Here is a 1,153,433-nt window from a genome sequence, read left to right as displayed (position 1 = left end):
CTCTCTTACTGCTGTAACTGGTAAGGACATGCTATGTAACAGAATAAAATTCCCACACTCCTGAGCAGTAGCCCTAGCACTGATACGTCTCTGAGACAATGAAACACAGCCTCCAGGGCAGCCGCCCTGTGCTAGGCCTGTTCTTTAGTTTACTAAAAAAAAGAAAATAAATAGAACAAAACACACTAAAATTAGTCTCTGTGTCCATCTCTCTCTCTCTTTCCTCTAGTTAGGAAGGTCTTTTGTGAGGGGGGTGGGGGCAAAAATGTCTAGTAACTACTTTCCAGACAAGAGGGAGAAATTCAGCAGGCAATCCTGAGGGAAGGGTGGGGCCAGGGGCATGATGTGTCAATTGACTTTGTATAAAGTAGACCAAAAAAAAAAAAGGCAGAAAAAAAAACGAAGGTCAAGTTTTATGTCCAAAAACATTATACATTCATATATCTTTACACTCTGCTGACATCAATCATCCTTAGACTCAGTCAAGAGCATTTTACTTACTAGGAGCAAAAAGATGATGTGCATCAAGTAGTTAACAATACTAGAGACAGGGACAGGGAAAATCATGACCCAAGGACAAAATGTAATCCAAATGCAACATTCTTCCCAGTCAATCCTCACTTTTCTGAATAATGAAATGTAATAGGTTTCTCAAGAGTAGTCAATATGCATGTATTGTTTAAGCCTTTGACAAATAATCCTGTCCTAATTGAGAGACAGGCTTACAAAAAACCTTTGTAACAGGGTATTTTAATTTTTGAATTATGTTTGCTTTTATATGAATTTCTTGATATTGCTGTATTATAATAAAATAGTCTAATTATGTGATAGCTACCTGATAACATTTTGTGCATTGTGGTCAGTTGCAGTAAGAGGAAATATAAGTTAAAACTGAGTCATACCAACAACATTTAGATATTTGTGAAAGAGCAATGTTTTCTATTTTATATATGGTAATAGCTAGTTTGCTACCACTCTAAACAATAAAACATTTTTAAAGGTCTTCAAAAATGATGTGATGCATCAGCAATATGATTCAAGTTTCCCAGCAGAAAAGTTATACTAATATTTACATACTAAAATTCACTTTTACTGTACTGTACTATAAAATCAGGACTTCCCAGGTGGCTCGAGTGGTAAAGAACCTGCCTGCCAATGCAGGAGATGTAAGAGATACGGGTTCGATGCCTGGGTGGGCAAGATCCCCTGGAGGAGGACATGGCAATCCACTTCAGTATTCTTGCCTGGAGAATCCCATGGAGAGAAGACCATAGAGTCTGACACAACTGAAGTGACTTAGCATGCACGGACTATAAAATTGTCTTTTTTCAGACAGACAGAGACATTGAAATTAGCATATGATATTTCTTTTTTCTTAGATATTCCAGATTAATATGGAGCACGAGTAAGCAAATAATGCCATCACAATTATCTTTTTAAGCCTGATAAAATTTTACCTTGAACTAAAGCTGCCTTAATATATAGTAATACTATATTGACACCAATCAAAATTAACCTAATTACAAAATTAGTTAAATAAAATTAACTAAGACAAAAATGTTAAGACACTTTAAAAAATTACATTTGGAAAGGTTTGCTATTATTCTTATATTTAACTGAATAATTAAAGAAATGCTCTTTAAGTAAATCCACCTTCCCACAAAATGTCAATGTTATCCTAAAGTGAAAAAAGAAAGGAAAATCATTTCTCTATTGTGATTTGTAACTACTAGGAGAAGGCAATGGCACCCCACTCCAGTACTCTTGCCTGGAGAATCCCATGGATGCAGGAGCCTGGTAGGGTGCAGTCCGTGGGGTCGCTAAGAGTCGGACACAACTGAGGGACTTCACTTTCACTTTTCACTTTCATGCATTGGAGAAGGAAATGGTAATCCACTCCAGTGTTCTTGCCTGGAGAATCCCAGGCATGGCGGAGCCTGGGGGCCTGCCGTCTATGGGGTCGCACAGAGTAGGACACGACTGAAGCGACTTAGCAGCAGCAGGAGATTCTATCTATAATTAAATTAAACTGAATATATATTGAATGAATACTTATTTATAAAGCACCAAGGGCAACATAAAGCTAAATATATGACAGTGGCTTCATTGTAGTAATAATAGAACACCCATTTTCAGGTCTTTAAAAAATACGTGGGAAGCCTGTAAGATGCAAGCACATAAAGCTGGATTTATGGGTGACCTACTGAACCACTTTGCACCACTTTGTCATATACCAACACCTTCCATTCTTTATGTCCCTATTCTGGCCTTTCAATCTCATCTTCCTCTTTAATCTCCTTGGACTTCTGCAAACTTTCTTCATGCAAGCTCCACATCTCTGTAGACTTGGAGTCAGTTTCTTTTCCTCTGCACCTATAACTGCACCTATAACTTCCCACAGCTGGGAGATGCTTTTAGCAGCCTTGAGATTCAGAAAACAGGCCTCTTTAAAAGCCAGGTTTATGGAGACATCTATTAGATGTGGCTTGTAGAATACTTGATTTTCCACTTTATGATAAAACAACAAAAATCTTTTCCATATTTAATTTTTTAAAATATCTTTTCATATATGATTATAATGCTGCTGCTGCTGCTAAGTTGCTTTAGTCGTGTCTGACTCCGTGTGACCCCATAGACGGCAGCCTACCAGGCTCCTCCATCCCTGGGATTCTCCAGGCAAGAATACTGGAGTGGGTTGCCATTTCCTTCTCCAATGCATGAAAGGGAAAAGTGAAAGTGAAGTCACTCAGTCACGCCCGACTCTTAGCGACCCCATGGACTGCAGCCTACCAGGCTCCTCCGTCCATGGGATTTTCCAGGCAGGAGTACTGGAGTGGGGTGCCATTGCCTTCTCCAATGTCTTTAATTCTAAAATAATTGATTTTATAGTGTGTCAGCTGGGAGAAAAAACGTAGAAGAGACAATCAAAAAATGTAATTTCAGCCATGAGTTTAAAATATCATCTTTCAATATCTCTCATTAAAACTGAAAAAAATTAAGCAGTAAGTAGAATAAAAACAAAAAGTTAATGAAAGAAATAGATGAAACAAAAAGCTAAATTAATCTACCCATGAATCTGCCTTTCCCTTGACAGCAGAGATGGTGTTTTGTGTTTTGATTTTCAGATATAATCTACTGTTCAGAGATCCTGAGATTTAAAAATGGATGCCCTCCTTTATATTGAGGTCACTTAATTAACTAAAAAGGGCAAAAGGAGTGTACAAATCCTCTGAAGCCCTTTCTTGGGCTCTCTGTTTCTTCTTGTGTTGAAATGCTTTTCATAAAGGAGAAAAGTATTTCGTATTGTTTATACAACTCATTCAGTTCAGTTCAGTTGCTCAGTTGTGTCCAACTCTTTGCGACCCATGAACTGCAGCACGCCAGGCTTCCCTGTTCATCATCAACTTCTGGCTTCCTCAAACTCATCCATTGAGTCAGTGATGCCAACCAACCATCTCATCCTCTGTTGCCCTTTTCTCTTCCTGCCCTCAATCTTTCACAGCATCAGGGTCTTTTCCAATGAGTCATTTCTTTGCATCAGGTGGCCAAAGTATTGGAGTGTCAGCTTCAGCCTCAGTCCTTCCAATGAATATTCGGGACTGATTTCTTTTAGGATGGACTGGTTGGATCTCCTCGTAGTCCAAGGGACTCTCAAGGGTCTTCTCCAGCACCGCATTTCAAAAGCATTGATTCTTCAGCGCTCAGCTTTCTTTATAGTCCAACTCTCACATCCATATGTGATTACTTGAAAAACCTCATTTTGACTAGATGGACCTTTGTTGGCAAAGTTTATACATCTACCTGTCGACTAAAAAAAAAGTAGAACGTGAGAGTTGTTAAGTATTTTATCTGGGGCAAAATGAGGATTATAGCTTGAAAGGCAACATTTCAAACAGCTTTGAGAAACTGCACCAAAAAGAAGTAGGGAGGAGGTCAATATTATATATAATTTTAGTGGATGGGGGTACATGCAGTCAGACATTCATTTTGGCAGAGGCTTGCTTCTCTCCAGGAGGAGCAGATGTCTCGGTTAATGATTTTTGTGCTGTTCTATGAGGCAATGCAAGAACTGGGCTCGTAAAATCTCCTGATAGTACCTAATTATCTAAAGACAGTTTTGCCAGTTTTTCCCAGAGCACAGAGTGCCTCATGCCTGATCTCCACTCTGAACTTCTTTCAGGGTGTTGTTGAAGGTCATTTGCTGCAGTAGCTAGTGACCTAATCTTTGCAGAGGCAGATAGCAAGTACCACTTTTTAGTTGGCATATCTCAGGGTAGTCTATTTGACTATTCTGTAGTTTTTAATCCTGTGTGTCAGCCTAGGTGATTTTAAAAGAACATAGGGGAATTCTATTGGACAAATCACTGAAAATTTGACCTTGCAAGCATCTTTCCATTTAGGTTAATGAAAGCTGCGTCTTTTCTCAGTATGACAGCTTTAGTATTTGCAAGTGATTTTTTACATATAAATGTAAACATCATGCAATTTTAACTCACTTTTTCTCTCATAATACTCTCCAATGTCAATATTAGTTCTTTGACAATTATATTTTCACTTGTGTAAGAGGTTGAAATGATGAATAGGAAATGATTTTTCTTTTAGTTTACTGAGAATTATATTGTAAGAAAAAAATATATGTTAATGAAAATAAAACTGTAGAGTCCCATTATTTAAAGCTCCATTCTCTGGCCAGAAGAGCATTCAAAGAACGCATTTCAATTGAAATTATTTTAGTCAGAGATTTAAATAGAGTTAAATAGATAAGGCTTTGAAATGTGGATGTGCTATGTGAGTGTCAAGTAAAAGCAAGCAAACGGGATCCATTGAGAAACATTAATTGAGCGCTATCTATGTGACAAGCACCAGGGTACTCACTGAGATTTCATCATGAGCAATACAGAGATGATCATGTGCACATAAGGATCATTGGCTGTGATAGCGCCATATGCTAAATATCTAATCCTAGTTACTTAATTTTACAGATTATCATTCTTCTGACATTTCAGTAGATTGTGATTCACCAAATATTGGCATAGAAGCTGGAGAATAGCCAACATTTATGGAATAGTTCCATCTTACATTCTGAAAGACCAATCACAATAACAAAATGTAAAAGACAATAGATGCAAAAAAAAAAAAAATCTAGTCACAGAAGTAAGAGAAGCAGGTGGAATGCCCAAAGGACAACAAAAAAATGAGATCAGAGGCCTCTGAGTTAGAGATTTAAGTGCAAAAGAAACAAAACAGATTGAAATGACAAGTTTAGAACCAGATAAGAGTGCCTTACTGAGTTAAATTTTGATCTTGATTTAACAAGGTAAAATCACTTGCATGCATTCTTCTATGGTAATGATTTCAAATCTTAATAAAAATAATAAATCAGTGGAAGGTGACCTGCTGATGTTTATCTGTAGCTCTGTGGAAATGCTTTCAAGCAGGTTGTGGACCAATTCTGATGAAGGGGAAAAAGGACAGTCTGAGTGCTTATGGTAGAGTGTTTATAATGAAGAAACCAATCAGTCAGCTATGAATGAGAAATATCTATGGACAGTAACTCATGAAGCAAGTGGTTATGCTAGAGCATGTAATCGGACTCTTTAAAAAGGGGAAATTCTAATTCCAAACTTAGATAGAATTTGTATCTGTGTTAATAAAACTTAATTTATAATATCTTCTAAAAAATAAACAAAACATATATTTGCAGTAGGAATAAGATTTGTTTTGGACAAAATATGTAGAATTGGAGAAAGTAATTTTCTGTTGAATAACTCAGTCCACACTTGCCTTGACTATATAGAGGGGAAATTGTATCTAAATCATGCTAAATAATTATAATTATATATGTGGGAAAATAAAATATCGTGCATGACAGAAATAAGACCAACACTAAAAATCACTTTGTTCCAGAACTTCAAGTGTCCCACTGATTACATTAAAATTTAATTTGCATAATTGATCTCCAAATACATTGCTTAAACAATTCTTGTTTTTAGAAAGACATATATTTAGCAATTTGTATTTACATAATAAGAGACAGCTACTTTGAATAAACAATGGAATGATTTTTCCTTCTGATATGGTGATTTTATAGCAAACCACTGCAGAGATCTTTGTGATTTGTTAAAATGAAAAGTGTTAAACCAAACCATTTGATTAATATTAGTAAATTCTTTCTATACTGGGTTCTTCCTCACATCTTTATTCATAATTTAAGGTAACCCACAAATTATTCTCACTTGACAATTATCCATTTACTGAAAGTTACTGATGATGGAGTAATATTGAAGCCAAATAATTAAAATTAAGAGAAAACTGATTTGTTTATCCCCCCAAGCAAGTTTTTACTGACTGCCAGCTACATACCAGGCAGTATTCCAAGTAATGTAAATAAAAAAAGGAAAAAACAGCAGATGAAATCTATACCCTTCAAGGGACTTACATGTTAGCTGTGTGACAGATGTGTAATAAATATCTAATAAATATGGTGATAAATAATTACTCAGAATGAAGCAAGAAAAGAAAATAAAGAATATGTGTAAGAGTGATAAGATATTAGAGAGGTCGGGAAAGACTTCACAAGAGAGTAACATCTGTTCAAAGACCTGTTATAAATGAGGAAACAGGTCATACTATTGTGCAAAGGCCCTGAAGTGACAGCAAGCTTGATGTATATACATTAGCTGTGTATGAGGATGCAGTTTTTGCCAATAGGTGGTATTGTTATTGTATTACTCTCTCAAGTCTACCATAACATAATATCACAGATTGAGTGGCTCACACAACAGAAATTTATTTATTTCATGAATCTGTAGTCTGAAAGTCTGAAATCAAGATATCCACAGGGTTGTTTTCTTCTCCCGGGCTTATTAGTGTCCTTTCTTCTCCCTGTGCTATCATCTTGTCTCTCTGCTGTCATGTGTGTCTGTGTCCAAATCTTCTAAAAACTCCAGTCATATTGGATTCAGATTACTGTAATCACCTCATTTTAAAGATGCTTGCTTCTTGGAAGAAAAGCTGTGACAAACCTAGACAGGATGTTAAAAAGCAGAGACATCACTTTGCCAATAAAGGTCCATATAGTCAAAGCTGGTTTTTTTTTAGTAGTCATGTATAGATGTGAGATTTGGACCATAAAGAAGGGTGAATGCTGAAGAAGTGATGCTTTTAAATTGTGGTGCTGGAGAACACTCTTGAGAATCCCTTCAACAGCAAGGAGATCAAACCAGTCAATCCTAAAGGAAATCAATCCTGAGTATTCATTGGAAAGACTAATGCTGAAGCTGAAGCTCTGATACTTTAGCCACCTGACACAAAGAACCAACTCATTGGAAAAGACCCTGATGCTGGGAAATATCAAAAACGGGAGGAGAAGGGCATGACAGAGGATGAGATGATTGGATAGCATCACTGATTCAAGGGCATGAGTTTGGGCAAACTCCAGGAGATAGTGAAGGACAAGAAAGCCTGGTGTGCTATAGTCCATGGGGTCCCAAAGAGTCAGACATGACTTAGTGACCGAACAGCAACGACAGCCTCTTTAAAGGCCCTCTCTTCAAATACAGTCACATTCTGAGGTACTGGAAATTAGAACTTCAACTTTTGAATTTTGATGGACTCAATTCAGCCCATAAGAGCAATGTTTTCCATTTTAACTTTCCTGGTGGAAATTCTCTCTCTAGTTCCAGTTTACATTTACCTGATGACCAATGAGGTTAAGGACCTTTTTACATGTTTAGTAGTGCTTTATATAACCTTTTATGTCAAGTTCAGGGTTAATTACTTTGCCCATTTTTCTGTATGTTTTCTTTTTTTTTATTAGTTTAGAAGTTCTTTATATTTTCCAGATGTGAACATTTTGTCAAATATGACATTGATATTTTTATTAATTCTGTCGCTTGTTTTTTATTATCTGATTAGAATCTTTTGAAAAATGCAAACTCTTATTTTTAATTTAGTCCAAATCATCAATTTTTTTCTATAGGATTATCCTTTATTTTGTCCTATGTAAGAAATTTCTGAATCTTGTCCAAATCACAAAAATATTCTGTTTTCCTTAAGAAGCTTAACTGCTTTACATTTCAGAGTTAGGTCCATAATCCAATTATACTTGATTTTATTTAGTGTATAGTTGTAGCTGTGGTACAGTCAGATTTTTCCCATATTATATCTAATTGTTCAGCATTATTTATCAAAAAGACCATTCTTTCCTCACTGTATTTCAGTAATTATTTTGATGTATTCAGTGATTATATATGTATGGCTCTTTTTCTGCACACTTTTCTTTTCCATTGGTCAATTTTTCAAAAGAAGGCTGAGTACTGAAGAAGTGATGCTTTTGAGCTGTGGTGATCCATTTCTATGGATCAATGCCATTATTTCTTAAATTTTGTAAATTTGAAATTCTTTGAATAAATTAAATTTTGCCTCATAGTCATTTTATCTAGAAAATAACGACAACCTTTATGCATTCCCACATTGTTTTATGTTGCTAACTTAATAATGTAGCATAAACAACCAATATATTATGCATATGACTGGTGAATTTGGAAATATTACTATTTAGTTATCTAGAACTATATTTTTTAGATTATTTATAATCTTGATGCTTCTTGAGTTTCTCATTAAAATATTTCCACAAGGTATTTGGGTATTATTTGTTCCATTTTATACCCAAGTAAACCAAATTTAATTGCTTTACCTAATGTGAGATGAATCATTATTCAAAATTAGATTTCAGTCTGTTTTCTCATTCTGTTGTTTAACCAGTGAGGCAGGATGCCATTTTAAGCCATGTCTTCCTTAAGAAAATAGAAAGCTCTGCTCCTGTGATCAAATATTGTTTGCAGATTCCCATTAACTCAATTTACGGTTAACAAAACTCTGAATTTCGTTACTAACTAACTTGCATGTGTTTAGATGAGTCATGCCTCATGATAAAACATATTCAGTTATATCTCAGTAATTTAATTGAGTCAAATAATAACATGTCATAGAAACTAAATGTGGAAGATTTCAGATTCTGCTTTGCTGTCTCTTTTCAATTACCAAATCACGCTAATCACCATTACTGTCCAAATTGACATCTGTATCTTCTGGAGTATTTATCTTACTCTGAGGATTTAGTCTAGTGGCTGTATTTGCATTTTTATCCATATCCCAGAAGCAATCACATTCCCTGTTTGGATCCCTCTGGATGTGAAATATGTAACCCTCCAATTCTACCATATGCCAGCATCTGCCTTATTCCAAGTTGTCTCTCTGCAATACTAATCACATATTTCCTGTATTTATTTGGTCTTCATGTGTTTCCCAAAGTTATTTAAATAACTAAGTGTTCTAATCTGTGTATGTATTTATTAGATGTTATTAGAAGAGACAAATAATTAAATCTAAGATATTGCTTCCACTGCTGACTTTGTGTTCAACTTACAATCCTACAATCAAATATACCTGAGAGATTTATGTATAAATCATATAGACATAGGGTGTATGTATCCACACACATATAACAATTCTCATATTTTTGATGGTTTGAGGCTCTTACTGATTACTGCACAATATGCTGTCTAGGTTGGTCACAACTTTTCTTCCAAGGAGCAAGCATCTTTTAATTTCACAGCTGCAACCACCATCTGCAGTGATTTTGGAGCCCCCCAAAATAAAGTCTCTCACTATTTCCATTGTTTCCCCATCTGTTTTCCATGAAGTGATGGGACTGGATGCCATGATCTTCTTTTTCTCAGTGTTGAGTTTTAACCCAGATTTTTCACTGTCCTCTTTAATTTTCATCAAGAGGCTCTTTAATTCCTCTTCACTTTCTACCATAGGGTGGTGTCACCTGCGTATCTGAGATTTGAGATTTCTCCCAGAAATCTTGATTCCAGTTTGTGCTTCCTCCAGTCTGACATTTCACATGATGTACTCTGCGTATAAGTTAAGTAAGCAAGGTGACAATATACAGCCTTGATGTACTCTTTTCCTGATTTGGAACCAGTCTATTGTTCCATGTCTGGTTCTAACTATTACTTCTTGACCTGCATATAGATTTCTCAGGAGGCAGGTAAGGTCATCTGGTATTCCCATGTCTTGAAGAGTTTTCCACATTTCGTTGTGATCCACACACTCAAGGCTTCAGCATAGTCACTGAAGCAGAAGTAGATGTTGTTCTGGAACAGTCTTGCTTTTTCTATGATCCAGCAGATGTTGACAATTTGATCTCTAGTTCCTCTACCTTTTCTAAATCCAGCTTGAACATCTGGAAGTACTCGGTTGATGTGCTATTGAAAACTAGCTTAGAGAATTTTGAGCATTACTTTGGTAGTGTGTGAGATGAGTGCAATTGTGTGGTAGTTTAAACATTCTTTCACATTGCCTTTCTTTGAGATTGGACTGAAAACTGAGCTTTTCCAGTCCTGTGGCCACTGCTGAGTTTTCCAAATTTGCTGGCATATTGAGTGCTCCACTTTCACAGCATCATCATCTTTTAGGATTTGAAATAGCTCAAATGGAATTGCATCATCTCCACTAGCTTTATTCATAGTGATTCTTCCTAAGGACCACTTGACTTCACATTCCAGGATATCTGGCTCTTGGTGAGTGATCACACCATTGTGGTTATCTGGGTTGTGAAGATCTTTTTTGTACAGTTCTTCTGTGTATTCTTGCCGCCTCTTCTTAATATCTACTGCTTCTGTTAGGTCCATACCATTTCTGTCCTTTATTGTGCCCATCTTTGCATAAAATGTTCCCCTGGTATCTCTAATTTTCTTGAAGAGTTCTCTAGTCTTTCCCATTCTATTGTTTTCCTCTATTTCTTTGCATTGATCACTTAGAAAGGCCTTCTTATCTCTCCTTGCTATTCTTTGGCACTCTGCATTCAGATGGGTATATCTTTCTTTTTTTCCTTTACCTCTAGCTTCTCTTCTTTTCTCAGCTATTTGTAAGGTCTCCTCAGTCAAACATTTTGCCTTTTTGCATTTCTTCTTCTTGGGGGTGGTTTTGATCAGTGCCCCCTGTACAGTGTTACAAACCTGTCCATAGTTCTTCAGGCACTGTATCTATCAGATCTAATCCCTTAAATCTATTTTTCACTTCCACTGTATAATCGTAAGCGATTTGATTTAGGTCATAGCAGAATGAATATTCTGGTGGTTTTCTCTGTGTGCTGTGCTTAGTTGCTCAGTCAAGTCCAACTCTGCAACCCAGGGGACTATAGCCTGCCAGGCTTCTCTGTCCATGAGATTCTCCAGGCCAGAATACCGGACTGGGTTGCCATGCCCTCCTCCAGGAGATCTTTCCAACCCATGGATCGAACTCAGATCTCCCACATTGCAGGGAAATTCTTTACCATTTAAGCCACCAGGGAAGCCTACTTTTTTTTTTTTTTTGGCAGTTTTCCCTAGTTTCTTCAATTTAAGTCTGAATTTTGCAATAAGGAGTTCATAATCTAGCCATAGGCAATCCTGGTCTTGTTTTTGATGACTGTATAGAGTGTCTCCATCTTCAGCTGCAAAGAATATAATCGGTCCGATTTTGATATTGACCATCTGGTGATGTCTATGTGTAGAATCATCTCTTGGGTTGTTGGAAGAGGGTGTTTGCTATGATCAGTGCTCCACATTCTTTTTTCAGATTCTTTTCCCACTTAGGTTGTTAACATAGTATTGAGTAGAACTCCCTGTGTTATACACTAGTGGATCCTTCTTGGTTATCTTTTATAGATAGTAGTGTATATATGTCAATCCCAAACTCCTAATTTATCCCTCCCACCCACTTTTCCTCTTTGGTAACCAGAAGTTTATTTTCTATATCTGTGAGTCTGTTTCTTTTTTATAAATAACTTCACTTTTTTAAGATTCCACATAGAAGTTATATAATATGATATTTGTCTCTGTCTGATTTATTTTGCTTAGTATGCTATAATCTCTAGGTTCATCTGTGTTGTGCAAATGGCATTATCACATTTTTATGGCCAAGTAATATTCCTTTGTGTATATGTACCACATCTACTTTATCCATTCATCTATCAATAGACATTTAGTTTGCTTCCACATCTTGGCTACTGTAAACAGTGCTACAGTGAACGCTGGGGTGCATGTATCTTCCCAAAGTATGGTTTTCTCTGGATATATGCCCAAGAGTAGGATTGCTAGATCATATTGTTCTATTTTTAGTTTTTTAAGAAACTTCCAAACTCTTTTCCAGGCTGTATGAGCTTATATTCCTACCTACAGTATAGGAGGGCTCACTGTTCCTCATACACTCTCAAATATTTGTTTACAGACTTTTTGATGGCCATTCTGAATGAAATGTTACCTCACTGTAGTTTTGATTTGCATTTCTCTAATAATTAGAGATGTTGAAAATCTTTTCATGATTTTCATACAGGCCATCTGAATGTCTTCTTCAGAGAAATGTCTATTTAGATCTTCTGCCTATATTTTGATTGGGTTTTTCTTTTTTTATAGTGTATTGCATAAGCTGTTCATATATCTTAGAGATCCATCCCTTGTCAGTTGCATTGTTTGCAAATGTTAATATTTTCTCTCATTCTGTCAGCTTACAGAGAGGGGTATTACACAGGAGAGCTTACACAGAGGAGTATTTGCTGGTACCTGTGGGTTATCTTTTTTGTGTGTGTGTGGTTTATTTTCTCTGCAGAAACTTTTAAGTTTAATTAGATTACATTTATTTATTTTTGCTTTTATTTTCATTACTCTAGGAAGGGGATCCAGAAAGATTTTGCTGTAATTTTTGTCAAATAGTGTTCTGCCTATGTTTTTCTCTGGGAGTTATACAATATCTGGTCTTACATTTAGGTCTTTAATCCATTTTGAGTTTAATTTTGTGTATGGTGTTAGAGAACATTCTAATTTCATTCCTCTAGGTGTAGCAGTCTAGTTTTCCCAGCACCATTTATTGAAGATACTATCTTTTTTTTCCATTGTGTGTTCTTGCTTCCTTTGTCATAGATTAAATGACCATAGATTCATAGGTTTATTTTGGGCATTCTGTCTTGTTCCTTTGATCTATAAATCTTTCTTTGTGCTAATACCGTACTCTTTTGGTTGCTGTAGCTTTTTAATATTGTCTGAAGTCAGGAGGTCTGATGCCTGCATCAGTATTTTCTTTCTCAGTATTGCTTTGGCTAGTCAGGGTCTTTTGTGTCTCCATGCAAATTTTAAGACCTTTTTGTTCTAGGTCTGCAAAGAGTGCCAGTAGTCATTTGATAGTGCTTAGGTGGGACCAGGTCTTGGTGCCAAAATGTCAGCCCCCAGGAGAGTTTTCACAGGAGTACTCACTGCTACCTCTGCTACAAGTGTCTTTGTCCCCATAATGAGCCCAGCTGCGAACTGCTTCCTTAGAAGATTCTTCAAGACTAGCATGTAGGTCTGGCCCAGGCTCCTATGAAGTCATTGTTTTGTTTTGTTTTTTTCCCCAGATCCCAGTGTGCACAAGACATTATGTGTGCCCTACAAGAGTGGAGTTTCTTTTGCCCTCAGTCCTTTTGGACTCCCTGCAATCAAACCCCCCTTGCCTTCAAAGCCAGATGGTCTGGGGATTCCTCCTCCTGATGTCAGACTCCCAGTCTAGGGAGCCTGACACGGGGATCAGAACTCTCACTCCTATGGGAGAACCTCTGCAATATAATTATTTTCCAATTTGTGGGTCACACACATGGCAGATGGGAGTTGATTATATTGCAAATGTGGCACTCCTACCATCTCATTGTGGCTTCTTATTTATCTTTGGATGTAAAGTATCTTTTGGGATAGGTTCTAGTTTTTTTTATTGATAGTCATTCAGCAGTTAGTTGTAATTTCAGTGTTTTCTTGAGAGAGGTTAGCTCAAGTCCTTTTATTACCATCTCATCTCCAACCTGCAGAATCGGGTTGTGTTTCTGGAAAGTAGAATTAGATATTTAACTTACAGAAAGTTTATCTGAAAATGCTCTTGACAAGAAAGCATAACTGGACAGAAAGGTGAGTTGAACAACAATTTAGGCCCAGGAACAGCTACTGCATATGCCATAGAAAGCTCTGGACCTAAAGTGGGCTGGAATTAGAATTGCTTTGAATTGGGTCTTTATTACCTTGCCTTGAACATCATTGGAATGCAGCCCTGATCTTTGCAGAGGTAGTACTCTGCATCTGCAACAATCCCTCAAGAGCCTGACAGCTGAAGGCTGTTTACATAGAGCAATGCCCAACAGGTATGGCAACAAGTTCTTCCTTGAAGAAAGAACTGGGTGAAAAACATATTACTATGCCTACCATACTGCTGTTGGAAATGGTGTAAAATTACGGTGATTAGAATAAGCCCCACTGGTGGAGATATTACTCCCAAATTGCTCTTCTAAATACTAGTGACCCTTTAAAAGATGTAGTTGACCATATCTTCCCTGCTAACCTGAGGTTGACTTACAGCTAAGACCTCTAGAGACATTTCTTTGATGCTCGTATTCTTGAACTCAAACACTGGAAGTCCTCTAGACCCGGAGCTGATAGGTACTTTTAGATTCTAACCTACATGTTTCTTGGTATTAGAAATTTAAGTGGAGTAGATGGATAATACTGACTTCCACTACTACATTATTTCATCTCAAGCTTTATGAGCAGTTCCTATGAGTTACCCCTTCTTTCCTTTCATGAAAATGCATTATCCATACTCTCTCCCTCTTAGTTCTTCTCTGACATTATTTGTGAGGATAAAGGATGGGAGAGGAGAACCAGTTTTATTGAAATGATGACACTCAGTAAGCCCATGCAATGCTCAGTAAGCCCATGCAAGGATATATCTGGCCTTTCTGAACCTAAACCTTAAAATAAAATGCATTAAGAAACACTGTCTTTTTTTTTTTTTTTTGGCCAACTGCATGGCATGTGGGATCTTAGTTTCCTGAACAGGGATCGAACCCACGCCCCTGCATTGGAAGCACAGAGTCTTAACCACTGGACCACAGGGAAGTCTCTCAACATAGTCTTAATAACAGTTCTCACATTTTAAAAAATGCAGTTCTATCACACATTTTTACTTCCATGGCTGTCTCAGCATTTAAGAGATTAATAGGCTGGAGATTAACCATCTGAATTTAACTGAGGTACTTTTCTTTGGAGATGTTTTTAATCATTATTGAATTTAACTATATAATCTCAAGGTCTGTGAACTGTTTTTACTCTCAGCACTTCTGAAAACAAATGTGTGTTTCCTCCACAGTAACAATCAGTTCCCCAAATTTCCAGACACCAAGCAGGTATCCTATAATTAAATTCAATTCTAACTCTAACGACCTGGAGATAGCACAAATCCCACATGTTATGATCTCAGTCCCACAAGACTGCCACCCTACTTCACATGCCAGTCACAAATCTTGAGTTAACATCTATACTTCTAATCATCCACTTATTAACTGGGGGGAGGATTCTCAGAGCTCTCTCCTCAAGTTCAATAATTTGCTATGATGGTCTATAGAACTCAAGGAAACACTTTACTTATATTCACTGGCTTATTATAATGGTTATTATAAGGGATGCAAATGACCAGCCAGATGAAGAACTGCATAGGGTGAGGTCCAGAAGACTCCCCAGGGAGCACTTCTGACCCAATGGAATTTGAGGTTCACCAGTCTCCTAACAAGTGGATATGTTCATCAGTCTGGAAGCTCTTCAAGCACATAGTTTAGGGGGTTTTATTGAGGTTTTATTATGTAGACATGATTGATTAAATTATTGGACTTTGCTGACTAAGCCAGTTTCCAGCCCCTTTCCCCTCCCTAGAGAAAATGAATTGTTGGCTTTGAAAGTTCCAACCCTCGAATCACATGTTGGTCTTTCTAGTAACAAGTCCACATCAGGAAGCTATCTGTGGGCCTCTCGGCACCAGTCATCTGATTAGCACACACAATGACTCTCCTCATCCATTCTGGGGATCTTAAGTATTTTAGAAGCCTCTTGTGTCAGGAACCCAGGACACATATATATTATGATGATGATGATAATAATAAATAATACTCCTATCAACTCTATCACTTTCAAAAAGACAGAATTGAAAAATATTTATCTAGAGTCATCAGAAAAATGAGATGAATATATAAAATCAGAAATTAAAGAGGATATATTACAATTGATACTATAGAAAGATAAATGATCATAACAGCTTACTATGAACAATTGTATACAAAAAAATTGGACAGTCTAGAAGAAATAGATAAATTTTTAGAAACATATAACCCACTAAGATGGAATCATGATGAAGTAAAAAATCTGAACTTTTACTTATAGATTACTACTAAGGAGATTAAATCATTGATCAAAACATCCAGAAAAACAAAAGTCCAGAGCCAAATAACTTCCCTGATAAATTCTACCAAAATTTTAAAAAGAATTAAGATTAATCCTTCTCAAATTCTAACAAAAAATAGAAGGGAAGGGAAATTTTCCAGACTCATTTAACAAGGCCATCATTACTCTAAAACTAAAACCAGATAATAATGCCACAAGAAGAGAAAATTATGGGCAATATCCATGATGACCATAGATGTAAACAGCCTCAATAGAATATTAGCAAATTCAACAATATGTTAAAAAGATTATATACCATGATCAAGCAGGATTTATTCCAAAGGTGTAAGAATGTTTTTATCATCACCAAGTCAGTAAGTGTGATATGCCACAGCAACAAAATGAAGGATTAAAAAAATCAGATAATCATCTCAGAGTCTATGGGGTCACACAGAGTCGGACATGACTGAAGCGACTTAGCAGCAGCAGTGTGGGAACCTATGTTTGACAAAATTAAACATCAATTTTTTTATGATTAAAAAAAAACTCTCAACAAAGCAGCTATAGAGGAAATGTACCTCAACATAATAAAGGTCATATATGACAAGCTCACAGATAATATCATAGTCAACAGTGAAAAACTGAAAGCTTTTTCTCTAAGATCAGAACAAGATTAGGATGCTCGTGCATGCATGCTAAATCACTTCAGTTGTGACCAACTCTTTGTGACCCATGGACTGTAGTCTACCAGTCTCCTCTGCCCATGGGATTCTCCAGGCAAGAATATTGGAATGGGTTGCCATGTCCTCCTCCAGGGGATCTTCCTGACCCAGGCATCAAACCTGTGTCTCTTAAGACTCTTCTACACTGACAGTCAGCTTCTTTACCACTAGGCCCACCTGGGAAGCCCCTAAGGATTCTCATTCTTGGCTTTTTATTCAAAACACTATTAGAGTCCTAACCAGAGCAAATAGTCAAGAAAAAGAAACAAAAGGCATCCAAATTGGGAAAAAATAATTGAAACTGTCACTATTTGAAGATGACATGATATTATAGGTATAAAACCTTAAAGACTTACTCAAAAAAAATTTTAGACCTAATAAATGAATTAAGTAAAGTTGCAGTATACAGAATCATTATGCAAAAATCACTTGCATTTCTATACACTAACATACAATTTAAGAACACAATCCCATTTACAAACACATCAAAAAGAAAAAAAATATCTATGAATAAACTATTCCAGGGAGGTGAGACATGTATATTGAAAAATATAAGACACTATTGAAAGATACTGAACACACAAATACATGGAAAGAAATTTCAGCCTTGTGAGTTGGAAGCATTAATATTGTTAAAATTTTCATACTACCCAAAGCAAAGTACTATTTCAATGCAATTTCTATCAAATTCCAATGGTATTTTTCATAGAAATAAAACAAAAAGTACTAAAATTAGTATAGGACCACTAAAAACCATGAATTTCCAAATAAATCTTGTGAAAGAAGAGCAAAGCTAGAGACATCATGCTCCCTGATTTTAAGCTATAATCACATCAGATCAGATCAGTGGCTCAGTCATGTCCGACTCTTTGCGACCCCATGAATCACAGCACGCCAGGCCTCCCTGTCCATCACCAACTCCCGGAGTTCACTCAGACTCACGTCCATAGAGTCAGTGATGCCATCCAGCCATCTCATCCTCTGTCGTCCCCTTCTCCTCCTGCCCCCAATCCCTCCCAGCATCAGAGTCTTTTCCAATGAGTCAACTCTTCACATGAGGTGGCCAAAGTACTGGAGTTTCAGCTTTAGTATCATTCCTTCCAAAGAAATCCCAAGGTGATCTCCTTCAGAAGGGACTGGTTGGATCTCCTTGCAGTCCAAGGGACTCTCAAGAGTCTTCTCCAACACCACAGTTCAAAAGCAGCAATTCTTCGGCACTCAGCCTTCTTCACAGTCCAACTCTCACATCCATACGTGACCACAGGAAAAACCATAGCCTTGACTAGACGAACCTATGTTGGCAAAGTAATGTCTCTGCTTTTGAATATGCTATCTAGGTTGGTCATAACTTTCCTTCCAAGGAGTAAGCGTCTTTTAATTTCATGGCTGCAGTCACCATCTGCAGTGATTTTGGAGCCCAGAAAAATAAAGTCTGACACTGTTTCCACTGTTTCCCCATCTATTTCCCATGAAGTGGTGGGACTGGATGCCATGATCTTCATTTTCTGAATGTTGAGCTTTAAGTCAAATTTTTCACTCTCCACTTTCACTTTCATCAAGAGGCTTTTGAATTCCTCTTCACTTTCTGCCATAAGGGTGGTGTCCTCTGCATATCTGAGGTTGTTGATATTTCTCCCGGCAATCTTGATTCCAGCTTGTGTTTCTTCCAGTCCAGCATTTATCATGATGTACTCTGCATATAAGTTAAATAAACAGGGTGACAATATACAGCCTTGACGAACTCCCTTTCCTATTTGGAACCAGTCTGTTGTTCCATGTCCAGTTCTAACTGTTGCTTCCTGACCTGCATAGAAATTTCTCAAGAGGCAGATCAGGTGGTCTGGTATTCCCATGTCTTTCAGAATTTTCCACAGTTTATTGTGATCCACACAGTCAAAGGCTTTGGCATAGTCAATAAAGCAGAAATAGATGTTTTTCTGGAACTCTCTTGCTTTTTCCATGATCCAGCGGATGTTGGCAATTTGATCTCTGGTTCCTCTGCCTTTTCTAAAACCAGCTTGAACATCAGGAAGTTCACGATTCACATATTGCTGAAGCCTGGCTTGGAGAATTTTGAGCATTACTTTACTAGCATGTGAGATGAGTGCAATTGTGCGTTAGTTTGAGCATTCTTTGGCATTGCCTTTCTTTGGGATTGGAATGAAAACTGACCTTTTCCAGTCCTGTGGCCACTGCTGAGTTTTCCAAATTTGCTGGCATATTGAGTGCAGCACTTTCACAGCATCATCTTTCAGGATTTGGAATAGCTCAGCTGGAATGCCATCACCTCCACTAGCTTTGTTCGTAGTCATGCTTTCTAAGGCCCACTTGACTTCACATTCCAGGATGTCTGGCTCTAGGTCAGTGATCACACCATCGTGATTATCTGGGTTGTGAAGATCTTTTTTGTACACTTCTTCTGTGTATTCTTGCCATCTCTTCTTAATATCTTCTGCTTCTGTTAGGTCCATACCATTTCTGTCCTTTATCGAGCTCATCTTTGCATGAAATGTTCCTTTGGTATCTCTGATTTTCTTGAAGAGACCTCTAGTCTTTCCCATTCTGTTGTTTTCCTCTATTTCTTTGCATTGATCGCTGAAGAAGGCTTTCTTATCTCTTCTTGCTAATCTTTGGAACTCTGCATTCAGTTGTTTATATCTTTCCTTTTCTCCTTTGCTTTTCACTTCTCTTCTTTTCACAGCTATTTGTAATACAATGATGTAATTAAAACAGACTGCTACTAGCATAAATTCAGATATATAGATCATTAGAACAGAATAGAAAGCTCAGAAATAAACTCACATATAGGCTCAATTAATCTGTGGCAAGAATATACAAGGAGGAAAACACAGTCTGTTTAATAAGTTGTTGAGAAAATTAGACTGCCACATACAAAGGAATACAACTGGAACACTTTCTGTTAGTTCAGTTCAGTTCAGTCACTCAGTCATGTCCAACTCCTTGCGACCCCATGGACTGCAGCACCGAGGCTTCCCTGTTCATCACCAATGCCCGAAGCTTGCTCAAACTCATATCCATTGAGTCAGTGATGCCATCCAACCATCTCATCCTCTTGTCCCCTTCTCCTCTTACCTTCAATCTTTCCAGGATCAGGATCTTTTCCAATGAGTCAGTTCTTTGCATCAGGTGGCCAAAGTATTGGAGTTTCAGCTTTAACATCAGTCCTTCCAATTAATATTCAGGACTGATCTCCTTTAGGATGGACTGGTTGGGTCTCTTTGCAGTCCAAAGGATTCTCACGAGTCTTCTCCAACACCACAGTTCAAAAGCATCAATTCTTCAGCACTTAGCTATCTAACAACATACACAAAAATTAACTCATTATGGGTTAGACACTTGAACATAAAATCTGAACCATAAAAGTCTTAGAAGAGAGCACAGGTAGTACACTTCTTGACACAAGTTTTGGTGATTATTTCTTTGAAATTAACAACAAAAGCAAAAGCAACAAAAGCAAGAAGAAACAAATGGCACTCCATAAAATGAAAAAGCTTCTGAACAGTAGATGGAACTATCAACAAACTGGAAAAGCCACCTACTGAATGGAAGAATATATTTGCAAATGATATATCCAGTGAGAGGTTAATGTTCAAAATTTACAAAGATCTCACACAACTCAACAACAAAAATAAACCTGGTAAAAAAACGGGCAGAGGATAGGAATGGACATTTTGCCAAAGAAGAAATACAGATGCCCGACAGTCACATGCAAAGATGCTCAACATCACTAATTATCAGAGAAAGTATTAGTTGTTCAGTCGTATTCAGCTCTTTGTGACCCCATGGACTGTAACCCACCAGACTCCTCTGTCCATGGCAAGAATCGTACCAAATGGGTTGCCATTTCCTTTTTCAGGGGATCTTCCCAACCCAGGGATGGACCTAGGTCCCCTACATTGCAGCCAGATTCTTTACCTCTGAGCCACCAGGGAAGTCTAATTATCAGGTAACTGCAAATCAAAACTGCACTGAGGTATCATCTCACACCTATAAAAGTGGCTATTATCAAAAAGACAACATATAACAAGTGTTGGTGAGAATGTGGGGAAGAAAAGGGAATCTTCATGCACTGTTAGTAGGCATGTAAATTGGTGTAGCCACTGAGGAAAGCAGTATGCAGGTTTCTCCAAAAATGAAAAATAGAACCACCATGTGATCCAGCAGATCCAGCAATTCCACTTCTGGATATTTTTTCTGAAGAAACCAAAATAGTTAACTAGAAAGATACATGCACTTCTACGTTCATTATAGCATTATTTACAGTGTTCAGATATGGAAACATCCTAAATGCTTATTGATAGAGGAAGGGATAAAGAAGATATGGCTCATTTATACAATGGGGTATTGCTCAGTCTTAAAAAAAAAAAAAAAGACTGGAATTTTGCCATTTCTGACAACATGGATGGACCTACAAGGTATTATGCGACATGAAATAAGTCAGACAAGAGACACAAATATTGTATGATTTCACTTATATGTGGTGTCTAAATTACAGAAGAAATGAACAAACATAATGAAATAAAAACAGATTTATAGATACACAGAACATACAGGTGGTTGCCAGAGGGAAAGGACTGGGGACAAGAAAGAAATAGGTGAGGGAGATTAAAAAGTACAAACTAAAAGTTGTAAAATAATTAAGTCATGAATATAAAATGTACAGTGTGGAAAATATAGTCAATAATTTCATAATATATTTTTATGGTGACAAGTAACTAGACTTATTTTGGTGAACATTTTGAAATGTATAGAAATATCAAATCACTATGTTGCATACTAGGAAATGATATAATATTGTAAGTCAATTATACTTTACACACACAAGAAGACCCACTCAGAAAAAGAGAACAGATCTGGGATTACCAGAGGTGTCAGGGGAAGGAGAAGGAGTTGGATAAAAACAATCAAAAAGACAAACTCCCAGTTACAAGATAAATACTGGGAATGTATTCAGTAATGTATACAACATGATAAGCAACTGCTGAATTTTACATATAAAAGTTGTCAAAAGGGTAAATCTTAAACAGTTCTCAATACAAAGAAATTATTATTTCTGTTTTTTAAATTTTGTGTGTATATGAAATGACGGAATTCACTAAACTTACTATGATAATCATTTCATGATTGTGTCAGTCAAATCATTGTGCTATACACCTTAAACTTATACAGTGCTGTATATCAGTTATATCTCAGTATAATTGGAAGGGACAAGAGTCAAATTGTGGGTAAAAATGTCTGTGGAATAGAAAGTGAAAGTGTTAGTCATTCAATCATGCCTGACTCTTTGTGACCACATGGACTGTAGCCCACCAGGCTCCTGTGTCCAAGGAACTCTCCAAGCAAGAATACTGGAGTGGATTGCCATTTCCTACTCCAGGGGATCTTTCCAACACAGGTATTGGACCAGAGTCTCCTGCTTTGGCAGGCAGGTTCCTTACAACTGAGCCACTATGAGAGCCCAATAAAAAGGATATTTTAATAAAAAGTATTCAAATCTTTGAATGTATTTTTCTGTATATTTTTTCTAATAAGTGAGTTCAAATATTTCATTAGAATCTATTAATATATTTTTAAACTAGGGTGTGGGAGGACTTCCCTGGTAAACCAGTGGTTAAGACTCCATGCTTTCACTGCAAGAACACCCATTTGAACCTTGGTTGGTGAATGAAGACTCCACGTGCTGCAGGATGCGGCCAAAAAAAGAAAATTAAAAATTTGGGTGTGGGGAGTATGACCAGGATAAATTATTATAGAAACTAAGTCCACAAAGCAACACTGAAAAAAATGTTATTTTGTTCTTATTTTGGGGCTGGTGATTGGAAGAATGTCCATCTACTCTAGCTCATGAAAGACTACCCAACAGAGATGGAATCTAAGGAGTACTACTGAACCGGCGACATTAAAGTTGCTGAGAAAATAACGTGTACACAGGCTCCAACATGGAAAACTTTGTTTGGTTTGTCAACCTAAAAACTACAGCTGTTGCTTAATATGAAAAAAGGACGGTGGTGTGCAATAAAACTGTCATGCCAGGCTAGAACCATATCACGGAATGCCTTATAACCATAGTAAGGAGTTGGGGTTTTATTGTTACTATAATGATAAATCACTGAAGTATTTATATTAAAAAAAAAGTAAAGAACGAGTATCCACATTAAAGAGACAGTAGAAAGAGAAAGTAGATTATAGAGGCACAAAAATAGAAGAAGTTGATTTGTTAGAAGGCCACTACAATGATGTGTGTAAGAGATGGTGATGTAAGATTAATGAGAAACACATATCTTAGAAAGAAAGGCATATGGATAAACCCTTTTCTTTTTTATCTGTATTTTCATGATAAATATTTTTGTAACTATATCTGAGCAATTGTAAAATACAATCCTAAAATTAAAACATTTATCATGATTTTTCTACTTTACCATTCAGCATTGAATTCCTAAATAGTTCTTAAGAAGAGAGGCTAATTCATTTTTATAACTTTGGAAGGTGTAGGGGAATGAAGTAAGCCATGGATTTTCCACTAGGGCATCTTTCAACATCTTGTCAGTCTGTATATGATCCCATGCAAAAGGCCTTCAAGATTTGAGCCCACTATTCAGTCTCTCAACAAAGATCCATATAGTCAAAGCTATGGTTTTTCCAGTAGTCATGTATGGATGTGAGACCTGGACCATAAAGAAAGCTGAGTGCTGAAGAGCTGATGCTTTGGAACTGTGATGTTGGAGAAGACTCTTGAGGATCCCTTGGATTGCAAGGAGATCAAACCAGTCTGTCCTAAAGGAAATCAGTCCTGAATATTCATTGGAAGGACAGATGATGAAGCTGAAGCCCCAATACTTTGGCCACCTGATGTGAAAGCTGAATCATTAGAAAAGACCCTGATGCTGGCAATGATTGAAAGCTGGAGGAGAAGGGGATGACAGAGCATGAGATGATTGGATGACATCACTGATCCAGTGGACCACCATCTCTGGGAGATGGTGAAGGACAGGGAAGCCTGGTGTGCAGCAGTCCATGGGGTCACAGAGAGTCAGACATGACTGAGTGTCTGAACAACAACAACAAATTCAGTCTCTCAAATCTGTGTACAAAATACAAATAACTTAAAAATAGTCTAAATCCTAAGGGGCTTAGATATTGTGGGAATAACTTTCAACTATGTTAGGGAGATCTATTAGTTGGCTTAGTAGTTTGTTTGTTTTAGTATACAGCCTTGTCAGTTTAGTTTTCCATTCAGAAGACATTTAGCCTGAGATTCCTGCTACAGGAACAGCAGTAGCTGAAATGCTAAATAACAGTCCTTTACAGGGGCAAGTGTATAGTGTAGGCTGATCTCATCTTGTGTACCTGAGAACTATAAAAAGAGAGTGTACTGTGAAATAGCCTAATATGTATATTTATATATGTCGAATTGAATGACCCTCTCTTAGGTTGCACTGTAATTTCTAAGAGAGATGTACAGGATAAAACATCTAACTCAATGCCCAATAAAACAGAAAGTGAAATCATAACTGCTTAGTGGCGGCATGGTGAGCCAGCAAGAGATGTGAAGCCCTGTGGTTTGACTCCTGCCTTTTCTGCTTTCTAGCTCTGTGACCAAGGACAATCAAAACAAACTATCTGAGGCAAAAATTTCTCATGCATGCAACACCAGCAGAAAAGAAAAACGATAAAAGTGCCCTAACTCCCAAAGCTATTGGAATAATCAAATAAGGCAATGTATATAAAATAATCTGAAAACTCAATCACTGCTGTTAACTTTTACTACCAGGAGGATTCAGCCTTTGCCTATAGGAAATCTCTCTGAATTTAACTTTTCCCCATAAGTCATAGATTCAAATATTCAAATATTTGTAAATTCAATATACTTAAATATTTATAAATCCAATGTATTCAAATATTTGTAAATTCAACCCATTAAGTCTTCTGTGATTTCTAAAAGTACACATTTTCAAATAATATTGTAGTTATGTAGCACTTCATCTGGATCTGTTACTAAGTCCATGAATTTTATTATTAAAAAAACAACTTCATCATTATTCTGGGAAGTAAGTGAAATTTTCAGTCTCGAAGATCTTATGGAGTTACTTTTTAAATTATTTCATAAATAATGGAACACCCAGACAGGAACGGTTTCTTTTTAGACTCCTTTCTCTGAAGTGTACACTTCTCTATTCTTCCAAGGATAGAGAGATGAATGTGACAGATACACATTTCAGGTGCTGTATTTCACAATACCCAAAGACGTGCTTTTACCTTGGAACTTCAGAAAGCTGATGACATGATTATTTGAGGTTAGAGAGCAGCACTGTCTCTCATTCCTCCTCTTTCACTAGAGGGCTCAGGGTCCACTTTACTCCAGGAATGAGCAATAAGAAAATGAACATGTGTAGCTTCTCTCTCCAGTCCTTACATACTCTTCAACATTGTAGTAAGGTTATTTTTGTTAGTCCAAGTACTATGTTAGTACCTAAGCTCTTAAAACAGGCACCTGTCCCATCCCACTTTCACATGTAGGTAAGAAGACAGTAATGCCTAAAGTTTTATAAACGTTAAGTCATATAATTTTCCAAATAGCCCTGTATAATATTTATTTAGTCATCTCCACTTTATAGAGAAGGAAACTGAAGCATAGAGATGTAAAGTGATTTCCACACTTTAAAGCAGAAACTGTACCTCGGGGACTTCCTGGTGGTCCAGTGGTTAAGACTCCGTGTACCACTGTAAGGGGCATAGGTTCCATCCTGGTTGGGGAACAGAGAGGCAGCTGCATGTCACGTGATGCAGCCAAAATGATCAAAATACAATTTTAAAAACACTAGACCTGGGTCAGGGACTCAATGTTTCTCTCTTGAGTTTGATGACAGCTTCTTAGGTCACCAGTCAGTTCCCAAAGTCTCCAGGGGATAAGATTTTTCCAATTATCCCTTGATATCTGCAGGGGATCAGTTCCAAAACTTCTACCACCTCCCCCATCCTGTGAATACCAAACTCCATGGATGCCCGGAGCCCTTGTAGATAATGGCATAGTACAGATGTCTCTCTGTATCTGTCAGATCAGTATCTGTGTCTGTAGATAGGGAGGACTGACTACTCTTATTTTGAGGAGCCACTTTTGACAACGATGAGATTCCAGTAGGAAAGATCAAGATAGAATCTAGTCCTAAGCAATATTTGGTCTTTTTATAATAACTTCAGAATGATTAAAAATGTTGAAAAGTTTTAGCTGATACTCGATATATTTATGGCTGCAGGGGGCACATCTTCCCTGAACTGTGACTATTATACTATTTCACATAGGCAACCAGGCACACATTACATAATCATAGCTTTCAGCTGCTTCTGATTTTGACTGAATTGGAACAAGTGACCTAGAAGCAAACAGTGTCATATTCCATTATTAAATGTCTTAGCTAGCCAGTTGCCCTCAGTTTTTTTCCCGTTCAACCTTAATCATATTTATTAGCGTCATTCCCATTTTTGCCACCAGACAATTTGAAAGCTCTCAAGAATGTGCCCTGACACAAATTATAGTATTGTTTACACTACCTTCTTATAAAGGCAGACTGTCCCCAGGTGTGAGATTCACCTTGAATTATGCCAGCTGCCTTCCTATTTTAGTATTTGTTTTCTTTTATTCTCTGTTATAGTCTATAAATGATATTAAATGTGGTTGGAATGACAAGTGCCTTCTCAGATTCATAAGCAAAGATGAATTCAAAAAGGAACCAACAGACACCTGTCCATCATAACCACGGCAAGCTGGTCCCAGGTGTAGAGCTAGGTAAATTGATCCAAAAATGCACTATCTGCTTTCATTTGATTTTTTTTTATTTCACCTTACAGACTCTAAGAACTCTAGAGGGTACAATGTGAAAAATCACCCTTGCTTCATCATATTTTATCAACAAAATAATGCAAAACTACAAGAACAGGTACTAGTTCTATTTTCCCCCTTTGGCTCTATATACTTTTCTCTATACTTGAATTTCTTGGAATGCTTGACATGTCTACAATGATCTGTGAAATAGAATGCCCAGGTAGAAAGGGAAAGTAGATCAATATTGCTTTAACAGAGAGAGTGCTTCATGAAGACACACGGGTACATAATTAAACATAACAAACATTTCCCAAGGACAGATCTCTCAGCTCAACAAAATCAAACTCACATTCCCTTGTGCTTTACTCTGATGAGAACTTCATATCTTTGGAGTGCTATAAAGGGATCCAGAGGACAATTTCGATGGCTATTTATAGAAAATGATAGGCACCCAGCTTAGAGATACACCTGAACTGAAACAAGTATAAACACTATAGAATGATGTACTGAAGCAAACAGTTTGCACTTAATCTGTATTTGAGATTTCAATTTTTAAAGAATTCCTTTCGTTGACATTCATTGTAATTTCGTTACAAAGTTAAGAACAAGACTTTTTCTCACAATAAAGCAAACCCATGAAGATGAAGCTATAAAAATGATATTTTGTTTTAGGGATAATTTGTATCAGCACATCACATTTCTTACAATTGAAGTAATCAGGGACTGTGACACATAAGTACAGTCACTCCACAATGTACGTTTCTTAGCTGCATGCCTGCTAAGTCACGTCAGTTGTGTCCCACTCTTTGTGACCCCATGGACAACAGCCCTCCAAGATTCTCTGTCCATGGGATTCTCCAGGCAAGAATACTTAAGTGGGTTTCCATTCTCTTCTCTAGGAATCTTCTGGAGGCAGGGATCAAACCTGTGTCTCTTATGTCTCCTGCATTGGCAGGTGGGTTCTTTACCACTAACGCCACCTATTTCTTTGTTTGACTCCTTCAAAAGCAAATACGAAAGCAAATATATCTGGATAGTGAAAGAATGAACAAATAAGAAACAAAAAGGAGGGCAAGCATTAAGGTTTCATTAATGAGTGGATTACTGCTATTGGGAACTGGAACTCAGTCCTGCTCTGGACCATAAAAGAGATTTTGTAGAATTATTGCAATCCAGGGAGGAAAGCAAGAAGCTACATACTCACGGCTGTTCACTGGTTGATAGACACTCATGGTGGAATAACTTCCTGCCAAACACAGTCCCAGTGCCAAAGACTGACCTCAGGAAAAGGGGAACAGAAAGCTATAGGTATGAGTAAAGTCAGTTCACCAAAACAGAATCTGACTTCAGAGGTAGGCTAAGGAATATAAGAGGACCATGCACTATGTCAGCCATAATACATATGGAAAACCCTAAGGCAAGGAAGAACCCCACAGAGGAGACAACTATTCAGATGGATCATAGTCTTAAAAATTGAGAGAGCACTTCAGCAGTAGCTACAAAAGGTTACAAGCTCTCATTTTCCCAGTGTCATTTTCTCTATCTACTTAAAGTTTTGATGGATAACTGCTGCTAAGTTGCTTCAGTCATCTCCGACTGTGTGTGACCCCAGAGACGGCAGCCCACCAGGCTCTCCTGTCCCTGGGATTCTCCAGGCAAGAACACTGGAGTGGGTTGCCATTTCCTTCTCCAGTGCATGAAAGTGAAAAGTGAAAGTGAAGTCGCGCAGTCGTGTCCGACTCCTAGCGACCCCATGGACTGCAGCCTACCAGGCTCCTCCGTCCATGGGATTTTCCAGGCAAGAGACTGGAGTGGGGTGCCATTATTCCCCCCCAAAAGAGAAAATTCTCTTTAACACTTTCTTCTTTCCTTCATATATGAGAGGTATGTTTGTTGCTCACTAAATGCCATTGTCTAGCTTTCAGCTCTGTTTCCAAAGACAGTTAATTTTGTAAAGATACATGGATTCATGTATTCAGGCTCAGGGGAGTTTGAAGTGATTCAAACCAGCACATCCATGTAAGTACAGGTTTCCAAGCTTCCATTCCCCTACTTTGGAATTTAAGAGGATCCCAAGACACTGAAGCCTTCCCAGGTGGCGAGTGGTAAAGAATCTGCCTGCCATGCATGAGACACAGAGCTGTGACTTTGATCCCTGGGTCAGTAAGATCCCCTGTAGTAGTAAATGGCAACCCACTCAAGTATTCTTGCCTGGAAAATTCCATGGACAGAAGAGGAGCCTGGCAGGCTATAGAGTTGGACAAAGAGTCGAACACAATTGAACACAGCACAGCAGCAGCAAGATATTGAATAGATAGGGCCATTTGTTCTGGAAGGGTAGTTCATATATGGTTGAGCAAATTTTCAGGGTTCAGGAAGATGTCAGTGCTACTGTGTGAACAGTAAGAGATGTTCTGACTGCTGTAAAATATAAGTCTTTTTTGAATAATATTGAATAATATCATCCTTAGCACTCGTGATATGGTATAGATGCTCCTGGAATGGTCTGGGAAACTGGCTTGTCTCCCACATGTCTCCCTGGGGGCCTGTGATGAGTGGTTATGACCTTGGTGGAGCACAGACACTCACTCACTGCAGACTCAGTCATCTCCATGGCATTGTTAATTTTCTCTCTCCAGCACAAGCCCACATAGCTCTATACCTTGTATAGTGTTCCCTCATTTATTCCTGGGTTCTTGGAATTTTTGCTTCTTGTGGGCATGAGGCAAGTAGGAGTCTGACACTACTGCTCTTCTTCTCACTCTATTTTTGTGATATGATTGTCATCATAGAGATTCTAGGGCTTAGATATTTGAGCCTTACCTAGTACAGCTCTCTTAAAACTTTAACTTCAGAGCTTCCATTTGGAAATTTAAAATACTAAGAACTATTCTCCTTGGGCTCAGATTCTGCTTTTGCACCCATTACCTGAGACTGGTTATTAGAGGTAGCGCAGCTAGCTGATATTCACATAGGGCCACTGGACATCAAAAAGAAAAATTGCAAATAATATTTCAGAGTTTCCTTTGCCATAAATATCACCTATAACCTGGGATCATGAGCAATCTGTATATGCATTCAGTTTAGTTCAGTTCAGTCACTCAGTTGTGTCTGACTCTTTGCGACCCCATGAATTGCAGCATGCCAGGCCTCCCTGTCCATCACCAACTCCCGGAGTTCACTCAGACTCATGTCCATCGAGTCAGTGATGCCATCCAGCCATCTCATCCTCTGTCGTCCCCTTCTCCTCCTGCCCCCAATCCCTCCCAGCATCAGAGTCTTTTCCAATGAGTCAACTCTTCACATGAGGTGGCCAAAATACTGGAGTTTCAGCTTTAGCATCATTCCTTCCAAAGAATACCCAGGACTGATTGCCTTTAGAATGGACTGGTTGGATCTCTTTGCAGCCCAAGGGACTCTCAAGAATCTTCTTCAAACACCACAGTTCAAAAGCATCAACTCTTCGGTGCTCAGCTTTCTTCACAGTCCAACTTTCACATCCATACATGACTACTGGAAAAACCATAGCCTTGACTAGATGGCCCTTTGTTGGCAAAGTAACGTCTCTGCTTTTCAATATGCTATTTAGGTTGGTCATAACTTTCCCTCCAAGGAGTAAGCGTCTTTTAATTTCATGGCTGCAATCACCATCTACAGTGATTTTGGAACCCAAAAAAAATAAAGTCTGACACTGTTTCCATTGTTTCCTCACCTCTTTCCCATGAAGTGATGGGACCAGATGCCATGATCTTAGTTTTCTGAATGTTGAGCCAACTTTTTCACTCTCCTCTTTCACTTGCATCAAGAGGCTCTTAGTTCCTCTTCACTTTTTCCCATAAGGGTGGTGTCATCTGCATATCTGAGGTTATTGATATTTCTCTCAGCAATCTTGATTCCAGCTTGTGCTTCTTCCAACCCAGTGTTTCTCATGATGTACTCTGCATAGAAGTTAAATAAGCAGGGTGACAATATACAGCCTTGATGAACTCCTTTTCCTATTTGGAACCAGTCTGTTGTTCCATGTCCAGTTCTAACTGTTGCTTCCTGACCTGCATATAGGTTTCTTAGAGGCAGATCAGGTGGTCTGGTATTCCCAATTCTTTCAGAATTTTCCACAGTTTATTATGATCCACACAGTCAAAGGCTTTGAATAGTCAATAAAGCAGAAATAGACATTTTTCTGGAACTCTCTTGCTTTTTTGATGATCCAGTAGATGTTGGCAATTTGATCTCTGGTTCCTCTGCCTTTTCTAAAACCAGCTTGAACATCTGAAAGTTCACAGTTCACATACTGCTGAAGCCTGGCTTGGAGAATTTTGAGCATTACTTTACTAGTGTGTGAGCATTAGAGACCCTATATAGTAAAAGTGTATAAATAGGCATATATTGAAATGGTTATGATTGAAAGTTTTACTTACTATGTGATTTAGCTGCTACTATGATTTAGACTTCATTTTTTTAATGAAGCAATAATAGTACTTTTGAAAATGTACTTGAAATAAAAGCCCACACATAACTTTGATAAAAAGCAATGATCCATATTTCACAAATATATTTCTTTTCTTGAGTTAAACATAACATATAGGTTTACAAATTTGTTTTCACCACACCAAGTTATGTTATATAGCTTCTTAATTTTTCTATTAAATTATCTTCTCTTTCTCACATACTCTATGGTAGTCTTCTAATTTCATGACTGTGGTCACCATCTGCAGTGATTTTGGAGCCCAAGGAAATAAAGTCTGTCACTGCTTTCATTTTTTTCCCCTTGTATTTACCATGAAGTAATGGAACTGAATGGCATGATTTTAATTTTTTTGAATGTTGAGTTTCAGGGCAGCTTTTCACGCTTCTCTTTTATCTTCATCAGAAGGCTCTTGCGTTCTTCGTTTTCTGCCATTAGAGGGGATCACCTGCATATCTGACTTTGTTGATATTTCTCCCATCAATCTTGATTCCAGCTTGTCATTCACCCAGCCTGGCATTTTGCACAATATACTCTGCATTTATCTTAAATAAGCAAGCTTACAATATACAGCTTTGGTGTATTCTTTTCCCAATTTTTTGACTTGCTCTCCATTTCTAAGAAAAACTAAAAATGGACTTTATGGCAGCATTTGCATTGATAGTTGACATTTTCAGAGGTTTTAACACTGGCAATAGGTGCCCAACATGCAGATATTTGGGCTTCCTAGGTGGCCCACCATGAAAATATTATAGAATGACTGTGGGCATTGTCATTTACATAGGGCATCAGCAGTGCTGGTAGAGCTTTGGATAGCTAGTATCCACATCACAGCTGCACCGTTAGGGACCATCGTCAGTATAGTTGCTGCTTTCACTATCAATGGCAACAGAGTATGTCCACAAGCCAGTTAGAAGAAGAAGAGAGGAAACTGAGAAGTTATGTGGAAGACTGGAGGACTGAAGGGGTCCAAAATTTTTTTAGATAATGTAAGAGAAAGAGCTACAAAGAAATTTTATGCTTATCAGTTCAGTTCAGTTCAGTTGCCCAGTCGTGTCCAACTCTTTGCAACCCGATGAGCCACAGCACGCCAGGCCTCCCTGTCCATCACCAACACCTGGAGTCCACCTAAACCCATGTCCATTGAGTCGGTGATGCCACCCAACCATCTCATCCTCTGTTAGCCCCTTCTCGTCCTGTCTTCAATCTTTCCCAGAATCAGGGTCTTTTTCAATAAGTCAGTTTTTCACATCAGGTGGCCAAAGTATTGCAGCTTAAGCTTCTGCATCAGTCCTTCCAATGAATATTCAGGACTGATTTCCTTTAGGATGGACTGGTTGGATCTCTTTGCAGTCCAAGGGACTCTCAAGAGTCTTCTCCAACACCACAGTTCAAAAGCATCAATTCTCTGCACTCAGCTTTCTTTATAGTCCAACTCTCACATCCATACATGACTACTGGAAAAACCATAGCCTTGACTAGACAGAACTTTGTTGGCAAAATAATGTCTCTGCTTTTTAATATGCTGTCTAGGTTGGTCATAACTTTCCTTCCAAGGAGTAAGCGTCTTTTTTTTTTTTTTTTTCTAATTTTATTTTATTTTTAAACTTTACATAATTGTATTAGTTTTGCCAAATATCAAAATGAATCCGCCACAGGTATACATGTGTTCCCCATCCCGAACCCTCCTCCCTCCTCCCTCCCCATATCACCATCTGTAGTGATTTTGGAGCCCAGAAAAATAAAGTCAGCCACTGTTTCCCCATCTATTCGCCATTAAGTGATGGGACCAGATGACATGATCTTAGTTTTCTAAATGTTGATCTTATAACTATGATCAAATTTATTTTAGAAATAAAGAATTAAATGATCTAGGAATCCAAGTGAGTGTGTATGTGTGTATAAATGTGAGTGTTCATCTATGCTTCAATGACATAATTGTCACAGTAAATTCAAGGTTTTGGTCCTATTTTTACTCCTATAAGTCCTGAGAGTTTACATAATTATTTTCAAATACTGTATTTTCTCATTTTAGTTGAGCATATCAATGCCTGTCCTGCTTGCCTCACTTTTTTGTTGTATGGATAAAACAGAAGAATGCTTATGAAAGTGATTGATAAATTATAAAATGCTTTACAAATGCAACCATTATTGTTTTCCAAATTAATTTGATGAATAATATATTGAACAGTTTTGTAACAAGGAACAAAGATCTAATAATACTAGCTTCAAAAAAATGGAATGGCATTTTCTGAATACAGCAAGATCATTGATTTCAAAGTCCAGGTGATAATCAGAATTTGGGTCTTATGGGAATAGGAACTAGAATGAAAACTAAGCATTAAAGATCTTCTGTCACATGTCTTGGGTCATAGGGTTTCTCTTAGTGCTCTGCTTTCTGTTGGCCTATCCTAGTTATCTCTCTGTGAATTGTTTACCTGCCTCATAATCTTTTGTGCACAATGCCTCATATTTGCAGTTTTAACTCTATTTTTTCTCTTTTTTAGCTAAAGCAGATACTTACCACTGTGAATCTCTTCTATCTACCAGTTGCTTCAAATTTCTGAGATAGGGATTTGGTTGAACTTGTTCTTCATGATGAAGAATGTCATATAAATCAGCTATCAGTCTGTCCATTAGCTCCCTTTAAATCATACAAAGAATGCTCAAATTACCACACAATTGCACTCATCTCACACACTAGTAAAGTAATGCTCAAAATTCTCCAAGCCAGGCTTCAGCAATATGTGAATCGTGAACTTCCTGATGTTCAAGCTGGTTTTAGAAAAGGCAGAGGAACCAGAGATCAAATTGCCAACATCCACTGGATCATGGAAAAAGCAAGAGAGTTCCAGAAAAACATCTATTTCTGCTTTATTGACTATGCCAAAGCCTTTGACTGTGTGGATCACAATAAACTGTGGAAAATTCTGAAAGAGATGGGAATACCAGACCACCTGATCTGCCTCTAAGAAACCTATATGTAGGTCAGGAAGCAACAGTTAGAACTGGACATGGAACAACAGACTGGTTCCAAATAGGAAAAGGAGTTCGTCAAGGCTGTATATTGTCACCCTGCTTATTTAACTTCTATGCAGAGTACATCATGAGAAATGCTGGACTGGAAGAAACACAAGCTGGAATCAAGATTGCCGGGAGAAACAATAACCTCAGATATGCAGATGACACCACCCTTATGGCAGAAAGTGAAGAGGAACTCAAAAGCCTCTTGATGAAAGTGAAAGTGGAGAGTGAAAAAGTTGGCTTAAAGCTCAACATTCAGAAAATGAAGATCATGGCATCCGGTCCCATCACTTCATAGGAAATAGATGGGGAAACAGTGGAAACAGTGTCAGACTTTATTTTTCTGGGCTCCAAAATCACTGCAGATGGTGACTGCAGCCATGAAATTAAAAGACGCTTACTCCTTGGAGGGAAAGTTATGACCAACCTAGATAGCATATTCAAAAGCAGAGACATTACTTTGCCAACAAAGGGCCGTCTAGTCAAGGCTATGGTTTTTCCTGTGGTCATGTATGGATGTGAGAGTTGGATTGTAAAGAAGGCTGAGCACCGAAGAATTGATGCTTTTGAACTGTGGTGTTGGGGAAGACTCTTGAGAGTCCCTTGGACTGCAAGCGGATCCAACCAGTCCATTCTGAAGGAGATCAGCCCTGGGATTTCTTTGGAGGAAATGATGCTAAAGCTGAAACTCCAGTACTTTGGCCACCTCATGCGAAGAGTTGACTCATTGGAAAAGACTCTGATGCTGGGAGGGATTGGGGGCAAAAGGAGAAGGGGACGACAGAGGATGAGATGGCTGGATGGCATCACTGACTCGATGGACGTGAGTCTGAGTGAACTCCCGGAGTTGGTGATGGACAGGGAGGCCTGGCGTGCTGCGATTCATGGGGTCGCAAAGAGTCAGACACGACTGAGTGACTGATCTGATCTGATCTGATCCTCAGTGGTCTTATTATCTGTAACTGGAGCAATGTGGTCAAGAAGTCCCCTGCCTACTATAGTGGCAACACAGACAGGCAAGTTCTTTGAGAAAAAGTATAGTAGAAAGAGCAGTGTTTACACTGAGAAAATCTTTGCTAGAGTACCTTGTGCAATCTAGAGATTACGTTTGGGGTGCTATTACAATTGTTTCGGGTGGCTTAAACAAGATATTTATTTTTCTTAGCTCTGGGGCTGAGAAGTTCAAGATCAAAGTACTAGTGGATTTAGAATCTGGTGAAGTCCAACTTCCTGATTCATAGGTAACTGCCTGGGATCTCTTTTTTTAAGGGCACCAATCTCATCCATAGGGGTTCCACCCTCATGACCTAATCTCCTCTCCCCAGTATCATCACATTATGGGATTTTGACACATGAATTTTGGGACAACACAAACATTCAGTCCATAACAAGAGAGCATCAGTTAAATAACATGAAGGCACTGGATCCTGGGCACAGTGGAGTCATGGAAGAAAGCACAGGCAGAAAAAGTTTAGAAAAAAGAAAAAACAATTTTACCAACTTTAGAATTCTGACTAAATCTGCCTCTGAGTGCTATCATTTCTACTGAATGTTTTATTAGTTTTCTGACATGATGAATGTGTTTGTTGATACAGAAAAATGAAGCATAATGTGTTAAAGAGCCTCTTGAGGAAAGTGAAAGAAGAGAGTAAAAAAGCTGGCCTAAAACTCAGCATTCAAAAAACTAAGATCATGGCATCTGGTCCCATCAATTCATGGGAAATAGATGGGGAAACAATAGAAACAGTGTTGGACTTTATGCTCTTGGGCTCCAAAATCCCTGCAGATGGTGACTGCAGCCATGAGAGTAAAAGACACTTGCTCCTTGGAAGGAAAGTTATGACCAACCTAGACAGCATATCAAAAAGCAGAGACATTACGCTGCCAACAAAGGTCCATCTAGTCAAAGCTATGGTTTTTACAGTTGTCATGTATGGATGTGAGAGTTGGACCATAAGGAAAGCTGAGCACTGAAGAACTGATGCTTTTGAAGTGTGGTGTTGAAGAAGACTCTTAAGAGTCCCTTGGACTTTAAGGAGATCCAGCCAGTCCATCCTAAAGGAAATCAGTTCTGAATATTCATTGGAAGGACTGATGCAGAAGCTTAAGCTGCAATACTTTGGCCACCTGATGTGAAGAACTGACTCATTGGAAAAGACCCTGATTCTGGGAAAGATTGAAGATAGGAGGAGAAATGGATAACAGAGGATGAGATGGTTGGATGGCATCACTGACTTGATGGACCTGAGTTTGAGGAGGCTCTGGGAGTTGATGATGGACTGGGAAGTCTGGTGTGCAGCAGTCCATGGGGTTGCAGAGTTGGACATGACTGAGTGACTGAACTGAACTGAAAAACTTTATATTTTAGTTTATAAAGTATAATAGCACTTTGATGTTGCAGCAGATTTGCCTAATTATATTCTATTAAAGTTCATCTACATTCCTTGAGTACACACATTAATAACCTTAAAGAACCCACAGTTTTTCTTGGTGAATAGAGCAAACATTCACAGACAAATGACTAGCATTTACAATGCCGCTAATGTGACATTTGATGAAAGATGCCTAAAAAACTTATACATATTTTCTGACAATCATTTAACATTAGGATTTTTTCTTATTTTTGCTTATTTTCTGCAGTACGCTTACCTTTCTTGTCCCTGAGACACTTTGATTGAAGAGGATTTGCCTTGTTGCTTTGCACATCTAAGTCGAGATGGGTCCCATTGATTACTTTGGGTTGACAAATGACACAAATGTTAGTTATCCTTTCTGTCTCTGTGTGTGAAGTCCAGATACATTATGTCATTGTACAAAACTGCATATGAAATCAATAAACTCAGGGAAAATGGCTATAAAACGACAATTCTTTAAGTCAAGGGAAAGTAAATTGCTTGTGCTGCCCAGATAGTTTGGTATTTGTTGCCTGTTTCCATAAGAGAGATTTTCTTTCCAATAACTTCAGGCTCAGGAATTATAGTTAGTCACCATAAGCCTATAAGTCTGATGCATTAATCTTTATATATGTTCCTTCCCATTGCATCTTGCTTTATTTATGGAAATCATTTTGCTAGAGTAATACCATAAGCTATACAACTTGTTTTCATGAGGAACTGAAGTTTTAAAAAATAGATCAAAATAAAACTAGTGATGAAATACCATTTGAAAAGTACCCTGAAGAAATTACTATTTATTGGTTTTGATAAATGTTTCCCAGATTTTCTTTGATGTTGAAAGCTTGGCTGTGTTTATAAATCATCACTTAACACTCTAGTGATTTTTTTGAAGTATAACATTTTGGACCATAACTTTTTTGTTCTAATCCTGGACTCATCTAATGTTTTTTATCTTGTACCATTGATTCTTTTTAAAGAAAAAGCTATGAGAGCTTATCATAAAACAGAGCATGTGAATGTGATAGGAAAGGTTTTCAAATTTATATTCATCGCACATTTGTCCCTGATGGTTCAGACAGGAAAGAATCTGCCTGCAATGCAGGAGACCTGGATTCATTTCCTGGGTTGGGAAGATCCCCTGGAGAAGGGAATGGCTACCTACTCCAGTATCCTTGCCTGGAAAATTTCATGGACAGAGGAGCCTGGCAGGCTACAGTCCATGGGGTTGCAAAGAGTCAGACACCAGACACAACTGAGTGACTTTCGCTTTCATTTTCAAAATCTTCAGGAGAAAAATGTAATATCTGATTGAAGTTGTGATTGTAAAAATGTTGTCCATACAAATGTGTTTATTTTACTAAAATTTCAAATGAAAAAACTCTCATTGCAATAAATGCTTTGATCAATTTCTTGGTAATATTACCATTACGTCTCCAGCTTCCATAAATATCTTCTTAGTAAGATGTTGCTCCAGCCATCTCAGCTTTTGGAATTCGCCATAAGAATTTTAATTAAAACATGCTGAGTAACACTTATGAGTGAAGAATCTAATCCATTTTGGTCTAGGACCTAAGTTGTGGCAGGTCAATGTGCCTAATATACATCTTATTATTAATAATTATAATATTATTATCAACGTTATTAACTTAATACTAGATTAAAATAAATTTTATTTGTTTAATTGCTCTTAAGTGTATTATTGTCAATCATTTATTTAGTTTTAAAGATGAGCTCACAGTTTTTCTTTTTCTTTTTTTTTTCTAATTTTATTTTATTTTTAAACTTTACATAATTGTATTAGTTTTGCCAAATATCAAAATGAATCCGCCACAGGTATACATGTGTTCCCCATCCTGAACCCTCCTCCCTCCTCCCTCCCCATACCATCCCTCTGGGCTGTCCCAGTGCACCAGCCCCAAGCATCTAGCATCGTGCATCGAACCTGGACTGGCAACTCGTTTCCTACATGATATTTTACATGTTTCATTGCCATTCTCTCAAATCTTCCCACCCTCTCCCTCTCCCACAGAGTCCATAAGACTGTTCTATACATCAGTGTCTCTTTTGCTGTCTCGTACACCGGGTTATTGTTACCATCTTTCTAAATTCCATATATATGCGTTAGTATACTGTATTGGTGTTTTTCCTTCTGGCTTACTTCACTCTGTATAATAGGCTCCAGTTTCATCCACCTCATTAGAACTGATTCAAATGTATTCTTTTTAATGGCTGAGTAATACTCCATTGTGTATATGTACCACTGCTTTCTTATCCATTCATCTGCTGATGGGCATCTAGGTTGCTTCCATGTCTTGGCTATTATAAACAGTGCTGCGATGAACATTGGGGTACATGTGTCTCTTTCCCTTCTGGTTTCCTCAGTGTGTATGCCCAGCAGTGGGGTTGCTGGATCATAAGGCAGTTCTATTTCCAGTTTTTTAAGGAATCTCCACACTGTTCCCCATAGTGGCTGTACTAGTTTGCATTCCCACCAACAGTGTAAGAGGGTTCCCTTTTCTCCACACCCTCTCCAGCATTTATTATTTGTAGACTTTTGGATCGCAGCCATTCTGACTGGCGTGAAATGGTACCTCATAGTGGTTTTGATTTGCATTTCTCTGATAATGAGTGATGTTGAGCATCTTTTCATGTGTTTGTTAGCCATCTATATGTCTTCTTTGGAGAAATGTCTATTTAGTTCTTTGGCCCATTTTTTGATTGGGTCGTTTATTTTTCTGGAGTTGAGCTGTAGGAGTTGCTTGTATATTTTTGAGATTAGTTGTTTGTCGGTTGCTTCATTTGCTATTATTTTCTCCCATTCTGTTCAACCACTTGTAAAAGAATGAAACTGGACCACTTTCTAACACCATACACAAAAATAAACTCAAAATGGATTAAAGATCTAAACGTTAAGACCAGAAACTATAAAACTCCTAGAGGAGAACATAGGCAAAACACTCTCCGACATACATCACAGCAGGATCCTCTATGACCCACCTCCCAGAATATTGGAAATAAAAGCAAAAATAAACAAATGGGACCTAATTAACCTTAAAAGCTTCTGCACATCAAAGGAAACTATTAGCAAGGTGAAAAGACAGCCTTCAGAATGGGAGAAAATAAGAGCTCACAGTTTTTGAAAGAAAATTATTAGTGCATGCAGGAGTCCAGAGACCCACGTATTCAGGAATATTCTCAGTCATTAAGTAAGAAAAAAAGTAGCAATAATCAAGGTTACTAACTCTAACAGCCTTTCAGCTAAAAACAATGCATTAAATTTATTCAGAGCTTACTAAATTCTAAGCATGTTACAATTTTTTTTACAAGCATCTTTTGGTTTAATCTTTATAGTAATTCTATACAGCAGGCATAGATATCTCCATTTTATAGAGGTAAAGAAAAAAAGAAAAAAAATAAGTTTATCATACAAGGATTTGAAGTGGCAATACCAGGATTTAAAGCAAATTTTTTCTGATATTCAGAGTGTAGGCTTATTCCTCTCATCTTTCTCTAGATAAGGAAAGGCAAGTCTAGCAAAGGTATTAATGAGAATGAAGTTGCTCAGTCGTGTCCAACTCTTTGCAAACCATGTAGCCTACCAGGCTCCTCCATCCATGGAATTTTCCAAGCAAGAGTACTGGAGTGGGTTGCCATTTCCTTCTCCAGGGGATCTTTACTACCCTGGGGTCAAACCCAGGTCTCCTATATTGCAGGCAGACGCTTTACCCTCTGAGCCACCAGGGAAGCAAAAGTATTAATATGATACATTTATTGTGTATATACGGTGAAGCTAAATTCCCTTCCAACACTTCATATTTGGTATACAGAGAGGACGTTTTGTTCTGTAGCAGCACTTGAGCACACTTGATCTGCTTAGTAGGAGAAAAAAAGCCTCAATTCAATCTAGAACATTGTATTAAATGCTATTCTACCCCAGCTGTGATGGATATTCTGTGTTTTCCCATACCCATTCTATCATTCACTGCCCTGTTCTATGCCCCAAGAGTCCAGAGCAGTCTTGCCCTCTGGCTTCTGTTGGCTTTGGGAAATGAAAGGAATCAACTGAAGATGAGAAGTGTGAAGGAAATAATATCTAGGATACTATTCAAATCCATTCCTTCTTTGAAGGACTAGTGTTTTGGCAGTGGTTCACTTTCTATGACTATGGCTCTAGTCCAGCTGTGTAAGGCACAACCTAAACTCACTACTTCCGGGACAGGGATGGCTTTATCTTATCTCCAGCTCTGAAAAGCATCCTTCTGTTAAATTCCCTTCAATTATCTCTTCGAGGGTACAACCTGTTTCTTCCTAGGATCCTAATTAACATATAATCCTTTAGAATAAATTAAGAAGCTTCTTCCCAAGAAGTGGCTATTTATTTTAGCTTGTATAGTCATGCTGCAAAGAAAGAACAAATATAGATTTTGTTGGCACAGTGCAAAACTGCAAATTCTAAACTCTTACATGATTGAATCTGATTCTGGTCAGCATCCCTAATGAAGGGGTGTGTTTCATATAGTCTTAGACCTGGCTTAGTGGTGGGTTATCTAGAGATGAGACTTGTATTAGAATAAAGAATATCCATGTTTTTAGATCAACATTCTATCCGAGATAATCTGAGAAATACTAAAAAAGACTAAGTTATATGTCTCTGCTAAATATACATAATGATGTGGGGCTCTATTCACCACAGGCACAATGGACATAGGACAATACCTTTGTATCATGTCTGGCAATATGCTCCATAGGAGCAAATTATTCTTGATAGAGAGAGACAGGGCAGGGGTAGGCAAGGACTCTTGTCAGGACTGCAGCTCTGTCTTCTGCATGGAGAGAACCAAGAAGTATTCCTCTGCAATTAACCTTATACTCAATGAGATTTCACATTTAAACAATGAACATGATGACAGAATGCCAATGACACTGAACTAAGGAGTCTGAACAGCACATCTAAGAAAGGACAGCAGTGTCCCAAATGACCCTAGAAACAACATTCTACAACAATATAATGAAATTCATTAAGTAGAGTTCAGGACAATATACTTAACCAGAGGGAAATCAAGCTGAACAAATTCAATATGAAAAAAAGCTTTGTTGTGAATAAGAAAATCAGAAAAAGAATTAATGATGAGAATCATCCAAAAAATGATTTTAAAATGGTATCATATATGTGTGTATATACAAACACACACATATATATATATACATTATGATGTATATATATATACGTCAGTATGATACTTTACCAACAAAGGTCTGTATAGTCAAGCTATGATTTTTCCAGTAGTCATATATGGATGTGAGAATTGGACCATAAGGAAAGCTGAGAGCCACAGAATTGATGCTTTTAAACTGTGGTGTTGGAGAAGACTCTTGAGAGTCCCTTGGACTGCAAGATCAAACCAGTCAATCCTAAAGGAAATCAGTCCTGAATATTCATTGGAAGGACTGATGCTGAAGCTGAAACTCCAATACTTTGGCCACCTGATGCAAAGAACTGACTTATTGGAAAAGACCCGAATGCTGGGAAAGATTGAAGGCAGGAGGAGAAGGGGACGACAGAGGATAAGATGGTTGGATGGCATCACCGACTTGATGGACTTGAGTTTGAGTAGGGTCTGGGAGTTGGTGATGGAAAGGGAAGCCTGGTGTGCTGCATTCCATGGGGTGGGAAAGAATAGGACACAACTGAGCTTCTGAACTGAACGAAGTGTGTGTGTGCTTTGTCTCTTCAGTTGTGTCCAACTCTTTGCAGCCCTATGGATCCTAACAGCCCACCAGGCTCCTCTGTCCATAGGGTTCTCCAGGCAAGAATACTTGAGTAGGTTGCCATGCTCTCCTCCCGGGGATCTTCCTGACCCAGGGGTCAGATCCACATCTCTTAACATCTCCTGAATTGGCAAGCAGTGTTTTGTTTGTTTGTTTGTTTACCACAAGCACCAATATCTTTAATGAATTCTAAATTAGAACATTATAAATATACAGTTTATAAATTATGTAAAAATCAGTATGCATAATGTCATTTCTTTGGGTGATTGTAAGATATTCCATATATTATACCTTTGGTAAAATGCTGTTGTCTCACTAATCTATTTTTACAAAACAAAGCATCAAAAGCATAATGGCTTAAAAGAACACCTCTATTTGTCCATGATTCTGTGATTTGGCAATTGGATTGGGTTCAGCTGGTGGTAGTTCTGCTAATCTCACCTAAGTCATGTATTCATCTGCAGTCAACTGGTGGCTCCAGAAGGACAGATGGTCCAAAATATTAATAGCCCTACACATTTTGGGCTTCTGATGTTTTGTTGGTTGGGTCTCTCTTTCCAGTTGTATCTCACCCTCAAGGAGCTTATCTCAGGCTTGTTTACCAGGTTTCAGTATGTTCTAAGATCGTTCCAACAGAATCTACAATTACTCTTGAAGTCTGGATCCAGAAATCAATTTCACCACTTTCCCCAGCATTTCAACAGCATCAATTTCACCACTTTCTCTTGGTCAAAGAATGTCCTCAGGGCCAACTCAAATTCAAAAAGAGTGGAAATAGACTTTACCACTTGATGAAAAAAAGTGCTAGTAGACACATTACAAAGAAATATGTGTATAGATGTAAAAATGATCTGTGGCCATCTCTTGCAATGGATTACAGATATTTATGAATCATTTATTATCATTTCTATGCTTTCTATACTTGAATATAATGTTTAATTCAATAAATTATCAATCCTGAAGAATACCTAGTCTTATAGGACTGAAAATTTAGGTTATCTGTGCATGTGTTCCCAAAGATGGGGAATATTTTTGTCTTTTCTCTTCCCATGTATGCAAAGTTAAAACAAATCTCAAGGCTGTTGTTCATTATTTTACCTGTAAAAACCTGCATATTCTTTCTAGTGAAATGGAAAAAAAAAATTCCAATGAAGGCTTTAAATTAAATAAAACTACAAGTTCAGGTTAAATTACATCAATTAATTAAGGGTATCACATTTTCTTTAATTTCTAAAATATTTGAAGTAATTCCATGATGAGAAATGATGTTTATAAAAGGTGAGCTGTAGTTGAAACACATATAAATGAAGAGATTATGAGTATCACTTATAGGCACTTATAATTTAATGACGTCCAACTAGTTATCATATTCTGTGCCGCCAGCAAACAGCTTATCTTGCTCTCCAAATTGTTTCTTCCTCCCTGTTCTTTGGACGGTAGTCACTGGAGCCACAGGCTAACAGGGGAAGAATGTTTTAAGAACAACATCTGCTCGCATTGTAAAATTAGCCCTGTGTTAGTGGCTTTTTGCTTTTATTTAAACTTTAATTGTGAAGAAATGAGATGCATGTATAGCATTTGTTGAAGGAAATATTTTCTTAAAAGAGTAAAAATGGTTAGAATGTTTATATACATTAGGTTAAATAAAATCAGAGAACCACTGAAACATTTCTTTCCATGAATGTTATACACTGAAAAGAATTAAATCAAATTTATATTTTTTTCTATGAAGATAACCTATATGAAGAAAATATGAATTATAAATATTTCTGATATTGTTATAGTTATTACAGAAGCCTGAAAATCAACATATCTTGCATGTTCTTGAAACCTAGCACTTTCCCTGGCATTTTCTATTCTACCTTTACTGTAGAAGAGGCTACTTCTATGGAGACTTTTGATGAAAGAAGAATGGGCTTCTCTGCAATCTTATATTCCAGTGGAAAAAGGTGGTGATTTTGTGGTGTATGTTATAGTGCCACTAAGACAAAGAAAAACACTGCTCTGCATGACTAATACCCTTAAGTGCTACAGAAAGGGACCTAAGAAGAACAGAGACTAGGCTGCACACCTGGGTGTCTCTTATCTGGTTATTATCTTTGGGATGTCCCTGAGGTTGATAGATGTTTTAGGTAGATATAGTGTCTATTTTATACATAATAAAGTCTATTAATTCACTATCTGGATAGTCCTTCTGTCTCCTACATTGGAAGGCAGATTCTTTACCACTTGCTGCTGCTACTGCTAAGTCACTTCAGTCGTGTCCGACTCTATGCAACCCCATAGATGGCAGCCAACCAGGCTCCTCTGTCCCTGGGATTCTCCAGGCAAGAACACTGGAGTGGGTTGCCATTTCCTTCTCCAATGCATGCATGCATGCTAAGTCGCTTCAGTCATGTCCGACTCTTTGTGACCCTATGGACAGCAGCCCACCAGGCTCCTCTGTCCACGGGGATTCTCTAGGCAAGAATACTGGAGTGGGTTGCCATTTCCTTACCACTTAGCCACCTGAAAAACAAATTTCTCATATTTAACTTTTTACTTAATATATAAAATAAAATGGTTGTGTACAAATTTGCTTTTCCAATAGTAACTATATGTTATTGTTTGTTCATTCTCTCAGAAGGAAGTATCTTTAGGAAAAACAAAATTCCTCACCCAAATGAGAAAATATGCTAGATTTATCTCTCTGTTTTACTAAATTAATCTTGGAAAGCTGTGCACCCAGATCTAATCCCAACCCAAATTTTAGTATAGCTTGAACCACTATTCAAAACTAATGTTCTATGTTTATAATTATGTTTATTGAAATATAAACACAAAGTTTTTGTTAAGTATTGTGTTAGTTTTAGGTGTAGAGCAGAGTAACTCAGATTCTTTTCCATTATAGGTTATTGCAAGATATTGAATATAGTTCCTGTGATAGAAAACTTGATAGTGTGTCCTTGTTGTTTATTTTATATTTAATAGTTTGTATCTATTAACCCCAAGCTCCTAATTTATCCCTCCCTCCACCTTTTGGTCGGAGAAGGCAATGGCACCCCACTCCAGTACTCTTGCCTGGAAAATCCCATGGATAGAGGAGCCTGGTAGGCTGCAGTCCATGGGGTCGCTAAGAGTCAGACACGACTGAGCGATTTCACTTTTACTTTTCACTTTCCTGCATTGGAGAAGGAAATGGCAACCCACTCCAGTGTTCTTGCCTGGAGAATCCCAGGAACGGGGGGAGCCTGGTGGGCTGCCGTCTATGGGGTTGCACAGAGTCGGACACGACTGAAGTGACTTAGCAGCTTAGCAGCTACCTTTTGGTAACTATGTTTGTTTTCTATATTTGTAATTTAAAAGTAGAAAGACTTTTCTTGGTAAAATTCACTTTTACATATTATTTGAGTTTTAACTATAGCTACATGTCAACTCATTTAGGTTTCTGAATTTATTGATGTCTTTCTTTCTATTAGTGTAAAATGCTTACAGGAGAAAAATAAATTATAAATAATAATTGGGGGAAATCAAACCGATTACTCATTTGACTTCTAGATAAAAATGTCAAGTTAATGGAATAGGAAATAGGCAAGCTTCAGAAACAAACCAAAACTAAACAAAAAAGATGTTGTGGTCAATATAATTTGGGGTAACAGTGTACATTTTATATGCCATTAGAAATCCAAGCATAAGCTACCACATAAGAGGTTCTGAAAAGTCTCCCAAAAAAGAAACCTATCTTATTTAATGTTTTTTTTTTTAGTAATTTCCAAATATTCTATCATCACAGAACACCTTTTTCACATAACTTCCTAAGGCACAAATATTTCTCTGGACATGTGGGAAATGCTCAGACAACAAAAATGTCTTATTTTGAATACTTAAAAGCTGTTCTTCTACAATAATATTTTGTAGAGTCTGATTATTTAGAAGCAAATTCATTTTACAGTTGTCAACATTTCATTCCTGGAATGTAAAAGTATTGACTGAACTTATTATTCATGCAGAACAACCCAAGAGAATAATTTTAACAAGTTCAATTAAGTCAGATGCATAAATTAATTTCAAACAACAAGCTATTTTTGGAAAAGGAAGATTTGAAAAAAATTTTTCAAGGATATCATGGTGGCTTAATTAACAATTGTCCTAAATTGATTCTGGGGAAAATAATATACGTAGAAGAAAATTTAGACTATCTACTTTCAATTATCAAAATATGTGTATGGTTCAGCTTTCCCAAAGTATCCATGGCTTTTCCTCAGACACTCTGAAGGTGCTATAGCTAGAATTAAGAATTATAGGTGCACCAAGATAACATTGAATTTCACATCCATTTCAGTAACGTTTAATTCAAATCAGTTAACATTTATTGAGTGAATTTATTGAATGTCTACTACTTGACATTCCTTATGTAGGCTTTGTATTGTTTTTTCCTCTATGCTTGACTTTATATCACCTTATTTTATTTTAATGTCAGCACTTGGAAAAAGTTATTCAGTACAGACGGAAAAGCTAAAGTTCATAGAAATTAATTGTGTTGTAAAAAATTTCATAATTAGCAAACTGTGGGGTCAAAATGTAGAGCCAGGTATTCTTACACCACCTCCATGAATCTGACCGCATGACTGCAGTATTCTGCTAATAGATTGTATCATGTGAGAGATTTTGGAGTATTCCTATTAAGAATGCACATATTTAAAACTAATTGGGTGCAGACTATGTTGCTGCCATATCATTATGTGTGTCCAACTTCTTTAAATATACCGTCTTCTTTATTAAATGGTAATAACCATTAAGAGGATTGAGTTAATCAATGTGAAATACTTAGAACAGTACCTAGCACACAGTAAATGTTCTCTTAATGCCAGCCAAAACAATGTTAATAACTTTGGAATGTGTTTGGAATCAACTAGTTATTCTTTTTTTTTTATACTGAGTTTTCAATATGTGTGGATTTTGTTTATAGATTTCAAAATTTAAAGATTTAAGATTTTATTTAAAGATTTCAAAGTTTCTACATTTGTATTTTCTTATTATATCTTAAGATTATTCAACTTTTTGAATTTATTCTTTCAGCATTTTCTCCTACATTTCTAAACACCATGCAAATCATTGGTATTTCTCTTAACACTGTAAGAACAGTCATTGGATACCCACAATGGAAGTATTAGTATTTAGCTTTCTGTCATATACCTGCCTCCACATCACATACTCATGCTTCTAATTTCCCACCCTCCAAATGTAAACATAGCAATTTTTGTCATTTCTGTATTCAACTTTATATGTATATTGCTGAGCCATATACACAGTAATATCTGAATAACACTTCCTTTACTGAACAACATTTATTTTTGCTGGAGGTAGTAATTACTTCTATTTTTCTGCTTTATTTTCTATACACTGAACACGAATTTATCCTCCTTTTTTCAGCTGCATAATTTTTTCTTTAAATGTATTGAATACTTTCAGTACAGTATTCTATGAAATTTCATCTTGAAAAGCTCTTTCATAGCCTCTTTTTTGAGGGTAGGAGTGAGTAGGAGAGCAATACCCTTAAACATCCCAGGGTTTTTCCTTTGCTTCTCTGTGCCAAAATGCATGACTTCTTTGTTTACTCTCTTGGTTTTATGAAGTATATCCTGCCATGGCTTTCTAAAACAAATGTATTAGAGTAAATGTTTGAGATATTGCCTGTGTAAAAATGTCTGTATTTTGCTTTCACGTTTGACTGATAGTTTAGTTTGTTTATGGGCTTTCCTGGTGGCTAGACAGTAAAGAATCTGTCTACAATGTGGGAGACCTGGGTTCGATTCCTGGGTTGGGAAGATCCCCTGGAGAAAGGAATGACTACCCACTGCAGTATTCTTGCCTGGAGAATCCCATGGACAGAGGCCACAGTCCATGAGGTCACAAAGAGTCGAACAGGACTGAGCTACTAACACTTTCACTTTTACACTGACTTGGTTTGTTTATATTCCAGTTGAAAGTGTTTTTATGCTAAACATTTTCTATTGTTTTTTAGCTTCCAGTGCTGCTGCTCAAAAGACCAAAAGAATAAAATGTTTTTATATCTTTGAATTTCTTAGTAAGACATCTTTTCTCTCTCTGAAAATCTTTTCTTTGCCTTTGATGTTCTGAAATTTCACAGGAATATGTCTTTTTAAAATGTATTTTCAGGTTCGATGCACGATACTGGATGCTTGGGGCTAGTGCACTGGGACGACCCAGAGGGATGGTATGGGGAGGGAGGAGGGAGGAGGGTTCAGGATGGGGAACACATGTATACCTGTGGCGGATTCATTTTGATATTTGGCAAAACTAATACAATTATGTAAAGTTTAAAAATAAAATAAAATTAGAAAAAAAAATAAAATAAAATGTATTTTCATACAATGCAGTACCACTGGATATCAATAAATATCAATTACACCATACTGGGATTCTCTGGTAGCTCCGTTGGTAAAGAATCTGCCTGCAGTGCAGGAGACCCCAGTTCAGTTCTTGAGTTGGGAAGATTCACTGGAGAAGGGATAGGCTACCCACTCCAGTATTCTTGGGCTTTCCTCATGGCTCAGCTGGTAAAGAATCCACCTGCAATCCAGCAGACCTGGGTTTGATCCCTGGGTTGGGAAGATCCCCTGGAGAAAGGAACAGCTACCTACTCTAGTATTCTGGCCAAGAGAATTCCATGGACTGTATAATGCATGGGGTGCAAAGTGTCAGACACGACCGAGCAACTTTCACTTTCATGCCATACTTATTGGACAAGTAAAGGTATTCTCTACATCTTTTAATTAGGACATTTCCTTAAAACATTTTGTTTTTAATTTGATAGCTTCTTATTCTTTTTTCTCGCTTGGATGCTAGATCTTTTGAAGTCCTCCTCTAATTTTTTTAAAAAATTTTTCTCTCCTATTTTTTTCTTTAATTTTCTACCATCTGAGAGATTCCTACCATCTGAGAGATTTCATCAACTTTTATATGCAGTTTTTCTACTCTCATCATTTTAATTTTCTAGGGATATCTTTTTGTTCCATAAATAATATTTTATAGTATTATGCTCTTATTCATAGGTCAATATATTTTCATACATCTCTGAGGTTATAATTATCAGTTTTTTTTTTTTTATTTTGTAGATTTACAATAGTTGCAAAAATAGTACAGTGTGTTCTCATATACCTACAGTCATTTTCCCTTAAGGCTAATATCTTTCATAACCATTACACAATGATCAAAACTAAGAAATTAACATTAATAAAATACTATAAATTAAACTATAGACTTCATTCAGATTTTACCAGAGTTTTTTTTCCCTCTAATGTGTTTTATCTCTTCCAGAATTCCCCACAACACCTAACCATCATGCCTCCTTAGTCTCCTTCGATCTGTGACAGTTCCTCAGTCATTCCTTGTCTTTCTTGATCTTTCTTTTAAAGAATATTGATCTGTTGTTTTGTAACATACCATTCAGTATGTTTTTATGTAGTGTTTTCACATGATTAGACTGAGGTTGTGAGTTCTGGAGAAAACAAAGTAATGTACACCTCTCAGTATTTCATCTGAAAGATACCTGATATATATATATATATATGTCTTATTACTGATGACAGTTGCCTTGATTATCTGGGTAAGGTGGTTTCTGCCTGTTTTATTCACTGTAAAAGTACTTTTTTCTTTTTTATTAAATTTTGCAGTTAATTAATATTTTAAGAGAGATTCTTGAGACTGCAATATTCTATTTCATCTCACACATTGGCACCTTAGTTTTAGCTTCCATGGCCAGGGGTATATATTACTCACAATAATTATTCTCTTTTTGTATAATTGTGATTTTTATTTTTCTCATGCCTTCTTCATCTAATAATTGAAATTCTCTTTTTTAATTGGAGTAGAGTTATTTTCCACTGCTTTGTCAGTTTCTCCTATACAGCAATGTGTTGAATTCTTTTATAAGGAAGAGTTCTGTCTTCTCTTCCACTTCTTATTTATATACGTATAGAGTCATGGATATTTATTTTATTCTCTGAGTTTAATACTGCTATGATTTATTTTCTCGCTTTGATTGTTCTAGCTTTGATCCTTGACCATTGTGCCATTCTGGTTTCAGTGACCTTTTAACATACATTCACCTATTTTTGAGCACTTTTTTATTTAAAAATTATGCAATATATAGAAAAAGCACAGCAAGATGTTCCAGGCTCATCATTTCTTTATATTGTCCCAGCCCTGGAATCAACATCTTTTCTAAGGAGCCCTGGTTAGACTTAACTGAATAATGGTATTTAGAAACTAAATCTTGGCCCTAAGTCTAGGACTGTATATAGGACCTTTGAGTGAACAGACCTTGAAAATATATGTACACATGTTAAGTCACATATACACACGCATATCTATATGCCCACATCTGTCCTTTTGCCTCCCCGTTCCCTTCGAGTGTGCATCGTACCTGTGCACCTGTGTTACTGAGACCTCTCCAATGGCAGAATTACCTCCTTACCTGCAAAGATCAATTTTTCTCTTTCTGGCATTAGTTATGTAACTCCTTAAAATATAGCGTTCATTTCTCAATCCTATAAGGGGTCACAATGACCTACCACTTGTACGTGCAGACGTCTTTGGTACACTTTATATGTATAATATCAATATATTATTTCCCTTAAAGACAGTGGTTGGTACAGAACAGACAGGTCAGATGGGGAGATACTGAGCTGTACCTAATGGAAATTCTTAGTTAAAGTACTTACTTATGACTTTATTAATGTTACTAGCTATATTTACTTATATTCTATTTTACAAGAATATTGTTTCTTGAATTACCAAGTGTGTGACTGAAACTCAGATAAAATTAATGATTAGGAAATTTGAAAAGATTGACCAAATATATAGGTCTATAAGGTCAATGATCCTGATAGTATAACTCTAGATATGGGAAGAAGCGATAAGAGGGAACCATTTCCCAGGCCATGACAAAGTAGTAAGACAGGCAGTCCAGACAATTTCTGTTTACCATTAACAGGGCCTCGTCCAGTAGAAGCATGAAATCCTCACCTGACCTGGGTATGAGCATTCCTATTTCCTTGGGACAAATTGGTCACAAAATGCCTCCCAGAGCTTGATTACAATTAAGACCAAAAGGAAAGAGATTGTAAAATAATGTTGTCCACCATCCCGTTCTAAAATAATCAAGTTGTTAACCAGTGCAGTCATTAACCTACAAAGGAATTCAGACTGAAGATCAGGATGAGGCAATTTATACTCTGGGAAAACAGACAGAACAGGCCTTCAGATAGGTATTTTCATAAGAAAAATTTTTATGAACCTGAACTCTTGCATCTTCCCATACTTGGAAAAGCTCTGAAAGCACTCACCAAGGTGTCCATTCCATGTGAGTGGCTGTTTTTCAGTCACTAAGCTGGGTCCAACTCTCTGCAACCCCATGGACTGTAGCACATCAGGCTTTCCTGTGCTTCACTAACTCCCGAGGTTTGCTCAAATTCATGTCCATTGAGTTAGTGATGCTATCTGACTATCTCATCCTCTGTTGCCCCCTTCTCCTCCTGCCCTCAATCTTCTCCAGCATCTTTTTCCAATGAGTTGGTTCTTCACATCAGGTGGCCAAAGGATTGGAGCTTCAGCTTCAGCATCAGTCCTTCCAATGAATATTCAGGGTTGATTTCCTTTAGGATTGACTGGTTTGATCTCGTTGCTGTCCAAGGGACTCTCAAGAGCCTTCTCCAGCACCATAATTCGAAAGCGTTGATTATTTAGCTCTCAGCTTTCTGTATGGTCCAGCTCTCACATCCACAATGACTACTGGAAAAACCATAGCTTTGGCTATTTAGACCTATGTTAGCAGAGTGATGTCTCTGCTTTTTAATATACTGTCTAGGTTTGTCATAGCTTTTCTTTCAAGGAGCAGGCATCTTTTAATTTTGTGGCTACAGTCACTGTCTGCAGTGAAATTGGAGCCCAAGGAAAGAAAGTTTGCCACTGCTTCCACTTTTTCCCCATCTATTTACCATGAAGTGATGAGACTGCATGCCATGTTAATGTTGAGTTTTAGGCCAGCTTTTTCACTCTCCTCTTTCACCTTCATCAAGAGACACTTTAGTTCCTTATCACTTTCTACCATTAGGGTGGTGTCATCTGCAAATCTGATGTTGTTGATATTTCTCCTGTGAATCTGGATTCCAGCTTGTGATTCATCCAGCATGACATTTCTCATAATGTACTCTGCATATAAGTTAAATAAGAAAGAAAGAAAGATATTGAAGTCGCTCAGTCATGTCCAACACTTTGCGACCCCATGGACTGTAGCCTACCAGGATCCTCTGTCCATGGAATTTTCCAGGCAAGAGTACTGGAGTGGGTTGCCATTTCCTTCTCCAGGGGATCTTCCCGACCCAGGGATCGAACCCATGTCTCCGGCATTGCAGGTAGACGCTTTACCATCTGAGCCACCAGGGAAGCTCTAAGTTAAATAAGTTAAATTAGCAGGCTGACAATATACAGCTTTCATGTATTCCTTTCCTAATTTTGAAACAGTCTGCTGTTCCATGTAGCAGTGACTTGCTCAAATAAAAAGTTGTTTCTTTCTTAGATCAATTATTGATAAACTTTTGGTCAACCATTTAAAATCACTTTATATCGATAGCTGCAATTCTAATCCAACACCACAGAGTCCATCTCGATTTTGTCTTTACATATCTGTATTGTCTTTTTCCAAAACAGGAAAATCACTCTCACTTTGCATGCAGCTCAGTTGCTAAGTCATGTCCGACTCTTTGTGACCACATGGACTGTAGCACACCAGGCTTCCCTGTCCTTCACTATCTCCTAGAGTTTTTTTCAAATGCATGTCTATTGAGTCAGTGACACCATCCAACCATCTTATCCTCTGCTTCTCCAGCCTTCTCCTCCAGCCTTCAATCTTTCCCAGGATCAGGGTCTTTTCCAATGAGTTAGTTCTTCACATCAGGTAGCCAAAGTATTGCAGCTTCAGCTTCAGGATCAGTCCTCCCAACAAATATTCAAGACTGATTTCCTTTAGGATAGACTGGTTGGATCTCCTTGCAGTCCAAGGGACTCTTAAGTGTCTTCTCAAACACCACAGTTCAAAAGCATCAATTCTTCTGTGCTCAGCTTTCTTTATAGTCTAACTCTCAGATCCATACATGACTACTAGAAAAACCATAGCTTTGACTAGAAGGACTGTTATTAGCAAAAGTATTGCACTATCAGCTATATATTTATTTGTTTGCTCACCCCTATGGTATAAGTAAAGTAGTTCTGAAATTCTAAACTATATTCCTATGAGAATCAAATCTGGTAACTAGATTATAGTATTTGTAAACTGCTCTTTTGTTATTAGCCTTATGGAATCTAGTCAAAATGCTGCTTTCCAAAGTAATTTACTGCATTATTTTCCTAGGGCTGCCATAACAAAGTGTCAAAGCTGAATAGCTTAAAACAACAGAAATATATTGTCTCACAGTTTAGGGGCTATATACCTGAAGTCAAGGTAACTAAGGGGCCATATTCTCTCTGATGGCTTTAGAGAGATAATCCTTGCCTGCCTATTTTAGCTTATAGTGTTTGCCAGCAATTTTCCTCTTCTTTTACTAGTGGATACATCATTTTGTTCAGTATGCTCCTCTTCTGTCTGTGTGGCTTCAAATTGTCTTCCCTCTGTATGAGTCTGTCTCTATGTCCAAATTTCCCTTTTGAGGGCACCAATCATTGGGTTAGGCTCCACTCTGGTGCCCTCGTTTTGCTCATTGGATCTGTAAAACTCCTATTTCCTAATAATGATCACATTCACAGGTACTGAGATTAGCACTTCAACATATCTTTTAGAGGCCACAATTCAACTTCTTAGTATGGCAATATTCAGATCAAATCAGATCAGTCCCTCAGTCGTGTCCAACGATCTTCACGACCCAGATAATCACGATGGTGTGATCACTGACCTAGAGCCAGACATCCTAGAATGTGAAGTCAAGTGGGCCTTAGAAAGCATCACTATGAACAAAGCTAGTGGAGGTGATGGAATTCCAGTTGAGCTATTCCAAATCCTGAAAGATGATGCTGTGAAAGTGCTGCACTCAATATGCCAGCAAATTTGGAAAACTCAGCAGTGGCCACAGGACTGGAAAAGGTCAGTTTTCATTCCAATCCCAAAGAAAGGCAATGCCAAAGAATGCTCAAATTAATGCACAATTGTACTCATCTCACACGTTAGTAAAGTAATGCTCAAAATTCTCCAAGCCAGGCTTTAGCAATATGAGAACCGTGAACTTCCTGATGTTCAAGCTGGTTTTAGAAAAGGCAGAGGAACCAGAGATCAAATTGTCAACATCCGCTGGATCATGGAAAAAGCAAAAGAGTTCCAGAAAAACATCTATTTCTGCTTTATTGACTATGCCAAAGCCTTTGACTGTGTGGATCACAAGAAACTGTGGAAAATTCTGAGAGATGGGAATACCAGAACACCTGATCTGCCTCTTGAGAAATTTGTTTGCAGGTCAGGAAGCAACAGTTAGAACTGGACATGGAACAACAGACTGGTTCCAAATAGGAAAAGGAGTATGTCAAGGCTGTATATTGTCACCCTGTTTATTTAACTTATATACAGAGTACATCATGAGAAACGCTGGACTGGAAGAAACACAAGCTGGAATCGAAATTGCCGGGAGAAATATCAATAACCTCAGATATGCAGATGACACCACCCTTATGGCAGAAAGTGAAGAGAAACTAAAAAGCCTCTTGATGAAAGTGAAAGTGGAGAGTGAAAAAGTTGGCTTAAAGCTCACCATTCAGAAAACGAAGATCATGGCATCATCCCATCACTTCATAGGAAATAGATGGAGAAGCAGTGGAAACAGTGTCAGACTTTATTTTTTGGGGCTCGAAAATCACTGCAGATGGTGACTGCAGCCATGAAATTAAAAGAGACTTACTCCTTGGAAGGAAAGTTATGACCAACCTAGATAGCATATTCAAAATCAGAGACATTACTTTGCCAACAAAGGTTCGTCTAGTCAAGGCTATGGATTTTCCTGTGGTCATGTATGGATGTGAGAGTTGGACTGTGAAGAAGGCTGAGCACCGAAGAATTGATGCTTTTGAACTGTGGTGTTGTAGAAGATTCTTGAGAGTCCCTTGGACTGCAAGGAGATCCAACCAGTCCATTCTAAAGGAGATCAGCCCTGGGATTTCTTTGGAAGGAATGATGCTAAAGCTGAAACTCCAGTACTTTGGCCACCTCATGTGAAGAGTTGACTCATTGGAAAAGACTCTGATGCTGGGAGGGATTGGGGGCAGGAGGAGAAGGGGACCACAGAGGATGAGATGGCTGGATGGCATCACTGACTCGATGGACGTGAGTCTCAGTGAACTCCGGGAGTTGTTGATGGACAGGGAGGACTGGCGTGCTGCTATTCATGGGGTGGCAATATTATTCATGTATTATACAGTTAGATTCATTTGTTACAGTTTACATTCTATTTTGGATTCTGTGAAAAATTGTTAGTTGCTCAGTCGCGTCCAACTCTTTGTGACCCCATGGACTGTAGCTCACCAGACTCTTTTGTCCATGGGATTCCCCAGGCAAGAATACTGGAATCTGTCGCCATTCCCTTCTCCTAGGAATCTTCCAGACACAAGATTTGAATTGGGTCTCCTGCATTACAGGCTGATTCTTTACCATCTGAGCCACCAGGGGATACCAGGGAAACCCTTTTTTTTTATTCTACTTATATCCAAGTGATATTTTAAATTTTCATGTATTAACACAATAGACATTCTTATTTATGATGTTCATTTGTGTGCATTATGACAAATGCGTAAAGGCATACATCCACTCCCACAGTGCAGGCAGATTCTTTACTGACTGAGTTATGAGGGAAGCCCGTTTTCCAGAGAAAGCACTTATGAATTCATGCTAAAAAAGGCCTGATTCTGTCTGTACCCACGTAGTTCCTGGAGTCTTGCAGAGATGAATGTGTAAGGGTCACAGACACAATATATAGCACTTACTTTATTTCCAATTTTTCAGAATTATAATCCCACTCTCAACAGTACCAGGTATGCTCCCATAGCAGAGACTTTCAGCATAATTCTCTGTAGACAGTGAACATTGTTATAAGTTAACTCATCCCCCCTCAAAGTCCAGATGTTGAAGTCCTAACACCCAATACCTCCAAGTGTGACCTTATTTGGAGACAGGATCTTTAGAGTAGTCAAGTTTAAATGAAGTCATTAGGTTGTGCCCTAATTCACTGTGACTGACCTTATAAAGGCAGGATATTTGGATACAGAGATGTTCACACAGAAAGACAATGTGAAGACACAGGGAGAATACCCATGCAGATAAAGGCAGAGATTGGGAAGATATATCTACACAAGAAGGGACACTGATGACTATCAGTAAACCACCTGAAGTTAGGAGAGATCCTTCCTCAACAGCCTTCAGAAAGAACAGACCCTGTACACCCCGATTTTGAACTTCTAACCTCCAGAAGTATGAGACTGTATTTCAATTGTTAAAGCCACTTTAAGTATGATATTTTTCATGACAAAACAAATGCAGCATCTGAAAGTGACTAGCATTATAGTGGTTATTCATCATACTAGTGCTTCAGCAACACTCTCAAGTGAACCCCAAAATTAGATAAACATATGTAGTATTTTCATGTAAACAGAGGAACACAGTAGTATATTAAGTGTCATAGTGAAAGTTTCATAGCAATTTTGAGGAGCAGAATTCCAAAATGGGTTCTAGTTTCCCAGAGAATAGTAATCTTAGACCAAGGGAACTGGGATATGTGGAAGGGACCTTAGCACAGGATTCATAATACACGAATTCAGCTGTTCATCCAGTTGACAAGAAGGACCCTTGGCCATGAAGAATGAATAATTTTTGGTATTGGAATTAAGGTCAACTAAGTCATTCATCATTTATTGAGTATCCATCATTTGTTTGAGCATTTTGCTAGGTTCAGAGGGCACACAAATAAACGACTCCTGGTTTTCCTATTCAAGACCTAACAGTATATTTGGAAGGAAGTCATAAAAATGTCATAAAAATATCTGTCATCTGATTATGAAGTAAAAACAATTGGAAATAAGATAATTACAGATACAGTGAGAATTGAGATGCAGCAGGAAACCATATGTGGGCCCTCTTTCTATTGTCAACATGAATTTGTGCTGAGTATTTGAATACTTTCTGGAGGTCTTTATATCTTTTTTTGGATAGAGCACCTTTGCTGTTTGGGCTAAATTATTGTCATTAGAATGGAATAAAGTCTGAAATGAGTAGTTCATTACAATATCCCTTCTCCAAATTTGCTATGTGCCTGACACCTAAGGCACACGTGTTGTTGGTGGGTGATTTATTTGTTCCTGTTCTCTAGCAGCATTTTTATTGTAAATGCAAGCATTATTTATGCAGGTCAAGTTGAAATTATAATAACATTGCTTGATTAGCGTCCTTTCTTAAGAATTCTACAAAAATTGATACATTCCACAGCTGAACTTAAAAAGAAAACTCTTCCTATGGCAGTCACCAGTAAGTACAGATTGGCTGCATTTAACTCATAAGTATATAGCAGTATTTGTCATGTTATATTATGGCTGGTTGTTTCTCATTATTTTTAAATGTACTACAAGGTGAAAATAACGGTGTTAGTTGCTTAGTAATGTCTGACTCTTTGCAGCCCATGAACTGTGACAGGCTCCTCTGTCCATGGAATTCTCCAGGCAAGAATACTGGAATGGGTAGTCATTCCCTTCTCTAAGGGATCTTCCCCATCAAGGGAATGAATATGGGTCTCCCATGTTGCAGGCAGATTTTTACCATCTGAGTCACCAGGGAAGCTCCAGTACGTGATAAGGGGAAGCAAATTACTTTTACACTTATAAATATGGTGTTTCTTTGAGAGCCCAATCAATATATTGCTTTGCATAGAGGACCCACATGATGAAGTGCATCCTTCTGTTGTTGGGCAAACTAATATAACCATCCAGTGTTTCCTGAGGAATGGTTGCAGCTTAGAGGGGACAGAGTCAATGAAAAGATCTTTTAACTGTTTCTTAAACTTCCCCCAAACTCACTAGATTATAGACTCATCTTGACACTTTTCAAAAGTACCTGATGCCGTGTATGCTTTCCCTTTGGGGGATTCAGCATGTATTTTGCTTCTCAGAATCTTCCTGACATGGGGTTCAATTATCTTGCTTCTATTTAATAAGTTATCATTTTCCAACTTCCAGATGTATTCTGAAATTTCTATTTAGCTTTTGAATTTATGACCAGCAGATAAAAAATCATGCTTTCTATTATTTTCGTGGGGTTTGAGGAGGAAGTGAAAGCTGATGCATGAGTTCAAGCTACCATGTTTAACTAGAAGGCTACCTTTTCTCCCCTCTAAACAGATGGTTGAAGCTTTTTCAAATTCTTTATCATAGGAAGGAAAAATTACAGTGGAAAGAACTTACGAATCAGAGATAAATATGGGCCTAAGTTATGACTTCATGTGATTCCAGCTTTAAAGTGGATGACAAATATGAAAAGAGGAAGCCAAATGCAGGGAAACAATTTCAGAATTGAAAATTTTCAGTTATTGCAGTAACTCATGTAAGACAAATTGAGGACTCTGGTAAGTGTTGTAAGAGTGAGTTCAAGAGAAATAAAAAAGAAAATTCAGAAATACATAGGAGGTAAAATATTTGTAGAAGAGTTATTGATGGGGGATATAGGGAGTCAAGTGTGGCTTCATTGTTTCTGCTTTAGGAAATTGGGAGGATGGTAATGTCATCCTCTGGGAGAGGAAACAAAAAGAAGAGATATTTTAGGGAAGCTTCTGAGTTCAGTTGAGTCTGTTTTCTTCCTGTATTGAATACTAAGTTATCCGTATTTGCAGATGTCTATGTACTTGAATAGGGAAAACTGGAGAGAGTGATATTCTAAAGATAAGTATTTGAGAGCTTTTAGTATGGAGATCAACATTTGAAGCCATGAGTGTAGATTTATTACCCAGAAAGATAAGAAGTTGAGAAGAAAGGTAAGGAGAGAATTTCAGGGTCTACTGTCATTCAAAGTACAGAGTTGTACTCAAAGTACAGAGCTGTCTCTCTTCTTTGTGTCCGGCTTCCATACTGAGCAACTTGGATTAGCCTGTGAAGAATAACTGATTTGTCCATAAGCATCACTGAGGAGATCACAGTTTTCACTTTTAGCAAGGATCCTGCATAGAATAATGCTCAAATTTCTTCAGTTCAGTTCAGTTCAGTCGCTCAGTCATGTCCAACTCCTTGTGACCCCATTAATCGCAGCACACCAGGCCTCCCTGTCCATCATCAACTCCCAGAGTTGACTCAGACTCACGTCCATCGAGTCAGTGATGCCATCCAGCCATCTCATCCTCTGTCATCCCCTTCTCCTCCTGCCCTCAATCCCTCCCAGCATCAGAGTCTTTTCCAATGAGTCAACACTTCGCATGAGGTGACCAAAGTACTGAAGTTTCAGCTTTAGCATCATTCCTTCCAAAGAAATCCCAGGGCTGATCTCCCTCAGAATGCACAGGTTGGATCTCCCTGAAGTCCAAGGGACTCTCAAGAGTCTTCTCCAACATCACAGTTCAAAAGCATCAATTCTTCAGTGCTCAGCCTTCTTCACAGTCCAACTCTCACATCCATACATGACCAGTGGAAAAACCATAACCTTGACTAGATAGACCTTTGTTGGCAAAGCAATGTCTCTGCTTTTCTTTTTTTTTTTTTTTTTTTTTTTTTAAAAATTTTATTTTATTTTTAAACTTTACATAATTGTATTAGTTTTGCCAAATATCAAAATGAATCCGCCACAGGTATATATGTGTTCCCCATCCTGAACCCTCCTCCCTCCTCCCTCCCCATACCATCCCTCTGGGTCGTCCCAGTGCACTAGCCCCAAGCATCCAGTATCGTGCATAGAACCTGGACTGGCATCTCGTTCCATACATGATATTTTACTGTTTCAATTCCATTCTCCCAAATCTTCCCACCCTCTCCCTCTCCCACAGAGTCCATAAGACTGTTCTATACATCAGTGTCTCTTGTGCTGTCTCGTACACAGGGTTATTGTTACCATCTTTCTAAATTCCATATATATGCGTTAGTATACTGTATTGGTGTTTTTCCTTCTGGCTTACTTCACTCTGTATAATAGGCTTCAATGTCATCCACCTCATTAGAACTGATTCAAATGTATTCTTTTTAATGGCTGGGTAATACTCCATTGTGTATATGTACCACAGCTTTCTTATCCATTCATCTGCTGATGGACATCTAGGTTGCTTTTCAATATACTATCTAGGTTGGTCATAACCTTTCTTCCAAGGAGTAAGCGTCTTTTAATTTCATGGCTGCAATCACCATCTGCAGTGATTTTGGAGCCCAAAAAAATAAAGTCTGACACTGTTTCCACTGTTTCCCCATCTATTTCCCATAAAGTGATGGGACCAGATGCCATGATCTTCGTTTTCTGAATGTTGAGCTTTAAGCCAACTTTTTCACTCTCCACTTTCACTTTCATCAAGAGGCTCTTTAGTTCCTCTTCACTTTCTGCCATAAGGGTGGTATCATCTGCCTATTTGAGGTTATTGATAGTTCTCCCAGCAATCTTGATTCCAGCGTGTGCTTCTTCCAGCCCAGCATTTCTCATGATGTTCTCTGCATATAAGTTAAATTAGCAGGGTGACAATATATAGCATTGACGTACTCCTTTTCCTATTTGGAACCAGTCTATTGTTCCATGTTCAGTTCTAACTGTTGCTTCCCGACCTGCATATAGGTTTCTCAAGAGGCAAGTCAGGTGGTCTGGTATTCCCATCTCTTTCAGAATTTTCCACAGTTTATTGTGATCCACACAGTCAAAGGCTTTGGCATAGTCAAGAAAGCAGAAATAGGTGTTTTTCTGAAACTCTCTTGCTTTTTCGATGATCCAGTGGATGTTGACAATTTGATCTCTGGTTCCTCTGCCTTTTCTAAAACCAGCTTGAACATATGAGAGTTCACAGTTCACGTATTGCTGAAGCCTGGCTTGGAGAATTTTGAGCATTACTTTACTAGCGTTTGAGATGAGTACAATTGTGCAGTAGTTCAAGCATTCTTTGGCATTGCCTTTCTTTGGGATTGGAATGAAAACTGACCTTTTCCAGTCCTGTAGCCACTGCTGAGTTTTCCAAACTTGCTGGCATATTGAGTGCAGCACTTTCACAGCATCATCTTTCAGGATTTGAAATAGCTCAACTGGAATTCTATCACCTCCACTAGCTTTGTTTGTAGTGATGCTTCCTAAGACCCACTTGACTTCACATTCCAGGATGTCTGGCTCTAGGTGAGTGGTCACACCATCGTGATTATCTGGGTTGTGAAGATCTTTTTTATACAGTTCTTCTGTGTATTCCTGCCACCTCTTCTTAATATCTTCTGCTTCTGTTAGGTCCATACCATTTTTGTCCTTTATTGAACGCATCTTTGTGTGAGATGTTCCCTTGGTATCTCTAATATTCTTGAAGAGATTCCAGTCTTTCCCATTCTGTTGTTTTCCTCTATTTCTTTGCATTTATCGCTGAGGAAGGCTTTCTTATCTCTTTTTGGTATTCTTTGGAACTCTGCATTCAGATGCTTATATATTTCCCTTTCTCCTTTGCTTTTCGCTTCCCTTTTTTCACAGCTATTTGTAAGGCCTCCCCAGACAGCCATTTTGCTTTTTTTGCATTTCTTTTCTGTGGGGATGGTCTTGATCCCTGTTCCCTGTACAATGTCACAAACCTCCATCCATAGTTCATCAGGCACTCTGTCTATCAGATCTAGTCCCTTAAATCTATTTCTCACTTCCACTGTATAATCATAAGGGATTTGATTTAGATCATGGCTGAATAGTGTAGTGGTTTTCCCTACTTTCTTCAATTTCAGTCTGAATTTGGCAATAAGGAGTTCATAATCTGAGCCACAGTCAGTTCCTGGTCTTGTTTTTGTTGACTGTGTAGAGGTTCTCCATCTTTGGCTGCAAAGAATATAATCAATCTGATTTTGATGTTGATCATCTGGTGATGTCCATGTGTAGAGTCTTGTGTTGTTGGAAGAGGGGGTTTGCTATGACCAGTGCATTTTCTTGGGAAAACTCTATTAGCCTTTGCCCTGCTTCATTCTGTATTCCAAGGGCAAATTTGCCTGTTACTCCAGGTGTTTCTTGACTTCCTACTTTTGCATTCCAGTCCCCTATAATGAAAAGGACATCTTTTTGGGGTGTTAGTTCTAAAAGGTCTTGTAGGTCTTCATAGAACCATTCAACTTCAGTTTCTTCAGCATTACTGGTTGGGACATAGACTTGGATTACTGTGATATTGAATGGTTTGCCTTGGATACAAACAGAGATCATTCTGTCGTTTTTGAGACTGCATCCAAGTACTGCATTTCAGACTCTTTTGTTGACCATCATGGCTACTCCATTTCTTCTAAGGGATTCCTGTCCGCAGTAGTAGATATAATGGTCATCTGAGTTAAATTCACCCATTCCAGTCCATTTTAGTTCGCTGATTCCTAGAATGTCGGCATTCATTCTTGCCATCTCTTGTTTGACCACTTCCAATTTGCCTTGATTCATGGACCTGACATTCCATGTTCCTATACAATATTGCACTTTACGGCATCGGACCTTGCTCCTGTCACCAGTCACATCTACAACTGGGTATTGTTTTTGCTTCAAATTTCTTACTTCAGATTAAAAAAAACCAAAGTAGCAACATTTAACATGTTAAAGTTCCCACTAACCTATTTTCACATTTTCTCAACATTTAACTGTTGCAAGAAAAATGTTCATTGCAAAAAAATTAGAGAAAAGCAAAAAAATTGTAAGAAAATAAACTATAATTTATAATCCCATAACCTAGAGTGAAAGCTTTTAATCTTTTGCTGTATTTCCTTTGGGCTTTCATATCTTAGATTGATACACTAAATAAAATTGTGTTATATTCTATAGGCAGTATTATACCCTTACTTTATCACTTAACATTACATATTGTAGATTTTCTCAGAATTATCTTTATTACTTTTTTAGAAGAAAATATGCAATGGATTTAATAACTATTCTGATGTAACTGGGGAAAAAAGCACTTTTGGATTGAAGCCCTAGTTTTCCATAATTTGTCACATTCTTGAAATTTCAGCTACTTGGATAACACTTACACATTTACAACATTTTCTCTTGGCCAATGTTTATCTCACCTCATGTTTTCACTTTTAAAAGTAAGAAGATTCCCATTTGTCTGCATTGTTTATAAGGCACCCACTGAATGCTAACAAATATACTGACTAAATGTTATAGTCATGAATAATAGAGCTATGGACTAATAGCTGCTTTTGACTAACATTCTTATAATTCTTTATAAGCTCTGGTACTGATCCTTGCACACATTTGAGAGTTCATTGCTCACCTTTGAGAGGTACATTAACTCTTTCAAGTCCCAGGGGCACCATTTAGTAAATGACTTCTTTAGTGCTCTAAATGTACCTTAGTGCTCTAAGAAAGAGACACATTAATCTTGAGAACATCCCTTGAGTACATAGGTCAGGAAATGGAATTTTCTTGATTTTCTCAGCTCAAAACATTATAAAGTTTACATAATTCCACCAACAATTCTCACTGGATTCTATTTACCTAAATTTGTAAATATCACCTAAATTGAAGGCCTAAAAAGAATTATTTACACAAAATACTTTTTGTGTTTAATTCCTAGAATAACTAGAAAAAGAATCCCTAATTCATAAATCTAATTGCATTACCAGAATCATTCCAAGTGACTTACTACAGAAACAACTTCCTTAAGTAATTCAAGGAAATGATGATATAAAATGATATGAAAACTTGAAGGCAACCATCAGCTTTATACAGTTGGAATTTGTTGATTACTGGACAAAAGAATGTTCAATGACATAACCCAAAATGAAAAATAAAATTGCTTAGTTTCACGAGTTCAGTTTATATGATATAAGGCAATTTCATATGCCAAAGTGAAACTTAAGGAAATTTCATAAGGTAAAGTAAAGTATAATTAGTATGAGAAATTTACAGTCTGCTATATTTAAAACTGTGAGTTGTTTTCCTTTAAATTTTCCTGTTACCGAATTTGTCACAGTGCAAAGATATTATATCTCTTAGATTTAGGTTACTACTTTTTAATTCTTATTTTGACTTTGAACATGTACATAATAGGAAAAAAATTCAAGAAGTCTTATGCTTTTTCTTATCAATATTGTTTACTTTTAAAGTTAGTCACATTCTGTTTGAGGGAGTTTAACATTCCCAAATATTGCAGTTCTAGGAGGAATGAAAATACAGGTCTTTAACAAATGCCTTCTTTGGAATGAGAAAGTATATACAAAATTTTAGCCTAATTACAGGTGTATAATTAAGGCTCAGGAGAATCTCAGGGACCGGTGGGTTGCTGTCTATGGGGTCACACAGAGTCGGACACGACTGAAGCGACTTAGCAGCAGCAGCAATGTTAGCTAAAGTTTTTGAAAGTTAAAAAAAAATGGAATGTATTTCAGTTGTTTGACTCTAAAGATTTCTGAAAATATTTATAGTTATGCATAAGTTTAATTTTTTTCTGAATTTAAGAGAGCTCATGAAGCGCATTAAGCTCTCTCAGTAGCATGCCTTAAGAGAGAGAAAATGCAAACAAGAGTAGTGCTAAGCCCTGAAAATCCAACCTTGCTGTGAGGATTGCTCCTGAAGAAGGGATGGGGAAGTGGTCTTCAGGTTCAATTGCAATGTGCAAAGAAGCAGATAAAATTCAAGCCAACCCAGGGTTAGTGCTCAGAGTCTGATGGGAGAGAAATCGCATAGACATTGAAGAAGTCTCCGTATAATTCCAAGGATTTACAAAGATGAGGCAGCAGGGAGGTTATAGACTATCTGACCATTCTGAAGAACCACTGCTCTCGATAAGAATTTAGAGGATCAGATCCAGCACCTGGTAACCAGGAATAGTTAGTAGTTAGCATCTCAAGAAAAAAAAAAAAAAATTAGGCTGGAGAGTTCTTCATATCTTTTGCCGAAAACTTAGAATGCAATGAAGATATTGATGCCCATTCAGAGAAACCAGTAAAGTGTATTATATGAAGTAAGATTTCACTCAGTGGGCACGGAAATTCCAGAAGATGAAGATTATAAAACTAGTTCCAGTGCCAATGGGTATGCGATTAGTATGGCTCTTGCTCATCTGCAGATAGCAGTGCCTTAGTTACATGAATTGAGACTTCAAAAAATCAGCCTAGGGAGTATTTTACTTAGATGATTGTGTCCAAAACTCTCTTCTTTGATATAGTATTCTTAATACTACCTTGTAACAATAAATGTACTATGTGGTAGCTTTTCTAAATATATTATTTTAATTCTTATGATAACCACACCATACTATGATTATCCCCATTACCCAGGGAAAAATCTGAGTTTCAGAAATATGTAGACTTCAGTATCTCATTGAATAGGGATAACTCATCAGTGTGTCTAGCTTCAAAGTGTTTCTACCACACTATTTTTTTATAGCAGGGTTTTGTAATAATTAGGAAGTTGATGTTGTGCAAACTGTAAAGGAATTTTATTAGCTTATTTGCTTGAAATAACCAGAGATAAGGCAGACCTGGCTCATTATAGGATTGATCGCTTCTGTTCTGTGGATCAGCCCCTTGCTTCAACAAACCCCCTCCGCTGCAGTAGGGCCACATGTCACATCTGAGTACCACACCATCAGGGGGAAAAAGCCCCCAACCAGAGAGTAACTGTTGTGCACTTCATTCTGGTTGAACCTACTTAGCGCAAGTTCCCTGGACAGTCAATGAGGTGGGGATGTGTGATTTACACTGAATGGTAGAGTTTCTTTTCTGCTGTCAGTGATGTGATCAACTCACTGGAACTAAATGACTGCTTCCTGGTGGCAAAGAAAAGGAATGGATGCTTTGCAGAGATAGAAGGGGAACTAGTAATTTCCACTACCATTTTTAGTAAGCATGGAGTGAATATATAGAAAAAAAGTTATATTTTTAAACCTTTCTGTCAGGTAAGTATTTTTATTCTAGTAAGTGCTTTTTACACTTAAGTAGCTAATTATATCCCTATTATTTATGAAGCATTCATGTGCCATAAATAAATGAACAAATGCATAAATTAGCATAATGGCAATGGCTAAAAGATTGCAGTTTTATTTCATAAAATTTGAGAGAGGCAAACATTCTAAATTACTATACTGAAAAAATAACAAATGTTGAAAACACTATAGATATAGGAAGAGTGGTGATGTATACCTGAAAAAGCAGTTTGAAGATAACTGGATAAGCTAAAAATAAATGAACATTGTTTTCATGAGTTAGTGGAATGAGCTTTGTGGTTAGTGTGCTGGTTACTGATCTTACAAAAGGATGATCACCTTAATATAGTCATCCCTGAGGATGCAATATCAGGATAGAGCCGCTCACAGCAGGCAGCACTAATAAATAAGCAATAAAATAAATTTGAAGGCATAAGAAGAAAGAACAAAATGTTATTATGGATGCTTTCTCCATTTTCAAAATACAGGTAACATTCCTAGGGAAGTACAAGGAAACCATGAAGCAGTCACATGTGAACAGCAAATAGAGTAATATGACAGTGAAATACTGTTCAATACAAGAAGAGAATGGGCTGAAATAAACGATTTTCCTTGGCCTAATGCTACCTGACAGAACAGAAGCGCAAGCTCCCTGAAGAGCCACCTTTTCTCCTTGTCTTGTAAAACTTGCTATATCTTAATACAGTTCCAGGCACAAATAGGCTGATCTCAATAAATATGTGTGGGACTCATAAAGAGTGTAGTGATAAGCACTAGTGAGAGCAATATTAAAAACAGCCACCATCTTCAGAGATTCCTTAGTGATTAGGATATTTATCCTTAAGGTGCACATTGCATTCAAATATTCTCTCTCCTCATCCTAAAGGAGTTCTCCGTGCCTCGCCATCAGCATATCTTTTGTTTCTTCATAAATAAGATAGCGCTGCCATTGGGGAAAGTGCCGAGCCACTTCCTCTTCCGGTTCCCATCTACACATAACAATACTCACGTTCCCTGCTCCTGAGGGTCACACTGCCACCTGTACACTTTGCCCTATCTTGGGTTGCCTCATCAATGTTCTCTAGCCTTTTCCAGATATTTTGGCTGCATTTCTCTTTTGCCCCTCATTTATAGAAATATACTCAGTTTGTTTCCTTCCATATTTTTTTTTTTTTAATGAGCAGCTGTACTTTTTCTGAACATTCACATCCTTCAAGTTGAGACTCTGTCTCCTTCCTTCTCTTAGTGACCATAATAATCACTTTTAATTATTTAAAAGGTACTGCCCTCACTTGCTTTCCTAATTTCCCCAGTTCCCCACCACCTAAGTCAATTGCAATTTGACTTCCATTTCCACAATTTTAATAAAATTAGTCTCACAGACATTACAAGAGATCCTTATTTCCAAATCCCACTGGACTATTTCCAAACTCTTTGATATATCTAAAGCTCTTCTTTGTATTGTCAACCACCAAATCATTTTCTTTAATGTTCTTTTATTCTCTTGCTTTTCCTTTTCCTTTAGATTTGTGTGCACACAGAGAGATTAAGGCTTCTCTTCATTTATGATGTTTCATAGTAAGACCAGCTTACTTTCAGCAGTTGTGCTAGCCAAGCTGTGTGTGTGTGTGTGTGTGTGAAAGTTGCTCAGCCATGTCCAACTCTGCAACCCCATGAACTGTAGCCTGCCAGGCTCCTCTGTCCATGGAATTCTCCAGGCAAGAATACTGGAGTGCGTAGTATTTCCCTATTCCAGTTGATCTTCCCAACCCAGGGATTGAACCCAGGTTTCCCACCTTAAGGCATATTCTTTACCTTCTGAGGCACCAGAGAAGCCCCAGAATACTGGAGTGGGTACCCTATCCCTGGTCCAGGGGATCTTCCTGACCCAGGAATCTAACTGGGGTCTCCTGCTTTGCAGGCGAATTCTTTACCAGCTGAGCAACCTGGAGGCTGTACTCACTGTCAACAGCCTGAAACTCTTGATAAACTGCCCTTGGTAATAACTTCTTTTCTGATGGATATTTCATTTTCTAAAAATTCCTTCAATATAAATTTTACAAAAATTCTTCTCATATAGTGCTACATGCCTTAATTTCATCTATTTGCTAATGTAGCTCATTCTTTCACATGGATTGACATTCTTTTCTTTATCTTCCTAAAAAATGCTAATCCCTCCTCATTACTCACCATTTCTTTCTCTCTCTCTTTCTTCTTGCTGCTGCTGCTGCTGCTAAGTTGCTTCAGTCCTGTCTGACTCTGTGCAACCCCATAGACCGCAGCCCACCAGGCTCCGCCATCCCTGGGATTCTCCAGGCAAGAACACTGAAGTGGGTTGCCATTTCCTTCTCCAATGCTTGAAAGTGAGAAGTGAAAGTGAAGTGACTCAGTCATGTCCCACCAGGCTCCTCCGCCCATGGGATTTTCCAGGCAAGAGTACTGGAGTGGGGTGCCATTGCCTTCTCCTCTCTTTCTTCTTAATTGAAGACTTTTTCAGGCCTCATGGATCATTGCAATGAGTGTTTGTTTTTTTTTTTTAGTATATATTTATTTGGCTGAGTTGGGTTTTAGTTGCATCATGCAGGATTTTTCTTTGTCACACGTGGACTCTCTAAGTTGTGGCACACAGGCTTCAGTAGTTGCAGCACTCAGACTTTTAGCTGCTCTGTGGCATGTGAGATCTTAGTTGCCTGTTCAGTTAGTTCAGTCCAGTCACTTGTTCGTGTCCAACTCTTTGCAACCCCATGAATCGCACCACACCAGGCCTCCCTGTCCATCACCAACTCCCGGAGTTTACACAAATCCATGTCCATCGAGTCAGTGATGCCATCCAACCATCTCTTCCTTTGTCGTCCCCTTCTCCTCCTGCCCTCAATCTTTCCCAGCATCAGGGTCTTTTCAAATGAGTCAGCTCTTCGCATGAGGTGGCCAAAGTACTAGAGTTTCAGCTTCAACATCAGTCCTTCCAATGAACACTCAGGACTGATCTTTAGGATAGATTGGTTGGATCTCCTTGCAGTCCAAGGGACTCTCAAAAGTCTTCTCCAACAGCACAGTTCAAAAGCATTAATTCTTCAGTGCTCAGCTTTCTTTATAGTTCAACTCTCACACCCATACATGACTACTGGAAAAACGATAGCTTTGACTAGACAGACTTTTCTTGGTAAAGTCATGTCTCAGCTTTTTAATATGCTGTCTAGGTTGAACAAGGAGCAAGCATCTTTTAATTTCATGGCTACAGTCACTATCTGTAGTGATTTTGGAGCCCAAGAAAATAGTCTGTCAGTGTTTCCACTGTTTCCCCATCTTTTTGCCATGAAGTGATGGGACCTGATGCCATGATCTTAGTTTTCTGAATGTTGAGTTTTAAGCCAGCTCTTTCACTCTCCTCTTTCACTTTAATCAAGAGGCTCTTTAGTTTTCTGCTTTCAGCCATAAGGGTTGTGTCATCGGCATACCTGAGGTTATTGACATTTCTCCCAGAAATCTTGATTCCAGCTTGTGCTTCCTCCAGCCCAGCATTTCTCATGATGTACTCTGCATAGAAGTTAAATAAGCAGGGTGACAATATACAGCCTTGACATACTCCTTTTCCTATTTAGAACCAGTCTGTTGTTCCATGTCCCATTCTAAATGTTACTTCCTGACCTGCATACAGATTTCTCAAGATGCAGGTCAGGTGGTCACATATTCCCATCTCTTTCAAAATTTTTCACAATTTGTTGTGGTCCACATATTCAAATTGGAGAAGGAAATGGCAACCCACTCCAGTATGCTTGCCTGGAGAATCCCAGGGACAGGACGTGGTGGGCCACCGTCTCTGGGGTTGCACAGAGTCAAACCCAACTGACATGACTTAGCAGCAACATGGTCAAAGGCTTTGGTATAGTCAATAAAGCAGAAGAAGATATTTTTCTGGAACTCTCTTGCTTTTTTGATGATCCAGCAGATGTTGCCAATTTGATCTCTGGCTCCTCTGCCTTTTCTAAAACCAACATGAACATCTGGAAGTTCACAGTTCATGTATTACTGAAGCCTGGCTTGGAGATTTTGAGTATTACTTTACTAGCGTGTGAGATGAGTGCAATTGTGCATTGGTTTGAGCATTCTTTGGCTTTGCCTTTCTTTGGGATTGGAATGAAAACTGACCTTTTCCAGTCCTGTAGCCACTGCTGAGTTCTCCAAATGTGCTGGCATATTGAGGGCAGCACTTGCATAGCATCATCTTTTAGGATTTGAAATAGCTCAACTGGAATTCTATCACCTCCACTAGCTTTGTTTGTAGTGATGCTTCTTGAGGCCCACTTGACTTCACATTCTAGGATGTCTGGCTCTGGATGAGTGATCACACCATTGTGATTATCTGGGTCGTGAAGATCTTTTTTATACCGTTCTTCTGTGTATTCTTGCCACCTCTTCTTAATATCTTCTGCTTCTGTTCAGTCTATACCAATTCTGTCCTTTATTAAGCCCATCTTTGTATGAAATGTTCCCTTGGTATCTCTAATTTTCTTGAAAAGACCTCTAGTCTTTCCCATTCTGTTGTTTTCTTTGCACTGATCACTGAGGAAAGCTTTCTTATCTCTCCTTGCTATTCTTTGGAACTCTGCATTCAAATGAGTATATCTTGCCTTTTCTCCTTTGCTTTTCACTTTCCTTCTTTTCACAGCTATTTGTAAGGCCTCCTCAGACAGCCATTTTGTTTTTTTGCATTTCTTTTTCTTGGGGATGGTCTTGTTCCCTGTCTCCTATACAATGTCACCAACCTCTGTCCATAGTTCATCAGGCACTCTGTCTATTAGATCTAGTCCCTTAAATCTGTTTCTCACTTCCCCTGTATAATCATAAGGGATTTGATTTAGATCATGGCTGAATAGTCTAGTGGTTTTCCCTACTTTCTTCAATTTACATCTGAATTTGGCAATAAGGAGTTCATGATCTGTGGCACAGTCAGCTCCCAGTCTTGTTTTTGCTGAGTGTACAGAGCTTCTCCCTCTTTGGCTGCAAAGAATATAATCAGTCTGATTTCCGTGTTGGCCATCTGGTGATATCCATGTGTAGAGTCTTCTCTTGTGTTGTTGGAAGAGGGTGTTTGCTATCACCAGTGCATTCTCTTGGCAAAGCTCTTAGCCTTTGCCCTGTTTCATTCTGTATTCCAAGGCCAAATGTGCCTGTTACTCCAGGTGTTTCTTGACTTCCTACTTTCACATGCCAGTCCCCTATAATGAAAAGGACATCTTTTTTGGGTGTTCTAAAAGGTCTTGACCAGGTATCAAAACCGTGTCTCTTGCATTGCAAGGTGGATTCTTCCTTGGGTCACCAAGTCCCTGCAATGACTTCTTATCTTCCTGGCACCCAGTCCTCCAGTATATCTTCTGCATTATTGTTTGGTTGTATGCCAAAAAATAACTCCAATATTACAGACTTTTTATTTGACCTCTACTGCATAGAGTAATGGTCTCCACATGGAGGTGTCCCTAAAGTGGACACAAAACAATGTACATGGCTTTAGGATCAGAACATCAGATGTGTTCTTCCATGAATAGAGCTACCCTGAGACATTTGTCTGTTAAATGGAAGAATGTAAGAATTCTCCTCTCAAAACATGTAGTCCAAATGTACAGTACTCATAATGCATTCTTATTTTATATATTCTCCAAGTTTTTACTGCAAATATATGTTTCAAAAAGTACAGCATTTAAATTGCAATCTGTTGTGTACTTTCTGCTATACTGCTCTGAATAAATATCTGAAACGCCTTGAGTGCTGAATGCCAGAGATGATTGAAATCCCTCTGAGCCATAAATTTAAAATGTGTTCTCTGTGATGGTGAAGATTTCGCATTATGCAAAAGATATAATTGGATACTCTATCCTGAAAGAAAGACAGGATAAATATTACAGAATTCCCTATACCTAGTCCTTCTCCTTTTAAAAGTAGAAATAAACTGCATCAGAGTATATTAAAGTAGAAAATAAAATATAAAATGATACAAGTCAACATCTATTTTGTTTTCTTTCTGATTCAAGTAGCCCCTAATTTAAACATACAGACTAGCAGATGAATTTTTGTTGTTGTTATTGTTAAATCCAGTCTAGCATCTCACTAAATGAATAAGAATTTCAGTCTGTTCAGTGAGGAATTATGTCCTTTTAAAATTTCAGAGTCTGCCAAACCTCAGGGACTCTGACCTTCTGCTACCTCTACCAAATTGAGGCAGAGTCATTTGTTGGTAGAGTTTTCCAAGCAGAGTATGCCAGAGGTGAGTAGACATTGCAATGCTCCTTAAAACCTCTAATTTTAGGGGCATGGAGTAAGCAAACAATTTCTCAAACATTTCCCAAGCAAACTAGAGATATACAAATATTTTAAGAATTTAACTTAGTCTTTAAAGATTTTTAATGGGGAGGAGGAAGCATATTTTATAAAGATAAGTCATTTTTAACCTAGGAATTATAACTTAATAGGTAGTCTAATCATCAAGAATTGATTAGATCTGATTTAATTACTACAGGTAATCACCTATAAGTAAAGTCCTAAAAAACATGTCTTGCCTAAGAGGAAATAAATCAGATGCAAGCATCAGCTCATCCTAGTCACTGGTAGGCAGCCAGCAAGAGTTAATAAATGCTAGGATGAGAATGTAAGTATAAACTGGTAATGGGGAGGCAGGCAAATGAAAGAGCAAGGGCCGCAACCTGAAGACTTTTTTTTAACCTCATAACTTTGCCTAGAATCAGCTCAATTGCCAGGTAAATAAAACTAAAGCTCTCTGGTGGTGCTGGTGGTGGTGGTGGTGGGTTGTTTTGTTTTGTTTTGTTTTCTGGGTCAGAAATAATGTTTAAAATCATCCATTTCTAGAAATACTGCCAGTCAAATGGAAAAATGACTGACATGTTTGTTCCATGGGCAGATGGTTTGGATGTTGATTTTTGTTAGTGTATGAGCTGTTTGGCTTGGGTGTCTACATACTGCTTTTTGTAGGTAACTAAAAATCTCTGCACCTGCCTAATCTCATATTTAACATTCAACAGTTGGTGGTGCTGGCAGGGATATCATTTTGAGATAAAAATCTCTATACTCATGTCATTTTGGGTGGACTATTATCAAAAAGCACGCAAATGGCAACCTGGATTAATTCAAACTTAAATTAAGGGTTCTGACTTTGGTTTTTGAGCCTGCTAAGACACTTAATCTGATACTCAGTACTTAGCTTCATAAAGACATCATAGTAACATGAATATATCATCAGATTAAGCACATAAGAAGCAACTGGCATTTACCATATTTTGATTATTATAATAACCTGCAAATGCAGAACCACTGTCCCTAAAATTTTGGGAGCTTTTCTCTCATCATATTAATCTTTCTAACTCAATAAGCTTGTGTTAGAAAGATAAAACTGTATATTTTAGTTTCTAAATCGGATCATAATCGGGCTATAAATTTTGTTAAGATCATATATTTAGAGGTCTGATTTCAAAGAAGCAAGCAAAAATGCCTTGTAAAAATATTATATTGGTTATAGCATTCTCCATGGATATGATAGAGTATTGATTAAAATGTGATAACCAATTTTTTAATTAAAGAAGGAATAAAAAGTCATCAATTAAAGGTCAATATGATTTTAATACAAACTTACACTGTATACTTTTAAATGTGTAATACTTACTCAGAAACTATAACATCTCTTTATGCTTTTTATTTTTTTGTCTTACCAGAGAATATTATTTATTTTAATTACAGCACATATTTCAGCTTTTAATAACTGCTGTGTTCTGGGTACTGTTCTGAAGGCTAGAGATGTAGCAGTCAAAAAGAAAATGTTCTGTTTTGGTAAAGTTTAGTCTAAACATGAAGTTTAAAAAACATCTATAGTTTCTGAATTAAGATTTTCTCAAGGGATATGCCCAGCAGTGGGATTGCTGGAGCATATGGTAGTTCTCTTTGTAGTTTTTTTAAAGGAACCTCAGTACTGTTCTCCATGGTGGCTCTAATAATTTAGAGACTCACTGGTAGAGAATAGACACATGGGCACAGGGCAGGATGGCCAGGCGGAGGCTGGCTGGGGGTGGGGGAGATGTCCTGGGAGACAGGGACTGACGGATGTGCACTGCCATGTGTGAAGCAGCTAGTGGGAACCAGCTGTGTAGTGCAAGGAGCTCAGCTCGGGGCCATGTGGTGACCTGGAGAGGATGGGTTGGTGGGGTGGTCCAAGAGAGAGGGGATAAATGTATACATATGGCTGATCCACTTCAGTCTACAGCAGAAACTAATACAACATTGTAAAGCAACCATACCCCAATTAAAACAAGCAAAGCCTATATGCTGTAGGACAGAGGCCACACTTTACCACAGCTGATTCTATAACATTAGCTCTATTGCCACACTAAACGTACTGAACTCCATTTTTTTTAAGAATTTTATTTTTAAAATATATTTTTAAATTATTGGCTATGAATGAAATTTATGATTCTAAAATTCCACATTGATCCACTACTTAATTACTGTCAAAGTAGAGGTGTTAATTAGCCCCACTAAAAACAACCTTATTATTTTTGTTAGGTAAAAAGGCAACACTTATTTGACTTTAGACTCAAATTTTAGACTAATTTTGACTCATCTATTTACCTCTATATATGATTTGCCATCAATTTATTTTTCAGGACATGCTCTGAAATTACAAAGCTCAAGGTTAAATGGTCTGTAGAGGCTGAGCTGCATTTCATAATTGCTCTGAGTATTTAAATACACAAAGTATACATTTTTTTCAGGCTGAAATTATTGTGGTCAGATTCAAAGGGCCTTTTTATCTATAAGTTAAAGCAGACTCCAAAGTGCCTCCTGAGGAAATTTGGGACCAACCCTTCCCAACAGGCATTTTCTGAGTAGAAATGGGGTATCATTATCCCAGCTCCTTCAAAGGCCCCTCCTCTTTCCTTAGAAATGCTGGTCTACTCCCAGGCCACAGAACAATAAAGTGTGCAACCCTGATCTTCATCAATAACACAAAGCACTTGCATTCCAAGCATTTGTTAGGGAATCCAACTACAAATTACTGCTGCTCAGTAGCCATCAAAACTTTAGTTAAGAGAATAATATCTGGAAAAATTTCTGAAGTGTAACTGAATCCACATAAAGGAATCATTAAAATCAACCCATGGGTTAGGGCTGAAAAACAGAGAAATGCACACCCAGACAACCAAACATTGTCCCCCACAGAAATATTTCTAGTCAATTATGCTTTCCCCTTGGCATTGTACCCTGGGCCTGCGCTGCAGGACTCGGTAATAAACAGTTCCATAAAACTACTTTGATGTAGTTACTGCAACAATTTCTTGAGGATACTGTTCACTGTGTCACAGTGTCCCTTTTTATGAGGACTCAAAGGAGAAGTTTGTCTCTGGATTCAGTGCCAGGAATCACTGCTGCTTCTAGGCAACAGGTGAGCTTCTTTTTTATTGGCACTGGGCAACATGTTTCCTCTAATGCCCTCTTTCCTTTGACTGCTTCAGAACTCAAGAGTCAGGTGTGTGGCTGGCTGCAAGCAAGTTAGATGCCTTTATGGCATTCTTGAATTGATCTCATATTTTTTTCTTTTGCTTTCCTTCTCCCCCACTGCCATTTGCTTTTTACTTCAATTTATCTAAATATATGAAAGCTGCCATACATCCTTTTCTGGAAAAGATGTGATAAATAAGGAAGATGAATAACACGAGATAATAAATAGCATGTATTTTTCATTTTCTCATGTGAGTCCCCTACTTGATTCATCGACTGAGAGACTCTGATCTTTGGCACCAGGGCAGTTGTCATAAATAGACTGGAAAAACAAACAAACAAAAAACCCTCATTCACAGCTTCTAATTGTGAAAGGATTCATCAGATAAAATAATAATAATTGAGGCTGTGAAATGAACATAGAGAATTTTTTTTTCTAGTTATCACATAAAGAATTCTCAGAGTTGAAAGAGGCAAAAGAGAAAAGGAAAAAAAAAAAAAAAACTAGAGTAAGAGGTAGTGTAGGGGCCAGCTTGCACATCTCCTGATATGTCTGAAGAGCCAGTAGTCAGTAGCCTCACAAAAGTGAGGAAGAGGGCTTTATAGAGAAATAAGAGTAACCACTGACCCTTGAGTACTTGCAGCCCTCAGAAAGGTGTAGATAATAGCCAGTTCTTCAGCAACCAGGCCCAGAAATACATGGTTGGTGATTCAGAGGCTGCACACTGAGGGACAATGTTGTGGCTGGGATTATTGTGACAGAACCAGCAGAGCAAAGGGCAGAGGTGTCAACATCAAGAACTACACCGGGCATTTTCTATCAGGAGGAGAAGACCAGTGTGGCCCTCAGGTGAGAGTGAGGCAGGATTGCTCCTAACTGCTAGGGCCCCTGGAGCTTAGTAATAGAAGCAGGATGAGAAACAAGAAGAGGACCCTGAAAATGGTGAACTAAAATGAGACTGGGCTAAACTGAAAATGAATGAATTTTGTACTGGCAAAGGATGACTTATATAGAACCTAGGTTAATTTGTCCTTTAAAAGGTTGGTACCTCAAGTATAAAGAAATTATAAAGGGTAATATTTGAAAGATACATTTTTGCATGTCATGACCAAAATATGAGTCTATTAAGTAAATAAATAATACTTATATATGGTATATATGTAACATTGTAATCTAGAATCTCTTCATACTTCTCTTTGAAAATTTGTTCTTTCTGAAGTCAATAATCATACAGTGAAATATGGATATATCTAGATTATCATTCCCATTTCTGTTCTTAGTCTCCAAGGAGCAGTTGCTAAACACCAAACTACTTTTAGTTTATATGAGAACAACCCTCTCATTGTTCCCTCCTATTAGTTTGAATATTTTTCGCTGCATTTTTACTGCCAAAATTTGAATGTATGCTATTCAACTTTGAATGTATATTCTATATGGATTTTCTCTTTCCCCTCCTTTACTTCCTACAATGGGAATTTCATTGTTCTAAGTTATCTTTCAAATAAAATCAGATACAGATCTTTATCCCCAACCATATCTCTTTAAAATTCATATTGTGAACACCAAACTGCTACCTGGAATACAGGTATTCCTAATATTACTAGTCATATTTCTCATTATAGCCTCAAACACAACATATTAAAACTGAAATTATTAACTTTCCCTTAAGCCAGATACCATTGCCAGGTTAACTCTCCACTCTCTTGAACCCCTGCACAAAATATATATTAATTATGTGATTTTTTTTTGTCTAACCATATAAAATGAGTCAAAGACTTTCTTTTTTATGTGTTTATTCTTAATTGGAGGATAATTAACAGTATTGTGGTGATTTTTGCCGTACATCAAAATAAATCGTCATTACCCTTTCAGTTCAGTTCAGTTCAGTCGCTCAGTCGTGTCCGACTCTTTGTGACCCCATGAACCGCAGCACGCCAGGCCTCCCTGTCCATCACCAACTCCCGGAGTTCACTCAGACTCACATCCATCGAGTCAGTGATGCCATCCAGCCATCTCATCCTCTGTCGTCCCCTTCTCCTCCTGCCCCCAATCCCTCCCAGCATCAGAGTCTTTTCCAATGAGTCAACTCTTCACATGAGGTGGCCAAAGTACTGGAGTTTCAGCTTTAGCATCATTCCCTCCAAAGAAATCCCAGGGTTGATCTCCTTCAGAATGGACTGGTTGGATCTCCTTGCAGTCCAAGGGACTCTCAAGGATCTTCTCCAGCACCATAGTTCAAAAGCATCAATTCTTCGGCACTCAGCTTTCTTCACAGTCCAACTCTCATATCCATACATGACCACAGGAAAAACCATAGCCTTGACTAGACGGACCTTTGTTGGCAAAGTAATATCTCTGCTTTTCAATATGCTATCTAGGTTGGTCATAACTTTCCTTCCAAGGAGTAAGCGTCTTTTAATTTCATGGCTGCAGTCACCATCTGCAGTGATTTTGGAGCCCAGAAAAATAAAGTCTGACACTGTTTCCACTGTTTCCCCATCTATTTCCCATGAAGTGATGGGACCAGATGCCATGATCTTCATTTTCTGAATGTTGATCTTTAAGCCAACTTTTTCACTCTCCTCTTTCACCTTCATCAAGAGGCTTTTTAGTTCCCCTTCATTTTCTGCCATAAGGGTAGTGTCATCTGCATATATGAGGTTATTGATATTTCTCCCGGCAGTCTTGATTCTAGCTTGTGCCTCTTCCAGCCCAGCGTTTCTCATGATGTACTCTGCATATAAGTTAAATAAGCAGGGTGACAATATACAGCCTTGACCTACTCCTTTCCCTATTTGGAACCAGTCTGTTGTTCCATGTCCAGTTCTAACTGTTGCTTCCTGACCTGCATACAGGTTTCTCAAGAGGCAGGTCAGGTGGTCTGGTATTCCCTTTAGCCCACCGCATTCCCACTGTTATTTCTTCAGCATAGATTCAGCTTTGGATCCTCCATTATTATGACTAGCTGTGGAACAAAGAACAAAAGATTTTGGTATTCAGATGAAACTAGATTGTACTACCTTCTGTGGCTTTCAGCAAATCACTTAAAATTTACAGTTCCTTCATCTGTAAAATAGAAATTAAAAATAGCTGCCTTACAGGTTTGGTGTGAGTATTCTGCTGCTGCTGCTAAGTCGCTTCAGTTGTGTCCGACTCTGTGCGACCACATTCAGCAGCCCACCAGGCTACCCTGTCCCTGGGATTCTCTAGGCTAGAACACTGGAGTGGGTTGCCATTTCCTTCTCCAATCATGAAAGTGAAAAGTGAAAGTGAAGTCACTCAGTCTTGTCCGACTCTTTGTGATACCATGGACTGCAGCCTTCCAGGCTCCTCCGTCCATTGGATTTTCCAGGCAAGAGTATTGGAGTGGGGTGCCATTGCCTTCTCCTATCCTCTAGCTAACTGCCAGTAAAAACCAAGCCCTTCCATTTCTTTCTGGAGACTGAGCAGTTCCATTCAGCACAATACAAGAAAACAGAGAAAAAGTCCTACCAGAATCTTAAGACAAGGTGGAATATTTATCATCACACTCATCCTGAATGTGTCTAAGCCTCCTAAATTTTTAGCAAGTGCTCAGACTCCGTCAAACACAAGACTGACAGTCTCTAAAACAAAGGCATGACTCACAAAGTTAAGAGCTGATGCCTGCAGTTTGACGGATCCTAGTTTATGCTGAACTCCTGAAAACACTCTAGGGGGATTTAAGGAGATTGAAAGACTTAGAAGTACCAAGGAACATTTTGTAATATACAAACTCTACCAGGGCTCAAGGGCAATTATCTTTCAAACATGTAAGAGGGCCTCCAAGGATGCCAAGGTTCTCAGGGGTTCAGACTCTTCTCCCCACTCGGCCTGGCAGCCCGCATGGGGCTCGGGCAGTCCTGGCTCAGCTCAGCTGCCTGGAGGACAGAAGCAGCAAGTGGGCCCAGTGAAACCCACACTCAAAATGCTGCCTATTCGAGATGCGAAATGACTGACAAATGTTCACAGTCCTTCAAAGGTTGTCAAAGCCAATACAAAGTGGCTGTAAATGTCGTCAACAGTTAAGATGCATTTTAGGAAAGAGGTAAAATTTGTGGATTCAGAAATTTATCCTAAAAATGCTAAGTTTTAGCAAAACAGAAAGTAACTCAGGATTAAAGAAAACATTCCCATATAAAAATGTTTCATTATAGTCAAATATTTTGTGAAGAAAAAAAAATCTTTCATTTGATCCTTAACTTTTAACAGATTGAAATATTCTTAAAATGCTAATATATTCATATTTGATGAATACTTTTTCAAGAATAATGCTCTGTAAAACATGTTTTTGGTAAACACACACACCCACTGATTAAGAACTGGAATCTTGACAGAGCTCCAAGGAAATTCTCACATGAAGCCAGACTGGAAATCAGTTCTCATCACACCAGGTATGGTGGGCAGCTGGTCTGGGACAGATCAGAGCAGGGCTTGACTTACCTCCATCCATGTGCTTCAGCGCCTTCTCAGCCTCATCTGGATTCTCAAACTCCACATAGGCGTAGCCTTTAGACAAATGGGGGTGCATCCTTTCTACAGGCATGTCAATCATTTTAATTTTCCCATAGGTGGAGAATATAGCCTGAGCTAATTTATCTGAAGTCCTAGCACCAGTCTAGTACCTGCTTAGGAAAATCTATTATCTCAATTATTCCCATGGACTGTAGCCCACCAGGCTCCTCCATGCATAGGATTCTCCAGGCGAGAATACTGGAGTGGGTTGCCATTTCCTTCTCCAGGAGATCTTCCCAACCCAGGGATTGAACCAGGGTTTCCTGCATTGAAGGTGGATTCTTTACCAGCTGAGCCACCAGGAAAGCCAATTATTATTTCCATAGTTGCTCCTTTCTTCCATCTCAGACTGCTGAGAATTACTGAAGAAAATCATGTGCATGCGTGCTCAGTCACTAAGTCGTGTCAGACTCTGAGACCCTGTGGACTGTAGCCCGCCAGGCTTCTCTGTCCATTGGATTTCTCAGGTAAGAGTGACTGGAGTGGGTTGCCATTTCCTTCTTGAGGAGATCTTCCCTGCCCGGGAGTTGAACCCTAGTCTCCTGCATTGGCAAGCAAGTTCTTTACCACTGAGCCACCAGGAAAGCTGGAAGAAAATCATACAACTTTGTAAATTCAGGGTCATGAAGGGTAGCTAGGCTTGCAATAATAATTCATTTTTTTTTAATCACCTTCTTCTTCCCCTTTTACTTTCAGAACAGTTCTGAACCTTTACCATTCCCCCTAAGTCATTTTATCTGTTTCATTCCATTTAATCTCAGGTATGATTTTTGTTTTCAACCTTACGTACATAGTTGAGGTTGTCAGGTATATTTCTTTCATCTTTCTGCCTTCACACCAATAAGTTTATCTCACTATGCCCCCTCTCATATTATTCCTTTGCTCCCAGTTTTAGGAAGAGAGTTGTCCTTCCCTTTTTTCAGTGTCAACACTTCACCTGTTCTTTTGATCACTCATTTCTCATATTATCTTATTCAGAAATTTGTTCTATTAGCAATGCCCCTTTTCTACTACATCTTAAATATCCATTTCTATTACTCTTTGACTTAATCTTTGAACAAAGTATGTATTTCTTATTTATTAATCAAATACTCAAAATGCATAGAGTTCAAAAATCTTTTGAATATTTTATCTTAAGTGGAAGTATCATTGATATGGGCAAATTATCTTAATACACCCACTAATTTATAGATAGATTTTTTAAGAACTTAGATTTTATTTTTTTAGGCTATTAAAACTTTCTTATGAAAGGGTATCTTAAAGAAAATTATGATATTTTCTTCAGTAAAACTAAGTACACAGTTTGAATCTAAAGCAATTGAGATTACTCTTTCCGATCAGTCCTTGGAAGAAGTCAAAGCAACAATTATATTTATTTCTTTTACTCTAGGCATATTTTAGAATTTCATGATGATATTAACAAAGAACAATATCTATTAAGTGGCTAGCATTATCAACTATTATTACTGATGGTTTACAGATATTAGCTCATTTAGTGGCCCCAACTCTATGAAGTAAGTGATAATATTATTCCTGTTTCTTAAAGGAATAAATCAAGACTCTGAAAGATAATGTAACTTGCCCAAACACAAGTTATTAGTATTTATAAGTATGTCTATTTTGAACTATAAGCCTTATCCCTTTTTGTATAATGAGATCCTTATATTTTCCATTAATTTTTTCAATGAAAGTTATTTAACTTTTATAATATACTTTTATACATTTCTTTGAAATCATAAGCAACTTATCTTCATAATGGTTAAGCAATCACATAGAATTTTGAAATATTATTAAGAAAGTGTTAACTCCCAAATAGTTAAGATTATTTAGTAATGTAAATCTTTCTGCTTCCCTCAGATCCACAATTTCAATGTCATTTGTCAGAAATATTCAGCATCTAAGGTCTTTGTCCTACGTGCTTGTAAAGAGACTGCTGAGATAAAGGGAGAATTTTCATTGCTAAGAGGGCTGAACAAGTGTCAAGCTGGTCATTTTTCAGCTTACAGGCCGATTAGTTACAACAGTTCAACTAGAAAGTCATTGCCCAGGGCAGTGTTTAAAGTGGTGGATTCTGTGATATGAACTGGCAGAGGAACATTAAAGCAAGTGGGAGAAGAGGGTCCTTTTGGGGAGGAATGTGGCAGAAAACATGAAAAACAAAATGCTCTTTGATACTCTCTGGGACTTGATGGGAAGGCCACCCGCACAAGTCACCTCCTATTGTAACTGCGCAAAAGAGAGCACCCTCCTTGTACGTTTGCCTCTATTTCATGTTCCTTTTTTGTGAAGTAATGTGATTTAGCACTGGTGTCTGCTGGATAAAAAGAGTCTGATTAATGTGCGGCACTTCCTGTTATAGCATATACACCCCTGTAAGTGATGGAAGACTCTCACATAATTGGATCTGAAATGGAATAAAATGATGAAAAATTTAGCATAGCCTTTGTCTTTATATGCTGCAGTGGGGACAGTCAAGAGGTCAGGATACTCGGAAATGATGAGGGGCCTTTTATAGTCTCTGCTGGTAAAAATTTGTTTAACACAATCCCATGATTAAAAGGAGCGTGCATCCCGCTGTGGCACCAAGGTACAAGAGAGGGAATAATAAATTGGTGCCATTGACAAGATGTCATTTGTTATCTGCTTTAAAATGTCAGGTCATGTCATTGTGGTGAAATATTTTCCCTCTTGATGTATGTCTTACAAAACAGGTTCAATGTTTGGCACTATTCTATTTCAATAAAAGAAAACAGCTTTTAATCTGGAAAGCACTGTCACCAGGAGGAAAATAAGGTCATTCGAGACTCTTATTTGGCCATTTCTCCACAACCCTCCATTAGCACTATATTTCAATAACCGAGTTGGTCCAAATTTTTTCTTTAATTTGTCTTTTGAGGAGTGTAATTATCCATCTGCTCTCTTGGCCAAAGGCAGGGAGAAAAAGGGATTTTAGATATTGCAAGGTTATGAAAAGTCTAAATCCTGGTAACGGCATGGTCTTATGTACTTTAACTATGTGATTATTAGATTCTTCATAACTCCTTGTTTCTAAAAGTCTCAGGATACAAACATAGAGAAAAAAAAGTTCTCCCAGAATATATCAATTAAAAAATAACTGAAGAGAATTTTAAAAGCCAAAAAAGGAGAAAAAATTCAAAAGTCACATATTTGTGGGCTATGATACTGTTACACTGATAGATAATTTAAATTACTATGAATGTAAATGATATAGAATACAGGATATTAAAGACTCAGTTAAATTGTTTTCCATGTTTCACGTGTCCACATTTTCAGTTTAAATTCACTGAAGTGACTTTGGACCAAATATGTTTGTCTTGTGCTAGACCAAATTTACGTCTTGAATTATAGAATCATGTTTCCATTGAACTGGAAAAGAAAAATCTGTTTTAGGTGATAGTGGTGCAGAAGGTACTATCTGTTCCTGACACACATAAGCTCCTGGGCCGGGTCACTAAGTGAGGATTCTTGGCTTTGTACAGGAAATTCAAGAGTGAGAGGAAGTAGAGTGAAAACAGGTTGAAGATATACATTCCATAGACAGAATGACTTTCAGGCACATACAGCAATCAGTGGTAGCTTGCAGTAAGCAGTGGCAGTGAGCAGTAGCTGGAAGCAAGATATTAGTTCCTCGACCAGTAATTGAACCCTGGTCACTTGGATAAAAACCCGGAGTCCTAACTGCTAGACCACAAAGGCTAGTGGCTAGGGCTTAAATCCCCAGTCCTTGCATGCCTTGACAAAAAAAAAAAAAATTTTTTTCTTGATGAGACAGAAGAGAAAGAGAAAAGTAAAGAGTACTTTTGAAAAGCAGAGTATATGCAAAAAGATGCAAGGGCAAACGCAGTAGAAAGTCATTTGGGGACGTTTAAATCATTTTTAAGAGTGTATCCCAGGTCTTTGTCTTCCTTCTGGCCAATCATCTTGCTTTGCCACCATGGCTAATTTGCCTCAGGGTCATCCCCTGTGTGCTCGCACCCCCCTGAGCCAAGATAGATTTCAACGAAAGAGTTGTGCGGGGGGAAGGGAGAGAATGGCAGACTTATTATGGCTGGTGTCCCCTGTCTTTTGACTCCTGAGGAGACTTTTGTGCATGTATAGTGTCTCCCTTGCCCCACGGAGGGGACATTTGTGACCTCTTAATCTTTCACTTGAGATTCCTAAGTGGCTCAGTGGTAGAGAATCTGCCTGCCAATGCAGGAGACACGGGTTCAATCCCTGGGTCAGGGAGATCCCCCAGAGGAACAAATGGAAACTCATTCCAGTATTCTTGCCTGGAAAATCCCATGGACAGAAGAGCCAGGTGGGCAGGCTACAGTCCATATGACTGCAGAATGGGAAATGACTGAACACACACACACAATCTTTTACTCAAATAGAGCTTAGCTCCCCTTTGTTTCTGCCAAATTGTTATATTAAAGTGTCCCTAGGAGACAAAGCCTGGCTATTTACTCTGTTAATGTTGTTATTTCTATTTGAAGTACAAACTGGAGGCTGATTGTAAATGCCTAACCTGGAGTCCACCAATCTCCTATCTCAGGAAATAAAAACAGGAGGTTAGTTATAAGTGTCAGGCCTGAAGCCTACCTTTTTTCTGCTCTAAGAAATGTGAATAGGAGGCTGGTTATAAATGTCTAACCTGGAGCCCACCTAGCTCCAGCCTCAAAAAGACGAGGATGGCCTGGGGTATGTGGTTGTTAGTTTTTTTTATTTTTTTTTATTTTTAAACTCCACAATATTGTACTAGCTTTGCCAAACATTGAGATGAATCCGCCACAGGCACACCTGCGCTCCCCATCCTGAATCCCCTCCCTCCCCCTCCCCATACCCTCCCTCTGGGTCGTCCCAGTGCACCAGCCCCAAGCATCCAGTATCGTGCATTGAACCTGGACTGGCGACTCATTTCATACATGATATTATACCTGTTTCACTGCTATTCTCCCAAATCTCCCCACCCTCTCCCTCTCCCACAGAGTCCACAAGACTGATCTATACATCAGTGTCTCTTTTGCTGTCTCATACACAGGGTTATTGTTACCATCTTTCTAAATTCCATATATATGCGTTAGTATACTGTATTGGTGTTTTTCTTTCTGGCTTACTTCACTCTGTATAATAGGTTCCAGTTTCATCCATCTCATTAGAACTGATTCAAATGTATTCTTTTTAATGGCTGAGTAATACTCCATTGTGTATATGTACCACAGCTTTCTTATCCATTCATCTGCTGGTTGTTAGTTTTTAATGGGCTGGGTACTTTCATAGGCTAACAAGTGGGAGGAATATTCTTGCTGTTCCAGGCGAGAGGGTGAGAGTTTCTAGGAGTTGGGACACTACCTACTTCTTGTCCTTTCATGGTCAGCTCTGGAAATGTCTTGGCAGGAGGAGATTTTTTTTTCCAGTATTCTCATGAAGGTATAATGAGCTAAAGATCAGTGGCCAGACCAGGCTCACTGTCATTTTGGTTTTCGCTGGTTCCAGCTAGTTTTTGTCATATCCTGTTTTTCTCAATGGTTTGCTCACCTCTTCCTTCTTTTAACAATTGTGCCCTGCTCCCTTCCTTCCTGTCTTAGTAGGACATAAATTACCCAACAAAAGGGAAGGTATCTTATTTCTTGTCAATATTTTACACACAAGTCAGAATTTCAAGTAGCCAACTACAAAGCAAGATAAAGTGAGAAAGAACAAAAATAGCTCTGACCAATGTCATGAAAGAAAATCACTAGAGATGTTTTAAGAATAGTATTTTGCATACAACTGAGCATAAAAATTTGCCTTGAAAGTACCATTGAAATAAGAGGGAAGGGGGCAGAGCACAAATTTTAAAAGAATGATAAAGCCCCAGGTCACAACACAAACTGATTAGAACTAGATAAATGCAAGATGGTGAGTAAGTCAACTTCCACTAGACTTTGAGCCCTAGTATACTGTTGTTTAGTCACTAAATCATGTCCAATTCTTTTGCAACCCCATGGACTGTAGCCTACCAGGCTCCTCTGTCCATGGGATTTCCCTGGCAAGAATATGGGAGACAGTTGCTATTTCCTTCTCCAGGGGATCTTCCTGACCCAGAAATCCAACCTGTTTCTCCTGCTTGGCAGGCAAATTCTCTACCACTGAGCCTCAGTATAAGCTCATCTTAACACATTGCCAAGCTAAATGATACTCCCATCAGTGCCATGACAGTTCTGAGGACAACCATCAAAGAAAAAAAGTGGGCAGTGGTCCAGTTCCTGGAAATCCCACCCCTTCCCTGAAATGGTTAGATTAATCCTCCCATTCATACCCAGCCCATAAAAAACTAACCCAAAATATCTTGAGGCCAGCTCTCACCTTCTGAGATGGACCTTACTCTGTCTGTGAAGTGTATCTCTACCTAAATAAACCCACTTCTTACCTATACTTTGCCTCTCACTGAATTCTTTCTGCCATGAGACATTAAGAACCTGAGCTTCATTAAGTCCTGAAACCAGGAGTGTGATCTCAGTCAAAAGACCATGGATTTTGGCCAGGTTTGAGTCCAGGCTTCATGGGTTCAAGTCCCAGTTTGAGGCTCACAGTTTCAACATGGCGGATAGCTCAGAGGTTTAGTGAAGACTATTATGAAGAGATCACAAGGTGAGCTCACTGACACCCAAACCTCACTTCGGACTGAGTGACAACTCTTTCTTACTGTTGCTTTCATTTTTTTTTTTTTTTTAAGCATTGGTCTGCTATTAAAAGTAGTTTGGAAATTAAAATCTCATTACCGGAAATAAACAATGTAAATCAATGTTGCAAATTCAAAGTTCACCGTAGCCAGGCCAGTCCTTCTCTGAACCAATCAATGAGAGTGTTCAGTTTGAATAAAGCTTCTCTGTTGTAGTTCAATTTTTCCAAATACCATTTTTCAACAGTAGAATAATAGTATAAATTTCAGATTTTATACATGTGAAATATTCTGGGTCTTTAAAATATGTTTAAAAAAATATCATGCAGACCAAACTAAAACTGCCTGTGAATAATGTGTGACCACCTTCCAGTTGCTATAATTAATGATTTTTCAAATGACTGAGACATGTTTGTTCAGAAATTTGTAGCAAGTAAATTATATAGAATGGATTTGCATTATTATTTGCATCATAATTTGCATTAATATTATCTTATTATAAACCTGCAAAAATTGAAGAGGATATTACAAGTAAACAGAAATTTCATTGAAGTTTTACAACCTCTAGTGTTATTCAGGAGCCCAAAGAAAAAAAAAGGCAAATTATTCACCTCAGAAATACCATCTTCCTTCAGCTCAGCCATTGGTGGAAAGGCCAGCATAATCAAATAAACTAAAGGATAAGAACGTTCGTGAAAAATGATTGATCTTTAAAGACTTCTGTACACACAAGGAAACTCTTCCGTATGATAATCTAACTCCCTCAGAGATTGCATTTAAATGAATTTCCTTTGGTGTTGGCAGCTGCTCCTTCCGTTATAGTTAAAAATATCATCTCTATGGTCCTTTTATTTAAAATGTCTACATAGCTAACTTATTTAGGTAAAGATAAAACTATGCTGTATCCATGCATTAATTCTTTAAACTTGTTAGTGCTTTTAGTGCATAGATCAGATCAGATTAGTCACTCAGTCGTGTCTGGCTCTTTGCGACCCCATGAATCACAGCACCCAGGCCTCCCTGTCCATCACCAACTCCCGGAGTTCACTCACACTCACGTCCATCGAGTCAGTGATGCCATCCAGCCATCTCATCCTCTGTCGTCCCCTTCTCCTCCTGCCCCCAATCCCTCCCAGCATCAGAGTCTTTTCCAATGAGTCAACTCTTCACATGAGGTGGCCAAAGTACTGGAGTTTCAGCTTTAGCATCATTCCTTCCAAAGAAATCCCAGAGTTGATCTCCTTCAGAATGGACTGATGGGATCTCCTTGCAGTCCAAGGGACTCTCAAGAGTCTTCTCCAACACCACAGTTCAAAAGCATCAATTCTTCGGCACTCAGCCTTCTTCAAAGTCCAACTCTCACATCCATACATGACCACAGGAAAAACCATAGCCTTGACTAGACGAACCTTTGTTGGCAAAGTAATATCTCTGCTTTTGAATATGCTATCTAGGTTGGTCCTAACTTTCCTTCCAAGGAGTAAGCGTCTTTTAATTTCATGGCTGCAGTCATCATCTGCAGGGATTTTGGGGCCCAGAAAGATAAAGTCTGACACTGTTTCCACTGTTTCCCCATCTATTTCCCATGAAGTGATGGGACCGGATGCCATGATCTTCGTTTTCTGAATGTTGAGCTTTAAGCCAACTTTTTCACTCTCCACTTTCACTTTCATCAAGAGGCTTTTTAGTTCCTCTTCACTAACTAAGCATATCTATTTTGAAGAGAAGAAAAAATTTAGGAGAAATTTCACACAGCAAAACATTTTACTATATATATGTAAGCCTAAAGGTAGAATGGTCTAATGTAGCTTTAAGATAGTTTAATATAAATAAAAAATTATCTCCAAATTCCACAGACAAACAAAAAGCCAACAATATAACCTATAAAGAAAGGATATGAAATTTGCACAAAAGGTGTTTAATGTGGCAGAATGATTTACTGAAACATTAACTCGGATTTTTCTTGGATTGCTATAAACGCTTTCTCCTCCTGATTCCAAGAAGATGGTCAGTATTGTGTCTTCTGCACTCAGGGGCTGCAAAACAGTCAGGTGCAAAGGAGATATCCCTAGGCACAAGAAACTAAGTGATCTAGGTTTTGTTTGTAAGAGTTAAAATTCTATACATTTATCTCAGAAGGGAAAGAAGGAAAAAAGCAAACGTTACTAAATGAAAAACTGTGGGCAGAAACTTCATCCAAAACTGTAAAAAGAACAAAGATTTTTTTAGTGCCATAGCATCCTGGAAATGGCAAGGTCTCAGTGGAGAATGTCTGTGTAGTGCACTTAGACAGACTAGACACTTGAAACCCAGCATCACCACCTTGCAAGTCAATAATGGTTTATCTTGGTATCTGCATTAATAAGACTAAGTGGCTTAGACACGCATCAACTATGACCAATGTAGACTGAACCAGAGGACGGTTCCCCCATGTGTTTCACAACTCATCAGAACCTAGGGAACTTTGTTCACTCATCTATATTTCATCTTTATATTCTCCTCCTCTAGACAGTCATTATGACTGCTTTATCCAGGGTGGCCAACAAATTGCCTATTACTAAATCAGAAAATGCTTATTAAGAAATCGAATTGCTACTTTTGACATTGTCTGTAGTTCCTTTCTTCTTGAAATGCTCTCTCTCATTGTACTCTGTGATTGCTTTCTGTATGCATGTATATGTGTGGAGGGGGTTGTATATGTGTCTTATCTGTGGATAATCCTTTATCATTTCTGTTTATACTTTCCTTCTTCTTTCTACCCATTGCATTGTTGTTGTTCAGTCGCTCAGTTGTGTCTGACTCTTTGTGACCCCATGGCCTGCAGAACACCAGGTTTCCCTGTCCTTCGCCATCTCCCGGAACTTCCTCAAACTCATGTCCATTGAGTTGGTGATCCCATCCAACCATCTCATCCTCTGTCGTCCCCTTCTCCTGCCTTCAATCTTTCCCAGCATCAGGATCTTTTCTAATGAATTGTCTCTTTGAATCAGGTAGCCAAAGTATTGGAGCTTCAGCATCAATCCTTCTAATGAATATTCAGGATTGATTTCCTTTAGGATTGACTGCTTTGATCTCCTTACAGTCCAGGGGTCTCTCAAGAGTCTTCTCCAATTATCCATTTCATAAAAGCCCTTATTCCTTCCTTATGCTAACTCTCCTCCTCACTGTTTCCTTTTCACTCTACACATTCTCCTGGGTGATCCTAGAATCTCAAAATCATGTATTTTTTTACTCACTAATCATCTCATTGTAATACTTTCTCCAACAAATTATTTTTTTTCACTTTCTAAGTTTAGATTATTTGTTCTTCTGTGCTACCTTTGACAACTTAACCTTATTATATCATGTGTCAGATATGTCTCTGGACTATAACCATCTCAGTGCAAAAGCTAATCTTGTTCACTGTTGCATTCAAGGAATTGCATAGTATCAGACATTCTATAGTCACTCAATAATCACTGATATTTTTTAATTGGTTAGAATAGTTGGACATCTTCAGTATCTCTTTACCCTCATTTCATGGGTCATAGAGAAGTAATATCTTCTATTTTTTTTTAATTCCTCTTAGGTCCCAGAAAATTCAAAATCCTTGCATTCTTTTTCTTCCTTAACTGAAGTCATTTAATTCAGTCATTCCTCCACTGTCTAAGATCAACTCAGCTCAAACAGGAAATGGACTTGTAAAGTGATTATAGAAAAGCAGGAATGGGAGAACAAAAGAATATAACTTGTATTAATACTAATTTTGCTCCCTTTTTTGGTATCAAATGCTTCTCACAGCTGTATTAACTTTGCACTTTTGATTCAGTTTTTAAAAACTTGGCTTCTGCCTGATCCATTTCTGAATCTTTGTCTTAGCAATGACTTAGGAGCCCAGTCTCTGGGATTGTCCCTGTCTTATTTTTGACAGCCTTTTCCCCATTGGCTGAACTCTGCTTACATTTCACCTCCTCAGAGAAATCTTCCATAGTTATGTTAAGTTATATTTTCTTTCCATATGGTCTCATAGCACAGTATGGCACTTATTTAAGACATTCTTACACCAGTAATACTTATATAGTCATATATATAAATTTAATACTCATTTATCTCCCTCACTAAACTGTTTGCTCTGTGAAGGCCAACATCATATCTTGTTCAGTTACTAAGACACATCTGACTCTTTATGACCCCATGGACTGCAGCACACCAGGCTTTGTGATCCTTCACTATCTCCCGGAGTTTGCTCAAACTCATGTCCATTGAGTTGATAATGCTGTCCAGCCACCTCACCCTCTGTTGCCCCCTTCTCCTCCTGCCCTCAATCTTTCCTAGCATTGGGGTCTTTTCCAGTGAGTCAGCTCTTCGCATCAGGTGGCCACAGTACTGGAGCTTCACCTTCAGCATCAGTCCTTCCAATGAATATCCAGGGTTGATTTCCTGTAGGATTGACTGGTTGGATCTCCTTGCAGTCTATGGGACTCTCAAGAGTCTTCTCCAGCACCACAATTTGAAAACATGAATTCTTCAGCACTTAGCCTTCTTTATGGTCCAACTCTTACATCCATACATGACTACTGGAAAAACTATAGCTTTGACTACACAGACCTTTGTTGGCAAAGTGATGTGTTTGCTTTTTAATATGCTGTCAAGGTTTGTTATAGCTTTTCTTTCAAGGAGCAAGCATCTATTAATTTCATTGCTGCAGTCACAATCTACAGTGATTTTGGAGCACAAGAAAATAAAATTTGTCACTGTTTCCACTTATTCTCCATCTATTTGCCATGAAGCAGGCTTCCCTGGTATCTCAGATAGTAAATAATCTGCCTGCAATGCGGGAGACCTGGGTTCAATCCCTGGGTTGGGAAGATCACCTGGAGAAGGGAAGAGCTACCCACTCCAGTATTTCTGCCTGGAGAATTCCATGGACAGAGGAGCCTGGCAGTCTACAGTCCATGGGATCACAAAGAGTCGGTTATGACTGAGTGACTTTTCACTTCCACTTTTGCTGTGAATTGATGGGACTGGATGCCATGATTTTAGTTTTCTGAATGTTTATTTTAAATTCAGTTTTTCACTCTCCTCTTTCACATTTATCAAGAGGTCCTTTAGTTCCTCTTTACTTTCTACCATTAGAGTGCTTTCATCTGCATATCTGAGGTTGTTGATATTTGTCCCAGCAATCTAGATTCCAGTTAGTGCTTCATCTAGCCCCTCATTTCACATGATGTACTCTACATAGAAGTTAAATAAGCAAGATGACAATATATAGCCTTGACCTATTCCTTTCCCAAGTTTTAATCAGTCCATTGTTACATGTCTGGTTCTAACTATTGTTTCTTGACTTGCATACACATTTCTCAGGAGGCAGATAAGATGCCCTGGTATTCCCATTTCTTTATGAATTTTTTACAGTTTGCTGTGATCCACACAGTCAAAGGCTTTGACATAGTCAATGAAGCAGAAGTAGACGCTATTCTGGAATTCTCTTACTTTTTCTTTGATACAACTGCTGCTAAGCTAAGTCATTTCAGTCGTGTCTGACTCTGTGTGATCCCATAGATGGCAGCCCACCAGGCTCCCCCGTCCATGGGATTTTCCAGGCAAGAGTACTGGAGTGGGGTGCCATTGCCTTCTCTGTTTGATACAACAGATGTTGGCAATTTAGTCTCTGGTTCATCTGCCTTTTCTAAATCCAGCTTGTACATCTGGAGTTTCTCAGTTCACGTATTGCTGAAGCCTAGCTTGAAGGATTTTGAGCATTATTTTGCTAGTACCTGTTCAAAACTCTTATTTTGAGCCACTAGCATAAGGTCTGGCACATAACAGATATTCAATATTATATAAGCAGTGAAAAAATGAAGCCACCTGTTTCCCCTCAGCACATCTCCTGAAGGTCAGCTGCCTCTCTTCCTCTAGATCCTTGCCTTTGAATGCTCCACCTTCCTCCTGCTACTTTGGACTGATCCAATACTGGCACTGCTGGCTTGGAATATAGCCTTTTGATGCCATACCTCTTTGTGTGGTTCTTCTCTCAGCACCCAAAGTTTAATCTTTTTCTTTACAACAATCATCTAATCTCAGATCCCCTCAGACTGCCTTATTCGGTCACAGTTGCCTAAATCCCATGTAAGTTTCCTTAAATTGAGACAAATTGCTTTTGTAGCCCAAGAGATACTGAATATAGTTTGACAAAAAATGCTGCTACTCTCAGTCATATTTTACATTCCTGCACATTAAGAAATGTCATGAGCTGACTGTACTTTAAGCAAGAATTCCAAGTAGAAAATCAGTTTAAAATGTCCCCTTCCATCAGCACATTAAAATAATAAACATGCTAATGTCTGCAGAGAGGAGAAATTGACAGAGAAAACATGGATGTGGAGATTCCAGAAGGAAAGAGGAGTTCTGCATTCTGTATACTACAAGTGAATTTAGCATTCAGAAATCTGTTGTTAAAGACAGATATTTAAGGGTGGTAAAAGCATGAGTGAAGATAAAGTCAATAGTCTACACAGTTCATTTTTGGCTTATAGTCTTGTTTTGGCAACTAAGATTGACATTGCTGCTGCTAAGTCGCTTTAGTTGTGTCCGACTCTGTGCAACCCCATAGATGGCAGCCCACCAGGCTCCTCTGTCCATGGGATTCTCCAGGCAAGAACACTGGAGTGGGTTGCCATTTCCTTCTCCAATGCATGAAAGTGAAAAGTCAAAGTGAAGTCACTCAGTCGTGTCCGACTCTTAGTGACCCCATGGACTGCAGCCTACCAGGCTCCTCCATCCATGGGATTTTCCAGGCAAGAGTACTGGAGTGGGGTGCCATTGCCTTCTCCAAGATTGACATTAACTGAGACCTATTCCTTTTTATTAAGAAGTTATAAACTTACCTCTTCTTCCATCATTTGTGTCACTGCATCAAGGCTATACTGTTTCTAATCTCTAGTAGAAATTTACCTATTAGTATATGGAATATAAAGACATGCAATTATCAAGTGCAAATTTATGTTTCTTTGAACTATGGATTACCTAAAATGTTGCTGTTTATTTTGTCAGCTTAGGCCTAATACATTTACTAGGTTTTCTAGAATTTAAAACTGCTTGTCTGGGTAGTAAGATAAAGATTCATCATTGAATCTTCTCTTGACAAAAGGGATCTTCATTTCTTAAGAGAGGATTGCTTCTGTAGTCTTTTGAAATAAAGCCCTCAAAAAGATTTTTGACATTTAAAATAGCTTAAATAAATATAAGTGAAGTAATCACATAAATTTTTATCATTATCTCAGAAAGACATGTCAAGTCAGCTTCTTTCTTAAGTACCTAAACAGTTCATTATTTATTTTACCTCCTTTGAGGAATGTTGACATTAGCGTTCTAATGTTTCCAGAGGTTTCTGATCACACACACAAAGATAAAAATTACCTTTTCCTAAGTATATCATTGAGACTTGCCTCAACACACCTCATTTCATCTATATATGGGTAAGTTGGTATACCAAGTGTTTCCAACCAAATCAAAAGTGATATATAAATGAGATTTCTGTGATCACAACAAAAGTATATATGTCATAATGAGCTCACTGCTCAAGGGGATCTTATGCTGTGAATGTGTTAAGAAAAGAATGGCTGGACAAATGACAACTTTGTTAATAACTGCAGGACATATTATTTTTCTGGAAGAGGAATCATCTTCCAATAGATATAATAAAAATAATAACAAGTATATATCTACATATTCATTCATTGTTTACCAAAGTTAAATCAGATCATTTATTTATGTATTTGCTAAAAGTACCTGCTGCATTTTTGGTAGAATCCTTGTGGAGATTTTAATGATGATGTGATATGTGGTCATCATTAAGTAGCTTAAGTTACAATAGGACAAATAACTATCTCTTATCAAACTCAGGTTCGACTGGTCTCTGCTTGAAAACCAATACTTAAAGAGACAAGTGTTGTTTGGAAAGGAAAGGTTGCTTTATTCAGTAGGCCAGCAACCTGGGGAGAAGAATGATTCGTTCTAAGAACCAACTCTGAAGATTTTGCTTGACCCTGAAAGTTTTTAAAAGGATAAAGGGGAAGTTAATTGCAGTTAATTATTAGGGGATGAGAGTAAGAGTCTTCATTGTCTTCCACTGTGTGCCCTGGTAGTTCAGACAGTAAAGAATTTGCCTGCAATGCAGAAGACCTGGGTTCAATCCCTGAGTCAGGAAGATCCCCTGGAGATGGGAATGGCAACCCACTACATTTCTTGCCTGTGAAATCCCCTGGACAGAGGAACATGATGGGCTTCAGTCCATGAGGTAACAAAGAGTCAGACACGATTGAGTAACTAACGCTTTCTTTTCACTCTGTGCAGACTTTCTTCTGATTGGTTGCTGGTAAGGTAACAGGGTGGTGCTCCAGGACTCTTACGCTCAGCCTGAAGTCACTGTCCACCTGAGTAGGGGTCTTAGTTCCTGCAGAAGAACTCAAAGATACATTGTTATGTATATTCATTGAAGAGAAACCAGGACCCTGGTTTATGGATGCACTATTGTTTCTTGACTGGCTCCTCTTTTGTTTTTGCATTCTTTCCCTTCCCTTCTTAGCAACTTGTTGAGTCTGCCCTTTGGAACTCAGAGAAAGTCTTAGGGGGCTGAATGAAGCCTATTTCTTACAAATAAGAAAGGGAGATGGAAAGTATTTGTACCTGGGAAGGCCTCAACAGAGTCCTGTTCAGCTTTATATTAATATAATACTATATAATATAATTTAGTCATTTTAAATAAGGGTAAAAATTGGAAGCAGATTACAGAAGAGATTAATTTCAATTGGAGAATACATCATAGAAAACAGCCTTGAAAGATATTATGAAGGGGCGGACATTTTACAATAATAGATCATATAGGCTTCAGCAATATGTGAACTGTGAACTTCCTGATGTTCAAGATAGTTTTAGAAAAGGCAGAGGAACCAGAGATCAAATTGCAAACATCCTCTGGATCATTGAAAAAGCAAGAGAGTTCCGAAGAAACATCTATTCCTGCTTTGTTGACTATGCCAAAGACTTTGCCTGTGTGGATCACAATAAACTGTGGAAAATTCTGAGAGATGGGAATACCAGACTACCTGACCTGCCACCTAAGAAACCTGTATGCAGGTCAGGAAGCAACAGTTAGAACTGGACATGGAACAACAGACTGGTTCCAATTAGGAAAAGGAGTACGTCAGGGCTGTATATCATCACCCTGCTTACTTAACTTCTATGCAGAGTACATTGTGAGAAACCCTGGGCTGGAAGAAGCACAAGCTGGAATCAAGATTGTTGGGAGAAATATCAATAACCTCAGATATGCAGATGACACCACCCTTATGGCAGAAAGTGAAGAGGAACTCAAAAGCCTCTTGATGAAATTGAAAGTGGAGAGTGAAAAAGTTGGCTTAAAGCTCAACATTAAGAAAATGAAGATCATGGCATCTGGTCCCATCACTTCATAGGAAATAGATAGGGAAACAGTGGAAACAGGGGCTGACTTTATTTTGGGGGGCTCCAAAATCACTGCAGACGATGATTGCAGCCATGAAATTAAAAGACGCTTACTTCTTGGAAGGAAAGTTATGACCAACCTAGATAGCATATTAAAAATCAGAGACATTACTTTGCCAACAAAGGTCTGTCTAGTCAAGGTTATGGTTTTTCCAGTGGTCATGTATAGATTTGGAAGTTGGACTATAAAGAAAGCTGAGCACTGAAGAATTGATGCTTTTGAACTATGGTGTTGGAGAAGACTCTTGAGAGTCCCTTGGACTGCAAAAAGATCCACCCAGTCCATCCTAAAGGAGATAAGTCCTGGGTGTTCATTGGAAGGACTGATGTTGAAGCTGAAACTCCAATACTCTGGCCAGCTGATGCAAACAGCGGACTCATTTGAAAAGACCCTGAAAGATTGAGGGCAGGAAAAGAAGGGGACAACAGAGAATGAGATCGTTGGATGACATCACCAACCTAATGGACTTGAGTTTGCATAGGCTCTGGGAGTTGGTGATGGACAGGGAGTCCTGGCATGCTGCAGCTCATGGGGTTGCAAAGAGTCGGACACGGCTGAGCGACTGCAGTGAACTGAATAGTATCATGTGTGTTTCTGGCAAAAATTCTACAAATTAAATATTGCTTTTCTCTTATTACAGATAAAAAGTCTTGTCTTAAAGAGTTAGGGTCCTTGATAAAGCCCAAATAATCTTGCTGCCAACAAGGTCAGAGCCAAAGTTTGAACCAAAGTGTACCTGATTCCAAAGCCTGAGTGTTAAATTACTCCATTGTTTTTGACCCTTTGAGGAGAAATGATAACTACAAAGTAACTGTGTGTTTAGGTGTAGTGAATACCTGAGAAAATAAGTGGGTGCGTAGGGCAATAGTGATTCAGATGCATATGCTCTTACGTGTCTGTGTAGACACTTTAAAGAAAAAAAGAACAACGCAGTATGAAGTCTGAGTCTTTCAGATGCATTCGTTTTCAAAATTGTTTTAACTATGTTATTTATTTTGCCTTTTCATTCAAGGTAAGCTAGCATATAATCCAAAAATAAATATATGTTTATATGTATTCAAATATATATGTATTATAATTTTGAAAAAGAATACAACTAAAAGGTTCCCACTGCCCAATTTTTAAACTTACTATATGTTGTTATTTGCAGTGTGTCACTGGGCTTCCCTGGTGGCTCAGCTGGTAAAGAATCCACCTGCAATGTAGGAGACCTGGGTTCGATCCCTGGGTTGGGAAGATTTCCCTGGAGAAGGGAAGAACTACCCACTCCAGTGTTCTGGCCTGGAGAATTCTATGGACTGTATAGTCCCTGGGGTCGCAAAGAGCCGGACATGACTGAGTGACCTTCACTTTCACTGGCAGAGAGATAGATATACAGATCCATGGAACAGAATAGACAGTCCATTAATAGATCCACACAAATATGGTTCATTGATTTTGACACCCAGGTACTGGCAATTAAATGGAGAAAGTGTAGCTTTCAATAAAAGGAAAAATTAGATATCTAAATGCAAAAAAAAAAAAAAAATGGATACCAACCTCACATCTTATATAAACAATTCAAAATTGATCATAGGTCCAAATGTAAAATTTTAACATGTTTAGGGAAAAAAAAGAAATAGAAAATCTTTTGTGGCCTAAGGTTATTTATGACAAAGGATTTGTAACTGCCAAATGACACCTGTGTCATTTCAAAGCAGGACTTTTCTAGACGGTGGTTTTCAGCTTGGGCAAATTTGCCACCATAGAAGACCTTTGGCTATCTCTGGAGCCATTTTCATTTTCTATAATCCAAAAGTGTGTGTGTTGTGTGTGTGTGTGTGTGTGTGTGTGTGTGTGTGTGTGTGTGTGGTGGTGGGGTGGTAGTGCTCCTGCCATCTACTGGGGATATTGGCAATCATCCTATAGTACACAGGACAGGCTCCCCCACAACTATTATCTGGTCCAGAATGTCAGTAGGGCTGAGACTGAGAAACCTTGTTCTGGTGGGTTTTGTTTTTTACCTATGTCAGACTGTTTAAAATAATTTTCCATTTATCTAATTAATCAGAAGGGGGAAAATATCTTTATTGATATTGTTGGATATAGACAACTTAACAAAAATAGTTTTTATACTAAAAGGCATTTTCAGCACATATTCTGAAAGGAAAATCATAGATTACCAAAATTTAAAAAAAAAAAAAAAACTTGCTTTACTGTCAGATATTTTCTAACAAAAACATTCATTTCACTGGTTGCAGGGAAACAAATAATGGCTTTCAGGCACCACTGCAGCACTTAAAACAGTTCATAATTTTTACAGACCCTTGTCATTGGAGAAAGCAATAGGCCTGTCAAGAGATGACAGAAACTCACAGAAATCAGGCATCCCTGGTTTTCCTACTGAACATAGGTCTCTGGGGCTTTCTTTTCAATGGCTCTGGAGCTCAGACTTGATCTCGAGGGGAAAATCCAAGCGTGGGCGGGAAGTCACTCTGTCTGCACAGCCCACTGTACCTCCTGAGAAGCCCTCCTGCCTATAGCATTCCCTGTTTGACCAGAGATCTCCCAGCAGGAGAGGTTCTTACACACAGAGTGGCCGTAAATCCACATGTCCAGGGTTGCGTTCATTTGTTTTCTTTGGAAAGTCTCTTGAGGGCTTCAGACAGTTAAAGGGCTGTGCTTTGCCTATAGGGTGTTCAGTTAGTTTCTTCATGGCAAAGTTACTGTTAAACACTTTTTTTCCTTTTCAGGCTCTAGATCTGTTCTCCACCTGGGACAAAGGTGAAAAGCTTTACTCTCTGAGGGCAACATGCTTGTTTGGGAAAGAGCTTGAAGTAGTCACACAGGTATAGTGGCACTCAGAACACTAGTGTACACTCTACGGCAGTGACTTTCAACCATGGGCAATTGTGCCCCACTATGGGACATTTTGAAGAAGGCAATGGCATCCCACTCCAGTGTTCTTGCCTGGAGAATCCCAGGGACGGTGGAGCCTGATGGGCTGCCGTCTATGGGGTCGCATAGAGTCAGATACCACTGAAACGACTTAGCAGCAGCAGCAGCATGGGACATTTGTCAATATCTAGAAATACTTTTAGTTGTTATATTTTGTGGCTATATATATATCTCATGCAGAGTTGACTCATTGGAAAAGACTCTGATGCTGGGAGGGATTGGGGGCAAGAGGAGAAGGGGACGACAGAGGATGAGATGGCTGGATGGCATCATTGACTCGATGGACGTGAGTTTGAGTGAACTCCGGGAGTTGGTGATGGACAGGGAGGCCTGGCGTGCTGCGATTCATGGGGTCGCAAAGAGTCTGACATGACTGAGCGACTTTTCTGATCTGATCTGATATAGATTTGGTGATTCTAGCATTTAGTGGAGAGAGACGACAAGGAAGGCATGCTACTACTAAATATCCTACAATGCGTAAGACAGACTTTCCAAAACAAAGAATTATCTGGCCCCAAATATCAAAGCTGCCTGTGTTTTTGCAAAGCAACAGCTCTGTGGGTTCATTCATCTTCACAGGTATTGAATATATATATATATTTTCTAATTTATGTATCTTCTAATAGTAAGTTATGTGAGGCAAACCTTAGATGAAAAATTTTTAGGGATGATATCTTTAAGGATGCATTTGTTTTGCAATATTTGTCAAAATACAAAGCCTTTAGAAGTATTTATATTACTTTCTTATCTGAACAGGCTTAATGGGAACCTTTTGCAGTCTGGTTGAATTTTCCAAGTACAACGATCTTTGTTAAGATGTATCTTCTCTCTTCCAGTTTCAGCCCACATATGTTTAAAATAAAATACATGCCTCATGGTTGCTTGTGATAAAAATGCTTGAAACTGAAACATTAAGTGTTTTGGGGGGAAATACTATACTAGTTTTCTGCTTCATTCTTTACTTGCACATATCTAAAAAGGTCTCATGCCATTATATTCCATTTACCCCTACATAATCAATGTCAAAGGAAAAAAAAATCAATATTTGGATTGTGTAGAAAGATAAAATTAATCATTGAACTGATATGATTTTAACAAATTCAATCAAGATCCCAGAGTCAAATTGTCCCTTGAAATACACAGAACACTATCTTATCTGATTTTGTCAAGCATTTATGAGACTTATGAAGCTATTCAGTGGTTTATAGCCATTAAGTGCAGCTCAACTTGCTTTGTCCCTGGGACATTGCTTTTAATAAAAGACTAGCTGGAAAACTGACATTTAACAAACAAAATTTAAAGAACAGTGTAAATATTTAAGTATAATGCAGCAATGTCTTAAACTGTAATTAAGTGCATTGTGAGATTAAAAATGAGCATGATCTGTAACCAATATGGAAATACCAATAATGCACCAAGGTTCTTCTGCTTCAGCCTGCAAACAGGGAATCAATACTAAAGTGTATTCAAGCTTAGAAAAATGGAGACTTGAATAAATGTCCAGTTAATTTAATAAATGTAGACAGTGGACCTAGATAAATCAGATTGTAAAGAACTATTTTACCTCATTAGCATTTTTGGCCTGAATTATCCAGATAATTATTCCCATTTTCCACATCACTTTGGCCATATTGACAGAATGTCTTTCAATTTTTCATGTAAATGCATTTCTTCTGTACTGCTCAAAGCCCAGCAAGGTGTGTGTTCTTTATGATGCAAATCTAGCATTTTCTCATTTTGTTGATACTTTTCAAAATGCTATCTTTTCTGTTTGTATAACCTTCAACTCACTATTGATAATTTGACCATGATGGTGCCAGGAGACCTATTTATGCATTATACAATTCTGAATAGAAAACATTTCTTAGCTATTCTGCTGGGTTTTTTTTTCCTTCATTTATATGTGGTTTATTCAAATTTCTGCAGAACATGCCTTTTTATCCAGCTTTGCTCCTCGTATATTTCTAATTAGTGGGTAAAATTAGTCCATTTGTTCACCTGATTTATACCAAGTTAGGTAGCAATGTTGTATTCAATATGTTTCAAGCTTCTCTTTCACACTGCTTAAACTAGTATGATTCAGCTTTTCTATTTCTAATCAAAAAATTCTTATCTTGAATGACTTGAGATTTATTTGGTTATTTGAATGAGATGACAGAATGTATTGATATTATGGAAAATAGATATTATTTTAAGTACAACCATCATTTATATGACTGTTAGGGTGGGAGGAGAAGGATATAAATATGGAAGATTTAATTATTTTTATTTATTTATTTTTCATAGCCTCATCCATCCATTGTTTATTATATATATAATAATTCATGTCTCTGCTACAGATTTTTAAATTGTTTTGCATAATAAAATAATAAAACTGAGAAACTATAGAATCCTGAACCATATTTGGTAGGCATCACTCACCACTTGACTAGTCAATCCAACTCATGTGTATTAGTATTCTCTATAGTATTTTGCTTCTAATTTTAGTAGTAGCATGCATCCACATGACTTTTTTCTTCTTCCAAATTTATAGATGCTCCACTATTGTGATTTTTCAAGTGCAGTTACACTTAAGCCAGTATATTAGTTAACTATTGTCGTTAACACACATTTCCCAGATTTAGTGAATAAAAAAACAGCCATTTATTATAAGTCTAGAGGTCAGCTGGGCTGTTCTGTGGCTAACCTGGGTTACTTGAATTGTTTTACATATGGTGTCTATCGTCAGGTTGGCTAGGGGTGGGCTGGTGTTTGATTGCCTCATTCACAAGTCTGGAGGTCAGCTGTCAGTGGTGAAAATTGGATAAAATAAACTACATGACTGTCACCGTCTAGTATATCAGTGGTGTGGTTCACATAGCAGTTTCAGGGTTCCATGAGAGAGAGAGCAGAAACAAACAATTAGAATTCACACAATATGATTTCTGTTGTACTCTGCAAGCCACCATGAATTAAAAGGACAGAACAGATTCAAGGGCTAAGAAATAAATTTTACTGCTTAATGTATGATTTTACAGTGTCATATTGCAAACAGAGAATAACTATAAAGAAAAGATTAATTGTAACTACTTTTCTAAATGATATTGCACAGTCTACATCCTGACCACAATTGTTTACATCTATTCTATTTCAAGAATCTCAAAATTTTGATCCACTTAGAGTGTTATGCTCAAAGTACAGTATCTCATGACTTACATCAGATTTTGCTGTGTCTCTTACAATATAATTTGTATAAAAAGACAAATTATCTAACCTTTCCAAAGGAGGAATAGAGACATTATCTGTAAACTCAGTGGCCCTCAAGAGGGGAAAGAATGAGAGGTGCATTGTAGTCATTGGTCCATAGCTATTCTGAAATCCTGAGGTAATGTTGTCATGATATCTAAGTTTGGAGAAGGAGTTTATGTGTATAAATTTTAGGGAATGGGTTTGTGTGTGGGGGGTGGGTAATTGTTTGATTTTTTTTTAATTTATTTTTTTATTGAATGATAATTGCTTTACCGAATTTTGTTGTTTTCTGTCAAACCTCAACATGAATCAGCCATAGTGATAGTGATAGTGAAGTCGCTCAGTCGTGTCGACTCTTTGCGACCCCATGGACAGTAGCCAACCAATCTCCTCCGTCCATGGGATTTTCCAGGCAAGAATACTGGAGTGGGTTGCCATTTCCTTCTCCAGGGGATCTTCCCAACCCAGGGATCTAACCTGGGTCTCCGGCATTGTAGGCAGATGCTTTACCGTCTGAGCACATATATCCCTTGATTGTTTCACAGCAGTATAACTGAGATGAAACTATATTCTATTATTGTCAGTAATTTAACACTAAACTCAAGGGTTTAGGAAGTATGGCTGAACAAAAACTGCATATAAAATCACCATGTTTATTTCCTCCTTCAGAAGTAACCACAGATAACATTGTATATGTTTTTAAATCTTTTAAAATTGCATTCAATTTTTATTAAAATTTTCAAAATACCAAAGTATACTTCAGTATATGTAAAATATAATATATAGACAATTTATATAATTTTATGTAAAAATATTTCCTATTTTAATATAGTGGATTGCTCTCATAAGATTATATTGTTAGGAATGATAATATTTATCTAAATGATGCTGCTGCTGCTAAGTCACTTCAGTCGTGTCTGATTCTGTGCAACCCCATAGATGGCAGCCCACCAGGCTCCCTGGTCCCTGGGATTCTCCAGGCAAGAACACTGGAGTAGGTTGCCATTTCCTTCTCCAATGCATGAAAGTGCAAAGTGAAAGTGAAGTCACTCAGTCGTGTCCGACTCTTTGTGACCCCATGGATTTCAGCCCACCAGGCTCCTCCGCCCATGGGACTTTCCAGGCAAGAGTACTGGAGTGGCTTGCTCTAAATAGAGTTAAATAATCGGACATGAATGAGTGACTAACACTTCACTTGATATTTTGATATTTTGCATCTATGTATAGTCATTGATCTCTGTCAACTAAAACTTTTTTACACTGAGAGGATTGGTAGTTTTTTACATTTTCTTTTGTAATTTATTTAAAGATGATGGCATAAAGTTTAGATTTTATTTTTATATATGGATTAACAATGGGGAGCGTTGAAGGAGATATGCATGACCACAGTTACAAGTATAAGTAGAAACATATATGATGAGGGAGGTGCAAAGTCAGCAGGGCAAAGAAACCAGAGACAAGCTAGAAGGAAACTTAAATAGTCCGTTGGTGAAATGATGATATCTTAAATAAGGTTGTCATTCTGTAGCTTATGAGAAAAATATTGGGCTCTAATTATATTTTTGATTTAGAGTTAATAAGATTTACTGATAAATCAGATGGGAAGTAGGAGAGAAAATGTGGATAGGGATGATTGTAAGGCATGTGCCCTAAATTAGTACATAAGTACCAGTTTTTAAGAAATTTAAAGTCACTGTGTCGTGTCTTACTCTTTGTGACCCCATGGACTGTATCCTGCCAGGCTCCTCTGTCCAAGGAATTCTGCAGGCCTGAATACTGGACTGGCTAGCTATTCCTTTCTCCAGGAGAGCTTCCCAACCTGGGGATCGAATCCAGGTCTCCTGCACTGCAGGCAGATTCTTTACCATCTGAGCCACAAAGGAAGCCCAATTTTTAAGAAGGGAGTCTTAATAATTAGAAGGATTGGTTGTCATTAGTATTGGTGGTATCAGTAATATTGTTTTAAATACTCTTGTGGTTTCTTAGAATATGCCTTTTTCCTCCATAGTCAATTCCAATGTTTATCTGTTGTGGTTTTTATATTTCAAGGTTTTGATTGTTATAGGTTGATTTTTTTCAGATAGCTGTTGTGATTTCCCTTCACTCCTTCATATGTAAATTTCTCTCACTCTTACTTAGGTAAATCAGCTTTCAGTCAAGTCTCTCTCATAAAGGAATGTTGACCAGTAGTTCTGTGTCATTGCCTTGGCTTGACAATTAGTAGACTTTGCTTAAGAAGTGAGTGGTCTGAGAAACCATGAATGGATATGACTTTAATCTGGAAAGCCAGAACACTGAATCAATCTTTTTGTTGTTGTTGTTGCTCTTGTTCTTATTTATTATTGATTTCAGTTTTTCTACAGTTCAATGATTGCTCGGTTGGGTTTTACCTAGGGTTAAAAGCCAAGTGCTGGAGAAGAGAAAGGCTACCCACTCCAGTATTCTTGCCTGGGAAATCCCATAGACAGAGGAGCCTGGAGGGCTGCAGTTCATGGGGTTGCAGAGGCAGACATGACTTAGCAACTAAAACAACAGCAAAAGTCAAGTGCATGAGGATGGGATAAAGTAGTACAAAGTAGGTGAGAAGATGCCAGTTTGTACAGATATTCATCTAAGACAATTTCAACTGCTTTTCTTAAACCATAGTTCTCATGACTTTCCTCTGTACCTTCTAATACCAAGCTAAAACATATTTTTGTTCCTGAAAAATTGGTTGTTGCTTGAATTGAATCTTAGTTTGCAAAAAATTTTTTTTGTATACCTTTGCTTATTTAACCTAACTTCAAATTTGGCATTAAATTTCTCATGATATTATTTCATTATCCTTTAAACATCCTCAATGCTGTGAAATATTTTCCACTCAAAAAATTATATTTTTATTTGTACCTATGTTTTCTCTTAATCACCCTTGCTAATTTATCAATTTTATTCATAAAACCCCACACATTAAAAATTAATTATATTTTTAATTCATTCTATTGCATGCATGTTTTATGTTTTAATGGCATCTGGTCTGTATTTTCTTCTTTCCACTTGCTTTACATTTATTCTGTTGCTCTATTCTCCTATATTAAGTAGTCTGCTTACTTAAATAATTTTTAGGGTTTTTTCCTAAATAAGCATTTAAAACTATCCCAGAATTCCCTCTAAGCAGAGCATAGATTGCATTCCACAAGTTTTTATTTTGTTATAAATGATTTCCTATTTTATTATAATTTATTCCTTAACTATAAATTATTTAAATATTTTCTTCCTTTAAAAAATATATTTATTAAAATGTAACATCCCCTCAAAAATGCACATGTGCATACAGTCCAGTGAACATTCACAAGTTGAATACAGCAGGGTCACTAGCATCCAGTTCATGAAAAAGAACCTTACAGGAGCCTAGAAGACCCCGTTTTCAGACACTAATATATCCAATGGTTGCTGCTGCTGCTAAGTTGCTTCAGTCGTGTCTGTCTCTGTGCAACTCCATAGACGGCAGCCCACCAGGCTCCCCCATCCCTGGGATTCTCCTGGCAAGAACACTAGAGTGGGTTGCCATTTCCTTCTCCAATGCATGAAAGTGAAAAGAGAAAGTAAAGTTGCTCAGTCGTATCAGACTCTTAGCGACCCCATGGACTGCAGCCCACCAGGCTCCCCCGTCCCTGGGATTCTCCAGGCAAGAACACTGGAGTGGGTTGCCATTTCCTTCTCCAGTACATGAAAGTGAAAAGTGAAAGTGAAGTTGCTCAGTCATTGTCTGCCTCTATGCAACACCATGGACTGCAGCCTTCCAGGCTCCTCCGTCCATGGGATTTTCCAGGAGAGAGTACTGGAGTGGATTGCCGTTGCCTTCTCCAACCCAACAGCTAGTAACTTCCTACTTCTAGTATTATAGATTAGTTTTACCTATAGTAAAACCTTATTGTATAAGGATTGCCACCACACCCTACTCTGCTTTTTTACTTGCTTTTCCCTCTCAATTTTGTGTTTTTTAAATTTATCCATGTTATTGTGTATAGGTGTAGTTGATGCATTTTTATCATTCTGCATATTTTACTGTATGATATAATTATCCAGTGCAACATTCATGAACATTATGGTAGTTTTCAGTGCTTAATTACTACAAATAATATTTTTCTGAACATTCAGGTATATGCCTTTTGGTGAACATATGCACAGATTTATTTTTGAATGCACACCTGAGAATAGAAATGCTAAATTATATGGTATATATGCATATATTCAAACTTTGCAGGTATTGACAAATAGCTTTCCCAAGTGATGGCACCAATTAGCAGTGTAACTGTTTATGTATTAGAGTTATGTACAGAGTAATGAAACAGATCTGTACACAACACACTGATTTTTGATAGATGTTAATCAGAAATGAAAAGTAGAAAGGATGATCTTTTCTATAAATACTGCTGGGTCAATTGGACATTCATGAGGAAAACTTGTATATAGTATCTCTTCCCCACCCTCAGTCTTACATCTTTCCTAAAAATCAATTCCATGTGGATCACAAATCCAAATGTCAATGGTAGAAATAATAAGAATTTTAGGGAAACATCATAGGAAAACATACTATGACATTAGAGTAAGGAAAAGTTTCTTACACAGGGCATAAAATGATAAATTAGATAATAATGGAATTAAGAACTTGTTCATCAAGAATACATTAAAGTATGAAGAACAAAGTAAAGAGATTGAGAAGTTATTTGCTATATATATTTTAGTTCTATATCTAGCTATCAGTCTATCCACCTATAAGGGGAAGAGGCACATGTGCCAAAACTGTCAGATGATATCTCACAGTTTCATAAAAAAGGAAGTACATGCTAATTGTATCTCTTAACAAACGTTAACTAGTATTTCACCAAAAATGGTATAAAATAGAAAATCATGAAAACTTGCTCAACATCTTTAGTCATTAGGAAAATGGTCATTGTAACTACAATATGATACTTCTGCATGAGATAAGAGTTAAAATGAAAAGTACAGAAAAATACCATGTTCCCCAATAGTTGAAAAGACTGGAAGCATATTCCTAAATCCAAAGAAATTTCAACTTGCTTTGTCTGTTCATTGACAGTTCATAACACTACATTTCTTTTTCAACCACAATCTAGTAATCTGATTTCAAGTGCCAGTTGATATGTTACATGTCGATTTAGTATGTCATTCTTGCTATAGATATTGTCTCAGTTTCTATTAACTATAACAATTTAGATCAACAGCAAGAGCTTAAAATTCTTTTATTAGTGACTGTAAACTTCCCTTACTCTCTAAGCAAAAAATACTTTTATCTAGGATCAGAGTTTAAACAAACTCATATGCCCTGGTTATTTCTTAAATTTTGAAGTTCTCTCATCATTTATTAGTAGGCTTCCCTGGTGGCCCAGATGGTGAAGAATCTGCCAGCATTGCAAGAGACTTGGGTTTGATTCCTGGGATGGGAAGATAACCTGGAGAAGGAAATGACAACCCACTCCAGTGTTCTTGCCTGGAGAATTCCATGGACAGAGGAGCCTGGCAGGCCACAGTCCATAGGGTCACAAAAAGTTGGACACAAGTGAGCATCTAACACTTTTTCATCATTCATTAATTTTTTACTCATTTTTTGTCTGTTTATTTCACTCAGCCAAGAATATATTAATACTTTCTATGGATATACACTATGAAATATTATAAGGGTAGAGAGCAAAATATAGCTCCTATGCTCAAGTAGTCCAGAATATATTTAGGAGAAATAGAGATACTACCACGCTTTGTTATACATTTTACATTTTCATAAATTTTGATGAATGATTAGGATATTATATCTTATTTTTACATGTATTTGACTCAGTCTTATAATGTGAAAAGTACATCATTCACTTCATGAGTGAATGAGTTCTTAAGTCTCACTTGAAATTTATTTATAAAAGAGTCCCAGTAGTCTGAAAAAAACGATGATATGCTGTGTGACTGTGAACACTTTAATTAAGTCTCCAAGATTGATTGCCTTCATATCTTTTGATCTTTTTTAAAATGTAAATCACTTATCTATTCATTTAGTAACATATTCAATCAAAACATATGCTTTCAAAGGTAAGATCAGATATTATGACTAAAAATAAACAGGCCTGGTCTTGAAACACTGTAAGATTATTTAGGAATGTAAAGATGTGCACACACAACCACAAGGCAAAATAGAAAGCAGTAGGTGGGAAGAGATCTACAAGTGATTTAAGCTAAGTGCTAGATGATGATAGGGGGATGAAGGAGAAAAAGAGGAATCCACTGTGGTTGGTAGGATGGAGAACTGGGTTGATGGGGAATCAGAGAAATTTGATTTTGACCTAGCTATTATAAAAATGACAAGCATTAAGTAAGGAAGGATAATGAAAATAACCACAAGAAAGAGAATACATGATATAGGTTTGAGGAGCAGATTTGCTGTGAGGTTGAGTAGCTATAGCAGGGTAATATGTGATGATTCTAGAAAGGTTCTTTCCTACAAGATAACAAGAGTTATGACCGTCACACTGAGGAGTAAAGATACCAAGTGGTTAAGAATACAAATTCTGAAGCCAGACCACATGTTTGTAATTCAGTTAGGTCATTAACTCTTTGTAACCTTGCATAAGAGACTTGTTCCTCAGTTTCTCCATAATAGTAAGTATTATCTCACTGCTGCTGCTGCTAAGTCGCTTCAGTCGTGTCCGACTCTGTGCGACCCCATAGACGGCAGCCCACCAGGCTCCCCCGTCCCTGGGATTCTCCAGGCAAGAACACTGGAGTAGGTTGCCATCTTCTTCTCCAATGCACAGGGTGGTGCTAAAAATTAAATGGCATACTATGTGCCAACTTCTTAGAACAGTGACTGGAATGTATTAATAATAGGTGCTTAAGCTCTATAGATGTTATTGTTATTTTATTATGCAGGTAATATATACCTTGAAATCTGTAAGCTAGTAAATGATATGTATATTTTTGTGAAATTGAAAAGAATAGGTAGAATATTTTTCTTAACATAAAAGTTTCTTTATTTCCCAGTCCTGTTGAGACAGGAAGGGGGCAGGCACAACCTTTAAAAGAATGACACAGCCATTGAGGATACAACATAAACTGGTTAAAACCAACTAGGTCCAAGACAGTGTATGATTGACTTTCAGTATACGTGGAACCTCATATAAGTTCACTGTAGTACATGAGCACACTAAATGACACACCCTCAGCTGCCATGACAGTTCTGGGGCCAACTATAAAAGGCCAGAAAGTGAGTGGTGACCCAATTCCCAGAAATATCTGCCCCTTCCTCAAAATAGTTGAAATAATCCTACTTCTCATTAGCCTATGAAATGACCCAGACTATAAAAACTAACCACCACATATTTCAGGGCCTCTTGCCTTCCACTCTGTCTGTGGAGTGTGTTTCTCCCTGAAAAAACCTTCTTTTACTTTAGTGTGGCTAACTCTTGAATTCTTACCTGCACAAGGCCAAGAATCCACACTTAGTAACTGTCCCAAGGATTTGCCTGAAATCTATGCTGTGAGCATCTTCTCTGGCTCCACTTTCTTTTTTTTGTAATACAGAAGAAAACTGAGTGCTGAAGAATTGATGCTTTTGAACTGTGGTGTTGGAGAAGACTCTTGAGAGTCCCTTGGACTGCAAGGAGATCCAACCAATCCATTCTAAAGGAGATCAGCCCTGGGATTTCTTTGGAAGGAATGATGCTAAAGCTGAAACTCCAGGACTTTGGCCACCTCATGCGAGGAGTTGACTCATTGGAAAAGACTCTGATGCTGGGAGGGATTGGGGGCAGGAGGAGAAGGGGACGACAGAGGATGAGATGGCTGAATGGCATCACCGACTCAATGGATGTGAGTTTGAGTGAACTCTGGGAGATGGTGATGGACAGGGAGGCCTGGCGTGCTGCAATTCATGGGGTGACAAAGAGTCAGACACGATTGAGCAACTTAAGTGAACTGAACTGACCTGATACAACCTAAAGAGATTCAAATTTATTTATACCTTTTGTGAAATTTAGACATAATTTATATTATTAATAAAATATCATGAGATATTACATGATTTTAAACTACAAATTTTCAAAAGAAATAGTAATGAAATTTTTCTGGATTTGGTGTAGAAAAATACATATTTTTCTGTGTCTACTTTCTGTTTTCTTGAAGAAAGGCAGAATTCATAGCATTCACAAAGTATAAATTTGAAGTGAATTCTTTCTAGAAACCAATAGGAAGGTTTAAAAAATATAATAAAAACAATATCTCTCTTTTTAAGAAAAAGAACCAAAATTACTTTTTTGTTGTTGTTTTAGTGCTATTAAAATGTTATGCTATATTGAAATTGCATATTCTATTGACCTATTATACCATGGTTTAATATTTCAATAGATTATTTGAAATTGGATAGATAATTTAGAGCATCTAAGCTCTTGGCACATATCTCCAATGAAGTTAGGTTATATATCCAATTTAAACTTTAAAACATGAAATCATAATGTGATCAATATAAAATATATTTGTATAAAATATAAAATTTTATACAAGTCAAAAGAATTATCAATGTTCAATCTCATTTTATTTCTTTTTTTATTTCTCCTCCAAATTTGTCTATTATTTCTGAGATTTTGTCTTGAAGGAAAATCTTCTTTTACCCCTTACTGTTCATAGTTTTTTCCTCAACTGCCCAAGAATCTAATAATTTACTTTATTTATACACATGTGCACACATATACACACACAAATCATTTATCTTTCTTATGTTTTCATACTGTTAACAATGAGATAGAGAAGTATTGCCTTTTATATATGGCAAGAATTTTATAAGTAAATACAGTGATTAACACAAGGTAAGAGTCTGGTAACCATACTATACTTCTTGCTTCAACTTTCTGCGTTACAGCCTTTGGTGAATCCTATTTGCAACAAGGACTTCCCTGCTGGCTCAGTGGTACAGGATCCACCTGCCAATGCAGGAGACATGAAAGACGTGGGTCTGATCCCTGGGTTGGGAAGATCCCCGGGAGTAGGAAATGGCACCCCACTCTAGTATTCTTGCCAGGAGAATCCCATACCAAAGGAGCCTGGTGGGCTACAGTCCATGGGGTCACAAAGAGTCAGACATGACTGAGTGTCAGCACTGTCCAGTAAACCCAGTTTCTTTTTAATATTGTTCTCCTGAATAGAGAAGATCTTCTTGGTCTTCCCTGTATTCTCCAATGTGGTATAAATTACATTAGGTTTTTCATTCAGTATTACCTTTAAAAGTCTATCCTCAGTGTTATGTGCGTTAGTGGTCCATTGCTTCTAATTGCTGTTGCTGTGTGTTCTTCATGCTCCAAGGTGTGTATGTGTATGGTAGGGACATGCATAGTCTCAGAGCTCCAAGTTTGGGGATCTAACGTACAGCACAGTGATTATAGATGATAATACGGTTTCATATTCTTATTGCTAAGAGAGTAGATCTCAAATGGTCTCATCATAAGAAGAAAAAATGGTAATTGTGTGATGGGGTAGAGATGGTAGTTAATACTATAAAAGTGAAAGGTGAAAGTTGCTCAGTCATGTCCAACTCTTTGCAACCCCATGATCTGTCCATGGAATCCTCCAGGCAAGAGTACTGGAGTGGATTCCCATTCCTGTTTCCAGGGGATCTTCCTGACCCAGAATTGAACTGAGGTCTCCTACATTACAGGCATGTTCTATCTGTCTGACCTACCAGGGAAGCGTTGGAGACCTCGGTTTGATCCCTGGGTCGGGAAGATCCCCCAGGTGAGGACATGGCTAATATTATGGTAGTAATCATTTTGTAATTCATAAATATATCAAATCAACACATCATATACCTTAAATTTACAATATTATGTGTTGATTATACCTCAATAAAGCTGGGAAAAGTGGTCAATTATCTATTCTAAACACAACCAAGGAGACATAGAATGAGAGTGTATGGAAGGTGGAGCCATTAGGGGATAGAATCAAAGAAAAAAATAACAGTACTCTACCAGATAAAAGTCATTCCTTTCTCACTTGGAGATGAATTAGCATTAAAAATTATAGGACAGTTTCACTATGTACTTTTAAGTTAAGATTAAGCTCTGTCTAAGGATTGTATGAAGAGTACATCATGAGAAACGCTGGGCTGGAAGAAGCATAAGCTGGAATCAAGATTGCAAGGAGAAATATCAATAACCTCAGATATGCAGATGACACCACCCTTATGGCAGAAAGTGAAGAGGAACTAAAAAGCCTCTTGATGAAAATGAAAGAGGAGAGTGAAAAAGTTGGCTTAAAGGCAACATTCAGAAAACGAAGATCATGGCATCTGATCCCATCACTTGATGGGAAATAGATGGGAAAACAGTGGAAACAGTGTCAGACTTTATTTTTCTGGGCTCCAAAATCACAGCAGATGGTGATTGCAGCCATGAAATTAAAAGACACTTACTCCTTGGAAGGAAAGTTATGACAAACCTAGATAGCATATTGAAAAGCAGAGACATTACTTTGCCAACAAAGGTCCATCTAGTCAAGGCTATGGTTTTTCCTGTGGTCATGTATGGATGTGAGAGTTGGACTGTGAAGAAAGCTGAGTGCCGAAGAATTGATGCTTTTGAACTGTGGTGTTGGAGAAGACTCTTGAGAGTCCCTTGGACTACAAGGAGATCCAACCAGTCCATTTTAAAGGAGATTGGTCCTGGGTGTTCTTTGGAAGAAATGATGCTAAAGCTGAAACTCCAGTACTTTGGCCACCTCATGCGAAGAGTTGACTCATTGGAAAAGACTCTGATGCTGGGAGGGATTGGGGGCAGGAGGAAAAGGGGACGACAGAGGATTAGATGGCTGGATGGCATCACCGACTCAATGGACGTGTGTCTGAGTGAACTCCAGGAGTTGGTGATGGACAGGGAGGCCTGGCGTGCTGCAACTCATGGGGTCACAAAGAGTCAGACACGACTGAGCAACTGAACTGAACTGAACTGAACTGAAGGATTATTATCTATCCTCAGGATATGTTTTAATCAAAATGGACTAGATTATGTCCTAGTAACAAATAATCCCAAAAGATGAGTGCCTCAACTATGCCCAAAAAGTATTTCTTGGTTATATTCAGTACTTTGTACATCTAAGTAGATCTTCAGATCCATTTTTCTCCTTTTCTTGGCTCAGTATTCCAGGCTGGTTTGAATTAAGAGCATTTTCACATCAATTTGGGCTATGATCATTGGTGCTGGAAAATATATTGCTGGAGACGTGAGTTCTGGCAATTACATGTTTCTACCTATGAACAACATGCTAAATCTGCTCTTACTTTATTGCCTAAAACAAGTCATCTGGTCATGTCTACTTTCAAGAGGAATGAGAAAGTATAGTCTTACTGTGTGCCCCAAAGTAAAGGGTAGGAAAAGAGAGGTACAATGTTTGTGTACGAACTTAGAGAAAGAGAAAGAGAGAGAATGAAGCCCAGTATATGTTATAAACATACAGAAACATAGGAGTTACATCTGACATTTACCCAAGCCATTTGAGGATCTATTTGAAGTACTAGAGGCCTCCTTGCCTATAGTCGTCTATGTGTCTATGTGTATCTCCCCTGCTATCATGGGAGACTTTTAGTACTGGGGAACTTGTTTTTCTTTGTTTCCTAGCCTAACTCAATCTTGAGACTTTTTTCTTTTATTTCCAAAGTCACTGAGGCTCGCACTGCTTAAAATTTAAAATCAGTATTAAAGAAAGAACATTGGAAGATGATTCTTAAAATCACATTCTTGGCCTGGATAAGACTTTTCACTCTTTTAAACAAATTTTGGTCTTTTATACAATAAGAAGTAAGAGGTCTTTTACAGATTATAGCTTTATGATATTATAGTCTTAGTACATGAATTCCTTAGTATTTAAACTTGCACTTGGCTCACTGCAGATCACAGGAAATGGGATGATTTTATCTACTTGGTTATACAAAACTATTTCTGGTGATATTTCTGGGAAACCTGCTGGTCACATTCAGAAGTCAAACAGACATACAAAATTAAAGTGGTGAGATTCTGTTTCTCATAATTAAAAGACATTTTTTACTGAAAGTTGTTTTTTGTACCCTTTATGTCATATAAACTCTAATGTGGAACTCTACACTTCTGTTTAGTCATGACACACGTAGAAATAGTAAGAGGCACAATAAGGTAAATGAGCAATTCTACTTAGGTCTAGTAGGAACAACCTTGAGTACCAGGCAGAGCTAAGAGGGTCTTTATGTTGATATACCAATTCAGGTTAAGAAGTTCTATCTTAAAGGATTAAGACTTGAAAAAGCTAAGGACTGGTGTGTCTGCCTGTTTTAAACTTTAGTTAATGGTCAAAAAATATTCACTGAGTACCCTCTGTGTATCCAGCACTATGACTGACAACTGTTGCATACATACAGTGGAGATTAACCATATAGGTGTATTTCATATTTCAGATACTTAATTCTTAATCTATGAAGGGTCTCACATCCCATGGTGGGGTTTTTTTGTTGTTGTTGTTAAGCCATAAAACAAGTGCCTAATATTTTTATTTTTGGATGATAATGGGAAAATATGCAAAGTAAGTTGGAAAGATGCAATTCTATCTCTATCAGTTAATAATTTAGTTATATTGTAATAAAAATCTTAGAATGATCAACCTTCCAAAAAAACCCCTTTTTTAGAAGATAAAAGGTTATTCTGATCTATAGCCATTGTACATAATTGGAATAAATCTACAGCTTATAAAAGCAATATGTATAGTGAAACATTCTCAACATTACTGTATATAACCATCACTTCAGGAATTTGTAAAAAATACAGATATTCAGCCTTTATTCCAGAGATTCTGTCTCAGTAGGTCAGCTTTGAAATCCTCAAAACAATATTTTTAATAAATCTTCCAGGTAATTATTATAGAAGAGATCCTGGGACCCAAACTTGTAGAACACTGATGTTATGGAAAGAGAATTGGTTTAACTGTCAGATAGACCTGAGTTTGAATTCTGCTTCTTTCTCAAATGCTATGCATTAGTTATATATTGCTATATAACAAATGACTATAACTTGCTAACTTAAAAAAATACACATTTATTACTTCACGGATTCTGTAGGTTAGGAGCTGGGGGTTTCTTATCTGGATCTTCTACTTATGGTTTCACAAGTGTAGAATCAAGGTATTGACCAGGACAGGGTTCTCATCCAGAAGTTCAAATAATTAACAATCTATTTTCATGCTCCCTCAAATTGTTGAAAGAAATAACTTACTTGTGGTTGTAGGCTGAGAACTTCAGTTTTCTGCTGACAGCCAAGAGATCCCTTTAGAGTTTTCCCACAGTTCCTGGAGGCCACCCACAGCTCCTTGACACCTGCACTTCTCCAACATAGTTCTTACTTCAGCAAGAAGTAAGTCTTGGCAAGGTGAGTCTCTAACAGAAATGCACTGCCAAGGTCCACATAATGTAACAAAACTGAAGTGAAAGTCACTCAGCCGTGTCCAACTCTTTTAGACGCCATGGACTGTACAGCCCATGGAATTCTCTAGGCCAGAATACTACAGTGGGCAGCCTTTCCCTTCTCCAGGGCATCTTACCAACCCAGGGATCAAACCCAGGTGTCCCACATTGCAGACATTCTTTACCAGCTGAACTACAAGGGAAGCCCAAGAATACTGGAGTGGGTATCCTATCCCTTCTCCAGGGGATCTTCCTGACCCAGGAATTAAACCAAGGTCCCCTGCATTGCAGGCGGATTCTTTACCAACTGAGCTATGAATCATAAGCTTGTGACATTTCACCACTTGTGCTATATTTGATTGGATAAAATCAGACTCTGCTCACTCTTAAGGGGAAGACAGTATATAAGGGTGTGAACACCATGAGGCACTGATCATTAAAAGCTACCTGAGAATATGTCAGCCACAGTGTGATTTAGACAAATTGTTTATCACTATGAATTCTTAAGGGTATAGCACAGTGGTAAAGAATCTGCCTGCTAATGGAGGAGACACAAGGGACATGGGTTCAACCCCTGGGTCAGGAAAGTCCCCTGTAGTAGGAAATGGTAACTCACCCACTCCAATATTCTTGCCTGAAAAATTCCATGGATTAGGAGCCTGGCTAGCTACAGTCCATGAGATGGCAAAGTTGAACATGATTGGGTGACTAAACACCATAATAATATGTCTTAAATAAAGCTGAAAACTATTATTTGAAGGTTAATATAAAAAACATAAGCAAGTGGGGAAACTGAAGAAAAATTGCTACAAACAATACCCTTTCTTCTGTTGTATGTTTATCCTGTTTCCTTAATTATTCTATCAATATTTTTTTCAGTTAGTCTTTTTTAAAGAAAATTTGGTAGGTAGAGATATGAGAAATAGAATGTTTAAATGTAGTAGTAAATATTATAGAAGAAAAAATAAAATATTCTTCTATTCTTAGCCTATTAATGTATATAGGTCACAATATAATAGCTCTTCAAATAAACACAAGAGAAAGAATAATAAGAGATTTACTTTTCAAGCAGATAAACCCATAAGCTCTTTAAAAATGTGGGTTTTTTTTTTTCCCTTAATGTGCCATCATTTCTTAACGTAATCTGCTCAGTCTCTGACCAATCCTTTTTCTTGGCTCCATGATAAGCTCATCATATTTATAAACAGTTGTTTTACCCAGTAAACATCAACTTGTGTTTAAATAACTGTCTCAATCTGGCACATTTTTTTCATCATACAGTGTTTTACAGTTTGGGGAATATTTTTGCTAACAGCCACTCCAGTACTTTTGCCTGGAAAATCCCATGGACAGAGGAGCCTGGTAGGCTGCAGTCTATGGGGTCGCTAGAGTCCGACACGACTGAGTGACTTCACTTTTACTTTTCACTTTCATACATTGGAGAGGGAAATGGCAACCCACTCCAGTGTTCTTGCCTGGAGAATCCCAGGGAAGGGGAAGCCTGGTGGGCTGCCGTCTATGGGGTTGCACAGAGTCGGACATGACTGAAGCGACTTAGCAGCAGCAGCAAGAGTTTCTTTTAACCATACATTTCCAAATTACCCAGGACTTCAGTAGATATTGAAAATTGGCTTCCCTGGTGACTCAGATGGTAAAGCGTCTGCCTGCAATGCGGGAGACCCAGGTTCGATTTCTGGGTCGGGAAGATTCCCTGGAGAAAAAATGGCAATCCACTCCAGCACTCCTGCTTGGAGAATCCCATGGACGGAGGAGCCTGATAGGCTACAGTCCATGGGGTCGCAAAGAGTCGGATACGACTGAGCGACTTCACTTACTGCTAAGTAAAGATAAAGTAAATTTATTTAATAAGTGTTTTTGAAAATGGATATAAGGTAAGTTTGTAGATAGGTAGGCAGATGATATGTTATGAAAAAAAAACTGCAAAATGGAGTAACAAAACGTTAAATCTGAACTGAATATGAAAGATCATTAGTTCAAGCTCTAAGGCGTTAAGTGCTTGTGTGAGAGCATAAATCTGGTTTGTGTAAAAGCTGAGAGTGTAATATCCAGCCCTGCTGCTCCTGGTCTAGTTCCATCTACAGAGCCATGCTGACTCCATATATGTTTGAAAAATGGAGCTCTGAGAAGTGGGTAATAAAAATTCATAACCTTTTCCCATATTATGCATATTCTCCTTTTTATGCTTAGCAATCAGGATTTTTCATGCTTTTCTAAATGTTCTTGTAAAGTCCTCAGCATAATCCAAGCAGCTGCCGGAAGGGTGGATCCTATGGCTACAAACATCTATGCACTCACGCCTCCCAATCTGGGGAAAATAACAAGGAAATGATTTTATAATAAATAGAAAGCTCTTGGGGATTAACTCTGATAATCTGTCTGAATTAATGAAAGAAATAACACTATTACTGCTGCCTAATTTCACATTTCTTTAAGTTACCCATATGAATGGCTTTGAAACAGTGCAGTTTTCTAAAGGTAAAAAATTTATATGGTTTTTGGAGTTTTTAATCTTGAGTCATAGGAAAGGCTGTTCATATTGTATATTCTCTCAATATATGCCCTAATGTGTGTGCTGCATGCATTTTCTGCAGCGTCTCAGTAGATCATTCTGCTTGAAGCTCTATGCTTTCACCTAATGAAAATGAAGCACCTTACATTCAAGTGCAGAACATAAAAGAAGAATCTTTCAGGAATCAGGACAATTATCAGTTTCACCCTCAAAGTAACCCATGAAGACTTATGGGTCAGATTTGGGGCCAATCATGTCCATGGGTGCACTCAGCTTAAAAGACTTGGCTTCCAGGGATCATTAGGAGACCATTCCAAGTTTTTGGTACATAAACTCCTAAAATTTAATTACAGGCATCAATTAGGCAGTGATAGTTTCAAACTTTATGGTATTTGTTTAGCTAGCCAACCCTGTGGTAATGTATTTTAATTCATTCATTTTCAGGATGAGATTAGTATAGTTAACTATGCATCTGATATATGGCTTCAAATATAAAGCCAGTTGGTTTAGACTTTAGTGGTTAGATCCTCAGTTGTGACTGCCATATATTGAAATAGATGCTGAGTGGGCTTGGGTTTAGGAAATTTCAAACTCCAGCTGTTTCAGGAAATGTTAACTATAAAAAGTCAGTGGTAGTGTCTGTTGGCAGAGATGAAGTGCTCTGTATCCCATTGTCTACTGTTCTGCAATGCTATGGGCTAACATATAATTGGTAGACTACATCCTTTGAGGAGCCTTCAAAATCTGGCTTTCCCTCTCCTGTTGCCCCTCCTATCATTGTAAATGAAAAGATAATTTGCAAAGTGATGACTTTTTTAAAAGGTAAATGTATGCAGCCTGCAGAATTAGCATCAGTAACACTAAGGTATCATTCAGTTCAGTTCAGTCACTCAGTCCTGTCCGACTGTTTGCAACCCCATGAATTGCAGCATGCCAGGCCTCCCTGTCCATCACCAACTCCTGGAGTTCACCCAAACTCACGTCCGTGGAGTCAGTGATGCCATCCAGCTATCTCATCCTCTGTCATCCGCTTCTCCTCCTGCCCCCAATCCCTCCCAGCATCAGAGTCTTTTCCAATGAGTCAGCTCTTTGCATGATGTGGCCAAAGTTTCAGCTTTAGCATCAGTCTTTCCAAAGAAAACCCAGGACTGATCTCCTTTAGAATGGACTGGATAAGTGATTTAACATCTTTTAATCTGATATTCTGTTTACAGTTAGAATTATTTTCTATACACAGAAGTCTTCCTTGCATTATGTATCACATGGGAGGCGCTAATGAGAAGTTAAAAATAATAAGAAATTATAAATGGGAAAAAATAACTGAGTACTGTAATTGTCCAATTCCTTTCATCAGAACAAAGTCAATCAAGTACTTATAATCTGAAAAAGTTCTAATAACATTTATATAATTATATAATTTATATATTTTATTATATATAATTATATATATATATATAAATTATTATATAATTATATAATTTATATAATTATATAATAGGAGATCCAACCAGTCCATTCTGAAGGAGATCAGCCTTGGGATTTCTTTGGAAGAAATGATGCTAAAGCTGAAACTCCAGTACTTTGGCCACCTCATGCAAAGTGTTGACTCATTGGAAAAGACTCTGATGCTGGGAGGGATTGGGGGGCAGGAGGAGAAGGGGATGACAGAGGATGGGACATGAGTTTGAGTAAACTCTGGGAGTTGGTGATGGACAGCAAGGCCTGGCGTGCTGTGATTCATGGGGTCGCAAGGAGTCAGACATGACTGAGTGACTGAACTGAACTGAACTGAATTTGCACAAACAAAAGAGTATGATATTATAAACATGCAGAGAAGCATTTTTCTGTTCATTAGGAACTGGAAAGAAGTAAATGAGTTTGTAGATTATGCATCATTTGTTGAATTTAAAGCACCTGAATTTATAGAAGAAAGCACGGGTTTTAAATAATAATAATTGTTTTTCATGTTCTTTGTCAGTAACATGTTAGTTTGGCATTAAGGAAGTATTAAAAAATAATTTGATTTACATAAATTTCTCCTCAGAATTGCTAATCCTTTAGCGTATGTAATCGATATAATATAGACTATGTGGCCTTGCAGTTTAATATGATAAATTTATAAGAGAGGCAATAGAATATAACATTTAGTAAAAAATTTTAGATCAGACAGACTTGTGTGTAAATCTTTAATCTGTGTAACCTTGGGCAAAACACTTAACTGCATTAAGCTTCAGTAATTTCAAGAATAAAAAGAATAATAAATGTACTTAAATTAAGGGGTAATTATGGAAATTCAAAAGAAATATTATTTGCATTGGTTAACTCGGCTAATGGTAGCTGATCATTACATTATTTGTAATAGTCTGGATAGTACTAATAGTAGTAAGAGCAGCAAGAGTAGTAGTAGTAGTAGTCTATAGTACTTCAGTCAAGAGGAATAGCTGCTCATTTCTCTGAGAGTTGAGGAAGATATCCTAGGGAAAATATGATTTAGATTGTTAAGGAGACGTTTGCTAGTTTACAGCATACTGTAAGAACATTACAGACAAAGTTGATCAAGTATGTATAATAGTGTAAAGTTACCTGTTTAGATAATAATAATAAGCGCAATATAGATATTGTGTAAGATGAAGATGCAAAACAGTAAGTTATTTCAATGATTTGAAACACTTTTCCTTCCTAAATTAAGATTCTGTAAGTTACTCTGAAAATAGCTGGAAACCGATAAATGTTTTTAAGCAGCAGTATGATAATCAAATTTATGTTCCTTCCAGCATTTTCTAAGGAGAATGGAGATTGATCACACACCTTTCTAGGATTCTGTGGATGGGGGGCAAGAATCAGATATTTTGTACTGATGGGCTCAGTTATTTCATGGAAATAGGAAGTTACATCATCTACTGAGAAATGGTGAGGATTGGAAATGTTTAAGGTGAAGGGTAAAAGTTTATTTTCCTGTTTTTGTTTTCTTTTTTTTTTTAATAAACATTGAAACTGGAAAGGGATAAGTAAAATTAACACTGCAAACTGACTTAGATTGGAGACCCTTGTGTGGTACTCTACTCTGCAGGGCTACCAGTGTATGGGAGAAGAGTGGATAGGTGACTAATCAGTTTGGGATGTGCCTGGGCCTGGGCAATGGCATGACAGTAAATAAGGGAACTGAAGGATCTGGGAGGAGAGTGATAAGGATGATCAAATTACAGTAAACAGTAAAGCAGAAGCTACAATATAGAGAAAAGGAAAGATACAGTACTGGCTGTTGCTAGAGTTCAATAAACAAGCTTAACAGGAATGAGAAAACGGAAGATGAAAGACCAAGTTTGAAGAGCAGGGTATTGAAATATGAGAGATCTGTCTCATAGGATGTACTAGGCAGAATGATGTCCCCCAAAGGTGTCCACATCACGACGCCCAGAACCTGTGGCTTTATAACATGGAAAAAGGGACTTCCTAATATTATCAAGTTAAGAATATTGAGAAGGGAAGATTATCCTGTATTACCCAACTGAAACAATGTAACCACAAGGGTTCTTATAAAAGGAAATAAAGGTCCGAGTTAGCAGTAGGAGATGTACCAAAGGAAGCAAGAGGTTACAGTGCTATGAAGAAGGGATTTATTCCTTCTCTTTTCCAGAAAAAGAGAAGGAATAAATCCTCAGGAGGCTTCAGAAGGAAGAAGCTCAGCCAACACCTCAGTTTTAGTCCTCTGACCCTTAAAACTGTAAAACCAAATAAATAAACTCATGTTACTTTAAACCACTGAGTGTGTGGCAATTTATTACAGTAACTATAGGAAACTAATATAGAGGATTGTAGGTGTCAAGATTTAAGGTACAGGTGACCAAAACTGGAGGCGATTTACAAGACTTGAAGCTGAGAGGTTTACTGAGTGATCTGCGGAAACAGAGAAGAATGTAATCCTGCTATTGGAAGTCTTATTCAAATGTCAATAAATCAGCAGAGATGCCACTTCTATTACAGACTCGTAAGCCTCCAGAAAAACTTGTTTTTTCTTTTTGTATCCCTAAAAATATTTGATTATAACTGTATGTATTAGTTAGATTGAAATGCCATTAAAAATGTACCACAGACCAGGCGGCTTAAACAATAGAAATTCATTTCTTCACAGTTCTAGAAGCTAGAAGCCCAAGAACAAGGTTTTGACACGTCGTTTTCCTCCTGCGGGTCTCCCTCCTGGGCTTGTAGATGGCTGTCTTCTTCCTATGCTTTTACATTCTCTTCCTTTTGTGTGTATCTGTGTTTAAAATTCCTCTTTTTATAAGAGCATCTGTATTTTGGACATCTGTTTATTGAATACTAAAGCCTGTCAACCAAATGACCTTATTTTACCTTATTTACATTTTTAAAGGCTAAATACTATCACATTCTGAGGTACCAAGGGTTAGGACTTCAATATATGAATTGGATGGACTGGGGATAGAGGGTGGAGAGGTACAAAATTTAGCCTATAACACTGTACTATAGCATTTATTACAGCAGTCTGGCTCTATTTTGCCTTTTTTTTTTTTTTCTCTAATGGGAACTTAACTGTCTTGGGATACATATACCCTCTAATTTAAATTGATATCCTCACAATGCCTATTGCTGTTTCTTACCTATGGTGAATGCTTTATACATAAGTAATTAAATTATCAGTTCCAGCTTTCAAATGTCTATATCTAATTTCTAACAAAGGTAATTATCCACTTAGTGCTAAATGCTAATTGTTTTCTACATTTTCACTCATCGTTAATATATTCTATCTGGGATCATTCTTCCTTTTTCCATGATAGTTTATAGAGATTAGATGGTAATGTAATATACTTTTCTGAGTAGAATACATATAGTTCTATCTCAATCAGAGAATATCAGTAAACAAGTTAATATCAAACATATAGCTGATCTTCATTTCCCTATAAATTGCATCATTCAATCCATTTGAATAAAAGGTCACTTTAATTCTACTATATATACAACACTATGTCAGCAATAAAATTTTACATAAATGAGACATGCAGTATGTAATATTACTATCTTGGAAAAATTTTATAACTCTACTTTGTAAGTACATGTGTGCATGCTAAGTCACTTCAGTTGTGTCCAACTCTATGCAACCCTATGAACTGCAGTATGCCAGGCTCCTCTGTCTATTGGATTTTCCAGGCAAGAATACTGGAGTGGGTTGCCATGCCCTCCTCCAGGGGATCTTCCCTACCTAGGGATTGGACCTACATCTCTTATATTTCCTGCACTGGCAGGCAGGTTCTTTACCACTAGCGCCACCGGGGAAGCCCACTTTGTAGATATTTAGCTATAAAATACTTAGGAAAATGACGGTGATGATAATCATTATTTAAAGTGAATTGCATCCATCCATTTATTCATTCCTTCATCAAATATATATACATATATATTATATATATGATTTATTATGTGCTACTATGAAACAAAGTAAACTGATGGAGTTTAAACAGAGCAGTAATAAAGAAAAACCTTTGTAAAATACTTGCCCAAATAATGTTTGGTTGCAACTGTAGTAAGTACGACAAAAGAGACATATGAGGTGCTACAGAGCCTTACTTTACCTTACTGTAGTGGACAGGGAAAACTTTATATAGGGAGTTTGCTTTTTCATAAAAGATCTCAAGCAAGAGGAGGAGTCACTAGATGGAGAGGAAGGAAAACCATTTCAGCAAGAGGATATTATGTGCTAAGTCCCAGTGGCTAGACAGAGCTTAAACAGTACTAGGAGCTGAAAGATAAGAACAGCAGGAACAGATAGAGCTAGGAAGAATTAAGGGATCCGGAATGGAAGGCGTAAGAAGATATGTTGAAAACTTTTATATTTTTCCCCAGAAAAATGGGAAGTCACAGCTGGGTTTCAAGGGAGAATGTGCCATGACTGGATTAGAGATTCAGAAGCACTATTTTATGAGTGCTGGAGGCTAACTTTGAGAGAAACCAGAATAGATACAGTAGGTCAGCTGCAAGGAGTAAAGAGTGATCACAGAGTAAAGATACCAACTGGAATTAAGTGGTACATAATTAGGAACATTTGTATGCTTATTCGGAGAAGGCAATGGCACCCACTCCAGTACTCTCACCTGGAAAATCCCATGGATGGGGGAGCCTGGTGGGCTGCAGTCCACGGGGTCACTAAGAGTCGGACACAACTGAGCGACTTCACTTTCATTTTTCACTCTCATGCATTGGAGAAGGAAATGGCAACCCACTCCAGTGTTCTTGCCTGGAAAATCCCAGGGATGGGGGAGCCTGGTGGGCTGCCGTCTATGGGGTCGCACACGACTGAAGCGACTTAGCAGCAGCAGCAGCAGCAGTATGCTTGTTTCTCAAGTCAAGTCTTCGTAAGGTAGAGAAAAGTAAATATACAAGCTTGATAGGAGAGTAGGTGGTTGAGATAAACAGAAAGTGACAAAAGGGAATTTTAGTTCCATGAGAGACCTTTTATCACTGTTAGTTTTGAATGTTTTCTCTTATTCATGTAAGTCTTAAATTCCATACCATAATACTGTTGTTTGTTTTATTATAATTTTTTTTTTCATTTTTCTCCCCCTAAATTTTCAGTGAAATCCTTCCTGTCGGAGGATGCACATTCTTTACTCTAAGAGTTCTGCACCTCCTAATTACTAATTTTCCTCCTAGGAATCCTTATTCTCCACTTTGAGAAGCCAAGTCATATCTTATGTCCTTTGACCCTCACAGCAATTCAGAGAAAGAGTCATTCCAGAGAGGTCCATTACTAGTTTAGAGACAAGAAATTTGAGGCCTAGAGTGAACATGAATGACACCCACAATGTTGATTGCTGGAAATGAGCAGAGCTACAATTGTATAACCATCATAATACACAGTACAAATTTTTGTTTGTCAGATCTTAACAGAAGGCTGTAACAGGTTAGAGGTTAGCTAATTTATGCCATCACAGTATTGGGAACATTAAAATGTAATAAAACTCAATTGGCTTCAAGTATTAAGTCCATAGAGATTCTAAAGTAGAAATAGGCATTGCCAAGAGAAAAGTGAAAAGGTCTATTTCAAAATGTAGTTATTATACAGAATCAATTGCAATTTTAATAGAAACCATACTTTATCATAGGCAGTGTAAGAATTGCATGCTGCCGTATCAAGGTAACATGGAAATAGCAGCATCATAACAAGTAAAACAAAAGAATACATCCTTGGAAATTATCAAGGACCTTGATAATTCTTGACACAATTTTTAAATTTATTAATTCCGTAAAAATCAAAAAAGCATAATAGGTTAGTAAGAAATTAAAACCTTCTGTATCAACTGGAAATAAAAAATAAATATGATTTTGGAAAATACACAGGCAAGAGATCACTATAGAAAAATGAATAGTAGGTAGCAGCAAACTCTAAAACCTATAGTTAAAAATGTGTTAACACCACCTTTGGCTACAAAGAAAAGTCCGTTTCCTGAGTTACAATTGTTTATACGCAGTACATATTTGCATAAAAATAACCAGCATTTTCACGATTGTGGATTTGCTGACTTCTCAAAGCATAGAATTTGATTATGAATAATTGCCAGTACTGTGTAGACATTTAATAGTTGATATTTAAAATGAAAAGTGAGGACCAATTCTCTTCCATTCTTTTTTTTTTTTCAGAGATACTCTTCAAATCCCATTGTTGCATATGACTTAGCAGGCTCTTTTCCCAGCCAGAGGAAAATAAGAAAAATTGAGGCTTTACTAACTTAAAAATGTGTGTCATTGAAAAATTAAAAGTCGTATTATAGTTAGTGAATGTATTTCCTTTAATTATATCCTGAAACAAAGAACTAAATAGAAACCATATTAAGTTTGGATAACAATGAAACAAAATGTGAAAACAAAACAAAAATAAAAAGAACAAGAGAAGAGATAGTTGCTGCATAAAAAGAAAACTATTTTTCCTTGTCCCAGAAGAACCTAAAACAGTGTCTAAAGTCTGAATCCAAGTTGTCTGAATGTCAAATTGACAATATTTGGTTTATAACCTATCACAAAAGAGGAGAAACCATGGGTGGAGATAATGACCAGCCTTAGGAAAATGATGGGATTTTATGCACTGAAGGAATTTATAATCTTGCCATTTGAGGAAAAAAATATTACATGGTCTTACTTGGAAATGGATAACTTTAAAAACAAAAAAATGTAGTACAGTAGCCTGTGGGGCTTCCCTGGTGGTTTAGCAGTAAAGAATCTGCCTGCAGTGCAGGAGACTTAGGTTCAATCCCTGGGATGAGAAGATCTACTGGAAGAGGAAATGGCAACCCACTCCAGTATTTGTGTCTAGGAAATTCCTTGGACAGAGGAGCCTGGCAGGCTACAGTCCATAGAGTTACAAGAGTTGGATATGACTTAGTTTACGTAGCCTATCACCAGGTAGGTAGATTGCCAGAAACAGAAACTCAAGCATCAGGGTGTTAGTGTTACTGGTTCAGTTCTGCCCAACACATTGGGACCCCAAGGACTGTAGCCCATTAGGCCCCTCTGTCCATGGAATTCTTCAGGCAAGAATACCGGAGTGCATTGCCATTCCCTTCTCCAGGGGATCTTCCTGACCCAAGGATCTAACCCAGGGATCAAATTGCAGGCAGATTTTTTTACCATCTGAGCCAGCTGGGAAGCCCATAGTTTTAGTATGAGTACATTCTTAACATCACTTGAAGTAAGAATTAGAGGCAGAGTAAAATGAGAACTTTGATGACAGGGTAGATAAGAGTGTGAGCTTTGGGGCTAAACTGACTTGACTCAAATTCATAGCCTTGTCTTTTAAAAGTTATATGATCTTCCACAATTACTTAATTTTTTAATTCATCTACAATGAGGTCAAGAATAGTACTACCTCTTTAACTATTGTAAGGAATAACTGAGCAAAAGGGAACTCTTAAGAAGTACAAAAGTGTTACTATTGTGACAAGGTAAGTTCAGTTCAGTTCAGTTGCTCAGTTGTGTCTTGACTCTTTGTGACCACATGGACTGCAGCACACCAGGCTTCCCTGTCCATCAACAACTCCCAGAGCTTACTCAAACTCATGTCCATTGAGCCGGTGATGCCATCCAACCATCTCATCCTCTGTTGTCCCCTTCTCCTCCTGCCTTCAATCTTTCCCAGCATTGTGACTCTTTTCCAATGAGTCAGATCTTCACATCAAGGTGGCCAAAATATTGGAGTTTCAGCTTCAGCATCAGTCCTTCCAATGAACACCCAGGACTGATCTCCTTTAGAATGGACTGGTTGGATCTCCTTGCAGTCCAAGGGACTATCAAGAGTCTTCTCCAACACCACAGTTCAAAGGCATCAATTCTTTAGCTCTCAGCTTTCTTTATAGTCCAGCTCTCACATCCATACATGACTACTGGAAAAACCATAGCTTTGACTAGATAGACATTTGTTGGTAAAGTCATGTCTCAGTTTTTTAATATGCTGTCTAGGTTTGTCATAGCTTTTCTTCCAAGGAACAAGTGTCTTTTAATTTCATGGCTGCAATCACTATCTGCAGTGATTTTGGAGCCCAGGAAAATAGTCTGTCACTGTTTCCACTGTTTCCACATCTATTTGCCATGAAGTGATGGAACCTAATGCCAAGATCTTAGTTTTCTGAATGTTGAGTTTTAAGCCAGCTCTTTCACTGTCCTCTTTCGCTTTCATCAAGAGGCTTTTTAGTTCCTCTTCGCTTAGGGTGGTGTCATCGGCATATCTGAGGTTATTGATATTTCTCCTGCAATCTTGATTCTAGCTTGTACTTTATCCAGCCCAGCATTTTGCATGATGTGCTCTGCATATAAGTTAAATAAGCAGGGTGACAATATATAGCCTTAACGTACTCCTTTCCTGAGTTGGAAACAGTCTGTTGTTCCATGTCCAGTTCTAATTGTTGCTTCTTGACCTGTATATAGATTTCTCAGGAGGGAGGTCAGGTGGTCTGGTATTCCCATCTCTGTAAGAATTTTTCACAATTTGTTGTGATCCACACAGGCAAAAATTTTGGCATAGTCAATATAGCAGAAGTTGATATTTTTCTGGAACTCTCTTGCTTTTTCTATGATCCAGTGGTTGTTGGCAATTTGATCTCTGGTTCCTCTACATTTTCTAAATCCAGCTTGAACATCTGGAAGTTCATGGTTCATGTACTGTTGAAACCCGGCTTGGAAAATTTTGAGCATTACTTTGATAGCATGTGAGATTTGGGATTGGAATGAAAACTGAGCTTTTCCAGTCCCATAGCCACTGCTGAGTTTCCCAAATTTGCTGGCATATTGAGTGCAACACTTTCACAGTATCATCTTTGAGGATTTGAAATAGTTCAGCTGGAATTCCATCACCTCCAATAGCTTTGTTCATAGTGATGCTTCCTAAGGCCCACCTGACTTCACATTCCAGGATGTCTGGCTCTAGGTGAGTGATCACTCCATCGTGGTTATCTGGGTCATGAAGATTTTTTTTTTTTTTTTTTTATAGTTCTGTGTATTCTTCCTACCTCTTAATATCTTCTGCTTCTATTAGATCCATACTTTTTCTGTCCTTTATTGTGCCCATCTTTGCATCAAAAGTTCCTTGGTATCTCTAATTTTCTTGAAGAGATCTCTAGTCTTTCCTGTTCTAATGCTTTCTTCTATTTCTTTGGACTGATCACTGAGGAAAGCTTTCTTATCTCTCCTTGCTATTCTTTGGGACTCTGCATTCAAATGGATATATCATTCCTTTTCTCCTTTGCCTTTAGCTTCTCTTCTTTTCTCAGCTATTTGTAAGGCCTCCTCAGACACCCATTTTTGCTTTTTGCCTTTCTTTTTCTTGGGAATGTTCTTGATCGCTGCCTCCCGTAGAATGTCATAAACCTCTGTCCATAGTTCTTCAGTGACAAAGTAAACAAACCAAAAAAAGTAAAAAAAAATTTTTTAAAACACCCACAATCATCAGTAAATGTACACAGACATTGTAATTATTTTGTGCCTAGTCCTGTGCTTGTGATTTCTAGCACATTAGTTTACTTACTGCTTAAAATACCTCTACAAAGTATGTATTGTTAATCAGTCACTTGCATGTTAATGATAAGAGAGGCATAGATGTCACTTTTTTCGTGGAGCCTTTCAGGATCTTCTGTGACCAGGTTTGTTGCCTTTCCTAGAATTGTCTATAATATGCTGTGCTGCTCTCCGTCATTTTTATTGCCATTTTGTACTGTAATTTCTTATTTTAATTTTCTGTTTTCCACACCATACTATAAATTCCTTGATGGCAGGGTGTTTTTTCAATTCATATATCTTGAATGTTTAGTATAGTATGCCATTAGTAGTAAATGAATAAATATACTTTTTTTTAACATTCTGTGAAATTCTCTGGAACAGATTCTGTAGTTTGAGTGGCCCCAAATCCCTTGTTAATCATTGTTTTCCTTTTCTCCTTTACCATTGATCCATAGTTAGAGTTCATGTAACTGTTCAAAAGCCTTGTCACTTGTTCAGCCTTCTTGTAGCTGGAAGTGACCATATGACACAGTCTGACTATTGAGCCAAATACATGAATCAACTACGTGAGGAAAGCATGGTGCTATGGGAAGCTTTTGTTTTCCTGTTAAAAAGGGAATAAAGATAACAGGCCTATTACTTTCTCTTTCTCTCTCTTTTCTATTTTTATAGTAAATATGAGAGTCATGGCATTCATCTTAAGATCACAAGGTGATAACCATAGTCATGTGGGCTGAAACAGTGCCCCTCCACCAAAATTTTTATGTTGATGCCCTAACCTCCAGTTCATAAGAATGACTATATATGGAGACAGAATTTTCACAGAGGTGGTTAAAGTCATTGGGATGGACCCCAATCCATTATGACTGGAGTCCTTATAAGAAGAGGAACTTGGAACATATACTCATGCACAGAGGAAAGACCACATGAAGACACATGGAGAAGGAGGACCATAAATAAACCAAGAGAAAGGCCTCAGAATGAAACTAACTCTGCCAACAACTTGATAATGAGAAAATCAATTTCTGTTTTAATCTGCCAAGTCTGTGGTCATCTGTTATGGCAACCCTAGAAAGGTAATAAACATGTGGACCCAAGCCAACATCTAAGAATGACCCAGCAGGGACGCTTAACGGGCTTGGGTAGGTAAACCAACAGCAGTAACTGCCTAATGTCAGACTTGAGTGAGATAAGTAACTCCTACCTGTTTGAGCCCTTTTAAGTCAGACTGTCTACTAGCTTCTGTTGCTATCTAGAACATTCTTCCTTTTTCTTTGATTTACAAGTGAGTTTGACCTGATTCAGAGTTTGGCATGAGAAGAATTCTGTTACCAAAACCTGGATCAATATATTTATCTGTCAGTCCAGATGAAGTAAAACAGCCAGATTTGGGTCAGAAAATTCAAATGGCAGCTGCAAAACCAACATAAGGGCAATGATAATTCAAAATAAAATTCTGTAAATTTTCTTTGGAATGAATCTGTTAACAACTGACATTCTCTCTGGAAATGTGATTAAAAGTGACTTATCTATAAATATAGCAACATTTCAATACTTTTTATAGTTTTTAATAAAGAGTATATGTCTGTTACTTAAAAACAAGAGCAACAATCTGATGAAGAATTTTCATAAGTGGCAAAGAAAAAGAAAAGAAATTCTTAGAGGGCAAAGTGTGATAATAGGTCAATGAAAAACTGAAGTTATAATAATGAGCCGAAAACCACAAAAATATCTAAATTCGATTATTTACTGCTAAAATGTTAAATACTGGTACTGTTAGTGCATCACTGGTAAAATGCACCCCAAGTGAAGGAGTCTTTATTGCTTTCAGACAAGTGGGAAATTCAACACCAAATTTCCTCCTGAAGGTTTTCTCTTTATGACCATCCTTGGTATGAGTTTTCTAAGACTAGATTCTTTAGCAAATATTTCCTAAGGCAAACCTTATGTGTAAACACTATATTGAGAGAGGCAGTACATTCAGAGGGAAACAAGAGTATTAAGGAAAGTGAGTCAGTGAAGAAAGGCAAGTGAGTTTAAAGTTGCATGTTACTGAACTCTCCCAGCTTCCCAGGAAATGCAGTCAGCTGCTTAGTTACATGGAATATCTGCAGAGAGTCTCTATGATACCACCATCTTAAAACTGATAGGAGAGGAAGGGAAAGCAATCTCTCAGTACACTACTCTTTGTCTTTATTTGATCAAAGATCATTTCATGTGTGATTTCCTCTCCCAGTCCTCTGAATTTGACTAACTGATCCCTTTGGATAGCTGCTGGGGAATCTGGCTGTTCCTTGAGTTCTTTTAGGCCATGCTGAAGAGCCAGAGCAGCAGCATCTCATACCATGAGGGCACAATAGAACTCTTGCTGAAGCTCCACTCTCATTCTTGGGATGATAGGATATTTTGAAAATGAGGCAAATGCAGTAGTGAATAAGGCTTGGCTTTGAGCCTTTAGGAAAAGTGAAAGCCATCACTGGAGATGCTCTGCATAGGAAGCTGGGAAAATGGCCAACACCCATGCCCAGGGTTAGAGCAGAGCTGAGAGAACTGGATGGCTCATAAACTGGCCTGAGTACAGTTCAATCTCCATTATTTACTTGTCTGTGAGTTTACACTCTTCTTTTGGACCAATTGTGAGGCATCATTAAACTAGCAGATTTATTTGCTTGAGGACAAACAGACTCAGTCTGTATATGCACTGTCGCCATTCTTGCTGTGTATATGTATGAAGTTAAACATGAGTTTTAATTCTTGCTTCAATTTCATCATAACGATATGCTTCAAAAACCACTTTTGAAAGATTTGTACTCATTGAATTCTCCAGTTCTCCTCATTTTGGTTGCATATTATAGGGTGGTAAATTTTGAACTATTGAGGTTAGAATGTAAGTAAAAGTGACAGATGTGACATCCAGGCAGAAGCAGAAATGCCCTTAACATGAGTAGCATATACTCTTCCCATGCCCCACTGGTCACAGAAGCAGAAGCCAAGCTGAAGCCTGTAATGTTCAGTGACTGGAAGGAACAGATCTCCCTACGTACACACATGGGATAGGTAGCCTAGGAAAGAAAAGAACTTTTTTTATGCTAAGCTGCAAAGATTCAGGGATATTCTACTCTTGAAACATAACGCAATCAATCAGAGTCCTAAAAGGAAGCCCCTTTAAACTAGATGATTGAAGCATTTACAAAGTTGTAGTCACTAGATGTTAGGTAAACTAACCAGGAATGATGTATCCTAGGCCTCGTGACATTGGATAGATGTTATGACAACTGTATCTGAAGGGGCAAGGAGAAGTGTTAATTTCTAGAACCTACATAGTACAGTTGTATGGAAAGGGCCTACAATAGATTGGCCTATTCTTCAATAGAAGAATTTGGTCAACCTGTAGTAACCTGAAGGGGAAAAATCCAGGAGAGTAAGTAACCTACTTTCCTTTTACCCTCCCAATCTCCTTCCATTGATTTGTATTGATTTCTCTGGGAATCTGGAAGATGAAAGAATCTATTGACACGGATAATAACATCAAGCCAACTGAATTCTGTGCATGTCACACCCCTCAATCCCTATCTCTTGTCTCCCCCCATAGCAAGTCTCAAAGTAGTGAAGAGAATTGTATAGGTGATCAGGTGATTGCTGTTGTTATTCAGTTGCTAAGTTGTGTCTGACTCTTTGTGACCCCTTGGACTGCAAAGGGGCAAATGAAAATATCCTATTCTGATTTATACAGAAATTGATAATGGATGTTTCTATGACATTAAGATTAAAACATGTGGAATTAATACAAAGACTAGGTAATAAGTAGGGAGATAACCAATACAAGGACCTGAAATGATGCTCCATGTTACGCAGGGTTAAAGCACTTAGTAACGTTTCCACTTTGCTTGGAAGGCAGCTCATTGACCACATGAACTTTTAGTGCTGGAATTGATCTAATAGTTAGAAAATAGAATAATAATGGTTTATAGTTGTTATTGACTGTATTTTCAAGGAATCAGATGAAAAAGAGGAGTTCAAGAAAACAGATTTAAAAGAAATAGAAATAATCCACAAATTCAAGGACTTGTTTGTTTAGAAGCAGAACTGCCTTTCAAATTCAAACTATAAAAACAATAAAATGGAGAAATTATTTGTAGTAAAAGGGCCAATTAAAATTCAAACTTGTGGTGAACATCAAATCAAGGGCTTGGCCATTAAACTCATTGTTAAAACCTCTGAACGGTATATGGCAACACAGGAAAAAAAAAAAAACCTTTCAATTAGTCAAAGTCTCTCCAGGAAAATAATTACGGATTTAGTGAAGTGAAAGTCACTCAGTAATGTCCGACTCTTTTCGATCCCAAGGAATTCCCCAGGCGAGAATACTGGAGTGGGTAGCCATTCCCTTCTCCACAGGATCTTCCCAACCCAAGGATCGAACCCCAGTCTCCCACATTGTAAGCAGATTCTTTACCAGCTAAGCCACCAGGGAAGCCCCTGTATATTTCCTACCCAAATCTGATAGGCTCATGGTACCTGCAGTTAAGTTGAGAAAAATTCATGGGGGTTTAGTTAATAACATGTGAGCAAATGAGACATGTCCATTCTGGGCAGACCTTTTAGAGACAGTGCATGGACTGCCAGGATCTTGTTCTTCTGCCATGGTAATCTAAGAAACAGGTGTCAGCATGAAGTCTCTGAAGGCCTTTGGTCCTGGTGACTATAGTGAGAAGAGCACCCTGCTGGTCTTTTAGATATGAAGCAAAAATAAGAACAACATTGGGTTCTATTAAGTCACTGAATTTTGTGGTTATTTATTATCATCTAACATATCTTGAACAATACAATCAGCTTTAGAATTGAAGATATGCAATATAGTAGTAACTTGGGAATGCAAACTAAAGAAGTGAAACAGTAACAGGCAAATGCTATACAAATAGGAAAATCATGAATAACTGCAGCCAATCATGAAATAACTGGTAAGACCTTTAGCTTCATTTATACCCTTTCAGAGCATAATGGTTGATTAGGGGGAAAAAAAAGAAAAAGAAAAGCACATAAAGGTCATGAAGAATTTTATATTTCAAGTTTGTAAAATCTATATAAATAAACTTTTTTGCCATTGAAAATTACTGATCAGCTCGTGCATTTCTAAATATTTTCAGACACTGTTTTAATCTATTCAGAAAATAATGAAGATCCAAGCATAGAAAACAAGATTTTATGAGGATGAGATGGATGTTCTGATTGGTCTACATGTAACCTCTGGAATTTCAGGGAGAAATTCTGTTGTATAGTATGAGATATATTTGACTCTGTTCCTGGTTCTTGGCATAGAGTTCCTAAAACCCTTGGCATTTCCTGAGTGATGGGTGTCTTTTGTTTTTCATAAGGAGCCTCTTTGCATCCTGCCTGACATTATGCTAATTAGTTGACTCAGTGTAAACCCCTCAATAGCTTCTGGAAGACTAGAACCAACCGTTGATTAGAGGGTAGTTCTCCCTGATCCCCCAGCCTCCTGGGAATGGAGCTGGAGATCAAGCTCAGTTGTCTGGGGTCTATGATCTAATCAGTCATGCCTGTTGTAATGAAACCTTGACTAAAACCTGAATGAAATGGTTTTGAGAGTCTTCTGGGTTGGTGAATACACTGAGATTCAGAGCTGCTAAAGAGGGCATGGAAGCCTCACCCTTTACCCGGAGTCCTGCATACTTTGTCAGATTCATCTCTTTCTATTCGACTGTTCCTGTGTGAAGCAGATCAAATTTCTACACATGGATAAAGCTGAACAAGAGTTATTAGAATTAGCAGAGGGAGTTTACTTCTTTTATTTTCATAATTTTGCCCTATGCTGCTGCTGCTGCTGCTGCTAAGTCGTTTCAGTCATGTCCGACTCTGTGCGACCCCACGGACAGCAGCCCACCAGGCTCCCCTGTCCCTGGGATTCTCCAGGCAAGAACACTGGAGTGGGTTGCCATTTCCTTCTCCAATTTTGCCCTATACTCATATTTAAATTTGCTTGAATCCTTTTATTCCTATAGATGTTCCATTAACCTTTGTAATGAAACATTTTTGTTTTGTGGCTCTTCCTTTTATTTTTATTTTTATTTTTTTAATTAATTTATTTATTTATTTTAATTTTATTTTATTTTTAAACTTTACATAATTGTATTAGTTTTGCCAAATATCAAAATGAATCCGCCACAGGCATACATGTGTTCCCCATCCTGAACCCTCCTCCTCCTCCCTCCCCACACCATCCCTCTGTGTCGTCCCGTGCACCAGCCCCAAGCATCCAGTATCGCGCATCGAACCTGGACTGGCAACTCGTTTCTTACATGATATTCTACATGTTTCAATGTCACTCTCCCAAATCTTCCCACCCTCTCCCTCTCCCACAGAGTCCATAAGACTGTTCTATACATCAGTGTCTCTTTTGCTGTCTCGTACACCAGGTTATTGTTACCATCTTTCTAAATTCCATATATATGCGTTAGTATACTGTATTTCTGTTTTTCCTCCTGGCTTACTTCACTCTGTATAATAGGCTCCAGTTTCATCCACCTCATTAGAACTGATTCAAATGTATTCTTTTTAATGGCTGAGTAATACTCCATTGTGTATATGTACCACAGCTTTCTTATCCATTCATCTGCTGATGGACATCTAGCTTGCTTCCATGTCCTGGCTATTATAAACAGTGCTGCGATGAACATTGGGGTACACGTGTCTCTTTCCTTTCTGGTTTCCTCAGTGTGTATGCCCAGCAGTGGGATTGCTGGATCATAAGGCAGTTCTATTTCCAGTTCCTTTTAGATTCAACTCTTTCCATGGTTATTTAACCCTTAGTTTCTTTATATGTGTATTTCAGGGTACTAGTTTTGCCCTCCTCTATAGCTTGCTCTAAGACCCTACCATCTTCAGTTGAGGATCTGTTTGTCCCTGTATTCATACACTTCAGTCTTACAATCTAGCCATGCCCAGAATTTCCTCAGTCAGTCTGTTAGTTGGGAGATAATCAGCATATGCTCCAAAGAAAAATAGTCTAGAATAATCGAAGTTCAGAAAACTTCAGGTACTTAGAGATACCAAAGCTTTCAGTATGTTGAGCAGCACATAACACTAGGAAATCACATAGAGACTATTGATTTGTAAATAAAATATCTGTCTACAATCAACAAACCGTGACTCTCTAGGGATTGGGGATTATAGGAAGCAAGATATAACCCTACAGAAGAATCAAAGGATAGACTGAATTAAGAGAGAACACACTTAAATCCTAATTGAGAATGTGGGTATCAATCAGGACATGATTAAGTACTGCTGGGAAGAATTCATAAGCCCCATCACACACTCTTTCTTACTTACAGCTAATCAGGTAATTCTTTTGGCTACCAAATTCCATAAAGAAAAATTTCATCCCATTTTCATTTCCAAGCTACAAAAAAAAAAAAAACTTTATTAAAAATGTCTAAAGGAAAAGAGGTAATTTATGGTCTTACATTTGCACTTCTCTGGTGGCTCAGATGATAAAGAATCCATTTGCAATGCAGGAGACCCAGGTTTGATCCCTGGGTCAGGAAGATCCCCTGGAGAAGGGAATGACAACCCACTCCAGTATTCTTGCCTGGAGAATCCCATGGTCAGAGGAGCCTGGTGGGCTATGGTCCATAGGGTCACAAAGAGTAGGACACAACTGAGGGACTAACACACACACACACACACCCACACACCCACACATTATCTTACACAACTAAAAAGTCCAGGAAAAGTTCTGGCCAATTGTAGCTTGATATGATGACCTAATGGGCTTCCCTGGTGGCTCAAATGGAAGAGAATCCACCTGAAATGCAGGAGACCTGGATTCCATCCCTGGGTTGGGAAGATGCCCTGGAGAATGGAGTGATTACCACTCCTTTTAATAGGGGCTTCAAAGGCAGTACTAGTAGTAAAGAACCCACCTAGCAATCCAGGAGACATGGGTTTCATCTCTGGGTCAGAAAAATCCCCAGGAAAGGCATTGCAACCACTCCAGTATTCTTGCCCAGAGAATCCCATGGACAGAGGAGCCTGGTGAGCTACAGTCCATAGGATCTCAGAGTCAGACAGGACTGAAGCAATGTAGCATAGCATATGAAGGGCTAATGGATGTTGCTATTTATGGTCTCTCCTTTTCCCTATTTTGTCTTAATTACAATCTCCTCTTAGGAGCCACATGGCTACCACAAGGGCTATGGTTTTTCTAGAAGAGTAGGATCTTCTATTTTAAAACTCTGACTAACATCTCAACATCTCTGTAGATTACATCACTTCTCTGAATCAATCAGTGTCTCCAAAGGAAAAATGATATCTTTAGATATTCTGTGACAGCTGATTGACAAAATAGTAGAGCTGCTGGCTGCATTTTATGACTATCACAATATCCTCTTATATTCTTGAGCATTCTTAAGCAGTGTTCCTTCCAGCACTGAATAGGATATATAGTATAGCTCATTAGCTTTCTGCAATGACATATGAAGGTAAAAAGCATTTTAATCTAAAAACATTTAGATGGGGACTGCACTATAGACCAACATTTGTGGATAATTAAGTTGAAAGAATAAATATCAGGACTTGGAAGCTCAACTACCCTCTTCAGGCCCAATATATATGCAAGAGTTCAGCATGCAGTCTTGCCTAGATTGATGCTGGAGAGCCCAGAGCCTGGGCCAAGCGCATCAAATCTATAATGCAATGCACCATGTGATGGGTAAGGGCTTATACACAGAACAGATATTGCTAAACAAACTTCTCATCTTCACTCTCAGTCTCCCAGAACTTTCACAGCTTGAGCCAGTATCTTCTTGACTTTATTGTTATAACATTAAAATAAAGTTCAGTTACCAAGATGTTTCTGTGAGTCAAGATAACAAGTTCTTGAACTAATTTTAGAGTCCATCCTTCCTGATACATATGACAGAGAGACATAACTAGAAAGATCAGACCCACTCGGAATGTTGATGAAAGGAGAAATAACTAATATCTATTAAGGCCTTACCATGTGTAAAACTTTTATTTTTATTATCTATTTTACATAACTTTTCTAATTCTTCCAACAGATTAAAAAGAACATTATTACTTCTTTTCTTTTTTTCCCCTTTTTTTCTTTTTAATTGGAGGATGATTGCTTTACAATATTGTGTAGATTTCTTCCATACATCAACATGAATCAGCCATAAGTATACATATGTCCCCCTTGAGCCTCCCATTTCTCCATTCCACCCATCTAGGTCATCACAAAGGACTGGTTTTGAGCTCCCTGCATCATACAGCAAATTCCTACTGGCTATTTTACACATGGTGATGCATATGTTTCAATGCTGCTCTCATTCCTGCCCATCCTCTCCTTCCCTGACAGTGTCCACATGTCTCTTCTTTATGTGTGCATCTCCTTTGTTGCCTGCAAATAGGCTCATCAGTACCAAATTTCTAAATTCCATATATATGTGTTAATATAAGATATTTGTTTTTCTCTTTCTGATTTACTTCTTTCAAGTGAGTTAAAACTAAGGCTTAGAGAGCTCCAGTAATTTGCCTAAAATTATACAACACAGAGAAATGTTTCAGCTTAATCTCAGAGCTTCGGTTTCTGAATATTATTCTTTTCCTTCCTATTTCAATCTCTCCTTCCCTCCCTTCCTTCTATTTCCTTTCTATCTTTATTTCTCATATATATTTATTTTAGCATTTTAAAAATTAAAGCCTAAAACATTTCAATGAGACTGGAAAAATTCCTCTGCCTTTTATTCTGTTCATGTCCTCAATGGATTGGATGATGCCACCCACAATGGGAAGAAAAATCTGTTTTGCTAAGTTTATTCCTTCAAATGTAATCTCATCTAGAAACACAGATACCCCCAGAAATAAGGTTTAATCTGGGCACCCCATGACCTTTTGAGTTGTCATGTAAAATTAACCATCTCTGCAACCTTATGAAACCCTTAGAAAGACTCGTTAACAAGGGAGATCACAGAAAGGAGGCAAAACTAAGGTGTGGCCACCTTAACAGGATGGGTGACACAGCTTGTCACTGACCCCATCAGAATGCCACTCTCCAAATGCCACTCAAATCTAGAAACAGCCAATTCAACAGCTGGAAATTCCTGATTGTTTCTTGCATCTTTGTATTATGATCACAGAAATCAAAATTCTGGATAAGAATACCTAAGTGTCTATACTTGGGCCTCAAGTCCACTTTATAGCAGTCTCTAGACTGGGAGAAAAAATATTTACTTCACTTTACTTTTATAGTGGAAGGTGGGATAATACCTCCTACCTATATTGAAATTTTCTCCAAATAAAAAGTATATACAGATGAAAAATGGCAAAGAAAAAAAAGTAAATCATCACTATAATCTAGTTGACATTTGTGTGTCCTCAGTTGAATACAGGTATTTTTCATATTGATGTCAACCCAAATACCATGTCAATTGAAGAAGACACGTGTGGGTTTACCACGTCTCAAGGATCGAATCCTGAGGAATATTTCTTCTATGACAGCCTAATGGTTAGTCTAGGCTTTGCAGTGAATGCAAATTGTGTTGTCTGTCCACGGTTGGCTTCAAAAAGAGGTGTGTTCAGCAAGTCAGTCCATGGCTCCAAAAACAGAGAGAAAGCAGCTTCTTTGTTGACAGACTTAAAGGTAGATAAGCAGCAAGCTGCAGAATAAATGTTATTTCTTCCTTTTTATCATCTTCTAATTTAATAGTAATCTGTAGAAATTTGTAAAATCAGAAATGTTTGAAGGAAAAAAGAAGAAATCCAGTGACATTCACTATGCTATTTTAGTATATCTCCCTATGTCTTTTTGCATTTACTTTTAAATAAGGTCATTTTATAGATATTTAATAATTTGTGTATATTTTAGCATAAAATATTCTTTTTTTTAAATTAATTTTATTTTATTTTTAAACTTTACATTTAACAGTTTTTCTTCATTCTATATATTCTCCTAAGAATCAGTTTGTGTGTGTGTGTGTGTGTGTGTGTTATTTGCTCAGTAGTGTCTGACTCTGCAACCCCATCGGCTGTAGCCCACCAGCCTCCTCTGTCCATGGAATTCTCCAGGCAAGAATACTGAAGTGGGTTGCCACACCCTTCTTCAGGGGATCTTCCCAACCCAGGGATCAACCCAGGTCTCCCACATTGCAGGCAGATTCTTTACTGTTTGAGCTACCCACAGTTGTTTAAAGTAAATATAAATTAGGACATCCGAGTTTCCTGCATTGCAAGCAGATTCTTTACCATCTGAACAGAATCACATGGAGATGCCAGGGATCAAACCCAGGGCCTCATACATACAAAGCATGCACTGTACCACTGAGCTGCTGCTCCTACTGCTAAGTCGCGTCAATCATGTCCAACTCTGTGCGACCCCATAGACGGCAGCCCAACAGGGTCCTCTGTCCCTGGGATTCTTCAGGCAAGAACACTGGAGTGGGTTGCCATTTCCTTCTCCAATGCATGAAAGTGAAAAGTGAAAGGGAAGTCCCTCAGTCGTGTCCGACTCTTAGCGACCCCATGGACTGTAGCCTACCAGGCTCCTCCATCCATGGGATTCTCCAGGCAAGAGTACTGGAGTGATGTACCACTGAGCTACATCCCCTGATTACTGTTTCATAGATGTATCTTATACTTTAACCTGGTGTTGAGCACTTAGAATCTTACCACCCTTTTGTTACGTTTAAGGGATGAGTTTTATCTGCCCAGAATACAATGATTTCTTTGTCTTCTGAGATTTCTCTCATTTCTATTTTATTTTGGTTGCAGTGCCCAGTCTTTGTCAAACAGTATATGTTCTCTCTCTGTATGTATATGTGTGTGTGTGTGTGTGTATATATATATATATATATATATATATATATACACATACACATATGAAGGCTTGCCTCATGGCTCAGCGGTAAAGAATCCACTTGCCAATGCAGGAGATGTGGGTTCAGTCTCTGGGTCAGGAAGATCCATTGGAGAAGGAAATGGCAACCCACTCAAGTATTCTTGTCTGGGAAATTCCATGGACAGAAAGAGCCTGGTGGGCTATAGTCCATGGGGTTGCAAAGAGTCAGACATGACTTAGTGACATACATATATACACCAGGCTGCACTCCAGTATTCTTCCCTGGGAAATCCTATGGATAGAGGAGCCTGGTGGGCTCATGGAGTCGCACAAAGTCGGACATGACTGAAGCGACTTAGCAGCAGCAGCAGCAGCACAGCTTGAAGGATCTCAGTTCCCCATCAGGGACTGAACTCAGGCCCAGACCACAAGGGAATTCCCTATGCTTAGTATTTTTGTACATTAATTCATAGGTAATTGGGTAGGGACCATGTAACCATGTTTTATTTCTTGGCCCTCTTGCCTCCCATACCTTATTGGACAGAGGTGGATACTTAATTCAATCTGAACCAAAGAAAATCCCTTCCCTAGAAGTTTGGAATTGAGGCCAAGTGAATATAATCTCCAACTTGGCTGCCTTCTTCTTTTTTTTTTTTAATAATTTTATTTCTTTATTTATGGCTATGGCCTTTGTTGCTGTGTCAGCTTTTATCTACTTGTGGCATGCATCTTTGTTACAATGCATGGACTTATTGCAATGCCTTTTCTTGTTGCTGAGCATGGGCTCTAGGATGCAAGGGCTGTAGTAACTGAAGCACATGGGCTTAGTAGTTGTGTCTCCCAGGCTCTGGAGCCCAGATTCAATAGTTGTGGTGTAAGGGCTTAGTTGCTCTGCAAAATGTGGGATCCTGCCAGATCAAGGATCGAACCCATGTCTCCTGCATTGGCAGGCTGATTCTTTACCACTGCATCACCAGGGAAGTACTTGACTGCCTGTTTGAACAAAGATATAAACATATGAGCTTTATGATGTACTATCTTCCACCTGGTAGGCTATATGAATTGCAGACAATCTGCAGAGAACCATGAAATAGAATTGCTAAATTAAAAAGGTAAGAAGAGATGGAGAAAGTACTAAAAATGAGTGTCCTGTTGCTTTTTAAAACAGTTATTATTATAAAAAAACTAACATGTGCTCTCACTGGCAATAGTTCTAAATTTTTAATGTGCTTCAGAAACACCAAGATGTCTGTCCAGATCCTTTTGTCCAACCCTGAAATATTTTGACCCAGCGTATTTTGAGTGGGCCAGGGATTTAAATATTTATTAAACATTCCTGTTCGTTGTAGTGCAGGTGGTATGAGAATAAGTTTGAAAAGTGCTGCACTTTATATGAGCTCCTTTCTTCCAGGCTTCTTTCCCAGCATCATTGTTATCTAACTGCTTCCCAAGAAACAAATCTCCTTTTTAAGCATTATATGTATTTACTGCTGCTACTGCTAAGTCACTTCAGTCGTGTCCGACTCTGTGTGACCCCATAGACGGCAGCCCACCAGGCTCCCCTGTCCCTGAGATTCTCCAGGCAAGAACACTGGAGTGGGTTGCCATTTCCTTCTCCAGTGCATGAAAGTGAAAAGAGGTAGTGAAGTCGCTCAGTCGTGTCCGACTCATAGTGACCCCATAGACTGCAGCCCACCAGGCTCCTCCGTCCATGGGATTTTCCAGGCAAGAGTACTGGAGTGGAGTGCCATTGCCTTCTCCAATATGTATTTACTACATATAATATTATGTGAAACAGCTAAAAAAAAAATACCTCTCTGCTTCTTCTCTGTCCCTTTACCTATCAAGCACATATCTGCTGCTGCTGCTGCTGCTAAGTCGCTTCAGTCGTGTCTGACTCTGTGCGACCCCATAGATGGCAGCCCACCAGGCTCCCCTGTCCCTGGGATTCTCCACGCAAGAACACTGGAGTGGGTTGCCATTTCCTTCTGCAATGCATGAAAGTGAAAAGTGAAAGTGAAGTCGCTTAGTCGTGTCCAACTCTATGCAACCCCATGGACTGCAGCCTACCAGGCTCCTCCATCCATGGGATTTTCCATGCAAGAGTACTGGAGTGGGGTGCCATCGCCTTCTCTGAACCACATATCTAAATCTCCCCAAAATAAAATAGTAATATAATGTATTTTATTTCAATTGGAATTGGAGCTACTCATCCAGTGAAGGGCTGTGAATTTAAAAAACTGTTATTCTCCAAAAGGAAAAAAGAAAATTGTTCTTATTAGATTTCTATCTTAAAGACAAAAGGAAACTTATAGTGAAATTACCTCTTAAGAATCACACATATAAACTCCTCACTGTAAAAGACAAATTCACAAAACAAGTACACACAAAGTCTTTGGCATGCAGTTTATAAAGTTTTATGACTTTGTCCTTATTCTTAGAAGGTAACTTTGATGCCTTTAGCAAATATTAGTGGTCTGGTCCCATTAGGATGTGATGGCAAGACAACAGAATTAAATTTCAATCTATAAAGCAGAATATTTTTATTTTATTAGCAGGTAAATTCTACTATTGGAATACATTCAGTCTTCTAAACATGGAAAGATATTTCATTTCATTTAAAAGATTGCAGTAAGAGTTAATGAGAAAGCATAATTATCTGATCTGTGTTTATATTCTCTTCCTTTTATCTTCATTGTTAGCTTCTCACATCTTATTCTTCAGGATAGATACTAATTTGCCTGACTTTTATTATAACCCAAATACACCATAAATAAACAGAGTATACAATAAGGAGAGCTATTTATTCCTTTCTCTAAGTCATTCAGTTTCCTTCTGTTACAGGCAGCAAAGTCAAGCCAAATAAGTCTTGGGATGTACTATGAATTCATCACACAAAGCACACATTAAGGCTTATAAGCTAGAACTGTATTAACATTTTAGTCACTAAACCTGCTTAATTAAATGCAATTGTATTTTCCTCACATTATAGCCATTGCGCACTAACCACATTGCCTTTCCTGTCCTAGAAAGGAAACCTTCATTCCAGTGTAAGTTTAGAATTTCAAACATTATCTTTGAGATGAATTAGATCATCTTCCTTTACCAAGGAAAGAAATAAGGAATATCAGTATGTTTATTTGGTAGTAGTGCCAGACTAAAATTTGATACAAGATATTGAGGGACTTTCTATAAATCACTTAATGAATAAATTACCATGTAAATACTACTGTCTGTCAGTTTTGTATTATTTTCCTGTAAAGTGAAAGATATACTCAGGAATAGTCAAGTCAAACTAGTCGTACAAGAAATATAGTTTTAATAATTAGACAATAAAAATGTGAATTTGCAAATTTAAGTACTTTAGATTTCACTAGGATCTAGGTCAGGCTATTACATATGTATTTAATATGCAGACATTGTACATTGGAGAAATACAAAGGTAATTCAGAAATGCAATTAAATGCAAAATAAGAACTGAAACATACATATAAATTGCATTTTATGGTATTAGAGGAAGGAAAGAACTATCTTCTTCCTGTAGATCTAAAAAGACATCATTGAAGGAGTAATACATTACCTACACTTTTGAGGATGGTTACAATTTGTGCAGGAAGAGAAAATGTTAGTTAAGATTTAAGGAACCCCATAAGCTGTGACACAGACATAAGAAGGAGAAAGGAGTCTGATTGAATTTAACAGAAGTACAAACTTCAAGATGGGAAGTACTAGAAACAAATTTTTTAAAAAGTAGTTGGAAGGAAATCATTAAATGTCAGACAGAGTCTAAATTCTTTTTGTAGAGGATAAGGAGCCATTAGAGGTTTTTGAATAGTGAACAGAAGGGATACTGAGCCTATATCTTTCATTTCACATGTTGTACATTTTAACCTCTTTTCAAATCTGTGCTGATCAATCATAATTTCTCATGATCATGGTCAAAACCACAATATGGGCTTGAACCAGCCTTTCAGTTAGCTCTCTTTAGCCTAGATAATACATTTAGGACAGGAATATGATTGAAGGGTAGACCTTGACAGCTGTGTCCTTAACCAGTATCTCCTGATCTATGCTGGCAAAAGTGAAGTGTTATATATGCATTCAAGACTAAAGGGTTCTATAGCTTATTTGACGGTGATGGAGCATGGCTACATGGTACAGTGTGCTTAAGGCAACTTTTAGCAATACAATTCTTGGCTTTAGTATGAGGAGCTATTTCTTCAGTGGACTATCAGTTGTCAGTCTTGTTTCCTTTAAAAAAATGGTAATTATATTATTGCTCTGAATAAGGCAGAAACACAGTTATATCAGTACTTATTATATTACTATTCAGGTTGTCTTTATATCCTGGAAATATGTCAACTGTGTGCAATACAAATTATGCTATTTCTCTGACAGGACAGGTCATAAATGAAACACACTGCTATTCACAGTGTGCACTGGTTGCTTACAGTTCCGTTTGTGGGAAAAAGTATGCCTCTCTCTGTGACAACTTCACAGATTTATTCAGGAAGCACTTTAGTTCAAGTGTGAAAAGTTGCAGGCACGCCCACCAGGATTTTAGGATCTCCTTTCATTGTACGTCAACCATTTCAGTGTAAGATATAACATGGCATAATGAGCCTTAGCCTGAGGGGGAGCAAACTTACCAAATATAGAGAAAGATAAATTTGGCTGTTCAGGTATTACCATAGTGAGATTAATATGATGTAAAATTTCTTTGCCTCATTTAGATGCTTTATTATCAGCTTCTAGCTTGCCTATGTATTTCAGAATGGACATAGCTCTAGGATTAATAAAGTATTTTAATGGAGACATGCTTCATACTTTCTTTGTTGTGACATTCCTAAGGAAAAATGTTGTAATGTTTCAGAAATGAATGAAATTCCAATGATTTTACAAGATTCCCAGAAATGTATTTAAAAGCAATTTCGCTTCAAGTAGTAGATATTAGAAATAGGTGGAAAATGAGATCTAAAATCAATGATCTAAAGTTACTGTAATCTGCTTTAGATCAAGATTTCTCAACTTCAGCACTATTACATTTGGGGGCAGAAACTTCTCTGTTGTTAGGGGACTCTCCTGTATTTACCAGCATCTTCAGCTTCTACCACCTAGATTCAAGTAGCACCCCTAAAGTCATGAAAACCAAAAGTATTTCCAGCCAGTGCCAAATGACTCATGTTTGAGAACCACAGTATATGCCAATTCATTAACTATCATGGCTTTGTATTACACATTAACCCTAAAATTAGCAATTTCTACAGCTCAAGAATTTAGATATGGCATAAATGGGTCCTCTCCTTAAGAATCTCTCCAAAAGCCATAATCAAGTTACTGGCAAGAGTGGGAGGTCTCATCTGAAGGTTCAACTAGAGAAGAATATGCTTCTGAATGTTTAGTTTTTGGCAACATTTAGTTCCCGTAGAATGGTTCCTGGAGAGATGAGGGCCTCAGTCCCCTGCTGGCTGTTGTCTGGAGGCCATCTCATGTTGACCTCTTCCACATGGCAACTTTCTTCATCAAATTGTGCAAGCTGAGAAAGCAATACTGAGAATCTCCCAACAATACAGAAGTCACAATCTTTGTAATATGATGTAGTATCCCTCAACGTTGCTATAGTCTATTAGTAAGAATCATTTCTAAAGGAGACAGGATTAATAAGGCTGTGAACACTAGGAAGTGGGAAGTATTGTGGGGCAGTCTTCAAGTCTGCTTACCAGTCAAGTTGGCAAAACATGACAACTCACAGACTACATCAGTATTATTCAGTCTTCTACTTTCTAGAACAATCACAACTGCTCTTTCCATTCCTACCACATCCTAAATATCCAGTAATGAATGCATTGTACAATTAGATATAAAGACGGTCTAAAAATTAACCACCATATAAAAGGAGTTTCAGATCTATGGGTTTGTGATTTGGACCTATGTTATTTGGAGTAACAGTAATCCTACAGGTGATGAAACATGTTGAAACAGGTTCAAATTCTTACTTTTATCTATAGTAAAATTAGGACAGAAAGAATTGCTCAAGTCAAAATTGATATTTTTATGAAGAATTAGCATTTTAAGACATCAAGTTCACCCTCCTTTTACCTTCATCTAACAGAGGAAGAAAATTAGCCAGAGTGGTTTGACTGGTATAAATAACAAGGAATTATGCAATTATTTCAGTTAGAGCTCTTTCATTGTATTTTCCAGATTAAAATATTTTTGACCACAATTTATGGTGAGCAGCTCATTTAACATCATGTCCCAGAACATACACAGATATATATATATATATATATATATATATATGTATACATATATATACAACCAAAGTAAGCATTTCACCAAATATTATTCTCCTCCTGATCCATTTGGATTCTATATTTTTTCTCCATTCCATCCTGTGTTATCCTATCCCATCCTGTCTTGTTCTATCATATTTTATGCAATTACATTTTCCAAAATGATGTACCAGGTCTACTAAGTCATTACAATTATTTTATGACTTACTAATTGGTACTATGGAAATCACTCACCTACTCTCAAGTTGCTGGTGAAATGTTGCTCAAGTTCTCATATTAGTCATATTTACAAGATCAAAGTCAGTCTAAAATGACATAATTAGAATTAAATCTCCCATTACATATTGTCACCATCACCATCTAAGCAACATAGTTTTAAAAGCAGAAGTCAGAATGGAAACAACCTGTTTATCAGTAAATGAATGGATAAAGAAAACATGATGAATATATATATATATATCACAACCATTTATAGCACAATTACATATATACATATGTATTTGAATACTATTGAACCATAAAAAAGAATGAAATCTTGCCATCATTGATAACACAGTTGGACACTGAAGGCATTATGCTAAGTGAAATTAGTCAGACAAGGAAAGACAATACCATAAGATTGTTATATATGGAATCTTTTTTAAAACCTCATTAATGCAGAGAACAGATTGGTGATTGCCAGAGGTGGGAGGATGAGGAGTAGAGAAATGGGTGAAGGGACTCAAAAGGTACAAACTTCTAGGTATAAAATAAATAAGTCCTGGGATGTAGTGTGCAACATGACAACTGTGTTAATAATAATGTATTATATATTCCACAAAGTTTTTTTGCATATTTGAAAGTTTTTAAGAAAGTATCTTAAAAGTGCTCACCACAAGAAAAAAATTCTATGTATAGTGATGGATGTTAACAAGACATTGTGGTGGGCATTTCACACTATATGCAAATATTGAATCATCCTTTTGTTCAGCTGAAACAAAAGTTACATATTAATTATACCTCAATAGAAATTAGCACATAAAAATAAAAACAAAAGTCAGAGAAAAGCTTTTTCTTCTATCAAGTTATCTTCATTTATTACTTCTCATATATCTGACATTGTTAAGTGTTATGGTACTAAAATAAACTTCTCCTTCTCTTTCTTTCCTTTATTCCACTGGAGATGCAAGCTTATTTTTGTCCATTTAGTTTCTGCTTCTTAGTGATTTATATAAATAATTAGCGTGCACTTCCCAAGTGTAAAATCCTTCTCTAATATACCTCATTCTTTTCATATAGAATTATCTCAAAATCTAAACTGTATTCTGACAACACTGACTTTTTAAAGAAGAAACCCAGTAAATAAAAAACTTTTACTTTCATTCAATGTTGGTTCCAAAGACAACAACATATATGGGGTGGCGGGGGCGGGGAGAGAGGATGGGGACAAGAGTCCATTGGTTAAACCTCATTGACATCTCTGAGAGTCAGCTTTTTAAAAAGAACTTTGTGCCCCTAGAAAATAACTAGAATTCTTTCTTTCTCATTGAATACCAATACACAGAAGAGGAGTGTATTTTCTTGATGTTTAAATATTTACTAATCAGCAGGCATAACAGCTTCTACCAATACTACCAAGTGAGTTTTGCAGTGACCCATCCATCCCCAGGGTATTTCCAGTGAACAATAGCATCTGTTAACATATCTAAATAACTTTACAGATCATCTATGGGCACGAGGGCAGTGATGCTAACTGGCACATTAAATAAATATACCTGAGACCATGGCTTTATTAGCACTTTGAACCTTATGACCCAGTAATCCCACTGCTGGGCATACACACCTTCGAAACCAGAATTGAAAGAGACATGTGTACCCCAATGTTCATCGCAGCACTGTTTATAATAGCCAGGACATGGAAGCAACCTAGATGTCCATCAGCAGATGAATGGATAAGAAAGCTGTGGTACATATACACAATGGAGTATTACTCAGCCATTAAAAAGAATACATTTGAATCAATTCTAATGAGGTGGATGAAACTGGAGCCGATTATACAGAGTGAAGTAAGCCAGAAAGAAAAACACCAATACAGTATACTAACGCATATATATGGAATTTATAAAGATGGTAAAGATAAACCTGTATGTGAGACAGCAAAAGAGACACGGATATATAGAACAGTCTTTTGGACTCTGTGGGAGAGGGAGAGGGTGGGATGATTTGGGAGAATGGCATTGAAACATGTATAATATCATATAAAAACTAATCACCAGTCCAGGTTCGATGCAGGATACAGGATGCTTGGGGCTGGTGCACTAGGATAACCCAAAGGGATGGTATGGGGAGGGAGGTGGGAGGGGGGTTCAGGATGGGGAACACGTGTACACCTGTGGCAGATTCATATTGATGTATGGCAAAATCAATACAATATTTAAAAAACAAAAAAAGGAAAGAAAGAAAGTGAAGCCAGTCAGCACTTTTTGTCTTTGGATTATGTCAAAGTTTAGAATTATTTCTTAATGTTAAAAAAAAAGTACACAACTGTTTAAATATAAAAGTGAAATTGCATATCTTTGCATTTCTGGAAGGCTGGTGGAAAGAAAGAAAAAAGATTAAATTATATAATATTTACATCATTTTAAAAATCTTAGAAAATGTAACAAATGAATTTGGCCTTTAGATTTCAAATTTTAGATATTTGTACATAGTCCCTTGTTTGCAGGCAGCATATTCCACTATAAACAATATAACTTTAAAAAAAATCGGTCTATGCCATTTTTTTGTTATTGCTTCAACCCTTTGTTCTATCCCCTCACCCATCTACACTGGAGGTCTGCAAACTGTCTCCCAGGGTATTTTTCCAGATGGAATCCCTTTGCGTGTGCCCCATAGGAGGCACTCCTGGCAGATAGGAGACAACCATTATCCCCTTTCTGTGTCTTCCTGTCTCTGTCTCCCTGTCGCTGCTCTTGCTCTCATACGCCCTCACACCCACTTTCACTGTAGCTCTTCTTATTGCGGCACTGCTTCTGGAGCATTGGCCACCGAAGGTGGGAGTCTTTCCTGTGTGCCAGGGTCTGGTACTAACATTTCTACCCTTGTATTCTGCACCCCTTCAGATAATAGTGGCTTCTCACGATCTCTAATTTCTGCATTAATACACATTTCAATTTTTGTTCTTTTCCATTTTCAAAACCTACATAACTAATTCCCTATGTTAAATTATTTTGTATTTGAAATACATAATATGGTTTGTTTTCCTGGTTATAGGCTGCCTGATACAGCTTAAGTTTAAATATTGCCTTTGACCACTAACTAGATAGATAATCCTGGATATGTTATTTAAATATTTGAAGCTTTATCTTTATCTCTGAATAAAAGATAGACAAAATAAAATCTACATTGCAGTGCTGTTGTGAAGTTAAATAAGATGGTATATTTAATGTACATGGCACATGGTAGGTATTAAAAAACTATTAGGAAGAATCCTTGATTAATAATGAGCTTCCCAGGTAGCTCAGATGATAAAGAATCCACCTGCAATTCAGGAGACTGAGGTTTGATCCCTGAGTCAGGAAGATTTCCTAGAGGAGGGCATGGCAACCCACTCCAGTATTCCTACCTGGAGAATCCTATGGACAGAGGAGTCTGGCAGATTACAATTCAGAGGGTTGTAGAGAGTCAGACACAACTAAATGACTGTCACTTTCACTTTATATTAATAATAGATATGTCTGTAGAACTTCTTTTTATATTTATTTGTTTTTTTTGTTTGTTTCTTTTTTTTAAATTTTATTTTCTTTTTAAACTTTACAATATTGTATTGGTTTTGCCAAATATCGAAATGAATCCGCCACAGGTATACATGTGTTCCCCATCCTGAACACTCCTCCCTCCTCCCTCCCCATACCATCCCTCTGGGTCGTTGCAGTGCACCAGCCCCAAGCATCCCGTATCATGCATCGAACCTGGACTGGCAACTCGTTTCATATATGATATTATACGTATTTCAATGCCATTCTCCCAAATCATTCCACCCTCTCCTTCACGCCAGTCAGAATGGCTGTGATCCAAAAGTCTATAAGCAATAAATGCTGGAGAGGGTGTGGAGAAAAGGGAACCCTCTTACACTGTTGGTGGGAATGCAAACTAGTACAGCCACTATGGAGAACAGTGTGGAGATTCCTTAAAAAACTGGAAATAGAACTGCCTTATGATCCAGCAATCCCACTGCTGGGCATACACACTGAGGAAACCAGAAGGGAAAGAGACATGTGTATCCCAATGTTCATCACAGCACTGTTTATAATAGCCAGGATATGGAATCAACCTAGATGTCCATCAGCAGATGAATGGATAAGAAAGCTGTGGTACATATACACAATGGAGTATTACTCAGCCATTAAAAAGAATACATTTGAATCAATTCTAATGAGGTGGATGAAACTGGAGCCTATTATACAGAGTGAAGTAAGGCAGAAAGAATATTTATTTGTTTATTTTATTTTTGGCTGTGCTGGGTCTTCATTGCTGCGTGTGGGCTTTCTCTGCTTACAGTGAACAGAGGCTACTCTCTACTTGTACACAGACTTCTCATTGCAGTAACTTTTCTTATTGCAGTGCATGGATTAATAGGGAGCAGAGGCTTCAGTAGTTGTGGAAATCATGCTTAGTAGTTGTGGCTCGTAGACTTTAGAGCACGGGCTCAGTAGTTGGGGTGCAGCTCGTGGAATCTTCCCAAACCAGAGATAGAACCTGTATCCCCTACATTGGCAGGCAGATTCTTAACCACTGGACCACCAGGGAAGTTCTGTAGAATTTTCTTTTGATCCAGCCTTTCACCTTTAAAGATCCAGTATTGGATCAGGACCAAGTTTGGATGTGAGCCAGATTGAGTGACCTGTCCTGAACAGGTCTTTGTGTACAGGATATGGAATGTATTTATTTTTCAAAGACAAATATATATATATATATATATATACACACACACACACACACACACACACGTGTGTATGTATATATATATATATATAAATACATTCACAGCTTGTCTTTTTTAACTGTCTTTTGGTAATAATTTTAGATTCACAGGATGTGGCAAAAATAGTAGAGAAACATCCCACGTATCCTCACCCTTTTCCCTAACAGTAACATTTTACATATCTGTAGCACAATATCAAAATCAGGAAATTGATTGGTATAATGTATGATATAGTTTTATGTCATTTTATCACATGCATGTGTTTGTATAACAGCCACCAAAATCAAGATAAAGAACAGTTTTATCACCAGAAAGAAGCTTTACCTTCTTTTAAATCCCTTTTCAATTTACAATAGCATTGTCTTAAATATTTCCTTTTCATAGAGAACCACATCAAAAAAAGGAATAAGTTTTACTTCAGCCAACAAGCACAATTTAGAAATTCATCAGGAGAAGGAAAATGTGTGGTATTTGTCCATATTTCTTTTTCTTTCTGTTGTTCTTTCTTTATGTTCTAAGGTTTGTTGTTTCTATTACTATCAATTTTAATTGTCCTCATTCTGCTTCAAGAGCTACTTTTACCCATCCTTTTAGGGAAGATGTGCTGATGACAGATTTTCATAGTTTTGATTCTCTTGAGAATATTTTGATTTACCCTGAAGGATATTTAATTGGACATAGAAGTCTAGAGCATTCTAACTGTTTTTCTAACATATGTAAGGTATTATTTTTCCTATGCTTTTTTCATTTTTTTTTTTTTTAGTTTTCAAAAATTAAGTTATAATTGGTTTTGACATGACACTCTTTAGGTTTATATAGTTTATGGTTCACTCAGCTTCTTGAATCCATAAGTTTGTTATTTTTGCTTAATTTGGAAATTTTTCAGCTATTATTTCTCTGAATGAATTTTCAGCCACACTCTTTTTCAATTCTGTTCCTGAGAATCCAGTAATGTGAATATCAGATCTTTTCTTATAGTCCCACATAATCTCAGAGCTTGTTTACTTTGTTTTTCAACTTATTTTTTCTCTCTTGTTTATATTAAATAATTTATATTGATCTATCTTCAAGTTCACTAACCTCAGATATGTGTATGATACCACTCTAATGGAAGAAAGTGAAGAGGAACTAAAGATCCTCTTGATGAAGGTGAAGGAGGAGAGTGAAAAAGCTGGCTTAAAACTAAATACTAAAATCAACTAAGATCATGGTATCTGGCCCCATTACTTCATGGCAAATAGAGGGGGGAAAGGTGGAAGTAGTGACAAATCTCTTCTAGGGCTCTAAAATCACTGAAGATGGTGACTACAGCCATGAAATCAGAAGACAATCACTTCTTGGCAGGAAAGCTATGACAAACCTAGACAGTGTGTTGAAAAGCAGAGGCATTACTCTGCCAGCAAAGGTCCATGTAGTCAAGGCTATGGTCTTCACACTGGACACATACGGTTGTGAGAGGGGGACCGTAAAGAAGGCGGAGCACCGAAGAATTGATGCCTTCGACCTGTAGTGCTAGAGAAGACTCCTTAGAGTCCCTTGGACAGAAAGGAGATCAAACTAGTCAATCTTAAGAGAAATAAACACTGAACACTCATTAGAAGGACTGATGCTTAAGCTGAAACTCCAGGATTTTTGTCAGCTATGCAAACAGATGACTTATTGGAAAAGTCCCTGATGCTGGGAGAGACTGAGGGCAGAAGGAGAAGAGGGCATCAGAGGATGAGATGGCTGGATGATATCACTGATGCAATGGATGTGAACTTGGGCAAATTTTGGGAGATAGGACAGGGAAGCCTGCAGTGTTTCAGTCCATGGGTTTGCAAAGAGTTGGACAACACTGCAACTGAACAACATCTTCAAATTCACGGATTCTTCTTCTGCCCTTTACATTACGTTATTGTGCACATTCACTGGGGCTTTTGTTGCTGTTATTATCTTATTTTTTGTTCTAAACTTTCTGTTTGTTTACTATTTACATTTTATATTTGTCTATGCTTTTTATTTTGTAATATGTTCTTACTAAGTACATATAGGCTTCTCCAGTGGCTCAGCAGTAAAGAATCTACCTACAATACAGAATATGAGGTTTCAATCCCTGAGTGGGGAAGATTCCCTGGGGGAGTGCAAGGCAACCCACTCAAGTGGTCTTGCCTGGAGAATCCCACTGACAGAGGAGCCTAGAGGTCTATGGTCCATTGGGTCACAAAGAGTCAGACACATCTGTAGTGAATGAGCAGGCACCAAGTACATAATTTCTCTTTAAAATCTTTGTCAGATAACTTGTGTTATCTCAGTGTTAGCATCTGTAATGGCCTTTTTCCATTCAAGCTGATAGTATCATTACTTTTAGTGTGAAACTGACTTTTGAATGTATCCTGGGCATTTTGGTGTTATATTGTAAGGCCCTGTGTCTTATTTAAATCTTGTTTATTCAGGTCTCCTCTGACATTATGTCAGAGAGGAAGAGGGTGTGCAGCCTGGCATGGGAGTCTAGGTTCTCCATGAGGCCTACACCAACACCATGAGGGTAGGAAGCTCAATACCACCAGGTAGGGATGAAAGGCCCAGCTTCCCACTCAGTCTTCCCTGATCCCCACCTGGTGGAGAAGTGGAGGGGGTAGGAGAGGAGTGTGAGCCGTAATGCTCATTACAGTGTTGGGGAACATCTGTATAACCTCACTCGGCTTTTACTAGCAGGGGTGAGTTGAGGCATGTCTTTTATTGGTGCTGTTTGGCTGGGATAGGAACGTTATTGACTAAAAGTTTTCTCTCTTCGTATTTTGACCTTTTCCTTGTCCTTTAACTACAGCATGACTGTTTATTGTTTTATTTGTTTTTTGGTATGCTCCCTTTGGTGTTTCCAAGTTTCTGGTCTTAGCTCCAAATCCTGGATATATGAGGCAAAAAGAAGACTCTGAGAATGTCACTGAGTTGTTTCATGGTCCCCAAGATCCCTACTTGTCTGCCCTCTTCTCTCCACCTTCCAGGGTTTTCTAATTTTTTTTTGTATATGTATAATCTCCAGAGTTTTTAACTGTACTCATGAGGAGCAATAAGGAGAATTGAATTTATCCCATTTTTAATCCAGAATCAAAAGTCCCTAGCCTGGCTGATTATAAAAGTATAATGTATTTTCCATAAATAGTGCTTATCAAAAATCTTAAAGATGTTTCAATGTAAAACAGTAGTCAGGGGTTATAATTTCAAAAGTAAATGTTGTTTAACAGTGATGCAATAATAAAGTTCAAGCATCGCAGCACTTGAGGCTTCTAATCCCTGCTCCAAGGTAATGGCCTTACTTCTGTTACCATCAGCAATATCAGGGCCAAGTATTTCTGATAGCTTTTTACCACTTTTGTCACCTTAATCGGCCATTGGTATGATGAAACAGCATCTGAACGTTTTCTTCTCAAGTTCCTAAAGTACAGAGTGAGATCTAGAATACCTGTGCGTTATAGCTGATAGTAAAAGCATAATGTGAATGTTGTTCAATCAAGTGAGTTACAAAAAAAAAAAAAAAAATTGTACATTTGAAAACCCACTATGTCGAAGATAAGAGTACAAACACCAACATATATATATACTTGTAATCCACATCTTCTTACACATATACATGCCAACTGATAGACATATTTTTAAAGGATTTTGTTCTGATTAATATATCTTTGCTGCATAGATTTTATTATTGTTCCTTATATTCATGATTCAAAGACAATTGACAATGCATAGTCAAGCAAATATGATGTGACATATAATATACAAAAGTTAAAGTAGATTCTTTTATTTATATTCATTTATTCAGGAAATATTTACTAAGCAGCAAGTGAATGTGAGACCTGGGGTATATTGCTAATAAAGCACTTTATCTGCCCTCTAAGCTTCAGGAGTTTGAAATTCATTTGGAGAGACAAAGAAAATATTTATGAAAACACGTCAAAGGGTATATCCAGGAGAATAAGTTACATGAATAGCAGTCCCAACAATCTATAACCTGAGTTTGACATTTCCTCAAGCCTTTTCCTAGAATCATTTATTCTTTTATTACCTCCAGCTTATTCTGTCTTTCAAGCTGCTATTCACATGCCAAATGTCAAGTCTAAAAGTAAATTTTCAGAGAAAATAAACTCTCAGGGAAGTAATTGGTTAAGAACTTTGCCATAGAACTCTGATTTTTTGGGGTTCATCATTCAAAAATAACCATTTAAAACTAACTTTGAAAAAGACTTAGAGTTTCCATTAAATAGCGAATTTCCAAGACTAATTGAAGATGTCAAACTTAGTTCATAATCTATTAGTAAATTAAATGCTATAATGCCCTGATATGGTAGATAATGGTCTTGTGAAAATGTCAGAGGTTTATTTGCATGTAAGACGTACTTAGTCACTGGTCATTCTTGTTGCCAGGAGTGTGATCCAATAGGGGGAAAAGGGGCTTTGAAATAAAAAACTGATCCAGAAACACCAGCTATATCATTTCATAGTTATGTGACTTTGGGCAAAGTATTTAACCTCCCAAAGGCTTTTCTCTGATCTCTCCAAATGGGGTCTGGTAATATTAAATATGTTAGAATATATAAAATTGTATGTTCTCCTCCTGCTACTGTTGCCATCTTCCCCCCCCCCCCGCCAGAATCCAAGTATAAATAGCAGAGAGAGGACATTCTCAGGAATTGTTGGGGGACAATAGCTAGAGGACAGGAATTTTTTTCATCCCAGATCATAAATGGTGATGAAGGTAGTAGAGAAAAGAATAGTACTTTAATAACTGTTGGAGTCCCATGATCCAGTATGTGTGACTAAGCAGGCACTGACATGGGATTTGAACCTAGGCAATAAACCAGACCAGCTTCCTGGAATGTTGTGGAAATGGAGTCGAATGAGGGAATTAACAGTAAAACCTTAAAAGAAAGACACTTACAGCTTCATTGGATAAATATAGACCATAGCTGGACTCAGGAATACTGCTATCCTAGCCTTTAACATTTATTTAAACCATAATCTCTGTCTCTGAAGTGAAGTCGCTCAGTGGTGTCCGACTCTTTGCGACCCCATGGACTGTAGCCTACCAGGCTCCTCTGTCCATGGGATTTTCCAGGCAGTAGTACTGGAGTGGATTGCCATATTCGTTATTTACTGTACTTTCTTTTCCCACTGCAAGACAAGGTATGTGAAACGGATACAACTCAAATATTTGTGAAGGCCTTATTTTACAATATCAATTGATGATTTAAAATAACCTTTGCTATTTTCTAACACAAATTCACTTTAGTCTAATTTATTCTAATTAGAACAAATATCTGCTTAAGTACCAATGACTTAGATAATTGTTTACTACTGTATTCTTACAAGCATTTACTTTAGGGTTAAAATTTATATCACAGAGGTATTCTAGATGAAATTGAGATAAAATTTGTTAAAAACTTTAAATTCATAACATATAGTAGATGCATGGCAATAAAAAAGAAAAAAAAATCACCAAATCTTTTTTACAATGTCTCAATTTATGGTAGTCATAAATTGAGGAAAAGGGTGGGTCAGAAATAGTTTTTTTAAATATCTCAAGTGGCATAGTTTTATGATACTTGATTTCTTTGGATTTGGACATCCAGTATGCATATCAACATTTGGAGATCCAAAACAAACACAAAGGTTAGAGCAGATGTAACAAACCCTAACACCTTTAAATGATAATAGGAGCAAGTGGATTAGAGATGTCATTATATTGGGATAAAATGTGTCAAGATTGGTTTAAATGACCAATCATATTGTGTTCAAAGGGTTAGAGGGATTTAAGTGATACTAATGAGGCAAATTCTGCATTAGTTTAAAAATCACTCACATGCATATCTCCTAACCACCTTCAATCTGTTCTTTTTCTGCTTTGTTGCTGTGGGATATTCTTTACATCATGAAGTCTTTTTCACTTTTCCCAAGGCTCAAATTTTACCGGGTACTTTTCAATAAGTTCACTGTGTTGCTTAAGAAAGCTAACTTTGACACGTAAAACTCACTCATTATTTATATACTTATACAAATAAAGTTATGAAAATGACTCACTTCATAATCTTGACATTTTCAACCAAACTTAGGAAGCTAAGGATGGACAAAACTGCAGTGTTGAAGAACAGTTAGCAGTTAGGACTCTTAACTGGAAGAAAATCACAGATATTCTGTTTCTCTAAAATGGTTCCCCTGTGAAGGGGAGGGGAAGAAACAAACAAAACCTGACAATGGCTAGTAAAAGTCACTAGAAGAAACACAGGATAATTGCAGATAGAAAAGATACTGTCAGAAAGAAAATAATGTGCTAACTGTAGTTAGCAGTAAGGAATTACAACATTTTGCGGAGTAAATCAAATTTTTATAATATTGGAATGTAGATTTTTCTCTTCAATATATTCCAGCTCCTTTAATATCTCTTATTGGTCATTGTGAATAAACAAGCCAACATTTGAGATATTGATGGTAAAGGCATTTTAAAACTTATTTGTATTATACATATCAAATATTACCATGTAATTTAGAAACTGTGTACTTCCTTGAACCTAATGAAGCTCATTAATTCTTTGTAACACAGTAAGTAGTTACCAGATAATACAACAGTAAAAGTTCCATTTCCAAGTGACTAGCTGTTGTAATACAGAATATATTTTATGAATTAAATCAAAGCAATCTCTTTAGGCTTTCACTAAGTGGGTACAGTAAAAAGCACTGCTGTCCTATGAGTCAGTTAGTCTTACTCTAGTTAAATATATACCCAGACAGGGGGAAAAAAAATGTAGAATCTCAGAATCTAGGCTTAAAAATCAATTTACGTTGAGAACCAAAATGTCTTCTTTATAAATATTTATAGGAAAGGATTTCAGATTACATGTTCGGCATTGAATGGTGCATATTATTCTTATTAATGTTTCATAAACATTTGTACAAAAAACAATATGCTTTACTTTGCTTCTACGTATTAAGTAGAATTATTACAGCATCTGCTTCCAATGGTTGAGTGCACAAGCTATTCATGCCTTGTCGTAAATTCCATGATGCATTAAGATGTCATTAAATGTACCTTCTGTGGTTGTCTCCTAATTTACATACCTTGTAAATCATCAGGTAAAAACTAAGTGAACTGGGGAATAGTCTCCTATGTTCTTCCCTTCTGCCACAAACTGAGTGCAATTCATATTCTTCTCCATTGCAGGCTCCAGGCACCTCACATGCCTCATCTCTGAGACTGTCTCAGAACATTTGAAAATGTAGTTAATGGACACAATTATTAATGGTTTTTAAATGATGCCTGCAATAGTATAGAAAAGGACTTGGGGAAATAGGCTAGTAGATTATAGATGAGGCTAGACATACCCATTAAATTTAGCATCTCTGTTGTAAAGAGAGGCTGCCTTTCCAGGGAACCAGCAAGTACAGAGAAATTGGAAGATAACTGGAGGATTAGCAGTGCCTCTTTCCTCCCAGTCCTGTTTTTAATGCCATCACCATATGGTTCTTAGAAGAGTGGAATCTCACCATTAGAAGGGACTTACAGTTCACCTGGTACAATCCCAACCTATTGTGGGATTCTCCTAGAAGAGTTGTTGTTGTCTCACAATAATGGGGAGCCCACAATTTTGTAAGAAAGTCCATCCATTTTTGTCTTTTGGATTGACTTGCTTTTCAATTCTAGAAGGAAAAACCTCATTTAACTTGGAACCCCTTGTTTCCTCCTACTTCACAGTTGTTACAATGGCAATTTTTCTTTAGTTTCTGTAGGCAGACTGGAGTCTCCTCAAGTCCAGTGCTACTGCTTTGTTAAGGGACTATGTCACTACAGTATTATTCCTCTGATTGTTTTTACCCAAGGCATTTAGTTCAGAAACTTCTATTAAAATCAACAGTTTCAGGCTACCTGATTAAATCACAATTATTAGGATGCTGGAAAATTGAGCTTCTGGAAAGAGCACATTTGTTGTTACTAAACTTGGCCTAGAACATTAATAATAATTTTTTATTGCAGAAAAAGATATGATATCCTAGGAGTTTTGGTGCTAACCCTTGTATTTTTACTGAAATTTGGATGAGATTAATATCCCACAGAAATCTAACAAAGTTTTTTTAAGAGCAGTGTCATTGAAAATGGATAAATATATAGGGATTTTATATCCAATGCTCAGAAAAGAGGAGAATGATGGATGTATTAGTCAGAATTCTCCAGAGAAACAGAAGCAATAGGATACATACGGGTATGTGTGAGAGGAGATTTGATATAGGAATGGCTCCTACAGTTGTGGGGGCTGAGAAATTCAACAATCTGCTGTCTGTGAGCTGGAGAACCAGGGAAGCCAGCTGTATAATTCAGCTCAAATTTGAAGGCTTGAGAAATGCAGATGGGGAGTAGCGGGGAGGAAACACTGGTACAAGTTCCAGAATCTGAAGACCTAAGAAAGACAGCAGGATAAGAAGCAAGTCCCAGCTCAAGGAAAGAGAGAGAGAGAGAATTCATCCTCCTTCTACTTTTTTGGTCTCTTTAAACCCTCAAGAAGTTGGATGATGTTTGCTCACTTTGGGGACTGGAGAGGGGTGATCTTCTTGACTGAGTGTCTCATTAGAATGTGAATCTCTTCCAGAAGCATCTTCACAGACACACCCAGAAATAATTCTTGCCTGCTATCTGGGCGTCCCTTAACCCAGTCAAGTTGGCACTTAAAATGAATCATGACAATGGAGAATAGAAAGTAAGCATGAAATCATCACTGAGCAATACATGAATCCAAGATGAACCATCATTTTTGCCAGATTATTTAATCTGTTTCTTTGGAATTTGTTTCTTCCAAACTAAAATTGTCTAACAAATAAAATATCCTTTTACTTCAGGGTCACATTTTCCCCTTATGTTATGTGATATTACAGGCTGTAACAATTCCAACCGCTAACACCACAGAGGTCACTTGTCATAGGCTTATACTTGAAGATGAAGCTCTGAAGTTTTGCCTTAGAGAAAGACAGCATTACCAAATGATGGGCAGAGAGATGCCAGCCTCTTGTTTTTCCTTGCTGCTTTTGCTTAAAATACATACTTCAGTCTTTGCAGCAGTGAGTCCTTGAACTGCTATTTAAAGAAGGATTGTGAGAACTGGGAATTCCCTGCAGTATCTAAACCTGTTAAAGCACCAGGAGTTTCTTTTCGCTTTTGTCCTTCAGGAAACACTACAGTGTCCTGAAGGATCAAGAAAAGGGAGGAAGATGAATATAGGAATGGAGAGGTCAGCAATAGGAGAGCAGAGAAAGTTATTCCCTTTTTAAAAATGTATTAAAATATTATACAATTTTCTAACATGTTTTGCAACATGTTTTCCTTTAGAGGCACTAGAGGCAATGCCAAGAAGCAGGTATCAGGAGACAAGTGTAGGCAGCAGGAACAAATCCAAGTATATGAGCTTCTTTGACATTTTTCTCCTCTTCCATCTGTGAGGTTTCGATGGGCACACTGGGTCTGGGAAACTAATTTTAGATGTCACTTTCATCAGAACACAATCATATTTTCTATCAAATATATAGGCATATCCATTTTCAATAGTAACAGATACACAAGATTAAACCTGTGTTAAGGCAGCTTTTCAGATGGAATTAAGATCTTGTTAATGTTAAGGAAAACAAGCACACACTTCCCACACATTATGATTTAGAAACTAAAATTCCCAACTCTTAATCAGTGATAATTATTTGGAAGTCTCCAAAACAAGGTTTACACGTACAGTACAAGGCTGAAAAGCTAACATAAAAAAAGTTCACATAAAGAAAAATTGTCTTATTTTGAAGTCTCATAAGTTTTTTCACTCATTCTATACTGTTTTATTAGCTTCATTGCCATACATTGTATTCTTTTTACAAATTTGAAGCTGAAAAGTCACTGGTTATCATATGCTATGACAACATCAAGTGATTTCAAACATAATAAAGTTTCAAATACAAATACACCATATTCGAATTACAATTCAACAGCAATAAAACTTACAGAAAAGAAAATAGTACAGAGTTAGACCTCCAGCAGATTTCATAGTGTTAATGTCTTACCATGAGTGCTTGGCCATTCTGTCTATAATTATATAATATTAATATGAATTTAAATATTTTTCTGAAATAGTATATATGCACACACATCCCTAACTGTTCCTGAGAGTATTTCCTAAACTGAAGATCTAATTCAGGATAACAAATTAGATTTAGGTGTTATGTCTTTCTTTTTTTTTTTTCCCAATATGGCTATCTCATTAACTTTATTTATTTTTTTTTAGTTTTATATGCATGTATTATTTTATTTATTTATTTTTTTGAAATTTCAATTATCTTTTATTTTATTTTTACATTACAATATTGTATTGGTTTTGCCGTACATCAACATGAATCTGCCACAGGTGTACATGTGTTCCCCGTCCTGAACCCCCCTCCCACCTCCCTTCCCGTACCATCCCTCTGGGTCATCCCAGTGCACCAGCCCCAAGCATCCTGTATCATGCATTGAACCTGGACTGGTGATTCATTTCATATATGATATTATACATGTTTCAATGCCATTCTCCCAAATCATCCCACCCCCTCCCTCTCCCACAGAGTCCAAAAAACTGTTCCATACATCTGTGTCTCTTTTGCTGTCTCGCTTACGGGTTATCATTACCATCTTTCTAAATTCCATATATACGCATTAGTATACTGTATTGGTGTTTTTCTTTCTGGCTTACTTCACTCCGTATAATAGGCTCCAATTTCATCCACCTCATTAGAACTGATTCAAATGTATTCTTTTTAATGGCTGAGTAATACTCCATTGTGTATATGTACCATTGCTTTCTTATCCATTCATCTGCTGATGGACATCTAGGTTGCTTCCATGTCCTGGCTATTATAAACAGTGCTGCGATGAGCATTGGGGTACACGTGTCTGTTTCAATTCTGGTTTCCTTGGTGTGTATGCCCAGTAGTGGGATTGCTGGGTCATAAGGCAGTTCTAGTTCCAGTTTTTTAAGGAATCTCCACACTGTTCTCCATAGTGACTATACTAGTTTGCATTCCCACCAACAGTCTAAGAGGGTTCCCTTTTCTCCACATCCTCTCCAGCATTTATTGCTTGTAGACTTTTGGATCGCAGCCATTCTGACTGGCGTGAAATGGTACCTCACTGTGGTTTTGATTTGCATTTCTCTGATAATGAGTGATGTTGAGCATCTTTTCATGTGTTTGTTAGCCATCTGTATGTCTTCTTTGGAGAAATGTCTGATTAGTTCTTTGGCCCATTTTTTGATTGGGTCATTTATTTTTCTGGAATTGAGCTGTAGGAGTTGCTTGTATATTTTTGAGATTAGTTGTTTGTCTGTTGCTTCATTTGCTATTATTTTCTCCCATTCTGAAGGCTGTCTTTTCACCTTGCTTATAGATTATTTTGTTGTGCAGAAGCTTTTAATTTTAATTAGGTCACATTTGTTTATTTTTGCTTTTATTTCCAATATGCTGGGAGGTGGGTCATAGAGGATCCTGCTGTGATGTATGTCAGAGAGTGTTTTTGCCTATGTTCTCCTCTAATAGTTTTATAGTTTCTGGTCTTATGTTTAGATCTTTAATCCATTTTGAGTTTATTTTTGTGTATGGTATTAGAAAGTGTTCTAGTTTCACTCTTTTACAAGTGGTTGACCAGTTTTCCCAGCACGACTTATTAAAGAGATTGTCTTTTCTCCATTGTATATTCTTGCCTCCTTTGTCAAAGATAAGGTGTCCATAGGTGCATGGATTTATCTCTGGGCTTTCTATTTTGTTCCATTGATCTATATTTCTGTCTTTATGCCAGTACCATACTGTCTTGATGACTGTGGCTTTGTAGTAGAGCCTGAAGTCAGGCAGGTCGATTCCTCCAGTTCCATTCTTCTTTCTCAAGATTGCTTTGGCTATTCGAGGTTTTTTGTATTTCCATACAAATTGTGAAGTTATTTGTTCTAGCTCTGTGAAAAATACCATTGGTAGCTTGATAGGGATTACATTGAATCTATAGATTGCTTTGGGTAGTATGCTCATTTTCACTATATTGATCTTCCGATCCATGAACATGGTATATTTCTCCATCTATTAGTGTCCTCTTTGATTTCTTTCACCAGTGTTTTATAGTTTTCTATATATAGGTCTTTAGTTTCTTTAGGTAGATATATTCCTAAGTATTTTATTCTTTTCGTTGCAGTGGTGAATGGAATTGTTTCCTTAATTTCTCTATTTTCTCATTATTAGTGTATAGGAATGCAAGGGATTTCTGTGTGTTGATTTTATATCCTGCAACTTTACTATATTCATTGATTAGCTCTAGTAATTTTCTGGTGGAGTCTTTAGGGTTTTCTATGTAGAGGATCATGTCATCTGCAAACAGTGAGAGTTTTACTTCTTCTTTTCCAATTTGGATTCTTTTATTTCTTTTTCTGCTCTGATTGCTGTGGCCAAAACTTCCAAAACTATGTTGAATAGTAGTGGTAAGAGTGGGCACCCTTGTCTTGTTCCTGACTTTAGGGGAAATGCTTTCAATTTTTCACCACTGAGAATAATGTTTGCTGTGGGTTTGTCATATATAGCTTCACATAAATTTATGCATGGAGGGTTTCACTGGACAAATAAAGAAAGTGCTTGCAGATTATGCCAGGCCTTTGATTCAACCCCACATTTACATAAATTTAAAGACAGAATATATCTTTGAAATCACTCATCTTCTCCTTTATCCATCAATAAAGAAAAGTGAGGCTTCTTTATGTTAGCCTTACCAAAGGCTAATGGGACACTTGGTTAAAAAAAAAAAAAAAAAATGGAGCTAAGGGTCCCAGCTCCCAGATTCCATTCAGTGTTTTTCCATTTACACAATGTACTCAGCAGCTTTGCATTTTTATAACATTAACCATGTGAAATCTTGGGTATGGGAAATTACAATATTTCAATGTAATAATGATATATATCATGTTTTGCTTTTAATATACTATACACTATACCAGGCAATTTGTATCCATTTATTCTGAATTATTCAAGAAAAGTTTGATTGAATGCAACTTAAACCCTTCACAAAAGCTTAAAGAATGACTGATGAGTCTAAAATTTTGAAGGCAATCTTACAAAGCCTAACTTTAGGAAATATAGTAGTTAGAACATTCCAAAGTTGCAGTTCCATTTCTGCATTCTCTATTTCTGCTTCTCTTTTCATAAAAAATTTGTTTTATCTAATGGTGCCCATTTTTCTCTGTAAAATTTTTGGCTTCTACTTTCCATGAATTTGACAGGATAGAAAACTTTGAACAGTTGTAGATTTGTCAACCCACTGATAGCTTCAAAGATCAAAAACCAAATTCCTGAACTTTTCTGTCTCTGTTTCTGTCTCTCTCTCTCTCTCATTTTTTAAATTAATGTGTAAGAGAATTTGATTGTATTCTTTCACAAACTGCAATGAAGTTTTTATTAAACCCTACACAATTCAGTTGATACCTCTAAAAACAACAATGCACAGGACCATGCACACGCATAAGCTCAGACACACACACACACACACACATTGTTTGCCTAACAAAATAGTTCCTTAAGGTGCCATGTCTTATGTTCCTTTAATATCTTCTAAAATCCTGTCCACACTCTTGCTGATAAATAAATAATAATCTTATTGGTTGAACTGTCTGTGGTTGTCTTGAATTTTCATGCAGTCTAAGACTGTGTCCCTAAATTACTCCCTCAGTTATTAAACAAAGTTTTCTTCAGTTTTTGCAGTAATCCAAAAGTATGTGACAAATGCCACTCTCTTTGCAGTTTAACATATTCAGATGGGAAATGATTTGAAAATGAGTTTGAAATAATGTTAAGAATCATTCCCTTTGCTTCCAGACAGTGTTGTACAATGAAACAACAAACTAAAGACAGCAGTTCACTTCTCCTTCTAATATTAATAGCAACCGTGGGGAGATTATTGGAACTCTCTGTTCTCAATTTCCTCATGCAGCACCAAACTTGTAAAATGGTAGAAGGAGATGGAAGGAGGTGAAATAGGCAAGAAGCTTCCAACCATGTTCTGTGAATTCCAAGGCCATATGAAACTCAGAGATTTCTGGGAGAACCATAATGTCTACCTGGGGGTATGGGGAGGGGATTGAGTAGAGTGGGGTTTTTATTCCCTTCAGACTTTAACCAGAGAATTCCATTTTATATTGGCTGCTGTCAGGTTTAGATACTGGAATTCTGTGATATACTTTTCTTTGACAAATTATGCCACCATTTAAAAAAAGTAGAAGTAATGATATTTCAACTCAAATTGTATGATATTGCTGACAGATTGTTATTTATGGTCTCTCAGGGGTTAAAAGAACAGTCTGCTTCTCTTTACAGCTCACACTTTCCAGTTTCTGCATAGAGTCCTAACTGCCCTCATGGCACCCAGGAGAAAGTCCCCATCTTAGAGCCCTTGCAGTATGGAAAAGGCCTGATGTTCACCCTGATGAATGACTCACAATTTCCTGGTATCTCTCTCATCAAATGCAACTAGTGTCAGATTTGACCTATTCCAGTTTTATTTATTTCATGGGCTAAACACCCAAAAGCTGAAGAAAACATAAAGGGGCAGGCTTAAATATATACCAAAAGTCCAAATTACAAGGTTGAGAATTATTGCTTAAGGGGATAAATGTGACTTTGTAAATTTTTTTAAATGTGTTTTATTTATGATTGATTTTCTTTCTCTTGTCAAAGATGAAAGGTGGGGGGGGGGGGTGGCCTCTGTTTGCAGCCATAGCTCACTACTGTCTAAGTATGAATTATAGTCAATTAAAACCACTGGGTCATTCTTATTTTAAGAGAGTTCTCATAAAAACATAAAAAGAGATGTGTTTTTTTTTTCTTTTTTTCACTTTTTATTTTATACTGGAGTACAGTTGATTAACAATTTTTTGCTAGTTTGAGGTGTACAGCAAAATGATTCAATTATACATATACATGTATCTGTTCTTTTCCAAATTCTTTTTCCAGTTTGATTGTTACAGAATATTGAACAGAGTTTCCTTTGCTATACTGTTGGTCATCCATTTCAATATAGGCATGTATACAAGTCAATCCCAAACTCTCTAACTGTCCTCCCCCTACCCCAACCTTCCCCCTGGTAACCATAAGCTCATAACAAGAGACACTTTAAGCAATCTTAATGAAATACAGTTATCTGTGGCCTTCACTGTGCCAGCTAAATAATCTTGTCAAAATAGGAGAAAAAAACAGTAAAAGTAAAATATACATATTTTAAATTCTCAGTGAATAGAGACAATCATAACTACCAATCCTCTTTCCTAAGTGCTGACATGATTTTGTTTAATTTTATTGAGGTTGTTGCTAAGATCACTCGTCTGTATTTTAGAGATAAGCTTCCACAAAATAGAAAGAAAAGAAGAGAAAAGAAAAAAATAGAGAAAGCAAGAAAAGAATGAAAGAGGCAGGGGAAGAAGACAAAGAGAAAAGGGGAGAGAGAAAAAAAAAGAAAAGAAAAAAGGAAAGAATAAAAGCGTAGATAGCTCTCTTCTACTACTTTTGAAATTATCCATAATTCTTTAGTTATGCCTTTCAGGCTCCTCTGTCCATGGGATTTCCCAGGCAAGAATACTGGAGTGGGTTGCAATTTCCTTCTCCAGGGGATCTTCCTGACCCAGGGATTAAACCTGGGTCTCCTGCATTGCAGGCAGATTCTTTACCATTTGAGCTACAGGGAAGACCCTGTTATCACTGATAGTGGGTTGAAATTAAGATTCTTGTTTCTTGAGTATAATTTATTTGGGAAAGAAATTGAAAATTAAAATAAGCCTTCATATTCATGGATTCAACTTCGAATTTCTATATTTGGAATCCATGAGTGCTGAACTGGTAGACTTTGAGGAAACAGAATGGAAAACCAAAGGCACACTGTACTATGCAACTTGAACATCTGCAGATGTGGCTATTTGTAGGGGTCTGGAATCCATCCCTCACAGATATGGAGGGATGACTGTATTTAAATAATAAGTTAATGTTTAATAACTCACTTATGAAATTCAAATATTTTCTCAACCAAGTTTTATTTATCCTTTGATTTTGAAGATCATTTGTTTGTGAAGGTTGGGAGGAGTGATTCTTCTTTGGTCTTTTACCAGTTCATCCTGTATTACTTAAAGTACTTCACATTTTCCCAACTTCAAAGTTTAGCATATATGAATATCACCTAGTGAACTATTAAAAGAAATGTCAATTTGAACTTCAGCTCCAGATAATGACTTAGCCAAACTGGAGTATGATTCTAGAATTCACCTTTTTAGGAGACAGCCTACATCATTTTAATGAACACAGTAAATAGACCATAATTTGAAAAGTATTGCCAAATTTCTTTATCTTTTGAATTATTTTAAATTGTCTTATAAGAATTTACTTTATATATTACCTTACATTTCTCCTGATCTGACTCCTTTAAGAATATCCTATCTATTCCATAGTAAATATCCTGTCCTATCTAAGCCTATTCTATATTGAAGCTTTTGAGATCAGTTACCCTAAAGTCTAAATTGTTTATCTGACTATACATTCATTTCTATGTGTATTATAAATTCCAAGATGATTCCAAGATGGTGTGATCACTTTGCTTTTTTGCCTAGTATTATAGTCATTTCATTCTGTATAACATAGTGAGTTGCTTATAGAACTTTTGTAAAAAAATATATTATTATTAAAAAAAACTCAGGAAAATTAAAACAGATATTGCTTATAAAAGTGGTTTATAAACTATAAAATATATATTTGTGTTCAATCTTAGGTCATAATCAAATTACACCAAGTCTTAGTCTATCAGGCTGCTATAACAAAACACTATAGACTTGCTGCTGCTGCTGCTAAGTCGCTTCAGTCGTGTCCAACTCTGTGCGACCCCATAGATGGCAGCCCACCAGGCTCCCCCGTCCCTGGGATTCTCCAGGCAAGAATACCAAAATGGGCTGCCATTTCCCTCTCCAATGCATGAAAGTGAAAAGTGAAAGTGAAGTCGCTCAGTCGTGTCCGACTCTTCACTACCCCATGGACTGCAGCCCACCAGGCTCCTCCATCCATGGGATTTTCCAGGCAGGAGTACTGGAGTGGGGTGCCATTGGCACTCTTTAAAAAACAGAATTTTTTTTAAAATAACTCTGGAAGTTGAGAAGCCCAAGATCAAGGCTCCATCACATTCAGTGTCTGGTGAGGGCCCAGTTCCTGGTTCTTTGATGGATATCTTTTTGCTGTGTCTTCACTTAGTGGGAGAGGTCAGAGAGCTCTTTTGAAACACTTTTATAAGGTCACTGACCCCATTCATGAGGGCTCTATGACACAATTAGCTCTTAAAAAACCCCATAACTTCGTAATAATGGTAGTTAGAATTTCAATACATGAACTGGGTGGAGGAGCAAATATTTAACACGTAATACTTGGATATTTTAAATACTTTGTGTTAATCATTCAGTCATTTTCAGCTCAACAACATGGACTATAGTCCACCAGGCTCCTCTGTCCACGAGATTTGCCAGGCAAGAATACTGGAGTGGGTTGCCATTCCCTTCTCCAGGGGATCTTCCCAACACAGGGATCAAACCCAGGTCTCCTGCATTGCAGGAGGATTCTTTACCATCTGAGCCACCAGGGAGGCCCACATTGTAGCACCTTAAAGCTTAAACGCAGATGGTGACTACAGCCATGAAATTAAAAGACGCTTACTCCTTGGAAGACAAGTTATGACCAACCTAGATAGCATATTCAAAAACAGAGACATTACTTTGCCAACAAAGGTCCGTCTAGTCAAGGCTATGGTTTTTCCAGTGGTCGTGTATGGATGTGAGAGTTGGAATGTGAAGAAGGCTGAGCGCTGAAGAATTGATGCTTTTGAACTGTGGTGTTGGAGAAGACTCTTGAGAGTCCCTTGGACTTCAAGGAGATCCAACCAGTCCATTCTGAAGGAGAATCAGCCCTGGGATTTCTTTGGAAGGAAGGATGCTAAAGCTGAAATTCCAGTACTTTGGCTACCTCATGCGAAGAGTTGACTCATTGGAAAAGACTCTGATGCTGGGAGGGATTGGGGGCAGGAGGAGAAGGGGTCGTCAGAGGATGAGATGGCTGGATGGCATCACTGACTCAATGGACGTGAGTCTGAGTGAACTCTGGGAGTCAGTGATGGACAGGAAGGCCTGATGTGCTGCGATTCATGGGCCCACAAAGAGTCGGACACGACTGAGTGACTGAACTGAACTGACTGAACTGAGAGCTTAAATCACCTTAAATAATTTGCAGCAACTGTGTGGGGCCACCCAAGATGGGTGAGTCATGGTGGAAAGGTCTGACAGAATGTTGTTCACTGGAGAAGGGAATGGAAAACCACTTCAGTATTCTTGCCTTGAGAACCCCATGAATAGTATGAAAAGGCAAAATGATAGGATACTGAAAGAGGAACTCCCCAGGTCAGTAGGTGCCAATATGCTACAGGAGATCAGTGGAGAAATAACTCCAGAAAGAATGAAGGGACGGAGCCAAAGCAAAAAAAATACCCAGTTGTGGGTGTGATTGATGATAGAAACAAGGTCTGATGCTATAAGAGCAATATAGCATAGGAACCTGGAATGTTAGGTCCATGAATCAAGGCAAATTGGAAGTCAAACAGGAGATGGCAAGAGTGAACATTGACATTCTAGGAATCAGCGAACTAAAATGGACTGGAATGGGTGAATTTAACTCAGATGACCATTATATCTACTACTGTGGGCAGGAATACCTTAGAAGATTGGAGTAGCCATCATGGTCAACAAAAGAGTCTGAAATTCAGTACTTGGATGCAGTCTCAAAAATGACGGAATGATCTCTGTTTGTTTCCAAGGCAAACCATTCAATACTATGGTAATCCAAGTCTATGCCCCAACCAGTAATGTTGAAGAAGCTGCAGTTGAACAGTTCTATGAAGACCTACAAGACCTTTTAGAACTAACACCCAAAAAAGATGTCCTTTTCATTATAGGGGACTGGAATGCAAAAGTAGGAAGTCAAGAAACACCTGGAGTAACAGGCAAATTTGCCCTTGGAATACAGAATGAAGCAGGAAAAAGGCTAATAGAGTTTTGCCAAGAGAATGCACTGGTCATAGCAAACCCCCTCTTCCAACAACACAAGAGAAGACTCTACACATGGACATCACCAGATGGTCAACACTGAAATCAGATTGATTATATTCTTTGCAGCCAAAGATGGAGAAGCTCTATACAGTCAGCAACAAAAAAGACTGGGAGCTGATTGTGTCTCGGATCATGAATTCCTTATTTTCAAATTCAGACTGAAATTGAAGAAAGTAGGGAAAACCACTAGACCATTCAGGTATGACCTAAATCAAATTCCTTATGATTGTACAGTGGAAGTGAGAAATAGATTTAGGAGACTAGATCTGATAGACAGAGTACATGATGAACTATGGATGGAGGTTCATGACATTGTACAGGAGACAGGGATCAAGACCATTCCATGGAAAAGAAATGCAAACAAGCAAAATGGCTGTCTGGGAAGGCCTGAGAATAGCTGTGAAAAGAAGAAAAGTGAAAAGCAAAGGAGAAAAGGAAAGATATTTTCCTCTGAATACAGAGTTCCAAAGAATAGCAAGGAGAGATAAGACAGCCTTCCTCAGAGATCAGCGCAAAGAAATAGAGGAAAACAACAGAATGGGAAAGACTGGAGATCTTTTCAAGAATATTAGAGATATCAAGGGAACATCTCACACAAAGATGCGCTCAGTAAAGGACAGAAATGGTATGGACCTAACAGAAGCAGAAAATACTAAGAAGAGGTGGCAGGAATACACAGAAGAACTGTACAAAAAAGATCTTCATGACCCAGATGATCACGATGGTGTGACCACTCACCTAGAGCCAGACATCCTGGAACGTGAAGTCAAGTGAGCCTTAGAAAGCATCACTACGAACAAAGCTAGTAGAGGTGATGGAATTCCAGTTAAGCTCTTCAAATCCTGAAAGATGATGCTGTGAAAGTGCTGCACTCAATGTGCCAGCAAATTTGAAAAACTCAGCAGTGGCCACAGGACTGGAAAAGGTCAGTTTTCATTCCAATCCCAAAGGAAGGCAATGCCAAAGAATGTTCACACTACCACCCAATTGCACTCGTCTCACACACTAGTAAAGTAATGCTCAAAATTCTCCAAGCCAGACTTCAGCAATACATGAACCATGAACTTCCAGATGTTCAAGCTGATTTTAGAAAAGGCAGAGGAACCAGAGATCAAATTGCCAACATCCGCTGGATCATGGAAAAAGAAAGAGAGTTCCAGAAAAACATCTATTTCTGCTTTATTGACTATGCCAAAGCCTTTGACTGTGTGGATCACAATAAACTGTGGAAAATTCTGAAAGAGATGGGAATACCAGACCACCTGACCTGCGTCTTGAGAATTTGTATGCAGGTCAGGAAGCAACAGTTAGAACTGGACATGGAACAGACTGGTTCCAAATAGGAAAAGGAGTATGTCAAGGCTGTATATTGTCACCCTGCTTATTTAACTTATATGCAGAGTTCATCATAAGAAACGCTGCATGGAAGAAGCACAAGCTGGAATCAAGATTGCCAGGAGAAATATCAATCACCTCAGATATGCAGATGACACCACCCTTATGGCACAAAGTGAAGAGGAACTAAAGAGCCTCTTGATGAAGGTGAAAGAGGAGAGTGAAAAAGTTGGCTTAAAGCTCAACATTCAGAAAATGAAGATCATGGCATCTGGTCCCATCACTTCATAGGAAATAGATGGGAAAACAGTGGAAACAGTGTCAGACTTTATTTTGGGGTGCTCCAAAATCACTTCAGATGGTGATTACAGCCATAAAATTTAAAGACTCTTACTCTTTGGAAGGAAAGTTATGACCAACCTAGATAGCATATTCCAAAGTAGAGACATTACTTTGCCAACAAAGGTCCGTCTAGTCAAGGCTATGTTTTTTCCAGTGGCCATTATGGATGTGAGAGTTGGACTGTGAAGAAAGCTGAGCACTAAAGAATTGATGCTTTGAAAAAAAAAAAAAAAAAAGAATTGATGCTTTGAAGTATGGTGTTGGAGAAGACTCTTCAGAGTCCCTTGGACTGCAAGGAGATCCAACCAGTCCATTCTGAAGGAGATCAGCCCTGGGATTTCTTTGGAAGGACTGATGCTAAAGCTGAAACTCAATACTTTGGCCACATCATGTAAAGAGTTGACTCATTGGAAAAGACCCTGATGCTGGGAGGGATTCAAGGCAGGAAGAGAAGGGGACAACAGAGGATGAGATGGCTGGATGGCATCAGCGACTCGATGGACATGAGTTTGAGTGAACTCCAGGAGTTGGTGATGAACAGGGAGGCCTGGTGTGCTGCAGTCCATGTGGTCACAAAGAGTCAAGACACAACTGAGCAACTGAACTGAACTGAACTGAAAGGTTAAGTTCCAATTCTCCCAACTTGCAAATTAATTTAGTGATGATAAAATATAACATCACTACATTTCTCCTGTGTGCTGTCTCTGAGATGGTAATAAGAATAACTGCTATGTTATGAGCTGGGCATCCTTCTGAGAACTTTACCTGTACTGATATACTGAATTCCAATCATAGCTTTATTATGTGGGAGCTATCAATCTCTATTTTATAAATAAGGAAGCTGAGATTCAAAGAAATTAAACTAATGCATTGAGTCTCAGAGCCAATTTTATTTCACTGATTCCTAAAATGTCTGTGTTCACTCTTGCCATCTCCTGTTTGACTACTTTCAATCTACCTTGATTCATGGACCTAACATTCCAGGTTCCTATGCAATATTGTTCTTCACAGCATTGGGCTTTATTTCCACCTCCAAATATATCCACAACTGGGCATCATTTCCACTTTGGCTCAGCCTCTTCATTTCTTCTGGAGCTATTTCCTGCTTTTCTCCAGTAGCATATTGGACACCTACCAACCCGGGGGATTCATCTTTCAGTGTCATATCTTCTTGCCTTTTCATACTATTTATGAGGTTCTCAAGGCAATGTAAGCACAGTCAGATGGGCTGTAAAGCTCCTAACTACCATGCTGTATGGCTTGTCAATGATCATATATGGTTGTGTGGTCAAATGTAAGCTTCATATGAATTGTTTCTATTGAATTATTTTGATTTATCAAATTAAACAGATACAGTTCTGACTTTTATTTACCTAATGACTATTTAGGAATAGCATGAATGCTTACCTCATAGTTATCAAAGATCAAATAAGTTTATATGTAGAGAGGAGATAAGTATATACATATACATTTAGTATCAACTCAAAGAAAAACATTTTATGAAAAATAACAATATTTCAAAATAATTCTTCCATATCATCTCAGTTCAGTGTTCAGAAGAAATCATTTGATTGAACAAAGACACAATAAGATGTTAATGACAAAGAAACACACACCACTTGTCTCCTTTCTTTACAGGCATTGCATGTTCAAAGAAAAATTTGTTAGCCAAAGAAAAGGATGTCATTTTTCTAAAACTTGCATTTCATTTATAAAAATAGTCTTATAATCTCACAATACTTGTTTTTGACCTAAATAAAAAGCATTTTTACTTATTTGAAATTGCCTTAGCACACACATATAATATGGGTCAAATCTAAATCACTGTTAATTTTATAAAGATAGCTGTCATACAGAAAAAAATGACTGTTACAGGTGTTCATCTTCAGAACCAAATACAAATTACAGCTCTAATCTCTTTGGAGATTCACTTTTCATATACTTGAAGTGCTTCATTATGCAACATTATTTTGTTATAAACACCTCATTGTTCTGTCTTGCAACCATATGTGCTGAAGACAACTCTCTCATTCAAAGTAAATTATGTGAGAATGGAAAGAAAATCATTTTCTCTTAATAAAAGTTAGAACATAAAGCTGTATGTTGGCCTATATAAAAATAGCTGCCAGTGACTTGAGAATCTTTAAGATAAGTGTGTTTTCCTGAAATACCACTTTCTTTTTTAAGACAGAGAGAAGGATTCTAAATAAGAATGAATTCTCAGTTAGAATTTAGGAAATACACTGTCTAATTATATGTACACTAGACAGGATTCTATGATCCTAAAGGAAATTTTTTAATTTTTTTTACTTTATGAAGGTTCATTAAACCTGTGTTTATGAGGTAGTACAGAAACATTTGAGAAAATAATATAACAGTTTTATATTGTTGATGGGGACTTTCCTGGTGGTCTAGTGGTTGAGAATCCACCTTTCAGTGCAGGGGATGCAAGTTCGATCCCTGGTTGAGGAATTAATATCTCACATGCCAGGGAGCAAATAAGCCAGTATGCCACAACTACTGAGCCTGTGTAACACAACTAGAGAGTCCATGCACCACAACAAAAAGATGCCCCTGACACAGCAAATACCCCATGTGCTGCAACCAGGACCCACCACAGCCAGATAAGTCAATACGGAAATAAATATTGAAAAATACATTGGTGATGGAAAAATTAATCAATAGTCAAGTTATCTAAGAAAGAATTGGAAAATTTTATTTGAGCCAACCTGGGGATTATTGGAAAAGACCTTGATGCTGGTGTCACCTCAAATATGCAGATGATACCACCCTTGTGGCAGAAAGCAAAGAGAAACTAAAGAGCCTCTTGATGAAAGTGAAAGAGGAGAGTGAAAAAGCTGACTTAAAACTCAACATTCAAAAAACAAAGATCATGGCATCCGATCCCATCACTTCATGGCAAATAGATGGGGAAACAATGGAAATAGTGACAGACTTTATATTCCTGGGCTCCAAAATCACTGCAAATGGTGACTGTAGCCATGACATTAGAAGAAGCTTGCTCCTTGGAGGAAAAGCTATGACCAACCTAGACAGCACATTAGAAGGTAGAGACATTACTTTGCCAACAAAGGCCCATATAGTCAAATCTATAGTTTTTCCAATAGTCATGTATAGATGTGAGAGTTGGACCACAAAGAAAGCTGAGTGCTGAAGAACTGATACTTTTAAACTGTGGTATTGGAGAAGACTCTTGAGAGTCCCTTGGACTGCAAGGAAATCAAAACAGTCCATCCTCAAAAAATCAGTCCTCAATAGTCATTGGAAGGACTGATGCTGAAGCTGAAACTCCAATACTTTGGCCACCTGATGCAAAGAACCGATTCACTGGAAAAGACTCTAAAGCTGGGAAAGATTGAAGGCAGGAGGAGAAGGGGACAACAGAAGATGAGATGGTTGGATGGCATCACCAACTTTTGGACATGAGTTTGAGCAAGCTCTGGGAGTTGGTGAAGGACAGGGAAGCCTGGTGTGCTATAGTCCATGTGGTCACAAAGAGTCAAACCCGACTAAGCAACTGAACTGAACTGAGGTTTATAACCTGGAAGATATTCTTCCAAAAATATCTGAGAATTATTCTCCCCATTAGAGATAAAAAGCATGGTTGTAAAAGTTTTGAGACAAAAGATTATGTATCAGATGATGTATTAATAGTTTACACAATCCAGATCTGAACTTACAGAGCAAGTAGTGGGTCATGGGTCATTGTGACTTCTTACAAAATTAAGAAAGGAGGTTATCTCCTGAGGAGTTGTGACCCTGTATGAGATTAAGAGCAAATGTTATCTCCTAAGGAGGTCTAGTTAATGCACAGTAACCACTAAAGATGAGGGAGGAGACCCAAGTAGGTGAGGAAGAGTTTTGTTTAAATTTTTCTTTTCTTTCTATAAAATATGAATTTTATTCCACTGATTTTATAGAATGGGAAAATAGGTTAACGACATATGATTGATAATCATTCTGGTAAACCTTTTCTTATGAATTTGTTTGCTCTAAAATATATATAAAACTGTTACTACTGTATGGAAGCATCTGCTTTTAGTACACAGTTGTAACCACAACCGTACCAGGAGCTAGGGTTTAGGTCTGGGTCCTGGAACTTATTGAGGAGGAAGCTTATGAAGGGTTATGGTTACATGCCCAGGGACAGAGAACCAGGCAAGATCACTGGCTCAGAAAATTGTTCATATGGATGGATCATCAAGTTCTCCTACTTGAGGCTAAGTTACAAATATAAAAATGAGATAAAATTTGAGGTAAGAGGCATTAATGGTTAATGAAAGAGGTATAATAGCAACTGAGATGAAAATAAACATTCTAAGACTGACCCAAAGTTAGCTCATAGTGTCTCTTATTCAAAAGACGTTTGTGACACATTACAGTTTTTTGTTTGTTTTTTTTTTTAATATGAGGAAGCTCGAATGCACCATGATCAGACCCATTGTTTAGCAAGTCCTTACAAATATGAGTATACAAAACTATTAAAGCAAGATACCATCTTTTCATTACTGATTAGTTTATTGCTTTGTGGTCTTAGGAGCCTCCAAGATCCTCAGGATCCTCTTCATCTAAATCTTTTTGCAGGGTCCTGCATCCTCCAATGGAGAAGGCAATAGCACCCCACTCCAGTACTCTTGCCTGGAAAATCCCATGGGTGGAGGAGCCTGGAGGGCTGCAGTCCATGGGGTCGCTGAGGGTCGGATACCACTGAGCGACTTCACTTTCACTTTTCACTTTCATGCATTGGAGAAGGAAATGGCAACCCACTCCAGTGTTCTTGCCTGGAGAATCCCAGGGACAGGGGAGCCTAGTGGGCTGCCATCTATGGGGTCGCACAGAGTCAGACATGAATGAAGTGACTTAGCAGCAGCAGCAGCATCCTCCAAACTCCAAGAAGGTGTCCCCCAAAAGTACCAAGATAGATACATCTTTTTTTTGTTGTTTTTTTCATTTTAAATGTAAGACAATTTACAGTAGTAAAATGAATCTAAGAGTTGCTTCCCATAGCCAATCTTTGATGATTTGAAGTTCCTCCCTAGTAAGCTATATTTTTCAAATACTTAAGTATTCCCATATACCACACCTAAAGAGTATGATGTACAGCATGGATGATCATTGAGTGAATTTTGATTTATATTTAAATGGGGTAGATTGCTAGTGTGTGGTAATAAGACTGTGTCTATAGTGAACAACTTTATCAAGCCTTAATTTGATTTGATTTTCAGTATTTTAGTATTTTTATAAAAAGGAAAATATTTAGTAACACAAAAAAAACTTTTTCTTTTTAAAACCCAAAATTTTATTTTAGTACCATTATTGTTTGCCAGTGTCTATTCTAAATAATAGTTGCTTAAAATGTTATACTGGTGAGAATTGAAGACATTATTACACATAGGAAGTAGAATTCGATTAATTAAAATCTCCGTCAGTTTGACCCATAGTTAGAATACATCATATGAGTTGAAATACATAGATATAACACAAACATTTATTTATACCATTGGTTTGAAAAATTACTATGCTATACAAGAAATATATGTTATTAATTGTAGAATAAGAAAATAAACAATAAGATAAAAAGTAAAATCAACAGTAATTTTTTACAACACAGAAATAATCAGAAGTTAATATTGTATTTGATTCAAAATTATTTCCAGTTAGTTATATGTTCTGTAACCTAGATCTACAGATTTAGTTTCACTTTATTCTATTAAAATAGATTTCTACATTCTGAAAAGAGAGTTTGTTTTAATGAGAAGCAAAGAGCAGGAAAGATAATAAAAATAATACTTAAATATAAAACTAAGATTCTGAAAGCATAATTAAATGAGCCCATCCTATTATTTCTAAGTCCTACATGGTCCGTTATGCCTTACCCAAGAAAAAACAAGGTAAATCTAGTTCTAATTGTTCTAATTGTTTCACCAAAATGTCCAGTTAGTTTTGTATGTCATATAATTTCCTCTAAAGCAGTTAGCAGAATTTATATCAAACATTGAACTAAATACATCAAAGCAGTTTGTTTCCCTTGGGTTTTTGAGTCTTTTTAAAACTTTTTTGTCTTTCTTAAACTAATTCTATTTTACTTTAATTTTAAAAATATTTACTTAATATATTCTCACAAGATGGCAAGGAAACCTTGGTTAAATTTCTCTAGAATTTTAGGCCTATTTATTTACTAGCAAAGTAAGGCCAATATTATACAATTATCATATAAACAATGGTATGTAGAGAAAAAAATAATTATTAAGTAACCAAATTAGTTTAAAATGTACCATATATTAACTTGTGATTAAATGGATAATTATTCCAGTTCTCAATTAAGAAAGTAGTTACTTGTATGTACTGTAATTATAGATAGCTGAAAATGACTTGGTTACATCAATTCAAAAAATAAGTAAACTAAACATCTTGTATTTAAAATATAAAGTATTGTATCTGTTATATCTTCAGTTCGGTTCAGTGGCTCAGTCGTGTTCGACTCTTTGCCACCCCATGAATCGCAACATGCCAGGCCTCCCTGTACATCACCAACTCCCAGAGTTAACTCAGACTCATGTCCATCGAGTCAGTGATGCCATCCAGCCATCTCATTCTCTGTCGTCCCCTTCTCCTCCTGCCCCCAATCCCTCCCAGCATCAGAGTCTTTTCCAATGAGTCAACTCTTCGCATGAGAGGGCCAAAGTCCTGGAGTTTCAGCTTTAGCATCATTCCTTCCAAAGAACGCTCACGACTGATCTCCTTTAGAATGGATCTTGGTTGTATCTCAACAGTCAACTTTTGCTATACATAAATTTGCAAGGGAATGTCTATGTATTTGAAAAGAAGAAATTGTAATTCATTCGCCATCTGTTTTACAAATGGAGAGTAGTGTGGGCAAAATGGGTTGTGCTCAATCGCTTCAGTCATGTGTGACTCTTTGTGACCTATGGACTGTAGACTGTAGGCCTAGTGTCTGTCCATGGGATTCTCCAGGCAAGAATACTGGAGTGGGTTGCTGTGCCCTCCTCCAGGAGATTTTCCAAATCCATATTTCTGGCATCTCCTGCATTGCAGGCATCTTCTTTACCAATGAGCCAAATAAGATGAATCAATTGATGGAAAACAAGTTTGTAAAACTCTAAGCCAAGTCAGAGTGTGCAGCTATAATCAAGTTTAGATAATAATGTTACCAAGTTTTAAAATGACTGTGCTTAATTTTATTAATAATAATCCAACTCACTCCTAAATCATACAAATATGACTTCATTAGAACTTGAATATAGGTTTCAGGATAGAACATGATTCTTTCAGATTCCCAGATTCTTTTCAATTGTTGAGAAAAGCCAAAAGCCTAGTGACTAAGGATGATGGCTAACATTTACAAACAGATTTTTATGTGATAGGCCTTTGTAAATTATTTTCACATATAATGCATCATTTCATTTAATTCTCAAATAAAAGTTTGCTATTTTTATCCTTATTTTAGCATAATAAAATTAAGCTACACAAAAGTCACTTCTTCAAAGATAGTATGGAATTCCAAGTCAGGACTCTTCACTAGAGTCCCTTCCTAACCACTGTGCGATAGTTCTCTGAGGGAAAACCCAACGGGCTTCAGGTGGTGGTGGCGGTAGGGTTCATCTACAAGGTGGAACTGCAAAATGCTTCAAAAGCGTGATAGAAAAAAGAGAGTCAACCTCATTGTCAAAAGTCAGAGCCAGATCTGTTTCTTTATACGGCTTAATGATCATGCACTCTTTTGAAAGCAAGCCTATACCATACTTACACATTACCAGGCTAACACTTGATTAATAGTTATAGTTAGGTCACTGACTGTCAAAAGAAACAAAATGCATTTACAATTACATTTACAAGAAATGCTTAACATAGCAAAATTTGCACAGAATAATTGCTGTAATAAATTGAGCATTTATTTTGTGCCAAGTGCTACCCATTACTTAATTTAATATCCATAATATCCCTATGATGTAAGAATTATTATTCCTAGTTTTATTCCTAAATTCCTAATAAATAAATAGAGTTTAAGAGATATTTAGTGACTTTAATGACAATTTTCAAAGTAAGAAAATGAAATCAATATGATTTTCTGAATCTAATTCCAGATGCTTTTATTTCTACAGTAAACTGCAATGCAAAAATATTTCGCTACCACCTGATAACTGTTTATACTACCTGTACTATGTTTATTCATTTTTGTAATACTGTATATAAATGCCCATTTTATCTAGATTCACAGTATAATCTTTAGTACCCCCCCAATTTCAATCTAAATTATGTCAATTATCTTCTCTATGTCCCCAGACTTCTTGTTTTTGACCAAAAAGATACCATAACATCCATATGTTATTAAGATGACTGAAAAACTGAACTCACAATAAGTTTCTTTCTTCTGTATGGAACCAAGAATCTAGAGATTATAACATCTATATACTTGCATTTTCTCATGCAGATAATCTATGACATGAGAAAATGACCCTAATTATATATAGCACAGATCGTCATAGAATACTTAGTAGTATTACATTAATATTTACTGGTATTTTACTCTATTTTCATTGCTTCTCTTTGGCCTTCAATGGTGGCATCAATTATACTTTCTATCTCTTCTTTGAAATTTCAAAATGCTTTCTGTGGATTTTGTAAGCATTTATCTGTACAACATGCAGTTAAAATAGCAACAGAAGACCGTAACCTCATTATTCACTTGTACTGCATTCAGTATCCACCTTGCTTAACATTTTAAGAATCCTGAAGCAAGGATCCTATTTTCAGGAATATCAATGAATCACCCCTGAAATGCTTCTCCTTTCTCTTCCTAAAATTATAGTAAAATGCTAGTGCATAATGTTTGGTGAATGAAGTTAAGTGATGAGCTATATCTGTTACAGTAAAAGAGAAAAAAAAACTTTCAGAAATAAATTAAATGATATTTTGACTTGTTACACTAATGGAGAAAAGCTTATTACTCCTTGATCATACATCTTTCTCGAAGTGCATCTGAAGGTCCCTTTGCCATTGGCATCAACCAGCTGAAACATGAAGCTCATTTGGCTCCTTTAGTCGAAAGATCCAGTTTGACCTAAGTCAATGAAGGTAAAGAGCACATGATTTAGGGGCTCTAATGCAGTAGTTAATAGCTCTGCCAGGGTAGCACGTTTTATGTCCCCAGTGCGTGCTTCCTATTGCATTCACTTTAATTATTCAACATTTTAGGTAGAGTTCTTTCCATCCAACTTCCGTGTTGTTTTAGAGTTAATTACTGTTCATAATCATAGTATTTTATCACCGAGGAAGAAGAAAGAAATCATTCTCTGAAGTCATGTATTGTCTCTGCAATACTAGGATTATTCCCTTAAGGATATTTTGTGTACTTTTCCCTTTTTTGTTATAGCTGTATTTAGCTGTATCATTCTCCCTGAAAGATCATTTGATCTATTGTTAAATTCATGGATTTTGTGATTTTTTTTTGTTTAAACACAAAATGTACATTTCATTTTCTTAATTTTATCTAAGTTTCACTAGATAAAATAGTTTATAATGGCATAAGTAATTTATCTCCACTTTCTAACCACATCTATACAAAAAACAGCAATAAAAAATTATCAAAACATAATTTTATCTATACTACATAATGTTGAATTGATATTTTACTATTTGATTGTTAAAATGAAAATCTGAAAATATTTATTATCCAAAGTACCATATAAAGTAACAGCCAAGAGAAAAGTAAACTGTTTCCTTAAATAATTATAGTCTTCTAAAATTTTAGTTTTAATAGTTAATAATACATTCACTTGGTATAAAATTCAGAAGGTACTGGAAATTATACAATTAAAAGAACCCCTCACCCATGTTTTCCCCAATCAGCTCATTATCTCAAACAAATACACCATCAGTCTTCCAAAGATATTCTTTCTTACTTATTACTTACAAAAGCAAAACAAATGCATATATACATACATTACTATATAGAGTGAGAAATTATGGAACACAAGTGGTAACATAAAAATTATTTGTAACTTGATTATTCTACGTAATATATCAATATACATCTTTTCATAATTTTAATATTAGGTCTGCCTCATTTTTGCTACCAAACTTGTAGCAATAGAAGTAGTCACATTCAGAATTTATTTGAAAGAATTAACAGGATTTTCTGAGTGTCAAGTATGACTCCAAATTTTCTGGTTTGAAAAACTGAAAGGATGGAGTTGACTTAACACACATGAAGAAGATTGTAAATAAACCTAGATTTTTGTGAAATGATCAGGAGCCTGTGTTTTAACATGTTAACTTTGAGATACATATTATACATCATGTGTATATATGATCATATATTTTGTATAAATATATGTATACACAGACACACACATATATATGGAACTCTACATCTGTCTCTACTTTAATGAGAGTTTTCATCCATAATGGATGTCAAATTATATCAAAATTAGTTCTAAAACTAGGGCAAGATTCATATGTATTTTTGGTCACTTTAAATATTTGCAGATCTGGTTATCAGTTCTATATAATTAGCATGCTGATTGTCTAGTAATTAAATAGGATGTTTTAAAGTTATCTTTTTTCTAAAATTTACATATGGAGATTGATATACATTATATCAGAAATATATCAAATTATAGCAGAAATTTACTGTAAGTATTCAAGAAAATCTGTAAATGTTCAAGAAGTTTACCAAATGTTCAAGAAGTTCCAAAAGCATCATTCCCATTCTATTCTCTATGAATGGAGCCTCTTGGAGTAGAACTTAAGAGTTCCTGATTTTGTATTTGTCTTTTTATTTCTGTAAATCTATATGAGAGTTCAAAAGCAGCTCAGATACTGATAAATAACTTCATGATTTAAAAGTAGCCTATTGACTAATGTACGCCTTCCCAAACCATCTTTTGCCTACTCAGCATAAAATTCTAAGCAGACACATTCTTTTTGATAACTTCTAAATAAAATTGCTTAGGTCACTTTCCTGGCCCAAAGTTACTACTGATTCAGCATCTCATACAAACTAAACCTTTCCAAAGGGGTTTCTTTTTTTTTTTTCCATTCTTTCTTACCCTAGTACTCCTGGTTTCTACAAAGACCATCAAGGACCCCTCTTGGTATTTGCCTCCTCCTGCTGAAGATTTGCTCCCCTAAAACAAGCATGCAGCACAGTCAGATAAGACTTTGAGGTGAGGTAACTGTGTAACTAAACCGGAATCAACAGTCATGGGTTAGTTTGCTCAGCCTATCTTATCTATACAAGGTTATTTTGGGGGCAAATTTGAACTTTCTTTGATTCATAAAGTGAAAATGCCATTTTTTTTCCTTTGTAAATTTATTTTAAATAACTAATTCTGAATGCAGAATTTGTGGGCTGTTAAAATTTCAATTGGATTGGAAAGATGAGAGGTAAATCAAAACTTTTTTGAATTCCTATTAATATATATCTCACAAATATACCCATTTGAAACTGAAGAATGGAGAGGAGGAGTCAAGAACAAGGGGAAGGGGAAGAAAAAAAAAAAGGAAATGCTACAGAATGCTTGAAAGAATATTCTGTTATGCTTATAGAATGTACATTTTCTGTATTCACCAGTGTTAGGGTATTTGTGCACTTACACTTATTATCATTTGCATTAAACACAGTAGCCAATTCTTATTGACTATAGGTATCAAGTTAGGTTGTGTCTTAATGCTTCATTTCCCAAATTACCTTTAAGCCTATAATAAGGTTGGTTCTGTCTTCAGTTTTTTTAGTACATGCATAAAACAGTAATTATAAAGCATAAGTGATACAATGTATTTTTTAAATTATTGTTTCCAAGACCGTTATATTCAGTGATTCTCAGGCATTTGATAAAAATACATTTGATTTACTTCTTTAATTATGTTGTTCATCAAATTTTAAACGTAATGCCATAAATAATGGAACCTCCATAGCTAGAAGTTCTACTTAGAGAAAATTTCTAATTTCAAATGTATAATAAATAATTTGCTTACAGTGGCATCTCTTTGATAAAGGTATCTATTTCATAGTTTCCCAACCTTTTGTCAGACAGGGGAGTCATATTCAACTGGTCTGTGATTACCATTATATAGTTCAGTCACCGAACAAGCTATCCAAAACAAGTGAAGAGCCAATAAAACCTACGCCAATGCAGAAGAATAGAGCTGTTTTGCTCTGTCTGGGAATAGTAAAGTATCATTCACGACTTAAAAGTGGCTGCTGATTAGAAGCAGTAACAAAGTGAAATTTCAGCTTTTTACTCCAAGGTTGCCCTTCTGGTTGTTATTGTTCAGTCACTAAGTTGTGTCTGGCTCTTCATGACCCCATGGACTGCAGCATGCCTAGCTTCCCTGTCTTTCACTATCTCCTGGAGTTTGCTCATATTCATGTCCATTGAGTCGGTGATGCCATCCAACCATCTCATCCTCTGCCATCTCATCCTCTGTCACCCCTTTCTCCTGCTGTCAATCTTTCCCAGCATCAGGGTCTTTTCCAATGAGTCGACTCTTCGCATCAGGTGACCAAAGCATTGGAGCTTCAGCATCAGTCCTTCCAATGGATATTAAGGGCTGATTTCCATGGCTACATTAGGCTTATAGAAAATTATCTTCTCTAGTCTGTGACCTTCAGAAATCACAGTCTAGCATCTGCCAACATTTTAGACTGGAACCAAAGATAAATCTTCTTCCTTACGTAGTGGACCCTGTACTTAAATGTTTCATTTAGGATTCCAAGATTCATTTTAAGTTTTGTTTCTTTATGAAGCTTGTTTCTTTTTCCACCACCTGAGCACCAATTTGATTAGGGGCCTCACCAATGTCTCTCCTCATCACAGTGCCCATATCACTTTCTTTGCCAGTCCCTCCTTCGTGTTTAAATCGTGTCTCATTAAATGCTATGGTGCTTGGTGTTAAGGCCTGTTCCGGCACAGTGGAAGGCACATACTAGGAATCCAGTGTTAAATGAATGGTCACATCTATGAATGATCATTGGTCTGGACACAAGTACCATCCTATTGGTTGATCTCCCAGCAATATTTCCTCAGTGCCCCAGTACTTTCTTTCTTCACTGCAACTACTCAGAGTTCTTTTTTTCTCTTTATTTTTCCACAAATCCCCTTAATTTAAATCACAAATCCCTTTAATTAATAGATCCCTTAATTAATAGATTAAAATAAAAGATGATATGTATTAATAAGCAGGTGACTACAGAATTCTTTGCATCACTTTTGCATTAATGAGGACCTGAATGTTCAAAGGGATGCTGACAATGTAGAGTCAGTCAGTTCAGTCACTCATGTCTGACTTTTTGCTACCCCATGGACTTCAGCACTACTATGGAGAGTAGAAGCCAATTTCCAGGAGTAGCTAATTCAGCTGAGATAAATAATCAGTATACAACCAAAGTTTGCCACATGTGATGCAATTGATTATGCTTTTTACCAGTTTGAGCTTTAAATCCTGTATGTTTGCCAGTTTCTTTTTAACTGGCTCATGTATTGCCTTGTCTCAAGGAATTTTAAAAAATAAAACAGGCGATTTTTCTGTTCTGAAAAATAACAATGAAAACAAAGACCTTTCTTTAAAAATCACTTTCCTAGGACAATTATTATATGGCAGTATTGTATTCATTCTATAACATAATGTTGAATAAAATGTTGGAATAGAGAGACAAACCTATAATTACATTCATTAATCTTATTTTTCAACATTCAACAATGAACTATGAACAATTTTGTTAGGTGTTCAGACTTCATAAATACTTCAACTCCCTAAAGATTATTTAAATTTCACTCAAATAAAACTATTTTTCCTTTAAAAACTTTCTGATGCTTTGCAAGTTCCCATTCTTCCTTTGAGGGCATGAAGGAAAAAAGATGAAGAAGACTGCAGAACAAAAAGCAATTTGTTCTATTACCAATAATAATTACATAATCATGATCTGCCACTGCAGTTGTTTACCGGGTATGTCCTGTGTACATGGCATTGAACTTCCAAAGATACAGGTCAAGGGAGGGAGAGTAGCACACAGCTTCTTTCCAAAGAATCTACAGGGAATTGACTGCTATTTTTTTTATAGGAAGGTGTCTGGACTATGTCTGTTCCAACATCAGAAGCTTCCAAACACAGAACTGTTTAATAAGCTTAGTGATGTCCAAGAAACATTTGTCAGAAAGAAAACTCAAGGATCATGATTTCAAAGTGACTCAAAGGAGCTTTTTACTACAAAGAGTCTTTTCAATTAGAATGCTGGAAATCAGACAATGCTCTAAGATGTAAGGTAATGAGGGCAAGCAAGTGGAGGCTGCCTATGGCTCGATTTAATTCAGCTCCTTGAAGAAACCTAGGGTGCAGCAGATACCAATTCCTTCCATTTCTCTTGTTTCTGCTTTGAGTATCTTTATATATAGTCTGTTATTCCTTCATGTCTACTGTGAAGCAGCTATTAGTTTTAAAAAGCTTTTGTTTCCAAGAGGTAACCTTTTACTTTTCCCACAACAAGAAAATAAAATTACTAAATAGCACAAGCGTGGGCCTGTTTCTAATCATAGGGAGATTAAAGGAAAGGATCATCTGACAGTCTATGGATGTTGGAAACATCAACTAATGACCTTTATTACTAACGACCTAGGCCCTCAGGCAATGAACCTAGACAGCACTGATTAAGAGAGAAGCCTGCTGGTTTTTACAGCTATATAAAATAGAAGGCGTCTTTGTGTTAATAGAACAGGGATAGAGCAGAGAAAAAAAAGTGTTAAGAATGAATGAGCTATAAAAAGAAGGACTTTTTCCTTCCTTTGTGCTACATGTTTGAAAATTAACAAATATGAAGGCTCAGAAATAATTTTGAACTAACCTGTGGGATCAAATCTCTGGAATTGACAAATCTAACAATAACAACAAAAAAGCACTTACCATCAAATTATGTGAAGTTGGCCTATACATGCTTCAAAAAACCTGTTGTCTAAAAGGAGCTACATCAAGCACCTGAGATTTAGCAGAGTCCTGGCCAAATTCCCACCTGACTTCAGCAGTGAGTTTAGCCATTAATATAAAAATAGTCCTCAGGGGTCTCTCCTGTTAAGTGTTCTTTCTGTTCTCCTGAAGTGGCCCAGGGAACTGCTCTACTGCTCCTCTTGGCAGGGTGTTATTTTACACAGGCACCACCCACTGCTTAAAACACTTCCTTCAGATTATTGTCCAAACTTTATTTAACCATTGTTCCTCCATTTATTCCTGTCCTGGAGGTTTAATTAATGCAGCTGATTCATATCAGTCTTCCATTGTAAAAAGAACTGTTCATTGCTTTTCAACCATTAAAATGTCTAAAGAGAAACTTTATGTAGTTGTTTTAGAAAATTTCCTTATTAAAAATAATTTACAGTAGAAGTAATGTGAAAAAACATAAAAGCAGATAATATAAAATTAAAATACTCATACTCTAAACAGCCCCTAGAAATAATTACATTAATAATTGGTTATATTTCTAAACAATCTTTCTTTCTAAAAAAAATTGAGTTCACAGAGTATGTAGAATTTGTGTACTACTCTTTGTGTTTAGCTATACTGTATGTTGTGAGAATTTTCCCAGGTATTGAGAAATATCTCATATTTTGGTGGCAGAAATGTAAAGTGACACAACTGTTTTGGGAAACTGGCAGCTTCTTGTAAAGCTAAACATGCTCTTGACATATGATCCAGTAACGCACCTCATCTGATGTATTTGGCCTACAGAAATGAAAATGTATAATCACACCAAAATCCGTTTCTAAATGGATGTCAACTTTATTGTTAATCACCAAAACTGAAATCAAGAAATTTGCATTTCAGTTGTTGAATAAACTGATACAATGGAATTTTACTTGACAATAAGAGGAATAAAATTTTCATTAATGCAGTAATATGGATATATCTCAAATGCATTTTGCTAAATGAAAAAAGTTAAACACTCAAATACGTTGAACAATGATAATAATTCCACTATAATAATAACTTTTTTAAAAATAAAAAATAGTATTTTTAAGTTCCTGAGGTTATAGACCACTATATTCTTCTACATCATACAAAATAGCATTGGGAATTTATTTTAAAAAGAATATTTCTATATGTTTTTCTTTTTAATACTCAAAGTATTTCAAATAACACTCATTACAATGGTAAAAGGTGAGTTAGAAAATAAGATAATAATTGCATAGAGGGTAGCTTATGTGTATTTGGTGAGGAAATTAACTGTTTATTTGTGGCCCAACCACAAAATTACAAGTTTAGAATGCTGTATTACTGGTATTAATAGCAATTCTCCTACTTATCTTCATATATATTTGCATTATACATTTCATTGAATATTGTGGCTGATTGAATTTTATAATATGTCAAGCTTTAATATTCAAATGCTACTCTGGTGACGGTTTAAAAGTTTGGGTTGACCAAAAAGTTTGTTGGGTTTTTCTTTAACATCTTATGGAAAAGTAAGACATATCTTTAAATCATTGTTACAAAAAAAAAAAAAATTAACTGTCTTTATGTGACTATATTTTGGAGTGTATTTTATTTGAAATCTTGAGAGTTTAAAATGGCTAAAATGACTTTTCTACCTTTTGTAACAATGCAACTGAATTCAGCAAGCATATCATTACATCTGTATCATTCATTATTCAACAAATATTTATTACAAGCACCTATGCTAGATGTTGCCAGTATTGAACAAAACCAGGTAGAAAAGAGTTTGGTAATTCTGGTGCTTAGATTCTAATAAGGAGAGAAAGTAAAGAAATTATGGAAGAGAGAGTTACATGCTTGGCGCTTTGTGGGAGGGTTGAGACTCCCTCAGCAGTGTCTCCCTGAGGAGGACGTTGAAGTTGAGACCAAAGAACAACAGTATGAAGAGATGTGGAGAAAATATTCAGTTAGAAAGAAAACCATATGTAAAATCCTGAGGCAAAAAAGGTCCTGGTTTCCTCAGGGAACAAAGAAGTCAGTTGCTGAGGATAGTGAACGATGTAAAAGAGGTAGTAACGTGATGTTGGAGAATAGAGCTGCTGCTGCTGCTGCTAAGTCACTTCAGTCATGTCCGACTCTGTGCGACCCCATAGACGGCAGCCCACCAGGCTCCCCTGTCCCTGGGATTCTCCAGCAAGAATACTGGAGTGGGTTGCCATTTCCTTCTCCAATGCATGAAAGTGAAAAGTGAAAGTGAAGTTGCTCAGTTGTGTCCGACTCTTTGCGACCCCATGGAATGCAGCCTACCAGGCTCCTCTGCCCATGGGATTTTCCAGGCAAGAGTACTGGAGTGGGGTGCCATTGCCCTCTCCAGAGAATAGAGCTAGGTATACACAATAACATATAGAGCATAGAAGTGTTGAGGTGGAAGTTGAGTACACTACAAGATTCTTATTCCTCTTGGTGCTACAGAAAAATGAGAATTTTCATTTCTCAGGAGGGAAACAAAATATGAGGACTCTTATCCCTTTACCTAAGAGGAAAAATACAGTATGTAAGACTCAGACCCATGTGCATCCTCATTTTGGCTTAAGGGCTCTCGGGATGGATGTAATTCCCTCCATACCCTGCTCTCCATGAGGAGAGCCAGGGCCCAGGTCTGTTTTGTAGATCTATCGGTCTGCTCTTTCTGTGAAGCACTGATTCCTGATATTCATGCCTTTCTATCTACAAACTCAAAAATGCTCTTGAGTGGATGACCCATGGTCTAGCTGGGTGACAAATACATCTGTTTTTGCCACATTACTCACAAAATGTAATAACAAACATTTAGTAAGACTTTCCTACTGCTTAAACATCTGAACTCATTTAATCCTTACAACAATCCTATGAGGTGAATGTGATTATTTTTTCTATCTTATAAACAGGGAAACTGGATACAAAGAATTTAAGTAACTCAGTGTCAAGTACACAGCTTAGTAAGTAGCAGAGTTGAGATCTGAACCCATGGTGTCTGGCTCCTAAGTGTATGGTCTTAGTCACATGTTCTATTCTATCGTATGCTTGCGGTACCCTTATTATTGCTACCTGTTGACATTCACACCTTTAGTATGGAAGGGGACCTATTATTTGTTTCTAAGCTATAGGATAAGGCAAAAAACTGGTAAGTCACTTCTAAGATTGCAGTTTCTGTCTTGCTGGGAGACTTTCTTGACTCTCACCCTTGCTCGTTTGGGTGAAGGAAGCCAGCCATTGGAACCCTCTACATGACAAGGAACTGAGAATGGCCTCTGCCCAATAATCAGCAAGAGCCTGAGGCCTCTGCCTGATAATCAAACTAAATTTGAATCTTGCCAACCATCATTTAAGCTTGAAAGTGGAGCCTTTCCTATTTGATTTTTAGATGAATCCCTTTTCCTGGTCAAGACCTTCATTTCAGCCTTTTGAGAAGCCGTGAAATAGAGTATCTACTAGCTGTGTCTGGATTCCCAAAATACAAACTATGAAATAATAAATATGAGGGGTTTTTAGCCACTAAGCATATGGCAGTTTGCAATGCATCAGTAGATAACTAATACAAATAGTAACAGGACATGTATATTGGCTTCAGTGCCAATATAGTAGGAATCTGTTGGCACCAGTATATGTTTCCTTGAGCTTCCCAGGGGGCTCAGTAGAAAAAAATCCATCTGCCAAAGAAGGAGACATGGGTTCAATCCCTTGGTTGTGAAGATCCCCTGGAGAAGGAAATGGCAACCCATTATGGTTTTCTTGCCTGGAGAATCCCATGGACAGAGGTGCTGGTGGGCTACAATCCATAGGGTCTCAAAAGAGTAGGATGCAACTTAGTGACTAAACAACAACAACATCAGTTGTGTTCCTACTTCCCTCCCTCTCTCTCAAGCTGTGATACTCCCACAGCTTGAACCTGGGTCTTCTTTCTGAAGCTGGGTGTCCTTTCTAGAACTATGACCTGTTTCTCTCCAAGGGAGGTCAACAAGGTTGGTCTGCTTTTCTGAAGTCACAGGGACCCACAATGAGGTGATTCCACCCCTGATTAAGTTCAGTTTCCCTGCATGAATTTTGTCATCTCCTGTTCCTCACTGGGCTACCTCTCCCAGAACTGCCCCATAAACACTTGTCTATTTCACGTTGACTCATCCCACAGTGCACACTCATAAGAAGTGCAAATAGATCACTATTGGTCTAATTGCATTGTTCTGCTTGGGGAGCCACAAAAATTAGCATAAGAAAATCAATTATTCTAGTAGTCAAGTAGCAAAGGCCAGTATGAAGTTGTTCCTCATATCAGTCCTTCGAGTTTATGTTTGCTTTTCCACTTTTACTCAGAAGCTCAGTGAATGCTTATTGAATGATCAAAATAATTGAAAGTTATTTGATTGATTTATTTTATGGTAGGCATGTCTGGACAGTGACAATCATCAGAAATGAAAAACACAGGAGAATGGTAAGGTTGGAGAGAGGAAAAATCAGTACCTTTTTTCTTTAACTGAAAACAAAATTTGCCCTAAAATTAAAGTGACAGCTAAAGGAAGCTGACACTAACATGCTATTGTCCCTTGCTCCATCCTTTAACAGGCCTAAAGTCAGAATGTCTTTCATAAATGCCATGGCCAACTTTCACATGCACAATTTTAAAAACAATTTCATTTGTTAAATTCCCACAGGTTAATGCCATCTGTTTAACTGGTGACTTAAGATGGAATTCTGTTAATTTTTAAATGTCATAAAGGGCAACATGCTATTAAATGCATAAAGATAATTGCATCCCCAGAATTATAAACCTTCTCTTATAAGGTTCTGTTGTTGTTGTTGACTTTGGTTTAATATTAATGGGAGATTAGATGAAGAACACAGTCCAGAACATGACACAGGACAATTCCAGCTGAAAGAAGCCTTTTATAAAGTTCATAAATCTTAAAAGAGAGAGAAAGTGTAATCAGTTTGAAATCTTGCCCTCCAAATAACACAAAACATTCATTAGTGTAGTAGGCTACAAGTTAAGAGGAGAATAATGATTCTAGATGTTGAGATCTGACTAGATACATAAGCTCCGTGTGGCAGCTAGAACTTTGAAATGAAGTACTAAAATTACCTACAGCAGATGATTGAGAAAAGTATATCTGTCAGTAACGTATTATGTGCTCTAAACTTAACATTTCAAAACATTCATTTATATAATGATATGAAAAAATAATCATTCTCAGCATTAAAAAGGTCCAGTTTTCCTAATTAATCTACCTTTCATTTGTATACTAGGTTACTTTTCTCCCCCAGAGAGACCTGCTTCTCTTTTATTTTTTAATCTTTGCAAAATACACCACTGAATACCAGAGACCCATGCCAAAAATCTAGTGTTATCCTAGGGTTCATTTTTAGACTGTAGTTGTATATGCACTCAGTCTTGTGAATTCAACCTCTTTATAACACTATGAAGCTACTGCTTCCCCATAGCTACTACTGGTTGCTTTTAAATATGGCTTGCCAGTGCCTCTGAAAAATTCTTCAGAATATTCTCCCTGCTTCTATCTGTGCTCCCCTCGCATTTGTCCTCCATAACTGAAACCAACATGATACCCCTAAGATCCAGTTAGGTCTTATTAATCCTCCTCCTATAAAACCATACAGTGTTCCTCAACACCTTTTAACTAAATTCCTGATCTTTCAAAATGTCATACAGAGTTCTGTAGAATGAAATATGGGTCCTTCAGATTATGTCTTCAGCTAGTTTACTATTAACAGAGCCCACTCTGTGCCACTGCTTTGTCAAACTGCTTATATTTTCTTTTTAACCAGACTCCCTTACTCCAGTCTGCATCCTACTTGGTGATGCCATGGCTCTTCTATTCCTACTCGCTCTTCTCGAATACTTTCACTGCTCTGGCCAGCTAGAAAACACCTGGCTACCTTTCAACACTCAACTCAAGATTCTTCATTTCTGTGAAACTTGCCTAATCCTTCTCCACCTAAGTAGAATTGACCACTCCTAGACCTTCATCCACAGTCTGCTTTCTATATATTTTCATAATCTATAATACTTTTGTGTTCTTATTTATGTGTTGGCATCTCCAACAGCTCATAAGCATCTAAAAAAAGACAGTTTAGTTATTTTTTGCATCCTGAGTCACTAGAAACAGTGCCTTAAATGTTCAAAGATTAATGTTAAAATAATGAATACATGTTCTGATCTGTTGTTCCATTTCTATAGTTTTGTTTATTATACATTTGACTGCTATTTGATCAAAAAATTATGAGGTGATTTAAATACACATAAATGTAGGAATAGCCATATTTAACATTATTCATTGTGATTTTTCTTGGATATTATTCCTTTTACTTTGCTTCATTCTTCTATGTCAAGTTGCTACACCTTTTCCTACTCAATACTTCATGGAAGAGATGAGAGAAAGCAGAAAGAGACATGTCCTGACTATTATCTCCCAAGACACTAGTTGCTTCAATAAATGGAGAAATACTATGTATATAATATACATTTAAGAGGGGTAAATTGAAGAGGGGATTCTCCACACACACTTAAATAGAAATTTTCCTTTGGAAAAGAGGCAAGTGAGAGATGAGACATGATGAGGACTGGATACTGAAATGGATGGTTTCCTCCCAGAAAAACACTCTGAGTTTTACTTCCCAGTCAGCATTGTGGAAGTGGAGAAAAAAAGGCAAGCCCTCAGACAGCCTTCCAGGGATTTCTGTGCCTTTGCATGGATATAGCAGCATGATGCTTATGCCTATGAATTGGCCTGGAAGTACAGAAAACAGAGGAAGAAATGGGGATAGAAATGACTACGAGGGTGAAACATGGATTGGTAAATGGGTCCAGATAAAACCATGGACCTCACTCGGGCAGGAAGAGGACACTGAGAATCCAATGAGTCTCTCCAATGCCTTGTCCTATGTAAGATTTCCCTAGACTTAGGATGCATTTAGAAAAAGAGAATGGGTTGGCTATATATTAAAATGCTGTGTCTGCCAAAATGGCAGAAATTTGAGTAGTTATAGAAAATAAGCAAAGTCATAAAACAGAGATTCCTACCTGCCACATAAACTTGAGAGTCTATTCCCAGCCAACCAATTGAATTCTTTAGAGCTGATTCTTTTCCCAGCTATTTTAACATCAATATTCTTCACTGAATGCTGCATCAGTCACTCAGGTGATTGAGTTAGCCATTCGTATATTATGATTTTCAATCAGGTAACTTTTGTCAATTAAATGTAAATGCATATGCCTCAGGGCCTGGGACTATTATGTTTACTGATACTCAACTACAATTAATTCTTGACTCGATTTCAAATTCACTGCATTTTAAGGAATTCAGTGTTTGATTTTACAAGAAAAATCTTTAGAAAGTTTCACCACCCTCTCGGGCTGATTGAGAATGAGTGATGGACACTTTTCACAGGGAACTTACTGTTTTATATATTATAAAAAGATCTGAGTGATGTTTTTATTTTGTGTCCTCCTCCGTAAGCCCCTGGAGGGTCTATTTACTTTTTTTGTCTTAAACATTTTTGTATCTCCTATGAAGTATAGTAAACTTATATAAAGATAGAGGTGCTCAGTAAATATTTATTAAATGAATGAAAAAAAAAAGTGTAAGTCACAATTATATCCTATGAAGCCAAAGTCACAAATACATGTTAGTACCAAACACATTAGGCTATAAAGGAAACATGCCTATATAAGAGGAAGATATTAATACAAAATGAATTATTTCTTAAATAGTATTTCAAATGTAAGTGTTTTTAATAACAACATATCCTCTTGAAAGTGCCTGTGTCTTATGTGTAAAATTTAAGGATACTTGTAGGGTTTTCTGGGAATGACATGTCACTTTGGAAAAAATCTTCACCTAGATATCCAGGCGGTGAACTAGGTAATCTTCCCTGAGAGATGTTTTCTCTTTGTGTACATGGGAGTCTGAGTAATATCTCTTGGAGATTGTCTTATGCCATGAGGTGAGGTACTGCATTAGGTACCAGCTGCAATCTCCACATGACTTTTTCCTCCAGTTTCAGAAAAACACGTTGAAATAGACACATCTGAACATGATAAATGCAGGGATCACTGTAGCAGAGCCTGTGCTCTGTAGGAAAGGATGCAGGCAGTCAGTCAGATGGAGAGTTTAAAAGGGCATCCTGGCCACCTAGATAATCTGAAAACCATCAAAAGTGATAAATCTCGTGATATTCCCAGGTCATGTTCCAACTTCACAGTTTGAGTATAACCAAAGTTCAATTTGTGATCCAATTTCTCTCTCATACACTATCAAAGTATGGTTTCCTTCTTGACAATATCACGTTGTTAACCCAAGTTCCACTTACCCACTCATACCATTCGTTGAACTCCACTAATTCTTATATTACTCATTTCTAAAAATGAGATTGTATTTATGTTTTATATGTTCTAAGTGTTCAATATTTTCTTATTACAATTCTGTCCAATATTTATCATTCACATGCACACATGTACCCTGCTACTCATATATTAACAGTGTCTGCTTTGAATTATTTCTACCAGATGTCCCAACTAAACTGATGAAGCATGACAAATGAAAAATATGATTTGTTTTGTATCATCAATACCTGACAACAGGTTGCTATCTCTTAGAAAACTAGTTTATTGACTCTTCATATTTTTTTTTTCAGTATCTACTCTGTCCTGGGGACTGTGATTGGCACTGGAAATACATTCAACTAGGTTGCTCTGAAAGCCCTAAACGGAAAAGTGCTCACTAATGACTCAGAGTGAGGACGTCATAGTGCTGGTAATGAGGGCCTTCTGAGTTAAATGGCAGAAATTTAGGAGTGCCTGACTGAGCCCTCCTCACACTCCTCATACTCCCACTGAAACACAACACAAAATAAAAGGTGATATGAAAATATTTAACAGCACTGGACGTATATACAGGGTTTTAACGCAACAGATATCAAGAGAATGTTCACTAACGCGAGTTCTAATGAAGCTTTGAGGCAAACAGCAAGTGCACACAAAGAAAGAACCAAGTATGCACTTCATTCCACTCACCAGTATTGCAGTCACACAGACCCAGACTCTTGCATCCATAGGGAAGTAAGTCACCCCCTTGTAATATTGGACCTAGTTTATACAGCATTCAAAGCTGGTTCTAACCCTTGTCCCTGCCCCACACCTCTTTTGCAATAATTTTTTCTTAATTCAAATTCTAAAAACATGTTGTATTTGAAGAAGAAGAAAAGATGTGTTAGTACTATATGTCTGGTGATAGATATCATGGACTTCACCTTGCTAAGGCGTAAAAACAATACAATCTAGCCACTGTAGCTCACCATTTCTTATTTTGGGAAGAAAAGCTCTATATAGTCTTTCGAATTGTTCCTAAACAGGTAATTTCTATACAAAACTAGCTGTTTTGTCTGGTTGCTGCTGCTTTTTAATTACTGTAAACACAGACATAGAAAATAATACAAAATCTTGACAGTTGTGAATCAAAATATTAACAATTGCTATTTTTCATCTTGATGTTTACTTTTAAAACTTTCTAAAATATACATGTATCATTCTTACAGTCTTGAAAACATAAATGCTCTCCAAAATAATGCTGAGAACCAATTTAAACTAGGTCAGTCTGTGTTTTCAACAGATACTAGGACAGCTGGGATCTTGCTCCATTGGATTTCATTCAAAGATGATGTAGAATTTTGTGTTCTACACAGGAATTGCCATAGAAGTCAATAGACTTTATGACCTTGGTCAGACTTTAACTAGATAGGCTGGCTACGTCAAGGGCCTGAAATATCTACCTCTGAGGAAACTTGGAGTGAAATAAACCAATTTACCAGAACACAGTAACTATTAGAATACTTCTGAAGAAAGTGAGAGTACATTTTGCAAAATATCTTTTCTACCCAAAACTATAGAGAATATAATACATTTTATAATGATATCATTTGTATGCTGTGGCATATTTGATTTCAAGTTTTAATTCAAGGTTTACATGAAATAGGAAAAATAAACTGAGGTATTCAGGTGGCTTTGTATAAGGGTCAAATGGATTTGTTTGTCTTATAAGCAGCAATAGCAGAGTAAAAAACAATAATAATGAAGATAATATAAATAATAAGTGAGAATACTAACACAAAACCTTGGATGATTAGTAAGAAAAAAGACCCCATTTTATTTAAGCTTTGCAAGTGCACCAGCATATTATTTTTGGCATTATATATAGTCTGAGAGCACTCAACTTTTCTACTTATTTTTTATTAATTGACATTTCTTAGTAGATTATATGTAGTTGGCAAGATAATTTACCCCCTTGTCACTTGCTTCAGATGTATCCTTTTCCTTCTAGATTGGAAAAACGACCTCATTCACTATGAATCTTGAGGTACTCAATTCTTGGAAATTAAAAGCTAGCCCATATTCTTAAAAGTGTGGGGAAGCAAGATATTGTCATGGGCAGGGGCGGGAGTTGGTAGGAAGATTTATATTTTGTGTTCAATGGGTCTGTCAGTGGATTGCATTTCTTTTCCTGGAACAACAACAACAAAAAAAGAAGATATAACCAAAGACTGTATTAATTTGCTCCTAGAGGCTGAATGAACAACATCACTGGACTTGGCAAAACCTTATTGTTCTGCAAGTCTTACTGACACCTGGTGGCTGAATCTTAACAGACTTCACAATAATCAAGGATGAGTTTTTTTTGCAGTAAATCTTAATCCAGGATTTGCAACACACTTGACAGTGAGCAAGTGCTAACCACTAACTCCAGTCTAAGGAGAGTAAGAAATTCAGAGTCAAAGCAAAACCTTGCAATGTATTCATGTTCAAAGATACTCATGGGTATTCATTTTCAAGTTTCCACACCTGTTTTCAAGAACTCAATTCATTTGCTATAGAGAAAATCTGAAAGTTTGGAGGTTGAAGCAAAATAACAAAGAGGTCTTACTGGCCTTATATTGATTTGGACAAATTTCTCAACATACCAATACATGAATAGAAGTACCAACATTTTTTTAAAAAATCAATATTATGTGGTAGGTGTCCTTTTTGTGGTTAGGTTATTTTCCTGCTTCAGATAACATGTAATATAAAAGTCATATAAATTCACAACTCAAAGAAACGCTACACTTTGAATTACTGAGAGACTCGGGCATCCCCTTGGTTATAATTTCAATCTAGTGATTCTCAAACTTTAGAGTGCTCAGGGATCCTGGTGTTCTTATTTTAAAATCCACGTCAACAGGAAACAGCCTAGACAATCTGGTTCAGATTCAGCAGATCTTGAGTGAGATTATTAATATGTCCTTGTATCTTTTTTTTTCACTGAAGTATAGTTGACTTACAGTGTTTTGTTAGTTTCAGGAGCACAGCAAAATGATTTCAGATTATTTTCCCTTTATATGTTATTACAAAATATTGAATATAGTTCCCTGTGCTGTCCTTGTTGGTTATCTGTAGCATATATATGTATTTTTACTTTTGTCCTATCTTTGGACTTGTGTTTACAAATCTCATGGATTCACTCTCCCGCCATTAATTTCTTCTGGTCCTTTTCTGATTCTCCCTATTTCAATTGCCTTCATAATCCCCTATATCCTTATTTGTCCACCATCTAGCGTAAATTTCTACTTCTTCCAATATCATCATCCTGATTTTTCCTTGGTGAACAACTTCTGCAACCTCAGTCATGTTGAGTCAATTTGATTCAGAAAAGCCTAACCACATGCCCACTGAGGATTGGGGATGTGAGTCAGGCCAGGAGGGTATTCCATTTCCTAGATCATTTCCTAGTCGTGAGTGGTTCAAGGATGGGTGGGTGACTTGGATTTAAAGGAGGCTTTATTATGGGAATTACTAAGAAAGAAGCACTATGCCATTGGGTTTACTAGATGGGTAGAAAATGACCTTGGAGATGCTGCTGGCAATGAGTCACTTCATATGAAAAATAAAATCACACAATAAAAACAGCTAACATATGATGAAACGTAGCTGCTTTTGCAGTCATTGTTTGAGCATGTAAATACAATATATCTGAAGCTATACAAACCTTTGACTTTCCTGTTACATGTATCCATAAATTCCCTTTTGTGTGTTTCTGTTAATTGTTGATACAATAACAGATTCAGTAGCTGTCTTTCCTGGCTTGTGAGTACCTTACCTATAAGCTCCTATGTTTTTCCTCCTTTTTAACTAACCTATACCCAATTAATGATGGTATTTGATCCTCCAAAGCGGGGGAAAAAAAAATGTCTGTCATGGCAATAATGTTATCACAGCCTTAACCTCCTCTTTTAAATTCAGAATAATGTAAAAACCTCAAGATTTAATTCCAACATCAACTCATATTATTACAAAACTGGGTTCTTGGATTCTATGATTAATAGAAATTGATAAGGAGTCAGATGAGAAATTCAGGTTAAGACTTTACTGAGACTCCTGCTGTAGCACAAGAGAGCAAGAAGTAACAAGTGCCTTTGCTGCTTGCTTTTGTAGGGGCGAGTTGTGGAGGGTTGGGGGAGATGATCTGGTGAGCTGTTTCCCTAAACAGGGTGAAGGTGGGGGCATTCTGGTGTTCGGGCCTGGGAGGTGTCTTAGGTGTCTGCCCACCATTAGGTGCCGCTGTATGCAGAGATCATGTGTGGTACCCTGTTTTTGCTCTTGGTACCTCAGAAGTCACAGTTGGGGTTTTGGCCTTTTTGTATCTTGTTGTTCATAATTTGTCCCATTGTTCAGGCATGCAGTCATTTTTAGTCCCTTTTAGTTTCTTTGTATCCTGTTGCTTGAGATTTTTGTCCAGGTGCAAGCAATGCACTAAAGGTTCCCAGGTCCCAGCCTGTCTCAGTATCACTGCCCGCATTGCTCAGAAATCCTCCAACCCACCTGGAGTTTTTTTGTTTTTTTTTTTACAAGCTCTTCCTTCATCCAAATTGATTGTTATAACTATTATTATTTAATTAGCTATTTATTCTGCACATCCTTTTTTTCTCCAGATGCATAACTTCTAGTCACCCTTCAGGCTGCAGCTGAAATGCCATTTTTAGCAAGACCATAAGGGATCTCCTGGTGGCTCAGCTGGTAAAGAATCTGCCATCTATGTGGGAGACCTGGGTTCGATCCCTGGGTTAGGAAGATCCCCTGGAGAAGGGAATAGCTACCCACTCCAGGATTCTGGCCTGGAGAATTCCATGGACTACAGTCATGGGGTTGTAAAGAGTCAGGCACCACTGAGCAACTTTCACTTCACTTCATCTACAACTCCCTCCCCCTCTTCCTTTTGCTGTATATCATTGCATCGTTTTCTTTTCCTTCATTATATTTTTCACGAGTTTCAACTGTGAATTTATGTTCTTTTTTTAATGTCATTCTAAGATAGCTAAAACTATGTGTTTTGTTGAATACCAACAATAGGTACTCATAAATACTATGTTGAAAAGATTATGCAGGTTTCATTTTGGAGTTTTTGGTTTTTTTTAAATAAGGGTAATCTTGTACAACTCAATTAAAAGGAAAGAAGAAATACATTATATTTAAATTAGTTTTTAAACAAAAATAGCAAATTACATTGAAATTTACTGTTTTACATTGTAACTCTAGCAAAATTGTTAGAAATAGTCCATTTAGTTATGTAGTTATCAAAATTTTGCCACAAGTATGTATATGGTTAATGTGCAATATTTTCAACTATTTGTACATCTTGATGTGCACCCCAAGATTATTCACGCCTGCTTTGGATAATAGCCGAGATGACATATACTGATGCAGACTAGTGGCTGGCAAGAGAATGGATTAATGCATTGTTCCTTTCTCTCTCTCAAAGAGGGGGTACAGATATTCCCTAAGTCATCCTCATTTCATATTGTATAAAATGATCTCAGTCAGGTATACTCTTTTTCTGTCCCATGACTTTTGTTTTTATATAAATTCAGTCTTTTACTTATCTTTTAAAACATCAGTTGTAATCCAATAAAAGACTGGAATAACATTTAATAAATTTCTTTTAAGATTTAATTTTAATTTTAAATAAATTAAATTTTAATTTAAAAATAATTAAAGTATTTTCAATAATTAAAATATTCACTTTGAAGTGAAACTATACATGGGGAAAAGAAATCAAAACAGAAAAGCCCAAAACAGTTTCTATTGATTTTTAATTGTCCATGGAAGGTCTAGAACCTCAACTTACTTGCCACCAAGGACAAGAATCCAAGGAAAATTGAAATTTTTTATTAGATATTTTATTTATATATGTATTACTTGTATCACAAAGTATTTTATTTCACTACTTTAATATTACTTCTGTATTTTACTTACATAGAATGTAGGTTTGTTTTCTTCGTTATGTTTATACCCTAGTATTAATAGGTTTTATATAATTATCTAGACCATTTTCTACAGGAAAATACTTTCCAAATATCAGTCAATTAATTAATATTTGAAATGCAGACTTTTTAATTTGAGAATTTGGGGGGTGGTTGTGGGTAAATAATACAATGCAATTATAAATAACCATAAAGGAACTTAAGATAGATCCAAGGATTAAGAACACATATGCAAAAAAAAAAAAAAAAAAAAGAATACATAATGCATGATTAAGGAAAGAAATTCAAATATCACCAACTTTGTAGTGTGTTAAATTGTCAGCCATATTCATTTAACTCTACGCAAATATTTAGTTCAACACTGAAAGGAGATGTAAAAATAGGCATAAATGTATTTGAAGATAAGTCTTTGCCATAGCTTTCTGACAGGTATTCAGAAAAAAATGAAGTTATGTTTCAGTAATGCAAAATATGATATTGGTTACCTGTCAATGTATCGATATTATTTTATTTCCATTTAATCTTGTTATTGGAGTAAATTACATTAATAGATTTCCTGACATCAACTAATCTTTGAAGTCATAAGACTACCTTTTGAGGTGTTTTTTTCCCCTTGACACAGTGATAGTTTGTATTGACTAATACTTTATTTTGAATCTTGCATTCTACTTATATGTGAAAATTTTCTACTTTTTCTTGCATTATTTTTATTGTTTTGGTATCAGTGTTTTATTCAACTTACAAAATTAGTTGGAAGATCTGGGAAATTTTAAATAAGAAGTATAGCTTCCTTGAAGGATTGGTGAAATTTACAGTTTTCATGTTGCACTTAATTGATTCTTAACTGAGTTTCCCTCAACCTTTAAGTTCCTTCAGCTTTGAGACCAGGTTCTGCATCTCTGTACATTTAATATTTAGCATAGACTTTGCCACAAACAGATACTCTGTGAATTTAGGTTCAGTGAATGAATAAAGCAATGCAGTTGAAGAAATCTCTGGATCTGACCAGAGAACAAATGATGAAAGAAAAAGCTTTCTTTAAACAATTTCTCTGAAACAACAATTGATCCCTCCACTTTAAGATAACATCAACATACAGGAAAGAATTCTCTTATAACAGTATTGTTAGCTGAATGCCATTCCTTCAAACGTTATGGAGTATTTGTGTTTCTAGTTCAGCTAAGCTGCATGTTTATTACTTCTATTTTGCAAAATAATTCTGTGTAATTTAGAGAGAAGAGAAGCCTTGTGTATTTAACAGCAAGGTAGCATGCAAAACTCTATAAGCAGTCAACACATGTTGACTCAAGTTTAGTCATCATAGCAAAGCAACAAGTCACTAGCCTGCTGAAAGTCAGGAGGACTAGAGGAACCTAATAGTATTTCATGCCAAAGATTTAACAAAAAGCAGCTATAGTGTGTTATATAAACAGCAGTATTTTGTTCAGTGTCAAATTCTGTGGTTTTCTGAAGAACTCTTCATTCATCCTCACAAATCTTGACTTTCACAGAATATTCAAGTCTTAAACATTGTAGCCATACAGTAAATATTAAAATGTTAATTTTGTCTTTTCAGAAATGATAGAGTTTAAGAGAAAACATTAAGATAGAAAAGATGTGCACCAAATGTTCACATGTGAAAAGGTGTAAAATGTTTTCAAAGGCCTGAAAATTTCTACCTGTGTTCTGTTCTTTCAAAAACAAAGGAACTGAACAGGAGTGGGACTGTAATGAATGCACATATTTTTCTTACTCATGTTTTGCAAATCAACCTTCAATGTTTTTCTTTTTCTGGTATTATTAACAATTGAGATTTTTCAGTGTACCCTTAAAAATGAAAACATGAGAAAAATACTTAATATTCAAAACATCTCCCTACTATATTCTACTATGCATTTTTCTTCTGTAAATGGACCAAGCTCTTCCTCATTATAGACTACTTAAACTCTTTCATGGCAGAGTATGTCTTTTAATATGCCTGGCATAACATCACTCACAAAGTAAAACTTTCTCTAAATACATTTAAACTTTCTTTTTAAAGATCACCAGAAATATACCAATATAAAACAATGAAATTAAGAGACCAAATTAGATGGAAAGTTTGAAAGGTATATTGGAACCTAGCAAACCATATAGGAAATATGATTGCCTGTGGAAACTTAAAGTAATATATGTTCCTCATTGACTTAGTCATGCAAGGCCAAATATCTCATTTGTCATTATCCAACACCTCTCTTCCAAGTACTTAAATGTTCCTACAGATATTTTATTTTTTTTCCTGAGTCAGAAGTTCTTGCAATTGGAATTATTAGAAAACCACAGGTAGTTCAAACTTTGTCTGCATAGTTTTTCTAAATACAGGGATTTCTCATGATATGCCAAACTGAAAAATAAATTCCTTGAAAAAATTATAAATTGTATTGAAACAACAGGCAGATTTTACACAAAAGACACAGATGCAAGTTTCAGAACTTTACAAAACCTTAAGCAGACATTTTCCTCCCAATTTTTTCCTTGTTGATGAAGAGCCACTTTAGAAAAATTGAAGTCAAGGAAATTATTCCCGTATAGACTTAGTATGATTGAAACATTAGGCTCACAGCTTTTCTCACTGTATTTTTCCACATTATGAAGTGCCCCAAGCATTGCAGTGATTTCCTCCCTTGGAATATGTAAATTGCCTTATGCAAACTCTGACTATTGTTTCTGAGTTGGGCTTTAGGATTTTCTCTTGGGGCATTATAATAAGCATATTTGCCTTAAAATTCATTGTCCAATCACATAAGCCTCCAATATGACAAATTCCATTGTTTTATGGATCTTTTGTCTAACCCTGACAAAAATTTTAAAACATTGTTTTAGCTTCTTTCTGCACAGAAGTAATTATTTAAGGAAAACACCAGGTAAAAATATCATGCCAAATGGAATGAACCATGAATCTGCAGATATTTTTTAAACTCTCTGTAGCTTATTTCCGGGGTTGTGTCATTTACTGAATGACTATTATATGTTAGGGTAGGGATTAGCAATTATCACTTGGTAAAGAACTAATTGGGTGTTGAAAGAACTAAGACACAAATGTTTTGTTAAGGAAGGTAAGAGGAGAGAGAACTAGATAGATGCAGAGGCCCAGGATGTTCATTACTACTCAGGATTTTCAGTTGCTCACTACTTTCTGTTAATAGCAGGAATATACGGAGTGAGACTGGAAAATCAAGAATAGTAAAGTGTCCACTATTACAGTTACCTTGGTTGTCCACAGATATGCACCCCTACAAAGAAGGAGGGATTGCATTAGTTTGCCTATAATTTACTCAGTGGAAAAGTGCAGGGAAAATTCACTAAGAAGGAAAAGAAATAGATTGCAGAATTGAAAATGCTAGTTCAAGTGTTTCAATTTTTATTCCTCTATGGATCAGGAATAATGGCATTCTGTAGAAGATGCCTTAGCTTACCGAAGTCAACCCCTTAGAACTGGATGTACAATTACATATTTGTTTTCTGAGCTCCTGGATAAGTGTCATGAAGGCAGAAACAGCAGTTGCCATGTTTATTTCTTCCTCTAAATGGCAGTACCCAGATTCAGAAGGGGTTCAGTAAGTACTTGTTGAATAAACAGGTACATTAAAATGTACTCTTCAGTTCAGTTCAGTTCAGTCGCTCAGTCGTGTCCGACTCTTTGCGACCCCATGAATCGCAGCACGCCAGGCCTCCCTGTCCATCACCAACTCCCGGAGTTCACTCAGACTCACGTCCATCAAGTCAGTGATGCCATCCAGCCATCTCATCCTCTGTCGTCCCCTTCTCCTCCTGCCCCCAATCCCTCCCAGCATCAGAGTCTTTTCCAATGAGTCAACTCTTCGCATGAGGTGGCCAAAGTACTGGAGTTTCAGCTTTAGCATCATTCCTTCCAAAGAAATCCCAGGGCTGATCTCCTTCAGAATGGACTGGTTGGATCTCCTTGCAGTCCAAGGGACTCTAAAGAGTCTTCTCCAACACCACAGTTGTACTCTTAGGTACAGTCTGAGAGTTATATCATTTCTCTATTTGGATTAAGAAAAAAGAGAAGAAATATTGATATAAATTGAAAATTAACATTTAAAAAACTGCTTTATAGCTAGCAAGCTAAATTTCCAGCTGGATCAAAGCTGAATAGTAAAACCAAGTTGTGAAAAATAGGTTTAGTAATACAGGTACAGGCAGCACAAATGTGTGAATAGCATCATTATGATCTTCTCTTTTTCCTTACTCACATTTAGGAAACTATTAGATTGCATTCTGGCATGCACACAATAACGGGAGAATGGGGTAGCCAAAGAACATGGCATTCATTATGGAATTTGAACAGTATGATAAAATCTCATGCACGTTAATAACTCCCAGAGCAGCAAACGTCCTAATATTGAACATGAAACCTTAGTTGTAAAGTATTGTCATGCCAGAGAGCTTTGTTAAGATGAGATTTTTAAGAATATTTAAATAGCTGATATTTAAAGAAATAACAGCATTATAATTGAATGATACTTAATTCAGTTATGTATGTACTCTCCAGACTAAGGAATTACTGTTTGAGAGAGGACAACAGTACATTTGGATGATAAAATTAATTAACTCAGTGTCACAGTACACAGAGATTTCAAGCACAAAAAGCACAATGTTACCTGAGCAGGAGCCAGTACCTCGTTCTTTTCAGACATAGACTAGATGATAGCTGTAATTCATGTCATTTTATGACATTTCATGGAACATTTGGTCATTATGACATTTATGATGCAATGAAATAGGCCATAAAGTGCTGTAAATTGTTGGGAGCAAAAGACATTCATATTTGTGATGGGCATTTTAGTTTCAATCAAGATGTTAGTAGGTTAAATCAAAATTCAACTTAGAGTTAAATGTTAAAGTTTTACTTTAGGTTTCTTTCTTTTTCCTTCTTTTCCCAAATCCTCTCAGTCATTCTCTCCTCTCTTCTCTTTCTCTTCTTTCTCTTAAATCTAATGAGTAGTACAGAAAGACTGTAAGTTAAAAAAATTTTTTTCATGTTTTCTAATTTAGTATTATTAAAGAATGAAAAAATCTATAACTAATCTATGAATAAGAATAGCAAATCTAGAAATTGCAAAATATGTGATTGTCATTTCCTTTGTTTATATCTCTTGCTTGCGGGGGAATGTGGGACATGCAGAGTTTCTAGTAGTAAGTGATAACTGTGTTCTTCCTGGATCTGGTAACAGTATTTCTCGAAAACATTTTTAACACCTCCGGAAAGAGTTTTAAAATGTCAGAATTTACCTTGTTGAATTATGCATGAAGTTGATACAAATTATTTTCTGAGAAATAGGTTTGAAATGCATGTATATTTGTTTTAAGAAAAGAAAGACAAATGTATGCCAGAGAGCATTTTACTAGCAAAGTTTGCCTATTCTTTTAGATCTTGTTACTTCTTTTTATGTTAGTATTGATATTTAGACTGTCTGGTACCAGAGTATCATCTGAATTTTAAAGTTTGATATGATGTAATCAATGAAATATATAACTTTGCAGTTGCAGTAATAAACAAAGACAAGTAGAAGTATTGCTATTAATACCAATAATACATGTCAAACTTGCAATTTTGTGGTTGGGCCACAAATAAAAGGTTAATTCCCTAACCAAATACGTATAAACTACCTCACTATCTAATTATTCTCTAATTTTTCTAACTTACCTTTTACCATTTTGATGAGAGTTATTTAAAATACTTTGAGCATTAAAAATAAAAATATATAGAAATATTCTTTTTAAAAAATTCCCATGTTATTTTGTATGATATAGGAGAATATAGAGGTTCATAAACTCAGGAACTTAAAAATACTATTTTTGTTTTTATTTTAGAAGTGATTATAATTGTAGAATTCCTCTGTTGTTCAATGTATTTGAGTGTTTAACTTCTTTCACTTAGCAAAATGTATTTGAGATATATCTGTATTATTGCATGAATCAAAATTTTATTCCTATTATTGCCAAGTAAAATTTCATTGCATTGATGTATCAAAGTTTGTTTATTCAACAACAGAAATAGTATTGATTTCAGTTTTGCTGATTAACAAAAAGCTAATATCCATTCAGAAACATACTTTTGTGTGATTATATATTTTCATTTCTCTAAGCCAAATACCTAGGAGGTGGATTATTGGATCATATTTCAAGTGTAAGTTTAACTTTACAAGAAACTGCCAAACTCTTTTCCAAAGCAGTTGTATCATTTTACATTTGTACCACCAAAAATGTGAGTTCCACTTGCCCCACATCCTCTCTATCACTTGATATGGTAAGTAATTTTTTTCATTATATCAATGTTAATAAGTATATACCTGTATCTTGTGTGACTATAGGTTACATTTCCCTAATGATTAGCTTTCTTGAATATCTCTTCCTATGCTTTCACACCATCAAAATATCTTCTTTGATGCAGTGTTTGTTCAAATCTTTTGCTTTTTAATATTGGGTTTTCTTTCATTGTTTGACTTTCAGAAAATTTTATGCATTCTAGTTATAAACTTTGTCAGAAATGTGATTTTAAAATAGTTTCTCTGGCTCTGTAATTGATCTCTTCATTCTCTCAGCAGTTCTTTCATAGAACACAAGTTTTCAATTTTGATGAAGTCTAATTTAGCAGTTTTTATCTTATATATCATGTTCCCGGTGCCTTATGTAAAAACTCTTGACTAATCCAAGTCATCAAATAAGGTAATTTGAGTATTCAGAATTTGTTCTGAAGGGAAAGAACACGGAGGATTACATTCAATCTTTTATGGGCCACCTCTGTAAGTAACACATTTGCATTATTGTCAAAATTCAATCACTTGGCCACACCCAACTGCAAAGTATGCTAGTAAATGCAAGTTATCTCTATGCAAGGGAGGAAGAAAAAACAGGATTGGTAAACAGCCAGCCAGTTCTTGTAACAGAGATCAATGAATATTTTTAGTAACAAGCCTAAATTAATTTTAATTCAACTATATTTTTCTAAGTTCATTTTTATTTTCCTTGAAAAAACTTCAATAAACAGTAACATTTCCTGAAATCTCATGACTGTATTTTCTCCCATTTCTTCTGCTTTGTTTCTACTTCTCAAAAATCTTACTGGTTGCTTATAGGTTGTTTAAGATGCCACCTACTAAATGAAATAGTTCTGAGTTCTTATTGAAATGTATGATCTCTTTCTCTGGATTTTCAGAATATATTAATAGTGTCGTGTTTATAAATTTTATTTTCTTCATAATTATTTATATACTCTTAGGACTTCTACTAGGTTTATAATTCTTAAAGGGAATGACTGTAGCTTGTAAATATATTATATTCATTCCTATATTCCATGTATAGGAACTCAGTAAACATGTGTTTTACTGTTGATGGTTCAGCCAAATGACCCTAACATTCTTAGTGTGTTAAACTGAAGTTATCATTAGGCCAAAGTTCAGATGAAAAAACATAAGAATTCATATGGCATTTTTTCACTGTGAAATTTTTCTACAAGGGTCAATATATTGCTCCCTAAATGACAACCTTTAAACCAGTTGGACTATAAAGAAAGCTGAGCACTGAAGAATTGATGCTTTTGAACTGTGGTGTTGGAGAAGACTCTTGAGAGTCCCTTGGACTGCAAGGAGATCCAACCAGTCCATCCTAAAGGAGAGCAGTCCTGGGTGTTCATCGGTAGGACTGATGTTGAAGCTGAAACTCCAATACTTTAACCACCTCATGTGAAGAGTTGACTCATTTAAAAAGACCCTGATGATGGGAAAGATGGAAGGCAGGAGGAGAAGGGGATGACAGAGGATGAGGTAGTTGGATGGCATCACCGACTCAACAGACATGGGTTTGGGTGGACTCTGGGAATTGGTGATGGACAGGGAGGCCTGGCGTGCTGCAATTCATGGATTCCCAAAGAGTCGGACACTACTGAGCGACTGAACTGAATTGAAACCTGTCAGAGGTTGGAGAAGGTGGCTAGAGGGCAGAAGGACCGGGAACTGATCTCTGAAACCTAGACCTAGGTCATTCTCAGGGCCTTGATTCTTAAAAGATAACCAGTTTCACACTGCCAAGGGAAAGAATACAGTTCATACCTCTATGATTTTCTATTCCTTTTGTCTATCATAGCTCAGTTGCATTTTTCAAGGAGAATTGGAGTTGGATAAGGAACAAGGAGAAAGGAATAAAATAAGATGGAAAACCCCAAACCTAAGGTGATTTGAAATATTCTTTAGCTTACATAAATCAAATGAATGTCAGACTAATAACATAGAGAGAAGCATTTTCTGGCTGCAAACTTCATTAATTAAATTAAGAAGTGCAATTCCATTAGTTAGTCTACAATATTTTAAGAGAAACACTGGGCATTTTCAGCATTTTCTATCTCATTTGTATCATAGACAGTTCCTCTCTACTTGCATTTTTCTCCAGGTGCCATGAAATTTATTTCTATTATAGGCAGATATTGTACTTAAACAATATTCAGTTCAGTTCAGTCACTCAGTCATGTCTGACTCTTTACAACCCCATGGACTGCAGCACGCCAGGCTTCCCTGTCCATCACTAACTCATGGAGCTTGCTCAAACTCATGTCCATCAAGTCGGAGATACCATCCAACCATCTCATCCTTTGCCATCCTCTTCTCTTCCTGCCTTCAATCTTTCCCAGCATTAGAGTCTTTTCCAAGGAGTCAGTTCTTCACATCAGTTGGCCAAAGTATTGGAGCTTCAGCTTCCGCCTCAGTGCTTCCAGTGAATATTCAGGACTGATTTCCTTTAGGATTGACTGGTTTGATCCCCTTGCTGTCTAAGGGACTCTAAATCTTATTTCTAACAATGTTAGGAATAGCCAATACAGGCATATCTGTTTTACTAATGTTACATTTATTCTTTTATTTCTAAGAAAAAATAGTATATGTGTTAATATATACTCTGAGATAATATGAAATATGAATGAAGTCGCGCAGTCGTGTCCAACTCTTTGTGATCCCCTGGACTGTAGTCTATGGCTTCTCTGTCCATGGGATTTTCCAGGAAAGAGTACTGGAGTGGGGTGCCATTTCCTTCTCCAGGGGATCTTCATGACCCAGGGATTGAACCCAGGTCTCCTGCGTTGCAGGCAGACGCATTACCCTCTGAGCCACCAGGGAAGCCCAATAGAAATATATAGATATATATTATTTATATATAATGTAACTGGGGGTATATGCTATATATCTACATCTATATATCTATATATTCCTGATACAGCTCTCCCAAAACCCTTGTAATTTCCTAGGTGATAGGAGTATCTTTGGTTCTAATGAGTCAGCAGCTCTGGGTGGATTCCCAGATGAGGGCCGCTCACCAGAAAAGCCAAGCCATGATTAGAAGCACCCCACTCCACATTCTCTTGAGAAGGGAAAGGGCTGGAAATAGAATTAATGATTGATCATGTCTGCATGAAGAAGCCTCCATAAAACCCCAAAAGCATGAGTTAAGAGAGTTTTCAGGTTGGCAAACATATAAGAGGGTGATGCACCCGACTTCCACAGAAACAGAGATGCTCCTGCACCCAGAACCAGACGTCACCCTATATATCTCTTCATCTCAGTTTATATGATTCTTTTATCATATCCTTTAATATACTAGTTAACATAAGTGTTTCACCTGAGTTCTGTGAGCCACTGTGGCAAGTTGATCAAACCTGAGGAGGAGGTCGTTGGAATCGTCAACCTACAGCTGTTTTGCCAGAAGTATAGGTTATGAGCTAGGCTTATGACTGTCATCTGAAGTGGGGGTGGGAGCAGTCTTGTGGGACTGAGCTTAACCTATGGGGTCTGTCATTGTCTCCAGGTAGATAGTTTAAGATCAAGTTAAATTGTAGGGCAACCAGCTTGTGTCCTGGAGACCTGCTTCCACTTATGCAGGAAAAATCCCCACACATTTGGTGACCAAAGGTGTCAAAAGTAAAACGTTTTGTGTAAATAGTAAAGGGGACTCACAGAGAAGAAAAACGGAGTAAGGAACTGGGTTTCTCCCTCCATAGGAAAGAAATAAGGATTTTTTATTATCTCTAAATGTTATCACTGTTGAAAAATAATCAGTGTCAAGGCTGTGATAAACAAAGAACTTTCTTTGGAGTCTTAAAAATTGCAATTCCAGAGACATTGATTTGGGTGAAAATGAAATAGTGTTCTGAAGAAGAGAAAGATTTAGGGCATTATACAAACAAAACTTGCATGGTTCTTAAAAGTCATTTAGCAGGAGTTGAGATTGACTGTGATCAGGAAAAGAAATATTTGTCCCTAAGGAATAGGCTGTCACGTTACTTTAGGTAAGTGTTCAGTAAGTATCTTGAGATTCTGGAAGATGTTCTGGATGCCTGGTTAAGACAATAAGCGATCAAAAGTTTAGATTCCATCTGGGCTGAGATATACATTAAGTCACACTTCCTCAGTGGCCTCTCAGCTCCATTTTACAGTCTTTCTTAACAATACCTACTCCACTGTGATTTTCTTTTCACGTGACGCAGCTTCTAAAACCAGAAATCTAAAGTCCTTCTCCTTTCTGTATCCCTCAAGTTTTAAATTAGTCAATGAGTCCAGTTGATTGTATGTCCTAGAGATTAATCTTTCTCTCTACCTAAACATCACAGCTCCAGTCAGATCTCTTTGTTGCCTAGGTTACTAAATAGCCTTATAATATGGCTTGTTTCCTGTAATCAGTTAGTGACAGTCCACCTATTGTTAGTGAATGTCATCATTTCATTCTCTTGCTTAAAATTTCTTCAGAAACTGACTGTTGCCTTGTAAGATAAAATCCCAATTTCCTAGTAAGTATGTCCTGGGTGTTCACTGGAAGGACTGATGCTGAAGCTGAAACTCCAATACTTTGGCCACCTTATGTGAAGAGTTGACTCATTGGAAAAGACCCTGATGCTGGGAGGGATTGGGAGCAGGAGGAGAAGGGGATGACAGAGAATGAGATGGCTAGATTGCATCACCGACTCGATGGACATGAGTTTGAGTGAACTCTGGGAGTTGGTGATGGACAGGGAGGCCTGGCGTGCTGCGATTCATGGGGTCACAGAGTCGGACACGACTGAGTGACTGAACTGAACTGAACTGATGTCCTTTAAAATTTTCCCTGGATTAACTATGGAGATTTTGTTAGTTTTTAACTTGGATCTACAGATAATTTTAGTAAAGCAACAAATATTATATTTATGGTCAATTTTCTTCTGAGAACATTACAATATTTTTCATCAATTATTTAAATTGATAATGTCCACTGCCAAATTTAAAATCTACTTTTCTCAATTTCATCTCCAACTGGCTTCCATAGCTTTATGACTCAATATATTTTCCCATGTTATTATAACTTCTGAGTATGCCCTTCCCTTACCCTTTTGTTTTAAGCACACTTCCTCTATATAAACAAACAAACCTATAAAACAAAATTATTGCCTAACTACCATAAGATCTTCAATATACAGTTCAGGTATATATTGTTTCTTTTCAAATCTTGCCCCTACTTGATAAGATTTAACAACTCCTCCTCTGAGCTACTATTGTATTTTTTATACATTTTATGGTAGACTGTTTCTAAAGTGGCTCCCAATGATGTCTGAGTTCTAGTATGCATGCTTATATGTAGTCCCTTCTCTTTGAATGTGAACTGATATACTTATAGTGAATAGAACACAGCCATAGGGATGAAATGTCACACCCGTTTAATTGGCAAAAAGACTTCAGCTTCCATCTTGTTAGACCTCTTTTGCTCTCTGACTTGCTCACTCTAATGAAGAGAGCTGCCATGTTGTGGGATACTCCATGGAGAGGCTCATGTCACAGAGAACTAAGACAAGTCTCTGGCTAATAACTCAACAACCTCTGTCTAGCTACATGAGAGGAACTGAATCCTGCCAACAACCACATAAGTGAGTCTGGAGGTGGCTTCACCTCCAGTAGAACCTAGAGATGATTGTGGCTATAGCTGACACTTGATTGCAGTATGTGAGGAATCAGAGCACTCAGCAAAGCCATTTCCAGATTCTTGACCCATAGAATATTTGAGGTAATAAATGTTGCTTTAAGCCACTAAGTTTTGAGGTAATTTATAACCAAACAATAGATCACTAATACATACTGTTTCTATTTTATTTGCTTGTCAATGGGAATGTGGATTAAAGGAAAGAAGTAAGTTTTGGAACTAAATTAAACTGAGTTCAAATTCTACTGCTACCATTCTATTCACGTTTTTACAAGTTACAATGCATTTTTTTTTTTACTAAATTTGATACATACATTACACAGTTGTGAGATCTGTACCTCAATATTATTGTTATCATATTATTTGTCTATAGGAGTGACTTTTGCTTATGTATATGATTCTTAAAGACAGGGAAATGTCTTCATCTGCTTTTGTATCACAGCATTTAGCACTTAATATTCAAAAATAAATGTTCAATTTAAAATTAAGTGGTTTATTCTTAAGTAACAAATCTTCTCCATGCAGATATACTTTGTCACAACCCTCTTTAGATTTTAAGTATTCTGTGAGCAAGTCAGCTGCCCATATTCACCTGCATTTAGCTGTAGATTCCAACTCCTGTAGACTAATCAGGATATCACTGAAGAGTTTTCTGACATGAACATTCACTTCCTCAATACTGAATCATATAGTTACACTTTTTCTTAAAAGTGAGTATTCAGATATATAGTGTATATTGGAGTCTTAATTATTCAGTGGACATTGAAGAAGCAAAACTTGGACTCTATTTCTTTATACAAAAATTTTAAGTTTTTATTTTGTAAAGCAGCTATTTTTCCTTCATCTTTAAGCAACCATAGTTTCTATGTTGGTTTTAATGTCAAGATATGTTTATTATTAGTTAATGTAACTCTAATCAGTAGTGAAAACAAAACCTTCAAGATGAGCTCCTGAAATTAAAGCAAAGAAAAGCCAAAGTATTACTGATGAAATGGAAAGTCTGTTATTTCTTTAATCCTTCTCTCCCTTAGAGGTGTTTTTGCCTTTTTTTTTTTTTTTTTTGGTATGTGTTGAAATTTTTTAGCTTTTTGGATCATGCTGATTAAACTTCAAGGAATTTGCATTACTGATTCATTCCCAATGTAATGACAGTTAAATCTTAATGATTTAAAAAAAAATTAGAAGCTTGTTCTTCACCAGATATAATGATGGTTGAATGAATTATTCAAGATTTTATGAAACCATAGCAGAGTTTGGGGGTCTTCCACAGTGCTGGCTTCATCTCCCTTAGAGTTTACCACTTGTTCAAATAAAATAAATCATACTGTGGAGCACACTCCACATTGTAATTCCTCAATAATAAACTTTTCTTGTTTCTGAATGTAAAACAGATTTTCATATAAAAGCTCTGAATATTTTGGACTACTTAACTACCTCTTTTTCCATATCTCACCTCTTCACATTTTTAAAAGGAGAACTCTCACCCCCACCTGTGTTTATTCTTAAGTAACAAGTCTTCTCCATGCAGATAAACTTTGTCACAACCCTCTTTAGATTTTAAGTATTCTGTGAGCAAGTCAGCTGCCCATATTCACCTGCATTTAGCTGTAGATTCCAACTCCTGTAGACTAATCAGGATATCACCAAAGAGTTCTCTGACATGACCATTCACTTCCTTAATACTGAATCATTCATGTCAGCATAAAAACATGGTGCTTTAAATCTCTTCTTTAAAAGATGGCTCTCAACACCATTATACTGCCACCTCCAACTATTATTTCATTGATTGCTTCCCTTTTACCATAATGCACATCAAAAGAGCTTGCTATACTAATTTTCTCCCATCTGTTTCCTCTAATTCTCTTTTAAGACATCTCAATTGGACTTTCACCTCAAAGCTCCACAGTTATGACTCTTGTCCAAAAACCAATGACATTTATGTTGTTAATCTGACACTTAATTCTCAACCCTAGCTTTACTTGAGATATCACAGTCAGTTAAAAACTAAATATGGTGGATCAAAGTCCACGTCTGCGTCTTCCTCCATGAGATATTTTCTTCATTTGAATTTCTGGATTCAACCATCTCCTAGTATCTGTCCCACATCACTAGCTGCCCCATCCAAGTTGACATTTTAGTTCCCCCTCATCAAATATATTAATCTAGAAATTTCATGGAGCTCAAACTTTGGACTTCAGTTCCTCTATATCTATAATCTCCAGTAGTAATATGAGCTACAAATATGAACTACAAAAGAAATAAGTGAAATTAATCTCAGTAATATATTTACTTGAGTAGCTCTAGATGTTATTTTAATATTTAATAACCTATAAATGATACTAGAAAACTGTCTTATGTTCTTTTTGGCACACTCAGTCTTTGAAATCTAATTCATTTTTCACATTTAATATAGCACATCTCAATTGAGGATAGCTGTATTTCAGTGCCCAAGAGTCACATTTGGTTGTAGCTATCATATTAGACCGTATAGGTCTATATCTCCACTCTCTTGTTTCCCCTCTTGTTTAATGTTGTTAAATATCATCTATATGATGGTGACTCCCAACTTATATTGCAAGACCAAATCTCTTTTCTGAAATTTATACTTTTAAGCAAACTACCCACTTATTGTTTCCACCTGAATGCCTATGGACTTGTCTCAGACTTAACACATCCAAAATCAAAGTCCTGATCATTTCCACAGACACACAGAAAATCTCATCTTCCATTCGTCTCCATCTCAGTTAATAGCAAATGCTATGATTCCAATTGTAGAGTACTTGAGTCATTCTTGATTTGATTTTGCTCTCATAATCCATGTTCAATCTCATCGACTTTACAATCAAAATATTTCTGGAATCTGAACATTTCTCCCCCATCCAAAATGAAAGCTATCATTTCTTACTTGTATTAATATTCTAACTTCCAAACTAATCTCCCTGTCTCTCCCTTGCCTACTTTTCATCATAGAAATTAAGGTGATCCTGTTTGAATATATCAGGTGAACTCATTCTGCTACTCAATACCTTACAATAGTATATTCTGTCACTCATGATAAAATGTCTTAGACCTTGATGCCCCATTATTTATTAAATCTCCTGTTGCTCGTTCCCTTTCCTTTGTAAGATTTAGCCGGTTGAGCACCTTATTGCACTACTGCCGCAAAAATAGTTTGTTTTTTATTTTATCTAGCAAGTCTGCTTCCCATGTACTCATATCGCTTGCTTTCTCATTTAAGTCTTTACCCATGTGCCTTCTCTGATTACTTTTTTAAAAAATTGCTATCCCTACCACTAGCATTTTCTCTCCTCTTTCTTTGTTATATTTTTTCTCCATAAAGCTTATCTCAAGCTGCCAATTTAACATGCCTAGAAAATATCTGCTAAAGAAATGTACAAATTAATTAATTAGGAGTAAATAAAAGTCCTCTTTCCATTAGTCTAGTATTTACAGAACAACTAAGTAAGTGGAATAACAATTAGTGCTAGTTATGACTCTCATTGCCAAATCTATTACTATTATGTAATATTTGCATGTAACCAACATCTAATTGTGAACAGGTAATAACTACATACTGAAGAAAAAAGATATCACTCAATCAGTCTTTCAGTCTTTTAGTGTAGACTGAAAAATAGCTTTGAAACGTGAGCCTTGATATATACAGCAAATGATAATTGCTCTACCAAGAGTTATCAATGTATCTCTGTTAAGTACTCTCTCATATAGAACTTATAGTCATACTAGGTTGGTGCAAAAGTAATTGCAGTTTTTACATTATTGAAATTTGCCAACTGATATTAGAATACATTCTTAAATAAATGTGATTATGTCATGCATAATTTGAAATGCACATTTCTCACTTTATTTTTTTGTTAATGACTTGCTACTTGCTGTTTATTTTATATTTATTTTAAACTATGGAAATTGATGTTATGCAAAAAGCAAATTTAAACAATTATCTTATTTGAGTTCAAAATGGGTCATAAACCAGCAGACAACTGGCAACATCAGTGATGCATTTGGCCCAGGAACTGGTAACAAGCATACAGGGCAGTGGTGATTCAAGAAGTTTTGCAAAGGAGATGAGAGCCTTGAGGATGAGGAGCATAGTGGCCAGCTACCAGAATTTGACAACAACCAATTGAGAGGATCATGGAAGCTGATTATCTTACAACTACAAGAGATGTTACAGAAAAACTCAACATCAGCCATTCTACAGTCTTTTGTCACTTGAAGCAAATTGGAAAGGTGAGAAAGCTCTGTAAGTGGGTGCCTTATGAGATGACCAGAAATTTAAAAAAATATCCTCATTTTGAAGTATCATATTCTCCTACTCTATGCAACAAGGAACCACTTCTTCATTGGATTGTGACATGCGACAAAAAGTGGATTTTCTATGATAACTGGTGATGATGAACTCAGTGGTTAGACCAAGAAGAAGCTTCAAAGCACTTCCCAAACCCGAACTTGCGCCAAAAAAAGGTCATGGTCACTGTTTGGTGGTCCACTTCCCATCTGATCCACTACAGCTTTCTGAATCCTGACAAAACCATTCTATCTAAGAAGTATGCTCAGCACATTGATGAGATGCAACTAAAACTGCAAGGCCTGCTACCAGCATTGGTCAACAAAAAGAGCTCAGTTCTTCTCCATGACAATGCCTGATTGCATGTCACACAACCAATGCTTCAAAATCTGAACAAATTGGGCTGTAAAGTTTTGCCTTATCTGGAATACTCACCTGACTTCTTACCAACAAACTACCATTTCTTCAAGCATCTCAGCAACTTTTTGCAACCAGCAGGATGCAGAAAATGCTTTCCAAGAGTTTGTTGAACCCTGAGGCACAGATTTTTAGCTACAGGAATAAACAAACTTATTCCTTATTGGCAAAAATATCTTGATTGTAATGGTTCCTATTTTGATTAGTAAAGACATGTTTGAGCCTAGTTATGATGATTTAAAATTCATGATCTGAAGCCACAATTATGTTTGCACCAACCTAAATAGCTCCTCATACTGCATTTACTTATACCTGAAGTATAAAGGAATTTGTATGTGGCACAAAGATCCTTTTTTTTCCCATTTTTCTTATTTTCATATTAGTTCTGCTTATTTTTTTCTGATCCTGAACAAAATTCCTTTTGCTTCCTGTATTCAGACTATATTCTCGAAGTTATGGAAATGTATGGAGCATGTGTAATTACAGAGTGAAACTACCATGTATAATTTTGGGGAAAACAAGCACTGATTTTAAATAATTACTCTGAGTACTCTGTCTTCTCTATCAAGCCTAATGTGATTAAAATAAATAAGTATTCTAGTTCTTCTAAGATGTATTTGAGACTGAGAGGTAATGGAGTATAAAGAATAAGAACACAGACTCTAGAGATAGCATGTCTGGATGCAGGTCCTGACTCTGGCCCTTAAAAAAATGTGTGACTTTGCTCTAGTTACTTAACTTTTCAGTGCCTCATTTTCCTCATATACAAAACAATACTGGTAATATTTCCTATATAGCTTTGTTGTAAAAATTACAGTAATTGATACATCCAAAATTACCTGGAATACTGCTTACTGTATGTGTAACACCAGTTCAATAGATGTTAACTATTATGAAAAATGTAAATATTTTTCACATAAAAGAAGGAATATGTACATACAATCTGTTGAGTAACGCAGAGTATTCTCTGGGATACTAGTCAATAAGTTGACATAATTCAGGCTATAAAAAGAAAGGAAATTTTAAAAATATATGATAAGATTTATCTCTTATTAAGGAACTCTTCTCGAATAGCACTGGCAATATTATGCACTGGAACATACAAATTAAATAGTATTCATCCATTTATTTAACCATGCAGACTTACTCTTCAAGAACTGTTTATTGAGGGACTATAATGCTAAGTTCTAGAGAGATAAATAAAATATGGGTTCTACATTCAAAGTATTTATAGTCCTGGAAGATATAAATAAATTTAAAAATAAACACTATTTAAAAAGTAAACACTAAAATTGAAATAAATACATGATGTCCCAAGCCAAACAAAAACACAGGGACCCAGCCCACCCACTAGGAGGCTGGCAACTGCCCCATGCCCCTCTGAGCCTTGTAACAAATCCTATGAAAACCCTATTCCACCCTTCAGCTGGTGTGAGAGCCACTACATAAGGCATGGAGTCAAAAAAAGGAGAGAAAAAGAAAACAGGCTAGGGGCCAGCCCCACCTACCAGCATGCTGACAGTAGTCAGCCCTGCTACAACAGAAAAACCCATGCAGCAAGCACCCCTAGAGGACATAGCTCTGGTGACCAAAGGGGAATGCATTACTAGGCCCTGTAGATGTATAAAAATTTTAAATATATACGTACTCAACATACCTAAATACATAAATCAAAACTTGATAAGCGTAAAGAGAAAATTGACAATAATACAATAATAATACAGGAATTTAATAACCTACTTAAATCAAAACATATCATTCAGACAGAAAATTAATAAGGAAACATTGGTGTTAAATGACACATTGTACGAGGAGAACTTAATAAATATACACAGAAAATTCCATCGAGAAGCAGAATACACATACTTTTCAAATTCAAATCAGACATTCTCAGGATAGATCACATGCTAGGTCACAAACCAAAACTGAATAAATTTAAAAGATTGAGATCATATCAGGCATCCTTTTCCATTCACAACACTATAAGATTAGAAGAAGAAAAAAAAACTGCAAAAAATATAAACATGTGAAAGCTACATGAGATGCTACTAAACTTAGAATAAAAAAATCAGGGGGAAGGCGCCAAGATGGCGGAGGAGTAGGACGGGGAAAACACTTTCTCCCCCACAAATTCATCAAAAGAGCATTTAAACATCGAGTAAATTCCACAAAACAACTTCTGAATGCCGGCAGAGGACATCAGGCACCCAGAAAAGCAACCCAACTCCTCGAAAGGAGGTAGGAAAAAAATATTAAAGACAATAAAAGAGACAAAAGAGGGAGGGACGGAGTTCCGTCCCGGGAAGGGAGTCTTAAAAAGAGAAAAGTTTCCAAACACCAGGAAACCTTCTCACTGCCGAATCCGTGCCGAGCTTTGGAAGCACAGAGGACAACATAACAGGGAGAAAAAATAAATAAACAATTAAAACTCGCAGATTGCGAGCCCTACGGTAACTCCTCCAGCGGAGAAGCAGCACAGACACCTGCATCCGCCATTAGCAAGCAGGGGCTGGGCAGGGAGGCGCGGCGTGGGCTGCATCGCTGAGAGTAAGAATCTGGCCTGAATACCTGAGCACTATCTGAGCGAAATAATTTGGGCTAGCAAACCAGACTGTGGGATATCTACCATGCGAAAAGCCAACCCTAACCTAAGACACCGCCAGCCCGCGCACGGAACAAAGGACTAAACAGAGGTAGCCGGCTGCAAACCTTCCCCCTCCGGTGACAGGCAGCCAGAGCCGGAAGGGGGCAATCGCAGCCCCAGAGAGACATTATCTATAAAACTGGCTTCTTTGCTAACTAAAACTTATTGGGGGTCTGGACGGTCAACATCTGCCTGAGAAGGTGTGCCGGTTTTACACCCAGATAACCAAGTGGCGGGGAGGGGATAAGTCGCAGCATTGGTGCTCGCCAAACACCTCATCACCTGAGCTGCTCGGACCTGGGAAGAGCACAAAACGCAGCCCCAACTGAGTCTGCGCCTCTGAGGACTACCTGAGTGCCTGAACCTGAGCGGCTTGGACCTGGGAGGTGCATGCAACCCAGGGCCAGCCTTGGATTGTTCCCGGCAGAACAACCTAGAGCCTAAGCAGTGTGGGCAGGGAGGCTACACGCGCCGTGAGCGGGGGCAGACCCAGTGTGGCTGAGGCACTGCGAGCGCACGCCAGTGTCATTCGTTTGCAGCATCCCTCCCTCCCTCCCCATAGCGCGACTGAACAAAGAGAAGAAATACAGCTCCACCCACCAGAACACCGACACAAGCTTCCCTAACCAGGAAACCTTGACAAGCCACCTCTACATACCCACACACAGTGAGGAAACGCCACAATAAAGAGAACTTCACAAACTGCCAGAATACAGAAAGGACTCCCAAACTCAGCAATTTAAACAAGATGAAGAGACAGAGGAATACCCAGCAGATAAAGGAACAGGATAAATGCCCACCAAACCAAACAAAAGAGGAAGAGATAGGGAATCTACCTGATAAAGAATTCCAAATAATGATAGTGAAATTGATCCAAAATCTTGAAATTAAAATGGAATCACAGATAAATAGCCTGGAGACAAGGATTGAGAAGATGCAAGAAAGGTTTAACAAGGACCTAGAAGAAATAAAAAGAGTCAATATATAATGAATAATGCAATAAATGAAATTAAAAACACTCTGGAGGCAACAAATAGTAGAATAACAGAGGCAGAAGATAGGATTAGTGAATTAGAAGATAGAATGGTAGAAATAAATGAATCAGAGAGGATAAAAGAAAAACGAATTAAAAGAAATGAGGACAATCTCAGAGACCTCCAGGACAATATTAAACGCTACAACATTCTAATCATAGGGGTTCCAGAAGAAGAAGACAAAAAGAAAGACCATGAGAAAATACTTTAGGAGATAATAGTTGAAAACTTCGCTAAAATGGGGAAGGAAATAATCACCCAAGTCCAAGAAACCCAGAGAGTCCCAAACAGGATAAACCCAAGGAGAAACACCTCAAGACACATATTAATCAAATTAACAAAGATCAAACACAAAGAACAAATATTAAAAGCAGCAAGGGAAAAACAACAAATAACACACAAGGGAACTCCCATAAGGATAACAGCTGATCTTTCAATAGAAACTCTTCAAGCCAGGAGGGAATGGCAAGACATACTTAAAATGATGAAAGAAAATAACCTACAGCCCAGATTATTGTACCCAGCAAGGATCTCATTCAAGTATGAAGGAGAAATCAAAAGCTTTTCAGACAAGCAAAAGCTGAGAGAATTCTGCACCACCAAACCAGCTCTCCAACAAATACTAAAGGATATTCTCTAGACAGGAAACACAAAAATGGTGTATAAACTCGAACCCAAAACAATAAAGTAAATGGCAACGGATCATACTTATTAGTAATTACCTTAAACGTAAATGGGTTGAATGCCCCAACCAAAAGACAAAGACTGGCTGAATGGATACAAAAACAAGACCCCTACATATGTTGTCTACAAGAGACCCACCTCAAAACAGGGGACACATACAGACTGAAAGTGAAGGGCTGGAAAAAGATTTTCCATGCAAATTGGGACCAAAAGAAAGCAGGAGTCACAATACTGTATCAGATAAATTAGACTTTAAAACAAAGGCTGTGAAAAGAGACAAAGAAGGTCACTACATAATGATCAAAGGATCAATCCAAGAAGAAGATATAACAATTATAAATATATATCCACCCAACATGGGAGCACCGCAGTATGTAAGACAAATCCTAACAAGTATGAAAGGAGAAATTAACAATAACACAATAATAGTGGGAGACTTTAATACCCCACTCACACTTATGGATAGATCAACTAAACAGAAAATTAACAAGGAAAAAAAAAATGTGTCTATAAAGTTCACTAAAGCAAAGCACAGTAAAATGAGGTATGGCAATAAAAGGCATTAAATTTATCAAATAAAAAAATAAATAAATAAAGTGCTGAAAAATTAAAAAAAAAAAAAATTAACTGCTATACAACCCAGCAAGTGTACTCTTGGGCACATATTCCAGAAAAATTAACACTTATGTTCACACACAAACCTTATGTGAATGTTTATAAAATTTTTATTCATAATAGGAAAAATTGGAAATAACCCAGTTACTTATTCTTCAGTGGGTAAATAAACTGTGGTAGAATGTCATAGAATATTACTCAGCAATAAATAGGAATAAACAGAAAAAAAAAATAAAAAAGGAAATAAAAAACTAATTGGAGACAAATGAAAATGGAAACACAATGATCCAAAATTTGTGGGATAGAGCAAATGCAATTTTAAGAGGGAAGTTTATAGTGATACAAGCCTACATGAGGAAACTAGAAAAAAATCTCAAACAACCTAACCTTATACCTAAAGTAAATAGAGAAAGAATAAGCAAGTTAGAAGGAAAGAAATAGAAAAGATCAGAGTGGAAATAAATGAAGTAGAGATTTAAAAAACAATGGAAGAGATCAGTGATACCAAGAGCTGGCCCTTTAAAAAGATAAATTTGATAAACCTTTTAGACAGACTCATCAAGAAAAAAAAGAGGGTCCAAATCAAAATTTAAAAATGATAAAAGAGCATCACACACATACAAATAATCACAAGATATTTTTATGAACAATTATACACCAGTAAGATGGACAACCTGGATGAACAAAGTCGTGGTGTTATAATTTCCCAAGTTCGAATGAGGAATAAAGAAAAAAAATGAACACATTAATTACCAATGATGAAATTAAATCTAAATAGAAAAATTTACAGCAAAGTACAGGATGACCTCCCAGGTTAATTCTATCAAACATTTAGAGACTAGTTAATGCCTATCATTCTCAAACTATTTCAAAGTAATTGAAGAGAAAGAAATGCTTCTGAACTCATTCAACAGGATCAGCATCACTTTGATACAAAAATCAGACAAGGACACCACAAAAAAAGAAAAAGAAAGAAAGAAAATTATAGGCCAATACTACTAAAAAACATAGATGTAAAAATCTCAGATAAAATACTAACAAACTGAATTCAGCAATACATTAAAAGGATCATGGACCATGATCAAATAGGATTTATCCCAGGGATTCAGAGATGGTTCAATATCCATGATCAACCAATCCAACATCCCACTTTAACAAAATTAAGTATTAAAACCATATGATAATCTCAGTAGATGTAGAACAAACTACTGATAAAAGTTAACATAAATTTATGATTAAAGCTCTCATCAAGATGGGTAAAGAGGGACACATGCGTGCATGCTCAGTTGCTTCAGTCATGTTTGATTCTTTGTGACCCTGTAGATTTTAGCTTGTCAGGCTCCTCTGTCCATGGGGTGCTCCAGGCAAGAATACTGCAGTAGATTGCCATGCCCTCCTCCAGTGGATTTTCCCGACCCAGGGATCAAACCCATGTCTCATGTCTCCAGCATTGGCAGCCGGGTTCTTTACCACTAGCACCACCTGTTAGCCCAAAGAGGGACATATGTCAACATAATGAAGTAAAAGGACACAAGATTAATGTAATAAAATCTGTTGCGTTTCTATACACTAATAGCAAACTATCAGAAAAAGTAATTAAGAAATTAACCCCAGTTGTAATTACATAAAAAAATATGAAACACCTGGAAATAAATCTAAGATAAAAGACCTGTACCTCTTCTTTCTTTTTTTGCATGATAAAATCCTTACTTCTGTCTCACATCTCAGTCCAATCTTCACTCACTCAGGCTATCTTTTCTGATATCCCTAAGTTAAACTGTGTTGTTTTATTGCAGTGTCCCTAGCATTCATAACACTCATAACACTTTTAAAAAATATTTTATATTCTTGTATGGTTACAGAACTAATGTTTGTGATTTGTGTCTGACATCAGAATCTTAGTACCATTATGGATGGAACTGCATCTATTCTTTTCTCTGTGGTTAACCCAGTTTCTAGTGCAGGGCCTGGTATCCTATTGGTATTCAGTGGTTTTAAAATGGCTAGATGGAAAAGCTTGTTGTTTGAAGGAGTAGGAAAGGAAATATGTTAAGTTGCATGCTTTGAGCAGAAGGATGGATGTTGGTATAGTTATCTATTTCAGGGAATAGATAGATCAGATCAGATCAGATCAATCGCTCAGTCGTGTCTGACTCTTTGTGACCCCATGAATCGCAGCATGCCAGGCCTCCCTGTCCATCACCAACTCCAGGAGTTCACTCAGACTCACGTCCATCAAGTCAGTGATGCCATCCAGCCATCTCATCCTCTGTCGTCCTCTTCTCCTCTTGCCCCCAATCCCTCCCAGCATCCGAGTCTTTTCCAATGAGTCAACTCTTCGCATGAGGTGGCCAAAGTCCTGGAGTTTCAGCTTTAGCATCCTTCCTTCCAAAGAAATCCCAGGGCTGATCTCCTTCAGAATGGACTGGTTGGATCTACTTGCAGTCCAAGGGACTCTCAAGAGTCTTCTCCAACACCACAGTTCAAAGGCATCAATTCTTTGGTGCTCAGCCTTCTTCACAGTCCAACTCTCACAGCCATACATGACCACAGGAAATATCATAGCCTTCACTAGACGAACCTTTGTTGGCAAAGTAATGTCTCTGCTTTTGAATATGCTATCTAGGTTGGTCATAACTTTCCTTCCAAGGAGTAAGCCTCTTTTAATTTCATGGCTGCAGTCACCATCTGCAGTGATTTTGGAGCCCAGAAAAATAAAGTCTGACACTGTTTTCACTGTTTCCCCATCTATTTCCCATGAAGTGATGGGACCAGATGCCATGATCTTCGTTTTCTGAATGTTGAGCTTTAAGCCAACTTTTTCACTCTCCACTTTCACTTTCATCAAGAGGCTTTTGAGTTCCTCTTCACTTTCTGCCATAAGGGTGGTGTCCTCTGCATATCTGAGGCTATTGATAATTCTCCCGGCAATCTTGATTCCAGCTTGTGTTTCTTCCAGTCCAGCATTTCTAATGATGTATTCTGCGTATAAGTTAAATAAACAGGGTGACAATATACAGCCTTGACATACTCCTTTTCCTATTTGGAACCAGTCTGTTATTCCATGTCCAGTTCTAACTGTTGCTTCCTGACCTGCATACAAATTTCTCAAGTGGTAGATCAGGTGGTCTGGTATTCCCATCTCTTTCATAATTTTCCACAGTTTATTGTGATCCACACAGTCAAGCTGGTGTTAAAGACAAGGAGATAATCATGTAGCTGATATACCTGTATACATCTATGGACTAAATTGTGTCCCTAATCTACAAAATGATGGTATTTGGAGGTGAGACTTTGTTGAGGTAATTAGATTTAGATTAGGTCAAGAGGGTGGGACCCTCGTGATGGAATTAGGGCCCTTAAAAAAGACACTAGAGAACTTGTTCGCTATCCTAACCCTGTTTGAACAAAGCAAGAGAGCAGAAACTAGAACCTGACCATGCTGGCACCTTGAACTTGGACTTTAAGCCCCCAGAACTTCAAGAAATAAATTTCTGTTGTTTAAGTCATTCACTCTGTGATAGCTTGCTATGGCAACCTGAGCTAACCAATAAAACATGTAAGTGATGTTATCTAGTAAGCAATTTGATATGTAGACCTGATGCCTAGAAGAAAGAATCGGATGTTTCAAATAAATGTAAATCTTCAATATATAAAATATAATTGAAACCATGTAAGTGAATAATATTGCCTTACTGGTGTGTATGTAGAATGAGATAAAAATAGGTTTAAACAGAATCTTGTTTCATTAGTCTATCAATATTAAGAGGAAGCAAACATGCAAAGAGGTCTTGCAAAGAGGACTAAGAAAGAGAGGCTAAGGAAGAAAATAGCTGTGAAAGCCAAAAAAGGAGCATTTCCAAGAGGAGGCTATAGTCAGTGTTAACTGCTGATAAGAATAGTCACAGAAAGCCTGAAACCTATAACTTAGGAACGTGAGAAAGTGACCTAAATAGATATAATTATAATTATATAATTACTCAGAAATTTTGAAAGCTCAATTTTTGTACCAAATTCATGGTGATAAATATCTAATTGATTACAATAATAACTTTGCACATAAGTTGAGGATCCTGAGCACGAAGATAGTCATGTTCCATCCAGGATTTGGGGTTTTGCTATGTGTGTTTGACAAAAAGACAGTAATAAGACAGAGAGATAGTAAAGACATTTCCAAGATACAGCCCACAGAATCTAAGACAGAATATTAATTTGGGCAAAGATAAGGGCTTGATGAAACAGGAGAATTGGAGGGATGGATTGACTGGAAAAACTCAAAGAATTTGAAGTGTAGGTATTGCAGGAATAGAGAAAAATAAACAAAAAAGGGGAAAAAATCATCAGAGAATAGAAAGTTTGAATTTAATATTTCAGAAGTGAAGCAACTTCTGGTTATAACAAGTACTAAGTTATAATGGAAAGACAGTGTGACAGAACTACATGATCTTGTTGAAAGTAGAAAAAAAATGAAATAAACACAGAGTTTTCGGATGAACCATCTGGGTTGAATAATGTCTCCCCAAAATTCATTTCCATCTGGAGCTTATGAATGTGACCTTACTTGGAAATAAAGTCATTGCAGTAATTTAACATTTAAGATGAGTCTATCCTGAAGTGGAGTGGACCCTAAATCTAATGATTGGTTTCCTTATATTAAGAGGTAAATAGAGATATAGAGTGGAGAAGGCAATGGCACCCTACTCCAGTACTCTTGCCTGGAAAATCCCATGGATGGAGGAGCCTAGTAGGCTGCAGTCCATGGGGTCGCTAAAAGTCAGACACGACTGAGTGATGTCACTTCTCACTTTCATGCACTGGAGAAGGAAATGGCAACCCACTCCAGTGTTCTTGCCTGGAGAATCCCAGGGACGGGGGAGCCTGGTGGGCTGCCGTCTATGGGGTCGCACAGAGTCAGACACGACTGAAGTGACTTAGCAGCAGCAGAGATATAGAGACATAGAGACACAGTCAGACATAGTATGTTAGTCAGAATGTACTAAGTACTATAACAACCTCAAAAGTTAGTGGCTTCATAGAATAAAATTTTTTCTTAGTCATGTACCAGTCTGTCATGAGTAAAGGAGATCTCCAAATCATGTTTTAGAGCCTGAGGCTACTTCTCTCTAATCATTCTGCATTCCCTAGGGAGGTGGGCTCCTCTGGTGTATACCCTGCCAAGAAAAATGGAGGATTATTTGAGGATTTTTAGGAATTAGGCCTTTAGATATCACACATCACCTGTGTCCATATTTCACTGGCCATTATTCAGTCTTAGGGACATACCTACATGAAAATGTGGTCTAATTGTGTACCCCAGCGGAAAGAGGATATAGCTTTCAGTGAACTCATAGCAGCCTCTGATACAGTGCATCCATCTGATCCCCAAATATCACTTTACACTTTTTCCTTATGTCATATGTGAATAGGAAAGCTCAGGTTTTCAGTTTAACACATGCACTTTCTTGATGCAGAACACACAAAAACATTGGATATTAAGATTTTGCAATACTGTAGCAACAATTCACTTTAAAAAAAAATCTCAATTGTTTGGAATACAGCCAAAAGCCTACAAGTAGGCAGCCATAATAGACAAATATAAACCCATAGGAAAGTGTCTCAGGCTTGTGATCAGAGCCAATTTAACATTATTTTAGGCAACATTTTATCAAGCTAGATTAACACTCTCCAAAAACAGCAACAAAAGGCAGCTTTTAACAGCATGGGAGAGTGTGGAAAGGAAAAGTGTTTACTGAGTGCTTTGTATGTATCAGGAATGCTGTTAAATATCTTATGGATGCTGTTCATTTACTTCACACAACAGGTAGGTCTATTATCTTCTTTTTACAGGTGAAGATAGTGGGTCTTGTTTAGTTTGGGTAATCTGTTCACCGTGAGAGATCCAGGGTACAGCTCAGGTCTCTCTGCATCAGCGACTCATTTTGTTTTCACTGTAAGTGTGACACTGTGTTTCCCCTGGGAAGTGGAGAAGTGACTACTGTGGCAGGTGTACTGACCACAGCATGACTCCCAAAAGCTTGACATCAAAAGAGAATCAAAAACTGCAGGATTAAACACTAAGAACAAAATAGCAGTCTGGGTCCATTTATGTGTAAGGAATAACTTTGCAACACAGCTCAAATGGCTCATTGTATTACAACTCAGAGGAATAACTAATACTGAAAAAAATTTCTCACAAAGCGTGTGTAATAGGGTTCAGAAAGGTTTTCCTATCTAAAATACACACATGCATACATGCATGCAAATGTCCTCTGCCTAGAATATAAAACCTGATTATATGGGAAATGATTAGGTCAGGAGTCAGGTGACATGGGCCCCAGGTCATTCAGTCAATTCTACCCTGGAAGCCTTTTCAATTTATCACCCTGTCATTGAGCCTTAACCTCATCTTTCACTCATTACCCATTGTTCATGCCTTATTTATAACAAATCTTATTTGTTATTTTAAAATGTTGAAAATATACATAATTAGTTCTAAGCTGTAATTCAGAATGGCCATTTATATATTAAAATAACTTTTATTTTTCTAAAGGAGTGTCATTAAATATCCATAGCAAAACCCAAATAACTTTTGGAGCATATATTCTGAGGCCATTCCAAAGGCAGAGTTAGAAAATATTCCTCCCATTGTGCATATGCATATAGCCACTAGAGACAGGTAACATATTTGTATTTCTAAAGGTAAAAATATTATTAAGAAATCAATGAGTCATATTTCCATTATCTTGCATGCATTATTTATATAATTAAACCGTTCTTACTATTTTTCTAGTTATCAACCTTCATATGTTGCCAAATGATACATTTTCAATCAACATATTCACATAAAGATATTTCAAGAGACATGATGTTTTACTGAAATATATGAATTATTCTTTCCAGGTGGCACTAGTGGTAAAGGAACTCACCTGCCAATGCAGGAGACATAAGAGACACTGGTTTGATCCCTGGGTTGGGAAGATCCCTTGGAGGAGGGCATGGGAATCCACTCCACTATTCTTGCCTGGAGAATCCCATGGACAGAGGAGCCTGGCAGTCTATAATCCATAAGGTCGCACATAGTCAGACACAACTGAAGCAACTTAGTATATAAATTATTAACATTATATGTTATAAATAGGAACCCCAAATATGAATTTTCTATTTAAACTTATTATTTATTTAAAGATTTATTCTTATGTTCCTTATTTAAAGATTTAAAGATGTGTTAAATTTAAATTTAAAGATTTAATTAAATTTAAAGATTTGTTCCTTATTTAAAGATTACTTCAGGTTAGTCATTTGTAGCATATGACTAAGCATGTAATAGTTGTTTTATCATTAACATTTGCTAAATGTTAACATCTTCAAGGAAAAGGATATTATTTTATTTCTGCTAGCCAAATTCTACTCATATCTGGTCTTCTGCATCATTTAACTCTCATTAGAATGCAATCAACTTTGCACTTGAATTCATAGGAAACAGATTTCACTGATTTCTCTCACTCTTATTAATTGGATTTCAGGGGAGATCAGATTTTTAGCTTCTTGTTGAGATGACGTTGAGGGCAACACACTGGAACCATAATCACAGAAAAATAGCCAATCTGATTACACAGACAACAGCCTTGTCTAACTCAAAGAAACTAAGCCATGCTGTGTGGGGCCACCTAAAATGGATGGGTCATGGTGGAGAGGTCTGACAGAATGTGGTCCACTGGAGAAGGGAATGGCAAACCACTTCAGTATTCTTGCCTTGAGAACTCCATGAAAAGTATGCAAAGGCAAAATGATAGGATACTGAAAGAAGAACTCCCCAGGTCCATAGGTGCCCAATATGCTATAGGAGATCACTGGAGAAATAACTCCAGAAAAAATGAAGAGATGGAGCCAAAGCAAAAACAATACCCAGTTGTGGATGTGACTGGTGATAGAAGCAAGGTCCGAGGCTGTAAAGAGCAATATTGCATAGGAACCTGGAATGTTAGGTCCATGAATCAAGGCAAATTGGAAGTGGTCAAACAGGAGACGGCAAGAGTGAACATTGACATTCTAGGAATCAGCGAACTAAAATGGACTGAATGGGTGAATTTAACTCAGATGACCATTATATCTACTACTTCGGGCAGGAATCCCTTAGAAGAAATGGAGTAGCCATCATGGTCAACAAAAGAGTCCGGAATGCAATACTTGGATGCAATCTCAAAAATGACAGAATGATCTCTGTTCATTTCCAAGGCAAACCATTCAATATCACAGTAATCCAAGTCTATGCCCAAACCAGTAACGCTGAAGAAGCTGAATGGTTTATGAAGACCTACAAAACCTTTTAGAACTAACACATAAAAAGATGTCCTTTTCTTTATAGGGGCCTGGAATGCAAAAGTAGGAAGTCAAGAAACACCTGGAGTAACAGGCAAATTTGCCCTTGGAATACAGAATGAAGCAGGGCAAAGACTAATAGAGTTTTGCCAAGAGAACACACTGGTCATAACAAACACCCTCTTCCAACAACACAAGAGAAGACTCTACACATGGTCATCACCAGATGGTCAACACCGAAATCAGATTGATTATATTCTTTGCAGCCAAAGATGGAGAAGCTCTATACAGTCAGCAAAAGCAAGACCAGGAGCTGACTCTGGCTCAGATCATGAACTCCTTATTGCCAAATTCAGACTTAAATTGAAGAAAATAGGGAAAACCACTAGACCATTCAGGTGTGACATAAAATATATTCCTTATGATTATACAGTGGAAGTGAGAAATAGATTTACGGGACTAGATCTGATAGACAGAGTACATGATGAACTATGGACAGAGGTTCATGACATTGTACAGGAGACAAGGATCAAGACCATCCCCAAGAAAAAGGAATGCAAAAAAAGCAAAATGGCTGTCTGAGGAGGCCTTACAAATAGCTGTGAAAAAAGAGAATCGAAAAGCAAAGGAGAAAGGGAAAGATATTTCCATTTGAATGCAGAGTTCCAAAGAATAGCAAGGAGAGATAAGAAAGCCTTCCTCAGCGATCAATGCAAAGAAATAGAGGAAACAATAGAATGGGAAAGACTAGAGATCTCTTCAAGAAAATTAGAGAGACCAAGGGAACATTTCATGCAAACATGGGCTTGATAAAGGACAGAAATGGTATGGACCTAACAGAAGCAGAAGATATTAAGAAGAGGTGGCAAGAATACACAGAAGAACTGCACAAAAAAGATCTTCACAACCAAGATAATCACGATGGTGTGATCACTGACCTAGAGCCAGACATCCTGGAATGTGAAGTCAAGTGGGCCTTAGAAACCATCACTACCAACAAAGCTAGTGGAGGTGATGGAATTCCAGTTGAGCTATTTCAAATCCTGAAAGATGATGCTATGAAAGTGATGCAATCAATATGCCAGCAAATTTGGAAAACTCAGCAGTGGCCACAGGACTGGAAAAGGTCAGTTTTCATTCCAATCCCAAAGAAAGGCAGTGCCAAAGAATGCACAAACTACCGCACAATTGCATTCATCTCACATGCTAGTAAAGTAATGCTCAAAATTCTCCAAGCCAGGCTTCAGCAATACCTGAACCGTGGACTTCCAGATGTTCAAGCTGGTTTTAGAAGAGGCAGAGGAACCAGAGATCAAATTGCCAACATCCACTGAATCATCAAAAAAGCAAGAGAGTTCCAGAAAAACACCTATTTCTGCTTTATTGACTATGCCAAAGCATTTGACTGTATGGATCACAATAAACTGGAAAATTCTGAAAGAGATGGGAATACCAGACCACCTGACCTGCCTCTTGAGAAACCTATATGCAGGTCAGGAAGCAACAGTTAGAACTGGGCATGGAACCACAGACTGGTTCCAAATAGGAAAAGGAGTACGTCAAGGCTGTATATTGTCACCCTGCTTATTTAACTTATATGAAGAGTACATGAGAAATGATGGGCTGGAAGAAGCACAAGCTGGAATCAAGATTGCTGGAAAAAATATCAATAACCTCAGATATGCAGATGACACCACCCTTATGGCAGAAAGTGAAGAGGAACTAAAAAGCCTCTTGATGAAAGTGAAAGAGGAGAGTGAAAAAGTTGGCATAAAGCTCAAATTTCAGAAAACTAAGATCATGGCATCTGGTCCCATCTCTTCATGGGAAATAGATGGGGAAACTATGGAAACAGTGTCAGACTTTATTTTTTTGGGCTCCAAATTCACTGCAGATGGTGATTGCAGCCATGAAATTAAAAGACACTTACTCCTTGGAACACCAACCTAGATAGCATATTGAAAAGCAGAGACATTACTTTGCCAACAAAGGTCCGTATTTTCAGGGCTATCGTTTTTCCAGTGGTCATGTATGGATGTGAGAGTTGGACTGTGAAGAAAGCTGAATGCCAAAAATTGATGCTTTTGAACTGTGGTGCTGGAGAAGACTCTTGAGAGTCCCTTGGATTGTAAGGAGATCCAACCAGTCCATCCTAAATTCATGTTTAGGTGTTCATTGGAAAGACTGATGCTAAAACTGAAACTCCAGTACTCTGGCCACGTCATGTAAGAGTTGACTCATTGGAAAAGACCCTGATGCTGGGAGGGATTGGGGGCAGGAGGAAAAGGGGACGACAGAGGATGAGATGGCTGGATGGCATCACCGACTCAATGGACGTGAGTTTGAGTGAACCCCGGGAGTTGGTGATGGACAGGGAGGCCTGGTGTGCTGCGATTCATGGGGTCTCTAGGAGTGGGACAGAACTGAGCGACTTAAATGAACTGTGATGACGTAATGGAACGATCTGAGGAAATTAGTATTCTGGATGTGTGTTTTCTGGTAGGGCTTCCCTGGTAGCTCAGTTGGTAAAGAATCTGCCAGCAATACAAGAGACACCAGTTCAATTCCTTTCAGGAAGATCCCCTGGATAAGGGATAGACTACCTACTTCAGTACTCTTGGGCTTCCCTGGTGGCTCAGACAGTAAAAAATCTGCCTGCTTTGTAGTAGACCCGGGTTCAATCCCTGGATTGGGAAGATTCCCAATTGGAGTGGCAACCCACTCCAATATTCCTACATGAAGAATCCCCATGGACAGAGCAGCCTAGCAGGCAATAGCCCATAGGTATGCACAGAGTCGGATACAACTGAAGTGACTAAGTAGCAGCAGCAGTTTTCTGGTTTGCTTTGTATTTCTGTTTGTTTTTGTCACAAACAAGTTTGAATATAAGGAAACTGGATCTTAGGAAACTCAGAAAACTTCAGAAACTACAAGCCTACATTTTTAGAAAAATAATAGTGTTTAGGATTTGAATCCATGGCCAGCTATCCTAAGGCCAACATTCTTCCATGATGTCCACTGTTATGATCTAAGTCAATAAAAAATATTACACATAATTTTCCTTTTAAAAGAAGTAAGAGGAAAGAGAGTTTTAAAATACTCTGAATTATATGTTCAATAAGACATATTAATTTTGTAAAATGTATAGTCTAAAATGGTCCAACTATATTCAATGTGAAATATATTTTATTAATGTTCCATTTTGATAAATAAAATATATATTATTTATACTTGGAAATTTACTCATCAGCTTTTTTCTACTTTTAATGCACTCTGAATAAATGTTGCACAATTTTCATATAGTTTACATAATTAAAAGTCCAAATTCTTTATATATATATTTGCAATTCTTAATTATTGAAATTATATAAAAATTTAACTTACTCCACACAAAATTATTTGAAAATAGAATGACTCTCCTTATGTTACATTGTTCCACTAAGGCAGAGAAAAAATACTTTGTTTACTCTTGGGGGAAAATTTTGCCAAATTATCTTTGTACCTTTTTTTTTTTCCTCCTAAATTTGTCACTTCTTAACCAGTCACTATTTTGTTGCTTAGTATTGTCATGGCATGCATTGCTTTTCCATTAGACTCAAATGACAAATTGCCTATTGGTTGAGCTTCTAGTCGTCCCTTCTTATCAAACCTTTTAATTGATCTTTTACGTCTTTTGCAGTCATTCCTAGGGCAATGAAATGGTCTTACCATCTCCATACCTTATGTCCTCAGTCCACAGGAGTTTTCCTCTGTCTGGTTTACCTAAATGAAAAATACACCAATTGTCTGCCATTTCAAGTAGAAGATGTATTCCTTTTAATTAGAATGAGCCATTGCATAATAGGAACTTCATGTGTGTGCAGCAGGGTCGATTCTAAGTCCAGGCTGGCGCTGGCAGAACATCAGGGAATGACTGAGCAGCTCCTTTTGCTTGGCTTTGCTATACAGTCATTGATGATGCAGCATCCAGGCGAATTACTAAAATAAATTTGGTAGTGGTGCAGAACATGTGAGATGATGCATAGATCTCTCTCTCCCCTGATCTTGGGTAGCTTGTGCCAGTATCTTTTATACATTTTTTTTTTTTTCATCTAAAGTTCAGCGTTTCTTCCGAACTTAAGTCTTCTTCCCAAAATGGCCTCTGACCATTTATTCATCTGTCAGTTCAATCATTTCAAAAAACATGCTTGTGAAAAACATGTGGGTGTGGTGAAATGAGTGATTGGGTAGATTTCCTATAACAGGGCGACAGGAAATCTAGGATTAGCACCAGAAGGCATCAGAGATAAAGAATTAAAGTTGTTAAGTGACTAAGAAATCAAGGGAAACATGGCTTTTAAATCCTTCATTTTAGAGCCTGTTTCCTCACTTTTTTGCAACTACCAGAGTTTTGCTCATTTGCAAGGCCTAGCTTACGTTATCCTTCCTGAAGAAAACTTCACATCCTTTTTTTACTAACATGCTTTTTGTCAACCGACCCCTCATACTTTCTTGTACTCATATGCCATTTCTACCATAGGAAGCTGTCAGCAGCGTTGTTTCAGCTGTCGATATGTCTAATGTGTCACTAGATCATAGAGGGACTCTCCTCCTGCGTTGCCTGCATAGAGTAGATAATAAATGTATGTTCAACTGACCCGAGGTATCAGAGCTGCTATTTGACTGTGGCCAATCACGAAAGCTGACTGTAATCTTATCCTAATCCTTAACATCAAAGGTGCTTCCATCTAAACTCTGAACTCTGCCTTATGATATAGATTTCTGCAATTACTAGACAAGAACTTGTGTGTGAATGTGCCTATGTACATATTTCTTTTACTTACAAGTTGTTCTCCTGCAATTTTAGGGATTAAATAGATTGTCCATAAAATGCCAAGTGGTTTTTATTTTTAGTATGTTTTATAGGATATGTAACCAAAACAAGTGTGCTATTTCAAAGGAATCCCTTGCGGTGACAGAATGTATTCAAACTCGCTGTCTTTGCCCTGAGCAATTTTGGAATGAAATTCTTCTTAAGAATTTGCCTTCAGAATTTCCTGTGGAAGTAAACTGTGAGCCTCATTACTTTATATTCACAAGACATGCTTCGATAGTCCCCAACCTTTATTCTCTCTTCTGAGTTCCTCTCTCCTAATTTTTGCTGTTAAGTTCTATAGTTTTGTCTCTATTTTCAGCTAGTTAATAAATACATTTTCAAAGAAAGGATAAAGGCAGAAGGCTTAGGACAGCAGAGGCTATTAAGCACATAAAATATAAAACAGGAACCAGAGTGTTAATATTGTGGGCCTTTTATGATGCATCGAGCACTTTGATAAGGGCTTTATGTGAATTAACTTATTTTTTCTCCCAAAACTCTATTATGTGTGTGACATAATTATCTTCATTTCTACAGTGAAAAAAATGAGAGAATTTAAGTGACTTGCCCAAAGTCTTGCAGCTACTTAAGTGGCAAAACAGGGAGTCGGACTGTGAGGATTGATTGCAGGGCCTGAATTCTGAGTAACTACTCCGGCTATTTTAGATGATTTCATTATAGCTAAGAGTCTAGTCAGTATTTCTGTTTCTTTTCATTATGTGCAGCACTATTAGATACCCCAGCTTGAAGTTCCTTATCTTCTACCTTCAGACCATGCTGTTCAGGAACAGTCTTCATATCCACTTTCATCGTGCTTTTCACCTTTCCCTCAGATCACAAATTATCCGCTGGAGAAGGGAGAGGCTACCCACTTCAATATTCTTGGGTTTCCGTCGTGGTGCAGCTGATAAAGAATCCGTCTGCAAAGTGGGAGACCTGAGTTTGATCCCTGAGTGGGGAAGATCCCCTGGAGAAGAGAAGGGCTACACACTCTAGTATTCTGGCCTGGAGAATTCCAGGGACTTTGTAGTCCATGGGGTCGCCAAGAGTTGGACATGACAGAGCAGCTTTTGCTTTCGTGCTAGGCTTTCCATTTGATTATTGAGCAATTAATACTGCTTATGATTAAGAACAAAGGATCAAAATGCACATTAGAACCTATATTCCCCAGTATATATGGTCATGTGCTGAATATGATAAAGCGTCAAAAACAAGAAATGGAAAGGACATACTTAGAAAAAATGGTAATAATCCCAGTGCCAGGATGATTCACACTGCCACTTCTAATAATATTCCTTCCACATTCATCAGAAAAATGATTCAGTGATCATGGTGATAGGTTGAGAGGGGACCAAAAGTAGGAATAAATTATTAAAAAATCTTTTGAAGATCTGGATTTCTTATAACCTATGTAAGTCTCCATATACCGTTGAGACAGAGTACTCAGAGTAATTCACTGGCTTGATGAGGAAAGTAAAATCAATTTAATTAGATTACTTGCATCAACATTTAAGATAACATAATGCCACATTCAGTTCAGTTCAGTTCAGTTGCTCAGTCGAGTCCAACTCTTTGTGACCCCATGAATCGCAGCACTCCAGGCCTCCCTGTCCAACACCAGCTCCCGGAGTTCACCCAAACTCTTGTCCATTGAGTCAATGATGCCATCCAGCCATCTCATTCTCTGTCATCCCCTTCTCCTCCTGCCCCCAATCCCTCCCAGCATCAGAGTCTTTTCCAATGAGTCAACTCTTCGCATGAGGTGGCCAAAGTATTGGAGTTTCAACTTTAGCATCAGTCCTTCCAAAGAACACCCAGGACTGATCTTTTGAATGGACTGGTTGGATCTCCTTGCAGTCCAAGGGACTCTCAAGAGTCTTCTCCAACACCACAGTTCAAAAGTATCAATTCTTCGGCACTCAGCTTTCTTCATAGTCCAAATTTCACATCCATACATGACCACTGGAAAAACCATAGCCTTGACTAGATGGACTTTTGTTGGCAAAGTAATGTCTCTGCTTTTCAATATGCTATCTAGGTTAGTCATAACTTTCCTTTCAAGGAGTAAGCGTCTTTTAATTTCATGGCTGCAATCACCATCTGCAGTGATTTTGGAGCCCCCAAAAATAAAGACTGAAGGTTCTGATAACTAAAGAGGAAGCATCTCCTCAATATAAGAAGATGTAATGTATACAAAGCAGCTACATTATCTATACAGAGCCTTAGTCCTTTCTATGGAAACCCTCCCTGTAGTCATCCAGATTTTATTCAAAAACCTCCACAAACAACCCGTTTTATCTTCCCACAGTTTTGATTTTTAGAATGATTTTAGATCTTAAATCAAAATAGGTATCCTAGTCTTAAGAGTATAGCAGAAATTATTTTTCCATTTGAAATATCTTTAGATTATTTTCATGACAGCTACTCAAATATTTCCCCTGAATCATTCTTTGTTCAGGATAACTATGTGCAGCTTTTTAAAGTATTTTCTATAAGCCTTAATTTTTACTTCATTTATTTGTTCATTATTGAGCATCCCTTATATAGCAGGTATATTCTGAGAACTTTGATACAGATATAAATAAGATAGATAAGTTTCTGTTCTCATAAAGCTTCTATTCTAGTTAGGGCTGATAAAAATTATACATATATGTACAAACATACATATACAGGGTAATTTTAGACTGCATTGAAGTAGCATAGAAAATATTGGGTTGACAAAAAAGTTAATTCAGGTTTTTCCATAAGATGCTATGGGCCAACTGAATATAAAATATATCATTGACACAGAGATTGCTTGTAGGGTGTGTATATGGGAGAGGGATATAATCTTGGATAAGGAGTTCTCTTTAGGAAAGTAACATGACATAAGCCTTAAGTATTTGATAAAAGGAAATAAATCTAGAGTGAGTAAATGTTAGGTAAAAGGCAGAGGAACCAGCGATCAAATTGCTAACATCTGCTGGATCATCGAAAAAGCTGCTGCTGCTGCTGCTAAAGTCGCTTCAGTCGTGGACCCCATAGACGGCAGCCCACCAGGGTCCCCCATCCCTGGGATTCTCCAGGCAAGAATACTGGAGTGGGTTGCCAGTCCATCCTAAAGAAAATCAGTCCTGAATATTCATTGGAAGGACTGATGTTGAAGCTAGAACTCCAATATTTTGGCCACCTGATGCAAAGAGCTGATTCATTTGAAAAGACCCTAATGCTAGGAAAGATTGAAGGCAGGAGGAGAAGGGGATGACACAGGATGAGATGGTTGGATGGCATCACTGATTCAATGGACATGAGTTTGAGTAAACTCCAGGAGTTGGTGATGGACAGGGAGGCCTGGTGTGCTGCAGTCCATGGGGTCACAAAGAGTCAGACAGGACTGAGCAACTGAACTGAACTGAATATTTTGGGTATAAGGAGAATGTTGCATGAAATGAAAGGATAAAACCAGGTCAGACCAAAAAGGAATTTATTGCAAATTTTAAGGAGTTTGATGTATGTGCAGTGGAAGCCACTGGAACACCTTAAGAAGGAGAAATATATAACTTGACCCATTATTTAGGAAAAAACAAGTTACTATGAAGATAATAGCCCATTGTGGTGCAAAAAAGTGAAAGCAGGAAGACCATTTGGGGCAACTGAAATGGGTTAGGGAAGAGGTGGTAAATCATGGACTAGGGTAGTAATAGTGGAGATAATGAGAAATAGACTCATATAGGAGCTTCTATAGTCAACCTATTTATATGTTTCATTTATTATATGAGAAATTTTATATTGAGATTTAAATATTCTCAAGTTATTAGTATATGAACATCTGTTAGAATTAGTTAGCTATGACAGAAATTATAATTAATCTTTTTCTATCTTTTACTCTAACATTCTCTACATGCAGTTTCCACCTGATCATCAAAATGACTACTTGAACTCTAACTAATCACATTGATAGGATGCCAGCAAGTAGGCTCTGATTTGATCTGACAAAGAAAGATGCACCATCTCGTCTGAAGCATTCTCACTGAGAGTTAGTGCAACATTTTAACATTTAATGGCTAGAATAGAATTTTGTGGTCACAATTTGTGAGTTTGGGCTGCTGGAAAATAATCATTTTTTCCCATATTTCTATGTACACAAGTGAAGCTCTGAGGGAAGGAGGAAAGTGTGGATACTGGGGGATGACCAGCAGTTTCTGCTACAAAATCACTTATGCATTTGTGTGTATATATATATATAGGAGAAGACAATGGCACCCCACTCCAGTACTCTTGCCTGGAGAATCCCAGGGACGGCAGAGCCTGGTCAGCTGCCGTCTATAGGGTCACACAGAGTCGGACACTACTGAAGAGACTTAGCAGAGAGAGGTATATAGAATAACACATAGTGAGCTAGATAGATATTGCAAAGGAATAAAGGGGATATGGATATAAACAGACAGTGTGTGTGTGTAGGTATCTGTGTATGTATTTATGTGTGTGTGTGTGTTTAATTATTGATTCCTTACTAATATGTCTGGTATCATTCTTAGCTTTATTTACTCCTAAACCTATTCATGTTTCAGATGAAAAAACTGAGGCTTTGAAACACTAAGAACTATCTGAGAATCTTGCAACTTGGCTTTGACTGTTTATAAAATTTATTCTCTTTATTAGAATGGATGGACGGATGGATGGAAGGAATTTGAATAGCTTGATTGCTGATGATGAGAGATAGATGGGTGCATAAATAGATAGGTGTACCAGTAATTAGTTATCCACAGACGTTTTTGTTTTCTTTTCCTAACGTTACTGTGAGGTTATCACAAACTGGGTGGCTGAGAAAAACAAATTTATTCTGTAACAGTCATGAAGGCCAGACGTCCAGAATCAAGATGTTGGCAAAGTTGGTTCCTTCCAGAGGGCTCTGGGAAATATTTCCTTCTTTGCTTTTCTCCCAGTTTCTGGTGGTTTCTGGCAATCCTTGGAATTCCTTGACTTCTAAGTGAAAGTGTTTGTCGCTTAATCATGTCTGACTCATTGCAACCCCATGGACAGTTGCCTGCCAGGCTCCTCTGTTCATGGGATTCTCCAAGTAAGAATACTGGAGTGAGTTGCCATGCCCTTCTCCAGGTTATCTTCCTGACCCAGGGATTGAACTTGGGTCTCCTGAATTGCAGGTGGATCCTTTACTGTCTGAGCCACTTAAATGTAACTCTCTAATCTCTGCCTCCATTGTCACATGGAGCTCTTTCCAGTATTTCTGTCTACTCTGTGTACAGATTTCTCTCTTCTTATAAGGACACTAGTCATTGGATTATTCTAATTCAGTGTGGTCTTAACTTGGCTACATCTGTAAAGACCTTATTGCCAAAGAAAATTATATTCACAAGTACTGGGAGTCGAGACTATCATTTTGGCAGACACAATCAAACCTGTAACAGAAATCTATTTTGATATGCTTAGTTTAATTTTTTTCAACAAAAAATAACAGATTATCTATAGTGATATTTTGATGTTAATGAATTGAATTTCTTTCCTAAAATTCCAAAGGAAGAATATCATCAGGATTTGTTTAACTAGAAAAACGTTCACTCAAATGAATTCAATTAAACATCCTGATTTCCTCTATTTCTGGGCCTAGGGAATAGCTATACTTAATCCTGTCTTATAATGCAAAATCATCTATTAAAAAAAGTTTAACATTTGTATAATTGGGAATCAAAAAATACCCTTTCTGTATTCATCTATTTTTAACAACTTAACATCTCTAATTTATTTCATTGTAATATAAATTAGAATATACCTATATCTTGAAAAATATTAAGTGAGAAATAGATAACTAAAGTCATTAGTTCTAAATCAAAAACTAGAAAATCACTGTAAAAACAAATAATGTAGCCACTATATCAAAAAAAGAGAAACTTGAAAAATCTGAGAATAGGAAAAAAATGAACATTTTTAGTAATGGTATCTTATCTCTGTATTTAAAGATCAATTCATAGGCTAAATCCAACCAAGTTCCAATAGATATATAAACCCTGAGATGTAGAGGCTTTTATGAGTTTAGCTAGTTATCTTTGAAAAATCATATATGGTTGTTTAGATGGAGATAGAGAAACATTACAGGATGTACTGCTGAAATTCATTGTGAAGGGTTGTAGATAATTACATAATTTTTATAAAAAGGATTTAAGCAGGGTTCATCTGTCAGTTGTATGTAGGATGGAGCAGATGGAAGAGACTGAAGTTAGAACACCTACAAAGCTCTTTGATTCATCTCTGTGTGAGGTGATGAAACTGTGAATTAGGATGTTGACAATGAATTAAAGTGAAAAGAATTTGGATCAGTGATATCTTGAAGGAATAACTGATAGAATTTGGCGACTAACTGGATCTTAAAAAGAATTGGAATGAGTCACATCTTATCCAAAATTTAGAGGCTGGATGACTATCTTAAATTGAAACTCAAAGGTAAGAGTTTTTCAACAAATATATTTAAACAAAATGTCACAAACTAGGGAGAAAAATAAGGTACACTTCAGTGACTTTCTCTCCATTAGAACTTGGGAAAAACAAGAGAGTGTCATCTCAGGCTGTTTCTCTTCTGTCTTCAGGTATCTAAACAAAGCCTATGGCTTCAGCTATGCTTCTCTATTACTCCCTTCAGTTTTCTCTGACCTATTCCACCCCCAATGAAATTTCAAGAAAAATGTGAAACATTAATTACTCCTAATAGACATTTGTGTAACACATGTCTCTGTACTTTCAAATCACATGTTTTCCCAAGTTCAGTATTATAAAGTGTCTAAAAGATCAATTTTAAAAATGCCAAAGAAATTATATAGTAGATATGGATATGATATATTAAAGAAAGTATACACAAAATCTCTTTTGCCCTATAGAGCTGCATCACCAGTGAAGATGGTAATTTTATAATTCATCCCTGTTCATGCTTTATAATGCTCTTTCTTAGGTAAATTGACTTTTAATGGTTCCAGTAATTATGCTTTAATAATACTAAAGCAAAAGGCATACTTTTAAAAGTTATAATCTTATTTCAAGAGCTTTTAAACTTACTCCCTTTCATGAGACACATTTGCAAGTCCCACATAACAATGACTAGGCAAAGTGTAGTTAGTTAATTTCTGTTGTTTGCAGATATATTAAAGTTGATGCTTATCCTAGGAGTTTCTTAATAAGTGATAGAAAATATGATTTGTATAAAATAGATAATTTTGGATTTTTCCATACTTCATTGCTCATGGTTTCAAGGAGCTTATACAGCTCTTTGAATTTATTTTTAAAAACTTAGGACATCTTGTTATACTCTAGTAAATGGTATGAATGGATTTTATAATGTTACTAAAATACTGAAAATGAAAAAATAAGTATATTTTATATAAAAGTATCATCAAATCTCTTATGAAAACAGATCTAGTATTTTGATCAAGACAATTTTAGAGACAGGAGATAGATAAAGGATCAAATATTAGATAGCATTTGAGATACATTAAAGATATTAAATAATTGTATTTACTTGAAAGTATTAGTCCGTGCAAGTAGTCAAATTTCACTGTGTGAAGCAGAGTTTTGGCTTAAAAGGCCTTCACACCATACACAATAAAACAGCACTCTTAAAGATTCATAACAGCTCAACTTTGTTCATATTTTAAAGTAAATATTAAGTGAAGTTTCTTTTCAATTATAAAGTGCTAAGACAGTATTTTGTGGGCTTTCTTGAGTACTGTTTTTTTGTTTTTCTTTTTGTCTTTGAGACACATATCATACACTAGCCAATTTATACACTGCTATACTTTATCCTTGATATCCTAACAATATGGACTGTGAGGAATTGGGTACTGAATATTCTTGACTTTGACAATATATCAAATACAAGAATATTGTATAAGTCAATGAAGAATTGCTCGAAATAAAAATCAAAGAGTGTTAACACTTGATTATCTGGCCTGATCCATGAGTGTTTTGAAAGAAATACAAATTGTCTTTTACTAATAGTATAAACATGGTATGAAACAGTTAGTCATCCAATACTATTTCATGGAGAATGATAAAGTGATGAGCATATAAAAGTGAGGTTTCTTTCACAAATAATTATGTCCAGATGTCTATGTATCCATATTATCTAAAATCTATGTAAGAATTATAGAATATTAAAAAAGAAACCTATGTGTGTATGCATGTATAGATCTATCTAGAAAGCTGTCTTGAAGTTTAAGACCTTATTTGAAGAATGGCTTAGAGCACACTGTGAAATCCTAATGATAAAGAACAGATGGGATTGATTGCTAACTCAGTGTGAAACAGGAGGAAAATGCCTGCAGATATTCAAGCCTGGTATGGAACAGCTATTCCAGCCCCAGTAGCCAGGGCTTATCAGGGTGAAAGAAACAGGCTGATGAACACAAGACAGAGTTTCTTCAAAAGAAGTGAAATCAGCCTAGTAATTGCTTGATTACTGAAAGGAAAATATCACTTCTGAAGAGGGAGGTTTTAAATGAACTAAAAAATAGAGACATACTAGTCTCAGTAGGCTTCAATTAAAAAGTTGCAAGATTTGTTTTATGGGCACTAGAGCATGCCCAGTAATTTATGTCCTGAAAGAACTTTCATACACAAAGTCAACTCCTCTTTTATTTTTAGATTCCCTAAGTCTCCTCAGAAAAAAGTATATCGGTCAAATGTTAAGTCAGAATCAAATATCCACATAATCCACAGTGGAAATAATATCTAAATACACAGAAACAAAGCAAATAGGCTGCTTGGAAACCTTACTCTGTTCTACTTAATATCTGTGGAAAATAAAAGAAAAAACAAATTATTATTGTAAAATAATGAAGGACAGAAAGATCTTACTTGTCATCTGAGGATGGATAGAAGCATGGCCTCAACCATTTTGGTGTAACATTTTTGTAATACTTCAAGTGTTTAGAAATGCATTGTGTGTAAAAGCCATTATTCAGTTAATGAGATGCTAAACCACAATTTGCGTTGAAATTGTCCAGTGTTGCTTTTCATTAAAGAGATAATGACTCAGAAGATATTTTAGGTGTTGCTACAAGCTGCTGTTTTCATTCCATTTTTATTTGGCAAATTGGGTCACATTGTATTACAAGAAGATAATCTGACCTATTATATATCCATGTTACTTGATTTTGCAACTCAGAAATGATGAAACCTGATAGCCCTTTTGCACCTGGCATGCAATCTCAGCATAACACCATGCTGCAGCAAGTCAGCAGAGCTTTTATGCAATAACCTAAATTTTGCTTTAAGGCATTTTTGTGTATGTTAAACTGTACCCTTAGAATGCAAAACATCTGCAACAGTTCAGTATGCTAAAGTAGACAATATCACAAAGTCTGATGGGGTAGATTTCTTACATTTCTCTTGGATTTGTTAGCATTGCAAACTAGATGAGAATAAGCGCTCCGTAGGACTCATTAACTAGAAAAAGGAAGCACCTGGCAGTCACTGAAGTACTAATATGGTGAATCCCAAAGTAATAGACTTGGAAGCATATATAACCAAGCTTCAGGGCAATTTTCTAAGCTGCCAAGCCCCTTGGTACAAAGTCTTGATCTCTCATCCTTCCTCTCAGTACAAAGTGTGAGACCATCATGGAGAAAAGGCAATTCATAAATGTTTTACTATAATCATAACTCTCATAGCAGTTGAAGGTATGGTGAAATCAGTCAACTCTTTGTTGGTAATGAAAACTGCCTCTCAGAAATAAGTTGAGTAATATGTCTTTAAGAAGAAGTTGGACACTTTTTCTGTAAAAAGCAAGACAGTAAAGATTTTCATCTGTAGGGGATGAACTACTCAACTCTGCCCTTGAAATGTGACAGAGGCCATAGGTCATACCTAAATGAATGTGTGGCTGTGTTACAATAAAACTTTATTTATAAAAACAAGCAGTGGGCCACGCTTGACCCACAGGCTAGTTTATTGAACACTTTTTTAAAGCCATGTAAAAATTGTTTCCTTAATCCACTAACCCTATTTCTGAGTATGCACCATAAGAGAGATACTGACAAAATATATTTTAAAAATATATTTCCACTCTAATGTTTATTGCCATGTTATCCATAATGGGTAACATTGTAATTGTCTTAATTCTCAATGACAAAGAAATAGTCAAGCACACCAAATAGAGGTAATATTATACATCTGTCCCAACATAATTTTGAAAAATATATGTTACTATCTAAATATCTATTTTTAAATAAGTGAGATTAAGTGAAAAATTCACACCATGAAATTTTGTATATGTAAGAGCAGAAATTAAACATGAGCACACATAATCAAATCATTTTAAAAATTCAGAGTCTAAATCTAAGCTAAATTATTAAAAATTCATACAATAAGACAGAGGGAAATCATTGGGATATAGCTGTACATTAATTCAGCTGTTTCTTATTGAGCATTTCCTATGTGAAAGTCAGTGTGCCAGGCATTGGGAGAGTAAGCCACTCTCCTGAAAGAGGCTTACCCACAAACAATGGAATATGGAGAGAAGATGAAATTATGCACAAAACCTAGTGGATAATGAGGGAGGAGACTAAGGGAACTGTAATGACTTGAAGGTCAGGACAAGAACTTGTTAAAAGGAATTTAGTAGTTTAGTATGGCTGGAGCAGTTAGGTGAGGAGTGAGGGGAGATGGGACCTAAAAGACCAGGTTGGGGAGAACTTGATCTGATATGCTAAGGGTTTAGACTTTATCCAGAAGGCAATATGGCTGAGAAGAGGGGGCTGCACTGAAGGGATTTAAATTCAAAGTCAAATAATCTTTTAAAAAAGGTTTTTGTAGCAATATAAAGGATCTACTAAGTAAAGTAAGGACAACAGATGGGAAACAATTACAGGAAGTATCACAGAAACATGTCCTTAGAGTATCATTTGAATCCTGGATCCTTCTCTAACCAATTGAGTGGCCTGTGGCAAGTTGGTTGGCCTTTTTAAGTCTCCTTCCCCTTACTTGTAAAACTGGCATAGTAATGCCTTTCTTGGCATAGCACTATAAAAATTATGAAAAATAATGCTTATAAAACAATTAGCATGGTTCATGCTTTAAAGAATAAAGATATAATTGGACATTCTTTGAACCAATTGAAATAATATAGGTTAGCAGTATTAGAGACTTGAATAAAATCAGTTTGAGAATAATGAAGAAAAATAAACTATAAACGTATTAAGGAAACCCCTGGGTAGGAGAAGAAAAGGAGATGTCAAAATTAACCTTCAGGGGGATTATGTCAGTAACTCAGTTTTTGTTGTTGTTATTTAGTCATTGAATCCTGTCTGACTCTTTTGCAAACCCATGGACAGTAGGCCACCAGGCTCCTCTGTTATTGGATTTCCCAGGCAATACTGAAATACTGGAGTGGGTTGCCATTTCCTTCTCCAGGGGTCTTCAAAACCCGGGGATCAAATCCATGTCTCCTGCTTGGCAGGCAGATTCTTTACAAGTGAGCCAGGTTGGGAAATAGATGGGGAAACAGTGGAAACAGTGTCAGACTTTATTTTTGGGGGCTCCAAAAACACTGCAGATGGTGACTGCAGCCATGAAATTAAAAGATGCTTACTCCTTGAAAGGAAAGTTATGTCCAACCTAGATAGCATATTCAAAAGCAGAGACATCACCTTGCCAACAAAGGTCCGTCTAGTCAAGGCTATGGTTTTTCCTGTGGTCATGTATGGATGTGAGAGTTGGACTGTGAAGAAGGTTGAACGCCGAAGAATTGATACTTTTGAACTGTGGTGTTGGAGAAGACTCTTGAGTGTCCCTTGGACTACAAGGAGATCCAACCAGTCCATTCTGAAGGAGATCAGCCCTGGGATTTCTTTGGAAGGAACGATGCTAAAGCTGAAACTCCGGTACTTTGTCCACCTCATGCGACGAGTTGACTCATTGGAAAAGACTCTGATGCTGGGAGGGATTAGGGGCAGGAGGAGAAGGGGACGACAGAGGATGGCATCACTGACTCGATGGACGTGAGTCTGAGTAAACTCCGGGAGTTGGTGATGGACAGGGAGGCCTGGCATGCTGTGATTCATGGGGTCGCAAAGAGTCAGACATGACTGAGAGACTGAACTGAACTGAACTAAAGAATTCATCTTATCTTGGAAAATTATTAAAATACATAAAGTATAAAAATATTGAAGTCTGATATGCTGATGTGAAAACATGAAAAATGGGACTTTATTGGAATATACAAAATGTATGGGACATAATGCTATGTTGGAATGGGTGTATAGGCATAGGAAAACATGAAGTGAAGAAGAAAGAGGAGAAATTATGTCTAAATATATGACTGAAGGGAGGCAGTGAAGATCTGCTATGCCATTGCTTGTATATGTCCTTCAAACAGAATATTCTAATCATTCATTAGTGTGTGAAATCCATTTTGACACGAAAGATACAGCTATTGCTGATGAAAAATTCTTTCATGTTTTCTAAGAAATTCAAAGCCAGTGGAATATCAAGGAAATAAATTTCTAATACAGACCTAATTTGTTTGAATCAGTACTCTTGATTGGCAATGCTAGTTCTCTCCCAACTTTGGGTTTTGTTCCCTATAACAGATGTCTCTCTGAGCAGACATTGTGTGTGGGCACAGCTGCAGCCCTCTCATTCCATTTCGTTCTTCCTTCTATGCAATCTGGAATGCTTGTCAACGTTCTTCACCATTGTGCACTTTTTTTCATTCAACGTATAATTTCTCCATAAATAACTTGTTAATTTCAAGTACTTGTCTATGATGTGGTAGCATGTCAAAGAGGCTTTTTAATCTGTAAACAAATTATGTCTATCGCTTTACCCCTGTCAGGAGCTCATTGACTCTCTTGCCTGATGAAAGTTAATTGGTTTGTTAAGCTTGACATTCACCTTTCTTTTTATTAATCCATGCTAAGTTTTCCCCATACCATTCTGTACTTGCTTAAGTGTTTTCATTTTTTTTTCTATAATCATGTAATCCAATATATTTCTTCACACTGGAACTATAGTTCTCCTTTAAGGGGCTTAATGTCTGTTGAGCTTCTGTACATTAAAAGAAAATATCTGACTGAATTTGCTCAATTTGATATTTATATTGTATTTTAGCAAATGAATTTGCCCATGTTCTGATTTTGTTAAATTAATATTTGTTAAGAGGAGCATCAGGTGCCAGATGTTGAATTGCAGTTTAGCAATAGACCAAAAAAGAAATTGAAATAGAGGTTTATTACTCACAGTCCTGAGGGAAGCATGGCATGCCTAAAGTGGCTGCATGGGGAGGTCAAGGCAGAGTACAGTCGGAGCCATGGGATCTGGGGCACATGCCTTTATTATGGTCCGGGGACAGACCGCTTTGGGGTTCCAAGGCTAAGGCCAGACTGGTCAATTGAAACCAAAAGAGTACAGCTTTGCTAACAACAGCTTTGTTGCATGGGGGTCTTATCTAAGCACAAGGGGAAGGCCCTGAGAGACTGGCAGACTGTTAATTACAAGGGCACCCGGAGGAGGCAAATCAGGAACTTAACATTTGCTTGTGACTCTTTGAGTTCTTATCTAGGGCATGCATTTGCATGAACGGCTGGTGTCAGTTTAAGATCCCTGCAGGTCACTTGGCCAAAACAAAATGGATGTCAAGGCAGCAGTACCTTGGAGCAGCTTAGTTACTCAACAGCCAACAACCCAAAATAGGAAAAAATGTGATTCAAGACAGTGGTTTCTCAAAAATGATATAATTACAAATGAAAAAGTTTATATGAAATTGAAAAATTAGCTACTCATACATTTCTTTGCAATAAAGAAATATAAGACAGGAAGATTCTGGAAAAGTCAGTTTCAATTGACATCTCCATATCAATTCTGTTTTATATTACCTCATGTTCATTGACAGTCCAGTCAACAACAGCAGCATCAGAACATTCCTACAGTGACCAATTAAGGGGAATGTGACTTCTAGATATATATTCTCTCAATTATTTTAATAAAATTATACTTACTAGACACTATAATTTTTATTAGATCCTCATTTTAACTTAGTGAAATAGGATACAGTCTACCATTAATCCAAAAACATGACATTATGAAGTGATCAAATGTTGAGAAGCTATATTAAGCTTTCTATCTAATATGAATTATATCTGTAAAATGATATTGTGGTCATTTAGAATCAGAAAGCAGGCCTAAATAACATAGAACAAGTAATAAATTATGGCTGAAATGGGAAATTCTGAACAATTAAGTAAAATGGAACAATAAAATATGTGTTTAATTATTGACAGGAAATCAATGAAGAATAGACGTGGCCATTTGGCAACATGCTGAAGCATTATAAATTTTAGTAGAAATAGTGTAATGTTAATTCTATTCATTTCACAAATTGCCCGTAATGTATTTAATCAAATGGATTCAGCATCTACTTCATACAAAATACTATGCTAGCAATTGGGTAGGATAAGAAATATTTTCTATACTTTTAAGAAGATTCAGGAATATGCACAAATAATACCAGGTATCAACAAAGAGCAGAAGGAAGAGAGGGAGCTACATATGGTCTAAGAATACAGTCTAAGCATGGGTGTGGTTAGTTTCAAGCTCTCAAAATAGAACATAGACATTTTGGTTTGAAGGGGTTACTTTAAAATCCTAATGCAGAAAAAGAATTTTGGATAGAATTATCTCCTCAAATCTGAGACCAGATCACTATCAGATGCTGCAGCTTTTCCTAGTGATTGGATTCTAAATTATTGGCCATACCCCAAAATTCACAGGTAGCTGTAAATTTTTAATTTTAACATAAGAATTAATAAACAAATAATATCTATAAAAACTAATGAAGAGAAAATAGCTAGATGATATTTTTAAAAGAGAAAGTAAAATATATACACAGATAGTCTTCTTTAATACTTCTTTATCTTAAGAAATCAGTCATAGACACAAGAAGGAAACAGTGACAACCATCAGGTATAACACATTTTAGTGTTTTGATGCATTGTCAAAAAATTACATTAGGGCTTCCCTGGTGGCTCAGATGGGAAAGAATCTGCCTGCAATCCAGAGATCTAGGTTCAATCCCTGGGTTGGGAAGATGCTCTGGAGAAGGGAATGGCAACCCACTCCAGTCTCCTTACCTGGAGAATTCCATGGACAGAGGAGCCTGGTGGACTATAGTCCATGAGGTTGCAAAGAGTCGGACACAACTGAGCAACTAACACTTTCACTTAAAGTCTATTAAGAAAAATAAAAAAGAATAAATCAGTGTTTATACCTTTGATGCTACCAGAGCATTCTATCAACTTTTAAATAAATCTTAGAATTTGATTGGAATAATATGATTTTCACATAATAACCTGGAGAATGGCTATTATCTATATATCTCTTATTTATTTGCATAAGAAATATTGCTGTATACTATATGCCAGAAACTTTGAGCAGTGGGAGTTTATTAGTACTTGGTGTTACTAATATGATGGAAGAATAACAGAAGATGACAAAAATAAATGATGGGGTTTCAAAGCAGAATGATGGCTTGAAATAAAGAGATAGTAAGTGAGCCAGAGGAGAAACATTACTTTAAAGGAAAAAAACTTGAATATAGGAAAGTTATAACAGGCAATTGATTGGGTCAATCTCAGATGTGTAAGGGAGTGGTGAGGTGTCTAGAATCCCATTCAGGAGGTATTATATTAAGTCCTCATGTTTCCTTAGGCACCTCTTGGCACTGATAAATGTCTGTATTTTAAAGCTACATCTAAATTTTCAAAATCACCCCAAATATTCTCACTATAATTATACTATAAGTTATTATTCCAAAGTTTTAAATTCCCATACTTTAATCACATAGTGAGCTATCACCATAAGAGATAATATATAGATTCCATAATAATAGTAATAAACCTTTTTTATTCTTAGTTTCCTTCTTTTTTTCCTTTCCTCTTTTCTTTCTGTTTTCATTTATTCATTCATTTCTCTCTCAAAATATCAATTGACTGCCAACTGCAACAGATATCATCCCATGCTATGGGAATTCATTCAATAACAAAGCATGAGAAAAACTTTTTTTGTGGGGCTTACATTTTAGTAAGTAGGGACAAAAATGTAAAATATGAGCATAGTAATTAAATTATATAGTACTTTAGAAAGTGACAAATGGCTTGGGATAAATACAGCAGGATAAGGAAGATTGGGAGGACAGGGGTAGTCAAAGACCTCATTGACTGACACACAAGAAGAGCCGAAGGAAATCTAGGAGTGAGCCATGCAGCTATCTGGAGAAAGAGGCAACAGCCCCAGCAAAGATTTTGAGTCAGGTGCTACCTGGAGTATGTGAGGAATTAGTAAGAATTCTAGCACAGGTCACAGGAAAAGGAAGGGAGCAGGGAGAAGGCAGCACCATCAGCAAATGTACTTCAGTTCAGTTCAGTCCCTCAGTCGTGTCTGACTCTTTGCGACCCCATGAATCGCAGCACACCAGGCCTCCCTGTTCATCACCAACTCCCGGAGTTCACTCAGACTCATGTCCATCGAGTCAATGATGCCATCCAGCCATCTCATCCTCTGTCATCTCCTTCTCCTCCTGCCCCCAATCCCTCCCAGCATCAGGGTCTTTTCCAATGAGTCAACTCTTTACATGATGTGGCCAAAGTACTGGAATTTCAGCTTTAGCATCATTCCTTCCAAATAAATCCCAGGGCTGATCTCCTTCAGAATGGACTGGTTGGATCTCCTTGCAGTCCAAGGGACTCTCAAGAGTCTTCTCCAACACCACAGTTCAAAAGCATCAATTCTTCAGTGCTCAGCTTTCTTCACAGTCCAACTCTCACATCCATACATGACTACTGGAAAAACCATAGCCTTGACCAGACGGACCTTTGTTGACAAAGTAATGTCTCTGTTTTTTAATATGCTAGGTAGGTTGGTCATAACTTTCCTTCCAAGGAGTAAGCATCTTTTAATTTCATGGCTGCAGTCACCATCTGCAGTGATTTTGGAGCCCACAAAAATAAAGTCTGACACTGTTTCCACTGTTTCCCCATCTATTTCCCATGAAGAGATGGAACCAGATGCCATGATCTTCATTTTCTGAATGTTGAGCTTTAAGCCAACTTTTTCACTCTCCTCTTTCACCTTCATCAAGAGGCTTTTTAGTTCCTCTTCACTTTCTGCCATATGGGTGGTGTCCTCTGCATATCTGAGGTTATTGATATTTCTCCTGGCAATCTTGATTCCAGCTTGTGCTTCTTCCAGCCCAGCGTTTCTCAGGATGTACTCTGCATATAAATTAAATAGCAGGGTGACAATACACAGCCTTGACGTACTCCTTTTCCTATTTGGAACCAGTCTGTTGTTCCATGTCCAGTTCTAACTGTTGCTTCCTGACCTGCATATAGGTTTCTCAAGAGGCAAATCAGGTGGTCTGGTATTCCCATCTCTTTCAGAATTTTCAACAGTTTATTGTGATCCACACAGTCAAAGGCTTGGCATAGTCAATAAAGCAGAAATAGATGTTTTTCTGGAACTCTCTTGCTTTTTCCATGATCCTGCAGATGTTGGCAATTTGATCTCTGATTCCTCTCCTTCTTCTAAAACCAGCTTGAACATATGGAATTTCACAGTTCACGTACTGCTGAAGCCTGGCTTGGAGAATTTTGAGCATTACTTTGCTAGCATGTGAGATGACTGTAATTGTACAGTAGTTTGAGCATTCTTTGGCATTGCCTTTCTTTGGGATTGGAATGAAAACTGACCTTTTCCAGTCCTGTAGCCACTGCTGAGTTTTCCACATTTGCTGGCATATTGAGTGCAGGACTTTCACAGCATCATCTTTCAGGATTTGGAATAGCTCAACTGGAATTCCATCACCTCCACTAGCTTTGTTCGTAGTGATGCTTTCTAAGGCCCACTTGACTTCACCTTCTAGGATGTCTGGCTCTAGGTGAGTGGTCACACCATCGTGATTATCTTGGTTGTGAAGATCTTTTTTGTACAGTTCTTCTGTGTATTCTTGCCACCTCTTCTTAATATCTTCTGCTTCTGTTAGGTCCGTACCTTTTCTGTCCTTTATTGAGCCCATCTTTGCATGAAATGTTCCCTTGGTGTCTCTAATTTTCTTGAAGAGATCTCTAGTCTTTCCCATTCTGTTGTTTTCCTCTATTTCTTTGCTTTGATCATTGAGGAACAGTTGTTCAAATCTGATAGATCCTTGAAGGACTCTGTAAGGATTATAGCTTTAACTCTTAGAAATAGAGAGTTTGAGAAAATCTGGAGAGTTTGGGTAGAACTGTTTCACAGTCCATGGTGAAACAGAATCAGCCAGCTGCTCTGCTGGGAATAGACTGTAGGAAGCAACAGTGGAAAATTGAAGGGTGTTAGGAGGTAATAGTAGTGATCCAGGCAAGAGATGGTGGTGCTGTGGAAATAATTGTAGGAGCAGAAGAAATGTTTAGGGGTGGTGTAGCCTGGAAACATTTGAAGGTAGAGCCATTCCAAGTTTCTGATGAATTAGATATGAGGTATAGAGAAAGAAAAAAAGTAAAAGAGGATCCTAAGGACTTGAGTCTAAACAGCTGTAAGGCAGAGTTCCCATTAATATGACAAAAACTGAAGTGGAGCAGGTTTGGGTGGGGAGACAGAGTTAGGAGTTGAATTTTGGGCATGCTGAATATGAGATGTCTGTTAGACATCCAATGGGAGATATTGAGTAGGAAGTTGAATATATGTCTGGATTTCTAGGAAAAGTTATAAAACATAGGTATAAATTTGGTGCCATTGGCACATGGATTATATTTAAAACCACAGGATTTCATGAGATTGCCAAAGAAGTAAGTGTTTAATATGAATAGGTGAAAGTGCTAAGGTCCACGGCCTTACAAGAACAGGAAGTTTGGAAGACAGAAAGAGTTACTCCTGAGGCAAGAGGAAAACCCAGAGAAGTTGTGTCCTAGAAACGAAGAGAAGAATCACAGAGACTCTGGGAAATCAGAGTGATCAACTCGTCAAGGGAGTGTGTAATTTCCTTGGTTCTGTCTCACCACAGCAAAAACTTGAAGTGATGGATGGACCAGTGTTACAGCCCCATGTTATAGCTCAGTTTTACTTAGAAAGCAAAGAAAAACACATCCTCGAGGCTTGAGGGCGGGTCGACCCAAAAGACTCAAAGAGAAGAGAAGCCCTCAGCTCAATTTTGGCTCCTCTTTTTATACGTTTTTTCCTCTCCCCCCGCTAAGCCTGCCCTATGTAAATTGGGCTAGCTAGGAGGGTTGTTTGTTTTACCTGAGGTCCTCACTCTGGTCCTTGAACCTTCCTTTGTTCTATTTTTGTGGGTTTTCCCTTCTTTATCTTTTAGTCACCACCATTCTGGACTCCTTTTTCCTATTCTAACTATCTAACATTCCCCCCTCAAGAGATGGGAGGTCCAATTCTTTGGGAATGGGGGCATTGAGGTCTCTCTGGCTACTTCCTGCTGAATTGGAATGGCAAGGGGCATTGGGCCTCCCCCTCTTGCTACTTTCAAGCTTCAGAGGCCTTATAGCAGTGTCCATCTAAGGGTGAGTGATATTTTCTGTGGTTGGCTGTAGTTTTATATATCCTTGTTGAACTGGCACTGCATGTTGTAGCTTGTTGACCTGGGAAGACACAAAATGGGTTAGACAATTGATACTACATGGAGCAATCATAAGCAGCATCATTATGGTGATAACAGGGATTAGTAGGGGCATTAGCCAACTCCAAATTCTCCCTCACTAGGAGAATTATCCCCCAAAGAGAGATTGTAGCCATCCCAAGAATTCTCTAGCTCATTCTTTGAAATCCTCTAGGATCTGAATGTTTTCAGACTTTCTTTATCTTAGCTGGAGGTATTTACCAGAAACAACACATCTCATTCAATATGACTCAAGTCCCTCCTTGTTCAGGGATCAAGAGATCTATCTACCATCTATTTTGGAGTACAACCCCTGCCAAGATGTGTTGGTTCTTTAGAGCTCTCCTGAGATATATTATCCCCAGTTTAGGTCAGTTCAGTTATTCAGTCGTGTCTGACTCTGCTTATCTCCTGAAACTTAATTTTGGGGGCATTCATTAGAATGGCACTCATTTGTAGTCCTGAATAGGTATGTGAGATCTCCCAGGGCCTCACATGTGTATTGAGTGTGCTCTTCTGTTTTCTTCCATGGCTTGACTTGTGAGACATGAATCCAGGAGTCGTGTCCTGGTACCTTGACTACTGTGGAGGTAGAAAGTATTTCAGGATAGAGGCCCTTCCATGTGGACTGAGTTGAGCCTTTGAGGACCCATCTTTCCAGACTTCAATTAGGACTTGAGTCCCTGGAGCATATAGTGGTGGTGGCTCTTTAGAATCTTTTGGGTTCTGGTTGACACCCCACAAGCATATATCTTGTTGGAATTGCCCAATGGCCATGCTATAAGACCAGAGGGCCTGAGACTCTGGATCTAGGAAGAGGTCATTGACATAAACAAAAGGTCTCCCATATAGCATCTCATAAGGACTAAGACCAACCTGTTCCTTTAGGGGCAATATGGATGCAGAGGAGAACTTTTGGTAAAGCCTCCTTCCATCACAGGGAGGTCTCCTGGGTTATCTTTTTTATCACTGATTTTAAGAATTGGTTGGCTCTTTCTACTTTTCCTGAAGACTGAGGCCTCCAGACACAATGGAGATAATAAGTAATGCCCAATGCTTTAGAGACCCCTTCGGTGACCTTAGAAGTAAATAATGTCCCATTGTCACTTTGTAATGACCTGGGCAGACCAAATCTCAGAATGATTTAATGGAGCAATTTTTTTGTTTGTTTGTTTGTTTGTTTTTACCAACTCCTCAGCCTTCTAATCCAGGTGGGAAAGCCTTCAATCCATCCTGTGAATGTGTCTATCATGACCAATAAGTGTTTACACCCTTGAGAAACTGGCATCTGCATGAAGTCCACCTGCTAGTCCTCTCCTGGGTAGGTCCGATGCCACTGGACGGGCTGGGCCAGCTGGGGTCTTCGAGCTCCTTGGGGGTTGTTTAATTGGCAGGTGGGACAAGAGGATACCACTTGCCTTATAGTCCTTTGGAGACCTGTTCCTCTGAAGGACCTTCCTAGTAATCTTTGGAGGGCCTTTTCCCCTAAAAGAGTGGTGGCATGTAAGGAGTTAACCAACTTCCATTGGAGGTTCCCAGACAGGAAAAGGAGTCCCTCCATTTGGAACCACCCCATATCATCTTCTTAAAAGCCCTCAGTCTTAGCTTTAAGAGTCTCACCTTCAGTATGTGAAGGAGTTTCTGGCAAATTAGTCTGTGGAACTAAGGTGGCAACCCCTATTAGGTCGTGGTTCTGTAATGCTGCTCTCTTAGCTGCCTGATCAGCTGCTTGGTTACCTCGTGCCTCTTCTGTGCTCCCTTTTTGGTGTCCTTTACAGTGGGAGACTGAAACCTCTGTGGGCAGATGGTCTGCCTCCAAGAGCCTAAGGATTTGATCACCATATTTGACTGGGGACCCTCGGGTGGTCAAGTGGTCTCTTTCTTTCCAAATAGCAGCATGTGCATGTAGCACCAGAAAGGCATGCTTGGAGTCAGTGTAAATGGCTACTCTTTTTCCTTCTCCCAGCTCTAAAGCTCGAGTCAGGGCTATGAGCTCAGCTAATTGGGCTGAAGTACCTGATGGCAAAGGTCTAACCTCTAGGGTCTCAAAATTGGAGACTATTGCATATCCAGCTCTTCTTTTTCCATCCAAGACAAAGCTGCTTCCATCAATGTACCAGATTTCCTCAGGATTGGCCAGAGGATCTTCTGACAATCCCTCTCGGGATTTTGTCCAGTAGTCCAAGGTTTCTAGGCAAGAGTGAAAGGGAAGAGAACCCTCAAGGGTAGGCAGGAGGGTGGCAGAGTTAAGAGCCTCACAAGGGAATATAGGCAGGTCTGGATTTTCCATCAGCACTACTTGATATCTGAGGATTCTTTGATCAGACATCCGTAAATGGCCTCTCCCATTTAGGAGTTGTTTCGCTTGGTGGCTGGTAAAAAATAGTTCATTTTCCCCCCCAAAGAGAATTTTAAATCATCTTCTATCAGGATTGCAATAGCTGCAAGATTTCGAAGGCAGGGAGGCCAGCCTCGGGCAGTTTAGTTGAGCCTCTTGGATAAATAAGCTACAGGCTGGGGTTCAGGTCCCAACCTTTGAGTTAACTCTCCCAAGGCTATTCCTTCCTTTTCATGGGCATAAAGTTGGAATGCTTTTACTGGGTCCGGCAACCTCAAGGTAGGTGCCTGAGTTAAGGCTTGTTTTACTGTAGTCACTGCCTTCTTTTGAGGAGTTCCCCACATCAGTGGGATTGAATCATCCCGTTCCCTTCAAGCTTTCATATAAGGGCTGGGCAATTAGACCATAGTCAGGTATCCAGATTCTTCAATACCCAGTTAGCCCCAGGAAAGCTCGCAATTGTGTTCGAGTCGTGGGGGAGGGTAACTGGAGGGTTCCTTGTGCTTAATCAGAGGACAGCCTCCTGGACTCGTGTGTAATCTGAACTCCCAGGTAAGTGACCTTTGTCTCGACCATGTGTGCCTTAGCACAGGAGACTTTATATCCCCTCTCTGCCAAAAAGTTCAGAACCTGAATAACATGTTGTTGGGCATTTTTCTCATCTGGAGAGCAGATTAGTAGGTCACCTATGTATTGTAATATTTTCCCATTAGGTCCCAGATCCAGATCTAGGAGATCCCGTCTAAGAGCCTGCCCAAACAGGTGAGGGCTATCTCTGATCCCCTGAGGTAATGCTTTCCAAATCATCTGTTGGTGTTTTTCTCCTTGAGCCTCCCAGTTCAGTTCAGTTTAGTTCAATTCAATCACTCAGTCATGTCCGACTCTTTGCGACCCCATGAATCACAGCACACCAGGCCTCCCTGTCCATCACCAACTCCCAGAGTTCACTCAAACTCACATCCATCGAGTCAGTGATGCCATCCAGCCATCTCATCTTCTGTCGTCCCCTTCTCCTCCTGCCACCAATCCCTCCCAGCATCAGAGTCTTTTCCAATGAGTCAACTCTTCGCATGAGGTGGACAAAGTACTGGAATTTCAACTTTAGCATCATTCCTTCCAAAGAACACCCAAGGCTGATCTCCTTCAGAATGGACTGGTTGGATCTCCTTGCAGTCCAAGGGACTCTCAAGAGTCTTCTCCAACACCACAGTTCAAAAGTATCAATTCTTCGACACTCAGCTTTCTTCACAGCCGAACTCTCACATCCATACATGACCACTGGAAAAACCATAGCCTTGACTAGACGGATCTCCCACTTGAAGACAAAAAGATATTGGGGTTCTTTAGCCAGTGGTATGCAAAAGAATGCATCTTTGAGATCCAGGACTGTAAATCACTTGGCACTGGGTGGGATTTCTCTCAAGATTACATAAGGATTAGGTACTGTGGGATGGAGGGGGACTACAGCTTCATTTATGATCCAGAGATCTTGAACCATTGGCTACGTCCCACCCTTTTTTTTTACAAGGAGGATCGGGATGTTACACAGCAAACTGGTGGGGACAAATAGCCCACAGGCAAGAAATTAATTTATTAGAGGCTGTAGTCCTTCCCGAGCTTCTCTTCTGAGAAGGTATTGTTTCCGGTTTGGAAACCGAATGGGATCTCAGAGGACAATGACGACCGATTCAGCTTGGTGGGCTCGTCCAGAAGTCCCCTGATCCAACACCTGGGGGTTAATTTTGTCTTCCCATAGTTTTTGGTCCTTCCCTATTGGAGAGGGTGTAATGGATTCCTCAGTAGTAACCAGAAACTGTAGGATTCTAGGGGCTGAAAAGCATCCCACCACAAGGATGGTCCCAGTTTAGTGAGTATTTCTCTTCCCAACAAGGGAGTAGGACATGCAGGGATGACCAGAAACTTGTAGGGAAATATTTATCCATCCCAGAAACAAAGAAGTGCTCAGGTTAATCTTTTTGTAATTGTTTTTTCTGTAGCACCCAAAATGGTATGGGTTTGTGAGGAGAAGGCTCTGGAGAAGGAGGTCAGGAGAGCGTAGGTAGCCTCTACGTCAACCAAGAAATTCTCGGACCTACCTGCCACATCCAGTTGCACCCGTGGCTCCAGCCCCGTGATGGTTATCTGTGACAGGAGGGCTGGCTGGAGTGGGCCACTTCAGTCCTGTTGAACCATTGTGAGGAAAGGCTTGGCACTTGACCTTGAGGCTCCTGGTTCCACAAGGCAGAGTGCTGCCCAGTGTCCCAACTGATGGCATTTGTAGCAAGCCATTTTAGGAGACTTGTCATGGTTTGGACACTCGTTGGCCCAGTGTCCCACCTGTCAACAGATTAGGCATTTGCCTTGTGCCTTGTCCTTCAAGGACTCGGGGTTCACCATAGGGCTTCCCTGAAGGATGGCCAGCATCTGGGCATGCCTTGTCTCCTTCCTTTTCTCCCTTTCCTGAGCCTTGGCCTCCCTCTCCTGTTCTCTGTTATAAAAGGTATTGGTGGCTGTCTGGACCATCTCATCTAAAGAGGCATCAGGGTCCTGCTGCTAGAGCTGTTGTAACTTTATCCTGATGTCTGATGCACATTGGGACAGGCATTTGTCCTTTAAAATCACCTGTCCCTTGTAAGAGCCCAAGTCCAGATTGGTAAACTTTTGGAGGGACTCTGTTAGACTTTCCAGAATGACAATAGAGTTCTCACTGGACTCCTGAGTTATTGCTGAGACCAGGCACAGTCCTACAACTAATAGGCTTCCTTCTACTTCCATGGGTGGACTTCCTTAGGGGTGAGTCTTTCTGAAGCTTATCGTACCAGTATTGTTGCAACCTGAGAGCCAGGCATCCCTGGGTCAGAATGCAAATCCCCAGGCAGGCTGAGGCATGACAGCCTCCTGGAGATAGAATCCCCAGGCAGTTCGAGGCATGTTGACCTCCTGGGACCCCTGGACTGGTGGATCCCCAAGCAGGTTGAGGTGTGACAACCTTCTGAGGACCAGATCCCTAGGCAGGTCAAGGCAGGTTTTCCTCCTGGGATCTGCAGGCTGGAATTGGGCATCCCCAAGTCTCTAGCATGACTAGTACTGGGTAGGATCAAGGGGTTGTAGGCATGCTGCAATTCATGGGGTCGCAAAGAGTCGGACACGACTGAGCGACTGAAATGAACTGAACTGAAGTGAATCCTAACTCATCGCTCATTTGTCCACTGCAGACGGGAACAGATACCATTATGTAAAGCAATCTAAGCCTGTGTCTTGAGACTGGGAACCTGGTGAAACAGCCATAAGCCTTATCCTCTTATTGCTCTGAGGGAATGTAAGTCACTGATTTCCTCCCCTAGTCCTCCATAAGGACAACTTAGGGTGTTTCCAGTGGTAAACATCTCATTGTCATAGACCCACTTTAGGTAATAACATAAGTAATGACAAAGGAGCAGATTATCTGATTCTCTTAGGGGCATTAGGAATATATTAAAAATAAGAAGTAGGGTGGAGTGATGTTGCCTACAAGGGGTAAGTGTTCTGGTTGTAGGAGTTAGTAAGTGGCTTAAGAAAAAAATGATAAGAGGCAACAGACCAGATGTTTCTTAAAAGTGAAGTGAAGATTTGATTTGGGGGTATGTTTGTAACTTTAGGAGAAGGGTGGCAAGGGTTTGGGCTCAAACAGCCTGCAGGGCTAACTCCCAAAGTGGAAAACATTATCCCTAGAAGCCCAATTGCCCTTGAAGGGATGCCACCAACAGATGGACTTCTAACAGGCATTGTGTGCCTGTCGCCTGCCTTAGCGGGTTCACTGAGAGATGTTGTTGTTGCACATGTTGTAGGAAACATGGAAGATGAAGGCCTGAATATCTAGAGAGATGGGATATTATACAGCATTTCTCTCCCAAAAGCTAGCTATTTTCTGGTTGTCCCTCCAGAAGATGGTAGAGGCAACATTGTTGGGGTCCGGATGGGGCTCAGGAAAAGAAGAGGGAAGGGGGCAGGGCACACCTTTTGAAAGAATGTTATAGCCCAAGGGCATAATATAAACCAATTATAATCAAATGGGTCCAAGATGACAAGTCAAATTCAACTAGACCTTGATCCTCAATCTGCAAGCTAAATGACACACCCAGAGGTGCCAGGATAGTTCCAAAAGGAACTGTCACAGGACAGGACACTGTCAAAAGACAGAGGAGTGGATGGTTCCCCGATTGTTGGAATGATCCTCCCACTCACTAGCATAGGAAATCACCCAGCTTGCAAAAACTAACCATACCACACTCACCCTGTGCCATGACCCACACCCTTTGGAGTGTGCTTCTCTCTAAATCTGAACAAATCCATCTTTCACCTATCACTGTGTCTCTCACTGAATTTTTTTTTTTTTTTGCAATGAGACATCAAGAGCCTGAGCTCCATTAGGTCCTAAAGCCAGACACCATGGGTTTTGGCCAGGCTCAAGTCCTGGGAGAGAGGAGCTGAAGAACAGGAGGAAAAGGAAGTGGGCAAAATGTGCCGAGGAATCCCCTTCATATCTGTCAGAAAATCTGCTAAAAACCTGATCTGTGCTCACAGTTTTCATTGGCCTGATCCTTGGCACAAAGAAGATTAAGGACAGAAGAGCCCCAACCTCCTTGGGCAACAGCTACTAAGTAGCCCCTGCCAGAGTCCTTCATTTGCACCCACTGGCACTCACCTGTTTAAGGGGGGTTCAAGGAAATAAGAAATTAGAGATTGTAAAGGAATTAAGATTTTGTTAGCCATATGTTCTTCCAGCCATAGGAGCGAGGACCTCATAACTTAACCGAAGGTCTTCTGGAATCTGAGACTGAGCCACATGAGCTTTCTGCTGAGTTTGTTTTGCTGTCCTGGTTTCCAGCACACTGGGCTTCTTGTCACTTCCTCTGCACTGGGATTTTTTGCCTGCAGCTTCCACCACAGGAGCTTTCACCGAGTTGGGCTTTTGTTGTGCTTGGCTTCTGCCTCCCAGGGGCTGAGCCAGATTGTTTAAGCCAGGTTAAATCTGAGAAATGGCACCATATATGTCAAGGGAGTGTGCAGTTTTCTTGGTTCTGTCTCACTACAGCAAAAATTTGAAGCGACAGATGGATCAGTGTTACTGCCCTGTGTTATAGCTCAGTTTTATTTAGAAAGCAAAGGAAAATATATCCTCAGGGCATGAGGACAGGTCAACCCAAAAGACTCAAAAGACAAGAAGCCCCCGCTCGATTTTGGCTCCTCTTTTTATATGTTTTCTCCTCCTCCTGGGCCTGCCCTATGTAAATTGGGCTAGCCAGGAGTGCTGTTTGTTTTACCTGAGGTCCTCATTCTGGTCCTCAGACCTTCCTTTGTTCTATTTTCTTGGGTTTTTCCCTTCTGTGTCTTTTAGCCACCTTCATTCTGGACTCCTTTTTCGTATTCTACCTACCTAACAAACTGAAGCCATCAACACATTTACAATTTTGAATTGAAGCATTATATGATTTAGTAAGATCATTTTATATTCACTGTAAAAGTTGATTTGTAAGGAAGGAAAAGCATGGATTTTAGACTTAGACTTGCATATATGGATCTCCTTTCTGCTACTCAGGGTGTGCCCTGGGCAAGTTGTATACCTTCTTTATACTTCTGATTCCTAAGGAAAGGACCTCCTCTAGTTTTTCCCTTAAGTTGTTAGCTTCCTATGTATTGTCAGGCTACAATAGATGAAAATACTGTTCAGTAACTGTTTAGGTTTTGAAACTGTTTAATTTTAGCTCTGACTAAATAAACCTTTATTTATTTATTCAACAAGGGTAGAATCACATTTATGAATTGGGGCCACTTTTAAAAAGCACACATTTTTGACCCCATTTTCTCCCTGACATGGCCTAGACGTATGCTATTTAATTATATCCTGGCTGCAAGTTATTTACGAGGATCATATGCAAAAGCAAATATTTTGTGTGTCTTTATCTTTGTAATCGTAATCAGATCTTTTAAATTCAATACTTCTACCTGTTGGGAAGCGTAGTACAAAATAGCGGTAAAAGGAGAAAGTCCTTGGGAAAATGGCAAAGGGCCAGAAGTACCCGGCTTTGTACTGTGGACAGAAAAACATCTCCTGCCTTTGGTTATGCTCAGCACCAAGATTTAATAATAAATAAGGATGTTACTTGAGAAAACGGGTTGTGGGATAAGCACATGAGTCACTTAGAGTGCGCTGTCCTTGAAATGTTTTTACTGATTATGTGTTAACCCCGTATGCACTCTGCTGGCCGTATACTTTAAGCTCTTTGCTCCTGCTTCTATAAAAAGGCTTGACTGCAGAAATAAACTTGTCAGTCCTTGCAAGAGCCTGTCCGAGTGTCATTCTTTCAGGTTCATCGCTTCCAAGTCCTGGGGAGAAAATCCCCAACAAGTGGCGCCACGAACAGGGACTTGAAAAGAAGGCTGAACAAAGTGATGAGCCCCTGAAGAAAGAGGTAAGCAGGATGGGACAACATAGCAGTAAAATTCCTTTCATTTCTATAATGCATCATTTTTTGAGACAAAACGGTGTTAATGTTTCAAGAGATCAGTTGAACGACTGCTATCATATTTTACTGGAACAATTCATGGTTCCCAGAAGAGGAGACACTCAATCTAGACATATAGAAAAGGGTTAAAAATAATGTTTTGCAAGCATATCGGCAAGGGTTTTCTGGTCATCCATACAGGCTGTCATAGAACAAATTGAAGGACATAACATTGATTTGGAAGTAAAAACTATTCAATCTTTACATGAATATGAGCTTAAAGAACAAGATATACAAGGTGCTTTGAAATATAAGAATGTTATGCTCAATCAGACACAATCTTAGAAAAACAACTTAGAGACATATATATACAGGATATGTCAAAACTGAAGCCACTTAGAACGGAGGTCATTTCATTCAATGGACAGTCCAAATCTAAGGTTTTTCCTTCTGCTCCGCCTGTAACAACAATTGCTAACTTTGCTCGTACTAATCATTTCACTCCTCCTCGGGAGATGCCTGCTTGCACTTTCGCTTTCCCAATGCAATTTAATCAACCTGCCCAAGACCAAAATCCTTGAACTAATTTAGATTTTAGCATGTTGTCTAATTTTAAGAAAGCATGTACTCTGTATGGACCTATTTCTCCTTACTGTATAGAATTTCTCAGAGGATGGGCTGACCGTTGGATGCCATATGATTTTTTTTCAAGTAGCAAAGATGGTTTTAAATTCTCAACAATTACTGCAATGGCAAATGTGGGTTAATGATGAGGCCCGACAGCTGATGATTGACCAGCAATCTCATGGTAACCCTGCCAATTTAACCTATGATATACTCACTGGAACAAGAGCCATGGCCAATATGATTGTGCAACTAGCTAATATTACCCCTCAGATGTTACATTTCATTAAAGAAACTGCCTGCAGGGCATAAGCAAAGGTTGATAGCACTAACTCTGATGGTTCACTTGTTAAGATTATTCAAGGACATGAGGAGGAATATTCTCAATTTATAGGAAAATTAAAGGATGCAATTGAGAAATCTATTAAGGATGTGGCTCTACAAAATATTATTTTAAAACAACTTGCTTTTGAAAATGCTAATGAGGAATGTCAATCCGTGCTTAGACCAATTCGAGAGACTGGCTCTCTTATGGAATATTTGAAAGCATATAGGGATATCAGATCTAGTTCCCACAGAGCAAAATTGGCAACATTGGAAACCTTTAATGTACAAAAAGCTGCTAATGCCAAATGTTTTAACTGTGGGAAGCCCAGCCATATGAAAAAACAATGTCTCATGTCAACACAGGCCAAAAAAAATACTACTACTTCTAATAAGAAGAGACCCTCAGGAATATGTCCAAGATGTAAAAAGGGGTTCCATTGGCTGAATGAATGTCATTCTAAATTTGATAAGGATGGAAACACCTTGAACCCCGATGCACAACAAAAACAACAGGGAAACTGATAAAAGGGCCGTCCTCTAGCCCAACTACAAAAGGAAGACCTAAAGTTATGACGCTACAAGCAGCTACATCTAAGAGTGCTTGCATTGATATACCTAGTCCTTATGATATGGAACTAATAGAATTATACAACCCCCACAAAATTCCTACTGGATATTATGGCCCGATTCCACCCGGGACAATGGGACTGATTTTGGGACGTAGTAGCTGCACAATGAGAGGTTTAATGGTATTGACTGGTGTTATGGACAAAGATTGTGAAGGGGAAATACATATTATGGTAAATGTTATGAAAATGGGAAATGTATACTTACAAAAAAGGGAACATTTTGCACAATTATTACTTTTACCATATGTCAAACCAATGAAGGCATCTGATAAAGTTCGACAGGAAGGCTTTGGCAGTACCAACCTTACTGCTGCACTATTCACCTTATTAAAGGAACATCGGAAACCCATGCTTACTTTACGCATACAGGGAAAGAATTTCACAGGCATGTTAGAAACCGGAGCTAACATTTCAATCATTAGAGCTGCAAAATGGCCCCTTGATTGGGATAAGGTTATAACTCCTTCTAGACTATTAGAAGTAAATGAAGCTAATGCCACACAAACTTTTGTCAATGCATCCTATTTACAAATGTATGGCCCTAATCAAATTGTAGCTTATCTTAAACCATATATTACTAATATCCCAATCAATTTATGGGGACGGGATTTTCTTGAACAAATGAAAGCCACAATTTCTTTAAATGAACCTTTTAATGGGGGCCATTGAGTTAACACCACTGCCCCTCGATTGGGAATCTGATACCCCAGTATGGACACCTCAATGGCCCCTAACTAAAGAAAAATTGGCAACTCTTATGCAATTAGTTAATGAACAATTACAAAAAGCTCATATAGAACCTTCATTTTCCCCGTGGAATTCCTCTATTTTTGTAATAAAAAAGAAATCAGGAAAATGGCGAATGTTGATAGATTTAAGAAATGTTAATAATACCATGTTACCTATGGGGCCCTTACAACTGGGATTGCCCTCCCCTTCTTTGATACCAAAAGGATGGTCTATAGTTATTATTGACTTACAAGACTGCTTTTTTACTATACCTTTGCACCCTAAAGATAGAAAACGTTTTGCTTTTTCAATTCCTTCTATAAATCACATGGCTCCTCTTAAAAGATTTCAATGGAATGTACTACCTCAGGGAATGATGAACTCCCCTACCATTTGCCAATATCTCATATCTGTTTTATTACAACCCATTAGAGATAAATATCCTACTGCATTTATAATTCATTATATGGATGATATACTTCTCTCTATGGAATCTGAACTCTATTTACAACAGTTATATAATGAAGTTATTACTACTCTTCAAAATCATGGCCTGCTTGTAGCACCAGACAAAATTCAATGGAAAGCACCCTTTAATTATTTAGGACATGTTATGGAATAATCTAAAATCAAACCTCAAAAAAATCAAATTTCTATGCAATCTCTACACACACTGAATGATTTTCAAAAATTGCTAGGAGATATTAATTGGCTGCAGCCATCTGTTGGCATCCCCACCTATGCCTTACAAAATCTATTTAAAATTTCAAAGGGATCCCCTGACCCTAATAGCCCTAGACAACTAACAAAAAAGGGCAAAGAAGAACTGGCCTTAATGGAGAAACACATTCAACAATCTTTTTCAACTCAACTAGATTATGATCAACCAGTTTCTTTAGATATATTCCCCACTGAACATTCACCCACTGCAATTATAGCTCAACATAGCCCAATAGAATGGGTATATTTACACACTAAACAGTCTAAAAAAATTGTATCATATATTGAGAAAATAGGGCACTTAATTGTGTCAGGAAGAAGCCATATACAAACTTTGACTGGATTTGATCCATATGCAATACACATTCCCTTGACAAAAAAGGAATTGCAAATTGCCTTACAGTATAACTTGACCGTGCAAATGGCATTAAATGATTTTCAAAATGTTATCTCATTTCATTTACCGAAAGGAAAATTATAGGACTTTCTACAATGTACTAAATTCATTATAACTAATATTATTGCACCCCAGCCTATTTCCAATGCACCCACCTATTTCATTGATGGCAACAAGAAAGGCATAACAGGGATTGTCGGCCCTGATATCAAAGAGAAATTACCCACTACCTATTCTTCAGTACAAAGAGTTGAATTGTATGCTTTATATGCTCTTTTGTCGCTTCAACCATTATCCTTCAATGTATATACTGATTCCAAATACCTTGCTTCCCTTTTTCCTGATTTTGTTACAGCCTTTTTATACAATCTAGATGAAGAATTATATACTCTCTTTTCACAGACTCAAGCTTTAATTCGCTCACATACAGAACCCTTCTTTATTGCACATATACTTGCTCATTCAAGTTTACCTGGCCCTCTGGTTGCAGGAAATGATGTGTTGACAGGCTCATAGCTCCCATTTTTACATTTGCCAATGATGAACATGCTAATCTTCATACCAATGTTAACAGATTGCACTCTAAATACCATATTCCTCTCACTGAAACATGGCATATTATTAAAACCTGTGACGTCTGCACCCCTCTGCACTTACGAACTATGATTTCAGGAGTTAATCCCCGGGGGCAACAACCTAATTCCCTTTAGCAATCTGACTTCACTCACTCTCCTTAAAGAAAATTTTCTTTACTTTTTGTCTCAATAGATACATTTTCCAACTTTATCTGGACAGTACCTGTCTCTTCAGAATCCAATAAACACGCCATTTCCACACTCTTACTCACCTTCCCCATTATGGGGATTCCTTCTGTCTTGATAACAGACAATGGACCTACATTCACCTCGCATTTGTTTCATTCATTTTTGTCAGAATGAAACATCACACACATTACAAGAATACCCTATAATCCTCAGGGTCAAGACATTATTGAAAGAGCCCACCGTACCCTAAAAACTCATTTACTAAAACAGAAAGGGGAGAATATGGGAGAGGAGATACACTTCTTATCCTATGAACCTTCAATTATTATTATCTTTAACTCTTTATTCCCTAAATTTTTTAAATTTAACAAAAAATAATTCTGACACTCATGCAGATAGACATTTTGCAGAAGACAAAAACAGAAAATTAGAAATCAATACACCAATATGGTATAAGCAATTTAATCAATGGCTGCCAGGAATGTTACAACTCCTAGGCAAGGGTTATGGTCTTGTCATTGCAGATGGAGAGGAAATCTGGGTTCCCCTTCTCCATGTCCATTATCGAGAGGGACCCCAAGACTGGACTCCCTTGGGAAGTGATGAAGTTGACGCGAAAGGTCTTGTCAATGACCCTGGAGGAGCCAATGAGGAAATGCCATCGTCTGAATCCTTACCCGACATGGGCTCAAGTGAAAACATGACTCATCAGGCTGAGCAGACACTGAAGAGTACTGAAACTCCTATGACTCCAGATAAGCTGTTTCTGGCAATGCAAACTGTTCTGAAGAGCAGGAGGAACATCATAATTGCTCCTGGTTTAATAGATCAAACATTGGAGGCTTTCATAAATCTAAGACAAGTTTCTAGACTGATAAGGACATATTGCTGAATTGGTATAACAGGGGCTTATCACCCCCACGACCCAGGATTGTCGTCCCCATTGTGGGGCCAGAGCAATGGCACATTTAGAAAATTCCAGATCAAATGCAGCAACTGACTTTCCGAACACAAACACTCTGTCACTGGAATTTTACTTCTTTTTGTCTGACTAACATGCCCTATAATAGCACTGAATATCCTTGGGATGAAGTTAAGGCGCATTTGCAGGATCTCACAGATAACTCAAGTTCAGACATCAATTTGTTGAAACAACAAGCTGCTAATTTTCAAGTTAGGGTACCTAAGGAATTGTATAGCACTCAATTCTATGATACTTTAACCAAAACCCTATCGTCTCTAGACCCTAGAGCTTGGCTTTCAGGAAGCAATATTTTTATGTATGTATTAATCACCCTGCTCTTTTTGTCTTGCTTATAGGATACAGAAGTCTCTACTCAAGACTCCATGCCTCCCACAGTGGAGTCCAACTAGCAGCAGCTGCGCTTAATTTAAAAACAAAAGGAGGATATGTTGGGAAGCGTAGTACAAAATAGCAGTAAAAGGAGAAAGTCGTTGGGAAAATGGCTAAGGGCCAGAAGTACCCAGCTTTGTACTGAGGACAGAAAAACATCTCCTGCCTTTGGTTATGCTCGGCACCAAGATTTAATAATAAATAGGGATGTTACTTGAGAAAACAGGTTGTGGGATAAGCACATGAGTCACTTAGAGCGCGCTGTCCTTGAAATGTTTTTACTGATTATGTGTTAACCCCCTATGCGCTCTGCTGGCCGTATACTTTAAGCTCTTTGCTCCTGCTTCTATAAAAAGGCTTGACTGCAGAAATAAACTTGTCAGTCCTTGCAAGAGACTGTCCGAGTATCGTTCTTTCAGGTTCGTCGCTTCCAAGTCCCAGGGAGAAAATCCCCAACATCCACCTATCTGAATAAAATGGGAATGATAAGACTATGCAAAAGTACAACTAAAAACTGGTAATTAGGTGCTATATTTACAAGATGAGCTAATTTGTAACTGGAAAATGGTAAGATGATTTTGTAACTGACAGCCTTAGGATCCATAACTTGAGATACTTCTTAACAATGGAGACAACCAAAAATATAGCAAACATGAGAAGAGGTGGGTGCCTTGGGAGGCAGGAACTCATTCAAAGTAAATTTTGTTTGAAACCAGTTATTACATACTGCTAAATTGTCAGTTGGGCTTTTCAGTTTTATGTCCACATTAAGTATTGCAACTCATGTATTTTCCTCTAACTCAGAAAAAAGTAGAAAATGTCCTGACAGAAAGAACACATCCTCACCACTTAGGAGCTTAAGTGATGATTTTTCTAATGAGGAAGAGACCTTCCTTAACTTTAATGATAAAATGTAGACTTGGGGTCAGAGGATAAATGTCTTACATGGAGAGAAGTGTGATATCTATCAAAGATAAATTAGAGTTGAGTAACAGCCAGTTAGTGCAGCCTTGATAGCAAACCAGAGGGATAAGTATCTTAGCCCAAGTCAGTCGTCATCATTTTATTTAGGGGGACCCACTAAAACGGTAGCTAAGACCAACAAAGCAGTGAGACGTCATATAGTCTGTTATCCAAGAGAAAATTAATGGAATGCAAAAGATTTGTTGTCGTTCAGAAGCTAAGTTGTTTCCGACTCATTGTGACCCCGTGGACTGCAGCACATCAGGGTCCTCCATCCTCCACCGTCTCCAGGAATTTTCTTAAATTCATGTCAATTTGAGTTTGTGATGCTATTTTGATAAGCATCTCATCCTCTGCCATCCCCTTCTCCTTTTACCTTCAATCCTTTCCAGCATTAGGGTCTTTTCCAATAAGTTGGCTCTTTGCATCAGGTGGCCAAAGTATTAGAGCTTCAACTTCAGCATCAGTCTTTTGAATGAATATTCAGGGCTGATTTCTTTAGGATTCAGGATTTAGGATCTCCTTGCAGCCCAAGGGACTCTTCATGAGTCTTCTGCAGCACCACAATTCAAAAGCATCAATTCTTCGGCACTCAGCCTTCTTTATGGTCCAACTCTCACATCCGTAAATGACTACTAGAAAAACCATAGCTTTGACTATACAGACCGTTGACAGCAAAGTAATATCTCTGATTTTTAATAAACTGTCAAGGTTTGTCATAGCTTTCCTTCCAAGGAGCAAGTGTGTTTTAATTTTATGATTGCAGTCACCATCTGCAGTGATTTTGGAACCCAAGAAAACAAAATCTGTCATTGCTCCCACTTTTCCCCCTTCTATTTGCCATTAAGTAATGAGACCAGAAACCATGGTTTGTATGTGGAGTTTTAAGTCAGCTTTTTCATTCTCCTCTTTCACCCTCATCAAAAGGGTCTTTAGTTCCTCTTCACTTTCTGTGATTAGAGCAGTATCATCTGCATATCTAAGATTGTTGATATTTCTCTCAGAAATCTTGTGATTTATCCAGCCCAGTATTTTTCATGATGTACTTTGCTTAGAAGTTAAATAAACAGGGTGACAATATGCAGCCTTGTCATACTCCTATCCCAAATTTGATTCAGCCCATTGTTCATATCCAGTTCTAACTGCTTGTTGACCTGCATATAGGTTTCTCAGGAAACAAGCAAAGTGGTCTGATACTCCCATCTCCTTTAGAATTTTCCACAATTCATTATAATACACACAATCAAAGGATTTAGTGTAGCCAGTGAGGCAGAAGTAGATGATTTTCTGGAATTCCCTTGCTTTCTCTACTATCCAAAGGATGTTGGCAACTTTATCTCTGGTTCCTCTCCTTTTCTAAACACACCTTATACATCAGGAAGTTCTTGGTTCACATACTGCTAAAGTCTAGCTTGAAGGATTTTGAGCATAATCTTACTAGTATGTGAAATGAGTGCAACTGTACAGCAGTTTGAACATTCTCTGGTATTGCCCTTTTCTGGGATTGGAATGAAAATTGACCTTTTCTAGTCTTGTGGCCACTACTGAGTTTTCCAAATTTGCTGACATATTGAGTGCAGCATTTTAACAGAATCATCTCTTAGGATTGTAAATAGTTCAGCTGGAATTCCATCACTTAACACTAGCCTTGTTTGTCGTAATGCTTCCTAAGGCCCATTTGACTTCACAGTTCAAGATATCTGGCTCTAGGTAAGAGACCACACCATCATGGCTATCCAGGCATTAAGACCTTTCTTGTATAGTTCTGTATATTCTTGCTACCTCTCCTTAATCTCTTCTGCTTCTTTTAGGTCCTTACCATCTCTGTTGTTTATTTTGCATGCAATGTTCCCTTACTATCTCCAGTTTTCTTGAAGATATCTCTAGTCTTTCCCATTCTATTGTTTTCCTCTGTTACTTTGCATTATTCATTTAAGAAGGCTTTCTTATCCCTTCTTGCTATTCTCTGGAACTCTGAACTCAATTGGGTATATTTTTCCTTTGCCTTTATTTTCTCTTTTTACCTCAGCTATTCATAAAGCCTCCTCAGACATCCACTTTGCTTTCTTGCATTTCTTATTCTTTGGGATGATTTTGATCACTGCCTCCTGTACAGTGTTATGAACCTCTGTCCATAGTTCTCAGGCACTCTGTCTTTCAGATCTAACTCCTTGAATCTACTCATCACCTCCACTGTAAAATAATAAAGAATTTGATTTAGGTCATAGTTGAATGCCTAGTGGTTTTCCCTATGTTCTTCAATTTAAGCCTGAATTTTGGAATAAAGAGCTCATGATTGGAGCCACAGTCAGCTCTGGGTCTTGTTTTTGCTGACTATGTAGAGCTTCTCCATCTTCAGCTGCAAAGAACATAATCAATCTGATTTGGCTATTGATCATTTGTTGATGTCCGTGAGTAGAGTCATCTCTTGGGCTGTTAGAAAAATGTGTTTGCTATGGCCAGCATATTATCTTGACACTGTTGTTCTTACAGCATGGGAATTTCCTTTCACCCCCAGACACATCTACAATTGAGCGTCTTTTCCACTTCAGTTCATCCGCTTCATTCTTTCTGGGGCTATTAGTAATTGCCCTCTGTTCTTCCCCAGCAGCATATTGGATACCTTCTGACCCTGAGGGCTCATCTTTTGGTGTCATATCTTTTGTGTTTTCATATTGTTCATAGGGTTATCACAATAAGAATACTGGAGTGTTTTGTCATTTCCTCTTCCAGTGAACCACATTTTGTCAGAACTCTTCACTATAATCCATCCGTCCTGGGTGGCCCTGCATGGCATGGCTCATTGCTTCATTGATTTATGCAATCCCCTTTACCACAACAAGGCTCAATCCATGAAGAGGGCAAAGAGATTAATCAGCCATAATGGGACCCTGATTAAAAAAGGAATTTAAAGGTATTGGAGCTTTGGTGATTACATTGATGGGTGCTTATACTTAATTACTCTTTTCTATGTTTCTTAAGATGGATGTTGGAAAAATCCATGTTATGTTAGTGTGAACATTTATATCAGCATCTTATTTTTCCTATTATGAGTCTTTGAAGGAATTACAAGAATCATAAGACCAATGATTTGCTTCTCTGCCTCTAAACAAGACCAGAAAAGTCATTTCAAGTATAATGCGAATATATTCTAAAAAGACCTAAGTAAATAATTCCATCTCAGGCAAGTATGACCTCATATAGTAGAAATTTAATAAATATTGAATGAATAACTGAACATATTCATAACCAACAAATTTCAACATCAGGAAATGTTTCTTCATTGTTGCCTTAGTCGCTCCTATTTTACTTCTTACAATTTCAGAAAATGCAGAGAATAGCTAGCCATCAATCTCTGAATAATATCTGTTCTATACATGAAAACTATCATTAAATTTCCTTAATGATCCTCAAACCCACTTAGTCTTCTGCTGGCTGAATAATTCATCTCCTTCTTTTATTTTAGTCTTTATCTGAGTTTCTTGCATTAGCCAGGAGGAGGAATGCTGGGGTCACAGGGGATTTTGAACCTAACGTTCCTTAAGAATGTTAAGAGTAATAAAACCGTAGTGGTGTGTGGAGATAGCACTACTAAAACATGATAATGAATGGAAATTTTCAAAAAAAAAATGCTAACATCTGAATAATTTTATAATTTGAGTTTTCTGTAAGACACAGAAGAAAAGATGCTCAATGAGGGAGAATAAAATGTTTGTGCTTAGACTGTATTCTTTAACTACGTGTGTCCTGGTTCCACAGTTTCTCAGAACTCCTAAAATCTTAGGTCCATACTCAATAACAGCTAATGGTCTCACTGTATGAAATGACAAATGCCTCCGAGTCATCTTTGTAAGAGTAGATTCCTCTCTGAAGACTACAGAAAAGAAAAATGGTTCATAAATTCCTAATGGCCTCAGAGCAAAAAATTTGAATTCCATTTAAAGAAGTTAAATATAAAGAATGCAAGCTATTTATCAGCCTGACATGCATGTTCAAAGGAGTGAGACACACAAAGTTTTCAGTTGTGAAAGTTTTGCTACTAAATTGTATCCAATATAACAGGAGGGCATCCTGAGCTGGTGTATGTCCTGAAGCAATGGATTCAAAAGTTAAATGCCTTTTTTTCCCAGGATACTGAAAATAAACTGCTGACTTTACCAAACTGGTTCCAAAATGAATAAGAAGATTGGACAGCTACAAGTTGATCACCCTTGTTTTAAGAAAGAGTGGCACCATCACATTAGAACTTCACCAGACATTCCTTAAAATACTAAAGCTTTAACCTATAATGTGCTTACTTCTAAATATTTTATTTGAATCAAATGTAATACATACAGCAATCTCATATCCCTTCCAGACATATAAAGATTTCTTGCCTTAAAACATAGAAAGATTACCCAGGAGACCAGTCATCTTTACAATGAAATACGAATAATATAACTCAATCATTTACCTCAACCTAAGCTCTTAATAGTACTTCATTGACCCAAGTGGTGTGCATGCATCTCAATTTTCATTTTATGTCTTAATTTGCAGTCTGATGTAAAGAGTCATACTCCACCAAGCTTTCGAGGAAAGAGGAGGGTGTCACATTTTTGCACTGTTGTCATTAGTGAGAGACTGAATGGATAACTGGTTTACTGCAAAGCATGTTTTCCCTAGGGAATGCACTCACTCTGGTTAATCAACTGGCAAACAAGACACCTAGGGTTATCTCTTTACCACCCTACTGCCCCATCAATAATGTACAGACTGTCATTAAGTAGTCATTTCTCCCTCCTGGGCTGAATTTTGAGAGATGCATCATGTGGGAAAAAATAGTTATGGTGTGGAGACTGTGGGTCACACTGTAATCTCAAATACATGCTGTGCCATTCTGCAGACAGTCCATCAAGATATGTTCCAAGGCATGCACCAATGCATATAAAAATATATAGGCTGAGACCACCAAACTCATTTCATTAGGACCTTTCAAGGTTAACATTATAATCATGCTTCAGGGCATAAACTGATCTCCAGCTGGGCTCAGGAAGACATTTTGCTTCTGTAAAAGGTGTCCCCAGTGGGTCAGTTGCATTGCAGGAATATTTTACCTTTTGCAACTATTTCTTTAGCCATACTGACATTTCTTTCTTGTCTTTATCTTCATCTTGCAAATTAAAGCTTAAATCATCAAGCAATACTAAATTTAAGTTTTAAGATAATTCCTATCTGAAGCTTTCTTCTTTCTTTTTTCCTTTTGTTGTTGTTTCTTGAACTTCCAATTAGCCATACACACACACACACACACACACACACATACATGTACACACACACTTGTTATGGGCTTCCTAGGTGGCACAGTGGTAAAGAACCCACCCGCCAATGAAGAAGACTCAAGAGACACCATTTTGATCCTTGAGTCAGGAAAATCCCCTGCAGTAGGAAGTGACAACTTAACTCCAGTATTCTTGCCTGAAGAAGTCCATGGATAGAGGTGCCTGGTGGGCTACATAGTCCATGGGCTTGCAAAGAGTCAGACATGACTGAGCACACATGCAGAGATACACAACACACACACACACACACACACACGCACACACACATTTGTTAGTTGTTTACTAACAAATCTACATGAGAACTATGTATTAGAGTTCATTATAATTGTCTCATAATGAGTTTTATTTAACTAAAGACACCAAAAGTACTGCCAATAGTAATTTTAGAACTGAACAGTTTTCCATTGTCCAGAAGGTGTTTAGCACCAAATATTGGATATTGCCTTAGTGTAGTACATTTCTGATGGGTTCTGGTCACTCACCTAATCAATGACATAAAAATGCATACATGATTCCCATCACCAGCCCTTTCTTATGGCACTTTGATCAGAATGGCAGCAGAAAAGTTCTTCTTGGAGTGACATCCTTCAAACATTCAGCTTCCATCCATCACTTGAGTATTAAGATAGGAAGATGTAGAAACACTTTAGGTCTCCATAAACAACCAGATAGCATGGAGAAGGAGTATGAACACTATCGGCAGGTCACAGGGTTGCTCTTTTAATAGGATTCATCTGGAGTTTCTTGCTCATTATATGCTCCTTTTGATGAGTGCTCTTTCATCTGTTTAGGATCTGGAGATTATTAGATGCACTCAGAGAAAAGAATCACTCTCAAGCCGTGACTTTTGATCTTCCAGTAACGCTATTGCTGAGAAGGCATAGCCCTAACAATTTTTTTTTAACCATACAGGGGATATCACCTATATCCCCACTACCTACTCAGTTTGAAAAATCATTGGAACTTCACATTATTGTCTTCTCGGCAAAGCTTATCTGCTGAAGCTGTAAAGCACTGATCCAGACGGCCTGGGTTCAAAACCCACCTTCGCCACTTTATTAAGCAATTACTTAGTATCTCTTTCCTTCAGGTCCCAGCCCTATCCCCATTTGGGAATAAACTACATCACTGTGAGGATGACATGAGATAATTCAGAATAGTGCCTGGTATACAGCTGTGGTTATTGAATAAATGGATGCGAAGTACATTGGCCTATACCAGGCTTGTAGCAAATTCTCATTTGTTTCTCTACTATTTTTATCATGACTTTATATTAGAAACTTTGATCTTACTTGGGGATAGAGTCAAGCAAACCTTGTCTTGGGCAGTGGCTTTGTTGTTCACATTAAAAAAAAAAAAAAACCTAGAATTTCAAAGTGAGAAAGGGCAGAATGTCAAATTCCCTAAAACTGATTTTCTTAAAATCAATTGGCATAATGATCAATTTACCTAATGACACATTCATCTAAATTGTTCATTTACCAAATATGCAACTTCTCATCTATACTAAGACAGTACTAGCTTAGAGGCATTTTTGTAAACTTTCATAGTGACTATTTTGCCGACCTTTGAGGATTTTCAAGGCATTTCACCCAATTAAGAATAAATGTTTAAAATATTATAACGTAGATTTTAAAAGCCCACTGTATCCTTAAAGTGCTTAGAGTGGCATCTTATTATATAAGAAATGCGACATCTATGACAGATCTTTGTTAGGAATACAATCACTGGGCTAATGGGTATTTGGGGAGACTGGGTATTAGAAGAATTGGTTTTAGGTAAAGCACTCTCAGTCTCTCACAGGGTCGGGATGTGAGAACAGTGGCACCAGTTTGTGCCTGAGTCAGTTTGCTGACTCTTCTCTGTGACTAGGTTCAGCTCTGAAACTACCTGTTGTCAGATCTAGTCTGACAGCTTGCAACTTCCATTCCATGACAAATTTTCAGACCTGGAGCCTGCTTGCCCACCTTGATTGACCTGATGATGAAGTAGCAAATCTGTATTCTGCACAGATTTGACACAGCCGCAGAAATCTATTTTGCCCTATCTATGAACTCATAATGGTACACATTAGTTAATATAACAACTTCTTTTCATTTAACTGTTTTGATAATATGTATTTTACATTAACCATCTCCTCTAATAATAGGAAGTTCTATAATCAGTTCTTCAAAAATGAGAAAGGTAATTCAGATGTAAAGGTATGGCAAGTTTGCCTAGGAAAAGAAGTATGGGAGAACATTCAAAACGGATGGGGAACACATACAGTGTTTACACAAAGGAATCCTAAGATGCATGCGAACTCACAGTGCTTTTCCGAAAATGGCAGCCAACACACCAAGCCTCTCTTTGAAATCAGTTTTACTTTCACTGATCCCAGCTCTCGTATGACGGAGTCAGTTCTCTGATATTGCTACTTCGTAAAATTCTTCTTCCATTGTACATGTACTGTAAAGGCAAGGGATTTTCGTTTTGAGGAGAACATTTACATTTTCCTGAATGCAAAGCAAAGTAAACAGCATGCTAGGTGCCCGGAGTTTGTTTAAAGTTCCGCTTGCCTATATAATAATACAAGTGTGTCCATCCCATCATGCAGTAACTGGTAGTGTGGAAACTGACATCTGCCGACCAGTAATGGTGGTCATAGCTCACTGCTGCTCCAACTGCTCACAGTCCGGCTCAGCCTGCCACCCTGAGCTCCAGCCAGCTGTCAGGATCATCACAGCTGCCATCGTATTTACTGCCATAAGCTTTCTTGGCATTGTGGACCCAGACACTGCTGAGATGGCGCCTGTCATTGGCTGTAAAAGGCACAGGGACGAAAGAGTCTGAGGAACCCTGGGAAGGTGCAACATGTTCAGACCACCTGACAGGGGAACCAGTCGGCACTGAATTCTCCAAGGTTGTTCTTTGTTGACTGATAAGATTGGACAAGGCACAGTAGGCCCCCAGAACTCCTATTCAGAGCTGTTTTAATTGAATGTGTCACTGACAAGGGACATCACTTGGGCTGTGGCATCTATTCCAAATGAAACAATTGTTTTAAAGTAATTGGTCTGACAAGAATGCTGGCAGCCATTGAGGATAAGATGCATGTGTTTCTATGAGAAGAGACAGAAAACATGCTCCCTGTAATTGCCCAGGCTAAGCTTTTAAACTTTTCCCTTTACTTCTCATGAAACAAGTCCTTTCAGACCTCTGATTTGAATAAACATTAAACAACTCGAGGGACACCGCTTTACTTTATGTTTTTTATACACATAAGAGGCTCGTTCTCAGCTTGTTTAAACTATTCAGCCACAACAATATACAATGGATTTAATAGGAGGGGAAAGTGCAAAGAGTTAGCGTCTTTCTGAAATTCTTTGCAGATCTCACTGTTAGCAACTCTCTACACAAAGGCTACAATTACACATTATAAGACAGAAGGTCAATTACATCAGCCAGTTAGCACGGATTGAGCCAAATTTTTCCCAGTATGTCCATGGTTCCTCAGGAGACTGGGTGAGTCTGCAGGAGCCAAAAGGTCTGGGCAAATGGTGTTTAACCATATAACACACCTATGCCACAATAGAATATATAGCATGTTAGAAAGAGAAGAGATTATATTGAAGGAGGAAACAGAACAGTCTGTCTTGAAAGCAGGACTTCACCTTGGGCTGGACAGTGGACTTTGAACTATATGCCCAGTATCTATGGAAACGACATACCAATTAGAAAACCAGACCCCCGGATGGAAGAGCCCCAGGGCTCGTACCTAGACTCTCCGTTACCTAAAATAATACCCTAATTATCTGTGTAACCAAATAGAATCATAAATTCTATTATGCTTATTGGGGTATGACCACAGGTCTATTGAAAATTGCCCACTGTTAACTACCTAGGCTTAAGGCATATGGATCACAGGTTAACTTTGATTATATCTTTCTTTTCCTTTGTTCAGAATAGTTTCAGGGAATTTGGGGAGGTGGGTTTGGGCACGTACACTTAAGGTATATAAGGTTTTCACAAAAACTGGTCGGGGTCCTTGGCTAAGAGGAAACTCTGCCTTGGGCCCGCCGGTGTAATAAACGCCACTCCACTATCTGCATTGTCCTTCTGAGTGAGTTTGTTTCTCAGAACATGTGGCTATAACAATATGCTCTAACCCACAATCATTGCATGCACTTAGGCCAGATCACGCCCTATTATAAAGAAAACCAATGTTGCTATAATATTCTACAAAATATCTCACATATATGATCTCATTTGATCCTCACAATATCTAAGGTAGGAATTATCTTTAGCCATTTGCATATAGGAAGAAAGAAGCCCATCTTTATGTGGTGGAGGTTAATATGAAAGCCGTATTTTTCACTCCAAGTCATCATTTTTCTAGCATACCGCAATGACTGATTCTGTTTTCAACCTGCTTTTATGTTTGCTATATTGAATATTCTCTTCTTATGAAATCACATCTGGTCTAAAATTTTAACTGAAATACATAAACAAAGGAAGGAGAGAGAATTTATTTATTTTTCTCTAATACCTTCTTTTGTGAATCAGTTTCCACTGTGAGTCACAAAGCATATAAACATGCATGTTCTTAGTGATATTGCTTAGGCTTAAAATCCAGCTTTTGACATCTAATAGCTGTAGGAGTTTAGAAAATTTACTTATTTCTCTATGCTACAGTTTCTTCATCTATAAAAAGAGCATTAATTCATCCTTTCATTCATTTTTAGAATGTATTCAGCAAGCATTATTTACCCAAAGAATGCAGGGGACTTATCCCAGGTCCTGGGGGATATAACAGGGAACAAGCCAAAGAAAATCTCTGTTTATGTTACCCAGGGAGATAGTCAGTTAACAAATAATAGGTATATTCATTGGATAACAATACTGAATTACAAATGAATAAAGACAAATTTGGTTGGAGGCTAGAGAGTTATGGTAGAGGAAGAAAAGAATGCTGTTTTAGATAGGATGGTCAGGAAAGACATCTTATAAGAGATGATGTTTGAACAGAGATCTGTCTGTGGGAGGGAATTCTCTGAATACAATTCCAGGCAGAGAAAACAAGTACAAAGGCCCTGAAGCCAAACTTGCCTGTGTGTATTCACAGAAGAACAAAGACTACATATTGAGCAGAGTGAGAGAGGTGGAGGAAAGGTAGACATTTAGGTCAGAGAAGTAACCAGTGATTGCTCAGGTAGGGCCTTGATGATCTTCAGAAAGAGTTCTGATTTAGGTCTGAGAATCAGTTGATGTCTCTGAAGCCTGGGGAATGTCACTCCAAGTACTGTAGGATGAATAGAATGTATGGAAACAGACAAGAACAGGCAAACCAGTTAGCAAGCAGTTTCAGTTGATATTGGGGAAAGATGATTGCAGACTGGACAAGGGCTGTGGCTATGGAAGTGGTAAGAATGTCTATCCTCTTTACTGATGAATTGGAGGAAGGGTAGAAGGGAAATATTAATCAATCAAGTTATTAGGTGAAAGGGAGTCCCAGTTACTCAGCTGAGACACATTAGTGGTCAACAAGTTTTGGGGAATTAAACATACCTTCTGGTGAAGAAGGCTGAGCACCAAAGAATTGATGCTTTTGAACTGTGGTGTTGGAGAAGACTCTTCAGAGTCCCTTGGACTTCAAGGAGACCCAACCAGTCCATTCTGAAGGAGATTAGCCCTGGGATTTCTTTGGAAGGAATGATGCTAAAGCTGAAGCTCCAGTACTTTGGCCACCTCATGCGAAGAGTTGACTCATTGGAAAAGACTCTGATGCTGGAAGGGATTGGGGGCAGGAGGAGAAGGGGACAACAGAGGATGAGATGGCTGGATGGCATCACTGACTCGATGGATGTGAGTCTGAGTGAACTCTGGGAGTTGGTGATGGACAGGGAGGCCTGGCGTGCTGCGACTCATGGGGTCGCAAATAGTTGGACACAACTGAGCGACTGATCTGATCTGATCTGATCACCCTCCAGGATGTCTGGCTCTAAGTGACCATACCATCGTGGTTATCTGGACCATTAAGGTCTTCTTTGTATAGTTTATTTGTGTATTCTTTTCACTTCTTCTTAATCTCTTCTGCTTCTGTTAGATCCTCGCCATTTCTATCTTAACAATGCCCAACCTTGCATGAAATGTTCCCTTGAAATCTACAATTTTCTTGAAGAGATCTCAAGTCAATGTTGTAGCCACGCATTCCGGGAAACAAACTCACTCAGAAGGACAATGCAGATAGTGGAGTGCAGTTTATTACACCAGCGGGCCCAAGGCAGAATCTCCTCTTAGCCAAGGACCCCGACCAGCATTTGTGAAAATCTTTTATACCCTATGTGTACGTGTCTGAACCCACCACTCCAAATTCCTTGAGACTTACATAAACCAAGGAAAATACAATCCCAATAACCCCATCATTCACGTGCTATGGGCTCATGTGCTCAAACAGTCAAACAATTAGCCAATAATCAATAAACCCGAGACTACACTCCGATAGATACAGAAAAATTTATGGCCTGTCTGGAAGAAGGGGTGATTAGTGTATGTTTTCTCTTAGGCAATGAGTAATCTAGATATGATCTTCAAGGTTCCCCTGTCTGGAGGGGGTCTTATCCTTCTGTTGTTTTAATAGGCACTAAACACAGAGTTCAGAGTCCATTAGAAAGGTGGCCGAGCATGGTCAGTATGAACAGGCCTAAGATGGAGTCCAGACCCTATGAATTCCTTCTTCAACCTCTTCTTAATCTCTTCTGCTTCTGTTAGATCCTTTCCATTTGTGTCTTAACAATGCCCATCCTTGCATGAAATGTTCCCTTGAAATCTACAATTTTCTTGAAGAGATCTCAAGTCTTTTCCATTCTATTGTTTTCCTCTGTTTCTTTACATTGTTCATTTAACACGGCCTTCTTATCTCTCCTTGCTATTCTCTGGAACTCTGCATTCAGTTGTGTATAGTTTTTCTTTTTCCCTTGCCTTTTGCTTCTGTTCTTTCTTCAGGTATTAATATTTCTATAGTCTGCTCAGACAACCATTTTGTCTTCTTGCATTTCCTTTTCTTTGGGATCGTTTTGGTCACTGTCTCCTGTGCAATGTTACAAACCTCCATTCATAGTTCTTCAGGCACTCTGTCTACCAGATCTAATCTCTTGAATCTATTCATCACCTCCACCGTATAATCATTAGGGATTTGACTTAGGTCATACCTAAATGGTCTATTGGTTTTATGTAATTTCTTCAATTTAAGCTGTAATTTTGCAATAAAAAGCTCATAATCTGAGTGACAGTCAGCTCCAGGTCTTGTTTTTGCTGACTGTATACAGCTCCTCCATCTTCATCTTCAAAGAATATAATCAATCTGATTTCAGTATTGACTATTTGGTGATGTCCCTGTGTAGACTGTCTCTTGTGTTGTTGGAAAAGGGTATTTGCTGTGACCAGCATGTTCTCTCAACAAAACTCTGTTAGCCTTTGCCTTGCTTCATTTTGTATTCCAAGGCCAAACTTACCTGTTACTCCAGATATCTCTCGACTTCCTACTTTTTCATTCCAAGCCCCATGATGAAAAGGACATCATTTTATAGTGCTAGTTCTAGAAGATCTTAGAGTTCTTTATAGAACCAATCATCTTCAGCTTCTTCATACATCAGTGGTTGGGGCATAGACTTTGATTACTATGATGTTAAATAGACTTAGAAAGAGGCTATGAATCACTATGAACAAAGCTAGTGGAGATGATGGAATTCCAGCTGAGCTATTTAAAATCCTAAAAGATGATGCTGTTAAAGGGCTGCACTCAATATGTTAGCAAATTTGGAAAACTCAGCAGTGGCCACAAGACTGAAAAAGGCCAGTTTTCATTCCAGTCCCAAAGAAAGGCAATGAGACAGAATGTTCAAACTACCATACAGTGCCTTCCTACATTTCTCATGTTAGTAAGGCTATGCTTAAAATCCTTCAAGCTAGACTTCAGCAGTACATGAACTGAAAAATTCCTGATGTAAAAACCGGGTTTAGAAAAGGCAGAGAAACCAGGGATCAAATTGCCAACATTCATTAAATCATAGAGAAAGCAAGAGAATTCCAGAAAAAGATGTCTATTTCTGCTTCATTGACTACACAAAAGACTTTGACTGTGTGAATCACAACAAACTGTGGAAAATTCTTAAAGAATACCATCTTACCGGTCACCTGAGCGAATTGTATGTAGGTCAAGAAGCAATAGCTAGAACCTTACATGGAACAACTGACTGCTTCCAAATTGAGAAAGAAGTAAGACAAAGCTATATATTGTCACCCTGTTTATTTGACTTCTAAGAAGAGTACATCATGTGAAATGCTGGGCTGGGTGAATCACAAGCTAGAATCAAGATTGCCAGGAGAAATATTAACGGCCTCAGATATACAGATGATACCACTCTAATAGCAGACATGGAAGAGGAACTAAAGAGTCTCTTGATGAGGATGAAGGAGAAATGTGAAAAAGCTGGCTTAAAACTCAACATTCAAAAAACTAAGACTATGGCATCTGGTCCCATGACTTAATGGCAAATAGATGGGGAAATGATGGAAACAGTGACAGACTTTACTTTCTTGGGCTCCAAAATCACTGCAGATGGTGACTGCAGCCATGAAATTAAAAGATGTTTGCTCCTTGGAAGGAAAGTTATGACTAACCTATACAGCATATTAAAAAGCAGAGACATTACTTTACCAACAAATGTCTATCTGGTCAAAGCTATGGTTTTTCCAGTAGTCATGTACAGATGTGAGAGTTGGACCTTAAAGAAGACTGACCACCAAAGAATTGAGGCTTTCAAATTGTGCCTCAATTTGGGAGAAGACTCTTGAGCGTACCTTGGGCTGAAAGGAGATCAAACCAGTTAATCCTAAAGGAAATCAGCACTAACTATTCATTGGAAGGATGGATGCTAAAGCTGAAGCTCCAATATTTTGGCTGCTTGATGGAAAGAGCCAACTCATTAGAAAAGACCAATGCTGAAAAAGATTGAAGGCGAAAGGAGAAGGGAATGGCAGAGGATGGGGTGGTTGGATAGCATCACTGACCTATTGGAAATGAATTTGAACAAACCCTGGGAGATAGTGGAGGACAGAGGAGCCTGATGTGGTGCAGACCATATAGTTGCAAACAGTAGGGCATGACTTAGTGAATGAACAACAATGATTGTTATGATCATTACCATCCTCATTATTAGTAGTAGTAAATTAAGCAAGTCTTGTAAATCTTTTTTCCTAAAAATCTCTCAGATACATATTTTCCTCTCTATACCTACCATTATGCCTTGATCCAATCCCTCATTCATCTTACACTTGGATTCTTGCAATGGCCACCTGAATTTCCTGCCTCTAGACGAGACTATATTTAGTCTGTTTTCTTTAATGCAGGCAGAGTAATCTGATTATGTTTCTTCCTAGGTTCAACACTTCAGTGGTTCTCCATGTCCAACAGAACAAAGCTATAACTAATGATTTGCCTCTCTTCTACTTCTTAGCACTGCTGCTGCTACTGCTAAGTCGCTTCAGTCGTGTCCGACTCTGCGTGACCCCGTAGACGGCAGCCCGCCAGGCTCCACCGTCCCTGGGATTCTCCAGGCAAGAATACTCCTGTTTTGTTTTGTTTTGTTTTGTTTTGTTTTGTTTTGTTTTCCAGGCTCCAATAATAAAAAAAATACCTATGGTTACCCTAACATTATAGATGTTGCGTGTATTCCTGCCTTTGCCCATGTCATTTATCTTGCTTCACATACTCTTTCAGTATCAGTACATCTTGCAAAATTTTATTCTTTGTTTAAATTAGAAATCACCTTTTCCACTGTAGTATTTTATAAATATTCCTAGGAAGAGTATGTTATCATGTTTTATACACAGTTCTATTACTAAAATAGTACATGTCTCTTATATTCAGAAAGCTTTACCATTATGTTTGTCTCTTCTTCACAATTGTGACATCCTTGATGGCAAGGATATGTCTTTTTACCTATGAATGAATATATGTGCAATGTTAGTGGCACATATGTGTTTACCTTTATTTTTGTACCCTAACTTGAATGGTTTGTAAGAACAGGGTTTTCTTCATCACTCCTGAGTCTAGATGTCAGAGATGAAGAATAGAACTTTAGTGGACCTTCTAGGCTTTGCTGCCTAAGATCATAGCTTCTTAAGACAGGTTTTGGGGTTTTAACCAGATTTTATTATGGATATTCCAATGACATATTGGCTATTAACACTAGTGAGTTACGCTAAATTTGAAAACCATTATAAAGATGAAATAAAAATTATGATGGAAATAACACTATTTTCTTTGCTTCATGTAATTACTACATTGCATCATGCCTTTCTAATGTCTTATGTATTCATCCTTTTCTTTCATCACTACCTCAAAATAGTCATATCAATATCCTCTTTTAGATATTTTTAAAATCATCTCTGCCTTGGAGCTTTTATACTTCTGCTATTTTAAATAGTGTTTCTTGTTTTCTGAGACTGTACATCAAATATATACCATTTATGAGTCACCTCTGTCTTGGTATCTTTATTGTTTGTTGTGGTTTAGATTGATACCTCCCTTCCCTGAAGTTACAACATTGTACAATCTTCATTGGTTTCCAGATACGCATGGTTTTATATTATTTTGGTACTATTTCATTTGTACATTTATTCTTTCCCCAAATAGACTTTAACGCCAGTAATAGAAAATACTGTCACATATTCTTTTTGCATCTCTCAAAGCCCATGGTACCGTTTTGACCTCAGTACAGGTGTTCAATAATAGATGTCAAAATGAAAAGAGAAATGTGTAAGATGTGATGATCAAACCCATAATTATAATCATTTCAAGCTTACATTCATGGATACTTGCATGATCTCAGACAGAATGTCTTTTCAAGGATCTCAAGGCAAAGATAATAAACACTTTATTTCCTTTCACCTACAACCATATCTAGGAAAATGAACTAAATTAAAAATGAAAATATGATCATCAGTCTTTTTTTTCTAGTTAGAAATGGAGACTCTAGTTAGAAAAGAGAAACAGAACTCATTCTCCCTTCAATTTTATAAATATAATAAATTCCCAGGTGGTATTTTACCACACAGAAATGATCTTCCAATTTTCATTTTTCAAAGAAGTGGGGCCTATCTGAAAATAGTTGGCTGAAGTTTTATTTGTTTATGTGCTTCAGAGGCCAGCATTTTGAGGGCAAAACAAAATGGACCTGAAGGCTGAAGGCCTTGTAGACCCAGATTATACCACCTCTGTTCTCCAAGAACTACAAGACAAACAGATAATTCAATACACCATGATTAAGAGCTTTGAAGGACCCAGGAAAGTGATGTTATCATGGTAAATCCAGTGTATTATTTGACTGCATTCCATCCTTGGTTCCACTATTGAAATACAAAGTTTGGGCAGAGGAGAGGGGAGATTTAAAAGCACTTCTACCTTCTGATACGTACTAAAACAAGAAATAAGGGAACATACACTTTTTATAGCACACAATCTAAGGACTGTTTATATTGCCCACGTAATATCTAGTGTAAAGTTTCCTCATTAGAGTTTTTCACACTGGCTGACTGGCCCCCTCTCCATTACTTCTTTGTCAAAAAGTTTCAAAAATGAAAGCCCAGTTCAGTTCAGTCACTCAGTTATGTCAGACCGAATGCAGCACACCAGACTTCCCTGTCCATCACCAACTCCTGGAACTTACTCTAACTCATGTCCATAGAGTCGGTGATGCCATCCAACCATCTCATCCTCTGTTGTCCCCTTCTCCTCCTGCCTTTGATCTTTCCCAGCATTAGGGTCTTTTCCAGTGAGTCAGTTCTTCGTATCAGGTGGCCAAGTATTGGAGTTTCAGCTTCTGCATCAGTCCTTCCAGTGAATGTTCAGGACTGATTTCCTTTAGGATGGACTGGCTGAGTCTCCTTGCAGTCCAAGGGACACTCAAGAGTCTTCTCCAACACCATACTTCAAAAGCATCACTTCTTTGGTGCTCAGCTTTCCTTATAGTCCAAATCTCACATCCGTACATGACTACTAGAAAAACCATAGCTTTGAATAGAGGGACCTTTTTTGGCAAAGTAATGTTTCTGCTTTTTTAATATGTTGTCTAGGTTGGTCATAACTTTTCTTCCAAGGAGCAAGCATCTTTTAATTTCATGGCTGCAGTCACCATCTGCAGTGATTTTGGAGCCCCCCAAAAATAAAAAAATAAATAAAGGGCATTTTAGGAATTAAAAACTCTCACAGCTCTTCCAACCAACCTGGGAATACATACAGCAAATTTTACACACTTTCATGTTATTTTTCTTAGAATAACTGTTGGCAAGTGGTAAGCCTGTCATGACAGAGTCCAATTAAAATTATATATCTTTGCAAGTTTTCTTTTCTCTGATGTCAATAATGGGATCCTTTAGATAGCCCTTCAATATCCACTCCTGGGCATTTTAATTTCCTGACAAATCTATCATCTGAAACTTGCCATCAGGAGTAGTCAGTCTCTGAGCAGTGATAAAATAGAATAAATCCTGGTACTTCCCTTAGCATTGTAACAAAGAGACAATCTTTATGACATTATTGTGGTTTGTATTCTTTTAATCTTGCCTGTGTCTGTGTATCAGAGTACTATAGGAATGAAATTCAGTCAGAGATTTGATAGAATTAGGAAGGAATATATAAATAGATGATGTTTTAGACTAACATTTCCAAATCTTCAGGATCTCCCTGGTCTCTCAGATTCCTATTATGTTATAATAAATTTCTTATACATTGTTAGACTATGTAAAAAGTAAAATTTTTCTTCACTCACACAGAAAAGTAATTATCCTCCACAATTTCCTGGTGAGTATATTGAGAATGAATGCAGATATTTTGAAATAGAAAAATTACTAACAGAGAGGTCAAAGCCACAAATTTAAACAGTTAAGAATATATTGTTTTTGAAATGTTTATCAAATTAAACAAAATATAATATGTTCTCCTGGTATATATAGAAATACTTAGGATCTGGGGCTAGGGGGTAGGGGTGAGAGTTTATTTTTGAATTGTTAACTATTTTTTACTTAACAAATCAAAGTAGAGGCCAGTGAATTTATTTACTTTAAAATAAATTAATTTTAAAATAAATTTATTTAATTTTAAAAATAAACCAGTTATTTATTAATAAATAAATAATAAAAACCAGTTATTTATTTTAAAAACCTGTTATTTATTAAAGTGGTTTAATAGCAGCAATGATTACAGAGTATTTGGGGGAGCTATCGAGTTTGCTTTCCAGTAGTGGTAAGTTGCTGTGGAAGAGATTAGCTGATAAATGGGATGGCTCAAATGAGAGAACTGAGAAGACATCAGCAACGCAGAGTACTGTATATGCTACTGTTAGAACTGTAGAATTATGCCCTTCCCCAAATATTTATGTTGAAATGCTAACACCCAGTTACCTTAGAACATGACTGTGTTTGGAGATGGGATCTTTAAAGAGGCGATTATGTTAAAATGAAACTCTTAGGGTAGGTCTTAATCCAAGCTGACTTGTATCTTTCTAAAAAGAGGAAATTAGGATACAGAGAGAGATGCCAGGGATGCTGTGCACAGAGAAAAGAGCATATGAGGACACAGCAATAAGGCAGGCATGTGTAAGCCAAGAAGAGAGGCATCAGAAGAAACCAAACCCTTCAATACCTAACCTTGGACATCTAGCCTCCAGAACAATGAAAAAATGAATTTCTGTTGTTTAGGTCCCCTCTTTCTGTGGTACTTTGTCACGGCAGCCCTAGCTAACTAATATATTAGGGAAGGCCAAGACCCACTAGGAGTAAATGCAATGGCATCCAGAATGGAACTGAGGGAACAATGTTTGTTGCAGAAGTTTCCCCTACCCCACACATTTATGCAAATGGAGCACAAGAGAGCCAGTTTGCATTTGAAGCCCTGTACCTAGTGAGCATAAGCTTAATCACAGTTACATACCAAGCATATGAATCTGCATTCTGGGACATAGCAGTAAAGGAGAATTTGGTAATAATTCAGTTCTGAAATGGAGCAGTGATGTTTTGCTCTACGTCCGGCAGTTTGTCCATACAAAGGAGGATCTTCTAATAAGAGCCAGAGGTAAACTAAGCAGGATTTAGATCTAGGATAAGAGGATTGGCTCCCTGATGTGAACAGCTGACTCATTGGAAAAGACCCTAATGCTGGGAGAAATTGAGGGCAGGAGGAGGAGGAGGCAACAGAGCATGAGATGGTTAGATGGCATTATTGACCCAATGGACATGAGTTTGAGCAAACTCTGGGATATGGTGGACAGGGAAGCCTGGTGTATGGGTTTGCAGTCCATGGGTTGCAAAGAGTCGGACATGACTGAGTGACTGAACAATAAGAGGACTGGCAGGAATTAGTGAAGTCCTAGGACTCTTAGGTACTGGATTAGTTGTAGAGGAGGGCCACAATCCCTGATTACCAGGTAGAATAGAATGGAGAACAGTGAGCCCAAGTGTCACAAGAAGATAGGACATGTTATAACCCAGAGGCTCAGTGAGCCCTGGCTTTCTTCCACTTTACCATTCTCCTTACACTAGATCTTTTCTCTTGATGGCCACAGACATGATGTAGGGACAATGGAGCATTGGGATAGGGGTAATGAGGTTCACATGAGTATATATAGATTTATGCAAGGATCTGTTAACCATGGTTTGGTAAGAAGATCCTAGGTCTGGGGGAACTTGACTTAATAAGTTAATCATTTATTTATTCAGACACTCATTTAAATGCCACCATTTGTGGAAAAACCACAATACCTGAGGGTTCTTTCTGCCATAGTTAATTCAGCAACTGATATTGAAGATGGGCTGAAAGGGAAGGTAGTTTAGAGAGGGAGGTAGAACTTGAGTTTAGTGAACTACAGAGGGAGAGGGAGAGAGATAAAGGTGTGGATTACATTTATTATGTAATCTTCAAATTAGCAAATACTTGGAATTGTATAATGTGCCTAGTGTTACACAAGATTCATTATAGAATTCACAAATCATTTAAAACATAATCTCAAATTTTAAAGAATGATTCTTACGTAGCAGAAAAATGCATTTACAGGGAAATGTAAACTATATGACTTAGTGGGATAAGGAGCATAGTCTTGCAGACAAAAGGCAGTGGAATGTCAATGTGGATTAAGATTTTGTGCATTGTAAATGGGGTTGGCACTGAACAAATGGGAAGCATTGAAGGCAGATACACTTAGCAGAGGTTTTGAACTAAGAGATCAGTAAGGCAAATTTTTTTAAAACAGAAAACATGTTGGTCCTCCTGGAGGGACATACATATTTGAAGAGTGAAGGGCACTTGAAGGTGTTGATTACCCCAGGAAGGAGACTCTGAGATGGAGAGTGCATCAGGGGGTGCTTGCAGGATTAACAGCCAAGGGAGGGCCTGGGTTTGGAGGCTGTCTCAGCAAAGGCCTCAGCTAGCCAAGGTGAGGAGCTCTGAAGCTGAGACAACCCTCAGAGTTGCAACGAAGAGGACTGAGTCTTTGTAGTCTCATACTGACCTGTCAACTGAAGGCAGACTTTCCCAGGAAGAAGTGTTTATTTTGGACAAACCAGATCTCTCCAGCTGTGGGCAGCTCCCAGAGGGCCCAGACAGCCAGAAGGATGAGCTGACAGCTGGGAGAATTAGTCTTTGAGCTCTGAAAGGAAATATGTGCCTGTTAGGTACAATCGTATGTATAAATTTTTGGAGCAAATCTTCTAGGATGCTGGTGTACCTATTTTCCTTAGGAAAACACAGAAGAGAAAGGTTAATGGGTCAAACTACAGCCCCACTGGTACAGCTGGTTTCAGGATCACGAATTATGCACAAATCTTCCTTCTATACTATTGATCAGTTCAGTTCACTCGCTCGGTCATGTCTGACTCTTTGCGACCCTATGGACTGCAGCGCACTAGGCTTCCCTGTCCTTCACCAACTCTATATACTACAGAATGTACAAGGTATACTATTGATACATTCTAGTTTTTTTCTATCCTCAGCTGATTCTCTTTGTCTAGGTGGTTTACTAGATGATGTGACTGTGACACTCATTCCTGTGGGATCTGAGCTTACCCTTTTTAGGCTGTTTTTCTACCTTAGTCCATTTACTGTCAAAGTTGAGCAAGGAAATAGCAAAAGGTACTGAAGTGAATCAGCTGGAGCCAAACATTTTCCTCCCTGTCCCTCTTGTGTAACATCAGGCTGATAACCCAGGTCAGTTATCCTTGCCAGAATGGTGAGTCCTCCTGTTGCCCTCCTGTCTCATGCCATAAGGAGCCTGAAGTTCTCAGGAAAAGTCATAACTTATAGAAATCATTAGAACTTTGTGTATGTGTCCAGTTAGAGACATCCCTGCTTTTGAAATCAGAATCTTTAACTGATTCACTTTGTTGCACACCTGAAACTAACACAGCATTGTGAATCAAATATACTCCAATATAAAATAAAATTTTAAAAATCTCTGCCATGACTATTACTAAAGAATGAAGGCAAAGTAAACCTGTTTTCTAATTATCAAACAGTGTTTGGTACCATCACATTCACTAAAGGATGTTCTAAAAGCTTCATCTTAGGAACATGGAAATTGAACCTCAAAAGGTGTACTGTGATATAGCAGAGAATAATGAGAAAAAATTTTGGTAATATATGGTACATATTTATGACATGAAACAGTAAGTTAGTGATTAGTCTATATATTAGGATAACAACATAGAATTAAAATACAGAAAATTAATGTCATGAAAGATGTGAGGGAAGAAAAGCAGAGTTAAGCATTCCAAGTTCCTAAAATTGTTCAGGAGTAGAGTTCAGATGTGGCTTCACATTTGTTACATATGGAAACTGAAAATGTGAATATGCACTAAAAAAATAGACAATGTATAATTTGCAATCCAAAGGAGAAATAAAATCAATAAATGAAAGAGAAGAAAGCCTGCTTGCAAAGAAAAAGAGGAGTAAAAAACATGGTGATAGCTGGGTAATAAGAAAGTACAAAATAAAATCAAATAAAAGATGTAAATATGTTGATAATCACAGTAAATATAAATGAATTAAATTTATCTGTTGCAATTCAAATATTGACATTTTTTAACAATCCAGCTGTATGTTTTTAAAATAAGAGGCACACTTATAGCATAATAATAAAGTAAATTAAAAAAAACAAACAGAATGTTAAAGTGTACTAGGTATACACCATCCATCAGTGTCCTATCTTTTTGCATTCTCACCTGACCTGCCTCCTGAGAAATCTGTATGCAGGTCAAGAAGCAACAGTTAGAACTGGACATGGAACAACAGACTGGTTCCAAATCAGTAAAGGAGTACATCAAGGTTGTATATTGTCACCCTGTTTGTTTAACTTATATGCAGAGTACATCATGAGAAACGCTGGGCTGGATGAAGCACAAGCTGGACTCAGATTGCCAGGAGATACATCAATAACCTCAGATATGCAGATGACACCACCCTTATGGCAGAAAGTGAAGAACTAAAGAGCCTCTTGATAAAAGTGAAAGTGGAGAGTGAAAAAGCTAGCTTAAAACTCAACATTCAGAAAACTAAGATCATGGCATCCAGTCCCATCACTTCATGGCAAATAGATGGGGAAACAATCGAAACAGTGACAGACTTTACCAACAAAGGTCTGTCTAGTCAAAGCTATGGTTTTTCCAGTAGTCATGTACAGATGTGAGAGTTGGACTATAAAGAAAGCTGAGCACTGAAGAATTGGTGTTTTTGAACCTTGGCGTTGGAGAAGACTCTTGAGAGTCCCTTGGACTGCAAGGAGATCCAACCAGTCCATCCTAAAGGAAATCAGTCCAGAATATTCACTGGAAGGACTGATGCTGAAGCTGAAACACCAATACTTTGGCCACCTGATGCGAAGAACTGACTCATTGGAAAAGACCCCAATGGTGGGAAAGATTGAAGGCAGGAAGAGAAGGGGGAAGACAGAGGATGAGATGGTTGGATGGCATCACCGACTATATGGACATGAGTTTGAGTAAGCTCCAGAGTTGGTGAAGGACAGGGAAGCCTGGCATGCTGCAGTCCATGGGGTCACAAAGAATAGGATATGACTGAACAACTGAACTGAACTGATATACCCTCCAGAATGCAGTTGATAAGGTGATATAAGTGTCAAATAAATGATATTCTAATTTAGTGATGAACAATTTATTAGGAATACAATGCTTTCAACATATGAATACTGACTAATTTGCCATATGTAATATATTATAAATCTATATATGATCTGCCTCTTGAGAAATTTGTATCCAGGTCAGGAAGCAACAGTTAGAACTGGACATGGAACAACAGACTGGTTCCAAATAGGAAAAGGAGTTCATCAAGGCTGTATACTGTCACCCTGTTTATTTAATTTATATGCAGAGTACATCATGAGAAACGCTGGACTGGAAGAAACACAAACTGGAATCAGGATTGCCGGGAGAAATATCAATAACCTCAGATATGCAGATGACACCACCCTTATGGCAGAAAGTGAAGAGGAACTCAAAAGCCTCTTGATGAAAGTGAAAGTGGAGAATGAAAAAGTTGGCTTAAAGCTCAACATTCAGAAAACGAAGATCATGGCATCTGGTCCCACCACTTCATGGGAAATAGATGGAGAAACAGTGGAAACAGTGTCAGACTTAATTTTTCTGGGCTCCAAAATCATTACAGATGGTGACTGCAGCCATGAAATTAAAAGACGCTTACTCCTTGGAAGGAAAGTTATGACCAACCTAGATAGCATATTCAAAAGCAGAGACATTACTTTGCCAACAAAGGTTCGTCTAGTCAAGGCTATGGTTTTTCCTGTGGTCATGTATGGATGTGAGAGTTGGACTGTGAAGAAGGCTGAGCGCCGAAGAATTGATGCCTTTGAACTGTGGTGTTGGAGAAGACTCTTGAGAGTCCCTTGAACTGCAAGGAGATCCAACCAGTCCATTCTGAAGGAGATCAGCCCTGGGATTTCTTTGGAAGGAATGATGCTAAAGCTGAAACTCCAGTACTTTGGCCACCTCATGTGAAGAGTTGACTCATTGGAAAAGACTCTGATGCTGGGAGGGATTAGGGGCAGGAGGAGAAGGGGATGACAGAGGATGAGATGGCTGGATGGCATCACTGACTCGATGGACGTGAGTCTGAGTGAACTCCGGGAGTTGGTGATGGACAGGGAGGCCTGGTGTGCTGCGATTCATGAGGTCGCAAAGAGTCGGACACGACTGAGCGACTGATCTGATCTGATCTGATCTGATCTGATATATGTATACATCTCATATTAATTGATTCATCAAAAATAATATATATTAATTCAAAATATGCATTCATTCATTGGGTTATGGAGAAAGCAAGTGAGTTCCAGAAAAACATCTACTTCTGCTTCATTGACTACACTAAATTCTTTGACTGTGTGGATACAACAAACTATAAAATTCTTGAAGAGATGGGAACATCAGACCACCTTACCTGCCTCCTGAAAAACCTGTATGCAGGTCGGGAGGCAACAGTTAGAACTCGACATGGAACAAATTGGGAAAGGAGTATGTCAAGGCTATACATTGTTACCCTGCTTACTTAAATTATATGCAGATGATACCACTCTAATGCCAGAAAATGAAGAGGAACTAAAGACCCTCTTGATGAAGGTGAAAGAGGAAAATGAAAAAACTGGCTTAAAATTCAGCATTCAAAAAACTAAGATCATGGCATCTGGTCCCATCACTTCATGGCAAATAGTAGGGTAAAAAGTGGAAGCAGTGATAGATTTTATCTTCTTGGGCTCCAAAATTACTGCAGACAGTGACTGCAGCCATGTAATTAAAAGACATTTGCTCCTTGAAAGGAAAGCTGTGACAAACCTAGATAGCATGTTAAAAATCAGAGACACTTTGCTTACAAAGGTCCATATAGTCAAAGCCATGGTTTTTCCAATAGTCATGTACGGATGTGAGAGTAGGGCCATAAAGGAAGCAGAGCACCACAGAATTGACGCTTTCAAATTGTGGTGCTGGAGAAGACTCTTGGGCTGCAAGGAAATCAATCCAGTATATTCTAAAGGATATCACCCCTAGATTATCCATTAGAAGCACAGATGCTGAAGCTGTGGCTCTGATACTTTGGCCACCTGATACAAAGAGCCGACTCATTGGAAAAGACTCTGATGCTGGAAAAGATTGAGGGCAAAAGAAGAAGGGGGTGGCAGAGGATGAGATGGTTGGGTAGCATCACTGACTCAATGGACATGAATTTCAACAAAAACTGGGAGGTAGTGGAGGACATAGGAGCCTGTTATGCTGCAGTTCATCAGGTCACAAAGAGTTGGACACAAGTTAGTGACTGAACAACAACAAATGCATCTAGTATTATCCAAAAATACAGAAAACAAAAGTTAACAGATTTATATGAAATCAATATATCAATTTTTATAATATGTACAAAATAATGAAGAATTTTTGGTTTGAGCCCTTGATATTAAATTCTTATTTCTTTTTCTAATTACCTTATGTTGTACAACAGTCAGATCTTAGCATCTTAAAACATTTATTTTGCTCTTAAATCTGCAATTTGAGCAGGGCTTCCCAGGTGGCACTAGTGGTGAATACCCTTCTGCAAGGGCAGGAGACACAAGAGATGTGAGTTCGATCCCTGGGTTGGCAAGATACACTGGAGGAAGACATGGCAACCCACTCCAGTATTCTTGACTAGAGAATCCCATGGACAGGTGGAGCCTGGCAGGCTACAGACCATAGTGTTGCAAAGAGTTGGACACGTCTGAAGCAACTTAGCACACCAGGGATAGTTCATTTCTGCTGTACTCAGCATCATTTGAAGTGCCTTCAAGGCTGGGAATTGTAATCATCTCAAGGCTTGGTCACTCACATGTCTAGAAGCTGATGTCATTCATTTGATACCTTAACTGGAATACTGATCAGAACAGTTATTCGTGACTACTACACATGGCCTGAAATTCTTCACGACACAGTGGCCGGATTCTAAGGGTGAGCATTTGAGAAAAAGCTGGGGTAGGGGTTGAGCCAGGTAGAAGCTACATTACCATTTACAGCTTGTCCTTGAAAAGTAATGTATCATCACTTCTATTTTATTCTACTTATTTGGCAAAAGAAAGGAGGGGAATCATATCAATCTGACAAATAATTACTTGAACTTAACTACCTTGCGTACTTATCTTACTTTAACATAAGTATCTTAGATAACCAAAAGATTTCATTGCCATCTTTACTGAGTTCCCTTTTATTATAAAAGGTAAATCAATATTTGAAGTATAAGACTTGTTAAACCACCTATAACATTATCTAAAGTAATTACCTATTATGAAAAGCAGTACTTTCTTTATTGATAGGTGGAAGAAGTTGAAAAATTGCAATTGGAAACAAACAAGGGTGTTTTATAATTGCTTTTCATGGAGTTTTCTCCGGCTGTTAAAAACCCCAGACAAGCAAGCCACTGGGTCAGATTTTGAGATGGTCTACAAAAATCTTAACACACTTAAAGTTCAGTGAGAGAATAAGCTCTTAGTTTCAAAGCCACACTATTCTTAGTAAATGGGGAAAATATAAAGATAGAATTATATTGAAGCTTTAGTAGAACTCACCTGGAAAAGTAGGGGAGTTTTTGGTTTGTTTTTTCCTGCCTTTTGACTTGTTTGCCTTCCTCCAAGTAATAGCATCCATAGGTAATCACACCCATATTTTAATTCATTTTAGGTCGTGATCCTAACGATAGTGACATTTTGTTGACATTTATGTTTTCTCCATAGTATCCATTGCAGTGTCCTCATGCTGAAAAATAATCACAATTATTTATTAAAAAAGTATCATATTGGAAAACAACATAAAAAATAGTAAGGTTACAAAAGATGTCAACAGCACAATTAAGCAAGCTTCCACTGAAGGACATAAACAGTACATACCTATTTTCCCTAATTAATGATTTGATAAATTTACTATAAGCACATAGAAAATTTATGAAAACTAGTATTAGGTCATAAGTTAATATGCTACGCTATTATACTTTAATGCATGTTTTCCAATAAACTTTTTTCTTAAGTTCTTTATAGTTCTTGTTGCTATTGTAGGTGACTTGTTAATATAAGTTTCATTTTATAGCTGTTGTTAGGAGCTTCCTAGGTGACGCTAGAGGTAAAGAATCAACCTGCCAATGCAGGAGATGAAAGAGACGCAGGTTTGATCCTTGGGTCAGGAAGATTCCCTGGAGTAGGAAATGGCAACACACTCCAGTATTCTTGCCTGGAAAACTCCATGGACAGAGGAGCCTGGCAGGCTAAAGTCCATAGGGTAACAAAGAGATGGACACAACTGAGCAACTGAGCACATAACTGTTATTGGACTGTACTTTTAGATATTAACTTCTGAACACTTATCAATTATGAGAATGTATTTTCAGCTTCTCTCTGGATTCTACATGCACTCAGACTTTATGGATTTCTGGAAAAAGTAGGGGCATGAGGCTTATTGGAAACAGCTGTGACTTTCTTGGCGGGAGAGTGACTACACTGTTCTGGAGTTCTTGTTCCAAATGCTTAGCATGGTGATGCAGCTGTGAAGCCGTCTCCCTGGCCCTTTCCTGTAGTACTCATGGCACAGCATTAGCTCGAGTCTCACATTCCAGTTTTCACCATTCTAAATACATTCAGTAGGATCACAGTAGGGTTATGAATAGCTCTTGAAAGCAAGGACAGTTGTTATGTGGAAAACCTCTTTTAGACAGGAAAAAATCAACTCTTATCCACTTAGCTAATTGACATTAATGAATTGCTTTTTAATTCACTCACTCTTAAATTTAATGGCCACTTCACTGACACATTTGTTTAACATTTTTCTCTTGTTGCTTATATTTACTGTCCTTAGTATCTAAAGATTTTATCTAGAGATTACTCTGAATATTCCCAAATAAGCAAAATCCTTCTTATGTGGAACTAGACTGTTTAAGGACTATGGAATAAAGACATTCTAGGAATGAAACATTAAGTATGGACAGACCTAGGTATAACAGGATGATAAAAGACTATAAAGTCACCCATCGTGAACACAAGCTAGATGTAGAGGCTGGAGTGGATGGTATGTGGAAGAATAATAACAAGGAAATATACTCACAAAAACATTGCCTGAAAATAGATATTGATTTGAACTCTGAACAAACTAACACTTAAGTATCACATTCATCAATTTTATTTTAAGCAATAAACTGCATTTTCTGTGTATTCACAGAATGATTACCAAAATATTTTGTTAACATGTATAATATTATTTCAAAAATGTCATTTTTAAATTTAAAACATGAAGCCCAAAGGAAGTGCTGTGACACACAATTTTGTTTTGGAAGTCATGAGAGGTCTGAATGCCAGACACAGGTCTAGTGAGTTTTAGGGGAAATACAGGTCTATCCAGTTAGATAGTTAAATGCTAGGTAGATAAGTGCCCTCAAATAAATACAAGGATCTGCGCTTTAGTTCTCTCATCTATAAAATGACTCTCATAAATTTAATGTAATTCTCAATACTGTCCAGTTGGTGATTTGGGGGTATTTCTAGGAGAAATTATATATCCATTCATTTATCAGAACTGTTTTGAATGCTAATAATATACCACTCCTCAAAACAAAAAGGACAAGTCTCAGCTTCATGAAGCTCATGTTCTGTTAAGGGTAAACTGATAAATATATCAGAGAAGGCAATGGCACCCCACTCCAGTACTCTTGCCTGGAAAATCCCATGGGCAGAGGAGCCTGGTAGGGTGCAGTCCATGGGGTTGTGAAGAGTCAGACACGACTGAGCGACTTCACTTTCACTTTTCACTTTCATGCATTGGAGAAGGAAATGGCAACCCACTCCAGTGTTCTTGCCTGGAGAATCCCAGGGACGGGGGAGCCTGGTGGGCTGCGGTCTATGGGATCCCACAGAGTTGGACACTACTCAAGCGACTTAGCTGCAGCAGCAGCGGATAAATATATAACATTCCAGGTACCAACAAGGGTTTAAAATACACACACACACACACACATGAAAATGTAATCACTAGGGTCTAGGGTTCTATTCTACCAAGGGTGAACAAGAAGCCAGCTGAGCAGAGGTCTGAATGAAGCAGATCAGTGATTTGAGGTGGTTAGTACGGTAGAGTGATCCAAGCAAAACAACAGACCAGGACAAGAGTTCCAAGACAGAAGCAAGAATGGCATGTGCAAGAGGCAGCAAGAAAAGCAATGTGGTTAAGAAATGTAAATGAGGGAAAGAGGAAAGCGAGGTAATGGGTCCATAACTCCTAGGATTTTACTCTGAATTGCACTGCAAGCCATGAGGAATTCTTAGAAGGAGAGTAACATGGTCTTATTTAGTGTTCACAGGATCACTCAGGCTGCTGTGTGACTTGGGATTGGGAATGGGAGGATTCAGGGAAACTGTCCTATTGTTGTAGCTTAGGTGAGCCACACCATGTAGGGCCACCAAAGACGGACAGGTCATAAAGTGGAGAGTTCTGACAAAACATGACCCACTAGAGGAGGGAATGGCAAACCACCTGAGTATACTTGCCATGAGAACCTCATGAGCTGTATAAAAAGACAAAAAGATATGACACTGAAAGATGAGTCTCCCAGGTTGGAAGAGCGGAGGACAACTACTAATATCTCCAGAAAGAATGAAGTGGCTGGGTCAAAGTGGAATCAATGCTCAGTTGTGAATGTGTCTGGTGACAAAAGTAAAATCTGATGTTGCAAAGAACTGTATTGCATACGAACCTGGAATGTTATGTCCATGAATCAAGGTAAATTGTTATGGTAGACAGGAGATGGTAAGAATAAACATCGACATCTTAGGAAACAGTGAACTAAAATGGACGGGAATCAGCGAATGCAATTCAGATGGCCATTATGTCTACTACTATGGGCAAGAATCCCTTAGAAGAAATGGAGTAGTCCTCATCATCAACAAATGAGTCCAAAATGCAATATTTGGGTACAACCTCAAAAACAACAGAATGATCTTGGTTCGTTACCATGGCAAGCCAGTCAGTATTACAGTAATTCAAGTCTATGCCCCTACCACCAATGCTGAAGCTGAAGTTGGTTTTTTGTTCTATGAAGACCTAGAAGACCTTCTTGAACTAATACCAGAAAAAAGATGTGCTTTTCATCATTGGGGATTGAAACGCAAAAGTAGGAAGTTAAGAGATACCTGGAGTAACAGGCAAGTTTGGCCTTGGAGTACAAAGGAAGCAGGGCAAAGGCTAACAGAATTCTGCCAAGAGAATGCACTGGTCATAGCAAATGCCCTTTTTCAACAACACAAGAGATGACTTTACACATGGACATTACCAAATGGTCAATATCAAAGTCAGATTGATTATATTCTTTGTAGCTGAAAATGCAGAAGCTGTATACAGTCAGCAAAAAACAAATAAACAAAAAAGACCTGGAGCTGACTGTGGCATAGAAAGGGGGGAAAACCACTAGACCAGCCAGGTATGACTTAAATCAAATCCCCTATAAATAAACAGTAGAGGTGATGAATAGACTCAAGGGATGAGACCTAGTAAACAGTGTGCCTGAAGAACTATGGACAGAGGTCTGTAGTATTGCACAAGAGGCAATGAAAAAAAAAATGCCAAAGAAAAAGAAAAGCAATAAGGAAAAATGGTTATCTGAGGAGGCTTTACAAATAGCTGAAAAAAGAAGAGAAGCAAAAAACAAGGAAGAAAGGGAAAGGTGCACCCAATTAAATGCAGAATTCCAAAGAATAGAAAGGAGAGACAAGAAGGCCTTCTTCAATGAACAATGCAAAGAAATAGAGGAAAACAACAGAAGGGAACAGACTAGAGATCCCTTCAGGAAAACTGGAAATATCTAGGGAACATTTTGCCCAGAGATGGATACAGAATAAAGGACAGAAACTGTAGGGACCTACCACTCCAGTGTTCTTGCCTGGAGAATCCCAGGAGCAGGGGAGCCTGGTGGGCTGCCGTCTATGGGGCTGCACAGAGTCAGACACGACTGAAGCGACTTAGCAGCAGCTGCAGTAGAAGCTGAAGAGATCAAGAGACGGAAAGAATACATGGAAGAACTGTACAAAAAAAGATCTTAATGAACCAGATGACCACAATGATGTGGTCAGTCACCCAGAGCCAGACATTCTGGAGCGTGAAGTCAGAAGGGCCTTAGAAAGCACTGCTGTCAGTAAAGCTAATGGATATGATGGAATTCCAGAAAAGCTATTCAAAACCCTAAACGTTGATGCTATCAAAGTGTTGCAGTCAATATGTCAGCAAATCTGGAAGACCCAGCAGTAGCCACAGGACTGCTGCTGCTGCTGCTGAGTCACTTCAGTAATGTCCAACTCTGTGTGACCCCATAGACGGCAGCCCACCAGGCTCCCCCATCCCCGGGATTCTCCAGGCAAGAACACTGGAGTGGGTTGTCATTAAAAGGTCAATCTTCACCCCAGTTCTCAAGAAGGGTAGTACTAAAGAATATTCAAACCATCAGACAGTTGTACTCATCTCCCATGCTAGTAAGTTCAGTTCAGTTCAGTCACTCAGTCATGTCCGACTCTTTGCGACCCGATGAATTGCAGCACGCCAGGCCTCCCTGTCCATCACAAACTCCTGGAGTTTACTCAAACTCATGTCCATCGAGTCGGTGATGCCATCCAGCCATCTCATCCTCTGTCGTCCCATTCTCCTCCTGCCCTCAATCCCTCCCAGCATCAGAGCCTTTTCCAATGAGTCAACTCTTCGCATGAGGTGGCCAAAGTATTGGAAGTTCAGCTTCACCATCAGTCCTTCCAATGAACACCCAAGACTGATCTCATTTAGGATGGACTGGTTGGATATCCTTGCAGTCCAAGGGACTCTCAAGAGTCTTCTACAACACCACAGTTCAAAAGCATCAATTCTTCAGCATTCAGCTTTCTTCACAGTCCAACTCTCACATCCGTACATGACCACTGGAAAAACCATAGCCTTGACTAGACGGACCTTTGTTGGCAAAGTAATGTCTCTGCTTTTGAATATGCCATCTAGGTTGGTCATAACTTTCCTTCCAAGGAGTAAGCGTCTTTTAATTTCATGGCTGCCATTACCATCTGCAGTGATTTTGGAGCCCCCCAAAAAATAAAGTCTGACACTGTTTCCCCATCTATTTCCCATCAAGTGATAGGACCAGATGCCATGATCTTGTTTTCTGAATGCTCAGCTTTAGGCCAACTTTTTCGCTCTCCTCTATCACTTTCATCAAGAGGCTCTATAGTTCCTCTTCATGTTCTGCCATAAGGGTGGTGTCATCTGCATATCTGAGGTTATTGATATTTCTCCCAGCAATCTTGATTTCAGCTTGTATTTTTTCCAGTCCAGCGTTTCTCATGATGTACTCTGCATATAAGTTAAATAAGCAGGGTGACCATATACAGCCTTGATGTACTCTGTTTCCTGTTTGGAACCAGTATGTTGTTCCATGTCCAGTTCTACCTGTTGCTTCCAAACCTGCATATAGGTTTCTCAAGAGGCAGGTCAGGTGGTCTGGTATTCCCATCTCTTTCAGAATTGTCCACAGTTTATTGTGATCCACACAGTCAAAGGCTTTGGCATAGTCAATAAAACAGAAATAGATGTTTTTCTGGAACTCTCTTGCCTTTTCGATGATCCAACAGATGTTGGCAATTTGATCTCTGGTCCCTCTGCCTTTTCTAAAACCAGCTTGAACATCAGGAACTTCACCATTCATGTATTGCTGAAGCCTGGCTTGGAGAATTTTAAGCATTACTTTACTAGTGTGTGAGATGAGTGCAATTGAGTGGTAGTTTGAGCATACTAGTAAGATCAGATCAGTCGCTCAGTAGTGTCCGACTCTTTGCAACCCCATGAATCGCAGCATGCCAGGCCTCCCTGTCCATCACCAACACCCGGAGTTCACTGAGACTCATGTCCATTGAGTCAGTGATGCCATCCAGTCATCTCATCCTCTGTCGTCCCCTTCTCCTCCTGCCCCCAGCATCAGGGCCTTTTCCAGTGAGTCAACTCTTCGCATGAGGTGGCCAAAGTACTGGAGTTTCAGCTTCAGCATCATTCCTTCCAAAGAAATCCCAGGGCTGATCTCCTTCAGAACGGACCGGTTGGATCTCCTTGCAGTCCAAGGGACTCTCAAGAGTCTTCTCCAACACCACAGTTCAAAGGCATCAATTCTTCGGCAATTAGCCTTCTTCACAGTCCAACTCTCACATCCATACATGACCACAGGAAAAACCATAGCCTTGACTAGACGGACCTTTGTTGGCAAAGTAATGTCTCTGCTTTTCAATATGCTATCTAGGTTGGTCATAACTTTCCTTCCAAGGGTAAGCATCTTTTAATTTCATGGCTGCAGTCACCATCTGCAGTGATTTTGGAGCCCAGAAAAATAAAGTCTGACACTGTTTCCACTGTTTCCCCATCTATTTCCCATGAAGTGGTTGGGACCGGATGCCATGATCTTCGTTTTCTGAATGTTGAGCTTTAAGCCAACTTTTCACTCTCCACTTTCACTTTCATCAAGAGGCTTTTGAATTCCTCTTCACTTTCTGCCATAAGGGTGGTGTCCTCTGCATATGTGAGGTTTTTGATGTTTCTCCCAACAATCTTGATTCCAGCTTGTGTTTTTTCCAGTCCAGCGTTTCTCATGATGTACTCTGCATATAAGTTAAATAAACAGGGTGACAATATACAGCCTTGACGAACTCCTTTTCCTATTTGGAACCAGTCTGTTGTTCCATGTCCAGTTCTAACTGTTGCTTCCTGACCTGCATACAAATTTCTCAAGAGGCAGATCAGGTGGTCTGGTATTCCCATTTCTTTCAGAATTTTCCACAGTTTATTGTGATCCACACAGTCAAAGGCTTTGGCATAGTCAATAAAACAGAAATAGATGTTTTTCTGGAACTCTCTTGCTTTTTCCATGATCCAGCGGATGTTGGCAATTTGATCTCTGGTTCCTCTGCCTTTTCTAAAACCAGCTTGAACATCAGTAAGTTCACGGTTCACATATTGCTGAAGCCTGGCTTGGAGAATTTTGAGCATTACTTTACTAGCGTGTGAGATGAGTGCAGTTGTGTGGTGGTTTGAGCATTCTTTGGCATTGCCTTTCTTTGGGATTGGAATGAAAACAACTTTTCCAGTCCTGTGGCCACTGCTGAGTTTTCCAAATTTGCTGGCGTATTGAGTGCAACACTTTCACAGCATCATCTTTCAGGATTTGGAATAGCTCAACTGGAATTCCATCACCTCCACTAGCTTTGTTCATAGTGATGCTTTCTAAGGCCCACTTGACTTCACATTCCAGGATGTCTGGCTCTAGGTCAGTGATCACACCATTGTGATTATCTGTGTCGCAAAGATCTTTTTTGTACAGTAGTTCTGTGTATTCTTGCCATCTCTTCTTAATATCTTCTGCTTCTGTTAGGTCCGTACCATTTCTGTCCTTTATCGAGCTCATTTTGCATGAAATGTTCCTTTGGTATCTCTGATTTTCTTGAAGAGATCTCTAGTCTTTCCCATTCTGTTGTTTTCCTCTATTTCTTTGCATTGATCACTGAAGAAGGCTTTCTTATCTCTTCTTGCTATCCTTTGGAACTCTGCATTCAGATGTTTATATCTTTCCTTTTCTCCTTTGCTTTTTGCTTCTCTTCTTTTCACAGCTATTTGTAAGGCCTCCCCAGACAGCCATTTTGCTTTTTTGCATTTCTTTTCCATGAGGATGGTCTTGATCCCTCTCTCCTGTACAAGGTCATGAACCTCAGTTCATCAGGCACTCTATCTATCAGATCTAGGCCCTTAAATCTATTTCTCACTTCCACTGGATAATCATAAGGGATTTGATTTAGGTCATACCTGAATGGTCTAGTGGTTTTCCCTACTTTCTTCAATTTAAGTCTGAATTTGGAAATAGAGTCTTCTCTTGTGTTGTTGGAAGAGGGTGTTTGTTATGACCAGTGCATTTTCTTGGCAAAACTCTATTAGTCTTTGCCCTGCTTCATTCCGTATTCCAAGGGCAAATTTGGCTGTTACTCCAGGTGTTTCTTGACTTCCTACATTTGCATTCCAGTCCCCTATAATTAAAAGGACATCTTTTTTGGGTGTTAGTTCTAAAAGGTCTTGTAGGTCTTCATAGAACCGTTCAACTTCAGCTTCTTCAGCGTTACTGGTTGGGGCATAGACTTGGATTACTGTGATATTGAATGGTTTGCTTTGGAAACGAACAGAGATCATTCTGTCGTTTTTGAGATTGCATCCAAGAACTGCATTTTGCACTCTTTTGTTGACCATGATGGCCACTCCATTTCTTCTGAGGGATTCCTGCCCTCAGTAGTAGATATAATGGTCATCTGAGTTAAATTCACCCATTCCAGTCCATTTCAGTTCGCTGATTCCTAGAATGTCGACATTCATTCTTTCCATCTCTTTTTGACCACCTCCAATTTGCCTTGATTCATGGACCTAACATTCCAGGTTCCTGTGCAATATTGCTCTTTACAGCATTGGACCTTGCTTCTATCACCAGTCACATCCACAGCTGGGTATTTCTTTTGCTTTGGCTCCATCCCTTCATTCTTTCTGGAGTTATTTCTCCACTGATCTCCAGTAGCATATTGAGCACCTACTGACCTGGGGAGTTTCTCTTTCAGTATCCTATCATTTTGCCTTTTCATACTGTTCATGGGGTTCTCAAGGCAAGAATACTGAAGTGGTTTGCCATTCCCTTCTCCAGTGGACCACATTCTGTCAAATCTCTCCACCATGACCCGCCCGTCTTAGGTTGCCCCACAGGCATGGCGTTAGTTTCACTGAGTTAGACAAGCCTGTGGTCCTAGTGTGATTAGATTGACTAATTTTCTGTGAGTATGGTTTCAGTGTGTTTGCCCTCTGATGCCCTCTTGCAACACCTACCATCTTACTTGGGTTTCTCTTACCTTGGGCGTGGGGTATCTCTTCACAGCTGCTCCAGCAAAGTGCAGCCATTGCTCCTTACCTTAGACAAGGGGTATCTCCTCACTGTCACCCTTCCTGACCTTCAGTGTGGGATAGCTCCTTTAGGCCCTCCTGCGCCTGCGCAGCCAGGGTTCCTTGGACGTGGGGCTGGTCCTCCTGGCCGCCGCCCTTGGCCTCGGGCTTAGGGGCGTGGGGTAGCTCCTCCCGGCCACCGCCCCTGACCTCGGATGTGGGGTGGCTCCTCTTGTCTGCGCTATGGCACGCCCATGGCAGCCGCCTGCGCTATGGCGCGCCCATCGCAGCCACCTGCGCTATACTAGTAAGGTCACACTTAAAACCTTGCATGTTACGCTTCAGCATTATGCAAATCAAGAACTTCCAGATGAATAAGTTGGGTTTAGAAAAGGAAGAGGAACCAGAGATCAAATTGCCAACATTTGCTAGATCATAGAGAAAGCAAGGGAATTCCAGAAAAACATCTACCTCTGTTTCATTAACTATGCTAAAGCCTTTGACTGTGTGAATCTTAACAAACAGTGGAAAGCTCTTAAAGACATGGGAGTACTAGACCATCTTACCTGTCTCCTGAGAAAGCTGTATTTAGGCCAAGAAGCAAGAGTTAGAACCCTGTACAGAACAACTGATTGACTCAGGATTGAGAAAGTACAACAGGGCTGTCTGTTGTCACCCTGTTTGTTTAACTTATACACTGAGCTCATGTATAAATACATGATAAATGACGGGCAGGATGAGTTACAAGCTGGAATCAAGATAGGCAGGAGAAACATCAACAACCTCAAATATGTAGATGATACCACTCTAATCGCAGAATTTGCACTCATCTCACATGCTAAGCAATGGCAACCCACTCCAGTACTCTTGCCTGGAAAATCCCATGGATGGAGGAGCCTGGAGGGCTGCAGTCCATGGGGCCGCTGAGGGTCAGACACGACTGAGCGACTTCCCTTTCACTTTTCACTTTCATGCATTGGAGAAGGAAATGGCAACCCACTCCAGTGTTCTTGCCTGGAGAATCCCAGGGACAGTGGAGCCTGGTGGGCTGCCATCTATGGGGTCACACAGAGTCGGACACAACTGAAGTGACTTAGCAGCAGCAGTAGCACATGCTAGCAAAGTAATGCTCAAAATTCTCCAAGCCACATTTCAACAGTACATGATCTGAGAACTTCCACATGTTCAAGCTGGTTTTAGAAAAAGCAGAAGAACCAGAGATCAAATTGCCAACATCTGCTGGATCATCAGAGAAGCAAGAGAATTCCAGAAAAACATTTACTTCTGCTTTATTGACTACACCAAACCCTTTGACTGGGTGGATCACAACAAACTGTGGAAAATTATTTAAGAGATGGGAATACCAGACCAACTTACTTGCCTCCTGAGAAATCTGTATGCAGGTCAAGAAACAACCGTTAGAACAAGACATGGAACGACAGACTGGTTCCAAACTGGAAAAAGAGTACAACAAGGCTGTATATTGTCACCCTGCTTATTTAACTTATATGTAGAGTACATCAGGCATAATGCTGGGCTGGATGATTCCAAAGCTGGAATCAAGATTACCCAGAGAAATATCAATAATCTCAGATATGCAGATGACATCACCCTCATGGCAGAAAGCAAAGAGAAAGTAAAGAGCCTCTTGGAACTAAAAGAGGAGAGTGAAAAACCTGGCTTAAAACTCAACATTCAGAAAACGAAGATCATGGCATCTAGTCCCATCACTTCATGGCAAATAGATGAGGAAAGAGTGAGAGACTTTATTTTCTTGAGCTTCAAAATCACTACAGATGGTGACTGCAACCCGAAATTAAAAGGTGCTTGCTCCTTGAAAGAAAAGTTATGACCCACCTAGACAGCATATTAAAAAACTGAGACATTACTTTGCTGACAAAAGTCTGTCTAGTCAAAGCTGTGGTCTTTCCACTAGTCATGTATGGATGTGAGAGATGGACCATAAAGAAAGCTGAGTGCTGAAGAATTGATGCTTTTGACCTGTGGTGTTGGAGAAGACTCTTGAAAGTCCTTTGGACTGCAAGGAGATCAAACAAGTCAATCCTGAAGAAATTAGTCCTGAAGACTTATTGGAAGGATGGATGCTGAGGCTGAAGCTCCAATACACTGGCCACCTAATCCGAAGAACTGACTCACTGGAAAAGACACTGATGCTGGGAAAAATTGAAGGCAGGAGGAAAAGTGGATGACAGAGGATGAGAAGGTTGGATGACATCACCAACTCAATGGACATGAGTTTGAGCAAGCTCCTGGAGTTGATGATAGACAGGGAAGCATGGTGTGCTGCAGTCCACACGGGTGCAAAGAGTCAGACATGACTGAGTGACTGAACTGAACTGAACTGAATGGCAGGAAGTGAAGAGGAACTAAAGAATGTCTTGAAGAGGGTGAAGGAGGAGAGTGAAAAAGCTGGTTTAAAACTAAATATTAAAAAAAACTAAGATCATGGCATCTGGTCCCATTCAGTTCAGTTCAGTTGCTCAGTCATGTCCAACTCTTTGCAACCCCATGAATCATAGCACGCCAGGCTTCCCTATCCATCATCAATTCCCGGAGTCCACCCAAACTCATGTGCATTGAGTTGGTGATGCCATCCAGCCAACTCATCCTCTGTCGTCCCCTTCTCCTCCTGCCCCCAATCCCTCCCAGCATCAGGGTCTTTTCCAATGAGTCAACTCTTCACATGAGGTAGCCAAAGTATTGGAGTTTCAGCATCAGCATCAGTCCTCCCAAAGAACACCCAGGACTGGTCTCCTTTAGGATGGACTGGTTGGATCTCCTTGCAGTCCAAGGGACTCTCAAGAGTCTTCTCCAACATCACAGTTCAAAAGCATCAATTCTTTGGCGTTCAGCTTTCTTCACAGTCCAACTCTCACATCCATACATGACCACTGGAAAAACCATAGCCTTGACTAGACTGACCATTGTTGGCAAAGTAATGTCTCTGCTTTTTAATATGCTATCTAGGTTGGTCATAACTTTCCTTCCAAGGAGTAAGCATCTTTTAATTTCATGGCCACAATCACCATCTGCAGTGATTTTGGAGCCCCAAAATACAATTATGTAAGGTTTAAAAATAAAATAAAATTAATTTTTAAAAAAAAGCAAAAATAAATAAAATAAAATAAAAGATGTGTATTTTAAAAGCTAAAAAAAAAAAAATAAAGTCTGACACTGTTTCCACTGTTTCCCTATCTATTTCCCATGATCTGGTCCCATTACTTCATGGCAAATAGAAAAGGAAAATGGAGAAGCAATGACATATTTCCTCTTTTTGGGCTCTAAAATCACTGCAGATGATGACTGAAGCCATGGAATCAGAAGACAGTTGCTCCTTGGCAGAAAAGCTATGACAAACCTAGACAGTGTGTTAAAAAGCAGAGACATCACTCTGCTGACAAGGTCCATATAGTCAAGGCTATGGTCTTTCCAGTGGTTACATATGGTTGTGAGAGCTGGACCATAAAAAAGGAAGAGCACCAAAGAATTGATGCTTTCGAACTATGGAGGTGAAGGAGACTTCTGAGAGTCCCTTGGACAGCAAGGAGATCAAACCAGTCAATCTTAAAGGAAGGACTGATGCTGAAGCTGGAGCTCCAGTATTTTGGCAACATGATGCAAGCAGCCGACCCTTTGGAAAAGTCCCTGATTTGGGGAAAGATTGAGGGCAGAAGGAGAAGAGGGCATCAGAGGATGAAATGGCTGGATGGTATCACTGATGAATAGACATGAAGTTGGGCCAACTCTGGGAGAGGGTGAGGTCAGGGAGGCCTGGTGTGCTGCTTCCCATGTAGGGACATGCCTGAGCAACTGAACAACAACATGTGAGGCTCATGTTGAATTTTGAGTAGGATGATGGAGGTGAAGGTGATGAGTAGCGATCAGCTTTGGGCTCCATTTCAAAGAAACAGCCAAGATTTGCTGATAGGTTGGATGTGGGATATAAAAGAGTCTAAGATGGCTCCAATGTTACTATTAAATTTTGTAACTCAAAATTGTACAAAAAAAGTTAAAATAAAAGAATGTATAGTATTGAAATGTTTTAGTTCTTCCCCTTCATGGTTTGGATCAGTGGTTCTCAAACTTGGGTTTGGAGAATTGTTCGGAAAGCTATCAGAGCATAGAGGCGAATGGATTGATGCAAGATAGGATATGAGCCTCTGTACTTTTACCAATTCCCCAGGTGACTGTAAAGAATGCTGAAGTTTAGGAACCATGGGTTTAGATAAAATCTTTTAGGGATATTGACTAATAACTTAGGTCTTTTTCATCATAAGCCAAAAGAAAACTTAGAAATTTATTTTTCTTCTACGCCCAAGGACTGTTCTTTATAAGTTATTTAGGATTTACTGGGCAGAAAATAAATCTTATTAAATTAACCATACATATTTTTTCTTCCTGACATTTTCTGTTTTGCTTAGATTTAATCCCCAGACTGAATAAATTCTTGTTTCCCTATTGTATTTGAAAACCGCATTTATTCTTGGTGACAGTTGCCTGTAACTGGGCAGGTGAGTGTGTAATTCTCCTCCTGTTTTCACACACATAGGAAGGAATACTTGCTGGCATAATGGAACACTGTGCTAACATTTTCTGCTTTGCTACACTCACCCTCCTGCTCTTTGGGGCTTTCAGTTTCGCATTGTGCCTTCATTTTTCCAGCAGAGGAAATTGTACCACCCACAGGGATCCTGCTGTGTTTTCAAATCCTGGAGGTAATGAACAATGGTCATTCCTGGAAATGGGGAAACCCAGAGAGAGGAAAACAGTTCTAGTATCTGGGTCATCCCAGCTGCTGCTGGCTTAAGGAACAAGCGTGAGAAGTCCTAGACACTTGGGAAACTGGTCTGTGCCCAGTTTGTTTTTGCACAGCAGGCTGCCTCTGTGTGGCTGAGAGGGCACCTGATGAGATGCAGTGGAGTGATGTGGGCTTCAGGAAAGAGGAGGGAACTTGGGGATAAAATATTGGACAAAAATGCAAATGAAGTAAAGGTAATGGCTAGCATTACCAGGCTCTGTTGCTTTCAATAACACAAATGCTTTCAAGAAGATGAATTTCTAGGACAAGAGAAAGACAGCACAGATACAATCTAATTGACAGAACTGCTATGGACAACTGATTCTATTATTTGCAATAGGCTGAATCAGAGAATATGTTGAAGCATAGTCATACCTTGTAATATTTAAAAGGGAAGAATGCGTAAGAGGTAAAACTGAATTTAGCTTTTTAATATTCCTTCACATAAATACCTAAAGATGTAAAGTTTCAAAATGGCCTAAAGAGTAAATCTGGAAAGGGAATCTGTGTCAGGCTAAATAATCTAATTAACATAGTTGAGAGGTAAAGAAACTAGAAAGCAAAACTCTCAATCTGATCTTTCATTCACCATCTTTCAAACAAAACCTTTTTTCTAAAAATTCATGTACACCCACATCTGTGGAGTTATCTGAAAAAAAGCAGATATTTCTAAAAAGCTGGTATAATGGATTTCCCTAATCTATTGATCATATACTATGTTACTAGATTTTAGGATATTGATAGGTATTCATAACTTTTCGTTTAAATCCATTGGCTTAAACCTATAAAACTTTTTCCTTCATTTTAAAACCAATTTCCTAAGGTAAAATTATTTTCTCAGTTTTAAATCAGAAAGGAAAATATATATTGAGATTTTTTGGAAAGATATTCCTAAATCTATAAATATTAATTTTTCTGTGTTTATTAGTTTAGAAGCAAGCAACTAATGAAAAATTCAGGATTAATATTTTGATTTGCATATCCAGTCATGGTCCAGATAGCTATGAGAATAATCATTAAACGGTATCTGCATTTTAGTTTCCTTACCTGTCAAGTGAAAAGACTCCCAGTCTCGTTTTACATCGTTTGTGGAAACTTGATGAAGTTCATTGAAATTCTCTGGAGAACTGTGCCTCATACATGCAGAATTACTACTTAAAAAAATAGGTATCACAGAGATTTAGACACAGACTGTACTTGGAAATCCCTGAAAATAGAACTGACCTCATCTGTTCCCAGGGGTATTGGTGAATCAGTAATCTAGTGGGATGGATTTCTGTGAAGAAAGCACTTTTTAAATTGCAAAGTACTTACAGAAAGTGCAAGTTTGGGTGTTATTATTAATAATATCCATCTGTGTTACAGTTGTAGGTGGATGGTCACAGTTGGTCTCTGGCTCTGGGAAGGAACAGTTAAATAATATCAGAGTATATTTTTATGAGATCAAGTAAAACTTACCTAGTCTCCTAAATTCCATGTTTAACTAGGCATAACTTTACAACAGAAAAATACGCTTAAGCCACAAGCTCAATAAATAATTCCTGCATTTCCAAATGTTTCATTGTTATCATTATCATTCAAAACACTTCTTTTTAGGATGGGATTCATAAACTTTGGAGTCACAGATTCCTTTGATAATCCGGTGAAAACCAGGAATTCTCACTGTCCCACTCCTTTGTGTATACACAAAATTATACTTAGAATTTCAGGAGGTCTTGGAGCCATCTGAAATCCAGGTGAAGAATTAATTCCTAGGACCTCCCTAATGGCTCAGTGGCAAAATATCCACCTGCCAATGCAAGAGACACGAACGAGTTCGATCCCTGATCCAGGAAGGTCCCACATGTCTTGGAGCAACTAAGCCTGTGGACCACAACTGTGAAGCCTGTGCTCCATAACTCAGGAGCCAAAACTACTGAGTCCACGTGCTGCAACCATTGAAGCGCATGCGCTCTAGAGCCCATGCTCTGAAAGAAAAGCCACTGCAATGAGAAGCCCATGTCCAATTAGAGAGCAGCCCTTGCATACAGCCCAAGAGAAAAGCCTGCACAGCAGCAAAGACACAGCACAGCCCACCCCCCAAAAAAGAATTTACCTCTAAAGGGACTAAGATTAATCCATTCAGCAACCTCTTACTGAGTACCTACTTTGTTCTCAAATATGCCCTAGATACTAAAGATACACAGGGAACTAGGCTCTGCCCCAATTCTAGTAGCTGGTATACATACATTGAGTAAAACATAAATCTCATCTAGTCAAAGATATGACCTCATTTGGCTTCACAGACACAAAAAAGGTGATAATTAGGATGATTACGACTTTTGAACATACTAAGGGAATTGAAAATATTCCGCTCAAGGAAATAGTGAGCTTTTTCTTTTGTCTTCCTTTTTTCTTTTCCTGCTTTTTTAATACCATAAAACATAAGTAAACATGGCATCTAAATTTTGCTTTCAAAAAGTATATTATGGCTTATCTTTGCATTAATAATCGTTTTTGAGTGCCTACAATACAAAGAGCACTATACTAGAAATTGTAAGAATACACATCTAAATATTTCAAATCATCTTTTATTTCCATCCATTTCTATGCTTTCATAATCATGTGTTCTCTCTCACTGAGCACTTGCCTTTGAAAAATGGTATTTTAACACTTGGTTGTCTCTTCAGCAAAAGTCATCTTATTGAAATAATAAAGCAGACTATACCCTGCTGAGCATGATATTGTGTGAGGAAAAAGAGAAAAGGAATAAAGATTTGCTTAACACTGATAAATGTAAGGAAAAATAAACAAAATGTTAAGAGATAAAAAGGATAAATACCCAATATTATATACCCCTGTGTATGTCCTATGCATCAAAGTCCTAAACAAAGAATGTGACAGTGATATTCAGATAAGGAAGCATAACAGTAAGCGCTCCCTCTGTATTTTACTGTTTCTCATTTGGGAACCAATTCATTCAGTAACTGGGAGGTAGGTGAGAGGACTGAGAAGGCAATAAAAACAGAGGGAAATAATAGAGAAGGAGACCGTTAGAGATCCTCTGGGAGTTGTTCATGAAGTGGGTGTGCTTCTAGAACAGAGAAAGAGACCCAACAAAACCCTTCTATTTCTGCAACTCTTTCACCTGAGAAGTAAAGCAAGAAGCACTGATAATAATAATAATAATAAAAGGAGAGGACAGCAGAATAACAAATAACCACACACAGTCACTTCAGACCTATTCTGAAACAACAGAATACACTTTAAAAAGCAGTAAAAACAATAAAAATCCAGTCATTGTGAAAAAGGAAAGCCTTCGCTGCAATAAAGCCAGTCAATAAAGAAGCTCTCTCATTTAAACATCAAATGCACATTGTTTTGCAACACCTGTTATTCAGACATAATAGCTTTCTTAACCTGTCAAAGTGTTTAAGCTGAGGAAAAGAAATGGGCCTCCAGCTGTGCAGTTCTGTGGAGAAAGCCTGTGCGAAGCGATATTAGTTTAATGAAATGTGTACAGATTGTAATTGTGGTAATAAGAGGGCAATTCCCTGAGGTGTCATAGGAAGGCGGTGAGCTCAGCCAGGCAGAAAACAGAAGCTTGCAGGCTGAGGGAGAAAACCCAGCCTACTCTGGAGAGACGGCAGGAAGTGAGCAGAAAGGCCGGGGAATGTGCTGTCCTCAGACTCTCTCCGAGAAAGAAACCAGGTCTAGAAGGAGTTAAAACCCTCTTCTTACAGCACTGCTGACCCAGAGCTAATCTGAATCAATGTAAACTGTGCTGCAGGTGCTGGGGAACTCAGGGGAGACAGTTCTCATTCTGTGACAAGATGACAGTGACCCTTCTGAAACTCATATTCAGGGTGAGAGACAGTGAATAATCAAACATAAGTGAGGCGAAAAGGGAGGGATGCAGGAGAAGAATAATGCAAATCAAGCAAGCAGGGCCTTCTTTTTGTGTTTATCTAGATATCATCCCGGGATTTACTCTGGAAAGGACATATTTTAGGGAGTCTTCTTGAGAGACGGAGCCACTGATATCAGTTGCTTGACAATCAATTTGTCAAAGGTTTAAATTTCCCAAATAATTTAAATGCCTGAAGGTGAGGCACGTGTAGCCAATCCTTTTTCTAACTAGCTGTATGCCTTTGGGCAAGTCATAGAACCTCTCTGGTCCTCCATCTTATTACCTGTAAATCTAAGGAAGTCATTCTAAGCAATTACTTTGTGTGATGCCTGTCAGTGGTTTGCTACTACCTAATAATATCAAGGTCCCTTTCAATCTTGACTCTCCTCCCCTCCTCAGGATTCATGTTCTGTTATTTGACTGCAGAATTTGATAGAATTATACCAAAATACTATTGCTTCCTCATATACATAGTGGATTTAATTTCTCTATAACTTTACACACGGTTTTCCCTTTCTCAAAAATTTTACTCAATTGGTTTAATTCTATTTGTTTTAGAGTATGAGGTTGAGGCTGTTCTTTCTCTATACTCTTCTCTAGGCTGGAATATTTCCTTCACTTTCCCCTCTTTTCTGGGGCTATTCTTTCTCTGACTTCAATTATCAGTTCAGATGTCACTTTGAGAAAGCCTTCCTCGAGTTCCCAAGTTTGGGCGGTTTTCATTTCATATATTCCAGTAGCTTCTTCTACTGTCTATATCATGTCAATCTATGTTGTAGTAGCATAGTCACTAACATCAATCAGATTCCTATTCCTTAAGGACAACGTTTATAAATCTATGTTAATTTTTTATGGTAGTGCCGTGAGAGATTGGTAAAATTCCTAATATCCGACTGACTCACAATGAGTGTGCCGTGGATGAAAAAATGAACAGAGCACTAGGAGAAGCTTAGCATGTACATCCAGGCAGAGCAAAGGACCCAGTACGTGTGCTGGCCCAATGCATCCTTTACAAGTTAAATACTCCCTGTCTTTGTCCACCTCACTCACCAAATTCTTAACTTCCTTCAAAGCGGTAAGGTCATTTAGTACTCTGCACAACACCTCGACTATAAAGATGTTTGATGAATACTCTTTGAAATATATGTTTACTGCTGGAAGTTCTATATAGATTATATAATGATAAGTCATTTCCAAAAAGATTTTTCACTCAAAAGGGATTTGGGGGAAATTATATATCTTATTTATTCAATATTTGTCTTGTGTTTTAGAGAGCATATGTATAAAATTTAGAGGAGGAAAAACAAATATGAACAAAAAAACAAATTAGCACCAAAGCTGAACAAAGACTACTCAGCTTACTTTCTCTCTCCATGGAAGGAATACGGGATATTATAATTCGTGTCCTCAAAAATGTACAGACTGAACATTCCTCAAGCATTTCTGATAACCACTTATGGATATAAAAATAATTAACTGATATAAAACTTCCTGGAATAAATTTATCTCTTTACTACATGACATATGCCCAGGGGTCATTTTTTAAAAGTAAATCAATCCTTTAATAAAATTGATCTGATAGAACTTGAGCTCTAGAAATCATCTGTTAAATTATCTTTTCTTTGTCATGTCTTGGACACAGTAGAAGGTGGCTTTTAGACTTTGAAATTTAAAAATTAGGTTTATGTCCTCTCTCACTTTGTGTTCATTGGCCTGGCTGAACCTCGGTTTCCTCTTATGAAAAATAAGACTAATAATATGTACTCTCATTCCTACTGGGTCCCCCCACAAAAGTTTTATATAGCCGTAGCAGCAACATATCCTCAGTTGCTTAGGAACGGGCATTTTGAAAGTCTGAGCTAAGAGAACAGAGATCCTAGATAGCATAGAGCAAATTGAACCTGGTTTCTTGCATTATTTGAAATTCGATAATAGAACAGATTTTAAAACTTAAGAGTTCAAAATTGTTAATACTTGGGGACTGAGTGTATCTTCTTTTCTTCTGTGTAATTACTAGGCATTATAGTAATTATATCTGAAGTCATACAGATATTTAGTTGACTACTTAGAAACTATGGGGTGCCAAGTAGCATCACTGTTACTATTAACTGATATTTACAAATAGCATTATAGTTTGTACAGTATTCATAAAGCTGCTCACTTACTGTAGACAAAACATTTATTGCGTTATTACCTAGGAATTGTGGCCTAGGACATGATTAACCTTCAACAAATGATAAATTTTCTATAGTTTAATTATCTTCAGTGACTATTACAAAGAGGAATATTTTAATTCATGGTTCACCAATAGGAAAACTGGCTCAAAAGTCAAGTGACTTGCCTAACTTTACAGCACTAATTTTCAGTTTAGAATCTGAATCTAGATGATACAGTACCAAATTGTGTACCCTTATCATTACTTCCCTGATAGCTCAGTTGGTAAAGAATCTACCTGCAATGCAGGAGAACCCTGTTAAATTCCTGGGTCAGGAGGATCCGCTGGAGAAGGGATAGGCTACCCACTCCAGTATTCTGGCCTGGAAAATTCCATGGACTGTTTCCTTTCCAAGACTACATATTGCTTTAATTTCTATGACAACTATGTTTTCCTGTGTTATTTACATCAAAGGTATCTTGCTGTTAATTAAACTACAATTTGAAGAAGACATACACTATATGTGAGGTGCTGCAAAGCTAGGATCTTCATTATCATTTTCTTGTTTCATCCTCACTCCAACCTTAGGTAGTAAATAATATTATCCCCCACTTACTAGGGGCTTTCCAGGTAGTGCTAGTGGTAAAGAAACCTGCCTGATAATGCAGCAGACATAGAGACACGGGTTCAATCCCTAGGTCCAGAAGATCCTCTAGAGGAGGACATGGCAACTCACTCCAGTATTCTTGCCTGGAGAATCTCGTGGACGGAGGAGCCTAGTGAGCTATAGTATACAGGGTCACAAAGCGTCAGACAGGACTGAAGCACGCACATTTACTAGAGAAGGAAATTCAGGTTTAGGGTTGCTAACTGACTTATCAGGTACACACACTTAGTAGTAAAGTTATGATTCTGAGCCAAATCTATTTGAGTTCTCACCACCACACATTGCCTTGAGGAAATGATGAAGAAGCATGTTAAAGAGGTTTTTTGAAAAAAAAAAAAATTATCAGGTCTTGAATACACTGATATACAATGAGCATCTCCAGATGATGGTATATTATACACTACTACTTATATTTTTTTAATAATAAGACTTTTTTCAGAACATCTCGTGGAAATACTATTCTTAAATTTGTACGTTTTAAGAAATAGATGATTTCTAAGAAAACTTCCAACTCTAATAACTGTAGTTTTATTCCTAACATTTTACTACCTGGATCTCTCTTTTATTTCTATCTAAATCTTCTTTTTAACCAAGACTGGTCTCAAGTTTCCTCTATGTGAAATGATGTCATATAAACACAGAGATATTTATTGGTGTCATTGGGCATCACTTGCAAAAGAAGGTAAAACAAAAAGCATTTATTTCTGAATGGTAATAAGGACTGTGTGAGTTTAAGTAATATCATAGATTGTATCATCAATTAGAAAACCCATGTAGGCTTTTCTAACTTAAATGTATTTTTTAAATAATGGTGAGATAAATGAAAGAATTTAGCAAGTAAGATGAAGCCTAAGCTAAGTGGGAGAATTCTAAGACATATCCTTGAACTAAACAAAGTCTCTGAACCCAACTTTGCAATCTTTGTTTACGCTCATGTGCTCTGAAGTTTTTCTGAGATAAAATTTTGAGCCAAATAAAATTCATTTTGCCCAAAAAGCTGAGCTTTTCATTTCCAATTTATTTACTTTTAAAAATGGGTTGGAGGTTTTCTGAGACTTTCCCCAGCTGAGCACTCATATAGTGAGTGACACCATCTCCTTTCATCACCTGCACTCGTCTCTGAACCATGAGGTCATGTGGAGCGTTATGACAGATAGAACCTGACGCACCCTGTCATGGAGCCAGATGCACCAGCTGGGAAGCCTATGGAGCAACAAGATTCATCTATGGGCAACTTGGAGGTTAAAGACTTGTCTTTGTTTGTTGTTTTTTGAGGACCAATTTACCTGAATTACAGAGAACTGTTTCCAAATCTAAGCCAAGCAAATGATTGAGAACCAGCTCCATGTTCACTTTTGAATGAAAGATTCTGGGATGATCCTGCATATATATCCTCTTCTGATTCCATTTAAAATAAAAAGTAAAAGTTACTTTTCTCTCTTCATATTGAAAACTAAAAGAAACTATTGAGAGAGACTAGCATATTCTTAATAAAGCTCAAACAGTATTTCGGTTATCCGGTTTTAGTAAGTTTCTTTAAACAGTACAAACATTGCTTTTGCACTGATTTCAAGTATTACAAGGGAAATGGTGGGTTTTCTCAGTGGCCTATGGAGTAACTCGTATTTTCTCATGGCTATTAGCATTTCCTTCTTTTAGGGGGTACCTGATAACATTGCCATGGGAAAATCTCTGCCTAGGGATGAAGTTGAATGACCTTATTCTGACTGTCTTATCAGTTAAAAAAAATTGTATTGCAGTATAGTTGATTTAAAATGTTGTGTTAGTTTCAGGTGTACAGAAAAGTGATTCAGCTATATATGTATATGTATGTATATACATTCATTCTTTTTTTTGATTCTTTACCCAGATAGGCCACTGCAGAATACTGAGTAGAGTTCCCTATGCTATAGAGTAGGTTCCTGTTGGTCACCTATTCTGTGTATAATAATGTGTGTATGTCGATCCTGAGCTCCAAATCCACCACTCCTCCCATTTTCCCCTTTAGTAAACATGTTTGCTTTTGAAATGTTTCTGTTTTGTAAATAAATTAATTTGTATCATTTTTAAAAATTAGATTCCACATATAGGTGATATCATGTGATATTTGTCTTTCTCTCTCTGATTTATTTCATTTAGTATGATAATCTCTAGGTCTATCCATGTTGTGATAAATGGCATTATTTTGTTCTTCTTTATGGATGAGTAGTATTCTATTTTATATATGCACTGTTGCTGCTGCTGCTAAGTCACTTCAGTCATGTCCGACTCTGTGTGACCCCATAGATGGCAGCCCACCAGGCTCCCCCGTCCCTGGGATTCTCCAGGCAAGAACACTGGAGTGGGTTGCCATTTCCATCTCCAATGCATGAAAGGGAAAATTGACAGTGAAGTCGCTCAGTCATGTCCGACTCTTAGCGACCCCATGGGCTGCAGCCCACCAGGCTCTGCTGTCCCTGGGATTCTCCAGGCAAGAACACTGGTGTGGGTTGCCATTTCCTTCTCCAATGCATGAAAGTGAAAAGTGAAAGTGAAGTCGCTCAATCATGCCCGACTCTTCACGACCCCATGGACTGCAGCCCACCACGATTCTCCATCCATTGGATTTTCCAGGCAAGAATACTGGAGTGGGGTGCCATTGCCTTCTCCAGTTATATATGCACTACATTTTCTTTATCCATTCCTCTGTTAATGGACATTTAGGTTGCTTCCATGTCTTAGCTATTGTAAATAGTGCTACAATTAAAACTGGAGTACATGTATATTTTCAAAATATGGTTTTCTCTGTATATACGGCTGGGAATAGGATTACTGGATCATATGGTAGTTCTATTTTTAGTTCTTAGAGAACTTTCATACTGGTCTTCACAATGGTTGTACAAGTTTACATTTTGACCAACAGTTCAGGAGGGTTCTCTTTTTTTCACACCTTCTCCAACATTTATTGTTTGCAGACTTTTTGATGATGACCACTGTGACCTGTTTTTGTTTTTGTTTTGCCACCTGATGTGAAGAGCTGATTCATTAGAAAAGACCCTGATGCTGGGAAAGACTGAAGGCAGGAGGAAAAGGGGATGAGAGAGGATGAGATGGTTGGATGGCATCACCGATTCGATGGACATGAGTTTGAGCAAGCTCCAGGAGTTGATGATGCACAGGGAAGCCTGGTGTGCTGCAGTCCATGGGGTTGCAAAGAGTCAGACACAACTGAGTGACTGAACTGGACAGAAGTGATTGTAACCTGTGTGAGGTGATACTTCATTGTGGCTTTGATTTGCATTTCTCTGTTGAACATCTTTTCATGTGTTTGTTTGTTTTTTGGTGTTCTATATGTCTTTATGGAGAAATATCTGTTTAAATCTTCTACCTATTTTTTGATTGGGTCGTTTATTTTTCTGACATAGAACTGCATGAGCTATTTGTGTAATTTAGAGATTAATTTCGTATTGGTCACTTTGTTTGAAGATATTTTCTCCCATTCTGTGGGTTGTCTTTCATTTTGCTTATGGTTTCCTTTACTGTGCAAAAGGTTTATGTTTAATTAGGTCCCATTTTTGTTAATTTTTGTTTTTATTTTCATTACTCTGGGAGATGGATCCAAAGAGATATTGCTGTGATTAACTTCAAAGCATGTTCTACCTATGTTTTCCTCTAAGAGCATTTTCGTGTCTGACCTTACATTTAGGTGTTTGATTCGTTTTGATTTTACTTTTGTGTATGGTGTTAGAGAATGTTCTAATTTCATTATTTGACATTGCAGCTGTCCAATTTTCCCAGCACAGCTTATTGAAGAGACTATCTTTTCTTCATTGTATATTTTTGTCTCTTTTGTCATAGATTGATTGACTATGCTGCTGCCGCTAAGTCTCTTCAGTCGTGTCCATATCTGTGCAACCCCATAGATGGAAGCCCACCAGGCTCCCCCGTCCCCAGGATTCTCCAGGCAAGAATACTAGAGTGGGTTGCCATTTCCTTCTCCAATGCGTGAAAGTGAAAAGTGGAAGGGAAGTCACTCAGTCGTGTCTGACTCTTAGCGACCCCATGGACTGCAGCCTACCCAGCTTTGCCGTTCGGGATTTTCCAGGCAAGAGTACTGGAGTGGGGTGCCATCGCCTTCTCTGTGATTGACTATAGGTGAATGGATTTATTTCTGGGGTTTCTATCCTGTTCCATTGATTTATATTTCTGTTTTTGCACCAGTACAATATTGTTTTGATTACTGTAGCTTTGTAGTATAGTCTGAGGTCAGGCAGCCTGATTTTTCTCCAGCTCCATTTTTATTTCTCAGTACTCCTTTGGCTATTTGGGATCTTTTCTGTTTCCATACAAATTTATTATTTTGTTGTTGTTGTTCTAGTTCTGTGAAAAATGCCATTGGTAATTTAGTCCTACTATTACATTATCTTGACATTATTAAAATACATCTCCATTCTAAATAGGAAGACTTACCTCCTTGAACACCAGGGGAAATGCATTTGAACTTTGGCTGTTCTATTACTTCCTCTGTTCCAGCAGCCCTAAATTCAACACAAAAGCAAGATTCCCTGTGTGAAATGCCTCTGAAAGCTTTATAATAGTGCATATTGTCCCAATATAAGCAGCTGAACTTTTTCTCCACTTGTTTATTCCAATTTTTAATTATCTTCTTCCATTCAACATCTGAACCCAAAGAAGGTATCCTTTCTCTTATCTCACCACCCCACTACCAATCAATAAAGCAAAATGGATCAACTTTAGGTTAATATGAGTGAGTGTTAGCCAATATTCAGTTATACTTCTATAGATATTTAAGCCATTTCTCTAATCATGGAAACAAAAAGTCCTGGAACCCCCATTAAAATAAATATAAAACTTCATTGAATGAGACAAAAATGGAAAATTTTATGACCTAAGGAAGAAAATTTCCTTACAACATCTCTAAAAAAGGACATTCTAATTGGGATGGTATTAAAAAAGAATTCAGTTCTTACTCTATGTATTAATTCAGCATAACCTCTGCCTGTAAAATGTTTCCCATTTAAGAGTAAAAGGCTTGGTTTCTGGAGGTTTGCAGAATGGGCTCTATTCATAATAACATTTTTGCTGTCAGTAAACGTCAGCAAGTTGAGAATTGTCTCTTTCTATTCTTTCAGCCTTCAGCTGCAGAGAAAAGAAAAACAAACCTAAGGGAAAATGTATGAGCTACCTGTATTGAAAAGCCTTGCTCATTTTGTCTTCTCTGTGTGCTCTCTGGGCATCCACAAGTTCTGCAGTGTTTTGCTCAAGCTACTCAAGGTTGAGCATCCATTCATACTACTTTGAAATTGATATAGTCATAGCTTTTCCAAAATGACCTGCCTATTAGGTCCAGGCCTTTCTACTCCCTATCTCAGGGGAAATAATCAGACCAGCTTCCTTTTCTCCTTTTTGTACTTTAACATGTGTTTCAAGATTGAGAAAAATACAGGATCAATGATCTTCCTTTAAAGTATGACACAGCTCTTTCTTGCCCACAGAGTAGATACCATAGATTTTCCCTGGGCCCTGATTGTGATACTAGATGAAGTTAATTTTAATGCATCAATTTGAGACTGTTTAACTCCTCTACTCTTTGCAGGCGTAATTCACTTCCTTCTTTACATATATCCTGGCTGAAATTTTAAAACTGTGTGTTTGTTTCCTTTTAAGCACAATATACAAAATCAAATTCAGTGGCAGCTTTATCTATACCCAGAAGGCAAGACAATTCGAAACCCAAGACAAAATATCTATTTTAATAAAATATTTTTTAAAAATAAAGCATTATCAGGTTTTGCCTGGGATATTCATTAAACATAGGAAGTGATATTGGTTACTTGTTATCATCATTGAATCTTTTTGTACTTTGATTTTAATTTATTTTGGTGATATGGCTAATAGCAACAATCCTGCATTTTTATATGATCACATCAAAATGTATAAATCTTCTACTATAACATAAATTTTCAGGGTACTCAAGCTTTTGTTGGATAAAACTGAGCCACTTTTCCTAGTATCAGGAAGATATATCTTTGATCCAGTTTAACATATAACCAAAGGAAAAGATATTTTCTAATGGTGACTTAATTTCCATTTTTATTAATATATTGACTAGCATGACAGAATTTTTAATAAAATGCTGAAATAAATAGTGTTTTAGCTGTTTTAATTCAAACTGAAGCCAAAAGAGCTTCTAGGCACTGCTGACCTCATGAGAAAGCTAGTTATTTCAAATGAAATGAGGAAGCATGAAATACAGAGTTTAAGATCACAAATTTTGAAATTAGCTATATTTGCCAGTCATTACCTGTTATTTAACCCCCATGATTTCCCTGAATTGGGAAGATCCCCTGGCAGAGGGCATGCCAACCCACTCCAGTATTCTTGCCTGGAGAATCCCATGGACTGAGGAGCCTGTGGGGCTACAGTCCATTGGGTCGCAAAGAGTCAGACATGACTGAGCAACTAAGCATGCACACAACCCCCATGATCCTCAGTTTTCCTATTTCTATGGTAAGAATAATAATGGGTAGATGAAGAGGATTCATTTGAGATAGCATAGATCCTAGCATATCAAAAATACTCAAGAAACTACTGATACCACATTATATATTTTTAATATTTGCTGAGAACATAGAAGAGTTCCTCCAAGTGCACTGGTATCAGATAATGGTTCTAGACTCTTAGCTTAAATCTTATCATTCAAAAACACAATAACCAATGTATTTAAACATTCCTTCAACCTCATACTCTCTACAGGCATGAGAGAAGGCCATCAGCATTTTAAGCTTCCCTTTTACTCATATTCTGCACTCCGGACCGAGATTTACCTCAGATGTGGTTACTAAATCATGACCCACTTGAGGCAGTTCTGCCCATTGACTCACTCCATGTTATAGTTCTGACAAACTAGGTTTATGCTGGGCAGGAAGAATGAGTTGCCAATGCCAAGTTAGGATTTCCATTGTATGAAAGACAGCAGAGACCATAACAATGATAACCCCTATAAGTAGGAGCCCCCAGCCCTCTGCCCACTGCATCTTCTATAGGTTCAGAGTTGCCAAAGAAGACTCAATAATGCGCTGGTTGGAAGAAGCCTTACTCACAGAAAGGAGAAGAGATGGAGCAAGATCAATGTGTGAATTCTGATTGCCAGCACAAGGCAGGGGAACTCACTACCCTTTTTGTGCTGCAGGCGAAGATCTCTTTACCTTGGGCAGGGAGTGCAGATTTATTGGTGGACTTGTCTATACAACAAATGTGTAAGTAATTCCAGGGCATTCACTGTGAACCCAGAATATGGGAAAGTTTCCTGCTAGTAAAGAAAAATCTGGAGCCAACTGACACCTCAAACTGTCTTCCATATAAGGGAATGTTCCAGTCCTAGGACACTAATTGGGCAGTCCCAGAGAGAGGGGTGGCAGGTTAAGCAATGGCTGCTTACCCAACAGTGTGTGTGTGTGTGTGTGTGTGTGTGTGTGTGTGTGTGTGTGTGTTTAATGGTGATGTAAAGACAAGTTCTGTGACTTAGAAGTGAAACTCTTCTTACTAAATTACTAGGCCTTTGAACTTATATGTCTCCTAAGTAGGCAATTCCTATCATCAAATTTTATTTTCTATCTTTATGATTGTATTTCACTCATCGCTAATCCCCTATTTCTCTTGGTCCTCATTAACTTCTTTCATTTTTTTATTAGTCCATTGAGAAAATGTGCTCTCAACATGTTTTAAACAGTAACAAGTTCATATATATTTACTCACCAAGCAATCATTAAGAAAGCATTTAGGATGTGCAAAGAACCCTGCTAAGTATGGGCAAGTATACAAGAATAATAAGATAAAGCTACTGTCCTTAAGGATATCAAACTGAGAAAATAGAATTGTTCACACCTGAGAATAACAAGAGGCAGATTCTGATTAATCTCATAATTGTCTCATCTTACAGTAATTGATTTCATAGACTCTAGTTTTGCCTTCCTTTACTGTATACCTCGTCCTGGAATCATATTGGTCTTTTAAAAAAAATCTGATCATTGCTTGCCTTAAAATTCTTCATGGGCTGCCTTTTGTTGTCAAGAAAAACTTCAAACTCCATAGCATGATATTCAGTGCTTTTCATGATTTGATCTCGGTTTAGATCTGTTGCCCTTCTTGCCCTCATCTCTCTCAAACCCCACCCCACTTTCTGTTTACTTATCCCCATCACAGAAACTCCATTCTGTTTATTACTTCATCCTTAGCACCTACCAGAGCCTGGACAATTGAAGCCAACTGATAAATAATTTTTTTTTTAATTAAGGGGAAAAGTGATGTGCCTTTTAATATTGAATTCAAGGTTCTGGCATAAGATTCCATCCAAGCTATTCAACAGGTAACTGGGAATGTGGATTAATGTTTGACATAGAAACCAAGACCCATTATACACAGTTATTTGCAGATACATGATCCTTTAAAGTATAGTAACAAACAGGAAACCAGGAAGAGTGCTAGATGTTAAACACAAACAAGGTTCTTTATTCCACGTCTTGTAAAAGAGTCTAATATGCTTTGGTAAGTTACAAAGAAAAAGGTATAATTTGTAGTATTTTCCAAATTTATTCAACAAAATAGCACCTTTCTCACTGGTTATTATTGGTTTATAAACATTTTGAAAGAGAGAGAGAAAGAAAGAAAGCAAACAAGAAGTGGTCAGAAGCTAGAAGGAGAACCAGGTGAGTGAAGCATCTTGAAAATAAAAGGATCAATTTTAAGAATAAATTGGTGTTCAGTAAATGGATTAATGTTGAAAGATCAAAGAGAAGTAGCCTGGCATAAGTATTTTCAACAAAATAAAATATAACCAACTTGGAAAATGGAGTAGACTGGAAGAGAGTGAGAAAAGGGTAAAAGAGAATCAGGAACAAAATGAGACAGTGTCATAGATGGGACAGCAGCTGTGGAACTGACTGCAGCCATCCTGCATTGGCCCAGTAATATGAAGGAGGTGATACCACCACTTTCAGCTTCCAGCTACATGAGCCGCACAAAACTGGGCCAATTAAGATTGCAGTCTTCATTCATTCAGTACACAGAGATGCTTCTCAACATAGAATTTGGATAATGGTTGTGCCTATTAGAGTTATATAATTGATAGACAATAGTCCCCACATTGAGTTTATTTATTTATTTTTGACAGCCTAATTCATTAGAAACAGGCACATTGAGTGTTTAACATTCCAGAATCATTTGCTCAGGGACAAATAACAAATGTGACCCCAGAGAGACTGCTGACTGCCAACATACCTGTACTTATTTTATATTCTGCATCTATTCACCCCACTTCCATTCCATTTTATGTGCCATTTCTGTTTTATTTCACTTTTCCCCTTTAGAATCAGGCTTTGGTGAGTCTCATTTTCTGCTTATTTTCCACCCTCCTTTATTCTCCCTTCTCTCTGACCAACAAATGCAGTATAGCAGACAGACTCATTCATCTCTAGAACCTTATCTAGGGGAGCATATGTTTCTTTTCTTTGAGGTCAGATTAACTATTCCATATATGTAACACAAAGAAGAAATATGCACTGGCAGCAAATTCTGCTACAGTAAACCATCATTTCCGTCCACTATATTAAGCCAATTTAGCATGCTTAAACATGCCTTTTGTCATAGACAACAAAAGCAAAAAGCAGCTGAACTCTGGTTAATAAATCATTTTCTGAATCAGAGAGACTGCTTGGGAAAGATGATGCCAGACATTTAAGACTATTCTCTAAAGAATTTTAGTCATGCGTTCACTCAATTTCCTCATGATTAAAACTATTAATATTTTTTTTAATTTTTTTAAATTTTATTTTATTTTTAAACTTTACATAATTGTATTAGTTTTGCCAAATATCAAAATGAATCCATCACAGGTATACATGTGCTCCCCATCCTGAACCCTCCTCCCTCCTACCTCCCCATACCATCCCTCTGGGTCGTCCCAGTGCACCAGCCCCAACCTGGACTGGCATCTCGTTAATATTTTAACAAAAGACAGTTAAAGGTGCAAGAGGAGTAACTAAATTTAAAAACAAACTCACAAAGTAGTAGAGACAGAAGACTTTTTATTTGCAGAAGGGTTTATGGGATAAATTATTCCACAGAGAAGAATAATGGGAAGATATAACTGAAGTATTTCATGAGGATATGAATTCTAAGAAATGTTAGCTTCTATAGTCCCCCGCGCAAAATCCCAAGCCTTCAACTTTCTCTATTTGAACTTCCATTTTTATTAATTAAAGTAAAATGCATTTATTCACTACTAACAGGGTTATAAAAGAGCTTCCCAGTGGTTCAGCAATAAACAATCCACCTGCAATACAGAAGCCACAGGAGATGTGGGTTTGATCCTGGGTTGGGAATATCCCCTGGGGGGAAGGGTTGGCAACCCACTCTGGTATTCTTGCCTGGAGAATCCCATGGACAGATGAACATGGCAGGTTACAGTCCATAACATAGCGAAGACTCAGACATAACTAAAGCCACTTAGCATGAATACATAGTGATAAGGCTATTGTGTTTTCTCCAAGAGTACATTATAAAGTACTTACCATAAAAGGCAAAATACCTCAACACCAAAAATGAGGGGAAAAAAAAGAGAGAAAGAAAAGCAAACTTCTGGAGACTACTACATGTTCAGCTAAAATGGCCATCTCTTATTTGACCACACACACACAAAGGCACTACAGCTATTATAGCAAAAACTTGTCAAATGCCAGGTTCTTAGTGATCACTGCCAGATATTTGAGATGATAGCATAAACAGGACTAACTATTCACACTCCTGTATTTAATTTTATTACACTATGAAAAAAATTATTGATATATATTCATTATGTTTGGTAATATATGCATTCATTTCAGATAGAACATTTTCAGGTCTGGTGATATGTTTAGAAATACATCTTCAGGTGGTCTGGGAAGAATTTTTCTGGCCTGTTTTTTATTTCTCCTCCCACCCAGCTGGTATATGACTTTTAGAGTTTGGTCATGCTTCCAAACTGGGCAAACTCAGACTAAAGCGGAGTAAATCTTTTGAACACACAGGTGGCACTGTATGTACAATCTTCTGTTGCCATGTTTACTGATGAATGTAGGGGTGTGACAAACAGCCCTGGCCAGATAGCATAGTCATCTCTAATCTCTGAAAATGACATTGTTTCCTAATAGATGAGTAACATTGCAAAATACCATTGCCCATATGGACACCTCGAGGAAAACCGGGTTGAGTGGCATTTAGGACGACATAACAAGCTGTTCTTTGAAAAGAGCTGTCTATAGTTAGCAGAGACAAATAGCAAATCTCTGACTAGTGTGTGGCTTACTACTGTCTCTATAACAACATGCTATATTTATATAAATGTTTAGCCTTACAATAATGAGGTCAACTTGGCTAAATGCACTTATAGTAACCAATGACACTTATGTGCCAGTTAATATGCAAATGCTAAATATTCATTATCTCTTTTATATGAGACTGTTAGGCTGAAACAGCAAATTATTTAGCATGCCTTTCGTTATTTTTATTAGCTTTATCAATGGAAAGAGTGCTACTTTGAAACATCTCTTTGAGGCCAGTTCTATTCCATACAATTATTACCTTTACTATCTTTTAAAGTAAATATTTATTAAACACATACTATTCTGCAGGCATTGTTCTAAATGTTTTACTCATTTAATGTTACTCATATTAACAATAAAGCCATAAAATTGTATTATTGTTTCCATCTTACAGATATGGTAACTGGGAGCAAAGGAGTTGTTTACTAGATAATTACACATGTGATAGGAGGCACAGACAGGACTTGCACCCTGGCATTCTGGGCGTTCTTCACCATTCAATGCATCACTTCTCTTAAAACCCTGGAATAGCTCACTTCTTGGTGTTTTGTTTTGTTTTGTTTTTTTCTTTTCAAAATCGTGAATGATATTGGGTAAGGAGATTTTTATTCTGGAAAGTACCATGCAAATAGTGGTGATTTATTCATCCATCCATCCATTCACTTATTCATTTACTCCTTTTTCCACTAAAGAATGAAACCATCAAAATCAGTAAAATGCTGTTTAATTAAACCTTTGTATTGCTTCAGATGCTAGATTGACTTCTTCCTTCCTATCTAACAGCTGCTGCTAAGTCGTTTCAGTCGCGTCAGACTCTGTGTGACCCCATAGACGGCAGCCCACCAGGCTCCTCCGTCCCTGGGATTCTCCAGGCAAGAACACTGGAGTGGGTTGCCAGTTCCTTCTCCAATGCATAAGAGTGAAAAGTGAAAGTGAAGTCGCTCAGTTGTGTCCAACTCTTCGCGACCCCATGGACTGCAGCCTTCCCGGCTCCTCCATCCATGGGATTTTCCAGGCACGAGTACTAGAGTGGGGCGCCATTGCCTTCTCCGACTCTCTTAGGTACTTTTCACATATATCAATAAGATGCCCAGTTTAAATTGTTTTAATTTAACAGAAGCTACTTCAATTTCTCTCAACTTCCTGACAACTTTCCTGAGGAAAATAAACCTCATTCATGAATTTAAATAAAATAATAACAACCTAAAATCACCTGGATGTATATAAATTTCAGTTTACCTCAGAAATGCATAGACAGTTTAGTATCAGGAAATATATAAGTACAATTAATTATATCATTATGTTAAGGGAAAAAAAGCAATATTCATAAACAGTTCCTATGAATACTGAGGTCCTACTCCACACACAATCAGATATATCCTTTTAATACATAATGCTTATCACATCACTCCTTTGCTCAAAATTCTTCCATGACTTGCTACACATTTAGAATGAATTTCAAAGTCCTTACCATGTCCTTAAAAGGTTTTACTTGATCAGGTCCCAAATTATCTTGAGATATCATCTCTTAACCAGTCTCCATCTCATTCTTTGCTAAGACTCAACTCACCTGTACCCAATCAGAGTCCTTTATACGTAAAGATCTTCTGCCTGAAAACTTTTTCCATTTTATTTTCATGTAATTTTGCCCTCTCATATTATTCAAATTTTATCTAGTAACACTCCACACAGTGTTTATTGGCATACATTAGAATATTAAAAATATAAACCCAAAAGCAAGCAAAACATGGTAAAATACCTCTAATTGAGCACAGTAATGAGTCCCTTATACACATTTGACTTTTCATAATTTATATATTAAGGGAATACACAAAAATTTTAGTCCAGTCCAAATGATAAATATAAATTTTATGTCTTCCTAGATTAACAGACTCATTCTGGGTAAGCAATAAAAATGTACATTTTGAAGTATACAGGTCTGCTCTATATGCCTCACATTTAATTCAACCCAGACATCCACGCAGATTTGCAAAAATAATAAAGTGGAATGTTGAAATGAGCATCCACTTGGTTGAACAACATACGGCAAATAACCTAATGAAATGCACCCAACCTCCTTTCACAGCTGCACATAATACAACTGATACTCCTGCAAATATTATAAGCTTGTGTCCACTTGCCTCTATCCACAAAGGACAGATTTTCTGACCTAACAAAATTAATACAATGGACAAGCATCAGCATTTACAGTGCACTCACAGTGCAGCTGTACATTAAAATCTCCGGAATTACGCTTTCATGGGACATCAGAAGTCTAAGCCTTAGACCTCAGGATTCTGGTGTACTGTACATATAAGGATATTCTTTACCTTAGATACTGATTCTTTATCTTATTCTTTATCTTTGATACTGATTCCTGAACATGTAATTAGGTTGAAAGATGTGAATAAAAAGTTCTTTTTACAAAATTTGTTTGGTTGCTTGTGTGGATAGTTAGATTAATTATTTGTGCAATATAATAGCAGTTCTAAATTCTTTCTGTCACTGAGAAGTTGTTGACACAAAATGTTGCCCTCTTTTCCAATTGCGTATTTGGGTCAAATGAAGGGATGCTGTTGTCATAGATAACAGAGTTTCTAGCTAGATCAACACATCTCGGGTTTTCATATAACTGATGCAGAAGGAAAGAAAGATTAGCTTTGACAGCCCCCTACCCCGCCATGGACTTCCTTCATGTAAATTTGATTTTCAACAGATTTCTTAGGGAAACTATGTTACAGCAAGCCCCTAAGTTTGAATATGCTCTCAGAGCATCTCCCTAGGTCTTTGAAGTAACATAAATATGTGCTGCCTCTGTCTGTACATCAAATTTCAGAAATAAGCAGGAAAAAAAATAAACAAGTGCTTACATTTGTGAGGGCATCTAATTAAAAAAAAAATTATTTTTTCAGGTATCATTGACAAGTGGTGCTCACTTTCTCAGTCCAATCAGATCACTGGGGCAGTGAGCCAGTGCCCACAGCGCCTTTTCCTACACTTGCATGACAGGATTCTCTCAAATCACTATCGCATGAGGAATGGAAAAAAAAAAACAAAACACAAAACTTAGGAAACTGATCTGTCATTTTGGAGTGAACTGATTTTCATCTATGTCACAAAAGCATAAATATATATAGAAAAATACAGCTATATATATCCATGCTCTCCACATAATTTTAATAAATCTAGACAAGGAAAAGAATAAATCAATGCTGTCAAGTTCTAGAAAATTGCTTTCTATAAATTAATATATATTTTCATAAATATTTTAGTTTCATGAAAGAGGTTAATATGGTATACCACATATCTTTAGACATAAAGTTATTCCCAGGGAACTATTTCTCTGAATTCTTCTGAGAATCCCTTTTTGCCGTTTGTTTTCTCCCTCTTTGGGCCTGAAATTCAAATGTAATGACACTAACATGATATCATCATCCTAGGAGCAGAAAAAATCAAGCCTTCTTTTGTATAAGAAAGTAATAAATTCCTATCTTGCTCTTATTACTGCCATTTAATAAAGTATCTAATCAAACCTAAACCAACAAATAAAAACAGGTGGAGACAGGGGAGGTAGGAGTCCCTTATTGGGGCACAAACAGGAAGTCTTCTTTGTACTGACTGCTATGGTAAGTGTGTGAAAGATCCCATATACCTGCTCCCAGGGATTCCACCCTGAGAAGAGAAATACGCTGGCTAAGAATATTGTTTCTTGTCTTGATATCTTTTTCCTAAAATGATCTTGAAGGTACAATAACTTGAATTGACTTAGGATTTTTTTTTTTTTAATGATAAGCTAGAAACCAATTTCACGTATGTCATTTTGGCTGTGGAGCAGATATCAGGTGGTCTTAAAGATTTTCGTCTTTTTACAGTTTGTCCCTGGGTTGTTTTTAAAAAAGTCAACAAATACCTTGAATTGCATTTTATTTAATAACAGGATCACGTAGGGAAAAAAATTCACCTTTTCAAAGGCTTTGACCAATAGAAATGACATAGCAGTTTTTTAAACAATGAAGAAAAAGTACATATGAAAAACAACTAGAAACATCTTCAACCATTTATATAATATGATTTATCTTAGAAATCTTAAGCAAATAGCAAAAGGAAGTCATTTTTAGAATGTTTATTTTCTCTAGATTTGCTTTTTGAAATACGTTTCTTAAATGTTGAAGAGCCAGAATTACTAAAATATATTCAATATGTGAGATATTTTACATTGTCTTCACAGCAATGCTTAAACCTAAATACTATACATAACATCAGCACTTACCAAAGCTGATTCCCTGGTTTGTTTTGCCTTCATTCCACAATATATCTGTATTACACATATGTAAATACTCCAAATATAAATTTTCAAAATCTTCTGTAAAGAAATAGGAAACATTTGTACCTTTACAAATACAAGAAAACCATGGAAGATTTCACACTCCACAAGCAGTTCAAAAGCACTGATAAAACCATAAGAGCAATTTGATAAGTTGCCAACATGGTTTGCCCTCCTTTAAGTTTTATAAATGTCTTTCTGCATGTCTGGAAAGAAAAAGTGCAAAGGATGTTCAGGGATGATCTTACAATTCTTTTCCAAATGTCATTCACCTTCTTGCCTAGAATAAAGCTTCAGTGCAGAATTAACAGAGCCCCCTTGCTTAGGTTTAATTTGGATACCTTCGCTCTTTAAGGAGAGATATTTTACACAGACAAAGATCCTATTTGGAAAGCAGTTGGCAGGGGGATTCTTTCCCTCAGAGTTTTGAGTATTGAAGGTATATCAATGTCAAATCTAATTGATCTGTTTTCCACGATTGATGGAGTTGAAGCCAACAAGTCCATAACATATCTCATCATTATAGCTTTCTCACTGTGGGGTTGATCGGTGCACCTGCCCATGTCAGACCAAGGGCCATCCAGATTTGTCTTTTTAGTCTCTCTGTTGCTCCTGCAGAGTAGAGCTGCCTCCTACCCTGAACATGAGTCTACCAATCATTGAGATGAAATATGGATTCATAAATAAATCAAACAAGTTATGAAAACAAATTCATGAAGAAACCAGTATGACTAATTTTAAACATAATATAGGCAAAATAAAAATGGATCTTACCTATACATGAGCATATATACCTGTAAAATGAGCATAGCTTAAACTGCAATCTGGAGAAAGGCATAAGCTGTAAGATAGGAATAACTGCAAACTACTGATAACTCTGAGACATAGGCTTGAATGCAACAGCACATCACAGGTAAAGAACATACACTAAGAAAATGACAGCTCTAGTGGCTGCAGAACCAAATGTCATTGAAATACAGGCTTAGAAGTTCATAAGTTTGAATAATATCAAATAAAAATGATAATCACTAAGCATGTTCTGTATTCTTGGGGCTATGCCAGTTCAGACAACGTAATCCCTTTTGGAGGGAACTACTTTGAGAGGAGTACACTGATGTGAGTTGATCAACATATGATGAAACATTGAGATCATTTTCTCATAGCAGAGGAAAAATTGCCTATGAAGACAATACCTTATGTTCAGATAATACAGTATGGTAAGTGCAAATACAGATATGCATGCATGTGTCTGGGTCTTGAGTCTGCATGTAGTGTATAAAAAACTACAAAATTAGCATTCTGTATCAAGATCTGTTGTTCATTTGCTCACTGTGTCCCGCTCTTTGCAACCCCATGGACTGCAGCACGCCAGGCTTCCCTGTCCTTAACCATCTCCCAGAGCTTGCTCAAACTCATGTCCATTGAGTCGGTGATGCCATCCAACCATCTCGTCCTCTGTTGTCCCCTTTTCCTCCTGCCTTCAATCTTTCCCAGCATCAGGGTCTTTGCTAATGAGTCAACTCTTGGCACCATGTGGCCCAAGTATTGGAGCCTCAACTACAGCATCAGTTTTTCCACAGAATATTCAGGATTAGTTTCCCTGAGGATTGACTGGTTTGATCTTCTTGCAGTCCAAGGGACTCTCAACAGTCTTCTCCAGCAAGACAGTTAAAAAGCATAAATTCTTCAGTGCTCAGCCTTCTTTATGTCCAACTCTTACATCCGTACATGACTACTGGGGAAAAAATCATAGCTTAGACTATACAGACCTTTGTCAGCAAAGTAATATGTCTGCTTTTTAATATGCTGTTTAGGTTTGTCACAGCTTTTCTTCCAAGGAGCAAGCATCTTTTAATTTTAATTTCATGGCTGCAATCACCGTCTGAGAGATTTTGGAGCCCAAGAAAATAAAGTCTGTCACTGTTTCCATTGGTTCCCCATCTATTGCTATGAAGTGATGGGACCAGATGCCATGATCTACATTTTTTGAAAGTTGTGTTTTAAGCCAGCTTTTTCACTTTCCTCTTTCACTTTCATCAAGAAGCTCTTTAGTTGCTCTTTACTTTCTACCATAAGGGTGGTGTCATCTGCATATCTCCCGGTGATCTTGATTCCAGCTTGTGCTTCATCCAGCCCAGCATTTTGCATGATGTCCTCTGCATAGAAGTTAAATAAGCAGTGTGACAATATACAGCCTTGACATATTCCTTTCCCAATTTGGAACCAGTCCGTTGTTCCATGTCCAGTTCTAACTTTTTTCTTGACCAACTACAGGTTTCTCAGGAGGCAAGTGAGGTGGTCTGGTATTCCCATCTCTTTAAGAATTTTCCACAGTTTGTTGTGATCCACACAGTCAAAGGCATTAGCATATTCAATGAAGCAGAAATAAATGTTTTTCTGGATTTCTCTTGCTTTTTCTATGATCCAATGGATGTTGGCAGTTTGATCTCTGGTATCAAGATCTGAAAGTGCATAATTAATAATTTCACAAATCTTATATATATATTACTGTAAATGTGAAATAAATAAAGCACCTGAGCAAAATATATTTAGCACCTGAGCAAAAATATAGCACCTAAGCAAACATTTATGCTGAATGATTTTCAGCATAAAAATTCAGACTGAAAAAAATAATCAGGATGAACTAGAATCTTAAAGTTTTGATTGTTTTTTTTTTTTTTTTTTTGGCATGCAATGTTAATTTCAACATCAACAATTAATCAACTTAACTTATCATGGTCAATTGGCTTTCCATCCCAAGGGCCACTATATAGGATGGCAGGAGGTTTCCTCTTGGAAACTGTGCCAGCTTCACTGTGGAGCAGATGGCAAGTCAACTGGGTTTAGGTGGGTAGTCTAGATAATGCCATATTAAATGACATCGTCCTTCAGGAAGTCAATTTCATTGGACACTGATGCCGCCTTGATATACTACAAGGCTATCTCCTTGCTTTCCATTAGACATGTTGCCACTGACAATGAAAATAGGAAAACTTAGGCAGTGATTGAGATATTCAAACAGTAAACTCCTGAAAATTTATTTCAAAACACCTCAGCTTCCAAGTAAAGTCCTGTCCTTTAACTGTTCAAACAGAGACATGCATTGTGAATTAATAGTCCACGTTGTAAATGAACTATTGGTTTAACAGTTTAGAATGCATCTTTTCTATAGCATCAGACACACAGTCCACAACTTTTTATCATGCTGAAGAAAAAGTGATACTATATTCCCTTTACCTCCTGCAATATAGTTGGCTGTTGTTGTTCAGTTGCTAAATTTTATCCAACTCTTTGCGACCCCATGGACTGCAGCACACCAGACCTCTCTGTCCATCACTGTCTCCTGGAGTTTGTCCAAGTTTATGCCCATTGAGTCGGTGATGCTATCTTTCAATCATCTCTCCAACCACCAATAGTTGGCTAGAATAATGGGAAGTATTTATACTATTTTACTGTGAAAGTAAAATATAATAAAATTCCTCATGTATAAAATTCCTAATGTATAAAGTGTATAATGTATATTCCTAATGTATAAAATTCTCCATCAGTATTGTATTCTTACCAAATGAAAACATATCTGACACCCTATTCAGTCTAAATTCAGGCCAAATTTGGCATAATTTGTTGTATATCCTTAGCAATAGCTTGGAGCAGAAATTATTTCCTCTTCTATTTTCCTGGAGATCTGACTTTTACTTAATTTTAGCTCAGCATCTCCACTTGTATACCAGAACATGAAATCTCATTGGTATTCAGTTCTTCTGAATTGAAATAATGTCTCAGCCAACGAAGCAACTTCCAGTAGGAATTATGTAACTGGCCCAGCCATGGCAGAAACAACAGCGTGCTCTGCCAGAGGTCCCTTTTCATCTGTCCTGGGTAGCTTCATTGTTATGCATGTTGATAGGCATAACAACAATCTTCTTGTCTAAATACTACAACACAAAAGAAGCAGGTCTCTGCCTCTGAAATGAGGACTAAAGCTTTAGAATGTGGTGCCTTTGATAGCAAAAATTGTAGCTGGGCAATTTACATCCTCGAGCAATAGTACCCACTTGTTTTGGCAGATTGTAATCAGTTTATAATGGTCTGTATTTTACCAGCTAAAAGAAATAGACTCATTGCCTTTTATCAACAGCTTTTACAATTATTTTAATGCCCAATTATTTCATTATTTTTTGAATAATATAACCAAGAGTTTCCCTGTTTTTTTGTGCTTAAATTTTGTGGTATCATTAGGAAATGATTGTGAATTGAAGCCTTTTTTTTTCTTCCATCAAGTGAACCTGAGTTCATATCATAAATCGTTAACATTTTTAGAGAGTGGAGATCTAAGCATTCTTCACTGGCACCTTTGTCTTTGGGTTTAGCTTTAAAGTCCATCTCATATACCTGCTGACCATGAGGAGCAGCCAAGATAGTCTGTTCAAAGTTCAGTTCTATAAAGCATTGCCTAGTGATTAGGGCAGATGACAAGAAGTGATAAGCAATATTTCAGAGGATCTGTATTTTGCCCAGGATCACTATGTGATCCCAGGATATACGTGCCATGTATCTGTGCTTTGGTAACATTTCATTCAAGTTTGTTTTCATGCAGAGGGCACAGAAAGCATGAACCCCTAAGAGTAAGATGATTATTTTGGCTTGTAAGTTTCGTGATAAATTTTAGTTCCATCTTGTCCTCAACCCCCAATCGAGATGTATTTCTCTCCTTCTTTCTTTGTCCAAGGAGAAGTTAAGAACACTACTGGAGACAGATAGACGCAGACACTCCGATAGGTACTTTGTTTGGGTCTTATTTCACTCTCACCACAACTTGAAAGAGTTAGTTCAGTTTTATAGTTCAGAGAACAGAGCATAAGGGGGTCTAGGCAATTCTTCAAGACTCACAACTTGTAAGACAGAGCCATGAGCCAACATTTGAATCCAAGTCTAAAAGACTTCATAGCCCTTCCCTTTTTTCACTGTTGCTGAGTACGGCAAAGCAGTTTCCTGCCTCTTGATGACAAACTTCAGTTGATTGGCAGTGGGTCTCTGGAACTGGGTCTTTAGAAAGATTCCGAGGTAAAGTTAAAACCCAGAGGAGATACGTACCGGGATCTAGGGATCTAATAGTATTAACTGAGGAAATGGGAACCGGAGGAGTTTGTCATGGGTGACATGTACTTGGCATGAAATCATTTGGCCTCTAAAGATCAGGCCTCTTTTCTGATCTGCAAGTTGGAAAACATTTTTGTATTTCTCCATAATTCCACTCAGAGTTGAAGTGACATTATGGTGGACTTTGCTATAATGCTTGCTTTGAAAACATATATTTGTGCTACTGAGATTGATTTATTAAGGAACATTTTGAGCATCATGTAAATTTCACATTTGCTTATGTGTAAGTTCATCAGTGAGAAAAGCTATGTGATGGCAAAAAAACTGCCCTGCTGAATTAAAACCTATATGAGTGTATGCAATAAACACATGCACATACCTCAAATATTTAATAATTATCTTAGTTCATCCAGTGTGTTATAAGCCATACCTACCCACAGCTGCCATTACAAATCTCAAACTGATTTCAGATAACACTCCCTTTGCTATTTCACAATAACTCTAAGGCTACAACCCTTCTAAAATGCCCTTCCAAGTAAACTTTAGGTCTCTGTCAAGATAAAGTGTCATATAAATTACTTATGTATTTCTTAACAATTTAAAATATGTAAAACTGTTCTAACATTTTTATTAGATTCCTATCTTTTTAAAATGTCACTGAAGAAGTTTTTAGAGTGGTGACTCTCACCCCATTGTTCCTATAAGTCCTGTGAACTTGATCAGTGTTAAGAGCTTAGCTAAACCATTAACTATATTACTGTCTTTACATCCAGCATCTGTGTTATGTGGCAAAAAGCCTTCAGGTACCTTGAAGTGACACTAGCCACACCCTCGGTAACATGCCCTGGATAGCCTGTAGTTCAGTTCAGTCACTCAGTTGTGTCCGACTCTTTGCAACCCCATGGACTGCAGCACACCAGGCCTCCCTGTCCATCACCAACTCCCAGAGTTTGTGCAAACTCATGTCCATTGAGTCGGTGATGCCTTCCAACCATCTCATCTTCTGGCATCCCTTTCTCCTCCCGCCTTCAATCTTTTCCAGTATTATGGTCTTTTCAAATGAGTCAGTCCTTCGCATCAGGTGGCCAAACTATTGGAGTTTTAGCTTCAGCATCAGTCCTTCCAATGAATATTCAGGACTGATTTCCTTTAGGATGGACTGGTCGGATCTCCTTGCTGTCCAAGGAACTCTGAAGAGTCTTCTCCAATAAGACAAGTTCAAAGGCATCAATTCTTTGGCACTCAGTTTTTATAGTCCCACTCTCACACCCATACATGACTACTGGAAAAACCATAGCTTTGAATAGATGGACCTTTGTTGGCAAAGTAATATCTCTGCTTTTTAATAAGCTATTTAGGCTGGTCACAGTTTTTCTTCCAAGGAACAAGCATCTTTTAATTTCATGGCTATAGTCTCCCTCTGCAGTGATTTTGGAGCCCAAAAAATAGTCTCTCACTGTTTCCACTGTTTCCCCATCTATTTGCCGTGAAGTGATGGGATCAGATGCCATGATCTTAGTTTTCTTAATATTGAGTTTAAAGCCAAGTTTTACTTCTTTCACTTTCATCAAGAGGTTCTTTAGTTCATCTTCGCTTTCTGCTGTAAGGGTGCTGTTAACTGCATATCTGAGGTTGATATTTCTCCCAACAGTCTTGATTCCAGTGTGTGCTTCATCCAGTCCAGCATTTCTCATAATGTACTCTATATATAAGTTAAATAAGCAGGGTGACAATATGCTACCTTGACATACTCCTTCCCTGATTTGGAACCAGTCTGTTGTTCCATGTCCAGTTCTAACTGTTGCATCTTGACCTACATACAGATTTCTCAGAAGGCAGGTCAGGTGTTCAGGTATTTCCATCTTTGGAATTTTAAGAATTTTCCATAGTTTGTTGTGATCCACACAGTCAAAGGCTTTATGTCAATAAAGCAGAAGTAGATGTTTTTCTGGAACTTTCTTGCTTTTTCGATGATCCAGTGGATGTTGGCAATTTGATCTCTGGTTCCTCTGCTTTTTCTTAATCCAGCTTGAACATGCAGCTTGGAAGTCCACAGTTCACATACTGTTGAAGCCTGGCTTGGAGAATTTTGAGCATTACTTTACTAATGTGTGAGATGGATGCAATTGTGGCCACTGCTGAGTTTTCTAAATTTGCTGTCATATTGAGTGCAGCACTTTCACAGCATAATCTTTTAGGATTTGAAATAGTTCAACTGGAATTCCATCACCTCCACTAGCTTTGTTCGTAGTGATGCTTCCTAAGACCCACTTGACTTCACATTCTAAGATGTCTAAACACCAATACAGTATACTAACGCATATATATGGAATTTAGAAAGATGGTAACAATAACCCTGTGTGCGAGACAGCAAAAGAGACACTGATGTATAGATCAGTCTTATGGACTCTGTGGGAGAGGGAGAGGGTGGGGAGATTTGGGAGAATGGCATTGAAACATGTATAATATCATGTATGAAACGAGTCGCCAGTCCAGGTTCGATGCACGATACTGGATGCTTGAGGCTGGTGCACTGGGACGACCCAGAGGGAGGGTATGGGGGGGAGGAGGGAGGAGGGTTCAGGATGGGGAACACATGTATACCTGTGGTGGATTCATTTCGATATTTGGCAAAACTAATACAATGTTGTAAAGTTTAAAAATAAAATAAAATTTAAAAAAAAAAAGAAGAAGAAAGAACACATTCTAAGATGTCTGGCTCTAGGTGAGTGATCACACCATCGTGATTATCTGGGTCATGAAGATCTTTTTTGTATAGTTCTTCTGTGTATTCTTGCCACCTCTTCTTAATATCTTCTGCTTCTTTCAGGTCGATACCATTTCTGTCCTTTATTGAGCCCATCTTTGCATCAAAAGTTCCCTTGGTATGTCTAATTTTCTTCAAGAGATCTCTAGTCTTTCCCATTCTATTGTTTTCCTTTATTTCTTTGCATTGATCACTGAGGAAGGCTTTCCTATCTCTCCTTACTATCTTTGGAACTCTGCATTCAAATGGGTATATCTTTCCTTTTCTCCTTTGCCTTTCACTTCTCTTCTTTTCATAGCTGTTTGCAAGGCCTCCTCAGACAACCATTTTGCCTTTTTTCATTTCTTTTTAAGGAGATGGTCTTCATCACTCTCTCCTGTACAATGCCACAAACCTCCGTCCATTGTTCTTCAGGCACTCTGTCTATCAGATCTAATATCTTGAATCTATTTTTCACTCCCACCGTATAGTCATAAGGGATTTGATTTAAGTCATACCTGAATGGTAGCCTGTAGAGTAACAAGCAAATGTATGTGCTGATATGACTTCCAGCATCTGCCCTCATGATAAGCAGTCTCCCCACATCCCAGGGCCCTCCCCTTATGCCTTAAATAAGTTTCCCCTTGGATAAGACCCCTTCAAAGCCAATTTGGCCTTAGCCCTGGAATCCCAAAGTTCTCTGGCCACGGACCATATTGAAGACATGTGTCCCATGCCCAGTTGTTCTCTCTGCCCTCACTCTGCCTTGATTTCACCATGAAGTCTCTGAGGAATGCCTTTTCCTCCCACAAGATCTGTGAGCAATACATTTCTCTGTTTCAGTTTTTTTGGAGTCTTTTATTGAACCGTAGCTTACCATCAGATGAAAAGTGAAAGTGAAAGTCGCTCAATCATGTCCAAGTCTTTGCAACCCCATGGACTGTACAGGAGTCCAGGCAGGAATACTGGAGTAGGTAGCCTTTCCCTTCTCTAGGGGATCTTCCCAACCCAGGGATCAAACCCAGGTCTTCACATTGTGGACAGATCCTTTACCAGATGAACCACAAGGGAAGCCCAAGAATATTGGAGTAGGTAGCCTATCCCTTCTCTAGGGCATCTTCCTGACCCAGGAATCAAATCACAGTCTCCTGCATTGCAGGTGGATTCCTTACCAACTGAGGAACCAGGGAAGCCCGTTCAGATATCATCAGATACCCAGGGCTTTACTTAACAATTGTTAATTTAATGAAGTCACAATATTGAGAATCTTTATATTGATTTTTAGGCCTATATATGTCTCTTTATAGCATCACTTACTGTACCTAAAATAGCCAGATTAGATTCTGATAAGCAGACATTAAAAAAAAAAATACACCTAGAAAGAATATTATTGATTCAGTGGCAAACCAAAAGTGGAACAGCAGGAATAGTGCCTCCTATGTAGAGATGGCGAAAGGAGGTCCATTGATCTGCCTGCTGTCATCATGATCCTAAACAATGTTAGCGGTAAATTGCCTCTCTGTGAAAAGGATCTTTCGATGGTCTAAATTTTGAACAAGTGCTACAGTTCCTGTTGAATTTCACTATTGTACAAGTGAGTTTAACATTAGCACATTTTCATGGCTTATCCTTTAATAAATATCATTTTCTTCATTAAAGTTATTTCAGGCAAATTCAAGTTATACAACTGGCCCTGACACATGTAGGCTCAACTATACAAATACATTTCAATAAATTCATAGGAATTCAAAAATTTTTCCACTTTCGGTACAGTTCGTTTATCTAATTGCCTTGACAAATTCTGTTTAATAAATTATATTAGAAATGAACATATTTTTGTGTTTACCTGTTTTGACAGAAATAAACCAACAGAGCAACAGTCCCTAGCTTTTTTAACGCCAGGGATTGGTTTCATGGAAGGCAGTTTTTCCATGGACTGGAGGGGTAGGGGCTGTGTTTCAGGATGATTTAAGTGTGTTACATTTATTGTGTACTTTATTTCTTTTATTATTACATTTTGATATATAAATGAAATAATTATATGACTCACCATAATGTGAGTAGTAGAGAGAAGCTGTAAATACAGATGAGGCCTCACTCACTAGCCTGCCACTCACTTCCTGCTGTGCAGCCCGGTCCCTAACAGGCCATGGACCAGTTCCTCATCTAGGGGTACTGCAGTAGAGCACAGTCATTGTAAAAACAAACAAACAAAAAAAATCCAGTGTTTGAGTTCCTTCAATTCTGTCAATCCATGCATGATGCTCCTGAAATAAACTTGGGTCTGCTCACCCAGTGAACAGTAAAGCCAATCTACTGACACAGGTTTGTGGAAAAGGAAACTACAGTGTTTATTGGCTTTCCGAAAAGAATTTTTAAAGACAGTGAGAGAGAGGATCACCAAGTTGTGCTCTGCTTGTGTACCACTCTCTGAATGATTGACAGTAAGGTAACGGGGTGGTATTTTGGGAGTCAACATCATCAACCTTCTGGTTCCAACTGGTCTGGGGTCTACATCTTTAGTACAATTCAGTCACTCAGTTGTGTCCAACTCTTTGTGACCCCATGAACCGCAGCACACCAGGCCTCCCTGTCCATCACCAACTCCCAGAGTTCACTCAAACTCATGTGCATCAAGTCAGTGATGCCATCCAGCCATCTCATCCTCTACTGTCCCCTTCTCCTCCTGCCCTCAATCTTTCCCAGCATCAGGGTCTTTTCCAATGAGTCAGCTCTTCGCATCAGGTGGCCAAAGTATTGGAGTTTCAGCTTCAACATCAGTCCTTCCAATGAACACCCAGGACTGATCTCCTTTAGGATGGACTGGTTGGATCTCCTCACAGTCCAAGGGACTCTCAAGAGGCTTCTCCAACATCACAGTTCAAAAGCATCAATTCTTCGGTGCTCAGCTTTCTTTATAGTCCAACCTTCACATCCATACATGACCGCTGGAAAAACATAGCCTTGACTAGACAAACCTTTGTTGGCAAAGTAATGTCTCTGCTTTTTAATATGCTGTCTAGGTTGGTCATAACTTTCCTTCTACCACATTCTAGTGGTCAGCAATTAATTTCTTCCACCTGATAGGGGTTTTCGTATCTGCAAAAAACCTCAAGGATATATTCTTGAAGGAGGAACTAAAAGTCCTTGACTTTGTTTTATTTTTTAATCATTATTTTGTCTTGCTTGACTGTTTTCTCTTGATTCTGCATTTCTCTGATTAAATTTCCTCTTTGGAACTCTGGGAAGGCCTAGGAGGCTGACACTTTATTACAAATAAGAGGAAGGAGACATGGCTGAGGTGGGGGGTGGCTTTGAGAAAGTCGGGCAGGTTTGGCACGGCTTCAGTGTCAGCATTTGGAGGTGTATTTGTGTTTAAGATAAAAAGCCATGAAAGAAAGAGCAAACCCTAAGTCATAATAATTTTTCATTTGAGTAGTAGGCAAAATAATGACCCTTTCCCTAAGATGTCCTTATCAGAATCCTTGAATCCATGAATACGTTACCTTAACTCAGCTAAAAGAACTTAGCAGATGTGATTGAATAAGGACCTTGAGATGGAGTGGGCTCAGTGTAATGGGAAAAGGTAAAGAAAGTCTTACCTACAGCCTCCAGAAGGGACACAGCTCTGCCAGTAGCTTGATTTTAGTCCCATGAAACCCATTTAGGATAAAACGTCTGACCTCCAGAATTATAGGACAGTGAATTTGTATTGTTGTTAAGTTTGTCATAATTAGTTGCAGTAGCTATAGGAAGCTGCAATTGGTTAAGTACAATTTTAGCTCACACATGAAATATGTTAATAAATTTTAATAGCTTTAAAACTGAAAGCAATTCTCTTCTTAAATTATTATTTTCATTAATAAAGGACAAATAAAAATAATTATTAAATGCTACATAATTATTACTGAAAACAATTTTGCTACAGAGAAAGGAGTAATGTTAAAAAAAAATGTTAGTATGCTAAGTCCATCATAGCACTGGTGCTAAAGATCAAGAACTAAGTTGGCTTTTCCCTTTTTATCATATTTATTTGTTACCTGCTCTGATTTATTAATTTTAATGTCTTTTCTCTCTATCTTATCTTCTCCCCTTATAACTTATAAGTTATAACTTATAACTGACTGGTTAAACACAATTTTTTAAAAGTCTGCATTGATATATTTATACTACAAGAAGAAAAAGAAAAAAAGATAAATTGCTTTCATAAAATGAACCACACAATTATTTCTTTGAGGGTAGAGACCACACCTTATTCTTCCTTCCTCCCAGCATTTGACATAAGACCTGACGTATAACAGAACACTCCATGAAATTTGATTAATAAATAAATGGTAAAAAGCAAAGGTCTGTGTTTTGAATGTCCTCACTCCCCAGATACTGTAGCCCACCACGCTCCTCTGTCCATGGGATTCTGCAGGCAAGGATACTGGAGTGGGTTGCAATTACCTTCTCCGATATAACTTCTAGGTGTCTTTTAATATTCTGCTTCAAAGCTGTATATGTTTACCAAAATTTTTCCAGGTACCCTCCACTCAGAATTAAGTTCTTTCTTCCCTAATTCTTATGGCCTATTTGCATCACTGTATAAGGATCTTATTATGGTGTGCCACATTTTAAATTTAATTATATATGATATTTATTTCCTCTGCTAAATTATATGCTCTTAATGGTTAAGGACATGCAGTTTATTAATAACTGTGATCACCATAGGACCTATAGAATAATTTTCATATTTACATTAGCAATAAATCACTGCTCAATTTCAGTTGAAAGCACCATCTCATCATTACCTATTTCATTCTGTCAGATCATTCTTTTAAAGGTCTAAGAGTGTCAAACATCTTCTCATATACTCTAACAACCTTGTGTAGTAAGATCATAACTTTCCATCATTACCTTTACTTATTTTATACTATAATGTATCAAACGAAGAAATTTCCTCCAGGGAACTGATTCAATTTACTTGAATCAGTTATTATATCTGTCATTATTTGAGATTTCAATATATGTTACATGCACTTATTCATGGCCCTGGATATAAATGAGTTATTTTTCCTTTCCTTACTGAAACCATGTAGTTAAAATGAGTATTTTTTATATAAATGCATTTCAATACATTTGCAAAATATTTTCCTTCCTCCTTTTTCTCTCTCCAAACCCTCCCCTTACCCCTGCCCACCTTATATTACTGTACATCATATTCTTATTTTCTCCCTAAGCCACCTACTGAGATTTATGGAGACTAAATGTCAATGACTTTAATGTTAATAAAAGATTTGATGTGAAACTGCATTTGCAATTTAATCCCCGAAGTCTTTCCTGGAAACTAAAATAATCTGGGCTTCAACCTTACCTCTTCATGTATAAAGGGGAGCAGATAGCTGAAGCTTTGGGCAAATTGTCTTTTTCCCCCCAGCTTCCAAGACTCCCCAAGCTCAAAACCACTGCCACTGCCTATCTGTGGCACTAACATTATTATGGCAAAGGGCTCCAGGGAACAGCAAATTTTCCAAAGTCTGGTGAAAAAAATCAACAGAAAATCTGTCGAAAAGAAGAGTACCCAGCTTAACTCTCTAATATTCCTATCACAAAAAATCCACATGGTAGCATCTCAGATCAACCAAGTCCAAGATGTTTTACAAGTAAATGCTGAACCATGGCGTCGCTGGGAGTCAGACATGACTGAGCAACTTCACTTTCACTTTTCACTTTCATGCATTGAAAAAGGAAAGGCAACCCACTCCAGTGTTCTTGCCTGGAGAATCCCAGGGACAGGGGAGCCTGGTGGGCTGCCATCTATGGGGTTGCACAGAGTTGGACACGACTGAAGTGACTTAGCAGCAGCAGCAGCAGCAACATGAAAAAAAAATGGGAAAAATGAATTTGGCTGGAGGATCTTGAGAAGATAAAGCCCTCTCTAGGATGAGGATACTCTCTGAAGAAAATAGTCTCAATGAAATGCAAAATAGCTTATTATTAACAAATATAATATTTGTACATATATCTTGTTACAAAGTTTGTTTAAAATCATACAGTGGTTAAAGGGTATGGTTTCATAGACCTAGGATTCAAGTATTTCAGATGACGTTTGTAGATATTTTTCTAACAAAATACATGAGAAACAAGACATTTTGAGACAAGTTGATTATAGAGAAAACATCTCCACATCTTTCTCCAATAGTCAGAATGGGAAGGGAAGTAGTAGCAGAGAGATAATGAAAGAGGTTATACTTTTAAAATACGGATTGTGGTGTGCTGGAGCCAGGTCATACTGGTTCATGAACATTAAGGTAATTCTGTAAATACTAAGGAATTTTTATAACTGTTACTATTTTCGCCACACCATGCAGTGAATGGAATCTTAGTTCCCTGACCAGGGATGGAACCCGTGCCCCCTGCAGTGGAAGCTCAGAATCTTAACTGTTGGACCACCGGGGAAGTCCCGAAGGAATTCTCTTAAACCATTGGTAGCCCAAAATTGTCCACATAAATTATTTATGCATAATTATTTAGCACATATTAATTTAAGGACATTATTTAGCCTAGTATGAGCTATTTTATATACTTGGAAGACGAATGTATATATTTAACGAGTTCAAATTAGCTTATTTCTAGTTGGCTCTCATTACAGAGGTTTTACTGCACAGGTTGATAGTTGTTTCGTAATTGCTTTCATGTTGTTTCATGTGCCTATGTTTTATTTCCTTATGCACTGGAGAAGGCAATGGCAACCCACTGCAGCATTCTTGCCTGGAGAATCCCAGGGACAGGGGAGCCTGGTGGGAGGCCGTCTATGGGGTCGCACAGAGTCGACACGACTGAAGCGATTTAGCAGCAGCAGCAGCAGCAGCTTCTAACAGCCTCATAATCAGGAACCATATTTTCTATTTTATATTCCTATCTAAAAGATCTGTGTGCACTACTAGCTGTAAGATTATACAATGAATTTTTAATTTATGTTGGATAATTGGGAACATATTAAAAGAAACAGTTACTAATATTCTCAAGAGGCAAATACATATAATATTATTTTGTGCATCTTCAGTCAACTTAGTCTCAAAAGCAATACTGTTAAGACAAATGTACTTTGTTATTGTAGTAGGTATAAACATACAGACTTACCCTCTTTGGTAGCTATCATTCACCATCTTCCTAGCAAAGCTGATATTTTGTCTTTTCGACAATTTTCTCTGCTAATCATCAGGGATGGTGCTTTACTGTATTTGTTTATCAGTAAGTGTTCAGTAAATAACGTATTTGTTCTCTCTTAATAGTCATAACAAGAACAAGAGATCAAATGTCTAAGCTACTAAGTTTACATGGGGCTTCCCCCAGTGGCTCAGTGGTAAAGAATATGCCTGCAGTACAGGAGCTGCAGGAGGTGCAGGTTCAATCTCTGGATCAGGAAGATCCCCTGGCAGGGAGGTGGAGGAAATGGCAATCCCCTCCAGTATTCTTGCCAGGAAAATCCCATGGACAGAGGAGCCTGGGGGGCTACAGTCCATGGGGTCGCAAAGAGTCAGACACGACTGAAGCGACTTAGCATACACGCAGAAGCTTATATGGGCCAATTTCTGTGTTCTCTTATAGTTTCTAGCTGCTTACTACTAGATCTGAAAAATGATGATGATATTTGTAAGATATTTTGTAATTAGCAAGCTACTTTTCGCTTTAACAACTTATTGATTCTGTTGGACTTTCTATGTAGATAATCATGTCATCTGAAAAGAAGAAATATTTTTTAGTCCATTTATATTTTAGCTAGGATCTCCAAACTTGTATATTATATTTTGGCTAAGTTTAAAATCAGTATCACAGCTTTTCTTTCAATCAATATTTTCCTGGTATATCTTATTTGATCCTTGGCTTCATTCTTTGCCCTGAATAGCTTCTTTCAGGTAATATCACTTAAAGACAAAGAGTGGTGAGAAGAAAATTCTTGGGAGCTACTCCGCCTTATTAGCTCTAGATACTATGAGCTCTCCATCGCAGCTGGACCCCTGTCTATACTGATGTTACCCTGCAACCTCTGATTGGTTTTACTATGGTGTCTTTGGTTTTTCTTTCCCAGAATAGTGCAAATGCAGGTAATTATCCCCCCATGCTTAAGTGGTGGAGAGAGAAAGGCACAACTCTAAAGCTCTTGCCCGCTTTAAAACATCTAATTCTTCTCTGACCTCAACTCCCAATATCCCCATTATAGATGTGACCCAAATGTCTTCTCTCTCCCCAGGAAGTTATTTCTATTTGTCTTAGGTTATTGAATCATTCTTAAAAGATTCTAACTTTGTATCACTGAATATACTTGACACTTTCCCTAAAGGCTTAATAACATTTAACTAAGGTCTCGAAATAACCTTTAAAATACTGTTTATAATGATGTCACCAGGAATTCGCTGAAGACTTGCACTTAAAATTCTTTTATTAGTAATCTAAAAAAGATAGTAAGCACAGAAGAGAAGAGCTTGGGAGACACGGGTAAAGAGAAAGACCAATCTTTTATCATAGACATATTGTGGATAAGACTTCAAAGTAATACCTTAAGGGAACAAAATAGAGGTAAGGAAGGACAATAGGGCATAAGAGATTTTTAGCCAAGTTACCCTGTCATTGTCCTTCAAATGTTGAATATTTCTCACACTGTTTATGCAGAATTCTAGTTCTGCTACTACTGCATTTAGACCAAGTTGGACAGTTATTATATGAAAGATTAATCTTCTAATAATTTTTCTCTTGTAGCTGTTTTAAGAATTCTACAATCCTTTAAAAAATATTTCAGTTGAAGAACAGCCATTTTCTCATTCAAGTTATAAGTAATATTTTATGAGTTTATTCTTCCCAATAGATTTTTTTAGCTTAAAAAAGAGGCAAAGTTTAGAGAAAAAGCAATCCATCTAAGAGGTTTTTTTTTACCCCCCTTTCTTTCAGAGGCATATAATATGCTTTACAAGGAATTCTGATGTAATTAACATTAAGAGACACTTCTGTAGGATTATTTATGCACCATGTTCAAGAAGAGAAGAGAGGAATCTGCTGGTTAGAATTTCAGGTCATATCCCACTACAGTACATGACTGATGAGTTTCAAGGTTATAATTACATATTGATAAATATGTAGACATAGAAACATCCTGGGATTTACAAAGACAGAGTTAAATCTCTCCCCTTGGTGCACAGTGAAGTTTGCTATTTCTATACCTCCTTAACAAGGTGGAATGATTTTCATTCATTATTAAAAAAAAAAAAAAAAACTTTCATGTGGAAGGCATTCATCATCGGGATCCTTTATATGTTATTTCTGTGTTTATTTATATCTGCCATAAAGCAAAACAGGAATCTGAGATAAAGGATATTGTATACTAAATCATAATCCATGTCTTTTGTTCAAATGACCTAAAATCTTAAATATAATTAGCATGGAACCAAATCTACATTCTCCAAAACCACGAAATTTCAAGTAACCTATGCATTTGTTGTTGTTTAGTTGTTAAGTCATGTCTTACTCTTTGTGACCCTATGGACTGTAGCCCATCAGGCTCCTCTGTCCGTGGGATTTCCCAGGCAAGAATACTGGAATGTGTTGCCATTTCCTTCTTCAGGGGATCTTCCTAACCCAGGAACTGAACCTGCATCTCCTGTGTCTCCTGCATTGCAGGCAGATTCTTTACTGCTGAGCCACCAGGGAGCTCTAATTCAAGTTATTTCCCGTTGTTTCTAGTTCCATCTCTAAACACCAATACAAGCTGGCAATGTTTGCCTTAATATGTTCTGACTTCAAGAAGAAATGATGTGGTTATTCTGACTGTAAATCTGAGATAATCGTAGCTACCTATAGGACAGTAGAGGCTTCCCTAGTGGTTCAGACAGCAAAGAATCTGCCTGCAATGCGGGAGACCTGGGTTTGATTCCTGGGTTGGGAAGATGCCCTGAAGAAGGAAATAACACATTCCAGTATTCTTGCATGGAGAATTCCATGGACAGAGGATCCTGGCGGGCTACAGTCCATGCAGTAGCAAAGAGTCGGACATGACTGAGTGACTAACACACTATAGAATGGTAGAGGAAATTTTGAATGTTAGTTTTGTGGTAAACTCAGAAGTCAGAATGAACTTTCCTTCATTAGAATCTACTGCCTTAGGAACATTCTTTAAATTCAGAACCATCCATTTTATTTACACTTCCTCTTATGATGCTTATCCACTCCTCTGTGATTTATCTAGCTATCTACTCTAAAACTGCAAAAAGGGAAAATTAAATTAAATTTTAAAAATTAGATGCTTCCTATTATTAGTTTTCTTTTATTATCTCTTTATTCTTAGGAAAAAAAGTGATGCATCATTTTGCATCATTTTATATGTATTCGGGAAGGATGACTACGCAATAAGAATGATTGATTAGACTTTTCCCATGCTCTTTCATGTGTGCTTATCCATGGGTTATATCCCAGTCTTCTGCAGACTACGCACTGACAAGGCCTGCAGAATCTAAGGCCGGTTTGAAAGTATAGAAAATATAGAAAACATCAACACAACAGATGCCCAGTACTGGGACATGGATCACAATAGTTAAAAAAGTAGACTGTTTATTTGTCTGGAATGAATCTGTCAAAGGAACTTTTTTTTAACTCAATTTTCAAACACTTTTAAACCCTGCTTTTTGGGAGAAAGCATTGTGATATATTTTTTAAAACATTGTTTATATAATATAACATATATTATATATAATTATATATTATATTAAATTATATACAAATACTTTCAATTTCTAACAGATCCCAGGTGCAATAAAAGACATATGACATTGATTAATTAGTTTTATGTTTAAAAACACTCAGAAACTCTTAGAAATTAAAATGCACAAATCAAAAAGGGGATATGGACAAAAGTAAATGTTTCTTATGGCATTTTAAGATTTGATGTGTATCAGCAGTCAAAACATCACACACATTTGGTTTTATCTTTTTTTTCCCCCAGAAAATTCAAGAAGTTTGAAGACATTCAAATGTGCACTTGGCCTTAAGATATCAGATGTATAAATATGGCAAAAATAATAGTTTTATATCTTTTTAACATTCTATTTTGTACCTTGTGAATAGGGAGGTACAATTAATCTAAAAATATCATGTTCATTGAAGGGCTAATATGTCTTAGTCTGCATTGACTTAAGTGCATTCATCAAAATAACAATTCCTTAAATTGTACACTGTTCTTGAAGAGGAATGCTATCATACAGGGAAAAAATTAATTAGAGATTTTAAAATATAGTATTAGAAATATAAGATATAGTGTTTGGAAATACTATATGTATATAAAATTTATTCTTCAAATATTCAGTATCTACTATGTATCAAACATTTTGGCTCTCACCTTTAATAAATTTAATACTATTCACATAGAATTTACATATTAAAAAATCAGGAGTATCTTCCATAGGAAATTAAAACTGTCATAAACTATATGAAAGACTACATGTGGAAGAGGGATTATACTTAGTATGTATTGTCTTAGAAAGGAGAATAAAGATCAAGAGACATAAGTCCAGGACTATAAGTGGGAGTAGAGAGGATAAACCTGCAATTCACCTTCTATATCAATGATTTAATAAACTCTATGGAGTATATCACCAGTTTCCATTCATTCAACACACATTTATTGGACACATATATCAGGATTCTTGGTACACCCCAGTAAAAAAATTAATATCCTCACATTTGAGTATCTCCAATTCTTATTTCTAAAATTAAGCTCTTGGTTCCCACTAATAAACATCTGGTACTAGTCATGATGATCAGGCTGTGAGTGGTGCTGAAGTACATATTTTTACTACCAGTTTTATATAAGCTTCCTGCTAAATTCACTTTCATGAGAGCAAAAATCACTGAAGTAATGCACATCACCTGCAATTTTGTTATCACCATTGGAAGTGTCCAATATAAACTGTCAGCAGAACACCAAAAATATGTGTGTGTGCTCAGCTGCTCAATCGTGTCTGACTCTTTGAGGCCGCATGGACTGTAGCTCACCAGGCTCCTCTGACCATGGAGTTTTCCAGGCAAGAATACTGGAGTGGGGTGCCATTTCCTACTCCACGGGATCTTCCCAACCCAGGGATTAAATCCATGTCTCTAGAGTCTCATACCATGGCAGGTGGATTCTTTACCACTAGCACAACCTGGGAAACACACACCAAAAATTAAACAGGCCAAAGAAAGGGCAGGAGACACCTTGAGCATTCCTCAATAGGGCAACATTTCATGATCATTGTTATGCTAACAGAAAGATTTGGAAAATTGGGATCTCTGATATGATTTAATGCTTACCTAGTTATCCAAATTACTTAATATATTTCTGGAAAAAAAAAAATCAGTGAACAAGAGATGGGAAAAATAGCAGAGTAGAAAGACCCTAAACTCATTTTCTCCAATGGACACACCAGATTTGCATCTATTTACAAAACAACTATCTATGAGAACAACCTGAAGGCTAGCAAAAAAGGTTTTCCACAGCTAAAGACATAAAGAAGGATCCACGAGAGATGCGGAGTATGAAAACACACACAGGTATAAGCTAAACAGAATGTTGGTGAACAACAAATGGGTCTCTGAAGAAAAAAAAAAAATTGGAGGTAGGAATTCCCTGGCGGCTCAGTGGTAAAGAATCTGCTTGCCACTGCATGAGACACAGATTCAATTCCTTGTCCAGGAAGATCCCACATGCCTTGGAGCAACTTAGTTGCTCCACAACTGTTGAACCTGTGTTCTGGAGCCCAGGAGCTGCACATTCTGAAGCCCCAAGCACCTAAAGCCTGTCTATACCACGGTAAGTCCAAGCACCACAGTGAAGAGTAGACCCCACTCTCGGCAACCAGAGGAAAGTCCACCCAGTCATGGAGACCTGTTACAGCCAAAAGCAAATAAATAAGTTTAAAAAAACCCTGTAGGTAAATGAAAATGGAAACACAATAACCAAAAATGTATGGGATGCAACAAAAGCAGTTCTAAGAGTAAAGTTTATAGCAATAAAGCCTACCTTATGAAACAAAAATTTCAAATAACCTAACCAAACCTTTGTGCCTAAAGGAACTAAAAAAAGAACAAACAGAACCCAAAGTTAGTACAAGGAAAGTAATACTAAAGATCACTGGGGAAATAAATGAAATAAAGACTAAATAACAAGAGAAAGGATCAATAAAACTAAGAGCTGGTTCTTTGAAAGGATACAAAAAATCAATTCACTTTTAGCCAGACTCATCAAGAGCTAGAGAGGGGGGCCCAAGTCAAAAAAATCAGAAATGAAAAAAAGAAGTTACAACCCACACCACAGAGATACAAAGGATCATCAGAGACTACACTGAGAGCTTAGTCACTAGTCGCTCAGTTGTGTCTGACTCTTTGCAACCCCATGAACTGTAGCCCACCAGGCTCCTCTGTCCATGGGATTTTCCAAGCAAGAGTACTGGAGTGGGTTGCCATTTCCTTCTCCAGGGGATCTTCCAGATCCAGGCATCAAACCCACATCTCTTGCACCTCCTGCATTGGCAGATTGATTCTTTACCACTGTACTACCTGGGAAGCCCACGGAGAGTACCATAAACCATCACATGTCGATAAAATGGACAACCTTAGAAGAAATGGATAAATTGCTAGAAATTAACAATTTCCCAAGACTGAATCATGAAGAATTAGAAAATATGAATACACTGATTACTACTAATGACATTGAATCAGCATTTAAAAAACAAACAAACAAAATGCACGACTCCCAACAAACAGAAGTTCCGGACCAGATGGCTTCAGAGGTGAATACTACCAAATAGCTAAAGACAAGTTAACACCTACTTTTCTCAAACTAGTCTAAGGAGTTTAAGAGGAAAGAATGCTTCCAAACTCATTCTCTGAGGCCAGCATAACCCTGATACCAAAACCAGAACAAGACAGCACAATGAAGGAAAATTTCAGTCCAATACCAGTGATGCACATAGATCCACAATCCTAAGCAAAGTATTAGCAAGTCATACTCACAAAGGCATTAAAAGGATAATACGCCATGACCAAGCTGGACTTATGAATGCAAGGCGGTTTCAATATCCACAAATCAATAAATGTGATATATACCACATTAACAAACTGAAGAATAAAAATCATGTGATCTTTTCAAAAGATGCAGAAAGGCTTTTGACAAAATTCAATATTTATTTATAATAAAAGTTCTCAACAAAGTGTGTATAGAGGGAACATACCTCAACAGAATAAAAGCCATATATGACAGATCTGGGGTTTCCCCAGTAGCTCAGCTGGTAAAGAATCCACCTGCAATGCAGATCCTGGTTCAATTTCTGGGTCGAGAAGATCCTCTGGAGAAGGGATCAGCTACTCACTCCAGTATTCTTGGGCTTCCCTGATGGCTCAGACACTAAAGAATCTGTCTGCAATGGGGGAGACCTGGGTTTCATCCCTGTGTTGGGAAGATCCCCTGAAGAAGGGTACAGAAAACCACTCCAATATTCTGGCCTGAAGAATTCCATGGACACAAGCTACAGTCCATGGGATTGCAAAGAGTCGGACACGACTGAGCAACTTTCACTTTCATGACAGATCTACAGCCAACATCATACTCAATGGTAAATAGTGGGAAGCATTTCCTCAAAGATTAGGAACAAAACAAAGATGCCGACTTTCACTACTTTTATTCAATATAGTATTAGAAGCAAATACCCATGTATATCTAGAGTTTATAAATATTTATGAGAATATCAATAAAATTTGAACAGAAAATTCACAGAAGAGGAAGCAGGCATGGCTGTATTACTAGATAATGAAACTCTATAAAAATTTTAAAACAGAAATTAAACAACAGTGAGTTTTTGGATTATTTGTATTTGAATATTTATTGTGGTACATACATACCACACACTATATATCTGAGTGGAATTTAAACTAGACACAGTTGATAAAATTTTTACAATTATACAATAACCTTTAGGACAAGAAATAGTTTCCTAGGTTCTCATTGCTGGTGACCCCACAAGCAACATGGCAGCAAACAAATTTGTATATTTCCTTCATTATGATTATTTGTGGTTATTTGATATATGATTATTTGTAAGTAGATAATGTGGCTGTGCCCCTTCACATAAACTTCAGGTTCACTGTGAAGTTGGCTGAAATGTTGTGAAGTTCTCTATTCCATTTCTGAATAATCATTCAGGCTCACCAGGATCAGCAAATGTACTCTTAAATGCCAGACAGAAAATATTTTACGTAGGCCATAGAGTCTCTGTTGCAACTTGACGTTGCAGTCATCAGGGAGGAGAGACTCCTCAACCCTCTTAGGTTTATTACATGGACGCTGTGACTTAAACTGGCAGAAGACCAATGAGCAAGAGAGAAAATAAGCTTACCCACATGCTTACAAAAAAAGAAAAAATATGTCTCAGAGAGAGAGAGAGACAGAATTGGGGATTTACATACCATCTCAATAGGCGAAGAGGTGGAGGAGAGAGGGCACTTGTGGGAAAACAAGTGACTTTTAGGAAAGATCAATGGGCCCTTAGGTGAATAGATAGGAGATATGATAGTTCTGTGACAATTTCTGGTTATTTCTTATTCCCATTGCTGACTTCTTTCTAGTGATAGGAGTCGATCTTCCTTGGTTGTAAAACTACAGAGAGGGATTTTATGACATTTGAATTCTTTTGGGAGACTCTGCTTTTAAGCAGATAAAGGGAGTTCAGAGGAAGCCTCTTTCTTTATCCATTGATTCTCAAGTGTCTTCAGCTCTATATAATCCTTATGCCACAATCCTAAATTCTAGGACCCTTCATAGTTTTATAACAAAGGCAGTCATAGACAGTATGAGAGTGAATGGAGATGGCTATGTTCTGATCAAACTTTCTTTACAAAAACAGTCATCAACTAGGGGTTTGTAGTTTGCAGACCACACTCTAGACTTTTACTGTAAGTTCAGGACACACACTAAATATAGATGATGCAGTTAAGATTCATCTTGTGAACAAAGTTTTTACTTAGTTTCCTATACTTAGTCTGTCAAGAGCCTTCAATATGTATTTCTATAGTATTTATAATGTTGTTTTTGACAAGGTAGAAAATAATAGCATATAATGCTCAGATTATTAGAAAATTGTCACTTGAAAGAACATGGCTTTGAAAACAGTAATATTGCTCAGATTTCTGGCTCTGTCATTTACTAGTTATGGGAATATAATGTTTCCAAAACTCAGTTTGTTCATTTATAAAAGGGAAAGAATACAATCTATTTCACAGGTGGTGGTGGTGGTTTAGTCACCAAGTCGTGTCCAACTCTTTGCGACCGCATGGTCTGTAGCCTGCCAGGCTCCTCTGTCCATGGGATTCTCCAGGTAAGAATACTGGAGTGGGTTGCCATTTCCTTCTCCAGAGGATCTTCCTGACCCAGGAATCGAACCTGGGTCTCCTGCACTGTAGGCAGATTCTTTACCAACTGAGCTACAAGGGAAGCAGATTATTATGAAAATGAAATGAAAAATATACTGAAGGAGATAGCATACTCTTAAGCATAAACTTCTAAATAACTAATGGCTAAATTATTGTTTTATGGTGGTGTCAGCCCACTCCAGTACTCTTGCCTGGAAAATCCCATGGGCAGAGGAGCCTGGTAGTCTGCAGTCCATGGGGTCACTAAGAGTTGGACACGACTGAGTGACTTCACTTTCACTTTTCCCTTTCATGCATTGGAGAAGGAAATGGCAACCCACTCCAGTGATCTTGCCTGGAGAATCCCAGGGACAGGGGATCCTGGTGGGCTGCCATCTATCGGTTCACACAGAGTCGAACATGACTGAAGTGACTTAGCAGCAGCAGGTGGCATACTAGTTAAAGAATCTACCTACCAATGCAGGAGATGCAAGAGATTCAGTTTCAATCCCTGGGTGGGGAAGATCCCCTGGAGTAGGAAATGGTAAACCATTCCAGTATTCTTGCCTGTCCTTGGTCGAAAGAGCCTGGTGGGCTACAGTCCATGGGGTCACAAAGAGTCGGACATAACTGAGTGAACACATACACAAGTTATTGTTATCATTTATAAGTAAATAGAGGTTTTACTGGACAGACAATAGTGAAATGAACATTTGGTTCTACTGATATCCTAAAATAGATTTGACATCTGCATTTTAAAACATTCAGTTTTAATGATCATAATTAGCACTTAGAATTCCTCCATGGGTCACAGCCTTGTTGTGGTGAAGGGGCTTGCATAACTCAAAGAAGCTATGAGGCATGCCATGCAAAGCCACCCAAGATGAGCAGGTCATATGGAAGAGTTCTGACAAAACTTGGTCCACTGTTGCAGAGAATGGCAAACCACTCCAGTAGTCTTATCGTGATAACCCCATGAACAGTATGAAAAGGCACAAAGATATAACACCAGAAGATGAGCCCCTCAGGTCAAAAGGTGTCCAATATGTCTTTGGGAAAAAGAAGAGGGCAATTATATACTAATAGCTCCAGATAGAATGAAACAGCTGAGCCAAAGTAGAAACAATGCTCAGTTGTGGATGTGCCTGGTGGTGAAAGTAAAGTCCGATGCTGCAAAGAAAAACATTGTATAGGAATCTGGAATGTTAGGTCCATGAATCAAGGTAAATCAGGTATGGTCAAGCAGGAGATGGCAAGAGTGAACATCCACATCTTAGGAATCAGTGAAGTAAAATGGACCAGACTGAATGAATTTAATTCAGATGACCATTGTATCTACTACTGTTGTCAAGAATTCCTTCGAAGAAATGGGGTAGCCTGCATAGTCAAGAAAAGAGTTTGAAATGTAGTACTTTGATGTAACCTCAAAAATGACAGAATGATCTCAGTTTGTTTCCAAGGCAAAACATTCAACATCACAGTAATCCAAGTCTATGCCCCAACTGCTGATGCTGAAGAAGCTGAAGTTAACCAGTTCTATGAAGACCTACAAGACTTTCTAGAACTAACACCAAACAAAGATGTCCCTTTCATCATAAGGGATTGGAATGCAAAAATAGACAAGAGATACCTGGAGTAACAGGTAAGTTTGGCCTTAGAATACAACTGAAGCAAGGCAAAGTCTAACAGAGTTTTGTCAAAAGAACATGCTGGTCATAGCAAACACCCTTTCCCAACACAAAAGATAACACTACACATGGATACCACCCAGATGTCAATGCCAAAATGAGATTCATTGTATTCTTTGCAGCCAGAGATGGAGAAACTTTATACAGTCAGCAAAAACAAGACCTGGAGATGACTGTGGCTTAGACCATGAACTCCTTATTGCAAAAATTATGCTTAAATTTTAAAAAGGGAAAACCATTGGTACCAGCAGTAAAGACCCCACTTGGAAATGCAGGAGACATAAGAGACACAGGTTCCATCCCTGGTTTGGGAAGATCCCCCAGAGAAGGGCATGGCAACCCACTCCAGTATTCTTGCCTGGAGAATGCCATGCACAGAGGAGCCTGGCGGGTTATGGTCCATAGGGTTGTCAAGAGTCAGACACAACTGAAGTGACTTTGCACTCAGCACACCAGGGAAAACCATTATGTCATTCAGCTATCACCTAAATCAAATCCTTTATTGTTATACAGTGGTGACAAATAGATACAAGGGATTAGATCTGGTAGACAGTGTGCCTCAAGATCTATGGACTGAAGTTCGTAGCACTGTATAGAAGGTGATGGCAAAACCATCCCAAAGAAAAAGAAATGTAAGAAGGCAAGGTGGTTGTCTGAGGAGACTTTACACATAGCTGAGGAAAGAAGAGAAATGAAAGGCAAAGGAGAAAGGGAAAGATGTCGCCAACTGAATGTAGAGTTCCTGAGAATAGCAAGGAGAGATAAGAAGGCCTTCTTCAATGAACAATGCAAAGAAATATAGGGAAAAAAAAAAAAAAAGAATGCAAAAGACTGGAGACCTCTTCAAGAAAACTGGATATATCAAGAATGCAAGGATGGGCATGATAAATGCAAGGATGGGCATAATAAATGGCCTTAACAGTAGCAGAAGAGATTAAGAAGAGATGCCAAAAATACATAGAAGAATTATATGAAAAAGATCTTAATGACCTGGATAACCATGATGGTGTGGTCACTCACCTAGAGCCAGATATCCTGGAATGTGAAGTCAGGTGGGCCTTAGAAAGCATTACTATAAACAAAGCTAGTGGATGTGATAAAATTCCAGCTGAGCCATTTAAAATCCTAAAAGTTAATGATGTTAAAGTGCTGCACTCAATATGTCAGCAAATTTGAAAGACTCAGCAGTGACCAGAGGACTGGAAAAGGTCAGTTTTTGTTCCAATCTCAAACAAGGGCAGTACAAAAGAATGTTCAAACTACAGTATAGTTGGGCTCATTTCACATGCTAATAAGGTTATTCTCAAAATCATTCAAGCTAGGCTTCAGCACTATGTAAATTGAGAACTTCCAGACGTACAATCTGGGTTTTGAAGAGGGAGAGGAACCAGAGATCAAATTGGCAACATGTGTTGGATCTTCGAGAAAGCAAGGGAATTCCAGAAAAACATCTATTTCTGCTTCATTGATTATGTTAAAACCATTGACTGTGTGGATCACAACAAATTGTGGAAAATTCTTAATGAGATGGGACTACCAGACCACCTTACCTGTCTCCTGAGATACCTGTATGTGGGTCAAGAAATACAACAGAATGAACATGGAAAAACTGACTGGTCCCAAATTGGGAAAGAAGTACAACAAGGCTGTTTATTGTTGCTGTCTATTTAACTTATATGCAGAATATGTCATGTGAAATGCTGGGCTGGATGAGTCACTGGGTGGAATCAAGATTGCCAGGAGAAACATCAATAACCTCAGATATGTGATGATACCATTTTAATGGCAGAAACTGAAGAGGAACTAAAGAGCCTCTTGATGAGGCTGAAAAATCTGTCTTGAAAATCAACATTCAAAAAAGTAAGATCATGACATCTAGTGCCATCACTTCATGGCAAATAGAAAGGAATAAAGTGAAAGCAGTGACAGATTTTATTTTCTTGGGCTCCAAATCACTGCAGATGGTGACTGCAGCCATGACATTAAAAGGCATTTGTTCCTTGAAAGGAAAGCTATGACAAACCTAGATAGCAGATTAAAAAGCAGAGACATCACTTTGCCAACAAAGGTCTATCTGGTCAAAGCTATGATTTTTCAAGTAGTCATGTACAGATGTGAGAGTTGGACCATAAAGAAGGTTGAGCACCAAAGAATTGATGCTTTCAAATTGTGGTGCTGGGGAAGACTCTTGAGAGCCCCTTTGACAGCAAAGCGATCAAACCAGTCAATCCTAAAGGAAATCAACTCTGAATATCATTGGAAGGACTGGTGCTAAAAGCTCGAGCTCCAATAGTTTGCACCTGATGCAAAGAGCCAACTCAGTGGAAAAGACTGATACTGGGAAAGATTGAAAGCAAAAGGCAAAGAGGGTGGCAGAGAATGATATCCTTAGATAACATCACCGACTCAATGGACAGGAATCTGAGCAAACTCCAGGAGATAGTGGAGGACAGGGGAGCCTGGCATGCTACATTCCATGGGTTCACAAAGAGCTGGACACAACTTAGCAACTCAGCAGCAGAACAAACCACTTAGAAACAGCAACTCTGAATTTTGTAACCAGCTGCTGCTGCTGCTGCTGCTAAGTCGCTTCAGTCGTGTCCGACTCTGTGCAACCTCATAGACGGCAGCCCACCAGGCTCCCCCGTCCCTGGGATTCTCCAGGCAAGAACACTGGAGTGGGTTGCCATTTCCTTCTCCAATGTATGAAAGTGAAAGTGAAGTAGCTCAGTCGTGTCCGACTATCAGCAACCCCATGGACTGCAGCCTACCAGTTTCCTCCATCCATGGGATTTTCCAGGCAAGAGTACTGGAGTGGGTTGCCATTGCCTTCTCCAGCAGAGGAGTCTAAATTGGCATCACCAGAAGTTGAGGAAGCTGACTCTTATATCCTTTTGTCTAAACTTCCTAGTTTTATGTAAGAGGCCTAGTGATTGAATAAGAATAGTGTAGTTGAATAAACAGGTTATAAAAGTGCTTTGAATACTTAAAATACAATATAATGAGGTAAACTGCTGTCAAGCATGGGAGAAGCTGATGACATTACAATCACAGCATTCTCTGCAAGTCAAAAGTATTTTATTCACCCTTCTCTCTCATCAGGGAGCACTGACAACCCTAATGACATCTGAGTTTCTTTCAAGCCAGTGGGTTTTGGACAGGGTGGAGAGTTTTTTTCTCTGAATGGTTCAGAGCCCCAGTTAGGAACCAGATTAGCTACTATCAGGGGATGGATGATTCTTTTCACAGAAGACTTCTTCTGAGTATATTTGAAATGCAAGTGTCAAAACCTCTAAAGAAAATGAAGGCAAAATAAATAAATAATGCAAGTATTCTTAAGAGCAACAGTAATTTATTATCAAGCAATTAACCTTGCAATAAGCTCCCATTTCTGTTTAGGATATTTCAGTCAATATAGGAAATATAATTATGATAAAGGTTGAAGACACAGTGCAGTACTCAAATGTTAACCATTTACAAACAATTTGTCTTTAATGACAGACAGGAGAGCATCTAATTACACTCTGCATTTCAAGAAAGGCTGACTGTTTGCCAAACATCACTCCATTTGATTGCCTGTAAAGTGCAGCCCTGGGTTGTTAAAGGGAAAATAGGATTTTTGGCTCCAGGTAATTAACTTTCCCACGGTTTCTTTCTAAGGCCCTAATGAAGGCCCTTTGAAGTCTTCATTTTACCAATGGGTATTTGTGAAAGCCAAAAAAAAAAAAAAAATGCAGAGCCTAACCAAGTTCTTCAAGTAATAATTTTCTTTATCATTCCTCTGTAAAATCTTTGAAATAACAAATGATGACCTGAAAGGTGCACTCGCCAAGGCTCTCTGCCTGAAAGGAGGTCAGTCATCTAGAGGGCTGGGAGAGGACAGCCTAAGAGAGAAAAGTAATACTGACTGAAAGGCGCTAGAGAGGGATTATTTGAAATCTAGACTCTTTCAACACAGGCTCATTCTTCAGAGCATTGTGGAAAAGTACAAAGTAAAAAAAGAAAGCATGAAAAATAAAGATAAGTGAAAAATTTTAAAGCATATTTTAAAATCCATACGTGATCATAGGAATTCTTTGTTGAATGTGAATGGGTCTATATTTAGAAGCACTTGCCTTGAAATAGGAATAAGAGTGAGATCAGTCAGAGAGCTGGTCGGCTGCGTTTATCTCAGAGATCACTAGATATATTTCTAGCAGTTCTTTTTCTCCTGAGTCTAGCATTTATAGAATCCATTCGACAAAACTCAGGAGTGCAGAATTTCATGGACTTTTGATGAGCTGTGTGAATCAGGTGCCACTGTGCCATGGATTTCCTCAAGCCCCTTCCTTCATTAAGGTGCACAGAGAGACTCTGAATGACTGACTCGCCTTTGTTAAGACTACTGCCCAGTTTCTGCAGTGTCCTATTGGAGACAAGTTTTCTTAGAGCTGATAATGAGCTCTCTAATTTTGACACATTTGGAGGTCTCACGTTCTTATATATATATATTTCAGATTATTCAGAAGAGAACCAGCGCTGATGGGATATTCACTATGTGCCACATTACCATTTCCTCACTTTAACTTCCCAGCTCTTGGGAGGATGAAGGCATGTTTTTAATGAGTTAGCCCCTTCCTGGTTTCAACTCCAGGTAGCCTGGACTTGATTTACTTAAACTGCTACATAAACCACTCTCCCAAAAATGACTTCTAACACCTAGTGCAATATTCTTCCAGAAAACTCACCAGGCAAAATCTAAGCCTTAGAATAATGGGGACATCTGCTCTCTCCAGTGCCTCACTCTATAGCTTATTCCAGATGTATCTGTTGTATGTTCAAATGAAGCCTCTAAAAACTTGCTTAAGACTTGCTTTTCTTCTGAAACATACTAGCATTCTACAAATCTGCTACACATAATTGTTAAAAAAAGAAGACACCAGACCCAAATGGAGTCCCTTATGCTGAGCCCCATGCCACTAAACAGGCTTCCCTGGTGGCTCAGATAGTAGAGTCTGCCTGCGATTCAAAAGACCAGGGTTCGATCCCTGGATCGGGAAAATCCCTTGGAGAAGGGATTGGCTACCCACTCCATTATTCTTGCCTGGAGAATCCCATGGACAGAGGAGTCTGACGGGCTAGTCTATGGGGTCGCAAAGAGTCAGACATGACTAAGTGACTTTCACACACGTCACCAGACTTAATTACAGTTTCAGCTCTTCCAGAAATGGAATCTTACACCAGCACTGGTTAGGTAATCTGCCTGATTACCTGCCATCCCCGAAGGGAAAGCAATCTTGAAGTAACCAATCTGCTTTTTTTGCCTCATATTAAGCTTCCTTGCTGTTCTCTTCTACCTATAAAAGTCTTCCAGTTTTTCAGCTCTTCAGAGCTTCTATCTGCTAGATTGGATGCTGCTCTATTCAAATTGATTTCTGCTCAGATAAATTCTTAAAAAGTTTAATATGCCTCAGTTTAACATAATAAATTTTCTTTGATTTAATATTCTCCTCCAGCCATCATCTGATCTCTCCTTCACCAAAAAACCTGTATATCAGAAAGAATGCTAACCCTGTGCTGTCACAAGTGCTTAACCTGCCATTTAATTACCATTGAAATCTGATTTCTCTACCAAAAGAATTGATGCTTTTGAACTGTGATGTTGGAGAAGACTCCTGAGAGTCCCTTGGACTGCAACAAGATCCAACCAGTCCATCTTAAAGGAAATGAGTCCTGAATATTCACTGGAAGAACTGATGCTGAAGCTGAAACTCCAGTATTTTGGCTACCTGATGTGAAGAACTGACTCATTGGAAAATACCCTGATGCTGAGAAAGACTGAAGGTGGGAGGAGAGGGAGAAAACAGAAGATGAGATGGTTGGATGGCATAACTGACTCAATGGACATGAGTTTGAATAAGCTCTGGGAGTTGGTGATAAACAGGGAAGCCTGGCATGCTCCAGTCCATGGGGTCACAAAGAGTTGGACACAATTGCATGACTGAACTGAACTGAGGCTTCCCTGTCCTTTACCATTTCCCTGATTTACTCAAACTCATATCCATTGAGTTTTTGATGCTAACCAACCGTTTCATCCTCTGTCATCCCCTTCTCCTGCTTGCAATCTTTCCAAGCATCAGAGTCTTTTCCAATGAGTTGGCTCTTCGCATCAGGTGGCCAAAATATTGGAGTTGATGTATACATATATATCGCCATAGATCCACATGTATGGCTCTTTCCCTCATTCCATCCAAATGCTATCTAATCAAATAAACCCATCTGACAACCCCAACTAAAGGGGTAACCTCCCTTCAGTATTCCCTATTTTCTTATCCACCTCCTTTTTTTTTCATAGGATCAGTCAATGTGACCAATATGTTGTTTTTTTCTACTATTCCCCAATAAAATATAATCTCCAGAAGAAAGAAGCTTCATTTTACTGTCCACCACTGCATTCCCAAAATGGGAGATGATGAGTAAATGAATGACTAGATGACGGGTAAATGGATGAATGCTAAGTCGCTTCAGTCGTGTCTGACTCTGTGTGACCCTATAGACGGCAGCCCACCAGGCGCCCCTATCCCTGAGATTCTCCAGGCAAGAACACTGGAGTGGGTTGCCATTTCCTTCTCCAATGCATGAAAGTGAGAAGTGAAAGTGAAGTCACTCAGTCGTGTCCAACTCTTAGCGACCCCATGGACTGCAGCCTACCAGGCTCCTCCGTCCACTGGATTTTCCAGGCAAGAGTACTGGAGTGGGGTGCCATCTCTTCTCTGAATGGATGAATAGATGATAGTAAATGAATGAATAAATGGATAGATGAATCTATTATCTTCCAATTTGTATCTTCCCGTCACAATAGATTCTAAGTAAAAACTTGTTATCACTCTTTTAGGATTCTAAAGACAGTTTGCTCCCAATTTTGAGACATTTGGAACCACAGGGCATCACATTCCATATGTTACTATTACCCATTAACTTGTAAATACACATTCATTCATTTGATTGTTCAGTTCAAAGAGCTCACATTTCAGGTGGATACCATGTTGGGAAACTGTTAACATCTTACAGAATTGAGGCAATCCATAAATTTTAAAAGTGCTTTTATTTTCTTGCCTAAAGCTAATTCCATTTTAGAGATAACCCTGAGTAACATACAGTGGTAAAGAATCCACCTGCCAGTGCAGGAGAAGGGAGAGACATGGGTTCGATCCCTGGGTCGGGAAGATCCCCTGAAGAAGGAAATGGCAACCCACTCCAGTATTCTTGCCTGGGAAATCCCATGGAAAGGGCAGCCTGGCGAGCTCCAATCCATGGGGGTAACAAAGAGTCAGACATGACTAAACGACAGAGAATGTACCGTGAGTAATGTAGATAAGACCGTTTAAACATATTAGATATTTGGTTTCCTAGCATTGTCCTAACAAAGCACCACACCAGGTGTGGTGGCTTAAACCTGCATACATTTATTCTCTCTCAGTTCTGGACACTAGAGGTCTGAAATCAAGATGGTGACAGTACCGTGCTTCCTTCAGAACCACTAGTGGAGGATCTTCCTTGTCTCTGGTAACCCCCGGTGCTCCTCAGGTTATAGGAACATAACTCCAATCTTTAGCCCTGTCTTTATGGTCCTCTTCCTTCTGTGTCTGTCTTTCCTCTTCTTGTAAGGACACTAGCCTACCCTCCTCCAGCATGATCTCACTTTAACTAGTTACATCTGCAATGACCTTATTTCCCAATAGGGTCACATTTTGAGATCTGGGATTCAGGACATCAACACATTATTTTAGGGGGATGCAGATCCATCCATAGCCCAGGGAAATGAAATCTTGTATATTTCCCACCATTGAAGCTGCTACTTTATTCATTTCACAGACATCTTTTCAGTGGGTCTTTTTTGATAGACACAATGCAGGATTCTGAGCAATAAAAATGAGTTAGACCTGGTTTTTACCAAAAAGGATATGTAGAAATAAATAAAATACCATGTTTCAATGAGATACTGGTGGTATGACCAGAGTGCTTTGGGGACACAGATTAGTGTGTGATTAATTCAGCCTGTGCAAAGAGATCCAACCAGTCCATTCTAAAGGAGATCGGTCCTGGGTGTTCTTTGGAAGGAATGATGCTAAAGCTGAAACTCCAGTACTTTGGCCACCTCATGCGAAGAGTTGACTCACTGGAAAAGACTCTGATGCTGGGAGGGATTGGGGGCAGGAGGAGAAGGGGACGACAGAGGATGAGATGGCTGGATGGCATCACTGATTCAATGGATGTGAGTTTGAATGAACTCCAGGAGCTGGTGATGGACAGGGAGGCCTGGTGTGCTGCAATTCATGGGGTCGCAAAGAAAGAGTCGGACACGACTGAGCAACTGATTTGAACTGAACTGAACTGAATTCAGCCTTTGAGACCAGGTTAGCCAAACAAAGATAATTTTCTGAATTTAATATTAATGACAGTATAAAAGTGAATCAGGCAGAAAGATCAGAGGAGGCATTCCAAATGGGAATTCATTCAGCACACATGTATTGAGCACCTGCTGTGTGCTAAACGTAAGAGTTAGGTGCTGGCATACAGATATAATTGGTGTTAGTTTTGGGGTATAGTGACATAAAATGTTCTTGTTTTATGTAATATTAATTTAATCAAGAGTACAGAAAAGAAAACAAATAATAATAGAATGTGATGATGGAACTGTAAAGAAATAGATGAAGACAAATAATTAGGCTTGAATGCCATGTAAATTGCCTTGGCAATATCCTGCAGACTATTTATATAGGGGAATTATATGACTAGACATTTTGCTAAAAAGAAAGAAAGATTCCTATAGAGCATTTTACTGCAGAATGAAGAATACTTTAGATAGGGCAGTGTCAATCTTTCTTTTGCTTTAAGTCCAGATTTTTATGTATCTATTTTCGTATGTTCTTTGCTAGATGTTGCATGGGTGTTGTGTTTTTTATCACTATCCATAAATTAGCCACCCAGGGTCTAAAACAAACAGATGCTAAGAAAGGAATTAAAAAGAGGGCCAAATTTCTATCTTTTCCTTTGGCATCAAGCTACCAAAAAAATGGAAGGGAAAGAAAGTACCAAATCAGACATCATTTGGTAATATGAACTTGAATTTAGTTTTTAAATACATTATAAAAATGTAATTGCCTTTTAAATCACTGGATTTAAGGATTTGAGGAAATCCTCATTTACCAGAGTTCATAATTTTTACTAAAGACAACATTTTCCCATGATTCCTTTTGTTTTAAGAGGATCTCAGAAATAATGGATTTATATGAATGGACATATGCAAAAATTACATGGAATAAATTTACATATACATATGAGTTACATGTTATAATCTTATCTTTTGAAATACACATGGATGAAATTCTATAATACACTAACCTCTGGAAACCACCTTAAAATAAAGCAGAGAGAACTTTTGCTGAAGTTGTTAAGCATAAGCATAAAACTCTGTCTTTGAGGAAAAACTTTTCCTCTATCCTCTTAGGATGAGTTTTTTTGAGGGCATAAAATTAAATTGACAGAACACAGGTTAACATGAAAAATGACAGATTTTAATGACGTATGTACATAAGAATGTTCACCAAGAAATGGTGACTCAAAGTGGTGGTTAAAACACATAAGTGAAGGGAATGGGAAGAAAATTTATAGGAAAGAATAGTTTCTTAGAAGGGGGGTGGCTGCATAAGAAAGGTACTTATGGGAAAACAAATGACTTTTTGATAAAGGAGTCCTTAGCAGAACAGACAGGAGTTTATGATAACTTTGTGACAGTGTCCTTTTTCAGGTGTGCTGATGACGTCTCATTGTTTGTCTCAGGTGATAAGAATCAACTGTCCTGTGGCTTCCTGGAGGGAATTCATGACAACTGAGTTTTTTGTGTTTTTAGAGGCTCTACTTTTAGGTAAATAAGGGATTTCAGGAACTCTAATGTCTTCAGCTTAAAATAATTGTTATGCTACCGTAGGGTATTCTTCAACCAGATAATGAAAAGGTGGGTGCAGGGTCTCAATGGAATAGTAGAGATAATAGGATTCTCACTCTGTGCTGCACACACTAAGGCAAAGAAGAAGAATCTTCCTGTATCCTCACTGAGTAACTGGGCGGCTACCACTTCCAGTGGAGTGTTGGAGGATAGATAGATTTCACCCTCAAATTTTAACTCAGAGGACATAATGGGCTAAGTACATTTGCCCCTGCCTCTTTTCTCCTTCATTTCTCTCTTTTTTTTTAATAGGGAAGAATTATAAGCAGCTTAAATTAGCTAAGATCCTCTTTACTGAGTTATTTTCTAACTACCCTTGCAGTTAAAAGGAGAAAAAATCCACTTCTAATAGTGAAGGGATTTAAATTAGGACTTTGAAATCCAAACACAATACAACTCTGTGTATGACTGAAAACTAAGGAGACTCAGAAGCACGCAGGGTGTCTGTAGTAAGCCTAGGTCTATGAGGTCAGGGAGGGTGACAGACCAGCTGGAGAGAGCTGCCTGTGCTTTGAGCACGAGGAAGGGGTGCTTCAGACACAGTGGCAATGGAGTCAGCGGGGGCAGTGGGGAGGGTAATGGCACAGCACAGTCTAGTAACTGCCTCTCCTCCTCTCAGGCTGATTTGGATACCACTACTGTCAAACATCCTTTCGATTATCTGTGCTAAACATAGACAATGCAAATCATAATCGGAAGGGTTTTTTCTACAAAAATATAAAAAACATATTTTCTGTTTCTTTAATTAATCAATGCCATCTTGTTCTCTGTATTTCTATCATGAATTCTGTAGTTGTAGCTTCTTTTCAGTTCCTTCCTATTTCGTACTCACTTTTATGTATAGATAAGAGGTTTTAAAGGCATTCTCATTTGCTGAATATAAAAACTGAAGTGGAACTGAAATCCTTAGAAGAGTAAACTATGTCTATCATGCACCATTACCTTCTACATTGTTTGTGATTACCGGGCCGGAACTTAACAAAAGGCTTCGTTAGAAACCAAGGGCAAGATCCCACTTTTTTGAAAGAATCTATTAAACAAAACAAAGCCCATGAGATCTGGGGAAAAAAAATGAATATCTGACCCATTTTTAGCATACTAAAATAAACCACCAGCACCATCTATCAGGAGGTTTTAAACAATGGCAGTAGCACAAAAACCATCCAAACAAAAAGGTGATTTGACTTGAACTGTTGGTTTGCCTCACAGTCTTTAATTAGTTCATTATTAATTCATTATTTATTGCCTATTTCAAACTCAAAACTCATTTCATGTATGCAAAACATAAAAAATGCATGTGCATCCATGAATGTATGTATGTGAGTGTGTGAGTGTACATACACACACTGTAAAGTGCAGCAAAGAAAAAGACACACACACACAAAATAAAGTCACATTAAGGTGAATTTAAAAACATAAGGACTTTTTAATATGCTAGATACAGGCTTTTGGGGCTGTTCTTAGTCGCTCAGTTGCTCAGTCCAGCTCCTTGCAACCCTGTTGACTGTAGTCACCAGGCTCCTCTGTTCAGGGGATTCTCCAGGCAAGAATACTGGAGTGGGTTTCTATGCCCCTCTTCAGATGATCTTTCCAACCCAGGGATCGAATCCAAGTCTCCCACATTGCAGGCAGATTGTTTACCATCTAAGCCACCAGGGAAGCCCAATTAATTATTTATTTATTACCTAGTTCAAAGTTAAAACTCATCTCTTGTATGCAAAGCTTAGACAATACATGTACATCTGTGAATGTATGTATATGAGTGTGTGACTATTTGTATACATACTGTAAAGTGCGGCAAAGACAAACACACACACAAAATAAACACCGAAATCAGATTGCAGCCAAAGATGGAGAAACTCTATACAGTCAGGAAAAATAAGACCAGGAGCTGACTGTGGCTCACATCATGAACTCCTTATTGCCAAATTTAGACTCAAATTGAAGAAAGTGGAGAAAAACACTAGACCATTCAAGTATGACCTAAATCAAATCCCTTATGATTATACAGTGAAAGTAAGAAATAGATTTAAGGGACTAGATCTGATAGACAGAGTGCCAGATGAACTATGGATGGAGGATCGTGACATTGTACAGGAGACAGGGATCAAGACCATCCCCATGGAAAAGAAATGCAAAAAAGCAAAATGGCTGTCTGAGGAGGCCTTACAAATAGCTGAGAAAAGAAGAGAAGCAAAAAGCAGAGGAGAAAAGGAAAAATATAAGCATCTGGATGCAGAGTTCCAAGAATAGTAAGGAGAGATAAGAAAGCCTTCCTCAGCGATCAATGCAAAGAAATAGAGGAAAACAACAGAATGGGAAAGATTAGAGATCTCATCAAGAAAATTAGAGATACCAAGGGAACATTTCATGCAAAGATGGGCTCGATAAAGGACAGAAATGGTATGGACCTAACACAAGCAGAAGATATTAAGAAGAGGTGGCAAGAACACACAGAAGAACTGTACAAAAAAGATCTTCATGACCCAGATAATCATGATGGTGTGATCAGTCACCTAGAGCCAGACATCCTGGAATGTGAAGTCAAGTGGGCCTTAGAAAGTATCACTACAAACAAACCTGGTGGAGGTGATGGAATTCCAGTTGAGCTATTCCAAATCCTGAAAGATGACGCTGTGAAAGTGCTGCACTCAATATGCCAGCAAATTTGGAAAACTCATCAGTGGCCACAGGACTGGAAAAGGTCAGTTTTCATTCCAATCCCAAAGAAAGGCAATGCCAAAGAATGCTCAAACTACTGCACAATTGTACTCATGTCACACACTAGTAAAGTAATGCTTAAAATTCTCCAAGCCAGGCTTCAGCAATACGTGAACTGTGAACTTCCTGATGTTCAAGTTGGTTTTAGAAAAGGCAGAGGAACCAGAGATCAAATTGTCAACATCCACTGGATCATGGAAAAAGCAAGAGAGTTCCAGCAAAATATCTATTTCTGCTTTATTTACTATGCCAAAGCCTTTGACTGTGTGGATCACAATAAACTGTGGAAAGTTCTGAAAGAGATGGGAATACCAGACCACCTGATTTGCCTCTTGAGAAACCTATATGCAGGTCAGGAAGCAACAGTTAGAACTGGACATGGAACAACAGACTGGTTCCAAATAGGAAAAGGAGTACATCAAGACTGTATATTGTCACTCTGCTTATTTAACCCATGTGCAGACTACATCATGAGAAACGCTGGGCTGGAAGAAGCACAAGCTGGAATCAAAATTGCCAGGAGAAATATCAATAACCTCAGATATTCAGATGATATCACCCTTATGGCAGAAAGTGAAGAAGAACTAAAAAGCCTGTTAATGAAAGTGAAAGGGGAGAGTGAAAAAGTTGGCTTAAAGCTCAACATTCAGAAAACGAAGATCATGGCATCTAGTCTCATGACTTCATGGAAAATAGATGGGGAAACAGTGGAAACAGTGTCAAACTTTTTATTTTTTTGTGCTCCAAAATCACTGCAGATGGTGATTGCAGCCATGAAATTAAAAGACACTTACTCTTTGGAAGGAAAGTTATGACCAACCTAGATAGCATATTCAAAAGCAGAGACATTACTTTGCCAACAAAGGTCCGTCTAGTCAAGGCTATGGTTTTTCCAGTAGTCATGTATGGATGTGAGAATTGGACTGTGAAGAAGGCTGAGTGCCGAAGAATTGATGCTTTTGAACTGTGGTGCTGGAGAAGACTCTTGAGAGTCCCTTGGACTGCAAGGAGATCCAACCAGTCCATCCTAAAGGAGATCAGTCCTGGTGTTTATTGGAAGGAGTTTTGCTAAAGCTGAAACTCCAATACTTTGGCCACCTCATGCGAAGAGTTGACTCATTGGAAAAGACCCTGATGCTGGGAGGGATTGGGGGCAGGAGGAGAAGGGGATGACAGAGGATGAGATGGCTGGATGGCATCACCGACTTGATGGATATGAGTTTGGGTAAACTTGAGGAGTTGGTGATGGACAGGGAGGCCTGGCGTGCTGTGATTCATGGGGTTGCAAAGAATTGGACGTGACTGAGTGACTGAACTGAACTGAACTGACTGAAATACATATAAGGACTTTCTCACATTCTAGATATGGGCTTTTAGATTTCTAATGGCAACAAAAAAGCTATGGTCAGTTATAAGATTCACATTGGCCAAACCTTTATGAACCTAAGAAATATCCCCAGCAATCCCACTGCTGGGCATACACACTGAGGAAACCAGAAGGGAAAGAGACACGTGTACCCCAGTGTTCATTGCAGCACTGTTTATAATAGCCAGGACATGGAAGCAACCTAGATGTCCATCAGCAGATGAATGGATAAGAAAGCTGTGGTACATATACACAATGGAGTATTACTCAGCCATTAAAAAGAATACATTTGAATCAGTTCTAATGAGGTGGATGAAACTGGAGCCTATTATACAGAGTGAAGTAAGCCAGAAGGAAAAACACCAATACAGTATACTAATGCATATATATGGAATTTAGAAAGAGGGTAACAATAACCCTGTGTACGAGACAGCAAAAGAGACACTGATGTATAGAACAGTCTTATGGGCTCTGTGGGAGAGGGAGAGGGTGGGAAGATTTGGGAGAATGGCATTGAAACATGTATAATATCATGTATGAAACGAGTTGCCAGTCCAGGTTCGATGCACGATACTGGGTGCTTGGGGCTAGTGCACTGGGACAACCCAGAGGGATGGTATGGGGAGGGAGGAGGGAGGAGGGTTCAGGATGGGGAACACATGTATACCTGTGGCAGATTCATTTTGGTATTTGGCAAAACTAATACAATTTGTAAAGTTTAAAAATAAAAATAAAATTAAAAAAAATAAGAATGGGAGAGTTTTTTAGTTTTTTACAAGTAAAACAACTTTTTATGTTATTGGTAATATACTTCTACCTTTCTCAGCAATTTTCTCTAAATGTTTTATTTCAGTTCAGTCACTCAGTCATGTCTGACTTATTGCGACCCCTTGAACTGCAACATGCCAGGCCTCCTTGTCCATCACAAACTTCCGGAGTTCACCCAAACTCATGTCCATCGAGTCAGTGATGCCATCCAACCATCTCATCTTCTGTTGTCCCCTTCTCCTCCTGCCCTCAATCTTTCCCAGCATCAAGGCCTTTTCCAATGAGTCAACTTTTTGCATCAGGTGGCCAAAGTACTGGAATTTCAGCTTCAGTATCAGTCCTTTCAATGAACACCCAGGACTGATCTCCTTTCGGATGGACTGGTTGGATCTCCTTGAAGTCCAAGGGACTCTCAAGAATCTTCTCCAACTTTACCCAAAAAGGAAGTAGCATGAGTGATTTTATAAAAATGATCCTTAAACCAGTCCTTTATGTTTCACTGACAAGAAAACATGTCAGTGTTTTCAAGGTATGATTTTAGATAACATGAAATAAGTGAAAACTCTGAAAGCCAAGTCAAAACATCTTATTCCTTATGAACTTCCCCTAGTCATGACTGCTCCCAGCATTTGAGAAGAGGTGCAAATTAGGACTACAACCCAAAGAGTTATACTCCCAGTAGAAACATCCATAGCTGCTGCAGCATGTGTTGTAGAGGCTGGTTTGAATCAGCACTGTTAGTTTTAAAGAAAGATAAAAACAGAGTCTTTATTGTCTTGCTTTGGTTCAATATTAAAAGTGAGGCATTTTATTCAGCAATTTTCCATCTAGTTGCGACACAACAGTACTCATCATGGGTGATGGACAAGTAGATGACTGAGTAGTTTTTGAGGTAAGAACTGCTTAGTAGAAGAGTTGTGGAGCAAACCAGCCAATAAATTCATCTATAAAAAATAATGGACAGTGATGACAGAGCTATAAGCACAGCAGGAAACATTTTTAGCTCCTTTTCCTGTCATGGGGGTGCACTTTCCTCTGCATTAGCAAGGGTTGGGTCAACATCTGCAATGTAATGCATTTTAAATCTCAAATGCAAGATCACCCTGCTCAAAAGCAAAATGTTCAATCAGATTTCCTTTCAGTTTAGTGGAGCCATTGTGATTGTGTGGCCACCTAACAAAACACATGGGCTGGACATCACAAGAAAAAAATAAGCCAAATTATGACAAATTCTTAACATCTGATAATACCAATCTATTTACATATAGAGATAAAGTGATCTAATCCAAATGACAGAACCTGACTTCTCCCACAACTACAAACATAGAAAAAGTGGGCACATTTTATTCCTAAATCCTAATTTCAGTTTCATTTCCACCATAAGGTTTCCAAGTTATTATCAAAACAAGTGGAAAAGAGAATGGGAATATAGACAAGTCCTGGCTGAAGCTCAGGCTGTTGGGCAAAATTGGAAACTTGAAGAGAAGCCTAAATTTATGAGATACTAAAAATTTCCAGGGAAATAACTCAATCTAAGAGATACTAACAAATCTCTTTTCCTTGGAGGGCAGAGCAAAGAGTCATTAAGATGGCCCCCATGGATATATAGCTAAGTGGAATATCTCATAAATAAAAACCAAAACTTCTGCTTTGCTAAGAACTCAATTAGACACAGACCACATAAGAGTTCCTGGTATACGTGTGACTTCCTCAAACAGATTTAAAACAGTTTTGCATTCAGTATACAGTTAATGACAGCAGAGAGAAATTGATTTTCTCTTTTAATATTGTTTTAAAAACAGGTTAACATTATTTAATTTCCATTGTCTGAATCAAACCTGGAATTCTGGAAGTAGCTTATAAACCACTGCCTTTTTTTGTACTTGTTCTTTAGCACTGTTGTGATTTTTCAAAGCTTTTTGGGAGGCACATTAAGCCATTTATGACTTAGATAATAAAAGAGGAAAATTAGTCTCAATAAACAGCACCATGCCATGTATTATTATTTTTAAGTTTTCAGTTAACTGTGATCACTGGCTTTCAACTAGCCAAGGTATGTGACTTTGCAAACTGAATCAACAGAATAGACCTATGTTAGCAGGAAGTTGATGCTGTTGTTGTATTGTGATGGTTTACTTTTGTCAAATTCCAGCCAGTGCTCTAGTCCATTTCACAGGGAGTAAACATCATAAAATGAAAGTGTCAATCACTACTAAGTCATGTCTGATTCTTTGCAACCCCATGGAGTGTAGCCTGCCAGGCTCCTCTGTCCATGGCATTCTCTAGGCAAGAATACTGGAGTGGGTTGCCATGCCCTTCTCCAGGGAATCTTCCTGACCCAGGGATTGAACCCAGGTCTCCCACACTGCAAGCAGATTCTCTACTGTCTGAGCCACTAGGGAAGCCCCAAACATCATAATATACCAATAATGTTTTCTCTCTAGAAGGAAATGGCAACCCACTCCATTGTTCTTGCCTGGAGAATCCCAGGGACGGGGGAGCCTGGTGGGCTGCCATCTATGGGGTCGCACAGGGTCGGACATGACTGAAGCAACTTAGCAGCAGCAGCAGCAGCAGCAAAGCTACACGTTGGCTGGCCTACTCTTTTCTCAGACAAGGACTAAAGTGGTACCTTCTTTATACCCTCAATCTTAGAACAACCTTTCAAGATGAGAAACCAGTTAGTTCCCAGCTTCATCTTAGAGCACTGTATGATGTTAGGGGATACACTATTCCATTTCCCCCATGTTTATGTGGGTTTCTTTCTCCAGATTCTCTGTCCTTCTCTTAGTTTCTCCTCTCTGCAAAAAGAGGATTGACTGATTTGATTGGTGAGATGAGGAGGCTCTGGTGCCCTCTGTTCCATGTGTCCATGATCGTCCATTGGCTAGTGGCTCATGTCCTGGGTCTCACTCTCTGCCCCTGCTCTCGGGGGGTAGAGGGTATGAAATGGCCTGCATACCCTGTATTCCTAAAAGGAGTTTTTCAAGATCAGAAAAGAGTTAGTAGGAAGTCCACGCACAGTCACAAACCCAAGCTGTGTTTTCTAATCAGCCTCTGCTGGTGATTAAGCTGATATTTTAGACTATATTTATCAAGCTCCTGTATCTGTCTTTCAACTGACTCTACACTTCACAGGGAGGGAGTGTGTACTACATTGGCTCTATTTAAGCTCCCAACTCACAGGTCTGCCACCTCTAAAGCTCAAGGGCACTGTACCCAGAGAAGGCAATGGACCTGGCAGGTTCCTAGGGCCTTACACAGGGAGGCCATGCCAGGAGAAAGGGTAAAAAAATCTGTGGATGACATTTGATAACTCATTGAAAATGTTTACAAGAACATGAGAGACATCCCTTGGAAGTGAATGTGAAAGTTGCTCAGTTGTGTCTGACTGTTTGTGACTCCATGGACTATACAGTCCATGGAATTCTCCAGGCCAAAATACTGGAGTGGGTAGCCTATCCCTTCTCCAGTGGATCTTCCCAACCCAGGGATCGAACCCATGTCTCTGGCATTGTAGGTAGATTCCTTACCAACTGAGCTATCAGGGAAGCCCATCCCTTGGATGCTCAAATTAAAACTCAAAGAAGAAATTTTAGGAGGAATTGTAGTGAACTTATGAAATGCAGGGTCAAAACAGTCAAGACATTATTATCTTAAGGTTTGGGATCTCAGACTAGTGATACCTGAGGAAATTTAGGTCATGTGTGCATATATCAAATAAGTTGTTATAGGCAACTTATTTGTTCAGAGTACTTTTTTTGTTTATATCATTTAATTATAAGAATATGTCTGTGAGGTAGACAAGATAGCCATAATTTCTCTGTTTCATATGTACAAAACTGAAGCATAGTGGATTATGAAATTAATCTATGTTACATAGCTGGCAAAGACAGAGGAACAATTTTAAAATATATATGTTCTCTAATTTCTAGACAGATTCAATAATACATCACTTAGGATTTCTCAAGCCTATGAATGCTCCATCACAGAAATATTTGTACAAAACTTTTCAGGAATACAAAGTTATTTAGACATGTTGTTTTTGTTCAGTTGTCCAGTTGTGTCCAACACTTTGCAACCCCATGAGCTACAGCACTCCAGGCTTTCCTGTCTCTCACCATCTCCAGAAGTTTGCCCAGGTTCATTTCCATTGCATTGGTGATGCCATCCAGCTGTCTCATCCTTTGATACCCTCTTCTCCTTCTGCCTTCAATCTTTCCAAGCATCAGAGACTTTCCAATGAGTTGGTTGTTTTTCATCAAATGACCAAAATATTGGAGCTTCAGCTTCAGTATCAGTCCTTCCAATGAGTATTCAGGGTTGATTTCCCTTAAGATGGACTGTTTTGATATCCTTGCTGTTCAAGGGACTCTCAAGAGTCTTCTCCAGCACCATAGTTCAAAGGCATCAATTATTTGGCATCTGCCTTCTTTACAGTCCAGCTCTCACAACTGTGCATGACCACTGAGAAGACCATAGCCTTGTCTATATGGACCTTTGTCAGCAGAGTGATGTCTCTGCTTTTCAACACACTGTCTAGGTTTGTCATAGCTTTCCTGCCAAGAAGCAATCATCTTCTGATTTCATGGCTGCAGTCACAATCTGCAGTGATTTTAGAGCCCCAAAAGAGGAAATCTGTCACTACTTCCACCTTTTCCCCTTCTATTTGCATGAAGTAATGGGGCTGGATATCATGATCTTAGGTTTGTTTGATTAACATTTAATTTAAAGCCAGCTCTTTCACTCTCCTCCTTCACCCTCATCAAGAAGCTCTATAGTTCCTCTTCACTTTCTGCCATTAGAGTGGTATCATCCACATATCTGAGGTTGTTGAGAAATCACTTAGGATTTCTCAAGCCTACAAATTCTCCCTTTGAATGTGGATAGCATTTAAAGCAGTCATCTCCCTTGGAACGTGGATAGCCACTGTGACATGCCTTTAGCCAACAGTATATGGCAAAAGTGATCTATCCTCCCATAGGGCAGAATCTTCTAGAAGACTCTCACTATTGGCTGTGTCTCTTGCTGGCTCTGATGAAACAAACTGTCTTGTGAAAAGGCCTGCATAGGAATTGAGGAAAACCTCCAGCCAACAGCCAGCAAAGAACTGAATCTTGCCAGCAACCATGTGAACTTACAAGAAGATCCTTCCTCTGTCCAGCCTCAGAGGTAACCCCATTCCTGGTAGACACCTTGATTGCAGCCTTGTGAGACCCTAGGCAGAGACTTTGGCAAATCCATGCCCTGAATCCTGACCACAGAAACCATTAGGAAATAATATGTGTTATTTTAAGCTGCTAAGTTTGTGATAATTTCTATGAGACCATAGTAGCTAAAGTAGTCATTGATCCATCATTTTATTTTCAATAGAAGGATTTCAAAGAATCCTGCTGTAGGTAAAAAAGTGCAAACACATGTGTGTGTGCATGCTAAGTCTTTTCAGTTGTGTCTGACTCTTTTCAACCCTGTGCACTGTAGCCCACCAGGCTCCTCTGTCCAGGGTATTCTCCAGGCAAGAATACTGGAGTAGGTAGCCTATCCCTCCTCCAGGGGATCTTCCTGACCCAGGGATGGAACCCAAGTTTCTTTATGTCTCCTGCATTGGCAATGGGGGTTCATTACCACTAGCTGTCATCAGTCTGCTTTATATGCTACCCTAACTGGTACCAGGTAATAGAATAAGTACTTGTGCCTGTGATCTTGTGCAGCAGACATAATATCATATTGTGTTATCACTTACTTCCCCAGAAGAATTTAGTGCTCGGTTGTCTACTACCTGGCACTGGAAGGCCAAAATCATCTATTACAGAATGTTTAAGAATATTTCTGTATTAACAAGCCCTTGTGAAATAAGTATTAATGGAAAGCATAACTCAGTCTCAAGGCACCTTATGGAACATTTATCGTGAATAACTCTACCAAGGCCTGGAAACAGGTGATCGAAATTCTCCTCTGATGATGTACGCAGCACAAGACTATTGTGATAGATGAAGGAAGAAGAAAAAAGATATCAAACCCCTTATATTGTTCCCAGGCAGTGTTTCATTTAGGGCATCTATTTTATTAATGTTTTTTATTCCTCCTGCTTCCATGCAAGAAGTGGAAATGAGAAAGAAATTGGTTTAATCATTTTCTGAGAAATCAGCTAAATTCTAATGTTGTTTGATCACATCCAGTTGCAAAAATGTCAAGTGCATTTCCATTTAGAGTGCTTGCTTAAACAGCCGTGCGAAATGGGAACACCCGAAAATCAGCATGTATCATAAGAGAGTTTTGATTTTTTTTTTCAGTACACACTTGCATTAATCCACTGTTACTCTTGAAAATAATGCATTTTTCCAGCACATCATTCCTTAAATGAGGGTGATCCATCACCACTGGGGATTCACCAGTGAGGCACATTAATAAAAGCAGACAGCTTTAGTCGTGTTTTCTTTGGGAAGTTTTGCTTCTCATGAGTACATGTTGTTGCTTATGCCAAAAATCCAACCCAGATGTTTCTGCAACTTCTATTTTCCTTGCTAGGACATTTCCCTAGATAATAGTGTATCATAGCTCTCATTCTACTCTTCATTTAGAAGCTGTTCATCTCAAAGTATTCTATGTGACATGGTGGGATGGGATTTTTCTCCCCTCTTCTGAAAACTAAAGAATTAAAAGGTGTTATACTAGATATCCTAATCTCTGATTAACTCAGAACTATTATGTGATTAACACACACATTAAAAATGCCCATTTGAATAATAATCAGTGAGGCTCAGACATAGGGTTTAAACAAATTTCACGTTTTTATCACATAGTTTTCAAATCAAATATTTCTAGATCATTTGCTTCTTGCAAATGGGTAATAATGTACTATATGGGAGAAATGAATCTTTAAATTTCAGTGTTTAATTAGATTAAGAATTAGCTAAGTGATGTTTTATTGAATGAAATTATATGGTATTTTTTGTCCTAATCAAAATCCATTTTTAAAATTCCAAAATGTGTTTAAGTGCATTCATTACATGTTCAGGCAGCACTACTGATTTTGTGCAGTTTAATCTCTAAATCCCACTACTATATTTTAAAATCTAGACTTTCTGTATGGTAGTGTGAACTCTCCAGCATAGCTACATTTTAACCTCAGTGAAAAGATGATTTAATCATCTCATATTTATCTTGACAATTCCATACTTCAACTATATATAATGATTGAAAGAAATGTCTATGCTTGTAGTGTTGCTTCAAATATTTAATCACCTTAATAACCCTGAAAATAAAAATGTCTTAATATATGAATCATCGAATAATCAGCATTCAACTATATATATTTATCACATATACAGGAATATAAAACAATAGGATACATAGGAACTCTCTAGAACAGCTTTTTTGTTATTCTCAGTAAATAGATTCAAAGAAGTTCATGAAGTAAAGCAAATTGATAAAATATGTGTTGATTAATCATAGCAATATGGTTACATGGTAGATCCATGGGGCCATGCATTATTTGAAATTAATTTACAAAAATTCTCAATAGAAATACTGCTGAGTACCTAACTGCATGAAGTTGCCAAAAGCTGGGAAGGGATTTATTTATTTATTTTTCTTCCTGTTTTACTGATATGCTTCCCAGGTGGCACAGTGGTAAAGAATCTACCTGCCAATGCAGGAGACTTAGGAAACATAGACTCAATACCTAGGACAGGTAGACCCCCTCAAGTAGGAAATGGCAACCCACTCCAGTATTCTTGCCTGGGAAATTCCACGGACAGAGGAGCCTGGCAGGTTACAGTCCATGGAGCATCAAAGATCCGGACATTACTGAGCAACTGAGCACACATACACACACACACACACACTGTATAAAGTGCACAGCATAATTATTTGTTTTATGTACAGCATAAAATGTTTTGCCCATAATAAGTTTAGTGAACATCCATAATCTCATATAGCTAAAAAATAAAAGAAGAAAAAAATGTTGTTTTCTTTGTGAAGAGAACTCAGAGTTTACTCTCTCAGCAACTTTCATAGATAACACACAACAGTGTAAATTGTATTTATCATATTGTACATTACATCCCTAGAACTTATTTATCTTATAACCAGAAGTTTGTATCTTTTGGCTACCTTCATCCATTTCCCCCTCTACTCACCCTCTACCACTGGTAAACACAAATCTTATCTCTTTTTCTATTAGTGTGTATGTTTGCTTGTTTGTTCTTGATGTATAATTGATGTGCAACACCATGGTAGTTCATGGTATACAAACATAGTAATTTGATATCTCTATACATTACAAAATGATCACAATAGTCTAGTTGCCATTTGTCACCATACAAAAATATTACATTATTATTAACTATGTTCCTTTCACTGTACATTTTTTCTCTGCAGCTCATTTATTTTGCATTTGGAAGTTTATTCCTCTTTACCTCCCTCACCTATTCACTCACTTCCTCCAAAAGACAGGAAGGGTTTTCAAAGAAAAGAGAATTACCTTAAGACTCAGATGTAAGATCAGGAGGATTCACATGCTCTTATATAAAGAAAAACTGACCTAAACAAGAAAGAATACATTCAAATCAATTGAGGAAGTTGGCACAAAAATGAATACTAAAGAAATGAATTGAAATGTTCAAACACCTAGTATGAAAAGCTTGGAAACAAATAAATTTGTATGCTTGATTTTTTCCTTAGGGTTTCCTGAGGTTGGGTGTGAATTTCATAGTGTCCCAGGGCACCAGAATTCACATTAGTAATACTAATTTTTCATTATCAACTGGAGTTAGTATCTAGAAAGTCACAAGTGAATCTCACTCCATCCTAACAATAAAAACAACCTAGGTAAGCTACAAAATCAGGTGTTTTAGAAACTAGAGAATTGACTATGCAAAGAAACTAAAATGAACTAAAATCCTGAAAGGTATGAGTGCTTGGGCACAAAGGGAGAAGTGGAGAAATCTTTCAGAGACAAGAGCAAGATTTGTAGAAGTCTGACCAACATTTAATGAACTTTCACAGCAAAATGTAGGTCAGTATGATGAGTGAGAATCACAGAGCACTTGAGCCACCATGTAAGTCTGCACCCAGTCACCCAATTCTCCTCCAAGTATTCACATAATGGGGTACAGTGAAGCCCAGAGACAGAGCAGCAAAGTTGAGAGAGATACCCCTCAAGGTATCTGGACCTTTTCCAAAGGTGAAGCAGCTGTACACTGAAGGCTGGGTCTAAGGAGGGAGTTATGAGAAATTCACAGAGGTTCTCTTAGCTTTTGCCGCCTACACTGCCGCAGCATGCCAAAGGCTGGGGACAGGGCAGGAGAGCAGAGAGAAATCCCTCAGAGAAACTCTGGCCCTACACCAAGAGCACTGCAGCAGTACCAAAGCCTATGAACTGGGCTGCAGGACAGAGAGAGTTCTCCCAAGGAGCAGGACTAGAGAGCAAAGAGAACTCCCAAATGGCCCAGAAAGTTGGAAGGTGGACATTAATGAAAAAGAGGGTAGCCAACTCTTCCCAGTGAGCAGATCCTAAGCCTTGCTAAAGGGAAGCATTTAAGTCTGTTCTCCAAAGTATTTTAAATCAGGGATTCAGTTCAGTTCAGTTCAGTCGCTCAGTCGTGTCCGACTCTTTGCGACCCCATGAATCGCAGCACGCCAGGCCTCCCTGTCCATCACCAACTCCTGGAGTTCACTCAAACTCACATCCATCGAGTTAGTGATGCCATCCAGCCATCTCATCCTCTGTCGTCCCCTTCTCCTCCTGCCCCCAATCCCTCCCAGCATCAGAGTCTTTTCCAATGAGTCAACTCTTCACATGAGGTGGCCAAAGTACTGGAGTTTCAGCTTCAGCATCATTCCTTCCAAAGAATACCCATGGTTGATCTCCTTCAGAATGGACTGGTTGGATCTCCTTGCAGTCCAAGGGACTCTCAAGAGTCTTCTCCAACACCACAGTTCAAAAATATCAATTCTTTGGCGCTCAGCCTTCTTCACAGTCCAACCCTCGCATCCATACGTGACTACTGGAAAAACCATAGCCTTGACTAGATGGACCTTTGTTGGCAAAGTAATGTCTCTGCTTTTGAATATGCTATCTAGGTTGGTCATAACTTTTCTTCCAAAGAGTAAGTGTCTTTTAATTTCATGGCTGCAGTCACCATATGCAGTGATTTTGGAGCCCCCAAAAATAAAGTCTGACACTGTTTCCACTGTTTCCCCATCTATTTCCCATGAAATGATGGGACCAGATGCCATGATCTTCGTTTTCTGAATGTTGAGCTTTAAGCCAACTTTTTCACTCTCCTCTTTCACCTTCATCAAGAGGCTTTTTAGTTCCTCTTCACTTTCTGCCATAAGGGTGGTGTCATCTGCATATCTGAGCTTATTGATATTTCTCCTGGCAATCTTGATTCCAGCTTACCTGAATTTAACTAAGCTGCAAAAAACTCAAACAATGGTCAAATATGTATTAGGCTGATTTAGTCCTCATCACCTATGGCTGACATAAGAAGAGCATACCTTTATGGAGACAAATAGTATCCACTTTGCTCTTTTATGTATAAATTGTCATAAAAAGCAATAATAATAATAATGAATGCAAAGAAATAAGCTATATGATCTTAGATGAAGAGAGGAACTAAACAATGGAAACAGAACTAGAATTAGCCACAATGCTGGAATTATCTATGACAGCAACTTTTAAATAACTGGGAAAATATACCTAGTGGAAAAGGTGAGCAACATGCGCATACAGATGATGGATTTTTGCAGAGAGGTGGACAATATAAAAATGAAGAAAATTAAAAGTACAACATCAGAAATATTTTTATTTTCCCTATGGGATTAACAGAAGACAGGCCACAACAGAAGGACGAGTCAATGAATTTGAAAACCTGTCAACAAAAAAGTATACAAAATGTAACCCAAAGAAGATAAAAAGGCAAAGAACACCTGAGGTCTGTGGAACAATATCAAAGAGTTAGGCAATATATATGTAATTCAGGTCCCTGAAGAAGAGAAAACAGAAAGTGGGCCAGAACTATTTCAAGAGATTATTGGCAAGATTTTTCCAAACTGATAAACCATATCAACTCACAGACTGACAAAGCTCAACAAACCTCAAGCAGAGTAAATGCAAAGAAAACCATAATTCGTTTCATCATACACAAACTGATGAAAACGAAAACAGCTAAAGAAAAAAGAATCACTACATAGAGATATATTGGTAGCTGACTTCTCATCAGAAAAAAATGAGAACCAAGTACAATTGAATGACACTTTTAAAGTGCAAAAGAAAAACAAAAATGAACCACCAAGTACATTCAAAATCAAGTTAAAATATTCTTCAAATATGAAGGCAAAAAAAAGATATTTTCAGACAGAGAGAAATCAAACAAATTCATTGCTAGCAGACCTGTACTGGGTAGAATGTTAATGTGACTCATCAATACCATAGAGAAGTCAGATATACAGAAACAATTAAGGGGACCAGATAGGGTAAAAATATGGGTGATTATAAAACTTCTTTTTACTTACATCCAAATTTATTTTTAAATATTTTAAAAAGAATACTGACTTGTTAAACATATGTTTCTAGCATAATCAAAAATAAATATATTACAATAAGAGCATGGAATTATACCATTGTACTTTTTAACATTGTTAAAGAAGTAAGATTAAAAAAAATTGAAAGTTTTAGTTGCTCAGTCGTGTCTGACTCTTTGCAACCCCATAGACTATTGCCCACCAGACTCTTCTGTCCTTGGAATTCTCCAGGCAAGAATACTGGAGTGGGTAGTCATTCCCTTCTCAAAGGGATCATCCCATTCCAGGGATTGAACCTGGGTCTCCTGAAAAGCAGGCAGATTCTTTATCATCTGAGCCACCAGGGAATAGGAACAAATATGAAGATGATAGACAACCTTAATCATGATATATTAAATTAAAAGGAACTAATCACTCCACACAAAAGGCACATATCATTAAACTAGATTTTTTTTTAATGGATTCTGTGAATGGATTCCAAGAAACACAGTTTATATATTAACAAAAATGTTGAAAATAAAAGCATGAAAAGATACAGCATGCAAACACCAAGCATAAGAAAACTACCATGGCTATATTAACAAGATGGTGATTTTCACTATAACTAAAGACATGTCATAATGATAAAAGAGGGACCTGATTAAGAAGAACTTTGTTGTTGTTGTTCGGTTGCTAAGTCCTATCCAACTCTTTGTGACCCCATGAACTGTAGCACACCAGGCTTCTCTGTCCTTCACTATCACTATCTCCCTGAGTTTGTTCAAACTCATGTCCATTGAGTCAGTGATGCCATCCAACCATCTCATGCTCTGTCACCCCCTTCTCCTCCTGCCTTCAATCCTTCCCAGCACCAGGGTCTTTTCCATTGAGTCATCTATTCTTATCAGGTGGCCAAAGTATCAGATCTTCAGCTTCAGCACCATCCCTTTCAATGAATATTCAGGGTTGGTTTCCTTTAGGATTGACTGATTTGATCTCCTTGCTATCCAAGGGACTCTCAAGAGTGTTCCCCAGCACCACAGTTTGGAAGTGTCAATTCTTCAGTGCTCAGCTTTCTTTATGGTCCAACTCTCACATCCATACATGACTACTGGAAAAAACATAGCCTTAACTAGATGGACCTTTGTCAGAAAAGTAACATCTCTGGTTTTTAATATGCCATCTAGGTTTGTCATAGCTATTTTTCCAAGGAGCAATTGTTCAATTTCCTGCAGTTACCATCCACATTGACTTTGTAGCCCAAGAAAATGAAATCTGGGCTTCATTCAGATTTTCTGAAATAGTGTTTCCCATCTATTAGCCATGAATTGATGGGACCAGATGCCCTTAGTTTTCTGAAAGTTGAGTTTTAAGAAGACCTAGCAAACTTAAATTTATAATTACATAAAGATAAAACTTTCAAGTATATGAAGCACAAGCTAAACACTAAGGAAGAAATAGACAAAATTCACACATGGATGGATATTTTAAGAAACTTCTCTCAGTAGTTGAAAGGACAAAAGTAGTTGAAAGTAGACAAAAAACCAGTATTATGATGGAAGACATGAGAAGAATTATCAACTTAGTTGTTCTGATTGATATTTGTGGAACTATACCAAACAGTTATACACTCTTTTTGTGAGCAGACATACAGCATTCATGAAGAAGGACAATATGCTGGGTTCATAAAACAAGCCTCAAGAAATTTCAAAGGATTGAACTAATAATACACAATAGTGTTTCTGCCATGATAATGTTAACTAGAAATTAATAACCATAACAAATCAGAAACTTCAGAAAATAGTAGGAAATAAAAACACTTAAATGGCCCATCATCAAGATGTGCAACTGGATCAGTCTGGCAAACTTTCAGATGTCAACAGGAAACAAGATTGTGGATATATAACTATAGCTTTAAAGCTTTCAAGGTATATAGCTTTTAAAGCACAAGGAAATGACTAGTCCTTCTAGTGTGAAATAGAAATGCTCTTATATCTTTCACAATCACTGAGAGTTAATTCCTATTTTTGGAGTTTTGATCAACTGTGATTCATTTCTATCTGGAATGTTTTTTTTTTTTTAATTTCTCCACACTTCTCCTATTTTATCCTTCATCTTCAGTAAAATAGTTTACAGCAATACCAGAATAGTATGGGTAGCAGCTGGTAAATACATTTAGTTCCCAGGAGTCCACAGTGCTGTAGTTACCATTCTGACAACAGAAAGTCTGTAAGGGAAGGTTGGGTGTTGGGGATGAATGTTATTAATGTAATCAACTCATGGATATAGGTATAAGTACATATATACACATATTACAGACTATCCTGTAATCTGACTTATTCATATAATTACGCAATGCAGTTCTATTTCAAATTGTGTATGCATGCCTGCTAAGTTGTAGTTTAAATACTAGAATGTTGGCATAATTAAAAAATAAGTTCTCAAGTATTAAAACCTTATAATAAAGCGAGACAAACAAATGTAAAGAATGAAATTTTAAGAAAAAATGCAACATAAAAACCACAGTGATTGTTCAGAAGTAAGTGTAGCTGCAGGAAACTAATGTGCATGGAAATATTTAACTCTGACCTCTCTTAAGAAGATGTGATGGAAATTGATAAAGTATACAAAAATCTAAAGATTTTGCATCTGATCTTAATACTTGCATCTATAGAACAGTATCTGATCCCAATTATTTTCTGTTAAATTACTAATAATTATTGGGCCAAATTTGCATATGTAACTAAATTTTCTCCTTTATTTGCAAGTGTTTTGCTTTTCAGATCATTCTTATAATCAAAGTAATCTTGTTCTATTTTTAAAAGTAATGCATGGGTATTATTAAATATATATTGCTTTTGTTGTTTTTTTAGTTAATTTTCACATAATTATGCAATGCAGTTCTATTTCAACGTGTGTGTGCCTGCATGCCAAGTCACTTCAGTCATGTCTGACTCTTTGAGACTTTATGGACTGTAGCCCTCCAGGCTCCTCTGTCTATGGGTTTCTCCAAGCAAGAATAAAGGGGTGGGTTGTCGTGCCCTCCTCCAGGGTATCTTCCCAACCCAGGGACTGAACCCACATCTCTTATGTCTCCTGCATTGACAGGCAGGTTCTTTACCACTAGCTGCACTTGGGAAGCCCATTTCAAAATGTACTGTAGGTGACAAAAATCCAGCATTTATAATAGCTATGTGCCAGGTGTCTTTGTCAGCACTTGACATTAACTCATTTTATCTTTGTAATAATCAGTGTGTTAGATACAATTATTATCCTCACTTAAAGTTGAGAGAAATGTTGTGCAAAGAGGTTAAGTGAATTGTCAAAGATTGTATCACTAAGTGGAATAACAGGGGACTCAGGTGGCGCAGCAGCAAAAAATCCACCTGCCAGCATAGGAGATGCAGAAGACGTGGGGTCGATCCCTGGGTTGGGAAGAGCCCCTGGAGAAGGAAGTGGCAACCCACTCCAGCCTTCTTGCCTGGGACATCCCATGGACAGAGGAGACTGGTGGGCTATAGTCCGTGAGGTCACAAAGAGTCGGACATGACTGAGTGACTGAGCACACACACACACGCACACACACACACACATACTTATCCTCTTTTACAGTTACCCAGCAGCCCAATGAATAAATGCACCTTAGTTATTTAATTAATCCCCTGTGGATTAGCATGTAAGCTACTTGTACTATTAAAATAGATGTTGCAATACACATTTCTGTACATGTATTTTTATATATTTGTCCAGTCATTTTCATAGGATAATTTTGTAGGATAAATAGACTATCTGGACTCGAGGATATACAGATATACATGTACTGCTGTGCCTTAAGTACATGGTGGGGCCCACACATACCAACCTCCAGCAGGGGAATCCAAGTATAACAGTATAGTCTGCCCTCTATATTCAAGATTCCTCTGTATCTGTGGTTCCACATCTGAGGACTCAACCAATAGTGGGTAGTGTAGTGCTACTGTATTTACGAAAAAAACCCACGTGTAGGTGGACCCACACAGTTCAAACCGATACTGTTCAAAGGTCAACTGTACATAATAAAACCTATAGAAGAAAAACAGCTTTTGTTTCTTGAAAGATTGTTGACAAGGGTAAAAATGGAGAAATATAAATTTTGATGACAAATCTTATACATGCATATAGATATGTTATACAGGTATGTATATGTTTTTACAAATAAGTTTTACACACACATATATATATATATATATCATGTATTGTGTATTTATTATGTGCCTATTGCATATGTATGTATGTAGGTATATATAAACACGAAATTTTGCATCAAAGTGCATTTTTATCCATACACAACTTTCCCAGTAATCTTTACAAAAAATACAAAATTGTGTTGCTTTTATTATCAATGATATTATGCATCTTTTCATAAAGTTTAATAGCTATTTGTTATTTCTTTCCCAGGAGTATTTGGTCCTGTAGTTATTTCTACTCTGGGAGACTGTTGTTTCACATTTGTGGTTGAAATTCGGTAACTGCTTCTAGCCCACTTGCTACTCTCTAAAGGAAAAGCATATGTCCCCTGTAATTTATCTACAGTTAAAATAAGTGTGCCCGAGAGTTGGCCTCTGTGGGAAGAACACCTGCGTGGAATGCAGAAAAAGAGATGCGTAAGCCCCCATGTGTGATGTGCCTGCCTCTATTTGTAATGCAAAGTTTGTTAATAAGAGCCAGCTGTCTCCTACAGAGCCAGGGAGTTCCTGCTCAGAACAAGTTTACTAAAAGGGCCTCTCAAGATGACAGCCAACTGGGCAAGTATCCTCAAGCTGTTTTTAGATGAGAGAAAAGAAGGGAAAATGGGGTTAAAGATACATTTTATAGGATGCCTGCTGAACAACTTCAGGAAGCTTTCCAATAAATTTAAGGTGATATTCAATAGAGAGAAAACAATTCTACTTAGAAATTGCTTTTAAGACCCTTAATTTCCTTCATTTTCACTTCATTTGGACCATTTCATCAAAGCAACTCCTAATCTGGTAATGATGCATATCTCTTTATGTATTCAAAATATATATCAATTACCTAATATTCAGTCATATTCAAAAGTGTTTAAAGACCAATGCCTTGATATATATTTTTTAAAAATGAAATATTACTCATAAAATGTGTGTGTGTACATGTGTATGGGTATGAAAGCACTTTAAACAAAACAAAACAAAAATATGTCTTATTTGGAAAGATTTAGGAAGACAGTAAGGAACTCTATTATTCATAGAAGGAAAATTGTGGAAGAGAAATTAAGCAAGATGTTTAATGTATGAATTGTAATTTGGAATAGTCTGATAAACAGGACCTAGTTGGAAGAGAGCCTTTAGAGATTCATTTTGTAAACTATGTCAACTCAAGTATTGTTAGGGGAAGCACACTGATTGAAACTGCCCACCCTGGCCAGACAACACGGAAACCATTTGCATGAGTTGTTTCATGACAGGAGATCCTGATAAGGAATACGGAACTAATAAGCCACCATCAACCGGAAGAGTTCAGGAAAGGTCTAAAGGAGACACCGCGTTTCTGTCCACTTCCCAGAATCCCTCTCACTAGCATCCATCTTGGCTGAGCGATGCGTATGCCACCAGGAAAGACTCTGAATTAGAATGATTGGCCAAAGACCACCCGGAAACTAATCCCATCACCATAAAACCCGAGACTGTGAGCCACTCAGCAGAGCAGTTCTCCTGGGTTCCCTTAACCTACTGCTCTCCACCCGGGTGCCCTTTCCCAAAAAAATCTCTTGCTTTGTCAGCATATGTGTCTCCTCAGACAATTAATTTCCGAATGTTAGACAACAGCCCAGTTTCTGGCCCTGGAAGGGGTTCGCCTTCCTGCAATAGTATCATTTTACTTATTCGGAAGTCACAAATTTTCAATAGTGAAAACTATTGATTTCCAGCCTACGGAAACTTTGTAGAAGTCTACAGATATACTGAGTTATTACGCAAAGTTGAATAAGATCCAAAGGCAAATCAAAATGTAGTAAAACAAAGTTGTTGCTTTACATTTACAAGTTTCTTAAAAAATCAGTAATAAAAAAATAAAAAAGTCCAAAGGAAACTACAATGAGTTTAAAAATATAGCTAGTGAATGGGTTTTACAGCATACCCGTAGGCAGGACATGAAATTTTGAAATGTTTCTTTTCAGTAGGAAAGGTTGAATGGTATATTGTTGGGAGCACTGGGTTTAAGTCAGAAGGTCTTGGGTTCCAGCTATATGGTAAGATAGAAACATGGCATTTTAAGTTTCAGTCTCAGTATTTTTATTTATAAGAGAAAAATAGTTCTTATAGTGTTATGTGAGAATTTTTTTCTTGAAGAAGTGCATTGGTAGCTAATAAAATATTTTCCATATTTTACTTAGTCAAATAATTAGACAATGCTATTCAGTATCCATGGGGTCGCTGGGGGTCGGACACGACTGAGCGACTTCCCTTTCACTTTTCACTCTCATGCATTGGAGAAGGAAATGGCAACCCACTCCAGTGTTCTTGCCTGGAGAATCCCAGGGACCGGGGAGCCTGGTGGGCTGCCGTCTATGGGGTTGCACAGAGTTGGACACGACTGAAGTGACTTAGCAGCAGCAGCAGAGAAATGAATAGAACATTTCATGTAGAAGTTCAAGCTGAATCATCTTGCTACACTGGAAGGAAAGTTGGCATGTGAATCAACACAGGGAGCAATTCCATTTAAAGAATCCATAATAAAGAAATTGAAAAAAAATAATGAAAAGTGTATGTGCAAGGTTGTTTGCTAAAATTTTCCTTTTAGTAGCAAGAAAAATTCTAAAACAAAAACAACACTTTTGCCATGTAAAGCACTACCTGATAATTTACAGGGCTTATATAATTCTCTGACACTAGCAGTTAAATTGAATTTAACAAACCTTTTTAAACTTATTTTTTTAATAAGTTCTCAGGTTCTATCTGCCCTTCCCTTAGTAGGATTAGCTAGTTACAAAAATGTAAGAAAGTTTTAAAAAATTGGATATGCCTCTCGTATACCTTTCCTCTTATGAAAAAAAAAAAGAACATTTCTCATATTTTAAAAATGTTGCAAAATACATTGGTCAGGTTGCAAAGAATGTGTTTATCTTGATGATTTTTCTAAGGTTTCCATAGAAATTCATGCTAAATCATTTGCATATATTGATCCAATAAATGTTTATGGAAAACCTGCTGTGATCAAGGTATAAACTTGGAGTGAAAGCCTGAGTGAAAACAATGGCTCAATGCATCCATTGATCCCAAAAACAAGACTGATACTAATGATTAAAAGAATCTGGTCATGAACAACAAAATCACATTGCTTTCCCCCCCTCACCCCCAATCACTAACATACAGAAAGCAACTAAAAATAAATAAATATAATTTATATTTTTATTTATTCCTCTAAGTACAATTTGGGCTTCCTGGGTAGCTCAAACAGTAAAGAATCTGCCTGCAATGTGGGAGACCCGAGTTCAAACCCCTAGGTCAGGAAGATCCCCTGGAGAAGGGAATGGCAACCCTCTCCAATATTCTTGCCTGGAGAATGTCATAGACAGAGGAACCTGGCAGGCTACAGTCCATGGGCTCGCAAAGATTCAGACACAACTGAGTGACTAACACACACATGCAAGCACATTTTAATGGTAATTTATTTTTCTTTTCTGATGTTGGCCTTTATTTCCAACTTATAAACTTTGACTACATCTGATTTGAATATTATAAAAAATTACAGTAACATCTGATTAAAATATTATAAAAAAGATTACAGTGATTTCCATTATTCATAAACAGAGTGGAGAGAAAGAAAATAGGAAGAGTATGAAACAATCACAGTATTTGCTGAATTCTGGATGAAATGCCTTACATATATAGAATCCCTTTCTAAAGGATGTTATATAAAATTTCAATATATAAGAAAAGCCATCTTATATAATCACCTGTGTGAGCTAGAATTTGTAGATTCAGGGACAATGACTTTTCTTAGTGAATTTGTCATTTTCTTTGTAAAATGTAGATTGTGAAGAGAAATGAACAGCCACAGGAGGCTCGATTCAAATTTGTTGAGTCAATTCATTTAAAGTCAACAAATGTTTTTTGAACACCCACTGGGTGTCAAATCTTGGTGTTGGAGTAATTGATTCATAATGGCTTGGTGGTTTTCAATGAACAGAGTTTCCCATATTTCCTTTGTTGTATGTGTGGTGGGGTTCTGAGATAACTAACATATTAAAATCTTGTAAATTCCTAAAGGCATGATACAGAAGGACAAACAAATACTATTATCTGCACTCAAGACTATCATTTCTTTTGTAACAACCCTTTTGTCAGAAAATTGTACCTTAAAAATAAATATGAAAAACTTGTTGATAACAAATGCAAATGGAATCAAATTTGCAAATTATTTTGAGACTTTACAAAAATCTTGACAAATCAACATCTGCTCCTAGAAATTTATTCAGGCATGCTAATAAATAAAGAAAGATGAAGTTATACATAAAATCATGAAGCTAAATGAGGCTTCAGGATGTATCTTTATTTTTTTTTTCCCTTCTCAGAAAAACTATCAAATTATTCACAGAAGATTTGGCTATTTTACTCACACACCTCCAAAAGAAGAGTTTTTTTGTTTTGTTTTATTTTAAAGCTTCTACAGGAGATTCACTTATTCTTTATTGAATTCTATGGCAAGCCACTTAATATCTCCTTATATGGTCAAAATCTATTAAGCTTACCATTTAGCTGCCAATTTCTATTTTCTTATTACTGTATTTCTTTATCACTTCTCACAGATTGCTCTAAAATATTTCACATCCTGGTGTCTCTCTTCAGTACCCACTTAACTCTGCTCTTAAAATTCTCCCATAGGTTTTTTTTGAGCAAAGTCTAAGCATCTAGAATTTAACCAGTGTGTAGTCTTAGGAGATAAACTCTTACAGTAGTAGAAGCATGAGAAACAGGAATCCAGGATTTTTATATTATGTCCGGTTTTGTCACACCAGTGAATTCGAGTCAATGTTGAAGGAAAATGCTGATGTAGGATGCTTGGATAGGTCAGTTCTGGTACATAAGGTTGTACTTCTTTTATGGGAGGCACCTATGGGTGGTAAACAGCTAGAAAAGTAATTCCACTAGAGGGTTCTCTAGTGGTTCTCTATAGAGACAGTCATTTACAGCCCTGCCTGCTCATTTGCTTCTCAGGAAGCCATTTGGCTTAGGTAACAGGTCTGCTTTCAGGGCTGGTCATACAGCAAATCCCAAACCCACGATAAAATCTGTTTTTGTTCGGCTTTCACTAAGAAGGGTCTGTAGCGATAGGAACCATTCTGGGACCTCCAGTACCGAAACCCTGATACTCACACACCCTCTACCCTCCCATCCACACCCCTTGTCAAATTTCCCAAAAAGGATTTTGCCTTCCATTAATAGGCTGAGCTTGGCAGCACCTCTAGAAGTGACCATATGAAGTTACATTTACTCTGGAAGAAAGGGGTTTGTGCTTTTTTAGTGGTGCAATTAAAATGTCAGGCATCTCTTTGAGTACATTTTAGAATAAAGGTGGGGAAAATGTGATAAGGACTAGATTCATTATCATAGAAATATTTCAGTGTCCTGGTCTAACTTAGTCCTTCGCTTTCCTCCATAGGAATGAAATAATTTTTAGATATTTTGTAAATGAAGAAACAGGATATTAGGAAAGAGTGGAGGCAAAAGTGAAGGACTTGATTTCAGAGGCTAAACGACCAATGCAATAAATAACTGGAAGTAGAGGAAGAAACTGAGAAAAAGAGAACTTGAGATGGCAAGAATGGTGGATGTGAGGTGTGAGAGATTCTGAATGAGTTGTGAATGAGTGAATGGGCTATTTGAGATGTGTCACCTGGGCTCTTCAGGAGACAGGAGTGAAAAAATGAAACTCTTAACTTACACAGCTGTTGTCCAGTGCTTCTCCAAATGTGACTGTGCAGACGTGGAATCCCAGTGCCCCGGGTTTTGTGGGTCTTCATATAATACTCAGTTTATCTGTACTTCTCCCTTTCTAAACTTTGAACTGCTTAAGGGCTATACTGTTTTACTCATCTCTGATTTCTGGCCATGTTTGAACAATTGCAGAGAAGGCAATGGCACCCCACTCCACTTTCATGCATTGAAGAAGGAAATGGCAACCAACTCCAGTATTCTTGCCTGGAGAATCCCAGGGATGGGGGAGCCTGGTGGGCTGCCGTCTATGGGGTTGCACAGAGTCAGACACGACTGAAGCGACTTAGCATCAGCAGTAGCAGCAGCAGTTGAACAACTGTGTGATTACTTCAGCATGTCCCTGCAATACTACATTGGCATTTCCAAATACAAAGATTTTATTACGATAGTTTAATAATAATTTTCTCTTTTTCTCTTGAAAGCATTAATATATTTGTGTTACTTTAAAAATATATATGTGTGTATATGTATATGTATATATATATATAAAATGTATAAATATATATGGATATTTACTGTGCTTGGTCACTCAGTCGTGTCCAATTATTTGTGACCCCCATGGACTGTAGCCTTCCAGGCTCCTTCTGTCCATGGGGATTCTCCAGGCAAGAATACTGGAGTGGGTTGCCATTTCCTCCTCCAGGGGATCTTTCCAACCCAATGATAGAACCCAGATCTCCCACACTGCAGGCAGATTCTTTACCATCTGAGCCACTGGGAAAGCCCATGTATAGACATCAGTTCATTCTCTCAGTCGTGTCCAACTCTTTGCGACCCCACGGACTGCAGCATGCCAGACTTCCCTGTCCATCACCAACTCCTGGAGCTTGCTCAAACTTATGCCCATTGAGTCAGTGATGCCATCCAGCTATCTCATCCTCTGTCATCGCCTTCTCCTCCTGCCCTCAATCTTTCCCAGCATCAGGGTCTTTTCAAATGAGTCAGTTCTTCGCATCAGGTGCCCAAAGTGTTGGAGTTTCAGCTTCAGCATCAGTCCTTCCAATGAATATTCAGGATTGATTTCCTTCAGAATGGACTGGTTTGATCTCCTTGCAGTCCAAGGGACTCTCAAGAGTCTTCAACACCACAGTTCAAAAGCATCAATTATTCTGTGCTCAGCTTTCTTTGTAGTCCAACTCTCACATCCATACATGACTACTGGAAAAGCCATTTGTCTAGACAGATCTAGGCATAGTTATATTCAGCATATCTCTTAAAGGTACATATTGAAGGTATAGTTAGAATATTACACTTTATTCTTCAGAACTATTACAAAAGTGTAATGACATCATGCTTGAGAAAGCACATTTCCTACATCTGAAGTTATACAGTTTGGCAGCTACTGTTTGAATAAAGATACAATGCACATAATCTAATGTTGAGGCTGTAAAACATCTTAAAATACATTTTAAGTTTTATTACATTCTAAGTCTAGACTATCACCTAAGAAAATAATTTTTTCTATTCTTCCATTGTCTCTCTCTTTTTTTAATTTTTATTGTATATTCAAGTATAGTTGATTAACAATGGTATGTTAGTTTCAGGTGGTTATGTTACTTTTCGGTGCACAGAAAAGTGATTCAGTTATACATATACATTTATCTATTCTTTTTCAAGTCAATTTCCCATTGAGGTTATATGGAATATTGAGCAGGGTTCCCTGTGCTATTAATATATAGTAGATCCTTGTTGGTTTGTTGTTGTTCAGTCACTAAGCTGTGTCCTACTCTCTGTGACCCGATGAACTGCAGCACGCCAAGCTTCCCTGTCCTTCACTATCTCCTGAACATTGCTCAAACTCATGTCCATTGAGTCAGTGATGCCGTCCAATCATCTCATCCTCTGTCACCCACTTCTCCTCTTGCCCTCAATCTTTCCCAGCATTACTCTTTTCCAACGAGTCGGTTGGTTATCTATTTTAAATATAGCAGTGTGTATATGTCAATAATTTTTAATTCAGAAAATAAACTTATGTGCAAAGATATTCATTGAACATTGCTTTTTGATAACGGAAAAATTAAAAATATCCAAAATATCCTAAAAAGAGAATAATAGTTTAGTTTAATTGGTATAGTTTTAAACAAAATGGCTAGAAAATATTTTGTTGTGATGTTGCTGAGAAAGGCAAGATTAAACTAATGTACATATATATAAAACAATCATTAACTTTATAAATATAAAACGATTAGAAAATAATACATTTGAATGTTAACAGTGTTCTTTTTTTTTTTTTTTTAACAGTGTTCTTTAGATTGGGTTATTTTCTCTTTCCTTTTAAATTTCTATATTAACTGTATTTCTATAATGGTATAACTTTCAAAATTAAAAATAACTTTAAAAATCTTATTATTAAGGAATAGTTAAACACTATTTTTAAAATTCAGTTAATAAAATTTATTTTTCAAATTTCTCATGTTTCCAATAAATTAATATGCATAACTACTCATTTGATCAATGTATAGTGAACACATTCTGTATATGAGACAGGATGTTAGATGTTTGGGACACAAAGTGCCAGAATTTGAATTATGAATCTCTCCTATGTTATTTTTTGAAATAATGAAAAATATTATTACCAAGATAATCACACGTATTATGGAAATTTTTACTATTAGAATTATTAAAATGTACTATTTTTCTCTATATGCTGGGTATTAAAAATACATACAAAATTCACAGTAAAATATCACTAAAATGTATTAGCTACAATTAAGTCCCAAATGATATTTTAGAAGTAAGCCAGCCTAAAAGTTAGTAATAAAAAGCATGCTTATACTACCTCTTCCCCCCATAAAAAGAACCAAACTAGAAGATAGAAAGAATTTAAGAAACAGAAGGATAACAGACTAAAATCAACCTTGGAGTTTAGGCCATCAGTGAACTTCTTTTACCATCTATACTCACTCATAAGGTGATTTTGTCCAGTTCAGAGGATTAAATACCATCTTTAGGCTTGTGTCTCTAAATCTTATATATCTGGTCTAGATTACTCCCTTGAATTTCAGCCTTCTATCCAACTAGCTCTTCACTTTCTTCACGTGGATATCCAGTCAACACCACAGACCTAACATATTTAAAACTCTATTCCTAAGAGTTTCCACTGTTCCTCTTACAGCCTTTAGTGTTTTTTTTTTCTCAGAGCTTAGGCCCAAATCTTGATGGTCTCTCTTATCTTTTATTTTATTTTATTTTTTTCCTTTCACACTCATGTGTGATCTTTGAGCAAATCCTGTTGGCTCTGCTTTAAGAATATGGCCAATTCTCTCTGCCTCCACTGCCACCACCCATGTCTCACCTGAATCATGATCTCCCCATTTCTGTCCTTAGTTTCTCCTCCTCCTGTTCTCAGAACAAGAGAAGAGACTGTTATTCTGCTGTACCTGGGTTCTTTTCCTTAATAGCCACAAGGCTTATCCCAACTCTTCCTTTTGATCTCCCTTCAAATGCCCCCTTTCTCAATGAGTCCTCCTCTGGCCACCCTAGCCAAAATTGCAACCCCCACGCCCCACAATGAAATTCCCTAATCCCCCTCCCTGCTTTGTTTTTCTAACCAGCACTTTAATTATTTTAATATCTTACACCCTCCTCTCCCAATATAAGCTTCATGAGGGCAGATATATTTGTCTGTTTTGTCATTGCCACATCTTCAGTGCCAAGGAGAGATGCTTGGCACATAGCTGATACACAGCAAATATTTCTTAAATTGATAAATGAATGCCCCATGGAATGATGGTTGTAACTTGGGTAGAAATCTGAGTAGAGGCAAAAGAGGGACTAAAGATAAAATCTTGCTTGTTTAAGAGCTGGGAAATGTAGCTGAGTTATTTCTCCCATCAAGTGAATTAATAGATAGTGAAAATAAGTTAAAATTGGCCAATTTGCGTTGTTTCACATTCTCAGCCAACCAGCCTCATTATAAACCCTGACTGAAGGGCAGAGTACATCATGAGAAATGCTGGGCTGGATGAAGCACAAGCTGGAATCAAGATTGCTGGGAGAAATACCAATAAACTCAGATATGCAGATGACACCACCCTTATGGCAGAAAGCAAAGAACTAAGGAGCCTCTTGATGAAAGTGAAAGAGGAGAGTGAAAAAGTTGGCTTAAAGCTCAACATTCAGAAAACTAAGATCATGGCATCTGGTCCCATCACTTCATGGCAAATAGATGGGGAAATAGTGGAAACAGTGAGAGACTTTGTTATTTTGGGCTCCAAAATCACTGCAGATGGTGACTGCAGCCATGAAATTAAAAGACACTTGCTTCTTGGAAGAAAAGTTATGACCAACCTATACAGCATATTTGGAGAAGGCAATGGCAACCCATTCCAGTACTCTTGCCTGGAAAATCCCATGGGCAGAGGAGCCTGGTAGGGTGCAGTCCATGGGGTCATGAAGAGTCAGACATGACTGAGCGACTTCACTTTCACTTTTCATTTTCATGCATTGGAGAAGGAAATGGCAACCCACTCCAGTGTTCTTACCTGGAGAATCCCAGGGATGGGGGAGCCTGGTGGCTGCCGTCTATGGGGTCACACAGAGTAGGACATGACTGAAGCGACTTAGCAGCAGCAGCAGCATCAGGCAGCATATTAAAAGGCAGAGACATTACTTTGCCAACAAAGGTCCATCTAGTCAAAGCTATGGTTTTTCCAGTAGTCATGTATGGATGTGAGAGTTGGACTATAAAGAAAGCTGAGTGCTGAAGAATTGATGCTTTTGAACTGTGGTGTTGGAGAAGACTCTTGAGAGTCCCTTGGACTGCAAGGAGATCCAACCAGTCTATCCTAAAGGAAATTAGTCCTGAATATTCATTGGAAGGACTGATACTGAAGCTGAAACTCCAATACTTTGGCCACTTGATGTGAAGAGCTGTTTTTTTGGAAAAGACCCTGATGCTGGGAAAGATTGAAGGCAGGAAGAGAAGGGGACAGCAGAGAATAAGATGGTTGGATGGCATCATCGACTCAACAGACATGAGTTTGAGCAAGGTCCAGGAGTTGGTGATGGACAGGGAGGCCTGGCGTGCTGCAGTCCATGGGGTGGCAAAGAGTCAGACACTGCAGGGAGCTGCCCGTGAGAACGGGGTCCTTTGTCCAAAGGACACAGCTCTGGGAGCTGCCTCAGTCCTTGAGGGTTTGCTTGCAAACATAGCTCTCTGTCCCGCCACCCCAGAGATTAGGCGCTTATTTACTGCAGGCACCTGGAGTTCTGTGCAAACTTCTCACGCACAGAGAAATGTTATCTGGTGTAAGAAATAATAACAGGGTGCCATTCCCATGCTCTCAAGTTTTCTTGTGACTGTTTGTAAGATGTATAGGTCAACCAAGAAAAAATGTCAACTGTCTTGTCTTTCTCACGCTCTTCTGTATAAATATAAGATGCTGAATAAAGTTGGTGTCAGACTGCATCCCTTCGTGGAGACATGTCTGAACCTCTTGACCCCATCTTTGTTGTAGTCTCTTGCTTTAGTTTCCTTTCTTAGCCCCGCCGTGCATATTCTCGGGACCTGATCGACTTTGCCAGCTGGCACTGGCAGGTGGCGCCCGAACAGGAACTCGGGAATCGGAGCACCACGACGGCCGCTGCCCGCCAAGATTGAGGTAAGTAACAAGGAATTCCTAATTAATTAAAGTAAAGGGCAGGGAGTGTTACTGTCGAGAGTAATAAATCATGGGACAAGGCAATAGCCGCCAGTTATTTGTACATATGTTGAAAACTATGTTAAAACGTAGGGGAATTCATGTAAATAAGTTACAGCTAGAGAAGTTTTTACTTTTTATAGAAGAGGTTTGTCCCTGGTTTCCAGAGGAAGGAACAGTTAGTCTGGAAACTTGGAAAAAAGTAGGAAAACAATTGCAGACATATTATTACTTACATGGTCCCAATCGTGTCCCTGTGGATGCTTTTTCTTTGTGGACTCTCATAAGAGACTGTCTGGATCCTGAACATGAGGGACATAAAATTCAAACGGCTCTCAGGGATTCCACAGAACCCGGTTACAGAGCCTTCCGCCCCTTCGCCTGAGCCGCTTTATACTGTGCCTGAGGGAACAGCTTGTAAGGCTGGAGGGAGTGATGATGTGTTAAGCTCTGATGAACAGGAAGAGTTAAATGAACAAGCGGCTCAGTACCATAGAGAGGATATGCCTTGGGAGATGATGGTTAACATGCAATCCCCCTCGGGAAAAGGGGAATTAAAGCATTCAGGGCTTTCTGAAGAACAGCTGGAGAATTTAATTCAGAAGATTGTTATAGCAGTAAAGAAGGATGCACAGGGAGACTCCCACTCCAGCCAGCCTGTGCCTACAGCATATCCTCCTCGGTTCTTGCTGGACTCGATCCACCTCCGCCTTTCATAGAACCGCGAGAGCTTATATCTATCCCTGCTTCTTTGCCTGGTGAAAACATAAAAATTAGAAGTGAGATATTATTATCTCCTCTTCAACAAGCAATTAAGCGAGCCAATGAAGAAGGAGAACATATTCCCGGGTTTTCAGGAATCTATCCAGTATTTGAAAATGCTCAACAGCAGAGGTATTATGAACCGCTACCCTTTAAGCAACTGAAAGAGTTAAAAGTGGCTTATGCACAATATGGCCCGACTGCGCCGTTTACTCAGGCTATTATAGAGGCTTTAGGAAATCAAAATCTGCCACCTAATGATTGGAAACAGGTTGCTCGGGCTTGTTTATCTGGAGGAGATTATTTGCTATGGAAATCTGAGTTTGCTGAGCAGTGTGGGATCACAGCCGATATCAATCGGCGACAGAGACTGAACACCACTTATGAAATGATGGTGGGAGAGGGAGATTATCGAGACACTAATAGTCAACTTAATTATTTGCCTGGAGCCTACCCTCAGATTAGTGCTACGGCCCTACAAGCATGGAAAAAGCTTCCAAATTCTGATAAAAAGACCAAAGATTTATCTAAAATTCGCCAGGGGCCAGATGAACCATATCAAGATTTTGTTGCCCGCCTGCTTGAGGCAATTGATAAAACGATAGGGGATGAGCAGGCAGGGATGGTGTTGGCTAAATTGGGTTATTGCCTTAGCTGGTTTTAGTGGACGGCTTGATAATCATTATCCCTCAGATAAAATTTTGCAATTTGCTCACTATCACCAATTTCTGTTCCCCAAAATCGTTGTTTCTCAGCCCCTTGTTGATGCCCTAACTGTATTTACTGATGGCTCTTCTAATGGAATAGCTAGTTTGATTATACAGGACAATACTGCCGCCTGGCGTGCTAATTATAAGTCTGCTCAAGAAGTAGAACTATTGGCGGTTTTTCAGGCTCTATTACAAATTTCTGCTCCATTTAATTTATATTCTGACAGTCAATATATCATAAGAGACTTAAACACTATTGAGACTGTTCCATTTATTGGTACCCTGAATTCTACTATCCAAACTCTTTTTTGTGATATACAACATTTAATTTGCTCCAGAGTTAATAAATGCTATTTCGGTCATATTCGTGCTCACTCTGGGCTTCCTGGACCTTTAGCACGAGGCAATGCTTTGGCTGATGAAGCTACACGTATGATATTTCCTTTATTGGAACAAATGGCAAAAACTTCTCACAGCTTACACCATCAAAACAGCAATAGCTTAAGACTTCAATTTGGCATTACTCGAGAAGCTGCCAGACAGATTGTTAAGCAATGTCAAACATGTCCTCAATTTTTTAGCATCCCCCATTATGGAGTTAATCCCCGAGGATTGTTGCCAAACGATATATGACAGATAGATGTTACCCATATTCCTAAATTTGGTAAACAAAAATTTGTTCATGTTACTATTGACACCTTCTCTGGCTTTTTACATGCCTCTCTACAATCCGGAGAAGCTAGCAAACATTGTATAGCTCATTGCATTAAATGTTTTGCTGTTATGAGAACCCCTAAGACCATAAAAACAGACAATGGTCCAGGATACACTGGAAAAAATTTTCAACTATTTTGTACACAATTGTCTATCTCACATAAAACGGGTATCCCTTATAATCCTCAAGGTCAAGGAATTATTGAACAGGCACATCAAACTCTCAAACATCAATTGCAAAAACTAAAGAAGGGGGAATTGTATCTCAATACCCCCTCCAACTCTCTAAACCATGCTTTATTTGTTCTAAATTTTTTACAATTGGATATAAGTGGCCGTTCAGCAGCACAGCGATTTTGGAACGTTGATGCGCAAACAATAAGACCTAAAGTCTTTTGGAAAGACCCACTTGTGAGAAAATGGTATGGACCAGATCCTGTAATAATTTGGGGACGAGGGCATGTTTGTGTTTTCCCACAGGATGCCGAAGCGCCGCGCTGGCTGCCAGAAAGATTGGTACGCACGGCGGAGATGATCTCTAGCAAACCAGATGAGGAGATTGAGGATTCAAGAACATGATGAATTACCATCTCGGCAACAACTTCAGACATTGATGCGAGAGGCACAGAATTGTGTTGCTGTGCAGGGCGATCCGATATCGCCTTTAAGCTTCCTAATAACCTTATTAATTATCTTAAATCAGATTAACACTGCACACTCTGAAGAATATTCAAGTGCTTACTGGGCTTATTTTCCCGACCCTCCCCTTCTCCAACCAGTGGGCTGGGAGGGTCAGTCCATTCCCATATACACTAATGAAACTGTTTTATTTCTTGCACCTTGTTTAATTACAAAACTGATTGATGATCTATGGATGATAAAGGCTTCCATCTATGGAAATGGTCTGCGGTTAAAGGAACATAAGTGTGCGCCTATATAAAAAAAAAGGGGGGAGATGCAGGGAGCTGCCCATGAGAACAGGGTCCTTTGTCCGAAGGACACAGCTCTGGGAGCTGCCTCAGTCCTTGAGGGTTTGCTTGCAAACATAGCTCTCTGTCCCGCCACCCCAGAGATTAGGCGCTTATTTACTGCAGGCACCTGGAGTTCTGTGCAAACTTCTCACGCACAGAGAAATGTTATCTGGTGTAAGAAATAATAACAGGGTGCCATTCCCATGCCCTCAAGATTTCTTGTGACTGTTTGTAAGATGTATAGGTCAACCAAGAAAAAATGTCAACTGTCTTGTCTTTCTCACGTTCTTCTGTATAAATATAAGATGCTGAATAAAGTTGGTGTCAGACTGCGTCCCTTCGTGGAGACGTGTCTGAACCTCTCGACCCCATCTTTGTTGTAGTCTCTTGCTTTAGTTACCTTTCTCAGCCCCGCCATGCACGTTCTCGGGACCTGATCAACTTTGCCGGCTGGCACCAGCAAGACACTACTGAGCAAGTGAACTAAACTGAAGTGCATTGGATTGGTCAGTTTCTGGGAGTCTCATCACAACTGAATTGCTCTCCCAACTCCTGTTCCCAGCTGATGCATGAATTAGAGAGTGGACTCAACAATATCTGGATATGGGGTACTTTTGTCTTTGAATTTACATAATAGAAAGCTAAATTTCTGAAAAGGATACATGCATTATTCTGGAATCACCAACATCTGCAAGACTTTGAGCTGGAAAGGATTTAGGCAATATATAGTATATTCAGTGTTGAGGAATTTTTCAGTATTTGGCTAAATATGGAAAAAAAATATTAGAAAATTAGATATTAGGCTCTTTGCAACCCAATGGACTGTAGCCCACCAGGCTCCTCTGTCCATGGAATTTTCCAGCCAATACTGGCATGGGTTGCCATTACCTCCTCCAGGGGATCTTCCCCACCCAGGGATCAAACCTGTGTCTCTTGGATCTCCTGCATTTGCAGGTGTATTCTTTACCACTGAACCACCTAGGAAGTCCATCAGATGCAGTAAGTTCAAGTAAACATAAATATGACTTCCTATTTTTATCTTTGAGGCTCAAGTGACAATGATTCAGAATTGCCATGTTCAGAATAGAATTCACAGATAATTATGTCCCACATTTGTAAGGAATCTAGTACATAAATTCTTAAACGGAGCAGTTTAACCAACTTTAAAAAGAATGAACTGCTGAATGAAATTGTAAAGATATAATGTAGAAGCATAAAAATTGAGAGTATAGACACCTTGTAAATTTTATCCATTTTATATTTATGCACTCTCTTCTGTTTATTGTACCATATATCATATGATTCAGCTTCCATGGAAACTCATTTTTTTGTGTTTTGAAAAATAGTCCCAGTGATACAGCCATGGTAAGCTTGGAGTAGTAACTTAAGGATACGTGACCCCCTATCCACTCCAGATGGCCTTGTATGATTTCTTCAATAGTTTTAAAATGTAAAGAAGCTCTGTGGACATCAGTCAAATAGTGACATTTAATAGTTCACTAACTTAAGATTTTCTTGAGTGAAAAAGGCATCTGGATATATGTGCACATTTGGAAAGCAATGCAGTCAGTCTCCCCAGCGCAACCCTGTAAAAGAACCAGAATGAGTCAGGAATGATCCGATGCACTCCCACACAAAAGCAAATCATGTTGTACCTTGAACCAATTCTTCGTCTTGAGTGTCAGATTAAAGTGGTTAATATATCCATTGGTCTTAGAAATGGCTTGATAGCTGTTGATAAGACTGGATTGCTTAAGTTGCCACTGAACTGCCCTGATCAAAAAGCTTGATCAGTAAAAAGCTTCCTATATTATGTATAGGACTCTTGAGAGTTCCTTAGACTGCAAGGAGATCCAACCAGCCAATCCTAAAGGAAATCAGTTCTGAATATTCATCGGAAGGACTGATGCTGAAGTTGAAACTCCAATACTTTGGTCACCTGGTAAGAACTGACTCATTTGAAAGGATTCTGATGCTGGCAAAGATTGAAGGTAGGAGGAGAAGGGAACAACAGAGGATGAGATGGTTGGATGGCATTACTGACTCGGACATGAGTTTGAGTAAACTCCAGGAGCTGGTGATGGACAGGGAAGCCTGGCATGCTGCAGTCCATGGGGTTGCAGAGTCGGACACAATTGAGCAACTGAACTGACTGATATTATGTCTAAGGTGGTATCTAAGGCTATTGCTCTTGATGAGACCTATGAAGTATTCAGTATTACCTTTCTAAAAGATATTTATGTCATACTGTTCTTATATATAATTTTTTAGGTATTCTGCTGTCTGTTGTTAATAACTACTTTATGTGGACTTTGAGTAACCATTACAGAATATTTATATTTAGCACTCTGTCATGTTTTTGGCCTTCTTTAATCTCATTCAAGCATATTATTTTATTAGAGAAATGAAAATTATTATTAGCTTATTTCAGAGAAGGTTTTTTCCTCCTTTATCTATAAAAATGATTCAGATGTGTAAAATGTCCACAATGTACAAAGCAGTTGTATTTACAGAATAGCCGTAAGTCATGAAATTTTTAAAGCCAAAGTACATCTTTTCATGGCATTAATTTTACTCAGAGGTGGCTATAAAAATGTTATTACATGTAATGTTCAATATATTAAGGAATATAATTAAGAAGTCATATGCTTTTTTTTTATTTTAAAAAACAAGTAAAACAAAGAAAATTTGTGTTTGTACAGCTGGTTTACATTTATCCCTGGAGTCTCAAGGTTATACATCCATACCCCAGGACCATAAATCTTGCATAGATAAAAACTGGGAGACACACCAAATACATTATTTATACATTTTGTTTTATTTTATGGTTGCACTGGATCTTCACTGCTGCACGAGGGCTTCTAGTTGCGGTGAGTGTGGGCTACTCTTCCTTGCAGCGCATGGGCTTCTCATTGTGGTGGGATCTCTTGTTGCAGAGCACAGGCTCAAGAGCATGTGGGCTTGGTTGTTGCAGCTCACAGGCTCTAGAGTGCAGGTTCAGTAGTGCAGGATTAGTGCTCTGCGGTGTATGGAGTCTTCCTGAACCTGGGATGGAACCTATGTCCCCTGCATTTTTAGGTGGATTATTTACCAAGGGACCACCAGGAAAGCTCCTATTTATATGTTTTGCTCATTTTAACTATTGTGCATGGTAGGTATGGCAGAAGTTTAACAATCCCATTTTACAGAAGCTGAGGCTAAAAAGGATTTTATGATGTGCCAAAATGAATAATTATTGTTTTGAGACATGGTCCTAGGTCTTAACACTACAAATCTGAATCTCTTTTCTGAATTTCAACTTATATTAATAATAATTGTGAAGAACAAAAATTTATAAAGAAAAAATAGTAATAACATAGCAAGAATAGATGCTGTTCTTGTTGCTGTTTAGTCACTAACTCACGTCCAATTCTTTGTGGCCCCATGAACTGCAGCATGCCAGGCTTCCCTTTCCTCCACTGTCTCCTGGAGTTTGCTCAAATTCATGTTCATTGAGTCGGTGATGCTGTCTAACCATCTCATCCTCTGCTGCCCACTTCTCCTGTTGCCTTCAATCTTTCCCAGCATCAGTGTCTTTTCCAGTGAGTCGGCTCATCAGAAGACCAAAGTATTGGAGCTTCAGCTTCAGCATCCGTCCTTCTAATGAATAGTCGGAGTTGATTTCCTTTAGGACTGATGGTTTGACCTCCTTGCAGTCCAAGGGACTCTCCAGAGTCTTCTCTAGCACCACAATTCAAAAGCATCAATTTCTTGACTCAGCCTTCTTTATGGTCCAGCTCTTACATCTGTACATGATTACTAGAAAAAACATAGCTTTGACTATACAGACCTTTGTTGGCAAAGTGATATCTCTGCTTTTTATTCAACTATTTAGATTTGTCATAGCTTTTCTTCCAAGGAGCATGCGTCTTTTAATTTCATGGCTGCAGTCACCATCTGTAGTGATTTTGGAGTCCAAGAAAATAAAATCTGTCACTACTTCCACTTTTTTCCCTATCTATTTGCCATAAAGTGATGGGACCAGATGCCATGAATAGATAAAACCCATCACATCAAAAATGAACTTTCTTTCTTGATTCTAATATATACTTTCTCTGATTTGTAAAAATTCTACTTAGTAAACTTCTTAGTATAGCACTTTTAATATGACTTTTAATATGGCTCATTTGGCCAAATAATCTGTTGCTATGAATCACCCACAAGAGCTATCTGTCTATTTACCTATCTACCTATCTAGTTGTATGTCTACAAGGTGTGAAGTATAAAAATAAAAAGCTAAAAGGAAATATTTCCTTACCACAGTAATAATTACAATAAAATTGTTCGCTGCAGGACAGCCATGGCCTGGTGTGATCCATATTGGATGCTGTAATATGAACTAAATGCAGTATATTAGCCAAAGGAACTCAGCAGCATATGCAGCTGTTAATTGACAAAAATAAATTCAGCTGATACATGAACTCATACCATGAACCCTGCTTTATAGTCCCACAATTTCTGTAAAACTGAATGGTGCCCACATGACATAACAAAACAATGGTTATCAGAAAAATTGCCTCCACTACCTCCACTTGATTTGTGTGTTTAAATACTCCCATGGTTTCACATTTCATGCAGATAAAGTCATTACTTAAAGGGGGATCAATGAAAAAAAAATTGTTTTGGAGTTCAGTTATTTTGTAATGTAATTTAAGTCAATCCAGATCCATCCATTTTTAGAGAAAGAAGAATTTAAAAGGTAAGCTTTGTGTTTGGTATACCTTATAATAGATAGAAATTTGTGAAATTTCCAAAAATTGATGTTATGGATTACTAAAGAATGACTTAAAAAGAAACATGTATTCAGTGAAGTCTCTTCACATGGCATATACTGCATCTGTTTCACAGACTGGTTTATGCTATAGATACTCTGTAAAATAAATATTTTACTTGATATTTTTCATGGTATACTAACTTTTCACCCAGGTACTGACTTTGACTCTCTTCTGTGGACCAGGCGGATTTTTTTCCATAAAAAATGAAAAAGACACAAATAAATAACTTTTATTTTCTTATTTTACTAAGTATGCATCCTGTCACTTAATTCTCACAGAAAAACTATTAGATAGGTAATTTTATCTGCATTTTCAATAAGAGTATGTCAAAGTTTACAGCAATTAAGTAACTAGCCACAAATTACATATGAGTATACTGGGATTTCTTTGGAAGGAATGATGCTAAAGCTGAAACGCCAGTACTTTGGCCACCTCATGCGAAGAGTTGACTCATTGGAAAAGACTCTGATGCTGGGAGGGATTGGGGACAAGAGGAGAAGGGGATGACAGAGGATGAGATGGCTGGATGGCATCACCGACTCGATGGATGTGAGTCTGAGTGAACTCCAGGAGTTGGTGATGGACAGGCAGGCCTGGCGTGCTGTGATTCATGGGGTCGCAAAGAGTCCAACACAACTGAGCGACTGAACTGAACTGATACTGGTATTTGATCCCAAGCCTATGTAAATACTCCAGAGTCAGTGCTTTTAACCAATGCTCACCATATTTGCCTCTAAATGAGTATAGGAATTTTTTAAAAAATCAAATCAGGTTATCTCTTCATTTTTTAAGCTTCAGTTCAGAATTTTCCACAGTTTATTGTGATCCACACAATCAAAGGCTTTGGCATAGTCAATAAAGGAGAAATAGATGTTTTTCTGGAACTCTCTTGCTTTTTCGATGATCCAGCAGATGTTTTTAAGCTTAGAAAAACATAAAATCATGAAATCTTTATCTGGGTATGACAGGCAGACCCTAAGGTAACCCCAGTGATCTCCGCTATCTGGCATTCATGCCTGTCAGATCCCCACCCCTAGAGTGTGGGTGGGACCTGTGACTTGTTTATAACTAATAGAATGCAAGAAAGGTAATGGAATGGCACTCCTGAGATTATTTCACATGGTGTTAAGTCTTACTGGGCTTCCCAGGTGGCGCTACTGGTAAAGAACCTGCCTACTGATGCAGGAAACATAAGACATGCGGCTTCGATCCCTGGATGGGGAAGATCCTCTGGAGAAGGGAATGACAACAGACTCCAGTATTCTTGCCCTAAGACTCCCATGAACAGAGGAGCCTGGCAGGCTACAGTTCATAGGGTTGCAAAGAGTCGGACAAGACTGAAGCGACTTGGCATGGAGGCAAGTCTTGCCAGTCAAATTGCTTCAGAGCTTTTCTTTGCTGGCTTGATGAAGTAAACAGCTATGCTGAGAAAGCCCACCTGGCAAGCAATCACTGGTGTTTGATTTGTAGCACCTGAGGGCAACCTCAGTTGAGAGTTGACAGCCAAGAACAAGTCAGGGCCTTTGGACTTACAGCCCCAAGTAAATGAATTCTGATTGGACGTGCTTAAGAGAAGATATATTCCCAGCTGAGCCAGATGAAAATGCAGTTCATAAACTTGTTTGCAACCCTGCTACATCTTGAGCAGAGAACCCAGTCCTGTATCAGGATGCCAGACCAACAGAAACTAAGAGGTAATAAATATGTGTTCTTTTACCCACTAGGTACATAGGAACTTGTTGTGGAGAATATAAAACTAATGCCCTGGATGAGAAGCAAGATTGGCAGGAATATTTCAGAAAGGAAAATGACATCTCTATTTTAATTCACTTGCATCTGAACCATATCTGTGTGCACTATCAATCCTTTAAATATAGACTCTAGACTTCTGAAATTACGTCAGTGATCTCGACCTTGAGGCTTAGAGCAAATCCCAGAATGAACAGTGCTTAGAGTTCCATCATGTCAAGTGGAGAGAAGTTTTGCTTTCTCTCAAGTTAAAGTATTTTTTATTCTGCAAGTGAGAATTCATCTCCTGAGTCATTATTATTCAACATCAAATATACAATATTTGAGTTGAGATTTTGCTAATGCACAAGGAAAAAATAACAATATTCTTTTATTTTTCTTGCTGTCCCTTGATTTTCTTGGGTGCCCTTTATAAAAAGTCAAGACATACCCAGGGAAAAATAACTGAATTTCAGAAAACTTGGAGTTATGTTGCTCACTTTCAATGACTACTAAATGTCAGGAAACCATCTGAAAGAAAAGGTGATGTTGATGTAAAATTCTAAATAGTGTTTGGGAAAAAACGTAGATGTATTTACAAAGTGTTTCCTGATTTATTGTATATAGTCTATCACAACCATAAAGAATCACCACACTCTTAGCCATTTAAACAACGCAAATGCATTGTCTCACAGTCCTATGGGTCCTAAATACAGTAGGTTTGGCTGGTTTCTTTACTAAGGCTCCCACAAGGCCAAAATCAAGGTGTCATCAAGGTTCTGGGTTTGTTTTGTTTTTTTCCTGGAGGTTCTTGGGGAGAATCCATTTCCAAATCCTTTTAGAATCCACCCACTGGCAAAACTTCAGTTCCATGGGTTTGTAGTACTGAAGTTCCCATTCCTTTGCTGGCTGTTGTCTGAGCTACTGATGTGTAATAGGGAAGATTCTATTACAAGCACATCACTAAAGGGATGTTGCCTATAACAGGTGTCTCCAACCTCCCAGGATCTAATTCTTGGTGATCTGAGGTGTAACTGATGTAATAATAATAGAATTAAAGTGTGCAATAAATGTAAGGTGCTTGAATCATCCCTAAACTTCACCCCCACCCCCCCCAATCCTGGTCCATGGAAAAATTGTCTTCCACAAAAGTGGTCCCTGGTGCCAAAAAAGTTGGGGATCACCAGCCTATAAGTTTATATTATACATAATAACCCAGTTCTGGGAACCTGGCTTCCCAGATAATGAAGGTTAAGCTAAAATACCTTTTGTTAACTCACAGGAGCATCTTGACCAGGGCCACCTGTGAATGGCTAGGGAAAGGAATAAATTAACACATTCTTTCCAGAGTCTGGCCAAAAGCAAGACCTTATCCCCTCCCCTTTTAGGATTAAAAAAAGCCCGAATGCCATCTTGGGGAACATGGTTCTTTAGGAACGCTAGTCTGCCATCCTTTCCATCTGCTGGCTTTCTGAATAAAGTCGACATTCCTTTCCCCAACATGTTGTTTCATGACTTATTGTCAGCCTATTTTGTGTCAAGCAGTACAAACTTGAACTTGGTAGCACTAGAGGTGAGTTCATTTCTTGGCTTATGACCACCTTCCTTCTATCTTCAAAGGGGCTCCAGCTCTTCTCACATTTCAAATTTCTGTGCTTCGTCTATCTGTTCCTGGTGAATTTAAGGTCCTTTCTTTATCGTGAAAGAATTCAAAGATGAAGCAGAGACATTAAGAAGGGAAACAAAGTTTATTTAAGCAGGATATGCTCTTACAGGGAGAGCAGGCAGATAGGTGAAGCGCTGTTGCCCTGAGTTTCCTTGGCAAGCCAGTTAGGGGCATACAGATGAAGGGGAGGAATAGTCACTGGGAAAGAGGAGTGTGGGGGGTCATGTTCCCTTATTTTCATCCCAGCCCCAGTTTCCCAAGAGGAGGAGGAATTTTTTCCTTATTTAGCTTAGATCAGAAGTATCATGGCATCAGTGCATGATGGGCACTTCTTATCTGTAAGTCTGATTCTACTGTAATGAGAGAATAATGCTCAACAGGCTAAATAAGGTCACAGGAGAGTCCCACCTTTCCCCACCTTTTTTTGTCTGCTAGGCAGACACTTAACACCCCAAATGTGCAGTTCTTGTCAGTCTGCAGGTTGCTGCCTTCCTGTCTGCCTGTGAACCCCCATTGTTTGTAAGGTACCAGGATTTCTGCCTCTTTGCCCCTCCCTGCCCCCATTTTTCTGCTCATACCTAGCTACCTGCCTGCTGGAAAATATCCACTGCCCTTCTCTTCTGTTGCATCTCTGACAACAGCCAGAGAAATGCCTCTGTTTTTAAGGGTTTATATGACTGGCTCAAGCACATCTCTGTAAGCCAGGCTGATCTCCCTATCTCACATACTGTAACCTCAATCATATCTGTGAAATCCCTTCTGCTGTGTAACTGGTAACATTCACAGGTTTGGGGGATGAGAGCTTGGGCATATTGGGTGCGGGGCCATTATTGTACCTAGTATACTATTCAAGTTAAATTATCATTTTACAGTAGACAGCTGCATAGAGCCAACACCATCTTTAAATTGGGGGAAATGGTTTCTCACAGTAGTTTTCTGGTGGCTTACTTTTGTGATCTTTGTTTAGAATTGATTCCCTCACTTTCTTTTCCACTCTGTGTAGAAGCCAGTTTAAAAGCCTCTCTAGTTATCCACTATCATATACTTTGCTTTTAGTACCTAGTTATCTAATAATGATAGTCTTCTATTTTTTCTTTACATACTTTTTTAAATTGTGATAAAATTTGCATAACATAAAATGTTAACCATTTTTAAGTGTATGATGCAGTGGTGTAAAGTACATGCACAGTACTGTGTATCCATCTCTATTTTCAGAACTTTATCATCATCTCAAATAGAAACGCGATGCCTATTAAGCAATGATTCCCTATTGGCCCAGCCCCTAGGTGATGGTAACAATTTCTGTCCCCAAGAATTTGCCTTATTCTAGATACTTCATATAAGTGGCATCATAAATAGTTTTTCTTCCGATTCTGGCTTATTTCCATTAGCATGTTTTCAAGGTCCAGCCTGTTGTGTGTGTGTGTGTGTGCTCAGTCATTTCCAGCTCTTTGCGACCCCAAGGACTGCAGTTCACCAGGCTCCTCTGTCCCTGGTATTTCTCAGGGAAGAATACTGGAGGGGTTGCAATTTCCTACTCCAGTGGATCTTCCCGACACAGGGATCAAACCCACATTTCTCCTTGTAGCATGCATCAAAACATCATTCCCTTTGGTTGCTGAGTAACATTCCGTTGTATGTATGTATCACATTTTATCTGTTCAATCATCTGTTGATGCACACTTGGGTTATTTCTGTCTTTTGGCATTTGTGAATAATGCCACTATGAATATGAGTAGACAAAAATATCTTTGACTCCCTACTTTTAATTTTACATGCATATAACCAAAAGTGTAACTATCAGATTATGAATTATTAAATCCATTTTTAATACTTTGAGGACCCACCATACTGTTTTCCATAGTGGATACATAATTCTACATTCCCAAAAACAGTGCACAATGATTCCAATTTTTCCACATCCTTGCCAATACTTATTTTCTGAGATTTTTTTTGTTTTTTGTGTGTGTGTGTTTGATAATAGCCATCCTACTGTGTGTGAGGTAGTAGTATATCAGTATGGTTTTGGTTTCTCAAATTATTAGTGGTGATGTGTATACTTTAATTTGTTTATTGTCTGTGTGTATATCTTTGGGGAAATGTCTACCCAAGTCCTTTGCCCATTTTTTTCATCTCATTTGTTTCAAATGTCCCTCCTCTTATTAAATCAGTACATACTCATTCTAGCAATTTTGACATATTCAGAGCAGTATGAACAAGAAATTAAAAGCCCACCAACACGTTAACAATTGCTAAACATTTTTGTGTCTATTCCTCTTCACTTTTCTAGGCATACATTTTTTTGTAAATATACTAGCTAGTTATAATTTCTAATATTCTGGATACAGTTGTTTGCTTCTTATTTAACACTGCTGCATTTGGTTATTAGCTCCCGCCCTTTGCTTGTGTTTATAATTGAGCTATTTTTCTTCTATTAAGTTGTAGGTGTTCTTCATTCTCAATATTACATCCATATTAGATATGTGATTTGCGAAGTTCTTCTCCTGTCGGTTGCCATTTCACGTTTTATAGTCTACTTTGCATGAAAGTTTTTAATTGTGATGAATTTCAATTTTTTTTCTTTAGTTGCCTGTGATTTTGGTGTCATATTTGCAAAGTTATTGCTGAATTCAGGTCATGAAGATTTTCCTATTTTTTTCCAAAGAGTTTTATAGTATTAGCTTTTAAGTTTAGGTCTTTGATCTGTTTTAAATTCACTTATTTTGAATCCTATTGTTTACTCTTTCATTTTTCATGATTTCAATCCAGATAGCAAAAAGTGTTCACATTTTTTCAGCACTTGGCAGCAAAAATATCTCCCCTTCTGTTTCAAATGAAAATCTTTAAGATATGAACAATATCTAATTGCTCAATATTGTGTCTTGTTCATTTTAATAAATGTAAGCAGAGTCAAGATTTAGATAAATTATGGACACTGACCTTTTTCTCATTAAGTTTAAAAATGCACACATGGAAATCTAAGGAGCCAAATTTTCTTCTGCTTGGTAAGAATAAGACTGTTAAGCTTGTATATTTAATTTTGTGTGAAAAAGGATTTGGCTGGCTGTTTTACCCAGTACTGAAGAAATAACCTTCTAATCTTTCAAATTTCCCGAGTGATAGGACTGTTATCCAGGGTTGGTCCCTGAACCACATTTGATAGTTTATGCTGACAAGGTAAATCTTGGGCTCTTGGATAAGTTTATGCTAATGAGATGACTCAAGAGGGAAACTGGCCATGCCAGAAAGACCATTTGTGCAAGTTGAGAGATGGAGCTTTGAGCCAGGTGATATTAGTCCTGCCTCTGAGGAGGAGGGTAAGAGGATGGACATTTAGTTCAGTCACATGGCCAATTTTTTAATCAGTCAGGCCCACAGAATGAACACTCAGCAAAACCTTGGACAGTGTAGCTTAGGTGAAGTACGCTGGTTGGCAACACTTTTTGAGTATTGTCACATTTTGGTTCTGAGAAGTTAACACATTTCTGGAAACTTTGCATTTGGAACTCTCCCCAACTTTGCCCTATTTATCTCTTCTCTTGGCTAATTCTAGTTTGTATACTCTTGCCATCATGCCATCATTCCATCATGAGTGCACACTCAGTCGTGTTTAACTTTTTGCAACCCTATGTACTGTAGCCCACTGGGTTCTGGCAATGGGATCCTCTAGGCAAGGATCCTGGAGTGGGTTACCATGCCCTTCTCCAGGGGATCTTCCCAACCCACGAATTGAACTTGCCTCTCTGGTGCCTCCTGCATTGGCAGGCAGGTTCTTTACCACTAGCACCATCTGGGAAGCCTGCTATAATAAACACTTGCTATAATAAAACTAATTCCAAGAATGGCGCTTTTAGTAAGCTTTGTTGAGAAGACTTGATGATAAATCTGAAGGAAGGTCAATGGAAATAAAAGGCAATTAATGAGGAGAGCAGGTGGAGTTAAGGGTTCAGTTCACATCAATTGTAAAACATGTGCTGAATATAAGAAAGAAAGATTACGCTGGGCTTGAGGTATCTGAGAACTTCTTGGAGGTGTCTTGTGAGGATGTTGAAGGCAGAACAAAGTGAAGGAAGAGAAGATGTGAGCATGCCAGGCAGGGAAATAATGTGAGCACAGTCACACACTGTTCATCAGTTTTAAGACCATGGTGTGAAGATCTAGAGGTACAGATTTAAACTGAGAAATGGTTTTAGTTTTTTTTCCCTCAAATTTATCCCCTAAATTAAATGATAAGTGTGATAACCAATAGAATGGACTATGCATATTGCTATGTTTTTCTTATTAGTATAAAAAAGATGAGCATTAAAGAGATCATATGCCACAAATATGCCACTTATGCTCACCACATGGAACTAGGATACCTAGGGGTTTTTTTAAATTTTTAATTTTAGGCTAATGTTTTACTTACTATAAAAATGTACATATATGGCATAAAAGCTAATTTTAATAATATAAATAAGCAAAATAAGATCATCCATAATACTTCCATCTAGAGGTAATAGTCATTATAGATAATAACTATATTTTTAAGGAAAATATCCTTCTAGTTTAGGCATTTTTTACATAATTGGGGTATTATAGACAGAGTTTTACTTTAATTGCATAAATTTATAAGCAGTTTTCCATGCTTTTATAAAAACTCATAAAACATTTTGAAAGACTTAAAAACATTCTAGTATAATTAGGCATTTGCCTATTAAATATTTAGTTTGTGTTCATTTTCATAATTCTAAATATTTATGTACATAAGTCATTATGTACATTGCAGATTATTACCTTAAAACTCTAGGCATTATGTTACAGAAATAGTGAGTAGAACTGAGATACCTTATTTTGACAACCAACTCATTTATCAAACTTGCAAAATATTTGTTTTATTCAATTTAATGAATGACCAAGAACCAAACCCATACCTTCATATGCACAAAGGAAAGACTCCTTTTCTCCTCCCAGGGTCTCTTCGATACTGTTATGTTGGAATAAACTTGTGGGAAATTACTTTGAGAAAGCATTTTGTTCATTCAGCTAAGCTGAAGGAAAAATAGTCATACCGTATACCTGGAACAGTGGTGTACGTACACTGTAATGCATGTAACTAAAATAAAGTATGATTTATACTGGCATTTAGTATAAGCACTTTCTATCAAGGAGCATCCATGGAAGAATGCTTGCCAGGAATCTGAGTCTGCCTGTACCTCTGAAACCCATACATCAATCAGCTTGACCAGATGAAGGTGTGGGTTTTTGGCAATATCAGACTATATATTGCTGTGAAGGTATCTTTCAGATGGGATTAATATTTAAATCAGTAGACTTTGAGTAAAACAGATTGCTCTCCCTAAGTGGATAGGCCTCATCTAGTCAGGTGAAAGCTTTAAAGGACTGAGATTCTTGAAAAGGAATTTTCTTCTCCCTCCAGATGACCTTCAGGCTCAAGTCACAACACCCACTCTTGCTGGAATATAAGGATATATCTCTATTTGTATATATTAATCCTATTGATTCTTTTCAGCTAAAGTATGTGCATATATATGTGGCAGTGGTTTAATCTCTAAGTCATGTCCAACTCTTTGTCATCCCATGGACTAGAGCCCACCAGGCTCCTCTGTCCATGGCATGTTCAAGGCAAGAATACTGGAAAAGGTTACCATTACCATCTCCAGGGGAACCTCCCCACCCAGAGGTTGAACTTGTGTCTCCTGCCATGCAGGCGGATTCTTTGCCAACTGGGCCCCCAGGGAAGCTGCTATATACATATATGTGTGTGTGTGTGTATATATATGCATATGTATATAGTCATATGGTCTCATTTAATCCCTACAAAAGACTTCAAAGTTAGATACAATTACTATCTTAATTTCATAGACAAAATCTCAACTCGATATTATTTCCTCAGAGAGACCTTCATGATTATTATAAGTAGCATCCCTTTTATGCAACTTTCACTCATCTCCCTATTTATTAATAGTATCTTAAAATCACTAATCACCATCAGGATTTTCTCACTTAAGTGATTTGTGTACTATTTTACTATCAACTTGGCAGAGAGTAGGCTTTTGGCAGACAGTAGGCTCTCATTTGGGCTTCCCTGGTAGCTCAGCTGGTAAAGAATCCACCTGCAAGGCAGAAGACCTTGGTTCAATTCCTGGGTTGGGAATATCCCCTGGAGAAGGGATAGGCTACCCACTCCAGTATTCTTGGGCTTCCCTGGTGACTCAGATGTAAAGAATCCACCTGCAATGCAGGAGACCAGGATTCGATCCCTGGGTTGAGAAGATCCCCTGGAGAAGGGCATGGCAACCCACTCCAGTATTTTTACTTGGAGAATCCCCATGGACAGAAGAGCCTGGCGGGCTACAGTCTGTAGGGTTGCAAAGAGTTGGACACAGCTGAGCAACTAAGAACATCACAACCTCTCATTTAATACTGGAAAAATGAATGAGTGAATGAAATTGTTTTGGGAAGATGTGAACATATATTATAATTCAACATACATAACCATTAAAAATTTAGAAGTATTAGTAAAAGCTCTAGAAACAAATGCTATTACAGTTTACATTTCTGAACAATTAACAGAACCTGGAAGACTCATCAGAGAAGGCAATGGTACCCCACTCCAGTACTCTTGCCTGGAAAATCCCATGGATGGAGGAGCCTGGTAGGCTGTAGTCCATGGGGTTGCTAAGAGTTGGACATGACTGAGCGACTTCACTTTCACTTTTCACTTTCATGCATTGGAGAAGGTAATGGCAACCCACTCCAGTGTTCTTGCCTGGAGAATCCCAGGGACAGCAGAGCCTGGTGGGCTGCCATCTATGGGGTCGCACAGAGTCGGACACGACTGAATCCACTTAGCAGCAGCAGCAGGAAGACTCATCTCCACTCTTTCTGAGAAGCCTGAGATACAAAGTTTCTTGGTTCTCACCTCCACTGTTCTATAGAATCCAACTGTGGGCAAGCCTAGCTAAGAAGGAAGATATACTTCAGAATGGTACTCTCTCCCTCTCAGCACTTAATCAGGAAGATATTGAGTGCCTGTTGCTGATGTTTGCCCTCCTCATAATTTCCCTTGTAACATACCCAGTCCTTCAGTAATACAGTCATTTGGCCCCACTGTGTTGGTGTTATGGTCTTGAAGGATCTAGATGACAAGGAAGGCGACCTCCACCTCTCCACTAACACCCAAGGTCAACAAGTTGTACCCAAGAGAGGAGGAGTTGTAGATGTGGTCAGCATCACTATGAGTGGAGGTCCCAGAGATACTGATACATGTGCAAATCAAAAGCAACCAAGGACCAACATCTGCATTTCCCCACCATAGTCTATAGCGAGCCAAACTACAAAACAGGGGCTTGAGGAGCATGGGAAGAGGTATTTAACTGCAGTCTTATTGGTGAGGAAACTGTGACCTGACAGGTCATGAATTACCCAGGTTTAACCATTAGTTACAGAGAAAGGTCTAAAACTCTAATAGTAATAATTCTTCCCACTATGTGGTGCTTTACTTTTTCTTGATTGACAATGAGTATTGCAAAGCTTATTTTCAATGAATTCATTTGAACAATAAAAAGAAGAAACTATATTTCAGAATATGATAGATGAATACCTGCATTTGGCAAGGCATTCTCTTCCCAGAGGCTTCATTTGGTTATCATTTCAAAGATTCTTCATGTGGCTTTCTGGTACGTCTACTACATTTTTGTGCTTCATCTCTTACCCACCTCACCCACACCCCCCAAATGGTTTTGCAAATTGTCCAGCAGCTGTTATAATCAGGGACTGCATAATTTTGTAGAAATTCTGATAGTCACTCTTATCTTTAAAGTCAAAGTAAAATATTATTTTCCCACCTTCCACAATTAATGCTTTAAGAGGCAAGCTGTGAGTGAAGGGCACTTTCTATTTGGCCAGTAAATATTTGGTATCTTGAGTTGAATTTTGAGATCTCATCAGCAAAATTAGCAGTATCTGGTAGACTGGTTCTCTTCGTTGGGGAACTGTGTTTAAAGTTGTATGAGTGATGAGTGAAATGGTTCTGACCTCCACGCTGCATGAGACAGACTGAACTCAGATTGATGGGATATATGCTTGCACTTTAGTGTTCGAGGCAGCTTGTGAGCTCTTGGTCTCAGGGAGCCTAGTTACTTATTTTCTATGACAATTCATAATTTCTTTGTCCCTAAACACATTCATATCCAGTGTCCCGCAACACTTCCCTTTTCTGTTATTTGTACTTTTGCATTATTTGTCATTTTTTTACCCCCTGAGTCCTTGCTCTAAACTCATTCTTTTCATAATTTTTGAACAAATTACTTATGTAAAGTGAACTTTGTTTTAATTTATAGTTAACTTGGCAGACTGTATTTTTACATGGATATAACAAATGTGGAATCTTTCCCATAGGGGTGCATTATATATTTCTTTTTAGAAGACAAACTAATCCGCTGAAATAAAAATTTTCACAGCATAACAGTGAGAACAGTAGCTGTCTAATTAAATCTCCCCCTAGGTGACAGATATCAGATGAAAACATTGAGGTTGGCTCCAGATAACATCTAGTCCACTCTTTCTCTAATTTTCATTTCTCTTACTTTAAACAAAGAGGGAAGTGGGAGCACTTATTTGTGGAAGTTTAAAGAGAGCTGTAAAAGTGGCCACTAGTAACAAATGAAATATACTCCATAGAATGAAGTAGAATGTATAGAAACAGCAAGTGCCTGCTGTTTCAATATTCAAATATGTTAATAGACTGAAACCAAGCAAAAATATATTGCGTTGGCCAAAAAGTTCCTTCCATGTTTTAGTAAAAGACACATTTCTCATTTTCATCAAGAACTTTATTGAACAATGCATTGGCCATTTTATTCCACTATCTTCTGCCATTTTTAAGGCAACTTCATAATTCCATCTTCCCAAAACTTATCTTTTTGAATAAAGAACTCTTCTAGGGCTTTTACAGTCTTCCAGGGAATTGGCGGGTTTTTGTTTTTTTTTTTTTCCATAGAGACTGTTATAAATCTGAAATAAATGAAAATTGGAAGGTGCAATACCAGCTTCCCATGGGGCACTAGTGGTAAAGAACCCACTTCCCGTACTGGAGACATAAGAGACAAGGGTTTGATCCCTGGGTCAGGAAGATACCCTGGAGGGTGCGGCAACCCACTCCGGTATTCTTGCCACCTGGGAAGGCTGGTGAATATGGCAGATGAATCAGAACTTCTCAGCCAAGCTGTATAGTTGTTACCTGGTCATCAAAGAAACATGCCCTCCTGAGTTATCCTGATGGAAGATGATGTGTTTTCTGTTGATTAATTCTGGTCACTTTTTCATCATTTGCTGCTATCAGTTGGTCTAACTGGGAGCATTCCTTGTTGGAATTAATCATTTGGTTTTCCAGAAGGAGCTCCAGTAGAGGACTCCCTTCCAATCCCACCATATACACATCATCTTCTCGGGATGAAGATCTGCCTTCAGTGTGGTTGAATGGTGATTTATTTTACTTGCCCAATGATTTCTTCTGTTCCACATTATTGTACAGTATCCATTTCTCATCACCTGTCACAATTTTTTTTAAAAAACAGAACACTTTTGTTACCTTTAAGTAGAGAATTGCATGCAGAAATGCAGTTAAGGTTTTTTGTTTGTTTTGTTTTTTGCTTAACTTATGTGGAATTTAAACATCAAAGCAATGAACATAACCAAGCTGGTGCAAATGATTTTCAGTGCTTATTTGGACATTTTGAGTATGTTGGCTATCTCCTGTATGCTATAGCAATCTTCTTCAGGCTAAGTCTCTTCAATCCTGTCTGACTCTTTGCAACCCTAGGGGACTGTAGCCAGCCAGGCTCCTCTGTCCATGGGGATTCTCCAGGCAAGAATGCTGGAGTGGGTTGCCATGCCCTCCTCCAGGGGATCTTCCTGACCCAGGGATCGAACCCATGTCTCTTACATCTCTAGTACAGGAGGCGGGTTCTATATCACTAGCTCCACCTGGAAAGCTAATATAGTATTATCATTCTCAGTGTCTCGATTTGATCCCTGTCAACTTCAGCTGGTCTATCTGACAATGGAGCATCATCCAGTGAGAAATCTCCAGCATGAAACTTCTCAAACCACTTTTGATGAGTTCAGTCAGTCACAGCACCTTCTCCATACACTACTCTGATCTATTTTTGTGTTTCAGTTTTGCTTTTACCTTTCTTGAATTAATAACGCATTTTGTTGTTCAGTTGCTAAGTCGTGTCCAACTGCAATCCCATTGACTGCAGTACACCAGTCCTTCACTATCTCTGAGTTTGCTCAACTCTTGTCCATTGAGTCAGTGATGCTATCTAACCATCTCATCCTCTGCGGCCCTCATTTCCTTCTGCTGTCAATGTTTCCTAGCATCAGGGTCTTTTCCAATGAGTCAGATCTTTGTATCAAGTGACCAAAGTATTGGAGCTTCAGCATCAGTCCTTCAAATAGATATTCAGAGTTGATTTCCTTGCAGGCCAGGGAACTCTCAAGAGTCTTCTCTAGCACGACAATTCAAAAGCATCAATTCTTCAGTGTTCAGCCTTCTTTATGGTGCAACTCTTACATCTGTACATGATTGCTGTTAAAAGCTGTAGCTTGACTATTTGGACCTTTGTTGGCAAAGTGATGTCTCTCCTTATTAATGCACTGTCTAGGTTTGTCAGAGCTTTTCTTCCAAGGGGCAGGTGTCTTTTAATTACATGGCTGCACTCACTGTCCACAGTGATTTTGGAACCCAACAAATTAAAATCTGTCACTGTCACTGTTTTTTACTTTTTATGCCATGAAGTGATGGGGCCAGATGCCATGATTTTAGTTTTTTGACTGTGGAGTTTTCATTCTCCTCTTTCACTTTCATCAGGAAGCTCTTTAGTTCCTCTTCACTTTCTGCCATAAGGGTGGTGTCATCTGCATATCTGAGGTTATTGATATTTCTCCTGGCAATCTTGATTCCAGCTTGTGCTTCTTCCAGCCCAGCGTTTCTCATGATGTACTCTGAATATAAGTTAAATGAACAGGGTGACAATATATAGCCTTGTACTCCTTTTCCAATCTGAAACCAGTCAGTTGTTCCCATGTGAGTTTTTAATTGTTACTTCTTGATATGCATACAGGTTTCTCAGGAGAAATGCTAAAAATGTTGCTTTTTTTTCCATCTTCAATATTAAAATAGCTACACAAAAATTCACCAGTTTTGATAAATATTTTACTTAAATGCATGCTGATATGACAGCTGTCACCATACAGTCCAATTAAATTGATTTGAATGATGTTAAAGACAAGCACTACTAGATCTACCTGATGGAAAAACTGAACAAATGTTTTGGCCAAACAAATATATACCCTTCTCTGTACTGAGAGGAAAATGTTTATAAGTCAGGATCATCTTGGGAGAATATGCTTATAAACATGGACCATACCCACACTTTTTCCAACAAATTAAGTCAGGATATATCTTAACTCTCCCTCTATCTTGCCTGTGATCTATTCTTACCACTTCACTGCTACCACCTTGAACGGAAATACTATGAACTCACACCAGTTACATCAGTGGCCTAATTTCCTTGCTTCTACACCTCACCCTTCATAGTGTTTTACCAAATCAGCACTTATGAAGGGTACCCTTTAAAAAAAAGGGTCAGATCTTACCCATCTTCAGCTCAAATTGGCAGATCCTATAGCTCAGAGTCTAAGCCTTATAATAGCCTAAAAAGCCCTACTAGACATAGAACCTGGTGTTCTGATGACCCATTGCTGTGTGACGTCACCCCACAGTGATCATTTTATTCTTTCACATGGTTCTGGGGTTGACTTGGCTCAGCTAGGTGGTTATTTTTTGGTTTCTTTCATGGTGGTGGGGACTGGAATCATTGACAGGCTTTCCCAGTCACAAGTCTGACAACTAATCCTGGTTGTAGGTGGTCTGTTAGCTGGAACCTACATGCAGTCCCTTCACTCAGCCTGCACATCTCACAGTTCTGAGAGCAAGCTTCCCAAGGAACAGTAAGAGAAGGTACCAGTTTCATAAGGTCTGGACCTAGAAGTCAGCACAGCATAACTCCACCCACATTGCCAGTCAGTCACCAGCCTCCATCCAAGAGGATGAGACCTATAGGCCCCAGCTCTTGATGAGGGGCCTGTCAAAGCATTTGGTAATTAGGCTTTGAAACCACCAAAGCTGGCAGCCTCTTCTCCTTGCTCACTCAAATCTAACTCTACTCATTCCCTTTTGGTCTTAAACATGCTAGTCAGGCCCCTTCCTTTTGAGGCATTTGCACCACTGTACCACCAACCCTCACTTTCTGCCACAACCACACATGCAATGTCTAAATACCATAGTGTTCCTGAAAGGTAACTCTAAAAGATCCCATTTGAAACTATGCTTTTTTTTTAATACTAAGTTATTTGTTTCTTAAAGAAGCTTTCTTTACCTTCCTTTTGGTATACTTAATGAACCAAGTCATTACTGAATATAGAGAGAGTTGAAAGCTGATTAACCATTTCTATTTGTAATAATGACTTAAAGAGTACAAAAATAACCTGGATTCAACAAAAGATTAAATTATGTTTGGTATCATGTAGTTAGTAAAGCAAGGGATTAAGTTTAATAAGATTTTCAATTATAAATATTGATATAAAAATAAAATTCTGGTTAATATAGGGTTAACCAGAAAACAATTTAAAATATGTCTTTTCTGAGACTTAGTTCAGGGTTGTACTGAAATAACACATAAAGCTGTATCACAACTGATGGAAGTTGTACCTTGTGTCTGTCTTATTCATACTTGAGTATTATGTTCAAGGTTGGTTTTTTTCTTTTTCTGGAAAGTGATGTGATAGTTTGTTCAAAGATACATTTTTATCTTTGCTGTCTTAGGCATTGACAATAAAAAAAAAAGTATAAATGAGTGAACATTCTCAGACTTTTAACAATGTAGTTTAAGTACATGCTTGGTGAAGAAATATAAAACATGGGAGAGTAACATAGTGTTACAAAAATGTCCTTTGATGAATGATGAAGGAGGAAGGGCTACAAAAGCATAACTATCCTATGTCATTCCTCATGTCCAATTAACCACTAAATACTGTCTGTCCAATCTCTCAGATCTGTCCTCTCCACCTGGGGAACCAGCATCTTGAATTATGGCATCATCATTTCACAGTCCACTGTGGTAACAATTTCCTAAATGGTTTCCAAGATTCCTATCTTGCCCCCTTAAGTTCACTTTTCACATTGTCACCAGGGTAATATTTCTTTACACCACATTATGTAGCGACACAATCGTTTTCTCAAAACCCTTCAATAGCTCTCTATTGGCCGAAGGGAAAGGAAAGTTTAAATTCCGGTGTGACATGTAGGTTCTTTTATGGCCTCTCTCCTGCTTCCCTCTTCAACTCCCTCTCTTCCCTCCTTCCTACACTGGCCACTCAAAATCCACTCCATCTAAAGCACTAGCAGTTTCCTGAAAGAGCCCAGCTTTTCTTGCCTTCAAGCCTTTGTATTTGTTATTCTTTCTGTAAAACACCTCTTCACTCTTCTTTCTTTCCTTTGGGAATGTGTAAAGGTGTTAGCATCTGCCTATTATCTAGTCCTCTCTATACGCATGAATTGGGAGTAGTGAATACAGAAAATTATGAATCAGATGCTTCCAGACAACATAGCATCAAGGTCAGGCAGAACTGATCAGCATGAGTGGGCACACTCAGTACCCGGATCCAACAGTACGTTGCAATAGACATTGAGCTTTGGCTAGGCTGAGGCTGGACACACACCCCTTGCTCTTAAGTGGAGTATAAATGAATGTGTGTTTTCTCTGGCTTATTGCTAGTAAAGAAGGACAAGTGTACTTGTGGCCCTAGGAAATTCTTCTGTCTACATTGGACTTGGTGCTTGTGGACCCAGGACCTTATAATAAGAAACTACTTAATCATAGTCAAAGCTGAGGGTTAGTATTCACCTGCTCCTGGAAGAGGTGCAGGTGAATACTCAACCCACTTCCTCTGGCCTTTCCTTCCCAGCTTAGGTCAGTGCCCTCCTTTGCGCCCATGGCAGCCTGTGCTAATCTCTAGGAGCACACTGTCAGCCTATCTTGTGAATTTCTATTTATTTATTTTTACTTCCTCTACCCATCTGTATGTTCTTTAAATAAAAATACAAATAATTAACACCTAACACAGCGCTTGACATATAGTAGACTCTGAATTAATAAAGTGAATGATGTCCTAAGACTTCGAAAGACACCAGAGTCTGAGACTATCACTACTGTCTTTGTCGTCGTTGTTCAGTAGCGCAGTTGTGTCAGACTCTTGGCAACCCCACAGATTGCAGCATGCCAGGCTTCCCTGTCCTTCAACATCTCCCATAGCTTGCTCAAACTCATGTCCATTGAGTCGGTGATGCCATCCAACCATCTTGTCTTCTGTCATCCCCTTCTCTTCCTGCCTTCAATCCTTCCCAGCATCAAGGTCTTTTCCTAAGGCTGCTCTTCTCATCAGGAGGCCAAAGTATCAAAGCTTCAGCTTCAGTATCAGTCCATCCAATGAATATTCAGGATTTATTTCCTTTAGGATTGACTGGTTTGATCTCCTATCACTATGGTACATTTATCTTCAACTTCTAGGATGGAAGAAAAAGACAAGTAGAAGATAAGACTTCCCTGGATAAGAATGCTTTAGCTTACTTGGTGAGAACCTGTGATTCCAAAATATAATGGCATTATATTATAGTATGGCAGTCAGAGTCTATATCCTTGCATTATTCCCAGTCTTAAAGGAAAAGTGAATATTTCATCACTTAGTATGGTGTTGGGTGTATGAGGCTTTTCATACATAGATCAGGCCTTGGAAGCCTCTTTTTATTCCTCACTTACTGAAAGTTCTTTTTAAAATGAGTGCTAAATTTCATCAAATGCCTGTTCTGATCCTATTGAGGTTAATTTATATTTTCTTCATAATATGGTAATTAAGTTGGTAAAAATGTTAATGCTGAACTAACTGAGAATTTCTGAAAAACTTTGCTTAATCATGATGGATTATCCTTTTTATGTATTGCATAATTTGATTCACTATATTCTGTTAAGGATTTTGTATCTGTGTTCATAAGTATCAGATTCAAGTTTTATTGACATTGACTCAAGTTCACTAAATCTTCCTCCATCTTGCTCAGACCACATTAGCCCAACAAATAAATTATCTGTGATTTATATCATATTTTTTATCCATAGAAACTCCAATCTTGGTTCTTCCTATAGTTTCCACCTCTCTCCTGTTGTCCCCTTAAGTTACTAATCTTTCCCCTAGAACATTCTACATTATTTCTCAGTTACTCTGTCATATCTGAAAATTCCAACATCTGAGCCATCTCTGAGTTTGATTTTATTGACTCTTTCCTCTTTTGACTATATGTATTTTTTAACTTCTTTATGTGTCTTAAGTTTTTATCATAAAATATTAAGAAAGTATGTCATTAAATAAATATATTTTCCACATAGAAAAACCTGTGTGTTGGGAAAGGCAGTCTCATGTTCAGTCTTTTGACTCCCACTCAACCTCATAGGAATGGACCTTGGGCCTGGAACACTTCCTTAACCAAGAGAAAGGGAGCCACCTACACGGTAGGTGGTATATAAATTGGCGCAGTCATTATGGAAAACAGTATGGAGATTTCTCACAAAACTAAAATAGAACTAGCATATGATCTAGCAATGCCACTTGTGGGTATATGTCTGAAAAAACATAAACACTAATTGAAAAAGATACATGCAGCCCAATGTGCATAACAGCATTATTTACAATTGTCAAAATATAGAAGAAACCTGTGTCCATCAGCAGGTGAATGGATAGAGAAAATGTGGTACACACACACAATGGAATACTACTCAGCCATAACTCCCTGAAGAAGGTAATGGCAACCCACTCCAGTATTCTCCCCTGGAGAATTCCACAGACAGAGGAGCCTGGCAGGCTACAGTCCATGGGTCACAAAGAGTCAGACACCACTGAGCAAATCACACACACACACATAAACAGAAATGAAATGTTGCAATTCACAGCAACATGGACGGACTTGGAGGACATTATACTAAGTAAAATAAGTCAGAGAAAGGCAAATACTATATGTTATCCCTTATATGTGGAATCTAAAAAATATAGCAAACTAGTGAATTAAACAGAAAAAGAAACAGACTCATTGCTGTGCCAAACACTGCAGATAGGAGTCCAGACGCCCCTGCCTACTTCATCTTGTTATCAGAGTTTCCAGGCAAAACAGCATCAAGCAATAGATAAAATGATGTTTTACTTACACAGAGATGGACAAAGCATGATCAGCTTCTATGCTGCTGCTGCTAAGTCGCTTCAGTCGTGTCTGACTCTGTGCGACCCCATAGACATCAGCCCACCAGGCTCCTCTCTCTGTCCCTGGGATTCTCCAGGCAAGAACACTGGAGTGGGTTGCCATTTCCTTCTCCAATTCATACATACATGCTAAGTTGCTTCAGTCGTGTCTGACTCTGAGAGCCCCTGGACAGCAGCCCACCAGGCTCCTCTGTCCACGGAATTCTTTAGGCAAGAGTAGTGGGTGCTGATTCCTCATGGCCCACAGGTCTCTCTTGGCAGCCAATGTAGGGGAGATAACAAAGGAGTGGTTACAACTGGTGAGAAGGGAAGAGGGAGGGGCAATATAGGAGTAAGGGACTATAAAAATGGTTATTATGGGATTCTATGAAATCATGTGTGTGTGAAATTTTTGAAAACTGTAAAGCATTATAGAAATTAAAGAATCTTTCATTCAATTAAAAAAAATTAAGAGTTTACACAGCCTGTGTCATGCTTAGTGTGTAGAAGTAACCTTTCCCTGTTTCATGTTCAGTGGGTTCTCTGTGGTTCTGTTTGAATCTGTGCCATTAGGGCCCTTGACCAACCCTGCCACTATGTCTGCCTTTTACAGGAATGGCACGGGGCCCTTCCACTGCAGCATGAGGCTGTACATAGGAGAACTCCCCTGCGTTGGCTGCCGAGAGAACCCTGCAGGCCATGAGGAATCAGCACCCACTATAGAAGCTGATCACGCTTTGTCCATCTCTGTGTAAGTAGAGCATCATTTTATCCATTGCTTGATGCATTGTTTTCCCTGGAAACTCTGATAACAAGATGAAGTGGGTAGAGGCGTCTGGACTCCTATCTGTGGTGTTTGGCACAGTGATGGTCTTTGCTATCCTCCATGTAGTTGAGAATTTTTCCTTGGCTTTGGGATGTGGCATACAATGTTTTATTGGACATTATGCCTCTCTTCTCTTAAACTGTTGGTACAAAGGCTTGAGTTAATATAATCTTTTATTTTGGTCTGAGTTTTGTTGTACTTCTAGCTAGATTCAGTTCACCACTGACTCCAATGATTTGAGGGCAAGGTCATAATCTTTCCTTCAAAATTGGAGGCTGGAAATGCATGGCATTGTTTCTGAAAAGAGCATTGCAGTTTGGGATCATATGATCTTTGGAGGATGTGATACATTTTTTAATATTGCCACTGTAGATTTTTATCCTTTAAGTGGACTCTTGTATTTTAAAAGTAAATATCTTTTTTAAAGAAGATTGTTTTTTAAATTATTTCTTCATTGGCTGTGGTTGGTGTGTGGACCACATAGGTCTTCGTTGTTGTGTGGACTTTTTTGTAGTTGCTGAGAGCAGGGGCTGCTCTCTAGTTGCGATTCCCAGGCTTCTCATTGTGGTGACTTCTCTTTGTGCAGAGCGTGGGCTCTGGGGTGCGTGGGCTTCAGTAGTTGTAGCGCATGAGCTCAGTAGCAGCTTCCGGGCACTGGAGCACGGGCTCAATAGTTGTGGGGCACGGGCTTAGTTGCTCCACAGCATGTGGGATCTTTCTGGATCAGGGATGGTACTCATGTCTCCTGCATGAGCAGGTGGATTCTCTACCACTGAGCCACCAGGGAAGCCCCGAAAATAAATACCTTTGAAGCAACTCGGTCAAATAAAATTTGTGTGACCAAAAGGGTAAAATGTCGTTATGATTACAGTAAGATAGTGTGGCCACCAGGGGAAAATGTCAATTTCTTGGAGTGTCTTATGCTCTGTCCCAAAGTCAGGTTCATAGCAGATTTCAAGCAATGACAGTCTCTTTGGACTAGGGGTACTGCTCAAAGCACTACTTTGTAAAGGGCAATGTGTCTGACTCATTAATTTGTTCTGGCCTAGTGCTTCTCAGAATGTAGTGTGTGTGCAAATCACCTGGATGTTATTAAAGGTTCTAATTCACTAGGTCTGAGATATAGCCTATGATTCAGCATTTCTACTCAGCTCCCGAGTAATGTCAACCCTTGGATCACATCTTGAGTGGCAAAGGTTGTGTCTCTGGTCCTAAAGTCAAAATGCCTGACACCCCACCCATGCTAGCCAGCTTCCAACAGGGCTTCCACTGATCTGTGCCTCCTGGTGTTAAACTTTGTGTGGCCCTCTCCTTTGTGTGTGTCACCAATTAAAGATGACAGAATAAATGGTATGTCACTTCCAAAAGGCCCTCTTTCTTGGTTTCTCCATTTCTATCTGAGATTCCTCACTTTGGTAGATGCTGGCTTCCACATCACAAACATCCCTCTGGGGAGGCTGACCTGGTGAGGCACTGGGATCTAAAGCCAACTAACATTGCAGAACCAAGTGAGATTCCAGGTGGATCCTCCAACCCTACTTAAGCCTCAGATGACTATAACCTCAAACACCAGTTTGACTAAAACCTCATAAGAGAAGCTGAGCTAAAACAACCCAATTAAGCTATTTCTGGATTCTTTGATCCTCCTAAACTGTTAAATAATAAAAGTTTACTATTTTAATTGTGTGTGTGGGAAGCACTTTCTTATGGAGCAAGAGAAAAGTAATAGAAGTTGTTAACTTCTCTGTTATTAAATACAATGGTATCAGTGGATTTTAGACACTAGATCAGAACTTTTTACTTTGAGTACTTTAGTTGGTTAAATTGAGTCAATTCTCTACCAACACCTGTATATTGATTTCCTAACCCTGGGTCCCTGTGAATGTGACCTTATTTGGAAATAGGATTTTTGCAGATGTAATCAAGTTATAATAAGATCATTCTGGATAGCTGGGGCCCTAAATCCAGTGACTGGTATCCTTATAAGGAGAAATACGGAGACACAGACCCAAAGGGAGGAAGACCATGTGGCAGCAGAGAATGGAGCGATTCAGCTGCAAGACCATGTGGCAGCAGAGAATGGAGCAATGCAGCTGCAAGCCCAGAAATAATAAAGGTTGCAGCAACCCCAGGAGCTAAAATGAGGCAAGGAAGGATTCTCCTTTTCAGGGCTTTCACAGAGAACATGGTTCTGCTGACACCTTGGTTTTAGATGTCCAGCCTCCTAAACTGTGAGGGAATACATTTCCGTTGTATTAAGCCACCCAGTTTATGATACATTTTTATGGCAGCTCTAGGAAACTAATAAAAGTGCCCATCAGTGATCTGTGAAAACTCTAAAAATATACATGCCAGGTTCCCACTCTTATCCATCCAGTGAATAAGAATCTCAAATTCCTATTCATACCTACCTGGGGTTCAAGTATATATGCTTTCGCTCCAGCGCTTATGATAATGAATATTCAAGCTTGCAAACCACTACAGTAGATGGTTTTGAAGTCCTAACTTTAAAATTCAATGACTTCAAGTCCTAGGAGGACTATTTTAAAAGAAAAAATTATGTATTAATGTATAGTCTACTTTGATTATTCATGCAAACACATGAAAGCCATTTGCAATCATCTGCACAGGTATATGTATAAACATAATTAATTTTTTGTATGTAAGGCATTCTAGGTATTGAGTTTTTAACATTAAGTTTTTTGTTCTGGAGTTAACTTTTTAAAATTTAGAGACAACTACATTTAAATATTTAAAGATTTATAATTATCCCAAATAAGAACAGCATATGGTTTTGCTTCTAAAAGTGTTCCACAAAGAATAACTGCCTGCATTTTGCTGATTTTCTGCATTGTGTGATAAAGTGAAAAATTATCAGGATCTGGGTCTTCAGTTTCTGTTCAAATAATTACTGAAAAATCGAACAGATGCTGGATATAAATAAATTTTGTAAATGCAGATAGAGATCTTCCATGGGTTCCAGACACCATTCATAGAGATGTAGAGATATATTTATGATGGCCTCAATGAAACAGTTATTTTGTACTTTTCCAGGTCAGTGCAGTGAGGTGAATCTCTCTTCCAAAAGACCCATGGCAACATGGAGCCGGAATGTCACAGTTTTATCTGCCAGCAGGAGGGCAAACAAGCTCTTGATTCCCACACAACCAGAGCCTTGGCAGGCAGTCATAAATTACTTCCAGCATAATACTGCTCTTCTTTTTCTGTTCTCTATCGGCAGTACCCAAAGCACAGGAAGCAAAATTTCCCTACTAAAAATAGAGATGCTAAAATTTGTTTCTAGGACTTACAAAAGAGGTGGCGTGGATAGAATGTGACCACACAGATTTCAGGACACTGCTGAGGGCTTGGTGAGAAAGGCTGCCACTTCACTGCATCATCGTTTACCAATGAGAAGGATTAGGTTAGTAGCAAGTGCCATTCTTGGGAAATTAAATTTAGAACTTCTATCACTGCCACACTCGGAGTAATTATGGATAAATAAGACGAGTACATACAGAACAGTTGAAAAGTATAGGACTGTGTTTCTAACAACAGACACTTAGGAGAGGGCAACTTTGGATTTATGATGATTTCTGCATATTCAGGCAGAAGGAGCCAGCATGCAGCAGAAGATGTGATTCACATGTGGGCTTCAATTAAGGCTATCAAAGAGCAACAAGGGAACAAGATATGTGTGTAGGAAGGAAATTAGAACCTACTCTTAACATTCCTTAATTGCCAACCTTTATCAGTAGCAGATGGTAGGTGAGCTGGAATTTGGGAGAATAGCTACCTTTCCGGCATTATCTCTAATTAAGAAGGTTTTCCCAATTATCAGGACAAACTTTGAAATCATTGTATTTTTCCCAGATCCATATTAACTCAGAAGGTATAATGAAGTCTGTTCCTCTTCTGTCTATCATCTCTTCCAGCTGCTTCCATCTGTTCTAAGGTGAAGAGATGAACTTTTCAATGATTCTAGTCAGGCTGCAGATTCAGGGGCCCACAGTAACTCAGGAATGTTACTTCTCATTGGATAACTTTTAGGGGAGAACCATCCTGATGGCACTATTGAGACAGAGCTGGGAGGGTGTAAAATGTGCTCTAATAAGTCAGACCACCGTAATGTGACAGCATGGGAATTTGATGCAAAACAACAGTGAAACAAAACATTGCTACTTAGCACCAAGCTTGAACACAATGCTGTTCTGGAAGAATAAATCATCCCAGGCCAATAAAAGACCAGTGCAGACCAGCTGAAGACATTTGTGTACCTCTTCACAAATACTATTCTTGGAAGACTCTAAGACAATAATTCTGCTTAAAGGCCTTTTTATTTAACATATCTAATAGGTGTATATGTTAAATGCCTCTGACAAATGTCCCTGATACAGCATGATCACTTTGACAGCATCTATTTTATAAAACATTTGTCAGAAACTCTATGGCAATAATGTTCACCATATGATCCTCAAACCTATAGCAGCAGCATCACTTGGGAAGTTATTAGTAATGAGGATACTCAGGCCTTGTCCCAGAGCCACTGAAACAGTAACTTTTGGAGTAAAGCTCAGAAATCTGTTAACAAGCCCTCCTGTGTGTCCAACGGAAACTTGTTTGAAGCTGTAATAGGGATAGACACCAGTTGCTGAGTGATAGCTGCATACCACACTTGATACTTCATAAGCATATGTCAGCCATCACAGAAACCATTTGATTTGTTTTTTATCACTATTCACACTGTATAAGTCAAGAAGCAAAGGCTTATCAAGGTAAAGTAACTTGGCCAAACTTGCAGAACTAACAAGTGGGTGATAGATGTCTAACCACATTCTGACCAGTCTAAAGCTCATACTCTGAACCACTGAAGAATAGTCGATCATAAATGGAAAAGATAACTTCTCCAGTACTGCATAAAGATACACAGGAGGCACTACACAAAAGTCAACTCTAGGCCTCAAATAGAAAAGGCTATGTAAAACTTCTCAGAAAAACAAGGCTTGGGGAGTCAGTAATTGCCCCAGTGGCGAGAAAAAATGACCTCCCTTATGGATATAAAAACTCTTGTATTGTGGAATACAATTACTTTACTCCAATTTAATGCAGGATTTAAGGTTATCTTAATAAGTATTTTCAAAAATTTCAATTGGGAAGCAACTGATATGAAACATGAATAATATAAGTAATAGTTTTGGAAATTGTGGCAAGTACTCAGTTTCCATTTCCTATAAAAACCATAGGAAGATTACATACAGTCTAGCTTCATTCAGGACCATCTTTAACACATTGTATTTCAGTGTTAATCATTCAATTAAAAAAAAGTTGATGAAAGTATGTAAAAACCAATGCAGTATTTGTTTTTTGGATTTTTGCCAAGGATACGTTGAGTATATTATTCAGCACCCCACTAAGGACCCACATTAAATAAAACTTTCACAACTTTCTCATAAAAATGATTCATGGCGAGTCATTAGTTCTGCAAGATTTTAGTGAGTGTTCTTGAACACTCACTAAACATTGTTCCAATGTTGAGCAGGTTTGCAAACACTAGATTACACCCATGCAATATCTTCATTGCACATCCGAAGTCTTCAGCATACTAATATGCTTTGTGAATTTCCAAAGAAGTTATACCATGGTTAAAGTTCCCCCATTCATTAAGCCACAGAATTTTTTCGGGTGATTATTCTGAGAGATTGTAGTTCTCTGGAATAAGTGCAAAGACATCTTTCTATAATTAAATACCAAGAGGAATGTCTTCCCTGAGGTATCATTATGCTCCATTTTTGCCCTACATTCTGGAACTCAGAATCAAGCCAGATACTCAGTTGCACAAAATGATCGCATAATGTAGAGGAAGAATTAACTCCAAAGCCTGTCTACCAGGACTTGGTTTCCAGTTCCACCTCTCCTTAGTTCTTTGACTCTAACAAGGTACTTAAACTCTCTCTGTCTCAGTTCCCTCAGCTGGAAAATGTTACTTTTTTAAAATAAGAGCAACCTCTTTGGGGTTTTTTAAATATTAAAATTTGCAAAGGACTTAGAGTACCTGACATATGGTTAAAACCACATAAGCATTTGTTAAGTAGCAATTAAACTAGCTCTCTCATGGCTAATATTATTGCTTTTTCTTTTGATCCAGCTCTTGCTTGTTAGCATCTATTTCTCTTTTACTAATTTTAAGGTACCCAAGTCACTTGTGGGTGGTATGCTTTTTTGGAATCATATAAATCATATAATGTCACGGTTCAAAATGAAGCAGATGGGATTCAAAAAAGAAAACTTTTAAAATAAGCGTGATCAGTCAGTGCTTCTGAGAACAGTTCATGGAAATAAGTTCTATGTCAGCTCATCACAAATATAGTTAATGGAGACTTTCCAGAGGATCTGGTCGGTCATGGGTAGGTGCCAGCTTTGTGACACTCCTCCAGTCTTAATATCATCTAACTAACTCCTTGTGCTCTGACCTCAGTTTCCCAAGAAAATTTTCCTACTGGGATAAATAGCTATTTGGGGAATTTTCTATTCTTCTTAACAAATTTTGATTTATCTTTTGTTCTTTTCTGATTTTTGATGGTGTGCTTTAATTTACTAGGGTTTAGAAACCTTGAGTGATCTGATAAAAGTGTGTTTTCACCCTGACAAAGGTAGTTAAGTAGAAGCTACAGAGGAAGCCAAAACAGAAGCAGTTCCCGTGACTGGAAACCTGGTCTTGCTTAGACTAGCAGGTCAGCTGTGCTTTCATTCCAAGGGATACACAGACTCTTGCTGCCCAGGGTCTATGCTGCATAAGTAGACCTGCTGATGTTATTTGAAGAAATGGAGAAAAAAGTGTTTGCAACCTGACAAAAGTACAAATGTGAGGAAATAATTAAATTAAGATGGAGACTAGGTTTAGAACCTGCTGGTGTTAATGAAGATTTATTCACTAGTGACATTTGACCAGATCTACAGGGTGGATTCTTAGGTTTCATTAGTTAAAGACATAAAGCAGTCTGTCTGATTAAAAGGGGGACAACGGTAGGGAGCACCCATAAATTATTATAGCACAATTAGGTGCAGGCAGTTTAGTGAGTGTTTATTACTAGTACAAAGGAAGATTTTCCAATTAGATTAAAAGGTTTTGAAAACAACAATTATAGTCACAGTGATTTAGACCAGTTGCCAGAATAATGCATCGTGAGAAGCTTTATTGATTAAAAGTAAACTGATAACTTATTTGTAGTGTTCATTGTTTAGCGGTAGAAGCCCTGTTGTGAACAATTTCCCTCCCAGGATCAATGAGAGGACTCAGCTAATTTCTTCTTGCTCTGAAAATTGATAAGAATATAAAGGGCAATGCTGAAAATACCAGCATGATTTATTCGGGTTAATCATCAAGAAAGTGACATTGCATAAATCATTGGGAATTTGCTTGCCAGGGTGGGCCCTTCAGGCTGGTTTCACTGTCAAAAGTTGGACCAAAAATAAAAAGACCAAAAAGAAGCCTAGGATTTGTTCAAAGCCTTTAGCTTACTGAGCTACCATTGTAAGCTTTTGTAAAACCTGGAAATGGCAAGGAATCAAAGGGAAATTACATGGACACCTTCTGTGATAGTGACCACTAGTATTTATGACAATAATTTGTTGGGATGAAGCCTTAAGATGCTGAAGCTCATGTGTCTCTTTGTCTTGAAATATCCATGTGACTTCTAGGAGAGCTGGAAACGCCCTCCACTTTGCCTGATGTCTTGGAGTAGGCATTTCATTGGCTACAAACTACCACTTTCTCAATACATGTGATTAAGTATGAAAAGAGGGAAAGGAACAAAGAGATGATAGCTGAGATTCTGGATTCTGCAGCTGCAAGCAATACTAATGCATGCTACACGCAGACACCATGACACGCATTACCGAAATTCTGCAGAAAGAATGGCATAAACATCATTTCCCTTAAAACTCTTTTTCTTTAAAAAGTAGTTCAGAAATGAACAGTGTCCCCTTTGTTTTCTTATTAAAGAATATACTGAATTTGTCTTTGATAGATTTGCCCCCTTGTGGTTCTATTCTTTCTAATTGAGTTTTTCTGACTATGACTTTCTAACTGAAGTTTTGAAGCCAGAAGCAGCAAAGGACAGAATAAGAAAACAAACTAACATTCCATCTGTTGTGACATTTAGTATTAATTTTCCTAAGAAACTGTTTATTGAATCAACTTTGTATCAGCATTAAGAACTTGAAATCTTAGTTCACATGATAGACACGCATGTCTATTTCCGTTGATTCTCGAATTCATCTGCCTTTTTAAATACCTGAACTGCTCTTCCTTGCTGCATGTGTGTGCCATTGGATGAGTTTTTCTATTTTTTGCTTTTTATTGAAGTATCCCTGGTTTGCAATATTGTGTTAATTTCTGATATACAGTAAAGGGATTCAGTTTATACACACACACACACACACACACACACATACACATACATGTATATACTTATTCAAATTCTTTCCCATTATAGATTATTCAGTTCAGTTCAGTCACTCAGTCATGTCCGACTCTTTGCAACCCCATGAATCGCAGCACACCAAGCCTCCCTGTCCATCACCAACTCCCGGAGTTCACCAAAACCATGTCCATCGAGTCGGTGATGCCATCCAGCCATCTCATCCTCTGTCGTCCCCTTCTCCTCCTGCCCCCAATCCCTCCCAGCATCAGAGTCTTTTCCAATGAGTCAACTCTTCGCATGAGGTGGCCAAAGTACTGGAGCTTCAGCTTTAGCATCAGTCCTTCCAAAGAAATCCCAGGGCTGATCTCCTTTAGAATGGACTGGTTGGATCTCCTTGCAGTCCAAGGGACTCTCAAGAGTCTTCTCCAACACCACAGTTCAAAAGCATCAATTATAAGATACTGAATATACTTCTTGTACTACACAGTAGAATCTCGTTTTCTATTTTATATATATAGTAGTTTGTATCTGCTGATCCCAAGCTCCTAATTTATATCACTTCTTTCCCCTTTATTGACCATAAGTTTGTTACCTAAGTCTTTGAATCCATTTCTCTTTTATAAATTCATTTGCATTATTGTTTAGATTCTGCATATAAATGATATGATATGGTATTTATCTTACTCTTTCTGGTTTACTTCACTTAGTATGATAATCTCTAGGTCCATCCACATTGCTGCATGGCATTATTTCATTCTTTTTTATGGCGAAGTAATATTCCATTGTGTATATAAATACACACACACACTCTACATCTTTTTTAGTCATGTGTTCATGGACACTTAGGTTGCTTTCATGTCTTGGCTATTGTAACTAGTACTCTATGAATACTGGGATGCATGTATCTTTTCAAAGTATGGTTTTCTCTGGATATATACCCAGGAGTGGGATTGCTGGATCATATGGTAACTCTATTTTTAGTTTTTAAAGTAACCTTTATACTTTTTAACATAATGGCTACACCAATTTATGTTCCCACCAACAGTATAAGAATTCCCTTTCTCCACCCCTCTCCAGCACTTATGATTTGTAGACTTTTTAATGATGGCCATTCAGACCAGTCTGAGGTGATACCTCATTGTAATTTGCATTTCTCTAATAATCACTGATGTTGAACACATTTTCATGTGCCTGTTAACCATTCATATGTCTTCTTTAGAGAAATGTCTATTAAGGCTTCTGCCCATTTTTTGATTAGGTTGTTTGCCTATTTGGTATTGAGTTGTATAAGCTGTTTGTATATTTTGGAAATTAAGCCATTATTGATCACATAGTTTGCCAAAATCTTCTCTGATTCTATAGGTTGTTTTTTCATTTATTTATAGTTTCCTTTGTTGTGCAATACCTTATTAGTTTGATTAGGTGTCATTTACTTATTTTTGTTTTTATTTCTTCTACCTTAGAAGACTGATCTAATAAAATATTGCTACAGTTTAAGTCAGAGAACATTTTGCCTGTGTTCTCTTCTAGGAATTTTATGGTGTCATTTCTTATATTTAAGTTTTTAAGCCATTCTGAGGGGGGTGTGTGTGTGTGTGTGTGTGTTTGGTGTGAGGATGTGTTCTAACTCTATTGATTTACTTGCGACTGTCCACCTTTCTCAACACCACTTGCCAAAAAGACTGTCTTTTTTTTCATTTTATGCTGCTGAGCATGTAGGCCAGATTAGAAAACTGTTGCATTTTTTCCTCTTACGAACATTCACTAAAGACTTCACACAAAAAATGCTAGGACTGATAAATAAATTGAGCAAAGTAGCAGGACACAAGATTAACATACATAAAGATATTGGATTTGGACAGAGATCAGGATTGGACAGAAATCAGGGATCAGTTGGAGAAATTAAATAGCCTGTATTGTTTATATATTAATGAAAACAATGTGGGCATCTGGCCCACAGGCTCAGCAGCTCTTGCCTCCTCCTTTGTCAAAGATTACTTGACCATAGGGGTGTGGGTTTGTTTCTAGACTCTCCATTGAGATCCACATGTCTGCTTATATGCCAATCCCATGCTGTTTTGATTTCTAAAACTTTGTAGTATCTTCTGAAGTCTGGAAAGGTTATGCCACTGGCTCTGTTCTTTTACTCAGGATTGCTCTGGCAATCCTGGGCCTTCTGTTGTTCCATCTAACTCTTAGGATTATTGTAATTCTGGGGACAATGTCATGGGTAATTTGATAGGGATCGTATTAGATCTGTAGATTGCTTTGGGTAGTATGGCCATTTTAACAATATTAATTCTTCCCATTTCTTGAATCATCTTTTATTACCTTTATCAGTGTTTTATAGTTCTTAGCATAAAAGTCTTTCACTTACTTGGTTAGGCTTATTCCTAAGTAATTTTTTCAGTGTTATTTTAAAAAGTGATTTTACTTTCTCTTTCTGATATTTCATTGTTAGGAGAGGGAAATGGCAACCCACTCCAGTATTCTTGCCTGGAGAATCCCTTGGACAGAGGAGCCTGACAGGTTACAGTTCATGGGATCACAAGAGTTGGACACTACTTAGCGACTACAGCACCACCACCACCATAAAGAAATCCAACAGATTTCTGTATTTTAATCTTGTATCCTGATACTTTGCTGAATTCATTTATCAGTTACAGTCTCTCATCAAACCCTGTCGATAGTATCTTTGAAATAGCACATATATCCTTACTGTTGTTTGTAGTTATAATTTTCATTTTCATTCTGTGCCATTATTCCTTCTATTCTAAACTAAAGCAATTATTGCACAAATAACTATATTACCTCTGTTTTACTCAAATCTCTGATTCTAAACTCTTTTGCAAGCTGCCATTTGCTGAGCACTTATGTCAGACACATTGGTGAAGGCATTAAACACAGATGCTCATCTAATCCTCACAGTCACCTGAAAGCTAGGAGGTGATAAGTGAATTGGCTCCTTCAACGTTTAGTCTAACTTCTTCCCAGTGTACCTTCCTGGGCTTGGAGGTGGGAAAGCTAAATGCCACCTTCCCCAGACTCATTTCCAACAAAGGTATCAGTGCATCACTCATATACATTCATGCAAAACTTGATTCAGAACTGAGAGAACTTGAGAGAGATGTGGAAATGGAGGTGTATGTTTTCTATCACAAAGTGTAGCAGAGATGTTGTGACTCTGGACTTGAGAGAAGCCATGGTGACTTGGTGACACAGCAGTGGCTTCCTGACTATGGCAGCAGCATCAATGCTGGTTCAATTCCACAGTGGCTTTGGGCATCATTTTTAAAATTCAGCATAAAGCCTGTTTTCTTCCATCCAGTCATTGCTTCTAAAGGTCATTTACTGTTCTGTGGTAACTCTCTCCATGCATAAACAAATAGCTGAGAAAAGAAAAGAAGCTAAAGGCAAAGGAAAAAGGAAAGATATACCCGTCAGAATGTAGAGTTCCAAGCAAGGAAAGATAAGAAAGCCTTCCTCAGTGATCAATGCAAAGAAATAGAGGAAAACAATAGAATGGGAGAGACTAGAGATCGCGTCAAGAAAATTAGAGATACCAAAGGCATATTTCCTGCAAAGATGGGCAAATAAAGGAAGGAAACAGTATGGACCTAACTGAAGCAGAATATATTAAGAAAAGGCAGCAAGAATACACAGAAGAACCATACAAAACAGATCTTAATGACCCAGATAACCACAATGGTGTGATCACTCACCTAGAGCCAGACATCCTGGAATGCGAAGTCAGGTGGGCCTTTTGAAGCATCACTATGATCAAAGCCTATTGGATGTGATGGAATTCCAGTTGAGCTATTTCAAAAGACGATGCTGTGAAAATGCTGCACTCAATATGCCAGCAAATTTGGAAAACTCAGCAGTGGCCACAGGACTGGAAAATGTCAGTTTTCATTCCAATCCCTAAGAAAGGCAATGCCAAAGAATGTTCAAACTACCACAAAACTGCACTCATCTCACATGATAGCAAAGTAATGCTCAAAATTCTCCAAGCCAGGCTTAAACAGTACATGAACTGAGAACTTTCAGATATACAACTGGATTTAGAAAAGGCAGAGGAATCAGAAATCAAATTGTCAACATTCTCTGGATCATAGAAAAAGCAAGAGTTCCAGAAGAGTATCTATTTCTGCTTTATTGACTATGCCAAAGCTTTTAACTGTGTAGACCACAACAAACTGTGAAACATTCTTAAAGTGATGGGAATACCAGACGTTACCTGCCTCCTGAGAAAGCTGTATTCAGATCAAGAAGCAACAGTTAGAACTAGACATGGAACAACAGACTGGTTCCAAATTGGAAATGGAGTACAACAAGGCTGTATATTGTAACCATGCTTAAACAACTTATATGCAGAGTACACCAAGTGAAATGCAGGGATGGATGAAGAACAAGCTGGAATCAAGATTGCCGGGAGAAATATCAATAACCTCAGATATGCAGATAACACCACCCTTATGGCAGAAAGCAACGAGGAACTGAAGAGCCTCTTGATGAAAGTGAAAGAAGAGAGTGAAAAAGCTGGGTTAAAACTCAACATTCAAAAAACGAAGATCATGGCATCCAGTCCCATTACTTCATGGCAAGTAGATGGGGAAACAACGAAAACAGAGAGAGACTTTATTTTCTTGGGCTCCAAGTACACTGCAGATGGTGACTGCAGCCATGAAATTAAAAGACTCTTGCTTCTTGGAAGAAAAGCTATAACCATCCTAGACAGCATATTAAAAAGCAGAGATGTTACTTTGCCAACAAAGGTCCATCTAGTCAAAGCTATGGTTTTTCCTGTGGTCAGGTATGGATGTGAGAGTTGGACTATAAAGAAAGTTGAGCACCAAAGAATTGATGCTTTTGAATGGTGGTGTTGGAGAAGACTCTTGAGAGTTGCTTGGACTGCATGGAGATCAAACCAGTCAATTCTAAAGGAAATGAACCTTGAATATTTATCAGAAATACTGATACTGAGGTGAAGCTCCAATATTGTGGCCACGTGATGTGAAGAACTGACTCATTGGAAGAAACCCTGATGCTGGGAAAGACTGAAGGCAGGAGGAGAAGGGGATAACAGAAGAGGAGATTGTTGCATGGCATCACTGACTCGATGGACATGAGTTTGAACAAGCTCCGGGAGTTGGTGATGGACAGGTTAGCCTGGTGTGCTGCAGTCCATGGGGTCGCAAAGAGTCTGACATGACTAAGCAACTGAACTGAACTGATACATAAACTGGCCGAGTGCTTGTAATAGTTGCAGATGAGCTCTAAACTTATCGGCTAAATTTATTTCTACAGTCTATTTGAGATAGAGTGGCTAACTATATTTTAAATATATACAGATAATCAGTAATGATTTAGGATTTAAATCCAGGCAAAACTAAGACATTTCTTTTACCCACTATGGCATCAAGTGTGAGCACTGTTCTCTCTCTCTTCATGAACTCCTCACTGCTGAAAAGATGAAGTCCAATTACCACCAGAAACCACTAGCCTTTCCTCCTCTTTTTTTTTCCCCACCAAAGCACTCTATGCCCTAGTCACGCTGAAATTACTCCTGGCCTTCCCCTTCCATTTTGTTTTCCACTCTAATTCTTTTATCTGTAATTCTTTTCATTCACTTTACTTGGCCCAATTCTACCCATACTTTGAAGAATTTATTCCAGTGTATTGCTTAGAGAAAGCTGTAGTGCTTAATGATCCTTGCTTTTTAATTTCATATCACTTAACAATATATCACTGCTTTGATAATTGAGGATAATTCCTTATATCTTACTTATCATTACCTTTTGTAATAACTCTTTAAACTTGTGTCCATTTCATCTTTATGGCTAAGTCAGAAAGATTTTGATAAATGGGCTTCCTTTATAGTCCACTTACTCATCCTCAATAATATAAATATCCTGGTGACCTGCTTCTTCTATTTGTATAGTAATTTTAAGATGATCATTTTCAAGCTATAACACTCACAAGGATTCCGTAAAATATGAATTTTACGGAATCCTTAAAATATGTTCTTAAAATATGAATTCCTGAGCCCATCCTCAAAAATTCTTATTCAGTAGAACTGAATAAGAATCTGTAAATTTGAAACTTTAACAACCTCCCAGATGATGCAAATGCTGCTAGTCTTGGAACTGTATGCTGGCCTTGTGATAAGAATAATGGACTTTTCTATAAAGTTTTAGAAATTCTTTTCAGAAGTACCATTTTACTTGATTCCCCACAATAGCTCTTTTAGAATTCTAGTATTATCCTATTTTAAAAATAAAAGGATATTACAAAGTATAAATGATTCTCCCTGGTCAAAATGGTAGTAAGCAGCAGAACAAGATTTGTAACACAGGTATGTCCATTAATTTTAAATTCTAATCTTTCCTTTGACATCATAATGCCACTAACTTCTCTTAAAACTTGAAAAGAATTTATAGTCAGTTATTTGTTACAAATGTTTTCCTTTCTTTCCATCTTGGAGCTCAGAAGTAAAAGTTTCCTGTCATAGGATAGATGTTTAATCCTTGGTTTTATTAATTTGATGTCAAATGAACAAATAAAACATGCTTTATACAACTCTGATCAAATGAAAACCTTTACAGAAGAAAAAGGAATCGAAAGGTAAACAGAAAGCATGTATTCGTTTGCATATCAGAAAATTCTAGAAAACTGCCTATGAATCAAGACTATTTTAGTTGCAAATGACAGAAACCCGACTCAAACCACTCCAAGCAAAAAAGGGAAATGTATTGATTCACAAGTCTAGAGGACAGAGCTTCAGTTACGGTTGTATCTGAGTACTTAATACTTCTCTTTTCTTTTTCTCTTCAATGGTCAGAAATTCTTTCCTCTGATCTGGATAATTCATATGAGCTATACCTTCATGGTGGCTCACAGAGTTACCAGTAGTTCCAAGTATGGATCTTAGTACCTCATGTGCCCTGTACAAAAGAGAGAGGGTCTTTCCCCATGGCCTGGCTCATAGCTATTGGCTCTATACCTCAGCCTGATTCGTATATTCACTTGAGTGACGTTTAGTTAACAACTCATGTTTAGTTTCAACTGAGTAAATCTGAAAACCTAAATTTGTAGAAGTTTTAAGTGATTCATGAATTGGGCAGCATCTTATCTGGCAAGTACAGTGATGCTCTGAGGGGTTATACAAATTAGAAGGCTTTTATAGAAAATGGGATAAGGAAGCTATCAAAGCAAGAGAGAAATGAAAGTTCATTGAAAGAAAATAAGAGCTCAGGTGCAGGTGATAATAGTTTCTCATTGGTTGAACTGTGGCAGATCCATTGGCTGGGCTTGTTGCCGGGCAGGAAGAAAATCTTCTTCTCCCTGCTGGCTAGCAAAGCAGTAACACGTCCTGTTTAGGAGCACAAGACCGTCTCCTCCAGATGGGGTCTGTAGATGACCAAAAATGGTTGGGTGTGAGTTTCCTCTATGGGCCTTCCTGACTCAAATTTTAGATGAGTTTTTCTGTTTTTAATTTTCACACACTTTAAAGTACAGAATACCAGCTGAGACATGGGGCTGAAAATGGTGAAAGGGTAACTTTTTTATAATTGGAGTATTATTACCAGAAGAAGCTGGAATGTTACCTGAAGTAGGAAGAAGCAAAAAATGTCTAATAGGCCACTAAATATTTGGGTATAAATTTTGGGAAAGGTAATATTAATCAGCATATAAGGGAACCTTTTGTTTATTTGGAGAGCTTGAAGAGATTAATTAATCTCTTAATTAATTGAAGTGGATTAAATAATCTGATTTAGATGTTTTTCAAAAGGTCTTTTATGAGGGCTATCAATATTAGTCATTTCAAGGTTACAATTATATTTTTCCAGACTAGAAACAACAAAAATAGGTGAATGTTAAGGGGAACATCTATGGAGAAAAAAATACCAATATTGGTGTTTTTCAGGTATCAGAACTATGATTATCTTTGTAATTGACTGTATTATGTCCCAAATTATTTTCTTTCTCTCTTCCTGTTAGAAGATTATGCAGTTTTATCTTTTATTATGTAACTTTGAGTGCCTTTCTATGGAAGAACTATATACTTCCCAATCTCCTGGCACCATGCAGGCCCAAATGATCTGCTCTGGGCAATGGCACTTGAGCAGAAGTAAGACTATGCCAGCTGTGAGCAGAGCTTTAGAGCTTTGACTATTTTTGTTTGGTTTCCTTTCCTCTCCTGTATAGAACATACAAGAACAGCATGTTCTAGCTAGGGCCTTCGGTCACTATTTTTAGCATTCTGAAAAGAGGGAGAAACCTGGAGGAGCAGAACTGATGGGACAAGTAGCTAAAGCAAAACAGGAATGAGGAAGAAACAAAAACCAAAATGAAAAACAAAGCCTCTTTGTTCTTATAAACTGCCAGAGATTTTGGGGAGGGTCATTTGTTACAGCAAACTAACCTAGGACAAAATTGAAACAGTTTTCTATAAATTTTGTTGAATGATCTGGAGAAAGGCCAGCGCTGTTTTTCCTTCACTAAGCCATTTTGAATAATAAAATGAAAATGAGTAAATTACCTGAACATCTGTTAAGTGTCAAGCATCATGCTAACAGCTTTACTGCTTTTATTTTTAGTTTTGTGTTCAGTCCTCTCTGAATCCCTATTATAAATATCATGAATTCCTTCACCAGTAGGGAAGCTCACTTGCCCAAGGTCGTAGATCTACTATCAGGCAGATTCAAATTAAAATTCCTGCTTCAGGTGCCAGGCTTTGAAGCATTTATGAATTTTGGAATGAACAAGTTATACATAACCTATGTATGACATGACAACCCAAACAATAACAATGAAGTTGAGGACCCTAAGAATGTAGAAATTAGAAAGGATAAGAAGGAACACTGTAAGGCACCTGCATGGAGGCATTTGGAACATTATAGACACTGAAAATAAATGCTAAAAGAATATGTGACAAATCTAAAAAGCCATGAAGAGTGTAAGAAAAATGGATATAATTTAAATATAAATTTTAGACTATAATGAGTTATTATTTCATGTTGCTTGAATAAATTTAACTTAGATTAAATACAATTGTATTATAGGTTGAATTATGTGCCCCCAACTGCCAAATTCATATATTGAATTTCTAACCCTTAAATCTCAGAATGTGACCTTATTTGGAAATAGAGTTGTTGCAGATGTAATTAGTTAAATTAAGATGAGGTCATATTGGAGTAAGGTGGGCCCCTAATTTAGTATGACAGGAATCTTTATGAAAAGGGGAAATTTGGACACAGACATGCACACAGAGATTGCCATGTGAAAATGAAGGCAGAGATCACAGTGACGCAGCAGGCGCTGATGAAGGATAAAGATTGCTGCCAGACCCCCAGAGGCTAGGAGAGAAGAATGGACAGATTTCGCTCTCCCAGCCCTCAAGAGGAACTGATATGGCTGACACCTTGATCTCTGTTTTCTAGCCTCTAGAACCAAGGGACAAAGGCACCCACTTTTTGGAACTTTATTGTCATTTAAGCCACCCAGTTTCTGGTACTTTGTTACAGCAGCCCTACAAAACTATTAGAAATAAATTATTACCTTAGAAAATAAGTTGTAAATTTATTACATACCACCACAAAGTGATAACCTGCTTATCAATAAGATAGAACATTTATATAAATTCATAAAGCTAAATTAAGCTGTGAAGGACAACTGTGATATATTTATGCTTCTCGTCTTTGAGGCTGACTTCAGAGGGAGATCCTAATAGAAAGCATGACAAAATTTCAGTTACTTATATCAAAGGGATAAACACTCAAGGTTACATCAATAATTGTAAGACCAGGATGCTTTTCCAAATTTAATTTTTGGTATTTCCCAAGAGTGTTTAATATCTCCTTTAAATTTTTAGTTGCTTTAAAAATGTAAGCATAGTGGGAAGGGCAGAAGAACTTTGGCCTCTCATAGAAATAGTGTATTCTTTCATGCTCTCTAGCATTCAGCTGAAAATGGCCTGAGAGAGTTAATTCACATCCCAGATGCCAAACTTACTCCCTGGGAGTAAATGACTCATTGACTGGACAAGGTCATTCATCATTTTAACCATTAAAATAACATTTTATATTGTCAAGTGCTACGTGGTTTCTCAATTCTTAAAATCCCCTGGTGAAATAAAGGGGATGACAAACAAATTATGTCTGATTTACAGAGCGGGGAACTGGGACTCAGGCAAGAGACAAAGCCATCGTTGGTAAGGACTGTCCCAGAAGGCAGGCGCTGTGGCTTGGGTCTTTGTTTATCATGTAGAGAGCAAACACAAACCTAAGGGATAGTAACTATACCTGAAACGCTTTCATTTCTTGAAACTCTATTCCCCACCCAAGCTGATTCTTGGCAGCAGCCATCTGTCAAAGAAGCAAAAGGTACAGAGAAAGTTAAGCACAAATTATGCACTGTGTTAGAATCTAAACGAAACGCACTGCAACTTAAAGTCAACTTCCCAAAACAGCGTCCAGGGAACTAAGGACACTTTACTGTTGTTCAGTCGCTCTTCTTCCCTTCGCTCAGTCGTGTCGACTCTTTGCAACCCCATGGACAGTAACCTACCAGGCGCTGCCCATTTGCGACCCCATGGACAGTAATCTACCAGGCGCCGCCCATGGGATTTTCCAGGCAAGAATACTGGAGTGGGCTGCCATTTCCTTCTCCAGGTGATCTTCCCAAGCCAGGGATCGAACCCGGGTCTCCTGCATTGCAGACAGATGCTTTACCGGCTGAGCCACCAGGGAAGCCCGCTAAGGCAGTCGCTAAGGAATGGCAAATTCTTTGAGACCCCATGAGCGAGCTGCAGCACACCAGCCTCCCCTGTCCTTCAATATCTTCCAGAGTTTTCTCAGATTCGTGGGCACAGTATGCCACTATTTTGACAGGTGAATCCAGTTAAAAGTATCAGTAGTAACATGACAAGGGGGCCAAGAGAGACAAAGCTTCAGAAAAAAAGTACAAAGAACAAGTATTCAACTTCTTACTATAATTTAATCTAGAATTTCATATTAATTTGAAAAAAAAATCACTGTTTCCACTTTGTCACTTAATAGTGAGGTCATAAAACCATTTAACTTCAGCTTCTTCAGCGTTACTGGTTGGGGTATAGACTTGGATTACTGTGATAGTGAATGGTTTGACTTCGAAACAAACAGATCATTTTGTCATTTTTGAGACTGCATCCAAGTACTGCATTTTGGACTCTTTTGTTGACCATGATGGCTACTCCATTTCTTTTAAGGGATTCCTGCCCACAGTAGTAGATATAATGGTCATCTGAGTTAAATTCACCCATTCCAGTCCATTTTAGTTCGCTGATTCCTAGAATGTTGACGTTCACTCTTGCCATCTCCTGTTTGACCATTTCCAATTTGCCTTGATTCATGGACCTAACATTCCAGGTTCCTATGCAATATTGCTCTTTACAGCATCGGACCTTGCTTCTATCACCAGTCACACCCACAACTGGGTATTGTTTTTGCTTTGGCTCCATCCCTTCATTCTTTCTGGAGTTATTTCTCCACTGATCTCCAGTGGCATATTGAGCACCTACCGATCTGGGGAGTTCCTCTTTCAGTATCCTATCATTTTGCCTTTTCATACTGTTCATGGCTTTCTCATGGCAAGAAAACTGAAGTGGTTTTCCATTCCCTTCTCCAGTGGACCACATTCTGTCAGACCTCTCCACCATGACCCACCCGTCTTGGGTGGCCCCACATGGCATGGCTTAGTTTCACTGAGTTAGACAAGGCTGTGGTCCATGTGATTAGATTGACTTTTTTATGTGATTATGATTTCAGTGTGTCTGCCCTCTGATGCCCTCTCCCAAATCCATTCTAAAGGAGATCAGTCCTGGGTGTTCTTTGGAAGGACTGATGCTAAAGCTGAAACTCCAATATGTTGGCCACCTCATGCAAAAAATTGACTCATTGGAAAAGACTCTGATGCTGGGAAGGATTGGGGGCAGGAGGAAAAGGGAATGAAAGAGGATGAGATGGCTGGATGGCATCAAGGTCAGGGCAGCTGGCTGATTTTCAAATTTCTGAAGTTGAATATTGGACATTTCATGTCTGCTTCAAACTGAATCCTAAAATGCAAGCAGTCAGTGCAGAAGTGATTTGATGTAGTTTAATGTTTCTTGCCTTTATTTTATAAAGTTTGAAATGTTCTCACCCATTTTGCTGCTGCCAATCAGAGATCCAGCATTGCCCTGATGTCCCACTGAATCTAAAATCAATGGCCATGCTGCCTGTTTTTAGAGAACATGATTGCTCTTTGAAAGCAAGCTCTGGGTAAAGATGACCCTTCTGAGTTTGATCAATTTTTACCACAATAAGGCAGAAAAGTTAAGAATCAGTGTGATGATCTATTTAGATGTCACTCAGGTCTAGAGCTCTTCTGGCATAAAGACTTATAGATAGAAATTACAAATTGGGGGTGACAAGTGTGGAAACAGCTGCCACAGATGTATAACACAGAGCATACCAATATTTATTTCAGTGATTTTACAATTCAAGAAATGAACACATAATTAGACCCAATTGTATGATCCAAACCACACTCTTTAACATAATCATAGAATTTCTTGTTTGGTGGTTAGATCATAGTATCTCCTGAGTTTAATAACTTTCCAGCAGACCAAGCAAATAAATTAGCATTATATGCTCTCACATGGAATAAATAAGGGAAAGTTCTCAGATGCTCTTTCATCTGAATTTTAAGATAAAATTCCATTACAAATATTTGGGGAAAAGTTTATACTTTAATGAGAAATAAAACTTAAAATGAATGTACACAATCCATTTGGTGGGGAATTTTTTTATTCTTTTATTGTTAAAATTCACAGCATAAAATTGACCATTTGAACTACTTTATACAGTTCAGTGGCATTTTACTAATGAATATGTGCAATAAATAAATAAAGTAAATATGTAAATAAATATACTATTCCCAGTGTTATGAAACCATCACCACTTTCTCATTCCAGAACAATTTCATTACCACAAAAGGAAACTCCATATCCGTTCATGAGTCACTACCCATTCCTCCCTACCCACAAACCCTGGAAGACTACTACCAGTTTGTCTGTTCTTGAATATTTCATATAAACAGAATCATACTGAATATGGCCTTTTGTGTCTGGTGCTTTGGGTCTAACTTTTCACTTAGCATAAGGTTTCTAAGGATATACATGTTATATATTATATCAGTGCTTCAGTCCTTTTTATGGCTAGATAGTATTCTATTGTGTAGATATATCACACTTTGCTTATCCATTTATAAGTTGATCAACATCTGGTTTGCTTATATCTTTTTGACTATTCTGAATAGTGCTGATATGAATATCCATGTATAAGTTTTTATTTGAACGTCTGTTTTTAATTCTTTAGAGGATTTCCCTAGGAATGGGATAGCTGGGTCACGTGGCCATGCCAGAGGGGACTGCAAAGCCGCAGTTTTCCAGTCACAGCACTGTTTTACATACTCAATGGCAGTATACGGGCATTCCAGTTTCTCCATGTTTTTGCAATATTATCGACTACTTTTCTTGTTATTTTTATAGTCATCTTACTGGATATGAGGTGGTATCTTATTGTTTTGATTTGCATCTCTCACATGAAAAATGATGTTGAGTATCTTCCATGTGCTTCTTGACCATTTATGAATCTTCTTTGGAGAAATCTCTAAGTACTTTACAAAATCTTTAACTGAGTTGTCTTTTGTTGTTGAGTAGTAAGGTTGTTTACATATTGTGGATACTACATCCTCTCTCTCTCTCTCTCTCTCTCTCTATATATATATATATAATTTACAAATATTTTCTCCCATTATGTGGGTTGCCTTTTCACTTTTTTGAAAGCATCATTTGTACAAATGTTTAATTTTTATGAAGTCCAATACATATTTAAACTTTGTTGCCTGTGTTTTTGGTATCATATCTAAAAAAATATTGCACATCCACGGTTATGAAGATTTACTTCTGTTTTGTCCTAAGAGTTTTTTTTTTCCCCCCTTAACTATAGTATAGTTGATTTACAATGTTGCTGCCAATCTCTCCTGTATAACAAAGTAACTAGTTATGTGTGTGTGTGTGTGTGTGTGTATTCTTTTCCATTCTGGTTTATCATAGGAATATAGTTCCCTGAATATATAATAGTTCCCTGTGCTATAGTTTAGCTCTGGCACTTAGTTTTTTGCTCCATTTTGTTGTAATTTTTGTATATGGTAGGAGGGAAGGGTCTAATTTAATCTTTAGCATGTATTTATTCACCTGTCCTAGTATCATTTATTAAAGACACTATTCTTTCCCCACTGAACTGTTCTGGCATCTTTGTCAAAATAAACTGATCATAGATATATTGATTTATTCTCAATTATATTCCATTAATCTAATATACAATATTTGTTTTTCTCTTTCTGACTTACTTCACTTTGTATGACAGACTCTAGGTCCATCCACTTCACTATAAATGACCAGATTCTGTCCCTTTTATGGCTGAGTAATAATCCATTGTATATATGCACCACAACTTTTTTATCCATTCATCTGTCAATGGACTTTTAGGTAGCTTCTATTCTATGTCCTAGTTATTGTAAATAATGCTACAATAAACACTGGGTTGCATGTATCTTTTTGAATTTTTGGTTTGCTCCAGGTATATGCCCAGGAGTGGAATTGCTGGGTCATATGGTAGTTCTATTTTTAGTTTTTTAAAGAACCTCCATACCGTTTCCCATAGTGACTGTATCAATTTACATTCCTGCCAACAGTGTAAGAGGATTCTCTTTTCTCCACAACCTCTCCAGCATTTCCTGTTCATAGATTTTTTGATGATGGTTATTCTGTTTTGAACTGTGGTGTTGGAGAAGACTCTTGAGAGTCCTTTGGACTCCAAGGAGATCCAACCAGTCCATCCTAAAGCAGATCAGTCCTGGGTGTTCATTGGAGGGACTGATTTTGGAGCTGAAACTCCAATACTTTGGCCACCTGATGCGGAGAGCTGACTCATTTGAAAAGACCCTGATGCTGGGAAGACTGAGGTCCAGAGGAGAAGGGGATGACAGAGGATGAGATGGTTGGATGGCATCACTGACACAATGGACATGGGTTTGGATGGACTCCAGGAATGGGTGATGGACAGGGAGGCCTGGTGGGCTGCCGTTCATGGGGTTGCAAAGAGTCAGACTCAACTTAGCAACTGAACTGAACTGATTCTAACAAGTGTGAGATTATATCTTATTGTAAGTTTTATTTACATTTCTCTAATAACTAGTGATGTTGAGCATCTTTTCATGTGCCTCTTAGCCATCTGTATGTGTTCTTTGGACCAATGTCTATTTAGGTATTCCTCCTTTTTTTGATTGGGTCATACGTTGTTTTGATATTGAGTTGCATGAGCTGTTTGTATATTTTACAGATTAATCCCTTGTTACCTGCTTCATTTGCCAATATTTTCTCCCATTCTAAGGGTTGTCTTTTTGTCTTATTTATGGTTTCCTTTGCTGTTCATAAGCTTACAAGTTAAATTAGGTCCCATTTGTTTATTTTTATTTTCATTCCTCTAGAAGGTGGGTCAAAAATCTTGCTGTGGTTTATGTCAAAAAGTGTTACTCTTGTTTTCCTCTATGAGTTTTGTTGTGTTTGGTTTGACATTTGGTCTTTAATTAATTTTGAGTTTATTTTTGTATATAGTGGATATACTTAGTGTTTTAATTCATTCTTTTACATGCAGCTATCCAGTTTTCCAATGAGTCAACTCTTCACATGAGGTGGCCAAAGTACTGGAGTTTCAGCTTTAGCCTCATTCCTTCCAAAGAACACCCAGGGCTGATCTCCTTTAGAACTGAACTGACCCAGTTTTCCCAGTACCACTAATTAAATAAATTTTCTCCATTGTGTATTCTTACCATTTTTTCATTGATTGATTGACCACAGGTACATGGGTTTATTTCTGGGCTTTCTACCCTGTTCCTTTGATCTGTACATATTTCTGTTTTTGTTTCAGTAGTATACTCTTTTGATGGCTGTAGTTTTGTGGAATAGTCTGAAGTTAGGGATCCTGATTCCTCCAGCTCCATTTTTCTTTCTCAGTATTACTTGGGTAATTTGGGGTCTTTTGTGTTCCATGCAAATTATTTTAAAAAGTTTGTCTAGTTCTGTGAATATCTCCATTCTAAGAAATATAGATCAATAGTACAGGATAGAAAGCCTACAGATAAACCCATACACTTTTGGTCACCTAATCAATGACAAAGTGGGTGAGAATATACAATGGAGAAAAGACAGTCTCTTTAATAAGTGGTACTGGGAAAACTGGATAGCTGCATGTAAAAGAATGAAATAGAGATGATCAGATGATTTTTATTCTTTAATTTGTTAATATGGTGTATCATACTGATTGATTTACATTTATTGAAGAATCCTTGCATCCCTGGAATAAATCCCACTTGATCATGGCATATGATCTTTTTAATATGTGTTTGAATTCTGTTTTCTAATATTTTATTGAGAATTTTTGTGTCTATGCTCATCAGTGATATTGGTCTGTAATTTTCTTTTTTGTGATATCTTTGTCTGGTTTTATTACCAGGATGATGGTGGCCTCATAGAACAAGTTTGGGAGTGTTCTTACTTCTACAGTGTTTTGGAAGAGATGTATAGGTGTTAGCTCTTCTTTAAATATTTGATAGAATTTGCTTATGAAGTCATCTGGTCCTGGACTTTTGTTTGTTGGAAGATTTTAAATTATAGTTTAAATTTCATGACTTGTGATTGGTCTATATGTATTTTCTATGTCTTCCTGGTCTAGTCTTGGAAAGTTGTACCTTTCTAAGTATTTGTCTATTTCTTATAGGTTGTGCATTTTGTTGGCATATAGTTACTTGCAGTATTCTCTTATGATCCTCTGTATTTCTGTGGTATCAGCTGTAATTTCTCCTTTTTCATTTCTAATTTTATTGGTTTGAATCCTCTCTTTCTTAATGAGTCTGGGTAAAGTTTTATCAGTTTTATCTTAAATAATCAACTTTAAGTTTTATTGATCTTTGCTGTTTTTATTTCTATTTACTTCTCCTTTGATCTTTATGATGTTTTCCCTTCTACTAATTGTTTCTTTTTTGATATTGTTGCTGTCCCTCTTTCTCTAGTCGCTTTATTTGTAAGGGTAGATTGTTTATTTGAAAGTTTTGTTTCTTGAGGTGAGATTGAATTGATGTAAACTTCCCTCTTAGAACTGTTTTTATCACATCCCATAGGTTTTGGGTCACTGTGTTTCCATTGCCATGGCTTCTATGTATTTTTTATTCCCTCTGATTTCCACAGTAATCTCTTGGTTATTTAGTAGCATACTGTTTAGCCTCCAAGTGTTTGTGTTTTTCATAGTTTTTCCTGTAATTGATTTCTAATCTCACAGTGTGATTGGAAAAGATGCTCATTATAGTTTTAACTTTCTTAAACTTACTGATGCTTGATTTGTGACAAAGATGTGATCCTGGAGAATGTTCCATGTGTACTTGAGAAGGAAGTATATACTGAGGCTTTCAGGTGGGATGTCCCAGTATTGATTAAGTCTACCTGGTTTATTGTGTCATTTAAAGTTTGTGTTTCCTTGTTTATTTTGTTCCTGGATGGTCTGTCCATTGGTGAAAATGGGGTGTTAAAACCCTCTCTTATTGTGTTAGTATTGATTTCCCCTTTTATGGCCATTAGCATTTGCCTTATATATTAAGGTGCTCCTTATTGGGTGCACCATACTTTTTTTGGATGATTGCAGGTTTTAGTAAGTTTGGGGATTACAAAGTGTGAGTGTTTCAACTTTGTTCTTCTTTTCCAAGATGGGTTTGAGTATTTGCACTCTCATGCAATTCCATATGAATTTTAGAATCTTTTCTGTTTAAAAAAAGTCATTTAAATTTTGATAGAGATTGCACTAATCTATATGTTGCTTTGGGGAATAATTCCATTTTAACAATATCATATCTTCGAACCCATGAACATGCAATGTCTTTCCATTTACTTAAGTCATCTTTAATATTTTTAACAACATTTTATAGTTTTTAATATACCAGTCTTGTACCTCCTTGGTGAAATGTATTCCTAAATATTTCAATCTTTTTTTATGCTATTATAAATGGAATTGTTTTCTTAATTTCCTTTTTGGAATGTTCATTGATATATATATATATATATATATATATATACAACTGATTTTTGCATGTCAGTCTTGTATCCTCTGACTTTGCTGAATTCATTTCATAAAACTATGTTCTATGTTATACTTACTAGTCAAAAACAGACTAGGGAATGCCTGAAAATCTTAGGCACAATAAGTTACTTTAGAAAAACCATTACATGTTAAAAAAGAAAAAAAAATAATAGCACTATACTCATCATAATTGTATTTTAATTAATATTATGGTTTATATACCTCTTCTACAGAATACTAGTGAATTTAAAACAAAACCCTCTGAATGTGACCAGACCAACTAATTTTTCTTGCTTTCAGAAAGACTATTTATGTTAACAAAACATTGTTTGTCTTGTGAGTAAATAATAAACCTGTCAGCCCAAAACCTATAAACCACTGAAGAAAGCAAAGATGAACCTAGGAGCTAAGCAAAATAAATTTTTAAAGAAATGGTGGTGAGATATAAAAACATGTTTTAACAGTTAAGACTCAGATGTATTTCTTGGGCACTTGAGTTCTGCTGAGGTCACAGGTCCTGTCTATTGGTAAAAAGTTCACAGTATTTGCAGACAGGTTTAAACCAGAGCATCAGAAAGTCTGCCACTACAAAGAAAATGAGCACACAAAATTTATGTCATAGAAAGTTGAGTGAATTTAAAGCAAAAGGGATTTATGAAAAATTAAAAATCTTAGCAATGATAAGAGAGAAGAGACTAAGTGGCACAGAAAAAATTTAGCCAGAGATAATTATGTGATTGAAAGGGTGGGGCTAAGAACTTCACTCTCTATATCTATAAAGAAAAAGATAGTGATACTGATAGTGAAGTCGCTCTGTCCTGTCTGACTCCTGACTCAAGAAAAAGAGGTGAAGCAGAAATAGGTTGGCTCAGGAATGGAATCAATCACAAACCAAAACTGAAGGAGCTAGATAGTTTATGGCCAAATACAGGGACAAAAACCTGGGGAAGAATCAGATTTCACATTAAGAGCTTAATGAACAAGTAAGTAATTTGCTGAGAGCTTAAGCAGTGGAATTATCAACCAGTAACATCCCTATCTAAGGTATAGTAGAACCTGAGCTCTCTAGGCAAAGTGTGAAGTGACTGGCTGAAAATATTTTAAGGCAAGTAAAACATGACACATTTTTATGGCATCAAGGACATGACATTTGAAATAATTTTGTTTTAAAGTCCCAGCTTAAATTCCCCAGAGTGGTAGCAGTAAGAGGTGATCAGTGACAAAATAACAGTGAGTTGCTCTTTAGAGTTTGCTTCAAGTCTGCTTTATCATGCTGATCTAATAGTGTTTGAAAGCTCAGGTCAGCATCCATCAGTGTAAGAAAGCATTTAGCATTCAAAATTTCACAGAGTGTTCATACATAGAGAAGAACCCTGCCTCCAGCAAGGTCAACATGTGAATATACTGGTTATCTTGAAGCCAGATCTCTAAATTAGTGTGTGGTTATTTCCTTTATGAAATAAAGCATCTTTCATTTATAGAAGTTTTAAATATGACATCTCTTATCTTATAATTAAAATTGTTCCAATTAAAAAGATTATGTAGAGACTATTAAGAGTATCTTTTACAAGAGAAATTCATGGGGACATTCATTCTTCCATGTAATGGGCACTGTAATGCGGTGCCCAGGTTCCTTTCAGTGAAGGACTTGCCGCCTCAGCTGCAGGAAGTGCTGTTGGTAAACAGCTTTGAACTGTCAGCCCCTTCAGGGGATAGACTCAGCTGCAGAGCCACCCTGCACAAGGTCACACTCATTTCAGGAGTGGCCCAGTCCAGTGACTGATGTACATAGGAGTACAAAGGCCAGCTGCCTTCGCCCATTAGCAGAATTCCGAAAGCCCATTCTCTCTCCAAAGCACTCCTGCTGAGTTGACTAGAGCTGCTGTAGGGCTCAGATCACAGTTTAACTTCTTCTGGGTAACCCTGCTTCCTCTCCCTCCCTTCTTTAAGTGTTGATCACAAGGATCCTTAAAAGACATTCTGCACAGAGACTGTATCCCAAGGAGTCCCATTTCTAACTTAGAAGACACATCAAACATGTATATAAACAAAATGTATCCAGATTGCAAAAAATTACAGATTACAGAAAATTTGTAAAGAAAAATGTGTCCAGGTTGTTGAAATACATACATTATTTTAAGAGATAACAGAGATAATAGAGTATTGACAGAAAATGTTAAAAAAAAAAAAAAAAAAAAACACAGAAGTACTTAAATAATACCAAATAGAAAATTAAGGTTGAAGCTAACACGGATACATAGTGGTTAAAGGGAGAGTGTGTGAATATTCCATAAATGATATGCTTTTCCTTTTTTTTTTTTTTTTAATGAATATTACTGGAAATTAAAAAAGAAAAAGATGTCATTCTCCTCCTATCCATTAGAAAATAGAATTCACCTACACTTTATTTTTGGTGGCCAAAATAAGGATTATTAATAAACTGAAAAGGACAAAAAGAATGGAAAATTAGAAGAGAGAAAGTAAATTTCTATAATTTGCAGTATTATCTATGGTTCTCTTTTCCAGTTTCATTTTCAACACTACTTTGTACACAGAATTTTTTTTTTAATTTCCTAAAATTAAAATCTGATATTGCATATAGATTTCTGTTGACTTTTCATCACAAATATTTGTTTTTGCCTCCAGCAGCACATTTTAACCTATAATTGAAAGGTTAAACATTAGATTCATTCTTACATAACCTAAGTATCTAAATCTAAATTTCAAGTTGTGATTCATTCATACTGTGTTAGCTTACTAAGGCTGCCAGAAAAAAGCACCACAATCTGGGTCACCTAGACAAAGTCTTTTTGCCTGATTCTGCAGGCTAAAGTTCGAGATCAAGATGTTAGCAGTGTTGATTCTTTCTGTGGGAAAATCTACTCCAAGCCTCTCTCCTAGCTTCTAGTAGCTTTCTGGCAGTCTTCAGTGTTCATATTTTCTGCTGGATCACTCTGATTTCTGTTTTATCTTCACATGGGGCTCTCTCTATGTGTATTCACACAGAGTGAAAAGTCTTCCCTTTATAAGGACAGAGTCATATTGGATTAATCTGTCTTAACTTAAATATCAGTAAATATCCTATTTCCAAATAAAGTCACATTTACAGCTGCTGGGAGTCAGATATCAACATCTTTTTGGAGGACACAATTCAACTATATACATATGAAATATTTTTTTTCCTTATGTTCAAGTAAGTTACAAATTCTAGTAAGATATGTATTTTGAAGATGGCTTAATACTTCTGATAACATTGTTATAATATTTTCCCTGAGCAAAAAGAGAAAAACCATACTTTGTTTTCTTACATCTCATTTTATCATCAATCTGGCATGGGCAGAATTTATCTTAGTAAATCAATGTGTATTAACCAATCAACCTTTACATGCAAAACATTTTTGCTATGCACTTTGGGTGATATGAAGATATATAAGTTGAGGACTTTGCTTTTTAAAAGTTTGTAACTTCATATTTACATGTAATTTCATGGTGGTGGTGCTTCAGCTGCTAAGTCATGTCTGACTCTTGTGACCCCATGGACTGTAGCCTGCCAGGCTCCTCTATCCATGGGATTCTCCAGGCAAGAATACTGGTGTGGGTGGCCATTTCCTTCTCCAGTGTAATTTCATAATTACATGTAAATAAATTACTGATGCAATGAATGTGAACTTGGGCAAACTCTGGGAGATGATAAAGACAGGGAGGCCTGGTGTGCTGCTGTCCATGTGTCACAAAGAATTGGACACAACTGGGCAACTGAACAACAACAATTTCATATTTATAAAAATATCAAGGGTACAAAGACATTTCAATCTGAAAACTTTACTGCAGAATTTGGTTTATACTCAGAGCTGGAAGTTGTGAAAAGTCCTTGAATGTTGTAATTCTGTGAATTTATACCACCAGTTACATGGAGAATGACTATAATAGAACAAGAACTTTTCAATTGATACAGGAAATTTAAAGCATTTTTATTGCTGAGTACAACAGTGATTCAATACACTAAAGTTACGATTGGTAGTTAACTTGTTACAGGATCAGCAGCTTATGTTTCATTTGACATTCATGAAAAATTATCCTTGAATATTAATTGAATGACTTTAGTTGAGAATGAACAGCTTCAGGTACAGGATCTGGAAAGTAATCTTTTATTTGCTTAAAAATTGGTTTTGCGACCCATTAGCAAACAGCATACAATATATTATCATTCTGACATAAAATTCTGATTAATGCTATATTCAACTTCCTTGTCTCTGCTGCTGCTGCTAAGTCACTTCAGTCGTGTCCGACTCTGTGCGACTCCATAGAAGGCCTCCCACCAGGCTCCCCCGTCCCTGGGATTCTCCAGGCAAGAACATTAGAGTGGGTCACCATTTCCTTCTCCAATGCATGAAACTGAAAGTGAAAGTGAAGTCACTCAGTGGTGTCTGACCCTCAGTGACCCCATGGACTGCAGCTTTCCAGGCTCCTCCATCCAGAATAAAAATTTAGGCAAGAACGAACTGTTCTCTAAGAAGATGGTTTTACATGTCACGTTCCATATAATTGAGTGGGTAACAGGCAGGAAGGCCAGGGGTCTCCAAACGGAGGAAATAGGCTGCAAGTATCAGACATTTTTTATCTCTCTCTTAAGTGGCAGGAGGAAACAAACTACAAATGTTAGATATTTTCCCCTTCTGTATACAAATTTAAAAAGAGGTTTCTTTTAAAATTCTGTGTTGCCATTAGGACACCTGGTTCCACCTGAACTTAACCTTTCTCAAACCTTGAGCTAACCAATGCGTTTTTCTTATGGAAAGTTTTCCTTAAGCTATGTTAAAAAACTACGTATTTACCCTAGACTCTGTCTTCAAGTCCATTAGCCTAAGACTCAGAACTGACTTGACAAACCAGTATGTTTTACTCATGCAAAATATTCTCTTAAACTATGTTAATGTGACTCTGTTTGCTTGGAAACCCACCTTTCTTCATGTCAATCATTTTATGGCCTGGGACAATTCACTTTGTGCCAATGTTATCTCAAAATTCATGTAGCGGGTAAAGGGGCTGGAGCCAGTCTCTGTGTTTTGAGACATTTCCTTCCTTTAATTTCCAGACTGTTCAGTTCAGTTCAGTTTAGTTCAGTCGCTCAGTCTTGTCCGACTCTTTGCGACCCCATGAATCACAGCACACCAGGCCTCCCTGTCCATCACCAACTCCCGGAGTTCACTCAGACTCATGTCCATCGAGTCAGTGATGCCATCCAGCCATCTCATCCTCTGTCGTCCCCTTCTCCTCCTGCCCCCAATCCCTCCCAGCATCAGAGTCTTTTCCAATGAGTCAACTCTTCGCATGAGGTGGCCAAAGTCCTGGAGTTTCAGCTTTAGCATCAGTTCTTCCAAAGAAATCCCAGGGCTGATCTCCTTCAGAATGGACTGGTTGGATCTCCTTGCAGTCCAAGGGACTCTCAAGAGTCTTCTCCAACACCACAGTTCAAAAGCATCAATTCTTCATTTAGTAGCTATATAAAATCTGGCTAAACACTAGCAGGTGGGCACTCTTTCTGCACCCTTCTGATGTCTATGTCAGAAGCTTTTTCTATCTTTTTTACACTTTAATAAAACTTTATTACACAAAAACTCTTGAGTGATCAAGCCTTGTCACTGGCCCCAGATTGAAGGATTGAATTCCTCTCCTCCAGAGGCTAAGAAAGAATCCCGGTATCTTTCATGGCTCAGCAAAAACCTTTCATAATCCTATAGGTTACACAGATCCCTGTTCACCCTCAAAGCAGTTTATAAGATTAAATTAAAAATGAGATAATTTGTATTTTTGGAATAGTGTCTCTCTTTTTCCAAATCATTTAACAGTAAGATTTAATACATTTAGCCACAGGGAGAGAGACAAGCTTCAGTAAAGAATTTATGCCTCCCTCATGATATCATCTGCTAAGAATAATGTTAAATCCTACTTCAGATCTTTGATTGTAGAGAAAATTGTATGTATAGCCACCAAGGTAAACTGAAGACAATTCATGAATAGGACCTATATCACAGAAAGATAAAATCATAATCCACAGAGTATATATCATTGTGGATATCTGAATTATCTAGATAGCTGAGGTATAACCTTTTAAATATTATCAATTAAATTTTTTTAAATTATTTTTAATGGACACATTTCCTTCAACAAATCTGAACGTCCCTGTCATGTTAAGCAGAAGATGAGCAATGAAACTTTCTTGACACCATAGCCATTATTATTTAATATTTGTTATTTAATAGAGCAAAATATGATTTTAGACCAGATGTATAATGAAGAGATTTAGTCCTGAGGGGGCCCTGATGAAGACATGAGCCCTGAATTTCCTTTCTTGACTTCAGTCTTCTTTTTAATCATTGGTTGTGTCATTATAAAAGCTGCTTGTGAAAGATTAATTGGTACCTCCTCATGATTTGATGTTACCTTCTTTTATGTGGTTTTCTTATTGTTCAGAAAATTATATTCTTCATTGTATTAATCTCCATCACTCAAATTTTATCTCCAACTGAGTATCATTGGCTCAAAAACTGTCCTTCAAATCTCTGTATCCTTTCTTTTATAGTAAGTATCTTACTTTCCAAAGAGCATAAAGGAAACATATGCCTTATCATTTTAAGAATTAGTTTTAAAAATTTAGAGTTAGCTTACTATAAATTCAATAAATACATACAAGAGAGAAACCTACAGACAAGACTCTTAAGATTCTCTTAGTGTTTGACATTTATTAGAATTCTAGGTATTAGTAATATTAAAGACCACACATAACCTACATAAATAAATATTATATTCAGTATTTCTGAGTATAAGTTTACAAATCAGAGAACCTTTTAAATCTTGAGTTTTATAGGTAAAACTTAGTTTAAAACTGTATTATGTCTCCATATATATGTTGTTTTATATATATATATATATAGTTTCATATATATATAAATTATTTTTAATGGCCACATTTCCTTCAACCTATCTGCATTTCCCTGTCATGTTTTAAATATATATATACACACACACACACACATACATATACATGCATACATACAGTGCAATGAACACTGTAGGGGTTCAGTTCAGTTCAGACACTCAGTCGTGTCCGACTCTTTGAGACCCATGAATCTCAGCACACCAGGCCTCCCTGTCCATCACCAACTCCCGGACTTCACCCAAACTCATATGCATCGAGTCAGTGATGCCATCCAGCCATCTCGTCCTCTGTCGTCCCCTTCTCTTCCTGCCCCCAATCCCTCCCAGCATCAGGGTCTTTTACAATGAGTCAACTCTTCGCATGAGGTAGCCAAAGTACTGGAGTTTCAGCTTTAGCATCAGTCTTTCCAAAGAACACCCAGGACTGGTCTCCTTTAGGATGGACTGGTTGGATCTCCTTGCAGTCCAAGGGACTCTCAAGAGTCTTCTCCAACACCACAGTTCAAAAGCATCAATTCTGCAGTGCTCAGCTTTCTTCACAGTCCAACTCTCACATCCATACGTGACCACAGGAAAAACCATAGCCTTGACTAGACGGACTGCCGGGGTTCAGCCTCGGCTGATCCAGGGAGTTTGAAGCGGGGACGGCGTCGGCGAGGATCAGGATACAATAGCTTCAATTAGATATTAATTAGAGATGTAAGGAGTAATAGAATGAGGATAGCTCGGTAGGAAAATTCAGTGGAGAAAAGAGGCTGAGTAGCTTGGTTTACGCGGGGGACCAATAAAATTTCAAGACAAGAAGCTTGCACCACTTACATAGGCCGCAGGCGTCCTTCTGTTCTCCCGAAGGAGAGGAGACACTGAGGCCTCCCTGGTCGGATCTTAGAAGCCCAGGCAAAATTAGTAAGCTTGGTGGGTTCCGCGCTCCAGATGGAGACTCAGCCAGAATGAGAGAGAGAGAGAGACATGGGGAGACCAGTATTTCGAGAAACTGATCCCAATTCTTTATTTTCCATGGTCTACTTTTATACACTGAGATGTTATGCAAAAGTCATGCAGGGTCAGCAGTCCTGACTTTTATCAAAGTCAGGTGCTTCATACAAATGTATACAGAGGTCTTAGGGGTGTTACATCATCTTCTGGCCAGGGGGGCCCGCTGACAATTTATGACCCTCTCCTTGTGACAGCGGTCAGTCAACCAGGACACTTATTTCTCCAGGGGTGATTATTCTTAAAACAGACGCCGCTCAAATAAAGTTACATTCCTATAGGGTGAGGGTATAGTGGGTTTTAGTTAAGGAAAGAATTTACTTAGCTTAAGGTCTAATGTGATTTATATCAAAGGTTAATACTTATTTCTTCTATATTAATGTGTGTAAGGGCAGGGGATGTGGAGACTTAGCAACAAACATTGGCTCAACAAATGAAAATCCCTTCACCAATACAATTTCTAATCAGCCCATTATACTTATATTAATAGTTTTCTAACTTTTCTAAGGAACCTGTTTTTAGAAGGTTTAAAGCATCTCGTGCCTCTCACGGTTGGGAGGCTGTGAGCAATCACATGTGGCCAGACAAGCCTGTCAGGCAGGCTAGAGAACCTTCAGAGGAGTTTGTAGGTTAAAACACTCTTGTCACGCCCAGGAGTTTTTATTAACTGGAGCTCTAGGTTAACTCCTTCTCCGAAAGAGGTGGTGGGGGACAGCCCCCCATAAAGTCAGAGGTGTAGGTGAGAGCACAAAGTAGTAAAGTAGGCAGGCTCTGGTTATGGGGATAGATGCTCAAGGAGTTCCAGGGGGACTCCTGAGGCTCAATCCCGCCTTTGCGTATGTCGAGCCTCCTTCCTCATGACCTTTGCCACGGGCGGAGTACCTCACTCTGGCCCCCAACAACGGACCTTTGTTGGCAAAGTATTATCTCTGTTTTTTAATATGCTATCTCGGTTGGTCATTACTTTCCTTCCAAGGAGTAAGCATCTTTTAATTTCATGGCTGCAATCACCACCTGCAGTGATTTTGGAGTCCCAAAAAATAAAGTCTGACACTGTTTCCACATCTATTTCCCATGAAGTGATGGGACCAGATACCATGATCTTCGTTTTCTGAATGTTGAGCTTTAAGCCAACTTTTTCACTCTCGTCTTGCACTTTCATCAAGAGGCTTTTACTTCCTCTTCACTTTCTGCCATAAGGATGGTGTCATCTGCATATCTGAGGTTATTGATATTTCTCCTGGCAATCTTGATTCCAGCTGGTGCTTCTTCCAGTCCAGCGTTTCTCATGATGTACTCTGCATATAAGTTAATAAGCAGGGTGACAATATACAGCCTTGATGTACTCCTTTTCCTATTTGGAACCAGTCTGTTGTTCCATGTCCAGTTCTAACTGTTGCTTCCTGACCTGCATAGAGGTTAGCATTGGGAGGACGCTCAGGGACCACCAGAAACTGGTGGGAAAATATTTGTCCATCCCAGCAACAAAGAAGTGCTCAGGTGAATCTTTTTGTAATTGTTTTCCTGTAGCAACCAAAATGGTACAGGTTTGGGATGAGAAGGCTCTGGAGAAGGAGGTCAGGACAAAGTAGGTAGTCCCTTTGTCAAACAAGAAATTCTCTGACCTACCTGCCACATCCAGTTGCACCCTTGGCTCCAGTCCCATGATGGTTATCTGTGACAGGAAGGCTGGCTGGGAGCGGGCCACTTCAGTCCTGTTGAACCATTGTGTGGGAAGACTTGGCTCTTGACCTTGAGGCTCTTTGGTCCCCAGGGCAGAGTGCTGCCCAATGTCCCAGCTGATGGCAATTGTAGGAAGCCATTTTCAGAGACTTGTCATGGTTTGGACACTCTGGCCCAATGTCCTGCTTGTCTAAGATTAGGCATTTGCCTTGTGCCTTGTCCTTCAAGGACTCACGGTTACCATAGGGCTTCCCTGGAGAGTGGCCAACAGCTTTATGCCTTTTCTCTTTCCTTTTTTCCCTTTTCTGGGTCTTGGCCTCCCTCTCCTTTTCTCTATTATAAAAGGTATTGGTGGCTGTCTGAACCATCTCATCTAAAGAGGCATCAGGGTCCTGCTGCTGTAGCTGTTGTAACTTTATCCCTATGTCTGATGCACACTGGGACAGGAATTTGTCCATTAAAATCACCTGTCCATTGTAAGAGCCTAAGTCCAGATTGGTAAACTCTTGGAGGGCCTCTTTTAGTCTTTCCAGAAAGGCAATGGGGTTCTTATTGGGCTCCTGAGTTATTGATGAGACCAGGCACAGTCCCACAACTAATAGGCTTCCTTCTATTTCCATGGGTGGACTTCCTTAGGGGTGAATCTTTCTGAAGCTTATCCTACCCACTACTGTTGCAACATGAGAGCCAAGTATCCCTGGGTCAGGGTGCTGATCCCCAGGCAGGCTGATGCATGACAGCCTCCTGGAGATCGAATCCCTGGGCAGGTTAAGGCAGGTCAGCCTCCTGAGAATTGGGGCCCTGGGCAGGTCAAGGCATGTCGAACTTCTGGGACCCTTGGACTGGCAGGTTGAGCCACGACAAACTTCTGAGAACCAGATCTCTAGGCAGCTCGAGGTAGGTTGACCTCCTGGAACACCTGGACTGAAGTTGGGCACCTCCAAGGTTTCCAGCATGACCAATGCTGGGTAGGATGAAAGGGTTGTAATCTTCACTCATTGCCAGTTTGTCCACTGCAGATGGGAATAAGTATCATGATGTAACGAAATTCAAGCCTGTGCCCTCAGACTGGGACACCTGGTGAAAAAGCCATAAGCCTTATCCACTTATTAATCTGATGGAATGTAAGTCACTGATTTTCCTCCCTTCAGGTCAGTTCAGTCACTCAGTCATGCCCGAATCCTTGCAACCCCATGAATTGTAGCATGCCAGGCCTCCCTGTCCATCACCAACTTCCGGAGTTCACTCAACGCAGGTCCATCGAGTCATTGATGCCATCCAGCCATCTCATCCTCTGTGGTCCCCTTCTCCTCCTGCCCCCAATCCCTCCCAGCATCAGGGTCTTTTACAATGAGTCAACTCTTCGCATGAGGTAGCCAAAGTACTGGAGTTTCAGCTTTAGCATCATTGCTTGAAAAGAACACCCAGGACTGATCTCCTTCAGAATGGACCAGTTGGATCTCCTTGCAGTCCAAGGGACTCTCAAGAGTCTTCTCCAACAGCACAGATCAAAAGCATCAATTCTTCGGCGCTCAGCTTTCTTCACAGTCCAACTCTCACATCCATACATGACCACTGGAAAAACCATAGCCTTGACTAGACGAATCTTTATTGGCAAAGTAATGTCTCTGCTTTTCAATATGCTATCTAGGTTGGTCATAACTTTTCTTCCAAGGAGTAAGCATCTTTTAATTTCATGGCTGCAATCACCACCTGCAGTGATTTTGGAGCCCAGAAAAATAAAGTCTGACACTGTTTCCACTGTTTCGCCATCTATTTCCCATGAAATGAAGGTACCAGAGGCCATGATCTTCATTTTCTGAATGCTGAGCATTAAGCCAACTTTTTCACTCTCCTCTTTCACTTTTATCAAGAGGCTTTTTAGTTCCTCTTCACTTTCTACCATAAGGGTGGTGTCATCTGCATATCTGAGGTTATTGATATTTATGCTGGCAATTTTGATTCCAGCTTGTGCTTCATCCAGCCCAGTGTTTCTCATGATGTACTCTGCACAGAAGTTAAATAAGCAGAGTGACAGTATACAGCCTTGACATACTCCTTTTCCTATTTGAAACCAGTCTGTTGTTCCATGTCCAGTTCTAACTGTTGCTTCCTGACCTGCATACAGGTTTCTTAAGAGGCAGCTCAGGTGGTCTGGTATTCCCATCTTTTTCAGAATTTTCCAGTTTATTGTGATCCACACAGTCAAAGGCTTTGGCATAGTCAATAAAGCAGTAATAGATGTTTTTCTGGAACTCTCTTGCTTTTTCCATGATCCAGTGGATGTTGGCAATTTGGTTCCTCTGCCTTTTCTGAAACCAGCTTGAACATCAGGAAGTTCACGGTTCACATACTGCTGAAGCCTGGCTTGGAGAATTTTGAGCATTACTTTACTAGCGTGTGAGATGAGTGCAATTATGCAGTAGTTTGAGCATTCTTTGGCATTGCCTTTCTTTGGGATTGGAATGAAAACAACTTTTCCAGTCCTGTGGCCACTGCTGAGTTTTCCAAATTTGCTGACATATCGAGTACAGTACTTTCACAGCATCATCTTTCAGGATTTGGAATAGCTCAACTGGAATTCCATCACCTCCACTAGCTTTGTTTATAGTGATGCTTTCTAAGGCCCACTTGACTTCACTGTCCAGGATGTCTGGCTCTAGGTGACTGATGACACCATCATGATTATCTTGATCGTGAAGATCTTTTTTGTACAGTTCTGGGTATTCTTGCCACTTCTTAATATCTTCTGCTTCTGTTAGGCCCATACCATTTCTGCCCTTTATCGAGCCCATCTTTGCATGAAATGTTCCCTGGGTATCTCTAATTTTCTTTATGAGGTCTCTAGTCTTTCTCATTCTGTTGTTTCCTCTATTTCTTTGAACTGATCATTGAGGAAGGCTTTCTTATCTCTCTTTGCTATTCTTTGGAACTCTACATTTAGATGCTTAAATCTTTCCTTTTCTCCTTTGCTTTTTGCTTCTTTTTCACAGCTATTTGTAAGGCCTCCCCAGACATCCATTTTGCTTTTTTGCATTTCTTTTCCATGGGGATGGTCTTGACCCCTGTCTCCTGTACAATGTCACGAACCTCCATCCATAGTTCATCAGGCACTCTATCAGATCTAGTCCCTTAAATCTATTTCTCACTTCCACTGTATAATCATAGGGGATTTTATTTAAGTCTTACCTGAATAGTCTAGTGGTTTTCCCTACTTTCTTCAATTTAAGTCTGAATTTGGCAATAAGGAGTTCATGATCTGAGCCACAGTCAGCTCCTGGTCTTGTTTTTGCTGACTGTATAGAGCTTCTCCATCTTTGGCTGCAAAGAATATAATCAATCTGATTTCGGTGTTGACCATCTGGTGATGTCCATGTGTAGCGTCTTCTCTTGTGTTGTTGGAAGAGGTTGTTTGCTATGACCAGTGCACTCTCTTGGCAAAACTCTATTAGCCTTTGTCCTGCTTAATTCTGTACTCCAAGGCCAAATTTGCCTGTTACTCCAGATGTTTCTTGACTTTCTACTTTTGCATTCCAGTCCCCTATGATGAAAAGGACATCTTTTTGGGGTGTTAGTTCTAAAAGGTCTTCTACGTCTTCATAGAACTCCAGCTTCTTCAGCATGACTGGTTGGGGCATAGACTTGGATTACTCTGATACTGAATGGTTTGCCTTGGAAATGAACAGAGATCATTCTGTCATTTTTGAGATTGCATCCAAGTACTGCATTTCAGACTCTTTTGTTGACCATGACGACTATTCCATTTCTTCTAAGGGATTCTTGCCCACAGTAGTAGATATAATGGTCATCTGAGTTAAATTCTCCCATTCTAACCCATTTTAGTTCACTGATTCCTAGAATGTTGATGTTCATTCTTGCCATCTCCTGTTTGACAATTTCCAATTTGCCTTGATTCATGGACCTAACATTCCAGGTTCCTATGCAATATTGCTCTTTACAGCATTGGACCTTGCTTCTATCACCAGTCACACCCACAACTGGGTATTGTTTTTGCTTTGGCTCCATCCCTTCATTCTTTCTGGAGTTATTTCTCCACTGATCTCCAGTAGCATATCGGGCACCTACTGACCTGGGGAGTTTCTCTTTCAGTATCCTATCATTTTGCCTTTTCATACTGTTCATGGGGTTCTCAAGGCAAGAATACTGAAGTGGTTTTCCATTCCCTTCTCCAGTGGACCGCATTCTGTCAGACCTCTCCACCATGACCCACCCATCTTGGGTGGCCCCACATGGCATGGCTTAGTTTCATTGAGTTAGACAAGACTGTGGTCCATGTGACTACATTGACTAGTTTTCTGTGATTATGATTTCAGTATGTCTGCCCTCTGATGCCCTCTCTCAACACCTACCATCTTACTTGGGTTTATCTTACCTTGGATGTGGGGTATTTCTTCACAGCTGCTCCAGCAAAGTGCAGCCGCCTCTCCTTAACTTGGATGAAGGGTATCTCCTCACCACTGCCCCTCCTGACCTTGAATGTGGAGTAGCTCCTCTCGGCTCTCCTGTGTCGTGCAGCCGCAGCTCCTGGATGTGGGGTAGCTCCTCCCTCGGGTATGGGGTAGCTCCTCTCCGCTGCTCCTGTACCATCACAGCCTGGCACTCTCGGTCACTGCCCTTAGTCCTCCTTAAGAATATCTAAGGGGTTTTCCAGTGGTAAACATCTCATTGTCATAGACCCACTTTAGGTAATAACAGAAGTAATGACAAAGGAACAGGTTATTTGGTCCTGTTGGGGCATTAGGAGTTTTTTAATAATGAAAAGTGTGGTGGAGTGATGTTGCATACAATGGGGCAGGGTCCTGGTTACAGGAGTTAGTAAGTGGCTTAAAAACAAATTGATAAGAGGCAACAAACCAGATGTTCCATAAAAGTGGAGTGGAGATTTGATCCAGGGATATGTTTATAACTTTAAGAGAAGGGTGGTAAGGTTTTGGGCCCAAATGGCCTACTGGGCTAACTCTCAACGTGGCAAACATTATCCCTAGAAGCCCAACTGCCCTTGAAGGGATACCACCAACAGATGGACTTCTAGCAGGCTTTGTGTGCCTGTCACCCACCCTAGCAGGTTCACTGAGAGATGCTGTTGTTGCACATGTTGCAGGAAACATGGAAGATGAAGACCTGAATATCTAGAGGGATTGGGTTATACAGTATTTCTCTCCACAGGGCCAGCTATTTTCTGGTTGTCTCTCCAGAAGATTGTAGAGCCAACATTGTGGGCCTGGACCGGGCTCAGGAAAAGAGCATGAAACAGGAGGGAAGAGCGGAGGGCACAACTTTTGAAAGAATAGTAGTAGTAGTGAAGTCATTCAGTCGTGTCTGACTCTTTGCAACCCCATGGACTGTAGCCCACCAGGGTCCTTGGTCCATGGGATTTTCCAGGCATGAATACTGGAGTGGGTTGCCATTTCCTTCTCCAAGGAATCTTCCCAACCCAGGGATCGAACCCAGGTCTCACATGTTGTAGGCAGACGCTTTACTGTCTGAGCTACCAGGGAAGCCCTTTGAAAATGACATAGCCCAAAGACATAACATAAACTGATTAAAATCTATTGGGTCCAATATGACAGACAAGTCAATTTCACCTAAACCTTGGTTCTCAATCTGCAAGCTAAATAACATACCCAGAGGTGTCAGGACAGTTCCAAGGCACTGTCAAAAGACCAAGGAATAGGTGGTTCCCCAATTGTTGGAATGATCCTCCCACTCATTAGCATATGAAATCACCCAGCCAGTGAAAACTAACCACACCGCATTCCATGACCCATACCGCATTCCATTGCCACAGCACTCTGCTCTGTAATGGCCCACACTCTTTGGATTGTGCCTCTCTCCAAATCCGAACAAATCCACCTGTTACCTATTACTGTGTCTCTCACTGATTTTTGCAATGAGACATCAACAGCCTGAGCTTCATTAGGCCCTGAAGCCAGGCACCATGGGTTTTGGCCGGGTTCAAGTCCTGGGAGAGAGGAGCTGAAGGACAGGAGGAAAAAGCAGTGGGAAAAACATGACTCGGAATCCCCTTCATAACCTGCCAGAAAATCTGCTAAATACCTGACCTGTACTTACAGTTTTCTTTGGCCTGATCCTTGGCACAAAGAAGGTTAAGAAGAGAAGAACTTCAACCTCCTTGGGCAACAGCTACTAAGTAGCCGCTGCCAGATCCCTCAGTTGTACCCACTGCCACTCGCCTGCTCACAGGTGGTTCGAGGAAACAAGAGATTGTAAAGGAATTAAGATTTTGTTAGTCATATGTCCTTCCAGCCATAGGAGCGAGGAGTTCCTACCCCAGCTGGAGGTCTTCTGGAATCTGAGACTGAGGTGCGTCAGTTTTTGCCAAGTTTGTGTTTGCTGCCCTGGTTTCCAGCACACTGGACTTCTTGTCATTTCCACTGTGCTAGGTTTTCTTCGCATTCAGCTTCCACTGTGGGACCTTTTGCCAAGCTGCACTTTGCTGTGCCTGGCCTTTGCCTCATGGGGGCCAAGCCAACGTTGTTTCAGCCAGGTTAAATCTGAGAAATGGCACCATATATGTCAGGGGAGTTTTTAATTTCCCCAGTTCTGTCTCACTGCAGCAAAAATTTGAAGCGACGGACTGATTGGTATTACAGCTCAGTTTTATTTGGCAAGCAAAGGAAAATACATTCTCAAGGGATGAGGGCTGGCTGACCCCAAAGCGAAGAGAAGAGAAGCCCACAGTTCAGTTTTGGCTCCACTTTTTACATGTTTTTTCCCCTCCCCCTGAGCCTTTCGTATGTAAAGTGGGCTAGCCAGGAGAGCTGTTTGTTTCACCTGAGGTTCTCACTTGTGTCCTTGGACCTTCCTTTGTTCTATTTTCAGGGCTTTTCCCTCCTTTGTCTTTTACCCTACCATTCTGGACTCCTTTTTCCTATTCTATCTAACAGAAGTATACAAAAGATCCCTTTTGTAATAACATTTAATATCCCAAACATTAACATATTAAGCAAAGATTAAATTTGTCAGTAACTCTAAAGGTGAGATATGATTTTTAAAATACCTAAATAAACAAACAAAAAAACCCCAAAAAACCCTGCCTCCTCAAAACAAGCTCTATAATCATCAAATAAGAGATGAGTTTCCTCAACAAAACCTAATGTTGACAGTGCTATTTTCAACTGAAACAGAGGAAAACGAATTAAAACAAATAAGAAACTTGGTGAAATTGAAATTGTTGCAAAGGATTAGTTGGAGGGTGGGTAAGAGTCTTTTCCAACTAGTTTTGTTTTTCCAGCTAGTTCTGGTCTAGAAAACTTTTAAAGAATTTAGGATTACAGAGGTAAGGATTGTTTTAAGAGCGGTGACTGGTAACTCTCTCCCACATTCTAAATTTTCATTTTTCTGTTTTTCTTTCATCAACAAATTTTCTTATCTTGTAATATAGAAGTATAGAGTTAATCCAGTCGATAAAAATCATTCTGTAAGTTTTATCTTAAAAGAGTACATGCAAGGGTATCACGACATATGTAATGCTTCAAATGCCTCTAGTCACCTGAATTTTCTGGCACCAGAATTATATTTTATGTGGTTCACGTGACATATAACATGATAAGTGCTGAAAAAGCACCATGTGGATAACAGAAACCTTGTAGATTATATAGCTAGAGTTTAACTTCACCACATGAACACCTAAAGGACAATAGAGGTTCCAGGGCTCCATTCCAGGATACAGACCACAGGAGCTGGGGAGTTGTTAGATGGGGAAGCTGTGTTGTTTTATCAACTCATTTACTAATTGTGAAGCAGTGTCTGTGTTTGAAAATTACTGACCTGGCACACCAGCTGCTTTATTTTACAGCCATAGAATAAAAAACTAGGTGATTAAGTAATTCACTTAGGGTTACCTAGCCAGGACATGAGCTCAAGGTTTCCATTCAATTATCAACTTTGTGCTGTTTTCCAAATTCATCAATCCAATGGAAGAACCAGTATTCATAGACCATTTATTCTGGGTTTTATTGTTCCAATCTTTGATGAGTACTATTAGGTATGCTAGTGGATATATTTTAGGTAAAATTTTCTTAAACCAGAACATATAGAGAGATTTTCAGACATAAATCTTTTGAAATTAGGTTAAATTTTAGGTTATCTGCCTAAGTCCACATTTTTCAAATAAAATATTTTTTATTGGAGAATATTTGCTTTACAATGTGGTATTGGTTTCTGCCATTTCAAGGGAGAAACAGACCCCCCACCAAAAAAAAAAAAAAAAATTTAAGAGGGATTGATCCAAATCCTTATCTCTGATTGCTTTCCAAGATGACGTTAGAGCATTAACCCCAAAAGGCTTGTAAGATAATATTTATCTTCCCCAAATATGTTGGCTACTGAAATTAAATTGTGTTGCCACAATTCAGTCACTTTTTCCTTACTCTCTTGTTTGGACATAACATTTACAAAATGTAAAGCATACTGAATATTCCTTTTATGATTTTTATTCTCCATATTTCTATGTATGTATTATAAGGAAATAAGTAGATAACACACATGAGAACATCATTTACTTTGTTTCAGCATGCCTAGTATTTGGAAGGAGCCAGACATGACTGAGTGACTGAACTGAGTATTTGGAAAATAATTGCATTTTCTGGTCATAGAATGAGATTCTGTACAGTAAAGAAGAAAGGCTTTTCATTAGATGTATTTATCCAGCATTGTATTTTATACGAAAGTCTGCTGCTAAGTTGTGTCAGTCGTATCCGACTCTGTGCGACCCCATAGACGGCAGCCCACCAGGCTCCCCCGTCCCTGGGATTCTCCAGGCAAGAACACTGGAGTGGGTTGCCATTTCCTTCTCCAACGCATGAAAGTGAAAAGTGAAAGTGAAGTCGCTCAGTCGTGTCCGACTCTTAGTGACCCCATGGTCTATAGCCTACCAGGCTCCTCCGTCCATGGGATTCTCGAGGCAAGAGTACTGGAGTGGGGTGCCATTGCCTTCTCCGTTATACGAAAGTAGTAGTAATATATATTCAGAAAGAATGCAACAAATACACACATTGCTTTTGTAATAGGAATTTTTTGAGGAAAATATACAAAATTAAATGTCCTGTAAGAACAGATTTTTCTATTTCTTGAGGTTAGAAGAGCAATTATGTTTCTTTGAGCAGCTGATGGATGACATCATCAAAATGGAATTACTTCTTTGTGAAAGAATGTCAGCTTACCTTTATATTAAAAATACCTTTAGAATATATCTGTGGGAAAAGAAAGGCTGTTTCAGTAAGTGATGTCTCTATTGTACTTCTCAACCTAAGCCAAAATATTCTCTCAGATCACTCCTCTAGTTACAGTACCTCAAATTTAAAAAGATACAAAAATATCACAAAATACCTTCTCTTCCCCACCTCTCCACCCCACACCCTGGTCCTTCCTGTAAACCAAGTTAACTAACTATGGCTGATACCAAGTAGTTCTCATATCAAAATCCTAGCTTTTGTATTGTCCTAATGACTCTGCTGGAGACTCAGGCCAGTTGAAAATATATATTAAAATACATATTATACTTGCACCTGTTTAGATGTTATATCATAATAATTTAATGAGATGAAATAGCAACTAATAGAACAGAAGATGCAACTAAATAAGCTGCTACAACTTTCAAAATGTAATTTGATATACTGATTTATTCACTGATGAATATTTAGGGAATGAAGATCCTTTATAATTGGTTTTCTAATGCACTTGTGGCACATAAGAAACTGTACTACATTTCATCTTAGGATATATCATTTTTTTCACTAAGTTTCATGTATATGAGGCTTTGTGCTGCTGCTGCTGCTAAGTCACTTCAGTCGTGTCCGACTCTGTGCAACCCCATAGACGGCAGCCCACCAGGCTCCCCCGTCCCTGGGATTCTCCAGGCAAGAACACTGGAGTGGGTTGCCATTTCCTTCTCCAGTGCATGAAAGTGAAAAGTGAAAATGAAGTCGCTCAGCTGTGCATGTCAAAAACATTTTATGTTCATTTCCATCATGACCAGGAACAATTGAACAAAATGTGGTTATTTGACCCAAGGTAAACCTATGAAGTCCAGAGACTTTGTTCTGGTGATATGACCCTTGCTATTTGGTATCCAATTGGTGATTCTTTCCTAATTTTCAATCATCCAACATTTTCTACTATTGTCTAGCTTGCTTCCCCTTCACCCAGACATGTGTGGAGCTGATACATGAACATGTTAACTCACTCATTTTTCTTTAGAGTTAGTGTAGTGGCTCACCCAAGCATTAAACTCCTCTCTAATTATGAAATACAATTGTCTTTCCTGAAAGTTAACTGAAGGAAAGGGCCTCTAAATGACTCTCAAGTTTTCTGAAATGCAGAATAATTCTGAATGCAACTCTGATGTCTTTTTTTCCTGAGGTTCTCTGGTGGTAATAATGGTAGGAGTATACTTAAACCAAAAAGATATACTTAAACAGAAAAGTCTTTCTGTTCATCTGTAATGGTAATCTTGAACAAGGACTAGACTGCTTTATCTTCTGCAGGTTTATTGCACAAAGGGTTTGGGATTAGGCAGGCATATCTGGGACATGAAAACAGTTTTGAGGAACTTATTTTGTGACACCAAGTATAAAATAATTAAATAACTAAACATATAACCTTAACATGTTCTTTTAGTTTACAATGTGACAATAATAATCTTCTGGGAAATAAATATACAAGGAAGTTGAGAAATATAGGTCCTTAAAAATAATGTATAATTTTAGTAGGATGATGAGCATATAGTTACATGTCTAGGAAATATTCTTTTTAGGTATAAATGTTCAGCAAAGACATACGATTTCAAGACCTGTTTGAGTGGTAAAAGGCAAAGAACTTGGCAAACTAAAGGAAGAATTTTAGGTATGGCAGAGTCACTTGATGTAAACCAAGTCTCTGAGAAAAATTAGGGAATTTATTTTTGCTTCTATCTAAATCAGGAGAATAGAGAGTGACAGAGGCAGCATGTCTTAAGGGCCTGGAACATGGTGAGCAGGGTGTGGAGGAGACAACACCGAGGCGAGCATTATATTGCCTTGGAGGACTCTTACCTAAGGCTAAGAAGACAGCCTGAAAGTAGACAGAAATCTATGCTGAGATTTTAGGCTTCTTAGGTTTTATAGCAACAAATGTTTACTTCAGGTCCGAGATGGCAGGACTTGAGGGGACGAAAGTTCAAAGAAAAGAGAAGATGAAAGTATGGCATTGTCATTTTTTCCCCCTCAAGCCATTATTAAATTTTATTTGCTGGAGGGTTGAGGTCTAAGAAGTAAAGTCAGAAGTCGCAGGTAAAGATCTGGGCAGCTATACACTCTTTGGTAATTTCACAGGATGGAGGAAAAAACACTGGAGGAGGATCTCCAGTGATTATTACTGAATTCCTCTTAGGATCACAGAAAGGTTAAACCCTAGGAATATGGATGATGAGAATTAGATTAATTTTCACAAAAATGGGAATCTCAGTCCTAAACAAACAAAATCTCACACTACAAAAAAAATTATTTGCCCCATATTTAAGGTGCCTGAGAGAAAACAGAAAGATATTCTGTTTGGAAGATAATATGAAAAAAAAAAATCAAATTATCTCTATAATTTTTCACAAGCTATAACCAAAACTTGATCAAACTTATTAGGCATGCCAGGAAATAGAATTAAAAGACAGGAACTAAGAAAATAAACAATATAAGCAGATCCAAAGGTGAATCAGAGTTGGATTCACTTTCATGTATTATGAGCTTAATGAAGAGTAAAATGCTTAACAAATTGTTGGTAAGATGAAGAATCTCACCATATAATTGAAATTTATAAATAATAACCGAATGGAAATCATAGAATTAAAAATATAATTGACATTAAGAATGCAACAGATGTGTTTAACTGCAGATTAGACTATTGAAGAGATGACTAGCGATCTAGAAGAGAGATTGTTAGAAAATATACAGACTGAAGTACAGACAGAAAAAAGGTCTCTAATATAGAAAAGAAATCCAAGACATGACATACAGTAAAATGATTTAATATCTGTAACTAGTTTCAGAATAAGAAGAGAGAGAAGGTTATAAAATGTGATAAAAGGAATATTTTAACAGATAATACCTGAGAATTTCCCACAACTGATTAAAGGGCGTCAATCCACACAATTCAGAACTTTAGCAAATACCAAGGAGGATTGTAGCGGAGTGAAAAAAAAACCCTAGGTGTATTAGATTAAAATCCATTTTTTAAAATGCATAAAGAAAATTTGTAAAAGTAGTCAGATAAATAAAAGACATACTATATTAAAAGAAAAAACATTTCATAAAAAGCATGCAGAAGATAATACAATGAAATCTTTCAAGTGCTGAAAGAAAATATGTGTGAACCAGCAACTTTTATCCAGGAAAAATATTCCTCAAAAATAAAGATGAAATAAAAATGTTTCCAGACAAAAACTGAAATGACTCATCAACAGCAAATCTGCATGAATGTGTACATTAAAAGGAGTTCATCAGATAGAAGAATAATGATCCCAAAGAGAAACATAGAAAAGAAAGAATGGAGAGCAATGCAACAGATAAGGGTAAATTTAAATGAATATGACTCAAGAAATGATAATAAGAACAACCCCTTTGGGGTCAAAATAGATATCGAATTGAAAATATGACAATTAGAGCATAAATGGTAAGGCACTAGTTTTAAATGAAATAGCTTTTAAATCTTTGCATTTTAGAGGAAATACTGCATATTAATAACTAATAATGATTATGAGTAAATTTAATGGGCTATTGCTCCCAGTAATAACAAAACATATAACAGAAGCAGAAGTATAATGTGTGAAATGGAATTGAAAATGAAACATTATTGCAGACTTTGTTTTTCAACATAATTTACTGAGAATTTCATTATTCCTAAATATGGATGTTCTAGATCAGCACTGTACAATAGAAATCTAACATGAGCCTATGATCATATTAAACAGGTAAAAATAAACACTAAAATAAGCATAATGTAATATTTTTAAAAATATATCTTAATATTCTTTCAACATATAAAATATTTTTAATCAGATATTTTATATTTTTTGTCAAATTAAGTCTTCAAAATCTGGTGTGCATTCAGACTTGCAGCTCATTTCATATTGAAATAGCCACATTTCACGTGCTTAATATTCACACATGGTTAGTGGCTACCATCATGGGCAATAGTCTGTGGTCTATAATGTAGCAGGAATAAACTTGGATGAATCTATATGAATTAGATCTACTGACCAGTAAGTCATCTAATGATATATTAAACTGTATATTTTATTACTTAAATAACTTTCTGCTTAGAATCTAATTCCCCAGCAATTAATATTATCTTAGTTCTTGAAATATAATGCTAATTGGCAGTATGGATACTGACGTAAAAAAGAATTCTGGAATACAATAATATCAAATTGTTCACACCCAGCCCCTCCCCCAAATCAAAGTCAAAAGCACTGTCACAGTCATTATTATATAGTGGAAAATCCAATACGTTGGCCACCTGATGTGAAGAACTGACTCATTAGAAAAGACCCTGATGCTGGGAAAGATTGATGGCAGGAGGAGAAGGGAACGACAGAGGATGAGATGGTTGGATGGCATCACTGACTCAATGGACATGAGTTTGAGTGAGCTCCAGGAGTTGGTGATGGACAGGGAAGCCTGACATTCTGCAGTCCATGGGATCGCAAAGAGTCAGACAGGACTGAGCAACTGAGCTGAACTGATTTGTCTAAATGCAAACTTGCTTGATTGTACAATTTGGTCAACAAAACATAAATGTCAAGAGATGTAATCTCACAATAACTTACTTAAGCATGACCTTAATTTTTAGATTACTTTGTATTAAAAAAGATAAGTTAATTCAAATAAAGCTGGCCACCTTCACCTCATTAAGGAAACTTCAATTGTGGCTTCAAAGGTAAATGAGAAGCATGCTTTATAAAACTGAAAATATAATAGCTCTACTTTTAGCTATTAAAGATTATAGCTTATAAAGCTATAAGATTAGCACTTATTTCTATAAGCATGTAGACTTTACTCAACTATAATCTCTTAATTACTCCGTGTGTGTGTGTGTGTGTGTGTGTGTGTGTGTTAGTAGCTCAGTCGTGTCTGAGTCTATGAGACCCCATGGACTGTAGCCCACCAGTCTTCTCTGTCCATGGGATTCTCCAGGCAAGTATACTGCAGTGGACTGCCATTCCCTCCTCTAGGGGATCTTCCCGACCCAGGGATTGAACCCAGGTCTCCTGCATGGCAGGTGGACTCTTTACCATCTGAGCCACAAGGGAAGCCAAATTACTCCTTCAGCCCATGAATATAAGCAATCTTTAGAAACGGGATGTAAATATATAGCTTTGAAGACAACAAGTCGTCTCACCCAGAGAGTCTGTATGACAGTTAAATTATGGATTGTAAAAATGTACCAGCTGTATGATTCAGTGAGGACAAGCAAGCATACTTACCATTCAGAAGACCCTGCTTGGCTTCCTGGACATTTTTGTTTGTTTTTTTTTGTAGTATAAGTGCAGCATCTTCTATCTTAATCGGGGAAGGATTTGGTAGAGTGACATTAAATGTTCTTTTCAGAACAGAATGTCTTAAAAATGGACTGAGCTATGGGTAGTCAAACAAAAGAAAAAACTGTCTTAATTATATTATTCATAAACATAATAATTACACTATTCATAATAATTTGAAAAAAGTATTATTTTACAAAAATGAATAATGTATTCATTAATGGAAATAAATTTTGTAACATACCTACACCATTTATTAATATCTTACACTAAAAAGGAATTTGGGGATATAATAATTTTAGATTATAATTTAGGTTTACATTATAATTTAGGAATACAATTTAGGTTTTTAGGGTTAATATCTGTAAATGTATGTTAAAGTGTAAAAAAGTTACTAGTCATGAGGTAGACTAAAGTATGTTCAATAGTTTTGCCAAAAATCATATATATTTGAGAGAGACCAAAATCTTGGATGAAATCTTAAACATTTTTAATAAGAAATACATAGATTTTTGCATATATTAATATCACATAAAACTGGCTTAAAACACAACTTTCAAAAAACTAAGATCATGTCATCCAGTCCCATCATTTCATGGCATATAGATGGGGAAACAATGGAAACTGACAGACTTAATTTTCTCGGGCTCCGGAATCACTGTGGATGGGGACTGCACCCATGAGATTAAAAGACACTTGCTTGTTGAAAGTAAAGCTATGACAAACCTAGACAGTGTATTAAAAAGCAGAGACATTACTTTGCCAACAAAGGTCCATCTAGTCAAAGCTATGATTTTTCCAGTAGTCATGTATGGAAGTGAGAGTTGGGCCATAAAGAAGGCTGGGTGCCAAAGAGTTGATGCTTTCAAACTGTTGCGTTGGAGAAGACTCCCGAGAGTCCCTTGAACTGCAAGGCGATCAAACCAGTCAATCCTAAAGGAAATCAACCCTGAATATTCATTGGAAGGACTGATGCTGAAGCTGAAGCTCCAATACTTTGGCCACCTGATGTGAAGAGCCAACTCATTGGAAAAGACCCTGATGCTGGGAAAGATTGAAGGCAGGAGGAGAAGGGGACGACAGAGGAGGAGATGGTTGGATGGCATCACTGACTCAATGAACGTGAGTTTGAGCAAGCTCTGGGAGGTGGTCAAGGACAGGGAAGCCCAGTGTGCTGCAGTCCATGGGGTCACAAAGAGTCGGACATGACTGAGCGACTGAACAACAACAAATATCACATAATTTTATTCTGAAAACACATTTTTCTTCCAATGAAAGTAGGTGTTGGTTTCTCAGATGTCTTCTCTCAACCTTATCCTTTCATCAAATATTGACTAAATTCTTACCATCTGCCCAAAACTATCTTTCATACTGTAAACATCCAGTAACAAAAGTTCATTTACTTATATTCAGCATTTACATTCCAGTGAAAACATTAAGAAAGACAAAAATTTGAAACAACTCAAAAACTAAAAATCAAATAAACCCCCTAGTGTCTAAGTTTCAACTGCTGTGAGGAATGTCCACTGAATCTCTTGCTAAAAGGAGATGACTGATAAACAAAATTATGGAATTTCACTCAACTGATATGTACTGAGTACCTCAGATGGGACTGGTAGGGCTTCCCTGCTGGCTCAGACAGTAAAGAACCTGCCTGCAATGTGGGAGACCCAGTTTTGATCCCTGGGTCAGGAGAAGACCGCCTGAAGAAGGAAATGGCAACCCACTCTAGTATTATTACTTGGAGAATTCCATGGACAGAGGAGCCTGGTGAGCTACAGTTCATGGGGTTGCAAAAAGTTGGACACAACTGAGTGACTAACTCACTTTCATGTGACTGGTACCAGTTCTACCATAACCTTATCAACACATATCCTTTTTTTTTTTTTTTAAATGACCCTGCCAGGAACACTGTATAACTTAGGTATACAAAGAATTTGGGTATTGGGATGAGTAACTAATAAGTAAGTGATTTTTGAGAATACTGCATTTCTCACTGTCTACATGCGATAGATAGGAAGATAATTACAGGTTTAGAACTGGTTTCATAAAGAAAGGGTATTTAACAGATCTCAGTGAAAATTTGGACTTGTACACTTGTAATATCTGTGGCATTTGGAAGGTTATTTCCCCTTTTTGAACCTTGATTTCCTCATTTTTCAAATAGAGAAAATGTTATATACTTTATACAAACTTTATGGTTATATTAATTGAATTAAAGTATGTAAACTAGTCTTTGTTCTTGAGAAGCAGTATAACTCAGCAGTTAAAAGCATGGACTGTCTATCAATCCATCCTTGATATCTGCTTTATTTGTGTCCTTAAGCAACTTATGGGCTTCCCTGGTGGCTCAGATGATAAAGAATGTGCCTGCACTGCAGGAGACCCAGGTTCAATCCCTGGGTTGGGAAGATTCCCTGGAGAAGGGAATGGCAACACACTCCAGTGCCTGGAGAATTCCATGGACAGAGGAGCCTGGTAGGCCATACTCCATGAGGTCATAAGGAGTCAGACATGACTGAGCGACTAACACTTTCACTTTCAAGCAACTTACTTAACTTACTCTTTGGTTTTGACATGTGTTAGATGAAGATGATAAAATAATACCTATTTGACAATATTGTTTTGAGGACTAAATTAATTACAATGTTTAAAGCACATCAAACCTGGCACATCAACACCACTATGTATCAAGTATTATTATTATTACTTATATAGTGTCTTCCCAAAAAGTGAACATTTGCATCAAGTTACTAAAAATAAATATTCTGATATAAAGAGACAGAAAGATATCTTGTGTAAATGGATTGGAATAATAATCTCTGATGGCTCAGCAGGTAAAGAATCCTCCTGCAATGCAGGAGACATAGGAGATGCAGGTTTGATCTCTGGGTCTGGAAGATCCCCTGGAGGAGGAAATGGCAACCCATTCTAGTATTCTTCCTGGGAAGTCCCATGGACAGAGGAGCCTGGTGGGCTACTGTTCTTGGGGTCAGAATGAGTTGGACACGACTGAGCAACTAAGCACAGGGCATTATTGATAAAATGTCTATACTACTGAAAGAAGTTTACATATTTAATGCAATCTCTATCAAAATACCCCTGACATTTTTCACAGAATAGAAAGAATAATCCTAAAATTTGTTCTGAACCACAAAAGACCCTAAAATAGCCAAAGTTATCTTGGAAGGAAAAAAAAAAAAGCTGCATTTATCAAGTTCTCTGACTTCTGGCTATACTACAGAGCTATAGTAATCAAAACAGTATGATACTGGCACAAAAAGAGATACATCAATCAGTTAAACAGAACAGAGAGCCCAGTAATAAACCTATGCACTCATGGTCAATCTATGACAAAGGAAGTAAGAATATACAGAGGAAAAGTCAGTCTCTTCAATATGTGGTACTGGGAAAACAGGACAGCTACCTGTAAAAGAATGAAATTAGAACACTCTCTAAGACCACATAAAAAATAAACTCAAAATAGATTAAAGACCTGAATATAAGATGAGATACTATAAAATTCCTAGAAGAAAACATAGGCAGAACATTCTTGCGTAAGTAATGGCAATATATTTTTTGGATTTGTCTCTTAAGGTAAAGGAAACAAAAGCAAAAGTGAACAAGTGGGACCAAATGAAACTTAAAAGTTTTTGCACAACAAAAGAAACTATCAACAAAATGAAAGTAAAACCTATGAAATGGGAGAAAATATTTGAAAGTGATGCAACCAACAAGCAATTAATATTCAAAATATACAAATATTCAAAATAATATTCAAAAATATACTGAGTTCACATAACTCAGTATAAAAAAAAAAATCAAAAAGTGGACAGAAGACCTGAACAGATATTTCTCCATAGAAGACACACAGATAGCTAACAGGAACATGAAAAGGTGCTCAACATTGTTAATCATCGGAGAAATGTAAATCAAAACAAGATACCACCTCATGCCTGTCAGAATGGCTAGCATTAAAAAGTCTACAAATGCCAAAATTTGGCCAGGATATGAAGAAAAGGGAACCCTAGAAAGCATACGTGGGAATGTAAATTGGAATAGCCACTAAGACGAACAGTAGAGAGGTTCAAAAAACTAAAATTAGAACTACTGTATGATCTAGCAATTCCACTCCTGAGTATATATATCTGAAGAAAATGAACACTAATTTTCAAACATGCATGTTCTGCTATGTTCATAGCAATGCTATTTACAATAGCCAAAATACAGAAGCAGCTGAAGTGTCCATCCACACAGGAATAGATAAAGAAGATGTGGAATATATATACAATGTAATACTACTCAGCTATAAAAAAGGAATGAAATTTGCATTTTCAGCAACATGGATGGAGATTATCATACTAAGTGAAATAAGTCAGACAGAAAAATACAAATATCATATATTACTTGTAAGTGGAATCTAAAAATATGATATAAATGAACTTATTTACAAAATGGAAATAACAGTGAACCAATGTTTGTGCCGAAGAATTGATTCTTTTGAACTATAGTGTTGGAGAAGACTCTTGAGGGTCCCTTGGACAGCAAGGAGATCCAACCAGTCAATCTTAAAGGAAATCAGCCCTGAATATTGATTGGAAGAACTGATGCTGAAGCTGAAACTCCAATACTTTGGTCAACTGATGTGAAGACCTGACTCATTGGAAAAGACCCTGATGCTGGGAAAGACTGAAGGCTTGAGGAGAAGGGGACAATGGAGGATGAGATGGTTGTATGGCACCACCAACTCAATGGACATGAGTTTGAGCAGGCTTTGGGAGTTGGTAATGGATAGGGAAGCCTGGTGTACTGCAGTCCTTGGGGTCACAAAGAGCTGGACACGACTGAGCAACTGAACTGAACTGAATGTTTATAGAATTACTTCCAAAACTATAGTCCTAATCCAAAATTTTCATGATTTAAAGAAGGAAAACTGGGTAAATACTATTTATTCCCCCTTCCTCTTATTTATTTCACAAGTGGATATGAAGTGCTTACAACATACCTGGTACAACACTAGGGTCTAATGATAAAATATTCAAGAAATAAGACAAAATATCAGGCCTTGTGAAATCCATTACCAATAATCAGATAATCATAAAATAAATGTAAAATCAAAGAGTGATAAGAACTCTTAAGAGGTACATAAAGACAAATAGGAAGATTTGACCAAGGAAGGGCAATCAGAGGCTTCATCAAAGAAATGATGATTGAACTGAAATCTGAAGAAAGGATAGAACTCAGGCAGTGGTGATGGGGGAAGGAAGGATGTACTCCAGGCTGAGAGACCTAAACAAAAACTCTGAAACATGTTCTAGTAACTAAAAGAAGATTAGTGGGCTTGGAGTGGAATAAAGAAACACATCGTAAGAGATGTTGCTTTGAGGATAAACAGGCCAAGTTAAGGGGAGTCTTTATGATAAAAGTGATTAGAGACCACTGAAGTCTATTAAAAAGAGGGTGCGAGATGATTTTCTTGTTTTTTAGAAAGATCATTCATTACTATATTTTTTAAATTCAAATTTGAATTTGAAAAGGAGTCCTCCTATTCAAATTCCCATGGAAATGGCCAAAGAAATATACGATTAGGAAAAACTCTATATTAAGGAAAAAAAGGGATAGAACATTTTTATGCTGAAAGTTTCAAAGAATTACAAGCAGATAGAATAGTGATGAGAACGGACTGAAGGAGATTTAGAGGGATGATTCAGGCTTCCTGTCCCCTATCCTGAACTGATTTCCAAGTAAAAATATTCACTTCAGGAAGTTGAAATTTTGTCATTCTCAATCTGCTGCTGCTAAGTCGCTTCAGTCGTGTCCGACTCTGTGCGACCCCATAGATGGCAGCCCACCAGGCTCCCCCATCCCTGGGATTCTCCAGGCAAGAACACTGGAGTGGGTTGCCATTTCCTTCTCCATCTAGAGATGATCAAACTAGCATAATGTCATTGAGGGTAAAATACTGGAGTCAGTGATGCCATCCAACCATCCCATCCTCTGTCATCCCCTTCTCCTCCTGTCCTCAATCTTTCCCAGCATCAGGGTCTTCTCCAAGGAGTCAGTTCTTCAAATCAAGTGGCAAAAATACTGGAGCTTCAGTTTCAGCATTAGTCCTTTCAATGAATATTCAGAATTGATTTCCTTTAGGATTGACTGGTTGGATCTCCTTGTAGTCCAAGGGACTCTCAAGAGTCTTCTTCAACACCACAGTTCAAAAGTATCAATTCCTTGGCACTCAGCTTTCTTTTTGGTCCAACTCTCACATCCATTCATGACTACTAGAAAAACCATAGCTTTAACTAGATGGACCCTTGTTGGCAAAGTATTGTCTCTGCTTTCTAATATGTTCTCTAGGGTAGTCACAGCTTTTCCTCTAAGGAACAAATGTCTTTTAATTTCATGGCTATAGTCACCATCTGCAGTGATTTCAGAGCCCCAAAATATAAAGTATCTCACTGTTTCCACTGTTTCTCCATCTATTTGCCATGAAGTGATGGGACCAGATGCCATGATATTTGTTTTTTGAATGTTGAAATTTAAGCCAGCTTTTCACTCTCCTCTTTCACCTTCACCAAGAGGCTCTTTATTTCCTTTTTGCTTTCTGCCATAAGGGTGGTGTCATCTGCATATCTGAGGTTATTGATATTTCTCCCAGCAATCTTGATTCCAGCGTGGGCTTCATCCAGCCCAGCATTTCACATGATGTATTCTGCATATAAGTTAAATAAGCAAGGTGACAATATACATCCTTGATATACGCCTTTCCCAATTTGGAACCAGTCCGTTGTTCTGTGTCCAGTTTTACCTGTTGCTTCTTGACCTGCATACAGATTTCTCAGGAGGCAGGTAAGGTGGTCTGGTATTGCCATTTCTTGAAGAATTTTCCATAGTCTGCTGTGATCCACACAGTCAAAGACTTTAGGGTAGTCAATGAAACAGAAGTAGATGTTTTTCTGGAACTCACTTGTCTTTTCTAAGATTCAATGGATGTTGGCAATTGTTTTGGCTATTATGGGTCTTTTGTGTTTCCACACAAGTTAAAAAAAAAGTTATTCTAGTCAGTGAACGATTGCCATTGGTAAGTTGATATGAATTGCACTGAATCTATAGATTGTATATTGTATATTGCCTTGGGTAGTATTTGTTTTTTAAAAAAACAGTATTGATTTTTCCAATTCAAAAACATGGTATATCTTTCCATTTGCTTGTGTTATCTTTAATTGCTTTAATCAGCATCTTACAGTTTGGAGTATATATCTTTAGGTAGGTGTATTCCTAAGCTTTATTCTTTTTGATGCAAGGGTAAATGGGATTGTTTCCATAACTTTGCATTCTGCTATTTCATTGTTAGTGTATAGAAATGCAACAGATTTCTATGTATTACTTTTGTATCTTACAAATTTACTGAATTCATCGATGAGCTCTAGTAGTTTTCTGGTAGTGTCTTTAGGATTTTCTGTGTATAGCATTATGTCATCTTCAAAGAGTGACAGTTTTACTTCTTCTTTTCAAATTTGGATTCTTTGTATTTTTCCTCTTATTGCTCATGGCTAGGACTTCCAAAACTATATTGAATAAAACTGCTGAGAGTGGACGTCCTATTCCTGGCTTGGAAGAAATGCTTTCATTTCTTCACCATTAAGTATGATGCTAGCTGTGAATCTGTCATAAATGACCTTTATTATGTTGAGGTGGTTTCCCTCTATGGACAGTTTCTGGAGAGATTTTGTCATAAATGGATGCTGAATTTTATCAAAAGCTTCTTATGTATCCATTGAGATGATCATACTGTTTTTATTCTTCAATTTGATAATGTGGTATATCATAATGATCTATTTGTGGGTACTGAAAAATACTTCCATCCCCAGGATAAATCCCACTTAACCATGGTGAATGATTCTTTCAATATATTGTTTTTGTTGGATTTTTTCATCTATATTTATCAGAAATTTTGGCCTGTGATTTTCTTTTTTTGTAGTATCTTTCTTTGGCTTTCAAAGGGGCTTCAAAGAATGAGTTTAAAAGTGTTCCTTCCCTTGTCAAGTTCTGGAATAGTTTTCAGAAGTATAGATGCTAATTTGTCTCAAAATGTTTGACTGAACTCACTTATGAAGGCATCTGGCCCTGGACTTTTACATCTTTGGAATTTTTAAATCATAGTTTCAATTTAAGTACTTGTGATTGGTCTGCTCATGTTTTCTATTTCTTCCAGGTTCTGTTTTGGGAGATTGTATCTTTTTAAGAAATGGACAAATTCTTATAGGTTGTCCATTTTATTGGCATATATATACAGTTGCTTGTGGTAGCCTTTTGTTCCATTGTATTTGTGTGGTGTAAGTTGTAACTTCTCCTTTTTCATTTCTAACTGTATTGATTTGGACCTTCTCTCCTTTTTTCTTGTTTGGCTAAAGGTTTGTCAATTTTATCTTTTCAGAGAACCAATTTTTTTTCATTAATCTTTTCTATTGTTTTTTAAATTTCTATTTCATTTATTTCTTCTCTGATCTTTAGGATTTCTTTCCTTCTATATTTGGGTTTTGTTTGGTTTTCTTTCTCTAGTTTCCTTAGGTTATTTCTATGAGATGTTTCTTGTTTCCTGGGGTAAGCTTGTATCAGTATATACTTCCCTCTTAAAACTGCTTTTGGTCCATTCCATAGGTTTTAGATCACTGTGTCTCCATTTTCATCTGTCTTCGGGTATTCTTTTTATTTCCTCTTTAATTATTTGATTATTGGTTGTTTTCGGCATATTGTTTAGCCTCCATGTATTCATGCTTTTTGCATTTTTTTTTTTCTTGCAGTTGATTTCTAATCTCAAAGTGTTTTGGTCAGAACAGATACTTGATAAGATTTCAGTTTTCTTAAATTTACCAAGATTTGCTTTGGTCCAGCATGTGATCTATCCTAGAGAATGTTCCATGTGCACTTGAAAAGGATGTATAGTCTGCTTGTTTCATATGGAATGCCCTATAAATATTAAGTTCATTTGGTCTAATGCATCACTTAAGACCTGTATTTCCTTATTGATTTTCTGTCTGGATCATCTGTCCAATGATTTAAGTGGGATGTGGAAGTGAAAATGAAGTCACTCAATCATGTCTGACTCTTTGCGACCTCATGGACTGTAGCCCACCAGGCTCCTCTGTCCATGGGATTCTCCAGGCAAGAATACTGGAGTGGGGTGCCATTTCCTTCTCCAGGGAATGTTCCCAACCCAGAGATCAAACCCGGGTCTCCCGTACTACAGGCAGACGCTTTACCATCTGAGCCACCAGGGAAGCCCCCCACTATTATTTTGTTACTGTCAATTTCTCCTTATAAGGTTGTTAATATTTACCTTACATATTAACATGCTCCTATGTTGGATGCATATATATTTACAATTATTTTATCTTTCTCTTGGCTAGATCCCTTGATCGTTATGTAGTGTCCTTCTTTGTCTATTTTAAAATTGATTTTGTCTCATAAAAGTACTGCAACTCCATATTTCTTTTGATTTCCTTTTGAATGGAATACTTTTTATCAACCCCTCATATTCAGTCTACATGTGTCCCTAGATCTGAAGTTGGTCTCTTATAGGTAGCATATATATGGGTCTTGTTTTTGTATCCATTCAGCTGGTCTGTGTCTTTTGGTTGGAGCATTTAATCCATTCATATTTAAGGTAATTATCAATATGCATGTTCTCATTGTCATTTTTAAATTGTTTGGATTTTTGTAGCTCTTTTTTATGCCCTCCCTCTTTTATTCTCTTTTCATATGATTTGATGGCTTTCTTTAGTTTTGTATTTGCATTGTTTTCTTATTTGTGTGCATATCTATTGCACATTTTTGATTTGTGGTTATCGTGAGGTTTTGATACAGCACTCTCTTGCTACCTAATTAAATATACATGATTGTTTTATGTTGCTGATCTCTTAATTTCAAATCCGTTTCAAATATCCTGCATTTGTACTCATCAAAAAATTATTGTTTTTTTGTTCATTGTTCAGTCACTCAGTCTTGCCCCACTCTTTGCAGTACCATGGACTGCAGCACGCTAGATTTCTCTCCTTCACTGTTTCCTAGAGTTTGCTCATATTCATATCCACTGAGTCAATTATAGCATCCAATCATCTCATCCTCTGTTGTCCCCTTCTCCTACTTTAAATTTTTCCCAGCATCAGGGTCTTTTCCAGTGAATTGGCTCTTCCCATAAAGTAGCCAAAGTATTGGAGCCTCAGCTTCAGCATCAGTCCATCCAATAAATATTCAGGGTTGATTTCCTGTAGGATTGCTTGGTTTGATCTCCTCACAGTCCAAGGGACTCTTAAGACTCTTCTCCAACACAACAGTTAGAAAGCATCAACTCTTTGGTGCTCAGCCTTCTTTATAGTCCAACTCTCACATCCATACATGACTACTGGAAAAACCATACCTTTAATTAGATGGACCTTTGTTGGCAAGGTGATGTCTCTGCTTTTTAATGCATTGTCTAGGTTTGTAATAGCTTTTCTTTCAAGGAGCAATAGTCTTTTAATTTCATGACTTTAGTCAATTTCTGTAGTGATTTTGGGGCCCAAGGAAATAAAGCCTGTCACTGTTTCCACTTTTCCCCATCTGTCTGCCATGAAGTGATGGGACAAGATGCCATGATCTTAGGTTTTTTGAATGTTGAGTTTTAAACCAACATTTTTGCTATACTTTTTTACCCTCATCAAGAGGCTCTTTAGTTCCTCTTTGCTTTATGCCATTATGGTGGTATCATCTGTATATCTGAAGTTATTAATATTTCTCCCTGAAATCATGATTCTAGCTTTGAGTTATCCAGCCTGGCATTTCGCATGATGTACTCTGCATATAAATAATTAAATAATTATTAATTAAAATTATTATTTTAATTAATAAAAAATTATTAATTAAAAAATAATTAAATAATCAGGGCAACAATATGCAGTCTTAATGTACTCATTTCCTAATTTTGAACCAGTCCATTGTTCCATGTTTGGTTCTAACTCTTGCTTCTTGACCTGCATATAGGTTTCTCAGGAGGCAGGTAAAGTGCTCTGGTATTCCTATCTCTTTAAGAATTTTCCACAATTTGTTGTGATCTACACAGGCAAAGGCTTTAGGGTAGTCAATGAAGCAGAGGTAGATGTTCTTTTCTAGAATTCTCTTGCTTTTTCTATGATCCAACAAAAGTTAGTAATTTGATCTCTGGCTCCTCTGCCTTTTCTAAATCCAATTTGTACATCTGGAAGTTCTTGGTTCACACACTGTTGTAGCCTAGCTTGGAGGATTATCAGCATTACCTTGCTAGCATGTGAAATGAGTGCAATTGTGTGGTAGTTTGAACATTCTTTGGCAGTGCCCTTCTTTTTGATTGGAATGAAAAATAACCTTTTCTTGCCTCCTTTGTCAAAGATAAGGTGTCCATATGTGCGTGGATTTATCTCTGGGCTTTCTATTTTGTTCCATTGGTCTATATTTCTGTCTTTGTGCCAGTACCATACTGTCTTGATAACTGTGGCTTTGTAGTACAGCCTGAAGTCAGGTAGGTTGATTCCTCCAGTTCCATTTTTCTTTCTCAAGATCGCTTTGGCTATTCGAGGTTTTTTGTATTTCCATACAAATTGTGAAATTATTTGTTCTAGCTCTGTGAAGAATACTGTTGGTAGCTTGATAGGGATTGCATTGAATCTATAAATTGCTTTGGGTAGTATACTCATTTTCACTATATTGATTCTTCCAATCCATGAACATAGTATATTTCTCCATCTATTAGTGTCCTCTTTGATTTCTTTCACCAGTGTTTTATAGTTTTCTATATATAGATCTTTAGTTTCTTTAGGTAGATATATTCCTAAGTATTTTATTCTTTCCATTGCAATGGTGAATGGAATTGTTTCCTTAATTTCTCTTTCTGTTTTCTCATTATTAGTGTATAGGAATGCAAGGGATTTCTGTGTGTTGATTTTATATCCTGCAACTTTACTATAATCATTGATTAGTTCTAGTAATTTTCTGGTGGAGTCTTTAGGGTTTTCTATGTAGAGGATCATGTCATCTGCAAATAGTGAGAGTTTAACTATTAGCAAAGTGAAAAGACAGCCTTCAGAATGGGAGAAAATAATAGCAAATGAAGCAACCGACAAACAACTAATCTCAAAAATATACAAGCAACTCCTTCAGCTCAACTCCAGAAAAATAAATGACCCAATCAAAAAATGGGCCAAAGATCTAAATAGACATTTCTCCAAAGAAGACATACAGATGGCTAACAAACACATGAAAAGATGCTCAACATCACTCATTATCAGAGAAATGCAAATCAAAACCATTATGAGATATCATTTCACACCAGTCAGAATGGCTGCGACCCAAAAGTCTACAAATAATAAATGCTGGAAAGGGTGTGGAGAAAAGGGAACCCTCTTACACTGTTGGTGGGAATGCAAACTAGTACAGCCACTATGGAGAACAGTGTGGAGATTCCTTAAAAATCTGGAAATAGAACTGCCCTATGATCCAGCAATCCCACTGCTGGGCATACACACTGAGGAAACCAGAAGGGAAAGAGACACGTGTACCCCAATGTTCATCGCAGCACTGTTTATAATAGCCAGGACATGGAAGCAACCTAGATGCCCATCAGCAGATGAATGGATAAGAAAGCAGTGGTACATATACACAATGGAGTATTACTCAGCCATTAAAAAGAATATACATTTGAATCAGTTCTAATGAGGTGGATGAAACTGGAGCCTATTATACAGAGTGAAGTAAGCCAGAAGGAAAAACACCAATACAGTATACTAACGCATATATATGGAATTTAGAAAGATGGTAACGATAACCCTGTATACGAGACAGCAAAAGAGACACTGATGTATAGAACAGGCTTATGGACTCTGTGGGAGAGGGAGAGGGTGGGAAGATTTGGGAGAATGGCATTGAAACATGTGAAATGTCATGTATGAAACGAGATGCCAGTCCAGGTTCAATGCGATGCTGGATGCTTGGGGCTGGTGCACTGGGACGACCCAGAGGGAGGGTATGGGGAGGGAGGAGGGAGGAGGGTTCAGGATGGGAACACATGTTTTAAAATTATTAAATTAAAAATTAAAAAAAAAAAAAAAGAAAGAAAAAAAAAAAAAAAAAAACCAGGAGCCACTGAAAGAGCTCCCAAGTGCAAAAGCTGGAAGAACATGAGCAACAAAATAAATTACTATTGGGTTATAACCCAAACCAGAAAACATTCATGAGTTTGTGCAAATCACTGAGTCAGTAAATAAATGGGAGGAAAGAGAAAAATCTCCCACGCAGAAAAATTTCAAACAATATTTGGAAAAACTCCACCCTCAAGCAGGTGGAGCTTCATTTCATACTCCTTAAGTGCCAGCTGTGCAGAGGGACTTCCTTCCGAAGAAAACAATGTGGCAAAAAAAAAAAAAAAAAAAAAAAAAATAACCTTTTTTCAGTCCTGTGGCCACTGCTGAGTTTTCCAAATTTGCTGTCATTTTGAGTGCAGCACTTCAACAGCATCATCTTCTAGGATCTGAAATAGCTCAGCCAAATTCCATCGCTTCCACTAGCTTTGTTCATACTATTGCTTTCTATGGCCCACTTGACTTCACATTCCAGGATGTCTGGTTCTAGTTGAGTGACCACACCATCATCATTATCCGAATCATGAAGGCCTTTTTTGTACAGTTCCTCTGTGTATTCTTGCCACCTCTTCTTAATCTCTTCTGCTTCTGTTAGGTCCTTACAGTTTCTGTCCTTTATTGTGCCCGACTTGGTTTGAAATGTTCCCTTGGTATCTCCAATTTTCTTAAAGAGATCTCCAGTCTTTCCCATTCTATTGTTTTCCTCTATTTCTTTGCATTGTTCACTTAAGAAAGCCTTCTTGTTATCTCTCCTTGCTATTCTTTGGAACTCTCCATTCATATAGGCATATCTTTCCTTTTCTCCTTTAACTTTTCTTCTCTTTTTTTGTCAGCTGGTTGTAAGGACTCCTCAGACAACTGTTTTGCCTTGTTGAATCTCTTTTCCTTGGAGATGGTTTTGCTTACCACCTCCTGTACAATGTGCTAACTTCTGTCCAAGTTCTTCAGGCACTCTATCAGGTTTAATCCCTTCAATCTATTTGTCACTTCCACTGTATAATCATATTATTGGTTTATATATCAGATTTGTGGGTGAATGATTTCCTACCTTTACCATGTGTTTGCCTATTTCCCATTTGTAATTTCCTTGTTTCTAGTTGTGGCCTTTCCTTTTTCTGTTTGGAGAAGTTCCTTTGGCATTTGTTGTAAAGCTGGTTTGGTGGTGCTGAATTCTCCAAGGTTTTGCTCATCTGTTAAGCTGTTGATTTTCTGTTAAATCTGAGTGAGACCCTTGCTGGGTAGAGTATTCTTGGATGTAGGTTTTCCCCTTCTATGAAAAGGAAAGATTTTATTCCTTTATTTAGTCCCTTCTATAAATATTTTGTGCCACTCCATTCTGGCCTGCAGATATTCTGCTGAAAAATCAGCTGATAACTTTATGGGGGTTCTTTTGCATATTATTTGTCACTTTTCCCTCACTTCTTTTTAATATTTTCTCTTTATCTCTAATGTTTGTCAATTTGATTATTATGTATCTCAGTGTGTTTCTCCTTGGATTGATTCATTATGGTAATCTCTCTGCTCCATGGACCTGTGTAACTGCTTCCTTTCCATATTAGGGAAGTTTCTGCATTATGTCTTCAAACATGTTCCCAAGCCATTTTCCTCTCTTATCCTTCTAGGAACCCTATGACGCAAATGTTGGTGCATTTCTACATTGTTCAAGAGGTCTCTTAAACTGCCCTTGTTTCTTTTTATTTTTAATGATTTTATTTATTTTTGGCTGTGCTGGGTCTTTGTTGCCGTGTGGTCTTTTCTCTAGTTGCAGAGGCTACTCTAGTTATGGTGGGGGGCTTCTTATTGTGGTGCCTTCTCTTATGGTGCCTAGAGCACGTGTTCTAGGGTATGTGGGCTTCAGTAGTTGTGCTTCCTGGGCTCTAAAGCCTCAGTAACTGTGGCATACCGGCTTAGTCACTCCACAGCATGCGGGATCTTCCCAGATCGGGGATCAGAGCTGTGTCTCTGGCATTGGCAGATGGATTCTTTACCACTGAGCCACCAGGAAAGCCCTGTACTTGTTTCTTTTAATTCTTTTTTCTTTATTCTGCTCTGTAGTGATTTCCACTACTCTGTCATCCAGCTCACTTATTTGTTTTTCTATCTGAATTATTATGTTATCAATTCCTTTTACTGTATTTTTCATTTCATTGTATTCAACTGTTTGGTTGTTTGTCTATTTTTTGTAATTGTTCATTAAAAATTTCTCATAACCTCTCGATCAGTTCATCAACAGTAAAAAAGACTAGAACCTATCAAAAAAAGATACTCTATATCCAAAGACAAAGAAGAAATCACAGTGAGTTGGTAGGACAGGCATACTCAAAATATAATTAAAACCAGGTTGGCAACCCACCAACTGGAGAATAATTATATAACATTCTTTTCCTGAGTTCTTTGATCATCTTTGGACTCTTTCTTGGGTAGACTGCATACCACTTGGTTATTCTAAGGGAGTTTTATCTTGTCTCTTCATTGCAAACATGTTTCTACGTCATCTAATTTTGTCTAAACTTCTATTTGTATTTTTATGTATGTACAAAGTTAGTACATTCCTTTACCTTGGAGAAGCTGTCCACTGTAGGGGATATCTTATGTGTACCAGCAGTACACTCCCCTCCCATCACCCACTGGCCAGGGACCTGTCCAGCTGTAGGCTGGGCTAGCCTACAACTGTGTTGGTGGGCTCAGTTCCACAGGCTGTGGGGATGCATATTTTTTGCTTCTGGTTTCTGCCCCTTCGTGGATGAGGTTGGTCTAGAAATTTGTGGTGGGAGGGGCTCATCCCTGCGTACTGGTTGGTGTTGATCACTGACCTTCCGATGATGGGTGGGACTGTGTTCCTGTGCTGTTGGTGGTTTTGGCCTGAGTCATTGCAGCACTGGAATCTACAGGCTGTTTGGTGGGACCAGGTCTTGGTGTTAATGTCCCAAGTAAGATGTCAGCCTTCAGACAAGTGCTCCCTGATATGTTTACCTCCAGCTTTTATGTCTCAAGAAAGAGTCACAGTCACGCCCTCCACCTCCCAATGAGACCTTCCAAGACCAGCAGGTAGGTCTGGCTCAGGATCACATGAAGTCACTGCTTCTGCCCTGGATCCTAGGGCACATGGAGATCTTGTGTGTATCCTCCAAGAGTAGAGTCTCTGTTTCACCCAGTCCTATGAAGCTGCTGCGATCAAGCTCCACTGGCCTTCAAAGCCAAATGCTCTCGGGGCTCTCAGGCTACAAAGCCTGATTTGAGGCTCACTCCTGTGTGAGAACTTCTGTGATATAATTATTCTCCAGTTTGTGGGTTGCCCACCTGGTGATTATGGGATTTGATTATATCTTGAGTACACCCCTCCTACCATCTCATTGTGATTTCTTCTTTGTCTTTCAATATAGAGTATCTTTTTTGGTAGGTTCCAGTCTTTTTTATTGTTGGTTATTCAGCAATTAGTTGTGATATTGTTGTTCTCATGAGAGGACATGAGTTCAAGGTCTCCTACTCTGCCAACTTGTCTTCTCTCCTTTGGATTCAGTATAATTTTGTGAGCCTTCTAGTTTTAATCATGGCACAGCACACTAAACAATCTTAGACATGCACATGGTCAACTTTGCTTCTGACAATAGGAGCAAGACAAAACTAAGGCACTAGCATGTCTGGATCTGGGAAGCAGAGATGTAGAAGTGGAGTGGAGGTATATCAGGTTTATCTAGAGCAGAGAAAAGAAAGTCTTCCAGAGACTATTCATTGTACCAATTCTGTCTATATCTTTACCCAAAGGCTTTTGGATCTGAAGGGGTGTGAAATTTAATGTCCATCTGAGAAGGATTTGGGGAGGTGTGTAAGATTATAAAACCAGTCTTTATAAAATAATATGTCTATAATATTTAAAACAATGGCTCAAACCCTAATATAGATGGGGAAAGACAATGGAAAAGTAGCCTGTTGTGTTTAAACATATGATATAGCATATGGTAAAACTGGCATTTCAAGTCAACAGGAAAAGAATATACTCAAAGTTCATTGGTACTAGAATAATGAGATTTGTAAATGACTGTATATCATATCTTCACATTATGGGCTCATGCAAATTTAAATGTTTAACTTGGAACATTTAAAATGGAACATTAGAATAAGTAGAAGAAAACAAAAGTGTATATCAGGTCTAGGAATTTACTTTAAGAAATCATCCTTGTTCTTCACAAATTAGTATATGAGATGATATTTATTGCATTGTTTTATTTAATAAGTATGCTAATAATCTTTTACATATTCTAAAAAGAACTTCTGATAATGCTATAGATTATTCCCAATATAGCAAAATAGAATGGTCATTTTATAAAATTAGTTATATGATTCTAAAATGGCTACTATGCTTATAAAAATATCTACTTCAAGACTTAGTCTATGATACATTCTATGCAGTAATTAAGATAATGTGGTACTGGTGAAAGAACTGACTAAGAGATAAATGGAATAGAATAAAAAGCCCCCAAAATGACCCACACAAATGCAGTCAACTCATCTTAATTTTTTTTTTAAATTGGAGTATATTTGCTTTACAATGTTGTGTTAGTTTCTGCTGTACAGCAGCATGAATCAGCTGTATGTATGCACATATCCTCTTCTTTTTAAGCCTCTCTCCCACCCACCGCTCCTCATTCCACTCCTCTGGTAGTCAACTGGTCTTTGACAAAGAAATAAAGACAATGCAACAGAACAAAGACTGTCTTTTCAACAAACAGTGCTGTAACAACTGAACATCCAAATGCACAAAACAGATCTGAAAACACATATTACACGGTTCATAAAAATTATATAAATTGACCTAAATGTAAAACCAAGAAACTCAGAGGGTAACATAGTAGAAAAACTAGATGATCTTGTGTTTGGAGATAACTTTTTAGGTATAATGTCAAAGGCATAACCCGTAAAAGAAATACTTGATTAACAAGCCTTCATTAAAATTGAAAGCTTCTGTTCTACCAATGCTACTGGTCAAGACAATGAGAAGGCAAGTAATAGACTAGGAGAAAACATTTGCAAGAGACTTATCTGAAAAAGGAACATTATCAAAACATGCAAAGAACTCTTAAAACTGAGTAATCTGATTTTAAAATGGGAAAATCTAAAGAGATATTTCAGCAAAGATATGCAGATATCAAATAGGCATATGAAAAGATGCTCAGCACCAAATGTCAGTGGGGAATTACAAATTAAACCAATTATACCACTACACATCTATTGGAATGGCTGAAATCTCAAACACTGACACCAAATACTGGTGAGGATGTGGAACAGAAACTCATTTATTGCTGATCAGAACATAAAATGGGACACCTATTTTGGGACACTTTGGTGACTTCTTACAAAACTAAACTTATTCTTACTAGATAGGCCACATGATTTGTATTAATATTTACCCAAATGATTTCAAAACTTTTGTCTACAAAAAACTTCAACACAGACATTTATAGCAGTTTTATTCATAATTACCAAAACACGGAAGCAACAAAGATAAGCTTCAGTAGGTAAATGGATAAACACATTGTGGTCCACCTAGACAATGAGATTTTATTCAGTGCCCAAAATAAACGAGTTACCAAGCCATAAACCTGCTGCTGCTGCTAAGCCACTTCAGTCGTGTCCGACTCTGTGTGACCCCAGAGACGGCAGCCCACCAGGCTCCCCGTCCCTGGGATTCTCCAGGCAAGAACACTGGAGTGGGTTTGCCATTTCCTTCTCCAATGCAGGAAAGTGAAAAGTGAAAGTGAAGTCGCTCAGTCGTGTCCGAACCTCAGCGACCCCACGGACTGCAGCCTTCCAGGTTCCTCCGTCCATGGGATTTTCTAGGCAAGAGTACTGGAATGGGGTGCCATTGCCTTCTCCATATAAAACCTACTGAGGAACCTTAAATGCATACTACAAAAGAAGAGAAGTTCAAGACATTATACTGTGTGGTTCAACTATGGCATTCTGTGAAAGCAAAACCATGGAAACAGTAAAAAGAGGAGGGGTTACCTAGGATTAGTGGGGCATGAAGGATAAATAGTTGAAATATAAAGGATTTTTTAGAATAGGAAAACAATTATTTATGATCTTAATATGCTGGGTGGATGTTTTATTATTAACCAAAGTATATTTTATTTACAATGTGCTGTTATTTTCTGCTCTACAGCAAAGTGTTTCAGTTACACGTACACACACACACACACACACACACAGTTTTCCATTATGGTTTATCACAGGATACTGAATATACTTTGCTGTGCTATACAGCAGAATCTTGGTGCTTATCAAACTCCCACTCTAACCCCTCCCAGCCCCTTGCGCACCACATGTCTCTTCTCTATGACTGTGAGTCTGAGTCTTTCTGTTCCATAGATATGTTCATTGGTGTCATATTTTAGATTCCACATGTAAGTGATATCATATGGCATTTGTCTTTTTCTTTCTTATTTAATATAATGATCTCTAGTTCCATCTATGTTGCTGCAATTGGCACTGATTCATTCTTTTTACGGCTGAATACTATACCATTGTGTGTGTGTGTGCACGCACACATAGATACCACATCTTCTTTATCCACCCACCCATCTGTGGATATTTATGTTACTGCAATGTCTTGGTTATTGTGAATACTTCTGCTATGAACACAGGGGTGCATGTATCTTTTTGAATTATAGGTCTGTCTGGATATATGCTCAGGGTGGGATTTCTGGATTATACGGAAACTCTATTTTTAGTTTCATGAGGAACCTCCATTCTATTTCCATAGTGGTTGCGCCAACTTACATTCCCACCAACAGTGTAGGGAGGGTTCCCTTTTCTCCATAGCTTATCCAGCATTTGTTATTTTTAGACTTTTTAATGATGGCCATTCTGACCAGTTTGAGATGGTACCTCATGGTAGTTTTTATTTTCACTCTTTGCCGGGGTCGAGCCCCGGCTGATCCAGGGTATTCGAAGGAGAGACGGCGTAGGCGAAGATCAGGAAACAATAGCTTCATTAAATGTTAATTAAGGATATAAAGAGTAATAGAATGAGGATAGCTCAGTAGGAAAATTCAGTGGAGAAAAGAGGCTGAGTAGCTTGGTTTACGCGGGAGACCAATAAAACTTCAAGACAAGAAGCTTGCACCACTTACGTAGGCCGCAGGCGTCCTTCCGTTCTCCCGAAGGAGAGGAGACACTGAGGCCTCCCCGGTCCGATCTTAGAAGCCCGGGCATAATTAGTAAGCATGGTGGGTTCCGCACTCCAGATGGAGACTCAACCAGAGTGAGAGAGAGAGCGACATGGGGAGACCAGTATTTCGAGAAACTGATCCCAATTCTTTATTTTCCATGGTCTACTTTATACACTGAGATGTTATGCAAAAGCCACACGGGGTCAGCAGTCCTGACTTTTATCAAAGTCAGGTGCTTCATACAAATGTATACAGAGGTCTTAGGGGTGTTACATCATCTTCTGGCCAGGGGGGCCTGCTGACAATTTACGACCCTCTCCTTGTGACAGCAGTCAGTCAACCAGGACACTTATTTCTCCAGGGCTGATTATTCTCAAAACAGACACCACCCAAATAAAGTTACGTTCCTATAGGGTGAGGGTGTAGTGGGTTTTAGGTAAGGAAAGAATTTACTTAGCCTAAGGTCTAACGTGATTAATATCAAAGGTTAATACTTATTTCTTCTATATATTCATTAATGTGTGTAAGGGCAGGGGATGTGGAGACTTAGCAACAAACATTGGCTCAACAAATGAAAAACCCTTCACCAATACAATTTCTAATCGGCCCATTATACTTATACTAATAGTTTTCTAACTTTTCTAAGGAACCTGTTTTTAGAAGGTTTAAAGCATCTCGTGCCTCTCACGGTTGGGAGGCTGTGAGCAATCACATGTGGCCAGACAAGCCTGTCAGGCAGGCTAGAGAACCTTCAGAGGAGTTTGTAGGTTAAAACACTCTTATCACGCCCAGGAATTATTATTAACTGGAGCTCTAGGTTAACTCCTTCTCCGAAAGAGGTGGTGGGGGACAGCACCCTGTAAAGTCAGAGGTGTAGGTGAGCACAAAGTAGTAAAGTAGGCAGGCTCTGGTTATGGGGGTAGATGCTCGAGGAGTTCCAGGGGGACTCCTGAGGCTCGATCCCGCCTTTGCGTATGTCGAGCCTCCTTCCTCATGACCTTTGTCACGGGTGGAGTACCTCACTCTGGCCCCCAACAACTCTTCTAATAATTAGTGATGTTTAGCATCTTTTCATATATCTGCCGGCATCTCTTGTTGTCTTGGGAGAAATGTCTATTAAGGTCTGCTGCCCATTTTTTTGATTGGATTGTTTTGTTGTTGAGGTGTATGAGCTGTTAATGTACTGTGGAAATTAAGTCCTTGTCAGTCACACCGTTTGCAAATACTTTCTCCTATTCCATAGGTTGTCTCTCCACTTTGTTTATTGTTTCCTTTGCTATACAAACCTTGGAAGTTTGATGAGGTTCCATTTGTTTATTTTTGCTTTTATTTCTACTGCTTGAGAGACTGACCTAAGAAAACAATGGTATGATTTATGGCAGAGAATATTTTTGCCTATGTTGTCTTCTACAAGTTTTATGATGTTGTGTCTTATGTTTAAGGCTTTAAGACATTTTGAGTTTATTTTTGTGTATAGTGTGAAGTGTATTCTAACTTCATTGATTTACATGCTGCTGTCCAATTTTTCCAACATCCCTTGCTGAAGAGACTCTTTTTTCCATTGTATATTCTTCATCTTTTGTCAAAGATTAGTTGATTATACCAGTTTTGGTTTATTTATGGGTCCTCTCTTCTGTTCCATTGACCCACACATCTGTCTTTTGTGCCAGTACCATGCCATTTTGATCACTGTAGCTCTGTCGTATTGTATGATGTCTAGGAGCGTTATGTCTCCTGCTTTGTTTTTTTTCTTCAGGAGTGCTTTGGCAATTCTGGGTCTTTAATGTTTTCATATAATTTTAAGATTATTTGTTCTAGTTCTCTGAAAATTGTCATTGGTAACTCAATAGGGTTCACACTAAATCTGTAGATTGCTTTGGGTATAATAGCCATTATAACAATATAATTCTCCCCATCCAAGAGCATGGAATATTTTCCCATTTCTTTGAATCGTCATTCATTTTCCTTTATTAATGTTTTATAGTTCTCTGCATATAAGTCTTTCACCTCCTTAGTCAAGTTATTGTGAAGTATTTTACTTTTTTGGTGCAATTTTAAAAGTTTTTTTTTTTTTAATATATCCTTTCTTTTAATTAATTACTTTGGCTGTGCCAGGTCTTGTGGTACACAAGATCTTTGTTACAGCAGTGGGATCTTTTGTTGCAGTGCAGTACTCTTGCCTGGAAAATCCCATGGATGGAGGAGCGTGGTAGGCTGCAGTCCATGGGGTTGCGAAGAGTCGGACACAACTGAGCAACTTCACTTTCACTTTTCACTTTCATGAATTGGAGAAGGAAATGGCAACCCACTCCAGTGTTCTTGCCTGGAGAATCCCAGGGATGGAGGAATCTGGTGGGCTTCCGTCTATGGGGTCGCACAGAGTCAGACACGACTGAAGCGACTTAGCAGCATGGGCACTAAAACATGAGGGGCACTAAAACATAGTTGTAGTGTATGGGTTTAGTTGCCCTGTGTGATGTGGGATCTTAGTTCCCAATCAGGGATTGAACCCATGTCCCCAGCACTGGAAGGCAGCTTCTTAAGCACTGGACTACCAGGGAAGTTCCCTACATTCCCTTTCTGATATTTAATTGTTAGCATAAATTAATCAATTTCTGTATGTTAATCTTGTATCCTGCTATCTTGTTGAATTTGATTATCAGTTCTAGTAGTTTTTATGCAGAGTCTTTAAGGCTTTCTCAGATAGATACATAGATCATATTATCATCACTATACATAGAGAACATAATGCCATATGCATATATAATGAAAAATTTACCTTTTCCCTTCCAATTTAGATAACCGTATAATGAAAAATTTACCTTTTCCCTTCCAATTTAGATAACTGTAGATAGAACTTCCAATATTATGTTGAACTGAAGTGGTGAGAGTGGGCACACTTGTCTTATTCTAATTTTAGTGGGAAGACATTCAGATTTTCATCATTATTATATTGGCTATGGGTTTGTCATAAATGACTTTTATTATGTTGAGATATGTTTCATCTATACCCACTTCGGTAAAATATTTTATCATGAATGAATGTTGAAATTTGTCATATGTTTTGTCTGCATCTACTGAGGTTATCGTGGGGTTTTTTTGTTGTTGATGTGTGTACCACATTGACTGACTTACATATGTTGAGCCATCCTTGTGAACTTGGGAGGACTCCAGCTAGATTTGGTGTATGACCTTCTTTATGTGTGGTTGGATACAGTTTACTAATACTTTGTAAAGAATTTTTGCATCTATACTCATCAAAGATATTGGCCTGCAATTTTCTTTTCTGGAGGTATCTTTGGTGTGGGTTATCATGGTGATGGCAAGCTTCATACAATGTCTTTGGGAATGTTCCCTCCTCTTTAGTCTTTTGTAAAAATTTCATAGGAGTTCTTTGTATGTTTGGGAGAATTTGCCTGTGAAGTCATCTGCTCCTGGATTTTTGTAAGGAGATATTATATAAATTATAGATTCTATTTCACTTCTAATGCTTTGTGTTTTCAAATTATCTGTTTCTTCTTGATTCACTTTTGGTGGGCTGTATGTTTCTAGAAACATATTCCTTCTAGATTGTTGAATATGTTGGCATATAATTGTTCATGATATTCTCCCATATATATTTTTAATTTATGCATTATTCATTATTAATTCTTTTTCATTTCTTATTTTATTTGGGTTCTCTCCCTTTTCTTCTTGGTGAGCCTAGCCAGAGGTATGTTGCTTCTGTTTATGCTTTCAAGGAATCAGGCCTTGGTCTTATTGATCTATTTTCTTGTTTTTTAAATCTCTATTTTATTTATTTCCTCTCTGATTATTTATTATTTCTCTCCTTCTGCTGATTCAGATTTTGTTTGTTCTTCTTTTCTAATTCTTTTAGGTGGTAGGTGCATTGTTTATTTGAGATTTCTCTTGTTTTTTTGAGGAAGGCTATAAAATTCCTTCTGAAAACTATTTTTGCTATATTTCATAGACTTCGTATGGTTGTGTGTTCACTGCCATTTGTCTCAAGGCAATTTTAAATTTCCTCTTTGGTTACATTATTGAACCATTGGTTTTTAAGTAGCATGTTGTCTGGTCTCCTTTTGTCAACCTTGTCTTATTTCTTTTTCTGTGGTTGATTTCTAGTTTCATGCTATTGTGGTAAGAAAAGATGCATGGAATAATTTCTATACTTGTAAATTTATTGAGGCTTGTTTTGTGCCCTTTTTTGTTGTTCAGTCACTAAAGCATGTCCAACCCTTTGTGACCACATGGATTGCACCATGCCAGGCTTCCCTATTCTTCACCATCTCCTGGAATTTGCTCAGACTCATGTCCACTGAGTTGATGATGCCATCTCATTCTCTGTCACTCCCTTCTCCTCCTGCCCTCAATCTTTCCCAGCATCAGGCTCTTTTCCAATGAATTAGCTCTTTGCATCAGGTGGCCAGAGTATTGGCACTTCAGCATCAGTCCTTCCAATGAATATTCAGTGTTGATTTCCTTTAGGATTGACTGGTTTGATTTCCTTGCTGTCCAAGGGACTCTCAAAAGTCTTCCCCAGCACCACAATTTAAAAGCATTAATTCTTTTGCACTAAGATTTCTCTATGCTCCAACTTTCACTCCATTTATGACTACTGGAAAAGCATAGCTTTGACTATATGGACCTTTGTTGGCAAAGTGATGTCTCTGCTTTTGAATACACTGTCAAGGTTTGTCATAGCTTCGTGCCCTAGTATGTGGTCAATCTGAGAGAATCTTCCATGTGTACTTGAAAAGAGCGCATTCATTCTAGGGGATGTAATGTCTTGAAAACATTAAGTCTAACTTTTCTGTTGTATTATTTAGGAGATCAGTTTCCTTATTGGTTTTCTATCTAGAAGATCATTCCATTGATGTGAGTGGGGTGTTAAAGTCCCTGCTATTATTGTACTCATGTGAATTTCTCCCTCTATGTTTGTTAGTATTTGTTTTATGTGTTTGGGTGCTCCTATGTTAGATGCATACACGTCAATAAGAGTAATATCCTCTTCTTGTATTGATTTTTTAACATTATATTGCATTTTTATCTTTATGGCCTTTGTGTCAAACTCTATTTTGTCCTGTATGAATACTGTGATTCCCCTCTTTCCCATCATTTCTCTTTGCATAAAACATCTTTCTCCATCCTCTTACCTTCAGTCTATGTGTGTCCTCTGTCCTAAGTGGATTTTTATAGGCAGAGTATTATAGGCTCTTGTTTTATTATTATTATCCAAACTGCCACTCTGTCTTTTGATTGCAGCATTCAGTCCATTGACATCTAATGTATTTACTGATAGATAAGTATCTACTGCCATTTTAAAGCTTGTTTTATTTTTTTTAATTTAATTTTATTTTTTAACTTTACAATATTGTATTGGTTTTGCCATATATCGAAATGAATCTGCTTGTTTTATAGTTGATTCTGTTTCTTCTTTGTACCTTTCTTATTGGTTTTCCCTTTGTAGTTTGATGATTTCCTTTTATTTTATGCTTGTGTTCTCTTTTTTATTTTTGTGAATCTATTGTATATTTTTCACTTGTGGTTACCATGTTTTTCAAATATGTGACCCTCTCCTATATCTATTTCCTGTAGACCAACAGTCATATAGGTTCAAACACATTGTAAACAGAAGAATTTTTTTTCATTTTCTTACTCTCCTCCCATACATTTTATGATTTTGGATGTCCATGCTTTTACATCTTCATGTTTATCACTTTGTTGTTAATTTTGGTTGTCATCGTTTTCAAGAACATTTTTTTCATTAAAAAAATTGGGGGGGACTTCCCTGGTGGTCCAGTGGTTAGGCCTCTGAATTCCCAATGCAGGGGGTTCAGGTTTGATCCCTGGTCGGGGATCTCCTGTATGCTGCATAATGCAGTCAAAAAATTAAAAAAAAATTTTTTTTACCATATACTGAGTTACTTAAGTGATACTTTCCAATTGTGATTTTCATATAGCTTCTCATTTCTTTTCCATTTAGAGAAGATCTTTCAACATTCAAGGATAGGTTTAGTATGTATTCTTTTAGAGTTTGCTTGTCTGAGAAATTCTCTCTCTCTCCCTCTATTGTAAATGATAATCTTGCTGGTAGAGTATTTTAGGTTACAGATTTTTCTCTTTCAGTACTTTGAATATATTTTGCCACATCCTCTTATCTACGATGATTCTGTAGAGAAATCAGCTGATAGCCCTCTGGGGGTTCCCTCGTAATTAACTGTGTTTTATCGTGCTGCCTTTAGTGTCCCCGCTTTAATTTTTTTCATTTTAATTATAATATGTTTAGTGTAGGTCTATTTGGATTCATCTTGTTTGGAACCCTCTGTGCTTCCTACACTGGAATATCTATTCCCTTCTTCAGACTGGGGAAGTTTTCAGCCATAATTGCCTTAAATATATTTTTAATCCCTTTATCTCTTTCTTCTTCTTCTGGAATCCCTATTAGCATAGATTAGCATAGATGCTAATCTATGTATTATCCTATAGGTTTCTTAGGTGCCTTTTTAAAAAAAAGGAGGTGGGGCTTAGTTCTGGTCAGTTCAGTCACTCAGTCGTGTCCAACTCTTTGTAACCACATGGACTGCAGCACACCAGGCCTCCGGGTCCATCACCAACTCCCAGAGCTTACTCAAACTCATGTCCATTGAGTCAGTGATGCCATCCAACCATCTCATCCTCTGTTGTCCCCTTCTCCTCCTGCTTTCAATCTTTCCCAGCATCAGGGTCTTTTCCAATGAGTCAGTTCTTTGCATCAGGTGGCCAAAGTATTGGAGTTTCAGCTTCAACCTCAGTACTTTCAATGAATACTTAGGACTGATTTCCTTTAGGATGGACTGGTTGTATCTCCATGCAGTCCAGGGGACTCTCAAGTCTTCTCCAACGCCGCAGTTCAAAAGCATCAATTCTTCAGTGCTCAGCTTTCTTTATAGCCCAATTCCCACATCCATACATGACCACTGGAAAAACCATAGTCTTGACTAGACGGACCTTTGTTGGCAAAGTAGTGTCTCTGCTCTTTAATATGCCTTTTAGGTTGGTCATAACTTTCCTTCCAAGGAGCATCTTTTAATTTCATGGCTGCAATCACCATCTGCAGTGATTTTGGAGCCCCCCAAAATAAAGTCTCTCACTGTTTCCATTATTTCCCCATCTATTTGCCATGAACTGATGGGACCAGATGCCATGATCTTAGTTTTCTGAATGTTGAGTTTTAAGCCAAATTTTTCAGTCTCCTGTTTCACTTTCATCAAGAGGCTCTTTAGTTCTTCACTTTCTGCCATAGGGTGATGTCATATGTGTATCTGAGGTTATTTTGATATTTCTCCCAGCAATCTTGATTCCAGCTTGTGCTTCATCCAGCCCAGTGTTTCTCATGATGTACTCTGCATATAAGTTAAATAAGCAGGGTGACAATATAATGAGTTCCATTATTCTATAATCCAAATCATTTATTCATTATTCTACATTATCCCTTCTGCTATTTATTGCCTTTAGCTCAGCTTTTGTCTCAGCAAATGAAATTTCTAATCTTTCTTGTCTTCTTATTGTTTCTAGTTACTTTTTTTTTTTTAACAGTAAGCTGTATTTCTGTTGAGAGTTTGTCTTAATTCCTTCAGTATTTTCATTATCTTCTTTTTGAACTTGATACCTATTAAACCAAAGAGGTCTGTTTCATTGTTCTTTCACAGGAATGAATTTCTTGGTCTTTTCACTGCAAATGGTTTCTCTGCTTTATTATTATTATTTCTTTTACATTTCTCTCTTTTTTTTTTTTTTTGTTGGAGAACTCAGGTTTATTACACAGGCGGGCCCAGAGGAGTTAACACTTCAAGCTCTGAGCCCCAAACACAGGGATTACAGAGTTTTTATAGACAGACTGTAGTGGGCAACACTAGCTGTTATAGGCTGGTTTAATTTAAACTAAGGGGTTTCGCACACGCAGGAAGGAGTAAAATCACCTACCATGGTCTTGGAGGTCTATTTTACATGACAGCATCCAATTATAGCCTGTGTGGGTTTAATATTTTTGGTGTGAGAGCTGTTTCTAATATGGATGCCTGCCTCCTCTTTCCTCAGTAAGTGCCAGCCATTATCCCCTTGACGGGTTCTGTGCAGATGCAGTGGCCAGTGCTCACCTCTATGGCAGGCCCAGGCTCCCTCCACATATGCCCTCAGTGGCACCTACACCACACTCCAGCCCCTTCAAGCTGTCTCTGTGCAGCTAACCCCAGTCCTTCACCTGGGCCTGATGTCTGAAGCTTTAGCACCAAGTAGACACGTTTCTCTGTCTGGGGAACACAGGGTGCTGGCATGGACCATCCATGCAGGATGCAGGTCTGTCCACTCTGTAAACTGGCTGCTGTGCCATCCTCTGAGGCTCACCACCAGTGATGAAGGGGGAAACTCCTCCAGGCTCAGGAATCTTTCTTTTCTCACAGTTCCCTCCAAGGGGCACAGGTCCCATCCTGATTCTCTCTCTTTTTTCTTTTGTCCTACACAGTTACATGGGGATTCTTCTTGCCCTTTCAGAAGTCCAAGGACTTCTGCCAGTGTTCAGTATGTATTCTTTGAGAATGGCTCCACTAATGTATTTTTTGGTGTAGATGTATTTTTGATGTATTTGTGGCAGGAGATGAGTGCCGTGTCCTGCTACTCCATCAACTTGATCACTCCCCTCTGGATACAAGTTATTATACATTTATCCAAACCCACAGAACATGTAACACCAAGAGTGAACACTAATGTAAACCATGGACTTCAAGCTGTACCACTGTGGTGTGGGTGTTAACAGTAACGGAGGCTGGGTGGGGAAGGTGGCATACAAGAACTCCCTGTATTTTTCACTCAGTTTTACTATGAACCTCAAACTGCTCTGCTGCTGCTGCTAAGTGGCTTCGTGTCCGACTCTGTGGGACCCCAGAGACGGCAGCCCACCAGGCTCGCCCGTCCCTGGGATTCTCCAGGCAAGAACACTGGAGTGGGTTGCCATTTCCTTCTCCAATACATGAAAGGGAAAAGGGAAAGTGAAGTCACCCAGTCGTGTCTGACTCTTAGCGACCCCGTGGACTGCAGCCTACCAGGCTGCTCCATTCATGGGATTTTCCAGGCAAGAGTACTGGAGTGGGGTGCCAGTGCCTTCTTTGAAAACTGCTCTAAAACTAGTCTATTAAAAATGTGGAGTAATTATGACATTCATCTGAAAAAATAGACAAAAAGAATAGTAAACTTTTAAAAAGAATAATAAGGAGAATAATCTTGTCCTGCTTTAAATAATTTATGCTATTGACTAATTTTTGTGGAAACAACTTTTATCAAACTCAAATGTTACAGTGTCCTACTTTTTTAATCTTAACCTCTTGTCAAACATTAATTCATCCTCTTGGACAGGTTTTTAATGTAATTTAATATAATTTTCTCTAATATAAGTTAAGCATAAGGCATTCATAGTAATTGTTCAAGAATACATCTATTGTTATGACTGAAGACATAAACTTAGAATCTGAGGCTGGTATGCAACATAAATTAAGGGGTTAAAAGTTATTATACTGCAGATAAATTGCAAAAGGACAATAAACAAGTATATGAAGAGAGAGCTTAGGTTTGAAAAAAACTAAACTACATGATGACAAATTAACAATATCCTAATAACTAATTTTTAACATTCGTTATACTGTCAGGCAAACAAAATGTTGTATGCATGATAGCACATAATCATGGGTTCTAAATTATTCAAAAACATCTTCTAATTTTGTTGTTTGGTTACTAAGTCATGTCTGACTCTGCAACCTCCTGGACTGTAGCCTACCAGGCTCCTCTGTCCATTGGATTCCCCAGGCAAGGATACTGGAATGGATTGCTATTTTCTTCTCCAAGAAATCTTCCTAATCCAGGGATCAAACCCGCCTCTCCTGTTTGGCAGGCAGATTCTTTCCCACTGAGGATGAAGTCATATGAATGGTAGCACCTAATCATGAGTTCTTAGCTAAGCAAAACATCTTCTAACTAACAATTTGCTTTTGCGTAAACCATACCCAAGTGGGAGAAGTAGAAGACTGCTATCCTTGCTATGTGGAGATAAAAACATTTATTTTGTATTCCAAGCATTTTCCACATGGACTTAATGAATATGAGATGGCTCTTAAGTGTATTTGATCTGCACGGAAATCATGTTCAGATTGTAGCTTTCAGAATACAAAAATATCTGAAACTATTTGTCTGCAGCAAAGAGTCACCTAATGTCCACTTAGACTTTTTATATTCTGTGCTCTGTGGTTTGTAAAACTGATTTAAGATTAATCTGAACTAAAGAACAATTTATATGTACCATTTCATTGAAATTATGGTAAGTGCATTTGAAATTTGAATTACAATTGAAGTAAAATCAATACAGTGTTCAAAGTTATGTTTTCTTTTTCAAACTCATAATGAAATAAAAGCTAAAATGCCTACATTCTAATTTGCCATGTTACAGTTTTCATTGAAATTATAAATAATATATTTATACATTTATTATGTGAAATAAAACACACTGCCTAAGACATTTTAGTCCCAACGAATCATTAGGATATTTATATTCATATGTTTGGTAGGATAACAACTATTCTATATCCTGGCATGACGAATGTCTTTGCATGCCACTGTGGAATATTAAAAGAGGAAAAAAAAAAGCATTACATTGTTCCCTGTTGGAGAAGGATGAAAGGACAATTACTGGATAACTTTTGTACTACTGATAAGAAGTATGCATTTAGAAGAGAGAATGAACAAATATTGAAACTAAGTTTACTAAATAGCTTTAGCAAGGTCAATGTCCTTAAAGACAATAAAGACTGAGCAACAGTTATAGATTAAAAGAAAGTAAAGGAACATGATGATTAAAGGCATTAGATGATCCTGGATATAGAATATTGTGAGGTTAATTCAAAAAATTAGAATAAGGACTGTAGTAATGTAAAATCCCAGGATTTGATCACTATTTTGTTGTCATAGAGGAGAACATCTTCACTGTCAGAAGACACATGCTGAATTATTTAAAGATGAAACATTGTGATACTTGGTATATTCTAATGATTACACAGTGCTGCTGCTGCTGCTGCTGCTAAGTTGCTTCAGTCGTGTCCGACTCTGTGCAACCACATAGACGGCAGCCCACCAGGCTCCCCTGTCCCTGGGATTCTCCAGGCAAGAACCCTGGAGTGGGTTGCTGTTTCCTTCTCCAATGCATGAAAGTGAAAAGTGAAAGTGGAGTCGCTTAGTCGTGTCCAACTCTATGCAACCCCATGGACTGCTGCCTACCCGGCTCCTCTGTCCATGGGATTTTCCAGGCAAGAGTTCTGGAGTAGGGTGCCATCGCCTTCTCCATTACACAGTACATAGTTCCACAATAACAATAATAACATGAAATATATGTATATACATGTGTGAGAGTCAGTGTGTAAGAGAGACAAAGATAAGATCAGAGAAAGTGCAAATGATACAAAATGCTTCCACTGGTGCATTAAAGCTTGAATTTTTTCAAAATAAATGTTGAAACAAAATTTAAATTCAAAACATGCTCTCTTCAGGACTTCAAGTATTCAGTGGCTCTTAGCTAATATTATGGTTACAATTTCTCTTTCCAGGGAATAAGAAACCCTCTGCCTGCTACTCAGTCTTATACTATGCAGTTCAAAGGATGCCTCTCTTAAACAATACAAGCTTTGATGTTAGCCTCAGATTTATTTTTCTCCTAAAAATCTTTATTATTGGGCTGGTTTGGATTCGGCTAGTCATCAAGTCTATTTGCATGAACTCCATCTATCACCCTTATGAGTGGTGGTGTTTGGCGGTTTAGTCTCTAAGTCATGTCCGACTCTTGCGACCCCATGGACTGTAGCCTCCCAGGCTCGTCTGTCTATGAGATTCTCCAGGCAAGAATACTGGAATGGGTTGCTATTTCCTTCTCCAGGGTATCTTCCCAACCTAGGAGTTGAACCTGGGTGTCCTGTATTGCCGGCAGATTCTTTCCCAACTGAGCTATAAGGGAAGCCCATCCTTATGTGTACTAAAGATAAATACATTTTTTCTACTCTATTTCTGTCATTCTTCTCAAATAGTATGACCCTTTGATCTTTTTCTCTTTCAAATAGTTAGAGTGATATTCTGAGAGGCTTAGAGAAACAACGTGATGCATCATTTACTAAGTGTATGGAGTAGAAGGGGCACAGAGAGGGCGAGGGAGATGCAAATGATACGTTAACATTTGATATATAGTCATTCTACATGGTCCTTATAAAACACCATGGAATGTTCCCCACAACTGGGTAACAGTAACTGAATTATGATTTAACTACAGAGAATTAGCTACAGTTTTTGTAAATGGATATCTGACTTTATCCTCTTCTATCAACCCCCACAACCACATCTACCCACCTACCTATATCTGTATATTTTATATCTCTTCACATTCAGTGAAGCTATCCCTACTCCGGAGAAGGCAATGGCAACCCACTCCAGTGTTCTTGCCGGGGAGAATCCCAGGGACGGTGGAGCCAGCTGGGCTGCGGTCTATGGGGCTGCACAAAGTCGGACACGACTGAAGTGACTTAGCAGCAGCAGCAGTATCCCTACTCCATTTAAGATTTCACCATTGCTTCCCAAGCCCAATATTTCATATAGTTTCTCTGCTTTATGTTTTATACTGACTACCAATTTACATATTATATAGTTTGTGTCTTGCTTTACTTCTTATCTAGCTTACTTGAAGTAGTTTTTGTCTTTTTCTGTGTAGTAATAACTATTCCTGACCCAGAGACCTGAGAAGTTTTATGTTTCTTTGTTTTAACATTCTGAGGACTTCAGATCTTCATTTCTGGAAAATTCTCAGCTAAGATTATATGTGTATCTCTTCTCCATTTTATTTCCTTTTTCTGGAACTACTATTAGACATTGTTTGCTGCTGCTGCTGCTAAGTCGCTTCAGTCGTGTCCGACTCTGTGAGACCCTATAGACGGCAGCCCATCAGGCTCCCCTGTCCCTGGGATTCTCCAGGCAAGAACCCTGGAGTGGGTTGCCATTTCCTTCTCCAATGCATGAAAGTGAAAAGTGAAAGTGAAGTCGCTCAGTCATGTCTGACTCCTAGCGACCCCATGGACTGCAGCCTACCAGGCTCCTCTGTCCATGGGATTCTCCAGGCAAGAGTACTGGAGTGGGGTGCCATTGCCTTCTCCAAGACATTGTTTAATCCTTCTAAACATTATTCATTTAAGTGTTTGCTAAAGTATAATATACACAAAGAAAAATTGAGAAATACATATAATGAATCTCCAAAAAGTAAATATTGTTGTGTAAAACAGACATAGGTCAAGAAATACTACTAGTCCTCCAAAAGGTTCCTATATGTAGTCAAAACTCCCCAAATTCACTTCAGGGCCTGTAAGAGTCAAAAGTATCCTGACTTCTAAGACTGTATTAGATAAGTTTTGCCTGAATTTGAACTTTCCATAAATAGAATCACACAGAGAATCTACTTTTGTACCTGGCTTCATTCATTCAACAGTATGTTTGTGATACGTATTCATGTAGTTTGCAGTTCATTCTCTTTTCTTTTGCATTCTATTTATATAAACAATGTATTTAATCCATTCTACTTCTAAGGACAATTCATAGGGGTTTTTTCCCCCAGATTTTAACAGTTACAAATAGTGCTGCTATCCATTATTATGCATGTCTTTTGATGTACATATGTACATGTTTCTGTTGGTTATATACCTAAAAGAGTAACTGTTAGGTCGTAACGTATCTATACTTTTAGTAGTCACAGATTTATGTGTGTACTCAACTTCTGAGTACACGAGCTCATTCCTTTTTATCACTAAATTTTATTTTATTGTATAGATGGATCACAGTTTGTTTTTCACTCACCTGTTGAATGACATCTTGGTTTCTCCCAGTCTTTAGAAATTAAGCATAAAGCTTCTATAAACATGGACATACAGGTTTTTGTGTAGACATTAGTTTCAAATCAGTTGGGTAAATACCTAGGAACATAATTGCTGGATTGCATGGTAAGACTGTATAGCTTTGTAAGAAAGTGTAAAATTATTTTCCAAACTATTTTCCATTCCCAAGAACAATGAATTTTCTTCCTGCCCCTATAGTTCCACATCCTCATCAGCAATTTTTATTGACAGTTGTTAGATTTTAGTAATTTTAATCGGTTTATGGTGGGATCATAGGCTCTTTTAATTTGCATTTCCTAATGATAAGTAATGTTGATAAATTTTACATGCTTATTTGCCCTGTCACTGTGCCTGATATGTATCACTATATGATAGTAGTGATGACCACTGGGTGAACTGAATTATTTCAAAGATTATCTGTGAGGAATTGAAATGCATTATCATGTAGGCATACATTAATAGCCCAAAGGTCACATTTATTGTCTGCTCCAATAATTGTGCTGTACTGGGCTTAGTCGCTCAGTCGTGCCTGACTCTTTGCGACACCATGGACTGTAACCCTCCAGGCTCCTCTGTCCCTGGGATTATCCAGGCAAGAATACTGGAGTGGGTTGCCATTCCCTTCTCCAGGGGATCATCCCAACCCAGGGATCTAAGCCAGGTCTCCTGCACTGTGGCAGATTCTATACTGCCAACAGGGAAGCCTTGCTCCAATAATTATTGCACTCTTAAAAAAAAAAAAAAAATCACCTATATTTTTCTGGGGCTCAGTGTTCTTCAGCTAGCATAAAGTTTCAGAATTACATCAGGCGAAGTCCTTTCACCTGGAGAGTGGACCTTTATTACAGAGAAGGCTCTGGGCTTGTTTCACAATGGTTACACTCTCTGCTAGGTTTATAAGAGGATCTCTCTAGGATCCTCACCAGAAGAACCTATTGGTGAAGGATTTGGGAAAGAGGTCCCTTAAGCCTGCAGCCCCCATGATTTTCTCATCTTTAGATTAGTCCACACTCAGCCTCCAGAATTGTCAAATTTTCCATGTAGGTATCCCTACCAGTTTACAGCTCTAGTGGCTCCTGCTCCAGGTGAGACGATCTCAGTCCCTGTGTCTCTCTGGATGTGCCTGTCTCTTCAGATGTCAGAGTGCTGGTTGTCCCTGCAACTTCAGTTTTCAGATGGGGCTAAGAAAAGTCATTGATTTTCACATTGTCCAGTTTTTTGTTGTGCAGACAAGAGTGATGATTTCCATGTTCTGTATGTGTGACAGCTGAAATCAGGAATCTATGAGTATTTTAGAAATCTTTAAAAATCTTTAAAATCTTTGTGTTTCTTTGCTTCCCAGATTTTTCATTCTGGTTTATATTAAATCTTTTGCTTTTTCTTATGTATTTTATGGTCTGATTATATGTATTTTTAGAGTTTCACCAAATTGCTTTATTATATATTGTTTTTGAGTGTGCTAATTTTCCTTTTATTTACATATGTTTATTCTTCCTAATAGGGGTTTGTAATGTTTCATTTGTAGCTCATTTTTAGGAATAGGAAAGAAAAATGTGTTCAAAACTGAAAATAATCCTATAAAGAAGTGTTGTATTTGCTTTCACAAGATTCTGGAGTTTTAAAATAATTCTCTATCCATTATTATACCAAAAGGTAATAAAAGTAGACCCACACCTATGATTAATGGGAGGCTTATGGCTTAGATTTCTCCTATTTATTACCCAGCCACACCAAACTCTTGTGCGAAGGACAGAGAGCCTCTAAACTTTCAGTTTATACAGCCATTCTGAAATGTAATTGACAGAAGTGGGGATTCATCTTCTACATTAGTTTAGTTTTAAAATATCTAGATGTTTCCCAATCACTGTTCTATGCATTCCTTTATGGGATTTGTTACTGTTGCTGATTGCTGCTTGCTTATCATTTTGTATTATGTAGGAATAGTTATAGTGTATATACAATGTCAGGATTTTCCCAAGGCTATTCAATGTTTAAGGACATATTTTAGGGCTGTTATGTCACATTTACTTCTACACTTTAATACATATATATAATTTATACAGTTTTCAGTTTTTCACTTTTAAGGTAGATGATTAGACACAGAATTACTTAGCCAGAGGGAATCATATTTTGATTTTTTAAAGAGGCCCAATTCATACTACTGTCTTTTTCATCAGATTTTTATTGTCATTGTGTATCTTTTTGAATAAAAAGTCTTTTTGGTATCTTAATTGATATGTAGTCATCTAGTTCTTTTTAATTTTTTTGGTTGATAGTACAGGGGAGTCTAAATTCTACTTTTACCCAGTTATTTTTAACTGGACCTTCGAATTAAACTGACTTGAGACAGATAAACAGGAAAAAAACATACAAGTTTATCTAACACAAATTTTACATGGCATGTAAGCCTTCATGAGTGAGGAGTCAAAGAAATGGCAAAATCTAGGTTTTCTGTATTAGGTTGAGAAAAGAGAGACAATTGGGAAAAAGTAACTAACCCATGTGGAGAGGCCACAGGGAGATAAGAATTATTTTAACAAGGTCTACTTGTACAGAATTCTCCTAGTCTTAGCTTCTCATCCTTAATGATGGGAATGTTACTTTTCTTCTGGTATAGGGAGGATATCTTTCACAGGGAAATTTCATCTCCTGCCTGGAAAGTTGGGGTGTTCTTTTTTTTGTTGTTTATTGTCTTTGCCATTTTTCAAGTGTTTTTAACTCAAAATAGAGGGTACTTCAGAGAGGCTTATGTTAGGGTGGCATGTTCTGAATTCATTCACTCATAATGGAAATAATTATATTTCTTTTAATTCTTAGTAGAGAGGTTAAGAGCATGTTCTCTCAAGCTATACTTTTCTAGACTTAGAACCAGGCATTGCCTCTTAATAGTTCTGTGAATGAGAATCGGTGATTTGTTTAATTTTCCATTAATGGGAATGAATAGTGGGAATTAGTGATTGGTTTAATTTTCTATTGATGGGAATGAGTAGTTCTTAGGGAAGTGGGCACATAATAAATGATCCACATCTGTTAGATATCTGTAATATTTGATCATTTTAATTTTTCTGAGGATTTTAGATGCTTATTTATTTTTCATCCAAAAGTTTTTACTCTCTAGATGGATAAATTGATCATATTTGTCTTTTGTGGGTTTCTTCCATTTTATGGTTACATTATTCACACTCTCCTAGAGTTTAATGAAATCATCCTAAAAGTATATGAAGATCATAGTAAAAAAATGCTAGAATGAATAAAAAAGATACTGGAGATCTTTTTCCATGTCCTTTCAGAAGACTAGATCATAGATTATTCAATGCCATAAATCATGCATTGAAGTGTGAAATAAGATTATAAGTTGAGAAATACAGAGTTTGTTAAACATATTTGCAATAGACTTTTTCGCACCCATGTTAGTATAGTCAAAACGCACAAATGTGTGAAGAAAAAAAAAAATAGTTAACATTTTAGTGACATTTTTTAAAAGTTCACAACATTCAAAAGAAATATTATAGCTGAGAAATGGAAAATGACTAAGTTATCTCTAGTATCTGAAAAAGGTCATGAGAATTGCATAGCCACTCAATTTAACCCCATCTTATGGGAGAGTTTTAACCAGGCAGTGCTTTGACATTATTTTAGATGGAAGTTAGAAACCAGATTCACTGAATACATTCAAAGTCTTCTAAAATAACCATTTCTGGTTTTCATGATCCCTCTAAAAGAATTCTTTCTTAAATTTTTTAATTAAAATGTTAAAAAGTATAGGATTAAAAGAATATTAAATATTTTAAATTGGATAAAAGCATGCAAATTCTTAATTATATATTGTAATTACTCTTCTTTTATTTATACAGAAAAGAATTCCAGTACTAATGACAAAAGCAGAAGAGCCTCACCAGATGATGATTCCCCAAAAGATGTTTTCCACTTAAAAATAAATTACATGTATAATATATTCAAAAACTCATTTTACAGTCATATAGTATGGTATATGAACCATAAAGCATATTAATAAAAAAGTAATTTTTGAAACCTATGGAAAGGACACTAGTCTGTTAAGCAATTATATTAAAAATGTAAATTGGAGAGGAAAAAATGAGAAAGCTGGTAAATAGGTTAAAAATTTAAACCATTTTGATGACTGAGTTCAGGAAATGTTTGTAAACTCAGTAGACAAATGCAAAATAATTAAATTGTGATCAAGGAACACTGCCAGGAGCCAGACAATAAGTAAAAGTCATCCTATGACTTAAATAAGAATATGGTTGATGAAGTTTATTGAAACTACTTTGGCTTTTTTTTTCTTTTTAAGATAGAACTCTGTATACTGCAGTAAGAATGGATTCTCTACTTGATAAGGCTTCTCTCTGGAAAACTGTAGACTGTAATGTCTCTAATAGAAGAAAGTAAGGTGATAGGAAAAAGATACACTAGCATATTTAAGGGAGGGCCTGCTGGGCTGACGTCTATGGGGTCACACAGAGTCGGACACAACTGAAGTGACTTAGCAGCAGCAGCAGCATATTTAAAGGATGTTACTATATATCCTCTTAAAACTAAATCCTGTGACTAAATTATACTTTAACAGCCTACCATCAATGTCCTGTATAAACAATGAAAGCTAAAAGAAATAAATGTTTATGATGTTAATAAATTAGTGCATAAAATATTTGTTACACATTTTTCCTCATTTAATGATTTATTTAAAAATATGTGATATGACAAATGTATATTGTCTTATTAAAATTTGAAAGTAATAAGGAAAAGTGATTTAACATTTTCAGTCTTTTCTCCTTCCATGCTGTGCACATTCTCTCCCTTAAATTCCTAAATATATAACATGCACTTCTACATAAAGTTCTGTCTGGAGGCTTTGAGCTTTTTAGAAAAGATATTTTAAAGTGGTAATAAATAGTTCAAAGTTTCTCTGGAGGCAGTCATGATAAACCTGATCCCTAAAGTACTAAATTTCTTTCTTTGCCCTATAAACACTATAGAGCAGCAAACCTACTCCCCACCACACCCCCCGCCCCCCACCTCCCAGGTTTCAGCTGAATCCCATTTCCTTCCCTTTAGGCAAAGAAAGTTCTTGCTCCGTGTCAAATAGTCTTGCAATAATTTGGCCTGTGCAGTGGAACTGGAAAATAAAGAAAAAGATATTTGAGAAATGTATTTGATTAGTCAATCTGCTTTCAGATTTCTCACAGATGACTACAAATTGTAAACTCCTTTCTCTCTATCATCTAGCTTCTCTTGCTGCAGTCCATGGGGTTGCAGAGTTGGACACGACTGAGCAACTGAACTGAACTGACAGCAAAACTAAAACAAAAAACACATACAACCACAGTTTAGTACATTCAAAACTTTATGGTATTTTGGTCAGACAGTTAAATGTGTTGCTACTTTTCTAGAAAATATGGGTCAGAAAAAACTAAGATTGGAAATATACCCACATGTCAAGAAGCATTTTTTAAAATAAATAAATATATATATATATATATATACAATAATAAAATCCATGTAGTATTAAAATTTGCCCACTTACTGGCTTAACAGAGTGCTCAGTTATCTATAATAACAACCCAATAATGTTCATAATTTTTTAAAAATATGTCTTAATACCTTATAGTAAAAACTGAGTGTACTTTGAAGAATTTGGATTTGGAATTGCTGTAGTCATTTTTTTTACTACTTTTTGAATAAAATGAAATAAAACCTGAAATTATATTACTGAATCAAGATATTCAATAGTAACATCTGGAATAGAGAGTTGGTGATTCATTGGAAACACTGGGTGAGTTCTCCAGTTAAATACGGTAGGGATGTACAGGAAAAGGTCAAAAGTGGTGCGATGTTGCTATAGCTCACCATTAAAGAAGGTATAGTGGGAGAGCAGAGTCAAAGAGAAAGATACTAAGCTTAGTTCTAGACGTCTGGGGTCTGAGATGTCTGAGGGAGAGCTAGAACAATGAAGGTAGGAGGCAGCCAGCCGCCCATTTGAGTCTATCACTCACAGGATGGGAGGGATAAAATTAGTTGTTTCTAGCCCATGACTACAAAGAAGACAAAAAAAAGAGGCCAAACCAAATCAAAAGACCAAGCTTAAATAGCCAAAAAGAAGACTGGAGAAATATACACATAGAGAGTACAGAAGCTAAAATACTGAGACAGAAACCTTTGTCAGGAACTCAGGAAGGTGATGGAGTGCAAGTGCCTAGAAAAGGTTTTGTTATTCCTTGCCTCCTTTTATGTCCTGGCTAGGGCATTGTGAGGGAATGATCAGACAGAATTTATAGGACCAGTAACCAAATGAACAGACAAGGAGAATACTTTGAGCATGCGTCATTTCTAAAAGCTATGATTATAAAGAAGTGGAAATTAACATGTGAGTAGAACCACTATATTTAATAAGCTATGATTATGGGAGCTTTCATGTTTTCATTTTATAAAACAAACTTAAAGTTTGAGACAATTATTTTGTGATTTGGATTCAAGTTGTCTCTCAGGAGACAGAGAATTAACAATAATTTTTTTTTTTTAAATGGAAGCAATAAGATTAGGGAATTAATGTGGGTGAACTCTTTAATGGGAACTATGCAATTGCACAAAACACCTGATTGAGATCTGACACATATTTGCTTTGCTGATATGTGCTGCTTTGTCAAAGTTTTTCATCAAATATTCTGTGATTTATAATGAGGAAAAATTCCATAATTTTACAAAGAACTTCATATGTTTTAAATATAATAGTATTTTTCAGTGTACATTCAGTTCAGTTCAGTAGCTCAGTCATGTCCAACTCTTTGCAACCCCATGGACTGCAGCACCCCAGGCTTCCCTGTCCATCACCACCTCCTGGCCTGGAGCTTATTCAAACCCCTGTCCATTGAGTCGGTGATGCCATCCAACCATCTCATCCTCTGTCATCCCCTTCTCTTCCTGCCGCCAATTCCTCCCAGCATCAGGGTCTTTTCTAATGAGTCAGTTCTTCACATGAGGTGGCCGAAGTATTGGAGTTTCAGCCTCAGCATCAGTCCTTCCAATGAACACCCAGGACTGGTTGGATCTCCTTGCAGCCCAAGGGACTCTCAAGAGTCTTCTCCGACACCACAATTCAAAAGCATCATTTCTTCGGCACTCAGCTTTCTTTATAGTCCATCAGTGTACATTAGGAAAGGTAATTCTTAAAATATATGATATATGATACAAAATGCATCTTTATAGAATTTTTATACACTATTATGGGCTTCTCCAGAGAAGGCAATGGCAACCCACTTCAGTACTCCTGCCTGGAAAATCCCATGGATGGAGGAGCCTGGTGCGCTGCAGTCCATGGGGTCCCTGAGTCAGACATGACTGAGCGACTTCACTTTAATTTTTCTCATTCATGCATTGAAGAAGGAAATGACAACCCACTCCAGTGTTCTTGCCTGGAGAATCCCAGGGATGGCGGAGCCTGGTAGTTCGCACGGAGTCGGACACAACTGATGTGACTTAGCAGCAGCAGCAGCATGGGCTTCTCCAGTGGCTCAGCAGTAAGAATCCACCTGCCAATGCAGGAGCCACAGTTTCAATCCCTGGGTTGGGACGATCTCCTGGAGAAGGAAATGGCAACCCACTCCAGTATTCTTGCCTAGGAAATCCCATGGACACAGGAGACTGGTGGGCTATAGTCTATAGGGTCGTAGAGTCAGACATGACTTCGTGACTAAACAACAACAACAATTATATCATGTAGAATATATTGTATCACAAAGTCTAAACTTTAGTCTGATTTATCTGTGTTTCCTAACCACAAGTGTCTCCTGACCATAGTCTCTAGTTGGAACAATAAAAGGAAATAGGAATAGTCACATTATTAAAAAGAATATGTTATTTGTATTATTTCAATGTTTTTCAAACAATCTTCAGAATTATACAGGTCACTGAAGTGATTCCTTTCTATGGCAATAGAAAGGAATCCACAGTAAAACACTAAAATACTGCCCAGGAGACCCACAGAGATTCTGAGAACGTGCCTCAGGGACTCTCTTGGATGTGGGTCTAGGGAAAAAAGTAGTAGCAAGCAGGGCAGGGTAGCCACCCAACCATTCCCTGTAACAATTGCAGTTGTATCTGTTTACCCTATTTGACTTATTAAAAAAGTAATTTTAAGATAGTGTTTCACTGTTGGGGAAAAAATGAAAACTAATATTCCAAGAAGAGGTTCATAGCAGTTAAGGCTTAATACTGTAAATAGAATACCTCTTGAATTTGTAGAAAACATTTTCTGAGTGTTTATTGATTTATCTAAGCACTGTTATTTCTTCAGTTTCACATATAATGCAAAACCAACTTTTATAAGGCAAGCAGATCTAACTGGTAAATAAAAGATTTCTTTCTTCCTTTTGAACTCTCAAATTAGATATGCATAAAATATGCATCATGCAAAATTTCAAACTGGCTTATTGGAGAATACTTACGTTTATATATTGAGTGTATGTACCATGTATGAAACTCAGGCTATTTGGAATACATATGAAGTCAAGTTACATAATTTGATAAATAGCACAATAGAGGATAATGCCTATTTAACATTTAGAAAACCATGTAACTGAATTTTGAAATGGTTCAATTTGTTTATGTTTAATCTAAAAAGATCAGAAGGAAGAAATATCTGCTTATTGAATGATATACACCAGGGGTTTAACATTGGTTGTCCTTTTTGAGATAGAATTCAACATTCTATTAACTTTCTTGAATATTTCATTTTTATGAATATATATTTCTATTGTGATGAAAGTAGACTTAACAAAAGAAAAATGCTGTTTATAATACTTACTGCCACTCCCAGAGCATACACACACATATATATATACGTACATATATATATATATATACACCAAAAAAACCCTCAATATGTGCTACAAACACACAAAGGCACACACACATTCTTTGTTAATGGCAAAGAATTAAGTAGATAAAAGTCTAAAATTGAGATATGAGAGAAGTTACAGGTTTGGTAATTAGTTACCTAGAATTTATTTTTCTATTTACATATAATTGACATATAATATTACATTAATTTCTTAACTAAAAGTGGAAAATGGAAAAATTGTGGAGGGAGGGTGATAGTGGACACTCTGGCAGGGAGAGGCAGTATCACTGATGTTATTTAGAATCGCCAGTTCATAGTGATAATAAAAATCCAACTAACTTTTAGTGGGTGTGATTATTATCTTTAGATTTTTTTCAATATACTTTCTTATTACTTTCATGTAAGACAAACTTTTCCTACCACCCTTCCTTTTGGTACACCAGAAACTTGGAACATGTTTAAAGAGGAGAAAGTCTCACCAGTGGATCAGAAGACTTTGAGTTTCAAAGAAAAGGCTCAATTAATATCTATCATGAATTTCCCTCTTATGATATCAAAGTTTTTTAATAAATTGTATTTTTTAAAGGTAAAAACAACTAACCCTTTCCCAGCAGGTAACAAATAACTTTTCCATGTGGATCCATCCATAATTTTCTCTTTGCTGAAACAAATTATGCACATACGGATTTCTCATAACATATGGCATTACATAACAAATTTTAATTGCTTGTTTACTTAATGTATTATGATATCTCTATAAGACAATTAATACAGCATCAATTCACTATTCATTTTCTATTTTGTCATAGTTGTAGTATAGATACTTCTATCATTTATTCAGATAAATGATAAGACATGAGATTGCTATAGATAGACATGAAATTTGAGTTTGTTGCCTACAAAAATATTGAATAGCCATGTTTAGAAATAAATCTTTATATAATTATTTTTTAAGGATGTTTTCTAAAATTGGAATCTGGTAGGGCAAATAAATACGGTTTCTCCAAAAATGCTGTAATACTAGATATTTTGATTGTTCCCTACTTGGGCCAAACATATTGTAAAGACAGTAGTGGGCCCATTGTTTTGATTCATATTTCACTGTTAAAGACTTTGAATATCTTATGGTCATTGGTCATTTGCTCTTCTCCAAACTCCTAATTTATCCTTCCTCTCTCTTCCCCCTACTGGTAACCATAAGTTGCTTTTTTATATCTGTGAGTCTCTCTTTTGTAAATACTATTTTGTATCATTTTTTAAGATTTCATATAAATGATATGATATTTGTCTTTCTCTGTTTGATTTATTTAATATGATAATCTCTATGCCCACCTATATAGATGCAAATGGCATTATTTCCTTCTTTTTTTTTATAGCTTAGTAATACTTCATTGTATATGTGCCACTTTTTCTATATCCATTCATCTTCAGTGAACACTGAGGTTGCTTCCATGTCTAGATTATCGTAGAGAGTGCTGCTATGAATACTGGGGTGCATATATCTTTTTGAATTAGAGTTTTTGTCTTTTCTGGATATATCCCCAGGAGTGAGATTGCTCGATCATATGGTAACTCTATTTTTAGTTTTTAAAGTAACCCCCATACTGTTCTCCAAAATGGCTGCACAAGTTTACATTCCCAAAAACACTGTAGAAGAGTTTCCTTTTCTCCACATTTTCTACAGCATTTACTATTTGTAGACTTTTTGATGATGAGAAATGTCTTTTTAGGTTTTCTGCCCATCCTTTGATTGGGTTGCTTTTAGTTGTTGAATTATATGAGCTGTTTATGTATTTTGGAAATTAAGCCATTGTCATTGGCATCATTTGCAAATATTTTCTGTCATTCCATAGGTTATATTTGGCTTTGTTTATGGCTTCCTTTGCTATGTGAAAGCTTTTCAGTTAATTTGGTCCTATTTGTTTATTTTTGCTTTTATTTCCATTACTTTAGGAGACAGATCTGCCCCAATATTGCTGTGATTTATGTCAGATGGCAGGGTGTTCTGCCTATGTTTTCCTTTAGGTGTTTTATAACTTCTGTTCTTAGATTTAAATGTATAATCCATTTTGGGTTTATTTTTGTATATGGTATTAGAGACTGCTCTGATTTCATTATTTTGCATGTGGCTGTCCAGTTTTCTGAGTGCCACATATTGAACAGACTGCCTTTCCTCCATTGCATATTCTTGCCTCCTTTGATATTGATTAATTGACTGTAAGTGCATGGGCTTATTTCTGGGCTTTCTAATCTGTTCCATTGATCTATGTGTCTGTTTTGTGCCAGTACCGTGCCATTTTTATTAGTGCAGCTTTGTAGTATAGTCTAACTTACCAGGAGTCTGATTTTTTCAGCTTTATTCTTCTTTCACAAAATTGTTTTGGCTATTTGAGACCTTTTGTGTTTCCACACAAACATAATCTTTTGTTGTTGTTCTAGTTCTGTGAAAAATGGCATTGATAATTTTATAAGGATTGTATTGAATCTGTGGATTGCTTTGAGTGACATGGTCATTGGACAACATTGATTTTTCCAATCCAAGAGCACAGTATATCTTTCCTTCTCTTTACGTCATCTGCTTTTTTTCGATCAGTGTCACAGTTTTTGGAATACAGATCTTTTAGCTTCTTAGGTAGGTTTACTCTGAGGTATTTTATTCTTTTAGTATGATGGTTTCCCCAGTTTTTCCTTTTGATCTCTCATTGTTAATGTAAAGAAATGCAACCAATTTCTGTAAATTAGTACCCTGAAACTTTACTGCCTTTACTGATATTGATATAATACCAGTAGTTTTCTGGTAGCAATTTTAGGATTTCCTATGTATAATACCATGTCATCTGGAAAAGTGACAGCTTTAATTCTTCATTTCCAGTTTGGATTCCTTTTATTTCTTCTTCTCTGATTGCTGTGATTAGGACTTCCAAAATTATGTTGGGTAAAAGTGGAAAGAGTGGGCAAACTTGTCTTGTTCTTGATCTTAGAGGGAATGCTTTCAGCTTTTAACTCTTGAGTACTATGTTAGCTTGGGTTTGTCATATATGGCCTTTATGTTGAGGTATGTTCCTTCTACGTCCACTTTCTGGAGACTTTTTATCTGAAATGGATGTTGAATTTTATCAAAATCTTTTTCTGAATCTACTGATATTTTTTGCTTCAGTTTGTTAATGTGGTGTATTATACTCATTGATTTGTAGATATTGAAATTTTCCAGCATCCCTAGGATACATCCCACTTGGTCATGGTGCACGATCCTTTTAATATATTGTTGGATTTGGTTTGCTAGTATTTTGCTGACTATTTTGTTGACAATTTTGTTATCATATTCAACAGTGATACTAACCTGTAATTTTATTTTATGGTATCTTTGTCTGCTTTTGGTGTTAGGGTGATGGCAGTATCATAGAATGAGTTTGGAAGTTCTCCTTCCTTTGCAAGTTTTGGAAGAATTTTCAGGAGTATAGGTGTTAAATAGTCTCTAAATATTTGATAGAATTTACCTGTGAAGCCACCTTGTCCTGAACTTTTGTTGGGAGTTGTTTTAAATCACAAATTCAATTTTAGTAGTTTTAATTGGCCCATTTATATTTTCTGTTTTTTCCTGGTTCTGTCTGCACCTTTCCAAGAGTTTGCCCATTTCTTCCTGGTTGTCCATTCTATTGGCATATTGCGGCTTGTAGTAGTGTCTTAAAATCATTTGTGTTTCCGTGATTTCAGTTATAAGTTCTCCTTTTTCATTTCTGATTGATTGATTTAGACCCTCTCCTTTTTTTCTTGAGTCTGGCTAAATATTTTATCAATTTTATCTTTTCAAAGAATCAGATTTTAGTTTCTTTTCTATCTTTTTTAGTCAATTTCATTTATTTCTGCTCTGATCTTTATGACTTCTTACCTTCTACTAACTTTGGGTTTTGTCTCCTTTCTCTAGTTGCTTTAGGGATAAGTTAGGTTTATTTGATTTTTTTTTTCTATTGTTTTCAGAGGTAATCTTGTATTGCTAGAAACTTCCCTCTTAGAATTGCTTTTTCTGTGTCCCATAGGTTTTGGACAATCATTTTTGTATCTAGATATTTTTTGTATTCCTATCTTATTTATTCAGTGATCCATTGGTGGTTTAGTAGCATACTTTTTAGCCTCCATATATTTGTGTGTTTGCAGTTTTATCCTTACAGTTAATTTCTAGTCTTATAACATTGTGTTCAGAAGAGATACTTGACATATTGAGGCTTGTTTTGTGGTCTAGAATGTAATCTATCTCAGAGAATGTTCCATGTGTACATGAAAAGAATGTGCACATAGTCTGAATCTTTCAGGTTGAATGTTTTATATATTATTAAATTTATTTGGTCTAATGTGTCACTGAAGACTTGTGTTTCCTTATTGATTTTCTATCTGGATAATCTGCCCAATGATGTAAATGGAGTAGTCAAGTACCCTACTTTTATTGTGTTACTGTTGATTTTTCTATTTATGTCTGTTAACACATTACTGACTGGGGGATTTTTATAGAAACTAATGCCTATGGACAGTGATTTGTTATGTAACTGAAGTCACATTTGATGTTATTTATCTGAAACTTTGTACATGTCTTACTAAAGCATTCTAATACGTTGTTAGAGTGTGTTAGGCACTGTGGCAGCACCTCTGCCTCTGTGCAGGGAAATAGGACATCTTTTACAACTGTACTGTGTTTTCACCTAGAAGGGCAGACTCTACACTTTCTGCCAGCATTTTTTTTTTTTTTTTAGTTCTAAACTATGGCGTAAAACCTGATACACAATCCTATCTCATTCCTTGGAGTGACAGAAATGGAGTCAGTTTCAAGAGAATAATTTATATTTCAAAAACAATGTAAATGTAGGTAAAAACTATATATTTTTTGTATTTACAATGTTCAAAGAAACTCACTCCCAGCAATAAAGCTATATACATTAAATGTTTGAGAAAAAAGTTGTTTAGGACAAAAAAAAAAAAAAACCAAGGAACAATATAAGGAACAAAATTTCAAATTTCATTGAATTCTATCTGAGGAGTTTGGTTAAAAAAAAAAGATGAAGTAATTTATATCAATAAGTAGCTATTGTCCACATGAGCCTGAATACTTGCAAGGTCTTTTTTTAAGTTTCACTCTTAAGAGACAAGAGAACTATTTTGTATTCTCTCTGAAGACTTCATGAACACATTAAATAAATACTTGAAAATGATTTACATATATATATGTTAAAAAATCAGAAAGGGACCAAATGTGTTTTATACATGACAAATATTTATAAAGGCAATTTTTTTCAGTACTGTCATTTTCTACTTTTATTACCCTAAATATGAAAATGTCTTCCAAACCCTACTTGTATGCCCCAAAAGGAGGAAAGTGTTCTCAATCAGAATATATTGTAAACAGAAATCTAAAAATAATTTGCAATTTTTTTCTTGATTTTAAAGCTGTTGCTTATACTAATACAGAGCTTTAACAGTTGAACAGAATGTCTTTGTATCTCCAGGCAGACAAAATAAAACTGCCTCAGGAAAAAAAAATTATTAAACACACCTCCCCAAAACACATGCTGAACTCAAAATTACACAGCATGCACCTAGTCTCAAAAGATTGTGATTTGCTTTTCAGTCAAATGTTTCCTGCTGCTAGAACAAAAAAAAGAAAAAAAAAAAAAAGTAAGCTTTGTTGCATGAAAAAGCTTAAACCAGAGAATTACTGCACTGCCTTGGTTATATGAAATATACTGCATAATCTGGAAGGTAAAAACAAAACATTAGGTTAGGGTAAAAATGATCTTTCTGTTGCCAAGACATACACATACCCTTTATGCTTGTACAGATATCTGTACAGTTTCATGCACTCTCTTAGGAGCATTCTAACTCTGAAGGAAGTTCCCATAGAGCCGTATGTGTATCCCAGCAGTGTGTGAATCATTTCTCTTATCTAATAATTCCTTACAAATGTACCTTGGTTGTTCTTTGACTTTCTTCAAAGGTGAGACTCACAATGGGGCATTAATTTTGTCTGCCAAATATATTTTTAAAAGTTGTTTGTTTTTCTGCTCTATAGCTTAGCTAGAAATTCATGACTCCATGAGAGAGAAGAAAGCAACATTTATATTAAAATGCTAAGAAAAATAAATTTCTCATGTTTAAGTCCATTTTTTTTTAAAAGCAGGAGTTCTTGTCATTGTTTTACATAGGATAAAAGAAGCATTATTTAAGATGAGTTATACAGGAAAACAGAGAAGGCACTGGCACCCCACTCCAGTACTCTTGCCTGGAAAATCCCATGGACAGAGGAGTCTAGTAGGCTGCAGTCCATGGGGTTGCTAAGAGTCGTGTCACTTTCCCTTTTCCCTTTCATGCATTGGAGAAGGAAATGGCAAACCACTCCAGTGTTCTTGCCTGGAGAATCCCAGGGACGTGGGAGCCTGGTGGGCTGCCATCTATGGGGTCGCACAGAGTCGGACACAACTGAAGCGACTTAGCAGCAGCAGCAGCATACATGAAAAAATAACCATTATTTAAAATAAAAATGATTAAACAGTTTAGAAGTATTACTTATTGCCATTACTTCCCAAGTATTAAGGATAATCCAAACAGAAAAAACCATATGCAGGCAGCTTATACAATTCTGACTACTTGCCAATTTGACCTAAAAATGATAGAAATTAATTATATAGAACTGTTGATAAACATGACCTTTACTGCATGAAAATTACAATTATTTCACTACAGTATTTAACATAACCAGTAACTTAATAAATGTCAATTATTTAGCATTATTGATCAGGTTACATAAACAAAATGTGTAGCCATATAAATGCTCCAGTTAAGTTCTAATACAACAAGAAAAGCAATACTTTCCTAACACATCATGTTTTCCAAATTATAAGAGATCATTTATAAAAAAAATCTAATAGAGAAATATATACCTCTTTTATTTAAAGTCTTCAATTTAAACAAACATACATTTCTGGTAATCTCTTTGTTAGCTAGTTAAATTAATTTGAGGACCATAAAGAAGGTTGAGCCCTAAAGAATTGATGCTTTTGAACTGTGGTGCTGGAGAGGATTCTTGATCTCAAGGAGATCAAACCAATCAATCCTAAAGGAAATCAACCCTGAATATTCATTGGAAGGACTGATGCTGAAGCTCCAATACTGTGGTCACCTGATGCGAAGAGCTGACTCACCGTAAATGACCCTGATGTTGGGAAAGATTGAGGGCAAAAGGAGAAGGGGGTGGCAGAGGATGAGATGGTTGGATGGCTCAACAGACATGAGTTTGAGCAAACTTAGGGATACGGTGAAGGAAAGAGAAGCCTGGCGTGCTGCAGTTCACGGGGTTGCAAACAGACACAACTTAGTGACTGAACAACAAATGTTACACTCATTACTTTGAATCTGTAATAAAAGATTGTTACCCCGTGTTAGAACTTTAAAATATTTTAGCGCTATAAACAGTAATACTCTAAGAATCCATGGCCCATTACTTTGTTTTCTTTAGGCAAAACTGCTAGCATGCCGTTGTATGGTATGTCTGTAAGGGAAGTGCATATTATTACAAAACATTGATAAGGAAAACACGAATTGCCAAGCTGTCACTATAAATTTTTGCTTTCTTACATAATCATGTACATATTTTTCTGATTCCTATATTTTCTGTTATTTATTCCATTTCTCTTATTTCATCAATATAATTTATCATTGCTTAGGTATAATTTTAATGATGAACAGTCTGGGAGCCAGCTCTCCTGACCATGTGCTAGAATGGGAACAGGGAGAAACAGCTATAGATAGCACTTACTAAATGAACCCTGGAGAAAAATCAGAATCCAATAGATCTCTTTACTTTCCTAAAAATGAGGGTATAGAATTAGAGCATATGTTCATATATAAATGAATTTTAAGAAAGAAATTCTCAATTTAGTATTGGTGAGTCTTCCATGGGCTAAGCACTCTCAAACAAAGACTAAGTTTTCATTTCTGAAATAAACCATGCTCCCCACCTTTAACTGGTGGACTTTTTAAATTGCAGAGAATGTGCTCATAAGGAGCAATGTTGCTTCAGTGGGTGAAGTATTTTTGAAGGTATATGTAATTTTCATGTAAGATATTAAGTTCTTTTTTAATAGTACTCTTAGAATTTTGGTTTTTATTTTGTATGGAGGTATAGCTGATTAACAAATGTTGTGATAGCTTCAAGTGACCGGCAAAGGGACTCAGGCACACATATACATGTATCCATTCTCCCCCAAACTCCCCTTCCATCCAGGCTGCCGATGTTAATTGAGCAGAGTTCCATGTGCTATACAGTAGGTCCTTATTGGTTATCCATTTTAAATATAGCGGTGTGTACAGGCAACTATAAGTTCATCCTCTAAGTCTGTGAGTCCCTTTCTGTTTAGTAAGTTAGTTTCTATCATTTCTTTCTAGATTCCACATATAAGGGATGTCATACAATATTTCTCTTTCTTTGTCTGACTTACTTCACTCAGTATGACAGTCTCTAGGTTCATCTGTGTTGCTACAAATGGCATTATTTCATCCTTTTTAGCGGCTGAGTAATATTCCACTGTGCAAATGTACTACATCTTTTTTTATCCGTTTCTCTGCTGATAGGAATTTAGGTTGCTTCCATTTGTTGGCTATTGTAAACAGTGCTGCAATGAACATTGGGGTGCTTATATACTTTTGGATCATGTTTTTCTCCAGATATATGCATAGGAGTGGGATTGTAAGGTCATATGGTAGCTCTAATTTTAGTTATTTAAGGAATCTCTATATTGTTCTCCATAGAGGCTATACCGATTTACATTACATTACTGTTTGTGGATGTTTGATGATAACCATTCTAGCCAGTGTAAAGGGATATCTCATTGTAGTTACTCCTAGAGGAAAACATAGGCATCACTCTCTCTGACATAAATTGAAGAAATATATTTTTTGCTTGCTCTCCTAGAATAATGCAAATAGAACAAAAATAAACAAATGGGATCTACTTAAACTCAAGCCTGAATTGGATGGAGCTAAAATAAAGATGTAAACATCCTAACTCATCCATTGAAATCTTCTTAAAAGGCCAGAGCAGCGGCTGTTCGGTGCTGGAGCGACCATGAAGAGATACCCCACATCCAAGAAAGTATGGAAAAGCACTAGACCATTCAGGTATAACATAAATCAAATCCCTTAAAATTATACAGTGGAAATGACAAATAGTTTCAAGGGATGAGATCTGACAGAGCACCTGATGAACTATGGACAGAGATTTGTGACATTGTACAGGAGACAGGCATCAAGACCATCCCCAAGAAAAAGAAATGCAAAAAAGGAAAATGGCTGTCTGAGGAGGCCTTACAAATAGCTCTTGAAAGAAGAGAAGCAAAAAGCAAAGGAGAAAAGCAAAGATAAAACCATTTGAATGCAGAGTTCCAAAGAATAGCAAGGAGAGATAAGAAAGCCTTCCTCAGTGATCAGTGCAAAGAAATAGAGGAAAACAATAGAATGGGAAAGCCTAGAGATCTCTCCAAGAAAACTAGAGATACCAAGAGAACATTTCATGCAAAGATGGGCACAATAAAGAACAGAAATGTTATGGACCTAACAGAAGCAGAAGATATTAACAAGAGGTAGCAAGAATACACAGAACTATACAAAAAAGATCTTCATGACCCAGATAATCACGACGGTGTGATCACTCACCTAGAGGCAGACATCCTGAAATGCAAAGTCAAGTGGGCCTTAGGAAGCATCATTATGAAAACTCTAGCGGATGTGATGGAATTCCAGTTGAGCTATTTCAAATCCTGAGATGATGCTGTGAAAGTGCTGCACTCAATATGCCAGCAAATTTGGAAAACTCAGCAGTGCCCACAGGACTGGAAAAGATCAGTTTCATTCCAATCCCAAAGAAAGGCAATGGCAAAGAATGCTCAAACTACTGCACAATTGCACTCATCTCACACGCTAGTAAAGTATTGCTCAAAATTCTCCAAGCCAGGCTTCAACAGTACATGAACTATGAACTTTCAGATGCTCAAGCTGGATTTAGAAAAGGAAGAGGAACCAGAGATCAAATTGCCAACATCTGTTAGATCATCAAAAAAGCAAGAGAGATACATAAAAATATCTACTTCTGCTTAATTGACTATGCCAAAGCCTTTGACTGTGTGGATCACAACAAACTGTGGAAAATTTTTAAAGAGATGGGAATGCCAGAATACCTGACCTGCCTCTTGAGATCTCTGTATTCAGGTCAGGAAGCAACAGTTAGAACTGGACATGGAACAACAGACTGGTTCCAAATTGTGAAAGGAGTACATCAAGGCTGTATATTGTCACCCTGCTTATTTAACTTATATGCAGAGAACATCATGAGAAATGCTGGCCTGTACGAAGCACAAGCTAGAATCAAGATTGCTGGGAGAAGTATCAATAACCTCAGATGTGCAGTTAACACCACCCTTATAGCAGAAAGTGAAGAACTAAGGAGCCTCTTGATGAAAGTGAAAGAGGAGAGTGAAAAAGTTGGCTTAATACTCAACATTCAGAAAACTAAGATCATGGCATCTGGTCCCATCATTTCATGGCAAATAGATGGGGACAGTGGAAACAGTGGTAGGCTTTATCTGTTGTGGAGGTGGGGAGGGGGCCTCCAAAATCACTGTAGATGGTGACTGCAGCCATGAAATTAAAAGAGGCTTGCTCCTTGGAAGAAAAGTTATGACCAACCTAGATTTAAAAGCAGAGACATTACTTTGCCAACAAAGGTCCTAGTCAAAGCTATGGTTTTTCCAGTGGTCATGTATGGATGTGAGAGGTGGACTATAAAGAAAGCTGAGTGCTGAAAAATTGATGCTTTTGAACTGTGGTATTGGAAAAGACTCCTGAGAGTCCCTTGGACTGCAAGGAGATCAAACCAGTCCATCCTAAAGGAAATCACTCCTGAATATTCATTGGAAGGACTGATGTTGAAGCTGAAATTCCAATACTTTGGCCACCTGATGCAAAGAACTGACTCATTGCAAAAGACCCTGATGCTGGGAAAGATTCAAGGTGGGAGGAGAAGGGGACGATAGAGGATGAGATGGTTGTATGGCATCACTGACTTATGGACATGAGTTTGAGTAAGCTCCAGGAGTTGGTGATGGACAGGGAGTTCTGGTGTTGCAGTCCATAGGGTCACAAAGAGTCGGACATGACTGAGCTACTGAATTGAACTAATTTCAAAAGCTTTTGCACAGCAAAGGAAACAATAAACAAAATAAAAAGACAACCCACAGATTGGTAGAAAATATTTTCAAATGATGTGACCAATAATGGATAAGTCTCCAAAATTTACAATTAGCTCATGACACTTAACAGCATCAAAACAACCCAATCCAAATAGGTCTTCTTGGGCAGAAGACCTAAACAGACATGTATACAAAGAAGACATACAGGTCACGAGGGACTACGCATTGTGCTGGAGGCGGGAGTTGACGGTCTCTGGCTAAATCTCTGCAGCCCCGGGACCCTGGAAGAGGCTCCGAAGGGCAGCCTCGATGCCCAGCCCTCAGCGGGTCAGTCAGCTCCCGGATCTATGCCTTTGGTGCTTCATGAAGGATATTTCTAGATATATCACAGACATTAAGCCTTTGCCACCCAACATAAAAGATAGACTCATCAAAATTATGAGCGTGCAGGGGCAGATAACAGATTCAAACATAAGTGAGATTTTACATCCTGAAGTCCAAACTCTAGATCTACAAAGCTGTGATATTTCAGATACTGCTCTCCTGCACCTATGTAACTGTAGAAAACTGAAGAAATTAAATTGAAATTCCTCAAAAGAAAACAGAATTTCCATAACTTCAAAAGGAATAAAAGCTGTGGCTTCATCTTGTTCTTACCTGCATGAAGCTTCTTTGAAAAGATGCTGCAATCTCACTGATGAAGGAGTCCTTGCTCTTGCACTCAATTGCCGGCTGTTAAAGATCATTGACTTAGGAGGCTGCTTAGGTATTACTGATGTGTTCTTGCAGGCATTAGGAGAAAACTGTGCATTTTTGCAGTGTTGATTTTCCAGCCACTCAGGTATCTGACCATGGTGTGGCTGCACTTGTTAGTGGACCTTGTGCCAAGAAATTAGAGGAGATTCATATGGGGCATTGTGTGAATCTGACTGACAAGGCTGTAGAAACTGTCCTTACTTGCTGTCCTCAGATATGTATATTACTCTTCCATGGATGCCCTCTAATAACAGATCATTCACGAGAAGTCTTGGAGCAATTAGTAGACCTGAACAAACTAAAGCAAGTGATGTGGACTGTGCATTGATGCTCACTGAAGCTTAGCAAATCTATGATCTTCATACTACTTTCCCTGCAAACAGTGGTCTCAGAGATTGGCTTTCCAATAGTATGATTTATGCTTTGAAGTTAACCTGGCTTTGCTTTTATTTTAATAGTGCTTTTATTTCTATAAATAAGTTCGTTGATGAGTGAGTGTTCTTGAAATGGCAATTATAGCATGCCCTCTGATATACTGGGGGAGGGTATTGTTTTCTTCTTAAATAATAATGTTTTTAAGTTACCTGTTTCCCCTGGAAATTTCCTTCTAACTAGAAATTTGAGCTGCTATAAGAGATATTTATCATTGTGGATAAACAGGAGAATTCTAAGTTATTTCCAAAAGCACAGTTACCTTCCTAGCTGTTTTCTGGCTACTGCCTTCCAAAGTATTTAAATGTCCACTGGCCAAAAAGCAAAGCTGAATATCAGGCCTGTATATTCTTCACAAAAATTATTATTTCAATGACACAAAGAAATGTAATAGTTTAATGTCATAATCTCAGATATCATATCTTAGCATTTGAGTGATACTGAGGCCTTTGCCTGGCCACTTATTTCATTGATTTTTATGGCTACTTTCCCCCAATACATGCTATTCATCTACAAAATTTCTTCCTTAAAAACTGCATTCAAGAATGTGTTCAGTTCAGTTCAGTCGCTCAGTCGTGTCCAACTCTTTTCGACCCCATGAATCGCAGCACACCAGGCCTCCCTATCCATCACAAACTCCCAGAGTTCACTCAGACTCATATCCATCGAGTCAGTGATGCCATCCAGCCATCTCATCCTCTGTCGTCCCCTTCTCTTCCTGCCCCTAATCCCTCCCAGCATCGGAGTCTTTTCCAATAAGTCAACTCTTCGCATGAGGTGGCCAAAGTACTAGAGTTTCAGCTTTAGCATCATTCCCTCCAAAGAAATCCTAGGGCTGATCTCCTTCAGAATGGACTGGTTGGATCTCCTTGCAGTCCAAGGGACTCAAGAATGTGTAAGAATGAGTAAATATGAAATAGCATCACAGAGATTGTATCCTGAAGCTCTACTGGTTTCACATTGTAAAATAAACAGCAGAGGTCTTAGTTTTCAAATGAAATATATTACTATCTATAATCACAAAATTCTCTAAAATACACCATGCTTAAACGATCCCCAAATTCACCATATTCCCTATGCCAAAAGCCTTTGTCAGTGGGACCTTCTTGCTGCTGCTGCTGCTACTGTGTCGCTTCAGTCGTGTCCGACTCTGTGCAACCCCATAGACGGCAGCCCAACAGGCTCCCCCGTCCCTGGGATTCTCCAGGCAAGAACACTGGAGTGGGTTGCCATTTCCTTCTCCAACTCATGAAAGTGAAAAGTGAAAGTGAAGTTGCTCAGTCGTGTCCGACTCTTAGCGACCCCATGGACTGCAGCCTACTAGGCTCTTCCATCCATGGGATTTTCCAGGCACGAGTACTGGAGTGGGGTGCCATTGCCTTCTCCAGGGACCTTCTTAAAGACTTCCTATTTTAACTGTGATACTGTGAATAACAGGGAAAGTATGGTATGGTAGATTACTTGGAGATACATAGAGGGACAGGTTTACATATTCAACTCTACTTCTTCTCCTTACTATTACCTACTTTATAAATGTGCTGTTTATAGTGTATAGTGTACAATATAGTGTATTACCACTGCAAAGGTGGTACACATGTGTGTATGTATAAAATGGGTAAGGCCTGTTCCATCTATGAAATTTCTCTAAAGACAAATTCAGTAAGATTTAATATTGAACACCTAACCAAGTCACTACCTTTTTCCCCTTTTTAAGAAACTAGTTTCAAGATCTAAAGTGTCAGATTTTTAAGGTTTATAAAGGACTTATCATCCTAAAAAAAAAAAAAAAAAGAAGAAAAAGAAGACATACAGATGGCCAAGAGGTACATGAAAGGATGTTCAACACCACTAATTATAAGAGCTTTAATAGAAAATCCATTTGTGGTGGTTCCCTGGTAGTCCAGTGATTATGACTGAGCTTCCAGTGCAACAGGCACAGGTTCCATCCTTACTGGGGATCTAAAATCCCATATGCTGCAGGATGCACCCATGAAAATTTCAATTTGCTTCAATTTTTATATTATTCAGTTTATATTTTTTACATTTTTAAATGTATGTTTAATGGGAGGAAAATTGCTTTACAATGTTGTGTTGGTTTCTGCTGTACAGAATCACAAAATCAGTCATAATCATACATAAGTCCCTTCTGTGTGAGTCTTGCTCCCCTCCCCACATCTAACCTCTGTAGATCATCACAGAGTGCCAGCCTATCTATTTAACACCCTACTCCAGCACTCTTGCCTGGAAAATCCCATGGATGGAGGAGCCTGGTAGGCTGCAATCCATGGGGTCGCTAAGAGTCGGACACGACTGAGTGACTTCACTTTCACTTTTTCACTTTCATGCATTGGAGAAGGAAATGGCAACCCACTCCAGTGTTCTTGCCTGGAGAATCCCTGGGGCAGGAGAGCCTGGTGGGCTGCCGTCTATGGGGTCACACAGAGTCGGACACGACTGAAGTGACTTAGCAGCAGCAGCAGTGCATATATGTTGATACTACTTTCTCCATTCATCCCACTCCCTCCTTCCCTGACTGTGTCCAAAAGTCTGTTCTCTACATCTGTGTTTCCATTCCTTCCCTGGAAATAGGTTCATCAATACCATTTTCTAAATTCCGTATTTATGTGTTAATATATGATATTTCTTTTTCTCTTTCTGACTTACCACACTCTGTATAACAGGTTCTAGTTTGATTAACACTAGAATTGACTCAAATTCGTTCTTTTTTATGGCTGATATTTCACTGTATACATGTACCACAACTTCTGTATCCATTCATCTGTCAATGGACATCAACTGTTTCCATGTCCTAGCTTTTATAAATAGTGTTGCAGTGGACAGTGGGTTACATGTGTTGTTTTCAATCATGGTTTTCTCAGGGTATATGCCCAGTAGCGGAATCACTGGGTCATATAGTAGTTTTATTCCTAGTTTTTAAGGGAATCTCCTTACTGTTCTCCATAGTGTCTGTATCAATTTAAATTCCCAACAGTGCCAGAGGGTTCTCTTTTCTCCTCTTCTCTAGAACATTTATTGTTTGTAGACTTTGATGATGACCATTCTGACTAGTGTGAGGTGATACCTCATTGTAGTTTTGATTTGCATTTCTCCAATAATTAATGATGTTGAGCATCTTTTCATGTGTTTATTGGCCATCTGTATGTCTTTGGAGAAATGTCTGTTTATGTCTTTTGCCCATTTTTTGATTGAGTTATTTTTCTGATATTGAGCTGCTTATATAATTTGGAGATTAATCCTTTGTCAGTTGTTTCACTTGAAATTATTTTCTCCCATTCTGAGGGTTTTCTTTTCATCTTATTTATTGTTTCCTTTGCTATACAAAAGCTTTTAAGTTTAATTAGGTCCCATTTGTTTTTGGTTTTATTTTCCATTACTCAAGGAAGTGGGTCAAAGAGGATCTTGCTGTGATATATGTCAAAGGGTGTGCTGTCTATGATTTCCTCTAGGAGCTTTATAGTTTCTGGCCTTACATTTTAAGTCTGTAATCCATTTTGAGTTTATTTTTGTGTATGGTGTTCAGATGTGCTCCAGTTTCATTCTTTTACATGTAGCTGTCCAGTTTTCCCAGCACCACTTAATGAAGAGGCTATGTTTTCTCCATTATATATTCTTGCCTCCTTTGTCAAAGACAAGGTGCCCATGGGTATGTGGATTTATTTCTGGGCTTTCTATCTTGTTCCATTGGTCTATATTTTCTGTTTTTGTGCCTATTATGCAGTTTAGTTAAGAGAAATCTCATAAAGATCTTATTTAGCATTTGAGAAGACGTTTTCGTCACTGACAAGTGATACTGCTGAATGTTGCTGTTATTTAATTATAAAGAGTTTTTATAAATCAAAAACCAAATGCTTTCATGGATGAAACAAAAGAAAAATGCATAATCATATGGTTTAGGAAAATGTCACTCAGATTCTCAGTAAAATCTACAGCTGCAAAAATAAAAAGGAAGACTGAACAAAAATGTAGTGGTCTTGAAACTTGCAACAAATAACTGCACATTTTAACTAAAATAAGAAACAGAGAAACAAAAACATGCCAATGGTGCAGATTGCTGGTTTATTTTTAATATTGCTTCATTTTTAAAAATAAAGTATACAGATTTCCTGTAAAGATAGAGGATTGAAACAGTACTGGGGGAAAAAAAAACCCTCACTCCTTCCGTATTTAACAAAATGAAGGAAAACAGTAAAAAATTACAACAAAATTCACCAGCAAGACCTAAACTATGAATGGGATACAATGAGATGCCCAAACTAAAAAATGTATCACTCCTTGCCCCATCTCCCTCAAAGAAATTAATATATACTTAGGAAATGAGGACTTAAGAAAATCCTGCTAATTCTCATTATACTTTCTAATTTTGAGCAAAGCTTACTCGAGTGACTCATCAGCCCTGGGAAAATCAGGATAAACCCAAGAAAGTACAAACATTAACAACTTCTCTGATGCAGGACAAAATCAGCAGAGTGAGAAACTATCACCAGGAATTTCTATAATCCAGGATATCATGTTGAGTTAAGTAAAAGATCTAAAAACTATGGGAGTTCCACACCTTTTTAGTTGGGATGAGTGAGCCCTAACATGGCAATTAATAAACAATAAGAGAAAGAACCCAGGTTGCACAGCATGGATTATAGTGAGCTATGGCTGAGACCTAGCCCTTGCACAGTTCACTTGCTCATTCTTTTCTTTGTTCATTTTACCACACTTAATTGAGAATCTATTGTGTATATGGCACTGCTTCAGGTACTGAAGAAATGGCAGTAAACAAATCAGATAAAAATATTTAGTTTTATGAAGTTTACATTATTTAGAGAGTTATTAAAATCAAAACTCAAATATGTCTATAGTGTATTAAAATGTGATTAAACATTAAAGAAGAGACATGGAGAAGTCCTTGGGGGAGAAGGGTTCCAATTAATACAGTAGTCAGGGAAGTCCTCTGTGAGAAGGTGATAAATGAGGAAAGACTGGAAGGAATTGAGAATGAACCACTGGACAGGTGATGTTGAGATTCAAGGCATCAGAGATAGCAGGTACAAAGGCAGGCCTGAGGAACAGCCAGAAAGACAGTGCCACTCACATGGAGTGAACCCGGTGGAGGTTAGTAGGGGATGAGAAAAAAGAGCAGTTGGGTTGGAGCTAGAGGCAGGTATATTGCATAGGATCTTATATCACTGTAAGTTAAGTATTTTCGCTTTTACATAGAATGAAAAGTAAAGCATGGAGTGTTTTGAACAGATGGGAGATTTAGTCTAATTTATATTTTAATTAGCACAGTCTGACTACAGTCTCGAGAATAAATGCTAGAAGGAGCAAGCAGACACGCAAGGAGACCCGTTAGGAAGTTACATCCATCATTCAGAGAAAAGTTGATGACAGTGGTAGCGCCAGAAGTTTTAGAGCAGTTGAAATTCATATATATTCTGAAAGGAGGGTCAATAGGGATTTCTGACCGATTACATGAAGGTGAGGAAGAGATGAGTCAAGCCAGAAGTTTGGCTTTGGATATGTAAATTTTGAAATGCCCACTAGACTTCCAAGTGGGGGTTTGATGATTGAAGCTTAGTGAAAGAGCCTGACTGGATGGAGGTAAAACATGAGACCTCATCAACATAAAGATAGCATTTAAAGCTGTCATCAAGGCTCCGAGATAAAAAAAGAAGTTGAAAAGTAGAGCCTAAGAGAACTCCAACTTTAATAAAATTAGGGAGATCAGAAGGAACCGGAAAAGGAAATTGAAAATGGGTGGTTAGGGAGACAGGATGCTGTCCTATATGTTAAACATAGAAGTTTCAAGGAGGTGAAAGTGAAAGTCACTCCGTTGTGTCCGACTCTTTGCAAGTCAGACTATACAGTCCATGGAATTCTCCAGGCCAGAATACTGGAGTGGATAGCCATTCCCTTCTCCAGAGGATCTTCCCAATCCAGGGATCGAACCCCTGTCTCCTGCATTACAGGTGGATTTTTTTACCAGCTGAGCCACCAGGGAAGCCCTTCCAGGAGGAATGAGTGCTAAGTGCCATGTCAAATGCTGCGAACAGGTAAGATACAGACCGAAAATCCACCCCGTATTTAACCACATGGCCGTTCTTATTGGCCATGACAACAGTGGCTTCTGTATCGTGTAGAATAAAAGCCTACTAGGTACAAAAGAGAATAACAGGAGAGGAGGTGGGGAAAACAAGTCCAGAAAATGTTTTAAGGAAAGTTATAGTAAATGGAAACAGAAAGATGCAACAATGATTGGAGGGGAAAAGGGATCAACCAAGCACTTTAAAAATGCAATATACCAGAATCTGATGTTGAGATGGTCTAAAAGAGAAAAAAAAGCCTGATGAAGAAGGAGGAAACCAGAATTGCTGAAGAGATGCCTTTGAGTGAAGGAGGACCTGATCTATTAATAGTACATGATGGAGAGAGGAGGACATAGGTGCAGGAAGAGTTCATAAATACTACTTAATATGCCAATACAAAAAGTGTATAGATAAGAATAGCCTTTAGATAATAGTAAAATAGAGAAAATACTCTAAAATGTACAGAAGTGTCAAGGATAATTCAATCACATGAAGTCAGAGAAAATAAAAGATCTGAACAAAGCTGCCCATTTTAACATTTCTAAAAAATGAAAGGAAATAGCCTATACAAACTATACAAACATATTCTAATAGGAAAAAAAGAAAAAGTATTAGAAGGGAGAGAGATGCAAAATAAAAACATAATTTGAAACATAATATAAGGACTAAAAGCATATTCTCAAGAACAATATGAGAAAAATTTAATAGAAGAAATTAGAAATCAATAAGGTGACTCACAAAGATAAGATGAAAGACAACAAAATTTAGAGCCAAAATACTCAAATCGAATGTACAGATTAGAAATATTAAGAGTCAGAATTAATAAAAGCCACATCAATGACTTTAGAGAATACTTGAGGTAGTTATAAAAAATTAAGACAAAATAGAAACATATTAAAGATTCTCATTGAGAGATGCTGATAAGCAGACACTAAGATGATCAAATATATGGATAATTACTCAATAGAAATCTGGTAAGTTGAATTTTAAAAACTGAAGACATGTAGTAACATTTCTCGGAATAAATGAAGAACTGAATCTAAAGATGTTACACTATATACCAGAAAGGACTTTAACATTCAGAAATGACACTAACTCTGGTTAAACTTATTCTGTGTCCATGATAAAGAGTTCCTCAGGCAAACAGGCAGAAAATTCAAGTCAACTTCAAGGAGAAATAAATTTAAGCTAGTCTCAAATTTCATCACCACAACACTCAATACCAGAATTCGGTCAAATGTTGTTTTCAAATTAAAATTTCTGATGGGGAAAAAAATGTATGAGTGAATATTATTATTCCCCAATGAGTTGCTTTTTGGGTATAAACGCAAATGCCAAACACTCTAATATATGAGATAACATATATGAGTTCATGGATGCTCAAAAATTAACTATTCAGTGTTGAAATCCACACAGCCAAAAGATGAGTCAAAAGTCAAGAATTAAAATTTAATGATATAGCTATGATTATTTAAGGATGACACCAAATGTTGAATTCACTTAGTGCTCTAGTACATACCTGTTAGAAAAATTAGGGTTGTAGGGGAATATATATTATAAACCCTGACCAAGAAAAACAGTATTAGCATCAAAATAATTAAAATGAGAGGAATGGAAAAAAGCAGAGCAGGCAGTCATTACATGCAGAATAAGTTGAAACATGTAGTTAAAAACATTAAAAAAAAAAATTGCTGTGTTCTCCTCAATTGCACGGTCAGCAGCAGAGATCATGTCTATTTTGCTTTTGTGTTGACTATTTCTCTCCCTCACTCACTCTCTCCTATTGATGTTCAAAAATCTATTTTGAGTTCACTGAAAATAGGAAAGTTGTTATAGTTAATTTTTATTATTTTGTGTTCATTTGTAGCTGAAATAATTATTTATAAGGAGATATTTCTTTATATTATTTGGTTACCAAGGATATAATTCAATTGTGAAGTGAAGTGAAGTCACTCAGTCGTGTCCGACTCTTTGCGACCCCATGGACTGTAGCCTACCAGGCTTCTCCATCCATGGGACTTTCCAGGCAAGAATACTGGAGTGGGTTGCTATTTCCTTCTCCAGGGGATCTTTCCAACCCAGGAATCGAACCCAGGTTTCCTGCATTGCAGGGAGACGCTTTACCCTATGAGCCACCAGGGAAGCCCTTGTAAATACTTTATTCTTTCCTTTTATGTACCTAGTTTTCAGGATGATAAGATTTCTAAAATGCTAGAGTGACATAGACCACAGAACAGTGTCTAAAGTTTCAGAATTTTTACCCACTAATTTTTTAAAATTGTCATGGTAGAAGTATTTACAGAAATTGTCAAATGCTATGAACAGAACTTATAGATAATATATTTTTAATAATTTAGATGTTTCCAAAGATAAGACATGGTTTTCAATATCTTAAAAAATATTCATTTGAAAACAGAACAGCAGGGAAAAAGAAAATATATTTCAAAAATGTATCATTTAGTCATAACTGCCACTAATATTCTTGTGTATTTATAAGTTTTTAGTATGTATGGTTTTAAAAATTAAAATGCAGCTTATAATTGTGTTTTTCATACTTTATATTGCAACACAAATTTCTCCCTATAAGCAACATTTGAATAAACTAATACACTAAATGGAAATAGTGTATACAATTGTTCTGAATTTGTTGGGTATTTAAATATTTTCAAAATATGTACAGTTATACAAACTTATCTGAGAACATGCTTGTGTACTTTTTTCTTCCTATTTTATGATAATTTCCATTAAATGTATCCTAGATTTGAGTTATATAGGAAAAGAATATTAACTCCTTTAAGATTATTGCATGTAGGTAAAACTGGTCTATATTTTACATTCAACAGATTCTGGTTTTGGTTCAAAATTATACTTCTCCATTTAAATAAGCTTAAAAAATCTTGTGGTGGGGTAAAAAAAGAACATTATTGAAAAATGAGAAAACCTGAAAAAGTACCCATGGAAAATAATGTGAGAAAAAATAATTATCTTTTAAAATTTTAAGCTATGTTACACATAACAAATTATTACATTAAATAGAAAAAAATATTAAATTTTCTATTCTCCAGGATCTTAAAATCTGAATGTTCTCTTTTATCAACCTACACTGGTCATTGGAGAGGAAAATAATCCAAATCACGTACAATGCAGCAGATTAGTAATGAAAGTGCTTACATGGAATTTCCTAAGGGATTGTTAAAATGTAAACAAAATAAACAGAAAAAAATGTGCTTGAGTTTTTAAAGAGAAACCTTTTACTTTCAAATAACGGTTGAATGCCAACAGAAAAAACTATTACGTCCTGGGAGTGATTTAATATCTATTGTTATATGTTTTTGCTTTTTACAATTCTGAAAGTTATTGTTGTCAACATGTTAAAGCAATGCCAACATTCATAGGAATTAGTCTTGCCCAAAGTAGCACAGCTAAAAAATGGAAGTCTGAAGCCCACACGCAAAAGGACAGTCACAAATGGTGACATACTCCAGAGGTATGTCTTCATTTAGATAACCTGAGTTGGACATGTAGTCTACTGCTGCTAACAAAACAAGACAGCACGTAAGTACCAATCCAAGCAAAGCCCAAAGCATTTACTCAGGATGATCTCAAGGCATGCAAAGGACCCCTCTCCCTAAACAGCATTGCTCCCGTTTTCACAATGATTACCCTCAGGTGAGCTTTGCTTACTGTCGCCCCTACAATGACTAGCAACAGCAAATATGTAATCAAGATACTTATCTAACCCAGAAGTTGAAAATAGAAGTTGATAGTCCTTGACATACGATTTCTGGGGATAAGTTATTGAAAGAATAATTGTTGAAAAAAAAAAAGGGAAACAACAACAAAAGCAAAGAGTGACTCAAGTACAGAGGGGTTAGGGTGAGAAGGCAGATTGAACTGGTTACGTGCTGGATGAGGCAAAAGCCCTAAGTTCTTGGTGGCACTGTTTGGAGCACTGTGCTTTGAAACTGCGCGCAGTAGTGTTCTAATGATGCGTTATCTGTTGTGAATATGGAACTGCAGCAGCTTGTCTATAATAACTGCACATATTTTGAATAATATTTTGCTTATCGCTCATCTTAAAATGTAAAAATCAGCTAACCAGAGATCAGTACTATTGTGCACCTCCACGTGGCATTTTAACTAGATGGTGACCCTGGAGTTGTGTAATGAGCAAATCCTACCTTAGGTTGTCATGCTCATTTTGAAGAGATTTTTATATAAAATTGACTAGCTACTAGTTTTACAGGTATTTTCTCCTATCATTGTTAGCAATTATATACTTGTTAAAGACAATATGTTTAGTGCAGCAAATGAAATATTTCCTAGCATCTGGAACACATATGTTCTGTACAGATTGTTCATTCAACACACTTAAAAAAAAATCTCTAGCGTGTTCCACACAATCAGGATACAAAAAAAAAAAAAAAAAATGAATAAGACACTCTCATGGTCCTTGAGAAACATATTAACTTGAGTATCAAACTTCAAATCACATAGCTAATTTACCTTGTTCTGATTAGATATTCACCAAACTACCTTTCAATTATAATAGTTTCTCTCATGGCACCTAGAGAGAAAATGTGCTTACTGCAAGACTCAAGTGTCCAGTTCCCTGGATAGTTGTATTTCTTGCCATGAATTTATAGACTGGTGCCTTGATTATAATTAGGCTTTGCAAGGTAGTTTTCCTTATTTAGTAGTACCTTTAGACATTACAGTTCTTATTGTAAATTGATATTTGGGTTTTATATGTCTGTCTCCTGAGCTTGGTTAACGTAAGTTTTCCCATGAATTTTACATGTCTTTGGTGTACTAGATAACAATTTATGAAATAGAATAGCTGACTCGGGCTTTGGGAGATGGTAGATTTACTAGGGTAGTGCCATGTTTTAGAATCTCCTGGGAATTACCCATCTTGGCTTCCCTAGTTAATCCAACTCTTCCTTTAGATTAGCTGAACCAATTACATATTTGATAGTAAACAAGTTAAAATATGAGGTTAAATACTAGTGTTTTTGGACCAATTACAATTCATGCATATGAAATTATAACTAAACAACTTGATGTTTTCCTCTTAAATATTGATATATTTCTTTGAATAACTATCTACTAAAAGCACATTTAACCAGCTGCTTCCCCTACCCTACCACCTATAATCCAGAGAAGCAGAAACCATAAATATAGGCAACATATTTTTGAATAATTCCTGGGTCAAAAAAGTCAGAGTGCAAATTAGGTAACATTTTTAACTGAATGATAAAGAAAATGCAATGTATCAAGAAAGCATCAACTCAGTATTACTGAGCTACTCAAAATAGTTTGCTGTTTTCCATTTCATTAACTAGTGTTTTTTAACAAGCATGTCTATTCTATATATTCAAAAATTTGAAACTGTGTTTTATAGGCTATTAACAAATCACTTAATTCAAAAGAAGATAATATTTGGAATAAAAATAATGTAAGAAGCTTTATAGAAAGTGCTTCAAATCTGACTTCTTAGATATTTTTAATATCACATTATCACTCATTAATCCCTTATGATTTGTTTCCTTTCTTAAATAACTAGTGAGGAATTTTGTTAAATTAACAAAAAGGTTTTAGTAGAAAAAGATTGGTAGTTACAATTTGACTACATTAGGGATATAAAGCTAAGAAAATATTCACCAATTAATTTCAACTCATGACAAAATTTTAAGAAGGCTCAGATGTAGGGTTACATAATACTGAAAAAGTTTCCATTTGAAAATTTAAGATGAAACTTTACTCCTCCTTATGAACTTTAGACATTCAATCTGTAAAATTAGAAATGATGCACTAGATTTTAATTAGGTTCAGACAAATCTTACAAGAAATTGTAAGAGTGTCTTGCTTTAAAATAAACCATAAAGAACAGTGAAGCTTCATTAGCACATTGTTCAGGGAATCATAGAATTTCCTAATGAGAAAGAAATGTGTGATCAAGAATACTTAATTAGAATTTGTGTAATTACAATATTAAAAAAAAACCCTGAAAACTAACCCTTATGTAGGTGTTAACATTAGAAAGTTACTCATAGTTTGTGATTTTAAATCAAGAAAAATATGCACTTTTAGCATTACATAAGGACAAAAATATATAAAACTTTGCTGTGGTTTTCCACACTTCTGTCACATGGTAAAGAGATGGAAAAGGGCAGGAGTTTGTGCTACAGAATTACAAATAACATTGTGATAGTGTTCTCCAGGTAAAAATGTTATACAGATGATTATCAGAATTAAGTCTTCAAAATTTAAGAACACTGCAACTTTAGCAAGAGTTTTACCTATAAACATTGTCTACTCAGAGCAGAGCACTTCACTGAACTCTATGAAAGATACAAATTGGAAGTTCTATGTTTACCAGGGTAAAATGATAAACTATTGTCAGGGCCAAAATTACATCTTTGGCACAAGATTACATATCAGATGGGAGATAGTTATGGATACTGGAACTATTTACATCAAGCTATTTTAATTATTTCAGATGACAACTAATTCCAAACATCTAATAACCTGTGTCCTAGAATGAGTATAATTGCCAATCATTGATTTGTTCCACATGTATTCACCTTCCATCATTCATAGGCACATGCTGGGGACATTGACTCTAGAAACCCTACAGTCTAGGCGCAGAGACAGAGAAACACAACCAGTATCCCCTATCCCCTGCACACACATATAGACACAGAGGGGATCATTGTTATCAAATGAGAGAAGTATTATGACAAAGGTAAGCAGACAGTATCAGGATGTTATGAGAACCCTAGGAAAGAACAGACAGCTTCAGATTCTTTATCGTCTGAGCCACCAGGGAAGCCCAAGAATATCGGAGTGGGTAGCCTATCTCTTCTACAAGGGATGTTCCTGACCCAGCGATCCAACTGGGGTCTCCTGAATTGCAGGCTGATTCTTTACCAGCTGAGCCACCAGGGAAGCCCAGATAAGAGTGCGGAGCCTCCATTTCTTCACAGCATCTAATCAGTTGCCAACGTTCACACTACAACAACTAGTAAAATGAGTAAAACAGATAACTTGAAAAAGAAACATTTTTAAAATATATCAGAGTATTGAGGAAACAATAAAGAAGAGACAAACTAAAATACCAAAGTGGTGAGTCTTTTCTCAACAGGCAATCACCATCTGTTTTCTTCTCTAGGGCATTTGGGTATGATCTGCAGATCAGAGTAGGATCATACAAAGTGACTTTACTGGAATAAGAAGAAACCAGCAGAATAATCAGTGGGCATGTGGATCCAGTGTTCCTGTTCAGAAACTAGACAAGTCACAGGGTAAGTGGCTGGTTTTCCACATCAGGTGTAAATGGACAAGGATGGTGCTGGGCCTGAAGGAAACAGTGCAGTCTTTTCCATCTTGCTGTGTTTGTGAGGCAAATACTAAGAAGCCACAGTCCCATCACACATGCACATCTGATATATCATGAAGCTTTCTGGGGCAAAACACCAAAGCTAAATCTCCTGTAGTCTTTCATAGCTAAGGAGACAAAAATCTACCAGGCTTTCAGTGAAAAGTTTATCAGGGTCATGTTCAAGGAACAGGGATGAACCAAAGATAAACTGAGAGTTAACTCAAATTGCAACCTAAACTTGATCCTGCTCAGTCCTGGACAGGATTGAAGTGATTAGTCTCACAGGTAAACCTATCCTGTTGGCAAATAAATTATAGAGCTAAAACTTATCTTATATACAAGGTCTGATATACAGTAAAAAAATTACTGTCATGCAAAGGAGCAGGAAATCGTGATCAACAGGGAAAAAAGTAAACAAGTACATGAGCAAGATAGATGAATAATGATTCAGATACTGAGTTATTCAAGATGAATACTAAAATATCAGTGTTATTCATAATTAAGGAAAAGACTGAAAAATTTCACGAAAAGATTAAAAATTGCTATAAAGTAAGCATCAAGTAGGCATTTAAAAACTGTACAAGCACAATATCTGAAATTTAAAGCTCACTGAATGAGGTTAATAGAAACTTTCTATAGTAAACTAAAAAACAGGTCAATAAAAAATTTGTAAACTGTAACACAGAAAGAAAAAAGCATAGCAAGAACAAAGTAGAGTACAACACACATAAGGAAATAGCAAAGGTCTAACATACTTGAACTAGACTACCCACAAGAAATGACAGGGAAATTGTAGCAAAATCAATTTTTTATTAGATAATGACCAAGAATTTTCTAAAACTGATCCACATTATCAATCCATATATTTAAGATCATTGCATCACAAGCAGAGTAAACAATATGAAGACCATAACTAACCACATCAAGGGTAAGCTGATGAAATACACAGATTAAATTATAAAAGTAGTAACATAAAACTGATAACCAACTTATCAACAGAAGTATATAAGTCAGTAGAAAATGTGCTAAATTCTGAAAGATTTAAAAAAAAATTCCAAACTAGACTTTAACCCAGTGAAATATCCTTTAAAGATAAGGGTTGGAATCAAAGTATTTTCAGACAAGGAAACGATAAGAGAATTAGTCACCAGCTGAAATAATTGGTTACAATATAAAAAAAATACACAGCAAGTTTCTCAGGCTGAAAGAAACACATGACCTCAATGGAAAGATGAAACTGAAGGAATGAAGGGATGAATGAAGAGCAACCACTAGAAAAGGTGATTTTGTTGATATATAGAAAAAAGATTGACTTTTTAGAACAACAATATTATTTCTGTCTTGTGGATGTACATCACAGAAAGCAAAATGTCTGAGCAATAGTACGAAAGGTACGAAGGGGCTAAATGAACCTAAAGTGAGGCGCCAGGCCTCCCTGTCCATCACCAACTCCCGGAGTTCACCCAAACTCATATGCATCGAGTCGGTGATGCCATCCAGCCATATCATCCTCTGTCGTCCCTTTCTCCTCCTGCCCCCAATCCCTCCCAGCATCAGGGTCTTTTCCAATGAGTCAACTCTTCGCATGAGGTGGCCAAAGTATTGGAGTTTCAGCTTCACCATCAGTCCTTCCAATGAATACCCAGGACTGATCGCCTTTAGGATGGACTGGCTGGATCTCCTTGCAGTCCAAGGGACTCTCAAGAGTCTTCTCCAACACCACAGTTCAAAAGCAACAATTCTTCGGCACTCAGCCTTTTTCACAGTCCAACTCTCACATCCATACATGACCACTGGGAAAACCATAGCCTTGACTAGATGGGCCTTTGTTGGCAAAGTAATGGCTCTGCTTTGAATATGCTATCTAGGTTGGTTGTAACTTTCCTTCCAAGGAGTAAGCGTCTTTTAATTTCATGGCTGCAGTCACCATCTGCAGTGGTTTTGGAGCCCCCCAAAATAAAGTCTGACACTGTTTCCACTGTTTCCCCATCAATTTCCCATGAAGTGATGGGACCAGATGCCAGTGTTTTTAGGAAGTGCTAATAACACTAACTTAGGAAGACTCTAATAAATCAAAGTTGTATATTAAAATCTACAGCAAAAGCACTAAAAATGAACACAAGAAAAAACAATAATAAACAAGTAAATTAATTAGAAAATATAATTAAATACAATGAATATAAATATAATTAAAGTTCTTTATAAGAAAGAGGAAGAGAGAAATAACAGCAAAAAGTACATGGAAGAAATAGAAAATATATAGCAAGATGACATTAGTATATATTAGCAAATGTATTACCTACTGCATCAAACCTAAAAGTACTAAAAATACATTAAAAGAGATGGAAACTAACATAAACCACTTGCTGTTTACAAGAAACATGTTTAAAATATGAGCACACAGAAAAATGCAAGTAAAAATGAAAAAAAATGCCACAAAATTAAAGAAGTGTGGATATATTAATATTTAACTAAGATGATTTGAAGATAAAAATAATCACGAGATAAAAAAGGAATAATTCATAATGATAAAATAACTCCAATAAGAAAATAGTCCTTCAGTTCAGTTCAGTTCAGTTGCTCAGTCGTGTCCGACTCTTTTCGACCCCATGAATCACAGCACACCAGGCCTCCCTGTCCATCACCAACTCCCAGAGTTCACTCAGACTCACGTCCATCGAGTCAGTGATGCCATCCAGCCATCTCATCCTCTGTCGTCCCTTCTCCTCCTGCCCCTAATCCCTCCCAGCATCAGAGTCTTTTCCAATGAGTCAAACTCTTCGCATGAGGTGGCCAAAGTACTGGAGTTTCAGCTTTAGCATCATTCCTTTCAAAGAAATCCCGGGGCTGATGTCCTTCAGAATGGACTGGTTGGATCTCCTTGCAGTCCAAGGGACTCTCAAGAGTCTTCTCCAACACCACAGTTCAAAAGCATCAATTCTTTGGCGCTCAGCCTTCTTCACAGTCCAACCCTCACATCCATACATGACCACAGGAAAAACCATAGCCTTGACTAGCTGGACCTTTGTTGGCAAAGTAATGTCTCTGGTTTTGAATATGCTATCTAGGTTGGTCATAACTTTCCTTCCAAGGAGTAAGCGTCTTTTAATTTCATTTTCTGTTTAATGATAATGAGATGTAAAGTATATAAACAAAATTTTACCAGGGGAATAAGGAGAAATATATATATCTACAATCATAGTGGGAGATTTTAATGCACCTCTCAATAACTAGTACAATAAACAGACCAAAAAATAGTAACACAATTGAAAATTTGAAATACATATTTAACCAAATTGATATAACTGACATATATAAAAAATTATGCACAGTATCTTCAGAAGAGAAATTATTTTTCAACTGCACCTAGAACATTTGCCAAGATGTATCTATCATTAGAATATCATTTGCCATACGTAAGACAGTAATGGTCAAAACAAAATATACAGAAAACAAAGCAGTTAAACCATTCATATGCATACCTTGTTAAGAAGTTGTTTTAAACCTGAGATTGTACAAGGAACAATTAAAACTTTAACAATTATATGACAATCAGATCTGTACTTTGAACGTTTCAAACTGGCATAGTTTGAATACTGGATGAGAAATGTGCAAGACCAAAGGTAGTGAGCTTGTATAGCAGGCCACTATAGTAATCTAGGTGAACAATAATAAGACCATGAGCTAGAAAAGGAAGAACGGGCAGGAAAAAGATGATACAGATTTAAGAGATAGTGAAACTAAAGAACTTCCAGGACTAAGTGACTGGCGTTAATAACAAGGAACAGAACTGTAGGTAATGGAGCATATGGAGAGTGAATGGTGAGATGGGGTCACTTTAGCATGGAACATGCTGTCCTTGAAATCCCCAGCTGGAAATGTTTAGTGTGAAATTCAATAGGTAGTTGAAGCACCTGAGAAAAATGTGACCTGGGATAAACAGATTGGGATTTACTGGTAGCAGTAGCCATGCTAGTGATTGGAGCATCTGAAAGGACTAAAGAAAGAGATTGAGAAGCGGGGAGGAAGAAAGTAGGAAGAGGGGAGGCAGGGGACAAGGAAAAGGAAGAGAAGATAAAGAAAAAAGGGGAAGGATAGAGGAGTGGATATAAAGAGGAAAGGGAGAGAAAGGAGTGTCCTCATGGTTTAAAAATATGAATAACAGCTATCACCTATTGAGGGCTCAGCATGTATCAAATGTGATAATAGACTCTTTAATAATTAAAAAAAAACTGATCCTTAGAACATTATGGGTTAAATATGATTACTATCTACTTCAAAGAAAAGAAAACTGAGTTTAGAGAGATTAGGTAATGTTCCCAAAGTAACCCACATATTAAATAGTACAATAGGGATAATAAATCCAGATATTTCTGACAAGTTTCATGAAATCAAACACTATGCTGTCATGCCTGCCCAGTCTGTGTCACAAAGGTAAGTCAAGACAGACAAGTACAAATACAGAGGAAGTGGTCACAGTGGCTCATAATGAAAAAAATCAAAATCAAATCAGACAAAAATTACAAAGTAAGAAACAATACTTCAAAAGCTGTTCTTTTGATTCTGTATTTAAGAGTTCACAGGTGCTCTTAACAGCTGCCACTGGGCAGTAGAAGATAGAGTACAATAGGCGGAGGCATCATAGAAGGTAAACAGATAGAGACAATATAGTTGGACTCTGCTTTAGAGCCTGAACTCAAAGAAAGGGAGACTGAGAATAGTTAATGCGTCAAGGAAGGACATCTTGATTTTGGTCCAACTATTCTTGGAATCATAAATATACTGGATGCTGAAGGGAATGTCAGCAGCTGGAGAAGTTAAAGAAATAGGAAGAAGAGGATAATTGAATTAGGGAGTATTCTGAAGAAATGGGACAGAGGAGATTGATGTAAGTATGACAGCCATGGAGACAGATGAAAGCTAGCCTCAAACCCAAGGAAAGATTTTCTTTTTTCTCTGAGAGTGGATTCCCAAAGTGTCTATAAAAAATGAGTTAAAGAAATTCTTCCTGATCCTTTCTTACAGAGCAGAGAAAAAGTGAGCTGCATAATTTATTTACAATAAAAATATTTTTCATACAGTATGTGACTTAGTTTTATTTAATGGTACACAAAACTGAGTCACTCATATTTATCCTTATAATTTCTTTGCTTCAAGAATAGAGGCTTAAATACGTGAAGATACTATTTGTAGATATTTGAATACAATTTAAAGTTCCACTTCTTCATGGTAGTTGGCTCAAAGTTTTTTCCCAGCCTTCAATTATATTTTGTACTTTCATCTTTTTTATTATTGCCAAAAGTGATATACACAGTCAAGCCTGAATTCCTTTACTTGTAGTTTCTCTCTCCTGAACCTATCATTACCCTGCAAAATCTCATTTAAGAGAGATGTGTGCTGTTTATTTTTATACATTCTTAATGCAGATGACACCACCCTTATGGCAGAAAGTGAAGAGGAACTAAAAAGCCTCTTGATGAAAGTGAAAGTGGAGAGTGAAAAAGTTGGCTTAAAGCTCAACATTCAGAAAACAAAGATCATGGCATCCGGTCCCATCATTTCATGGGAAATAGATGGGGAAACAGTGGAAACAGTGTCAGACTTTATTTTCTTGGGCTCCAAAATCACTGCAGATGGTGACTGCAGCCATGAAATTAAAAGACGCTTACTCCTTGGAAGGAAAGTTATGACCAACCTAGATAGCATATTCAAAAGCAGAGACATTACTTTGACAACAAAGGTCTGTCTAGTCAAGGCTATGATTTTTCCTATGGTCATGTATGGATGTGAGAGTTGGACTGTGAAGAAGGCTGAGTGCCAAAGAATTGATGCTTTTGAACTGTGGTGTTGGAGAAGACTCTTGAGAGTCCCTTGGACTGCAAGGAGATCCAACCAGTCCATTCTGAAGGACATCAGCCCTGGGATTTCTTTGGAAGGAATGATGCTAAAGCTGAAACTCCAGTACTTTGGCCACCTCATGTGAAGAGTTGACTCATTGGAAAAGACTGATGCTGGGAGGGATTAGGGGCAGAAGGAGAAGGGGACGACAGAGGATGAGATGGCTGGATGGCATCACCAACTCGATGGACGTGAGTCTGGGTGAACTCCGGGAGTTGGTGATGGACAGGGAGGCCTGGCGTGCTGTGATTCAGGGGGTCGCAAAGAGTCGGACATGACTGAGTGACTGAACTAACTGAACTGAATGCATTCTCTTTAACTATGATGGCTGAGGATGAAGCAGGGCTGAGGAAAATAGTCACTAACTGGAATATCTTATCAAAAAGTTTATAAAATGTTATGAATAGTAACATTATAACATTGTCTTTTTAAAAGTATGTATATTTAAGTCCAAGGTCTCAGTGAAATCAAGCTAAGTACAAAATATTCAGAGACCTTTGGACCAAACCAAAACTATGTGGAATGCGATCTCCCTAAAGTGAGTGTGAGGCATGACTAATAAGTGCTTTGAAGATATACAGTCATAATTAAGTAAACTACAAATCTGTTTTGTTGTGGTATGGAACACTTTCAGAGATGAAAATCTTATAGGAATTTACACGACTGTAAATCATGGCCTTAGTAAATCTATAAGGTTGCATTATTATAAGTAGTTATGGGTATTAAAGTAAGTCATTTGCCCGTCTGGCTTTTCAGATTTAGGGTCATGTATTCAGAAATGTATACGCATTTGGGACACTACATTCTGGAATTTTTAACCAGATATAAAATTTCATTTTCACAGAAAGACAGTCTCATGAAAAAGACCACATATCAAGTAAACGAGGAAAGACACTTACATGTGTTTGTGGGTGCTTAGAGGGGAAACGTAGAAAAGGGAATTCAAAGAAGGAAATAACTGGAAAATAATCACCCCATAAAAAGTTAACCACTGTCTCCAGAGTAGTAAATTATAAGTTGACGGAGCAATTTGAAACAGGAAGTTGGATAGAATGCAGTTTGTTAGAATGTTGTTTAAAAATTAAAATGTTGCAAAATTGGACTAAGGAATTTTAACATAATTTTAATGTATGAAAAAATTTTGGAACTATGCCATATTACTTTTCTTCACTTCTAAAAAAGTGTACAGTAACTGCGTATAAAATTTCCTATGAATTCAGCCTGTAATTATATGTTAGAAAAATATTTTTATTTCCTTTATACATGCAAACTATGTACTACATGCATATGTATGTGTGTATCTAACTTTAAAATTTTATGTGGAATATTTTTTGTTCTGATATTGCAATACTATATTTTCAGTCTGATATAAAGAAAAATGTATCAAAAAGTCACTATTTTCCACTCCTTAGTGAAATCCAGGGGAAAAACATGAAGATTGAATGAAGAGTGGAGGAAATTAATAAATGAAGCAAGTCATCTTTCTTTCTCAGCATTCATATGCACCCTAGGAAAAGATCTTTAGGGTCTACCTGAAATTCCTCCATCCTTGTCACTTGCAATGGAACAGGATCCGTAAGCTATGAAGCTGCCTATTACCAATCTCAGCTCATTCTCCACTGAAAAAAAATACTTCTAGATTCATTCAAAATAGCAATTTACTTGCAGTCACTTTTATATGATTTAGCCATGAATTTGGATCTGAATCAGAGTTACAAATTTTAGGGTTAAAGAGAAAATTTCGAATACTCTAACAGAACTCATCTGTTTTATATGCAAATCTGAATGTCAATTGTACTATATACTACACTGTTTTTTCCGTCAACAACTATCCATATGGAGCAAGTTTTAAGAAATCTGAGATATATCTCACTTGAATTATCCTTTTTGCCATTCTTATGTTACTTACAAGCCAGTTTTTTTTTTTTTTTAATTAAAATAATATGGTTTGGCCCTTGAGGGAGAACATATTTTTTTCATATCAAGTACTAACTGGGTTCCCAGTTTGTGTTATATATTGGGCTTAGTCCTGGAAGCCACAATGATTAGCAAGATAGGGATGGCCCCTGTTCTAAGGGAGCCCCCCCAAGAGAGAGAGACTTAGACCAAACAACAATATAGTGTTATAAGAATCTCTGATTGCTATACGGAAAAACAATAAAAGCACATTTTAAACTAAAACACAGCATAAAGTGTATTAGGTCATAAAGTGTATTAGCCTTAGAATTTTGTATACCCTTAGTTTTAAAATATACTTTTCCAGTTTTAAAAACCAATATATAACTATATTTATATTTATTACATTATTTCTCATAAATTTTTATTTATGAAATGTATTTTACATTTCAAATCCTTTCGTCTTCAATTTCTTCTAGGTGTCAAAAAGCTATTAGTCTGACAAACCACATTACCACATCCATTTTTATTAGCCACAAAACAATAACTTATAATATTCGACCTGTGATTAAATTGCAGTTTAAATGTTAACAACTGAATTAATTTTAACATGCTTCTACCTTGTTAGTTTTGCTGTTTGAAGTTTTCTGTTGCTACTTTAACATAAAGCACATCAACTATATTGTCTTTATAGATTGTTCTCTTATTCAAAGAGTTATTACTCATTTACTAAAAATAAGGTGACTAATAGAACAAGGCTTTCTGAACTATATATCAGGGAGAAAGTTTTATAGCCTTCGTATTGCTTACAAATCAATTCCTTAGAGTCGGCCTGCCATTAGGAGCTTTTAAGACTGCCGAGAGCTGTGTCATTCACTGCTGTTTTGACACATTAATGCACTAATGGTATGTTTCGGCTGACATAACTTCTTTTAAGTTCTGTTACAATAATTATCAAGACCTATGAGATATGCAAAGTTAAGCAAGGTGACAAAGAGTATGGAAATACTCAGATATTCCTGGAGCATTCATTTCAAAATGACAGTGAATAATTAAGAAACTATAAAAACAGAGATAAGAACTATCTGCTTGAGAACCCCGTCAGAGGAAACAAAGAGACAGTCACTTAGAAATGATGGCAGGTACACTTAAGTATTCATTTTCTTTTTATAAAATAAAGTTAAAAGTTATGATAACACATTCACATACTAAAACATTTGAGTTATTGGTAGTTTATTAAATGAATATACATTTAAAGAGCACCTAATACGGTGAAAATGGAATTGTCAAAAATTATTTCACCTTTTGTGGGAAGGTAGACACTAGTCTTCCAGGAAAAACAAAAGCATTAATGTAAACTAGTAGATATGGCACACTCAGGAGGAAATAATTGGCTATAGGCAGGAAAGTACTTAATCTGCCTTCTGTTGTCTCCCTGTTTTATTTTATCATATCTAGCACAGCAGCACAAAACAACAAAATTCCTCCATACAACCTTCCTGTTAGGTTACTTCCATCTAAAACATTAAACGCCTTCCTTTTATTTATCTCATTAAAACAAAATTTTCATCAATCTAGCTCCCTATCAGTTCATTCATATCAACATTTTCTTTACCTCCAATCTGATGCTAATGTGAGGAAATTACATTAAAATCTTGTAATAGAATTTGTTTTCATCCTTCCCCTTTCCTTGTCCTGATGAATGGCCTAGCTACTTGCTGAAACTTGGTGCCTTACGGGACAGTGGAACCAAAAATAAACATCAAGTCCCTGCCTTTCAAAATATTAAAATCAGCAAACAAATAAAAATAGTAATTCAGTCTTAATACAGGAGAACTGAAAATAATAAGAACTGCAGAGCTGACAGTACAGAGACAAGAAATTAAAACATAGAAAAGATGGAGATATGAGAGGCTTAGAACCAGAACTAAAATATAGGCTATAGCTGCTCTCTTCCCTAGCTTGCTCTGAGAGGTATCAAGGTCCAGAAAGTTGCCCAGAATTCCATGTCAAAAGGAAATGGAATTGAGGGAGCTATGAAAGGAGATTGGTGTAGAAAAGCCCATGGAGACTCCTGGAATGTCAAGAAAGTATAGAAGGGCAGCCAAATTCTCCTTATCATGAAAGGATTAAAAAAAAAAACAACAACACAGAGCCAGGAGACACTGAGGAGCATTTTGGACACAATGAAGGAAGTCGCAAAAAAAAAAAAACAACGGGGGATCAAATGGAGATGCATACACCTCTGCAAATGCCAGCACAGAAGGAAGATCCCGGGAAGATGATGATCACTCAGAAAAGATGACTCTAGAGCAAATATCCCTTTGCATCTCTAGCTGGGATACTCCACAGCTAGGAATTCATCTTATTCCTGAAAAAATGAGAGAAGAGTAAAGGGGGAAAAGGGAGAGAAGGAAAGATAACAAGAAGTAGAGAAAGGATGAAAGAGAAGAAAGAGGGAAGGATGGGGGAAAATCTCAAAATAAACTAGTTGGGAGATCAGATTTTTTTGAGTCAGAATGTCAGAGTTTAACTCTCAGTTCTATGTTATTTGCTGTGTAACCTTGAGCAAGTTACCTCACCTTTTTGTGCCTCAGATTTGCTATCTGAAAAACTGGGATATCAGTGGTACCTAACTCACAGAGATGCTATAAAATTAAATGTGTCAATACACAGGCAGAACTTAAAGAGAATAAAAGTAAAGCTTTTAAACAAGTGGAGAGGATATTCTGGTAAAAAGGAATAGAATAATTATGGCATGTCCAGGTAGCAAGTACATGTCCAAGTAGAGGACAGTTGGCTAAAGTGGAATATTTGTACAGAAAAGAAAATGAGCTGAGTATGGCACACTAGATAGGAATTAAGTATAAAAAAGCGGACAAGGACTTGGGTGTAGATCTTGTGTTCTGCATGCAGAGGGTCTACTATAAGTAGGTATGGAATTGATGCATGAAAAAAAATGGTCATTGGGAGTCAAAGAAGGCCTTTAAATTGGAGGAAACATGTATAAACCACTAGATTTTGAAAGACCAATCTTGCCTAGTTAGATTGAGAATAAGAGATGAACTAGAATGAAGTAAATAGGATAGAAGATATACATATTTTCATAATAATGTGCTAACATTGACAAGAATAGTGACAGTGAAAATCAAATGAAATTTATAACTAGAAATCTAAGTCAGAAAAAATACATAACAAAATGATAAAGCTATGAAAATCATAATCTCCAAACACTGACTTCATAGATTAAAAAGAAGGACATTAAAAATCCCAACATTCTTTTCCTTGTTTCCTGGCCTTTCCATAATGACAATGGTCCTCTGTTGCTCATTATCCAGAATGGACACATCAGTAAGTCAGTATTCAGAAATATACTGTGGACACCATGAAATATGTATGACAGTAACACTGGGGTTAACAACAAAATCAAAGACCCATTATTTTATATTATTTCATCATCTTTGGGAGAGTTTTTGAAAAATCAAACTAGAATCTCATCTTCAACATACATAAGTTCTAATTTGTTCAGAAAGAATTTGCAATAAAGATTATATTTAAAAATTGATTATATTTAAAAACTGAACTATATTAAAAGCATGCATGCAAAAGTGAAGTTAGAATAGAATCTCTAGTGAAAGACAAGGAAGCCTTAAAACAGGAAAGAGTGAATTAAATTAACAACAAAGTTTAAAACTTTTTGAAAAGGATATATGTATTTTAAGGAGAATCAATGTATACAGCCAAAGTTAATTTGTCATTTTAAAAATAGAATCAGAAACAAATAAATTAACTTTAAAGAAAAGTATTTTACACAGTCAAAGTTAATTCGTCATTTTAAAAGTCCGAAACAAATATATTATGCAATCCAAGTATATTTTATAAAATATTAGTTGTAATGGAATATCTATGATTACTAGTAAATACCAGTTAGTTATTACACTTTCAATCTAAAGCCTGAACTTCTCTATCTCCTGTAATCAGAGGATATAATTTTTTTTAAACCTACATCCCTGAGATTATTAGTAAAACCTAGTAATCACAGATATCTAATTAACTGAATACTGTTTACACAAATATTTATTTTGATACATTGGACTGTTTTTTAATATAGTAATTTGATGCTACAACTAAAATAGAAAAAGAATAGAATTGCTAGTACTGTATATTTTCATGTTTTTTCTTCTATTGAAGAATAAAAATAAAAATCTGCTGCTTTTACATAAACTTTACTAGGCTTCTTGTATATAATTTAGGGGCTTTTTAGTAGGTTCTCAAGCTTTTATAATTTCAAGTAGTTAAAAATTTCCCTACTTCCAGTTTACAATGGACTCTTTTGGAAAATCAAACACTGTATAGTAAAATTTGTTGGAATTAATTTTTCCACTATGCAATTAATATTCATTTAGCTATTTAAATTCAATATGTTACCATACAAATTATTAATATATACTTACTTTAGGGGTTACTAGTGAGAATTAAATCATTTATAATAACACAAGTTTTACTAGAGAAACCTGACAAACACCCTGCAGGTGATATGAAAACTTTGTATAGCCTTAAGTAATATTTTTAGCTCAGAGAAGAGAGCTGATTTATACACACACATACATGCTGGTGAGCTGTCCTACAGATAAACAATGGAAAGTGTAAATTAGACCAGCAGAAGTTTTGGTTGGACAGCTGAAGAATAAATAAAACACTGGTATGGCCTGGAGGGGTTTTAAGTTTAAAAACAATTGTTGACCATCTACACTAAATAATTTGAACAATCTTATGACTTAAAACAGATGTCTGGAAGGCATAATCGCTTCTAAGTCTTTTCAGCTATGATATTACAATTTTAATTTCTTGCAATACCATATACCGTTGTACTACCAAGATGCTTGTCACATGTGAATGAAGAGTTTCCTCCACTGCAGTGAAGTAGCTCCTTAAAGAAGCCAGCTAGTTGAACAATTAAAAATGTCATGCTGCTTTAATGTTACAAGTTTAATGTAATACAAAACATGTTTATCCACTGTATAAACAGCACATAGTATTTGACATTTTTCTACTATTTTATGGTTTTAGATACATAACATGAAGTTTTCAGAAGAAAACTTTAGTTCGGTACTCAAAAATTTAATTAAAGAGTATGCAGAAGTTTTGATGCAAGATAGATTTGGGTTGTATTACAGCCTCTGTTTCCTATTAGTTGGATGCAGATTTTAAACAGTCTCATTTTCAACATCAGAAGAGGCCATACTTACAAAATTAAGTATTCCCAGCATATTTATAAAGATTAAGTAACAACTATTATATACAGGCCTGGAAAGCATATGATAGATGCTCAATAAAAACCAGTCATGAGTCCTCTTATTATTTGTGTTTATTAGCAAATTAGTAATAGTAAAGGGCAAGTGGATAGTCAAAAATTGTTTGTTAGACTTGATAGTCTTAAAAGGTATGATTATTTATCAGACAAAATGTATAGTATTAGGTAACCATATAGTTACTATGCAATTGTTTGACTTTCCACCAGATTCCATTGTAAAATCGGAGAGGTTGGGGAAATATTGTCTAACATCAGAGGAAAGAAAATATTGGTCAGTAAGTGCATCTTCTCTAGGTTGAGGTAATTCTATTTTACCCAACAACAAATTACAGTCATTCGCTCAGCATCTAGTCACTGAAAACTGGGTATTGGCAATGCAATGATAAAAAGAGATGCAGACCCAGAAGCATGAAATGTACAGTGAAGTGAGGGAGACATATACTATTAAAACGATCACAATACTGAGTACATAATTAAAACTTATATAAAACATCTTGGTCTCTAAACAGGGATTCAGACTTGGGTTCAGAGCACTAGGAAAACTTCTTGAATGACCAGATTAATCAGTTATTGTTGCAGAAATAGACAATGGAGACTCCAGGTATATAGCAGAGAAGCTGAACTACAACAAAATGTGTAAAAGCTCTGTTTATTTTATAATTTAAAAGCTATAAAATATAGAAGAAAGGAAATTAAAATAAATATGGCTAACAACTATTTAATATGCCAATTATACCATTATCTTTTTCTAATAGCACTATTTCAACAAATCCCTAAATTTATCACTGCAGTTGTACCAGACTTGTTTTTTTTTTATTTTTTTGGTTGGTATTACCAACTTTAGGAAATGGCAACCCACTCTAGTATTCTAGCCTGGAGAATCCCCATAGACAGAGGAGCCTGGCGGGCTACTGTCCATGGGGTCGCAGAGAGTCAGACAGGGCTGAGCAACTAAGTACGCACAGAGTGTTATCTCTATAACACAGAGTAAACAAATTTGAGATTTTCCAGTGCTATTCTGATTTTCTTGAGTCAATATTTCAAAATTTCTTTAATGAGCAAGACACGTTTGGTATTATATTGGTGTGATTCTTCTCAACTTACAGGAAGCTCCATATTCTATCTCCTTATTATTGCCTTCTGTTTGTACTAATAATGCCTTGATTCTCACTCTTTTGTTGAAACACAAAAGAACAATGTTCTTTTCCTAAGTATCTTATTCTAATGGGATTCTAAGAAGCTAGTCCATTATTTTATTTTTTAATGGACAGATTAACATGCACTTCATCAAACAGCAACCCTATCTTTTGGAGCATTATCTACTGAGATCTTCCTAGTAAGGATCAGATTGTCTCCATCTCTGAGTTTCAATCTAGAAAGATTTTGTACAGTCAATCACTGGATTTCTAAGCTGAAGCAAGCTAACATTCCCAGATCACAGACTGATTCTTCATACTGACAACATTTTTGTTCTTCTTCAGTAGAGGCCTGTGTTCACATCTTTCCTTTCCAAGAATTCAACTTCAGTAGCTCAAAAGGTAAGTGAAGCAGCAAGCTGACTTTCAAATTAAAGACTTGTCTTTATATAGAACATATATATATAAAGTAACTATTTAACAAAAAAGGCTAATTTTAATCAGAGATATTTCTATATTTAAACATGTAGAATATTCTATATGTAAAATCCAAACTCTTGGATAAAGTGAGTTCACTGAACTATACCTTATAAATTATAATAATAAGCAATACCTGTATATTTATAATATGTATAAGTCATATGTATATATTATATACACTTGTTCTTAAATCTTAAGTACTACTGGAGGAAGGAATAAAAACTTAGTATTTAATGGGGACAGAGTTTCATTTTAGGAAAGTGAAAAATTTGGGAGATGGATGGTGGTGAGAATTGTACAATGATGTGAATGTACTTGGTGTCACTGAACTGTACAATATGTTAAAATAGTATGTTTTATATGACTTATCACAATAAAAAATTTTAAAAATAAAACAGACACTATTACAGAGAGTAATCAATACCATGAATAAAACATTATAGGGTGACACAACAGAAGCTATCTTAGATTGAATTCAAAGGGAAAGTTTCTTTGAGGAATTCATAGTTCACCAGAGACACTAAAGACATGAAAGGAGGCAGTCTTTAATCAAAGTGAGACAGAAGGCTCCTGAACCTCCCTCCTCCCATGGACACACCAAATAAATAACACACATGGAGCAGTTCCCTCTAAAAGAAACCCAGAAATCAACTGAGCAGCTCTTACACACTGGCGAATGAGAAAACATTCACAATGAAGTGGGTAGGAAAATCTGAGACGTGCTCTCCCTATAAACCTTATTGCCAGCATAGCACTATAAAATTAAGAGAAAACTCCCAGCTTCTCCCTGTAAAGCAAAGAGTTTGTACACTATATCTAGCACATCAACTTTAAAGACTCAAATAAGGGCAGGCCCTCAAGACATTTACCTGGGAAAGCCAATGGAGCTTGAGGCCATGAGACCCACAAGACCACAGCAAATAAAGAGGTAATGAACAGGATCAAGCATAATCTGCAGCTATCAACTGAAGGCTCAGTGCAGAGACAGTGGCAAAAATTGCCCATCTCCTAGTCTTTCCCTAAATGGGGACTATTTGTATACTTTAAAGGCTGTGGTCTAAAAGTCAGGCTTCTAATTTAGCATACATCACTAGGCTGGCTATGAACCTCAGCTGAGAACAGGGAAGCCAGTGGACACCTCTCTCACCCTTTCTCTCCTGCCTACTCCAATTCACAAGTAATTCCCCTGGAAAAGAGCTTGTACACAGTTCTGCACCCCAGCTTTAGCAGCTGCTACCCAAGGGACAGGTCCCCAGATTGTCTGGCTCTAAATGGATTCCCACGGGACTGTAGCAAACAAGAGTCCTTAATGGGCTAAGGAGTTCCGCCCCCCCCCCCCAAAAAAAAGTTACACACCTGAGCCCAGTACAGTCTCTCTCTCTCTTTAGTTGCTAAGTCATGTCTGACTCTTGCAACCTCATGGACTATAGCCCACCAGACTCCTTTGTCCATGGAATTTCCCAGGCAAGAATCCGGGAGTGGGTTGCCATTTCCTTCTTCAGGGAATCTTCCTGACCCAGGGAACAAACCTGGGTCTCCTGCACTGCAGGCAGGTTCTTTACCAAATGAGCTACGAAGGAAGCCTGCCCAGTACAGTGGGAGATGGCAAAAAGTCACACCCCACCCCCAGGAGTGACTTAACCATGCATTTCCCAGTATTGCCTGGGATCCAGTTCTACTCAGGCTGAATATACATGCTGACTGTGATCCTTTCTTTTGGGACATTGATGGATCTTGGCACACCCTCAAATTAGTTGGAGTCACTAAGAGCAAAGGAAGAGGACTGGACATCATAAAGATTTAAGAAACAATCAGGAGCATGGGTTGGGCTAGCTGACAAGGTTCATTCATCTCCTACATGAGACCACTCTGTCAGGCCCAGGAGAGGTGGCTGTTTTACCTAATGCACACGCTGCTGCTGCTGCTGCTAAGTCGCTTCAGTTGTGTCCGACTCTGTGCGACCCCATAGACAGCAGCCCACCAGGCTCCCCCATCCCTGGGATTCTCCAGGCAAGAACACTGGAGTGGGTTGCCATTTCCTTCAATGCATGAAAGTTAAAAGTGAAAGGGAAGTCACTCATTTGTGTCCGACTCTTCGCGACCCCATGGACTGCAGCCTACCAGGCTCCTCCATCCATGGGATTTTCCAGGCAAGAGTACTGGAGTGGGGTACCATTGCCTTCTCTGACATAATGCACATAAACCAACACAAAGAATCATGGAAAATGAAGCAACACAGAAATATGTTCCAAACAAAATAACAAGATGAAACTATAGAAGTAGATCAAAATGAAATGAAGACTCATATAGAGTCAAAATAATGGTCATAAGAGATGCTCACTGAGGTCAGATGAACAAAGTACTTAAAAGTACTAAACAGAAATAACAGAGCTGAAGAGGATAATAACTGAACTTACAAATTCAATAGAGAAATTGAACAGTTGACTAGATGAAGTCAAAGAAGCAATCAGCAAACTCAAGGACATAGCAGCAGAATTAATTCAATCAGAAGAACAAAAATAAAAAAGAATGAAAATGGTGATGATGGCTTTAACAGAATTTATGGACTACCATAATAATATGCACTATAGGGATACCATTAAAGAGAGAAAATGGGTGAGGGAACTAGAAGAAATAATGACAAGAATCTTTCTTAACCTAAGAAACAAATATCCAGATCCTTTTGCATGGAACAACAAAAGACCCAGGACAGCCAAAAAGAAGAAAAAAAGCTAGAACTTTCAAAAGCTTCTTGAAAAAGAAGAACAAAGCTAGAAGCTTCACCCTTTTTGGTTTCAAACCATATTACAAAGCTATAATAATCAGAACATATAATATTGGCATAAAAACAAGACACAGACCAATGGAACACAATGGAGAGACCAGATGTAAATTCATGTATATATAGTCAATTAGTGTAGGACAAAAGAGCCAAGAATACACAATGGAAATAGGACATTTTCTTCAATAAATGTTGCTGGGAGAATTGGGACAGCCACATGAAAAAGACAAAAACTGGATCCTTTTCTCACACCATCCATAAAATTCAACTTACAATGGATTAAAGACTCAAACACTTGAATGTAAGAGTTAAAACCATAAAACACCTAGAAGAAAACATAGAAGGCATATTCCTTGACATTGGACTATATATTTTTTTTTACTTTGACACCAAAAGCAATGACAAGAAAAGCAAAAAGAAACAAGTGGGACTACATTAAACTAAAAAGCTTCTCCACAGCAAAGAAAACCATCAACAAAATGAAAAGACAATTTAAAGAATGGGAGAAAATATTTGCAAATCATATCTTATAAAAAACTCATAGAAGTAAATAGAAAAAAGAAAACCAAAAACTAATCCAGTTTAAAAATTGGCAAAGGAGCTGAATAGATATTTTCTCAAGAAGATAAACTAATGACTAACAAGTATATACATGAAAAGCCTCTCAACATCACTGACCATTAGGAAATTCAAATAAAAACCACAGTGAGAAATCCTTCTTCTTCTGTTAGAATGGCTATTATCAAAAGAGAAGAGATAAAAAGTACTAATGAGGATTGTGAGAAGAGGGACCCCTTGTGCACTGTTGGCAGATAGTAAATTGGTACAGCCCCTGTGGGAAACTGTATGGAAGATCCTCAGAAAATTAAAAACAGAACTACCATGTGATCCAACAATCTGACTTCTGGGTAAATATACAAAGTAAAGAAAATTATTTTCTGGAAGAGAAATCTATACTCCATTTTAGCATTATTCATAGTAGCCAAAATATGGAGAAAACCTAAGTGTGTTTATCAATGCATAAATGGATAAAGAAAATTTGGTATGTATGTGTTGTGTGTGTATGTGCCTAAACTGTTGTAATTATATAATGATGATGGAATATTATTTAGCCATGGAAAGGAGGACATCTTGCTGTTTGTATATGGATTAGCCCTGACAACCTTCTACTAAGTGAAATAAGTTGGATAAAGAAAGATGATATTGTAAGAGAGAAGAACAAATTTGGCATATTGGATCTGTTTATTTTACTTTGCCCGAGTATACTAAAGTCCTTTGTTTAGCTCATAGGAAACATCTTGACCAAGCCCACATGGTCAACTCCAGCAAAGAAGAAATTAACACCCCCCTCCCCAGAGTCTGGCCAGAACTAGGAAATATGTGCAGCAACTTACTGCCTTTTAAGTTTATCTCCTCATTTCTCCATCTTTGTTCTATGAAAGAAACTACCACCCAAACCCAGGGAAGATGGTTCTTTGGGACACTAGTCTACCATGTTCTTGGTCTGCTGGTTTTCTGAATAAAGTTACTGTTCCTTGTCCCAACAACTTGTCTCTTGATTTGTTAACCAGTTGTGCAACAATCAGTATAAGCTTGGACTTGGTAACAACAGAATTATATGTGGAATCTAAAAAAAAGCTGAATTCACAGAAACAGATAGAATCATGGTCACTAGAGACTGGGGTGGGGTGGGGTGGGACTATGCAGAGATTTGGGTCAAATCCAGTTACAAACTGAATAAGTTCTGGTGATCTAATGTACAATACAGTGATTATAGTTAACAATTATGTATTATATAATTGACAGTTGCTAAGAAAGTAGATCTTAAATATTCTTAACTACAAAAAAGAAATGATAATTATGTTGTGTGATAGAGGTGTTAGCTTATGTTATGGGGGTAATAATTTTGCAATATATAAAATATATCAAATCAATACATTGTACACTTTACATTTACACAGTATTTTATGTCAGTTATAGCTCCATAACTGTAGGGAAAAAAGAAAAAGGGAGGAAGTTAAAAAAGAGAAAAAAGACATGAAGGAATCAGGCTGCAAAGCTTCTGGGATGAGCCCATGGTAAGAAATAACAGCTAAAAGAAAATCATCTGGAAATCACTGTAGCTGAAATATAGTAAATAAGGAAGAGAATAATTTAAAAGTAGGTAAGAGCCAGATTGTGTAGAGTCTGGAAAGAAACGTTGAGAAGATTGAATATTATTCTAACGTATGGCTTCCCTTGTGGCTCAGCTGGTAAAGAATCCACCTGCAATGCGGGAGACCTGGGTTCCATCCCTGGCTTGGGAAGATCCCCTAGAGAAGAGAGCAACTACCCACTCCAATTCTTCGCCTGGAAAATTCCATGGACTGTATAGTCCATGGGGTCTCAAAGAGTCGACACGGCTGCCGCTTTCACTTTGCTTAGGGCTTCTCATTTTAGGAGGAACACAGAGAACATGGAATGGCATAGCACTGAGGCTAAATCAAAAGGTACACCCAAGGGCTTCTCTCCCTGCTGATGATCTGAATATTTCCTATCATGGTGCCCAAATATTTTAAACGTCTTCAAGCTTAATATAAATGGTTTGCTCACTGAACATTCCTGAAAAGAATAGAGGGTGTCCTTTTTCACCTTCTCTTCTGAGGACATGAGTTCTAGTGTTTAATACATAGTCATAAGTGCCTATCCTTGCTTTTCCTAGGAGGCCCATGTAAATACAGGTTCTCGAGTACATATTTCCTTGAAATTCACTCTGGAAAACAAGTTATCAGATTAAGACTCTTCATTAATCAATAATAATAAACCCCACATCAATGGTCTAGAGCTTTCTCATACTGCTTGAAGTATGACCATCTGGAAAAGAAATTTAGTGTGTAAAGAAGAAATTTCTTTTGAGAGAAATATGTGGAAGTAAATTAATTTTTCTGACTTAATAAAGAGAAAGACTAATAGCTTACAGCTTCAAAATGCATTTGTGAAAAGAAAAAGGCATATATGTCTATATAGTCAGTTTTCTTACCTAAGGGAGCTTCTTTGTCAATTCTGAAAATACAGTTTTAATGTAGTAATATAACTCAGAGATTAAAGGATTTTTAGCAATCATATAATCCTAATTGTTAATAAATGTATAATTTATTAATGCCAGGTAATTATATAAGCCTTGTTTTGCCTTAGAGTTTTGTCTTTTTTATTTAGGTCACTATACTAGATGGCAAATACCAATGAGAGAAAATATCCTGCTTATTAAGATTTAGGTGATAATCAAATTATACATTAACTACTAAAGTTACTATTGACTTTATGGTTCCAAGAATACAAGGTTTATATAATTTTATTTTATAACAATAAATTGAATATATAATCTGTAATCTTGATTCCTAAAGGAGATCAGTCCTGGGTGTTCATTGGAAGGACTGATGTTGAAGCTGAAACTCTAACACTTTGGCCACCTGATACAAAGAGCTGACTCATTTGAAAAGACCCTGATGCTGGGAAAGATTGAGGGCAGGAGGAGAAGGCAATGACAGAGGATGAGATGGTTGGATGGCATCACCTACTTGATGGACATGGGTTTGGGTGGACTCCGGGAGTTGGTGATGGACAGGGAGGCCTGGCGTTCTGCGGTTCATGGGCTCACAAAGAGTCAGACACGACTGAGTGACTGAACTGAACTGAACTGAATCTTGATTCAGTCTCCTTGAGATCATAAGTAAAGTCTTTTAAACGTTATCATATTTTAATAAAAATCACTTGGAGAATTAAACACATAGATGCTGGCATGAATAGGTCCTTGATAGGACTCAAATATTTGCATAATTAGGAATCCCCTTGATATATGAGATCTACTGGCCACACATTGGTATATTGTAATGAAGAAGACATCCAAAAGAGAAAAACTGAAAAGCTCCCCCCACCACCCACCCAGTCATAATTTGATTTATCTAAGGGAAACTCTGCAAACAAGTCATGGAAAGTTTAACTTAAAATTAAACATATTTATCAAATAGCTTCTAAACAAACTTAACTAAGCAAATATACGTCATCAAAAAATAAGTTGTAAAACGAATCTCTATGCATAAAAACATTATGAAGACACAATTCCAATTAATTATAAGTCAATATTTCAGAATGTGTGATAACAAAGTTCATGGAATCTATAGAGATATCCATAAAGTATACAGTTCAGCTTCAAATAACAGTACCAGTGAGTAGTAGGACTTTTCAGATGATATCTATAGACTATTGTTCTTTATTGTAAGATTCACAGGTTGAAAGAAAGGACAAATGGATTAAATATTTTTAAAAGAACAATGGAAATAGCAGAGCTCTCTTCAAATATTCAAAGGACATTCACAAAGAAAACACTTCAGCCACATAGCTGTTGTAGAGAACTAGAAAAATTGAAGAAAGCTGTGAGGAGGGAATTGTGTAATACAAACAGCCTTCAGCAGTTAGAGCTGTTTAGTGAAACAGAATAGTACAAGTACAAGCTGTCAGGAGAGAGGGTTCCTGACCTTGGCAAGATGTTATACTTGATGACCCTCATGTTCCCTTTCAAATCTGAATTCAGTGAACAAAAGAACAAATCTACCAAAAGTAGAGGAGCATACTTTGCAAAGTAGTAGCAATACAAAAATAAAAAGCATTCTCTTTACAGGAGAATTGAATTTTATAGCCATATTTTAAAAATGATATTAGCACAAGCTCACATGAGCTTACAGAAGAAAGGCTGTTTAAGGAAGGTCTACATCCACATAAGTACATATCTCACAAGGCCTCTCAGGTGGCTCAGTGGTAAAGAATCTGCCTGCCAATGCAGGAGAAGCAGGTTCAATCCCTGGGTAGGGAAGATCCCCTAAAGACGGAAATGGCAACCCACTCCAGTCTTCTTGCCTGGGAAATCCCACAGCCAGAGGAACCTGGTAGGGTATAATCTGTGGGATTGCAAAGAGTCGGACATGACCTAGTGACTAAACAACATACCTTGCAACTGAACTCAAGAGTTCCTCATAGCTCCAAAATATAAATCCTCTCTACAAAGCATTACAAGGCAACAATATAGATTTCACTGAATATTTTGGTAAAGTTATGCAAGAGAAGGTATATTACCTCAGTTCAGTTCAGTCACTAAGTCATGTCCGACTCTTTGCGACCTCATGAATCACAGCATGCCAGGCCTCCCTGTCCATCACCAACTCCCGGAGTTCACTCAAACTCACGTCCATCAAGTCGGTGATGCCATCCAGCCATCTCATTCTCTGTTGTCCCCTTTTCCTCCTGCCCACAATCCCTCCCAGCATCAGAGTCTTTTCCAAGGAGTCAACTCTTCGCATGAGGTGGCCAAAGTACTGGAGTTTCAGCTTTAGCATCATTCCTTCCAAAGAAATCCCAGGGCTGATCTCCTTCAGAATGGACTGGTTGGATCTCCTTGCAGTCCAAGGGACTCTCAAGAGTCTTCTCCAGCAACACAGTTCAAAAGCATCAATTCTTTGGTGCTCAGCTTTCTTCACAGTCCAACTCTCACATCCATACATGACCACTGGAAAAACCATAGCCTTGACTAGACAGACCTTTGTTGGCAAAGTAATGTCTCTGCTTTTGAATATGCTATCTAGGTTGGTCATAACTTTCCTTCCAAGGAGTAAGCATCTTTTAATTTCATGGCTGCAGTCACCATCTGCAGTGATTTTGGAGCCCCAAAAAATAAAGTCTGACATTGTTTCCATTGTTTCTCCATCTATTTGCTATGAAGTGATGGGACCGGATGCCATGATCTTCATTTTCTGAATGTTGAGCTTTAAGCCAACTTTTTCACTCTCCTCTTTCACTTTCATCAAGAGGCTTTTTAGTTCCTCTTCACTTTCTGCCATAAGGGTGGTGTCATCTGCATATCTGAGCAAACAATTTAATGCTAATTAATCACACTTCTCTTTTATCCAAAAAAGTCTTCATTTCCAGCTTCCATGCCTTCTTCTTTCCATGCTTCCCAATAGCTTCTAAAAATTTCTCAGATTTGAGTCTCTCCCTCCACCTACATATACCTCTCTATATTTGTGGCTTTCAGTGCTAAACTATTCAGCTAAATACCAACTCCCTTGATGCTGCATCCTCCACATTATTGCTTAAAACCATTCTGATGTGTATGAAATGCCACTGAATGCAGAGTGACTCTGTACTCTCAGAAATACTCAGGGTGACTTGTAAATAACAAATACCTTCTTCTGCTTCACTTTATCTTTTTTATTTTATTTATAAGCATAACTATGGTATGTATTAAATGTAAGTTCATGTTTAAAAAATAATTGTTTTGCTAACAACTCAATTTTCCTATCAGTGCAAATCTTCTAAATGTATAGGCTCGCACTATAAACTTCTGGTTATAAATCAAGATCTACATATTCATTTGGATTGGTACTTTTGAGGTAGACAATAAACTATAAAATATAAGTGGAAACAGTTAATGAGTTTACTGCCTACAATGTTTAGTATATGATTAAAAACAAATGCTTGCTTATGTTTACAGAGGAGCAAAAGGTAATCTTATATATTGTGAAATCATAAAATCAACTTAAAATTTGCTAATTATAAAGATAATACTTTTTATCTGAGTTTTCTATAACAGTACAGATTAAACTTGGCTATTCTAAAAATATAAGAAAAATACAGACCAGGAAATTTCTAAGAAGCCAGAATATTATCAAAGAAAATTAACATGGTTTTAAAAATTCCCCAACATACTGAAGGCATTAAAACACAAATGTAACACCTGAAAAGACTCTTTCCTTCACCAAATTTCAGTTATGTGTATCTGAATTATCTTTTTGACCAGGCCCTACCCAAACTCGAGGTCTAAGTAAATCTTTTGTCTACTTACTTTGGTTTTGACAAGAAACCTACTGAATCGGTTTAGTTAGATCCCCTACTCTAGATATATTATCCCTCTAGATACCTAATCAAATTCCTCATCCACCATCTTTAATATTTCATCCCTCTGGCCTGCCTTCCACAAGAATCCTGTTGAGTTGGTTTAGAAAAAATTCCCATAGCCTTGATGTTTCCTCCTAGTAATTTTCCATCCACTGACCCCTATCCTTTCCTTGGCAGTAAATCTACACATATCCTTATTGCATTTGCAATTGAGCCCAATCTCTCTCCCCTACTGCAAAAACCAATTGTATCAGTCCCTCTTGAATAAACTCTTACCTTTAACAAGAGTAATACTTTTTTTTTTTTTTTAACACACTAAGATAAAGGAGACATAATGCCTAATCTCTACTTAAACCTAAAATCTATAATGGAAAGTTAAACATAACATGCTAGACAACATGTTCTATCAGGCAAGAATCATTTAAGTACATTGTATAGTTCATTATCCAGTAAAAAAAAAAAGAGAAAAAACACAAACCATAGATACTACAAAGCCTAGATCTAGATAAAGCGGTAAATGCTAAAGAAGAGAAGGGGACTAAGGAGGAAATGAAATCTGTAGCTGATACTAAAACTGACATGTGATTGTTTTTTTACACTGTAGTATTTCTCAAAGTGTGGTCTACAGAGTGCTTCTCGAATTTTAACAGGCAAATGACATGTAAGAATACTGTTCAAAACTTAAATTCTGATTCAGTGCCTGGGAACAGGTCTGAGATTCTGCATTTCCAATAAAGTGCTGATGCTGATTCTTCTAATCCTTGGGCAAGACTTTAAGAAGCAAAGCATAGGCAACTAGTATTCATCTAGGTTGTTTCTTATGTTAGGTAGTTAGAATAGGAAACAGGAGTCCAAAATGGCGGTGGCTAAAAGACAAGGAAGGGAAAAGCCCGCGAAAACAGAACAAAGGTCGGTCAAAGGAAGGTCTGAGGACTGGAGTGAGGACCTCAGGTAGAACAAACAGCACTCCTGGCTAGCCTAATTACATAGGGCAGGCCCAGGGGGAGGAAAAAGGATATAAAACGAGGAGCCAAACGGCCGGGGCTCGCTCTCCTCCTCGTGTCTTTGGGTCAGTATGCCTTCACACCTTGAAGATGTATTTTCCTGCTATTTTCTAAATAAAACTGAGCTGTAACATGGAGCTGTAACACTGATCTAAGAGCTATAACATGGTCTGTTCCAGACTCGAGAGCTATAACATGGTCTGTCTAAGAGCTGTGACGCACCTAGGGCTTTAATGTCTGTTGCTTCAAATTTTTGTTGAGACGAGACAGAACCAAGGAGATTACACTCACCTGACATTTAAAAGGGTAAAATGAGTCAACCAAACCATGCTACATTCTGATTCAACAGATCCAAAGGGAGGCAAAGGAATCCACATTTTTAACATCTTCTCCTAGATGTTAAACTCTGAGAAGCACTGACTCATAAAAAAAAAAAAAAAAAAAACTGGAGGAGGATTTGGAAATGGGTTTGCTATCTGAAAACAAGTCTTCTTTATACACAGCTCCCAGGAGCTTTATACTTTAAGGATGCCCTTGATGTTAACTTTCACATGATTTCATATGAATAAAAATGTTAAGCAATGAGACGGCAAAATGATTTGCTCAGGGCCCTCTACCCCACTGGAGATGGCCCTAAGCCATTAAAAACAAATTAAGTGGTAGAAATTGAGTGGAAATAAGTTCCAAATCCTTAAGAAGCAAAGAGGTTAATTAGCAGGGTTAGTCTAGGATCCAGAACTGTGTCTTCTTGTCAATACTTTTGTTAATGATCTGGAAAAGAAGATGAAGTTTTAAAATTTGCAGAAAAAACTTATTTTAATTTTCTTGAGATTAGGGAAACTGGTTGAATTCCAAAAACACCTAACAATATAAGGTAATTAAGAAGCACAAAGGTTGGTAAAATCCATTTAAAATATGTAAAGGCAAAGCACATTTGAAAAATAAATTTAGATTACTCATACACATTGATGAGCCTTGAACTAAATGCAATTTTCTCAGGAATAAGATTTATGTATCTCTCTGTATAATTCAATGAAGACATTTGTTCACTACCTAAAGGCAATAAAAATGGAATGAGGCATTAAACCATATTAAAAGAGGCCAGAAATAGGACACACATATTATAATACCTCAATTTACAAATCAATAATATCTCTTTATCTTAACTATAGTACTTGAGTAGTCATCTTAGTCATATCATCTTTAAGAGGCTATGTGAAAAAAACAGAGAACCAGAAAGCAATGAGGACTGTTACACCTACAAGGAAAATGAGGTACTCTTTATGATGAAAGATTAAAGAATACATTTAGTTGAAGAAGGAAAATTAAAAGGATATGTAATACTATATAAAATAATGAATACTAATGGAAAAACCAATTGGGCACTTTAATTTACCTATATTTCTAAAGACCATTTGCTAGTAATAGAAAATATATAATCCAATTATATTAGGAAATAGACAAATATTACAAATAAAGGATATACTGGTTCTTAAAAATGTCTCCCTATGAAAAATTCATTGTAAACTGTATTGTATTATCTAGGTAAATAAAATGACAATATTAGCAGACATGGTTTAAAAATAATGGCTCGTAGCTATATCTGAAGATAATATGCAGTATATTGAATAATATGACCAGTTAAAATAGAGGGTTTTTCCTTTGTTCCTATACTTTGCAGTACAAAGAAAAGAAAATGGAAAAAAAAAAAAAGATTGCTATTTCACCATGGCAGGCAAGGTGGATCTAATTCTTTCCATCTATTGTTTCTAAAAAACACAACTTTAAATATGCATTTATCAATTCCTATAAAGAAACAAATAAAATTCAGTTCAGTTCAGTTGCTCAGTCGTGTCCAACTCTGTGACCCCATGAATCACAGCACACCAGGCCTCCCTGTCCATCACCAACTCCCAGAGTTCACCCAAACTCATGTGCATCGAGTCGGTGATGCCATCCAGCCATCTCATCCTCTGTCATCCCCTTCTCCTCCTGCTCCCAATCCCTCCCAGCATCAAGGTCTTTTCCAATGAGTCAACTCTTCACATGAGGTGGCCAAAGTATTGGAGTTTCAGCCTCAGCATCAGTCCTTCCAATGAACACCCAGGACTGATCTCCTTTGGATGGACTGGTTGGATCTCCTTGCAGTCCAAGGGACTCTCAAGAGTCTTCTCCGGCAACACAGTTCAAAGCATCAATTCTTTGGTGCTCAGCTTTCTTCACAGTCCAACTCTCACATCCATACATGACCACTGGAAAAACCACAGCCTTGACTAGATGGACCTTTGTTGGCAAAGTGATATCTCTGCTTTGTAATACGCTATCTAGCTTGGTCATAACTTTCCTTCCAAGGAGTAAGCGTTTTTTAATTTCATTACTGCAATCACCATCTGCAGTGATTTTGGAGCCCCAGAAAATAAAGTCTGACACTGTTTCCACTGTTTCTCCATCTATTTCCCATGAAGTGATGGGACCAGATGCCATGATCTTCGTTTTCTGAATGTTGAGCTTTAAGCCAACTTTTTCACTCTCCTCTTTCACTTTCATAAAGAGGCTTTTTAGTTCCTCTTCACTTTTGGCCATAAGTGTGGTGTCATCTGAATATATAAGGTTATTGATATTTCTCCCAGCAATCTTGATTCCAGTTTGTGCTCCTTCCAGCCCAGCGTTTCTCATGATGTACTCTGCATAGAAGTTAAATAAGCAGGGTGACAACATACAGCCTTGACGTACTCCTTTTCCTATTTGGAACCAGTCTGTTATTCCATGTCCAGTTCTAACTGTTGCTTCCTGACTTGCATACAGGTTTCTCAAGAGGCAGGTCAGGTGGTCTGGTAGACCCATATCTTTGATAATTTTCCACAGTTTATTGTGATCCACACAGTCAAAGACTTTGACATAGTCAATAAAGCAGAAATAGTCATATGCTATTAAAAAGTTAATATCATCTCCTCCTGTGAGAATACCAAAATTGCAACTAGCTGTTGAGAAAACAATCAACAGGAGGACACTTGAACCTACCAAAGAAAACATACCCCGTGTCCAAAGACAAAGAATAAGCCTTAGCAAGATCATAGGAGGTGCATAAACATGATAAATCAAATCTCATACACACCGGGTGAGCAATGAGCAGTCTGGAGAAGTATAATACCGAAGAGATTCTCTCACTGTTGTAAAAGTTCTAAGTCTCACATCATGCGTCCAAGCTTGGAGATCCAGCAAGGGACTGGGAATCCCCAGGGAATCTGCCTTTGAAGGCCAATGGGATTTGATTTCAGGACTTCCATAGGACTAGGGGAAGCAGATTCCATTCTTGGAGGGCACAAACAGAATCCTGTGAGCACCAAGACCCAGGGGAAAGGAGCAGTGACCCCACAGGAGACTGAACTAGGAGACTACCTGCCAGTGCTGGAGGGTCTCATGTAGAGATGTGGGTTGGCAGTGGCTTGCCACTGGGACCAGGGCACTGGCAGCAGCAGTCCTGGAAGGTGCTCCTTGGCATAAGCCCTCTTGGATGTTACCATTAACCCTGCCATTGAACCCAAGTAGACCCCAGAGTTGGGTCACCTCAGGCCAAATAATTAACAGGGACTAATTAACAATAACCTCACCCATCAGTGGATAATTGGATTAAAGTTTAAGGAGCGTGGCCCTGCCCACCAGAGCAAAACTCAGTTTTTCCCACTGCCAGTCTCTCCCATCAGTAAGCTTACACAAGCCTCTTAGTCTCATCCAGAGGGCAGACAAAAGAAGCAAGAAGAAGCACAATTTCACAATGGATAGAACAGAAACCACATTACAGAATGTTAATCAGAATGAAAAAGCAGAGAGTGATGTTCCAGATGAAGGGACAAGATAAAACCCCAGAAAAACAAATGAAGTGGAGATATAGGCCATCTTTCAGAAAAAGAATTCAGAATAATGATAAGTGAAGCTTATCCATGATCTCAGAAACAGAATGGAAAAGATACAAGAAATGTTTACCAAAGACCTAACAGAACTAAAGAACAAAGAAACAGGTGAACACTACACTAGAAGAAAGCAATAGCAGAATAACTGAGGCAGAATGGATAAATGACCTGACGGACAGAAGGGTAGAAATCACTGCTACAGAACACAATACAGAATGAAGAATTTTTAAAATGAAGACTGCCCAAGAGACCTCTGGAACAACATTAAACCAATATTCAAATTATAGGGGTCCCAGAAGGAGAATAGAGAAAGGAAATATATTTGAAGAGATAATAGCTGAAAACTCGCTAACATGGAAAAGCAAATATTCAACCAAGTCCAGGAAGTGCAGAGTCCTAGGTAGTTAAACCCAAGGAAGAACACTTTGAATACAGAGTAATGAAACTGAAAAAAATTAAAGACAAGAGATAAAATATTAAACACAACAAGGAAGAAATGACCAATAACATACAAGAGAACTCCTGTAAGGCGGTAAGCTGATTTCTCAACAGAACCTCCACAAGCCAGAAAGGAATGGCACGATAAAGTGATGAAAGGGAAGAATCTACAGCCAAGAATACTCTACCCAGCAAGACTATCTTTCAGATTTGATGGAGAAGTCAAAAGTTTTCCAGACAAGCAGAAATTAAGAGAATTCAGCACCACCAAAACAGCTTTACAACACATGATAAAGGAACTTCTCTAGGCAGGAAACACAAGGGAAGGAAAAGACTTACACAAAATAAACCCAAAACAATTAAGAACATGGTAATAGGATCAAATATATCAATAATTATCTTAAATATAAATGGATTAAATGCACCAATCAAAAGACATAGAATGGCTGGGTAGATGAAAACATGTGCGTGTATGTACTTCCACTTACCAAATCACTCTGCTTAATCCCTCCAAATTGTACATAATTATTTTATGTTGTTAGGTTAATCGTGTTTCCATTATGGCTTGCAATTATAATTATCTTTTGTCTGGCTATTGATTGAGAGAACTTATAAAAAATCTTTTACTGTAGTGATTATGTAACTATTATTTGCTTAATACCATTGTATCGTAATTGGTCAACAGAAAATAATAGAATTCTATATCACCAAAACTACCATTTAATGGAGAAACCTGTAATCACTTTTTAAAATCCAGATGCATACAGAATTATCTTAGACCTTTTTGAAAAATACAAAAGCCCAGGTATTGTTTTTTTCCTCCAAAGCTCCAGATGCGTTTCTAATGAGCAGTGATGTTTAAAAACAACTGGACTACGTGATGATCTTTTACTTTTATCTAGTTTCACTTTATCTATTTCATATTCAGTGCTCCCATTTCATGCAGTTTATGTTTTCCAATATCTGTCTATTTTTGTTGTTCTTTCCCAAGCTTTTTATGAAGTATAGTAGAAAAACATTTGTGTATATATATATATATATATATATATAGTATGTATAATATATATATATATTAGAAAATTTATGAATTCTTGCCTAGCTAAAAATGTATTGTATTTTGATTCCACATGTTTGACTTAGTGTGAATAGAATGCTAGATTTCTATTTTTTTTAACTTTAAAAAATATTTATTTTTAATTAAAGGATAATTGCTATACAACATTGTTTTAGTTTCCTCCATACATCAATCAGCATGAATCATCCACAGGGGACAGGCATACATATGTCCCCTCCCTCTTGAACCTGCCTGCCACCTCCTACCCTACCCCACCCCTCTAGGTTATTGCAGAGTACTTGTTTGAGCTCCCTGAATCACATAGCAAATTCTCACTGGCTATCTTACGTATGTTTAGTTCAGTTCAGTCGCTCAGTTGTGTCCGACTCTTTGTGACCCCAAGGACTGCAGCACACCAGACCTCCCTGTCCATCACCAACTCCCAGAGCCCGTTCAAACCCATGTCCATTGAGTTGGTGATGCCATCCAGCCATGTCATACTCTGTCGTCCCTTTAGTGTGTATGCTTCTATGCTACTCTCTCCATTCATCCCATCTCCTTCTCCCCCTCCCACCCATGGCCACAGCTCTGTTCTCTATATCTGCATCTTCATTCCTTCCCTACAAATAGGTCCAATACCATCTTTCTAGATTCCATATATATGCATTAATATATAATATTTGTTTTTCCTCTGACTGACTTCACTGTATAATAGGCTCTAATAATATAAAGAAATGTTATATTGTAAAAAAAATTAAATACAGATTTTGTTCAAATTTCAAAGAAAGTCTAAATCAAAAGATTATAATCACTTGAACTTGAAGTGTGTTTGTTCATTTTTCCCTATTTAGTCAATTAGAAATTTTTTGTTTTTTACATACTAAACATTTCCTTGATTTGTCTGATTCTTTTCATTTTCAATATCAATACCTTCCCCATAATCATCTACTCCATAGAAACTGTACAAACTTCCAGTCTTTCTCCTCAGCCTCAATTCCCAGTCTGTGCTTCACCATGCAGCTACATCACTGTCTAAAAGTAAAAATTTACTTATGTATTTCTACCACTCAAGAGTTTCTCATATCTTTCAGGATAAAATTTAAATAGTTATCATGGCATGCATGACCAGACCTTAGTTTTTCTCCATAGCCTCTTTTCCATTCTCATTTTTAGTTTGAATACACTGAACTTCTTTCATTTGCAAGAATATACCATGTAATTAATTCCATTGAACAGGTTGGCTCTGTTGCCCTTCATGTGAATATTTTTTAGCTCCCCATGTTAGGAATCAGATGTTCCATAAAGCTTTACCTGATACCCTAAATCTGGATATCTTCTGTATGTTAGATATGTCTCTATATGGATATGTCTCTTCTATATGTTCCTGTATTATCATATACTCATTGTATTTGTCTGTCTTACAGTTTCTCACGCTGGAGTATCAGTGCCTATGGAGTTGGCTTGACGAAGTCAGGGACAATGTATTTCCTGTTCATCAGTTTACTTCCAGCATCTAGCACAGTTACTGGCAACAGAAACTCCACAATTTAAAATATCTTGATTTATTTTGCCATAAAGATTTTTTTTGCCATAAATGGATTTCCAGAAGCCTGGAAATAAAGACACAGCATTGGATCTGGAGTGTGAACACATAGGTTCAATTCCTAGCATGTCTCTTATTAGTATATGTAGATGTCATGGGTTGAATTGTGCTCGTACCCAACAAAATGTCACCAAACATTTATCCAAACCTGTAGAATATACAACACCAAGAACACTCTCTAATGTAAACTATAGATTTTGGGAGATAATGATATATTAAGTACGTTCATCCTTGGTAACAAATGTACCAACTTAGTGAGGGGTGCTGATAATTTGAAAGGCTACGTATGTATGGGAGCAAGATAATATATGAGAAACATGCATATACTGCTCAATATTGCTGTGAACCTAAAACTGCTTTAAAAATAAAATTTATTAAAAACAAAACAAAAAAGCTAATAAAGTAATTATTTAAAAAATTAAACAAGGGAAATGGCTATAGAAAAGAGTGGCTTATACTATGGTACAGCCTAGTTTAGAAGAATCTTAGGCTATTTCTGTATTTATTTACCACCATGTATGGAATGTTATAACACTAATAGCTATAACTACCTATGTTGTTAATACTATCTACTGTAACAATATATAGGAAAATAATATATCCCTTATGATTTCTAAAAGGGAAGTCAGTTCTCTTTAAAATTAATAAAACTCCAAATGCTCTATGAGTGCAGAATTAAAGTAGGAAATGAAGCTCTTTTTAAACAATCTCTTGTGGTGCTAAGCTCTCTCTTTGTGTAATAAATAGAGCTTTCAATTTGCTTAGACTATCCACACAACTAAATAAAACACTACTCTTTCTGAGAGTTTTTCACTTTTAATTTTTTTTTTTTAGAATGTAGCTTTAAATCACTTTTGATCAAAATCTGCTGTTGATTTTTTGTTTGCATGAGAACAAATTTTAACCTCTACTGAACATCACCATAGGATAACTAAATTTTAGTCTCTGCTCTCTCATTAATAGCTGTGTTACTATGGTTATTATTATGTAAATTATAAGGTTTAAAATGAGGAGCCCTTACATGTGTATCTGGACAAAATGACTCTTATTATTACAATAAAAATTCTTTTTCTAGCTGTCTTTGATAGTTGTCAAGTGTACAGATAATATTAACAGGTTCAGGGAAGTATTCAAGCTGGTACCTAGGCTTGGTGGGTTCCTTGTATCATAGTTACTTGTTTATGGACACTTTCACTGACAAAGACTGAGGTGCCTCTTACTGTGACTATTAAATGAATTTAAGAGTAACTAAAATCTTAAAATCTTATCCATGTTGCATGATATTATCTAGATTCTTAATACCTAAATAAACTAGGATATAATAAATGTGTTTCAACACAGATAAATATAAAGATATATATTTTAAAGAATACAAATCGGACATAATAACCGTCTAGATTAGTTTGTGTCAAAAAGATTTAAAAATTGTCTGTGAGCTGTACTGATGCCAAGAAAGTAACTGAGCTGGTAAGGAGAATCTAATCTTAGTTCACATAAATAGGAGAAATTTATTGGTCCATATAGTCAAAACCATGGTTTTTCCAGTAGTCATGTATGGATATGAGAGTTGGACCATCAAGAAGGCTGAGTGGTGAAGAATTAATACTTTCAAATTGTGGTGCTGGAGAAACTCTTGAGAGTCCCTTAGATAGCAAGGAGATCAAACTAGTCAATCCTAAAGGAAATCAACCCTGAATATTCATTGGAAGGACTGATGCTGAACCTGAAGCTCCAATACTTGGCCACCTGATGTGAAGAGTCCACTCACTGGAAAAGACCCTGATGCTGGGAACGATTGAGGGCAGGAGGTGAAGGGGATGACAGAGGATGAGATGGTTAGATGGCATTACTGACTGAATGGACATGAGTTTGAGCAAGCTCCAGGAGGTGGTGAAGGACAGGGAAAGCTGGTGTGCTGCAGCCCATGGGGTCGCAAAAAGTCAGACACGACTGAGTGACCAAACAACAGCAAAAGGGATTTAACAAGCAGGACAATCCATCACATGCACACTCTCAAGATGCATGTACACTATCAGGTTTTCCCTGTGCTGCCCAGCACAATATACTCAATATATTTAGTTTTCAGATACTAATACTGGAGAAAATATGAGAACATACTTTTTCAAGTTCTCGAAAGTATGCTAGGAGTTGCTTTCCATGATATTCACTATCATTTCATTCACTGCTATTAATATCTGGACCCTGAATCCTGAGAAAGGTCAAGCTATCTATGAGTTATGTTTTAAAGCAAATCAAACCAGACTGATACTCTTAACTCTCAATCACCCCATTAGAGTAATATCTTGCAATCATAAGTCTCTTTTCCATGGATCCTTTTTCTGAATCATCTACCTCCATTATAGAAATAGATGGCAATGCTCCTTTTTACAGTTCTCAAGTACATCTCTAATTTTCTCCATTGTGGAAGCAGTTAATGGCTTATCTTTTCTTTCTTTATGACATGAATCTTAATAGCAAGGGTCTGAGAGATAAGTGACTATATCCTAGACAAAAGGCTTTGTTGGAAACATCCCAAGTCATGGCAGAAAATGAAATTATTTTTGTTTTCTTCTAATTTCTATCATTGTGGTGTATCGTGGCCATTTCATTTTTGTTACAGAATAATATACTGCTGTACATGCTTAGGAAAACAACCAGACTAATGCAGATGCAGTGAGAACAAGTCACCCCTTTCTCATCATTTTCAAATATTACTAAATTTCTTCATGTGACACTTAGATATAGGCTCTACGGTTTTATGAATATAGGCTCAAAACTATTCAGACTGTCAATACATTCTAGGACTTCTTTTATTTAAGCATCATTTCTAAGTCTCCTCTTCCATTAAAAATTCTCAGTATTATGTATGTTCTTGGAATAAAAGATTCTGATTATATTTGAAAGAACAACTGACTGGGTGTTAGATAAATGGTTTCACATTTACTCTGCTACTTAAGATCTATGATATATTTGGGAAATCCGTCCACCTCTCTTAAATCTCTGAATTCTATAGGACTGTTTTGCCTCAACCCCAAGTCTTCCTGGTCAATAGTAGGCAGCTGTGATCAGGTATGGGTATAGGCCCTTTCTCTTGGGTCTGGCCTATTCTACCATCAGAATAGTCAATTCAACATCATTTGCAAGCCACACCTCAGGAGAATGACAATAATATGCAATTTTGTTTTCACTTCTAGCTCAATCTCATTATCCCAACTTTAAAGCTTAGATTATTGAGAACTATGTGGTAGAAGGCAGTTCATACCTTCAAGTTCAACCTCAACTCCCTATTTCCTAAATGTTCTAAGGTCCATATTTAATTTCTTCCCATTATTTTTTAAATCTCTCCTAAAAAGTCATAAATAACACCTATATTTCCAACTGCAGAGTTTATTTTTCTATCCCTAAATCTAAACTCTTTCTCTGTTGTATTTCCAATTATGTCTCAACAAAATGGAGAGAGTACAGAAATTCTTGAGCCAAGAACAACATTCAGATGTAAACCTGTGTGTCCTAGAATTTCAGGAATGAAAAACAGGAAGAGTTTTAGACTCCTGTGAAAATACTACCATAATATATGCTTATATGCTTATGCTAGGTAAGCTATTCCAACTTGAGCACTCAAAGAGCATCTGTTTTTAAGGATGCATCACTTTTCTTTAAATTGGCTTGGCTGCAAACCGTTTTACATCTCATTCTGTCTCAGTAGAAGACATGGGTAGGTAATACAATGAAGTAGGTAAAATCTCCCCGAAACTCAGTCTGCCTCAGGGGGCTGAAATTCATATAAAATTTATTACCCTGTTAGGTTTTTTTCCCTGTAAAAGTACTGTGGAAAGAATGATGGGGAAAGGGAAGTACAGAACATATTATCTGTCCATACATTAATGCTATTTTTTTAAACCTAAAAGGTAACTCAGAACAGTTATTTATGGTTATGCATGCTATCATAAGAGTAAGGAGAAATGATAACTCCATAGATCAATTAATTTGTAAAATCAACACATTAATTTGAAAGTTCACTATATGCCAAGCACTCAGTACATACTAGATTCTGCACAAGTAGAAGCCCTGAAGCAGGCAGTACAGGACAGATTGGGAGCAGCATGAAAAAATAATCTAATAGAAACTGGTGGTTAAGATAGACACCTAACATTAAAGATGGGAGACAACAAAGACAAACTCTTGCTCTGGGTACATCTTTCTTATCTGCCAGTATCACTTCATCAATTACATCTATTTATAATTCCACAAAGGTCTTTATCATTACATACATACTTTTAAGATAATGTGCATCTGTTTCCTGAGCATTATAAGGCATGAGAGAGTCTTACATTGCTCAGGTTCCAGCATGATTTTTTAAACCTCAAAAATGAAAAAAGTCATTATTAGGTATCTCTAAAAATAGCTATTTTGAGTAATAAAAATATTTTTATGGAAACTGGTAACATCTCCTACACACATTTGCAGATATAAAGAGATTTTATTGCAGAACTCTTGAACAAAGCACTCTCCGTCTACTAAAGAAAGTGGTCATTAGAGTAAATGGTGAAGTTACTCAGGTTTACATCGGTAATGCATGGAATTAACCATATTTAATGTTATTAGAGAGGAATAAGCCATCTCCCTAATCATAATCATCTTGATCCAATTCCACCCTTCAGAAATTTTAATTTATCTAACTTATAAGAAAATGTGTTAAACAAAGGCACTTCACAATATTAGTGCAATTTGCATCAAATGCACTAGAGAAAATTACCTAATACAATTTTCTAAACCATTTAGTATCATGAGCTTGGCACTAAAAGGAGAAAATTGCATTTTATGATTTGTAGGCTGCTGAAAACATCACATACCTGAATTCACACAATCTACATATTTTTATGCAGTTTTCTCTCAAAAAAGCCAAATCTTTAATAAGCCAGAACACTAACTTGAAGATGCTTAAACTTAAACTGAAAGATAAGACATTTAGCTCTATTTGAGAAACAAATATTAACTATAAAAGCACTATAATCATTTCTTTCCATCTTCTGGGATAAATTATGAGTCTCCTCTTGTCTCTATAGTTATATTTTTTGTAAGACTGAAGGAATAAAAAAATTAAAAGGAGTACTGAAAAAATATATGTGCATATATATTTTATTAATGTTCATATTCTGCTGAATAAAAGGACCAAAGAGATAAGACCTATATATTAATAGAGTACATTAATTTCCCTTTTAAAAAATACTTATACTTTGAAGGTTTGCGTTAGTATAAAACTAAATTATATAGCTTAGATAGAGTTATTAATTTAGAAAATTAATCTTGTAAGTAAGGGCCTTTTAAATTCCCTAGTCACTATCAGAGACAGAGGGAGTCAAATGAAATACTTTATTCAGATTTGGAATTACGATAAACAAGTTTTTCAGGATTTGTCAAATGAGTTCAACAGAGTAGCTATCGTTACTGTCTTATCATCATCATCATCACGTGGCACATAAAATAGTGACAATAAAATAAAGAGAATTATTCCTGAGACTCTTCTGTTGTCTAGGCACATACAGCGGGGTCACATTTCCATGCAGACACCCAAAAACTGACTCATTTTGCCAAAGGCGAAAGAATATAAAACACCACCTTAACCTCTGCATCAGAAAGAGAAATAAGATGGCAGAAAAGACAGAAGGGCAGACACAGATTTCTCAGGCAGGAGAAAGCGCTGCACACAGGGCCAGGCAAACAGACAAAAGTCATTCCTGAGGTTAACAAGTAACACAGGCAGCAAGCATTTTGCAGGATATATTTGAGCAAAGGAAGCAAAGACTCTGTAGAAATCAATTTATAAAGACTGTACTTAAAGTGACCTTTGAGCAATTGCATTAGCAGGGACTGAGAATTTCTTGCAAACAGAATAAGGATCCTAAAATAGGAGATACCAACACTGAGGGGGAAAAGGCATAGAAACGAGGGCAAAGTGATATACCCTAAAGAGGAATCTAAATTAAAGGGGAATACAGACTACTTCCTAAGCCAAACAAAGTCTTTCTTACATTATCTTAGCAAGAAGGAATCATCACTGTACATTATAACCGTATAGTATACTTTTTGGAGTGGTTGTATATATCTGTGTCTGAGGTAGCTGTACGATAAAATCATACAGTGTCATACACATGGTTATTCCTTAGTATGGGTTCCGTACACACACACACACACACACACACACATATTGGTGTATTGTTGTTGTTCAGTCGTTAAGTGGCATCTGTTCTTTGCAACCCCACGGACTACAGCACACCAGGTGGATGGTGTCCTTCATTATCTCCCAGAATTTGCTCAAATTCATGTCCATTACCATATCATTCTCTGCCACCCCCTTCTCCTCCTGCCTTCAATCTTTCCCAGCATCAGAGTCTTTTCCAATGAGTCGGCTCTTCATATCGGGTGGCCAAAGTATTGAAGCTTCACCTCCAGCATCAATCCCTCCAATGAATATTCAGGGTTTATTTCCTTTAGGATTGACTGGTTTGTTCTCCTTGCTGTCCAAGGTACTCCTCCAGGAGTCTTCTCCAGCACCACAGTTGGAAGGCATCAATTCTTTGGCACTCAGCCTTTTTTATGGTCCAACTCTCACATCCATCTCTTACATCCATACATGACTACTGGAAAAACCATAGCTTTGTTGGCAAAGTGATATCTCTGCTGCTATCTAGGTTTGTCTTAGCTTTTCTTCCAAAGAGCAAGCATCTTTTAATTTCATGGCCGCAGTCACTATCCACGTTATTTTGGAGCCCAAGAAAATAAAATCTGTGACTGCTTCCACTTTTTTCCCTTTTATTTGCCATGAAGTAATGGGGCTGGATGCCATGATCTTAGCTTCTTAAATGTTGAGTTTTAGCTTTTTCACAGCTTTTTCACTCTCCTCTTTCACCCTCATCATAGAGGCTCTTTAGTTTCTCTTCACTTTCTGCCATTAGAGTGGTATCATCTGCATATCTGAGGTTGTTGATATTTCTCCCAGCAGTCTTGATTCCAGCTGTGATTTATGCAGCCCAGCATTTCACGTGATGTACTCTGCATGTAAGTTAAATTAACAGAGTGACAATATACAGCCTTGATGTACTCCTTTCCTAGTTTTGAACCAGTCCATTGTTTCATGTCCGGTTCTGTTGCTTCTTGACTCATATAAGGGTTTCTTAGGAGATAGGTAAGGGGGTCTGGTTTTCCCATCTCTTGAAGAATTTTCCAGTTTGCCATGATCCACAAAGTCAGAGGCTTTAACATAGTCATTGAAGCAGAAGTAGATGTTTTTCTGGAATCCCCTTGCTTTCTCTATCATCCAATGAATGCTGGCAATTTGGTCTCTGGTTCCGCTGCCTTTTATAAACCCAGCTTGTACATCTGGAAGTTCTCAGTTATATAGTCTACTAGTTAATGAATTTGAGATTAAACATGCAAATCTGGAAAATGTAACTTACAGATCTTTGGATCACATAAATCCTAATAGTCAAAATCCCAGAATGTGGGGACAAAACAGTAGGTGGCCTTCTGCTGCTGCTGCTGCTAAGTTGCTTCAGTCGTGTCCAACTCTGTGCGACCCCATAGACGGCAGTCCACCAGGCTCCACCGTCCCTGGGATTCTCCAGGCAAGAACACTGGAGTGGGTTGCCATTTCCTTCTCCAATGCATAAAAGTGAAAAGTGAAAGGGAAGTCGCTCAGTCATGTCCAACTCTTCGCGACCCCATGGACTGCAGCCTACCAGGCTCCTACACCCATGGGATTTTCCAGGCAAGAGTACTGGAGTGGGTTGCCATTAAGCCCTAATGATCCCCATGGTATTCACAACCTTTTGTATTCCCCTTCACCTGGGTGTTGGCTGGACTTGGAAAAGGAGTATCACTTTTGAAACTATGTTACAAGATTCTGTGACTTGCTTCTTGCTCATATTGCATCATATTGCAGCAGCCTTTGCCTGTGCTGCTGTATACAGAGACCCAAGTGGCAACCCCAGCCAAGAGCCAAGAAGAAACTCACACCTCGGTCCAACAGCCTCTGAGAAAGCGAAGTGTAACAGGATCGTTTCCAGTCAACACACCTGGATGCAGCCTTGCCGAAGACCCTGAGCTAGGGGACCTAGCGAAACCTCGCTCATGCACCTGGGCCAGTGAAACTACGAGATGATAAATGCTGCTCTAAGCCATTAAGTGTTGGATTGATCTGTTAAAGAAAAGAGTTAACGAATACAATATTACTATTTAAATAAAATTTGAATATTTATGACTTTGTGGTTTTGTCACATAGTTACTAAATTTAAACAAAGCCTGAACAAGTAAAAAAAATATATCTTTATTACATCTAAATTTGAAATAATATATATTAAAGCTACTGAGAAACGAGTAACTGGCCTCCCTAAAAGACTTTTTTTTTTTTGCTATAAATTTGTGTCATATTGTCTGCAGTCATTTTACCAATGAGATTTTCTTTATTTTTTTCTCTCAACATAGCTACTTATTAAGAATGAGGAGAGAAAACCATCTATTTTAAAGAAAAAGTAATCTAGAAATGGAAATTAATATCTATTATTTAAGCATTACCAAAGAATAAAAATTTTTATAAAGTTAAAGGATGAGATAAATGTAGAAAATAAAATATGTTTAAAACAATAAAGCCTGTTTTGATATTATTTCATTCAAAATTTAAATGTTTGAGAATATAAATAATTAAAAACATACTTTACAATTAAATTCAATACTTTCCTCTTTACTTCGGAGGAGTGTTGTGCACTATTACTTGCCCATGCACATGTAGCAGAAAGCACAGAGTAGAGGTCAGGCAGTCCCACCCTAGTAGGATATGGCTTAGTTAGTGCTTCTATTCAGTAATGAAACTGTTTCAAGCCCCTCTGCCTTTCTATAGTCCTTTTTCTTTATTTGGCCTCTGAAATCTGCAAGAGTTATTCATCTTCAAGGGACTTTTCTACTGGCTTTTGATTTTGACTACTCATAATCGTGACCTCAAAGACCTCTGTCCTAAATTCTGACTTCCAGAACTTTCTTTATCCTGTGCTTACTACTGCCAAGTATTAAACCTTCAATGCTTTGTTTCTAGTCTGGAGTTTTGACTGATTCAGTTTCAGCTCCAGTCTGAGTTACCTTGCCTGTTTGTATGCTATGCCACCTGCACTTCCTACAGCTCTTTTGATAAAAAATAGTAAATATTTTAAACAGCATTTTATTGCTCAACAACAAATGTTTAATAAATATATAGTAAGAGCGTACCTTATACAAAACATTTTCAATTCCTGTTCTAATTTCCTTGTCTCTTCCTTCTGCTATAACACTTCACTGATCCAAGTGATTTCTCTCCCATAACTCTCAGTCCTCCCTACTCACCAGACAAACCTGAATGATAGAAGGGTAATATTCAAACAGTGTCAGTTTCCACTGACTAGGCCATAACATCTGACACCCTTGGAAATGTTACAACTGTGGGAAAGTTACTCAGTTTTCTAGTTACCAAAGAAAACCTTTATCTGCTGAGATACTACTAAGAAAATGGGTCTAAAACACAAAGTCTAATGCGCTGTTTAATCAACCACACTGTAAAACTTTGTTTGCAGTCAGAAAGACAGCTCTCCTTTCCCTCTGGAGTACAAAAGTCTTTAGACAAGAAAAGCAAATCTTTTGTGATAAAGAATATGATTTGTGGAGGAATGAGAGTCCATGCCTTTGAGAGAGGGAAAGAATTAGGTATATTTTAGATATAAGGGAATATTTAAGAGGAGAAGGCCTCAAAGACACTAGAGTCATGGAAAATATGTCTCTCTAATGCAAAACTAGACAGATGAGTCCTAGCTGGAACCATAGCTCTAAACTCCCCTTTTGTCCATCTACATGAGAAGAGGCCAACTGCCACAGGCCAAAAATAAAGCAAAACTAAATTAAATGAGAAATTACGAATCCAAAGAAATAACATCTGGTAGCCTGGAAAACAGGATTTAAGCAAGCCCCAATTAGACAGGAAAGATCAGAGACCCTTATCTAAGACTGGGACTCACAACAGATGAGAATCTGAGTAAAATCATTGAAATTATTTGCCTACAAAGGGTAGATGCTGCTAAATGATTTGGAAAAGATTCAGTTCAGTTCAGTTCAGTTGCTCAGTCGTGTCCGACTCTTTGCGACCCCATGAATCACAGCACACCAGGCCTCCCTGTCCATCACCAACTCCCAGAGTTCACTCAGACTCACGTCCATCGAGTCAGTGATGCCATCCAGCCATCTCATCCTCTGCCGTCCCCTTCTCCTCCTGCCCCCAATCCCTCCCAGCATCAGAGACTTTTCCAATGAGTCAACTCTTCGCATGAGGTGGCCAAAGTACTGGAGTTTCAGCTTTAGCATCATTCCTTCCAAAGAAATCCCAGGGCTAATCTCCTTCAGAATGGACTGGTTGGATCTCCCTGCAGTCCAAGGGACTCTCAAGAGTCTTCTCCAACACCACAGTTCAAAAGCATCAATTCTTTGGCGCTCAGCCTTCTTCACAGTCCAACTCTCACATCCATACATGACCACTGGAAAAACCATAGCCTTGACTAGATGGGCCTTTGTTGGCAAAGTAATGTCTCTGCTTTTGAATATGCTCTCTAGGTTGGTCATAACTTTCCTTCCAAGGAGTAAGTGTCTTTTAATTTCATGGCTGCAGTCACCATCTGCAGTGATACTTCTCTGGGTGTATACTGTTGAATAGTTTTGACTTTTAGAAACATATTGATGGTCTACATATAAAAAAGATACTGTTTGCTAACAGAACCAAATGAACCTAACTATTTAAAAAGAATAACATAGCTACACTAAAAGAGGAAAAAAATAATTCCCGTGTTGGAACCCAGTACAAAGAAGAGGAAAACTACAAAAAATCTTGAACTGGTTTTAGTAGGTTTGTTTAGTACAGCAATTCTGAAATTCTTTATACACACAGTACAGTTGAGCAAATGAGTAAATGTGCAGATGATGCCTCTAAGAATAGAAGAAGGAAGTGATGAATGTCAGTTCAGTTCAGTTCAGTCACTCAGTTGTGTCTGACTCTTTGTTACTTCATGGACTGCAGCACACCAGTATTCCCTGTCCATCATCAATTCTCAGAGCTTGCTCAGACTCATGTCCACTGAGTTGGTGATGCCATCCAACCATCTCATCCTCTGTCATCCCCTTTTCCTCCTGCCTCCACTCTTTCCCAGCATCAGGGTCTTTTCCAATGTTTCAGTTCTTCACATCAGGGGGCCAAAGTATTGGAGTTTCAGCTTCAGCATCAGTCCTTCCAATGAATATTTAGGATTGATTTCCTTTAGGATTGACTGGTTTGATCTCCTTGCAGTCCAAGGGACTCTCAATAGTCTTCTCCAGCACCATAGCTCAAAAGCATCAATTATTTGGCGCTCAGCTTTCTTTATAGTCCAACTATCACATCCATACATGACTACTGGAAAAACCATATCTTTGACTATAGGGACCTTTGTCGGCAAAGTGATGTCTCTGCTTTTTAATATGCTGTCTAGGTTGGCCATAGCTTTTCTTCCAAGGAGCAAGTATCTTTTAATTTCATGGCTGCAGTCACCATCTGCAGTGATTTTGGAGCACAAGAAAATAAAGTCTGTCACTGTTTCCATTGTTTCTCTATCTATTTGCCATGGAGTGATGAATGTAGAATGAAGAAAAGGAAAAACTCTGTGGCAGGTGATTGAAATTAGGGGCAAAAATGAACTTACATGGGTTTCCCTGCTGATGCAGCAGTAAAGAATCTGCCTGCAATGCAGGAGACCTGGGTTCAATCCATGGGTCAGGAAGATTCCCCTGGAGTAGGGAATGGCAATCCACTGTAATACTCTTGCCTAGAGTATCCCTACTCCTGCCTGGAGAATCCCATGGAAGAAGGAGCCTGGTAGGCTGCAGTCCGTGGGTCGCTACCAGTTGGATACGACTGATCGACTTCATTTTCACTTTTCACTTTCATGCATTGGAGAAGGAAATGGCAACCCACTCCAGTGTGATTGCCTGGAGAATCCCACGGATGGGGGAGCCTGGTGGGCTGCCGTCTATGGGGTCGCACAGAGTCGGACATGACTGAAGTGACTTAGCAGTAGCAGCAGCAGAGTATCTCATGCACAGAGGAGCCTGGCAGGCTGCAGTCTTAGGGTCGAATAGAGTCGGACACAACCGAAGTGACTAAGCAGCAGCAGCAGCATGAACTTACACAACTAATTACCTCTCTGTCACTGTCTCCTGAAAGGGCAAGAAACAGCCACAACCTAGCAGCAATGAACACGTCTAGTACCCAGATCTCGGTTTCTAAATACCATTATCTATTAAAGGAGACTGACTCCTTGGAAAAATGATTGAGTCCAGGACTTGATCTGGGAAGGTACAAAATGATCCTGTAATATTTTCTTATACCAGAAAAGAAGTTCCCCCAAAGTGGTAAAATAAATGATGGGGAGAGACATGTCAAAAGATCCTAGGAGTAGTCTGAAGGGGCTAGCACTGGCCAAATATGAATGAGCATTAGAAACATTTTTTGCTATAATGGCTTAGAATCAACTGAATATAATATAGATCTATTAGTAATACTGATCATAAATATATAAGTAGATATATTAACTAATAAAGGGGAATGGGGGGGTCTTCTTTACAGACCCCTTCTGAATAGCTAACTGATAAATCTAGACTGAGGCAGAGTTAGAAAAATTCCTGTTTGGTAATCATTACAGTAAAAATTAGTTTGGGCAGGAATCATCAAATGGTGCTACATAGAGAAAGCATAGAGAAAGGATGACAAGAACAAGTATTTACATAATCTCAAAGTATCTCCTTATAAATTTCTTATTAATTACAAAAAAGAAAAACAGCATTTATACAGTAGATGAAATAGACAAAATCTTAACGAAATGACCTTACTTAATAAAGAAAAATAGTCGTTATGTGCTTCTAAATGTGATATCCTAAAACACACACGTGACACATGCAGCACTTCAGCCAGAAATACATATTCTGTTCCTAGCCATGAGAAAACACTAGAAAAACCAATACTGAGAAAAATTCCTCAATGTCATACGAAAAAATCCCCATCAAAGACAAAGCCTATACCAGTTTAAAGAAGACTATAGACACATGACAACTAAACGTGGAACATGACCCTGGACTGGATTCTGCATCCCCTCAAAAATCATCTAAAGGACATTATTGGGATAATGGACAAATATGAGGTGTGCATTATTAAAGTTACTGTATCAGTGTTTAATTTTCTAAACTTTATAGCTATACTGGGTTCTATGAACATTATTCTTATTCTTTGGAAACACACACAAAATTTTAAGGCCTAAGGAGTGGCACAATATATGCACCCATTCTCAATGGTTCAGAAAACTTGCAATTTAGTCTAAGAAGAAAGAATATTTCAAAATAAATGGTTAAAAATTCAATATAATATTGAAGTTAAAGCTGAGGCCAAAAACATATCGCATATCAACAACATAAAATGAACTTCTGGAATGACAGAATATGTTTGAAAAGTAATTTTTCAGACAATCAGTGGTGTGTGACTTTTTATGATTCACAGACTGTAGCCCACCAAACTCCTCTGTCCATGGGATTTTCCAGGCAAGAATACAGGAGTGGGTTGCCATTTCCTACTCCAGGGGATCTTCCTGACCCAGGGATCGAACCCATGTCTCCTGCACTGAGGGGCAGATTCTTTACCACTAGTGCCACCCGGGAAGCCCTCTGCTTCACATTTCAGTCAGTTCAGCTCAGTTTCTCAGTCATGTCCGACTCTTTGCGACCCCATGGACTGCAGCATACCAGGCCTCCCTGTCCATAAGCAACTCCTGGAGTCTAATAAAAGTCATGTCCATTGAGTCAGTGATGCCATCCAACCATCTCATCCTCAGTCATCCCCTTCTCCTCCCACCCTCAAACGTTCCCAGCATCAGGGTCTTTTCAAACGAGTCAGTTTTTTCGCATCAGTTGGCCAAAGTATTGGAGTATCAGCTTCAACATCAGTACTTCCAATGATTATTCTAGACTGATCTCCTTTAGAATGGACTGGTTGGATCTCGTTGCAGTCCAAGGGACTTTCAAGAGTCTTCTCTAACACCACAGTTCAAAAGCATCAATTCTTTGGTGCTCAGCTTTCTTTATGGTCCAACTCTCACATCTATACATGACTACTCGAAAAACCACAGCCTTGACAAGCCGGATCTTTGTTGACAAAGTAATGTCTCTGCTTTTTAATATGCTGTCTACGTTGGTCATAACTTTCCTTCCAAGGAGTAAGCGTCCTTTAATTTCATGGCTGCAATTACCATCTGCAGTGATTTTAGAGCCCCCCCAAAAATAAAGTCTGCCACTGTTTCCCCATCTATTTGCCAAGAGAGGGGAACGGATGTCATAATCTTAGTTTTCTGAATGTTGAGCTTTAAGCCAACTTTTTCACTCTCTTCTTTCACTTTCATCAAGAGGCTCTTTAGTTCTTTACTTTCTGCCATAAGGGTGGTGTCATCTGCATATCTGAGGTTATTGATATTTCCCCCAGAAATCTTGATTCCAGCTTGTGCTTCATCCAGCCCAGCATTTTTCATGATGTACTCTGCATATAAGTTAAATAAGCAGGGGGACAATATACAGCGCTGACATACTACTTTCTCGATTTGGAACCAGTCTGTTGTTCCCTGTCCAGTTCTAATTGTTGCTTCCTGACCTGCATACAGGTTTCTCAAGAGGCAGATCAGGTGGTCTGATATTCCCAACTCTTTCAAAATTTTCCACAGTTTATTGTGATCCACACAATCAAAGGCTTTGGTATAGTCAATTAAGCAGAAGTAGATGTTTTTCTGGAATTCTCTTGCTTTTTTGATAATCCAACGGATGTTGGCAATTTGATCTCTGGTTCCTCTGCCTTTTCCAAAACCAGCTTGAACATCTGGAAGTTCTCGATTCACATATTGTTGAAGTCTAGCTTAGAGAATTTTGAGCATTACTTTACTAGCGTGTGAGATGAGTGCAATTGTGCAGTAGTTTGAGCATTCTTTGGCATTGCCTTTCTTTGGGATTAGAATGAAAACTGACCTTTTCCAGTCCCATGGCCACTGCTGAGTTTTCCAAATTTGCTGACATATTGAGTGCAGCACTTTCACAGCATCATCTTTTAGGATTTGAAATAGCTCAGCTGGAATTCCATCACCTCCACTAGCTTTGATCATAGTGATGCTTCCTAAGGCCCACTTGACTTCACATTCTAGGATGTCTGGCTCTAGGTGAGTGATCACACCATCATTATCATTTGGGTCATGAAGATCTTTTTTATATACCTCTTCTGTGTATTCTTGCCACCTCTTCTTAATATCTTCTGCTTCTGTTAGGTCTATACCATTTCTGTCCTTTATTGTGATCATCTTTTCTTAAAATGTTCCTTGGTATCTCTAATTTTCTTGAAGAGATCTCTAGTCTTATCCGTTCTATTGTTTTCCTCTATTTCTTTGTACTGATCACTGAGGAAGACTTTCTTATCTTTCCCTGTGATTCTTTGGAACTCTGCTCCACAACAGTGAGGCAAATTTAGAGAAATAATCCCTCAAACTGAAGTTTGTATATGCCTGAAGGAAATGCTACCTAAACAATTATAAGGCTATAGATAGACTGTTGACCTTAAATAGACTTTTTTAAATTTCTAATCCCTTTGCATGCTCTTGCTTTTTTACATGGTCGCTTTCATCATTTTACTCTTCATGGAATGCACATTTTCAGAATGGCCCTGAAGTCTAACAGCAGGGGCATTTCTCTAAGGTGTATTATGTAACACACACCTGCACTTTCACAGCACAGCCATTTGGTTTCCTCTTCCATAGTTTCATCAAACTATTTTCTCTGCTAGTAACCATTGCTTGTTAGATATTACTGTTATCCTGAACTGTATGAGATTTTTTTTCAAGCAATAGATTAAAAAAAAATTTTTTTTCTTACATGAATAGCTGTTACTATAGCTTGGTTGAACATCTCGCAAAAAATCAGTTTACAGTATCTTTTAAGTCATAACAGAATTCCAAAATATGAAGCATATTATATATTAATTTTTCTATATTTACCTCTATTTGGAAATGAATCTTTGGATATTAACATAAAGGCGAACGTCAAGTCTCATTTGTGCTAGTGATAGAATGCTTTGGAAAACTGCACGATCCTATGACCACTGTTACTGGTAAGTTCAAGGATGTCAGAAATGGTTTTGAAGTGAGCATTTATTTGCCCATTCTGTTTTCCAATATATGAGACCTGAAGTTGAAGCTGAATTGCATGTTTTGGCTAATAAAACAGAATTCAAGCTCCCATTCATGTCTACTTTATATGGATGAAATTTCTGAGAAGCATACTAAATAAATGTGGGAAATGAGAAAACATGATTAGTATTATAGGTAGCAATCATTCATAAATTTTAACTACTATTAATCAAACTCATATGTAAATAAATTTAAAGTGAATTCAATAGGCTTTTAAAAAGTTTTATCCCTTTAGAGTTAGTTGTTTGATCTTTAACATTATAAAAATCGTCAGGGTAATTTGTAGTTGCTAAGACAGAAGCCTAATTTATTATCTCCTCTCCACAGTGATTTAATAAAAACGCCTCAAACATTTGCTAAGCCTAAGTACAATCTGAAATTCTTATTCTTATATGTAGGTAATTTATTTTAACTTTGTTGTTTACTTTGAGTTTCTGAATTCCTTATATTCCTAATTTCTATGGCAAATTGCTTTTATAATTAGAACAAATCTACATACATTATATAAAAAATATTCTAATGCAATACAAAGTGTTCTGAATATTTAGAAATAAAAACAATTGCTCATGTAATTTGTTAAAGATGCTCTAGAACTTAATAGCATATTCACTCACCCAACTTCACCCAAGTAATCATTAGACCACGGTTGATAATTGCATCAGATATGTAAAATCAGATAAAACAAGAGGTAGCTTTATAAGGACATGGGGAATCTGAAGAGGGGAGGAGGAAATGAGCAGAGTGCTGGTTGTGAAGAGTTATGTGGCAGAAATCAGGCTTAACTACGCATTTTTTAACATAATCATAATTACTATTAAATGATAATTTAAAGACAAAACTAAGAGTTCTGAACTTTCAATTAATTTAAAATTTTTGACATTCTAATAGTAGGAGGAAAAGGCAAATTAAAGCATTAGTTCTCAAAACTTAGATAAATATATACTTTTTTAAATGTCCTCGTATCACCTATGTCCTTTCATAATCATTATTTTCTTCATCTACTAGAAGCATGGCTTAAGCAGAAACTGTATGAGATTATAAGCCAACTCAACTATGTTTTAACACTAACAAGTGAAGGATAACAGAATATGCCACCTCAAAATGTGCCGCTTTGGCATAGGGATCAGTTTGGGCAAACGTGACCTGGAAAACAGTAACTGCAAGGACACCCTGATGTCCTCTATTCTTCCTTAAAGCAGAGAGAAAACTCCCATGGGAAAGAAGGGGAAACTCCCAGGGGAAAAAGGACATTATTACCACTATAGATGGGAAGCTAAGGCTGAGAGAAAGATGTACAAACCATTTTTTTGTTAAAATAACCCTTCTTTATTCTTCCCTATACAGGGTTTAGATACTTTTCCACAATTATCACTCTGTTCAACATAGTATGTAAGCACTAAGGCCTACTTTGGAGTCTTCATTTTCCTGTGAGGATTCTTATGTACATGTAACAATACTGAAAAAAACTTGTATGCTTTCCTCCTGTCAATCTGTCTTATGTCAATTTAATTCTCAAGCCTAGTGGGAGGTCCTGGGAGATAAAGAAAGAGTTTTGCCTTTCTTACAAAAGCAAATTTTCTTGAGTTTGTCAAACATCTTTAACATCACTAGGCCTCATTTTTTTTAATCAATGAAAGAAGTTAGAAGCCTGCATTTCCCAAATCACTGAAAATTTAGTGACTAACAACACAGTTTAGCTTACAGTTCTGTAGGTGCAAAGTCCAAAATAAATTTCACTGGACAAAAATCATGATGGCAGCATGGATGTGTTCATTTCTGGAGGCTCCAGGAAAAAAAACAATCTGTTTCCTTGTGTCTTCCAGCTTCTGGAAGCTGGCTGCAACCACTGGCCCATGGTTCCCTTGCTTCATCTTCAAGCCATCAAGGGAAGAGGCATTCTGCTTTTTTAAAGTCCTATGATTATTCTGGGTCCACCCAGATAATACAGAATCATCTCCCCACCTCAAGGCCTTTGACCTTAATCATTTTGCTATGTAAGGTAAAATGCTTATAATTTCTGGGGGTTGGGACTGGACATTATGAAAGAGCCACTATTCTGCCTACCACACAGTATTATTTCATGTGACTGCACTTTAGGAATGTTATTACTGATTTCTGAGAATAAAAAATTATGTGGTCAGATAACCTTATGAAATCCTATATTAAAGCTGCTGCTTTTGGAGAATCAAAGACACATATTACTACTTCAAGAACTCTAAAAGCCTTCAAAGTATTTACAAATCTTTGTTTAATAATTATTTTATATATTTTCACACCTATTACCTGGGAAGGTTCTCTCATAACACTAGTTTTAACTGCGTTTCAGCAAAAATAATCTGATATATTAACTCAATAATTATTAATATTCAAAATCATCTAAAGGATGTTAATAGCCCTCAAAAACAAAATAAAGGGCACAGCATGTGTACAATGACAGGTATGTGTCCACTGTGCATTATAGATTGGCAAGAAGATCATGGATACATCATACCGTTTGTTAGATTCGATTAACTCCTCACGTAGTTTGTTGAAGAAAGAGAATTTAAAGCAAGCAATGTTTTAGTCCCTGATAGCCTCCTAGAGACTATACCTTAGTCTCTATTCTAAGCTCCAAGTTGTTTACTGAGTTTGTCTACCAAGATAGGAACCTGATAGTCAAGAGACTAGCCTAAACCTTACTCTCTCAAAAGCCTTTTCTATAAGCAAAACGTCTGACTCTTCTGGGATGTGAATCAGTCTCATCAGAAAAGCCATATCCTCATCTGTGGACCCACAGCTCAGCCTTCAGCTTTCCTACAGTAACAGAAGGCTAATTTCTCTGCAATTTTCAACAAGCGTTAAACAGAAAAGAGTTCCACTAAATATCTGCTTAATCAGAAATTCCAAAATGAGAGGAGCCATTCTTCCTATAGCAACACAAAGGTGAACATATCTATATCAAGCGCCTACATACCGAGGTACTTCTATTCATAACTATGGCACAGCCATACCCTTCACTGGCTAGGAACTAGAAATTAAACACCTGAGGAAATAGATTTTGTTAAGATTTAGAATTTAGACATTTCTAGTTTATTTATCACCAAATTAAAAGTATCGGTCATATCAAAGAAATAAAATACCCATCTATTGCAGCCAACAACTCAGGATTAAAAGAGAAAGAGAGAGTATTTATAATAAATATTCTGTAATCTTTAAACTGCATCTGTCTTCTAGGCAAAAAAAAAAAAAGGAAGTTATCTATTACAATGAACTTTCATTCATTTTCAATAAACTGATAGCAATGATCATTGCTGCTGCTGTTTCCAAGTTGCTTCAGTCGTGTCTGACCCTGTGCAACCCCATAGACAGCAGCCCACAAGGCTCCCCCGTCCCTGGGATTCTCCAGGCAAGAACACTGGAGTGGGTTGCCATTTCCTTCTCCAATGCATGAAAGCAAAAAGTGAAAGTGAAGTCATGACAGCAATGATCATTAGTTATGGTTAATAAATGATATTTTAATATGTCCAACATTGACTTTTTATTAATAGAAAAGTATATATCACTAAACTTAGAGTTTCATATTAACATAACACACACTCGGAAAATATCATTGCCTATGGGAGTTAAAATATTAATTATTTTTACTAATCATCCTAATAAGGAAAACAGAAGGAAAAAAATTGACTAATACATTTTTTCTTTTAGGTACTAATATACGGCTCTTGAAAATTCAAAGTAAAATATTATAACTTGTGCTAAAAAAAAAAAAAATTCAGTCCTTACCCCTCAGAGGAGATTTAATCCTAGAATTTGAAATGTATCCAAATAGAAGTTTGAGAGTAAATAAAATGTGTACTTTCTCTTTTCTTTGAAAGATTTTTGTGCTGTTAAGTTTCTTACTTCATTTTACAAGCTCCAGCTTTATTTAAACTCTATTTTAAAGCAATTACAAGTTGAGGAAGGGATTATAATTGAGTATTTCTGGATAAATTTCAAAATTATGGCTTTTCATTTCCTTAGAAGGAGGCTGAGACTTAACTGTTGCCACCTTTATAAAATAAACTTTTAATTTACTTTTACTCATCAATTTACTTGCGGGGATCATTATTTGACTGTTCTTTCAAGTGTACCACACTAAGGAAATCTATAGTCATTAAGCTCATGCTTTGGTCTTCAATAATGGATCTTGATTTTTCTCTCATTTAATCAGATTTACACAATTTTGCAGACTAATTGGGGTAAACTGCCTAATTAAAAGAACAATTATATTTTATAATTGACCAAACCTTTTATTGAAGCCACTATTCTATATAAGTCATTGTAGATTTACACATATGCAGCCATCTAAGTATGAAGTACAAATACTTTATCCATCATCAATTATAAATGTACAATGAATTGGACTGGCAGGTAAATATTGTGAAAGAAAGTTTGGATTGATTGCATATTTAAAACCTTAATCACTATAGTTATATATTAAATTTTTCAACATGTATTCAGAACAGTAATAAACTATATGAATAACTAAAGTCAAAATAATACTGTTTCACATGAGTGAGTTTTAGTCACTCAGTCATGTCTGACTGGTTGTGACCCCATGGACACAGCCCACCAGGCTCCTCTGTCCATGGAATTCTCCAGGCAAGAATATTGGAGTGAGTAGCCTTTCCCTTTTCCAGGGGATATTCCTGACCCAGGGATTTCTGTACTGCAGGCAGATTCGTTACCATTTGGGCTACCAGGGAAACCACTGTTTCACAGAGCAAATGATTATCCTACAAGATAGAAGAATTATGCAACTGTTCAGAAGCAGGCACATGAAGACACTTATTACCTGAAACTAGTCTAAATTAACGTCACAAGATAGTATTCACTCATTCATTTAAGAAGCCACCCTATCAGAATCATCAGGTGACACACACATGTAAGTTTTACAGTACAAGCTGTGATTATCTAATATAATAACTGAGATATCATTAAGGCAACCACCAATAGAGAACAAGCTAAAAAGACCAATAGGCCATTACTTAGAATTTTGTGCCTGTATCTAAGTGAAGCTTACAATACCCTTCTACCTATTTACTTGACAGTTTCAGAAGGCCCAACCCCTGATGGTTTCCTACATGGATAATTAATAGTCATAAAAATTTCTGTCTTGGTCTCTTTCTCCATGCATGTTCCTTTGTTTCTCTTTCTGTTTCTGCCTCTATGTCTGTCCCTCTCTGTCTCTCTCACACACACACATATAAACATACAGAGTCATTTAAATTCCTTAATAAATTCTATTTGAAATACTAATCAAGAATAAGAGATTCCAGATAACTACAAACTGCTCCTGCTGCTGCTGCTAAGTCGCTTCAGTCGTGTCCGACTCTGTGCGACCCCATAGACAGCAGCCCACCAGGCTCCCCCGTCCCTGGGATTCTCCAGGCAAGAACACTGGAGTGGGTTTCCATTTCCTTCTCCAAAGCATGAAAGTGAGAAGTGAAAGTGAAGTCGCTCAGTTGTGTCCGACTCTTAGCGACCCCATGGACTGCAGCCTACCAGGCTCTTCCCTCCATGGGATTTTCCAGGCAAGAGTACTGGAGTGGGGTGCCATTGCCTTCTCCGAACTACAAACTATCTTAGGGAAAAAGAAAAGTCCACAAAAATAATCCTGCTTATAGTAGGTAAATATTTAAGTGTAAGAAAATTATAATTTGATGGAAGTTGGGTCAGTTAATAAATACTTTATTCTTACTACTCTTCAGATATGCTTATGGATGGTCTAATTCATTATGTGAAATAGAACTGGATTTCCATGGAGATACGATTTTTTCAAACAAGCATCAAAGATCCTTTTCATGTCTACATTGTAAAGATACACATTTTTTTTAGCATTTTTCTATGAGTAAAGATAATTGCTCTTATTTTTGTGTTTATTTGGTTTTTTTTTTTGCAATTTTTTACATTATTGAACTATAACTGACATGTTAATTGGGTAACTGCAAGTGTACAGTATATTGATTTCATACACTTACATATTTCAAAACGATTACCACCATAGTGTTCGCTAACACCTCCACAAGTCATAATTACCATTTCTTTTTTGTGGTGAGAATATTTAAGATCTATTCTCTTAGCAGCTTTCAAATTTATAATAGAGTATTATTAACTCTAATTACCATGCTATACATTAGAGTTTGATTTCCTAAAGGAATTCAGGCCTAAAGGAAATCAACCCTAAACATTCACTGGACGGACTGATGCTGAAACTCCAATACTTTGGCCACCTGATGCAAAGAGCTGACTCACTGGAAAAGACCCTGATGTTGGGAAAGATTGAAGGCAAGAGAAGAGGGTGGCAGAGCATGAGATGCTTAGATAGTATCACCAACTAAATGGGCATGAATATGAGCAAACTCCAAGAGATAGCGAAGGACACAGAAGCCTGGCATCCTGCGGTCCACAGGATAGCAAAGAGACGGACACAACTTAGCAACTGAACAACAACAATAAATACTTCAGAACCCCATGATATAGTTGTCTTTTTACTAGAAGTTGTACCCTTTTATGGACAATTCTGTCATTTTCCACATCCCTGAGCCACTGGCAAAGAGGAAAAGCTTTCAACCTTTCACCACTGAGTATGATGTTAACTGTCAACTTGTCATAAATGGCCTTTATTTGTAGAGGTATGTTCACAGTATACTGAATTTGTTGGGCATTTTGTCACGATCAAATGTATTGTGTCAAATGCTGTGTTTTTTTTTCAAATAAGAATAAAATTATAAATGGTTTTGATTAAAGTACTAATGATTAAAACTTAATCCTTTATCCTTCTTCATTTTATATAGTTTTGGGGTTTCAGTTATGATTGCAATGGTGGTTAATTTTTTACTTTTATACTCTAGAGCTGTGATATCCAACAGAATAGACACTAGCCACAGGTATCCATTTAAATATAAATTAAGTAAAATTAAATTTCATATTCTCAGTGTTTATAGTAACTTTCACTGCTCAAGTAACAGATATTATGGAACATTTGTATTACCTCATAGAGTTCTTTTGAGCAGAGATACTCTGTAAGTACCGCAAAGACAGAAGAGATCACGAGGTTAAGGCAAGCAGCATCTAGTGTTTTAGCCAACATTCTGACCCAGGCCATCTCCAGAGACACTGCATTTCCTACTACAGCAGGTATTTGGCAAAGAGTGTGGCACTAGTGATAAAGAACCCACCTGCTAATGCAGGAGACTTAAGAGATGCGGGTTCAATCCCTGGGTCTGGAAGATCCCCTGGTGGAGGGCATGTCAACCCATTCCAGAATTCTTACCTGGAGAATTCCTTCAACAGAGGAGCCTGGCAGGGTCCATAGGGTTGCAGAGTTGGACACAACTGAAGTGATTTAGCACACATGCACACATTGCCAATTAGCCAAAGATATTCTAGTCAACAATACAATTTCATCAAAATTTATAAGTGTATAACAGTAACAAACAGTTATACAAAAATTGTATGTGGGTGAACTAATTAGATACAGAAAGCATTACAGAAATATTTTTAAAGAAAATCAAGAAACAGAAACATAGATTAATTGATACTTAGCTAACAAAGATGATAAAGATGATCAGTCCAGTTCAGTCACTCAGTTGTGCCTGACTCTTTGCTACCCAAGGACTGCAGCATGTCAGGCTTCCCTGTCCATCACCAACTTCCAGAGCTTGCTCAAACTCATGTCCATCTAGTCGGTGATACCATCCAACCATCTCATCCTCTGTCATCCCCTTCTCCTCCTGCCTTCAATCTTTCCCAGCATCAGGGTCTTTTCTAATGAGTCAGTTCTTTTCATCAGGTGGCCAAAGTATTGCAGTTTCAGCTTCAGCATCAGTCCTTCCAATGAATATTCAGGACTGATTTCCTTTAGGATGGACTGGTTGGATCTCCTTGCAGTCCAAGGGACTCGCAAGAGTCTTCTTCAACACTACAGTTCAAAAGCATCAATTCTTCTGTGATCAGACTTCTTTATAGTCTAACTCTCACATCCATACACAATTACTGGAAAAACCATAGCTTTGACTAGATGGACCTTTGTTGGCAAAGTAATTTCTCTGCTTTTTAATATGCTGTCTAGGTTGGTCACAGCTTTTCTTCCAAGGAGCAAGCATCTTTTAATTCCATGGCTTCAGTCACCATTTGCAGTGATTTTGGAGCCTAAGAAAATAAATTCTGCCACCGTTTCCATTGTTTCCCATCTATTTGCCCTGAAGTGATGAGACCGGATAAAGATGATCATTTCATATAATCTCTTCTCAGTCTACTTTCAAAAATAATTTGGAATTAATTATACTGTAAATTCTAAATACTCAGTACCTTATCAGAACATTGGAACTTAACTCATCTGTGTTTTTTTAATTATAATTTAATTTTGTTGTTCACCAAGTGAAAAATAACTTTTGAAATATTATTGTCAAAGAAATGGGAATGTCTTAGTCAGTTTAGACTGCTTTGGCATAAATACCTTAGATTCAGTGGCTTTATTTATTTCTCCTATTTCTGGAGGCTAGGAAGTTTAAGATCAAGGTGCTGGCCTCTTGGTTCCAGGTGAGAGTCCTTTTCCTGATCTACAGAGGGACATCTTCTTGCTGTATCTTCATATCTTCTTTTTAAAAAGGCACTAATCTCACTCATATTGCACACAGTGTATTTGACTAGACTAGAGGATTAATGGTATAATAAGCACAATGAAAGTATTATAAAGTTAGCCAAAAACAGCATAGACTTGTCAAAACACTAGCCAGTAAAATGGGTTCCTCGATCAGTATAAAGTTTGAGAGGAGTTTTCCAAGCAGGGATAATCATCTGCAAAACAACTTTAGCCGTAGAATATGCAATAGCCCAACTGCAGTAGTGTAAAGCTTCAGAGCCGCATGAAAACATGAAGACCATGACTAAAACAGATCTATACACAGGAGACGGAGGGAACTGTACGAAACCCATTTTTGACAGAGCTTGAATGGTCCACTGAGCAGTTTAAAAGATCTGGGGCGATACGAACATATTTCCTGGTTTCTGCTTCATGCAAGTGGGACAAATGAGGTAGGCACTTTTTGTGGCCTTATTTCCCTGCTAATACTGATTGATGAAAAGGCAATCATTTTGACAGTAGACCAATGGTCAACGCATGTGCAAAGGTGATAAGCAGGAATTTTAGAGTCTCCAGTAAAACTGGGTCATTATTTGGTCCAAAACATGATTTCACTTTTAATAAAATCAACAACTGTTGAATTTCCAACTTCATTTCCCTTCTCTGAGGTTAACTGTTGGGCTTTGCTATTTTCTAAATTATCATTTGAATATTATTTGAAATATCCCTTTGTTTCATGATGGAGGTTTGCCTGCTGTTAGTCCCTTTACAGTAAATATTCCTTGTTGAAATATCAGGAAGATGATTTCCCCAAGCTTCCAAAGAGTCCAATTTAGACCCCAGAATCTTGATAATAGCAAAAGAGAAGGCAAAAACATACTGCATCAAGTAATTCCTGCACATTGGGACCATTTAAAATTTTATTTCCACTGAAAGTAGGAAGTCATGTTGCTTCCATAGCATTTCAAAATCATGAACTACTGTGAAAGCATATTTATTTATACCATCAGTATAAATAATGGCAATTCTGTCCCTGGCTAAAGTACAAACCCATGTCAGAGAGTAAAATTTAGCCAAAATATCCATAAGTAATGACGCTGCCTCAGTGACATCAAAAGAAGTTGGAATCACATACCTAACAAAGTATTTTCCATTGTCATCTTTTAAATAAGAACCATCAAGGAACCATAAGGAGAAGCAAGTGTTAACCAATGGAATTTCCTATAGATCAACAACTGGAGGTAGTCTGTCAGTGTTAAGTAGTCCAGAGGGACTTCATTGTTGATGGAAGAGGTAAGAGTATCCAGATTAAGATTATTATAATGTAAAAGTTATTCGAGGGCCAGTGAATAAAAGGACTTATGAGGTGAGACAGCTGTCTGAGAAATGTTGAGTGTGATAAGAATTCAGGGGAGCTTCTAATCCATGAGGTACAAAAATAGTTAAAGGGAATCCAGCAATGATTCTTTTTAGGGTAGGGGTGGTGGTAAGTGTCTTTAACTGTAAGGGCAATGGCCATAACGGCTTTAAGGCAAGGGGCACAGACCCATGCTACCCCAGGTGGCACTAGTGGTAAAGAACCTACCTGCCAATGCAGGAAACATAAGAGATGGGGGTTCAATCCCTGGGTCGGGAAGATCCCTGGAGGAGGGCATGGCAACCTACTCCAGTACTCTTGCTTGGAGAATACCTATAGACAGAGAAACTTGGGGGGCTACAGTCCATGGGGTCACACAGAGGAGGACATGACTGAAGAGACTTAGCATGCACACACACATGGGGTTCAATTGCTGGCCTTAATATCCTGTGGTTCAATGGAGGTGTGCTATTTTTGAGTTAGTACCCAAAGGGCACTCCCTTCCTTTTTATATACAAAAAGGGAAAAGGGAATCTTACAATTGGAGTACCCAAGGGCAAGTGAATTCATCAAATGCTCCTTTAAGGCTTCAAAGGCTGTGTTGTCTTATTAGGTTGGAGTTCTTATTTTTGAGTAAAACAGAGTGTTAGGTAGGTAGAATAGGGAAAAGGAGTCCAAAATGGCGGTGGCTAAAAGACAAGGAAGGTCCGAGGACCAGAGTGAAGACTTCAGGCAGAACAAACAGAACAAACAGCACTCCTGGCTAAGCCTAATTTGCATAGGGCAGGCCCAGGTGGAGGAAAAAACATATAAAAGGAGGAGCCAAAGCACTTTCTCTCGCGTGCATGCACTTTCTCTCTCTCTCTCTCTCTCTTTCTTTCTTTTTCTCTCTCTCTCTCTCTCCTGCTATCTTCTAAATAAAATAGAGCTGTAACACTGATTTGCCTAAGAGCTATAACACAATTTGTCCAAGACCTGAGAGCTGTGACGCGCCGAGGGCTTTAATGTCCATCGCTCCAAATCTTTGTTGTGACGAGACAAAGAACCAAGGAACATACACTCGCGTGACAAGAGGAATGGTATAAGAGAGAAATTTAGAATCCAATTTTGACAATAACTAGTCCCAGAAAACCTTGCAAATTGGTACTTAGTTTTAGGAAGTTTAGGACACCATGAAGTCTACCTGAATCTAGGTGTAGCCCTTGTTCTGATCAGATGCCCTAAATATCAAACCTGGGTTTGGGGGAAAAGTGATTTTTATTTGGCCACCTTATTCCCTTTGAAGCAATAAGCTTTAACAAGTGGAGGCTGTCTTCCTGTGAGGAGGTGAGGAGGAGAGTAAAAAAGCAACTATCTATATATCCCAACAAAGTAGAACCTCTAGGGGACTTTATAGCATCCAGATAAGCCTTCGGGATTTGTGAGAAATAAGAAACACTCTCAGTAGAACCCTGAGGCATTGCTGTCAAGGCGGATTGTTTTCTTCCCAAATGAAGGCAAAAATGTATTGGCTAGTTTTATCAATTAGAATACTGAAGAATTCACCACACAAAGCAATTACAGTAAAACATTGATTTCCAGTGGTGAAATCCAGCAGGACACTTTTGGGGCTCCTGGGCACAGAAGACTTTCTATTTATTCCCTGCTTCTTGACTCCAGCCTCCAGGACCTTCCCTGAGTTCCAAAAGGGCAGATTCCAACAGTTTCCCTTCCAATCTGGGAAGGGAAGGGAGGCAAAGACAAAGGCGGGGCAGTGAGGAAACAGCAGTGCAGCCTTAGGGCTAACACCATTTGGAGAGTTTTGCCCCTAAGGAAATGGCAGCCAACTCCATAGGGACAAAGGATTCCTGTTTCCAGAATCTATGGTAGTATCATCAGAAAGAGGACGAATAAAGGGTCATTTAACTCACCTAGTTTGTTACTTTGACTACTGTTAAATTCTAGAATTGTCTGTCCCTTTTGAGAGAAGGAAATTCTAGCATGATACTTCTCAAAAGAAGTTGGAGGATCATAAATGGGTAGGGGCAGAGGAACTAATGAGCATCATAAATGGAGCAGAAGATCTAAAGATAACAGAGTGGGTATCTCCCAGAGGGTCTAAACAAAAGGGAACAGGTACAGAGACAGGACCCTCTTGAGGTTCACTAGAAATCCCCACTATCAAGCTGTCTTAGGACTAAAAGACACTGGTTGTGTTATAGTAGTGAGGTTGGGCCCTGGAAGTGTGGTTCAGTGTAGACTAGAACTGGAAAATTCATCCCCATGTGGAGAAATGTTTCCCAAGTTGATTAAGAGGGAGGATTGGAAAGAGTCCCTGTGGTTCCTCTGAGTCCCATCATCAAGACCTGGGAGGAGGTTGGAAAGGTTGGTTAGAGGTCTGAAGGCACCTGAAGTACTTAAATTTGTAACAATGTCTTTTCCAATGTCCTGGCTCTTTGCAATTATAGCAGAAACCAGGAATGTTTTGTTTTTGTTTTGGAGCCTTTGTTTGCTGCATTTGAAGATTAAGAGTTTCGGCACTCTTGGGTTTACGGCGCAAGGGTGCCGGTTTGCCAGATTAACAAAATCTGGAGTTAACATAGTTTCCTGTTCCATCTTGTTTCTTTGGTATTAGAAGGAAAAGATCCTGATTCAGTCAATTAATAAACATAGGTTGAAAAGCTACCAGAGATAAACGAACATATGAAGGAAGACTAGAATTTTCTTTAAAAATAATCTGGAGTTGATTATAATAATCAGAAACAGGTTGATCGGATTTTTGTGTATAAGCCTGAATTTTGCTCTAATCAGCAGGCTTTGTAAAGCCTTAGGAATTGCTCAATGAAGTTGTCTAATGACCGACTTAGTCTGATCATATTGGTAAGTTAGTGGGCTGCTTCTCCTGGTTGTAATTCTGGAGATTTTTCAGGATTTTCCCAATTATCAGTTTTCATCCAATGCTGAGCCTGAATTTTGCCAAAAAGCATATGAATGAACTGACATAAGTTAGAGAGTTGAGAGCGAAGAGTTTAAATGACTATATTAAATTCCTTAGCAAGTCTGTGAGGATCTTCAGTTACTTTGGGAAAATCTTTGACTATGGCTCACTAAAGTTCAGCTTTAGTGCAGGGAGTATAAGAAATTAAGGGCTTATCTTCTGGATTCTCAAAAAGCTTAAAGGGATGGGTTCTGACGAGTTTAGAGGAGAAGGAAGTGGGGAGAGTTTAAGAAAAAAATGGAAGATTGGTGAGAGATTAGCCTCACAGCTGAGAGACTGAACAACAACAAAGTTTAGACTCCTGATAACACTGGCTAGCTTCAAAATACCTATCAAAATAAGCATGCCATTCAGTTCTGCAATTTTTGAGCTATTATAGTCCAACACAGCTTTAAGAAAATTAAGGTTCGGGAAATCAAACATTCCCCATTAGGACCACTGATATTTGGTCAGTTCAGTCCATTCAGTTAGAAGAGCACGTGAGAAAAGAGCTAGGTTTTAAAACACAGATTCAGCCAAAGTCCCTGAAAGGTAAAGGGATGTACCGTCAAAATACTTCAATAACCCAGATCCCATTTGTCAGAGGTTTTTTCCTCTAATGTAAACAATTTTCAAACAGCTTATAGCACAAATGGCTCAATTCAAACAGCTTGCAAACTAATCCCCACAGTCCTGACGGTTCACTTGGTCCCAGAGGAGCCAGGCTGCAGGCTTTTTTAGCCAGTCTCCAGAGGACAGGCCCTTCCAAAGCAATTGACCAAAATTAAATTGGCCTTCAACAAAATTAGGGCTTCCCTAATGGCTCAGACAGTAAAGAATCTGCCAGCAATACGGGAGACCCAGGTTCAGTCCCTGGGTCAGGAAGAATCCCTGGAGAAGGGAATGGGAACCCATTCCAGTATTGTTGCCTGGAGAATTCCATGGACAGAGAAGCCTGGCAGGCTACAGTCCATGGGGTCACAAAGAGTCGGACACGACTGAGCGACTAACACTTTCACTTTCTTTCACTAACAAAATTTAAATTTCTTATTATTTCTCAGAAAAGAATGTTTTTGATATATTACGGGAGGGGGGGAGCTCATATCAAAACATAGTATTTGTAACTGAGTAAAAGATACAGTCTAAATGATAAATTGATTGCAGGTACAATTATTCCTGGGCTTCTCAGGTGGCTCTAATGGTAAAGAATCCGTCTGCCAGTGCAGGAGACATAAGAGATGTGGGTTTGATCCCTGGGTTGTGAAGAGCCCCTGAAAGAGGGCATGGCAACCCACTCCAGTATTCTTACCTGGACAATCCCATGGACAGAGAAGCCTGGTGGGCTACAGTCCATGGAGTCACAGAGTCAGACACGACTGAAGCAACTTAGCATGCACTCACAATTACTCCTTTAACTTTTTATTCACTGAATGTATACAAATGTGAGTAAAAACCCTAAAAATATATATGAATATAAAATTTAGGTTACCTGGATCACTAGCAAGCTCTGCATTAGCATGAAGATAAATGAGGTCGGTGCTATGTGAACTGCTGTCATAAAGAAAAGAAAGTCCATGAAGTGACTTTTTTTTTTTTTTAAATCAAAAATGTGACAATCTCCTGATGTTTTTGAGATTCTATATGCTTATCAATGAAACAGCCATGGGGATATATTTTTCGCATAAATATACAATTATTGACAGTACTAATGAAAATTCTCTTATTACTGTAATGCTTTTTAGGCATTCATCATTTCCGAACTTATAAATAAATATAGATTTGAGGACTGAGGCTGTCATGGCTTCTTGCCAAGGCTACAAACTGACTTACATGGAATTTCTCGCTAGAAGATATTCGCTGTATCCTAAATGCCAGTTTCACAGTGGCCAGCTACCAGTCTTACTATCCTATTATTAGCTACAAAAACTTCTAAAGTAACCATAGAAAGAAGTCTATTTAGGGTCACTCAGAATAAACTGAAGCAATAGTAACTGTGTATTGTTGGTCACTTGGAGGTTCTTTACAATGTTGGCGTAAAGTGCAGAATTACTCTAGTCATAATGCAAATATTAACAAAGATTAAGTTGCCAGAACTTTTTTTTGAAAATAGCATTGAGCCTTCATTATCGAAATTTGGGGAATGTGTTGCTTAAGCATAATAAACAGGCCAATTCAAAAAAATGGGCAAAAATTTTGCTTAAGAAGTATTTTTGCTTATCTAAGAGTTATTGCTATTTTCATGTGAAGTAACTAATAAAGAAACATTCGAGGAGGATCACTGGCTCTTAGAACCAACTTCTTATGTTTAGGGTAAGGGAAGAACTATCCCCAGAGCTATAAGCCATTTAGGACTACAGTTAAGTCCCGTACATATGAACCTTCAAGTTGGAACCTTTAAAGAGGCAAACATGTGCTCGCACATCCAATCACGTTTGTTCCTGTGCCTGACGCACATTGTCACGTACGTGCATCCTCTACAAGTGGTTGTGCTTTTGTGCACAGGCTGGAGCTAAAACTGCAGGAGGATGACTTCACTGAACTCCTCAGTGTGTAAGGAGCCTACTGCTGAAGAGCTAATTGGAATTGGAGGCCCAGAGAAAGGACAAAGAGAAAGAGGAGGAAGTAACCGAAGAACCCAAGAGATTTCATGACAGAGGAAATGGCACGGGGATTTTCTTTATTTGAGGAGGCACTGAGGTAGTTTCTGCGACACAGGACCTGAATGTAGAACAGTACACGAAGGTTGCAGTGGCCATTCAGAACGCAAGCCAGTGCTATGGGGTAACCTATGACAAGAAAAAAAGAGCTACTACCTAGACATCGATGGGTCATTTTTTTCAAGAGGGTAGGTAGAATTAAATTCACCAGAACCTGTGCCATCAACGTCAGACATGACTGAAATTGCAGCTTGCCCTCCATCTTCTATTGCTGACAATCCTTCAGCTCTACCATCTCCCACCTCCTCTCCCTCCTCCAGTCAGTAACTTTTCTTAACAACCCCTGTATGCCAGCTGTTGCACTGTACTACTATACTTTTCAAGGTACTGTACTGTAAGATTAAAAATGTCTTTATTTCTTGTGTTTTTTTTTAATGTATTATTTGTGTGAAAAGTAATATAAACCTATTACAGCATAGTTCTATATAGCCAATTGTATTAGTTGGGTACTTGGGCTAAATTTGTTGCACTTAATGAACTAATTGGACTTACAAACACTCTCTCAGAGTGGAACTCATTCGCATGCAGGGAACTTGTATTTGGTTGGGGGGAAAGAAATAAAATGATGTATTCTAGCCAGAGGGATTAAAGAACAAAACCTCAAACACAGTCTCTTAATATCACGAAAAATATCTGCTCTCACGTCTTCTATTTAATATTTTACTGGAAGTTCTACTTAGTGCAATGAGCCCAGAAAAAGGAATAAGCAGTCTCCGTAATGGAAATGAAAAGTAAAACTCTCTGAACTCACAGAAGGTATTATCATGTACATAGAAAATTTTGTGATATTTATAATAAGAAAAGCTACTGGAACTAACGAATGAGTTTTGCAGAACTGCAGGATACAAGGTTAATATACAAAAATCAATCACTTTTCTAAATGTAAGAAATAAACAATCAGAAATGAATGTTTGTAAAATACCATTTACAAAAGCATCAAAAATATGAAATACTTAAGGAGACCTATGACAAAAGATGTGCAATACCTGTAGACTAAGATGTGTTGTAAAACACTGAGTGGAATGAAAGAAAACCTAAATAGGATCGAAGCATATAATTTTCTGATTGAATGACTCTATATTATTAAGGTGGCACTTCTCAAATAGCACTTCAGATTCAATACAATCTCAAACAAAAAAAAAACTGTTTTCTAAAAATAAAAATTGAGAAATTTATTTTAAAATTTACATGGGATGCAAAGTATTTGCCATAACTAAAATAGCTTTATAAAAGGAAAATTTTGGAGAAAAATTTGGAAAAATTTCAATTCACAACTTACTATAAAGTTTCATGAATTAGAACACTGTAGCATAACAGGGGCGTCCGAGGTGTTGCAGTGGTAAAGAACTCACCTCCCAATGCAGGAGATGCAAGAGACCTGGGTTTGATTCCTGGGTTGGGAGGATTCCCTGGAGTAGAAATGACAACCCACTCCAATATTCTTGCCTGGAAAATTCCATGGGCAAAGGAGTCTGGGGGCTTCAGTCCATGGGGTCACAAAGAGTCAGACACAACTGACCACAGCATGGCACAGCACTGGCTACATGTGGTCAAATAGGTCAAAACAGAAAAAATAGCTGCAGTAAGCATAGAAATGGACTCACAGCTATTTTATCAAAGGTGAAAAGGCAGCTTGATAGAGAAAGGACAATCTTTTGACACACAGTGCTAGACGTTCATACACAATAAAACTTCAGTTTAAAGCTCACAGCATATAAATAAGTCAAAACATATCCTACACAAATGTAAAACCTAAAACTAAAGAACTTTTAAAAGAAAACATAAGAAAATATTTTTGTGTCCATGAGGTAGGTTTTTTTAGATATGACATCAAAAGTATAATGGGTAAAAGAAATACAAATTACACTTCAACATAAGAACTTCTTCAACAGCATTATTATGAAATCAAAAAGATAAACCACAGATTCTAAAAAAGTCACAAAACATATATGATAAAGTATGTGCATCCAAATTATATAGGAAATTCTCAAAACTCAATAATAGAAGCATCTTTTTCCCTGTGAAGCTGAGACTCTCCTTTCTCAATCGCTGACCTTAAAGCAGGCAGACAGAACCAGTCAGAAGGAGCCAACCATAACACAGAGACAACTAGGAAGTCCTTGTGCTGCCAATAGGCTGAGATTCCTCTATCCGTCTAAGAGAAATAGGATATAGTCAGTTGCTTGTTGTTTAGTCACTAAGTCATATCTGAATCTTTGGACCCCTGCCAGGTCCATGGAATTTTCCAGGCAAGGATACGGGAGTGGGTTGCCATTTCCTTCTCCAGGGGATCCTCCTGACCCAGGGATTGAACCGACATCTCCTTCATTGGCAGGCAAATTACCAGTGAGCCACCAAGGAAGGGATAGCCAGTAAGCATCATCAAAGTGCTCCACTAATGCTAAGCGACCAGGAGACGTGCCCTTTCTCACCACCAGACCTGAGATTCACCTCACCCAGGGAAAAATACCAACATAGCCGGGACAGCACTGGCAAGAGGGACCGAGCCACTACAAGCAGTCCAGCAAAGCTTTTTTTGACCCTCGGAGTCTGAGAGTCTCCTTTCAAGCACACCTGAAAATACCAATGTGGTTAAAGGGCCTTGGTAGAGAAGATCCTGTCAGAAGGATCCAGACTTGGAAGTGTTATAGATCTCTCACAGACAGGACAGCTCTGACCCATCAAGAAAGCCTCTTTATTTCCACGTGTCTGAGACCTTGCTACCCCTGAGAGAAAACTGTGATCCAACGTACCAAACACTGTCTGCCTCTTCAGGCACCTTACGAGGGTCCAGTAGGAGCACCATTGGTGCCAGATAAACAGAAATATCACTGTAACCTGCAAACCTCTAAAAATTAAACTGTCTTTACAACTATAACTCTCAAAAGTAGGTCAAACCTGTGGGCTAAATCTAATGTGACTGCCTGCTAGAATAAAAGATTTAAGCAGAACCCAGACAAAATAGAAAATGTAACAGTAAACAAAACATCTAGGATATATATATATATATACACACACATATATATATCACCTGTCCTACCAGATACCAAGATAATCACAGTCTTAAAGAGAAAAGACTGATCCCAAACTGAGAAGGATTAGATGCTGGAATTACTTAACAAGAATTTTAAAGGAATCATCATAAATATTACTCGACAATCAATTATAAATCCTCTTTAAATAAATAAAAGTAGAAAAATCTCTGCAAATAACTTATTTAAAAGTAGCAAATGGAAATTACAGAACTGAAAAATTCAGGAACAAAACATTTACTGAATGGACTCAATAGTAGAGTGGAGATGACACAGTAAAGAATCAATGAAACTGAGAACAAATCAGTAGAATTAATCCAATTCAAGCAACAGAGAAAATATATCAAAAAACATTAACAGAGCTTACTGGGCCTAAGGAGGCTAAGGCACAATATGAAATGATCCAATATTCATATCATCTGAGTTCCAGAAGGAGAAAAGAAAAAAATGGTGCTAAAAATATATTCAAAGATAATGACTGAAACTTGTTGATGAAAGACACACACCTGAATATTTAGGAAGCTGAACACTACAAAAGTGATGAATTCAAAGAAATCATGCCAAGACAAACTTCTGAAAACTAAAGAAAAAGAAAAACATCTTGAAAGCAGTAGAAAGAAATAACATCTACAGGGGAACACCAATTTAGATGACAGCAGATTTCTGATATGAAAACCATGGCAGCCAGAAAGAAGTGGCATCATGTTTTCAAGGCCTGAAAGAAAAGAACTGTCAACATGAATTTATACCTAGGAGAACTTCGTTGAGGAATGAAAGGTAAATAATGACATTTTCAGATATAGGAAAACTAAAAGAATTTGTTGCCGGCCAACTTACCCTTAAGCATCAAGTACAGGAAGTTGTGCAATAAAAGAGCTTGGAGCATCAGCAAGGAAAGAAAAGCCACAGTAAAAGCAGAAATATGGATACATACAATAGAATTCCTTTTCCTCATGAGTTTCCTAAATTACATATCATAGTTAAAACAAAAATTAAATGAGAGAGTATATATATCATGCACCTGTCTTATGTATGGCACTTATCAATGTGGTCATTCAGTTAATACTGTTTTCTCTTTGCTAGTAAAACATAAGCCTCTAAAGAACTAAGTTCATAATTCATTATCCATCATAATATCATGGTATCTTTCAGAATAATTAGGACTTATTATTATTCAATAAAATTTTACTAAGTGAATAAATAAAATGAAGAATAAAATATTTATCATCACCCTCTCTTCCTCTAAATACTAGGTAAATAATTCAAATATTAAAGTGATTATTATGAAAAGCATTAAGAAAAAGTAATAACTTGCTGAGAAATACTATGATCTATAATTAAATACCTAATTAACTAGTCACATTATTTTTCACCAAAATATTTCTTTGTGTTATGCTACTTTTAAGACAGCATTCAACAATATTTCACGGATTTTTTAAGACAGCATTCAATAATGTTTCATGGCTTTATAACTTCTTGGGAACTGAAGAAGTACCAAGAAGAATTTATACTTTAAAAAATAAGGACCTTCACTGTCTGTCATATAGGAACCCTCCTTCCACGCGCACGTGTGCTAATTCACTTCAGTCGTGTCCAACTCTTTTGTGACACTATGGACTATAGTGTGCCAGTATCCTCTGACCAGGGGATTCTCCAGGCAAGAATACTGGACTGAGTTGCTGTGCCCTCCTCCAGGGGATCTTCCCCACCCAGAGATCGAACCCAAGTCTCTTAGGTCTCCTAAGTTAGCAGGCAGGTTCTTTACCATCAGCACCAACTACAGCCAAGTTCAATAATATGGTTAACATTAAGAATTAATGTGAGTAACACTGTTTACTATAAAAGTCCTATGGCCTTATTTTTAACTTATGGTGTTTCTCATGGAGGTTAGAGGCCCAAGTTTCCATTCTTATATCTGGAAATGATTGGAGATGTTTTCTAGAACAATCACTGTAGCCCTAGAATGTCATAAGTTTCTATTTCATACTTCAGACTCCACACTAGGCCCCAACTTCTATTGCTATATTTCTAACCTCCTCACATTGAAGAATATGAAATGCGGGAGGTATTCATTTTCTAAAAGAATCTCTTTAGGATCTTAAAAATTACATATTAGGACATTTCCTGACAATACTCAATGTGGAATGAATTCCTGATAGTGGTGTGCATCAGTAAATTTATAAGAATACCCAAGCCTAAATGGGTTTCCCTGGTAGCTCAGCTGGTAAAGAATCCACCTGCAATGTAGAAGACCTGGGTTGGGATGATCCCCTGGAAAAGGGCATGGCAACCCTTGTGGAGAATACCCTCCAGTATTCTTGCCTGGAAAATCCCCATGGAGAGAGAAGCCTGGCGAGCTGCCATCCATGGGATTGCAAAGAGTCAGACACAACTGAGTGACTAAGCACACACACTAGCCTAAATACAAATGAATTTCATAGTCCCATTCACCTTTAAGCAGTTTAATCATGGTTGTGATACAAAGAAAAGATGTCCCTAAGGTCTGCTCTCTAGAGTCAGGAAATCAAATGTATGATATCACAAAGTGTAATATGATGTAAAAGGAATGTGTGCAGGAAATAATTCAGGACCATGTTCACCAGAAGTCTGATAAATTTGATAAAAATATTCCAATACAGGAAAAATACCACAAATGCAAATGAAAGACTTACATTATTTCAAGAAATCTTATTTAGCACAGATATGACATCCATCCGAGCATTCTGGTTAACTTATGAAAGGCTCATTACCACTATGATGAAAATAAACTATCCTAATGGACAATGGGTCCTGAATAAGTATTTTAGAGACCAAGAAAAACATAAGCCAACACTCACTGACTATATTTTTTTAAAAAAAACCTCATTGTCATTATAATAAGGAAACAAAGGCATCATTCACCAACCTAACAAGTATTAATTAAAAGTTTGATGATATCCACTGCAGGCAAGCAGGCAGGGGTGTGGTGGGAAAAGTTCACACCATTGGTAAGAATATAAATTGGAGTACCATTTCTGAAAAGTAATTTGGCAATATTGTTTTGAAAATTGAAATGGACATCCATTTTGATCCAGAAAACTCACAACTTGGAATTTACCTTACGGACATGACTATCAAGGTTTTCCAGGATACTATTATAAAGTTATCTTTTGCAAAATTGTAATAGCAAAAGTACTGGGAACAGCTAAAGTGTCCAACAATAACAGCAGAAACAAAGACAACAGCTAACACTTGCTACCCAGCCTACCTGGCACTTAATATGTATAATTTTATCTAAACTGTAAAGATGGAAGACATAAGCACGAGGAGTTCTCCCTCAAGTTTCCTTAGATAGAACACAGCAGAGGTGGGACATAAACCTGTACCGACTACAGAGTGCCCACCCTTAGGGAATATCACACAGTTAAGAATAGAAGATAATACTTATGGCTGATTTGCATTGTTGTATGGCAGAAACTAATACAATAGTATAAAGCAATTATCGTCTAATTAAAAATATTTTTTAAAAGAAGAAAAAAAAGAATAGAGGTAGTTATACATGTGTTATGGAGTAGGAAATAATGGCCCACTCCACTATTATTGCCTGGAAAATCCCTTGGACAGGAATCTTGTGGGCTACAGTCCTTGGGGTCACAAAAAGTCAGACACAACTGAGTATACCATTGCATACATGTGTTGACATGAAAAAAAAAAAAATCTCCAAAAGGAAAAAGAAGGTGTAAACTAGATGACAATATGCTTTCATGTGTGTTAGTGTATGTGTGTATAATTAGTTTGGATTTTATTTTCTAGAGAAAAAAATTACAAAATAATTTAATAATTACCTAGTTAACTTTGGATTATGTATGTATATTGTTTTTATTTGAGCTTCCCAGGTGGCTCAGTGGTAAAAAGTTTGCCTGCCGAGCAAAAGATGTGGGTTCAATCCATGGGTCAGGAAAATCCCTGGAGAAGGAAATGGCAATCCACTCCAGTATTCTTGCCTCGGAAGCCCCATGGACAGAGAAGCCTGATGGGATATAGGCTATGGGGTTGCAAAGAGTTGCACATGACTTAGCAACAATAACACGTTTTTATTTAGAAACATCAATAGCCCCTGTATAGGCAAGAAAATTACCATCTGTTTTTATTAACCTCTTTGTAGTTTTATACATTTAAAACACAAAAATGACATATTTTAAGTAATAACAGCAATGCTATCAATAATAATCTATGAATCGGTAATTTTAACCTAACAATCACTAAATTATTCCTTTCATATGCTAATTTAATCATTTATATATTTACTAAGCTCTTAACAACCATATAAACAATTTCCTAGGTGAAGAGTTGGCAAAACATTTTCTGAAAAAGCTAGATAGAAAATGTGTTAGGCTTTGTGGATCATAAGATCTTGGTCACAACTTCTCAACTCTTCCTCTGTATAATAGATAATATATATAAAAATTCGGAGAAGGCAATGGCAACCCACTCCAGTACTCTTGCATGGAAAATCCCATGGACGGAGGAGCCTGGTAGGCTGCAGTCCATGGGGTCGCTAAGAGTCGGACACGACTGAGCGACTTCCTTTTCGCTTTCACTTTCATGCAGTGGAGAAGGAAATGGCAACCCACTCCAGTGTTCTTGCCTGGAGAATCCCAGGGACGGGGGAGCCTGGTAGGCTGCCGTCTTTGGGGTCGCACAGAGTCAGACATGACTGAAGTGACTTAGCAGCAGCAGCAGCATATAAAAATTACTGTAGCTGTACTTCAACAAAAATGTATTTACAAAAATAGGAATCAAATCAGTTTGGTATATAGATTATAGTTTGCCAACTCCTGTTTTAGGTGATTACTTTTAATCTGTCTAGGTGTTCTTAGCCTAAATATATATATATATATATATATATGTATAGTTATAATAAATACATATCCATATAATATATGCCTATTGATAGCACACATACACACGTCACTTTAAAAGAACCAACTAAGAGGTTATGCCTGACTTAAGTATAAGATAGAGATGCAATACCATGGAATTATGTAAAAATTAATACTATTAATGATTATATACTTAACTGATAACAAGTAAGTTACTAAAGTGAATAATGTAGAGGAGAAAACATGACACAGCATTATTCTCAGATTTTGCATAAAGAAAGCAATGGTGAACTAAAGAGAAAACTAATTGTAATCTGGATAAAATACATCAAGAAAACAGGTCATTCCTATTTTGGGAAAAGCAAATGACATCACATATCAAAACTAGGTGATGAATTCTTCACTACACAATTATATTGATGTGCATCTGGAATACTCATTTTAGTTGCACATATCAGTACCAGAAACACACAGGATAACTTGCAAGCTGTTCAAGAAACAGCATTAAAAATAGTTCAAAGACAGAAGTGATTTTAGTCAAAGAAATAATATATATGCAACTAAGAAACAACTGTAAGACAATAAGAAACTTAAAAGAGAGAGCGCAGGTCCCTTTACCAAATTTTTTTAAAAAATTTAAATGAAATATAACATTTATATTTTAAAAATCAAGTTCCATTAACAAATCCTGTAATTTAAAATTAAACCATAAAAAATACAATTGAATACATAAGAGAAAGGGTATAACCATGGGAGCAAAACAAGAGTATCTTTTGCTCCATGTTCTCTAACACTAATCAGTTTACGTAATAATGAAGACCTGAGTTACACAGCATCTTCCCCAAGGGAGTCAGTCCATAAGTTGACTTGTTCCATTTTTGAATCATGAGACTAGAAAGTTTTAGCAGCTTGGAAAATTTCATAGTTCTAAATAAATGGCACACTTTCGGATAACCTGATTCTTCCACAGATCATCACACTTGAAGATGAAAAATGATGTGAAATAAGAGATATGGGGATAAAATTCTGAACAACGGACCTTTTATTTCCTTGAAGCACATGTTGTACCCTAGTCTGCCATGGTTCACTGCAGCCAAATTGGTTTTCTCTTCTTGTATCCATATCCAAATCAGGGTTCTCTCAGAAGGCAAAAACTAACCTCATTATTCCCATGAATGTCATCAGTCAGGATATGAGTAGCTAATCCACGTTGCTTTCTCAAAGAATGTACCTTAAGATTTCCAGAATATTATTTGTTCCAAATAGTCAGAAAAGCTTTAAAACATTCTTTTAGCTAGGTGATATAGACCTGACCTTAATAAATCCCTAAACACACTGTTCCTCTGATTTAAAAAATCTGAGAAATACCTGAGTAGCTTGAGATAATTTTTGTGGTCAAATGTTTCAATTCAAACAGTGAATTGTATAAAAGGAAATATATTAAGATATATTCCTTTAGTGAGTTAATTAAATTGAGTAAAACTTCAGAAGAAATAGCAATTAGAAAGGGCAATAGAAAATAATAATCATTCTGATAATTAACCCCGCATTGGCAAGTGGATTCCTTACCATCGCACCCTCTGAGAAGCCCTAAAAAATATATAAAATTTTAAAATTACCATATTGACACTTGGGAACTCAAATTAGTGTAGGCAGTTCTTTTGATTTACTAACTAAGAGAATATATTTATCCACTTTAAAAAACCTAAGAAATGAAAAACAAATCATTAGAATGTTCATGCAGAGGGATTACTTCATTAGAGCTAATTTGTTGTTGTTCAGTCATGTCCAACTCTTTGGGACCCAGTGGACTGAAGCACATCAGGCTTCCCTGTCCCTTACCCTCTCCTGAAGTCTAAGAAATTATTATACACATATCTTAATTTTTTAAATTTAAATTTATTTATTTTAATTGGAGGCTAATTACTTTACAATATTGTATTGGTTTTGCCATACATCAACATGAATCTGCCACAGATATACACGTGTTCCCCATCCTGAACCCCCCTCCCACCTCCCTCCCCATACCATCCCTCTGAATCATCCCAGTGCACCAGCCCCGAGCATCCTGTATCCTGCATCAAACCTGGACTGGTGATTCATTTCTTATATGATATTATACATGTTTTCATGCCATTCCCCTGAATCATCCCACCCTCTCCCTCTCCCACAGAGTCCAAAAGACTCTTCTATACATCTGTGTCTCTTTTGCTGTCTCGCATACAGGGTTATCATTACCATCTTTCTAAATTCCATATATATGAGTTAGTATACTGTATTCGTAGAAGGCAATGGCACCCCACTCCAGTACTCTTGCCTGGAAAATTCCATGGACGGAGGAGCCTGGTAGGCTGCAGTCCATGGGGTCGCTAAGTGTCGAGCACAACTGAGCGACTTCACTTTCACTTTTCACTTTCATGCATTGGAGAAGGAAATGGCAACCCACTCCAGTGTTCTTGCCTGGAGAATCCCAGGGATGGGGGAGCCTGGTGGGCTGCCGTCTCTGGGGTCGCACAGAGTCGGACACAACTGAAGCAACTTAGCAGCAACAGCATACTGTATTGGTGTTTTTCTTTCTGGCTTACTTCACTCTGTATAATAGGCTCCAGTTTCATCCACCTCATTAGAATTGATTCAAATGTATTCTTTACATTCTTTACACATATCTTTATTATACATAAGTCCATGTCAATATATCTTTGAAAGTGAAAGTGTTATTCGCTCAGTCATGTCCGACTCTTTGCAACCCCATGGACTGTTGCCAACCAGGCTCCTCTGTCCGTGGGATTTCCCAAGCAAGAATACTAGAGTGGGTCACCATTTCCTACTTCAGGGGATCTTCCTAACCCAGGTCTCTCACATTGCAGGCAGATTCTTTACCACCTGAGCCACCAAGGAAACCTTTATGAGGTTTCAATTCACCAAGTTCAAATAATAAATTCACACATATAAGGTTTACTTTTACTGTGGACACAATTTAGAATTTTTAATCAAACACTTTTCTCTTTTTGATATTCAAAGTATGTACTAACTGAATAAAGTTAAGAATTTCATTCAATACAGCAAATGTTTACCAAATGTTCCCTATGTATAGGACACATGCTAGGTGCTAGAATATAGGCACATATATAAAATAAAGCCCTTTCTTCAAAGGGCTTAAAATCAAATACTGTTAAGTAGTTATAAAATAACAAACAAACTAGTTATACAAATAGTTATAAAGTTTAAAAAAGGGCAAATATTTTGAAAATGTTCAAGTAAATATGGGATTCCAATGAGATAAATGTCTATTCCACATTTGTGGAGAGCTCAAAAAAGAATTCATAAAGGAGGAAGCTTTGATTGGGCTTTGAAGGCCAGATGGAATGTCTATAGAAGGAGGTGCACAGAGAGAAAAGGTATGGATGGCAGAGTCCACAGAGGACTGGAAGTGTCTAAGAGCGACTGGAAGATGTAGTCACTCACACCTACCTCACAAAACAGCTAAAGCACAGGTGTACAGATGCATGGAGGGAAAAAAATAAAAAATCAGGGTAAGAGTATTTCCGCACATACTCTTAAAACTCCAGATAAGGAATTTGGACTTAATTTAAGAAGCAACAGAAAGGAGCAAGTAATTTTGGGCACAGTTAGCTTGAATGTCTAGTGGCACAGAACTGAGAGATTGCAGAGAGATGGTAGGCAAAGATTAATTTGGAGATTATTGATATAAACCAGAAAATGAAGATCATGAGCTGAAACACATGGCAGTGGAAGGAATGGAAGGAAAGGAATAAGGTGAGAAATGTGGCACAAACAGAATCTAGAGCACTTAGCAGTGGCTTTGATTAGGGATGGGCATGGAATGGATGAGAGGAGGTCAAAACTGACCTTAAGATTTTTGTTGGTATAATTATTCCAGTTATTCTGGAAACTACAAAACAACGTGCCTTTCTTTGTGCAGCTGTTTTTGCTTGCTTTTCTTTTCACTGTATCAGGACATTAGTAGTCCTTTTCAATCTGGAGGTCATGTCTTTAAATCTAGAGAGAACTTTTCATACAAATTCCATGATAAATTTCTTAGTTTAATTTGTCCTGTTTTCTCTTTCTGGAACTCCTGTTATGTATTTTCCTCCCAGATTTTCTTATGTGTTTCTGTGAATTATTTAAAAAATTAAAATTATTACATAAATGGTTTCTGTATATTCTTCTAGAAGATTTAAAGTATTTTTTCAAAATAAACATTTAATCTATCCAGAAGTGAATTTTGTATATGACATGTTGCAAAGATCCAATTCCTTTTTTTCTGATATGGATTACTAACTTTTTATGTAAGAGTTCTCAAAAGTCCATCTTTTCCCCAAAGGTCTTCAAGGTCACCTCTTAAATATATCAAATTTTCTTATGTATATATCTATCTTGAGGTAGTCTTACTGCTCAATTGTTGATCCCTACACCAATATTATACTGATTTAATCACTGCTGCTGCTGCTGCTAAGTCGCTTCAGTCGTGTCCAACTCTGTGCGACCCCATGGACTGCAGCCTACCAGGCTTCTCCATCCATGGGATTCTCCAGGCAAGAACACTGGAGTGGGTTGCCATTTCCTTCTCCAATGCATGAAAATGAAAAGTGAAAGGAAGTCGCTCAGTCATGTCCGACTCTTAGCGACCCCATGGACTGCAGCCCACCAGGCTCCTCCGTCCATGGGATTTTCCAGGCAAAGTACTGGAGTGGGGTGCCATTGCCTTCTCCACTACTGCACTATAAAATCTTATGTGGTACAGGAGTTTCTCTGCAATGTTCTTCCTTAGGTGTTTCTTATATACTCTTTACTACTTCAAACAAATTTTAAATAATCTTGTCAACTTTGCTAAGAAATCTTTTTTAAAATGTCACTAAATTTACAGGTTGAGTTGGGAGAATCCATATTTGAGAAGCTTTCTATTCATTGCTCCATTTATTTAGGTCTCTGTTTATGTCTTTCCATATAGTTTTAATTATCTTTCTTTTGTTGGATTTATTTCTCTGTACCTAATTTTATAGCTATTTAGCTATTAACTATTATGTAAGTTTACATTTTCTAATCACTGCTGATATTTAGAATTGCAATCACTTTTTGTACAATCAAAGGCTGTCAAAATCTCTTATGAATTTTATTATTTGTCTATAGATTTTTAAATTTTTTCTGTTAACAATATAATCTTCAAATAGTGCCAGTTTTTAACTCTTTTTCAGTTTATTAATTTTCATGTATCACTAATGTTTCCCACATGCTTCATCAACTCTAATGTCTATTAATTTCATTTTTCAAATTCTAAAACGTATCTGATACTCTAATCTGTCATAGATTTTGCTCTTTAAAACTCCGTCCATTCTTCTCCTCCAATCTTTATGAAGCCACTCCATACCAGTCTTTGTACACATTTTCCCATTTCTTATTATTCAAGATGGTTCTGGGACTTCCCCAGTGGTTCAGTGGCTAAGACTTTGTGCTCCCAATGCAAGAGGCCTGAGTTTGATCCCTGGTCAGCGAACTAGAACATATATGCCACAAATAAGGCCCAGTGCAGCCAAATAAATATTGAAAAAAAAATACAGTTCTTCCAACTTAAAAAAAAAAAAAATGCAGTGCCTCCATTATTCTCTCAAATAGGAGTGGAAATGATAAGACATACTTATCCTTTTCTTCAATTTGAATAAAATGTTTTTAAGATTATAACACTGAATACAATCTTTGTCCCATGTTTTGGGTAAATATTCAATTAGATTAATAAATTTTCCATCTATTAATAGTTTTCCAAGAGGTTTTTTTGAACTAGGTAAGGCTCGGCACACAATTCTAATATGTGGGTATTTTCTCCACACATTAGATCAATTTTCTGGCATCAACTATGTATCCTACAATTCTACTCAATTCTGACACTAAGGACCTGGAAATAGCATCAGATTGCACAGGTTAAGTGTTCACACCTAAACACCCACTTCAGATGCCAATTATAAGACCAGGTTGTCACCTATGCTTCTGACTGACTGGCTACAGATTAGAAGTTCCAACAAATCCCACCTTGGGTTGAATAAGAATATTGACTCATTTCATCCTCACCAACGATGCTTGATTTGTTATTTCCTGTGTTACCTATACTACTTAGAAGGAACTGGCTTCTAGGAATGCTTGAAGTGAGTGAAAGTCACTCAGTTTTGTCTGATTCTTTGAGATCCCATGGGAGAAGAGAAGCTGTTCCCTTCTCCACGGGGAATGCTTAACAAACTTCAAATACTTTAGCAATAACTTTGAAATTTCATTAATTATCTGAATACAAGAATGACAATGGAATAAAGTAATGGAAAATGATTTGGGGTACATTTTGAATTATATTCTTGGTTTATAGAGTCAAAAGAAAAAAATTAGAAAAGAAAGCTAAAGATCTCTTTTCTAAAAGTACTAGGGCCAAAGAAAATAAAGACAAAGTCAATTGTAGCATCTTGAGAGACGTAGATCTTGAGAGAAAAGCTAGTATTTTCAGTTGATAAAATAATCATGTTCATTCAATGCAAGACCAAAGTTCTTCTACAACTGAATAAAGATGAAACCAGCTAAGAAGTTTGCTCTAATCTTTAAAAAACCTAAAGAGAAGGACTGCCTCTGGACTATTTAAGACCAGATAAGTAAGAGTTTTAACTTAAGGACGTTTGAGTGACTTGAGTACCAAAACAATCTTCTATCCTCAATATATGAAATGAAGGGCAGCTTTCATGTTATTAAAGTGTGACGACAGTATTCATTAAAATTCTTTATAGGAGTCTTAGTCGTATGTAACACATAAAAAGTTCCCGTTCAAAAGGTAAATTGGATATCGACTTGATATTTTTGCTTTACAACAGACAATACTGCACATGAGAAAAAAAGGAATCACGTTGACACATAAGTAGAGAAGCAAGGGACAAATGGGGGGAAAGCAACAGGGCTTCAGGATAGTTATATCATTGGTTATTGTTTGTTTTTTGAATTAAAAAAAAAAAAAAAAAACTCTTGCTTCATGTTCACTGAGGCATATCAAAACAGAATGACCCATGTCCTCTCCTCTCCACAGTCTGAGAAACCAAAGGATAAGGTAAGGAAGATAAGCTGAAATAGTCCTCTTCTTTCTCTCTCTTCTCATTCCTCCTTCCCTCCTTCTTTCATTTTAATAATTTGGGTAAGAAAAGTCTTTAATTAGATTGTTTCTCCAGGCACATTCTTAGGGGAAAAACAAAAACAAAAAAAAACTTAAAAGAGAGGAGTAATCTGAGTATATTTTGACATATATAGAAATAGAAAATAAATCAGTGTCAAAAAAAGGGTTCCATGAATGAATTATAGTACAGTAACCGTCTATGGGGTCGCACAGAGTCGGACACGACTGAAGCGACTTAGCAGCAGCAGCAACCGTATAACAAGAAAAATTGTGGGGAAAATGGCTGTTTAATAATGCTGTTAGCATAATTGCCTGTATATACCAAAGAAAAGCTAGAAACAAAAAATGGTCTTCCCATAAAGCAAAAGAATAACAACTATCAATTATTTAAAAATTAGAAAATACTTTTACACCTTTGGAAGGAATGGGGCCCTCTTAAAGAAAGAAAACTCAGAAACTATGAAGTAATAGATAGCTAGGTTTAAATATATATAATTTACTTCTGAATGCAAAAACCATACACAAGAAAGATAAGAATCAGTCAAAATGTAGTCATAAGAATAAATGTTATATCTCTACTATATGATGAACTCTATCATTTTTTCTAGTCAAAAGAAATTAAAGAAATTTAAAAGTGGGCAAACATACTCCTAGCCACGTAGAAGAGGAAATACAAATAGGTAACCTATAAAAAAAGATATAAAACTTCAAAAATCTAAGTTAAAAACAAGCTTTCTTCTTTTTCCTTGACTGGACAAAATGTAAAAATTAATAATATTTAATGCTGGCATTATTGTGGGGGAAAAGTTACTTTCATACATTTTTTATTGCTATATAATTCATACCATTTATTTGGAGAACAATGTAGCCATTCCTAATAAAATTTAAATGTGTACTAATTTTGACTCAATAGATCACTTTAAGAAAGTAACCCATTAAGATTAAACTCCAGCATGTAAGTTTAAACATCCAAAGTTTTCATTATCTTCATAAATAACAAATATATGGAAACAATCTGAAAGATCCAAAATAAGGAAATGACTGAATGAATATTGTGATATAATTCCACGAATCACTGCAGATGGTTATTGCAGTCATGAAATTAATATTCAAAAGCAGAGACATTATTTTGCCAACAAAGGTCCATAGTCAAAGCTATGGTTTTTCCAGTAGTCATGTATGGATGTGAGAGCTGGACCATAAAGAAAGCTGAGTGCTGAAGAACTGATGCTTTTGAACTGTGGTGTTGGAGAATACTTGAGAGTCCCTTGGGCTGCAAGGAAATCCAACCAGTCAATCCTAAAGGAAATCAATCCTGAATATTCATTGGAAGGACTGATTCTGAAGCTCCAATACTTTTGCCACCTGATGTGAAGAACTGACTCATTAGAAAAGACCATAATGCTGAGAAAGATTGAAGGCAGGAGGAGGAGGGGATGACAGAGGATGAGATGGTTGGGTGGCATCACTGACTCAATGGACATGAATTTCAGCAAGCTCTAGGAGTTGGTAATGGACAGGGGAGCTTCGCGTGCTGCAGTTCATGGGGTCACAAAGAGTTGGACATGACTGAGCAACTGAACTGAACTGATTCTACAAATACATATATGTTAATAATATACAATTATTTAAAAATAAATATTAATGTTATGGGAAAATGTTTATGATATACTGTTAAGTGAAAAAAAATGCTAGCAGATAGGATATTTTAGGAAACATAAATCATAGAAAAAGAGAAAGAAAATAGAAATACATGACCTTACCTAGACATAACCAGTACTATATTTTGTTATATTTTTTATTAGTTTATCTTTCTACCAAGTTCAAAGTTTGCCTAAATCAACCTTAAAGGATGTCTCAAAATACATAATCAACAGAGTGAAAAAGTAAACTGAATGGACCAGAATAGACAGCTCAGAAGTAATTAGACTGCTCTATATATACACAATGGAATTCTGACAAAGGAGCAAAGACAATATCATAGAACAAAGACAATCTCTTCAACAAATGATACTGTAACAACTGGACAATGACATGCAAAAAAAAAATTAATTTAGGCACAGACATTATATCTTTCAAAAATGTAATTTAAAATGGATCACAGTCCTAGTGTAAAACTCAAAAGTATAAACTCCTAGAAGATAACACAGAAGAAAACCGAGATGACTTTGGATACGGTGAAGTCTTTTTAGACATAACAACAAAGACACACCATGAAAGAAAGAACTGATTAGCTGGATTTTATTAAAATTAAAGACAACTGGTCTGAAAAAGAGACCATCAAGAAAATTAGAAGACAAGCCACAACTGGGAGGAAATAAAAAAACACATATGATAAAGGACTGTTTTCCAAATATACAAGGGACTAATAATGCTCAATAATAAGAAAATAAATAGCTCAGTTAAAAAATAGGCCAAATCCTTAACAAACATTTCACTGAAGGATATACAGATAACAAATAATGATATGGAAATGGTTTTTGGTTTTTTTTTACCACTAGTGCCACTTGGGAAGCCCCATATGTCATCAGGAAGCGCAAATTAAAACAACTAGTTGCCACTACTGGAGAAGGCAATGGCACTCCACTCCAGTACTCTTGCCTGGAAAATCCTTGGACGGAGGATCATGGTGGGCTGCAGTCCATGGGGTAACGAAGAGTCAGACACAACTGAGCGACTTCACTTTCACTTTTCACTTTTCCTGCATTGGAGAAGGAAATGGCAACCCACTCCAGTGTTCTTGCCTGCAGAATCCCAGGGACGGGGGAGCATGGTGGGCTGCCGTCTATGGGGTTGCATGGAGTTGGACACCACTGAAGCGACTTAGCATTAGCAGAAGCAGCAGCTGCCACTACACAATCATTTAGAATGGCCTAAAAATGACAACTCTTTTCCTAGGTGGCCAAAGTATTGGAGCTTCAACTTCAACATCAGTCCTTCCAATAAACACCCAGGACTGATCTCCTTTAGGATGGACTGGTTGGATCTCCTTGCAGTCCAAGGGACTCTCAAGAGTCTTCTCCAACACCACAGTTCAAAAGCATCAATTCTTTGGCGCTCAGCCTTCTTCACAGTCCAATTCTCACATCCATACATGACCACTGGAAAAACCATAGCCTTGACTAGACGGACCTTTGTTGGCAAAGTAATGTCTCTGCTTTTGAATATGCTATCTAGGTTGGTCATAACTTTCCTTCCAAGGAGTAAGGGCCCTTTAATTTCATGGCTGCAATCACCATATGCAGTGATTTTGGAGCCCCCCAAAAAATAAAGTCTGACACTGTTACCACTGTTTCCCCATCTATTTCCCATGAAGTAATGGGACCGGATGCCATGATCTTCGTTTTCTGAATGTTGAGCTTTAAGCCAATTTTTTCATTCTCCTCTTTCACTTTCATCAAGAGGCTTTTTAGTTCCTCTTCACTTTCTGCCATAAGGGTGGTGTCATCTGCATATCTGAAGTTATTGATATTTCTCCCGGCAATCTTGATTCCAGCTTGTGCTTCTTCTAGCCCAGCGTTTCTCATGATGTGATTCATGGGGTTGCAAAGAGTCGGACATGACTGAGCAACTGAACTGAACTGAACTGAAAAATGACAACACCATATATATCAATGATGTAGAGCCACAAGAATTTTTATTCACTTCTGGTGGGAACGTAAAACGGTATAGCTACACTGAAACACAGTTTGGCACTGTCTTAATTACATGCTCTGACCATAACATCTAGTAGTCACACTCCTTGATATGTACCCAAAAAAGCTGAAAATTTGTCTACAAAAAACTGTTCTTTTTATTTTTTTTTAATCACACAGAGGTTGACAGTAGTTTTCTTCATAATTGCCAAAACTTGGAAGCAACCAAGATATCTGTCAGCAGATGAATGGATTTTTTTAAAAAAAGTAATATACATACAATGGAATCGTACTCAGTTTTAAAAAGAAATGAGCTATAAAGCCATGAAAGAGCATGAGGAACCAGAAATTCATATTACTAAGTGAAAGAAGCCAATTTGCAAAGGCTACATACTGTACGAAACATTGTAAAATGCAAAAGAATGAGACAATCAGTAATCAACAGAGGCGATGGGAGAGGGAAGGATGAACAGGAAGAGCAGAGAGGATTCTTAGGGCACTAAAAATACTCTCTGTAGGATACTAAAATGATAGATATATGCTACTGTTCATTTGTCCACATCCATAGAATGTCCAACACCAAGGAGGAACCCTAAGGTTAACCATGGGCTTTGAGTGATTATGATATGTCAACAGAGACTTGTCCTTGGTAACAAACACACTGCTTTGGTGGGGGATGCTGATAATGGGAGAGGCTCTGCATAGGTAGGGGCAGGGGCTATATGAGAAATTTCTGCATTATCTCCTGAATATTGCTGTGAACCTAAAATTGATCTAAAAATGAATTGTTCAAAATAAAAGCAAGCTGTGGAATGGGAGAAAATATTTGCAAATCCTAGCTGATAAGAGATTATTTAGAATATATAAAGAACTCCTATAACTCAACAACAAAAATCCTTTAAAAATAGGCAAATAAGTTAAATAGAGATTTCTCCATAGAAGACATTCAAATGACCAACAAGCACATGAAATAATGTTCAACATCACTCATCATTAGGAAAATGCATATCAAAACCACAGTGTGATACACTCAAAAGGATGGCTAATACTAAAACTCAAAAAAAAAAAAAAAAAAACAAGTGTTGGCAAAGATGTGAAGAAATCAGAGTATCACTGTTGGTAGGAATATAGAGTGGTACAAGGCTATGGTTTTTCCAGTGGTCATGTGTGGATGTGAGAGTTGGACTGTGAAGAAAGCTGAGCGCCGAAGAATTGATACTTTTGAACTGTGGTGTTGGAGAAGACTCTTGAGAGTCCCTTGGACTGCAAGGAGATCCAACCAGTCCATCCTAAAGGAGACCAGTCCTGGGTGTTCATTGGAAGGACTGATGTTGAGGCTGAAACTCCCAATACTTTCGCCACCTCATGCAAAGAGCTGACTCATTGGAAAAGACCCTGATGCTGGAAGGGAGTGGGGGCAGGAGGAGAAGGGGACGATAGAGGATGAGATGGCTGGATGGCATCACTGACTCAATTCACATGAGTTTGGGTGAACTCCAGGAGTTGGTGATGGACAGGGAGGCCTGGCGTGCTGCAATTCATGGGGTCGCAAAGAGTCGGACATGACTGAGAGACTGAACTGAACTGAACTGAATCACAATGGAAAATAGTATGATGATTCCTAAAAAAATTAACAATAGAATTACTATATGATACAGCAATTCTACAACTGGGTATACATCCCAAAGAGACTTAAGGAGAATTATATTCATAGCATTATTCACAGTAATCAAAAGGTGGAAGCAACCCCAGGGTCACTGATAGATACATGGATAAATCAAATGTGTTATATGTATACAATGGAATATTATTTAGCCTTAAAAAGGAAGGAAATAGTGACACATACTATGATATGGATGAACCTTGAGAGTACTGTGTTAAGTGAATAAGCCAATTATAAAAAGACAAGTACTATATGATTCCACTTATATTAGGTATCTTGAGTGGTTAAATTCACTGAGGCAGAAAGCATATTGGTGAGTGCCAGGGGCTGAGGAGAGGAGAAATGGTGAGTTGTTGTTTAATGGGCATTGAATTTCAGTTTTGCAAGATGAAAAGAGCTTTGAATATTGTACAACAATATGAATGTACTTTACACTATAAAATTGTATACAAAAATAGTTAAGATGATGAATTTTACATTATATATATATCTACCATTCAAAATTGTTTCAAATTAATCTTAAAAGATACTATCCATTTCTGAATACTTTATAAGGGAAAATCTTTGTCATAGTAAGGAAAATCTAGTCCTAAAGTTGAGAATTCCAGTGTATTCTTATATTGACCTTTGGTCTCAATTTTACTCTAGAGTAATTCCATATTCTAAATGGTAAAGTAGTAATCCATATTCTGAAAGGATAGGCCTGTATCTTGCAAGTCCTCTGAGTCTGTGGGAGAAATCTGGCCAGAAGAAAATGACATAAAAATCTTTTATAACATACCCACAGTGGGTTGACTTAAGGATTCAACAATTCAAAAAAGATCATAAGTCTAAACTGGCATTTAAATATGCTATGAAAGGTAAAGAAGAAGAAGAAGAAAAAAAAGATGCAGCAGCATTGAAAATTTAGTTTCCTATCCCTAGTTCTAAGAAATAATCTGAGCTTTCTCTCTGAGGATGAATGTACCGCATGATGTCCCTCTTGAAGAATGACTCAGTTGAGAGTCAAAACATTATCTGAATAGGACTCAGAGTTCTTTCTCCTTCCCTTCTGGTATCCCAAGAAAACAGCCCAATCTTGCCTGGTTCCTTCCAAAGGTAGATTCTCATGTTTAGTTGGCCTAAGGCCCATCCAAAAGAAAAAGACTTTAGTGTTCTAAAGGAGACAAATTTATTAATACTTGAGAACTAAAATATCTTAACAGCCAGTTCTGGCTGCCAAGTAAAATTTACTTTTTTTTAAATTTTATTTTATTTTAAAAAATTACTTCTAATTTATCTTACATTCTACCCCTAAACATACAAAATATCTGAGCATAACCATATTTAATATGCCTTTCCCTTTTCCATTTCAAAGGCAAGATAATCAGTACAGTATTCTTTAAATTGCCCCAGGCAACAAATATCCTCTCCTTTCCCCTTCTCTTCTAAGGAAAGGAGAGAAAAAAAAAAAAAAAAAAAAGCAGAATTATAGGAATGAAACCTAGCACAGTGAACATGTATAACCACTTTTGTTTTATGTTTTAGTCACTAAGTCGTGTCCGACTCTTTGCAACTCCATGTCCTGTAGCCAGCCAAGCTCCTTCCCGGGATTCTCCTCCTGGGAGAATCCAGGCAAGAACACTGGGGTGAGTTGCCAAGAAAATGATCTAAAAACATTCAGAGTAGGCTTCTTTGAAGTGATTTGAACTGAATCCACAATATAAGTAAGAGTTAACTGGATGTGTTTGTGAAAGGCTATTTGTAAATAAAATTATAGCTTAAAAAAAACCCCAGAATTTTAGAATACAATGACACTTTTCAAAAAACAAACCAAAGATGCTCCAGCTGACCTAAGATCCTATGTTAACCTTTTAACTGTATAGAGTAACTGAAAATAGCTCTTTGAAGAGCTCTACCGTCAGAGCTATTCTCAACTCTATGATGTATGTATCTGCAATTTACTTAGTTCAGTAATTACACATGTTTGCTGCTTCTCTTCCTTGTTACACAGAAGTATAAATCATCAAGCTCTGAACTATAATATTTCATTACCTTTTAAAATTTTACTACTAACAGAGGCACAGGGATGTGAACTGCTATATCTGATGCAAAATAAAATTTATCATTATTTAAAAAAAAAAAAAAAAGAATTTCCAAAAGCATAAGAAATTTCTAACCCAGTGAAAAATCTACATATAATACTTCAATACACAAATATCTGGTAGTGCTGAAAGTGTTTAGATTGGAACTTAGAATATGCTTACATGCACTAAATATATACACTATCTCATTCAACTTAAATGCCCTCATGAAGCATTTTAGGAAGTATGTATCACAGACTTAAAGAGCTTATGTTGCTGGTTGTTCAAAGTCACAAAACTATGACCTGGGACTAAGACTCAGTTCATGATTCCAAGACCTGCACCTTTTTGTTTAAATGACATATGTTGTCACTCATTGTTAACAATTAAATTAATATTCAGAAGTGTTGCATAAAATTTTCAGTGAATTACTGATAATAATATGAAAATTAAATAAATAGAATCTGCATAAATTTAATAGAAGCATCATTATCCCTGTACTGTAATCAAGTACAGTATTTATAAACTTATATAGCTTCAATACCTATCAGCTAATTCAGATATTTATCAGGTTCAAATTGGGGATTTCAATTTTATTTGTATTATTACAAAAAGAAAACTGAATTCCACATAGAAGAAAGGTCCAGCACAAGGTAATCAATCTCATCTAAAACATTCCAGAAAGAAGTGTTTGAAAAACTAGTGCAGAGCCATGGAAATTTCATTGTGGGAGTTTTATATGTGTCATAAAATCTCCTGCTATGGAATTTTTAGATCTAATTTTCATTCCTAGATAAGAATTGAAAGACAAATTACTTTCAAGCAGCAGGTCAGCCCTATTCACCTTTTTTGGAAAAATCTGAAATGGTCTAGGACCTTCCAGAATACAGATGTTGATGATGTCAATTTTTAAATGTTTGCTCTTCTCATCATATGAGGCATTATAGTATTGTGAATTTGTGATTTTAGTGCATGACTTGTGACTGCACCACCACGGTATGTGTTCTGAAGAGAAGCAATGCTTTCAAGACGGACACTTTTTTCTAAATAAACACTGTTAAATACCCTTCTTTTAAAGCAAGTTTTATTTTACTTTCTTAGCTGATATGCTTACTGAATATGAATAAAACCACTGAGCATTTAGGAGCCCTGCTCTCTAGGGCTATACATTTTCTATAAATCTCATAAATGGAACCCTCTGTCAGGGAGCTTCCCTGTGTGCAAAATAGACAGAGTATAAAAAATATTTTATTGGGAGAAGGCAACAAAACATAACTTACATAGGTCAAGTTCAGAGATACATACAAACTCTGAGGTTTTTTTCATCTTATAAATGTGCTTCAACAAGAATGACTAAATATAATACACATTTGATTTCCACTGACTGATTTGATTTCTAGCATTGCAATTTTTGAAAAATTTATTTTTAAAAATAATAGCTTACTATTGCATTATATATAATACAATATTACATCCAAATGAATGATTAGATACATATTATGGCAATTTATCTTTACAAATCTTTATATTTTGTTGTCTTTCGCCTTTGAAAATATGTTTCAAGTACTTGGATTCTATTAGATGCTTCATCCTTTCTGTTATGCCTATAATTCCAGAAGCATAGTTTACGAAGACAATTCTAAGAAAAATAAGAAACTGTTGTGGAACTTCTATAAAATTAAATTTCAAGAGGACTGCCATTTGTGGGCCAAAATTAATATCAGAAATAACGATACAGAACTGTATCATCTCCCCTCTACAAGAAAGCAATAAGAACAAAAGAAAGCAGTTTTATAGCAAAAAGGAAAAAATGATTATACATACTTCTGGCTTTGCCTCCAACAGAAAGAAATCTCCACTGAATAACTTCATGGAGATTTTCAAGGTATTGATTTTGCCTACAATCTGAGACACTCAGATTGTGAAAGTGTGTATCAGCTACTGCAATAGTAGCAGCGGTAGTAACAGCAGCCAAGGTTAGATCCGCTGCTGCTACTATATAATCCAGTACTTGGAAACATTTTTCTGTAGTATGTCTTATCTAGTGGCTCAGACAGAAAAGAATCTGCCTGCCATGCGGGAGACCTGGGTTCAATCCCTGGGTCAGGAAGACCCCTGGAGAAGGAAATGGCAACCCACTCCAGTATTCTTGCCTGGAGAATTCCATGGACAGAGTAACCTGGTGGGCTACAGTCCATGGGGTCACAAATAATTGATCACAACTGAGCAAATATATAGATATAGTTCTTTCCCTCTCTCATATATACATACATACATCCGTATGTGTGTGTTAGTCACTCAGTCATGTCTGGCTCTTTGTAATCCCATGGATTGTAGCCCACTAGGCTCCTCTGTCCATGGAATTCTCCAGGCAAGAATACTGAACTGGGTTGCCATTTTCCTCTTCCAGGTGTGTGTGTCTGTGCGTGTGTGCACGTGTGTGTGTGTGTGTCTACTGAGGAGCCCACATTATATGGGGGTGGTAGGGCTCTTCCAAAAGCAGCGATAAAGAACTTTCCCCATGACTCTTGTACTCACCACATAAATCAAGGATACTAGAAGGCACCATAGGGGTGGGGGTGGGGGAAGAAAATCAGTGGAAAGATCTGTTATTACGCTGTTAATTCACAGTCGACTCATTTGTGGGGGATGAAGAAGATGCATCATTTTAACAAGTCTAGAAAGGGGTATTTTAAAAAAGCACTCAGAGTTTTGAAATGCATTCACTGCATTAATTAGACTTCTGCTTAGGACACTGCCCTTGGCCTATACTGCCTGACTTTGAAGGCCTTAGAAAAGCTTGAGTTTTTGTCAAAATTGGGTTTCTGGGAAAAAAAATAGATTGAAGTTGTTTGAGTCTGGTCTAACAGAGCTCCTAGAATGGCAAGAGGACATCAAGCAGAAAGTTTAGGGGTCACTCAGTGACTGCAGAAGGAGAGTCAATGAGCCATCCAAAAGAAGTGAGTGTCTGCCGGGATGGAAAAAATAGAGAGGTCTGAGAGGAAACTCCAGGATCCCACAAAAGGGTACATGAAATTCAACTTTATGCATCTGTCATCCCAGAGGGCTTGAAGCCAACTTACCCAGTTCAGATAAAAACTGTTCAATTCAATGTCTTTTATTCTCCATATTTCCCACCCCTGTGAGGTCAAAAACCACAGCTAGAACACAAAGGCATGAGATAGAAAAAGAAAGCTCAAATCAAAGGAAAATGTATGCTAACAAAACCATATTCTTGTTCCAGTTGAGCTCAATTCCAGTTGAACTGTTTCAAATCCTAAAAGATGATGCTCTTAAAGTGCCGCACTCAATATGTCAGCAAATTTGGAAAACACAGCAGTCGCCACAGGATTGGAAAAGTCAGTTTTCATTCCAATCCCAAAGGAGGACAATGCCAAAGAATGTTCAAAGTACTGCACAATTGCACTCATCTGACATGCTAGCAAAGTAATGCTCAAAATCTCCAAGTCAGGCTTCAACAGTACGCAAACTGAAAACTTCCAGATGTTCAAGCTGGATTTAGAAAAGGCAGAGGAAGCAGAGACCAAATTGCCAACATCCATGGGATCATTGACAAAGCAAAAGAATTCCAGAAAAAATCTACTTCTGCTTTATTGATTATGCCAAAGCCTTTGACTGTGTAGATCACAACAAACTGTGGAACATTCTTAAAGAGATGGGAATACCAAACCACTTTACCTGCCTCCTGAGAAATCTGTATGCAGGTCAAGAAGCAACAGTCAGAACCAGACAAGGAACAACAGACTGGTTCCAAATAGGGAAAGGAGTACGTGAAGGCTGTATTATATTGTCACCCTGCTTATTTAACTTATATGCAGAGAACATCATGAGGAATGCTGGGCTGGATGAAGCACAAGCTGGAATCAAGATTGCTGGGAGAAATATCAATAACCTCAGATACACAGATGACACCACTCTTATGGCAGAAAGTGAAGAGGAACTGAAGAACGTCTTGATGAAAGTGAAAGAGGAGAGTGAAAAAGTTGGCTTAAAACTCAACATTCAAAAAACCAAGATTATGGCATCCATTCCCATCTCTTCAAGGCATATAGGGAAACAATGGAAAAAGTGACAGACTTTATATTTGGGGCTCCAAAATCACTGCAGATGGTGACTATAGCCATTAAATTAAGACACTTGCTCCTTGGAAGAAAAGCTATGACAAACCTAGACAGAATATTAAAAAGCAGAGACACTACTTTACCAACAAAGGTCCCTATAGTCAAAGCTATGGTTTTTCCAGTAGTCATGTATGCATGTGAGAGTTGGACTATAAAGAAAGCTGAACACCGAAGAATTGATGCTTTCAAACTGTGGTGTTGGAGAAGAGTCTTGAAAGTCCCTTGGACTGCAAGGAGATCAAACCAGTCCATCCTAAAGGAAATCAGTCCTGAATATTCATTGGAAGGACTGATGCTGAAGCTGAAACTCCAATACTTTGGCCACCTGATGCGAAAAACTGACTCATTGGAAAAGACCCTGATGCTGGGAAAGATTGAAGGCGGGAGGTGAAGGGGATGACAGAGGATGAGATGGTTCAATGGCATCACCGACTCAATGGACTTGAGTCTGAGCAAGCTCCAGGAGTTGGTGATGGACAGGGAAGCCTGGTGTGCTGCAATCCATGGAGTCGCAGAGTCAGACACGACTGAGTGACTGAACTGACTAACTGATCCTTGTTCACACTGCAGGTACAAGGGAGGGAAAACAATTGTAACCAACTGAATTCCACAGCTTGGGAAAAATAAATGAGATATTTCATTTCTTATTTGAGACTTCTTTCAGGTTAAAGTGTCTACAGTGGAGCACTGTGTCTATTTTTTAAAGGTGGGCAGAAAAATCATGATCCTGCTGGAGTTTTTAAACCAGGGGCAAGGAAATATTATACCTGATTAAAGTTTAAAGGAAAATCCTAAAAGACGAAGATCCACAGAATGAGCTCACTAAGCTTATTAGTTACACATACATTTTATAAAGTTTACCGACTAGCTAGTGAAAATAGGCAATATTCCCTAAAACTTCAGATAGGAAATTCCCAGGGTAGTGTCTGATAAGCCCTCCTTAGTCACTTAGTCATTCTCGAATCAATACCTCTGCTCAAGGGACTGTTGTACTCTGACCAGGCATGTATCAGTTTCCCATTTATTCAGTAAAAGGGGCTCTGTTTTCATGAGAAAGATGAAAGAAGTGAAAGACAGACAAAAACAGCAAAGTGCTCTCCACTATGATAAGTATCATAGTATCTTAAGTATATCAGTAAGACACCAAGTTAGCATGTGAAAGAAACAACATTATTATACCCTGTTCCTATGGTCTTTCTTCAACATGGTGGCTATCTGGCAAAATGTCTGTGGTGACTTAGACAAAGTGCAATTAATACAGTATCTTATCCTTTAAATATTCTTCTAAATTAAAATTTTCTCTTCTATCAAGGGACCTCTAAAAATTTAGATCAGAAATATAATTTGGAATATATCATGCTAGAAATTAATACTTAAGTTAATCATATGTATATCTTGATTCATTTCATAATCAATGTTTGTCCTCTGTGCCTAAGTGGATTTATACAAAAGATCATAAATTTTCCCATCTTGATTTATAATCACTGAAAATTTACAGGCAAAACATATATATTTATTATTGATGTCATATAGTATATACATATATAACAGGACTACTTAGAGACCACCAAGAAAACCTCCTCCAATTGAAAAGAAAAATAATTTCCTGATGAGGTTTAGGTTAAAATATTAGCTAGCTAGGAGGTCCTAATTTTTCTTCTTCAATTTTCCCACAGAAAGATATTAAAAACTAAGAAGGAAAACAAAGCCACAAAGCAGTGAAAATCAGGATAAATGGCCAGGCATCTGCTTGACTCCAGAGGGAATTTCTAATAACTAAAGGTTAGATGGAGCCATTAAGCAGAATCATTTAGGAGAAGGTAATAAATTATGTCCATCAAACGTTAATGCATATTCTTACCTCAGAGACATGGTACCATCACTGAATAAAGCAGCATAAGTCATTGTTTTAAGGAGGAGAAACAGTTTTCTAAGTAACTCAAGCCATTCTCTGTTGCCCTCTATTACCACAACTGGGATTACAAATCCAATAACCAACAGATTCCATGACAAAACTGGCCTAGAATTAACAAATTACTCCCCAGAAGGAAGTCAACAGCCAAGGGGGATGAAGGCAAGAACAACCAGGAGAAGACTACACACGCTGGGCGCGGGTTTTCACAACCGCTTGGAACTATCTTAAAATTAATTCCTATCTACACACTGCGGGAATAAAAGCAGGAGGGCCAGTCCAGCGCAGCTTATCAGATTAGTGACTAAATAGCAAAGAACCTTCTAATTTTAGGCCTAGCAGTAAGTTTCTAATAGCAACCAGGTATTAGTGAGGCAGAACAAGAAGAATCAATATATTTGGTGACTGGCAAGTATGACCACCTTTTCAATAAATGGTGAATACAAAAAGAGTAACGTCAATTATGATGCAAAAGAAGAGGAACAGTGCATCTAGGTTGTGCAAATAAAAACATTCTTCTTTAAGAATGTGGCTATGCTAAGTCACTTCAGTCGTTTCCGACTCTGTGCGACCCCAGAGACGGCAGCCCACCAGGCTCCCCCGTCCCTGGGATTCTCCAGGCAAGAACACTGGAGTGGGCTGCCATTTCCTTCTCCAATGCATGAAAGTGAAAAGTGAAAGTGAAGTCGCTCAGTCGTGTCCGACTCTTAGCGACTCCATGGATTGCAGCCTAACCAGGCTCCTCCGTCCATGGGATTTTCCAAGCAAGAGGTACTGGAGTATAACTCAAAAAAAGGTAAATTTTAGAATTCAAATAGGTGAACTGTTTTTACATTTATATGATATTATTATTAACAAATCTACACTAAGACATTTAAAAACCAGAATTTAAATGACGAATTTTAAAACTGTCATAGAATTCCTAGTTTTAAAGGACACTGAACCCAGAAGAATTTTAACCATGAAATTTTAATCTTGCAAGCAACAGGTACGTATAAGCTGAGTAAACTGAGGCATCCATTGGTACCCATCACGTGCTGAGAGGCTACTGGACACCAGGAACAAAGTGGTGGGCAAGAAAATCACGGCCGTAATCCCCACAGAGCTTACAGTTGGTCTACAGAGAGACCACAGGTCCAAAGCACAGAACAAAAAGGCAGGGCACTTCAAATTTCTTCATTTGTATAACCATGATATAAAAACCTGATGATAATAATACACATATATACACATAAAAATAGATAAAACATCTATAAACAAAGGTGCTAAATTAAGAAAGCAAATGCTAGTAAACAATAACTACACTCAGATGCGCAGTCATGTCCAACTCTTTGAAACCCCATGGACTTTAGATCACAGGCTCCTCTGTCCTTGGGATTCTCCAGGCAAGAATATTGGAGTGGGATGTCATTTCCTCCTCTAGGAGATCTTCCCAACCAAGAGACTGAATCCACATTTCTTACATCTCCTGCATTACTAAGCAGATTTTTTACCACTACAGCCACCTAGGAAGCCCCAGTAAACAAAAACTAGACTTTCATAATAAAAGATGGTACAAAGGTAAGTTTGGTTTATACCAATATTAAAGTTTTGACATAATATTAGAAAGTGTATTAAATAATTAGGTCAAAAATGGAAAGCCATGTTTTTAGTTAAATTGATTGCAAAATGTAGCATTCAGCAAAATGAAAATCATAAAAACAATGACTGGAATGAAATAGAGTCTGCAGGAAATAATAGGTCAAAAATAACAATGTAAAAACTGAGATTTCAAAACATAGAATACATAGATGTAGGACAGTATATGATGAAGCTGACATTTTAATTCAGAGGAAAGAATTAGTCAATAGTTATGAGACTGTTATTTATTATCAAAAAGAAGGTTAAGCTTTTACAGTATAAAACAAGGTAAATTTAAGATGGGTTAAGTGTAAAATATGAATAATATTAAAAGCAAAGCATAAAATAATATGTGTTGAATTTCAGGTTATATTCTTTGTAAGAACAAAAGCAGAGGAAGCACTTACAAAATAAGAGTGAATCTCTGAAATTATGTACACCATTTACTACTAACAATGTAATATGCAAATAAGTTATGATTAAATATTTTCAAAATATATTACAGGAAATAATATAGCATGCTTAATATATCTGAAGGTCTTGAAAAGAGAGAAAAGAATAACCATAAGATGCACCAACTGAAAAATGGCATTAATGCATGACCCTGATACTGGGAGGGATTGGGGGCAAGAGGAGAAGGGGACGACAGAGGATGAGATGGCTGGATGGCATCATCGACTCGATGGACTTGAGTCTGAGTGAACTCCGGGAGTTGGTGATGGACAGGGAGGCCTGGCGTGCTGTGATTCATGGGGCCGCAAAGAGTCGAACACGACTGAGCGACTGAACTGACTGACTGACTGAGACACTTCACACACAAAAAAGGAGAACTGGTAAGAGTATCATTATTTACCAAATTAGATAGACTATAACAAGACACATTTTCCTTGCCTCTAAAAATGACAAAAAAAAAAAGAAAATCAGAATTTTCAGCAACCATAAAGATTTTGTGAAACAGAACAAGTCATTTACTGTTGACCTGAGATTAACTGATATAGTCATTCTAGAAAATAATTTGTCAGTGTGTGTAAAGAACCTTGTAAATACTAGGCCATTGGCAGTAGTTCTCAAATTAAGGTGCACTGAGGAAGCACACAGTTATGAACCTCTGGTGCCCTCTCTCCTCAGACACTTCATAGGGACAATGACCATGTGGGGAAGCTTTTAGGTCTTGGTCTGACAGTGGCATTCTATTACCTCCTACCACACTGCATTAGCCAGAAGTCAGACACGGGGCCCAGCTATTTACAGGAGAGGCTGGGGAATATAACCTGGGTGTGCCCGGTGAAGTGAACAAAAATATAACAAATTTTAATTAACACAAATGAAATCTGCCACACCATCTTTCTGAGAGGTGCACAGGTTGGAGGGAGCGGGTGGGCGGAATAGGTGAAAAGGATTAAGAGGTACAACACCTCCAGTTACATAATGAAGTCATAAGGGACACAATACACAACATAAGGAATACATTCAATAACATTGTGATAACTTTGTATGAGGACAGATGGTTACTAGACTTACTGTGGTGATCATTCCATAATGTATGCAAATGTCAAATAACTACATAGAATACCTGAAAGTAATATAATATTGTATGTCAACATATTAAAATTTTTAAAAATAGATCCAAATAATACAAGGAAACAAAAAATAATGGGAGGAGGGAATAAAAACTCTGAAGTAACAGTGATCAGTTGTTCACATATACTTGCTTTTCATGACTTTCACTATTGTGAAAAGTACCATTCAGGTATTTTATAGAATGTCCTTCAGTTTGTGATTTTGTGACATTGTTCTCATGATCAGACTGGGGTAATGGGTTTTGGGAAAGAATACCAAAAAGGTGAAATGCCCTCCTCATCACACCATATTAGAAAGTCAGTCAGTTCAGCTGCTCAGTCGTGCCCGACTATTTGCGACCCCATGAACTGCAGCACGCCAGGCCTCCCTGTCCATCACTAACTCCCGGAGTTTATTCAGACTCATGTCCATTGAGTCGGTGATGCCATCCAACCATCCCATCCTCTATGGTCCTCTTCTCTTCCTGCCCTCAATCTTTCCCAGCATCAGAGTCTTTTCAAATGAATCAGCCCTTCGCATCAGGTGGCCAAAGTATTGGAGTTTCAGCTTTAACATCAGTCCATCTAATGAATATTCAGGACTGATTTCCTTTAGGATGGACTGGTTGGATCTCCTTGCAGTCCAAGGGACTCTCAAGAGTCTTCTCCACACCACAGTTCAAAAGCATCATGATATTAAAATGATTTACCACACTAACCTTGGTCATTTGGTTAAGATAGCGTTTGCCAGATTTCTGCACTATAAAATCACTATTTGTTCCCTTTCTATACTTTACTCTTTGGAAGTGAGTCACTAAGTCCAGCCAACACTCAAATAAGTCTGGGGAGTGGGGTAAAGAAGGAATACCTCTTTACCTCTTGAAGTGGGGAGTACATAAATTATTTATAACTTTTCTTTAAGGAAGATTTGTCACTTCTTCCTCGTTTATTCAATTGCTAATTTGTGTCAGTCTGGACTCATGCATATTACTTTTATACATTGGGTTATTAAAATACTTTGTTTCTGGTAAAATTGAATACTATTTCCTATACCCTTTTAGTGAGGTCAGAAAGAAAAAGAAATATCAAGTGATGTAACTTACTTAGCAAGAAAAGGAATGGGACTAATACTTTTCTAACTTTTTATTTTCTCTTCTTACTAAGGTTCTGACTTTTGTAGCTGTATTTTCACAGGTAAAATGGCACTAGAATATTTCCTATCCATTACAAATTTTCAGAAATAAAATGGTTTCCCACATATCTAGCAAAAGAAATCTTTAGAACCACACTTTTAAGTCTCCTTTCCACTGCTTATAACATTCTCTTGAACACTAGAAAATCATTTTTATTTTGTTATTGCTAGTGTCTTTTTCTCTTTGGCATTATTGATTTGTCTCTCCTCCATTTATTCCTGAGCACAGACTGCATGAAGACTGATTTATTTAATTTGGTGTTTTGTCAAAAACATGACTAGTAGTGATATAAGCATGGCTTGGGGAATAGAATTCTATTCTAAGAATAGAATAACTTAGGCTTAAACAGGTGTTACCACTAAAATCTCTCTCTCTCAAAAAAAAAAAAGACATTTAAGTTTGCACAATAACAGAAGTTACTTTAGACAATTATTTCTTTGCAAAAGATGGCTAGCTAATGCCAATTCAAACGTGCATCTTTTGAAGACTTACTAATTATCAAACGAGCAAAAGGTAAGAGTGATCTTGTTTACAGGAAGAGTCATACATACTACTTTAAATGTCTGAAGCTTGAAGACATTATAAATAAAATTAATAAATTCTATCAAATTTTCTCAGCTTAATAAAAATTTTAGTATTATTTTAATTTTGGTTTATAGGTCTTACTAGACAAATTATTTCATGTTTACATTGTAACAAAGTGAAGGACAGGACTATTTACATAAAATATATATGTTATCTTAACTTATGGAGAAGGACAGGACAACTCACTCCAGTATTCTTGCCTGAAAAACCCCATGGACAGAGGAGTCTGGCAGGCTACAGTATGTGGGGTCTTAAAAGAATAAGACATGACTTAGCAACTAAACAACAAATCTTAAATATTTATATCTAACAAATACGTATGTAAACTTAAATATATATCTATTATATAAACTTAAATATATATCTGTTATCATGAAGGAAAGAATTTTTGCCTATTTTGTTGAAAGCTGTATCCCCAATACCTAGCATTAAGTAGGTACACAAATTAATAAAATACAGGGGGAAAGTATCATCCTATTTCTGGGATAAGAAAATCAAAGTACGTATGTAATAATTGATTTACAAATCTGATTTAATTTTCTGACTTTTGATCTCATATGAAAAACACGAGGTCTCAGGCTGGAAATCTGAGAGTATTATTTCAAAATATTTATTCTTATTTCCAATTTAAGTTTGGGAATTAGAACCAGTGACATCTCTATAATTCTTAAAAGGGACTAGCATTTTGGAGAAATTGCAAGAGTACTTTTCTGGAAATTTCATTTGCATTGCAAATTTTCATTTTACTTTAATTATGTGTTTAAATTATATGGCTTTAGTAAGTTTGATGGAGATTAGGGATAAAGCAGAGAGAACTCCCCCCTCACCAAAATCTCTTTTTGCACTTACTCTCCTTTTCTCTCACTAACTGGAGAACTAGAGTCAGGATATACCATATCAGTAGTAATAACAAGATACTCAGACTACTCCCTTCCATCCTCAGCCATGCAAATCCCTTTAAGTGTTAGAGAAGATGATAAACTAGCAAGTCGACATAGGAAAGGAAAAATGTGAGTTGATACCAGCAGTGGATGTTGTCCAGTCAATATTATGAAAGAGTAGTAGGGTAACAGAGAGAGAGAGACATGCAAGCTCGAAACTGTGGAAATCCATGTTAAATTATGCAAATAATACATCATAGTTTATAAGAATGGTGGTTAGATAGGTCTCTATTATCATTCAGTTTTGTCTAATTAACATTGCTAGCAAGTAATCTTTAGTATAAAAATCCAGACTTGCTTACTAAGGTGATTAAAGGAAATATAGCCAAATATATTTTCCAAAGAGCATCCAAGCTGTTCTGTAGTCTGACCTAGCTGTTCCTCCATCCAGAGTTGGAGTCTAATTCCCCTGCTCCTGAACCTCAGGGGCTTTTGTGACTTGCCTGACGGGGTAATTTGGGACTTCCAGAGCTAGGTCATAGGAAGCCTGAAGTCCCCTGCCTGGGTCTCTTAGAAGGCTTCTTTTTGGGAAACTCCCTCTGGGGAAAGAATCATGCTGTGAGAAGCCTGCATCCGCTTCCAATCATGAGATCTTTCATGGACATCCAGCTCAATCAGGTCTTCACATGATGCTCCAGCTCACATCTTATCGCAACCAGTGGATAAGTGCTCCACTCCAATGGAGAAGTGCCCAGCTGAACCCACAGAATCATGAGAGATAAAATAATTTTGTTTTAAGCCATTAAACATTTGGGTATTTTGATCTATAGCAAAGGATAATATAAATAGACACAAAGCTCTTTCTACTCATTAAGCATGTAAAATATTTCAGGGTAGGAGAAACCTTGAATAAATGAGTTATTTCAGGGTACCAGATCATTCCAAGAACAGCTCATGGATAAAATCTTAATATCTAAATGGGTGACCAGAGTACAGGCCCATGATTACAGGATGCTCTGTGTTTTTCAACAGGATGCTGTTTTCTTGTTAATCAAGTGGTTTGCATTCACTGTAAGGAGCTTTATTGCTAGAATCAATTTGAGGACTCATGCTGTGGTGGCTGTTTTACTGTGTATTTTATATTCTCATTTTTTGTTAGGTAAGTGGAACAGCAACAATGGCATGAATTACTATTAAGGCTTTTCTTATTAGGAGTTATTACTTCATACCCATCAACAGAGTATTGGTAGATGTAAGTGGTACCTAAATTTCTATTTTCATTTACACAAGAGACATAGAACACAGATCAACAATTTATTCTTAAGTTATTTGCAATAATCAGCTCAAAAGTGACATTAACTTGACACAAGACTTAATCAGGGAGCCATTTGTTTAACTTGACACAAGACTTAATCAGGGAGCCATTTGTTTCTACTTTATTTTTCCTCTGATCACAGATGCTCCTTCTCACCTACCCTGAAACAGCACCTATCTCTTCTACTGGGAATGAAAAAGTAGGTACTGAAGACTGGCTAAAATCTGTTTTTACATAAAGAACAGCCTCACCTCACTGCTATAGGTTTTTAAATAGTAGCCAATGAGTGGGAGAAGGAAAAAATGAAAGTGCGTGTGTGTGTTTCCAAGTGTATTTGATAGTTTTAGCATCTGGTTATCTCAAAACTCAAATTCAAAACCCTTTCATTTTGTTCATAAGCAAATACAGAGAGGCAGACTCTGGACACTCGTTTAAAACTCTATCTAGAGGCTTTAACAGTATGGTAACCACACCAAACTTCATAAAGCTATCCAACCTTAAACACAGGGAGGCTTACTCATTTGCACGTGCTGGTATATTTAAAAAGATAACATAAAAAGGCATTAGATAATTGGGAACAGAAGAGAATGAAAGGGAAATTTGTTAGCTATTCTAGAGCATAGATCAAGATGCTATTAGTAAAAAAAAAAAAAAGTAAAAGTAAAGTGTTAGTCACTCAATCATGTCCGACTCTGCGACCCTATGGACTGTAGCCTGCCAGGCTCCTCTGTCCATGGAATTCTCCAGGCAAGAACACTGGAGTGGGCTGCCATCAGATCAGATCAGATCAGATCAGTCGCTCAGTCGTGTCTGACTCTTTGTGACCCCATGAATCATAGCACGCCAGGCCTCCCTGTCCATCACCAACTCCCAGAGTTCACTCAGACTCATGTCCATCAAGTCAGTGATGCCATCCAGCCATCTCATCCTCTGTCATCCCCTTCTCCTCCTGCCCCCAATCCCTCCCAGCATCAGAGTCTTTTCCAATGAGTCAACTCTTCACATGAGGTGGCCAAAGTACTGGAGTTTCAGCTTTAGCATCAGTCCTTCCAAAGAAATCCCAGGGCTGATCTCCTTCAGAATGGACTGGTTGGATCTTCTTGCAGTCCGAGGGACTCTCAAGAGTCTTCTCCAACACCACAGTTCAAAAGCATCAATTCTTTGGCGCTCAGCTTTCTTCACAGTCCAACTCTCACAGCCATACATGACCACAGGAAAAACCATAGCCTTGACTAGATGGACCTTTGTTGGCAAAGTAATGTCTCTGCTTTTGAATATGCTATCTAGGTTGGTCATAACTTTCCTTCCAAGGAGTAAGCGTCTTTTAATTTCATGGCTGCAATCACCATCTGTAGTGATTTTGGAGCCCAGAAAGATAAAGTCTGACACTGTTTCCACTGTTTCCCCATCTATTTCCCATGAAGTGATGGGACCGGATGCCATGATCTTGGTTTTCTGAATGTTGAGCTTTAAGCCAACTTTTTCACTCTGCACTTTCACCTTCATCAAGAGGTTTTTGAGTTCCTCTTCATTTTCTGCCATAAGGGTGGTGTCATCTGCATATCTGAGGTTATTGATATTTCTCCCAGCAATCTTGATTCCAGCTTGTGTTTCTTCCAGTCCAGCGTTTCTCATGATGCACTCTGCATATAAGTTAAATATACAGAGTGACAATATATAGCCTTGACGAACTCCTTTTCCTATTTGGAACCAGTCTGTTGTTCCATGTCCAGTTCTAACTGTTGTTGACTTGTATACAACTTTCTCAAGAGGCAAATCAGGTGGTCTGGTATTCCCATCTCTCAGAATTTTCCACAGTTTATTGTGATCCACACAGTCAAAGGCTTTGGCACAGCCATCCTCCTGGGTAAAAACAAAAGCTTCCTCCAAATATCCAAACAGATCAGATAAATATCTTCTCAAGGAATTCATTCTTTTTTACCATTATTCCTAAAAAGTAATAGCTAACAACCCCAAAGGCATTAATTATCTTAAAAGATTTTTTCAAGCAGTATCCGTGTATAAGACATAAAATACACTGTGAAATATTTAAAAAAAAAATAAAATGTAGGATGTGTTCTCTGGCCTCACTAAGATTACAGGGCAAATTAAAAGATGAAGTTAGGTTGAACTAAAAATACTAAAGATTCGAAAGTTATAGTGTCATATTCAAGTATAGTCTTTCAGATGGGAATTAAGGTTGGGTTAAGTTGTATGATTCAGAATGTTGGAGATAGTCTGTAGTGACCCCTGAGGGTTCCTGTACATTCTCTCTGTGTAGCAAAGAATGTAAAGTCCTGATGACTCTTTCACTAATCCATTCCATTTTCCAGGGGTGTGTGTTTGTTTCCAGTGAACAGCATGGTGGGATAAAGTAGCATTTCTTCCCAAAGACCAGCCTTATTTCTGCTTGCTGTGAAAGCAGTCTATCTCCCAGGTAGTGGTTCTCTCTCCTCTGACCTGTAACATAGCCCACAATACGTGCAGGCACCCATCATGGGCCTTCTGTGACCCATGCAGAGCTGCGAGACAAAATACAGGACACCTAGTTAGACTTGAATTTTGGATAAACAATGGACTTTTTTCATGTGTGTTTCAAATACCAAAGACACATATGTATGATGATAAAAAGCTAAAATTCATATTTAACTATATAGTTACACTAAATTCAGCAAATCTGTCTCCATGAGCATAGAATTGGCAAACTAGTGACTGCTTTTGCTGTGAGTGATAAAGTCCTTTGTTGCTGACCCATGATCTCATGTCTTACTGGTGTTCATGATACAGTAACAGGATAGTAACATTTCTTCTTTGGAAGGAAAGCTATGACAAATGTAGACAACATATCAAAAAGCAAAGACATCACTTTGCCAACAAAGTTCTATAAATTCAAAGCTATGGGTTTTCCAGTCATCGTGTACAGCTGTGAGAGCTGGAATGAAAGAAGACTGAACACCGAAGTATTGGTGCTTTTGAACTGCGGTGCTAGACAAGTCTCTTGAGACTCCCTTGGACAGCAAGGAGATCAAACCAGTCAATCCTAAAGGAAACCAATCCTGAATATTCACTGGAGAGATTGATGCTGAAGCTGAAGTTCTAATACTTTGGCCACCTGATGGGAAGAGCTGACTCCTTGGAAAAAAACCTGATCCTGGCCAAGACTGAGGATAGGAGGAGAAGGGGGCAACAGAGGATGAGATGGTTGGATAGCATCACTGAGTCACTGGACATGAGTTTGAGCAAATTGTAGGAGACAAGGAAGGACCAGGAAGCCTGGTGTGCTGCAGTCCATGGGGTCGCAAAGAGCTGGACACAACTCAGTGACTGATTAGCAACAACAACACTGGGCTAGCATGTTGCCCTGCAAGTATGGAAAATCTAAGAATCTGAATAGCTCCTGATATAGGCAAAGGGAGCTTTGTTTGGACCTGTCCCAATTTAGAAGTTTATAGTTAAGCAAAGGAGGAAAAGCTAGGGTTTTTCTAGATAGGGAAACTGAGTCAAAATGGAATACTCTGAAAAATAAAAAGTAAAACTTCATATTCAGAAAAAGCAAAGTTATAGAAGGCCTTAAAATAGTTGAGAAACAATTCTCTATGGGTCCCTTTCATTTCTTATCAGCAGGAGCCCTGCTTTTGTTTTAGCTAAATTTCCAAGGATGTTTGTACAGTGAACAGTCTTGAAAGATAGTATATCCTTCTGGAGCTAAGGGTGAGTGTGTTTACTGTTCAGTGTAATAAAGACAATGCCTCCTTGTGCAAAGTTCAGGCAAGCTTACAATGCCTTATAAAATATTCAAATGTCCTACATTTGATATTCCCCCCACGTAAGGCAGCACACTGTATGTTCAGGCATCACCTGACCCTCTTCATACCACCAAAACAAACTGGGCCTGAGGGAGACGATGCAAATGCTGATGCTCGTGCTATTGCTACGGCTTCAGTTAATAAAAGGTCTGTATCTCTGTGCCAGGTGTCTTGTACTTTTGCCAGCATCTATGAATTGTGGCATGCTAACTTGCAAACATAAGAAAATGCTATTTCTGCACAGCTCTTAAGATCATAGAGGATTTTATAATTTTGAAGAATTTATACATGATGTGACAGTCACTGGAGGACTATTATATGCTTTGGCTTGAGGGCTGACAGGAAGAAGATGAGATGTTGACATGATTCTCATGCTCCTTCTCACCTTTAGGACCTTCCCTTACACTGTTTCTCTGGCTGGAAGAATGTTACCCTATCCTCTCGTCAGTACACAAAATGCAACCCCCTACACACACATACATAATTTCCAGGCTAAATACTTATGTATGAGCTGTCAACCATTCCAAGAAGTCTTCCCTGACCCCTTCCAGTTCTGCTGTTTTGCTTTTTCTAAGGACTCTGAAAGTGCCTTGTGCTTTACAGATTCTGTATCACACTATCGTATTGTCCTATTTATGAATCATTTTACTCTCTAGACTTTAAGCTCTGTAAAGATATGTTGTAAACTCACATTCTCAATGCTTAGGATGATAACTGGCATAAAAGAAGTCTTGATAAATATTTGTTCAAAGGAGAATTGTAGAAGTCACAGGAAATTCCCCTCTTTGTCATATGTTTGGCTGAATTGTCAAAGAATATATTTTTGAGCGCTCATCTATGATTATCGAGTGTTGTGAAAACTTAATGACTGAGAGAAGACAAGGGCCCAATATTTTAGTTTCTCATTCTATTTCCAGGAAGGGTTTCCCAATTTAGTTGGCTAATGTCCAATTTCAAGGCACTGCAAGCCTTGAAAGATGTCCTTTCTAGTCTCAAGAATTACTTATACCACCTAATTTTTTTTTATGGTGGCTAACTTAAAAGGCAGATTTTTTTTTCCACTAAAGATAGAATTTAAAATATAGTTATTAAGTAATTATGGGGAAAGAACGAGAGACATTCATTCCAGATGAATAGAGACAGTGAACTACAGGTTCTATGGACTGAATGTGTCTCCCTCAAATTCATAAACTGTGTACTGGAGAAGACTCTTGAGAGTCCCTTGGACTGCAAGGAGATCAAACCAGTCAATCCTAAAGGAAATTAGTCCTCAATATTCATTGCAAAGACTGATGCTGAAGCTGAAACTCCAATACTCTGGCCACCTGATGTGAAGAACTGACTCACTGGGAAAAGACCCTGTTGCTAGGAATGACTGAAGGCAGAAGGAGAATGGGACTACAGAGGATGAGATTGTCAGAAGGCATCACCAATTCAAAGTACGAGTTTGAGCAAGCTCTGGGATTGGCAATGGACAGGGAAGCCTGGCATGCTGCAGCCCATGGGGTCGCAAAGAGTTGAACGTGACCTACTGAACTGAACTGAATTCCTAATATGATTACATTTGGAGATAGAAGCATTAGGAAACAAGATTAAATGAAGTCATTAGGGTGGGGCCAAAGATAACCATAGTGCTGGTATCTTTACAAAAAGAAAGATCATTCTCTTTATCTCTACATGCACACAGTATGTGGATATTGTAGAGGTTAAAGTTTCATCCCTTAGAGATTCATTGCATAGGCCCGTTCAGTTCAGAATTCTAAAAACATAAAAAATATTTTAGTATGACATCTAGTGCAGCAAAATTTTTATAAAAGTGAAATCAGAAGGTAATTTTTCTCTGCTAACACATTTATTTAAACTAGGATGTTAACCTACGTGAGCTAAATTAATGCACTGAACTGGAGAGTTGTGCATTTTTGAAACTTTATATAGGATAGCAAATAGAGCATAATATAAAGCATCTTGAAGGGTTTTTTCATAGACATACTGACAGACATTCTGTAATTAGCCAAATGTTTTTTAAAATGGCTTTCCTTTTTTATATTTCATAACAAAATGTTTAAAGGACAGAGTTATTTATACATACATCAATTTTGTTTTCTACACAGTCTGTAGTATACTCAGGAAAACGCTATTCTTTGAGGACTTCGTATTAAGGGATATCGCCCTGATTCTGGCAGGATTATCAATAAGATATTGAACCTGTTGAGGTTTAACAAGACAATTTAAAATCTCCTTTATAAGCTGGATGACAAATGGCATGCATGGGTCTCTTTTCTACCAATCATCTCAGCAACTCAAAAACAAAGCTATGCCAGAGTGAATAACTTAAACTACATGGTTCTGGTTGACAAACCTAGATTTTTCACATACATACCAAACTAAAGTTTACAGTTTACAGAGAGGAAAATCAAATATACATCCAACGTGTGTTTTTTATCTTTCAATACTACTACTCTAATATTTTATTAAATATGTGTGTCAGGCACTGTATTTAGTACTTCATATGAATTACTGTATTTTATTACTTCTAAGAAACACATTTTTCACATTTTAATATCTCTGAAATATGGATTTATCTTAAAATAACAATTAGACAACTAATTCAGTTGTTACTGTATGTACATATATGAACTTCACTCATCCCTAGGGTGATGATTGGATAATTGAAATTCCTCACTCAACAAATCATTTAAAGATTATAGTTAAACTGGTAGTATGTGTTTTGTTCTTAGTACATAAAATAATGGTGCAATTACAATATTCTCACTCATGGTCAAATTGTATCTAGATTAATTTTTTGCTGAAAAATACAATTTGTATTTCAACGGCAGCAACTCCAACTGTTCATCATTTCTTATAGAAATCTCATACCACACTTTCAAAGCAAAGACTAGAAATATTTTGGATCTGATTAGCCATTTATATATTTAAATATGGGGCTACCCAGGTGGCATAGCTGTAAAGAATCTGCCTGCCAATGCAGGAGATGCAGGAGACACAGGTTTGATCCTTGGGTTAGGAAGATTCCCTGGAGTAGGAAATGGCATCCTGCTCCAGTATTCTTGCCTGAAAAATTACATGGACAGAGGAGCCTGGGGGGCTGCAGTCCATAAGATTGCAGAGTTGGACACGATTGAACACAAATTTTTAAATATCTAATGTTATCTGCCTTTGATCCCTCACATTTACATATAAATGTTAATTCAGTACACTAACCAACTTATATACGTATAGAATAGGGTGCCAGTGAATTAGAAAAATAAATTTAGAGTGAGAAGGTCAAATAGTAATAATAATAATACACTTTAAAAGCCATCAATAACATGTGCTATTGAAAGAACAGAATAATTATTTTCAACTGCAGATTTTATGTAAGAAGGCAAACTACTTCATGAAGGCAGCATTAGTACTAAATCTGAGCAAAGGGCCCATACAATGGATGATTCATTAATAATGCAAAAAGTTTTTTTTATTGTTGTTTTTACCATTTTGCCAGTTGAACATACTGCTAATAAACGTTGAGATAAAAAAAAGTAGATTAAAAAAAAAACATGCTATAGAAAAAACACATGCTATAGAAAATTCAACAGAGAAGTGTGGAGTCCTTGAGAAGCAAAAAAATATAATGATAATAGGAATGAGTGGCTTGGTTCCAACATACAACTTTCAAGAATGTCAGTGACAAAAAAAAAAAAAAAAAAATCAGTAGTGATATAAGCCAGTTCAGTGAATTCATGAGCACATTAATTTGAACCAAGTATTTATCCCATGAATAATGGTTGAATGAATCAAACAGAGGAAGGGTTACAAGGAACAGTAGTTTTGAAAAGAATAGAAATCCATTTGGCTGCAAAATAATTTCATCTGTAATATCTGAGAGTAGCAGCAACATCTGAAACATGACAGGAGTAACAAAATGAAAGAAATTAGGATTGCCAAATAAACAAGATGAGGATAATCAACAGGACCATAACAAAAGGATACTTTATAAGTGAAATATGATTAATGAAAGCACACACACTCTGGAAAGTGCTATGTGAATCTGATGTGCCCATTAATCCATAGATAATATCAAACTGTTAATCAGACAATGAATCAATCTTCCCTGACATTAATTGACTTGTTGTGAAATAAATTAATAACTGTCTACATATTAAGCACCAGCTGTTGTTCTATAATCCGTATAACTATGTGAACATTTTCCACACAGAGCTAACTCATCAATGCAAAGTAATAATGGAACTCATTGGCTAATTCCAAAAACACAACATGATGATACAGTGTGATATGCAAATTTTGCTGCAAAACTACAAAATAATGCCTAGATTCACCAAAAACAGTAGAAGCCACTGAGTCTATTTGAATTAACTTACTTAATTCTTAGTGTTACTATAAATCTTGAAATAAAATAAGTCTACTTTTAGAAAAAATAAAAGTAGAAACAGCATACTGTGGCTGTTTTACAACAATCTGTCTCAGAGAATACCTGAAGTAACCGTAGCTACTGTCACACAATATCCATCATGTTAGAGAACTATTAGCTATGATTAAGACAAAAGCAGTTTATTTTCTTTAAACAATATAAATCATAAAATATGTTAAAAACTGACCCTATTTGTTAGTCCACTGATATATTATTCTGATTTTTTCTTCTTAACTATAGGAAATAGCTTACCTATTATCACTTCCTATTTGTGCATACATTTAAATTACAATTATATCTTGCTTATGCATTGCATCAGAAATTAATCTGAAATTCAGATTAGATATACATAAAACACATTTGCTCTTCAGCAAAAATAATTATTTGTTTTCTGTATAAAACTATTGGATTGAAATTATAAATACCAAAATAACTAAGTATACTGTAAATAATTACAGTTATGAAAAAGTGCTCTATTAAAGGATGTGTTATTCAAACTCAAAGATGGCTAATCATTTTTGCTTTATTAATCCTACACAAATCTAATAAAATTAAAAATCACATTATAAAATTGATTTTAAAAAATTCAGTGTTTCTAACAGTTGACAGACTACATGGCCATTATGAAAAATTAAATATGAAACCTTCATAAAACCGACTATAAAAAACATTGAATGTATACTATAAAATGTTTGATTTTACTATTACCAGGTAAGAGGCAAAGACTTCTTGGACTACATTCTTATTTTAAGAAATATAAAAACTACTCTGAAAATGACAGTAATATAGACACACATATTTATGTATATATTGTTCCTGAAACCAAAACATTGCTTGCCTTTCTTTAATTGATTTTCTATTACAGTGGAAAATATATTTTATCAAACCTGAGCAATCATAAATAGAGAAAGAAGGCAATACAGAGTCACTATTTTAATATGATTATTTCCTAGACAGAGCAGGCAAGATATTATTCAATATCAAATTCAGAACAAAGAAATGGCTTTAGAAATATTCAGGTGTCATAACTTGTTTAAATTTCCATCAACACAGTGAGTAATATTCCTCAAAGATACTCAGACTCATTTACAAAGTGACCTGGGCAATGCTTCTGGGACCTCGTATCAATCTTGATGCTAAATTTAGCTTTGCAGCATTAAAAAATAACTAAGTTTATGCAATCAAAAAGTTAGAGAATTAAAATATATTCTGTAAGTTTTATAGCTTTTGAATAATAAAAAAATTTAAAGGTCAAGTTAGTTGAAAGTAAAAGAGTACTCTGTATATTTATATTTGATAAACCATTTTAAAATTCTAGAAACTCTTGTCCTTGATTGAATACTGAAGAAACCTAAAGCACTAAGTTTCTGCACAAAGTTATTGCACACTAAATGCTCTCACAGCCACCACATTAAAGGAACAAAGGCTGAAAATGTCACCTGGTCTGGGAAGAATGTTTTTGCTAGATTGTGCTAGGTTGGTTGAGTTGTCAGAATAAGATAAATGGAGCTGAGCTGTACCATTAACCTGTGACATTTCTGACAGTGCAAGGCTATAGGTTCTGAGAAAAGTAGACTCTTTCTTTCTTTGCTATTCCTCAGTTTTTAATAGGAATAAGAAAAGATAGATGAAATGTTTTAGTGAACTACAGAAACAGAGCAGAAGCCTATCTTGAAAATAATATGCTTTCTGTTATATGTAAAAGCATATCCCTAAATCAGAGTATGTTTAATAAATACATCACATAATTTTTGTCTATATTTTAAAGAGATAAACATTAAAATAGTCCTTACTCATATCTAGTCATTTAAGAGCAACAAAAGCTGTTTTTCCTTATTTACACTTTGACTTGTACTTCTGTCAAAAAAGTTTAATTAAAACTAAGCCATCATTTTAATGACAATAAGTCTCACTCCATTCTTAAAATCACTATTGGTATAAAAATACAGAAGCAGGGGTGGGAGAGAGGCTCAAAAGGGAGGGGATAGAGAGTTATGACTTATATTGTTATACAGCAGAAACCAACACAACATTGTAAAGCAATTATCCTCCAATTAAAATAAATAAATAAACAAACTAAAAAATAGAGAAAGAGTAATAGCATTTTCTGTTTTAAGGTTACTAAAATTACATAGAAACTTTAATATGCTTGTAGTTTTTTTTTTTTTCCCTGAGTTTCTGATTAACATGGAAAAAGTAAAATAGATGGATGATGGCTATATTTTTGAAAAGATAAACTAGCAAGATACAATGAAGAATAAATACCAGTCAATGTTCATAAGAGTAAAAAAAATCAAATGAAATCATGAATTAGTACTGATACTCATAATCTGATGATAAAATCTAATGGCCTGGTATGCATCTCTATGCCTGGTATGCATCAGAAAAATGACATTTTTTGATCCTGAGTCCTTGCAATTCATATACAAAAAAAAATCAGTTTTCAAAGATCAGGATGTTACACATTCATTTACTCAAAGGAACCAATATCTTTTATAAAATCATATCATAACTAATACAAGTCAACAAAAAATTCTGTACAGGTCACTGTGCAGAAGAATGACAATATGAAGATGCAGATAGACACAGCTTGTGCTGAATGTGTTCAAATCTATAAAGGAAAGCAGAAATAGGATCAGTGCCTATATCAATAATATAGTGTTAAAATGCAGCAGTGTTCAGAAAAGTGAAAGTCGCTCAGTCGTATCTGACTCTTTGTGACCCCATGGACTGTAGTCCAAGGAATTCTCCAGACCAGAATACTGGAGTAGGTAGCCTTTCCCTTCTCCAGGGGAATCTTCCCAACCTAGGGATCAAACCCATTTAACAACAATTTATTGGATTATTACTACGTGCCAGATACAATTCTAATTATATTTAAAAGGGAATGCATATGTAGGTAGGTAGACAGGTACATAGGTACACAGATTTGAATATTTCTTCCAAGTATTTAAGAAAATATCCTTACTAATGCTGTATTACACATAATGTGCTTAGTCACTCAGTCATGTCTGACTCTTTGCGACGCTATGGACTGTAACCCGCCAGGCTCCTGTGTCCATGGAATGAATCCTCCAAGCAAGAACACTGGAGTGGGTTGCCATGTCCTCCTCCTCCAAGGGATCTTCCCAACACAGGGATTGAACCCAGGTCTCCAAGTGGATTCTTTACCATCTGAGCCACCAGAGAAACCCATTATATATAATAAATAAATAGGTTTCATGATCTTTAAATCATGTTGCACTCATATGGGTTTGTCATTATGAAGTAAGGAATTTTTTTTTTGAAATAAGTGCAGATTCAGTTGTACTCCTATCCAGTATTAAGTAATTTCTGTGATCTCTCAGTTCTTGACCAAATGCTAACTATTTTCATCACAACTTTGAAGTTTCATTTATAATCTGAAGTAGCAAATTTACTTCCTTAGTTTTCCTATTTTATGACCTATTCAATAATCTCAACATTTTATAACTTAAAGTGAAAGTGTTAGTTGCTCAGTCACGTCCAACTCTTTGTGACCCCATGGACTGTAGCTGGCCAGGCTCCTCTGTCTATGGAATTCTCCAGGCAGGAATACTGGAGTGGGTAGCCATTTCCACCTCCAGGGGTTCTTGAAGGCCCAGGGATTGAACCCAGGTTCCACACAGTGCAGACAGATTCTTTACCATCAGAGCCACTAAGGAAGCTCATTATACTTTAACGTTTGGGCTAACATCACTTTTCAAGATTTACTTGGTAATCACATATTGAGAATTTTAATTATGGAAAATCAAAGTATGATTTTAAGAGTAATCATTAGTGTTCAAATATAGAGACTGCTAACACTTCAACATAGCTATTTATTGATTTTTATATCTCAGGAAAATAATTCTGCTTATTCTCTACAGGTCCCTAACAACAGATAATGATGGCTACTTCTTAAAACTTTCTTTTTCATCCCTCCTTCCTGTACAACTTTACTGATGTATAATTTACAAATAAAAATTGTACATATTTATAGTGTACTGGGAGTTCCTGGTGGCCTAGTGGATAGGATTTCAGGCTTTTACTGCTTTGGGCTGGGGTTCAATCCTTGGTCAGGGAACTGAGATTCTGCAAGCTGCAATATAATAATTTGATACACATGTACACTGTGAAATAATTATCACAATGTGTTCATTAACACACTCATCAACTCACACAGTTTAACTTTGTGTTCATGTTGAGAACAGAAGATCTATGCTCAGTAAATACTGCACATTAGATCCCCAGAACTTATTCATCTTATAAATAAAAGTTAGTACCCTGTGATCAAACTCTCCCTTTACCCCTACTTCTCTTGTTTACTTAATCAATTTAATTGGAGGATAATTACTTTATAATATTGTGATGGTTTTTGCCATACAGAAACATGAATCAGCCACAGGTATACATGTGTCTCCCCCATCATGAGCCCCTTCTCACCTCCCTCCCCACCCTATCCCTCTGGGTTGTCCCAGAGCACCAGCTTTGGGTCCCCTGCTTCATACATCAAACTTGCACTGGTCTTCTATTTTACATATGGTAATACACATGTGTCAGTGCTATTCTGTGAAATCATCCCACCCTCACCTTCTCTAAGTGAGTCCAAAACTCTGTTCTTTACATCTGTGTCTCCTCTGCTACCCTACATGTAGGATCATCGATACCATCTTTCTAAACTCCATACATATACATTAATATACAGTATTTGTGTTTCTCTTTCTGACTTACTTCACTCTGTGTAATAGGCTCTAGGTTCACCTACCTCATTAGAATTGACTCAAATGTGTTCCTTTTTATAGCTGAGTAATATTCCATTGTGTATATGTACCACAACTTCCCTGGCAACCACCATTCTGCTCTCTTTTCCTGTGAATATGGATTTTTTATATTTCATATATAAGTAAGGTCAGTGTTTGTCATTTAGTGTCTAAATTATTTTGTATAATGTCCGCTAGGCCCATCCATGCTTTTGCAAATACCAGGATTTGTTCAAAGACTGAAAATATTCTATTTTCTGTGTCCTTACACTTCCTTTATCCATTCTTTTGTTGACTGTTATTTAAATTGCTGTCATATATTAGATATTGTAAATGATGCTGCAATGAATGTGGATGTGCAGATATCTTTTCAAGATCCTGATTTCATTTCCTTTGGATATACCAACAAAAGTGGGATTGCTGGATCATACGGCAGTTGTTTTGCCCTGTCCAGCACAGCGGGTGAGAAAGACCTGTAATGGGGGTGCGAGCATAATGCAAAGACAGACGTACACAATTTGGCAAGCAGGGAGTCAGGGGGCCCTCCTGCTCTCATGGCAGGAAGGCAGGATGGCTCCTTTCAGCCCATGCTTTATTGGTAGAAGTCTCATATGAGATCATTAGGAAATAGCTATACTGGGGAATTTGATCAGCACACCATAAAGAGGGAGGAAAGTTAAAGCTCTGCTGTTAATCAGGAACATCTTGTTTTGTTTCCATGGAAACGGATGCAGGGACAGGCAGTGAAGTGAAGCAGAGAGCACAGTCCCGCCCCAAGTATGTCTGTCCAGCATGCCTACTAAGACAATCACGAGGCACAGTTTGCCACACCCTCGAGTCATGGGGCAGGTTCTGGTCTCCCCTCTGCCAGGCTGCAACAGTATTTGATTATTACACAACGGCTATACCAATCTACATTCCTACCAAGAGTGTACAGTGTTTCTTTTCTCCACATACTTGCCAGCACTTTTTATCTCTTGCCTATTGATAAACACCACTCTAACAGGTATCTGGTGACATCTCATTATGGTTTTGATTTGAATTTCTCTGGTGATTAGTGATGTTGACCATTTATCTGTTGACTATTTGTATGTCTTCTTTGGAAGAATCCCTAAGCAGATCTTTTTCACATTTTTAAATTGGATTGGTTGTTTTTGCTGCTGTTGAATTGTAGGAGTTTCTCTATATTTTGCATATTAACCCCTTTTCAGATATATGGTTTGCAAATATTTCTTCCACTCCATAGGTTGTCTTTTCTTATTGTTGATTATTACCTTTGCTGTGCATTTTTAGTTTGATGTAATCTCACTCATTTATTTTTACTATTGTTGCCTGTGCTTCAGAGTTATATCCAAAAATATAATGCTAAGACCAAAGTCCAGGAGATTTTCCCCTACGTTTTCTTCGAGGAGTTTTATAGTTTCAGGTGTGTGTTTAGTTGCTCAGTCATGTCTGACTCTTTGCGACCCCATGAACTGTAGCTCACCAGGTTCCTCTGTCCATGGGATTTTCAAGGCCAGAATACTGGAGTGGGTTGCCACTTCTTTCTCTATATAGTTTTAGGTCTTACATTTAAACCTTTAATCCATCCTGAGTTAATTATTACTTATAGCTTTTGTAAGAGTCCAATTTAATTTTCTGCATGTGAATATTTAATTTCCCTCTTATTATTTATTCAAGAGACTATCCTTACCCTACTACATATTCTTGACTCCCTTATCAAAGATTAGTTGACCTATTAGTAGCAGGGATTTATTGCTGCTGTTCAGTTGTTCAGTCACTCAGTCCTGTCTGACTCTTTGTGACCCCATGGACTGCAGCACACCAAGCTTCCCTGTCCTTTACCACCTCCCAGAGCTTGCTCAAACTCATGTCCATTGACAAGTCAATGGTGCCATCCAACCATCTCATCCTCTGTCATCCCCTTCTCCTTCTGCCTTCAATCTTTCCTACCATCAGGACCTTTTGCAGTGAGTCATCTGTTTGCATCATGTGGTCAAAGTATTGGAGCTTCAGTTTCAGCATCAGTCCCTCCAATGAATATTCAAGGGTGATATCCTTTAGGATTGACTAGTTTGATCTCCTTGCAGTCCAAGGGACTCTCAAGAGTCTTGGAAAAGTGTTGGAAAACACCACAGTTCAAAAGCATCAATTCTACGTTCAGTCTTCTTTATGGTCCAATTCTTACATCCACACATGACTACTGGAAAAACCATAGCTTTGACTATATGGACCTTTGTCAGCAAAGTTATGTCTGTGCTTTTTAATTTGCTGACTAGGATTAAAACCTAGATAGTCATTTGAACATTCTTTGGCATTGTCCTTCTGTGGGATTAGAATGAAAACTTACATTTCCAGTCCTGTGGCCACCACTGAGTCTTCCAAATTTGCTGGTATATTGAGTGCAGTATTTTAACAGCATCATCTTTTAGGGTTTGAAATAGGTCAGCTGGATTTCCATCACCTCCACTAGCTCTGTTCTTAGTGATGCTTCCTAAGGCCCACTTGACTTCTTCCTCCAAGATGTCTGGCTCTAGGTGAGTGATCACACAATTGTGTTATCTGGGTCATTAAGGGATTTATTTCTGGGCTATAAATTCTGTTCTTTTGGTCTGTGTATCTGTTTTTATGCCAGTACCACATTGTTTTGATTAATATGTGCATGCTCAGTCGCTTCAGTTGTGCACGACTCTTTGCGGCCCTATTGACTATAGCCACGCCAGGCTCCTCCTTTGCCTGGAAATCTTCAGGCATGAATACCGGAGTGGGTTGCCATGACCTCCTACAGGGGATCCTCCCAACCCAGGGACTGAATCTGTGTCTCTTATATCTCCTGCATTGGTAGAGGAGTTCTTTACCACTAGCTCCACCTGGGAAGCCCTTTTTGATTACTATAGATTTGTAGTATATTTTGAACTCAGGTAGTATGACGCCTGCAGCATGTTACTCTTTCTCAAGATAGCTTTGGCTATTTGAGTTCTTTTGTGACTCCAGAGGATTTTTAGCATTGTCTTCTCTATTTATGTTAAAAATGCCATTGGAATTTTGATAGAGATTGCACTAAATCTTTAGATCACTTTGAGTACATTCTAACAAATACCAATTCTTCTCATACATGGTCACAGTACATTTTTCCATTATTTGTGTCTTCTTCAGTTTCTTTCATCAATGTCTTCTTTCTAGTTTTCTCTACATGATCTTTCACCTCCTTGGTTAAATTTATTCCAAAATGTGTGTGTGTGTGTGTGTGTGTGTGTGTGTGTGTGTGTGTTTAATGGTATTGTAAGTGGAATTGTTTTCTCAGTTTCTTTATCATAGAGTTCACTTGCAGTATAGAAAAACACAACTGATTTTTGTATGTTGATTTTGTATCCTGTTCCTTTACTGAATTCATTTACTTGTTCTAACAGGTTTTTTTGTGGACTCTTTTGGGTTATCTATATTTAAATCATGTCTTCTTCAGAGAAATAGAGGAAAAATACTTAATTTTTCATCACTGAATATGATGTTATAATAACTATGGGCTTGTCATATGTGGCCTTAATTATATCAAGATATATTCCTTTTATATATAATTTGCTGAGTTTTTATGATGAAAGTTTGCAGAATTTTGTCAAATGTTTTTCTGCAACCTTTGAGATAATCATATATAAATCAAATAGCAGGGAGATTAATAGTAAAAGCTGGGCAGAAAAATAGTTTTAAAACAAATGGTAAATACCAGACTAAGTAGCATGCAATGCAACAAGCATTATGAGGGAAAAAGAAGTTCAGTTTTGTAAAAGAGGAAATCTTAAAATGAATATGTAAAATGTGTGTGGAACCTACATTAATATGAAGATCAACATCATGAATAAAGTGAAATCCTGGCATTTTTCCTTCTAAAATTAGGAAAAAGGCGAGGATGTTAGCTCTCACCATTTCTATTTAATATTGTACTGGAGGTAACATATGGTGAAATAAAGGAAGAAAAAAGAAAAAAAGAATAATATATTCAAAGTAAGAATATTTCTTTGCAGAAGACAACATTATTACTAATGAAAAAAATGCAAGGAGTATATATAAGGCAATTCCTAAAACTAATAAGTTAACTTAGTAAGACTTTAAGATTCAAAATGAACATATACAAATAGGCCATATTTCTGTATATTATCAGAAAAGAATTAAAAACAATTCCCATTTATGACTGTGATTGTAAAATTAAAAGTGGTTTGCTGACTGTACTAAAATAATTTTACTTGATATCAGTTATTAACAAGGAATTAGACATAATTTTAATACTCTATTTCAATTCTGTTGAATTGAAAGATGAAAATATCATATAATAAATAAAGAATAAGAAAATTAATGTATTTTTCTTTTGATATATATATATACCTATAGATATATGTCACATTGGAATATATCAATAGAAAATTTAGATAATAATAAAACAAGGTAAGAGAAAATTAAACTTCAGGGAATAATTGCCAAATAAATTCAAAACAGCTGAAGAATAGCAGAACTTTCCAGAATAAAGGAAATATTTATAATCACTTTGAAAAAATGCTTAGTCAATTTAGTAAACATTATTTGATGAATAGATGAATCAATTAAATCCTGCAATTGCATATTTTTCATTCAGTTCAGTTCAGTTACTCACTCGTGTCCGACTCTTTGCAACCCCATGAACCGCAGCACACCAGGCCTCCCTGTCCATCACAAACTCCCGGAATTTACCCAAACTCATGTCCATTGAGTCGGTGATGCCATCCAACCATCTCATCCTCTGTCGTCCCCTTCTCCTCCTGCCCTCAATCTTTCCCAGAATCAGGGTCTTTTCAAATGAGTCAGCTCTTCACATCAGGTGGCCAAAGTATTGGAGCTTCAGCTTCAACATTAGTCCTTCCAATGAACACCCAGGACTCATATCCTTTAGGATGGACTAGTTGGATCTCCTTGCAGTCTAAGGGACTCTCAAGAGTCTTCTCCAACACCACAGTTCAAAAGCACCAATTCTTCGGCGCTCAGCTTTCTTTATAGTCCAACTCTCACATCCATACGTGACTACTGGAAAAACCATCGCCTTGACTAGACGGACCACTGCTGACAAAGTAATGTCTCTGCTTTTTAATATACTGTCTAGGTTGGTCATAACTTTCCTTACAAGGAGTCTCTTTTAATTTCATGGCTGCAATCACCATCTGCAGTGATTTTGGAGCCCAAAAAAATAAAATCAGCCACTGTTTCCTCATCTATTTGCCATGAAGTGATGGGACCGGATGCCATGATCTTCATTTTCTGAATGTTGAGCTTTAAGCCAACTTTTTCACTCTCCTCTTTCACCTTCATCAAGAGTCTCCTGGCAGTGATTCAACTTGTATTAATGTGTCTTTTCCAAATGGGAGTTTATTTTGAGAGTGTCTGATACAAGAGAATTTGAGATAACTCCTATTTCAAAGATAATTTTGGTAAAATTCACTTTGTTTTCAGCCATACTATTATAATAAAACATGTAGGATGAAAACTAGGCTACACAAAATGGCATCACAAGGAAATGAGATATACTGAACTTATCTCAAACGCTGTAGATGAATACATTTTTTTTAAGATTTGTATATGGACCATTTTTAAAGTCTTTACTGAATTTGTTACAGCATTGCATCTGCTTTATGTTTTGTTTTTTTAGCCAGGAGACATGTAGGATCTTAGCTCCCTGACCAGGGATTGAACCTGCACCCCCTACAACTGGAAAAAGTTTTAACTTTTGGACTGCCAGGGAAGTCCCTGCAGATGATTATCTTTTAAAAAACTTTCAGTATTTCCAATCTCAAGGATTTTTAAATCTGAAAATCTAAACTTGAACTGGTATACAAAAATTCATGCCCCTCTATTCTATAAGAGAATGAAATTTAAATAGAATGTGATGTTTATTTGATGTGCCCTTGATCTTTTGATTTTCAGAAAACTCTGAAATATAACTTTAGTAAAATCTTTCTTTTTAAAATGGCATGTGTATATGTTACTTAATAGAAGTACATACCTCACATATTTGTTTTGACAATAAAATGAGAAAATGTTTTTAACACATCTTGAACAAATAAGGCATCAGAATACATCAGTTCCCTTCTCTTTCAAAGAAAATAAGACATGGATGGTCACAGAAAATCATCAAGAAAATAAGCATTTTATCTGTTCTGCATCACTGATTCATATGAAAGAATTGTTTTTCACTAGTCTCCAGCCAAGCAAATAAGCACCTTAAAGGAAACAAACCTTCAGCAAGTGAAATATTTTCTCTGACAAACTGTCTGGATGTTGTGCCAGAGAAATATGTATTATTGGACCCACAACTTGTTACTATGTCCTACCTTTTAATACCAAACTGAAAGAATCAGAAGGGAAGCAAACATCACACGGCTCTGGTCACTCATGAGATTTAAGCCATTTTTGGCTTAAATCTGACACTTAAGAGGCTGGGAACCCTAAACATAATATTATCTATTTTTCAGTTAAGCAGATCTCACTTGGGAGAAGTGCAATAATGTTCAATATTCTTACTTGAAAAGCACAATGAACAGATAAATAATATAGTTTTTTAGTATTCTAATTTTCTAAAGCCTCTTTATTTTAAAACTCTGATCAAGATAGGTAAATTTGCTTCCCTTCTCTTAAGAACAGGTTTAGATATATTAAAGCTTTCTGTCAGTGACAACACTAGATTTGAGATGAACTGGTGTCATTTTTTTGTTTCCCACAATGTCATGTTCAAAATTGGATAAAGTGTACAAGCAAATTGCATGGCACAGCAGGGTCGAGGAAGTTACAGGCAATTGCATTGCACTTTTTCCCATATCTTAAAGGTACAGTTATGCAATTCTTCTGATAACCTTAAAAACTAGCCTTCGTCAGATGTTATTTAGAGTATAATATGAGGGTTATAAATAAACTGTTGCTTCTTTAAGCAATCCAGAGAGACATAAAAGACAGATGGAGAACTGAATGTGGCCTATTGTTTTATATAGCTATGGTTTAAAAAAAAAAAACAACTTCTATTCACAAGAAAAAGCCTCTGCTGCATGGCAGCTGTTGACTAGAGTGGGCTGAAAGCATCTTGCTAGAAAAACAAGAGAACCAGCAGCAGAACAATGTGAGTGCAGCTCTATAGCCTTCGTAAGAGGAAGGACTTGAAACGGGTGTTAAAGATAGAATTCATAAAATGATATCAAGAAGCCTTTTTTATTTTGCTATTAATTTCCACGTAGTCTGCAGCTATCAGAGTTTCAAATACTCTAGCATCTTTAGGCTCCACTAGATGCATTTCAACCTCTGCCGTGTGGCATGTGAATGTGGCTTGTTTAGTTAGTTTTACGACATAATTAATAGGCATTGTCAGAAACTCTCATCTTTGATCACGGGAGGTTGGCAGCCCTTTGTTGCTCTCATTCCAGGCTTTGAGAGAGTGGCCAGATGGTACGTCCTACCACAAACTGCAGTGTGGAAGATATCCTTCCTAGGACACTTTCAAATTCTGTTTGGCCAACTTCATGACTCCTGCAGAAAAGTTCATTTAGTTACAGTTTTATTTAATTTGCTATAGGTACAAAGACTGCTCCTGGACTCCCTCTAAAACTTCACTGAGGTAAAAATAATTTGAGTTTTTCTCACATGTTTGACTCAGTGAAGCAGCAGCATTTTATACTAGAGAAAAGTGTTTCCCAGATACCTAAATTCTAGTCCAAGCCCTGCCACAAACAGACTTCTAAAGACCAGAGATGTATTTTACTCTTTCCGGGTCTCAGTTGCTTCATCTTTGTAATGAAGCACAAGACTGAATGATCCGATTACTTCTCTCTGGATAAGTCCATGGTCCTGTGGATTTTTCTAAGTGTAATCAATTATAAATGTTATGTTACTTGAAGTAGACCTTTGTTTGGTATTCACAAGTTAAAATGTCTGGATTTGAAGATTTGTGAGAGTCCCCCTGAGTTCTATGACAAGTAGCACTTTGTAATTTCACTGATGAACAAATTTCATTTGCCCACACTCCAAGGCTATATGCAGGTGTCAGATATATTATAACAAAATCTAGTCCTCCATCCACTGTTTGTATTTCAATGTCAAATACAAATGTTATCATGTTATCGTCTTGTTATCAGCAGATTCCAAAGAGATCATTTCTTTTTTTTTTTCCTTTGATATATCTTATTTCATTTTATGATGGGAACTTGTAATATATTACTTTGAAAAATTAGCCTTTTATATAAAACCTGAATTATATATCAAAGATAACTAAACAAGGTTTAGAATGGAAACCAGAAACATAAGAACCCATGGGAAAGTTTCATGTGATTCCATACTTTCAATTCAAATCAGAATCATCTAACTTCTCCATCTTAAGTATTCACAGATTTCAAAAGCTTTGATTATTTATGTAAATCAATAAATGCATACACTGTTCAAAATACATTCATGCTGATTCTCTAAATTATCAGCATTACTTATGTAAATAATATAAAATCTTAATAAGTTATATAAATTATATTACCCTAATAACTTCAAAATCAATTCTTTTTTTTTTAGAAATGCCTAGCGTAATTTTTTGTTTGGTATGAATAACACTAAGTAATGGAGAAGGGACTGGCACCCCACTCCAGTACTTTGCCTGGAAAATCCCATGGATGGAGGAGCCTGGTGGGCTACAGTCCATGGGGTCGCAAAGATCCATGGGATCACGAAGAGTCAGACACGACTGAGTGACTTCACTTTCACTTTTCACTTTCATGCACTGGAGAAGGAAATGGCAACCCACTCCAGTGTTCTTGCCTGGAGAATCCCAGGGATGGGGGAGCCTGGTGGGCTGCCGTCTATGGGGTCGCACAGAGTCGGACACAACTGAAGTGACTTAGCAGCAGCAGCAACACTAAGTAATGCCTCAGTATAATCCATGATCTGACATAGAGAACTGTATCAAAGTTTTCTAATAATTTATTGTGTTTAATTGATAGCAATTAAACATGTCAATAAACAGAATTTCTCTTCAGATCAACATCGTTTAAAGCACTTTCTCCTTCAGCTTCTGTTAAACTAATAGCAAATGCATTTAAGTATTTTCTAGTTCATGTTTGAGATCCTTATAGCTTCAATTTTATTTTATAACTAAAACATGACAACATAAATCTGAATCTCATATTTAGTAGGATTAAGCATGTGAGAGGTGGCATAAAGTCATGATTAAGAGCAGGGGCATGTTGCCAGGCTGCCTGAGTTAGAATCCTAGTTTTGCTGTTTAAGTTTTAAATAGTCTGTTAGTGCTTCAGTTTCTTGGCCTACTGAATTAGGAAGACTCAATTGTGTTGGAATGCTGATCTGGACCATGACTTGTTATTAATATTGATGTTATTAACAACTGTGACTAGTTGTCATGCAGTGAATTAAACAGAGGTAATATGGATCTGTTGTATAATTGTGCTCATTCTGCAGGCTACCAAGGTTATGCTCAAAATTCTTGAACCTAGTCTCCAACACTATATGACAGAACTTCCAGATGTACAAGCTGTGTTTATAAAAGGCAGAGGAACATGAGACCAAATTGCCAACATTCACTAGATCACAGAATCAAAAGGAAAGGAATGCCACAAAAACATCTACTTCTGCTTCACTAACTATGCTAAAGCCTTTGACTGTGTGGATCACAACAAACTCTCAGAAATTCTTAAAGAGATGGGAATACCAGACTACCTTACCTGTCCTGTGAGAAATCTGAATGCAGGCCAAGAAGCAACAGTTAGAATAGAACATGGAACAACAAACTGGTTCAAAATTGGGAAAGGAGTCTGACAAGGCTGTATATTGCTACTTTGCTTATTTGACTTACACGGAGAGTGAGTGGTGCTGTGTTAAATTGCTCAGTAATGTCCGACTCTTTGTGAACTCATGGACTGTAGCCTGCCAGGATCCTCTGTCCATGGAATTCTCCAGGCAAGAATACTAGAGTGGGTTGCCATGCCTTCCTCCAGAGAATATTGCAGGTGGATTCTTCACCAGCTGAGCTACCAGGGAAGCACATCACGTGATATGCTGGGCTGGATGAATCACAAGCTAGAAACCAGATTGCTGGGAGAAATATCAACAATCTCATAAATGCAGATGACACCACTCTAAGGATGGAATGTGAAGAGGAGCTAGAGTCTCTCAATAAGGGTCAAAGAGGAGACTGAAAAAGCTGACTTAAAATTCAACATTCAAGAACTAAGATCATGGCATCCGGTTCCATTACTTCATGGCAAATAGATGGGGAAAAGTGGAAACAGTGACAGATTTTATTTTCTCAGGCTCCAAAATCACTGCAGATGGTGACTGTAGCCATGAAAATAAAAGACACTTGCTCCTTGGAAGGAAAGCTACGACAAACCTAGACAGTATATTAAAAAGTAAAGATATCTATACAAAGTTATGGCTTTTCCAGTAGCCATGTATGGATGTAAGAGTTGAACCAAAAAGAAGGCTGAGCACCAAAGACTTGATGATTTCAAATGGTGGTACTGGAGAAGATTCTTGTGAGTCTCCTGGACTGCAACAAGATCAAACCAGTCAATCCTAAAGGAAAGCAATTCTCAATATTCATTGGAAGGATTGATACTGAAGCTGAAGCTCCAATACTTTGGCGAAGTATTGATGCGAAGACTTGACTCACTGGAAAAGATCCTGATGCTGGGAAAGACTGAAGGCAATAGGAGAAAGGGCCACAGAGGATGAGATGGTTAGATAGCATCAGTGACTCAATGGACATGAGTCTGAGCAAACTCTGGGGGATAGTGAGAGACAGGGAAGCCTGGCATGTTGCAATCCATGGGGTCAGAGTCAGACACGACTTAGAGACTGAACAACAGCAACAATATTTAACTGAGAAGGCTGAAAATAAGGATTTGTACCCCTGGCATCTCCTAGTCCCATGTTATTCCCACAGACTCCTTCCATCTTCCTCCCCTTTGGCAAAAAAATTCCCATCCTGTCAGAAGAGTCAGCAAGCATTGGTCTTTACCTAAGGTATACCAATTACATTGGACAGGAGGCAGGGATCAAAACCATCCTCAAGAAAAAGAACTGCAAAAGGGCAAAATGGTTGTCTGAGGAAATAGCTGAGAAAAGAAGAGAAGGGAAAGAGAAAGGAGAAAAGGAATGATACACCCATCTGAATGCAGAGTTCCAAAGAATAGCAAGAAGAGAGAAGAAAGTCTTCCTAAGTGAACAACACAAAGAAAACAATAGAATGGGTAACACTAGAGATTTCTTCAAAAAAATTAGAGATACCAAGGGAACATTTCATGCAAAGATGGGCAAAATAAAGGACAGAAATGGTATGGACCGAACAGAATAAGATATTAAGAACGGGCAAGAATACACAGAACTATACAAAAAAGATATTAATGACCCAGATAACAACAATGGTGTGGTCACTCACCTAGAGCCAGACATCCTGGAATGTGAAGTCAAGTGGGCCTTAGGAAGCATCATTACGAACAAAGCTAGTGGAGGTGATGGAATTCCAGCTGAGCTATTTCAAATCCTAAAAGATGATGTTCTTAAAGTGCTGCACTCAATATGAGAGCAAATTTGGAAAACTCAGCAGTGGCCACAGGGAAAAGGTCAGTTTTCAGTCCAGTTCCAAAGAAGGGCAATGCCAAAAAATGTTCAAACGACCCCACAACTGCATTCAATTTATATGCTAGCAAAGTAGTGCTCATAATTCTCCAAGCTCGGCTTCAACAGTATGTGAACCTATTTCAAATGTTCAAGAACTTTTGAACTCCAAATGTTTAGGAATTTCCAAATGTTCAACTGGATTTAGAAAAGGCAGAGGAACCAGAGATCAAATTGCCAACATCTGTTGGATAATCAAAAAAGCAAGAGAATTCTAGAAAAAATCTACTTCTGCTTTATTGATTACAACAAAGCCTTTGACTGTGTGGATCACAAGAAACTGTGGAACATTCTTAAAGAGATGGGAATACTAAACCACCTTACCTGCCTCCTGAGAAATCTGTATGCAGGTCAAGAAGCAACAGTTAGAACCAGACATGCAACAATGGACTGGTTCCAAATAGGGAAAGGAGTATGTCAAGGCTGTATACTGTCACCCTGTTATTTAACTTATATGCAGAGTACATCATAAGAAATGCTGGGCTTGTAATATGGGAACTTAAATTCACAGCATGGTATATATATGTTTAGTAACAATTTCACTCCTCAATGCCCATTTTGACCCAGGTATGAGGGAAGCACATAGCAGCACAGAATGGGGAAAGAAAAGAAAGCGATTTGATGATCTAACTTTGTTACTTAACAACATGGCCAAAGGTAAACTTTGAGTTCCAATAATAGAACAATGTTTCAGTGAACAGTATTTGGAAAATATTTACTGTTACAAAAAAAAAAATTAACTTTGAATCTTCACCTTTCTCAACTTGCAGCAAAATTCCAAATGGAAAGTAAAATAGAAAAAACAAAAACAACTGAGTACTAACAAAGTATTGAGGGTTTTTTTGGGGGGAGGAGGTTGTTTTGTCTTTTAACATTGTACAGTAGGATTAAAAAAAAGTAAGCATGAGTCTGGAGCCAGAAACTATAGAGGAAATAGCTGAACATATTTCACCTAACAGAAATGAAAAATTTGTCTCTGAGAAAACACCATAAAAAAAAAAAAACTAGAAAAATATTTATAAGCTATGTAACTGACAAATGCTTCTATTATTGATAATTTAAAAGCTTGTAGCAGCAAAGAAATAGAACAACTCTTGCTGTGTGCAATGTCCCTAAACTGATCCTAAGAAAAGAATTCACATGTGCAAAATTTATGTGGGAGGTGCTAGAAGCAATGGCAAGAGAGGGGGGAAGTGAGACAAGAGAATCAGACACCTAATAAAGGGAGCATTATTATAGCAGTTACCAGTGTGGGCGACAGCAGCTGACTCCTACAGAGAAACTTGAGGAAATGGTGTAGAACACAGACCTCAGAAATATAAACACAGGGGCAAGAAAGGTGGGTGTTTACCATCAACTCCTGTCAGCCTTCAGTGCAAAGTCACCCTAAAGAGTGTTAATTCTCTAGAGGCGTGTGCTATGTTGGAGAGCTCTCTCAAAGAAACAGATGCAGATACTGGCAGTTGGAAGCTGGTGAGCACTCCCTGGAATGATTAATCTCAAGAGAAATGGCAGTGTTTCTATGGTCTCTGCTATGAGGACCAAATGATAATAATTCTACTGGTAAAATGAACTCACAGTTTACATTAAAAATACACAAATGTTCCACAACAATGAAAAATAAACTTCATTAGTAACCATGTGATGCAGATTTTACATATTCAAATTCTGTATATTAAAATTGTGTTTATGTAAGTCAGTCATTATGCTATACATCTAAAACTTACCCAGTGCTCTATGGCAATTATATCTTAACTGGAAAAGTACAAAAAATTAAATAATATTTTTAACAATTTTATTTTTTATAATGTGAGAAAACAGTTTCTCATACATTGGTAGAAATGTAATTCATAAAAGGTTTATGGAAAATAATAAGCCAATATGTTTATAGTGTTTAATATATATTGATGCAACAGCTTTTCTTCCAGACCACCCTATTTACAATTGCAATTCTATCTCTGACACTTCAATCACCTATCCTCATTTTCTTTATCTCCATAGTATATATCACCATTAATTAAATATCATTACCTATTTTTATAGTTTGTTATCTTTACTAAACTATATGTCACATGAGGTTAAGGATTTTTGTCTGTCTTATTCATTGGTACCTAGATTTGAGAAGATTAGCTTACACCTAATAGATAGTCAACAAAATACGTTGAATGGTTTTTCCATGAATATATCATTAGACAACAAAAGAAAAATTAATCACAAAAATATTTAGAGTTTATCTTGATATTGTTGATAATAGTAAAAATCAAAAAAAAAACCATAATGTCCAAAAGAATGTGCTGCTTGCATAATATATACATATATTGTTGTTGTTTAGTTGCTAAGTCATGTCTACCTGTTTTGTGACCCTACAGAGTGTAGCCCACCAAACTACTCTGCTCATAGGATTTCTCAGGCAAGAATACTGGAGGGGGTTGCCATTTCACCTCCAGGGCATCTTCCCTACCCAGGGATCAAACCCATGGCTCCTATATTGGCAAGCAGATTCTTTACCACTGAGCCACCTGGGAAGCCGATATATTACACAGATTAAAAATGATAATCTGAAATACCATGGAAAACAGGGCATAAAATATCATTAAGTTCACAATGCAGTTTACCAAATATCACATCAAGTATAACTCAGTTTTGGATAAATATATTTTTAGTATAAATCTAAATCTAGGATAATATACAGAGAAATAATAACTCTGGTTTTTACAGGTACTATTTACAGGTAATTTAAAAATTTTTTCCACTATGAATCTTATATAGTATTCCCTTTTTAATCACAACGAATTACTGGGTGATTTTTATTGTGAATACACGTTGAATCTATTATAGAAAGCCACAGTGGTTAAAACGATACATCTTTAGTTTTTACAATGTAATGAACTGACCAAACATCAAATACTTGAGAATGACCAAAACACTTGCATATGATATGAACTTGCAACTTTTTTATGTAACCAGACTTTACATTAGAGTTGCATTACTGAGGATTAGTTTTACTAAAAAAACGATCATTAATGGGATATGTTTCTGTGTATTTCTTAGGGGAAAAAACACTAAAATTAAAGTTGTTCTCTCTGACCATTTCAGGGATCTGATAGTACTATTAAACCAAAGCATAACTTTTCATTTTTGTTAGTTCTTAATTCATACCAATATTAATCTCCTACATTAATCTTGGAGGCAATAAAATCCCAAGGGAAGAAGACATTTCCATTTTTGTTTATCAAGATAAAACACACTATATTTTAATGATGTCTAGAGAACCAAATAAGAGACTTTAGGTATTCCTTAAAACAGCTGGCAGAACTATTTATTTTATTTCTTTCTTTAGTTTCAATATTATACCCATTACTGATATTGCCTCAATTTTACATACTAGTTTTTATAAGATGAGAAATTATGCTATTCTTCATGTCAATGTAGTCTCATAATCCCTTGTCACATTTGTATAGAATAAGCAAAAAGAAATAAACTTTAAGACCAAATAGCTGATGCAAAGCTGGAATTTAATTTGCATTATACCCTTTCCTCTTGCCCAAAGAAAGGCAATGCCAAAGAATGTTCAAACTACCACAGAACTGTACTCATCTCACAAGTTAGCAAAGTAATGTTCAATATTCTTCAAGCCAAGCTTCAACAGTATGTTAACCGAGAACTTCCAGAAAGAAAAGTCAGAGGAACCAGAGATCAAATCACCAACGTCTGTTGGATCACGAAAAAGCAAGAAAGTTCCAGAAAAACATCTACTTCTGCTTTATTGACTATACAAAAGCCTTTGACTGTGTGGATCACAAAAACTGTGGAAAATTCTGAAAGAGATGGGAATACCAGACCATCTTACCTGCCTCCTGAGAAATCTGTATACAGGTAAAGAAGCAACAGTTAGAACCAGACATGGAACAATGGACTGGTTCCAAATTGGGAAAGGAGTATGTCAAGGCTATATACTGTCACCGTGCTTAACTTATATGCAGAGTACATCATGTGAAATGCCAGTGTGATAAAGCACAAGCTGGAATCAAGATTGTCAGGAGAAATATCAATAACCTCAGATATGCAGATGACACCATCTTATGGCAGAAAAGAAGAACTAAAGAGTCTCTTGATGAAAGTGAAAGAGGAGAGTCAAAAAGCTGGCTTAACATTCAACATTCAAAAAACTAAGATCATAGCATCTGGTCCCATCACTTCATGGCAAATAGATGGGGAAACAATGGAAACAGTGAGGGACTTTATTTTCTTGGGCTCCAAAATCACTGCAGATGGTGACTGAAGCCATGAAATTAAAAGATGCTTGCTCCTTGGAAGAAAAGGTAGGACCAACCTAGACAGCATATTAAAAAGCAGACATTACTTTGCTGACAAAGGTCCATCTAGTGAATGCTATGGTTTCTCAAGTGGTCATGTATGGATGTGAGAGTTGGACTATAAAGAAAACTGAGCACTGAAGAATTGATGCTTTTGGTTTTTTTGTTTGTTTGTTTTTTTAAATTTTATTTTATTTTTAAACTTTACATAATTGTATTAGTTTTGCCAAATATCAAAATGAATCCACCACAGGTATACATGTGATCCCCATCCTGAACCCTCCTCCCTCCTCCCTCCCCCCTCCTCCCTCCCCATACCATCCCTCTGGGTAGTCCCAGTGAATTGATGCTTTTGAACCTTGGTGTTAGAGAAGACTCTTGAGAGTCCCTTGGACTGCAAGGAGATCCAAGCAGTCAATTCAAGAGGAAATCAGTCCTTAATATTCATTGGACGGACTGATGCAGAAGCTGAAACTCCAATATTCTAAACACCTGATGTAAAGAACTTACTCCTTGGAAAAGACCCTGATGCTGGGAAAGATTGAAGGCAGGAGGAGAAGGGGATGAGAGAGGATGAGATGGTTGGATGGCATCACTGATGTGATGGACATGAGTTTGAGCAAGCTCTGGGAGTTAGTGATGGACAGAAAAGCCTGGAGTGCTGCAGTCCAAGGGGTCACAGAGAATAGGACATGACTAAAGTGACTGAACTGAACTGACTGACACACTTTTCTCTAGTTATTAAGTAACATTTGTAGTTACTTCATATTTTTAAGATGACTCATTTAGAGGCAATCACAAAAGCTAGGTAGATTAATCTTCCCTTGTGACTCAGCTGGCAAAGAATCCTCCTGAAATGCCAGATACCTGGGTTCGATCCCTAGGTTGGGAAGATCCCCTAGAGAAGGAAAGGCTACCCATGCCAGTATTCTGGCCTGGAGAATTCCAGTCCATGGGGTCGCAAAGAGTTGGACATGACTAAGCAATTTCACTTCAGGTAGACTGTATCTCAGAATATAAAATCAGATATCTATAGGTGATGGCTGCACTAACCAAGTATTACGAATTCTCATACAACTAGCAAGAAGGGCATCTGCTTAGAGACCCTGCACATCACAAATTCACAAAGATAAATGTTACAATATGCATGAATGCCCTGGTTTTGGGATGCAGAGCTCAGTACTGGCACAACATAACCCTTAACATTACAAATCCTCTTCTATGACTAACATTGTTTACACCAGGGGAACATTTCACATTTTCTCCCTATGTCCTTAAAAATAAAAGGTGACTCCATTCAAATGTCATGAAGGCTACTTCAACACTGGACACAAACATTTCAAAATATTTCAGAGAGGAGATGATTTGAGTAGTGGAAATACTTAAGAGAAGAGAAAAAGGAACTGTCAGATCCTTCCTGTCAGGACAAAAGCAATAGTGAACTATGGTGTTGGAGAAGACTCTTTAGAGTTTCTGCAAGGAGATCCAACCAGTTCATTCTAAAGGAAATCAGACCTGGGTGTTCATTGGAAGGACTGATGCTAAGGCTGAAACTCCAATACTTTGGCCACCTCATGCGAAGAGTTGACTCATTGGAAAAGACCCTGATGCTGGGAGAGATTGGGGGCAGAAGGAGAAGGGGACGACAGAGGATGAGATGGCTGGATGGCATCATAGACTCGATGGACATGAGTTTGAGTGAACTCCAGGAGTTGGTGATGGAAAGGGAGGCCCAGCGTGCTGCGATTCATGGGGTCACAAAGAGTCAGACACGACTGAGCGACTGATCTGAGCTGAACTGAACTGAGGCATAATTGACAGATACAATTTTTATACTTAAGATGTAAAAGTGATATTTTGATATGCATATGCATTGTGAAATGAGAACCACCATCACTCTAATTAACATACCCATCATCTCACATAGTTAACACTTTCTGTGTGTGCATGTGGGTGTATGTGTGTGTGTCGTTAAGAGTACTTAGATTTACCCTCTTAGCAAATTTCAAGAATAAAATACACTACTGTTACCAATAGTCACCAAGTTGCAAAGATCTACAGAATACATTTATGTTGCATAACTGAACTTTATACCCTTTACCAAGATTTCCCTCTTTCCCCTACCTCCCAACCCATGAAAATTATCATTCTCTTCTCTTGAGTATGACTGTTTAATTCTACACATAAGTGAGATCATGCAGTCCTTGTCTCTTTGTGCCAGGCATATTTCCCTCAGTATAATGTCCTTCAGGTAAATCCATCTGTCACAAGTGGCAGAATTTCTTTTTTTTTCAAGGTTGAATCATATTCCATTGTATGAGTGTGTATGGATGTGTATGAGAGTGTGTGTTTGGCATAATCCATTCATCCTTTTATGACTGTTTAGATTGTTTTCTTATCTTAACTATTGTGATTATTGCTACAATGAACATGGGGCTTCAGGATCTTTGAGTTACTAAATTCATTTTTTGAATATATATACCCAGAAGTTGGGATTGCTGAATCATATGGTAGTCTACTTCCAATTTTTTGAAGAATTTCCATAATATTTTCCATAATGGCTGTTTTTTTTTTTTGTTTGTTTGTTACCAATTTCTATTCCCATAAACAATGTACAGGGCTCCCTTTTCTCCACATTTTTGCCAGAATTTGTTATCTTTTGTCTTCTAAATAATAGCCATTCTAACAATTGTGAGGTGATGGCTCATTGTGGTTTTGATTTGCACCCCTGGTTAATAGTGAGGTTGAGCATCTTTCCATATATCTGTTGGCCATTTGTATGTCCTCTTTTGTGAATTGTCTACTTAGGTCTTTTGTTCATCTATTTTTTTAGGTTGTTTCATTTTTTGCTATTGACTTGTAGGAATTGTTTATATATTTTGGATATTAACTTCTTATTATATATGTGGTTTGCAAATATTTTTTCCCATTCTGTAGGTGGTTTCTTCACTCTGTTAATTGTACCTCTGCTGTACAGAAGCCTCTGGTGTGATGTAGCCCCACTTGTTTATTTGTTTTTGTTGGCCGTGTCAATAAAACAGTATTTGGTGTCATATCAAAAACTCATTGCCAAGACCAACATCAAGAAGCATTTTCTCCATATTCTCTTCTATTAGCTTTATGATTTGGGATTTTATGTTTAAGTCTTTAACCCATTTTTAGTTGATGTTGTAAATGGTTAGAGATAAGAGTTCAATTACATTCTTTAGCTAGTATCTATCCAGATTTCCCAACACTTGTTTACTGAAGAGATTGTCATTTCCTCATTGTCAAGGACACCATAAGAAAAGTTAACTATGGTCAATATTCCTATTGAACATAGATGTAAAAGTAGTCAAAAATAGAAGTAAATTGAATTCAGCAGCATACTGAATTCAACCTATAGACTATGACCTGGTGGGATTATTTATCTCTGGGATACAAAGATGATTCAATAACCACATTAACAGAATGAAAGAATTCACATGATCATCTCAATAGATGCAGAAAAAGAATTTGATAATTCAATACACATTTATGATAAACTAATCAAAGAGGTGAAATATTTATACACTGAAAAGTACAAAATATTGATGAAGGAAATTAAGAAAAACAGGTAAGTGGAAAGATACTTCATGTTCATGGATTAGAAGAAATAGTTGTTAAAATGTCCATACTACCTAAAGTGATCTACAAATGCAATGTAATCTCTATCAAACTACCAATTAAATTCTTTACAGAAAAAAAAAAAATCCTATAATTCATATGAAACCACAACAGGCTTGGAGTATCCAAAGCAATTTTAAGCAAGAGAATCATCGCACATCCTGGTTTTAAAAATACATTAAAAGCTACAGTAATCAAAATGCTATGATATTATCATAAAAATAGACACAAAGACCAATGGAACAGACTAGAGCTCAGAAATAAATCCACACATTTGTGGTCAACTGATCTTCCACAAGGGTGCAAAGAACACAAATGTAAAAGAGTTTTACGTAACAAGGCATTATATTCTGTAGCACAGAGCATCTCTTTTTCTGTTTTCCCTTTATGTACTACAAACTGGCATTGTCTTCAAAACAGTTTCAGGTTACATGGTGGCACAGAATATTTTAGGGTATTAGTAATACATATTCACCTTGCTTATTTAACTTATATGCAGAGTACATCATGAGAAACGCTGGGCTGGAAGAAGCACAAGCTGGAATCAAGATTGCCAGGAGAAATATCAATAACCTCAGATATGCAGATGACACCACCCTTATGGCAGAAAGTGAAGAGGAACTCAAAAGCCTCTTGATGAACGTGAAAGAGGAGAGTGAAAAAGTTGGCTTAAAACTCAACATTCAGAAAACGAAGATCATGGCATCTGGTCCCATCACTTCATGGCAAATAGATGGGGAAACAGTGGAAACAATGTCAGACTTTATTTTGGGGGCTCCAAAATCACTGCAGATGGTGATTGCAGCCATGAAATTAAAAGATGCTTACTCCTTGGAAGAAAACTTAGGACCAACATAAATAGCATATTGAAAAGCAGAGACAATACTTTGCCAACAAAAGTCCGTCTAGTCAAGGCTATGGTTTTTCCTGTGGTCATGTATGGATGTGAGAGTTGGACTGTGAAGAAAGCTGAGTGCTGAAGAATTGATGCTTTTGAACTGTGGTGTTGGAGAAGACTCTTGAGAGTCCCTTGGACTGCAAGGAGATCCAACCAGTCCATTCTGAAGGAGATCAGTCCTGGGATTTCTTTGGAAGGAATGATGCTAAAGCTGAAACTCCAGCACTTTGGCCACCTCATGCGACGAGTTGACTCATTGGAAAAGAGTCTGATGCTGGGAGGGATTGGGGGCAGGAGGAGAAGGGGACAACAGAGGATGAGATGGCTGGATGGCTGAGTGAGTCTGAGTGAACTCCGGGAGTTGGTGATGGACAGGGAGGCCTGGTGTGCTGCGATTCATGGGGTTGCAAAGAGTTGGACATGACTGAGTGACTGAACTGAACTGAACTGAATACATATTACTCTTAAATATGTATTTAAGTGTCACGACAAGCATGTAACATGAAATTATCTTTATACTGACAATGAGATGAACATAATATTCTTAGAATTGTACATAGTTTCATTTTCTTATAAAAATAATGAGATGTAATTGGATTTTCGTATTATTAAATATAAATTCCAGCTCTATATGTTAAATCCAAAATTTTATATTCACTATTCATGATGTATTTGTCCTTTTAATAATTTAAAATTTTAGAATAAATACAACTAATTAAATATTTATTAATTTAAATAGTTTTTAGAACTTAAAGTTTTTAGAATTTAAAGTTTTTAGAAGACACTTTTGAAAATACACAAGAAAAATATTTTAATCATTTTACATTTATTTTAAAATTCTGAAAATATATAACCATATTTCATGTGCTTTTTAATGCAGTTACCATGTACTTTACAATCCTAATTTAAATCATTACTGTCAAGAGAACAAAATTATTTGAAAGATCTTGATCACAACAATAGAATTCATGATTTTACTGAATAAAAACAAGAAAAATAAATTTAATGAAAAAAGATGTGATGATTTTGAATTATGTATTTTTATTTTTTACTCATGAAAACTCTGCCGCTTGCCAATTATAAATTCACTCAGGTAGGCATAGTAATGGACTGCAGCCTACCAGGCCCCTCTGTCCATGGGATTTTCCAGGTAAGAGTACTGGAGTGGGGTGCCATTGCCTTCTCCGAATTAAATTATTGGTATCTGCCAACTCCAAAATATAAAAGTGATAGCTTTATACACATTTTTCTTAATTTGGGGTTATAAAGGTGTATCTTTTAAGACAGGATGATAGAATATACTGAATTTAAAAGTTTAGCTTAATGCATAACTTTAAAACATTTGAATATAAGGAGCGTAGGCTTCCATTTGCAGGGTGGCCCTAGAACAACCTTGGGGTAGGCCTACAGATCCCGGTTCCAGGTGGTAAACTCTTTTCTGCTTCATCTTATTTTGTGGCTGCTCCAGAGTCAACCTATACCTTATCTCTGACAAACAGCTCACTAGAGTGGTTTACCTGTAGATTTCAACTCCACCACAATTTTGATGTGAACTCAAAATATTATTTCAGTTAATCTAGTTTATAGTCACTTGTTTTCACAGTATTCCATGAAAGCTGCGTTGTACCTAAAATTTGTCAGCTATGTTACTTACAAGGGTATCATTATTTAAAGGAAGACGTTCAAAATCAAACTAACTAAAATAAAAATCCCAACTATGAACACATCTATAAACATCTATTGCTTTTCAGTTTGTGTTCGTAACAAAGCAATGAGGCACCATGTACCCTGCTCCATACTGTGCGAGAAATGTGACCAAAACTGCTTCTACAGAGAATGTGACTTGCACAAAACGATGAGATTCTATGGGAAGAACATACATGATCTGTTTGTTTTCTTTTCCCCTTCCAAGATGGATAATTTCATGATGATGGATTATTATAAAAATTTCCAGATTTTATCAGATTTTATAGATAAGGTTTCCAATAGCTAGGATGCCAATATTTTGAAGGAATAGCAGATGGTATCTGCTACAATGTGCTCTGATAGTTGGTCAATACTAAATATGACATACACCTGCAATATTTAAATTTGGAATTTTGTTTTTACGGAAAAATGTATGAAAATAAATTTTATTCAAGGTCTCCAAACATATGACTCATTAATAACTTTACAACACAATCTCCAAATATATTAAGTTGAACTGAAAACTACTGAAAGAAGCAAGATCAAGCAGAATCATCCATGTGTGTGCCAATATACAGAAGATATTAGGTCATATATTAGTAAAGAACAGGATGGACTGGTAAACTGCAAGGAAACGGGGCAGAGCTGGAAGGACAAGTACCAAGGAATAGACCCCTGAACCATCTTCATGGAAGATTAAGTTGTAGAGTAATTGGACAAACTGTTTTACTGGAAGAGTGTCTAGCCTTTCCATAGACTATGAAATAGCAAAGGGTATCTCAACAGTACTTGTATTTCCAGGATAAGTAGAAAGATGCTAACAGGAACTGACTACCAGGCTTAACTAAGAAAATACGGACCTTAATGGGACACTCTGTGTTGCAAGGAGTACTTGACCACTATACTATGTAGAAAATTGCTTTTTCTAAGAAATTAAATTTTCTTTAACAAAAATCACTAGACCAGATATTATCATACACATACATGTGTATGTAAATATGAACTTATTAGATTTAAACTGAAAATAACAAACAACATTGTAGGCAGTGGGTGTATTAAGGAAATATACACAAACATTCATAACTAAATACATGTGCTTCAGAAATAACATTTAAAAAATATAAATCCTAGAGTTTTCTGTCCTATTATCCACATACTCTTTCCCTAATCATTTGACTAGTCATTCTATATATCTTAGAAGAGTAAGAACCCAGAAGAAAAACAAGGAATTAATATTGAAAGAAATTATGTTTTAATTTCTGCACTGAATATAGATACAACCCACATAAAGAAAAGCTCTCTGAAGTCCTCAATTACTTTTAAGACTATAAAGTGTCTGCTGAGCAAAATATCTGGGAATCAAAGCCGGGAACCAAGATGGTTCCAAATCTCTACTTATGTGGAACTGAAGAGGACCTGTTAGAGAACTTTCATCGAAAAATTTATCCATTTACCATTTATACAAGTATAACAAACAACAAAATAACTTCAGTATTTGAGTGACATTCTCAATTCAGTTCAGTCACTCAGTCGTGTCCGACTCTTTAGGACCCCATGGATTGCAGCATGCCAGGCCTCCCTGTCTATAACCAACACCTGGAGTTTGCCCAATCTCATGTCCATTGCGTCAGTGATGCCATCCAACCATCTCATCCTCCATCATCCCCTTCTCTTCCTGCCCTCAATCTTTTCCAGCATCAGGGTCTTTTCAAAGGAGTCAGCTCTTCACATCATGTGGCCAAAGTATTTGAGTTTCAGCTTCACTATCAGTCCTTCCAGTGAACACCCAGGACTGATCTGCTTTAGGATGGACTGGTTGGATCTCCTTGCAGTCCAAGGGACTCTCAAGAGTCTTCACACCATAGTTCAAAAGCATCAATTCTTTGGTGCTCAGCTTTCTTTATACTCCAACTCTCATATCCATACATGACTACTGGAAAAACTATAGCCTTGACAAGACGGATCTTTGTTGGCAAAATAATGTCTCTGCTTTTCAATATGCTGTCTAGGGGGGTCATAACTTTCCTTCCAAGGAGTAAGCGTCTTTTAATTTCATGCCTGCAGTCACCACTGGCCGTGATTTTGGAGCCCCCCAAAAAGTAAAGTCTGCCACTGTTTCCACCGTTTCACCATCTACTTGTCATGAAGTGATGGGACCAGATGCCATGATCTTCATTTTCCAAATGCTGAGCTTTAAGCCAACTTTTTCACTCTCCTCTTCCATTTTCAGCAAGAGGCTCTTTAGTTCTTCTTCACTTTCTGCCATAAGGGTGGTGTCATCTGCATATCTGAGGATATTGATATTTATCCTGGAAATCTTGACTCCAGCTTGTGCTTCTTCCAGCCCAGCCTTTCTCAGGATGTACTCTGCATTTACCTTAAATAAGCAGGGTGACAATATATAGCCTTGATGAACTCCTTTTCCTATCTGGGACCAGTCTGTTGTTCCATGTCCAGTTCTAACTGCTGCTTCCAGACCTGGATATAGGTTTCTCAAGAGGCAGGTCAGGTGGTCTGGTATTCCCATCTCTTTCAGAATTTTCCGCAGTTTCTTGTGATCCACACAGTCAAAGGCTTTGGTATTGTCAATAAAGTAGAAATAGATGTTTTTCTGGAACTCTCTTGCTTTTTCCATGATCCATCATATGTTGGCAATTTGATCTCTGGTTCCTCTGCCTTTTCTAAATCCAGCTTGAACATCTGGAAGTTCGTGGTTCACATATTGCTGAATCCTGGCTTGTAGACTATTGAGCATTACTTTGCTAGCATATGAGATGAGTGCAATTGTGCAGCAGTTTGAGCATTCATTGGCATTGCCTTTCTTTGGGACTGGAATGAAAACTGACCTTTTCCAGTCCCATGGCCACTGCTGAGTTTTCCAAATTTGCTGAAATATTGAGTGCAGTGCTTTCACAGCATCATCTTTTAGGATTTGAAATAGCTTAAGTGGAATTCCATGATCTCCACTAGCTTTGATCGTAGTGATGCTTCCTAAGGCCCACTTGACTTCACATTCCAGGATGTCTGGCTCTAGGTGAGTGATCACACCATTGTGATTATCTTGGTCATAAAGATCTTTTTTGTACAGTTCTTCTGTGTATTCTTGCCACCTCTTCTTAATATCTTCTGCTTCTGTTAGGTCCATACCATTTCTGTCCTTTATTGAGCCCATCTTTGCATGAAATGTTCCCTTGGTATCTCTAATTTTTTTGAAGAGATCTCTAGTCTTTCCCATTCTATTATTTTTCCTCTATTTCTTTGCACTGATCACTGAGGAAGGCTTTCTTAGAGTGACATTTTAGTTGTTAGTTAGTTTGGATAGGACATATGCAGGCTCTGGACTGCAAACCATTTAAAAACAGAATTATAGTTTAATCCAAGGGTCTTCTTACTTCATTTACAAAAGTTAACCTTGATCCCGACAGAACTGGAGAGGGATCTACTACATAAAAAGTAAACTTGTCTTTTAGGATGTTTCTCATATGGCAATGAGTTCCTATATACTCTCGGATTTCATGTCAGCTCTTGAAGCTTGTTGGATAGCCTGGGAATAAATGGTCTTTTTTCTTTTGAAGCAGCTATTTCAGATAAAGCTTTATTTATATAATAAGAGAGAAAAATAAAAATGTTTCAGCCAACTACATATCCTATAGATATCAAAGCCAGTCCAGTGATATAATAATGATTACTTTTGGCTTCTGAACAGTGTATCTACCATACTGGACATGAGCCTCTTTGTGTTACATGATAATAGTAAATGGGGTGAGAGGGTAAAGTTGCCACGGCTTAACGGACCATACTGGACACACGTTTGAAAGAATTGGATGAGTAAGCTCTAGCACATGAGTGCATGTTCTGTTAACTTGAGAGAGAACACATCTATCATATCCCAACAACAATTCATCATAATACGGTTCCTTTCAGCCTTTGACCAGTAATTTGGACGTGATCTTCCTAAGGGAGAAGAGCATTTGTAGATGAGGCTTCATATTATATTGATGTATCTGTTAAATTAGATTTTTCCTAGTAGCTATTGAGCAATTGAGCTACTAAAATTCCACCTCCCTCCTCACCCCCCTTGCCAAGAGCTTTTGTGTACTTCATCACATACATTTACCAGAACTAGAATACTGCCCGCAACAGACCAATTGAAATTAAAAAGGAATGTGACACACAGTATGAGAGACTTCTTAAACACCTCCCAGCATGATGAAAAAGGATGTCCTTTATCCATATTCTTTCATGAAATACGTCTACTGAATAATGGCAACATTACCAGATCCAGGGAAATCACTATAACTGTTCAATCCACAGACAAGACAAGTAAGGTCTGCTTAAATGATTTATTGAGCGCTTTCTGGGTCAGGCATGGTGCCAAGTATTTTACATCCATTTTCTCATGTAATCCTTAGAAAAATCTTATAAGGGTTTTACTGCCATCATACCAATTTTATAGGTGAGGAAATGGAGGTTCAAAAAGGTTAAATAAATTGCCCTATATCTCAAAGTTAGTAAATGGAAGGGGCTAGGATGTTAATTTTTTTCAGTTATTATTTCACAGAATAATTCAGAAATAATTATTTCACAGATTAACCAACGTACTTATTAATTCATTAGTTGTATTCCGACAAGTGAGATTTGCTTGGATTTAGGATTCACATTCCAGGTAAAACCACAAAGTACACTCAGCTAAGCTACTTAAAATAACAAAATACACATCTGAATGGAAAGATTGTTGTCTGAAACTAATTTCAGGAGTTATTTCTATGAAACCAAAAATGACTTAAATGCCTGTCTATTGTTAAGGCAACAAAAGAAATCATACATGAAATCTATTCATAACGAGCATAAATACAGCAATGATTCCTTGGTTAAACTGTCATTCTTGACAGTTTGGGAAAACAATTAATAATAATATAGGGAGTTTAGTGCAGGGAAAGCAGAGCCAAGCAAACATAAATGCAGGCTTTAGACTAGGTATACCTAACTTTACTGCTGATGAGCTATGTAAATTTGGGTAGGGTATTTAAACTTTCTGAGCCAGTTTCCTCATCAGTAAAGTGGAGATCCAACTTCCTGAATGGCATGGATATTGTTAGGATTAGTGGATTGCATGGAAAGGCCACTGTGACATAATGTGTCTCTTACAATCCTTATCCATCATAAAATTCTCTAGAATGAACGACATCAAAATAATACATTTTACTGTCGGAGGCTGAAAATCTGTATGCCAGGAAAAGAAAAAAGCAGGCATTACAATCAATTTGGAAAAAGTGAATTAGAAGACACAATGTACCTACTACTAAATGTTCTTTAAACCACAGGTGAAAGGGGAAGAAAATCTAAGTTTCTTACAGTCTTAATACTTCAAAGAGGAATGCTATTCACAATGTGTACTTTTAGTAAGAAGTTATATTGGTAGAGGAAAAAAAAGACCATGAATAAGAAAGGAAAAACCTGAAGTTTTCAATTCTAGGCTTATGCTGCACACACTATTTTTTCCAATCCTCTGCTACTTTTTATAGGTCTGATATACTGAGAAAGAGTTTTGGAAGAATTCAAGGCTTCAGCTCCGAGTGGTTCTGTGAAACTGTTAGTCACTCAGTTGTATCCAACTCTGTGAATCCGTGAGCTGTATCCTGCCAGGCTCCTCTGTCCATGGATTCTCCAGGCAACACTGGAGTGGGTGGCCATTCCCATCTCCAGAGGATCTTCCCAACCCAGAGAACAAACCTGCGTCTCCTGCATTGCAGGCTGCTTCTTTACTCTCTGAGTCACCAGGGAAGCCCTGGTTACCGAGTAGCTCTGTAACCCTAGACTAGCCATGAATTCTGAGATGATTCCTCTATAAAATGAATATTTGGATCATTTGCACTAATTCTACAGTTTCCACCAGCTATGAAATTCAATACCTATAACCTTGTAATTTTAGTAACTGTCACTGAACAGATTCCAGTAGGAGATAAGTGAAAAGTGTTTATTAAAACATTTGAAGGAGATTCCAAAATATGCCCAGAAGAAATTAAATCTTGTGCACAACAACTTTAGCTAGTTTCAAAATAAAATACAATAAACTATATTAGATTAAACATATAAGACAAAATGAAATACTGTTGGGGCACCTATGTAAGTATAAGGTATGGCAAACCAATAAAATTGGAATTTCAATTTATGTTATAGCTAGTAGAATCAGCTTTGTCAGTTTATATTGATATGCTTAATGTGTTTGTTATATGAAAATCATGTTTCATTAATTTATTTCATAAAGGCTATAAATGTTTGTACCTAAATAAGCTGGGCTCTATGCTAGCTCTAAGAATGATACCAGTGATTAAATATTTCACCTTTTAACAGGGATAGATGTTAATTACATAAATAATGATAAGTTCTGCAAAGGAAGAATTAAAACTGCAATGTGAAAAATTAACATAAAGTCTGGTATAGATTGTGGATTTATGAAGACATTTTTGAGGAAAGGACTTCATATTTTAGTTGCAAACCATAAATGAAAAGTTGAAAAAAAAAGTGTAGAGGGAACCTGAAAATACTACTTACTGTATGATTCCAACTATCTGACATTCTGGAAAAAAGCAAATTCCAGAGACAGGAAAAAAAGATTATTGGTTGACAGGAGTTACGAGAGAGGGAAGGATGAACAGGCAGAGCACAAAGGGCGTTTAGAACAGTGAAACTAACTACTCTGTGATACTACAATGATGAGTCCATGTGACTGTGTGTGTTAGTCACTCAGTTGTGTCGACTCTGAGACCCATTGACTGTGGCCCACCAGGACCCTCTGTCCATGGAATTCTGCAGGCAAGACTATAAACTTGTCCAAACCCATAGAGGTGTACAATATCAAGAGTGAATTCCATTATAGGTTATGGACTCTGTGTAACAGTTATGTGTCAATGTGAACCCTATCGTTTATAAAAAATGTATCACTCTGATGGAGGGATACTGGTAACAGAAGAGGCTATGCATGTTTGGAGGGTAAGGAACCTATGGGAAATACTTAAACTTTCAGCTCAAATTTTGCTGTGACCCTAAAAGTGCTAAAAAAAAAAAGTATATTAAAAAACACCCAGAAGAAGATTCAAGATGTGCAGGACCTGAAGCAGGAAATTTTTAAGTATTTGAAATAGAAGACATGGGTTTCTTGTCATTCTAAGACAGTCTTGTCCACCTAAGATATTTATCAAGTTAAATATGAGCTGTGAATGAATTCTAAACTAAAATCTAAGGCATTAAGTGCTCATGTAAAAGTATTATGCTAAAATGCTCTCTAACAATTATACAACTTTATTCCATAGTACTTGTTACCTAAAGTTTTAAATCATATATGTGTGTATGTGTACATGTTTTATATGTTTATATATATACACACATACATAGATATAATAGGACTTCCCTGGTGGCTCAGTGGTAAACAATCCACCTGCCAATGCAGGAGCCAAGGGTTTGATCCCTGGGTCAGGAAGTTTCCCTGGAGAAGGAAATGGCAACCCACTATAGTATTCCTGCCTGGGAAATCCCATGGACAGAGGAGACTTGGAGGCTATAGTCCACAGAGTCACAAAAAGAGTCAGCCATGACTTAGCAATTAAGACACAATATAGATCTAACAAGTACCATCTCTAAATCTCCATACAACTTCAGTTCAAACATAGATACAAGGTAAACTAACATCTGTTTCAGTTTCTAATACGACATAACAAATTAACCCAAAACTTAGTGACTTAAAAACATTTATTAAACCACTGGGTTCTATGACTCCAAAACACAGGCAGGGGGTGATGCGTCCTTATTGTATACTCAAAGCTGTTCTTTTCCCAGTAGTCATGTGTGGATGCGACAGCTGGACCATCAAGAAGGCTGAGCACTGAAGAACTGATGCTTTTGAATTGTGGTGCTAGAGAAGACTCCTGAGAGTTCCTTGGACTGAATGGAGATCAAACTAGTCCATCCTAAAGGAAATCAATCCCCAAAATTCATTGAAAGGACTGATGCTTAAGTTGAAGCTCCAATACTTTAGCCACCTGATGCAAGAAGCTGACTCATTGGAAAAGACCCTGACGCTGGGAGAGATTGAAGGCATGAAGAAGGGGTGACAGAGGATAAGACGGTTGGATGGCATCATCAACTCAATGGACAAGAGCTTGAGCAAATTTCAGGAGAAAACGAAGGAGAGGGAACCCTGGCATGCCGCAGTTCTTAGGGTTGTAAAGAGTCAGACATGAGTTAGCTGCTAAACAGCAACAACAATATCTCAAACTAGGAATATCTGAAGCTGGGGCTTATTTGTCAGCTGAGGGCTAGAATCCTCCAAAGCCTCCATAACTCACATATCTGGTGCCTGGGAGGGAATAACTGAAAGATGAGGACTGCTGGCTGTAGGTCCTAAATACGGCCCCACCACATGGCTTTGCATCCTCCCAGAATGTTGACTTAACAAGTAGTCAGACTTAAGAAGTAGCCAGGCTCCTTAGATGGACTCTTTGGACTCCAAACACAAATATTCCAGAGAATAAAGTAAAAGCTCCATCACTTCTGGGGACTTGGCCTCTAAATTAATGCACTTTCATTTCTGCTATATTCTGTTAACCATAAACAATTTGTATAGTACTAGTATTAATCATTCAGTCGTGTCTGACTTTTTGCAACCCCATGGACTGTAGCCCACCAGGCTCCTCTGTCCATGGGATTCTCTAGGCAAAAATGCTGGAGTGGGTTGTAAGCCCACCTAAATTAGAAAGAGTACACAGACACCACCTATTAATTAAAGGAAGTGTGAAAGAATGTGTGGCAATTCCTTATTCCCACAACACCTAAAGCACTACCCTAATCATGAAAACAACAGCCTCTATTTCGAGATGTGCTGGGGAAGTCTACTTCTCCTCAGGAGATCATTATTTCTGCTACAGAAATGTAAGCATTCTCAATCTAATTTTACTGCCACCTTGTATATTCTCTGCCTTGACTGGCCAGAGTGCCTCTTGTAACTTCTACCACATTCTCTCCTAGGGGCCTATATTGATTACTTTGATCACTATCCCATCATCCTAACAATCACTTCTCCCCTCAACATCTCATTAACACATATCAATGTAATAATATTTTAATTAATAACTTAATTATAATTAAGAAATAATATTTAGATAATGTTTTAATAATTCTATTAAATTCCTAAGTATCCAAGCTGATCTTTTAAGTTCCAGAATTTCACAGCCTAGTTTGACTAGAAAGCAATCATTTAAAAAATGAAGGAAATAATCAGCCAAGAATAAAAAAATAGCTATTCTATATTCAAATTTCTAAATATAAATTGAGAAGGCAATGTACCAGAGAAAGTACATTAAATAACAAAAACTAACTTTAAAATACATTTTAAATTATCACAACATTAAAAGTGAATGAAAACTGACTTATGGGACAAGCATTAAGAAGAACAAACTGATAATATAATAATAGTAAATATGATAGATTTTGTTCATTTTCATTTTACAAAATATCTACTTTAGGGAACATAATTGTACAGATCTACTTTAATGTCATTTAACAATCTTGAGCTCATAGGTTTATTCTTTAAGCCTGATTAGAGCTAAATACAAATTTAAATATATAATACATCACATTTAATTTCATGGACTTTAAAGTTTACTTACTTTGCATGTGGACATTTTTTAGAATGCATTCATATAAATTTTCTGTCATTGTAAATTGTACCAAATGGCATAATAAATGTGTCCATCTCATGTTACTACTAGTATGATAAACGGAGATAAAGTCAAGTCAAAATATTTAATACTCAGTATATGTTACTTATTATCATCATCAACATTATTGTTACTAAGAGCTCATGCTGGAAATATATACCTAGGCTTAAAAGTCTGAAATATTATATTGAAAAAATTAAAATGAAATTAACAAAAATAAACAAGTTTTTAAAATACAATTAGAGACTACAATAAACTAATTTAAAATACTGCACCTTACATAAATCACTAATTCAGTCAACTAATTTATCCTAAAATTTTTTATAAGAGGGAATAGCAAACAATGGTGTCACAATTTTTAATATTGCATTTTTATAAGAGAAAACAAAATTCTTTGCATGAAAAAATTTTCTCCAACTCAAACGACCTTTTATAGCTAAATTTAAAACTCCAGAAAAGAATATATATATTGAAAAAGTTAAGATGTCATTAGCTTTAATACTGAAAATGATCACCACTTAAAAAGTACAAATCTTTGCCAATACAAAGATAGTTCTGAATTACTGACCCTATTATTAGACACATATGTAATTTATTAAGCAGTACTGTATAACAGTCATTTTTTCAACTCTTTTTCATCCTTTATCTCATTTAATCCTCATAACCCTCTAACATGTTACTACAATTATTATTCCCATTTCATAAATAAGAAATGTATACTTAAGAAGCTTAAGTATTGTTTAAAGTCACACAGGCAAGCAATGGGATAACCAGGATTTAAGCCTGAAGTGTGTCTTACCCCAAAGCTCACGCTTTTAACCACTAACCATGCTGCCTTCCACAAGGTGAATGAAATTAATGACAATCTAATATCTGCCAGGCATTTTATATACTTTTTCTTTTTTACAGATGAAGAAATTCACAAAGGTTAAGTTGCTTGTATGTATTAAAGTTCCAGAACTTTTCCTTACTTAGTATTTCTCATAGTATGATCTATGGATTACTCATATGAATAAGTCATTAGATGCTATTTTAAAAGTCAGATTCTTGAATTTAGTTACAGAAATATGAATTTGATAAATCTTGGGCATGGCACTTTTTTTGTATGTTCCATATGAACTATTATAAAATGTTTGCTATATTCCCTGTATTATACAAGAATAAAATCCTTGTATATATCTATTTTATAAATAGTTGTACCACTTAATCCTCCTGCCCGTTTTGCCCCTTTCCCTCTTGTGACAACCACCAGGTCTGCTTTCTGTAAGTCTTTTTATGTTTTGTCCTATTTTTCCATTTGTTTCATTTTTTAGACTTCACATATAAGTGAAAACATACAGTATTCCCCCTGTGACGTACTCCAGAGTTCTCAGGAGTGTGCACGTGTGTCTTTCTGATGAGAAGCTTTTTAATTTTTGACTTTAAAATCTCCTATGAGAGAATGAGAGATTCATTGTTGCTGCTTTGTCTCTAAGTCATGTCTGACTTTTTTGTGACTCCATGGACTATGGCTCACCAGACTCCTCAGTCCATGAGACTTCTCACACAAGAATACTGGAGTGGGTTGCCATTTTCTTCTCCAAGGGATCTTCCCAACTCACTGATCAAACCCGTGTCTCCTTCATTGGCAGGAGGACGCTTTACCACTGAGCCACCAAGGAATATTTATAACTGGCTAAAAAAAAAAAAAAAAGATGAAACTTTGTCTCCAGAATATACACTTCTAACATCAGGTTGTTTTATTGATTAAAAGGCCTTCAGAAGGCCTTTTAAGCTTTCTAATATTAAAGTATCACTAAGTAATATTTATAGAAATAAGGAAAATGAGATACATGAATACTCTTTGGCTCTGGTTTATGAAACTCAAAGATATAGAGTTTTAGATATACTTCTGTTCTTGCATAGAAAATCCACCCTCAAAATGTTGTTTACAAAATTGGAAAAGAAACAAAGCCACTTCAGGAGTATTTAATAGTTGGCATTTATTATATATGATATTTACTACAGGCCAGGTATTGTGCTAAACCTTAAGAATTGTGGAAATTATTATCATCATTTTAAACATGAGGAACCTTAGGATTAGAGAAGTTAACTAATCTGACCAAGATTTTAAATGCAGTCTTAGAGCTGGGATTCAGATTCAAGGCAATTCGATTCCAAAGGCCTGACTTATGCCAGCTCCATTCCATACCCCCCACCACAACCACCACCTCCAGAATTACCACCATCACTGCAGCTATCACCATGACCACAAGCTCCCCATTTTTTGCCTCAACTTGTGTTTCTGAAGAAATAGTTTCCAGAGCACAATTAGAGTAGTAGTAGTTATAAGGACATGAAGTTAATATTCAAAACATACACTTGAAAAAGAATTTTCAATGGTAGAAACTAAAAATATATATTTTACCACACTACCCAGGAAATTATTACCCAAAGTAAAATGAAAGGACCACTGTAATATGTAATAGTGCTTCAATTTATATGGAAGTATGTCAACTACTAAAATACTTCAAGAAGCATTTTTGAGACTATGAAAATATAAATAGAAGGGTAAATGGGATAGTATTTTAAGTATAGGTGCAGTCACTTACTCTTTTGTATCTTGTGGCATTTGAAAATGTATGACCTAATGCAATTAGCAAGCAAGTATACAGTAAGAATTCGGTGTGAAAAATAATTAGGTTTATTAGGAATAAATGAATCCCAAAGCTCTAATCTATTTTCACATTTTAGGACAAAGAAGGCAATGCAATACAGGTTAACTTTCAAAATATATTTCACTTGCAGTTAAAGCCTGTTAATGAGAGAGCCTTATTAGGTAAAATGGTGTCACACTTTGACATGACACAGAAAAAACATCGACTAATAGATGGTTTTCAAAACTTTCATTCCTTACATTTATTTGCATCATATAACTACATACCAAACCAAGCATAACAAGGGAATTTTGACACTATTATACTTCATACAAGGACATTTCAAGTAAAGAAACTTTGGGAAATGATGACAGGTGTCTGCATTGCACCATCCTCTCATTACTCTCCACAGGTCTCCAGATTAGCCATTAATTACTTAATGAATTGTGCACATATGCTCAAAGATACCATAACAAGATTGTTTGCTGTGGTATTTTTATGCAAAGCAAAAAAAAGTAAACCAACCTATTTGTTCCTCACTAGAAGAATGGAAAGCCATGAATTACTCATATAACAGAATGTTATCAATAAGTAAAAATAATAAACAAAATCTACATATTTTGACATGAATACATCTCAAAAAAAATTAAGTCAAAAGACACAGTTGCACATATGTAGTATGTGTCAATTTATGTAAAAAAAATTAAAAATAAGGAAAAGGGTATCAGGAGGACAAAAGTGAGTACAGCATTCAAGGCAGCAGTTAAAACCAAAGTAAAAGAAGAAAGACACAGAGATACAGCATATTCTTGGAATAGGCAGCAGTCCTCCATAAGAAACTGTCAGGAAAAGACGCTAGAAAGATAAACAGTCCAGACTGAAATGTTCTGATGGCTGTGCTAAAGAATTCGGACTTCACTATGTTGGAAATGGAGAGCCAGAAAAAGTATTCAATAGGAGGGTGAAATGAGTGGATCCACACCTTAGAAAGATGACTGACTATCATATGCAGAGGCTGGTAACAGAATTAGGAGCCTGTTAAAATAATCCAGGTAAAGAACAGTATGTGACTTTCTCTGAGAACAGTGTTTGTTTTATCAGCATTATTTCAGGAGCAGATCTCAGTAGAAGACTAGAAATGTATACACAATCTCACAAGAAAAGGGGAATTATAAAAAGTTAGATTAAGTGGTATAAAATGAGAATAAAGTTATGATATCTGAGATGAAATCAGGGTAAGATAGAACTCAGGCAACCATCTATAGACTGATAATAAAGCTGCAGGCAAAGGAGGAAACCTCATGGAAAACAGCACCATCAAAGAGGTGAAAGAAAAAGAAGCAAGTATTGCTTCAGAAACAAAAGGGAAGAAAATGTATTATTTAGCAAATGAAGAGACTAAATAAATGTATTTTAAAGATCTTTCCAGGCCTCTTGGTTCTTACCTAACAGATTTTTAGTTAAGAAAATACTTCACAAACTCTGACCTAGCTAGTCAACAAAATATATATATATTCTCTTGTGTCCTGGCTCATGAACTCTTAAAGATCACCAGGTGAAAGAAATCAAAGAGGACACTAATAGATGGAGAAATATACCATGTTCATGGATTGGAAGAATCAATATAGTGAAAATGAGTATACTACCCAAAGCAATTTATAGATTCAACGCAATCCCTATCAAGCTACCAACAGTATTCTTCACAGAGCTAGAACAAATAATTTCACAATTTGTATGGAAATACAAAAAAACTCGAATAGCCAAAGCAATCTTGAGAAAGAAGAATGGAACTGGAGGAATCAACCTACCTGACTTCAGGCTCTACTACAAAGCCACAGTTATCAAGACAGTATGGTACTGGCACAAAGACAGAAATATTGATCAATGGAATAAAATAGAAAGCCCAGAGATAAATCCACGCACATATGGACACCTTATCTTTGACAAAGGAGGCAAGAATATACAATGGATTAAAGACAATCTCTTTAACAAGTGGTGCTGGGAAATCTGGTCAACCACTTGTAAAAGAATGAAACTAGACCACTTTCTAACACCATTCACAAAAATAAACTCAAAATGGATTAAAGATCTAAACGTAAGACCAGAAACTATAAAACTCCTAGAGGAGAACATAGGCAAAACACTCGCCGACATACATCACAGCAGGATCCTCTATGACCCGCCTCCCAGAATATTGGAAATAAAAGCAAAAATAAACAAATGGGACCTAATTAACCTTAAAAGCTTCTGCACATCAAAGGAAACCATTAGCAAGGTGAAAAGACAGCCTTCAGAATGGGAGAAAATAATAGCAAATGAAGCAACTGACAAACAACTAATCTCAAAAATATACAAGCAACTCCTACAGCTCAACTCCAGAAAAAGAAATGACCCAATCAAAAAATGGGCCAAAGAACTAAATAGACATTTCTCCAAAGAAGACATACAGATGGCTAACAAACACATGAAAAGATGCTCAACATCACTCATTATCAGAGAAATGCAAATCAAACCCACTATGAGGTACCATTTCACACCAGTCAGAATGGCTGCAATCCAAAAGTCTACAAATAATAAATGCTGGAGAGGGTGTGGAGAAAAGGGAACCCTCTTACACTGTTGGTGGGAATGCAAACTAGTACAGCCACTATGGAGAACAGTGTGGAGATTCCTTAAAAACTGGAAATAGAACTGCCTTATGATCCAGCAATCCCACTGCTGGGCATACACACTGAGGAAACCAGAAGGGAAAGAGACACGTGTACCCCAATGTTCATTGCAGCACTGTTTATAATAGCCAGGACATGGAAGCAACCTAGATGTCCATCAGCAGATGAATGGATAAGAAAGCTGTGGTACATATACACAATGGAGTATTACTCAGCCATTAAAAAGAATACATTTGAATCAGTTCTAATGAGGTGGATGAAACTGGAGCCTATTATACAGAGTGAAGTAAGCCAGAAGGAAAAACATAAATACAGTATACTAACGCATATATATGGAATTTAGAAAGATGGTAACCGGAGACCCCAGTGGGTTGCGAGGCCGCCCAGGGTGGCGGCAGCGGCGGCAAGAAGAAGGACTCTCAGGGGTTCACGGGCTCGCCGGCGCACCTCATTATCAAGGATCTTGGAGAGATTCATTCAAGGCTCTTAGATCACAGTTATTAAAAAAAAAAAAAAAAAGAAAGATGGTAACAATAACCCGGTGTACAAGACAGCAAAAGAGACACTGATGTATAGAACAGTCTTATGGACTCTGTGGGAGAGGGAGAGGGTGGGAAGATTTGGGAGAATGGCATTGAAACATGTAAAATATCATGTAAGAAACGAGTTGCCAGTCCAGGTTCGATGCACGATACTGGATGCTTGGGGCTAGTGCACTGGGACGACCCAGAGGGATGGTATGGGGAGGGAGGAGGGAGGAGGGTTCAGGATGGGGAACACGTGTATACCTATGGCAGATTCATTTTGATATTTGGCAAAACTAATACAATTATGTTAAATTTAAAAATAAAATAAAATTAGAAAAAAAAAATCACCAGGATGCATAGGTTACAGTCTATGTATAGTGTATTTAAAACTAGATATAGGTCTGAAGGAAGTGACTAATAATGCTGCAATGAAAGATAAAACCTTATAGAATCAGATATGGGAGTATAGTCTGAAGCATAGTAAAGAAATCAGAAACATACCGATAGAATGTAGTTTTGACTTGATTAACACTAATGCTCTATTTAATTTTCATTGTAATTTTTCTTTTGGACGCTTAAGTCATTATAATGCTAAGAAGGTTATCCATTTTAAAATAGTTATAGTAAAGCAACTCTACATGTGCAGTAGCCAAATTTAATATAACCAATTAAATTTATTCTCAATGTGTGGAAGGCTTCTCATTATAGACAACTGCTATGAAAAGTACATTTTTATAATCACTATATTACTAAAACTTAAAGAGAAAAAGATATCTTTTATAATATTAAAAATAAAACCCTATCAACCAAGAAAAACAAACTACTTTAAATTGTTGATAACACTTTCAATGCATAATTACAGTCCTAATCTTAAGAATTCATTTTAAAAATATTTAACATGTTTTCATAACATTAGATATGTTTCATCCCTGTGGTTCCAGTGGTTTTCTCAAGACACTCCCACATGGACAAAATTAATAAATAATAATAAAATAAGCCTAAATATAGAATTAAATAAAATATAATTTTCCAGCAGTTCCTGAAAGATTCAATAATTTTCAAACAATTATTAAAGAGGAATCAGTGCTTAGTCATGATTTGCTCATTAAGTTATTTTGCTCAAGTATTGAAATAATTATTCAGATAGTTTATATACTATAGCGTTTCTTGAAACAGAACTCTGAGACTCCTTTTTAATCTAAATAGTGCAACTAGAGAAAGCATATAAGTAAAACAATGAGCTGTGGACCACAGAGCGTTCCTCTGAGCCCTTATGCTCTTTTCTCTTATTCTGATAAATTTATTCTTAACCTTGCCTATTATTACATAAGAAACCACTGCTGAGAACTGCAGTTAGCACAGCAATGAAACTTTAATATCACCTTCCCTGTTACAAGTTGTGTGATTTTCTGTCATTACCAGTATAGCTTAGACTGAGATATGAAGGCAGGTGCACTGACACATTGGATAACCATATACTATTTAAAGGACACAGGAGTAGTTTCACAGGAGGGGAGAGAAGCCCCACAACAGGTCCCATGTCATGTCGTCAATCACAGGCCTGCCACACTAATGACCAAGGAGATGCAGGGCGCCACGGCAATGAGGACATTCGTCTCCTCCTCTGGAAAAGGCGCGCCTGTATACCACTGCGCTCTGTCTTCCGCTGCTTCCCGCCTCCCTGGCTTTTGTTCTCCCTGACAGTGAACGCGATCCTGAGAATGCGACCTATCCATCATCCTTTCTTCCTGAAAGGCACCTTGACTATGGTTAATGACTGTAATAAGACCAAACAATACATACCAAACCCCAAGCTCTTCTATTCAGCGTCTCTGAAAATGGGCTCCATTGAGACAACAAAAGGACCGAAGGATTGCACTAGAAAGGCAAGTATTTCATAACATCTCATTTAATTTGTTGCTCTGCTGCTGCTGCCGCTGCTGCTAAGTCGCTTCAGTCATGTCCAACTCTGTGCGACCCCATAGACGCCAGTCCACCAGGCTCCCCGGTCCCTGGGATTCTCCAGGCAAGAACACTGGAGTGGGTTGCCATTTCCTTCTCCAATGCATGAAACTGAAAAGTGAAAGTGAAGTCGCGCAGTCGTGTCGGACTCTTGGCGACCCCATGGACTGCAGCCTACCAGGCTCCTCTGTCCATGGGATTTTCAGGCAAGAGTACTGGAGTGGGGTGCCATCGCATTCGCTGAATTTGTTCCTCTAGTTCACATCACATTCAGAGAGGAAATGTAACTGAAAAGTGATGGGACTGAATATCTTGTGTGGATCATAAAAACAGCAGCAGTGTATGATAAGTAAACATTCTACACATGTATAAACTTAGACACTCAAGCCTTGTACATTTTATTGTGAACCCCATATTACCAGCACACACATTATGGAATGTTTTTAATCAAAACAAAAAAAATGTGAGAGATATTTTTATAAAAAAAAAACAAAAAACTATCCAGCAGCTATTACTGCTACTGGTACTACTTCCTTAAGCAGTTCTTTGCAAAACACTACCCTCAGCATATCCATCCCTTTTGTCTTGTCACTTTAATAAAGCTGTTGTTGTTGTTTAGTTGCTAAGTCCTGTCCAAATCTTTTGCGACCCTTTGGACTGTAGCCCTCCAGGCTCCTCTGTCCATGGGATTTCCCAGGCAAGAATCCTGGAGTGGGTTGCTATTTCCTTCTCCAGGGGATCTTCACAACCCAGGGATCGAACCCATGTCTCCTGCATTGGCAGGTGGGTTCTTTACCACTGAGCCACCAGGGAAGCCTTTAATAAAGCTTTGTTGTTGTTGTTGTACTTCAGTCACTAAGTCATGTCTGACTCCTTGTGACCCCATGGGCTGTAGCACATCAGGCTTCTCTGTCTTCCACTATCTTCCTGAGTTGGCTCAAATTCATATCCATTGAGTTGGTGATGCTATTTAACCATCTCATCCTCTGCTGTCACCTTCTCCTCCTGTCTTCAATCATTCCCAGCATCAAGGTCTTTTCCAGTGAGTTGGCTCTTCGTGTCAGGTGGCCAAAGAATTGAAGCTTCAGCTGTATATTGCAATAAAGCTATATATTACAACTAACTTTTAAACCAGCCACCTCCATGCTCTACTCATCTCTGGCCTAAGCACACTTTCAAATCTTTTGATTACAAAATGTCTAACCTGTTGACTCTCTCCGAAGATCAAAAAAGTAGAAATGAATAATTAACAGATGACTAGATCTTATCCCCTGGAGAAGGAAATGGTAACCCAATCCAATATTCTTGCCTGTGAAATCCCATGTACAGAGGAGCCTGGTGGGCTATAGCCTATGCAGCCCAAAGAGATGGATACAACTTAGCAACTAAATAGCAAACATCTTTTCCCCAGCTTCCCTTTCAGTAAACTTGTGAACAGACTGTGAACAAGATAGCTTTTAAATAAAGATCACAAGGAGTCGACACATCTGGACACAGCGGGAAATAAGGAGCAGGCTGATTCCCTACCTGAGTGAGTGAGATTGTTTCTCCTTTTTCCCTTTAAAACTTTCATGGCCGAGCAAAATCTTCAGAGTTGGTCTGGGACAAGAATCTGTCTTCTCCCCAGACGTCTGGCCTTCAGATTAAAGCAATTTTTCCATTCCTCCTGGCACTTGCCTCTCAAGGACTGATTTTTGAGCAGCATCTGGACCTGAGTTTAGTAATACCACTACCACTATTATTATCATTTTTACTACTTGTATTGTTGCTGCTGTGATAGCTACGTGTCTGGCACTGTAAGGTACTTCCAAGATATATAGAGCTAAAGGAAAGGAATTTTAGGGGTGGATCTCAAGACAACATAGCTGAGTTTATCCTAAGGAGTTCTGTATGAACTTGAACTGCCTAGAGCAAGAAGACAGGTTCCCTGGTGGCTCAGATAGTAAAGAATCTGCCTGCAATGCTGGAGACCTGGGTTTGATCCTTGAGTTTGGAATATCCCCGCAGAAGGGAATGGTTACCCACTCCAGTATTCCAGCCTGGAGAATTCCATGGACAGTGGAGCCTGGCAGGCTACAGTCATCTTTTCTAGTCATAGGAAGGTATCTGATGATGGTGTGTGGAAGACACCAAAAGACTGTAAAATTCATGTTAAAAATCTGTTAGTGGGATAGGGGAGGCATCCAGTTACTGGGTTCTATGTTATGTTTAAATCCAGGAAATCAATGCCTTTTTGAATTTTCCCTGTTATCTCTATATTTGCAGCAGTTTCTAAACCTGAGCAAAAATAGGTACTGGGTATAATACAACTTAATGTTTGGAAAAAAAACTAGTACATGTGATGTTTTCAAAAATGAGCGAATTAGAATCACTAGATCTACTGTAAATAAGCCTGTAGGGGAAAAAGTCCTTGATACATTCCGTCTAAGAAACAAACAGAAGCCGCTTACAGAAGGAAGTTACAGGAAAAGATATCAGTGCGTTTATAGTTGATACTACAAATATGGTAGGTAAAATCAGCTTCCAATGAACAATCGTATTTACAATCTTAAATGAAAAGGCAGATATTTCACACAGACTTTTTAACATGTAGTCCTCTATAATAAATATTTAATAATTTCACAGTCACAAGTAAACAGCCCTTGGGACTTTAAAAACAAATGATTCAATATTACTTTGCCTTTTGTAGCTGATAGATTTAAAGAAAAATTCAAATTTATGAAAACTAAATAAAAATAAACATACATTTAACTTAAATATTTTGGTAACTGTTATACAAATATTCATCAATCCCTTTTTTCATCTAAACAGATGTAATTATTTGCTCAGGGCTTGTCTTAAAGCACCAAGAGTCTTGCATTCTTTCAAAAGTCTTCATTAAACTGTCAAATGAGGCTTGTACCCTCTGGCTTCAGTTATATTTTCTACCAGGATTAAATTAAGAATATGAAGTTTTATATTGTTTTTCTTTTCACCTTGGCAGGCTCCTATAACTAACTATGAAAATAATTAAAGTGCAGAAACATACATGATTTTTCTATCCTATCCTATCTCTTTATTACAGTGTAGAACACATCTGGCATTTTGTAATACATGTACACACATATTTTAAGTATATACTTTTGTAATCAGTTTATATCATCTGAATGAAATTTCTCATTTTGTGTTTTAAATTTGAATTTGCTTGAAAGGATGATTTAGTTCATCATAAATTACCCATGTCAAGCAGTTTATCACACATGTACTCAAAATATCCAACAGGATATCTAACAATGACCCAAAGGGTTTAGCACAATGTATGCATATTATAATATATTCTGATTAAATCGTTTAAGTCTAGTCCATAAGGGATATTTCTCTCTGAAGTTTCTATCAATGGACTTAGCCACTCACTGATGATCTCTCCCTTTTTTGATCTTCTCTAATGCTTATCATTCATACCACTTGTGAAATGTTAACTAGTCTCTGCTAGGATAGGTCCTGTTCATCTAACCAGACTGGAAGTTCTTTGAGAGCAAAAGTGCCTTACTTTGTTGTATCTCCAGTTGTAGATAGCAACAGGGGATTCATGTAACAAAGGTTCAAAATTTTTTTTTAAATCTGATGATAATGAAAAAAGGAGGAGGAGGAATAGAAGGGGCAGAAGCAGAAATTTAGGAAATATATTATTATAAGGATATTGAAAATTTAAAGTGTAATTCATAAAATTCAGAACATAGGAAGGTAAGACTCCAGCTGGTTATTTTGGGAAGGTGATAATATAGCAGCAAATTGGTCAAAATAGCTCAAACTACTAAAGCAATAATCACATTTTACTTGGGTATGCTCATTTCACATATAATTTTGTGGACCCTAGACTCAGTTTTTCACCCTCAAAACAGAATAGCATAATGGAAGGAATGGTACTGAATGCTCTGCAACCAATCCTTTAAACATATCCAGAGTTATAGAATGAGTGAACATTCAAGTTACCCTAACTTCAAATGGTCAGTTCCTTTTAACACAGTGGAAAATCCCATGGACGGAGGAGCCTGGTAGGCTGCAGTCCATGGGGTCGCTAAGAGTCGGACACGACTGAGTGACTTCACTTTCACTTTTCCCTTTCACGCACTGGAGAAAGAAATGGCAACCCACTCCATTGTTCTTGCCTAGAGAATCCCAGGGACGGGGAAGCCTGGTGGGCTTCCGTCTATGAGGTTGCACAGAGTCGGACACGACTGAAGTGACTTAGCAGCAGCAGCAGCAGCAGCTTTAAGCAGTGAGGCACTATATTTCTATTGATAACATTAAAAGAGACTAACCAAAGCAGGTATTTATTCATTCTCACACTTGAAACATTTATATTTCTAATAATTTTGATCTAAATCCTGAAATTCAAATGTTAGATAAAACAAAATTCTTGATATAATAGTGATGATAATATACTTAGTGGAAACAGGGTGCATTAGATTAGAGCAAAGAAATATTTAGGCTTACCTCAGTACTGCCACTAACTAACCGTTACGACCTGATAATACTTTTCATATATGAACCTGGTGTGATACACAAATATTTTAATGCTAATGCAATATAGGAAGCAGAGGAGGGAGGGAGGAAGGATGGAAGGGAAAGGAGAAGGAAAGGAGGGAGGGAACAGAGACAGGACGCACTAGATTAAAAGGCAGTAAAACCTTAGTCCTGATTTCAGCATTGCCACTAACTCAATAACATGACCTTGCAAAGTCACTTAAACTTTGCAGATTATGGTGCCTCAACATAAAATGATGGCATTTGGAGGGTGTATTCTCAAAGGTTTCCACAAATTCTAAAATGCTATGTTCTTATTAAATTAATCAAAGTTAAATCATTAGCTGTACTGCTATGCAATATTCTTAAATTGTAAAGCAAATGACTTGTTTCCCTTATAACCAGAGCAGACAAAAACTTGCACTTTTAAATTTTTCTGATGGTTTTTTGTCTCATATGTAAGTAGTTTCATCAGAAGACAAGAAGAGGTAGTGCTACTCTGAAAAAAGAGAATTACTCATACGAGCAACTTTCTGAATTAGCCATTTTTATTTCAATCTTTAACAAATTTAGATTGGTAGTTTTCCATTTTTTTCCAAAATTAAAAGTATGAAGTACAGTTCTTTTTCTTGAAAGCCAATTACCTAAGCATTTTAGGCAATATGGATACTGTCCTAAAGCAATAGCCTTAAAGGATATTTAGGTACTATAGTTCATAAGCCATAACAGGCTCTTTGCAACTCAATATTGTTACCGACCCAGTAAAAATGCTTGAAAGGAACTCTAAAGTGGTTCGATGTGTTGAAAAGTTGAGTAGTATGACACGGCATTCACTGCTTTTTTAATAATGCTGCCATTTTCTTAGCAGATGATGCAGAACCAATTATAGCTATCATAACAATTTAATCATGAAAAAATGATGATGACTAAGTTGTAATAGCCTGACCAATTTACTGTAGTTTACAAAGCCAGATTTAATAGTATTTTTTTTTAACACTCTGAGACATACCTGTATTCTTCAAAAGATAGTGTAGCAGAGACTAATTGGTTTTAATATCCTAATTTTTAGCTGGGCCCCTTACAGCTGAATGTAGCCATGTATCTAAACCACTGGCTTTGTAAAGAAAATTGTTATCCAATTACAACAGTAACATCTTGTAGCAAATTTGGGGGATATTTCCTTCAAGAGAAGAGGGGACACCCTTCCCCTCACCCTCTGGTACATGGAACAAGATGTGATGTCTGATAGCCCTTTTGAATCAGAAAGATAAAGGCCACAGGCCAGGACTGCTAAATGATAAGCTGGTTGAAGCCCATGTACCTGGTGACTTTGTGGATTCTCTGTAAGAGCACCAGACTGCCTGTCTCTTACATGAAAGAGAAAGAAATTACTACAGCTATTTTGAGTTTTCTTCCATACACAGCTGAGAATGTGGTTCCTAGGCCGCCTCAGTCTTGTCCGACTCTTTGTCACCCTATGGACTGTAGCCCACCAGGCTCCTCTGCCCATGGGATTCACCAGGAAATGATTCTAGAGTGGGCTGCCAGACTCTCCTCCAGGGGATCTTCCCAATCCAGGATCAAACCTGCGTGTCTTATGTCTCCTGTGCTGGCAAGCAGATTCCTTACCAATAAGTATTTCTAAGATCAGGAAGTTATTTTAGTTCTCATTAAAACTGTAAATAAACATATCTTAAAGAATCAAGAAAAATCATACTAATCACCATTTAGTGAGAAAAAAATAGTAAGAGGAAATGCTAGATATTATAGGAAGGATATACCTCAAAAATACCCAAATTTCACTTAATCAGACATATTTAGCACATAATCTAAATATAAGAGTACACTCTACACATGGACATCACCAGATGCTCAACACTGAAATCAGATTGATTATATTCTTTGCAGCTAAAGATGGAGAAGCTCTATAAAGTCAGCAAAAACAAGACAAGGAGCTGACTGTGGCTCAGATCATGAACTCCTTATTGCCAAATTCAGACTTAAATTGAAGAAAAGTACGGAAAATCACTAGACCATTCAGTTCAGTTCAGTTCAGCTCAGTTGCTCAGTTGTGTCCAATTTGTGACCCCATGATTCACAGCACGCCAGGCCTCCCTGTCCGTCACCAACTCCTGGAGTTCACTCAGACTCACATCCATCAAATCAGTGATGCCATCCAGCCATCTCATCCTCTGTCATCCCCTCCTCCTCCTGCCCCCAATCCCTCCCAGCATCAGAGTCTTTTCCAATGAGTCAACTCTTCCCATGAGGTGGCCAAAGTACTGGAGTTTCAGTTTTAGCATCATTCCTTCCAAAGAAATCCAAGGCTGAGCTCCTTCAGAATGGACTGGTTGGATCTCCTTGCAGTCCAAGGGACTCTCAAGAGTCTTCTCCAACACCACAGTTCAAAAGCATCAATTCTTCAGCACTCAGCTTTCTTCGCAGTCCAACTCTCACATCCATACATGACCACTGGAAAAACCATAGCCTTGACTAGACAGACCTTTGTTGGCAAAGTAATGTCTCTGCTTTTCAATATGCTATCTAGGTTGGTCATAACTAGATAGTTGACAACTAAAATGGTTATAAAATTAAGCTTCGTTGATCCCTACCATAGCATCCAATTTCTCCCATAAATGTTTTTTGCACTGATGAGAACATGTCCTGGGATAAGGCAATGGCAACCCACTTCATGGAAACTCCCATGGGCTGCCATCTATGGGGTTGCACAGTCGGACACGACTGAAGCGACTTAGCAGTAGCAGCAGCAGCAGCAGAGCATGTCCTGAAATATTCTAATAAGTTTCCTTTCCTCATTTCTGTATAGAACATGAAATGAGCCTATTCATATCAGAGGTCAAAACCCCTGCTCAATTAAACATTCTCCACATTATCTAAAACTTGTATTTTCTCGTTAAGAATGGTTGTTATCTTAGACCTTTTCACTTCGGTTTTACTTCCATTGGCACTAATAGGTTTCTCTTTGGGTCTGCATTTGTTCAGAAAATACCATTAGAGTAGTTACTATGTTCCTGCATATGAGAGACAAATAGAAAATCACCTGTTTTAAGTGAGATGCAGATGCCAACATCCTAACAGTGGGTAATACTGTATACGCTTGAGGAAGAATCACATACTATAGATTTTTTAAAATTCTTAAAGTCATTGAAGCTTTCAGGGATAAATTCATTAAAGCCAAATCCCTATATAGTTGTGATTACAGTTACTATGTATGTATTAGCCATGTACAAGATGGTCTTGGAGGCTGGGAAAGCATAAGGAAGAAATGTTGTTTTGTTATTTTGTTGTTGAGGGCCTTATGAGTAGCATAGTCTAATCATCAAGAGTTAACTTTTTTGATAAAACAGACATTGGAGCTCTACTAACTTTTTTACCTCCTCCTCCTTCATTCATATCCAGAGAATTTGAAAACTGAGCCCCAAACTCCCCATATTTAAAATGGGGCTGTTAATAGGATCTATTTAATTGTACATTTTAAGTGTTATGAAAAAAGTAGGTATGCTGGCTAGCCCATAGTAAGTGCTGATTATGTTATTTATACTTGTATTTTAATCTTTTTTTTTTTTATCATTGGTAGGCTCTATTTTAAAAACAAGAAATTTTGTAGGTGTAATCTGTTTTTGTTTAGTCGCTAAGTGGTGTCCAACTCTTTTGTGACTTCATGGACTGTAGCCCACCAGGCTTCTCTCTGTTCATGGAATTTCCCAACCAAGAATATTGGAGTTGGTTGCCATTTCCTTCCCCAGGGGAATCTTCCAAACCAAGGGATTGAACCCATGTCTACTGCTTGGCAGGTGGATTCTTAACCACTGAGCCACCTGGGAAGCCTGTGTAATCTATTAGTAAGTACTTAATTTTGAATTCTATTGTATTTGCATATAAATTATTTCAAAATGTTTGTGTGTTAACTATTCCTCTTAAGTGGATCTTTCCTTAGTTTCTTTACTATATATTAGCAGATAAATTGTTACTGGAAACTGTCCATGTCCGTGATGCTGAATGAGAATGAGGAGGCCAAGTGTTTGAAAATAAAGGAAAGAGAATTTTATTGATTTGCCAATGAGGAGGGTAGTAGACAAACACCTTAAGAATTATTGTCCTGCCTTCTAAGAGAAAGCAGGTGTATTTAAAGAAAAGTTTGAGGGGCTTTACGTGACCATTGCCACATACAGTTTTGTTGAGATTGGTTATTTCATGATATTATCTCCGTCTGTTTCTGTCCTCTGGTTGTTTAAGACCTCTGGTTCCAGTCAACATATTCCATTTTTGATAATCTTGGTTTGCTGACTTCATGGCCTTGAGTTTCTGTGGTTAGGCGGAACAAATAGAAACACTGAGAATGCTTACCCAGGTTCAGTTCAGTTCAGTCGCTCAGTCACGTCCGACTCTTTGCACCCCATGAATCACAGCACGCCAGGCCTCCCTGTCCATCACCAACTCCCGGAGTTCACTCAGACTCACGTCCATCGAGTCAATGATGCCATCCAGCCATCTCATCCTCTGTCGTCCCCTTCTCTTCCTGCCCCCAATCCCTCCCAGCATCAGAGTCTTTAGCAATGAGTCAACTCTTCACATGAGGTGGCCAAAGTACTGGAGTTTCAGCTTTAGCATCATTCCTTCCAAAGAAATCCCAGGGCTGATCTCCTTCAGAATGGACTGGTTGGATCTCCTTGCAGTCCAAGGGACTCTCAGAAGTCTTCTCCAACACCACCAAAGTACTGGAGTTTCAGCTTTAGCATCATCCTTCCAAAGAAATCCCTTCCAAAGAAATACATCCTTCCAAAGAAAAACAGAATACAGTAAATTTTGTTTTCTTTAATTTTAAGTGTGACTAATGTCACTAGGTTCTCAATATGTTCATAAACTGACATTCTAAGTTTAGGATTTAATTTTGAAAGTCACTACTTTTATGGAATTCGATAGCACACATCTTTTAACTCAGTTTCTACAGAACTGGAACCGACTCTGTAAGCAATTCAGCAATTTACAAAAGGCATAACTTAAAAAAAGTCAAATCAGAAGCCAGATCTTTACTAGTTATCATCTTCAGTAAAAAATAAAATTAACATAGGTGTTGAAACAGGCTTATATGAGATTCAAAAAAGATTTCTGTGATAGAGTTACTCTAACATTATTTAACATTTTTGCTCTGTTTAAAACCTTGTTTCACTTTTTTGTGATATAACAATAGAATCACCTAGAAATCTGTAGCACCATTACCAACTTAGCATTTGTAGACAGGGCTGGTTGTTCAGTTCAGTAGCTCAGTCGTGTCTGACTCTTTGAGACTCCATGGACTGCAGCACACCAGGCCTCCCTGTCCATCACCAACTCCCAGAGTTTACTCAAACTCATGTCCATTGAGTTGGTGATGCCATCCAACCATCTCATCCTCTGTTGTCCCCTTCTCCTCCTGCCCTCAATCTTTCCAGCATCAGGCTCCTTTCACATGAGTCAGTTCTTTGCATCAGGTGCCCAAAGTAGTGGAGTTTCAGCTTCAGCAACAGTCCTTCCAATGAATGTTTAGGACTTATTTCCTTTAGGATGGACTGGTTAGATCTCCTTGCTGTCCAAGGGACTCTCTCAAGAGTCTTCTCCAACACTACAGTTCAAAAGCATCAATTCTTCAGTGCTCAGCTTTCTTTATATTCCAACTCTCAAATCCATACAGGGCTTCCCTAGTGGCTCAGATGGTAAAGCATCTGTCTGCAATGCAGGAGACCCGTGTTCAATCCCTGGGTTGCAAAGATCCCCTGGAGAAGGAAATGGCAGCCCACTCCAGTATTCTTGCCAGGAAAATCCCATGGACCGCGGAGCCTGGTAGGTCCATGAGGTCGCAAAGAGTCGGACACGACTGAGCGACTTCACTCAAATCAAAATCCATACAAGACTACTGGAAAAACCATAGCCTTAACTAGACAGACCTTTGTTGGCAATGTCTCTGCTTTTTAATATGCTGTCTAGGTTGGTCATAACTTTTCTTCCAAGGAGCATGTGTCTTTTAATTTCATGGCTGCAGTCAGCGTTTGCAGGGATTTTGGAGCCCCCAAAAATAAAGTCTATCACTGTTTCCACTGTTTCCCCATCTCTTTGCCATGAAGTGATGGGACAGGATGCCATGATCCTAGTTTTCTGACTGTTGAGTTTTAAGCCAACTCTTTCACTCTCCTCTTTCACTTTCATCAAGAGGCTCTTTAGTTCTTTGCTTTCTGACATCAAGGTGGTGTCATCTGTTTATCTGAGGTTATTGACATTTCTCCTAGCAATCTTGATTCCAGCTTGTGCTTTATCCAGCCCAGAATTTCTCATGATGTACTCTACATATAAGTTAAAATAAGCACGGTGACAATATACAGCCTTGACGTACTCCTTTCCTGATTTGGAACCAGTCTGTACTGATGGCATTAATAGTCTCATTAGAATTTAGCAATGATGGAATTAATCATTTGAGTCAAATGGTATTTTTCTAAATAGCCACTAATAATAGAACACTTGCTTATACAATATTATAGAAGATGTTCAAGATCAAATTCCTAAAATTATAAAGCAGACATTTCTCTACTTTATGGATTTATGGGCTCTTTCCTATTAGTTATCCCTATTTTTTTCCTATTGGTTAAATGCAGAAAGTTTATTTTATCACATTTCACAAGTTATATACATCATAGTAAGCTCTCTACTGGACATCCAAAAGAGCTCAAACTTCAAAAAATATGTCATTTTACAGAAGAATGTGGCCAAGATAGTCAATATTATAGCCTCAAAAAATTAATGATTAATCTACCTCTATCATCATCATAAACTGACAGATGGAAAGCATCTTGAGAACCTTTTATTCATGAAGAAACATAAAATCACATTTACCTTTTCTGTTTTTAAAATCTGAAGTGAATGAGCATTGCTACTATTCCTCTTATCATTTAACTATTAATGGATGTTCTGATAATATTTGTAGGTACTCTGAACTGTGAAAGCTTAGAACGTTCTATAAGATCTTCCATCCTTGTTGAGATCATATCTAACCTTCAGATACTATAAGTTTCTGCCCAAAGTTAAAGTTCTAATGCAAACTTCCATAAAACTAAAAAATTACAAAAATTATTATTACAAGGATGACCATCTAATCTTATGTTTCCAGCTTGCAATAATTACCTGGAATATTACTAAGTTGATTCTCCAATACAAATATACTTTGAATAAACACACAGAAAAATTCCACAAATAATTTCTTATTCTCAAATTTTGAACTAAATATCCCCCCCTTTACTTTCTCATTTTTAATACAGGCATGGTTTGTAATAATAACAACTAACATTTACTAGCTGGCCAGTACAATTCTAAGTACTTTAAGCATATTAACCTGGTGAACTAAATTAGCAGAATTTAGTTAGTAACTAAGTCAGTGAATCTTCAAAACTAACATAAAGAAAGCATTACTATTTTCTCCACTATTATTATCAGATGGGGAAACCGAAGAACAGAAAGCTTAAGTAGCTTGCCTACAGACATACAGGTTTATGTGGGGAAATTTAAACTTGAATACAGGAGTCATAGTTTGAGTCCTCAGAGCAAATCACTATTCTACAATGCCTATTAATTTTATAAAGAGAAAATAAAAACTTAATTATAAAAAGAGGCAACTGAAAATGAGCCACAGTGGTGGGGACTATGAAAACTGGAGAGAAGATGATTTTTTTAAGTGGTAGCTACTAAGTAGCTCCAGTCAACCAGATGCAGTAGAAATGCAATGGATTGGGATTTTATTTTACTCACAAGTTAATTAGTTAGCTTGTTACTATTTCATGATGCTGGCAAGAACAATGATACTCCTGGGTCAGAGGAAAAGAAATTTGTGACCTGAGGTACATCAAACAGCCTGATTATCAGCATATTTATGTCAGTCCACCTTCCCTGTCACTGGTCCTGGCCCAGACAAACATGTGGGTTTCTAAATGATGCATACACAACAAACAATACTTACTCAGAAGGAAGGAATTCAGTCACTAAAGAGTTCCATTTTATATTTTCATAATTACACAGATTAAGTGACATTTTCAAGAGAGCTGCGCCTTATAAATTAATAAATTTTAGACTTATTTATAATTACCAGCCTTGTTGACAGATCAGGTTCATAGTGTTATAAAAGCATTTCAAGGGTAAAGATTCTGTCTGGTAAATACCACTAGTGTGATTGCAAGGATGTCTGTTTTTAACATGTTTATAAGATCTGACCAGAAGAAAAATCATAAGGTCACATTAACAGATGTGGAAAAAGCATTTAACAAAATCCAGACTGTTCATGATAAAAAGTGAAAAAGTGTTAGTCTTTCAGTCATGTCAGACTCTCGGCAATCCCATGGACTATAAGCCTGCCAGGCTCCTCTGTCTACCGAATTCTCTAGACAAAAAATACTGGAGTGGGTAGCCATTCCTTTACTCCAGGGGATCTTCCTGACCCAGGGATTAAATCTGGATATCCTCCACTGCAGGCAGATTCTTTACCATCTGAGCCACCAGGGAAGTCCATAGATGATAAAATTCACAGCGGACTAGGAATAAAAAGGAAACTTCTGAACTTGATAAACATCTACTGCTACTGCTGCTGCCAAGTCGCTTCAGTCGGGTCCAACTCTTAGCGACCCCATGGACTGCAGCCCACCAGGCTCCCCCATCCCTGGGATTCTCCAGGCAAGAACGCTGGAGTGGGGTGCAAGTTCCTTCTCCAATGCATGAAAGTGAAAAAGTGAAAGTGAAGTCGCTCAGTCGTGTCCAACCCTCAGCGACCCCTGGGCTGCAGCCTTCCAGGCTCCTCCATCCATGGGATTTTCCAGGCAGGAGTACTGGAGTGGAGTGCCATTGCCTTCTCCAGATAAACATCTACAAACCCCCCTAAATCTAATACTGTGAAAAACTATATGCTTTTTCCCTATAATCAGGAACAAGAGACAGCTGTTCCTGCTTACCATACTTATTTAATATTGTACTGTAAAAAGACAACCAAGTAAAGGAATATTGATTGAAAAAGAAGCAAAATTCCCTTTTCAGGAAAATAAAACAGTTGTCTATGTAGAATATCTCAAAGAATCAACTAATAGCAAGGCTACAAGATATAAAATTTATATGAAAAGTCAGTTGCTTAACTATATACAAGGAATGAATTATTGGAATTAGAAATCAAAGACACTGCTATTTGCATTAGTATTCAAAAATGTGAAATACTTAGGTATAACTCTAACAAATATATACAAGATTTATATAAGGAAAACTACAAAATTCTGATGAAAGAAATTAAAGTTGATATAAATAAATGGAAAAATATCCCAAGCTAATATTGTGTGGATCACAATAAACTGTGGAAAATTCTTAAAGGTATGGGAAAACCACACCACCTTACCTGCCTCCTGAAGAAAGCTGTATACACGTCAACAAGCAAAATAACCAGACATGGAAGAACAGACTGGCTCAAATTTGGGAAAGGAGTACTTCAAGGCTGTATATTGTCGCTTATTTAACTTATATGCAGAGGACATCATGTGAAATGCCAGGCTGAAGCACAAGCTGGAATCAAGACTGCCAAGAGAAATGTCAATAGCCTCAGATATGCAGATGACATCACCCGAAAGCCAGAAAGCAAAGAGGAACTGAAGAGCCTCTTGAAGAAAGTGAAAGAGGAGAGTGAAAAAGCTGGCTTAAAACTCAACATTCAAAAAACAAAGACCATGGCATCCAGTCCCCTCACTTCATGGCAAACAGATGGGGAAACAATGGAAACAGTGACAGACTTTATTTTCTTGGGCTCCAAAATCACTGCAGATGGTGACTGTAGGCATGAAATTAAAAGACACTTGCTTCTTGGAAGAAAAGCTATGACAAACATGCTGCTGCTGCTGCTAAGTTGCTGCAGTCGTGTCCGACTCTGTGCGACCCCAGAGACGGCAGCCCACCAGGCTCCCCTGTCCCTGGGATTCTCCAGGCAAGAACACTGGAGTGATGACAAACATAGACAGTGTTTTAAAAAGCAGAGACAGCACTTTGCTCACAAAGGTCCATGTAGTCAAAACTATGGTTTTTCCAGTAGTCATGTATGGATGTCAGCTGGACCATAAAGAAGGCTGAATGCCAAAGAATTGATGCTTTCAAACTGTGGTGTTGGAGAAGACTCTTGAGAGTCCCTTGGACTGCAAGGAGATCCAACCAGTCCATCCTAAAGGAAATCAGTCCTGAATATTCATTGCAAGGACTAATGCTGAAACTAAAGCTCCAATACTTTGGCCACCTGCTGGGAAGAGCTAACTCATTGGAAAAGACCCTGATGCTTGGAAAGATTGAAAGTAGAAGGACATGGGGGTAACAGAGGATAAGATAGCTGGGTGGCATCATCAACTCAATGGACATGAGTTTGAGCAAATTCTGGGAGACAGTGAAGGACAGGAAAGCCTGGTGTGCTGCAGTTCATGGGGTCATAAAGAGTCAGACACAACTGAGTGACTGAACAACAACAACAAAGACAATGTTAGTAAAATGAAAATTCTTACCTAAAAGGCTATAGATTCAATGCATTTGCAATCAAAATCCTAGAAGTCTATTTTGTAGATATAGAAAACCCGATCCTAAGGTTTATACAGAGAGGCAAAATGACAATATTATGGAATATTATTATTCTATAATAACCTAGACAATACTGAAGAACAACAAAGTTGAAGGACTAACACTCCCAGCTTCAAGACTAATGATAGTTATCAAGACTAATGCTAGTCATGAAGACAATGTGATATTGGCAAAAGAATAAACAGATCAGTGGAACAGAATAGGCTGAAAATGCTTCCATACAAGCATAGTTTAATTATCTTTAGCAAAGGAGGAAAGGTAATTAGGTGGAGAAAAAATATTCTTTTCAACAAATGACTCTGAAACAAATAGACATTAATATTCAAAAAATTTAATCTAGACAGACTTTATCAGTTCGGTTCAGTCACTCAGTCGTGTCCGACTCTTTGCAACCCCATGAATCGAAGCACGCCAGGCCTCCCTGTCCATCACCAACTCCCGGAGTTCACTCAGACTCACGTCCATTGAGTCAGTGATGCCATCCAGCCATCTCATCCTCTGTCGTCCCCTTTTCCTCCTGCCCCCAATCCCTCCCAGCATCAGACTCTTTTCCAATGAGTCAACTCGTCGCATGAGGTGGCCAAAATACTGGAGTTTCAGCTTTAGCATCATTCCTTCCAAAGAAATCCCAGGGCTGAGCTCCTTCAGAATGGACTGGTTGGATCTCCTTGCAGTCCAAGGGACTCTCAAAAGTCTTCTTTAACACCACAGTTCAAAAGCATCAATTCTTCGGCGCTCAGCTTTCTTCACAGTCCAACTCTCACATCCATACATGACCACAGGAAAAACCATAGCCTTGACTAGATGGACCTTTGTTGGCAAAGTAATGTCTCTGCTTTTCAATATACTATCTAGGTTGGTCATAACTTTCCTTCCAAGGAGTAAGCATCTTTTAATTTCATGGCTGCAGTCACCATCTGCAGTGATTTTGGAGCCCCCAAAAAGAAAGTCTGACACTGTTTCCACTGTTTCCCCATCTATTTCCCATGAAGTGATGGGACCAGATGCCATGATCTTTGTTTTCTGAATGTTGAGCTTTAAGCCAACTTTTTCACTCTCCACTTTCACTTTCATCAAGAGGCTTTTGAGTTCCTCTTCACTTTCTGCCATAAGGGTGGTGTCATCTGCATATCTGAGGTGATTGATATTTCTCCTGGCAATCTTCATTCCAGCTTGTGCTTCTTCCAGTCCAGTGTTTCTCATGATGTACTCTGCATATAAGTTAAAAAAGCAGGGTGACAATATACAGCGTTGACGTACTCCTTTTCCTATTTGGAACCAGTCTGTTGTTCCATGTCCAGTTCTAACTGTTGCTTCCTGACCTGCATACAGATTTTTTAAGAGGCAGATCAGGTGGTTTGGTACACCCATCTCTTTCAGAATTTTCCACAGTTTATTGTGATCCACACAGTCAAAGGCTTTGGCATACTCAATAAAGCAGAAATAGATATTTTTCTGGAACTCTCTTGCTTTTTCCATGAACCAGCCAATGTTGGCAATTTGATCTCTGGTTCCTCTGCCTTTATACCTTTTACAAAAACTAATTAAAAATGGAACATAGACATCAATGTTAAACACAAAACTATATAACCTCTAGAAAATCTAGGCAAACTTGCATTTGGCAATGATTTTAGATATAATATCAATAGCACAATCCATTTAAAAACTAAAAATATCTACTGTATGATAATACTGTTAGGAGGATGAAAAGATGTGACAGAAAATATTTGTAAAACATGTATCGAATAAATAAGGACTTTTATTTAAAACATACAATGAAACTCACCAATTTAAAAGAATTATAAAATAGGAAAAAGATACAAATGGACACTTAACCAAAGAAGAGACAGAGATGGAAATTAAGCATATGAAAAGATGTTCAAAATTATAGGTCACTTCAGTTCAGTTCAGTCGCTCAGTCGTGTCCGACTCTTTGCGACCCCTTGAATCGCAGCACGCCAGGCCTCCCTGTCCATCACCAACTCCCGGAGTTCACTCAGACTCATGTCCATCGAGTCAGTGATGCCATCCAGCCATCTCATCCTCTGTCATCCCCTTCTCCTCCTGCCCCCAATCCCTCCCAGCATCAGACTCTTTTCCAATGAGGCAACTCTTCGCGTGAGGTGGCCAAAGTACTGGAGTTTCAGCTTCAGCATCATTCCTTCCAAAAAAATCCCAGGGCTGAGCTCCTTCAGAATGGACTGATTGGATCTCCTTGTAGTCCAAGGGACTCTCAGGAGTCTTCTCCAACACCACAGTTCAAAAGCATCAATTCTAGGGAATTGCAAATTAAAATGAGATACCATGACATACCTGTTAGTATGACTAAAATCTACCAAATGCTGGTGAGAATGTGTAGCAATAGACATTTATTCATTGCTAATGGAAATGAAGAATGGTAAAGCCACTTGAGAAGTCAGGCTTGACTTCTAAATATATTTACTCAAAAGTAAATATATTCTTGTCTTATTTCTTATGATCCAGAAATCTCACATCTATTTACCCAAAAGAGCTGAAAACTTTTATCTACAGAAAAACTAATACACAAATGTTTACAGCAACTTGATTCATATTAGCCAAAAGAGTCAAAAGATGTAACCAAGATGTCTTTCTGTGGTGATGGATAAACTATATTACATTCATATAGTAAAGATGAAATATTATTTAGCAACAAAAAGAAATAAGCTATCAGGCCATGTAAAGAAGTGGAGGAATCTCACATGCATGTTATAAGGTGAAAGAAGTTGGTGTGAAAAGCTACATACTGTGTAACTCAAACTATATGACATTGTTGAAAAGGCAGAACTACATGCACAGTAAAAAGATCAATGATTGCCAGGAGCTCAAAGAGGGAAGAATGAATACATGGAGCAGAGGGCTTTGTAAACGCAGTGAAATTATTCTGTAGAGTTACTCATTTTGGAAAAACCATAGAATTGTACAATATAAAAAAATGAAAATGATGTGAACTGTGAACTTTAAGTAATAATAACATATTAATATTGGTTTGTCAGTTATAATAAATGTACACATATGTAAGATATTAATATTGGCAAAAACTGTGTATGTCAGGGGAGAGTATACAGGAACTCAGGACTTTCAGCACAATTTTTCTATAAACCTACACCTGTTCTAAAAAGTACAATTTATTTTTTTAAAAGGCAAGGTGAATGGTCTGGCTGATAGAGTGTACAGTATACACAGGAAGAAGAATACTAGGTCAAGCCATATGAAATCGCCAATATTTAACCATTGTTGACCTACAAAATTGGTAATTTTATATGCTCTAACCTGAATTGGAGAAGAGGTCAAAAAGTGAGGACTGTTTGGGAGAAAGAACTAAAGAAAAAGCACATTATTTATTTTAGGTAACAGCACTCAGTCCTCAAAAGCACTCCTTACAAAATAGAAGTTCACTAACTGCTCTCATGTTTTGGGCAGTGTGTTGTCTCAAAACCGTTAATATTGGGTTATTTAAAATTTTCTTCTCCTTGAAAGATCTGTGTGTCCTCAAAGATTTTTCTTTTCTTTCCTGCCTTTATCTTATCAAAGACTAAGGACTCATATGTCATTGATCTCTTGTCCATTCATTTCTGTCCCTCTACTTAGGCCATTAAAAGTTGATTAGAAGTTCTCTGGGCATAGTTGGGACTTGTCAACCTAATCTTGTGTCCAAGATGATGGTTCAGACATTTCATTAGCAGAACTTTGAAGTCAGTACCCTTACACATTGCTTGTGTTTTTGCTTTTTTGTTTGGATTGTTTTGTTCCTCAGAGAAGCCTCTTTTATTTTCCTGTTGGAGATTAGAATCTTAGATGCTAACCTTCTCAAAATAAGCTGAGAGAAGAAGGCTAGTAGTCTCCAGGTTCAGTGAATATTTATCCATCTATCCTACCCACTCTCTTTTTTCTTTTTTTTAGTACATGACTATTCCCCCTTTTAATTTGTATATTAAATTCACTGATTGACAAATAATAGCTTTATTTTCTTGATTATTTTTAAAATAACAATTTTCTAGTTAGCTGAGAATATTTTTTACCCCATTAGATGAAATATATCAGAATGGTAAATGCACTGTACTTAGGTTTATAAATGGATATTTACTTTTTCTCTAAATTTATTTTATATGCCTAATTTTCCAAGTGGAAATTTCCATTTTTCTCAAATTATATATTTAACATTTTAATATGTTTTCTAATATAAGCCCAGAATAAAGAGAAAAATTAAAGTATATGAATGAAATTTTAAGATTCCCAGTCTTTCCTTCTACCAGACTATATAGAGTGGGAGAGAGATTTGAGGATCGATCTGTTTCTTACAAAATTAGCAGTGACAAGGTCAGAATTAAAAAGGGAACTTACTATAACAGGTATATTGCATGCAAAGAAACAAATTGGTGTATGTTCTGAAATTACTCTGTACTAAACCACTATCTTGTTAATAATACACTTGTCTTTTCTTTTATCTCCCAATCAAATTGTGAACACCTTAGAGGCTAATCTGTGCTTGGATCCTTCAAAATATGTAGCTTAATTCTTTGCATGCTATAGATGATCAATGAAAGAATAAAATTAGAGAGCATATTAAGAAATAAATTAGGTAATGCTCTGGTACCCTTCAAGTCCCACATTTATGATCTAAAAGCAATCTTCACATGATATATACATACACATTAAGTTGTTCAGGTTAGCAACCTGCTACATCTATGTTTAACCAGTAACCTTTATACAAATATTAGCGAGCAATATGAGCAAATATTCATTTAAATCTCAACTGAAGAAAATACTTAATATATACTAACTAAAGTTAGTTTAGCCAAATTATGACAATAAAAATTTTGAAAGTCTGCTTCCTTATCTGCTATTTGCACCAAATTATCAAGTAGATTATACAAAATATAGAATTTAGAAAGATGGTAACAATAACCCGGTGTACAAGACAGCAAAAGAGACACTGATGTATAGAACAGTCTTATGGACTCTGTGGGAGAGGGAGAGGGTGGGAAGATTTGGGAGAATGGCATTGAAACGTGTAAAATATCATGTAAGAAACGAGTTGCCAGTCCAGGTTCGATGCACGATACTGGATGCTTGGGGCTAGTGCACTGGGACGACCCAGAGGGATGGTATGGGGAGGGAGGAGGGAGGAGGGTTCAGGATGGGGAACACATGTATACCTGTGGCGGATTCATTTTGATATTTGGCAAAACTAATACAATTATGTAAAGTTTAAAAATAAAATTAAAATTAGAAAAAAAAATTTTTTTGAAAGTCTGCTTCCTTATCTGCTATTTGCACCAAATTATCAAGTAGATTATACAAAATATAGTTGGAATTATAAATATTTAGAGATCTTAAACACAATTAAGTGCAATCAGGCAAGTGAACATCAAGAAAATAAATCTACAGATAGAAAACCGCTAGATTTCTAATAAAGCAAAATAATTCAGGGTCATTGAAATGACAATGATTCTACAATTTTTAATAAGATAATATAAGACCTTATTTATGCCTAATAGGTATCAGATTATTTAAAAATACAGGCCACACACTTACATACACACACAATGAACTAGTACTATTCAACCATAAAAAAGAATGAAATTTTGCTATTTACAACATGGTTGGACTAAGTGAAGTAAGTTAGACAAAGACAAATACTGTATGATACCACTTATATATGGACTCTCAAAAACACAACAAACTGGATAATAAAACAAAAAAGACAGACTCACAGATAAAAGAGAACACACTAGTGATGTCCAGAGGGAAGATGGAAATGAGGAGAGACAATATAGGAGTCAGGGATTAAGAGGCACAACCGTTACACATAAAATACGCTACAAGGATATACTGCACATCACAGGGAATACAGCCAATATTTTATAAAAACTTAAAATGGGGTATTACCTTTAAAAATGTTGAATCACTAGATTGTACACCAGTCACTAATATAATATTGTATATTAACTCAACTTGAATTTAAAAAAAAAAAAAACACAGGGCACCTATGTCTCTGATCTCTCAGGACTCAGCTCAAATTACTGAATATACAGAAATGAAGGTAGCATATGGGAAATAGATGACCGGTCCAAGTTTGGTGCATGAAACAGGGCACTCAAAGCCGGTGCACTGGGACAACCCAGAGGGATGGGATGGGGAGGGAAGAGAGAGGGGGGTTCTGGATGGGGGACTCATGTATACACATGGCTGATTCGTGTTAATGTATGGAAAAAACCACCCCAATATTGTATTTAGCCTCCAATTAAAGTAAATAAATTAAAACACACATACACAAAAATGAAGGTAGTAAAAGTCATAGAACAGTGAAGAAAATAAAAATTTAATATTGCAGGATAAGCTGGGAGCACATCTATTAATTCAGCAAATAATTATTAACTATTTATTACACCAGGAAGTCTAATCAAACATCTTTCACTCAGAACAGAGATCAGAAAGATACATATAAATATACAATTTTAGCAACACATCTATTTTCTACTACAGAAATAAAATATAATTTTAAGCTAGACTGCTTATTCTTCTAGAACTAAACAGTACACTTACTCAAAAAAGAAGCTAAATAAACAGCTTTTTAATGCATCTAAATATGCTGTCTGATTTTAGTTTTACTTTTTTAGTCACATTTTGGCCACCAAAAGGAAATAATACAAGATTAAGAGAAAAGCATCTGAGGATATAAAATAAATGACATGAAACTCTTTGTATTTGTAAGAAGTTACATCCCCATCTTCCTTATCAAGAAACTGAGAAATATTTTGAACAAATACAAAGCGTTATATATCATACATAGAAAAAGATACTGTTTAAAACTGTCATTTATATGTGAAAAGTACAAGGAGATTTACTTCTCTCTCTTCTCTCTCTCTTCTCTTTCAAGTGTAAATGTTTTATTCTTGCAAGGGGAAAATATTGCAATAATTGATGGTGGTTGCGACACTTGCTATTTTATATACAAAAATAATTAGTAACTTTCAAATAGGGAAGTAGATAGTTTATATGAATATTAAACAGTGTATTTGCTAGAAAAGTTTAAGAAGGCCTCTTTCCTTTTTGGGACTGACAGACATTACATGATAGTAGAACTTAAATGTAGAGATGTTTAGAACTCATAATATTAAAGAAAATAACCTTTAAAAACTGTATTTAGTTTTTAACCATGTAATCCCATTTAAGACACAAGTCTCTCAGGAGGAGTCTCACTTGGGAATTCTTCAGTTTTCATTAAAATAAGTTAAAATAATTCAGATTGTCAACTTTGACACCTTAAAATTACATAAAAAGAGAAAATGCTAAAACCATGTATATCTTCTCCCTCCATAATTTTACCTATTTTTCATAAAATAATACCCATTAAAGTTTTCCAATCTTTCTTTTGTCTTAAAATGGGTGCTTAAAACTAATTTTACACCTCAAGGATGTTTAAAATAATAAAGCAGTTACTAAAGCAACAGAAGTTTTTCTAAGCCAGCACTTTTTAAATATAACTTCCAATAAACAGGAATATAAAAGAAACACTACTTTTACAGGGTGAATACTATTATCACCTTTTTCCCAAGTAAATTATAATTTTTTTTTACATTTTATTGACAGCGCTACTCAAAATGACATATATTTCAGATTCATGCTTATTAAGTTCAAGCTACTTCATAAGAGTCAATTATGAGAAAACCAGTGTTTTCCAGGAGACAAAATAGACTATCTTACAAGATTTTAAGACCGTTGATACAGGAGGTAGCCAGAAGGTGGTCTATTGCAGCCTTTAGGGGGAAAATATGAATCTGGGCAAGTCAGGACTAGTCTAAGACCACCAAGAGTAGTTCATTGGTGGTCCTCTTTACATAAAAATCAAGGACTATTCCTGATGTATAATCACTGTACAAACTGATATGGATATACGAGGTCCAACATTCTTAACCAATATTGCGGAAATAATTTAATAGCTCTCTCCATAAAATATGTGGTGAGCTGAGAGCTCACTCTGAAGGAATAGAGTGTTTAGGGTACCCTAGCTTTTTTAAGCAACTTTGAACATAGGTGGCATTACTTTATACAAGTGGCTATTAATTTATAAGATCCATTAATATTTCTATCTTCCAACTTCTAGAACAAAGAAAGATGCTAAGGAAGAAAAAGAAAGATCAAGGCAAATAACAAAATTTGGGACTCTGAAAATCTTTGGGTGAAAAGATATGTTATTTTGTAGTTATACCTCCTGTTCTTTAAGAGAACTATTGAACGTGAACATGAACAGGTGAATATCAATGGCTCTAGGAATGACTAGGTCAACATCAATGTCAGAATCGGTGAAAATGAAACATTACGGCACTAAGTGCCAATATCCAGTCAGTAATTGGTGTAGCAGAGGCTAAGGAAAGAACATACAGAACCTTGAGGAGCATCATCCTTGGGACAAGGTAGCATCATGAGAAAGACAGGGCCACAGGATATACGTTTCGATACTTGTCAGTAAATAATTATATTAACTGTCACAAAGGACACAAAACTAGTCTATGACTTTCTTGGAGAAGAAAATAGTTGATATTTCTAATGATTTTACTGTTGAGAATTCAAAGAAAAGCCTATTATTTCTCTTACTACTTTGATTCTCCTCTAACAATGATTCTAATCCAAAAACCTCAATTATATATACAAGATGCTATGGCATGGTTAAAAAAAAAAAAGTCTGCATTTTAGGAGAATATGTAAATGAAAATATGAATTGTTATGATAACCAGAGATAAGCCCCCAAGAATTGCTTAACTGCTTAAAAAGTATCATTTCATTGGTTATAAACATGGTTATTTATCAAGAAGTTAAAGTTTAAATATCACCTTCAACAAATAATGAAACTTCTACATTATAATTAGAACAAGATACTAGGAAAGCACATCATTATCATTTGGGTAAGATTTTTTTTCTACCTCCACAGATTCTTAAATTATACCTTAGGCATAAGCACTTTTTGGTAATAAAATCAATGACAGCTTAAAAGACTTTAGCAAACTGAAACACACAGAAAAGAATATATTTCAATGTAACACATTAAAATGACACTGATTCAAATAAAAATAGGTTAAATAGATATGGACCTGGTTCCTTTACACTTTCCTCATTTTTGATGTTGTTACATTCAAATCATCACTCGGTGCCATTGCAAAAATCATATACTTAACCCACGTTTGTGACTACAGTACTCCACTGTTTATGCAAAATATAATGTGTAATTTTCAGTTTTAAGAATATTTTAGACAATTCCATAAATAAATTCTGCATTAAATCAAGAAAACATATATAGGAAAGAGGTCTCCATTTATGGCAATTAGCATAGGTATAGTTGACTTAAAGCTCAACATTCAGAAAACTAATATCATGGCATCCGGTTCCATCACTTCATGGCAAATAGATGGGGAAACAGTGGAAACAGTGGCTGACTTTATTTTTCTGGGCTCCAAAATCACTGCAGATGGTGACTGCAGCCATGAAATTAAAAGACGCTTACTCCTTGGAAGCACAGTTATGACCAACCTAGATAGCATATTCAAAAGCAGAGACATTACTTTGCCAACAAAGGTCCGTCTAGTCAAGGCTATGGTTTTTCCAGTGGTCATGTATGGATGTGAGAGTTGGACTATAAAGAAAGTTGAGCATCAAAGAATTGATGGCTTTGAACTGTGGTGTTGGAGAAGATTCTTGAGAGTCCCTTGGACTGCAAGCAGATCCAACCAGTCCATCCTAAAGAAGATCAGTCCTGGGTGTTCATTGGAAGGACTGATGTTGAAGCTGAAACTCCGATACTTTGGCCACGTGATGCAAAGAGCTGACTCATTTGAAAAGATCCTGATGCTGGGAAAGATTGGGGGCAGGAAGAGAAGGGGACAACAGAGGATAAGATAGTTGGATGGCATCACCTACTCAATGGACATGGTTTGGGTGGACTCCAGCAATTGATGATGGACAGGGAGGCCTGGCGTGCTGCAGCTCATGGGATCACAAAGAGTCAGACACGACTGAGCAACTGAACTGAATTGATACCTCTGATAGGCAAGTCAAAGCTGAATTCAGTAGGCTGAAAATAGATTTTCTGGAACAGATCCTAACTAGTCTCCCATAACTTAGTTAACTTAGGAAGTTCAGAGGAATATTAAAAGTTCTGTAAACAGAAATGAAAAGGGAAAATTAAACTAAGACTGTAGTCCATGGAGAACCAAAGACCTTTTTTGGAGAATGGCAAATGACAGTTACCTTTTTCATTTTGGGGTTTTAAATACTGTGCTATGACCTTTACAAATGAAGTGCAAAACTGATTTCTAAAACCAAAGTTTAAATCACATTTTCAAAGGCTATGATATACTTAATGCCACAAACTTTAAAACTATGGCATAAAGCTGGGTTTTTAAAAACAGGAGTTTAAGTCACATTTTAAAATAAATATATTTTATAGCTAACACACACACACAAAGATGTGCTTTTCATCATAACGAACTGGAATACAAAAGTAGGAAGTCACAAGATACCAGGAGTAAGAAGCAACTTTGGCCTTGGAGTAAAAATGAAGCATGGCAAAAGCTAAAATAGTGTTGCCAAGAGAATACACTGATCATAGAAAACACCCTCTTCCAACAACACAAGAGACGACTCCACACATGGACATCACCAGACGGTCAATACCAAAATCAAACTGATTATAGTCTTTGTAGTCGAAGATGGAGAAGCTCTATATAGCCAGCAAAAAAAATCACCGGGAGCTGAGTGTGGCTCAGATCATCAACTCCTTATTGCAGAATTCAGACTTAAATTTAAGAAAGTAGGGAAAACAACTAGACCATTCAGGTATGACCTAAATCAAATCCCTTATGATTATACAGTGGAAGTGAGAAATAGATTCAGGGATTAGATCTGATAGACAGAGTGCATGAAGAACTATGGATGGAGGTTCATAACGGCAGCCCGCGCCGTTAGCTCCTGTTAGCAACAATCAAGACTATCCCCAAGAAAAAGGAATGCAAAAAGTCAGAATGATTGTCTGAGAAGGCCTTACAAATAGCTGAGAAAAGAGAGAGGCTAAAGTCAAAGGAGAAAAGGAAAGATATACCATCTGAATGCAGAGTTCCAAAGAATACCAAGGGGAAAAAAGAAAGCCTTCCTCAGAGATCAATGCAAAGAAATAGAGGAAAACAACAGAATGGGAAAGACTAGAGATCTCTTCAAGAAAATTAGAGATACCAAGGGAACATTTCATGCAAAGATAGGCACAATAAAAGACAGAAATGGTATGGACCTAACAAAAGCAAAAGATATTAAGAAGAGGTAGCAAGAATACACAGAAGAACTATACAAAAAAGATCTTCATGACCCAGATAATCACGATGGTATGATCACTCACCTAGAGGCAGACATCCTGGAATGCAAAGTCAAGTGGGCCTTAGGAAGCATCACTACGAACAAAGATAGTGGGTGTGATGGAATTCCAGTTGAGATATTTAAAATCCTAAAAGATGATGCTGTGAAAGTGTTGCACTCACTATGCCAGCAAATTTGGAAAACTCAGCAGTGGCCACAGGACTGGAAAAGGTCAGTTTTCATTTCAATCCCAAAGAAAGGTAATGCTAAAGAATCCTCAAACTACTGCAAAATTTCACTCATCTCACACACTAGTAAAATAATGCTCAAATTTCTCCAAGTCAGGCTTCAACAGTACGTGAACCATGAACTTCCAGATGTTCAGGCTGGATTTAGAAAAGGCAGAGGAACCAGAGATCAAATTGCCAACATCCACTGGCAATTTGAAAAAGCAAGAGCAACTGAAAAAGCAAGAGTTTCAGAGAAACATCTACTTCTGCTTTACTGACTACACCAAAGCCTTTGACTGTGTGGATCACAACAAACTGTGGAAAATTTTTAAAGAGGTGGAATATGAGACCACCTTAACTGCCTCCTAAGAAATTTATATGCAGACCAAGAAGCAATAGTTAGAACTGGACACAGAACAACAGACTGGTTCCAAATTTGAAAAGGAGTATGTCAAGGCTGCATAATGTCACCCTGTTTATTTAACTTATATGCAGAGTACATCATGTGAAATGATGGACTGGATGAAGCACAAGCTAGAATCAAGTTTGCCAGGAGAAATATCAATGACCTCAAATATGCAGATGACACCACACTTCTGGCAGAAAGCAAACAGGAATTAAAGAGCCACTTGATGAAAGTGAAAGAGGAAAGTGGAAAAATCGGTATAAAACTCAACATTCAAAAGCTAAGATCATGGCATTGGGTCCTATCCCTTCATGGCAAATAGATTGGGAAACAATGGAAACAGTGACAGACTTTATTTTCTTGAACTCCAAAATCTCTGCAGATGGTGAATCCAACCATGAAGTTAAAAGACTCTTGCTCCTTGGAAGAAAAGCTATGGCCAACCTAGACAGCTTATTAAAAAGCAGAGACATTAGTTTGCCAATAAAGGTCTTTCCAGTCAAAGGTTTTTCCAGTAGTCATGTATGGATGTGAGAGTTGGACCATAAAGAAAGCTGAGTGCCGAAGAATTGATGTTTTTGAACTGTGGTGTTGGAGAAGACTCTTGCGAGTCCCTTGGATTACAGGTAAATAAAACTAGTCAATCCTAAAAGAAGTCAGTCCTGAATATTTATTGGAAGGACTGATGCTGAAGCTGAAACTCCAATACTTAGGACATCTGATGCAAAGAACTGACTCCTTGGAAAAGACCCTAATGCTGGGAAGATTGAATGCAGTAGGGGAAGGAGACAACAGAGGATAAGATGGTTGAATGGCATCACTGACTCAATGGACATGGGTTTGAGGAAGCTCTGGGAGTTAGTGATGGGTAGGGAAGTCTGGAGTGCTGCTGTCCATTGGGTCACAAAAGTCGGACATGACCAAGTGACTGAATTGACTGACTGACTGAGAGCTATAATAAAATATTTTATACAGAAATCATATGGGTATTTGAAAATAAACTTAAGAACATTTGTCCAAAAATGACATAATTTAATTCAACCTTTATCATTAGTTATTATCAATATATCAAGAAAAAATAAATGTAAAACATTAAAAAGTGAAAAGTGGATTTTGCTTTATTTCTATTAATATATAATAGTACTTCTACTCAGAAATCGCAAGTGTCTACCTATAATAAGGGGAATAATACAAAAGATGAATATTGCTTAATATACTTTGTTATCTAGCATTCTCTACATGTGTAATGTCATGCCATCTATATTTAAAAACAGTGATAATAAAGACTTGCCAAGGATATTTTTTATTCTTCAGTGTTTGTTTGAATTTGTATATATAATTTACTTTGCCTACAATAGGATCCCTTAGCTTATACAAATAGAAAACTCCCACTAATCTCATATTTCACATAAAATGCTTTTGGAAGATTTCCTAGTTCCATCTGATTAGCTTATATCCAGATACCTTTCACCTATTCCAAGATAATAATTACTTTATTATAATTAAAATATCTATATTTTTTTCTCCATTCTTGATGGCTACATATTTGAGTCATTTTTAGATCCTCAGAGCCTGGGGCAGACTGGATTCATTTTTATAAACTAGAAATAAATGAATATAGCCATGAAATACTACTAGTAATAACTAATTTATGGATCCACCTATTTGGCAAGTACAGCAATAAAGACTTATGGGTACTATTTTTGGTACTATAGTTTAGTAACTTTTTATCCTTATATCTCAGCTATTAATGATTAAAGTCGGTAAGTTTTCTCTTAGACCAATGCACCTACCTTTTCTCTATAAATGTGGCTTTACTTTAAATTTTTCATTTTAACTTTAAGCAGTGGAAATATTTCTCTAATGTAATTGTATAAAAATTGCAATTTACTAAGCATAGAATATGAAACCACCCCATTGAAGCAGATAATGCTTCAAAATCCAGACAACTGTCCTTGTTTCACTACGTTAAAAAATTAAATACAGCTAAAATATAAAAATCAAATATATCTTTATTTTTTTATTCTTACATTTATTTTTTATTTTTTTAATTTTATTTCATTTTTAAACTTTACAATATTGTATTAGTTTTGCCAAATATCGAAATGAATCTGCCACAGGTATACCTGTGTTCCCCATCCTGAACCCTCCTCCCTCCTCCCTCCCCATACCCTCCCTCTGGGTCGTCCCAGTGCACCAGCCCCAAGCATCCAGCATCGTGCATCGAACCTGGACTGGCAACTCGTTTCTTACATGATATTATACATGTTTCAATGCCATTCTCCCAAATCTCCCTACCCTCTCCCTCTCCCACAGAGTCCATAAGACTGATCTACACATCAGCGTCTCTTTTGCTGTCTCGTATACAGGGTTATTGTTACCATCTTTCTAAATTCCATATATATGCATCAGTATACTATATTGGTGTTTTTCTTTCTGGCTTACTTCACTCTGTATAATAGGTTCCAGTTTCATCCATCTCATTAGAACTGATTCTTTTTAATGGCTGAGTAATACTCCATTGTGTATATGTACCACTGCTTTCTTATCCATTCATCTGCTGATGGACATCTAGGTTGCTTCCACGTCCTGGCTATTATAAACAGTGCTGCACTGAACACTGGGGTACACGTGTCTCTTTCCCTTCTGGTTTCCTCAGTGTGTATGCCCAGCAGTGGGATTGCTGGATCATAGGGCAGTTCTATTTCCAGATTTTTAAGGAATCTCCACACTGTTCTCCATAGTGGCTGTACTAGTTTGCATTCCCACCAACAGTGTAAGAGGGTTCCCTTTTCTCCACACCCTCTCCAGCATTTATTGCTTGTAGACTTTTGAATCGCAGCCATTCTGACTGGCGTGAAATGGTACCTCATAGTGGTTTTGATTTGCATTTCTCTGATAATGAGTGATGCTGAGCATCTTTTCATGTGTTTGTTAGCCATCTGTATGTCTTCTTTGGAGAAATGTCCATTTAGTTCTTTGGCCCATTTTTTGATTGGGTCGTTTATTTTTCTGGAGTTGAGCTGTAGGAGTTGCTTGTATATTTTTGAGATTAGTTGTTTGTCAGTTGCTTCATTTGCTATTATTTTCTCCCATTCTGAAGGCTGTCTTTTCACCTTGCTAATAGTTTCCTTTGTTGTACAGAAGCTTTTAACTTTACTTAGGTCCCATTTATTTATTTTTGCTTTTATTTCCAATATTCTGGGAGGTGGGTCATAGAAGAGCCTGCTGTGATGTATGTTGGAGAGGGTTTTGCCTATGTTCTCCTCTCGGAGTTTTATAGTTTCTGGTCTTATGTTTAGATCTTTAATCCATTTTGAGTTTATTTTTGTGTATGGTGTTAGAAAGTGTTCTAGTTTCATTCTTTTACAAGTGGTTGACCAGTTTTCCAAGCACCACTTGTTAAAGAGATTGTCTTTAATCCATTGTATATTCTTGCCTCCTTTGTTAAAGATAAGGTGTCCATATGTGCGTGGATTAATCTCTGGGCTTTCTATTTTGTTCCATTGATCTATATTTCTGTCTTTGTGCCAGTACCATACTGTCTTGATGACTGTGGCTTTGTAATAGAGCCTGAAGTCAGGTAGGTTGATTCCTCCAGTTCCATTCTTCTTTCTCAAGATAGCTTTGGCTATTCGAGGTTTTTTGTATTTCCATACAAATTGTGAAATTATTTGTTCTAGCTCTGTGAAGAATAACTTTGGTAGCTTGATAGGGATTGCATTGAATCTATAGATTGCTTTGGGTAGTATACTCATTTTCACTATATTGATTCTTCCAATCCATGAACATGGTATATTTCTCCATCTATTAGTGTCCTCTTTGATTTCTTTCACCAGTGTTTTATAGTTTTCTATATATAGGTCTTTAGTTTCTTTAGGTAGATATATTCCTAAGTATTTTATTCTTTCTGTTGCAGTGGTGAATGGAATTGTTTCCTTAATTTCTCTTTCTGTTTTCTTATTAGTGTATAGGAATGCAAGGGATTTCTGTGTGTTGATTTTATATCCTGCAATTTTACTATAATCATTGATTAATTCTAGTAATTTTCTGGTGGAGACTTTAGGGTTTTCTATGTAGAGGATCATGTCATCTGCAAATAGTGAGAGTTTTACTTCTTCTTTTCCAATTTGGATTCCTTTTATTTCTTTTTCTGCTCTGATTGCTGTGGCCAAAACTTCCAAAACTATGTTGAATAGTAATGGTGAAAGTGGGCACCCTTGTCTTGTTCCTGACTTTAGAGGAAATGCTTTCAATTTTTCACCATTGAGGATAATGTTTGCTGTGGGTTTGTCATATATAGCTTTTATTATGTTGAAGTATGTTCCTTCTATTTCTGCTTTCTGAGAGTTCTTATCATAAATGGATGTTGGATTTTGTCAAAGGCTTTCTCTGCATCTATTGAGATAATCATATGGTTTTTATTTTTCAATTTGTTAATGTGGTGTATTACATTGATTGATTTGCAGATATTGAAGAATCCTTGCATCCCTAGGATAAAGCCCACTTGGTCATGGTGTATGATCTTTTTAATGTGTTGTTGGATTCTGATTGCTAGAATTTTGTTAAGGATTTTTGCATCTATGTTCATCAGTGATATTGGCCTGTAGTTTTCTTTTTTTGTGGCATCTTTGTCAGGTTTTGGTATTAGGGTGATGGGGCCTCATAGAATGAGAGTTTGGAGTTTACCTTCCTCTGCAATTTTCTGGAAGAGTTTGAGTAGGATAGGTGTTAGCTCTTCTCTAAATTTTTGGTAGAATTCAGCTGTGAAGCCGTCTGGACCTGGGCTTTCGTTTGCTGGAATATTTTTGATTACAGTTTCAATTTCCGTGCTTGTGATGGGTCTGTTAAGATTTTCTATTTCTTCCTGGTCCAGTTTTGGAAAGTTGTACTTTTCTAAGAATTTGTCCATTTCTTCCACGTTGTCCATTTTATTGGCATATAATTGTTGATAGTAGTCTCTTATGATCCTTTGTATTTCTGTGTTGTCTGTTGTGATCTCTCCACTTTCATTTCTAATTTTATTGATTTGATTTTTCTCCCTTTGTTTCTTGGTGAGTCTGGCTAATGGTTTGTCAATTTTATTTATCCTTTCAAAGAACCAGCTTTTGGCTTTGTTGATTTTTGCTATGGTCTCTTTTGTTTCTTTTGCATTTATTTCTGCCCTAATTTTTAAGATTTCTTTTTCTTTATTTTATTTTATTTTTAAACTTTACATAATTGTATTAGTTTTGCCAAATATCAAAATGAATCCACCACAGGTATACATGTGTTCCCCATCCTGAACCCTCCTCCCTCCTCCCTCCCCATACCATCCCTCTGGGTCGTCCCAGTGCACTAGCCCCAAGCATCCAGTATCGTGCATCGAACCTGGATTGGCATCTCGTTTCACACATGATATTTTACACGTTTCAATGCCATTCTCCCAAATCTTCCCACCCTCTCCCTCTCCCACAGAGTCCATAAGACTGTTCTATACATCAGTGTCTCTTTTGCTGTCTTGTACACAGGGTTATTGTTACTATTTCCTTCTACTAACCCTGGGGTTCTTCATTTCTTCCTTTTCTAGTTGCTTTAGGTGTAGAGTTAGGTTATTTATTTGACTTTTTTCTTGTTTCTTGAGGTACACCTGTATTGCTATGAACTTTCCCCTTAGGACTGCTTTTAAAGTGTCCCACAGGTTTTGGGTTGTTGTGTTTTCATTTTCATTCGTTTCTATGCAAATTTTGATTTCTTTTTTGATTTCTTCTGTGATTTGTTGGTTATTCAGCAGTGTGTTGTTCAGCCTCCATATGTTGTAATTTTTAATAGTTTTTCTCCTGTAATTGAGATCTAATCTTACTGCATTGTGGTCAGAAAAGATGCTTGGAATGATTTCAATTTTTTTGAATTTACCAAGGCTAGATTTATGGCCCAGGATGTGATCTATCCTGGAGAAGGTTCCATGTGCGCTTGAGAAAAAGGTGAAATTCATTGTTTTGGGATGAAATGTCCTATAGATATCAATTAGGTCTAACTGGTCTATTGTATCGTTTAATATTTGTGTTTCCTTGTTAATTTTCTGTTTAGTTGATCTATCCATAGGTGTGAGTGGGGTATTAAAATCTCCCACTATTATTTTGTTATTGTTAATTTCTCCTTTCATACTAGTTAGCATTTGTCTTACATATTGCGGCGCTCCCGTGTTGGGTGCATATATATTTATAATTGTTATATCTTCTTCTTGGATTGATCCTTTGATCATTATGTAGTGACCATCTTTGTCTCTTTTCACAGCCTTTGTTTTAAAGTCTATTTTATCTGATATAAGTATTGCTACTCCTGCTTTCTTTTGGTCCCTATTTGCATGGAAAATCTTTTTCCACCCCTTCACTTTCAGTCTGTATGTGTCCCCTGTTTTGAGGTGGGTCTCTTGTAGACAACATATGTAGGGGTCTTGTTTTTGTATCCATTCAGCCAGTCTTTGTCTTTTGGTTGGGGCATTCAACCCATTTACGTTTAAGGTAATTACTGATAAGTATGATCCCGTTGCCATTTACTTTATTGTTTTGGGTTCAAGTTTATACACTGTTTTTGTGTTTCCTGTCTAGAGAATATCCTTTAGTATTTGTTGGAGAGCTGGTTTGGTGGTGCTGAATTCTCTCAGCTTTTGCTTGTCTGAGAAGCTTTTGATTTCTCCTTCATATTTGAATGAGATCCTTGCTGGGTACAGTAATCTGGGCTGTAGGTTATTTTCTTTCATCACTTTAAGTACGTCTTGCCATTCCCTCCTGGCTTGAAGAGTTTCTATTGAAAGATCAGTTGTTATCCTTATGGGAATTCCCTTGTGTGTTATTTGTTGTTTTTCCCTTGCTGCTTTTAATATTTGTTCTTTGAGTTTGATCTTTGTTAATTTGATTAATATGTGTCTTGGGGTGTTTCGCCTTGGGTTTATCCTGTTTGGGACTCTCTGGGTTTCTTGGACTTGGGTGATTCAAATATATAACTTTAAATGCATGCTACTAAGTGAAAGAAGCCAACCTAAAAAGGCTACATACTGAATATAAGATATTTTGGAAAAGGAAAAACAACAATCATAAAATTATCAGTGGTTGTCAATGGATAAGGAGATAAACAGAAAACAGGAAATTTTTAAGGCAGTAGAAATACTTTGTATGATATTATAATGATGGTATGTATCATTATATATTTGTCAAAACCCATAGCACATACAACACTTAGAATGAATCCTAAAGTAAACTATGGGCATTGGGTGGTTACAATGTGTCAATATAGGTTCATCCTTGGTTAAAAAAAAAAAAAGACCAATAGGTAGGGAGTACATGGGAAATAGCTGTATTTCCCTTACAATTTTGTTGCAAATCTAAACTGCTCTTCAAAAAAAATAATATCTTAAAGAAAAGCATGAGTAGAACTAAAAATGTTGTAGATGATACTAAAGATAAAAATTAAGCTTATAAAATATCTAACTAGAAACATGGCATGGAAAAAAAGTTAAAATCCATTCAAATACTGAACAAACATTTATTGAGTCATGCTATATGCCAAGCACTGTTCTAAAGCAAAAGAAGGAAAAAGAAATAAGGAAACTACAATATAGCCAGGAAACAATATGATGGAATTAGTAAATTATCTAATCTAAAGGCATAGATTGGATTAGATGGATTAAAAAAAATAAAAAGACCCAAATATGTGTTTTCTATGAAAGACTCATTTCAGCTTTAAGGACACTTGGCTCAAAGTGAAGGTATGGAAAAAGATACTCCATGGAAATAGAAACCAAAAGACAACAGGATTAGCTATATTTATATGAGATAAAATGGACCCTAAGTCGAAAGATGTAAAAAGAGACAAAAAGAGGTCATTACATAATGGTAAAGGGGTCAATTCACCCAAAGGATATAACAATTGTAAATATATATACACCCAAAATCAGAGCTCCTCAATGTATTAAGAAAAAATTATTATATTTGAAAACAGAAATAGATAGCAATCCAAATATAGTTGGGGATTTCAATACCATACTTTCATAAAATGCATACAAAATTAACGAAGAAACAAAATACATCTTAGACAAGTGAACTCGGCAGACATACAAAGAACACTCCATCTAAGCAGAACATATTCTTCTCAAGGGCACATGGGACAGTCTATGGGATAAATTATGTTAGGTCACAAAAGAAGCCTTTGCAACTGTTAAGAAGACTGAAATCATACAAAATACCCTTTCTGATATTTTCATATTCTATGAAATCAGAAATCAATGGGATAAAACTGATGAATTCACAAGTATCTGGAAATTGAACAACATACTCCTAAACAACAATGGGTCAAAAAAAAACATCAAAAGGGAAGTCAAAAAATATCTTAAGGGAACTCCTTGGCAGTCCAGTTGTTAGGACTCTGCACTTTGACAGCAGGGGTCATGGTCTGATACCTGGTTCTGGAACTAAGATCCCACAAGTCACATGCTGTAGCCAAAAATATGTATTTATCTTGGAACAAACAAATAAAAAATGGCAAAACAACATACCAAAACTTAGGAGATGTAGAGAAAACTGTTTATAGGAAGAAATGCCACATAAGAGAAAAAGAAATGTCATAAATAAATCTACTATACATCTTAGAAAAAGAAGAACAAACTAAGACCAAAGTCAGTAAAAGAAAAGCGGTAACAAGTTTTGGAGCAGAAATGGAATAGAAACCAAGAAAACAACAGAAAAGATTAACAAAATAAAGATCTGGTATTCTGAGAAGATAAAGAAAATTGACCAAAGTTTAGCTAGACAAAGAAAAAAAGAGAGAAGATTCAAACAAATGAAATTATAAATGAAAGAGGAGATATTACAACTTATACCACAGGAATAAAAAGGATCATAAGAGACTAATATGAACAATTGTACACTTCCACACTGAATAGTCTAAGGGAAAAAAAAGGATAAATTCCTAGAAATATATAACCTACCAAGACTGAATCATAAAGAAATAGAAAATCTGAAAAAATTTAATCACTGAACTTTTCCTGGTGGAACAGTGGATAAGAATCTGCCTGCCAATACAGGGAACATGGTTTTAAGCCCTGATCCAGGAAGATTCCACATGCCACAGAGCAACTAAGCTCACGTGCCTAGAGCCTGTGCTCCACAAGAGAAGCCATCGCAGTAAGAAGCTGTGCACTGCAACTAAGGGAGCCCTTGCTCACTGCAACTAGAGAAAGCCCACATGGAGCAACGAAGACCCAGCGTAGCCTAGAAAAACAAAACAAACAACAACAACAAAAACTTAATGACTGAGGAGATTGAAGCAGTAATTACAAATCTCCCAGAAAACAAAAGAATAGGACCAGATTGTTTCACTAGTGAATTCTACCAAACATTTAAATGACTAATGCCAATCCTTCTCAAACTCTCCCAAAATATTGAAGAGGAGAGAAGACTCCTAAACTCATTTTATGAGGCCAGCATTATTCTGAAAATAAACTTAGATAAGGCTACAAAAAGAAAAAGCTACAGGCTAATATCCCTGATGATTATACTTGCACAATACCTCAACAAAATATCAAAGCTAGCAAACCAAATTCAACAGTACCTTAAAAGGATCATACACCATTAGCAAATGGGATTCATCCCTGAGAATAAAGTGGTTCAACATAAACATATCAATAAAAGTGATGTACCACATTAAAACAATAAAAAATAAAAATCATATGATCATCTCAATGCAAAAAAAGTATCTGACAAAATTCAACATTTTTTCATTACAAAAAAAAATCTTAACAACTTGGTTATAGAATAAGTGTACAATACCTTGACATAATAAAGGCCATTGAAGACTAACTTACATCTAAACATTATATTCAACAGTAAAAAGTTAAAAACTTTCTGGCTAAGATCAGGAAAAGGCAATGATGACTACATTAACCACCCCTATTTAACATACCCTGGAAGTTTTAGCCAGAACAATTTGGCAAAAGTCATGTCCGACTCTTTGTGACTCCATGGACTGTAGCCCACCAGGCTCCTCTGTCCATGGAATTTTCCAGGCAAGAATACTGGAGTGGGTTGCTATTTCCTTCTCCAGGGGATCTTCCCAACCCAGGGATTGAACCCAGGTCTCCCACATTGCAGGCAGATGCTTTACCATCTGAGCCATCAGGGAGCTTAATGAAAATAACAGCCAACCAAATTGTAAAGAAAGAAGTAAAATTATTTCTGTTTGTAGATGAAATAAATCTACAGAAAATTCTAAAGATGCCACAAAAATATCAATGGAAATACAATAAAATAATAAATAAATGAATTCAAAAAAGTTGCAGAATGAAAACTGAACATATAAAAGTCAATTATGTTTCTATGCACTAACACAAACTATCTAAAACACAAAGGAAACAGCCCCATTTACAATAGCATAAAACATTAGAAAATACTTAGGAATAAAGGTAACCAAGACAAAAAATATCTGTACACTGAAAATTATAAGACACTGATGAAAGAATTTGAAGTAGACACAAATGGTAAGATATCATATGTCCAAGAATTTAAAAAATCAATAATAATAAAATATGCACTCTACAATATGCAGTCATCCATTGATTTCATATAATCTCTATCAAAATTTCAAAGGCATTTTCACTGAAACAGACAAAATAATCCTAAAATTTGTATGGAATCATATAAGATCCTGAGTAGCCAAAGTATTCCTAAGAAAGAACAACAGCTAGAAACCTCACACCTCCTGATTTCAAACTCTGTCACAAAGCTAAAGTAGTCAAAATTGGCATAAAAAAAAGACACATAAGCAATGGAAAAACTTGAGAGCCCAGAATGACCTGTTTCATATACCGTCAACTAATCTTTGAAAAGGATATCAGGAATACACAATGGGAAAAGATGTTATCCTCTTATCAGTGATGCTTGGAAAACTGGAAGTACACTGGAACCCTTATTTATACTACTCATAGTAATTAACTCAAAATGGATTAAAGACTTAACTTGAACACCTGAAACCATAAAACTTCTAGAAGGAACATAGGGAAAAGTTTCCTGATATTGGTCTTGGCAATGATATTTTTGGATATGACATCAAATGTATAAACAAAAATAAAGAAGTGGGACTACATCCAACTAAAAAGCTTCTGCAGAAATGCAAATCAACATCTGTCAACAAAATACTAGCGAACTGAATGCAACAATACATTACAAAGATCATACACCATAATCAAGTGGGATTTATCCCAGGGATGCAAAGATTCTTCAGTACCCACAATATCAATCCCTTTGATCAGTTCAGTTCAGTTGCTCAGTCATGTCCGACTCTTTTTGACACCACGGACTGCAGCACGCCAGGTTTCCCTGTCTATTACCAACTTGAGTAAGTTGAGCTTACTCAAACTCATATCCATCGAGTCGGTGATGCCATCCCCTTCTCTGTTGTCCACTTCTCCTCCTGCCTTCAATCTTTCCCAGCATCAGGGTCTTTTCCAATGAGTCAGTTCTTCACATCAGGGGGCCAAAGTACTGGAGCTTCAACTTCAGCATCAGTCCTTCCAATGAATATTCAGAACTAATTTCCTTTAGGATTGACTGGTTGAATCTCCTTGCAGTCCAAGGGACTCTCAAGAGTCTTCTTCAACACCATAGTTCAAAAGCATCAATTCTTCACATTAAAAAAATTGAAGAATAAAACCTTGTGGTCATCGTAACAGATGCAGAAAAAGACTTTGACAAAATTCAACATCAATTTACAGGAAAAAAAAAAAAAAAAAACCCTCTCTAGAAAGTAGGCAGAGAGGGAAGATACCTTAACATAATAAAGGCCATACATGACAAACTCACAGATAGCATCATACTCAAAGGTAAAAAGCTGAAAACATTTCCTCTAAGAATAGAAACAAGATAAAGATGTCCACTCTCACCATTTTTATTCACCATAGTTTTGAAAGTCCTACTCACAGCAATTGAGGAGAAAAAGTAATAAAAGGAATCAAAACTGTAAAAGAAAAAGCAAAACTGTCACTGTTTGCAGATGACATGATACTATACACAGAAAATCCTGAAGATGCTACCAGAAACTAGTGGAGCTCATTAATGAATTTGATAAAGTTGTAGGATACAATATCAATACACAGAAATCTCTTGCATTTCTGTACACTAACAATGAAAGATTAGAAAGAGAAATTAAGGAAATAATCCCACTTATTACTGCTTCAAAAAGAATAAAATACCTAGGGATAAATGTACCTAAGTAGGCAAAAGACCTGTACTCTCAAAACTATAAGATGCTGATGAGAGAAATCAAAGATGACATATAGTTATACTATGTATCTGGATTGGAAGAATAAATATTGTCAAAATAAGTATACTATCATCCAAGGTGATCTACAGATTCAAGTTAATCCTTATCAAGTAACTAATGGCACTTTTTGCATTTCTTAAAATTTGTATGGAGACACAAAAGACCCCAAATAGTCAAAGCAATCTTGAGAAAAAAAGAAGGAGCTTACGGAATCGGGCTTCACGACTTAAGATTATACTATAAAGCTACAGTAATCAGAACAGCATGGTACTGGCACAGAGACAAACTTACAGATCAATGGAACAGGATAGAAAGCCAAAAAATAAATTCATGTACCTATGGTCAATTAATCTATGACAAAGGAGGCAAGAATATACAATGGAGAAAAGACAGTCTCTTCAATAAGTGATTCTGGAAAAACTGGACAGCATCATGTAAAAGAGTGAAATTAGAAAATTCTCAAATACCATACACAAAAATAAACTCAAAATTAATTAAAAAACTAAATGTAAGATCAGATGGTATAAAACTCTTAAGAGGAAAACATAGGCTGAACAGTCTTTGACATAAATCACAGCAATATCTTTTGGGATCCACTTTCTAGAATAATGAAAATAAAAACAAAAATAAACAAACAGCTTTTAATTAAAAGCTGTTAATTAAACTTTTACACATCAAAGGAAACTATAAAAAAAAAAAAAAAAAAAGACAACCCTCAAAATGGGAGAAAATATTTGGAAACGATGAGACCAACAAGGAATTAATCTCCAAACAAATAGCTCATGCAGATTAACAGAAGGAAAAAAAGGAATCAAAAAATGAGCAGATCTAAATAGACTTTTCTCCAAAGAAGACATATAGGTGGCCAAAAAGCCCATGAAAAAGATGCTGAACATAACTACTTAGACAAATGCAAATCAAAACTACAATGAGGTGTCACTTCACATGGTTAGAATAGCCATCATCAAAAGGTCTACAAACAATAAATGCTGGAGAGGGTGTGGAGACAATAGAACACCCCCACACACACACTGTTGATAGGAATGTAAATTGGTACAGTCATTATAGAGAACAGTATGGGGGTTCTTTAGTTTTTTAAACTAAAAATAGAGCTACCACATGACCCACCAATCCCATTCCTGGGGATATATCTGGATAAAACCATAATTCAACAAGATACATGCACTTCAGCATTCACTGTGGCACTACTTACAATAGCCAAGACATGGAACCAACCATGAGTTGTGAGATATCACCTCACAACTGGTAGGTATCATCAAAAAGACAAGAATAAAATAGGTTGGTAAGGATGTAAAGAAAAGGAACATCCAACAATTGGGATCCAAAGTGGACATGAAATACTAAAGAAACCTCTAACCATCTCGATGGCAGACATTATATACATTTAAGTATTTTCCAAATAGAATCTCATATTGCAATCTCAAAAGTGTTATAAATTTCTAGAATCATCTTTTTCTATTAAAAAAAGTAAAATATTTAAGGCAAATATGTTTTTAGATCATCCATTTAAATTTATTAAACATGATAAAGGAAAAGAGAAGCATCAAACTAAAAACTCAGAGCAAATTATAAGGAAACAAATGGTGTTGCGAAGACAAAAAAAAATACAGGTAGTTTTCAATAGAAAAGTTACCAAGCACTGTAGTATTATATAGACTATATAATGTATGGATATATTAGTTTGAAATTTCAGGCATTACCTTAATTATACCTCATTGTTAAATCCATAAATGTTTTCTTCTGATGTGGAAAATAATTTTTCACAACAAATGATTGATGTATAAATAAAAATTATTAAATCTCAGTGAAAGGAAAAGCATCTTTAAATACAAGGAAGACTAATTGGTACATCTTCTCTGACAAGTATATCACAAAACGAAAAGGTAGCATCAGATTTACTGGCATTTGTATTTTGTGGACAACATTAAAATCACTTTTAAAAAGGAGTGTGGACACAAGCAACTAAGGATTTAATATGATTTAATATTATCAAACTGTGAACATCTATAATACCTAACCTACTTCATTAAGACTAATAGTTTACTGATCAATACTTGCTTAAAGACCCTTCCTTATACCCAACAATCAAGAGTAAATATGTCATAAACTTTGCCAAATCTTTACAATTGTAAGTTTCTAATTTGCAAGTCTTGCCTTATACTACACAGGCAAGGCTCTAAAACATTAAATATATAATGTATCATTCTTTTACTTTCACATTCTGAACTACTATGAAGGCTCTATTTATCATATTTTCCCTTTCTGAAGTAAATCTTATAAAAGTATTTGCTTATCAATAGACATTAACAGTGATCTTCTGGGAAAATCAATAGCCAATGGGTAAAAATAACAAGTCTTTCATAACTTACTTGATTTTCTTCCTTTTTTGCTATTATATTATGATTATGCTTTTGACAGAATGCTGAAAAACTATTTGGATTATGACATTTTAAGTAGAAAAACATACATTCAATACAGATAAATTTGTCATTAACTACCTCAGATAAGAACATTCACTATGGTTTGCACTCTTAAATTAACTGCTATAAGCCAATGGGAAGACTTTTTCATCCAAAACAGGTATTAAAGCCTATAGTGAACACAATTTCTAAAACCCAGCAGTTTATTTCAGCCTCCTCCGTACAATCAGAAGACCCACAACAGAATGAGACATTTATTTATTATGAATCCAAACCATCTGCATTTATTAAAAGAAAATAAAAGATCAAACCTGTTCTTCCAGATCTGCAGGGCTTTCTTCTTCCATGCTCTTTAATAAACTCTCAATTTCAACAAATATTTGGAAATTTCGATTTGTGTACATAGACAAGTAAATATTTAAAGTTGTAGAGATATAAAATTATATATATATGCATTAATGCTGTTGAGGCTATTTATATATGAGTTATTAAATAATTCTTAAATCTTTAAGAAATGTCAGAATATATTTTTTACAAAGTCATTATCAGCTAAAAGGTTCTGGTTAGTAATAAGAATAGATCATATGGAAAAGACTTTAATGAAGACATTTCCAGTGACGTTCTGGAAATTTTTTCATTCTTATGTTATTATTTAAAGAGAAATATTATTGACAAACCTCATATGTCGCTGGACCAGGAGTAATCTCTTTGGAATCTTTAAAACGCTTTGATGCTTTAACAAATGAGAGTATGAAGCAGGATTTCTTAAAAACAGGATTGTATGTTGTAGGTCCTAAGAGAAAACAAATGTAAAAATAATAAAACACATTTTAAATTATTGATTTTGGTCACATGGATATTATTCTTAGATGTGTGAAGTTAACATTTAAATTTGGCATCAAACAATCTTGAACCCATCCTTTTGAATGCTTAAAGTCATTCAGTTCAGGGATTTCAAATATAATAAGCATAAAACAGAGGCATACTTCATTTTATGGCAATTTGCTTTACTTCATTTTTCAGATATTATGTTTTTTTCATCTTTTTTTTTTTTTTTTTTTACAAATTGAAGGTTTGTGGCATTCCTGCTTCTAGCAAATTTATCAGCACCATATTTCAAAGCATTTGGTCCTGAAATTTTCACACTACTTCGAACTTCTTCATTATTAAAATTATATCTGTTTGGTAATCTGTAATCAGTGACCTTTTGATAAGCTAAAGACAAAAGAGAAAAGAAAAGATATACCCATTTGAATGCAGAGTTCCAAAGAGTAGCAGAGAGAGATAAGAAAGTCCTCTTCAGTGCTCAATGCAAAGAAATAGATGAAAGCAATAGAATGGGAAAAAATAGAGATCTCTTCAAGAATATTAGAGATACCAAAGGAATATTTCATGCAAAGATGGGAACAATAAAGGGCAGAATGGTATGGACCTAACTGAAGAAGAAGATATTAAGAAGAGGTGGCAAGAATATACAGAAGAAATGTACAAAAAAGATCTTCATGACCTAGATAACAACAATGGTGTGATCATTCACCTAGAGCCAGACATCCTGGAATGCGAAGTCAAGTGGGCCTTACAAAGCATCTCTATGAAAAAAGCTAATGGAGGTGATGCAATTCCAGTTGAGTTATTTCAAATCCTAAAAGATGATGCTGTGAAAATGCTGCACTAAATACACCAGCAAATTTGGAAAACTCAGCAGTGGCCACAGGACTAGAAAAGTTCAGTTTCATTCCAATCCCAAAGATAGGTGATTCCAAAGAACATTCAACCTACTGCACAATTTCACTCATCACACACGCTAGCAAAGTAATGTTCAAAATTCTCCAAGCCAGGCTTCAACAGTACATGAACCATGAACTTCCAGATGTTCAAGCTGGATTTAGAAAAGGCAGAGGAACCAGAGATCAAATTGCCAACATCCACTGGATCACTGGAAAAGCAAGAGAGTTCCAGAAAAACATCTACTTCTGCCTTATTGACTACACCAAAGCCTTTGACTGTGTGGATCACAACAAACTCTGGAACATTCTTAAAGAGATGGGAATACCAGACCAGCTGACCTGCCTCTTGAAATCTGTATGCAGGTCAAGAAGCAATAGTTAGAACTAGAGCTGGAACAATAGATTGGTTCCAAACTTCAAAAGGATTACATCAAGGCTGTATGTTGTCACTGTTTATTTAACTTACACGCAGAGTACAACATGCAAAATGCCGGGCTGGATGAAGCACAAGCTGGAATAAAGATTGCCTGGAGACATATCAATAACCTTAGATATGCATATGACACCACCCTATGGCAGAAAGTAAAGAACTAAAGAGCCTCTTGGTGAAAGTGAAAGAGGAGAGTTTAAAAGCTGCCTTAGAACTCAACTTTCAGAAAACTAAGATCACGGCAATCAGTCCCATCACTTCACGGCAAATAGATGAGAAAACAATGGGAACCGTGAGAGATTTTATTTGGGGGTGCTCCAAGATCACTGCAGATGGTGACTACAGCCACGAAATTAAAAGATGCTTGCTCCTTGGAAGAAAAGCTATGGTCAACCTAGACAGCATATTAAAAACCAGAGTAATTACTTGGCCAACAAAGGTCTGTCCAGTCAAAGCTATGGTTTTTCCAGTAGTCATGTATGGATGTGAGAGTTGGACCATAAAGAAAGCTGAATGCTGAAGAATTGATGCTTTTGAATTGTGGTGTTGGAAAAGACTCTTGAGAGTCCCTTGGACTGCAAGGAGATCCAACTAGTCAATCCTAAAGGAAATCAATCCTGAATATTTATTGGAAGGACTGATGCTGAAGTTGAAGCTTCAATTCTTTGGCCACCTGAAGCAACAGTTCTAACTGTTGCTTCTGATTCTTGGAAAAGACCCTGATGCTAGGAAAAACTGAAGGCAGGAGAAGGGATAACAGAGGATGAGATGGTTGGATGGCATCACTGACTCAAGGGACATGAGTTTGAGCAAGCTCCGGGAGTTGGTAATGGACAGGGAAGCCTGGTGTGCTGCAGTCCATGTGGTCACAAAATCAGACATGACTGAGCAACTGAACTGAACTGACCTTTGATATTACTATTGTAATTGTTTGAGGGCACCACAAATCATCCCCATATAAGATGGCAAACTTAACTGATAAATGTTGTATGTGTTCTGATTGTTCCCTTATTTCTTTCCCTCTCCTCAGGTCTCTCTATTTCCTGAGACACAATAATAATGCAATTAGGCCAATCTGTACCTCTACCACGGGTTATTGCCATAGTGTTCAAGTGAAAGGACAAGTCACATGACTCTCACTTTAATTTAAAAACTGGAAATGATTAAACTTATTGAGAAAGGCATGTCAAAAGTTGAGACAGACTGAAAGCCAGGCCTCTTGCACTAGCCAAGTCATAAATCCTAAGGAAAAAACTCTTGAAGGAATTTAAAAGTGTTATCCCAGTGAGCACACAAATGATAAGAAAGCTAAGCTGTTTTAATGCTGATATGGAGAAACTTCTAGTGGTCTGGTTAGAGATCAACATTCCCTTAAGCCAAAGCCTAATTCAGAGTCAGGCCTAATTCTCTTCAATTTCATGAAGGCTGAGAGAGCTGAGAAAGCTCCAGATGAAGTCTGAAGCTAACCGAAGCTGGTAAATATAAAGAAGCTATTTCCATAACATAAAACTGCAAGGTAAAGTAGCAAGTGATAATACAGAAGCTGTAGCAAGTTATCCAGTAGATCTACCTATGATGATTAATGAAGGTAATATACTAAACAGATTTTCAGTGTAGAAAAAACTGCCTTCTTTTGAAAGAAGATGTCATCTAGGACTTTCATAGCTAAAGAGGAGAAGTCAATGGCTATATTCAAAGTTTCAAGGACAGGCTGATTCCCTTGGTAGAGGCTAATATACTTGGTGATTTTATATTGAACACCATTCCAAAAACCTTAAGGCCCTTAAGAACTATGCTATATAATGCCTGGATAATGCGTCATCTGTTAACAATGTGGTTTGCTGAATATTTCAAGCCCACTGTTGAGACCTACTGCTTAAGAAAAAAAAAAAAAGTTTCCTTTCAGAAAATTACCAAATATTGACATGTACTTGGTCACCTGAGAACTCTGATGAAGCTGTACTATGAGATTAATGATGTTTTAATGCTTGCTAACATAATATCCATTCTGCAGCCCATAGATCAAGGAGTCAGTTTGACTTTCAAATCTTATTATTTAATAAATATATTTCAAATGGATCTAGCTGCCATCAATAGTGATTCCTATGATAAATGTGAAAAGAAAGTGAAAGTAGTCACTCCATCATGTCTGACTCTTTGCGACCCCATGGACTGTAGCCCACCAAGCTCCTCTGTCCATGGAATTCTCCAGGCAAGAATACTGGAGTGGGTAGCCATTGCCTTCTTCAGGGGATCTTCTCAACCTGGGTTCAAACCTGGGTCTCTTGCATTGCAGGCAGATTCTTTACCATCTGAGCAACCAGAGAAGCAGGCAAAGTCAATTAAAAACCTTCTGGAAAGGATTCACCATTGCATTTGCCATTAAGAACATTTATGATTTACGGAAAGTGGTAAAAATATCAACATTAACAGGACTTAGTTGGAAGAATTTGAATGACTGAGTGATTCAAGACTTAGTAAAGGAAAAAACTGCAGACACGGAAATAGTAAGAGGACTAAAATTAGAAATGAAGTCTGATGATACGACTCAAATTTTCGCAATCTCGTGGTAAACCTTAACCGGATGAGGGGTTGCTTCTTATAGATAAGTTAAAAAAGTGGTTTCTTAAGATGGAATCTGCTCCCAGTGAAGGTGCTGTTAAGACTGTTAACATTTTGACAACAAAGGATTTAAAGTATTACATAAAGTTAGTTGATAAAGCAGCAGCAGGGTTTGAGAGGATTGACTCCAATTTTGAAAGATGTCCTATTGTATGTAAAATGCTACTAAACAGCATGTGTGATATAGAAAAAAAATGTGAAAGGAAGACATAATTGATGCAGCAAACTTCACTACTATCTAAGAAACTGCCTCAACCACTTAGCCCTTCAGCAACCACCACACAATATCAAGGGAAGAAACTATACTAACAAAAAGAGCATCCCTTGCTGAAGGCTCAGATGATGTACAGTCTTTTTTTTTTAGCAATAAAGCATTTGTAAATGAAGGTATGTACATTTTTTAGACAAAAATTATTGCGTATTTAATAGACTGCACTATAGTGTAAACATACTTTTATATGAACTGGAAAACCAAAGATAATTGTGTGACTCTCTTTATTAGGATATCTGCTTTGTTGTGGTAGTCTGAAACAAAATCCACAATATCCCCAAGATACACTTGCAGGGACCTCTGCTTACATAGTAATTAATTGTAAGACACACGTAATTTCCAAAAAAAGAAAATAATACCCACTCAAAATACATCTACATCATCAGAAGTGATACCCAAGTCTTATTTCCTAAATATTCATTCATATGTTCATTCATACTCATTGGAAAATACCTTGATGTTGGGAAAGATTGAAGGCAGAAGGGGATGACAGAGGATGAAATGGTTGGAAGGCGTCAGCGACTCAATGGACATGAATTTGAGCAAACTCCAAGAGATGGTGAAGGACAGAGAAGCCTAGCATGCTACAGTCTATGGGGTTGCAAAGATTCAGACACAACTTAGTGACTGAACAACATTCATATGTTTAGAGAAGAGGTGATGACTGAATAGCATTGGAAATATGAATAAGATTTAAAGAAGGAGAATGGTGGTTTTACAGCATACTGAGCACTAACCATGATAAAAGTCAAGGCACGAAGATGAAATTTACAACTATGGAACAGTTGTATGGAGTAAACAGATTGGCTGAACGGAACAGCCTAATTCCTAAATAAAGATTTTGTACTAGAGCCAACAGTTTCAAATTGTATTCTAAAATGTTCCAAAAATTCCAAAGAATTGCCCAGGGGACAATGTGTAGGTAGAGCCCAAATAAAATTTTGAAAGATGGAATGGCAACCCACTCCAGTATTCTTGCCTGGAGAATTCCACAGACAGAGGAGCCTGGCAGGCTACAGCCCATGGGATCGCAAAGGGTTGAATACGACTGAGCAACTAACACTTACACTTAAATATTTTCACCCAAAACAACTACAGGTTCACTGCTCTGTTTGGGTTCCGTGTAAAATTTTATTTAACCAAAGTTGTTCAGTAATTTTTTTTTATAAAAAAGCTTTTAAAAACCACTTCCATAGTCTACCCCTTGAAGATTTTAGACTAAAGGAGATTCATAAAGAAAAATATAATTAAGAAATAAACTCTGGCAATAGTTTATAGAATGAAATGGCTTGTAGAAGGTCTATTTCAGGGTTACTAACAAGGAGTTTACTAACATTGTAAGGAAAAAGAATAACAATTCAGAATACTTTCTAAGAAATGCAATAAACATTTAGTATGTACAGTGATTGGAAGGAGATAAAAACGAATAATGGCTATGGGAAAGGTAATGTTGTGATGGTAATAAAGAAACACAGAAAGAAGGAGCAGAGGAAGATTTTGGGCTTGATTTTGAGCCAGTTATGTATGAAAAGATGCAGGATATCCAGAGGACAATTGTAGATATGTAACTGAAACTCATGAGAAAGCTGACCTGGAGAGAAAGAATGGAGTTACTTATATAGAGGCAATACTCAAGGTTTCTCTAAGTGAAAACTAAATAACTGAGGAGTGGAACTTGGGAGATTGCACACAGAGAGGGAACAGAAGAGTCAAAGAAGGAAACAGTCTAGTTAATACACCTAGCTACTACAACATCATAGACAACAAATAGAAAGAGGCTACTTTTTTCTCCATTTCCATGTTAACCAATAATTACTGTCTATAACATGCCATGCCTCGTATATGAAGAGTGTTGTTGTTTAGTCACTAAGTAGTGTCTGACTCTTTCTCAACCCTACGGACTATAGCCTGCCAGGCTCCTCTGTTCATGGAATTGCCCAGGCAAGAATACAGGAGCAGGTGCCCATTTCCTTCTCCAGGGAATCTTCTCAACCAGGGATCAAACACACGTCTCCTGAATTGCAGATGGATTCCTTACCACTGAGCCACTGGAGAAGTGCATGAAGAGGGTTGGAGGTCTAACGTATCAAATATTTCACAAGGAGGTTTATAGTAGAGTGTATGTACTGTGCTTAGTCACTCAGTTGTGTCTAACTCTTTGCAACCCCATGGACTGTAGCCCACCAGGCTCCTTGGTCCATGGGATTCTCCAGGCAAGATTACTAGAGTGGGCCACCATTCCCTTTTCCAGGGTATCTTCCCAACCCAGTGATCAAACCCAGGTTTCCCAAATTGCAGGCAGATTCTTTACCATTTGAGCCACCAGGGAAGCAGGGAAGTAGTGCATATAGAATCTAACTTTAGAAGAGCGGTGACAAATGAAACTAAATTAGAAGGCATTAAAAAGACACTGTGGAGTGAGGCAATAAAAACTTAAAGCACAGAATACTGAAAATGAACATAAATAGTGAAATAGCAGAATAGATATAAAGATATTAATAGGATACAAAATTAATGCCTCTATCTCCCTAGGAGACATGCAATTTGAAACAACTTACTTTGAATACATTCTTGTTGATATTTTAGAATCTTATGTATTTTAGAATTGATAGGTTCACATGAAACATTTTTAAAGCTTTAGCTTCATTTACAAAGGACATTTCAAAATTTTAAATAAAATGTAACATTTGACTCTAGATTAATCATTCTAATATCAATTCAATTAATGGGATAGATATCCAAAGTTATAAAGCCCTTGTGAGAGACTGCTACAGAACAGAACACAAACAGAATGTTTCTGTCCCTCTACAATTCATATTTTGAAATCCTAATCCCCAGTGTGAGGGTATTTGGAGATGGGGACTTTGAGAGGTAATTAGTTCATTATGGGGGAGCCCTTGTGATGGGATTATTGTCCTTGTAAGAGGAGACATAATGAGCTTATTTTCTCTCTCTCTCTCCCTCCTGCCCACTAACTCTCTCTCTCTCTCTTACAAAGTAAGATGTCTATCTGCAAACTAGGAAGAGGGCCCTCACTAGGAATAGAATTGGCCAGAACCCTGGGCACCTTAATCTTGAACTTCTCAGATACCAGAACTATGAGAAATAAATTTTTGTTTAATCATGCAATATATTGTACTTTTGTTATAGCAGCCCACAGTGACTAAGACAGTGGGATGTTGTTCAGTCACTGCTGCTGCTGCTGCTGCTGCTAAGTCACTTCAGTCGTGTCCGACTCTGTGCGACCCCAGAGACAGCAGCCCACCAGGCTCCCCCGTCCCTGGGATTCTCCAGGCAAGAACACTGGAGTGGGTTGCCATTTCCTTCTCCAATGCATGAGGGTGAAAAGTGAAAGTGAAGTCGCTCATTCGTGTCCAACTCTTAGTCACTAGTCGTGTCCAACTCTTTGAAATGATATTAACTTATATTTATAAGGCTTCCCTGGTTTCTCAGCAGTAAAGAATCCAGTTGCTATTGCAAGAGACATGGGTTCAGTCCCTGGGTCAGGAAGATCCCCTGGAGAAGGAAATGGCAACTCACTCCAGTATCCTCGCCTGGGAAATTCCACATAACAGAGGAGCCTGGCAGGCTACAGTGTATGGGGTCACAAAAGAGTTGGACACAACTTGGTAACTAAACAAACAGAGCAATTTATATTTACAGTGCAGAGAAATAATGTACATATACAAATATAGTATCTTAACAGAAAATCTTAAATACACAAACTGAACTATGCATAGGAAAATGTACCAGTTGCTGCAATATCCAGAAAAAAACCATGAACTACCATCAGGAAATGGGTACACAATTCCACAATTAATTGAAAACTGCAATTTTAAACCATAAAGATTTATAAAAGTTAATGCAATAGGTAAGGATATTATCCAAACACTACTGTAAAGGTGTTCCACTTTCAGTTAGGAAGTATAGTCTATCCCCCACCTTTACCATAATGTGAAAGGTATAATGCTAAATGCTATTGATCATAATGCTGATAACTATTTACATTCATGGTTATAACTCATTAAAAGAAAAGAAAATATTCAAATGTAGTTGTAGTAGATTTTCTTTTACTGGAATTCCTTTGAGGAATATTAAGTGAAGCAAAACTTTCCTTAATATGCAGCTTGCTGCATTTTAGCACTTAGACTGCTCTGAGCTACAGAGCATTAAAGAAAAGGTTTACTGCACTTAATTTTAAAATAAATTTTCAATTACGTATATTACTGCTTGTATGATACAGGTCAAAGATTTACATTGCTTCACCAGCTCTGATTCACATCTGGATTATGCAGAAACTATCTTCTATTTATTTACCAAAAGGCCACATTTTAATCATGGGTCACAGAAGAAGAAAAACTTCTCATTCCAAATCAAACACCTATGAAAAGTCTGACTGAATCATGACTACTATATAATGGAAAATTCAAGAGCAGGTGATTCTTATAATTACATATTTTCCAGCCCTACGCCAACTCACACTCTCTGAAATGTCAACCAATGCTACAAAGCAAAAATGGGAGATAACAGTAACCATGAGTAATTTAAAGTGAAAATTATTTAAGTACACTAAGAGTGGACTCAAAAATAAATACTTCTATGAATAAAGTTGCAAAACCTCGTATTTTAAAAAATGGCTATCTTTATAATGAGCCAAAATTTATAAATCATGTAGTCAATTTTGCTTATGATTAGAGTCCTTATTTCATCTGAAGGTGACAGAAAACTACTGGAAAGTAAATATCCCATATGTGAGCAACATTAAAAAAACATCTAGAAAACTGTTCATTGAAATGGACTGCATGGCTTTGAAATGTCATTTAGAGAGTTTAGGGATCATAGAACACATTTTTTCACACTGATTTTATTCTTTGACTCTACAAATGCAATAAAAGCAAAGACAAAAGATTGGTACACAAGAAAGTATTATCATCAGTGTCAAAATCACTCCTCTCCTGCTCTCAATGCTCCTCTCCTGCTTCTAAAACTTGATTTGCTTAAATGGCACTTCAGATTATGACTACAGAACTGCACAATCTATTAAATTCACTGTATAGGTAATGAGAAAAAATAACAGAGTCCAAATGATAGGTAAACTTTTAACTGAAATTTCTGGGTATGTGTTATCATATTGTTGACTTCTCTTTCCAAAAACCAGTTCAATTCAGTTCAGTTGCTTAGTCATATTCGACTCTTCGCAACCCATGGACTGCAGCACACCAGGCTTCCTTGCCCATCACCAATTCCCAGAGCTTGCTCAAACTCATGTCCATCGAGTCGGTGATACCATCCAACCATCTCATCCTCTGTTGTCCCCTTCTCTTCCCACCTTCAATCTTTCCCAGCATTAGGGTCTCTTCCAATGTGTCAGTTCTTCACATCAGGTGGCCAAAGTACTGGAGTTTCAGCTTCAGCATCAGTCCTTCCAATGTATATTCAGCACTAATTTCCTTTAGGATGGACTAGTTAGATTTCCTTGCAGTTCAAGGGACTCTCAAGAGTCTTCTCCAACACCACAGTTCAACAACATCAGTTCTTCAGTGCTCAGATTTCCTTATTCTCACATCCATACATGACTACTGGAAAAACCACAGCCTTGACTAGATGGGCCTTTGTTGGCAAAGTAATGTCCCTGCTTTTTAATATGCTATCTAGGTTGGTCATAGCTTGTCTTCCAAGGAGCAAGTGTGTTTTAATTTCATGGCTGCAGTCACCATCTACAGGGATTTTGGAGCCCAAGAAAATAGTCTGTCACTGTTTCCATTGTTTCCCCATCTATTTGCCATGAAGTGATGGGACCTGATGCCATGATCTTAGTTTTCTGAATGTTGAGTTTCAAGCCAGCTTTTTCCACTCTCCTCTTTCACTTTCATCAAGAGGCTCTTTAGTTCTTTGCTTTCTGCCAAAAGGGTGGTGCCTTCTGCATATTTGAGGTTATTGATATTTCTCCCAACAATCTTGATTCCAGCTTGAGCTTCATCCAGCCTGGCATTTGGCATGATATACTCTGCATATAAGCTAAATAAGCAGGGTGACAATATACAACCTTGATGTACTCCTTTCCTGATTTGGAAACGAGTCTATTGTTCCATGTCCAGTTCTAACTGTTGCTTCTTGACCTGCATACAGATTTCTCAGGAGGCAGGTAAGGTGGTCTGGTATTCCCATCTCTTGAAGAATGTTCCACAGTTTGTTCTGATCCACAGTTAAAGGCTTTGGAATAGTCAATAAAGCAGAAGTAGATGTTTTTCTGGAACTCTCTTGGTTTTTCGATTTTTAACCAATTGTTTAATCAGTTCTATTATCTTCAATTGTTTAATCAATTCTAATATCTTCAAATACTGAATTTGAATATCTTCAAATAATGAAGTCTGTTTAACCATGTACCTCTAAGTAATACTTATCAAAATGCATATCCAAAACTCTATCAGATGAAGTCTTTGATCTTACTGATAATTTTACTCTCTGATAACATAAGTAACACTGTACAAGTTTGAAAGACTTTCACCAGTCTTGGAATGAAGTTATAACACCCTTTATGTATGAATTATAGGCACCAACTGGAAGGAAGGATGATCAGCTTTCACCCTAACACAACTTTGAGTAGGTAGTGTATAAATATGTAACACATGGATGATTTTTATTGATGAACAAATTATCAATTAATCAATAAAACTGACATTATCTTGGAGGTAAATAAAATACCTCACAATTAGTCTGATACATTATTAGTAAAGTTTCAAGATTGGGAAAGGAGTACGACAGGGCTGTCTGCTGTCACCCTGTTTATTTAATGTATACACTGAGCACATCATGAGATATGCCTGGCTGGGTGAGTTACAAGCAGGAATCAAGGTAGGAAGGAGAAACATCAACAGTCTCAGATATGCAGATGATACTACTCTAATGACAAAAAGCAAAGAGGAACTAAAGAGCCTCTTGATGAGGGTGAAGGTAGAGAGGGAATGAGCTAGCTTAAAAGTAAATATTAAAAAAACTAAGATCATGGCATCTGACCCCCTACTGCAAGGCAAATTGAGGGGGACAAAGAGGAAGTAGTGACAGATATCCTCTTCTTGGGCTCTAAATTGAGTGCAGCCATGAAGTAAGATGTTTGCTTCTTGGCAGGAAAGCTATGACAAACCTAGACAGTGTGTTGAAAAGCAGAGACATCACTGTGCCAAAAAAGGTCCGTATAGTTAAGGTTATGGTTTTCCCAGTGGTCACATACGGTTGTGATTGCTGGACCATAAAGAAGTTGGAGCACTGAAAACTCGACGCCTTTGAACTGTGGAGCTGGAGGACTCCTGAGAGTCCCTGACAGCAAGGAGATCAAACCAGCCAATCTTAAGGTAAATCAACCGTGAATACTTGTTGGAAGGACTGATGCTGAAGCTGAAACTAGCTAACTCATTGGAAAAGTCCCTGGTGCTGGAAAGATTGAGAGTAGAAGGAGACGAGGGCATCAGAGGATGAGATGGCTGGATGGCATCACCAATGCAATGGACATGAACTTGGGCAAAGTTTGTGAGATGGTGAGGGACAGAGAGGCCTGGCAGGCTGCAGTCCATGGGGTCACAAAGAGTTGGAACCAACTGGGTAACTGAACAACAATAACAATTAGTAGCAAATTTTCCTTTCATAACTGAGTTTGGGCTTTATATCCCACTGTTCATTTAAAGGTTTGGATTCAGAATGCCAGGAATATGACCTAAGCAAAAAGTTGAGAAGTCTCTACATATATTCTAAGTCTTCTTAGGTCATCATCAATATATCAACACTCAGGGCTAAAATAGTAAGCTTTTCCCTGTTAAAACTGGTACTAACCTCTGTGAATACTGTATGTAAAAACCAGGATAATGTTATATGTCTGTAAAACATGTCATGTCATAGATCAAGTTATATAGAGCTCTTAAAATAAATACCAACTCTATTTTTTAAAATAATTAAATATTTAATTAGCATTAAACTAAATTATTTAAGAAAGCTATAGTAAATGAGCTATAATTTAAAGCAAAACTTTATTTTTGTCCTCCATGCAATATGTGGGATCTTAGTTCCCCGACCCACACCTCCTATATTAGAAGTGAGGAGTCTTAAACGCTGGACTACCAGGGAAGTCCTAAGCAAAAATTTTTAACTGGATAATTTTTACCATTTTATTGTGACTACTGTCATTTTCTTAACTTGCTAAAAATTGTTAAGTCCCCCAGGTGCATTTGGATTTGAAGTTTCCTTTGAATATGTCTGCTACAAATAGCTACAATAAAGCTAGGTTCACAGAGTTTAGAGTTTTCTGAAAGAAGAGCTCAGAGAATTTATTTAATGACAACTCAATTAAAAATGGTTAACATTTTTATTTTCAACTTAATGAATACATTCTGCATCTTAAACATATTTTTATAGACTAAATGAATGACAGAATGGGGCTTTCATGCACAAATATTTTGTTTATATTCATTAGAAATCAAACAAAAACTATTAGGCTAACCACTGAATATTTCAGAAAGCTTCTTGCTCATTTTCAGTAAATTTAAATCTATGCATATATTTAAATCTAAATAAGATTTTTCTTCACCATAACAGTGTTCTCCGTTCATTCTGTTGTTGTGAATATAATACTAATAAATATTTTCCAACCCTGTTCCTATACCTTCATGAAATAATACCAAAATACCTTCCTTGCAAGCCTTCTCATCAACTACAGTAATGAATATAACCAAGACAAATAGAAGTGGGATTTGTTTATATTAATAATGCTTAATTCCAAATAGTTAGGGCTTCCATCATCTGTGTTCAATACATGACCCACAAGCCCTATTTACTGCGCTTCCCTAGCCTTGGACATGTTCTCCACTGGCCTCTGGACTGAATTTGTTCTAGGGCTTGAAATATCAAGACAAAAAAACAAAGAAGATCATATGGGGACCTTACATTTTAAACTAATCTTTCTCAAAGTGTAGTTCATGGATCACAGGCATCAGAATTACCCAGGTTAGTTATTTAAAGTATAGCTTCCTTGGATTCATGACAAAATAATAAGTCATATTCTCTGAAAGTGGAATGAAAAAACGTAATTTCATAAAACTCATTGTTTAACCTTTAAACTACAACTTATTATGTAGTTGTTCTCAAATATATTTAAACACTGAAGAAATCACTTTTCCCTAAATCTCAAAAAATAGTGATCAAAGAATAAACCTTAAGGAATTGGCTCAGTTGGTAAAGAATCTGCCTGCAATGGGGAAACCTAGGTTCAACCCTGGGTTGGGAAGATCCCCTTGAGGAGGGCATGGCAACGCACTCCAGTATATTAGTCTGGAGAATCCCCATAGACAGAGGAGCCTGGTGGGGTACATTCCATGATGTCGCAAAGAGTTGGACATGAGGGGTGACTAAGAAAACATCATTTTCTCTAGAATATGTCTGAATTTCTTACTGCCTCAGTTCAGTTCAGTTCAGTCGCTCAGTCATGTCCAACTCTTTATGGCCCCATGAATCACAGCATGCCAGGCCTCCCTGTCCATCACCAACACCCGGAGTTCACTCAAACTCATGACCATCGAGTCGGTGACGCCATCCAGCCATCTCATCCTCTATCATCCCCTTCTCCTCCTGCCCCCAATCCCTCCCAGGATCAGAGTATTTTCCGATAAATCAACTTTTCACATGAGGTGGCCAAAGTATTGGAGTTTCAGCTTCAGCATCAGTCCTTCCAATGAAAACCCAGGACTGATGTCCTTTAGGATGGACTGGTTGGATCTCCTTGCAGTCCAAGGGACTTTCAGGAGTCTTCTCCAACACCACAGTTCAAAAGCATCAATTCTTTGGAGCTCAGCCTTCTTCACAGTCCAACTCTCACATCCATACATGACCACTGGAAAAACCATAGTCTTGACTAGATGGACTCTTGTTGGCAAAGTAATGTCTCTGCTTTTCAATATGTTATCTAGGTTGGTCATAACTTTCCTTCCAAGGAGTAACCGTCTTTTAATTTCATGGCTGCAGTCACCATCTGCAGTGATTTTGGAGCCCACAAAAATAAAGTCTGACACTGCTTCCACTGTTTCACCATCTATTTCCCATGAAGTGATGGGACCAGATGCCATGATCTTAGTTTTCTGAATATTGAGCTTTAAGCCAACTTTTTCACTCTCCTCTTTCACCTTAATCAAGAGGCTTTTTAGTTCCTCTTCATTTTCTGCCATAAGGGTAGTGTCATCTGCATATCTGAGGTTCCTGAGATTTCTCCTGGAAATCATGATTCCAGCTTGTGCTTCTTCCAACCCAGCGTTTTTCATGATGTACTCTGCATATAATTTAAATACGCAGGGTGACAATATACAGCCTTGACGTACTCCTTTTCCTATTTGGAACCAGTCTGTTGTTCCATGCCCAGTTTTAACTTTCCTTCCTGACCTGCATACAGGTTTCTCAAGAGGCAGGTCAGGTGGTCTAGTATTCCCATCTCTTTAATAATATTCCACAGTTTATTTTGATCCTCACAGTCAAAGGCTTTGGCATAATCAATAAAGCAGAAATAGATGTTTTTCTGGAACTCTCTTGCTTTTTCCATGATCCAGCGGATGTTGGCAATTTGATCTCTGTTTCCTCTGCCTTTTCTAAAACCAGCTTGAGCATCTGGTTCAAGTTCACGGTTAATGTACTGCTGAAGCCTGGCTTGGAGAATTTTGAGCATTACTTAGGAGCCGTGGCTGCGCGGGTGCAGGGGGGCCTAGAGGACCTATCCCACATTGAAGGTCAGGAAGGGCGGCAGTGAGGAGATACCCCTTGTCCAAGGTAAGGAGCAATGGTTGCGCTTTGCTGGAGTAGCCATGAAGAGATACCCCACGCCCAAGGTAAGAGAAACCCAAGTAAGATGGTAGGTGTTGCAAGAGGGCATCAGAGGGCAAACACACTGAAACCATACTCACAGAAAACTAGTCAATCTAATCACACTAGGACCACAGCCTTGTCTAACTCAATGAAACTAAGCCACGCCTGTGGGGCAACCCAAGATGGGCGTGTCATGGTGGAGAGATCTGACAGAATGTAGTCCACTGGAGAAGGGAATGGCAAACCACTTCAGTATTCTTGCCTTGAGAACCCCATAAACAGTATGAAAAGGCAAAATGATAGGATACTGAAAGAGAAACTCCCCAGGTCAGTAGGTGCCCAATATGCTACTGGAGATCAGTGGAGAAATAACTCCAGAAAGAATGAAGGGATGGAGCCACAGCAAAAACAATACCCAGTTGTGGGTGTGACTGGTGACAGAAGCAAGGTCCGATGCTGTAAAGAGCAATATTGCATAGGAACCTGGAATGTCAGGTCCATGAATCAAGGCAAATTGGAAGTGGTCAAACAAGAGATGGCAAGAGTGAATGTCGACATTCTAGGAATCACCAAACTGAAATGGACTGGAATGGGTGAATTTAACTCAGATGACCATTATATCTACTACTGCGGGCAGGAATCCCTCAGAAGAAATGGAGTAGCCATCATGGTCAACAACAGATTCTGAAATGCAGTACTTGGATGCAATCTCAAAAACGACAGAATGATCTCTGTTCATTTCCAAGGCAAACCATTCAATATCACAGTAATCCAAGTCTATGCCCCAACCAGTAATGCTGAAGAAGATGAAGTTGAACAGTTCTATGAAGACCCACAAGACCTTTTAGAACTAACACCCAAAAAAGATGTCCTTTTCCTTACAGGGGACTGGAATGCAAAAGTAGAAAGTCAAGAAACACCTGGAGTAACAGGCAAATTTGGCCTTGGAATATGGAATGAAGCAGGGCAAAGACTAATAGACTTTTGCCAAGAAAATGCACTGGTCATAACAAACACCCTCTTCCAACAACACAAGAGAATACTCTATACATGGACATCACCAGATGGTCAACACCGAAATCAGATTGATTATATTCTTTGCAGCCAAAGATGGAGAAGCTCTATACAGTCATCAAAAACAAGACCAGGAGCTGACTGTGGCTCAGACCATGAACTCCTTATTGCCAAATTCAGACCTAAATTGAAGAAAGTAGGGAAAACCACTAGACCATTCAGGTATGACCTAAATCAAATCGCTTATGATTATACAGTGGAAGTTAGAAAAAGATTTAAGGGCCTAGATCTGATACATAGAGTGCCTGATGAACTATGGAATGAGGTTCGTGACATTGTACAGGAGACAGGGATTAAGACCATTCCCATAGAAAAGAAATGTAAAAAAGCAAAATGGCTGTCTGGGGAGGCCTTACAAATAGCTGTGAAAAGAAGAGAAGCGAAAAGCAAAGGATAAAAGGAAAGATATAAACATCTGAATGCAGAGTTCCAAGGAATAGCAAGAAGAGATAAGAAAGCCTTCTTCAGCGATCAATGCAAAAAATAGAGGAAAACAACAGAATGGGAAAGACTAGGGATCTCTTCAAGAAAATCAGAGATACCAAAGGAACATTTCATGCAAAGATGAGCTCAATAAAAGACAGAAATGGCATGGACCTAACAGAAGCAGAAGATATTGAGAAGAGATGGCAAGAATACACAGAACTGTACAAAAAAGATCTTCATGACCCAGATAATCACAATGGTGTGATAACTGACCTACAGCCAGACATCCCGGAATGTGAAGTCAAGTGGGCCTTAGAAAGCATCACTACGAACAAAGCTAGTGGAGGTGATGGAATTCCAGTTGAGCTATTTCAAATCCTGAAAGATGATGCTGTGAAAGTGCTGCACTCAATATGCCAGCAAATTTGGAAAACTCAGCAGTGGCCACAGGACTGGAAAAGGTCAGTTTTCATTCCAATCCCAAAGAAAGGCAATGCCAAAGAATGCTCAAACTACTGCACAATTGCACTCATCTCACATGCTAGTAAAGTAAAGCTCAAAATTCTCCAAGCCAGGCTTCAGCAATATGTGAACCGTGAACTTCCTGATGTTCAAGCTGGTTTTAAAAAAGGCAGAGGAAACAGAGATCAAATTGCCAATATCCTCTGGATAATAGAAAAAGCAAGAGAGTTACAGAAAAGCATCTATTTCTGCTTTATTGACTATGCCAAAGCCTTTGACTGTGTGGATCACAATAAACTGTGGAAAATTCTGAAAGAGATGGGAATACCAGACCACCTGATCTGCGTCTTGAAAAATGCAGGTCAGGAAGCAACAGTTAGAACTGGACACGGAACAACAGACTGGTTCCAAATAGGAAAAGGAGTTCGTCAAGGCTGTATATTGTCACCCTGTTTATTTAACTTATATGCAGAGTACATCATGAGAAATGCTGGACTGGAAGAAACACAAGCTGGAATCAAGATTTCCAGGAGAAATATCAATAACCTCAGCTATTCAGATGACACCACCCTTATGGCAGAAAGTGAAGAGGAACTAAAGAGCCTCTTGATGAAAGTGAAAGTGGAGAGTGGAGAAGTTGGCTTAAAGCTCAATATTCAGAAAACGAAGATCATGGCATCCGGTCCCATCACTTCATGGGAAATAGATGGGGAAACAGTGGAAACAGTGTCAGACTTTATTTTTTTTGGCTCCAAAATCACTGCAGATGGTGACTACAGCCATGAAATTAAAAGACGCTTACTCCTTGGAAGGAAAGTTATGACCAACCTAGATAGCATATTGAAAAGCAGAGACATTACTTTGCCAACAAAGGTCCGTCTAGTCAAGGCTATGGTTTTTCCTGTGGTCATGTATGGATGTGAGAGTTGGACTGTGAAGAAGGTTGAGCGCCGAAGAATTGATCCTTTTGAACTGTGGTATTGGAGAAGCCTCTTGAGTGTCCCTTGGACTGCAAGGAGATCCAACCAGTCCATTCTGAAGGAGATCAGCCCTGGGATTTCTTTGGAAGGAATGATGCTAAAGCTGAAACTCCAGTACTTTGGCCACCTCATGCGAAGAGTTGACTCATTGGAAAAGACTCTGATGCTGGGAGGGATTGGGAGCAGGAGGAGAAGGGGACGGCAGAGGATGAGATGGCTGGATGGCATCACTGACTCGATGGACGTGAGTCTGAGTGAACTCCGGGAGTTGGTAATGGACAGGGAGGCCTGGCATGCTGTGATTCATGGGGTCGCAAAGAGTCGGACACAACTGAGCAACTGATCTGATCTGATCTGATCTTACTAGCTTGTGAGATGAGCTTACTGCCTATGCCTGCCTTATTCTCAGAGCCTCAATTAAAGCTTGTTCTGCTAAACTGAGCCAAATAAAGGAAGGAAGAATCAATGTATAAGCCCACTAGAGTCCACTCCCATTACTTATAAGCATTTTAACCATTCTTTTCTCCTTTCCCTTTCTTTGTCAGCAACTGTCAATGGAAAATTGATACTTTGAATTCATAGTTTTTCTTACAATGTGAAAATGGTATTTAGATGACATATTACATAAATGTTGGTGAACAGGTTTAGAACCCTTACTGCCTGAAAGGACAGAGAGTTGTAGGAGACTGGCTCCATTAAGACGGTAAAGAGACGCACTTTTCAGTGTATATCCATCAACATATTATGAATTCTGTTGTAGGTATATTACATTATTTCAAGTTGGGGCCAAACACATAATACGTATTTCATTATCATGGAAGATACACTTCTTTGAAATATAAGTATATTTCATCTCTATTTTATTTTAATCTATTATTTCCCACATTAAATCTTTAAACCTAAAACATTCAAGTTTCCTGTACACTAGCCATATTAGCTTCATAAATTCTGTAAATTTTCTAAAGTTTTACTTTCTTTCTTTATAAAATGGGGATAAAATGGTGCAGATCACTTAAATAACTTCTACAAAGTCACAAAATGAATAAGAATCAAATCATTCAACTGCTTTTAATCCTTAGAACATCCCTAGGAGGAAAGGAAAATAAAATCACTTAAATTTTATAGGAAATTAAGTTACTAGCAGATGGTGACTTCAGCCATGAAATTAAAAGATGCTTACTCCTTGGAAGGAAAGTTATGACCAACCTAGATAGCATATTCAAAAGCAGAGACATTACTTTGCCAACAAAGGTTCATCTAGTCAAGGCCATTATTTTTCCTGTGGTCATGTATGGATGTGAGAGTTGGACTGTGAAGAAAGCTGAGTGCCGAAGAATTGATGCTTTTGAACTGTGGTGTTGGAGAAGACTCTTGAGAGTCCCTTGGACTGCAAGGAGATCCAACCAGTCCATTCTGAAGGAGATCAGCCCTAGGATTTCTTTGGAAGGAATGATGCTAAAGCTGAAACTCCAGTACTTTGGCCACCTCATGCAAAGAGTTGACTCATTGGAAAAGACTCTGATGCTGGGAGGGATTGGGAGCAGGAGGAGAAGGGGACGACAGAGGATGAGATGGCTGGACGGCATCACTGACTCGATGGACGTGAGTCTGAGTGAACTCCGGGAGTTGGTGATGGACAGGGAGGCCTGGCATTCTGTGATTCATGGGGTCACAAAGAGTCGGACATGACTGAGCGACTGAACTGAACTGAACTGAAGTTAATAATAGCTGCTCTGTGACTTGGACAGTGTTTTTAACAACTCTTTCCAATATTTCACAGTCTTTTTAATCTTCATTTTCTGTCGCTAGCATTTTCCAAAAATATCAAATTTGCCCCCAAAATCATGGTAATTAAATGGTGAAAGAAATCAAAGAGGACACTAATAGATGGAGAAATATACCATGTTCATGGATTGGAAGAATCAATATAGTGAAAATGAGTATACCACCCAAAGCAATTTATAGATTCAATGCAATCCCTATCAAGCTACCAAAGGTATTCTTCACAGAGCTAGAACAAATAATTTCACAATTTGTATGGAAATACAAAAAACCTCGATTAGCCAAAGCTATCTTGAGAAAGAAGAATGGAACTGGAGGAATCAACCTACCTGACTTCAGGCTCTATTACAAAGCCACAGTCATAAAGACAGTATGGTACTGGCACAAAGACAGACATATAGATCAATGGAACAAAATAGAAAGCCCAGAGATTAATCCACGCACATATGGACACCTTATCTTTGACAAAGGAGGCAAGAATATACAATGGATTAAAGACAATCTCTTTAACAAGTGGTGCTCGGAAAAGTGGTCAACCATTTGTAAAAGAATGAAACTAGAACACTTTCTAACACCATACACAAAAATAAACTCAAAATGGATTAAAGATCTCAATGTAAGACCAGAAACTATAAAACTCCTAGAGGAGAACATAGGCAAAACCCTCTCTGACATATATCACAGCAGGCTCTTCTATGACCCACCTCCCAGAATATTGGAAATAAAAGCAAAAATAAACAAATGGGACGTATTTAAACTTAAAACCTTCTGCACAACAAAAGAAACTATAAGCAAGGTGAAAAGACAGCCTTCAGAATGGGAGAAAATAATAGCAAATGAAGCAACTGACAAACAACTAATCTCAAAAATATACAAGCAACTCCTACAGCTCAACTCCAGAAAAAGAAATGACCCAATCAAAAAATGGGCCAAAGAACTAAATAGACATTTCTCCAAAGAAGACATACAGATGGCTAACAAACACATGAAAAGATGCTCAACATCACTCATTATCAGAGAAATGCAAATCAAAACCACTATGAGGAACCATTTCATGACAGTCAGAATGGCTGTGATCCAAAAGTCTACAAGCAATAAATGCTGGAGAGGGTGTGGAGAAAAGGGAACCCTCTTACACTGTTGGTGGGAATGCAAACTAGTACAGCCACTATGGAGAACAGTGTGGAGATTCATTAAAAAACTGGAAATAGAACTGCCTTATGATCCAGCAATCCCACTGCTGGGCATACACACTGAGGAAACTAGAAGGGAAAGAGACACGTGTACCCCAATGTTCATCGCAGCACTGTTTATAATAGCCAGGACATGGAAGCAACCTAGATGTCCATCAGCAGATGAATGGATAAGAAAGCTGTGGTACATATACATAATGGAGTATAACTCAGCCATTAAAAAGAATTCATTTGAATCAGTTCTAATGAGATGGATGAAACTGGAGCCTATTATACACAGTGAAGTAAGCCAGAAAGAAAAACACCAATACAGTATACTAACACATATATATGGAATTTAGAAAGATGGTAACAATAACCCGGTGTACGAGACAGCAAAAGAGACACTGATGTATAGAACAGTCTTATGGACTCTGTGGGAGAGGGAGAGGGTGGGAAGATTTGGGAGAATGACATTGAAACATGTATACTATCATGTATGAAACGAGTCGCCAGTCCAGGTTCGATGCACTATACTAGATGCTTGGGGCTGGTGCACTGGGACGACCCAGAGGGATGGTATGGGGAGGGAGCGTGGAGGGAGGATGGAGGAGGGTTCAGGATGGGGAACACATGTATACCTGTGGTGGATTCATTTCGATATTTGGCAAAATCAATACAATATTGTAAAGTTTAAAAATAAAATAAAATTTTTAAAAAATGAGAATATTATGCTTTCACCTGAACATTATATTTCCCTAATAGGTGAATTAGGTCTAACAGATGGAATAAATTAAGGGCTATATGAGAAATTCAGGAATTTTGTTATTGGATTAATTCATTAGCTAGCATACCAAAGTGGATGTAATTTTGGTTTTATATCTATACTTTTCTATAATGAGTGCATATACATTTAAGGAAAACAAAAATGTCACAATTTTGAAAGCCAAGTTGTCTTCCAATCTCCATGCTATCACACACACTCCCAGGTGTCGAGGCTGCCATACTTGCTACTTTCTCAACCTGTTATAAACATTTTTTTTTTAATCAAGAGTTAAATGTTAGTTTCCAAAAACCAAACACCCCTAAGTCCCATCTTTTGGTGAAGGCTGCCTCTCTGTGGCAGAATGCAACATGTCATATTCTCCAGGGGACAATATTTTCTCTCTTTTCTTTTAAGCTGGTAGAAAAGATCTATATAATATTTTTATAATACATAAATTTCAATACAGTGTCTTTACTACTCTTTCTGGATATTTTTGGCTCCATTTTGGAAAGGGCTTTGGACCCCCAGGAATCACCTCACTCATCTTGGCAAAAGTATACAACAAGAGATGAAAATAGTATTTATGCAAATAACAAAAATCAAGTAAAATAGAATTGCTGAAATGTAATGGTCTTTTCCTGTCTTTACTTCAAGCTGAAGTCCTTATTCACTTTCCACTGAATGATTCTGCAGGTCAGAAAGACATATTTATTAATAGACGCTGCACCAACAGCTGCTATCTTAATTTCTTGAAAGAATTACTTTAAAATAAATGCTAAGTGTTCCACAAAATAATGCCTCCTATCCACTTAAAGAAAAATGATAGAAGAACATATCCTATTTCAAATGCTGAAAGCAAATATCAAATGGATATCTTTAATATATACGTATATTGAGTTAATCATTCTTCCACTAATTACCATTATTAGTTGAAATGAAGTGGGCTCAAAAGACCTTATTATAAGACATATTTAGGAGGGACATAAGTTCTGATAATAACATTTTTTTAATACTTGATACATTTAACCATATCATAACTGCAAGAGTAACATTTGCACATTTTTAACTGAAAGGAACAAAATCTTTATTATGAGCTTGCTATATCTCAAAAATAAAGGATTTATCTAATTAAGCAATAGAGTCACAAAAACAACATTTACCTTCTCTAAAGCACAACATGCTAACTAATCACTGAAAACAGTAAAAAGTAGATAAGAGAAATTACCCAGAGGGTCATAATAAACATTTCAATAACCAACATGAAGCTGATTTGTTGTTTTTGTTTGAAGCATAATTATATCAAAAAAATCACTAAGAAAACTATGCAGAGTCTTTTTTGAAAAATTGTTTTAATAGAGTCAAAACCTTTGACATGACAAAACAAACACGAAAGAAAGTTGCTTGCAAAAATTTTCCATCAAGAAAATTATTTAGAAATACTAATTGTTAATTATTGCAATGTTGACTTCTCCTTTTTTATTTTGTTTTGTTTAACAGTGTCCGGAGGTGGAGGGGAGAGAGAAAGAAACATGTTTTGTTTCTGCTTCAGCAAATACTGAAATCTATTTATATGCAAATTAGCTATCCATTATTAGTATGAGAAGAAACTTGTGCATAAAGGGAGAAATAAATTATCACTAGAAGCCATTAATGAAATCTATTTCAAAACATAACATTTTACAAGAGTCCTCATTCACGTAATATTTGTTTAAGCCTTGAGGGGAAATGGTGAGTTCTACGCTTAGGTGAAACCCAATACTACATTATTTCTCATGCCAATTTGTTTTATAAAATTCATATATCCTCTTCTTAGAAATGACTAGATAATTTTAACTCCAATGAGTCTTTTTAGGGAACCTTATCACTGAAGTCAGGGTCCTATGTATTTGTCACATAACTGCCAGACTTCTTAGGAGAATTTATTTTTACTCTTAACAATATAAGAGTATTAACAGGGAATAACTGTTATTCCCTGAGGTTTACAAACATTAACATTCAGTTTTATACTCTAATAGCAGTAACATAGAAATAAATGAGCTTTAATAAGGAACATAAGTCTTACTGCAATAAGTTGAACTTCTATGGAAAAGACTAAAATAAGCAACAATCAATAATCAATAGAGACTATAAATTAATTTCATAAGCTCTGCAGATTTTCTCTTTGGGTTTCTCATTTTGTTCTTGAGCTCATAAATTCCTTGCTTAGTCCATATCTGAGTCTCCATCAGTTTTAAACACTGCAGATATTCTTCCCTCTGTCATCTGCTTAACTTTGCCTTGGCTACTCAATATTGAACTGAAATATTTAGTTTTTGATATATTCAAGCTCATACCATTTTTTTTTTTTTTTGCCTTTGGTTCTTTAAAGTTTTTATTAAGAAATCTTTCTGCACTTTTTTAGGTTGCAATGGTGTTCCCAGTATTTTCTTCTACTAACTTTGAAGTTTCAGCATTTTATGTCTTTAATTCACCTGGATTCCATCACTGAATGTAGTCTTTTGTCTGCCCATTTTCCTAGTGTGTGCTACTAAAATTTTCCTTTATCCATTGATTTGTGATGGCAAGTTTATAATAAATTGTCTTCATATGTACATAGATCTATCTCTGAGCTTTTTCTTTGTTTCCTTATTCATTTATCTTACTTATTGCCAAAACCACAATGTTTTTATTAATATAGTTCTATAATACATCTCAATAAATAATATAGGGATTTCTCCTATTCCTTTACTCTTTTTTAAAATTATTCATGTACCTTTACTTTTTACATACATTTTAGTGTGTTTATCAATGTCTTCCAAAATTCATACTAGACTTTACATTTGTAAATTACAGTGGGGTTACATTTATAAATTAAAAGAGGAAAAATTAATATCTTCATTATAGAAGGAAATCCTATTCAAGGGACTAGAATTGGCTCTTCATTTATTCAGACCAATATGTCTGTCCATTATTAGAATTTTAAAATTCTATTTATGGAAAACTCTGGCCTTCTTAGTTAATTCCTAGAAATTTTATTCCTTTTAATATATGACCACTGCTGATACAGAGAAATATTACTCATCATTACACCATTCTTATATCTAGCAAGTGTGCTTAATTTTATTAGTTCTAAGAAAATAGCAACCCACTCCAGTGTTCTTGCCTGGAGAATCCCAGGGACGGGGGAGCCTGGTGGGCTGCTGTCTATGGGGTCACAGAGTTAGACACGACTGAAGCGACGCAGCAGCAGCAGCAGCTTATTGATTTAAAAAAATTTTTTGCAACAATGCTATAATCTGAAACTGAAGACTGTTTTCTCACTTTTCCTTCAATACTGCCATTTCCTCTGCATTCTTAGGTATTCTATCCTTAGGTAATAGTGTATGGGCTACCTACTTTATTAAGAAGGTATGGTAATAGTGGATAGCTCTGTCTTCCTGCGTTTAAGAATAATATTTAGTATAAGTTTTAGGTTTATTATATATAGGCTTCCCTGGTGGCTCAGACTGTAAAGAATCTGCCTGCAATGCAGGAGACCCACGTTTGATCCCTGAGTCTGGAAGATCTACTGGAGAAGGGAATCGCAACCCACTCCAGTATTCTTGCCTGAAAAATTCCATGGACAGAGGAGCCTGGCAGGCTACAGTATATGGGGTTGCAAAGAGTTGGACATGACTGAGCCACTAATACTTTTAAGATACTGCTTCCGCAGCTCTTTATTAAATTACTTTTTAAACAGTATTGTACAGAAAAATGAGAACATCTTAGACTGCACTACAACCGGAACTGCTCTTGTCTTTGTTCCTGTTAATTTACCTTTGCCCTTGGATGACTAAGTAATTTAACATGCAGTGTTCTTCTGGCCATCACCCTCTATGATCCTTGTGCTGGCATTTCAGAGACAAGACCACATAGAATTGGGATGAGGCAGGACAGTAGGAAGAAGCTGGCTGGCCTCCTCATCCATCCTAAAGCAAACCTCACTCTTCAACAAACTCCCACCTCTGTCAAACAAGACAGAGTTGCACATCAGATCTGTTGTACAAAGAGAGAAGAGAATAGTACCTCTTCTATTGGTAAACCCAAAGAGTACTGAAATAGAGAGAGAATCTTCTTCTAAATATGTGAACAGATACCAAAGATCATTTGGAATATATGAAGAGTTTATTTCACACATAAAGTGTTCTCTGGTCAAATAAATTTGGGGAAAGTTGGATTAAGAAAGATTAAAACCGATTTATTTATTGCAGATCATAGGAGAGTCTGTGATATTCTAACTCAGACATAACGAAGGATCAACACAATGTGTGCGTCTCCTATCAAGTTTCATCACATACTCCCCTTTTGTCCCTTGATCTTATAGCATCAATATTTATGGAACATACTTTAGCAAATTTTAATTTCCAAATAACCAACTTAGTTACCCAATTTCTAGTGTCACTTTTCAATATACTAATTCTGAAACTGCCATTTAAAATTTAGCCATGGTGCTGGTTAGAAAGCACAGATGATAGGAGAGACAAAATTACAATAAAGACATTTAGCCACTGATATTAAAAAACTCAAAGTAAATTATCGTTAAATAGTTCACATTTTTAAAAGCCATTTACATAATATTTAGTTTTGAATGTTATGGAACTGTCCTCCTCAGTCTGCATAATCAGTCTTTAGCAATGCATGCTATTATCTGACAGACAATAGCTTTGTCAGTTTCAGCATGGAGTATCTTGAGATAAACATAAAGTATGAACCAAAGATTTACATCAACAGTGAATGGTATTCTCTAATAATTGTCCACAGCTGCAAGAAATTTATTCATTTATATTCTTTTCAACCTCTCTATCCTCTAATTTAAAAACATATCTTAGAAGCATAGTGGCTATAGTCAGAAATTTGTACAATAAAATTATTATATGGCACAGTAAAACAAATATGGGTATTCAGAGAAATGAAATAATTTGAAGGCATGAAGTTTATTTATAAATGTTGGTTTAAAAACCTTCCATTCCATTGATGACATTTTTACTTTTATTATTATTTTAAAAATTTCATGGGAGGCCAAAGAAAGTCACTTAAATAGAAATTGTTTCATTTTAGGTTAAACAAATTTATATGTAGAAGTATTTTTCTATTTGATGTCTTTACTTCCTTTTCTATATGGCCAGAATAATTTATTCATGATACAGAGAAAACTCCTACATCGAAACTGGGCGAAAGGCTTAATTCACCCAGAAAACGGTCACTTTAAAATCTGAGCACACCTGTTAAAGTAGCTGCCCAGAACTGAGAAAAAAAGCGGATGAAGTAAAAGCTTAGGTGAAGTCATACAAATTATTTGACCAAATTGAACAAACTTTTCAGCAAATACTCTGAAAATGCTCAGAAGTGTTAGACTTCAGAAAATATCATTCAAAACACAAACAATCAAAGAAAAAACAATTCTTCCCTAGAAATATCTTCAGGAGAACTTTTTAATCAATAAATCTGTGTGAGTGTATGTGTGTGTGTGTGTGCGACAGTGAACAAGAGACAGAGAAAGACGGGGGGAAACGGAAAAAGAGAAAATAGTGTATAATTTTCCATGGCAAAATGGTCATCTCATTTCTACGACTTGTGCCCTTAGCTGATTTCCGGAAAGAAAGCACCTGTTGTCAAGAGTCAGTGGAAGCTTTGATGGACCCTGTAGATTATGGGGAAGAATATATGAATTTGCCATCTTTCAAAATCAGAGAATGGAATAAAACTCATGTCAGCATAGTTCCTTTTATTTTGATGAAGCAACCTGAAAGGGTGATCTAGTTGGAACTTCAGAATTAGATTCATTTTGTCAATCATCAAAATAGAAGGGTGAATTATTTAAATTAGAAATTCAATTATTGATTGAATTCACTGAATTCACTACTGAATTAGAAACATATTAGACATGTTCCATGTGAGAATGCTGTGCCTCTGTGGACTGGGTTTTGGGGGAGCAGTTCTTCCCCTGCTATACATAAGGGGCTTGAAATTCTGAACAAGGTAGATTAGTTAGGTTAGAACTAGCTCACCAAGAGAAGTCTCAAAACAAGGAAGACTCCAAGATCTTAAACTCTTCTAAGGAGCACAGCAAAGAAGGAATTTAGGTTAAAGGTCACAAGAATTTCTTTCACAAAAAAAGAAGAATTTAGTTAAAAGCTTTCCAGATGGCGCAGTGTAAAGAATCCGCCCGCCAATACAGGAGACACAAGAGACAAAGGTTCTATCCCTGGGTTGAGAAGATCCCCAGGAGGAGCTAATGGTAATTCACTCTAGTATTCATGCCTGGAAAATTCCATGGACAGAGGAGCATGGAGGGCTACAGTCCATGGGTTCACGAACAGTCAGACAGGACTAAACGACTGTGAATGCATGCATCACAAGAAAAATACTAAAGAAACCAGACAACTCTGATAAAATTTATCACAAGCATCTAGAAACACAGACTTCATAAAGCCAAGTCATTTTAAAATACCTTTGTTTCCATACATGGATTGAACGATAGACAGTAAGGAAGCTAGCCTACTTTCAAAAAAAAATCGTGTGTTGTGTTTCTTTTTAAGATATGCATTCCAGAATAACAAGAGCTAAGACCTGCATTTTAGTTGCACTATGAACAATGGTCATTTAGATTGATGCTGCCCAAAAGGTTGGTTATTATTACTCCACACCTAGTATCATGCATTTGTACAGAGTGGTTGCTTTTAAATATTATCAGAGCAAATAAAGGAATGAGATCAGATTAAATACACTCAGTTCCAAGCTTTGGGGGAAAAAAAAAAAAAAAAACTTGACCACTGTTTCATTTGTATTGACTTCCTTTTATTTACACAACCAAAGAAATCTAAATTTTAAATCATTTTTCCGGAAGACTGATAGACCAAAGGTGATCATTTGTTTCCAGATTACTCAGAGTTTGAATAACCTATTAATTTCATTTCTCATTTTATATTGTGGAGGGCTAATCTGTAGAAACTGAAGTTAAGGAAGATTCTCATATCTTACATCTTTTGCTCAACAAGGTGTAAATTCATTTAGCACTTGGTGCATAGGGGATACAAAGAAGAAAAATAATCAAGTTCCACCTCAAGGAAATTCCACTAAAGTGTACAGGGAAATAAGACAAATGCACAGATATCTATATTGCAGGGAAGATTAGTATTATTAGTTCTATAGGGCTCTTAAAGAGTAAGAGATTTCATTTCATTGGGAGAATCAGAAAAGGCTTCACAAAAGGAGATGCTAGAGATAGATCAAGAAAATGAGTGGAATTTTGTTAAATGGTATGAGTGATTTCTAGGTGAGAGAAACAGTATAAACAAAATCCTTACACAGCAAAGCATAAGGCATGACTTGGGAACTGAATAGTGTAATTTTATTAGATGATACAGTAGAAGAACAGAATAAAGGGAGAGACGAAGAACAGAGAAGCTATGACTAGAATGGAAAATCTGGGCCATAATACAGGAGTTGAAACTTTTGCACTTATATAACAGTCAATAGTAAGGCATGAAATGTTGGTGAGCTTAGGAATGAGAACTGTGTTTTAGGAGACCCTTGAACCACTCATCTTTCCATATACATTAGAAAAATAAAAATGGCTTCTGAGATTCTTTTTTTTCCTTCATTCTGTCACAGGATTCCTATAGAATAAATTTGACAATTTACCCATACTACTAATACTATGTAATATGCACTATTCTATTGATAAGTAGCATGACAAGAATGCATGGTGACAATAAACCCATAGGTAATTATTGTGTGACCTTATTTTAATATCAAATGCCTCTTTAATTGTAGGAGGTGAGGGACAGAAAAGAGGAAAACTAGTATGCTCTTATTTTTATATTAAATTTCAAAAATATTGCTCTAGTTTTATTTATCAAACTTGTTCCTTTTTATAATTGTTTCGATTGAGCTGATTACTACTATATTCTGAAAATTAAATTATAAGGTTCAAATAGAAGACTTCAGTGAATTTCTTTTTCTTCTTTACCATCTGTTCTTCACATAAAAGAACAATTCAATGCTTTTAAAGTTGTTTCTCCAATTACCAATGAGATTTCAATTCTTCTTCATTACGCTGAGTTGGTACTTCCAGAAATAGTTCCTTATAAAATTGCCTATTCAGTCAATCTAGACACAGGCTACCAATGGTTTAAGAAGACATTTAAGAAATGTGCCTGCAATATGGTATAATTTATGAACTTGTATTGACACTTCAAAACCAGGGCCTAAGCCAGAACTGCTTTCAAATTTAAGTCATCCATACCTTTGAGAACTCACTGCACAAAAATTATAAAATTGTACAGAAAAGTGTCCTTAATTGGTCCAGTAAATCAAATTCACATCAATAAAATGCAATTATGGCATATTTAATTTTATTCCTTTTTAAATCAATCTATAAAATTATATGTTAATCTCTGTACAAAAGATTTCTGTAAAGGTAATTTTTTCATCTCCATTTTCCCCTTACTCTATTAAATTTCATGAAATCACATCATTTATTCACAAGATTATTAAAGTATGCTACAATTATAAAATATCATACATGACATATCTCATTAAAAATTTTTACCATGAAAGATCTTTAGTAAACTTAATACTGTCATAAATAAAATGTAAAAAAAGCTGTCATCTAAATATCTATGGGAAAACACAATGTGTTTTATTCAGAATTCAGGAAAACCTTGAATGAGTAAAAGAGTTTTATATTGATTTATATAGGACTACTTTGGTCAATGAACATAGATTAAAATTGATTAAGAAAATTCAAGGAAAATTCATATCATATGTGTATATTATTTCATCTTTACAAAATACTCCGAGTAAATTAAACAAAAAGGTTCTCAAAATTACACTGCAATTCAATACTTATTTGAAAAATAAAGAGTTAATCTTAACATCTGGATTTCTAATCTTCTATATAAAATGTAGTATGAGAAGATGGGAGTCATTTGAACTAATTTATCTTTTGGGCTTAAGTACCTTATGATTTTTTTTTTTTCTAAAAGCTCTTGGATGTTCTAATTGCCATTTCTACATAATATAATGAAACCTTTATATCAGGTTTCATTTTCTTTATAGAGATGATCATTTAATACTGATAGATACATGTGCCTGAATAAAAATTATGAAACAGACATACTCATGAGAATTATAGACTACCTTTAATTTATAGTTAAACCTTTAATATACTCTTACATTGTACACACACAAAACCATATCAATTTGTATCTTTAGCTTACTAAACAAAAGGACACCATTTTAAAAAGCTTGAAAACAAAGCAATATATAATAACTTGGCTGAAATGATATTCATACTTAAGTCCATAGATTTTGAAGTTAAACGTACTACAATAGTTCGTCCCATGCTTTACCCAATATGATTCCATCCACAATATACTTGAAATGATTATCTAACTTAACAACTGAACTTCTCCACTAAGTTCTCTTATTGGCAGAAAGAGAAGGGATAAAACTTAATCCACAAAGAAAAATACTGAGAAGTAGTTGTATTTTGCCATGTCAAACATTCAAAAAACCAAAGATTAGGATGATGGCTTGTGCCAGGAATTTTAAGATAGTGGATGACATTCTGAGACAAGATCATATCCAAAATCTAGTCAGCTAAATCATAAGGCTATCAATTACTAACAGTGGGATTTTTTAAAGGGTTTTAAAGGCCTTAGTGCTGCACTCAATATGCCAGCAAATTTGGAAAACTCAGCAGTGGCCACAGGACTGGAAAAGGTCAGTTTTCATTCCAATCCCAGAGAAAGGCAATGCCAAAGAATGCTCAAACTACCGCACAATTGCACTCATCTCACACGCTAGTAAAATAACGCTCAAAATTCTCCAAGCCAGGCTTCAGCAATACGTGAACCGTGAACTTCCAGATATTCAAGCTGGTTTTAGAAAAGGCAGAGGAACCAGAGACTAAATTGCCAACATCCTTTTGATCATTGAAAAAGCAAGAGAGTTCCAGAAAAACACCTATTTCTGCTTTATTGATTATGCCAAAGCCTTTGACTGTGTGGATCACAATAAACTGTGGAAAATTCTGAAAGAGATGGGAATACCAGACCACCTGACCTGCCTCTTGAGAAATTTGTATGCATGTCAGGAAGCAACAGTTAGAACTGGACATGGAACAACAGATTGGTTCCAAATAGAAAAAGGAGTACGTCAAGACTGTATATTGTCACTCTGCTTATTTAACTTATATGCAGAGTATATCATGAGAAATGCTGGACTGGAAGAAGCATAAGCTGGAATCAAGATTGCTGGGAGAAATACCAATCACCTCAGATATGCAGATGACACCACCCTTATGGCAGAAAGTGAAGAGGAACTAAAAAGCCTCTTGATGAACGTGAAAGAGGAGAGTGAAAAAGTTGGCTTAAAGCTCAACATTCAAAAAACGAAGATCATGGCATCCGGTCCCATTACTTCATGGGAAATAGATGGGGAAACAGTGGAAACAGCGTCAGACTTTATTTTTTGGGGCTCCAAAATCACTGCAGATGGTGACTGCAGCCATGACATTAAAAGACGCTTACTCCTTGAAAGAAAAGTTATGACCAACCTAGATAGCATATTCAAAAGCAGAGACATTACTTTGCCAACAAAGGCCCGTCTAGTCAAGGCTATGGTTTTTCCAGTGGTCATGTATGGATGTGAGAGTTGGACTGTGAAGAAGGCTGAGCGCCGAAGAATTGATGCTTTTGAACTGTGGTGTTGGAGAAGACTCTTGAGAGTCCCTTGGACTGCAAGGAGATCCAGCCAGTCTACTCTGAAGGAGATCAGCCCTGGGATTTCTTTGGAAGGAATGATGCTAAAGCTGAAACTCCAGTACTTTGGCCACCTCAGGCAAAGAGTTGACTCATTGGAAAAGACTCTGATGCTGGGAGGGATTGGGGACAGGAGGAGAAGGGGACGACATAGGATGAGATGGCTGGATGTCATCACTGACTCAATGGATGTGAGTCTGAGTGAACTCCGGGAGTTGGTGATGGACAGGGAGGCCTGGCATGCTGTGATTCATTGGGTCGCAAAGAGTCGGACACGACTGAGCGACTGAACTGAACTGAAAGGCCTTAAACTAACTAAACTGACATGATTGTCATCTTTTTAAACTCTTTGTTTCTCGAGTATGGCGAAGGGCACAGCAGGCTCAACTCTCTGTGCACCTCTAACATATCTCACAAATTATCACAATAATGGGGAACTCCTAAGCCCTTTAAATACCCTATTTCATTTTCCGAATACTTTGTCTACTGGAACTGTTACTGTTGCTATGTTTAAAGGCCTATTATCCGCTAACCATACTGGAGTGCCTGATCTTGAGACGCAACATTATTGTATTCACCAATATACTTTGAACACTTGCATATACCAGCCACCAAACTAAGCATTTCTGTCAGGAATAATTTTGTCCAAAATAGAAAACAGAAAACCCACCCGCTGTCTTAAACAAATAAGTGATTATTTCTCTGATGTAGAAAGAAGTGTAGAGTTAGGTGGCTTCCAGTGACAGGTCAACCACCCAGTAAGTATGTACGTGTTCCATCAGCTGTCCTCTTGTGTTGGCAAGATGACTGCTACAGCCTAGTTAGCACATCTGTCTCTGAATTCATCCCTCTCGTCTCCTCACTAATCAGTCATACTGCCCTCCACAGTGCTGCTCAGTTAATATTCCTAAAATATTGATCATATCATATCTCCTCTCTGTTATACAATATTTGTTCCCAGTTCCATAGAAAAAAATATACACTCTTCATCCTTGGTTTTATGACCATTTAAAATCTAGTTTTATACCATCTTCCATGCTTTTATCCCATACATGTCCCAAATGTCTATATCATGTCTTTACATTAATTATCTGCTCAAACTTACCCTGTATCATTACCTTACAATATATTAATAGCATGCTAATTACAGAATCCAAGACTAATGTATTTGTTTTCTATACCAAGATTTAATGTCCTATTTTCTCATATATCCAAATACTAAAATCCCCAAGGCTCTATTCAAATCCTGTATTCTTCACAAAGCCTTTTTCAACCAGTCTAACATACTCTTTCTTAGTTCTCTGAATTCCTAAAGCTTCTTTTTATATGAATAGTAGAATACTTCCTATTAGATGTAAATTATCTCAATTATTCATTGGCATGTCAATGACTCCTGCAATGCTAAAGAAAACTAATCAGTTGTACTGCCTGGACTCATTCTAAATTCATGAATGCAAACTTCAGATAGGTGCCTTTTAAAATTTTTTTCATTGTGGTAAAATATACATGAGTGAATGAAGTCGCTCAGTCGTGTCTGACTCTTTGCAACCCATGGACTGTAGCCCACCAGGCTCCACTGTCCCTGGGATTCTCCAAGCCAGAACACTGGAGTGGGTTGCCATTTCCTCCTCCAATGCATGAAAGTGAAAAGTGAAAGTGAAGTCGCTCAGTCATGTCTGACTCTCAGCGACCCCATGGACTGCAGCCTAACAGGCTCCTCCGTCCATGGAATTTTCCAGGCAAGAGTACTGGAATGGGTGCCATAGATGTACATTTAACTTCATTCCTTTGCATGTGGACATCCAGTTTTTCCAGCAATATATGTTGAAAAGATTATCTTTGCCACACTGAAAGATCTTGGCATTCCTGTTGAAAATTAATTGATTATATACCTAAGGGTTTATTTCTAGGCTATTTCACTGGTCTAAAATGTCTGTCCATGTGCAAGTATCATACTATTTTAATTCCTATAGCTTTGTTGTAAGTTTCGAAGTCAAAAAATGTGAGTCTTCCAACTTTATTTTTTGTCAAGCCTGTTCTGGCTTTACAAGGCTCCTTGGAATTCTTTAGGTATTTGGGGATTGTTTTTTCATTTCTAAGACAATGGCTGTTAAAATTTTGATATAGATTGTGTTGAGTCTGTAGATCACTTTGAGTAGTACTGACATCTTCAGTTCAGTTCAGTTCAGTCGCTCAGTCGTGTCTGACTTTGCGACCCCATAAATCACAGCACGCCAGGCCTCCCTGTCCATTACCAACTCCCGGAGTTCACTCAAACTCATGTCCATCGAGTTGGTGATGCCGTCCAGCCATCTCATCCTCTGTCATCCCCTTCTCCTCCTGCCCTCAATCCCTCCCAGCAGCAGGGTCTTATCCATGAGTCAACTCTTCACATGAGGTGGCCAAAGTATTGGAGTTTCAGCTTCAGCATCAGTCCTTCCAATGAATATTCAGGACTGATCTCCTTTAGGAGGGACTGGTTGGATCTCTTTGCAATCCAAGGGACCCTCAAGAGTCCTCTCCAACATCATAGTTCAAAAGCATCGATTCTTTGGTGCTCATACATGACCACTGGAAAAACCAAAACCTTGACTAGATGGACCTTTGTTGGCAAAGTAATGTCTGCTTTTGAATATGCTATCTATGTTGGTCATAACTTTCCTTCCAAGGAGTAAGCGTCTTTTATTTTCATGGCTGCAGTCACCATCTGCAGTGATTTTGGAGCCCAAAAAATAAAGTCTCTCACTGCTTCCATTGTTTCCTCGTCTATTTGCCATGAAATGATGAGACTGGATGCCATGATCTTCATTTTCTGAATGTTGAGCTTTAAGCCAACTTTTTCACTCTCCTCTTTCACGTTCAAGAGGCTTTTTAGTTCCTCTTCACTTTCTGCCATAAGGGTGGTGTCATCTGCATATCTGAGGTTATAATGACATCTTAGCAAGGTTAAACCTTCCTATTCATGAACATAGGTCTCAGGTCTTTTCTAAGCCACAGTCTTTCTCTGGCATGCCCAGTCACTTTATAAACCCCCGTGTGCATGGCCATTTTTGAATGTCCGAAAAATAATCAAGTTCTGTCTTTCTAAATCTTCTGGAAGCTGCTTTAGCCAGTAGGGATTAAAACAATGGTGACTTTGTGCACCAAACTGATCAGAAAAATCAAGATGCAATCAGAACACATAGCCCCAGTACTTGAAGTACAAGGTCCTCATTGTCCACCGTGGCTCCAGCAACCCAAATCAGAAACGTAGGTTACCATTTCCACAGCTGCCTGCCATGGGGCAGATGAGAGTTGTTACAATGCACTGAAAGCTGAAATTGACAGATATTAACAGCAATGAACCAGTCAAGCTTTTCTCTGGAGGGTACAGTGATCAAATAGACTCCAGAGTTGCAAAACAAACACTTCAGTTTCTAGCAGTTCAATTGTTTTTTTTTTTTAGGGAAGAGGCCGATTCCTGGCACTTTTCTGTCTTGACCATCTTCCCCGACTTCACTTCTCATCAAATGGGTTCTCAATCCCCAACTTCGCACATCTAGCCTGGACTTCTCTGCCAGCCCCCAGTCTCAGATATCTAATTCCCACTTCTAAGGACTCTTAACATTGCCATTCAGTCATATAATTTCTGCCTGGTCTATGCAGTCTCTCACTCCTAAATGACGAGTCCACACCTTCTCTCTTCTCAATCACCCAATAAATCTTCACTCTCAGCCAATTACAGTACTTTCTATCTCACTGAGAAAATTAATCAGAGGAGACCTTCACAGACCCCCATTCTCATCTGCCTGACCAATAGCTTCCACACATACATCTTTTTCTCCCCTGTCCATTGTCAAAGATCCAAACTCAAGGCCATGAATGCCAGGAAGTGAGAATCATTGAGGCCTCCCTAGAAATCCACTTACCTCATTCATGACATAGAAATATCCATCCTGTGGCTGGATATTTTGCTCGTCACATTTTTGGAAAGACCACTCTGAGTGAACGGATGATGACGTTAGTGAGTCAAATTAAATGTCCAAAAGGGTTAACATGAGATTCCTGCTTACCTTCAAACTTCAAAAAAATCTTTTTTTTTTTTGTGGCAAGTTTTTGGGGAATGTTAAATACTTTTTCTTATTATTTTCATTTACCTAATAAATAATGAGTCTTTACCTATAGCTTCTCAACTATAAAATATTTTTTAAATCTTGCAGAGAATGCTACGTGTCTATTAGTGATTCAAGTATGTCCTCTAACAATATACTCTTAACTGCAATCAGAGTGCAATGTATAAAACCTTGAAAAACATTTTACCTTAATTACTTGTTCATGAAAAGCAACATAATAGTTCAAACAGGAAAAAATGTGCTCATACTGCATACTCTTGCATTTTTTTCTATTGTAAGGATTTATTAATATCTGCTCTACAACTGAGGTATCTTTATTTTTCTGACATAAGCCTATTTTCCACAGACATTCTGCATTTTCTTTTCCCTAGTAGTAAAAATTGCCCATTTCCTTAAGAAAAAATAAAGATAAGCTTTATATTCCCTTTATCTCTTTTCATCTTTACTTGATTTGTTTATAAACCATTTGGCTCTTAAGAATAGACTAGCATTGTCTGTATATCTAAATTTGACCAAAACTCTCTTAAACAAAGCAATCACTTAAACCTTTATATTAATTTATATCTACTGGGCTCTCTGAATATACTGCAGACTAGTGAAACGCTCTAAGGATGAATTCTTACAAAATGATCCTCTGTGAAAGATATATAAAATCCATCCTATTTTTATATATTCTGATCTATATTCCACATTATGTTCTTTGGTTTTAAACATTAAAAAGTCCTTGGATAAAAGTCTTAGGAAGCAGAGTCTGGAAAGAGATGCTCTAAAGACATAAATAATAATGACACCTGGCATAAGATTCACATCAACAGTGAAAAACTTTGACTACGACATAGATTAGTTCTTCAGATTCATGGCTTCTAATGCACGAATCAACATTGCCTGAGTACATTTCTGATTTGTTTCTTACCAGGATTTTTTTTTTTTTTTCTCTTTCCTCTACACTCTGTTTCTGTTTTTTAAATTTCTAAATTTCTTTTTCTCCTTCTGCTCTCGCTACAAGAGTTATTTTAAGCCTCCCGCTTTTTGAAGGACATGAATAAATCTCTCCGTGATATATTCTCCCTTGGCATACTGTGATGTTTTCTATTTAGAAATCATTAGATAAAATTAATAGAAAATACAAAGGAAGTAGTTCCTCTTACGTTTTTTATAGACTATTCCAACTCTGTCTTTTTAGAAAGTGACTCTGACTCCTGTTTTAGGAAGAAATTAGTGTTCCTTAGGAGGAATCACCTCAATTTCTTGTTCACGCCTCCCATTCAAGAAGCATAGGAGCATTTCCACTATTTATATTTTCCTCCTTTTAAGTTTAGTAGAAGAAAACTAATACAGACAACCAGAACAAAGTTTGAAATACTTTTTAAAGCCTTCATACATCTGGTTAAGTTTCTATGTGCTCCTCACATTGCCTCCTTGTTCTATTACCCCATCTGCTTGCAGATGCACTCTTCTTTGCTACAGCAGGCAGCTAGGAAGTAGTCAAGGCAGCAAGCTACTACTGTTGATTGTAACTCAAACCAGTAATTTGTAAGAGCCACTATTTGAACGCACTATCATTTCAAAACCCCTGGACTTTTCTCCAAGCACTGAAAACACCAAGTGAAAGATGTGAGAGAATGTGAATCATAGCCATTTTCTCTTTTTACACTGACTACATATCACATGTAGCATCCATGAAGATGAAAACCTGGTACAGGACTTCTAACTGATAATTCGTGTCCATCTCTTCATTACCTTATCCTTTTATCTCCATAACAAAAAACCCTTTGAAAACTTCTCCCTGACTTCCCCCTAAAATAAAGTTAATTATGTCACAAGCAGCTTTTCTCCTAATTAAGCTACTCCAACTACAAATGCATTTTCTCATTTTATCATCACTAACATTAGGCAGTAATTATGTGAATGCTCTGCTCTGTGATATTGATGTCTCAAATGAAAGATAGGCTTGACTCAGGGTTGTGGTTACATGAAAGTAAGCACTTTGCAGAGTAAATCCTTCTTGACATATAATTTACTATACTCAAAACTTTCCAGAATTCTATGAATTTTAGCATTTTCTATTGCTATTTCTAAACCCAGGCATCCACACACATACACACACACATGCACATATACACATATATATGCATATATATCCCTAACACAGGACAATAGATCTCCTTCTGATTAGTATTTGCAATACTTTATGTACATTGAGACTAAAACCTCCACTAACTCAAATATAACAACATTTCTAAACAAATATATGCATGCATGATTAATGGTCATTGAATTCATACTGATTCTGTGTAATGTGTTTCTCTTGTCATTTTCTGATATTTAATAGAGATGTAGATAGGCTGAGTAAGTTGTGAGTTTAGCATCTGTGACTATATCATTAGTCTTATATTAGCCCCAATTTACTACACAAATTAACAGCAAAACACTGAACTTCCCTGACACTCAGTCACCTTCAATGAAGAAAAGAAAAATCTACATTACAATGTTGTTGGTGAACATTGCTAAACAAGATATATACTAAAAAAATTAATTTTACTTAAAATTATTATAGCTGTTATTTTCATACATTATTTGAAGTTGTCAGTCTAGGCTTTAGGGGTTCTGAATTATTGGCTTTCAGTCTTTTAAATGAGCCACAAATATGTTATATTAAGAAGTGGTGGCAGATATTTCAAAAAAGAATGACATTGGTTTTTTTCAAAGCATTTTAGAAAGCCATTCGTGTGAGAACAGAGAGGCCCTAGAGAGAGATTTGCACAGAAAGTGTAAAAAAAAAAAAAAAAAAAAAAGAAAATAATATACTCTGTTAAAAAATAAAGGATATTTAATTTTATTTTGCTCTGGCATTCTAGACAGGAAAGGGATGATGAATTCAATAAATTCAAGAGACAAGAAAATTTAGATGGAAAAATGGCATAGGATTTAGAAGGATGACAGAAAGTTGGAAATAATATACTTGCTAGAGAAAGGCATGGCAAAAGACACAGGAAAAATTGATACATATTATTTATATTTCAATTGTTAGGTAATGAGAAAGACAAAGTACAAAGAACAGTTAAGTACACAGTTATTCAGGTGTGACTGCACCCATGAAATTAAAAGACGTTTACTCCTTGGAAGGAAAGTTATGACCAACCTAGACAGCATATTAAAAAACAGAGACATTATTTTGCCAACAAAGTCTGTCTCATCAAGGCTATGGTTTTTCCAGGAGCCATGTATGGAAGTGAGAGTTGGACTATAAAGAAAGCTGAGTACTGAAAAATTGATGCTTTTGAACTGTGGTGTTGGAGAAGACTCTTGAGAGTCCCTTGGACTGCAAGGAGATCCAACCAGTCCATCCTAAAGGAGATCAGTCCTGGGTGTTCTTTGGAAGGACTGATGCTGAAGCTGAAACTCCCGTACTTTGGCCACCTCATGTGAAGAACTGACTCATTGGAAAGGACCCTGATCTTGGGAAAGATTGAGAGCAGGAGGAGAAGGGGACAACAGAGGATGAGATGGTTAGATGGCATCACTGACTCTATGGACATGAGTTTGAGTGAACTCTGGGAATTGGTGATGGACAGGGAGGCCTGGCATGTTATGGTCCATGAGGTCGAAAAGAGTCGGACACGACTGAGTGACTGAACTGAACTGCAAATTGGTACTTTGGTGCACATGGATGAAGCCATCTGCCTCTACATTAAATCATGTGCTGCTGCAGCTGCTGATCTCCAACACCCTCTGAAGTAGTTCAGGGTGGAGAGCAGAAAGGACGCACTCTGTGCTTCCAGAAAACTGGCAGGACAGGTTTTCAGAGAGTTAGATATTCTCAGGTGCTGATTTTATGAGCTCAATTCTTGTACCTCCTCATATCTAGAAAAGCACTAAAATCCTTCATGGTGATGACTGTTTCTCGTGACTAGTGGAAGCTTCATGAGACCAGCAGAAACTTTCCAAAACAAAATAAATATGCTTGATTGCACATACTTCTCTTTAACCAAAATCACATATATCCTGTCCTTCCCCTCTACCTCCTCGGAACAGTTTCTCAGAGCTATCTGAGGTGTTCTCAGGCTACAGTCCTCATATTGCTCCAAAGAAACTTAACTCATAACTCTCACACTATACATTTTTTTTTAAGGTGACAAGGCTACTGCATAAAAGATGTCACTAATGAGAAATGCCTCAAAGAAAGGGAAAGGGGCCTGAAGTTCTATAGAGAAAGCTAAATGTGAATTGTCTCTGAGTCTTTTGGGTGTCATACGAAAGGATGGAGGTTGGTCTAATATCAAAGGATGTCAGGGTAGGATGGTCTTTTGCCATTAGCTTCTACACAGAATACAAAAGGGTGGGGGATTTCTTAATCTTCACTGCTTTCCCAGAGTACAGGGCTCAGGAAAAAGGTCAGCATTGTCACTACTCTCTTAAATAACCCAAATTTCTTACCACCTACCTTTATCAAAGTCTGCTGTGTATAGTACTTTGGGGGAAGGAACAGTCAAATTCTGTGTTTCAGATTAAAGGAGTGGACGGAGGAAAAAATATTAAGGATAGTGAGACATAAAGTAGCAATCGAGGACTGAGTAGAAAAATGGAAATTAAAAGGTAATCAGAAGAAATGTAAGTCATCAAGAATCTCCAGCAATATTACATGATCAGGGAGTAAGTAGCTGAATTTTTCAACATATGTGGAAAGGAAGGTTGGAGGATTTATTTTCAGATAGTTAGTATTGATATTTTGGCAATTCAGATAAGACTAGAAAAATCAGCTGTTCGTAGGGAAATATAAAAATATTTAAGGGGACCAGCAAAATACACACTTGCTGAAGTTTCAGGAACTTGTTTACTGAGTTTCAGATGTAATCTACAGATGAATTACAAGAAAGAATGCCATGTATCTTTATCTATCTAGGTAATAAATCAGAGAGTTTTGGAATGCCAGAAATTCTAGGAAATATGGACGTCTGAACTATTGCAAGAGCCTCCTAACCAGCAATCTGCTCCTCTTTCCAGGCCTTTCTCAACACTAGCACAAGCTCTCTCTAGTATGAACCTGATGTGTCGCTCCTTTCTTTAATAGCTTCTGATGGCACATCAAGGTTGTCTGTCATTGAACCTAACACGCTCATCTTCTGCCACTCTTAGCACCATGTCACATTATGTAACTTGCTATCCCTCAAACATGCCAGTTATTTCATATTTTCATGGTCATTTACTGGTCTTCATACATCTAAATAGAACTGATTATTTCTATGTCTTTGTTGGGAACTTTGTTCCCAATCTATGCTACTGGAGAGCTCATTACAATAAGGTCCTTGCAACTGAAGGTCAAATTCCCCCACCAATATAAGAGTTCAAGGACAGGAACAAAGGTTTAGGTTTTACATACCCATCTCATACAAGGTACCCTGCCAAGAACCTAGCTCTAGATGTATCATCAATATATGGGTTTAAATCAATAAACCAAGTTGTGATAAGTATCTCTTCCCTAGTAAGTCATTGAGGCAAAGCCAGACCATATCTGGATACATGTATCCCTCAGGAGGGGGTAAATTTCAATTTACATGGTATGCATGTCAAAATACTATAACCTCACAAGAATGCTATAGAGAGAACATAAGCTTGAAACAGTGGATTGAACTATATGTTCTTGACGTTTCTTCCAAACATTTAAGCCAACAATTCTATGTTTAATAAGTCATGAATGGAAACAAAAGAGGATCATAAAGAAAATATTATGCTAACCATCTAAAGATAGTCATATTGGAAGAGACATTACACTAACCCAAGTCTTTACTGTCTCTGTATGTACCTTACTGGGCTTCCCTGGTGGCTCAGTGGTAAAGTATCCACCTGCCAATGCAAGAGATGCAAGTTCAATCCCTGGGTCGGGAAGATGCCCTGGAGAAGAAAGTAGTAACCCACTCCAGTATTCTAGCCTGGAGAATCCCAAGAACAGAGGAGCCTAGCAGGCTATAGTCCATGGGGTCACAAAGAATCGGACACAACTTAGCAACTAAACAACAGCACATACCTTACTCTAGCAAGGGTCTGTATGTTTGTTTCCTACGAAGCTGTAACAAACTATCACACAGTGGCTTAAAATAATGGAAATTTACTATTTTGTAAGCCCTGGAGGAGAAGGCAATGGCGACCCACTCCGGTACTCTTGCCTGGAGAATCCCATGGACGGAGGAGCCTGGTGGGCTACAGTCCCTGGGGTTGCTAAGAGTCAGGCACGACTGAGCGACTTCACTTTCACTTTTCACTTTCATGCATTGGAGAAGGAAATGGTAAGCCACTCCAGTGTTCTTGCCTGGAGAATCCCAGGGACGGGGGAGCCTGGTGGGCTGCCGTCTATGGGGTCACACAGAGTCAGACACGACTGAAGTGACTTAGCAGCAGCAGCAAGCCCTGGAGAGAAGAAATTTTAAAATTGGTCTCACTGTGGGGCTTCATTTCTATCTGGAAGCTCTAGAAGAAAATTCATTTTCTCACATTTTCTAGCTTCTAAGAGCTACCGACACTCCTTAGCTCATGATTCCTTCAGTCTCCAAAGACAGCAATGGCAGGTGGAATCTCTCTAACAACATCACTCTGAACTCCTGTTTCCCTTTCACTTTTAAGGACCCTTGTGATTACACTGGATCCCCTTGAAAACTTTGGGATAATCTCCCCATCTCAAAATCAGCTGACTAGCAACCTTAATTACTTCTGCCATGTATTATGGGTTGAATTGTGTTATCCCCCAAATAATATTAAAGTTCTGCCTCTCAGAACCTCAGAATGTGACCTTATTTGGAAACAGGTTGCTGCGAGTGAAAGTCGCTCAGTCGTGTCCAACTCTTTGTGACCCCATGGGCCATACAGTCCATGGAATTTTCCAGGACAGAATACTGGAGTGGGTATTTCCCTTCTCCAGGGGATCTTCCCAACCCAGGGATCCAATCCAGGTCTCCTGCATTGCAGGCAGATTCTTTACCAGCTGAACCATAAAGGAAGCCCAAGAATACTGGAGTGGGTAGCCTATCCCTTCTCCAGCGGATCTTCCCAACCCAAGAATCAAACAGGAGTCTCCTGCATTGCAGGCAGATTCTTTACCAACTGAGCAATCAGGGAAGCATAATGGACTAGGTGGGCTCCTAATCCATTATGACTTATGCTTTTATAATAAGAGGAGACACAGAGAGAAGATGGCCATGTGGCCATGTAGATTGGAGAGATATATCTATTAGCCAAAGAATGTCAAGGATTTCCAGCAAACCCCAGAAGCTGGAGGAGCAATACTGGATTTTCCTCTACAGGTTTCAAAGGGAGCATGTCCCCTGCTGACACCTTTATGGGAACTTCTTGCCTCCAGAGCAATGAGAAAATAAATTTCTGTTGTTTTAAAGCATCTAGTTTGTGGTACTTTGCTATGGCAGCTTTAACAGATGAATACACCATTTCACAAGTTCAGAAGATTAGGATATAGACATCTTTGGAGAGGCAGTTTTTCTGCCACAACCACCAGTGGGGAAATGATAAAAATAGAAGACATCTGCCCTCTAATTAAGAAAGAACAAGGTAAATCTCTTTTTTGAAGAAATGGAAATTATGCTCTTTTTTTCCTTCTAATTTACATAGCATTCTGAGCCTTTTATCTTTTTAGAACTTCTATTAAGAATTCCAGATCACTTAGCAACAACTTTTAACCACTGCTTTTTTTTGCTGATTTTACTATTAAATGAATTAAATGCTTTACTAATATAGGTGGCTACAATTTTGGAAAGCATAATTGAAACTAAAAATGCATAGCTGAGTACAGACTAGTAGACCATGAAAAAAAACCACTCCAGCTGAATGTCCTTGAGTTTGAAACAATGAGGGGAAAAAGTTTCCACTTTCAATTTTTCAGGGTTATTTTTAAAATTTTATCTTATTGTGGTAATAACACAACATAAGATCTACTCTCTCAATAATTTTTCAGTTCAGTCGCTCAGTCGTGTCCGACTCTTTGCGACCCCATGAATCGCAGCACGCCAGGCCAATTTGTCTGCAATGCGGGAGACCTGTGGGTTGGATTCCTAGGTTGGGAAGATTCCCTAGAGGAGGGCATGGCAACCCACTTCAGTATTCTTGCCTGGAGAATCCCCATGGGCAGAGGACCTGGAGGGCTACAGTCACGGGGTCGCAAAGAGTTGGACACGAATGAGCAACTGAGCACAGCACAACACAGAGCTTATTTATCTTGCTCATCGAAACTTCATGCCATTGATTAGTAACTCCCCATTTCCTCTCCTCCTAGTCCCTGGGAACCACGATTCCACTCTGATTTTATGAATTTGACTACTTCAGATACCTCATATAAATGAGAATATACAGTACTTGTCATTCTGTGACTCACTTATTTCACCTAGTATAATGCCCTCAGGGTTTGTCCACATTGTCCCATATTGCAGAATTTCCTTCTTTAAGGTACTAAAACCTCTTCAGGATTCTTATTTTAATTGGGGATAAAAAAGTGAAGTAGCATTGCTAGGTCATATGGTAGTTCCATTTTCAGTTTTTTGAGGAACCTGCATATTCTTTTCCTAGGCAGCTACACCATTTTGCATTCCTAGTGACAGCGTGCAAGTGTTCCAATTCTCCACATCTTCCCACCACTGGTCCTTTGCTTTTTTTTGATAAAGGCCATCCTTTATTAGATACATCCTGATAGGTGTAAGAGAGTATCTCATTGTGGTTTTGATTTGCAGTTCCTTGATGATTAGTAACACAGACCTTTTTTTTTTTTTTTTCATACACCTGTTGGTCACTTATATGCCTTCTTTGAGTAACATTGTCTATTCTAGTCCTCAGCACATTTTTAACAGGGTTATTATTTTTTGTGCTATTGAGTCATAGCAGTTCCTTAGATATTTTGGAGATTAATGGCTTACCAGATACATGGTTTGCAAACATTTTCTCCCATTCCTTAGGTTATCTTTTCACTTTGCTTCCTTTGCTATAAAAAGCTTTAGAGTTTTTTATGTATTTATTTTTTAATTGACAGATAATTGCTTTACAGGATTTTGTTGTTTTCTGTCAAACCTCAACATTAATCAGTCATCGGTATACATTATATCCCTTCCTTTTTGCCTCCCTCCCATTTCCCACCCCATTCCGCCCCCTTTAGACTGATACAGAGTCTCTGAGCTTCCTGAGCCATACAGCAAATTCCCGTTGGCTATCTATTTTACATATAGTAATGTAAATTTCCATGTTACTCTTTCCATACATCTCACCCTTTCCTCCCCTCTCCCTATGTCCATAAGTCTATTCTCTATGGACATATTTAAATTTGTATTCAGTGCAGCTGGTGTCTAACAACACTTTTAGAGGTGGCAGGATTCCTTTATCTTATTTTGAAAGAAAAACAGAATTCTAAAGATCTTTTAACCCTACAGAAACAAAATGAGTCATTTGGCATTTTTTCGTTCTGTCAGATTTATCTTTCTCCTTCTCAATAGAGTAGGATTAACACATTTGTCTTTTGAGATAAAGCACATTCTCTGCTGTCCCTTGGTGACCAATCTTTACAGGAACATTAGGCTCAGACTTGTTTTGCCCATACAGGTAGCTGATAATAGAATGAACAGGAGAATGTGAACAGAGACAGCTGAAAAAAAGTTAGAGCTTTTGACAATGGGAAGCATTCTCCCTAGGAAAAAGATCTCATTTGCCATATAGACGTGCAAACCATTAACAAATATGCACACTTACTTCAATTATGAGGAACATGTAGCTATAATGCCCCAGGAAAAAAAAAGGTATAGAAAGAAAATCTTATTCTACAACAGCAGTGGAAAAGAAAATCAAAACTACTGCCTCACTTCTAATTGAAAAATATTTTACATTAAATCCAAACTAAATATAGACCTAAAGTATTCCATATGGAAAACAAAACAAAAATGCCTCAAAAAAAAAAAAATCATTCAAAAATTCTTCAATTTCTTGTGAAATATTTTCATTTATTTTAGCTATCATTATTAGCTTATAAAAAGATATTATTCTTAAGATCACATAGCTAAAAATGAACAAAATATTATAGTTTTTGCATAAATATTAACACATCTCTTTCCTCTCATATTCAAAGCTTCTTTATTAAATCTTGCTAATATTTTCTCAATCTTGACTCTCAGAAGACCTAACTATAAATATAATAATCTGTTATATTTTCAAAAAGAAAAATTGGGCACAAATATTAATACTAGAAATTAATCAGTGACTTCTACCCCAAGAATGAAATAAAGACCAACATACAGTTTCCTATAAAATGTTAGTCATTTGTGTAGCATATAAGTGATAAGTGGTCAATTTAAACATGCTGCCCTAACTCCTGGATCTTGGATTTTTACAAAACAAGAAATTAATCATTTTATATACAGAGACACGCTAAAATTCCATAAAAGCAAGAGATGTGTTAAATCCCATGGCAAGGATTTTAAAATAAAGCTTTTGTGTATATTTAAATGTCAATAAATATTACATGTTTATATTACTCAGTTTACTGAATTTCAGGCCAAAACGTCATGAGATGTAACTAGGGACAAATATAGGTCATATAAGTAGGATAACCAAATGTCCCAGTTTGACTAGGACAGTCTTATTTTATGCCTTTTGTCTGAGCATTATTATTACAGAGTCCCTTTCACTCTCATAGGCCTCTTAGACAAGCAATATTATATGGTTACTCTATCCAAAAGAATTAAACCAAGAAGGACAATTCCCCTCAAATAAGTTGTACTTTCTAAAAATCTTTATGTTTGCATTTTAAGAGATTAAAAAATATGTAGGCAAGACAGATATTATTTACATCTAGTAATTTATTCATAGTATAGCACTACTTGCTAATATTAGATACCTCTGTTCTAAGTTGGCTCCAACTCTAAGTTGGTTTTCTTAGCTTAGTATATTTTAGGTAATTGAAAACAAAACGGCAGGCAAAGGTGGATAATAAGGGTAATAGAAATCTAAATGGGAATGCACCTATCTGCTCAGAAATCCAAATTTCAGAAATTCAGGTCTACCACTTTGGATGTATTGTAGTCCAGGAAAGTGAAGCAAATTGAAATTTAGATTATGGGAGCATTACAGTGGTATAAGAGGAAGTAAACAGAATATAACAAGTGTGAGGAAGTGGAAATGGTTTAAATTCCAATTGCTTTTTTCTAATTGGATTAGAGTAGATTCTACAAACAATATATCAGTTCTCCTCAGCTCTCCTCAGTTTGTTAGTCTATGGAATACTGGAGCCATACATACAGTCTATCCAGAGTTTATCATGACATTTAATGATATCTTTTACTCTATCAATGCACAAAGGTATATAACTTTGTATGTGAATATCTATACTTTATATTTGGGTACACCATAGGAGAGTGAAAAAGTTGGCTTAAAGCTCAACATTAAGAAAACTAAGATCATGACATCCGGTCCCATCACCTCATGGCAAATAGATGGAGAAACAGTGGAAACAGTGGCTGACTTTATTTTGGGGGGCTCCAAAATCACTGCAAATGGTAACTGCAGCCATGAAATTAAAAGACACATGCTCCTTGGAAGGAAAGTTTTGACCAACCTAGACAGTATATTAAAAAGCAGAGACATAACTTTGCCAACAAAGGTCCATCTAGTCAAGGCTATGGTTTTTCCAATAGTCATGTATGGATGTGAGAGTTGGACTATAAAGAAATCTGAGCACCGAAGAATTAATGCTTTTGAACTGTGATGTTGGAGAAGACTCTTGAGAGCCCCTGGACTGCAAGGAGGTCAAACCAGTCAATCCTAAAGGAAATCAGTCCTGAATATTCACTGCAAGGACTGATGCTGAAGCTGAAACTCCAATACTTTGGTCATCTGATGCAAAGAACAGACTCCTTGGAAAAGACCCTGATGCTGGGAAAGACTGAAGGCAGGAAGAGAAGGGGAAGACAGAGGATGAGATTGTTGGATGGCATCATCAACTCGATGGCCAAGAGTTTGAGCAAGCTGCAGGAGCTGGTGATGGACAAGGAAGCCTGGAGTGCTGCAGTCCATGGGGTCGCGAAGAGTTGGACATGACTGAGTGACTGAGCTGAACTGATTTAATGTTAACAGCTGTTTATTATTGCCATGGAAAAATAATTAAAACGTTCTCTGCTCCAATTTTCTGTCTGTAAATGGGGATTTGATACTCCATAAGATCAATACTTGAATGAAATATTATAGGCAACCAATTCATTCAACGATTTCATTGAACATTTACACACACCATGCACAATTTTCGATGCTGAGGATATGGCAGTGAACTAACTCAACAAGGCGTTGCCCTTATGAGGTTAACTGTCCAGGAATAGCAGACAAATAAATTGTAAATATTAAGTAATCACCATGAAAAAATATCTCAAAATAAAATGAGATATAGGGGACTGTGAGTCTTGAAAGAGATGAAGAAGTGAGCCATGTGGATCTTTGGAGGAGGAACTACAGGATGGAGCTTACACGGGAAGTTCAAGAACAGTTGGCCTAAAGCACAGTGAGCAAGGGAGAGAGAAGGAGGTGAGATCACAGAGGCAGAGGAGAGCCAGGTCTACCAAGTCCTTGTAGGCCATGAAAAGGTCTTTGTTTTTAATCTAGTTAACACTAGAAGCTACTGGAGGTTTTGAACAGAGGAGTAACGTGAGAGTAGACTATAGGTAAGAAAAGCAGCAAGACCACTAGTTGGGAAATGTCTGCAAAGATCCAGTTAAGACAGTAGCTTGAACCAAATGTTACCTTTACTGTAACTGTACTGTAAGTCACTTCAGTCGTGTCCGACTCTGTGCGACCCCATAGACGGCAGCCCACCAGGCTCCCCCGTCCCTGGGATTCTCCAGGCCTGAACACTGGAGTGGGTTGCTGTTTCCTTCTCCAATGCATGAAAGTGAAAAGTGAAAGCAAAGTCGCTCAGTCGTGTCCGACTCTTAGCGACCCCATGGACTGCAGCCTACCAGGTGCCTCCGTCCATGGGATTTTCCAGGCAAGAGTACTAGAGTGGGGTGCCATTGCCTTCTCTGAAAAGTTACCTTTAGATGAGATAAAAAGCTGTTGAAAATTGGATACATTTGAAGATGGAACCTACAGGACTTGTTCACGAACTGTATTTGGGATTGAGAGCATCAGAAGAATCAAGGAGGAAGGTTCTAGTGTAAGAAACACAAAATGAAAATGAAACTGCTATCACTGAGATGGAGAGAACAGGTAAAGGTGACGAGGTAGGACGTGAGGGTAAGACAGATTAGACAGTAGGTCTTCAACAAGCTTTTTTTTTCTTTTTTTTTTCTTTTTTTTTTTGCTTTTTTTTTCTTTTCACTTGTTTTGCTTTGGGTTTGAGATGTGGGGGAGGGTCTGTCAACCATCCAAGTACAAATGTTTAATAAGCACTTGGATATACAAGTTGGAGTTCAGAACAGAAATGTGGGCCAGATGTATAAATTTTAAAGTTAAATGCTGTCAGTAGGAGTGCCCTAAAGTTCAGTTTGAGGTTTGGTTTTGTGGCAAATACTGTTATCCACTTTTGGAAAAGTGAACATACTGAATGTTGGCATTATTTCTGGTACTTATGATCATGGATGTTACCATCAGGTCCTGTCAGCATCACAATTATAGTAAAATTAAAGCATGCTGTATGAATTCTAGGCCAATCAAGAGTGTTTGAAAGCACACAGTGATTTAAACAGAGAAGGTTGAATGTAAATAATTATTAACTATGATAAAGGAATGACTCCATTGTATAAGAAAATTCTAAATCTTGCCTAGGGCAAAGAGAGAGTACCCAAACTAGGAAAAGAAGACTTCCTTCCCTACACTGGATTTCAAACCTCCTGGGGAAAGGATGACAAGGGATTTTCTGATTATCCCAGTGCAGAGTTTGTTGGGAGTTGGTGGGTGAGAATGAAGCAGCCCTCTGGAGTGGAGGAGGGCCAAGGGGAGGTACAAGTGGGACACAGGTGAGCACAGTCAGGTATGTGAGCATGCAGAGGGAATAGGAGCAGCAGATGGCTTGGAGCACAGTATCTGTGAGGTGAGCCTCTGACAAGAGCCAGCATGTAGACATGTGGAGGGAATGTAGGCAGGGGACTGGGCACATGGACGTGCAGAGGAAACAGGTGCCCTGGCATGGCAGGGGGCCTGGAGCACAGAGTGTCCATGTTGAGAGGGCCATGGCAGAGAGACTATGGGAAACAAACCCGGGGTAGCTTACATGCAAACAGGGACAGGGGTGCCAATGTGGGCAGGAGGCCTTGAGTATGTGGTATCATGTTGAGAGAGCTATGGAAAAGTCATAGCTCTGGAGCTATCGCCAGGACAGACTAGAGCTAAGGCTGCGTTCTGGGTGGATGGCTGCAGCAGTGTACCCAGATGTCTTTCCAAGCACCTGCTGACCCCACTGCCCAGCAGCCAGAAACAGCAGGACAGCCCCTTGATCCTGCAATGTCTCTTCAGTGACCTCTACTGAGAAAGTTCAACATCACACACACACCGTAAAGCAGAGAGGCTCTAAAGGAATTTCATTCAGTTCCTTTGCCCAGCATGTGTTAAAGGGTAAATCTGGATCTGCGAGGTAATAAATTGATAACTGATTGTTAAGATTTGTTATCAATATCTGAACAATCATTCTCAAATACAGGCAACCATTCCAGAAATATCTTTAAGTAAAATTTCCCATGTGCATTATATGTTGAAATTCTATCATTCATTTAAAATGTTAACTGCATGTTTACTATTGCAAGAGGGAATAATGATGGTTGTGTAATTTATAATGTTATACACGGAACAATTATTAACTGTCAAGTATTTTTAAAAAATAGTGAATAGATTGACAGCTAATATCCCTCTTACCAGAGAGTTTGTTAGCTAGATAACTTCAGGGAAAATGTATCTCCATTTAAGAGTAAATGCCTATGGAAATTTAAATAATGAAAAGTATTAGAGCATTATCTTACATCATAGTTTAATTATACTTTTTGTAAAATATTTGGTATATTAGCTCCAAACATTAAATAAAATTAACCTTTCAGCATATATTTATCTTATAGTCATTTAATTTTATTTAGACCATACATCTTAAAAAGTTCTACTGGGGATCCTCAAAATTTTAAGGATGAAATAAAAGCAGAGTATCAATCTTTCTATCTCACAATTTAGCCAAAAAGATAACCTCCAGAAATAAATACAACATTTATTTTGAACTGTTTTCTACCAACATAATAAGGAACATAAAAAAAAAAATAAGGAAAAATTGTAAATGTTAGAGATACTGGTGAAAATTCAGAGATAATTTGGTTTGAAAATCTATTTCTCTGCTTCATTGCTGCATTTTTAGGCCTAAGGATTAACGAATTAAAGACAACTTTTCCCTAAATCATTATGAGAAATAGTAGGTATATACATTAAGAGGAACAGTTTTAAGTTGGCTTTGAGAAATGTTCAGAAAGATCTATGTTTTGTGCATTAATGGAATGTGTATCATCACTGTTTTCATAAAGTCAACAACCATATTTCTTTAATATGATTTCTTTTTATGATTTGAGCTTCAATCTCACTTTTAATTTCTTTTCAGAAGCAACACTTTCCACTTACCATTTTACAAAACCGCACAAAACTCCATGATTGAAGGAAGTAAGACTATACTTTCGATCATGCATTTGTAATTCAACAGTAAGATTTTAGCTGAATGGCATCCCACTCCAGAACTCTTGCCTGGAAAATCCCAGGGACAGAGGAGCCTGGTAGGCTGCAGTCCATGGGGTCGCTAAGAGTCGGACACGACTGAGCGACTTCACTTTCACTTTTCACTTTCATGCATTGGAGAAGGAAATGGCAACCTACTCCAGTGTTCAGGCCTGGAGAATCCCAGGGACGGCAGAGCCTGGTGGGCTGCTCTCTGTGGGGTCGCAGAGAGTCAGACACGACTGAAGCGACTTAGCAGCAGCAGCAGCAGCATTTCTAACATTAACATCGAAATAGCTATCATTTTAAAGTATACACTGCAGCATTTAAAGCCAGTTTTATAAAGAAAAATGTCACATACTCTAGGAAGGTAGAATTTTAAGAAAAATTTATTCAGTGATAAGCCCAATCTTTAGTATTCATTCCATTCCATTCACAATGATCAAAAAGAAAAGTGAATTTTATTTTACTTCTTCAGTTCAGTTCAGTTCAGTTCAGTCGCTTAGTCGTCTCCGACTCTTTGCGACCCCATGAATTGCAGCACACCAGGCCTCCCTGTCCATCACCAACTCCCGGAGTTCACTCAAACTCATGTCTATCGAGTTGGTGATGCCATCCAGCCATTTCATCCTCTGTCGTCCCCTTCTCCTCCTACCCCCAATCCCCCCCAGCATCAGGGTCTTTTCCAATGAGTCAACTCTTCGCATCAGGTGGCCAAAGTACTGGAGTTTCAGCTTTAGCATCATTCCTTCCAAAGAAATCCCGGGACTGATCTCCTTCAGAATGGATTGGCTGAATCTCCTTAAGGGACTTACAAGAGTCTTCTCCAACATCACAGTTCAAAAGCATCAATTCTTCGGTGCTCAGCTACCATTTTCTAGTTTCCAAAAGAAATTCACTCACACCAATAACAAAATGGTTATATTTTTGCTGAAAATAATTAAATTCACAGTGAGTTCAAATTGAAGATAAAATTCAAGTGCACATAATTGAAAACCCAAAAGAAAAATGAGTTTTATCTCTTTTTCACACACATACAGAAAAACAGAAATCAACAATATCTAATTAGAGTACTGGCTCAGCACTAGTGAGAAACCTAGCTCCTTTCCATCCTCCTCTCCCAGCACACATGGAACATATATTTTAACCTCAAAGTTACATGGAGCTCCAGGAAGAAAAATGACTACTAGATCTTCAGGGTAGGGTTGGGGTGAGAAGATGAAGTGAAAGGGGCAAAGAGCATCTTCCGCCTGTCTCCCCTTTAAGCAATCTCTCCTACATGTCCCACAAAATGATGTCCATTTTGATGTAGACAATGGTTTCACACCTGCTCAAAAGAACTACCAGGCTTGCAGTCTTTTATCTGGATACATTACTGCTCTGAATAAAATTAGGACACTGAAATGTAATTAGCCCATTCTCTCTCTCATCTTGTTATAATAGAAAGGGTTGTTAAATAGAAACGAATATGAAGCGTACAACAGAGGTAGAACAGAAGAATCATTGTGACCAACAGAAAAAGATGAAGTAAAGTAAATATGGTCCTTGGAGACAAGCACTTCAATGCTAAAAAAAAAAAAATGGCTGAGGAATAAAGGTGAAGAGAGCAGGATAAAAACAAAAGGCAATCATTTATTTCTTTGCCTACTATATATCAAGAACTACACTAGGTTACAGAGTGCATAATGGCCAACAAGAGAGATCCTTGCCTTCATGAAATTTATATTCTAATGTATACTATGAGAACAATATAATCAAAATAACCTAAATAGCTGGTTGGAGGACCAGACTAGAATAAAATGCCCCCTTGATGTTTGTATTATCTAAAACAAAGCAAAATGAATTTTCAAAGTCTCACTAAACTTCAGGAAATATACAAATTTTCACTTATTTTCTATTCCCATTAATTTTAGTTCTGCTACTATTAAAATTTCTTTAACCTCAGCAACTATAAAGGGGCTGATTTTAAAACAAAATATTATAGGAAGATGAATGGATTAGAAAAAGGTATGAGAAGAAAGAAGTTTAGATCTGCCAAGGATGTGGAGGAACTGGTACTTAATACATTACTGGAGTTATGGGTGGAAATTCAACAAAATGTGGACAGAAGAACATTGCACATAGGGAAGAAGAGCATTTTTAAAAGCATTAAGGCCATTAATATTCACTTATTAATAAAATTTATGTAGATCAATCAAAAGATTATGGCATCTGGTCCCTTCACTTCATAGCAAATAGATGGGGAAACAATGGAAACAGTGACAGACTATTTTCTTGGGCTCCAGAATCACTGTAGATGGTGACTGAAGCCATGAAATTAAAAGATGCTTGCTCCTTGGAAGAAAAGCCATGACAAACCTAGCAGCATATTAAAAAGCAGAGACATTACTCTGCCGACAAAGGTCCATATGGTCAAAGCTATGATTTTTCCAGTAGTCATGTATGGATGTGAGAGTTGGAAAATAAAGCAAGCCAAGTGCTGAAGAACTGACGCTTTTGATCTGTGGTCTTGAAAACTCTTGAGAGTCCCTTGGACTGCAAGGAGATCAAACCAGTCAATATTAAAGGAAATCAACCCTGAGTATTCATTGGAAGGACTGATGCTGAAGCTGAAGCTCCAGTACTTTGGACTCCTGATGTAAAGAACTGACTCTTTAGAAAATACCCCGACACTGGGAAAGATTGAAGGCAGGAGCAGAAGACTGAAGGCAGGACGACAGAGGATGAGACAGTTGGATGGCATCACCAACAAGATGGACATGAGTTTGAGCAAGTTCAGGGAGTTGGTGATGGACAGGGAAGCCTAGCATGCTGCAGTCCATGGGGTCACGAAGAGTCGGACACGACTGAGTGACTTAACCGACTGAAGTGATCGAACATAGAAAGATTATCTCTGGAAATAATTCCAAAAGACAAAAATAAATATTGTTATTTTTCCGTGTAGAGGGTTTGGTGAGGCAACACTGTGAGACCAAAAGAACACTGAAGTACATGCAAAAATGCATAGAATTTTATGCTAGTTCTTCCACTGAATAAGTTTAGAAATAGTAGACTCATAGTGTCAATCTATGCTACCTACTAGCTCATTTGAAGAATTAAAAAGTATGTTTAAACACTTTGAAAACTGTTAAATACTATGCAAATATAAAGTTAAGTCATTATGCTCAATCACCATCATTATACGTGAGCTCAGGAAATGAAGGTTAGAGGATTTTCACAAGGCACTTTACACTGGTTACTGATTCAGGAATAACTCCACAAAAATGCAGAAACAGATGCCCAATTAGTCATGCAGGAAACGCTACTGAGCATTCATTTTATACTCTATAATTAAGTTGTAACAATACCTACCTGTATAGGTTTGTCAGTTTTTCTGTGTCAATTTTTGGCCAAAATTATAGGGACAGGGAAGCCTGGCATGCTGCAGTCCATGAGGTCACCACGAGTCAGACAGCGCTGAGCAACTGAACTGAACTGAAACCACAAAATAGTCCCTTCTTTTAAATCAAACTGAAAAGTCCTGTTTAGATCTTACTTAAAAATGGGGCTATGGGGCAGCTGAGTCATGTCTCCCAGGCAACAAAAACTGAGTCAAAGAAATTCCAATTCCTATCAGAGATGTCCAATACAGACTCTGTTCTCTGAATAAAGCAATGCAGATTCCTGGTTCTGCACAAGCGTTTTCCAGGTATGTTGCTAAACCAGGTGCTATTAGCTCTAGGGAACCAGACAAAAAGTTGCAATACCAATGATGATTTTTCAGTTTCTTACTTTCTGCCATAGAGCTACTCATTGGTTGGTTTTACATTCAAGTGTAAAAAGTAATGTAAACCCCTATCCTTCTCTTGATTAAAAGATGTAATCAAGTAACGTCTCTACATTTCATTGTTTTAGATTATATACTATTTGCCCTAATACGTACTTTAAGTAGGATAGAAATATCTTTCTTCTGCTGTTATTCACAGTGGATTAACCATTCTCCTTTATTTCTCTTATTATGCCTCTGGTAGATTATCAACCTAAGATATCAAATTACTATCTACTAATTTTCTGCTTTTAGAATCTATCAATCAAAGATAAGGATTATGCACTCTATCTTTATTTGTAAAATTAAAATTTAATTGCATAAAATTAGGACAAACATGATATAACACCCCATAATTTGGGTAATTTTCCATATGTCAGAAATTACATTTTTGCTAAAGGACTGTCTGCTACTATTTTGGTAACAAACTTTCTGGATTCACTTTTAAATTCCTCTGCCAATTATGTATGATAATAACATTTCACTATTAAAGATTTATATAATGATATTCATTTTGCTATAATGATATTGCGCTACTAAATATAGGGAGAAAATCATTAAAGAAATTAAAACACTGAGCTACATTGCCAATAAAATTTTCACTTATCATCTCTGAACATGAATCATCTCTAAAAGAAATAAAACAACTGCAGATGGTTTAAGCATAGTTTTATATTGAATCAATATAAATATCATAGAATCTTGACTTTAGAATTTCTTCTTGCCTTATTATTCCATGATTCATGCCTATGATTATTATAAAGAAAAACACTGATAAATAACATAGGAAACAATGTTTTCTAGTCCAAATAATTTGGACTTATATAATCAACTGGCAGTGATTAACAAGAACTAAACAGTGAATTAACAAATAATCTATGAATGCAATTTTGCTATTTGTTTTATGGATATAATTAACTATCTATCCTTAAAGTAAAAAATTTAATGATCATATATCCTGTCATATTGTTTATATCTATATCTAAACATAGCAGAGATTTAAGTCTTTGCTCTTTTTCTCACAAGCTATGTATGGTTTGAAAATCCCTTAACCCTTGGGCTCTCACATTTCTGATTTGTAAGCAGAGAGAGGATCAAATGATATATACAATCCTGTCTACCTCTGGGATTCTACAATTTCATGACATATAATTTAAAGATGTGCTCAAAGCTTTTATCCTGCAAGATAAAATTCACAAGAGTCATCTCTCTTTTTCTTTCACTTTGATCAAAGATGACTAAAACTGATAAAAGTAATTTGTTAAATTCTTCATGATGACAAGGCATTCCATCAATTCTGACCTAGATGTCTATCAAATGCAACTTTTGATTTAGCAGTTTGTCAGTTACATTCTTAACTACCATAAAGTGCTCATGAATGAAAATTTTCTAAGAGTGCATTCCACCCCAACCCTGCTTGTATTTTTAATCGCAATAACATATATGGGTCTTAGCAAGATTGTCCCATAACATGAATTAATTCTATAAATATTTTAAACAATGCATATAAAGGAATGGATACAGTCAACTCTTTATCAGTAGCTCACTAGAAGACTATTTTCGAAATATGAATCAAAAATTTTCTGCTCTAAGACGCTTATGGTTGAACTTTACTCTGTACCACAAAAATCAACTGAGAGCTCAATGATGATATTTACAATATTAATCTTAATAAATAGCAGACAGAGATACACAAGATAGGATAATTGTACTCTTTATTTTGTCATTTCACGCCATCAGAAAATCTACTAAAACATAAGATAACATTATGATAGAGAATATGTTATTTTTCGAAACCATTAATAGCACTGCTAAACAAAAAGGGGAAATGGATAAACAGTCTTATGTGAGTTATAGCTATAAATTCTGACAAAATTTATTCTAATTTAAACTTTCTGTACTGCTTCAAAATGACAAGCATTTACAAAAATGTTTTTAATGAACTCTGCCTCAGATGCTTTTGAACATTCTGACCAAGATTAAAAAAAGCATTCTGATGGGAAAAAACAGAATCACTACAAAGTTTTTATTTGCTATGACTTACTTATTCAATGCTATGGTTTTTCCAGTGGTCAGGTATGGATGTGAGAGTTGGACTGTGAAGAAAGCTGAGTGCTGAAGAATTGATGCTTTTGAACTGTGGTGTTGGAGAACACTCTTGAGAGGCCCTTGGACTGCAAGGAGATCCAACCAGTCCATTCTAAAGGAAATCGGCCCTGGGTGTTCTTTGGAAGGATTGATGCTGAGGCTGAAACTCCAATACTTTGGCCACCTCATGTGAAGTGTTGACTCATTGGAAAAGACCCCGATGCTGGGAGGGATTGGGGGCAGGAGGAGAAGGGGAAGACAGAGCATGAGATGGCTTGATGGCATCACTGACTTGATGGACATGAGTTTGGGAGAACTCCGGGAGTTGCTGATGGACAGGGAGGCCTGGCGTGCTGCGATTGATGGGGTCGCAAAGAGTCGGACACAACTGAGAGACTGAACTAAACTGAACTGAACCTAGAGAATAAAAATATGTATCTTCTAAAGTACAGGCAGTATAATTTTACTAGGATTTAGGGTAGCTTATAATTGTGCTAAATCATATAATATTTTTCTGGTAAATTTTTTAAATTAATGAAATTATAATAGATGAAATCAAAGCTTCATATACATTTAAGAATTGTTCATCTAGAAATACAGAGTGTCCTGAACGTAAAGTACTGTGAAATAAAATTCCAGGACCTTTGTTTTATTATAATATAAAAATGTAATACATCAGAGCATCAAGTGATAAACACTCTATTTCTATGACAGGGTTTTTCCTTAAGGTGTACTATCACAGATTATTCTTACTACCATGAAAGGAAGGAATTTAAGTCAATGTATCAGTTCAGTTCAGATCAGTCGTTCAATCATGTCCGACTCTTTGCGACTCCGTGAATCACAGCATGCCAGGCCTTCTTGTCCATCACCAATTCCCAGAGTTTACCCAAACTCATGTCCATCGAGTGAGTGATGCCATCCACCATCTCATCCTCTGTTGTCCCCTTCTCCTCCTGCCCCCAATTCCTCCCAGCATTAGGCTCTTTTCCAATGAGTCAACTCTTCGCATGAGGTGGCCAAAGTACTGGAGTTTTAGTTTCAGCATCAGTCCTTGCAATGAACATCCAGGACTAATCTCCTTCAGAATGGACTGGTTGGATCTCCTTGCAGTCCAAGGGACTCTCAAGAGGCTTCGCCAACACCACAGTTCAAAAGCATCAATTCTTCAGTGCTCAGCTTTCTTCACAGTCCAACTCTCACATCCATACATGACGACAGGAAAAACCATAGCCTTGACAAGACCAACCTTTGTTGGCAAAGTAATGTCTCTGCTTTTGAATATGCTATCTAGGTTGGTCATAATTTTCCTTCCAAGGAGTAAACATCTTTTAATTTCATGGCTGCAGTCACCATCTGCAGTGATTTTGGAGCCCAAAAAAATAAAGTCTGACACTGTTTCCACTGTTTCCCCATCTATTTGCCATGAAATGATGGGACGAAATGCCATGATCTTCGTTTTCTGAATGTTGAGCATTAAGCCAACTTTTTCACTCTCCTCTTTCACTTTCATCAAGAGGCTTTTTAGTGCCTCTTCACTTTCTGCCGTAAGGGTGGTGTCATCTGCATATCTGAGGTTATTGATATTTCTCTGACAGAATGTGGTCCACTGGAGAAGGGAATGGCAAACCACTTCAGTATTCTTTCCATGAGAACCCCATGAACAGTATGAAAAGGTAAAATGATAGGATACTGAAAGAGGAACTCACCAGGTTGGGAGATGCCCAATATGCTACTGGAGATCAGTGGAGAAATAACTCCAGAAAGAATGAAGGGATGGAGCCAAAGCAAAAACAATACCCAGCTGTGGATGTGACTGGTGATAGAAGCAAGGTCCGATGCTGTAAAGAGCAATATTGCATAGGAACCTGGAATGTCAGGTCCATGAATCAAGGCAAATTGGAAGTGGTCAGACAAGAGATGACAAGAGTGAATGTCAACATTCTAGGAGTCAGTGAACTAAAATGGACTGGAATGGGTGATTTTAACTCAGATGACCATTATATCTACTACTGTGGGCAGGAATCCCTTAGAAGAAATGGAGTACCCATCATGGTCAACAAAAGAGTCTGAAATGCAGTAATTGGATGCAATATCAACACGACAGAATGATCTCTATTCGTTTCCAAAGCAAACCATTCAATATCACAGTAATCCAAGTCTATGCCCCAACCCGTAACACTGAAGAACCTGAATTTGAACAGTTCTATGAAGACCTACAAGACCTTTTAGAACTAACACCCAAAAAAGATGTCCTTTTCATTATAGGGGACTGGAATGCAAAAGTAGGAAGTCAAGAAACACCTGGAGTAACAGGAAAATTGGGCCTTGGAGTAAGGAATGAAGCAGGGCAAAGGCTAACAGAGTTTTGCCAAGAGAACGCACTGGTCATAGCAAACACCCTCTTCCAACAACACAAGAGAAGACTCTACACATGGACATCACCAGATGGTCAACACCGAAATCAGATTGATTATATTCTTTGCAGCCAAAGATGGAGAAGCTCTATACAGTCAGCAAAAACAAGACCGGGAGCTAAGTGTGGCTCAGATCATGAACTCCTTATTACCAAATTCAGACTTAAATTGAAGAAAGTAGGGAAAACCACTAGACCATTCAGGTATGACCTAAATCAAATCCCATACAGTGGAAGTGAGGAATAGATAAGGGACTAGATCTGATAGAGTTCCTGATGAATTATGGACAGAGGTTCTTGACATTGTACAGGAGACAGGGTTCAAGAACATCTCCATGGAAAAGAAATGCAAAAAAGCAAAATGGTTTTTGGAGAGGCCTTACAAATAGCTGTGAAAAGAAGAGAAGTGAAACGCCAAGGAGAAAAGGAAAGATATAAGCATCTGAATGCAGAGTTCCAAAGAATAGCAAGAAGAGATAAGAAAGCCTTCCTCAACGATAAATGTAAAAAATAGAGGAAAACAATGCAATATGAAAGACTAGAGATCTCTTCAAGAAAATTAGAGATATCAAGGGAACATTTCATGCAAAGGTGGGCTCGGTAAAGGACAGAAATGGTATGGACCTAACAGAAGCAGAAGATATTATGAAGAGGTGGCAAGAATACACAGAATAACTGTACAAAAAAGAGCTTCATGACCCAGATAATCACGATGGTGTGATCACTCACCTAGAGCCAGACATCCTGGAATGTGAAGTCAAGTGGGCCTTAGAAAGCATCACTACAAACAAAGCTAGTGGAGGTGATGGAATTCCAGTTAAGCTATTTCAAATCCTGAAAGATGATGCTGTGAAGTGCTGCACTCAATATGCCAGCAAATTTGGAAAACTCAGAAGTGGCCACAGGACTGGAAAAGGTCAGTTTGCATTCCACTCCCAAAGAAAGGCAATGCCAAAGAATGCTCAAACTACCGCACAATTGCACTCATCTCACATGCTAGTAAAGTAATGCTCAAAATTCTCCAAGCCAGGCTTCAGCGGTACGTCAACCGTGACCTTCCAGATATTCAAGCTGGTTTTAGAAAAGGCAGAGGAACCAGAGATCAAATTCCCAACATCTGCTGGATCATAAAAAAAGCAAGAGTTCCAGAAAAAACATCTATTTCTGCTTTATTGACTATGCCAAAGCCTTTGACTGTGTGGATCACAATAAACTGTGGAAAATTCTGAAAGAGATGGGAATACCAGACCACCTGACCTGCCTCTTGAGAAACCTATATGCAGGTCAGGAAGCAACAGTTAGAACTGGACATGGAACAACAGACTGGTTCCAAATAGGAAAAGGAGTACATCAAGGCTGCATATTGTCACCCTGCTTATTTAACTTCTATGCAGAGTATATCATGAGAAACACTGGCTGGAAGAAGCACAAGCTGGAATCAAGATTGCCTGAGAAGTCAATGTATAAGTTTTTCTAAACCATTTTTCATTTCAAGTTATACTATAATTTGTAATGAATATAATTTTATATAGACATGTTCATACAAATGAAGAAGTTGATGACTACAGAGAAAGGATTTTTTTTTAAAGTTTGTGTTCAGATGTTATGGAGGTTACTACAGTAAGATAAATGTGAAGGAAAAAAAAAGTAGAAAAGTTAGAGCAAAATAAGTGTATCAGGGTTAAACATACACATACACAAGCAACCACAAAAATCTTTTTCCCCATCTGGCTCCAGATTTCTCTTAGGAAGAGAATTTCTGATTAGAAAAATATCTTGATTCACTGCCTAGAGTTGGGAAGAGAAAATTCAACAGGCATAATCATTATATAAACACAGTAAGACAAACACTGCAAATTTCAAGTTGATTATATTTTGTTAAGAAATTTTGTATCTGTCCATGAGGAAACTGATGTTTTTAATTTTCTTATAATGGGGATATATCTGCATTCCTTTCTTATCCAAAATATGCTAGGTATCATTAAAAAATAAATAATTTCCCATCTTTTCCATTTTCTAGAAAAGTTTCTATTTTTTGTTCCCTAAATGTTTATGCCTGGTATTGGGGTCAGAAGGTTTTTCTTTAAGAATTCAAATTTTTAGTAGATACGAACTGAACTAATCAGATTTTGTTTCTTTTTGAGACAGCATATTAATTTATTTCTTTCAATAAATTTGTCTATTGTATCTAAGTTGTTGACTTCTTTGGCATGAAGTTTGTCACAATAATTATATTATTATACTTTTAATGTGTGGAAAATAAAGATGTTGGCTTTTAAATAACTTATGTTGCATATAAGAATTTTTTTTGTTAATTGAAATATAAAAATTGTTATTGCTGGTATATAAAAATATTGTTCAGTTTTGTTGCAAACATCTCTTATATATTTCATTGTGAGTTGTCTCTCTAATTTGATGAATCTACCTAGAAGTTCATCAACCTTACTAACTTTAAAAAATAACTAGCTATATGTTTCCTTATTCATTGCTTTTTGTTCCATTGAATTTAAATCTTTTTTCTAATGTAAACATTAAAAATAGCTGATTAAAGTAGATATTTAGGGAAAAAATATAGGGAAAATATCACCAACTTTGTAACCAAGATGGATCTTGGGAAACCATAAACAAAAATGAAAAGCCAACATACAGAATGGGAAGAAAATATTGGCAAATGATACAACTGACATGCTTAATTTCCAAAATATAGAAACAGCTCAACACCAAAAAATCAAACAACTCAATCAAAAAATGGGCAGAAGACCTAAATAGACATTTCTCCAAAGAAAACATACAGATGGCCAACAGGAAAAAGAAAAGATGCTCAACATCACTAATTACCAAAGAAAGGCAAATCAAAACTACGAGGTAGTACCTCATACCAGTCAGAATGGCCATCATCAAAAAGTCTACCAAAAAAAAAAAAAATGCTGGGTTTGGAGGAAAAGAAACCTTTCAACACTGTTGCTGGGAACGTAATTTGGTATAGCCATTATGGAGAAAAGTATGGAGCTTCCTTAAAAAGCTAAAACTAGAGCTACCATATGATCAGGAAAATAACTCCTGAACATATATCCAAAGAAAGCTCTAATTTGAAAAGATACATGCATCTCAATGTTCATAGCAACAATATTTACAATAGCCAAGACACGGAAGCAACCTACACGTCTGCTGACAGATGAATGGATAAAGGTTATGTGGCACATATACAACGGAATATTACTTGGCCATAAAAAATAAAATAATGCTATTTACAGCAACATGGATGGACCCAGAGATTATAAGTAAGTCAGAGAAAGACAAAACTCATAGAATATTGCTTATATGTAGAATCTAAAAAAAAATAAATTATACAAAGGAACTCTTGTAAAACTGAAATACACTCACAGACATAGGAAACAAACTTTTGGTTACCAAGGGGATAAGGGATGGGAGGGATAAAATGGGAGCTTGGAATTAACATACACACACTAGTATATGTAAAATAGATAACCAACAAGGACCTGCTATATAGCACAGGAACGTATACTCAATACCTTATGATAACCTATACTGAAAAATAATACATATATATGTGTATGTGTAAGACTGAATAGACTGCTGTATACCTGAAACTAACACAACATAGTCAATCAACTATACTTCAATGAAAATAAATTAAAAAATAAAAAGCTGAAAAAAAATAAAATGCGTCACATCTAAAAGTAAAACACTCCTATATCATTTATCTTAATTCTGATCCTAATTAAAATGTAATGAAAAATATACAGCTCATACATCATTCAAAATATACAGTTGTTTCATCAACTAAAACAAAAATTTCTGAAGTTGAACAACAAAAAGTTATTTCAAGACCACTTGGTTTCCATTAACTAGGGAAAATCATTTTACAGTTGTTATGCTCTTTTATTTAATCCACATTCCATCACTAAATCTGTCAGTGCTGAAATATTAGCACCATAGTCACTATATTCAAATTTTATTAACTTTAAAATTCTCACACTATGGATAATTATTTGAAAACTATTGTATAAAACCAAAACTAAGTCTCACAATTTTCTGGTTAATAGAAAATTTTACAGATTTTAAAGGATTTTTAACAGTCATAATTCCTTAATAGGTTTTTCCTTTAGGCCTCTACTAATAAAGATTAATGCATAAAATATTACCCAATCTAGGACTACCTGTAAAAACAGTCTAAGCCTCTGCCCACTACACTAAGACAGTGGAACTGTAGGACAGCAGGTTATTTTTTCTAACTCCTTCTTTCCAAATTTTCCTTCTTCTTAGTCTCTCTTACCTCTATATATGTAAAAAACAAACATCATCAAAGAAATGATTGCCCATTTGACTTCTATCACTCCTATAGAGTATAAGCCCCATGTAGACAGGATTCTTCTCTACTTTTGCTCATCATTAGAGTCCAGCATCTAACAAGGCACATCAGGAATAAACTGTGCAATGCATTTGTGGGATTAAATAAATGAATTAATTGATTAGGTAACGAAAATTAATGAGTCTCCTTCTCTCTCTCTCTCCTCCCCCCAATAAAAGCAGTTATGGGGAAGGAAAGTAAAATTTCTCCTTAAATTCTCTTTTCTCATGGAAAACTGAAAATTCTCTCCAAAAATAAATAAATAAAAACAGAAACAAGCTATTCTGCAGACTTTGACAAAATAGTTTACATTAATACAAGATTCTTAAGATGCAAACCAAAGAATGAAGAGATCCACTTTTGTTTTTATGTCTAACTCCTACAATTTTCTAGCTAGGTATGTTAAATATTCCATAGAAATGTGTTTGGAACAGATAATTGCAGAAATACACAAAGAAGACTGATTACTGGAGGACCTCAAAAATGCAGCTCTCACTTGGATGCAGGGTGATTTTAAATAGCTTTTAGATTAAATAAATTTTTCCTTCTGAAACTCCTGAGATACAGTGGGAGTAACTGGATTATAGAGGATTTTTTCAACCTAAACTTTGGAGAATATGACTGCAATTTTTATTTCTACAACACAGAAATTAAACTAACCAAGTAAACCAAGACATTATGGAATTGAAACTCTTCATCGGTGTTTCTAAGTTTGCTTTTTGTTTGAACATATACTTCCTAAATACATTCAATACTGCTGTGTTCCTCACTGCTTGACCCTATTATGTTTCACTTGGATACAAATATCACTAACTCATCCACAGTATGACATATTTTTTCTGGATTTCAAAAACTTGAAATTTGATCATTTATACTGTGTTCCCAGAATTAAGCCTGGTCTCCCTTGTGACTCAACTGTTTGTACCTGAAAAAAGTTTAATGAAAGCAAAAGGAAGATCTACTGTGTTCAAGGAATGGAATTTTCATCTATGTAAACGAGCTGAACTTCAAAGGAATGTAGCTGCTGATCTGGAGCTTAACAACACCAGACTTTGACAATGAGCTAGATTTCCTAAGCACCTAGATTTTCCCAGATCCACTGCTTCAGAAATTGTATTACCAATTTTTTCTTTTGCTTCTCTTAAATACAATAAATAAAAATTACATATATTTAAGGTCTACAACAGAATCTAAAAATTAAAACAAGTGAATACCATTCAATGGCATTGAAACATGTAAAATATCATGTATGAAACGAGATGCCAGTCCAGGTTCAATGCACGATACTGGATGCTTGGGGCTGGTGCACTGGGACGACCCAGAGGGATGGTGTAGGGGGAGGAGGAGGGAGGGGGTTCAGGATGGGGAACACATGTATACCCGTGGTGGATTCATTTTGATGTTTGGCAGAACTAATACAATTATGTAAAGTTTGAGAATAGAATAAAATTAATTTAAAAAAAATAAATAAATAAAAAAAAAAACAAGTGAATATTACAGAAAAGAGGCAGATGACTTCCAGATACAGAGAACAAACTAGTGGTTACCAGTAGGGAGAAGAAATAGGGAAGGGGCAAGATAGGAGACGGGGTTTAAGACCTATAGACTGCTATGTATAAAATCAATAAGCTACAGGGACAAGATATATAGCCAATATTTTATAATAACAATAAGTGGAGAATAAACTTTAAAAATTCAGAAACTTTTATAACATAGTAAATCCACTATACCACAATAAAAGAAAGAAAAGTAAAAGACAATCTGATTTAAAAAAAAAAAATGTTCACAAGCACCTGAAGTTTAGGGAGAGGTGTCTTGGAGAGAATGAGGCTGAGGTATAGGAAGGCATTATTCTGTCTACAAAACCTATTTATAAAATTTAGTTTATAAAATTTAGATGTATAAAATTAGTTACTGAGCATACATAATACTCAAAACAAAGCAGTTACTCAAATTCTTCCAAACTTTGCATACTCTGTAAGCAATTCCGAAGTAGAGTTTATGCTCCTACTTTTTAAAAAAAATGCAAAGCACATCTTTGCACATTTGTTTTCATTATTTCTTACTAACATAAGTTCACTTCAATTTGTATTTGATAAAACCTCTGGTTGAGGTACGAGAACTGTTCTGAAAAGGTGCACCGAGATGGAAAATTCTCTTTCTGAACTTATTCCTACACTATAAAAACCTCACAGTATAGTTCCAACAGATAGGAATTGTTACAATCAATGAAAGCATGTACCTTGCAATGAATAGAATCTTCACAAAATAACTTAACTGGAAAACACAGTTCAGGAGGCCATGCTGAACAACGAATTTTATTTATAGAGACATAAAATGGCTAACAGTACAACTATTATTTCTACTTCAGATATTATGATTTTATGTAACACCATTTTTCTACCTAGTGCTGAATGCAATTTTAAAATTGTCAAAGTCAAAATTACTTTAGAATACAAATCATCTCTATGAAATAGTTTATAGCACACTGAAGCCTTAAGTAAACAGTTTTAATTACTTTACAAATACAGTAATATTGATTATTATATTCAATTAAGAACAATTGGGCATTCAAAACCTTTACTGTTAAGACATAAGTAGAACAATTGTGAAATCATGAAGATAATAAACATATAAAAAATTTTTTCAAGGTGACCTCAATATACAGGAGTCTGTTTTTCCTCACAAATATACATATTATGATTTACTTCATAAATAAAGTTGTGTGAGGAGGCCTTACAAAAAGCTGAGAAGAGAAGTGGAAGTCAAAAGAGAAAAGGAAGATATACCCATCTGAATGCAGAGCTCTAAAGAACAGAAAGGAGAGATAAGAAAGCCTTCCTCAGTGAACAATGCAAAGCAAATAGAGGAAAACAACAGAAGAGAAAAGACTAGAGATCTCTTTAAGAAAATTACAGATCCCAAGGGAACATTTCATGCAAAGATAATCATAATAAAGAACAGAAAAGGTACAGACCTAACAGAAGCAGAAGATATTAAGAAGAGGTGACAAGAATACACAGAAGAACTGTACAAAAAAGATTTTAATGACCCAGAGAACTACAACGGGGTGATCACCTCACCTAGAGCAGACAGCCTGGAGTGTGAAGTCAAATGGGAAGCATCACTTAGGAAACATCACTACAAACAAAGCTAGTGGAGGTGATGGAATTCCAGCTCAGTTATCTCTAATCCTAAAAGATGATGCTGTTAAAGTGATGCACTCAATATGCCAGCAAATTTGGAAAACTCAGCAGTGGCCACAGGACTGGAAAAGGTCAGTTTTCATTCCAATCCCAAAGAAAGGCAATGCCAAATAATGTTCAAACTACTGCACAATTTCACTCATTTCACATGCTAGCAAGGTCATGCTCAAAATCCTTGAAGTGAGGCTTCAACAGTACATGAACTGAGAACTTCCAGATGTACAAGCTGAATTTAGAAAAGGCAGAGGAACCAGAGATCAAATTCCCAACATTCACTGGATCATAGAAAAAGCAAGAGAAAGCCATAATAACATTTATTTCTGCTTCATTGACTACATTAAAGCCTCTGCCTGTGTGGATCACAACAAATTGTGGGAAATTCTTCAAGAGATGGGACTACCAGATCACCTTACCTGTCTCCCGTGAAACCTGGATACAGGTCAAGAAGCAATAGAACCAGACATGGAACAACAGACTGGTTCCAAATTGGGAAAGGAGTACATCAAGATTTATATTGTCACCCTGCTTATGTAACTTACATGCAGAGTACATCATGAGAAATGCCAGGCTGGATGAAGCACAAGCTGGAATCAAGTCTGCCAGGAGAAATATCAATAACCTCAGATATGCAGATGACACCACCCTTATGGCAGAAAGCAAAGAAACTAAAGAACCTCTTGATGAAAGTGAAAGAGGAGAGTCAAAAAGCTGGCTTAAAACTCAACATTCACAAAACTAGGATCATGACATCCAGTTGCATCACTTCATGGGATATTTGAGGAAACAGTGGAAACAGTGACAGAGTTTATTTTCTTGGGCTCCAAAATCATTGTGGATGGTGACTTCAGACATGAAATTAAAAGACACTGATGTATAGAACAGTCTTATGGACTCTGTGGGAGAGGGAGAGGGTGGGAAGATTTGGGAGAATGACATTGAAACATGTAAAATATCATGTAAGAAACGAGTTGCCAGTCCAGGTTCGATACACGATACTGGATGCTTGGGGCTAGTGCACTGGGACGACCCAGAGGGATGGTGTGGGGAGGGAGGAGGGAGGAGGGTTCAGGATGGGGAACACATGTATACCTGTGGCGGATTCATTTTGATATTTGGCAAAACTAATACAATTATGTAAAGTTTAAAAATAAAATAAAATTAAATAAATAAATAAATAATAAAAAAAAAAAAAGTAATTGACCTGAAAAAAAAAAAAAAGATGCCTTCTCCTTGGAAGAAAAGTTATGATCAATCTTGACAGCGTATTAAAAAGCAGAGATATTACTTTGCCGACAAAGGTCTGTATGGTCAAAGCTATGTTTTTTTCAGTAGTCATGTATGGACGTGAGAGTTGGACCATAAAGAAGGCAGAGTGCCAAAGAATTGATGCTTTTGGAGTGTGGTGTTGGAGAAGACTCTTGAGAGTCCCCTGGACTGCAAGGAGGTCAAACCAATCAATCCTAAAGGAAATCAAACCTGAATATTCATTGGAAGACTGATGCTGAAGCTGAAACTCCAATACTTTGACTACCTAAAAAAGAGCTGACTCATTGGAAAAGACCCTGATGCTGGGAAAGACTGAAGGCAGGAGGAGAAGGGAATGACAGAGGATGAGATGGTTGGATAGCATCACTCACCCGATGGACATGAGTTTGCACAAGCTCTGGGAGGAGTTTAAGCAAGCTCCAAAAGATGGTTACAGACAGGGAAGGCTGGTGTGCTGCAGTACACTGGGTCACAAAGAGTAGACATGACTGAGTGAGTGAACAAATAAATAATTGAGTGAGCTGCAGTTTTTGAAATAAATATACCTGTATACCAAACATACAACTTTGTTTACCAATACTAACCTTGTATTCATATTGCATATCATATTTCTAGAGAGATTACTGAAATATATATACATATCATAAAATTTGACTAGTCCAGATACTAGTCATTATAGCAATATAATGGATACTAGTCCATTATAGCAATAATGAACACCTTGAAATACTATCATAGTATTTCAACTCTAAAACTGACAGTTACTAAAGCTGGAAATATCTCCTAAAGAATAGTAACAATGAATTTAGTAACTGTCAGGACTAAGGTGCAAAGTCAAGAAATGAAAAACATATATGTCACTTTTTGTTAATGGGCATGAAAAATTCCTAAGGAACTGAAAATAGATACAACTGAAGAAAACCTCAGGCTAGAGGAGAAGCACTGAAGGCGCAAGAGGCATGCAGAATTCAACTCAGGAAGAACTGGCAACGTTGTTGTTTGAGCTAGGATATTTCTTTCTTGAAGAAACCACCTAAGTCTGTGCCCTGTGCTGGGTCAGATGTGGGCGTGGGGAGGTGACAAGAACAGAGAGCAAAAGTCGACAACCTTGGACAATGACACAAGAGAGTGTCTCAGATGTCTAGTGAAACACTGTTTGTGAAGATTCAAAGCCCAAGTGTCCCATTTATTGGCACATATTAACAACCTTTCCTTCCTACTGGAGAGCACGTTCAAAGAGTAGTTCAGAGCCCTAACAGCAGCAGCCCCTCCCCTGGCCCAGGAGGGCTGTTTCAGCACAGACTCTCCAGAGTCTAACAATTGTGTGACCATGGGTCCTAGTATTGCCAGCACTTTGATCTGGATCTATAGTTCTGATGTCCCATCCAATTTAGTATTTATTTTGAAAACAGCAGCCAAGTTTGAAAGATAGATCATTTGATCTATTTAGCAAGAAATCTCAATTACAAAACTGAACACAAAATCAAGTACTGACAAACATTTGAGGAAAGACAATTAAAAGGACATCTTAAAAAACCAACTCATAACCAAATAAGCAAAAGCATCATTCAGAATCATAGTTTAAAATCAGAATATGTAATGTCCTAAGACAGATAAGCTAACACCTACAAAATCCTGTAAAATGTAGGATCAAATGAAAACAGAAATTTATGAAAAATAAAAATAGAGATAGAACTAACTTCTCAGACTGTAAATCAAAAACATAAATACGTAGTTTGAATAGGAGAAAGAAAGTTTTTGCATGACTAGGCTGGAAAAGAGCCAAATTATGCTCCAAGATCTTACAACAGAATCATAAAAAGAGTTAGAAGATACTAAAAGAATAAGTAATTTAGAAGCTAGAAGATCCAACATTAGTTAGTAAAAAACAAAAGAAGCTGCATGCATGCTAAAGTCTCTTCAGTCGTGTTGGACTCTTTGTGACCCTATGGACTGTAGCCCACCAGGCTCTTTATGTCCAGGGATTCTCCAGGCAAGGATACTGGAGTGGGTTCCCATACCCTCCTCCAGGGGATCTTCTCAACCCAGGGATAAAACCCACATCTCTCATGTCTCCTGCACTGGCAGGCAGGTTCTTTACCACTAGTGCCACCTGCAAGAAGCTGTTGGAGAGGGCAATATAAGAAGATATAATTGCTGGGAATTTCTGAGAATGAAAGAAAGGCATATGAACTCAAACTGAAGGGCTCAGCTAGATCCAAACAGAACAAATAAATAAAACCATCATATCTATTCAAATCAGTGAAAATTAAGGACAAAGAAAAATCCTGAATGATTACAACAAAAGGAAAAAATTACATACAGAGGAATGCTGAATACTGGCATGAGAAGACCAGTAAGCAATGTGAAAGATAAAGAGATTTTAAAAGCAGGTACAGAAGACAGATTACTTATAAAAAGATGACAATTAATCTGAAGACCAAATTATCAGCAATGGCAATGGAAGTCTGAAGCTAAGACTTTAGAGTGCTAAGAGAAATTAAATACCAAATAAAATGATACAGCCAGCAAAACTATAATGACACTGTAAGGATGGAATTAAGATTTGGCACGCATTTCACAGGTGAGCAAGGTACTGCCCCAAATCCTTCAAGTCAGGCTTCAACAGTATGTGAACTGAGAACTTTCAGATGGACAAGTTGGATTTAGAAAAGGCAGAGGAACAAGATAGCAAACTGTCAACATCTGTTGGATCACAGAAAAACCAAGATAATTCCAGAAAAACATTGACTTCTGCTTCACTGCCTATGCCAAAGCCTTTGACTGTGTTCAGTTCAGTTGCTCAGTCATGTCCGACTCTTTGGGACCCCATAAATCGCAGCACACCAGGCCTCCCTGTCCATCACTATCTCCCGGAGTTCACTCAAACTCATGTCCATAGAGTCGGTGATGCCATCCAGCCATTTCATCCTCTGTCGTCCCCTTTTCCTCCTGCCCTCAATCCCTCCCAGCATCAGAGTCTTTTCCAATGAGTCAACTCTTCATGTGAGGTGGCCAAAGAACTTGAGTTTCAGCCTTAGCATCATTCCTTCCAAAGAACACCCAGGGCTGATCTCCTTTAGAATGGACTGGTTGGATCTCCTTGCAGTCCAAGGGACTCTCAAGAGTCTTCTCCAACACCACAGTTCAAAAGTATCAATTCTTCGGTGCTCAGCTTTCTTCACAGTCCAACTCTCACATCCATACATGACCACTGGAAAAACCAAAGCCTTGACTAGATGGACCTTTGTTGGCAAAGTAATGTCTCTGCTTTTCAATATGCTATCTAGGTTGGTCATAGCTTTCCTTCCAAGGAGTAAGCGTCTTTTAATTTCATGGCTGCAGTCACCATCTGCAGTGATTTTGAAGCCCAGAAAAATAAAGTCTGACACTGTTTCCACTGTTTCCCCATCTATTTGCCATGAAGTGATGGGACCAGATGCCATGATCTTAGTTTTCTGAATGTTGAGCTTTAAGCCAACTTTTTTATTCTCCTCTTTCACTTTCATCAAGGGGATTACAATAAACTGTGGAACATTCTTCAAGACATGGGAATACCAGACCACCTCACCTGCATCCTGAGAAACCTATGTGAGGTCAAGAAGCGACAGTTAGAACCATGTATGGAACAACTGAGTGGTTCAGAATTGAGAAAAGGGTATGACAAGGCTGTTTATTGTCACCCTGTTTATTTAACTTATACAAAGAGCACATCATGAGAAATGTTAGCCTGGATGAATCACAAACTAGAATCAAGACTGCTGGGAGAAATATCAACCACCTCAGACATGTAGATGATAGCACTCTAATGGCAGAAAGCAAAGAGGAACTAAAGAGCCTCTTGATGAAGGTGAAAGAGGAGAGTGAAAAGGCTGGCTTAAACCTCAACATTCAAAAAACTAAGTAATGGTATCTAGTCCCACCACTTCAAGGCAAATAGATGGGGAAAAACTGGAAACAGTGGCAGATTTTATTTTCTTGGACTCTAAAATCATTGTGGATGGTGACTTCAGCCCTGAAATTAAAAGATGCTCGCTCCATGGAAGAAAAGCTATGACCAACCTAGACAGCGTATTAAAAAGCAAAGACATCACTTTGCCAACAAACGTCTGTATAGTCAAAGCTATGCATTTTCCAGTAGTCATGCATGGATGTGAGAGTTGAACCATAAAGAAAGCTGAGAGCTGAAGAACCGATGCTTTCAAATTGTGGTGCTGGAGAAGACTCTTAAGAGGCCCTTGTACAGACCAGTCTTTTGGACTCTGTGGGAGAGGGAGAGGGTGGGATGATTTGGGAGAAGGGCATTGAAATACGTATAATATCATATATGAAACTAGTCGCCAGTCCAGGTTCGATGCACGATACTGGATGCTTGGGGCTGGTGCACTGGGACGACCCAGAGGGATGGTATGGGGAGGGAGGAGGGAGGAGGATTCAGGATGGGGAACACGTGTATACCTGTGGCAGATTCATTTTGATATATGGCAAAACCAATACAATATTGTAAAGTTAAAAAATAAAAATTTTAAAAAAGAGGAAAAAACAGTAAGGAAGGCAAACAAAGGAATAAATGTACAAAAAAATAATAGGTTTTTAAAAATTAAAAAAATAAAAAAATAACAGAAGAAGAAAAAAGGGGGGAAAAGGAAAACTTCACATAACTGCAAAAGCCCAATGTAGAGGCAGAGGTTTATAACAACAATGAAAAGTGTGACTGAATATACACATATACCCATAAGCAAAATCAAAACAGTCCAACAACAACAATAACAAAAAAAGAGGCCCTTGGACAACAAGGAGATCCAACAAGCCCATCCTAAAGAAAATCAGTCCTGAATATTCAGTGGAAGGACTGATGGTGAAGCTGAAGCTGGCCAATACTTTGGCCACCTGATCTGAAGAGCAGAGTCATTGGAAAAGAACCTGATGCTGGGATTTATTGTGGGTGGGAGTAGAAGGAAATGACAGAAGATGAGATGGTTAGATGGCATCATCAACTCGATGGACATCAGCATGAGCAAACTCTGGGAGATAGTGAAGGACAGGAAGTCTGGCGTGCTGCATTCCATGAGGTCACAAAGAATGGGGCATGACTTAGTAACTGAACAACAACGACAAAGATTTTTTATATATTTTTTAAAGTTAATTTGTTCCAAATTAAGCTAACAATCTTTCCCAAATCATCATCTCTTCTATTTGTTTTCATCTCAGTGCTAGTGCTAGTTGTGCTACTTGTGCTAAGTCGCTTTCAGTCGTGTCAGACTCTTTGCAACCCCATGGACTATAGCCCACCAGGACGATAGGCTCCTCTGTCCATGGGATTCTCCAGGCAAGAGCACTGGAGTGGGTTGCCATTTCCTTCTCCAGGGGATCTTCCTGACCCAGGGATCAAACCTGCGTCTCCTATGTCTCCTGCACTGGCTTGGGTTCTTTACCGCTAGCACCACCTGGGGAAAGCTTTCATCTCGGTAATGGCAAATCTTCTGACAGTTGTTTGGACCTAAATCTCTTAAGTCATCCTTGGCTTCTCCCTTGTCTCACATCCTACATCAGGATGCCACAGTCCATCAGCTAGCTTTACCTTCAAAAAATGCCTTGACTTCTTGCCACCATCATTGTCAATACTCTGCACCAAGCTACCATTTTCTCTCACTGATATCACAATAACCTATTGATTCTACATCTGCTGTTCCCCAGTCTATAATGTACAAAGTGAACCTGCTAAAACAAATCATATCAACTACCATTTCAGAACCCTCTAAGAACCTTCCATCTCACTGTGAAGCATGACCTACAGAGAAAAGTGTCATCAAGATGTACACTACATCTCTGGGCACATATACTAATCTGCAAATCATTCTTTCTCTTAGAGCCTTACTTGTTTCTCTCATGTACCTTGAACTTGCTAGTCTCTCTTGCAAAATCTGTTCCCTGTGTCTGCAGTGTTTTTTCATTATATACCTTCATATTCTCTTAGTTCTTTTGGTCTGATTCAAAAGTTCCTTGACCCTCCTATCTAAAATTTCATATCACATTTTTCTGCTTTATTATACTGCTACACAATGTAACATACTACATACAACATGTTTTATGTTTTATCTTCCTTATTGCCTGTCTCCCTTCCTAGAATCTTAGTTCCATGAGAGCAGAGATTTTTGCATATATTACTTTATGCCCAGCACACAATATGAACTAGTTTGAATGAATAAATGAAAGTATTTACCACTAAAGTGCTCTTATCACAGCATTTATCACTAAAGGGGTTTCTAAATGACACACTTGAAGAAGAAGAAAAGTGATGGTAGAAGGAATATCTGAAATGTAAAAAAAAAAACTAAAGAAAATAATAATTAATGGTGAATCTAAACAGCAATTTATTGCATAAGATAATATGTAAGGTTAAACAAAAGTAAAGAAAGCTAAAGCATTGTTTGGGAGAGCAAAGATCTTGATGAAATATAAATTTTATTAAGTAAATGTGTGTGTAGCAACACCAAAGGTATTTTATAAAAATGTAAGAATAGCTTGCACACCAGTAAAGCAAACAGATGAAGTAGGCTCAGGGGTAGAAGACAGTGTGAAGGCCCTGAATCATTTCCCAAAAAAAGAAAAAAAACAAAGAAATACAGAAAATTGAAAACAACAGAAAATACAGATTTTGCAATCCAGTTATAAACATAAAATCCACCTAGTTCCTGAATATGTTAGCAACAAAAGGCAACAAATAAAAGCATATGGTCAGAAAACAGTTGAAAGTAGAAGAATGAAGAATGATATACCAGATAAATTCTAACCAAAAAAAAAAAATGGCTGCTATACCTGAAACACACAAGTTAAGAGGGTCATTATAGCATGATAAATGGTTCAGTTTAACCGACAGCTATAATTGGTAGACACATAACAGTATTGATTCAAAAATTATTACATAAAAATTGAACAGACCATGAGGAGTAATTATAAAATATATCACTACAGTGGGAATTTTTGACACACTACTCAAAGTAATTAATACATTAAGCAAGATAAAAAAGACATGAAAATTTCATTAATAAGCTAATTAATCTAGCTGATATTGGTAGAGCATTACATACAACTACTGGCAAATACATATTTTTAAGTGTTAATGGAATATTTATAAAAACAGTAAGTATTCAGCTTTAAATCAAACCTCAAGAGATTTCCAAAAATGAGCAACAGATAGATCAAATTTCTAGACTACAAAATTTAAAACTCAATCACCAAAACACTGTACAAATTTTAATAAGGCTATAAACATTTATGAAACTTAAACAGAATTTTTAAAAACTTATAGGTCTAAGAAGATATTATAAGGTAAATTAGGATATATTTAAAACTGAATGATACTGAAAACACTATAAGCAGAGAGAAGTAGCATAATAGCTTAAACTACTGTCTAAGCCACTGAGATTTCAAAATTGTTTACAGATAGAGCAATAGCTGATTAAAGTCTGTTAACAAAGACTAATAAGAACAAGTTCAAGAATATTACAGGGTAAGTGAAGTGAATGTCTCTCACTCATGTCTGATCCTTTGCAACCCCATGGACTATAGATTTCCAGGCTCCTCTGTCCATGAAATTCTCCAGGCAAGAATACTGGAGTGGGTATCCATTCCCTTCTCCAGGGGATCTTCCCAACCCAAGGATCAAATCTAGATCTTCTCCATTACAGGCGGATTCTTTACCAGCTGAGCTACAAGGGAAGCCCATTACAGGGTAAATTCATCCATAAATATATGTGCAGCATCCACTTAAATAATATCATAGATAAAGAGTAGGACACAACTGAGTGACTGAACTGAACTGAACTGTAAAGAGCAGTGGCAGCACCAAGTCCAGGACACTAGACAGTCAGAGAACTCTTGACGCCAAGGGGTATTAGTGAGAACTCCCATGAATGCCTCCATCCAAATCCAAGATCTGGCACCACCCATCTGCCTGCAGCACCCAGTGCTGGATGCCTCACGCAAGCACAAGTGACACAGGGACACAAATGCAATCAGCAGCAGACAGGCTGCACAGACACCACAAAACACACCATCTCACATGACCCTATCCATCAGAGGAAAAGAACTCACCTCCTCCCACCAGAATGCAAGCCGAAGTCGCTCCCAACACAAAGCCTATACAACACACCAGCGCAGAGACCAAAAGCAAGAAGTACAACCCTACATCCTGGGGAAAGGAGACCTCAAACCCAGCGAGTTAGACAAAATGAGAGACAGGGAAATACCATGCAGGTGAAGGAACAAGGCAAAAATCCAAAAAACCAAGTAAACAAAGAGAAAATAGACAAACTATCTGAAAAAGAATTCAGAGCAATGTAGTAAAGATGATGCAAAATCTCAAAAACAGAATGAAGAAAATACAAGAAACTTTTAACACATTTTACAAAGACCTAGAAGAAATAAAGAATAAACAATGACAACACAATTACTGAAATTAAAAATACTCTAGAAGGAATCAATAGGAGAATAATTGAGGCAGAACAGACAAGTGACCTGGAAGATAGAATGGTGGAAATAACTGCTGAAGAGCAGTATAAAGAAAAAAGAATGAGAAGAAATTAAGATAGTCTCAGAGATCTCTAGGATAATAATTGTGAAAAGCAAAACAATAAAACTTCTATAAAAATTATTTAAGAACTATGATAAGGAATGAATTCTTAAATAGGATGCTAAAAGCAGTAACTGTAGGGAAAATAATAAATTTGATATCAAAATGAAAAAGTTAGATCCATCAATACAAATCATTAAGAACGTGAAAGTGTAATCATAGATTTATTTACATTATGTATAACTATAAAATGTATCTAATATACCAAACACTACTAAAACTCAATAATTAAAAGATAAATATACAAGTTATATTAAAAGGCAGTTTACAACAGAGTATCTAAATAGTCAAAAAATATATGCAAAGGTATTAAACTTCACTGGTGGTGGTGTTCAGTCACTAAGTCATAGCTGATTCTTTGTGAACACTTGAACTGTAGCCCACCATGCTCCTCTGTCCATGGGATTTTCCAGGCAAGAATACTGGAGTGGATTGCTGTTTCCTTCTCCAGATTAAGCTTCATTAGCCATCAGGAAAATGTGTATTAAAGACTCGATGTAATACTCCTAAAGACTAATGGCTAAAATGAGAAAAAAAAATGATGCTATGGTTTTTCCAGTAGTCATGTATGGATGTGAGAGTTGGACCTTAAAGAAGGCTGAGCACCAAAGAATTGATGCTCTTGAACTGTGATACTGTAGAAGACTTTTGAGAGTCCCTTGGACTGCAAGGAGATCCAACCCATCCATCCTAAAGGAAATCAGTCCTGAATATTCACTGGAAGGACTGATGCTGAAGCTGAAGTTCTAGTACTTTGGCCACCTGATGCAAAGAGATGAGTCACTGAAAAAGACCCTGATGCTGGGAAAGACTGAAGGCAGGAGGAGGAGGGGACGACAGAGGATGAGATGGTTGGAAGGCATCACCAACTCAATGGACATGAGATTAAGCAAGCTCTGGGAGATGACAAAGGACAGAGAAGCCTGGACTGCTCCAGTCCATGGGTCACAAAGAGTTGGACATGGCTAAGTGACTGAACAACAACAACTTCAACACTATTCATAAAAGCACTAAACTAGAAACAACCTAAATTTCCATCAGTAGTCAAATGGATAAAGAAAGTGTGATATATTATATTGAAAATGAACTAATTACTGCTACTTGCAGCAACATAGATGACAGCCTACAAATTAAGAGGTTGAGAGAAAGAAGCCAGACACAAAACAGAACCCACCATATTCAATTTTTATAAAAGTTGAAACACAGTGAAAATAAACCAATGGTGTCAAAAACCAGAACAGTGGCTACTTTGGGGCAAAAGAAGTAGGGGGTTAAGGATGCTTGTAATGTTCTGTTTCTTCATTTGATAATGGTTATATGGGTGTTTATAAAAAACCTTTGAGATATAAAGTAATGATTTTGTACTTTCTATAATGTTTTAATAAATGTTTTTATTATAAAAAGTACATGGCGTGGAAGTTACTGATTATAATCAGATAAATGTTTGTCCTCTGAAATTATAAATTTAATATTTCTGTTATTGCTTTGTAATAGTAATATACTTATAACAAAAATTACATCTATGATCCCTAAAATGCTAACAGATACACTGAACCTATGATGGGAAAATTTAGCTTTATATGTAAAGAGGCTTTTAAAATATGTTTTCAATATCCTAATATTTCCTAGGATTTCACATTTCATTACATTTCCTCAAAATACAAATCACTCTGCAGTGAAGAATAATCTGCATATATAATCTTGAATTCAGACAATGAAACCTTCTAGCAACATCAAATAATATTTTAAGAGAATCGTAACGTATTCAGGTAACCAATGCTGACTCTACAAAGTACGCTACAAAAAAATCAATTTTTATCACTCGAAATCTATTGCAATTAGAGAGCAATGCCAAGTCACTGACACACTAATGGGTTTCAAAATATTTCAAAAAGAACAAGGAAATTGCTAAGTGTTTAATTGAAATGCAGTTCCAACAATTATAGCAAATTGGGTAATATGAGCTTTCTGGAAAGCTACCATATAAAACTATCATATCATACAGTATTGAGTTTTAATAAATTTGCAGAATCATCTAGATACACTTTATATAACAATTATCCTACACTGAACTATGTAAAATCTTTTATTATATCTTCTAATATAAATTGAGTTAATTTCTATGTTCCAAGTGTTTGAATTTTAATTTAATTTTAGAACAGTGTAGCATTTCTGAAAAGGATCTGCTCCAAAAATTCAACACGGCTTGCTTGAAAAGAATATTATATCTGACTAAAACATATTTTTCATGTATTCAACTGTAGTACTCTACTGCATGGAAATGATTAAGCTTTAGGAACAGGATTATCTGAACCTAAGGTGTTAAATTGGGCTTCCCTGGTTGCTCAGCTCCATTTCCCAGCATGCCGTGGGGGGTGGAGTTGAGGAAGACTCCAGCGCCCCAGACTACCTGACTTCTCCGTGTCAGTCTGGTCCCACCCTGAAGAAAATGGAGGTGGCCAGCAGCCCTGCAGCTCCAGAACCCGGCGAGATCTGGGCTCTAAAGCAGTGTCTGCTGCGCTGCAACAACAGCCGCGAACAGCACGGCATGGCAGCCTCATGCCTCGAGGAGCTGAGGAACAAGGCTTCTGACATTCTGGCCATCGATAAGTCCCAGGCGCCAGTCACCCTGATCCTGGAAGAGGATGGCACCATAGTGGATGACTATGATTACTTCCTGTGTCTTCCTGCCAATACTAAGTTTGTGGCATTGGCTGGGAATGAGAAGTGGACACACAATTCAGATGGAGGTACAGCTTGGATAACCCAAGAGTCCTTCCACAGAGATGAAACAGACAGCGGGGCAGGGCTGAAGTGGAAGAACGTGGCCAGGCAGCTGAAGGAAGACCTATCCAGCATCATCCTGATGTCCAAGGAGGAGCTCCAGATGCTCACTGATGTCCCATGTTCAGAGCTGCCTCAGGAACTCGGCCAAAATCATGTGGTAGTCCAGGGGCTCCAGAACACCCTCCAGCAGGTGCTTGACCAGAAAGAGGAAGCCCGTCAGTCCAGACAGCTCGTGGAACTTTACCTCCAAGCTTTGGAGAAGGAAGGCAGCATCTTGTTGAAGCAGCAAGAGTCCAGAGCTGACCTCGGGGACGCTCTGGATGGGCGTTAGAAAGCGCTCCTCAGACATTATGCCTGCAAGCCAGATCCTCTTAGTGCTGAAGGAGAAATCTGCCCCAGAGCTGAGTTTGTCTGGTCCGGATCTGGAAGTGGGCAAGCACCAGGGACCCTGACCTTTGGAGGGAGACACTTGTATCGGGATTTTTTCACCTCTGCAGACCCTGAATTATAGCTGCCAATTTGCCTATCATTACATGCAGAACTTCTCTTGTAGCTCAGTTGGTAAAGAATCTGCCTACAATTCAGGAGACCGGGGTTTGATTCCTGGGTTGGGAAGATCCCTTGGAGAAAGAAATGGCAACCCACTCCAGTATTCTTGCCTGGAGAATCCCATGGACTGTAACCTGTCAGGCTCCTCTGTCCACGGGGTCACAAGAGTTAGACACAACTTATCAACTAAACCGCCGCCACCACCACCACCACCACTAATGTGTTAAATTGGGCTTCCTTAGTAGCTCAGCTGGTAAAGAATCCACCTGCAATACAGGAGACCTGGGTTTGATTCCTGTTTCGGGAAGATCCCCTGGAGAAGGGAAAAGCTACCCACTCAGTATTCTGGCCTGGAGAATTCCATGGACTGTATAGTCCATGGAGTCTCAGAGAGTCGGACATGACAGACTCTTTTCAACATGTTAAATTAAAACTTGAAAATCATAATTTCTGACCAAAACATTGTAATAATTAGATATAATTGGTAGACCCACTTAAAACTGATATTTAGTGTTCATATTATGAATACACAAATATTGTTCATAGCTGTGCCACTCATTTCACTGTCTTTCCTGGTCCATTTTAAGTTCTTCGAGAACTTTTCTTTCTTCTTTGCTTTTCCATGTATTTAGCATGCCTATGCTGTGCAGTGCTTAGTCACTCAGTCATGTCTGACTCTGCAACTCCATGGACCACAGCCCACCAGGCTCCTCAGTCTGTGGGGATTCTCCAGGCAAGAATACTGGAGTGGGTTGCCATGCCCTCCTCCAGGGGATCTTCCCAACCCAGGGATCGAACTCAGGCCTCCCACATTGCAAGATTCTTTATCATCTGAGCCACCAGGGAAGCTCCTAGCATGCCTATAGACCCTATCGATAATATAAAATATCATCTATAACTCTTCTATAGTCAAGCATAACAGGTAACTTATAATATTCATTTTATTCCTGGAGACACTACTCTTGTTTTGCCCTTCTGCTAAGGTCTGATGCTTGGCTGCCTTCTAGGATTTATCTGTAGCAATATCTTGGGAACTCCTTCGTCCTTTTTCTGTATTGAATCCTGGATCTTGTGTCTTCTGAATTCATGGCACCCTTGCCTGGGGGTACACATACTCTGCTAATTTGTTGAAAAAGTGTTTAGGGAAGATAAATTTGGTGAGAACTTATGATTCTGAAAACCTCCTTTTTTTTAACCTTCATGCTAGATTGATCCTGTGGGTGAGAAGAGAATTCTGGATTGGAAATTATTTTCTCTGGGCATTTGAAAGGCATTGTGCAGTCTTATAGTTTCTAATGTTGCTGTTGAGAACTAGAAAGTATTCTAATGTTTAGACATTGTGTATACATTGTATTTTTCTCTTTTCCAAAACACTGTAGGAAATTCTATTCACACTCATTTTCACAAAATCTCATGATGTGAGTTTGCTTATTGACTGTGCTGGACACTCTATGGCATCTTCAAATCAAGAAAATGCACTTTATTCAATATCCTGTACTCTTACACTTCTCCCCAACCCTAATGCTAATATCACATTATTCTCAGAACATTCTTTTCATTTTGCAAGGGTCTTTCAAGGACTAGTATAACTTGTGTCTGGTGCATTCTGATTTCTTTCAACCAACAAGACAACACAAGCTGTGATGAACATGTAAGCTAGACAGGAACCCAGGGTTAGTAATCTGGCCAGTGATATAGCTGGTACTGAAGTGAAGTGAAATTGCTCAGTCGTGTCCTATTCTTTGTGAACCCATGGTCTGTAACCTACCACCCTCCTCCATCCATAGGATTTTCCAGCAAGAGTACTGGAGTGGGTGGCCATTTCCTTCTCTAGAGAATCTTCCCAACCCAGGGATCGAACCCAGGTCTCCTGCATTGTAGGCAGATGCTTTTCCATCTGAGCCCCCAGGGAAGTCCTACTCAGAAGTAAAATTACAACAGATGGAGCTCATATTCAAACCCCCAGATTTGTTTCTTTTTTCTTTCTTCTTTAAGATTCACATGCCCATAGTATATACTGCGGAAGACATCCATTTCCCCTCAAGTCTCAGATTTGTAGATGCTGTGGGAGGGACAATGGGAGTAATTGTTTAATGACTACAGAGTTTCAGTTTTAAAAGATGGAAAGAGTTCTGAAGATGGATGGCAATAATGGTTGAAGAAATGGATGTATTTAATACCACAGAACTATACACTTAAAATGGTTAAGATGATCAGATAACATTAATTTGTTCAATATATTTACAGCTCACTTAAAAATAATCTATAAATTTGTTTATACATTTTTAATATTTTCTTCTACCTATTTTCCATTTCTGCCTTTAAACTCCTGGAAGCAAAAAATATATTTGTTTGTTTGACAGAACTTTCCAAATTTGGGGCGGGGGGAGACATCAAGGCATAAACTCAAAAAACAGTGTATATATGTATCAGGATAAATATATAGAAAATCATACCTAGGTTCATCATAGTAAAACTGTTATAAACCGAAGAAAAAGAAACATATTTAAACTATCTTGAGAACAAATATACATTATCTTCAAGGAAGCAATAGTTAGATGGACAATATTTAGGTGATTCTGAATTCTATACAGAAACAATGGAAGCTAAAATACAATTGAATGATAATTTTCAAGTGCTGAACAATCACTGTCAATATTTAAAATTTAAAACCCAAGTGAAATATGGAAGGGAAAAAACACAAAAATCAAATAACTAAAATGTCTTAACCAGCACTAATGGAGAAATCTCAAATCCTATATACAAATAAATTAGAGATATAATGACATCAAAAGAAGGAAAAATTGAGGAATGTGTTCACTATATTGAGTAAGCGAATTCTGATAAGCAGAATTTTAAATATATCATTCCAAGATTCCTATCTCCTGGTTAACAAAACAAACACTAATCTGTCAACTACTATGAAGGAATTTTTGTTGATGTAACTGAAGTATCAGTCAATGGATCTTCCCTGGTGGATCAGTGGTAAAGAATCTGCTTGCCAATGCAGGCAATGTGGGTTCAATCCATGGGCCGGGAAGATCCCCTAGAGAAGGAAATGGCAACCTACTCTAGTGTTCTTGCCTGGAAAATCCCATGGACCGAGGGGCCTGGACAGCTACAGTCCACGGGGTCGCAAAGAGTTAGACACAACTTAGAAACTAAACAACAACTGATCTTAAAATATGGAGATTATTGGATGCTGCTGCTGCTGCTAAGTCACTTCAGTCGTGTCTGGCTCTGTGCGACCCCAGAGACGGCAGCCCACCAGGCTCCCCCGTCCCTGGGATTCTCCAGGCAAGAACACTGGAGTGGGTTGCCATGTCCTTCTCCAATGCACAAAAGTGAAAAGTGAAAGTGAAGTTACTCAGTCATGTCCAACTCATCGCAACCCCATGGACTGCAGCCCACCAGGCTCCTCCATCCATTGGATTTTCCAGGCAAGAGTACTGGAGTGGGGTGCCACTGCCTTCTCTGGATTATTGGATGAACCTGACCCAATTAGGTGAGTCCTTTAAAAGTAGAGTTTTCTCTACCTAGTGGCAGATGAGGCAGTCAAATATCTGAAGCACAGTAAGATTTTGATATGCCTCTCCTAGCTTAAGGATAGAGGAAGCCATGTGCCAAGGCATGCAGGCAGGTTGCATTCAACCAGAGCTCAGAGTAGCCCACTGGTTGACTGTAGCAAAGAAACAGGGACCCCAATCCTAAAACCATGAAGACCTTAATTCAGTCAACAGCTTGAATGAATGTGGGGACAGATATTTCCCTGGAACCTTCAAGTAAGAGTCTAGTTTCACCAACACTGATTTTTTAACCTTTTTGAGAGGTTAACCATATAACCTCAATGAGATGTCCAGACTTCTGACCAACAGAACTGTGGGCTAATATAGGGGTTTGGTTTAAGCCACTGAGTTTGTGATAATTTATTATATACAGCAATAAAAAACAAACACACTAGTAATGTATAATGTTTAGACCCACAAGACATCATAAAAAATAATATACCTTAAGAAGACTATTTGGGAGGCAGTCCTAAGATGGCGGAGGAATAGGAAGGAAGACCACTTTCTCCCCCACAAATTCATCAAAAGAACATTTGAATCCTGAGCAAATTCCACAAAACAACTTCTGAATAATGGCAGAGGACATCAGGCACCCAGAAGGCAGCCCATTGTGTTTGAAAGGAGGTAGGACAAAATATAAAAGATAAAAAGAGAGACAAAAGATGTAGGGACAAATATGTCCTCGGAAGGGAGGCTTAAAAAAGAGAGACGTTTCCAAACACCAGGAAACACTCTCTCTGGCGGGTCTGTGGCGAGCCCTGGAATCTCAGAGGGCAAAATAATCAGGAGGAAAAATAAATAAATAATTAAAACCCACAGATTACGTGCCTAACAGCAACTCCCAGCAGAGCAGCAGCCCAGATGCTTGCATCCCTACTAGCAAGCGGGGGGGTGGACAGGGAGGCGCGGGCTGCATTGCTGAGGGTAAGGACCAAGCATGAATGCCCCAAGGGAAATCTGAGGGTTTTAACTTGAGATAGCAACCCAGACTGTGATATAGCTATTCCGTGAAAAGCCCTAACACAGTGGAAGTGAGAAAGAGAATTAAGGGACTAGATCTGATAGACAGAGTGCCTGATGAACTATGCACAGAGGTTCATGACATTGTACAGGAGACAGGGATCAAGACCATCCCCATGGAAAAGAAATGCAAAAAAGCAAAATGGTTGTCTGAGGAGGCCTTACAAATAGCTGTGAAAAGAAGAGAAGTGAAACACAAAGGAGAAAAGGAAAGATATTTCCATTTGAATGCGGAGTTCCGAAGGATACCAAGGAGAGACAAGAAAGCCTTCCTCAGTGATCAGTGCAAAGAAATAGAGGAAAACAACAGAATGGGAAAGACTAGAGATCTCTTCAAGAAATTAGAGATACCAAAGGAACATTTCAGATGGGCTTGATAAAGGACACAAATGGTATGGGCCTAATAGAAGCAGAAGATATTAAGAAGAGGTGGCAAGAATACACAGAAGAACTGTACAAAAAAGATCTTCATGACCCAGATAATCATGATGGTGTGATCACTCACCTAGAGCCAGACATCCTGGAATGTCAAGTGGGCCTTAGAAAGCATCACTATGAACAAAGCTAATGGAGGTGATGGAATTCCAGTTGAGCTCTTTAAAATCCTGAAAGATGATGCTGTGAAAGTGCTGCACTCAATATGCCAGCGAATTTGGAAAACTCAGCACTGGCCACAGGACTGGGAAGGTCAGTTTTCATTCCAATCCCAAAGAAAGGCAATGCCAAAGAACGTTGAAACTACCGCACAATTGCACTCATCTCACATGCTAGTAAAGTAAAGCTCAAAATTCTCTAAGCCAGGCTTCAGCAATACATGAACCGCGAACTTCCAGATGTTCAAGCTGGTTTTAGAAAAGGCACAGGAACCAGAGATCAAATTGCCAACATCCGCTGGATCATGGAAAAAACAAGAGAATTCCAGAAAAACATCTATTTCTGCTTTATTGACTATGCCAAAGCCTTTGACTGTGTGGATCACAATAAATTGTGGACAATTCTGAAAGAGATGGGAATACCAGACCACCTGACATGTCTCTTGAGAAATCTGTATGCAGGTCAGGAAGCAACAGTTAGAACTGGACATGGAACAACAGACTGGTTCCAAATAGGAAAAGGAGTTTGTCAAGGCTGTATATTGTCACCCTGCTTAGTTAACTTCTATGCAGAGTACATCATGAGAAACCCTGGGCTAGGAGAAGCACAAGCTGGAATCAAGATTGCCAGGAGAAATATCAATAACCTGAAATATGCAGGTGATACCACCCTTATGGCAGAGAGTGAAGAGGAACTAAAAAGCTTCTTGATGAAAGTGAAAGGGGAGAGTGAAAAAGTTGGCTTAAAGCTCAACATTCAGAAAACGAAGATCATGGCATCTGGTCCCATTACTTCATGGCAAACAGATGGGGAAACAGTGGAAACAGTGTCAGACTTTATTTTGGGGGGCTCCAAAATCACTACAGATGGTGATTGCAGCCATGAAAATAAAAGACGGTTACTCCTTGGAAGGAAAGTTATGACCAACCTAGACAGCATATTAAAAAGCAGAGACATTACTTTGCCAACAAAGGCCCGTCTAGTCAAGGCTATGGTTTTTCCAGTGGTCATGTGTGGATGTGAGAGTTGGACTGTGATGAAAGCTGAGGGCTGAAGAATTGATGCTTTTGAACTGTGGTGTGTGGAGAGGCCCTTGGACTGCAAGGAGATCCGATCAGTCCATCTTAAAGGAGATCAGTCCTGGGTGTTCTTTGGAAGGACTGATGCTGAAGCTGAAACTCCAATACTTTGCCCACCTCATGTGAAGAGTTGACTCATTGGAAAAGACCCTTATACTGGGAGGGATTGGGGGCAGGAGAAGGGGATGACAGAGGATGAGATGGTTTGATGGCATCACCGACTCAATGGACATGAGTTTGGGTAAACTCTGGGAGCTGGTGACGGACAGGGAGGCCTGGTGTGCTGCAATTCATGGGGTCACAAAGAGTCTGGCATGACTGAACGACTGAACTGAAATGAACTGAAGCCACCACCAGGCCCGCTCACAGAACAAAGGACTGAGCAGAGCTAGCCGGCTGAGCACCAGCCCACCCCCTCCAGAGACAGGCAGGCAAGGGCAGCCAGAGCCAGAAGTGGGCAGTCGCAGCCCCAGAGGCATCCTATACCAAACTGCTAGCAGACTTCATTGCTAACCAAGACTTCTTGGGATTCTGGATGGTCGACCTCCCCTGGGAGGGTCAGAGCCAGAGATCAGCTCTCCAGAAGAGACACACAGCACACCTGAGAATGCGTGCCCGTTGTACACCCAGAAAACCGAGCAGCTGGGATGGGGGAGGCGATAAGACACAGCCTTCAACTGGGGGCAACTGTTGTCGCCAAGCACCTGGTCACCTGAGCTGCTCGGACCTGGGACAGGCACAAAACGCTGGCCCAACCAAGTCTGCACCTTTGTGGAGTATCCAAGAACCTGAACCTGAGCGGCTTTGACCTGGGAAGTGCATGCAACCCAGGGCCAGCATCAGACAGTTCCTGCCAGAGCAGCCTAGAGCCTGAGCAGTGTAGACTGGGACAGCACACACACTGTGAGCGGGGCAAACCCAGTGTGGCTGAATCACTGTGAGCACACGCCAGTGATATTTGTTTGCAGTGTTCCTCCCTCCACACAGCACGACTGAACAAGTGAGCCTAAAAAAAGTGACCACCACCGCCCCCGTGTCAGGGTGGAAATCAGACACTGAAGAGACCAGCAAACAGAAGAAGCTAAAATAAACAGAGGGAACTACTTTGGAAGTAACAGGTGCAATAGGTTAAAACTCTGTAGTTAGCACCGACTACATAGGAAGGGGCCTATACATCTTGAGAAGTACAAGCTGGACCAATCTGAAAATGAACTGACCCCACATTGTCCACAATAGCTCCAGAGAAAGTCCTAGATATATTTTTACTATTATCATTTTTTTATTTGAAAAAAATTTTTTTGCATTTTTAAGTCCCCTATTACTCCTTTAATTTTCATTTTTATAACCTACTATTACCTTGCCAAAAAAAATACCCTATTTTTAAAGCAAACTTCATATATATATATATTTTATAATTTTTGTGACTTTTTAATATTGTATTTTTGAGAATCTAACCTCTACTCTAGATTTTTAATCTTTGCTTTTTGGTATTTGTTATCAATTTTGTACCTTTAAGAAACCAATCTTCAGTACCCATTTTTACTTGGGAGTGAGATCACTGGCCTGATTGCTCTCTCCCCCTTTTGACTTTCTCCACCAGGCCGCCTCTATTTCCTCCCTCCCCCTTTTCTTCTCTACCCAACTCTGTGAATCTCTTTGTGTGTTCTGGGTTGTGGAGAACACTTTAGGAACTGATTACTGGCTGGATCTGTCTCTTTCAATTCCCCCTTTTATCTTCCTGGCCACCTCTGTCTCCTTCCTCCCTCTTCTCTTCTCTGTGTAACTCTGTGAACATCTCTGAGGGATCCAGACTGTGGAGAGGACATAGGGAAGTGATTACTGGCTAGCTTGCTCTCTCGCATTTTGATTCCCCCTCTTCTCCTCCTGGTCACCTCTAGCTCCCTCCTCCATCTTCTCTTCTCCATGTAACTCTGTGTACCTCTCTTGGTGTCCCTACTGTGGAGAAACTTTTCATTATTAACCTAGATGTTTTATCATCAGTGCTGTATAGATGGAGAAGTCATAAGGCTACTGTAAGAATAAGACTGAAAACCAGAGGCAGGAGGCTTAAGTCCAAATCCTGAGAACATTTGAGAACTTCTGAATCCAGGGAACATTAATCAATAGGAGCTCATCAAACACCTCCATACCTACACTGAAACCAAGCACCACCCAAGGGCCAACAAATTCCAGAGCAAGACATACCATGCAAATTCTCCAGCAACACAGGAACATAGCCCTGAGCTTCAATATACAGGCTGCCCAAAGTCACACCAAACCCACTGACATCTCATAACTCATTACTGGACACTTAATTGCACTCCAGAGAGAAGAAATCCAGCTCCATCTCCCAGAACACCAACACAAGCTTCCCTAACCAGGAAACCTTGACAAGCCATCTGTCCAACCCCACCCACAGTGAGGAACCTCCACAATAAAGAGAAACCACAAAACTGCCAGAATACAGAAAGGCTGCCCCAAACACAGCAATATAAACAAGATGAAAAGGCAGAGAAATACCCAGCAGGTAAAGGAACAGAATAAATGTCACCAAATCAAACAAAAGAGGAAGAGATAGGGAATCTACCTGATAAAGAATTCAGAATAATGATAGTGAAAATGATCCAAAACCTTGAAAACAAATTGGAGTTACAGATAAATAGCCTGGAGACAAGGATTGAGAAGATGCAAGAAAGGTTTAACAAAGACCTATAAGAAATAAAAGAGAGCCAATATATAATGAATAATGCAATAAATGAGATCAAAAACACTCTGGCGGGAACCAACAGTAGAATAATTGAGGCAGAAGACAGGATAAGTGAGGTAGAAGATAGAATGGTAGAAATAAATGAAACAGAGAGGAAAAAAGAAAAAAGAATTAAAAGAAATGAGGACAACCTCAGAGACCTCTGGGACAATGTTAAATGCCCCAACATTCGAATCATAGGAGTCCCAGAAGAAGAAGACAAAAAGAAAGACCATGAGAAAATACTTAAGATAATAGTTGAAAACGTCCCTAAAATGGGGAAGGAAATAATCACCCAAGTCCAAGAAACCCAGAGAGTCCCAAAACCCAAGGCAAAACACCCCAAGACACATATTAATCAAATTAACAAAGATCAAACTCAAAGAACAAATATTAAAAACAGCAAGGGGAAAACAACAAATAAAACATAAGGGGATTCCCATAAGGATAACAGCTGATCTTTCAATAGAAACTCTTGATGCCAGAAGGGAATGGCAGGACATACTTAAAGTGATGAAAGAAAATAACCTACAGCCCAGATTACTGTACCCAGCAAGGATGTCATTCAAATATGAAGGAGAAAGCAAAAGCTTTACAGACAAGCAAAAGCTGAGAGAATTCAGCACCACCAAACCAGCTCTCCAACAAATGCTAAAGGATCTTCCCTAGACAGGAAACACAGAAAGAGTGTATAAACTTGAACCCAAAATAATAAAGTAAATGGCAATGGGATCATACTTATCAATAATTACCTTAAACGTAAATGGGTTGAATGCCCCAACCAAAAGACAAAGACTGGCTGAATGGATACAAAAACAAGACCCCTATATATGTTGTCTACAAGAGACCCACCTCAAAACAAGGGACACATACAGACTGAAAGCGAAGGGCTGGAAAAAGATATTCCATGCAAATAGAGACTAAAAGAAAGCAAGCATATCAGATAAAATAGACTTTAAAACAAAGGCTGTGAAAAGAGACAAAGATGGACACTACATAATGATCAAAGGATCAATCCAAGAAGAAGATATAACAATTATAAATATATATGCATCCAACATAGGAGCACCACGATATGTAAGACAAATGCTAACAAGTATGAAAGGGGAAATTAACAATAACACAATAATAGTGGGAGACTTTAATACCCCACTCACAACTATGGATAGATCAACTAAAAAGAAAATTAACAAGGAAACACAAACTTTAAATGATACAATAGACCAGTTAGAACTAATTGATATCTATAGGCCATTTCACCCCAAAACAATGAATTTCACCTTTTTCTCAAGCACACACGGAACCTTCTCCAGGATAGATCACATCCTGGGCCACAAATCTAACCTTGGTAAATTCAAAAAAATTGAAATCATTTTAAGCATCTTTTCTGACCACAATGCAGTAAGATTACAGGAGAAAAACTATTAAAAATTAAAACATATGGAGGCTGAACAACATGCTGCAGAATAACCAACAAATCACAGAAGAAATCAAAAAAGAAATTAAAATATGCACAGAAATGAATGAAAATGAAAACAACAACCCAAAACCTATGGGACACTGTAAAAGCAGTGCTAAAGGGAAGGGTCATGGCAATACAGACTTACCTCAAGAAACAAGAAAAAAGTCAAATAAATAACATAACTCTACACCTAAAGCATCTAGAAAAGGAAGAAATGAAGAACCCCAGGGTTAATAGAAGGAAAGAAATCTTAAAAATTAGGGCAGAAATAAATGCAAAAGGAACAAAAGAGACCATAGCAAAAACCAACAAAGCCAAAAGGTGGTTCTTTGAGAAGATAAATAAAATTAACAAACCATTAGCCAGACTCATCAAGAAACAAAGGGAGAAAAATCAAACCTACAAAATTAGAAATGAAAATGGAGAGATCACAACAGACAACACAGAAATACAAAGGATCGTAAGACACTATTACCAGTAACTATATGCAAATAAAATGGACAACTTGGAAGAAATGGACAAATTCTTAGAAAAGTACAACTTTCCAAAACTCGACCAGGAAGAAATAGAAAATCTTAACAGACCCATTACAAGCATGGAAATTGAAACTGTAATCAGAAATCTTTCAACAAACAAAAGCCCAGGTCCAGACGGCTTCACAGCTGAATTCTACCAAAAATTTAGAGAAGAGCTAACACCTATCCTACTCAAACTCTTCCAGAAAATTGCAGACAAAGGTAAATTTCCAAACTCATTCTATGAGGCCACCATCACCCTAATACCAAAATCAGACAAAGATGCCACACACACAAAAAAAAACTACAGGCCAATATCACTAATGAACATAGATGAAAAAATCCTTAACAAAATTCTGGCAAACAGAATCCAACAACATATTAAAAAGATCATACATCATGACCAAGTGGGCTTTATCCCAGGGATGCACAGATTCTTCAATATCTGTAAATCAATCAATGTAATACACTACATTAACAAATTGAAAAATAAAAACCATATGATTATCTCAATAGATACAAAGAAAGCCTTTGACAAAATTCAACATCCATCTATGATAAAAAAAAAAAAACTCTCCAGAAAGCAGGAATAGAAGGAACGTACCTCAATATAATAAAAGCTATATATGACAAACCCACAGCTAACATTATCCTCAACAGTGATAAATTGAAAGCATTTCCTCTAAAGTCAGGAACAAGACAAGGGTGCCCACCCTCACCACTACTATTCAACATAGTTCTGGAAGTTTTGGCCACAGCAATCAGAGTGGAAAAAGAAATAAAAGGAATCCAGATTGGAAAAGAAGTAAAACTCTCACTGTTTGCAGATGACATGATCCTCTACATAGAAAACCCTAAAGACTCCACCAGAAAGTTACTAGAGCTAATCAACGAATATAGTAAAGTTGCAGGATATAAAATCAACACACAGAAATCCCTTGCATTCCTATACACTAACAATGAGAAAACAGAAAGAGAAATTAAGGAAACAATTCCATTCACCATTGCAATGAAAAGAACAAAATAGTTAGGAGTATATCTACCTAAACAAACTAAAGACCTATATATGCTGCTGCTGCTGCTAAGTCACTTCAGTCGTGACCGACTCTGTGAGACCCCAGAGATGGCAGCCCACCAGGTTCCCCCATCCCTGGGATTCTCCAGGCAAGAACACTGGAGTGGGTTGCCATTTCCTTCTCCAATGCATGAAAGTGAAAAGTGAAAGTGAAGTCGCTCAGTCGTGTCCGACTCCTAGCGACCCCATGGACTGCAGCCGACCAGGCCCCTCCATCCATGGGATTTTCCAGGCAAGAGTACTGGAATGGGGTGCCATTATATATAGAAAACTATAAAACACTGGTGAAAGAAATCAAAGAGGACACTAATAGATGGAGAAATATGCCATTTTCATGGATTGGAAGAATCAATATAGTGAAAATGAGTATACTACCCAAAGCAATCTATAGATTCAATGCAATCCCTATCAAGCTACCAACGGTATTCTTCACAGAGCTAGAACAAATAATTTCACAATTTGTATGGAAATACAAAAAACCTCGAATAGCCAAAGTTATCTTGAGAAAGAAGAATGGAACTGGAGGAATCAACCTACCTGACTTCAGGCTCTATTACAAAGCCACAGTCATCAAGACAGTATGGTACTGGCACAAAGACAGACATATAGATCAATGGAACAAAATAGAAAGCCCAGAGATAAATCCCCGCACCTATGGACACCTTATCTTTGACAAAGGAGGCAAGAATATACAATGGAGAAAAGACAATCTCTTTTAACAAGTGGTGCTGGGAAAACTGGGCAACCACTTGTAAAAGAATGAAACTAGAACACTTTCTAACACCACACACAAAAATAAATTCAAAATGGATTAAAGATCTAAACATAAGACCAGAAACTATAAAACTGCTAGAGGAAAACACAGGCAAAACTCTCTCCAACATAAACCACAGCAGGATCCTCTATGACCACCTCCCAGAATATTGAAAGTAAAAGCAAAAATAAACAAATGGGATCTAATTAAAATTAAAAGCTTCTGCACAACAAAAGAAACTACAAGCAAGGTGAAAAGACAGCCTTCAGAATGGGAGAAAATAATAGCAAATGAAGAAACAGACAAAGAATTAATCTCAAAAATACACAAGCAACTCCTACAGCTCAATTCCAGAAAAATAAACAACCCAATCAAAAAGTGGGCCAAAGAACTAAATAGACATTTCTCCAAAGAAGACATACAAATGGCTAACAAACACATGAAAAGATGCTCAACATCACTCATTATCAGAGAAATTCAAATCAAAACCACAATGAGGTACCATTTCATGCCAGTTAGAATGGCTGCGATCCAAATGTCTACAAGCAATAAATACTGGAGAGGGTGTGAAGAAAAGGGAACCCTCTTACACTGTTGGTGGGAATGCAAACTAGTACAGCCACTATGGAGAACAGTGTGGAGATTCCTTAAAAAACTAGAAATAGAACCACCATATGACCCAGCAATCCCACTGCTGGGCATACACACTGAGGAAACCAGAATTAAAAGAGATACGTGTACCCCAATGTTCATCGCATCACTGTTTATAATAGCCAGGACATGGAAACAACCTAGATGTCCATCAGCAGACGAATGGATAAGAAAGCTGTGGTAGGTATACACAATGGAGTATTACTCAGCCATTAAAAAGAATACATTTGAATCAGTTCTAATGAGGTGGATGAAACTGGAGCCTATTATACAGAGTGAAGTAAGCCAGAAAGGAAAACACCAATACAGTATACTAACATATATATATATATGGAATTTAGAAAGATGGTAAAGACAACCCTGTATTTGAGACAGCAAAAGAGACACAGATGTATAGAACAGTCTTTTGGACTCTGTGGGAGAGGGCGAGGGTTGGATGATATGAGAGAATGACATTGAAACATGTAAATTATCACATGTGAAACAAATCACCAGTCCAGGTTCAATGCATGATACAGACTGCTCAGGGCTGGTGCACTGGGATGACCCAGAGGAATGGGATAGGGAGAGAGGTGGGAGGAGGATTCACGATGGGGAACACATGTACACCCATAGCAGATTCATGTCAATGTACAGCAAAACCAATACAATATTGTAAAGTAAAAAATAAATAAATAAAACTGAAATGAAATATAGCATGAAGACCAAACAAAATCTTCACAAAAAAAAGAAAAAAGAAACATGAATTAAAGATATTGGTCATAGTTTCTGAATTAATCAAAGGTGCTCTTGTTTCTCATACATAAGGACTACATTGGTCACATTAAGAATGAGATGAATGCTCATATTAAAGGAATAGGAAGGGAAAAGTGAGATACTTGCTTAGGGTCATTTAGCTCATAAATAAGCCCCAATTAGAATGCATTCTGTCAGAATCTAGAGTTTATTTTTATCCTAGTACATCAAGTTACTTTCAATAGAATGTGTTCAAGAAAGAACAACAAATACACTGTTTAATTATCACAACATATAAATATTAGCTCATAAAGAAACAAAAATAGTAACAGGATATAGTAGCCCTTATGGACATATAATGCATTATTGATATTTAAAACCAATATATTTTGTTTTTCATGGTGAGTACAAGTGTGTGCTTTTTATTAAATGCATTTTAGAAAATATTTTTACTTATGTTCTAATGAATACAAAAAAAGTAACTCAAATATTTAAAAATTAATGATAAACATGACTTAAAATTACAAAATTGTAAAATATAAACTATAATTGCATGTTGTTTATTGTACTTCAGTAGCTAAGTCATGTCTGACTCTTTGCAACCCCATGTTTTATAGCCCACTAGGCTCCTCTGTTCATGGGATTCCCTGGGCAAGAATATTAGAGTAGGTTGCCATTTTCTTCTCCAGGGGATCTTTCCAACCCAGGGATTGAACTCATGTCTCCTGCACTGGCAAGAAGATTCTTTACCACTGTGCCACCATATTACCTTTGAAAAGCTTATATTTTAAACTCTATTAATGGCACAGTGGGAAAGAATCCACCTGCCAACACAGGAGATGTGGGTTTGGATTTCTGAGTTGGAAAGACCCCCTGGAGTAGGAAATGGCAACCCACTACAGTACTCTTGCCTGAAAAATCCCAGTCCATGGCATTGCAGAGTCAGACATGACTGAGCATGCTTACGTGAGCACATGCACACACACACACACAAACACACACACACAATGCAGGAAATATCTTTTTTCTATTTACTTTCAGAAATTCAGTTACTGCCTGGTGCAAATTAGCTGCTCACTACATTTATTGGAAGAATGAATCCATTAATGGAAGAAGGAAAGAATCATATCAAATAATTGGCATCATAAAATGCAAAGTCTGTCCAGTACAATTTGCTTTACTTTTGCTGACATAATTTGCTTTACTTTGGTAACTTACAGTATTCTGATAAAATGGAATAACATAAATACTTTTTATATTTATCTTAAATATCAATCAATGGATTAGTCTAGCAACCCCCATGCTTAGGTTATTAATTTTGGACTTTCTAAGGTGCATTTTGTTAAATTCCTTTAAAGGTCCAGTCCTAAAAAAAAAAAAAAAAAAAAGCCTTAAAAAGATAAATTGTGAATTAACTCAGCTTACAAATATTCGATTAAATTGAATTTCCTTTTGCATTTCCAAAATCATTGTATCCAGCACAGTGGATGGCCAGAGTACAACCTTACAATATTTGTTGATTTTTTACACAGAGGGGGAAGGAAAGGGTGGGACAAACTGACAAGGTAGCACTGATGTATATACACAATCATGCATATAAGAGATAGCTAGTTGAAGTTGCTATATAACACAGGGATCTCAGCCCAGTGCTGTGTGATGATCTAGAGGGGTGGGATGGGACAGAGGAGGTAGGCTCAAGAGGGAGGAGATATATGTATACTCACGTTGTATGGGAGAAACCAACACAACATTGTAAAGCAATTATCCTCCAATTAAAAATAACTTTTAAAAAAACCTGATGATAAAAAGACAGTTAAGTCAATGAAAATAAAAATAAAAATTAAAAAAACTTCAGGTAAGCTGATAATGTCAGTGCTCTGTCCAGATTTCTCAGATTGTTGTTAGTACATTTTACACATTTCCAACTACTGTGTACTTTTTCTTACAGCAGCCAGCATCTATGGCTCTTTTTCAGAAGAATGCTGTCAGGAGCCCAGTTTGCCTATAAGCTCAGAGATCCAGATGTACATGGGATTTTATGTGCCCCCAAGGCAGCCCTTAATCAATGGCTGATAGATATACAAGTATGAAAGTGTCAGTACTTTTGTTTCTGAACAGGACAGCTTTTAGGTATAGCTTGCATTGCAAGTATCCCCTTGGAGTCTCAAATTAGGCCTTGCTTTCAAAGTGATTATCATGATGTCTATCATAATGTAAGAACTTACTGAAGTGAAGTGAAAGTCGCTCACAGTCGTGTCCAACTCTTTGCGACCCAGTGGGCTGTAGCCCACCAGGCTCTTCTGTCCATGGAATTTTCCAGGCCAGAATACTGGAGTGGGTTGCCATTTCCTTCTCCCGGGGCTCTTCCCAACTCAGGGATCGAACCCAGGTCTCCCGCAATGCAGGCAGATGCTTTACCGTCTGAGCCACCAGGGAAGACCCCTATTCCCTTGGTGATCAGGCTAAACTTAGGCTTCCCTCTGTAGGACTTTGCCATAGACTGCATTTCTGCTGGGCTTCCACCCCTTCCAATTCCTGTTTTTCCCAATCTTTTACCAATTTCTCATAGATACCTCCTTAATAAATAATTTTAATTCTTATCTCTGGGTCTGTTTCTGGAGAACCTGGTTTAATATTGATATATTAAGTTTCTTGGTATTGCTTCAGTTTGTCTTAAGGCCCAAGGGGGAAGTATACAGGAAAACAAATAGAATGAATAGGAACACTCTCATTTTGTTAGCTTGAGCTGGGACCTACAGATATGGGTAAGAATTCCATACTCAATAATTAGAAAATAACTCAAAATTATGGATGACTTAAGAAAACATATGACGAATCCTAAATAAGATAACTGTGACACATTGAGAAATGATAAATCCTAACTCACTTGCATTAGACTTAGTCTGGGTGCTTGTTAACAATGTAGATCCTGCTCGACCTTCCCATCCTAATGAAATAGGATTCCCTGAAGGAGAAGGGTGTCTTCAACAACACGTCGACATTTTATCACATTTTGGTCCCTAAAGCAATACTGCTTGGACCTAGAGTCTCATGTTGCTTTTTAAATCTTTCTAGAAATGCCTTTATTCCAGATCTTACCTATCTTTCATGAAAATCTCATTTCTAGTTCTTACTCCTCTTGCCATAGGAACTAAAACCTGGTCCAAGAAGCATATTGAGAACAGATGCATTATCATACATTTCATTTTCTTCTGCTTTTCTTCTAATCCTCTTCTCCCCTGAGATCTTCCTTCATCCTTCAGTTATAAATACATTTCCCTTATATACAAAGCAATGCAAAAGGTACCAGGAAATGAAGATGATGTCTACACTTAAAACTGTATCAGGGGGCTGCATGTCATCCTCAGAAACTCTGTTTATAAAGTCAAGTTAAATTATTGCCTAGGGACTGACCTACCTCATACTATTAATAGAGTCTCTATCTTACAACTGACTCATCTTTATATGTTCTATTTGATCATTTATATATGTATATATACAGGCATATAAAAACCCCAAGGAATGAGAAAGAATTCATTCTAATCAGGCTCATAACAAAAGGATTTATAAATTTAATGTCAATTTATTAATTAAAACTATACTTAGAAAACAGCAGTTAAAAGCACAGGTCCATGTGCCAACATCTTATATTTGAATGCCTGCTATCTTCGAAATGTAAGAGTTTAGGCAAGTAACATAAACTAAGATTTGGTTACTTTTTCTGTAGAGTGTGGTAACTATAGGATTGTTGTGAAAATTAAACTAGTTAATACATACAAAGTATTCTGAAAAGTGTCTGTTGACACTATGAAGTGTTGATAAATTACTGTTCTTGCTAAAAGTGATTCCTATTCAAGACCTACTATTATCAATGACATTAGTGACAAAAATGGAATTAGACCTATATTATATAGGTGAAAATGAAATATTTAATATGATGTCTTTAGGAAAAAAGTCCTAAAATTTTGAATACAGATTAGAGATGGTATTATTTACCCTTATTCTCTATAAATTTAAATTTCCTTCATAAATAATCTCATTATAATCACATTATAATTTATAATCTTGAAAAAAATAATTTATAATCTTGTATAATTTATATACTATTTACATTCTTGTATTACAATCACAATATAATTTACATTCTTGTATAATTTACATTCTTGTATACTAGCCACATTCATGCACGTGCTTAGCCATGTCTAACTCTTTGTGACCCCATGGACTGTAGCCCACTGGACTCCTCTTCCATGGGATTTTCTAGGCAAGAATACTAGAGTGGGTTGCCATTTCCTATTCCAGGGGATCTTCTCAACCCAAGGGTTGAAGCTGCATCTCTTGCGTCTCTTGCATCGGCAGGTGGATTGTTTACCACTGCACCACCTGGGAAGCCCTTATGCTAGCTGCCTGCTCATAATTTAGAGAATTATTAGACTTGGACACAGTGCAAAGGGGTGGGGGGCTTAAAGTTTCTCAGATCCAACTTCCCACTCTGCAGAAATCTATCCCAAAGCATTCCTGAAAGTTAAGTCATTCGGTTCATGAATAGAGACCTCCAGTGATAAGAAGCCTCCTAACTATTGAGACAACTTCTTCCATTAGAAGGCAAGGCTGACCACTTAGAGTTGTATTATATTTTCACACATTTTTGTTAAGATTTAATTTGATTAGCTTCATTCAGATTTGAAGGTCCAAGGGCTTCCCTGAGAGCTCAGTTGGTAAAGAATCCGCCTGTGATTCAGGAGACCCCGATTCGATCCCTATGCTGGGAAGATCCTCTGGAGAAAGGAAAGGCTATCCACTCCAGTATTCTGGCCTAGAGAATTTCATGGACAGAAGAGCCTGGTGGGCTACAGTCCATGGGGTCACAAACAATTGGATATGATTGAGCAACTTTCAGTTCACTCACTGAAGCTGAACATCTTCATGAATTATAACTGAGGATTATATAAATTTGTGAAACAGTTGTTTTTTCCTTGAAGTCACCATATCATTTAATAAGCAAAATATTTTGTTGTTACAGATGAAATGTGAAAAAATTTTGAACACATAGTGCTTTGATCTACTACAAAGATATATATGCAATTATAAATTCATCATTTATTATACTTATTTTAGATTCCATGAGGATTTGCCACTATGTACTTTCCAAGCTTGCTATTATATACTGTACATGTTGAATGCTTTGTAATGTCACGTTCTGTGTTTAAGAAATCTGTATAAAGAGCTGCTCCACTATTGAAGAGATACAAGCACTCCCATATTTATTGCAGTACTATTCACATTAGCCAAGATAGGGATACAACCTTAAGTGCTCATGAAAAGGTAAAGATATAGGCGATGTGGCCCATGCCACACATAAACAATAGAATATTGTTCAACTACAAGAAAGAAGGAAATCTTGCCAATTGAAATAATAACATAGATGGACTTCAATGACATTATACTAAGATAAGTCAGAGAGAGAAAGAAAAATACTGTATTGATATCACTTACATGTGGAAATCTAAAGTCAAACTCCAAAAAAAGAGTAAAATGGTGGTGACTAGGGACTGGGAATGGGATAAGAGGAGAGATTAACATCTCTCCTCTTATTTATTAAAGGGTTATTTAAGGGTACGCAACTTAAAACTAATAAGTCATAGAGATTTAAGGCATAGCACAGTGATTATAGGCAACAATATTATATCATATCAGCCTATCTCAGCTTTCAAACATGCCTTTCTCACTAAACCTGATCATTTCTAGCTTTTGATTTAAAGTGAGGGATGTAACATTTCCTTTCACTTGAACACTTATAGGCTATTTTAGGGTTATTAATTGGCCTGATTTCCATATTGTTACGTATCAAAGAATAGGGAGGCCTGAAAGAGTGAGAGAGGGAATTACAAGTTGATGGAGCAGTCAGAACACACATGACATTTACCAGCTAAGTTTGCCATCTTATATGGGTGTAGTTCATGATGTCCCCAAGCAATTAAAACAGTAATATCAAAGATCACAGACTACAAGTCACCATAACAAATATAATAATAATTAAAATCTTGAAATATTGTGAGAATTACCAAAATGTGACACAGAGACAGGAAGTGAGAAATGCTGTTAGAAAAATGGTGTGGATAGACTTGCTCAACAGGGTGGCCACAGAGCATCAGTTTATTTTTTTTTTTAAAAAAGCTGTATCAGTAAAGTGCAATAATGCAAAGTACAAAAAAAGAGTTATACTTGTATTATCTCTATATATAAAATCTATATATTTTCAGTTATTCTTTACATCTTACCTTGCACCTAAATAAACAAAGTCCATTTTCTGCTTTAAGGCTACCATTCTATTTCAGATTTTGATTCTGTTAACCTTTGTGTTCTAAAATATTTTGCATCAGTCCTTTCTTCCCCTCCCCCAACATAGTTAATTTCTCCTCAAATAAAGCTTTTTCCATTGTCTTCAAAGATTCTTTAGTATACAAAAAGTGAATGACTCAGAAAATTCATTTTCTGTATACTACATACAGGGTAATTTTACCTTTAAGATACACCTAGTAAATAAATTGATCTTTCTCAAATTGTATATAAATAAGAATTTACCTGATATATGAAGTACCCAAAGAAACAAAACAATTTGAAAGCAAATCAAATAAAGTTATCTTACTTTCAGTAATAAAATTTCACTATTTTTAATAATGATATAAAATCAGCAAGTTTCCAATATTGATCTGATCAATTTTTGCCTATACTCAGAATTATACTGCATTTTCAGAGCCCAAAAGCATTTCTGGAAGCTATAGAACAACAAGCCAAAAAATTACATGTTTATTGCAACAGCACTCAGCAAGTGGGATGAACTGCATTTTGACAAACTCTTTAGTATTTCTGAAGCTATAATATTACAAACGACTGAGAAAATAGAATAATTAGTTTTCACACTACACTGATTTTTATATCAAAGGTACCACTTATATTTATTAAAAAAGTGAACAAAAACATCTTCATGGGATGTGTTCAATTAACTTCAAAGATGAATTATATTTGTTTCCTAAAATAATTTCCCATAGGAATGTGATACATAAATCACACTGTTTTCATTAGAAATGATCTATGCTTTCTATATAAAAACAGTCTCAGTATCTGTTATGTTCAGCTTACAAGTGTTATATTTATACTATGTATTGTTTAATCTATTATTCACTTAAACATTGATTTTAATTAAAATTATGCTTTAAATTTCAATTGTTTTATTACAATTTTAAATCATTTTTACTTACTATAAAACAGTGTATGTTCATATAGAGAAAGCAAAAATTGAAAAGCAAAACAAAATCTTTCATGAGCCTAAGGTTGTTTAATCACATATTATTTTCCAAGTAAGCTCTTCACTGATAACACTTTTTAAACTGATGCAGAACCCACAATGAACTCCCATTCTTCCTTTTTTCTCATTTTTCTCCATAGCATGTATAACCATCTTGTATTCTTTCTTTTCCTTCCCTCATTTATCAACCTATTGATCTATTTATTCATTTATTTATTAAATGTCTCACTCCTAAAGTTTTGCTCCATGAAACAATGTTTACATCTTGTTCACGGCTCTATCACAAGTCCCTGGAACAGTGCTTAATATGTAAGAGGCTCTTGGTACATATTTGTTGAATGACTGATCAAATTAATCCTATCCTATTATCAGGTTTAAATGATATATACCATTTTAAAATTTTTCATAGGACTCTATTCAGCTTTTACATCAGAATTACCTATTTTCTTTCATTTAATATATTTAAAACTTTTCATTTTTAGTATTCTTGGATGAATATACTTGATGTGTAAAACTTCAGGCATATTATCAATTACTTCACAGAGGAATCACAGAAGTAGAATGTTAAGGTTAAATGGGATGTATATTTGAAACATTCTGCCAGCTTGTCCTTTAGAATCACTGACATCAACTTATACTTCCACTGTGATACAAGAGTCCCCAAATTTCCACATTCTCAATGTTTTCATTCATTTTCTTTTTAAATTCGCTGAGTATTTTCCTCCTCCAAATGTCCAAAAACAGGTTAAATATGAGAGAAAAAATAATGTTTAATTCTCTTTACACTTAACAATTTTACTTTACCTGAACTGGATTAATCACAAAGTCATTTACATATCCCTGAATTAAAACGTGGTGTGTAAGAGTAGATTGCTTTATAATGTGATACACCTCATTTAATAACTTCCTCATTAAATGATTCAAATGTGTTTTTATTGGTTACACAACATTTAATGGTATACAGTATACTGACTGCAACTATACTACTTCTCCCTTTAATTTAGACTAATGAAAATGAGTTTTATCCTTCTTGAATAACTTCAAAGAAAAGACTTCATTTGAATAAAACAAAATCACTTCCATAGTGTTAATAAAAGTTCTAAAATAATTTGAAATAAATACACAGCTATAGAATGTTCAGTGATTGAATATCCTCTAAGTTTGTGAGTCCCAAGAATACTATTCATATGTCAACCAAACTCATATTATGTCATTTATCAATCTCAGTTCTTACCACTTTTACCTACAAATATCAGACAGTAATAAATTTTTAACTTGCCTATTATTCTATTATAGGTACATGTTCTTTAAGTTCTGTAAGGCAAAGCACTCAATTCTTCTTGCCAATGTCATGACTCAAGGAAGAAACATGAATATCAGGCTCTATAAATTAACTCAGTCTTATAGTTCCAAATGTATACAAATACACATATATAGTAACAGAAAATAATTTTATCTGGCTGATAAATAATTTGACATAAAACCCAAATGGCTCTTATCACTGGTATTAAGGTAAAACAATTACTAAGATTTAAATGACAAATATTAGGGATTAAAAAAAACCCACTCTTTTTCTAAGAAGATATGATAAGAAAGAACATCATTCTTGGGATAAACGTTGACACAAAACATATAACCAACAGAATTACTATCATTGTACCTTTTGATCATATACCAATGATTTAAAACAAAAGCCTAAAGATTTAACATACTAGTTGTCCCCAACAAAAGTTAAATGGTATTAAGAACTATAAATATAAATGGGCTATTCTCATTATAGAATTAAGAACTGCTTGTCATATTGGTCGATAAAAAATCTAGCCTAAACAAAAATCAACAAAATAAGATGAACCTATTCAGAGAGTTGATACACACCTGACTTATTTTCCTAGATTAAATCAATGTAACAGGACAAACAGAAGTTAATCTTCAATTACCAAAACAAGGTATGGATATTAATTGAATTGGCCCTGGTTACCTATTAAATATATGTAAGAGACATATTTTGGACTATATATTTTAAGATTAAGTTCAAAAAAATGAATCATTCTATAATATTACAGTATCTACATTGTGTCAGAGGAAATCAAATTTCATAATCATGGCATCAGGTAATAGCTTCAGAAATGCATATATTTTTTCGAATGTGTTGATTATAGAGGCATGTGGGATATCTGCTATCATTTATTTGAATTGTAGGCTACTTTAAGATGCAGGATGGCAAACTTAATGAAGTATTGGCTTATTGTGATAAACTCTTTTCATTTAGTTAACTAGCTAATCTACAGTTGTATAGTGACGTTGACAGCCCATATGTCTTTGACTTCCAAATAATAATTGTCTTCATAATGAAGATATTTCCCTATCCCAAATTCTTTCAGAAGCTATTGCTGGCTTGGCACTAAGAAGAAACATGTTTCATATTATAATAAGATTTTATACTTCTAGGAGATTCAAATATTCTGAAAATGACTTTGAAGTATAGTTTTATTAATCTTTCATATTCTCATGAGAGTCAAGTAGGTGGCAAGTATTATCTCAATTTTGTAAAATAGAAACTAATGAAACAGTTTACTTGCCTGAGGGTAAATATTGAAGTAATGAAAAGTCATATTCCAATTCTGGAACTTAACTCAAACTCTTACTATGCATTCTATCTATAATACACTTTATGGAGATGAGAGTAAAAGCAAAGGAAAAAAATCTTCAGAAAATATGAAAACCAATCTAATCTACTTTAAGGGACTCTGGAATAGATATCTGTTACTTGATTGATTGTTCTTGGTCTTGGTGACAGTGATGATACCTCGACTTCAAAGAATTAATTTCCCTAAAACATTTCTGGGTGACCATATATTGAGTGTGGTTATGGACACAGTAAAGGTAATTGAATTCTACTGATATTTCAAACAAAGCTAAAACCTGACAAAATATACAATGGCACAATAACTCAAAAGGTGAAAAAGAAACTAAGGAAAGCTAAATTTGGACTTCAAATGGACCTGTAAGTTGGTAATATACCTGATTCTTGAAAGTGAAAAATAAAGCAAGCCTCTGGGGATTTCAGGGTTTCCCAAGTATTCTTATTTGTTTGACCCATCATATTCTCCTGTTTGATTCTTCTTTAAAATCTCTTAATTTTCTCTATTCTATTTCATTTTTTTCTTTTTATAGTCTCATAAAGATTCATTACAATAGTTTGATTATTTATTGGCAATACATTTGTAAATTACTGTTGAAAACTCATGTTCTGATTCTTTAGCACTCTGGTATGAAATAGACTTACCAATTCATTTTCATTACCAAGAAAAGCTATTTCATTATATTTTAGTACAAAAATGTAATTACTAGTAGCTGAACTAATTGCAATTCTAAAAATCAAAATTCCTTTTGGTATTTCAAGCCCTGATAAAAACATTTAGCTTTTAAATAGTTGCTTTCTTAATACTTGAGGAAAATTTAAATAATTCCATAAGACTGGCATGATATGTACAAGATATATACCTTGTATATGACTGATTTTCCAAATCAGTAGTTATTTCTCCTCTAATAATATAGCATATTTAGAGTTCGTTTTTTTCTCTAATAGGAGATGACTTATTAGCTGTAGTAAAATTAGTAAAATTGTCTTTGGAAAAATTAAAAGATATAAAATTCCAAACAAACCGTACAGTTGAAAAAAATCTAACATCTTTCACTAAATAAGCAGATTTAGGTTGTTTTTTGTTTTTTGTTTTTTTTATTTTTTGTCCTGCAAACTTAAAAGAGACATGGTAAATGTAAACTTATATTTACAATTATCTATTTTAATAAGGAAACCTTAGATTTTTTTCCTCATATCTTTAAAAAGACAATCTTTACTTACCTGGCCCATCATCCACTTTGTCCAGGCACCGAGGTGTTGTGCTAAGAAAGGAGGCATGTTTTATTCTAGCCACAAAAGTACGAGGTGGCATGTATTTATGTTGAATTTGAGACATCTCATATGATTTTTGAACATCATAGGCACCTGGTGGTGGAACACCCTGAAACAGATTTCAATGAACCAGCATAAACATATAGGAAATTTCCAGAAAGATGTAGCATAGATGTTCACACTATAAAATGACATACGTAGAAAAATACAAAACTTTTACTTCATTATTAAAAATAGAAATTTAAAAGAGTATCCCTAAATTATCCTCTCCTAAACGAACTATAAACTGACTCACAAAAAATTAATATGAACAGAATCATGAAGTACAGATTCACATTCTTAAAAAATTAGTCTTCATAATATAGTTGTTATTGTTGTTTAGTCGCTAAATCGTGTCTGACTCTGCAATCACATGGACTATAGATCACCAAGCTCCTCATCCATAGGATTTCCCAGGCAAGAATACTGGAGTTGTCATGTATTGTCATGGCCTTCTCCATAGGATCTTCTGGACCCAGGGATCCAACTCACATCTCCTGCATTGCATGTGAATTCTTTACCACTGAGCCACTGGGAAGCCCTTCATAATATACATCAAACTCTAATTTTCAAATTTCACAATAAAAATCAAATTTTTTATAGAACACTGATTATTTATTTTTTTAAGTAGCAAAACTATTCCTGCTTTACCATCCTATGTGAGCATACTTTACTTATCCTACAAATGAGACTGCTTATTTCATTTTAATAGATTTCAATTAGGTTAAAAGGCTTCCCCCTTTCATCACTTATGGCTCTTAACATGCTCTACAGTTATATTAACATTTTTAATCAACATAAACCACATGGATATTAATAACTATAATAATCTAAACAAAATAAAAATATTATATATTTGTTACACAATTAATGCCTACAAACCATTAGCTAATTACCTCAATGAAAACTTTTAAAACTCATTTTCTTCAAATAATTTCAAAAAATAATGTTTTATATATAACAAATCTGTTCATCTGTTTTATGTACAAAGATAATATTTTTTAAGTTTTAATCATTTTCAGGCAGGCAGGAGACTTGTCTTGTGGCTAAGGGTGGAGGTTCTAGCACTAGACCTTTTTGGTTCCAAATATTTGCTTCTTACTTGCTGTAGGACCCTAACCAAGCTACTTAACCTCTGTAATTCCCAGTGTCTTCATCTGTAAGTGGGAAAACGACAGAACTTATATTCTATGTCACTGAGTTGCTGTGAGGTTTAAATTAGTTAAAACAAATACTTAGATTGGTCCCTGAATCTACAAATGGGTTTGCTAATCTTACTATTCCCTGGTGGTTCAGATGGTGAAGAATCTGCCAGCAATGCAGGAGACCTGGGTTCAATCCCTGGATAGGGAAGATTTCCTGGAGAAGGGAATGTCTACCTACTCCAGTACTGTTGCCTGGAGAATTCCATGGACAGAGGAACCTGGCAGGTGACAGTGCATGAGGTTGCAAACAGTTGGACATGACTGAATATCTAATACACAACCTTACTATTCTACAAAAGCTAATTTCAATGTAGAAAACAAGACTGAATAATCAAAGTATAGGCAAACAGAAAAGAGTTCATTTTTAATGTTTCAAATAAGTCAAACACATTTGGATACTGAGAAGGCATACTTTTGAAGTCCATCTAGGAGCCATACTTTATAAAACGTACTTTCTTTGATCCTTAAATCCCTATGATCATCACCTTCATGCACAGGCCCACAGTATGATCTCCCACTTCCAAAGAATCACTAAATAAGGTAAAAGCACGGATCATGACTGGTGGAGGAGATTCTTACACGCAATTCCATCAAACACAAACTCCACAATCTATAAGTCAACTGAGAAATGTCAATTACTGTTTCTTTCTTGTCTACACTAGGAGTATATTTAGTAAAAGTAGGCTGAGGATAAATGGTAGTAAAATAGCTCCAAAGATGACTTTTAGATCTTTCAGGACTGCCTCTGTGGTATGTGAAAGCAAAGCATAAAAGAGCACAAAAACACAAAGAAACCATTCATATACAAAGTACTCTGTGTATTTAGGAAAACTTTACAAAGATCTTGATTATACTACACATTTTCATTTTATCAAAAGCTGTTCAGTTCAGGTCAGTCACTCAGTCGTGTCTGACTGTTTGTGACCCCATGGACCACAGCATGCCAGGCCTCCCTGTCCATAACCAAACTCCCAGAGTTTACTCAAACTCATGTCCATTGAGTCAGTGATTCCATCCAACGATCTCATCCTCTGTCGTCCCCTTCTCCCCCTTCCATCAATGCTTCCTAGCATCAAGGTCTTTTCCAATGAGTCGGTTCTTTGCATCAGGTGGTCAAAGTACTGGAGCTTCAGCTTTAGCATCAGTCCTTCCAATGAATATTCAGGACTGATTTCCTTTAGGATGGACGGGTTGGATCTCCTTGCTGTCCAAAGGACTCTCAAGAATCTTCTCCAACACCACAGTTCAAAAGCATCAATTCTTTGGTGCTCAGCTTTCTTTACAGTTCAACTCTCACATCCATACATGACTACTGGAAAAACCATAGCTTTGACTAGACAGACTTTTGCTGGCAACGTAATGTCTCTGCTTTTTAATATGCTGTCTAGGTTGGTCATAGCTTTTCTTCCAAGGAGTAAGCATCTTTTAATTTCATGGCTGCAGTCACCATCTGTGGTGACTTTGGAGCCCAAAAATATAAAGTCTTATTCCCTAATTGTGTCCTTTACTGATGTTTCTAGGCTGTTCTTACTCATCTTCAACTCTCATTTAATCTAAGAGATTAATATGTCAGGCAAATTTTCTAGGCATTCATTAATTAATTCCTAGGATTAGTAAGACAAATCTGAAAGCCTGTCTAAGAGCAATAATGGAGAGGGTGAGATGTATGGAAACAGTAACATGGAAATTTACATTACTATATGCAAAATAGATAGCCATTGAGAATTTGCTGTATGGCTCAGGAAACTCAAACATGGGCTCTGCATCAACCTAGAGGGGTGGGATGGGGAGGGAGATGGGAGGGAGTTTCAAAAGGGAGAGGATATATGTATACTTATGGCTGATTCATGTTGAGGTTTGACAGAAAACAGCAAAATTCTGTAAAGCAATTATCCTTCAATAAAAATAAAGTAACTTTTTAAAAAAAAGCAACAACACTACCTATATTTTGTATTTTATACACCATTTCAGGGGGAAATAGTATGTATAGGTAAAATCATCAAATTTCTGTTGGTGATCCTTTATTCATCACAGAAAATAGGGAAGGCATTTGATGAGTGGATATAATAGACATTTCTCATGTCTTTTTTTTACCCAGTATTTGAATCCTGTTCCTGTGTTTGGAATATCCCACATGTTTTGCAGTACAATCTGAGTCCCAGCACAAAAGCTAAAACTACTTGATTCTCATCTTCCTGGTCTAATTTTTAAAACCTAGGACATGAGTTTAAGCCATAAACTCAAATGCCAGCTTTTCAACTGGCAGTTATTTAAAAAAAAAAATAGAGAACATTAAATATTCCATTTTAGAGGTTATTTTTTTAGCTTAAATAAAGTGAATTTTAAAAAAATCTATTCCAGTGATGGCCTTGGCAGTGCTTGCAGTTATGTTCACTTCCCAGAGGCAACAGTGGGAGGACAAACTGAAAGACGCAAATAGAGACTGAGGGCAAACGCCATAAATGTCTGATGAAATAAAAGTTATGTTTTAACGCAAATTAAATTCTAAGGTGTTTTGACTTCTTCACCTGGAAAGCCAGGGTCCTATCTAAAAATGACATAAATTATAATAGAATTAAAATAATTGATGTATGCAAAATTCTTAGAATGGTATCTATTAAAGCATTAATGAACAAAAACCTCAATTAATTACAGTCAGAAGATCAGAAGAGGGAGCTCTCATACCCTGGGATGATAGTAAAGCCCTACAGGAAGAAATACCCTCTTCTTTCCTGGCAAGAACTCAGCCAATGAAACACCCTGGACTCTGTTTTCTATAGCCCTCCCAACTTCCTTTTCATCTCTGCAAAAATGTTCTCCTTCCCTTGCCCTGCAGGGACTTGCACATGACTCACCATGGTTGCAGGGACTTCCCAGGTGGTTCAGTGGTAAAGAATCCACCTGGAATGCAGGAGGCACAGGTTTGATCCCTGGATTGGGAAGATCCCCTAGAGGAGGGCATGGCAACCCACTCCAGTATTCTTGCCAGGATAATCCTAGGAAATGGGCCTTGGTAGGCTACAGTCCATAAGATCACAAAGAGTCAGCCACAACTGAAGTGACTGAGCACACACACATACACCATGTTTGCAGACACCAAATTGTCATTCTCTGCTGATCTCAAATAAAGACATCTTTGCTAGAGAAACATGCAGCAATCTATTTGTTCAGATCAACATGCTTGATACATAACAAGAACTACAGTTTGTTTTCACTGCCATCATTATTATTAGCATTATTATTTCCATTAGTTGTGAGACTACATGAAACCCTCAATGATATTTCCATTTCCTGCAGAGAAATACCAATAGGACATTTAAAAGGAAAGTTCCTAGCATTTTAAGCCCCAAACAACCAACAAAACAAAAAAATTAAAAATCGAAGGCCCTAATTCCCCATGTCCAGAATTCTTAACCACTTAAAATCCTAACTGACCTGAAGCCCATTCTGAAGGAGATCAGCCCTGGGATTTCTTTGGAAGGAATGATACTAAAGCTGAAACTCCAGTACTTTGGCCACCTCATGCGAAGAGTTGACTCATTGGAAAAGACTCTGATGCTGGGAGGGATTGGGGGCAAGAGGAGAAGGGGACAACAGAGGATGAGATGGCTGGATGGCATCACTGACTTGATGGACGTGAGTCTGAGTGAACTCCGGGAGTTGGTGATGGACAGGGAGGCCTGGTGTGCTGTGATTCATGGGGTCGCAAAGAGTCGGACACGACTGAGTGACTGATCTGATCTGACCTGAAGCCTCAAAGACCAGTTCATTTCAAAATTCAATTTTTCCGATCCTTGTTCCCTGCCATTTTGACATGTGAAATTTCATAAACTCTCTAATCTTGGACATATTAAACTGCAGGTATGCTTTGATCTTTAAAATCTCTGATTACCAAATACCAACATTTAAATCTTCAGCCCCAGCAAGATATGGAGCATTTAATCACAAAGTTGACTCCTAAGATGTAGTACACTATGAACAAAGACTGAACCTGAGTTAGCCTCAGAATGAATTTTCCTTTTACCATGCTATGGTTTACAGATTTGAGGAAGTCTTTATTTCACGTTTCATTTTTTAGTGATGCTTATACTGGCTAGAGAATTCTTGATTCACTTATTTTTCTCCTGGCATTTAACATGTCATTTCACTGATGTGGGGGGCTTCTCTGGTGGTTCAGATGGTAAAGAATCTGCCGTCAGTGCAGGAGACACAGGAGGCACTGGTCCAATCCCTGAATCAGGAAAATCCCCTAGAGAAGGGAATGGCCACCCACTCCAGTATTCTCACCTGGAGAATCCCATGGACAGAGGAGCCTGGCAGGCTACAGTTCATGGGGTCACAAAGAGTTGGACATGACTGAATGACTAACACTCACTGATTCTGGGCCTCTACTATTTCTGATAAGAGATTCATAATCATATTATTTCCACTGTATGTAGTAAACTATTTTTCACTTTTAAGATGTTCTTTTTGTTTTTGGCTTCCAGCCATTTGACTTTGTATGCCTAAGAGCAGATTCTCTTTATAAATATATTTCTTAACAGTTCACCAAACTTCCTGGACTTGTATATTCATGTTTTTCATTAATTCTGGAAAAGCTTTCAGCTATCTTTTCTTCAAACTTTTTTTTGCCCCTTTCTTTCTCAACTCTCCTCCTGAGACTATCATTTCATATATGCTGGAAAATGTGACACTGACCCAAAGATTTCTGAAACTTCTCATTTTGTTCAATTTTTTTCTTCACATTCAATGATTTCTGTTGAGCTATATTTTATTGAGTTCACTGATTTTGTCTTCTGTTATATCAAATCTGCTATTAAGTCGCATTGATCAATTTTCATTTACATTTTTGTCCTTTATAATTCTAGAATTCTTTTTTGGTTCTTTTGCTTGCTTGCATGCTTGTTTCTATTTTGTACTGATATTCCCTACTGTCTAACTCAGTATATTTACTTTAATTATCTAAACTGAAGTTCCCTTGACCCCACAAGAGACTGACCCATACTTTCCCGGGAGTGTCCAGGGGTCTCCAGTGGAGGCGTGGGTCAGTGGTGACCTGCTGCAGGGTTGGGGGCACTGAGTGTAGCAGTATATGCATGGGATCTTCTAAGGAGGACCCATTATCATATTCCCTGGTGGCTCAGATGGTAAAGCATCTGCCTGCAATGCAGGAGACGCAGATTTGATCCCTGGGTTGGGAAGATCCCCTGGAGAAGGAAATGGCAACGTACTCCAGTATTCTTGCCTGGAAAATCCCATAGACTGAGGAGACTGGTAGGCTACAGTCCATGGGGTCGCAAAGAGTCGGACACGACTGAACGATTTCACTTTCACTTTCCTTATCATATTACCTCCACCAAAGTTTCAATCAGTTCAGTTCAGTCACTCAGTCGTGTCTGACTCCTTGCCACCCCATGAATGGCAGCACGCCAAGCCTCCCTGTCCATCACCAACTCCCGGAGTTCACTCAGACTCACGTTCATTGAGTCAGTAATGCCATCCAGCCATCTCATCCTCTGTCGTCCTCGTCTCCTCCTGCCCCCAATCCCTCCCAGCATCAGAGTCTTTTCCAATGTGTCAACTCTTCACATGAGGTGGCCAAAGTACTGGAGTTTCAGCTTTAGCATCAGTCCTTCCAAAGAAATCCCAGGCTGATCTCCTTCAGAATGGGCTAGTTGCATCTCCTTGAAGCCCAAGGGACTCTCAAGAGTCTTCACCAACACCACAGTTCTAAAGCATCAATTCTTCGGCCCTCAGCCTTCTTCACAGTCCAACTCTCACATCCATACATGACCACAGGAAAAACCATAGCCTTGACTAGATGGACCTTTGTTGGCAAAGTAATGTCTCTGCTTTTGAATATGCTATCTAGGTTGGTCATAACTTTCTTCCCAAGAGGTAAGTGTCTTTTAATTTCATGGCTGCAGTCACCATCTACAGTGATTTGGGAGCCCCCCCAAAAAAAGTCTGACACTGTTTCCACTGTTTCCCCATCTATTTCCCATGAAGTGATGGGACTGGATGCCATGATCTTTGTTTTCTGAATGTTGAGCTTTAAGCCAACTTTTTCACTCTCCACTTTCACTTTCATCAAGAGGCTTTTGAGTTCCTCTTCACTTTCTGCCATAAGGGTGGTGTCATCTGCATATCTGAGGTTATTGATATTTCTCCCGGCAATCTTGATTCCAGCTTGAGCTTCTTCCAGTCCAGCGTTTCTCATGATGTACTCTGCGTATAAGTTAAATAAGCAGGGTGACAATATACAGCCTTGACATACTCCTTTCCCAATGTGGAACCAGCTTGTTGCTCCATGTCCAGTTCTAACTGTTGCTTCCTGACCAGCATACAGATTTCTCAAGAGGCAGGTCAGGTGGTCTGGTATTTCCATCTCTTTCAGAATTTTCCACAGTTTATTGTGATCCACACAGTCAAAGGCTTTGGCATAGTCAATAAAGCAGAAATAGATGCTTTTCTGGAACTCTCTTGCTTTTTCCATGATCCAGCAGATGTTGGCAATTTGATCTCTGGTTCCTCTGCCTTTTCTAAAACCAGCCTGAACATCAGGAAGTTCACGGTTCATGTATTGCTGAAGCCTGACTTGGAGAACTTTGAGCATTACTTTACTAGCGTGTGAGATGAGTGCAAATGTGCAGTAGTTTGAGCATTCTTTGGCATTGCCTTTCTTTGGGATTGGAATGAAAACTGACCTTTTCCAGTCCTGTGGCCACTGCTGAGTTTTCCAAATTTGCTGGCATATTGAGGGCAGTGCTTTCATAGAATGATCTTTTAGGATTTGAAATAGCTCAACTGGAATTCCATCACCTCCACTAGCTTTGTTTGTAGTGATGCTTTCTAAGGCCCACTTGACTTCACATTCCAGGATGTCTGATTCTAAATGAGTGATCACACCAACGTGATTATCTGGGTCATGAAGATCTTTTTTGTACAGTTCTTCTGTGTATTCTTGCCACCTCTTCTTGCCACCATAATTTGGTCCCAGGTAAATAACAGGGAAGGAACACAGCCCCACCCATCATCAGAAAATTGGGTTACAGATTTTCTGAGCATGGCCCTGCCAATCAGAACAAGGCCCAGTTTCCCTCTCAGTAAGTCTCTCCCATCAAAAAGCTTCCATAAGCCTCTTATCCTGCTTAAAGAGGACAGACAGACTGAAAACCACAATCACAGAAAACAAACCAATCTGATCACACGGACCATAGCATTGTTTAACTCAATGAAACTATGAGCCATGCCCTGTAGGGCAACCCAATACAAACAGGTCATGGTGGAGGGTTCTGACAAAATGTGGTCCACTGGAGAAGGGAATGGCAAACCACTTCAGTATTCTTGCCATGAGAACCCCATGAACGGTATGAAAAGGCAAAAAGATAGGACACTGAAAGATGAACTCCCCAGGTCGGTAGGTGCCCAATATGCTACTGGAGATCAGTGGAGAAATAACTCCAGAAAGAATGAAGAGACATAGCCAAAGTAAAAACAACGCCCAGTTCTGGATGTACTGGTGATAGAAGCAAAGTCCGATGCTGTAAAGAGCAATATTGAATAGGAATCTGGAATGTTAGGTCCATGAATCAAGGCAAATTGGGAGCAAACAGGAGATGGCAAGACAGAACGTCGACATTTGAGGAATCAGTGAACTAAAATGCACTGGAATGGGTGAATTTAACTCAGATGACCATGATATCTACTACTGTGGGCAAGAATCCCTTAGAAGAAATGGAGTAGCCAACATAGTCAACAGAAGATTCTGAAATGCAGCACTTGGAGGCAATCTCAAAAATGACAGAATGATCTCTGTTCGTTTCCATGGCAAATTATTCAGTATCACAGTAATCCAAGTCTGTGCCCCAACCAGTAATTCTGAAGAAGCTGAAGTTGAATGAGTCTATGAAGACCTACAAGACCTTCTAGAACTAATACCCCAAAAAGATGTCCTTTTCATTACAGGGGACTGGAATGCAAAAGTAGGAAGTCAAGAAATACCTGGAGTAACAGGAAAATTTGTCCTTGGAGTACAGAATGAAGCAAGGCAAAGGCTAATAGAGTTTTGTCAAGAGAATGCACTGGTCATAGAAAACACCCTCTTCCAACAACACAAGAGAAGATTTTAACATGGACATCACGGGATGGTCAATATCAAAATCTGATTGATTATATTATTTGCAGCCAAAGATGGAGAAACCTGTACAGTCAGTAAAATCAAGACCAGGAGCTGACTGTGGGTCAGATCATGAACTCCTTGTACATCAAGGAGTACATCAAGGCTGCATGAACTCCTTGTACATCAAGGAGTACATCAAGGCTGCATATTGTCACCCTGCTTATTTAACTTATATGTAGAGCACATCATGTGAAATGTTGGGCTGGATGAAGCATAAGCTGGAATCAAGATTGCTGGGAGAAATATCAATAACTTCAGATATGTAGATGATACCACCCTTATGGCAAAATGTAAAGAAGAACTGAAGAGACTCTTGATGAAAATGAGAGAGGAGAGTGAAAAAGTTGGCTTAATGCTCAGCATTCAGAAAACTAAGATCATGGCATCTGGTCCCATCACTTTGTGGCAAAAAGATGGGGAAACAGTGGCAAACTTTATTTTCTTGGGCTCCAAATTCACTGTAGACAGTCACCGCAGCCATGAAATTAAAGGACACTTACTCCTTGAAAGAAATTCATGACCAATCCAGATAGCGTATTAAAAACCAGAAACATAACTTTGCCAACAAAGGTCCATCTAGTCAGGCTATGGTTTTTCCAGTAGTCATGTATGGATGTGAGAGTTGGACTATAAGGAAAGCTGAGTGCTGAAGAATTGATGCTTTTGAACTGTGGTGTTGGAGAAGACTCTTGAGAGTCCCTTGGACTGCAAGAAGATCCAACCAGTCCATCATAAAGGAAATCAGTCCTGAATATTCACTGGAAGGACTGACACTGAAGCTGAAACTCCAGTACTTTGGCCACGTGATGCAAATAACGGACTCATTTGAAAAGACCCTGATGCAGGGAAACATTGATGGCAAGAGGAGATGGGGATGACAGAGGATGAGATGGTTGCCTGGCATCACTGAATCAATGGACATGAATTTGAGTAAACTCCGGGAGTTGGTGATGGACAGGGAGGCCTGGAATGCTTCAGTCCACTGGGTTGCAAACAGTCAGACACGACTAGCAACTGTACTGAACTGAAGTTCCCTTGAGTCTTTGAATATATTTATGATAGCTACTTTGAAGTCTTCATCTGTTAAACACAATGTTTAATCTTACCAAAGTGTCTCAACTGTTTTCTCCCTCTGAGTTTGAAAAATACTTACCTAATATTTACATATCTAATAAGTTTTGGCTGAAAAACATATATTTTAGATAATATATTAACTCTGGATTCCATTTTTCTACAGTAAGGACCATTGTCTATTGTTGTCCTAAGTTTTCAAATTTATTTAAAAATTTTTGTATTACTTCAAGAACATGCAGAAATATTCTTATCTACATTGTTTATACTTGTTGTTTTTGCCTTTTCTCATTTTGTCCTAATCAGTAAAATCACAAGGTGATGAACTCTATTCTGTCTTTTAAAGATAGATCTATACAGACAAATAAGTTACCTTTGTTTTTAAATTTGTCTGCTTTCCCCTGTAGTTATGCCAATATTATTGTATATATTAGTGGAGCTGTGATAAAAATTTTTTAATTATCATATTATTCTGGCAAATTAAATTTTTTAAGATGTGAAGCTTATCTCTAAATTGCAATTTGTCTTAACATGTTTGATTTGTAATTAAAGTTGCTATTCAAACATTTCCACCAATGAGTAGGTTTTGATAAGCCATCATTACTTTTTAAAAATGGTAAAATGTTAAAATTATAATTTTAAAAATATAAGAAATCTGTGGAAGCACACTTAATTTTATGTACTAAATTCAAAAATGGGGAAAGCCCTTCTAATGTGGTTTACATTACAAGCTGCTTTCTCCTATATGGGCATTTACCAAATCAAGGCAAGAGCTAAAGATTAGGTTTTTCATAGGCAGCCAGGTTATTCTACCGGAAAGAGGAACTAGTGGAGCTTTCAAAGGACACAAAGTCTAGCATAAGGGACTGAAGATCAGGAGAGAACAAACTCATTATGGTTCTTTACAATGGACTATTTGCTGAGTGCTGGAGCAAGCAAAAGAACAGAAGTCTGGGCTAAAGAGACAGAATAAAATGTGCAGCCTCCTGATGCATAGGAGCCAAAGTCACACCATTGTATGGGCTGGCAACAAATACAAGCCTCTTTCTCAGATATTTGTCAAGTTTTGAACCCAAACAGCATAGGAAGCTAAAGAGTAAGCTGAAATTTTGTAAAGGGTAGGACTTGCAGGGAGGAAAAATGAGACCCTCAGGAAGGGCAACATGAATAGGGGCAGAGCCACAGAGGCAGAGTGGAATTTCAGTTTTCCTTTACTTAGAAGACAAACTCTGACCAGCAGGTTGAGTCCACAGTGATACACAACAGCTCTAAGAATGATAACTAGGTAACAAATTCACACACACTACAACAAGAGTTAACATTCTAGGCAATTGGACACGAACTATTTCTTGCAAGATATAAAACAAATGTTCTTCCATTTTCGCTTTCTGTAAGGTATATATGTATACATATATACCGCACGCACACACACAAAGCTAGGTAAAATAATAAATCACTAATCAACTATGATTTGGGCTAAAATTAACTTTATGTTTTGGGACAACTTGTTCTAGCTGTTATTTCTAGCTAGGTATATTCTGGTCTAAAATTCTGGTCTAAGATTCTAAAATTCTATTTTAAAATTTCAAATATATAATTATTAAGAACTCAGGGGTTCTTTTATGATGAAGCTTGTCATATTAGTGAAGTGTGTTAAGAAAATTTCAAGGATACTTTCAATCAAAGCATCAAATCAAAATCTTTAATCAAATATATACAGTGAAAATTTTATAGACCATATAAATGTAGTGAAGTTTGCCTGAATATGCAGAAAACGTTGATTAAAGCAATTTACCAATATGTTTATCCAAGTTATTTCATTTTGGCTTTATAGAAAAGAAAGGCATTTCAGATGATAATCAAATTATCTTTGTTCTGTATATTGTAAATTATAATTACAAACATGTTACCCCTGCCTTTTTTCAGCATTCCTAATATTCACCATTCTAAACATACACTTCTTTAAATATATGACTTAGAAAGGAATGCTATTTTAGAAAGAAAAGTATTTTAATACAGATGTAATATAATGTAATTGTGATCATCAAAAACAGGAAACATGGATTTCATTTTCTGTAATCTCCCAGCACAGTGAAAAAGACCTTTTATCCTAATGCTGTTTTATGAAAGAAAGTAGAATTGTCAGCTACACTATGATACTTCAAAACCCAGTAAAGAAAAAAAAAAAAAAATGCTGATGGGCAAAATCATGTTGGCAATAAAACCATTAACTTCAACTAATTTCTCCAACATAATACTATACCAACTCGTCATGCTTAAGTCACAAATTTCCAATTGTTTGCTGTACATTTCCACTTCATTATTCTCAGATAGCCTTAAGATAAAATTCATTTTCTTTCCTTCCGCAACTACCCAATCATCTATCCTTTCTCACCTGCCTACAACAATTCTTTATGTAGCCAGGCCTGAAAACAGAAAGCTGTCTATCATTTCACCCTTCTCTCCTATATCTAAAAATCAACGCTCTCTTTCCTTTACTACCAAAAAGATCCTGGTAAGGGCTCCAAAATACTGCTTGACAACTGTAATAACTGCCTCTTTAACCTTTAGGTCTTCCAGTCTCAAATCATTGGCATTCCAACAGCAACTAAGTTATCGTACTAAAACATGACACACATCCACCAGAAGCATTCATGAGCTCCTGAGTGTTTATGGGGAAAAAATTCAGAAGATTCTCCTTTTTAAATTGTGAAGGCAACTTTACAATTTTAAAGCTCAGTTCAAATGGAACATTTTCTATGAAGCATTCTTGACCACTCAAGCTGGAATTGATATTCTTTACCTTTTAATTCTTCTAATACTTATTGCTTGTATAGACACACAAACATATAAAAGGCACATTAAATAAATACACCATATCCACTTGAATATTGCTTTGTCAATATAAGGATAGAAAGAGAATAAAGTCATTTAATGAGTAGGCAGTCAAGGTTTCCACAGATAGGATTCTATATACCCTACATATTGTCAGATTAATTTTTCTTTTATTCTCTCAAATTAAAGAAAAAACAATACTAGGAATCCAAGAGTTTAGGGGCTCCAGAGTTACACAGGGATTCAAGGTCCTTTCAGGCTTTCTATTTTACTATACTTAGATTGTGACCATCATCCTAATGTTCTCAGACATTAGCCATAGCTCCTGCCATAGCATTCTCGTTTTAGAAATCCAAAGAAAAAGCAAATGGCAAAATTCTGTTCAACAGCTGAAAAACTTTCCAAGAGGAAATTTCCTAGGATCCCAAATCAGTAACTTCCGTTTTCTTCCCATTGGTTAAAACTGTGTCAAATGACCACCATATAAGTGAACTTTTAAAAAGTAGCTATTTTATCTGGGCATGTTATTCTTCTAAATAAAATTGGGTTATATTATAGAGGAATGTTAGAAAGGAAGAAAAAGAATAAAGATGGGGTAGGGAACTAATAAACTCAGTCACAATAGCTGCCTGTGAGGAAATCAGAACCATAAAAAATTAACTCACTTCTAGAATACTATCAGGATTTTAGACTATATAAAAAGCTATTTTGACTCATGACTTATTGACTTTGTTTAATTCATGCTCATCCTTTGGGTCTCAAATCTTCCCTGGATCCATTTGTTCTTGCAATAGGCTTTCAGAACACATAGTCCTTAAGTTTGCAGTCATTATTGCATTTTCAATTGAAGTCAATTATTTTTTAACATCACTCATTCCCATAGAAAGATAAACTTCTTGAAGATGCAGAAAGCATCTGTTTTGCTCATCATTATACCCCCAATATATCATCATACCTTCAAGTGTGTGGCACACAGTAAGTGATTAATGAACATTTTAAAATCAATGAGTAGATACATGAGCTAATGAATGAGTCAATGAATCTATCAATATCTATCTCGAAGCTTTCCCTCTCATGTGTGATCTTATCACCGAGTTTCTCCATAAAAGTAGGGCTGACACTATACCCTGAACGCAGTTTCAACCCCTACAGTGATTAAATTAGCCTCATGTATAAAGCAGTTCTTTAAAATATCTGTTGTGTAAAACCATTCAAGTACTGCTTTCCCTAAAGATGCTCCAGTTTCTGGTAAAGATAAATGAAATTTATAATCTTAGCAATGATGCAGAAGTATTTCTATTCAAACTGATCTAGGACTAACTTTCACAAAATCATTACAATATGACTCCAGTTAGTTAAATTTGATTATTATTTTATGTGAGACATATTTCTTTCTCTTTGCTATCAAAGAAGTAGACTTTTACTTTTGATGCTTGAGCTTTTCATGACCACCTCTGACACTGGTTTTACAGAAAAATATATCTATCTCAGCAGGTTAAAGTAAAACATGTGAGCAGAAATAGCCTATATAACCTTTTTGTTCCTATAAATGCTAACACTACTCAGGCAGGGAAAAAGCATAGATTATTACCAGATAATCCTTTATCTGGTATAAATCATTCATCTGGTATAAATTTATCTGGTATAATCCTTACATTATTTCTACAGAGTTTTATCAATTCAATAAAAATCCAAAAGTAATTTACTTTGTAAGTAGAATGTGGAAAGAAAGAAAGTTAGTGTAAATGATTCTTTAAAAAGAACATAACTGCTCCCAGAGCCAGTTGAACAGATTTGGATAAGGCAGTAAAAATCATCTTGATAAAGCTAGAAAACTTAGAAGAGGTAAAATTTCAATATGATTTGTGAGGAAACTGTGAATTTGAATAATAGAGTTGTAAAATTGTACATTAACCCTAGAGAAACATCTATAAAAAGAGTCCAGTCAATACGTCATGTTTAAACTTTGTGAAATCAAATGACCCTTATTATCAACTATCAATGCTCTGTATGTCAAGAATCACCCACTGTATAAAAAGAGGAATCATTTCAAGGTAGTGCTACTAAAATATATTAGAACTTGAAGTCAGAATTGCTGGGTTATATTCATAACCTTATCATTAGCTTCAAGAAGGCCCTCAAGGTCTCACTCACTCATCCAAACACCTCCCATCATAATGCATGCTGAAGGTCATGTTCAGAAAGATTCAGTGGGTCATTGTACAGGAAACATGTCTTTTTTCTCTTCCCTTCTTATGAGATTGGCAGTAGATGAGTCATAGAACTATTGCTATTTGGAAACTAACACCACCAAACATAGTAAGCCAAGAGTGGGCAGAATGATCCACGTTGGCTTTCTGTAAGCTATAAATATCTTAGCATCCAATTATCTACTTCAAATAATTATGCTTATATATAGACAGACAAGAGTAAAGATGATGACAGAGAAGAATGAACTGAAAAAGATGAAAAGAGAGAAGAGAAAGCAAGGTGTAAGACAAAGAAGGTATATAGAACAACAAAAAATGAACATTGATTGTCTCAGCAGACAAAGAGGGCAAGATAGGAAGCTCTGGTAATGTTAACCATACACAAAAATAATGTTTTATGACACAGGTTGTAGATTTCAATATCAAAAAATAAACTGTACATTTAAAATGCAGGAAATCTAATTATGCTCCCCGTATATTCCTATAAACATCCTTTTTGATGAATGAAACATTTTAAATATCCCCTCTTCTTTCAAATCTATGGTATTTTTGTGACACCGATGAACTCTGCAGGTTTATCATGTATTTGGTGTCAAATCTAACAGCATATTTCTTAGAAACATTAAATGTTTGTTGATTAACTAGATAAAAAACCAAACAGGCAAAATTAAACATAAGATGAAAGTGCTTCAAGGGTGCTATTACTATTTTCCAAGATTATGTATTTAAAGATTAGAGCCACATAAAAACATCCAAAATATTATTTATCCAAAAACTTCATAAGGAATATTATTAACCAAAAACTTCATAAGGAATCAAGAAAATGACCATCTAAAATAAAAAAGTTAATATCCTTACTTCTTCTCCCTTCTTCAATAGAATTTGATATATTGTTTCCTCCGTACTGAAAAGAAAAAACTACTTAAAGATACTGTTTTTAAATGCTACCCTCACTTCCAGTGAAATACAAACATTTACTGAGTCTTTACAAAGCACTGGCCTCAGTGCACACTAGTAGTAAAGATTGTGGACTCTGAAGGGCACTGCCTGAGGTCAAGCCCTGGCTTCACATGTTTCTAAAACTGTATGACAATGGGTGAATATTACGTTTCAATTTCCTCATTCATAAAAGAGGTATAACAACAACAGTTCCCACTTCTTGGTGTTCTTATGAGGATAAATGCATTGTTATGTGCAGCACAGCGCGCCATGCACCAGCTGAGCACCACCTGAATAACTGTTAGTTATTATTATACTTCATTACAAATATTGTTTCTAATATCTCACATATTTAGGTAACACTTGATTTTTCCAAAATAATTACTACAAATACAACTTGAAAGTAATACACCCTTCACCGCCATAAATTAATTTTAGAACATGCAGTTAAAAAAATCAGTGTATCTGTTTCAAATGACAAAACGCACAAACACTGACAGGAATTATCACTTGTCCAACTCCTTGCGAGCCCATGGAGTGTAGGCTGCCAGGCTCCTCTGTCCTCAGGGTTCTTCCAGGCAAGAATACTGGAGTGGGTTGCCATTTTCTTGTCCAGGGGATCTTCCTGGATCAGGGATTGAACCCACATCTCCTGCATTGGCAGGTGGATTCTTTACCACTGAGCCACCAGAAGCCCACATTAATACCTGTACTTACTAACAGAGTAAGTCAACTAAGCATGTACCAACGCATGTGAAAAAGAAGACAAGTGTAAGAGGAAGAAAATGTGGTTTCAGTCAGAAAAAGCATCTGATTACCATTTCACATGAAGTCACTCCAAATTTTTTATCCCCTCCTTCCTCCCAAAAGTTAGTAAAAAATACTGGCTTTGACTTTGTCCTTCTCTCTTTCCAAGGAAATTATTCAATCTAATACTATAAAACATACTGTCCTCTGAAAGGCTTTTACACCAAACAATATAATATTATGTAAGATCTATGGAAATTTGATTTGAAGGCAAATTAAATAATGTTTTCATACTAATCATTTTTAATGTATACCATTAAAACCTAGACAACACAAATTAAAGCTGATGTACAGGGCCACTTGAGAATGCAGGAAAGGAAATCAAACAACAGTACAAGTGGCATTATTAAATACTACCTGCAATGTTGATGAAAAATCTAACAATATGCTACTATATGCTATATTTTCTACTCTTGATTTTATAAAGATGCTTTATTGTCCATTAACTATAAAAATTGTCCTTGCTTTGACTTTTTTCAAATCAATAAAGTTAATAAAGACATTTACTTCGCAATATCTGCATTTCATTATCATATATGCATTTTCAGAACTCATCTATTGCAAATGATGTTTTCACATTAATCAGTGATTACATCATTTAATGAGGTTCCTAAGGATTAAAAAGTACTCATGACTACACAGTGTTTTTATATACATGAAACACTAAAAACATCAAACTACATTATACATGAGCGGAGAAACATAATTATGAAACAAAATATATGTTCTTTAATCTATCTTCGAAGTTTAGAACATTTATTAATTTAAACAGATTAGTAGTAGTAGTAATGTAGTCACTCAGTAGTGTCCCACTCTTTGCAACTCCATGCACTGCAGCATGCCAGGCCTCCCTGTCCATCACCAAGTTCCGGAGTTCACTTAAACTCATATCCAATGAATCGGTGATGCCATCCAACTATCTCATCCTTTGTTCTCCACTTCTCCTCCCGCCTTCAGTCTTTCCGGGCATGAGTGTCTTTTCAAATCAATCAGTTCTACACAGCAGTTGGCCCAAGTATTAGAGTATCAGCTTCAGCATCAGTCCTTCCAATGAATATTCAGGACTGACTTCCTTTAGGATGGATGGGCTAATTCTCCTTGCTGTCCAAGGGACTTTCAAGAGTCTTCAACACCACAGTTCAAAAGCATCAATTCTTCCACACTCAGCTTTCTTTATAGTCCAACTCTCACATCCATAAATGACTACTGGAAAAACCATAGCTTTGATTAGACAGACCCATGCTAGCAACATAATGTCTCTGTTTTTAATATGCTTTCAAGGTTGCACATAACTTTTCTTCTAAGGAGTCTTTTAATTTCATGACTGCAGTCACCATCTGCAGTGATTTTGGAGCCCCAGAAAATGAAGTCTGTCACTGTTTACCCATCCATTTCCCAAGAAGTGATGGGACCAGATGCCATGATCTTAGTTTTCTGAATGCTGACCTTTAAGTCAGCTTGTTCACTCTCCTCTTTCACTTTCATCAAGGGCCTTTTTAGTTCCTCTTCACTTTCTGCCATAAGAGTAGTGTCATATACATATATGAGGTTATTGATATTTCTCCCAGCAATCTTGATTCCCGCTTGTGCTTCTTCCAGCCCAGCATTTCGCATGATGTACTCTGCATATAAGTTAAATAAGCAGGGTGACAATATACAGCCTTGATGTACTCCTGTTCCTATTTGGAACCAGTCTGTTGTTCCATGTCCAGTTCTAACTGTTGCTTCCTGACCTGCATACAGATTTCTTAAGAGGCAGGTCAGGTGGTCTGGTATTCCCATCTATTGAACTGTTTTCCACAGTTTACTGTGATCCACACAGTCAAAGCCTTTGGCATAGTCAATAAAGCAGAAATAGATGTTTTTCTGGAACTCTCTTGCTTTTTCAATGAACAAAAGGATATTGGCAATTTGATCTCTGGTTCCTCTGCCTTTTCCAAAACCAGCTTGAACACTTGGAAGTTCACGGTTCACATACTATTGAAGACTGGCTTGAAGAATTTTGAGCATTACTCTACTAGCGTGTGAGATGAGTGCAATTGTGCGGTAGTTTGAGCATTCTTTGGCATTGCCTTTCTTTGGGATTGGAATGAAAACTGACCTTTTCCAGTCCTGTGGCCACTGCTGAGTTTTCCAAATTTGCTGGCATATTGAGAGCAACACTTTCACAGCATCATCTTTTAGGATTTGAAATAGCTCAACTGGAATTCCATCACCTCCACTAGCTTTGTTCATAGTGATGCTTCCTAAGGCCCACTTGACTTCACATTCCAGGATGTCTGGCTCTAGGTCAGTGATCACACCATTGTGATTATCTGGGTCGTGAAGATCTTTTCTGTATAGTTCTTTAGTGTTCTTGCCACCTCTTCTTAATATCTTCTGCTTCTGTTAGGTCCACCCATTTCTGTCCTTTATTGTACCCATCTTTGCATGAAATGTTCACCTGATGTCTCTAATTTTCTTGAAGAGATCTCTAGTCTTTCCCATTCTATTGTTTTCCTCTATTTCTTTTCACTGATCACTGAGGAAGGCTTTCTTATTTCTCCTTGCTATTCTTTGGAACTCTGCATTCAAATGGGTGTATATTTCCTTTTCTCCTTTCCTTTTCACTTCTCTTTTTTTCACAGCTATTTGTAAGGCCTCCTCAGACAACCGTTTTGTCGTTTTACATTTCTTTTTCTTGGCATTTGTCTTGATCCCTGTCTCCTGTACAATGTCAGGATCAGCCATCCATAGTTCATCAGGCATTCTGTCTATCAGATCTAGTCCCTTAAATCTATTTTTCACTTCCACTGTATAATCGAAAGGGATTTGATTTAGGTCATACCTGAATGGTCTAGTAGTTTTCCCTACTTTCTTCTATTTAAGTCTGAATTTGGCAATAAGGAGCTCATGATTTGAGCCACAGTCAGCTCCCAGTCTTGTTTCTGCTGACTGTATAGAGTTGTCCACCTTTGGCTGCAAAGAACATAATCAATCTGATTTCGGTGTTGACCATCTGGTGATGTCCATGTGTAGAGTCTTCTCTTGTGTTGTTGGAAGAGGGTGTTTTCTATGACCAGTGTGTTCTCTTGGCAAAACTCTATTAGCCTTTGCCCTGCTTCATTCTGTACTCCAAAGCCAAATTTGTCTGTCATTCCAGGTGTTCATTGACTTCCTACTTTTGCATTCCAGTCCCCTGTAATGAAAATTACATCTTTTTGGGGTGTTAGTTCTAAAAGGTCTTGTAGGTCTTCATAGACCCATTCAACTTCAGCTTCTTCAGCATTACTGGTTGGGGCACAGACTTGGATTACTGTGATATTGAATGATTTGCCTTGGAAACGAACAGAGATCATTCTGTCATTTTTGAGATTGCCTCCAAGTACTGCATTTCAGACTCTTCTGTTGACTATGTTGGCTATTCCATTTCTTCTAAGGGGTTCTTGCCCACAGTAGTAGATATCATGGTCATCTGAGTTAAATTCACCCATTCCAGTCCATTTTAGTTCACTGATTCCTCAAATGGCAACGTTCAGTCTTGCCATCTCCTGTTTGACTGCTTCTAATTTGCGTTGATTCGTGGACCTAATATTCAGTATTGCTCTTTACAGCATCGGACTTTGCTTCTATCACTAGTCACATCCACAACTGGGTTTTGTTTTTTTCTTTGGCTATGTCTCTTCATTCTTTCCGGAGTTATTTCTCCACTGATCTCCAGTAGCATATTGGGCACCTACCGAGCTGGGGAGTTCATCTTTCAGTGTCCTATCTTTTTGCCTTTTCATAGTGTTCATGGGGTTCTCAAGGCAAGAATACTGAAGTGGTTTGCCATTCCCTTCTCCAGTGGACCACATTTTGTCAGAACTCTCCGCCATGACCCGGGCGTCTTGGGTGGCCCTACAGGGCACAGCTCGTAGTTTTATTGAGTTAGACAAGGCTGTGGTCCACGTGGCCAGATTGGTTCATTTTCTGTGATTGTGGTTTTCAGTCTGTCTGCCCTCTGATGGAGAAGGAGAAGAGGCTTATGAAAGTTTCCTAATGGGAAAGACTGACTGAGGGGAACTGGGTCTTGTTCTGATGGGCAGGGCCATGCTCAGAAAATCTTTAATCCAATTTTCTGTTGATGGGTGGGTACTGTGTTCCCTCCTTGTTACTTACCTGGAGCCAACTATGGTGGGGGTAATGAAGATAATGGAGATCCCCTTCAAAAGGTCCCAGGCATGCACTGGGACACTCAGTGCCCCCAACCCTGCAGCTGGCCACCACTGAACCACTCATCCACCAGATACTCATGAACACTCACAGGAAAAATTATTTCTTAGGGATGTCAAACAAATTTAGGGTGAAAAAAATAATGGTTTTGGACTAATGGATTCATTTTCTAATGCTGATTAACAAATTGTCACAAATTTAATGGTTTAAAACAGTGCCTGTTCATTAGTTTGCTGTTCTAGAAGTTAGAAGTCATGGTTGGGTTCTATTCTCAGGGTAGCGTTAAGTCCAAAATCAACATGTCAGCCTGGCTGGGTTCTTAGCCTGAAAATTAAGAGGAAGAATCCACTACCAAACTAATGCAGGTAGTTCCTTGAGCCTGGAGGTCTGACGTCCCTACTTCCATGCTGGCTAGTAGCTGAGGGTCTTTCTCTGCTCCTATAGACTGTGCATATTCTTTTTCACCATGTAACTGTCTCCATTTTCAAATTAGCAATGACCTATTATTCAGTTCTCATGATTCTAATTTCCCTGGCTTCTTTCATCTCCAGGTACAGAAAGTTCTCAGGTATTGATGCTATTATAAAGCTGCTGCACTAAGTCTTGGGCTGCCAACTTTCAGATATCATGTTATGTGATAAAAATAATTTTTTGGCCACACCACAGAGCCTGTGAAATCTCATTCCCCTACCAGGGATTGAACCCAGGCTACAGAAGTGAAAACAATGAATCCTAACTATTAGTCCACCAGAGAACTCCCCAGTAACTTTCAATTTAGTCAACACTGTAATAGGGCTTCTGTTACATGTAGTAGAATTAAAAATGATAAATAGCTTAGGAGAGATTTAGCATACTGAATGAGAGATCTAAAGAAATTGTCAAAATACTAAAGAGGTAATTAGTTGGAAAATGTAATAGAGAGATCAGGGGGAAAAAAAGAATGATAATTCCCAGAATGGATCTAATAGAAATTCCACAGAGAATTAATTGAGATAATCTGGAAGAGATAATATCTGAAGAGGTCATATGACATTTTTCCAATACTGATACAAATGAAAGGTGAGCACTCAGATTTAGGGAGCTGAATCGAGTTCCAATGAAGATAAGCAAAGAATACATACATACCTAGGTGCATCATAGTGAAACAGTAGAACATCAAAGAAAACATTACCTAATAGCTATTGATGTTTCCCTTAAAATAAGAGGGTTTCAAGTTATCTAATTTTAAATTATGTCAGAATGCTGATATAATTTTCAACATTAATTGATCATGTGACTCTATGAAAAATGTACCTGTAGACAACCAATATTATGGCCAGGAAAAGAGGCAATATGAAGAACTTAGAAATTATTCTGCTCTATTATTTGCTGGTGAGTTTATTTGTTAAAAATTACTAAATCCCTAATACTCTCAGTTTAGAAACAAAATACCTTAATAGTATTTCAAAATTTTAATGAATAACAACTTAGTAACCAATTAGAATAACATTAATAAATATATTCTCTATAAAATTAGTTTAGAATTTTAAAACTAAAATTAGTTCTAAAATGCCCTCAAGGTCATCTTCATTTATTAATTTTAAAAAAAGAGAGACAGAGGAGCTAAGTTACTTGTTCTAAGTCAGAATTCGACTGAGACTTCTGTGGAGCCCAGGTAGACTAATTATTTAGTGACCAAGAAGACAAACATTTTGATGCATTTTTTAAAAGATAAGCTTTTGATATTTTAAGGCATTTAGGTATTTTAAAAAATATTTATTTAGATTAGGATTTGAACACAGTATATAAAATGAATGGAAGAGGTAACCCTTGATCAGTAAGGTTCCATCTTGCTTTTACACCCAGAATTTCTTTTTCATGGCCCTAAATTTGCAAAACTTCACTGGAAGACCAAATTCCTTGATCAGTCCCTGACACCTTAGAAAGCAATTTTGTCATCATCTATTATTAGAAGCATAACTTTTAGAAGTACTAACTTGCCCTCCAACACCAGAAAGCTAACCAACCAGCACTCGGTAATTTCCTCAGAGAATTTCAAATAAATATAATTTTTAGATTCTTTTCATATCTAGTAACAGTTTAAGACCCTCAAATATTTATCTCCAAATTGTAAGACATCTTGCCCACAACTAATATGACTTTGCTACATTTTACTACATATTATCAGTGGGGCTTCCATGGTGACTCAGATGGTAAAGAATCTGCCTGCAATGTGGGAGACGTGGATTTGATCCCTGAGTTGGGAAGGTCCCCTGGAGGACGGCATGGCAACCCCCTCCAGTATTCTTGCCTGGAGAATCCCCATGGACACAGGAGCCTGGCAGGCTACAGTCCATGGGGTCTCAAAGAGTCGGACACAACTGAGCAACTAAGCACAACACATCGGGGGCAAGGTCAAGACAAGAACCCAGGTCTTCCACCAACAGTTCCATGCTCTGTAAGCTACAACCCTCCTCAACAATTTATAAGTCTGCTCAGGCATTTCTTTCCCTAAGCATACAATAATTTCTCTTCATTGTACTGAATGACATCATCATAGTAATCTGATTTATTAACATCAAATATAAGACCTTTAGCCACATGATCTCCTCAAAGTCATATCTAGAGGAAAACTGGCAACTATGTATGTTCTTGATTAAATGTTAACAGTTTGACAGCAACAAAACACTAGCTAATGAATGCCCCTCCAACATACACACATAGAAGTAAAAAGAAAAAAATGAAACAAAACAAAAAACTCTTAACACAAAACTCCAAGATGAATTAAATTTCCTCAGTAATCCTTTTGGTGATTACCAAAGTATAACTGCATGCAATTTAAAAATTAAGAGCAGAAATGAACAAAAAATGAAAAAAATAAAAGTTGATTTGACTTAAGAAAAAAAAGTGAAAGGAAAAAAACACAACCATCTAAGAAATATAGACTAAGTTATAAGGTAAACACAGAAGAAAAAAATTTTACGTAAAAATTTCAAAAGAAATGTTGACTAAAATCAGGAAATGAACCAATAGTTAGAATATTAGATAAAGTAAAAAGGGAAGAATCAGAGAAAAAGTGATTTGAAATGGAAAATGGACAGAGAAGATCCAATGTGTCTATAAGTGGAATACCTGAATTTATTTTTTTTAATGGAACTGCCAAAAACCTAGAAAGAGCAAAATTAAAACCACCAAATCAATAAATAGTATTTAGTAAGAGTTTATTGTGCATAATTAGAACAGTTTTCAACTGAGTATGTCCAAAAATAAAAACTGATATGAAGCTTGGGGGTATGATGTTTTATTATGTTTTACAGAGTAAAATGAGAAAGCGGCTAACCTTTACAGTCATTGGTTATTATAATGAAGGTTCCTAGATGGCAGAGGATTAGTTAAAACTGACCTCATACTATTTTTAGAAATATGATATGTTTTCTTTGGCCACTTGATGCAAAGAGTTGATTCATTTGAAAAGACCCTGATGCTGGGAAAGATTGAGGGCAGGGGGAGAAGAGAACAACAGAGGATGAGATGGTTGGATGGCATCACCGACTTGAGGGACATGGGTTTGGGTGGACTCTGGAAGTTGGTGATGGACAGGGAGGCCTGGCGTGCTGTGGTTCATGGGATCACAAAGAGTCAGACATGACTGAGCAACTGAACTGAACTTTAATGATTGCCACAGGATTTATAAGAAATAACCTAGGTTAGTTATCTTCATGAAATAAGATCTAGTTTTCCTTATGTGGCTTAAATGTTTTTTACTTCTCAGGAAATTCTCAAGTATGGTCTCCATTTTATATGCTACTTTAACAGAGCAAACTAATATATAAAGTAATAATAAGGGAAAATATGAAAGTTAAAAATATATTTAAATATATATATATATTAAAAGTGACCATTTTATATGTAGGAAAACTGAAATTTCAGCCCTGGAAATGTGCCAATAAATCTACTGGACTTTAAACATTAAACAAACAAAAACACTTTTTTAAGATTTCCAAGAAAAAACAAAGAAAACAAATGCAATACAAAGGCGATAAAATTAGGTGTGCTATAGACTTCTCCAGAATAACATACCAAGCTAAGTTACAATAACTGTTATCTTTAATAAACAGAAAAAATATTTATCAATGTAGAACAACATTGCCAGCCACGCTGCCCTTAAAGTATCAAGACTACAGGAAAACAACCTCAAACACTCAAGAACCCAGGTAATATTGTCCTTATGAAAAATGTGCACAAAGATGAGTCTCGCTCAACCAAGATACAACAAATAAGACTTCAGCAAAAGTACTAACAAACATGAGTAATATACGCAACAGTATATCTAAGACTAAAACAGGGTATAAATAATGCAATGAATAATGGCAAGAGGAGGGAAAGGATAAGAAAAATAGAGAAGCCCATTGACTGCTATATAGGTCACAGATGATAGTCAGAAAAAAAAAATTAAAAAGTGGCAAACCAGATACTAAAAAGATAAATAAGAAAATGGGACTAAGAAAATTTTCAAAAGTTCTAAGTACAAAAATAACAATTGCAACAAAAATACAAATTTTCTTAAATAAATAAATTGACATTATGAAAGGCCAAAGAGAAAAAACAACATTTAGAGAGTAAAATTAATATAATATATAGTAATTATAAAAAATGTTATAATAGAGACTACAGGCATACCACATTTTGCTTTTTTGTGCTTCACAGATAACTGCATTTTTCACAAATTAAAGGTCTGTATCATCTTGTGACAAGTCTACCATACCACTTTTCTAACAGAATTCGCTCATTTCATATCTTTATGACACATTTTGTAATCCTAACAGTATTTCAAACTTTTTCACTATTATTATATTTTTATGGTGATCAGTGTGTGATCACTGTGATCAGTCATGTTTGATGTAATTTTTTAGGGGAACCATGAATCACACCCATTTAAGACAGTAAACTAAATCAGTAAAGGCATATGTTCTGACTACTCCATCGACTAACTGTTCCCCCATCTCTCTCACTCTCCTTGGGCGTTCTTATTCCCTGAGACACAACAATGTTTAAATTAGATCTATTACTAACCCTACAGTGACCTTTAAGTAAAAGAAGAGTCAACTGATGCAGCAAACTTCATCGTTGTTCTATTTCAAGAAATTGCCACAGGCACCCAGCCCTTCAGCAACTACCACCCTGACCAGTGAGTAGCCGTCAACACAGAGAGAAGACTGTCTACCAGCAAAAAGATTACAACTTGCTAAAGACTCAGATGACAAAGAACAGTTTTAGCATGAAGTACTTTTAATAAGATAGGTACATTGTTTATCAGATACAATGCTACTGTACTCTTAATAGAATACTGTATAGTGGAAAAATAACTTTTATATGCTCTGGGAAACCAAAAAATTTGTACAATTCACTTAATTGCAATATGTGCTTTACTGTGGTGGTCTGGAACCAAATCAACAATATGTCCAAGATTTGTATATACTCAATAAGTGTGAACAGACATAATTCACTTATTGAAATAAAACAATTTTCAAATTGGGTAACAAAACAGTCAACAAACAACTATATGCTCTGCACAAGACACAAACATAAAAGTAACTTTGAAAATCTAAAAAATAATAAAATGTGCTGGGTAAAGATAAAGGTACATCAGGCAAATGCAAATAAGATAAAGGTTTATGACCGTATCAGATAAATTAGAATTCAAGCCAAAAATATTACTGTAATGAAGAAGAAAACTTTCAATGCTAAAAGATACATTCATTTTGAAGATTAAAAAAAAATTTACAACTGCCTATGTACCAAATAAAACAGCAACTATTATAAAAAATTATAAAAAATATAATTTTAGAACAATCGGGCTTTCCTCATAGCTCAGTTGGTAAAGAATCCGCGTGCAATGTAGGAGACACCAGTTCCATTCCTGGGTTGGGAAGATCCACTGGAGGTAAAAAAGGCTACCCACTCCAGTATTCTGGCCTAGAGAATTCCATGGGGTCGCAGAGAGTTGAACACAACTGAGCAACTTTCACTTTCACTTTACAGATGTGAGAATAAGTAGATGGAAGCACATTAAGAAACGTTAAAATACCATGGTCAGTTCAACACAGTTCAGACATGCTGACTAGTGGATTCCTGTTTTATTCTATGCATTACAACTCATTATTATCATTATTTATTTTGATATTCAAATTATTTCAGGTGCCTATGGGAGCACCTTCAATCTAGCTCCTGTTCTTTCTGACTTGTTTCAATCACTTTTTTTTAAGTCAGCACTGATTTTTAACACAACAAGATAGTCCTGCCCCTGCCCTGGAATCAGCCAGTTCTCTAAGGACCTCCAGAACCTTTCGGTAAGGAATGATTTTTAGAAACCGAGATCTGAGAATAAAGTGTGTTCATTGCTACAATGACTCTTTAAGCAGACAGAGATAGGGAAAAAAAGAATGTACACATACATACACAAATAACTATGTTCATATCTATATCCATATATCTCTATCTATACATTCGAGTTTTCCTTTTCATATTTGTAACTCCTTTTCTAACGGTGAAAAACACAGCTCTTCTTATTCTCAATGTATTGACCCATTCACTTACTCCTAACTCACACAGAAAGTTGTTTTAAAATCACTAACCTACACCACTGTGAAAACCGGACCTACTAAATACAGTTCAGAATTTGTTTATAGTTCGTTTTTGCCCTTAGTCTGAAAGTATTATGTTCAAAATTTTATTTGGGTTACTACTATTAGTATTTTTTAAATAGCAGGGAAATTACAGCAATAAAACACACTAGTGAACAAGAAATTTCTCTCATATGTCTTCCCTTTTTAAGGTGCAACATTATACAATACTACAAAAATATCATACCACATAGAAGAAACACCATGTTATGCCTTTTTTTTTTCCAAATGACTCAAAAATACCCCACTATCAAGATTCTTATAACTTTGTGCATGCTCGGTTGCTGAGTCATGTTCGACTCTGTGACCCCCACGGACTAGCCCGCCAGGCTCCTCTATCCATGGGACTTCCCAGGCCAGAGTACTGTAAACAGAATGCCATTTCCTACTCCAGGGGATCTTCCCAACCCAGGGCTCAAATCCACGCCTCTTCAGTTTCCTTCATTGGCAGACAAATTATTTACCACTGCGCCACCTGGGAAACCTTATGTTCAACTTATTTTCCAGAAACAAGAGAAATTAAATCATTCCACTCACTCTAACATGTTTGAATTAGAAACAGTTTCCATCTCTTGCAAAATAAAATTCTTGTTAGTAACACATTAATTCTATTAAATACATTGAACCTTTGAATCTAGACCCTGGGGTCTACTAAGTTTCCAGTGCCCTGGTAAGCTTCTGTTATTGGAGTATGCCAAGAAAATAGTAAAAAAAAAAAAAAAAAAAAGTATATTTTCTACATTATTTTTCTCTAACTGTATAATTGAAGTGAAATAATGGATAATCAGAAATGTAGATAATAAAAGAAAAGCTGAAACATTAAAACATTCAACCTATTGTGCAATAAAGAAATTTACACCATAAAGTAAAAGCAATATAAAAAATAAACTCTATTCTCTCATCAATCAAAATAAGAGTCATTTTAAAACTGTGAACATGTGAAATGAAAATTAGTTATTTAGAAACTCCACTGGAAACACTTTATGAAACCCATTAGTCCCTGGGGTTACCAATTCACACAATGATCATCTTAATGACTTATTTTTGTTTGTCATTAATGTATTTTCTCTTTACTTTTATAATTTTCATCAATTTGTCTTATCTTTCTAAGTAATTTTTTGCACTTTACTAATGTATACTTGACAAACAGTAAACTTCACATATTTCCAGTGTACAATTTGACAAGTTTGGGGATGTCACCTGCATAAAATCATCTCAACAATCATGATAATAGACATTTTTTTTTTATCCCCCAAAGTTCTCATGTTTCTTTGTAAGCCACCCCACCTTCTACCCACATTCACATGTAAACAGTGATCTGCTCTTTGTGACTTTACTTTAATTTTCACTTCTAGAATGTTATATAAATAGAATCAGGTATTATATAGAGTTTTGTTTCTAGCTTTCTTCACATAACATGATTTTAAGACTCACCATGTTCCTGTGTATATCTGTATTTCATTCACTTAAATTTATGAGTAGTATTTCATTTTATAGACATCCTAGCTGACTTATTATTCACTAGCTGATGAACACTCAGGCTGTTTCCAGTTTGGGGTAAATAATACTAGTTTAGGTTAATAATACTGCCATAAACATTCATATACAGGCCTCCCATTTTTCCTGAATAGAGACCTAGATGCAGAATGGGTACTTATTACTTATATTGCAACTACATTGATCTTGGTATATTTTTCTCTGAAGGTCAAAAATCTCCAAAATACTAAGAAAAAAGATTAGAACTTAATGATTAATCAGGAAAAAAAAAGGGAATTCATCATGACATTAAATTACAAGTAGACTATGCACATAAGTGGGAAAAGAATTGTCCCAGATGATATAAAAAACACAAACTATGTTGCTCAGAATTTGTTTTCAAAGGCATTAATTCTACTTTTGGATGAAGTTCTTCTGGAAGAAAGATCATAGCTATCTTTTATCCCAAATACTATCACAGTGATTAGAATACATCAAGGTAATAATAGTGTTTATTAGAATTAGAATAATGAACTTAGATGAGCTCATAAAGGAGACAAATGAACAGAAATTATAATATGTGTAAAATGTTAACAACTTACAAGATAAAATGTTTTATAACCACAATTGGACTCTAAACAATAATCTGTTTTACTTCTATTTTCTAGCATTAAGTCTTCAGACCAACACTGTTTTGTAATTTTACAGTCTTGTAAATATACAATAGAATTTTATTAAAGTATTTGAGATATGGCATATTAGAAAGAGAATGACAACTGAAAAAAATAAAATAAAGGACACTTTGAGAAAAAACTGTATATACAAAATAAAGAAATTACATAAGAATTAAAGAAAAAAGTTAACTTCATTAAAAATTTAGCTGGTACACAGTTCATCTATTTCACTGTGGCAAGCCATCAAAATAATTATGATTCCGTGAATACAATCTAATCTCAAGCGAATGCTAAAAAGTCTGTCTTCCAATTAGCACATTAGTGTGACTTGCCTAATTAAATCAACAGAATACCAGTAGAAGATAAGCCCCTAAGTGTGCACTATGAGACTCATATGAAGAAACAGATGTAATCATGTATTTACAATGCACATTAGGAAATTGTTGAAAAGTGTTTAATATGTGATTTTTTTTCTTCATATAGAGCAAATCAAAGGTCTAGGAAAGGTATTAAACCCTAGCAGAATGCTCAAATGTGCAAAATCAGATTTTAAAAATCTACTCTGTTAATGCTTCTTTTATAATTAAGCAATGATGTCTTAAAAGCATACTTCTAGAATTGGATGTGGGACCATAAAATGGGTAAATTAATTTTCTAAATATAAACGCCATATTAGAAGGTAATTAGAAAGTCCTCAGAGATACTTATCATTAAATTACATGCTGCTTCCTTTGTTTTCCACTGTGTAGGGAACGGCTTTTCTTTTCTATGAATCTCTTTTCCATACTAATCATTACATACATTTAAAAGCTAAGGATATCTCACTGTATAGAAGTTTTAAAATATTTCTTTTAAAAAAGTCTTGTAAGATTTTTAAGGGAATAAAAAACAATTAGTAGAATGCATAAAACTTCATTTTTCCCTTTTAGTTATCATATTTAATAGTTCATAAAAGTTTGCATTTTATGTAGATGAGAATTAGAGGTTTACTTACACTCTTCAAAGAGACTCCTGTATTCTTTATATGGTAAAAAGTAAGGGAAAAGGAAAATTTGGGACTAGAACACAGCTGCATTTGAATAAAACACTTTGATAAAACACCTTTTGCATTTTGTATCAATGGCATCAGATTCATGGAGAGTTTCTATTTCTGCAGGTACAGTTAAAAAGAAAAAGCAGAGATGTCAAAGAGCAATTAGTAAACATGGAGAAAGTATGTTCAAATAGGAAATAGCACAGATGAAAGATTATCTTCAGACATCAGTAAAAATAAGAAGATGGATTTTACTGGGAAGCATTAATAAAGACCTGAGCAGACAATCAAGACTCCCAATTTCTAGTTCAGGGACTGTTATAATGTAACTGGAACACTAGAGAAGCCCCAGAATCAAACACTTCTACAGCAAAAATGACCCTACTGGTTAAGAAGGTACGTCCCTTAAGAACTGATTATATATGAGGTAGGTAAGAAGTTGCCATCACTGGCTACAGAGTTTATAAGAAATCCAAATTATCCACTTGAGCTAAAGTACAACATTGTTCTTTCCTGAATATTTTGGCATTTTTTCATGCTAGGAAGAGATGTCTTCAGGGAAAAGGGAATAAGCTCAGAAGGGAAAACCTATACACACTTCAGAATAGATGTGGAATAAGAACACTAAGACTTTCGTTTCCAGTTTAGAAGGTTTCCAGCCATTTTGGTTAACATAATTTTAATATTCGACAGCTTAAAAAGTGCTTTTTTGTTGCTATCTTCAATCTGTCCTCCTAAAAGGATTATCCTTAAAAGGAAATGGTCTGTTTACCAATTTGGAAGAAAAAAGGAAAAGCAAAACTGAAGAATGCACCTGAACTCAGCCACAGAGTAGACCCAGGAAATAAGGGAAGGATATAAATAAGTTAAAAAAAGAAAAAAAGCAGAGGTCCAGCACTCTGAGTTTGCTAAAAATCAGAAAGGACAGCAAAGTAGAGCTCTAGTAAAGTAGGCTAGAGCAAGTCTAAACTTTAGCCCTAATTGCAAAAATTAAAGGACAAACACAAAACTTTTCTTCTGACAGATTTCATCTAAGACAACTCTCTCCTTTTCTCAAGAAATCTCTTTGCAATATTTTCTTTAAGTCACTTAACATTTTTGCTTCTTAATTTTTTCATCTCTTAAAGGTAAAAATGTTACTTTGCTGCTATTGCTGCTGCTGCTAAGTCACTTCAGTCATGTCCAACTCTGTGCGACCCCATAAACAGCAGCCCATCAGGCTCCCCCCTCCCTGGGATTCTCCAAGCAAGAACACTGGAGTGGGTTGCCATTTCCTTCTCCAATGCATGAAAGTGAAAAGTGAAAGTGAAGTCGTTCAGTCGTGTCCAACTCTTTGTGACCCCATGGACTGCAGCCTACCAGACTCCTCCATCCATGGGATTTTCCAGGCAAAAGTTTCCTAAAGTCCCTTCATCTCTAAACTGTTATTATCAATATTTAAAGTAGTCATTCTACCCTCAAATTCTCATTAAAAGGACTTTGTGAATGCATTTTCTATACTTCTTATAATATTCTTGAAATAGGTAACCATACAGTCATAAATGGACAAGCAAGAAAATAGTCTAGAGTTTTAAATATTCCTATATTCCTTGGAAGGAAAGTTATAACCAACTTAGACAGCATATTAAAAAGCAAAGACATTACTTTGCCAACAAAGGTCTGTCTAGTCAAGGCTATGGTTTTTCCAGTAGTCATGTATGGATGTGAAAGTTGGACTGTGAAGAAAGCTGAGCGCCAAGGAATTGATGCTTTTGAACTGTGGTGTTGGAAAAGACTCTTGAGAGTCCCTTGGACTGCAAGGACATCCAACCAGTCCATTCTGAAGGAGATCAGCCCTGGGATTTCTTTGGAAGGAATGATGCTAAAGCTGAAACTCCAGTACTTTGGCCACCTCATGTGAAGAGTTGACTCATTGGAAAAGACTCTGATGCTGGGAGGGATTGGGGGCAGGAGGAGAAGGGGACGACAGAGGATGAGATGGCTGGATGGCATCACTGACTCGATGGACGTGAGTCTGAGTGAACTCTGGGAGTTGGTGATGGACAGGGAGGCCTGGCATGCTGCAATTCATGGGGTCTCAAAGAGTCGGACACGACTGAGTGACCGAACTAAACTGAACTGAATAAATTAAATGACAAGAGAAAATGACATAAGGAAATAATATTCTGGCTTATTGAGTATAAGAAAATGACATTCATAATTAAATTGTATAGTTTAAAAGAGTGACTTTATCAGAAAATATTCAGTCTAAAATATTTCCTAAGTACACCTCAAAACTAAAAACTCCCAACTTTTATACTTCTCCCATTACTCTGGTTTCAGTTATCACTATATATCTCAAAGATTACTGAAATAGTATCAAGAGCACTACATCATAATCTTCAAATCTATTCTCTTTTAGTTATACAATGTTTTTAATGTCAAAACTGACTTTCAGCCTCTACCTAGGATGTAGAAAGCTAGAATGACTGTCATTTCCACCCTAACAATAACAAAAGGCCGATTTCTTATATATGATTATAATTTTTCTAAGCCAATTAGAGAGACAAAGTCACAGAGACACAGTTATCAAGACAGTATGGTACTGGCAAAAAGACAGAAATATTGATCAATAGAACAAAATAGAAAGCCCAGAGATAAATCCACGCACATATGGACACCTTATCTTTGACAAAGGAGGCAAGAATATAAAATGGATTAAAGACAATCTCTTTAACAAGTGGTGCTGGGAAAACTGGTCAACCACTTGTAAAAGAATGAAACTAGAACACTTTCTAACACCATACACAAAAATAAACTCAAAATGGATTAAAGATCTAAATGTAAGACCAGAAACTATAAAACTCCTAGAGGAGAACATAGGCAAAACACTCTCCGACATACATCACAGCAGGATCATCTATGACCCGCCTCCCAGAATATTGGAAATAAAAGCAAAAATAAACAAATGGGACCTAATTAAACTTAAAACCTTCTGCCCAACAAAGGAAACTATTAGCAAGGTGAAAAGACAGCCTTCAGAATGGGAGAAAATAATAGCAAATGAAGCAACTGACAAACAACTAATCTCAAAAATATACAAGCAACTCCTACACCTCAATTCCAGAAAAATAAATGACCCAATCAAAAAATGGGCCAAAGAACTAAATAGACATTTCTCCAAAGAAGACATACAGATGGCTAACAAACACATGAAAAGATGCTCAACATCACTCATTATCAGAGAAATGCAAATCAAAACCACTATGAGGTACCATTTCACGCCAGTCAGAATGGCTGCGATCCAAAAGTCTACAAATAATAAATTCTGGAGAGGGTGTGGAGAAAAGGGAACCCTCTTACACTATTGGTGGGAATGCAAACTAGTACAGCCACTATGGAGAACAGTGTGGAGATTCCTTAAAAAACTGGAAATAGAACTGCCTTATGATCTAGCAATCCCACTGCTGGGCACACACACTGAGGAAACCAGAAGGGAAAGAGACACGTGTACCCCAATGTTCATCGCAGCACTGTTTATAATAGCCAGGACATGGAAGCAACCTGGATGCCCATCAGCAGATGAATGGATAAGAAAGCTGTGGTACATATACACAATGGAGTATTACTCAGCCATTAAAAAGAATACATTTGAATCAGTTCTAATGAGGTGGATGAAACTGGAACCTATTATACAGAGTGAAGTAAGCCAGAAAGAAAAACACCAATACACTATACTAACGCATATATATGGAATTTAGAAAGATGGTAAAAATAACCCTGTGTGCGAGACTGCAAAAGAGACACTGATGTATAGATCAGTCTTGTGGACTCTGTGGGAAAGGGAGAGGGTGGGGAGATTTGGGAGAATGGCATTGAAACATGTGTAATATCATGTATGAGATGAGTCGCCAGTCCAGGTTTGATGCACAATGTTGGATGCTTGGGGCTGGTGCACTGGGACGGCCCAGAGGGAGGGTATGGGGAGGGAGGAGGGAGGAGGGTTCAGGATGGGGAACACATGTATACCTGTGGTGGATTCATTTCGATGTTGGGCAAAACTAATACAATATTGTAAAGTTTAAAAATAAAATTAAAAAAATAAATTAAAAAAAGTTAACCTATTAATAAAAATGTAAAGAAAGGCAAGTGTCCCCGAGAAAAGCCATTTTAAAGTATTGATTTATCCAAGATGGAGCATGGAGGGAAGACAGGAAACACCATACAAGCTGGTAAGAAAAAAATTAATGAATTGCTTAAGGCTAAGCATGGACGGGCATGAGAGTATAGAATACCATACTAGGACCTTCAGACACAAAGATAGCTACGACTCATTCAAGGGCTCTACACTACAGACCATGTGCTCACAAGAAATACTGGGGACAGAAGGGAAACTAAAGAAAGCATCTCTTTCGGTAGAGACTTGGGGGAGGAAAGTAGTTGTCACTGCAGAACAGGCCAAAGCTGTACCCAAAACACTCTTTCATGTGAGACTAAAGCCTTAAGCTGCCAGAAGAAAGGCAGTAAATTCTGCTGCCTCTAGGACACAGATGAAGAACTATTATGGCTGGAGGGATGGAACAGGAAATAAAACCTGCTCCTCTGAGATAAATAAGGGCAGAAAACCAGAGGACTGCTGCAGAAACTCAACATGACTGTGAAAGATCCACCTAGCTGCTGCTGCTGCTAAGTCGCTTCAGTCGCGTCTGACTGTGCGACCCCAGCCAGATGACCTGATAAATGGGTCTAAGGCTGAGGATGATCTAGGACACTGGAGAACAGGGGTTCCCAACCCACTCTCCCCGACCCAGTGCACAGCCTGTTGGGAACCTGGCTGCACAGCAGGAAGTGAGTGGCAGGCCAGTAAGGCCATCGCTCACCTGCACCACCCCCACCCCACTCCACAACCCTCATTCTGTGGAAAATTGTCTTCTGTGAAACCAGTCCCTGGTGCCAAAAAGGTTTGGGACTGTTGATATAAAACATCCATCCCATGCCCCTCAACACCACTAGTAAGACCTCAGTAACAAGCAACATGAGGCATAGCCTAAAAGGAGGACAGAACAGAAATGAGGAAAAATCTTCTGGAAGCCAACTTCCACCCTAAACAAAAGATGACAATGGGGTAACATAAAGCCAACAATGCACTAAGTAAACCCTAGCAACACAAAATCCCAAACCAGCTCAATTCCTGACAAGACTAGCCCAACTCTGCACTGAAGTACAGCAGAAGAAAAGGTATGCCAATCCAGGCAGAGCTTACTTTATTCTCTTTTACATCGTGTCCAGCCTTCAACCAATATTTATGAGACACAAATGGAAAAAAAAATGCTATAAAAACACTCATCTGCCAAGAAAGAAAGCAATCAACACAGCCTGACACAGATATGGCCCAGATGTTATAATTTTCAGACAGAGAATTTAAAATAACTGTGATTAATGATAAAGGCTTTAGTGGAAAGTGGGTAACAGAAAAGAATCAAATAGAAGGTGTTAGAAATGAAAACACAGAAACAGACATGAAGAGTGCTTTCTACTGATTCATCAATAGATTGGACACAGGCACAGGAAGAAGTAATGCATAGAAAATAGGCCAATGTGAGGGAGTCTGGAGAGTAAATGTCTGGGAGGCTGTAGTCAGAGAACTGAAGAAACAGTCTCCAACAAACTTAGCCTGAAACCCTAGAGTTGGTCAAGAAGTAAGAGCTCACAAAAAAGTCTAAGAAACTGCTGGGTCCAGTCACCACAACTATAAAACAGGAATGTGTGGGAAGATCTCCAAAGCTACTGCAACTAGGCATCATTACATGCCAAGAATAATGACTTTTATTTTATCTCCATATTCCAAATAGCATGTAAGATTCTCTTAGCACCTAACTCTAACCTGGAGCTATACAGGGAATGAAATTCTAGAAAATACACTTGCTAGCTTTAGTATGAAGTATTGGTGGCACTTAGTTGACCATATACAACCCAGAACATTTAGTATTTCAAAACCAGCTAAAAATGAAGAATATGGTATAAGATGAAAGTGTAGGTGTTAGTCGCTCAGCTGAGTCTGACTCTGCAACCCCACGGACTGTAGCCCAACAGGCTCCTCTGTCCATGGAATTTTCCAGGCAAGAGTACTGGAGTGTGATGCCATTTGCTTTTCCAGGGGATCTTCCTGACCCGGGGATCAAACCAAGTCTCCTACATTGCAGGCAGATTCTTTACTGTCTGAGCCACCAGGGAGTCCATCATTTTGGCCTTAAGAGACCCGAAACAAAAAACAAGCTGAGTTATGCTGCACCTGGACTTCTGACCCAAAGAAAATGGGAGATAACAAACAGATGCTGCTGTTTTCTGCTAAATTTGTGGTAATTTGTGAGAGCAGTTATACAAAACTAAAACATCTCCTTACTGGACATGCTGATTCCTGTGTATCCCACTCCAACTCATTCTCTACTTCAGAGTAATCCTTCTAAAAATTGAATCCATTTTTGTCATTCCTCTGCTTAAAACTACCACTGAAACCTCACTGCATTCTCAGATAAAGTTCTATCCCCTTGCATGAGCAGATAAGACCTTTATTTAGTGCTGCTGCTGCTGCGGCTAAGTCACTTCAGTCGTGTCCGGCTCTGTGCGACCCCATAGACGGCAGCCCACCAGGCTCCCCCGTCCCTGGGATTCTCCAGGCAAGAACACTGGAGTGGGTTGCCATTTCCTTCTCCAATGCATGAAAGTGAAAAGTCAAAGTGAAGTCGCTCAGTCATGTCTGACTCTTAGCGACCCCATGGACTGCAGCCTACCAGGCTCCTCCGTCCATGGGATTTTCCAGGCAAGAGTACTGGAGTGGGGTGCCATTGCCTTCTCCATTATTTAGTACAGCTGGCTGAATCCAGCTGATTCAGCCACCAAATGTCTTGACAGTCGCTGCCCTAAATATTCTGAATTATTTTTGTTCTGAAAAATAGAAAGCAAAGGAGCCTTTGCACATGCTGAGTGTTGCATGGAAGAGCCTCCTTTTAATTCATCTCACTCAGCTTTCAGGACTCAGATTAAATATTACTGAACCCCCCTCAGTAATATCTCACCCTCAAGCCTGGTTAGGCAGTCTGCCTATGTTTATTCCTATCAGGGTGTCTTTCATTATTTATTGGAAATTGCCTCTATTTCTCAGTCTCTTCCACTAAACTACAAGATAGGAGACTTGGTATTTAATTCTTCAAAGCAGTTCAAGTAATGCTTGCCACATACACAAACACATACAAAGATGGAAGGTAGAATTTTAAAGAATCTATTAATATGAAATATAAGAGGAAAGTTAAAATAATAAGCAATTATTAAAGGTAATATTACTTTTTCTAGATTGATGGTATAATTTCTTCTGCCTTCATAATGTTTAAAAATACTATAATTTTAGTGATTGGAAATTACTTTGAATTTACTTTAAATTTGAGCTTACTTCAAAATGTTTTCCCCTAGGATTATTTCTAAGAAAAGAATGGTTAGGCATTTTTTTCTAGGTAGAAAATACCAAATCTGTGGTATTATTCCAGTTTTCTCAAAATAGTCTGTTTCCAGCTAACTTTTTTTCTAAAGCCTCATGACCCAAGAACTTTTCACAGTGCTCACAGTGAGTTACCATGGTAACTCAAAATGTTTCCCACCATCTCATAGATCAGGTTCATCATGATTGCCATAAGACTGCTGAGAGAGTGATTAATGGGTGAAGTCACTGCAAAAGGGTTCATAAAAATGCTATCATATTTGAAAACTAAAGGACAATATAGAATGTACCACTCACAAGATTTTGAACACTAAATTTTGAAAAGAGTAAAAAGCATTATTTTTTAAAGAGTAAAAAGCATACTAGCAAAAGATTAACTCTTTATGATTGTCTAGAAGGACAAGACTTGTCAAAAACTGTGCCAGTAAAAACTACTTGACCTTAAACATTTTAAAGGAATCTGGAGGTGAAGGATGAATAAATTAGGAGTTCAGGTTTAATATATATACACTGCTAAGCATTAAATAGAAAACCAACAAGGAGCTACTGCATAGCACAAGTAACTATACACAATATTTTGCAATAATTTAAAGGGAAAATAATATGAAAATACATATTTTTATGTATAACTGAATCACTTTGCTATACACCTGAAATTAACATTTTAAATCAACTATCCTGTGGTCATGTATGGATGTGAGAGTTGGACTGTGAAGAAGGCTGAGCGCCGAAGAATTGATGCTTTTGAATTGTGATGTTGGAGAAGACTCTTGAGAGTCCCTTGGACTGCAAGGACATCCAACCAGTCCATTCTGAAGATCAGCCCTGGGATTTCTTTGGAAGGAATGATGCTAAAGCTGAAACTCCAGTACTTTGGCCACCTCATGTGAAGAGCTGACTCATTGGAAAAGACTCTGATGCTGGGAGGGATTGGGGGCAGGAGGAGAAGGGGACGACAGAGGATGAGATGGCTGGATGGCATCACTGACTCGATAGGTGTGAGTCTCAGTGAACTCCGGGAGTTGGTGATGGACAGGTAGGCCTGGTGTGCTGCAATTCATGGGGTCGCAAAGAGTTGGACACGACTGAGCGACTGATCTGATCTGATACTTCAATAAAAATAAGATTTTAAAATAAGATATCCAAAATAGGAATGATACAATTAACTTAAAAGGGAAAGAAAATTGTATATAAAGCTAAGATAATTTAATAAAACTCTGTCTCCATTGTATTAATGGAAATGAAGCTATAAAAACATTGACACAAGGACAGCTCTTTCACAAGATTCATCACAGAAGGCTACAAGTCAAATCACTGAGTTCTGCTTTCAATCTCTGAGAAAAACTAGACACTAATATTCATTGAACTGAATATTCACTGAATTGGGAATAAAGCTTCTTAACTGGCAATTTTGATCCAATGTACTCTCAGAGAAAACAAGGGTACCATCAAAAGAGAAAGAATTACTGAAGGTCCATGCCAGTTTCTGATTCAGATAAGAAACATGATAAAGATAATACTAGCTTATCAGCTGCTATTTGAATCTCTCTTTTTTCAGTACTCATAAAGATAACTGGAGAATTCAAATACTAACTGCTACAATATCATGCTGATTTTCATTAAATTTGGCAAAAGGGTGCCCAGCATGGGAATATTAAACAACTTTCCAACCATATGACAAAAAAAGGTTTTTGTATTTATAGCCATTATGCTTTATTTTAACTTTTTTAATACTGGCACCCATTGAAGTCTAGATAATTAAAGTCAGCTACAAAATACTTCTTTTCAAATCTTCATGCCTTGAGAAAAAGACCCCTTAAGGAAAACTTTGAACTTTAGTATGCTATATAAAATAGAAAATTATAGTCTCACAAACATTATAAAGTTTTTAAAGTAGATTAATCACATAAACAAAAGACTTATTATTTGATAACTCAAGATCATAATAATCTATAGAAGTCAAATTAGTTACTTTACAAAATTCTGTATTATACAATAGATACCCCAAATCTTTTGTTTTCTGATTTATAAAGAGCACTGTGTTAAGTTTACAGATGTTGAATTGGTTAAGAAAACTGAGGAGACTAAATTAAGACAGTAAAAAAACACTTGAAAGCAAATTATATTTAATGTTGCTAAACTTAATTCAGAAACAAATTGACAAGTTTTAAAACCATTATCCATCTTTCACACTGGGAGATACTTACAGTTTTTTATGAATAGTACTAAGAGATTTTCTAAATTAACATGGCGATAGGTCATCTGATATCCACAGTGGGTCTGACAGAGGAAAACACTAACACATAATATGAACAACACAAGCTCAAAAGGAGAAAACTGTATTTTATAATCTGGATTATTTAGTTAACACTTTAAAAAGTTATACCTATTACTTTCAATGTTAGCATCTACCAGGAAGGTAGTGAATAGAAGACAGTCATCTAAATAAAGCCTTGGCCAGTTTCAGTGCATGATGATGCCATTTGGCCTGGAAACCATTTTAATTCACAACAAGTGCATATCGAAGCATCTTTCCTGGCCTTCTACCATAAGAGCTTGTGGTTTCATGGGTAAATTAAGAATATGGTGCCATAATTTGACTTTCACTATCCCTGACTCAACTTAGTCCTCAACCTCTAGCTGCAGCACTGGCTCTGGGTCCAAGTTAAAGACGGTAAAGGTATTCTGAGATTTTCTTTGGAATTCTGGAGTGGTTATTTTCTCTGAACACGAGATAACAAATGCTACAAGATATCTATGGTTTATAGATGAACAGTCTTTCAGGTCCATTCAATACCTTTCAAAGTTATCTCAATTGGTTTTGGCATCAACATAGACTCACCATATATTGACAAACCAATTCCAAGCATTATAAACAAAGATATCCTTCCCCATACAATGCCAGCTTTTGGCCTCTGAAAATATCCTACTTCTAGAACTATAGCCAGGAAAAGGTGAAGTGTTCATCTAGGAAATCAGAACTATAGACACTGAGGATTCCTTGCAGCCTTCATGGGAGTATCTTGTGAGGGGCTGGCATAGCTACTTAGAACCCTGTAGTACATGAGACAGACTCAACTTAGTTTGAACAAAGGCAAATCAAACTGAAATGCCAGGTGAAGGTACTGGTGGTCATTACTGGAGAAAATATTTAAAACAAAGAGCTTTTTCACCTATTTAACATTGCATACAGTTAACTGATATAATCAACATACTTCAAAAACCCTAAGAACACTGGAAGCACTCAATGAAAGGAGTGGTAGCAACATGATCATGTGACACTGAAAGCAATACCTTAATTCAAAAACAAGCATCACCACAAACAAAGCTAGTGGAGGGGATGGAATTCCAGTTGAGCTATTTCAAATCCTAAAAGATGATTCTGTTAAAATGCTGCATTCAATATGCCAACAAATTTGGAAAACTCAGCAGTGGACACAGGACTGGAAAAGGTCAGCTTTCATTCCAATCCCAAAGAAAGGCAATGCCAAAGAAAGTTCAAACTACCACACAATTGTACTCATCTCACATGCTAGCAAAGTAATGCTCAAAATTCTCCAAGTGAGGCTCCAACAGCACATGAACCGAGAACTTCCAGATGTTCAAGCTGATTTTAGAAAAGGCAGAGGAACCAAATATCAAATTGCCAACATCTGTTGGATGACAGCAAAAGCAAGAGAGTTCCAGAAAAATATATGCTTCTGCTTTATTGTCTATGCCAAAGCCTCTGACTGTGTGGATCACAACAAACTGGAAAATTCTGAAAGAGACCTGACCTGCCTCTGAGAAATCTGTATGCAGATCCAAAAGCAACCGTTAGAACTAGACATGGAACCATGAACTGGTTACAAATTGGGAAAGGACTATGTCAAGGCTGTATATTGTCACCCTGCTTATTTAACCTATATGCAGAGTACATCATGAGAAATGCCAGGCTAGATGAAGCACAAGCTGGAATCAAAATTGCCAGTAGAAATATCAATAACCTCAGATATGACATCACCCTTAAGGCAGAAAGTGAAGAGGAACTAAAGAGCCTCTTGATGAAAGTGAAAGAGGAGAGTGAAAAAGTTGGCTTAAAGCTCAACATTCAGTAAACTGAGATCATAGCATCCAGTCCCATCACTTGAGGCAAACAGATGGGGAAACAATGGAAACAGTGAAAGACTTTATTTGGGGGGGGGGGGTCCAAAATCACTGCAGATGAATACTGCAGCCATGAAATTAAAAGACACTTGCTCCTTGGAAGACAAGCTATGACCAAATTAGACAATATATTAAAAAGCAGAGACATTACTTTTCTGACAAAGGTCTGTCTAGTCAAAGCTATGGTTTTTCCAGTAGTTATCTATGGTGTGAGAATTGGACCATAAAGAAAGCTGACTGCCAAAGAATTGATGCTTTTGAACTGTGGTGATGGAGAAAACTCTTGAGAGTCCCTTGGACTGCAAGGAGATCCAACCAGTCCATCCTAAAGGAAATCAGTCCTGATTATTCACTGAAAGGACTGATGCTGAAGCTGAAACTCCAATACTTTGGCTACCTGCTGCAAAGAACTGACTCTAGAAAAGACCCTAATGCTGGGAAACATTGATGGCAGGAGGAGAAGGGGATGACAGAAGATGAGATGGTTGGATGTTACCACTTACTTGATAGACATAAGTTTAAGCAAGTTCCAGGAGTTGGTGATGGACAGGGAGGCCTGGCATGCTGCAGTCCATGGGGTGCAAAGAGTTGGACATGACTAAGCAATTGAACTGAATTGAACTGAAAAAGGTTCAATACAAGCTGCTGGTAATAATAAAAGAAACAACAATAGTAACAACACAGTACTTTTTTGAATGCTTCATTGATTTTCACATGTCTTAGCATGAATGTTTGGAATTTCACAATATTTATTATTATTATTAATTTTATTGGCATAATATCCTATTTAAATGGGGCTGACAGAGTTTTGCCAAGAAAATGCACTGGTCATTACAAACACCCTCTTCCAACAACACAAGAGAAGATGTCCATGTATAGACATGGACATCACCAGATGGTCAACACCGAAATCAGACTGATTATATTCTTCGCAGCCAAAGATGGAGAAACTCTATACAGTCAACAAAAACAAGACCAGGAGCTGACTGTGGCTCAGACCATGAACTCCTTATTGCCAAATTCAGACTCAAATTGAAGAAAGTAGGGAAAATCACTAGACCATTCAGGTATGACCTAAATAAAATCCCTTATGATTAAACACTGGAAGTGAGAAATAGATTTAAGGGCCTAAATCTGATAGATAGAGTGCCTGATGAACTATGGAATGAGGTTCGTGACATTGCACAGGAGACAGGGATCAAGACCATTCCCATAGAAAACAAATGCAAAAAAGCAAAATGGCTGTCTGGGGAGGGCTTACAAATAGCTGTGAAAAGAGAAGTGAAAAGCAAAGGAAAAAAGGAAAGATATAAACATCTGAATGCAGAGTTACAAAGAATAGCAAGAAGAGATAAGAAAGCCTTCTTCAGCGATCAATGCAAAGAAATAGAGGAAAACAACAGAATGGGAAAGACTAGGGATCTCTTCAAGAAAATCAGAGATACCAAAGGAACATTTCATGCAAAGATGAGCTCGATAAAGGACAGAAATGGTACGGACCTAACAGAAGCAGAAGATATTAAGAAGAGATGGTAAGAATACACAGAAGAACTGTACAAAAAAGATCTTCATGACCCAGATAATCACAATGGTGTGATCACTGACCTAGAGCCAGACATCCTGGAATGTGAAGTCAAGTGGGCCTTAGAAAGCACCACTACGAACAAAGCTAGTGGAGGTGATAGAATTCCAGTTGAGCTATTCAAAACCTGAAAGATGATGCTGTGAAAGGGCTGCACTCAATATGCCAGCAAATTTGGAAAACTCAGCAGTGGCCACAGGACTGGAAAAGGTCAGTTTTCATTCCAATCCCAAAGAAAGGCAATGCCAAAGAATGCTCAAACTACCGAACAATTGCACTCATCTCACACGCTAGTAAAGTAATGCTCAAAATTCTCCAAGCCAGGCTTCAGCAATATGTGAACCATGAACTTCCTGATGTGCAAACTGGTTTTAGAAAAGGCAGAGGAACCAGAAATCAAATTGCCAACATCCACTGGATCATGGAAAAAGCAAGATAGTTCCAGAAAAACATCTATTTCTGCTTTATTGACTATGCCAAAGCCTTTGACTGTGTGGATCACAATAAACTGTGGAAAGTTCTGAAAGAGATGGGAATACCAGACCACCTGACCTGCCTCTTGAGAAATCTGTATGCAGGTCAGGAAGCAAGAGTTAGAACTGGACAGGGAACAACAGACTGGTTCCAAATAGGAAAGGGAGTACGTCAAGGCTGTATATTGTCACCCTGTTTATTTAACTTACATGCAGAGTACATCATGAGAAAAGCTGGACTGGAAGAAGCACAAGCTGGAATCAAGATTGCTGGGAGAAATATCAATAACCTCAGATATGCAGATGACACCACCCTTACGGCAGAAAGTGAAGAGGAACTCAAAAGCCTCTTGATGAAGGTGAAAGTGGAGAGTGAAAAAGTTGGCTTAAAGCTCAACATTCAGAAAATGAAGATCATGGCATCCAGTCCCATCACTTCATGGGAAATAGATGGGGAAACAGTGGAAACAGTGTCAGACTTTATTTTTTTGGGCTCCAAAATCACTGCAGATGGTGACTGCAGCCATGAAATTAAAAGATGCTTACTCCTTGGAAGGAAAGTTATGACCAACCTAGATAACATATTCAAAAGCAAAGACATTACTTTGCCAACAAAGATCCGTCTAGTCAAGGCTATGGTTTTTCCAGTGGTCATGTATGGATGTGAGAGTTGGACTGTGAAGAAGGCTGAGCGCCGAAGAATTGATGCTTTTGAACTGTGATGTTGGAGAAGACCCTTGAGAGTCCCTTGGACTGCAAGGAGATCCAACCAGTTCATTCTGAAGGAGATCAGCCCTGGGATTTCTTTGGAAGGAATGATGCTAAAGCTGAAATTCCAGTACTTTGGCCACCTCATGCGAAGAGTTGACTCATTTGGAAAAGACTCTGATGCTCGGAGGGATTGGGGGCAAGAGGAGAAGGGGACGACAGAGGATGAGATGGCTGGATGGCATCACTGACTCGATGGACATGAGTCTGAGTGAACTCCAGGAGTTGGTGATGGACAGGGAGGCCTGGCGTGCTGCAATTCATGAGGTCGCAAAGAGTCAGACACGACTGAGCAACTGATCTGATCTGCAGCAACATGGATGGACCTGAAGATGATCATACTAAATGAAGTCAGGCAGAGAAAGACAAATACTTTACAGTATCACTTTTATGTAGAATCTAAAAAAAAAGAAAAATCACAAATGAATTTATTTACAAAACAGAAACAGACTCACAGACTTAGAGAATGAATTTATAGTTACCAGGGTAGAAGGATGCAAGAGACAGATAGATTGGGAGTTCTGGATTGACATGTATACACTGCTATATTTAAAATAAAATGCCTTTCCATGAAAAGAAAGGTTAGTGGATGCAATCTTTAATATATTCTAAGAAACACTGAGAGAGGCAATGCAGCAATTTAGAAAAAGGATGAGAGACCAGGAGTGAGACTGCTGGATCATATGGTAATTCTCTTTTTAGTTTTTTAAGGAACCTCCATACTGTTCTCCATAGTGGCTATACCATTTACATTCCCACTTACCATGTACTAGGGTTCTCTTTTCTCTACAACCTTTCCAGTAATTTTTATTTGTAGACATTTTAATGATGGCCATTCTAACCCATGTAAAGTGATACCTCATTGGAGTTTTAAACTGCATTTCTCTAATAATTAGCATGTTAAACATCTTTTCATGTACCTGTTGGCCATCTTGATGTCTTCTGTGAATAAACGTCTGTTTAGGTCTTCAGCACATTTTTGGATTGGATTGATTTGGGTTTTGTTTGTTTGTTATTGAGCTGTATGAGCTGTGTGTATACTTTGAAAGTTAAGCTCTTGTTGGTCTCATTGTTTGCAAATATTTTTCTCCCAGTCTGTAGGTTGTCTGTTGATTTTTGTTATGGTTTCCTTCACTGTGTAAAAGCTCACAAGTTTGATGAGGTCCAATTTGCTTGTTTTTGCTTTCATTTCGTTTGCCTTTGGAGACAACCTAAGAAAACATTGCTAGGATTTATGTCAGAGAATTGATTGCCTATATCTCTCCTAGAATTTTTATGGTTTCATGTATTATATTTAAGTCTTTAAGCCATTTTGAGTTTACTTTCTTTATTTTGGTGTGTTCTAACTTCATTGATATACATAGGGCTATCCACTTTTCCCAAGACCACTTGCTGAAGAGACTGTCTTTTTTCCATTGTATATTCTTGCCTCCTTTGCCAAAGATTAATTGACTGTATGTGTATAGGTTTATTTCTGGGCTCTCTATTCTATTTCATTGATCTATATATCTGTTTTTTGTGCCAATACCACACTGTCTTGACAATTGTAGCTTCGTAGTATTATCTGAAGTCTGGAAGAATTATGCCTCCAACTTTGTTCTTGCTCTTCAGGAATGTTTTAGTAATTCTGGGTCTTTTGTGGTTCCATATAAATTTTAGGATTATTTGTTCTAGTTCTGTGAAAAAATGTCATGGGTAATTTGATAGGGATCACATTAAATCTTCAGAATGCTTTGGTTACTATGGCCACTTTAAATAACTATATTAATTCTTCTAATCCAAAAACATGAGATACCTATTTCCTTTCTATTTCCTTAAATCATCTTCTACTTCCTTTATCAATGTTTTATAGTTCTAATATAAGTCTTTCACCTCCTAGGTTAGGTTTATTCCTAGGTATTTTGCTTTTTTTTTTATGCAATTGTAAATGGAATTTTCTTTTACTTTCTGATATTTCATTGTTAGTGTAAAGAAATGCAACAGACTTCTGTATATTACTCTTGCATCCTGCTACCTTGCTGGATTCATTTATTAGTTCTAATAATTTTTATTTGGAGTCTTTAGGGTTTCCTGTATAGAGAATCATCTCATAATTCTTTTAATTTTAGCCAACCTAATAGGAGTGCAATGGTATCTCACTGTGATTTGTCCAGTTCCATCTGTGATTGTTTTAGACACTTAATATGCCTGAAAATAAATCCTTTTTTCCTTAAAATAGCTAAAGTAGTTTCTATTGTCAGCAACTGAAGTCTAATCCAGTACATTTTAGGTATGTGAAGCAGTTTAGAGAGTAAGAATAAGAAGCTAAAAATAGTGGTAACAATGACTTGGAAAAAGTAATGGTTTCTTTTCTAATTTCAAAAAATAATAATAATAAAAGAGCAAAGATTTGGGAGTAAAGATAATCCCAAAGGCTCAGGAGTATCATGACTATGAAAGGGAAGATTAGGGAAGGTGAGATAGCCAATGAAAATTTTATGGAAAATATGCCGGCTCTGTGGAACTAAAGAGGGAAGAATGTGAGTTTATCTCCAACAGAGCATAAATATCTGAAGATAAAACTGAACAAGATCCCAGTGTAGGGAAAAAGCAGCAGGATGGTGGTTAGAATGGGAAAATATGAAACAGAAATGATTGACATTGGAAACAGAAATGAAACAGAAAAAATTGAATAAAATGTGGGCAATCTAAATATTAATACATATAAGAGTAAAACATTTCAGTGACAACAACTGAGTGTTATAAACTCCAGGGGAAGCCAGTCACAGAGGGGTAATCACAAGGTTGTGAGATTTAACTCCAGGAGCTCCAGCAGAGTCCTACAGGAAGTAGCAGAGAAAAATTCTCTTGGTTTTCTTCCAATAGTAAGGGAATAGGAACCATTTTGAAATACCTCAGAGCATGCTGTTCTTCTTTATATATATATATATATTTTAAATATTTATTTTTAAATTTCTATTTATTTTTTAATTGGAGGATAACTGGTTTACAATATTGGGTTGGCTTCTGCCATATATCAATATGAATAGGGAGGGAGGGAGGGAGGTTCAAGAGGAAGGAGACACTTTGCTCTTCTTGATAAGACCTGGCCTCAAGGCAAACTAGTTAACCAGAGCCTAAGCTTCTCAGAGAAGGTAATGGCACCCCACTCCAGTACTCTTGCCTGGAAAATCCCATGGATGGAGAAGCCTGGTAGGCTGCAGTCCACGAGGTCACAAAGAGTCAGACACGACTGAGCAACTTCACTTTCACTTTTCACTTTCATGCACTGGAGAAGGAAATGGCAACCCACTCCAGTGTTCTTGCCTGGAGAATCCCTGGGATGGGGGAGCCTGGTGGGCTGCCGTCTATGGGGGACACAAATGAAGTGACTTAGCAGCAACCTTCTGGGGCTATTTTTCTGAGCCTAACTAACTTTGGGAAGGTAAATTACCCAACTCCAGCCCACTTGAGTTATCCAGTCCCACCTAAAGGAAGAGAAAAAAATGAGAAACACCTGTGAAGTTCACGGCCTAGAGGCTTAGGCTCACTAAAAGAATGAGACTATAGGACTGTAAAATGGACTATAATCCATAGGACTACAGAATGCTCCCCCACCACACACACCTCAATACCACATTACTAACAGCTGATTCACAACAGTTCCTTTACTCTGTACATAATCCACTATGAAGAAAAAATTACAAGGCATACCAAAAGGCAACAAAACACAATTTGAAAAGACAGAGAAAGCATTAGAACTAGATATGGAAGGAGTGTGATGAACCATCAGATCAGGAATTTTAAGCAACAACTGATATGCTAAGGGCTCTAATGGATAAACTTCCATGGTAGCTCAAATGCTAAAGAATTTTTCCACAATGTGGGAGGCCTGGGTTCCATTCCAGGGTGAGGGAGATCCCCTGGAGAAGGGAACAGCAACTCACTCCAGTGTTCTTGCCTGGAGAATCCCATGGGTAGAGGAGTCTGGTGGGCTACAGTCCACAGGGTCGAAAAGAATTGAACATGGCTAAGCAACTATTGCTTTCACTTTTCAGTGGTTTAAAAAAAAAAAAAACAGAACAGATAGACAATATCAGCAGAGAGACAGATATCCTAAGAAAGAACCAAAAAGAAATTATAGAGATAAAAAAAAAGAAAGAAATTATAGAGATAAAAACGGAATTAAATAATTCATTGGGCAGATTTATTAGTAAATTGGAAATGGCTGAAGAAAGAATCCCTGAGCTAGAAAATATACAAACAGAATCTTTAAAAACAAAGTAAAGAAATCAGACTGACAATAAAGAACTGAAACAAGATCAGAAAAGCCAAGATAGAAGTTAAAAAAATATAGCACTACATACCAACATCTCTGGGATGCAATAAAAGGAGAGGGAGGTTCACAGCAATACAGACCTAACTCAAGAAACAGGACAAATTCTATATAATCTAACTTTATATCTACTAAAAAAAAAAAAGAACTACAAATGAAGCCCAAAACTGGCAGAAGGAAGGATATAATAAAGATCAGAGTAAAAAATAAATTAAACAGAAATTTTAAAATATATATTTAGAAAAAGTCAATGAAATTAAGAGCTGGTTTCTTAAAAAGATAAACCAAATCCACATGCCATTAGCAAGACTAACAAAGTAAAAAGAGTAAAAGGTCAACTAAGCAAAATCAGAAATGAAAGGCAAGTTACCACTAAAATCACAGAAATAAAGAGGATCATAAGAAACTACTTCAAACAATTACCTATCAAAAAAAATGAACAATCCAGAAGAAATGGATACATTTCTAGAACCATATAACCTGTAAGACTGAATCCTAAAGAAAAATCTGAATAGACTAATGGACAAGGAGATTGAAACAGGAATCACAAAGCTCCTAATAACCAAAAGCCCAGGACCAATGGCTTCACTGACAAGTTCTACAGAGCATTTAAAGAATTCGTACTTATACTTCTCAAGCTCTTCTAAAAAATTAAGAGGAGGGAAAAACCTTCCAAACATTGTATAAAGTTAGCATTACCCTGATACAAAAACCAGATGAGGACACAACCAAAAAATAAAATTGCAGGCCAATATCCTTAATGAAAGAAAAGCGAAAGTGAAGTCGCTCAGTAGTGTCCAACTCTTTGCGACCCCATGGACTATAGCCTGCATCAGGCTCCTCCATCCATGGGATTTTCCAGGCAAGAGTACTGCAGTGGGTCATCATTTCCTTCTCCAAACACAGACACAAAAACTTTCAACAAAATAACAGCAAGCCAAATGCAACAATCCATTAATAAGATCATACACCACCATCTAGTAGTATTTAGTCCAGGGATGAAAGGATAGTTAAGCATCCACAAATTAATGAAAGAGATACATCACATTAATAAAATGAAGGATAAAAATCACATGATCAATATATATAAGAATATCTATAACTTAACAACCACACACACACACACACACACACACACACACACAAACCTATTAAAGAACAGGCAGAGGATCTGAATAGATATTTACCCAAAGAAGACATACAGATGGCCGATAGCCAGTCAAGAAAAGTTCAACATAACTCTCAGGAAAGTGCAAATCAAAATCACAACAAGATTACCACCTCATACCTGTTAGAATGAAATTACTGAAAAGTCAAGAAATAATAAATGTTGGAGAGGAAGTAGAAAAGGGAATACTCATATACTGTTTGTGGGACTGTAAACTAGTACTACCACTATGGAAAAGAGTATGGAAATTCCTTAAAAACAAAAATTAAGAACAGAACTACCATATGATCCCTATTCCACTATTTATCTGAGACTTCTTGGGTGGTCCAGTGATTAAGACTCCACGCTTCCACTGTAAGTCAAGTGGGCCTTAGGAAGAACCACTATGAACAAAGCTAGTGGAGGTGACTGAATGCCAGTTGAGCTATTTCAAATCCTAAAAGATGATGCTGTGAAAGTGCTGCCCTCAATATGCCAGCAAATTTGGAAAACTCAGCAGTGGCCACAGGACTAGAAAAGGTCAGTTTTCATTCCAATCCCAAAGAAAGGCAATGCCAAAGAATGCTCAAATTACCACACAATTGCACTCATCTCACAGCCTAGCAAAGTAATGCTCAAAATTCTCCAAGCCAGGCTTCAACAATATATGAACTGTAAACTTCCAGATGTTCAAGCTGGTTTTAGAAAAGCAGAGGAAACAGAGATCAAATTGCCAACATCCACTGGATCATAGAAAAAGCAAGAGAGTTTCAGAAAAACGTCTGTTTCTATTTTATTGACTATGCCAAAGCCTTTGACTATGTGGACCACAACAAACTCTGGAAAATTCTTCAAGAGATGGGAATACCAAACCACCTGACCTGCTTCTTGAGAAATCTGTATGCAGGTCAGGAAGCAACAGTTAGAACTGGACATGGAACAACAGACTGGTTCCAAATTGGGAAAGGAGTACAGAAAGGCTGTATATTTTCACCCTGTTTATTTAACTTATATGCAGAGTACATCATGAAAAATGCTGGGCTGGATAAAGCACAGGCTGGAATCAATATGGCCAGGAGAAATATCAATGACCTCAGATAAGCAAATGACACCAGCCTGATGGCAGAAAGTGAAGAAGAACTAAAGAGCCTCGTGATGAAAGTGAAAAAGAAGAGTGAAAAAGTTGGCATAAAGCTCAACATTCAGAAAACTAAGATCATGGCATCTGGTCCCATCACTTCATGGCAAATAGATGGAGAAACAGTGGAAACAGTGGCTGACTTTATTATTTGGGGCTCCAAAATCACTGCAGATGGTGACTGCAGCCATGAAATTAAAAGACCCTTGCTCCTTGGAAGGAAAGTTATGACCAACCTAGGCAGCATATTAAAAAGCAGAGACATTACTTTGCCAACAAAGGTCTGTCTAGTCAAAGCTATGGCTTTTTCAGTAGTCATGTATGGATGTGAGAGTTGGACTATAAAGAAACCTGAGTGTGGAAGAACTGATTCTTTTGAACTGTGGTGTTGGAGAAGATGCTTGAGAGTCCCTCAGACTGCAAGGAGATCCAACCAGTCCATCTTAAGGGAAATCAGTCCAGAATATTCATTGGAAGGACTGATATTAAGATGAAACTCCCAATACTTTGGCCACCTGCTGTGAAGAACTGACTTATCTGAAAAGACCCTGATGCTTGGAAAGATTGAAGATGGGAGGAGAAGGGGGCAACAGAGCATGAGATGGGTGGATGAAATCACCGACTCAATGGACGTGAGTTTGAGCAAGTTCCAGGAGTTGGTGATGGACAGGGAGGTCTGGTGTGCTGCAGTCCATGGAGTCACAAAGAGTCGGACCCAACTGAGTGATGTGAACCGAAATTCCACTGTAGGAGTCACAGGTTTGACCCCTGGTCAGGGAACTAGGATCCTGCACACCATATGGCACAGTCAAAAAAAACGAAAAAAAAATTAGCTTTAATTTGGACTTCCTTATGGTCCAGTGGTTAAGAATCCACCTGCCAACACAGGGCACACAGGTCTGATCCCTGGCCTGGAAAGACACCAGGAAAGATACCTCGCATACAGCGAGACAACTAAGCCCGTGCACCACAACCACTGAAGCCACGTACGCCAGAGCCTTGCTCCACAACAAGAGAACCCACAGCGGTGAGAGGCTGCCCACTGCAACGAAAGAGTAGCCCTGCTCCCTGCAACTAGAGAAGGCCCACACTCAGCAACAAAGACCCGGCACAGCCAAAAATAAGTAAAGAACACCCATCCTCAAAAAAAAGATGTTTTTTAAAAACACCACTTCAAAAAAATTCCATTTTAAAAATACCACTTCTCTGTTCGCTGAAGCATTAGCAAAAGTATGGAAATAATCCAAGTATCCATTAATGGATGAATAAAGTTATTCATGTGAATTTTTTGGTTTTCCAGAGCATATAAAGTTATGTTTACGTAACACTGTAGTCGATTAAGTGCGCAATAGCATTATATTTAAAATAACAATGTACACATCTTAATTTATATTTGGCAAAACTAATACAATATTGTAAAGTTTAAAAATAAAATAAAATTTAAAAAAAATAATAAAAGAATAACAGAAAAATACTAACAAGAAAAAAAAATACTTCTTTGCTAAAATCTGCTAATTGTCATCTAGGCCTTGAGCAAGTCATAATTTTTTTGGTGGTGGAAGGCTTGGAATACTGCAAGAATTACAAAAAGGTGACAGAGAGACAGAAAGTAAGCAAACACTGTTGGAAAAATGCTGCTGATAGATGATCAACACAGCAAACCTTTACAAACCTTTAATTTTTAGACACCTCAGAGTTAGTGAAGGGCAAAAAACCAAGGTATGCCTGTAGGCTTATGTATGTCATAAGCATACACACACACATACACACGCTTATGTATGTTTATGTAGGTGTGTGTATGAAGTAAATGACAGCAATGATAAAATACACAGGACGAATAAATTACACAATGAACAGGAAGAGTAATTTGGAGTTTGCTTTGACATTAAAAATAAATCCTTGATCTGACAAAAGTTAAATCTTCCTTCTCTAGACTCTAAAATATTTCAAGCAAACGGTTGGCAAATTATTTAGAAATAAAGAAAGAAAAATAGATTAATAATACTATGACATAAGTCAAGAAAATCTCTTATGAAAACTCACTGAAACACAATAAAGTTAGTCCAGCTTTCTATATAAGCACTAGTTTGGATTTTATGTAATTCATTTAAGATTTTCAGGAAGCTAGTAGCAGTTTTCTATAAGCAACACGTTACCCCTACCCTTCATTCTTTTCAGTTTAAAAGTAGAATATTACTGTATACAGCTGAATTCTCTGAAAAGCTTCTAGCTTTTTTCAAAAAGGACTTCCTGGCTGGCTGAGTGGTAAAGAATCTGCCTGCAATGCAGGATACCTGGGTTCAATCCCGGAGTCAGGAAGACCTCCTGCAGAAGGAAATGGCAACTCACTCCAGTATTCTTGACTAGGAAATCCATGGACAGAGGAGTCTGGTAGGCTGCAGTCATGGGGTTGCCAAAGAGTCAGATAGGATTTGGCGACTACCCAACAACATCTTCAAAAACATAAAACTTTAAAAACTATTTTCTTTTATCTTCCAAGTATCTCAAAAGCTATGGATCATTCTTCTAAACCTATTCAATATATAATAAATTAGAGCTGTTTCTAAAGAATTGAAGTAAATTACATAGAAATCTTACAGATTTCCAAACAAGTATTTCCTTTCCATCTGTGATCCATCTGTAATAACATGCCAAATTTATGTACCACATAACAATCAACCATAAATCTTGTTTAGGATTCCTAATGTTCAATGAGAAGTTTATATCCTAAAACAGTCACTATCAAAGTACTGCACATTGTACATGTAATTAAACAACAATATGCTTATACAGAATATTCACAGCAACAGAATAACTAACAATAAACTTAAATTCAAATAAAGGTTGTTCTCTTTTGGTTATTTTAGATGACATAATATATGTCTGAATTTCTGGGACCCTTCCTATTTCTTTTAAAATAATGATTTTTAAAAATATACAGTCATCAGATATTTAATATTACCTGATGCTCCATATGAAGCAACAAAAAATACACATATAATCCTTAGGGTTAAACAAAAAAAAAGTATACAGATTCATTAAAAGTTAAACAGTTGAGAAATGTTCTGTAGTACGGTGGCCAGTGAAGAGACGTTTTGCAAAGACTTAGATCTAACAAAGGCTATAAAGAGATAAAAATCTCCAGAGAATCCTAACCACGAAACTTTTAGAGTACTTTTTAAGCTACAGTTAGAGAGACTGTTAAACTAACCATTTTATTCTAGAGATATACATATGCAAACTGGAGAAGGCGATGGCACCCCACTCCAGTACTCTTGCCTGGAAAACCCCATGGATGGAGGAGCCTGGTAGGCTGCAGTCCATGGGGTCACAAAGAGTCAGACATGACTGAGCGACTTCACTTTCACTTTTCACTTTCATGCATTAGAGAAGGAAATGGCAACCCACTCCAGTGTTCTTGCTTGGAGAATCCCAGGGACGGGGGAGCCTGGTGGGCTGCGGTCTATGGGGTCGCCCAGAGTTGGACACGACTGAAGTGATTTAGCAGCAACAGCAGCATACATATAGGAAGGAGAATACATAATAGTTTTCTGGTCAACTGTCACAGTGATATTCTTAAAGGAAATGTTCTACCTTAATGTGACTATTAACCCTGTTTATATTATATATTTAAATAAGAAAATAACTTTTTCCTTTTCATTTGAAGTCATGTTTTCTAGGCATCAAGTAAGTATAGAAAATAAAGTTATTTTAATAAACTAATGTAATCCACACTTGAAAAGGGATATTATATTCATAAACAGAAGTCATGCAATGTGATTTTGAATTGTATTAAAGTAATATTTAACATTGTGTGAATCAGGAATGCCATAATTTATAAATGATGTAATCAACTGAGACTATGTGTAAATCAATTATTTAATATCATTTTGGGGTTATAACATGTTTGTCTGTATAAGATTAGTTCATTAAATAAAATGACTTATAAAAAAGAAATATACACTAACCTTGCCTTGCTGTAAATGTTATGTAAATGCTGTAAAAGTTTGCCCCAAAACTGGCATTTTAAGAACAGTAATAGACTCCCTCACTTTAGCTGACACAGAGTCATCTCTTGGTGTCTGTGAAGGATTGACTGTAGGACCAAACACCAAAATCTGCAGTTGCTCAACTCCCTTCTAGAAATTGATATATTATTTGCATATAACCTACACATATCCTCCTGAATACTTGAAATCATCTCAGTGTTATTTATCACATCTAATACAATGTAAATACGATGGAAATAGTTGTAATACTGTGTAAATAGTTGTAAATACAATGTAAATGATATGTAAATAGCTGTCAGCAAGGGGCAAATTCAAGTTTTTCTTTTTGAAACTTTTGGGAATTTTTTTCCAATATTTTTCGTCTGCAGTTGGTTGAATTCAGGGATTCAGAACTTGTGGATACAGAGGGCTGACTACACCATTTAAGACTAAAGAAATAAAGTTTCATCAAAGCAAGCAACTGAAGAAATGACATACTAATATATTAAGAATTGACAACTAAATAAAGAAAAAGTTGTTATTTGGGGGAAATTATGGCTTCCCTTGTGGCTCAGCTGGTAAAGAATCCACCTGCAATGCGGGAGATCTGGGTTCAATCCCTGGGTTGGGAAGATCCCCTGGAGAAGGGAAAGGCCACTCACTCCAGTATTCTGGCCCAGAGAATTCCATGTACTATACAGTCCATAGGGTTCCAAAGACCAGGACACAACTGAGCAACTTTCACTTTCACATTAATCTACTGCTTATTGCTCTGTGTGTAAATTTGCTTTGGGTAGTATTTTCAGTTCTATCTGAAAACCAAAATATATTTTCATCTTATTCATTTTATTATAAACAGAAAAAGATCTTTGGGGATAGGAAAAGAACATAAAGATTCACATGCACGTTATTCAGTCTTGTATTTTAATGAAGAGGATTATTTTCCGAATTGGAATTACTTAAACCTCTGAAGGGATAATAGTCTTAATAATGCTGTTGTTGTTTAGTTGCTCAGTTGTGTCCAACTCTTTCACGAACCCATGGACTGTAGCTCGCCAGGCTCCTCTGTCCATGGGATTTCCCAGGCAAGAATACTGGAGTGGGTTGCCATTTCCTTCTCCAAGGGATTTTCCCAACCCAGGGATCGAAACTGCGTCTCCTGAGTTGGTAGACAGATTCTTTACCACTGAGTCACCTGGGAAACCCAAACTTAATAATAATAAAACAGTATTGCATTTGAATAGAAAAACAATAAGCTTAACTACAAAACCAGAGAAACTAGTAAGCGCTATGAGACCAGAGACCATCATATCTCCCCCTTTTTCACTGGATCAACACTTCCCCAGCACTAGCTACCTGGTAAGTAGTACAAAGGTCATCTGCCTGAACTACCTTTGCACTCCACGGTGTCCTCCTCCACCCCCTAAAAATGCTCCTCACTATAGAAGTCAGTTAGACAATTCCCATCAGGTATCAATTTTTCTGTAAAATTTTCTCTACCAATGCACTTATCACCTTCTATCATAAACTTTGCACAACAAAATGTGTATATCTAATCATGGGTTTTGGTATCAGATAGATATGAGTTCAAACTCCAACTCAGTTTTACTAACTACAAAAATGTAGGCAAGTTTTCTTAAGAAAAATGAGCGCTGGGAACTCCCTGGAGATCGAGTGATTAGAACTCCATTCTTCTGCCGCAGGAGGTGTGTTCAATCCCAGGTTGGGGGACTAAGATCACACAAGCCACATGGTGCATGCAACCAAAGGAAAAGAAGAGGAAAATTGGGCCCCACTTTACTACTCAGAAAATGAAATCTGCACACACAAAAAAGCGTGATTAGGAGGATGAGGAGATGGTGATGGACAGGGAAGCCTGGCATGTTGCAGTCCATGGGGTCACAAAGAGTCAGACACAACAGAGTGACTGAACAACAACAGGAGGATTAAAGAAGAAAATACAAGTGGCAAGTGAAAATTTTTCATTTTTGAAGGTTTATAGCTCTACACTTTTTGTCTGATCATAGCATTCAGATACTACCTACTTATCTCCTCTCAGTCAGAAAGGAAAACCAACTATATTCCCCAGTAGACTGTATGTGGCAGGAGTATCACATGACCATGAGTATGACCAAGAAGGAAGATGTTGGTGCAAGAGAGAATTCTTCTGGGAGAAGAAAGATAGGTTAAATAATTATAGTGGATGGCTTATTTGGAACCATAAGAAAAGAGACACAAAAGAGGATCAAAATATATTTTTAGACTGAACTACTGAACTACTTTGACTAAAACGCTACTCATATTGAACCATTTGGTAATCAAAATTTAGCTTACATTTAACACAGAAGTACAAAATACAGTATCTTAAGTAAGGCAGAAGCTTGTTTCTCTTTCACTTAAAATAATTCTAGGAGTAGGTTAGGCAGGGCTGTTATGGAACTCCTCAAAGTTATCAGAGATCTAAGTTCTTCTAACTCACTGCTTTGCAGTCCCTAAGTGAGGCCCTTGTCCTTACTAAGAAATGGAAAAGAAAAGGTTACCTCCTCTCTTTTAAAATTTTTTGACAAGAGTGAAGAAACTTAATGCAAGTGTCAGAAAAATATAAGAAACTTATTTTACAAAGGAGAAAACCGGGCTCGGTTACTAAGTAAATTCAACTTACTTTTCATTGGCCAAAACTTAGTCACTGACTACATCTAGCTACAAATGATGTATTATTGGTTCAAAAGAATCACGGTTCTGCTAGTAAGGGGGAAGGGGAGAATACAAGTCTCTGCCACGTTACGTGTCACATTTTTCTAAGCCCCTTAAAGTATACCATTTATAAATATGAAACCCAAGATGATGGGTCCTGGCATCAATAACAGAATGGGTAAAAGTCCACAGAGTACAAAACAGAATTCAAGAGTGGAAAACAAAACATGTATTTTTTTTTCCTGTGTCAATAACAACAAAGTAGCTATTCAATTATACAGAATATAGAGACAAAAGTGAAGGGTACTTTGTAGAAACCTAGGTTCCTAAAGGAGAAGGCAATGGCACCCCACTCTAGTACTCTTGCCTGGAAAATCCCATGGGTGGAGGAGCCTGGTAGGCTGCAGTCCATGGGGTCGCTAAGAGTCGGACATGACTGAGCGACTTCACTTTCACTTTTCACTTTCATGCATTGGAGAAGGAAATGGCAACCTACTCCAATGTTCTTGCCTAGAGAATCCCAGGGACGGGGGAGCCTGGTGGGCTGCCGTCTCTGGGGTCGCACAGAGTCGGACAGGACTAAAGCAACTTAGCAGCAGCAGCAGCAGGTTCCTAAAAGTCCAACCTATGGAATTATAAAAGATGGATCACATTCTAAAAGGTGTGTTTTATGAATAAATTAATTTCTAAATATTACTTGATTTTTAAAAATCTATTTTTCACATTGGGCTTCCCTGGTGGCTCAGTGGTAAAGAATCCACCTGCCAAGCAGGAGAGGTGGGTTTGATCCCTGGGTCAGGAAGATCCACTGGAGAAGGAAATAGAAACCCACTCCAGTATTCTTGCCTGGGAAATTCCGTGGACAGAGAAGCCTGGTGGGCTACAGTCCATGGGGTCACAAAGAGTTGGAAACAACATAGCGACTGAGCACAGCACACAGTTTTCATATATCTGTTCTATAATATGTGATTCCCAAATTACTTTCTATAACATTTATTTATGTCACCTTGTCTCAAAAAGGGCTTCCCAGGTGGTGCTAGTGGTAAAGAACCCACTTGCCAATGCAGGAGATGGGTTAGATCCCTGGGTCAGGAAGATTCCCTGGAGGATGGCCTGGCCACCCACTCCAGTATTCTTGCTTAGAGAATTACATACACAGAGGAACCTGGCGGGCTAGGTCCATAGGATCCCAAAAAGTCGTACACAACTGAAGCAACTTAGCACGAAGCACGTCTCAAGAAGGAATTTAAAGTAGTAAATTCTTTCATATTTTCTCTCAGAACACTAATAAATAAAATGTAGTACAATTGCCCTGTGTATGGTAGACTGGTGTAGAAAACAGGCCATTTAAAGCAACTGCTTCTAACTCCTAGTTGCAAAAAATTTATTTTCTAAACTAATTTATTTTCTAAGATAAGAAATCACTCCAATCTACTTTGGCTATAACTTTGCTTCTAGCACCACTGTTTTCTCAAGATCTCCAAAGAGTTCAATGTTTCCTTTTCAGTTCATTTATCTCGGGATTCCCAAGTAACTGCTCTACACAGTCTTAGCCATATACTTTAGTTGCCAATTTACATGAAAAATGTTTAAATTCATCCTTAGTCATCTCTGTATCTACTAGTTTACACATTTGAATTTCAGTCTTCCTTGATCGAAATTTACAGCAGTTCAGGAATTTTGCACAGATTTTCCAATACAGGTATCCCTGTTCAGAGGCCTGAGTGGGTCTCAACTATAACAGCCAGCCTGGGACTGGAGAACAAAAACACACTCACAGAAAAAGTAAGAAGTTGATCTCTATATTGTTTTTAAAATATTGAAGTTCAGTGGCCAAGAAAAAAATTCTATAAAGGCACAAGAATATTTGATGCCATGTGCATTCCCAATTTTATGTTTTTCAGAGCCATGCTGTGAATTTGTTATTACATTTTTTAAATAAACATGATCAGATACTAAATTAGGAAATAACACAACTCAAGTAGAAAATAATAATATATTTATTTCAAAAATCAAATCAATAATGGGCTCAAGGTATAAACACCAAAAGAAAATACAGTTCTGATATACCATCAAGCAATTGAAATAAAGTCTGATGATGATGACCCAGTAGCACATGAGTAAAATATAAAAGACATTTTATATTTTCCCCAGTAAAATATAAAAGAAGGGTCTGTTACTAAAAGATCTCCTTAACTATAAGTCAAGTCTAAGAATACATGATATTTCAAGAGATACAGTCAACTTTATGACAAAACGCTCTCTCTCTCTTGTCCAAGTGAAAAGACCTTGGAGGATGTATGTCTAGTTCTGTATATACTCCATTATGTATCTGACATGAAATAGAAGTATTTTTACAAAGTCACAGTTATATCTTCTTAATAAGGCTTAATATGTTTTCTCATTGTAATGGTTTTCATTCCCTTTTACCAACTTTCCAAACCAAATGAACTTAATAGTTTTTACATATTTTTTTAATAAGTTATAGACCTAGAGTCTGGGATGTTTAGTATAGGAATTCTTTTTAATATTTTTCACACTAACTTTCCTTCCTAAGTTTTTCTAATGAAATCTCCTTTCCTTATATATTACTGAAACTGATTTTAGTTGCATATAACAGAAAAAGAAACATAGCTAACTTAATAATAAAAAAAAAAAAACAGGCTCATATTACTGAAAAATCAAGAGCAGTATTTCTTACCTGGTCTGTATATTAGAATCACCTGGGTTATTTTTCTTAAAACCTGTCTTTCCCCTGATCTTTATCCCAATGCCCCCTCTTAGATCATTTTTTAAATGGTCTTGAGTTCTCCAGGTATATATTAATATATATGTGTGTACAGAATTATCTACATATATATTATATATATATACAGTTATGTACAAATATAATGTGTATTTGTGTGCATACACATATATTTTATATGTTATATACAATTATATGCATATATTATTATATATGTTAATATACTAATGTATATTATAACCATTTGTAATTGTATACACATACATGTTATATTCATACATAACAATTATATACATATATAATTTATATGTGCACATATATACATTGTATATATTATAAATATATGTGCATATATATACATTATATATATATATATTTGTTTTCAGGTTCCAGATAATTTCCAAAGTGTACACAAGGTTAAAACCACAATTTTAGAAGAACAGTGGGCTTCATACATGACTTAATCAGGATTTCAAATCTGTTTATCTCTGATTCTCTAAGCCTTATTCTCTTCCATGAGTCAATTCCTTTTGCAGGCCAGTCTACCTAACGATAGAATAATGGCCACAGCCTTATATCCATCTGTTATACAATCCAGAAAAAGAGAAAGTTTATTTATCGTCAACTACAGAACAGTCTTAGGCCATTGTCTGGGCCAACTTAGTTTCTATTCCCACCTGAACTAATCACTGTGGTAAAAGAGCTAGAATTATGCTAATTATTATGATTAACCTAAATCAAGTAACATAAAATTAAAACAAAATTTTATGTCTAGAACTAATGAACACTATAAAATTCTAACCAATGCAAAAGTGTCAGTTGCCTCTGAATAATGCCTATACATCTCTACACACACGGAAAACAAAAAATCACAATCAAACAGTGTCAAAAGTAAACAAGGACAAACACCGCAGATGCTTGATTTACAAAAAGCATTACATAACTGGGAAGGGATAATGGAAATATTTTTTTGAAGCCTGTGGGGAATATGACTCCAAATTAAAACTACTAGTCTGTTATTAAGTTACAATAGATATTTATATCACTGAATATAAATAAACTCACAATTTTATATTTATTCCTATGTGAAAATTATTAATGTAATTGAGAGTTGAATTATAGGGCATCTTTAGTAATGCATTCCTCAGAACAAATAAAAGATTCCTGTATTTTATACTCATTAAATAATGATAGTCAAAATGCTTTGTATCAAAATATTTGCAATACAATCCTGATTGAGAAAAACAAAAGACGAACAGGATATTTCACTATTATTACGATGAAAGAAAAATTTACTGAAACATTAGCATTGTTCGTTTCAGGTGGTGGAACTATATAAACTTCTTTTGTTATTTCTCCTTTCTTATCTTCAAAGATTTCTTTAATTATGTACTACTCTTATAAATAAAAAAGCTTTAACAGACCATTTGTTGTCTCAATTACACAATCAGTGGAAATACTAAGTTAAATAAAAATCTTTCTAAAATCCTTCACTTAATTCTAAACCTTGAATTTCTAAATATTTTTTCTTTGCCAAGAATTGAACATTAATCACTAAATCTTTGTTAATATTATGTGTGCAAATGTCAATGGTGGAAGTGAAGTTGCTCAGTCGTGTCCGACTCTTCGCAACCCCATGGACTGTAGTCCACCAGGCTCCTCCATCCATGGAATTTTCCAGGCAAGAATACTGGAGTGGGTTGCCATTTCCTTCTCCAGGGGCTCTTCCTGACCCAGGGATTGAACCCAGGTCTCCCGCATTGAAGGCAGATGCTTTTACCATCTGAGCCAGGAGGGAAGTGGTATTCTAATGTTTACAATGTATGCAAAATACCAATAACTGGATGTTTTCATATAAGGTAACACTTCCACAGCACCTGAGAAACCATGACTTACCCTTTGCTTAAAATAAACTTCATGGAGAGGTATTTAGTTTTTCATGACACTGCCTACTCTGTAATTTAAATTCTTTAATTATTAAATTGCAAACTATTTAAGTGCAATGATGGCATCATATACTTATGAAAATGCAGATAAACAGAAATTTTGAAGTTCTTTCCTTTAAATTTTGAAGGAAAGAGGAGAGATGTCACTGAGATGCCAACATAAGTTGTTCCTGACTTGGTTTCCCCTTACAAGAACCACTAACACGTATTCAAGAACAATACTACTGAGAGAATCCTAGACATGGGGGTGAAGATGAAGCATCCCACTGATCAAGACAGACTACTTTAGAAGGATAAGGGAAGCAAGTACATTTTGACCACGTGTCCCCTTCCCTTGGATAGGACAGAGCCAAGCAGAGAGGTCTCTCCTGGGTCTCTGGTTCCTCCAGTGGGAAAAGAGAGGAGAGTGTAAGAGGAGAAGGCTAAAGCCTCCCCTGGCATTGTGAATCAGTCTGTGAGAGCCTCTACTCTGATCTCATTCCACAAGAATTGCAGGGGAATCTATGGGGACCAGCCACAGGGTATCTGATTGTGACAGAGAAGATGAAAGAGGCTTACAACAACCAACACACAGGTCTTGGTGGACCAAGATCATACCTGCAATGCCCAAAGAGTAATCCCAACCATCAGCTTTACACATCTGCAGAACTAAGTCAAACACACACAGTCAGTAAATATGACAACCAAAAAAAACAATAAAGCCCCAACAACTGACCCTATAGAAATGGAGTTATATGAACTGTTAGAGAATTCAGAATAATTTTAAGGAAGGTTAGTGAACTATAAGACAACACAGGCAATGTTTTTAAATGAAATTAGTAAAACAATGGATGAACAAAATAAGACGTTTGTCAAGGAAACAACAACCATCAAAAAGCCAAACAAACACAGAATCCTACAGTTAAAAAATATAATAACAGAAATGTTTCAATAGTTTCAAAAGTAGACCCATTCATGCAGAAGAAAGCAAGCCTGCAGAAATGATGGGACACATGAAAAGAAACAATTTCCTATTATAGAATCTGCACCTTGCCTCTTCCCCATTAGATGGTGCAGAGACATTAGATGTCAGGCAGAGCCCTGTGGAACATCTATGCATTGTGCTCAGAATGAAACCTCTCCCACTCCCCAACTGGTGCTGTGGAAACTACAAGGCAGAACCTTGACACTCAAGCTCACTCTATAGTAAGTAAATGACAACGAAAAGGAAGCAGTTCACCTCTCAAAGATGGAGAGAGAAGGAAGTGGATAGAGTACAGAAAAGAGGCAGCTGAAGAAAGGAACTGCTTAAACCTGTGTATGGAGTCCTGGGTACACCCTCCAACTGGCTCATGGATGAAACCAAAAACAACAAAACAAAACCTCTGAGGAAAAAATATCATGTGAACAACCTTGCTTGGTCATTGGGTAGCATACAAACAGGCTAGACCAGAATAACCTAACTACTAAACTGACATTTGAATCATAGTCTAAAAAAGTGGCCAAGGATGTGTGCTCTAAATTCAAATAAGCTGACTGTACTAAAATAGAAGATTTAAGTAGGAACCAGAATTGCATAACACAGTTACTGAAAATGTCCAGACAAAACCCAAAATTACTCATCATATCAACAAAGAGGAACATCTCAACTCAAATGAGAAAAGATAATCACTGGATGACAACACCAAAATGGAGCAATGCTGGAATTGTCTGACAAGGATTTTAAAGCAGATATCATACAAAAGTACAAACAAGCAATTACATCGTTCTTGAAACGAATGGAAAATTAGAAACCCTTGGCAAAACTCTAGAATAAACAAAGAAAAACTAAATGACAATTGTAGAATGGAAGTATATAATAACAAATCAAAAACTACAGTGGATGAGCTAAATTAAAGAATGGAGATGATGAAATAATCAATGAACTTAGATCAATAGAAATTACCAAAACAGAAAAACAGAGAGAAAGTAGATCTTAAAAGAATTAACAGAGCCTTAGGGATCTGCAGGTACCAAAAGATTTAACATTTTTTTTATATCAGAGCCTCAAAAGAAGAAAAGAAAGAGTGTAGGGATAATATATGTATGTGAAGGAATAATGGCTAAAAATTCCCAAATTTGACAAAAGATATAAACCAACAGATTCAAGAACCTCAAAGAAGATAAAACCATGTAAATCTATACCCAGACACATCATAATCATATTGATAAAAACTAAATATATATATATATTTTTTTAGCTAGATCAGAGAGAAATGATACATTATCACTGAGACAGTATCAATTCAAGTAAGAAGTGATTTTTCTCATCTGAAAGCCATTCATCTGGTTTCCTTTCTGTTCCTCAAATATATCAAGTCTTTCCCTCCTTAGGGGTATGATACTATATATTCCTTCTGCCTGGTTCAATCATCATCAGGCTCTTTTTACCATGGGCTTCTTCTCATTCTTTAGCTTTTTATTCATTTCATCAGAGAAACATTCTGAAAGTATCAACCCACCCCATATCGCTGTCACTCCTCTCTTATTACACAGCATTGTATTTGTTCTCTTCCTTACTGATAATACCAACAAAAATATCATGTAACTTTTTTTAACTTATAGCCTGTATCCCCTCTGTACAAACATATTAGTTCCATGAGGGCAAAAATCTTTTGTCTTGTCTACCTCTGTGTTTCTAACATCTAGAAATACTCATAATAGACCCTGAATAAGTATATGTTGAATATTTGAACTAATGAATGAACAAAAGCATTAGTAAACAAATGCTTGGATTTAAACTAGTTAGAAATTAGGGAGGGTGAACACTGAGTAAAATTTAGTGTAAATCACAGGATATTCCAACTTTTTTCAACTTGCACTTGTCTTAACATTGTCTGAGAGTTTTAAAAAACATGGATTCCTGGGCCCCATACCACAAGAATTAATTCCTAATATGTAAGGGATGGGGCCTTGGCAATGGTATTTTTTAAAACTCACTAGCTTATTCTAAGCCATGGCCAAGAAACACTGCTGCTACTGCTAAGTCACTTCAGTCATGTCCAACTCTGTGCGACCCCAGAGACGTCAGCCCACCAGGCTCCCCTGTCCCTGGGATTCTCCAGGCAAGAACACTGGAGTGGGATGCCATTTCCTTCTCCAATGCATGAAAGTGACAAGGGAAAGTGAAGTCGCTCAGTTGTGTCCGACTCTTAGCAACCCCATGGACTGCAGCCTACCAGGCTCCTCTGTCCATGGGATTTTCCAGGCAACAGTACTAGAGTGGGTTGCCATTGCCTTCTCCACAAGAAACACTGGGGCTTCCCAAATGGGGAAGTGGTAAAATGGTTAAGTGGAAAAAGAATCTGCCTGACAGTGCAGAAGCCAGAGGATATATGGGTTTGACTCCTGGGTCTGGAAGATGCCCTGGAGAAGGAAATGGCAACCCACTCCAGTTTTAAATTCTCAATTAAGGTTTCATTCAGTGCATGATAATAATGCATCATTCTAAGTATTTACTATTCCCAAATATCATTAACAGTGGGCCATAAACCTACTGATTATGTGTATGGCCAATAGTGGGCCATACACCTACTCACCTACTACATATACCCACTACATTCACAGTGGGCCACAACACTGGAAAAGGTCAGTTTTCATTCCAATCCTGAAGAAAAGCAATGCCAAAGAATATTCAAACTATCGCACAATTGCACTCATCTCACATGCTAGCAAAGCAATGCTCAAAATTCTCCAAGCCAGGGTTCAACAATACGTGAACTGTGAACTTCCAGATGTTCAGGCTGGATTTAGAAAAGGCAGAGGAACCAGAGATTAAATTGTCAATGTCTGTTGGATCATCAAAAAAGCAAGAGAGTTCCAGAAAATCATCTACTTCTGCTTTATTGATTATGCCAAAGCCTTTGACTATGTTCAGGTCAGTTCAGTCACTCAGTCATGTCCAACTCTTTGCAACTCCATAGACAGCAGCACTCCTGTGTAGATCACAACAAACTGTAGAAAAAGATGGGAATACCAGATCACCTTACCTGCCTTCTGAGAAATCTGTATGAAGATCAAGAAGCAATAGTTAGAACTGGACATATGGAACAACAGACTGGTTCCAAAATGGGAAAGGAGTATGTCAAGAATGTATATTGTCACCCTGCATATTAACTTATATGCAGAGTACATCATGAGAAATGCTGAGCTGCATGAAGCACAAGCTGGAATCAAGAGTGCTGGGAAAAATATCAATAACCTCAGATATGCTGATGACACCACCTTTATGGCAGAAAGTGAAGAGGAATTAAAATGCCTCTTGATTTAAGTGAAAGAGGAGAGTGAAAGAGTTGGCTTAAAACTCAACATTCAGGAAACTAAGATCATGGTATCTGGTCTCATCATTTCATGGCAAATAGATGGGAAAACAATGGAAACAGTGTCAGACTTTATTTTCTTGGGCTCCAAAATCACTGCAGATGGTGACTGCAGCCAAGAAATTAAAAGATGCTTGCTCCTTGGAAGAAAAGTTATGACCAACCTAGACAGCATATTAAAAAGCAGAGACATTATTTGACCAACAAAGGTGTATCTAGTAGTCATGTATGGATGTAAGAGTTGGACCATAAAGAAGGCTCAATGCCTTTTTTAAAGCACTTGATGCTTTTGAACTGTAGTATTGGAGAAGGCTCTTGCGAGTCCCTTGGACTGCCAGGGACTAAAGGAAATCAGTGCTGAATATTCATTGGAAGGACTGATGCTGAAGCTGAAACTCCAATACTTCGGCCATATGATGCAAAGAACCAACTCATTGGAAAAGACCCTGATGCTGGGAAAGATTGAAGGTGGGAAGAGAAGGGGACAACAGAGGATGAGACGGTTGGATGGCATCACCAACTCGATGGACATGACCTTGAGCAAGCTCCAGGAGTTGGTGTTCCCTGGAGTCGCAAAGAGGTGGACATGAGTGAGCAACTAAACTGAACTGACTGGTACACCTACTCATTCAATACAGGGGCATCATCTTGTTCTTCCAGTGTAACAAATATCAAACAGAATCAATACAAATTTTAAAGCTTCTAAATGCATACATAAAGCCCAACGTCTTGTGTATGATCTTATGATATGATCTTATGCTAAATTTGAAATTTAAGTGTAAATATTTAAATGTAATAAGCAAATTTAAAAGAGCAAGTTAAAGATGAAATTTAACATTGACAACAATATATTTTTTAGGTTGCTTCCTGATTCTGAGTGTTTATTTTAATCAAAAATAACATAAAATTATAATTGCAAATCTTAAGAATGTTCAAGCTTAAATCAAACTGTTCTTTTCTAACAGATCCTAAAAATATAGTTTTCAAAACTTTTAACAGTTCTGAGATCTATACCTATATATGCAAGATAACCAATTTTTTGATATGATTTATCTGAACTGGATATATACAATGCTTGAAATCAAATGACCAAGAAAATCTCCCTCTATATAGTTATTTTCAGAGTAAACTTTATCTGAAATAAACTTCTTATTCTCAAGTTAAATTGACACTCATTATATATTTCTAGAAATTACTTTTAAGGCAAACACAATTAATCTGAGAATTCTTGGAAGCTCAGTTAGAACCATTTTAATGGTAGTTAATCATCACCATAAAAAAAGAATTAACACGTCAAATTAATCTAAAGAAAGCATAAATGAGATAAGTCTTCAGGAAAATAAAGTGCTAGATCATGAAATATCTTGGAAATAGGAGACCAAATTGAGAATATATAAACACATATTCAATACTGACAAACAATGACTTTCACTTTTTTATCTTGCCTGGCTAAAAATTTTTTTAAATGATGATTAAAAATTAAACAATATACAAGGCATTCTACATAAATACAAGAAATGTAGTATTTTAAAAGTATATTCATGTGGAGGAGCTAAGATGGCAGAGGAGTAGGATGGGGAGAACACTTTCTCCCCCACAAATTCATCAAAAGAACATTTAAACGCTGAGTAAATTCCACAAAACAACTTCTGAATGCTGGCAGAGGACATCAGGCACCCAGAAAAGCAACCCAAGTCTTCGAAAGGAGGTAGGAAAAAATATAAAAGACCAAAAAAGAGACAAAAGAGGGAGGGACGGAGTTCCGTCCCGGGAAGGGAGTCTTAAAAGAGAGAGGTTTCCAAACACCAGGAAACCTTCTCACTATCGAATCTGTGCCAAGCCTTGGAAGCACAGAGGGCAACATAACAGGGAGGAAAAATAAACAAACAATTAAAACCTGCAGATTGCGAGCCCTACGGTAACTCCCCCAGCAGAGAAGCAGCGCAGACGCCTGCACACGCCACTAGCAAGCAGGAGCTGGGCAGGGAGGTGCGGCGCGGGCTGCATCACTTAGAGAAAGGATCTGGCCTGAATACCCCGAGCGCTTTCTGAGCGAAATAATTTGGGCTAGCAAACCAGACTGTGGGATATCTACCACGCGAAAAGCCAGCCCTAACCTAAGACACCGCCAGGCCCCTGCACAGAACAAAGGACTGAACAGAGAGAGCCGGCTGCAGACCATCCCCCTCTGGTGACAGGCAGCTAGAACCAGAAGGGGGCAATCGCAGCAGAGAGACATTATCTATAAAACTGTAAGCAGACTTTTTTGCTAACTAAAACTTCTTGGGGGTCTGGACAGTCAACATCTGCCTGAGAAGGTGCGCTGGTTGTACACCTAGATAACCGAGCCGGCGGGGAGGCGATAAGTTGCAGAAATCGCGCTCGCCAAACACCGCATCACCTGAGCTGCTCGGACCTGGGAAGGGCACAAAACGCAGGCCCAACCGAGTCTGCACCTCTGAGGACTACCCGAGTGCCTGAACCTGAGTGGCTTGGACCTGGGAGGTGCAAGCAGCCCAGGGCCGGCCACGGATGGTTCCCGGTGGAGCAACCTAGAGCCTGAGCAGTGTGGGCAGGGAGGCTACACCCGCCGTGAGCGGGGGCAGACCCAGTGTGGCTGAGGCCCTGCAAGCACACGCCAGTGTTATTTGTTTGCAGCATCCCTCTCTCGCCACTGCGCGACTGAACAAGTGAGCCTAAAAAAAAAAAAAAGTGTCCTCCACCGTCCCCTTTGTGTCAGGGTGGAAACCAGACACTGAAGAGACCAGCAAACAGAAGAAGCTATAACAGAGGGAACCGCCTTGGAAGCTACAGGCAACAGATTAAAACCCTGTGGTTAGTACCGACTACACAGGAAGGGGCCTATAGATCTTGAGAAATATAAGTTGGACCAAGGAACTAGCCGAAAATGAACTGACCTCACAATACTCACAACAAAACCAGAGAAAGTCCTAGATATATTTTTACTATTTTGACAATCATTCTTTCTTTTTTTTTTTAATTTTTTAAAAAAGTTTAAGTCCTCTATTATTCCTTTAATTTTCACTTTTATAAACTACTATTACTTTGCAAAAAAAAAATACCCTATATTTTTAAGGCAAATTTCATATATATATTTTTTATAATTTTTGTGACCTTTTTTTTTTTTCTTGTCATTAACATTGTATTTTTGAAATTCCAATCTCTACTCTAGATTTTTAATTTTAGCTTTCTGGTATTTGTTATCAATTTTGTACCTATATTTTTTTTATAACTTTTGTGACTTTTTTTTTCTCTCTCTCTCTTTCTCTTCTTCTTTTATATAACACTGTATATCTGAAATTCCAAACTCTACTCTAGATTTTTAATTTATGATTTTTGATATTTTTTATCAATTTTGTACCTAAATTTTCTTTATAATTTTCACAACTTTGTTTTTGTTTTTTTTTTTCTCTCTTTTTTTTCTTCTTTTTTTAACATTGTATTTTTGAAATTCCAAACTCTACTCTAGATTTTTCACTTTTGCTTTTTGGTATTTGTTATCAATTTTGTACCTATATTTTCTTTATAATTTTTGAGACTTTGTTTTTTTTTTTTTTTTTTTCCTTCTTATTTTCTTTAACATTGTATTTTTGAAATTCCAAACTCTACTCTAGATTTTTAATTTTTGCTTTTATGTATTTGTTATCAATTTTGTACCTTTAAGAACACAATCTTCAGGACCCATTTTTCACTAGGGACTGAGATTACTGGCTTGACTTCTCTCTCTCCCTTTAGACTCTCCTTTTTCTCCACCAGGACGCCTGTGTCTCCTTCCTAACCCCTCTCTACTCTACCCAACTCTGTGAATTTCTGTGTGTTCCAGACGGTGGACAACACTTAGTGAACTGATTACTGGCTGGATCTGTCTCCCTCTTTTTCATTCCCCCCTTTTATCCTTCTGGCCACCTCTGTCTCCTTCCTCCTTCTTCTCTTCTCTGTATAACTCCGTGAACATCTCTGAGTGGTCCAGTTGTGGAGTGCACATAAGGAAGTGATTACTGGCTAGCCCACTCTCTCCTCTACTGATTGCACCTCATCTCATTCGGGTCACCTCTAACTCCCTCCTCCCTCTTCTCTTCTCCATGTAACGCTGTGAATGTCTCTCTGTGAATGTCTCGCTGTGAATGTCTCCTCACTGTGGAGAAACTTTACATCTTTAACGCAGATGTTTTATCAATGGTGCTGTATAGAAGGAGAAGTTTTAAGACTACTGTAAAAATCAGACCGATAACTGGAAACAGGAGGCTTAAGTCCAAACCCTGACTCCAGGGAACTCCTGACTCCAGGGATCATTAATTGACAGGAGCTCATCAAACACCTCCATACCTACACTGAAACCAAGCACCACACAAGGGCCAACAAGTCCCAGGGCAAGACATACCAAGCAAATTCTCCAGCAACAAAAGAACACAGCCCTGAGCTCCAAGATACAGGCTGCCCAAAGTCACCCCAAAACCATAGACATCTCATAACTCATCACTGGACACTTCATTGCACTCCAGAGAGAAGAAATCCAGCTCCACCCACCAGAACACCAACACAAGCTTCCCTAACCAAGAAACCTTGACAAGCCACCTGTACAAACCCACACACAGCGAGGAAACACCACAATAAAGAGAACTCCACAAACTGCCAGAAAACAGAAAGGACACCCCAAACTCAGCAATTTAAACAAGATGAAGAGACAGAGGAATACCCAGCAGATAAAGGAACAGGATAAATGCCCACCAAACCAAACAAAAGAGGAAGAGATAGGGAATCTACCTGAAAAAGAATTCCGAATAATGATAGTGAAATTGATCCAAAATCTTGAAATCAAAATGGAATCACAGATAAGTAGCCTGGAGACAAGGATTGAGAATATGCAATAAAGGTTTAACAAGGACCTAAAAGAAATAAAAAACAGTCAATATATAATGAATAATGCAATAAATGAAATAAAAAACACTCTGGAGGCAACAAATAGTAGAATAACAGAGGCAGAAGATACAATTAGTGAATTAGAAAATAGAATGGTAGAAATAAATGAATCAGAGGAAAAAAGAAAAACGAATTAAAAGAAATGAGGACAATCTCAGAGACCTCCAGGACAATATTAAACACTACAACATTCGAATCATAGGGGTTCCAGAAGAAGAAGACAAAAAGAAAGACCATGAGAAAATACTTGAGGAGATAATAGTTAGAAACTTCCCTAAAATGGGGAAGGAAATAATCACTCAAGTCCAAGAAACCCAAAGAGTCCCAAACAGGATAAACCCAAGGCGAAACACCCCAAGACACATATTAATCAAATTAACAAAGATCAAACACAAAGAACAAATATTAAAAGCAGCAAGGGAAAAACAACAAATAACACACAAGGGAATTCCCATAAGGATAACAGCTGATCTTTCAATAGAAACTCTTCAAGCCAGGAGGTAATGGCAAGACATACTTAAAGTGATGAAAGAAAATAACCTACAGCCCAGATTATTGTATCCAGCAAGGATCTCATTCAAATATGAAGGAGAAATCAAAAGCTTTACAGACAAGCAAAAGCTGAGAGAATTCAGCACCATCAAACCAGCTCTCCAACAAATACTAAAGGATATTCTCTAGACAGGAAACACAAAAACGGTGTATAAATTCGAATCCAAAACAATAAATTAAATGGCAACGGGATCATACTTATCAATAATTACCTTAAATGTAAATGGGTTGAATGCCCCAACCAAAAGACAAAGACTGGCTGAATGGATGCAAAAACGAGACCCCTACGTATGCTGTCTACAAGAGACCCACCTCAAAACAGGGGACACATACAGACTGAAAGTGAAGGGCTGGAAAAAGATTTTCCATGCAAATAGGGACCAAAAGAAAGCAGGAGTAGCAATACTCATATCAGATAAAATAGACTTTAAAACAAAGGCTGTGAAAAGAGACAAAGACGGTCACTACATAATGATCAAAGGATCAATTCAAGAAGAAGATATAACAATTATAAATATATATGCACCCAACATAGGAGCACCACAATATGTAAGACAAATGCTAACAAGTATGAAAGGAGAAATTAACAATAACACAAAAACAGTGGGAGACTTTAATATCCCACTCACACCTATGGATAGATCAACTAAACAGAAAATTAACAAGGAAACACAAACTTTAAATGATACAATAGACCAGTTAGACCTAATTGATATCTATAGGACATTTCATCCCAAAACAATGAATTTCACCTTTTTCTCAGGCGAACATGGAACCTTCTCCAGGCTAGATCACATCCTTGGCCATAAATCTAGCCTTGGTAAATTCAAAAAAATTGAAATCATTCCAAGCATCTTTTCTGACCACAATGCAGTAAGATTAAATCTCAATGACAGGAGAAAAACTATTAAAAATTCCAACATATGGAGGCTGAACAACACGCTGCTGAATAAACAACAAATCACAGAAGAAATCAAGAAAGAAATCAAAATTTGCATAGAAATGAATGAAAATGAAAACACAACCACCCAAAACCTGTGGGACACTGTAAAAGCAGTCCTAAGGGGAAAGTTCATAGCAATACAGGCACACCTCAAGAAACAAGAAAAAAGTCAAATAAATAACCTAACTCTACACCTAAAGCAACTAGAAAAGGAAGAAATGAAGAACCCCAGGGTTAGTAGAAGGAAAGAAATCTTAAAAATTAGGGCAGAAATAAATGCAAAAGAAACAAAAGAGACCATAGCAAAAATCAACAAAGCCAAAAGCTGGTTCTTTGAAAGGATAAATAAAATTGACAAACCATTAGCCAGACTCATCAAGAAACAAAGGGAGAAAAATCAAATCAATAAAATTAGAAATGAAAATGGAGAGATCACAACAGACAACACAGAAATACAAAGGATCATAAGAGACTACTATCAACAATTATATGCCAATAAAATGGACAACGTGGAAGAAATGGACAAATTCTTAGAAAAGTACAACTTTCCAAAACTCGACCAGGAAGAAATAGAAAATCTTAACAGACCCATCACAAGCACGGAAATTGAAACTGTAATCAAAAATCTTCCAGCAAACAAAAGCCCAGGTCCAGATGGCTTCACAGCTGAATTCTACCAAAAATTTAGAGAAGGGCTAACACCTATCCTACTCAAACTCTTCCAGAAAATTGCAGAGGAAGGTAAACTTCCAAACTCATTTTATGAGGCCACCATCACCCTAATACCAAAACCTGACAAAGATCCCACAAAAAAAGAAAACTATATGCCAATATCACTGATGAACATAGATACAAAAATCCTTAACAAAATTCTAGCAATCAGAATCCAACAACACATTAAAAAGATCATACACCATGATCAAGTAGGCTTTATCCCAGGGATGCAAGGATTCTACAATATCCGCAAATCAATCAATTAACAAATTGAAAAATAAAAACCATATGATTGTATCAATAGATGCAGAGAAAGCCTTTGACAAAATTCAACATCCATTTATGATAAAAACTCTCCAGAAAGCAGGAATAGAAGGAACATACCTCAACATAATAAAAGCTATATATGACAAACCCACAGCAAACATTATCCTCAATGGTGAAAAATTGAAAGCATTTCCTCTAAAGTCAGGAACAAGACAAGGGTGCCCACTTTCACCATTACTATTCAACATAGTTTTGGAATTTTTGGCCACAGTAATCAGAGCAGAAAAAGAAATAAAAGGAATCCAAATTGGAAAAGAAGAAGTAAAACTCTCACTGTTTGCAGATGACATGATCCTCTACATAGAAAACCCTAAGGACTCCACCAGAAAATTACTAGAACTAATCAATGAATATAGTAAAGTTGCAGGACATAAAATCAACACACAGAAATCCCTTGCATTCCTATACACTAATAATGAGAAAACAGAAAGATAAATTAAGGAAACAATTTCATTCACCATTGCAACGAAAAGAATAAAATACTTAGGAATATATCTACCTAAAGAAACTAAAGACCTATATATAGAAAACTATAAAACACTGGTGAAAGAAATCAAAGAGGACACTAATAGATGGAGAAATATACCATGTTCATGGATTGGAAGAATCAACATAGTGAAAATGAGTATACTACCCAAAGCAATTTATAGATTCAATGCAATCCCTATGAAGCTACCAATGGTATTCTTCACAGAGCTAGAACAAATAATTTCACAATTTGTATGGAAATACAAAAAAAACCTCGAATAGCCAAAGCAATCTTGAGAAAGAAGAATGGAACTGGAGGAATCAACCTGCCTGACTTCAGGCTCTACTACAAAGCCCCAGGCATCAAGACAGTATGGTACTGGCACAAAGACAGAAATATAGATCAGTGGAACAAAATAGAAAGCCCAGAGATAAACCCATGCACCTGTGGACACCTTATCTTCGACAAAGGAGGCAAGAATATACAATGGATTAAAGACAATCTCTTTAACAAGTGGTGCTGGGAAAACTGGTCAACCACTTGTAAAAGAATGAAACTAGACCACTTTCTAATACCATACACAAAAATAAACTCAAAATGGATTAAAGATCTAAACATAAAACCAGAAACTATAAAACTCTGAGAGGAGAACATAGGCAAAACGCTCTCCGACATACATCACAGCAGGATCCTCTATGACCCACCTCACAGAATATTGGAAATAAAAGCAAAAATAAACAAATGGGACCTAATTAAACTTAAAAGCTTCTGCACAACAAAGGAAACTATTAGCAAGGTGAAAAGACAGCCTTCAGAATGGGAGAAAATAATAGCAAATGAAGCAACTGACAAACAACTAATCTCAAAAATATACAAGCAACTCCTATAGCTCAATTCCAGAAAAATAAATGACCCAATCCAAAAATGGGCCAAAGAACTAAATAGACATTTCTCCAAAGAGGACATACAGATGGCTAACAAACACATGAAAAGATGCTCAACTTAACTCATTATCAGAGAAATGCAAATCAAAACACTATGAGGTACCATTTCACGCCAGTCAGAATGGCTGCGATCCAAAAGTCTACAAGCAATTAATGCTGGAGAGGGTGTGGAGAAAACGGAACCCTCTTACACTGTTGGTGGGAATGCAAACTAGTACAGCCACTATGGAGAATAGTGTGGAGATTCCTTAAAAAACTGGAAATAGACCTGCCTTATGACCCAGCAATCCCACTGCTGGGCATACACACTGAGGATACCAGAAGGGAAAGAGACACATGTACCCCAATGCTCATCGCAGCACTGTTTATAATAGCCAGGACATGGAAGCAACCTAGATGTCCATCAGCAGATGAATGGATAAGAAAGCTGTGGTACATATACACAATGGAGTATTACTCAGCCATTAAAAAGAATACATTTGAATCAGTTCTAATGAGGTGGATGAAACTGGAGCCTATTATACACAGTGAAGTAAGCCAGAAAGAAAAACACCAATACAGTATACTAACGCATATATATGGAATTTAGAAAGATGGTAACAATAACCCTGTATACGAGACAGCAAAAGAGACACTAATGTATAAATCAGTCTTTTGGACTCTGTGGGAGAGGGGGAGAGTGGGATGATTTGGGAGAATGGCATTGAAATACGTATAATATCATATATGGAACGAGTCACCAGTCCAGGTTCGATGCACGATACTGGATGCTTGGGGCTGGTGCACTGGGACGACCCAGAGGGATGGTATGGGGAGGGAGGAGGGAGGGTTCAGGATGGGGAACACATGTATACCTGTGGCGGATTCATTTCGATATTTGGCAAATCCAATACAATATTGTAAAGTTTGATATTTGGCAAAACTAATACAATTATGTAAAGTTTAAAAATAAAATAAAATTAATTTAAAAAATAAATAAAATAAAATTTTAAAAAATAAATAAAATGCAGACTTCTAGGGCCCAAAAAAAAGAAAAGTATATTCATATGGGGTGAGTGAGAAATGGATTGGGAGCTTGGGATTAAAGATGCCAACTATTACACATAGAATGAGTAAGCAACAAGGTCCTACTGTATAGCACAGGGAACTATATTCAATATCCTATGATAAATCATAATGGAAAATAATATGAAAAAGAATGTGTGTATATATATATGTATAACTGAATCACTTTGCTGTACAACATAAATTACCATACTATAAATCAAATATACTTCAAAAAATAATTTTTTTTAGAAATATATTCATGTTCATGGAAAGATATCTCATATCTTACATGAGACAGAGGCTAGAAATACTCTAACCTCAATCAGCCATGGACCTCAGAAATCCTAGGCGCAGAAACCCAACTAGACCAGGTGAAAGGTACAATATAAAAGATATACCCATTCTCTAAATTTTTATGTAAGCAATATCAAGTGGGTTTGTGGGGGGACTATACATTAATTTGACAAAGACTTCATTTCTTTTCAGGATAATTTTATGTACATCTATGCTTCCTTTGAGATAGGTACTGCTCCCATGAAAAAAGAGCAACCTCTGATTTATTTACTTTCCTTTTGTTGTTGTTGGTTTTTAATTATTTTTATTTTTTAATTAATTTAAAGCAATTTTTAAATTGATTTATATTTTTTCTTAAATGTAAAGCTATATGCTGAGAATCTACTGTGTACCTAGCATGATACCAAACCATGAGGGTAGCAATGAAGATAGAATCTCCACCTTTAAGAAATAAATGTCTTAACTTTAAGACATTCATATAAAAAGATGATAAAACAAAAAAACTCATAGCAATGTTCTTAAATAAATGTGTGACAGAGAGATCCAAAGTGAAATTAAGGTTTTAAAAGGTATGCTTGAGTAATGATGTTCATAGAAGACTTATTAGAAGATTGAGGGAAAAAATACTAAACCATTTTATGCCCATCTTTTCTGTCAAAAAATAACAGTCCTAATCAAAGTTTGCGATCCCATGGGTGTTCCAAAATAAATCTGATGCTCCTAATTAGCTCTCTCTCATGATATTAAGAGAGACAGCAGATGAAAGAGTGTGCATTGTTAAGAAAATTTTACTGAATTAAGGAAAATACTACAGATATCACAAAGTGAAGATGGATCATTCCTTTCACATAAACAAAAATATTGATATACGCTGATTCATAAAGAAAACATTTAAATTGTTAACAGATTGAAACTACTGAGTATCTAACTCTGTTTCCATAATGGAAGTAAGCTTGAAATCAATAACAAATGGTTAAGGAAAAGAGTTCACTTCAAGGAAATTAAACGATAGTCTTAAATAGGTCTAAGCAGAAAAAAGGTGAATTAAAGAATGTTTGAAACTAAGTAACAGAAAATGTGTGGAATACAGCTAAAGTAGTGTATTAAGGAAATTTATTGCCTTAAAAATACATATAGTCAAAAAGAAGCTTAAAATCATTGATTTAGCTTCCATTTCAAGAAACCAGGAAAAGAACAACAAATCAAACTCAAGGGACAAACAAAGAAATTATAAAATAATCAATGAAACAGAAAATAAACACATAATGGAGAAAATCGACAGAGCCAAAAGGTTTTCCTTAAAAAACAGTTTATAAATATCGCTAAAACGCCTAGTAAGGCTGATTACAGAAAGCAAGGAGGAAGGAAGGAAAACATAAAGTACCAAAGTCAGGGGGTAAGGAAAGGGCATCATCACTGCAGATCTTATAAACAGAAAAAGGAAATATAGCAATCACTTTTTCAAGGAAATAAACTTGATAATTTGAAAGAAATGGATATATTTCTCTAAAAGTTGAATTAACAAAACTAGAAAAAACATATAAAATGTAAATGGCCCAATATCTACTAAGGTGGTTTTATTATTATTTATCCTTACTGAAAAAGAGTTTGTTATACTCACGTGCCTCAGGAGGAGGAGCCTGTTCCACCATGGAGGTCACACAGGGAAAGAAGAAATGAAGGGAAAACACGGGCGAGAGCCTTCCCTGAGGTTTCCACAGGACGGAACAGGTAAGGCAGAGTATGCAAGCTTAGGATTGGCTAGTTTGAAAAATTTCAGCAGACTCTGGGGTATAGGGTACTGTCTTTAGTTCTCTGGTACCAGGCCCTAGGGTGATTAGAGCAGAAGTAGCTACAAGTGTGTGAGGCCCAGAGGAGATTAGCTTATGAGCCCTGGATTGGCTAGTTTGCATAGAAACAGCATGCTTGCCAGTTACTTGTTTTCTCTATTATCTGCCTAAAGCTAGAGAAGCCGTCTATTCAGGGTCAACAAGGCCCCAGTGCCAAAGCATCAGAAACAATGATAAGGGACATGAATCTTTTCTTAAAAACCTTTCCCCAAATACCAGGTCCAGAAAGTTTTAACGGTGAATTCTTACAAACATTTAAGAAAGAGCAACTCAATCATGCAAAAAAATTAGCAAACTTATTAACAGAATTGGAGGAATACGAACATTTACTCTCTTTTAAGAACCCAGCATAATCTGACTCCAAAACCTTTCAAAAAAAAAGCTCCTTAGAAGAAAGGACGTCATTTGTCCACCTGCCAATAATTCTTTTGCCAACACTGGCCTCCTTGGACTTACAGAATGGGCTTATTTACTGTTAGGATATTTTAGACAACATTATTTCTGATCAAGGAATTCATTTCAGCAAAACAAATGTGGGCTTTTGCTCACAGAATTCACTAGGTCTAACAAACTCTCCACTTAGAAGCAGCTAACAAAGAGGACCAGCTGAAAACAATAATGATGCCAAGTGAGAGACAAGACCTTGAGAGGACCTCTTTAAGCATACATGATACAGAATATGCAATGTGTATCAAATATCTCTTCTTATTGTTTCACCTGGTAACTCACAAAATTTTTGCCACTTGTCTCCATAATTTTGAACTCTACTCATTTAATATCCTGATTCCTGAGGGAGGCATGCTTCCACCTAGAGACAAGACTCTGGTTCTACAGAATTGAAATTTAAAATCATCAACTAGCACTTGGGGCCCTTGAAACAAAGTAGAGGTCACTCTACTGACTGGGGTGATTTGTCACAATAAACAAGAAGAATCTGAGTTGCTGCAACACAGGGAAGGCAGGAAGAACTCTGTTAGCGTATTCTCTGGGATTCCTCTTAATACTTCTATCTCCAATATTAAGAATTGATGGAAAATTACATCAAACAAAAAAAGAAAAAAAGGAAGGCTCACTGAAGATTCAAAAGGGAAGGTCTGGCCATTCACCAGACAATGAACCCTGAACAGCTGAGAGCCAAAGAAACATTGAGAGAGTGATAGAAGAAAGAAGTCATAAATATCATCTACAGCCTCAGAACAGATAAGAATGAGGATTGTGTTCAACAAACAAACTGGACTTAAGTTAAGAGTGCTTTGTCATAAATAACCGTAGAAGGGATTGGTTTCTTTCCCAGCTGATACACTTCAGCTATATGTTAACATTAACATCTCAAAGGGATTGATTTATGCTAGTGTGAGTGATAGCTGAACAACACACACCTGTCCTCATCCTGCTCTCTTTTGCTGTCTCTAGTTCCCTAAAGTGTATCAGCAAAAGTTTATGGTACGGGAAACAAATATTCCATTTTCGGAATTACTATTTTTATTTTAGTATCCAAAGAACACTTCTATAGTGCACAACCTATCAGTGAGCGCTTCTTAATGATCTGGAAAGAAAATGTGTTTCATAGATTGGTTAAGGACATTTTTCATGGTTGGGTCAGGTGAATCAAAATTTCCAAATACAATGTCAAGACATTTTAAAATTTAACAATATGTTTTTGCTACAGGCTTCAAATACCTAAGCAATACCTAACAACACCTCTTTTCACTGACTGTAAATAGTTTTTTTTTTTTTTTTTTTTTGGGTCCATTAAAGTATTTGTTTCAAAAAAAGAATAAAGATTGTGGCAGCTATTCATATAAATTTCCTTGTGTGTGTGCATATATGTGCACATTAACTAGTTTCATTTTCCTTCTTTGCCTTCTCCTTATTTTCTAAAAATTTAATTGAAATTAACAATACATGATTTACGATGTAATAGTGAACAACTGTGAACAAATAGTGAACAAATGAGAAACGCTGGACTGGAAGAAACAAAAGCTGGAATCAAGACTGCTGGGAGAAATATCAATAACCTCAGATATGCAGATGACACCACCCTTATGGCAGAAAGTGAAGAGGAACTAAAAAGCCTCTTGATGAAAGTGAAAGTGGAGAGTGAAAAAGTTGGCTTAAAGCTCAACATTCAGAAAACGAAGATCATGGCATCCGGTCCCATCACTTCATGGGAAATAGACGGGGAAACAGTGTCAGACTTTAGCCCAAAATCACTGCAGATGGTGATTGCAGCCACAAAATTAAAAGATGCTTACTCCTTGGAAGGAAAGTTAGGACCAACCTAGATAGCATATTCAAAAGCAGAGACATTACTTTGCCAACAAAGGTCCGTCTAGTCAAGGCTATGGTTTTTCCTGTGGTCATGTATGGATGTGACAGTTGGACTGTGAAGAAGGCTGAGCGCCGAAGAATTGATGCTTTTGAACTGTGGTGTTGGAGAAGACTCTTGAGAGTCCCTTGGACTGCAAGGAGATCTAACCAGTCCATTCTGAAGGAGATCAGCCCTGCGATTTCTTTGCAAGGAATGATGCTAAAGCTGAAACTCCAGTACTTTGGCCACCTCATGCGAAGAGTTGACTCATTGGAAAAGACTCTGATGCTGGGAGGGATTGGGGGCAGGAGGAAAAGGGGACGACAGAGGATGAGATGGCTGGATGGCATCACTGACTCAATGGACATGAGTCTCAGTGAACTCCGGGAGTTGGTGATGGACAGAGAGGCCTAGCGTGCTGCGATTCATGGGGTCGCAAAGGGTCGGACATGACTGAGCGACTGATCTGATCTGAGTGAACAACTGTAACTTAACAATTTATTAAAGTGTTTAGATAACAAAAATTTTTATGGTCTCTGACTAAATTTGCCAGACATGAAGACAGTCAGTGTTGGAAATTTGTGCCTTCTCATTCTGCGCAAGGAGAAAACGTATTATACAAAACACAGTTGTACTTTTTGGGCAGAAACAAAGTTGTTTGGAACAGGATATGTAACTCCAAATGAGTGGAAAGATCAATTAAGATGCTAAGCCGTCAAAGTGATGAAATGTACCAGATTTTAATCTGTTGTCCCAACTCCAAACCTAGAAATCTGCAAACTCTATTTGTGCTTTGTCAGATGGGGTTCATTGTTAGGCTTGGCCAACAGGAGGTGCTACAGGGTCTTTACAAGGCTGGCAGAAGAAGGAATGTCATTCCAGAAGCAGCAGTTCCTTCCCATCAGTTTAGTCACTCAGTCGTGTCTGACTCTGTGACCCCATGGACTGCAACACGACAGGTTCCTATGCCCATCACCAACTCCCAGAGCTTCCTCAAACTCCCATAGTAGCAAGTGAATGTAGCTGCAAGTTTTCCAACATGTTTCTGCTTTAGCTTTTTCTTGTGTTCCTCTGCACCCTTTCCTTTTTTTTTTAATATTTTATTTTATTTTTTAACTTTACAATATTGTATTGGTTTTGCCATATATCAACATGCATCCGCCACAGGTATACACGTGTTCCCCATCCTGAACCCTCCTCCCTCCCCGTAAAATCCCTCTGGGTCATCCCATTGCGCCAGCCCCAAGCATCCTGTATCCTGCATCGAACCTCGACTAGCGACTCATTTCTTATATGATATTATACATGTTTCAATGCCATTCTCCCATATCATCCCACCCTCTCCCTCTCCCACAGAGTCCAAAAGACTGTTCTATACATCAGTGTCTCTTTTGCTGTCTCGTATACAGGGTTATCAGAGAAGGCGATGGCACCCCACTCCAGTACTCTTGCCTGGAAAATCCCACAGATGGAGGAGCCTGGTAGGCTGCAGTCCATGGGGTCGCTAAGAGTCGGACATGACTGAGCGACTTCCCTTTCACTTTTCACTTTCATGCATTGGAGAAGGAAATGGCAACCCACTCCAGTGTTCTTGCCTGGAGAATCCCGGGGACGGGGGAGCCTGGTTGGCTTCCGTCTATGGGGTCGCATAGAGTCGGACACAACTGAAGTAACTTAGCAGCAGCAGCATACAGGGTTATTGTTACCATCTTTCTAAATTCCACATACATGCATTAGTGATTATATTCTTTGCAGCCAAAGATGGAGAAGCTCTATACAGTCAGCAAAAACAAGACCAGGAGCTGACTGTGGCTCAGACCATGAATTCCTTATAGCCAAATTCAGACTTAAATTGAAGAAAGTAGGGAAAACCACTAGACCATTCAGATATGACCTAAATCAAATCCCTTATGATTATACAGTAGAAGTGAGAAATAGATTTAAGGGCCTAGATCTGATAGATAGAGTGCCTGATGAACTATGGAATGAGGTCCATGACATTGTACAGGAGACAGGGATCAAGACTATCCCCATGGAAAAGAAATGCAAAAAAGCAAAATGGCTGTCTGGGGAGGCCTTTCAAATAGCTGTGAAAAGAAGAGAAGTGAAAAGCAAAGGAGAAAAGGAAAGATATAAACATCTGAATGCCGAGTTCCAAAGAATAGCAAGAAGAGATAAGAAAGCCTTCTTCAGCGATCAATGCAAAGAAATAGAGGAAAACAACAGAATGGGAAAGACTAGGGATCTCTTCAAGAAAATCAGAGATATCAAAGGAACATTTCAGGCAAAGATGGGCTTGATAAAGGACAGAAATGGTATGGACCTAACAGAAGCAGAAGATATTAAGAAGAGATGGCAAGAATACACAAAAGAACTGTACAAAACAGATCTTCACGACCCAGATAATCATGATGGTGTGATCACTGACCTAGAGCCAGAAATCCTGGAATGTGAAGTCAAGTGGGCCTTAGAAAGCATCACTACGAACAAAGCTAGTGGAGGTGATGGAATTCCAGTTGAGCTATTCCAAATCCTAAAAGATGATGCTGTGAAAGTGCTGCACTCAATATGCCAGCAAATTTGGAAAACTCAGCAGTGGCCACAGGACTGGAAAAGGTCAGTTTTCATTCCAATCCCAAAAAAAGGCCATGCCAAAGAATGCTCAAACTACCGAACAATTGCACTCATCTCACACACTAGTAAACAAATGCTCAAAATTCTCGAAGCCAGGCTTCAGCAATATGTGAACCATGAACTTCCTGATGTTCAAGCTGGTTTTAGAAAAGGCAGAGGAACCAGAGATCAAATTGCCAACATTCGCTGGATCATGGAAAAAGCAAGAGAGTTCCAGAAAAACATCTATTTCTGCTTTATTGACTATGCCAAAGCCTTTGACTGTGTGGATCACAATAAACTGTGGAAAATTCTGAAAGAGATGGGAATACCAGACCACCTGATCTGCCTCTTCAGAAATTTGTATGCAGGTCAGGAAGCAACAGTTAGAACTGGACATGGAACAACAGGCTGGTTCCAAATAGGAAAAGGAGTATGTCAAGGCTATATATTGTCACCCTGTTTATTTAACATATATGCAGAGTACATGGCGAGAAATGCTGGACTGGAAGAAACAAAAGCTGGAATCAAGATTGCTGGGACACATGTATACCTGTGGCAGATTCATTTTGATATTTGGCAAAACTAATACAATTATGTAAAGTTTAAAAATAAAATAAAATTTAAAAAAAAAGATTGCTGGGAGAGATATCAATAACCTCAGATATGCAGATGACACCACCCTTATGGCAGAAAGTGAAGAGGAACTAAAAAGCCTCTTGATGAAAGTGAAAGTGGAGAGTGAAAAAGTTGGCTTAAAGCTCAACATTCAGAAAATGAAGATCATGGCATCTGGTCCCATCACTTCATGGCAAACAGATGGGGAAACAGTGGAAACAGTGTCAGACTTCATTTTTCTGGGCTCCAAAATCACTACAGATGATGACTCCAGCCATGAAATTAAAAAATGCTTACTCCTTGGAAGGAAAGTTATGACCACCCTAGATAGCATATTCAAAAGCAGAGACATTACTTTGCCAGCAAAGGTTCGTCTAGTCAAGGCTATGGTTTTTTTGTGGTCATGTACGGATGTGAGAGTTGGACTGTGAAGAAGGCTCAGTGCCGAAGAATTGATGCTTTTGAACTGTGGTGTTGGAGAAGACTCTTGAGAGTCCCTTGGACTGCAAGGAGATCCAACCAGTCCATTCTGAAGGAGATCAGCCCTGGGATTTCTTTGGAAGGAATGATACTAAAGCTGAAATCCAGTACTTTGGCCATGTCATGCGAAAAGTTGACTCATTGGAAAAGACTCTGATGCTGGGTGGGATTGGGGGCAAGAGGAGAAGGGGATGACAGCGGATGAGATGGCTGGATGGCATCACTGACTGAATGGACGTGAGTCTCAGTGAACTCCAGGAGTTTGTGATGGACAGGGAGGCCTGGCGTGCCGCAATTCATGGGGTCGCAAAGAGTCGGACATGACTGAGTGACTGGACTGATCTGATCTGATACTGTATTGGTGTTTTTCTTTCTGGCTTACTTCACTCTGTACAATAGGCTCCAGTTTCATCCACCTCATTAGAACTGATTCAAATGTATTCTTTTTAATGGCTGAGTAATACTCCATTGTGTATATGTACCACTGCTTTCTTATCCATTCATCTGCTGATGGACATCTAGGTTGCTTCCATGTCCTGACTATTATAAACAGTGCTGCGATGAACAATGGGCTACATGTGTCTCTTTCAATTCTGGTGTCCTCAGTGTGTATGTCCAGCAGTGGGATTGCTGGGTCATAAGGCAGGTCTATTTCCAGTTTTTTAAGGAATCTCCACACTGTTCTCCATAGTGGCTGTACTAGTTTGCATTCCCACCAACAGTGTAAGAGGGTTCCCTTTTCTCCACACCCTCTCCACCAGTTATTGCTCGTAGACTTTTGGATTGCAGCCATTCTGACTGGAGTGAAAAGGTACCTCATTGTGGTTTTGACTTGCATTTCTCTGATAATGAGTGATGTTGAACATCTTTTCATGTGTTTGTTAGCCATCTGTATGTCTTCTTTGGAGAAATGTCTATTTAGTTTTTTGGCCCATTTTTGGATTGGGTCATTTATTTTTCTGGAGTTGAGCTATAGGAGTTGCTTGTATATTTTTGAGATTAGTTGTTTGTCTTTTGCTTCATTTGCTATTATTTTCTCCCATTCTGAAGGCTGTCTTTTCACCTTGCTTATAGTTTCCTTTGTTGTGCAGAAGCTTTTAAGTTTAATTAGGTTCCATTTGTTTATTTTTGCTTTTATTTCCAATATTCTGGGAGGTGGGTCATAGGGGATCCTGCTGTGATGTATGTCGGAGAGCGTTTTGCCTATGTTCTCCTCTCAGAGTTTTATAGTTTCTGGTCTTACGTTTAGATCTTTAATCCATTTTGAGTTTATTTTTGTGTATGGTGTTAGAAAGTGCTCTAGTTTCATTCTTTTACAAGTGGTTGACCAGTTTTCCCAGCACCACTTGTTGAAGAGATTGTCTTAAATCCATTGTATATTCTTGCCTCCTTTGTCAAAGATAAGGTGTCCACAGGTGCATGGGTTTATCTCTGGGCTTTCTATTTTGTTCCACTGATCTATATTTCTGTCTTTGTGCCAGTACCATACTGTCTTGATGCCTGGGGCTTTGTAGTAGAGCCTGAAGTCAGGCAGGTTGATTCCTCCAGTTCCATTCTTCTTTCTCAAGATTGCTTTGGCTATTCGAGGTTTTTTGTATTTCCATACAAATTGTGAAATTATTTTTTCTAGCTCTGTGAAGAATACCATTGGTAGTTTCATAGGGATTGCATTGAATCTATAAATTGCTTTGGGTAGTATACTCATTTTCACTATGTTGATTCTTCCAATCCATGAACATGGTATATTTCTCCATCTATTAGTGTCCTCTTTGATTTCTTTCACCAGTGTTTTATAGTTTTCTATATATAGGTCTTTAGTTTCTTTAGGTAGATATATTCCTAGTATTTTTTTCTTTTCGTTGCAATGGTGAATGGAATTGTTTCCTTAATTTCTCTTTCTATTTTCTCATTATTAGTGTATAGGAATGCAAGGTATTTTTGAGTGTTGATTTTATGTCCTGCAACTTTACTATATTCATTGATTAGTTCTAGTAATTTTCTGGTGGAGTCCTTAGGGTTTTCTACGTAGAGGATCATGTCATCTGCAAACAGTGAGAGTTTTACTTCTTCTTTTCCAATTTGGACTCCTTTTATTTCTTTTTCTGCTCTGATTGTTGTGGCCAAAACTATAACTTTACCATGTGAGTACTTCTTCCCATTATCTCTCTTCTTTATATTCCTTTGTACATCTCTGTCCTTTTTTCTTTCCCCTCTTTTTCTATTTTTCCATTAATATCATTTAAATTTATATGAACCTGTTAAGATTTTTCTATATTTGTTTCCTATATGCTTGTGGTGATGATACAAATAGAATGGTATGTGTACCTATGTTGTAAATTTATGTGATGGAAAAATGCCTTTTCTCTTAGAGATTTATAAAAAATAGAATGGAATTATTGTTTACCCCTAGAAATCCAAATAGAAATACATATTTTTGTATATAATGATGATCACATACTCAAAAGTTTAATACTCTGAATTGGTCAAAAGATGACTATGCTAGCTAGCCACGTCAGTGAAATCAAATTTCTATAAATAAATCCAGCATTGCAGGCTATAGTTTTCTTCATCAATGAAGATAATATTGAAAAAAGATGAATTCTTAAACACTTAAATATACTAAAATGGTTTATAACTCATGAATATGTGCCTCCTAAAATAATTAGACATTGAAGTCAATTTCTAAATGTTGTGTTTCATTAGTTGTGAATTTACTATACAGAGATTTCAGTGGTATTAATGCCATCACTCTACCATATGTAGGATTGCATATATAGTCATGTTGGCATCAAGGACTTAAATGATGGGGTTAAGGTCTTTATCAGTCATTTCCATATCAGTTTTAACATACTTACCCTCAATTCTCATATAAGCTATAAAACAATGACTAGTTGATATAAAATGTAGGAATCAGATTGGAATGAATACCACAAACAGCTTAAGTCTCAGAGGTTACATCGGAGAAGGCAATAGCACCCCACTCCAGGACTCTTGCCTGGAAAATCCCATGAATGGAGGAGCCTGGAAGGCTGCAGTCCATGGGGTCACTGAGGGTGGACATGACTGAGAGACTTCACTTTCACTTTTCACTTTCATGCATTGGAGGAAATGGCAACCCACTCCAGTGTGATTGCCTGGAGAATCCCAGGGACGGCGGAGCTTGGTAGGCTGCCATCTATGGGGTCCCACAGTGTCGGACACGACTGAAGCGACTTAGCAGCAGCAGTAGCAGAGGTTATGTACAGTATGAGTCATTTTGATCACTTTAAATGAACATGTTATCTTTAAAGACAGATTTTATCCTCAAAACATAGAACGTGCAAAATTTTTTATCAAAGAGAAAGAAAAAAATCATTTCTTCATAAAGTTATTATTTGCTTCTGACATTTATGTATGACAATTAAAATAACTAATATAAAACTGCAGAACTGCATTCTTCTCACAATCTGTGTAGGTACTGACAGGCAATGGCATGCAATCAAGGAGCAGGCTACTAGAATCTGATTTATTACACTGTATCTTGCTTAACAGTTTCCTTCACCATCCTTCTGTACTTTGAGGAATATGGCATCCAGCAGCCCTTGTTCTTTCCTTTGCATAACAAGGCCATTTTCTGAACTAATGAGGTTAGACAATTATATGAAAAATTTATAGAGACTTTAAAATGTAATGGAAGAAGAGAAAGTATGTAAGTGCACTGTGCCTGACTTCCTCTTCAGTATGTCAGAAATCGTTTTCCTAAAAACCTTTACTTGCACTGATGGGCCTGCAGTAAGAAAATTCACTTTAAGGCGCTTTCCTCCAATAGTTCAGTAAATGATAAGATACCAACAAGCAAACTAGCATCCAATAAAATAAACATTAAAAACTACGTAAAAATCTAAGAACTTTCTATCCCTGTTTAGTGAGATACTATAAGAAAAGAAAGATTGAAAGTAAAAGAAGACAGTTTTTAGTCAGAATAACTTTGATTCTTATGGATTTCAGCTGAAACTCATTTCTAACATATTTTTACCATCTCCATGATCACAAGGTCTGTGCCCCAGACCCAAGGGTTTTTTTTTTTTTGGAGCTCCTGAGCCACTAGCATCAGCTGAGCTGCGCATCTGCTTCACAAACTTAAATCACCTTAAAAGGTCTCTCTAAGATTTCGAGTTTTGTTAATTCCAATCTATTCTCTTTGCTCCCCAAGGTCTAAGGGTGGTGGCATTGTTTGTCACTAGTTCCATGATACTTTAGTGTTCCCTCTTTGACTTTTTGGGTTCTCCATTATCCACAATTCCTTGTACTGCTGCTGCTGCTGCTGCTAAGTCACTTCAGTCATGTCTGACTCTGTGCGACCCCATAGACGGCAGCCCACCAGGCTCCCCCGTCCCTGGGATTCTCCAGGCAATCACACTGGAGTGGGTTGCCATTTCCTTCTCCAATGTCTGCAGCAGCTACCCACCCAATATAAGGAAAGGAGACACCCTCCTAGGCTCTCAGATATGAAGTCGAATTCATACTTCAATTTCTCATACTCCAGCTAGCCCCCTCCCACTGCTCCTAAGAGCGACCCCAGTGAAATGGCATCAGTGAAGCAGCATCTCCCCAGCAAACCTGAAGCCTGAAGTAAGCTGCTCTAGCAGACCTGCAAACTTGTCGGTGAGTAATGAAAGATTTTTATTATATGCTAAGATTTTGAGTTTTTTATCCATAAATAGCTAATTTATATAGAAGTTGGACCTCTTAGCCAACTCTAGCTCTAGAATATTTAAAGGAAATTGAAAATTAGAAAATATTTTTCATTATTTTTAAGGCTCTATCATAAAGCTGAAGAACCGATACTTTCGAGTCGCAATGCTGCAGATTATCAAGAGTCCCTTGGTCGGCAAAGAGATCAAAGCAGTCAATCCTAAAGAAAACCAACCCTGAATATTCATTAGAAGGACTGATGCTGAAGCTCCAATACTTTGGCCATATGATGCAAAGAGCCACGTCATTGGGAAAGACCCTGGGAAAGATGGAGGGCAGGAGGAGAAGGGAGTAAGAGAGGATGAGATGGTTGGATAGCATCACCGACTCAATGGACATGAATTTGAGCAAACTCTGGGAGATAGTGGAGGACAGAGGAGCCTGGCAGGCTGCAGTCCATGCAGTCACAAAGAGTCGGAGATGACTTAGCAATTGAACAGCAACAAATAAAGCCATGGCCCCCACAACTATTGTCTCTGAAATGAGCTTCAAGAAATGCTTCCAAAGTAAAAAGCTGAACATTTATTCTTTCTGCTGCTTTGCATTCCTGACACAGCAATACCATGCAAGATAGAGGGTGCCTCTGGTTGCAGAAGGTGAATGTCACAAGGAAATATAAAAAGCAAAAGATATTACCATATTTTAATATATTCTCATTATTACTATAAAAAGATGAAAAGAGAGTACAGGCTTTGAAACGGTATTTACTTAGCTTTGAGCCATAACCCTGCCATTCACAATTTTTATAGCTAACTTACTTATAGCTTACTATGGGTAACACAAGGAAATGGGTGTTGCTCGAAGTAAAACACTTAGTTCTTACTATGACTCCATCAGGTATGCCTACTTATTATCACTATTTAACATTTGAAAAAATAGATTTAGAGACTTGAAAAGCATATCCCTGATGCCAAAGCACTTGCTCTTAAACTTTATTCAGGGATGATATTCAAAATATTTTAAAAATCAAATGAACATAAATTTAATATAGGAATAAACAGAAATTGAAATTTACTTTTAAAATGTCCTTCATTCTCAACTGTATTATAAAACCATTTATCAACTGATAAAAGTGGTAGCGCAGCTGTTCAGCAAGCAATTCTAATGTATTTCATTTGTTCATTTTTATAAAATGGTATAATTTTGTGATTTTTTTATACTAGGTTGCCACTAACCAAATGATGCCCCTTTCTGAGACATGACTCAATCTAAGAAAGTACATCAAATTCTTCCAATGATTTTTCCCACTAAATAGATATTCCTTAGTTAATTTTTGGCCTCAGTAACTAGAGGAAAGTTACTAACTTCACTATTGTTTCATAATGCTGAATCCTCCATCAGTTTCTAATAAACATAACTTTTTTTTTCTTTTGCATTAAAAAAAAAAGTTCTATCCTTTATAATATGTCTGAGATCTTTACAGTCATATGTCTTTGGTCTTAAATCACAAAAATCATTTATTGTATTGTCATATTTATTCTAGTTAAGCCTAATTCTTCAAGTTAGAGGAAAGGAGCAGAAAAAGATCCCTAAAGGAGTGTATTCTATTGATAGACTGCCTCAGTTTGAAATTACCACTCTGCCACTTAAAAACTTTAAATTCAGTTTCCTCATTTTTAAAGATGGCCATAATTATAATATTCAAATGAGTACCATGCTTTATATTTGAAATGGTCTCTGGAATAGAACAAGCATATTATAAGCACTAGCTCTTATTTTCATTAATAAAATTTATTTCATTAATATCTGTAACAGGCAGGTATTTTGTATTAACAATTCACCTCATTAAATGAAGGTGAAATGTTCAGGATTTCAGGGCTTATTCCCCTAACACACATTCTATAGCAAAAAGTTTAACACTGGCCGACTTCCTTTAAATTCTTTGGTGTGTAAGAAACGTAGACTTATTTGCATTTTACTCTTAACCTGCCTAGGTTTCTTTCTTTCTCTGGAGGTCTCTGCTGCTAAGTCGCTTCAGTCATGTCCGACTCTGTGCAACCTCAGAGACGGCAGCTCACCAGACTCCCCCGTCCCTGGGATTCTCCAGACAAGAAAACTGGAGTGGCTTGCCATTTCCTTCTCCAATTCATAAAAGTGAAAAGTGAAAGTGAAGTCGCTCAGTCATGTCTGACTCTTAGCGACCCCATGGACTGCAGCCCACCAGGCTCCTCCATCCATGGGATTTTCCAGGCAAGAGTACTGGAGTGGGGTGCCATTGCCTTCTCCATGGAGGTCTCTGAGACTGTACAAATAAAAACTCAAGGTCATCTAGCTTGGCAAACACCCTCGGGGTGAGAGTTGGCTTCAGTGCTCTACTTGCCACTCTGGGTCCTTCCTTAATTTAGCTTGTGTACTCCTCCTCTCTTTCTAATTCTTGGAAGCATTCACAAATATCTTTTGTTTTTATTTTATCTAGAATTTTGGTTGTTTGCAGAGAAATGAGTCAGTACAGACACCAGTATGTAATAATACCATTCCAAATGCATACTCATTATAAAATCAGGAGTATTATTTCTACTTTTATTTAAAAATATCTTCACATCATGAATAAAAATCAAATCAATACAAGAATCCAAAATGAATAATAAATTTATCCTCAACCTCTCCCTGGTTCCAGTCCGAGAAATAATTCACACAATAAATAATAAACACAATTAATAGTAATTGTGTTTTTTAGTTTGAGGTGTGATTTTTTTCTTTGGATTTTACCATTATAAATTGAATATAAGGAAGGGCTTAATACTGTTATTTGTCAATTTTTGATAACATGTTAGCTCTGCACTATGAAACAAAAGACCCAACATATCCTACCGTCTCCTACTTTACACTTCTTGGTCTATTATTTTATTGATGATATTAAGGTTTCTAATATTTATATTGTTATACTATAATTAAGTCCTCTGCAATGTATACAGATTGATTTCAAATCAATCAATATAATTTCCTATCAAACCAAATAGTGCAGCCAAACACACAGAGAAGTAAATGAAATTCTGTGGTCACCAAACCCCTGACTTTGGAAGAATGTCCCAAGCATGAACTAAAAATGTCTTCTTTATTAATTTGTTTCCACTTTTCTCTACTTCATCCAGAAATTCTCAATTTATGTTCTCAATGTTTATGTCACCCTTCTCTTGTTCCCTTTTTTTTTTTTTTTAATTCTGCTGGACCATCTTCACATATGGGGATGTGGAATTACTAAGCTTTCCAAGCTCTTGCATGTCAGAAAATTATTTTCTTGTTTCATTTAATTGAAATTTTGGGTAGAAACAGAATCCTGTCAATATGTCCAAAATTATCTCCTCTTAGAAATTTTAGAAAATATTATTCCATCACTCCCTGCTCTGAAAAGTCTCTAATCCTGATGAGAAAGTGTTGGTAACAGTACGTTTCTCATCCCATTGTAGGTGACCCCATTAATTTCCTCTGGGGAAGCTTCAAGGGGATTTTATTTTTAGTCTTCTGAAAATGCAAGCGAATGCGAAAAAAATAAATGTCTTTGAAAATCTGTCTGTGGTATTTTGTTGAGCTCTTCTAATTGAAGACATGTCTTTATTCCCTTCAAGATAACTTACTGTTTTTTACATCAAATACTTCCAACTACCATCCTAGCATTCTGCTCCTGGAATGCCTAATAAACAGATGTTTGGCTTCTGTCTAGCTTCAATTTATCATATTTTCAATATCTTTGTCTTTTTATATTCAACTAATGCTTATATTGTAGTTTTTTTACAAAGTTATTTCATTGGGACCTTGTAAAAAAAAGGGAGATACAGACATATATGTGTACATATATGTTCTTTCATATGATACCAGAAGTCTGGGTTTTTAAATACCTTTATGCAAAACAGCAGAGACATTACTTTGCCAACAAAGGTCCATCTAGTCAAGGCTATGGTTTTTCCTGTGGTCATGTATGGATGTGAGAGTTGGACTGTGAAGAAGGCTGAGCGCCGAAGAATTGGTGCTTTTGAACTGTGGTGTTGGAGAAGACTCTTGAGAGTCCCCTGGACTGCAAGGAGATGCAACTAGCCCATTCTGAAGGAGATCAGCCCTGGGATTTCTTTGGAAGGAATGATGCTAAAGCTGAAACTCCAGTACTTTGGCCACCTCATGCGAAGAGTTGACTCATTGGAAAAGACTCTGATGCTGGGAGGGATTGGGCGCAGGAGTAGGGACGACATAGGATGAGATGGCTGGATGGCATCACTGACTCGATGGACGTGAGTCTGAGTGAACTCTAGGAGTTGGTGATGGACAGGGAGGCCTGGCGTGCTGCGATTCATGGAGTCGCAAAGAGTTGGACATGACTGAGCGACTGATCTGATCTGATCCGATGCAAAACTCTTATGTAATATATTGAAAATTAAACTATATGCATTCCTTCAAGACTGTGGCACATACATATATATAAAATATAAACATATAGGAGGTAAATGTTCTAATATTTTTATTTGATAAGAAAATTTTTAAATTAATCCAATTATTTTATCAATATGTTTGAGATCAATATTGATATATTGAAATCAATAATCTGAATTTTTCACTAGATACATATTATATACCCACGTGTTTGAAAGGTATTCTCATTTGTAGAAAGGATTCAAAATTCAAAGAATTCTATGTGACTAAACTATGTTGCTTTTTGGATAAACTGAATCCCAACCATACTTTTAAATGCAAGTGTCTCTTGCCAAAAAAAGAAAATACTATTTTAAAAATCTACAAACAATAAAGACTGAAAAGGGTCTAGAACAAAGGGAACACTCCTACACTACTGGTAACAATGTAAATTCACCATGAAGAACAGCATGGAGGTTCCTCAAAAAACTAAAAACAGAGCTACCATATAATCTAGCAATTCCATGCCTGGGCATATATCCAAGGAAAAACATAATTCAAAAATATACATGCACCCCAATATTCACTGCAGCACTATTTACAATAGCCAGGACATGGAAGAAACCTACATGTCCATTAACAGAGGAACAGATAAAGAGGATGTGGTACAAATTTCTTTGGAAGGAATGATGCTAAAGCTGAAACTCCAGTACTTTGGCCACCTCATGCGAAGAGTTGACTCATTGGAAAAGACTCTGATGTTGGGAGGGATTGGGGGCAGGAGGAGAAGGGGATGACAGAGGATGAGATGGCTGGATGGCATCACTGACTCGATGGACGTGAGTCTCAGTGAACTCCGGGAGTCGGTGATGGACAGGGAGGCCTGGCGTGCTGCGATTCATGGGGTCGCAAAGAGTCGGACACGACTGAGTGACTGATCTGATCTGATCTGGTACATATATATAAAATGTAATATTACTCAGCCAAAGAAAACAAAATATTGTCATTTGCAGCAACATGGATGGACATAGAGATTGTCATAGTGAGTGACGTAAGTCAAAGAGAGAAAGACAAATAGTATATGATATTGCTGATACGTGGATCTTTAAAAAAAGGCTAAAAATGAACTTACCTACAAATAAGAAATAGAGTTACAGATGTAGAAAATAAACTTGTGGTTACTAGGGATAAGGGGGGGGAGGGATAAATTGGAAGATTGGGATTAACACATACACACTACTATATACAAAATAGATAACTAATAAGAACCTAGTGTATAGCACAAGGAACCCTACTCAATACTCTGTAATGGCCTATATGGGAAATGAATCTAAAAGTAGAATGGATGCATGTATAATTGAGTCACATTGCTGTACACCTGAAACTAACAACACTATAAATCAACTATATCTCAATACAAATTATTTTTAAAATAAAAAGGAGTTTTCAAACACAGAGATAAAAGGTAAAAAAGGCAAGCATAAGTTAGGTAAAAACAATTGGCAGGCAACTCATCTTTCTCTAGAACAGATCTCTCGATCATCTTTTTTTTCATTACAAACATAAGGTGTAACATTTACATATACATTCCTACGCATTACCTTCAGAAATCTGCATTGGCTTTTCCTAGTAGCTATAATACTACAATAGAAATAACTCTGAATCCATTCTAAATATTCCAAAGCTTAAAAACTTTATAGAGGCTTCGTTGCTAAGTCATGTCTGACTCTTGCAACCCCATGGACTGTAACCTGCCAGGATCCTTTGTCCATGTGATTTCCCAGGCAAGAATACTGGGGTGGGTTACCATTTCCTTCTCCAGGGGATCTTACCAACCCAGGGATCAAACACTGGTTTCCTGCAGTGTTTTTTGTAGGCAGATTCTTTACCAACTGAGCTACCAGGGCAGCCCTAAAAAGCTGTATATTAGTAATAAATTACTCATGACATACTCAACAATGGATCCAAAGGTATGTATAACAATGACTCACGTGAGAATCACAGCACAACCCTCAAATTCCTCAAGATGAAGAAATAATTTGCTAAAACAATTATGAGAATCTCTTAAATGTCAAGACACTGCTAGATCTAATGCTAATTTTGACTCCATCTCTCAGATTCAGTCAACTAATGTTTTAGAAAAAAAACAGTCTATTCATGAATGACTCTTACCAAATTAATTTTATTTCTATAAATTCCTAAACATTCACAGCTGTATTTAACTAGGCTTGCATTTGTACTTCATTTAAATGAGTTCTTCCCATACTTGTAAGTTACTTCATCATTCAAAAACACAGTAAATGAACTCTTGGCATTATATACCCAGTAGAATTTTAGTTCAGCAAGCCATGCTACTTCTCTGGTTTGACTGGCTATACTTTAAAACCTGGTTAATGGTCCTATTTTGCTCTTGTCACTAATAACATCCTGTGATAGTCTAATTTCTATAAAAATTTATTTTAACAATATCTTACATACAATTCTAACTTTTTAACTTTAAATTTCACTTTGATCTTTTAATAAATTTAATTTGAATTAGTTAGTTAAGTATATAGTTTTAAACTTCACATACTTTCCTTATTTAAATTTATTCAATATTAGCTATTTATAAAAAAAGGGAAATTCAGGTAGCAAGGTTCACATCAACACAGTTTAAAATACAGATTAACAGGGATAAAAAATGTTGCTCAAGAGTCTGAAATTTCAAGAGAGATTCAAACTGAAAAGGGTAAATATTTGCACTTATGAGTAAACTGATTTGAACTTAAAGTAAATCTTCCACTTCACATACAAGTTGAATTTTCCTATTTGTCCTAAGAATGGATTCTCTCTGACCCTAAAGGAAATATTGCACATAATATTTTCTCCTGGAGCAATGCTAGACTTCTGATTAACTTCAAGAATTTCATTGAACTTTACAAATATAGAAGTTTCACACTAGCTGAAGATGTTACAGCAGGCCACCAGGTACCACTCTCAGGTCCTAATATAATGTATGTTACATAGTCTCCTCACGATTCCTAAATTACAAATACATTTGGTTAGAAAAGTGTTCTTACCATATCTGACACTTTAGTAGTTCTTTCTGTTCTTGACAAGAAAGCAGCATATCGATTAATCAAGTTGGGTAGTTCATCAGAAATTTCAGGGACCTGTGAATGCCAAAAATAAAAAACATGTTGAATGAAGAGGTATATATCGCTTATTTTTCTCAATACAAGGGGCGTGATAAATAACTCTGCAATAAGCTTATAGAATAAGATTCTGTAAAGCAATTATCCTTCAATTAAAAAATAAATTTAAATTTTAAAAATAATTTTTTAAAAATATGGCTATCATTAAAGAGAGACATTTATTTTTAAAATGTTTTAAATGGAATATAGTAAAAGAGTTTAACAATGAAACATTAAAACGGGAAAAGGGTTGATTATATGAACCTCTAGGAAAGTAAGATGGATCTGCATACATTATTTAAACATATTTAGGGGCAAATTACAACCTGATAATTATGAGTCAGGATAAGAATTGGTTCTGAATTTAACATTAGAGTATGGCTAATAAAGTGAAAGTGTTAGCTGCTCAATCGTGTCCGACCCTTTGCAACCCCGTGGACTGTAGCCCACCAGACTCCTCTGTCCATGGAATTCTCTAGACAAGAATACTGGAGTGGTCAGGAAGATCCCCTGGAGAAGGGAATGGCAACCCACTCCAATATTCTTGCCTGGAGAATCCCATGGACAGAGGAGCTTGGTGGGCTATACAGTCCATGGGGTTGCAAAGAGTTGGACATGACTGAGCAACTAACTCTTTGACTTTATTAGCTACACTCTAATGTTAAATTCAAAACCAATTCTTGTCCTGATTCATAACTAGCAGGTTGTAATATCAATAATATATAAGATATTTGGCCAATTATATAGTATTATTTGTTACTACCTGATTATTAATACAAGAACTAGAAATACATTAACAATAACTATTTAAATTGATTATGTGGCAATCCTGGATTAATAAATTTTCTTTTTTTTTTTTCTTTGCTATTATTTTCTCCCATTCTGAAGGCTGTCTTTCACCTTGCTTATAGTTTCCTTCATTGTGCAAAAGCTTTTAAGTTTAATTAGGTCCCATTTGTTTATTTTTGCTTTTATTTCCAGTATTCTGGGAGGTGGGTCATATAGGATCCTGCTGTGATTTATGTCAGAGAGTGTTTTGCCTATGTTCTTCTCTAGGAGTTTTATAGTTTCTGGTCTTATGTTTAGATCTGCAATCCATTTTGAGTTTATTTTTGTGTATGGTGTTAGACAGTGTTATAGTTTCATTCTTTTACAAGTGGATGACCAGTTTTCCCAGCACCACTTGTTAAAGAGATTGTCTTTTCTCCATTGTATATTCTTGCCTCCCTTTTCAAAGATAAGGTGTCCACAGGTGTGTGGATTTATCTCTGGGCTTTCTATTTTGTTCCACTTTTGTTCCATTTTCTATTAATATGATCCACACTTTCTTAAATATAATTCCTTATATTCATTGAAGATGCAAATTAATAGACTAGAGGAAGATGGTAATCTAAAATTTTAATTGGCAATTAGTTAATGCTTGTGATATTATACTCCTAATTTATTATACAATTCAGTCATTTGTATTCATTTAATAATTTAAACTATATAACCAACAGTAACATTCTTTTTATATACAAAAAGGATGAGGATTTATTTTCCTGTTTTTATACACATCACTATTTTTATTTCAGAATTTTATATTTGTATTTAATACTTCAGAATTTAACACCTAGTACAATAGTTACATATTTCTTTCTCTGCTCATTTTTTCAGGAACATTGATCTACTAAAAAATCCACCTCTCACTGTATCTTTGAAACTATATGCTTCACTATCATGAAGCTGGTGCCTCTCCATTCTTTTCTTCATGTTTCATTCCTGCATAGTCACTCAAAAATAAATAGGTAGTTTCTGTCACTTTCAAGAACAGATAAATCACACTTTAAATCTTGTAGAGATGTGAAATCCTTCAAATAGGGCATCTGAGCCAGCATTATTATTTCATGTGATTTTTAAATTTATTGAAACTGAAAAACAATCCACTTTCATAATAATTGTATTATTATCATGTATGTGGTATTAGAAATTATGAAATAAGTTCAAAAGCATTTTGTAATTTTTACTGTTTAAAGTAGAAATTAATGAGCCAGAAGAATGTATTACTCATTGAATGACTTTGGTTTTAGAGGGAATGTAGTTTACAGAACACTACAATTTTGTATTTTTACCAAATTAATCCATATAAAATATAACAAAATGAAAATGATTTTTTATTTGTTATAAATATGATATATTTGTTATAAACCCAGATAAAATATATATTTTTAAGTCTTCACAGGGCTGTGAATGCTTCCAAATCTAGGAGTTGTCAGCACAGACAAGAGGGGTTAAGATTCTGAAGAGGACAGAATCTCTGAAAGGTTATCTATCAATCTGCAGGTGTTTTTTTTCCCTGGGATAATTGCTGATAACAGGACAGAAAGAATCTGGGTTTAGACCTGGCAGAGGGCTGCTATTAAGGAGCTAGAAAATAAGTTTACTGTGGTCTTGTTGGGACACATGACAAAACTAGATTTGAAGTGCCTCAAAACACATGATTTGTTTTCCCCTTAAGATGTTAGCCTTGACAAACTCCTTTTCCTATTTGGAACCAGTCTGTTGTTCCATGTCCAGTTCTAACTGTTGCTTCCTGACCTGCATACAAATTTCTCAAGAGGCAGATCAGGTGGTCTGGTATTCCCATCTCTTGAAGAATTTTCCAGAGTTTGTTGTGATCCACACAGTCAAAGGCTTTGGCGTAGTCAATAAAGCAGAAATAGATGTTTTTCTGGAACTCTCTTGCTTTTTCCATGATCCAACAGATGTTGGCAATTTGATCTCTGGTTCCTCTGTCTTTTCTAAAACCAGCTTGAACTTATTGTCATCCTGTTTATTTAACTTCTATGCAGAGTACATCATGAGAAACACTGAACTGGAAGAAACACTAGCTGGAATCAAGATTGCCAGGAGAAATATCAATAACCTCAGATATGCAGATGACACCACCCTATGGCAGAAAGTGAAGAGGAACTAAAAAGCCTCTTGATGAAAGTGAAAGTGGAGAGTGAAACAGTTGGCTTAAAGCTCAACATTCAGAAAACGAAGATCATGGCATCCAGTCCCACCACTTCATGGGAAATAGATGGGGAAACAGTAGAAACAGTGTCAGACTTTATTTTTCTGGGCTCCAAAATCACTGCAGATGGTGACTGCAGCCATGAAATTAAAAGACGCTTGCTCCTTGGAAGGGAAGTTATGACCAACCTAGATAGCATATTCAAAAGCAGAGACATTACTTTGCCAACAAAGGTTCGTCTAGTCAAGGCTATGGTTTTTCCTGTGGTCATGTATGGAAGTGAGAGTTGGACTGTGAAGAAGGCTGAGCGCCGAAGAATTGATGCTTTTGAACTGTGGTGTTGGAGAAGACTCTTGAGAGTCCCTTGGACTGCAAGGAGATCCAATCAGTCCATTCTGAAGGAGATCAGCCCTGGGATTTCTTTGGAAGGACTGATGCTGAAGCTGAAACTTCAGTACTTTGGCCACCTCATGCGAAGAGTTGACTCATTGGAAAAGACTCTGATGCTGGGAGGGATTGGGGGCAGGAGGAGAAGGGGATGACAGAGGATGAGATGGCATCACTGACTCGATGAACGTGAGTCTCAGTGAACTCCAGGAGTTGGTGATGGACAGGGAGGCCTGGCATGCTGCGATTCATGGGGTCGCAAAGAGTCGGACACGACTGAGCGACTGATCTGATCTGATAAGATGTTAGCAAGGGGGTAAGAAGCAGGATAATGCTAAAAATCGAAGCTAAAACTCTGAAACACGGAGTCATTAAATATTAGCATCCAGAACATGGGACTGGCAGTGGCCAGCACATCCGGCTCACAGTTGAAATCCCCAGAGGACAAAACTTTATACAATGAACACACAACGTAAACTAAGTCCTGGAAAAACTGTAAATAACACAAACCATGATTAGATTAAGGTGATCTCCATTGACTTCTATCTGTTTTGCAGAGAAAAATGTGAAATCTTTCTATTAGAAGATAATACCACTTAAAGCCCCTATATTATACACTAAGTATTTAACATTCAATTTCCAACTATGTGTGTTCCATACTTTCTGTGTTGAAAATCATTTGCTCCTAGTGACAGAAGAATCCAATCTGGTTCAGTAATTCAGTGGCTCTGCTATCCCTATATCATCTACCCTACCCTAGGATTCTGGGAGCACAGAGTTTTAGTCATTGGACCACCACGAAAGTCCCCATTTTAATTTTCTTTACCAATTTTTACAATAAATTATTCTTCTCTTTAAGCTTCCTAGATCATATTTCTATGCTTCTCTTTTGTATTCATTTATTCAATTATTACTTCCTGACTGTGTACTATAGGATAGACATAGTTCCAAAGTTCTGTACATGCCCTTTTATTATGTGACAACTATGTTCAAACTTCCCCAATGTTTAACTTCTGTTTATATTCTATGTACAGCATATCCACATGTCTATTCTTTCCATATTTTCCACCTGAATTTTTAGCTACTTTAACTTTTCCATATATGCATTCTTTTAAGCTTTCTCAACTTTTGCAGTGATGAGAAAAATGAATAATTTTATTTATATATATATATATATACATATATACACACATTAAGATGTCTTTTTAAATCTGAACTCTGAATGAAGAAGAATATCATATAACATCACTCATATGTGGAATCTAGAAAAACGGTACAGGTGAACTTATTCCCAAAGCAGAAATACAGACACAGACTTAGAAAACAAACTATGCATACCAAGGGAAGAGAGGAGGGGTGATGAGTTGGGAGGTTAGAGTCAACATATATACACTGTTGTTGTTGTTGTTGTTTAGTCACTAAGTCACGTTCGACTCTTTTACAACCCCATGGACTGTAGCCCACCAGGCTCTTCTGTCTATGGGATTTTCCAAGCACAAATACTGGAGTAGGTTGCCATTTGCTTCTCCAGGGGATCTTCCTAACCCAGGGATCAAACCCCTGTTCTCCTGCATTGGCAGGTGGATTCTTCACCAGAATCATATATGTGTGTGTGTGTGTGTGTGTGTGTGTGTGTGTGTGTGTGTGTATACATTATTATGTATAAAATAGGTAACTAATGAAAACACACTGTATAGCACAGGAAACTACCCAATGCTCTGTGTTGACCTAAATGGGCAGGAAATCTAAAAAAGAGTGATTATTTGTAAAATAATTAATTTTAAAAAAGTTTAACATGCAGCAAACTGCATTGTCAGAATTTTACTCATGAAAGTGGTTTTCTGTCAACCTGTTAGGCTAATTTTATTTGTATCATCTCTTATCTTAGGAACATTTTTTCTTTTCTGCTGATCATTTTGAAACAGGGATTTTCTGTATTTCTTGTACATGTCTAACAATGTCCAGAATCTCTTTCTTTGATGATTCTTAACTTTTAAATAACATGATCACTATTTATAAAATTATTCTTCCCTTCTATTTCATAAATGAGTTCTCCTCTATTTAATTAAAATTAAGGTCAGAATAAGAGTTCCTCTATTGGCTTCCACTTCTTTCTACAGAGGTAAATTGTCAGCAAATCAAAAAATGAAAACTTTTTGCTTTCAATAAAATGATAAATCAAACAAAACTTTTATATTTACCCACATGAGTATTTTTTATACTCTGCATTACTTCATAAAGATCCAGATTTTATTGGGTAACATTTTTTCTGCGTGGAGGACTTTCTTTAACATTTCTTACACTTTTGTGGATAAATATTTCAGCTTTCATATATATGAAAAGGTCTTCTTTTTTATTGAGGTAGAGTTGACATACATTATATTAGCTTCAGGTGTACAATATAATGGTTTGATACTTGTACATATTGCAAATGGTCATCACAATATCAAGTTAACATCCATCACCACAAAGTTTTTTTGTGCAATGAGAGCTTTTTAGATTTACATAACAAGTTTCAAATATTCAGTATAGTGCATATATGCATACTAAGTTGCTTCAGTAGTGTCTGACTCTTTGCAAGCCTATGCACTGTAGCCTGCCAGGTTCCTCTATCCATGGGGATTCTCCAGGCAAGAAGGCTAGAATGGGTTGCTATTGCTTCCTTCAGGGGATCTTCCCAGGGATCAACCCACATCTCTTATGTCTCCTGCACTGGCTGTACATTACATTTCCATGACTTATTTTATACATAGAGGTTTTTAGAAAAGCTTTTCACTTTCTTTGCATTTTTGCAGGGTATTTGAGCCTGCAATTGAATTATAGGCTAACAACTATTTACTTTCTTTTTTTTTTAAATTTTCTTTTATTTTTTAACTTTACAATATTGTATTGATTTGCCATATATCAAAATGAATCCGCCACAGGTATACATGTGTTTACTTTCAATGCTTTAAAGATGTTGCACTGCTCTCTTCTGGCTTGCATCATTTCCAACCTGAAGTGTAGTGTCATTTTTAACTTCATCCCTCTTAATGTCACATTTACTTTTCATCTGGTTGTTTTTAAGAATTTATTCTTTGTTACCATTTTATTCAATTTGATTGTAATTTGCCTTGGCATAGTCCTATGATGCCTTTTTGCTATTTGTTGAGCTTTATGGATATGTGGTTTTAGATTTCATCAAAATTTGGAAATTTTCAGCCATATTATTTCTTAAAATTATTTCTTGTGCTTCATTCATTCTTTCTTTCCCTTCAAGGACTCTAGTTACACAATTAGGCCACTTCAAATATACCCATAGTTCACTGATAATTTATTCATCATTTTTTGTCTTTTTTTCTCACTGTATTTCATTTGAAGTTGTTTGTATTACTGTCTTAAGGTTAACTAATAGTTTTGTCTGAACAGCATAAATTGCTGTTAGTCAGAATGTACTTATTTTCATATGGTATACTTCGCATCTCATGAACTTCAACTTATGCTTCTTTATTTGTGACATTTCTCTACTTAATATTATCTATCTTTCCACTACCTCCTTGAACATATAGAATACAGCTATCAGTTCAGTTCAGTTGCTCATTCATGTCCGACTCTTTGGACTGTAGCACACCAGGCCACCCTGTCCATCACCAACTCCACGAGTTTACTCAAACTCAAGTCCATTGAGTCAGTGATGCCATGCAACCATCTCTTCCTCTGTCATCCCCTTCACCTGCCTTCAACTTTTTCCAGCTGCAGGGTCTTTCGAAATGAGTCAGTGCTTCGCATAAGGTGGCCAAAGTATTTGAGTTTCAGCTTCAGCATCAATCCTTCCAATGAATACTCAGGACTGATCTCCTTTAGGATGGACTGGTTAGATCTCCTTGCAGTCCAAGGGACTCTCAAGAGGCTTCTCCAACATCACAGTTCAAAAGCATCAATTCTTCGGTGCTCAGCTTTCTTTATAGTCCAACTATCACATTCATACATGACCACTGGAAAAACCATAGTCTTGACTAGATGGACCTTTGTTGGCAAAGTAATGTCTCTGCTTTTTAATATGCTGTCTATGTTGGTCATACCTTTTCTTCCAAGGAGTAAGCGTCTTTTAATTTCATGGCTGCAGGCACCGTCTGCAGTAATTTTGGAGCCCAAAAATAAAGTCTTCCACTGTTTCCACAGTTTCTCCACCTATTTACCATGGAGTGATGGGACCAGATGCCATGATCTTTGTTTTCTGAATGTTGGGTTTTAAGCCAACTTTTTCACTCTCCTCTTTCACTTTCATCAGGAGGCTCTTTAGTTCTTCTTCACTTTCTGCCATAACGGTGGTGTCATCTGCATATCCGAGGTTATTGATATTTCTCCCGGAGATCTTGATTCCAACTTCTGCTTCATCCAGCCCAGATTTTCTCATCATGTACTCTGCATATAAGTTAAATAAGCACAGTGACAATATACAGCTTTGACGTACTCCTTTTCCTATTTGGAACCAGTCTGTTGTTCCATGTCCAGTTCTAACTGTTGCTTCTTGACCTGCATACAGGTTTCTCAAGAGGCAGGTCAGGTGGTCTGGTATTCCCATCTCTTTCAGAATTTTCCACAGTTTATTGTGATCCACACAGTCAAAGGCTTTGGCATAGTCAATAAAGCAGAAATAGATGTTTTTCTGTAATTCTCTTGCTTTTTCAATGATCCAGTGGATGTTGGCAATTTGATCTCTGGTTCCCCTGCCTTTTCTAAATCCAGCTTGAACATCTGGAAGTTCATGGTTCATGTACAGTTGAAGCCTGGCTTAGAGAATTTTGAACATTACTTTACTAGTGTGTGAGATGAGTGCAATTGTGCAGCAGTTTGAGCATTCTTTGGCAATCCCTTTCTTAGGGATTAGAATGAAAACTGACCTTTTCCAGTCCTGTAGCCACTACTAAGTTTTCCAAATTTGCTGGCAGTCAGTGCAGCACTTTCACAGCATTATCTTTTAGGATTTGAAACAGCTCAACTGGAATTCCATCACCTCCACTAGCTTTGTTTGTACTGATGCTTCCTAAGGCCCACTTGACTTCACATTCCAGGATGTCTGGCTCTAGGCCAGTGATCACACCATCGTGATTATCTGGGTCGTGAACATCTTTTTTGTACAGTTCTTCTGTGTATTTTGCCACCTCTTCTTAATATCTTCTGCTTCTGTTAAGTCCATACCATTTCTGTCCTTTATTGTCCATAAGCCTCTTATCCTTCTCCATCAGAAGGCAGACAGATTGAAAACCACAATCACAGAAAATGAACCAATCTAATCATATGGACCACAGCCTTATCTAACTCATCAAACTATGAGCTATGCCCTGTAGGGCCACCCAAGACGCCCGGTTCATGGTGGGGAGTTCTGACAAAATGTGGTCCACTGGAGAAGGGAATGGCAAACCACTTCAGTATTCTTGCCTTGAGAACCCCATGAACAATATGAAAAGGCAAAAGACAGGACAATGAAAGATGAACTCCCCAGGTCGGTAGGTGCCCAATATGCTACTGGAGATCACTGGAGAAATAACTCCAGAAAGAATGAAGGGATAGATCCAAAGCAAAAACAACACCCAGTTGTGGATGTGACTGGTGATAGAAGCAAGGTCCGATGCTATAAAGAGCAATATTGCATAGGAACCTGGAATGTTAGGTCCATGAATCAAGGCAAATTGGAAGTGGTCAAACAGGAGATGGCAAGAGTGAATATCAACATTTGAGGAATCAGAGAACTAAAATGGACTGGAATGGGTGAATTTAACTCAGATGACCATTATATCTACTACTGTGGGCAAGAATCCCTTAGAAGAAATGGAGTAGCCATCATAGTCAACAAAAGAGTCCAAAATGCAGTACTTGGATGCAGTCTCAAAAATGACAGAACGACCTCTGTTCGTTTCCAAGACAAACCATTCAATATCACCCATAATCCAAGTCTGTGACCTGACCAGTGATGCTGAAGAAGCTGAAGCTGAACGGTTCTATGAAGATCCATAAAACCTTCTAGAATTAACACCCAAAAAAGATGTCCTTTTCATTATAGAGGACTGGAATGCAAAAGTAGGAAGTCAAGAAACACCTGGAGTAACAGGCAAATTTGGCCTTGAAATACGGAATGAAGCAGGGCAAAGACTAATAGAGTTTTGCCAAGAAAATGCATTGGTCATAACAAACACCCTCTTCCAACAACAAATGAGAAGACTCTACACATGGACATCACCAGATGGTCAACACTGAAATGAGACTGATTATATTCTTTGCAGCCAAAGATGGAGAAGCTCTCTACTGTCAGCAAAAAACAAGACCAGGAGCTGACTGTGGCTCAGATCATGAACTCCTTATTGCCAAATTCAGACTTAATATGAAGAAAGTAGGGAAAACCACTAGACCATTCAGGTATGACATAAATCAAATCCCTAACGATCATACAGTGGAAGTGAGAAATAGATTTAAGGGGCTAGATCTGATAGACAGAATGCCTGATGAACTATGGACAGAGGTTCGTGACATCATACAGGTGACAGCGATAAGAGACTATCCCCAAGAAAAAGAAATGCAAAAAAGTGAAATGGCTGTCGGAGGAGGCCTTATAAAGAGCTGTGAAAAGAAGAAAAGTGAAAGCAAAGGGGAAAAGGAAACATACACCCATTTGAATGTAGAGTTTGAAAGAACAGGAAGGAGAGATAAGAAAGGCTTCCTCAGTGATCAGTGCAAAAAATAGAGGAAAACAATAGAATGGGAAAGACTAGAGATCTCTTCAAGAAAATTAGAGATACCAAGGGAACATTTCATGCAAAGATGAGCTCAATAAAGGACAGAAACGGTATGGACCTAACAGCAGCAGAAGATATTAAGAAGAGGTGGCAAGAACACACAGAAGAACTATACAAAAAAAGATCTTCAACAACCCAGATAATCACAATCATGTGATCACTCACCTAGAGCCAGACATCCTGGAATGCAAAGTCAAGTGGGCCTTAGGAAGCATCACTACAAAAAAGCTAGTGGAGGTGATGGAATTCCAGCTGAGATATTTCAAATTCTAAAAGATGATGCTGTGAACACGCTGTACTCAGTATGCCAGCAAATATGGAAAACTCAGCAGTGGCCACAGGACTGGAAAAGGTCAGTTTTCATTCCATTCCCAAAGAAAGACAATGTCAAAGAATGCTCAAACTACCGCAAAATGGCATTCATTCCACACACTAGCAAAGTAAGGCTCAGAATTCTCCAAGCCAGGCTTCAACTGTATGTGAACAGTGAACTTTCAGATGTTCAAGCTGGATTTAGAAAAGGCAGAGGAACCAGAGATCAAATCGCCAATATCCGCTGGATCATCGAAAAAAGCAAGAGAGTTCCAGAAAAGCATCTACTTCTGATTTATTGACTATGCCAAAGCCGTTGACTGTGCGGATCACAATAAAGTGTGGAAAATTCTGAAAGAGATAGGAATACGAGACCACCTGACCTGCCTCTTGAGAAACCTGTATGCAGGTCAAGAAGCAACATTTAGAACTGGACATGGAACAATAGACTGTTTTCAAATAGGAAAAAGAGTACATCAAAGCTGTATATTGTTACCCTGCTTATTTAACTTATATGCAGAGTACATCATGAGAAATGCCGAGCTGGATGAAGCAAAAGCTGGAATCAAGATTGCCAGGAGAAATGTTAATAACCTCTGATAAATGTTAATAACCTCTGATATGCAGATGACACCACCCTTATGGAAGAAAGTGAAGAGGAACTAAAGAGCCTCTTGATGAAAGTGAAAGGAGAGAGTGAGAAAGTTGGCTTAAAACCCAACATTCAGAAAACTAAGATCATGGTATCTGGTCCCATCACTTCCTGGCAAATAAATGGGGAAACAGTGGAAACAATGACAGACTTTACTTTGGGGGGCTCCAAAATCACTGCAGATGGTGACTGCAGCCATGAAATTAAAAGACACTTATTCCTTGGAAGAAAAGTTATGACCAACCTAGATAGCATATTCAAAAGCAGAGACATTACTTTGCTAACAAAGTTCTGTCTAGTCAAGGCTATGGTTTTTCCAGCAGTCATGTATGGATATGAGAGTTGGAGTATAAAGAAAGCTGAGCACTGATGAATTGATGCTTTTGAACTGTGGTGTTAGAGAAGCCTCTTGAGAGTCCCTTGGACTGCAAGAAGATCCAACCAGTCCATCCTAAAGGAAATCAGTCCTGGGTGTTCATTGGAAGGAGTGTTACTGAAGCTGAAACTCCAATACTTTGGCCACCTGATGGGAAGAACTGACTCATTTGAAAAGACCCTGCTGCTAGGAAAGATTGAAGGCAGGAGGAGAAGGGGATGACAGAGGATGAGATGGTTAGATGGCATCACCAACTCAATGGACATGAGTTTGAGTAAACTCCGGGAGTTGGTGATGGACAGGGAGGCCTGGTGTACTGCAGTCCATGGGGTCGCAGAGTCGGACACGACTGAGCGACTGAACCGAACTGAAGTGAGGACTTCTCTGCAGTACAGTGGATAAGAATTCACCTGCCAGTGTAGTGGGCATGGGTTCGATATCTGGTCCAGGAAAATTCCAAATGCCAAAGGTATACAAGATCTTCAAAGAGGTAAATAATAAGACTTCTTTTTTTTTTTAGCCATACCACATGGCTTGTGAGATCACAATTTCCCTATCAGGGGCTGAACTTGCACCTGCACACCTTCAGCAGTGAAAGCATGGTGACCTAACCACCAGGGAATTCCCAGATAAGATCTATTTTTGAAAAAGAAATTATAAACATAGCTTTAACCAAATTAATTGTTGTTTTTATGCCATAATTGACCACATGTAAATAATTTTAACAATAACTGTATGGCTTATAACAATGAGGTACATATACCATAGGTAATTTTGTAAATTCTAAATTCTTCATATGAGATATAAATAATATAATTTTGGTATTCACATATTACCTTATAATCAGCAGGCCCAGGAGTAGTATAATCTTCTTTCTGAACCAGGAAGAGAGTCCGAGGAACAGAAGAACCAAATGCACTTTTCTTTGGTTTCTTCCAGTAAGTATTGCTAAAGTTGTCGATGAATGTATTGTTTTGGATATTATAAAACCCAGGACCTAGAATTATAAAGAATATAATATAAAAGCACCCTTTTAATTCTTTTAAACTTAGTAACTTTACTATTTATTTTATTGTATTGCATTTATTGAATGAGTCTTTAAATTCTATAGTGCTTTAAAGATTTCAAAAGTTTCACACACCTTTTTTTAAGGAATCTCCACACTGTTCTCCATAGTGGCTGTACTAGTTTGCATTCCCACCAACAGTGTAAGAGGGTTCCCTTTTCTCCACACCCTCTCCAGCATTTATTATTTGTAGACTTTTGGATCGCAGCCATTCTGACTGGTGTGAAATGGTACCTCATAGTGGTTTTGATTTGCATTTCTCTGATAATGAGTGATGTTGAGCATCTTTTCATGTGTTTGTTAGCCATCTGTATGCTGCCTTATGATCCAGCAATCCCACTGCTGGGCATATTTACACTGAGGAAACCAGAAGGGAAAGAGACACGTGTACCCCAATGTTCATCGCAGCACTGTTTATAATAGCCAGGACATGGAAGCAACCTAGATGTCCATCAGCAGATGAATGGATAAGAAAGCTATGGTACATATACACAATGGAGTATTACTCAGCCATTAAAAAGAATACATTTGAATCAGTTCTCATGAGGTGGATGAAACTGGAGCCTATTATACAGAGTGAAGTAAGCCAGAAGGAAAAACATAAATACAGTATACTAACGCATATATATGGAATTTAGAAAGATGGTAACAATAACCCGGTGTACGAGACAGCAAAAGAGACACTGATGTATAGAACAGTCTTATGGACTCTGTGGGAGAGGGAGAGGGTGGGAAGATTTGGGAGAATGACATTGAAACATGTAAAATATCATGTAAGAAACGAGATGCCAGTCCAGGTTCGATGCACGATACTGGATGCTTGGGGCTAGAGCACTGGGACGACCCAGAGGGATGGTATGGGGAGGGAGGAGGGAGGAGGGTTCAGGATGGGGAACACATGTATACCTGTGGCGGATTCATTTTGATATTTGGCAGAACTAATACAATTATGTAAAGTTTAAAAATAAAATAAAATTTAAAAAAAAAATTTAAAAAAAGTTTCACACACCTGATTTCATATAATCCCATAATAACCCTTTTACTTATCCCTGCCTCTGTACTCCTCGCCTCTGCCCTCTCCTCACTGGTAAACACTAGTTTGTTCTCTTTATCTGTGAGTCTGCTAATTTTTTGTTTTCATTCAGGTTATTTAGTTTGTTGTATTTTTGAGATTTCACACATAAATGATATCATACTGTACTTTTCTTCTCTGACATTTCATTTAGCATAATATCTTCAAAGTCGATCTGTATTGCTGCAAATGGCAGAAGTTCACTCTTCTTACAGCTGAGCAGTATTCTGGTGTTTATATACATCTTCTTTATAAACTGAGTAACCGTAGGCAATTTTTTTAGAAAGACTTCTCATATATTGCCGACAGGAATGCAAAGTGCTTTGCTACTTTGAAAAACAATTTGTCGACTTCTTACAAAGTTAAACTTATACTTACCATATGACCCAGAAATTCTACTTCTAATTATTTTTCCAAGAGAAGTGAAAACAAACCAAATGTCCATCAGCTGGTGAACGGATAAACAAAATGTGCTACACCCAAACAATGGAATACTACTCAATAATAAAAAGAAAATATAAATGCAACAACATGATTGAAACCCAAAAACATGCCAATGAAAGATGATATACAAAATTCTAAATAATGTGTGATTCCCTTTACATAAAACTTTAAAAACAGCTACCAATTCTTTGCTATCCATGTCACTGAGAGAGAAAGTTTCATGCCCTTCTGTTCAATATGGGCTACCCTGGGTCATTTGACTGACTAATAGAGTGTAGCAGAAATGATGTCCTGGGATTTTCTGAGGGTCAGTCATAAGAAGTCTCACAGCATCCTATCAGGTCTCACGGAGCCCTGAGCTACTATGTCAAAAATCAACTACCCTGAGGCAGCAGTGCTGGAGCTATGCACACACTCTGAATGACATTCTCATCTGAACTCTGCCTTCTAGAAACCCCACAAACTAATGAGATATGACAGAAAAAGCATTTTTTAAGCCTCTAAGTTTGTCATGCAGCAACAGACAACCTATACGCTACAGTGTGTGTGCTCAGTTACTTCAGTTGTTTCCAATTCTCTGTGACCCCGTGGACTGTAGCCCACTAGGCTCCTTTGTCCACGGCATTCTCCAGGCAAGAATACTGGAGTTGGTAGGCATGCCTCCCTCCAGGGGATCTTCCCAACCCAGGGATCAAACCCACGTCTCCTGCACTGAAGGTGAATTCTTTACCCACTGAGCCACCCGGGAAGCTCTATATGTTATTTTTGTGTTATATTCTTAGATATATAAAGATTACCCACTGTAATCTAGTATATAAATCTAGTCTCTATATATAAATATATAATATATATAATAATTATATATAAATGTATATACTTATATATAACATATATTTTATATGTATATATAAAATACCCACTGAGAATACTAGAGCATATGATAGGACATCCCCCAAAATAAAATTTTAACAAAATTGAATATCATAAGTTACATTACTAGCAGTGACCACACAGTTAATATATTATATATGTTCATCTACCAAGAGAAAATTAGGAACTTTAATGAAAAAAGGAAAGCAATAGAAAATTATAACTAAGATATGTGATAAATTAAATTAAAATCTTACTAAAATTACACATTATTTTTATCTGAGTTTAGCGTATAGTCAGAGAAGGCAATGGCACCCCACTCCAGTACTCTTGCCTGGCAAATCCCATGGACGGAGGAGCCTGGTGGGCTGCAGTCCATGGGTCGCTAGGAGTTGGACACGACTGAGCGACTTCACTTTCACTTTTCACTTTTATGCATTGGAGAAGGAAATGGCAACCCACTCCAGTACTCTTGCCTGGCAAATCCCATGGACGAAGGAGCCTGGTGGGCTGCAGTCCATGGGGTCGCTAGGAGTTGGACACGACTAAAGCGACTTAGCAGCAGCAACAGTGTATAGTCAATGCTTAAAAAAAAATGTTGACTTAAATTAACAACACAACCCACAGAACAAAAATAATTGTACTTTCTGGTGCATCCATCTTGTTAAGAGTATTAAGTTACATCAAGTTAGAGTGGATACATATGAATTAATTTCCAACCTGGCATTTTCTCTGTCCTAGAGTCTTGTGTGAATCGAGCAGCACTTTGACCAAATGAGGTATTTTTCAATCCTAACGTTTTCTTCAAGGGCTTGAAAGCAGTTCGAGATTCATTGTATGTGCCAGGAGCTGGAGTGATTGATTTCATAGAGACAAACCTCTAGTGAAGAACAGGAAAATATGCCAGTTAGAAAGTAATGGTACATTTTGATATTTCATGACTTAAAAGCTGTCTTTTTAGTAATATAACATCTGGAGTTTATTTCTTAATGAAGTGAAGAAAATGTAGATGAATTAAGATCTTGCACCTATCAAAACATAAAATATATACTTTTAGTAAAATCATATGTATATTAATACAGTAATGCATTATATACTTTGCTAAGCCAGAAAGACTTTTCAAAGGACAACATCTCATTATGAGATTCAGATGATAGTGTACAGACAATTTCCACATCTAAGATATTCTGAAAGTTAAGATAATAAATAAAATCTATATGATCAAATACAGTTTCTTCTATGTAATAAAACTGTATAAATTGACAAAGTTCCTGAATATGTATATTCAATTAACACAACCATATTAGCTACCTTAAGAGAAAATCTTATAGATTCAAGTGGTACATAAATCACTTTAACTTATAACATTAATTTTTTTATATTATAAACTTATAATAAGCTTACTTGGTATATTCATTTACAGGGAAGCCTGGTGTGCTGCAGTCCATGGGGTCACAAAGAGTCGGGCATGACTGAGCGACTGAACTGAACTGACTAATTAAATATATCTATATGTAAACTATGAAGTCTTATGACATATAGCATTGTATAATTTATTTTTTAACTTTTTTATTTAGAATTTAAAATTTGGAATATTCAAAGTTATAAATAAAAATAATACAGAAAATTCCTGTGCCATATTCACCTACTGTTAATATGCCATTCACTTTTTTCATTTGCCCACTTTATTTCTGCTTTTCTGTTTGTATGTCCATTATTCCCTCTCTCTGTCTTTACACACACGTACACACACACACACACACACACACACACACACACAGAACTATTTAATGGAAAGTTACGTATGTTGTGTTGTGGCCAGCCCTTTCTCCCTAAATCCTTTGTGTGCATTTACTAAAAATAGGGATATTTTCCTACATGTATTTTCTTAATGTAGCAATAATATAAGACTTTTATTTAATCTACCATTCATATTCCAAATTTGTCAGTTGATCTAATTATACCTCTAATGCAATTTTCCCATCCAATACATCATCTAGTCTAGGCTCAGATATTGCTTTTAGCCTCCTTTCATGTAGAAACATTTCCAAAGCCTTCCTAAATACTATCTTATTATTTAAGTGCTGAGTACAATATTTTTAAATGGTAACATTCAACCCTGGCTGCATTTCTTGAGGAGTTTAAAAAAAAAAAATTGATGCCTGCCTGGGCCCTATTCTGGATCAGCTCCATCAACTCTGGGAGACAGGAAAGAAAGCAATTGGATTTGTAGTAAAATTTCCCAAAATATTCTAATTTGCAGCAAAAGTTGAGAAGCATTATTATAAAGAAAATCTTAGGTTTTAAAAATTACTAGTTGAAGACATAAGAAAATTCAATGCATTTAGATAAAATACCAGACAACTCCTTAAGTCGAAAACTTTTTAAAATAAGTATCCGAGAAACATAATATGTCTTTATTCCTAAAAAAAAAAAAAATTGTCTTCTAAGTCCACCTGGTTAATCAAATTATTGCTTTTTCAATCATGCTGCTGCTAAGTCACTTCAGTCATGTCCAACTCTGTGCGACTCCATAGACGGCAGCCCACCAAGCTCCCCCGTCCCTGGGATTCTCCAGGCAAGAACACTGGAGTGGGTTGCCATTTCCTTCTCCAATGCATGAAAGTGAAGAGTCAAAGTGAAGTCACTTGGTCGTGTCCAACTCTTCACGACCCCATGGACTGCAGCCCACCAGGCTCCTCCATCCATAGCATTTTCCAGGCAAGAGTACTGGAGTGGGGTGCCACTGCCTTCTCCGTTTTCAATCATAGTCATTAATAAATCTATCCATAGTCAACTAAACACTAACACTACCCTAGCAGGCAGTCCTGTTGGTTTTAACTCTTCCACATCTTTCACTTCAGAATCCCTTAAGCAAAACTGATATCATATTCCTTTTCATTTCTGAAAAATATATTTAAAATATTATAACCGATGCCAAGTGATGTCACATTAGGACTATATATTAGATGAACAGAACAGCATGAAAACTGAGAGTTCTGGTTGCAAAAATGTGATTTTTAAAAATGAAGGGCACACACAGTATCTCACACCCCTGCATCCATTCTGTTTTGTATCTCAAGTACCATCAAGCTGCTCAAGGCAGAAACCTAGTATTCATTCTTGATTCCTCCTAGTCCCTTACTACAACATTAACTCATTAAAAGGTCATGTTAATTTTGTCTCCAAAATATACCTGCAATCTACCTGTCTCCAAGGAGGTGCCTCTTAAGTACAATGAAACCAAAGTAGTCACGTGTAGTCATCTAAAAGTTAATAATCTTCCCTAGATAATCACATTTTACACAGTACAACTGGAGAAATATCACAACTACTTGATCCAGACAGTGCCACATTATAAAGGCCTGTTAGTATTATAATGTTCTTGCCTAAGAAATAGCTTCAGTTCAGTTCAGTTCAGTCGCTCAGTGGTGTCCAACTCTTCACGACCCCATGAATCGCAGCACGCCAGGCCTCCCTGTCCATCACCAACTCCTGGAGTTTACTCAAACTCACGTCCATTGAGTCAGTGATGCCATCCAGCCATCTCATCCTCTGTCGTCCCCTTCTTCTCCTGCCTCCAATCCTTCCCAGCATCAGAGTCTTTTCCAATGAGTCAACTCTTCGCACGAGGTGGCCAAAATACTGGAGTTTCATCTTTAGCATCATTCTTTCCGAAGAACACCAAGGTCTGATCTCCTTCAGAATGGAATGGTTGGATCTCCTTGCAGTCCAAGGGACTCTCAAGAGTCTTCTCCAACACCACAGTTCAAAAGCATCAATTCTTCAGCACTCAGCTTTCTTCACAGTCCAACCCTCACATCCATACATGACTACTGGAAAAACCATAGCCTTGACTAGATGGACCTTTGTTGGCAAAGTAATGTCTCTGCTTTTGAATATGCTATCTAGGTTGGTCATAACTTAGACACCTTCAGTTCAAGCCCCCTAAATATAGACCTTGAAGAATATAAAATGATTACTGTGAAATAGACTCTTGCATCACTAACGCCCTAATGGCAGGTTTAGACATGACCTATGGCTAGGCTCCAGAAAGCCTTCAGAACCTTCTCCAAAAGACTGGCGTATTCTTATAGATTACACGTTAACACTTCAAATATTCATTGTTGTTGTTGTTGTTCACTCACTCAGACATGTCTGACTCTTTGCAACCCCACAGACTGCAACATGCCAGGCTTCCCTGTCCTTCACTATCTTTGGAGTTTGCTAAAACTCATGTCCATTAAGTCAGCTATGCCATCCAACCATCTTACCCTCTGTTTCCCCCTTCTCCTCCTGACTTCAATCTTTCCCAGAATCAGGGTCTTTTCAAATGAGTCAGTTCTTCACATTAGGTGGCTAAAGAATTGGAGCTTCAGCTTGAGCATCAGTCCTTCTAATGAATATTCAGGACTGATCTCCTTTAGGATGGACTTGTTGGATCTCCTTGCAGTCCAAGGGACTCTCAAGAGGCTTCTCCAACACCACAGTTCAAAAGCATCAATTCTTCGGTGCTCAGCTTTCTTTATAGTCCAACCCTCACATCCATACATGACCACTAGAAAAACCATAGCCTTGACTAGACAGACCTTGGTTAGCAAAGTAATGTCTCTGCTTTTTAATATGCTGTCTACATTGGTCATACCTTTTCTTCCAAGAAGTAAGTGTCTTCTAATTTCATGGCTGCAGTCACCATCTGCAGTGATTTTGGAGCCCAAAAAAATAAAGTCTGACACTGTTTCCCCATTTATTTGCCATGAAGTGATGAGACCAGATGCCATGATCTTAGTTTTCTGAATATTTGGTTTCAAGCCAACTTTTTCACTCTCCTCTTTGACTTTCATCAAGAGGCTCTTTAGTTCCTCTTCGCTTTCTGCCATAAGCGTGGTGTCACCTGCATATCTGAAGTTACTGATATTTCTCCTGGCAATCTTGATTCCAGCTTGTGCTTCATCCAACCCAGAGTTTTTCATGATGTTTCATGACTGGTTTGATCACTTTCCAGTCATATACTCATTAGCAAAATATATTTAAACCCAGAGTAAAATTTCTTAAAAGATAAACTGAACTTTCACATATGCAAATTTGCTTAGTAGAAAATGTTTAATAAAAATTACAATTTGAATAGTAATCTCCGCAATATTCTTAATATTGTAATCTTACGTCATTTAAGTCTACCCACATTTTTGGCAATATGATTTCCCTAGACTATGTCGGTTCCCAACTTGTTTATATACCACTTTTCTTTTTATAATCTCCCTAACACCACTGAGTTTGTTGCTAGTGTCACCTTTTGCCTATTATCCTCTATCTGTGAAACAACTGAAGAACATTACCTGGGATTGAGAAAGAAAAGCAGGTGATGCATCATTCACATTTGATGTCACACTTTTATTCTTCTGAAATTGACTCTTAATGTCATATTTTCCTGGCCCTGGTACTCCCTAAATTACAGAAAGAAAAAGACATGCTCTCATTAAGAAAGTATCTATAGCACCTAAGGGAACAGTTGGTTAAATATCTGAACCAAAGCTGCAGGGCTTTTAAGTGATATTACCAAAGCTCTTCATTAAAAAGCAAGCCAGAACAAACTTAAGAGCAATAAACAAAGAAAAAGAGAGAAAGGCTTTGCTTTCCTTTGCAAAGCCTCCCAGGAACCTAAAAACACACTGCTTGAAACTTTGCTGCCCTCTACTGATAGATCTCAGGAAAAAAAATTATCTGAGCCCTTCACGTGATTAAGCATTACAGTAAATAAATATATTTCTTCCATTTAACTTATACAACCAGCTCTTCTATTTTAACTACAAATGTTAGAAGATATAAGACATTAGGCTTTTAACTAGATACTTTACAAAAGATAAAATTAACTCAGTAAATAGTGGGATTGAGTTTTAATTATCCTGCTAATAAAATACAAATATGTATCAGGAAGTACTATTGATTCATCATCAAATATTTTAATTACCTTGATAAAGTACCTTTCATAGTATATAAAAAGTTAGATTTAAATCATCTGCTTCATATATAACTCTCCTACTTTTCTATAGTTGAAAGAATTATACATTGATTTATGAATGAAATACTGGGCCTATAACTTGGATATAAAAGGAAATTCTATCAGCAAATTCTGTCACCTATCTTATTATAATACATCAAAATCCAACCATGTTTCCCAACCTCACAAGTACTCTGATCCAAGCCACCATCTCTTATCCAGGTTACTGTAAAAATCTTCCTAACCACCTCCCCGGCTTCCAATATTGCCTATCTTCAGTCTGTTTCTACCACAGAAGCTAGCAATGGGTCCAGTTAAGGCCCTTTGTCAGATTGCACCATCCCCCTTCTCAAACCCATTCAATGGTTTTCAATTTCACTTCCAGCAAAAAAAAACAAGGTCCTAAATATGAAATGAATTTCACTTCCAGACACACTATTACCACTCTAACCTCCTCTCCTACTGCTCTCTCAACTCTATTCACTCTGTTTCCCAAAAGATCAATCATATATTCACCTAAGGACCTTTGCATTTACCATTCTCTTTGCTCAGAATGTTCTCCTAGATAGCTCCAAGGCTCACTCTCTCAATTCAATCAGTTCACTACTCAATGTTACCTTCTCAGTGAGCCATTTCTAGGCAACCCAAACAATCCCTGTTCCCTCTCCTATTTTTCAACCTTATCATTTTTCACTACCCAAAATATCATTTCCTGCTATGTTGTAAGCTCCAAGAGGGCAGTTTCGCTTTGTTCTTTTTCTGTTTCATTGGTTGTTGTATCTTTAGAGAACAGAAGAGTAGCTGTGGCATACTAGGTGCTCAGTAAATACTTGCATGAACTCATGAGCTGAATCTTACATTTGCAATGGCCATATAATGATTTTAGAAGATACGTCCCTCTGGGAACTAATACGTCTCCAAAGAATAGCATTATCCATTTGTAATAATAGTAAAATATCTATAATTTAAGTAAAAAAATAATTCGAAAAATTCTTTAGGAGAAATTCTTATACATAAATATCTCTTCTTAAAAACAAATTAGATTCTAAAAATGTATGCAAAAGTCCATATTAGCAAAAGTCCATATTACATTGCCTCAAATGAACAGATTTATGCAATTATTTGATAGTTGACAGAAAGATTCATTTTGGTCATGGCATCTAAGATTGTTTTTTCCTATGAACTTGCAGAAAGTTACATTCAGAAGAAAAAAAAATTCTGTATAATTCTGAGTGTATATAAACCTACGAAATATGTATCAAATACAAAAATATGAACAAATATTCAAATACATGATGTAATCTGTATTTTTTTTTTTACAGATATGCTGTGTCAGTTTTCTCTCTGTATAGGCAGGCATGATAAAAAATAATTAGCTACTGACAAACAGGAACTACTACTACTTTCCTCCTGTTCTGAACAGTTGTCTCAGTTCAGTTCAGTTCAGTCGCTCAGTCGTGTCCAACTCTTTGCGACCCCATGAATCGCAGCACGCCAGGCCTCCCTGTCCATCACCAACTCCCTGAGTTCACTCAAACTCACATCCATCGAGTCAGTGATGCCATCCAGCCATTTTATCCTCTGTCGTCCCCTTCTCCTGCCCCCAATCCCTCCCAGCATCAGAGTCTTTTCCAATGAGTCAACTCTTCGCATGAGGTGGCCAAAGTACTGAAGTTTCAGCTTCAGCATCATTCCTTCCAAAGAAATCCCAGGGCTGATCTCCTTCAGAACGGACTGGTTGGATCTCCTTGCAGTCCAAGGGACTCTCAAGAGTCTTCTCCAACACCACAGTTCAAAAGGATCAATTCTTCGGCACTCAGCTTTCTTCATAGTCCAACTCCCACATCCATACATGACCACAGGAACAGCTGTCTAGACGATTATTAATATGAAGCACAGGGAAAAGACTAAGTGTGATTAATGAGGTAAGTGAATATACTTAGTCTTGAGAACTATTTTGCTAAAAGACTAAATGAAATCTTGACCTCTTCAATAAATACTTCCTTTTCCTTTTCTTCTGTTTTCAATAAAGTTTCTAATATTACTGAACTTTATTTCACTAAAATAACATAGAATAGTAAAATCAGGTCTTTACTTATAAAAAGTTAGAATTTAATAAGCCAATTCCAAATAAGTTCCAAAATAGGACTGTGAGACACTGACCACGGAAGGGCAGGTCTCCCTTTGTGACCGTCTAAGAAGGTAAAATAAACTCTGCAAAGACCAAACCCTAGACACAGGATGAAAATGCTGTGATATTTATCCTGCTTTTACAAACTGTGATCAACCAAACACCGGCACTGATATCAGTCTATTAAGTACATGGCCTCCCAGAGTGTCCTCTGAGACCTTGAATCAGAATCTTTCTGGGCACAGGAATCTACACTTTTAACAAGCCTCACAGAGGATTCTCAAGCACAATAAAGAACCACAGCTCAGCCAAAAAGCGGTCCCTGCCACAGCTTTTTCTGCAAAGCACATCTATCTTCAAGTAGAAGGCTTAGACCTTAAAAGTATCCTGCTTTAGGAAGAAAACTTAAAGATTACTGTGGCAGATTGTTTATGTAATCTTTTCATGTACAACCTAATAAAAATGGCCCTCTTTAGACCACGTGCTACCTAATGGAAGGACACACAGTCACTTATAAAGCAGTGTTTCCCCTACCCCAGGAAAAGGAATATGCTTGAGGCGGATGCACTTAGCACCTCTTGTAGAAAATTACAGGACAAATAAATTGCTCAACAAATAACTTCAAGGAAAGGAAAGAGAAGAAAAGAGGGAGAGAGCAACAGAGATGTTATCAGTCAACACCAATGGCAAAGCGTGGACATTCTGTGGATCCTGTTTCTAATATTTATGAGACACTTGAAATTTGAACACTAATTAAAAATCTATCATATTAAGTAAACACTGTGAATTTTTTAAGATAATTATTTGGTTTTTAAAGACTATCTTTCAGAGGTCACTACTGAAATGTTTACAGATGAAGTGAAATGCCTAGGATTTGATTAAAAAAAAAAAAAGCTCTCTTTAAAAACTAGGGTATAATCATTTATTTCATCAGGGACTGGGGCAAGTCAAACAGTTTAACCTTTACTCCTCTAACTTGGAGCCACCATCAGTGATGATGACTATTTCCACAGAAAATACTAAAAGCTTACTATGTACAAAGCAGTGTACATACTAATAAATAAAGCATGGGCTTTGCTTTTGAGAAGCTTACACCAGATCTCAACCCATGCTTTACAAGAGAATTATCTGGGGAACTTTTAAAAATAATAATGCCTCGTTCTACTTTATTCAAACTAAAGCCAATAGAAATGAGACCCAGGCGTTATTAAAATTTAAAAAGCTTTCTGTTTAATGTTAATGTGCAGTCACAACTGCAGCCTAAAATAGTTTAAAACTCACACTGCTAGGACCCTGCAGGTACAATCACTTTCCATTGGTCCCATAACTGCCATTTTTCCCTAGAGTTCCACAGTCCCCTTCTGTAAATAAGGACTATAGTGAGGCCAGGCTTCCAAATATTTCTTCCAGCTCATGTTCTATAATTTTAAATTCTATAATTAAGCTCGATAATTATATTTTCTTGAAGAAAATTAGAGGTACCAAGGGAGTATTTCATGCAAAGATGGGCTCAAGAAAAAGACAGAAATGGGATGGATCTAACAGAAGCAGAAGAGATTAAGAAGAGGTGACAAGAACACACAGAAGAACTATACAAAAAAGATCTTCACAACCCAGATAATCACAATAGTGTGATCACTCATCTAGAGCCAGATCCTGGAATGTGGGCCTTAGGAAGCATCACTACGAACAAAGCTAGTGGAGGTGATGGAATTCCAGTTGAGCTATTATTTCAAATCCTAAAAGATGATGCTGTGAAAGTGCCGCACTGACTATGCCAGCACATTTGGAAAACTCAGCCACAAGTGGCCACAAGTGGCCACAAGACTGGAAAAGGTCAGATATAATTCCAATCCCTAAGAAAGGCAATGCCAAAGAATGCTCAAACTAGCGCACAATTGCACCCATCTCACACGCTAACAAAGTAAGGCTCAAAATTCTCCAAGCCAGGCATCAACAGGATATGAACCATGAACTTCCAGATGTTCAAGCTGGATTGCAAAAAGGCAGAGGAACCAGAGATCAAATTGCCAACATCTGCTGGATCATCAAAAAAGCAAGAGAATTCCAGAAAAACATCTATTTCTGCTTTATTGACTATGCCAATGCCTTTGACTGTGTGGATCACAACAAACTGTGGAAAATTCTTAGAGATGGGAATACCAGGCCACCTGACCTGCCTCTTGAGAAATCTGTATGCAGGTAAGGAAGCAACAGTTGAAATTGGACATGGAACAACAGACTGGTTCCAAATAGGAAAAGGTGTAAGTCAAGGCTGTATATTGTCACCCTGCTTATTTAACTTATATGCAGAGTACATAATGAGAAATGCCAAGCTGGATAAAGCACAAACTGGAATCAAGATTGCCGGGAGAAATATCAATAACCTCAGATATGCAGATGACTCCACCCTTATGGCAGAAAGTGAAGAACTAAAGATCCTCTCAATGAAAGTGAAAGAAGAGAGTGAAAAACTTGGCTTAAAGCTCAACATTCAGAAAATGAAGATCATAGTATCTGGTCCCATCACTTCATGGCAAATAGATGGGGAAACAGTGACAGACTTTATTTTGAGGGGCTCCAAAATCACTGCAGATGGTGACTGCAGCCATGAAATTAAAAGATGCTTACACCTTGGAAGTAAAGTTATGACCAAGCTAGACAACATATTAAAAAGCAGAGACATTACTTTGCCAACAAAGGTCCATCTAGTCAAGGCTATGGTTTTTCCAGTGGGGATGTATGAATGTGAGAGTTGGACTATAAATAAAGCTGAATGTGGAAGAATTGATGCTTTTCAACTGTGGTGTTGGATAAGACTCTTGAGAGTCCCTTGGACTGCAAGGAGATCAAACCAGTCCATCCTTAAGGAAATCAGTCCTGAGTGTTTATTGGAAGGACTGATGTTGAAGCTGAAACTCCAATACTTTGGCCACCTGATGCAAAGAGCTGACTCATTTGAAAAGACCCTGATGCTGGGAAAGACTGAAGGTGGGAGGAGAAGGGGACAACAGAGGATGAGATGGTTGGATGGCATCACCAACTCAATGGACATGAGTCTGAGTAAACTCCAGAAGTTGGTGATGGACAGGGAGGCCTGGAGTGCTGCAGTCCATGGGGTCACAGAGAGTCAGACACGACTGAATGACTGAACTAAACTGATAATTACATTTTTAATTTTCAAATTATCTTTATTATTCTTGACATCTTTATTCATGCATGCATTATCCTCCATCTTTCTCTGAATATTAATTATAATTTTAATTATTCATAATATTGTTTTACTATCTGTTTCCTTGGAGTTTGCTTGATGTTGGCTTCTTGATTTTTTGCTTTTGTGTTTCATATTAGGGAGTTCCCTCAAATGTCTGGTGATCCCTTCCTCCTCATTCAGATGTAAGAGTGAGTCACTGAAAAATGTTACTTAAAATTTCACATGTGAATAGATGTGACTTGAAACCTACTGAACTTTATTATGTTGTGACAGCCTCACAACTCAGCCTTTGTATTCAGTTCAGTTCAGTTCAGTTGCTCAGTCATGTCCGACTCATTAGCCGGCCCCCAAATGCCACTCTTTTCTCAACCCTGGCTGACAATTTTGGTGAGTGGGAAAAGTGCCTGGAACATCTCCCCACTCTCTATATAAGCTTAAACTCTCCATTTCCTTTCTTCCCTACTTATAATTATGAAAAAGTAAAATACACAAAATAATTCCCACATATACATTACCCAGGGTCAATAATCCTCAACTACATCCCCATATGTTTCTAATCCTATCAATCTGCCCAGTTCTCACTCATGATGTACAGGCAAATCCAAAATATCATATAATCCATAAATAAATACTTTAGGATATATCTCTAAAAAATAAAGGACTCTTTCTTTAACATAACCACAAAACCATTTTTCTATCTAAAAAAAAAAAAAAATCAACATTTGACTCCCTAATTATCAGAGTTCAAATGTTTGTGATTGCCTTATAAATTCATGTATATATTAAAAATATATCAAATATGAAAATATAGAAAGAAATACATATATACAAGGTATAATGCAATAAGATTGCAGAAAGGGCAAAGATATGGGGGGGAGAAATATTTTTTTTTACTAGCTCCATTCAGATATCACAAGGTTTTACTTTAGATGCTTTGCCCAGTCTATAAAACTCACTTTTGCGATCAATACTTACTTAGATAATGTTTTTAGCTTTCCCTTTCTGTGATCCTTCTTACAAATAAAATAAACACTAATTCCCTATAGTTACTGAGCATCACTGTGCGGCAGGCACTGTACTTGAGACTATTCCTCTTATCTTTAATCCTTAAAAATCCTGCAAGATAAACAAAATTACTTAGGTTTGCCTAATTGGGAAAATAAGATCCATGGAGATTAAGGAACTTACCTCTAAGACAACTAGTAGGAACACAAAGAAAACTAAGGTCTGACTAACTACAAAGCCCCTCTTCTTTTCTTCAAGGAATATTACCACAAAAGTTTATTACACAGATCATGGCAAGACTGGTTGAAGACCATTAAATTTTCATTAACCTATTACATAGTGACATGTCCTCTTGTATATTTCATAACAGAATTCCTTTGGTTGTCCATTTTTACAAATAACTGAATTGCCAGGTATGTGCTAGGTACATGCTAAGTTCCTGGATGTATAACAGGACAGATCTGTGCCCTCAGGAAGTGAAAATTCCAGTGAGAAAGACAGACCAATAGCACCGAACAGATAAATACACTATTTATAAATTGCAAGTAATGCAATTTGTATGAAGAATACAGAGTGCTAAGTTAGAAAGTAACAAGGGAACTTAGACAGGAAAGACAATTTATGTTGAAACCTAAACAAAAGAAGGAGCTTATTTTGGGAAGAATGGATGAAACAGAAAAGCATATACAAAGGGGAAATTCGTCAGTACAGCATTCCCGGAAGAGGCTGGCAGGAACATGTTTACATCTGGAAGTAAAACTTCCCAGTCATATGGTAATACTATATATAGCTTTTCAAGGAATCATCAAACTGTTTCCCATGGAGACCACACCATTTCACATTCCAAGTAACTACGTACAAAGGTTTCAATTTCGCTACATCCCCACCAACACTTGTTGTTTTCCATTTTTTTATTATGTAAATCCCAGTAAATGTGAAATGGTACCTTGTAGTGATTTTGATATGCATTTTCCTAATGACTAAAGGTATTGGATATCTTTTTGTGTGTTTACTGGGCATTTGTATATCTTCTTTGGAGAAATGTATATTCTCAAAAAGTCTTTTGCCCATTATTCAATTGAGTTGTTTGTCCTTCTGTTGTCAGATAACATTTTAAGATGATACATCTGCCTGCCTGTGAAGATAAAAGAAGGGAGTGAATTTGCTATATGGCTCAGGAAACTCAAACAAGGGCTCTATATCAACCCTGGGATGGGGTTGGGAAGGGTGGGATGGGGAGGCAGATGGGAGGGAGCTTCAAAAGGGACGGGATATATGTATACCTATGGCTGATTCATATTGAGGTTTGACAGAAAACAGCAAAATTCTGTAAAGCAATTATTCTTCAATAAAAAATAAATTAATTTTTTTTTAAAAAGGGAGTGAGACTGGAAGCAAAGATACTTGTTAGGAGGCTATTTCAGAAGTCCAGGCAAGATAATGTTTTCTTACTTTGACTAAACAATAGTTCTAGTAATGATAATACAGTAATTATAACAAGAATAATAATCATGACAGACTGTCTACAAACACGCCCACCAAAAATTCTTCCTATCCCTAAAAGTTCATGCGTTACCTCCCATCAGAAGATGGAGTTCATCTCCCTGTTTATGAATCTGAGCTGGCCCTGTGACGTGTTCGGACAAAGAGAATATATGGCAAGTTACACAGCACCATTTCCAAGCCTAGGCCTTAAGAGGCCTGACATGTTCCAAATTTGCAGTCTCAGAGCCCTAAGCCTGTTACACAAGTCCAACTACCTAGAAGGGAAGTGAGGTCCAGCTAAAGTATAAGAAATTCTGATGAAAGACTTCATTCGAGCTCCCAGGTTCTGAGATGTCCACACATCTGTTAGCAGTTCCTGATCTAAGAAAGCGTGTCCTGATATGGCCTTATGGAGAGAAGACGATTAGAGCTCACTCCTGGTCTCTCTGGAACCCTTGCAGCCTTTGATGACAAAGAATACTTTAATGTTGTTGCTATTTGTATTCTTTGTCTGCAAGAAACTGTAGATAAGTACCATCGTTTGGGGCCTTGAGTCTTCTCTAGCAATCTAACTCCATTTGTTGCCATTAGCACAATCATGAAAATAACAAATAGTTGTTGTTTTAGGGCACTGCATTTTAGGGCAATTTGCTAGGCAGCAATAGGTGACCAAAACAAAGCTAACATTTACTGAGTACATACTCTTTGTCAGCAATAAATTCACAGACAAGAAAATTGTGACACAAAGAAATTATTTCCAAAAGCAACATGGCTTTTAAGTAGGTGACTCAAATATTATCGGCTACTAGCACAATCCCAATTTCCAACTCCCCTTTCCATAACCATATGCCAGATAGGGGTAGCCTTGTGACACTGTCCTGGCTAATGTTATATATAATGTGTATGTGCTCAGTCACTCAGTCATGTCTGACTCTTTGCAGCCCCGTGGAGTGTAGCCCACCAGGCTCCTCCATCCATGGGGTTTTCTATTGGAGTGGGTAATATTTCCTCCTCCAAAGGAATGTCAAGATCCAGGATCAAACCTGCATCTGTTGCATCTTCTGCATTGGTAGGTGGATTCTTTACCAGTAGCACCACCTGGGAAGCAGGCACTTGTCAGGTGGAGAAAATATAACAGAAGGAAGAGCAGGGTTAGAAGAAAGACAAGTTCAATTTTAAAATGTTACTTTTTTTTTTTTTTAGCTAGCTGCGTTCTTCATCGACGCACGAGCCGAGTGATCCACCGCTAAGAGTCATACGAGGTTTTCCTAAAATGTTACTTTTATAGTCCTTATAAAACATCAAGCTAGAGGTATCATACAGACAGCAATTTGTGTAAGACTGGAGCTCAGTGGAGAGTTCAAGGTACACTGGAAGTGATCTGTGTATTTGGAAGTGATCAGTCCATACAGGTCATACCCAAGGTCATCAGAGTAAAGGTGGTTTCTGAGGATATTGTGTAGACAAAGAAGAGAAAGAATTAAGAATATTATGAAATATTTATGTGATCTCAGTATTATATTAATTTCAATATTAATTTATATTCTAAATATCACTAATTCTTGTATGCAGGTCAGGAAGCAACAGTTAGAACTGGACATGGAACAAGAGACTGGCTCCAAATAAGAAAAGGAGTGAGTCAAGGCTGTATATTGTCACCCTGCTTATTTAATGTATATGCAGAGTACATCATCGGAGAAGGCAATGGCACCCCACTCCAGTACTCTTGACTGGAGAATCTCATGGACAGAGGAGCCTGGTAGGCTACAGTCCATGGGGCCGCTAAGAGTCAGACACGACTGAACAACCTCACTTTGACTTTTCACTTTCATGCATTGGAGAAGGAAATGGCAACCCACTCCAGTGTTCTTGCCTGGAGAATCCCAGGGATGGGGGAGCCTGGTGGGCTGGTGTCTATGGGGTCGCACAGAGTCAGACATGACTGATGTGACTTAGCAGCAGCAGCAGCAGAGTACATCATGAGAAACACTGGGCTGGAGGAAGCACAAGCTGGAATCAAGATTGCCGGGAGAAACATCAGCAACCTCAGATATGCAGATGACAGCAGCCTTATGGCAGAAAGTGAAGAAGAACTAAAAAGCCTCTTAATGAAAGTGAAAGAGGAGAGTGAAAAAGTTGGCTTAAAGCTCCACATTCAGAAAACGAAGATCATGGCATCTCGTCCCATCACTTTATGGCAAATAGATGGGGAAACAGTGTCAGACTTTATTTTTCTGGGCTCCAAAATCACTGCAGATGGTGACTGCAGCCATGAAATTAAAAGACACTTACTCCTTGGAAGGAGAGTTATGACCAACCTAGACAGCGTATTAAAAAGCAGAGACATTACTTTGCCAACAAAGGTCTGTCTAGTCAAGCTATGGTTTTTCCAGTGGTCATGTATGGATGTGAGAGTTGAACTATAAAGAAGGCTAAACACAGAAGAATTGATGCTTTTGAACTGTGGTGTTGAAGAAGACACTTGAGAGTCCCTTGGACCGCAAGGAGATCCAACCAGTCCATTCTAAAGGAGATCAGTCCTGAGTGTTCATTGGAAGGACTGACGTTGAAGCTGAAACTGCAATACTTTGGCCACCTCACACGAAGAGCTGACTCATCTGAAAAGACCCTGATGCTGGGGAAGATTGAGGGCAGGAGGAGAAGGGGATGACAGAGGATAAGATGGTTGGATGGCATCACCGACTCAATGAACATGGGTTTGGGTGGACTCCGGGAGTTCATGCTGGGCAGGGAGGCCTGGCGTGCTGCAGTTTATGGGGTCGCAAAGAGTCGGACGCGACTGAGTGACTGAATTGAACTGTTCTAATCTTTCAACTCTAATAATTTTTGAGCATTTACTATACTAAAACATCTAGATTTAACATTTTGGTAAGACTGATGATTGTTTCATTTTCCAAAGCTAATTAAAATGTTTTTATTCTAGTTTCTAAAAACAATATGATGTCCAGAATCCTCTTCTATTACAGCATCTTACAGTAAGAAGCAGTAACTTTATAAGGAACTTAAAATGATGATTTGCAACTTAAAATATTTTAAGTATGCTGAATTCAACAAAACATTTGCTACATGATTATAATTGGCATTATCTTCTTAATTTAAAATTGAATATATTTAATAAGTATGTCCCAGATACAGTTAACTCTTTAAGTCATTCAGTCATAAAGATTGATTGGGCAGAGCAATATGTAACTCTGACTTGAGAGTATAGGAAAGAACATGTGTTTATTATGTGCATTTTCATAATTGCAACATAAATTGTGGTTCATTTAGAAAGCATAATGCCCTCTGTTTCTGATCTCAGGAACCAAAATACTCTGATTTTTTTAAAAGAAACAGTTAAATTTAAACAGAATCAAATAAGCATGGCTAGAAGAACTCAAAGTAACCAAAAAGATTTGAAAAATTTGTGTTAATCAATAATTGTATTATAGATATCACTGGGTCTTAGATATAGCACTTAGGTTACACACCACTGAAATGAGAAAACTAAATACATGACCAGAAGTGCTCTGTAGAACAAACCGTATACTACTTGTATGCTAAGTTGCTTCACTCATGTTCAACTCTTTGCAACCCTATGGACTGTAGCCTGTCAGGCTCCTCTATCCATGGGATTCTCCAGGCAAGAGTACTAGAGTGGGTTGCCTTGCCCTCATCCATGGGATCTTCCTGACCCAGGGATCGAACCTAATCTTCACCACTGAGCCACTAGGGAACCTTATTCTAGTTAGCTAGTTAGTACCATATTTTCAGTAACAGAAATAGAAAATAGCTTTCCCACATAAATCTAGACAAGTATATCAGGAGTACGTGAACTAAGAACTTCCAGATGTACAAGCTGGGTTTAGAAAAAGCAGAGAAACCAGAGATCAAATTGCCAACATTCATTAGATCATAGAAAAAGCAAAGGAGTTCCAGAAAAACATCTACTTCTGCTTCATTGACTACATGAAAGCCTTTGTATGGATCACAATAAACTGTGAAAAACTCTTAAAGAGATGGGAGTACCAGACCACCTGACCTGTCTCCTAAGAAACCTGTATGTAAGTCAAGAAGCAACAGTTAGAATCCAACATGAAACAACTAACTGGTTCCAAACTGGGAAAGGAGTACCTCAAGGCTGTATATTGTAGCCCTGCTTATTTAACATCTATACAGAGTACATCATGAGAAATAACAGGCTGGATGAATAACAAGCTGGAATCAAGACTGCCAGGAGAAATACCAACAACCTCAGATATACAGATAATGCCACTTTAATAGCAGAAAGTAAAGTGAAGGGAAGTGAAGTGAAAGTCACTCAGTCGTGTCCAACTCTTTGTGACCCCATGGACTATATAGTCCATGGAATTCTCCAGGCCAGAATACTGGAGTGGGTAGCCATTCCCTTCTCCAGGGGATCTTACCAACCCAGAGATCAAACCCAGGTCTCCCACATTGCAGGCAGATTCTTTACCAGCTGAGCCACCAAGGAAGCCCAAGAATACTGAAGTGCGTAACCTATCCCTTTTCCAGCAGATCTTCCTGACCCAGGAATTGAACTTGGGTCTCCTGCACTGCAGGAGGATTCTTTACCAGCTGAGTGACCAGGGAAGTCAATGGCAGCAAGTGAAGGGGAACTAAAGAGCCTCTTGAGTAGTGGGAAAGAGCAGAGTGAAAAAGCTGGCTTAAAACTCAACATTCAAAAAAAAAAAAAACAAAGATCATGGCATCCAGTCCCATCACTTCATGACAAATAGAAGGGAAAAAAAGTGGAAGTAGTGATAGATTGTATATTCTTGGGCTTCAAAATCACTGCAGACAGTGACTACAGTCATGAAATTAAAAGAAACTTGCTCCTTGGAAGGAAAGTTATGACAAACAGAAGACAAAAAGCAGAGACATCACAATGCAGACAAAGGTCTATGTACTCAAAGCTATGGTTTTTCCAGTAGTCATGTCCAGATATGACAGTTGGACCATAAAGAAGGCTGAGCATCGAAGAACTGATGCTTTCAAACTGTGGTGCTGGAGAGTACTCCTGAGAGTCTCTTGGACAGCAAGGAAATCAAACCAGTCAATCTTAAAGGAAATTAGCCCTGAATATTCCTTGGAAGAACAGGTGCTGAAGCTCCAATACTTGGTCACCTGATATGAAGAGTCAACTCATTGGAAAAGACCCTGATGCTGATAAAGATTGAGGGCAGGAGAAGAAGGGAACAACAGAGGGTGAGATGGTTGGATGGCATCACCAACTCAATGGACATGAGTTTGAGCAAACTCTGGGAGATAGTGGAGAACAGAGGAGCCTGGCGCACTACAGTCTAAGGGGTCACAAAGAGTCAGACTCAGCAACTGAACAACAACAATCTCAGGAGAGGCAGAATTTAAATGTGAGCTACTAGGTTTGACTGTACATTGGAGTAGAAGATGGCTTTATGAAGTTTCAGCCATTTCGTGAAATTGAGGAAAGCTGGTAAAAGCTACCAAGATTCCTTAATACAGTTGCTCAAATAACAGTTCATGTCAACACTGGGATTAGTAATTCAGTTGTGTCAAAAATTTAATATAGCAAATCTGAAGCTACATTGCCAAGTTCTAAGCTAGAGTAAATATGAGTAAACATGGATATCCTGAAAATGAAAAATGTCACCACAATAATCAACAATTATGTAAGAATTATGTGATTCTGTGTTCAAAAATGTTTCACTAAGAGAAAACATACAAATAGTTTATATAGTTTTCCTGAAATTACATATCCAAATGATGGATGATCTAGTTGTGGCCAAGGTTTAAAGTGCTTCTATGAGTAAATTAGAACTATGTGAATGTTCAGAATTCACTGGCATTTATTACTGTGCAATGCACCATGAACTTCTGCCTAGAGTTATGCAACCCAAGTGTATTCTTCCTGCTCCCTAAAAACCTAAATTCCTCTTTTTAAAGAAACAATTGACATTTAATGAATAATACACAATTGAACGTATCTAAATGAAATAAAGTTAAGGGCTACAACTCTTAAATGAAGCTAAAGGACCCTATAAGATCAAGTGCTATTACACTCACAAGGGTGGAGAACTCAATGACGGCTGGGGCCCGGTGGGTAAATAAGTGTTGAATGTAAAGGGCACACTAAGGATCCCTCATCCACACCAGGTGCAGCGTTTAATCATCCCCAGTTGACTGCTGTTAGGATTGGGCTTTTGTCTTTTTCATTTTTAAGAAAAGCTGAACATCTAGATTATATTTATGAAATTCTACAGGTTACAAATGTTGGTAACAAATTCAATTTTTTATAACTATGAATTGGCCATAATCCACTTGTAGGTTCATTTCAGCCTATCTAGCCACCAGATGTCACACACTGCTCTTAGTCTACTCTTAATCTATCCGTATCTTAGTCTAAGTTTAAATATATTAGAATATATCTCCCTATATGAATTTTTGCATATACCTCCAGATCTTGTAAAATCAGAGCCCAAAAGAAGTTTGATAAATGACTTGGAGTTTTCTATGCCTAGCTGTAATAGCATCATGATGAAATTATAATTTTCATAATTATAAATGATTAGCAGAGAGATGACCTTTACACAGACTGATAGTTCTACAACTAGGATTGCCTGGGTCTGAAAGAATCTCTGAAATGCTATGTAGGAAAGAAAAGCAATTACTTACACGTAATTTCACTAGATTATTGTTCAGTGCTCAAACTATGGAGTCTCATCAGAGGCATTGCCTCATACCATGAAGAGACCAATTGTGTCTTCACAATTCTCATTGTTATGAGATGGTCTAACTTCCTGATACATTCCAAAGTCAGTGAATTAAATAAGTTAAAATTGTCCACACTTCTCTAGGCTTCCCCAGGAGGTGCAGCAGTAAAGAATCTGCCTTCCAACGTAAGAGACGCAAGAGATGCAGGTTCGACCCCTGGGTTGGAAAGATCCCCTGGAGGAGGAAATGGCACCCCTCTCCAGTATTCTTGCCTGGAAAATTTCATGGACAGAGAAGCCTGGTGGGCTACAGTACATGGGGTCACAAAGAAATGGATATGATTGAGCATGCACACAAACATAAGCAAGTATACTTCTTTAAGCAGTGTAATCAAGGATATGTTGGTGGCAATCAGAAAATGAAGTGTGAAAGTAGGCTCTGCAGACACATTTAAAGATCCCAGAAGAAGATAAGACCATAGATCAAATCATCAAGCTATGAAAGAACTAGAATAAGAACCTTCTCTGATTCTGTGTGGTGGAATATCAATGTGAATTTCATATAGATATAGGTCAAGAAGATGACAGAGAAATTTTAATTCGCTAAATTGAGCTACTTGTAATTACCTAAGCAAAGGAGATTCCCTATCTATAGCTTCAACAGTAGTATTTCTTAAAGTTTGGTGTCTACCACTCCTTCATAGGTATCAGTGTACATGAATATCATCAAGTTTACATATTTTTGAAAATGTGTTTCTGGGAGGGGAGGGAGGCTCAAGAGAGAAGTGGTATATAATTATGGCTGATTTACACTGTTGTATGGCAGAAACCAACACAACATTGATTTTTCTCCAAAAAATAAAAAGAAAAATTTAAGTGTGTTTATTTTCTTGACAACAAAAGAAAATATCTTTTAAATAAGCAGTAAAATAAGTTTTATTTCAGTGAGAAGGATAATATTATTTGCAATTTTTCACCAAGGTAGCTCTATGCAGCTCAATGGTGGATAGCTTAATTTATAATTTAGGTTATATTTGCAATTGATCTCTCATGCTGGCTTCTGCTAAGCTGGAAATTTTAAATTCACAATCATAGATCATTATAAATGGCACCAAGTGTTTAGTGGCTGCCAGATAAATATAGATTTTCATATTAACACAAATGGTCCAGAAATTATGGAGAAATGGCTCACTGAAGACTACTTTCAGGACTCAAATAGATGATAAGTTCTAACATTTTATAGCCAAAAGCTGGAAGGCTGGCTGTTTCGACTTGGAAGACAACAATAAATGTATCTCTAATCCACTCTTGTTTTCAGTTCTCAAAATTATTTCTTCATGCTCTGCTGCAGCATTTGGATGTGGTTTATATATTAGCTAAATAATATATCATCAGTTTCTTTTTCCAGACTAAAAAAGACATTAAGCTGGGAAAAGATCCAAATGTCAGTCTCAAGCTATTTGTATTTCAGTTTGATTGCCTTTAAAAATTCTGAGAAAATAACCTTAACACTAAAAAGAACAGTATTTTGGCTTGGAAATGACAAGTTCAGACCACTCAAGATACTAAAATATGCCACCTGAAAAGACCACATGAAATCATAATGGTCTTACTGGCAGAAAATGTATATTTTATTTCAATAACTCATATGATCATCTGTCCCTTGTCAACATTCTTACTTGAGTGTGATCAGAAAGTTAAATCTAACATTACTTATTTCTTCATGATCCACACTTACAGTACACATGTACACTGACTGAAATTTGAATATATTCATGCTTTTCACTTTCTGATTCAAATCCAATTTAAAATTAGAAAGCTAACTGACGATTACCAACTCTCTTCTATGAACAAAGCACAGAAGGGATCGCCACTCAGGTGGAATCTCTTTGATTTACACAGCACTCTCCCATGTTGTGAATATGGTTTTTGCTGCTATAACCTAATGCAAGTTTCCAAGCCCACATGTCTCATTAAATCAAAGAAGCACCACTTCCCCCTTTGCTAGAGTTTTCAAAGATAAATAGAAGTAAATGTTGGCAAATTCTTCCCCACATATGTATGTAGCACACATAAGCAAGAGTTGATTCATATTCTGCAAATCAGTAGTTTAACAAAGAATAAACCAAAATTCCATACATCTGTACAGATATTACTACATGTTTATAGGTACTCTCATACACATATGCTACTAATATTATATGGCATTTGCTTATATCATTTAATGAAAGAGATTATTGTGCTTTCTGTGCTTTTACTGTGCTTTCTCTCAGCATAATTATTGTCTTTGACTTTTCATCTTATTTTATAAGAATATCAGGTAGGAGTGAATCCAGTCACAAATAGCAACAAACCCAACACTGTCTTTAAAAATAAAGTTTTATTTGTCTCATAAAGTAGTAAGCCCAGTCTGTGACTTAACAATGTCAATACCCAAGTCTTTGGGACTCTCTCAATATTTTCTCATTTTGGTACTTCATGGTTATAGACTACTGCAAATTCATTACTCCATCTACAATTCAGAAAGTGTAAGGACAAAAAAAAAAACAGCAAAGAATAAAGAGGCTGTATTTTATTATTAAGAGTTTATTGTACAGCTGAGTCTTCCATGAAGAGTATTCAGCTGAATTTCAGCCAAATTTGGAGATCAATTAATATAGCTGACAAGCAATTAATATAACGACTCCTCGAATTGGCAGGATTATGGCAGGGTTTGTGCTTCCTTGCCTTAACCAACTTCCAAAGGCTGTCCCTGTCCTTGGCTTGTGGCCTTGCATTACCCCAACCTCTGCCTCCATCATTACATTGCTTTCTCTCTCTCTGCTTCTGTTGTTACGATGCTTTCTCTGACTCTGTCACTCCCCTGCACCTCATAAGAATCCTTGTGATTAGACTACCCTGGTGGCGTAGTAGGTAAGAATCCACCTGCCAATGCAGGAGACACAGGTTTGATCCCCGGTCCGGGAAGATTCCACATGCTATGGAGCAACTAAACCCATGACCACAACTAATCAGCCCAAGCTCTAGAGCCCAGGAGCCACAACTACAGAGCCTGAGCACCACAACTACTGAAGTCTGTGTGCCTAGAGCCTGTGCTCTGCAACAAGAGAAACCACCACAGTGAGAAGCCTGTGCACCCCAAAGAACAGTAGTCCCCACTTGCCCCAACTAGAGAAAGCCCATGTGCAGCAACAAAGACCCAGCACAACCAAAAATAAATAAATAGAATCCTTGTGACTACACTGGGCCCATCAGAGTAATCCAGAAAAATATTTCTATATCAAGATCCCTAATCTCATCTGTAAAGTTCCTTTTATCATGTTCACATATTCACAGGTTCCAGGAATTACGACTTGAACATCTTTGAGGACACATTATTGTTTCCACCACAGTAAACCCTGTGGTCCCCAAAGATTCATACCCATTCCACATTAAAATGCATTCACCCCATTACAACATCTCCATAGGTCTGAATCAATTATGGAAGCAACTCAAACTGTGAAATCTCATCTATATCGCATCGACTCAAACGTCCCAAACTGTACTATTTAAATCATATATTATAAATCAGGTAGGAATGAGACTCTGGATATATTCCATCTGGGGCAAAATTTCTCTCTACCTGAGGACCTGGAAAACTGGAAAAAAAGTTATCAGCTTCCCAAGAACAATGATGGGACAATCATATGACAGAAAACATAGATATCCCATTCAAAAAGGAAGGACCCGGAAGAACAAAAAGGAATCAGCCATCCCAAGGAATTTCAAAATAATAAGAACTGAAGCCCTAGGATAATCCTCTGTGGATCACAGCTTCACATCTTTGGGCCAAAGCTCCACCCTGGGAGTCAACCATCCTTTTTCATCAAGGTAACATGTGCTGCCAGCCCTGTAATGGTCTTTTCAGCCTGTTTCCTAATGACAGAACCTGGCATCCACAGCCTTCCTTCAATTAACCTTCTCTCTGTCCCTTTCAGTCCAAGCTGGCATTGCTGTTGTTGATGTAAAATTCTAAAGTGAGTCTCCTATATCTGACACAGGGATCCATTCCACACAAGAGGCTCTTTCACCGGTTTTCCCTAAATTATCCCATCTCTATTTTTGGCTTCAGTTGAGACCGTTAAAGGGATCCATGAGTCACAAACCTAGTCTCTTAGAACAGCCCTCTAAGTGTGACTACACACTGTGCCTGTATACCCACACCTTTCAAAGAAGATTTTCAGCCATAACCTTGGTTTTCTCACCAGATACTCTTTCCTGACATGAATCTTCTACTTTTAGTGTCTTTTTCAATCAAGATATTCAAGGCTGGAAACTTCTTAAATCATAAGTCCTACTTCCTTTGGCTTAATGGTTTTTCCCTTTTTTTATCTTTTTCCTCTCACATTTTACCATAAGCATCAAGAAGAAACCTGAGTGTATCCTCAACACTTTGTTTATAAATTACTTCATCCAAATATCCAAGAATATCTCTAACAAATTCTAATTCCCACAGAAGTGAGTAGGACACAATTCTGCAAAAGTCTTTTACCATGTAAAGTAACATATCCATAGGTTCTCAGGAACAGGACATGGGCATCCTTGGAGGGTCATTATTTCCTTACAACACAAGGCTTACCTCCTTGGGCCTCCTTTCTCCCCCAGTCAAATCTTGATTGGTAAATTTTTATTGCCTGGTAGTATTTTAATATATTCAAGCAGATTTCTTTATTCACTTTTTAAATTGTCCTTAACTGGATAGTTCACCCAAAATACAGTACTTCTGTGTACTTTCTTAGTAAACTATATTTTTAAAACCCAGTGTAAAACAACAAGGTCCCACTGTGAAGCATGGGGAACCATCGTCAATATCTCATAGGAAACTATAATAGAAGAGAATATGAAAAGAATACATGCAAAACTGAAACTCTGCTATAAAATAACTCTGCCAGAAACTAACACAACACTGCAAATTAACTATACTTCAATAAAAAAAAAAAAAACTTGTATAAATAACTTCATACCTCGATTCCTGTCATTAAAAACATTTTACTCTTTTTAGCTTTTTTATTTTATTGAGGCTGGATTTTAAAAGTATGTGATCTAAATTTTAATTCTAAATTGCTATCATCTTTGCATATATTCATGTCATTTGCCTCTCAATCATTATGACCTTAAAATTTATTATCTCATCTTACAAATGAGAAACCTAAGTATTAAAATAAGCTGAACAGGTTACCTTAGGTCACAAAGTAAGTAAGGACCAAAAACAAAAAACAGGAGCTAAGCTTTTCAGAAATATTAATAAAATTTTCTTATTTTTAAAAATAGATACTTTGAATCTTAGAAGTTCCTTATTTCCTGTAGAGATAAAGATGTTAGAGAACTTTATTTCACCTATATCCACTTGGTATTTCCTCTCCTTGTTCTATATTTGATTTTCTCTTTTTTCTATTTCCTAAAGACGGAAATTGATTTCATTGATTTTACTTATTTCTTCTTTTCTAATATAAATATTAATTCTACATATTACCCACTAAGGACTGTGTTAGCTCTTGCCCCACAAATATTGATAGGTTGTGTTTTTCACTTACATTTAGCTCAAAATATTTTAATTTCCCTCATGATTTTTTCTTTCTTCCCAAGGTTTATTTAGAAGAATATTGCTTAAGGAAGACATATGGATCAATGGAACAGAAAAGAGTCCAGAAAGAAACCCACACACTTATAGTCAATTAATCTTCGACAAAGAAAGCAAGAATAGACAATGGAGAAACGTCAGTCTCTTCAGCGAGTGGCGCTGGGAAAGTTGGACAGCCTTGTGTAAATCAATGAAGTTAGAGCACACCCTCTTACCATACACAAATATAAACTCAAAATGACTTATTTTTGGAATAAAACCAAAAATAAACAAAGGGGACCTAATCAAGAGTTCAAGCTTTTATACAGCAAAGGGGACCATAAACAAAAAGACAACCTATGGAATGGGAGAAAATGCTTGTAAATGATGTGACCAACAAGGATTTATCTGGAAAATATATAAGCAGCTTGTACAAGTCAACAATAACAACAACAACAACAATAACAAAAAATAATCCAATTGAAAAATGAGCAGAAGACCTAAATAGACATTTTTCTGAAGAATACATACAGACGGCCAACAGGCAAATGAAAAGATGCTCAATATTGTTAAATATTAGAGAAAGGCAAATCAAAACTACAATGAGGTACCATCTCACACCAGTTAGAATGGCCATTGTTAAAAAGTTGACAAATATACTTTACTGTACACCTGAAACTAAAACACTGTAAATCAACTATACTCTAACAAAAATTTTTAAATACTAAAAAGTAAAATTAAGAAAATAATCTACACATCTACAAATAATAAACGCTGCAGAGAGTTTGGAGAAAAGGGAACCCTCCTATATAGCTAGGAATGTAAAGTTGGTGCAACCTCCCTATAGTGGAAAACAGCATGGGGGATCCTCAGAAAATTAAAAATAGAATAACCATATGATCCAGCAATCCCACTCCTGGGCATATATCCAGACAAAACTGTAATTCAAAAAGATACATGTACCCATATATTCATAGCAATAATCACAATGGAAACAACCTAAATGTCCATCAGCAGGTGAATGGATAAAGAAGATGTGGTACATATAGACAATGGAATACTGCTCATCCAGAAAAAGAATAAATTAATGCCATTTGCAGCAACATGGACGAATATAGAGATTATCATACTAAGTCAAGTAAGTCAGAAAGACAGATGCCATATGATATCACTTATACGTGGCATCTAAAATGTGACTCAAATGAACCTATCTTTGAAACAGAAACAGAACCACAAACATAGAAAACAGACTAGTGGTTGCCAAGGGGGGTGGGGCAGGGGGAGGGATGGAGTAGGAGGTCGAGGTTATTAGATGTAAGCTTTTAATATATACAATGGATAAACAAGGTCCTACTATATAGGGAAAAGAGTATTTGCTTTAGCTCAGCTTAAAAGTTAGCCCCCTTAAATAGAGGTTTTTTAAGAGATTAAATTTTTAAGAACCATTGTAATTTCTGTATCTATCTAGGCAGATACTTCGCTCATAGTATGCATGCATATTAGTTCAGCACCAAGCCCTGTAACAAGGAGATGAGGCAGAGAAGAAATTGAGGGAAATTAAAGCATTTCCTTATTTAAAAATTTACTCAAGAAATAAGTTTAATAAACAAATCAGGGAAACAGGAGGCAGGAAAAAAATTCCTTCTGGCTTTTCTTACTTTTTAGATCTAGGAGTCTCTACTTATGTTATGGAAATGATTATTGATAATGCTGAAAATTAACTATGTTCATTGTACTTTAAAAATATCAAAGTGCTTGATTTTTTCACTTGAGATGCTTTCTTTGGCCCTGAAGTTTTATTCATACCTGCTGTTTCTTTTAGTTGTTCACAATGTCTCTCCACCCACTAGACTGTAAACTCCTTGAGGGTAAATTTCCATCTTCTCAACTCTCAGGATGCCTTGCGTTTTCTCTTCTCTGTAAATCAATCATGGGTATCTTTGAACAAGGCTTCCCTGGTGGCTCAGACAGTAAAGTGTCTGCCTATAATGCAGGAGACCCGGGTTCAATCCCTGGGTCGGGAAGATCCCCTGGAGAAGGAAATGGCAACCCACTCCAGTACTCTTGCCTGGAAAATCCCAGGGACGGAGGAGCCTGGTAGGCTACAGTTCATGGGGTCCCAGAGAGTCAAACACGACTGAGTGACTTCACTTCTTGATGCTGCCACTAATGGAGGTATTGTGTGGTATTAGAAATTGTTGGAAGACAGCCAATTTCCCAAAGAGCAAAAATAAACCAGCATCTGAAACTGTCATTTAGACATTATTCTCACCACACTAGAACTCTTGAACCCTTTACAAGGAATTATAAGGAAAATGCAAGGTAACCAAGAACCCCAAAAGGGGGCAGAAGCAAAGAAGGCATCTTGGTTTGCTGCCACACCACCATTGCTTATGAAATCTGCTAACAGACCTGGAAATCGGCACCCCAATGGGCTGTGTGCTTTGAAAAACATTCTGGTAACACCACTCTCCCTACAATATTGAGGAAATAAATGTATGTGAAAAACAGCCCATTAGTAAGTGCAATCATACACTCACAAAAAGAGAAGTGTTTCTTAATTTACAAATATATGAGAATACCTTTACGCGATTTCAATCAAATCTGTTATAGTCAAAGAAGATGACTTCAATATTGTTAAATATATTGACATTTGTTTTATTTCCCGTAATATAGCCCCTCCTGATGAATGTCCTGTGTGCACTAGCAGCGTGTGCATTCTATTCCTTCAGGTGGTGTGCTCTACAAATGTCTGGTAGGCCAAATGACCGAGAGTACCGTGCAAGTAAGCTTCAGTAAGCTGACCGATGTGCTATCCCCTTGTCCTATCAATTATTGAGGCCAAAGTGGTGAACTATCCAGCTCTAATTGTCAATTTCTCTATTTCGTCATTCTATCCTGTCAGTTTTCACTTCATGTATCCTGAATCTCTGTTTCTACATGCATAAATATTCAGGATTACTGTGTCTTCTCTATGCCTCTTTCCTTTGTATTATGAAAGGCCCCTCGTTTCCTCTGGTATTATTCCTTGTTCTCATACCTACTTTGTCAGATACCGCCACTACTGCATTTTCTATTTGTGTTTGCATGGTATATCATTTTCCATCCTTTCATGTTTAACTTAAGTGTATCTACATAATCAAGGTATGGTTCTTAGAGATAGCACAGTTCTTTCTTGCTTTTATATCCATATGACAATCTCTGAATTTAAATTTAAATGTTTAGACCATTTAAATGTTTAAATGTTGGACCATTTAAATTTAAATGTTTAGACCACTTAAAATAATTACCGATATGTTTATGTTAATATATTATCAATAAATGCATATTGTTTCTATATGCTCCATTTCCACCAGACATCCTTTGGAATTTTTTCCTCCTTTCCTGTATTCTTTTGGAATAGATAATATTTTTTAAAAATTCCATTTTATCTCTAGCCCTCTTCTGTCCTGAAGGGCTCACTACCCATGTCATAATTTTTTGCTTTTTCACATGAAAACAGTATGAAAAGGCAAAAAGATTTAATACCAGAAGATGAGCTCTCCATGTCAGTAGGTGTACAATATGGGGAAGAGCAGAAAAATAGCTTCAGAAAGAAAGAAGAGGCTGGGCCAAAGCAGAAACAATGCTCACTTGTACATGTGTCTGGTGGTGAAAGTCAAGTCTGATATTAGAAAGAACAATATTGCATAGGAACCTGGAATGTTAGGTTCATGAATCAAGGTAAGCTGGACTTGGTCAAGCAGATGATGACAAGAGTGAACATCAACACCTTAGGAATCAGTGAACTAAAATGGATGGGAATGGGTAAATTTAATTCAGATAATCATTATATCTACTACTGTGGGCAAGAATCCCTTAGAAGAAATGGAATAGCCCTCATAGCCAACAAGAGTCCAAAATGCACTAATGGATGCAATCTCAAAATGACAGAATGATTTCAGTTTGTTTCCAAGGCAAACTGTTCATCTCACAGTAATATAAGTCTATGTCCCAACCACTAATGATGAAAAAACTGAAGTTGACTGGTTCTATGAAAACCTACAAGACGTTCTAGAAATAACACCAAAAAGGTGTCCTTTTCTTCATAGGAGATTGGTATGCAAAAGCAGGAAGCCAAGAGATACCTGGAGTAATAGGCAAGTTTGGCCTTGGAGTAAAAGATGAAGCAGGGCAAAGGCTAACAGAATATTGTAAAGAGAACACACTGGTCATAGCAAACACCATCTTCCAACAACACAAGAGAACACTCTATACATGGATATCACCAGATGGTCAATACCAAAATCAGAGTGATTATATTCTTTGCAGTCAAGTATGGAGAAGCTCTATACAGTCAGCAAAAGCAAGACAGGGAGCTGACTATGGCTCAGATCATGAGCTTATAAGTAGGGAAACCACTAAACCATTCAGGTATGACCTAAGTCAAATCCCTTGTGATTATTCAGTTGAAGTGAAGAATAGATTGAATGGATTAGATCTGGTAGACAGAGTGCCTGAAGAACTATGGACAGAGGTTCATAACATTGTACAGCAGGCAGTAACCAAAAACATCCCAAAGAAAAAAGAAATGCAAGAAGGCAAAGTGGCTTTCTGACGAGGCTTTACAAATAGCTAAGAAAAGAAGAGAAGCAAAAGGCAAGGGACAAAGGGAAAGATATACTCAACTGAATAAATCCAGAGAATAGCAAAGAGAGATAAGAAAGCCTTCTCAAGTAAACAATGCAAAGAAATAGATGAAAATAATATAATGGAAAAGACTAGAGATCTCTTCAAGAAAACTGGAGATATCAAGGGAAGATTTCATGCAAGAATGGCATGATAAAAGACAGAAACAGTAAGGACCTAACAGAAGCAGAAGATATTAAGAAGAGGTGACAGGAATACACAAAAGAAATATATAAAAAAGGCCTTGATGACCCAGATAGCCATAATGGTGTATCACTCACTTAGAGCCAGACATCCTAGAGTATGAAGTCAAGAGGGCCTTAAGAAGCATTACTATGAACAAAACTAGTGGAGGTGATGGAATTCCAGTTGAGCTATTTCAAATCCTAAAAGATGATACTGTGAAAGTGCAGCACTCAATATGTCAGCAAATTTGGAAAACTCAGCAGTGGCCACAGGACTGGAAAAGGTCAGTTTTCATTCCAATCCTAAAGAAGGTCAATGCCAAGGAATGTTCAAACTACCATAAAATTTCACTCATTTCACATGCTAGCAAGGTAATGATCAAAATCCTTCAAGCTAGGCTGCAGTAGTACCTGAACCAAGAATTTCCAAATGTACAAGTTGGGTTTAGAAAAGGCTGAAAAACCAGAGATCAAACTGCCAGCATTCCTTGGATCATAGAGAAAGTATGGAATTTCCAGAAAAACATCTGTTTCTGCTTCACTGACTATGCTAAAGCCTTTGACTGTGTGGCTCACAACAAACTTTGGAATATTCTTAAAGAGATGGGAATACCAGACCACCTTACCTGCCTCCTGAGAAACTTGTGTACAAGTCAAGAAGCAACAGAACCAGACATGGCACAACTGACTAGTTCCAAATTGGGAAAGGAGCACCTCAAGGCTATATATATTCACCCTGTTTATTTAACATGTATACAGAGCACATCATAAGAAATCCTGGGCTAGAAATGAATCACAAGCTGGAATCAAGATTGCCAGGAAAAATATCAACAACCGCATATAGGCAGGTGATACAACTCTAACAGCAGAAAGTGAAGAGGAAGTAAAGAATCTTTTGATGAAAGTGAAAGAGGACAGTGAAAAGGCTGTCTTGAAACTCAACATGCAAAAAACAAAGTTGATGGCATCCAGTCCCATCACTTCATGGCAAACAGATGGGGAAAAAGCAGAAAGCATGACAAATTTTATTTTCTTGGCTCCAAAATCACTGTAGACCGTGACTGCAGCCATGAAATTAAAAGATGCTTGCTCCTGGAGAGAAAAGCTATGACAAACCTAGACAGCGTACTCAAAAGCAGAGATATTACTTTGCCAACAAAAATCTGTATAGTCAAAGCTATGGTTTTTCCAGTAGTCATGTGTGGATGTGAGAGTTGGACCATAAAGAAGGCTAAGCGCTGAAGAATTGATGCTTTTAAATTGTGGTGCTTGAGAAGACTCTTGAGAGCCCCCTGGACAGCAAGGAGATCAAACCAGTCCATCCTAAAGGAAATCAACCCTGAATATTCATTGGAAGGACTGATGCTGAAGCTCCAATTTGGCCACTTGATTCAAAGAACCGACTTATTGGAAAAGATCCTGAACCCGGGAAAGACTGAGGGCAGGAGGAGAAGGGGACAACAGAGGATGAGATGGTTGGATAGCATCACTGACTCAATGGACCAGAATTTGAGTAATCTCCAGGAAACAATGAAGGACAAGGAAGCCTGGCATGCTGCAGTTCACGGGTCACAAAGAGCTGGACATGACTTGGCAACTGAACAGCAACTGCCTTATGTGTTATTCCCCCTTGATGACTTTTTAGTAGCTGCTCTAGACATCTTTAGCATCATATTTTCACTTCAAATAACAGAATGGCACCATGTGTATAGTGTTAGAATCTTATATCAGTACACTACAAATTTTTATTTCTTCAAGTTATTATTGTCATCATTTTGTTTCTATATATGTCATAAATCCCCTAGGCATTATTACTCATTATGCTTTAGACAGTCAATTATCTTTTAAAGAAATTAAAAGTTTGAAATATTGTCCATATTGATTTATGCATTTACCATTTCTGGTACAGTAGGAGTCAGTGTGAAACAATCTGAGCATATACGGATTATTCGTATCTTCCAGCCACGCCTGAATCTTGCCCCTTACAGGCCATTTGCACATCATAATAATTACCGCTAGACACACTAAGCTGATGACTATTTGGTTAGAAAACACCCAGTTCGTGATGGTAAGCTTAGGTTACATGGTCATCTACTGTCCCATGATTAAGCATTTGATTTCTAGCAAGCCAGAGCTGTTTCTCATTAAGAAAAGTTATCTGCAGAAGACAACGCAAAGTGCTTGAAAGGCCTAGAGGTAGATACTCTTATTTTCATATTGGTACTTGTCAGAAGTCGCAATACACAGTTGCAATATAAACATCTGCAGTACACACTTCAAGTATAATCAAATCTGCTGAATCATAAGGCCCAAGTAAAAGAATAGCCTATGATGCAGGCCAGACTTATCATATTAATACCTAAGGATATGGTCAAACCTTCTCTTGCTCTGGTTCCCACTTAAAACTAGCAGACTTACCAGTATTTCAGTAGATGGGCCAAAGTAACATACTCAAATGTGATACATATTGCTCCCCAAAAGCACAGGGAGGGAAAGGAACAGCAACTTGTCTTTCACCTTAGAGGGGATATCCTGACATGATCCAAACCACTAGACTCCCAGAAACTTGACTAAGGTCAGAGGTCTCTGAAATTTTATGGGGTTTATCTTCTACTTGCTGCTTTACATATGTCTTCCTAAGACATATAAAGTTGATGCTACTTTCTGCTCATCAAATCTAATGAGCATAATGCCATCAATAGCGTGAACTCTGTTATTTTGCTCCAGTAAAGATACTGTATCTCAGACAGCAGCTTCAATCTTCATCACACCCTAAAGAACTACATGTGATACACAGTCATTCTCCAAAATTCATCTGACTTCTCCACAAATCACATGGGATAGTTACATGGAAATATAATAGGTGTCATTACTACCGAATCTTTCAAGTCTTCTGATGGTAGCACTAGTCTCTGCAATTCCCTAGGATTTCACTATGGCAACTCGCTTGATACCTTGGAGGAGAAAGGAATTTCCAACAATTTCCACAAAGCTCTTTCTACCATAATGGCCCATAACCATATGTCACAGAGCCACTCTGTGCATACTGCCAGTTTCTAAGTGTATCTACCCCAATTATACATTCAGAAACCAGACTTAAAACCACAAAGTAAAATCTGTGGACAAACTGTACCCCCTCTGAGTCTAACTTCAGCTAATCAGTCTATCAACAGACTAATACAACCCTCACTTTGACTTCTGAACCACATTTGCATTTTAGCCCCGAGAAATAAGCATCAACTCAAAGCTGCTGCTGCTGCTGCTGCTGCTGCTGCTGCTAAGTCACTTTAGTCGTGTCCGACTCTGTGCGACCCCATAGATGGCAGCCCACCAGGCTCTGCTGTCCCTGGGATTCTCCAGGCAAGAACACTGGAGTGGGTTGCCATTTCCTCTTCCAATGCATGAAACTTAAAAGTGAAAGTGAAGTCGCTCAGTCATGTCTGACTCTTCTCGACCCCATGGACTGCAGCCTACCAGGTTCCTCCGTCCGTGGGATTTTCCAGGCAAGAGTACTGGAGTGGGTTGCCATCGCCTTCTCCGCAACTCAAAGCTAGCAACTAGTTTTCCTCACATCTTCCTTTTCCCTAGAGTACTCAAGTTAACTGGACCAAGACTTCATTGTAAAAGGCTCGAAGGAGGATTCATAGTAAATACTTGGGGTGAAGTTTCAGTCCTTCTTCAGGGGAAGCTCTGAAGATATCTGCATCAGTTGGTACTGCATCATAATCCTCTACAAGTGACAGCTCTGTTAATTGTGATGGCAACGATGCCACTGCATGCTGTAAGTTACTAGCATAGCATTTCCCATTACAAGGAAATCAATACTGCTCAAGCCTAAGAATACTGTCAAACTAATTCCAAAATTTTGACCAATCTTTTGGGAACATTTTCTAGTTTTGATTCAGGGTTGCACAGGGTCCAGTCAAGAGACAGAAGTCAAATTAGTAATCCAAACAGGGAATATTTGGTACAAAAATTATACTATTAAAAGTTAGTCATCCTATATACTACTATGCATAAAACAGATAACTAGTGAGACCCTACTGTTATAGCATAGGGAACTTTACTCAATACTCTATAATAAATGGGAAGGAAATCCAAAAAAGAAGGACTATATGTATAAGGATAGCTGATTAATTTTGCTGTACAGCAGACACATAACATTACAAAGCAACTATACTACAGTAAAAAAAAATAATAATTTTTAAAATTAGTCATCCTCTGAAAGTAGTAAAAGAGGACTCCAAGGAATATATGGTGGCTCAGACACTAAAGCATCTGCCTACAATGCGGGAGACCTGGGTTCAATCCTTGGGTGGGGAATATCCCCAGGAGAAGGAGATAGCAACCCACTCCAGTACTCTTGCCTGGAAAATCCCATGGATGGAGGATCCTGCTAGGCTATGGTCCATGGGGTAGCAAAGAGTCAGACATGACTGAGTGACTTCACTTTCACATTCATACTACAGTAAAAAAATAATAATTTAAAAAAGGTTAGTCATCCTCCGAAAATAGTAAAAGAGGACTTCAAGGAATATAGCAATTGTTACTAGAAGAAGCATTTTATTACCTCTAGGATTCAGAGAGAGTAAGCAAGGAAAGAACTAAGAATTTGGAAAAAAAAGCTAAGGCCAAGATTCTAACCCAATTGGAGACAGTGTGGCTGTAGCAAATTAGAGAGCTGGAAAAGTACATGAGGGTGCCAGCGGACTGGAGCTGCTTCATAAGAAGCTGCCCACTGAGGTCCTAGTGAGCCAGCACTGGTCTTCCAGAAACCATTCCCTGGTGATAGGGGTAGGCTAACACTGATCTGCAGAAAGCTGTCTACTGAGGCAGTGAGAGGATGAAGCTGGTGCTCAGCCTTCTGGGTGCCCGAGAAGCTAGTGGAGACTGAGCACCACCAGTCCTGCACACTGCTCGCCTTCATGTTATAGAAGGAAGAAAATGCACACCAGAATCAGGAAGAGAAGCCCCTTCCTCTGCTAGTCCTATCTCTGTCTCTCCTATACTCAGTCAGTTCATTTCAGTTGCTCAGTCGTGTCCTACTCTTTGCGATCCCATGGACTGCAGCACGCCAGGCCTCCCTATCCATCACCAACTCCTGAAGCTTACTCAAACTCATGTCCATTGAGTCGGTGATGCCATCCAACCACTTCATCCTCTGTCGTACCCTTCTCCTGCCACCTTCAATCTTTCCCAGCATCAGGGTCTTTTCCAACAAGTTGGTTCTTCATATTAGGTGGCCAAAGTATTGGAGTTTCAGCTTCAGCTGAAATCAGTCCTTCCAATGGATATTCAGGACTGGTTTCCTTTAGAATGGATTGGTTGGATCTCCTTGCAGTCCAAGGGACTCTCAAGAGTCTTCTCCAACACCACAGTTCAAAAGCATCAATTTTTCAGCACTCAGTTTTCTTCAAAGTCCAACTCTCACATCCATACATGACTACTGGAAAAACCAAAGCTTTGACTAGATGGACCTTTGTTGGCAAAGTAATGTCTCTGCTTTTTAATATGCTGTCTCGGTTGGTCGTAACTTTTCTTCCAAGGAGCAAGTGCCCTCCTATACTATCTGTTGGCAAAATCTAACATTATGCCAGTTGGCAAAAAGAAATAGTCAACTATCCAATTCTAACATCACAGGGTAGAGTAAAAAAAAAGGTAGATTTGGAGCTGCGAGACAATAAATGTATAAATAGCATATGGAGCCAAGAGGGGAGCCTGACAAACATCCCTTGTTTTGAAGCTAAACTAGGAGGTACAAGGACAAACTATAAAACAATAACAGCAAGACATTTTGATTCACTTCTCCCTCCAAGAGATGAACTACCTTTTGTCAGAACTTATGGCACACGTTCCTTTCTTCAGGGGATCTTCTCAACCCAGGGACTGAACCTTGGTCTCCTGCATTCCAGGCAGATTTATCATCTGAGCCACCAGGGAAGCCCATAATAGTGTTCTGCTGCTGCTGCTGCTAAGTCGCTTCAGTCATGTCCAACTGTGCGACCCCATAGATGGCAGCCCACCAGGCTTCCCCGTCCCTGGGATTCTCCAGGCAAGAACACTGGAGTGGGTTGCCATTGCCTTCTCCAATGCATGAAAGTGAAAAGTGAAAGTGAAGTCGCTCAGTCATGTCTGACTCTTAGTGACCCCGTGGACTGCAGCCTACCAGGCTCCTCCGTCCATAGGACTTTCCAGGCAAGAGTACTGGAGTGGGGTGCCATTGCCTTCTCCAATAGGGATTCTCTAATCTCTTTTAGAGTTTTCTCCCCATCAAGGAAAATTTTTTCAGCCATATTTATGTATCATATATCCATTTACTTTAAGCTCAGGCTTAAGTCTGGCTTCATTAACATTTAAAGATCAGAATTTCTTAAAGTTATTAAAAAATGTTTCATTAATCTTTCCAAAGAACCAGTTTGATTATCTCGAATATTATCTCTTGCATTAATTTCTTTTTTAAAGAACTTTTGGGTTTATTATATTGTTAACTGTCCTTCTAGCTTCCTTATAAAATAATCTAAAATTAAAAACACTGAATAGGCAATATATTTTATATGGTTCAAAATCAATACATATTTAAAAATACACACAGTGAAAGTTCTGCTACCTACCACTTTTCTTTATCTGTTGATATCTGAAAACCCACCCCAATAAGTAAGCCACTTATGTTCATTTCCAGCATTTACTTCTTGAAAATTTTTATGTACATAATAAAAACATACATTTTTATTTTGTTTTTTTTTTTTACAGAAAATGAAAATGGTTAACAGATTCTAGATGCTCTTCTTAAACTTTTCTTAAAAATTTAACAATGTAGATATTTTCATATCTGTTTACAAAGAGTATCCTTTAAAAAAAATAGAGCTATATAGCATTGGATCATACTTATATATCATGATTTACATTGCCAGTTCCATACTGATGTAAAATCACTTTGTTTTCGGCTTTTTGCTATTTCAAGCAGTGGTAAAATTAATAACCCTGCATTTACTTCCTTCAGTTCAGTTCTGTTCAGTTGCTCAGTTATGTCCGACTCTTTGCGACCCCATGAATCGCAGCATGCCAGGCCTCCCTGTCCATCGCCAACTCCAATTTGAGTTCACTCAAATTCACGTCCATCGAGTCCATGATGCCATCCAGCCATCTCATCCTCTGTCGTCCCCTTCTCCTCCTGGCCCCAATCCCTCCCAGCATTAGAGTCTTTTCCAATGAGTCAACTCTTTGCATGAGGTGGCCAAAGTACTGGAGTTTCAGCTTTAGCATCATTCCTTCCAAAGAAATCCCAGGGCTGATCTCCTTCAGAATGGACTGGTTGGATCTCCTTGCAGTCCAAGGGACTCTCAACGGTCTTCTCCAACACCACAGTTCAAAAGCATCAATTCTTTGGCGCTCAGCTTTCTTCACAGTCCAACTCTCACATCCATACATGACCACAGGAAAAACCATAGCCTTGACTAGACGGACCTTTGTTGGCAAAGTAACGTCTCTGCTTTTCAATATACTATCTAGGTTGGTCATAACTTTCCTTCCAAGGAGTAAGCGTCTTTTAATTTCATGGCTGCAGTCACCATCTGCAGTGATTTTGGAGCCCAAAAAAATAAAGCCTGACACTGTTTCCATTGTTTCCCTATTTCCCATGAAGTGATGGGACTGGATGCCATGATCTTCGTTACAGATGTATAATTCCATCTGTAGGATAATTCGTAAATTTAGAACTGCTCTTTGAAAGGATGCATACTTTTGTAATTATGATAGATATTCCCAAATTGCCTTTCACAGAGACTGTATTAGCTTGCTGCTGCTGCTGCTGCTAAATCACTTCAGTCGTGTCCGACTCTGTGTGACCCCATAGATGGCAGCCCACCAGACTCCCCCGTCCCTGGGATTCTCCAGGCAAGAACACTGGAGTGGGTTGTCATTTCCTTCTCCAATGCATGTAAGTGAAAAGTGAAAGTGAAGTCACTCAGTCATGTCCAACCCTCAGGGACCCCATGGACTGCAGCCTTCCAGGCTCCTCCATCCATGGGATTTTCCAGGCAAGAGTACTGGAGTAGGGTGCCATTGCCTTCGCCTGTATTAGCTTACCTTCCCACTATTAATATATGAGTACTCCTATTTCCCCATGGTGAGCCAAGTGATATGGATAAAAATTTTGAATTTTTGTTAATTTTATAGGTGAAAATGGCATCTCAGTTTATTTCTCTTATTAGAGAATTTATGTAGCTTTTCAAATAGCTAACAACCATTTGTATACATCTCTTGGTATTCCATCTATTTAAAATTAGGGTTTTAAAAATAGTTTTATGAGAAATTTATATATACTGGAGTTTACCTTTTTGTGATTGAGTTGCAAGTACCACCTCACAGCTTGTATGATAATTTTTATACTACAGATGTTTTATGATACTTCTGTGGTTAAATTTCACTGTTCTCTTTTGTGGTTTTTGAGTTTTATATCATAATTTAAAATGTCTTTTATACTCTCCTGTTCTAAAATACTTTTCACATGGTTTCCTCTGGTACTTTTATGACTTTATTAAAAAATGTATTTTTATTCATTTTTAGGAAAGATTAAGTTGTTTTTTCCACAGAGGGCCACTGATTTGTACCAACAACAGACATTTACTAACCTATTTTTTTTGCCCACCATTTTTAGATGCTACTTTCATCACATGTTAAGTTACTGTAGGTTTCTGATCTATCGCTAGGCTGACTGCCTTTCCTGTTTTGCACAGTCTTACATTGTATCTGTAATTCTGGTGTCCCACTTATGACTATGCGAAAGCCTTTGACTGCGTGGATCACAATAAACTGTGGAAAATTCTGAAAGAGATGGGAATACCAGACCACCTGACCTGCCTCTTGAGAAACCTATATGCAGGTCAGGAAGCAACAATTAGAACTGGACATGGAAAAACAGACTGGTTCCAAATAGGAAAAGGAGAACGTCAAGGCTGTATATTGTCACCCTGCTTATTTAACTTATATGCAGAGAACATCATGAGAAACGCTGGGCTGGAAGAAGCACAAGCTGGAATCAAGATTGCCGGGAGAAATATCAATAACCTCAGATATGCAGATGACATTACCCTTATGGCAGAAAGTGAAGAGGAACTAAAAAGCCTCTTGATGAAAGTCAAAGTGGAGAGTGAAAAAGTTGGCTTAAAGCTCAACATTCCAAAAACGAAGATCATGGCATCCAGTCCCATCACTTCATGGGAAATAGATGGGGAAACAGTGGAAACAGTGTCAGACTTTATTTTTGGGGGCTCCAAAATCACTGCATATGGTGACTGCAGCCATGAAATTAAAAGACGGTTACTCCTTGGAAGGCAAGTTATAACCAACCTAGATAGCATATTCAAAACAGAGACATTACTTTGCCAACAAAGGTCCGTCTAGTCAAGGCTATGGTTTTTCCCGTGGTCATGTATGGATATGAGAGTTGGACCGTGAAGAAAGATGAGCTCTGGAGAATTAATGCTTTTGAACTGTGGTGTTGTAGAAGACTCTTGAGAGTCCTTTGGACTGCAAGGAGATCCAACCAGTCCATTCTGAAGGAGATTAGCCTGGGATTTCTTTGGAAGGAATGATGCTAAAGCTGAAACTCCAGTACTTTGGCCATGTCATGCGAAGAGCTGACTCATTGGAAAAGACTCTGATGCTGGGGAGCGATTGGGGGCAGGAGGAGAAGGGTCAATAGAGGATGAAATGGCTGGATGGCATCACTGACTTGATGGACGTGAGTCTGAGTGAACTCCGGGAGTTGGTGATGGACAGGGAGGCCTGGTGTGTTGTGATTCATGGGGTCGCAAAGAGTCAGACACGACTAAGTGACTGGACTAAACTTAACTAAACTGATTTATGACTATTAGAGTTTTCCAGTCCAGTATTCTTGCCTGGAGAAATGCAGTATCAGAATTACTGGAAGGTCTCTCCAAAAATATACAAGTGAAGCCCCTACCAACCCTACTGACTCAGAAGCTAGCAATAAAGGTGTGTTTTTTTTCTAAAGCATAACTCTAATGAACTTCCTACATTAAGTAACACTGCACTAGGGAACTGTACAGAGCAAGGGGGCAGAAGGAGTAATTCTCAAGGTTGGAAAGGATGAAACAATACATTATAGTCTGAACTGGTTTCTTGTGGCTTTCTCTTTTAACTCAAAAGATAAAATAAGTACAAGAATGTACAGAGAACTCTAGATTCTTGAGAATAATGAGATTCTGTACTGGATAAGAGTTCATATAATTAGAGATAGCAGTAAAGCAATTAATCTTAGGTGAAGAATAAAGTTTCTCTTAAATTTGAAATGGAAAGAGCAAGTAGAAGTTACACGTAGGCGGTTTGATATATAATAAAGCAAGAGAAAGCAAATATAAAAAGCTTTGAGTTCCTTTTTCCCTAAAGCAGAACTTGTAGAAACATAAATTAGTTAAATAAATGCTAAATAAGAACTGAGCTCACAGGGTACTCTCCATGTCTCCAATGGCTAATGGATTTGGGAATTTTAAAATAAAATGGATCTGGGTCATAATAGCAAGCCCATCATTTACTAATTGTAAAACACGCCAAACTTCAGCTTCCTCAGCTTTAAAATAAGGATAATACTGAAAGGAACCAAGACTCCCTTAAGAAATCACAGACTACATGTATTATAAGGATGAGCTTGGAACATTTTATTATATCAGAAAGGGATCAAAGATTGCTAGGTTTTAATAAAAAGCCAAATTAGGCTCCCAACTGACAAGAATGGAAGATGATGGCAGAAATAAACATTAATTAAACACACCTGTCTAACTATATGAATTCATAATGATATTTTTTTAAAAAATCATTGGTCACCATTGGAGAATGCTGAGTGACAACACAATATTTTGAAAAATGGCAAATAAAAGAAATAAATATATCAAGCATTTATCTTGACTTTTCTATATGAACTATAACACAGCATATTCAAGCAAGTATGTGTATTTCAACTAATAAACAGGTAGAAAATTAGAAACTACCAAATTTTGCAGCCCCTAGTAAATAACTAGATTTGATTATGATCATCAATGGCCACCAATATCACAAAAGAGAGAGAGTAGATACTATGCATCCCCTGATGGAAATATACAATATCATTTAAGAAGAGTTTTGCTGAAAAGACTGAACATTAATATGATCAAGCTTATAGATCTACTTTGTAAAATGCACAAGAGACAAAGGAACATTAAAGGACACCATCAGGATATAGCTGGAAAAGCCACACTGAGGGAAATTTAAGAGAAAAATAATCCTTTTTTTCCAATAAATATATATAAAGAAATGAACAGAAAACTTAGATATTAAATGAAAGTTAAGAGCTATATCAATCAATTACAACGTGTGAATCTTATTTTGATTCTTATTGAAACAATTTTTAAAAAGTGAGGCTGCTGAGAAAATATGAACACCAAATGGCAAGTGAAGTGAAGTATTAGTCACTTGGTCGTGTCACACTCTCTGCGACTCCATGGACTGTAGCCCTCCAGGCTCTTCTGTCCATGGAACTATCCAGACAAAAATACTAGAGTGGGTTGTCATTTCCTTCTCCAGGGGATCTTCCCAAACCAGGGATCAAACCTGGGTCTTCCACATTGTGGGCAGATTATTTACTACCTGAGCCACCAGAGAAGCCCTAAATGGCAACTGAAAGTGAAAGTGAAAGTCACTCAGTCGGGTCCAATTCTTTGCGACCCCAAGGACTATATAGTCCATGGAATTCTCCAGGCCAGAATACTGGAGTGGGTAGCCTTTCCCTTCTCCAGGGGATCTTCCCAACCCAGGGATTGAACCCAGGTCTCCCACATTGCAGGCAGATTCTTTACCAGCTGGGCCACAAGGGAAGCCCAAGAATACTGGAGTGGGTAGCCTATCCCATCTCCAGCGGTCCTTTCTGACCCAGGAATCAAACTGGGGTCTCCTGCAGTTTGGATTCTTCACTAACTGACCTGTGAGGGAAATGGAAACTGGTGGATATTAAATCATTTTCATTTTGTGGGTATAATATTCAGTTCAGTTCAGTTCAGTCCCTCAGTCGTGTCCGACTCTTTGCGACCCCATGAATCGCAGCATGCCAGGCCTCCCTGTCCATCACCAACTCCCGGAGTTCACTGAGACTCACATCCATGGAGTCAGTGATGCCATCCAGCCATCTCATCCTCTGTCGTCCCCTTCTCCTCCTGCCCTCAATCCCTCCCAGCATCAGAGTCTTTTCCAATGAGTCAACTCTTCACATGAGGTGGCCAAAGTACTGGAGTTTCAGCTTTAGCATCATTCCTTCCAAAGAAATCCCAGGGCTGATCTCCTTCAGAATGGACTGGTTGGATCTCCTTGCAGTCCAAGGGACTCTCAAGAGTCTTCTCCAACACCACAGTTCAAAAGCAGCAATTCTTCAGCACTCAGCTTTCTTCACAGTCCAACTCTCACATCCATACATGACCACTGGAAAAACCACAGCCTTGAGTAGACGGACCTTTGTTGGCAAAGTCATGTCTCTGCTTTTCAATATGCTATCTAGGTTGGTCATAACTTTTCTTCCAAGGAGTAAACGTCTTTTAATTTCATGGCTGCAGTCACCATCTGCAGTGATTTATTAGGGTTACAATTATTTTTAGGTATTCATATTCAAACTTACATATTAGAATATATAATATTTAGGTTTTGCATCAAAATAATTCAAGAGAGAGAATAAACATGATTGACCATGAGCTGAAAATTATGTTAGTTTCTCTATACTTTTGTACAGGCTTTAAATTGCTCATATTAAGTTTTTTTTTTTTTTAATTTAAAAACAAAATGCATGCCCCTCTTCCTCCCTGGAAAGCCTTGCTTTTCCTGACCAGGCCTCCTGCCAGTAGGCAGCCACCTCTCACCAGAGTTCCATATAGCCTCTGGCACCACAGAGGAGTCAAGACAGTGAGTCCAAAACAGACCCCAGTTTCCTCCAGACACTCATCTGCAAGGTTTCAATCATGGGCCAGATTTTCTAAAAAAAATAATAATTGTCAAAAAAATGATGCTAAAGAAACATAAAAACCCAAACCAACATTTGAAAACAGAGGGTGGATAGATAATTCTTTACAAAGGCAATCATTTTTGATAAGATATATCTGACAGATGCTGATGTGGCTGAATCCAACACCAAGTTTTGTGGTCAAAACTCCATGTATAAAGCTCATTTTATGTACTGACAACAAAAAATTACCTGGAAGATTGGACTGAAGGACTGAAAAATGTTCAGAACAGGGAACATTTGAGTCTGCTCAGTATCGTGACTATCATTTCTCAGGAATGTATAATTGGCATTCCCATTCACATGCTAGGCCAATATATTGTAATTTGCGTTAGAGGTTTAATCCAGGGTCATATCACACAGATCAGGAGTTGGCAAAGTTTTTCAGTAAAGGGCCAAATAGTAATTATTTTAGGCTTTGTAGACCATACGCTATCTCTACTGCACACTATTTTATTTTACAACCCTATAAATTTTTTATTTCGGTGCCTGTACAAGAAGAAGCACAAGTCTATAGGCCATGATTTGGTTCATGGACCACAGTTTGCCAAACCCTAAGGACTGTCTTGTAAAGTGTGCAAGTTTAAAGTCCACAAACGTGCTATGGAAGCAACCAACTACAAGTGGACCACACAGTCACTGACTGGGAAGGACTGCATCAAGAATGAAGATAAGACAGCTATGCTTCACCGCAGCTGGAAGGCAATTTCTCTGTGAGTGCCAAGCGTACAGTGAGCTGCACTGCAACATCATGCAAGCAATGATTACTGACCAAGTGTCCCTGACCTGTATAAAGTGTTTGCCCCACATCTTTCTTGCACCTTTCACCTCATCATAGGTCTGTCAACTCAAAGAAAGAGAAAATAAAGGTATAACATTTCTTAGCAGATTCAAATAACTGATGAATCCTGTTTGGGTCTTTGCCCTAATTAGTGGAAGACCCCACTTTAGACAGTTCAGGCATGGCTGTACTTATGGAAAAAGTTCTCCAATCTGCCAAAGTTAAAGATGATTCTATCAAAACTTGAACACATAACTGATCTTTCTTTGGAAAAAATTTTTATGGCACAGAAGAAAAAGAACCAATAGATAAATGTTTTGGAGGTCACGGAGGTTGTCAAAGAGAAGAAGAAAGACAAGATAGGAGGCTTGACAGCAGCATAGAGGTAAAGAAGTTAGGCTATTGTGTACAAATGGGAGACAAATTCACATTTAACAACTAATAAATAGTCTATAAAGTGCCTTCTCTTCAAAAAAAAATCCTGAGATGAAAGAGGAGGATCTAATAGATCAAGATCCTCTATTCCCAGCAGCTCTTCTTTTTCACAGGCATGTAATTTATGGTTTGATATATACATATATTTGGGGGGGGGGAGAATTTCCCTATTGCCCCTATTTCTTTATCTCTTAATGAGAAAGATATTTAAATATACTTGATATATTTGGCAAAGATACTTGTCAAATATACTTGTGAAAGATAGGGTTCACTGGCCTTAGTTTTTTGTACTAAAATTAAAATGGCATGTTTCTTTATTTTCAAAATATTATGTATTCATGAATTCTCACACCTCCTCCCTCCTAGCACCAAGAAATTACTAACCATTGTTAACATTTTGATAAACATCTTTTAAGATTTCTAAACATATAAATATGTATAATAGTTTTAAATCTGTTTTTCTGTTTTGTAATGGCTTTTTTTTTTTTATTTAAGGTTATTTTATTTTTAAGGTCAATGTAATACATCAAATATATAATAATACATTTTGTAAAAATTGTATATAAGTCAATACATATATCAGAAAATAAAATTATTTTTTTTAGATGAAGATCCTAGTTAGTTTGATTGAGAAATAAAGATCACTCTGCATGCTTCAATTTTTTTATTGTTAAAATTATGTTTTAGTTTGGAGTTTCTATTCAAGATAAGATAGCTAAGTCTGTAATCCCCTCTTCCCCTCAACTTAGCAAAACTACAAACACTGGAAATAGCACAATAAGATTCAAAAGAGAAGTTTGAGAGATGCTAAAAGAAGGCAAATCGGTTGAGGTCTCCAGGGCAAAAGGCACAGCACAGTGACAAGGTGTCATATATTCCTCATCCAACAAAAGTTGAGAAGGCCAATCTAGCAACAAAAAGCGCCAAGGTATGTTTAATTCTTGGTCTGAGAAGATTCCACATGCCACAGGGCAACTAAGACTATGAGCAGCAACTACTGAGCCCATGCACCACGACTACTGAAGCCTGTATGCCCTGGAGCAACAGGAGAAGCTGCAGATAGTAGCTGCCACTCCCCACAACCAGAGAAAGCCCGCATGCCACAGTGAAGACACAGAGCAGGCAAAAATAAACAAACACATATTTTAAAATGATATTTAAAAGGGAGGAACATAAAGGGGCCTAAATGAAAGTGAGATTTTCACATGTCACTGCATGTAGGAAATGGTAATGGTAGATTGTGAAAAAGTCACTCATGTATATTGTCATGCCCAAAACAGCTACTACAAAAACTGTTCTAGTGAACCAAAGAAAGGGGAAAGAAAGAGAAAGAAATAGAAACATAAGAACTGGAAGAAACAACTAGAAAGCAAGTAATAAGATGGAAGACTTATATGCCAATATATGGATGATTACTTTATTTTTTTTTTATTCTTTTTTTTTTTCTAATTTTATTTTATTTTTAGACTTTACAGAATTGTATTAGTTTTGCCAAATATCAAAATGAATCCGCCACAGGTATACATGTGTTCCCCATCCCGAACCCTCCTCCCTCCTCCCTCCCCATACCATCCCTCTGGGCCGTCCCAGTGCACCAGCCCCAAGCATCCAGCATCGTGCATCGAACCTGGACTGGCAACTCGTTTCCTACATGATATTTTACATGTTTCATTGCCATTCTCCCAAATCTTCCCACCCTCTCCCTCTCCCTCTCCCACAGAGTCCATAAGACTGTTCTATACATCAGTGTCTCTTTTGCTGTCTCGTACACCGGGTTATTGTTACCATCTTTCTAAATTCCATATATATGCGTTAGTATACTGTATTTATGTTTTTCCTTCTGGCTTACTTCACTCTGTATAATAGGCTCCAGTTTCATCCACCTCATTAGAACTGATTCAAATGTATTCTTTTTAATGGCTGAGTAATACTCCACTTTAATAAATACAGATCCATATGAAAGTGAAATTTGCTCAGTAGTGTCCACTCTTTGTTACCCCATGGACTATAGCCTGCCAGGCTCCTCCATCCATGGAATTCTCCAGGCAAGAATACTGGAGTGGGTTGCCATGCCCTCCTCCAGGGGATCTTCCCAACCCAGGGATTGAACCCAGGTCTCCCACATTGCAGGTAGATTCTTTACCCTCTGAGCCACTAGTGAAGCTCTATATACATAGTGAAAAAATAAGAAAAGTCAACAATTTATACCCAATATAGGAGAAATAATAGAGATATTAATATTTGGTAATTAGAAAGAATTAGACAAGATCATATATTTAAAATACCTAACACTGAACTGATGGGCCAATTCTGGAGAAGAATCTTTATACATTGATACATCCATAAATAGGCATCACCTATTAAGAGATAGCTAGGAAATTCAGTGACCGAGTCCATTCTTTCCACTCTAACCTCACTGAGAGAGAGTAACACAGTCTTATTCTCAAAAAGAGTACCCCAAGTATACTTAAATTTTTAAGGTTTAAGCAATACCCAAGAACTGATGAAACATCAGAAACTAGTAGTTCTCAAAGGCTAGTTGGTAAGTTTCTCTGACAGTCTCTTAAGCTAGATAAAAGATGGGAGGCCCACTTACACCAAACATTCTCCATTTCTTATAACAAAATTATAACAAAGAACTGGGGAAAAAATAATTAAAGTGGTATAAGGATTCAGGTAAAATTAGTAAAATTTTAAAACCTTGTTCTCTTTCAGCTGCAAAATATCATCAGAATAGCTTCCAGAAATGTCATTGATTCTGGCAAATGAGAACATGCTAATTGAGATCAGCTCTTAACACTTTATGAGAACCCATCTGCTGATAGATAATTACACTTTGAATCCCTTGCTTAACATGTAGGTATACAGCATCCCATACCCTTTAATATTCTGGTTCCTATAGATACATCTAGCAGGGATTGACTCTACAAAAGCCATTAACTATACCCCACATAACAATTTTAAGAATCAATCCCCAAGATATTTACAAAAGCAAATAAGTCTTTACCAGCTAAGCCACCAGGGAAGCCAAAGCAAATAATTCCAAATCTAAATTAGAGTAAAATTAACACGGGGTTTTTTACTTTAGGCTTTTAGTAGGTACCTGTGTCATAATGTGCTTCCTCATCCCATTTCCTTCTATAAAGATGGAAAGTTTAGACAACCAATAATTTTCCTTTTTCCCATCACATAATTTGTGAATTGTCTTGAAAAATAATCATGAAGGCATAGATTGATTTCCTTTAGCAGCATTTTTGTGAATTTCATTTACCTGAACGCTAAAGATATATAAATCTTATGTTTGTATCTTCTTTTAAAAAGTAAGCAAGGATAGCTATACAACTGATTTTTCAGATGCTTTCATCTTAAAATTCACTTGTTGAATGATATGCACAAAGTGCTGAAGACTTTAATCATTCTTGAATTCTGTTACAGTTCCATTTTTAAGCTTCAATCATGATTGTGCACATTCTTACCTGTGAATTACAATTTCTCTAAATTATTTAGATAGCTAATTTCAGATCAAATATATTATCCACTTCTTTAGTTTATCCTGTAACCTCTCACTTTTAGCTAAGTCTTTTCTCTGATCTGTTCAAGATATATTTCTTATAAAAAAATTAAAATTTTATGATAAAGGGAGAAATATGTTACAGAATATGATATTTTAGGGGAAAATAGCTTAGGTTATGTGCCTATTTTTATTTTTCACCATTCCTCATGATCACGTTCTCATACGTGAAAGTCACTCAGTCGTGTCCAACTCTTTGCGACCCCATGGACTATACAGTCCATGGAATTCTCCAAGCCAGAATACTGAAGTGGGTAGCCATTCCCTTACTCCAGGGGATCTTCCCAACCCAGGGGTCAAACCCAGGTCTCCTGCATTGGAGGCAGATTCTTTACCATCTGAGCCACCAGGGAAGTCCAAGAATACTGGACTGGGTAACCTATCCCTTTTCCAGCAGATCTTTGTGACCCAGGAATCAAACCAGGGTATCCTGCATTGCAGGTGGATTCTTTACCAACTGAGTTATTAGGGTAGCCCTCTCATAAGTTTATGTAAAACAGAAGATATTTCTCAAGAAATAAAATCAAAATGCATAATGTCATTCAACAAGATACAAAAACAAGTGTTATTCACATATTTAATTTTGAACTCTACATTTTATACAATTTACTCCAAAGAACTAAATACAAATGAGGAAACTTGTTCTTCACAAGGAACATCCCTAAGAAACTATGTATATGATGAAAAATAACCTTTGCATTACTGTCAATTTTAACTATAACTGTGAGAAAAATTAATCAGCGTAAGGGTTTATTTTGTTCAGTTCAGTTTGTTCACTCAGTCGTGTCTGACTCTTTGCGACCCCATGAATTGCAGCACGCCAGGCCTCCCTGTCCATCACCAACTCCCGGAGTTCACCCAGACTCATGTCCATCGAGTTGCTGATGCCACCCAGCCATCTCATCCTCTGTCGTCCCCTTCTCCTCCTGCCCCCAATCCCTCCCAGCATCAGGGTCTTTTCCAATGAGTCAACTCTTCACATGAGGTGGCCAAAGTACTGGAGTTTCAGCTTAGCATCAGTCCTTGCAATTAACACCCAGGACTGATCTCCTTTAGAACGGACTGGTTGGACCTCCTTGCAGTTCAAGGGACTCTCAAGAGTCTTTTCCAACACCACAGTTCAAAAGCATCAAGTCTTTGGTGCTCAGCTTTCTTCACAGTCCAACTCTCACATCCATACATGACCACTGGAAAAACCATAGCCTTGACTAGACGGACCTTTGTTGGCAAAGTAATGTCACTGCTTTTGAATATGCTATCTAGGTGGGTCATAACCTTTCTTCCAAGCAGTAAGCGTCTTTTAATTTCATGGCTGCAGTCACCATCTGCAGTGATTTTGGAGCCCAAAAAAATAAAGTCTGACACTGTTTCCACTGTTTCCCCATCTATTTCCCATGAAGTGATGGGACCAGATGCTATGATCTTAGCTTTCTGAATGTTGAGCTTTAAGCCAACTTTTTCACTCTCCTCTTTCACTTATTTTGTTGAAGATTAGTAAATGTGATTTCCCTAGATACTTAGAGCTCAAAATTCTTTGGTAAACTACCTTTATTTTATCCACTAAAAGACAGTTTTAACTCAATAGTTTTACTAAAAATTTTTACTAACCTTAATAAATTTTACATTTACCATAGAATGTAATTCTTATTACTGATCCATTTTGAAGTCTATCCAAAAGCTGTTAATTATCGAAAATATTACCAAATCATTAATTCCAAAAATAATGAAGAGAATGACACTTTGATTCATACTATTCAGTAATTTTATTGTGATTTTCCTTTTGTGGAGTTATTTTCACAATGTTTTAATGAGTTATAGATTTAGTCATAAAATGAGTTAACAACTGTAGTAACTAGCACATAGTAAGTGTTTAATAAATATTTTCTCTAATATTATGCACAAAATGTAAGGAATAAAAAGTCTTGAGCCAAGGGCTAGGACAATGCTAACAGAGTGCTATTCCTGGGACCTATGTTGGTGAGAGGAAACTGGAACTAAACTGGATCATAAACAGTTTGGGAGAAGACTGGATCATGGAAACCTGAAACAGCCAATGGGAGAATCTGGGAGCCAATATAGCATGAATATATATAGTCAATATAGCATTGAAAACAATGCCAAACAAGGGGCACAAATAAGACCACTTATTTAGTAGTCTTACTAAAGACAACTTTGAGGCACAGTGCAAAGTGAAAATGTGGTATTGCCTGTTCAAATAGTATTGAGTTTCAAGATAACAGCAGTTGAGCATTAAATCAAGCATGTGGTCCTTCTGAATGTGATTCTGTGGAACTGCACTGGTTGGACACTCAAGAAACTTACCTTGAGTGCAAATACTTATGATAAATCTATAAACAGGAGAAAGAATAGGAAGGTCAAATATGAGAAAGCTCAGAGTTCATCACATCAAACAGGTCAGGTTAAGTAGCTCAGGACTAAATCTGTGAAGGACAAGAGAGAGTGCTAAGGACAAGAAAGGGCTTAAGGCCTGCTTTTATACAATACTAATTATGCAGCAAAGAATCATCTGCTGCGGCTTTACTTTATCCAGGATAACCAAAGCATGTTTGCTCTAGGGTATAAATGTACAGGAGTGTCCTTACTAACCGTACTCCTCTCACCAGATTATCCAGTTTGGTATGTTCAAAGAAGCCATAAAAGAACAGCACAATACTTAAGAGTAAGTATAAAAAAAAAAGTGGTAGAAAATAAAATTAAAGAGATAGGCTGGGTCTATATTATTAAAGACCTTACCGACTATGACTAAATGTATAAATTTTATTCTTAAAATGGTGGAAATCACTGGAAGCTTTTGAGCAAGACAAGTATATGATCTGATTATGATCTGATTTCATTTTGGAAAGACATCTCTGAATGATATATGCAGAAGAGATCATATAGAAATATCAATTAAAACTCCTAAGTTCCTTGGAAAAAGAAATCGGTACTATTTAGTGACTGGTTTGTTGGATTGAATGGGAAAGACAGGTAGGAGAAATCAAAACTTCTGATTTGGACACAGGTGATTTGAGAAGCCTATTAGATATCTGAGCAGATGCTGAATATGCAGTTTAAAAATATATATATAAACCCTGAAATCTGGTTGGGGAACTGAGGTTGCATACAAGCCTCAGAATCCATATTTTTGTGACTATTCTCATGAAGAATGGATGGGATAACACTTACTCAAGAAATGTCTCTGTGTGTGTGTCAGTGAGCAGAGGTAGGCATGAGTATAAGGTGGCCTTTCTTTACCTATATCTTCTTTTTATATATCTTCTGCTGTCTTTTTATAATTACCATTAAAAATAAAGAAACTTCATAAGGTAACTTCTGCAATAACAGTGTTTTTAAAAGCCCAAGCCAAGAAGATAAAGTAAAATCTTGATTATAACTTCAGACTTCCTAGATCCCCTGGTTTACTAAAAGTATATTTTTTGAAATGAAAGAGACATATTTGATATAAAAGGATATTTTAAAAAATCACTGTACCATGTTTGGTTTACTAAACCCTGTCATGTATTTTTCCCTGATGTAAATCTACCTGCGATCTACAGAATTTAAGAATCCGCCTGCAATGCAGGAAACCTGGGTTCGATCCCTGGGTTGGGAAGATCCCCTGGAGAAGGGAAAGGCTACCCACTCCAGTATCCTGGCCTGGAGAATTCCATGGACTATATAGGGCCGCAAAGAGTCAGACATGACTCAGCGACTTTCACTTTCATTTTTACAGAATTAAAAGTATGGTAGGCCCTACAAAACTAATTTTTCGAAAGATTATTCCAGTTAATTAAGGTAAAAAGTGAACAGTAATGCCCCTTGAATAATGCAATACTGGTGGTCATAAAGTGTGTCAATTGTCCTTGTCTATGTGAACGTGTTAGCCAAAGTGCAAGGAGAAGACCATAGGCAACGGATTAATAAAAACCCTTTCCCTCTAGCTCCAATAACCCTGAAAAGGTACCCTGCCTCCAATAACCTGAAAAGAGTCAGTCCACTGGATTGCTAGGCAACAATTCTTACATGCCGCCTGATTAGTAAGATGTAATTGCACTTGGAGAACTATAAATACATAATGGGGGCACCACGGCTTTATCCTTTGTACCAGACATGTCCCTTGTAGGGATCCTGGAAGTTATTCCTGAGGTAGTTAAAAGAGACAATGCTTCCTGTGGGACATGAGACTTTTAAACCAGGGAGAGAATATCACACCCTCCTCATATGTATCGAATCTCCTTACACTTGAGCTCTTATTCTGTGATTGCTAAAAGGACTTCTGTAGAAGAATTCCTGACACTTTCAGCAGGCAAGCTGTAGTTCCTGTCCAATATCCTTCTAAACAGATAGTTTAGTGTAGTCTATGATAGTTTTATGAGTGCAAATGTTTAGGTGAAACTTTCTAGGCAGCACAGTAGCAAAGAATCTGCCTGCAATACAGGAAATACAAGAGACGTGGGTTCAATCCCTAGATTGGGAAGATCCCCTGGAGAAGGAAATGGCAAGTCACTCCAGCATTCTTGCCTGAAAAATTCCATGGACTAAGGAGCCTGGTGGGCTACAGTCCATGGGGTCACAAAGAGTTAGACACAACGAGTGACTGAACACACACACAAGTGAAAAGTATTCAAAGTCCAGGATATTACCCTGGCTGGCTCATCAGTCTTCAAGCTGTATAAAGGATAGTTAAGATTTCTGCACAAATGGACTAAAAGATAATGCTCCAAAACTACGATACGACATAAGCCCCTGATCTAATACAAAATGATGGAGAGGCTGTGGAAGGAAATAACAGTGTAGTTGAGGCTTAGGCGGGCTTCCGTGGTGGCTCAGACAGTAAAGAATCTGCCTGCAATGCAGGAGATCCAGGTCCAATCCCTGGGTCAGGAGGATCCCCTGGAGAAGGGAATGGCAAACACTTCAGTATTCTTAACTGGAGAATTCCATGGATAGAGGAGCCTGGTGGGCTAAAGGTCATGGATTTTCAAAGAGTTGAACACAACTGAGCAACTAACACTTTCACTTTTTTCCCCCAAAGGCTACGGTAGTAATGGCTAAAAGTTGGTTAAGACAGAGAAGTCAATAAATAATCTTTATTAGGCCTTAAAGAATAAGAATCAAATCATAATCCTGTTGGGGAAGTCCAAGAAAATCCTAAGGTTATAACTTCTATTTCTGCTTTATTCCTCACACATCCCATGTCTTTCTGTATATTTCAAGGCATGTCCTAGATAAGAGTTACCAGATGTCTCAGTTTGTCACAATGAATATTTGAAAGGGATCAGACGGCCCACTATGGCAGTGGTATGGTTCAGGTGAACAGACACCAGCTCTCATGTTACCTGCTGAGGATGACAAGTGGCTAAACAGGTAATGCCACCACCACCAGTCTCACCTTACTTGCACCCCTTTGCTTGCTAAAGAAATATGTGAACTGTGGGGCCACAAAGTCCTCCATAAAGAAGAAAACCCAAATGGAAATGCCTTTGTAGAAAATACAGTAAAAATCTTTCATCAACTAGATGTGGGTAACTGATGTGCATATGAAATTCAAATTATGGAAAAAAGTCATTTCATATAAAACAGGATTGGTTGTTTTGTCAAAACTGCTCCAAAGTATATTTCTCACAGTTGCCTCCAGACTTTAAGCAGTGCTTTTTCACAACACATAACCTGAATCTCATATGAAATACTCCATTTAGTAGGGAACAGTACATGTGAAAATTATATATTTAAGAAGTTATCACTCAATAATCTTCCTATGAGGAACTCTTTCCCAATAAAAACTCTTTCCCAATTAAATGTATTTGTTTCTCTTCTGAATGAATTTTTGAAAAACTAAAGAGCAGAGATAACAGTATCGTTTTCCGTATTGAGTACCCTGAATTAAAGAACAACTGTTCCTTCCATTAAATACTGAGCTACTACTGCTAAGCCACTTCAGTCGTGTCCAACTCTGTGCGACCCCATAGACGGCAGCCCATCAGGATCCCCCATCCCTGGGATTCTCTAGGCAAGAACACTGGAGTGGGTTGCCATTTCCTTTACCATTATAAAAGTATACACAACCATTTAATTTTGAACATCTAAGCAAACAATTCATGGCAGGGGGGAGGAACTATACCTACCTACTAGTCTTAATAAAGTTACCAAGGACTTCATAAACAATAATACTTTTCAAGTAGACTTTTTTAAAGAAAAATAAAATCATCATTGAGTAGTGGGATTCAGAGAAAACATATCATTAGAATCTAACAGGAATTTCCACAAGTTTCAGGGTAGACAGAGCAAACCTGAAAGAGAAGGATGACTTCAATACTCTCCTATGATGCTCTCTTGTTAAAAATCATAAACTAAAATTGTGGATAATAATCCTTCCACTGGGTCTATGCTGTAGCATGAGATACCCAGAGTACTATTCCACCCCATCTCTCACCATTCATCTACACATATCTTTCCTTGTCCACTGAGAGATGTATCTCAAAAAAAAAAAAAAAAAGTAAGAGAGATAGGAAATGTTATATCCTAACATGTAATTGTCCCTTCAAGTAAAAATGTTTTTAAAACCCTATTAAACATAGCTGCTACAGACTGCCATTTTACAAGTACTCCAACCAAATACATTGTCAATAAAATTCCCTTAAATTTTCTGCATTCATGGGTAGAATAAAAAGATGTCATTTTGTACATAAAGTTGATAATAAGAGAAATAATGATGCGAAATTTTTTGAAAACCTGTGAGCAGTTATGAATAGGACTAAAGCCAACAAATGGATATATCTGTCTGAAGAAAAGGCTGATTCTTTCTCTTTACCTATAGTATTTACCTAATTGAATACTTCCACCAACTTAACAGGTTATAAGCCAAACACTAAAGGAAGATGTGCTTCAATATGGAAAAACAATCCTGCTATTCTTGCAGAGAGGTAGTTCTACTTCTACTACATATATAATTATAATTGCAAATCTCTGTTGCAGGTGGCACTTCCTACTGCTGATTCAGGCACAGAGAGAAAGCTGCCTTTGCTTCAAGATCATCTTGAATATTTTTGCCTTGAATTATATTTTATAGGAAATGAATATAGTCACTCATTTTATTTTCTATTTCTGCTTTCCTGATATATCCTTGTCCATTCTTTCTTTTATAGCCATTACATACCTTTGTGTGTGTGTGCCTCTAAAAAGCAGTATTTTAATTTATTTATTATAACCCAAAGCCTTTTCCTTTCATATGAATTTAAACAATTTACACTTAATGCCATGATAAAATAAATTAATTCTGATTTCCATGTCTCATTTGCAATCAATTCAAATTTGTACCACATCAAATAATGGTCCTTATCTTACCTTGAACGTAGCTAAAGTTTCCAACCAATGATGGGTTTCAAATTTTCATTCTCCACAGAAATTTTAAAAATTAAATTCTGTATACATTGGAATCATTCTCTCAAGAACAAAGATTGGTAATCCATCCAGCATGGAGAAATGCAGCTACTATCAAAATCTGCTTGCAGCTAAGTTGTAGGCCAGACACACAATCATAAAGAGCCGCAAGGTGACTATGGCTTCCATGGGTGCGTGTGCACGCTAAGCCACTTCAGTCGTGTCCCACTCTTTGCAGCCCTATGGACTGAAGCCTGTCAGGCCCCTCTGTCCTGGGAGGGGACAGAGGGATTCTTGTCTGGGATACCCCAGGCAAGAATACTGGAGCGGGTTGCCATAGTCTCCTCCACAAGATCTTCCTGACCCAGGGATGGAACCCACGTCTCTTATGTCGCCTACATTGGCAGGCAGGTTCTTTACCACTAGCGCCACCTGGCTTCTGTAGAACCATCTAAAATCAACTGCTTCACTCCTCAAGTGTAAAAAAATACTCTATCATTTATTATTGTATTCTTTCTTGTAAACTCCACTAAGATGAAAAATTTGACTCTATTTTTTGATGTTTGACTGCTGACATCTTTTAAAGCCTCACCATTTCTTCTTTCCCTTCTGCCTACATCTGAGCAAGCTGATAAGAAGACCTGGATGATCCCTTCTTCAGTCTTAGCATGAGTTTCAAACCGTACCAGCATGTGGGACCCCTCAGCCTAGCCACTGCTAACCACAGCAAAACCCCAAGATAATTTATTCAAAATTCAGTAGGAAAAGATGGTTGAACAGAAAATTATAAAAGTTGAATTATAAAAGTTAATTAATAACTCAAAAATGATTCAGGATAGGAAAATGCGTCACCTAGTTCCTTAAAATGTCAAGATTAAATTACACACATTTATTTTATGAAATAAATAATTCTGGCGTCATAATCTGACATATTTGCTATTATTACTATGCTGCTGCTGCTCCTGCTGCTACATCGCTTCAGTCTTGTCCGACTCTGTGCAACCCCCTAGATGGCAGCCCACCAGGCTCCTCCGTCCATGGGATTCTCCAGGCAAGAACACTGGAGCTGGGTGCCACCTCCCTCTCCAATGCATGAAAGTGAAAAGTGAAAGCGAAGTTGCTCAGTCGTGCCCAACCCCCAGGGACCCCATGGACTGCAGCCTACCAGGCTCCTCCATCCACGGGACTTTCCAGGCAAAAGTACTGGAGTAGGGTGCCATTGCTATAGACAATCTCAAAGGTATAAAAATCCAAATTAAACATAGGCATCAAGTGCATAACATCATTCCTTCCTAAAACTTAGATGTTCTGTGCTAAAATAATAATGATAATGCATTATACATCACCCTCCCTGAAGTAGGAAATGGTAACCCACTCCAGTATTCTTGCCTGGAAAATTCCATGGACAAAGGAGCCTGGTGTGCTGCAGTCCATGGGGTCACGAAGAGTCAGATACAACCTACATCAACCTAAAACCTCTAACAATTTTTTATGTAATAACTAAAACCCTATAAAAAATCTATATATTCACCAAACTATTGTAAGATATAAAATGTTAAAACATAGCTTCCTGATAAACAATTCACATAGCTATTAACAAACAGTTGCTTTGAATGTTTTAATATTATCTTATTCCAGCAACAGTGAAATCTTTGCTGATAATTTCTATATATTCATAAAACATCTACAGTTGAATTTCATATTCTACCAAAGTTGCATTTAGAATATACCTAGGAACTTTCTCTGCATATCATTTTGTTAAAATGTTTGTGTTGGGTATAGAGGATGCACATTCTATGACATTACTGTACTCATAAATAAGGGGCAGTCTCTACTGGGAAAGCATTAACCAAGGAGATGTTCTGTGAGTCAGCTGCATATTTGCAAAATTAATTCAACAGCATTTTATGAGAATCGCCTACCATCACTCAAAAATTAAAGATAGCTTTATTAACATAGGGCTTCCCTGGTGGCTCAGAGGTTAAAGCGTCTGCCTGCAATGCGGGAGACTATGGTTCAATCCCTGGGTCAGGAAGATCCCCTGGAGAAGGAAATGGCAACCCACTCCAGTATTCTTGCCTGGAGAATCCCATGGATGGAGGAGCCTGGTAGGCTACAGTCCATGGGATTGCAAAGAGTCGGACACGACTGAGCTACTTCACTTTTATTAACATAAGAAAAGCTCTCCGTATGTTTAGTGAGATCCTTCACATGGTGACTTCATTAGATAGCCAAAGTGAAAGTGAAATCGCTCAGTCGTGTCCGACTCTTTGTGACTCCATGGACTGTAGCCTGCCAGGATCCTCCGTCCATGGGATTTTTCAGGCAAGAATACTGGAGTGGGTTGCCATTTCCTTCTCCAGGAGATCTTCCTGACCCAGGGATTGAACCCAGGTCTCCCGCATTGTAGGCAGACACTAGGGTGCCATTGCCTTCTCCAATTAACATCAAAAATAAGCACTAAATACACTAAAGTCATTCCCACTAAAAGCAGGATAGGATGCCAAATACCAGACACCACCATTATCATTTAACACTGTCGTACAATTTCTGTCCAAGGCAGCAAAATAGCAAACCAAAAATAATGCTAACAAAGCCAGGAGCCAAATTACCGTTTCAATGGCAAGATCATACATCTTGTATGAAGAGCTAAGAATTATTTAAGAGAATTATTTATAAATCTCTTAGAATTTAGAAAAAGAGTTTTGCAAGGAATCCATTTACTGGATAACTATTTTAAATAAAATATTTTTCTATGTCACTTACAGCTAGTTAGAAGTGTTTTTCTCACTTTAAAATGTTTCATATGTGCCAAAAAGGTACAACTCTTGTAAACATCATTGTTATAATGATGTTACAATTGTTACAACAATTCTCCAATCATATTACAAAAAGCTATCACATCCATTCTCTAAAATAGCACTCATTTCAAAGATAGAAGTTCTAATAAAATAAAAAAAGATTTCTTTTGCAATATCCCTATCCTATATTAGCTGTTTGAGCAATCTAAATAGCCCAGAAACTGACCCTAATGAATACAGGAATTTAATACATGACAAATAAACATCACAAACCAATAAATTGTTCAAAATGGACTTCTGTTCAAATTATCCAGAAGCAGAAATAACTCTTTCACTATACTTGAACAAGGGACTGTGAGGCTATTCAGTGCAATAACCTCCATTTGACTATTAGGAAAAATCCCATCTATAAACAAAAGAAGTACAAAACAGGAGGTTCTCATAATCGAGACAGATAAATCAGGCCCCGGTGACATCACTGGAGCCTTTAAACAGCCTTAAACTGGACCCAGGGTAGACCTACTCTAAAATGTACCAATAAATTCCTTTTCTATTTAAGACAAACTGAGCTCTGTTTACTGTCACCTGATACACCTACCAAGAAAAGTAAAAAACTTTTAGAAGTGAAGTCGCTCAGTCGCGTCCGACTCTTTGCGACCCCATGGACTGTAGCCTACCAGGTTCCTCTGTCCATGGGATTTTCCAGGCCATAGTACTGGAGTGGGTTGCCATTTCCTTCTCCAGGGGATCTTCCCAACCCAGGGACCAAACCCAGGTCTCCTGCATTGCAGGCAGACGCGTTACTGTCTGAGCCACCAGGGAAGTCCTTTAAGGAGTCCTTAAATACCTTTAAGGAGTACACAAAGTAAACAAACACATATTTGAATATTCCAACAAAGCAGACAAATCAGAGACTCACTTGCCACCAAGCTTTCATTTAAACAACACAGAGCTGCTCTGCCTAAATAACTGCCCCAATATCTAGGCAATTTCTGCTACTTAATATAAGACAACAGAGCTTGAATACAGATGCACTAAGATGACCAGTATTAGTTATGACATTGACTTATACTATTACACTGCATGTTTAAGCTGTGTATTTTTACAACTACAACTGTATCAGAATTAGTAAATTTGCAAATATATTTATCCACATTTTAGTTTGGATATCCATCTGCAGTTCAGTAAAGTACTGTATTATAGTGTGCTTCATGAGTAGAGGTTGATGTATATTTCATTTAATGTTTTCTACTGGATTATGCTATGACTTAAATACAACTGAAAGATCGATGCCTCAGAGTCTTTAGCAACTTATTTCATTTTATATATATATGTATATATATATGTATACATATATATATATCAAAGCTGAAGGAAGCCTGTTTAATATACCAAAAATATATGGTTTATAATATAATCAAATATATTATCTACTTAATATTTAAATGAATTCAGTGACTAACAATTTTTTAAATTACACATTTAGTGAAAAATGTGATCTAACCTGACTCTCACAAAAGGCAAATTGAGTATGGATATACAGTATGTCTTAATACATAACCTGTCAAAATTTAAAGAGAAAGCCACACTTTAATATTTATTCCATTTGGAAAGTATTTTTGTCACATTCTTTTACCATAAGCTAACAAGAAAATATATCTTCATCTGTAGAAATACTGATAAAAGACATCAGAAATGGCTGCAAATATATTCCCTTTCTACTAGACCAACTATTATTGTTACCATTCATAAATCAGGAATATGTAATATCCATAAATCACCTTCACTATTAAGTGAATAACCAGTACTCAAATTGCCTAATTTAGTCTCTCTACCTGTAACTATACAAGTGACTGCTTTATTTATTCACAAGTTTATTTTTTCTGACAATCAATATCAGTTATGGTCCTTTTTATCAAATGTATAATACATATTCAGAAATATGAAGAAATTTCATTCTTTTTTTTAGTTCAGCATTTACAGATGTCAAAAGGCTCAAAATTCAAATACGGGCCCATCAATTACAGCAAAACATTACGGAAATGTTTTTTCCTTATTGCTTCTTCTTTTTAGGAATCTAAGCAATCAATCGAGTTCACTGAGCCAAACATTCTTCTCAAATAAAAATACTTATAAAAAGAAGATTAAAAATGCTCATTTGGTTATCAGCAGAGTAAGATGGGCTTTTTTCAGAAAGCAACCTACAACTGTATCTCAGACAAGTGCTTTCTGAATTCCATAATGAAAATACTAAAAAAAAAAATAAAACACTGATCTGAAATAAATTTTCAGGTTTATATTTCTGAAATAACTCCCATAATATTCAATTACAAAGAAAATTTCAAATCCAATCAGCCAATGTAGTGATTTAACTATTAAAAATAAATAATTAAAAGATTTAACCTTTTGAATGTTATTGTTTAGTTACTAAGTCATGTCTAACTCTTTGAGACCCTATGGACTGTAGCCTGCCAGGCTCCTCTGTGCATGGGATTTCTCAGGCAAGAATACTGGAGTGGGTTGCCATTTCCCTCCCCAGGAGATCTTCCTGACCGGAGTTCAAACCGGTATCTCCTTCATTGGCAGGTAGATTCTTTACCACTGAGCTACCAAGGAAGCCCAACCATTTGAATGGTATTGCTTATTACACATCTGGACACCAAACAGTCTGTAAGTCAGTGTCTTCATTGTCTTTCACCCAAAAATATAAAAGATTCTGCTGCTTTATGAAGTTTTTAGAGCACAAGAGGAAAGCAGTATTAATATAAAAACTACATTTAACATATTACTTTATATCTTAAAAGTACCAATATCCATATACTCCCTACCTGTACTATACCACTTAGATATAAAGTTAAAAGAAATGAAGGAGAGGGCTTATATATTTTTGAAAAGTTTTCAACAATGAGCACTGAAACAAAAGGGGTTTCCTGATAGACTTATATCTTTCATTTTAGACTGTGGGGTTGAAGCCTTGCTAATATTATGCTTTATTAGCAAGCATATTTTGAAAAAGAGTTCTTCTTTTCCTAAGCCTACAATGTATTTTTTTCCTATCAAAATCCAAAATCCTACGTGCCATTTATTACTGAAGTCAGAAGAATATACAAGTAGTTATTACATTTTTCACTTCTCTGGTAAACAGTTTTCCTGATGATATGATGTAAAAAGCCTAGATCATTTAAAGAAAAGTTAAAGTATTAATCACTCAGTCATGTCCAACTCTTTGCAATCCCATGAACTATAGCCCACCAGGCTCCTCTGTCCATGGAATTCTCCAGGAAAAAAATACTGGAGTGGATTGCCATTCCCTTCTCCAGGGGATCTTCCCAACCCAGGGATCAAACCAGGTCTCCCATATTGCAGGTGGATTCTCTACCATCTGAACCACTAAGTTCAGTTCAGTTCAGTCGCTCAATGGTGTCTGACTCTTTGCAACCCCATGAATGGTAGCACGCCAGGCCTCCCTGTCCATCACCAACTCCCGGAGTTCACTCAAACTCACATCCATCGAGTCCATGATGCCATCCAGCCATCTCATCCTCCGTCGTCCCCTTTTCCTCCTGCCCACAATCCCTCCCAGCATCAGAGTCTTTTCCAATGAGTCAAGTCTTCGCATGAGGTGGCCAAAGTACTGGAGTTTCAGCTTTAGCATCATTCCTTCCAAAGAACACCCAGGACTGATCTCCTTTAGAAGGACTGGTTGGATCTCCTTGCAGTCCATGGGACTCTCAAGAGTCTTCTCCAGCACCACAGTTCAAAAGCATCAATTCTCTGGCACTCAGCTTTCTTCACAGTCCGACTCTCACATCCATACATGACCACTGGAAAAACCATAGCCTTGACTAGACGGGCCTTTGTTGGCAAAATAATGTCTCTGCTTTTGAATATGCTATAGGTTGGTCATAACTTTCCTTCCAAGGAGTAAGCGTCTTTTAATTTCCTGGCTGCAGTCACCATCTGCAGTGATTTTGGAGCCCCCAAAAATAGTCTGACACTGTTTCCACTGTTTCCCCATCTATTTCCCATGAAGCAATGGGACCAGATGCCATGATTTCGTTTTCTGAATGTTGAGCTTTAAGCCAACTTTTTCACTCTCCTCTTTCACTTTCATCAAGAGGCTTTTTAGTTCCTCTTCACTTTCTGCCATAAGGGTCATTGCATCTGCATATCTGAGGTTATTGATATTTCTCCTGGCAATCTTGATTCCTGCTTGCACTTCTTCCAGCCCAGCATTTCTCATGATGTACTCTGTATAGAAGTTAAATAAGCAGGGTGACAATATACAGCCTTGACGTACTCCTTTTCCTATTTGGAACCAGTCTGTTGTTCCATGTCCAGTTCTAACTGTTGCTCCCTGACCTGCATACACATTTCTCAAGAGGCAGGTTAGGTGGTCTGGTATTCCCATCTCTTTCAGAATTTTCCACAGTTTATTGTGATCCACACAGTCAAAGGCTTTGGCATAGTCAATAAAGCAGAAATAGATGTTTTTCTGGAACTCTCTTGCTTTTTCCATGATCCAGCAGATGTTGGCAATTTGGTCTCTGGTTCCTCTGCCTTTTCTAAAACCAGCTTGAACATCTGGAAGTTCACGGCTCACATACTGCTAAAGCCTGGACTGGAGAATTTTGAGCATTACTTTACTAGCGTGTGAGATGAGTGCAATTGTGCGGTAGTTTGAGCATTCTTTGGCATTGCCTTTCTTTGGGATTGGAATGAAAACTGCCCTTTTCCAGTCCTCTGGCCACTGCTGAGTTTTCCAAATTTGCTGGCATATTGAATCTTAACCATAATTCCACAATAAGGTAACCATTTCACAAAGTAATTAATAATCTTTCGCATATTTCCTTATGAGTATATATGTCCAGAAACATCCAGGCTGTGCTCCTTGGACATCCACTCCCCCTTGCCACCTCAGGGTCTCTGATGCTCTCTCTGCCTAGAATGTCCTTTTCTGAACCCTCTTCCAAGTCATGTTCTTCAGATCTCTCCTCTAACCTCACTTCTAAAGCTGAGTCTTCCTTTCTTGATCTCCATGACTAGCTCAAATTCCTCTATTTAAACTCTCAAAATTCTGATTACCTCTCCTCCCTGTGATGCTTTTCCTTTTTTTTTTTTTCCTTTGCTAGGCTGACTATAAAATCCTGGGACCTTTTGTGGGCAGGGCCGTGTTTAAGTGTGGCTGCAGGCTCAGTGAGTCTTGAGACTGGCTGCCTCTCTGCTTGGTGGGACTGTCCCTGCCCAGTTAGTTGCTTGGCCTAATGTATCCCAGTACTGGTGCCTACTAGGTTGGGATGTTGTGTGAGAATAGGGTTAGGTACTGAGGTTAATAAGCTAGAGGGAAGATTCTACAATGGTGATTGCCAGCACCAGCATCCACATAGTAGAATGAGCTTCCCCAAATGGGCTGCTGCCAGTGTCTATATGGCCCCAAGGTGAGCTGCAGTTGCCTACTGCCTCTCTATATAGGACTGTCCAAGGTTAGCTGGTAGGTCTGACCCAGGCTCCTTTCAAATCATTGCTTTTGCTCTGAGTCCTGGAGCATGTGGTATCTTGTGTGTGTCCTTTAAGAGTGGAGTCTCTATTTCCCCCAACCCTCAAGATCCTGGAAAGTAAGTTCATGTTGTTGTTGTTTAGGTGTTAAGCTGTATCTGATTCTTTCAAGACCCCATGGACAGTGTGTAGCCCACGAGGCCCCTCTGTCCATGCGATTGCCCAGGCTAGAATACTGGAGTGGGTTGCCATTGCCTCCTCCAGGGATCTTCCCAACCCAGGCACTGAACCCACATCTTCTGCATTGGCAGATGGATTCTACCACTGAGCCACCCAGGAATCCCTACTGGCCTTCAAAGCCAAACATTCCAGGGTCTTGTCTTCCCAGTGCAGAAACTTGGGGCTGGGAAGCCCAATGTAGAGCCAGAACCCTTCCTCCTTGAACTTCTGTGATTTTAATTATTCTCCATTTGTGGGTCACCCACCCAGGGGTATAGATCTTGACTATACCTCAACGGCATGCCTTCTACCCATCTCACTGTTGTTCCTTCTTTATATTTTCAGTTTCTTTACTGATAGGTTCCAGGCTTTTTCATCAACAGTTGTTCTATAATAAGTAGTTATAATTTTAGTGTGTCTGAGACAGTATATGAGCTCAGAATATTTCTACTCTGCCATCTTGGGAAGTTCCCCCTGGCCATGTGTCATTTTTGACATTAAGAGCAATTATGGGTATTTCAAAGTTTACTGCTTTGCCTAAGACTGCCATTTCAAACTAGTCAATCCTCAAGTTCACCGCTGACAGTATAACATTCTAGGACATTCTGTATAAGAGTTTCAAATGCCAGCAATATCTCTAAAGGTCGCTATAATTTTAACAGGTTTAGTTAGAAAACCTATTCTCATTCCCAATTTAAGTTTCACTATATGTTTAAAGATTAACTTGTACTTTATTAACTAAAAAACAGTTGTATTAGTTACATATATATTAAAATACAATGTAATAATACACATAGTAATAGAATGTTTACTACTAACCATTAACATTAAATTTTGGCATTTAATCACCAATAACAAAATGATGCTATTTATAACATCAAAGATCCTATAGTCACAGTTTTCAAAGTTTGTTCCAGTGACCCCTGGGGAGTCCTTGATTTCCTTTCAGAGAATCTTCAGCATCAAAATTAATTTTATAGAAAAACTGCCTTAGTCCATGGAGGCTCAGTTCAGTTCAGTTCAGTTCAGTCACTCAGTCATGTCGGACTCTGCAACCCCATGAATTGCAGCACGCCAGGCCTCTCTGTCCATCACCAACACCCGGAGCTCATCCAAACTCATGTGCATCAAGTCGGTGATGCCATCCAGCCATCTCATCCTCCGTCGTTCCCTTCTCCTCCTGCCACCAATCTCTCCCAGCATCAGAGTCCTTTCCAATGAGTCAACTCTTTGCATTAGGTGGCCAAAGTACTGGAGTTTCAGCTTCAACATCAGTCCTTCCAAAGAATACCCAGGACTGATCTCCTTTAGAATGGACTGGTTGGATCTCCTTGCAGTCCAAGGGACTCTCAAGAGTCTTCTCCAACACCACAGTTCAAAAGCATCAATTCTTCGGCACTCAGCTTTCTTCACAGTCCAACTCTCACATCCATACATGACCACATGAAAAACCATAGCCTTGACTAGACGGACCTTTGTTGGCAAAGTAATGTCTTTGCTTTTGAATATGCTATCTAGGTTGGTCATAACTTTCCTTCCAAGGAGTAAGCGTCTTTTAATTTCATGGCTGCAATCACCATCTGCAGTGATTTTGGAGCCCAAAAAAATAAAGTCTGACACTGTTTCCACTGTTTCCCCATCTATTTCCCATGAAGTGATGGGACCAGATGCCACGATCTTAGTTTTCTGAATGCTGAGCTTTAAGCCAACATTTTCACTCTCCTCTTTCACTTTCATCAAGAGGCTTTTTAGTTCCTCTTCACTTTCTGCCATAAGGGTGGTGTCATCTGCATATCTGAGGTTCTTGATATTTCTCCCGGAAATCTTGATTCCAGCTGTGCTTTTTCCAGCCCAGCATTTCTCATGATGTACTCTGCATAGAAGTTAAATAAGCAGGGTGTTTAAGTTATCCAGTTAATAGTAATTTTTACTATTAACTGGATAACTTAAACAACTGAAATTTATTTCTTACATTTTCTGAGGCCAAGAAGTCAAAAGATCGATGTCTGGTGAGCACCAGCTTCCTGATCACAGACAGTTATCTTCAAACTGTGTCCACACATGGTAGAAGGAGTAAGGGGGATCTCTGGAGTCTTTTTTATAAAAGCACTAATCATATTCATGACTTGTGAGGGCTTTTCCCCTCATGCCCTCATCACCTCCCAAAGGCTCCCCTCCAAATACCATCATATTAAGGATAAGTTTTCAACATATGAATTTTGGAGAGGCACATTCAGTCTCTAGAAAATACTAAGGCTTTATTTGCCTATTTTACTCCTGCTCTCTCATAAGCACATATATTCTTATATTTTAAATGTTTCTTAGTTTCAGTTTCTAATACAAGTGTCAGTAGACACAATCCACATAAATAAAAGATCTTTAGGGTCCTCAATATTTTAAGAGTGCAAAGAGGTCCTGAGGCCAAAGACTTTGAGTGACCTACAACCTAAATGATAAATTAAGAGAGAAAATGATCAAACAAAAAATTGTTCCTACATATATAGAACTACTTTTTAAAATATCACACATGTAAAATATCACACCTGTAAAAATACAGGTGACCCATGAACATCACAGCTATACACTGCAAGGGTGAACCTACAGATTTTTTAACAATAAATACTGCAGTATTACATGATCTGAGTTTGGCTGAATCTATAAATGGCAACTGTGAAGTGAATACAGAGGAACTATGTATATAGAGAACCACATAGAAGTTATACAGATTTTTTACAGTAGGCAGGGTTAGCACCCCAATCTCTGAGTTGCTGAAGAGTCAGCTACAGTAAAAAATTAATTTACAAGTTGCACTGATAAATCCTAAATTCCTAAGTGTAGCAATAAAATATAATAAAATTAAATCCAAAACCAAAATTCACCAATATGAAATATTCCTACTCTTGCAGGATGATATGAATTGAATTGTATGTCCCCCAAATTCACATATGGAAGCCCTAACCTCCTCCCCTAGTGTGACTGTATTTACATAGGGCCTTTAAAGAGGCAACTAATGTTAAATGAGGTCATAAGGGTAAAGGTGGTGCCGTGATCAACTAGGATTTGTGTCCTTATAAGAAGAGGAAGAGATACCAGGCCATGTAAAGAAAGGCCATGGGAAAAAAAAAAAAAAAACAGCCAGAAGATGAACAACTGTAAGCCAAGGACAGAGCCAAAAGAAGAAACTAAACGTGCCAACACTTTAATCTTGGACTTCAGCCTCCAGGCTCATGAAAAAATAAATTTGTGCTTTTTAAGCCACCAACACGTCTAACCACAACTGCGGAAAAGAGAACTTTCCCATGAAAGGCTCTAACCTAACAACCTAACGAGAAGCCTGGCCTGCCCACAGAACAGCAGATTGAACGAATACCAAAGGAGAGCTAGCCAGCTGTGTACCGGCCCCTCCCCACCCAGAGGCAGAGAGGCAGGCTTGCCACAGCCAGAGCCAGAAGGCAAGGGGCTACTACAATCTCAGCCCCAGAGACTGCATCTTTCACCAAACTGTGAGCAGGTTTCCAGCTGCTAACCATGTCTTACTGAGATCCTGGATGGTTGACATCTGCCAGGAGGGTCGCAGCCTGAGATCAGCTCTCCAGAGGAGACATATGGCAAACCTGAGATGGTGCTCTCACAGCATACCCAGGAAACCAAGCAGCCAGGACAAGGGAGGTGATTAAGATGCACGGCCCAAATGGGACAGTGCTCACCAAGCACCTGGTCACCTGAGCCACTCATAACTGGGAAGGGCACAAAATGCATGCCCAGCCCACAGAGACTGAGCCAGAACTGTGTCTGAGTGTCTCCTGTGGAGGTAGGGGTCAGCAGTGGCCTGCCACAGGGGCTCTAGGTACAGCAGACCTGGGTATGGCATAGGCCCTCTTGGAGGAGGTCACTATTAACCCCACCATAGAACCACCAGAACTTACACAGGACTGGGGAAACAGACTCTAGGAGGGCACAAACAAAACCATGTGCACACCAGGACCCAGGAGACAGGAGCAGTGACCCCAAAAAGAACTAACCCAGACATGCCCATGACTGTCCAGGAGACTTCCAGTGGAGGTGTGGGTTGGTGGTGGCCTGCTCCAGAGTCAGAGGCACTGAGTGCAGCAATGCATGCACGGAACCTTTTAAAGGAGGTCGCCATTATCTTCATTACCTCCACCATAGTTTGGCCTCAGGTCAAGCAACAGGGAGGGAACACACCCCTGCCCATCAACAGAAAATTGGATTAAAGATTTACTGAACATGGCCCTGTCCATCAGAAAAAGATCCAGTTTCCCCCTCAGTCAGTCTCTCCCATCAGGAAGTTTCCATAAGCCTCTTCCTTCTCCATCAGAGGGCAGACAGACTGAAAACCACAATCACAGAAAACTAACCAAACTGATCACATGGACCACAGCCTTGTCTAGCTCAATGAAACTATGAGCCATGCTGTGTAGGGCCACCCAAGATGGATGGGTCATGGTGGAGAGTTCTGACAAAAAGTTGTCCACTGGAGAAGGGAATGGCAAAACACTTCAGTATTCTTGCCTTGAGAACCCCATGAACTGTATGAAAAGGCAAAAAGATAGAACACTGAAATATGAACTCCCCAGGTTGGTAGGTGCCCATTATACTACTGGAGATCAGTGGAGAAATAACTCCAGAAAGAATGAAAAGACAGAGTCAAAGCAAAAACAATGTTGTGGATATGACGGGTGATAGAAGTAAAGTCTGATGCTGTAAAGAGCAATATTGCATAGGAACCTGGAATGTTAGGTCCATGAATCAAGGCAAATTGGAAGTGGTCAAATTGGAGATGGCAAGAGTGAACGTCAACATTTTAGGAATCAGTAAACTAAAATGGACTGGAATGGGTGAATTTAACTCAGATAACCATTATATCTACTAAGGTGGGCAAATATCCCTTAGAAGAAATGGAGTAGCCATCATAGTCAACAAAAGAATCCAAAATGCAGTACTTGGATGCAGTCTCAAAAATGACTGAATGATCTCTGTTTGTTTCCAAGGCAAACCATTCAATAGCACAGTAATCGAGGTCTATGCCCTGACCAGTGATGCTGAAGAAGCTGAAGTTGAATGGTTCCATGAAGACATACAAGGCCTTCTAGAATTAACACCCAAAAGAGATGTCCTTTTCATTACAGGGGACTGGAATGCAAAAGTAGGAAGTCAAGAAATACCTGGAGTAACAGGCAAATTTGGCCTTGGAGTACAAAATGAAGCAGATCAAAAGCTAACAGAGCTTTACCAAGAGATCGCCCTGGTTATAGGAAACACCCTCTTCCAACAACTCAAGAGAAGACTCCACACAGGGACATCACCAGATAGTCAATACCAAAATGAGACTGATTATATTCTTTGTGACCAAAGATGGGGAAGCTCTCTACAGTCAGCAAAAACAAGTCCAGGAGCTGACTGTGGCTCAGATCATGAACTACTTATTGCCAAATTCAGACTTAAATTTAAGAAAATTAGGGAAAATCACTAGACCTTTAAGGTATGACTTAAATAAAATCCTTTAAGATTATACAGTGGAAGTGACAAATAGAGTTAAGGTTTTAGACCTGATAGACAGAGTGCTTGAAGAACTATGGACAGAGAGGTTTGTGACACTGTACAGGAAGCAGTGATTAAGACCATCCCCAAGAAAAAGAAATGCAAAAAGGCAAAATGACTGTCTGACAAGGCCTTACAAACAGCTGAGAAAAGAAAAGAAGTGAAAGACAAAGGATAAAAGGAAAGATACCCATTTCAATGCAGAGTTCCAAAGAATAGCAAAGAGAGAAATAGCAAGAGAAAACCTTCCTCAGTGATCAATGCAAAGAAATAAAGGAAAACTAAAGAATGGGAAAGACTAGAGATCTCTTCAAGAAAATTAGAGATACCAAGGGAACATTTCATGCAAAATGGGCACAATAAAGGACAGAAATGGTATGGACCTACCATTTTAGGTCCTCAGAAGCAGAAGATATTAAGAAGAGCTGGAAAAAATACACAGAACTATACAAAAAAGATCTTCATGATCCAGATAACCATGAAGGTGTGATCACTCACCTAGAGCCAGACATCCTGGAATGTGAAGTCAAGTGGGCCTTAGGAAACATCACTACAAACAAAGCTAGTAGAGGTGATGGAATTCCAATTAAGCTATTTAAAATCCTGAAAGATGATGCTGTGAAAGTGCTGCACTCAATATGCCAGCAAATTTGGAAAACTCAGCAATGGCCACAGGACTGGAAAAGCTCAGTTTTCATTCCAATCCCAAAGAAAGGCAATGCCAAAGAATGCTCAAACTACCACACAATTGCACTCATCTCACACACTAGCAAAGTAATGCCCAAAATTCTCCAAGCCAGGCTTCAACTGTATGTGAACCATGAAATTCCAGATGTTACAGCTGGATGTAGAAAAGGCAGAGGAACCAGAGATCAAATTGCCAACATCCACTGGATCATCAAAAAAGCAAGAGAGTTCCAGAAAAACTTCTACTTTTGCTTTATTGACTATGCCAAGCCTTTGACTCTGTGGAACACAAAAAACTGTGGAACATTCTGAAAGAGATGGGAATACCAGATCACCTGACTTGCATCCTGAAAAATGTGTATGCAGGTCAAGAAGCAACAGTTATAACTGGACATGGAACAACAGACTGGTTCCAAATAGGGAAAGGAATACATCAAGGCTGTACATTGTCACCCTGATTATTTAACTTACATGCGGAGTACATCATGCAAAATGCTGGGCTGGATGAAGCACAATCTGGAATCAAGATTGCCAGATGAAATATCAATAACCTCAGATATGCAGATGACACCACCCTGATGGCAGAAAGCGAAGAAGAACTAAAGAGCCTCTTCATGAAAGTGAAAGAGGAGAGTGAAAAAGTTGGGTTAAAACTCAACATTCAGTAAATGAAGATCTTGGCATCTGGTCCCATCAGTTCCTGGTAAACAGATGGGGAAACAATGGAAACAGTGACAGACTTAATTTTTTCAGGGTCCAAAATCACTGCAGATTGTGACTGCATCCATGAAATTAAAAGACACTTGCTCCTTGGAAGAAAAGGTATGAACAACCTTTCCACAGGACTGGAAAAGGTCAGTTTTCATTCCAATCATTCTAAGTTTCCAAATTTGCTGGCATATTGAGTGCAGCACTTTCATAGCATCATCTTTTAGAGCATATTAAAAAATAGAGCCATTACTTTACCAACAAAGGTCTGTCTAATCAAAGCTATGGTTTTTCCAGTAGTCATGTATGGATGTGAGAGTTGGACAAGAAAGCTGGAGAGTTGGATGAAGAAAGCTGAATGTGGAAGAATTGATGCTTTTCAACTGTGGTTTTGGAGAAGATTCTTGAGAGTCCCTTGGACTGCAAGGAGATCTAACCAGTCCATCTTAAAGGAAATCAGTCCTTAATATTCATTGGAAGGACTGATGCTGAAGCTCAAACTCCAATTCTTTGGCCACCTGATGCAAAGAACTCATTTGAAAAGACCCTGACCCTGGGAAAGAGTGAAGGTGAGAGGAGAAGGGGATGACAGAGGATGAGATGGTTGGATGGCATCACTGATGCGATGGAAATGAGTTTGAATATGCTCCGGGAGTTGGTGATGGACAGGGAAGCCTGATGTGCTGTATTCCATGGGGTCGCAAAGAGTTGGACATGACTGAGTGACTGAACTGAACTGACTGAACACTATAATAATTTGTTATAGCAGCCCTACCACACTGATATACAAGACTGAAATTTTTCATGTTATTCTATTAACCTTCTATAATTTTCAACTATCACAGTGAGAGTTCCATGGTGGAAAAAAGATATTGCAATCACAACACAGTTCTCACAACACAGTCCTAATTCTTTGATTGTCTTTGTTGCTTTGGGAAAAAATATAAGCAGTTTCCTGAAATAAAATAAATTTTACATTAGACACAGAGCTTGAGTATCATTTCAAATGTGATCCTTAAAGAATCTATGGTTTTTCCTCTCCCTAACTGTAAAGCAAGTGGATCACTGCTAAAACTAACAAACCAACAAACATGAAGAAAACATTTACTTTTTTAACAAAAAGTAGGGCAATGTGCTTGCAGTATACTCTCATTTGGGTTCTTAGGCAAAGAATATCTTCTAAGAATACTGTAATATAAAGAGAAAACTAGCCCACAATTACTGTTATTATTAACATCAGAATCATCATGATGTAGTAGCCCTCATAAAAGTTTTCTGTTAAAAACTTACATGAAAGAAACCAAATTCATCACTAGCCAGCCAATCAGATTTAAGGAAAAAAATAGAATTTCTGTCTTCCAATTTCCCAGGACCCCAGCCTCCAGATTTCTAAACTCAGAACACTAAATTTAAAATACCACATTATAGTATTATGGGAAGAGTAACCATTTCATAAAATAGTTTTCCTTTCAGTGTTCTAAGTTTATACATGTAGCCTGCATTACTGGTAACCCTGAACATTAATGAATAAAGGCATCTCAGTAGATTAAAAAAAGAAGCATGGTACAAAGATAAATGTACACAGTCAGTATCTTCCCATCATTTATACCCAGGAAAGTACAACCAGTGTAATTAATCTACCATAACAAAAGTGTTTGCTGCCTCTGAAAGAAACAGTCTCAGATATAACTCAATACTAAAATTGCATACTCTAAGACTATAAACATGATTTTGCTTTTATTTAAGTCAGTTAGATGGATCAAATATATGTATTTAAGCTTTTAATATCTTAAATTTTCAGTTTAGTATCATATGCTTTAAGGTATAATCTTATTTGAACCCTACTAAACAAATGGAAGGAAATCTTGAAATATTAGACATAAAAGCATTGTCAATAAAACCATGTCTATTACATACCATGTTCCTACTGAAGTTTTTCAATATATTGTTAAATTCAAATAATCTGAATAAAAATTTATCAGTTTATGTCTAATTTACAATTCAACTGTATCTGAGCTTTCACAGATGTTCAAATAGTTATATTTTAAATATGCATTTAAGCAATTTCCCTCTCCTCCAAAATAATATTTTTGCATAAACAGTTTGCAAATATGAATCCACATGGGCAGCCTTTTGGCTAAAAAAAAAAAATCTCAATATATCATCATTACTCAAAATATTTTGTGTATATCCTAGTAGGTTAATAGGGATGTGTCCTATGTAGGATGACTTTGCATGTCCTCCAGGTAGCCCCAGAGGGCAGTGTTGGCAATAATGACCCATCTGTTCACTACCAGCAACCAGAAAACTTCTAATGAAGACAGATGTGGGTCACCCTGTACAGGCAGGCTGCAGGGTGTTAATGAATCCACCTAATGGTCACTACTTGCCACTCTTAACTGATTGATGACCTAAAAGGTTTGGTTTGAAAAGCAAAGATGAGTATTTCATACTCATCAGTCTTACCAGGACACTGCTTTCACTTTCTCTTACAAACTCATTCTTTACTACTTGCCTTTATCAATTCTTAGAAAATACTACTATTGTTTATTAGACTCAGCCTTTTAAAATAAACTTACTACTACTAGAACTTTTGAGAAATTAATTCCTCCTAAATTTCTTTACTGACTGACCCACAAGATAGCTCCATATGGTGACACAGCAACACTATATATATACAACACAAAAGGTAACATTTTCTTTTACAGCAAAATTCTTTAGGAACATTTGTATGTGTTGTATATATGTTATTTATATAGGATAAAAATCTCTCTATAATGTTACTTTTTAAAATATATTTTCATTAACTGCTTTGAAATAAAATTATTTCACTCCAGGTTCCAAAAAGAATGCTCACTTACAGAGGCCACTTCAATGAAATATTTATATGCCCATTAAAAAATGTATAGAGATGCTCATTTAAGGATTTTCACTTGTTGGGCCAATGTTTGCTGCTAAGTTTCCATATCCCTTTGCTGTGTCCTGGGTGTACCCTAATTGGTGTAAGTTAATTCTTTTTAACCTTGGACCCTTGAGTTAATTCTTTTTCTTGTTATAGCCACACCTTTGCTCTGTAGGAATGCAACTTTATCTAATGAGAAAAATAAGTTTCTGAAGAAAAGGTCTTAAAATGTTAACAGGCCTCCGGGCCAGAAGATGATGCAAATCACCGAAGCGTTTGCATATGATAAGTTTGCAGGAAGAAAGCCTGGTTTGCTGCAAGACTCTACCCCTTCCCCCATTATCCTCTATGCATAACTTAAGGTATAAAAACTACTTTGAAAAATAAAGTGCGGGCCTTGTTCACCGAAACTTGGTCTCACCATGTCGTTCTTTCTCTTACCTTCTGGCTGAATTCTTCAGCCTCTTTTCTCAGCCTCTTCTTTTCTTCACCACTGAATTTCCTCTGAGCTATCCTCATTCTATTACTCTTGAAATAGAAAACTGTTTTTTAATTAATATGTGGACATATTAGGGGGTCGCAACCCATTCCAGTGTTTTCACTTTCATGCATTGGAGAAGGAAATGGCAACCCATTTCAGTGTTCTTGCCTGGAGAATCCCAGGGAAGGGGGAGCCTGGTGGGCTTCCGTCTATGGGGTCACACAGAGTCGGACACAACTGAAGCGACTTAGCAGCAGTAGCAGCAGTAAGATAAGAAATATTATCTAATGTCAAGCAATTGTTTATGTTTGAAGGAATATCTATAGTTTATAAACTATATTGCTATAAAGTTCACTTTCTGTATTGAGATTTATTTTTTATTTTTTTTACTTTACAATATTGTATTGGTTTTGCCATACATCAACATGCATCCGCCATGGGTGTACATGTGTATTGAGATTTAAAACAACCTGTTGCTTTAGTCACAAATGAATAATTTACCCTTTAGAACAAATCTGTTTACTAGATTGGTAACCATGATTGACTTTCACTTATACTACCTGGCAATCCTTAACAGTTACAATTCATATGTGAACACAGGCACACAACAAATATAAACACACACACACCACCCCAGTCGCTACTCTTAGAGAGAAAAGGTGTCTCTTTTAGTCTACCAAATCTAAAATATCCAATACAAAAAATCAATGTGAATTTTTAAAAAGCAGAATAGGATGATTCAAATAATTTAAAATTAGGCAAACTCAAAGTATAATTATAAACACAGCAATAACACAATCACATTATGAAATATAGCAAAGATTAGTTTTACTCACATGAAGGCAGTGATGTAAGTAACTATCACAATTTCTATCTTCAAGAACAGTACACAAAGATGAATTGCACATGGCTGCTTCTGTCACTCAATTTTAGGGCATTATATTAGAAAAGTACATAGGGATTTTTTTTTTAAACAGCAGCAATTAATATATGTAGTATCTTAAATGCAATAAGTGTTTTCATACACATTATCTCTTGTCTTACGTAATCCTGTGAAGTAGGAATTATCATAACTCTCATTTTATATATTAAAAAACTGAAATATTAAGTTACTTTTCAGCATCCACATTTAATAAGAGATGAATCAATTTCACATCCATATTCTCTAACTCATAATCTCCATAGTCTTTTTCTTTCTACATGTCAAAGTTGAAAACAAGGTCTACTTGATTTATATCACAACCATACCTTGTTTTATAGCAACTTCACTTGCCTTTTATTCAGCTAGCATGGATATATGAAACAGAGTGTAAACGCAAGATATAAGCAAAAGGTATCTATGAATAAGTATAAAAAATATCCCATAGGATGAACCTGGAGATTATCATACTAAGTGAAGTAAGTGAGACAGAGAAAGACAAATATCATATGCTGCTGCTGCTGCTAAGTCGCTTCAGTCGTGTCTGACTCTGTGCGACCCCATAGACGGCAGCCCACCAGGCTCCCCCGTCCCTGAGATTCTCCAGGCAAGAACACTGGAGTGGGTTGCCATTTCCTTCTCCAATGCACGAAAGTGAAAAGTGAAAGTGAAGTCACTCAGTTGTGTCTGACTCTTAGCAACCCCATGGACTGCAGCCCACCAGGCCTTCCGTCCATGGGATTTTCCAGGCAAGAGTACTGGAGTGGAAATATCATATGGTATCACTTAAATGCAGAATCTAAAAAACAATTATAAAAGTGAACTTATTTACAAAACAGAAACACTCACAGACTTAAAGAATTAATTCATGGCTTCCAGGAAGAAAGGGTCGGGGAGAGCATAGATTGGGAGTCCGGGATTGACATGTACACGCTGCTTTATTTAAAACAGTTAACCAACAAGGGCATACTGTATAGCACAGGGAACTCAGCTCAATATTCTGTAATAACCTAAATGGGAAAAGAATTTGAAAAAGAATGGATACTTACATGGGTATAATTGAATCATTTTGCTATACACCTACAACTAACACATCACTGTTAATCAACTATACCTCAACATAAAGATTTTTTTAAATCCCATAGCAAAAATTTAAGACTGTTGGGTACTTCTCATAGTCAAGTAGCTGGAAACTTTATTCAATTCTTGTTTGATTATATTGTATTTCCCAAGTACACAATGGTTTAGTGGCCCAAGCCGCATGCAATTTTTCAAAAAATGAAAATAAAAACTGGGATACTACAGGGTCTCTATTAAAAAATAACAAATTTAAAGGCAGGTTTAGCATGACGTAATTAATAAGGTTAGAGTGGGGTAGATACAGAAAGTATAGATAGAATAAGGTAGCAGAAACAGACAGCCAAAGCAATGAAAGATCAGAACAAAAGAGTAGATCTGACAGCAGTCTGTAACGTCTCTTCAAAGGTGCTCTGAATGGCCCACTTAAACTTGCAGTGGCTCTCACTCTGCAATTATCCGCAAGATGTCTCCTGATATCTGACACCACAGCCCCCTGTACACAATCATGAAGGCATGAGCTTCAGGGGCTGTGGTGACAGAATGTTCCCACAACAACAGTTCACCAGGAATGAAGGTCCATTCTGATGTATATGGCATTCCAGTTTAATTATAATCGGATATTCTGGTTTATTAATGCCATAATTGACTAAGGGTAATAGATTACTTGATGGATTTACAGACCAGAAAAGTATACTCTCTAGGAGCAGACAGTAGAAAGCCATTAATGGGAGAGAAGGGTTGCAGAAATTTTCATTTGGCTTCTATGATATCAGGACAGAATTGAAACCTTTCACTTTCCTAGGACGATTCTCTAATGATGCACAGAAATCGAAGTAATTACAAACTACATTTTTCCAAGACAAATCGCTGAGTCTGTAAATTTAGAATTATTTGCATTCCCAAGAGACCCAGAAAATCTTAAGTGTCTTCCAGTTACTCACTGAAGGGGATGGGATGTATCATGGCTCAGAGATTTTACACACAGAGGAGTATACAGGTATAAGAACATGTGTAATGGGCTATCAACAAGGGAGGCCCATTACAGGTGAAATGACAGAGTTGGAAACATTGGAAAACAGGCTGGTGAGTTTGTGCTTTTGAAAAAAGAAGGTGAAGTCCAAGTTCAGTGGAGTAATATGTAATCTAGCATTTAAGACATTATGTTCATCTTTAAAACACACAGCCAACCATGCACAAATATGGGCATCAACATGTTCACACTATTTGTGTTCTGCTCTCTCTGCCTAAACCATCTCTTACTATTTTACCAATCTAATATTGACCTTCCCAGACTCTGAGCTGTTCCCTCACTTTCCTACCTATAATCTAACCCCATTCTTTAGACCTAATAATCAGCTACCTTTGAATTTTCCCTGTCTTCCTTATCTACATTTTAGATGCTTCCTTGACCACATTTATATCTTTGCCTTGGCTCTCAAGGCTGTTGCCCTCTACTAGGTCCCCTTAGCTCTGAGAAAGTTAGAGTGTTAGTCACTCAGTTGTGTCTAACTCTTTGCAACCGCCTGAACTATAACCCACCAGGCTCCTCTGTCCATGGAATTCCCCAGGCAAGAATACTGGAGTGGGTTGCCATTCCCTTCTCCAAGACATCTTCCCGACTCAGGGATCAAAGCCTGGTCTCCTGCATTGCAAGAAGACGTCTTTATTGTCTGAGCTACCAGGGAAGCTTTGGGAGCATGACTAAATACATGGTTGCAAAGTTCTCATATCAGAGAATGAGAGTCTTCTGTGGATTTTAATCCTGGTGACAAGAACTCCTTTTACATAGGTATTTAAAGTGAAAGTGAAAGTGATGTCGCTCAGTCATGTCCGACTCTTTGTGACCCCATGGACTGTAGCCTACCAGGCTCCTCTCTCCATGGGATTCTCCAGGCGAGAGTACTGGAGTGGGTTGCCATTTCCTTCTCCAGGGGATCTTCCCGACCCAGGGATCTAACCCGGGTCTCCCGCGTTCCAGGCAGATGCTTTAACCTCTGAGCCACCAGGGAAGCCCCACATACATGTATTTAGGAATATCATAATTTCTTCTTTCTAAATCATTGATAAAAATATACTGATATAAATTTTCCTTTACTTTGAATAGGTCAAGAAGATTTTTAGTGGAGTTGGATCCTTTTATTCATAGAAGTTCTTGGAAAATATGAACTAATACATTATTATATGAAAAACAGACAAGACTAACAAGTGGAAAAAAGACTGTAGGAAAAAATACTGAAAAGGAAATGCTCATAGCTTATTGAATTTAAATGTCTATCAGATTTATCAATTCACTCATCAAATACACAAAAGGACCATTCTAGGAAGTAGGGATACATCACAATGAACAACAACAACAAAAAAAATCTATGCTTTCTCACAGTTTACATTCCAGTAAACTATATAAATCATATAATTTATACTACAATGTCATTTACTAACAATATAATATACCCATTTTCAGTGTAAACTTTTGAGTTTTAAAAGATCCAAACTTCTGTAACCATCACCATAATCAAGGTATAGAATATTTCTATCACCACAAAACTTTTCATGTACCACCTTCCAGATAATTCTTCTACTCCAGGACATAGGCAACAGCTAATTTTTTTTTCAGTTAATTTGTCCTTTCTAGAGTTTTATATAAATGGAATCATATAGTATTGTTTTAGTATCAGGTTTTATTTGCTCAGGAGGATAATTCTGAGACTCACCATGAAGTTTTGTGAATAAGTCATTCCATGGTTAGCTCTTTCTATTGCTAAATACTATTATGCTGTATAAATATTCACAAATTATTTTTCCAATCACATACTGATAAACATTGGGTTGTCACCAGCTTGGGGAATATTCACAACAATAAACAAAACTGCTATGGTTATCACAGAACTCATGTTCCTTTTACAAATACTTTGTTACAGTATAAAGACAAAATAATTTGGGGGAGGGGTAGGTAATGGCTCAGATGAATAGAGAAAAAAAATTTTTAACTATAAAAACCCAATATATTACTTTTACTAAAGTTAAATGAAGATGTATCAATAGGGTACAATCCAAAAGAAAAGTTTCACATGTACTTAGACTTTAAATGTCTTATGTTTTTAGTTTTACAAAAAAATAATATTTGAGTACTAGGTATTTATCACTATAATAAGTACTGTAGTAGCATACCTTCTTCACTGTTCAAATTAACTCTTACAACAAACTATGAGATAGTCTCTATTTTATAGAATAGCCTCATAACAGTTGAACTATTTGCCCAAGGGTCTACAGCTAACAAACATTAAACCAGAATTCAAACCCAAGTTGGACTTTCACAAAGTCCATACTATAGTTTTTTAGTGTTTTTGACTTTAATGAAAGAAGAATCAGAAAAGACATTTAAAAAAATACTGATGCAAGAAAGAACTCTCCATTTTTTTAATATACTAAGAATAACAAGATTTAGCAAATCAAAAAACCTCAGTCTACAACAAAGATCATCTACTTCACTTCATTTTGAAAGCATTTCCCCTAAAGTCAGGAACAAGACAAGGGTGCCCACTTTCACCACTACTATTCAACATAGTTTTGGAAGTTTTGGCCACAGCAATCGGAGGCAGAAAAAGAAATAAAGGAGTCCAAATTGGAAAAGAAGAAGTAAAACTCTCACTGTTTGCAGATGACATGATCCTCTACACAGAAAACCCTAAAGATTCCACCCGAAGATTACTAGAGCTAATCAATGAATATATTAAAGTTGCAGGATATAAAATCAACACACAGAAATCCCTTGCATTCCTATACACTAATAATGAGAAAATAGAGAAATTAAGGAAACAATTCCATTCACCATTGCAACAAAAAGAATAAAATACTTAGGAATATATCTACCTAATGAAACTAAAGACCTACATATAGAAAACTATGAAACACTGGTGAAAGAAATCAAAGAGGACACTAATAGATGGAGAAATATATCGTGTTCATGGATCAGAAGAATCAATATAGTAAAAATGAGTATACAACCCAAAGCAATCTATAGATTCAATGCAATCCCTATCAAACTACCAATGGTATTTTTCACAGAACTAGAACAAATAATTTCACAATTTGTATGGAAATACAAAAAACCTCAAATAGCCAAATAAATCTTGAGAAAGAAGAATGGAACTGGAGGAATCAACCTGCCTGACTTCAGGCTTTACTACAAAGCCATAGTCATCAAGACACTATGGTACTGGCACAAAGACAGAAATATAGATCAATGGAACAAAATAGAAAGCCCAGAGATAAATCTACGCACCTATGGACACCTTATCTTTGACAAAGGAGGCAAGAATATACAATGGAGAAAAGACAATCTCTTTAACAAGTGGTGCTGGGAAAACTGGTCAACCACTTGGAAAAGAATGAAACTAGAACACTTTCTAACACCATACCCAAAAATAAACTCAAAATGGATTAAAGATCTGAATGTAAGACCAGAAACTATAAAACTCCGAGAGGAGAACATAGGCAAAACACTCTCTGACATACATCACAGCAGGATCCTCTATGACCCACCTCCCAGAATATCGGAAATAAAAGCAAAAATAAACAAATGGGACCTAATTAAACTTAAAAGCTTCTGCACAACAAAGGAAACTATAAGCAAGGTGAAAAGACAGCCTTCAGAATGGGAGAAAATAATAGCAACTGACAAACAACTAATCTCAAAAATATACAAGCAACTCCTACAGCTCAATTCCAGAAAAATAAATGACCCAATCAAAAAATGGGCCAAAGAACTAAACAGACATTCATCCAAAGAAGACATACAGATGGCTAACAAACACATGAAAAGATGCTCAACATCACTCATTATCAGAGAAATGCAAATCAAAACCACAATGAGGTACCATTTCATGCCAGTCAGAATGGCTGTGATCCAAAAGTCTACAAGCAATAAATACTGGAGAGGGTGTGGAGAAAAGGGAACCCTCTTACACTGTTGGTGGGAATGCAAACTAGTACAGCCACTATGGAGAACAGTATGGAGATTCCTTAAAAAACTGGAAATAGAACTGCCATACAACTTAGCAATCCCACTGCTGGGCATACACACTGAGGAAATCAGAATTGAAAGAGACACATGGACCCCAATATTCATCGCAGCACGGTTTATAATAGCCAGGACATGGAAGCGACCTAGATGTCCATCAGCAGATGAATGGATAAGAAAGCCATGGTACATATACACAATGGAGTATTATACAGCCATTAAAAAGAATACATTTGAATCAGTTCTAATGAGGTGGATGAAACTGGAGCTGATTATACAGAGTGAAGTAAGCCAGAAAGAAAAACACTAATACAGTATACTAACGCATATATATGGAATTTAGAAAGATGTAACGATAACCCTGTATGCGAGACAGCAAAAGAGACACAGATGTAGAGAACAGTCTTTTGGACTCTGTGGGAGAGGGAGAGGGTGGGATGATTTGGGAGAATGGCACTGAAACAGGTATAATATCATATATGAAATGAATTGCCAGTCCAGGTTCAATGCATGATACAGGATGCTTGAGGCTGGTGCACTGGGATGACCCAGAGGGATGGTATGGGGAGGGAGGTGGGAGGGGGTTCAGGATGGGGAACACGTGTACACCCGTGGCAGATTCATGTTGAAGTATGGCAAAACCAATACAATATTGTAAAGTAATTAGCCTCCAATTAATATAAATAAATAATAATAAATAAAAGAACCCAATGAAACAGGTTCTACATCACTATTCAAACTTTCACTACCTGAAAGCAAATATTTAAATAATGACATGCCAAATATCTTACCCCAAATTCAATACTTAAATAGGAATTTTTTATGAATCTGAAGATGTATGCCAGCAAAAAAAGTACCCTGCACAAACATAGGCTGACAGTGAAGAGCAGTCTGCAGTCTATCTCAGCTCTTAGCCTAATGTGATCACTACTGTTTGGTTTAGAGCACCTTACTGTAGTCAGCACATTCCCACTCCCTCCTACCCTTCCCATGCTCCTCAAGCTTAGCACTTCACTGGTCCCAGACTGTGCTTTTGCCAGGTGGCTAAGGATACAATCAACCCAGAAAATTTAGATATTTTTAGTACCTATAACATACTATTATACTATTTACTTACAATACAGAATAGGCTTTTTCAAATTAAAAAGTAATATTTGATATAGAACAGTATTATTGTCTACTGCACACAAACATATCAATGTTCTCAATAAATGCTTTTTTTTCCTTAATTAGGTAACTGGTGTTTTAAATACCTTACTGAAATTCTTGTGTGACTGTTATATAGCTGTTTAAAAGTGTTTTGGGAAATTGAGGTACAATTTTGCAGGGTTGGTTGTAATATTTTTTGTCACATAAAATAGCAAAACACACGTTGCTGCTACCCAAGTATTTGCTATCCAACATGTTTTTAGGAACAGATTAGATTTGAAAAGGGGAGTCTGTAAAATATACAACTATCAGAATAAACAACCTGAAAAACTTTTCTACATCTTCCTGCTTAAGAATGACTATTACAATTTATGTGGAATCTGGACATTTCCAGCTTGCATTAAAGCCCCCCATTATTTCCATCTTTAGAGCTCTCTCAGTACTCACTAAAACAATCTCATTTAGACTAGTCTGCCAGCTAAACAAATGTTATGTTTTCTATTTCTACTCAAAATGTCCTCATCTGCTTACTCTCCATCGATCTGTTCTCCAGTATTTCATTTAAGAGATAGTTTAACATGATTTTTTTCCTTCATTCAATAATTCTTTTCATCTACAATATGTTAGGGATTTAAATTCAATAAGATGTAATCCCTCAAGAATGGCATGGTTTGGCAGAAACAGACAATTATAATATAGTATGATAAATGCCATGATTGAGGTATGCATAGATAACTAGGAGAAGAATCTCACTGATGACGGAGTCAGCTGCATGAAGAGAAAGGGAGCACTGTAGGGAAAAGACTAGTTTATGCAGAGGGACATAGGTAGCGGCTGAGGGGACAGTTCAATATGACTAAAGTCCTGAATGCATGTAGAAGAATTATGATATGTGCAGTTAGAATAGTAAAGGGTCAGATTGTAACAGTTTTGCATATCAAGATAAGAAGTATTAAGGCCCATCTCACTCCGTATATCCCTGGAGAAGGAAATGGCACCCAACTCAAGTATTCTTGCTTGGAAAAATCCCATGGACAGAGAAGCCTGGTGGGCTACAGTCCATGGGGTCACAAAAGAGTCAGACATGACTTAGCGACTACACAACAACACTCTGTATATCCCCATATTTCACACACACCCTGTTTTCAGCCTTCATAGATTAATGTCATTCATTCATTCAGCAAATGTTAGACGGAATACCATATATTTTTCTCTAATTGTTTCTTCTACATAACTTGTGTCTCCAAAGGCAAATAAAAAATAAACTTCTTTTTTCTTAACCTTCTGAAGCCCTAAGGCAACTAGTGTAATGCTAAGCATACAATATTCACTTCTATAAATGCTTCTTAAATTAAAATATTAATAACCTAATTATTATCAGGTTATTTAAAATCATTAAGCTAGCTTTTATATTGGAAATAATCCTAAATTAACAAAAAGTAAATATCATATGCAGATAATTATAGGGAACTTTCCTTTAGGGAACAAAAAAAACTGGATAAAAGCTTATCTTTGCCTTTCATTTTAGACACATTCACAGGATCCTATTTTTTCCCATCGATCTATTCTTCAATCTACCACCAGCCTGCTATCTTCAACCCAATCCATCAGAAATGCTTTACTAAAGCAACCACTGATCTCAAAATTCTGCAAAGTTCAGGGGACCATTTTCAGTTCTTATCTTTGTTAACTTATCCAAAGTATATAAGACAGGTGGCAGCTACTTTCTTGAAACACAATCCTCATCTGGCTCCTGTGAGATCACTCCTCCATATTTCGTCCCTACCATTTTTAATCCTCCTAGTTCCTTTCTTAAATCCCTTTTCCTCCATTTGTCCATTAAATGCTATCAATCAATCCTCACCTTTTATGGATTATATAACTAACCCAAAGACTAATTCCTAAATCTCCAGTCCAAATTTTTCTAAATTTTCTACTATCTTCAAAACATTTCTACCTATATAACAAATAGATGCATAAAAGAATGTGATCCCCCAGTATTATGTACACACACACACACACACAGTGTAGTAAGCTTTCTTTCTATATTTTCTCTCTGTACAACGCCATTTATCCAGCATTTTAAATGAGAAATCTATGTCATCCTCAACTTTGCCAGTCATCTTCCCATATCAAATTAACCACCAGATAAAAATCAATGCTAACAGCCAGGTATATATCACTACCCTCTCATTTCACTATCTCAACACAGCCATCCACCATGTGAATCACTACATATCACCTCATGACTTCTCCTGTCCTCCCTTTCCCCACATTCCATCCATTTGATTCACAGCTTACTGTCCTATTTTCCTGAAATTACAAAACTGTTCATGAATCTTCCATTTAAAATATACTAGTTCATTATCACCCAGATAAAAACTGCTTTGCTTGAAACTTCATGGCTTTGCACATCCTCTTTACGTATAATGTTCTACTCCATTTGACAAACACCTACTCTTTACTCAAAACACAAACACATTTTAGAATTCTTTCCTGACTTGTGTCATTCCCCAAGCAGAATCAACGACTTTCTCTTCTCAAGTCTCACTGTACCTTATTTGGATATCATTTTATAATTCTTTATATATTTGTATCATCCATCAATGTGTAAGTCCTTTGATTCAGAAAACTTTGTACTATTCATCATCTTTCTAGCCACAGCACGGTATTATTAAATGCCAAACACTGTATTAAGCAGTGTGTGTGTGTATGATCACATTTCACTGAATTTTCACAATGACGTCTTTATAGATATTATTATTCATACTTTAGAGATTTAGATGGAGAAGAAAATAGCAACCCACTCCAGTATTCTTGCCTGGAGAATCCCAGGGACGGCGGAGCCTGGTGGGCTGCCGTCTATGGGGTCCCACAGAGTCGGACACGACTGAAGTGACTTAGCATTAGCAATAGCATTAGAGATTTAGAAGGAAAAGTATATAGGCTTAGAATGGCAAAGTAAGTTGCCCAAGCTCACACAACTAGTTGTAATGGAGCAAGAAATTGCAGTGTGATTCTAAAACCTGAACTCTTTACCACTAAAATACAAATAAATCTAAGAATGCTTTATTTATTTTACATAGTTCTTACATTTTTACCACAAATATGACTTCAGTATATATAAAACTCACTAATAATAGTACAAACTATTATACAATTACACTTGAAGAAAGATGCTCTTTTAAAAGATACTGAATCACTGTTTAAGCAATAGGAAAAAAAAATGTTTCCAACTTCAACTTCACTGCTTTTCTCACACAATTTTCTCAGTTCATATTTTAATGATTCTCTTTTCCTCCAACCTTTCTTGACATCTTTTCTTTCTCTTTGAAATCCATAACTTAAAACTTAGAAAAGATATCTTAAAAAATAAGAAAAGTGATCACTCAGATTTCTAGATACAGCAACCATAATTCAAACAATTAATTTGTGTTTGGGGAGAAAATAATTTTCTGCAAATCTTCCTAAATGTTTATCCTCAAAGTTCATTTCTTTCAAGATAACCACTACATACTGCTAGCTGCAATAAATTACCAAGTATCTGTTATAATGTCCACTAATCAGGTAGTTTAATAAATATTAAAGGCTAGCAATGAAAAATGAAAAGGTGAAATTTTGGGTCAGAAATATGGAACCATTCACCCTAAAAGAAAATCACTAGAATTATTGTAATGATGGACTTCAAAAGTAGTCACAAAAGGCTACATATTATTTCTGCTGCTTATGTCGTTATTAATCTTTTTAGCATATTTTTACTTATTTCAAACTACAACTTTCTACTTGAAGATTTCTATTTAATATCTTAGGTAGATGTTTCTACCTAATATTTACTTCAGACAAGTATATTATTTTTAGGTATATTCTAATCTATAGGAAAACCAAGTTTATTAATTACAACTTTAAAATAACTTTAAAATTCTAACAGTTTTCATAAATTTATATATTGATAGATAAATGAAATGAAAAATCTATAACTCAGTCTGCAACTAGAATTTAAATAACATTTTAAAATATATGGTTCCAAGTTATTTCTATCTGACAGAACTTTCAAACAAATAAAACTTCCAATTTAGGTTTGCTCAGGGTAACTACAAGGCAAATTTTCATACCACATAATTTTTAACCATTTATTTTAATGAATATGGGAAATTAACAAATAAACAAGGTTTTCTGTCAATAAAGACTCAAACTATTGGCGCCACCTAGTGAAATTTTGAAAAAAGAAATGGCCACCCATTCCAGTATTCTTGCCTGGAAAATCCCATGGACAGAGGAGCCTAGTAGGCTATAGTCCATGGTGTTGCAAAGAGTCGGACACGACTGAGTGACTTCATTTCAGTGAAATTTTACTCAGATTTTTAACTGATCAGGAGCTATTTACAGAAATTTCTTAAGTCTTTTATTACCAAGTCAAAGAATCTCAATAGAAATAACTTAAGTATTTATATATATTAAAGACTTCGTTAATATTAAAGAGAATACTAACAAGAATTTTCATTGCCAAAGGCAAGACATATTCCTGTGGAAAACATTCAGGTTGAATAAAAGTTAATATTTGGATTTCTTTTCTTTTCTTTTCTCATGTATATATCAGCTATCAGTTCAGTTCAGTTCAGTTGCTCAGTCGTGTCCAACTCTTTGTGACTCCATGAATCGTAGCGTGCCTGGCCTCCCTGTCCATCACCAACTCCCAGAGTTCACCCAGACTCACGTCCATCGAGTCAGTGATGCCATCCAGCCATCTCATCCTCTGTCGTCCCCTTCTCCTCCTGCCCCCAATCCCTCCCAGCATACTGAGATATAATTTTGTGCATTATATCTTATATAATTTATCCATTAAAATGTACAACTCAGGTGTTTTTAGGGTATTCACAGAATTAAAAAACCATTAGAGATATATTTGTATTTCTTAACAGAATTTATCAGTAGAGTCAAATGCCAGAATAAATTCAAAAGATATATTGTAATAATATTGTGCATACAACCGAATTAAATAGATTCCAAGGATATAATAAACAAAAATCACAATCATTCATATTATCATATTTATATTTGAGTTATGAATATTCATGTTATATTCATGTTATATTCATATTATTGGGTTTCCCAGGTGGCTTAGTGGTAAAGAATCCCCCTACCAATGCAGGAGATGGGGGTTCGATCACTGGGTCAAGAAGATCCCTTGCAGAAGGAAATGGCAACCCACTCTAGTATTCTTACCTGGGAAATCCCATGGACAGAGGAGGGCTACAGTCTATGGGGTCACAAAAGAGTGTGACATGACTTAGCGACCAAACAACAACAATTCATATTATTATATATTGTATTTTGCTGTACCATCAGAAAATATTTACATCCAAAGACATTAGAGCATTTACTTGCCTAATTATTTTATTGCTTTAAAATTTATCCATCTAAGGCAATATTATAAATGGGAAGCAAGAGAAAACCTTAGAATTCTTTCTCTAAATTCATATTTTAAAATAAAACTGCAGGTACGGGGAGGGAGGAGGGAGGAGGGTTCAGGATGGGGAACACATGTATACCTGTAGCAGATTCATGTTGATATAAGGCAAAAACCAATACAATATTGTAAAGTTAAAAAATAAAATAAAATAAAACTGCACATTTTTCAAATTTGTAATCATTCATTCAAAAAACATTATGTATCTTACTCCACTAACTATAGGAATACAAAAAAAAAGAAAGTACAATGAAAGATCCCTGTTCTCTAAGAATAATGGTTTAAATGGGGACATAAGATAAATACATTTTCAAAAAGATTTCATATACAAGAAATAAGTTATTTCTTGTATATGTTATTCAAATTAATCATAAATTGAGAGAAAAACAAATCAAATTAACAGAACTCCTAAAAGTCAGTAACAAAAAGACAATAAAAATTTTAAATGGGATAAGTCTAGTTAGACATTACTCTAAGGAAGATATACAAGTGACCAATATGTGTATGAAAAGATACTCAATATCATTAATGTTTTAGTCAGTTCAGTCGCTCAGTCGTGTCCAACTCTTTGCAACCCCATGAATCGCAGCACACCAGGCCTCCCTGTCCATCACCATTAATGTTTAGGAAATGTAAATCAAAAATGCAAAAATATATCACTTCACATCCACTAGAATGGCCATAATCAAAAAGAAAAACTATAGCAAGTGCTGCAATGGTGGAAAGAAATTAGAACCTTCATATTTTAGTGGTCACAATATAAAATAGTGCACCTGTTTGTACCACAAAAAGTTAGAATTACAGTATTACAAAGCAATTCTACACCTACCCAAAAGAATTGAAAACATATGTCCATACAAGACTCATACACAAATGTTCATGGCTTTTTTCTTATGCTTTCACTTAGCATATTGCTATACTTACTACTTTTATTCTTAACCAAAAAGTGATTATGACCCAAATGTGTGTATACTAATGAATGGATAAACAAAATGTGGTATTTCCATACAATGTAATATTATTCAGCCATGAAAAGAAATAAAACATTGATACATGCTACATCCTAGAAAACACTATGCCAAATGAAAGAAGTCAATAAAAGACAAATGTGTATGATTCCATACGTATGAAATGTCCAGAGAAACAAATCTACAGAGCCAGAAAATAAATTATTGATTGCCTAGAGCTAAGAGGATTGGAGGGGGATGGAAATGATTAGGGTGAATTAAAATATTCTAGAATTGATTGTGGTGACAGTTGTACAACTCTGAGAACATACTAAACCATGAAATTATATACTTTAAATAATTATATTACACATGAATTATATCTGAATAAAGCTATTTTTTCCAACAAAGCAAACCTCTAAATTAAAAAGAAGTAAATTTTGAGGTTGGGTCAAGACAGTGGAGTACAAAAATCTTGAGCTTACCTCCTCTCATGAGAACACCAAATCACAACTATCTTCAGAACAACCATCAAGGAAAAAGCCTGGGAAGATCTTCCACAACTAATGTCATAAAGAAGGAACCATGAGACAAGGTGGACTCCAGAGAAAAAGCAGTAATTCTGTAAGTGCCTGAGCCAGAGCTTCCTGCTAGTCCTGGAGAGCCTCCCCTGGAGCTGCTGCTGCTGCTGCTAAGTCATGTCAGTTGTGTCCGACTCTGTGTGACCCCATAGACAGAAGCCCACCAGGCTCCTCTGTCCCTGGGGTTCTCCAGGCAAGAACACTGGAGTGGGTTGCCATTTCCTTCTCCAATGCATGAAAGTGAAAAGTGAAAGTGAAGTCGTTCAGTCGTGTCCGACTCTTAGCGGCCCCACAGACTGCAGCCCACCAGGCTCCTCCGTCCAGATCCCACACCCAACTGTGTGAAGAACCCCCCACAAACACACAAATAGTCTGAAACAAGCTCTGAGATCCCTGGGCCCTACTGCCAGACTCCAGGAACACTTCTGCCTGCCAAGAGTCTGACACTAACCCCAGGAACAGGCATCACCCACCAGTGGGCAGGCAACAGTCCCAGAGTCTTCAGAACCGTACACTGCCCACCACTGAGGCAGTACTAGCCCCAGGGTCCCCTAGGGTCCTGAATCTAACCACCTGGTGACCAGACTCCACTAAACAACAGCCAGTAGCTCCCACACAAGGTGGGGCGTGGCAACCCACTGGACGAGGGGCCAGCAAAGCCTACCCGAACACTTACAAATAAGGACACACCAGCCCTCATATGAGGAACCCCTCCAGCATATAGCTTGGGTGATAAGAGGAGACTGTGCTGCTAAGACACATAAGACATCCCCTACAGAAGGTCACTTCTACAAGGTTGAGAAACATAACTAATGTACATAAAAATACATAGAAAATAAATTGAAAAACTAATACATAAAAATAAAATTGCAACCTAGACAAAATGAGGCAGTGATGAATATGTTCCAGGGAAAGGAACAAGATAAAATTCCAGAAGAAGAACTAAGTAAAGTGGAAATAGGCAATCTACCAAGAAAGACTACAGAGTAATGATTGCAGAGATGACCAAAGAATTTGAGAAAACAGGTACACAGTGTTTAACAAAGAGTTGGAAAATATAAGAACAATCAGAGATGAAGAACACAATAACTGAAATGAAAAATACACTAAAAGGAATTAAGAGGAGACTAAATGATACAGAGAAATGGATCGGACAGAATAATAGAAATCACTGCCACTGAAAAGGAGAAAGAAAAAAAGAATGAAAAGAAATGAGGGTGGTTTAAAAGACCTCTGGGACAACATCAAACACATTAATATTTGCATTATAGGGGTCCTAGAAGAATGAGAGAGAGAGAAAGGGCCTGAGAAACTACTGAAGACATGATAACTGAAAACTTCCCTAACCTGGGAAAGAAAACAGACATCAAAGTCCAGGAAGCACCAAGAGTCCCATACAGGATTAACTCAAAGAGGAACAGGCCAAGGCAGATTGCAATTAAAATGGCAAAAATTAAAGATAAAGAGAAAATATTTAAAGCAGTAATATCAGCCACAAAGCAAGCCTTGGTAAATTTAAGAAAACTGAAATCAAATCAGGCATCTTTTGTGACCACAACACCATGAGATTAGAAATCAACTATATGGCACCCCACTCCAGTACTTTTGCCTGGAAAATCCCATGGATGGAGGAGCCTGGTAGGCTGCAGTCCATGGGGTCGCTAAGAGTCAGACATGACTGAGCGACTTCACTTTCACTTTTCACTTTCATGCATTGGAGAAGGAAATGGCAACCCACTCCAGTGTTCTTGCCTGGAGAATCCCAGGGACGGCGGAGCCTGGTGGGCTGCCTGCCGTCTATGGGGTTGCACAGTCGGACACGACTGAAGCGACTTAGCAGCAGCATAAGAAAAAAACTATAAAGAGCACAAACAGTATGTTATGAGTCACCAATGGATCAATGAAGAGATTAAAGAGGAAATTTCTTAAAATACCTAGGAGAAAGAAATGGCAACCCACTCCAGTGTTCTTGGGGAGAATCCCAGGGACGGGGGAGCCTAGTGGGCTGCTGTCTATGGGGTCGCACAGAGTCGGACACAACTGAAGTGACTTAGCAGCAGCAGCAGCAGCAGAGACAAATGAAAACGAAAATAACGACAATCCAAAACCTATGGGATGCAGCCAAAGCAGGTCTAACAGGGAAGCTTACAGTGATACAAGCTTAGAAACAAGAAAAATCTCAAATAAACAATACCAAGAGAAACAAGAACAAAACACAAAGTTAGTAGAAGCCAGCTGATAGAACTGCCTCTATTTCATGTTACTATGCCTCCCTTGGAGAAGGACCTGCCACAGCCTCGGCTACTCACCACTCAGGGCTGGATCCGCCACCCACCATGCACAGCCAAGACCCTGGCTCTGTGCCAGTTCTCTGTGTGGCCTCATCTCAGACACTGGCAGCACCACTGCAGCAGGGATGTGCCTATACCAGACCAGCTCCAAGAGAACACCCACTCCCTTTCCCAGGGGATCTTTTTCTAGGCACAGAGACAAAAATGCATGGGGAAAATCACCTTTCTCATGTGATTTTCTTCTTCTGTCTTAATAATTGAACTTTTACTTTAGATTAAGTATTCTATATGTCTTTCATAACTTAGCTATGGACTGAGGGATGACGTCATGCAGGCAAAATGCCTTCTACAATTTTCTACGTGACCATCCTTAGTTTTGAAGCTCCTTGAGGCCTCCGTGGCTTCTTCATTGCAGAGCTTTCCCAGAGCTATTTTCATCAGGATATAGTTGTTTATTGAGTGTTAGTATTTTATGGGGAATAAAGAATGTTGGGACTCCTAGTTCACCATCTTGCTGATATCATTGCCAGAAAATATTTTATGTTTAAAAAACTTGTTTCCTGACTTCCAGTCTCCAGTCCCACATGTAAGAAACTTTAATGTTGACACTCTTCCCTGACAACAAGTAAAAACCTGAACAGCATGAAAAATCAAACTCTTATTGAATCCATGAGAGAGCAGAGAACCCAGGGCAAAATGGCTGCCCCCTAGACTGGAGAGACAGACAAGCCAACGCAAGAAGTCCCAGCTTACCAGAGCAGAAACTTACACGTAGAAACCACTGTGGGAACCACTGCCAAGGCAGGAAAATCTGAACTATATTTGATGTATTGCTGGAGGCTCCATGCAGACAAGTCTGAAAGTTAAAAACTCCAGGGTCTCAGTCATAGAGGAGGACCCCACAATTTTCATCTACTCCAGGAGCTCAACTTAGATTCTCACAGTAAATACTGGAGTAAAATCCCCTTAAGTTTCTGGCAGAGACAGAGAGAAAGGAATCATTTTGAAATATACCAGAACACTCTGTTTATCTCAACAAAGCCTGCTCTCAGGAAAATATCATTAACCACAGTCTAAACTGCTGCATTATTATTCACATCTAGTAAACTTGGTATAAGAAAAAAAATCCAGTCTTGCCCTCCACACAAAATAAAGAAATTACCCAACTCCAGGCCCCACTAGCCATTCTATTTCAGCTAAGGAGAGAGAAAAACACTGAGAAACATTTGTGAAGTTCACAGTCCAGAGACACGGGCTCACTAAAAGACTAAGACCTAGTCATAGCATTGTAGAACACTCCTCCTTCCCCAGACTACATTACGAAAGGCATATTTTCATCAGTTTCTTTACCTGATAAATCATGTCAAGTGCTAGAGATTTAATGCTTTTGTCCCTGAAAGATACACATTTAAACCTACTCTTCCAATGTGATGGTATTTGAAGGCAGTGCCTCTGGGAAGTGATTCACTCATGAGGGTAGAGCTCTCATGAATGAAATTAGTGCCTTTATTAAAAAAAAAAAATCCCAGACAGTTCCCTTGTTCCTGCCACTATGCAAAAACACAACAAAAAGATGTCTATGAGTAGGACACAGACCCTCAATAGGCAATGAATTTGCTGGCACCTTCATCTTAGACTTCTCAGCCTCATGGAACTATAAGAAATACATTTCTGTTGCCTATAAGACATGCATCTATGGCATTCTTCTATAGCAACCCAAGCTAACTAATATATCCAGTTATCAAGAAAAAATGACACCAAATATTAGAAAACAAAAACTCCTTTAGAAGAGGTAGTAAGCAACACAACTGGGAACCGGGCACTGCAGAGATGGTGGAATCAATCAGATTGGGAATTTAAAATATGTATGATTAATAAGCTAATTTATCCATTACAGGAAAAAAATGACAGAATATAAGAATAGATAAGCAATGGAAGAAGGGAGATTAAATCCTAAAAGAAAAAGAAAAATTTAAAAATAAATGTCAGAGACCAGAAACAAGAATACAAGTGAAAAATGCCTTTGTAGGTTTATCAGTAAACTGGAGAAACCTGAAAAAACAATCTCTAGCCTTGAGGATATATCAATAGAAACCTCCAAAACTAAGTAGCAAAGAGAACAAAAACTGGAAAAAAAAATCAAAACAGACTATCCAAACACCGGTAGACACCTCCAAAGGTTTTATATATGTGTCATGATAGTACTGGGCTTTCCAGGTGACTCAGTGGTAAAGAATCCATCTGCCAAACAGGAGACGTGGGTTAGATTCCTGGGTCAGGAAGATCCCACTGGAGAAGGAAACGGCAACCCACTCCAGTAACCTTGCCTGGAGAATTCCATGGACAGAGGAGCCTGGTGGGCTACAGTCCATGGGACTGCAAAAGAGTCAGACATGTCTTAGTGACTAAACAACAATAATAACTGGTAATACTAGAAGAAGAAGAAAGAGAAAAAGGAACATAAGAAACATGCGAAAAAGTAATGACCAAGAATTTCCCCAAATTAATGTTGGACATCAAACCACAGATCTAGAAAGCTCAGAGAACACCAATGTCCCCGAAACAAGGATAACTGTTGAAAAAACTACACCTAGGTATTTTGTCTTCAAAATACAGAATTAGATAAAGAAAAAGTCCTGGAAGAAGCCAGAGGAAAAAAACACCTTACATAAAGGGGAACAAAAATTACACTTGACTTCTCCAAAGAAACTTTGCAAGCAAGAAGAGAGTAGCGTGAAATAAAGTGTTGAAAGAAAAAAAAAAATCTAGAATTCTGTACCCTATGAAATTATCCTTTAAAAGTGAAAGAGAAATACTTTCTTAGACAAACAAAAATTGATGAAATTTGTTGCTAGTAGACTTGCCTTACAAGAAATGCTATGTTTCTTAAAAAGAAGGAAAGTAATAGAGGTCCAAAATCTGAATCTGCATAAAGGAAGAGAATTGAAGCATGCATAAGTAAAGGTAAAACAAAAAGTTTTATTTTTCTTATTCTTTATGGGTCTAACAGAGCCATTATTATTTTTCTCAAATAATTATTTTGCTCAAAATAATAGCAACAATGTATTCAATTATGTATGTGTGTGTGTGTGTATATATATATATATATATATATATATATACACACACACACACATGCATATGTTTCTGTATGCTTAAATACAAGTGAAATGTATGACAACAATAATGCAAGCAATGGAAAGGAAAAACCAGAATTTTTTTTTCAATTATAAGGTACTCACACTACCCATGAAGTAGTGCAGTATTATTTAAAAGTTGACTAGAATTAGTTATAAACTAGAACTAACACTTAAAAAGTCAAAAACAAAGTAAAGCTATATTCTAAGAAAGGACAGAAAAGGAATCATACAAAATACTCAATTAAAGCCACAAAAGGCAGGGGGAAAAATGTACAACAAAAATATCAATAAAGTGGGAGCTCCTTGATGGCCTAGTGGGTAGGATTCTGGGTTTTCACAACCATGGCCTAGGTTCCTGAGATCTTACAAGCTGTGCAACATAGGCAAAAAAAAAAAGAATAAGGGCAAACAGAAAACAGAAGTGTATACTAATTCCACTATATCAATAATCATTCATGTCAACTATCTAAATGCACTAATTAAAAGCCAGATTTTCAGAGTGGATCAAAGATATCACTATACTTGTATAGTAAGCCTTGTCTACAAAAATCCCACTTTAAATATAAAGGCATATAAATGTAAAGTAAATGGATAAAGGACAATATACCACAATACTACTAATACAAAATACTAATCAAAAGAAAGCAAGAGTGAAAGTGTTAGTTGTTCAGTTGTGTCCAACTCTTTGCGACCCCATGGACCGTAGCCCACCAGGCTCCTCTGTCCATGGAATTTTCCATTCAAGAATACTGGTGTGGGTAGCCATTTTCTTCTCTGGGGGATCTTCCCAACCTAGGGATCAAACCCAGGTCTACCTGCACTGCAGGCAGATTCATTACCATCTGAGCCACCAGAGAAAGCTCTTTATTCAGAAAGAGTATACTTCAAAGCAAAGATAATTATCAGGGATAAAGAAGGTCATTACATAATGGTAAAGGGGTCAGTTCTCTAAAAAGACGTAATGATCATTAAGGTGTAGGCACCTAACAACAGAGCATCAACTAAATGAGGCAAAAACTGATAGAATTGCAAGGAGAAATAAATGAATTCCCTATCACAGTTGGAGACTGCACCCTCTCTCAGAAGTGGACAGACCAGTGGGCATAAAATCCATAAGGACATGCTTGAACTCAGTAACACCATCAGTCAACTAGATGTAGTTGACACCTACATGCTACTTCATCCAACAACAGCAGAATACATTCTTCTCAAGCTCACACAGAACATTTACCAAGATAGACCACGTTTTGAGTCATAAACACACTTTCACAAATTTAACAGACTAGAAATTATACGACATCTGCTCCCAGACCATGTAGAACTAAGTTAGAAACCAAAAACAGAAAGATCAATGGAAACTCACAAAATACATGGAGATTAAGCATCACAATTCTGAATAACACATGGGTCAAAGAAGAAATCCCAAGAGAAATTTTAAAATATTTTGAACTAAATGAAAATGAATACAGAAACAATCAAAAGTTGTGAGATACAGGATAAACAGCTCTTTCAGGAAAATTTATACCACTGAAAACACATATGAGCATCTAAGTTACCAGCTTAGGAAAAAATTTTAAAAGAGCAAATACAAAATAAAATATTAAATACCAAAATAATACCCAAGAAAAGAAATTAAGAATTAATTATAATTAAGAATTAGAGAAAAAAATCAATGAAAATTTATAAACCTCTCACCTGGCAAACTAAGAAAAATGAGAGAGGACATAAATCACTAATATTAGAAATGAAGGGGGAGACATAAGTATAGACCCCATATACATTAGAAGAATAAAGGAGTGTTATGAACAACTCTATGCCCATAAATTTGATAACCTAGATGAAATAAACCACTTCCTTAAAAGGTTCAGCTGCCAAATTCTCATAAGAAGCAACAGATAAACTGAATAGGTCTAAATCTATTAAAGAAATCAAGACAGCCTTCCAAAACTAAAAGTACCAGACCCAGATGGGTTCACTGGTAAATTCTACCAAACATTTAGGGGGAAAAATTATACCAATTCTCTACAGTATCTTTCAGAGGACACAAGTAGAAGGAATACTTCTTAACTCATTGTATGAGGTCAGCATTACCTTAATACTAAAACCAGACAAACACATTATAATATAACAGACCAATCTCTCTCATGATTCTAAATTAACACTTCTTTTATCTTGTTTGAGATTTATAATTATTATTCTATGAAAACAACTGCATTATATTTCCCTGTTAATATATCTTTTTATAATAACTCTATAAGCAATATTTTTCACTGCTGATCAATATTCAGGGGAAAACCAAGTAAATCAAGTGCAGAGAAAATTCTTATTGAAATACTCACTGATTTCTCAATTGAGAATCATTTATCCTTACTCTAAATGGATCCACTTTGAAATGTTTATCCTAAAACCTTCAAGTTTTTAAGTTTAAATATAAACTTTAAAAAAATCCAAGGTTTCTGTGACTACAAAAAATCCAAGGTTTTTATCACTACAAGTTCCAAATGATTAAACTGAAGCATAGCTACAAAAAAAAAAATTTAATGGCATTTAGAGTTTTATATTAATAAATATAATCTACCTAGAACAATGAAAATAAAAACTATGTACTATTTGGACTGTACCAAGAATATTATTCTTAGTTCTCAATCTCATATTTTAAAGAGAGAAAAAGTCAAAAACTGAAGATCCCTAGATAACCTCAAAGGAAGATAAGTTATCTTGAAGTTAAATACTGAGAATAATCAAAGGTATTTAGAACATTTATCCTTATGAGCAAAGATTTAAAGGCAGATTCAAAAGAAGTCATAGGAAAAGGGAGAATTAAGAAGACAGCAAGCAGGTAAATTTAAGTCAGTTTAGGAAGGAAATTGTAGGAAACAGAGCAGTCTACTACTGGAACAAGAAACCTCACGGGTATGGAGTTTTTTAATCACAAGAGGTGCTCAAGCAGAAATAGTGATCACCTGAAGGAAATTTTAAATACAGTTCTTTAGTTCCTTCCACATGGACGGAGAAGCCTGGCAGGCTGCAGTCCATGGGGTCGCTGGGAGTCGGACACGACTGAGCGCCTTCACTTTCACTTTTCACTTTCATGCATTGGAGAAGGAAATGGCAACCCACTCCAGTGTTCTTGCCTGGAGAATCCCAGGGACGGCGGGGCCTGGTGGGCTGCCGTCTATGGGGTCGCACAGAGTCGGACAGGACTGAAGTGACTTAGCAGCAGCAGCAGCATTTCCTTCCACAAAATTCACTGAATGACAACTACCTACCAAGCACAGTACATTCAAGAGTACTCTAACTTTGTTTTAAGATTTAATTATCTTAAAATCTAGAAAGCGGATGAAATGGTTAATTTTTAACGTACCTCTTTTTCCTCCTTCAATATTTTTACTTCATAAAGTCGTCGGAGATTTGAGCAACTATTTTGCTGTTGATCTTTCTTGATGTTCACATTTTCATAACGAGGTGACTTTTTCCTTTAAAAACCAAGAAAAAAAATTTATTCTCAATTTCAAATATATAAATGTCTATATAAGCTAAAAGAATATTTTTACACCAACATTTCCTGCTTAAAAAGTATTCCGTAAGATCATGTTATTGATGATAAACACATCTGGGTGTTGTTAAGCCAATATATCCTTAGTAAGTGCTAAGTCACTTTAGTCATGTCCAACTCCTTGCAACCCTATGGACTGTAGCCTGCCAGGCTCCTCTGACCATGGAATTCTCCAGGCAAGAATACTGGAGTGGGTTGCCATGCCCTCCTCCAGGGGATCTTCCTGACCCAGGGATTGAACCTGTGCCTCCTGTGTCTTCTGCATTGCAGGCAGATTCTCTACCTGCTGAGCCATTGGAGAAGTCCCAAGGGAAAAACAATTAATGCTACTTATATCACATAACAATCAGAAAAAAAGGCATAAAGAAATCTTTGAAAATGAAAAGGAAGCTTATTTTCCCTGAAATTTACACAACCTCAAGTGAGAATAATAAACCAAGTAAGCAAGGAGTAACAGCTCTGGAGTCAGACAGCCTGATGTGAATCCTAAGATTGCTACCTACTAGCTACGTGACCTTGCACAAATCGCCTAACTTCTCTAAACTTCAGATTTGACTCTTCTTCTGTAATTAGAAATATTAATAACCAATCCTCATGGTTGTAATGATTAGAGCAGATAATTATATGTGAAGTGTTTGGTGGCATACATTTTTTCTAATTCTTAAACAGAATTCTGGGGAAACAGTTTCACATTAAACATTTCCAATGAGCTATGTTGAACATAAGCAGATTGTAAAACAGATAATAGAAAAACAAATGCTTAGGTTACATAATTTTTTGTTTACACATTACTATGAGTTAAACAATGCATAGAACATCTCAGTTCACTATTAAAGGCTGACTTCGTTGATTTTTTTTTACACGAAATTCAACAAACATTTTCAAAACCTCAAATAGTTTTATGGATAAAAATATTTATATTAGGGATATCAAAAGAGTCACATATCATTTAGGTCTGTTTCCCAAATTAAAAAAAAAAAAAAACTATAGGCCTATCTTTCCATTTAGAATAGTCAAATATTTCCATTTTTTAAACTTTTTGTTTTGTATTGGAGTATGGCTGATTAACAATGTGATAGTTTCAGGTGAACAGCAAAGGGACTCAACCATACATCTACATGTATCTTCTTCTTGTTCAGTTGCCCAGTCGTGTCCGACTCCATGTGACCCCATAGACTACAGCATGCCAGGCCTCTTTGTCCCTCACCATCTCCCAAAGTTGCCCAAATTCATGTCCACTGCATTGGTGATGCCATCCAGCCATCTCATCCTCTGACACCCTCTTCTCTTTCTGCCCTCAATCTTTCCCAGCATCAGGAACTTTCCCAATGAGTCAACTGTTGGCATCAGATGACCAAAATCCTGGAGTTTCAGCTTCAGCATCAGTCCTGCCAATGAGTATTCAAGGTTGATTTCCATTAAGATTGACTGGTTTTATCCTCTGCTGTCCAAGGGACTCTCAGGAGTCTTGTCCAGCACCACAGTTCAAAGGCATCTGTTCTTAGGCACCCCACCTTCTTTACAGTCCAGCTCTCACAGTGTATGTGACCAATGGGAAAATGATAGCTTTGACTTTACAGACCTTTGTCAGCACAGTAATGCCTCTGCTTTTCAACACAATGTCTAGGTTTGTCATAGCTTTCCTGCCAAGAAGCAAATGTCTTCTGATTTCATGGCTGCAGTCACTATCCGCAGTGATTTTTGGAGCCCAAGAAGAAATCTGTCACGATTTCCACCTTTTCCTCCTCTATTTGCCATGCAGTAATGGGGCCGGATGCCATGATCTTAGTTTTTTTAATATTTATTTTTAAGCCAGGTCTCTCTCTCTCCTCCTTCATCCTCATCAAGAGGCGCTTAGCTCTTCTTTGCTTTCTGCCATTAGAGTGGTATAATCCGCATATCTGAGGTTGTTGATGTTTCTCCCACCTATCTTGATTCCAGTTCGTAACTCATCCAGCCCAGCATTTCTCAGGATATGCTCAGCATATAAATTAAACAAACAGGGTGACAGCAGACAGCCCTGTCATACTCCTTTCTCAATCTTGAACCAATCAGCTGTTCCATACAGGGTTCTAACTGTTGCCTTTTGACCCGCATAGAGGTTTCTCAGGAGACAGGTAAGATGGTCTGGTATTCCAATCTCTTTAAGATCTTTCCACAGTTTATTATGATCCACACAGTTAAAGGTTTTGGCAGAGTCAATGAAACAGAGGTAGCTGTTTTTCTGGAATTCCCTAGTTTTCCCTGTGATACAGCAAATGTTGGCAATTTGATCTCTGGTTCCTCTTCCTTTTCTAAACCCAGCTTCATCATCTGGAAGTTCTTGGTTCGCATAATGCTGAAGCCAAGCATTCAAGATTTTAAGCTTGACCTTACTAGCACAGGAGATGAATGCCACTGTCCGATGGTTAGCACAATATTTAGTACTAGCCTTCTTGGGAATTGGGATGAGGATTGAGAAGTATAATTACACTATACTTGTAGTGTAACTACACATATCTATGCTCCCCCAAACTCCCCTCCCATCCAGCAAGCACTTCCATTTTTATACCATATCAAATCTCCCAGAGTAATTATGACTCAATCAATAAACAAGAAGTAATAAAGAAAAAATGGTAGAAAATACTACCAGAAGGAACCAAGACAAGTCCAAATAAAAGATACAGTGAAGGCAGCAAATCAAAGAGTAGACAAATTATGGAAATGATGAACTGTCTGAAGCAGTTAGGAGTGCAATCTATATGGATATATTCCTACTAGCAAAGGGAAAATGCAAACAGAAGAAAAAGAAGAAACAAGACAAATAACAAAGATAAAAAAGAAAGTAACATTTAAAAACTAGGATGAGAATGGGAGCAGGACAGGGCGAGAGAAGTAAAAGTGACTGCTATAAAGAAAATAGCAAGCAAAATTAGAGCAACATAATTAGAATACTGGTCATGCCTGAGGTACTCAGTTAGATGTGTAGTGAAATGGATGGAAAACAACCATCACAGAACTACATACCCTAAAAAAGGGTTAATTTTACCGAATGTTAACAAAACCTCAATAAAACTGATAGACAGGCAGACAGATAGGGAATCAAGCAGTCAAACTGAAAGAAGAAAGAGTAAAGTACTAACAGAAGTATTATGTCAAGGAAATGAGCACCATTAAGAGCATTCGACAGACTTTGTTTTATTTGGAATGACAAAGATTAAATTTAGATCCCATTGCTGTATATCGGAGAAGGCAATGGCAACCCACTCCAGTACTCTTGCCTGGAAAATCCCATGGATGGAGTAGCCTTGTAGGCTGCAGTCTATGGGGTCGCTAAGAGTCGGGCATGACTGAGCAACTTCACTTTCACTTTTCACTTTCATGCATTGGAGAAGGAAACAGCAACCCACTTCAGTATTCTTGCCTGGAGAATCCCAGGGACAGAGGAGCCTAGTGGGCTGCCATCTATGGGGCCGCAGAGTCAGATACGACTGAACTGACTTAGCAGCAGCAATCTGTGTATACGTGTTAAATTTATTCATGTTAAGTTTCTAGTGTAACTACTAAAAAATAAAAATACATGGTATATCTCCCATACTAGGAAAGTGAAAAAAGAAAAGGACAATAGAACAGGGTATAAATTCCCCAAAACAAGGACCATGTTTTATTCTTTTTATTCTCAGTTACTAAGTTCATTACTAGGTTATAGCAAGAATTCAAACAATGTCTGTTCAATGAATGCACAGCAGCAGGGGAGTTTAAGCAAGAGTCTAAGCTATGTCCACTGCTGGTATACACGTGCATCTGAATGTATCCAGCAAATTAACTGGAGGTAATCATTGTGGGACTTCCTGTGAGAAAATTCATTGTATGAGAGAGAAAGGATCAGGCACATAAGCTGGAACCTATTAAAAAAAAAAAAAAAAAAACTAAACCATGGAAAGCAGTTATAGCTTCTGAGAACATCGTATTTATTAGTCAATTTTGCCCTCCATGGACTCATATCTAAGACCATACTTGTGTCTAAGATAAGAGTAGGAAAAAAATAAAGACAGTTATTTTACAAGAAATGTATTTCCTAGTTAGACTTTGTAAATATTACCTTCAACCTAATGTTATGGCTCTGACTCAAAGTGAGAATGCCTTCTCAATCTATCATTAGTCAGAAGAATGGACACCAGAGCCAGGAACAAGATACAGAATCCTGGGGTCACCTATTTTTATATTTTTCCTGAACTTTTGTCTATCTTGTAATTAAAGACAGCATATTTTAGTACTTAGACACATGGGCTATATATCAAGTTCTGCCACTGAATAGCTACATTATATTAAATATGTTATTTATTCTCTGACTCATTTTTCACTAATAAATAGATGTAACAATAGAAACTACACAGAGACTTGCAAATATTAAATGAGTTAATACATGTAAAACAGGTAGCACAGGATCTGGCAGACTGAAAAAGCAATAGTTTTCACATAGGTTAGCCTAAAGTATAACATTTCTTTAAGTCTTTTATACTGATTTTTCCTTTCATAACAGCATAACCTAGTCTAAATTATTAGTAAAATCTACAGTAAAAGTATACTATTTTTTTACTTACTGGGTTATATCATACTGTCCAGGACCAGGCCCTGACGTTATAGGTAATTGGAGTCTTCCCAAAGAGTTGCCAAAATGTATCCCCTTGTATTTCAAAGTTGCATTGGAAAAATCCTTTTAAAAAAAAAGGGAGGATGAGAGATAGTTTATATAAATCATGAAACAAAGTTTAATTTTACTCAAGTCTAAAGCAAGGATAGCCTTAGTCGAGTTTCCCCTGGTAAATGCTAGAATCTTCTCTGATATAGGTTATCATGATAACTTAGATAACCTAAGTTATCGCTGTATCCTATTCCACTCCTAAGTCAACCAGGATTCCCAGAGAAGGACCTCTAGCTTAGCATGAAAGTGAAAGCTGCTCAGTTGTGTCTGACTATTTACGACCCCCTGGACTGTAGCCCGCCAGACTCCTCTGTCCACAGAATTCTCCAGGCAAGAATACTGGAGTGGGTTGCCATTTCCTTCTCCATCATAACCTCAACCAATATGAACAGCTTTGCTCTAGGCAGTACACTTAACAACCTAAATCCTTAAGGGTAATGAAAATCAGCTCCTTACCATTTAAATCAGGGAGGAAGGGCAGAATTGCATGCTTTAGGGAAAGTCTAACACAGATGACTTAATTAAATAGAAATTAAATTAGAATTCAAACATCACCAACAGATACTAGATAATGTCTAATTACTTGATATTTAAGTTATAAGATATTCACATAAAATTTTCATATAGTAACAAATACACGACAAAAATTAAACTCAATTCATTTTATAGTTACTATTTGAGATCAGGATCAGTACTTTAACACCAAAGAAGTCATTTGTGACTTAAGAAATCAGCAATCATCTTCCTTCACATCCACTATAATAAATACATATATTTATTTATTTTATATATATATAATATATATATATTATATATATTATTTATAAATAAATAAATATAAAAAAAAAATTAAGCATGACTCACTGAAGATTTTGTTTCAGAGAAGTTAAAAACACCTGCTTTCATTAGACACTAATAATATAATATGAAATAAGAACAGTAGTGTTTCTTATAGGAATTCTCTTATATTGAGTAAAAACATTAAAAATCATTTAAAAAATTTATAAAATCTTATTTTTTTAACTGATGTAAAGTTAAACTCTAGTCTATTTCACTTTTAATTCATATTTGTAAAAATACAGCTTTAAAATAGGCATGGATTATTAAAACAATATACAAATACAATGAATAAAATCCCAGTAACATAAATTTGTAGTTTAACTGCATAAAACAGCATGCCAGTTGTTCTAGGTGATCACTGCTATTCTCGAACAGTGGAACCAATCTCTCTCAATTACCATTATAAGCAATATTAATTAAATAAATATCGATTAAATGTTAAGAAGACAAAATTCTAGTTCCGACTGGTGAATTGAATCAGATTCCCGTCAGAGCCTCAAAAGAAGAGTGTAAAATAGATTCAAATTATCAGTGCTGGTAAAGAATCCACCTGCAATGCGGGAGACCTGGGTTCCATCCCTGCATTGGGAAGATCCCCTGGAAAAGGGAATGGCTATCCACTCCAGTATTCTGGCATGGAGAATTCCAAGGACAGTATAGTGGCAAAGAGTTGGACACAACTGAAAGAATGTCACTTTTTTTTTCCTTCAGAAACTAAGAGAAGGTATCATTCACATTCACATTCCACTCCAAGGAATTTCTGGAAAATACAGCACAGCAGAGATTAGAACCAGAAAAAGACCTCGCTGCATGTGAAAGAAACCTCAGCTGAACCCTATTAATATTCCCAGCAAGACAGATACTAGAGGTAAGGAGAGACTCATGGGTAGTGAGTACAGAGTAATTCTCAAAACTACTAATAACCTTCGAGATTTACTTGCACCAGTGCCATTACGTGAAGTGAAGAAAGAATGCTAAAACCCATTCCATTCCTGCCACAGATGGTTGGAAATAAACTGGAAGCACTGCCATTAGGCCCTAACAAAGACAGACTTCCTAGTTAGACAGGCATCACTCCAGAAAGGTGCCACAACAAAATTCAAAAATAAGCTGCTACAGCACTAAGATTTCCTACTATGCGAAAACATCTTTTATTTCCTAGAACTCACCAGTAACAACTAGCCCTCAAATACTATAAAATACAAAAATCAATAAAATGAAACTTTTCCTTTTACACCCACCTGACCTTAAACAATTAAACAGAGGCAAACACCATCTGACAGAACTTTGATGTTTGAATAAAATGAAATGGAACCTTTGTTGATTCTTTCATCACAGACGGTAATCTGAGACAGAAACTGAATTACAGTAAGTCTCCTTTCTTGGGGTGGTAGAGGATGTTGGAGCTGAGGGTATAGAAACAGGGAGTTACTAGCTATGTCCATATAAGATTCAGACATATTTTGGAATGTCCAGTGACATTCAAATCAACAGAACAAATCAACCAGAAGGTAAATGCAAAAACTAATCCTATGGGAAGCAGCTAATCATGATAATCCACATCCAGTAAGAAAATCAAGAGTGGCAATGCTTACTACTTCGTAGTCTTTTCCGTTGACTGAATTTGCCTTCTACAACACAATCCCCCAATGGATTTATGCCTGTGTTCTGTGGAGTGCAAAAGGACTATGATAAAAATCTAAAAGATCTATTTCATTAAAACACTGGTAAAAAGCAGTGCTACTTTTAGACCCTTCTAGCTATTAGAGTATAACACAGAGAGAAGAGCATTATCACCTGACTTCACCTCAGCTCATCATGCAGCTTTCACTGTGATGGAGTACATGGGCAGAAATGCCCAGCAGAGAGCACCATCTGGCAAGAGACTAAAGTGCCTGGGGCAGGAGAAGCTGTCTCAGTGGAAACAGACTTGTTCAGGAGCATAGTTGAGACAGCCCTTCTAGAAGCTTCTGCGAAGGAGAACTTTGAAGAAGGCTTCAGTTCCACCACATCAACAGGAGGAGACAATATGCATATATTTGACTTACTAACATAACTGTGACGCTCTTTAGTACCCACAATCCAATGAAGCCTGGGAAAACTTGTTACATAAATTAAAAGGATTGATCCTTATTTCCACTAGTAATATTTCAAACTGTAAGTCATCTTGCTGTGCTTAGCTAATTGGTATACAGATTCCTTCTAACAAACTACAATGCAAAGAGCAGAGAAGTATTTCCCTTCTTCACTAGGGATGCTTAGCTTGAACACATTATGTAGTTATAACACTCTATAAAGCACCAAATCAAGATGATGACATTATTATAAATAGGTTGATATATGATTCCCAAGCCCAGATCCTTGTCAATCCTAGAAGGAACAGAGCTATAAATAAAAATTAAAAGAGCTATCCCACCAATCTCTCTAACACATAGAGCTTATACCACTCTAGCACCTCTCGGATTCATTTTGATATTTGGCAAAACTAATACAATTTTGTAAAGTTTAAAAATAAAATTGAAAAAAAAATTAAGAAAGGAAATAAAGGTAGTCAGACCATCCAAAGGCTTTGGGTCTAGTGTGCAAAGACAAACACCATAACACCTAGCAGAATAGCACAGAAAAATAGCACAGCCTGACATGACCAACAGAGCAGCATATGGTAAAAGAGGAGTCCTGCAAAAACCATGTTAGCCACTACAGTAGCTACAAAGCAGCCTGTTCCTTTGGGTCAATGGCAACTCTGAAGACTACTGCACCCCAGAGGGCTTCAGAAAGGAAAGAGCGCTGAGCCATACAACACTTTTTTTGCTAAGATATGTTCTAGACCACCTTTCAAATGAAATTACTTAATAGAGGCATGGATTTTAAAGTACATATACAGTTTTGATGTCAGAAAGAAAGTTTTCTCATTTGTGTTGTACTTTATTTTTACTTTGAAATAAAGCAAAATATCATAATTGTGAAGATTTTAGGCATAATAAGTAATAAAATAAATGTAGAACTCTCTTTTAATATAATATAGCCAGGTTAGATGTGCCAGATATTTTCTATTTTTCAGGCAGGAGCGTATCTATTGATTTGCTATAGCTTATAGATTTTTAAAAATAAAACTCATATTTTAAAACAGAGCATTTCGACAAACCATCCTTAACATTATATTTTTACAGCCTAAAAAATTTGAGGCTATAAAATTTGATAGCCAAAGAACTGATGCTTTTGAACTGTGGTGTTGGAGAAGACTCTTGAGAGTCCCTTGGACTGCAAAGAGATCCAACCAGTCCATCCTAAAGGAAATCAGTCCTGAATATTCATTGGAAGGACTGATGCTGAAGCCAAAACTCCAATACTGGCCACTGCTGTGAAGAACTGGCTCATTGGAAAAGACTCTGATGATAGGAAAGATTGAAGAGGGGAGGAGAAGGGGATGACAGAGGATGAGATAGTTGGATGGCATCACCGACTCAATGGACATGAGTTTGAATAAACGCCAGGAGTTGGTGATGGACAGGGAGGCCTGGCGTGCTGCAGTCAAGAGTTGGACATGACTGAGCAACTGAATTGAACTGAAAAAATGTTAGTTTTATAGTAACTGCTTCAACATAGCATTTCAGGAGAAATTATAATCAAGTAGAATTAGGTCCAAGAAGCTTTCTTCAGGTTAATCATTGGGATTTTGCAGGTTAACTATTTAACAATTCTTAAAACTAATCCAACAGAAGGAAAGATTATGCACACACAAACATACTTAAACACACACACACCATTCAAGACACCAGCAAAATCCTTTTCCTGTGTATACACTGAAATTTATTTCATTTAAACCATGTGAACTACTTAATTCACTAACCTTTGCAGTTCTCACGTAAATGTTCAATTGGAAAATTAATTTAAAAGTCTTTTTAAAACACAGACAGAAAATAAAGAATAAATTGACATACTCTTAGTTCTGTATCACATTCTCTTTACGTCGAGATGTGTTGACAATACCGTCCTTCAAGGACATTGTTAACTTGTAAAATCATTAGCAAATAAAATATGACTTAATTGAAGCAAACTCAGCAAGGAGCTCCATTATTTTAAGTGAATGATGTAATATAACTTGAAGAATTACTGACTGCCATTTTCACTGACAGTGAAATAAATGAAGCGGCTATGAAACTTTCTCCTCATGTCTTTTCCATAATTAAGTGAAGAAAGAGAATTTGTGAAGAATTACAAGTCCCAAGGTGCAGCAGTTCAAACACTAATAGACTGCACTCCAGTGTGGCAGCATGCAGGTAGTTCCCAACATGTTATTATTAGCAAGTATGTAAGTGTCATAATTCTAGCCGCAAAACCCTGCTTGCAAAATCCACCTCTGAAAAGCAAATTTCCAATAGTTCCCTGGGCTCTTCTTTTTAAAAAGAGAAAGAAGTCAAGTTTTATAATTCAAAATGTTATACAAAATAACATACAGAATTTCCCTTTATAGATTAAATATAGCTGAAAATTATTTGGTGGCTTGAGTCTTATATAGCTTTTAACTTTACAGGTACTTCCATAGTTAAGGTATATAAAATACCTTCAGCAGATGTTATTTCAATGACTCAGTGAATAATCACAATAATTACCTATCCCTTGGATTATTTTCTCAATTTTCTATTAATATTTACATCTGGAAACTGAGCCCACATATAGTATAAGCTCACAAAGCAGCTAAAGAAATATACAGAATTATCAGAAATTTGGGTAATACTTGAATTAACATTTCTACAGTATCAATTTGAAAATAGTCTGTGAGGCACCTATTTTTTTTTTTTTTTTGCAAGAATAAACAAGAAATTTAAGCCTCCAGCTACTAAGCTACTCCAGCTATGCTTTGTTGAATCTTCTTGAATTTTAACAATTATGTATTTAATTTATATGTAAATCTATGTTTCTACAAACATGTTTTCTTAAATTCAATCTAGATTTTTTATTCTAATAAATACAAGTTGAACTGACTCAGTAACTACTAAGACATGGCATCAGATAAATTTGACCTATTAAAATTATAAGTTTTCTTATTTTTCTCTTCTATAAATAAGAATTTAACCAAAAAGAAATCAAAAGTTATATGTTAATGTTTATTCACATGTGAAAAAGGTTTTATATACCTAGGAAAGCGTGGAGGCATTATTCAAGCCTTTTAATAGATGATATATTCTTCTGAAACAAAGAAATAGCATATATAAAACATACAATTTTAAAACAAGAATAACATTTTGAGATTTAAGACTAGAGAACTGTTTAAGCTGAGACCACGGACCAATGACTATTGTGAAAAAGAAATATTATTGATAATTTCAATGTGCTAGATCAAAGTTTTCTCCCAGGATACATTAGATAAGGAAACATCATAAAGAGCTGAAGAAACTTGGTCAAAGACAAGTAACTATTAAGCAGAAAAGCAAAGAAAGAAACCCAGGCAGTCCAGTTCCATTACACTACATTTCATCATTGTCCTTTACCTTGGGCAGAATATACTTGTATCAGACCACAGGACTGCCATTCATTCCAGTGCAATTTTTACAGAACTATCTCCATTGTTCTTCTAAGCATATCTTACTCAAATATCTAAGATAATAGCACTATCTGTTGATGAAAACTCTTTTTATATGACTGACAGGATGATAGGCCAGTCAAGGCCTGGAAAACCAGGTATGGCATAGAGAGGGGGGCGCAAAATAACCTTGGGACAAAAAGGCCACATGGCCACAAAGAAATGGGGATTCTCAGGGTGCGAACAGGAGACGTACCTATAACCTCAAAATCCTTACTCTCCTTTTTACCAGAGGTAAGTTGGTTCTTCGTAAGTTTTACGGAGCAACCTATCAGGTCTTAGAATATCTGTATTTGAATATATAATGTATCTCTATTATGTTCCACAATCAACAGAAATTTTCAAAAAAGAGGAATTATAAACCAAAAATAAAATCATACCAGCTTGTCTATTTACCTTCACCTTTGTATTTTAATTCTTTAAATAGAATTTGAGCTATTATCTAATAAACTTTCATTTCATCCTGAGGAACTTCAGTACTAGAAATAAAGTCTATAGGTTTCTGTTTACCTGGGAATCTTAATTTTGCTTTCATTTTCAAAGAATTTTTCTGCTGACTATAGAATTCTTGATTAACAATGATTTTTATTTAAGCACTTTGAATATATCACTTCACTGCCTTCCAGCCTCCATTTTCTCTGATAAGTAAGCTCTTAGTCTTCTTAGGGATTCCTTGTCATGTCTCTCGCATCTTTCAAGATTTCTCATTGTCTTTGGTATTCAACATTTTGTGTTATATCTAGCTGTGCATCTCTTTGAATTTATACTACTTGCAATTCATTGAGCTTCCTGTACATGCAGATTATTTTTCATCAACTTTGGGATGTTTCCAAGCTATTATTTCTTCAAATATTCTCTCTGCCCTTTTTCTTTCTTTGACTCTCACCATGTTTATGTTAGTATGTTTGATGTTTCATGTGTTCAGCTGCTCAGTTGTGTCTAACTTTTTGCAATCCCGTGGACTGTGGCCCACCAGGGTCCTTTGTACATGCTATTTTCCAGGCAAGAATACTGGAGTGAGTTGCCATTTCCTACTCCAGGGGATCTTCCTGACCCAGGGACTGAACTGATGTCTCTTGTGTCTCCTGCATTGGCAGGCAGATGCTTTACCACTGCACCCTGGGAAGCCCAAGTCCTTTATTTATTTGACTGTATTTAAATTAGCTGATACAAAGACTTTATCTAATAGCCAGTCCAACATCCTGGCTTCCTCAAGAACAGTTTCTAACAATTGCTTCTTTTCCTGCATATGGATCATACACTTTTTGTTTTTTGTATGTCTCATAATTATGTTGTAAACCAGACATCTGAGATAATTCAATGAGGAAAATCAAAAATCAAAATCTCCCTCCTGCCCCTAATTCTGTTTTTTTTTGTTTTGTTCTATGATTTTCCTGAAATAATTCTCTAAATTCTGCATTCTCTGTCATGTGTGTTCACTAAAGTCAGTCTGGTTAGCTAATTGGCCGGGTAATGGCTGGACAGGGGTTTTTAATGTCCTTCCAGTAAGCCTCCAACCTTTGCAGACATGCTGTGCGCATGTGTTAAAACACACCTTGAACATTCAAGTTGGCAGTTTATAAGTCTGTCTGAGCTTTCACTTCCCACTTGTATAGAACCGCATGGTCACATAGAGGTAAGAACTTTGTACCTTCTCCAGTCTCAAAATGGTTTTCAATCCTGAAACCATTTTCAGTCTTTTACAAGATTAAGCAAATAAGTAACTATACTGAGAACAGTGTGAGCCAGGTTATGTGAGAGAAGGGAGATCAAATATGGCAAAGGAGATACTGGAATAAACATGTGGCATTGAACTGGAATCAGATCAATATAAGCTCAAAGTTTTTAATAAGTAATAAAAAGTACAGATTTATAACTCTGTCCATTGAGATGGCCTAGAAGGAATGATATCCTAAACATACCTAGTGTACTGATATTGTTTTGAAATATTATTCTCTACTAAAAAAGTCGGGTTCCTTGAGGAAATGACTGATTTGAACAACTGGGGCAGGGAAAAAACAAAATGGGTCTGGTGCATTTTATTGTGCCATAAAATAAAGAAATGCTCAATGAATGTCAAAAACACAATAAGCAGATTTAAAGAGCTCCCAAGGGTCAAACATTAGATAATTTTAACTTCAAAATAAAAAGTGAGAGCAGTAAATTATAACCTTTGGAGTAAAACAGGAATTTAAGAACCCATACTGATATAAATACATAAAAGAGAAAGAACATAAAGCCATTCTTTAAAATGCCAACAAAAAATGTTAAAAGAAAATATAGAATTAGAAAACCATAATTTAATAAATATCACAATAAAATTGATTCAGGCATCATCAATGGATGTTAAATAAGGAACAGCATATATATTCATTCTTAAAGTAATTTTTCCAAAATATTTATAATTTTTAAAAATAGTAACTTTACAGTAGATAAAACTAGAAGACACCCCCTCAAGTTAACATCACCAATTACCAGATAAGTAAACATCCTATCCCTCTTTATGTGATACACTGATACATCACTTTCATTCCAGCCAAAAAGATAAACTTATCCTAATCATGATAAAACATACACAAATCCACAATGGAAACATATTCTACAAAATAAACACTCCGTACTCTTTAAAAAGTCAAGACTACAAAACACAACGAAAGACTGAAGAACTGTTCCCAATTAAAGGAATCTAAGGAGACACAACTAAATGTGGCTTATAATACTAGATTAAGACTCTAGACCAAAACTCATTTTTAAAGAACTTCATTGAGATAATTAGCAATACTTTAGAAATACTTATAGATTAGATGATAGCATTATATGAATGAAATTTTTCCGATTTTGATCATTATTGTGCTCATAATAGAGATTCTTGTTCTTAGAAATTCTACATTAATGTATTTAGGTATAAAGGGGCATAATGTTTGAAATGCAGTACTCTCAAATTGCTTAATGAAAATACGGGTAGAAATAAATATGGAGGAAATGACAAAGAAAATGTAATAAAGTGTTAACTGCAGGATCTAAGTGAAAAGTATATAGTAATTACTTGTATTATTCTTGTTACTTTTCTCCCAATCTTAAATTTTTTCAACGTATAAATTTTTTTTTAAAAAGAAATTCACTAACTGGGAACAATGAATAAAATAGATAAAATATATTGATATAGTTAAATCTAGAAAATACAGCATTAAGTGAAATAGGAAGCAATCTACATACCAGATGATACCATTTACAACAATATTTGTTATTTAAATGTAGTAAAGATTCAAAACATGGTCCACTGGAGAAGGGAAATGGCAAACCACTTCAGTATTCTTGCCTTGAACCCCATGAACAGTATGAAAAGGCAAAAAGATAGGACAGTGAAAGATGAACTCCCCAGGTTGGTAGGTGCCCAGTACGCTACTGGAGATCTGTGGAGAATAACTCCAGAAAGAATGAAGAGAAGGAGCCAAAGAAAAAAACAACACCCAGTTGTGGATGTGACTGATGATGGAAGTAAAGTCTGATGTTGAAAAGAGCAATATTGCTTAGGAACCTGGAATGTTAGATCCATGAATCAAGGCAAATTGGAAGTGGTCAAACAGGAGATGGCAAGAGTGAACATCAACATTTTAGGAATCAGTAAACTAAAATGGACTGCAATGGGTGAATTTAACTCAGATGACCACTATATCTACTATGGTGGGCAAGAATCCCTTAGAAGAAACAGAGTAGCCATCATAGTCAACAAAAGAATCCAAAATGCAGTACTTGGATGCAATCTTAAAAATGACAGAATGATCTCTGTTCGTTTCCAAGTCAAACCATTCAAGAGCACAGTAATCCAAGTCTATGCCCCAAACACTAATGCTGAAGAAGTTGAAGTTGAACGGTTCTATGAAGACCTACAAGACCTTCTAGAATTAACACCCAAAAAAGATGTCCTTTTCATTATAGGGGACTGCAATGCAAAAGTAGGAAGTCAAGAAACACCTGGAGTAACAGGCAAGTTTGGCCTTGGACTACAGAATGAAGCAGGGCAAGGCTAACAGAGTTTTGCCAAGAGAACGCACTGGTCATAGGAAACACCCACTTTGAACAACACAAGAGAACACTCTACACATGGATATCATCAGACGGTCAATGCCAAAATGAGATGGATTATACTCTTTGCAACCAAAGATGGAGAAGCTCTCTACAGTTAGCAAAAACAAGTCCAGGAGCTGACTGTGGCTTAGATCATGAACTTCTATTGCCAAATTCAGACTTAAATTGAAGAAAGTAGGGAAAATCACTAGACCATTCAAAATGAAGTCGCTCAGTTGTGTCTGACTCTTTGCGACCCCATAGACTGTAGCCTATCAGACTCCCCCATCCATGGAATTTTCCAGGCAAGAGTACTGGAGTGGGTTGCCATTTCCTCCTGCAGGGATCTTCCAAACCCAGGGATTGAAGCCAGGTCTCCGGCACTGCAAGCAGATGCTTTGCCATCTGAGCCACCATTCAAGCATGACCTAAATAAAATCCTTTACACTTATACAGTGGAAGTGACAAATAGATTCAAGGGATTAGAGCTGATAGACAGAGTGCCTGAAGAACTATGGACAGAGGTTCGTGACATTGTACAGGAAGCAGTGATCAAGACCATCCCAAGAAAAAGAAATGCAAAAAGGCAAAATGGTAGTCTGAGGAGACCTTACAAATAGCTGTGAAATGAAGGGAAGTGAAAGGCAAAGGAGAAAAGGAAAGATATACCCACTTGAATACAGAGTTCCAAAGAATAGCAAGGAGAGATAAGAAAGCCTTCCTCAGTGATTAATGCAAAGAAATAGAGGAAAACAACAGAATGGGAAAGACTAGAGATCTCTTCAAGAAAATTAAAGATACCATGGGAACATTTCACACAAAGATGGGCTCAATAAAGGACAGAGATGGTATGGACCTAACAGAAGCAGAAGATATTAAGAAGAAGTGGCAAGAATACACAGAAGAACTATACATAAAAGATCTTCACGACCCAGATAACCATGATGGTGTGATCACTCCATCATGAGCTCACCTAGATCACTCACCTAGAGCTAAACATCCTGGAATGTGAAGTTCAGTGGGCCTTAGGAGGCATCACTACAAACAAAGCTAGTGGAGGTGATGGAATTCCAGTTGAGCTATTTCAAATCCTAAAAGATGATGCTGTGAAAGTGCTGCACTCAATCCACCAGCAAATTTGGAAAACTCAACAGTGGCCACTGGAAAAGATCAGTTTTCATTCCAATCCCAAAGAAAGGCAACGCCAAAGAATGCTCAAACTACCACACAATGGCACTCATCTCACACACTAGCAAAGCAATGCTCCAAGTTCTCCAAGCCAGGCTTCAACAGGACATGAACCGTGAACTTCCAGATGTTACAGCTGGATATAGAAAAGGCAGAGGAACCAGAGATCAAATTGCCAACATCTGATGGATCATCAAAAAAGCGAGAAAGTTCCAGAAAAACATCTACTTCTGCTTTATTGACTATGCCAAAGCCTTTGACTGTGTGGATCACAACAAACTGTGGAAAATTCTTTAAGAGATGGGAATACCAGACCACCTGACCTGCTTCTTATAAATCTTTATGCAGGTCAAGAAGCAACAGTTAGAACTGGACATGGAACAACAGACTGGTTCCAAATTGGGAAAGGAGTATGTCAAGGCTGTATATTATCACCCTGCTAATTTAATTTATATGCAGTACACCATGCACATTTAATTTATATATTGTACACCAGGCACAATGCTGGGCTGGATGAAGCACAAGCAGGGAGAAATCTCAATAACCTCAGATACGCAGATGACACCACCCTTATGGCAGAAAGTGAAGAGGAACTAAAGAGCCTTTTGATGAAAGTGAAAGAGGAGAGTGAAAAAGTTGGCTTAAAACTCAACATTCAGAAAACTAAGATCACAGCATCTGGTCCCATCACTTCATGGCAACTAGACAGGGAAACAATGGAAACAGTGACAGACATTATTTTCTGGGGCTCCAAAATCACTGCAGATGGTGACTGCAGCCATGAAATTAAAAGACGCTTCCACCTAGGAAGAAAAGTTATGACCAACCTAGACAGCATATTAAAAAGCAGAGACATTACTTTGCCAACAAAGGTCCATCTAGTTAAAGTTTTGGTTTTTCCAGTAGTCATGTATGGATGTGAGAGTTGGACTATAAAGAAAGTTGGGCACTGAAGAATTGATGCTTTTGAACTGTGGTGTTGGAGAAGACTTTTGAGAGTCCCTTGGACTGCAAGGAGGTCCAACCAGTTCACCCTAAAGGAAATCGTCCTGAATATTTATTGGAAGGACTGATGCTGGAGCTGAAATGCTAATACTTTGGCTACCTGATGTGAAGAACTAACTCATTTGAAAAGACCCTGCTGCTGGGAATGATTACAGGTGGGAAGAAAAGGGGACGATAGTGGATGAGATGGTTTGATGGTATTACTGACTTGATGGACCTGAGTTTAGTAAGCTCCAGGAGATGGTGATGGACAGGGAGGCCTGGCGTACTGCAGTCCATAGGGCTGCAAAAAGTCGGACATGATTGAGCAACTGAACTGAACTGAACTAAAAGATTCACTGTTTACTTTTGCAAAGGGTGACAAAAGCAGGGAGGGAACTTGGGCAGGGTAATAATTGTAATAATATATTTTTTAAAAAATACAGGCTTCCCTGGTGGCTCAGACAGTATAGAATCCGCCTGCAATGCAGGAGACCTGGGTTCCATCCCCGGTTTGGGAAGATCCCCCGGAGGATGGCATGGCAACCCACTCCAGTATTCTTGGCCTGGAGAATCCCCATGGACAGAGGAACCTGGTGGGCTACAGTCCATGGGGTCATAAAGAGTTGGACACAACTGAGCAAGCAAGCACACATTTTAAAATATAGCTAATTGAAGTGCAATAAAATTTTATTATGTATTATATGTGATGGTAGGTACATGGTTATCTGTTTTTATGTTTTTACTAGTCAATGTATAATTATATAAATTACAATAAAAATACTTTAGGAATGAAAACTTAACAATTCAAAGTATCTAAGACTCTAAAATGCCCCAGTATACCTGTTACCAAAAATTAAATGGTTTCACAAGGTGCTTAAGTCTACACCCAAAAATGGAAACATGTTTAAACATTAGAGAGTACTGGGAATAAAAGCTAAGCCAAATTCTGAATATACCTTTTCTTTGCCCAAGATGTCTCTTCAGCCTCTCCTTAACTGTACCCTAAATTTGCCATTTTCCTCACTAGGATTACTTCTTCCAGATCCCATAAAAGTATAAAAATACAACAGATTCAAAGCACAATGTGCTTCAGTCTTGTAATGAAGTAAAACCAGACATATCTATATTCATGGATAATGCATACATTTCAACTGACTGAATGAAGTTTTTGCTCATTTGAAATTTAAAACCTGGATAAGATGGATCTGCTATATTATGTTTGATATTTTAAATCAGAGGGAGACTCCTTATCTTTTTTAATGATCACTTATGAAATAAATAATGCTTATTAGATTCAAATTCTGTCATAGGACTTCCGTGGTAGTCCAGTGGCTGAGACTCCACAGCCCCAAGGTAGGGGGGCCTCAGTACAATCCCTGGTCAGGTAACTAGATCCCACATGACACAAATAAAGATCCCACATGCCACCACATGGTACAGACAAATATTTTTTAAAAACAAATTATTTTATAAATAAAATGCTTTTTCCCTTTCAAATTCAGGAAAAGAATACCTATGTATTGCATATGCTTACACAATGCAGCAGAAGACTTTAGTAAGTTAAACCTACTTCCTCTTTTTCTGGAATATAGCTAGACTATACTTCCCAGACTCCTTGGCAGTTTATATTATACCTTTATATTATGAGGTATACAAACGTAATATAAAGTTCGGTGTGCCCCGAACTCCCAGGCCTAGCCTAGAAAGAAACCCACTAGCCGTTCTTTGTCCTCTTTCCCTTCTGCAGGATGGATGCATATGACACCAAGACCCTTGGAGATGACAGTAACATGAATGGAATAAGCCTGTGTTCCTGAATCTATACGTGGAGGAAAGTCTCTTATCAACAAGAAATGCCCATATGAATGAGAAAGAAAAAGAATTTCTACTGTATTAAGTCAGTGAGATTTGGGGGTCTATTTGTTATGCAATTAGCGTTACCTTAACTAAAACATGCAAAATCATAAATGGTCTTCCAACTGTCAATGTGAAATGTACTATACTTACAATTTGAGGCTTATAGTATGCTGGACCTAAGGTGCTGTCACCAGCAGGTGGTAAATGTTTTACGATACTGTCATCCTCATTAATATCATAACCGTATGACCGTCCAAAAGGAATTGAAGGAACATAAACACTTCTGGAAACTGTAAGTGCCCTTGACATTTTCTGTTAAAAAAAAAATTATACTATTTACTCAAAGACAAGAGAAGGAATGAATAATAAAATATTAAAATTTACAACAGACAACTATTAAATATTGACCTCATGAGTTTTACAACATAAATCAAAAATGTCTGTAAAAGTAATTTAAAAGAGTGAATTCAAGTCTTCATAATATAAACCAAAATTTAATCAAACTATTATTAAATAGTAACATAACCATAATACAAACCAAAGTACTGTTTAAGCCACTATTAGAGGTAAGGAATCTCTCTCACTTGGCTGTTTTTTATCTTGATTAGTAAAGCAAGTATTAGTGATTTCAAAAATGGGCATTAATTTCTACAGTCACATCAACAATCAGCAATTCCAAGTGGAATTGCTATGCAATAATAGTATCTGCCAGGCCAAAACAAACTTTACATTTTTCTGTAACATTTCCTGGCTTCATTCCTTCCCAGGTAAATCATCTTACCAGTGCCCTATATAAAAATCCTAATTTTGCAGACTATGTAGCAAGGAAAATATCTGATATAACGTTAAATGGAAATCAAAAATATAAATTAAAATTAAATTTTTGACTATAGCTATTTAAATTATGTAATATTATATGTCAGTGTATAAAGTCATATGGCTTCCCAGATGGCTCAGTGATAAAGAACACACTTGCCAATGCAGGAGATGGGGGTTCAATCCCTGGGTGAGGAAGATCCCCTGGAGAAGGAAATGGCAACACTTTCCAGTATTCCTGCCTGGAAAATCCCATGAACAGAGGAACCTGGCGGGCTACATACAGTTCATGGGGACACAAAAGAGTCAAACACAACTTAGTGACGAAAGAACAACTACAATAAAGTCATATACATATACAGTTTAACACTAAAAAAATTAACAGAATTATCAGTGTTAAGAGTCAGAAGTTTTCAGGTGATTATCTGTTTTTTCAGAATTTCCTTTAATGTAAACTATTTTATAATTTAAATAAAAACAAGAAGGAGTAACATATATTAGAAATATTAGTATAAATATAGGGCCTCTCTGGTGGCTCAGATGGTAAAGAATTCACCTGCAATGCAGGAAACCTGTGTTCAATCCCTGCATTGGGAAGATCCAATGGAGAAGGGAATGGCAGCCCACTTCAGTATTCTTGCCTGGAGAATTCTATGTACAGAGGAGCCTGGCAGGCTACAGTCCATGGGGTCACTAAGAGTCAGATAAGACTGAGCAACTAACACACACATCTGGTATAAGAATATCAAATCAAATACTGGCATTTAAATGATTTAGTCATCTGAAAATTTACTTATTAAGAATATACTGATCCTCTGGAGAGGATATTGCAATCCTATGCTTCAAAACAAACCTCTGCTATAAACCATCTCCAAACTATGCTTTCCCATAATACATCAGTCTTCCTTTAAATTCCTATGGCACTTAATCACATGATCATTCACTTAGCATCTGTCATATTTCATCTTATATTATTAATGATCTATATATTTCTCTCTCACCTAAATTTTAAGCTTATTTATTTCAGGAGTCATGTTTCAATTTTCACTATATTATTAACAGTACTTAACACACCTCTATATACAGATGTAAATCACTATGGCAACTTTTAAAATCTCCTTTACTTCTTGTTCACCTCAGACACTGGAAGAGATTAGACTTTTATCAAAAGCAAAAATGAAGTCAAATGTTAATACAGGTAAAAAACTAAAATTTGTAAACAGAGTATTCATTTAATTATGAACTACATATGGATACTAATAAACCAGATAATTATCACCATAAGGTTTTTTAAATGTACTTATCACATAAAACATTATACCATTTCTACATTATTTTAACTTTAAAAAAAAGTAATTAGGAACAGAAATCAAAATAGCAACATACTGACTGAAGACGCTCTTTAGCCTGCAGAGTTTTCCTGTTCACGACAGCCCATGTTCCAGGATAAGATCGATCATAGCTTGCTGGCCCTGGACCATCTGAAATAAACTTCTTAAAACGCTTTTCCCGGTTTTGTAGACTTTGGCCTCCTTTTATATTACACTAAATTGGACAGGAAAAACATGAATTAAAAGAAACACTTTTAAATCAATATCTATTTGATAAATATTACATATTAATATGAACATTATTAGTTTTAAAACTCAGCCTGAGAAAGTTAAGGCTCTTGACTGAAGACAGTTCTCTAATGAGACATTAATAAGAAAGGATGACAATACAGCTGTCAGTTTTAATGGCAAACTCAAACTAAAATTTGCTGTACTTTGAACACTCAAAAAGAATGCAACACTCGGTTTTAAAACAGATATCAAAGATAAAGGAATCTCCAAAGTTATGGAGCAAGAATAAAGAGTGCATGTTTGTTTATAGGTCTCTGGAGAATTTAAACCTCTGAAATGAGATAAATTCTCATACTGCAGGGGGGAAGAAAGCCTTCCAATCTTGTTTAGGATTAATTATTTTCATGAATAACACTTTGGACATTTCCAGGGATGTTTATGCAGTTTTACTGGCAACAGTTTGGTTTTATGCTCAGATTAGTTCTAAACACTGTTTATTGCAGGGAGAGTCCTGGAAGATTCCTTGTCACAAGATTCTCCATGTCACATATCTGGATTCTCTAGAATCAGAAAGTTATCAACTGGCTAAAAGCCAGCTAATTCAAATAAAATTCCATCATACTAGTTTCAATAAAGTCACAGATCAGTCATTTCAAAGATGATTCATATTCATAGTTGTTGGCATCTGATTGATCAGATATGTTTTTTTAAGTTATTAATTTACCAACAGACTTTTTCACACAATGTGTTCATGTCAGTTGTTCACAATCACTATTGACTGAGCATATCTCTAGTTTGCACCTTATTAGGCTTTATTCAGTGTTTAAGAAATACACAAAAGAGTTCTTTTGGTAAAAAAAAAAAGAGTCAAATTATTCTTAGATACTCAATTCACTACTTGATTACTGATTTAATAAAATCACAATTCCTATGTTTAAAGAATTTGGATCTATAATGGTAGACATTAATGATTTTGTAAAAAATTTAATAAGTTAAATTAAAATATAAAATCATATGAAGAGAAGATCTCCAAATTTTCATTCTTTGACAGCCATTAGTATAGTCTCTAAGATCTGACATTTCAAACTGAATTTGAATTTATATTGAATACTTCAACAGAAGTTTGGATAGCTCTAATCTGATTTTTTTAACTGCATACAAATTAACCAGGGTATGTTTCATATTATTCATAACTACCAATTCTACAAATTTCACAAGAGTTTACAAAGGGAACTTCCATACATTAGATAACTGAGTCAAAATCATATTACCAAGTAATAATACATTTTATATAAACACGTGTGAGAAAGCGGTCTTAGTCTTTCTTGAGAACTATGCTTTATCTATGTGCTATGGTTATGTGATGAATTATTATATTGTCAGCAATCTCTCAACACTATAGGAGGCACAGTCTCACTTAAAGTGTGAACCTATGCACTGTATCACACATGATAGCCTATCATTCAGCTCTAATGAGGTATATCTCTTCAATCAAAAATAAAACCTAGATTTGGAGATCTCTTACTAGGCCTAGTTAATGAAAAATAAGACATAAACTATATAAGCACGGGAAATAGATCCCTATATCTAGAACCATTCTTCTCTGTGTGTGTGTGTGTGTGTGTGTGTTAGTCACTCAATTACATTCGACTCTTTGCAGCCCCACGGACTCTACACCACCAGACTCCTCTGTCCATGTGATTCTCCAGGCAAGAATATTGGAGTGGGTTACCAGTTCCTTCTCCAGGGCCATTCTCATGTAGGAAGGAAGGAAATGGTATCTACCTTGCAGAAACAGGTCTAATGCTAGAAGACAACCAGAAAACAGTGAAATTTGTACTGAATTTTTGGTATGGGAATCATCCTAGCAAATAGGATATGAACAAAACAAAGTATGTGACTTAATAGGTTAATTATCAAAGGATCAGAATTGCACTTTGTAAATTTATTTCTTCTGCTTCTTTTATTTTCTTAATTTTCTTTGTGTTCTTTTCTACAAAGCAAATGTCCTTTATGTTCTTTGCTACTTTTCTTTTCCTCTTGAAAAAAATTTACATACTTCAGATATGCTAAAGGAAACGGCTTTGCCTATAACTGGCCAAGAGCTATAAAGGCAAAAATTATGCCCCATCTCCAACTTTAGAATAATGGTCACAACCATAGCCAAAGTGAAATGACCATAAGAGGAAGAGAGAAACAGAGAAGACCAAATAGGGGGAAAAAATTTCAACTCCTAAATCTTCTGCCTTCATAAAAGCTTCAACTTTTCTACAAGTATTCTATTGCTACATTTAGCAGTGGAGGCAGGCCCTCACAAATACAACCCACATTTTGGGTTTTTTAACATTTCATTTGAAGTCTTCAAATGATATTTACTAACTGCCCATAGAAAGCAACATTTCAATCTATGCTTCCAAAAGAAAAGTATAAAAATAAATTACCAAATATACCCATTAATTTCCAGTAAGATTACTCCTTTATTATCTAATATATTATTTACATAACATGTAACCTATGTCACATTACAAACATGTTTCCTATTGTTGTTTAAAATGAAATGACTTTTATTTTTCAAATAGTATGATAAATTCACGCTTCTTGAACTTCTAAAAGTTCTACAAGAATTTAACTTAAAACTCTAAAACTTAACAGCAACTGTGTAAATAAGTAATAAATCATTTTTTAAAGCAAGGAAATCAATATTTTCCAGGCATTTGCTTATAGTTTTAAGGATAAAAGTAGAGAATACTAGAACTTTTTCTTAGATCACCCATTTCACAAAAAAGCACACTTCCTTATTTCTTACTCTTGAAATCCAAGAAATGTACCCAATTGGGAATAAAATAAAATTTTACTTAAATTGTACTTAATATTACAAGAGAATTGACTAAAATCAGTTTTAAAGTAACACTCCAACATCCTGATAACTATCACATTTGACAAGTTTGAAACCTATATATTATGTATTTTTACTGTATTTCCCTCTTTGAATACTACAATTACATAACAGGCTTAATGAGGGAAATACTGTCAGAACCAGCAAGCCCATAGACCCATGCTGGTCTGGTCTGTAAGCCAGGGAGTGGAAGCAGGAGTGACACTTCTAGTGACTACATCTAATGTCCCACTATTTAATGTTTTGCTTTTTGTGCTCTAGGCTCTAGTTTTCTGGAAATTTTAAGAGTTCGTGGAAAAGCAAGACATGTTCCCCTGAAGTGGAAGATGAAACCACCAAAGTGATCATTAACGTTCTTTCCTACCAAGCAGAAAACAAAACAAGGAGGTTTGTGTATTGACAGGGGAAATTAATTTTCTGTGCTGACTAGGACAGAAAAACAGGACTAAAGAGTACCAGGAGTGTGGTAGGATGGAAGATGGGACACCCTGCAGAGCCTTCTAACTGTCAGTGAAAATGCTAAGAGCAAGTTTATTTAAAGGACAAAAAGCAAGCCTAAGAACCAAGAACTCAGACACCTTAGATCTGAAGTCTATTCATCTCACTAGGCTTAGAACTCCACCAGATAAAGTTCGTGTTAAAGGAACATGGAATGAGTAACGGAAAAATCTTAAGCTATAGCCTTTTGTTCAGTTACAGAAACAGAACAGGTCCTTACCTATATTTCCTTGCTTCATACGTCACTTTTTTTTTTTAATTTTCCTTCTATTACTTTCTCCTTTCTATTGTAAAATGGCAACACTAATAATTGTTAAAATTTACTGAAGGCCAACCTTCAGTACTTTTAGGTACTATTCTAAATGCTTATTAATATATTTAATCCTTAGGAAAAAAAAGCCTACCAAATTACTGCCGCTACTTAATAGACGAAGAAACAAAGGCCTGAAGAGACTAAGCGGTTAAGATTAAGTCTCACAGCTAGTAAGCAGAGACAGATTTTGAGTCTAGGTAGTCTAGCTCCAGAGCCCACACTCCCAACCACTTCTTTATAAAAGCTCATGTTATATTTACCATCAAATCTATAAACTGCAGAATAATGAAACAGGAATGTCAAGAACAAGAAGCAGTCTTAATCTAAAGATCCAGGATTCATTTAGCAGTGACACTATAATACCATCTTTACAGGTAGTAGCAAAACACTAATTAAAATATACATAAAATAACTGAACTTTTAAAACTACATATATAGGAAGAAGTGTGTATATGTCGTGTGCATTAGAGAGAGGAGAACTAGGCAATCAAAGCATGAAACATAATGGAAATCTATTGCTTTTCTCTGTCCAGCATCCCTTCCATTATTTGCTCAAAATAGCATATTTACCACTCTTGGGATAATCAAACCTACTGTATTTTGTGTTTTAAAAAGAACTTCCAAACACAGGAACCCCTGACCTAGGAATCACAGGTGTGGGTCCATAATAAAACCAGACCAGATTTTCCCTACTGAGAATTTTATCTTTAGTGTTGTCAGACATTTAAAAAAAAAAAAAGTGGAAGGAATTTATGGAATTACATTATCTAATCTCACATGCTAGTAAAGCAATACTCAAAATTCTCCAAGCCAGGCTTCAGCAATATGTGAAGCGTGAATTTCCTGATGTTCAAGCTGGTTTTACAAAAGGCAGAGGAACCAGAGATCTAATTGCCAACATCCGTTGGATCATGGAAAAAGCAAGAGAGTTCCAGAAAAACATCTATTTCTGCTTTATTGACTATGCCAAAGCCTTTGACTATGTGGATCACAATAAACCATGGAAAATTCTAAAAGAGATGGGCATACCAGACCACCTGACCTGCCTCTTGAGAAATCTGTATGCAGGTCAGGAAGCAACAGTTAGAATTGGACATGTAACAACAGACTGGTTCCAAATAGGAAAAGGAGTATGTCAAGGCTGTATATTGTCACCCTGCTTATTTAACTTATATGCAGAGTATATCATGAGAAACTCTGGACTGGAAGAAACACAAGCTGGAATCAAGATTGCTGGGAGAAATATCAATAACCTCAGATATGCAGATGACACCACCCTTATGGCAGAAAGTGAAGAGGAACTAAAAAGCTCTTGATGAACGTGAAAGTAGAGAGTGAAAAAAGTTGGCTTAAAGCTCAACATTCAGAAAACGAAGATCATGGCATCCGGTCCCATCACTTCATGGGAAATAGATGGGGAAACAGTGTCAGACTTTACTTTGGGGGCTCCAAAATCACTGCAGATGGTGATTGCAGCCATGAAATTAAAAGACGCTTACTCCTTGGAAGGAAAGTTATGACCAACCTAGATAGCATATTCAAAAGCAGAGACATTACTTTGCCAACAAAGGTCCGTCTAGTCAAGGCTATGGTTTTTCCAGTGGTCATGTATGGATGTGAGAGTTGGACTGTGAAGAAGGCTGAGCGCCGAAGAATTGATGCTTTTGTACTGTGGTGTTGGAGAAGACTCTTGAGAGTCCCTTGGACTACAAGGAGATCCAACCAGTCCATTCTGAAGGAGATCAGCCCTGGGATTTCTTTGGAAGGAATGATGCTAAAGCTGAAACTCCAGTACTTTGGCCACCTCATGCGAAGAGTTGACTCATTGGAAAAGACTCTGATGCTGGGAGGGACTGGGGCCAGGAGGAGAAGGGGACGACAGATGAGATGGCTAGATGGCATCACTGACTTGACGGACGTGAGTCTGGGTGAACTCCGGGAGTTGATGATGGACAGGGAGGCCTGGCATGCTGCGATTCATGGGGTCGCAAAGAGTCAGACACGACTGAGCAACTGAACTGAACTGAACTGAATGGAAGTTTGCCACTGAATAATGCAGAAGTTCTTACTACTGAAATGCCTGGAATTGTCTTAGTCTTATCCTTCTTTACTGCTTCCTTGGTGGCTCAGCTGGTAAAAAATCTGCCTACAATGCGGGAGGCCTGGGTTTGATCCCTGGTTGGGGAAGATCCCCTGGAGAACGCAACGGCTACCCACTCCAGTATTCTGGCCTGGAGAATTCCATGGACAGAGGAGCCTGGCAGGCTATAGTCTATGGGGTCGCAAAGAGTCAGACACGACTGAACAGCTTTCACTTTCATTTTATCCTTCTTGGCAATGGCACCCCACTCCAGTACTCTTGCCTGGAAAATCCCATGGACGGAGGAGCCTGGTAAGCTGCAGTCCATGGGGTCGCTGAGGGTTGGACATGACTGAGCAACTTCACTTTCACTTTTCACTTTCATGCATTGGAGAAGGAACTGGCAACCCACTCCAGTGTTTTTGCCTGGAGAATACCAGGGACGGGGGAGCCTGGTGGACTGCCGTCTATGGGGTTACACAGAGTCAGACACGACTGAAGTGACTTAGCAGCAGCAGCAAGACCTGTTTGAACAATTCTTCCTTCAAGTCCATGAGCCAACCAAGTATCTTACCTATAAATTTATTAGAAACCTAGTATCTGTCTTAAAAATTCATTTGATTGCTTGCAACCAAAACCCCATAACTGGTAGAAAACATTGCTATTAAAAAAAGTCTAATCAAAAATTTAGACATCAGCGATTGGATCTGGGCCTCTAACAGGGGAGATATAGGTCTGCTTGGGTCAGGTAGGACTTACTATGACTGCAAAATGTATGTGAAAAGGGTAAAACTGGATGTTAATGATTATGAAAATACTGGAATTAAAACATTATTTCTGAACATAAATGAACCATTGAAGATTTTCTGGTCCAGACTCTTGAGACAGTACAGACATAGGGGACAGTGGCCATAGCTACAGCTTTAGAGTACAGCCCACAAACCAATTCCTGCACCCTGCTGTCATTCTTATTCTACATTATCTTGACCATCTGTACAACTTTCATGGGCCTTAATAAACTCAGTAGCCCTATTCTCCCACTCAGGAATCTCAAGGACAATGCTTTTGTCCTATAGGTTATATAGACTAATGACAAACACCCACCAGACAATTACCATTGAACACACTTCTTTTTCTCTTATTCTATTGCAAAATACAGATTGAAAGGCGAAAGAAAATGATATGAAGGGAAAATATAATATGGCAAGTGACACATTAGTCTATTAGAGGAAGAAAGCATGATTTTTATTAACTCAGACAATTATAATGACTGCTGTAAATTTACCTGCTTTTCTGAAACATTATAGTGTCCTGGACCTGGAACATCTTTCTCAGTGTTAGAGACGACAGTAAAAGTACTTTTCCTGGCAGTCAAAGACAGGAATGGTGCATAGCCATCTATAAGTAAAATCATATCATTGGCAGATAAGATAGGATTCTAATGATTTCAGAGAAAAAGCACTCAAAATATGTAAAATCATTTGGTACATCAATTGCTAAGACTATATATTATCAGAACTAATGTCTAGCCACAGAAGTTGTTGCATTTTAAAAGTTCTATGTAAGAGTGGAATTAATATTAATATATATTAAATTAAGAACCTATAGAATTGAACTTACTAAACGAAAGAAAAAATACCTAAAGAAAACAAAAGCTTTTTTTCTTCTAAGCATATTTGGTTAGGATGAAAATGGAAGTTCTATTTAACTGATAAAATATTTTCATCCTCAGAAGATCACAGTTTTATATGCGGGAGAAACCTATTAATTATACAGCTTCCCTGGTGGTTCAGACAGTTAAGAGTCTCCCTACAATGTGAGAGACCTGAGTTCGATCCCTGAGTCGAGAAGATACCCTGGAGAAAGAAATGGCAAACTACTCCAGTATTCTTGCCTGGAAAATGCCATGGACAGAGGAGCCTGGCAGGCTATAGTCCATGGGGTCATAAAGAGTTGGACACGACTGAGCAACTAACACTTTCACTTTCATTAATTATACCAAAGAGCATATATGAATTTATAGAGAGAGCCTGCTGCTGCTAAGTCGCTTCAGTCGTGTCCGACTCTGTGCGACCCCATAGACAGTAGCCCACCAGGCTCCACCGTCCCTGGGATTCTCCAGGCAAGAACACTGGAGTGTGCTGCCATCTCCCTTCTCCAATGCAAAGTGAAAAGTGAAAGTGAAGTCGCTCAGTCATGTCCGACTCCCAGCGACCCCATGGACTGCGGCCACCAGGCTCCTTAAAGTGAGCTTACAGCAAGTAATTAATACAATGTTTCAGAGAGTCGGACACAACTGACTAAAATTTTCAGCTTCACTTCCTTGCTTGGGTACATGTTTGGCACTCAGTATTTCCTGGATACAAGCATAAGATTACTGACATCACTGACATACTCAGTAAATGAACTTATTAGACAGACTTAGTCTGCTGAAAGGCTGATAAAAACTTTTTAAGAAATATATCAAGAAAATGAGCACAGTTTAAGTAACACTGATATTCAAGAAAAAATGAGAGAAAACAGAGCAACTATATTCAACAGGTAATAAAAGGATAAAAGTGAGGACTCAAAACTTGTGAAAATCTTGTACACCTAAGGAAAATGTACACTATGAGGATTTATGGCAATAATTTGTACAGTTTAAAAGCTTGCTAATCTGGACTAATAAAATATATTTTTTAAACCAGAAATAATGTTTTTTTGAGGCCCTCACGCATTAAAATGCAACTGAAATCAAGATTTATTTGTGTAAGGTCTGAAGCACAAAAGAGGTGAGAAAAATACATACCTTACCCTTAAAAAGAAACAACCTACTGAAGCATTAAGTGCTAAAATAATTTTAAACAAGTAAGAATATCTGAAGTGCTAAAGCGCCCAGAGGGTCAAAGGAGGGGAAGTTCTCAACAACACTGAGGTGATTCGAAAAAAAATTCATGAATGACGTTAAAACTCTGGGTGTTAATTTAGTGACTGATGGTTTGAATCTGCTGTTAAAAACAAAAGCAAACAAAACCACACAAGGACCACAAGAACAGAAATCTTTAAAAGGAAGTCAAGGTCCATTTTAAAGACAAGGGTTGTCTGATAGAGCAGAGAAATCCAGTACAGAAGTTGAAAGGTTCCAAAATGGGGTAAGCAACCAAAGAACAAAATACAGATTTCAAATGGAACACACATACAGGCACACACAAACCAAGCTACAGATTATATCAAGGGAACAGTGCAAACAACCAGAGAGTGTTCTTCCAAGAGGCATAGAAATATGTCCTATAAACTGGAGAAAAGTCAATGAAAAGAAATAGATCTTGAAATGCAAAAACGGAATTAGCACAAGAAGCACTATGGTGTCTATTATAAATATTCTTCATATGTTCAACAAGAGAGAAAGATGAACATGAGGATATAAAAAAAACCCAAAGAAAACTTCTGATAGGAAAAGTATACTTGAGATTAGTAACCACTTTTTATTTTATTATGAGATTTATAACTACTTTTCTGCAGGTTAACCAGACTTTTTTTTCAGTTCAGTGATGGAATTCCAGTTGAGCTATTCCAAATCCTGAAAAATGATGCTGTGAAAGTGCTGCACTCAATATGCCAGAAATTTGGAAAACTCAGAGTGGCCACAGGACTGGAAAAGGTCAGTTTTCATTCCAATCCCAAAGAAAGGCAATGCCAAAGAATGCCCAAACTACCGCATAATTGCACTCATCTCACACGCTAGTAAAGTAATGCTCAAAATTCTCCAAGCCAGGCTTCAGCAATACGTGAACCGTGAACTTCCAGATGTTCAAGCTGGTTTTAGAAAAGGCAGAGGAACCAGAGATCAAATTGCCAACATCCACTGGATCATGGAAAAAGCAAGAGAGTTCCAGAAAAACATCTACTTCTGCTTTATTGACTATGCCAAAGCCTTTGACTGTGTGGATCACAATAAACTGCAGAAAATTCTTCAAGAGATGGGAATACCAGACCACCTGATCTGCCTCTTGAGAAACCTATATGCAGGTCAGGAAGCAAATTAGAACTGGACATGGAACAACAGACTGGTTCCAAATAGGAAAAGGAGTATGTCAAGGCTGTATATTGTCACCCTGCTTATTTAACTTCTATGCATAGTACATCATGAGAAACGCTGGGCTGGAAGAAGCACAAGCTGGAATCAAGATTGCTGGGAGAAATATCAATAACCTCAGATATGCAGATGACCACCACCCTTATGGCAGAAAGTGAAGAGGAACTAAAGAGCCTCTTGATGAAAGTGAAAGAGGAGACTGAAAAAGTTGGCTTAAAGCTCAACATTCAGAAAACAAAGATCATGGCATCCGGTCCCATCACTTCATGGGAAATAGATGGGGAAACAGTGGAAACAGTGTCAGACTTTATTTTGGGGGGCTCCAAAATCACTGCAGATAGTGACTGCAGCCATGAAATTAAAAGACGTTTACTCCTTGGAAGGAAAGTTATGACCAACCTAGATAGCATATTCAAAAGCAGAGACATTACTTTGCCAACAAAGGTCCGTCTAGTCAAGGCTATGGTTTTTCCAGTAGTCATGTATGGATGTGAGAGTTGAACTGTGAAGAAAGCTGAGCGCCAAAGAATTGATGCTTTTGAACTGTGGTGTTAAAGAAGACTCTTGAGAGTCCCTTGGACTGCAAGGAGATCCAACCAGTCCATTCTAAAGGAGATCAGCCCTGGGTGTTCTTTGGAAGGAATGATGCTAAAGCTGAAACTCCAGTACTTTGGCCACCTCATGCGAAGAGTTGACTCATTGGAAAAGACTCTGATGCTGGGAGGAATTAGGGGCAGGAGGAGAAGGGGATGACAGAGGATGAGATGGCTGGATGGCATCACTGACTCAATGGACGTGAGTCTGAGTGAACTCCGGGAGTTGGTGATAGACACGGAGGCCTGGCGTGCTGCGATTCATGGGGTGGAAAAGAGTCGGACACAACTGAGTGACTGAACTGAACTGAATCACTTTAAAAAATAATTGTTTTAAGCAAAAATAATTTTGACTTATTGTGGCATTATAGTATATGTAACGGAGAAGGCAATGGCACCCCACTCCAGTACTCTTGCCTGGAGAATCCCATGGATGGAGGAGCCTGGTGGGCTGCAGTCCATGGGGTTGCTAAGAGTCAGATACGACTGAGCGACTTCACTTTCACTTTTCACTTTCATGCATTGGAGAAGGAAATGGCAACCCACTCCTGTGTTCTTGCCTGGAGAATCCCAGGGACGGGGGAGCCTGGTGGGTTGCTGTCTATGGGGTCGCACAGAGTTGGACACAACTGAAGTGACTTAGCAGCAGCATAGTATATGTAAATAGAAAATATTTAGCCACAATAGCACAGAGAATGAGGTAAGGAAAACAGAAGATGTACGGCTCATATACTGTACATGAAGTGGTACAATATTACTTGAAGTTAGACAATGTTAAGTTAGAGATGTATATTGTAAACACTAGTGGAACCACTAAAAAATAAAAGAAAGCTACAGCTAGTAAACCAGTAGTAGAGATAAAAACAAAAGTACCTTTTTTAAAACTCAAATCATTCAACTATGGCAGGGAAAGAAGCAAAGGGTAACAGAGAGCAGATGAGAAAAATAGCTAGCAAATTCTAAGAGAGTAAATTTAAACACAACAATATTGGTAACAAAATTAAATGGAAAATGTCTAAACATCCCAATTAAAAGAGATTGTCAGACTTGATAAAAAAGCAACATCTAACTTCAGGGTGTCTATAGGAAACCCTCTTAAAACATAAGACACAGAGATGAAAGGATGAGATGCATCCATGCATCGAAAACACCTGGTGTGACTAAATTAAAATCAACAAGGCAGATTTCAGAACAACAAATACCAGGAATAAGAGACATTTCATTATGTTAAAGAGATCATTTCATCAATAGGATTCAACGATCCATTAAGAAAGGCGAGAAGTAACTGCCATAAAAATTAGAATAGTGCTTACCAGTAGGGGAGAAGGTAAGGGTTATGAATGAAAAAGAAAATTTTGCAATGCCATATTTCTTTGAGTATTCACTTTTTAAGTTGTATGTTTACATTTTATGTGATTTTCTGTATAAGTATTTCATCTCACAATTAAAGGTATATATTTTTTTAATTTAGGTGTATACAGACACTGGGATAATGTGAGACAGATATGAAAATGAAGAAAGCTAAGCTCAGGGGTAGTTCTGAGGCAGCTGTCTCAAAACATGGCAGAGATTCTAAATGAATCTATCTAAAGAAATATAAAATGAATTGCAAAATACTGAAATTCATATAAAACTGGGGGAACCTCCAATAGCCCATGTGCTCAAAAGAGACAGTGCTCCTAAAATCTTCACTGAAGTTTCCCAAAATTAATCACATAAAATCTTTCATCAATAGGTTAAAAGTTTACATAACATATTGAGCTCAAGTAAAATCACAAGAAAATTAAAATGTTTTTACTAATAAGCTCCATAAGAAAGGAAGATTTTCTGCTTTATTCATAATTATATGCCTCTTTACCTATGGTTTACAGTTATGGTCACACACTGCCTCAGTTGGCCCAGGACACAGGACTGGAAGTGCTGAAATCAGGACATTCCCAGACAAACCAGGATGGTTTGTCTCCCTATCACACTGTCCTGCACACTAAACAATAAATGTAGAATTAATAGATGATACTCTAAACTACACCTTTAGTCATTCATTCAGCAACACTAAATGCTTTATCATGTGTCAGAGAGAGGCAATGAGAGTGCGATAACGAATAAGCTAAAACCCTGGCCTCAACTAGAGGGAAAGCCAGACAAATAAACAAATACTTAGATTACAAACAGTGTTGCCAATAATTAAGGTATAAAATGTAGGAGTAGAGGGTTCTGGCATATTAGGGTTGGTGAAATGAAAAATAAAAAGTTTGATTTGAGACATAGAATATATTGACATGTGAAGTTCCAACAATAAATGATAAATCAAACTGTCAGGTAGAAAGAAAAAATGAAGAATGTTGGAGGATAAGATTTGAGAAGAATAAGTTCAATTTGAGATGTATTAAGTTTGAGGCACCAATAGCAGAAAATAAATCAGACTGGCATAAAGCAATAAAAGTCAGTCTATTTTCTGAGAAAGAAGGTGAGCAGCTGGGGGATAGAGTACAAGTTCTATAGCCACAATTACAGATACAAAGCAAGCAGGGCATTCTTCACATAAAAGCAATAACTAGAACTTTGAAACATACTCATCTTCAGGGATATCAACATTTAAAGCAATCACATTTTTTAATATAAACTTAAATACAGATAAATTGCATTCCCTCAAGTGGTCTCCTGAATTCTGAATGGCTAATAAGATAAAGTCATTATTGTTGGCATAAGCACATAGGCAGGAATTTAAGTCCATGGAGAGCTCATGCTTCTACGGCAGATTAAACTAACAGCTTCCCTATAAAAAAAGAAATTTGGCAAAAAATATATTAACAGCCAGCATTATCCAGTTCAGATAACTAATAGAGAACCAATACAGATAACTAATACATTTTAACATGGGGTACCATATATTATGTAAATAAAGATCAGAAAACAATGAAATATTCCTTAGCACAATAATGCCAGGAGCTGTCCATTATTAAAGGGACTATGTTTTTATCATATTTTACTAGGCTGGTCATTTATGGCAAAGATTTGCTTTAATGAGATAAGATTTCCTTGCTTCTCAGATAATTCACAAGAAAATCAGGAGCAGCTCTCACTAATCTGGATCTGGAATATCCATTATCTCTCCCAGTCATGAAATCTGAATCATGAAATCAGTCCTATTCCTTTCAGGCTGCAAATCCTGGGTAGAAGAGAGTCTCCCTGATTAGCTGGACAAAAGTCGAGGCAATGAAGTTTGCAAATTAATGTGGAAAGAATTTCCTGAGGGAAATATGAAGACAATACACTAGAGGACTGACCAAGCAGGGTACAGTAAGCAAAGAATGGTAATGAGGAGAGAAAGGCTGGAAATAAAGAATATCTGCACTGTTCTGAAGTTTTAAGACTCTAAGTTTTTTCTCTTTTTGTGTAATTCAAGGTAACAAGTAAATTACATAAAGTTCCCAACATTTCCTACATCATACTCTACAAAATTCACCTGACCCTTAAATAACTGTGTGTACTTCTCTATAGCCCAGTGTTACTGATCTCAAAGAAGTGAAAAGCAGAATGTACCTAGGAAAGAGGTAACAGCTACTTTTAATTACCTTGCCAGGGAATCTGGTAGAAAAATGACTAAAGAAATGCCTATGCCCTCTATTGATTACTATTATTAGAATGTCTGCCGAGTACTGCTAAAACAGGATTCCATATGATGCAGTTGCTCCAAGTTCCCATGAATGGAATTTCCTAGCTTCCTTCATAGGTCAACAAGGCACAATTCTATAAAGCAGTAAAAGGACCTTGCAAACCCTAGTTACTTATCTCCAATCAGAGTTCACACAAAGAAGAATTAAAAACTCTTATAACCTGACACATGTAACTCATCAGATTTTTCAAACTTTACTTCAAGAAATTACTGTTTTGCTATTTTTTTTTAACTAAGCACTTAGGTATTAGGGTATTGAGCAAAAAACTGAGACTAATACAGTGGAGATCTTGGTTATTGACCTCAAAAATCTCACATTTTAGTGCAGCAGCCGGGTAAGTAAACACGTAATTACAATACAGTACCAAAGTCCTTTGAGTTATTAAGGAGTCAAAGAAGAAAGACCTGGGACTGAGTGGAGTCAGAGAAAAACTTCACCTGGGGCTCAAGACGTAAGTAGTAATTAGCCAAGTAAAGAAAGAAGAGAGAACATACACAGCAAAGGTAGCAGCAGGTACAAAGGAATGGAGGTGAGTGAGCATGAATTTACAGATAATGCAAGGCTGGAATTGCTAATGTGTTGGTTAGCTGTTGGTGGAGGTGTAGATCACATTAGACATAAAACAGACATTGTTAGAGACTGAAATAGAGGGAAACAAGAAATATTTTATTGACAAAAGTGTTAGTCACTCAGTTGTGTCCAACTTTTTGCCAACCCCATGGACTGTAGCCCACTAGGCTCCTCTGTCCATGGAATTCTCCAGATAAGAATACTGGAGTGGGTTGCCATTCTCTTCTCCAGGGGATTTTCCCAACCCAGGGAACAAACCCAGGTCTCGTGCATTGCAGGCAGATTCTTTACCATCAGAGCCACCAGGGAAGCCCTTGTTTCAGAATAAAAATAACAAATACCAAATTAAGTCAAGGGCAATTAAATGAAGAAAGGGAACTAGTTTGAGAGATAAAGATAAGAAAGAATCAATAGGTCCTAAGATCAATGAGAGTGATTAGAGGGGAAAAAAAGGAGTCTACAGTAATTTCAAAGCTTAAAGTTTCTAATTGACTGATAGGGAATTTTTTTCAAAGGGCCCAGTAATTCTGGGGAAACTGGTAAGTTCAGACACTTTAGGTAGAGATGCCTAAAAAAAGTAAAAGACCTTATCAAAAGAAAGCTCATCTTAGAGATATGAAACACCTGTATCACCGGAGTCATCAGAATATAGATAGCAGTTGAAGCTGTGGATTTGAATGAGAAAGTAAACATGAGAAAAGTAACAAGCAAATGATGGAAAGTACAGTATATAAACATGTAAAAGTATTTAGAAATACCTTAAAATAAAAATCTTTAAAGAAGACTATAGAGTATTGGTTTGAGAGGGGAAAATGATACTTTGATTCAGCATTTAACAAATGTTTACTGTGTCCAAACCATGTACCAGGCACTGTTACAACAGTTAGGAAAAGAACCAGCAAAAAGATGTTACAGACGCCAGGGAAAGAAGTATCTCTAAAAAAAAGAGTGGTAAGTTGTGTCAAAATAAAATAAAGATAGAAAAGTGTAAGCATTTTGGGTGGTCATTGGTAGCTAATAAATCGGTAGGGAGGTAATGCTTTTAACTCAGCTGCATTAAATAAAGATGCATCATAAGCTCCAAAAACACTGATATTAATATCAGAAGCTGAAAGGCAGTAAAATTCAAGATTAAAACAATGACAAAAGACAAATTAGTACTCCAAAGAAACCTAAATCAACCTACCATCCTAATCTCATCAATCATGTCAATGGAATAATGGATCCTAGCACTTATTCAAAAATACAGGAATTGTGTGGGAATAGGGAAAATGTAGGCTAAAAAGGAAAAAAGTTTGATTTGGATGGTATCAAGCCCCACAAAAAATCAGATTAGAAAAAACAGAAAGAAAATTATGTTACTTATTAAAAGTTACCCCATCCACTAACTGCAAACAAATGAGAGCAAATAATTACTTAAATTATCCATTCCCATTTCACCTCTCAACGAGTAAAGCTCTTCTTAAGGAAAGTGGGATAAAGAGCTCTCATTAAGTAAGTTCTAGTAGATGGTGATGGTCAGATAGAAGGCATCTACATGAAAAAAAAAGATATTCCAAAACAAATATAAAAGTATTATCTTAGTAAATGTTTCTAGGAAAGGTGTGTGAGGCAGGCAGGATTACAAAGAAGAGACAGAAGGTGGTAAGAAGCACACCGGTGATTTGGAGACTCATATAGTAAACAGAACATTTCATGCAAAAGTGAAGTCACTCAGTTGTTTCTGACTCTTTGCAATCACATGGACTGTAGCCCACCAGGCTCCTTGGTCCACGGGATTTTCCAGGCATGAATACTGGAGTGGGTTGCCATTTCCTTCTCCACGGGATCTTCCCAACCCAGGATCGAACCCAGCCAGGTCTCCCAAAGTGTAGGCAGACGCTTTACTGTCTGAACTACTGGGCACAATAAAGGACAGAAATGGTATGGACCTAACAGAAGCAGAAGCTATTAAGAAGAGGTGGCAAGAATACACACAAGAACTATACAAAAAAGATTTACATGACCCAGATAATCACAATGGTGTGATCACTCACCTAGAGCCAGACAATCTGGAATGCAAAGTCAAGTGGGCCTTAGGAATATCACTACAAACAAAGCTAGTGGAGGTGATTGAATTCCAGTTGAGATATTTCAAATCCTAAAAGATGATGCTGTGAAAGTGCTGCCCTCAATATGCCAGCAAATTTGGAAAACTCAGAGTGGCCACAGGACTGGAAAAGGTCAGTTTCCATTTCAATCCCAAAGAAAGGCAATGCCAAAGAATGCCCAAACTACTGCACAATTGCACTCATCTCACACACTAGCGAAGTAATGTTCAAAAATCTCCAAGCCAGGCTTCAATAGGACATGAATCGTGAACTTCCAGATGTTCAAGCTGGTTTTAGAAAAGGCAGAGGAACCAGAGATCAAACTGGTAATATCCGCTGGATCATCAAAAAAGCAAGAGAGTTCCAGAAAAACATCTACTTCTGCTTTATTGACTATGCCAAAGCCTTCAATTGTGTGGATCACAACAAACTCTGGAAAATCCTTAAAGAGATGGGAATACCAGACCACCTGACCTGCCTCTTGAAAAATCTGTATGCAGGTCAGAAAGCAACAGTTAGAACTGGACATGGAACAACAGACTGGTTCCAAATAGGAAAAGGAGTACGTCAAGGCTGTATACTGTCACCCTACTTATTTAACTTATACGCAGAGTACATCATGAAAAATGCTGGGCTGGATGAAGTACAAGCTGAAATCCAGATTGCCGGGAGAAATATCAATAACCTCAGATATGCAGATGACCACCACCCTTATGGCAGAAAGTGAAGAGGAACTCAAAAGCCTCTTGATGAAAGTGAAAGAGGAGAGTGAAAAAGTTGGCTTAAAATTCAACATTCAGAAAACGAATATCATGGCATCCAATCCCATCACTTCATGGGCAAATAGATGAGGAAGCAGTGGAAACAGTGACAGACTTTAGTTTGGGGGGCTCCAAAATCACTGCAGATGGTGACTGCAGCCATGAAATTAAAAGATGTTTGCTCCTTGGAAGAAAAGTTATGACCAACCTAGACAGCATATTAAAAACCAGAGACATTGCCAACAAAGTCCATCTAGTCAAGGCTATGGTTTTTCCAGTGGTCATGTATGGATGTGACAGTTGGACTATACAGAAAGCTGAGCCTCGAGGAATTGATGCTTTTGAAGTATGATGTTGGAGAGGACTCTTAAGAGTCCCTTGGACTGCAAGGAGATCCAACCAGACCATCCTAAAGGAAATCAGTCCTGAATATTCATTGGAAGGACTGATGCTGAAGCTGATACTCCAATACTTTGGCCACCTGATGGGAAGAACTGACTCATTAGAAAAGACCCTGATGCTGGAAAAGATTGAAGGCAGGAGGAGAAGGAAACCACAGAGGATGAGATGGTTGAATGTCATCACCGACTCAACAGACATGAGTTGGAGTAAATTCCGGGAGTTGTGGATAGACAAGGAGGCCTGGCATGCTGCAGTCCATAGGGTCGCAAAGAGGCGGACACGACTGAACAACTGAACTGAACTGATAGTCAACTGGGACAGGGAAATCAAAATCCCAGATCGAATCTGCAGCATTTAAACTAAGATGTAGAAAACCACTGTAAAATCAAAAAGGCTTACTGGTCTAGTGAAATGGGAAAAATTAGTTTATCATCTGTAAAAACAGGGATAGAATTTTCCCGGCTTACTTCATGTTCTGTTATACCTATGGAGTTGTACTATAGTGTTTAACTCAGGCACACATGAGCCGGGCAGACTGAAAGTGAGGCGCCTGTCACAAAAGGCTTGCCTTTCTCTCCATCTTACCTGTTGCCTGCTGCTTCAGGTAAGGAACCTGGTAAGATCCAGGACCCACACGATCCTCAGTGCTGCCACCTTCAGCCAATCTAAGCACACGGGGAGCCCGGTCATACATAATGGCGTGAGGGGAGGGGTGCGCGGCTGCAAAGGGATTAAGAACAGAGCAGCTAGAAGAAAGGGTGGAGCAAAAAGTCGTCAACCAACTTAGAAGGCCCGGGAAGAACTTCTGTAAATGGAGGAGCTAGCGCAGGGGCTATCGCCCCACCTGCTGATTGGTGTCAGATTTCTCCCAGGCGACTTCTAGCCTTATGGAAAACTTGAAAACAGTGTAACCAGACATAAGACTTCCCACAGAATCATCGGTTCACCAACCGAGACCTGAAGCCGCTCCAAGGAACGAGGTTAAGTACTAGGCGTCCGCCCCCGTGCTTCCGGCCCTGCCTCCGCGCATTTCTCGCCTCCCGGAAGTCTCTGGACGAAAGGTTGAGGCGCTTTTCTCGAATCGAGCCCTGGGAGCATGCGCACCGAGCCCTAAGCTTGCCGACTCGCTGCGCCGGGCGCTTTTGGCTTTCTAAAGTAAAGAACATACTCGAACCCCCGCGATATTCTTACTTTTCTAATTACATTGGATCCTGACTCGTCAGAAAACCTCTAGAAAACGGATTAGGAGTTAGGGCTCATTTGATTGTGATCCATTTTCCCTTTAAGTCAGTGCGGCTGGGAAAGAGACTACCAAAAACTGTGAAATAAAAGTCTTACTACGAAAAGCAACGATTCTGTGCCCACACTCCCACCACAACTATACTCGCACCCCAGGGGGAAAGAAAGCACTTCTCACTTTATCCCAGATATAGTCCACACTGTGGCTCAGAAAAACCCAGAAGGTGGTGATGACAGAAACAGAAAACCCGGGGAAGAAGAAAAACTCACCAACCGAAGCAATGCAAATGCAGGTAACTGAAAGGTGCTTCTGTTGTCAGATACCAAGCAACAGCAGCAGACTCATTACTCTGTTCATAAAGTAAAACAGAGGCGTTAAGAAAGCGCAGCTCCGTACAAGGCGTATCAGTGTCTCAAGAATGTATCTGTAGTACCTTTTTTCCTACTCAATAACCTGAATAATTATTTACTCACTAAAAAAACACTGGCATATACTATCGGTTCAGTATCATGCTAGATTGTGGGGACCCAAAGATATAAGAAAGTCTTCATCAAGTCTTCTATATCTTATAGAGAAAGAGACGTGTGTAATCCATAACAAGAGATGGATAAAATGATTTTTTTTTTAATTTTCAGCACTTTAGATACCGCCCCTTCCTACTAAGAAACTGATTCTTATCAGTCAGTCAGTTGCTCAGTCGTGTCCGACTTTTTATGACCCCCATAGACTGCAGCATGCCAGGCTTCCTGTCCATCACCAACTCCGGAAGCTTGCTCAAACTCATGTCCAAGGAGTGGGTGATACCATTAAACCATCTCATCATCTGTTGTCCTCTATGGTGACCCCAAAAAGCAGATTCAGGTCCAGGCCATTTTGCTGTGGCACTGGTGCAGGCTCTCACCTCCTGATTTTTCTGGTCTGTGCAGTCTACATTACTCTTCCCTGCGGTAAGGATTTGCCGTTGAAAATGAAGTGTCAAAGGAGGCTTTTCTACTTCCTGTCTGGATTTGATTTTTGTCCACTGGCGCCAACCTAGTTTAGACAAAAGGAGCTCTTTATAGGGTCTATCGAAGCTTGTTTACGGATCTCCAAAGGGGATTTTGTAACCTTAGGACCTGTGTACCAACTAGTAATGAGCTTCCCAAGTGGCACTAGTGGTAAAGAACCTGTCTGTCTGCAGAACAGGTAAGAGATGCCGGTTTGATCCCTGTTTGGGAAGATTCCCTAGAAAAGGGCATGGCAACCCACTCCAGTATTCTTGCCTGGAGAATCCCAAGGACAGAGGAGCCTGGGGGGCTACAGTCCACAGGGTCACAAAGAGTCTGATACGACTGACGCGACTTAGCACACACCCACCAGCTAGGAATACAGAATTTATATCTTGCTGCCACCTCAGTGTGTGGTCTTTCCTCAAATACCTCACAGAGAGGGATAGCTGATCAGTGGCAAGACTAGCATTTCAAAGTCTTGTCAGTCAGTCAGTTCAGTCGCTCCAACTCTTTGCGACCCCATGAATCGCAGCACACCAGGCCTCCCTGTCCATCACAAACTCCCCAAGTTCACTCAGACTCATGTCCATCGAGTCAGTGATGCCATCCAGCCATCTCATCCTCTGTCGTCCCCTTCTCCTCCTGCCCCCAATCCCTCCCAGCATCAGAGTCTTTTCCAGTGAGTCAGCTCTTCGAATGAGGTGGCCAAAGTACTGGAGTTTCAGCTTCAGCATCATTCCTTCCAAAGAAATCCCAAGGCTGATCTCCTTCAGAATGGACTGGTTGGATCTCCTTGCAGTCCAAGGGACTCTCAAGAGTCTTTTCCAACACCACAGTTCAAAAGCATCAATTCTTCGGCGCTCAGCCTTCTTCGCAGTCCAACTCTCACATCCATACATGACCACAGGAAAAACTATAGTGAGATCCTATTTAAATATTTGTGGTCAGGTCTATTTTAAATATGATACCACTGAGGTACAGCGTCTAGAGTCTTCCAAATTTTGTAACATTTTGTCGCTGAGAATTCTGTATTCCTAACAAAACACTTTTCTTTGAAAAGTTTTTAGTGTGAAAATCCTTTATCTATTTCCTTGATTACTGTGCCTCTTCTGTCTAACTTCCCCAGCTTTTATTTCCACCTTATGGTTCAGTAACCAGAATAGTACAAAGTATTTAAGAATTGGAAGATACTTTTAAAATGAGAACAGCAAACCTTTTTACTTATTTCTCAGTGTGGTAAATATTTCTGGAATAGTTTAGAATGAGTGTGCTGCTAATAAAATTACAATGTTAACATTGAATTATAATTATATATGAATACAAAATAATTTGATTCAGCATTCCTCAGTTCCTACAAAATAGTTTTAATGCTAATCAACCACACTGTATTAACATTACTGTAGTAAGACATGGAAACTGTCTTTGAATTCAGGTTTATTTGACTGTAAAATTTGGCTTCTTTCCATTTCTCCATACTGGCTTCCACAACAATAAACTTTAAAATGAAGCTTGGGAGTGGGAACTCTGCTTTAAGAAGCATTAAATACCTTATAAATATAAAAACTGAGTTGTTTTTGAAACTAATTTCTTCACTCATGATGGTTTTCCATTTTTTTCCTATTGTTTTGCTTTTTGTTAAAAAAAAAATCAAGCAATAGTAACAAATCATTTAGCATGTATCAATAAAATGAGTATACTTTGTCAATGTTATTAGAGGTCATATTATAAAGTGATATTGTTGTTCGTTAAGTAATGCCCAACTCTTGTGACTCCATGGACTGTAGCCCACTAGGCTCCTTCTGTCCATGGGATTTCCCAGGCAAGAATACTAGAGTGGGCTGCCATTTCCTTCTTCAGAGGATCTTCCCTACCAAGGGTTCAAACCTGCATCTCCTATATTAGCAGGCAGATTCTTTACCACTGAGCCACAAGGGAAGCTAGTAAAGTTACTAGCTTTAACACATTCAAGTTAAAAAGGTAAAAAACACAAAGGTAAAAATAACACATTCAAGTTAAAAAGGTAAAAAAGGCATTAATATAATGTTTTGAAGCTTACACAGTATATGTTATGTTTAGTATTTTAATTTGTGTTTAAGCTGCAGATTTAATGATTCTGAAATCATGAAATGTGTTTTTTTAACTATAGTTGATTTACAATGTGTTAATTTTTGCTGTAGAGCAAAGTGACTCAGTTACATACATATACACATTCTTTTTTATATTCTTTTCCATTATTGTTTATCCCAGGATATTGAATATAGTTCCCTGTGCTATACAGTAGGACCTTGTTGTTTATGTATCCTATAGGTAGTAGTTTGCATCTGCTAACCCCAAACTCCCAGTCCCTCCCTCCCCTACTCTCCTTCCTCTCGGCAACAACAAACCTGCTCTCTCTGTGACTGTGTCTGTGACTGAGTTTCTGTTTCATAGATCAGTTCATCTGTGCCATATTTTAGAGTCCACACATTAAGTGATATCATATGGTATTTGTCTTTCTCTTTTTGACTTACTTCACTTAGTATGATAATCTCCAGTTGCATCCACGTTGCTGCAAATGGCATTATTTTGTTCTTTTTTATGACTGAGTAATAGTTGTGTGTGTGTGTGTGTGTGTGTACATCACATGTTATTTATTCCTCTGTCAATAGACATTTAGGTTGTTTCCATGTCTTTGTTATTGTGAATAGTGCTACTCTGAACATAGGGGTGCATATATCTTTTTAAATTATAGTTATAGTTATATATATATATATATATATATATATATACACACACACACATACATACCCAGGAGTAGAATTGCTGAGTCATATTGTAATTGTATTTTTAGTTTTCTGAAGAACCTCCATACTGTTTTCCATTGTGGGTTCATCAGCTTACATTCCCACCAACAGCATAGGAGGGTTCCCTTTTCTCCATACCCTCCCTAGCATTTGTTATTTGTAGACTTTTTAATGATGGTCATTCTGACTGATATGAAGTGATACCTCATTGTAGCTTTCATTTGCATTTCATGAAATGTATTTTAAAAATTATACCATTATCCAATGCCTACCTGAGTTTTTTTTCACTGACATTTATTGAGCACCTACTATGTGCTAGCACTATGTGAATCACTTTACGTGAATAGTCTAAATCATTTCTCACATAACCCATGTAGTAGACTCTATTAATATGTCTACTCTGTTAATACGATGAGGCTTAGAGCCATTGAATTGCTTATTCAGTATCACATTGTTAATGAATGATGGAGCTAATCAGTTTGACTCTAGAAACTGTTTTCATAGCCATTATGAAGGAGATGCCCCCAACTGCACTGTACTCTGACACCTGATAGTAGTTTGTTTTTATTTTTTTTAACCAATTCTTATTTCAGTGTGGCTGCATGTTTATTTATTTCTAAAATGAAAATCTAGAAGTGATCTTTCAGGCGTGATGTGGTAGCTCCTTGATGCCAGGAAACTAGGATGCTATATTGTGTTGCTCTGTATCTTGATGTGCTGTTCCCATTCTTGAGATTCTTCATGGTCCAAAAATTATCTGCTGGAGCTCTAGCCATTATTAGTGGCAGAAGGACTATGAAGACATTTTAAAGACTAAAATAAAGTCATTTAGGGCTGGTGACTCCCTAGTGTCTCAGTGGTAAGGAATCTGCCTGCCAATGCAAGAGACATAGGTTCAATCCCAGTGTTGAGAAGATCCTCTCAAACCAGAATTGAAAGAGACACATGCACCCCAGTGTTCATCACAGCACTGTTTACAATAGCCAGGACATGGAAGCAACCTAGATGTCCATCAGCAGGTGAATGGATAAGAAAGCTGTGGTATGTATACACAATGGAATATTACTCAGCCATTAGAAAGAACGCGTTTGAATCAGTTCTAATGAGGTGGGTGAAACTGGAGCCTATTATACCAAGTGAAGTAAGTCAGAAAGAAAGACACCAATACAGTATACTAACGCATATATATGGAATTTAGAAAGATGGTAACAATGACCCTATATGCAAGAGAGCAAAAGAGACACAGATGTAAAGAACAGTCTTTTGGACTCTGTGGGAGAAGGCGAGGGTGGGATGATTTGAGAGGGTAGCATTGAAATGTGTGTATTATCATATGTGGAGCAGATCGCTGGTCCAGGTTCGAAGCATGAAACAGGGTGCTCAGGGCTGGTGTACTGGGATGACCCTGGGGGATGGGATGGGGAGGGAGGTGGGAGGGGGGTTCTGGATAGGGAACACATGTACACCCATGGCTGATTCATGTCAATGTATGGCAAAACCACTACAATATTGTAAAGTAATTAGCTTCCAATTAAAATAAATAAATTAATTTTTCTAAAAAAGGAGAAGATCCTCTCAGTTCAGTTCACACATGTCTGACTCGTTTGCAACCCCATGGACTGGAACATGCCAGGTTTCCCTGTCCAGAACCAACTCCCGGAGCTTGCTTAAACTCATGTCCATTGAGTTGGTGATGGCATCCAACCATCTTATCCTCTGTCGTCCCCTTCTCCTCCTGCCTTCAATCTTTCCCAGCATCAGGGTCTTTGCCATGGAGACAGTACTTCACATAAGGTGGCCAAAGTATTGGAGTTTCAGCTTCAGCATCAGTCCTTCCAATGAATATTGAGGACCGATTTTCTTTAGGATGGACTGGTTGGATCTCCTTGCAGTCCAAGGGACTTGCAAGAGTCCTCTCCAACACCATAGTTCAAAAGCATCAGTTCTTTGGTGCTCAGCTTTCTCTATAGTGCAACTCTCACATCCATACATGACTACTGGAAAAACTATAGCCTTGACTAGACCGACCTTTGTTGGCAAAGTAATGTCTCTGCTTTTTAATAATGCTATCTATGTTGGTCATAACTTTCCTTCCAAGGAGTAAGCGTCTTTTAATTTCATGGCTGCAGTCACCATCTGCAGTGATTTTGAAGCCCAAAAAAATAAAGTCTCTCACTGCTTCCATTGTTTCCTCATCTATTTGCCATGAAGTGATGGGACCAGATGCCATGATTTTCATTTTCTGAATGTTTAGTTTTAAGCCAGTTTTTTCATTCTCCTCTTTCACTTTTATCAAGAGGCTCTTTAGTTCCTCTTCGCTTTCTGCCATAAGGGTAGTGTCATCTGCATATCTGAGGTTATTGATATTTCTCTCGGTGATCTTGATTCCATCTTTGGCTTCATCCGGCCTGGCATTTTGCATAATGTACACTGCATATAAGTTAAATAAGCAGAGTAACACTATACAGCCTTGATGTACTCCTTTCCCAATTTGGAACCAGTCTGTTGTTCCATGTCCTGTTCTAACTGTTGCTTCTTGACCTGCATACAGATTTATCAGAGGCAGATCAGGTAGTCTGGTATTCCCATCTCTTGAAGAATTTTCTACAGTTTGTTGTGATCTACACAGTCAAAGGCTTTGGCGTAATCAGTAAAGCAGAAGTAGATGTTTTTCTGCTATTTTTTGCTTTTTCAATGATCCAGCAGATGTTGGCAATTTGATCTCTGGTTCCTCTGCCTTTTCTAAATCCAGCTTGAGCATCAGGAAGTTCACGGTTCACATATTGCTGAAGCCTGGCTTGGAGAATTTTGAGCATTACTTTACTAGCGTGTGAGATGAGTGTAATTGTGCAGGAGTTTGAGCATTCTTTAGCATTGCCTTTCTTTGGGATTGGAATGAAAACTGACCTTTTCCAGTCTTGTGGCCACTCCTGAGTTTTCCAAATTTGCTGGCATGTTGAGTGCAGCACTTTCACAGTATCATCTTTCAGGATTTGAAATAGCTCAACTGGGATTCCATCACCTCCACTAGCTTTGTTAGAAAATCCTATAGAGAAGGAAATGGCAACCCACCACAGTATTCTTGCCTGGGAAATTCCACAGACAGAGAAGCTTCGTGGGCTACAGTCTATGGTGTTGCAAAAAAAGTTGAACACGACTTAGCAACTAACGGAGAAGGCAATGGCACCCCACTCCAGTACTCTTGCCTGGAAAATACCATGGACAGAGGAGCCTGGTGGGCTGCAGTCCATGGGGTCGCTAAGAGTCGAACACGACTGAGCGACTTCACTTTCACTTTTCACTTTCCTGCATTGGAGAAGGAAATGGCAACCCACTCCAGTGTTCTTGCCTGGAGAATCCCAGGGACGGGGGAGCCTGGTCGGCTGCCATCTACGGGGTCACACAGAGTCAGACACGACTGAAGCGACTTAGCAGCAGCAGCAGCAGTAGCAACTAAACAACAGTAAAAGTCATTTCAAATCCTTGGCATGATTTCCATAAGGTATTACTGAAAAGAGCAAGATTCGGAAAACATGTGTCATGTATTTTTCTAAAACCAAGGAATAATCAAAAAACATCTATTAATGTTAAATGTACATATGCATGTATACTTACATATATGATTACATAAACATGGAGAAAATGTAAAAAGCATGCTAGATCATCAGTATAGATTACCTAAAATGGGGAGAGAATGTAGTGGGAGAGGAGAAGAGTGAAGAAGGAATAAATAATGATTATATTTATTAATTGTTTATAAAATGGAGATGTTTCAGGATTATTTAATAAAATGTAAACAGGTAAAACCTTGATTAAAAGAAACAAAACAGAAAGCAAGCAAGGAGAGCTATGAAATGTTGATATTGTTTTAGTGCCATGAATAAGGTAAAGCAGAAACATGGTGAGATATAAATCATGTACAGTTTGCAATAAATGTTGCAACATATACCACCTGGGCTCCTTTGGAAAATATGGCTCATCCCACCTGCTTCAGACAACACCATGATGAGAAAAAGCCAGTACCTAACGAGGTAAACAGTAATTAGAGGCAGAGCCACATGTGTTCTAATGAGGGCAATTATGGGGAAGATATGGAAATGTGGTGCAAGAGGTTTTACTGCAAAATGTAGTTATGAAGAAAATAAGTTACATAAAAATGGGATAAATGAAGTTTGTACTTGGGATTTTTTCAAGAAGGGATAGATAATATGTTTCTATTATTAACTTTGACCAAAATCAGTGTACTTAATAAATCATCTACTTGGAAGCAGTAGCAGCTAATCGTTCCTCTCATGCCCTGTGGAAATAGGGTTTGAGATGAGGCAAATGCACCAACCCAGTCATTAGATTGCTCTCCCTGTCCCTGTCATGGGTTTTTCTGGGTTCGGTTCTCCTAGAGTGAATAAGTCCAGGTAGCTGTTTACTGGTAATACAATTTTAATGGTGTGAAAATAAGGAAAAGAATACCAAATGCAGTACTTTTGTTTCCAAAAGTGTGAATGAAATGCCAGGATATTACTTTCCCTTTCTAGATGGTAAAATTCAGTTCAGTTCACTCACTCAGTCGTGTCCGACTCGTTGCAACCTCATGACTGCAGCATACCAGGCTTCCCTGTCCATCACCACTCACAGAGCTTGCTCAGACTCATGTCCATTGAGCTGGTGATGCCCCCCAACCATCTCATCCTCTGTCGTCCACTTCTCCTCCTGCCTTAAATTTTTCCCAGCATCAGGGTCTTTTCCAACGAGTCAGTTCTTCGTATCAGGTGGCCAAAGTATTGGAGCTTCAGCATCAGTCCTTCCAATGAATATTTAGGACTAATTTCCTTTAGGATGGACTGGTTGGATCTCCTTGCAGTCCAAGGGATTCTCAAGAGTCTTCTCCAACACCATAGTTCAAAAGCATCAATTCTTCAGCACTCAGCTTTATTTATAGTCCTGCTCTCATATCCATGCATGACTACTGGAAAAACCAAAGCTTTGACTAGACAGACCTTTGTCAGCAAAGTAACCTCTCTGCTTTTTAATATGCTGTCCATATTAAAGTTATGTCCAGGTTGGTCATAGCTTTTCTTCGAAGGAGCAAGCATCTTTTAATTTCATGGCTGCAGTCACCATATGCAGTGATTTTGGAGCCCAAAAAAATAAAGTCTGCCACTGTTTCCACTGTTTGCCCACCTATTTGCCATGATGAGACCAGATGCCATGGTCTTAGTTTTCCGAATGTTGAGTTTTAAGCCAACTTTTTCACTCTCCTCTTTCACTTTCATCAAGAGGCTCTTTAGTTCCTCTTCACTTTCTGCCATAAGGGTGGTGTCATCTGCATATCTGAGGTTATTGATATTTCTCCCAGAAATCTTGATTCCAGCTTGTGCTTCATCCAGCCCAGTATTTCGCATGATGTGTCTGCATATAAGTTAAATAAGCAGGGTGACAATATACAGCCTTGACATACTCCTTAAGTAAATTAAGACCAAAGAAAAAGTATTTTTTAAGATGGTGTGTGCTTTTAAAAACTTAAGTACATTCGACACTTCTCATCATTTAGATTGAGTATTTTAAAAATGGAAAGTATAGTACTAAGATCCAAATCTCATGTGGCTCAATTTATAAACGGTTGATAAAAGATTTAAGAACATATTTATATGGCATTTTTTTAAAAACCTATCGTCTTGCATAATGGTCCCAAAGGAGCTTATTAAAGTTTTAGAAGGTATTCGATCATTAAAGTTCTGTCTCAGCATTGCACAGTGTTTTACTAAATATATGTAGCTATATTCTTCTGTTATTTAATGCAGACCAAATTGATAAGTAGTTCTCACTGATTAAGTTTTCTGACTGCAATCTAAGTACTTTAAAAATATCTACCTTCAATTATTATTCAGCCTTAAAAAGGAAGTAAATGCTGTTAGTTGCTACAACATGGATGAACCTTGAGGGCATTATGTTAAGTGAAACAAGTCAATCACAAAAAGACAAATACTATGTGATAATTACTTACATGAAGTATCCAAAATAGTCAGATTCATAGAAACAGAAGGAAGAGTGGTGGTTGCCAGGGGCTGAGGCAGGGGAGGATTGGAGAGTTGTTTAATAGGTATGGAGTTTCAGTTTGGCAAGATTAAAAAGTTCTGGAGATCCATTGCACAACAGCATGAATATATTTTGCTCTGCTGAACTGCACACTTAAACATGGTTAGGATGATAAATTTTGTGTTGTATGTTTTTATCACAATTAAACATAAAATAACTACATAATTTACATAAGTGCTTGGAAAATCACAACTGTGTTTGGTGAAATACACTTTCATAGTTGCCAAATAAAGGATTTGTTGACAACTTATCTACCTGGGTAAGGGAAAATTCTATCGAAGCCCAGCATATAAGATAACAAGGATTTATGAATTGCCTACTATGAACATGGAGAAGGCAATGGCACCCCACTCCAGTACTCTTGCCTGGAAAATCCCATGGACAGAGGAGCCTGGTAGGCTGCAGTCCATGGGGTCGCTGAGTGTTGGACACGACTGAGCAACTTCACTTTCACTTTTCACTTTCATGCATTGGAGAAGGAAATGGCAACCCACTCCAGTGTTCTTGCCTGGAGAATCCCAGGAACGGGGGAGCCTGGTGGGCTGCTGTCTATGGGGTCGCACAGAGTCGGACACGACTGAAGTGACTTAGCAGCAGCAGCAGTGCTATGAACAAAGCATTGAGAAGGATGTAAACATTTTGGTAGATACGTAGATATTTGTAGATAAAGACACAGTTGTTGACTCAAGCCTGAAAAACATAATAGCAATTCAAGATAGAAAAAAATGTCAAGAAAATAACTGCAGTCACAAGATGGTACATGATTAATAGTTGAGAAGGTCACTAGATAAAAGATCTTTAGCTTAATTGAACAGGCATAATAACTAACATAAGTGTGTACATGTGTCTCACATATATAGGTTGGTACTTGAAATTTTTCCTAACACATTTGTGGTTGAAATGAATTGATATTCATTACTTCATTATTTCTGCACAACCATTTTATTGATATAAAGTATCTGAATTTTCTTTCCATCTGCTACCACCTTTTTTTTAATATGAAAATTAAGTCACCAAAAGTAATTAGATAATTTTAAAGTCATGGGGTTGCAAAGAGTCGGACACGACTGAGCGACTGAACTGAACTGAACTGAAAGTCACATAAACCAAAACCTGGATAACTGTAACTCCAAAGCTTTCTGTCAATTAATTTCAGCTTCCAATACCCTAAAATTTAATTTTTAAACTTTCTCTATCTTCTCCTTTGCATTTCCCCATTTTTTCTAATACAACTGACAATGCCTCTTACCCTCCTCTCATCAAAATATGTACATATACGCGCACACGTGCACACACACACACAACTCTATTTTTCCCAGTTCGGAGGATAGGGCAATATAGAAGGAGAAGGGCTTTCCTGGCAGTTCAGTGGTTAAGACTTTGTGCTTACACTGCAGGGGGTTTGGGTTTGTTCCCCAGTCGGAAAAGGAAGACCCGCATGTCATCAGCATGGGCAAAAGAAATTTTTTTTAATTAATTTAAAAAAAAAAAGATCTCAGGGAAAGGCAAGGAAGGAGAGAAGAATCTTCAAACCCCACTCTTCAAGATCTTTCCTCCCTTTCATCACCAACCACCAATTATCTTATTATCTTGTGGTCTTCATCCTCCCCACTAATAGACACAGCATGGAGGATGTTATACGAGATGCAGTAAACAAATCTCAGGAAATGCTTGGAGTGACCACAACAGTTCCTAAGGATTAGCTAGAATTTTTCCCTGTACATGGAACACTCTTCTATGATGTATGTCCTAATATTTCCTATCTGTAATATTTAGGGTTGGAAAATCAGTTTCTAGACTCATTTTTAATCTGTAACATGTAAGATTTGAGGGACTGAAAAATAAATTTTTTCTATAAAGGACACTAGATGGCACAGTTTCACCAATTCATGCTAATAACGTCATTTGTCTTCTTATTAATACAAAAATAAAATAATTTAGCTTTATAAATAGTTACACCTAAATAATTTAACAAGGAATCTTTATAATAGTCAACAGAAAAGTTCTTGACAATATAATGTTTCCAATAGGCCATGTTTTATGTCCTTGTATATAAACACAGTCATCATAATTCCATCATTGGTTGAGTAAGTAACCCAATGAAAATAGCAGTCTCTCTATAGTGAAATGAGGGCTTCCCTGGTGGCTGAGTGGTGAAGAATCCATCTGCCATTTTAGGAGACATGGGTTCAATCCCTGGATCAGAAATATCCCATGGAGACAGAAATGGCAACCCAGTCCAGTATTCTTGCCCGGAAAATCCCATGGACAGAGGGGCCTGGTGGGCTACAGTCCATGGGGTCATGAAAGAGACACAACTTAGTGACTAAACAACAACAAGAAAATAAGGAAATAACCCTACTTAGATACTTAGATGGAGAAGGCAATGGCACCTCACTCCAGTACTTTGCCTGGAAAATCCCATGGACAGAGGAGCCTGGTAGCTGCCGTCTATGGGGTCGCACAGAGTTGGACACGACTGAAGTGACTTAGCAGCAGCAGCAGATACTTAGATGCACTTGTCTAATGAAAAGTTCTCCTCTTAGGGCAAAGACATAGTCTTGGCCAGGAAACAGCTTCTGGAGGGCCGCATATAAAGAGGGCAGTAGGGGAAATAACATCTACCTGGTTAGCTAGACTGCTGCACGGTGCACTAGATATTCACCAAGTGACATGCTGCACAGCCAGATTGCCCTTACATTCCAACAAACTAGGCAGAGGAGACTGTCGATGGACTGAGTCAGGGAAGGCGAAATTAGACAATTGCTAGAAAGGAATGTTTAAAGCAATACTGCAGGTCCTTTAAAGTTGATGCTGAGTGGACAGTGACTTCTTGAAAGTTGTTCCCAGATACCCAGAGTGACTTACCTGTAACAGCTGAATCAACATCAGTGCTACATCTGCCAAATCCTACATGTTTTACATAAAAAAGACATGGAAGAAGCTCCAAAGTTGTAACCATAATGGTGCTGCCATCCATGAGCTTAACAAGTTAGTCGGCTGTCTCTTTTAAAAATAGTTCACCGTAATAGCATAGAAAAACCAGACTTTGTTCTGTTGCTCTCAAATGCTAGGCTTCACTTCAGAAAGTCTCTTTTTACCTGGTATGCTAACCAACATGTACCATATCATTATGATTAACAAGGAAGAAAATATAATATTAACAACATAATGGTATTCTTTGTAAAAGAATATATATATTGTAGACAGAATATATGAACCTATTTAGCACCTCACAAAGGAAGCATTATTATGTGAGTACATAATGTACATTGTGGTTTATTCCCCAACACATCCACTCCATCCCAGAAAACTATCTGAGCAAATTATGGTAATTAATTCCCTGGACAATGATTAGTTCAGGAAAGGGCATGTGACTCAACTGTGGCTGTTGTAGGCATAATTCTAAAATAGCCCCCCAAAAATGTCCCACACTAATCCCTAAAACCTATAAATATAAGGAAATGTTCCTCTCCTGATTATAGTCTGTGATTTGGCACAGTTGGTTTTATGATAGGGAAATTATCTGTGTGGTCTAATCCAATCACACCAGCCACAAAAACAGCAGAGAGGTTTCTTTAGCTGATGGCAGAAAGGAAAATCAGTGAGATTCAAAACACAAGGATCCAAGGGAACCACTTGTTGAGGAATGCGGGCAGCCCCAGGAGCTGAGATCAATCCCCAGGTGACAACCAGCAAGGAAACAGGGACCTCAGTCTTATAGCCACAGAGAATTGGATTTTGTAAACAATCTGAATGAACTTGGAAGTGGATTCTTCCTCAAACCCTCCAGCTAGAAGCCCAGTGCAGCTTACACCTTGACCTTAGCCTCTGAAGCCCTAAACAGAGAACCCAGTAGAGCCAGTACAGATTTCTGTCCTATAGAACTGTGAGATAATACATGAGTGTTGTAGTAAGCTACTAAGTTTGTAATAATTTGTTATGACAGCAGTGGAAAGCTAATGCAGTTGACAAAGAGTTGTAAAATACAGTCTGCTGATGTTTCTGAGGAAATTTTCTTCAACAAAGAGCCCCTGGACAAAATGATGTGTCTTCTTTCTTTGAATGTTGCTGTGTCTGGATCTAATGGCTAGAGCTGACACTGACATGTGGGTGCAAAGAATTGTGTTGATGGAATTCTTAAAACTAAATCACCCTTACATCACGGAGTAAGCTTACTTGATCATAATGTATGTTGTTCAGTTACTAAGTCATGTTCAACTCTTTTCACCCTCATGGACTGTAGCATACCAGGCTTCCCTGTCCTTCACTATCTCCCAACTTTGCTCAGACTCATGTCCATTGAATCAGTGATGCCATCCAACCATCTCATCCTCTGTCACCCCTTTCTCCTCCTGCCCTCAATCTTTCCCAGCATCAGGGTCTTTTCCAATGAGTCAGCTCTTCGCATCAGGTGGCCAAAGTACTGGACCATATAAGAGGGAATTAAAACCATGTGAATTGTCACCCAACATGAGAGGGCAAAGAGAGAACAGTGCCTAAAAACAAAAGACCCCTCAGTTCAGTTCAGTTCAGTCACTCAGTCGTGTCCGACTCTTTGCGACCCCATGAATCGCAGCACACCAGGCCTCCCTGTCCATCACAAACTCTCAGAGTTCACTCAGACTCACGTCCATTGGAGTTGGTGATGCCATCCAGCCATCTCATCCTCTGTCGTCCCCTTCTCCTCCTGCCCCCAATCCCTCCCAGCATCAGAGTCTTTTCCAATGAGTCAACTCTTTACATGAGGTGGCCAAAGCACTGGAGTTTCAGCTTTAGCATCATTCCTTCCAAAGAAATCCCAGGGCTGATCTCCTTTAGAATGGACTGGTTGGATCTCCTTGCAGTCCAAGGGACTCTCAAGAGTCTTCTCCAACACCACAGTTCAAAAGCATCAATTCTTCGGCGCTCAGCTTTCTTCACAGTCCAACTGTCACATCCATACATGACCACTGGAAAAATGGTAGCCTTGACTAGACGGACCTTTGTTGGCAAAGTAATGTCTCTGATTTTCAATATGCAGTCTAGGTTGGTCATAACTTTCCTTCCAAGGAGTATGCGTCTTTTAATTTCATGGCTGCAATCACCATCTGCAGTGATTTTGGAGCCCCAAAAATAAAGTCTGACACTGTTTCCACTGTTTCCGCATCTATTTCCCATGAAGTGATGAGACCGGATGCCATGATCTTCGTTTTCTGAATGTTGAGCTTTAAGCCAACTTTTTTACTCTGCTCTTTCACTTTCATCAAGAGGCTTTTTAATTCCTCTTCACTTTCTGCCATAAGGGTGGTGTCATCTGCATATCTGAGGTTATTGATATTTCTCCTGGCAATCTTGATTCCAGCTTGTGCTTCTTCCAGCCCAGCGTTTCTCATGAAAGACCCCTCAGAAACAGCCAAGATTAAATATCTGTGGGCAAAACAGGAGAAGCTCGTTAAGGAAAATAATAAAATTGGCTAGGCATATTGATTAGAGTCAGAGTAAGTAATGTCTGTCTTTGTGACCCCATGGACTATACCCACCAGCCTCTTCTGTCCATGGGATTCTCCAGGCAAGAACACTGGAGTGGGTTGCCATTTCCTTCTCTAGAGGATCTTCCCAACCCAGGGATCGAACCCGAGTCTCCCATATTGCAGGCAGATTCTTTACCAACTGAGCCACCAGGGAAGCCTAAGAAATGTCAGGGATTCCAAGTGCATGGACGATAATTTTGAGAACTGCTTGTCCAGTAATCAGAAATACAGAAGAGTTTCATTAAGATAAATATTGGAAAGGATTCCCTGAATTTATACATTTCAATGCATTATTTTATTTCAATAAAGATAATTTCTTTCATGGGGTGAGAGAGAGAGATGGGGGATAAGCAGAAGCCAGATTGCTGTTGGTTGAGCAGTGGGAGGGACACTTCATCTTCTGAGACAAGAGGAAAGGAAATAAGGATGAATGCAGATGTTTATCACAATGGAAATATGCAAATGTGGGCAAATGGAAATAATACAACAGCAGGATACCTATGCGCAAGTGAAATAGTTATAAGGAAAAACAATGCTTAAGAGAGTTCCTTAATCATTATTTCACACAGTCAGAATAGCTCTTGGTGTCCAGGATATAGCATCAACCTCAAATGCAGCTGTAAGTAAAACATTAATTTACTTTCTGCAGTTGTCAGTACAGAGCACTATAGTGAGTGGTCACACAAGAATTTGGATATCGAGTAAATAAGATTGCCCTCAGAGTTGAACAATATATTTATACGTAATCGACTTATAGGCAAAGTCACCTGAAAGATAATTCCTGCCAAGTCCACAGGATTTGAAATGCTTTATGAATAAATTAACATAGCTAATGAAAGAATATTAATAAAAAAGGGAAGGGAGTATTGATTGGCTAGGAAAGTAAAGTAACCACAACAACCCGGGAAAACCACCCAAATACAGGGATGAGTATGTTTGTCCTGCTGGTAGGGCTATTCCTGATGGGAAAACCACAGAGAAAATGTATGCATAGAAATTATAATTCAACTTGTAGATAGAGTACCATAGGGATTAAGAGGAAAAGGAGACGACTTCTAATTGATCCTTGAGGCAGGGAAAAAAACATTCTCAGGTTTATGGAAGAATTTGCTGCTGTTCTACAAGTTTTTCATCTCTGGCTGTGTTTAGTTTTCCCAAACCAGGTTACCAAACGTCTTTCTTGTCAGAGGACTCACAGTAAGATTGTAATGAAAAAGCAGCTCTCAACATCACTTCCTTAGAGCAAGATTACAACTAAACTTCAACAAATTCACCAGCTTGAGGCAGAATATGCTCTTTCCCATGACTTCATAGGAATTTCTGTCAGTTTGGCCCTTCATGTGGAATAGTATCAAATCTCTTCCTTCTGATTTTCACAACAGGCTTCCAGGTACGAATAAGTGATGTCATTGTTACTATTTAAGGGTGAGATCTTGAGACAGTGGAAACAAGTAGCAAGGTTATACTACCTGTGATAATCAAAAACCTAGGACCAAAGTAGAGAAGGGACACATCTATGATTTCTCCGCAGAGAGAAATGGAAGATATGTAGGTGAAAGAAAATCTCTTCCTTTTAGTGTTAGAAAAACAAGGAAGGTATTAACATGTGCATTGCACATGTACACGTGGGAGCAGTCAGTAATAAGTAACAGAAATGGATAGGTAGAACTTGAGTTTAAAAACCTACAAAGGAAAAGGAATTTGGGGGCTTTGGGGCAGGGGAGGCAAGAGATATAAAAGGGACCAGGAAATTCATGGTAAACAGGGTTGTTTAGTAAGGATTGTATTGCAGATCTGAGTTGGTGCTTTCTTCACTGATAAGAGTTGTTAAGAGTCTTCTTCTTCCTGGTAGAAGAGAGGGAGACATTTCTACAAATGAAAATTTGTAAATAGCTACAGGGCAGGTTGGAGAAGATGCTTGAGAGTCCCTTCGACTGCAAGGAGATCCAACCAGTCCATTCTGAAGGAGATCAGCCCTGGGATTTCTTTGGAAGGAATGATGCTAAAGCTGAAACTCCAGTACTTTGGCCACCTCATGTAAAGAGTTGACTTATTGGAAAAGACTCTGATGCTGGGAGGGATTGAGGGCAGGAGGAGAAGGGGACGACAAAGGATGAGATGGCTAGATGGCATCACTGACTCGATGGACATGAGTCTGAGTGAACTCCGGGAGTTGGTGATGGACAGGGAGGCCTGGCGTGCTGCGATTCATGGGGTCACAAAGAGTCAGACACGACTGAGCAAATGAACTGACTGACTGACTGAATTCTTAGAAGAGTCATGTACAGTTTTTATTTACAGAAGAGAAAACTAAAATTCAAAAAGATTGGTGATAAATATGTGACTTATAGGGCTGAAAGTTCAGTTCTGATTCCATAATCCTTTTCACAATACTGCAGTGTTTCCATATTGCTTTCTTCATTATTGTTTTTATTTTTGGTTGCACTGGGTCTTTGTCGCTCCATGCAGGCTTTCCCTAGTTGTGGAGAGTGGGGGCTGCTCTCTAGTTGTGATGCACAAACTTCTCATTGTGGTAGCTTTTCTTGTCATGGAGCACATGCTCTAGGGCGCATGGGCTTCAGTAGTTGTGGCACAGCAGCTTAGTTGCACGGGGCATGTGGACTCCTCCCAGATCAGGTATCAAACCCATGTCTCCTGCATTGGGAAGCAGATTCTCATCCACTGCACCACCAGGGAAGTCCTGTATTACTTTCATACTAGCAACTGTTTGTTTGACAACAGAGGAAAAGGAAATGACTAAAGTCAAAATGATCTGTAAAGTGATTTTAAAATGCTATTTGTACATCTTTCAAATTTGAGTTTGGGTTCTAAGAATTTTTGGTGCATGGAAAGAAACTGCTCAGCAGTCACTGCAATAGTATCTAATACTATTAGATGCTTGTGCATGCATGCTAAATCGCTTCTGTCATGTCCAAGTCTGTGTGATCCTATGGACTGTAGCCCACCATGCTCCTCTGTCCATGGAATTCTCCAGGCAAGAGTACTGGGTGGGTTGCCATGTCCTCCTCCAGGGGACCTTCCCGACCCAGGGATTTAACTTGCATCTCTTGAGTCTTGCATCTTGCGTCTTGTGTCTCCTGCATGACTTGCATCTTGCAACTCCTGTATAACTTGCATCCTGCGTCTCCTGCATGGGCAGGCAGGGTTCTTTACCATGAGCGCCACCTGGAAAGTTTTGTCTAGCTATTATTGCTGTAGAAAATCCAGTAGCTTTGCAATTTAAAAGGGAAGATATTCTTTTGAGTGAATTCCCAAACACTATAGAGGTATCAAACTTATATCACCACACAGATACAAAAACTAAAGTATTAAAAAAATTAAAATAAAATGTGTTTTGGTGATAGGATTGTGGGTTTCACTTTCTTCTAATTAAAAAAAAAAGTCCTTTATTTTCTATCATCTTTGCTTATTTTGCAATAAATAAACATCAAGAAGAAAATTATTATAAGAGAGTATGCTTATGAATTGCTCTTCTAACGTCATTTTAAAAATGTTTTCCTGAGCCTTGGGACTGATTGAATTCTGGATAAACTTACTCAGTTTCTTAGAATTAATTTTTTGGACACGTTTTGCAACACAAATCCTTTGATCTATGCTGAGACAGTAAATTTTGTCTCCCAGACAACTTTGTGTAAATCAAAGCTGAAGGTCAGACCAAAGTTAATGTATTACATTAAAGCAAAATAGGATTGCTTTGCATTTCAATTGGTGTTACTAATTTTGTGTGTTTAAAATGTCACTATTAACATTGTTGGTTAATTCTAGATAATTTGAATCTCTTTTACCATTTATGGTCTAAAGCATTTTATAAAAGAAAAATTAAGCTCTAAAAATTAAACAGTAATTAAACAAAAGAATCAAGTGATAAATTTTATCTTCATTATTAATAGAAGACATTGAAATCCAAACATCAATGAGATAGCATCAGTCACCTATAAAATAAGCAGATTTAGAAAATAATAATTAGCACCAGTAAGGGTGCAGAGAACTGTTTCCTGTTTTGGTTTCACATTTCTGTGTGCGTGTGCTGTGCTTAGTCGCTCAGTCCTGTCCAACTCTGCAAACCCATGTACTGTAGCCTGCCAGGCTTCTCTGTCCATGGGGATTCTCCAGGCAAGAATACTGGAATGGGTTGCCATGACCTCCTCCAGGGTATCTTCCCAACCTAGAGATCAAACCCAGATCTCCCTCATTGCAGGTGGATTCTTTACCATATGAGCCAATAGGGAAGTCCACATTTCTATAGCCTCCTTAATCAGATCCTCATTATCTCCTACCTAGACAATCTCAAAAACTTTCTCACTAGTATCCCTGATCCCAGTCCTTCAGGTCTTAAATCCACTATCCACACTGCAGCCTGAAAAGCTATCTAAAATTTAATTCTAATCATAATACTGCTTGTGTTTCTCAGCCTCTCAGTTTCCAAGGTAGAAAAGTCAGTTAATGATGTATCTGTAAAGAAATAGCTAAATGTATCATTACAGTTCAATTCTTCCATCAGATCAGATCAGTCACTCAGTTGTGTCCGACTCTTTGCGACCGCATGAATCGCAGCACGCCAGGCCTCCCTGTCCATCACCAACTCCCGGAGTTCACTCAGACTCACGTCCATCAAGTCAGTGATGCCATCCAGCCATCTCATCCTCTGTCGTCCCCTTCTCCTCTTGCCCCCAATCCCTCCCAGCATCAGAGTCTTTTCCAATGAGTCAACTCTTCGCATGAGGTGGCCAAAGTACTGGAGTTTCAGCTTTAGCATCATTCCTTCCAAAGAAATCCCAGGGCTGATCTCCTTCAGAATGGACTGGTTGGATCTCCTTGCAGTCCAAGGGACCCTCAAGAGTCTTCTCCAACACCACAGTTCAAAAGCATCAATTCTTCGGCGCTCAGCCTTCTTCACAGTCCAACTCTCACATCCATACATGACCACAGGAAAAACCATAGCCTTGACTAGATGAACCTTTGTTGGCAAAATAATGTCTCTGCTTTTGAATATGCTATCTAGGTTGGTCATAACTTTCCTTCCAAGGAGTAAGCATCTTTTAATTTAATGGCTGCAGTCACCATCTGTAGTGATTTTGGAGCCCAGAAAAATGAAGTCTGACACTGTTTCCACTGTTTCCCCATCTATTTCCCATGAAGTGATGGGACCAGATGCCATGATCTTTGTTTTCTGAATGTTCAGTTTTAAGCCAACTTTTTCACTCTCCCCTTTCACTTTCATCAAGAGGCTTTTGAGTTCCTCTTCACTTTCTGCCATAAGGGTGGTGTCATCTGCATATCTGAGGTTATTGATATTTCTCCCGGCAATCTTGATTTGAGCTTGTGTTTCTTCCAGTCCAGCGTTTCTCATGATGTACTCTGCATATAAGTTAAATAAACAGGGTGACAATATACAGCCTTGACAACTCCTTGGTTAGTGCTAAATCTAAGATTTGTTTCTCTGACAGCCACAGGAAGCCAAATTGAGTTACAATGTTGTTCATTAAGTGCCAGTGTGTGTGTGGAGGTGGAGGGGGGTGCCAAGGGGCAGGGCCACGGGTGTTAAAATAAGGACAACAGTTATGCAGTTCAAATGGTTAAGGGAATCAGGTTAAAGAAGCTTGGAGTTCTCACCTCCTCAGCCATTTTCATTAATCTGAACATTCTCTGCCTGGGCAGTTTTTGAATGGATGTTAACAACTTTGTATTGGAGGGCTTCATAATTCTCTACCCCAAACAGAATTTACCTTTTGGTTGTATAAGGGAGGCAAAACTTCTCCTCTACCCTCTTAAGGTCTGTGACTGAACCTGAGAATTAAATTGATATAGACAGAGTAACATGAGAAAAGCATATAAATTTTATTTTCATGTGTGCATGAATGTCTTCACAGGAAAATGAAGACCCACAAGGTATTTAGGCCTATGTGATAAGCACATAGATACTAAGTATATAAGATACTATTAATAGATTGAACACACTTTAGTAATTGTGGGAAAGTACCTAAAATACATGGGGGGACTACACAAAGGCAGAGAAGGGTTCTTTTAACAAGGTTTGTTTGTGCAATTTCTTTGCAACCTTGACTCCCTGTTCCTGGTGATAAGAATTTCTCCTCCTCCATGTACAGGAAGGGCATCTCTTCTTAGGGGTTTTCTCTCCTATTTTCACAAAGAAAAGAGAAGGTCAGTGTAGCTTTCTTATGTCTGTGTTTTTCTAGTATTTGTAACTCAAAACAGTTAATGTCCCAAACTGGTATATTTTGGCATGTTTTGAACCCCTACATTTATATCATCTTTTTAAATAAGGTATAATACCACTGCTTAGAGTTTTATTTATTAAAGTTTGATCACATTCCAGATTTTGCACCTAGTTTGTTTTGATTAGAGTTTGGGACATTCCCAAACACTTTAGTCCTGTAATTCTATATAGTCTCCAGGTTTTACTCATACAAAGTCACTAATTTAAGAAATATTTGCGTGTCTACTCTGTGCAAAGCACTATTTGATGTTCTGAAGATACCTATGACCTGGACAGACCTGTTCCTTTTTTTTTTTAAGCCATAAGAGTAGCTTTCCAGAGAGCAACCTTATTTTTCTTATTATTGTGTTCTCAGGTGGCCCTTCACTATTGATACTATTTCCAAAAATAAATCATTGGAAAGTTTGTTAAAAAACTTTCTCATCATTTTGTATCATTAATAACCCCCTTCCGGTTGTCTATCACACCTTGGTTGGCTTTTCTTAAAATGTAGCACTGAGGATGACCCTAGGTTTTCCATTATCCTTAAATTTAACACTAGATAATTTTAGAAAACATATAGAGTAATAGTCTTTGCATTTAATCAATATTAATGGATTTAAAATTAGAGGTATAGAGTTTGACAATTATCATTAAATTGAATGGTACATTCAATACTTCTCTCATACTTCATTCACCAGACGGTGTTGAACTTTTATTTGAACCCTGTGTTTTGAGCAGCAGTGGTTTGGAAATCCTTGTATGTTCTCATGTTCTGGGAAATGCATACCTGCAAAGCACAACTCTGTCTCTGTCATTCTTCATAACCCCCTCATGGCAGATGACACTCTTGCTTACCTGCCTCCATAGAATCCCAGGCCCCTGCCTGTTCTTCAAGACATGCCTCATTAAATTGTCTCTTTACTGCTATCTTACAGATGAATAACTTCCTCGATTGTCTAGTACATTTTGTCTTTCACACACCAAATCATAATGCTCAATGCTGCCTTAACACAAAGATGGTTGGGTTTTTATGAGGATTGTTGTCATTGTTCAGTCACTCAGTCGTGTCTGACTCTTTGCAACTCGATGGACTATAGCGCATCAGGCTCCACTGTCCATGGGATTCTCCAGGCAAGAATACTGCAGTAGTGATGAGTTAATATTTGTATAGCACTTTGAATGATGTCAGACATCTAGTACATGTTCAACAATTTATCATCCTTAAGATGTATATTATCTACACTAATAATCATTATTGTTTCATTGTTGTAACTCCTGATAAACGTTAGGGAAAAATTTATTCAAATTGTTAAAGAAAATGTTATTCATGACCTTTGTTGAAGGTGGTAAGGTAGATGTTATTCAAGGGAGATCACTGTAAAAGATATAGGGACAACCGCAGCAGGATCTTGCAGTGGGAGACAGAGATTAGACTCAACTCCTAACAAAGCATAGGCAAGGGGAACTTTTAGCCAAGGAAAAGAGTTGGGTGGGGGAGATTACTACTAATAGGAAACATCAGCAGTGGGGTAGGGGGGATTCTGGTTAAACTGACCTAACAGGATTCTTGCTGTAGACAGGCCAGACACCACCTGGGGGATGGTGACAGATAAGGAACCAAACTAAATATTGAGGGTGATCAGATATGAAGGATGGGGAATTCTAGTTAAAGTGACTTTAACAAGATTCTTGATAAAGTTGGAAAATGCTGAAAGGAACACGGAAATTCCAAAGTCAGTCCTAGTTGAAATAGAGTTCCACGGAAACTAAGTAGAGTCTGGTCAAGGAGAGAATCTTTGTCATCAGGGAAGGAGGTTTGGAAAAATAAACTCATCTATATATCTTATTTTTAGTGCTACAGTCTGACCTAAATAACCCAGAATAGGAGGAACAGGAAAAGTTCAAAGGGGAGATATGGGCAGTGGAGGGATGGCAAGGTTGAGAGAAGGAGAAATATATGGTCCATTCCTCAGAATTAATGTTCTTCTAGATTCTCAATGCTACTTCCACGCAATAGAGTGAGGACCTTCCCTTCCAATCTTATCACGTGAAATGTAAATCTTCAGTCTAATTCCTTTCCCCAATTCACAGCATTACCTAGCAGAGACCTCTTCCTTCTCCATGGATACCTTCAGCCTACAACAGTACTTTCTTCGTCTATACTTGTATCTTCCTTACTCTAATGTAATTTAACAGCCCCAACTCCCTTAATCCTTATTTCTTTCCTTGCTTGATTCTGAAGATCTCCATCTCCATTCTATTAGCCAGACACCTGCAGAGCCTATACTTCTCATTACAATGAGCATCCCTCTGATTCTTTAAATCAGAAATCCCTCCTTTTCAACAGAATTTCCTTTTTACATGCCACATTTTCATTTTTACCCTACAGAGTCTAACTTGCTTTTTACCTTTATCATGAATTTCAGTTACCTACCCATTCCCTCTTTCTCCAGTTAAAAGTTACTTTCTTACCTCCCAAGACTCTCTTTAAAATCTAGTGCATCAAAGTGTGTTCAGATTCAGAGAAAAGAAACCCCAACTAAAAGTGGCTTAAGTCACAATCCTCTGAGAGCTATAAATGGTTAAAAGTAAACTGAGATAGTGATCATTTAGTCTTTAGAGTTGGCATTTAAGCTATGAGATTGTCTCCGGTTCTAAGCAGCTTTGTCTATCTACCTCCATGTGGATTATGAATATTATCATTTCCTTGTGTGCTAAGATATGGAAAAGGATGCCAAGTACTGGCTTAAAGGAGTAGAAGTTTCTTGTCTCACTGACGCAAATCTTGGGATAGGCAGTTCCAGGCTGATGTTATGGCTTCTGCCTTTTTGGTCTATCATCTTTATCTTGCTTTCATTTGTTCTCTTATTTGTTGCCTTATGGTACCAAATGGCATCAGTGCCTCCAGTTCTTGAAACTAAAAACCAGGCAAAAATAAGAGAGGGAAAATTGTGATGCTAAATCACATCTGCCTATGCCTCGTGGGGTAGAACCATGTCACCTGGCGCTTCAGTTTCAAGAAATGCTGAGGAACTGAGTGTTTAGGTTTTACAACTGCTGCAGTAGAGTCGGATAAGAAAAAGTCAAGGAAGTGGGTGGAATGGGTATTATGTGAACCAATCTATTATATCCGAAACACCAGGATTCCAAGGCGATAATATTTAATACAGCCATTTCTAGCAGAAGTTCAATACCCTAGACTTTCCGAACCATGCCATGGGCCTCATCTCACCAAACACGGAATCTTCGCTGGTGCCTGCTTCTAGTCTCTTGTGGAAAAGCAGGATGGTGCTGGAGGAAAAATCTGGTTACTAGTTCTCACTCTCCAGCTGAAATCTTGCAGCTCAGCTTTTGTAGCACTCCTACCTGTGGTGATTATGGGTCTTTCTTTAAAACACCCATCTCTTTTTTTTATAGGGACAAAAATAATATCCAGACTGTCATATGTCATATCTCATGTCAGAATCCCCTTTATGCTGTGAACACAAATAACAGAAGCAGAAAGGAGAATGGGACCAGTTCAGGAACCCAGTCAAATGGCAGAAGTATCAAGACTGAAGAGAGAGCCGTTGTGAAAACTTCAGATGAGAGACTGATCAGGATTGCAGCTGTTATCACATTGACAACAGTGTGAAGAGGCAGGGCAAGAAATTAGGAGGGTTTGCACCACATCCAAATACAGCTGGGAGGACTGCATTGTTTTCTAACTTGCACTATGCTCTAACCTGGTCTCTTTTGAAGGCTTCTATCCTGCCCCCAAGAATATACCACAGATGTCCTTAAAAGTCACAGCAGTCTGAGCCCATCACATGACCAATTAATCCAACTAATTACCTTCACTGTAGTTTCTCCTAACTTTCTATGTCTTTCCTTGACATTTCACTATTTTGATCCTACAATTCTAAGTACTTACCGAATAACCCCAGTCGGATGGTTACAGTGTGCACTGGAACTTTAGAGTGACATCTGGAACAACACGGGAAAGTCACCTGCCCTCCCATCTGAAAGATTAAATTCCAGTTGGTAAGGCACAAGCTGTGAAAAGCTTCTTGCACAGACTACTAGGAAGAAGAAAGTTGCAAGATATTTTGAGATAGAACTAGGGTAGAATCTTGACACCTTGGTTGAGAAGAGTAGGAATTGAAAAAAATTTCCATTTCAAAGCTGCCAATGTTGTTTTTTTTGTTTGTTTGTTTCAAAAAGACATGGAACCACATTTGGGACAAACAGCAGCTTTGTTCTAATTAAGCCTCTTGAGTTTTTTGTTATGTAAATATACAGCAAAGACTACAATTTTTAAAAGAAGGGCTCATTTAATTATGTAAAAGATTGTTCACTTAGTAAACAAAAGTTGAGTTTCGACAAATTTGGCTCCTTTGAGTAAGTCTCTTCCCCTGAGACTGAAACTCCTTTATACCTGAAAAGAGTTGCTTTTCTTGGGAGATGTGAGTTGAAAACATTGCTGGTAGAAGATAAGAACCTGGAGGCCAGAGGGTGAAGGAATTGTTTATGTAAGACTTAATCTGAGCCCTGGGCATGAACAGTGCCTCTTTCAGCTCCAGATGGTGAAGTGTGATACAGAGGAGGCAGCCGCCTGAGCCCAGAAATTTTCATTGACTAACACCCTGAGCAATGACAGCTTCTAGAACCTCAGACCTGGAAACAGCAGGCGGTGCTTCCTGGCCTCTCTCTATCTCTCTCTCATATCTCACCACATCTATAATAACTCTGCTCTCTCTCTGTGATTTCATTATTTCCACAAGATAAGAAATAAGACCACTGGCATCTATTTTCACAAACTTCTAACTCCAGTATTCAAAAATAAGGCTTTCCTTGCTATCTGCATCCAGAACAATTCTGGTGAAACATTGTGACTTCGATCATATGACTTACTTCCCCAAGAGGAAGAAATATTCTGGTTGACCTGGTCTGAGCTACATGCCCAGGAATATAAGCTTTGCCACTAGAAAGTATGATGGGAGTTGGCTGGTGCACTTGGCAGCTAAATACAATAGCTAGCACTTGCATTATGTGAAAAGCCGAGTAAGATTTATTTCCCAACTCTGAGCATATCTCCACTGCTTCAGAGCCCCATCTGTGCTGCCTTGTACTCTCAGGCAAGCCCTTAAGGAAAGAGAGAACAGGCATGTTGTTCAAATGCTTTACGAAGGACATCCAGATATTTGTAAAAGAAGGAATGAATGAAAAACTTGAGGCCATTTTTTCCTAGATCATTCCCTTCTTTCACTTTATTCACCCTGACCCTTTTCTTCACATAATTAGGTTTGTACCCATGGCAAGGGTACAGTAAGAAGAGTGGTCTTGTCTGCCTTGAATCTTGACCGAATAATAGAGGAAGAGGTTTGAGGAACACAATTACAGTTTGTCTTCAACAACTTGAACTTGAACCGTTTAACCTCCATAAGTCTGTGAGGTAGGAGTTCAAGATCTTGGATTTTTAAATATGCAAATCAGTCAGCATGAGTGTGATCAAGTTTAAACTATTAAAAGTCTATAGAATCAGAGTGGACTTTTAATATGTACCATTTTTATTGAAAAAATCATGAAATTTAGTTTTTAATAAGAAGGAAAACAGTTTGACTCTGTGACATTAATATAATTGCAACCATTAAAAGAATCATTTACCACAGATTCCTAATTATCATTCAGGACAGTAACAACTATGCATTATTAAGTGTCAAATTTACTGTGAAAATTCTTTTTATTTCCCCAGTTTTAGTGAGCTGTAACAGCCATATAACATTGTATTAGTTTAAGGTGTATACATATTTGTATACATATATACAGCAAAATGATTACCACAGTATTTAACATCCATCACCTCACATACTTACAGTGTTTTCCTTGGATCCTCTTTTTATTTTTATTTATTTATTCAATTTATTTTTAATTGGAGGATAATTGCTTTACAATGTTGTGTTGGTTTCTGCTGGACAACAATGTGAGTCAGCTGGCCGTATACATTTATCCCCTCCCTCAAAGCCTCTCTCCCAAGCCCCCTGATCCCACTTCTCTAGGTCATCACACACCACCAGGCAGAGCTCCCTGTTGCTAGACAGCTGCTTCCCGCTAGCTATCCAGTGTACACATTGTAGGGTATGTTTGTCAATGCTACTCTCCAGTTCTTGGATCCTGTTAAGATACATTCTCTTAGCAACTTTCAAATAAACAACACAGTATTGTTAATGGTAGTCACCATGCTGTACATTACTTCCCCAGAATTTATTTATCTTATAACTGGAAGTCTTTATGGTTTTGGCCACCTTCAGCCATTTCCCCTACTCCACATGAGGGATACTGAAAGTGAAAGTCGCTCAACTCAGTTTAGTTCAGTCCCTCAGTCGTGTCTACTCTTTGGAACCCCATGAATCACAGCATGCCAGGCCTCTCTGTCCATCACCAACACCCGGAGTTTACTCAAACTCATGTCCATCAAGTCAGTGATGCCATCCAGCCATCTCATCCTCTGTCGTCCCCTTCTCCTCCTGCCCCCAATCCCTCCCAGCATCAGAGTCTTTTCCAATGAGTCAACTCTTCGCATGATGTGGCCAAAGTATTGGAGTTTCAGCTTCGTCATCAGTCCTTCCAAAGAACACCCAGGACTGATCTCCTTTAGAATGGACTGGTTGGATCTCCTTGCAGTCCAAGGGACTCTCAAGAGTCTTTTCCAACACCAGATTCAAAAGCATCAATTCTTCGGCGCTCAGCTTTCTTCACAGTCCGATTCTTACATCCATACATGACCGCTGGAAAACCATAGCCTTGACTTGACAGACCTTTGTTGGCAAAGTAATGTCTCTGCTTTGAATATGCTATCTAGGTTGGTCATAACTTTCCTTCCAAGGAGTACGCATCTTTTAATTTCATGGCTGCAATCACCATCTGCAGTGATTTTGGAGCCCCAAAAAATAAAGTCTGACACTGTTTCCACTGTTTCCCCATCTATTTCCCATGAAGTGATGGGACCGGATGCCATGATCCTCGCTTTCTGAATGTTGAGCTTTAAGCCAACTTTTTCACTCTCCACTTTCACCTTCATCAAGAGGCTTTTGAGTTCCTCTTCACTTTCTGCCATAAGGGTGGTGTCATCTGCACATCTAAAGTGATTGATATTTCTCCCGGCATTCTTGATTCTAGCTTGTGCTTCATCCAGCCCAGCATTTCTCATGATGTACTCTGCATATAAGTTAAATAAGCAGGGTGACAATATACAGCCTTGACTCTGTGCGGCCCCATAGATGGCAGCCCACCAGGCTCCCCCGTCCCTGGGATTCTCCAGGCAAGAACACTGGAGTGGGTTGCCATTTCCTTCTCCAATGCATGAAAGTTAAAAGGGAAAGTCAAGTCACTCAGTCGTGTCCAACTCTTCAATATCCCATGGACTGCAGCCCACCAGGCTCCTCCGTCCATGGGATTTTCCAGGCAAGAGTACTGGAGTAGGGTGCCATTGCCTTCTCCATAGATACATGGTAGATGATATAAAATAGCTGTTTTGATTAACTATATGAGTTATTGATTTTACCTAGCTATATTTTTTGTGTTAGCTCATTTCTACTGAATATTTACTATGTAAGAGGAATCATGGGGCTTCTCAGGTGGCTCAGTAGTAAAGAATCCACCTGCCAATTCAGGAGATGCGGGTTCAATCCCTGGGTTGGGAAGATCCCCTGGAGAAGGAAATGGCACCCCACTCCAGTATTCTGGCCTGGGAAATTCCATAGACAGAGGAGTCTGGCAGGCTACAGACCGTGAGGTCACAAAGACGACTTGGTGACTGAGCAAGGGGAATCACACTGTCTTATTTATTTTAAGTCATTCAAACCTCAAAATAACCTCTGGCGTACATAGTATTATCATCTATATTTTACAGATGAAAAGCTGCACCTTAGGGAAGTTAAGGAATTGACCAAAATTATATAGCTAGGATCTAGCAAAGCTTGAATTTAGATCTTTGCAGTTTGACCCGAAGTTTTTGTCCTTAACTAGTCTACTGTAACACAAATCTGAACCATTCTAAAATTATGAAAGCATTATTACACTGGTTATAAATCAATTCATCCAAGAAGTTATTTTAATTTCTGAGTCTAGCAAAAAGAACTGTAGAATCAGCTGAAAATATTTTGAATAACATCCAGAAATTAGAACCTTGTCATTGCAGTTTTTCCTAATGATATAACCCTGTTCAATAGTGCTGCGTTGAATAACTTCTGAAAATTCTACTCTAAATTCTCAGCAGAATGTGGATTCATGCTTTTTATAAATACCTAAGATGAAAGTTTTTCAAGTTAATTCATTTACTAATTACAATTGGACTAGGTCAGTCTAGAAAACTACTGTACAAGAATCAAGGTATGAAAAAGAAGCAATCTATTACAAAAGAGCAGTATAAATAGACATTCTTTCGCAGGTATTATACTGACATGACTCCATTCATAAGTATAAAATTAATAAAATGAGAACAGAATAATGAGACTTTAGTTTAAAAGATACTAATTGAAGTCATTATATAAACAATTTACAAGTTATTTTAGCTGAATCTAAAAGACTGAGTGAGTGAGTGAAGTCGCTCAGTCGTGTCCGAGTCTTTGTGACCCCATGGACTGTAGCCTACCAGACTTCTCGGTCAATGGAAGTCTCTAGGCAAGAATACTGGAGTGGGTTGCCATTTAAATCTAAAAGGACTATATTAACTGGAAAAATACATTGGTAAAAATTTTAGACAATGTTCTAGCAAGTATCTCTCTAAGGCTATTGCAGTTACCAACACAAATAGATTAAGTTCAGTAAAAGTAAGTGCCTAACGTGAAATTAGACTCCAAAAACCTGAGTTACTACAAAGGCTGAATCTCAGGTTTGAACATCAGAATTAGAAAGTCAAATAGGTACCTTTAAAAAGCATCTGACTCTCACTGTTGTTGTTCAGTCACTCAGTCATGTCCAACTCCTTGCAACCCCATGGACTGCAGCATGCCAGGCTTCCCTGTCCTTCACCATTTCCCAGAGTTTGCTTAAGCTCATGTCCATTGAGTTGGTGATGCCATCCAACCATCTTGTCCTCTGCCATCCCTTTTTCTTCCCACCTTCAATCTTTCCCAGCTTCAGGGTCTTTTCCAATGAGTCAGCTCTTTGCATCAGGTGGCCAAACTATTGGAACGGCAGCTTCAGCATCAATCTTTCCAATGAATTTTCAGGGTTGATTACCTTTAAGATTGACTGATTTGATCTCCTTGCAGCCCAAGGGACTCTAAAGAGTCTTCTCCAACACCACAGTTCAAAAGCATCAATTCTTCGGCGCTCAGCCTTCTTCACAGTCCAACTTTCACATCCATACATGACCACAGGAAAAACCATAGCCTTGATTAGACGGACCTTTGTTGGCAAAGTAATGTCTCTGCTTTGAATATGCTATCTAGGTTGGTCATAACTTCCCTTCCAAGGAGTAAGCATCTTTTAATTTCATGGCTGCAATCACCATCTGCAGTGATTTTGGAGCCCCCCAAAATAAAGTCTGACACTGTTTCCACTGTTTCCCCATCTATTTCCCATGAAGTGATGGGACCGGATGCCATGATCTTCATTTTCTGAATGTTGAGCTTTAAGCCAACTTTTTCACTCTCCACTTTCACCTTCATCAGGAGGCTTTTGAGTTCCTCTTCACTTTCTGCCATAAGGGTGGTGGTCATCTGCATATCTGAGGTTATTGATATTTCTCCCGGCAATCTTGATTCGAGCTTGTGTTTCTTCCAGTCCAGCGTTTGTCATGATGTACTCTGCATATAAGTTAAATAAACAGGGTGACAATATACAGCCTTGACGTACTCCTTTTCCTATTTGGAACCAGTCTGTTGTTCCATGTCCAGCTCAAACTGTTGCTTCCTGACCTGCATACAGATTTCTCAAGAGGCAGATCAGGTGGTCTGGTATTCCCATCTCTTGAAGAATTTTCCACAGTTTATTGTGATCCACACAGTCAAAGGCTTTGGCATAGTCAATAAAGCAGAAATAGATGCTTTTCTGGAACTCTCTTGCTTTTTCCATGATCCAGCGGATGTTGGCAACTTGATCTCTGGTTCCTCTGCCTTTTCTAAAACCAGCTTGAACATCAGGATGTTCACGGTTCACATATTGCTGAAGCCTGGCTTGGAGAATTTTAAGCATTACTTTACTAGCGTGTGAGATGAGTGCAGTAGTTTGAGCATTCTTTGGCATTGCCTTTCTTTGGGATTGGAATGAAAACTGACCTTTTCCAGTCCTGTGGCCACTGCTGAGTTTTCCAAATTTTCTGGCATATTGGAATTGATTGCACTTTCACAGCATCATCTTTCAGGATTTGGAATAGCTCAACTGGAATTCTATCACCTCCACTAGCTTTGTTCGTAGTGATGCTTTCTAAGGCCCACTTGACTTCACATTCCAGGATGTCTGGCTCTAGGTAAGTGATCATACCATAGTGATTATCTGGGTCGTGAAGATCTTTTTTGTACAGTTCTTCTGTGTATTCTTGCCATCTCTTCTTAATATCTTCTGCCTCTGTTAGGTCCATACCATTTCTGTCCTTTATCGAGCCCATCTTTGCATGAAATGTTCCTTTGGTATCTCTGATTTTCTTGAAGAGATCCCTAGTCTTTCCCATTCTGTTGTTTTCCTCTATTTTTTTGCATTGATTGCTGAAGAAGGCTTTCTTATCTCTTCTTGCTATTCTTTGGAACTCTGCATTCAGATGTTTATATCTTTCCTTTTCTTCTTTGCTTTTCACTTCTTTTCTTTTCACAGCTATTTGTAAGGCTTCCCCAGACAGCCATTTTGCTTTTTTGCATTTCTTTTCCATAGGGATGGTCTTGATCCCTGTCTCCTGTACAATGTCACGAACCTCATTCCATAGCTCATCAGAATGTGGTCTGACAGAATGAGGTCCACTGAAGAAGGGAATGGTAAACCACTTCAGTATTCTTGCCTTGAGAACCCCATAAACAGTATGAAAAGGCAAAATGATAGGATACTGAAAGAGAAATTCCCCAGGTCAGTAGGTGCCCAATATGCTACTGGAGATCAGTGGAAAAATAACTCCAGAAAGAATGAAGGGATGGAGCCAAAGCAAAAAGAATACCCAGCTGTGGATGTGACTGGTGATAGAAGCAAGGTCCGATGCTGTAAAGAGCAATATTGCATAGGAACCTGGAATGTCAGGTCCATGAATCAAGGCAAATTGGAAGTGGTCAAACAAGAGATGGCAAAAGTGAATGTCGACATTCTAGGAATCAGCGAACTGAAATGGACTGGAATGAGTGAATTTAACTCAGATGACCATTATATCTACTACTGCAGGCAGGAATCCCTCAGAAGAAATGGAGTAGCCATCATGGTCAACAAAAGAGTCCAAAATTCAGTATTTGGATGCAATCTCAAAAACGACAGAATGATCTCTGTTCGTTTCCAAGGCAAACCATTCAATATCACAGTAATCCAAGTCTATTCCCCAACCAATAACGCTGAAGAAGCTGAAGTTGAACGGTTCTATGAAGACCTACAAGACCTTTTAGAACTAACACCCAAAAAAGATGTCCTTTTCGTTATAGGGGACTGGAATGCAAAAGTAGGAAGTCAAGAAACACCTGGAGTAACAGGCAAATGTGGCCTTGGAATACAGAATGAAGCAGGACAAAGACTAACAGAGTTTTGCCAAGAAAATGCACTGGTCATAACAAACACCCTCTTCCAACAACACAAGAGAAGACTCTATACATGGACATCACCAGATGGTCAACACTGAAATCAGATTGATTATATTCTTTGCAGCCAAAGATGGAGAAGCTCTATACAGTCAGCAAAACAAGACCAGGAGCTGACTGTGGCTCAGACCATGAACTCCTTATTGCCAAATTCAGACTTAAATTGAAGAAAGTAGGGAAAACCACTAGACCATTCAGGTATGACCGAAATCAAATCCCTTATGATTATACAGTGGAAGTGAGAAATAGATTTAAGGGCCTAGATCTGATAGATAGAGTGCCTGATGAGCTATGGAACCTTCTTTATAGTCATAGCTAAATTTTTGCTTTGGCAAATACTTTAGCTTCTAAAAAAAAAAAAATTGAGTGCCTAACATCTTCCTGCTGTCTACCAGGAAAAGGCAGAATCGTACAAGAAATTATTTTTTTATATGTTCATGAGGTACAGAGGTACATAGAGGAGGGAAGGATTATATGCAGAGATCAGTAAGAAAAGATTTAGCGAGGATATAACAGAAGACAGCTTTGAAAAATAAATAGAACTTTTCCAGGTGATTTCCACGAAGAAAAGCATTACAGGGAAAAGGACTAATATGAGCAAAAACACAGGCAGCATAAAACAATAGGATGATTTTGAGTAAATTGCATGCTCTTCAACATGGCTGAACATGAATTTTGTGGAAACTGAAATTCTTTGTGGAAAGAAATGTCACGAGAGGTAAAGCAGGTGATTCACAAAGGATCTTATCTACTATAATTGTAGTCTGAGCTTTATTCAAGGTCAGTGGGGAGACACCAAAAGATTTATATCAGTGAAGTAATGTGGTCATCTGACATTTTAAATCAATCACTTCCATCACTTTGATGGAGGACTCTTGTATCATTCATTATGAAATATCTTTCTATGCTTCTAGTAATACATCTTGCATTAAAATCTATTTTGATCTTAGCATAGCCATACCAGTTTTATTTTGGTTAGAGTCTGCAGGTATGGACTTTGTAATCATAGTTTGTAACTATACAAACCCAAAGTTTGTACTTTGAACATTTCTGCATACTAATATGTTAAAAAAAAAAAAAGTTGCAACATATAGGTAGGGACTTTTACCTGATCTGACAATCTTAATCTTTAATTAGAATGTTAATCCATTTATTTATTTAGTGTAAATTTACTGCGATAACTGTTTGCTATTTGTCCTTTCTGTTCTATATTCCTTTTTTCTTTCCATTCTTTACTCTTGAATTAGTTACATAATTTTTACTGTTAATTCTCCTCCTTCCCACCATTATCTTACTAGTTGTATAATTTTTAAATTTTATTTTAGCGGTTACTCTGGAGCAGGGTTTCTCGGCCATGTTGTGACTGACATTTTGGACTGAAGAGTTCTTTATGGGATAGGAGGGGGCTGTTTGTGTATAAGATTTTTTTTTTATCATCCATGGTCTCCACCCTCTAGATAACAATAGTACCACCCATGCTCCTACAATCATGACAATCAAAAATGTCTTTAGACACTGTCACATATCCCCCAGGGGGCATGATCTCTCTTCTTGAGAATCACTGCTCTAGAGTTGGGCTGTCCAATATATTAGTTAGTAGCCACATGTGAGAACTTGAAATGTGACTAGTCTAAATTGAGATGTGGAATAAAAAGTAAGACACCAGATTTTGAAGACTTAATATTATTTTAAGGATCCTCATTAATAATTTTATTATAGATTTTATTATTAATAATTAAATTAAATATAAATAATTAAATTATTATTAATATTACATCAATAATTAATTATAGATGTACTAGATTAGAAATATATTATTAAAATTAATTTCACATTTATTTTTACTTGTTTTAATATAGCCGCTAGAAATTGAAGATTCACTTATGTGATGCTCATTTGTAGCTTGCATTGTATTTCAATTGGGCATCACTTCTCTTGAGATTATGACATACATCCTTCATTTATTCAAGTCATGGATAAACCTGGATTTTTACAAAGTACCAGACAACGCAAGGATTCTGGAGCACTTCACTCTGTTCCTTCTCTTCTCTTGTGCTATTGCTGTCAGGTATTTTAGTTCTAGAGATTACAAATGTCCTTTGACATTACTATTATTCTTTTATACAATAATGTTTTACTATTATACATGTTATACTGTTATACAATAATGGTTATAATGTTAACCCACATTTGACCCTTTCTGTGCTATTTACTTCTGCCTGCATTGCTTGCTTCTAAGGAGGCTCATTTCTTTCTAATTGAAGCTCTGCCTTTTTATTTCTTTGAATGCACACCTACTACTGATTAAGTCTCTCAATAGTTTTCTTTTTCTGAAAATATCATTTATTACAGATAAATGAATCTTTACATATGTAAACACTCATGTGGCCACAGCCTAGATCAAGCACTCTAGAAGAATTTCCAGCAGGCTAGGAGGCTCCATTATGCCCTCCTAACCAATATTTCCCCAAAGCTAATACTATGCTGACCTTTATAACCACAAATTAATCTTGTCTGCTTTCAATTTTCATATAAATAGACTTATAATGCAATACGTACTGTTGTGTGCCTGCTTTCTTTTGCACAACATTGTGTCTATGAGATTCATTCATTTTGTGGCATGTAGCAGTTTTCTGAATAGTATTCCATTGTATAAATATACCATAGATGGTTTATCCATTATATTAATGCAGATTTCGATTGTTTTAGAAAACTAAGATTATGAATAAGGCTACTTTGACTATTCTTGTACATTTACTAGGTGAACATAGGCACTCATTATACTAGGAATGAAACTGCTGATCATTTAATCAGATCAGATCAGATCAGTCACTCAGTCATGTCCAACTCTTTGCGACCCCATGAATCACAGCATGCCAGGCCTCCCTGTCCATCACCAACCCCGGAGTTCACTCAGACTCATGTCCATTGAGTCAGTGATGCCATCCAGCCATCTCATCCTCTGTCGTCCCCTTCTCCTGCCCCCAATCCCTCCCAGCATCAGAGTCTTTTCCAATGAGTCAACTCTTCGCATGAGGTGGCCAAAGTACTGGAGTTTCAGCTTTAGCATCATTCCTTCCAAAGAAATCCCAGGGCTGATCTCCTTCAGAATGGACTGGTTGGATCTCCTTACAGACCAAGGGACTCTCAAGAGTCTTCTTCAACACCACAGTTCAAAAGCATCAATTCTTCAGCACTCAGCCTTCTTCACAGTCCAACTCTCACATCCATACATGACCACAGGAAAAACCATAGCCTTGACTAGACGAACCTTTGTTGGCAAAGTAATGTCTCTGCTTTTGAATATGCTATCTAGGTTGGTCATAACTTTCCTTCCAAGGAGTAAGCGTCTTTTAATTTCATGGCTGCAGTCACCATCTGTAGTGATTTTGGAGCCCAGAAAATTAAAGTCTGACACTGTTTCCACTGTTTCCCCATCTATTTCCCATGAAGTGGTGGGACCGGATGCCATGATCTTCGTTTTCTGAATGTTGAGCTTTAAGCCGACCATTTAACACATACCACCAAACAGATTTCCAAAGTGGCTGTCCTATACACAAACCTTGATACTTAATTTCTTCACGTCCTTACTAACCCTGTAGTATACAGCCTTTCTGTTAGATAGCAGTCTTTGGGTGGCTATGTCTTATGCTTATATTCTTCTGTTCTTCTGGCTTCCCTTTTCACTCTTTAATGGTGTCTTTTGATGTACATAAGTTCTTTATTTCAATGAAGTCCAATTTTCCAATCTTCTTTTTTGTGTCTAGTATGTTTTGTTTAGGAAATAATTGCTTACCAGAAGACCATTAAAATAGTTTTTTTTTTAATTATTTAGTCTAGAAGTTTTATCATTTAACTTTTACACTTAGTTCTATGATCCATCTTAAATTACTTTAATTTTTGAAGGATATTTTTACCTGTTGGGAATTCTAAGATACTTGTTTTCATTTGCTTACAGAAACTGTCCTATTTTTTGTTATTTTCATCACTTATGTTGGGAAGTCTTATTGTTTTTCTACTGGGTACTTTCAAAATTTTCTATGTATTTATTTATTTATTTGGCCATACTACATGGCATGTGGGATCTTAGTTCTCTGATCAGGGATAGAACCTGCATCCCTGTAGTGGAAGCAGAGTCCTAATCACTGGATCACTAGTGAAGTCTCCAAGATTCTCTCTTTATATTTCCCTTTCAGCAGCTTGACTAATAATGTGTCTAGATGGGGTTTTTTTTAATTATCCTGCTTGAAGTTTATAACCCTTCTAGATTATGTGACTATATCTTTCATAATTTTTAAAAAATTTAGTTCTTCATGTATTCCAATATTTCTGTGTTCTCTCCTTTCTAGGACTCAGATTATGTATATATTAGCTCCAGAATTATTCTGCTCTTTTCTGCAATGTTTTCTGATCTTTCTTATATTTCATCAACCCTGTCTTCAGTCATGTCTAATCTACCACTGAGTTCATTAGCTAAGTTCTTGACTTGCTATCATTTTTAGTTCTACAATTTTAAAGAATTTTTAAAATAGTTTCAGTTGAAATCCCTTACCTTTTCACACTTTTCTTAAATGTTTTGATTTAGTTATTTTAAAGTTCATATGTAATAAATACAATATATGGATCTCTATGTGTTTGTTTCTTTTGTCTTTTTTTTTTTTTTCTTCCCTCCCTCTCTTAGGTTATTGTCATGTCCCGGTATACCTATGTTGTGTGTGAAAATTTGGAGTACTAACTTGAAGCTCTGGATAATGCTTTCTATCTCTTTCTCCAAAAAAGATTTACGCTTTTTTTTCCCCCGTCAGCAGTTAGAATAGGGACAGTGATGTCGCTCAGCTGTGCCCGACTCTTTGCGATCCCATGGACAGTAGCCTGCACCAAGCTCCTCTGTCCATGAGATTTTCCAGGCAAGAGTACTGGAGTAGGTTGCTATTTCCTTCTCCAGGGAATCTTCCCAACCCAGGGATCGAACCCAGGTCTCCTGCATTGTAGACAGACGCTTTACCCTCTGAGCCACCAGGGATATATCACCTTAAATGTCCTCCTGGGTTGTATGGATCCTAAGCTGAATTTCTGCCTTTGTGATAGCTCTATATTTTTAGTTTGTACTATTTCCAGGGTGTTTCCTTTCCTGAGTCTCAACTGAAAGTCTGGAGGGTTTACCATAGCCTCTTTTCTTTAATGGTCCTTGAACTCCAAATTTTGTCTCTCCAGCACTGTAAAACTGATGAAATTCCTGCTCAGTTTATCACTCTCTTGGCCAGCGATTTCTGTTAGATGTCTCATTCTATACCATGCACAGTGAGCATGTGTCTGGGGCAGGGAGTGGGGGGATAAGCAGCACAGCCTGTTGGGATCATCTCAATTTATGCACCTTCTCCCCAAGGTCTTGATTCATGGGTTCTAGTTCCTAGACACCTAACTCTCTGATGCTTCAAAACCAAGAAAAGAATCAATAGATGATGGATAGTGGTACCACTGACTGAACAGGGCTGACACGATAAAAAGAAATTGAGAGGTTATGATGGAAAGGGATGTGTGCAAGAGGAAGAGATAATAAATCCTGCTTTGATAATGTTTAAGGTGTTTGCTGCTCTGCTAAACAAAGAAAACCAGTAAGCAACTGGATGAAGGGTAAGTGGTTTGGCCTACTGATATTGATACAAATCTGCAAGTTGTCTGAATATAAGTGATGCTTAAAATTATGAGGTCAGAATTTACCCTGGGGTCCAGTGGTTAAGGATCTGCGCTTCCTTTGCAAGGGGTGTGTGTTCGATCCCTCGTCGGGGAACTAATATCCCATATTCTGTGTGGTGTGGCCAAAGGACAAAAAAAATTATAAGGTGAGATGCAATCATGAAGGTAGAGTTTTATATTTAGAATATATGAACAAGCTTAATAAATAACTCTGGAAAACTTATATATTTAAGATGATATAATAAATATCTGTTTAGTCTCAATTATATACAAAAATATTTCAATAGTCTTAGAAAACTGTCAATCCTTTTTTTTAATCATTGTATGACAAATTATTTCTTCCAAATGCTAGTTTATAATCTTTGCTCCTATAGTTCTAAATTAACAAAACTAGCATGTTAGTAAATCCATAGGGAAACTGTTAGGTATTTCCATAAAGATTTATGTTTCCAGAACATAGCATAAACACCAGAAAGATATAAATGAAACAAAGGTAGCATATAAAAGTTCAAGCTGAAATTGATATGGTATTACCGGTTTAGAAAGTAAGCTCTGAAGTATACTACAGTTTGTAGAATCTGTCAATATTTTATCCTGCTTTTCCCACTTATAAGTTGTATGACCTTGGGAAAGATGCTTAATCTCTCCAAGCCTCAGTTTTCTTATTGGGAAAATGAAAATAATAGCAGTCCCTATTCCACTGGGTTGCTGTGACAATGAAACGGAATGATGTAAGTCAAGTGTTTTGCACAGTGTCATGCATATAATAAACTACACATAAATATGAAAAGGTATATAACTTCTAAAGACTAAATTATATGAAGGTAAAATTGGTATGATATTAAAACCTCTGTTAAATTCAAGCTTAAAACCCCTTTTACCTATGTCTAAATGCCAGGGGAAATTTAGTTGCAACATTTTTTACCCCTCTGATAACCAAAACTGATTCAACTTTGAATATTTCCTTTTTCCATATGTCTCTCCTAAAATAAAAATAAAGATGAACTTCCCACATAAACTGACCAACTTTTTGTTGAAGTATGAGTGGCTATGATCCTTGATTGAACTGCATTTGCCTACATAACTGATGAAAGAAAGTGAAAGTGAAGTCGCTCAGTCGTGTCTGACTCTTTGCAACTCCATGGACACCAGACTCCTCTGTCCATGGGATTTTCTAGGCAAGAGTACTGGAGTGGGTTGCCATTTCCTTCTCCAGGGAATCTTCCTGACGCAAGGATCAAACCCAAGTCTCCCGCCTTGTAGACAGATGCTTTACCATCTGAGCCACCAGAGAAGTCCTACATAACTGATGAGAGGAAAGTTATATTATCTAAAATGTAAAAGTGTATGCTTCCAGGTGGCACTAGTGGTAAAGAACCTGCCTGCCAATGCAGGAGACGAATCAGATGCAGGTTCAAACCCTGGGTTGGCAGGATCTGCTGGCGAAGGAAATGGCAACTCACTCCAGTATTCTTGCCCAGAGAATTCCATGGACAGAGGAGCCTGGTGGGCTACAGTCCATAGCATTCCAAAGAGTCAGACACGACTGAAGCGACTGCACAGCACTTCTCATGCTGTTTATCAGATGTTAGGCTACATTTAACCATACTGCTGGAAGATCTAGGTATTGTTCCTTTTTAAATTCTGCATGATCAGAATATTTCTGGGAAATTGATTCTCCTAAATCAAGCACAAAATTTGTGTTTGGCCAAGATGACAACTTCACTTTTGAAACCAATGAACTTCAGTGATTCAAAAGCTAAATGCTTGCTATTTTATCCCAATATAATAATTAAGTTTACACTCAACAGTGACTAACCAAAGCAGTGACTTTACTTTCTTTTGTCTTCAGAGATTTTTTGAACATTTTTTACCTGTAATACTGTCTCCATCTGAGTGTGCTTGGTTAATGTACATTAATATATTCAGAAAGCATTCTTCTTTCAAGAAATTCACTTCACCTGTGTGGATGACAACAAAGAAACTTGGTTCTGCACTCTCATTTTCCTTACACTTTACAAGTTAGAAATTTGAAAATAAGATTGCTATCTTGTATCTTTAAGAGTTTCAGTTTTAGATGGTAGAAATACAATACAAATTATTTGGTATTCAAAACAAATGATCCCCCCACCTAGTAACTGCAATGTACAGGAATGGTGCTGGCTTAGACAGATAAATCAAGGGTTTCAGAAACACCATCAGAATCATCAGCGCTTTCATCTTCATCGATCTCTCTGTGTCTCTTTCTGTATTTCTCTCATCTCTCTTATCTCTCTGATAAAAGAGTTGTATTGGGGTTTTTGTCACTGCTTTAATAAATCACCACCTTTAATGGCTTCAAATAACACACATTTATTCTTATAAAGTTCTAGAGGTCAGAAGTCCTAAATAAGTCTTGCAGGGCTAAGATCCGGCTGTGGGTGCTGCGCCACTCCTTTCGATGGTAGCATTCCCAGGACATGCAGTTTCTCTGTGGTTTTCAAGGTCTACTTCCTGGCACCAAAGTGGCCTAGGTGGGGAGCTGGGAGTTGATAGCACCTTCCCTAACGCTGTGTAAGACAGCAACAGGAGCAGCAGTTTCCTCTTGGGACGGCTGTGCTGTGTGATGATCAGAATCTGTTCCCAGGCACCTAACTTCAAGTTTAGTTCTCTGGGCCTTCCAGCAGTTCTGTGAGGCAGCCAATATCCTTTTAATAAACTCCTTTTCCTGCTTAATCAGCTAAAGAGAGTTAGCTTCAAGTGCTTGAAATTGAGGGTGATGACTGACTTATCTACCTCAGAGAGTTAGTGTGGTGATGAAACAGAATATTAATGTTGTCACACAAGTTGGCTGCCTTGATTTGCCTGCGGATCATTCCCCTAGCACATCATCTGTACCCAAGTCCTTTGTTTCAGGGTTGGCTTTTGAGGGAACACAATGAAGACAGACCATACTGATGGAAGGAAAATGGTATGTTTTGACTTTGAACATTTCAGATAGAAAGGGGCATTCAAAACTAAAATTCCAGAGTGATTCCTCTACTTTCATTTTCTTCTATTCAAAGTGTTAATATACTGAATTTTATTTTTTTAAAGTTGAGATCATTCCCCTAGCTTTCTGTGCCACTGATGATTCTGGCATACAATTTTCATTTTCAAAAAAAAAAAAAATTGGTAAAATTCCCTAAGTAGAATTGTCTTTTTAATATATCATCTTTTTGTTTATCCCAGAGGTAAAGGTTTAATATGTTTGCACAGAAAATAGTGCTGATAGTTGAGAATTCGTTTAAAAGAAGATTAATATTTTATAATATTCAACTGATTGAAATGTAGTTTACAAGAAAAACTAATTACTTTTACAGAGTAGTTGAAAACCTTAGACCTAGAATATATGAATGATTTTCATTTGAACAAATTAAGAGAATTGATTCATCTTTGTGGCAAAACGATCCAGTTACATTTAGTCAGGGAACATTCACAATGTTGGACTCAGTGTTTCTGGAAATCAGAAAAACAAAACTAGAGCACATTTTCCCTGCAGGCTCTAACTTGAAAATTCAATTAAGATTTATTGATAAAAGACTGCACCAGCTAAAATATATTATCCTAATTTACAAATCAATAAGCATTTCTGTGATTTTTATGCACTATAAATTATATAATTTAATTTATGCCTATCTGATGTCCAAATGTGTTGGTAAATGAGATGCCTAAAGCAATGAGTGGGGGTAGAATATAATCCTGTTAATGTTGAAAAGAGGTGACATTTTTATTCTAATCATAACAGAGCTTATGTGGATGTTTTAACAACTTGCATACTAAACTTATTATATTTATATAGTGTCCCTTCTGTCTCCAGTCTTTTACACCTGGCCAATTCACCCACACACCCTAAAGACAGACTGAAAGCACCAAGAAAAATTTTAGGCAATTCTCCTCAAATTTTCCAATTTCTCTTTCCCCAAACTCATACGTCCTCCTAACATGCTTTGGTTTTCTGATAGCCTCATGTGTAACAGGGTTTCAGGTGGGCTGAATTCAGAACACTGAGTGACAAGCTGGCAGCATTTCTTGGTTTAAGTACCTGAGGCAAGTCTCCTTGGAGACCTTTGTTTTGCTCTTAGTTATGTAAGATGTTCAGGCACCTGTTCTCTTGAGAGTAAGTCTCACAACCTGATGGTTTTTCATCACAACTTCATGAAGCAGAGAGCCTGTCTCCAGAGTAAGGCTTGGGAAATTTTGCATACTAGTGAAAAAGCTGCTTGGGGGAAAAAAAAATGAACCAGATTTTTAATAACTTCCTTTTTGAGATTAGTAGTTTTCTGACAGATTGAGGTGGTTCAGTCCAAGATTTTTCACTGGATAAGAGCAGCAAGGGCTTCAAAGTAGAATTCTCCCTCAGTGATTTGTGCTTAAGATCCAGTCAACCCAAGAACTTCAATACCCAAGGGAAGCAGCTTTGGTCATGGCACATGTGAGAAATAGGTACTTCAGGAGCTTCCAGTAACACCCTAGCATGTTATCACCTTTGGAGATCAGTTGCTGGTTATGTGTAAGTATAAACCCGAAGCCTAGCTATGGCATAACTGTACAGGACTGAAGAGCTCTGGGCAAGAAAGGACATCACTGTGACAACAGATTCATATTCCTCAGATTGTGCAGAACAGATGCTCAATAGAGACACCAAGTATGACAGCAAAATACCTGTGGTTCAAAGGCCTCAAAACACTTTTGATTCTCTCTCCTCACATCTTTTTAGAAGTTGAATTGACCATAGTGGACAGTTTCTTACGGGGAGGCCACAGGAGGTGGACATTGGTGTTCCTGCAAATATGAGAATGAAGTATGCCAAGCTGGCGAATTAAGCTGTGAGTTTCATGCTTTCGTTCAGTCATGTCTGACTCTGTGACCCCATGGACTATAGCTCACTAGGCTCCTCTGTCCACATAATTTTCCAGGCAAGAATACTGGAGTGGGTTGCCATTTCCTACTCCAGGGAATCTTCTTGACCCAGGGATTAAACCCGTGTCTCTTGCATCTCCTATGTTGGCAGACAGGTTCTTTACCACTGACCCACCTGGGAACCAGCTCTGTTTACTTCTAGAGTTTTGACAGCCTCCCTCTACTCCTGTGTCTCTGGATATATTGCAAAACTTTAGATCACAGATTTATTTTTCAGTGGAAAATGCAACTGAATAAAAATGTAATTGATAAATTTATTTTTAAATATCCACATAACTCAAAATATTAGGAACAATTTAAAAACAAAGAAAACAATATTTAGGTGTATAATAGCCTGTTTTACAAATCCCAGAGTGCTTGAGTGAACAATAGGCAGCTGACTTTCTGAGAAAGATGCTGAGACTGATTGAATAATAAAATGGCCATTCTCAGTTTTAGAATGGATGGGGGCAAGTAGGAGAAGACTGAAACAAAAACAAAACCAGGTATAGCCCAGAACTTGAAGTTGTTTGTCTTATTTCTGTTCAAACCAGATTCACACTTGCACTTCTTATGTGGCTGGCACCTAATGAGAAAACAAACCTTTGGACAAAAATAAGTTAGGAAATAAAATGAAAGAAAGTATCCCATCTTATAAAATCAGGTTTTTAAAATAAAATACAAGGTCTACTTAGGAAAAATTGTGGGGTATAAAAAATATACATAAATGTACAGTTGGCTCTTGAACAATAAGAGTTCAGACTACCCAGATCCACTTATACACTGATTTTTTTTTCAATAATAAATCCTACTGTACTATATGCTCTGCA

General features: G+C 37.5%; 1 protein-coding gene, 1 non-coding gene and 2 pseudogenes across 2 annotated transcripts; 2 read left to right on the top strand and 2 right to left on the bottom strand.

Annotated features, from left to right (window-relative positions):
* Window positions 1-452,226: 452,226 nt before the first annotated feature.
* TRNAC-GCA (transfer RNA cysteine (anticodon GCA)) lies at window positions 452,227-452,298 on the bottom strand. Its single transcript has one exon. It is a non-coding gene; the product is annotated as a tRNA-Cys (tRNA).
* Window positions 452,299-478,462: 26,164 nt separating this feature from the next.
* On the bottom strand, window positions 478,463-1,108,115 carry STPG2 (sperm tail PG-rich repeat containing 2). The gene is made up of 14 exons (XM_070372927.1): window positions 1,107,963-1,108,115; window positions 1,096,495-1,096,607; window positions 1,089,247-1,089,405; window positions 1,087,195-1,087,356; window positions 1,072,420-1,072,532; window positions 1,067,645-1,067,756; window positions 973,963-974,070; window positions 969,347-969,506; window positions 966,011-966,171; window positions 953,563-953,655; window positions 855,196-855,355; window positions 748,226-748,341; window positions 483,872-484,022; window positions 478,463-478,610 (listed from the first exon to the last, which is right to left on the bottom strand). The coding sequence occupies exons 1-14, from the start codon at window positions 1,108,069-1,108,071 to the stop codon at window positions 478,600-478,602; spliced, it is 1,728 nt and encodes a 575-aa protein (XP_070229028.1). The 5' UTR covers window positions 1,108,072-1,108,115; the 3' UTR covers window positions 478,463-478,599.
* LOC102287413 (protein AMN1 homolog pseudogene) lies at window positions 538,583-539,357 on the top strand (annotated as a pseudogene).
* On the top strand, window positions 828,938-829,606 carry LOC102287697 (DNA fragmentation factor subunit alpha pseudogene; annotated as a pseudogene).
* Window positions 1,108,116-1,153,433: the final 45,318 nt, after the last annotated feature.

This window comes from Bos mutus, chromosome 6, assembly GCF_027580195.1.
Source record: "Bos mutus isolate GX-2022 chromosome 6, NWIPB_WYAK_1.1, whole genome shotgun sequence".
Classification (NCBI taxonomy): Eukaryota; Metazoa; Chordata; class Mammalia; order Artiodactyla; family Bovidae; genus Bos; species Bos mutus.
This window is presented reverse-complemented; position numbering and strand designations above follow the sequence as displayed.

Coding starts and splice junctions, on each gene's coding strand:
- STPG2 (XM_070372927.1), bottom strand. CDS start 1,108,071: ATGTATGACCGGGCTCCCCGTGTGCTTAGATTGGCTGAAGGTGGCAGC. Junction 1,096,608..1,107,962: donor CCTGAAGCAGCAGGCAACAG/GTAAGATGGAGA, acceptor TTTTACTTATAG/ATGGCTATGCACCATTCCTG. Junction 855,356..953,562: donor CTACTAAAGTGTCAGATATG/GTAAGAACACTT, acceptor AATCTGTTTCAG/GGTGTTCCACCACCAGGTGC.